Source organism: Lepidochelys kempii, chromosome 1 (genome assembly GCF_965140265.1).
Source record: "Lepidochelys kempii isolate rLepKem1 chromosome 1, rLepKem1.hap2, whole genome shotgun sequence".
Taxonomy (NCBI): Eukaryota; Metazoa; Chordata; order Testudines; family Cheloniidae; genus Lepidochelys; species Lepidochelys kempii.
The window spans coordinates 171,077,210-172,230,642 of NC_133256.1; the positions used below are offsets into that span (position 1 = coordinate 171,077,210).

At 41.0% G+C, this 1,153,433-nt stretch overlaps 3 protein-coding genes and 2 long non-coding RNA genes across 9 annotated transcripts; 2 read left to right on the forward strand and 3 right to left on the reverse strand.

The window, feature by feature from the left end:
* Window positions 1–114,768: 114,768 nt before the first annotated feature.
* On the reverse strand, window positions 114,769–671,995 carry NCAM2 (neural cell adhesion molecule 2). 5 transcript variants are annotated; one of them, XM_073363287.1, is made up of 18 exons: window positions 671,831–671,995; window positions 366,403–366,477; window positions 363,190–363,396; window positions 359,249–359,392; window positions 350,684–350,821; window positions 340,467–340,584; window positions 333,685–333,845; window positions 317,395–317,540; window positions 285,377–285,527; window positions 261,792–261,979; window positions 256,185–256,281; window positions 239,851–240,024; window positions 203,391–203,510; window positions 197,684–197,805; window positions 172,500–172,680; window positions 134,176–134,380; window positions 130,434–130,553; window positions 114,769–119,332 (listed from the first exon to the last, which is right to left on the reverse strand). In XM_073363287.1, exons 1-18 carry the CDS (start codon window positions 671,880–671,882, stop codon window positions 119,221–119,223), a joined length of 2,511 nt encoding a protein of 836 aa, XP_073219388.1. In that variant the 5' UTR covers window positions 671,883–671,995; the 3' UTR covers window positions 114,769–119,220. The 5 variants fall into 5 exon arrangements, 4 of the variants coding, with proteins under 4 accessions (XP_073219388.1, XP_073219399.1, XP_073219407.1 ...); XR_012161242.1 differs by having other exon boundaries at window positions 119,248–119,332; window positions 130,434–130,548; XM_073363298.1 differs by lacking the exons at window positions 114,769–119,332; window positions 130,434–130,553; window positions 134,176–134,380 and adding an exon at window positions 158,636–158,970.
* LOC140894808 (DENN domain-containing protein 11-like) lies at window positions 228,367–229,736 on the reverse strand. The gene is given in 2 exon segments (XM_073303442.1): window positions 228,367–229,292; window positions 229,294–229,736. Coding segments are annotated over 2 exon segments (1,290 nt in total). The 3' UTR covers window positions 228,367–228,445.
* On the reverse strand, window positions 631,087–632,880 carry LOC140907226 (uncharacterized). Its single transcript, XM_073332685.1, has 2 exons — window positions 632,328–632,880; window positions 631,087–631,698 (listed from the first exon to the last, which is right to left on the reverse strand). Exons 1-2 carry the CDS (start codon window positions 632,878–632,880, stop codon window positions 631,178–631,180), a joined length of 1,074 nt encoding a protein of 357 aa, XP_073188786.1. The 3' UTR covers window positions 631,087–631,177.
* Window positions 641,815–650,516, forward strand: LOC140894813 (uncharacterized). Its single transcript, XR_012153952.1, has 4 exons — window positions 641,815–642,057; window positions 642,653–642,731; window positions 646,698–646,774; window positions 650,027–650,516. It is a non-coding gene; the product is annotated as an uncharacterized lncRNA (long non-coding RNA).
* A 317-nt stretch (window positions 671,996–672,312) lies between the features above and the next one.
* On the forward strand, window positions 672,313–745,670 carry LOC140894810 (uncharacterized). The gene is made up of 4 exons (XR_012153948.1): window positions 672,313–672,470; window positions 676,525–676,597; window positions 728,533–728,668; window positions 745,131–745,670. It is a non-coding gene; the product is annotated as an uncharacterized lncRNA (long non-coding RNA).
* Window positions 745,671–1,153,433: the final 407,763 nt, after the last annotated feature.

Sequence of the window (1,153,433 nt, forward strand, 5' to 3'; positions counted from 1 at the left end):
AGGCTTGTGGGGGCCCATCACTATAGTCTCTGTGCAACACACATATTAATTATTGAATTATATAATTATTAATCATTAGAGACAAAGGATTTATGTATGAAGATTTACTCTCCAACAATAGTAGGCACAGCCTAGAGGGGAAAAGCAAGGAAGTTAATGAAGTTCCTGAGGGAGACACAATATAAGGTTACTCATCCACTTGCCCTTTTTGCACTCTCCCTCTCTTTCTCTCTCTCTCTCCTGACTTTAGGAAATCTCAAATGAGAAAAACAATGCATGCTGTGAGATGAGTAATTTAGCCACGTGTCATGTTTTCCACTTTGATTTGATTGACTCTGATCTCTTAAACAAACACCAGAATCACTGAGTAAGTAAAGCATGCTTGACCAATGAACATAAACCATGTAATAACAAGGTCACTTCACCTGCCCTGTGTTGTCCACCAAACCTCATAAGGATGGCCACTAAGTTGCAATACAATCTAGCTCTGCAGCAGCTCACAAGGAACTACCAATGAGGTGGAATATAACTCTCTCTAGGCTTGAGTGATTCTCTGTGAAGAAAGTAATTAATCAGAACAGTGATAGGAGTCAAGGGGGCACTCAATGTCTGACGTGTTCAGATGAGTCTTATGTTTAGAGTGTTTATATCCAGCGACCTTTTGAGGATGTTAACAGAAGTAGCAAGAAGCAATTATGTTAATTTCAGCTGCAGGTGGTTGAGAAGTTTTGCTAGTCAGGTAAAAAGGGAAACATTTATTTATAACTATTTTGTGAAAACTACTTCCCTTGCCCCCTACCACTGGTGATAATACAAAGACTTGCACCAAAGTAGGACAGACGCATAGATATTAAGGTCAGAAGGGACCATTATGATCATCTTATCTGACCTCCTGCACAATGCAGGCCACAGAATCTCTCCCACCCACATCTGCAATAAATCTCCCACCTATGTCTGAGCTATTGAAGTCCTCAAATCATGGTTTAAAGATTTCAAGGTGCAAAGAATCCTCCAGCAAGTGACCCATGCCCCCTGCTACAGAGGAAGGCAAAAAACCCTCAGGGCATCTTCCAATCTGCCCTGGAGGAAAATTCCTTCCCGACCCCAAATATGGTGATCAGCTGAAACCCTGAGCATGTGGGAAAGATTCACAAGCCAGATATCCCAGAAAGAATTCTCTGTAGTAACTCAGATCCCACCCCATCTAACATCCCATCACAGGCCTTTGGGCCTATTTACCATGACTAGTTAAAGATCAATTAATTGCCAAAATCATGTTATCCCATCATACCATATCCTCCATAAACTTATCGAGTTTAATCTTGAAGCCAGATAGGTCTTTTGCCCCCATTGCTTCCCTTGGAAGGCTATTCCACAACTTCACTCCTCTGATGGTTAGAAACCTTCATCTAATTTCAAGTCTAAACTTCCCAATAGCCAGTTTTCTCCATTTGTTCTTGTGTCCACATTGGTACTGAGCTTAAATAATTCCTCTCCCTCTCCGGTATTTATCCCTCTGGTATATTTATAAAGAGCAATCATATCTCCACTCAACCTTCTTTTGGTTAGGCTAAACAAGCCAAGCACCTTGAGTCTCCTTTCATAAGACAAGGTTTTCCATTCCTCAGATCATCCTAGTAGCCCCTCTCTGTACCTGTTCCAGTTTGATTTCATCCTTCTTAAACATGGGACACCAGAACTGCACACAGTATTCCAGGTGAGGACTCACCAGTGCCTTGTATAACGATACTAATACCTCCTTATCTCTACTGGAAATACCTGGCCTGATGCATCCCAAGACCGCATTAGCTTTTTTCACGGCCATATCACATTGGCAGCTCATAGTCATCCTATGATCAACCAATACTCCAAGGTCCTTCTCCTCCTCCATTACTTCTAATTGATGCACCCCAGCTTATAACTAAAATTCTTGTTATTAATCCCTAAATGCATAACCTTACACTTCTCACTATTAAATTTCATCCTATTACTACTACTCCAGTTTACAAGGTCATCCAGATCCTCCTGTACAATATCCCGGTCCTTCTCTAAATTGGCAATACCTCCCAGCTTTGTATCATCTGCAAACTTTATTAGCACACCCCCACTTTTTGTGCTGAGGTCAATAATCAAAAGACTAAATAAGATTCATCTCAAAACCAGTCACTGAGGAACTCCACTGGTAACCTCCCTACAGTCTAATAGTTCACCTTTCAGTATGACTCACTGTAGTTTCCCTTTTAACCAATTCCTTACCAACCTTTCAATTTTCATATTGATCCCCATCTTTTCCAATTTAACTAATAATTCCCCATGTGGCATGGTGTCATAAATATAAAGAGAAGGGTTAACACCTTTAAAATCCCTCCTGGCCAGAGGACAAATCCTTTCACCTGTAAAGGGTTAAGAAGCTAGAATAACCTCGCTGGCACCTGACCAAAATGACCAATGAGGAGACAAGATGCTTTCAAAAGCTGGGAGGAGGGAAAAAACAAAGGGTCTGTGTCTGTCTGTGTGATTCTTTTGCCAGGGACAGAACAGGAATGGAACAGGAATCCTTCTTTTCAGAAACTGAATGCTTTTTCATTGTTCTTAAGATCCAAGGGTTTGGGTCTGTGTTCACCTATGCAAATTGGTGAGGATTTTTATCAAACCTTCCACAGGAAGTGGGGTGCAAGGGTTGGGAGGATTTTTGGGGGAAAGATGTTTCCAAACAACGCTTTCCTAATAAAAAAAAACCCCGGATAAACGTTTGGTGGTGGCAGTGGAAGTCCAAGGGCAAAGGGTAAAATAGTTTGTACCTTGGGGAAGTTTTAACCTAAGCTGGTAAAAGTAAGTTTAGGAGGTTTTCATGCATGGCCCCACATCTGTACCCTAGAGTTCAGAGAGGGGAAGGAATTTTGATACACAGTATCAAACACCTTACTGAAATCTAGGTAAATTAGATCCACTGTGTTTCCTTTGTCTAAAAAAATCTGTTACTTTCAGGTTGGTTTGTCACGATCTACCTTTTGTAAAACCATGTTGAATTTTGGCCCATTTACCATTGACATCAATGTCCTTAACTACTTTCTCCTTCAAATTTTTTTCCAAGACCTTGCATACTACAGATGTCAACTAACAGGCCTATAGCTACCCGGATCAGTTTTTTTTTCCTTTCTTAAAAATAGGAACTATGTTAGCAATTCTCCAGTCATACGGTACAACCCGAGTTTACGGATTCATTAAAAATTCTTGCTAATGGGCTTGCAATTTCATGTACCAATTTCTTTAATATTCTTGGATGAAGATTATCTGGGCCCCCCGATTTAGTTCCATTAAGCTGTTCGAGTTTCACTTCAACCTCAGATATGGTAATATCTACCTCCATATCTTTATTCTCATTTGTCATGCTACCATTATCCCTAAGATCCTCATTAGTCTTATTAAAGACTGAGGCAAAGTATTTGTTTAGATATTGGGCCATGCCTAGATTATCCTTAACCTCCACTCCATCCTCAGTGTTTAGCAGTCCCACTTCTTCTTTCTTTGTTTTCTTCTTATTTATATGGCTATAGAACCTTTTACTATTGGTTTTAATTCCCTTTTCAAGACCCAACTCTACTTGACTTTTAGCCTGTCTCACTTTATCCCTACATGTTCTGGCCTCAATAAGGTAGCTTTCCTTGCTGATCCCTCCCATCTTCCACTCCCTGTATGCTTTCTGCTTTTTCTTAATCACCTCTTTGAGATGCTTGCTCATCTAGCTTGGTCTACAACTCCTGCCTATGAATTTTTTCCCCTTTCTTGGGATGCAGGCTTCCAATAGCTTCTGCAGCTTTGACTTGAGATAATCCCAGGCCTCCTCTGCCTTTAGATCCATAAGTTCTTCAGTCCAATCCACTTCCCTAACTAGTTTCCTTAATTTTTGAAAGTTAGCCCTTTTGAAATCAAAAACCCTAGTCGCAGATTTATTTTTGTTTATCATTCAGTTTGAACTGAATTACCTCGTGATCACTTGAACCAAGGTTGTCCCCTCCAACTATTTCTTCTATGAGGTCCTCACTACTCACCAAAACCAATTTTGCACCAAATGTGACAGGCAATTTACACTGTGATAAGATTGGTCTAGACTTGGGAAAGTGGTTGAGGTTAACTCACAGTTAGTTATCACATTTCGGGTAACCCCAACTTTTATGTTGATAATGCAGTATCTCAATCCCAACAAGGAGTAAGTGCCATGATTTCAAAAATTACTAGTGATTTTGCTGTCTTAGTTTGTGGCTGCCCAAGTTGAGGTGTCTTAAAAGAAGCATCCGCCCGATTTTTGGAAGTAGGGTGCTCAGCCCTTTCTGAAAATCAGATCCTATCAAGGTGTCTCAAATTAGGTACTCCAAAATTGAGGCATCTAAAGTCACTGATTACTTTTGAAAATCTTGGTCAAGTTTTTAACTGTTATAGCAGACAGTTGTGAGCACTTGTTCACTGGCACAACATTAAACAGTTAAGTGTGAGCCAGGGTTTCATGTCAAGTTTTCACTGGTGATTCCCATTGTAACAACCACCATTCAAAATCTTTTTAACCTTTTATTAAAAGACACAAAAAAAGAAGGAAAAAAACAGTTCAAGCATTAGGAGCTTAAAATATTATGTAAGGCTTTTAATTTAATATTATTCCTCATACATTTTAGTTGTATAGAGTCTTTTATAGGGCCTCTCATTTAACTGTTTAATTTCTAGAATTTTTCAGCTCATTTGCCAACCCATGACTTTACCAGGATCCTTGCAGATTACTGTTACTGTTCTTTTAACTTAAATAGTTAAGACATCTGTTTGGTATTTGGCCACTCAACCCTCATTTTGTGTCTAAAACTCAATGCAGCTCTTTGGGTTGCATAAGCAATGAGATGCCTTTGTATAAGTCAATGGCATGCCCTCTTCTGGAACACTGTATTTTGTTATGGTTATCCTATCTTATAAAAGGATACAGCAGAAAAAAGGTGGTTCAGAGACTGACTTAAAATGACTAGAGGCATTCCATAATATCCATATGAAGAGAGATTGGAAAGTTGAGACTTAATTTCGAGCAGATGCATTGGCAAGAATATGATAAAAATATACAAAATAAGGAATGCTACAGTGAAGATAGGATAAATAGAAGTATACTTTCTCATAGTACAATAGTGAAATGGTATGAAAAAAGTATTAGAGGAAAAAATGTTAAAACATACACTCAGGATTGCTTGTATATGCAGTTACTCAGGAAATTGATTGAAACAATAATCATATGATTTTAATCTATCAGAATTGAGAAACCCTAATCATGATCAATCCATATATTAAAATAATATTTAAATAGATTTGAATAACATATAATGCTAAGAAATTCATGATCTGTTTGTTGATATTGGATGAGAAGAAAAAAAGGCTACACTTGTCAAATACTTTTTTTATTATCTATTTGTTCAATTCTACGTTTTTCAACATTAAAGGTGTAAACTGAATTACAGTATTTATTAAAGTGCTGCCTAAAAATGCATTAAACAAAAAATAGCCACTATCTCTGAAATGGAAAAATCAACAGTTTTCCACATATCTTTCCAAGGATGTTGCATATCGTATGACTTTCTACCAATTTTGCCTAAGTCATCTGCTCTAATCCTCAGTTGGCAGATAGGACAGCTACAAAGAACCAAGTCTTAATGGATAAATAAAAGGCTGACACTGAAGTCAGAGGCTTGAAGGGACAGCTTATCAGGGCCCTCAAAACAAAACAGAAGGGCCCACGCTTCCAAGTGTAGTGCTGGACTCCTTATTCCCCCGTGGTTGTTTAAATATACAAAAATAGTTGTGTTGTATTATCTGATGAAAACAAGACATGCCTTACAGTAGCCTAGAACCTTCTCAGAGCTAGTGTGACTGCTCTCAGTGGTTTATGCAATGAGCCTTCTTCTCCATGCTCCAGAGACCCTGGGTTACTTGGAGACCCAAACAAACTCCTCAGTCCTCCAGGCTAGTGTTGGTTGTGAGGGATCTGGAAGACAGATGGGTATGCAGCCTCTACATCTACTGAAGTCTCAAGTCCCTGTGGGACACCACAGAGGCCAGGGACACCATCTGAAACTTTGTTGAGCCTTTTGGGGTTGAGAATAGCTCTGATACCCCGCATTATACTTCTGTACAATGAAGAAGATAAGTTCTCTATGTTCTACAATTTCTACTGAGGAAACACTCTCTATCACATTCATACCCAGAATGAGAGATATTTTCATTTTGGATCAGATTATGTTTTATGCAGTCATTGGAGCTGTATGACTGGATAAAGAATGGATGGGGTGGAGCCCACAACTCTAGGGAGTATCCCTGGCTCACTATTTCCCTGAACTACTTGTCTGTGGTTGATGAAAACCATTTCTCTAGGACATTGGAAATCCTATCCCCTATCTTCAGCTCTGGGCGGAGGTGTCAAGGTTCCTCCCCCACTCTGAACTCTAGGGTACAGATGTGGGACCTGCATGAAAAACCTCCTAAGTTTATCTTTACCAGCTTAGGTCAAAACTTCCCCAAGGTACAAAATATTCCACCCGTCGTCCTTGGATTGGCCGCTACCACCACCAAACAAATACTGGTTACTGGGGAAGAGCTGTTTGGACGCGTCTTTCCCCCCAAAATACTTCCCAAAACCTTGCACCCCACTTCCTGGACAAGGTTGAGTAAAAAGCCTTACCAATTTGCCTAGGTGACTACAGACCCAGACCCTTGGATCTTAAGAACAATGAACAATCCTCCCAACACTTGCACCCCCCCCTTTCCTGGGAAATGTTGGATAAAAAGCCTCACCAATTTGCATAGGTGACTACAGACCCAAACCCTTGGATCTGAGAACAATGAAAAAGCATTCAGTTTTCTTACAAGAAGACTTTTAATAGAAATAGAAGTAAAGAAATCACCTCTGTAAAATCAGGATGGTAGATACCTTACAGGGTAATTAGATTCAAAACATAGAGAACCCCTCTAGGCAAAACCTTAAATTACAAAAAAGATACACAGACAGAAATAGTTATTCTATTCAGCACAATTCTTTTCTCAGCCATTTAAAGAAATCATAATCTAACGCATACCTAGCTAGATTACTTACTAAAAGTTCTAAGACTCCATTCCTGGTCTATCCACGGCAAAGACAGCATAAAGACAGACACACAGACCCTTTGTTTCTCTCCCTCCTCCCAGCTTTTGAAAGTATCTTGTCTCCTCATTGGTCATTTTGGTCAGGTGCCAGCGAGGTTACCTTTAGCTTCTTAACCCTTTACAGGTGAGAGGAGTTTTCCCCTGGCCAGGAGGGATTTCAAAGGGGTTTACCCTTCCCTTTATATTTATGACAGGAGGCCTATCCAATCTTTTGCATAAAGTGGATTCTGGGGGGGAGGAGGACATCGGGATGGGAACTTCATTACATCCATTCAGGCATCAGCTACAAATGCTGTTGGCTATGTAGACCCTCTTCAAAATGGAGCCAAAATCAGGGTTATATCTGTTCCTAAGGACTTGGAGATCCTCCAGCGAGGAAAGAGATGCTCCTGCAAAGCAAGCTGCCAGGACACTCAGAGTGACAGAGGAGGCCTCAAATCCCTCTCTGAGGGAGTCCTCCATCTTTCTATCCATGGGTTCCTCAGGATGGAACTCTCCTTCTGAGGAAATAACTGTATCTCTGGTGAGGGACGCTTTCGTAGCATCAACCTTTGGTATATCAGCAATAGAGCCTTTTGGTTCTTGAATGTTACAGAACCTGAGGTTGCTCTGGTTAATATGCTTAGCTTTATCAGGCTTGTTCCATTCATCCCTAATCACACCCTCAATGGAGGAGTGAAGATGCATTGCAGCCTCAGGGGAGGCTTTTGAAGGAAGAAATTTACTTTGACGTTTACTCACAGGAGCCTGCTCAGGTTACAGAGCTCGACAGCTCATCTTCCTGAGTGGAGGAGGGAAAGTAAGAGTCATATCTCTTGGATTTTTTCTACTTCTTCCTCCCACCCCTCACACCACCTCTTTTTAGCCTTTTTAGATTTCTTAACCTTTTTAATAGAGTTTGCGAGAGTGGAAGCTTTTCTGAAACTTAGGCAAAGCCTTTTGTGGCTTGCCTTCCTTAGGGCCTGTAGCCCTCTCTAGAAGTCTGTCTCAGAATCCTGCCCCACTGGCTCCCATTCCCCGTGTGAGAGGGGCGAGGGGAACTCACCACAGCCCTCTTGGTTGGTTTGGGAGGGAGGGAGGGGCTGCACAGAAGCCCTGCTTCTTTCCCCAGGATGCTCAGGACCCACTTTAAGATGGGGAGGGGAGACTTGTGGCCTCGCAAGCCTTCCCTCTTTGCTCTGTAAGGATCCCCTGGGATTTACCCCCAAATCAAGTGATCAGAGTCCTCCTCACTTTTGGAGCCTTTCCCCGCTTTGGATTGGGGTTTCTGGTCCATGCTCCCCCTGTTGGAGTCACGGCTGCCTTGGTGGGCTGGGGACCCTACACGCCTGTCTGACTCATGGCCCCAGGATCTAATGGAGTTAGGGATGGAAGGCTGGGTGCAGGCTGGGCACAACTTGCTGTCTGCCAAGCTTGGAAAGGCTGCCTCACATCTACAGCACCACTTGGATTTGAGTCTGTGCTTTCTTGGCTCCACTTCTATGCCTTTATGGGACAGAGAAATTGGCAGGGAGACAGTGAAGTGGATGCTCAGGGAGGGTTAAACCCATGAGAGATTGACCCAAGGAGGGGGAAGAACACCAAGGATGGAGAATACCGCTCCCGCTGCCCAAAAAATTAGGCAGAAAAATTAAAATAGGAGTGAAAGAAACCATCATTTTCTGCTGAGGCAGACAATTTGGCACCAGAGGGGTGTGTGGCCAGACCATGTGGAGCCAAACAATGATTTGCCTCCCTAATAGTCAGAGAGAGGAGACCAGCTCAGATGTCCAGAACTGTGGGAGACACTGGGCTGCAGAAAGGACATACAGTACATAAAATATAACACATATAATTTGATAATGCAAAACCAAAGCTACTTGATTGATCTATACTGATGAGTATCAGTGATAATTAGAGCTCTGTGAAGTGACAAGTTACCATTTTTCAGTCCAAGGCTTGGCAAACTGGGTCTAAGGTGAACTTTTTGCTGTTGCTGCCAGCGAACAGAGTTCTGAGCAGAAAAGTAATGCCTTGATGTGCAATGGGCAAATAATTAATTTGCCTTCTTCGTTGCTTTCACAATTTTTTTTGTCCCTTATATTGGTCAACAGAGCATTGTGTGGGGGAAGTGATACTGTATTTTTGGAGGTTGGGGGGGAGTTATTTTTATTTATACCTAAGAGCCCAAGTCATAAAAAGACTCCAGCATGCTAGGTGCTGCACAAACACAGAACAAAAAAGAGGGTCCCCAGCCTAATGAGTTTGCAATCTAAGTATAAGACAAGAGACAACAGGCAGCTACAGACAGACAAATGGGGAGCTCAAGGTTCTTCTGCATTTAGCAAAATGCATATGGAGAGGTAGAAAATATTTCACTGTTTTTATTAATCTCACAAACTTGAAAATTTTCCACAGATTCACCAAAATGCATCTCTAACTATTCTGGTGGAAAGGTGGTCTTATGTTTAAGGCACTGCACTATAACACAGTATATCCAAATCATCTTCATAACTCTGCCACCCACTTCCTGTGTGAACTCATTAATCTGTCTGTGTGAATTGTCACATTGCTGAATTTCACCATGTGTGCCTCATTTCTCCATCTATTAAATTAATATTACTTCTCCCCGTCACAGGAAAGTTTTGAATATACATGTGTATGTTGACTATACATCTGTTTAATTTTAAGCCTGGGGTTTTCAAAAATGCTCAGCATGGGCCTAGCTCAACTTACATTAAAGTCAATGTTGCAGCTCCTAGTGACTTCACTGGGAGCAAAGTTTGACCAATGACAAAATGTTTTTGAAAATTCCATCCCCAATTCATCTTGCATCTTCAGCTGGTTTCATTATGCTTTTGTGAGTTGAAGTGCCTCCTTCATATTAAATTACTAAATTTGAACCTTCAATGTTCCCGTTGTATGAGAAATTCCTGTTTTCTTTCTTGTTGTCATGTATCTAGCACACATTTTCTTTTTTTTTGCAGGAATCTTACTTTTAATTACTGACACTGGTATAGCCCACCCAAAAATATATACACTGTATTTAAAATTAACAAACTGTTACTTTGATAAGAGCAATGCTTTAACACTTGATGATTGCACTGCTGTTTACTTTTTTTCCCTCTCTTCTGAAAGTTACTGTATTGCAACCTCTGCTGAATAAATAAGTGAGAAATTAGTGTTTTGCTAGTGGGGAAGTCTCAGTTCCCAGTTTATCTTAAACAATCATTATAGAAAATAGGAAAGGTTGACAATCATATGCCCCTGGAAGCCAATACTACAGGATCAAGCCCTAGGTCGCTTTGAACTATGTGTTTGCCTGTGCCAGATTGTCCCTTACAATATAATTTCTAGCACTCTTTAAAAGCTTTCTTTAAAAAAAAAAGTGTGTTGAGCACTACAGCTTCCTAATAGTGCCAGTCCCCTGCCCCAACTCTTCCTACCCATTCTTGATGGTTATTAATGGCCTTCAAATATTTATAGACAAATATCAGAGCCTTCCTGAATTATCACTTACAATGAAACTATTTCTTTTAGTCTTTTCATCATAACTCAGTCCTTCCAGTCATCGAAGGACTATTTGATGTTTCTATACTATTTCCTGTACTCCCTCCATTTTCTCTACATCTTTCTGATAATGTGGTACTCATGAAATAAACACAATATTCCAGGAATAGTTTTGCCAGAATCACAAAAGATGAAATTCTCTTCTGTTCAAAGGGCCAGTAAAACACCCGTTTCTCTCTTTAGCACTTAAGTCCTATTGTGAGAACAAAAGAATGTACTTGTGATTAAGCAAATCCAGATAGATTTTGCACCAAGACCGTCATACTCTGTCAGAGTCTGATGACAGGCAAAATCCAGTCTCTAACTATAACAAAAGAAAAAAAAATCCCTTGACAAGGAATTAATAAATTAAGTTGTTCGTTGAGAAACAGAAGCTCCCAATACTTTACTGCTTAGGGAGCAACATCTCTGCTGAATGGATGTGCTTCCATCGAGACAAAAGATACAATACACTCAACCAGTCACTGCACGCAAGTCCATCTTACAAATCATGCTCTCTGTGGTCAAAGATTTGAAAGGTAACTTTAAATAATCACACAGCTCTGAGTCCACATTTTCTTGGCTTTGTGTGCAGTTATTATTTATTGTTTGCTTTAGAAGAGCAGTGGAGAATTTGGCCATCCATGACTTACTTAAGGTCATGCAATAAGGCTACGGCAGAGTCAGAAATTGAGACTCAGCTCTTCTCAGTTCCAGTGTAGCATCTTATTTATTACTCATGCGGCAGTGCTGCCTAACTGCCCCGAGGCTGGGACCCCATTGCGCGAGTTGTTGTACAAACATGGAATGGGAGACAAGCTCTGGCCCATAAAAGCTTACAATACAAACAGATTAAAGACAGACAACACATGAAAGGAAGAAAAGGCACAGAGAGCTGTGGGGCTTTGCCCAATCTCATACAGCAAATCAGTGGCAGAGCTCAGAATAGCACCAGAGGCTCCTGACTCCCTGTCAAATGCCTGTCCATTAAACTCCACTGCCTCCAGGGGACAGAACCCCTGTCTGATATTAGACAGACATACATACAGAATATTTTTTCTTATGGATTTTGCTATGGTGGCCTATGAAAATCTCCAGCAAGGAGAAAGAGATGTCAACCTAGTAAGTTTAACAACAGGGCGGGCGGAGGGAAATCAGTAAAACTGTCTGTGAAACTCGTTCAACATATTTTCAGTTCTTTATTCTTAAATACTCTCCCCATCAATCCGCTCAGGGATAAGGAACAATATTTAATTTGTAGCTTGTGGATGGAGATGGAGCAGGTGTTACTTCATGTGCAAATCTCTGTTGCCTACCAGTATGTGATCAGACGAGCACAGATCAAGTTTAATATCATCTCATACGCCTATATCTGAACTCATTTTTACATATCTTTGAAGTGTTTTTTCTGAGCTTTGATGTCAACATAATAGCTGTGTGTTCTCCCAAATTGCAACATTTAAATCACACAGAGATGTTCCTAATCTGTGTGATATTGGAGAAAATTGCTCTCTAAAGATTTGCCCTTGACGAAGCTAAATACCTATGGAAAAATAAAAAAAAAAAAAGTCAATGGAAAACATTCCATCCAATCATCCTGTTTTAGTTAAAATTCAGTGCAGGAGCAGAACTATCACAGGCAAAAGAGTGGATCTAGTGCTCAGGAGTACGTGATGTGGGGAGCACCAGCCTTACATGACTGGAACCCCTCCATTGCAGCTGCATTTTCCTCCCTTCCCCCACCAGCTTCTGAGGACATTATCTTTAGGAGACTGAAGTAATACTTGGGTGGAGATTTTCAGCTACTCACACTCCCCGCCCCCAGAATACAAAACAGAGCAAATAATCCTGATTACCCAGTATTGGGTAAATAGGTAACTAGGCAAAGATAAGTCCAGGCAGACACTTTGTGTCAGAAATCTCCTAAGACTGCGCTTATACACATTCTCCCCCAAATTAAATTTAAAAACCTATTTTACCTCATTTTATAATACCCAGGAGCAAACCTATATCTATCCTTCTCAGTACTTATATGTATCCTCACGACACCACTCTAAGGCAAGGATCTACTATTATTCCCTTTTTACAAATGGAGAACTGAGGTACAGAGAAAGTAAATGACTAGACCAAAGTCACACATGAAGTCTTTGGCAGAGTAGGGAATTGAGCCAAGATCAGCACCTGAAGGAAAGTTTCCTGAAGCTAAACGTAAGTGAGGACAATAGAAGCAAATAAACATGGGGGAAAAACCCTTTTTATACTTCCGGCCACCTTCCCGAAATTCCTCTGCCCCCAAATTCACTCCCAATGTACTCATTGCCCCTCACAGCATTTTTACTTTCTCTCCCTATCCTCCCCTATATTCACCTGCTCCTCAAAGTGTCACACTGTCTCCGAATAGCACAAGGGAGTTAGTGGACTCATCCCCCCTGATAATAATGGGCTTATGATGGCCATTTTGAAAAAAGAGCATTGCTTCATGACTTCCTCTACAGGGAAAGAGTTTTATGTTTCAACCTGTAGTATACTCCAGGTTGAAGCATCACCATGGGCAGCTATTCATCACTGTATCCTACGCTCCCACTGAGGAAGCTATAGATACTAATACAGATGAATTCTATTAGCAGCTAGCAGCAGCAGTGCAATCTGTTCTGCCACACAATGAATTTATTATACTCAGAAATATGAATACAGCACTAAATTGTCCCAAAACTGGCTTAAAAACTATTCTCAGGCCCCATTTTATTCTGGAACAATAAATGGCAACTCTGAAGATATTTACTCTCCCTTTGTGCTTCTCGCTACATTACCATCACTGGCAGTTGATTCAGGCACGTTAGAATTCTATCGGGAAACCTGGATATCCAAGGATGACCAGATAAGGAAGGAGATGGACTGTATATTGGTCCAGAATCGTAATATAGCAAGGTCATACATGGTCTATAGAGGTGCAAATCCTGGTAAATACTGACCATAGTTTCCTTACTACTAAAATGTCAATTGCTCCAATTTCAACATAAGAATTCACCTATTAATGGTACATAAGGAACAACACATCTGTGAAAATTCAGTACATGGTAACAAGTTCTCTGTCACAGTGAAAAACACATTTGAAGCAATTGGTGCCTTCCTGGATGACCTAGAATTAGCCTGGATAGCAATAAGGAATGAATATTTTGAGTGCACATTTAACGTGTAATGAAAACATTAATGTCCAGACCTGGATGCATTAGCTGAAGATGCAATCCCTAAACCTGAAACTTGTGTAGGTTCATCTACACTGGATAAGGTTCACACTGCAAGACCCAAAGGCACACCACCTTAACTTCTCCATAAAGAGCACCATAAAGCCCATAAGCATAGCATTACACCAACTATTTGTCTGGGCATGGACCATAGGGAAGTTACCAGCAGAGTGGAAGGAAGAGATCATTATACCTCTCTATAAGCGGAAAGGCCCATGCACTGTATGGTAACTACAGGCCAATAACTCTACTTTCTGTCCCTGGAAAAGACTTTAAATGTGTCTACTGGTGCAACTCCAGTATTAGCTTGTGAAATGCCATCACCCAGAGCAATCAGGTCACTGCTATATAGTCTACAATGGACACTATACTTACTCTCCATCTTTTATCTGAGATCCATCATGAATTTATCTTGTCTTTGATATCAGCATTTGTAGACCCAAAGGCAACAGAGCTGTCAACAGAGCTGCCTTGTAGAAAGCCAGATTAATGTAGCCTGATCTATAGATTATGTATTAATTATATTGATTACTTAAGAATTCCAAGTTATCACTTTGAGGATAGTTATCACTTTGGTCCCGAGATCAGGCTCAATATTATTAAAATTACTATATAGTTGGGAACCCCAATGTGCACAGTTGCAACTTTCAAACTATAGGAACTCTTCTATATTTACAAATAGTTTATTAATGTATTTAGCAAAGTCACAAACACTAACTTAGTAAGGTAGATAGGGACTACAGAATGTACATCTGCACATCCTCACACCATCACTTGCAGAAAGACCTGAAATGTAAGCCATCATCTTCCTCACCACCATCACCTCATCACCAGTAGCCATCTTTCTGCCACATCTCTCTCTCCCTCTGCCCATAGGCTAGGATGTAACTTTTATAATATACGCTGATGCCACTATGTCTAATGTATATTCAGTAGAGGCATCTCCCCTCTTCCTTGTTTGTATCTCCTCATCCTACTAATATTGAGGTGTCTTTCTTCTATAATTTAGTATATTAATGAGATCAACTTATTATCATATACATCAATTCGTTGACATGACACTCTTGCAGTTGGATGTTCTTTCCAAAACTTTCCAAAAGCTGGTGTTAACTCATGTTTCTGTGGCTGGCTGATGTCATTATGGACAAAGTTCCCCCTTACACACTCTACTTCCAGTTCCCCAAAGCTTAGGGGTTACTGTTAGGCTGCTTATCTGTGCCTCAAGCCTTATGCTAACTGCTGAAGCCAGTGTCTTACAGGATACAGACCTGTAGGTTCCTTGCATTACTGCTGTATATAATAAAGGCAAAATATAATGAAGGCAAGGCAGTGAATATAATAAAGGTAAGCTAGCCCTATGGGCTACATGAGGCATCAGTGTTTCAGACATCTTCCAGAGGCTAATTCTAGATGTACATAATGACTCAGGGGCATGAAAGCAACGGGGGTCCCAGAGATCCCACAGGTTTTACACTAGCTCCGGGGTGAAGCAGGGATGTGTCCTGGCCCCAGCCCTGTTCTGCTGCACAATGGATTGCCTCCTTGAACATATCTCCACACATACCAGTATAACTGTCAGTTCAAACTCTTTTACCAACCTGGATTATGCAGATGATGTTGTTCTCTTTGGTCAGGAAGCATATGATTGCAAAGATGCACTAGAGAGTTTCCAGCACAGGGCAGCTGTCTTTGGGTTAAGGGTTTCTTGGGCAAAAAATAAAAATCCAGAGTATCAACACAAAGGTTGTGATACAAGACACCTGTACTTCTGGACAAAACATGGAAGTAGCGGATGACTTCATCTACTTAGGCTTTAAAGCATCATCAAATGGGCACAGTCAGACAGACATCCTGAAGAGACCTGGTTTAGTAGCCTCAGCCATGAAGAACCTGCACAGGGTCTGGAGTCAAAAGTTGATGGAACTATATACAAAAGTACAGATTTATCAAACTTGAGTGTTTCCAGTCCTCTTAAATGGATGTGAAATATGGACATAGCTTAAACAAGACATCAGAAGGCTGGAGGCATTTCACATACATAGCCACTGGCAACTACTGGATACAACATGTTTGACTTTATCAGTAATTGGGATGTATACTTGAAAACTGGCTTTGAGAAGATTGAAGTTATCATTGGCCACAGCTGGCTGACCCTTTTTGGTCATGTTGCTTGCCTTGGAAACACAGTCCCCACACATACAGTTTTGAAGATCAGACGTGAGATCAGGAGGAAACACTGCACAATTACTGACTGGCTGTGGTCACATGGTCACCCGTTATTCACATGGCTTCACTAGGTCAGTAACAATCTTGTGGAGCTCCTGGAATAAAGTTGTCCAGTAGGGTCACAGACACTTGGTGCTACAGATCTCTGTTGTCTAAGCATATTATTGCTGTGCTTAAGGGTAATATTTCATTTATGAAGAAAGGAAAATGGTTAAGCCTAAATATTTAATTTAAAAAAATTATCAGAACTACCTGAAATTCACGTCTGCCACTTTCTATGTAAATACACAGTTGTTGTTTTTTTTAAAATATATGGTGACATAGACCTGAAACACTGAAATATTTCCAATTAAAATGCACACAAAATCCAAAACAAACTACAGAGAAAATACAAAGGGAATAAAACCTAACACTGTTTTAAATTTCACACTGAAATGTGTGTGTGTGCACATGTGTGCGTGTGTGTAAATATGTCTGTTGAAGCTAATGAGGGAGACCAGGTAGGTGAGGTAACCTCTTTTATAAGACCAACTTCTGTTGGTGGATAGGACAAGTTTCAGCTACACAGAGCTCTTCATCAGGTAATTTCAGAATAAAACATTAATTCTATAACTCTATAATATTAACTATACAACTTTTTCACCTAAATTATTTTAAACGGCCTGAGCTCAGTCTTACAATTTAGCTTGGGCAATCTCTGACTGGTGCCTTCAGAAACAAAACTGATCTGTGCTCTTGTAGAAGGTAGAGTCAGCAATAGGTACAAGGGCTATGGCAGGAAGCTATGATTCCCCTCTCTAAATCACTCAACAGAAAGGCTAGCTACAGACATTGAAGGCACACAGAGATCACCATAATCTGAAGATACAAAGCTCCATCACATTATTTCGGCTTTCCCCATATTTCCACAGAACTAATTCAAGATTAGTTTCTTACTAGAACTCCAGTGTGTCCTTTATCACAATCCTTCTGTCACAGGGTGGTACTGTCCCTTTTCGAGTGTACCTGTGCCTGGTCACCTGACGCCAAATGGACTATACGAATAGGTACCTGGGCAAATCTGGCTTAAGAGTCATTTAGGAAAGGGGCAGAGAAAGCAGATACAGGGCCCTCACTGCCAGCTCCCTGGCAACAGGGAGACAGGCCAGGAGCAGAATACCCCCTGCAAGTGATTAGGAGGGAAGGAAGTGGGAATGTGCTGGGGAAAGCCCTAGGTGGCGCTGCTCAGGGAACAGAGCATGGAGTATTCCTGCAGGAAGCCCTAAAGCTGGAAAGATTGAAAGGTAAAGGGGAAAGATCCCTGGGAGCTGTAGCCCAGGGAGGGCTGAGGAACTGTTTTTGTTGTATGTGCCTATGTTTGGAGAAATAAAACTACCTGGAAAGAGACTGTGGGCATGGCAATTGTTTCTTTGGGAGCTGTGGAGAAGGACAGCTTGTTACACCTTCCGTATTTTTATTTCTAAGTAGCTCTACATGAAGACACTAAGAAGCAAGCTTGAATTGTGCAGGTGCTAGTTTGTACTGTACTATATAACCAGTGTCAGCACCACGGTAAAACGACTCAACTTCTGGAGCTCAGAGACTAAGGAGCTAAGCAGATCTATTTCAATGCTGCAACTTCTACAGGTCGCTGTCCACAGCTGGATCAAACCTCTGTCAGCACATGATTTAGTAGAATAGAGTGGGATGGAACAGAAGAGTGGAATTTCAAGCAACACAGTATATGCGGACGTAAAATTCCCATCTGATGAAATATATATGGCAAGATGAACATGACCATCTCTATAGTCTTCCTTACTCCCACTGCTTGAACTTGCTGTAAAGCTAAAAGTGTCTCCAAAACAATTCTGTAACGGCTTTGAGCTCTTTCCCATTAATGCAACTTTAATGTGCCAGTGAAATGTGTGCGCCTAACTTTTGCAAAATATATTTATCTTTTTTCCCCTTTTCTTTGTGTGAAGAATGTGCACTGGTTATTTTAAATCACTTCAGAAATATGTAATAGATGTAAAAATAAAAGTATTTGTAAATCATGTGAAAACAATCAGAGTTAAAAAAAAACACAAGGCAAATACACTGTTATCCAGCTTAGGAGCATAAGTACAGAAAATTATCATATGAAAAAATGGCACATTCAAAAAAACAGCTATGCTAAGCTCTTCGATCACCAAAACGTTCCGTTAAGAAATATAAAAAGTATTAGCAAGAAAAAATTACGACAAAAACAGGGGAAAGATGCTTGATTGAAAAAACTAATGTGTTGTATCCAGTAATATACATTGCAAAACAGTCTACATACTGTCAAACGATTTTCCCATGCACAGAGGATTTAGATAGCCCTGGTCTACACTTCGAGGTTAGGTCCATTTTAGCTGCATTAGGTCGATTTTATAAGCAATGCGTCTACGCAACCAACCCCGTTGCTTTGACCTAAAGGGCTTTTAAAATTGACTGCTGTACTACTCCCTGGCGAGGGGAGTAGTGCTGAAATCGACCTTGCTTGGTCAAATTTGGGCTAGTGCAGACACAATTCAATGGTATTGGTCTCCAGGAGCTATTCCTGAGTGCTCCAATGTGACCACACTGGACAGCACTTTCAACTCCAATGCACTAGCCAGGTACACAGGAAAAGCCTTGGGAAATGTTGAATTTCATTTCCTGTTTGGTCAGCATGGTGAGCTCAGCAGCACAGGTGACCATGCAGTCCCAGAATTGCAAAAGAGCTCCAGCATGGACCGAACAGGAGACACTGGATCTGATTGCTGTATGGGGAGAAGAATCCGTGCAGGCAGAACTCGGATCAAAAAGAAGAAATGCTAATATAGATGCCAAATTCGCACAGGGCATGATGGAGAGAGGCTACAACAGGGACACACAGCAGTGCCACATGAAAGTTAAGGAGCTGAGGCAAGCCTACCAAAAGACAAAGGAGGCAAACGGTCACTCCGGGTCAGAGCCCCATACATGCCGCTTCTGTGATCAGCTGCATGGCATTCTAGGGGGGGACCCTACCATTATCCCACCACTGTCCATGGATACCTGCAAAGGGGCAGTCTCACGCAACAGGGAGGAGGATTTTGTGGATGAGGAAGAGGAGGAGGAGGAGAATGTGCAGCAAGCAAGCAGAGAATCTGTTCTCCTCGGCAGCCAGGACCTTTTCATCAGCCTGGAGGCAATACCCTCCCAAGGTGGGTTCCTGGACCCTGAAGCTAGAGAAGGAACCTCTGGTGAGTGCACATTTGTAACTACACTACAAGGTTTAAAAGCAATTGTGTTTAATGCTTGATTTTAGAATCAGGGATGAAGAATTGGGATGCATTCGCGGCCAGTACAGCGACTGGAAAAGTCTGTTAACATGTCTGGGGACAGAGTGGGAATCCTCCATGGATATCTCCATGAAGCTCTTCTGGAGGTACTCTGAAAGCCTTTGCAGAAGGTTTCTGGGGAGGGTTTCTGCCTTATTTCATCGTCCATGGTAGGACACTTTACCACGCCAAGCCAGTAGCAAGTAGTCTGGAACCATTGCAGCACAAAGCTTGGCAGCGAATGGTCCTCGGTTTTGGTTGCATTCAAGCAACATTCAGTCTTTATCTTTCTGTGTTAGCCTCAAAAGAGTGGTATCATTCATGGTCACCTGGTTGAAATAGGGGATTTTTTGTAAGGGAACAGTAAAAGGACCCTGTTTGTGCTGGGCTGTTTGCGTTTGGCTAAAACAGATCATCCCCTGAGAATTGCCATGTGGTGGGAGTAGGGGTGAAGGGATCAACTAAGAGAATAGCAACACAGTGGAGTGGGGGGAGGGGTGTGCCGCACATCCACCCAAAAACTGCAGTCCCTCCTTTTAAATGGCAAACCCAACCAGCATTGCTTGCTATGGGAAAAGAGGGTGCTACAGTTTGAAACCATTCTCACATGTTATGAAGGTGGAAGAAGCCAACCCTAAATACCCTTTGGCTTACCATGGCTGACTGGAAACCAAATTCTGTTGCCCAGCCATGTGTGATGTGTCACCATACCGGCATGCACCCAATACAAAAGGCAAAATGCAACCTTGTACCTAAAGCATATGTGCTGTCTGCTGTGAGTTGCTTGATTCATTGTGAAAGAATCTCCCTTTTGTTCTCAGAAATGTATCTTCTTATATTCTACTCTCCCTTTTTACCCCCCCCCACCCCCGCAGGTGCAAATGTTTTTACACTCCCCTTATCATCTCCATCCCAGAGGTTATCGCAGATTAGAAGATGAAAAAAAACCACACTCACGGTGACATGTTTTCCAAGCTCACGCAGTCCTCCCTCACTGATAAGGCACAGCTGAATGCATGGAGACATACAGTGACAGAGGCCAGGAAAACATTAAGTGAGTGTGATGAGAAGAGGCAGGAGGCGATGCTGAGGCTAATGGGAGAGCAAATGGACACGCTCAGGCATCTGGTGAGGCTGCAGGAAAGGCAATAAGAGCACAGACCACTGCTGCATCCACTGTACAACTGCCTGCCCTCTTTCCCAAGTTCCATAGCCTCCTCACCCAGACACCCAAGAATGCAGTTGGGGCAGGCTCCAGGTACCCAGCCACACCACTCCAGCGGATGCCCCAAGCACCAGAAGACTGTCATTCACACAGTTTTGATTTGTAGTGTGGCTACAAATCAAACATGTGGCCTTATCCCTCCCTCCTCCCCCACCCTACCTGGGCTACCTTGTCAGTTATCTCACTTTTTTTTCAATTAATAAAGAAAGAATGCATGGCTTCAAAACAGTAGTGACTTTATTTCCTTTGGCATCTGTAATTGAAGGGGGAACGGTGGTTGGCTTACAGGGAATTAAAATCAACAAAGGGCGCAGGTTTGCATTAAGGAGAAACACACACAACTGTCACACTGTAGCCTGGCCAGTCATGAAACTGGTTTTCAAAGTCTCTCTGATGCGCAGCACACCTAGCTGTGCTCTTCTAATCGCCCTGGTGTCTGGCTTGTCAAAATCGGCCACCAGGCAATTTACCTCAACCTCTGACCCTGCCACAAACGTCTCCCTCTTACTCTCTCAGATATTATGGAGCACTCAGCAAGCAGCAATAACAATGGGAATATTGGTTGCGCTGAGGTCTAACCTAGTCAGCAAACAGCACCAGCGAGCTTTTAAACATCCAAAGGCACATTCTACCACCATTCTGCACTTGCTCAGCCTATAGCTGAACTGCTCCTACAGTTGAACCGCAGCCTATAGTTGAACTACTGTCCAGACTGTCCAATGTAATTTTCTGGTCTGGAAAGTAAGTCCCTTCTTGCAGCCGCTCAAACAGCCCGGAGTTCTTAAAGATAAGCGCGTCATGCGCCTTTCCAGGCCATCCCACTTTGATGTTGGTGAAACGTCCCTTGTGATCCACCTGTGCTTGCAGCACCATTGAGAAGTAAACCTTGCAGTTTACATACTGGTTGGCAATGCGGTCCAGTGCGAAGATAGGGATATGTGTTCCGTAGGGGATATTGCCCCTCCACAGTTAGGAAACCCCACTGCAACAAAGTCATCCACTGTGACCTGCACATTTCCCAGAGTCACTACCCTTGTTAGCAGAAGGTCAGTGATTGCATTGGCTACTTGGATCACAGCAGCCCCCACAGCAGATCTGCCCACTCCAAATTGATTCCCAACTGACCGGTAGCAGTCAGGCATTGCAAACTTCCACAGGGCTATCACCGCTCGCTTCTCAACTGTCAGGGCAGCTCTAATCTTGGTATTCCTGCGCTTCAGGACAGGGGAAAGCAACTCACAAAGTTCCAAGAAAGTGGCCTTACGTATATGAAAGTTTCACAACCATAGGGAATCATCCCATACCTGCAACACTATGTGATCCCACCAGTCTGTGCTTGTTTTCCGGGCCCAGAATTGGCGTTCCACTGTATCAAACTGCCCCACTGCTGCCATGATGTCCCAATTGCCACATCCTGTGTTTTCAGGAATGTCTGTGTCCATGTCCTCCTCACAATCGTCCTTGACCTGGTGGCACCTAGCCAGGTTCTGCACATACTGCTGGATAATGCATGAGGTGTTTACAATGCTCACAACAGCAGCGGTGAGCTGAGCGGGCTCCATGCTTGCCGTGCTATGGCTTGCCTGGGTAACCCAGGAAAAAAGGCATGAAATGATTGTCTGCAGTTGCTTTCGTGGAGGGAGGGGAGACTGACTACATATACTCAAAAACACCTGTGACAATGTTTTTGCTCCATCAGGCATTTGGAGCTTAACCCAGAATTCCAATTGGCAGCGCAGACTGCGGGGACTGTGGGATAGCTACCCACAGTGCACCACTCCCTAAGTCGATGCTACCCATGGTATTGAGGATACACTCCATTGACTTAATGAACTTAGTGGAGATATACACAATCGCCTATATAAAATCGCTTTCATAGATTCATAGATACTAAGGTCAGAAGGGACCATTATGATCATCTAGTCCGACCTTCTGCACAACGCAGGCCACAGAATCGCACCCACCCACTTCTGCAAAAAACCTCTCACCTATGTCTGAGCTATTGAAGTCCTCAAATCGTGGTTTAAAGACTTCAAGGAGCAGAGAATCCTCCAGCAAGTGACCTGTGCGTCATGCTACAGAGAAAGGCGAAAAACTTCCAGGGCCTCTTCCAATCTGCCCTGGAGGAAAATTCCTTCCTGACCCCAAATATGGTGATCAGCTAAACCCTGAGCATATGGGCAAGATTCACCAGCCAGATACTACAGAAAATTCTTTCCTGGGTAACTCAGATCCCACCCCATCTAACATCCCATCACAGGCCATTAGGCCTATTTACCATGAATATTTAAAGATCAATTAATTACCAAAATCATGTTATCCCACCATACTATCTCCTCCATAAACTTATCAAGTTTAATCTTAAAGCCAGATAGATCTTTTGCCCCCACTGCTTCCCTGGGAAGGCTATACCAAAACTTCACTCCTCTAATGGTTAGAAACCTTCGTCTAATTCCTAAACTTCCCAATGACCAGTTTATATCCATTTGTTCTTGTGTCCACATTTGTACTGAGCTTAAATAATTCCTCTCCCTCTCCGGTATTTATCCCTCTGATATATTTATAGAGAGCAATCATATCTCCCCTCAACCTTCTTTTAGTTAGGCAAAACAAGCCAAAGTACTTGAGTCTCCTTTCATAAGACAAGTTTTCCATTCCTCGGATCATCCTAGTAGCCCTTCTCTGTACCTGTTTCAGTTTGAATTCATCCTTCTTAAACATGGGATACCAGGACTGCACACAGTATTCCAGGTGAGGTCTTACCAGTGCCTTGTATAACGGTACTAAAACCTCCTTATCCCTACTGGAAATACCTCTCCTGATGCATCCCAAGACCGCATAAGCTTTTTCCACAGCCATATCACATTGGCGGCGCATAGTCATCCTGTGGTCAACCAATAATCCAAGGTCCTTCTCCTCCTCCATTATTGCTAATTGATGTGTCCCCAGTTTATAACTAAAATTCTTGTTATTAATCCCTAAATGCATAACCTTACACTTCTCACTATTAAATTTCATCCTATTACTATTACTCCAGTTTACAAGGTCATCCAGATCCTCCTGTATAATATCCCGGTCCTTCTCTAAATTGGCAATACCTCCCAGCTTTGTATCATCTGCAAACTTTATTAGCACACTCCCACTTTTTGTGCTGAGGTCAGTAATAAAAAGATTAAATAAGATTGGTCCCAAAACTGATCCTTGAGGAACTCCACTGGTAACCTCCCTCCAGCCTGACAGTTCACCTTTCAGTAGCACCCATTGTAGTCTCCCCTTTAACCAATTCCTTATCCATCTTGCAATTTTCATATTGATCCCCATCTTTTCCAATTTAACTAATAATTCCCCATGTGGCACGGTATCAAACACCTTACTGAAATCTAGGTAAATTAGATCCACTGCATTTCCTTTGTCTAAAAAATCTGTTACTTTCACAAAGAAGGAGATCAGGTTGGTTTGGCATGATCTACCTTTTGTAAAACCATGTTGTATTTTGGCCCATTTACCATTGACTTCAATGTTCTTAACTACTTTCTCCTTCAAAATTTTTTCCAAGACCTTATATACTACAGATGTCAAACTAACAGGCCTGTAGTTACCTGGATCACTCTTTTTCCCTTTCTTAAAAATAGGAACTATGTTAGCAATTCTCCAGTCATACGGCACAACCCCAGAGTTTACAGATTCATTAAAAATTCTTGCTAATGGGCTTGCAATTTCATGTACCAATTCCTTTAATATTCTTGGATGAAGATTATCTGGGCCCCCCGATTTAGTCCCATTAAAATGTTTGAGTTTTGCTTCTACCTCAAATATGGTAATATCTACCTCCATATCCTCATTCCCATTTGTCATGCTACCATTATCCCTAAGATCCTCTTTAACCTTATTAAAGACTGAGGCAAAGTGTTTGTTTAGATATTGGGCCATGCCTAGATTATCCTTTACCTCCACTCCATCATCAGTGTTTAGCGGTCCCACTTCTTCTTTCTTTGTTTTCTTCTTATTTATATGGCTATAGAACCTTTTACTATTGGTTTTAATTCCCTTTGTAAGGTCCAACTCTACTTGACTTTTAGCCTGTCTCACTTTATCCCTACATTTTCTGACCTCAATAAGGTAGCTTTCCTTACTGATCCCTCCCTTCTTCCACTCCCTGTATGCTTTCTGCTTTTTCTTAATCACCTCTCTGAGATGCTTGCTCATCCAGCTTGGTCTACAACTCCTGCCTATGAATTTTTTCCCCTTTCTTGGGATGCCGGCTTCTGATAGCTTCTGCAGCTTTGATTTAAAGTAATCCCAGGCCTCCTCTGTGTTTAGATCCATAAGTTCTTCAGTCCAATCCACTTCCCTAACCAATTTCCTTAATTTTTGAAAGTCAGCCCTTTTGAAATCAAAAACCTTAGTTGCAGATTTATTTTAATTAATCCTTCCGTTCAGTTTAAACTGAATTAGCTCATGATCATTTGAGCCAAGATTTTCCCCTACAACCATTTCTTCTATGAGGTCCTCACTACTCACCAAAACCAAATCTAAAATGGCATCCCCTCTAGTTGGTTCAGCAACTACTTGCTGAAGGAATCCATCAGCTATCGCATCTAGGAAAATCTGACCCCTATTATTATTACTAGCACTCGTCCTCCAGTCTATATCTGGGAAGTTAAAGTCTCCCATGATCATGCAGTTTCCATTAGTATTTACTTTATTAAATAATATTAAAAAGGGCTCTATCCATATCCAGTTTAGATCCCGGCGGTCTATAGCACACCCCAAGCACTATTCCAGGGGAGACTTTAATAGTTTTCTTCCCCAATGTACTTTTTGCCCAGATGGACTCTGTCTTATCCATTCCATCGCTTTTTATTTTGTTACATTCTACCTCATCATTGATATACAATGCTACTCCACTACCTTTACCTTTATTTCGGTCTTTCCTAAACAGCACATACCCTTCAATACCTGTAGTCCAGTCATGACTACTATTCCACCATGTTTCTGTTATCCCTAGAATATCTGGTTTCACTTCCTGCACCAGAAGCTCTGGTTCCTCCATTTTGTTACCTAGGCTCCTCACATTGGTGTACAAACGTCTTAATTTTTGCTGTTTGGCCTCGCTCACATTCTGTACCCTATTAGGCACGGTCATTCTACAGCCAGTATAACTGTCATTCCTCCTTATATACATTCTCCTACCCACAGCTGTATCCTTTCTTACTTTGTTTTCTCAATGCTAAAATCCGGCGTGGAGATTACCTGGACATCTCCCAACCATCTCCTCCAAATTGCTAGTTTAAAGCTCTTTTAATCAGTTGTGCCAGCCTCCATCCTAGAAATCTATTTCGTTCCCTACTCAGATGAAGTCCATCCAGAGAGAACTGTCCTCTGTCCATGAATGCCTCCCAGTGGCCATACATCCCAAAGCCCTCCTTATAGTAATACCGCCTAAACCATCTGTTGATAGTCATAATCTTGTCACACCTTTGTTGCCCTTCTCTAGGAACAGGCAGAATCCCACTAAAGATTACCTGAGCCTCAATTTCCTTAAGTGTCTTCCCCAGCCTAGCATAGTCTCCTTTAACACTTTCCAGAGAGAATCTATTCGTATCATTTGTTCCCACATGAAAGATAATTAGGGGATTCTTTCCTGCTCCCTTTAGGATCCTGTTCAACCTCAGGTCTACATCCCGTATCTTAGTACCTGGAAGACAGCATACCCTTCTATTCTCTGGATCAGCTCTGGTTACAGGCCTGTCTATTCTTCTCAGTAAAGAGTTCCCGATCACATAGACCTGCCTTTTCCTGGTGATGATGCTATTCTCCAGTCTATCTCCTGTTCCCTCTGGCTTTCTGAAGATTGACTTCTATATAATCGACCTAATTTCATAGTGTAGACATACCCATAGTTATTTGTAATCAGAAGAGTTGGTTGGGATGTTTTCTAGTCAGTTCACCAGTTTGATGAAAGTTTGGTCTGGAATGTTTCTGAGGTCCAGGATGAAATTTCTATTGGAGAAAGAAAAAGAAACAAGCCAGAATAGCCCAGCGGTTAGGGCACTCACTGGGGATGTGGGAGACCCAGGTTCAAGTGTTTACTGTGAATCAGGCAGAGCCCTATCACTGAACTATTGGCTATTTGGAAGGGGGAGGGAATGTCAGATTTTTTTCCCCACAAAAAATTTCAAAATGACTCATTTTCATTACAATGTAGATTGAAAACAAATTTCAAAATCTCAAAGATTGCAGCAAAATTAATTTCTTATTTTCTAGGAAGTCCTAGCAGTTAGTGGTGCACTGTGCTATTTGCTGTAATGTTTAGGTCTGAAGCAAGCAAATTAAAGCCCAACAAGGCCCCACGGAAACACTGTGCCCATAAAGGATTAAATAAAATATTATATATTTGTATTGCTCTAAAAAAATATTGCAATTTAATATTCTTACAACAGTCAGACCACATTCAGAAACTTGAACCTCAATCCTTGTGAAACGTCAAGGTTGGTGTGAGGCATCTGATTTGGATCCTTGAATCCAAGCCCACCCTCTGCTTTGGGTTCTATCTTAAATCCAAAACCAGAAGGGAGTTATTTTATGACCCTCTTTCAGATGCAACTGAAATCCTATGACAACAGCTTACAAGATATTGGTACCACTGATTGCTAACCTGACTGTTATCCTTGATTCAGTCTTGGAACCTGACCCTTAAAGCTAGTACAAATCCAGGTGTGAACATCATCGTTTTAAACTTTTTTTCATAATACTGTAGCAAATATAATATTTTGCATTAGTGTATATAATGCCATGCATCTTAAAGCACTTTAAAATTATGCATATATATGTTTAACACAGTGCATCCAACTCTGAGTTAGTACTTAGCAGCAGTTTAACAGAGTATAGCAATGCAATCAGGTTTAAAGGTATCCTGTAGTTCCTAGAGATTCATATTCAATACTGGTGCTGTATTTCAGAACAGGAAACTGATTATCATCTGGAATATGGAGAGGTGGGTTTTTTTGTTGTTATTTTACTATCGACTAATTGTGAGACAAAGAGATTCTTGTGTATCACATGGTGCACAACCTGATCACTGTAGTTTATTGTAAAAATAAAGTTTAAAATTACATTAGGAGTAATTTGACACTATTAGTAACTTACAGCAAGCAATCTTTGTAATGTAACACCTACTGAAAATAAACTCACTTACTCTTACAGCTGTTATATGCATGGTTGCCACACCTGAAATACTATTCCAGTTAATGCCAGACATCATCTTGCTTCAAAAGAACAATATACTAAGGGTAAAAAGATGTTAATATCCAAATATTAGCGATAATGCCTATGCTAATGTATACAAATCAAAACCTCATTTGAATATTCATTTTGCTACACTGTTGCTATTACCAGTATTCTATTGAACATTTTCTGACTTCTTAAAAAAGAAAATTATTAAAAAGACAAGACACAAACTAAAGTAACAACATGATGCCAGAAAAAGTTTATCTAGAAAATGCTAGAATACCTACTTCATTGCCAGCCAATTTTTTCTCATTGTTCTTTAAAACAAGTGTTGCAATACCGTATGAGCCATCATCATCAAACAAGTCCTTTAGGTAATACTGGAATTTAAAGACATTTTCTCTCTATGAAAATAGTAGAGAGCAATCACATATATTTTTTTTCCCTTTAGAGTGCTGTATATAGTACATAATTGTTGTTCCTCACAATGATTGGCACTAATTATATATCATCACTCCTGGAAGGAGGCATGCCTTTCAACTGTCTCTAATTTGGCTCAAAAATACTCCTTGTTCCTCCTCCATCCGATGTCTGCAATTTATAAAGTAGAAAATAATGTCAAACGTTGAAGTAACAGTTGTGGGGTTTCCTTTTCCAAGTCCCCCCCTACACACACACACAGTCACCTAAATGCACAGTCCTAATTGCTCCTTTTCAGAAACTGTTCCTTCACATTCTATGAATATTATCCCTGATGTCTGCTTGACAGAGACTAGAGAGAAATATGGAATACTGCTAAACCACATATGAGCTGAGTCTTTGTTTGTGCAGGATAAATATCTGGCAAATGGGCTGAATATATATTGGTGGTTTCAGCAATATCTAAACAAGTATATTGACAACAGCACTATGCTGCTGTTAAACTTGTATCAGTCACTTACTCTATAATTTTCTGTGCTGAATGTCTCAATTACTGGAGATTCTGTTTTGCTCCTTAATGATCTGACTTTTGCAAATTCATGGACATGGACTTGCAGCCACAGAATCACTAGTCCTGCTCTCTAATCCACTAATAAAAAAATTAAACCAGGTAGAAAAAACTTAGTTGATATAAAACAGGAAATGTAGTTTACCTCTGGTTACATTAGCATTATTCACAGAAACAAACAAATACAATGAGACCCTGATCTTGAATGGGTCTGTTAAGCACTAGTGCAGTACAAACAATATATAATAAAGAAATAAATAATAATAATGAGCAAATGAGCACTTATAATTAATGTTATGTATTGTTTTATTTTGAAATACAATCAAAAGGAGGATGCATAATATATTACAGCAATTACTTAGTTGAACTGCTGACACCTTAATCAAATTCTGCACGGAGTAATAACTCACAGTAGTTTCTCAGTTTCCTCCCTGATTTGCCTGAATCTCACAATGTCTTATAACATATTACAGTAACAAAGATGGACAAAATGTTGTTTTCTTTGGAACAAAATGGTGAAATTTGAAAGTGACTCCAGAATGACAGACCACATGGATGATGAGTATCTAAAGTACTTACATGGGCTCCATTACCATCATATCTGTGCACCTCATTTTTTTTTTAATTAAGGCAAAGTTACAATGAAATGTTTACAAGTTACATCATGCATTACTTATTATTCAGGATCAAGTTAATACTCAAAGAACCTCACTAAAGATTGTGGCTTGCAGTCTGTGGACCTTCCTCTTCTGAATATGGTCAAATGTGACCACATTTCTAAATACCTATACTCTTTTTGGTGCTTCTCCATTCCATAACAAGGAGAGTCCATGTTTTATTCTAACACAGTTCCATAGGAAGAGAAGTCACATTTTTCCAGTAATGCGCAATACAAAGTGTTGCTGCTAACTTTTAAAAAAAAGAAACCTGAGTCTCTCTGAATTAAGTTAAGAAGTGTGAGCAACAAGGGTGATGTCGTGATGGGACTCTGCTATAGACCACCGGACCAGAGGGATGAGTTGGACGAGGTTTTCTTCTGGCAACTCACCGAAGTTACTAGATCGCAGGCCCTGGTTCTCATGGGAGACTTCAATCACCCTGATATTTGCTGGGAGAGCAAGACAGACAATCCAGGAACTTTGGAAAGTGTACGGGACAATTTCCTCGTGCAAGTGCTGGAGGAACCAACTAGGGGCAGAGCTCTTCTTGACCTGCTGCTCACAAACCGGGAAGAATTAGTAGGGGAAGCAAAAGTGGATGGAAACCTGGGAGGCAGTGACCATGAGATGGTGGAGTTCAGGATCCTGACACAAGGAAGAAAGGAGAGCAGCAGAATACAGACCCATGGATTTCAGAAAAGGAGACTTTGACTCCCTCAGGGAACTGATGGGCAGGATTCCCTGGGAGAATAACATGAGGGGAAAAGGAGTCCAGGAGAGCTGGCTGTATTTTAAAGAATCCTTATTGAGGTTACAGAGACAAACCATCCCGATGTGTAGAAAGAATAGTAAATACGGCAGGCAACCAGCTTGGCTTAACAGTGAAATCCTTGCTGATCTTAAACACACAAAAGAAGCTTACAAGAAGTGGAAGATTGGACAAATGACCAAGGAAGAGTATAAAAATGTTGCTCGGACATGCAGGAGTGAAATCAGGAAGGTCAAATCACACTTGGAGTTGCAGCTAGCAAGAGATGTTAAGAGTAACAAGAAGGGTTTCTTCAGGTATGTTAGCAACAAGAAGAAAGTCAAGGAAAGTGTGGGCCCCTTACTGAAAGAGTGAGGCAACCTAGTGACAGAGGATGTGGAAAAAGCTAATGTACTCAATGCTTTTTTTGCCTCTGTCTTCACGAACAAGGTCAGCTCCCAGACTGCTGCACTGGGCAGCACAGCATGGGGAGGAGGTGACCAGCCCTCTGTGGAGTAAGAAGTGGTTCGAGACTATTTAGAAAAGCAGGACGAGCACAAGTCCATGGGACCAGATGTGTTGTGTCCGAGAGTGCTAAAGGAGTTGGCAGATGTGATTGCAGAGCCATTGGCCATTATCTTTGAAAACTTATGGCGATCGGGGGAAGTCCCGGACGACTGGAGAAAGGCTAATGTAGTGCCCATCTTTAAAAAAGGGAAGAAGGAGGATCCTGGGAACTACAGGCCAGTCAGCCTCACCTCAGTCCCTGGAAAAATCATGGAGCAGGTCCTCAAGGAATCAATTCTGAAGCACTTAGAGGAGAGGAAAGTCATCAGGAACCGTCAGCATGGATTCACCAAGGGCAAGTCATGCCTGACTAATCTAATTGCCTTCTATGATGAGATATCTAGCTCTGTGGATGAGGGGAAAGCAGTGGATGTGTTGTTCCTTGACTTTAGCAAAGCTTTTGACATGGTTTTCCACAGTGTTCTTGCCAGCAAGTTAAAGAAGTAATGGCTGGATGAATGGACTATAAGGTGGATAGAAAGTTGGCTAGATTGTCGGGCTCAATGGGTAGTGATCAATGGCTCCATGTCTAGTTGGCAGCCGGTATCAAGTGGAGTGCCCAAGGGTCAGTCCTCGGGCCGGTTTTGTTCAATATCTTCATAAATGATCTGGAGGATGGTATGGATTGCACCCTCAGCAAGTCTGCAGATGACACTAGACTGGGAGGAGAGTAGATACGCTGGAGGGTAGGATACAGAGGGACCTAGACAAATTAGAGGATTGGGCCAAAAGAAATCTGATGTATTTCAACAAGGACAAGTGCAGAGTCCTGCACTTAGGATGGAAGAATCCCATGCACCGCTACAGACTAGGGACCGAATGGCTTGGCAGCTGTTCGGCAGAAAAGGACCTAGGGATTGCAGTGGACGAGAAGCTGGATATGAGTCAACAGTGTACTGTTGTTGCCAAGGTGGCCAATAGCATTTTGGGCTGTATAAGTAGGAGCATTGCCAGCAGATCGAGGGACGTGATCGTTCCTGTCTATTCAACATTGGTGAGGCCTCATCTGGAGTACTGTGTCCAGTTTTGGGCCCCACACTACAGGAAGGATGTGGAAAAATTGGAAAATGTCCAGCGGAGGGCAACAAAAATAATTAGGGGTCTGGAACACATGACTTATGAGGAGAGGTTGAGGGAACTGGGATTTTTCATCTGCAGAAGAGAAGAATGAGGGGGGATTTGATAGCTGCTTTCAACTACCTGAAAGGGGGTTCCATAGAGGATGGATCTAGACTGTTCTCAGCAGTAGCAGATGACAGAACAAGGAGTAATGGTCTCAAGTTGCAATGCAGGAGGTTTAGATTGGATATTAGGAAAAACTTTTTCACTCGGAGGGTGGTGAAACACTGGAATGTTTTACCTAGGGAGGTGATGGAATCTCCTTCCTTAGAAGTTTTTAAGGTCAGGCTTGACAAAGCCCTGGCTGAGATGATTTAGTTGGGGATTGGTCCTGCTTTGAGCTGGGGGTTGGACTAGATGACCTCCTGAGGTCCCTTCCAACCCTGATATTCTATGATTCTATGATTCAGGCTTTAAAAAAAAAGGAAAGGAAATTTAGCAATGAAGGGTTAGGTTCAAAAGGTAATTTAGATGCGTTCACAAACTGGCGGTGGCACCTGCTACCTCTTTACACCCAATATTCCAGTGGTTAGAGCACTTACCCAGGGTGTGAGAGATGTGTATTCAAGTCCTCACTTTGCTTGATGTGGTGCAGGGACTTGAAGTCAAGTCTCCCATCTCACAGAAGAGTGCCCTAACCACTGGACTATAGACTGTTGTGGGATGTGTCTCAGTCTCTCCTGTTGAAGCTGTTCCACTTTGTATAAATAATTAAACATTAATTGGGGCTGAGAACTACTAACCTCATTTTGTGAATGGCATCTAAGTTCCACTGTGACTTGAGCCTGAAAAATTGAATCATTTCATTTCAGACATGTCAAAATGTCTATTTTTTTCCCCAACCAAAACAATTAGCTGAATTTTACACACATTTGCTAAATGTTTAGGTCTACCCAATTTTCAGTGAAAAAAAGTTTTAGCTGAATAGTTTCTAATGTACTATTCTTCAAAACCAATTTAGAACAGCCATACTGGGTCAGACCAATGGTATCTAGCCCAGTGGCCAGTGCCAGATGCTTCAGAGCAAATGAGCACCAAAAGACAATTATCAAGTGACCCATCCCTTTGACCCAGTCTCAATTTCTGGCAACCAATATCATGGTTTTGGAAAGCCCAGTTCAGGATTTTTGAACACTTAGGACTGGCTACATTGTGTATTTTCTTTCCTTACCCAAACCCTATACACTACCACCTACAGTGATGAGATAGAGTTGGTCACAAAGTGAACATAATTTGAAATTGCATTATAAAAAAACAACCTCTGCCCATATCATCTGCTGCTCCCTTAAGTAACCAAAGTTCTCTTTCTAGCTGTATCCAGTATTCTGACTGGAGGTAGAATATGACTTCTCACTTATTGGAACAAGATTTCCTTACAACTCCCCCACCACAGTTTTGCAAATTAGTTCTGCCTCTAGGTAGGTTCATTTGTTGTCCTCCAACCTGCTTCACTTCTACAGACCAAGACATGTTCTTTCCTTCTCAGTTTTCAGCCAACTTTTCTTTGTTTTTAGTTGATGCCCTCTTCTGTTGTTGGAGGGGTAATCTTCAGGAAGGGGTTTCCCAGGTTTACCAACAGCAGCAGGTTTTGTTTTTTTTTCCCAGTAAAGATGAACTCCAAAAGGGCAGACATTTTGCTGAAGTAAAAGACCAGAGACAGGGTTGCCAACTTTCTAATCACACAAAACCGAACACCTCCCCTTCCACAAAGCTCCTCCCCCACTCACCCCATCCCTCCTCCCTCTGTCACTGGCTCTCCCCCACCCTCACTCACTTTCACTGGGCTGGGGCAGGGGATTGGGGTGCAGGAGGGGGTGAGGGCTCCGGCTGTGGGCTCTGGATTGGGGCCAGAAATGAGGGGTTCAGGGTGCAGGAGTGGGCTCCAGGCTGGGTCAGGGAGTTGGGGTGTGGGAGGGGGTGAGGACTATGGCTGGGGGTGTGGGCTCTAGGGTGGAGCCAGGGATGAGGGGTTTGGGATACAAGGGTGGCTCAGGGTTGGGGCAGGAGGTTAGGGTGTGGGAGGGGGTGCAGGCTCCAGCTAGGGGTGCAGGGTCTGGGGTGAGGCCAGGGATGAGGGGTTTGGGGTGCACAGGGGGCTCCGGGCTGGAGCCAAGGGGTTCAAAGTGCAGGAGGGGGCTTAGAGCTGGGGCAGGTGGTTAGGGTGCAGATTCTGGGAGAAAGTTGGGTTGGGGTGCAACCTGGGGCAGGGGGGTTGGGATGCAGGGTGCAGGCTCCAGCCGAACAGCGCTTACCTCAGGCGGCTCCCAGTCAGCAGCACAGCGGGACTACCTCAGGCTCCCTGCCTACCCCAGCTCCTCTCAGCTTCCGGAAGCAGCTGGCATGTCACATTGGGAGCTGTGGGGGCAGTGCTGGAGGGTGGGTACAGCGTGTGGATCTTCCCTGATTTCCCCTCTGCCTAGGGGATGGACATGCTGGCTACTTCCAGGAGCTGTGCAGAGGCAGGAAGCCTGCCTTAGCCCCACTGCGCCGCCGATCAGACTTTTAACAGCTGAACGGAGCCGCGAGGGTCCCTTTCCGACTGGGCGTTTTGGTCGCAAACTGGATGCCTGGCAACCCTATTGGAGCCCCTTTCTCATAAAGTTTCTGTTCCACTGAGAATCATCTCCTGCTATAGTCCTTTAAACTGAAAGAATGGAATTCACAATCAAACTTATGGATCCAGCGGTGTGGAAGTCAACAGGGTTACATTTGCTTACATCAGGTCTCAGTTTGGAGCAATCTCTAAAAAGGCATTGCTACTATAAGATTAAATTTATGAGAAAATATTTAATGCAAACACATTGAATGACTTTTTTAATTATTAGCTATTAAATATTTAAGCATAATCACGTATCATTTGGATTTTATTATTCTCACTGTGTTCTTACAAAACATACTACAAATTTCCAGGTAAGAGGAGGAGTATGCATAATAACTTGCAACCATTCATAGCATGCTACTACTGATAATTTTACTGTTGCTATATACTTAACATATACAATGACTTTTTCAGAACTAATGTTTTCTTGGGATTCTTACAGAGAATGTAATTTGGTTTTTGCTCTTAATTCTTTCTTTTTTCATAGATCGACACTGTAGCAATAGTCACTGTAAAAAATAACAAAGAGGACTTAATCCAGCTCTCAGATATGCTGCTGCTAATTATTATTTTATAAACAAAGAATTGCCATGCCTTCCTACACATCCCTAGGAACTGATCATTCAAGATATGCATCATGTGCACCTGAGACCTGGCTTGAGCCAAAGGATCCATTTGAAATCAACACAAATCAAGAAATTCAGAATTAAAACTGAAACTTTAGGCCAGATCCAGCCAGTCGTAACTACTAGCAGAGGAGTGCACAGTGCAACTCAAGAAGGGTAGAGCACATGAAAATGAAATATCCTTTTTCTGAGTAAGGACAGTCAACCTGAAAATTTTCAAATGATAAAGGTCTGCCAAGTCTGAGCTATGTGGGATCACGCAAATTTACTTAATATAGCCCACAACTGGGTCTGATTACATCAATAGATTCTAGCAAGAAATAGAGTACTGTATAATTTAGATAATTAAATACAGACCTCTGTATTGGTGAGGATTAAAATGAACTACATTCCATCTACTACCTAAAGGAAAGCATGGGGCATTGAATGATCAACACTATGAAGGTGATAGATAGCAATATAGAATACTCATACTACAATAAAGATGATAGTTGACAGGAAAGCATCATAGAACAAGCACATAATTCATACAGATCTTTGGTGCTTGTTATACATTCATGTTCTTAGATAGGTACTGCACATTTATGGCAAAATTTCCCCTTTTATTATTGTGATTATTAAACTAGTGATAAGTTTTAGTCTGGATTATGCCCAGTTTCTTTTTTAAAAACAATAATGTTTCATTCCACTAGCTGGTTTATGCGAAAGTTGGTTTATCTGCAGTTTATACGTTATATACACTTTTAACAACAGCTACTGAATTACTTTACAGAATGTAATTGCACAGTGCTTCAGGAGAAAATGCATTTAGAACTTGTATAATAAAAATAAATGGCAAGAGTTACTGTGACTATGCTCAGTTAAACATAATTTCCCCCCCTCCCCAAGTTCCACAAGCAATTAGACTAAGCTATTTGTAAACTGATGTTGGATGGGAGTTACTGAGAGACAAAAACAATCTTTACCAGTTTAAGTTCTTTTTTTTTTTTCATAGCTGCATAATTTACTAAATATGTTCCTTAGGCTAAGAGCTTGTATGTTGAGTTTCAGTTTGGAGGGATTTTATAACTATATATATAACCTAGTTGCAAAACCCTTGGGAAACTGATTTTATAAAATCTATTATCAGATGCTTTTGTTACTGATTTATGTATTGTCCCCCCAAAATTATTACAAAAATCCCCAATTAACTTCTTACTATATATATATTATACACAAATGCACATTGAAGCTTGCCTGTGAATAGTAGGATACTGTAGTTGCAAATGTTTTTCTGTAGGTAGATGATCTCAGCTCTTAAACCTGCCTGTTTCCTATTAGAAAAAAAAAAAAAAAAAGCAACCTCATCTGTGATTGCACAGTGATTTTTTAACTGAGTTTCTTTACTGAATACAGAAATGTATGTACATTCTGTACTGTCATGCCCCATATTTAAATGAGGTCATCTCCGAGTCCTTGCTTGTTCCCTGGGACAGGTTTCTCCAGACAAATATATTCGTTTGTGAATAAAAGTAATATTTAGTTCACTACAGAAGCTTAAACACCACAGCCATTTTTACGGTTCATACCTAACAGAAATGTGCTGGCCTTGTACTTCAGTTGAGAAAACAAGGAGCTATGCTTGTTTTCAGAAACTAAGACCTGATCCTTTTCCCATTCAAATCAGCAACCAAACTCCCATAGTCATTAGTAATGCAGGATTCGGCTATAAACGTCTCACAGAAGAGAAGGCAAATAGCTGAAAACATCCTGTTTCATAAATGACTTGATGGCCCTGTTATTTTTCCTGCAGTAATGATCCAGTGATCATTTCAAGGTATTATATCTTGTGAACCAGCACGGATAGAATGTAATGATATCCGCCACTAGAAAGTGCTGAATTCTAGATTTCCAAGGTATGTTGTCAGTGCTTTCCAGCTTTGGTAGTCTGTGATATCAGAATTTAAAAATGCATTATTAGGATCATACTATTGTTTATCCTCTACCTGTAAAGAAGAAGGCTGGCCAGTGACACAGCCAAAGTTCCCTCACAAGGAATGTCCTAAAACAACGTGCACAGTAATACATTTACAGACAGGGAAAGCATGCAAGGACAAAACATGCAACAAACCCAGCAGCATTAAAAACAAGCAGTTCCATATTGCAAACACAGCATATCATGTACCACGTCATGTTTTGCCCAGAGAGAGCATTCTTGTTTGAGGATGTTCTGCCTTCAGCATAAAGGTACTTAAACAGAGTTTCTCCATAAATCTTATTATCAACATTCTTAATTGGAAATTTGTGCAATGCCTAACATAGTTAGGCCTTGATCTGGATGTAGCCTCTAGGAACTGCCACAATATTAAATAATAATATAATAAAATAATGAGCGTTCTTTCATGAGTTGCCTCCAAAACAGAACTTTCCCAGTATAGATCACCTGGTCTGAATCATCTGATTTAATGATAATGTAATTGTATTGAATTTTTTTTAACTATAACCTTTGAATACTCTTTCTGCCTTTCTTCTTTTCAGCACAACGTTTTACATGCAGACAAAGCTGCTTGTTTTCTGGAAATAGTCAAATATCATTGCAAGTTTTTGCTCTGTGATGGGTGCCGGGTAACTTTGTCATAACATTAAATACTTAATTTGTATTGCATGAATTTTAAAAGGTTTAGTTAGACATTAAGCCATTTAATTAAAAATGGAATTAACATCTTATTTTAGAAATCCTCTCTGTCAAGGACATATTTTGTATGGTATGTTAAACCTTTCCTCTCAGGAGTGCCTTTTTTGTGAGTTCCAATGGACTAATACACACCTGCATACAGGAGAAATAAGTGATTTTTTTCCCCCTACTCTTGCATATCTGTAGATCTAAGAGATTTAGTTCTCTTTAACCTCTGTTGTTTAATATAAGCAAAGCTGTGAGTAACATAAACCATAGATCCAAGTTTCAGTTTATGGGAGCTTCTATCTGTGAGTTTTACTTTTGAGTTTCAGATTTGAAAACAAAGGCACAGTTGCTCTCAGAATTCCCAGGCACTGAGAGTGCATAATGCACCATCCCTTTGGTTGGTGCAGTAGGCTTTCCTCACTGTGAACCTGGTCAGCTCAGCTGGGTCTTGAAGTCAGTAGACTCCCATTGACACTAAATGAGCATTTGAACAGGCCTTGGATCATACAAAGGGGGTAAGATTATGACCTAGCCTCTGCCCAGCCCTTCCTTGGTTTTTTTAGGTGATTTCTGTAACCAGAAAACATAAGGACTGTGATTATGGCTTGCTCTTGAACAGCTGGTATGTACAATGAAAGCAAAACATTATTTTCCTCTTATCTCTCTTTGGACTCCCTAACAAAAGCCAGTCAGGATCTAGGCCTTACCTTGGAACTGCCTGAGAAATAAAATATGACATAAGCCTTCCTTTCCTTGTTCCCTTCAAAACCCGTTACATGAAGCATTCTGGCTGTAATGAAAGCTACTCCCTGTTCTGCATAGTTCAGTCTTTAGGAGCTTGTGGTTTTACCTAAGAGCTCTTTGAGGCACAGATTTCTTTCATTTGTCTGACACATTCTAACTATTGTAAAGAGCCACAGCAACTTAGGCCATGTCTACACTAGCTTGTTTACAATGGCACAGCTGTACCGATGTAGCTGTGCTGCTGTATGATTGCTTGTGTAGCCGCTCTATGCCTGCAGGAGGAGAGCTCTCCCGTCAACATAATAAAACCACATCCACGAGCTGCAGTAGCTATGTCAGTGGAAGTAGCTCTCCTGTGCCTTAGCGCCGTCCATACCGGCGCTTCTGTTGGTGTAACTTATGTCACTCAGGGATGTATTTTTTCACACCTCTGAGTGACATACAATATACCGACAAAAATGGTACTGTAGACATGGCCTTGGAGTGCTATGTAAATAACGATGATCGTAAAAGTTCCAGAAAATATATTCTGAGGAAAACCAGAGTGTTTAAAAGCTTTATAGAATGCATCCAGCTACAGAAAGAGTAAGAAGAGAACACAAAAAAGGACATGGATACTTCAGTACCACAGTTCTTCATAATGCAGAAAGGCCAACACTTTCAAATTCTGTTGCCTAACATTGGGCACTTAAATCTATATTTAAGCATCTAAAGAAGTGACCTGGTTTCATGTGGGTTGAGTTCCTGTAAATCCCATTAAATTCATTGGCATTAGTGAATTCCTGAAAATCAAACTACTTTAATTTAAATGCATAAATATGGATTTAGAAGCCTAAATGTAAGCACCCATATTTGAAAATATTGACCCATATCTTTCTGGACTTGTCTGAGGCTATTCAATACTACAGTGTGCTCCGATATGTTCTGGCTGACCATTGATTTCTGAGTAAAAGCTAAATGAACTTGTCTACAGCACAACTGTCTCCCAATATGATTCTGTGGCATTTGTTATCAACCAAGATTCTCAAGTGAGTAGTCCTTTGGATTAAATGAAAGAGGATCGGTAGCAGGTTGTATTATAATTGGGGTCTGACTTTGGAATTCAATCTCCACCTGCCTTGGTCTGCTAGTGCCCAGATTTGATTATCCAAAGGATATACCTAGGCATGTGTAGCGGGGTGCTGGTGCAAAAGCATCTAGTTAGCCCCTGCCCAATCAAGTCCAATCAAGGGAAGCAGATTGGGGCTGAAGGAAAAGGCCTGACGTGAGCCTGAGGATTGGCAACACCTGCTGGCCTGACAAGCCAAGGGCTATAAAGCTGGGATGGAGCCAGAAGGCAGGGGGCAGCCAAGGAGAAGTCAGTCAGGGAGGGAGCTGGAGGCCTCCTAACTGAAGGCTGACTCTGCCTGTACAGTTGTATATAGATGGACACTGATAATGGGACAACCTTAAATAAATAAAGACAACGGTGTTGCACAATGCTGAATCCTCTCTGAGCCTTAATGGGAAGAGCAAGCAGGCCCCAGGGAGAGGGGCATGTTGTGAAGGCATGTTTCCAAGGCTTTTTCTAGATGAAGTAGTGGATGTTGGGTAAAGATGTGGGGTACACAGCTGGGGAAATAATTTAACATCATTGGGCTAAACTGTAAAGCATTTAGTAGTTTTTTGTTCTTCTGCTTTGTTTTACACTCTCCTGCCTTTTACGTTTCCTCATAATTTCAGTTCTAGCATAAACCACTCTAATGAAACTTAGAATTAATATCTCAAGTGCAGTCCTCACTGCCTGCACAGAATATCCTGCTCAAAGGCTTTATTTGCTATTGATTCCAACATGAAATGACTTCACAACTCTTCTCTCCAAAGGTAAACATTTGATACAATTTCAAATCATATGCATAAACTACCCACTAGCAACATTACACTTCTCACAAATATCATTTGCACTAGCATTGATCTTACTGAGTGTGGCAGGTGTAAAGTAAGTGGTCCTAGTGCAGTAAATCAAACGGAGGGAACTGCTTGGTTTGTGTTTGTCTCTGGTTTGGGTGCTTTTTTGCATTCTCCTTATCCACAGCAGTTCCCTAGGTGGTTACTGAGTATTTTCTAACACAGTGAATAAATTAGTTTCATAGGTAACTTATAATATCTTGGGAATACATTTATAGAATGAGTTATATGACTAGTTTAAATAATGTAATTTAAAGGCACTTTAATACATTTGAGTCAGGCCGTGGTAGCAACCACAAACTTACAACGGTTTATAAGGCAAGGATCACCAACCTTTGGCACGCAGCCCACCAGGGTAAGCCCCCTGGCAGGCCGGACCGGTTTCTTTACCTGCTGCATCTGCAGGTTCGGCCAATTGCAGCTGTCACTGGCCACGGTTCGCCATTCCAGGCCAATGGGGGCTGCAGGAAGTGGCACGGGCCGAGGGATGTGCTGGCCGCTGCTTCCCGCAGCCCCCATTGTCATGAAGTGGAGAACCGCAGCCAGTGGGAGCTCTAATCGGCTGAGCCTGCGTACATGGCGAGTAAACAAACTGGCCCGGCCCGCCCGGGGGCTTATCCTGGTAGGCCACTTGCCAAACGTTGTCAAGCCCCGTTGTAAGGATTTTATTATCTCACCCTGATATAATAGAAATCAACCTTTGATAGTAAATGGTAAAGTCCCACATTATTATCACTGTAGAAACTACCAGCTACTTATGGCTAAGAATGGAATTTCTCATTTTCAAGGGAAAAAAAAATCAATATTCTATTGCTTTTTCTTGTGGCTATAATAACACAGGGTTTTTGTTTGTTTGTTTGTTTTTGGAGGGGGGGGGGGTGGCGTTATGACTGATTTGCAGACCGTGTGTGTGCGTGAACACATGTGCACACAAACACATACATAGGTACACATGCATATTAATCCTAATTGTCTCAGGTTAACTTAAATATATAAAATGACTGTTTAAAATGTATTCATCTGTCAATTCACCAGTTTGGCAACAGGAATTATTTCCAAAAGAAGAGGGATTTGCTTTCCAATTTTCAGATGTCTTGTAGTTTCCTTGCCTTGCATATTAAAAAACCTTTATTTTTTTGAGGAAGAAAGAAGTCTTAGGTTTCAGTGGAATGGTTTTAACAACTACATAAACAAGATTCTGTACAAAGCCAGAGTCAGTACCTTAGGCAGAGAACTGCTAAACTCCATCAGTCTCCACTGGTATGTCTACATTGCAAAGAAAAACCTGCAGCACCGAGCCTCACAGCCTTGGTCAACTGATGCAGGCTCATAGAGCGAGGGCAGATGATCTAAAAATAGCAGCATAGATGTTCCTGCTCAGCTGGAACCTGGGCTCCGAGACCTCTTCTGACACTGGGTGTCAGAGCTCAGGCTCCAGCCCAAGCGGGAATGACTATACTGTTGTTTTTGCCACCACAGCATGAGCCTGAGTCAGTTGACCAAGACTCAGTGTTCTGGGTTTTTCTTTGCAGTGTAAACACACCCCGTGACTCTTCCTAGCACCTATTGCTGGTTGCTAAGTGCCTGTAGTATCCACAAGATGGCACTGTACCACACAATCTATGGCCAGTTGCAGGAGATGCCCACTAAACTGCAGTAGTTAGGCTTTAAAAGAGAAAATGATCTTGGTTAAGACTTTCCATGCTTGCACTTCAAAACAATGGGGAAAAGTATAAGTTGAATTATGTAGCAACATTAGCTATCTCATCAGTCAAAACACTCTTGTTTTAGTTGTGTAACATTAACTGGATATGGTTGAGAATATTCATCACATTGACACGGAATATTGTATTCAATACCATTCTTTTAAACATTACTGAATCACAGTATTTTCATTATTATTTTATTATAATAGTTACTCAGTAGACCATACAGCGCATTATGTATTAGTCATTTAGGTGCCAGTAACAAAGGCACTTAGGGGACTACATTTAGGCAGGTGAACAATTCAGTTGACTTTAACAGGATTATTCATGTGCTTAAAGTTAGGCACATACTGAAGTGCCTTGAGGAATCAGGGCCATAATATACAACATTCTCTCATATTCTATTTTATGCTAAAAGCTTGTTGATAATCTCTTCATTGGTTTGAGGGCAACTACAAATCTTGCTCAAACCAAATGCCTGTTCCATGGCTTACCTACAGGCCTCTATCCAAAGCCCATTGAAGTCAGTGGAAAGACCCCCACAGATGTCAACAGTCTTTGGGTCAGGCCTTATGTGGAGTGCCCTCTGCAGTGGAAATGTTCCATGGTTTAGGAGGAAGCTGGCTGTGTATCTTTGGTCACATAGTGGGGCTAAAACTTAAACTTTGTAGGTTGGCTGTTCCACTTCTCTCCCCTTCCTCTTTCCGTAAGGGACTGGCACACTGGAGTGGTTGTAAGGAACTGGATTTTATTTTCAACACCAGTCACGAGTTACCACCACTGCAGTGAGATTAAGGGACAATGGGGGTGGATTCATAGCTCTCAGGTTCACTCTTTCAGGCTGCCTGCAGACTCAGCAAGGCAATTGAATTGGTTATATACTGTTCATATTTGGAAGGCTCCCTGCAACCATAAGTGTTAATAACTTATTTTTTTATTTAAATGAAATCTCAGAATCTGACTATGCCACATATCCACATAAACACATCAGGAAGGTCAGATTCAGTCCACAGGTCACATGATGACTCCCCTGCTTTAAAACATATACCAAGATGGCTCCTTTGGAGATGGGGCTATAAACAACCACACATTTTTATGTGACCTTGGATACCTTACTTGTCCCCACCTCCATACCTCAGTTTACCCATATGTAGAACAGGAATAACAATACTTACCAACATGTTGGAACTGATTTGTGCTGGGCAGTGAAATATTATGAGACAGCCACATCCCTAAGAGGCTTACAATGCAGACATGGTGTCATAATGTATTAAGTGTGAGGATTATGCACTAATAGAAATATCCTTTTCTAGGTCCAACATATTTAAAATTATAAAAAATACAAAGTTCCCAGGAAAAGCTTTCGTAATGTGAATGTGACTAATCTTTATTTATCCTGCAACATTGATTTTATTGAACACAGAAATGCTTCCTTCAGAAACGTCTGGAGACTAACCACTTAGTATAAGGCATTCATTATGGTTTTTTGTTTGTTTATAAGACCATTTGTGTTTCATTATTTCATTCAACAGCTTATTTGTCTTATTTGTTATTATTTGTGTTTCATTATTTCATTCAACAGCTTACATTAAGATGTTCAGCTTTCTTTCCTGACAGAACAAGAACTAGAAGGGAAGTAATACTTACTCACTGTCTATATATGGACACTGAACTTCCCTCAGAGGCAGTTTATTTGGGGGAGGAGGGTTATTAAATCATCTTGCAAGCTAGCATCCCGAGAGCTAAGTAAGCCAATTTTTAATATTGTAACTGGCAGCTTGGAAGCAGTCATTTTAAGAAATAAATACAGATCATGAGACAAGCCTACTTGGTACTCCAACCAGCATTCTCAAATGGCAGAATGACAAACACTTTGTTATTCAAAGAATGCATTTTATATAATGAAGTGAAATTAAAAAAAAACAGAAATCATGCATAATTAATATGTCCGACCAATAACTTTGACCTAGAGGACTTAAGACGACCACAGGACCCCAATAGTGTGCTTTCAGTAGATATCCCTAATGGAGCTACATTAAGAAGATTTTTTAAAAAAACAGTTTATTTGGGAAAAGCCAATGAAAATCATTACTTCTCTGTTACTCAGTTAGGGAGATTTTCGTGAGCAGAAAAGTTGATGCACAGTCAATGCTTCTTTTAGGAAATCCTGTCTCTTGTTACCCCTTGCTCTCACATCACTAAATCAAGGAAGAAAAAAAGAGACCGTGGATTCCAGACAACTGACAAGCTTTCTATTTCACTCAAATCCCCATAAAGTTAAATCCCCTCTGAGTAATACTGTGTTTCCAGTCAAATATCAGTTTTCAAAATGCCCCAACTCAGTTCATGGTGATGCTCACAATTTTTATGTCACGATGCTTTTATTTATGTATTTATTTATTTTTGAAACACAATGTAGGTTTATTGGTATCAGTTGTGTTTGTGTTGAAAATATGTTCTTTCCTATGAAACAATTGTTTCAAATACATGTCTTTTTTTCAAATTATTGGTAGGTAACAATTAAGACTGATATCTGGATCACCTTCATGTCAGACTGAGAGACAGATTGACACAAACACACAGGACATTTTAGTAATCTGCCCATGTAGGGATGCCAGCCTCTGCACCCTGAAATTTAGAGTGAACAACATATACAGAGCCTTGCCTGTCACAGCAGAGTAGTCCAAGGTTCAGGGTAAAATTTTCAAAGATACCTAAGTAATTGAGGAACCAAAGTTGGATTTTCAAGAGCATCTAAGCAGGTTAGGCGCTTAACTCCCATTAAGAACAAATGGAACTGAGAGGCCTGTCTGCATTTTTAGGACCTAAAGACCTTTGAACATCTGTTCCTTAGCAGTCTAAGCCTCAAGTGGGAGTTTTGGAATTTAGGCACTTTTAAAATTTTTACCAGGAGTCACATCTTAACCTGATAAAGCATGATCCAGCACCTTGCATCTGCGTAAAAAAAGCAGTCAAATTCCTAACCTGAAAACATGATAAAGTTTTGGTAATATGTTGAATGTGAGTCATCTAATTCAAGTTCTAAACCAAGAGCACACAAAGATTTTTGATGGAGCTCACAGGGAAAATGAACCACCAATAGAGATGTCGGGGGAATAATATTCTTAATTTTCATAGCAATTATAGGTAAGCATAAGAAAAGTAAAGGACAACTGATTTCATCTCACAAGCTTGTTCAGGTCAGAAATGCCTCCCGCAATCCATACAAATGGACAAGCAAACCAAAATATCATAGGATAAGCAGACGAAGCTCAAACTGAAACAGTAAAACCACAAACTTGTTGGCAAAAATATCTGAAGGGCCCAGTGGGTAATACAGACAGGTAATTGTATGCAACCAGAGTAAAGATTGCAGTGCATGTCTGAGGTGCTCAGTAGTTATGACAGTGGTAAGATGTGTGCCTGTGGGGGGCAGAGTAGAGTACAAACTGCTAGATAGCTTATTATATCATTTCCATGCTTTTGTGATTTTGGTCAGATACATTATATGTGCATCAAAGAATTGTTGCAATGACAAAGACACACAGACAGAGGCAAGGAAAGGAAAGAAGAAAGTAGACCATTTTCCCCCCAGAAATACTGTATTTTATTTATATTTAAACTGTAGCTTAAAAGTGTTTGAATGAATTGATAAGAGCAGAAGTATTTCTAGTGGCACACAGTCTAATATTAATTATAGTTTTTATATATTTTTTTTCAATTCATTTTAGGATTGTAAGAATTTATTTTCAAACTCTGTCATTACCAGAGGTGTAGAATGTTGTTTGAGAACTGGGAAAATTTCACAGGAAGCAAAAAAATTGTTTAATATGCAAAATAGATTAGAAAAGTTTTCCTTCTTCAGATAGTGCTATAGAGCTCACTCACTATTAGTGTATCAATTTTATTTTTCAATCTCTATAAACCTCATCTTGTAAAGTATTTCTTCTTGCAACTTACATCTCTGCCAGCATTTGGAAGAACAGTAAAGCAAGAGAGGTAAGAGATTGAAGTAGCATATGGCAGGACAGACAGTACAATATCAGCTTTATAGAGACTGCTAAAATAAACTAATACCAAACAGTTCTTACAAGAGCGTGTGTTGCTTATTTTATTTTTACAGGTATTTCATCATCCACATGGAACACTTCCTGCTGCCTTTCAAAGATAACTGATGATGATCCACAGTATGCATTCAGTCTTTTGTGACATTCATCATAGAATATGATTCTTAAACCTTTGAACCAGTGAAATAAAAATAATCAATCTGATTTAGATCATTATTCTTGAAAATAACTGATGCAGTCACCCCACTTGCTTGGATGTGTGCAATTCACAAAGCAGCAGTCTCCCCTCCCTTCTCTGAGCCAAGTTAAAGGTTTCCAAAGCTCTGTCCACATTTTATTTGGGTTCCATGGACAATAACCACCTCTTTGCCCATACCTAGGTAGGACTCTACCTCATCTATATAGTGCTGTGGTTCCCACAAGGAAACCTTTTCCAATTGCTCATCAGTTGCTGAAGTCCCACCCATGTTCCACTTGGGTTGCTGAACTGTGATTTACTGAGCCATGGAACCTGGATGAAATGTTGCTTTAAGTATAGTGGGACAGTAATGTACACCTTTCTGTATGTATGTAAAAGTCTTTTTGTCTATTATTCTTAAATGGGAAGCTCTAATACCAGATTTCTGCCAAGCAATCTGGGCATGCCCAACATAAACAAAAAGCCCAGGAAATTTGTATTTTCTAAAGGCTGTGTGTGTGTGTTTGTTTACGGGGTGGGGTGGAGGGCGTTATTATAGGACTGGTCAAAAATTTTTGTTGAAACTATTTTTCAATCATATAAATTTTTCATGACGTGTCTGCTTTTCATGGAAAATTTTGATTTTTCATTAAAAAAAAAAAAGAAAATCAAGACACCTGAAAACAGACATCTTCTGCCTTCTGTCAGTCCCATCAAATGGGGTCTACTGTATGAGTCCTCTCCCTCCAATGTGCTCTATCCAGTGTCATATTCTCTATCACAACACATGCTAACAGGTCTTCTTTTACGACATCCCGCCACTTCTTCTTGGGTGGCCTCCCTGTCTTTTTCCTTCTGTTTTGATCTGTTGGATTCTCTTACATGCATAATAGTCAAGACTGTGCTGTACATGAGCAAACCATATGAGCCCCGCACACCTTTCTTTTCTTATTTATGTTTGTTACTTTAAGCATGTGTCTAACATACACATTCCTCACATGATCTTTCTTGCTTACACTACTCACCCACCTCAACATTTACATTCCTGTGGAATAGGTCATCTGCTCATGTTTCTTCTTTGTTGCCCAACTTCCAGCACCATATATTCTCTCTCTCTCTCCATTTGAGCCAGGCATTTATTATCCTAGCGCCAATTTTATCCTCCATGTCCCTGGATTCTGGAACCCAGTTACTTGAAACTTTCCCTTTTTCGTATTGTCTGCCCACCTGGTTCTGTTCTGAAAACAGAAATATTTCACCCCAAAACTGATTTTTTTGTTTTTGTTTTTAAATTTTTTGCTTGGGATTTTTTAATCCAACTATTAAAATCTCACATTTTCAATAATATCAATGAAATGTTCACACTGGTAAGTAAAAAGCAATCATTCCTCAGCTTATGGTTAGCCATCATTTTACATGTGTTATTAAAATTTGCTTCTTGAAATCTACTGATAAAGAAAGCTTGTTCCATCACTTATAGGGTATCTTAGGTCCTGACTCTGATCATTACTCCTAAAAATAAATTTCTTTAAATATAATTTATATATAAGATTTAAGGGAGTTTTCACTATATGGGAAGATGGAAAAGTCTGAATTATTGCACTACTAAGATCATTTATGACACAACAAAAAACAAAATCCTACAAATGACAGGGTACTAAACTTCTTAAGAGATCAATTTTAATTAATTTTGACTTGTAAACTAATTAACAAATTTTCTTGTGAAATTTTATCTTACTAATTTAAGATAAAAGCTATACATTATATTATGTGTGCATATACATAATATAATGCATATTACACACACACACATATATACACACACACAAACACATATATATACACACACTTCACATATTAAAAGCTTAACTTAAAAAGTTCAGATCTCCTCTCAGTAGATGCCTCTAGGTAGATCATTCATTTCATGTGCAACCTACATAGTACAGACTGATTAAGCAAATCAGATCCAAAGACATTCCATGGAGAAGCCTTTATAAATGTATTCCCTTGCTTCAGCTCTAGAACCTTCCTTTATAAAACATGAAAAATGTGAAAATCATGTGGCTTCAAACTTCATTACAAACACCAACACTCAACCCACTTGTCAAAAATTTCACTGAACCATCCCAAACCTAAGGATATATAAAATATATATTTACACCTCTAGAGGCAAGGTGGGTGAGATAATATCTTTTATTGGACCAGCTTCTATTGGTGAGAGAGACAAGCTTAGACAGAGCTATAACTATACAGCATATTCATAACTTCATATTCATGTATGCACATTGCACACAAAGAGGCACTATGCACTATGGTAACTCCACCTAAACTGAGCCAAAAACAGAACCTCTCATTTAGCTGTAGAGAAATCTAGCAAATCCTATAGTCACCAAGACTCACAGGAGTAAAGACCATATGGATACCATCACCAACCCTAGAAGAACGGGGAAATGCTGTATTGTTCTCACTCCAAAGATACTCCATGAAGATTTGTAATAGGATTGCAAGGCATCAAAAAGAAAATGAAATATTGGATGCATTAAAGTTACTGTTGTCTAGAAAAGTTTGCTCTCTTTTCCAAAGCAGTGTCACGCTCTCATGAGCTATTGATGCCACAGGACACAAGAGTAAAGAACTTAGAAATCTGGCAGGTGTTTTAAATTTTTTCACCAAATAAACACTGAACCATTTGCTCATTTGTCTTGAGGGAATGAGAAGCAATAACAACCTCCACTGAGTGCTAGTATAGAATACGCTCTGGAAATGGTTAGTGAAATAGTTACAACTGTCTATGCTGGCTGGCCATAATGTGTTAAAATGTGTTGGCATGTGCTATATTTAAACTGTGTTTACAAATGAATCAGCTAACAGCGTTTCATTGCCACAGCAGAGTTCTGAGGGGACACATTGGTCCCAGATATCAAACAGCAAAGAAATCAGGATGCCTATGTGGAAAAGATGGCAAAGCTATCAGCAAGAGAGCAGAACAGAAATAATCACCATCTCTTCTGAGACCTAGAGAATCGTCTGTGTTTTATATCCAATTGTTTTCTGTCATCCATATGCTCAGGAGCACTCTTGACAGTGAAACATATGTTTAGTAATATCCTGTGAACAGCAACCCCAGAGTTGTTTTCAGCATAACTGTAGTGTGAACGGTTGAAAGAAGAAAAGTTCAACTGCAGAAAATGGTAAATAGTCTGAAAGAGAGAGTACAACAAATAAAAAGAGCCATGCTATGAGTTATGACAATTTGTCAATCTTGACTTTAAATTTCCTGGGGCAGGTTTATTAATATACATCAAAACTCTACCGTGATTTCAGTTTTGTGTTTTAAATTCCTTGTTTTGGGAGAAAAGGAAGAAATAAAACCAGAATCAGTCAGAAAACATGTACTAATTGCCTAGAAGATTAGGAAGACTTTCTGGGAAATACTCACTTAAACGGGATTTTACAGGTTTACACAATTGTTGAGCAGCTCACCCAACCGGGTTGAAGGAGTCAGATGAAATAACAGGTGCTGGCACAGTCTGATAGAGGACTTCTTTGGTCTAAAAAGCCCACAAAAGACTATGGCCAAATAAATTTGTTAGTCTCTAAGGTGCCACAAGTGCTCCTCATTTTTTTTTTTTTTTTTTGCTGATACAGACTAACACGGCTACCACTCTGAAACATTTCTAGCTCTGGTATCGTTGTCCAACAGCTAATTCTTGGGAAAGCTCAATGCAAATATATCTCTACATAGTTCTTGAAAGTGGAAATTAAGTAAGTAATGATTATGGAAAGGATGAAAGGCCTTTAAGTATCTGAACAAAATATAAACAGGGAACCTAAGTGCAATGAGTCAAATCTACCCCTGGTCTATCTCCTCACTCAAAAGAGTGACACAAGAGATGAACTTGCTCCTACTAGACAAATCCTCTGCTGCTGTAAATCAGCATAGTTCCACTGACCTGCAACACCCGAGGATAGCCTTAAGTCTCTAAAAGCAGCCATTACTCAAACTTTTTGCTAGAGAATTATTATGAAGAATAGAGTTGGCTGGGAATTTGATCAAATTATTTTGGGGGGGGGGTCAGAAAATGACTGTTCATCAGAACCAAGACTCTTCACATGAATGTATAAGTTTCAGTAAAACTTTTTTTGAGAAAGGTTTCTCAAGATCAGAGCAGATTTTCTGATCAAAACCAGAGGGGAAGGGAGGACAGAGAGAGAGAGAGAGACTGAACCACATTCCAGTAGCCCAGGGGCATGTCATTCAACTGGGATGGGCAGACCCAAGATCCATCTCAGCTCCAATTACTATTTAATTATTTATTTGATGTAGAACAGCTTCAACAACAGAGACTGAGAGAAGTCCACCCCAGTAGTCTGGTGATTAGGCCACTCACCTGGGATGTGGGAGAATGGCAGCACAGGAACTTGAACTGGATCTCCCACATGCCCGATGAGCACTCGAACCATCAGGCTACTGGTTTACTGACGGCAGAGCTTTTGTTGTTTACAAAATAAATTCAAAAGATTGTGGTTTCATCCCCATATGGAACAGAAACATTTATGAAATCTCAGAAATGTTTGTGGGATCAGACAACTGTTTCTTGCCCAGCTCTAAAATGTATTTTAAAAAAAACCTGGATACCGTAGGAATGCAGAACCAATAGAAAAGTTATTCCCTATTAATAATCTTAATGTCTAGAGGGTCACAAAAACATAGCAATGCCACAGAAACCAGAAATACAAATCCATAAACTAATTCAGAATAATTGTATTTTTAATGGATCATATTCCTTCCTGGCTTCTTTCGAAAACTTGTCACCGCAGAAAAATATTCAGTTTAGATTTCCTACAGGATTAATAATCTAAGATCCAGTTCTGCATTCTGATTCATGTGGACAAACCCTTATGAATTAATGAAGAACATATAATTCTCTTTAAGGATAGTACACACACACCCCCCCCCCACACACAAAACAAATCTCTTACCTAAAAATTATTATTTTTAAGGATATGGTTTAGTCATGAAGGTCACAGATTCCATGACTTTAATAGACCTCTGACTTCTTCAGCTCAGGCTTCCAGCCCCAGGGGGGCTCGGGCTGTCAGTGCCCGCACCTTGTACCCTGAGTTTGTACCTTTTTACTCCCACCTCCAGCTTGGACTTCGGCTTCAACCTCCTCCACACATCCCCAGGCCTGGATTTTGTACATTTTTACTGTGACTATTCTGTGCATTTTGCTTTATTTTACCATCACAGAATCTTATCCATAATTATTTTTAATGCAAGTCATTGTAATTTGGCAGTCTTGCTATATAAAGCCAAAAAATCTGACTATAGTTTAAGGCCCAAATCCTACATCAAGATCTCCTAGTGAGGACCCCGAGTGATTATCCCATTTCCCGCACTGAAACTAGAACAAACCTAGCTCTTCAACAACTAGAATCGTTATAAAATCTCATTGCAATGGATGTAGATGGGGATACCTTTTTCAGGGTCTTGATTGACCCTTTTTAAAAGTAACTGTATCCAATTTCTATTTGTAGTAACAGATCTAGTGTCCTGTTATGGAAATCTCTCTCATTCCCCTCCCCATTGTTATCTGATGCTTATGGATCTATCAGTGGTAAACATATCTTCAGTGCCAGCTGATGTAATGGGTATGTCTCACCATTGAACTGAGATTTCAATGGATTGCCAGATCATCAGCAGAATATTGCTGCAACACAGATGTAGGAGTGGGGAATAAGCAGCTTGGCAGTTAATGTATTTATTTTTAAAAAGACACTAAACTGAAAGGTCTTATCGCCAATTTCCAAGTCTTTCTGGAAGCAAAGGTAATAAGTAACACAAATTCACACTGGACTTCTTAACCTAAGGACTATGGCACCTATAAGTGAGAGTCATCCATCAGTAGTCAAACCAAAGAGACAACATAAACAGTTATTTTCATTAAATTTTCCCACTGCCATTTCAATTTCATCCAGTCACATATTTCACTGTTCTCTGAACTCCCAAATGCTATATTCCATCCATTCCCACATAGGTTTGAATTTTCAGTGGTTTGCTAAATTTGATCCCAGCAGCCTAGTTAGTTACAGCAACCGAAAAAGAGTCATATCATCTGACATTTACAGAGGTCACCATACAACAGTCAACATCTAGGGTCAAATTGTGCCTTTACAACCATCCCTGTGTACCAGGGCTTTGCAGTCCCAGGATCCTCTCAAGGGCCATGTTCTCTTGGTGAAATCCTGGGAGACTGTAATCTGCTTTTGGCCCATACTAGTCGTAGTTTACTCCTGCATCAGGCTGACTGCCATGGCTCCACCCACTGCCTGCCCCTCTCCACCCTTCTGTTCAGTGAGGAGGAAGGTAACAGCCATGAATCCCATTTAATATTTTTTCTAGGGCCTGGATTGGCTAATTGGGGAAGCCACACAGGGCACATGGGTGAGAGGGGAGGAAACATCTTACTGGGCACTATGCCTTTGTGTGGCTGTGCCATGATCTAGCCCTTTGTAATGTTACTATGCTATCTCACATAAAGCAACCTGGTATTTTCAGAAACAGGACATATCTTAAAAACCATACGGCATGGCAAGATTTGGGTAAAGGTTTAATTTTTAATGACAAACTATATGTAGCATATTTCATTCTGAAGGGTATGAATGTGCTTTAAGGGTGAAATGTCCTAAGGCATCTATGTAATGTAGGAGCATAAGTCCCATTGACTTTGAACAGGACTTGTGCTCCTACATGAATGGTGGGATTTTTCTACACCACATTTGGATGCTTTAGAAAAATCTCACCTGCCCTGTATCAGTATCCATTCACCTCCACAATGATGCAGCCATATTTGTAGTTGGAATGTGGCAGATAATACAGTGCTATCAGCATTACAAAAATGTTTCTAGAACTTGAAGGCTGTCAACAGACTAAGCTAGACTCACTCCAGAACATAGACTGTTATTAACTTAGAGGAGGTCCTCAGGGAGGAAAGTTTGTCAGGAGACTAGACTGTGATGGCTGCAACTGAAGAGATCCTCACCTTTTTTGCCATGCAGCCATAGGAAGCTAATGCAACCCAGAAAGCGAGCAGTGTGATTAAGAAGGGGGCCAAAGATGACCAAAGACTGTGTAGATTCAGTGTTTCCCTTCAGCAGCACATATCAGCATGGCTCTTTGGAGCCACTTGTAAGAGTTAAAACTGCTCCCAACAGGCAGAACTGCTGTCAGAGAATGGAACCTCTGTCTATCTTCTCTTTGGGTGAATCCCCTCTGAAATGCGAGATAGATAATTACTCACTGTGCCAGGGAGCTTAGAATGATCTCTTCAAGGAAGAAAAAAAAATTTGGGAGTGAGGACAAGACCTGCCAGTACTTGAGAATGAACACAACTGAGATGTGCAGAGAGTGTGCCAGAATCAGAGAGAGCTTTATTGTAACCCAGTAAGTCAATGAGATAATACTTTGCTTCACATAAGTAACTCCTTTAGATTTAATAAGGTACTGATTGTCTCTTAATAAAATATCAATTAATTCTATTTTGTTAAATGACAGTTAAAAGTGCACTATAATAAAAGTGCTATAATAAAAGTGCAATTACGGCTCATTTAAGGCCCAGCCCTAAAAATACTTAAAGTATTATTGGGGCACAGTGCATAGAGTCATGAGAAATCCCCCTAGCTGCCCTAGCCTAGTGAGGAAGGGGGACTCTGGAGGAAGCTCGAAATGCTGTGGAGGTGGCAGAATAAGTAGAGTGCTCTCCAGTGGTCTGAGATCTGTACAGGAGGGGAGGATGGCAATGAATGGGCCAAGGGGAGAGACACATATTCACCCACCAGTCGCACAGGGGTTCTTCTGAGATATTATCTTTCTTCTACTTCCCTCCATTTTGGGGAACCCAGAGAGTAATGATAGGACAGGGGAGACACAGACAGCGTGAGACTCTATGTTGAACTCTTACGGAACCTTTGTGCTCTCGTGATTCTGAGCTGCTTTTAAGACTAGAGAGAGAGACATGTGGTACACCGGGGGCCTAAGCTATGGAACCTTTCCTGTGCTGCCCTGTGGGTCACAGTATTGCCTAGAATCTCCACAGTGCTCTACACTGTGGAAATCCTACCCACCATCAGAATCAGTGTTTTTAGAGCCCCCTTATATAATTCTGGTCTTTCTCTGTGGTGCAAAGGGGCCACTGTGGGAGTAAATTTGCAGCCACAGGTTCTCTGTACAAATGTTCCTGGAAAGCCACAGATTCTCGAATAGGTAGGTTTTCAGGGCTGCCCCCAAGCCTAGTTCTTTAGTTTGTAAGAACCCATCCCACCTCAAGGAAACAAGTGGGGATTAAAAATTGTGAGAAGCTTGCAGAGACTTTCCTTCCCTTTAACCCCTCTCAGGGTGTTTCCTTCAGGAGGGAGTGATCAGGCCCTTTGATCCCTATAGAATGAAATTAAGATACCATATTAAAGACTCTTCTGCACAACAAAATGAAACTGCATGATCAAATCACCCTTAATAAATATCCATAACAGATAACACAAACATACACAGAACAGAGACAAGGAACCTAACTGTGAGGCATAGTTATTCAGTGGTTATGGTGGTCACATCTAATGCTAGAAACTTTGGTTCAATTCCCCGTTACCCCTGAGACTTCCTGCATGACCTAGGACAAGATATTTAGCCTCTCTGTGCCTCAATTCCCAATTTGTAAAATGAGAATAATAGCACAGCCCTTCCTCACAAGGATGTTATGAGGATAAATCCATTAAATTGCAAGGCACTCTGATATGACTATAATGGAGACCATATCATTTGTAGATTTAGAACTACCACAATCCAATAATTTTATATAACTTTAGGAACAGTATTTTTTATTATCTGAAATTAGTTCTGTCCTATGCCTCAGCACAACACATACCCTGAAAAAGCCCTGTGCTTCTGTCCTCAAAATGCCATGAAATTGATTTATCCACCTGAAACTGCATGAATCTAATGCCTTTCTTGTGATGATTCGAGAGAAAGCATGTCCAAGACTATTTAAAATGTTGTCCCCAGCAAAGTTTTGTTCAATAGTGAATTTCCAAGGCTTACATTTATTAAAAAATGTCTATGTACTTAAAACAGAATCTAAAGCCCAGAAGGGGCAATTATGATTATGTCATTTGTTCTCCTATATTACATAGGCCAAGCAAGGTTAAGTCATATGATCAGGTAAGAGTCAGTTACCAAGTAAGGCAGCATCCAGCCGCTGAAGTATAACTGTACCTCAAGTAATAAGACAGCTTTATCTAACAGCTTTAAAAAAAATGAATCCTAAACAGAAGAGCTCTTGTGTCTAATTATATGGGGCTACTCACTGTATTTAATTTATGCATAAAGCAGTTAGCTGTATTTTCCATGAGTTCTCTGTGTGGTTAAATTGGTGCACTGTTTGCATTGTGTTCATTAGAGCTGAATGAATAGTTCACCGTTAATAAATTATTTGGCTAATGAAGCCCTCTACTTCTGCTTGGGGAACAGTCAATAGCAGATCACAATTTCCTTGAATTTTTCGTTTGAGGGTTATTTTAATATCATTTTGAATTTTTTACTCTGTGGGTTGAGCATACATGTTCAAAATTCAAACTCTGTTCCTTGGACAGATAAAACAGAAAGACTGTGTTCCCTAATTAGATAACAGTGCAAGCACTTCTGATTTGAATGTATGTGAATTTAAAATTTTGGTTTCCACAAATCCTAGTGCATGTGACTTTGAACTTTGTTTTCCATTAACATTTGTATTATTGAATAGCAATCATTTGAATGCATGATAGAAAAAGAATGTAAAACAGCACAAAATGGCTGACATGAATGCATTTAAAAATCCAGATGAATACTAACAGATAGTATTTTGCATTATTCACTCAGCTTTAATATTCATTTGTAAAAAATCCATAAATGCACAATGATGATTAAAAGCCTCGGCAAGATTTGGCCAACTATACAGCCGAGCATAAATTTAAATTGCAACATAGACAGAGGGAATTCCTTTTTCACTGCTCATGAAATGTTACTAACTGTGCAAGTCACCACAGCCTGTCAACTTCCTTCATCTTCTACAGAGAATTATTTGATAGTGACAGACTGTTTTGTTTGTGGCACACAATAGGGAGACTTTCAGAACACTTGCTGCTCATGGTGATAATTCTGATACTGCCATAGCTGATGTCCTAAAACTGGCTGCCTTTAAGTTTTCTGTCAGTGCTATGACACATATTTTGGCAGTGGGACAAAGGGCACATGGTGAATTTTTATATGAGAAAAACATAAGGTTATGAAACACTGGCAACTGCTCTTTGACAATGCAATACTGATGTGTGGAGTAGTCCAACACAGAGATATGTATTGGGGACAAAATTCTGTGGCTTTTGACAGTACATACAGATACAGGGGAACCCCTAAAACAATTGAAAAGTCTAGTTTTCCACACATACTATAGAAAATATGTCCTAATATAAAAGTAGTAGTGACATAAAAAAGATATGTTTGCATGTTGCTGGAAGAAATATCCAATACTGTACATTAAATAACTTGCTCAAAATATGTTTCTAATGAAAGGCATTGTCATCTTGGTTCTATAATGCAGTTAGTAGATACGAGACCTGCTCGGGAACTAACATAGCCATTAGAAAATCTATTTTAATTCTGCCTATACATCAGCAATTCTTGCTCATTTTAATAGTTCTCGGTTTGTTTATGATTGTATCGTTCATATTATGTGCCAGGTGACAGCCTCAGGAACTTCAGTCCTCTAGTCAGAGATAGAAGCGCATGTGTAGTGACAGTAGAAGCTTTAACATATTATATTCCCAATGTTCTGAACAGGTTGGGATCTCCAGGATTTATTCAGCTCTTCTCCTGCTAGCAAGGCATGAAAATTTGCCAGTTATGGTGATGACTTTTGTAGTATGGACCTATGCCCACAACAAACTGGACTAAATCTACCAATTCATTTCATACAGATCAGCAAGCAGTGAGAACATGGTAATGACTTTTTGTCACTCTGAACCTGGGTAGAGTTCGAACTACTCAACGTTGATAAATGCAAAATAATGCACATTAGAGGGAAACATTTAAACTACACATATACTTCTCAATGGGGTCTAATTTAGCTTTATCAAATAAGTAAAAAGAACTGGGCATCTTTGTGGGTAGCTGACTGAAATTCTCTGCTCAACAAATCAAAACTAATGTTAGGAGGAAAAATGGGCACAGAATAATACAGAAATTATAATGCTATTTGATAAATATAGCAACGGTTCTCCCCCATCTGTGGAATACTGTACTCAGTACCCATTACCCCATCTTAAAAAGGATATTGCAGGATTAGAGAGAGATCACAAATTAGTGACAAGAATTGTTAGAAGCATGAAAATACTCAAATGAGGAGAGATTGTAAAGACAGATTGTTTATTTTAGAGAAGAGACCTTGAGGGGCAGAACAACGAATGCTAATTGGAAGGTTGATCAGGAACTTCTATTCTCCTTGTCTCATAATACAGGAAAAGAAAAAGAACGTTCAACAAAATTAAAAGGTGGAAAACTGAAAACTGATAAAAAGGTAATATGCACTGAATGCGTGGTTATACTGTGGAACTCGTTACCACTGGATGTTCTTCAGGCCAAGGATTCAACAAGAGTCAAAGAGGGATTGGACATTTATACGGATAATGAGCACAGAGTCATAATAGTAAATATTAAACACATAATTTTAGAAGGAATATAACACCTCATGCTTCAGGGCTTAAACTGAACTCTATTAGCGATTAGGAGGAGACTCCTCTAGTAAGCAGATTATACCACATCCATCTAGTTCATCTTACTCTGAAGCATCTGGCATTGGCCTCTAATGGATTTAGGATATTGGGACTACATCAACCATAGGTCTGATCCAGCATGGCAAGCCCTATGTTTTTTATTGAGTTGCAGGGGAAAGACACCACAGAACAGGGATCAGCAACCTTTGGCACGTGGCCCGCCACGGTAAGCCCCCTGGCGGACTAGGCCAGTTTGTTTACCTGCCGCGTCCGCAGGTTTGGCCGATCGCAGCTCCCACTGGCCGTGGTTCGCCGCTCCAGACCAATGGGGGCTGCAGGAAGCGATGTGGGCCAAGGGATATGCTGTCCACCACTTCCTGCAGCCCTCATTGGCCTGGAGCGGCAAACTGCGGCCAGTAGGAGCTGTGATCGGCTGAACCTTCGAACACGTTCCAAAGGTTGCCGATCCCTGCCATAGAACCTATTAAATATTTTTCTGAGTAATCTGGCTTCATGTGCATTTCTTTCATATTTCCCCCGATTATCCATTTCCTTTCATTTGAGGACACATTCCCAAAATAACACACTACATAACTGTCCCATTGTACATTACAGAAGTCAAGTTGGTGAATGCAAATTAGATGGTTTTTGTTTTATTTTTATGCACGACTAACAAACCAAATTTGAACTGAAGCAGGGTTTTTAATTCTGAAACGTGTCATAGTCTGCTCTGTTCTCCAGCACAGCGCCAAAAAACAAAGAATGACAAAAACCTAAAAACTGTCATGCTTGTACCCCCTAAATTTCACAAATTTTGTTTAAAAATTATGTTACTAGTATCTGGTTCTTTCCCTTATTGATGCCATAAATTCTATTAGGAGATAAACCACTCTGTAGAACCTCCACCTCCCCTTTTCCTCTCCCCCAACTACTTTGTTCAGATGCATAAGTCTTGAAAAGCAATGGTTAGGATGTGTAATGGAGGTGGGGGTGAAACAGGTTTCAAAGATGTTTGCATAGGAAACAAGATTTGGCCCTACACTAGTTAAATACACAGATACACTCCACAGACGATGTAAAGACACATAAATCCATTTGAGTCAATACAGCTACACAGACTTAACGCAGCAGAGGATCTGGCCCATAAATTAGTCATAGAGTGTAAGGCAGGAAGGGACCACCAGATCATCTACATTGTCACCACCTTCTCACACTGTAATATACAACTCAGAATAGCACAATTGAATTGTTTTGTGTCTTTTCATAATTAAACATAAAAAATAGTAATTTATATTTAAGATCACAGTCATTTTCAAGTCAGTATTATTTAGTTCAAGAATATGACAAGCCTCAGTCACAATTCTTTTCATTCAGATTAATGAATGAAAATGATTTAAAGCATCATATTTCACAGAAACACACACTGGAATACATTCACCCATTATTTGTCTCCATGTGGAAAGGAAGTAAACTATTTGGACTAACAGAACATGGGAAGAAATTAACAAACTTGTGGGTGGGGAAATGAGAGTGTGTGTAAGGGAAACTGGGACTAAGAGAAGTAAACTTGTAAAGGCAAAAATGTAGAATTCCAACAGAGCCACGGTTCATAATAGAGATCAATACGGATGAGCAGCTTTTCACTGATTATGACAGACAGCAATAGGAGAGCAATAAAGCCACAAAATGTAGGATATTTATGCCCCCTTTGAGAGTCTCAACTATGAAAATAAATGGATTTATTAAGAGGTGCTCTTCCTTTTTCTTTTTTTTGTTCATTCCATGTGGGGCATGGACCCATCTAACTAGACACCTTTCTTGTATTTATTTGGATTTAAAGGTTTCTTATAACTATGGCGTAGTAACTGTCTGGATATGTTGGCATAGATACATGCAACAGGAAGCATGGTCAGAGCATCCGTGGGGCATGCATGTATGTAAATAGATGTGTAGCGTCATTTCCTTCCCCGCCCCCATTTTGTTAACTAATAGGCTTCTCCTTTTGTTTCAGTGTGACCTGCTGTAATCCTTAAACACATAAGTTTTACCCTGAGAAAAGCCCTGATCTACAGGCCATTGAAGTCAGTGGAAAGATCTCATACCACTGAACTATTTCACCATTGATCGTTTTAGGAGAACATCAGCTATTCTGCCTATTCTACAGTCCCAAACAGTCTCCTATTCCTGATCCAATGCCTGAAGCCACAGCTGTCCTCTCCTCCCCTGCCAGGCCCTCCACAGCTTTCACTCAATAACTTCTATAGTGCATTTCTGATTTGCCAGTAGGAAAATATGAGATTCCCACCCCCCAACCCACGCAATCTGAAGCAGCCACACTGCTACTCTAAGTTATGTTCAGCGTGTGTGCGCACACACACACACACAATATAGGCTTACCATTGTTATCAATAATTTTGTATTCTTCCAGTAAATGTAAAGCTTTGACTTTGCATAAACCTGATAGGTTTGAGAAATACTACTTTGAACATTCAGATTTGTCAGTGACTGCACTTTTGCCATTTTAAATCGGTTTCTTTGTTGTTCTAAATCTGGTGACACTTTTCAACCAATACTGGGAATACATACAACTTATTTCATTGCAATTCATGCAACATAATTTGGTTTTAAAATAAATTTGCAAAAGATACAAAGACCATGACAAGTACAGTCATCGATAGCTGATGTGACTTCAAAAGAAACTGTTTAACTGGAGAAAGGGGCCAGGGATTTGTCCCCAGAGACATCTGAAGGACATGAAGACCTCTTACTTTGCCATTGAATGTCACTGTTGTTGCACACTAAATAAAGACAAAAGGGCCAGTATACCTTTAAGAAAAAAGTGGCTCAGCTATGAAAAATTGTGAGTATGTTGGCACCTCTCCAGAGAATGCTTCTGACGGAAGAAAGAGTTAAACAAGCGGAGACTGAAGCAATAGAACAGTCAGACAAATTCCCACAACAAAATGAGAAAAAGGAGACTTGGGAGGAAAGGGGTTAATGGAAGTTTCATAAAGAGGTTATAATGCTCATTAGAACTGACTAATAGCAGTCTCTCCTGTTTCTTTTAAAGGGACTTACCACTTAACATATGCTAGTGTGGGCTGTCACTGTGCATGACAACTGCACCTGTATTTCTCCTTAGTGTCCCAGCCAGGTCAACAACATTCAGGCCACCAGCTCCCCAGCTGTTGCTTCTCTTGGGCAGAGACACACATCCCTTTCCCTCCAGACTGGGGTATTTCCAGGCTACACAGTTCCCTGCCTTCATTGTGCATTTCTCAGCACAGACAGGTTGTTCAAGAACACCTGCTTGCTTTCTTTTCAGAGACAATTAACTGGTATAATTGCTACAGTGATACGTTACCACACAGCTCTTTCTAAGCAAGCCTATTGTATTCATAAGGTAAAAGCACTACAGAGAAAACATTAAAGACAATAAAAGAATCTATACACATACTAATAAGCTTTCCAGAGTTAACCCCAGCTCTAACATGGGCTCTGGCAGCAGCAGTCCTTCAAACATCACACACTCAGGGTTTCCTTTGTGGCCACAAGTTTATCACAGTCTCAGTTCAGAACTAGCACCTAATCCTTCCAACCCTTCCCTAAGAACTGGAGTCCTTTGTGGACCGGGGTCCTGTCCATTTGCCATAAAATAAAAAGGCCCCAGACCAGTTTAAAACCGGGATATTTATCCAAAAATCTTTTTCTCTGTTGATCCCTGAAGAATCCAGTAAAAATGAATATATGTACACCTCTCAGGTGTGGGCAGTCTGGGGAGTTCAAAGGGATGATAACAGGGGAAATAGATTAGCATCCCCCCCTTTACTAGAGAAGGTACATACAATGCCACAACAACACGTACATAATTGCATTTTTTAAATCAATGTACCCCAAAGGTATTAACCCTAAATCAATAGTTTATCTTAATTCCACAAGGTTTGTTCAGGTTATTACAGGATATTGTCAGTCTGTCACTTGGGCATTCAATGCAAAAGCCATTCTTCTGTTAGGTCAGCTGAGGTTTCCTCTAGCTATAGCTCTGCAGTCTGCCTTATCAAATCAGAAGCAAACACTTCTTTTTTTTCTGCCAGCCTTAGAAATGGAAGCCTGTACACTACATCTGACAGGTGAGCAATGTGTTTCCATTGACTATGAACATGGTTTGTATGCTATGTTCTAAAATACTTTTTTTAATATTAATCTCTTGGTTCACATGGTACTTGTGTACACTGGTCTAGGCCCAGACACATTTTACTTTCACTTTTAGAAATATCAAGAACTGCCTAAAAACCTGCCTCTTTGGGGAACAGAAAAGTTGGGTGATTTAACAGAGTCAGTGCAGAGATCATCAGTGCAGTCCCTTCTTCTCTCATGCTTAGTTTATTGGCCCACCTTTCCACTGACATGAAGTGGGGGAGGAGTTTTGGCAGCTGTAATACCATCAGCAAATCACCACTGACATAAACAACCCTCAAGGCCAGGGAATAATTTGGCATGTTCCCAGATTTGAGAGGCCTGTCACTATAGGGAGCCAAACTACCAGCTCAACCCTGCTGTAGGTATGATGGTGAATAACCTGTAATTATTAAGGGGAAAAATTACTAATTTCCACCCTCACAGTTAGTTTACATTTTTAAAATTATAATCAAGGACAAGGGGGGAAAAAAGAGAGATTAAATCTTATATTCATATACTTCTAGAATTCCAAATTGGGAGAGGTCAGGGAGTTGGATTAATCGTAGGATTCTTAAACCCGAATATCCAGCTATGGCACAGTATTCAATATTGTGGTATAACAGGGCACTGGGCCCTCAGGCACTGGCTTTAGTGTGGGTCCATAGGTTCAATTACACCTCCTGAAATCAGGAATGGATTAACCAGTGTGAACTGGGCACATTTGCACAGGGTCTTCATCTCACATTTGGCCCAGTCAACCCTCCATCATGATGGAGTAGTAGCCAGGCCAAATCTGAGTGGCACTGTCACCCAATGCACCAGATCATAATGCCTGGAGTGGGGAGCCATGCCTGGCCCTATAGGAAAGCAGCCACTGCTGCGGTGGCAGTGTGGGGCAGGCCCATGTTCCATCCCTGACCCTCCCTCTCCAGGCATTCCCCCCACATTGGTTTTAGGGTTGTGATGTCATAGCAGAGGATTCTGTTGTGTGTGGTCAGGAGGAAGAAGGAGAAGCAGCAGCAGCAAAAAAAGAATGCAGACCTATGATTTTGGGTCCTGCCCCACATTTACACTAGAATTTAACATAATGCACCCATTGACTCAGGAGGCTACATCTGCTGTCTTCTCTGTCCATTTATGTCTCTCTCTGACACATAAAACTACAATTCAATTAATCTCCTACCGCTCCTCTTTTTTGGGAAACACTTTGCCCCTGCACTGCTCAACATATACTCCAGCCTTGCACATGATATGCTTTTTTGGGTGGTGGCTCCATTTGCTTCAGCTATCTATTCCACAAAGGAACTTTTTACTTTTATCATGAACAAAGGGCAGATGTTACATCCACCAGCTTTAACCAGGTTTTTCCAAATCCCTAGCACAGCAATATATAGCATTAAAGTTAACAAATACATAAATTACTCCTGGGGGAATTCTGTGTCAAAAAATTAAAATTGTGCACACAATATTTTCACATTCTGCAAAATTTTGCATATTTTATTTGTCAAAATAACATAATATAACCACACCGGTTTCAATAACTTTTGGTCATTTATTCCAAAATACCTGTCAGCAAGTATGTCTAACAAACAAAAAAGATTCAGAATTTTTTTTTTTTTGCAAATAGATTCCTTACTAGGCATATTAATATGGAACTCTGATTAATAATTCATTTAAACTACAACACATAACTATTTCCCACACCCTCAAGAAACCGTGCAAAGCTGTGTGTATGGAGGCGGGGGGAGAGTGTGTATGGGGGGTAATGGAGGAGCTGAGGGAGAGGGAAATAATTGCTGGAAAGGAGCCTGGGTGTGAACTGGAGGATTGTTGGGTATGGGTGTGAAAAGTATGGAACAGGTTTTTTGTGGGGGTGGGCAGGGATTGTTAGGGAGCTTCTCCCATGCAGACGCTGGCTGACCCCTAGCCTCTCCCATTCATTCAGGCACATGTCCCTCCACTTACACTCAGACATCCTCTCCCCCCATCCTCATATGGCCCTGCACTCCCTCCCCGTGCTCATGTGTCTCTGTGCCCCAACTTAGACACTCCCCCATCCCTATGTGGCCCTGAACCGCCTCCCCCATCACCATGTGGCCTGGCACCTCCTCTCCCACTCAGCTCCTGCGCAAGTTTGTCCTCCCCCATTAGCCCTTATAAGTCTGTGTGAACCCCCCCCAGCACCTCATGTTGTCTATCTCCCCATAGTCCCTGTCTCTGGACTTGCCCTGACAGTCACTGTGAAGAAGACAGACTCTTTCTCTTCCCTAGTTTGCTGGGAGCTGCTGCTGTGGTCTATGGCCACAGTGCCCTCTGGTGGGAAAAAGGCAGAACTGCAGTAACTTTTCAGGAGAAACCTTTTTCTGCACAACAAATTTAAAAAAAAATGTGTGGCTCATTAATTAGGCACGCACACAGTGGCATAGAATTTCCCCAGGAGTAATAAACCTCTGAATACACAAGAGCAATTTTTTTGCACAAAAGCTACACTAAAATAAGATCAAGTTGAGTTCTTCAGGAAGGTTATACAAGGGAAGCCAAAGAAAAAGGTTCCAGAATATATTGGTTTCAGAGTAGCAGCTGTGTTAGTCTGCATGTTAGTTTGGATGCATCCGATGCAATGAGCTGTAGCTCACAAAAGCTTATGCTCAAATAAATTTGTTAGTCTCTAAGGTGCCACAAGTACTCCTTTTCCTTTCGCAGAATATAATGGTTTCCTTTCTGAGTTGTCATATTATTCCCAGCTTCACAGCAATGTTCCCGGTGACCTATTGTAGAGTGTGTGTGTGTATGCGTATGTGCATCTATTGGGAAATAACACTAAGGTGATGATGCAAACCACTGACCTCTGGCTGGTTAAAGGCTATTGACCTGTTGGTGTACAGAGATCTGCATAATACATAGGTACTGAGAAACAGTTATGTAGTTATTATTTAAATCAGGCATGCAGAACCAGACTTCAGGCAATTGCATATGTGGGGGAAAAAAAACACTGTACAGCTATGCCTCAGTAACTCAAGACCATCCCTACTCTTTGACTGGCTGAGACGCCTTGATTTCAGTATAGCATTTTAATAATCTGAATTAATGCAAGTTTTGAAAGAGAGAATGAGCCTTGCCTGCAATGTTCAGCAAGAAGCATTTGCTTTCCATGAGAATGAGAATTTCTTTGGCTCTGCTGTGTTAGAGATTCTCAAAGACTTCATGTTTACTTCTTTGTGAACATTTGCACTGTACTGTAAAATGCAAATACAAGTGCAATTTTCAAAACATTGAAAATCAGATACATAAGAAACCCAGTTATTTCTGACAAAACTATTTTTTTTTTAAAAAGGGTGCTTATGAAGTTTTTGTTTGTTTTTCTGTCACCCAAAAGATCTCGCTTGCACACAACTGACAGAGTATTCAACAAAAAGAAAAGGAGTACATGTGGCACCTTAGAGGCTAACAAATTTATTTGAGCATAAGCTTTCGTGAGCTACAGTTCACTTCAGTTTATGCTCAAATAAATTGGTTAGTCTCTAAGGTGCCACAAGTACTCCTTTTCTTTTTGCGGATACAGACTAACACGGCTGCTACTCTGAAACCAGAGTATTCAACGTCAGCTAACACCGCCAGCTGCACTGCACAATTAATTACATTGTTACTAGGCAGAACATAGTCTGGCACACACAAATTAATATTATCTCAATCCAGGACATAGCCATTACTTTCCTCGACTGCTGTAGTGGGATAGCTATATTTCACAGCAAAAGAAAGCATTTGAAAAGAACTCAACTACAGTAATGTTGTCATTGTTTTGAGAATGTGAATTTATCTTTAAAGAACACTCATTGTGTAATACTTCCCAAGCATGAAATTCTTGTCACTTTTTTGTTTGTTTTTTGGGTTTGCTTCTCTAATTTTCAGCAGAATAACCACTGCAATAGATGGAAGCTTTGAGGAAAAACTATAAAACAAGACCTGTGTTCATGCTCCATGACCTCAAAGCAATATCCATTCTGGATCCCAAACGGAAATTATCAAGGCACACAATTATAAACACTAATGAATCAGATGACAGAACTGAACTCTTTTTTATAAAAAAGAATGTGATTTTATCGTTTAGAGATTCTCCATCACATGTCCAAGGGAAGCAGATCATTCAGCAACCATCAGTCAAATGAAGCAGTTATTTCAATTATTAATCAGGCCACTTCTCATGTTCAAAAAACATGTTCCCTAACAGTCGGATAGTTTTCCCAACTCTCTTACATAAGGCCTGGATATTTTCATTTTACCAGTGTCTTAAAAACAAATAATGTCAGGAATCTAGGAAACATAATCAGAACATTTTAGTTTTGTTGAGTGCTTAGCAAAGTATAAGGTGATATCCTCTAGTTAATGTCCTGGTCTTCCCTCAGGTTTATTTATTTTTAAACAAAGTTACATGTCATTACTGTAACTAGCAAAATTACGGCAGAGTATATTTTTATTTGTAATTTACTTTCAATTTGTTTTATGTATTGTCTCTAACATATTGCTAGATTTCTTCAAACATTAAGCCCTAATAAATAATTTGGGCCTGTTTGATATTTTAGAATGATAAAACAAAAGTAAAGTCTTCAAGAGAGAGCACTGTGTTTGTCTCCTCTGAAGCCTTGTCTACATTAGGCAAGAGTTTTGCAACACTTCTCAGGGTTACCAATAGTGTTCAGCTCCAGCAACATTAGCAGCATTGCAGTCAAAGTACATATGCTGTGCTGGCTTCAGCGGACATTGTAAGCATAAAATGCTGGCAGGAGCTGATGACCTATCTACACTAAGCCTCAATGTTGCTATCACTAGTGGAGGTGAAACAGCATTAATAATGGGAAATCTAGCAAAAAAAAATCACTTAGTGATAGAAAAGTCTTTAGAGTCTGTGCTTAACACTAAGAAAAATGACTGATGAATGTGATTAAAATTTAAATGTGTTTTATATGAAAAAAATTAAGGCCTCATAGTTTCATAGGTGCACCCATCAAACTTGTTCATGTCATTGATGGCAAGCATGATGCATCAGAATGGGAACTCAAAACAGCATTTTTTGTTTGTTTGTTTGTTTTTAAGTATGGAATGGGACAGACTTGAACATTGTTAATATGCCTACTCTGCAAAGGCAAACATGTTTCCTGGTACTGTGAATGGTGAAAGGTTCAATCAATGGTGTGAAACATTCTCACCTCCCAATCACTCAATGGGATGAGGACAATGCATCTCTCTGGAGGTGTGCAGCACCTTTCCTGCTGCCATTGACTCATGGCTTAACTCTAACAGACAGGAATTAAATTCAAGGTCCAGATTTCTGCTGTTCTTACAAAGGCAGACCAACCAATGATTTCAGTGGCAATGCTGCCTGCATTGAGGCTGCAGGATCAGCCTCTAGATCATCGGTGTATAGCATCTGATACTGTGTGATGAGCAAGAAATGTATTCATTACTTCATCATATTTATTTTCATTTCTTTTGAGGGTTTGTAAGCAGGTAGCTTGAAGCTGGTAATGTGCTCTTCCCCAAATAATTCAGCCTCCTCTTTTTGTAATTACACATGATCCTACATCCTTTATTTTTGCCAGAGGCTTATGGTGTGCCTTAATTCCATACTAAAAATCATTAGTAAAATTAAATACAGAAGCTAAGTAAGATCTTTTTGAATTCCATATAAAAGTTACCCTTCCAGTTTTATAATTTAACAAGTTATGATTAACTGCACATACAGTAGCTGTGGTACTATGCCTAGATTTCCCTACTGGCTGTTGGGACACACTGAGACTAATAGCTATTTTCCTCCTCCCCTCCTCCTCTTGTCACCAAACTCTTAATTAGGAGAAGCAGCAATAATACAAAACCCTTACAAATTACTTAGCAGGGATGGTGTCATTTAGCTGCAGCAATATGAAAGCAAACTACGAAGCAGCCTTCATTACTTTGGGTTTTTTTTTGCTGGACAGGTGTCAGTGGAGGTGAGTCGTATTTTTAATATTGTTCAAGTTGAAGCATTTATATACAGTATAAAACTACTTTTTTCTTCCAGTTCCTTACCTCCAGCAGAATTGTTTTAAGGTGCTCTGACTGCATAGGAACAGATTACATATGTCACTGTGGATTGTGGCATCAGCATGAGGAGCTAAAGGGGAAAGACAATAGACATTAATATTGTTATATAACATGAGGCATTTACAAATGCATGATATCACTGATAACTGATAGTAGTTAAACAATAAGCCAGCATTGTCAAATTTTGTTGCCTAAATTTAGGCACTGTCATAAATATAAAGGGAAGGGTAAATCCCTTTGAAATCCCTCCTGGCCAGGGGAAAGCTCCTCTCACCTGTAAAGGGTTAAGAAGCTAAAGGTAACCTCGCTGGCACCTGACCAAAATGACCAATGAGGAGACAAGATACTTTCAAAAGCTGGGAGGAGGGAGAGAAACAAAGGGTCTGTGTCTGTCTGTAGTCGTCTTGGCCGGGGATAGACCAGGAATGGAGTCTTAAAACTTTTAGTAAGTAATCTAGCTAGGTATGTGTTAGATTATGATTTCTTTAAATGGCTGAGAAAAGAATTGTGCTGAATAGAATAACTATTTCTGTCTGTGTATCTTTTTTGTAACTTAAGGTTTTGCCTAGAGGGGTTCTCTATGTTTTTGAATCTAATTACCCTGTAAGATATCTACCATCCTGATTTTACAGGGGGGATTTCTTTATTTCTATTTACTTCTATTTTTATTAAAAGTCTTCTTGTAAGAAAACTGAATGCTTTTTCATTGTTCTCAGATCCAAGGGTCTGGGTCTGTAGTCACCTAGGCAAATTGGTGAGGCTTTTTACCAAACCTTGTCCAGGAAGTGGGGTGCAAGGTTTTGGGAAGTATTTTGGGGGGAAGGACGCGTCCAAACAGCTCTTCCCCAGTAACCAGTATTCGTTTGGTGGTGGTAGCGGCCAATCCAAGGACAACGGGTGGAATATTTTGTACCTTGGGGAAGTTTTGACCTAAGCTGGTAAAGATAAGCTTAGGAGGTTTTTCATGCAGGTCCCCACATCTGTACCCTAGAGTTCAGAGCGGGGGAGGAACCTTGACAGGCACCAACATGAAAGCGGTCTGATTTTCAGTCCTTCCGACTAGTGCCCACTGATTTCAAGAGCCTTGATGTGCCCAGGACACTGACCCTCTGCATATTGCTGGGAATGCTAGCACCGGGGAGAATTCATGTTACACTTTTTCAAAAGGTGCAGCAGGAGACACTGGGAAATTTGGCTGTCCCACTGACCTTAGGAGCTATTGTCTGCACAGGTGTAATGCTCACAGTCATTGACTCTTGGGTGACAAACTTCTTTCCTAACTCAGCTCAGCATTGGTGCAGTTCTCAGAGTTGTGGGGGAAGATTCTTGTTTGCACAAAGGGTTGGACAGTAGAAACCTCACACAACTTGTGTTACCTCTACAGGGGTAGCCAGGATACTGGATCATCTGCTACCTAAACACAATGTCCCAGGAACATTAGCAGCACAAGAACCACTAGACTCGTCAAAAGGGAGTATGATGTGGCTAGGTATAGCCATAGCTACTCCCTACTCTGCTATATCCAGTAGAGTCTTTAGGGTTGTTTTTGGTGAGGGAAAATATACACAGAACCTTTTTCACTAGCATTAATAGCTGATTTATCTAAGTAGTGCTCCCACACTACTTTCAGAGATATTCTGCCTGCTTCTGTTTTCCGCAGGCATAAAACAGCGGTACCCTGCAGCTCTGCACCCCACTAACGTGTCCGTAAATTTGAACCTTAAAAGTAATGTAAGAAATTCCATTAACGTTTACAGGAGTTACACGTGCATGCTACGGGGAGACTAGACCCCTAACTGCTTATATTATAGGATTAAAAACCTGATTAAACTGAATGCTGTGGTGTTTTAAGGCCCAATTCCGCTTTTCTCACTCAAGCAAGACTCTCATAAGAAGAGAATGTTTGAACTCAGGAAGAGCACTGAAATAAAGCCAATATAAGAAATAAAACACTTACCATCAGTGATTAGAGTCAGAAATGTTTCCAAAGGGAAAATCTGAAGCCTCTTTACAAATATTTAATGCCAGCAGATACTTGGTAAAATTCCCTGTGAAGATACTCTGTTTGCTTGATGTCTTTCTAAAGAACACTATGTGAGGGAACCATAAAACTTACTGGTTTCTTTCCTTTTCATATATACACCAAAATGTCTCCCCGCTTTTTGTTCTCACTCTTTCAAACACACACCTCACACACCTGACTCCGAAACGCACCCACATGCACATGCATGTTTCCCCTTAAAAGTTGGGATTGTGAACCCTCTATCTTTTGTCCAGATTTTTTGTCAGCTTCTCCCCCCTTTTTTCTTTAGGAAATCATTTATCAATCTGTCCTTTCTTCAAACTGTAATTCCATTCTGTGACCAAAGATTTGAGAAATCATGTACTTATATTTGGCTTATTGTATTTTTCAGACGATAGTGTCATATGGTAGTTTAACATGTCATGTTACACTGCACTCTGTCTGCTGAGACATTTGAAAGCATGCAATTTTACTCAAAATCATAAGGAAAAATATCCTGAAACCTCTGAAAACTGGATTAAAAAAAAAAAAAAAGTAAAGTTTCAGGGCAAATGTGCATTTTATTATAAACAGTTACTCTCTCATTCTAGAGAGAAAAAACGTTTTAGTATCATACAAAGGTAATCAGGCATTTTTATATCAGCCATTATTATATTTTATCCTTAGTTCTTATTTTGCCCTTTTCAAACATGCCACAGTTAGATAAGGCCTAATTCATTTTATCTGCCTTTTATAATTGCTATATTTTTATTATCTTCTATCTTTTCCTGGGCTCCATCATTGAGTTCTGAAAATTAGAAATGTCTTCTTCATCCTTTGCATGATATCTTGAATGATTCATTTCCATAGAATTATATTTTCAACATCATCAAATCTTTAGTTACACTTTTTACAACACAGTGTGAGAAGCCTCTTTTGTTATAAACCAGGTACTTCTGAAAAGGATTCATTTTTTAACCAACTCCTTAAATTGTATTAATCTTTCTGAACTAATGAAAGTCACAATGTACTGTTATAATACCAAAGCACTTAAAAGTTTTTTGAGGGGGTCCAACTGAAAAGTCAAAGCCTTTCAGAGAAGACTGCCACATATTTTTCCTCCTGACCAAATATCACAACAAATAGCATATCATACAAGCTGGAGCCCTAAGAAATATTCAAACCACTTCTTGCAAGGAAGAGCCATATCTCTTGTCCGGTGAGAGCCAGTGAAAAACAACCCATTACTTGTGGAAACTATCAGCACCTATTTCACAAGAACAAACCTGCTAACCTCTCTGAACAGTACTACAGTCCTCTCAATCCTCAAAGCCAACCATCCATGCAGAACTATCACTCTGTCTTGAACCTCACATTCCTAAGCCAAAATAATTGAGAAAATAGTAAAAACCAAGCTCCAAAAATGTGTGACATCTGTCAACATCCTGGATGCTTTGCAAGTGGATTTCTGACAGGGGAACAGCACGGCAACAGCTTTGGTAGCACTAAAAGATGATTAATAGATTCACAGATTCCACGGCCAGAAGGGGCCATTGTAATCATCTAGACTGACCTCCTGTAATGTCCCAAAAATAGTTCCTAGAGCAAATATTTTAGAAGAAAAAAAATAATCTTGATTTAAAAATTGTCAGTGGTGAAGAATTGCCCATAACTTAGTAAATTGTTTCAATGGTTAATTACCCTTACTGTTAAAAATCTACACCTTATTTCCAATCTGAATTTGTCTGGCTTCAAATTCCAGCCATTGGCTCCTGTTACACCTTTCTCTGTTAGACTGAGGACCAATTATTAACTATTTGTTCCCCGGCTAAATACTTATCAATTGTAATTGTAATCAATTGTAATCAAGTCACCCTTTAATCTTTTCTTTGTTAAGCTAAATAGATTGAGCTCTTTGAGTCTATACTATACCGCATGTTCTCTGAACCCTCTCCAATTTATCAACATCCTTCTTGAATTGTAGACACAAGAACTGGACACAGTATCCAATCAGTGGTCACACCAGTGCCAAATAGAGTTATAATAACCTCCTACCCTACTTGAGATTCCTCTGTGTTTATGCATCCCAGGATTGCATTAATTCTTTTGGCCACAGAGTTACATACTAGGAACTCATGTTCAGATTATTATCCACCATCACCACCAATCTTTTTCAGAATCACTGCTTCCCAGGACAGAGTCCCCTAACCTGTAAATATGGCCTATGTTCTTTGCTCCCAATGATGTTCTGTCCATTGCCAGGATCTCCTCATTTCAACAGACAGCGATCATGTCTAAGTGGTCACACTACTCAACCCCTCCTCATCTTTTGAGGCAGTTTACCACAGATGCTGCTGTTCCATTTGTATGACCTAGTGAAACAGAAGATCCCCAGTCTATTCCCACCTATCTGACCCAGCAATGGTCATGGATAATTGGTCCTCTCCTCCAACAGCTCTCAATCTATAGGGTTTGCCAGTGATCCATCCTGTGTACCTTATACCTTCAACATCCACATAAGATCACTTAGAAAAGTGATGATAGGACACAAGCTCTATTGTCAATAATCTGCTGACCCCTATCTGTATCTCTCATTTTTTCACAGATGCAACCAACACCTTCATAAGGTTGTCACAATGCCTCAAAGAGATTGGCTTAAACTAGACAAGACCAAAGTGATGCAGGAGAGAAAGGGGAAATGTGTCAAGCAATGAGGCACACACTGTCCTCCCTCTTTGACAAAGTTTTCTACCCCTGCCCCCATTTGGCAAAGTGATGTGAAGCTTCAGGGTTCACTTAGCACTTAAGCTAAATGATCGGTTAACATCATTGGCTAAAATCATTTTTGTCCCTCAGCAGCTTACTTGGAACCAATACTCTTCCCTCCTGAAAGAGGGTCTGGACAGTGATCCATATATTTGTTACCTCCAAAGTGGATTACTGGAACACATTGTCTCTGGGGTGAAAGGTAGCAGCAATGTGGAGGCTAGAGGTCATGCAGAATTCAGCAACTTACCTCCTATAGAAGCCAGGCTTCTGTGATCATATCGCCCCGTCCATCCACCAGCTTCTAATTCAATTTCCTTGTCAATAGAAGGCCACTCGTGGACAGGACCCTGGTTACATCAGTGACCTCATATCAATCCCTCATCTACCATGACAGCACTACACCTCTGGGACTAAATCTTAAAAAGCCCAGGATGAAAGAAGGCAAGAGCCAGAGATAAAGCATTCTTAGGTAAAGAGATTTAGCTGTGAAATCAACACTAGACTGATCCAGAAATGGACTAATTTTAGGGCACATTGCAGGACTCTCACTGTCTTATGAGCATTTGCTTCATAACTGGAATAATGGCTATACATTATACTCCAGGCAGAGCCTAGTAAAGGAGATTCCTCTAAAGAGCTCACAAAGCATATCTGATTTACCTGTGCAGTGTGAATCCTAAAATAGTTACAATAGGTAGGTAGGTAGGAAGAAAAAGTACTATTGTAATGACAAAAATAGGGTATCATTAAAGTGTGTTATATTATATAGATACAACTAACACGGGTATCAATATGAATGTGATAAATTGTGGTATATTATGCAGCATCAGCAGATACCAAGATATTCGAAGCCGGCCCGAAAAACTGTCTCCACCAGCACTGGTTCATTTTCCGCAGTTTTCTTGGTATGGTCATATTATTAAAATAGAAGACCAACGAATTTCAAAGCATGTAAACCAAGGAATGTCGGTATATGGCAGGCAATCACATGGGCATCAGAATCTATGGTGGCATGATAAGATTGTGTGTGAGGGACATAAACTGAATGTACAGATTGACCACCTTAAAGACCTAGCCAGGGATTGATCTGGTTGGTGCTAGATCTGCAACAAGGCCATGTCACTTTGGGATTTGACATGCTACTGCTGATGAATCAATATTCAGTGTTTTAGCATCTAACAACAAAAGGAGTATCCAATAAAGGAACTAGTTGGTTCAAGTTGGCCAGTTCTGTTGGACTTCTCTTAGCATTGTTTCCACTGGGGCTGTAATGCAGAAGACTAAAGATCTGCAACTAGCCACAAGGATGATGAATTAGGTGGGCTGTGGGATCTTTGATTCAGCATATTTTTTTGTTTCTATGGACTTTAGTTAGAACCTTAATGTTGCCTCACATAGAGTTGTTGGTTTCTTCCTTTTAATTCAATGCCACAATGCAATTTCACATTTTAAAAATATTTTTAAAATATGTATCTTTGGGGAATTAATGTGAGCAAAAACACCCGAGCAAAATTTTACATAAGTGATTTCCTCTACTATTTTGGTTTCTCCCTTATTTCCCCAAATTTACTCAAAACCAGGCAGTAGATGCATGTCTGACAAGCTGAGAAAGGAACATAAGAACTGGGAGAGCAGAGGATAAAACAGACCAAGGAATAAGATGTCAAGTTTTCATTACTGCTGAAATTTTTCATTACTGCTGAAATTCACTAAGAATAAAAGGATAATAAAATGATGGTATTGTGACTCAAAGTATACCCCACAACAAGCCCTCAGAGTCTTGATTTCCTCAGAAGTTTACAAACTTAATGAAAAGTATTTTTATTGAAATCCCTCAAGGCAAGTTATAACTATTGATTCCAAAGTCTGATATTTGAAGTTTGAACGTTAGGAAGCAGATGGGCTGGAAAGATTTTTTTTTTTTTTTAGGTTTCAGAGTAGCAGCCGTGTTAGTCTGTATTCGCAAAAAGAAAAGGAGTACTAGGGGCACCTTGGAGACTAACCAATTTATCTGAGCATAAGCTTTCGTGAGCTACAGCTCTCTTCATCGGATGTGAGCCAGACAGTTCCAACTTGGAAGTAATCATCACATGAACACACTCTTAATACTTATAACATAATGTTAACAAAACAATCCACCTTGCATGGCCTTTATGTTACACATTTGAACTCTACCATCTCCCTCTAAATACATCATCTTGTAGAATAGATACTAGGCTCTTGGCTTGTTGAATACCATTCACTAAAGTCAAGAATTTCATATAGTCAAACACTCTGGATAAGCAAGCAGACATCTGGAGCAACATTGGCTATAATAGCAACAAACAATACTTAGCACTTATATAGTGCTTTTCATCCATACATTTCAAAACACCTGTCAAAAAGGTGGATTAACATTATTATTCCCTTTTCACAGTTGTCAAAATGGAGTCACAAGAGATGAAGTGAATTGCCCAGGACTACACAGTGAGTCAGTGGCAGAGCCAAGATTAGAACCCTGCAGTCCACTCCTCTGCTAAGTCCACTATTTGACATAACAAAATTTACCTTGCCAGAACTGAGGATGACTATACGCTATATTTATTTATATATAGTGCAATTAGAGATGTACACTATTCCCTTAGGGCTCTGCTGGGAGGTGACAGCCGTAAAGTGAAGTTGAAGCTTAAATGGAGAGCTGTCACTGAAAGATACCCACGGGATGTGTCAAATCATTGCATCATTCAGGTCACGTCCCCTGAACCGCCACCACTGGACATTTCTGAAGCTGAGCTGGCCAGCTGCAAGTTGCAACACCCTCTGGCTCTACTCTCTATTGCTGTTGTTGTTTCCTTTCTTAATACTGGTGGAAGTCAAGCCCATCCCATAGAGTTATATTATCTTTCATAAAAATTCAGCTTACTTCTCGATATATTTTTCCTGCTTTGAAAGGAAAATTGCAGTTTATGTTTGGTAGCATTTCAACAAAACTAAAATACACTTTCTAGAACCTGAAAGCAAAGCTCTCATTGGCTTCAAAGGGAGCAGGCATAATTATTTACCTTTTCAGACCCGAAAACTGACATTTTAAAAAAATGGTTTACAAGACAAATGTCAATTGAATCATCAAACTACAAGTGCTCTGGTTTTATGCTGCTGGAAGTATGTGCAAGTGAAACATCAATAAAGACAACAGAGATGGATTGGGATTAGATAACCAATTCTTCTTCGTCTAGGCGCCTACAAGGAAGGTTTTTATAATGTTAGGTTTTGTCTCTCTCCCTTAGAATTATTGAACCTCAAGGTGAAAGCTCACATATTTCACCCTGACCATGACACCCTCCCCACCCCCACAGTATCACATCTCTTCAGTGGCTCCTTGAACTTCATCACATTCAAACTCCTCATCCTCACTTTCAAGACTCTGCACAATTCCAGACGGCCTTATTCCTAGACCTTTCCTCCTGTCAACTCACCACCTTCCATCCTGTGCTCTGCCCACTCTTCTTCCTTGGTAGGTCCCTTTTCCCATCCGTACCTTCATGTGCTCTCATTGTTGCAATCATGTTTGCTCTTCATCTAATTTAGGACACAATCCTGTAAAATACTGAGCCCCCCCTTGCAAGGGGCTGAATGCTCCTACTATTGGTGGTAGGTCAGGGAGCTCAGCTTCTTGTTGGATCAGACCCTTATATTGTGACCTCTTTAAGGTAGAGGCTTTGGGTAAAAATTTGGAAGACTTTGGGCCTCAAATCCCATTGATTTTCATTCTAACTCCGGTGCAGATGCACAGCTGGTGTAAATTGTCATAGACAATGGAGCTGTGACAATTTACACCAGCTGAAGATCTGCCCCTTAACCTCCTAAGTGCCAAAGTCATTTTTAAAATGGAACTTAGGTTTCTAAATCATGTGGATTTTTGAAAAAAATTACACTTTTTCCTTTTCAATTATTATAAAACACCAAGCAAATATAAGGCATGTTGTATATATTAAATAAACCATCACCCTCAATAAAACACAGCACTGTTAAACACAGTGTAAATACTAGGCCACCCCCACCATGCCCACCAGCACACACTTTTGCCGATGTTAATGCATCACCCAATTTCTTACTTCTGGAAATGTGATACTGAAGACCATACTGGCTTTTTATACAGAAAGAAGCTGCACATACTGTGGACTTAAAGGAAAGAGGCATCAGAGTCATGGGGGTACTGGCAAGCCTCAACCAACAGATGTGCGTCTGATGTAGAGCTGTCTCGGGGACAATAGGCAACATAAGGATAAACTGAGGGAGATGTGGATTAATATATAAATATATAATGTTCTGAGTGGTGTGGAGTGACCCAGGAGAGAGAATGGCAGAATATTTTATTTAAAAGGAGCATATGATCAGCATGGTTGATCAGAAAATTAAGCTGCTGGGAATAATGGCTGAAATCCTAGTGCTGCTGGCCATGTTAACACATTGTTCCTGGTGTCAATGGGAACATGTCCAGGTCTTGATCCTCCCTCGTATTTGCTCCATGAAAAGAGGTAAAATGGCTCAAATCAAAGACATCTGCTAGAATCACTGAGTACCTTGTTTACTAAATCCAGCAAGAGGAAAAGCCTGCAGTAGCTCAGCTGTTCTCTTGCTGCTGTAATTGGGAAATTATATTGGATTTCATGGGACACAAAGAAAACAAAAACAGCATGAAACATCAAAATGGAAAGCCCCCAATAAGAGCTGAGGTCAGGACATTTGTTTTATTTTTCTACAAAATAGAGCACAAATAGGGGAAGCAAACAGAAAAACTCTAATTTCAATTTTAAAAAAATCTATGGTATATGTATGTTTCAACCTAAAACAAGTATATGTTTTTCATTGTTAGCTCCTAGAAACACTCTTGAGAAAGCATGAAAACAGTGAATATGATTAAATGGTGAGCATTGTCTCTTCGATTAAGAATGAAATATATTGTTTTCTTTGTATTGCTGCTTTAGGATGTATTCTTCCATACCAGAAATGCATGAATAGGGTTCTATGGTTTTACAGGTTACTTCTTTACTTGTCTTTTCACATCATGCGCATAAGATGACCAGAATACAATCAGGCCTGGTCTACGCTAGAAACTTTTGCTGATATAGCTATGCCAGTTAGAGGTATATATATTTGACATTGGTGTAAACATAGGAATACCAGCAGAAAGGAGCTTTTGACTGGATAGCTTATTTCACTCACTAACTAGTATAAGGTACACCACCAAAACAGCTTTTTTCTTTGGTGCTAATATAAGCTGTATCTACACGAGGGGAGTTGCTAGTATAGGACACGTTTCCTTCATTGAGAGCTGGCCTTAGTGACATTTCCTATCATATAGTCCGATGCCGTTACAATCGACAGAGTGTAGGCTCCCTATATATTTTCTCATCTAATTATTCGGCCCAATTAAAAATGTCTCAGCTAACTTGCCAACTGTTATTTTTCTTTTTATCTCACATACAGCACCGTCGCTGCTTTTTCAAGTGTCTCAGAGTTCCCTAATTCCCTTCTTCTGATCTCACTTGTCACCCTTGTGCCAAGAAATAGCAGATGTTGAAACCTCACAGGTCAGCTTTGCATTGGAGGAGAATCAGTATCTAGTTCTACAGTTAGTGCCACTTGTTTATTTTATCCTATATATAGTCCTGGAACTGTGAGGATCACAGAAAACACACAGGCATTCCCATCTTCCAGCATCCGTTCCTAGGAGCACCTCTGATATCACTTAACCAGAGTAAATTCTTGAAAGAGAGAGCTAATGCTCTTACTGATTGTCTGAGCTCCCCACATTGAAACTGTATCAGAAAAAACCCACACCGCATTTCTTCCAAGACTAACAACTTACTTGCACTCTAAGAAAACACCACTATATATAACAATGCCATCTGATAGCTCTTGCTGTAACACAATGTAAAGTTCCCCCATTTGCCACACCATTTTTATTATTTATATAAGCTTTATTTTAATTTCTTAATTTGCTGTCTACTGTTATGACAATAACTTCAAAAAGTGCTGTACAAAAATTATTAAAACCATACACAGCTTAAACCTCAAACAGTCCGGCCCTTCAAAAACTTCCCTGGCAGGCGACATCCAATTAATCAGAAAGAACAAAAAGCAAAACAGTACAGCAAGAAGATAATGATCATCCTAGAGCCTGCCTGAGGGGGCGGGGGGTGGAGGAGGTGGGGAAGAAACCTGAAGTTCACTAATTTTAGGCTCTGATGGAGATCACAGAAGAAGTTCCAACAAGGAGGAAGGTCTTCAACTGAGAACACTCAAATCCAACCTCAGAAAGCAGAGCATCAACCACAGCCCTTCAAGAGACAATCAGACCTCAAGTTTCAGGGCAGCATATAAGGAAGAAGGCAGTCTCTTAAATCTATGGGTCCCAGACCATCCTTTCTTTTCTATTTAAATACATAAGAGAATGCATAGCTAATACTCTATGGACAGTTGCCATCTATTCAAGTCAGAGTAGCGAAAATAATTAAGGCCAAAACAGCAGCACATTCTCCACCCTATCACTATACGTAAATCACCAGAATTGGAAAAGGTGCAGAAAAGGGCAACAACAATTATTAAGGGTATGGAGCAGGTTCCCTATGAGGAGAGATTAATAAGACTGGGACTTTTCAGTTTAGAAAATAGATGACTAAGGGGGGATACGATATAGGTCTATAACATCATGTCTGGTGTGGAGAAAGTATACAAGGAAGTGTTATTTACTCCCTCCCATAACACAGGAACTATGGATCACCAAATGAAATTGATAGTCAGAAGGTTTAAGACGAACAAAAGGAAGTATTTCTTCACACAATGCAGTCAACCTGTGGAACTCTTTGCCAGAGGATGTTGTGAAGGCCAAGACTATAACAGGGTTCAAAAAAGAACTAGTTAAATTCATGGAGGAGAGGTCCATCAATGACTATTAGCCAGGATGGTCAATGATAGTGTCCGTAGCCTCTGTTTGCCAGAAGCTGGGAATGGGTGACCAGGGATGGATCACTTGTTGATTACCTGTTTTGTTCATTCACTCTGGGGCTCCTGGCATTGGCCACTGTTGGAAGACAGGACACTGGCTAGATGGACCTTTGTTTTGACCCAGTATGGACATTCTTATGTCCACACCCCCACTAAACATGAGTGAGTGGTGTTGTGATATGTTGCAATGTCACTCACTCAAATTTGGCTCACCTGCCTCTCCATTGTGACAGAGGGGCAGCTGGACCAAACTTGAATAGCACTGTGACCCTACATGCCAGATCACACCACCACTCACTTACACTGAGGTGGCCAGGCAAAATCAGAGCAACTGGCGGTCAGGCCAAATCTGAGCAGGTGGCATTGCAACAGAGTCGCAGCACCACTCAGGTCTGGCCCAGCCAAAAAGTGGTCAGGTAATGGCCTGGGTGACCCCTGCCAGTTCTGTGCCTTATGCACCCAGTCCTTACTACACTGAACTCTCATGGACTTCAATGAGAATTTGCCTGACTAAAGACAAAGCAAAAACTGGAAAGGATCTCAGGATTTGCACCACTGTGTGTTTCTCATTGAAAAACCTTTCCAGTATTGTTATATTATCAAATGCTGTCTGGTTCTCCTTTATCAGTAATAGAAAAAACAATAACATCTTCCATGAGACTCTCAAAGCATTAATATACTATGGCTCCTCACACTCCTACAAGTGATTTGGGGCAGGGACCCATGTTCTTGTTTGTCCATCACCTAGCACAGTGGGATCTAGGTCCATGACTGGGGCTCCTATGTAGCACCACCATACAAATAAATAATAATGTCTTTAAGTAATATTGTTTCCATATGAGAGATGCAGAACTGAAGCACAGATGGTAACATTTTCAAAAGTGCCTAAGTAAAAAGAAAGCTTCAGTTTCATTGACTTTCAAATGTCTACGGGATTCTGACTCCTAAGTGAGGTAGGTGCTTTTGAAAAATTGCCCAGGAGAAGTTAAATTCTCCCCACTCGCACTCTCCATGGAGAGTCTCATCAGGTCTCATGCAAGTTGGATGTTTCTTGTTTCTTTCAATACCTGTAAACGTCTACACAAGGCCACATATGATTTGGCCTTAAACTGCATTGGCTGCAAGTGAAAGGATTTTGTCCTGCATGGAAAAGGCACATTATACGTTATTATTATTTGTTTGTTTGGGGTTCTGTGGGATGCATTATAGTTCATAAAACACCACCTTTATTTTCCCCCTAGGTATTTATGGAAATAATTGTGTTTAAGTTACATAGAAACTATATGGAATAAACAATGTGATCAATCTTCAGTAGTGTAGGGGAGAAGGCATATGGCAGACATAGTTTTGGGATTAAATTAGGAGAGAGACTTTTTGCTGTTGATTTTATAAATAGCTAGCTGGCTCAGAAGATTTATACAGCCTTTCACTGCTGCAGACATGGTCTGAATCTGACGTGTGTGTGTATGAGAAATAAAAAGATAGGCACCATCTGAAGTCTGCTTGAAAGGCTCAGAGCATGATTAGCTGGGGAAGGAGGAGTTCCAAGTCAGGTTGCATTGGCAGAGTTAGGTTCAGTGTCTGCTTGGACTACATTTGGATGTTGCCTTCAGCCTCTCAGTTTCAACATTAGTGTCCCAATTCCGAAAAGTACTTAAACGAACGTAGTCCCATTGACTTTAATGAGACTAAAGGCTTAAAGTTAGGTATGTGCGTAAGTATTTTGCTGAATTGGGGACTTAAAGATTATGCCGCAGATTCAGGAAGGCACACCCACTCAGAGTGCTGAAGCACATATTTAAGTCCCTAAGCACTTGTTTCAAGTTAAGTATGTGCTTAAAATCAGTCCTAGATAGAGATGGACTTTACCAAGTGCTTAAATGCTCCCTTTAGGGCTCAATTCAGGAGAGCATTTAAGCACATGCTTAAATTTAAGTATGGTCTTATGTGCTTTGCTGAATTGGGCTTAAATTATCTGTAATATTAAATTAACAAGACAGTCCCCAGCCAGTAGAACACACATGGCAAGCCTTTTTTTTTCTTTTTCCTGAGATTTAAGTCACAAAATATACATACTGTAGTCATAATATTAAAAAAAATACTCCCTAAACTTTCTGATTACTAATAGAAGAGGAATTTGATTAGCATATTGGCATAAAAGGAAAGCCCTTTAAATTGCTATGATCATAAAAAAAGGTGAAAATGAAAACATAGAAGGACAATAAAATGTTATTACCAGGATGAACTACATTAATGGAGATGAAAGTCAGATGAAAGTTACTGAAAATATGTACAAGTGGAGCAGTAAGGAAAAGGAAGATCTATTTACAGAGAGTGTTGAAAAAACAAAAGGGTGTTTTCTGTGAAGTGTTCTTGATTTGGGAACCTGCTCCCACCTCAGTCTGCCAGAGATCAGATTTGTGAATGTCCAGGCTTTCCTGAATGTTCAGGCAAAGTCCATCTTTATTCCCTTGTTGTTCCCAGAGTGCTGAGGCCAGAAGTGGCTATATTTTTGGGGGGAAGGAGACTGGGGTATCAGGCTTTTGCTTATGTTATGATTTTTAATTTTGGGGTAGGTGCCCAGAGCACTGGATGGGCCCCTCTTTGTATATTTTTGAAACATGGATAAATAACTATGAAATCACAGTTTGAAATCAGCAGGGACAGGGAATGAAAATATTACTTTGGAGAGAGAGTTACACAATCAAAATGATAAAACATGAATGCTCAAGAGAACAAAAATAAAATATAATCTCTCTCTCTCATGCTGGGTCTCATTCAGCCTTATTTACCGTTGCAGTGACACAAGCTAATTATACAGTTATCAAGAGATAACATGGCACCAATAGCGCTTGTCACCCCACGCTGTGTAATTACAATAGTTTCTAATAAAATTACTGCAAGGGGGCCCCAACCTCTCCAACACTGAAGTCCACATTGCCTACTTGCCAGGAGAGTAAGGGCAGTACCTCATCTTCATATTAATGCACTTACACATTTAAATAAAAAAAACACACACACACACACACAATTTGCTTGTTCTGGTATCTCTCGAATGAATACAGATTGCTTGTTTGAGTTCAACAATAAACATCTGCAATTACACCTTGTCTTATCCTTAGATTGTCAGCACTCTGGGACAGAAACTGTCTCTTTGTTCTGTTTTTTAAGTGCCTAGCACAACGGGACCCTGGTCTGTGACTGGAGCTCTTAGATTCTACTGCAACACAAATAATAAATGATAATATTAATTCGTGTAAGGCTAATACCTAGATATGTCTACCACCAGAATCTTAGTCTAATTAAGAACAAGTGCAAGGAAAACAGTTATTAAAACATGCTTTTGCATAGACCAGATCTTACTTTATGGTTCAACTCATTTTAAGGACAGGGATCATGTGCAAAACTGAAAGATAGTTTTTGACTTGGTGTGGGTCCAACTCTAATTGTACACATTTGGTTTTTAATTTTTTTTAAACCTAGGCAGACACTTAAATTGTACGGTTACATTTTGATTAATCAAAATATTTTTCACCAAAGTAGTAGTTGAGAGAGGCAGCAGAACACGTCTAGAACAAATTCACGTCTGTTTCATCTTGCCAAGACATTGTGCAATCATCTTTAGAAGGGATTTTAGTAGACTAGACTGTTTACACTACATAACTTGTCACCCCTAATCATCCTTCCTCAGTTTGACACTAATGTATCCTACAAGGACAGCCAGAAGTTGTGTAAAAATAAAGATTTTTGGCAAAGGGCTGGGGATGTCAAAAATCTTGTAAGTGATTCAAGGTGACTGTGTCAAATAATGTACTTTAGCCATGGTAGAATCACAAATTGATGTACAAGACAAATATTTTGTCAAATTCTCCCTAACATTCCTAGCTCCTCTTCCTTGTCTGTTTTCAAGAGTGAATTTCAGACAGCTTTAATTCTCTATTGTTTGGAAGCAAAACAAACAAATATTGATTTATCCATTAATTGCATCATTTTCCACTAATGCCCCATAAGCTAGGAGAGAGACAGGATGGGTGAGGTAATATCTTTTATTGGACTAACTTCTGTTGCTGAAGAGACAAGCTTATCTTTTTTTTCATATCTGGGACCAACATGGCTGCAACAATACTGCCAACCATAAGCTAGAACAGGGATCGGCAATGTTTGGCACACTGCCCGCCAGGGAAGCCCCCTAGAGGGATGGGCCGGTTTGTTCACCTGCCGCATCCTCAGGTTCAGCTAGTCGCGGCTCCCACTGGCTATGGTTGGCCACTCCAGCCCAACAGGGGCTGCAGGAAGCAGAGGCCAGCACATCCCCCACCCACGCTGATTCCTGCAGCCCCCATTAGCCTGCAGCGACGAACCACAGCCAGTGGGAGCTGTGATCAGCCGAACCTGCAGATGCAGCAAGTAAACAAACGAGCTTGGCCAGCCAGGGGGCTTACCCTGGCGGGTCGTGTGCCAAAGGTTGCCAATCCCTGAGCTAGAAGTAGGTCAACAAAACAGAGGGGAAGGGATAATGACAAAGAATTCCTAGGGGCAAAAAAATGATCTTCCCACATCTCAGGTTGGGAACACAAGAAAGGAGTTCAGAAATTGTGTGACACATAATATTTATTGTTAACTTATTATAATGCCTATAGTTCCCAATCTGAATTCAGCTCTCATTGTTCTAAGTACAGTGCAAATTTGCTCTGAAAGCTTAAATTTGATTGTAAGATCAAGGCAAAATAAATGGTCTTAAACAATAGGGCAGAGAAGGGTCAGGGAAAGTGAGGGTAATAGCGATAAGAACATATGGTTACAGAGTTACCTAGTGCACAACTTAGTCAGGCAAGCATCGTGGCTCAGTCTGTCAAAACTAAGTATATACTATAGGAAACAAAACATGTTTATTAGGCTACCGATTCAACTGAACAACTCTCTGCAAGAGTCAGTTCTCAATGTTTTTGGATGTTTTTCTAAAATGTATATTCTAGGCATTATTTTGGGGAAGCTTTATAGCTTGTGTTATACAGGAGGTCAGACTAGATGATCACAGTGGTCCCATCTGGCTTTGAAATCTGTGAATCATAGTAAAAATATGGAAGAGATGAGAGCTTGAAGGTCAAAGAGGCCAAATCTACACTACAGACTAGGAGTATGATTTGCTTGCTCACGTACACATACTAGTTCTAGATGTCATTGAAGAACTATTGGCATGTTTCAACCAGCTCTAATGCAATACGGCTCATATGTCCAGTCAGTACTATCAGATCCTGCTAAAACAGTGAGCATCAAGTATCTGTGACTTGTTTGCAAGCATTTTGTTACATACCAAGAATTATTAGCAGAAATCATTAGGTCAATATTCCTGATCAAAACTATTTAAGAAAATGCTTATCACTTTGTAATCAATTCACAGACAGAAATAGGCACAAATAAAGTACTCCATACAAATTAGTCACCAAGCTCTAGTCTAAGAACATATGGTATGATGTTTCTTTTTCATCTTCCTGGTATGTGTGCGCCCTACAATCTGTCTCTGGAGACACTTTCAATTTGATATATTAAAGTAACAAGGCACCTTCATTTACCACATAATTGGAGAATGGACTTTAAGTAGTCATATGGCTGGATGTGCTTATTTTCATGATGATGAGTTTATTGTAAGGTTTTCTTTTTCTAAAGCTTGTTATTTGTTAATCTGAAGCCACCAGAAAAACAAAAGGATAAAGTGTCATTCATAATGTATTCATGTATTCTGGTAATATTTAAAGTTAAATTAAAAAAAAAAACAGAAGAACAAACTCTGATTGACAGTAGAATTCTTCTGTCTGTACTACAGACCTCTGTTGAATATTCTGCATGCAGAACAAGAGCTAACTAAGCTGTAGAGATATTTAATGGGGACTGGAGAGGAGAACTTTCCCATTAGATAGAAAACTGAGCTGCCAGTACAATATGAATGGTCATTTAATTTTTCCTAATATTGCAGCTTAAAAGAGAGTCCCATGTTTCAAAATTATAATGCTTATAATTTAGTGGAAGTGACACTATACTTACCTATTGACTTGGGGCTGTTAATCAGGATTAGATTGTGCCCTGCAAACTGCTAGGTGCCCAAATTTGGAGGTGGGCACAAGAAGCCTTCTTGCTTGAGCCTTGTGCAGCAGCAAGTAACAATTGCATTGTCAGTGTTCCATGGAGCATAGAAGCTGCATCCTCTGGGATGCAAATCCCAAACAAGATGAGGAAGAGGGTGTCTTATGTCACCCACATACACACAGGCCAGAGTTGACTGAGCGTGCAAAGAACAATACACTTTGCTCATTGAAATGGGTGTAGCAGTAGCTGAATTCTACTATACACCATGACCATTCTGCCCAAGCTCCCCCTTGGGTGGTACTGAACTATGCTTTGAGGTTAAACAGGGGGAGGACTAGAATCCAGATCTATTGGGTGCAGGATGGCCAAAGTCTCCAAATCCACTACCCAGCAGCCATGGCAGAGCCACATGGATTATCACATAGACCCTGTGGAGTTAAGCACCATAGGAAGTACTACCTTGTAAGGATGGACTGATGGCTTCTCTCATGGCCCTGACTGGTCCAGGCATCCTATTTAAGAATAGGATCAGTTCCAGGAAGTGTCTGTGCTAGGAGGTGTACTCCCTACTAGCTGTAGCTATGGACCTGCCTATCATCTCACTCTTGGACTCTCAACCCTGGCTTGGAACCTTGAACTCCAATTCTGATCCTGACCCCTGGCTTCAGAACATGGAGTCTGAAACTGGCTTTGATATTGGAACTCCAACTTTGGCTTTTGACACTGGTTTTTACTACTTGGGCTCTGACTTTGACCCTGGGCTTTAGGGTAACTCGGGCTATGGACCCTGGTTTTGCCCCTTGAGCCCTGTCTCTGTTCCTGCCCCCCAGACATCCGTACTAGAATCCTGACCCTGACGTCAAACTCAGGCTGTCTGTCTTGGACTCTGACTCTGTTTCTGACTCCTGACCAAGGCCATTGGCTGTGACCACTAGGCATGACTGCTCGAGCCCCTGTCATGACACACACTGTATCAAATAAGAGGATGTGTCTTAAGAGTACAAATGAACCCTACACTTTATGTAACTGTGTGGAATGACTCAGCACCAAACTAAGTTGACAAGGAGAAGGGGTAAATTGGTTAAATTAAAGAGCAGTCAATTTAGAACAGATACAAGTGAATTCTACAATACCATTCCATGCTGTATAAAACACAAAATGAAGAATTACGTAGGAGTGGGATTAACTCTAAAAAAGAGCCAGCAAGAGAACGCGACAACTGCCTTCTCCAAACGAAACTAGACAGAAAATTTGGGCAAGCCACAGTTGGCCTGATTTGAAAATGTCCTTAGCACTGCTGATGTATCTAACTTAATGTAACTACCCAACAGGAATTCAGTCAGTTACACTATGATCATCCTGTCTTCTATTATCTGCACCAACGCTTAGGTCTGATCTACGCTTAAAACTGAGGTCAACCTAATTACAGCATTCCATCCAGGAGTGTGAAAAATCAACACCCCTGAGTGCTGTAGTTATGCCAGTGTAACCTCCAGTGAGTAGATGCCGCTAGATCAATGGTAGAATGCTTTCACCAATCTAGCTACAGTTGTTTGGGGAGGTGGGGCGCCTACGGTGATGGAGAAAAAAAACCCTTCAATCACTGCAGGCTGTGTCTGGACTTATATTATGGCCTTCTGCCAGCATAGCTACACTCCATAGCTATGGTACTATTGTCCCCATAGTGTAGACACAGCCTTCATTCTTGATCTGTCCTGAACAAAAATCAGGACAGCTGATTATGTTGCCAGTGGCAATTAGTCCAGCAGGGTATGGCCCAGTGGAGAATCTTCTGATCAGTAGATATGTTAGCAACCAATAAAATCTATTCAAAACCAGTAAGAAACTATTAAATGAAATCAGTAACAATAAAAAGGCAAACAAAAGATTATCTGAACAAAACATCAAACAAAAGCCTATTTCAAAATAATTCTAATGAAAAAGCGCACACATCTTCTAAATTAGAAGTGCATAATTTAAATCTGCCTGGAAGCAGCTGTAACTTGCCCTCTGGCTATTTGCTCTAGTATACATTATATGTGACCAATTCCTATTTAATTCCCAAAACAAGTCTGTATTTTGCCTCAACCTGGTATACACTGCATGATATTGCAGCAATGCAGAACTATTTTTAAAAGAATGTGTAATCGAAACACAAGGGTTGGTTATGGCAAAGGATAGGGGGATTTTTATTTCCATCTACAAGGACTGTTCTACTGACACCAATGTAACATCACTGAGTTCATTGGAGTTATTCCTTATTTACAGTGGTGTAACTAAGAATAAATTAGGCAAGATATTTCAGTAATCCAGGATAGCCCACCCATTATACACCATGGACAAGGATTCACTGACCTCTTTGTCCCACAACATTCTTGGAGGCTCACACAAAACCTAGTTATCAGAGTAAACTCTGCCTAATTACCCATCTCCCTCCACATATGGGGCAGAAGAACTGCTGTCTTTCCAGTTATCCATTGGTGAAGAAAACCCAGTTTGGCATTCCTGAATATAAAGCTGATTTTGTTCTGCATTTCTCCCTCTTCACTCTTTCAGTGGAATAAAAGCTTAAAATAAACAGCTCTTTTTTAACCTTACCTGCACATTTCCCCTAGGGTTGCCAACTTTCTAGTCACACAAAACTGAACACCCTTGTCCTGCCCCTGCCCCGTCCCTCCTCTGAGGCCCCTGCCCCACCCCTTATCCAAGGCCCTGCCCTCCTCTCACTCCACACACACCCCGCTCTCCCCACTCTCACTCACTTGCTCATTTTCACCAGGCTGGCTTAGAGGGTGGGTGAGGGCCCCAGCTGGGGGTGTGCACTGTGGGGTGGGGCCAGATTTGGGGTGCACGAGGGGGCTCCAGGCTCGGGGGGGAGCTGAGGGGTTCAGCGTATGGGAGGGGGCTCTGGGCTGAGGCAAGGGGTTGGGTTGTGGGAGCTGGTATGGGCTCTGAGCTGGGGATGTGGGTTCTGGGGTGGGGCCAGAAATGAAGGGTTCAGGATGTGGGAGGGGGCTCTGGGATGGGGTAGGGGTTTGGGGTGCAGGGTAGTGAGGGCTCCGTCTTGCGGTACAGGCTCTGGTGTGGGGCCAGGGTTGAGGGATTTGGGCGCAGGAGGGCTGGGAGGGGGATCAGGGCTGGGGCAGGGGGTTGGGATGTGGTGGGGGGGGGTTAGGACTCTGGCTGTGGGTGCGGGCTCTGGGGTGCAGGAGGGTACTGTGTCTTGGGACTGAGGAACTTGGACAGCAGGAGGGGGATTATGGCTGTGCTGGGGGGTTGGGGTGTGGGTGGGTGAGGGCCCTGGCTGGGGGTGCAGGCTCTGGCGTAAGGCTGGGCATGAGGGGTGCGGGGTGCAGGATGGTGCTCTGGGCTGGGACTGAGGAGTTTGAGGGTGGGAGGGGGATCAGGGCTGGGGCAGGGGGGTTAGGGTATGTGTGGGGGGGTCGGGGTGCAGGCTCCGGATGGTGCTTACCTTAAGCAGCTCCCAGAAACAGTGGCATGTCCCCCCTCTGGCTGCTACCTAGAGGCACGGCCAGAAGGTTCTGCATGCTGCCACATCCTCAGGTGCCGCCCCTGCAGCTCCCATTGGCCACAGTTTCCAGCCAATGGGAGCTGCAGAGTGGTGCTTGGGGCGGAGGCAGCACACTGAGCCCCCTGGCTGAGTCCCAAAGCCTAGGAGCCAGAGGGGGGATATGCTGCTGGTTCTGGGAGCTGCGCAGAGCCACATCAGGCAAGCCACATTGCACTGCCAACCGGACCTTTAACGGCCTGGTCGGTGGTGCTGACCAGAGCCGCCAGGGTCCCTTTTCAACCTGCATTCCAGTCAAAAAAAGGATGCCTGGCAACCCTAATTTCCCCAGAAAATGCCAGGAGCTAAAGTAGGTCAAAGAAAGCAGATGGGTATGGAGTTCTAAGTTTTCTCCCATGTGTTCTATTAAAGGTGTTGGTGTTCTGTTAACATACTACCATACCCAGTGGAACCCACTGAAAACATGAAGGGGATTTTTGTTTCTACTTCCATGTCCCATGTTTAGAAGAAAACTGGAAACCATCTATGGTATAAAGTTGTATTGAATTTGAGAGATATGGATCAAGAGTTTCCAAAACGACTAGTGACAATTATTGAATATCCAGCTTAAGACATCTTAATGGGACCTAATTTTCAGAGAGCTGGCAACTAAACCTATTCAGAAAATGGGATGTTTTTCCATGGAAAATTTTTGCATTTTTTTGACAAAAAAATACAAACACTGATTTAAAAAAATTGCCCTGAATTTTGATTTTTCCAACAAAATATTCATTTTTTAAAAAATGAAAGCAGACACTTTCTGCCAATATTTTTCTTTGGTTAAAAACCCATTTTTATGTTGAAAAAAAAAATTAAGCAAATATGCTATATCAGCCCTAATGAGTACTCTTGCTCTGAAAATTAGGACTCTTCAAAATATCACAAGTTGGACAACCAAACACTACAGCACCCAAAGTTGCTAGTCACTGTTGAAAATCTTGGCCATGGAACTTGAGCTTACTCAGCAGTTTAAGAGTTAATCAGTCAAGAAAAAAGATTTAAACTGTCTCTTCTTCCAGCAATTTGGCTGTGACTTGGAATAAATCAACCTGATTAGTAAACAAAGCCACATAGTGTGTAGTTGATATGAATTGCATAAAATGATGTATTGTTAATCCTCCGATTGCATTAGTTCTGTCATAACAAATGACAATTTTTAATTATTCACCCAGAAAAATATGGAGAAGATTTCAGTTTCATAAGCACTGGAAGTTTTGAAAGTTCTATCACAGATCAAAAAGTTTTAGAACATCAAAAAGTTTTAGAATATTCAAGAAAAATGTTTAAGAAATTAGTAATTTCTCCTCTATCTCACATTTAAATGGATCATAAACCTTAATATTTTCTCAATTATCTTAAATTATAGAATGCATAACCATAGTATTAAAAATAATTTTTGATTCTGCCCTGTTAAGAAAAAAGTTAAGATATTTATGATGCTAAACAGAAATCAGCAGTGTCCAAATAAAAATTGGATTGTTGACTGACTGTTTTAATAGAGGTGAAAGAAAGATGCATTTATCATCTGTCTCATGAATAGCATTTAGCAACATAACTATTAACGCTAACCAGCATAGGACAGGAATTATTCAGTAGTGAATCAGGCCCCATTTTTACAAGCCAAAAAGCTAATGTACATCTTAACCATCTCAACCATCTTGTAATATTGGTTAGCATAATTCCCTTGTATTTGTGGATTTTCTAGGTTTAAGGCTTTTGATTTCAAGAAAGCACTTAACACATGCTTTAATTTAAGAACATGTACTGATGACATAAATGGTATTCAGTTCATTCTTATTTGCTTTGCTGAACAGCAACATGGAGCTATGTGGGTTTTTGGGGAGGAGTTCATCCGTGGACCAGTCCACACAAGAGATCCACTTCCTGGACACTATAGTGCTAATAAGCAGTGGTCACATAAACACCACCCTATACCAGAAACCTACTGATCGCTATACTTACCTACATGCCTCCAGATTTCATCCAGACCACACCACACAATCCATTGTCTACAGCCAAGCTCTAAGATACAACCGCATTTGTTCCAACCCCTCAGACAGAGACAAACACCTACAAGATCTCTATCAAGCATTCTTACAACTACAATAGCCACCTGCTGAAGTGAAGAAATAGACTGACAAAGCCAGAAGAATACCCCGAAGTCACCTACTACAGGATAGGCCCAACAAAGAAAGTTACAGAACACCACTAGCCGTCACCTTCAGCCGCCAACTAAAACCTCTCCAATGCATCATCAAGGATCTCCAACCTATCCTGAAGGATGATCCCTCACTCTCACAGATCTTGGGAGACAGGCCAGTCCTTGCTTACAGACAGCCCCCCAACCTGAAGCAAATACTCACCATCAACCACACAACAGAACCACTAACCCAGGAACCTATCCTTGCAACAAAGCCCGTTGCCAACTGTGCCCACATATCTATTCAGGGGACACCATCACAGGGCCTAATCACATCAGCCACACTATCAGAGGCTCATTCACCTGCACATCTACCAATGTGATATATGCCATCATGTGCCAGCAATGACCCTCTGCCATGTATATTGGCCAAACCGGACAGTCTCTGCGTAAAAGAATAAATGGACACAAATCAGACGTCAAGAATTATAAAATTCAAAAACCAGTCAGAGAACACTTCAATCTCCCTGGTCACTCGATTACAGACCTAAAAGTCGCAATATTACAACATAATAACTTCGAAACCAGACTCCAACGAGAGACTGCTGAATTGGAATTAATTTGCAAACTGGACACCATTAAATTAGGCTTGAATAAAGACTGGGAGAGGATGGGTCATTACACAAAGTAAAACTATTTCCCCATGCTTATTTTTCCCCAACCTACTGTTACTCTCACCTTCTTGTCAACTCTTGGAAATGGGTCATCCTGATTATCACTACAAAAGGTTTTTTTCTCCTACTGATAATAGCTCACCTTACCTGATCACTCTTGTTATAGGGTGTATGATAACACCCATTGTTTCATGTTCTCTCTGTGTGTATATATCTTCTTACTGTATTTTCCACTGCATGCATCCAGTGAAGTGGGTTTTAGCCCACAAAAGCTTATGCTCAAATACATTTGCTAGTCTCCAAAGTGCCACAAGTACTCCTGTTCTTTTTGCTGATACAGACTAGCATGGCTACCACTCTGAAATCTTTAAAGCTTGCTCCCTGTGCCCTGCAACAAGTGGATGAATAAAAACATAATGTCCTGGTCCTCACAGGTTTTCTGTACATATATGCAGATATTAACAAATTAATAGAAACCACTATGTGCTCATGAACAATTTGCAACATAAATGTTCAACAATTCGCAAAAAGATTTGTCAGATAAAGTATTTCTTGCCACTAGTTTTCCCAACTCTAGTAATGAAAAAAGACCATGCCCAATTTTAGAGTGTAAATAAAATATATATGAAAATATGACAACATTTGCAGAATGTTTCTTTGTCTACATATTTAAGAATCAGCAGAGTGCAAAGGAAGACCCAAAATTTCAAGAAAAGCCATCATTCTACACATTCAAATTCCTAGCTATGCAAGGTTTTCCCACACAGCTGTTTTGGCACATGCACACTACTCGAGGATAACAGTTTCATCACAGTGGGCACCTCCACTGAAACCAGTGGAGTTACAGCAGTGATGAATTTGACCCATTAGCCAGAACTATCATATGGTCTACATTCAGATCCTGTCTTTTTTTTTTTAAACTATGACATTTTAAATATACTTTACTGAACTCTTTAGGGACGTGTAGATTCAGTCATCTTTCAAGAACCTTCTACTTTCACATTTATAGTTACAGACATGGAAACTCTACAAGTCAATAGCAGGCTTGTGTGGGGAGATCAGAATATCTAGTACCTGTAGACCTCAAACGAAGTCTGGGCTTCATGGTGCTAGGTGCCATATATACATACATAGTAAATGAAAGTCCCTGGCCCAATCTACATAGACAAGTTGGGAGGAAGGAATTGATCTTTTTCCATTGTACGGATGGGGAACTGAGACACAAAGCAATTAAATGTCTTACCCTACATCACACAAAATGTCTGTGTCAGAGTTGGGAATGGAACCTAGCTATTCTGAGACCCAGTACACTACTTTAATCAAAAGGACATCTTTCCTGTCATCTTACACTGATGATGAATTACAAAATGTGCCATAGGCTGGCTGGGGTAAACATGTGACCTTGAGGGTAAACAGAAACTTCAGGGGAATTTAAATTGTGTATCTATAAAACTGGTTTTATTTTCTATAACTTGAGTCAATCCAGCAAAGCAGTGCAATAGTTCCTCACCTGTAGCATTTAAATTGCATTAGCATAAAGAAGCTCTAGATTTAGGTTTGAAAAGAACTGATGTGAATTAAGAATTATGTACCTCAGGACACATGATTGGTGTATATATATATATAATAGAGCCTTTCAGAACACTGGCTTAGGGCGTGAGAGGTAATAGGATACAAAGCTTCTTGCTTCCAGGTCACTGTTCTTTATACAGTCAACAACAAGTGAATGTTGGTGCCTGGCAGTTGGCCAACCTATGTGAAATGAGTTGGTGGTTAACTAGGAACTGGACTAAGGAAAGTGTCAGCATCAAAAGCCCACCGCAACTGGTTCCATTATTGGCCATCTCAATAGAGAAACAAAGGAGGAAACTAAATGGTGTAATAATTGAGTGACCTACTTCATCCCTAGAGGTGGTTCCTCCAAGTCTGGTTGACATGTTTCTGTGGCAGTGTGGAGAAGCTGCTTCTGCATGAGCTGTATTTGTTTTGTGGACAAATAGAGGGCTTTAGTCTCCAGGCTGTCAGCCTAGCAATTCCCACCCTTAACCATCACCAGGAACTAGTGTGATTAGCTGATTCATTTTTGGCACTGCTCACTTGGCCTGAAGGGTGGTCTGCTGAGTGCCAGTATCCAGGGGCTGAATATCCAGGTGCTGAGGTAAAAAAGGCCAGCACCTTTCATCAATACTAAAGTAAACAAATAACCTTTAAAATCTAGCTGATTTGAAAAACTTAGTTCAATTCACATTTTAAAACTTACACTTTTCAGTGTAAGAAAGTACGTTAACAACAGGAGCCAGGAATTTGGCTAGTTGAAAAAATGTGAGAAAATTTTTCAGGAGTTGGTGCTTTGACAGAGATAGTGATCCTGTGATGTTAGAGGCAGATTGGTAAAAGTACTTAGGTGCCTAAAAGAATGCAGGTAGGTGCTTAGTGAGGTTTTCAAACTTGTTTATGGGAGTTAGGCACAGAGGTGTTTTTTGAAAATCCCACAAGGCATCCATTTGCAACTTTACATGCATAAATACCTTTTAAAAATCTAGCTCTTGGTCCTTAGAGCTAGTATCACAGAATTGTTCTGTACAAGCTTCTTGTCCTTTTCCTTCATAATACTAGTGTACAGCAATGCTACCTTGGTGCTCTCCAGCTAATTTGTATGAGCTTGGCCAGGGATGAGGAGGAGGGTTAGAACAGAGGGAAATCTAGTGGTCCTGTTCCTACTAACTCACATAAGTGTTGCAGGACCGGGTCTTTAAACTGTAAATACTTGTTTGTTTATTTGTGGATCTTTGAAATAACAAAAATCATCAATAGCATTTCTTTTAAGAAGGTATGATGCACTTGTCTAAACAGACAGTATCATTCCATTGTCAAATTAATTTATTTATTATTCTGCACTGATTTGAATAGCTTGTCACTAGTCATTTCTTAATTAAAGTTATTACTCTTCAGGTGATTAGACAGACTTCAATCTGAGTAGCCTTCAGTAGTTTTCTTTCCAATAACAGTCTAAAAATTAACAATCAAGTTTATACTGTGGGTGGGATTCACATCTTTTAGGTGCCCTGCCACCAAATGGAACTCCCAACCCTGAGTTATATGCCAAAGCCCTATGTATATGTATATGCCCTATACAATACACAAGGAGAGTTAGATGCCTACGAATGGGACTCATAAAAGCCAGCACACTGAATGGGTAGCTGTCTAAGCTAGCCAACAGGAAATGCCTAAGTCCCACCCTTCAAAGGGAGTTAGGTGCCTCCCTCCATTTGGGATTCACAGTGTAAACCCTCTCCTGAAGTTAGACGCGTAAAGCCAGGTGAGAGTATTTCATAGAAAACCAAGGAGGGGAGGGGTACTATCCTTTTATCCAAAATTCAAGTGGTTACAGCACTCACCCAGACTGAGGGAGACCTGGCTTCATATCCCCACTCTGTCTGCCTGGAGCAGGGATTCAATCTCCCACCTCCCAGGAGAGTGCCCTAACCACTGGACTATATGTCTCTCAATCTCTCCTGCTGAAGCCGCTCTAAAGTATAATTAAACAGTTAAATTTAAATAGTCTTCGGAACGGGGGATGAGAATCTGGGTCTCCCACCTCCTATATGAATGCCCTAACCACTGGTTATAGAGTCACTGTCTCTGTCCCAAGAAACAGGTCACATATTCTGTCCCCTCATTTTCAGAGGCCCGTCACATTGTCAAACTGGTGGGGTTCCACTGAACAGGGGTAGCAGGATTTGGGTGGAGGTTGTAAGGGATCATCACTGACTGTGCTTTAAGCACAGCTCCACAGAGGTCCAGACACAGGACAGTAGATGAGCAGGGATTAGGATGGTGGATCAGCATGGGGAAGATCTATTGACCATCTTCTTGCCCCTTCAGAGTGAAGGCACAGCAGCAACAGAAGCTGCTAATTCCCCATGATCTTTGGAAAACTAAACCTTGGAATTAAATTTGGCCCTGTAAGAGTATGTCTGCACCTCAGCTGGGAGAGTGCCACCCAGCCGGGGCGCACAGATTAGGGCTAGGTTTGCTGGTCTCAGTCACCATCTTTGCCGCAGTGCTAACACTGTTATTTTTTAGCAATGTTAACTCAAGTGAAGCTAGCTTGACTCTGCATACCCGGGCTGGGAGGCTCACTCCCAGCTGCAGCGCCACCGCACCCTGAGGGGAGTGAAGCTTCTCTAAAAATAGGATGAAGGTTCCTTTGGAATACATTCAAGTCATTCAGAGCTTTCATTCCACCTCACTCTCAATGGGCCCCGCTGTGTCTATTGAATATTTTTGTCACATATTGGTTTTCATCACTAAGATTATAGAGTGTGATGTCTTAATCACGGGTTCACTTTAGTTGTATTAGAGACTGTGGCTCCTTAAGTCACTTTATCATGTGAAATATATTGAAACCCCAGCTGGGACTTCACACATTGCCATTTCCGTTCCTGCACAACACTGGGATACATATCACAGATGGTCCATCCTTACAATGATTTATTTGTGTGTATATCATCTCAACTGTTTTGGCAGCACTGGATGGGATGGGGCGTTTGCCTGGCAAAGACTTTCAAGTGGGTACAATATTCTGATCAAAGGGATCCAACTGTGATGAATACTTCTGGAATATTTTCTAACAATGGCACATCTGTGTTTATTCATATGCAACTGTGTATTTTCTGACCCGAGAAGTGGGGAAAATACAACTAATGCCATATGGTACTGTATGTAACATCAATGGAGTGATGATGTGTTTCTCTATAATACAGTGGTATCTGATCTTTCTGCATTTTAACATGGACCCTACACAAAGTGCAGAGGAAAGACTGTACAAACACTAATCTAACATCTCTAGATGCAGACTATGTAGACATTACCAGTACTTAAATTATACTTTCATTGTCATTTAAACCCAACCAGGATTAACATATAAAATTGAGATATATCGCATATCTTCATTTACAAACTGCAGCTTCTATTAGAGGAAATTACTTTCCCCTGCAGTTTTAAATTTTGGGAGGTTTCAAAATGAGGGCAGCTTCTGTATCAGCACAATAGAACAAAGGTAAGCTCAGGTTCCTTGCTACAACTGCTGCTCATGATATTCTACTGCATTATTGTATATCTCCGACTAGCACACACCAAATCCTCTGACGAGGCAGATAATCACTTGCTAACAGCCTCCTAAAATGATGAGAATAAATGATGGCCAACCTGGCTGCAAAAGAGATGTTATAGAGAAATTAACTTTATTTGGAATGTGTGTAGGGAGTGATTCTTAAAGGGTATTTGTACTTGTCAAATGGATGAAGGGGGGGGTGTTTTATTTTTACCTTTTGTGGCTACCAAATGTGGGTAGCTTCCATTAATAACTGAATGGTTATGGTACGGCTAATAAATGGGGTGTTATTAAGAGAGTGTTTCTTCCCTAATGAGCTGTTTGGGGCCTGAATCTGGACTCATTTACACTTGTGTAAATTAGGAAGTGTAAAACAGGTGTAAAGTCAAAATGAGTACACATGGTATCCAGACAGGAGGCTATGTATGGCCCAGATGAACTCAATATACTTGGAAACAGGATCAACTGTCTTCATTTACTAAATAGATTTTGAAAACAATCACATCAAATGTTCTCTCCTTTAAGGATGTCTGGCAGTAGCTGAATAAAAAAAAGCTTGCTAAATACCATTTATCTGCATGAAAAAGGTTTGTTCCAATAAAATAGCAAATTGAAATAAATCACTTAGAGAGCTTCTCAGACAGCCAGTACATAATAGTTCACTATATTGCAATCTTAATCTGCATCCCTAAAAATTCAAACTGAAGAAAACATTAAGCCCGGCAGTTCACAATCAAACACATTTCAGTCATCATGACAAGGAGTGTACATCTGCCAGAAGCAGGAGCTGCTCAAAAATGCACAAGACAGTCCTAGACAATTCCACCTCATGATGGATGCACTCTATACTGAATGTTGCTAAAATCTGCATGCTATTACAGTCAGATTTTTAAAGGAGGCCCATAAAACACACCTTAAAAGCATCATGCATGTCTGTTTTTCTGCACAAAACCCTACATTTCAGAAGTCTGCTCTGAAAATGTGGTCCTCTACGTTAAGGTATAGTCTATGATGGGTAAATGACAGAAGATAGAGTGCATATAGGGCTCCAGTCAGGAATTTAGGAAACATGGGGTTTAATACTCTGCTACAGACTTCTTGTGCAACCTTGGGCAAGTTACTTAGCCTCCCTGTGCAGCAATTTGCATTTGTAAAATGGGAATAATAGCACTTTCCTACCTCAGAGGGATGTTGTTAGGATAAATACATTAAAGACTGTGAGGTGCTGAGGTACTTCAGTTGATGGGGGCCATAAAAATACCTTAGATACACGGTTAAAGCAGCAATTTTTTAGCCTCTCATTTTAAGTCCAATTTTAGTTGAAGGAAAGCTTGCCTCCTGCAAAAGTTTCCAGATACATAAAAATCTTTTCTCTCCAGTCTACAATAATTCTTTGATCATATACAGAGCTGGGAGGGAGAATTTTTTGGACATTCCCAAGCCAGACACCAGAGCAAGTTTTCACCTGGTTGTTGGAGGAAAGGAAGAAGCCCGAAAGTCGCTTCCCCCTCTCTCTATTGTACTCTCTTACTGGCCTTGTAAGAGCCAATCACAACTGCTGTCCCTGCCTGCATTCAGAGGACAAAAGTGCTGAGAACAATTGTTCCCAAACTTGTTCCGCCGCTTGTGCAGGGAAAGCCCCTGGCAGCCTGGGCCGGTTTGTTTACCTGCCGTGTCTGCAGGTTCGGCCGATCGCAGTTCCCAGTGGCTACAGTTCGCTGCTCCAAGCCATGGGAGCTGCTGGAAGCAGTGCAGGCCAAGAGACGTACTGGCCGCCGCTTCCCACAGCCCCCATTGGCCTGGAGCAGTGAACCGCGGCCACTGGGAGCCGCGATTGGCCTAACTTGCGGATGCAGCAGGTAAACAATCTGGCCCGGCCCACCAGGGGCTTTCCCTGCACAAGCGGCAGAACAAGTTTGGGAACCACTGGCTTAGAAGCATGGAACATGATGAAAAATCGGAAAGATGGACGGTTTAGTTTAGTGAAGGAGACATGCTAGAAGTATACAAAATGATTAATGGTAGGGAGAAGGTAATCCAAGTGTTCCTACTTACTATTTCTCATAAGGGAATAGCCAATGAAAACGAAAGGCAACACATTCAGAAACAATAAAATGATTTGTTTTTAAACACAATGCATCATGTGGAACTCATTGCTCCAGTACAAAAGGGAATCCACAATTTTAACAGGAGAGGTCAAAAATGGATTAGTTATTTACACATAGAATGAGGACATCAACAATCACATTAGATAGTTTGAAAAAAAGAATATAAATCCTCATGCTAAAGGGCATATAAAGCCATCATTTGATAACGGTTAGAAGGAATCTTGCCCTGTCGGCAAGTTAATCCATAATTGTCAGTTGCAGGGATTCTTACCCTTCCTCTGAAACAACTGGCACTGAGCACTATTGGAGACAGGGCACCTGATTAGATACAGTATGGACACTGCTATATTTCTGACTCCCTATGCTGCAAATTACTGAGGATTTTCAGAGGCTAGTGTTAAAATCAAGCCCCCAGTTCTTTAACAACCTCTGCATCAACTTAAAATGCAGCTAACACCAGTTAAAGAGAAACTAAATAAAGAAACCAATGAGAAATTAGTAATATAACCAACAAAAATGCAATATCCCCATTTTTGCACCACAAAGACTTCAGTGTTGTTTCATGCATTTCAGTAATGCATAGAGGCCACAGTCAGAGAGCAGGGCTGTATTGAGCTAGGCACTGTATCAACACTATGAGAGGCAGCTGCTGCCCTAAAGAGCTTACCATCAAAATAGGGGAAACAGATGACTGGTAAGACAAAATACCATCAAAATGGGGGAAACAGAGGCACAAACAGGTGAAGCAGTGTTGCCAACTCCAACAATTTTATCATGAGTCTTCTGATATATGTTGTTTTTCTTAAAGCCACAGGCTCCTGGAGAGAAACTCTCATGAAAAAAAAAGTTTATTTCTAGCCCTCATGGGGGCAGAGAAAGGCTCAAAAGCCAGAGATCAAGAACCCCATGATGATTATTTGTAAAATATCACGATTTTAAAGCTAATCTCTTGTTTGGGAGGGCTGACTCAAGATTTTTGAATGCATGTGGTGGGCTGGCAATACTGTGAAGTGACTTGTCCAAAGTCACCCCACAGGTCAGTGGCAGAGTCAGGAAGAGAAACCAGCTCTCCTGAATCACAGTCAAGTGCACTGACAGCTAGACCATACTACCTCAGTTCTACCAAATTCTAAACAACCTTCTTTGTGTCTGAGAGGGGAAAAAAAAATTATTAACTGTATAAAGGAATACAGACCACATTTCACTCACAGTTTTAATACCAGTAATACTAGGATGAGTCCTGAATATATGAATCAGTGGCTCAGAGATAACGTTAAATAAAAGAGGAGACAAAGGGCAACTTTGCCATTATTAAATGCAATGTTTGAGTAAGTTCACCATTCATCAGGGTTGCAGCATGGAAGAGGTGTGTGTAGAGTAATTCCTCCCTCCCCCAGATGGTTTTTAATAAATCAAACTATAGCTCCCTATATAATCCTGTCAGTGCTCACCAAGGAAACTGGTCTGGGATGGACCAGTACTGAGCTGAAAGTCTGCTAAGGAAAACTTTGGCACACTCTTCTCTTTGAGCAGCCCTGCCTCTAATCAAGCAGGAAACAGGGACAGGATGAGAAATTGCAAACAGGCAGGACAAAAAATCAGTGGAGAGGTCCAGATGAGTTCCCCCAGGAAGGTATGAAGTATCAGGAGCAATTTCCTGCAGTAAAAGTTTGCAATAAAAAGTTTGTACCCAATAAGAATTTATCTTGAATCTGCACACAACTAATTCAGCAGCACGGTAAGCCATGGTTTGTTAAAATACCAGTCCTTCTATTTCACTCAATTCCATAGCCCCTGGTAATCACAGCAGATTGTTTTACATTATTTTCTACCTGCTGTTTGCCTCAGCCTCCTGCCTTCCTCTATTTATTTCCTATTTCAGCCTTCATCCTCAATGCCCCTCTTCCCAACTCCCTTGCCCTTGTATTTGTTCATCCCCTCTTGACAACCTCCACCACCTCTACTCCTCCCCACAATAAATTAATGACCCAAAGGGAAATAAACAGGTTTAGTCCCCAACATAATTATTACCCTGTTTGCTGTGCTTGCATAGTATGTGCTTGCATGTCATTTTCTCCATACCCTTTGTCTGGTGTGGTGTGTTGTGGTTTGGTTTATTTATCTTACAAAATGTAAGGGCCAAGCACCATGTCTTTCTGTGTGGTAGGAAAGCTCCTAACACAATGGAGCCACAACGCTGAACAAACCGTGTGGGTGTTAAAGTGCTACAAAAAATAATAGCTTTGTTTCTCTGTATGTACCACTAATCATGATCCATTCACCTTAGGGACAGGAGAGGAAAACCTAGCAGGGGCCAAGAGTACTTACCAGCTGAAAAGCAGGGAGACACACCAGGCAGTAACTGTTTACAAAATGGCCCCTTTAGGGCTGCCAGTCTTTGGCTCTGCCAAATTTAAAGGGCCAGACCCAGAAACTCTCTGCAGGAAAAGTAGCTCAAAAAGAGTGTAATCCTGCACTAGGGACATGTAGAAGGAATCAGATAGTTGCCAAGAAAGGTGTTTCTGGGAAAGGAGCTGTTGCTTCTCAATTGGTGTTTCACTGGGTATTTGTTGTGACACTTGATAGGTTGCTAGGGCCATTGGTGGGTGGTGTTCTCTGGAGAAAAAAAGATGTATTTCTCTGTACAGCATGTTGGCTGGTTGTTGTCCTTCATACTAGAGGTGGCAGCATTTCAGGGATGTACTATGTATAGAGAGAATAATCTTGCTATTCTTGGAGTTAATGGTAAATCTTCAATTGAGGTTAATAGTTTAAGCACTTTGGGATCCTTTTGGATAAAGGTGTTATATAAAAGTCATTATTATTACTAAAAATAATCTGGTTTGACTTTTCCAGTTTACCAATGGACTCTTATTTATTGTGGCTCCAAAAATCAAGACTGATGGTCAGACCTAGATTCAGGGTATGCTTTTTTTCATCCTCCCAGTTAAGAGTCATCACTTTCAAAGGATGCAGTGAGCTAGTTAACCCTTTTGTGATTCTTTATACTGCAGGAATGTTTAGAGGCTCCAGCAGAGATCACTGCCATATTCAGTTAGGTGCTGTACATACATACATATAGTGAACGACATTCCCTGCCCCAAACAGCTTACATTCTAAGGCCTCAACCCTGCAAACCCTTATACACATGCTTAACTTTAGTACTGTGAGTAGTCCCATTAAAATCAATAGGACCACTCATGGCAGTAAAGTTAAGCATGCACATAAGTGTTTGCAGGATTGCCAGACAAAAGGTGTGAGTAAAGAAACATTACTATCCCCACTTTACAAATGGAGAATTGTGTCACAGAGAGATTAAGTGACTTGCCCAAGCTCACAAAGGCGTTCTGTAACAGCACCAGAACTGGAGCCTGGATCTCCCTAGTCTCAGTCCAGTGTCCTTTTTGTTGATTTGATATCCCTCTATTTGCTAGCAAATTATGAATTAGGACCTGCTTCACCTTTTAAGTGTACATGGTAATACAGCTTTACCGAGAAAACAAACATAAGACAAAGTATTTGAGTGATAAAACTTCACTGAATAAGTTTTCATAGCATTGTGTGGACTTGTATTGGTGAATGCCAGGGACGTAACCTTAAAATGGTGGAGGTGAAAAGATAATCTTCATCTCAGTCACAGACAGCCGGAGTAAAGATATTTTCAAGAAGCAGACCAACTCTTTTACTTGAATTCTAACAATATATACACTTCTCACCTGAAAACAAATCTTCTCCCTGGTTGTCTTTCAATATCACCAAAGCGCTGATGATTATTTTTAACATCCGCTCTCTTCTTTTTAGGCAATATTAACATGAAATTCATAAGTAACCCACCCAGTAGATCCTATTTACTATCATATTTCACCACTTCTAGTACCTCCCTTTCATTTTGATTCTGCAGATTTAGAATGAGATCTTCAAAGGCACCCAAGTGATTTAGGAGTACAACTCTCATTAAAACTCAATCCGGCTTGAAACCCTTAGCTCCAATCCTTCAGTGAAGGTTACTAGCATGGACACTGCCTTTGCACGCCACATGGTGCAAGGGTGTGCACAAGCAGATTGTGTTTCAGGATCAAGGCCTTAAACTGTTTCAGTAAATACAAGTGTGTCTGTTTAACACTGCCAAGTTATCCACTAACTGAAATTAAATTAACTAGTGGGTTTCTCTCTCTCTCAGCCCTGGTCTACACTAGGACTTTAGGTCGAATTTAGCAGCGTTAAATCGATGTAAACCTGCACCCATCCACACAATGAAGCCCTTTATTTCGACTTAAAGGGCTCTTAAAATCGATTTCCTTACTCCACCCCTGACAAGTGGATTAGCGCTTAAATCGACGTTGCCGGCTCGAATTTGGGGTACTGTGGACACAATTCAATGGTATTGGCCTCCGGGAGCAATCCCAGAGTGCTCCATTATGACCGCTCTGGACAGCACTCTCAACTCAGATGCACTGGCCAGGTAGACAGGAAAAGAACCGTGAACTTTTGAATCTCATTTCCTGTTTGGCCAGCGTGGCAAGCTGCAGGTGACCATGCAGAGCTCATCAGCACAGGTGACCATGATGGAGTCCCAGAATCGCAAAAGAGCTCCAGCATGGACCGAACGGGAGGTACGGGATCTGATCACTGTTTGGGGAGAGGAATCCGTGCTATCAGAACTCCGTTCCAGTTTTCGAAATGCCAAAACCTTTGTGAAAATCTCCCAGGGCATGAAGGACAGAGGCCATAACAGGGACCCGAAGCAGTGCCGCGTGAAACTGAAGGAGCTGAGGCAAGCCTACCAGAAAACCAGAGAGGCGAAGAGCCGCTCTGGGTCAGAGCCCCAAACATGCTGCTTCTATGATGAGCTGCATGCCATTTTAGGGGGTTCAGCCACCACTACCCCAGCCGTGTTGTTTGACTCCTTCAATGGAGATGGAGGCAATACGGAAGCAGGTTTTGGGGACGAAGAAGATGATGAGGAGGAGGAGGTTGTAGATAGCTCACAGCAAGCAAGCAGAGAAACCGGTTTTCCCAACAGCCAGGAACTGTTTCTCACCCTAGACCTGGAGCCGGTACCCCCCGAACCCACCCAAGGCTGCCTCCTGGACCCAGCAGGCAGAGAAGGGACCTCCGGTGAGTGTACCTTTTAAAATACTATACATGGTTTACAAGCAAGCATGTGAAAGGATTACTTTGCCCTGGCATTTGCGGTTCTCCTAGATGTAGTCCTAAAGCCTTTGCAAAAGGTTTCTGGGGAGGGCAGCCTTATTGCGTCCTTCATGGTAGGACACTTTACCACTCCAGGCCAGTAACACGTACTCGGGAATCATTGTAGAACAAAGCATTGCAGTGTATGTTTGCTGGCATTCAAACAACATCCGTTCTTTATCTCTCTGTGTTATACTCAGGAGAGTGAGATATAATTCATGGTCACCTGGTTGAAATAGAGTGCTTTTCTTCAGGGGACACTCAGAGGAGCCCATTCCTGCTGGGCTGTTTGCCTGTGGCTAAACAGAAATGTTCCCCGCTGTTAGCCACAGGGAGGGGGGAAGGTTGAGGGGGTAGTCACGCGGTGGGGAGAGGCAAAATGCAAGGTTTACCCTGAAAGAGTGCAAGAGTGCAGCCACTGTTTTATAAAATGTGTCTTTTTAAATACCGCTGTACCTTTTTTTTTCTCCACCAGCTGCATGTGTTTCAATGATCACAGGATCTTCTCCTTCCCAGAGGCTAGTGAAGCTTAGAAAGAAAAAAAACGCACTCGAGATGAAATGTTCTCCGAGCTCATGCTGACCTCCCACACTGACAGAGCACAGACAAATGTGTGGAGGCAGACAATCTCAGAGTGCAGGAAAGCACAAAATGACCGGGAGGAGAGGTGGCGGGATGAAGAGAGTAAGTGGTGGGCTGAAGACAGGGCTGAAGCTCAAATGTGGCGGCAGCGTGATGAGAGGAGGCAGGATTCAATGCTGAGGCTGCTGCTGGACCAAACCAGTATGCTCCAGTGTATGGTTGAGCTGCAGCAAAGGCAGCTGGAGCACAGACTACCACTGCAGCCCCTCTGTAACCAACTGCCCTCTTCCCCAAGTTCCATAGTCTCCACACCCAGACGCCCAAGAACGCGGTGGGGGGGGCCTCCGGCCAACCAGCCACTCCACCACAGAGGATTGCCCAAAAAAAAGAAGGCTGTCATTCAATAAATTTTAAAGTTGTAAACTTTTAAAGTGCTGTGCTTAAAGTGCTGTGTGGCATTTTCCTTCCCTCCTCCACCACCCCTCCTGGGCTACCTTGGTAGTCATCCCCCTATTTGTGTGATGAATGAATGAAGAATGCACGAATGTGAAGCAACAATGACTTTATTGCCTCTGCAAGCGGTGATTGAAGGGAGGAGGGGAGGGTGGTTAGCTTACAGGGAAGTAGAGTGAACCAAGGGGCGGGGGGTTTCATCAAGGAGAAACAAACAGAACTTTCACACTGTAGCCTGGCCAGTCATGAAACTGGTTTTCAAAGCTTCTCTGATGCGTACCGCGCCCTCCTGTGCTCTTCTAACCGCCCTGGTGTCTGGCTGCGCGTAACCAGCAGCCAGGCGATTTGCCTCAACCTCCCACCCCGCCATAAACGTCTCTCCCTTACTCTCACAGATATTGTGGAGCACACAGCAAGCAGTAATAACAGTGGAAATATTGGTTTCGCTGAGGTCTAAGCGAGTCAGTAAACTGCACCAGCGCGCCTTTAAACGTCCAAATGCACATTCTACCACCATTCTGCACTTGCTCAGCCTGTAGTTGAACAGCTCCTGGCTACTGTCCAGGCTGCCTGTGTACGGCTTCATGAGCCATGGCATTAAGGGGTAGGCTGGGTCCCCAAGGATACATATATGCATTTCAACATCCCCAACAGTTATTTTCTGGTCTGGGAATAAAGTCCCTTCCTGCAGCTTTTGAAACAGACCAGAGTTCCTGAAGATGCGAGCATCATGCACCTTTCCCGGCCATCCCACATTGATGTTGGTGAAACGTCCCTTGTGATCCACCAGAGCTTGCAGCACTATTGAAAAGTACCCCTTGCCGTTTATGTACTCGGCGGCTTGGTGCTCCGGTGCCAAGATAGGGATATGGGTTCCGTCTATGGCCCCACCACAGTTAGGGAATCCCATTGCAGCAAAACCATCCACTATGACCTGCACATTTCCCAGGGTCACTACCCTTGATATCAGCAGATCTTTGATTGCGTGGGCTACTTGCATCACAGCATCCCCCACAGTAGATTTGCCCACTCCAAATTGATTCCCAACTGACCGGTAGCTGTCTGGCGTTGCAAGCTTCCACAGGGCTATCGCCACTCGCTTCTCAACTGTGAGGGCTGCTCTCATCTTGGTATTCATGCGACTCAGGGCAGGGGAAAGCAAGTCACAAAGTTCCATGAAAGTGCCCCTACGCATGCGAAAGTTTCGCAGCCACTGGGAATGATCCCAGACCTGCAACACTATGCGGTCCCACCAGTCTGTGCTTGTTTCCCGAGCCCAGAATCGGCGTTCCACAGCATGAACCTGCCCCATTAGCACCATGATGCATGCATTGTCAGGGCCCATGCTTTCAGAGAAATCTGTGTCCATGTCCTGATCACTCACGTGACCGCGCTGACGTTGCCTCCTCGCCCGGTATCGCTTTGCCAGGTTCTGGTGCTGCATATACTGCTGGATAATGCGTGTGGTGTTTAATGTGCTCCTAATTGCCAAAGTGAGCTGAGCGGCATCCATGCTTGCCTTGGTATGGCGTCCGCACAGAAAAAAGGCGCAGAACGATTGTCTGCCATTACTCTGACGGAGGGAGGGGCGACTGACGACACAGCTTACAGGGTTGGCTTCAGGGAGCTAAAATCAACAAAGGGGGTGCCCGTACATCAAGGAGTATTTCAGGCAGGACTTCACGGAGGGTTCCAATAAGAAATGGTGCACCTAAGTTATCGTTCTTATTGGAACAAGGAGGTTAGCCTGGCCTCTGATTGATACATGGCTAGATTTACCTCGCTGCACCTTCTCTGTGAGTGACTGCAGTGTGACCTAGAGGAATGAGTCCCCTAGACAGGGGAGGAGGCAAATGAGTAAAAAACAAATCTGGTGTATTTCTTGTTTTGACCCACTCCATCTATCTTTTACATCTTTGGCTGGCAGCAGACGGTGCAGAAGGACTGCATGCCATCCACATCTCATGGCTGCTCGGCAGAAGATGGTACAGTATGACTGCTAGCCATCCTCATCTCTTGCCTGCCTGGCAGAAGATGGTACAATACGACTACTAGCAATCCTCATCTCTTGCCTGCCTGGCAGAAGATGGTACAGTACGACTGCTAGCAGTCCGTATCGCCTGCCCGCTCACCATAAGACGGTTCAATAGGATTGACTGCAGGACTAAAGAGAATGACCTGGTCAAGTCACTCCAAATTTAGTCCCTGCGCCCATGTCTGCCCAGGCACTCCCAGCCGACGTGGCCAGGAGCACCTCGGACATGACGATGGCGGCTACCAGTCGTACTGTACCGTCTGCTGCCACAAGGCAAGGGGTTGCTGCTACTGTGTAGCAATGCCATACCGCGTCTGCCAGCACCCAGGAGACATAGGGTGACGGTTACCTGAGCGGGCTCCATGCTTGCCGTGGTATGGCGTCTGCACAGGTAACTCAGGAAAAAGGCGCGAAACGATTGTCTGCCCTTGCTTTCACGGAGGGAGGGAGGGAACGGGGGCCTGACGATATGTACCCAGAACCACCCGCAACAATGTTTTAGCCCCATCAGGCATTGGGATCTCAACCCAGAATTCCAATGGGCAGCGGAGACTGCGGGAACTGTGGGATAGCTACCCACAGTGCAACGCTCCGGAAGTCGACTCTAGCCTCGGTACTGTGGAAGCGCTCCACCGAGTTAATGCACTTAATGCACTTAGAACATTTTCTGTGGGGACACACACACTCGAATATATAAAACCGATTTCTAAAAAAAACGACTTCTATAAATTCGACCTTATTCCGTAGTGTAGACATACCCTAAGAGGATGTTTTGATCAACAGCATTAGAAAATATTTCTCACCCTACACTTGGGAGTCAAGATAACTGTCTATACTTTCAGCACATTATAACCTGTCTACTGCATATGCCCTTTTAAAAATATAGGCAGTACAAAATACTGCAGCCAAACATGTCATGCATACCAAGAAATCCAAGCACATTACGCCAGTCTCACAATTAACACAGAGTTCCCATTAGGGAATGAATTGATTACAAAATTTTGCTGAAGACATAAAGAGCTGTGCATAGTAAAGCTCCATCATCTATCACAGGTGTAGTTCTGGCCTACTTATCACAACATATTTTGCAATTTATTGGAAGGTGGCCTTTTAATTAAACTTGCTGTTTGTCACATGCAAGAAGACTTTTCAGACCAGACAAGCTTTTACTTTCTTTTTAAGACGGCTGTATGTCTGAGTCCATTTACAAGAGTTTTTTTCAATAGTTGTAATGTTTATTTCTTTTATTGCATTGGAAAGTGTCCTAGCAGTACATAATATTGTCCTTCTGTAAAGTGCTGTATGATATCTTGGTCTTATACTATGTGAGTGATTGTTTTTCTTCCAGAGGTGAACGAGGATGTTCAAACACAAGACTTGTTTGTTACTGAGCTAGCCCATTAAACACCTCAAAGAAATGCCCTCTTTGGTCTGAGATTATTAAGAAATAGAGTGTCCCTCAACAGAAAAAAATGAACTCTGGTAGATTCATTAAAGGAGCATTGTCAGGTCCAGTCTGGTCCAAATTTTTATCATGTCAAAACAAATTTTACAAAGCTAACTTTCTACTCTGTTCTTGTCGCTGCAGCATCTTTTGCTGCCTTAATCACATAACTAACTTCTGCCACATGTGGTTCATTCTGTCTCTTCAGCAGAATTATTGCTATGATGATTTTTTTTTAAAATTCCAGTAAAAGACTATTTTTTGTTTAACAAAAGATTATTCTCCTACAGTGAATGAAACCCAAAGACTGCAGTACTGTGCTAAAGCACAATTCAGGAAAGCATTTTTAACAAGAAGAGCACTTAAATGTGTGTATAACTCCAAGCATCTGCTTCAATGAGACTCTGGCTATGCCTGCCCTTACAGTGTCATGAAAAGTATACACTATATGTGTAGCTACATGCCTCAGTGAAAGGCTCCCCTTCAATGTGAAAGACGTACCCTTCAATGGGTCTTAAGCACATGCTCACAGTTACACGTGTTTAAGTGCTGTCCTGAACAGGGATGGACTTACACATGTGCATATGTGTTTTCCTTTGCCAGGAGGATCCAATTCCATGCCATCCCAAATGTGAAACTGACCAGTCTCTAAATAGAAAAAAAGAAATTATATTTTATTGTGCTTTCAAGTTTTATTATAGTGTCATTAGTAACACAGTTGAGGAAATTGTTCTTGTCAGAATATCTGACAGTGTTCTCCTAAGTAGCACTCAATCATTCATGAAAGAAGCCATCCATTCTCCCCTACCTGCATCTTTTAACCATGTGTAAAAGGTTTAAGAGCCATGAAAGCATGGAATATAAGAGCAGAACTGAAAAGGACAGAAAAGCTAAGGCTGGCTATACAGCTGCCATACAATAGAAATAGAATATTAATAATAGAAAGTGGTTTGGGGTTTTCTTTTTGGCTACAGATGAAGGGAAGGCTTGTCTTGTGGTTAAGGCACTGCACTGACTTAGATGCAGGATATTTGGGTTCAATTTCTGGCTGGGCTACAAACTTACTCTATTACTTTGTCAAGTCATCTAATTTCTCTGACGCCAGATCAGGGGGTCGATAAGCAGTGTTTTAAACATTTTTCTAAAAAAGTTAGGCACATGCTTATATGTTGCTGAATCTGGGCCTCTGGGCCTCAGTTTCTCATCTGTGCAATGAAGATAATAATACTTTCCCCTTTGTCTGTCTTGTCTATTTGGGCCCTGTTCCTGCAAACACAGAGATGCTTAATTTTGTGTATGTTGATGGTCTCATTGATTTATTAAGTCAGCACATGCTTAAGTGTTTGCAGGATGAGAGCCTGGCTGGGTGGTGGTGGATGCAGCTGTACTGCTGGCTAAGTCTATGGCTGTTCCTAAGTATGAGCTCCAGACATGGTCATCCGTAGGGGGGTAGCAGCAATGCTTAGGATCCAGTGGGGCTTAGGATGCTGACCTTTAGGTGCCAATAGGCCAAAAAGCAGGGATCACAGGCACCAGGGTTAGGCAGCAGCTTAGCGGCAGGTTTGAAAATGCCTGTGATGCCTAATTGGTAGACTTGGACACCTATCTGCCTCTTTAGGTACGTAAGTACTGTACTTTCAAAAATCTGTCCCTATGCTCTTTGGGACAGGGCTATTTCTTATCATGTGCCTAGCACACAAAGGGGTCCCATTCTTGGTGTTACTGTAATAATACTAATCTATGCTACATTTGAGATAAAAGGAGTATCGTACACTGTAAGTTTACTGGGACATTTCTTAAATCATGTATCTTATTTTTTGGCATTACCACACAATTTTGGTTTGTTTCAAAAATACTGTAAGGCTTTAAAATGTTCTGAAAAGGTGAATGTCCTTGAATTAATCCTGCCTACAGAATCAGCCCCTCACTAGCAGATAGACACTTAGCAAAAAAGTAAATGTAAAATGCAACACTTCATGAAAGTAAAAGTATCTTTACTATTAATATACAAATGGTGAAGAGTGACAAATAATTGATATACTTTAAGCCATACTTTCTATGTCTTTCATAAATACAAAACTTCAGCATTTGCAGTATTATTAATTATTATTATTATTATTTTTACAGTTTAGATATATATATATACAGCATTTCATAGGGACATAAGATTTTGAAACAATAAACAAACTAGCCCCAGTAGTAGCTAACTCATCAATATATAATTCAGATGGTATATACCATAAGTGGGCTGTTGACAACGTGTGGAATAACAAAAACAATATATGGCATCCCTTAGCTTATACTGTACACAGCATACAAAATACATACCAAGTGCTCATTGTAGCAGGAAAGCTATTTTTTTTAAAGTCTTGTCTAAATAATTTACATATTTGTAGCGAGAACTCTATACCATGAGCAATAACATTTCCTGAAGGAGTAAACTGTTTTGTTTTATTTTTTGTACTGACTTATATACATTCTGAGGGGTTATTCTCCCCCACTCCCACCCATAATTTTCTTTATTTTTTAAATATAGCCTAATTACATGGCAAAATTATAGGGTCTATCTGGGCTAATGTTCTCCCTTCGGTAGCTTTCAGAATTCAAAAATCCCCTGATTCGGGCTAACCTCTTCAGCGGCCTCTTCTGGTTTAGCAGCTCAGTTTCTCTGCCACCACCCTATCTTGCTGCAACCTCTCATCTTAGCAGCTGCTCCCTCTTCTAGATTGATCAATCCTTTACACCAGCTGCCTCTTTTTCTGGCTTTCCTTATTTTTGTCAGCTTTCTTGCCCAGCATCAGGTCATCCTGCCATGTCTCCAATCCCAACTGTAATTTAAAATCTGTCAATACAAATTTGGCAGACCATATTTATTTCATTATCTTGGGCTAGAAAAGGCAAATCCGAGTTTGAAATTCAAACAACATTGGGTTCACAATATCTTTTAAGAGGAAAGATACATTGGTAAACTACAATCTTTAAAGGGCCTGATCCTAAGCCCATTGTAGTAAGTGGAAAGACTCCAGTTTGTATCAAGCCCAATCCAATCTTCTATCAATTGCTCATTTACATGTATGGTAGAAATTCTGCAAATCCTTTAAAACTTGGTGGTTTTCCAAAAGCAATCAATTTGATTAGGTGCGTCCTTAAAATTATATTAATATCTGAAAAATGTTGCAGTGAAGTGTGAAGGGACTTTTTTTACAGGACTGTTAAAAAAACAAAAACAAAACAGAAATATTGACTTAACCATGGTAGTTTTCCACTTAGCACTGCTGCCGTCTGCAGCAAACCAAATTGAGTTTAAACCTCCCCCCAGAATACGTCTTTTACCTTTCTGACAAAGTCAGGTAATCACCATTTGTTACTTAGAGAGAAACATTTATTCATCTCCTTACGAACTTTGAAAACATGCTAAGGAATGGGATAAAATTGTGATGCAATTTTGAGATCAATATTAAACCCTAATAAGGAAAAAATTCCCTATGAAGAGAGCCAGTATAAGGCTGATATACCACAAGTCCCATGTGTGTCCTAATGGTATGTCTACACTGTAACTAGATACCTGTGGCTGGCCTGTGCCAGCTGACTCCTGCTCACAGGGCTCTGGCTAAGCAGCTTGCAGTGTAGACATTCGAGCTTGAGCTGCAGCCCAAGTTCTGGGACCCTTCCCCTTCCCAGGGTCCTAGAGCCCAGACTCCAGCTCAAGCCCGAACAAGGGAAGACTGGAAGGGGGACATGATAACAGTTTTCAAGAACATAAACGATTGTTACAAGGAGGAGCAAGAAAAATTGTTCTCCTTAACCTCTGACAAGGAAAAGAAGCAATGGGCTTAAATTGTAGCAAGGGCAGTTTAGGTTGGACATTAGGAAAAACTGTCTCTCAGGGAGGTTAAGCACTGGAATAAATTGCCTAGTGAGGATGTGAAATCACCATCATTGGAGATTTTTAAAAGCAGGTTAGACAAACACCTGCCAGGTTGGCCTAGATAATACTCAGTCCTGCCATGAGTGCAGGGAACTGGACTAGATGACCTCTAGAGGTCCCTTCCAGTCCTATGATTCTATGATCTACACTGCCATTAAACAGTCCCTTACCCCAAGTCCTGCAAGCCTGAGTCAGCTGGCATGGGCCAGCCGTGGGAACTTTTAATTGCAGTATAGACATACCCTCACTTCTGATTCTCCAAGGTGATTCAAGTGGGAAGAGCCATGAACACATGTAGAGCCCGTTGAAATCAATAGATAAAATCCTGGCCCCCACTGAAGTCAACTGGATTTTTATCATTAACGTCAATAAAGCCAAGATTTAACTCAATGGGTTTCTACACAGGGATTCCCCTCCACATCCCTGCAGGTCAACTTGCAATATTTGTGTCTGTGGGCTCATACGGTACATACGCCTGGTTGTGGTTTTCTACACAAGAGTGAATTTCACCCAATACCTGTAGAAAATACTCTAAATAAATAAGTTATTTTCAGAGACAGCTATAACAGAGACAGTTAAGCCATGAATATTTCCGCAGGTAACATTCACAATGGTTTTACTCAAAGTAAAATGGTGGGGAAAGATTCCAGGGTTCCTTTCAGATCTGAAAGGGGCTGTTAACATTTTAGAGGGAAAGGGAGGACTAATAACAGTGTGGAGGATCCCTAGATGAATCTCAAAAAAGCTTCAACTTGAGGCATTTGATCCGAGTACCCCCACACAAGGCAATGCCTTCCCCTACCTAAATCCTGAACACACCATTCTCTACCTACCGCAAAAGCATTTAACAATGGCTCCAGCAAATTAGAACAAAAGTGCTACCTCTCCAAATCTTTTACAGGTTTGGGGTTTTAAATATTAAAGTGAATTGAAAAATATGATTGCCAGCTTAACTTAGATACATTTTACATTTCTGAGGAGGAAATTATATCAATGTAAAAATTTCAAATCTTCTAAACAGAATTAGTAGGCAAATTATTGAAGGAGATTTGGTTTTTTTTGTTTTTTTTTAATAAAGCAGAGTGGCATGCTATTCAAAGGCACAAATACATCTTGATTATCTGCTCTGAGAAATGGAAAAAATGACATGATTGTAATATTACCGTTCAATGATTGGCACTTAAATGAATAAGGACTTGATCGATTTCATTACCATCATGAAAAGAAAGCCACTTTTCAGATAAACATCAGTTCAAAGATTGAAGATGTCAAGTGAAATTTACTATGCCATGAACTGTTGTCAAAACAGCCTATCTACATGACTGTCGTATGCTAAAGTTGTACATATCTATGAAGAGGATAAAAACTAGGCCCTGATCCCACAAACTGTTCCAAGCAAGTAGAACCTTCTGCCTATGCACATCCCCACTGAAGTCAATGGAGTGCTGCATGGGTGAAGGGTCTGCCCACCCTGCAAAATAGCTTGAAAGATTAGGGCCTAAATAAATTAAGCTTTATCACATCAGGTATTAGCATCAACAGAATAGTAAATATTTCTGGGGCCCCCACGAAAAACAATAAATCATTGGTGAGGGGGAAGGAACAACAAAAATACTCTCCATAATATATATTTTAGAATAAATTGCAAAAATATAATCGCAAATAATTTTTAAAAAAATATTGTGGTAAATCAAAATGCATCTCCTACTTAAAAAAAATCTAAGCAGTTTTCACTCTTTTTCTCTTTATCTGTTGTTGAATAGAGATTGTCTTTGCCATGTTTCATGTAATCTGCCAAGAACTGTCAAAAATTTAAGAGACTTCTTGGCCTCCTTCCCCAAACTAAAACAGTGTAACAATTCAGGTTACTTTTACCAATAGTTATATTCAGTCAACTCTTCTGACATTTCATACTAACACTTAAAATTACTTTCAGACAGTAAAAGTGACATTTATACAGATATGTTTTCAGTCTATAATAAGAAAGAAAAACAAAGGAAGGCTGTTATTCCAGTTCTACACATATCTTACAATTTAAACTACAAGCTGCCCTCATTCGGAAACATTAGCAAAGAGAGATATTTCAGCACATTCTTTCATAATGTAAAAAAACTGTTATAGGTTTGCCCTTCACCTGCATGGCATCGATGACGAGAGCAAGAGAAAACCTATTAATCTTCAAATCAAAGAGTACACTTGGAATAGTCTATCACTAATTTAGCTCCATCTGATTCTCAGACCATCACACAGCACCCCGGGCAAGAGACATAACTTCAGGAAAAATAAATACTTCTGGGAATACCAGTTGATTTGTAATGTAGTGTACTCAGACATGCTTTAGCTCCTATTAATATACTGAACAAAATATATTTGTAGGGTGGGTTTTTGTTTTTGTTTTAATTTTTAAAGAGTTGTACAATCCTAGTAATAATAAACATGCTGTATAGAACTTTTAGATTTTCAAATCCCTTTGCACTTGTTTTCCCCCCTTACTTCTCTCCCTGCAATTTAGATCCATATCCAAGCAAAAATTGCCTCCACAGATGAAGAACCAAGGAAACATCCTGGGGTTTGCAGCCACAGAAGCCACTAACAAGATTCAGAGGGAAATAATCCCTTGGCAAGCAACTATAGTCTGGCCTGGATTCTGCCACCCTTGCTTACAGTGCAAATTTACCTTATTGTGTGAATCATCCCATTTGTTTCACACTGGATTATTTGTATAGTGAGGTTTTCCTTAGCATAAGTGAGAGTGGGGACGGGATAGCTCAGTGGTTTGAGCATTGGCCTGCTAAACCCAGGGTTGCGAGTTCAATCCCTGAGGGGGCCATTTAGGGATCTGGGGCAAAAATTGGGGACTGGTCCTGCTTTGAGCAGGGGGTTGGACTAGATGACCTCCTGAGGTCCTTTCCAACCCTGATATTCTATGATTCTATGAGAGTGACAGGATCTGGCACTCTAATGGCAGAAGCATGAAGGGAATGGAATTCCCTACTTCCTTGATGAGCCTGGAGAAACTACTGTTGGGGAAGGTGACAGTGTAGAAGGTGGAATACACAAATGACTGTCCCACCAAGAGGATTAACTGACTATTTTCCTCCCTGCTCCATCCCTCGATGCTTGTGCCCCACCAGCCTACTCTTCTACAATTGCTTGAACAGTGCGTTTCCCCTTCCTTTACCTTAAGCTATCTGAATGGTCCAGGATAGTATTTGGTTACACACTCACACAAAAAAGGGCTTCAGTGGAAAGGTCTCTGGCGCTGAGCATTTTTGCCAGTGGGAGAAGCTCCAGCTGCATGTACGTATTCTGTCTGGGGAGTGGTCTGTCAATTACAGATTAGGGACCAGCCCCACTCACTTTACGAAGGATTCTCACTGACTGCTCAGTTCGAGAAAGACACGAAGGAGAAAATTAGCAGGGTAATTGTGCTGCTACCTGCTCAGTGCATGGGAGCAACAAGGCAGGCTTCTGAGGAGCCACCCCTTCAGCTTACCTTGACCCAGAGGCATTGGCTGAGCATTATAAGTAACAGAGTTGCAGCAGAATCATAGATCATCTTTCACAGCCTCTGTATTCCAGTGCTACCTCCACTACCCCATTATTGTCTCATGATTCTGTTTAACCTATTTCCCCAACCATACCAACCGTCTGCCCTGATATCTTGACTCATTGTGCATTCTTCCCTAGGTGATGGCCAAGAAGGATTTAAAAAAAAATCACAAAATTGTTGGGTTCTTCTTGACTAATATGTCAATTTTAGAAGCAACCCAAGGAAACGAAGCCAGGGGCCATGAATTTCAGCACATCTGCAGCAAGAGCTCCATTAAACACATTAGTGTTTAGATGAGTTGGGACACTAAATAATAATTCTCCCACCTTACAGGTAATTTCCCACAATTCTTTTTATCGTAGTTGACTACAAAGTCATCTGCCTGGCCACGATGACCATATCAATTAAAAGTTACATGATCTTCTCCTAGAGAATGGACAACCAAAGTACTAAGACTATGAACCAAATTTAGATGTAGGTTACGTGGGTGTCACTCCACTGAGTAGAGTTAAACCTTCATATAACAGATCTGTATTCAGTTATGGAGCAGTTCTACGATGGGATGATCCACAACTTGCCCCTGAAGAGCAGATATTTTAGTTAGTGGTCATTTGTTGACTATGTCTGCCTCTTCCAAAGTCAAGGCTTGATTAGTATAGAAGATGATGGATGCTGAGGGCTGGACTGGGCACAAAATGTTATTCCTCCAATTGGTAATAATGAAAAATCAATTGTCAGTAGAGGAGGATTAATTTTTCACCAAAGGAAGAAGATCGTCTGATCATAATAGTTCATAGCTATCACAACCAGCATAAGTAAAAGTGATTGTCTTAGAGACTGTGGAGCTTAAAAATATTTAGACTATTGGATACCACAAATTTAATAATTTTATAATGTTCTTAACCATTTAGTCAAAGTTCTTCTCTTCCTCCTTTCTTGATGTGTTTTTTTTATAATACAAAGGATATGCAATTATTATTCCTATGCTACAAAACAAGTGCTGTGTTAAGGACAACTGTTTAACAACATACCTACTGGGTTGGGATGAACAACTCCTTTGTTATACTGAAATGCAATACTTTATTCCTTGACTAGGTGGTTAAAATTAAGAAGGACTGATATATATCTATAAGTACATGGAGGCAACTAAGTTGAGCTCATGTTTATTTTAAGATTTCACTTGAAGCCAAAAACTGTCATAAATCAGTTTTCTTTTCACACAAAAAAACATGTTTCCACATTTTAGTTCACACATGATCTCCCAAACATTAACACAGAATATCTGAAAACGGAGTAGCCTTTCAGAGTCAAACACTCATATAGTTTAGACAAGACCAATTTTTTTTCTGCAAAATATTCAACCAGTTTTGTTTTAAATCTGTACATCATGTTTATTACCCTTGTACTATATTTAAAAAAAACAATGTGCAGGTCTGTCACCATCTAATAGTCAGTCGTTCTATTTTGTGTCAAATGATAAAATACAGCCAAGGTGGCTATTCAACTTTTGCCAGCCCTCTGTCTCAAGTTTCATACTGAGATTGATGTTTCCCCCCTTCTTCTTTTAAAGGCCACCTTAACCTTTTGTTCTATTACCAGTGGAAACAAATACAGGAGTATATGGCACTTTCTTTCATGTGTTTAGCTTGCATTGTAGGATGTGGAGCTATTTGTTGTATTGTCTGTGGCTGGGGGTAGCTTGGTAAAAGTGGTTTTATAAATAGATCACCTTTGTAATGTAATAAATTACAGTACTTTTTCTGCAGATTCAAATTGATACCAAGGGACTGTGGTCAGCAAGGACTACATACTAAAACATTAACAAAACAAAATAGAGAGGTACTGTAGACAGAAGTAGTTTGATCATATGTACACGTGTACTAACGATTCCAAGCTTAAGTTGCCCAAGAAATTAAGGTCAGCTGTAGAGTTTTGGTCAAAGGGTTACTCCAATCCAAATACTTTTTTCAGACAGCTGTAGTCATCTTTTTATGCTTTGCTATCATCTTCTTTTGACTGGATGATGTCATTAGAAACTTTGATTTCTATAGTTTCTGGATTTAAAGCTTCTTTCCCATTTTCTTCTTTTAGTGGCAGTTTCCTGTGAGAAATGAGAAAAAGCCATGATTTACTTAAAATAATGCAACAAACTGTTTTTTTAAAGAACAATTATATCTGTTATCTGTAGAGTTATATACATATAAAGAACTAAATTATAAGCACCAAACTGTTTTTTAAAGAAAATATAAGTGCAGTATCTATTCATATAAAGCCTCTAAGGGCTAAATTGTGGAGGCTGCTCCCAGCAACGCACTGCAATGCAGGTAGCTAGTTCATGTGGACACAGGCACTGACTTTACAATGTGCCGGGGGGTGCTCACCCCTGGGTCTGCTCCAGCCCCTGCCCCCACTCCACCAAGGCCTCACCCCACCCACCTCTTCCCACCCCTGCCCTGCCCCCACCCCACCTCTTCCTTCCCTTCCCGCCCCCTCCCCTGAGCGCGTTGCATCCTTGCACCCGCCCCCTCCCCCCGCAGAGCCTCCTGCGTGCTGCGAAATAGCTGATTGCAGTGGACGGGAGGTTCAGGGAGGGAGTAAGAAGCACTGAGCTGCTTGCTGGTAGGCATGAGACGCAGGGGAGGGAGGTTCTGATGGGGGGGCTGCCGGTGGTTGCTCAGCACCCACCATTTTTTTCCTGTAGGTGTTCCAGCCAGGAGTCAGCACCTATGCAGGTGGATAAAGGAGTGTCATGTGCACTGTTACTTCCCTGTGTGGTAGCCTGAGACAGGTATGAATCTGATCCTGTACAACCAGTGGATTAAGATATTCCTCATTAATCCAAACAAAGATTCAGAAATAAGTTGTGCATTTGTTAAAAAAAACCAATATTCTTAGATGATATAGAAGTCTTTCATCCCCTTACATCCAGAGAGTGAAATCCTGGCCCCATTGAAGTCAATAGCAAAATTTGCATTGACTTCAGTAGGGTCAGGATTTCACCTATCACAAGAAGAGAGCAAGTGTAAAAAGATCTGACAGACAGAGTTTATTTAGGAAGTTTCAGAAAATGGAAGGAAACACCAGAAAGCTGACCAAGGCCCTGATTCAGCAAAGCACTTAAGCAAATGCTCGATGGGACCTAAACACATGCTTAAGTGCTTTTCTGAAAAGGGGCAGACATAGATCAAACATTTTTGCTGAATCAGGGCCTAAATCAAACTTGATTTTATAGAAGAATTAGATTTATCTTGGGGGGGGGTTGATCTTGTGACTGATAATGTATGCTATATTAAAAAGGGAAATGGAAACTTGAGTCATCATTACAAGTCTGTTCATTATATCAAGCTTGTTTTAATTAACAGTATCTCTTCAGGATGACTGACTACTCAAATCTTCAAGCACAAAACACAAACACATTGATCATCTTCACTTCTCCCATTGATGAAAGCTAGGCATGTAGACCTTCAGGATGGGATTTTCCAAAGCATTCACGGCTGACCTAACAATGCATTGGAGTTGCTTCACTAGTGATTCCCATGGAGTAAGAGTTCAGAAAAATGCTAAAGAATTTTTAAATTCATTTCCTTAATCTACAGAAAAGAATTTTTTTTAAACAGAGAACATGAGACATCTGATTTTATTCAAGAAAATTGCTAAACTCTTTAGTCTAGAGTGCATTGTACTAGGGGCATCAAGGTAAAGTTCAAAGCCTGTTTGAAGACCCTCTTTGGAAAACCTTATAATCACAGTATCTAATATTAATAAAGAAAAACTAATCCCCCAATCCCTGGTTTTATGAAATTTAGACTTGCTGAATGAACAACAGTTTATCAAAAGGTTAAACAATGATCACAAACTACCTGAAAGACAATAAAGACAAGACAAGCAGGGGATTTGTGACTTTGAAGATGAAAATCTAAAATAATTTTTGAGAAGCTGAAGGAAAGGAAATGCCTCAAAACACAAGTGATTGGGCAACAGACAGATGGATTAATTGAGATATTAAATAGAAGCTGACTATGCACAAGTAGGAGGCTTGGAGCAGGTCACTAACAATTTCAAACTACTTCAAATAGAAAAGTTCCTGTGACACCATGAATGTAGGGAAATGAACTCCAGATAGCCACGTTTTTAAAGATCGTTATGAGAAGACTGAAGAATGGCTTTAATTACAAAGGAGAAAGAAAGAAACAGAACACTTGACAAATCTAAAGAACCCCTTCTTTGACTTCAAAGTCTTAACAAGCTTTTTTTTTTAGGTTTGATATATACTTTAAAAAAACCACAACTCCAGTTGTAATCAGTTTAATAAAATCTCACAAGATATTGACAACGTTTAATTTTATTTTAAGTGCAGGCAATATTTTTTGTTGGTTTGGAGTTTTCCTGTATGCCTTAAATTACATTCAAATGTTAATTTGTATTTGCCAGAATTCATATTTTTCCCATTTGAATTGGAATGCTTTTACTTGAATTAACATGAGACTGAAAAGTAGAAAGCAATTGTTAACTTGTTTTCTGGGCTTGCAACCTACTGTGATGACAAAAAGCCCATGGCTATCTGTAATAATTTTTCGGTTTCCTTAGATAACTAAATAATGCTACCTGCGTAACAGTCATAAAAAGACTCATTTACTTCACTGGGCTTTGGATCAGGCCTTAACTGTGTAATTCCAAAGGTATTACCAATACTAGGGAGATAGAATTACAGAACAATAGTTTTCAACTATTTCAGGACTGTAACCCATCCATCACAAATGACCCATTGGTATGACAAATTATATTCCAATATTAATATACACACAATGGTCATGTTGCATGTGTTATTGCATTCATATTACAAAAATAAAATGAAGTACACTTCACTTTTCACAAAGTAACTACAATTGTAACATTTAATTAGTTAGTTCTTGAATTAGAGAGAAGTTTGCGCTTGCTTATTTTTGAATATTTCAGAAAGGTTTTAAAAGGTCCCTCGCCAAAGGCTCTTAAGCAAAGTAAGCAGCCATAGGATAAGAGGAAAGGTCCTCTCATGGATAAGTAACTGGTTAAAAGACAGGAAACAGAGGGTAGGAATAAATGGTCCATTTTCACAGTGTAGAGAAGTAAAAAGTGGGTCTCCCAAAGATCTGTACTAGGACCTGTGCTGTTTAACATAATCATAAAAGATCTGGAAAACGGGTTCAACAGTGAGATGGCAAAGTTTGCAGATGATACAAAATTGCTCAAGACAGTTAATTCCAAAGCTAACTATGAAGAGTTATAAAGGGGTTACAAAAAATGGATGACTGGGCAGCAAAATGGCAGAAGAAATTCAGTGTTGATAAATGCAAAGTAATGCACATTGAAAAATATAAATACCAACTATACCTACAGAAAGATGGTGTCTAAATTAGCTGTTACCACTCAAGAAAGATCTTGGAGTCATTGTAGATTGTTCTCTGAAAACATGAGAACAATGTGTATTGGCAATAAAAAATGCCAACAATGTTATGAACCATTAGGAATAGGATAGATAAGAAGACTAAATATCATAATGCTTTATATCCATGATATTGAATATTGCATGCAGTTCTGCATGCAGTTCACCCCATCTCAAAAAAGATATTAGAATTGGAAAAAAAAGTACAGATTGGGGCAACAAGAATTATTAGGGATATTGAACATCTTCCCTGTGAGGAGAGATTTAAAAGAATGGGACTGTTCAGCTTGGAAAAAATACAACAAAGGGGGGATAGGATAGAAGTCTATACAATCATCATGGGTGTGGAGAAAGTGAATAAGAAAGTGTTATTTACCACTTCACATAATTTCATCAGATGACCCCTGGTTCTTGTGTTAATAGGCAGCAGGTTTAAAACAAAGAAAAGGAAGTATTTCTTCACACAACACAGTCAACCTGTGAAACTCATTGCCAGGGAATATTGTGAGAGCAATTTGGTTTAAACAAGAATTAGGTAAATTCATGGAGGCGAGGTTCATCAATGACTATTAGCCAAGCTGCTCAGGGATGCAACCCCATGCTCTGGGTATCCCTAAGCCTCTGACTGCAAGGAGCTGGGATGGGACAACAGGTGATGTGTCACTCAATTGCCCTGTTCTGTTAATTCCCTTTGAAACATCTGGCACTGGTCACTGTCGGAAGACAGGATACTGGGCTAAATGGACCATTGGTTTGACCCAGTATGGCAATTGTTATGTCTTTATCCTGGTGGTGCATAACTGAATTAAGAGTCAGCTGTGACCCATTTTCAATCCCAAACCTATTCAAATATCATGGCTTAATAACTTTTCATGTGACTGATGACAATACTAGCTCACAAAGACATATGATTGTGTGTCGAAGTAAGTAGTTCCTTGCCTTATTAGTGAGAGAGGTCAACCTCGGCACAACTCCAATATCAACCAATGGAAGACAGTGCGATTGGGTTTTTACGGCTGGTATCACATATTAAATTCAATAAATTTGGTCTCAAATCCCATGAGGATATCAGGATCTGCAATATCTCAATGCTAACTGTGCTCAAACCTTTCTTATCCCTCTCACTGTGTACAAAGTATTCTGCAAATTTTAATTTCATCTTGGTTCAATATTCAATTAGGATTTCTTTTGTAGATGACAAATTACATCTTTATAATCTTTGGAAAAAATTATTTCAAGACAGAATGAAACTAGGCTGTGATTCTCGGCCCATTCTCCCCACGAGGTTTTTAAATGTTATTATTTCCCCTCCACCCAGTCAAAAATAGTGAAGCATTTGCCCTACATACTTATATTAAGATCATTCAGGAGAAAACATATCTGCCAAGTACTCTGGCTTTGACAACTAGCTTTTGTCATTCTATAAATTTGATTTTACTAGAACAAGACTTTGATTTCTTTGTGCAGCCCAAACTATTTGCAACACTTTCCTCCTTGAGAACCAGGGTACTTGTGTACAGAGAAGAGTGTAATCTGAGCCTTTTCCATCACCATACACTAGACTTTGAACTGCCTAGCATTAACACTTTTATCCTGGACCCTGCTATGATTGCTTTGTGCTGGTCTGTAGCCACAAAGCGGTTGGAAAGCCTGATTAGCTGACTACCTGAGGATTAGGAAATACCCAGTTAGCATAGGGCGGGTGCATATTTCATGTGCTCTGTGCTGGGTAATAACATGAAAGGACTGCATGTTTTTTAAATTAAACTGACTCTTTACTGAGATAACTATTTGCAGGGATATTGTACCTGCAGCTAGCATTATAACCATGACTGACTAGGTTCTAGGTGATTCCTCAAACTCTTCCTTTCTGTACCCTGGGCTCCTTCCTTCAAGTTCCATGCCTGTTGCTACATCTTTTAAGATTTGTTGTTGTGCTTTTGTGCAAGCATGTGCTGATTTGCTTGGGCCAGAGGTTATTAGTACAGAACGCACCCTAAGGACATGTCCTTTACTGCCAGTCCATTACAGCCTGTTAGGCTTCATAGTCCTTCAAGCTGGCTGGTTTTCAAACCAGTCTCCCACTGGTTTGCGTTACTGCTGTTGGCAGGGAACTTGCTTCCTGATGCTGCTTGCATTCTGTTGGATTGTGTCCTGTTGGTCCTGTTATTCATATACCTCAATTCTTGTGACTCTCCTGTATGAAGTGAGCTTATGGCTGAGGCTCTTCCATATCCTTTTTGTCCTGGCTGTGGCCCAGTCTCTCTCTGGATGTGCTGGCTGTCTGCTGCTACTCTGCAGTTATCATCAGTTTTGGCTCCATCGCTGTCCTGAGTCTGTAGCTACCTCATATGATTGGTGTCCCACTGTAGCCTGGACTGTTGCTTTGTGCTATTACTTTGAGTGGCTATTGGATGGTTGAACCCAGACCTGCTCATCTGTGCATAGTGGCCTCAGGTCCTTGGCTCCTTTGGAGTAGTAGGTTGCCTGATTAGCTTATCATTCTCTTAACTGTTTCCGTGTACTGTGATTGTTCCTCCACGTGGCTGCAGCAGGGCACCCCTCATCGGAAGCAGAGTCTTGATTCTCCAACCCATCAGCCTCTGTGCTTGGCAATTATGTAGTCCCTGGGAGTGTGTATTTCAATGATACAACATTGCCAGGTATGGATCCCTTCCTGCCTCTTTGCCTTTGCTATCGGGGTCCTGGCTGTCTTTCTTGAGGACTCTGCTTTCCTATTGGTTTGTGGGTACTCAGGGGGAAGACCTCTTGTGCTCAGATTCCCATTTGGTGCTGAATCATTTGAATTCTGCTGCATTATAAGGCATGGTGTCTGGGCCAAGTATGCTCTACCTTACAAAATTCACCTTTCAGAGTTCTAGTCCTCCAGATTACTCCAGTTTCTGAGAAATGGACTATGATCTCAAACAATTTCTCTCTACAGTTTCATTCTGTCTGGGATCAGACCTCACCTTTATCAACTGTCCCAGTGTTTCAGGCATTATTCTTTGCAGCAATGGGCTTGTTTAGATCAGTGGCTTTCAACCTTTCCAGACTACTGTATCCCTTTCAAGAGTCTGATTGGTCATGTGTACCTCCAAGTTTCACCTCACTTAAATACTTACAATTCAGACACAAAAATACAAAGGTGCCACAGCACACTATTACTGAAACATTGCTCACTTTCTCATTTTACCATATAATTATAAAATAAATAAATTGGAATATAAATATTGTACTTACATTTCAATGTATAGTATATAGAGAAGTATAAATAAATAACGGTCTATGAAATTTTAGTTTACATTGACTTTGCTAGTGCCTTTTATGTAGCCTGTTGTAAAACTAGGCAAATATCTAGATGAGTTGTGTACCCCCTGGAAGAGCACTGTGTACCCCAGGGTACACATACCCCTGGTTGAGAACCACTAGTCTAGATGGAGAGTTAGTGAACAGGAAGCCAGGGTACAAGTCGACAGTGCATTAGCTGGCTATGCGGACCCTGGTACCACACACTGAATGTTCCCTAGTGTGCTTTGATCTATCCGGTTTGATCTACTCCTGTTTGAGGCAGGTCTAGACCAAAGCACAGTATGGTACTTTAACTTTGCAATAGCAGTATCGACATGGTCAGTTAGTGTGCAGCTTACTATGTACTAACTCTCCATCCTGCCCCTCCCCACCCACTGCAATGAGAAAGTAAAAAAGCTTTACCTTCATTTCTCATCAAGTCCCCCATGGTCAGCTCTGTATAAAGACACAATTTCTGCTTCTACAAGTCTAGACTGAGTCTCTCCAAGCTGCCTGTTAGCTCTGTTTCTAGGTACTGCGTTTTTTACCTGTCAATCACTCTTTCTTGCTGTGGGTCTCATTAGACTGACTGACGCCATGTTTCACACACCATGTGCTGGGTAATATATGAGAGAAATCCATGTTTCTTTCAACTAAAGAGCTTTTTATTAAGGGAACTATGTACAGAGATATTGTACCTGCAGCTAACATCCTAGCCATGGGCACAGACTGACTTCTGGTTCCCCTTCCAAACCATTCCCTCCTGTAATATGTGCTCCTCCCTCCAAGTTCCAGGAAGGTTGGTACGGTGCAGCTGGATCTATGCCACTCTCTTGAACCCCACCCTTTGTGGTGAAGATAATGGTAAGAGGACAGGGCTGTGCCTAGAGTGTCCCTTTGCTACAGCTATTACAGGCTACCAAATGACCCACTGGGGGTCATTGCAGCCAGAGGAGGTTAGAGCACCCTTAAGGGTGCTCTAACTTGGGCTGGAGAGCAAACCAGCTCCCAGGATCGGGGATGGGCAGGAAGTGACCTTTGCCTCTTTCACATCATGTTTTGTGCAGAGTGCAGCTTATCTGGGCTCAAAGATCTAGTCAAACAATTTTTACTGTAGTCTTCAGGATGTTCTGCAATTTGGCTCTTCTGTCATTAATGGCTGGTAGTATGTCCCAGTATACTAAGCCTATATGACTGTTTTTGTGTAACAGTATGTACTCTCCACATTACTTTACACTGCCAGCATATCATTGATGAAGTCCCATCAATTGTGTTCTGTCTTAAGCATTTCTATAATGCTCATCACAGTAATACTGTATAACTACAGTCATATTACATAGTTACACAGTTATGACATAACACAATTCAGGAACATAGAATTATCCAGTGACAAATTCTGCTGCAGTTGTTTTGTGTTGAAAGCTTTTCACTGATGTATTCCCAACAGAAACGGACTATCTAGACAAGTATGAGTTTTCTATAGCACTCCTCACTGTAGTATCTCAGCTCGTCCCCAAAACTCAAATCTGTATTACAGTGGACCAATAAAATAGTATTGCTGGATATATCAGTTAAATTATCCAGCTGAATGTCAAGTACACACTTTTTTATAGTTGGCCTATTAGCTGAAGTTTGAACTCTTCATACACATGTTATTTAAAAAAGAAACATACTAACATGGTTACCACTCTGAGAATTGATGTATGTATCAGCAAAAAGAACGAGGAGTACTTGTGGCACCTTTGAGACTAACAAATTTATTTGAGCATAAGCTTTCGTGGGCTAAAACCCACTTCATCAGATGTATGCAGTGGACAATACACACACAGAACATGAAAAAATGGGGGTTGCCATACCAACTCTAACAAGACTAATCAATTAGGTGGGCTATTATCAGCAGGAGAAAAAAAAACTTGTAGTGATAATCATGATGGCCCATTTCAAACAGTTGACAAGAAAGTGTGAGTAGCAGCTGGGGGAAAATTAGCATGGGGAAATAATTTTTAGTTTATGTAATGACTCATCCACTACCAGTCTTTATTCAAGCCTAATTTAATTGTGCCCAGTTTGTAAATTAATTCCAGTTCTGCAGCTTCTCGGGGTCTTCTTTAATTTTTTTTGTTGTTGAATATATTTTGTTATATATTTATATCTTCCTACTGTATTTTCCACTGCATACATCTGATGAAGTGGGTTTTAGCCCACGAAAGCTTATGCTCAAATAAATTTGTTAGTCTCGAAGGTGCCACAAGTACTCCTCGTTCTTTTTACATCAATTCTTGTTAGAATCCCCTAGCATTTCCCCACCAATGTCAATGGTGGCCAGTAGCACCAGATCTTCCCTGATTGTGTAGGGACTCCTACATTTTGCAGTTGTGTGTGATGGCAAGTAAGATGCCTTTTCTGTATTTTCAGAAACAGACAATGATTAAGAACTTGTTTTCCTTTACAAAAAATATTTTATTTTCTATAGAAATATTCAGTTTGCTGGTTTCTGTCTCCACATCATTTACTATTTAAGGGTCTTTGCACAGCAATGAGAGATTTTTTGCTCTCATTCACCCAAAGATCACAGAAGCTTTAGCTCAGCCTCTTCTTCCATAAATATAAATCCATATTTGAGACTTACTTTCTGGATGAATTTCTTTAGTAATTGATCTGTCTTTCTTAGATTCACATGGTTAGGGCCCCAGTACCAGTAATTATGCTGCCATTATAGCTATTTAAATATCAGTCCATATTCACAAATAAACCCAATTTTCAAGAGAAGAAAAAAAATAAGATATGTACATCACAAATACTCATCACAATGAAAACTCAGTGGCTGACTTTGAATAGTGTCACACTTATTTGTGATCTACCATAAAACCAGTCACACTCTGCACACATCTTGAAGAGATTATTTAAAATGGTAATAGCAACAGTGTTGCTCCACTGAATTTGTTCTATTGGCTATAATACGTAGAACAGAGGCCAGAATCTGGTGCTCATCAGAATTCAGACTTTTGGATTCTATGGATCCAAAAAGCTCTTCCCCCCATAATGGGGCAATTGTCTCCAGAGAACCTCCTGCTGGCAATGCCCTGCCTCCGTTTTCCCTTCCGGGCAGGGCCCCTTAAAGAACTCCACACAATCCAGAAGGTATGAGACAAAAGTCCCCCATTGAAGTCCTACGCTATAGAAGTTCAAATACATTCAAAATAAAGTCTCTTTTGCCCAGACTCCAGCTGGGCCCAGCCCTTCCTCCCTAAGGGACTGTCTTGTCCTGCTCTCTGAGCAACTGGAGAATATGCAAGGCTTGTCTGTACCCTCTCCCTGCTCCAGCCTCTGACTCTCACTAAAACTCCTCAATCTCCTCTCTCTTTGAGTCAGGAGCCCATTAATCTTCGTCCCTGGAGCTGAATCTCATCCCTGGAGCTGGATTCAGTCTCTCTCCTGGAATTATTAGTCCCTAGTCCTCATCCCCAGAGCTAGCATACAATCAAACAGACCATTTTACTTCTTGCAGGAGCCATTCTTACCCCCTGCAGCACTCACTGCTTTTCTCCAGGCAGCTACAACTCCTCAGGCTTTTGTTCTGCCTAACACTTCTAGCTCAAATACTAGGCTCATACTCCAGCTCCCTCCCCTAGGGTCTACCCCATGTGTCTCTCTGTTCCTCCCGTACATCCCCAGACCTGGCCTGATTAATTAACTCATTCATTGCTACCCATCTGGGGAACTGAGAGGATCTTGGCACAGGTGCATTTCCCCTTCAAAGGGCCAGCCACCCTGTGACATCCCCTTGATTCTTGAGCCTCCATAGATTGTGAGGTCCTTGTAGCCATCCTGGAGAGCTCCTTCAGCTGCTCCTCAGCATGCAGCTTCCAGCAATAGAGATGAGGGGTGGGAAGTGAGCAACTCGGAGGTGCCCATACCTGAGCACAGTTCCACCAGCTATACCAAATGGCCTTGCACAGATAGCTGGGCTCTGAGTTACACAACTGTAGAGTGTGTGTGGGGTGGGACAATGGGGAAAACCAGAGAAGACCTATGTTCACAAAGGGCACACAAGCAGCTTTAGGATGCAGCTTGGGGAGGACCGCATTCATTTGGAGTGTATCTCTAGGACCACCGGAGAACAAGAAAGGGAGTGTGTCCTACAATTTTCCTATTTCCTTCCACCCTCAATGCCAGAAGCAATGAAAAGAAAGGCAGGGGTCTAAAAACTACCACTGCCCCCTCCCATCTCACAGCAGCAGGGAAGGGCTGGACAACCCACAGCTTCTGTTGTGCTGTGGGTTAGATAAGTGAGTGGTAAAGGGATGGAGCTGTCCTTCCTGAAGCTGTCGCTGCTAGAACAAAATACACTGATAAACAGAGCGTACCAGCATATCCCACAATTCTATTAGTGCTACTTTTTTTTCCTTGCACATCGCTGAAAATATACTCATTCTAATCAGGCAGTGCATAGTTATTGAAAAGCTGTTAGAAAGACCAGGCTACATACTCAGGTTCTGTGAGTGGTGTTGTTTCATTTGGCTCATTTACTGGACTCCCGTCTTCATGATTGGTAATTCTTTCATCCTCTGTTCTCATTTCCACTATTGGCTCTTTTGATCCATCTTTCCTAAAAAATATTAAGAGTCTTAACCTCCATCATTATGGTCTCAGAATACATTACACTTTATTAATTACCATGATCCCTCCTTTCAAAAAGTCACTGAAGAAAAAGCAAAACCAATTATCAATGATTAACACTGGAATACGTTCAGCAGTTTTGCTCCTGATTTCTTACAACCTTCAAAGCATTCCTTCACTGTGGCTGCTTATCTGGCCTAAAAGCACACATGTGTACCATAAAATCTCAAAAGAGCATTTGTTTATGAGTACATAATAAATGGACAGCTTCTCGCTTGCAAAAGATCTTTACTGACTTCAGCAGAAGCAACAAGTAAAACATAGGGTTTAATTGTTATTTGCACTATGTCCCCTTTACAACACTCTGGCAGGGTACTGAGCCTTAAAGTCGGTATATATATAAAGCTATGGCCATTTTAGGGCTTCTCTCCACTGCTGTAGCAATGTAAAGAAGGCTTAGTGCAAAATGTAAATCTGACCCTTACTCATCAGACTTGAATAGCTCCCACCAAACATTTACATCATCTTGAGAAATATATTTTTTCCTATCTCACACTTCTCTTGTTTACAAACAGATGAAGACCCCCCCACACCCCTATACTACTGTTTCCCCCCCCCCCCATAAAATCAGACGAATTCTAAGCAAATTTTGTGTTGGGGGTGGTTGCTTGCTATGCACTCTAACAGTGTCCAGCACAATATGTCCCCAATCTGGGCTAGAACATCGAATCGCTACAGCAATACAGAAAATGATAATTAATAACTAATACAATTTTTATGTTAGAAATGCAGATCACTGTGTACCCCAAAATGTTGTCATCTTCCAATACAGAAAGAACAAACAAACATCCCTTTCCTCTCCTTGAGATCACATTCTGAATCCAGTTCCTAGGAACTGTAATCATTTGAATGCCGAAAACCCAGGACAACTGACATAAGTGGGCACTCATCTTTAGCAATCTGATTTCTAGACCGGTTGCAGTCCAGAAATCAGCCTGGTTACTAGCTCCTTGAGCTTAGCCTGGGTCCCATGACAAGGGATATGTCTTAGCTTACCTCATGTCTTATATTTCTATATTGTTGCCAGAAAATACAGTATAATTCTTACACAGAGGTAAGAGCATTTGTAAAGTCTATCTGAAATATGGATGGAGAGCTCTAACCCTGAGTGGCTAGATATTCTCAGAAAGAGTCCTTCTTTCCTACCAGCTATGCAGACTGCTAGAGAGACAGGTAATGGGAGTGTAGCAGAAGAAATAGTGTAAACCATATTGACCAGCTAGGGATCTCTGTTACAGTAATACTCAACAGCCCTTTACATTCTGTAAAAAGGATGCTTAACCAGTGTTCATATACTTGTGAAAATGATATTTAATTTGCAATGCATTTAAATTAGTCAAACATTTATTTTTTTTAAGGCATCAACTGGAAGTGATCAATTTAGGAAATATTTGAGTGTTAATTAGGAGCTAGCTAACTGCCAACCTTTTCATAGAGGCACACATTAGAATGAGGCTTACTTCAAGCACGGGCAACAATTATGGATCATAATTAGATTGATGAAGGGTCTTATAATTTCTACTGATTTTATCCTATATATTTAGAATCTTATTCCCAATGAAAAAAAAGTGTATATCCAAATCCTAGAACATATGATTTTATTAGAAAGCAGAATGGATGTAGAATGTGCTTTCATTTATAAAGAAATAATTTATATACACTATGCAGAAAAAACATACTAATTGCAGGAAACATCTTACTTTAGTTCTATCTTAGTTGCCTTGTAAATTCTGCACGGGCTATATTTCTACAATCAGTACATATGGAACATAGTTCTTGGCAATACATTTCTCAGAAATCAAATGTCATTAAAAAAATAAATTGAGAGTGCTACCTGCCCTACTGAAAAATATGCAAACATCCAATGTTTTATGTTAAGATGCCTAGTAGATGTGAAATAAATGGAAATTGAGACTGCTCAAGATTGTCTGGAAATTTTAGATTGTCCTGCATTACACTATATATGATGTGTTGAAACATGCGGAAATAAGGATATAGGACTGGGATCATAAGACAACAAGACAAGATTTGCATCTCACAAGACCATCCCAAGAGAAAAATAAACGTAAATAAATAAGATGTCATGCCTACCAGAAAAGAGTCTTGAAGAAATCCTAGCAGAAATCTCTTTTTTTATATGTGCTTACTGGTCAGCTTCGTATTTTCTTGAAGCTGCATATTGTTGGTAAATCAGATATTGACTGATCAAATGAATCTGGGTTTGCTACTTAGATATAAAATGTTTATCAATGACATTTGAAACTTTAGCACATTAAGGTCCTGATTCTGGAAATTACCTAAGCACATACTTAAATCCCTAAGTACTTATCCCCAAGCCTAAGAGCTTTGTTGAATAGGGGTGAATTGCTAAATCAGAGCCTCAGAGCTCTGTTCTGTCTTTAGATGTTGTATCTATTGAATCTGAAGATATGGTGTTAATAGAAAAGGCGATGCTATTATTTTCTCTTATTGTAAGCCACATAAAGATAGTATACTTGCAGAATTTGTTACGTGCCTACTCAATTATGCTAGATGGACATGTGAGAGAAGGAATGTTTTCAGATCTAAAATTCAAGGGAGGAAAACATTTCAAAAATGGGAGGAAGTTAATTATAGATATTATCTCCTTCAAATGCTTCGGAAACTTTGTAAAAATTGGGAAATAATCTTGACTTATATGACCAGGACATATATGGATGACTTCCATAGCTCTCATTGATCTCTCAGCATTTAAGGTCATTTCCTTCCACATAAATTACCTGTGCCTTCATATACCTCCTATGCATATGGCTCCCCCCGGCCCCCGGTAACTGGCATGCTGTTTTTTCTTAGTCACTTATTTTATTTTTAGCTACTATTTGCAGTAGCATTTCAGCAAAATCCCACTTTCTATTAATTTATAGTTCCACTATGTCCTTCTTCTGACATCTAACCTTTTTCCCTTTTTTTTAAATGCCCCCAAAAAGCATCATGTCAAATGGCAGTGATAGCAGCTGTTCAGCTTTTCTAGTGTTAGTTCTACTTGTTAAGATAAAATGTTCCTTTGCATACTTCACAACAAACCAGTGTGCCCTTGTCTCTTTTCCCAGGGCTATTCAGTGGCACCAGTCTCGGGGGAGGTACAGAAGTCCGAATTTTGGCATCACAGTTCACTGCATTTGGAGCTCCAGGACGAGCCAAGTGTGTGTGGCACTACAATGGCTCTATCGTCTGTTCCCCATGAAAAAGGGTGTTCCTGTGCATATTAATCACTCAGGAAAACTGTCCCTCTTATGGCAGAATAGTTTAAATAGCCAAAACAGGGAATTTTAAAATCTTTTAAAAAAGCAACATTTGCCATCAGTTACCATAAACCTGATATACCACCATTGTTGTCGTACAGTGCAAATATCAGGATAACATGAAGATCCACTGATTGTCCCATGTAGGAGAAATAACTTATGAAGCATGACTTCCGTCATATCGCAAACTTGACACAAAGGTACTATACACGTGTTGAACAGACAAACTTTGTTTTAAGCATTTTCCTGAGATATATTATTGATACTCACAGGTATGCAGCTTTTCCTTCTTCTAGTTCTTTACTCTTTCCACTGGAGCCACTCTTTTTCCCACAAATTCTCCTAGTGATGCACATTAGCAATCCACATTGCCGTACGAAGAAGCAGCTGACATCAGTTACAACAAGGATTAACAAAAGGGCTGCTACTCCTAGGCCAATGACTGCACCGAGCCCAAGGCCATTAAAAAGGGTGTCTTAAAAACAAAGAAAATATTAGAGTTTGTAAATAAAGTCTCTATTGGAATATAACATTTTTGTTCCAACAATTTAAGGAAGGTTTGGACTAAAAAGAAAAAGGAAACCCCAGTCTCACTAAGGAACCAATTTTAAATCAATGTAACTAATCAGGCATAAAAAATTAAGCATGCACATAAATTGCTGCAGGAGCATGGTCCTAAATACATAATCTTTATTTTAGAATGTTTTCCTGTGAACCAAATTCTACACATGTGTAACTCCCCTTGACTTAAAGGGAAGTTGCCTATGTGCAAATGAAAGTAGAGATTAGCAGGTTAGCGGATTAAAAAGTTTATCCCCAAAATATAGATGATTTTGAGATTACATTCAGGTGTTTGAGAACAGGTTTAGCTGAAAAATAAAGAAGCTTTTTAGAACATGTGTTATCTAACTGATAATCCATTATATCATATCATCCCACAACACCAAGGACTCACAATGTTAACATGAAAAGAAAAGGAGTACTTAGAGACTAACCAATTTATTTGAGCATGAGTTTTCATGAGCTACAGCTCACTTAACATGGAAACCCATTTTAAACATTATACAAACCTCAGTTTTTAAACTGAAAATTTAATAAAACACCAATTGCAAAGTTACTTAAATAGGATTATTTTACATTGAGAAGGAGGCTTCAAAACCTGTATTTTCCCCTTAAAAATCCAGGTTTGAATTAAAATTGAAAGAAATGTGTTAAAAGAAGTAAACATGGGCCCTAATCCTGCAAACACTTACACACATGAGTAGTCTAAGAGAAGTCAGTAGGACTACTCGTATGAAGAAAGGTATGTGTGTTCTTAAATATTTTCAGGATCAGGGCTTTGTCTTGCTCTCACCTGCACCTTAAAAAAAAACAACACACTTTAAAAATAATTGTGAAAAAAGCATTTTTCAGTAGATTTGAATACCTATACTCTAGAGTCCGAGGCAAAGCTAATTTCTGGATGTACATATCTCTGGAGACTGGCTTTTTAATGGCAATGCAGGATAAGTTGAATTTTACACTAACACCTACCAGTGAGAGAGAGAGGTTTAGGAAGGTCATAAAGTTTTATCTGCGTACAGAAGAAGAGGAATTGTGTCTGATCTCTGAGGTTGGAAAGCACCTCAACAAGAGCTCATGACATGAGGACTAAGGGATCTAGATAAAAACAATGGGTAGTGGTATCCTAGCCAGTGACAGAATCCATACATAAATTGACTATTGCTATGCTTCTCATGCTAGAATCCATGAGTAAATTACACAAGGAAGTACTAAATAGCCCACAGCAGTGTGTTGTTGCTTGCTCTGTGCTATCTTGCCTAGCAACGATGTTCCAGATATCAAGCCAGCAAAGTACTGATACCCTCCCAGCTGCTCGGGAGGATTTTGTTCGACAGTAGTATAAACAAGCACTGTGATGACACAGAGCAAAATGTATAATCGCAAACTGGCAAAGACTTTGACGGTGTTTTTACCTGTCTCTCTCCACCCCTCTACCCCGACCAGCACTGCCAATATACTTTGGAACAATCTTAGTTAAAGCACATATTTTGTAGATGGATTTCTATTTTTTGCTTAAATTCCTTAACTAAAATACAATGTATTTGGCCATTATAATAAGTTGATGTTGCTTGTATATACTAAATCACTGCATTATTTTAACAGGAATATATGCTTCATTAATGTATGTTATGGAGCTCTAAAAAGGCGGTTTGAAAGGGAGCTGGGTTTTTCTAATTCTGTTGCAGTCAATGTCATGCCATTTTGTATGGGTTATTTTATTATAACACCATTATTTAGAAGTTTATCATGCAATAAAACAGAATTCAGTATTTTTCCCTTTGAACTCTTTTCCCAAAAAGCGTAACATAGAAAGGAAAACACTAGATAACACCTAAACTGCTGGCATAGCCCCAATGAAAATAATGCATTATTTATGCAATGTCCCGGCCAGCAGTCTTGGAATCCTGACATTTGAAATGAATTAGTTTCTTTATTTTTGATGTAAAATTTCCAAGTTAAAGTTGCCAAGTGTGACTTCTAATACTTGAACACATTAGATAAAGACTGACATGCCTTGACTTACAGTACCCCTGTAACTATGAAATGCCTATACAGTCAATGGGTAATTTACATACAAATATATTTTGAATTAATAATTTAATCCAGATTGTCAAAAAGACTGAACTGTGCACACACTCAGACCTTATGGAAAAATGTAGATTTTAATAGTGATTAAACCAGCAGAGTCCTATAAAATGTAATGAGGTTCTAGAGAAATGGCTCTAAATACCTACAGAAAGTAATATTAAATGAGGTCATTTCTACATAGTTTTGAACCATCCTATAGACTTTTGTGGAGTGGAAACTGTGCCCAATAAAATCAAACATCCATCCACCCATCTCTGGAAAGAGTCTTGTTTTATAGGTCTGTTCCATAAGGAGCTAAAACTCCCACAAAAGTTTATTTTTTAAATTTCAACCAAGTATCATTATTATGTCAGAGGATAATGTGTGTCAAACTTTCAGCCAGAAAAGACAAGCAAGCACCTAGTGATTGAGGAGGCTGCATAACTAATTCTTCCTGATCACAAAAACCCAGCCATCTGAGGAAAATGCCTATTACCACAGCATTGGTATCCTCCACAAGGAGATTCTGGCAATTGTTTATGATTCAGGATTGGCTGAGACATCTTCTGAGTCATTAATATTTGATTGATGTATATTTGTCTGCCTCTTTGTGTTAGAGAAGTTTCCCTTTCATTTTCAGCTGCCCCCCCACCCCATCTGAATGTTTGTAAATAAATTATGCAGATACAAAAGATCTGAATAGGTATTTATGCCAGGAAATGAAAGACACTGTATATTAATCAATATATCACTACAGTCTCATCTGGTATCAGAAAAAAAAATTATGCAGAAATCAATGTATTTTTTTTAAATGACATTGTCCTGAATCTCCTGGAAGGAGCTTCTTCCTTCCCGTATACCTACAGAACAGCACAGCAGAATCAGTAACTAATGAGGGTGACCACTGGCAGGGACGGGGAACATGTCACATGCTTGACTGCAGTACATGGTTCCAAGAGCAGTGTTTTGGTGTGAGGTGTTGGTTGGAAGGTATGCTTGTTAGGAAGAGGTACACATAGCTTAGTTTTGGAGGGACAGTAAGATGTACCCACAACAGGGCACCGTCTGCAGCCATCATATGCTCCCATAGCAAGATGGTTCAGGGACAAACCACACCCAGTAGCAGTCTGCTTCCCCACTGCCCTACTCTTACTGTGTGCTGGTACAGCACCCTGCACAACGGGGCTCAGATCTCAGCTGAGGCCTACAGGTGCTACCACAGTATTACTTCGACTACTAACAAGAACATTTCTATAGTGCTCAGTATTTCCTGTTTCAGAACTGAAATGATTCATCCACATAACAGACAATCAATAGGCGCATTAGCGCAAGAGCATTTTATTATACTTGGGTTTTATAGCTTTGACTATAAGCACACATAGAGCTTTCTGAGATCTGAAAGTAATTCGTTCTTTCATCTTGTTACCTGCTGGCTCCTGCACATAAAACATAACTAAATGCTTAAAACCTTTCTGACTTTATCTTAGATAACATGACTCCAGTATTTGCAGAATTCCTTTTACTATCCTATACTACAGAGGCACCACTGCAAATATCGAGGACATGCTATCTAGTCATCAAAAGCAAAAAGCACTGTTTTGGCAAACTAAATTTAAAAAGCAGATATGACAAACTAATGTAATGTTGGATTTAAATCTGAATCTCATAAATTAATCCTTTCTTTCTATTATTTTTGTTCTTTTGCTCTGACACAGATATGGGCTGTTTTTTGTTTGCTTTTCTACTTTATCTCACTAAGAAAATAAACAACCACTTTTTACATTTTAGGTTCTTGAAGCAAAGCCCTATTTCAGTAACTTTTCAAGTTCATTTCAGTTCAGGCTATTCATTCCGAGATTTACATACTGTTTATCAACAAGACCAAAAAACAAGAGTGTTGGTACAACATGTTATCCCAAACATCCTTTACTACATACATGACTGGAAGAAACCATGTACTGAAAATAAGAAAAAACATGGTTTAAAATCTAGGAAAAAATGCTCATTTTTCTCTTCTTCACTCTTTCCTTATACCCATACTTTATTTGGGCTTGATAATCTGTTTTCTACTTAAGAAAAACTCCCAGTAAAGTCAGTGAGCATTTAGGATGTGAAAGGCATTCAGGGTGAAGCTCTTAGAATGCATCAATGGAGGCTCCATGTCTCAGGAGCAAGCACTCATTATGGGTACAATTCATTCAGCATATTATTTATTGTGATGATTATATTTCCTTGTGCAAACATCCTTTGGATAGGCAATATTAACCCTAGCGGGGCTGTGATTCTGGGAAGCCCATCACTGGCCTGTGTAAAGGAAGTGGAGGCTCCTTACCCTCTCCCCCTTTGATTGGGTATAGAGAGGCTAATCACTCCTGCCTTTCTGAAGCTCTGAAAAGTAGGTGCCGAATCGCCTGAAATGAAAATGTGAAAAAATCCATGAAATATTTCATAATTTTTCACTATTTTGTATAGCACTAATGGTATCCCAGCATGCATCACTGCAGTTCTCTGAACATCTGTCCTTTGTGATGCAATAGATCAAAATGTGTAGGTGTTCATCACTTCATCGTGAGCTCAGTCTTCAATAGCAATTCTGGAAATACATCAGCCCTACTAGTTACATAGATTTGGACTGTGCTCCTGAGAGACCCAAGGGAACTTTCCAGACATGGATCTCCCTCAACCCATGCAAATACACGCTGGACTTCACAGCCCCCAACCAATTCTGGAACCCAAGAAGAGTCTGGGGACTGCTCAGGGGCGCGGGTGCTGAAAGACCTGGTCAGTTTAAGGAGAAGTGACAGGCCAAAGCTGGGAGAACCGCTGATGATTTCTGGATTCCAGCAGGATCCACCAAGCTTAAGAGGCAGGCCTTGTAGTCTGGTCTACAGGAACCGAGCAAGCCTACTCCCCTCAATGGAACAATGAGGGGGAATCTGCATGAAACAATCCTCAAAGTAAGTCCATCCTCTCAAGTCTCTGCCAAATGATTTAGTGCAGAAGATGATGATGTGGCCCATAAGATGTGGCATACTGGTTCAGAACTAACTTCCATCTAGCCAAGTATCCTGACTAATAGTTGTCAGCACCAAATGCCCCAGAGAAAGGAAAATTAAACTCTGTAGGCAATAATTATGTTGTAACCCACTTGCAGAATTTTCCTCTTCCGACCTCTTAGTGTTCAGCTTATATCTTGAGGTATAAGGTTTGTTTTTTATAATTTAAAGAGCCTGTGTAGGTTCACTTCCCACATATAAATCTCTAATACTTTTGTGAATCCATTAAGATCTTGGGCCCAATGTTTCAACCGTGGATGCTAGCTGCTCCATATATAAGAACCTAACTTTAGTTTGAAAATTATGGATTCAGCATTATCATGTAGCAATGAGTTCCACAGGTTAATTATGAATTGTATATATAGTATTCCCATTCATTAGTTCAAAATTTTCTCCATACAGTAAATCTTTCTTGTTTTGTTTCCTCATTATCATTCCTTAGTTTCTCTTTGCTTTGACCCTTTCCTTCCCTCACTTCTGACCCCTGTTTTCTGACTGCCTCCCCCTTTCTTTTCCATTCATTCTGTCTCGCCTTTTCTTCTTCTTACTACAGCAACCATGTGATCCCTCTTCGGTCCTTGGTTTCCTGATATCTGTGTCTTTTCTGCCCCCTTTATTCCTTCATGAAGACTTATTTTTAGAATACTTGACCCTAGTTAACAATTTTCCTCATTTTGCTTCTGCACACCTATCTTCCTGGTTTACCAACTCCACCAAAGTCTGAGGCTGGACTTGATGGTTGGGATGCCATAGGTTTGCCATCATTGCTTTTCTAATACTGATGGACCCATTATCCTATCCTGTCATTCCTTACTATGGACATTTAGGAATAAACATTAAATTAGTGCAAAAATGCATCTGTTTTTGCTGCTTTTTTTTCCTTTCTGTTTCTGAATTATTGTTTAAGGATGTGATTTTTCAAAAGTAACCAGCACTGGTTTAACTCTGCTCCCACTGAAGTCAATGGGACTCAGCGTTAGCCTAACTCAGCTTCCAGTGAAGTCAATGGAACACTTTTCAAAATGTTCCATAATGTATCATATTGACTTAAAGTTCTAGTTGCCTTCTGTGAAGAGCTACAATAGTAATATATGTTTAGATTCTTTATGTGCATGGCTTCCCTACTATATTGAACACTTAATATACATCCTATTAATTCTATGTTAATTTGAGTGAATTGAGTCTGAGCATATTCCTTGAAAGGTTTATTATATACCCATCTTTAGTAATCGAACCATAACCATACCTTTTAAAACACTGATCTGAAAAAAAATATATTTGTCATGCATTTTGATTGTCATTTGTCAAATCAATGCTGCTTTTAGTATAATATGCTTTTAATTGCACAGAATGTGGCATTAAGAATATGCTATACATTAACGTCATGATAATGAAAGGAACTGCCAGCTTCAAAAAAGCACCGTGTGCATCCACTTCTTCAAATAAACACTTATCATAGGACAATGATTCATGAAGCTTTAATAATAAACGTGGTACACGTTCTTAAAATAAAAGGTGGAAAGTTTTGGCAAACTCTTCAATACTGAACTGTATTTTCAAGATCTAGTAATACTTTTGTTTAGCATCAGAAAAAAGTTTTAAATAAAGTAGGTGGGACAAAAAACAGAGGAATTCGGCAATTAATTCAGAACTTCCTCCTAAGTGGGGAGAAATGAGTGGAAATACTTAATTTTGTAGACTCCAACTAAGTATTTATTGATTCCAAAACTTGTGCTTTATGTCCACCCCTGTACGTGGTTACTACAGGTATTCCGAAGGCTGCTTTCACTTGAATATGCACACATAGCTGCACAAGGGCAATTCATATACTGTCCTCTACATCCAGAGCACAGAATCTATTGCTTGTCCACAAGGGGATAGCATTCTTACAGGCAAAACTTGTGTATTCAAATAGATTTTGTTTGTGTAAATTCTATTGCTTGCATGTCCATGTATCACCTGTGTATCATGCCTTCTGTGATAGAGCACAAAAAGTTCACATACAGGTACTTATGCACAAAATTGTACGTACACAAATGATACTTGAGACCCCTCCCCCATAGGAAAAGCCACCTTTGCACTTACAAGTGTTTATTATTTTTTCCTCAATTGCAGCTTAAAAATATTGGAGCTGATTCTCCATTGCCCTCAACCTTGCAGTTATTTATACCAGTGCAAAGTAAGTGCAATGGTGTAAAAGCCTGCCATTCCGATGTAGCATTTTACACCCATTTTGAACTGTGTAAATGACTGCACAAATGTAGCGCAGTGGAGAGTCAGGACCATTGTATTATACCTAGAATCCACAATTCCTTCAAAATACTGTGTCCCTCCCCCCACCACCCCAAAAAAAAAAAAAAGGGAAGAGTCAGAAAGCTGAAGGAACTGATAACTATGTGGTAGAGAGATTTTCTGAAACTACTAACAAAGAAGGTGGCAGGTGGAAGGAATTACCTTGTTTGTCCTCTCTTTCACACTGCCCGCTTGTACTCATTGCAATAGAGGTTGTCCATGATACCAAATGGCTGGCATCCTCACATCAAATATCCTTAAAAACAGTATCTAAAGTCTCACTAGATATTGTTATTGCATCTATAAAGGCTGGAACTTAGCTTTGATTTAATGGCTTCTTATTTAGTTCATTAAAAACTCTTGCTTTTGATTTTAAAAAAAGTATCTTTTGACAGGCATTCAAATAGCAAGAATGTAGTATTGCATTATTTCAGACACATAAGGATAATGCTAAATATTATCCTTTTCTAGGCTGTAAAACTGGAAAATAGTATCTGACCTTATAAGATTCATGTGTTAGGATTTAGCGGTATAGGGCTAGACAGTACAACTCTTACTCATATTGGTGAGTAATTAATGAGTAGTACCAACTGAATTCCATTGTACTATCTGTGTGATAAAGTGTTCAGCAGAGTGAGGAAGGCTTATAGAACAATCTTTTACATTAGACTCTTATAAATTATTATTACCTTTATTAGAATTCAGATTACATATTCCATTTATTCCTCCTCACTAGGGGCCTGCTCCTGCCCTCATTACAGTCAATAACAAAACTTCAATTATGTAGGATTGGGGACTAGATTCTTAAATGCCTTATATTGCCATTAAAGAATAAAGCAACTACTGTCTAGCTATCTAGTTTCTGAGCTGCTACACTTCACTATCATTCCTTACCAATGTAAGTTGGCAAAAAGAAAAGGAGTACTTGTGGCACCTTAGAGACTAACCAATTTATTTGAGCATGAGCTTTCGTGAGCTACAGCTCACTTCATCGGATGCATACCGTGGAAACTGCAGCAGACATTATATACACACAGAGATCATGAAACAATACCTCCTCCCACCCCACTGTCCTGCTGGTAATAGCTTATCTAAAGTGATCATCAAGTTGGGCCATTTCCAGCACAAATCCAGGTTCTCTCACCCTCCACACACACAAACTCACTCTCCTGCTGGTAATAGCCCATCCAAAGTGACAAGTCTCTTCACAATGTGCATGATAATCAAGGTGGGCCATTTCCAGCACAAATCCAGGTTTTTGTGTGTGGTTTTTGGAGCGGGGTGAGAGAACCTGGATTTGTGCTGGAAATGGCCCTACTTGATGATCACTTTAAATAAGCTATTACCAGCAGGACAGTGGGGTGGGAGGAGGTATTGTTTCATGATCTCTGTGTGTATATATAATGTCTGCTGCAGTTTCCACGGTATCCATCCGATGAAGTGAGCTGTAGCTCACGAAAGCTCATGCTCAAATAAATTGGTTAGTCTCTAAGGTGCCACAAGTACTCCTTTTCTTTTTGCGAATACAGACTAACATGGCTGTTACTCTGAAACCAATGTAAGTTGGATTTTCCTGTGTCTTTTGTGTCCAATACTTATAGAGACAGAAGTATATAGTGTGTACAGAAGTGCAAAAGTATTCTAATGATGGGCCACGAAGGAAATAACATTTGTCCAGGTCCAGTCAGTCAAATAAGAAAATGGTTTTGAATGTTCAGTTTCTTCTGTTGGACATTAAAGAATCAATACTTTTTTTCTGGTCAATTCTGGTAAAAAATTTTCTGGTAAATTCAGTGTTATTTTTGATGGAAATGTATATATGAGTTTGCCAATGCTGTGACATTTTGACATGCAAATCAAAAGAAATTGATGATGTGCCTGAGTTTAATTTCAAAGGCTCAGATAGTGAGATTATATCTTATTCAATACTTCATGAATATGAATAGTTTGGAGTCTGAAAAGCCAGTAGTTGGACATTTGTCACCATTTACTCTTTCCTTTCACAGACATACAGTTTTTGTATGTCTAACTCACAGGAGCAAATCTAGAGAGAGAAGATAGGTGAGGTAATATCTTTTATTGGATCAGCATCTGTTGGTGGAAGGGACAGTCTTTCTAGCTTACCCAGATGTTGTCTTCAGGTTTGGGGTACATACTCAGTGGCATAGCTAAATAGAAGGTGGAACAGATTGTTTAGGGTAAGTAGTCAAAACATATTTTAAGGGCCCATTAAAGGTGCAGTCGCCTATTAACACTGCTGTAGTCATAGGACAAAGAAGGTTAGTGGGTTACAAATGGTTGTAATAAGCCTTAAAACTAGTGTCTTTATTGAAACGATGATTTTTAGTGTAGAGCAAATTTTTTAATTTAAGCTCCCAGGTTCATCTTTTGAAAGTGTTGTGCAGGTTTCCTTTGAGGGTGAGGACTGATAGGTCAGACATGGAGTGATCAGTTTGTGAAAAGTGTTCATCCACAGGTGATATGGTATTTTTGTCTTTTATCATTTTCCTGAGTTCATGCAAATCTGTCATTTTACAACAGCATAGCTCTTATTTACTAGTGAACTATTATAGGCTAGCACAGGAGGCATTCCTGTCCTAGCTGTCTTTTTTTGTAGCAGTTGTCACCTGAGATGTTGATGATGACTGCAGTTTGACAAAAGTATATTGTGTATTTTATCTTATTTCTTCTTTGCTATATGTTTCTATTTTGTACAATTTATCAATAATTATTGCTGCATTATTTTTGGATATACACATAAAATAAACTATAAAAATTAATATTTGAGCATAGTGCTGAGATTCAAGACCATCTGAGGTCTTGCATAGTTGTAATTGTTTTGTAAATAGAACTAGGGGAAAGAAAATTAAAAAAAAAATAATTACATGAACACCTTATAATGAAAGAGAAAAGCAGTCCTACTTACCCATTCAGCCAGTCAGGAGCACCTTCCTTACTCCCTTGGTCCCTGCCAACAAATTAATCTATTCTGTCCAGAAGCTCCTTTTATGTGAGCCTACTGGGCTCTGATTGGCTGCCCCCTGCTGCCTCTTCTCTGATTAGCTGCTTTCTCAGAGTCTCTCTAGGCAGCCTGGAGGTCCCACCTCTATTGCTCTTACCTGAGTGTGGTAGGAGCATGAGGCCTCCAGCAGGGGGCCTCTGAGCCTAGTACACCCTGTCACAATAAACAGTTATGCCTTGTGTTGCTTGATACGTTCAGCAACATTCTGATTCTGATGGTCTTTGTGAAATAAGATCACCATATAATTCTGCCTGCTGTAGATATACTGTGAATGTTAACCCAAACTCTTTCCTTGTCATTATATGACAGCAAGTCAAATGCCTACCAAATGCCCCAGTAATAAATTAGCTCATTGCTAGTTATGGCCATAAGCCAGCTAACACTGAAGTCAGTTGCATGACTTCAATGACAAAAGGATCAGATATGGAAGTATGTGCTGTAAATAACAGAAAATGTGGGTGGAGGAGGGGTTGATATTTTCAGTTTCATAGTTGAGAGTGTCCATTTTAGAGCTGATACAGTTTCTGAGCTATGAGTATCAGAAATGATGCTTATCAAGAATGTTATGCTTTTCTTGTAAATCCAAGAGAGGCTTTCCTTTGAATTATATATACCGTAATTACCTCTTGTAGAAAAGCAGTCTTTCCAAATGCATTTGTCCTCTACTTTTTAGGCAAGGATTGTCCCTTAATGACCCTTTTAGACAAATGAGTTATTAGGGCTTAATTCTCCTTTACACTAAAGCCCTTTTATACCATTCTGGCAATGTAAAAGGATCTAAAAGTGGATGTAAATGAAATAGCCACAGTGGTGTACAGGGACTTCAGAGTCCAGTACAGGGGTGTCCAACTGATAGCTCTTGAGAATGAAAGTGCTAACAAGAAAATATATATTTTATTGTTAATTGAAATGCCTTCCTGGAGCCATGGTTTTTGATATTTAAAAAGAAGGCTTTGAATTATCCCTGGCACCTCAAATCCCCCCCCCCCCCCCGGTAGTTCCAGGAGCACTTCTGCTCTGACCTGGGAGTACTTCATGCAGCTCTGGGTCTTTCTTTTCTGCAGCTGCTCAGCAGCTCCGCGGTGGATACCTGCTGTGTCATAGGGGAGGAAGAAGTAAGGGTATATCTACACCACAATATAAGCCCAGGGTTCAAACTCAGGCTTAACCCTCTTCTGGCTACACATAAATTGCGCTAAACCAGGGTTCAGTCCCAAAACATCACTGTGTTGGAGGGTCCAAATCTGAGTCAGGTCAAGCCCTATTGCTTTGCAATTTACATTCAGTGCTACTGGATTTGTGCTCTGGGAGTCCACCAAAAGTATCGCACAGACTGAATTTCTTTGTCTTCTGGACAGTCAAAGTTTCCCACACTGCACCACAAACAAAGAGCTACAATGGCCACGTTGGAAGAGCACTAGGCAGTCTGGGATATGGGTGGTTAAATTTTGGCCTGCGTAATGCAGTGTAGATGCCCTTTGTTTGTAGTGCAGTGTGGGAAAACTTGACTGTCCACCAAACTTGACCTTCCAGAGGACTTAGAATTTGGACAACGCAATTGTGGGATACTTTTGACAGACTCCCAGAACACAAGTCCAGTAGGACTGAGGTTACAAGTGAGTGTAGACACTCAAGTTTCAGGTTAACAATCCCAGGATCTGCTACCTTGTGTTCTAACTCTGGGCTTTTGTTGTAGTGTAGACATACCCTTGGTTGCTCAACTACCTGCTTCCCTGCTAGATTGTGAGTGCCCCAGAAACATCCAGATAGACCATTGACTAGTTCTGCCTGGGCCTAGTGCCTAGCAAAGAATGGCTGTCCTTTTGCACAGAGCCATCTGGGGCAGCCCAGGAGAGGTGGAAAGGAGAAGAAACTGAAAACCCAACAGCCAATTATCTGATTATCTGCCCCAGAACAGGTTGCTTCAAATTTATGCCAGCTGACTATGTACTAGCTGGAAAAGCCTGATCACTACATCCTTCAAAGTGCAGATTGTGGCTCCTTGGCCTTCTTGAAATAAAAATTTGGCTATATATAATATGGCTGAAAAGGTCTAGTTGGATACTCAACTCTGTCTCCACTGTCATTACAGTACTTGAAAGATTTATTAGGCTAGGGAGACAGACAAGTATGCACAACATTAATTATGTGAAAGGGAATGCTGTGTGTCTCTCCTTAAAATAAACATACACACAAACACACACCAAAAAAAAAAAAAACACACAGGAGGAATTCATCATTTATATTCTTCCTCAGAACATTCCCTGTTTTAGGGAAAAAAAGCCAAATTAAAAAAAAACTCCTGTATATTGGGTAACATTCACACCTCATTTATCCTGAGAAAACAACATTTTTTTGACAAGTGCATCTATATGAGTGCACATGAATTTACTGAGGAGGAGATAATCTGATGGGCAATATCATGCCATCAGTCTTTAAACAGGCCTCCCCATTGCCTTCAAGCATACATTTGCTTAAGTAGCAATGACACAATAGTGACCCATCTAAAGATAATGCAAAATAAAGGGGTAGAAGTATTCTGAGAGTGTAGCTGAGCTAAGGTATTAACAAGTTTCGTCATAATTTTTACTCTCTTTACCATTAGGAAGTGACACCCATAACCTGGCCAGTTTTTGAAATACAAGGTGGAATTGAAATTGGTCATTAAACATACTTCCAAATTTATGATCTTTGCGGTTTTTATTTCAGGGGTTAATTTCCATATAGGCATGGTACCATAGCAACATTTATTAAGAATAAAGATTTCTGGCTTGTCCCAATTGATTTCAGAACCTGAAAAAACAGGGGAAAAAATGGATGACAGAAAATTGCATTGAAGGAAGGTACTAGGGTCTTAAAGAAATAGGGACAGATCATCAGTGTTAAATGCTAACACAGAAACAGCATCTTGGAGCCCTGTATGTATTCATGTCCCCTTGACTTCAATGGCCATTTCAGTTATGCAGGGCTTGGAGATTTGGCATTTAATAGTGATGTCCCTTCAATGCAAATCCTTACACCAATTCACGCTGGATGAGGATGAACATGAATTCAATCACTAACACAAAGACTTGAGTTTTAGGCCTGGATTTTCAGCTGCACCAGTACTGTACACAGCAAAAGAAGGGGCAAAGCAGGCTCTAAGCCAGCTATATGATCGCATGACCACTGGAGGCTGCCCTTAGTTATATCCAGATGCAACAAGGGTCATTCTTCAGCTGGGGATCTTTAGAACACACCCAGCTCTCGGAATGCCCTCTTCTCCTTCCTACATGCTTCCTCCACTGGGAAGCTAAGAGTGGATAGCGTAGAACTAGCCCAGAATTCCTCCATACTGTATCCAACTAGGGTAGTTTTTGTGTCATGAGTTCTACCACTGACTCATTATATAGCTCTGGGTAAGTGACTTAACTTCTGTGCTTGGTTTCCTAATTTTAAATTGGGAACAATATCATTTACCTACCTATCTCATGGAAGTGTTGTAAGGATCAGTGAATGTGTGTGGAGGGCTTTGAAAAGGTATGGCTTTATATAAGTGTTGCATTACTATGAAGTGAAGAAAAAGGACAATGCCTTTGTCTTGCCACCTGTTGAACCCAAATCATGTTGTGTGCACTCCACGCAGTTTTGATTAGTAACCTTGTGCCAGCTGATAGTATTATTCAGAGAGAATACAGTCAGAAGGCCTGAAAGAGAAATAGGACCTATGTTAATTGGTCACTATATTTGGACGGACAAAGCATTTAAGAGTTCCGTGGGATTTTCTGCCTGTTCACTAAAGTTGGGGCAAATACAAATACAGTAGTTGTGAGCTCATCAGAACAATTTAAATTCTAAATACTATTGCACAATTACAGTAAAACCTAATCTATACAGTTTTTGTACTGTATAACTATTTTGGCTATTTTGGCAGTGTGATTTTCTTTTTACACAAATAACTATGTCGGTAGAAGCCTTAATGCGAATGGAGTTATACCGCAATCAAGGTGCCTTCTATTTATTTAGCTTGTTCCCCTTTTCATATGGCAATAAGCTATACTATATAAAGCATTTTTATACTGTATAGTTAAAGTGGTACGACTTGTGCGTGTGTGTGTGGACAAGCCTTAAGGGCCACTAAAACCATCTTGGAAGAGACCAGATAATTGCTCTTCTAGAAGAGTAGTGTAGCAGCCACCTAACATAAGCCAAAATAAGAATGGGGGAAATGGTATTATGGATTTTAGTGATAAAATATTGGTGTTAACTGTTGAAACAAAAATGTTGTCCATGAAGTTCCGAATTCTAGTCAGCCAAATATGATATAAAGGAAATACAGGACAAGGACAAGAGGTTTCACCAGTAATAAAGAAAATACAGATAAGGATGCTTTCATTCAATTTTCTTTATTACAAAAATGGAGACAGAAAGGGTACATAAAATAAAATGGACATTGAACAACAAATGGAAGACATGCATAAGATGACATACATTTCTGGACATTATGTTTGTAATGATGCTGAGGAACATCACATGTACAATATGCACACATTCTTCAGGGAAGAAGCTGAGGTGGCAGGAAATGCCAATAGAGCAGAATGTCAGTGAAACAAGAAAGGGATGGGGGGGAAATTAAAAGTTAATGTTTCACAAATTAATTATTAAAACCCCAGAAACTGTTTGTATTTAGAGTGTTTTTAGAAAATAGAAATTCACAGAGATTGTAGCAGTTAAAGTATTTTTCACACTAGCAGAGTGAACACATAGTGTATAACATTTTCAATGAAACAGTACTGAAAATACGCAACTGATCAGGTTTGCTAAGCTTGTGTTACATTTCAGTTAACGTGCATCCTGATAAAAATGACATGCTTTATAAAAATAACTATTTTCCCACGGAGAAAATGTGCACATTGGATTTGTAAAATAAATATGCTATACTGTTCATTTTAATAGCATAAAATACAGTGTGCCTCTAATGCCACATAATAATGCCAATTTTAGTTTTTCTCAGGATTATGTACTAAATATACACTGTATAAAATAAGGGTGTATAAAAATGGGTGTAACTAACACCAATTTTCAAACCCAGTGCTGGAAAAACTATTAATTCCGTAGGAAAGTGCCTAAGGCCCCAGTCCTGCAAACATTTATATATGTGCTGAATTTAAACATATGAGTAGTCCCATTGACTTCTATGAGACAACTCAGATGCTTAAAGTTAAGGACATGCATAAGTGTTTGCAGGATTGGGCCTTATACAACTGCTCCTTGCCTACACGCTTTTATTTAATTGTATAAATTGCTTTTAGAAATATATTATATGATAGATACTAGTTTATAATCTGCTGATGTTTACCAAGTAGACTTTAGATAAGCTATTACCAGCAGGAGAGTGGGGTGAGAGGAGGTATTTTTTCATGCTTTGTGTGTATATAAAAAGATCTTCTACACTTTCCACAGTATGCATCCGATGAAGCGAGCTGTAGCTCACGAAAGCTTATGCTCAAATAAATTGGTTAGTCTCTAAGGTGCCACAAGTACTCCTTTTCTTTTTGTGATAAATTATATCATTCATTTGCTAATTTATATAAAATGCATAGGATGATATCACAGGTATATGTACTATTGTCTGTTAAACTTGTATCCTCTCAATTCAGATTCAGTCAGAACAATAATGCCATGCTCATCTCCTACAGATTAACATAATTACACTTAATTTAGTGAAGTAATTTTACTCTTTATTTTATGGGGAAAAAATTCCTCCCCCCGTCTCCCCCCATAGAAATCTATGTAGACACATCTACACCACTGTACACTGCCATATATTGTATTAGTTTTTCTACTAGTTTTCTATGGACTGATATGATTAGAAGTCAAAAATAGTTGGACTACTTCTTAAAAACCAAAAAGAGACTATTTGGAAAATGCATGGGTTAAAGGGATGACTTTGGAGGGATATTTGGCCTTGCACCATTAAAGTGACTCCTGCAAAGGTGAAATACACCCTTGCTCATAGTACCCATGAATGGGGTATATTCTACACAAATGAATTGTGTGTTCCAAAGAAATTTACTTATATAGAACAGGTTTAGGGTGATGAAGAAATATTTACCTTAATGGTCTATTTCTATTACCTAAATACAGCTAACATGTATTATTAGACAATAGTTAGAAAATATACAGGTTTTCTAAGGATAAAATAAATGCTGGTCCCATCAAAGTCAATAGCAAAATTTCCATTGACTCCAGTGGGGCCCGGATTTCACCCAATATGTAATTTAAAATGTACATCTAGGGAATAACTGCACTGGCTACATTATATACTTCCATGGGGAAGGCAAGGCCCAGGCAATAATAGATTACATTATGCTGGCTCTTCTGAGATTTATTAGGAGCTGAAAGGAAGATGAGGTGCAACTATGCAAGAAGGAAGCACAATCCAAACAGCTGACCATGGAGCCTCAGTCGATCTCTGACTGCTGTTAACAGGGTACATGCTGAATATGCCACTGGTGTCATGAAAAGGAAGCATGCAAGTTAGGATGGTAAAATGAGGAAAAACAGCTGATTTAGAATGAAAATGTAGATGTTAAACATCCTGGAGGAGGGAAGCACATTCTGAATGTGATTCTGAGAAGTATTTTCCTTGTGTGAATCATTGCACGATGTATGTTCAGTACAAAAGCAAAGCATGAGAAAACCCAGAGAGCAGTCTCAATATTTTGATCACATTGAACACAGCTTGAGGTCTCCTCATGTTTACCCTTTCATGAAAACCTTTTGTCAAACAGGTAATAAACCATTTAGTGCTCACATTTGTGTAGCTTCTTGATAGAAAGCTGGAGATAATACTGTAGAGTCAGAGGTTAGCATATAAGGCTACATATGCTAAGTGTCCAATTCTGCAGACATTATACGTGCATTTCCTACTGTAGTGAATAGAACTGTTCTATACATAATGACCACAGCATATCAAGGATTGGGAAAACATTCTGGTAGATACAATAATAAACCATGTTTAATTGCAATAAATAATGTCAAGAGAATCCAATCATGTAAGTGCAGGCTTATTAATTGTTTTCCCTCTATTTTGCTTTGTACATTTGAAAAAATGTGGCAAGACTTTAACAAGGAAAACACACAGGCCCAGATTGTTGACCCCTCAGAAACATAAAGCAGGCTTATTTTGCCTTAATGGCAAGCTGGAGATTCCCCCACAGCTTTGGCGAATGGGGTGGGGGTGGGAGTGGTCATGGAGTGAGCACAGTGTACTCAGATGTTCTCCAGAAGCCATAGTGGTCCCTAGGAGGTCATTGTAGATGTCCAAAGACATAGCAGGGGTTTTTAGGCTGTTCTAACTACTTCCAAAGGCCAAACTGTCCCGCAACAACCCAGATGACCGAAGAAATTAAAAAAAAATAGCATATAGTCAGCTCCACCTGTTGTGGTTCCTGTGCAGGAGATTGGAGCCCATATCATGTAAATCATTACAGTATAAGATTCCCTTTTGCCCTCTTATTCTTGTTTATTTAAGAAGATTATCCAGTAGAATCTCAGAGTTAGGAACACCAGAATTATGAACTGACTGGTCAACCACACACCTCATTTGGAACAAGATGTGTGTAGAAGGCAGCAGAGGAGAACAAAAAACAAAACAAAACAAAACAAAAACAAATACCGTACAGTACTGTGTTAAATGTAAACTACTAAAACAAGTTTTTAAAAATGATGTGACATGGTAAGGAAACTGATTCTGTGCTTGTTTAATTTAAATTAAGATGGTTAAAAGCAGCATATTTCTTCTGCATAGTAAAGTTTCAAAGCTCTATTAAGTGGATGTTCAGTTGTAAACTTTTAAAAGAACCATAATGTTTTCTTCAGAGTTACAAACATTTCAGTTATGAAGAAGCTCCATTCCTGAGGTGTTCATAACTCTGAGATTTTATTTTATTAGCCTTCTCATTAGCTGGTTTTACACTTACAGTTGTATTTCAACACATTATGAACAACAACAGGACGACACTGGGTGACAGGATCATGATTCTGAATTTGGCTCAGGAAATTACCATGCAGTTGAATTTGGTTATTTGCATACTATACATCTATTATGTTATTCCATTAATTTAAATGTTGTAAATGTCATTCTCTGTTTTTTAAATATAAAGTTTACATTTCCTGGGTTTTATTTCAGTGTTGTCAGCTCTCTAAATCCATTATAGCTTTGAAATGGGACTTTAGTGTGGTGATTGTTTATATTTAGCTAGAGACAGAATGTGGGTATGTACATCATACATACAAAAATGTAAACACACAAAAATACAGATAAACACATTTTATTTCTAATGTATAAAATATAGGTAGCTTTTAGTGTGTAGTATTATACTGTTTTTATTTCTCTTTTTAGCCAAATGTTTTATATTCCAATATCTCTGTTGTTATAAATAAACCATTGTACTCTGGCTTGTACCCGTATTATGTAAATCATTTGGCTGATAAATTATTTGTACATGTTTGTAACTTGTCAAAATTCAGGAAGCAAAAAAGATACAAAGGAAACCTCTTTGGGGAAGAATACAGTCCTAGACTTAAAAAGTTTTTTTTTTTTTTAAATTGTAGCATATCTAGAATGAATAATACTAAAACTATTGTTGCTTTGAGTTGCATCACAATATTGTGGAGGTTGTTTTTGTTTTTGTTTTTTAAAGTTCTCTGGGTCACTAATTAGGATTTCAGGCTCAAATTCAGTAGCAGTGTAATTTAGGACTTTAAATTATATTAAATGAAACAATGTCTAGGTACATGACAACACTGGGAAAATGTTACATTTTCAATCATAAAAGCTAAAAGCTTTTTTAGAATTACTATATTGTAATAATAAATTTACTTACCTAACATTTAAGTCCTAATGACAGCAATGTATCAAATTAAATCTGTGCAGATCTATATATCACTTAACTTTAGTTTGAGTTATCATCTGAAAGTTGATACGTATATACCTGGCAATTATTATTTCATCTGTAAGCACTTCCATTCTCTCTACTTCCCTGCTCCTTCTTGTGAGAAGGTATGATATTACAATTTACTGTACAATAATCCTATTTTACTAATGTTTTAAGGATAGGCTTCTCAAACTATATTACAGACCAATACATACATCTCTATATTATCTCAGGAAACTACACAGTCTGAGTTATAGACCAAGGGGTTATACTGGGCTTGATTCTCCTCTTACTTGCACTGGCTGAAAGACAATGTAACCTCATTAGGCCAGATCTTTGACCTTACTCTGGTGACACAGAGCAGCTGTAAGAACAGCTATTCATCCCTGCTGTAGAATGTATAACCAGGGGAAAAGGAGTGGGGCCAGGTGTCCTTATACCCCATGAATCTCCAGCTGTACTAGGCAGCTAGCTGTAAGTTACCAATAGCCCTGAGATTTCTCTAATTTAACCTGGTGATTGTTCCAGTACCTAGTTGATCCCAGGGCCCTTTATTTTCCAGGGTGGAAAATATTTTCAGTGGCCACCCACCACCCAAATGGAGTAAGCTAAAAAACAATTCAGTTTTTTTAAAATTTTTAAATAAACTCCATTATCACAAAGAAACAAAAATGGGGATTTGGTAACCGAATGTGATGATCTAGCGTCCAGGAATGTTGGTGCCTGGGACGGTTGCCCTGATTGCAGGCCTCTAAACCCAGCCCTAGTCCCAGGATCAGGAGAAGTACAAGTGATATAAAGGTTTCAGAGTAGCAGCCGTGTTAGTCTGTATTCGCAAAAAGAAAAGGAGGACTAGTGGCACCTCGGTTAGTCTCTAAGGTGCCACTAGTACTCCTTTTCTTTTTAAGTGATATAAAGCTTTCTCATTGTCTCCACTCCCTATGGGAACTATGACATAAATGTGCTCCCTTGGGGATAATGGAATCCAGGTTGCCTTCTAAGACACAGATTTAACTCCCATTAAGGTTTTAGTAAGTTTTCCATAAAGCTTCAGTGGGTCTTTAAATAGCTTCGAGTTCATCAGATTCTGTGTGCCTGCTCATTATTTTTCATTTGTCATCCTAAATGTCTGTCTGCAATATCAGAATTGTTTGTTGTGATAACAGAGGAGTACTTCACATGGGGAACAAGGAGAAGGTAAACTGTTTAGAAACAAACATTTTGCTTTTGCACATATGTCCTTAATAGGTTTTTGTTTTGTTTTTTTAAGAGGGAAGAACAAAGGAAATATATGATATATTACACACATTAAAAAAAATGTTAAGGTTGTAAATCAAGCACTCAAACGTCAGGAACTGCAAAATTAAGGTTGTCTATGCCTGTCCTTGTGTGCATGCACTATGATAGTTTTTAATAATATGATCACATACTATTTTTTGCACAGGACCCTTCCCTCGTTCAGTGCAGAGAATGGCTGGTGCTCACTAAATAAGCAGCTATTCAAAATTTTGTTTTCTCTTCCTAATTCAATATGTGGCCCCAGGACTTATTGACTGCACACTATTTAAATCCTGCTCTGAAGACAGAATTATTAATTTCCTCATGGGCTATTCTTTGGTGCTCATTAATATAATATCAGAGCGCTTCACAAAGATTAGTAATTTATTTTCCTAACATGCCTGTGTATTATTTCCATATTACGTATGGGGAACAGAGGTACAGACAGACTAAGGCAGGTTACTATTGTCTATGTGGACTGTCACAAAGGGGACACTTTTTGCCAGTGTGTTTTACAACTGTTTTGCAGACAGAAGAGGAAAGTTGAAAATCGGGCATCTCGGGATTCATCTGGGATAAGCATGCTCTAGTGGTCACAGATCTCTCTGCCCTTTCTCCCCACCAAACCTGATCCTTTCTGCCTGGTGCCCCCCCCCCCCCCCCCGCCTGTCTCTGTCCTGTCTCTCCCACCCTTAGCTCTTCATCTGAGTCTCCTCCATGCCATTTCCCTTTCCCAGTCCCAATCACCTTCTGTAGGCAATTCCAGGCTCCCCTTCTGAGTCACAGTCTTTCCTCAAATGTGGTTCCCAGGCCCAGTCTCCCTCAATGGGGCTCCTCAGCCAAGAACTCTCTCGGTACCTTGCTCAATAAGTCCTAGTATCCCACTCACCCAGGATCCTTATCAATTTTAGTGTCCACTCACATCCCATTAGGTCTTCCAGCACTCTGGTGCTCCTGTTTTCCTCTGACTCTCAGTTCCATTCTCCATGTCCACCCAGTCCCAGTCCCCCATCCTCTCCTAGTTTTCTGTCCCAGTGCCCTCCTCCCCACCAGCTCACAGCCCCATTCTCCTTGTCCCAGTCTACTTCCTCTGACACTGCTCATGCAGCTTTTGCTCTCTGCCTTCCAGTCAGTTTGCTTCCTCCTACACAGGGGGAGCACTGAGAGCACAACAGAGAAAGTCTTCCTGCTCTTAGGTCCTGTCCCCAGGACCAAAGAGGCCACTGGCAGCAGGAAATAGTATTTGCAAGGAAACTCCAGTTCAGACCCTGTATCCTTGGGCTGAAGTATGATCAGCAGAAACAGATTCTGAGAATCTAGCTGCCAAACTCAACAAATCTCTACCGAAGGTGTGCGGATTGATAGTTTCAGATGTTTATAACTAGGCCACATTTGGGCATTTCTACATGGGGACAGCAAAAGACACATTCCTGATACAAAGGCAATATGTCTACACATTTCCAGTATCTGCCCCAAAGCAAGGAGGCACTAAAATTTCTCAACAAAAAGTTTGTACATTTTTTTTTTAGCATGGGAAAAACAATATATTATCCCCAAATCTTGTTTTCAGAAATGGCTGAAGAAAACCTGAAAAAATCAGCCTGAGCCAGATAATTATTAAAAAATTTAGAACAAACTGTTAGAATTTGGCAGTTATAAGCAACTGAAAACAGGTTCTTAGACTGGAGTGTGTTAAGCAACCTTAACTACAATCGGTGCTTACAACTCCACCTATAATCCAGATAAATATAATAGTTTCTATGAAAAATAAACTGCTTTTTCAGTGCCAGATCAAACAGTCATTTCTGGCTTCAGGCTCCAACATGGCACAACCCTTGAGCACATCTTTCGCTTACGTTAGGGGGACTCTGAAGCCCCTTGCTGAATTGCAGCCAAAATGCTGAATTACCATGAGTAGGTATATTGACGAGAAAGTCTGATTCTCCACTCTTTCACACAAATTTTATGGTGGTGTAACTCTATTCAAATTAATGGAATTGCACTGATATAAAAAGGATGTAATATAGTGGGGTGGGGGGGAGGGGGAGAGAGTCCAGGGATGAAACCTTGGCTCCACCTAAATCAGTAGGATTTTTGCCATTGACTTCAATGGGGCCAGGATTTCAAACAAAGTGGTTTCTGGATCAGATCTTAAGATTCCTAGTTGTACTAGATATTTCAGTTTATAGACAGGGATGTCTTTCTATAAGTGCATGTAAGTCAGTTTTGGGAGTTACACATATGTAATCTGGGAGAAGGATACGCTCTTGGATGAGAGATCAGCCATGCAAGATCATGTTTCTAAAAGACCATATCTGATATGATATACTACAAGTGGATTTATCAATTATCTTCTAAAGTGAAAGCTTTCAGGAATTATTTGAAACCAGTAAAAACTGTCATTTACAAGTTTTTAAATATGTGAAGACATTCCTTTACATTGGTGAAGATGCACAGTTTTTCTTTAGCAGATACACTGATTTGGGCCAATCTTTCTTCAAATATAAGGTATATTTATAACCTTTTTAAAAAAGCACAGAATGAAAAAAAAGGAAAAGTTTTCAAAATATTGTATAATTTTGTTCAATATCTCAATGTTTTGTCCCAAGATCATACCATCCTGAAGAATTGCACAATTTCACAGCAGTAATTTTACTTTTTGAAAAGAGTTCTTAACACAAAGCTCTAGTTTCTGCCTTATTCTGGAACTGCATTGCTTTCTAGTATTATGAAATATGTAATAGGATTATGAGTTCCACCTCTTTAGTCTCTGATACCATGATCAGATCCATATGGGTAAACCTTTACATCCATGTGGATCCTCACCATGAATGAATCTCTATGCACAAAGAAAGGTCTGCCGACGGGAATCTAACTGCATGATCTGGCCTACTTTTTTAAGTATACCAACTGTGCAATAAACAGTTCATATGAGTCATAACTATGTTTACTGTTCTTTGTTAAAGTTCAAGATAAAGAACTCTGAACGTGTCTTTCATGACCAACACATGCTATGGAAATAAGGCTTGGGCATGGCAGCTTTCCTTTTTCGAAAAGCAGGTACAGGGGCCATAAGTGGTCATCACCTTGGGGTATAACTGTGAAGTACCTATTATGTGGATAGAAGCATTTTGGTAGAGAGGAAGAAAGAAAGTAAAATAGATTAACTAGGGAAATTTACAAAGCTTAACTGAGATAGGGATGAATACTTTAAAACAATCCTATATTGTAAAGCATAAAAAAATCTAATATGCATACAGTTTAGTATTAAATACCACAAAAGTAGCTAATGAAGCAGAATATTTGACAGAACAAATATTATATAAATATTTTTTAAAAGGAAATACATGCAGAGGGGCATATATGGGATCAAAATACTCTCATGAAAGACACACATGACAAACATAAGAACCCACTGCACCAGCAATGACATATAAAAGTCTATGGACATGTTTCTTAGGTAAACAAACTATAACTGAGAAAAAATGAATAAAATCATGAACACAGACAAACAGCCAATCATTGTCAGTTTGTGTTTGTTATGAGACATATGGTTTGTGTGTTGAGAAAAAAGCCACTTGTGAGAATTTTTCAGGCATAGATTGATCAGTTACTTCCATTATGATATTAATTGGAAATGTATACTTTACAAGAGCTCCAGAAAGTCTAATTTTTAGCCAGGTCTTTATTTATTTCACCCCTAAAAATAACATTCCTAGGGAAAAGAAGAGAACCTGCTGCTTGTCTTATTAATAATCTCAAAACATGGACAACAGACTTATGGCTACAATGAAAGAAAAACTAGCAGCATTTGGCTGCCATGATTGGCTTCCATTTTCACCGTTAGTGGCTTCGCAGCATCTATCTGCATTGATGAAGATTGTTATAGAAAATGAGGAGTGTAAGAAAAAAGTAAATTAGAGAAAAAAGTGGAAAGGTTGTAAAATATGTGAAATAAAGTACAAATTAAAAGAAAAAAGCAAGAGTGGGAAAGAAAAAGAGAAAAAAATAATTAATGCAATATTTACACAATGTCAAAGACAGTCACTCAAAAACAGTCTCTCTAACAGTAAAAACAAATTATGTTGAAAATATTGACAAAAGTTGTACTTTTTAAAGTGAAAAATGAGTTCCTTTGAAGTTGTAGAAATGACAAAACTGGATACCAAAATGTGTAATCCACAGAAAAGCAGCACCTCTATAGTAGCAACGCATGCTTCCCCACAATAACCCAATAATCTGTGTCAACATTACTTTGTCGGAAACACTTTCATGGGCACGAGGGATATTCGCTCTCCTTGCTTCAGGACCTAATCCAGCACAGTACTTATGGACATTCTTGTGGACAGTACTTATGGACATTTAAGCATAGGAGCAGTCTCATTAAGCAAGCCTAAGTGTTTTGCTGAATTGGGTCCTCAATCTATCGTCTCTATACTGAGCAAGAGTTTAGTGAACATTGGGGGTGGGGGGCACTGAAACCTTTCACTTCAATATATTCATGACCCCTTTTATTCACTTCCACAAAAACTCAAATGAGCTCATCTTTGTTTGGAAAAATGTGGAAAGAGAAAGGGTTATAAATGCTCAACCAAAGATGAATTTACCTGAGTACTTCTTGTGCAGTGTTTGACAAACATCCTAAATCAGGAAACAGTCACCTGATTGAGGAAATCAAACACCCAACATGAATTACAAACAGCGGATACTTGAAGCAATTGTGAAGAGCAACCCATAAGCTGAAATATTTTCACTTACATTAATTGTCGAACAATTGTGAAAAATGAACAAATTCATAAAAATGAAGTGTCTGTTCATGGCTTATTCATGCTCACAAAGAAAAACTATGTTTGCTAAATAAATTGGTTGTGCAAATTCATCCAGCTCTTATGTTCAGCCTGCCACAAGAGTGCCACTTTGTGTGGCTGGTCTTTGTAATATTGTTTACTTAGAATTTGAATGAGACTGTTGAACTCATTTCAAACAGGCCACTGAATTAATATTGGAGGGTGTAGCCTTCCCGACTACTGGGAAAATGTTCCATGTCCAATTTCCCATCTTTTGAGACGTTTAGTCATCACAAATGCCACTTTCGATGACCATTTCAGTGTAATGTGTAAAGCATTATGTGTACAATTCCCATGGGTATTTATGGCTGTGGCAGAGCTAATTTCAGTATATTACGTTGAATATTTACTTTTCTGGCATGTAATCTATACCCCCAATTATGTAACTTTGTCTGGTAATACAAAATGTTTATATATTTGAAACAATCAAGATTTCTGAGAAAACATGATGAAACAGCAATTAATATAGGGTTATATTGACCAAATATTGATATTGACCAAAATAAGAAAGGTAGGTGGATTTATAGAAAACAATTCCAGTGTAGAAAATCTGGTCTAGAGACAATATCATTGGCCACATTAAATTCAACTGACTTAAAAATGTGAATTTCCAAGACTGGCAATTATGAAAGTAGGAGGAAACCACAAGAATCAATTATAGTCTAAACTATACTGTTTACATTCCTTATTATAATTATTGTTGTCATTATTTCAATGACAGTAGCACCTACAGGCCACAACCAAGATGGGGCCTCATTGTGCAAGGTACTGGACAAACGCATAGTAGGAGACAGTCCCTGCTGTTAAGAGCTTGCAGTGTAAACAGACAAAAAAAGACAGAGGGTGGGAGATAGGAAGTATCTCCCCACCCCCCCACCCCCCTTTTGCAGATGTGGAACCGAGGCACAGGAAGTATAAGAACTTGCCCAAATTCACACAAGAAATCTGTGAAAGAGCCAGGGCTTGAAACTGCATCAAGTATTATCAATGCATTTAAACTTTGCTTACAGCATTAATAATCTTGCTCTTGTGTGCATATGATTTTTATAGAAACAACGGACAGTTTTCAAATACTCATACAATCAAAAACCCATTTCCATGAGAATTCTTGTAATAATGAGTTGAAAAGACACAATGTGATCAAACCAACCAGTTACTGGGAATGGGTGCAGATGTTCATGAGACTGGGTCTGCACTATTTCACTTTACACAGCATACTTGTTTTCCCAGTAGTCATGACTATCAGACCTTTTCAAAAGCAACATTTTTCTTTATGAAATATAAAAGAAATCAACCTGGAAAGAAACAAATTTTTTTTTGCCTTGAGACTTGTGGAAGTTATTGTGCTAAACTTTTAATATCTAAGAAAACCTTTGACCAGCTTAATTGATTTCTGACAGCTTTTTCATATAAATCTTTCAGACATACATTTACATCAGAAATATTCTTTAAAATGTCCTCTCTAATTCGTACAATGGTGGACTTTTAAAATTGTAAAGCAATATGCTAGCAATTACATTTAATATGACAGCTAACTTTTGTGAATGAAAGTATTGTATATTTAAATGGTAGTTAAGCATTTCAATATTCTGCTATGCCTAAAAAGCCTATTTTTATTCAAATGATAAGATAACTTTTAAAAATTGCCCCATTTTCAAGGAAAAAAATGTGAAAAGTATTATGCATATTTTTTGTTGAAGTGGAAGTTTTGTGCAATTTGAGTCGGGATGGGCCCTCTATTAGTGATAAGAGTCTGTGCCAGCAGTCATGCCTAGTAGTAGGGGAACATGGGCCCTCCCACTCCACCAGATTCTGACCAAGCGGCCCTCTTGGGCACTGTAAGAAAGGCATCTACTACCTGCAGTCAGCTAACACACTTCTCTGGGTCTCTTCCTACTTCTCTGTCCCTCCTGGCTTCATGCTGCAGTCCTGCTTCTGGGGATACTGTCCTGGTGTAACCCCTCCATAGCAGCAAGCACAGGTCTGTTTCTCTCTGCCTGCCACCTTGCTGTGCTGAACAGACTCCCTTCTGAGCCCCTTCTCCAACTAGAGTATACCCAGCAGGCCTGCCAGGGTGAGTTTGCCTGGATCCACAGTTGTTCCTCTCCCAGTCTCTCTCCACTGTGGGGTCTATCTACCCCAGGGACCTCTCCCCTTAAGTTCAGTGCCAGAGTTTCCAAGTCCAAGGCTTGCATTCCCCCACCCGAAGAAAAGAAATCTGCATTCTGATGTTTATTCCCTGACCTATGGGCTACGTAGAAGGTGTGGGATTGAAAGGCTAAATACCATTTCATAATCCATGGGTTGGTGTCTTTCATGGAATGTAGCTAGTGGTGGGGTGTGTGGTCAGTTATCAAGAGGATTGAGGTTTCCCAGTAGGTAATACCGCAATGCTTCTATGGCCCACTTCACCCTCAAGGCCTCTTTTTGCGTAATGAAATAGGCCTTCTCTCTGAGAAATAGTTTTTAGCTGACATAGAGGATTGGATCCTCTTGCTCACCCAAATGTCAGGACTCCACTGCCACTAACTCCATGTTTGAAGCATCTGTGTGGGGTATGAACTATCATGTGAAGTCAGGGTGGCAGAGGACTGGTTCTTTGCTTAGAACATCTTTCAAGATCCTAAAGGCTTTGGGCCAAGCAACCTTCTTGAGGCTAGAGTTCTTCACTAAGTCACTAAGCCTTGGCCCTTCCCAATCAGAGGTCTAAGCTTGCCCTTTCTAATGGATTTCAGAGTAGCAGCCGTGTTAGTCTGTATCTGCAAAAAGAACAGGAGTACTTGTGGCACCTTAGAGACAAACAAATTTATTTGAGCATAAGCTTTTGTAGGTTAAAACCCACTTCATCAGATGCATGCAGTGGAAAATACAGTAGGAATATATATATATATATATATATATATATATATATATATATATATATATATATATATATATATATATATATATATATATATATACCCACACACACACACAGAACATGAAACAATGGGTGTTATCATATACACTATAATGAGAGTGATCAGTTAAGGTGAACTGTTACCAGCGGGAGAGAAAAAAACTTTTTGTATTGATAATCAAGTTACGCCATTTCCAGCAGTTGACAAGAACATGTGAGGAACAGTAGGGGGGAAAATAAACATGGGGAAATAGTTTTACTTTGTGTAACTATTTCCCCATGTAAATAGTTGTACTTTGTGTAACTATTTCCCCATGTTTATTCCCCCCACACACACTCACTGTTCCTCACACATTCTTGTCAACTGCTGGGAATGGCCCATCTTGATTATCACTACAAAAGGTTTTTTTTCTCTCCTGCTGGTAATAGTTCACCTTAACTGATCACTCTCGTTATAGTGTATATGATAACACCCATTGTTTCATGTTCTCTGTGTATATCTATATCTATATCTATATCTTCCTACTGTATTTTCCATTGCATGCGTCCAATGAAGTGGGTTTTAGCCCACGAAAGCGTATGCCCTTCTAACAGAGTATCCCAGGTACATTACTTCATGAAACCCCAACCGACTCTTGGCTGGATTTGCCATGAGGCCATCTTTCTCAAGGGCTTGTAGGGCCATCCATATTCACTCGAGGTGTTTCTCCTGTTCGTAACTGTAGTGATTATATTATCTATGTCGGCTGCCACGTGCCGGCCATGTGGTCGCAGGACTATGTCCATCAGACATTGGAAAGTGGCCACTGCCTCATGAAGGCCAAAGGAAATGGTCTTAAAATGGTTCAGTCTGGCCAAAAGGACTTGTGAAGGCCATTTTCTCTTGAGATCCCTTTTTTGGGGCGGATCTGCCAGTAGCTCTTGATCAGATCCAACATCAAGATATACATTTTGTCCCCCACTTGCTCCAACAACTTCTCAACTTGATGCATGGGTTATGCATCAAATGTAGACATCATGTTCACTTTTCTGAAGTTGATACAAAACAGAGTTGTCCCATCTGCCTTGAGCACCAACACAATGGGGCTTTGCCACCTGCTGTGAGATTCTTCTATCATCCAGGGGTGCAACATCACTGGCAGCTCCTGACATACAGCATCCCACATCTTCCTGGGCAGGGGGTCAGTGGCTCTGGTGGATCTTCCAGCTGGGCTCCATAGTGATTTGGTGACAAATCAGCCAGGTTTGTCCAGTTTGTGACAAGAACACAGAAAAGAAATATCAGACCACCTATCTGAACCCATTGGGCCAGAGCCCTTCCCCCAAGGCAATTGTGTCTGAGACTTGCAGTAAGATAATATGCAGACCCAGCTCTAGATTGGGAGGAAAGGTGTTATGAATAAGCTCTTGCAGCCTTGCCATGCCTTCAGAAGGCTTATGGGGTAAATCTGGGTCTCTTTCTTTTCACTTCAGACCCATAGACCTTCACTGGGCTACCATCTTGGATGGACCCTTCTTCCAGGCTCTGAGGGGCAGCTGTCCAGGCTTGCCCCTAGCTACAATCCATGAAGGGGTAGCAGAGTTGAAAATGACTATGCTGCTCACACTTGAAACAACTGCCTGTCTGTAGAGCTGCTGTCTTTCCTCACTACATTGGGGATGTCACCTTAGCTTCCACACTCCCTGGCTCACTAGGCCTCTGTGACATCAGTCATTCTTGTTCAGTGTTCAAGTCTCTGTTGCAGAAGGGATTTGGGTCTTGGCCCAGCCAGCAGTCTCCTGCACCCTGTTCCCTCCACTGCATTTGATCTTTCACATTCAGTGATGGTCTATCCTCAGGGCTCCCACCCTTGGGGGTCGGGGTGCCTGTTCAGCTGCCACAACATTTTCAATGAGGCCAGTTACTGCAGGTCTCAGACACTGCCTTTGACAGACCATCTGGCTGGTGTCTCTACACCCACTCTTATCTCCTGACCAGAAAAAAACTGGATAAATTACTTAAGCACTTTATCCTCTGCCACTTGCACCCCAGTGCACCCATCTGGAATTAGACAATGCCAGCAATAATATTTCAGGCACTGGGCCATGACCTGGTGGTGGGCCCCTGGTAGGTACTTTTCTCTCTGGAAGTGTTGGCAGTACATCTCTGGGGAGATATCATAATAGTCTAAAAGAACAGTCACAATCATATGGTAGTCTCAAGCATCCATGGGATCCTTGGGCTGGCCCGGTCAGGTAATAGGACCAGAAGCATAGCCCAGTGATCTGGCGGCCACTTCGCCACAATAAACACATGTTCAAATGTCCCTAAGAAGGTTTTGGGGTTATCTTCTGTGCCTATATCTGTTAGCTTGACCAGGATCTGTGACATCAGGACCCTCCCATAGACTCTGACCTTTGATTAGCAGTGACTCCTGAAGGTTGTAGGAGTGGTGCCATCTGCTGACCCAAGTATTCTTGCTATTCTTGATGTTGTGTGGTCAGGTCTCAAATGAATTGCTGCTACTGCTCCTGTGGCTGTTGAGCTGCTTGCTGCTGGTGTTGTGCAGCCAACTGTTGGAGTAACTGGCTCTTTTGCAGATGTGGCTTGGTTGCCTGTTGATGTTGGCTCTCCACAGTCCATTTCAGCAGCTTCTCCACATCTATGTTGTCTTTTGGTGGGGTTTTTTGTTTGTATTTTTCTCTGCTGGCCTTCTTTTTGTCCTTCATGCACTGGGGTGCATCAGGACTGGACTGTCATGCCCACATTCTCCACCAGCTGTGAGCGGGGATATGCCTCCTCACCTACTGGTAAGAGACTGTAGCAACAGCTCCATCTAGGTAGGGGACCCCAGTCCTTCCACTTCATCAGGTACTGACCCAGGGACCCTCTTGGGTGCCATAAAGAAGGCATCTGCTATCTGATGTCCAGTAACACCATCCCTTGGGTCTCTTCGTACTGCTCTGTCCCTCCTTGGCATGTGTCATGTCACAAACCCTTGCAACACGGCCCATGAGTGGGGGGTCCTGGCTTCATGCATAAATCTCTCCCTTTGGAATTACTTTCCTGGCATAATCCCTCTGTAGCAGTGATTGCAGGTCTGTCTATCTATGCCTGCCACCCTGCCATTCTGAAGAGACTCCCTTTTAAACTCCTCCTCCAATTGAAGCACACCCAGCAGGTAGGGGCTTCCTGGAACCAAAGTTGTTCCTGTTCCCCTGTCTCTCCACTGCAGAGTTGATTCACCCCATCCCAGGCACAGAATGTAATTTTTCAATTGTTGAGAGCTTTTCTTGTCTTTACTGACCTGTAGTTCTTCTGGCTACATAGGTATCTGGATGCCTATATTTCAAAAGTGCCTAGAGATACAGAGTCCTGAATTTTTCAGTGTTCAGTCTGAGACACCAAATAGGGTGGGGGCTTAGCACTTTTTGAAACACAAGCCTCTTTAAAAATTTCTCAAGTGAAGCACCCAAAACGCTGCACCTAAAATCATTAGCAACTTTTGACAACCTAAGGCTGAGTATTCTTTATCTTGTTTAGTTAATGTTCAGATTTAAAGTCCCTCCATTTATGAGTACCAGTGGGGCGTTAGTATGCTATTATGGTTTGTTATCAGACATTTGGTTCACCTCAAAAAGGAGATTAGTAACCTTGAATGCAAAGTTCTTATTAGATAATGCTGTGATTTCATTATTGTGATTAGACATCACTGTGATCACATTACTGCACATTTTTTCCTCTATGGACTTACCTGGAGTTTCATTATGCCATGTTCACTCAAAGTGAGTAATATTTTATCCTGTGAATATCCCCATTGCAATCGATGGAATGATGTAGTAAAATACTACATGGAATATGGCTCACAGAAATCAGTGAGATTACTCACCAAATAAAGTGCGACTCTATGTGAGTAAAGTAGGCAGAATTGTGATCTTGCTGACAGACAAACCACAAGATGCTTAGTGATTTGGTGTGATTAAACAACTAAAAGACTGGCCTATCCAAACCTCTGGGTCATCAAAACTGTGCTGGAAATCTGCTAATATTAGCACTATGTGTGATATTTCAACACTGCTGCTTTCAGACTTGGATGAACAGAAGTGAAGATGCACAGAAATGAAAATAACAAAGATTTTTCACAGAGCAAAAAATTTTAATTTCAGTTATAGATGGCTTTTCACTTTATTGAAACTAGTTGCTCCACTCCTCATCCAACTTTCTCACTGTACAGGGATAGGGAAGATATGGGCGTATTTTCATTATTTCTCTATTGCTTTCCATTACAGTAATCTTCCCATAGTTTAACATTGTCTTGAGCCACCATATGGGAAGAATTTAGTTCTTTTGGGAAGGATGTGCAAGACTTTTTTGACATTTCTCTCAAATGTCCTACTTTCTCTGGCTGTGAGTGTGGCTAATAATAATAGTGTGAGGTTGTTTGTACATTTCTCTCTCCTCTGGAGTCACATCAAGTGCTGTTCTGTCAAAGTCTGTTAATGATTTCTAGCCTCCCCAGCACAAAACCATTAGAGTTTCCTCAGGGAATGGAGTACACAGAGTTATTCCTACACTACACTGAGAGCTTGCCATTTCAGTTAGAACAATACTTAAATCCTGTCTGTAACTAGATAATATTCTTATTCAACATACTTTTAGTATTCTTTTGCAGGATTCCCTTAAGTGCAAAACATGGCATGTTTGCTATGGCTATTACATCACCATTTTGAGGGGACTGTCAACTTAAATATATTTCTTGTTGCCACTTTGGATAAGCATTTCTCTAAGAATACAATATGGATTGGATTCCTAGCCGTGGATTGTATACTCATAGTGTAAAACAAGTATGAATTCACCTAGCTCTTTACGGTCTCACTGTCCTCTAGAATATTCTGCTTCCCTTCAGCTCTCTTCTGATTGTGGTTGACAAAGAAGCTTCTGTTTGGAAATGCATCAGTGTTGCTATTTCTAGCTCTCTACTTCTCCTGTGGACTAGACATTTGTTTAGGATTACGCTTTGCATCCTTTGTATGTGTGTGCCATGTTCTCTGAAAGATTCTTAGGGACATGGTGCAAGTTTTTAGAGGAACTAGTTTTTTCCTAGCCTTCTGACTTTGGGATCACATCATCTATCAAACTACTGATAATTGGTTTCAGATAACTTGGTAAAGCTGTGGGGGTTGTTCTGCCTTGTATTAGATGCACTAATATGGGTGGCTGCTTACAGATTTACTGTTTCAGAGAGCACTGATACCTTCAATGCTTCCTTTAGGATGACTTGTGTTTTGTTCTTCTAGATTTGGCTGAAGACAAATGAGTAAGTGCTGAAAAGGCCTTCATGGGTGCACTGGAGAATCTTTTTATCTTGGAAATATCACCCACGGGTTTTAATTAACACTGGAACACCTTAGTTCAATTGAGGCCTGCATGTTAGACACTAGCTAGTTCAGGGTGCTTTATGGGCCTCTGACCTGAAACAGGTTTCAGAGTAGCAGCCGTGTTAGTCTGTATTCGCAAAAAGAAAAGGAGCACTTGTGGCACCTTAGAGACTAACAAATGTGTAATACATGTGTAATACATTTGTTAGTCTCTAAGGTGCCACAAGTGCTCCTTTTCTTTTTGCGAATACAGACTAACATGGCTGCTACTCTGAAGCCATTTAAAAACTGATTACTTTATTTTTACTGATGATACATACATGTCCCTGGAAACAAGAATAAGAACTGGAAGCCAGCAGCTGACATTGATACAACCTCTTAGCTGAATGTATTGCTTTAAAAGTGGTGTCATTCTGAAAATAGCATAGTTTCATTCAATAGATCTCCTTCCTGAGTGTATCCGGAGTTACACGTGCTCACTAGTGACTAAAGTAAATTTTTACTACTTTTTGGTTGCTGGCAGCACTGAAGACCCAATATAATTCAGAAAGGCTGAACGTGGATTCTGTTCCTTCATGTTCATTATCTACAGAATTGTTTAATAAGATTTAGCTACTTGACCACAGGTGCAAACCCAGTGAGGGCAACGTGTTTGCATGTAGATTACTGAGCACATAACTGAAAGAAAATGCAGTTAAATGCATATAGCTGAAGACCTAACATGGCCTGAAAAATATTTGTTACTGGCAATGATATAAAAGGAGATAGGATTCTGGCATGGCTTTCATGGAGACAGATTAAGGCCTGTAGCTGGGAATGCAGAACAAAGGCCAGGAGGGTAACTAAGTCAGGAAGTCAGCACTGGAGAATGGAAATCCTCCAATGAACACTGTCAACTTCCTTGGCAAAAAAATAGAACAGATGTTTAAAAGAACTGAATAAAACAAAATCCACAACAACCTACCATTTTTTGTATCTTGAACATTTTCTTCCCCCCCAAAATCACTTTCTTGGGCTTTTCTGTAGGTTGAATCCCCGTATGACATTACATTTGTGACTTTTGACATTGTGGTGTTAAATGGAAGGAGTGATTTAAAATCTACTAGAAATCTGCAGAGAAGGCTTTAATGGATATGATAAGTTCCCAGGATTGTCACCATCCACTTGGGGGGAATTATTTCTGTGATTTTTTATGTTTTATTAAGAGTTTTAAACCACACCTGAAGCAGAAAAATCTCAAGACACGCTTATCTGTGGGGCCACGAAAGTGCCTACACAAATGTCTTGGACGCAGATGGAAGAAGGGGCTATTGTATTCATATTGACTTCCTAACTCTCTTAATATAAAAAACCTGTTGCATCAATAGAAAAATATGTTGTAATACATTCCCTTCTAGATGAACCTTTAGATCTCATAAAGCTGTCATATCTAGTCAATACTGATGATATAAAGTATCTGTTTGGCATGATGAACACTGACATCTTTGCTGCTATCGGGCACAGTGTGAAAATCAGAGAAAATATCACCTATTAAATAGATTGTCCATCTTTGCCCATCACTAAATGACTTTGGTCAGGATGAGTGAAGGTGCTTTAGCACAACTGACAGCCATTTGTTCAAAAGGGTAAGCAAGATGCTCAACACTGACAGCAAAGGTCATTCTGTTTGTGGGAACTGCACAGAGATTCTGACTGTTTCAAGGCTGTTAATACAACACATCAACATTGGGGGCAGCAGTTAAAATAAAAATGGCTCCTGAAACCGGTATAGTAAAAAAATTGATACATTGGGGAGGAAAAAAAAAAAAACCTGACAAAGCTGCCAGTCATTTTTCTCCTAGATGTGAGCAGAGTCTTCTGGAAAAATATTCAGATCATTTAAAAATGGTTCCACAGAATTCCTATGGGATGTTAATTTCACACCCACTTTATGCTTTGCAAAAGTAGTTGTCAAGGAAACTAATTAGTTGCATAATCATAATTGCAGTAATTACCTGTATCTAAGGGACTATACGCTACATGTTCAAATAGCTGCAAAAGCATGTGCATAAAATGAAAAATGCTCCATCTCCATTTAGATGTTGGTTACCTGAATTGCCTTTTATACACAAGTATAGAGCTTCGTTACCACATGTGCAGGTATTTTGTGTTTGTGTCAGTTGTTGCAATTATTTATGATTTTAAACAATTATAAACAATTGTAAATGGGTAAACTTGTGTTTCATTTGATATATCTATATCTAAGAAGCATTTTGGTGAAACTTTCATACCGTTAAACAATTCCAAATATATCAAGTGTATAAAGGAAATTGGTTGCCTTTCTTCTGTTTTACACAAGGTTCTATCACATTTTCTACTCGCAAAAGTTTTTTCATTGAGACAAAAGCTTTTTTCATAGAGTCATGTGAGCAAGGCCAAAAGGGACTATTGTGTTCATCTAGTCTGACCTCCTGCATAGAACTTGCCCAAATAATTGCTCAGCAAATCTTTTTTTTTCCTTACAGCCCACAGCTCCTTCTCCATTTTGTCCTGAGGTGAAATCTTAATGCTGAACAGTGACATCATAATGTTTCTGTGGCAAACAGATTGATGTCATGAGGCATCCCCTTTCACTGCAGAATCAAACAGAAGTAGACTGGACTGTGAGGCAACTGAGCCCCTGTCAAAACCCTAACAAATGTCCACTGACTTACACCGACCAAGGGCACACACCAACACCCTGCTTACACCAGGGCTTGATTTGATCCTAAACTATTCTTACTAAGTTATGTGAAATGCTTCTTAACTATATATAAATTCCAGAAATACGACTTTTAATGTCAACAGATCATTTCTGATAATATGAGAAAAGCCATTCACATAGATGCCTAAGACACTCCTCTTGAAAATATGTTTTCTAAAAAAATCCACTAACACTGTGGTGAGTTGATTGTTTTTTAGCAGCCGATAAGATAACAGGAGAAAAAAACAGTGTGTTATTTATCTGAAAGATTTCCGGTCTATAGCTCATTTGGAATCAACACCAGTTAAACCAGTGCTGTTCATACATTCAGACTCCATAAGAAACACAAGTATTGCTATGGTATTACTTTTCTCCTTTGTTCCCATTGGCCTTGATATATATTTGGCAAGTTTTAAATTTTAGTTTAATGCATTATCTGTGTAATTTATAGGATTAGATGCTGCAAAAGGTTAGCACCTGATTTTTAAACTTAAACGTTACTGCCATAATCTGAACTAAAACCTTGAAAACTCATAGCTCTAAAATTAAGATGTGTTTTAGTTATAGCAGATCAGAAAACATCGCAAAATCCTAAAAATCTAAATTATGTCCATTGCATAAATTAAAGGAATCAAATTAGACTGTTGCTGAAAATGATGCATAGGAATTCGTGAGTTGTGCCTCAAATTTCAGTTTGAAATATTTTTTTTATAGATTACATTTAACCTCAAGAATTTAATAACTGAAACACCACTAGCCCTGAACTACTTTGTGTTTTTTGTTTTTAAAAACTGTTAACACCCAATTATGTAAGCACTTATGCACATGAGCAACTTTATTTATAGAAATAGTCACGTTTGAAGAGTTGGAACTTTAGAACTGTATCCTTAAAGAGGAACTAAGGAGATTAAATCAAAACAGCCCTAGTTAAAGGCTTGATCTTGCAAGGTACTGAGTATGCAACCTGCTCAAGCAGAGCCCTTAATACCATGCTTAATTTAAAGCATGAGTAGTCTGATTGACTTGGACTGAACCCCAGGATACCAACACATGAATAGATTTACAACAAACAACATAAACCATTAAAAAAAAAACTTAACAAAGGTACAGCAAGTGCATTTCTGAATAACAACAATCTCTCTTCTTAACTGCCAGCAACTGAGTTTGGGATTCTGTGTTTCTTCTGAAATTATGGATGACTTCACTAATACCAATAGTAGTGAAAGGAAAGGAACCTTGACTGAAAGTCCTTCGGGGCAGGGATCATCTTTCTGTTATGTGTGTACAATGCATAAGAGCACAAGGGGGTCCTGGCCCATTACTAGAGATCCTAGGCCCCATAGTAATATCAATAACAACAACAAACTCCTCCAGTTTAGGGGTTATAAATCCAATTTTTGCTGATAATAAAGAGTACTGGGATCTCAAGTCTAAGCAGTTAAAAAGTTTTCAGTTCTCAATAGGCTTAAATTCAGAGACTGCAGCAAGAACCAAAAAGCACACATGTTAAATACTATCAGCAGAAAACAACCAGCTCAATATTACACTATATTTTAAAATTAACTTACCAGTAATAATATTGGGCTTTGGTGGCATGCTGAACTCATACAATGTTGGTTCGGAATAACCCAGTCTATTGGCAGCAGTAATTTGCACTTCATAACCCATGGTCCATTGCAGATGCTCTAAGATTATGTGGTCTCTACTACCCTGTACTTTTTTCTCTAGCCACTGGTCTTCCTTATCTTTCTGTAAAGATGCAAATATTAGTTTAAATCATCACAAATTCATATACTAAAGCCAAAATTATTAATATTGCATATCCTAAATTAAGCCCCAAATCTTTTTCAAAGGTTATGAGTTCTCACAGTCCATTTTGCCTTCAATATGAGTTGTAGTAATCAGCTCCTCTGAAATTAGGACATTTTTTACTTTGGTCCCTAAATATGGATTTAAGAACATATCATTAGGTGTCTGAGTTTGAACAGTTTGTTATAAATTTGTATTTTGTTCAAGTACTGATGCCCATTTCAAAACAGAAGAATCACAACATATTTGTTCTTGTAAAGGTACGAAACTGCTTCATTTAGAATAAACAAAGTTTCAGTGATTTTTATTATAATCAATGGTTTTTAAAAGAAAATTCCTAATATAAATAAAGTTGGCCAGTTACCAAATGCAGTAAATAAATGCTCATAAAAACATAGTTGTGACTGCATCTGTCCTTCGTCTCAGTGCAGAACTCTGAACAATGATAGAAATTCAGTGGCCCTACATTAACACTGAAGCAAACAGCATATCCCAGTGATGCAGGTTATGAACTCATTTCTAACATCCGGTAGGATATATAATATCATGTATAGTGTATTTTACAGTTTTCTGAATTCAAACCTTTTATGCTTATTAACTTTCATATGGAGCATCTAATTTAATTGCAAAATTAATTAAATAATCAGTGTAAACATGCCTTATTTGTATTGAAGTTAAACATGTATGTAAGGCCCTCATCAGTGAAAGTAGCAAATGTTATTTGATAGAAATTATATTATGTTTAAAAGATGGATATATAAAAATTTTATATTGAGATCTTAAGGTAGACACATAAACAATAAAAAAATAAAAATATAAAGACATTGTATTGGTATATTTGAGGCAGCGCTAGAAGTGCTGCCCATAGTTACAAGGAGCCAAGGGCTGAAGGTTACAAGGGCTGAAGGTAGAAATGAACTGGCTGGGCAGGGAGACTGCGACTGGAAACAAAGAGTTGGGTGGGATAAGTGGGATCAAATGAGGAGCCAAGTATAGTGGCAGGAGAGACTGAGACAAGGATACTTGGATCGTATGCTGGGGGAGGATTCAGATGAAGAGCGTAGGGAGCCAGGAGACTGCGGCTAGCTGAGCAAGAAGACTAGGCCAAGGAGTCTGGGAATGATACAGAAACGATGAGTTTGGGGAGGGAGAGTAGGACTGGGAGCAAGAGTGGAGGAAAGACTGGGACCCAGACAGGGAGCCCTGAGATGGACTGAGATTAGTTACGGAAACTGATTGGGACTCGGACAAGGTGGTGGGGAGAGAGATAAGATTGGGACATGGATGTATTTGGAGGGTAGAGGCAGACTGGGTTAGGCTTGGGAGAAAAGGGACAGAAGGGTCTGAGTCCAATAAAGCACCCTCCAGAACCTGAAATAGAACCCAACCTTCCTGAATCTGAACAACCTGCTGATGTCAGCTAATATCTGTGAAACCCACTGGCAATATTTGTCCTAATCCCCATTTAATGGCTGGCCCACACACAGAGTGACAAACTACATTGCTATTAATTACTCCATTAGTGAAGTGGCAAGGGGACTGTGTGGTGGATCTAAAGGTTCAAACCTGCCGATGAGAGTCAACATGACACTACACGTTAGAATTTTTGTTTTTTAGTGGTTGTTTAAAAAAAAAACCAGGAAATTACACCCAATAAACTATGTTAAAAGAATGTTATGATTGCAAAGTTAAGCCCTGAAAAGTTATGAAAGTAGCATTATATATAGTATGTTATATGTTCAAAGCTCCTAATGACTTGCAGATGTGTGTGTGCTCAGCACTTCTGCAAATCAGACACCAGGGTCTCAAGTTGGGCACTCAGAAAAAAAGGAAAATGCATTTAGTTACCATCTATAAAAAGCTTGGTTTAAGTGAGTTGCCTAGCATCACACAGGAACCCTGAAGCAGAGGCATGGATAGAATCCAATTCCCAGAGCTGCATTCAAATTCCTTAACCAGAACACCATCCTTTCTCTTCTTACAATCCCCTACCTCATTCACTACACACCTTCCAATTTCTGCCACAGATGAGGCAGAAGTTCTACAAGCAACAGCCTCTTTCACTACAGAACCCTCATCCAGACCCAGAACAGGTCCATCATGTGAACTGAATGAGGCTGGGGTCCTGTGGAAAAAAATAGCATGTGATTATATAGTTAAAGACTGTAAAATAATATATACACACAGTGGGGCTGAATTAAGATTCACAGGCAATCTTAATTCTGGCATTTCCTATCTTTTGAGTGTTTGACTTTGTAACCTCAACATTTTTAAAATAGCTTTTTGTGTATAATACATAAATGAAATTTTGGTGATCATAGTGTATAGCTATAGAAATCACAGCACATTATGTTTGTATATGCTTTGTATCTATATCTATCTATCTATCTATATTCAAGTGCATGGGCTATAGGTCTTTTTCCTAAAGTCTATATCTGTGCCCTATGGTAACATGATCTATACTCTGTGGAGCCCATTTCAAAATTGAATAAGTACATGAATAAGCACAAGAGCTAAGGGCCAAATCCTGTCTCTACTCCCTAAAGCCCATGTATCAGCAGAAACCCAAACATAAAAGCATTGCAATGGGATATCCACCCCACACAAGGCAGAGCAGATTAAGTGAGGTTAATTAACTTGAGAGGCTGCAACTGAGGAAGAACGAGGGATTTTTAAGTTCACAAGATAGAACTCAGCTGAGTAGACAGGGCTGATATAAAGCCAGGAAGTTGTCCACACAAAGGGGCTGCAGGGAAAGTAGGCTGCAATCATCCCCTCAGAGTAAAGATGTGTGTTTGAGCTACAGAGTTCAGTAATCTGCAGTTACTTCCTGGGATGAGGGAGTCTGGGTCAGTAAACTCAGATTTGGTCCAGAAGATCAAGAAGGAAGTTGCAAGGAGTCCAGGAAAGTAGCAGCAGGAGCTGGCAGACCACAGTTATCAGATATAAGGTCCCTGGACTGGAACACGGAGTAGTGGGCAGGCCTGGATTCCCCTACCAGCCACTAGAAAAGCAGCAGTGTACCTGGCCTTGGACTGGAAGGCTGACTGGAATGGCAATTGGGCTGCTGACCCAGTGGGACTTTAATACCCTGGAAGGGGAGGAGTATAGTGACCTGGGCAGAGGCCTGAGTCACAAAGAATAAGCACCCTGAGTCTCAGAGGAACAGAGAGAAGACAGGGCGAGGAAAAGGGAATCAGACCTAAGTGCAGCATATTCCCCGATGTGGTCACAAGGAGGCATTCTATTCATGAGTGTACCCAGTGACAGGCATATTCTTTACAAAAGAAGAAATCCAAGAACTGAACTCAAGGACAACATTATGTAAGAAAGATTTAGCAGTATGTTGCTAACACAAATTGGAAACAATTAGAATAAAGGCAAAATTGGGAGAGTGAGCTGCCTGGGATTTCATCAAGCTTTGCTAACTCATCTTTCCCTAAACACAGGTAAAACCTGTGTTCAAAGCCCACCAATGGCATCTTAGGTAAACAGATAAAAAGAAGAGCAGAAGATTCCTTCACTATCACTGATAATCTCATATGAATTTTCAAGAGTCCTTTACTCAGGATAGTACTGAGCAATATGCTTAAGCTAATTTCTTTGCTAGAGTGTAGGTGCATGTATGTGGGAAACCCATTCACTATTTCTATAAATCTCCCTGTTTATGCTAAGCCCCTTTAATTGGTTACTTTAGAAGCAGAAAAACAGAACCATAAAGAAAGATTTCTACCTCATTAGGCTTTTCTTGTGATTATACTACTAATTATTATTTATAGAATGCTGTACACAGTGCTTTACCAACACATAAAAGACAAGAAGCTCCTTTAAAGCAAGGGCTTGCAATCTAAAATCTGTTCCTTTAGGTACAAAGGCCTCCTATTAGTATTACTATTAGCAGTTTCGTCTCTAATATACATAAAGAAATGTAAATCTTCAGATGTTACAGTTAGAACAGCAGTAGCTTCAGAGATTGCACTGTGGGTTTTATTTTATTTTATTTTTTTTGTAACACTGCTTATTAAGTAGATCACAGATGTTGTAAGCCTGGTCAGTGGGCACTATTACGACTGAGATTTTCAAAGCTGTCTAGGAGAACTGAATACCAAGTTCCATTAATTTTAAGGCTTAGGGGACGAGTTTTTTTTTCAAAGTATAATCTCTTTGCTGAAACAAACCTCACACAAAGTCATAGACCAAAGAATATTATTCACTATATGTATAATGCCAACTCCTTGCTAAGTGCTTTACAGACAGGTATGAAGTCAAATGGTAAAATTTTCATAAATCTCTAAGGGTCATATTTTAAAGGTATTTTGGTGCCTACAGACAAGCTCCTAATGAGTTTATGAAAAGCACCTAGGAATCTAATCCTCATTGACTGATTTAGGCCTTGTCTACATTACAGAGGAAATTCGATCTAAGCTATGCAATTTGAGTTACGTGAATAGTGTAACTCAAATCGACTTAGCTTAGATCTACTTACCAGGGGGTCCACACTACGTGATGTCTAGGGGAGATGCTCTCTCATTGACTCCCCCTACTCTTCTGGATCCGGTGGAGTACAGGAGTTGACGGGAGAGCGATCTGCAGTTGGTTTAGCAGGTGTTCACTAGACCCGTTAAATCAACCGCTGATGTATTGATCACCAGTCGTCGATCTTCTTGTAAGTGTAGACTAGCTCTCAGACTCCTAAGTGACTACCAGTCAAGTGAGATGTAGAGATAGATGACACCATACACATTAGTAAAATACAAAGCAAATTCAAGAAACTGGCAGTCAAAGGGGAACTCTGAGAAACCAGATCCAGGTACTCAACTGCCATGTGGTAGGTGTCCCAGAGGAGGAAGAAAGAACAACATGCTGTCTTCTAAAATATCCATATAAGTAAACAAATATTTCCTAGTGCAGTTAAAAAAAAAAGAACCAAATTGAATTGAACCCCACCACAGCCTCCAATCCAAAGTCTTGCCAATGAAAAAGCTCAGAGCCTTAATATCAACATTGTGACAAGTGAAAATAGGGAACAATCCTCAAAAGGAAACAACTTTCTCTTATCCTGAGATAGCTTTATGGATACACTGCACAAAAGAATGTGAGCCTTTGGAGAAAAAAAAGACAAAAGACCTTTATTTTTCATTGTGGTATCCAGCCAAACTGCAAATAATTTACAAAGGAAAGCCAAAAATGTACGGTACTCCAGTGGAACTGATGGATATTTTTGACTTCAAAGAGACCTTAGGTGAGTCTCTAAAATCACCATGGGAACTAAGCAGATAACCAGTGTGAAGTAGAGATGGGAATAGGAAATACAAGAAAACTTCATGAAAGAAGAAAGAAAACTGCATGGTGAATATTAAAATATGTGGACTCCCAAAAAGCGGAGAAAAACAAGTTTGTCAATACTTGGTTAGCAGCATCTTTGAAACTACTATTGGTCGGTGACTCACACTTGTTTCAGGCAGCTGGGGACTGCAGGTAGGCGATAATGCTCTACAAACAGATTTAAACAATTCCTGTTTAATACTGATGTATTAGTTTCTTTTGTCATTTTCTTGCTCTTGTTGGGACCTGGCAAGGAATACAATACGCTGCCAAGGAAGCAGGGTCTGAGAACTCATTAGGAACAAGCCTTGCAGAATAGGGAGGAGAGGCCTATGATTATTGGACCAGCAGCTATATAGGCTGACACTTACTGGAGATGGCTCAAAAATTCAATAGGCCAAATTCCCTGCTGGTGTGAATGGGCAAAGCTCCACTGAAGTCAGAGGAGCAGCACTGTTTGCCAACTCTGACGTTTTTATCACATCTCGCAATATTTGATGCTCTTCATACAGCCACACCTCCGGGTCATTATGTGAAAACCTCAGCTTTCAGTGGACCAAAAAAAAAAAGTTCCTGATCCTCATGGCTGCAGAGAAAAGCTTAGAAATGTGACCTGAATGCAACATAAAATCTCAAAAATCAGGAGGAAAATTCAAAGGACCCCAAAGGAAGTTGGGTATGTCATTACTCAATTCTAATTCTCAACTACAATGGGACCAGGGGTGTCAGGGAAAAGCTTTGTTAGCTGAACAGTGGCCTGGAGGAGTGAAGGAGGATTTCTCCCTTCCAAATCGATATGGAAACCCCCCTTACACTAAGCCTATGTATTTAGGCTTAAAGCAATATGTGAGGATTTGGGCCTAAAACAATAACCCAGAAGTGTTTCAAAAATCTGTATTCAAAATCATATACTCTGCAGTATATAACAGAAAGATCTGTGCTTCAGAATTACTTGGTTAAGTTTATGAAAGTTTATGAAACAGAACAATTATCTGATGCAAAAACTGACAGGAGTAGGACAGACAATTTACATAATACAAACTGAAAAAATGCCCTGGACTAGACGGCTTTGCTATGATCTTCTATGAAAATCTTTTATGAAAACTTTCCTCAGTCTTAGGAAGAGTCTTTGTAGAAATATTAATAATGAAGGAACTGATCCCAAGTATCAAATAAGCAATTGTAAAACACTGCTCCCAAAGAAGGAAAACCTGTTGATTGATGTTCAGCTTATTATCTAATATACTTGTTAAACACACAAGCAAAGATGTTGATCAAGAGGCTGGCAATGAGGCTGGAGGGAGTTATAGGAAAGCTAATTAAATGGGACCAAAACAGATCAGAGAGGGGAAGCAGTCAAGAGATAATTAAGAAATTTAAATAGCATCCATTCATTCTGATGAAAGCATCATGAACTTATGATTGTATTTCTTGTTGCGGAGAGGACTTTAGGCAGCCAACGGGAAAAAGTCATTTAACCGAACTGGAGAAATATGGACTTTGGCCAAAAAAAAGCAATATCTATCTATGATTATAATGCTCCAAGGTACTACTTTAAATAGAGGAGGCGGTTGCAGTGGGGAAAAAGCATTTGCACTACACACTGGTCATGTTCTCAAGGCTCTCCCCCTAGTTGTTCCCCCTCTGTCCTCTTTTATTCTCCCTAGTGGATGTTGCATTTCCCCTTTCTTGGAAGCTTTTCTGTCATTTCTCTCTTCCTCATTTCATCTCCTTCCCGTTTACCAGATTGCTGTTGTCTCTCTTTACCCTTTGCATAGAGGCTGACTTCAAGCAGTAGGAATAATGGAAGAAAATAAGAAAAGAAAAATTTAGATGGTCAAACCCGGGTAAAACGTCCCTGTAATAGCTCTATCGAACTGTTGAATTTTCTCCCAAGGGAAGTGCAGGAAGGCTCTTCATTTAGGAAGTTTAAAACTGGACGAGACAAAGTGGTATGGGGAATAATCCTTCATCAGCAGGGAGATAATGTGGATGACAGCCTTTTATTTCTATCCTCTTCAACAAAACAGAATGAGAAGATTTTCTGGATGTTTCTGCTAAAATATCTAGCAATAAAATAGTTAACAATGACTTTATCTAAACTTTCATCATAGGCTTGATTGTTAATATCTTATGGAGATGATGCGATACTACACTTATTTTGGGCTGCCACGCTGCGGAGACGAATACAATGGCTCACACTGGGGAGACTTTATTGGCAGGCATAAAAGATAAAAAACAATCTTTTAAAATAAAAACTTCTATTCTGCACAAAGTGCCATCAAAAATACTGAAGAGATGCTATGGCTTGCTTCAGACCCTCCTCACAGATGAAATAAGATTGGGTAATGACACATGTCTGGGATACACCTTATCACTCTTGCTGTTTCATCTAGTTATAAATACTTAGCTGAGCAAATAAGAATTAACAGAATGAACCTAGGACTGCAGTTGTGAACAATAGAGCATAAAATTGATCTGTAAGCTGACTCTGTATTACTGTTTCTCACTCAGCCTCTAACATCTGTACCTAAACTAGTGTTAGAATTGGGTAGATTTAGCTTTGCACCTAGATACAAACTAAACCTATAAAAACAGAAATGCTCCCAGGAGGATCAACCCTTTCTAAAAACAGTGAACTAAACCCAAACTCATCTGGTTCTGTTGGCATGGAACAAAACTTAAATACCTATAGAGTCAGATAAAGGACTTAAACGAAGGCAGCTCTTTTGATTTGACTTAAATGTTGTTCACAATAAGAGCTGAGAATTGGTATGGGGTGGAGACATGGAGTGGACTATGCTATATTAGAACTGATTCTCAGTTCCCTAGCTCACTCATCACACCTGCAAGGTCTCCCCTGGAAAATAAAATGAATAAATAGACAAGAAATACAGTTTTATGCAGTTTCTTCTTTTAACATTCATTCATTCTTGCATTACCATGATGAAAAAAAAATGTTTTCTTGACTCACTGATTTTTTTAAAACCTGGTATGTCACAATTTCATGACATTTCATAAAATAAAAATGTAGAAACACATACTCATAACAATATGGACAATATCAAATATTCTCTGTAGATATATATCCCCAGAGAATATTTGATATTGACCATATGTGTATGTTATGTGTATGAGTTTCTACATTTTTATTTTATGAAATGTCATGAAATTGTGACATGAATATATATAGTTCAGTATACAGGAATGATGTAGGAATGATGTTTTGCAGCAGGTTAGAATTGTTATTTAAATCAAATATTTTATCTGGACTCTGTATATAGTACACTTAGTAGTCACAAATTACATAAAACAGATGCTTTAAGTGAATGTATTATATTTTGGCCAAAGGGCAGACCAAAGAGCATACGATACACAAACTTAAAGTTCCAAGCTTATCCAATATAGGCCCAGAATTAAGTAACATAGGAACATTTCAGAACAGATAAGTGAGAAGAATTAAGGTCTTTATAGTGTGTACATACATTAAATCCATATCCTGACCTGACACTTTTAACATGTATTTTATATCTTTCTGTACATAAATATCTAGACATACTATATTTAACTGGGAAACTCAGCTTCACACAACTGTGTTATATCTTAAGAGGAGGTTACTCACCCTGTGCAGTAACTGACTTTATTCAAGATGAGTGTCCCTGTGGGTGCTCCACTCCAGGTGTTGGTGTGTCCCTGCGCCTTCACTCGGAGATTTTTACAGCAGTACTCGTATCGTTTGCGCACGAGCAGAGCCTACCCCCCCGCTCGGAGTGTACCTTAATAGTACACGTGTGAAACAGATCTCCTCAGTTCCTTCTCTACAACGGAGGCTACCCCAACTCCAAAGTAGAGGGGAGGAGGGTGGGTAGTGGAGCACCCACAGGGACACTCATCTCAAAGAATGTCAGTTACTGCACAGGGTGAGTAACCTCCTCTTCGAGAGAAAGATATCCCTGTGGGTGCTCCACTCCAGGTGACTTAAAAGCAGTGTACCTCAAGGAGGTAGGGACTTTGGATTTGGTAAGAATGTGGTAGATAATACAGCTCTGCCTAATCATGCATCAGAGAGAGGGCCCTGAGTAAGGCCCTTACTTAATGCTTAACGAATGTGTGTTCAGAAGACCAAGTGGCCGCTTTGCAGATGTCAGCCAGAGGAACTTTGCGTAGAAAAGCCACGGAGGTAGCCACTGATCTAGTGGAGTGAGTTCTGATGCTGGCAGGAGGCGTAACTTTCTTTATCTGGTAGCACAGTTGGATACACTCAGAAATCCAGTTTGAAAGTCTCTGGGTAGAAATAGGTGTCCCTCTGGAGCGCTCCGCAATGGACAAAAAGCGTCTGGAAGAATTCCTAAAGGGCTTGGTTCTATCCAGATAGAAGGACAAAGCCCTGCATACATCTAATGTATGCATTGTAGATTCAAAAGAGTTTGTATGTGGTTTAGGAAAGAAGGTTGGTAGGTGTATTAGCTCATTGATGTGGAATGACGAATGCACCTTTGGAAGAAACTTGGGATGTAGTCAAAGGGTAACCTTGTCCTTGAAAAATAGCGTATAAGGTGGGTCTGCCATGAAAGCTGCTATTTCTCCTGCCCATCTGGCGGAGGTGATTACCACTAAGAATGCTGTTTTCATAGAGGGGTGTAAGAGGGAGCAAGTGGCTAGGGGCTCGGATGGTTGTTGAGTTAAGCATGACAATACTAAGTGAAGGTTCCATAGAGGGGTAGGAAGTTTTTTCTATGTCCAGGTATAGGGATTGTAGCCCCTTAAGAAAATGCTTGCTGATTGGATGAGCAAAAACAGAGATATTATCCATCTTGTCATGAAAAGCTGTAATAGCAGCTAAGTGGACTTTGATGGAGTTGAAAGCCCGATTGCTTGAGGTCTAATAGGTAGTCAAGTATGAGAGGAAGAGGTGCAGAAGTAGGAGGATGTTGTTTTGTTGAGCATCATTGTGTGAATCACTTCCATTTTCAAAGATAAGTGATTTGAGTAGATTGTGTTCTGCTACGTAAGAGTACTCTTTGAACCTGCTCAGAGCATGCTAGTTAGTCTTGGGAGAACCATGTAGGAACCAAGCTTTGAGATGAAGCATAGACAGGTTGGGATGAAGAAAATGGCCATGTTGCTACAATAGGAGATTCAGAGCCCTTGGAAGAAATGAAGTACTTGTGATCCGCCCACTTACAAGTTGACAGGCTTGCAGCCGGAGTCTACCAGATGGCCTTAGCAGGTTCCAAAAGGGCTGTGTTGATCGGTAATGCAATCCTAGAGGAAGAAGAGAGTTATAGGATATCTGTTAACTCATGCTGCTGTTCAGGAACCTCCTCCAAGCTAATTCGTAACTCACTAGCAACTCTTTTGAAAAGATCTTGAAATTTTGAGAAGTCGTTTGAAGATGACGGGGGAGGAGGCAATAGGGCTTCATCAGGGATAACAAATGGCTCTACTGGGTTGGAGGCAAGTTGGGACTGATCCTGTAGTTGTGATGGTGCTGCCTGGACCCTTACGTTAGTGGCAGGTTCATCAGCTGGCAGTGGCGGGCAGGTTTTGCGCCTGGCTGTGATGGTGTAGCGAGTGTTGTCTCGAGGATAAGATGCCCGTGGAGCCCAATATTGCCACTATGGTGGGAAGGGCATGGGTGGTGCCATCAAGGGGTTCACACACCATGGGGCAGGATCCTGAGAGTATGACCAGGTGATTTTTCTATGACCTCTATTGATTGGGGTCTGAGGATGGCAGATCTGATAGGGTGAAAACTCCCCCTGCAGACCAGCTTCCTCATCACTGGAGGAACACTGTCTGGACCCTGACTGAGCATTTGGAGAGAGGTAGGCATTAAGTAGGGGTGACTGCAGGATAGGTGACACCAGCAGGTCCCTTGACTGTATCAGTTGTGGTGCTGGAGCTTCTCTGTGAGGTGAGGGCTGTGGAAGAGGAATCTGCTGTGAAGAATGGTTCCTCTGCACCGGTGACCTGAGCATTGTTTCATTGCTCAGTGGGAGCTCAGTGGGAGACGGTGCTAGGAGAGCAAGAATAGCCTATGGGGGGGTCAGGCATGTCAACATGCGTCGGCACCGCTTCTGTCACGGTGCCAAACGGTGCCACGAGAGAGGCAGGCAACTGGAAGCCTGAAGCATCAGCACCAGAGCTTCATGCTAGTGCTACTGCTGCAGCCGCAGGTGGCTTTCACGCGGCACAAGAGGAGCCCTGCCCATCATAAGTGCTCAGCTGGGAAAGCACCAGGAGGGAGACTGTACACCTGCCGGAGAAGTCTTGTCCCGTGAAGAACCCTTTGCGGGTGAGAGAGGGTGCCGTTTCTTTGCAGTCTTCTTGTCTTTTTTTGGGGGGGGTGGGGAGCTGCGGCGTGTAGCTATGTCAGCACCCGGGTCTGAAGCTGACCCTAGAGATTTCTGGAGGAGGAGCAGTTTTAATCTCAGCTCCCTGTCCTTACGTGCCCTGGATTTAAGTTTACTGAAGTGGGCACATTTTGGGGGGATGTGGGACTCCCCCAAACATTTTATACATTTTGAATGGCCATGTGAAAAAGGGATGGCATCATTGCAGTTAGAGCAGCGCTTAAAGCCTGGGGAGCCAGGCATGTTGGAAGTGGCTGCCGCTGACAGGAACACATTTTTTTTTTTGTAGTTTTAAAGAAAGACACAGGAAAATTGCTATCTAATTACTACTGGTAACAAACTAACTAACAGGGAAAGTATATGAACGAAGGAAGAGAAAAGTCTCTAATGAGTCTGCTGAGCTCCGTCTCAGGCCGGGGACAGTAGAGAAGGAACTGAGGAGACCGGTCTTGCACGTGTACTATTAAGATACATTCAGAGTGGGAGGGCAGGCTCTGCAGCTGCGCGACCGATATGTGTACTGTTGTAAAAATCTCCGAGCAAAGGCACAGGGATGCACCAACACCTGGAGTGGAGCACCCACAGGGACATCTCTCAAAGAAGAACAGTCCTTTGCTCATTTTACTAACATGTCTCTTCTAGACAATTGCTTTTCCCCCCCTCTCATCTCCACTGAGATATTATATAACCTACTGGACTGCAAGCTGCTTAAATAGGTCAATTAAGATTTAGGGATTTGTTGTTAGTGTCTATAACAGGCTATTACTGCAAGATCTGCCACCTCATTCTCAACTGATTTTGAACTACCAATCTTCTCTGGCTACGGTTAGTCCAGGAAAATCACTTCACATGCCAAGTTTACAATTTGTATAATTCCACGGCTATCATCAAACAAGAAGTTACATAGTAAGAAACATGCATGACAAAAACTATTTTTAAAAGAATATGTTTGCCCATTGACAGAGCTAACAGTAAAGGTAAATAAAAAGTAGCTCTTCTTGCAGCTCGCTAGTTTCTCTATAATGTAAGGTCCTAGCTATCAGCTGTTGAATGCAGCGAAATACAAAATTTCATCCCCCTGGTTTCTTTCACACTGACCATCCATCTGGACTTGTACCTCTCCTTTTATACTCCAGTGCTGGTAAAATGACCTCCTGGTTACACCTAGTGAGGTAATACGGGGCTGATGGTAGATGGTATAGTCATTCATAGCATATGCAGAAGTTAAGACAAGTGCAATGATAAAACTTACACTCATTGAGTCAAATTCTCCACTTTTGCAGGTGGTAAATTTGTCCCCCACCATGTTTAAGTATGCTACAATATGTTGGGATAGGAAATACAGTTTTAAGTATCTTGTTAGCTACTTTTTATCCTGCTATTGTCATAAGTAAATAAACACATTTTCTAGTCCTTTTCCTTTTAAATGAAGGTCTCAGGAAATAAACAACCACTGTAATGTTGCTAACAAAATGAATGACCGCCCTGCACCTTTAAGCAGGGTTTTTTAGGCTGGGCTGGCCCAGTGAAGGGAGCAGTGCTTTATGGCCGGGGGTGGTGGGCTGGGGAGAGGTGAAAATTGCAGCAAAAGAGGCAGAGTGGTGGCTAACTCATCCCTTGGGAATACAGGGTTTCAAAAGGAGCAGCAGAGTGCTGGGAGCCTTCCTTTTTACACAGACCAAAGCCCTTCCCCCCCTTCAGTCCCAGGAGAAAGGCAGGAACTAAGAGGAAGTCTCAGCCCTGGTCTACACTAGGACTTTAGGTCGAATTTAGCAGCATTAAATCGATGTAAACCTGCACCCGTCCACACGATGAAGCCCTTTATTTCGACTTAAAGGGCTCTTAAAATCAATTTCCTTACTCCACCCCTGACAAGTGGATTAGCGCTTAAATCGGCCTTGCTGGCTCGAATTTGGGGTACTGTGGACACAATTCGACGGTATTGGCTTCCGGGAGCTATCCCAGAGTGCTCCATTGTGACCGCTCTGGACAGCACTCTCAACTCAGATGCACTGGCCAGGTAGACAGGAAAAGAACCGCAAACTTTTGAATCTCATTTCCTGTTTGGCCAGCGTGGCAAGCTGCAGGTGACCACGCAGAGCTCATCAGCAGAGGTGACCATGATGGAGTCCCAGAATCGCAAAAGAGCTCCAGCATGGACCGAACGGGAGGTACGGGATCTGATCGCTGTTTGGGGAGAGGAATCGGTGCTATCAGAACTCCGTTCCAGTTTTCGAAATGCCAAAACCTTTGTCAAAATCTCCCAGGACATGAAGGACAGAGGCCATAACAGAGACCCGAAGCAGTGCCGCGTGAAACTGAAGGAGCTGAGGCAAGCCTACCAGAAAACCAGAGAGGCAAACGGCCGCTCCGGGTCAGAGCCCCAAACATGCTGCTTCTATGATGAGCTGCATGCCATTTTAGGGGGTTCAGCCACCACTACCCCAGCCGTGTTGTTTGACTCCTTCAATGGAGATGGAGGCAATACGGAAGCAGGTTTTGGGGACGAAGAAGATGATGAGGAGGAGGAGGTTGTAGATAGCTCACAGCAAGCAAGCGGAGAAACCGGTTTTCCCGACAGCCAGGAACTGTTTCTCACCCTGGACCTGGAGCCAGTACCCCCCGAACCCACCCAAGGCTGCCTCCTGGACCCAGCAGGCAGAGAAGGGACCTCCAGTGAGTGTACCTTTTAAAATACTATACATGGTTTAAAAGCAAGCATGTGAAAGGATTACTTTGCCCTGGCATTTGCGGCTCTCCTGGATGTACTCCCAAAGCCTTTGCGAAAGGTTTCTGGGGAGGGCAGCGTTATTGCGTCCTTCATGGTAGGACACTTTACCACTCCAGGCCAGTAACACATACTCGGGAATCATTGTAGAATAAAGCATTGCAGTGTATGTTTGCTGGCGTTCAAACAACATCTGTTCTTTATCTCTCTGTGTTATCCTCAGGAGAGTGAGATATAATTCATGGTCACCTGGTTGAAATAGAGTGCTTTTCTTCAGGGGACACTCAGAGGAGCCCATTCCTGCTGGGCTGTTTGCCTGTGGCTAAACATAAATGTTCCTCGCTGTTAGCCACAGAGAGGAGTGAGAGTTGAGGGGGTAGCCATGCGGTGGGGGGAGGCAAAATGCGACCTTGTAACGAAAGCACATGTGCTATGTATGTAATGTTAACAGCAAGGTTTACCCTGAAAGAGTGTAGCCACTGTTTTATAAAATGTGTCTTTTTAAATACCACTGTCCCTTTTTTTTTCTCCACCAGCTACATATGTTTCAATGATCACAGGATCTTCTCATTCCCAGAGGCTAGTGAAGATTAGAAAGAAAAAAAAACGCACTCGAGATTAAATGTTCTCCGAGCTCATGCTGTCCTCCCACACTGACAGAGCACAGACAAATGTGTGGAGGCAGACAATCTCAGAGTGCCGGAAAGCACAAAATGACCGGGAGGAGAGGTGGTGGGCTGAAGAGAGTAAGTGGCGGGCTGAAGACAGGGCTGAAGCTCAAATGTGGCGGCAGCGTGATGAGAGGAGGCAGGATTCAATGCTGAGACTGCTGGAGGACCAAACCAGTATGCTCCAGTGTATGGTTGAGCTGCAGCAAAGGCAGCTGGAGCACAGACTGACACTACAGCCCCTGAGTAACCAACCGCCCTCCTCCCCAAGTTCCATAGCCTCCACACCCAGACGCACAAGAACGCGGTGGGGGGGCCACCGGCCAACCAGCCACTCCGCCACAGAGGATTGCCCCAAAAAAAGAAGGCTGGCATTCAATAAATTTTAAAGTTGTAAACTTTTAAAGTGCTGTGTGGCATTTTCCTTCCCTCCTCCACCACCCCTCCTGGGCTACCTTGGTAGTCATCCTCCTATTTGTGTGATGAATGAATAAAGAATGCATGAATATGAAGCAACAATGACTTTATTGCCTCTGCAAGCGGTGATTGAAGGGAGGAGGGGAGGGTGGTTAGCTTACAGGGAAGTAGAGTGAACCAAGGGGCGGGGGGTTTCATCAAGGAGAAACAAACAGAACTTTCACACTGTAGCCTGGCCAGTCATGAAACTGGTTTTCAAAGCTTCTCTGATGCGTACCGTGCCCTCCTGTGCTCTTCTAACCGCCCTGGTGTCTGGCTGCGCGTAACCAGCAGCCAGGAGATTTGCCTCAACCTCCTACCCCGCCATAAACGTCTCTCCCTTACTCTCACAGATATTGTGGAGCACACAGCAAGCAGTAATAACAGTGGGAATATTGGTTTCGCTGAGGTCTAAGCGAGTCAGTAAACTGCACCAGTGCACCTTTAAACGTCCAAATGCACATTCTACCACCATTCTGCACTTGCTCAGCCTGTAGTTGAACAGCTCCTGACTACTGTCCAGGCTGCCTGTGTATGGCTTCATAAGCCATGGCATTAAGGGGTAGGCTGGGTCCCCAAGGATACATATAGGCATTTCAACATCCCCAACAGTTATTTTCTGGTCTGGGAATAAAGTCCCTTCCTGCAGCTTTTGAAACAGACCAGAGTTCCTGAAGATGTGAGCGTCATGTACCTTTCCCGGCCATTCCACGTTGATGTTGGTGAAACGTCCCTTGTGATCCACCAGAGCTTGCAGCACTATTGAAAAGTACCCCTTGCGGTTTATGTACTCGGCGGCTTGGTGCTCCGGTGCCAAGATAGGGATATGGGTTCCGTCTATGGCCCCACCACAGTTAGGGAATCCCATTGCAGCAAAGCCATCCACTATGACCTGCACATTTCCCAGGGTCACTACCCTTAATATCAGCAGATCTTTGATTGCATGGGCTACTTGCATCACAGCAGCCCCAACAGTAGATTTGCCCACTCCAAATTGATTCCCAACTGACCGGTAGCTGTCTGGCATTGCAAGCTTCCACAGGGCTATCGCCACTCGCTTCTCAACTGTGAGGGCTGTTCTCATCTTGGTATTCATGCGCCTCAGGGCAGGGGAAAGCAAGTCACAAAGTTCCATGAAAGTGCCCTTACGCATGCGAAAGTTTCGCAGCCACTGAGAATCGTCCCAGACCTGCAACACTATGCGGTCCCACCAGTCTGTGCTTGTTTCCCAAGCCCAGAATCGGCGTTCCACAGCATGAACCTGCCCCATTAGCACCATGATGCATGCATTGGCAGGGCCCATGCTTTCAGAGAAATCAGTGTCCATGTCCTGATCACTCACGTGACTGTGCTGACGTTGCCTCTTCGCCCAGTATCGCTTTGCCAGGTTCTGGTGCTGCATATACTGCTGGATAATGCGTGCGGTGTTTAATGTGCTCCTAATTGCCGAAGTGAGCTGAGCGGCCTTCATGCTTGCCTTGGTATGGCGTCCGCACAGAAAAAAGGCGCGGAACGATTGTCTGCCGTTGCTCTGACGGAAGGAGGGGCGACTGACGACACGGCTTACAGGGTTGGCTTCAGGGAGCTAAAATCAACAAAGGGGGTGGCTTTACATCAAGGAATATTTCAGGCAGGACTTCACGGAGGGTTCCAATAAGAAATGGTGCACCTAAGTTATTGTTCTTATTGGAATAAGGAGGTTAGTCTGGCCTCTGATTGATACATGGCTAGATTTACCTCGCTGCACCTTCTCTGTGAGTGACTTCTCTGTGAGGTTCAATAAGGATAAGTGCAGAGTCCTGCACTTAGGACGGAAGAACCCAATGCACAGCTACAGACTAGGGACCAAATGGCTAGGCAGCAGTTCTGCGGAAAAGGACCTAGGGGTGACAGTGGATGAGAAGCTGGATATGAGTCAGCAGTGTGCCCTTGTTGCCAAGAAGGCCAATGGCATTTTGGGATGTATAAGTAGGGGCATAGCGAGCAGATTGAGGGATGTGATCGTTCCCCTCTATTCGACATTGGTGAGGCCTCATCTGGAGTACTGTGTCTAGTTTTGGGCCCCACACTTCAAGAAGTATGTGGATAAATTGGAAAGTGTCCAGCGAAGGGCAACAAAAATGATTAGGGGACTGGACCACATGAGTTATGAGGAGAGGCTGAGGGAGCTGGGCTTGTTTAGCCTGCAGAAGAGAAGAATGAGGGGGGATTTGATAGCTGCTTTCAACTACCTGAAAGGGGGTTCCAAAGAGGATGGCCCTGGACTGTTCTCAATGGTAGCAGATGACAGAACGAGGAGTAATGGTCTCAAGTTGCAGTGGGGGAGGTTTAGATTGGATATTAGGAAAAACTTTTTCACTAAGAGGGTGGTGAAACACTGGAATGCGTTACCTAGGGAGGTGGTAGAATCTCCTTCCTTAGAGGTTTTTAAGGTCAGGCTTGACAAAGCCCTGGCTGGGATGATTTAACTGGGAATTGGTCCTGCTTTGAGCAGGGGGTTGGACTAGATGACCTTCTGGGGTCCCTTCCAACCCTGATATTCTATGATTCTATGATTCTATGAGTGCAGTTTGACCTAGAGGAATGAGTCCCCTAGATGGGGGAGGAGGCAAATGAGTACAAAACAAATCTGGTCTATTTCTTGTTTTGATCCACTCCATCTATCTTTTACATCTTTGGCTGGCAGCAGACGGTGCAGAAGGACTGCATGCCATCCACATCTCATGGCTGCTCAGCAGAAGATGGTACAATAGGACTGCTAGCCATCCGTATCGCCTGTCTGCTCACCATAAGACAGTTCAATAGGACTGACTGCAGGACTAAAGAGAATGACCTGGTCAAGTCACTCCAAATTTAGTCCCTGCGCCCATGTCTGCCCAGGCGCTCCCAGCCGACGTGGCCAGGAGCACCTCAGACATGACGAGGACGGCTACCAGTCATACTGTACCATCTGCTGCCACAAGGCAATGGGTTGCTGCTATTGTGTAGCAATGCCGTACCGCGTCTGCCAGCACCCAGGAGACATACGGTGACGGTTACCTGAGCGGGCTCCATGCTTGCCGTGGTATGGTGTCTGCACAGGTAACTCAGGAAAAAGGTGCAAAACGATTGTCTGCCCTTGCTTTCACGGAGGGAGGGAGGGAAGGGGGGCCTGACGATATGTACCCAGAACCACCCGCAACAATGTTTTAGCCCCATCAGGCACTGGGATCTCAACCCAGAATTCCAATGGGCAGCGGAGACTGTGGGAACTGTGGGATAGCTATCCACAGTGCAACGCTCCGGAAGTTGACTCTAGCCTCGGTACTGTGGAAGCACTCCACCGAGTTAATGCACTCAATGTACTTAGAGCATTTTCTGTGGGGACACACACACTCGAATATATAAAACCGATTTCTAAAAAAACGACTTCTATAAATTCGACCTTATTCCGTAGTGTAGACATACCCTCAGTAGGACTCCTCTGGGGTACTACAGCTTAATTGGGCTTCACTCCAGGTGGAAGCAGAGCAGTGAGCAGGGAGAAGGAGGAGGGAGAAAATCCTCCTCCCACTTCAGTCCTGGAATGGAGAAGCAGGGCTTTGTCCCAGCATGGCTCCAGGCAGACACAGAACAATGAGAGCAGGGAGGAACAGGGAGAGGATTAATTCTCCCTTTACCCTGGTTCAGGCTGGGCAAGGCAGGCATAGCAGAGTGAATTCACAAAGGGAGGTGCAGTTGAGTACTGAGGCAGCTCGGAGTCAGATTCTATCCCTAAGTATACAGAGGAGGAGAGGGAAGGGGAGTGAGGCTGTGCGGTGCACAGAGGTTTAGGGAATAGGGTTTCTGCTTTTACCTGCTGTGGGTAGGAGACAGCAGGGGGGTGGAATTTTGCTTCTCCCTCCCAATTAATGTCAGTGGGACAGGGAACTGGGGAGGAATCAACCCCTGCACAGAGTTGACAGAGTATAGTGATTTGGGCCGGGGTGAATCAAGGGCAGGATTCTTGCAATAAGAGTGAGGGGCCCGGGGAGCCTGGGATAGTGCCTTTCATTAGAAAGGGCAGCCTATCAGGCTTGGGCAAGGGGAGCTCAAGGTGAAGCACTCACCCAGACAAGTGAACTGGCTGCGTTCGATGGTGGGACAGTCAGCCGGGATTTGATACAAGCAATCAGGGTTATTGTGTCTGAGGTTGTTTCCACAGCTTTGCAAGCCATACAAGGTGTAATGGCTCGCCCAGATCTAGGACATTCAACTCAGGTGACTGCAGTACATTCCACGCACGTGATTTCAGGAGATGAGGCAGACACAGAGGGCGGGGTGAGTTAAATCAACAACGGATAAACGTTTACAATTGTAGAGGTGTTTGGATCTGCTTTGGGGAGAGGTACATGAGGTGGTTTAGGGTCCCATACCAAAATGATGTGGCAAAGGTGAGGACTGTGGGCACTAGTGGTTCCTCTGAAGCTTACCCCATCATGTGTTGGGTTTTTTTGGGTAATCATATGGGTCAGCAAGAAACTGTCTCAGTTTGTCTGGGGAGGCCCAGCCCGTAAGCAGATGCAGAGTGTAAGCAGATGCAGGGTATTGCACGGCTGATACAGGCTAACTAAATTCCTCCAACATGGGGACAACCTTGGGAGAAGTGTCTTGCTAAGGCTGCATTCTTTAGCTGTGCTTGTGTTACAGCTGAAGCTTACCCAGAGAGAAGCCCGACCTTATCAGATATGTAAATATAATCCGGTGGACATGCAATACATTCAGTGGCATACATCTAATCACAGCAGTTGCTGTTGCAGAATTGGGCGGGCATGCAATACATTCAAGGGCATACATTTCTTTATAACAGTGGCTTTTGCAGCATGTGTACATTCAGGCATGCATGCAAACCATGTTTTGGGTCTCATACAGGACAATCCTGCCATGGTGGTGAGGGGTGGTACAGGACGCAGGGTCGAACAAATGTGACGTGCAGGTAGGCCCTGTTTGAACAGGGCGTGGGTGACAGAAGAAAGGTGGTGCAAAGGTCCAGCTTCAAGCATTGGAATGGGCGAAGGCCTCCTTTGGGACTACCCCAGCAAAGCCAATGGGTCAAATGTATGTGCTGGGTTTCTTTTAATGGGGATTTTTATCCTCTTTATATAAAATAATAATGATTAAAGTCAAGGGTGGGGTTTGGCCATGTTGTTAAGGCAATAATTCCACAAGGAGGAATTCGGGGGTACAGTGGCAGGGCCACCCAACCAATTGCCTCTGCACAATTTCTGTATTTTGCCCTGAGGCTTGGCCCCCGGAAAGGCTCCAGGGAATTACATTGCTTCATAACCTCTCTGGGGTTGACAATGGCCTCGCACACACCTTGTCTCATTTTCAGCTCCACAGTCTTCTGGAGTTGGCACCAGGAGCCAGCCGAGAACCCAGGCAGATGCCCCTGGCACTATGGAACCTTGGCAAAGAATGGTTGTCAGGGTGTTGTGGAGATCAGTTGCTCCGTGCAACGTGGCAGGGCTGTGAGAGAAGTTTTAATGATTCCATGCAATTTCGGGATCAGGAAGGCCGGTCATCAATACGGCCCTTTACAGAGGAACCGGTGCTGCGGTACATGCTGTCATTCGCAACATGCTGTCAACTGGCATCCTCCACAATCTCAAATTGCCTTTCTGCCATTACATTCATCAGTAGGCTAAATGGTTATCCTAATCCTTGCAGTGTTTTTTTGTTTGAAGGTTTTTGGCTGGGTGGTCACGTACTGGTGGCCGCAGGGTGGATTGTTGTTGTTGTCCCCTCATGGTTTACATACTTAGGAATCTTATGCAGATCCTTGGCTATGTATGTCGTAATGGACAGGAGGCAGCCTTGTTCAGGGCTGCATTCTTGACAGCATTTTTTGGTGCTTTCAAGATCAGTGAGCTAGTACCTGGATCCGGTAGGGACTCAACCGGAATGGCTTTGCAACTGCGGGATATACAATGGCATGAGCATTCAAAAATGTAGCACTTGCGACGGTCAAAGACAGCTCAACTCAGCTGGGGTGAATCTGTGATCTTCCAGCAGGGTGGTGAGCCTGGATCTGCCCAGTTCAGGCTTTGAAGGCCGACAGGGTTATAAGGCCAAAGGGGGAAGGTCCCTTTTTATGCATGGTGAGGGGAGTCCCCTCACAGCATATCAATTTGTTACTGTGTTGAGATGGGGGCTAATGAGGATGGGGCTGCCAGCCCATGAATTGGGATCCCCCTCATTCAGAATCAGGGCAGCAATGGCAGCAGCACAGCTAGGTATGGGAGCAGAGGCAACCCAGGCAATTGGGCGTTGGCATTCAGTTGTGTACCGAACGTATGTCAGACCTCAGGCGGCAAGTCAGCATTAATTTCTCGTAATCTCATTACAAATATTGGACGACCAGTCATGAAGATGGATCTGTGGGCATAGTATTGTCTTTTGGACCCATAGGCATGTGTTCAGGTTGCCCAAGGGTTTGCAGCTGGGCTTCAGTGATGAGGCGATACTCAGTTGGCATGCAAGGAAGAGCATGTTTTGGGATCAACTAATACCAATGCTATATGCTGTGCAGGCCGGTCAGTGGCCCTCCAGACATAATTGTGGTGCATCTTGGGGAAAACGATTTGGGAATGCTTAAAGAGGTGGAACTAATGCTCAGAACAAGAAGGGACTTGGGGCTGATCCTTGAACTTTTTCCAGGAGTTAACATGATTTGGTCAGACATCCTTCAGTGCAGGGTCTGGCGGGGGAGCCATGAGCCCCACAGTGTGAACAAGGCAAGGAGATATGTGAACAGAGAGGTGGCCAAACTCCTTGGGACCATAGGAGGGACAGTAATTTCACATCCTGGTATAGTATATGGGGCAGCAGCATTGTTTCGGAAGCATGGGGTTCACCTGTCTGACTTAGGTGCTGTCCTGTTTTTAACAGATATAAAAGATGGCATTAGGAGATGTCTGGGAACCCGACTGGGTATGGGGAGGAGGCAGCCATGCTAAATGCTGGTGCCTCCTTGTGGTAGATGTCCAGTCCTCCATAGGAAAGGTATACAGTGACCGGATAAATGGCTTGGAAAAGGACTTAAAAAGAGGCGTTCATTAAAGGAATGAATGAGGGGGTGTCATAAATATAAAGGGAAGGGTAAACCCCTTTGAAATCCCTCCTGGCCAGGGGAAAGCTCCTCTCACCTGTAAAGGGTTAAGAAGCTAAAAGTAACCTCGCTGGCACCTGACCAAAATGACCAATGAGGAGACAAGATACTTTCAAAAGCTGGGAGGAGGGAGAGAAACAAAGGGTCTGTGTCTGTCTGTATGCTTTTTTCTGCCAGGGATAGACCAGGAATGGAGCCTTAGAACTTTTAGTAAGTAATCTAGCTAGGTATGTGTTAGATTATGATTTCTTTAAATGGCTGAGAAAAGAATTGTGCTGAATAGAATAACTATTTCTGTCTGTGTATCTTTTTTGTAACTTAAGGTTTTGCCTAGAGGGGTTCTCTATGTTTTTGAATCTAATTACCCTGTAAGATATCTACCATCCTGATTTTACAGGGGGGATTTCTTTATTTCTATTTACTTCTATTTTTTTTATTAAAAGTCTTCTTGTAAAACACTGAATGCTTTTTCATTGTTCTCAGATCCAAGGGTTTGGGTCTGTGGTCACCTATGCAAATTGGTGAGGCTTTTTATCCAACATTTCCCAGGAAAGGGGGGGTGCAAGTGTTGGGAGGATTGTTCGTTGTTCTTAAGATCCAAGGGTCTGGGTCTGTAGTCACCTAGGCAAACTGGTGAGGCTTTTTACCAAACCTTGTCCAGGAAGTGGGGTGCAGGGTTTTGGGAAGTATTTTGGGGGGAAAGACGCGTCCAAACAGCTCTTCCCCAATAACCAGTATTAGTTTGGTGGTGGTAGCGGCCAGTCCAAGGATAACGGGTGTAATATTTTGTACCTTGGGGAAGTTTTGACCTAAGCTGGTAAAGATAAGCTTAGGAGGTTTTTCATGCAGGTCCCCACATCTGTACCCTAGAGTTCAGAGTGGGGGAGGAACCTTGACAGGGGGGCAGTTGGGGACTCCTCTGATTGGTACGGCAGCCAATCCCCCCATCCTTATAGCCCACCTTAACCCTTCTATGAGGCAGGGATGGATGGTAAGGTCCTGGCAATGGATTTGCTGGAGGGACAAGGAGAGAAAAAGAAGGGGAGCTGGTAAAAGCCGGGGATTTATGGAATAAACATGGGGTTACCTGCATTGTTACCTGCCAGGTAGTCCCAGACATCTAATAATAAAGTTGTGGCCTGATTTAACCCATGTCAAATGTCTCCTGTCCTTCTTTCGGCATAGCAAGACAATGGTTTCTTGTTTCACTTCAGTGCTTAAAATCAGGAAAAAATAGGATGGAATGGGATGTCGTCACTTCCTGCAAAGAAGCCATGTGTTTTTCTTCTTGTTTCGACCCCTGCACATTCTTATTTGTTTTCAGTAAGAAATGGTGGCATGATCACCTTGTACTTAACTCTAACTGAAGTGTGCTTCAATTTACATACACAGTGTAATATATGGGGTGCCTCCATACCTTTTACATCATGACCTTTTTTAACACTACTCTTTATTTAGCAAAATGTATTAATAAGTGGTAGAACCTACTTAGTTAAAGATATTGGGAAGATCATATATGAAACATCATTGAAAAGGAGTTGATCTGTGTGGCAAAGAGGAGTGAATTGTTTAAACCTGCTAGATTTGAGAAGAAATACTAAAATCAGACATCCACCCAATAGAATCATATAATTACCTGTTAAAGAGCTGATACATTTACTATGATATATGAAAGTCCTTCCTCATTGCAATCTATCTGTGGATCAGAATATCTAAACTAAACTTTAAATGTGTAGAAAAGGTAGAAAATGCACAATGGCAAGACAACTTCCAAATGGTAGTTCTGTTAACCTAGAGAACAATTAAGCTGATTTAAGTTGCATTAGCACATTAGGATGCCCTTACATGTGTATAACACTACAAATAAACACAACCATAAAAGGCTAATTATTTTGTTTCAGAATATTGTTTAATCACATACTCTGGAATCTAACACCAGCTCTCTCTTACGTATTATATTATCTTATTAAACTTTTTAGATTTGAAAACAAGACAAATATTTTACTTACCATATAATAAAACAAAATCTCAGAAAAGTTTCTGACTTTTCAGTCACACATTTAGTATACTAATCTGGCATTAAAAATCACATCAAAAGGAGTGATCCAATCAATCAACAATAACTACTATACATTTCAAATATACAAATGTTTTTCTTCAGCTGTGTAATAAGCAATCTATTTTAAAACAAAATATTGACATTTTCCATTAAACCTCTTCTCAACATTCAAAACACATAATATAGATCAAAATATTCCCCAGTGATTAATGGAATACTTACACTTCTGTATTTCACGATATATTCCAATATGGGGGATCCTCCATCATCCTGTTTAGTTATACTAAGTTTAAAGCTCTTTCCACTGCCTGGCTGTCCATGAATTGATGGAGGGCTTGGCTCACCTGAGTATTGGGGTGGCCGGGGGAGGGGGGGGGGGGGGAGGGAAGAGAAGAAGAGAAATTCAATATTTCTATTTTATATGTATTATTTCTACTGTTTGTTTAATTAATATTATTAATCAAAACCTTCATAATCAAACAGGATGTTTTCAAGATTTCTGTAACATACTTAATGATACTTAATGATCATCCTGGCATCAGTGCTGTCACGTTTGTTACAAAACATATAAAAGACTTGTACACTAAAAATAAAAGGGATTTAGAATAAAAATAGTCTCAGTCTCTGTGATTTGATATTTCTTATCCTTTCAAATTTAACTTGTTTAAGAAATGACTCCTTATGCAGACACTAATTTAGAGAAGCAGCTGGTTAATTTTAAGCACATAAGTAATCCCATGCTATTCAGCAAATCGTTATACGCATCCTTAACTTAAAGCATGTGCTTAAGTCCCATTGGTGGAATCTAAATCATTATTAATGGACAATAAAGTGTCATAAACAGTAGCAATAAACTGTCCCAAAGCAAACCCGAGGCTCTTTTAGATTATAGAATACTATCATTTTATTAAGAATGAATTTGAAGAAAAGCATTTTGTAAGATCTTGAAATGTATGAAATTTTACTTCAAATACACTCTATTTTTATAATAAACCCATCCTTTGATGTTGTCTCTGTTGTTTCTTACAAGTAGGTTCTATTATAATAGGAACATTTGTGCTGAAATTTTGATCAGAGTACGTTTTAAACCAGAGCATAAATACAGGACTCAAGAGTACTGCCACTGCTAAAAGGAGAGAGCTGTGTTATGGTCTGCTGGAGCACAAGTGCATGTTCCATCATATCTTTACTCTAAGTATCTGATCCCTTCCAGGAAAAAACAGGGCACTGCCATAAAAAAGAAACTTACTCCTGGAATGCTTCAGAGGGCAAGATTCTTGTATATTTCACTACTAGACCTGTTTAAAGTTTTGCCTGAAAGCTGTTTTTCAAATTATTTTTGTTTTTTAAGGTAATCATTTTTTTTTTCTTTCTAATTGTTCTTAGATTTTTTCAACTAAGAAAAGGAAAAAAAACCTGTTTTCTAAAATGGAACATTTTTAGTCAAAATATTTTTTAACTTTTGGTTTTTCAGTGAAAATTTGAAAAACAAATCACAGGAAATTTGGGGGAAATATTTTCTTTCAAAATTTTTCCTCAAAAACTATTAGCATTTATTAACTACCTCTATTCAATACCTTTTCTTCACCACAAAATGAAGCAGGTTGGCTGAGCAAAAGGGTGGGATGATAGTGCAATTGTGAATGTAAAAATAAAACACGTGTCTTAGGCCTGTTTTTCTCAGGTCATCAAGAAGAGAGGCTAAATATGTGCAGCTTTCTTGAGAGACCTGCTGTGAAAAAAAGCTGGAGACACTGAATGTAATTTAATTAGGCTGAAACTTTATTCCTAAATGTCTGGGAGTATCCAACTGAAAAAATTGTACAGTGCAGGTAATTCCATAATTATTAACATATACCCAGAGGGCTGCTGGCAGCTCTTCCTCTTACTCATCCTGGTCCCCAGCCAACTTGCTGCTGCAACTCACCACACTTCCTTGGATGAAGAGTAAGGGGTCTAAAATGGGAGGGGGGTTGGCTCCCGATATACCAATCATATGAGCCCAGGACCACCCCCCTGTTTTTGCTCCTTTAAAGAATACCTCCTCTAAATTATTTTCCAATTCATTCTGTCTGAGCACCATATCCATTCCCTATAGAATCTGTGATAAGACATATTCCCCACACTGGCCCTGAGAGGGCTGAATTAGTCCAAGTGGGCCCAATCAATCAATTCGGATGCAAATGGGGGAGACTTAAGCTGGAGGAAGCTAATTAGAAGAACGCTCACCTATGAGGCAACAGGTGGGGCTTCTACAAAGCCTCGAGGTTAGCAACAATGTGGAAGGCATCAAGCAGGAAGCCTGCAGTCCTCCTCCCTGAGATAAGGGAGAAGGAAGGGAAGAAGAGGCCAGAGGTGAGAGCAGTAAGATGGTGGAGCTACACATCTTAACTGTTCACTACAGGGCCCTAGTCTGGAAACCAGAGTAGAGGGTTGGCCTGGGTTCCTTTACCAACCACTGCAGAGTGATACTGGCAGTGATCAGAAAGACTGCCTGAGTCACTGTGGGAATGACAGGGTCAGAACAGCAGGCATGAGGACTGCCTGATGCAAGGTGGACAGAAGAGACTTTTAAAGGGTTCCCAGAAAGGGAACCCAATTAATGACCTGGCCAGAGGGCTGAATCACAAAAGAAGCAGCAGCAGCTCCTGGAGTGAGAGAGGAGCTGCAGACCAAGATAAAGTGACAGAGAGATAGGGTGCAACTACAGGAAGGGGCTTCTACCTCACATTGCTAATCCCCAGAGTGGCCAGGAGGAGGCACCATCCAGCAATGAGTAGAGTGCCCTGTCACAGAATTCCTGCACTGGATATATCCCCAGCTTACACAATGAGTTGTGACTTCATAGCCTAACCCCCTTTTGTTTTTTGCCCCCACTAAGCCTCCAACCTGCTGTGGGGCTTGTGAAAAACCCACTCCATCTTGGTGAGGGCGAAAATTCCTTCCCAGACCTCCAAGAAAGGAGCAACTAGTGTAATGGTCACACAGCAGGTCCTGAAGAAACCTGTATTTTAACTACTGCCACAGGTGGAAGCTGTTCAGCTTGGTCCAGGTAAAAAGGGGACCTTTTGCTGCAGAGACGTGGGCATAAATAGTTCCCCTTTCTTCCAGTCACCTGGAGGGGGGCATGGGTCTGTGTTCCCACATTGACCTGTAACTGAGCTGCCTGACTCCCAAGCAGGTAGCTCTCTAGTCCTTAAAGGGGCAACACACCTTCTCTGACAAACCACACAAAGGGCCCCAATACTTAACATGTGGTAAGGTCGTATCAAGAGGCCAGGTTTTTTTTGTTTTTTTTTTTAAAGTAATTTAAAGGCAGGCTATAGTTCAGGTCACTCAACTTTGACGGTGCCTCTCTTTAAAGATAGTGTTAGAGCAAAGTAATAAAATGGGTAAGTGTATTTGTAAAATAATTATTATTATGAATATGTAGATAACTGATGTAAAAAACTTATTAAACATTAAGCATATGAACCTTCCCTGGGATAGTGATGTAGGTACAGTAGTATTTTTAAGAGAAACAGAAATATGAACATGATGGGACAACAGAAAAAGAGTGAAAAATGGTCATGTTAGATTATTCAGTTCTTGCTCTTTAGCACCACATATTTAAATTTGAATTCAGTTGTTTAATACTCTTTGTTATTCTAACATATTGTACCAAACAAAAACTTCATTTACTTTGATGTAGAAATGAATGCACTGATAATTAGTCATACTTGCTGTGAACTGTTGCACTATATAACTGAACCACACAACCCTGAATTTGAAAAGCTTTCTATGAAACTGCTACCAAAACGAATGCTGACTTCACCAGCAGTGAAAAGACAAATGGGTCCTAACTACATATATCAAAGTACTGACAAATCTATTTAACCTTTCCCCCATAGCCTTCCAAACAAAAGTGCACCCATCACTGTGGCATCAGAGTGCATCTAACGTACCTTAAATTACATGTATTAATATTTCCAAACTAAAGACCTGATCCAAAACCCACTGGAATCAATGAAAATCGTTCCAATTTTATCAATGAGTTTTGGACCAGGCCCCAAGTAATTATAAACAGTTATATAAAAGCTGCTGCTATTCAGAATTACTTTAACTTTACAATTATTTTGAAATGTTTGTGAGTTTGCAAACCATACATGATTTTATGTATCCTAGGCGTTGTAACCCCATGGCAGATTGTGAAAACTTTACTCGATGTGAATGAGCATGGCAAAAATTGGCCTAATGGCAACAGTATATGCCTTTTGCTATAACTATTTGTCAAAGAAACAAACACTATACATGGCCATCTGTCACTGGATAGCTTCTAAAGCCCAGTCTGTCCGTGACTACTTTATGAAGTACCTCCCTGGTGGTAATTGAGAGTTGGCTGATTAGTAAACAAACAATTGGACCTGATAAAGGTTACCCAAGCTCAACCAGAGTGGACTCCAACGGGAGACAGGAGACTCCTGTGGAGGGGAACCCCAAGGGAAGCCTGAGCCAGAGGAGTGAACGGGGAGCTAAGAAGGAGAGCTCTCTGGGGAACCTACCAACACAGGCAGCCGGTAAGAGAAGCTCCTGGAGAGGAGAGCCTCCTAGATGGAGGGCTGCAGCCACAAGGCCTTCAAGAGGACCTGGTCTCAGCCAGCAGTTCCACAGACACAAGCCAGAATACCGGCCCAGCAAGGATCACCTGCTGTCTGTGGAGAAGAGTTGCAGTGGCAGACCTCTCCAGATTCCAGAGGACATATTTCAGTATGGTTAAGAGACCTAACACTAGAGGCAGAGACTGGAATTCAGAGACCCCTGAGGAAAAGCCTGGATGGAGGTGAACACTGAATTCAGCTGTGGGACATGGACTAAGAATGACCTAGCGTGACCAAATTGATCCTGTATTCACACCCTACACACTACTGTAATAATCTTTGCACAAAGTATGCCTTGTAAAGTATCATTTGAAAACTCATAATTCACTGGTCAATAATATTGTGATGAAATGTGTATGGCATCATTTTATGAATTCCCCCTGAATCACATTGGTGGAGCATGTTCAAACTCACGTAGCAGGTCTTAAATAAAGGGATGTGTTTACCTGAAATTTACATATAAACTATAAATAAAGTCCTCAGACAATGAAATGGGGAAGGCAGGGGACAAAGGAGATCTGAATTTCAGTGAACATGGGCAAGGGATAATTTGCTGGGGGAAATTTCTACTGAAATGGCCACATTCTATTCTCATTAAAGTCAGCGGTACAGCATGGGTATAAATGAGAACAGAATTTAGGCTCATATGCTTTAACATTATATTCTCCAGGATAAAACATTTAAGAGACTTTTTTTCTAATATTCTGATAAATATAAATAACTAGAGAAATTTTCCAATATAGGGTCATCAAAATGACCTGAAAATGTGATTTCTGGGATCATCATAATCTGGGGCAGGGATTGGCAATTTTGGCATGCGGCCCGCCAGGCAATCTTTGGCACGCGGTCCTGGTGGGCCGGGCTGGTTTGTTTACCTGCCGCATCCATAGGTTTGGCTAATCACAGTTCCCACTGGCTGCAGTTTGCCACTCCAGGCCAATGGGGGCTGCAGAAAGTGGCTTCCGCCGAGGGATGTGCTGGCTGCCGCTTCCCACTGCCCCCATTGGCCTGGGACAGTGAACCGCAGCCAGTGGGAGCTGCGATCAGCCAAACCTGTGGATGCAGAAGGTAAACAAACTGACCCTACCCACCAGGGGGCTTACCCTGCATTACCCTGGTGGGCTGCATGCCAAAGGTTGCTGATCCCTGATCTAGGGGAATGTGGTATTGTAAACTGTGCATTTTACTCATAGTGAATCATTTTTGAAATTATGAGCTGAACTAGAGGTAAAATAGGCTTACAAGAGTACAAATAAACTAACTTTTCATTTAAAAACAAAGGCATTACTCACGAACAGGTAAAGTCTGAAAGATCTCAATTTTGCTATATTCTCCTTGTCCTTTTCCATTTACAGCTGCAACCTTGATTTCATATGTTGTGTTCGGTTCCAGATTGCTAAGAACAACCATTGCTAAAAGGAAAGGAAAGAAAGCGGTGAAACAAAAATTGACAAAACGATTAAGACAATAACATTTCCAAGGCCATTTTGTAATTAATTGGCTTTGAAATTAGGAGTCTAATTTTACACTGTTTTATTTACAAAAGTGAAAAATAGTCATCTGGTTCAATGCTAATAGTTCCAATTGGTTTTGTTACTACACAAATTTTGCTGCAATTAAATAAGTTATGCCATCTGCGGACGTTAGTGTAGGATTTACAGAAGTCAGGTGCAAATATAAAGAGCTTGGTAGTGCTTCACATTTCTATGAGATGCCGGGCCTGATTCCCCAGTAAGACTGGGACAACTCCATTGACAAACAGTTGCCCAAGACACCATTGGATGATGGCCCCACTGAAGGGACACACAGGCTATGTCTACAATAGAATAAAAGACCCCGGCATGGCCGTGGTTGGCCCACATCAGCTGACTCGGGCTTGTGCTACAGAGCTAAAAATGGCTGTGTAGACACTTGGGCTGGATACTGGGATCTGGGACCCTCCCCCATTGTCGTGTCCCAGAGGTTGGCCTCCATCCTAAATGTCTACACAGCTATTTTACAACCCTGCAACATGAGCCCTGTGAGTCAACTGACCCATGTCAGCCGCAGGTGTTTAATTGCTGTGTAGACATACCGTCAGGTGGCGTGGGGCTGCTTCAGTGGTTATTCTGGCATCCTCCCACTCCTGGCCACCTGTATGGAAGATGCAGATCTGGAAAAGAGGTCATGGGCTCCCTTACTTCCAACTGAAAACTGACTGCTGTAGTGCCTTCCTTGGGACCATTATCAGCTGCTGTAAATTGAGCGGGACAAATAAGCAAGTGAATGACAAACACTTGAAATGGGTTTAAACTGCAGGCTGCAAGTTTATTAATTATACCTTAGGGAGGGGACTACCCTGCTCACCCCTAGCTCCAACATAACAGGGAGTTATTTGAGTAAAGCTAGTTACAGGGCTTCAGCCACAAACCAAACAACGAGTTGGGGTGAAACCTCTCACCACCATCCCACATAATGAGGAGGATGGAGAAACAGAGGCCACAAGGCTGGGAGGGAACTTCATTCTGCAAAGACTTCAGATCTCCTCCCCACATGTGCAAGATCCAGCAATGAAATCCAAGGTCTCATTTACCTCTGAGAGCTATCCCGTTTATCCTGTACCCACACTGCACACCAGCTACAAGTTACAACAAGTCAATAGTCTTAACAACACTGTATGAACTTTGAATCCTTTTGTTCCCAATCTAATTGTGCCTCCAGGAGGCTGCAAGAAGAGCAAAACAACCCACCAAACCACATGGCAATTTGGTCCTAGGAGAAAAATTCCTTCCTGATTCCTAAAAATGAGTGATCAATCGGGCCACAGCATCATATGCGGTATACCCTCTAACCTACAATTGGGAGAGGGGAGGGAGGAGGGCAGGGAATGAACTGGAGAGTAAGAGTCTTTTGAAAAGCCTGAGATAATTTAAAGAGGCAAAGGGGGGAGGCACCTGGCAGCCAGTCACCTGACCCCATTCCTATTGCCCAGCCGATGGCTGGGCAAAGCACCAAAGTTGGGTGGGGAGATAGCACCCCCCATTCCTGTGATGCATGTGTTTTGGGCTTCCCTCATTGCCTCCTGTCCACACCAGGTCCTCCCTGACTCAGGGTATTAGAAAAGTTTTTCAGACATGTCTGTATCCATCACCAGCTCCCTCACAATGTAAGCTGAAGCGTGGTCTCCGAAGACAGAGCACAGTGTCCACCCTTGCCCTTTGAATGTAAATTATCCATTTGCCATGCTGTGGAAATTCCACTTTGTTTTACTAACAAACCTCTAAAGAGAGAAGATTCTTGTCAAGAGCAGAAGAAATTTTCTAAGTCCTAATATCAAGAATTTGAAAGTTAACTGATCCCATCTGTAGATTCTTGAAGAGAGGTCTATGGAATGCGTACAAGCCAAGGCACTCAGGGACATTCTCAACAAATGATTCAGAAAAGAAGGTTGGCACCTTAACCTTAGATACATAAATATGTCACCTAATATCTTCAGCCAGCTGTTGAAGAGCACTTAAAAGAGCAAGAGCTGATTACCCAAGATGTGCATCAGTAAGTGCCATGTATTAGAAGGGAAAATCAAACCCTAGCCTGAGTATTCCATGCAAACCAAGCTTGACTCTAGAACTGTAGCTGTACTTCAGGATGAAATTATAAGCACATGCTTAGAACAGTAAAAAAGTTGCATGAAATGAACTATACTCCTAATAATACAAACATAGAGACAAGGTACAGCAAATCAGCAATATAATCTACAAAAGAGTTGGATTTCAGATTCTCTCTGGAAACACAGTACAGTATATTATGAAAAGACTTGGCATGATCAATGCAAATGTTATTGATGTCACATATGTGCCTTGAGACTTGAACACAACAGGAATCCACAGAACATGATTTCCCTGTGCCTACATAGAAGGGATACTCAGTTGCCCTGACAATAAAGTTCCCTGTTCCCTCCCAGGGTTCAGATCCACATGGGGAAAAAGGATGGAGATTTGATGTGCTGCAAGAGAAGCACATCAACCCTCACCTACCCTGTAGAGCTAGGGCTGTATTCTCTTTATTGTGCAGTCACCTTTGAGGGGCAGCCACAAGTCTTTGGTAGTGCAACTCCATTGGAGTCACTGTGCCAGGGAGCCTTTTTCTTTCTTTCTTTCTTTCTTTCTTTCTTGCAATGGTGAAGTATTTCAATGGTTGATTTAGTATCATTTTTAAAGTTTTATTTATCCTGAACACATATTGTTTCTGTTATTACTTTTGTTATTTTATTGACTCCATATTTATTATCCTGTCTATTTTGGATGCCTCTTGTTTTCTGTAGTAGATAGAAGCCCCATTACAAGTGGATCTAAATGAGTTTAATGAGTTTTGGAAAACAGGAATTTACACATTTCACACTTTATTATGAGCATATTATATGAATTAGTCATTGACACATGGTGATCATTTTCTCACAAACAAAGCTGCAGAGTTACGTCTGACAGCATTCCTTAGTTTTGTCATTCTTTCATATTTTTTTAAGAAATAAACTAAATTATTAGCAATTATCTATTGAAAAAATAAAGACATTGGATGAGAATATTCATATTTTCAGAACAAGTGTAATTTTACAATATATAGCATTCAACCATAGCAAGATGAAATTAAAAGAGTAGAATAAGCAGCAGCACTGTTTGATGTGCCTTTGAGCCATGACTGCTTTCCACATCTGAATAAGGGCATTCAGAATAAACCTTCGGGCACACAAAAAATTAGTGGAACGGCAAATGTTTTTAAAATTTAAACAGCATTAAAATGTGGCTATGAGTCTGCCCTTTATAAAATCCTAGCGTGTTAACAACCCCATAAAATCCAAGCACCCAAGCCTGCAGATACTTACACACATGATTGAGTCTATGGGACTACTGAAATGAGCAAAACTATTCATGTCTTCAATGCTTAAAGGACCACGGCCTACATTTGAATCTCCTACATACCACTGTACATCAGATACCTTGATCTGAAAAACAGCTTTATGAAAACAATATGCTTGAAATCTGACAGCATAATCTGGCCCCAAGCCTTGGCATCGATGGAAAGTTCTGCTTAAAAATCTGAGGGTATGATGTAGCCCTTGACTGTTTTATGATTGTATTCTTAGAAAAAAGGAAGAAATTAGCACAAACTATAATATTTTGTAGAACCCCTTACTTTCGTTAAGCAGAAAACAAGCACTAGAGTAATAGGCAGGTGGTGGTAACTACAGGAACTATCCAACTACTGAAGGGTAGAATGTCCAGGGCTTAATAGGATCTCAAAGAAATGATGGTTCCATTGCCAGATAATGCAGTTTATTACTTTGTAATGAAACAATGGGGATGGGAGAGCATTATTAAATACAGTAATTATCAAAAATGTATAATGTATGCACCCATTGCAGTGGAATCTGAGTAAAATAATGCCCAGTTCCTCTCTCTCCAACTTCAAATTGATCTTGTTCTCTCCTTAAACAGGGTTTATAGTCTCCAACGGCCAGTCCTAGGTGACTGTGAATGACTCAGGATTTTTATCAATGGTCACCTGGGCAAACTTTCACAGGCATCAGTGCTAAGGTTTACATTTGCAAAGCATCTCCACAAACTAAAATAAACCCAGAAGAAGTTTTACTAATGTGTGCACCATTTACTATATACATGCATGATACTGTTGGCAACAGGATCATGTCCCGAAGACCAGCAGTAATTTAGGGCCACCTTCTGCCATCCTTACTTACATTCTATTCTATTCTATTGAAGGTATGTTGCCCACCTCCCTATAGCCGCTGAGCATTATCCACAAGTGCTCTAAGTGATGTGACTAGCGTTTGTCATATATGACTCGCAAATAGTGGGATGCATTAAATAGCATCTTACTCTGCTCCGCTGGCAGACTCATTCACTTTGCTGGGATTACTAACAGAGTAATTGCTCAACAGGGGTAGGCCTTATTCATGTCAAGTCATACATATTGAGCAATTACTCTGCTGGGGGAAGAAGAGCTTCTCAGGTTTTGAAGGCATTATTGGACCTATAAATATGGTACAGACACCCTAAACTGCCCTGGCCTTGTTATTCCCGCTGGTAAGGAGTTAGCTATTGGTGTGCAAGTCATATGGTGCCAGCCAATAGCTCTGAAGGATTAGAAAGGCCTTGTGCAAGAGGAGTGTGACCCAAAATGTTAGGAGAAAAGCTACAAGGGATGTTACACTTAAAATAGAGAAAGCAAGAAAGGAAAAGGAAAAAAAAATCAGTCTCTGCGTGTAAAAGTCAAACAATATTTCAGCTGCAGTCCATAAATGTTTCAGCTTGAGAAGTCTTGTTCATTATCACAGGATTTTAATGGCTATGAAGCAGAATAGTGCATTTATATAAAGTGCAAAGAGTGCTACTGCAAGGTTAGCAGTGAAACAAATGGTGTCATAAATCTAACCACATTTTTTAAAAAGATTTTCTGGTACCAAGATTAGGTTGTTTATATTGCTTGGTTATCATAATAGGATAGGAGAATAGAATTATTTAGGTTTTATAGTCATATTAAATTGACACCCACCCTCCGCCCCCACAAGACTGCATAGCATAAGGACTCCCTTGTGATTGCCACAGATAACATAAATCATCACCCAACAAAGGAAAGCTAGGGTACAAATAATACAGTTATAGTACATTTAATCCCACAGTAGATACTTTTATGAGGACAGTTAATAGAAATATTGTATACATTAATACACTGAGAAGATTGTGGACTTAGCTGTTGCACAGAACAGCTTTCTTCTGGTCTCTGTTTCTAATTCACTGAAGAAGTAAATAGCATAAAAAATCCTAGACAAAAGTTAAGTAACTGCTATGTGAAATTAATCTTCTGTTTTGATAACTTCCAGAATCAAGTGGAACCTACCGCTAGCTACAAAACCAGAGTCAGACCATGCTCTCAGATGCATATCTTAGAAGGTGGGAGCACTGCAGAATTTCCATTAAATGGGAGAAATTTCTGTCACAAAGAGGATGGTTGATCCTAGGATACATCATCTCTCCTATCTCCAGGTATGATTCTCCATTATGTTGCACGTTGTAGTAAGTAAGCATAAAAGAACTACACCAGTGCCAGTATGTGGAAAGTTCTCATTTAGTAGTGTTTTACAGTCTGTTTGCCCTCACCTGGTAAGTGACTACATATGGTGCAAGGCAATAGGGAAACAGGACTACTGACTTCTGACAAAATTGCTTTTCTCAAGCTCCACAGTGTTGGGCAGGAAGAAGGGAAGGCTTCCCTCCACTGCATCATCTCCCTTGAAACCTGTGTGGCCTCTTCTTTGTAAGATTATGCCGACCCACGTAATCGTAAACTGGTTCTATGCTGTGAAGCCCCCTGAGGGTGTGAGATCTAGGGAAGCAACTGGAGAAGAAAAGGGAGCAAACTATGCCAACATTAAGAATGGGTCTGGGAGGACAGTGTTGAAATACTGGCAATCTGTACAAATGTCACTGCCTTCTGTTGATATCAAGAGATTTGAGGAATTTCTCTGCAATCCTTGGAATATTATGCGTTTGGAGAATTATGTCCCCTGTCTGATCTATGTGTTTATATGTGAGGGAAAGTCTTAAACCCCCTCTCTATACCAATGATTCACAGAAGTTCTAACAAATTAGCCCTCAGAAGATTGATCTTCTGATCTAGGCCACAGAAGTTTTGCAAAACAGAGAGAGGGGATGTATTCTGATTGGAAATAAATTAGAAAGAAAATAAATTTAGGGATTTTGCTTCATAGTAGGAATTGTGTTGATTCATATTCAGAAACAGTCTCATTGTCCCAATTCCATCTGTCCGCCTTACCCAAATAACAACTAATTTCACTAATGATGATTCAAGCATCTGGCTGTAAATGTCAGAATTTGACTAAGACTATGTGCTGCACTTTAATAAGGAAAATATTTCAAGCTGCATACTAGATTGGTAGAAAAAACATAACTAAGGGTCCAATCCTTATCCCATTGAAATCAATGGCACAACTCCCATTCACTTTCTTGGAAACAGTTTTGGACCTTATGCTGTCTCTGTTTAATAAAAATTCAAAACTAAATGCAGACCTGATAAAAATCAGTGAGATAATGGCTCTGTCCAAAAGTTGCACCAATCTGTAGACTATAATGTAAAATTATTACAGTGGTGAAATAAAAAAAGTGACAGCTTAATTACCTGTGAATCAAATATACTGTTACATGGATCATTTCATTTTAAAATATAATTTTCTGTAACTGATTAAAAAACTGCACTTGGCAAAAGCATATTAAATGTTTTGTACACAGTCACCAAAACACAATTACCCTTTAAATATTTTCTTCCTTCACATATTTAATTTTCATTATTATTAAGTAATTTGAGGATTCCAGGATGTCAGGTACACAAAATGAATCTAAAGAAACTGCAGGAACCTCATGCCTGAGGATAGCTCAGGGATCATCTTTGATGCATCTTTTCATTGAATTAAATCTAATAAGAAATGCTAATAATACACAAGTGGAACAATTACTGTTATAAAAATTTGAAGAGCCAGAAATTAAAGAAAATGAAGAATAATGTTAGGACCTGATCCAAAAGAAAAAGAAGTCAGGGTAAGTCTTTACATTGATGGGCAGTGGCTCAAACTCAATGTACACAATAGCTAATAATGTTTAATGAATACAACTGGCTGGTTCTATAAATGCTGTACTCTAACTTGGATTTAAACTACAGTAATATGCTTTATTTAGAGAGGGCCCAATCTTTATTTAAAAATCACAACACTGAATTCCTGAGACAGTAGATTTTTACTCAAGTCTAGCATTTATCTGTTTTCTCTATATACCATTCAAGGACACCACCCATATATTGTGAAGCAAACACATGGAATAGCCCAGATATCAATCCAGAATTATCAGGATTTCATAATGGAGTTGAAAACAGGGGTTCATTCCACTACTTTCATGCAGTAAATAAGCATCCTGACTTTCACAATAAGCCAAAAATCAAGCTAATCCCATTTTAAAACAAGTCCAAAACAAGCCAATCACTAAAAACCCCAAGACTCTACGTGACTAGATCCCCCCAGTGTGCAGCCTGGGACTGTGGTGGGCCCGCTGTTCACCCCGACTCTCTCCCCACCCTTGTCCCCACTTGTCCCCACTTGCCAGGAGCCGATCAAAAAGAAGCAGCAACAAGCTGCAACAAGCTACATGCCAAACAAGTACAAGCCAAAAAGCAACTCACAAGCCCATATTCTGTTTTGTTTTTTTTTATGAGTTTGGCATGTCTGGTTCATTCAACACAACTGAGTCAACATTAGTATCAAGAAAGCAATTGTGCTGTCCTTAAAACATTCTTTAGGATATAGTTTCTTATTAGCAAGAATTAGGTTTGCATGAGGAGACTTATTTATATTCATATTTTCATTTTCCATTTCATTTTGTTCAAAGAGCAACTTTCAACTATATTTACTCCAAATCATGGCTCAGCAAACAATTCAGTGAACCTGGAGACATAAACAGAACCATAATCTGAGAACAGAAACAAACCTATTTAGATGGATCTGTGTTATATGTGGTCAGTGAATTGTTCAGCTAGCCTGGATGAAATACAAAAATACGTTCATGAGCTGCATTTCAGATGATGTGTGGAAAAGACAATAAGAAGAAAAATGAGGAAACATACAATTGCTCCAAAGGTTTATAGAATATAGACGAAAAATAAAAAGCTGCTAATGTTCCTTATTAGTGATGTCTCTTATTGTTATCAGGTCTTTTTTTTTTTCAAATTGTTGCATCAAATAATAAAGGACAGTTAAATCAATTAATGGTTTAGAACTTGATTCCGCCACCCTTACATTGAATAGTAGTTTACTTGGTGAACAGTCCTAAGAAGTGGGATTATTTGTGTTGTCAGAGACTAACTCAGAGTAAATTTAGTAGAACCTGACTCTTAAATGGTGATTGTCAAGAATCATGTAACTGGGGCATCTGACTTTAGTTATCCAAGGACATTTAGAAACATATTCCAAATTTAAACATTACACAAACATACTGAAATTTCCTTTTAGGCACTGCCTTTCATGTTGTGCAGTTTCCCGTTGCTTTCATCCTTAGTAAAATCTTTTTGGAGCACTGTTAAAATATTTCTTGCAAATAGGAAACAGTCCCTTCTAGGTGTCCACAGTTCACTGCTTCAGTTGTTTGTTGGTGTAGGTTTTCTTAGCTATTGCTTTCTTCATATCACTGTACTTGATTTAAATCACTTGACTGTGATAACAGTAAGGAAAAACACATGAATAGAACCAGCCAGCTTTCCCTGACCTGACTTGACTCTGTGTCTGAACATAGTACGTAAATCTTGAGAGGGGCTCCCTCTTCTGCAGCTGCCACTCTCTATGCTCTGCTTCTGCCACTGCCCACTCCCTTGCTGCCTCCCTGCACATCTAAGCCGGGGCAGGGGTGGGGGGGGGGTAGGTCAGAATCTCTCATTTTGTTACTTAGCTGAGGGACAGACGAGTGGTCTGAAGAGAGATGGGAACCAGCTGTCAGTTTTGAAGCTGAGCCATCTCTCCCTATGCCAGAGTAATGGGGGAGGGGGGGGCAGAGAAGCACTGCACTCACCCCCCAGTGGAACACGTTCTGGCCCCATTCTCAGTCTTCTCTGTACTCTCACAGAACCTTGGGATTGCAAGAGGACATAGATGGCCGGGGTTACTGCTGCTTCATGGTAACTCAACAAGACTTCCACAGGGAAGAGAGGGACTAAGATATGCAAAAGGGTTGGAGTTTATATGTATGAACTCACTCCCTCCTTCTTCAGCTGCTAGTGACCTGAGTGTTGCAGAGCTCCTGAAGGCCCATTTCTGCACTGTCCTAAAAATTCCAAATATCAATCACACTGGTGCAGAGCTCCAATGTGTAGAAATAAGGGTCTCTCAATTACCCTTAGGATTCTGGTCACAATCTTCTTTACATTGAGAAGGCTTGTAGATATCTGTGTGTTCTTGTCCTGATTGGGGGCAGGAGGAAATCTTATTCCAATGGGACCATTTGTGATGCTCCTATCTTTTAATCTTCCTTTTATTATTATGCCATCGGGAAAACACAGCTTGCCAACGCTTTCAAAAGACATACAGATCTATGTCATAACACTACCTCCACCATGCTTAACAGCATGGACCCAATCACCCTTCTTTTAGGATTTTTCCATCCCTTCTCCATATGGAAACTTTTCCTAGAGTGTAGAAAATTTATATTGATATTTCATAAGACAATAAAACTTTGTTCCATAACTTTCACCGTGTCCCACATCACTTGAGTAAATTTTAATTAAATTGCTTTGTACTTAGTGTTAGTTTCAGCAGGCTAGACTCACATTCAATTCCTTTCTCCTTATCACTTTCCTCACAGTTTTTGAACTGATGTTAGCAGTATTTTACTCCTTAAGCAATTTTGCAACTTCTCAGGCTTTACACCCTTCTGATTTCTTCAACTATTTCTATTCTGTTCTTTCACACAATTCTGTAGCTCGGTAAGTCTCATAATTTGCTGGCTTGACAACACTCTTCCTATTTTATAGCATTTTCTATCGTCCACTTAGGTACTCAGAGATGTTGCCTTATTTTTCACAAGATGTATTTTACTTACAAAATGATACTTTTCTACAACAAGGCCAGAAACTAGACAATTTTTATCATGATTACAAGATACTCCTATTCTTCCCCTCAGTTGAAGCAACAACATGTGTGAAAGCACACCAATCCATCTTTTCGCCTTATTGAATAGCTGAGAGGTACCTGTTTAAAATGATTTACTTTCTTTTCTTCTCCCTCTCTCGCTCTCTCTTTTTTTTTTTTTTAATTTTCAGTATGCCTCTATAAACTTCCTGCTGACTAAAATTTGGTGCTCAGTGACATAAATGTTCGCCAGTACAATTGTTATATTTACTAACTGATACTGGTGCCTTGTAATAGCTGACACATACAATGAAAAAAAAAAAGACAGAACAATACAGAACACATTTATCAAGTACAGCAGCAGCAATCCACTGTCTATAAATTTTAGGGCCAAGTATACACAACTGTTAATTATCATTCCACAGGAACAAGAGTGGTGAGTGAAACTAGGACATACTTGATAAAGCTGCATATGTATAGAAGAGCACATAGTAAAATAGAAATACACGTTCAGCTTTATGCAAACAATTTAGCTGCATTTTAAAGACAACAGATCATTTGCATCATATGATCTCGTGTTCTCTGGTGCAGAAACTCCATGTTCCTTTCCAACAATCATTAGCCTTTTCATTCTCTCCTGGTATTTCTACATATCGTTTTATGTAGTCTTTCCTGAGAAAGTTAGCTGGGTTGAATTTTTCTGTGCATGGGGTTTTCTGTATTCTGAATTTGTTCACATTGAAATGATTTCTTACTTTTAAACTTATCTCCTTTGATTGCTTATCATTTATGGTCCCAAGAATGAAGACCCTGATCCAAAGCCCATTGAAGTCAGAGTCTCAGAAAGACTCTGACTAACATCAGTGGCCTTTGAAGAATTGGGTCCATAGAACCCAGTTCTGTTTTCAGTTATGTGAATGCAAATATTTCTGTACTTCCTTCTCTGGCTGGTGTAAGGTCTGAAGGAAGCTGCATCCAGCCCTCAGTCAGAAGCACAGTTCTCATGCTGCAGAACCTTGCGAGTAAGACAGTGAAGCCAGAAGTGGATGGAGATTCCCACTGTTCGCAGAAATGTCCAAGAAAAAGACTTCCAAGCCACGCTGGGATGGGGAAAGCAGACATTCTTACATATGGTTCCTTCTGGAGATATGACGAGTGTCCACAGTAGATCATTAACAAGTGTTTAACCTTAATACACCTTTGATTGTCATTGCTATACTTTTAATAGAACCAACGTTATGGCAGGATAAAATTATTACTATATATATAATCTGAGAAGATTAAACCCTTTTAGTAAATCAAGTTCAGATCACAGTTTAATTTCTTTTAAAACTTTGATGTAACAAATAATTCTGGGCCAAATCATGCAGGTGTTGTGCTCATGAAAACTCTTACTTTCATTGGAGATATGAGCGCATAAGGGCTGCAGAGCTGGGACCTCTATTTGTAAATCAAAGTTTTACTGAATGAATGTACTATACAACAATAAATGATAAAGAATAGGAACAAACCATATTATCTTACTATAACAAGGCACTGACCCTTTAAGGGACCAGCATTGCCATTACCCCCTGTTATGATGTCTCATCTCCCTTAAGGCAAGGCATTCTATGCCTTGTTGTTTTTATGGAGCATGTGACTGATCATGTGGCAGACAGCAATGCCTGCTGGGAGAAGAGACAGGAAACAGAAGGCAGATCTTCAAGAAGAAAAACAATTCTCTCCACTAGGAGACCTGAAGGGAAACAGTATAGCTGTTTGGCCTGTTGTGGTAAGGGCCTGCCGAAGGAGCTTGAGGATAAGTCTAAGCTGCAATAAACCACCCATGGCTAGCCTGTGTCAGCTGACTTGGGCTCATGGGACTCAGGTTGAGGGGCTACAAAAATGCAGTGCAGACATCCAGACTTGAGCTGGAGCCAGGGGTCTGGGACCCTCCCCCTTCTTGTGAGTGTCTGGAACTTGTATGCTAGAATTTTATAGCCCCACAGTTTGAGCTCTCTGAATCTGAGTCAGTTGACATGGGCCAGCTACAGGTGTTTTATTGCAGTGTAGACATATTCCAAGTGGCCAGAAGCTAGTGAGAAGGCCAAGAAATGTCTGAAACAGGTGTAGACCTCTGCAGCTAAGACTGGTAAAAAGGACTATTCACAGACCTTAGTGGCAGGCAGAACAGGTAAAATAGCCAAGTCGAAGGTCTGTTGTGATCCCTGTTTTTCTCTGTAACATGGGGTAAAACACCTGAGGCCAGACATGGATGGGAGATGGAATCCTATGCAAGTATTGGAATATAACTTGCATATTAGTAAACTGGAAGTGTAAAGGGCAAATTTTATTTTGGGACTCCGGTTGTGTTGTGTGTGATTACTCCAGAGGTGCAGAGTGAGGGGAAACTAGAGCTGGCTGGGCATATGGTGAGGGAGCAGGTAAGATGATCTTTTAACATTTTCGCTTCCAGAATAATATGAAAGTATGCTAGTAATATTTTGTGTATTATTATTGTGTATTTCACCTTAAGAAGTCATCTGAGACAACCCAATGCAAAAACCTTTGATATTTCCTAAACAAAACAGCAACAAAAAGTCATAAGAATAAAATTAAGGTTGTAAATATTTATCTATTAACTTAAAAATATTATTAAAACTATCTATTGTAGAAAAAAAACAAATGCATTTATATAAATGTATATAAAATATACTCATGTCTCTTTATATAGATGTTCTAGAAAAATATAGAATATAAAATTTCTTATTATTAATTATCAAGTTTGTTAGAGCAGTGTGTAATAACCAACCAAGAATGAGGCCTCATTGTACAAACACAGAGTTCTAGATGGTCCCTCCTCTGAAGTGTTTACGAGCTAAATGATAAATTCACAGTATTACAAATTCCACTTGCAAAAATAAAATCAACTGCCCCACACAGCCAGTATTTTACCTTTACCAGCCCTGAGACCCAATCCATGACCACCATCCACACTTCTCCCCAAACTCCTGAAAAAAAAAATTGAGCTTTGCAACATGTCAAAAGTTTAACAGATCAAGGTTTGACTGGAGCCAGTTCCTAAATTGAGGGAACTTAAAGGGGAAGGTCCAGTTTGAGCATAACTGGCAATTTCAGCTGTGACAAAACAGTACAGGGTCAGGAAAGATGGGCTCTTAGGAAGCAAAATCCCCAACTGCTAGGGTGACCAGATGTCCCGATTTTATAGGGACAGTCCCAATATTTGGGGCTTTTTTCTTATAAAGACTTATATTACCCCCCACTCCTTGTCCCGATTTTTCACACTTGCTGTCTGGTCACCCTACCCTACTACAGATGGCCTTATTCAAACCTAATACCTTGAACTGTGAAATAGTCACCACAAGGAAGCCAAGAGGAGCCAGTACAATTCATGGACCACTTGTGTTAGCCCAATTAATGCAGAATTCAATTGCGTTCTTGTTATCTTACACTTCCAGGAGACCTCAAGATGTTGCCTCACATAAGGGCTTGATCGAAAGCCCATTGAAGTCAATGGCTATCTTTCCATTAGCACCACTGGGCTTTGGATCAGGCTCAGAGAGATCATTGCAGTAATGCCTAACCCTGAGGTGACAGAAGCATGAATCACTGTAGCAAATTCGGCATCTGACAAAAATAATTACACTTGCCCCCCTTACCAAATTAATTTGGAATGATGCACTGCTTGTTGTAGGTGCCGTCCAGCTCTCCATTAGTAGATAGGGATCAAGCAAGACTCCTAAACCGAGAATTTATGCCACAGATAAGATTTGCATACCTTCCAGCAAGGCTGTTGAAATTATACTGCCAGTGCTGCGGATGTCCCTTCTTCCCTGCCTCCAGTCTAATAATACCTGTCCCTCATCCGGATTAAGTGTGATCTGTCATGTAGCCCTCATCCAAGCTGTAATTTATTCCAGTATTTTAGTAACTGCACAAAGATACCTGCTGTATTGCTCATACCAGAAAGGAGTGACAGCACTAAAGGAGTTAATGCATGAACTGATAGATGGCCATTGTCATGTCAACAACATCTTGTAATCAATGGTATCAGAGGCTGCTGACAGATCTAATAAAATCAGCCTGGATGCAATCTACTTCAAAGAGATCATGGACCAGTGATAACAACCATTCCTTGTCCCATAGCTGGATCTGAAACCAGAATGACTGGAGTCAAGGAAATCCATAACCCCCAAATACTACAAGATGTGCTATTCACATATTATTACTGTATATGAAGATGTATAATTTAAATGCTATCTTCCACAGTTTTACACGTCATCAGTGTAGCGCAAGTAGAGTAGGGGCATTAGGGGACGAGAGCTGAGGAAGTGTTGTTCTAGGTCAGCCATAAAAATGTTGGCATACTGTGGGGCCATGCGGGTACCCATAGCAGTGCCGCTGATTTAAAGGTAAACATTGTCCCCAGATGTGAAATAGTTATGGGTGAGGAAAAAGTCACAAAATCACAAAGTTCAGCTACCAGGTTTGCCATGACCTTATCTTCATCATCTGGACCCATGGAAAAGAAGCCCTTGAGGAATTCCACCATGATTTCAACAATTTCCATCCCACCATCAACCTCAACCTGGACCAGTCCACACAAGAGATCCACTTCCTGGACACTATGGTGCTAATAAGTGATGGTCACATAAACACCATCCTATACTGGAAACTTACTGACTGCTATTCCTACCTCCATGCCTCCAGCTTTCATCCAGACCACACCACACAATCCATTGTCTATAGCCAAGCTCTACGATACAACCGCATTTGCTCCAACCCCTCAGACAGAGACAAACACCTACAAGATCTCTATCAAGCATTCTTACAACTACAATACTCACCCGCTGACGTGAAGAAACAGATTGACAGAACCAGAAGAGTACCCAGAAGTCACCTACTACAGGACAGGCCCAACAAAGAAAATAACAGAATGCCACTACCCATCACCTTCAGCCCCCAACCTAAACCTCTCCAACGCATCATCAAGGATCTACAACCTATCCTGAAAGATGACCCATCACTCTCACAGATCTCGGGAGACAGGCCAGTCCTTGCTTACAGACAGCCCCCCAACCTGAAGCAAATACTCACCAGCAACCACACACCACACAACAGAACTACTAACCCAGGAACCTATCCTTGCATCAAAGCCCGTTGCCAACTGTGTCCACATATCTATTCAGGGGACACCATCATAGGGCCTAATCACATCAGCCACACTATCAGAGGCTCATTCACCTGCACATCTACCAATGTGATATATGCCATCATGTGCCAGCAATGCCCCTCTGCCATGTACATTGGTCAAACTGGACAGTCTCTACGTAAAAGAATAAATGGACACAAATCAGATGTCAAGAATTATAACATTCATAAACCAGTCGGAGAACACTTCAATCTCTCTGGTCACTCGATTACAGACCTAAAAGTTGCAATTCTTCAACAAAAAAACTTCAGAAACAGACTCCAAGGAGAAACTGCTGAATTGGAATTAATTTGCAAACTGGATACAATTAACTTAGGCTTGAATAGAGACTAGGAATGGATGGGTCATTACACAAAGTAAAAGTATTTCCCCATGTTTATTCCCACCCTCTACTCCCCACTGTTCCTCAGATGTTCTTGTCAACTGCTGGAAATGGCCCACCTTGATTATCATTACAAAAGGTTCCCCTCCCCTCCCCCACTCTCCAGCTGGTAATAGCTCACCTTAAGTGATCACTCTCATTACAGTGTGTATGGTAACACCTGTTGTTTCATGTTCTCTATGTATATAAATCTCCCCGCTGTATTTTCCACTGAATGCATCCGATGAAGTGAGCTGTAGCTCATGAAAGCTTATGCTCAAATAAATTTGTTAGTCTCTAAGGTGCCACAAGTCCTCCTTTTCTTTTTACGGATACAGACTAACACGGCTGCTACTCTGAAACCAGTATTTGAGAAGTGTATTTTATTTGAGAAAGGAAATTATTTTCCCTTCAAGGGGGAAAACAGTCCCAATGATTATCATGAAAATTTACTCGACCTGGCAGATAAAATTATATATATATATAATTTAAGTAGATGTGCAACCAGTATAAAGCTTGTATTACACATCTGTTCTGAGAAATGTAGCCTCTGGGAGTGGAAAATGAGATTATTTATTCATTACAAAAAATCAGTGAATTCTGAAGACAAGAAACTTTAAAACTCATATTATTATTTCTTTTCATTTTATACAGCCCTTTCAGATATGTAAAATCATTGTATTTTCTTTCTCATATTCTAATGCTCAAAACCTAACCAGTCACATGGACTTTGTTTCACTTAATGCTCTTGAATTGTAATGAACAAACACTGTATGACTTACAGCAAATAGTTACATGTAATAACTCTACCCAGATGTACAGACACTCTTTTCTCAACCTGTATATTAAATAATTTTAAAATTAACTTTAATATTTTTTTAAACACAGCATGTAACCCACAGTACCATTCAGTCATGAGGTAATGAAGATGAGTATACCTTTAGAACGCCTTTCCTCTCACCTCAACAACAACACTACAGATCCCTCTCTCATCCTTCCATCGAATGTATCAAGTCTTTACCCATTCTCAGTCCATCTGTTGTGTGGCAGAACACAAAGATTTCTGCCCTATAGCACTACTGCTAACTGTAGAGCCAGGCTGCTGGCTTTTTACCAGTTATTCCTGTGCCCCCAGACTGAGCTCCTGATGTGAACTAGCTCCCTCTATCTAGTCCCAGTACAAGAGTGTGGTTGGGAACAGATAACAAAATGGGTCATATATTTGGAGCTCAAGACAGAAGAATGAGAGAAGGTTATATGCTACGGAAAGGTGACAAGAGAAGAAGGGAGATGTAGTGAGACTCTTAAGAGATGGAAGAGTTTTGCCTGACCTAATCTTCCATCAGACAAAACTGTTATTTCAGGTCTGGATAGGGAGCCTACAATCATTTCTTCCCAACCTCCCACCCCCAGCCCAATCATTAGGAACTAGTCACTTTTGTAAGTGTTACATCAAAAATCTCCCACAGTATCTATCCAAGGCCCCCATGAGGCACCCATTACTACAGCATTTGAACACCTCACAATGTCTCTGTGAGGTAGGGAAGTGCTATTATCACCATTTTACACATGGAGAACTGATGCATGGGGAGACAAAGTTCTGGAACAGCCTTCCAAGGGAAGCAGTGGGGGCAAAAGACCTATCTGGCTTCAAGATTAAACTCGATAAGTTTATGGAGGAGAAGGTATGATGGGATAACAAGATTTTGGCAATTAATTGGTCTTTAACTATTCATGGTAAATAGGCCCAATGGCCTGTGATGGAATGTTAGATGGGGTGGGATTTGAGTTACTACAGAGAATTCTTTCCTGGGTATCTGGCTGGTGAATCTTGCCCACATGCTCAGGGTTCAGCTGATCGCCATGTTTGGGGTCGGGAAGGAATTTTCCTCCAGGGCAGACTGGAAAATTCCCTGGGGGTGTTTCGCCTTCCTCTGCAGCATGGGGCACGTGTCACTTGCTGGAGGATTCTCTGCATCTTCAAGTCTTTAAACCATGATTTGAGGACTTCAATAGCTCAGACATTGGTGAGAGGTTTATTGCAGGAGTAGGTGGGTGAGATTCGGTGGCCTGCATTGTGCAGGAGGTCAGACTAGATTATCATAATGGTCCCTTCTGACCTTAATATCTATGAATCTATAAAAGTGACTTTGGTCACACAAGATACCTATAACAGTGTAGAGAATTGAACCCAGTTCTCCCACGTCCCCGACCTAACACCCTAACCACTGGAACAACTGTCCTTGATGGTTTTCAGACTGGAACATTCCTGCTTGCACCTCAACTAAAAAACCACTTGCAACAATGCACTTTTAGCACACCTATCTTTTCTTTTTTGGAAGTCACAATGTGCTACAAGCTGCAAGATTACAAATTAGGTGACTATTTCACAAGCTCCCAGTGATTTTTTTTTCTTTTGAGACCTTACAATGATTTTTGCTCAACAGTCTATACAATTCTATATTTTTTTATGATGTTGCAGGATTGACACGTTCTTAAAGACACAAAACCCCAAATAGGGGAACCACTTCCTTAATCAGCTAGCCCAGGATTGCCCAAGAAAAAATGTTCTATCATAGCTACTTCACAATTCCATGACAACATGTAAAACTTTTAAATTCACAATTTTAAGCCAAATAAATATCTGCATGGCACAAAGATATACACATTTCCATCACTGTTCAGTGTATTGAAGAATTCAAGACAAATTAATTTATTTTATCAAGTCCCACACCTTCACTGAAACGGCTGCTTAAAATTGTGATACCTTTCAATTTGGCTAAAACTCTGCATATAGTAGCAGGAATAAACAAAACAACATGTATACAATCCCAATGTATTTTCACCTGTTTTTTTTTTAATTTTTGGAGAACTGTGTACTATAATGCACAGCTGTCTCCACTTTTATCCATGATCCATGGTTGATTTATTAAATTTGCCCAATCTCCAAAATAGGCACATATTCTTAAACCATGCAGTTAATTTGAAAGGCAATAAAAGTAATGAATTTCACTTCTCTGGATTTTGCTTTTCCCATCTTGTTATCAGACTCCTAAATGTGCATCTTTAATTAACACTAATAGACTAATGAAATGATGTCCCTTTCATGAGGCATAGTTGTGCTGCTCCAGGAGCAGCCTAAGAAGCAGATTGTGACGTAGAGTGTCTATGTCACAATCTGCTTTCCATTTCCTTCCTTCATCCAGGGGAGTACATACCCTGTGCCCATCCACTGCCTGGTGCAGCATACATATCTCTGCTGAAGGGGGTTGAGATGAGAGTGAGGTGAGACTCCACCCATTCTTGACCCCCACACAGGAGAAGGCAGGGATGTAGCAGTCCCCACATGTGGGAATGATGGAGGATGCAGTAATCCCTTAGAAGTTGCTATCCCCCTTCATCCAGCTATCCACAGCATGGGTACCTAGCAGAAGGGAGTAAGGGGTTGATTTGCGCTCTCTTACTCTCCTGGGCAGGTATACAAAATGTGCCATAATCTAGCCAGTAGGATGACATTCACCTTTGAATTTTATGTTCAGGGACATCAAAGGCAGTAAGAAGAGGTCCTTTAAATACATTAGGAGCAAGAGAAAATTTAAGGAAAAAGTGTAGGTCCTCTACTTAGTGAGGAAGGAGCGCTAAATACTGACATTAAGAAAACTGAGGTGTTTAATGCTGATTTTGCTTCCATCTTTACTAAAAAGACTAATGGTAACCACTGGTCAATACAATTAATATTAATAACAAGAGGGAAGCAACAGAAGTCAAAAATCAGCAAAGAACAGGTTAAACAATATTTTGATAAGTTAGATATATTCAAAGTCAGCAAGGCCTAAAGAAATTCATGCTAGGCAATTTACAGAATTAGCCAAAGCAATCTGGAAACTGTAAGCAATTACCTTTGACAACTCCTGGAGGATGGGTGAGTTCCAGAAGACAGGAAGGGGGCAAAAATAGTACCTATCTCAGGGATCGGCAACCTTTGGCACGTGGCCTGCAAGGGTAAACGCCCTGGCAGGCTGGTTTGTTTACCTGCCACATCCGCAGGTTCAGCTGATCGCAGCTCCCACTGGCCACAATTCACCATCCCAGGCCAATGGGGGCTTTAGGAAGCGGCATGGGCTGAGGAATATGGTGGCTGCTGCTTCCTGCAGCCCTCATTGGCCTGGAGTGGTGAACTGCAGCCAGTGGGAGCTGCGATGGGCCGAACATGCTGATGGGCTGTGTGCCAAAGGTTGCTGATCGCTGACCTATCTTAAAAACATGGGAAGGGAGAGGACCCAGGCAATTATACATCAGTCAGCCTAATTTAGATATGAGGAAAGATACTGGAACCAATTATTGAATGTGTAAGCACCTGGAGGAAAATAGGGTTATAAGGAATAGCCAGCATGGATTTGTCAAGAACAAATCATGCCAAATAAACCTAATTTCCTTCTTTGGCTTCTTATACTGTCCTCGTTGATGTGGAGAAACAGGAGACTTCCCATATCTTGATTTTAGTAAGGCTTTTGATAGTCCCATATGACATTCTCAGAAGCAAAGTATGGAACTGTGGTCTAGATGAAATTATTATAAGGTGGCTACACAACTTTTTGAAAGACTGTATTCAGAAACTAATTATCAACGACTTGTTGTCAAACTGGGAGAACTGGTATAAAGAGAACTGTGATCAATTGTTCTCTATGTCCAGTGAAGGTAGGAGAAGTAGTAACGGGCTCAATCTGCAGCAAGGGAGATTTAGATTAGATATTAGGAAAAACTTTCTAACTATAAGAGTAGTTAAACTCTACAATAGGCTTCCAAAGGAGGTTGTAGAATCCCCATCTTTGGGTATGGTTTAGGGTTATTTGATCCTGCCACAGTGCTCGGGGGCTGGACTTGACTTCTCATCATCCCTTGCAGCCCTACATTTCTATGATTCTATGATTATGGAAATGGCCAGCAGAAAGCCTCTGTGGCACTTAAAACCTCAAAATACAATTTCAATGGCCCTTAAGTGACAGACAGACCTTGCACTAACCCTTTGCACAGGGATGAATTTCATTCTTAACATTTCTTCTACACCCCCACTGCATGGCAATGCTGCTATACAAGGTGGTGGTTTACATAGTTATACTAGGCTCCCATTTCTTACTGCTGCCAGTTGGGAGAAAGAAAGGGGGAGGAGATAAGAACTGAGAAAATGTTGGTTCATATAATTATGTTGGGAATTGTAATGGAGGAAGGGTTAGACTATTCATTCCATTTTCTCCAGTTTTGTCACTACCCCACGCAGCAGTAAGAAAATCTTGGTAATTCCATGTCACTTAATCACTTTGAAAAGTATTTGCTTGCACAATATTACACCTACCAGAAAGTATGTTGTTTTATACTACAAAATGCTGCTGAAGTTTATCTAAGCATAAATATTCGATGTGTACTTTACAGTTTATAAACAAAGTGGAAATGTAAAATAGATGCAATACTGCTGTGGAAGGCAAAATCTGCAGCTGCACCATGCTTTCCATTTATCATTTATTCATATCCAATATTGCATTACATGACCCTCTTTCTTAACAAGGGTAATTCATATGAATCAAATCAGGAAGTCTATCATAAATGATCAGCATGTACATTGTGAATTTCTAAATATCAGGAGCTTGCTTTAGATTATATAGTGAAACAGACTTTAAAACAGGTCTAAATGTACATTAGCAAAAGTGTAGTGGGAAAATATGAGAAACACAAGTGGTAATAGCATACCAGATATAGCGAAATTTGTTTTGAATAGTCATACTTTGCTTAGTCAAACATATTTGCTACACATATATTTCTTATGAAAAAAGAACTCTTTTATTTGTTTCTAGAGGCTTTCAAATATTTGTATCCCTATTCTTAAAGAGCAGCACAATATAAATCAGAAAGAATGGCATACATTTTGCAATGTGCTTTCTCTCCTCTATTGAAGGCAATAAGACACAAAATTACAAGCTACAGAAGAACAAGAACATCAAGAATTGGCAGTGGTTATATCTGCATAACACTGAGTTACTTTTAGGTATGCACTCAGGCTGTGAAATGGATTCTCTGGGTTTTCTTTACTTCCTGAGTCATTTTATTCACCTTTGATAGTCAGAAGTGTACACACGTTCATCCACTTGAGGATTAGATTCTATATAAAAACTTCCTGAAATATTCAGACTTAGCTTTCCCTTTACTTAGATGTCTTCTGTATAAATGTACCAACTGGCCTTAAATGACCCTAATCTACCATGTAGAGATTTGTTTTCATGTGAGACAAGTCTGTCCCTAGGAGTTTGCACTGTAGTTTATTTTAAAATATTTATTTGCAAATCAGAAACAAAATCAACCTTTCTATGCCATATAAGACATCTATGTTATGAAGATGAACATGGATGCAGACAAAGAATAGGTTATAGGCAGAGTTACATGGACTTATTTGCATATGTGCATGCATGCGGACACATACACATAAAAGAACTAATGAATTTGAAGGTTTTGCTTATTTGGAAAGAAGGTTGAAAAAGGAAGTTTCTAACACACACACACACACACACATCCCTCCCTTTTGGTAATTATTTTCAGGTTTTTTGGTGCTTCGTGTATTCTGTACCGTTATGTGGTTGCTTTTATCCATAGAACTTCAATTTATGAGAGTGGAGATTATAGTTGTGATTTCTATTCTTAAAGTTGTACATAAAAGACATAATGGTGACACCACCACTGGCTGCTAATAGTACAAAACTATGTAGGAAACTCAAATGCTCAGACAACGAACTGACAATAATACCGCTAAGCCTAGTATTATGGGTCTACCATTTCAAAACTGATCAGTGATTTGGGGAGACTTGATGCCCAATTTCAGACACTTAAGTGGTCCCAATGTTCAGAAAGGACTATGTACTCACCCTCTGCAAGCCTTTAAAACCTCCTCAAGTTGGACACTCAAATCAGTGGTACTCCAAACTCCTAATCAGTTTTGAAAATGTATAAGATCTGACCAATATGCTTCCCATACCCAAACTCAGTTAAACACTCTGGCACCAGAGTCATACCAGCACATTTTAATTTTAAATGGAATATTTTATGGGTGACTGCCTTCTATTTTCTCAATTTCATTTTTGATTATTACCCTTTACTATACAGTTATAACTGAGTAAAAACATTTAACTACCCATTAAAAAATCCCCCCCCAGATGGATCAAACCCAATCTGACACTAAGCACACCAGTATTTACACCCCACATGCTGTTGCAATAATCTTTGTATAACATATGCATTGTGAGGTATCATCTGAAAACTAATAACACATTGATCATTAATATTCTTGTGTGATGTATGTGTGTGGTGTGAATTGAGAGTTAGGACATATGCTGGAATGATTACTAAAGTGTGTTTAAACCAGGCATTCAGGAAGGTTGGTAAACAGTTCTGCCCCAGACAAAGGAATGTGTTTTCCCCATCTTGGAGTTACTTCCAAAGTACTTTAAAAGACAATGAAAATGTATTTACATGTCATGTAAACACACCCATCAAGTTAACAGGTGGAAGCAAACCTCATACTAACTAGTGTGGGAGAAGACAGCATGGTGTGTGCACCCAGAAGGAGAGAAGAATCTTTTTTCAAGAGTTTACTGGTCTACTGGCTGAACCTCAAGTGATAAGTACCCGAATCATACGATTGTATACAATATTACTGTATTAACAAATGTATAGAGTGAAGTCTTTTAATTACACACTAGTGACTGATATCACTGTGAAATGTATGTATTAGCACTGTATAAGGAATTATTGATACTCACTGATATTAGACTCCACAGCTTGCCCCAGACTTAAGGGAATGTCGCAGCTATCTACCTGTCTCCTATGTAAATTAAGCATGGTGGAATCAGAAACAATGGACACCCCATTTACATAGACATCATACAGGAGGTTGGGAAGCCCACAGGAATGGAAGAACAGCATGGGAGCATCCTTCCTCTTGAAATAAAATCACTGAACTTTGGAAGATATAAGAAAAGACAGAAGGCATCTTTGGTATCCATCAGACAGACGCAAGAGGCTAGAGATCTTGTAAGATGAAAAAGATGGCCCTTAAACTAACGGTGTGTGGGGGGGTGTTCAAGTATCTGGAGATGAATATGAGTAAGAATCCGACTTAGGTAAAGATTTTTCACCAAAGGTTGCAAGGGAAGCCAGCACCCTGAACTTTTGTGGAATGTCCTGACTGATCTAAGCTGGGAAGAAGAATGACTGGTGAGAGAAACTATCTTGAACAAAGCCTGTAGCTTGCTAGATTAAGTTTTAGACATTTAGAAGTGTATTTTGTGTTTTTACTTGCAACTCTTTCTTTCTTCATTCGTTATACTTGAACTTACATAATCCTGTGTATATTTTGTTAATAAATGTATTTCAGTTTTACCATAAACGAACTCAGTGCTGTGTTTAAAGGGAAGGGTGTACTTACCCCCCCAGTTTACAGGAACAACAAACCTTATTATCTCTCTGAGCTGTCCAGGAGAGGGCTGGGCAGTTAAGAGAACACAGTTTGGGGAAAATTTAGGACTGGGAATTTGCTGGGATTATTTATTCATTGTAACCAAGGTGGTGGAAGCCAGAGTGTGACTGGTGTGTTGCTGACAGATTGCTGGGTTCAGTCTAATGGACCAGGGCTGCAGCTATACACAGTCACTTCAGGATGTGACCTGCACGCTGGTATGCTGCTTGTGAGGGAGCCAGGTGAGGAACTACAGCCACAAAGCACGGTGAGGGTTACAAGGCAGGCAGTGACCTAACCCCTCACTGGTCTGAATTGTCCCCCAAAGACCATGGCACCCATGACATCCTTAAATATCATGCCATTAAGGAAACTTCTCTCTTTCCAGCAGACCTACAATGGAGGGGCAGGAAGGTCCCAAAATACTAGTTATAGTGTCATAATTAAAGTGCACATTTAGTAGGAGTTCATCTTGTAACATGCGTAATAAATAAATGAGATCCTTCCAGTGACTGTGTGGTGAGTTCCAGTGATGCTCCTAAGCAATGTTCCATAGTCTTTAAAAAGCCATCACTGCTCCCTGTCTCTCTTGTCCTCAGTTTAAGTGCAGCAGGGGTTATCAATGACTAGCATGACATCAATGCCATACACTTCCAGCAGGTCCATTAGGAAGCTTCGGTCACCTTGTGGGTCCAGGCCCATGCCCCGGGCATGGTCAGCTGTCAAGGTCTTGTCCTGGCTGGCAGACACCTCCATCAGTGTCTGAAATATCCAATTGTTCTGCTCCATGAAAAACAAGATAAAGAGGTCCTCTTCACAGGAGCTGCAGTCCTCCTCCACCTCCTGAGAGTACATCAACATCTGCCTCTGGTCATTGAGCCACCGGTATTTTTCCTTGTCGGCACTGTTAATCTTCAGGAGCGGCTGCAGGTGCTCATTGTGCGTCTTCACATTCTGGTTATCCACATAGACATCGTAGAGATCTCGCTTCTCCTCAAAGATCTTTTCCGTCATGCAGGCCACATAAGACACTTCAGTCTCCAGCATTTCTATGTCTGCCACATTCACATAGAAAAAAGGCTTAGACTCTGGAACGGTGCCCCCAATGCCAGGCAGCGAGACATTGGCTAGGCAGCAACAGCAGTACACTCTATAGCAGACAACTCCTACTGGCAGTGGTGAAAATATCAAAATGCGCTTGCATAGCAGAGAGAACTTCCAGAGGATGAGGATCTGCTCTCCAAAGAACTTAATGAACTGAGACATACAGCCTGCGGGGTGTGTGATCTTCATCTCTGGATACATGTATCTGTGGATGGAGGGCAGCCAGTGAACGGGTGGCTGAGAGCTGGAGGTACCCTTGCCAGCAGGGAGAACCCCCTTCTTGTCATCATAGAACACCTCTAGGTGGGAGCAATGCCCTGGCATCACCAGCTGGTGTCGGACCAAGGTGTACGAGCAGGGTGTACGAAGGGGAGAGAATCCCCAAAGACTTCATGCGGGCGCCAACCTCTAATTTGCTCTCCACGGGCATGTTTTCAAAGCAGGCCAGGCCGAAGCAAAGCCCTTTCCGGAAATAAATGAAATCCAACTGGACTTTGTGCAACCCACTTGCCATGGATTTGAACTCAACACCTTCTAAGTCAATGTCTTGGGGCAAACACCATTCCACCATGTTACCGGAGCAGGGATCGAAGGTGACCACGAACACCGCCACGATCTGGTCCGCCTCCGCCTCCGGCCCCCACGGCAGCTCCCTGGGGCCACCCCACGCCGCGCTGCCCCCTGGGGCCAGACTCCAGCCACCCCACTCTGGCTCGGGCTGCGGCAGGGAGACCGTGGGGCCCTCGGCCCAGAAGAGCAGCGGCGCCTCGTCTGCCGGGTCCACCATGGCCTCGGCCGGCCGACTGCGCCGCGGAGAGCCAAGCGGGTGGGCGGGCGGGCGGGGAGGGGCGGACAGCTGCAGAGCAGGGGGCGGGGCTCAGCCCTCTCGGGCGCGGGGCTTCCGGGCTGTGTTTCTTGACTTTAGCAAAGCTTTTGACACGGTCTCCCACAGTATTCTTGTCAGCAAGTTAAAGAAGTATGGGCTGGATGAATGCACTATAAGGTGGGTAGAAAGTTGGCTAGATTGTCAGGCTCAATGGGTAGTGATTAATGGCTCCATGTCTAGTTGGCAGCCGGTGTCAAGTGGAGTGCCCCAGGGGTCGGTCCTGGGGCCGGTTTTGTTCAATATCTTCATAAATGATCTGGAGGATGGTGTGGATTGCACTCTCAGCAAATTTGTGGATGATACTAAACTGGGAGGAGTGGTAGATACGCTGGAGGGCAGGGATAGGATACAGAGGGACCTAGACAAATTGGAGGATTGGGCCAAAAGAAATCTGATGTGGTTCAATAAGGATAAGTGCAGGGTCCTGCACTTAGGACGGAAGAAACCAATGCACAGCTACAGACTAGGGACCAAATGGCTAGGCAGCAGTTCTGTGGAAAAGGACCTAAGTGTGACAGTGGACGAGAAGCTGGATATGAGTCAGCAGTGTGCCCTTGTTGCCAAGAAGGCCAATGGCATTTTGGGATGTCTAAGTAGGGGCATAGCGAGCAGATCGAGGGACGTGATCGTTCCCCTCTATTCGACATTGGTGAGGCCTCATCTGGAGTACTGCGTCCAGTTTTGGGCCCCACACTACAAGAAGGATGTGGATAAATTGGAGAGAGTCCAGCAAAGGGCAACAAAAATGATTAGGGGTCTGGAACACATGACTTATGAGGAGAGGCTGAGGGAACTGGGATTGTTTAGTCTGCAGAAGAGAAGAATGAGGGGGGATTTGATAGCTGCTTTCAACTACCTGAGAGGTGGTTCCAGAGAGGATGGTTCTAGACTATTCTCAGTGGTAGAAGAGGACAGGACAAGGAGTAATGGTCTCAAGTTGCAGTGGGGGAGGTTTAGATTGGATATTAGGAAAAACTTTTTCACTAGAAGGGTGGTGAAACACTGGAATGTGTTACCTAGGGAGGTGGTAGAATCTCCTTCCTTAGAGGTTTTTAAGGTCAGGCTTGACAAAGCCCTGGCTGGGATGATTTAATTGGGGATTGGTCCTGCTTTGAGCAGGGGGGTTGGACTAGATGACCTCCTGAGGTCCCTTCCAACCCTGATATTCTATGATTCTATGATAATAGTAAGTTAAAATCAAAGTAACCGTTTTAGTATTAGGATAACAAACCAATTCTGCTTCTACTATATATCCTTAATCAAGTATGAACATTTTCCTCCCACAACGCAAGTTTATAGTTATAACTTGTGGAACTTTTTATGGTTTTCACTGAAATAACTCACATATGAGGCAGGTAATTTCACTGTTTAAGCATTCATCGATAGCTGGCAGGTGCTTTGGCAAGTAGACCAGAGTGGCCAAAATGATTAGTGGTAATATCACAGGCTCACTGCCTGTACATGCCATGGCTTTGTGATCCCAGGAATTAGTGCTACCATGAAGACTGATACTTTCTAAAATGCCCATTTAATTAATTTAAAGTAAAATATCTATCTGGGATTTTAAAAATAAAAGGTCTGATTTTCCATTACCATGCATCTTGTGCAGCCATTTACAAAATGCCACCATAGTGATTTGTTAGTATTTGACACACAGTTCTGCCTCATTTTGAATTGGCGTAAATGATGGCCCGTTGGGAGAGTCAAGTCATAAAAGCTAGACTCTAAACCCAGACGTGTATTTTGTGTAGCTTGGAGTATCATTTAAAACGTAAACACAAAAAACACCACCATGATAACTTCTGATCCCTTTAAGTTCCCACAGTGTGTTCATAATATTCTGCAACTGGATACACAGTTCTCACTAAAGGAAAAAAAAAACAAAACTAAACTAATCTAAAACAGGGTTGTCTTGGGACAGACATCTGGCTATATCAGAGTAACCAAGCTTTCATAGATTTTGGATTGTTCTAAGTGGCTTGCACTGTACCAGGCATTTGTTTACAACTTTTGCTCATTGGAATGGGCTCCTGAGTTACACATCTCTTGCCATGAATGTCCTGGCCAGAGATCAGTTGCACAGCCTTTTTTTCAACATGGTTCAGAAATGAAGAAATGGGTAAGACAGAACATATAATCTAAGAAGCAATGGGCAATAACTATCAACAATCAGACATTGGATTACCTCACTATGAAAATGCCATGATAATACAAAGATTAGATTTCAGCACAAGAAAGGACACCTTATTATAATGTGTTTTTCATATAGAGATGTGGATAAGACCTCCATGAAAGATCACATAACATAAATCTATGAAGTCTCTTGAGGGTACATGTGTTTGAATTATGAGGCATCTGTCAAATAAGTCTAAGCATTTGTTTGGAGACAGCAAAGTGAAGCTGAGTAGTTTTATCCTGAATCTTGAACTGCACACAAAAATTACTACAATTTTACCACAGGTACACTTGGAATACCATATATTATGAAAAGTAAAACAGAATAACATCATAATAAATTGATAGACCACCTTTTATCCTGAAGGATCCCAAAGAGATTTACAAATTATATGCATTCTCTCTCTCTGATACAGCCACCTCCAGGGAGGAAAGGCAACACCCACATGTATAACTTCAGGGGTTCAGCCATCTCATCAGTCATACAAACACAACTCCCATTCACTTTAATAGGATTTGCAAGTAAGGGAGGATCACCCCAGGCATGGCACATAGAATAACAGTGGACAAATATTTGGGTAAAGGCAAACCCTTAGTCTATTAAAATGTGTATAGGAAAGTTTAATAAATGTGCCCAGACCAGACATGGCCTTTATTTTTAAAATCTCATGAGAAACTGTTCTCACAATAAAGAGGATGGAATTCAAGGTACCAATTTAGGAAGGATGCAAGAGAAATTGACCCTACTGGCATTTGAACTTGGGAATGTAGATATTTCAAGCCTGAGATGCATGGCCTCAAGAGCCTAAAGAAGGACTGATATTATTTTAAATGCATTCTCGAGATAGATAATAAAGTTAGCTTATACTTATACTTGTACTTATAACTTGAGAACTATTTGGGAGCAATCTGTAAAAAGCTACATATTTATAAGAGCAATATAACTTTTCCCTTACATATTGTTCCTAAAGAAAACATGGTTGAAACCTAATTATTAAGTGTTACATTCCTCTGTGTGTGTCTTTCTGTCTCTGTTTAAAATCACCCTATTGCACCACTTGTAGCCCATATACTGATAAAAAATCCTTTTGTAATAATGAAACATGGAACTAAGCATTTTTATGAAAATAAATGTATTATTCCTCCTTCTATTTTACATTATAATGAAGCACTGGAAGAAAATCATAGAAATTAGGAGAACATACCCTTCTTACAGACAGTGCTGTTCAGTATTGACCCAAAGAATATATTAAAATGAATGAAATTTAGTTATGAATGATAATATGTTAATCTGCATTCCCCTTGGGAAAGTGTATATATAGCAATCTATCCTAGCAGAACATGAATAGTATGGTTTACATTTCATAACTAGGGCAGCACCAAGTTCATTGAGGCTTGATCCTCCTCTGCCTTGTACATTGTGCAGTCATTTATACTTGTGCAAAATGTGTGGGAAGGGATTGTGAAACACTACCTATGAGGGCCTGGTTTACCTTTACTTTGCACCTAATGCTGTCATTTGCATCAGAGGTCAAAAGAGTGTAAACCTCTATCATTCTGCTTTCATAGCATTTAATACCAAGTTTTCACAGATCTAAACGCCTGCAGAATGTGAAAGGCAATAGAAAATCATGCCTTGACTTTTTGACTTTTACCTTCTTATAAATAGTAAGGAAAGTTTGCAGACACGTGATACACATAGACAATGGCATGTAGCCAATCTGCAATTGCTAGCAGCAAATATCTCCAATAGCTGATAATGATACACTAGATGGGAAGGGCTTTGAGTTACTACAGAGAAGTCTTTCCCAGGTGTCTGGCTGGTAGATCTTGCCCACATGCTCAGGGTCCAACTGATTGCCATATTTGAGGTCAGGAAGGAACTTCCCCCAGTTCAGGCTGGCAGAGATCCTGGGTTTTTTTCACCTTCCTCTACAGCATGGAGCATGGGCCACTTGCAGGTTTAAACTAGTATAAAGGTGGATTCGCTAGAACTTGAAGTTTTTAAATCATGATTTATGGACTTCAGTAACTCAGCCAGAGGTTAGGCATCTATTACAAGCATGGGTGGGTCACGATGGTCCATTCTGATTTTATAGTCTATGAGTCTATTCTTCATTGAGGAGTAGGCAAGATAGCAGGGTGAAGGCTTAAAAGAAAACTGGTTATGAATTATCTAAACACACAAAATAAACAGCCTCAAGGTTTATTACAGTTGAAGACTTTTTTCTCATTCAAAAAGACAAAAATGGGGGAAAGCATTTTCATTGGGGTGGGGGGAAGAAGCAGCAGCAGCAGTTGTAGGCTGACAAATGCAAGAGAAACTGCAACCAATCTCAAAGATATTTTTTTGAAAACGTTCTAAACAATTGAAAATAGCAATTTAATATGGAAGTGCTATCTCAGTGTTAACTACAATGACATTGAAAATGGGATAAAAAGTAACAAAGGGGAGTTTAGAAAGACTTTTAGAAAACATGCTGAAGCAGTCTGAAAGTAAGAGAATTGAAGGAATGAGGTGAAGGCCCGTATCTTTATACTGGGTCCTGCAATGTTAGTGATCACCTGTCACAGAAGATCAAAAAGAATATTTTATGGTAGTTTTGGCTTGGTGAACTTCTCTGTCTCTGTAATGAAGAGATAGTCAATAGAGGGATTTTTGTTTTGTGACTACATTACATCATTAAGAACAGCCAAAACAAAACTGAAATGAAATACACTTGCAATATCTGCATTGTTTTACAATTAAAATAAATCAGGCACATTTTATTGCTTTGTCAGACAGTGTAGTGTAGGATTACCAATCTGTGTATGCTGTGGGCTGTTAAAAATGAACATTTTTCTCCAGTGGTATCAGAGATATTGCAGTAGTTTCCTATATTTACAATAGTTTCAAGGAGTGTACTGTAGCAGTAAAATATTTTACAAATCTTTACTAAAGTCCTCAGTGTACTAGCAGAAACAATGATTTACTATATCATCCTCTGTTAACTATGGATACATGATGAATTTTTTACTCTAATCAACTGCACACTCAACTCTCCCTCATATGGTCAGACATTCAATTTTTCATCTATTTACAAAGCACAGAGGCTCTCTGAAGTTCAAAAATTATTCTTCAGGTTTTGGAGAGGGGGGCTCTGAACTGTTACTACTAGCAGAAGTAGTCACAAATATTACCGACTTCTGAGTTATCAGAGGATAATCTGATTTTTTCCCCACCTCTCAGTGTTGCAGTGTGGGGCAGAGTCGCACAGTGGAATGGAGTGTAAAGTAAGAGACTCAAGGGAAGTGGAGCTGGATAGTTGAAAGGAAATAGAGTGTGACACTAAGGGAAAGAGAGGGGAAATTGTGTAGAAAAGGGAATAAAAAAACGAATACAGCGGGGAAAAAGGGGACAGCAAGAAAAAAATGGGGACATTATGAGGTTTAGTGTCCCATATTACCATTCATTCTGAGGGGCTGTGTACCACATTGCACCAGTTGAGTGGTATGGCTATGCAGATCCAAGGAATTTCACAGTCTTGTTCACAGAGGGGCTGATCACAAACAGCAAGTACTTGTGCTCACTCTTAGTTTTCACAATGAATTAATGTACACTTCAAAGAGATATTGTACTAAAGCAATCCCAGCAATCAATAAGCCTTGTTCCCCTAACTCAAAACACATGAATCAACTATAAAGTATAATGCCCCCAAAAAATCTTTCAAAATCAAACAGTGGAAAACATGGCAAATAGACAACTCCAGGAAGTACTGATAACAGGATAGGTCAATGCAATTCCTTTTTTATGTAATCAGTTCATCTCTGTACACTCCCAACATTAAAAACAAAGACTAAAATTCAAAGAAAGTCTTCTGGGGAGATGTCTTAACATACTGCAATACACAGTTAATGCTAAAGCATTCTCTTCTTTAGCCTATCTCTCAGCTTAAATTAAGCATCTTGCTAATGTCACACCCAGATGCTAACTGTATTGTCTTTGGTAACAGGGTCCAGATTACATTTCCCTATATCACAATTTTCCACATAGCAATGCAACTTAATTTTTTTCATCACTGAGTGTTTAGTGTGTTGTAATTATCAGTGGAGGCTCCTAGTCTCAGTTCATTGCACCACCCTTATTTGAAAACAAAAGGAAAAATGGAATGGGGAGAGGAGGAAGACCACCCACACATGCCATCTGGAGGAAATGGATTGTCTTAATACATCTTGTTTTCCCTAGACCTGCAAAACTTCTGAGTTCTGAGGCTAACTACTACTGCTACTGCTATTATGTTGTGGTAAAATGCACTAAAACCAAGACACTATCCAACTTCCACAAAACACTGATGCAATATAGAGTGTTCAAATGAAAACAAATAAATAAATAAAAACAACACTACTACCAAACGCCTAAGGTCGACTCTCCCTCTTATTTTCTCTTCTCTACTAAAACTTAGGAATGAAGAACAGATGGAGAACAGGAAATAAAATAGAAGTATCACACTACATATGCAACAGCAGAAGCAACAGATTTCCCATTGACATTTCAGACTTTGGATTCCAAACTGAACTAATGAAGCTCACAGGTGTGGTTCTGATACAATATGCATCTAATTGTTCAGCTACTTTTTTAAACTTCTTAAGTCAGGAAACCAGGCTGCAAATCTGGCAAGATCACAGTCTCATCATGAAAGTTGCAATCAGGCCAGAAATGTAGTACTTCCAATCTTTTCTCTTGTGGTATTTCCACTGAAAATTATGAACAGCAAAATCTTGCAGAATTGGAAGGATGGGAATAACTAGAGCTCTGGGATATACTTTTTTTCATTTTATTTTTTTTAAATTCATTTTATTTCATTATATCCATTAAAATATTTTATTTTTATTAGATTTACATTAATAAAATACCTGAAATCGCCATATATAAATCCCCACATCCAGCCCTGCTATCCACTTTCTGCCCCACATCCAGCCCTGTTCGCCTTCCCCGCACAGGGTTCCCCGAGAGGGAGCTGCCATGACAGCCTGGACCAGGCAGCAGTGCATGGATCATGCACCCTTGCTCCAGTGGTGGCACCAGCTCCTCCCATCCCCTCACCCTCAGTTCCCTACCGAGCCAGGCTTCTGGAGGGCCATTTTAGCATCACCAGCCCTTGAATACTACTGCCAGCGACAGGGACCAACAACTCCACAGCCAGCTCCATGTGGCTCTGCTCCCCGCCAACAAGGAGAATAGCCTGGCCTGAAATGGTGCCCCCATTGCTATCCTGTGTGCCAGGTCAGAATGTCATTCACTCGTATTTGACATCAAATTGGGGGGAGTGGTGTTGCAGCCTGGCACCCAGTGTTGGAACTCAGGGGTGCCATTCCAAGCCAGGCTCTTCTCTTTGTCAGCGGTGAGGCAGGGAGCAGAAGAGCATGGAGCCACTGCTGAGAGACTGGTTCCTGCTGCTGGCAGCATCATCCAAGGGCAGGTGGTGCTAGAAACTGTGGCAACTACAAAAGGTGAATTTTCACTTTATACACTGGTTTGTTTTATTTCATGCTATTTCATATCTGTGATAAAGACAGAGCTCTAGAATAACCAGTCCTATCTGAATCTTTAAAAATGGTGGAGTTGGTTCAGGTTTTGAGTGAAGGCTTAGGTCAGCTCCTATTTAGAGATCTGTAGTTTAACGCTAGAGCTCACACTGACTTACTGCATCACCTTGTCAGGAATTAAGGTGGGAAAATAATTTTGGGGCAGCAGCGAGACCAACAGCAGCTGGGAGAAAAATAACTATTTTTAAAAGTAATCTTTAAATACCTAGTTAGACTCAATTGACTACACTGAAATACTCAGCAGTTAAAAAAAGTCCAGCACAGGTCTAGGCACCACTTAAGACCCATTCAGGTCTTAGATAGTTGTGAACATTTGCACAATACACCTGGTTTTAAGATCACCATTGAAAAATTCATTACATTTTCTGCAGTAGATGTCTTATTTTTTTCAATACTGCTCATAATTTTTGTAGTTTACAATCAAACTGTTAGAGCTGGATGGGAACTGGATCTTTTTATTTCACAGGGAATTCTGCAATTTACAAAAAAAAGAGGTCTAAATTGACTGTAAAACAAAATTCTAAAAACACATTATATATGTTTATATATTGGGCTGATCAAAACATTTCACTTAGATAAAGTTGAAATGTTTTGTTCCAATTTTCCTTTTATATTTTAGATTATATAACATAAAGCTTTGAAACAAATATAAATTCAAAATGGAAAATTTAAATTTCTGATTCTGAAAAGGTCAAAATGGAACATTTCAATGACATGAGAACACCTTTTTCCAGTTTTTTTTTTAACAAGCATTCATCAATATTGAAATATTTCTGCAAATATGTCTACCACAGACAAATTGGCATGTTCCAACAGAAAAATATGCCATCAGAAAATTTCCAAACCAGGTCTGAAAATTTTAATTTTAAGATATTCCCTTTTGAAAAAGGTGAATATATATATATATATATTTTACAATGGGAATATTGTATACTTTATATATAAAATGTGTGTGTGTGCATGCATGCGTGTGTGATCCTTTCATATCTGGAAAACTGTCAAAAAGATTGTGTTCAAACTTTCAAAAATTCAGGTTCAGGAAAGTAAATCTGGAAAATGTGAGAACCAACAAGTGAAGGTTTTATGAAGTGAAGAGGTGGGAAAACAGGATGTTTGAATATATATCTTGTGCACCCTTAACTGTAACAGTCAAATTGACCAAAATCTTAATAATATATTTCTGGGCAACAAAATAAATGAGCCACATTCTGATTCAATAGCTATAATAATACCATACTAAAGATTAAAAGGAGATGATTTGGGGCTGAACCCCTAATCCTATCCTCTTGATTTGACTGGACTATGCTAAACACAGAACATGTGTGTGAGAGTCAGAGAGATTGGACACATTTGTGTTCCCCTAATCCTGTAGACAATGAAAATTAGTTCAGCCCCTGTGTAAATCAGGAGTCTCGGGGCTACTCTAACCTATACCAGCTGAGAACAACACCCAAGGGCAGGAGAGGGCCTGAGAGGGATTGCTGTACTGCAACACCTTCTGGCCAACACCCTTCTGTCTCCTCTAGGCATGCAACTGACTTGCCGATGCCAGGGGGATCCTCAGGTGACTCTATTTAGATGAGACTTATAGACATTTTGTGTCTTCAGAGTGGTGTCAAGTGGCCACAGGTTGGCCAAGTTCTGGCCCATCTGTCCAGCATCTCAACCATGCAATATCTCAGGACATTTATTTTAGCACTAAAGAGATACGAGTTATTAATAGTTTATAAATATGTTTTAAAACATATGTAACAAAGATTAACTAGTATATAAAAGGTTATAGAGTAGCTAAAATCAATAATTCATCATCAGGATTTAAATAGCACACACTAGCCCTCTTAATATTTCTTAATTAAATGCACAGTGAAGCATATTCAAGACTCTTAATTTAATTCTTCTGTGATTTCCCTTCTTTGTGATTGATCACTTTGCAAACTGTGTTCCTCATATTGCATAACTGGCATAATAAATAAATCAAAATCATTACTCTTTGAATAACTTTAGGTTTGTTTACCAGACTTCTGTAAAACCAAGAAATAATGTCAATGAACATTTAAAAGACTATAAAAGGCCAGATTCTCAGCTTATGTAAATAGGTTTAGTTCCACTGAAGTCAACAGAACTATCTACAAGAACTGAGGATATGACCCAGGAAGTAATATTGATAGGTGAGACAAACTCAGATAACAAGAATTTATATTATTACTCCTTGATAGTATCTTAATAATTTTTTTTAACTTTTTTACAGACTCACTTTGAACTCCATGGGAGCGCACTACTTTCCAAGTTTCTGAAGCAACTTCTTTCACATCCACTTGGTAATGATGAATGGGCACACCTCCATGTGAATCTGGCTTATTGAAAGAGACCTTGGCAATAGTCTGTGACAACTCTATAATTCTTACTCCGTAGGGACTGGATGGCACATCTAGAAAAGAACAAACATCAATTTAATTCAACAGTAGTAATCAGATAATCCACAGAAAGCACTTGATTATCCATCTCAAACAGCCTCCTCAGAAAAAAATAGGTTATAAAATATTTTAATGCATATGACTTCAGGTTCTGTTTTAAATAGTTAAGTTTACATTATAGTCCAGTGATATGAAACCACAAGTAAAAGAAACAAACATTCTTGTATGGACAATTAAACAGTGTTAAAGTGCATATAAACATACTCCATTTCACCAAGGAGATGGTTCTCTTCTGTCTTTCTTTCATAGTACAATCAAGCTAATTTAGAGGAAAACAAGAGTGGATTGACTTTTTTTGTTCACTATTAGGGCTGTTGATTAATCGCAGTTAACTCATCCAATTACTTCAAAAAATTAATCACAGTTAAAAAATTAATCATGATTAATTGCACTGTTAAACAATACAATACCAATTGAACTTTATTAAATATTTTGTATGTTTTTTTACATTTTCAAATATATTGATTTCAATTACAACACAGAATACAAAGTATATAGAGCTCACTTTATATTATTATTACAAATATTTGCAGTTTAAAAATGATAAACAAAAGATATACAGTAACTCCTCACTTAAAGTCGTCCCAGTTAACATTGTTACGTTGCTGATCAACTAGGGAACATGCTCATTTAAAGTTGTGCAATGCTCCCTTATAATGTTGTTTGGCAGCCGCCTGCTTTGTCCACTGCTTGCAGGAAGAGCAGACCATTGCAGCCAGCTGGTGGGGGCTTGGGGCAATGTGCATCTCTCTCTCTGTCACACAGGGTGTGTGTCTCGGTCTCTGTCTGCCATGCTGTTTCCCCTCCCTCCATTCCTGCTGCCTTGCAGAGTGTGAGGCTACATTAACAACAATGGGATAACTCTTGAGGGCTCAGTCAAATGCTAGTTCATCATTTAGCAGTAAGGCATTCCCTGGGAAATATTCCACCCTCTTCCACCCTCTGACTTTACCACCTCAACCAAGCTTCATAATCATCATTGCTGGGTACAGTATTAAATTGTTTATTTAAAACTTATAATGTGCGTATATATATATTTATATAGTATAGGTTTTTGTCTGATGAAGAAAATTTTCCCCCTGTTTACATTAATTCTTATGGGGAAATTGTATTAACTTAACATCGTTTCACTTAAAGTTGCATTTTTCAGGAACATAACTACAATGTTAAGCAACGAGTTAATGTAGTATTTTTCAATTCACCTCATACACATACTGTAGTGCAATCTCTTTATCATGAAAGTGCAAATTACAAATGTAGGGGGGTTTTGTTACATAGCTGCACTCAAAAAACAAAACAATGTAAAACTTTAGAGCCTAAAAGTCCACTCAGTCCTACTTCTTGTTCAGCCAATCACTAAGACAAACAACTTTGTTTACATTTACAGAACATAATGCTGCCCGCTTCTTATTTATAATGCCACCTGAAAGTGAGAACGGACATTTTCATGGCACTTTTGTAGCCAGCCTTGCAAGGTATTTACATGCCAGATATGCTAAACATTCATATGCCCTTTCATGCTTCAGCCATCATTCCAGAGGACATGTGTCCATGCTGATGACACTAAAAAAAAATGTTAATTAAATTTGTGACTGAACTCCTTGGGGAAGAATTGTATGCCTCCTGCTCTATTTTACCTGCATTCTGCCATATATCTCATATTATAGCAATCTTGGATGATGATCCAGCACATGTTGTTCATTTTAAGAACACTTTCACTACAGATTTGCCAAACAGTGTGAGATTTCTAAAGATAGCTACAGAACTTGACCCAAGGTTTAAGAATCTGAAGTGCCTTCCAAAATCTGAGAGAGATGAGGTGTGGTGCATGCTTTCAGAAGTCTTGAAAGAGCAACACTCCAATGTGGAAACTACAGAACTGAACCACCAAAAAAGAAAATCAACCTTCTACTGGTGGCAACTGACTCACACAATGAAAATGAATATGCGTCGGTCCACACTACTTTGGATCATTATCGAGCAAAGCCCGTCATCGGCATGGACACATGTCCTTGGAATGGTGGTTGAAGCACGAAGGAACATATGAATCTTTAGCTCATCTGGAAGGTAAATATCTTGTGACGCCATCTACTACAACAGTGCCATGCAAACACCTGTTCTCACTTTCAGGTGACATTGTAAACAAGGAGCGGGCAGCATTATTTCCTGCAAAAGTAAACAAACTTGTTTGTCTGAGCAATTGGCTGAACAAGAAGTAGTACTGAGTGGACTTGTAGGCTCTAAAGTTTTACATTGTTTTATTTTTTGAGTGTGGTTAGTTTTTGTACATAATTCTATATTTTTAAGTTAAACTTTCATGATAAAGAGATTACAGTACATTATTTGCATTAGGTGAATTGAAAAATACTATTTCTTTTGTTTTCACTATGCAAATATTTGTAATAAAAATAATAATATAAAGTGAGCACTCTACACTTTGTATTCTATGTGGTAATTGAAATCAATATAGATTCATAGATTCATAGATATTTAGGTCAGAAGGGACCATTATGATCATCTAGTCTGACCTCCTGCACAATGCAGGCCACAGAATTTCACCCACCACTCCTAAAAAAGACCTCACACCTATATCTGTGCTATTGAAGTCCTCAAATTGTAGTTTGAAGACCTCAAGGAGCAGAGAATCCTCCAGCAAGTGACCCGTGCCCCATGCTACAGAGGAAGGCGAAAAACCTCCAGGGCCTTCCAATCTGCCCTGGAGGAAAATTCCTTCCCGACCCCAAATATGGCGATCAGCTAAACCCTGAGCATATGGGCAAGATTCATCAGCCAGATACTACAGAAAATTCTTTCCCGGGTAACTTGGATCTTACCCCATCTAAAAACCCATCACAGGCCATTGGGCCTATTTACCATGAATATTTAATTACCAAAACCATGTTATCCCATCATACCATCTCCTCCATAAACTTATCGAGTTTAATCTTAAAGCAAGATAGATCTTTTGCCCCCACTACTTCCCTTGGAAGGCTATTCCAAAACTTCACTCCTCTGATGGTTAGAAACCTCCAATATATTTGAAAATGTAGAAAACATCCAAAAAATTTAAATAAATAGTATTCTATTATTCTTTAGCAATGTGATTAATCATTCAATTAATCAGAATTAATATTTTTAATCGCTTGACTGCCCTATTCACTATATAACTAAGTAAAGGGGAATAGCAGCTTTTAAATCAAACTTAAATCAGCTATGCTTTCTATCTAAATAGAGAATTCAGATTCTGTATTCCTATAAACAGATTAATCTGTCATAAAAATAAAATATTAAAGCAAAATATAAAAATATTCATACAAAACTATTTAGCCATTTTTATAAAATTCTGCGGTGCAGTCAAACATACACATTTCTTTTTCCTGGACTGGATTCCAAAGTATTGTCAAGGATCTTTCTGAAAGGTTTCTGTTCTATTTGCATTTTAAGGATTAATTTGCAGTCTAACTTGGAGATGAAATATGTTCTCTGTAATCAAAAACTAGAGCACAGTTTTCAAAGCAGAAAAGAACAATAAAAATATTAATCATAGGTGTTTGTGTTGAGATTTTAAGATATTAAATAAAAGTGAGAAATCTATTTCAGAGTCTCTACATTTTCAGAAGCAGGAACTCGGCTTTATATAACATGTCCCAACTAACTAAAGAGTCTTTTCTTTTTCTTTTTTTTTTAAACTTGCCTGGTCCTGTAGGTTTTTCATGTGATTCAGCAGATGAGTACTGTACATGGGCATTTTATATACATGGTAGTGCATGACAAGTACTGGCAAGCATTTTTTGTTGTACATGCAGAAGACAAAAAAATCACATGTTATTAGACTCTTTTTATATATTTGAAACTGGCCTCTATGCAATTTGCTTCCTACTTGCATATTTCACATTCTACTATTCATTATCCTACAATATAAGAAGAAATTTATTCCTCTGTTTCAGAGTGGTATGTCAGAGACATGTACAAAGCTGTGCAGATGTCTGAAGATGACTAAAACTTATCCATGTACTAAACTATTCACATAAAATGAAGTCTTCATCTACGAATGATCAAACCATCTGGGATGAAGTAAGAATCAATATGAACTTCTGTCAGTACTTAATATAATTTTCAGTTCATTTAGACACAAGATTCAAAAAGCTATTTAAAGACACATTCATCTTTCTAACTCTCATTGAAAATGGGAGATAGAGGAGACTATAAGTGACTGTTGTACCTCTGTGGAGAAAAAGGGTGTCCGGTGGTGAAGGAACTAGCTTGGGACCTGGGTACAATTCTGTCCTCCACCACAGAATTCCTGTGAGACCTTGGGCCTGTTACCTAGCTTAGAGCGGCACAGCTGTACCGATGCAGCTGCACCACTATAAGATCTCTCGTATAGCTGCTCTATGCCAATAGCATAGAGCTCTCCCGACGACATGCTAAAACCACCTCAATGAACAGTGGTAGCTATGTCAGCAGGAGACACTCTCCCACTGACACAGTGCTGTAAACTACCACTTTATGGTGTGTGTTTTTCACATCCTTGAGCAACATTAGTTTTTCTGGCATAAGTGGTAGTGTAGATATGGCCTTAGTCTCTCTTTGCCTCAGTACCCCATCTGTAAAAGAGTGGGAAAAGCACTTCCCTACCTCACAGAGGGGCTGTGAAATACAATAAAAAGATTGTTAGGTGCTCAGGTTTGATGATGATAGGTGCCTTATACTTTTATACCTTCCCTTACCTTCATCCTAGGAAACACATAATTCCACTCTCCAACAGGCCTTCCTCTCCTCCAACCTCTGTTAGCCACTGCTGGTTACCCTTTTAAAGAGACTCTTATCCAATAGAGCCTGCTGCTAATTCCCAAAACTATCCAGTGGGTTCCTCTGTCCTACTCTTTTAGTTTTGTATATAATTCATTATGATAAACATGGCATATGGGAGGAAACATCATAGGTGCAGAAAGGATTTTTGTTTTCTTTCTTACTGCAGATCTGAGTATAATTTCTGCCAAATGATTAAATGTTCAGTTTCTTTTTGTTACTGCGCATCAAGTAAAGGAGTACTTGTGGCACCTTAGAGACTAACCAATTTATTTGAGCATAAGCTTTCATGAGCTACAGCTCACTTCATCGGATGCATACTGTGGAAAGTGTAGAAGATCTTTTTATATACACAAAAAGCATGAAAAAATACCTTCTCCCACCCCACACTCCTGCTGCTAATAGCTTATCTAAAGTGACCACTCGCCTTACAATGTGTATGATAATCAAGGTGGGCCGTTTCCAGCACAAATCCAGGGTTTAACAAGAACGTCTGGGGGGGGGGGGGGTAGAAAAAAACAAGGGGAAATAAGTTACCTTGCATAATGACTTCACCACTCCAAGTCTCTATTCAAGCCTAAGTTAATTGTATCAAATTTGCAAATGAATTCCAATTCAACAGTTTCTCGCTGGAGTCTGGATTTGAAGTTTTTTTGTTGCAATATCACAACTTTCATGTCTGTAATCGCATGACCAGAGAGATTGAAGTGTTCTCCGACTGGTTTATGAATGTTATAATTCTTGACATCTGATTTGTGTCCATTTATTCTTTTACGTAGAGACTGTCCAGTTTGACCAATGTACATGGCAGAGGGGCATTGCTGGCACATGATGGCATATATCACATTGGTGGATGTGCAGGTGAACGAGCCTCTGATAGTGTGGCTGATGTGATTAGGCCCTATGATGGTGTCCCCTGAATAGATATGTGGGCACAGTTGGCAACGGGCTTTGTTGCAAGGATAGGTTCCTGGGTTAGTGGTTAGTAACCTATTTCCCCTTTTTTCTTCCTACCCCCCCCCCCCCCCGACATTCTTGTTAAACCCTGGATTTGTGCTGGAAATGGCCCACCTTGATTATCATACACATTGTAAGGAGAGTGGTCACTTTAGATAAGCTATTAGCAGCAGGAGAGTAGGTTTGTGAGTGTGTGTGTGTGTGGGGGGGGGGGGGGGGAAACCTGGATTTGTGTTGGAAATGGCCCAACTTGATTATCATACACATTGTAAGGAGAGTGATCACTTTAGATAAGCTATTAGCAGCAGGATAGTGGGGTGGGAGGAGGTATTTTTTCATGCGTTGTGTGTATATAAAAAGATCTTCTACACTTTCCACAGTATGCATCCGATGAAGTGAGCTGTAGCTTACGAAAGCTTATGCTCAAATAAATTGGTTAGTCTCTAAGGTGCCACAAGTACTCCTTTTCTTTGCGAATACAGACTAACACGGCTGTTACTCTGAAACCTGCGCATCAAGTGAAGCTGTTGTGAAGACCTAGCAAAATATTTTTCATGATAGCTAACAACGTGCCAAAATGTTTAAAAGGGAACTACTTCAGAAAATGTGAAACACCCTCAAACACTTTCTCATAATGCACATTGAAGGCACATCCTTTAAAGAATGCCATCCATGCATTTCAAAGAGTAGCCAAGTTCTATTCTGTTACAGAATATGGAAGTATAGAGAAGTGCAATACACTTCAGAAAAAAAAAGTCAGTCATCCAAAGAAAGTAAAACAGGACACTATTACTGGACACAACCAAAAAAACCAGAGCATTATTTTCCTTTAAATAATAGAAATTAAAGTATCTAGTATCTCCTTCAGGATGGGTAATAGCATTTTTTTCCCCAATGGAGAGCAAAAAAAAAGAGCATTAGGAGACTCATGAACTGAGTCCAGTTTTGCAGTTAGTTAACAAATATGAACTCAATCCTGCAAAACAGTGAGCATTCCCCTGATCTACCTACACATTTATACGCATATTAACTTTAAGCATGTAAGTAGTCTTCCAATGGGACTACTCACTTGGGGTCTGATCCTGCAGCACTTAAGTTAATGGGAGTTTTGCCAGGAACTTCAATGAAAGAAGGATCAAGCCATTGTTCAACGTTCAGAATGTGTCTATTAACTGCTTTGTAGGATTGGGGTCACAGTACCCAACACTTTGCAGGATCAATCTTTGGTGAGAGGGTCTCTCGTTCTCGCTCAAAAAATAGTGAGGCTTGTAACTATCAACAGCAATGTTAACCTCCACAATCTATCTCAGGAAAGAGCCTGGCTCAGAAATCTCATTTATTTCAGCAGGATTCTTCAGAGGATAAGGAACAACTCACCATGAATAAATGTGGTCAAATCTGGCTCTATCAGTTTAACTGAAGCTTCGTGTAAAAATAGAATGAGGAGTCAGGTATAGATATTTAGATAGTGACGTTCCATTTTTTTCTTTCTTTTCCTACAGCTTCATTCTCCCCTCCCTAGTAAAACTCCATTTACTTTAATAAATTCACTCTGAATGATCAAAAACATCAAATGGTACAAATTCAAGTTGAATGAAGAGATGTGTTTTCCAACTAAGCAGTCCTGCTCTCTCTCTCAAACTGTTTCCAAACCCTCTCTAAGGTGGGATGGACAACTGCTTCAAATGCCTACCAACTTTCCCTGCAAGAAATATCTTCAACTTTGACCCAGTAAAAGCCGATTTGAAAAGACAACCCTCACCCACCACCCAACTGACAGGGATCTGTAAGCTATGAAATTTGATCACGTGACAGATGTCACTGTTGGATGAACCTTACCCTGCTTTGAGCATAACTTGTCTCTGCAACAGGAGTCTTCCCTTCACCTCAGGCCCTGACACTCAACCCTTTCTTCCCATTCACTTTTCATCTCATGTCTCTTCATCTCACCTTACTGTCGTAATGCTTAAAGGCATTTTTGGTGAAATATGATAGCATGAGAAGTCTCACTAGTCTCCATGCAAGTACAGAGTATATTTTAACCTCAATTTCATGTCAGAATCTCTATTCTTGCATGTTAACAAAGGGATTATATAGCCAATCTCTCATTGTTGAAATTACACACATTACCCCTTCTAAATTACCCCTTCTAAATACTGTTAAATGTTTTGTTGAATATTGAGCATTTTCATGTTCTACACTATGTTGTGTGTGGTTTTGCACAATGACAAGAGTTTGGCAAGTCAAGTCTGAAATTCACCGGCAGAGCTGTATGAGGTAGCCTAGCTTGCAAATTACCTATGTGCACTATTCACTGCTGTAGCTACTGCCATGTTACTCATGTCCGGGCCAGATTAAAGCATAGGCACAATAGGCCTATGTGTGCAACTGCAGCTCCTGGAGTCATGTGATAACATCAGACTCTCAGCTGCCCTTTTTTTTAAAATAAAAGATAGCCCTCATGGATTCAAAAAAAACCCATGAAATTAATGTATCTTGTGCCTGTCTCAATCTGCAAACAGACTGAACCAACAGCTCCAAGAGAGGTGAACTGACCCATTCATCTGAACTGTGAACCCTGCTGCTACACCAAGAGAACTAGGAGGTCTTGTGTAGGAGTGTGGCTGGGGAGCCCCAAGTGAGTTTTTCCTGGATTGCCTTAATTCAGTCCAGCATCATGCTGATAAGCATCAAATTCATACTGATCTTTCTTCCAAAATGCTTGTGTTTGTCTCTTCCTGGCACAAACTTCACATAAACCACTTTTTGTTTTAAAAAAATATTGACTCAAATGATAAATTTCAAGATCACTGTTGGCAATGCAACTTTCTATTCATGGTTCACAACCATTTGAAATAATACTACTAAAATCTCAACCAAAAGGTAGAATGTGTGTTTAATAACCAATGTCTTCTTCCTGCACACTAAGATTTCACGTAATATTATGCTTCAACTGGACCTAGGCAAATCCAGGAATGGATGTTCTCACCTCAGGCTCTGAAAGCCAATGGGACAATCTGCCAAGCTCACCTGGTTTGTCAAGCCTAAGCCTGTCCTAGAAAAAAACCACACAGTTTTAGTAGACTTCTGTATTAAAAGTTGAGGCTATGATGTGAAATAATGTATTCAGAGTGAAAAGAGATGAAAAATAATGGGACTTTTGCATTCTAAAAGTTGTTTGTTCAGCTATTCAAATACTCAGGCAATGAAGAAGGGGAAGATACAAAGGGCCTGGTATTGCCAGGAGTTGAACACCTCCTGGGAGGCACTGGGCAACTCCAAATTAGATTGCTTTAATGGGAAATGAGGATCCTCAGCACCTTGCAGGATCACACCCTAAAAATAAACTAAAATAATCCAGTTGTTTGTATAGCTGTAAATAAAAGTGTCTGGAGTATAGACTGGTTCAACAGCTCTGTATAACTAGGGTTAACCATAAGAAACAGTACAGCTGCAAATTTGTATCATCACTGAGTCTAATATTTAAAGTTTGGCAGCAGAAAAAAGACAATGGCATTGTGCCTTAGGAGCACTTTCCAACTTACAGAAAGTACAACACAAATAAAATAATATTATCTTACTGGCTGGGAAAAAATAATGCCCACACCAAGCAGTGGGTAAAACTGCCCACACCAAGCAGAATAGCACACCAAGGAGCAAGTGAATCCTGTAGTGCTTTAACAGAAAACAATTCAGTAAAACAATAAGTGTTTGGGACTTTTACCATAGAAGCGAATTTGTTTAATGCTGTCTGCTTAATGGAAGTTTATGTATATATATATATATATATATATACACACAGAGTACACCAGGATTAATGCTTCCAATTAAAACCAGAGGGTGAAATCATGGCTATACTGAAGTCAATGTTACAGTACCCATGTAGTTTAAATAGCCAGCATTTCACCTAGAATGAGCATTGTTAAGAGGACTCCCTAATCAACCAAAAGTAAAGCAGTCTGGACAGTAAAACTAGCAACCAATCAGCTGTCAATGATCTGAATCCTCTGATTGCTCTGTTCTTCATTATTCTTGGATTTTCCTCTCCTCCTTCTCACCTACTTCTCATCCATGTGTAAAGTTCAACGTATTTTTTTTTTAAATCAATTAGTTAAACTGGAGCATGTTTTGTGTGTAGACAGGACCTGAGATTGAAACTGTTTGAGGCAGGGACTGACATTTACTATATCTTTGTACAGTACTTAGTACACTGGAGCCCTGACTTGACTAAAGCCTGTAGATACTACTGCAATATAAATACTAAATAAATAATAATTAATTAATAATAGCACTGTAACTAGAGCTACTAGCAGAAAGTGGGTATCTAATACAATGTGAATTTCACATTTTGCCATTTACAAAGGCCAAATACAGTATATGATTAATAATGTAACTGAATACAACATTTTTCAAAACTAATAATAATTCTTTTTTCATATACTGTTCCTCACTAAATGTGGCTTGATTTATCTTGATTTGAACAGAACTTTGCTACATATTTTTCAATAAGTGCTGGTCAACGACTATACAGAAGCGATTGAAATAAATTACTGCCACAGGTGGAAAAGTGCAAATCTGAAAAAGTGACATCAGTCTCATCTGTGGTATAAATGAATAAAAAAGTAGAAATAAATCAGTGGTGGGAGTATAGCATTTGTACAATATTTGTTTTGCAAACATTTTTGCCCTTGACTTGAATAACTTTATTAAACTGAATTTCCTGTCTGTCAAGTAAGAATTCACTGCAGCAAGTACATTCTTATAAATGTCATAATTTTTCTTAACTAATATTTTGAAGCTGATATTAAGGGTCATTCTGCAAAAAATTAATAAAGTTAATGATAAAACAAATGTTAATTGCTTATGACTGTGAAAGAATGACTTGTACCCTATATAGTCACCCTTTAAGAGCTGATGAGCCATTGTAGCAGCAAGTGAAGTTGGAGAGAGAGCGCAATAAAATAATCACTCACCATTCTGGGGTTGTGTTGTGATGTTGTTTTGTGACTTTGGGCCAAAAACCTCAGCTGATCTGAACTGGCGTATCTCCATTGGCTTCCAGTTTACACCAGCTGAAGCTTTGGACCTATGTGTGGTGATAATACAGTGTAGTCACATATTCACAACATTACAAGGAAAACATCACAAAGCAATTCTATGACGTGACATTGATTATGTAGAAACTCTTTCTGATTCTGCTAGCTGGAATTTTTCTCTTTTCCCCTCCTGAATGCTAGGAAGGAGACTGGAGGTACTTTTTTCTGTTCTCTCTTCCTCCTTACCTCCTGGATTCATGGAGTGAAAGAAAGGTTCTAGCAACAAGTTGTTTTTGCATTTCACAGTAATGGGAAAGTGGTTCTGACAGCTTACATACTGTTGTAACAACTGCCCTGCTCTCCCTGAGAAAATACACCTGAGATCAGTGTTCTGCTTAGTCTACCAGAAACACAGGCATAGCCAGTAGGACAGTTGAGTCAAACTCTGTGTATGTGGCCCTGAAGATATACATTCTGAGGAAGAGTCATATGTTGAGTATCACTGACTTAACACCCGACCCTGGTATGTTGCTTAATGCTGTGAAGAGTCTCATGGACTTAAATGAGACTCTTCAATATAGAACAGACTTTGCCTAGTAGTGAACGTTTACAAGACTGGGGTTTAGTGTTGGATGAGTAAAGAATTTGACTCACATATAAATAGGGGCAGAAGAAATACGTGGATGAGTGTACGTAGTTTGCCTATTACAATCTATGGTGTCTTCCTGGAAGACTTGAAGGGCTTGAAAGCTTGTCTCGCTCACCAAGAGAAGTTGATCCAAAAAAATATATTACCTCAAGCACCTTGTCTCTCTAAGGGACTGACATGGCTATAACAAACCTGCATATCTTCCTGCAAGCATAATTCTTAATATTAGTTTTGTTTGTTTGATTGATTTTAAATAGAAACAGGTTAGTCTGCAGAGGAACTAGTTATTAAAATTAAATCACTTAAGGACCAGTGCTGCATAGCAAAGCACACCCAGTCTTTAGATTTTTCAAGATTGGGTCTATATTGTGTATTTTGAAATTAAGTAGACATATGTACTGCAGCAGGATTAACTGCAGCAGGTGATGTAGCATTGGCAAAGGGAACTGCAATATGTTTTTACTATAATCTGAAGTACACATGGGATTATTTTTTTGGGCTGCTATAATTTATGCACCATTGGTTTTCATCACTTTTCCTGACCAATTGTCTGTGTTATATCTAATGCAAGTACACCCTATGCGAGATATTAGCCCCTTCTTTATGCTTTATGCTAGTACAAAACACTACTTTAGGAAACACTATACATGAGAGATGATTGTGTCTGCATAGACTGCAGGGAAATGATAAATTGATTTTTTTTAAATGGTATATATGCCATAATTTAAAAAAATAATTCTGAGAGAATTTGCATGGCAGAGTATCTCTAATTACATAGGTTGGAGAATTAAATTTGGGAAACTTCATGAACTTAAGGGTTGGTTTGAGAATTTATATCTTACACACTTAGCTTTGGAAATGAGAACAGAAGTGCTAAAAAGTCAGTGTTTGTCTGTCAAGCCTATAACACCAACTTTAACTTTGACTTCTCTTTTATGAAAAACCACAGTATTTTAAAGTAAAGCTCTGTCATAAATATAAAGGGAAGGGTAAACCCCTTTGAAATCCCTCCTGGCCAGGGGAAAGCTCCTCTCACCTGTAAAGGGTTAAGAAGCTAAAGGTAACCTCGCTGGCACCTGACCAAAATGACCAATGAGGAGACAAGATACTTTCAAAAGCTGGGAGGAGGGAGAGAAACAAAGGGTCTGTGTCTGTCTGTAGTCGTCTTGGCCGGGGATAGACCAGGAATGGAGTCTTAGAACTTTTAGTAAGTAATCTAGCTAGGTATGTGTTAGATTATGATTTCTTTAAATGGCTGAGAAAAGAATTGTGCTGAATAGAATAACTACTTCTGTCTGTGTATCTTTTTTGTAACTTAAGGTTTTGCCTAGAGGGGTTCTCTATGTTTTTGAATCTAATTACCCTGTAAGATATCTACCATCCTGATTTTACAGGGGGGATTTCTTTATTTCTATTTACTTCTATTTTTTATTAAAAGTCTTCTTGTAAAACACTGAATGCTTTTTCATTGTTCTCAGATCCAAGGGTTTGGGTCTGTGGTCACCTATGCAAATTGGTGAGGCTTTTTATCCAACATTTCCCAGGAAAGGGGGGGTGCAAGTGTTGGGAGGATTGTTCATTATTCTTAAGATCCAAGGGTCTGGGTCTGTAGTCACCTAGGCAAATTGGTGAGGCTTTTTATCCAACATTTCCCAGGAAAGGGGGGGTGCAAGTGTTGGGAGGATTGTTCATTATTCTTAAGATCCAAGGGTCTGGGTCTGTAGTCACCTAGGCAAATTGGTGAGGCTTTTTACCAAACCTTGTCCAGGAAGTGGGGTGCAAGGTTTTGGGAAGTATTTTGGGGGGAAGGACGCGTCCAAACAGCTCTTCCCCAGTAACCAGTATTAGTTTGGTGGTGGTAGCGGCCAGTCCAAGGTGTAATATTTTGTACCTTGGGGAAGTTTTGACCTAAGCTGGTAAAGATAAGCTTAGGAGGTTTTTCATGCAGGTCCCCACATCTGTACCCTAGAGTTCAGAGTGGGGGAGGAACCGTGACAAGCTCAAAAGACTGCATGACATTATTGTAAGCTGTGGGGATATGGACCATTACTGTAGGTACTAATATCATGCTTTGGGGAGGTTGCTGACCTGTAAACGGGGAGAAAGGTTTGAATGGAGGGAATCAATGTCTTGCCATTGGGGAGGAGGAAATAAGAGTTTTTTAACAGCTGGGAGGGTGTAACTGGTTTATTACAATAGAGGAAGTATTAGGAGCCAAGAGGAGAGCTGGACATTTGTGTGTGTGTGTGTGTGTGTGTGTGTGTGTGTGTGTGTGTGTGTGTGTGTGTGTGTGCACGCGTGTGTGTAGCGGGGATAAACGGGGGATAGGAAGAGATATTCATCTTGTCATATTCAAATTTCATTGGTTTCAGAGTAGCAGCCGTGTTAGTCTATATTCGCAAAAAGAAAAGGAATAAGGTACTAATGGCACCTTAGAGACTAACCAATTTATTTGATCATAAGCTTTCGTAAGCTACAGCTCACTTCATCGGATGCATTGGATTTCATTGGAATGCACATGACATAACACTGGACAACAAGCATTTCCTTATGCCCTGTCCTGGAGTCACACCCTCTTCACCTGGGAAGAGTTGTTTTTCTCTATTATTTCAGAGATTTGGTCTTGGAATTGGATTTCTCTCTTTTACTATTTTATATCTCTACAGATGTGAAGATTTTTGGAGAGCTAATCATTGAAAGAGCTTAGGGAAATAGATTTACTGTGCAAGTATTTTCTAATTTTCAGAAGTACAGAACTTTCTTAGTTATGGACTAAACTTTTAACATATCAAATGCACTATTTTAACTGAGGACTAGTCTAAAGTCTTGAACCCAAGTAAGTGGGGACACTAGAAGATAATCAGATAAGTTGCTACATGTGTGTTTTTGGCCTAGTTGTAGAAGCTTACTCACACAAATAGCCCCATTATATGTGACCACTTCAGTAAATACTCACCAACATGAGTAAATGTTCCACAAGCAGATCTTTTCTGTTTTATTTCTACACAACTAAGGTAAAATATTTTCATTTCTGGGAGTGGATTCTAAGTTGTGGGAGGTTCTGAGTTGTGGAGAGGCTGAGTGAGGAGGTAGGGCAAGGAATTCGCTTTATGTGTAATGCTTGGAGCCTGATGGTGTTTCTATGCAAAAGGCAGATTAGGAGGTTCCCGGAATATATATTTTGATTCACTGGCAGGGGGCAAAGGCAAACCAAAGTAGGATCAAAAATGTTTTTCTCGAGTGTTTACCAGGCTCACTTAAAGTTGGATGGAAAGTCTACTTAGTTTCTGATAAATAATACTTTCAGCTACTGTTGGCAGCACAACTGTTTTGATAATTGTTACAAAGGAGAGATGTACCACAACCAGAAAGATCAAAGATGTTTAAAACCGTCTTTTCTTTAGAGGTAATGGGGTAAACTTTCAAAGCTGTGCATGGTTTCTACACAGTAAATCCCCTTAATAAATAACACAATTTGCTTCTGCAACTCTTGAAACACTGAAATAAAAGTGTAGTCTATAGTGCAATGTGTTATAAAAGTTTAAAAGTAAAAGTAAAGGAAACATCAGACAGTCTCCCTTCAGTCTGAAAATGCATAAAGTAGCAATAATACCAAATATATATTCCCATTAGGATTGTAAAGAGTATATCTTATTCTTTAGCCTTACATTTTATTACAGTTGCAACAAAGCAGATTGCAGAAAAATATCGTATAAAATAATTCCTTACACTACTAAAAGACAAAACAAAAACACCAAGACCTCCTTTATGTAACTCTAGTTAGCTAAAGTAGAAAAATGATCTATGACCAGCTCCTCAGTGGTTGTAAATTGGAATGAGTTCAGCAGAACTATGCTGATTTATATCATCTAAAGAATTGGCCCTTACTGTTTTTTGATCCTGTAAACTTGGCGAAGTTTCACTGCTCTATTTTGGCATTTGACATGTGAGAAGTGAAAAAATGCTATGAAACCAAATCTGGTGTATTCTTTTCGTCATTCAACAAGAAAAAAATCCTTCCACATACTCAGTACTCTGCAAAACCGAGCATATTTGTGAGCACTGCCAAAGGGTGAATACACAAATTTATTTTAAAATTAATCTACAATCCTCTAGATGAATTTAAAAACTTCCAAAAGTTCTGTTGCAATTAGCATCCAAAAGTCTGACAGCTTGAATTAATTTAATCCTAAATCCTTGGGCCAAATCCTGCTCTAAATTACACCTGTACAACCCATGGATTTAACTGGACTTCTAAAATGGAGGAAAAATTCTGCACTTTTAGTTGGCAGACCTGGACTATACATCTCTTGAAAATAGGCTTTGCTGCAGTATTTCAGCACTTTTAGTTCTGATCCTGGTCCTCACATGGAAACACTGGATGCAAAAATGAAAGAGATGGACCTGATTCTCCTTTTCTTACACTGGCATAAAACAAGAGTTACCCCATTAAAGTTCAAGTTCAGTGCAAAAATTTTGGGAAGATCTTATTTTGTGAGAACCAGTTTGTTTTACCTACACAATGTCACATTTTATGAGGACTAAAAAGACAGTTCTAAAGGCTCCAGTGGAATTAAGTGAACGGAAAAAGTCCAATTGTACTTCACAGTGGTAAAAATACAAAGGTATGGATATAGTAACTTGGACACAATATACTCACCGGCTTGCCCAAGGGTGTATTCCTGATGTCTCGTTCCTATTCTGTTAGTAGCTGTGCAGTTGTATCGCCCAAAATCATTGTCAGATGTGGGAGCAATCTTTAAAAGAAGCATAAACAAATTTTAAATATTATTTTCTAATGATTAATTACAAAAATGCCATTGACCTTCTCAAAATTTAAATTAATTCTCTTTAAACTGTATTAGGATGTTCCCTTATTTTACCTTATCAAATACATTTCACAAAATGGTGACATAAAAGTGGTAGATCTGTAACAAATTCTCTCTTTTTCAAAGCTTGTATGAAAAAAAATATTCATTAAACAACAGAAGGACAAGGTGAAATATTTCAAATCCACAGTTACACCACTGAATAGAAAACATCCTCTAGGGAAGTTAAAGGCAACATGACCCCTCCTTCTGTCCATAATATGCAAAGGAGGCCACTTTGTCCCAAGAAAGAGGAAGGGACCAGGCTATGAGCCCTCTGGAAACATTTAACCTAACATTAGGGGTAGGCTCAAAGAGGAAGGTGAGCTGTCTTCCAGGATATCTGGTCCCTCACAAATGGACACTGCAAGATTCAGGGTATGCATAGCCTTATCTGTGATCATTGGACAGTAGCATGGCTGTGAAATATTGGTAGGGGAAAGGTATTAAATGTATTTCCTTATTTGAGTAATACTATTTTAATTTAAAACGGCGTTTCTCAGATGTGGTCACCAGGGGCTTTCCTTGTGTCCACAGCCTCTTGGGCTGTGATGGTGGGTGGGGTGGGCAAAGCAGCAGCCCCTCTCCCTCCTCGTTGCTCCTGGGTACACCACCTTGATATTGGTTGCTATGGAGATACCTGGGGCACAATGTGGGTGGACCAGGCAGCCAGTGAGTGTCTCCACCTTCCCCGAAGGGGGTAGGGGGGGGCTCAGGCTTTGGGTTCAGCCCTGGGGTAGTGAGGCAGCAGCCTTTTCACAACAGAATTCTTAGCTAGCATTAAATCAATTACAATGATTTGGACATGTATTTGTGCATATTTCTTTGTTTTTCCTACAGCTAATTAAGTATTTTACGAAAAAGTGTGAGAGCGGCCACCTGGAACAGTTGGTGGCTGCACTATGAGGCCACCAAATAATTTGTCCTGTGAACCCCTGATTTAAAACACTGGATTCTTAGAACTTGTCCATATAGAGAGTTAGTGCATGGCAAGCTGGGGTATAAATCTGCAGCATACTAGTAGTCACATAATAAATTGCAGTGTGAACATAGCGACTGGGCATTAAAAGTTCCACAGAGCACTTTGATCTACTGTTGTTTGAAACATCAATGGGTCAAAAAGCACTATGGAACTTTTAGTGCGTGGTAGCAGTGTCCAAATGGCCAGGAGGAGGAGGAGGAGGGTGCCTCTCTAGCACCCCTAAGAGCCTGGATGGATTAACACCAGCTTCTCAGGGAGCTTCCTGTTTCCTGCTGCTTCCCTGAACCCACTTGAGGAGAACAGGCAGTCAACTGAAGTAGTAGGACCCAGTTGGGCCCTTAAGATGTTGATATCTTCCTCATTCAGGCCCTGCTACCAGCCTGCTTATTTGTCCCCTTCAATTGAGTGTTGAGAGCCACTATAGCTGGCACAGAACAGCAGTCATGAGTGAAAGAAGAAAACACCCCTCTGGGGCAGCATTCAAAAAAACAAAGAAAGCAAAGAAAGCTTTACTATCTAAGCAGGAAGGAGCTCTCCTGAGATACATAGACATAAATGTTCATGGTGAGCCTTCCGGCCCCAGTGAAGATGTGAATGGTGAGGAGATGCCTGATCTTCCAGTTAGTCAGAGTGCAGGTGACCTGGCAGCTACTGCAACATCCATATCTCCATCTCAAATGGATGCAACCATGCACATTCCTGAAGAAAAGTATAGATCAGAGAAGAGTGTGGTAGAGGCACAAGAAACAGCTGCTGCTGAGTTTAGTTCCTTAAGTCTAGACGATGCAGAACTGTGGACCCACTTGTGCAGTAGCCTGAGGGACCTCCTTGTACTGCATGGGCCACTTCATGTTCCCCAAAGACAATTAAAATAGACACATTACTGGCGTGAAATCCCCAATGGTGACAAAGTAGAGAGGTCATGCCTTATGTACTCAAAAACCCAGAATCCTGCATACTGTTTCTGTTGCAAACTCTTCCAGTCTAATGTTCCAGCCAAATTGGGTTCTACAGGAACAAAGGACTGGAAAAATCTGGCTAGAAATCTGGCATGGCATGAGAAGGTAGCAAATCACCAGAGAGCATTCCATAGGTGGAAAGAGCTTGAGATGAGACTAAGGTCAAAGGCCACCATAGATGATCAGCATCAAGAGAAAATTGCATCAGAGTCTCTTTACTGGCAAAATTATCTGAAAAGGCTCATTGCCATTGTGAGAATGCTTGCTACCCAAAACCTAGCATGGTGTGTCACTTCAGATCAGCTGTATGTACCAAACAATGGAAACTTCCTTAAAATTGTGGAGCTGATGGCTGAGTTTAATGCTGTACTCCAGGAGCATCTAAGAAGAGTCACCACCCAAGCAATGTACACACACTACTACCTTGGAAAAACAATTCAAAATGAGATCATACAGTTACTGGCAACAAAAGCCAAGCAGAAGATTGTGGCAGATCTGAAGTCAGCAAGATATTACTCTGTTATTCTGGACTGCACACCTGACATCAGCCGTATAGAACAAATTACTTTAATGGTGCATTTTGTAACAACAACAGAACCTAGTGAAAATGTCCCTGCAATGGTGACTGTCAGAGAGCATTTTCTAGAATTTATTGACATTGATGATACTACAGGAACTGGTATGACAAATGTGCTTCTTAAAAAGCTGGAAGATACGGGAATTGTGATAGCTGACATGAGAGGTCAGGGCTACGATAATGGTGCCAACATGAGAGGAAAGAACAGAGGACTGAAGACACAGATCCAAGAGTTAAACCCTCGAGGTTTTTTGGTCCCATGCAGTTCTCATTCATTGAACTTGGTGGTCAGTGATGCAGCATCAGCTTCTAGTGAGGCTGCTGAATTTTTTGATGTAATTCAAAGCATCTATGTATTTTTCTCTGCATCAACTCATCGATAGCAAATTTTGAAGCAACTTCTGGGAACATCCTCTCTGACACTGAAACCACTGAGTGCCACACGATGGGAAAGTCAAGTGGAGATGATAAAGCCTTTCAAACACCAAATTGGGAAGATAGACGATGCCATAGTTGCTATTATGGAGGGTAATGCTATGACAGAAACTGTTCGTGGGAGAATAGTGGCAGAGGGAAATGGAATCACCAGAAACATATCTAACTTCAAATTTCTGTGTGGCTTAGTGTTGAGGCATGACACACTGTTGGAAATAAATGTTGTAAGCAAGAGACTCCAAGGTGTTGACCTTGATATATCTGGAGCAATGTAACAACTGGGCAAAGCAAAGTCATACCTACAGTCTTACCGGTCAGATGAGGGATTTCAAAACGTTCTGAAGAGTGCACAGAAGTTGGCAGAGGATCTTCACACTGAAGCTATTTTCCCACCCATTCAAGAATACAAGAGTCACCGAAGGAGAAGACATGTTGATTATGAGGCACAGGACAATCCCAGTCCCAAACAACAATTCAAAGTTGAATTATTTAACCAGGTGCTTGAGAGGAGTAGAACAGGAAGAAGGTAGAACTGAGACCTTTCAAAGTTTTGGCCCAAGCGAGGGTGCCTGGGGGCATCATTTGAGCTCCCTGCCTCAGGTGCCAAAATGTTGTGGGCCGGCTGACCCTGGGAGCCTCAAACAAACAGTCAGTGGATTCATGCTTTAAAATCAAACTTCATCTATGAACCTCCTTTTCATGTGACATAACTACAAACTCAATTTAAAAGAAGACAGTCTAAAGATAGTGACATAGAATAGCTAGCTAGCCAGTAGTATTTGTTTGTGTCAAATTCACAGTGACTTTGAACCCATTTTCTCTTACAGTCTCTTAAAATCTTGTTGGCATGATAGTAAGCAGATACTATCCTGCTCCCTATGAAATCAATGACAGGGTTTTCGCTGACCTCAAGGGAAACATGATAAGGCCCACTGACAACTTAGAAGCACATGTGTCAACAGTAAGCACTGCATTGTATTTTATAGACTACACGGATTTGCTGAAATTACACAGGAAACTTTCCCACAATCTATTCAGCACTAAATTATCAAAGAATTAGGAACAAAGCAACTCATTAGGATTAGATTTAATGTAAAAATATATTAGCAATCAGATATAAAATACATTTGTTTTACTCACACAAATGGAAGATCTAAAACATTATGTCTTGTGTAATTTTATATATGTAATACTGAGAAATTATCCCTCCCCAGGAGTGATAATATTCTTTTTCACTTTTAGAGCACTTTTCATTCAAGGACACCAAAGCACTTGATATATATTAATTCATTTACCTTCACAACACTCTTCTGAGGAAGACTCTTTCTGACTCTTCAGGGGCTGCCCTACTGAAACTATGAGCCAAATGTATGTTAAAACTTCATAACTGTTTTCTACTGTCTTTATAACTTTAGTAGAATAACTAGATCAGATACTTATCTGAAATAATGTACATGTTAGCAATGCTACTTCATTCCTTTCATTTTACATATTTTTGATGTATTTTGTTGTAGTGCATCAGGATGCCAGTACATAACCTTTATTTCCATATTTACTAACTTCATTGGGGTCCATTTCCCCGATAAACCAGAACTGGAAATGGACTTAGGGAAAGGCATTCCCTAAAAAAGGCGGGAAACAGGACTGGTGTCTGGTACAGTGAGGAGACAATCTCCTCTTCTCCACCTCCTCAACCCTCACATGAGAAGAGAGTGCTGGAGTCCAAGCAATGGGCTAGGGACCAGCTGTTGAGTGGGGAGGGGCTGACATCAGTCCTGCCCCAGGTGAAAATTATTAAGGAAGGAATCATGACCTGCACTGTATGAGTTATTGCAGGATAGTTCCCAGATGAGTTAAGTTAATAAAATTGTTGGGGCCTAATTAAATCACATCCTTGGCATCTTCTTTTTCCTCATGTGTGGCAGACAACATAGCTTGTTCCTGACTTATTGGGACTGGCTCTAGGAGATAAGAAAGGACTTTAGTCTCTATACAACAGCCTTGTTATGGAGACTTACAACAAGACAATTAGTTTTGTATTGCATATACCTGTCTGCTTTGAGCTGGACTGAAATAGCCAATTTTTTTTAATGCAGGCACTAAATCATTGATAATATCAATCTACTGAATCAGTTTTACTATTTTTTAAATCTTCATGTTTTATTTACTACTCTGCAAAAAACTCAGGTTATATTAATGTTCACTGAGAGTGGTGAACTGAAGGCAAGACAATTGATTAGAACCAAGGACTTCTTTCTAGCTGATCACAAGGAATATGGAGATAAATAGCTCATAAGATTTTTTTCCCCCTGAAACTTCTTCATTACATCACAGATCTGATCTGCAAGTGTTTTATACAACCCCAGTAATAATTCCTGACCGGTGAAGAAATTAAATGACTCCACACTGATAAATGTAACGTGCTAATTTACATTTAAAGCCTTACCTCTAATATCAGCTTTCTTCCTGCACTGTACGTCTTTAAATGGGTAGTGTTTTTTGCTGGTAAAACCAATTTTCCTCTTCTCCAGTGAACTGAAGCTATAGGATTAGATAGTACTTCACAACTTATATTGATAGGATTGCCTTCCCAAGAATAATACAAGGTTTGATTTGACACAAATGTTGGAGCATCTGCAAAAAAAGAGAGTATGAAACAAATATGTAATCTGCCTCTGTTTCCATAAAAAATGCAACACATTTTTATTCAGGTATATACTATTGAGGTTATCATAGAAATCTGAATTTAGAAATGTGTCATTTCATAATGTGGACTGCTCCAATGTCAATTCTCATCTATGAGTTTCTCACGTAGTCATCTTGGATAGTTCTCTCAAACCATCCCATCAATGTGCAGTGGCAGTCAAAAAAGCTAACAGAATTTTAGGAACCAATAGGAAAGAAATAGATAATAAGATAGAAAATATCATAATGCCATTATATAAATCTATTGTATGCCCAGACCTTGAGTACTGTTGAATACTGTGTGCAGTTGTCCAGCTATACCAAAAGAAGGACAGGAGACACTTGATATGGATTTAATCAGGCTGCAACTTTATTATTAGATGTCTGGGACTACCTGAGAGAAAAAAGTGTACAGTGAACGTAAACCCTGTTTGTTTTGTAATTAACTGGGAATGTGGCTTCCACCAGCTCCCCCTCTTTTTCCATCCAGGTCCCACCAGCAAATCCATTGTTGGGACCTTACCATCCACACCCCCTCGTAGGAGGGGTAAGGTGGGCTACAAGAGAGGGGGTTTGGCTCCATGCCGTTCCAACCATAGGAGCCCAACCCCCCCCCCCCACCGTTCTGTTAATTTAACCAACGCCACCTTTTTTAAGTCCTTTACCAGGCCATTCGTCTGGTCACTGGATGCCTTCCCAATGGAGAACCTGCACTGGACATCCGCCGCACACTTACCAAGTAAGTTGTGACATACAGCCTACCACACCTTTTATGCTCAGCATAATAGGTCCTCCCTAACACCCGCTGTGGGGAAGGTGAAAAAAACCTACTCCACCAAAGCCAATATGGTGGTGAGGGAAAAAATTCCTTCCCGACCTCTCAAAAAGGAGTGACTACCACAATGCCCACAACAGGTTCAAACCCACCTGATAATCATGCCTTAAGGGGAGGGAGGGTGGGTGCTGCCTTGCCTGCTGCATGGAGAAAGAGGTTTCCAATGCCAGAGCTTGCACCTTTAAAGCCTTCCACTCTTACATTCCAAGGGGATGAGTCAGTGCTGCAAAGCAGACCAACACCACCTATTTGCAGCAGTTTCTGAACTCTGTTCTCTTCCCCTTTGCCCCATGCTTGCCATAAAGCACTACTGTCTTCCTCCAGCAAGCCTGGACAATGGCCCCCCGCTTTTGGTGCAGGGCAGTCATTCTTGTTGTCCCATCTATATATCTATATCAAATCTATACCTATCTATCTATTGATAGATTAGATTCATATGAACTGGAAAAGTTGAAGAGAACGGCAAAAAAAAAAAAAAGATCAGAGGGATGGAGCAGCTTCCATATGAGGAGAGATTAAAGGACTGGTACTATTCATTTTAGAAAAGAGACAACTAAGAGGGGATGTCATAGATGTCTATAAAATCATGAATGCTGTGGCAAAAGTGAATACGGAAGTCTTATTTACTTATTCCCAGAACGTAAGAATCAGGGATCACCCAATGAAATTAATAGGCAGTGGGGTTAAAACAAACATAAGTAAGCAGTTCTCCACACAATGCACAGTCAACCTGTGGAACTCATTGCTAGGGGATGTTGTGAAGACCAAAATATCAGTGGCTTCAAAAAAGCATTAGGTAAATTCTTGGAGGATAGGTCTAACTGCTATTAGTGAAGATGCATCCCCATGCTCTAGGTGTCCCTAAACCGCTGACTGCCAGAAACTGGGACTGGACAACAGGGCATAGATCACTGGATAAATTGCCTTGTTCTGTTCATTCCCACTGAAGTATCTGGTACTGGCCACTGTTGGAACACAGGACCTTTGGTCTCACCCAGTATGACCATTCTTATGTTCATGATGGATTCTGGATCTCTTATTTTGGAAAAATTCTCTTCTGGTAATACTGTATTAGATGAGGCCCTAGTTAATCTCTTTCAGAGTATTTTATTTGTTACTGCTCTAAATAACTCTATACCATATCATTTGAATCCTTCTGAGCTCTGACTTGACAAAGTGCACATAACTACTTTGCTGCTAGCTTGTTGGAAGGAAGATATCTACATAGTTAACTTAGAGAAAAAAATTAATAAAATTGGTTGCAGCTTTATTATGGCCAAAAAACGATGAACAATTAATGGCCAGTAACAAGAAGCCTATGAAAGCTAAATCTTAGAAATGCAATGGAGGGCCTGTCCTAGTCTCCAGGCATATAATCTGAAAGAAACTAAAGCCACACCTAGTATAATAAAGTGCACCAGGGATCAACTGCCCAAAAGTTTATGTATATTATGAAAGCAACCTAGTTGTTGTACTGAGAGCATAAGCCCTCATCTCACATGGCAAAACTTTCACCAATCTCTTGTGGTCAAATTTTTGGAATCCCTCTCTTACCTGTGGTCTAAAGTGGCTGACAAAGGGTACATTATGACACAAAGAGGAAAATCCAAAGCATCACAAGAAAGCATCTGTAAAACCTGAGGTTAGAGACAGTGACATGTATTACCCACTATCCACTCTATCCTGAATCCTGATGATTAGTATCCTTGTACTTAGTTAGGATGAATTTAATCCTAGTCCTTTAAGAAAACTTTAAGGGAAGGGGCAGGACAAAAGAAGGCTGCACCGCTGTTGCATACATGCCTTTAAAATTGCCAGGCTAAGCAGGTGGCCAGCTGGGGAGTGTGCAAGCCTACCTAGTTGCCATGCTGACCACCAATAGGGAATTGGCAGATTGTGATATGACCACTACAATCCTGTCTTCTCCCAGTTAGGCCATGTCTACACTTGGAGCTGGGGGTGTGATTCCCAGCTCCTGAAGACATACTTGTTCTCGCTCTCAAAGAGCTAATGCCCGAGAAACAGTATTGTAGCTACAGTAGCATGGGTATCGGTGAGTGATGGCATGGACTCGCCACCTCTGATTAAATATGTACAGGGTCCTTGTACGCACTGTGTTTGTTCTTACACTGCTGTTTGCCACCACCTATGCAGTGATCCAATGACTGGAAGTTGAAGTTAGACAAATTCAGACTGGAAATTAGGGGTACAATTTTAAAAGAAAGTAACCATTGTAACAGTTTATCAAGGGTTGTGGTGGCTTCCCCATCACTAACAATTTTTAAATCAAGACTGGATGTTTTTCTGAAAGACATGCTCTAGGAATTATTGTTGGGATGTTCTAGGTTATGGATAAAGACATAGTAAATAAGCACAATGGAGTCTTCTGGACTTGGAATCTATGTTGCTGTGGCTACATTACTATTTGTAGCGTGCTAGTTGATGAGAGATAGAGTGAGTATGTTTACACGAGCTGCTTCAATCACACCTCTTTCTCCAAGTATTGATGTAATCTCAGTGTTCCTCAGAGTAAAACAGGCATCCAATGGCCCCCTAGCTGAATTAAAGGAAGATGATGCATCCCTAGTCCATCTCCTGCTTCTGTAAATAATCCCTATTAATCTGAAGAGGTTGGATGAATTTTAATCTCATTGTTGCTAGTAAATTTTTTAATCACACTCTTGTTATATTTTAGGGGTATTAAAGAAAAATTCAGTGTGTTAATCAAAGTCAAAATTAAAATTTTTTAGTCTTTTTCATTTTGGAAGAAAAAAGAACATATGTCCACTGAGAACATATCCTAGAAGCTGATCACATAGTAGTGCCATCTTTGGAATCTGAATGTCTGAAATTTGGCTTTCTTCATATATGTAAATGGTTGTTAGCCGTCTTATAGCCTAGTGGGCAATCTTACCTCTATTATATTCTGCTTTCCATTATATTCTGTTTTATTATATTCAGCAGTAATACAAGGAACCTACAGGCTTGTATCCTGTAAGACATTGGCTTCAGCAGTTAGCATGAGGCTTGTGGCCTATGAACTTTGGCATAGATTAATTTAGGTAACTCATAAATTTGGGGGAACTGGAACTACAGTGTAGGGGGATTTTCTTCCATAATGACATAACCTGAGAACATTAACTGACACCAGCTTCTAGAGGTTTTGGATGGAACATCTGACTGCAAGAGTGCCATGACAACAAATTGACATATATGATAACGGGGTGAAATCGTAAATACACTAACCTATAGAAGGAGGACACCTTAACATTGATAAGGGGAGAAAATACAAATAAGGAAGGGGGGAAGAAACTCCTATTAAATATGCATTAGACATGGTAAGTCAGCATAACATATTATAAAAGTGGCATGCCAGGGGAGCGGGGAGAGAAATGTAGCCCTTGGGAGGGCCCAGAATGATGGCTACTGGTGAAGATGAGGAAGATGATGGTGATGAGGAAGATAATGGCTAACGTTTCAGGTTGTTCTGCAAGGGATGGTGTGAGTATGGATGTTCAGATGTACTTTCTGTGTTATCTCTATCTCTATCTCTATCTACCTTACTGAGTTAGAGTGTGTGTGACTTTGCTAAATGTATGAATAAATTAATTATTTGTAAATATAAAGGAGTTCCTATAGTGTGAGTGTTGCAGTTGTGCAAATCAGGGTTCCTAACTATACAATAATTTTTAATAATACTGGGCCTGATCTTGGGACAAAAACCTGTCAACCCTCAAAGTGATAACAGGGATTTTTTATTCTTAATCTACAGATCAGGCTACAGCCTCTAAAACTAACTGAATGAAAGAAGATGGTCTTGTGTTTACAACTGAACTGAGATCTATGAGCACTGGGTTCAGTGCCTGTCTCTGTCAAAGACTTCATATGTGACCTTCAGCAAGTTACTCACTTTCTCAGTTCCTGGAGTGTAAAACAGGACAATTAATATTCCTCTCCCCCATCCTTTTTCTGTTTAGATTTAGATTTCTATTTAGATTGTAAGATCTTTGGCGCAGGGATAGCCTTTTCCTATGTATATGTACAGCACCTAGCACAATAGGGCTCTAATCTTGACTGAGGTCTCTAAACACTACAGTAATCCAATAAGTAATATTTGAAGATCCAATAGTACACTGTCCCCCTACTGAAAAAGCAGAGATGGTATATCCACATATCTTCAGCATGTGTACTTGAAGTCTCCTCCACAAGAGGGTAGCTTAGCTAAATGTGGGTAAAATTAAATTGAAATCAACACTAAAATGTATTACACTATTAGAAAATGGTGGATCTGGAGGGAAAACTGTAAGTCCGTGAAAAGACTAAAATAATCAGTTTATATTTAAGGGGAGTGTTAGGAGCTATGAGACCAGAACAAATGCTGACGTCTAGCCTTAGGAATGGTTTAAGTATGTGTTTTTTGAAATGCAAATATACAAATTCCTTCCATATTTGCCTTTGTGAAAGAACATCATCTTCTGGTGTAATTCTGCTACTGTTACAGGTGTATATACTGGCCTTGACTGACATCACTGGGAGTTCTGAACGCAGTAGTCAAGGATGATTTATTACTGAGAGAAAGCAAAGCTTTTCAGAAGTATTCAGCTTTTTCCTTTTCCAAAGGGCAGCAGCTGGATCTAATTTAATAAGGAGTGAAAATATGTGTTCTCATGGCCATACTTGAGTTTTGTGGTAGAAGCAGGAGCTCATCTTACTCTTCCAAAGGTTATAATACTGAGTAATTTAATCACACCTCGGTTCATGCAATACTTAAATACTTAAGTCAGAGCTATGGTACTTATATGTAATATCTAAAGGGCAGATTTTGGCCTGAAAGTACTTTTACATGAAGGATGAAATAGCAGAGGAGTTGCAGAATTTGATATTTCATATTAACAGAGCTTTGTGAATGGGAAAGCTTGCCATAGCATCTGCCTGCATTATGATTAGATGACTTCAGCACTCTTACAGCACTAAACCTAAGTACTATGGCGACTGCTGGTATGATGGGTTGATTAGGGAGAATGGTCAGGAGGGTAACTGAAAAACTGGCACTCCCCCAGCAGGCAATTTTTGCATACCCCGAATTATATGTAAGAGTGACACTGCATACTAGAGCCAAGAAAGTATGTGTGCACCATGTCACACCACAGCAATATGTGCCACAAAATGCAGCAATCCCATCATGCATTTTAGATATGCAATTTCTAATCCATAGCACATAATTTCTCAAAATTACTTGATATTCCTGAACTAGTGGACATTAGGGTGGATGCAGAAGGTGGCAAGTTGTTCTGTCTGGTCAGCAGTAACTTTTCCACCTCAAGGTCCGATTTTTGATAGTGATATAATCCAGGCTGGTTGTGTGCTGTTTCTAACTCACTTTTGATCAAATCACATCCCCTGTATCAAGGGAAGTTTTATAAGGCAAATGAGGAGGTTGTGAATTTCTGTAGGTACACACATCTTGGAGAACAGAAGACTACCAGAGGAGACATCTATCAACCTCTTAAAAACAAAGACAAATCCAAGTTTCTGAGACCTACATTATTTATTCAATTATGTTTTTAAAAATGGACTGAATCTTATGTTCAGGGCACATACACTCATGCTTAGGCTGTTATGGGAATAGGGTGCCATAGAGAATAGTAGAAGGAAATTACAAATAGGACCAAATGTCCCTCAAACAAAGTTGCTTCTGAAATCAACAGTTCAAAAACACTTGGCATTCTAAACTAAAAAAAAAGGTCTCTCAGTTTTCCCAACCTCCCAGAAGCCCTGAAAAAAGGTCAACAGATCTGGGCTTTGGCAAAGCGATGTGGGAATCAAATTCCAAAGTCCATGGCCCTTCATGGTAAATTCCATGCTTTAAGACCCTTCATGAGCTCCTTCATTCTTACCAACCGGGAGGGATTGTTTGCAAATCTGAACTCATTGAAGATGGGTGAGGGTCCAGATGACTGAAGAAGGGCAAACATAGTACCTGTCTTTAAAACTGGGAACAAAGAGGACCTAAGGAATTCTAGACCAATCAGCTTAACTTCACTGGAAAGATTCCTGAACAAATTATTACAATCTATTTGCAAGCACCTAAAGGATAACAGCATTATAAGGAATAACCAGCATTGATTTGTCAAGAACAAACCACACTAATTTCCTTCCTTGACAGGGTTACTGGCCTAGTGGGTAGAGGGGAAGCAATATATGTGATATAACTTGATTATACTAAGGCTTTTGACACAATCCCACATGGCATTCTCCCAAAGAAACTAGGGAAATGTGGTCTAGGAGAAATTACTATAAGGTAAGTGGCACAACCGGTTAAAAGATGATACTCAGAGAGTAATTATTAATGATTTACTGTCAAACTGGGAGGATGTATTTAGTGGTGTCTCACAGGAATCAGTCCTGGGTCCGATACTATTCAACATTTTCATTAATGGATTCGATAATAGAGTGGTGAGTATGCATATTCAATTTACAGATGATACCAAGCTGGGTGGGGTTTCTAGCACTTTGGAGAACAGAATTGGAATTCAAAATGACCATAACAAATTGGAGAACTGGTCTCAGTTCAATAAGATGAAATTCAATAAAGATAACTGCACACTACTGCACCTTGGAAGAAAAAAATCAAATGTACAACTACAAATGGGAATAATTGGCTAAGTGGTATCAGTGAAGAAAAGGATCTGGAAGTTATAATGGATCACAAATTGATGATGAGTCAACAATGGGATGCAGTTGTAAAAAAGGCTAATATCGTTCTGTGATGTATTAACAGGAGTGTCATATGTAAGACATGGGAAGTAACTATCACTCTCTACTCAGTATTGGTAAGTTCTAAACTGGAGTAGTGTGTCCATTTCTGGGGGTCCTACTTTAGGAAAGATATGGACAAACTGGACAGAGTCCAGAGGAGAGCAACAAAAATGATTAAAAGTTTAGAAAATCTGACCTATGAGGAAAAGTTAACAAAACTGGGCATGTTTAGTGTTGAAAAAAGATAACTGAGGGAGGACCTAACAACATATTTGAAGACTGTTAAGGGCTGCTATAATGACGACTGTGATCAGTTGTTCTCTATGGAGCTAGGACAAGAACTAATGGGCTTAAACTGAAGCAAGGGAGATTTAGGTTAGATATTAGGAAAAACTTTCTAGCTATGAGGGTAGTTAAGCTCTGGAACAGGTTTCCAAGGGAGGTTGTGGAATCCCCATTATTGAAAGATTTTAACAATAGGTTAGACAACACATGTCAGGGATGGTCTCAGTTTACTAGGTCCTGCCTTGACACAGGAGATTGAACTTAACTCCTCAAGATCTCTTCTAGCCCTACATTTCTGTGACTCTATGATTTAACTAGGGTATGGAATCATGAGAAAAGAGAAGTGATCTCTGAGATAAGCAGGACCCAACCACTTAAGATCTTAAAAGACTATAACCAATACAATAAATTGCATCAGGAAGTGAATAAAAATCTAGTGCAGATTGTAGAGCAGAAGGTATACTATGCATTTTCTTCAGGAAATGCTCCTCAAATGGGCTCCCATATTCTGCAGAAGCTGAAGTTTCCCAGTGATGTTAAGCAACCCATCCCAAAGGAAAGGGCATTACAGCAGGAGAGGGTGTCAAGGCTGAATCCCCACTCTGTCACTCTGAGTGCAGGAAGTGGGGGCCCGCAAGGATTTTAAAAATTAATACTTGCCACTCCAGGCTTGTATTAAACCCCCAAGGATACAGCTTTTCTCTGACTGTGGCTTGGTAAACGCTGCCACCATCCAAATGCAAAAAAACAAAACCAAAAACCAAAAACCTTGGACTCAGGAAGGAACACTTGGGAATTCCTCCTGTGAGGTACCCTCAAGAGCTTTCACACCCACTCCAGGGAAGAGCTGAGAAAGAAAACAAAGGAAATTAGCTGTTGCCCACAACTAATCAAACAGCATATTCACAAACCAAAAATCCAATCCTGTTCTTAAAAAAGGTAAATCTTATTAAAAAGAAAAAGAAAGAAAATACATCTTAGGCTTTTTGCTAGATCTTAAAAGAAACAATTACAAAAACTAAGCACCCAAAATATCTTTCTTGGGTTTCAGCTTAAAGGTTACAAGCAAACAAAAGCATCTGGGATTAGCACAGAGGAGAACCACAAGCCAAAATAAGAAATAAACCTGATAGTGTCTAACTAAACATTCCCTATCCAAATTATTTCTTCTAGGTATGGAAGATACTTTTCATACCTGGTTCAAACCTTACACAGCTTTTCTGCTTATAGCATTGCTGCTCTGTGTCCCTGCAGCCCAGAGAATAACAGACAAAGGGAAAGTTTTTTTCCCAATTTTAAAAAGTTCTACCTTCCCATTTGCTCTTTTGGTCAGGTGCCCACTCCTTTTCGTTTACCTGTGGGCTTGTTAACCCTTTACAGCAAGAAGAGAACAGACCAAGAGGAATTTTACAGCTAACTGTATCGCTGGGTGTCCATCAAAGGGAGCTACTCCCCTCCCCCTCTTCATGTATCACAGAGGGCATTACAGCAATCCTGTCTCAAGGTGAAATGGCAGTGACCACTGTGGCAAAATCCACATTCAGAACAAAATAATGTTGACACCCGAGTCAAGCACAGATTCATCTAAGTGGGACTAGATGTCACATGGAGAATATAACCCCCATAAGTTGCTTTTTTACAACAAAATTAAGGATCATATTATAATGGAAAAAGTCCTGGTGTATGTATGTGTGCTTTTGTATGGCCTGTATTGCCGTTAATTGCTTATTGTATTGTATTATGTCCTGATGAAGGTTCAGTAGTTAGCATCTGCCTCACAAAAATACACACAGTTTCTTACAGAAACATTGTATGTGTTTCAGAAAAATAGAAATCATTAAAATAGAAGCATATTTTTGAAATTACTGAGGCTGGAGCATATAAACTATAAACTTCTGCAAAATCAAATCTTGTAAAAACAACAGTATTCTAGAAAACTGAGGAATAAGTTAAATGCCCCAAAATTCTGGTGACAAAGAAGAATACAAATCAATTGAATAATAAAGCATATCCAAGTAGAAATGAATGGAAAGGCCTTCTCATAAGTAAATATCTCCTTAAGCAAACACAGAAATGATTAGAAAAGTTCAACTAATTGCTACATTTTCTTTGTTGAATATTTTACCTAAATCCATTATGCAGAATTTACAGAGGATTTGAAATATACTAGTATTTAGAATACCTATTGTCTTGTCATACATAAAGAACAGTTCACATATATTAGACAGTTAAAATCTTTGGAATACAATTATGCACTTCTTATACACGTATAGCATGGATGCATTACAAACCAGAGATTAAGCGGATGTGCAACATAGGTTTCATTTGTGCCTGCCAGAAAATAGATCCAGGACTGACCTTAAATACATCCCACCTTTTTCTGCAAGATATGCTTCCCTAGACAGACAGTGAGCTGCTTGCAAAGCAAAGCAAAGCAAGCACTGTCAGTAGAAAAGTAAAAATTGGACTTCTGTACTTTAAAATACAGATGATCCAGAACCTAAATTCCAGATCTGAATACACTGAACTTTGGTTAAGTTTAGATCAGGGGCCAAGCTTAATGGCTGGTCCATAACACTGTCACAGACTGAACTCCAAAACCTAAATGCAATCCCCAAGGACTCTGGGGAATGTTGGAAACAGATTACCTTTCAACTTTGTGGATCTCTACTGAAAAGAGAGCTGTAGAAAAGCTACTATTGATAGTTACTACAGTTGGACTAAAAAAAAATATAAATCTGAATGGTAAAATGAGGAGGAGTATCTTTGGGAGGCAATTCAACATATAGTGAACAAGAATACACAGCACAACATAATAAAGGCATGTAATTAAGCTAAAGTCACTGATTATACTAGGATCCTTTAATAAGACTATTTCAATTTTACAGTGACATTTAAGAAGTTCAGAATAGGGTGAAAAGTAAATTCATACTGTTCTTGTTCTTTTTAAATAGGAAAAAAAAATAGTCTTAAGTCAGCATTGCAACTAGGAGAAGTTGATCTGCATAAATTATGTAGAGCAGGAAAGCCTTGGCTCAAATCTGTCTCCATACATTTGATTATCCCTATTAGGCTTAATGCCTCAGAAATAGCAAGGGGAGCACAGACTAATACATCACTTGTCACATCCAGAAGGTAATTCAATTAATGATTTCATAGATCCAACCCTAGTGTATGTTCAGAGTCATATGCAGAATTGGATATGACAAATTACCTGATTCAGCATGTGTGCTGAGGGACCTATAACAGCCAAGTGGTACACTGAATCACATTTTTGCTTGTTAATAGAAGACCAGAGGTTTTCAAACTTTTGACTATTTTTTTCCCAAGGAAAAAATATTCAGGACAGCAGGATGACACTACAGATATAGTGGACCAGATTTAGCCTAGGTTGATGCTGGCTTTATGCCCAGGCAGCTATCCTGTGGAGTGGTAGAATTGGATTGCATTAACTATCCTCCTGATGACTGGAGGATAGATAATGTGACACCAACTTTTAAAAGAGGCACCACAAATGATCCTGGTCATTATGGATCAGTGAGCCAAACTTCAGAACCAGGCAAATTGGTTGAAACTACAGTAAAGAACAGAACTATCAGACACAGAGATGAACATGATTTGTTGGGGGAAGAGTCAACACAGTTTTTGTAAAGGCAAACCATGCCTCACCAATCTATCAAAATTCTTTGAGGGGGTCAACAAGTGTTGGGACAAGGGTGATTCAGTGGATATAGTATACCTGGACATTCAGAAAACTTTTAACATGGTAACTCAACAAAGGCTCCTAAGCAAAAAAAAAAAAAGCAGTCATGGGATAAGAGAAAAGATTCCCTCATGGATCAGTAACTGGTTAAAAGACAGGAAAGAAGGATAGGAATAAATGGTCAGTTTTCACAATGGAAAGAGGTAAATAGTGATGTCCCCCCCAGGCATCTCTACTAGGATCCATACTGTTCAGCATATTCATAAGTGATGTGGAAAAAGGGGTAAACAGTGAGGTGGCAAAATTTGCAGATGACACAAAATTACTCAAGAAAGTTAAGTCCACAGCAGACTGCGAAGAGCTACAAAGGAATCTCACAAAACTGGGTAACTGGGCAACAAAATGACAGATGAAATTCAGTGTTGATAAATGCAAAGTAACGCACATTGTGAAATATAATCCCAACCATACATCCCATATGTTGGCACCCAAATTAGCTGCTACCATTAAAGAAAGAGATCTTGGAGTCATTGTGGGTAGTTCTCTGAAATCACCCGCTCAATGTGCAGCTGCAGACAAAAAAGCGAACAGAATGTTAGGAACAATTAGGAAAGGGATAGATAATAAGATAATACATATCATAACGCCCCTACATAAATCCATTGTTACACCCACACCTTTAATACTGTGTACAGTTCTGGTTGCCCCATCTAAAAAGTGTATATTAGATTTGGAAAAGATAGAGAGAAGAGCACCAAAAATGATTAAGTCTATGGAATACCTTCCATATGTGGAGAGATTAAAAAGAGTGGGCCTGTTCAGCTCAGAAAAGAGACAACTAAGGGGGGATATGATAGAGGTTTATAAAATCATGACTGGTGTGGATAAAGTGAATAAGGAAGTCTTATTTACTCCTTCACATCACACAAGAACCAGGGGTCACACAATGAAATTAATAGGCAGTAGGTTTAAAACAAACAAAATCAAGTATTTCTTCACACAACACGCAATCAACCTGTGGAACTCATGGCCAGAAGATGCTGTGAAGGCCAAAATATAACTGGGTTTAAAAAAGAATTAGATAAGTTAATGGAGGACAGGTCCATCAATGGGTATTAATCAAGATGGTCAGGGATGCGACCCCCATTCTCTGGGCGTCCCTAGTTTCTGACTACCAGAAGCTGGGAGTGGACAACACAGGATGTTTCGTTCAATAATTGCCCAGTTCTGTTCATTTCCTTTGAAGCACCTGGCATTGGCCACTGTCGGAAGACAGGACAGTGGGCTAGATGGACCATTGGTCTGACCCAGTAAGGCCACTCTTATGGTTATAGAGCTCCTGGTCCTCCATAGTTACTAGAGAAGACTAGGATGTGTTGCACTGGGGATCACTAGAACTTGGAGAAGCAGAGGGAGTTCACAGACTTTTTCCTACAGACCTTTAAGAGGTCTGCAGCCAGGGAAGGCACCTACCCTGCAGTACTTCTAAACAGTTGCCTCCTATAACAACTCCTTTGCTCCTTCCTAAAAAATGAGAATTGCACAATATGGGAAGGCTACATGCCACATGAAATAACAGCCTCTATGTTCTCTATTTTTGTTCCCCTTCATACCTATTTTGTAAGGTGCAATATTTTGGGATCAACTGCTTTTTCTATAAATGTAAGTGGAAAAGCCACTGGTTGACAAACTGGCCACCATCTTCCCTTCATCGTGAAATAGCATCAGTGATATCTGGATGACAGAGGTAAGACTGTGTAGTCTGAAAGAGTCCTTTCAACCAGAAAGCAATCAGAGCACTCACACAGAAACAGTGTTGCCAGCTCTTGTGGATTTTATCTCCAGTCTAAAGATATTGCTGTGGTTTTGTTTTTGTTTTTTCCTGAAAGCTAAATATAATAAATAAATAAAATAATATAATAAATAAATATAAAACAAAACAAAACAAAAAACAATTTGGCTTGCAACTGTACATTCTGAATAATGTAGTTTGTTTTTTCTTTCAGATCATAGTATAAGGTAGGTGTCCAGTCATTCCAAGGTGTGTCTTTTGAAAAATGAAGGAGGGGTTGGAGAGGAGAGAGAAATTACAAAGAACTCAAACATATTCAAAAGTAACAACTCTAAAGGTTATGTGCTGAATGTTCCACTTAAACATTCTGCATACTGCTATTGCTCAAAGGTTCATTCTCTAGGTCACAAAGTCCTCACAAGCCCTCATCCAGTGAGATGCCACAGCTGGAATCCTGATGGTGATGTCACACATACCATTGAACCATACTAGATTTTCAAGCCTGCCTATAGTATTAAGATACAGAAAATTCTACTTTTTTCTGCATATAATTCTGTAATGTTTCTCTTTGTTTTATTTTCAACAATAATGGGGAGCTGCGTGCCAATCAGTGGGCCATGTGTCATATGTAGATTATTTGGACAGCCACAATTCAGTTGTTATGCTGGGCACAAATATGGTATGCAGAGAATGTAGCTATCATTGAGAACTGGCACATCCTCCAGCCTCCTTTGGCAGGGCGCCTTAGACTGGTGATGAAGCATCAGGAGCTTATGGCCTAGAAAAGTATTTTAGTTTATATGTTTTAGATGGTTGAGGAAGCCTTTAAAGAGTACAGGGAGGAGTCAAAACTGAATGAAGATGAATGATTTCTCTCTTTACATGTTTAGAGAATCTTCTAAGAGGCATGTGAGAGGAACTAGTGTCAAATATCACAATTTTGCCCTCACTTACAAGGAGTCTCACTCCTAGTAATCCAGGGCTTTCTCGTGGTTCTCCAGCAGGCCATGGCCATACTGAGTGAGAGCCGTCCCACAGCAACAGGAGACAATTCTCATTTGGACCACCATGTGCTTCCGTTCAGTGGAATGACCTGATAGTAACTAACTCTCTCTTGCAGTTGACTCAGTGCTCCTGATGATCTGTCTTGATCAGACCATGAGGTAGGGAATCTGACAAAGAAGATCTGATGCAGATACTTGTACTGCTTGTGGTAGTGAAATCAGAGCACAATATGTCCCAGGCTTCTTTTAACCCTGTTTTCCAGGTGTATGATTGTGTATATAATACTATACATTCACGTGTGTCACCATGGTTTGTTTTTTTGTTTTCTTATTTGTCTTCTCTCCATGAATCAAATTGCCCAAGATAGCTGTCTTGATACTTTCGTAAAATATTTGAAATGTGTAAAATTGTGAATATGATGTGAAATAGTGGAAAATGTACAGTGACATCACTGAAAAAAAATTATTATTTTTGCTTAGCTCCAAATACGGTCACACAACCACATGAGGTAGCTAAGTACCATGTTCTGGCAACCCATAATATCATCTTAGAGAAAAATCTAAGAATTATGCATAAAAGAGTCAGATACCATGGTGAAAAGTGTGGTCTTAAAATTTGAACAGAACAAAGTATTTTAAATTGATATTTGTAACCGTGGTATTTTCTGAAATGCAAAGGAAGACATATGTGATGGGGAAATAGCTTTTCCTTTTTTGAAAGATTGTTTTACTGGATATGTTTATTACTTTACTAGCTGTTCTTTTACTACAGGAAATTTAATATTTCCTAGAAGATGATACTTTAAAGTAGGTTAAATGAGTTAACTTCTACCTTCAGCTACACCAAGGCAACCTCAATAAAGGAACTGAGTTTGCACATACATAATAGAAAATAGAATTTGCTCCAATATTATTTAGCATTAGTTTGTCACAGTGAGCATATTTGGGTCTGTGAGGGGAAACCTATCCGAATTAAATGCAATTTATTTTCTGATATTGAGGTTATATCTAATGTTTTAGTTTAGGATTTCTAGCTAGTTTAAACTTAAATGTAAACCTAAACTTAAGCCTTAAATTTAAACCTGACACTTCTCAGTATCTCCAAAATGCTGATTCATCTCAGATGCTAAAATGTGTCAGGCTGAAGTTTAAACTAGCTACTAATATTATATATATGTGCAGTTCCATGTAATCCTGAAATCCACAAACCTCTATTTATTATACAGGATATTTCGGTTATTACTTATAATGACTTTTAGTGTGTACATTAATTTGATATTGACTTTGGGTAATAAGTATAATTTAATAGGACACACTTTCAAATGTCTCAAAGTTTATTCTGGAACATTTTAAAATCTGAATGGTATCTAAAAAGCTGCTAGAATACAAAACTCCTGCTATTTAGTAGAATATAAATCCAAATGAGTTGATCTAAGATTTATTCTTCATAAATTCAAAGAGAACTCAGTCACATGTATTAATTTCTGACTCTTATGAAAAAGATTGTATTGCAATATTTAAAAGTATCACTCTGGTCAGCTGCATTACTTTGAATATCATGAAAGGTAAGCATCACACACACACAGTTATAGTGACAAAGGAAATGAGCTGCAACACTCTTATTACATTTTTGAAAAAAGTATTAGATTATAATTATACCTTTGCACTTCATATTTAAATTTTTCTATTTAAAGAGCAGCATCTCTTTAAATAGCCACCAACCAGCAGTTGGTTTTAGCCAATTAGATGTAACATGAATCCATTTAATAGAACAACTTGCAAACTACTGTAAGGAAACAGGTTTTTTTGCTTAGAGAATACTGAATTTAAAAATAGTCTACTACCAGGCAGCACTGTTGAGGCAAACACACAAACAAGTAAATTTCATCTGGATGGAAACAGAATAGCAAGTGTTCTTCTTGTAAAAAGAAAAAAAAGTCACCATGTTATTAAAAGTACACTTTAAAATTACATTATGCTTGCGAGAAAAAGCGAACAAAATCCATAACTAAAGTTTACATTTTAACCTTGTGCTTATATTTCAAGTATTGGCTTAGAACATTCACATGAGCTAGGACAGTGGTTACCAAACTTTGGGCTGTGGCAGTGGACTGCGACTCAGTCCCGGGTGATCTGCTGGTGCAACTGCATTCTCCAGTCAAGCTCTTAGTAAACCTTTAACTCCATGTGACTCATGTAATCTTGTTCAGTTTTATACAAAACTGTGTTTTTCCTTGTTTGGACACCACATTTTGCTCTCAACATTTTTTTAAAGTGTAGTTTTTCTAAAACTATTTGGTTTCAAAGATCTTGAGGCATTTCTATGAGTGCATATTGCTAGGGATTTCTAACATTAGAATTGTTTCCATTACAAAGAAAAGGAAACACATACATTGTTTATTTACAGTTTATATACAATTTATATGTATGTAAAATTAAAATTAACAATTTCCTTAATAAGTGTTAATAGTGGGCCACAGTGCCTGATGCAGCTGCACAGGTGGGCCTCAAGGAAAAAAAAAGGAATCCCTGAGCTAGGGAAGAGATAGCCCATTTTACAGATGGGGAAATAGAAGAATGGAGAGGTTGAGCCACTTACTTCCCCAAGATCACACAAGGAGTCTGTGGCAGAATCAAGAACACATATCTCGACACTCAGACCCCGCCTTAACCACAAGACCATCCTTCCTCTCTGCTTAGGAGTCTTGGAGTAGTGTTTTTATAGATCCTTTGTAATGTGCCTGATCCTTTCGTCATGCACCTAAAACTTTTAATTCCCTTTAGGTCTTGTTTGCTCCTATAGCTGTGCATAATGTTCACGGTTAAAGTAAAAGTTGCAAGTTTTAATAGATTTCCTGGGTTTTGTTTTCATGTTAAAACCTCAACATTTCTTTAGTGTAGTTTACATTAAACAATTACGACCATAATTTGACAAGGAGCTGTGTAACCAAAGTCAATTTTATTTTAACAGTACCTGGTTTGGTGGGGTGCTTTGAAAATATTTTAAAATGTTTTGATACTTGTGTCCTCTTGGGTGCAGCTGATATCATTTAAATGTCTCCCATGCCATATCTCTGGGTTTAACATCCTATTCTCTAGTCCTGCATGGTTTATACCATTAAGACTAAACTGTGATTAATCCTGACCTTTTCCTTTCTTTTTAATTAAGAAGCTTATTTTATCAACCTCACCCTAAATCCTAACCTAATCAATGTAATCTCTAATCATAGGATACATATTTACCCTTCCTCTTCCCCACAGCCCATCCTAGAATCTTAAATCCCTTGTTCACAAGTGGCTTAGGCTCACAGGGCCAAATTTGTAAAGGCATTTAGGTGCCTAAAGATACAGATAGGAGCCCTATGGGATTTTCAAAACTGCTTAGGTGCTTAATTCCCTTTAATTTCAATCCTACTAGACTCCTATCTGCATATTTCAATTCAATGCCTGAATACCTTTAAAGATCTATCCTAATGGGCCTTTTTCAATAGAAGTTAGGCTCCTTAGTTCCTAAGGCACTTTTGAAAATGGACTTAGACTCCTCTGTCACTTAGGTTCTTTTAAAAATTGTATGGCTTGTCAGCATGGGCATGTTCGCTATTTTGTCTTCGTTCAGGTTGTTAACAGTCCTTCTTCACTTCACTTCATTGCCATGTCAGTGAAGTGACATAGTAGTGTTAAGACTTTGCAAGATTATCATATGACGTATAAGATTAGAATTATTCATGAACGAAAAGAAAGAGGAACACAAGTGAGCCTAGCACATAGTAAATCCTAGAATTCTAGGTAACAGTGTGTCAGTATATAGAAGTTTGGGAGGAATCTGGAATATAATTGATGCGATGCATAACCATCATTAACATATAAGGGGATAGAGCCAGCCTATCATAACTTTGCTTGGAGACTAACTACTAACAAGAAATTCTTGTATCAGCTTCTATGAAAAGAAAGCGAATTGGAACAATACATTTCTACTCTCATTAGTAATATATAACAGTACAAACATAACTTAAATGGAATATCAATTGGAATCAAACATGCTAGGTCATTTGTTCTTATTACATTAAACCCTGAATGTCTGGGTTTATCTGCACTGCTTTTCAATCAGTTCTCTAGGCTGGACCTCATTTGTAGTTCAACTTCCCTTTAAGTAATGCAATACCTTTGAAAAGCTTTAAAGTTAAATGGCATTGAGCCAATTAATTTGCATAAACTGCAACACAGTACAGTTCACTAACATAAAAGAAAGTGAAAAGGTCCAAGACAATAATCTGCTCAGCATCTTAAATTCAGTGCTCTTACATTAATGAAGTTGACTTCAGCTTGCAGACAAAAACAATGACTCTATTGCCAATAAGAAGAAAAGAATATGTTAATGACAGAATCATCATAGGCACTGTATAGGATTCTTTACAGATACATTTTGTAGTGTGTTGTAATACCATTTCTTTGTTTATTCTGTAGCACTGAACGCAATATCAGCAAGATGAGAGACAAACTATGCAATGATGATGTTTAATATAATTTGGAAGAAAAGCAGCAGTAGCATAATGCTTTAATGACTATTTCTTTTTTTTTTCTCTCCACAAAGTAATATTTTGCTATGAAAGCACATATGTCTGGAAATCACTTGTTCAAATCTCATTACTGCATGAAATATGTACCACATTGCATTCAGCACCTTGGTATTAAAGTTTATGGTGCTAGGTAAAACAAAACAAAACAAAGAACAAAAACTTAGAATATCAGGGTTGGAAGAGACCTCAAGATATCATCTAGTCCAACCCACTGCTCAAAGCAGGATCAGTCCTAATTTTTGCCCCAGATCCCTAAATAGCCCCCTCAAGGATTAAACTCATAACCCTGGGTTTAGGAGACCAATGCTCAACCAACTGAGCTATCCCTCCCCCAAAACTTCAGTTGTGCAAAGGAAGTCCTCATTGTTTGGACATGCCAGCACATCATACATCTGTAATCTCCCTTATCCATGCTGTCAGTGCATCATTTTGATTTCAGTGAGGACAGAGGAAGCTTCAGAGGCATGAACAGACTATTAAAAAGGGTCATTTGGGGTTGACCAAATTCTATGCTGGCTTGATCACTATACAAACCACCCCACTGATGACAACCCAGTACAAATGTTAATTATTCTGCTGAACAGTTTGTAACAATCATTTCAAGAAATCAGTGTGAACCATTACTAGAGCGAGGAAGATTTCCATCTTTTGGTCAGGATTCTGTTATTTTTTTAGGATTTCTTTACTTTTCTAGTCTTCATTTTTTCAGAACAAACATGGGTGGCAGGTGAACACCCACCATTGGGAAGGCTAGCCTGCCTCCCACCTTTTCTGCCCTCTTCTCCCACCCGCTGGAGCCTTGAGTGTCTCCCCACGGCTGAAGAAGCCCTGGCCCCCCAAAGCTCCAGACGAAGCTCCACCAACACCCACCCGCTGGCCCCAGCACCACCCTGGGCCACACCTGGCTGCTGGCAGGCCAGAGCTCAGGGCCACTAGCTGGAGCTGAGTCCCTGCTGGCTTCAGGTAGAGGGGGAGGGAGGGCAGGGACTCAGGATGCAACATGGGCAGGGACATGGCCTGGTCAGGGGACGCTTAACCTGCCCTGGCCTCTGATACCTGCCACCCATGAGAACAAACAGATTCTCATAATAAGGAGATTAACAGTATTAATTAGAAACACTAAAGTGTTAGTTGTGTAGTAATCTTGGAATTTTAAAAGGAGCCTAATAGTGTTAGAAGCCCAAATCTCATGGAAATTCAATGGGATTTGCATGCCTAACTCCTTTACGACTCTTTTAAAAACACCAGCCTAAAAAATCTTTTGCTTATGCTTTCTATATATTAGGAACAACACTAGTATTAGTCGTGAATTACAGTGTAATATACATTTATGTCTCTGGATTTAATGAAAAAATGCAAAGGCATATACTATTCTAGTATATAAACCCAGGAATTAAAAACTCTGGGATAATCCCAGTGTGTCATTGGTAGATTAGTACATTGACTCAGGGATTCCTGAGAATCCCTCTGTAGCCTTCAGCAAGTCACTTAACTTCTGTATCTGAGTGTCTTCACCTGTAAAATGGGGAATACTTTGTTTTCAGTAAAGTGTGCAATACAATAATTATAGTACCTATTTCCAAGAACTGTATGGGGATTGGTAAATTTGTTTTTAAAAATACTTAGAAGGTGTAAAGGACATTGTTGTTATTACTATTGAAGTGCTGAAAAAGTCGATAAATTTAAGTAATCTGGAAAATCACAAAGATTCTACAAAGAACCTGTTCAATACAGACTTCACAGATTTTCGTAAAGAATCACTCCTTTTCACCATTTTGCTGTGGGAGTGCAGCATAATTTAATGGTGGAACAGTAGGGTTGTCAGAGGAGATCTCCAGCCCAAATATCATCAAGTGACTGGAAACAAGAGGCAGCTACTGGATGTTACATCAGCTACAGACAAGGAATTTACTTGTGGAGGAGAGAACTACATTTTGTTCCTGATGATTTTGACAAGATTGTGGTATGTAAAAAATAGCAAGAGTGTCCTGTGAAGAGATAATTTTGAAGAGATCATTTTGTTAAAAAAAGTTTTATTATGGGAACTGGATGTCTTGGGAGATTGATATTGGAATAAAGACTCTTCCATCCCTAGGACACTAATTTAAATATGGCTAAGGTCAGTAGAAGTCATTATCATTTGGCAAGATCTCTGTGGTTTGGGCAAATTAAGTTGTGGTCTCAGTTCATTTACTCGCGGACAAGTGTTCCCATGTTAAAAAACTTCACTACGAATGGCGGTCTAATCAGAATAGGCATGAAGACAGAACTATTCTCTCATCACTAGAGGTATATCCTTCATGTCATGAGTAAGTTTCACTGTTTAGGCAATGTGGAGAAATTTGCACTCCTGCTACCAGAGCACACTTGCTCTGGAAATAAATATTGTACTTCAGTTATCAGTCTCACAGAACCATTCTTAAGTATTATGGTCCTTTACAAATATTCAAAAGTTAATATAAAAGCGTAAAGTGTCAATAAAACACTGAAAGTGATAAAGAATTTTCATCAGGTCTAATCATATAATGCTATGTGAGGTCAAAACAACAAGTCATGCATTATACATTTAAAATGTTTTCATCTTAAATCGTGCTAATATATTAACTGTCCAAACAAACAAACAAACAAACCAACCCACCAATTATTCGCTGATGGGTTCAAAGATTTTTCAATTTTCAATGTAGAAAGTTTTCTGGCATTTCAAATTAGTTTGAGCAGTTAACCACATCCAGATTTAACAGTAAATGCCAATAAATGTTCACATTTAATACCTCCTGATTAGTTTAATTTAAGTGTTAAAAGTAAATCTACCATACTACTGCCTCTCACTCAGAAGGAAGACGGTACTACAATTCAATTTAAATTAAAGACATCTGCTATCATACTAAAACTCATACTAAGACAGAGACCTTTGACTACATTATTCCATTGTATTCATCTAGAGATTAGGTTATTGTGCCCTTCAGTATTAACTTTGTGCTTTTAATGTGCTCTTAAATTTTTGTAGCTCATATGTTTCACATAATGTGGCCCATGAACCATTTCTATAATTGGAAAACCCTACACTGGACACAGAATATAAAAGCAGAAGTAAAATTGATTTTTTTAAAAAGAGTAGCCACTTTATAATTTCAGTTGAACAATATATTTCATGTCACCGTAGATTTATATGACAGGAAAACAGATCTTAATGACAGGATTTTAACGGAACACATCAGAGTATTCATTTTTTGTTCCTTACACGAGTGACACAGCAAAAGCATTTTAAATTAAAATGTACAGAAAGGAATACATTTTCTGTGCACTGAGGGGTAACACTGAAATGTGCAAGGAATGCATCTTTTAAGAGAGTACACTCTCAAAAACATAAGAGTATTTCACAAATCTCAGAAGTCTCCAAATGAATATTGTTCATGAATAACTGCATTAAATCTATTTTTATAGTTAAGTTTAACAGCTTCTGCTGTATTTGTTTAGTTCTATTTGTGTTGGCAAATCTCTCCATCTCCTGTATCCAGCATAAATTACTTGCTCCAATTCTTCAGTCTGAATATTGTTCATTGTCTTTTTGGACTCACTTCCTGTCAGAAAGGTGGCACATGCAGCCTACTGTGAGATCTCCGTCAATGCTACTTCAGGATTCACCCAGCTGGGATTCAGCAACAGCAAAACAATCATTACTTATTTTCCCTTCCTCCCCACTATAGACCCAATCCAATGCTACTGAAGTCAATGGAAAGATTCCCATCGACTTCAGTGGATTTTGGATGAGGCCCAATATACCAGTCAGTCTCAGATACTGATGAATGAATATCACTACTGTTGCTTGTGAAGTTTCTACCAAACAAAATTTTGATTGGAAGTGGCAGGATCAGTGGGGGTGGGGGATTTTTCACGTTTGAACTCCAAGAATGGTTATAACAAAAGTAGGAGAATAGTTGAGGGGGAAGAGGAGTGTAATGGGGAGAGAGGTAGAGAATATTCCCAACATTTTTAACTTTAGAAACTTCAATTCAAGACTGAGATGCAGCTCAGATGAGTTATTACTTTATTCCCCAAACCATTTGCATCTACAGCTAGTCTCCACCAGCCTGAAAGTCTTGAAAAAGTTTCTAAGTTCATTTATAAGGTATGGCAGTGAGGGAAGCCACCAAAATATCATTATGGGTGAAACTCTGACCCTCATGAAGTCAATGGCAAAAATCTCACTGGCTTCACTGGGGCCAGGATTTCGTCCTGTGTATTCAGAATTGCTAACTTTGGAAGAACACTTTTTCTTAAATTATTCGAGTTTAAGCATGAATTACCAGTAAATCTTGATCTTCTATTAAGAATGTATCTTTTTTTCTTTTAAAACAAATTTAAAGAGAAAACAAACTGTTAGAACTTACATTCAATATCAAGGTACATGCTCTTTTGATGCCCACCAATTCTACTTGCAGCTTCACAGTCATATCTCCCTGAATCTGACAACTTCACATCTTTAATATGCAGTGACGATTTTCCATGCTGCCCTTTGACTTCTATACGGCCATCTGGGCTCTGTTTACATTGATTCAAGAAAGAGAAAGGGTTTTATATATAGATAGATATGTATATGTGTATTTGTTTTATATATAAAACACCATTAATAATTATGACTGATTGTACAGTATTTGTTGTGAAAACATCTCATAATGTACGGTGAAATAAATATTAATGACTAAGCAATTTCAAAATCTGTCAAACATACATTTTAAAACAAAAATCTAAAGACAAGTCTTATTCTAGACTCCATGGTCAAGGGAATAAATACATTCTTAAGGGAACACTGTCAAGTAGTTAAACCCCCAAATTACCTTTTTAAGATTGATATAATCTGTCTGTTCAATTATAAAGGGCCTGATTCTGATCTCACTCAGACTGTTGTAAATCAGGAGTAACTCCCATCATGTCAATGGAATCATACTGGTTTAAAATCACTATAAATAAGATTACAGTGTCTCTCTCAGTTCTCCTTCCTGTCTGAGAAACTGAAAAATCCAAAAATGAAAAAGCAGCTATTGATTTAGCTTTTCTCCTAAAAGTACAAATTAACTGAGAAATCATGGTCTGGAAACACTCTGTGAACCACTGGATTTCACTGGTGATACCTTTGATGACATAACATAGAAGTAAACTGTGATAAACCATCAAACAAACAAACATATATACGTGTTGGCTTCTGCTTTACCAGGAAAACAAGTTCAATATTTGCCAGCCTGGGGGTGAGGGAGGATATATTGAGGTTGGGCAGAACAGGTAGGAAGAAAAATATAATTTACAAGCCTATAAGGGTATGAAAAATAAAACAGACATTGAAAAACGTTTTTAAGTACTTGAGAGTGGCATTTTAACTTCTGTGAAGTAACATTGTCCAGAGGAATGAGCAAAGGGTTAGGAGTTTTGAACTCCTCAATTCTAATCCTTACTCTGCAGTTTATTTGCTTTATAGCTTTCAACAACTCACTTCACCTCTTTGCCTCAGTTCTTTCATCTATGAGATGGGGACATGATACCTACCTCTCAGGAGTGTTGCCAGGAGTAATTAGTTAATGGTTGTACAATACTTTAAACATCTAAAGCACTCTGAGGTCCTATCCTGTAAACACATGCTGTCGGGCTCTACTGCTTACTACCATAAGTGTTCCTATTGTGGCTGCTAGTGTTTGAAGGATTTTACCTCATGTCTATATGATTATTTTCTGAGTTAATGAAGGAAAATGACATGCAAATCAGTTCACAGAATTGTTCACATCAACACAATATCAGCAATGTATACGCCGGAATCATGAAAGAAAGAAACCTGTGGTCCTGTTCCCACCTCAGAATCCAATAGCACAGACCTCGTTTCTTGTGCACAATCCCATCAAACTCAATAGGATTCTGCATGGGTGCAGGGGTTTGCAATAGTAGCTGCCAGTGCAAGAATATGCCCTAAAATCCCTCAGACTGATAGAAGTAAAACAAGATCACTATCTCCTACTATGTCGATCTTAAATGCTGCAAATTATATTAAACAAATGCATATATTCAAGTCATCAGGAATATTCATACAAATGTCAGAATTTACAGTCACTACTGAACAATTACTAGACTAAAAGATCTTGATACATCATGTTTTGTGTAGATTGTTTTGTTTATTCGTTTGTTGTAATCTTTTTTAAATTTTGTTTTTAAAATATGTTTATTTATTTATTTGCAGATCTGGCATGTTTTCGATTTTTGTTTTAATATTTGTAAAAGTTGATGGTTGTTGTTACTTGTTGGATGCTGCTTAATTGGTTCTACTTTAAAAAGTGAAATAAACAAATGGATAATTCTACATCAAGTTTGTTCCTGTTTAAAAAATAAATTGAAGCTAAAATGTTTTAGCAGTTTACAATACATTCAGTGACTACACTTTCTGATTTTACCTTGAGAATTGCAACTGGATCATATTGGGTAACTTTTAAAATTGCTATCAAGAGACTTCCTATACTGAAACAACCTTATGACTTGTGAATGTAACTTTAAGTTAAAAAAGTCAGAGGTACAATAGGGAGAAGTTAACAGCACTATCCATTCATTAACAACTGTCATCATACAGTTGATATGTATGATGTTGATATGACATACATATTTATGTCATCATAAATCATACATGATTTAACTGGGAATTGGTCCTGCTTTGAGCAGGGGGTTGGACTAGATGACCTTCTGGGGTCCCTTCCAACCCTGATATTCTATGATTCTATGATTCTAGGAGTAAGGTAGTTCAATAGAAAGAAAAAAATGATCTGATTGATGCACAAGATGTAAGAGCTGATGTTAGGGTTAATACCAGGGGGCAACATTCTCGTTCAGGACCAGGAAGCTCTGATTGAAATATAGGTCTCTTCATTAAAATTACACCTACTTAATTCTGATAAACATACAATAATAGATTTGTTCCTTAGAAGAATCTAAATCTGTCCTTTCAGATACATCAATACAGAGTAATGAGAGATGGCATAAGACAAATATTGTCTTTGCACTGTTGGTTTACTAAAGCCCTGCAAAAAGAATGCAATTTTTTTTAAAAAAAGTCCCACTTAAACAATGATGAAGGACCTTTTCATTGCACAGTGCAACAAATTCTCCCTGAGAAATTGTAATGTGTTATATTATCTCTAGACAAATATATCTGCTTAAATTCTTTTACTGTCTGACTTTTACAAACAGATTGGGGCAATGGTCTCCTGTTTCCAACAGTGGCCATTACCACATCTTTTGGGGAAAAGGTGCAAAAAAGCCTAAGTAAACAATTACAGAATTAAAATGGTTAGCACAGAAGTTCCTCCATCAGTTGGTTTATGTCCTGAAGGATGGGGGTTTGTATCCCTTCCAATTCTTGGGGGTTTTATTTTATTTATAATACTATCTAATGGAACTGTGAATATTTCCATTATTCATATAAATCATAGAATCATAGATTAGGGTTGGAAGAGACCTCAGGAGGTCACCTAGTAACCCCCTGCTCAAAGCAGGACCAACTCCAACTAAATCATCCCAGCCAGGGCTTTGTCGAGGCGAGCCTTAAAAACCTCTAAGGATGGAGATTCCACGACCACCCTAGGTAATCCATTCCAGTGCTTCACCATCCTCCTAGTAAAATAGTGTTTCCTAATATCCAACCTACCCTTCCCCCACCGCAACTTGAGACCATTGCTCCTTGTTCAGTCATCTGCACCACTGAGAACAGCCGAGCTCCATCCGCTTTGGAACCTCCCTTCAGGTAGTTGAAGGCTGCTATCAAATTCCCCCTCACTCTTCTCTTCTGCAGACTAAACAAGCCCAGTTCCCTCAGTCTCTCCTCATAAATCATGTGCCCCAGCCAATCCCATTTGTTTGTTTTTGATAATAAAAACATCTTCACTTTTATTTGTTAAGTAGCAGTACAATAGCTTTATTAATTACCAGTGCCACTCCTTTAAACCTGCCGAAGCTGAAATTAGGGACTTGGTGTTTAACGAAGACCCGAAATGAGGGGAAAGAAAAAAATACTCACAGTGGAAACTTAAGATTATGCTTGATTTATTCCTCAAGCATAAATAATTCCTACAATAACCTCAGTTTCCTGATTCTTTATTTTGGAAGTACATAGATTTTAATAATGTTTCACACTAAATATGTCCAATGTAGGTCTCTTTGGGGCTAAAATGAATGATGTTCCTCAAAATGAGAAGTATGACTATCCAATACAGAAAATATTTCTGCATAATGTTAGAATAATCCCAATGAATCCAAAGCATATGTTCTTGAAATCAATTGGAATTTTGCCTAAGGACTTCTGGTTTCTCTGTGTATTTATGGCATCATGGTTTCAGAAAAGGAAAATATACACACACAATGATCAACATTATATACAATGGTGAACATTATAAAGGAAACATTTAATTTAGTGTAAAGTTAGTTTTATTGTAATATTTTTCTGTAATTGGACTGTATGCCATGGCAGGATATTGTGTGTTCACACATTATAGTGATTATCACCACAGAAGTATATAATAAATAAAGCAAATATGTCCTTTTAAATGTTGACCACCATACCTCAGTGTTCTAAGTTTCAGATGAATTTTGTCTATTAACTTTGTTAGAAGAGTAAGAAGTTATGACTATCTCCAAACCACCAGAAATGGTCAGCAAGGCCATATCTCCTTATCAAATTCTAAATAAATTTAATAGGCCAAATTCTTCTCTCTGTTCCACCTGTGCAAACCCTCTATAGTTGATCAGTTAAACAGGTACAACTGAGAGCAGAATTTACACAAATATGGATAACTAATCAAGATGTTACAACGTTTTGCAATGCTAGGGCTAGAAACAGGGCCATCAAAACTACCTACCTATAAAAGTGTATATTCTACTTTGATACTCTACTGCTCTGATATTCAGGCCCTCTACCTCAGTCATAACCCAGTGGGCTTTATCAGGGATTACTCTGTTTACTTTTCCTTTATAAGTCACCAGTATGGCTTTATTAGGTTTAAAAAGGATATAGGTGGAGGAAATAAAAATGCTATGGGAATATACAGTATTTCAAGAATAAACTGACATGTCTATATATAAATATTTCTATTTATTACTCTTCATTGACATAATTTGATAATTAGAAAATATATATTATAGTGTCTTGTTCATTGCTATTTCAATTCCATTGTGTTTCTCAAAAAATTAATTGCCAACTCTTTAGGCCTAGAATAGTGGTTGAAGATGCTTTTATGTCACTGCTACCAACCAAAATTAGTTTACTCATTTACTCTCAGTTTGTTGACTTTTTAATGTACACATAAAATACAGTGTCTCCTATTAAAATAGTCAGTATTTGTCCAGAGATACAACATTCATACCACAGCTACCTCCTATACTTAGAAAAGAGAAAAGCTATGTGGTAGCTGAGATCATTATGCGGTAACTGTTGTCAAATGATGACTTCAGTATGACCACTGTACTTTGTATTTCTTAAACATGTGAGGGTGAAAGTCATCCCCATTTGAAGTTATATTGTGGCCAACAGCAATCAGTTCTACAATTCAATGCTGTAATAGTAAACTCTTATCCAGAGGGTCTTAAAAGCTAAGTTGGAGCACAAATTATCAAAGTCAGCGAGATACTAAACCACAACTTATTAATTAGCCAATAGATGAACATAAACTCAGACTGGCACTTTCCAGGAAGCAAATGCCGGCTGTAAGTTGTTCATAATGATCAACAATAGATTATGGCATAGCAGTAACATTTCCGATTGCTGAAAGTGGTAGGTTCTCTTCTCAGGAGAGCCAATACATAAATAATAATTATAATTGCTTTTTGTATAGCCTCTTTCATAAAAGTAGCATAAAATTTAATTGCTATCCAAAGTTCTTCTGCCATGTAAAACCTAGTAGATGGGGTGAAAAAAACCTAATATATGTATTTTTAAAAAAACTGCATTCATCCCAGTTCTCTGGGATTACCAGAGGAGCATAGACGTCAAACAATCCCAGAAAAAGCAGTTCAGACAATCCCATTATCTATCTAGGTTTTTATACAGATGCCCATCACTGTGTTATCTTTCTGGATGGTTTCCAGGGCTTGAACACTTCAGACCCCCAGGCAATTATGTATAGGCACTATCCTGCTGGGCTTGTCTGACCCCAATACCCATACATAGCCACAGCAACACGGTGGGATTAGTCAATACACATGGTGATGTACAAGTGTGGGTTGCCAACACAAATGTGGGCACTCAGCCTGTGGGAAGATGTTACCAAGAAAACACAGGAGAGGAATGCTGATTCAAGCAGCATTAAGCTTCCTGTATAACCCTTTTTAATGTAGTGTTCTACAGTTCTTGGATGGGAATGTACTGCCTAGTGTAGCTCCTCCCAGTCTCTTCCCCTCTACTCCAGGCCAGAACCCCATTTTCTACCAGGCCCATTTTTTCTGGAAGAGAGTGAGGCTACTATACAGATGGGAGAGTGTTATGCATAGCTGCCTTTTCCCTCCATGTGGCCCTTCTCTGGCTTATTCTGTTTTGGTCATACACACATAAGAGAGCACTGTGCCACAGAAATTTACAAACCAGTATATTTAGACACAATAAAAAATGTCAAAAAAACAAGCTAAATTTGGAACACCATATACTTCAAAAATACACCAGCTTAACGAAAGTAATTTTAAAATTGATGTAGTAAAACCTGGGACAATCCAGACAAGGGAACACATTCTGTGGCATTGGCTACACTGGAGTTTCACCCACTTATGGGAGGTCTCAGTATGGCCCTATGACCTCATACAATAATGCTGACTATATTTCCAAAATCTTGATCTATGACACTTTCAAAATGTAGTCAAGTAGGACTAGAAGCTAATGATCTGATAAATGAGAGTTCAACAAAGCAATCCATCCCAAGAAATCTGACTGAAACACGTACAACCTATTCAGTGAACTGGAAAATTTAACCTCTCACAGCATGACAGCCCTAGCATTTTGAATAGTGATAGCAATCTAATTCCATCAGCCTTATTTACAAAGCTCTAGAGATTAAATATTCAAGGTACAATAAACTGTCAAGAGCAAAATGAGATTGTTCTTTATAGATGCTGAAGTGAGCTCAAAGTTAATAACTGTGTAGAGCCATGATAAAAAATAAAAATCTTTCCAAACAGAAATCAAGTTGAGAGGTTCTCTACATAAATACGATACCCCTGCCCCAAAATTCAGTTCACTCCTAGTGAATTCTATCAAATACCTTAAGATGATGACATCAGTGTGGTTACCTGGTTATCTGTGGGCTTTGCAATTTATTTATTACTTGTATTGCTTTATATATCATCTGTTACCTGAATTTTCCTGCTGTGATCCCTGGAACTTCCTCCTGATAGTTGGTGTCCCATGTATTCAATTATTGGCAGGCTGCTGGGTGGAAAACATCTTCCAAGGCTCCCAAGAGAGGAGTGGGGTTGATGAGAACCTCATATTTAAGGGTTCCAGAGGAGACATGCTGCTTTCAGGAGTCTCGAGGAAATTGCTAAGAGAACAGTATCCAGGGAAAGAAAATAGCAGGTTTTGGTGTAAACCAAATTTTAGGACTAATCATGTGCTCTGATTCAGAGAATGTCTCCAGGGGCATGATTCCAGTGATGTTACAGATTCAAGTATATAATTTCTCAGTTGTTTTGTGTTGGCAGATAGTTCACAATGAAATGATGGTTGGAAACTCTTTTCTTTTCTTCTTGCTTCACAATTGTAGCAGGTTGTTACTGGTATGACTTGGGGGCATATTTGTTGGTTGAGTTTGATTGATCAAACCCTTCTCTAACTCCAACTGTGGGATTACTGGACCAAATGAGATGGCATTGTACATTTGCCAGAATGTGCATTTTGAGTTGGCTGGGAGTAGCGTGGCAGGTGAGAACAGCTGCATGAAATGGTGACTGGATTGTGGCTGGGCTTTGATAGTATTGTTTGTCTGGTGAGAGCAGCTGTGACATTGTGTTGATTATCTTCTCTCCTATAGAGCTCTGTATTCATACGTTAGGCTGTGAAAGGATCTATTTTATATTATCGAAGGACAAGTACAAGATCTCTAATAAAATCTCTAAATTTAACATCTAGACAGGTTGAAATAACTTTATTTGTTCTCATATTAGAGTTTAAAACTTGTTTTTATGACTAAAGGATCATGACTCCCCATATCACTCTATTAGAGTTCAGTGCCTGTCACTGTACAGAGAGATCAGGCATTTCTCACTGACAACTTGCACCTTCCGTGATATGCTTCAGTGTTGTTTTGGATACAAAGAATGCCACGTTTCAGCTACCAAAATGATGAAGGAACAAGGGTCTAGTATTTAAATGTTGTTTTTTTTCTTAAATACATTCCCATAATTGTCCTGGAAACACATAAAAGCCTCTGCAACACTTGCAATATTTCTAGTCTGAAATCTTCCAAAGTAGCAGTCACAGATGTCAACAGTAGCAGAGCCCAAACAAGAAGACACTTTGACTTTATGCTTAGTTCTTCATTCTTCCATTTTCTGCCGTCAGATAGTTCCTAACTATAAAAGCAAGGACCCATTACGATATGTCTAGTGAAATTTTGAACACATGATATTGAATTTTCAAGAAGAGGCACAGTAATTGAAGTTGATGAACAGAATCATCTTTGGAATTTCATGAAACACAACCATTGTCAGGAAACTTGCTGCTTTCAGTTGCTGTTGAATTGTCATCCATGAAAGAGGAAAAAGTTCAAACCAGACACTTGTGAGTCATTCAGTCTGAAGCAACTCAACCAGCAGATATAGAATGGCCCAGTAAGCTGGTCCTTGAAGTAACAAGGTAGAAGAAAAGAATTGCCAACTGAGTTGAATTGGATTAGGATAAAATTCCAGAAGTCCAACAAAAATAGGTGATGAACAATTCCTAGTCTGAGAATCTACCTTTGACGATGAAAAAGGGCTGTCATTCACAACAGCCATCAACGTCCAGAAGCTGATGGAAGCTCCCTTCTGGATGGTATATTCACAACATTCCCCATAGTCTTCAGGTAAATGTATTCTATCCATGCACCTGTTGAAAACAGCAGAAAATTCCAGAGTATTGCTACGTGTTTATGCCTTAATGTCCAGTGAATCAGAATAATGCTACAGCAGAGTCTTGGACTTGAATGATTTTTATGGAAGACCTTGGGAGTCATCTAGAACAGCAGCTGGCTTATTACAGATTTCAAGCAGGTAGCAATCATTGCAGCATGCTACAAATTTTTGAAGGGGTTGAAAGCTGCTTATTCCACATGGGATAACTTATTCAGACTAAGCCAGTAACTGAAGGTCTACAGTGTAATACATAGGAAGTCATGAAAAACTAGTCTTGAAGTAAATGCATTTTGTTGCTTTGACTTTCTTTCCATCTGCAGACATAGTGGCTACTTTCAATGAACTCAAAGCGGAAATGCAAGCAGGTACTATGCAGATTTTTATAATTCAGGAAAATTATATTCTTGAGAGCTCCAGATGGCATTTAAGAAATGACAACATGATATAAACTATATAAACCTTGATTGCTTCGTGCTGGTGCTTACTTGCAACATTTTAGCTGGTGAGTAGTCAGGTGACACAGCACATACCTAAATCAAATACTATGGCATAAAACAGAAGGTCGGGCTGCTGTTCTCGGAAGAGCTCACTTTGGTTTGCTTTTAATCATGAAGGCATGTGAAAGGGAAATGATAAGGAAAGAACATTGTATCTGGTCATTTAAAATCATCTCCTGTAAAGGTGCAAATCACTAAGGAGAAATGGTTGATGACTAATAATGATGAGTATATTAGCAGCATGCGATAGAATCTTACAGAGAAGCTCGGCAACACATGCCTCTGTGGTAATAGAAAAAGGGGAAAAATAAAAATAAAGAATTAAATAAATTGTTTCAATCATCTGCCCTTTGTTATTAGAGGCTCCGTTCCTGCAATAAACAATTTTATTCAAATAGATGTCAGTTCTACAAAGCAGGATGAGCACAATTCACAGGAATAAGATCATAAAACATAAGTCTTATCTAATACAGACCTTCTTTAGTACCGCCATCAAAAATAATAGTTTTACCACAGAATCACATCTAATCTTAAATGCAGTTACTGAGATAAAATAATCTGGCTACAAGAGGATCAGCCACAGGTTGCTATATTACACCTTTGTGCTCCCTTTGGAACTGCTCATCCCCAGTTCAGACTCCAGCAGAAATTGGAGTAGACAGAGAATCCATTATTCTAGTGGGAGACGGCCAGAGCACACACAGTCCCAAAGCATGTGCAGATATGGGGTCTAATCCTGTTTCGATTCTAATACCTTCACTCACCAGAATCTAGCTACTAGTGATCAGTCAAACCCTATGCATGTGAACAAGAATCACCAGTATGAACTATCCATGGCAGCAGTTGTGGTAAGTAGGATCACTCTGCTCAAGAACTTTGACCAGATGCCCTTTTTATTTAAATCAATAGCAAAACTGTCAAGATCAAACCTCCACATGTTTTGTAACTGTTTACAGGAAACTATTCTTTTAAATAAAGCACTTTTAAAAAATCATAATATGGGGGTACAATTCTGTATGTTGACTCACAGAAAGTGGTGATAACATGGCTCTAGATACGTTTTCTGCTTGCTACAATGATATTACAGAAACACTATAAAGCTATTTCGTCACCTTACTTATCTATGGGATCCTTTTTTAAACCATACACTCAGGGCAACATTTAACCGTGGCCATATGTATTCCAGCTCCATGCCCTCCTCTGTTTGATTCAGTGGATTTTTTTTCTTTTTTAACTCATAAAAATATTTTGGAGATGGCACATATGCTAATGATCACCACACAGGATTTCTGAAGGCTGTCATAAGGCACTCAAAACTCAACAGTAAATGTCATCAGTCTTCTACACTGAGTAAGGATATGAATGGGCCAACAGAGTGCGGATCCTGGATCTGTGGTAAGACCCAGCATCAAAAAGGTCAAAATGCTATATGAGCTTATTTATTTGATTTTATTTCTTGGTAATGTGTTACACTTTGGGAAACTGTAAGGTGGACTGAGAAGTGGAGAGCTATGGGAAGAGATCTCCTTCTCCCAGGGAAGATAACTCTGAGTTCACTTAAATTTTAATATCTTGTTCCTCATTCAGAGAGTCACTGTACATTTATAACTGTGTATTTTAAAGGCTCCCACAGCAGCTTCACTCATTCTGGCAACTTTCCTAGGCACAATTCTACAAAGCACTGAGCACTCCCATGAGGTGCTGAGCTCCCTCAATTCCCATTCAAGTCACTAGTAGAGGAGAACACACACACCTCACAGGTGTGCAAAACATCCTGCAGGATTGAGACAATAGAATGCGGCTGGAGATGGGCTAGGCAGGCCATCTTCTGCAAGGCACTTCCCCTCACCCCACAGATAAGCTAATAAAATACTTCGAAATGCTGAGAGCTGTGGAACATTGGTGCAATTATGGGTGAGTGAAGGGGCATATTCCTCTCTGTCTTTCAGCCTGTGGGGACCAACAATGTTTTTCTCCTATGAACTTTCAGCTGGCTGAAAGACACAACAGAAAGCAGGACCTATTGCTGCTGAGTGCTGCAGCCTCAGCAAACTCTTCCTCTACTCCTCTTTCCTCTTGCCACAGAGTTGAAGGGGCACAAACCATGTATGCCGTGGTATCTACAGAGGAGTTTTTATACCAGGTAAACTCATGTTTTTTGCCACCAAGGGAAAAACTAGTTAATTCCAGTGTAAGGCATTTTCTATTTTTAAAACTGCTTTGTTAATGAAAACCACATTACACTTAGTTTTAGTTACATATTCAAATTGTGGTCCTGTATCTCTGTATCTTATCTGACAGTGGCAAGCAGAGAGAGAGAGAGAGAGAGTTAATACAAATTAATTTGCCTTGCTTGCTTGTGTCCTGTGTTGGGGGCTATGTGCTGAACCAAGAGGCTTGCTAGACTTGGCAGAATTTAGAGACTTGCTAGGGTTGGCTGAGTTTACTAACAAGGCTCTAGCCCACTACCCTTTGATCCCTAATCCCTTTAGTAACCCTTGACAAGGAGGCGGGACTAGCTCAGGGAGAACAGGGGTTTAAAAAAACAGGTCCAAAACAACCAGATGAGCTAGTGAACATGGGAGATTTGCAAGGGAGTCTAGAGACGATGTGTTAGAGACAAACTCATCTAGCAAACATACTTTAAGCTTAGGCCAATAACGTTCCCCCCCTTTCCTCCCCCCAACCAAACAGATAAAAACACCTACAAGAATAAAAATAATGCAGGCAGAACTCCATCAGCAAAGTAGGGGCAATCCAGTTTACTGCACTCTTTGAAGTATGTATGATTAACTGCCTTGTGGGCAGGTGGCATATATGTATATTTGGTGCAAGCAACTCATGGCCCTCAGAGACCGAATATGGGTGCTTTAGACCAGAGTGGCTGAACTGGAGGAGCTAAGGGAAACAGAAAGGCACACAGAGGAGACTTTCAGGACATGGCAGAGTGGTCCCACACCCTTTCTGTCAGTCTCTGTGCTGCTGAGGACAACAAAAGTCTTGGGGAATGAGAACATCAAGCTGGAGCACAGGGAAACAATACCATAATTGGGACTCCCCTTCCAGATGATGTCATGGTATCTTCTAGCACTGGGGGACCCAACATTAGGAAGAGACAGGCAATAGTAATGGGGGATTCAATTATCAGAAATAAGGATAGTTTGTTTTGTGATGTCCAGGAGAACTGCATGGTGAATTGCCTGCTGGGTGAGAAGGTTCAGACCTCCTGAGACATCTACACAGACTTACCTAGAGTGTTGAAGAGGAGCCAGTGGTAACAGTACATATAGATACCAATGTCATAAGGAAACATATGAGAAAGTTCCTGAGGTCAAACATAGGCTGCTAGCTAATAAATTAAATTCCAGGACCTCCATGTCAGCATTTTCTGAAATGCTTCCAAATCCATGCACAGGACCAGTTAGGCAGGCAGAAGTGCAGGGTCTCAATGAGTGGATGAGACAATGGTGTTGGGAGGAGGGAGTTAGGCTACTAGGAACCGGGAACCTTTAGGAAAATGTGGAGCCTATAACAGAACCAGATTGCTGGCATGTAAATTGAAAAGGTTATAGATGAGCTTATACACTAAGAGATGGGGGAAAGGTGATGGGTCCGGAGCACACAGTTTGGACAAAGACATATCCCCAATGAGTGTCTGTGTGTGTGTCAATTACCATGTTACCAAATTTTGCAATTTTACTGTGAGCAGTGAGATTTTGCCTCCTGCGATAGGAGGTTTCACTTGAGGGACCAAACAAGATCTTGTCCCTATTGCACTAGGCATTGGACAATTGCATAGTAAGGGACGTCCCAACCCTGAGCAGTTTACAATCTAATGCAAAGAAAAGTGTTAAGTTTGTGATGAGAGAGCTGGAAATGGGCCCACCAAACTCATCCCATATAAAGCCATCAAACATCCATGGATTGGAACAATTTTCAATCTCTGTTGATTCTAACTGCTGGCCTACAGTCAAAGGCTCTGCCATGAACTAGCAGACCTTTTGAAGTTTATGCAGACAAGATCTTCCACTTTCTGGACACACAAGAAAAATCTCTTACACCTGGCACTCAGCCCCAAACATACCTTACATTAAAGCATCCCACCCTCTTCTTGAACAAACATCTCCTGTTAACCAAAATGCATATACTGAAAATAAATTAAGACAAATATTAACAAAATCTCCAAAATCACTTCTGAAAACAGTATTTTGCAATATAAAAGCATCCCAACGTTTCAATTATTCCAGGGTCCTTAGTGTGATTTTTATACATTTATATATAAATTTCAAAGTTATGGGAAACTTATGTATATGTTTGAACCCATAACTTTTCAGATTTACTTCAGCTGTAGTGTGATGGGGTGTCCACCCCATACAAGGCTTGACTTGGTTAAGGTGGCACGGTGGGCCAATTAACTCTCCAGACTGCACCTGAAGGAGGAGCCAAGGAGCAGGAATTGATTAAATGAGTCTCAGCTGGGGAGGAACAGAAGGGGCCTGTATAAAGCCCAAGAGCTGAGAGCAGAAGGGGGCTACTTTGTAGTCACTCCATGTGAGAAGGGAGGTGCATTTGGATCTAGGATAGCTGGCCCGCAGTTACTCCCTGGGAGGAGGAAGTTGGAAGCTGGCAAACCCAGAGGAGGAGAACCAAAAAGGCTCAGGGGAAAGGCAGCAAGGTATAGGACAGGGAAGATCCTTGGTTGCTGAGGAGAGGGACCCTGAGCTGGAACCTGGAGCAGAGGGTAGGCTCTGGTTTCTCTCCCAACCGCTGGGGAAGTGGTGCAGACCAGATAATGGAGAGCAGTCTGCCTACACCAGTTACCCTGAAAGAATCTGATGCCCCAGGCTGGGGAAAACATGCCCTGGCTGGAGGGCCAAGTAACAAAATGGAAACTGCAGCTTCTGGAGCCAGAGGGATAATGGCTCAAGAGGGTCCCAGAGGAGGGCACAGCACCTGGAAAGAGCTAATCCCCAGAGTGACACAGACCCAGGTGCACCTAGTGATGAGTTGACCCCATGACATGTAGGAATAACTTGTGTGGGGGAAAGCATGCTGTTATCTGTTATGTGGATCAGTCCATGTTGGGAGACCCATCAACCTCCTTTGCTTGTGGGTTACACAATTACCTCTAGACAGCAATGAAATGTTGGACATCAGGATTCCTGGTGTTTATTTCCTGACTCTGGGAACAAAGTGTGTTACAGTGATAATAGATAGCAGCCACATACAATCTGACTCCTGTTTGGATCATTTCCAGGGTTTGAACCCATGACCTCTGGATGTAAAAGCTTGAGCGGATACCACTTCAGATAAAGACCTACATGTACTAGTCTGGAGACAGTAATAGTCATACACCTCTAGAACATGACAGAGAGCCAAACTGCGTTAATGCATTTGTCATGATCCTTCTAAAGGGGAATGTGGCAAAGCAGATGAGACTTGGCTCTGTTGTGTTAAAAGCTTGGGTTCTAGTCACAGATCTATCTTTAGCTTCCCAGTGAAAACTCTGCATGATCTTACCTGTAAAATGGGTGAATGAAAATTACTCACTTAAAGGTAGCAGTATGAGGTTTTAGTTAATAGAATTGTTGTGAAGGCATATAAATGTAATAAAATGTCAAAAAAAGTACTGGGACTAGAACTCTGTCTTTCATTTTATAGTTCAGTGCACCATTTCTCCAAGATTCCCCTAAATCATATATATAGAGAGGACCTTAACATATTGTCCTGAAACCGCCTGCAGCAAGGGCCAAACTCACATTACTCATAATACATTTGTGAGAGTTGCAGCACTCCACCTCCTGGCTGACAACAGGAAAGGGCCCACCATGGAAGAGTCATGTAAGAACCCATGTAAGAACACTGAGGGAACTTTCCTGAACATGCTCAATTCAGCATCATTAACATCATTGTAAAGACCCTATGTGCTATATATGATAATCAGATTGGGTCGAGCTGTTGCCCTAGATTTGAGGCGTGTATATACCTGGAATATGAAAAAGCTAATTGCAACCATATTATGTGCACTCAGCCACTATGAATTAATGAAATAGAACACCATATAGTTAAGGGTTAATTTGGAGACAGGTTTTCAGAAGCAAGGTCATAATTACTGGCAGTTTTAATCAGTATGGGAGGAGGAGAGGAAAAAGTAAATAACTGAGAGTGAAAGAAGATATCTGGATGGATGGCCTTTACTATCAGACACATCTAGACTCAACGTTTATTGAAAGTTAGGAAAAGTGATAATTTAGTAGGGTTCATTATGACCTATGTGTTTAGTAGAAGTTAGTTATAAAAAGTTCAGATAACAGAGTGTATTTGGGAGCAGTCCTCTGGAGCTATCCTGGGAGAGACACTTTCCTGTGATCTTTACTCCCCGGCAGGGAGGCGTTTGGTCAGCACTGACCTTTTGTTGATTACTCAATACCATCTCAGAATATATGTAAATATCTGGGATGTTCTAAACCTATTGCTTATGTCTGTGTTTGCTTAAATCTAATAAACTGCAGTGTTAGGCAAGAGCATGCTTACTTGCATTGCTCCTTGATCAGACAGAATTGCTGAGTTCCTGTTGATTTATTCCTTACACCACCTGGAGTGAAATAGTTAAGTTGCCCCTATTGGGGGTGCTGATAATTCCTGGTAACAGAGTCCATGGGCAAGATTCAGCATTGGTATAAGTGGATGCACCTCCCCCTCATTTAAACAGAAGTCAGCTCTGCTTACACCACTATTGAATTGTATCCCATATTGAAAGGGGGAGGTTGCAGCATAGCAGCACAGAAAACTGATGTGGAATTCTGCTGATGTAAATAAACATGACGTCTTTACAATTTTCTCTGACCAACCTGATTAAAGCACCAAAACTCATGAGATTCATGGAGGCTTTCTTATTATTGAATTGAGTTCAAAGAAGCAATCATAATGTATTCAGCCAAAGAACTAGAAAAACAAGTAGTGAACTGAAGAGAGTGTTTGCATGTGTCCTCCTCTATGTGAAACTGCCAAGTTTCACAATTCTCAAATTAATTTCAGTGGCAGATAATGTTGCCATGGTTAAGATTATGTAGCGTTTCCATTATATGTTATTCTTCTTTGTGGTTTGCATCTTAGAATAAAACTTCTTTTGGACTACCACTTCCCAAAGTCCAGAAACAAAGTCACTCAAACAACTCTCAAAAGAATGTGTTTGTTCAAGTGTAAATTACATGAGTGTTTAAAAAAAAAGTTTAAGAAACACTTTTGCCCCTCCACTTTGGTAAATGACTCATCTGTAATATGGTTTGATTGCTTTGGGTATTTTAACAAATATAGTAGCCAAAAACAGTGATAATTAACAAATTATTAATGTTCAGTGTATTTGCAGTAATTAAAAAAAAGTCATAGAAATGTTTACAACATGAGCAGAATACTTTTGTGGAATAAATTGGCCTGTCGGTTCAGTAATTCTTGAACACAGAATTTCCACGAGTCTCAGAGTTACTTCAATTGAGCATATCAAACATCTACAAAAAGATTTAAGGGCCAGATTCTGCCATTACTCACAATATGAATAGTCTCACTGAAATTAGTCTGAGCCTATAAGATACTATTCAAAATAAGTGTTGGAACATCTGGACCTAAGTAACTAGATATATTTTATACTAGAAATATGTTTTCAGAATCAACACACATACTAAACTACTGTTTACTTGCTAAAGTATGAAAGCTCATAAACAGAGTCATTATAGTTTCCACTTATGCATTTTCATGTTTCCAAAATTAACAGACATTAAACATATGTATTTAATCAACAGATCATAACTCCAAATGGGGCCACTGAAATGTATTGGTTAAACAATATTCATTCACATAAAATTAGTCTACACATATTCATAGCAACGTTATAAGGCTGTTATGTTTTTTTAATGTAAATTCCCATACTAAACATTTCCTCTTTTTATTACTATAAAAAGTGAATGTTATGTTTAAAGAAATATTAAGATTATGATAAATATTGGAAAACCAAATACATTATAAATTTAAGTTTCATGAATTATAATACCAGAAGGGATCACTGCAAACATCTAGTCTGACCTGCTGTTATAAGACAGGCCATAAGACATTTCTATAAATTAATTCCTCCTTGAAGTAGAGCTTATTTTTAGGGGAGAAAAATCCAATCTTAATTTAAAATTTTCCGGTGATCGGAATCACAACACTCGGTAAATTGTTAATTACCTTCACTGTTAAAAAAAAAAATCTTATTTCCAGTTTGAATTTGTCTAGGTTCAATTTCCAGCTATTGAATCTTGTAGCTTTGTCTGCCAGATTGAAGAGTCCTCTATTATCAAATTTCTGTTTCCTGTATAGGTACTTATTGACTGTGATCAAGTCACCACTTCTCCTTCTCTTTGTTAAGCTAAATAGATTGAGTTCCTTGAGTCTGTCACTACAAAGCATATTTTCCAGTCCTTTAATCATTCTTGGAGCTCTTCTCTGATTCTTCTCCAGTTTATTAAAATCCTTCTTGAACTGTTAACACCAGAAATGTACCCAGTATTAAGGCTGAATCGCTGTCTGTAGATTCTAATTCCATCCTTAACTCATCCTGTTTTGCCTGAGTATTACAATCCTGTCTGTGTGGTTCTTGACACAATACATTATATCAGATGCCTGTAATGTATAGTGAGGTATATTAAAGGTCTAGCAGCAATAAATTAAAGAGTACTCCATAGGAGTAATTCCCTCACCTTTGACATGTGTGTCACATCCTTGCAAGTACTTGCACTTGGTTTATAGAACCAGAGAATTCTATAAATTGAAGATTCATTTTTTTAAAAGCCTGTTAGGTCACTTGCCCCACCTTCCGGACAACACGAGATAATCCTCACAGTACAAGTTCTAGTTCTTTGCCTAATTTAATTTTAAATGGTTTAAGGAACTAGGCTTCAAATATTTGCCTTTAAATAATGTTCTAGAATATAGCCAGTCTCTGTTTCAGGGAGTTTTTCTTCAAATTTATGTTAATTTACCTATGTATTAAATGCTACTTTATTACTCTTACATCCTCTTGTATCATGATAAGTAACTCCTCACCAGGTGTATATGTACACACCTGTGCTAGGTTTGTGGAACATAGCACTAAGCATATGTACATGGGTAGGGAATTCTATATCCAAAGACCACTGAAATAAAATACTGGTCATAGAATAACCTAAAACACAAAGCTGGAACTGCTGAAACATTGATGGTATTAGAGGGCAGATTCCCCTTATAGGATGAGGTTCAACAAGGAGGTCTCAAACAAAGACAGATTCCTCCCCATTATACTGTTTTGTTTTGTTTTTTAAAAAATAACAGAACCAGCTTTATAAGTAGTCAGTATACTAAGCAAAGATAAAGCTTAATAAGGGACCACTAATCTCTTATCTAGCGCTGTTTTATGTCTACATTTCAAACTGTTTCACAAAGGTTAGGTAACAATTATTGATATATTATTAACAAGGTAACTGATGCACAAAATGTTTAAGTAATTTAATAAGGGCCAGATGGCAAAACAGTGGCAGACTCCGGAATATAACCCAAGTTTCCTCACTCCCAAAGCTGCTCTCAGTCCACTATATCATAGCTCCCATGGTGAAAGAAGATTCTGGAAAAGGGACTCCTACAGTAGATAAAACTCTGAAATGACACATATTTCAGAACTTTCTGGGTGATACCTTACAATACACTACCTCATGTCTCCTATCCTATGTCCATTGCATGACTGTAACAACTGAATGCATTTTCAGAAACAATATCTATCCTTAGTTAAAGAAACAATAGCTATTGAAAAACTATATGAAAATCACTGGAACATAAAATAGCTGCTGCTTACACAGAAGCCCACAAACCGATATGTTGTGCTATTGTGTTTTTTGCTGTAGTAGCAGTTAACTAACATTAATTTCCAAGCTTTACTGATATAATAGGAGATGCTGGTGTATAAAAAAGCTTAAAAATTAAAACCTGTTAATTTCATTCTCTGTTAGTGTAACAGAGGTAATTGCATTCGTGAAGGGTAAACGGGGGAAAAAATGTATTTGCAGTGAAAGTAATTAAAGGTGGGTAAGGTAATGTCTTTTATTGGACCAACTTCTACTGGTGAGAGAGACAAGTTTTCAAGCTTATATAGAGTTCTTCTTCAGGTCTGGAAAATGTACTCAGAGGGTATGTCTGCATTGCAATTAAAAATCCATGGCGGCCCACGCCAGCTGATTGGGCTTGTGGGTCTTGGGTTAAGGGGCTGATTAATTGCAGTTTAGATGTCTGAGTTTGGGCTGTAGCCCAGGCTTTAGGGTCCTGCGAGGTGGGAGGGTCCCAGGGCTTGTGCTGCAGACTAAGCCCAAATGTCTACACCGCAATTAAACAGCCCCTTAGCCTGAGACCAGCAAGTTGGACTCAGCTGGTGCGGGCCAGCTGTAGGAGTCTAATTGAAGTGTAGGCATATGCAGAGTGTCACAGCTAAATACAAGGTGGAACAGATTGTTTAGCATAAGCAGTTAACGCATATTTCATAGAATCATAGAATCATAGAATATCAGGGTTGGAAGGGACCCCAGAGGGGTCATCTAGTCCAACCCCCTGCTCGAAGCAGGACCAATTCCCAATTAAATCATCCCAGCCAGGGCTTTGTCAAGCCTGACCTTAAAAACCTCTAAGGAAGGAGATTCTACCACCTCCCTAGGTAACGCATTCCAGTGTTTCACCACCCTCTTAGTGAAAAAGTTTTTCCTAATATCCAATCTAAACCTCCCCCACTGCAACTTGAGACCATTACTCCTCGTTCTGTCATCTGCTACCATTGAGAACAGTCTAGAGCCATCCTCTTTGGAACCCCCTTTCAGGTAGTTGAAAGCAGCTATCAAATACCCCCTCATTCTTCTCTTCTGCAGGCTAAACAATCCCAGCTCCCTCAGCTTCTCCTCATAACTCATGTGTTCCAGTCCCCTAATCATTTTTGTTGCCCTTCGCTGGACTCTCTCCAATTTATCCACATCCTTCTTGAAGCGTGGGGCCCAAAACTGGACACAGTACTCCAGATGAGGCCTCACCAATGTCGAATAGAGGGGAACGATCACGTCCCTCGATCTGCTCGCTATGCCCCTATTTATACATCCCAAAATGCCATTGGCCTTCTTGGCAACAAGGGCACACTGCTGACTCATATCCAGCTTCTCGTCCACTGTCACCCCTAGGTCCTTTTCCGCAGAACTGCTGCCTAGCCATTCGGTCCCTCGTCTGTAGCTGTGCATTGGGTTCTTCCGTCCTAAGTGCAGGACCCTGCACTTATCCTTATTGAACCTCATCAGATTTCTTTTGGCCCAATCCTCCAATTTGTCTAGGTCTTTCTGTATCCTATCCCTCCCCTCCAGCGTATCTACCACTCCTCCCAGTTTAGTATCATCCGCAAATTTGCTGAGAGTGCAATCCACACCATCCTCCAGATCATTTATGAAGATATTGAACAAAACCGGCCCCAGGACCGACCCTTGGGGTACTCCACTTGATACCGGCTGCCAACTAGATATGGAGCCATTGATCACTACCCGTTGAGCCCGACAATCTAGCCAGCTTTCTACCCACCTTATAGTGCATTCATCCAGTCCATACTTCCTTAACTTGCTGACAAGAATACTGTGGGAGACCGTGTCAAAAGCTTTGCTAAAGTCAAGAAACAATACATCCACTGCTTTCCCTTCATCCACAGAACCAGTAATCTCATCATAAAAGGCGATTAGATTAGTCAGGCATGACCTTCCCTTGGTGAATCCATGCTGGCTGTTCCTGATCACTTTCCTCTCATGCAAGTGCCTCAGGATTGATTCTTTGAGGACCTGCTCCATGATTTAAGGCAAAGTGGCCAGTTAACACCTCTCTAGTCATGGCGGGGGGGGGGGCGGTTATTGTGTAGACTGAATATTCACACTGGATTTATGGTTTATTGCAACAATCTATAAACCACTAGCCCCTACCCACCAACTATGTTCTGTTCTTTTGTCTTCCGTTTCCCCATATATTTAGCTGTTACACCATAAGACAGCTTATGCCAACCTAACTCTGTTAGCATCTACACCGGGATTGGCAACATTTGGCCCGCAGCCTGCCAGGGTAAGCCTCCTGAGAGCCAGGCTGGTTTGTTTACCTGCTGAGTCCACAGGTTCGGCTGACCATGGCTCCCTCTGGCCGCGGTTCACCGCTCCAGGCCAATGGGGGCTGCAGGAAGTGGCGTGGGCCGAGGGATGTGCTGGCCACTGCTTTCCACAGCCCCCATTGGCCTACAGTGGCCAACTGTAGCCAGTGGGAGCCGTGATTGGCCGAACCTGCGGATGTGGCAGGTAAACAAATCAAATGTTTGCCAAATGTTGCCGATCCCTGATCTACACTAAAATGTCACTCCCACTGATGCAACTTGCCTGCTATGCCGACTTAATAATTCCACCTTTTTGAGAAGTATAGTGTTTCAGTCGACGTAGCTTCCATCAACTGTTACTGCCTTTCAGAAGGTGTCCTACAAAGCTGACAGTTAAATCAGTGCAAGTGCTCCTGGTGCTGACACGCACTGTCGACACAGGGAGCATACTGTGGACATGGAAAAAGCAATCTAATTACTCTGGTGGCAGTACGGCAACATAATTTAGGTCTACGTAATTCTGTAGTGCAGACATATCCTAAGGAAGAGTTTTGTGTAAGTTTGAAAGCTTGTTTCTCTCAGCAACAGAAGTTGGTCCAATAAAAGACATTACTTTACTCACCTTGTCTTGCCAATATTCTGGGACCAACATGAACACGGCAATATTGCATATAACACAGAGAAAGAAAAGTCATTTACAAGCTTCTGGAACTTTACTGAAAACATTACATGAACTATTACAACTCAAAGTACTTGACAGCATCCATTTCATGTGTAGTTAGCACATTAGCAGAAAGATTAAATGGCTGACATCTCTAAACTTGAAATTCAACTAGACAGGATATATCCATTCCTTTTCATAATGTATTAACAAAATGTAAACTTTGTATTTAAGTAAGTTTAGAGATCGGGTCAAACAATAAATTAAATAAGACTTGGTCCAAACAAATAACTTTTTATGAAAAGAGAAAGAGAGACCCACAAACCTCAGAAAATAGCCCAGTAGTTAGAGCACTCACTGGAGGTATGGGAGCCTCAGGTTTAAGTCCCTACTCTGCCTGATATAGTCTGTCTCAATGTCTCCTGCTGGAGTATTTCTCTTTGTGTATATATTCATGGGGACACAGAGACACACATTAACTCTACATCTTGGTCGTCAGCACAGTCACCTGGGCTGTGGGAGAACCAGGATCACATCTTTGCTTCAAATCGTGCAGCACAGGCCTTAAACTTGGGTTTCCCAAAGTTCAGGAGAGTGTCCTAACCATAGGGCTGGGTGGCCTTTCTCTCTCTCTCCCTAAATTCCATCCTGGACCTTACAATCCTTTCCTGACAACATTTCTTGTGGAAACTAGTATTTCCAGAAAAAGTTGGTTTAATCAAATCAGTATTTTACAATGAAAAATGTTAAGTCTAAAAATTCTCAACCAGCTCTACTTACTATTTTTTTTAAAAGTGCCTTATTTCGAGTCTGAATCTGTCAAACTTAAACTTCCAGCCACTGGAGCTTATTATACCTTTGTCTGCAAGACTGAAGAGCCCTATATTACCAAATATATCTATTTCCCAAGTTTGCACTTATAAATAGTGACAAAATCAGTCCTTAATTTTCTCTCAATAAGCTAAATAGATTGAGCTCCATGAGTCTTTCACCTCAAGACATGTTTTCCAATCCTTTAATCTTCTCCAAATGCTCTAATTTTTCAACATCCTTCTTGAATGGTGGACACCGGAACTGGACACAGTATTCCATAGCAGTCACACCAATGCCAAATAAATAGGAAATATAACCACTCTTCTCTTGGTTTATTTCTATTTATTCATCCAAGGATCACATTAGCCCTTTTGGCCACAGCATCTCACAGTGAGGTGACATTCAGCTGAATATCTACCATGACCCCCAAGTCTTTTTCAGACCCACTGCTTCCCTGGATAAAGTCCCACATCCTGTAAGTATGGCCTATATTCATTGCTCCTAAATGCATACATTTACATTTGTCTATATTAAAATGCATATTGTTTGCTTGCATCCAGTTTACTAAGCAGTCCATACCAGTAACCTATTATTTAACACTTCCCAAATCTTTGTGTTCTCTGCAAACTTTATCAGTAATGATTTTATTTTCTTCCAAGTCACTGATAAAAAAGTTAAATGGAACATGGTTTACAAACAGTCCTTACATTACACTATTACCTTTCTCTGCCAAACCTGTAATCTGATCAGAAATAAATATCAAGTTAGTTTTCTCAAAGTTCTGGGGTCGCTGCATCTCTGACTCTTTTGTGGCCCTCTTGAGAGCACCCCCATTAACATCTCTGGCCTCCAGTTGTCACCTCTCTTGGGGTCGGAACTCACTTTCCTCTTCCTCTAGAATGGGGGTGTAGGCTGCAATTTCTCCTGCCCTTCACTGTTATCACATTAGCAAGCCTGAGGTTACTTCAGCACTTGTAGTCCTGTTATCATAGAATCATAGAATCATAGAATATCAGGGTTGGAAGGGACCCCAGAAGGTCATCTAGTCCAACCCCCTGCTCAAAGCAGGACCAATTCCCAGTTATCTCCCAAGGTCTATGACAGGTTTTACCAGTGATCAGCCAGACTTCATAAAACAAAGTATTTATTTACAACAAAAGTGTTAAAGATAAAACATAACTTGAAAACAATGAACAGCTTATATGCATGCCTGTCTTACCAGTTGTCACCCATCTTCTATATCAGGGAGCAGCAACCTTTGGACCACGGCCTGCCAGGCTAAGCCCCCTGGCGGGCTGGGCCATTTTTTTTACCTGCCGTGTCCGCAAGTTCGGCCAATCGTGGCTCCCACTGGCCGCGGTTCGCCGCTCCAGGCCAATGTGGGCTTCAGGAAGCAGTGCGGGCCGAGGGATGTGCTGGATTGGAATACCCCTAACATCTGGCTGATCCCACTGGAATAACCCTAACATCTGGCTGAGTTACTGAAGTCCTCAAATCGTGATTTCAAGACTTTACTCCCTCTTGGTGAAAGTCTCATGTCAGTTCTAAGACTGAGTGAATGTTATCCATTCTCTATAGCAATCTTCCCATTTTATGCAATTCTCAATTCTTTGTCCGCAGGGACTCTCGAACCCACTCAAAACCAGTATATGTAACTTTCCACAAGGGGTGGTACTTCCGCAATCTTATTTACACATTTGGGGATTAACAGTAATTTCCCCCTAGTTAGTTAGTTTCTGATAGTTCATTCATACTAGGTGACTTTCTCTCAGTTGCTGCATTGCTTATCATATTTCAAGAAAGATGTTAACTCCTTCAGTGGGCAACAATGCAAGGTGAGAAGGAAAACTGACTCACATTTCTTTCATAAAATTAAATCAGATGACAAGATCTGGTTTTTTTTATAAACCCATGTTGATTGGCATTAATTATATTCCCTTTTAAAATTATTTATTAATCAAGTCCCCAATCATTCATTCCATTATATTTCCCAAGATCAATGTCAGGGTGGCAGGCATATAGTTACCCATTTATCCTTTTGCACATTAGCTTTCTTACAGTCCTCTGGAATTTCTTCAGTATTCCAAGACTTATTTCAAACCAACACTGACAGTCCAGAAAGCATCCCAGCCAGCTCCATTAAAACTCATCTTCAGTTATCCGCCATTTGTTATCTAGCCAGATACACTCAATAACTCAACCTCATAAGATTTCCGGAGGCTGCCAGAGTCTGGAATGACTGAATGGAGGCCTAGAGGCTGGAAAAGGAGCTGTCTGGTTTGCAAAGGTCGGGACAGGTGTCTATAAATCTGACAAAGAGCTGCTGTGCAGCCAAGTGGGTATGGAGTAGACAGGCCCTAGAAGAACCACTAATGCACAAAGATTTTAATCTTCATCTATCATTAGAGGTAGATCACTGATAAGTCATGTTAACATGATTAACTAGGTTCAACGAAGTATGAGGACCACAGAGAGCAGCCAGCTACAATGTTTTCTATGATTTTTTCCCAAAAAAACATTTTGGACATGTCAAAGTTAGCAAGATTGTCAGCACCAAGAGATGATTTTGAGCAGACATCAGACACTAGCTTTCTTAAAAGAAACCAGGACCCTGTGATCCCAGATGAAAATGTTGCTTGTTTCAAACATCAATAAACTCTAATACTGCACTACTACTGTTGGCTATCCAGAAAGGACATGGATGCTATTCACAGGTCATGATGGGGACACTCCTGAAACTTTCAGAAGCTTAGACAGTCAAATTAGCCACTCCTAAAATAAACTCAGCCTTTGCTCCTCAAGATATTGATTTGCCTTTCTAATAGGTGACTACTCAGTCTAGGTCTGAGCAATGTAATGTATACTGTAGCAGGAAAACTCTTTAGAGAGAAAAAATGCAATCCAGTTAACTGAGTGTCAGGAACCCAGATTAACTAAATTATGCACCATCTGAAACTATGCTTCATAGATGCTATGATGGTAAAGGCAACATAACCTATCCTCACCTTCTGCATAGCCATGGCATAAGACTTCAAAACTCTTTACATCACAATTATTTGAACTCAACATTAAACATTTGCATCCGATGCTGTAGCATATTTGCTATCACTTCTTTTGTCAAAGATCTTCTATAAAGTAAGGTGATCTATGAGAACAAATCTTGCAGAAGGCATTCAGGCACCATTATATGTTGACAGTTGGGGATAAAAGATTTGTATCAAGTCCTACCAAAACATAAAATCAGTGGTATTTCAATACTCTTCGTCTCCAGGATGCCTGGAAGTTCAATGATCCATCAAACTCTGAGGGCAAATCATGAAAACAGGTCAGTGTCTTGACCTCAAATAGAGGAGGCAATGACTGGTCCATAACAAAGGTGTAATTTCCACTTTGCCAACATCTCGTCCCAACTCCAATATGAGATCCACAGAATCCCACAGAGTTCCAAAGCTAACCTCAGCCTAAGCCCAAAACAAGTGTATACAATTCTGGCATCTTTCACCTAAATCTCAAGTATAAACGTGGGTTTGGGTTTCTTAGTGTACTGTATGCAGCTTCTGTGGGACTATCTTTATCTTCTTTGACAGTTCCACAGAATGAACACTTTCCATTGTTTTACCATGCAACATAACAGTAATATGAGCAGTAAATATTTTAAATCATATTAAAATGAGATTATTTCTGCCTAACCCTTGTTTTATGTAATCCTTATTGTATGCCTAAAACATGGTTTAATTTCAAATTTACAAAAAACTTAAAAACATTTTTGGAAATAACCCTCCTTTAACTATAAATATAAGTTTTCAAGTACAAATCTCCAGGATATTTAAGCTAGTTAATTTAAGACTGAGGGATATTGTTTGTACGGTCTCCAAGTCTATGACGTCCAGCAGATTCTGTGAGTAAATACAAATAGGATTGTTTTATAATAGGTTGGTGAGTCATCTTTTTTTTTTTTTTTTTTTTTGGTCTAAAGAGATCTAAGCTAAATTTATGAAACCAACTGAACATGAGCTCCCAGAGTGGTGATGTAGCAAAAGGGGCTAATATATTCCTTGAATGCATTAGGAGGAGAGTGTCAAACTGGAATATGGAGACACTGTATTTGTATGTGGCATTGGGGACACCACTACCAGAATAGTGTGTCCAGTTCTGGGTCCACCCTTTAAAAAGGGATGTTGAAACACTGTAGAGTGTTCGGAAAAGAGCTACTGGAATAATTTGTTGTCTGCAAAACATGCCTTACACTAAGCTTCATTTATATACCTATTAAAGGGAAGGTTAAGAGGCAACTTGATCAGTTATTTACAAAGAGAGGAAGCACCTGATTTTAGAGAGCTCTTTATTTTAGCAGATAAAGATATACCTTGATCTAAGGGCTGGAAGCTCAAGTCAGCCAAGTTCAAACTGGAAATAAGATGAACACATTGGGGGACAATTAAACATTGGCAACAGATTACCAAGGGATGTGATACATTTTCCATCAAATGGAGTCTTTATTTGAAAGATGTGATGTTTTTCTTTAAAAAAAAAATGTTCTAATTCAACTGTAGGCTGGTGGGCTAGACACAGCATTCACTGGGTGAAATTCTATGGCTTGTATTATCAGGAGGTTGGATTAAATAACTATAAAGGTTCCCTTTTGTCCTTAAAAAAATCTATGAACAACTGTGAGGGTCAAACAGTGGAAATAACAGAGTCTGTCAAAAAACAAACAAAATCAAAACCAAGGAATATCTACGACTGCCACAAGCACTCTTAAGTAACCCCTGTTGTGCCTACTTACTGCAGCACACGTTTTATCAGAAGATCTTAAAACAACTTAATCATGAACAATAATATTCCTTTATTTATAGCCTAATGATGCATTCTAGTCCACTTATAATGCAGGTACAGTTTTGGTTGGTTGGTTTATATAGGATATACCCATTATATTTCCTTTGTTATGACTAGATTCTGTCCTGGTTACCCTTCTACCATGGCTGTAGTGCACTAAAGGGATAACACGTTAAGAGACTCCTGGGATAGGTGGAAAACCACAAGCCTTGTGGGCATCACAGGCCTCACTACTGCTTCTCCACACATACCTTCAAGGGGCCTCTTGAATGACTAGTCAGTTATACAAGCTGAGGAATTAAAAAGGGACCACTTTTGGTTTCTCAGTATATTTTAATTGTACTGTATAACATACATGTCAATTCTGTTTCATAGGAATTGTAGTGGTCTATTTATATACTTTGAAAAAAGCAATTAAATATTTTAATGTAAAATAAAAATGTTATCACAAGAGTAAGCTACCTACCTGATAAGACTTTTGCGCTGTAATTACAAAACTGAACTGACTAAAAGGGGCAGCAAAAACTTGCAATAAAAGCCAACAAAGTAGATATTACACTCTTAACAGCATTTGCAGCTTAAGAATCTATTTATGAAGACCAAATTCATTGTCAACTCTAATATTTTAAAGAATTACTTTCGATAGTTTGAACACAAACATGTTTAATGACATACATTTGTAATAATATAGTTTTATCTACTTAAATGAGAGCTATATCCAAAACCCATTTAACTCAATATGAGCTCTTTACATTAACTTCCATCAACTTTGGATTAGGGCCTAAGTGTCTGTGTAGTGTGTTAAATAATTGTTTTTTTTTAAAATTTATATCTATATCTATACAACTCTCATGCTATTGGCAATTTTAATATTAATATGTTTCGCAATTTAAAACATTTTTATCCTCTAGCTTCTAAATATCATTGATGGAATCTACAGTTGTAAACATCCCCATGTCCATTCAGAAACTTTTAGGACCTAGATTTGATTTGCAAATGCTGAACAAGAAGTTTGAATATTTATTTTCAAAGAGATGGTTCATTTAAATAAAAAATGCTGAGCAACCTTCAGATTTTTAATTTAGTCTCAGTTATTCATTCTCAATTAGAGATAATTCAATCAGATTGGAAAAAACCACTGTACAGCAGTCAAAACTCTATCCATGGCAGAATAGTGGATCACATTAAAAAAACTCCACTTAGTAACGTTTTTTTAAAGATTACATTCTTCCAAAGATGAGGGTGCCAGACCCAGAAACAACCAAAAATATATGGCATGCACCAGTATTCTTCTTCTTGCTAATATTGAGAAGAAATAGTATAAGAGTCATTACTGAAAACTTTATTTTCTCATTCACTTTTAGCTCATCTAATAGCATGAAGTGGAACAAGCAGAACAAGTTAAGAACTACTTCCCAAGAGTCACATTCGAGCACATATTGGGTTGATTTTGTAGCCCAGAAGCCCGTAATCTCACTCATTATACATGCTTATTGACAAACAAACTTGGTGGAAAAAATGCTAAAAACGGTGGCATCTTCCCATTCTTTTTTAAATGAGAAACAGATGACTTGTCTTACAGATTTTACCAATGGAAAAATGATACTGTCTATTGAAAGACTTTAATCTGTAGCCAAATGTACTTCTTTTCTAGTACAGGCTAAACTGGCTAGTGATATAGTACTATCATTTCCAAAGGAAGGAAACAGCTAACTTTAAATAAATAAAGCTAACAGCCACAATGTCCTACTCGCTAGCAATAGAAGACAATTGATACAATTTTGCTAGAATCTTTCAATAAGAGAGAAATATAATTGGGATACATACTTGTGCCGACCATTTGTGAATGTGGTGCTGATGTGCTTAAAGCTATGGTGGTGATTAACCACAGCAGTCTATGTCAAAAAATGTGTTAAATTTAAAACTAGTGACAATCACATAAGTGTCCTCTATTTATATATATATATATATATATATATATATATATATATATATATATATATATATATATATATTATTTTTTTCAAAGGAATTAGAACTTTAGAAGTAAAGTCATAATATGCATTGGGCCAATGTATTCCAATATTAGCTTTTAGCCTGAAGAGATCAGTGACAGAGTAGGCTCACCTCACTTACAGTGCAGGTAGCTCCCTGAACTGACTAAATAAATACTACCCACAAAGCTGAACAATAAATTATTGGGCTCAATGCAGGAATTACTGGAGACATTTTATAGTCTATGCTATGCAAGTCAGAACTGTGGATCATGATGTTTCATTTTGGTATCTATAAAAGCTCTTTTTTAAAATAAACTCCTTTTTCAGGATACAATCTAAATGTAAATGTAAACAGATTCAGAGATGACACACCCTTGGTTATGAAATTTCCACCATGCCACTGTAATAAGGTTCAGATACAAGTGAGTTGGGGAAGGTATAAGTGAACTCCAAACTGAATAGCCAAGTTTCCAAACTGGTGACTTATTCTCTGCCCCATTAAATATTGTCCGGATGAGCAATGAATGAAGTAAGAGGGACATTCAGGGGTAAAACCAAAAGGCAATTGTATAACTCTCTCTTTGACCTTTTATGTGCAGTATGTCAAGCACACAAAAGGTAGCCGAACTGAGTTTGTTCATCACTACCTTTTTAGATTGATGCACAATCTAAACAGAAAGAGGTGCAACATGTATCAATATTGACACAGAGAGTTTTTAACTTCCACACAATGTAATGAAAGCATAATACTGTATGAAATATAGGGAAATACTTAGGTCCAGATTGCTCAAAAAGTTATCAAGCTATTAATGGAATTTATTTCAGTTCACTGGCTGATATGACAAAGCTATCCCAAGGTATATTCCAACACCAGAAATTTTGCCCTTTGTATGCACAATAGAAGGATACTACCATAGGCAAAATTTAACCAAACATATTTTGGTTGGTCTTTTGCTTCTGTTTTAATGTATACTTCTTGCAAAGATTGTGATATAAAATTATATGTCCGAGTGCAAATATTAATTTATATGGTTTTACTGAAATGAGAATATCTCATCCAACCAGAGTACAGGGAGTAAAGGAAGGGCCTCAAGCAAAGGCCACTTAAAGTCAATGAAGATCTTTCCATTATTTTCTTTTCACTTTAGATCAGACCCTTGAGGAGGCAAAAATGTGCATTTTTCTTCCATTCATTAATTCTCTGTACTCTGTTTGGCTCTGGAAGAATCTGACTGGCAGAATCACTGTACAGTTATTTTTCAGTAATGGTACTATGAATACGGAAATATCTCTAACCTGAGCGGCTACTACAATCCATCTGCTCTGCTTCCTGTACTCAATATTCTCATTTTTGCTACCAATCAAGATGCCATCTCACTCCCTTCAAATGAAGCAGAGAAACTCCAAAATGTACATGAAAAAAGAAAAAAAATACCAGAAAGCAAATAGCATTGTGGAACTACTGAAAGGGAAACTATTAAACATTTGACTCAGTCCCCTCCTGTGGCCCTGCTCCTGTTCCTATTGCAATCAGCTGGAGTCTTGCTTTTGACTTGATTAGGGGTAAAATTATGCCTTTTTTCTAATACCTCTCTGCCCTTCACCGCTCCCCTCCTGTACAGTTCTTGTTCCCACAATAACTGTAATCTATTTATGTTTTTGGTTATATCAGAAGAATCTTATCCTTTCCCACCCCATTCAGTTGTGAAAGAAAACATTGTAGAAACAAATGTATTGCAGTTATGGTGGGGTGAAGAGTCTTTCTGAGCTTTATGAAGGAAAGTTGGGAGCAAAAGAAAAAAAATGAGGATAGAAGAAAAGGAGGAGTAAAGAAAAGATGCAAAGGTTTAGGCCAAAGTCTTCCAAAATGTTCTTCATTTTGGCTGCCTCAGTTTTTGGGTCCCCAACTTTGGACACCTGCAGATTGATTTTCAGAAGTGGTGAGCACCTAAAGCTTAGGCTAAAGTCAATGGGAGCTGTGGAGAAAACCGCACCTATGAAAACTGGGTTCTACATGTCTCAAGATGGGCACCAAGAAATTAAAGAACCCAAAATAATCTCAAAAAGTTTAGTTTTAATTTTTGACAGTTCGACTTTTAGTAATTTGACAACATATTTTGTTTCATATTTTCATTTCTTTCATTTAAAATGTTAGGATTTTTATACCACAGTGCTATGACCTTGTACACATAAAGCATCCTCCAGTTCTAATAGAAGCCTATTAATCATTTTCTGCATTAGTTTTATACTTATAAAAAAAAAGACAATACATATTTAGACTTTTTATCTCTAATCCTGTAGAAACATACATGAAAGGCTGCTTTACCTTGTCACCTTCAGAAAAAGTTATTCCATTGATGGCTCTTTTCCAAGTAATTTCTGGGACAGGTTCTCCTTCTGCCTCACATATCAGTGTTGTTTGACCATTTTCAAATGTGGTTTCATTTTTAAGATGTATTATCTGAGGCTGTACTGTTAAAAGTATAAATTATATTACTCATTGTGCATCAGAAACATTATATAACAGTCTCTTTTAAAATGTCCTTTTTGTTTTAAAATTTCATTCATGTTTAGTCCATTGAGATTATCAGCAGCACTAACACAGCAAAACAAACTGCAAAGTGGGATTTATTTTTCAAAACAATGTAGGTCAAAATTGAATACAGACCTTGCATTAACAAGTTAAATACATCCTATGAAAACAACAAACAAACAAATAGCATTAACGTAATATTAAGGCAGAGAAATCAAGCACTCAGGAGTGCAGACATGAAATGTTCTCGTTGAAATCTCAACTTTATTTCTGCTTCTTTGTACTTATGCCTTAAAACACTGATATTGAAATGATCCCGAGTTTGAGGCCTGCTCTACACTCAAAATTTAAAGGTTTCAGACTAGCAGCCGTGTTAGTCTGTATCCTCAAAAAGAACAGGAGTACTTGTGGCACCTTAGAGACGAATAAATTTATTAGAGCATAAGCTTTCGTGGGCTACAGCCCATCCACTTCATCGGATGCATAGAATGGAACATATAGTAAGAAGATTATATATACATACATACATACATACATACAGATCTGTTGGAAGTTCCCGTACAATCTGTGAGAGGCTAATTAGGTAAGATGAGCTATTATCAGCAGGAGAAAAAAAATTTTGTAGTGATAATCAAGATGGCCCATTTAGACAGTTGACAAGAAGGTGTCTAAATGGGCCATCTTGATTATCACTACAAAAGTTTTTTTCTCCTGCTGATAATAACTCATCTATAGCTGACCTAGTTACTGCAACTTAGGGAGATGAATTACCTTTATTCACAGAAAAAGCCATTCTGTTGCTGTAGGAAGCATCTACCTATGAGACTGTAGCTGTGCCATGGTAGTACCTGTAGTGTAGCCATGCCCTGAGATCACTCTGATATTAAGACAGATCAATGTCCTATACTACATTAACTTTGAATCAGTCTAAACCGTAGGGAGGAAAAAATTTTAGCCTGATGAATTTAACCTTTCATAACTGTAAAACTATTGAAATAATTTTCTCCAAACTGGGGCCCTGATCCTGAAGAGATCCATGCAGGAGGACTCTTGACAACTGGGAATCCACATGGATGCAAGGGTCCACATGCATGGACAACATTACAGGACCAGAGCCTGTACTTCTGCTAAATTGTTATTTGCTAAAGCATCAGTTGGAATACAAGTCCCACCATGCTTGGTGCTGTAAAAGCACAGTTCCTGCCTCAAAGAGCTTATTTAAAAAAGATAAAAAACAAACACAAAAATAGACAAAGGTTGTGGGAAAGGGATATAACATAAACAAAGTGATTAAGATAAAGATGGTCACACATCTTGTTAATTCCATTTTTTCGATGTATTTATTCTATTATTAGGTTTTTGCTGTCTTCTACACACACAAATCATCTTGAAGCAAAGACTAAGCATGAAAAAATTTAGCCTGATAGTTGGACAGTTTACAAAGTAATGTGTGAGAAAACAAGGTTCCAAAATTATTTCCGTGATTTCCCCTAATTATAGTGTTCAGAGTGGAAGCCATGTTAGTCTGTATCAACAGAAAGAATGAGGAGTACTTGTGGCACCTTAGAGACTAACAAATTCATTTGAGCACAAGCTTTTATGAGCTAAAGCCCACTTCATCAGATGCATGCAGTGGAAAATACAGTAGAAAGATATATATATATACACAGAACGAGAACATGAAAAAATGGGGGTTGCCATACCAGCTCTAAGCAGACTAATCAATTAGGTGAGCTACTATCAGCAGGAGAAAAACAAACGTTTGTCGTGACAATCAGGATGGCCCATTTCCAACAGTTGACAAGAAGGTGTGAGTAACAGCAGGCGAAAAATTAGCATGGGGAAATAGTTTTTAGTTTGTGTAATGACCCATCCACTCCCAGTCTTTATTCAAGCCTAATTTAATGGTGTCCCAGTTTGTAAATTAATTCCAGTTCTGCAGTTTCTCATTGGAGTCTGGTTTTGAAGTTTTTTGTTGAATAATTGTGACTTTTAGGTCTGTAACTGAGTGTCCAGGGAGGTTGAGGTGTTCTCTGACTGGTTTATGAATGTTATAATTATTGATGTCTGATTTGTGTCCATTTATTCTTTTGCATAGAGACTGTCCTGTTTGGCCAATGTACATGGCAGAGGGGCATTGCTGGCACATGATGGCATATATCACATTGGTAGATGTGCAGGTGAATGAAACTCTGATAGTGTGGCTGATGTGATTCTGCTTTAGGCAACTTGCCTGTATAGCATCATATAGGATTTCCGCTGCATATCTAGGGACCAAAAGAAGTTCTCTTGGATGGCAATCAACTACCTTAATTACAAGACTATCCTTTCTCTTCTTACAATCCTTTGATGCATTATCTTCCCACTTCCAAACTTCCCACTTCCAAAGTAAACAAGACAGGGGTCCTCTAGCCTCATTCACTACACAATTCTGGTTCATTCTTGGAACACCATTGATCTCGTATATTATAAGGCAGGGGTTCTGTTGGAAAAAATAGTGTGTGATCATATAACTAAAGGTTGTACCTTCATGCATATGCAACAGCAGGCAAATTTATGGTTGTACTAGTCAAATTAATTTTAGCCTCTTTTATGTTTGAGTATTGGACTTTGCAACTTGAACATTCTTTTAAGAGACTGTAGTGTTTTGCACGTAGCATTTTCCTAGTTTTTTTAAAAGAAAACCTCAAATTGCATCCTGTAGAACCATACTGACCCTCCCATTGGTCCCCAGAACAGGCCTCTACCAATTGAGCTAAAGGAATAACCTATAGCTGCAATATGCTGTTATCTTCAGTATAAACCAGTCACAATGTAACACATTTTACTATTGGTTTGCACAAGTATTTGTTAGACAGGAGAAAAATATTAGATTGTATTACTGGCTTAGGAGGGGAATGCTATCCAGTGGTTACAAATAGCTAAACCAAGTACCCAGAACTACTTCAGGAAAGCAGTGTCACAAAGTGGGTGGATAATACATGCCTGCTTCTTAAAAGAAGTACTAGGAGGCCTTGCCCAATAACAAGAACCATGATGTGCACAGAAGTAACACCAGTCAGTGGAAGACCAGAGGCTAGAACTCATAACTTCCTCTTGGCCACCGACACAGCGCATCTTGAGCTAGCCCAATATTGCCAGCCATAAGAGTTCAAAATTTATGAGTCAAAGCCAAAAATGAGAGATTATAAAAATTATAAACTGCAGTGGAGGACTTTTTTCCCACTCTTGTCTCTGGACTTTTTACTTCTTAGAGGAAGTTCTCACTGCCAATATCTGTGTTTCCTTTCTGGTTGAAAATTCAACCTTAAATGTATACACAAATATGCTCTCCTGCCCCACAATACTATGCAGAGGGTCAGGAGTTACTCTCTTCTAACTTCTATGGCAGGAGACATGTCATTCTATTGCTCTCGAAATTCTTGCTCTGTCACCCTCCTGCCTCCTTCTCCACCCACCAACCCCTTCCCTTCACAATCTCTTATTTTCCCACATTTTCCAAGTGTGCTCTCTTGGTCTCTCTATGCCTAAAAGTACCTGTGGCTGATAACGGGTGCACCTGATCAAGTGCTAAACATGGTCTAGCTGCCAGGCATGTCCAATATCAGTTCAGAAAACTGGGTTCAAACAAGGCTTCATTTTCTTGCATCCAACAGACTCTCTACCACCCCACCACATCCCCCTGTCCCTCTTTATTCCCCAGTCTCCATTCCTGATCCCTCCATATTCCCTATCAGTATCTCTACTCACATTCCTTATACCCGCCACATCCTCCCTCCCTGCTGTCCCTCATCTTCCAGATCCTCACATCAGTTTCATATCCTGCATTTGAACATTCCCCTTTTCTCCACCTGGATCACATGTATAGTGACTAAAGGGCCACACTCTTTCTGAATGGCAGGATGGCTTTTGCCTCATTGGAAACAATGGGAGGTGATGGTCACCTTTACTAAGCGAATCCTCAGGTTTATCAGCTAACACTGTAGGGAAATGGTGGCCATCTTGGCTGAGGGCAGCCTGTGGCTTTAGTCCCATTGACAATAATGAGAGATGATGTCCATTTTGACTAAGGTCAAAACTGCATCTTTGAAGATAGAAGAAAATCATGTTAAATCTTAAAATAATCCCCATCTACCACTCTCCTATTCCTTTTCTATAGGAAAGATATAAAGCTTGATGGTCATCAACCACAGAGCTAACCTTACAAATTGTACGAGCCCGCCTTTTGTAGAGGTTATTCGGATTAGCACATGAATATTTTCCTAAATTTATGCATGACAAACAATTCAATTTCCCCAAAGGGATGCATGTTCTAAACCTCACAACTAAAACGCCTTGGTTTTTACAGGTTCCACTATTCTAAATTTCTTGAAGATCTTCTTCCAGTGGGTCACTATAAGAGGAAATAATTCAGCTTGACGTTTTAGACACAAGGAGCTGACATTTAACGGACTAACCACTGATTAATCATAGAATATTCCTAGCTGACAGTTATTACTAAGAAGAAGGAGAAAAGCTTGAAAGGGAGAAAAGGATACTATTTCATTGCCCTGTTTTTATAGGCCATAAGATCATAATTCACTATTGACCAAAAGGTCTTCAATGTATTATGGTAGTTGGTTAACTTTTAGCTATACAGGTAGGATAATAAGATAGCATTTAAAAAAGAAGAGTACTATGTATTTATGCCACAGTGAGGTTCCAGGACTTCTGTGGATAGGAAAACTAGAACAGACATTTTAATATGTAAATGTTCTATTTCTGATTGGACAAGGACATTCTCAAATTAAATTGATACTTTCTTACAATGCTATTAACCAGACAAGCAACCAATGGAATTAAATAATTTTGGTGCCAATCCAGACATGCCACTAATGAAATTATGGAAGTTTGGGATGCTAATCCAGAAAGGTTGAAGGCGTTATGTTTCTTCTGCTACAAATACTAACGCACTTACAATAAAATGTACTAACAAGCTGTGATCTTGCTGAGATATGTGTCTGGAATGAAAGAAGATTCAGGAAAGAAAGGACTTGCACGCAAGCTTAGTTAAAGTGAAATGTTTTATGCAGAAAACAAAATGGATGGTCCCCTGTAAGAAAAAAAAAATATTACACAAATGGGACGCTAACAAAGAGACTAAACATATATCAGAGAAACAGCATTTAAAAGTAAGTAAATACGTCTGTTGTCTGAGCAATCACGGTCAGTAGCATTTTATCAATAAAGGTGACATTATTTCTCCAGAACATAAAGTTTAATGTACAGAACTATAAGTGTCCATCAGAAGTATTCATGGAAGATTATATGGAACCTTTTCTAATCTGTGACACTAGTTTCCATATATACCCACTTAAATAAAACATTGGGTTTGATTTTAGTTTGCTTTGTTTTTTTCAGCTTTTAGAATTCAGGTTTTCAAGCTTTTCTCTGCAAAAGAATGAGGGCTAAAAACTTTATTTATGCTTAAGATGAGATTTTCACGTAATCAAATAACTTTAGGATGTGGCACTTTAAGAAAAATATTGGAAGATTCATAATAGAAATCACTAGACCTGGCAATACTATAATGTTGTTGTTGTCCTTTTCTTTAACATCTTCAAAAGAGCCCACAGTTTTACCTAGGGTCAAAAAGTTCCTGTAGGATCTTCAGACAAGGGGTTAATAAGACTCAGGATTAGGAAAAAGTTTAAGATCAGAGCCATTGCTGCTTCTGGAAAGAACTACCTCAAGCCAGCTAATCATCAAGATATAGCAAAACTGCAACCCCCTCTGCTTCCAGATGGATGGTGAATTTGGTAAATATGCTGCAGGCCAATGAGAAGCCAAAGAAGAGGCAGAACTACCTGAAATGCAGGTTCCTGAGACAGCATAGAATCATAGAATATCAGGGTTGGAAGGGACCCCAGAAGGTCATCTAGTCCAACCCCCTGCTCGAAGCAGGACCAATTCCCAGTTAAATCATCCCAGCCAAGGCTTTGTCAAGCCTGACCTTAAAAACCTCTAAGGAAGGAGATTCTACCACCTCCCTAGGTAACGCATTCCAGTGTTTCACCACCCTCTTAGTGAAAAAGTTTTTCCTAATATCCAATCTAAACCTCCCCCACTGCAACTTGAGACCATTACTCCTCGTTCTGTCATCTGCTACCATTGAGAACAGTCTAGAGCCATCCTCTTTGGAACCCCCTTTCAGGTAGTTGAAAGCAGCTATCAAATCCCCCCTCATTCTTCTCTTCTGCAGGCTAAACAATCCCAGCTCCCTCAGCCTCTCCTCATAACTCATGTGTTCCAGTCCCCTAATCATTTTTGTTGCCCTTCGCTGGACTCTCTCCAATTTATCCACATCCCTCTTGAAGCGTGGGGCCCAAAAACTGGACACAGTACTCCAGATGAGGCCTCACCAATGTCGAATAGAGGGGAACGATCACATCCCTCGATCTGCTCGCTATGCCCCTACTTATACATCCCAAAATGCCATTGGCCTTCTTGGCAACAAGGGCACACTGCTGACTCATATCCAGCTTCTCGTCCACTGTCACCCCTAGGTCCTTTTCCACAGAACTGCTGCCTAGCCATTCGGTCCCTAGTCTGTAGCTGTGCATTGGGTTCTTCCGTCCTAAGTGCAGGACCCTGCACTTATCCTTATTGAACCTCATCAGATTTCTTTTGGCCCAATCCTCCAATTTGTCTAGGTCCTTCTGTATCCTATCCCTCCCCTCCAGCGTATCTACCACTCCTCCCAGTTTAGTATCATCCGCAAATTTGCTGAGAGTGCAATCCACACCATCCTCCAGATCATTTATGAAGATATTGAACAAAACCGGCCCCAGGACCGACCCTTGGGGTACTCCACTTGATACCGGCTGCCAACTAGACATGGAGCCATTGATCACTACCCGTTGAGCCCGACAATCTAGCCAGCTTTCTACCCACCTTATAGTGCATTCATCCAGCCCATACTTCCTTAACTTGCTGACAAGAATACTGTGGGAGACCGTGTCAAAAGCTTTGCTAAAGTCAAGAAACAATACATCCACTGCTTTCCCTTCATCCACAGAACCAGTAATCTCATCATAAAAGGCGATTAGATTAGTCAGGCATGACCTTCCCTTGGTGAATCCATGCTGGCTGTTCCTGATCACTTTCCTCTTTAGGTTCTGAGGTAATCAGGACTTACAGATACACTTGTAAGGAAGGACTGACTTGAACAAGTCTATCTTGAACCCATGGGCCATGAGGGAGCAGTCTTCTTCTGAACAATTCTTCAATATCAAATTAAAACAGTAGGAATCTAAGGCTTCCTCTTTTGAGAGCACTGATATCATTGTCTCTATAGCAAGGCATACTAGACTGTAACATGTTTTATTTCTTCTCTAGGAGGGAGAGAGAGAGAGGCAGAGGAGTAATAAGGAAGGCAAGAGGTAAATTTGAAAAATGTATAAACTAACTATGGATGACAAAAGATCTTAGCCAGCTCATGGAATTAGACAGGTTATATTGCAGGTGGCACTTGATGCTGAGTGGAATGAATTAGGTCACAGGTAGTTAGAAAGACGCCTCCTACATGCACAGCCCTAACCACTGGTCCCCCTGCCTCTGGTACAGAACACTTTTTCTTTCTGGGAATGATAAATACCTGAAATTAGATTTAGGATATTGATAACTCCTGGGTGTGCAGAGTTCACTTTTCTCCTCTGTAGAATGCATGGAATTCCTCCTCTGGGTAGATCTGTAGTGTTTAATCAGGGAACTTCCATTGGGTATTGATAGGCCTCTTTTTCTGAAGTTTATTAACCAATTTAATACATTCAGAGAAAACATTACCCACTTGCACTTTAGCCACTATAAAGTCTTCAATCAACATGGATGATAAGTCTGGAGGTAATGACGGAAGTGGGGGGAAGAATCATGTCCCAAAGCGCACATTCAATTTTAGAGCTACTGCAGCGTATCTATTTAGTCCTGAAAACCATGGGTAGCTGAGACTCCTTCTTGCAATATGTTGGGTTATGTCTAACAAAGGTAGAATAGGAGATGGTAGTTGTATCATCTCACTTGCCTGAAGAAATGGGGAGAAAGAAATAGCAGTAATATATTCTCTCCAACACTGTCATACATCTCTTCTGCTGGAGGGCAATTGCCAGGAACTGTGTAATGGCAATGAAAGCTTTGCTAAATCTCTTGCACATTGAATTGATAAACACTGGCTATTTTATCTTCCTTTCAGGTATAACATTTAAGCAGCACTTTGTTAAAAAAAAAGATAGATTTGGCAAAAAAGTTCTATCTTAGAAAGTTTTGAAATGAACAGAACCAATCATTGAAAACAGAACTCCTTTGGATTCTAGTGTCTGTTTTTATTGGAGAACAGGAATTGAAGTCCATAATCAACTCTCTTTCTTTCCCAAGACTTTGGTGTAAATGGAATTCTGATAAAATCAGTTGACAACAGCAAACATGGAGGGGGTTGCAAACATGCAGAATGGCAGAATCAAACTGCCAAGTGACCTAGTGAGGTAACAGCAGTGATGTCCGTGAGCAACAAAAGAAAAATAATAGAAACAAAATTTAAGTCCTGTACCCAGAGAGGAAATAAGCATCCCTGATACAAAGCATGGGCGCATACGTAATTAGAGTTAGTATTTTTTTATCTGGTCCCATTAGTACACTTACTTTAGGTAAGCAAATATTGCAGTCCCCATCTTTGAGAATTAATGATTCAAAGAAGGGGCTTAGGTCTGTATGAGAGGATGGAGAGATTTGCAGGAGTGCTCTAGGGGTTTGAGCTTTGTTGGCTGAAGCAGGGTTTAGCTGGTAGTTAGTACCTGTTCTCTTGTAATATATGTCAGGGCACCTACAGCTTTTGGGTAGTCACCTCCTTTTTATAAACACACAACACAGAGACAGAGATAATGGCCTAGACAAATAAAAAGTAGAACTATAAGGTAAGATTGAAAAAAATGAGGCCTGGGTTATGACAAAAAAGGAAACAAACAGAAAAATAAAATCTTTTAAATCAGTATGTATTTAGGAAAGTCCAGATAGCAGAAATATTGGAAATGACAACAACAGAAAGAAATAAAAAATCAGTTAACACTCATGTTTTCCAGCAGCTGTGGAAGGATCAAACAGAAATGAATTTATAGCAAAAACCTTGGTGCAAGTCTTAAACATTAATTTGGATGAGACCTCCTAGATGGCATTGGATATCAATACGAGTGCCACTATGCCAGGAAAACAGAATGACAGAGAGAGATTACCAAGACTGGCTCATGATCAGCAAGAGATCCTCTATGAGGGAAATAGCATGCTTCTGATATCTTCCTGATATAACCCTCATCACAGAGAACAGATATAAAATCCTCGCAAAGATAAAAAAAATATTGTGTTCCAGAATGTAAAGGTAGAAGTTCTATAATCTTCCAAGTTTAGGATTTTATATAAGGAGAAAACATATTTTGGGGGAGTGAGAAACAGCAAAATAATTGTTGAATAAAATAAAAACTGTAGCCCATATAACAAATCCAAAGATTGATATTGATAAGCACAGACATAAGCATGTTAACTCAGAAACACAGCATTCAAAAACTTTTACTACCCTCTCCGCTACATCCTCTGGAGTTTAAAAGTGCTGAGTTGTAACTTATTACATTACTACTTAACCTTTATATTGCAGTGATGACAGGCTTCAACCAGATCAGGGCTTCACTGTGTTGCATACCCTACAAACATATAGTAAACATATATAGTCCTTGCCCCAAAGGTCTTGCATTCTAAAGAAAAATAAATAACAGGTGGATGAGACAGACAAGCAGGCAGTAGGGTTTCAAGGACAATAAAAAAAAAAAACTGATAGGATGTTTTAGCATAGATTGGCTGTGTGCACAATTCTGAGCAGTAATCAGAAGCTATCTTCCTAATCATTATCAGACTGCAGTTTTCTGAATGAACTATGTCATTAAAGGAGAGATTTGAAGGAGAATATGTGTTGTCTTTACAGATTATGACTAGGAGTTTTCCCTTTGTGGAGAGACAACACGGAAGAAAGGGCAAAGAGTCTCATGGGAGAAGAGGAATATCAGGCAATTGAAGCTGGTATTGTTAAGAGTGAATGCAAGGCGTTGCGAAAAGGTAGTATGATAGAGATTGTGCAGATACTTGTAGCTTATGACAAAGGATTTGTGTTGGATACAATCGTTTTCTCTTATTTTCCCTCATTTCTTGGAAACAGCAGAAGGATTATTATAATTGAAATACACCCAATAGATCTTATAGCTATTGTGTGAGCCCAGTGTCATACAGGAGCCTCCTACACCTGCCCATTCAATCCCTACATCTGGTGAGGTGCTGCTGCACTCTGGCGGCTTGGCCACTGGGGACCCTAATTCTACTCCTCAACCCTCCCCTTGTCTGTCCCATGCCCCTTTCTTCATCCCTTTCTTGGGGGATGACCCTCAGGAGGTGGTATTTGTATTCCCCTTCCTTGCTCCCCTGCGGGCTGCTGTGTTCCCTCTGCCACTCACTCCCGTGCAGTGATAATGCAGTGTACATGGTGCTGCACCAGCGTCCTGCTACCACTGAGGGAGGAGTGCTCATGCCCCTGCCCAAAGGCTGCAGGGCCACTGATGGTGCCCAGCCGGAGGATGACTGGGAGTCTGTGGGCTCAGTTGAGGCTACAGAGCTCTCAGACTCTACCATGCTCTTGGACAAGCTGCGCCTGTTGTTGGTGCAGCTCACTCTCCAGTGGTGGGGGTATTTTAATCTTTTACTCCAGGCTGTGAGAGCTGTGATGGGGGAAGGCAAAAGCACCAGGAAACAGGATGCCGCAGCCTACCAGTGGGCCTGCAGCTTCTGCAATTCTCTGATTGCATTTAGGGTCAACCCTGGGTGGCTGAATGGCTCCGTGGGGGTGGGCAGTGGCTGTAGTGTGAGTCTCCACAGGTGCCAGGTACTTTCCTTCCTTTGGGCAGAGGGGTTCTCTGTGATGTTTCTGGAGGAGACTCAGTGGTGAGCTGGAGCTGGTTCACACCAGTTCACTGGAACGGGTTGTTAAATTTAGAAGCCCTTTTAAAACCGGTTGTCCTGCAAGGGACTGGTTCTAAAAGGGCTTCTAAATTTAACAACTGGCCAAAAGTGGCACATTAGGCACCGACTCCGTGGGTGCTCCGGGGCTAGTGGAGAAGCAGAGCATGGCCGCACATTCAGGGGAGGAGGCGGAAGCGAGCTAGGGCCAGGCGCGGGGTGGGAAGCTGCCGACCACCCACCAAATTTTCCATGGAGTCAGTGCCTAAGCCGCCACTTTTGATGTGATCAGTGGGGGGAGCGGCCAGTCCCCCCTTAGATATGCTACCCTGCCCCTAGGAGCCAGAGGGACCTGCCAGATGCTTCCTGGGAGCTGCCCCAGGTAAGCACCACTGGGACTCCCCATCTCATCCCCCAGCAGGTCCCTCTGGCTCTTAGGGGTGGGGTTGGCACCCACTACGGTGGCCCACAAGACCCTTCTGCCTCGTTCTGGGGGCAGTCAAGGGACAGGGGAGGGGGGTTTGGATGTGGCAGGAGTCCCGGGGGGGCGAGGGTGGACCACGACCCCCTCGTGGGGTGAGGAGGGAACCAGTTGTTAAGATTTTGGCAGCTCATCACTGAGGAGTCTCACACTGATTCAGCTGCCAAAGGAGATGAGGAGTACTTCAGCCACTTCACCAAGCTCTCAGATGGGGTGGCAACCCTATTTTCCCCACACCTATTGTCCAAGATACTGGGGGTTGCCAAGGTCATGCTGGGACGCCTTCTGCACCTCCAGGTCTGTGTGGAGGAGCTGATTCTCAAGCTGGCTAACATCGATGCCCTGATACTGGGCCCGGCGCTGCACCAGGTGGAGGACACTTGATCATGCCCCTCAGAGTTGGACCTCATTTATATTTCCTGATTTAACATCTTGCAGGAGCGCTCCTCCAGCATTATGCTGGCCCCATTTTCGCACCACCACCTGGGGGCTGTGACAGCCTCAATGATATCTGAGAGGCTGGGGCTGGCCTACTGGCATTTCAATAACAGCCTTTTTGAGGATGTGGGGTTTGAGGCATCCTTCCAGGAGTTTTGGCTGGCCTGGCAGAGGCAGAAGCAGAGGCACACCTTTGCCTTGGCACAGAGGTGGTGGGACCTGTCCTTTTGCAGAGAGTGTCAGGAAAAGTGGGATGAACTTTGGGCCCCCAATGACCATCTGGCCTGGGGTCCCTTCATTTGATCCTGCATCCAGCTTCTTTGGGAGATGAATTGTGGCTCCTGCTTCTTCTACAACTAGAGAAAAAGAGGGCCAAAAGGCACATCACCTGCCTCCTGGCAGAGGACAGTATCCCTCTCATGGACCCAGTGGAGAAATGGGGAAGGGTTAGGGGCTTCTGTGCCAACCTATTCTCCCCAGATCCGACTGATGCCAACACCAGTGGGGTCCTGTGGAACAAACTCCTTATGGTCAGTGTAGGCGACTGGGACCAGCTAGAGCACCCACTCACTCTGGCCAAGTTCTTGGAAGCCCCCCACCTGATATTCACCAACAAATCTCCAGGCATGGATTTCTACCACTAATTCTGGGACATTCACTGTCTGGACCTCTTCACCATCTGGGACAAGTTCTTAGGTTTCACAGAGCTCCCCCTGTAATGTTGGCAGGCTGTGTTGAACTGCCACCTAAGAAGGGTTACCTTCATGACCTAAGGAACTGGCATCTGAGTCTATGTCTCACTCCTCAACACAGATTACAAGGTCATAGCAAAAGCCATCTTGCTGAGGCTGGGGGTCTGTGCTAGTAGACATGACACACCAAAATCAGATCTACATCGTCATGGGCAAGACCATCTTTGATAACCTCTATCTGTTCTGGGACTAACTCCATCTTGTGTGTTGGGATAGTCTGTCACTACCCCCATCCTGTCCCTGGACCAGGAGAAGGTGTTTGACAGGATAGATCACAGTTATCTCATGGGCACTCTGTGGGTATTCGGCTTTGTGTGCATTCTCCAGGCACTGTACACTTCTGTCAAGCTCAGCTGGTTCTCACCCAAACCTGTCACATACGGTTGAGGGGTACATCAGGGCTGCCTGCTGTCCAGCTAGCTCTATACCATTGGCATCGAGCCCTTCCTTTGTCTCCTCCACAAGAGGATGATGGGGTTAGTACTGTGGGAGCCAGATTTATGGGTGGACCTGTCGGCAGACGTCAACAATGTGCTCCTCATAGCCAGGAACCTGGGCCACCTGCTGTGGGTAGAGGCTTGCACCAAGGTCCTCATTTGCCCAGGTAACAGGGTCAAGAGTTCTGGCATGATAGTTGGGGACAGGTGGCAGGCATACTCCCTCCCCCTCGCACTCCATGTCATCTGGTGGGGTGTGGGTCCTCTGCTCTATCTTTCTGTCACTGATCCCTCCCCACTGGAGGCTTGAACTGGAGGCCAGAGTGGCTGACCACTTGCAGAGATGGATGGGGCTGCTCTGGTGCCTTTCCTTTTGAGGTTGGGTACTGGTGCTCAACAAGCTGATACTGTCTATGCTCTGGCACCAGTTCAACACCCTGAACATGCCCTCAGGAATTCTAGCCAGCATCCACAAGAAAATCCCAGGGTTTTTCTGGCTGGGGCTGTAATATGGTCTCTGTGGGGGTCCTAAGCTTCCCCCGGGGGAAGGGTGAACAGGGCCTCATCTTCATCCACAGCCAGGTCCACTCCTTCCACCTTCAGGCTCTGTAAAGATTCCTTTACACTAGAGGTACTCAGGCATGGAGCATACTAGCACATGCCTTCCTCCACCACCTCTGAGAGCTCCAATCGGACTGGCAGCTCTTTTTTCTCCCCCCAGAGGTGTCCCCCGAGACCTCTCTGAGCTGCCAGTCTTCTACCAGGACCTCCTTAGGACCGGGGAAGATAGTCTCTGTGACCAGGTCTGTAGCAGCTGCTGATGGGGAGAACCTCCTTGCAGAAAGCCTGCTGCAAAACCCCCATCTCCATGTACAAGTGGTGGAGCCCCCCCTAGGTGCATTGGAAGTTGGTCCTAGTTGGTACCACCCACCAGAGTCAGAGTCCTCCTGGATTATAATAAGAGGGTTGGGATGGGCCCCATTGTGCATGTCCAGTGCGTGGGGATGCCCACCCTGTGTTCCCTTCCAGACTCTGCAGATGAGTGTGATCGAGTGGACACAGACCCTCTTGCCCATTCTTCCCCAAATTAGCCCCTTCTGTCCTGCTCCTTCCAACCTATTTTACTTCCAGTTCTCTCTCTTCATTACTCCAGGCTCCTCATCCTGATCCCATTCTCCTTGCCTACCCACTCCTAATCACCACTTCTCAGGCTTCTCATCTGAGTCCTAGCTTCCTTCCTTGATCAGTCTCAGTTTCCATATAGGATGGTCTGTGCACGAGTCATGCCAATGATGTATACAGGCTGATGTAGAAAGCCATTAGACAGGCAAGGGAAAGTTTAGGCTGAGGGTTAGCGTTATAGATATGCCATTTACACAGACCAATGTTCCCAACATCCTGCAGAAGTGGTGCAGAGGGGTCATGATTAATGATTGGTTGGGACGTGGATTCCACTTTCCCAAGCCCTCTTCATGCCATTCTCTTAGAGCCAGCTTTATACAGATGGAGTGGATTTAATCCTTAGTATTACTTCTATAAAAAAGTAGAAATTAGCCCTTTTTTAAAATAAACAAACAAACCTGGAGTTAAGGAATAAATTGAACAATACAGTAGTGTATTTGTTTTCAACATTGTTGTCTCAGTCATTTCAATTGTTAATATTTAGTGTTAATGTCAATGAATATTTATGTATACTTTTTGTTTTACTTGTGTATTTTCAGGATTATAATTGTCAAGTTCTTTTATATTTCAGAGACTGCCCCCCCCCACCAATATAAATAGAAGTTTTTTCTACTATACTACATTTTTAATTTAACAATTTAGGTGACATTATTTTATGGTGGCAATGCTATGTGCTGACATAAATGTGAGAATTTTGTGTGTCTTCTCTGGGGTTTATTTTTTCCCCTTCTTTCTTTATCTGACATTGTGAACCTGAGATGTTTCTTTACCTTAGGGCTTTAGTGAACAAATTATAGCCTTGATCCTGCAGTCTGATCCTGCAGTCTTGACCTCTTCACCTGCACAGAGCCTTAGTGTCTGCAATAGAGCTCCATCTACAGGGAACTCCATTTAAGCTAACAGTATTACACCTGTGTAAGCAGAAGAGTCCGCCCACATAGGTCGGTTTGGAGTAACAGAGTTCATAAACAGCAATAAGATTTTTGGCTTTCTCACTTAAAAACAAAAAAGTATCAACCAATACATTTTTTTAAAAAATGAATAAAATACATAACAATAAAACCCCTGCCTTTGTATGGTTTTATCTGGCTTAAAAAATCTGTATTTAGAAGGCTAAATATCCTTTTTTTCACTCCCAATGCTTCCTCTCCTTCTGGCCCTTCATTTTCTCACAGTCCAACAGCCAACTTTTAGAAGGAAACCAGAGAAAATTAACAATTTACCAGTTCAGTGTTCTGTATCTGAATTGTAGAACAGCAGATGCTGAAGATAAAAGAATTTCCAAGTCAAATTCAGGAGTAAAGCTTAAAGTGGCCATCTCAGGGAAAGCTTTCCTTCTAACCCAATGCCAAAAGTTGGCTGCTGCATCAATAGGAACCTCCTGGGGGCACGGTTCCGTATAAACTCGTGAATTATAATTTCAGTTACTACTGTTCCTCAGTAACTGTTGCTTGTATTTAACAAATAAATAAGAAATAAACTTAGCTGGCATTTGGATTAAAAAGTCAATACTTTATAGCTTCACTTGGGCTTCTTGATACTTTATTTTCTTCCATGGATTGATGTCTACAAATAAAATTGTGACCTCAGTATGGGCCTAATATTCAAATGGTATCAAATTGCCAGTGTTCCACTGACTTCATTTTATACCCAGTGAGGCTCTATCCCGATATGTCTTTTTATATCAAATATTACAACCAGATGCAATCAGATAACTGACAAAACAAAAACAAATAAAATATCATGATAGTATATGCCATGAAATACTTACCAAAAACTTGGAGGAATGTCTGTTTTTTATCATTTCCTGCTTTATTTTTTGCTCCACACACATAAGGACCTGCGTCAATATTTTTGATATCTCTGATTGTTAATTCTGTATTGCTTCCTCTCAAAATATATTTTTCATTTTCATCAATAAGTTTGCCATTCCTGAAGAATAAAAGGGATTTATAATCACTCAGTGTATCTCATAGTCTGAAAGACCACGTTCAGTTTTCTGATTGAGAACTGTCAGTCCCTTCAGTGATTTTCACCGGAGGACATGACTATTTTGCTACCATAAAAAGCACAGAAAAATGTGTGGTAGAGACTAGCATTATATTTGGAAAGCTGTTGATTTCACTCTGATGTAAATTATTTGAGTGGGTAATTGGATGTCTTTATAAATGTGTCCAAATTCTGGGCATAAGGGAATCATTCTGGACTGTATCTTGATGCTCAGAACTCCTTGCCATATGATTTTTATTACCATGTTCTAAAATACAAATTAATTAGAAACAGTATAACATTTTCATTCCAATACATTTTAACACTGATTTAATGACACTACTATTCACATTAGTGCAATAATTTATAAAAATGGTTTCATACTACTTACACATATAGTACACTGGCACTTATGTCCGTTTTTTTTCTTCTCAGCTGTTGTTGGCTACTCACAAATCAGTAAACAAACAAACCTCCAGCCACTGGGATATGTGCAGTGCAGATGGTTTAGAAATAATGAAACCTGTGAATACTCTGATGGTTGATCAGTACTTGACCAACTCACTTCTTCACCCTGGCATATACATGATTATATTGTGCATTCTTTCTACTAGAATGTAATCTTAACTTTATTTCTCTTCACTTTGCCATATTTGCTCTAAGCTTCCTTTGACCTATTTTTTCTGTTGCTCAGTTATGCAGCTTCTTCACATAATAAATAAATAAAAAAAGTGCCTGATTGTCACAAGCGCTGAGCTCTCTCTGACTTCCATGGGATTTGGGGGACCAAATCAGGCCGGTTTTTTTAGGTGCCTACATATGATTTAGGAGCTCAACTTTAGTCACCCAAGTTTAAAAATCGGGGCCATGGTGATTTTCAGTTTCTTTCTGATCATTTTATGGTGATAGTCATATTTATTAAAACAAATTCTAAAATAATTCAAATATATATCTTATTTTAAGCAAGAATATAGATCCTTTCTAGGGAAGATTAATTTTATGCCAGCAGCAGTGCATTGATAGGGTATCTTTATGTCTTGTATTTTAAGAACAAAGTTAAAACTCACTCCAATTTTAATCCATTGATGCTTTAATTTTATAAACTTGATGGTGACACTCATTCATCTCCTTTTCAATGTGAGTTACTTTATTTGTTTAGCAGACTTACTTCTGCACTCAGATATTTCCATACAATTTCTAGTGTTTTCAGTAGGAGATGCAAGGGAGTGTCTGCCGTAAAAAAATGGTTCCAAAATGTCTCTTGTCACGAACGTTTCCTACAGCCAGGAAGATTTGAAAATAGAAACTGGGACTTCCAGGGAACGGGACAGACTTAAATTGATACTGATGTTAGAGAACAAGAAGCTATGTTTTACACATTAGAAGATTATTTCCTTTGTGGGTTAATTCTAAGTCTTGTAACTAAAGATAAAGGGATTGATCCTGCAATTAGTTGCATTGATTCCAATGAGATTACTCACATGAGTATGGCTTGCAGGATCAGTCCACACTTATCTTACAAACTTGGGAAATTTAATTCTGTTGGAATTCTTCACTCACTTATTCTGGTTTTCTACTAGTGTAACTCCATCAACTTCAGTGGAGTTACCCTAGATTTACACATGTGTGACAGAGGAATCAGTCCTTCATAGAAATGAAATTTTAACTAGGTATATTCACATATTAAATAAAACAAAAACTAATCTTTGCTTATCTTTCTTCTTATATACATCCCAAGACTAATATGTAAGTGTTCTATTGGACTGGTAGGGAAACACTGACACATTAGCTCAATTCCCTTAATCATGCATAATGCAATCCAGAATGTGACTGGAATTTAAAATAATGTTTACTTATACTCCCATAAGAACATAGCTAAAACAATTGACAGACAGATGATCAATAACTTAAAACTCTATCATATAAATACCATACAAAGGAGGACTTTGGTTCCAATCCTGAAGCTCCTGGTTTGGTCAGCATTTTGCTTACTGAGTCAAACACCACAAAGGGACCTTACAAGAGGGCTAAATGTTATTGGTACAAGGTTAGCCCGGCTGTAGCTCAGCTGACTTCAGTGGTGAAGCACCTGTTTATGCCAGGGCTGAATTTGACCCTTAATTGTAGCAACATGTGGGAAACTGAAAAGAAAAACCCCAGGGGACGAAGTGAAAACTGAATTTTTAACTCAGCTGAAATCTGGCTCTATTCAACTGTAAGGAAGAAAAGATTATGCCATAATAAACCAAAATCTTTCAGTCGTTACCGAAGAAAAAATTCCACTGATGTCAATGAGAGTTTTGGCCGTGTCAGGATTAGGTCATAAAATATATTCCAAAGAATTTTGTGAGATAAGTAATTTAAATAACGAAACAGGACTAACACAATACTTCAATAAATCAAAACTCATTATTTCATTTGAATGGTTGTCATATGAAATTCCTATTGTTTTCAAACTCATATTACTCATTCAACAGCTGTTTTGGCAAAAAAAAATCAACTCCATATAAAATTGATACTAAATTTTACATAAACTGTGAACCCATTACTCACAGAAGTCAGTGGGGATTGAGTAAGGGGTTCCCGGTCTGGCCTGTATGAAGAAATAGTCCTGATGAACCATATTTACTGATAGTAATGCTATGTAGATAGAGTATTATTGGGAAACCCCACTGGAATTTGTGTAATGGAGGATGCCCAGTGCCCAGTCTCCCAGGCCAGCAGGATTTTGCCCAGAAAATGCCTGAAAATCCAGTACACTTCTGCAGGATAGTTAATTGTGCAGGTTATCAGTGAAAAAAATAATATTTATTATTACTTCAGTTTGTGGAATCAGAAGTACCTGTCCAGTACTGTAAAAACCTACTGTATTGTAAAAAAAATATTTCTTCCTTAGTGATTGTTACCAAGCATATAGCATAAGTGTGTAGATATCTTGGCATAAACACAAATCTTCGATTGCTTTTGACATAAATGGTAAATAAATTACAATAATAGTACTATGCATATTTCTAGCACTTTCCATCTTAGGATCTCTATGTGCTTTTTATATAGTACCCATTTTACAGATAAGTAAACTGAGGCACAAAGAGGATAAGAGACTTGCTCAAGGTCACAGAACTCAATTGCATAGTTGGAAACAGACTGCAAAATCATGGATCCCAAACAATAGATCACATTTCTTCTCATAGTCTACTTTAAAATCTAATAAAATCAAACTCTGGTGGGGGAGTGAAGATGAATTTAAATTGCATATTTCTGATAACTCTGGAAAACAAATGCCAAAATAACATTGTTTCACCAAAAACAGAAATAGCACACAGTACTAAACAAGACAAAATAACATTCTAACCCCATATCTGAACAAAAGCTCTGTGTAGCTCTAAGCTTGTCTCTTTCACCAACAGAATTAGGTTTAATAAAATATATTACCTCACCCACCATATCTCTACAACGTCAATGAAGCAGTAATGCTGAGGAAATGGTTTGAATTAAGGTCCAAATATAGACTTATAGATCAGTCTCTTGCAAAAGCCTCCTCATATTGCCTACAAGTGGCAAGATTTTGGTGGAGTAAACTTTAAAATTAACTTCTCAGAAATAATAAGGGAGGTAAATATTTTGATCTGTTTTTTTTTTTTCCTCAATACAGTCAAACCTGATCTATTAATTTCAAAAGAAACTAAATCTGAATGGATTTTTCTTTTTTTGGTTCAGTGGCAATTCCAAAAATAAAATAAAATAGTTTTGAGTCAACCTGAAAACATTTTTTTTTAAAAAATTGACTAATTGAAAAGTGATTAAAAAATCAATGTTTTGTTTAATCCAAAACAAAACGTTTTTCATTTTAAGCATTTTCCCACATTTTTATTTAATAAAAATAAAATTAAATATTTCAAAACAAAAAAGTTGATTTGAATCGAGAAATCAAAATGTTTCATTCTGAAAATGAAGTGTTGATTTTTTTCACAGATTTTTAAAAGATTTTTTTTCACCAAAATAATGTGGGTAAATCAATATGAATTTGTGAACTATTTGAGTCATCAAATCTCGATTTTTTGTTGAAAAAAATTATTCAGCTGAAAATTTTGCCCAGCTCTACTTAAAACTCATCTTGAGATGTCTCTGAGATGAGCATGAGAACAAGGAAAAAAATATCATCAGATAAAGATACTGATTAGTCAACGGAAGTGAAATCAGAAATGAAATTGACTATATGCATAATAACGTGTGGAATTAAGTTTGCTCCATCCACCGAGGAAATAGTTGAATTCCCACCTCCTATTATTATTACTTATTTGTATTTCAGTAGCATCTAGGTGCTGTTACCAAGATCAAAGCCCCATTGTAGCAGGCATTGTAGTAACACATAATCAAAGACAGTCCCGCTCCCCCAGAGAGCTTATATTGTAAACAGACAAAACAAATAACGGGCAGGAGGAGAAACAGAGAAGTGAATGGACTTCCCTAAGGTCTCAGAACACAGGTCAGTGGCAGAACGAGAAATAAAACCCAAGTCCACTGGCTCACTACCACATTCACTGGACCACATAGTCTCTCAGGGCCTGAGTAAGGCTTTATCCACTAGAGGTATTGGAAGGTTAACAACAACCATTTTCCTTAGTGAGGGGTCATTCTTGCTACTGAAGGAAGATCTGGTTCACAGACTATTTGCATAGGGCCTTCTGTAAGGTGTTTCATTTGTTTGTGTATTTTACTGTGATACTTTCAAATTAAAGTACACTAAAGATATGGTACTGAAGACTGACAATTCTAAACATACAGCTCCCCAAGACACAAGATGACTGTGTCCATCCTTCTCATCTTGAAAATGTAAACCACCATGTTGAATTGTCTTCTTGCAGTGAGGCAAATGAGGATATTAGATTTCTAATAAACTTGAGAGAATTCTGCCCAGCTGGGAGCTACATTTTATAACAAAAAGAAAAGGAGTACTTGTGGCACCTTAGAGACTAACCAATTTATTTGAGCATGAGCTTTCGTGAGCTACAGCTCACTTCATCGGTAACTCACGAAAGCTCATGCTCAAATAAATTGGTTAGTCTCTAAGGTGCCACAAGTACTCCTTTTCTTTTTGCGAATACAGACTAACACGGCTGTTACTCTGAAACCTGACATTTTATAACATGACCTCAAAGGGATACCAAGTTCCCAAAATGTGAAACTTTTGTTTGTGAATTCCACATCACCACTTCCAATAATTTGGGTTTGCATGATTTATTTTATTTTTGTTTCATCAGATAGAAACTGAATTCTCAGCTATATTAGTGAGTGGGGCAAAGATGGCACTTATTTACACCTTCTGCAATCCAAAGGAATTCATGTCAGACAAAGTCAGCACACCATTTGACACATACATCAGAAAGCAGGTGTCAGTCAAGGGAAACCAACATCTACCTAAGATGAATCTAACAGAATCTCTTAAGTTTCAAATGCTGAGTAACAATGAGAGAAGATAGCTGAGGAGAATCCCTATGGAGTCCAGTGCACTCTGAAAGATGTTCACAAATCTCTTGATCCTTTTGAAAGAGCACATGGGGGACAATTCATTCAAGCCCCAAACAGAAATACGTGTCCATACAAGGAATCTGAGCTATTTCACACTCAGACACCAGATTCCATCCTTTGTGAATAGATCAGGTGTTGAAACAAAAGGCATGTAAGTCTGTGCCATAAATATGCATGGAAAAGCTGAGAAACCAATGAAAAGCTTTCAGAGAGGTAACCGTGTTAGTCTGTATCAGGAAAAACAACGGGGAGTCTTTGTGGAACCTTAGAGACTAACAAGTGTATTTGGGCATCAGCTAGAACCTACTTCATCAGTTGCATGCAGTGAAAAATATAGTAGACAGGTATAAAAGCTGAGATCCTTAAAGACGTTATGTGGCAAATTTTCAAAATTGCAGTTTTAACCATATAAATCTCACTGACTTCACCTGGAAGATATACTCCATATCCCCCAAACAGTTTTCTATTTTTACAGATTCAGATTTGCAAGAGTATCCACAACTTGTCTGCAAATAATGGAATCAAATATCCAGACAAACTAACACAACACACAGAAGCCATACCTGTTACTGAATATCTGGCTGCACTGGACGATCAGATGATTAAAATCAGCTTAAGATAGATCTTCTTTTACATTGTATTGATGTATAATATAATACTGTTACTTTGTGTGTTGGACATGTATTTATAGCATTACATCTGTATTCAGTGTTATTTTAGGTAGTTGTATATGGGATTGGAGAGTGAAAATTTCATGGAGAAATTCAGAAATATATCTGTTGCCTTTTTTAAAGTCATAGGTTCTTCAGCTTTATTTGTTTCTCCTTTAATGTGAGACACATTAAAATATGTTAGATATTTTCCAATTTTTCTTTCTTGATGATAAACATAGTTTGATCACATGTGTGTTATTTAATTTGCCTAGCAATTCCTGATAAACAGCCATAAACACAATGGAGGTAGTTTATTTCAGTATGATACAAACTCGTAACACATTTCAAATCTTTCTGATATACAGAACTAAACTGAATTTACCTATGCCAGCTGATTTCAGGTTCAGGAGAGCCAGTGGCTCTACAGAATAAAGTAATTGCCTCTCCCCGATCTGCTGTAGCATTAAAGGACTTCTGTAGCAAAATAATTGCTGGAGGAACTGAAAGAAATGTAAAAAAATACATGTGAGGTAAACTAATTGAAAAAATATAAAGGTTCAATTGCTTCTGTGGAAACTTTGAACAGAACAATCCTTATTAAGCATTTAATTTACAAATACAAAATGAAGTCAGCTTACAGTATCAGATAACACTAAGATATTTTCAAAGTTGTATTTCCTTCAGACGACATTAATCATTATTATTTCTTTGTAATGTTATCAAACCACTTGTGTATGGTTTCTTTTGAAGTAAACTAACAACAAAATGAATATAAGCATCTTTTTCTCCTGATCTGTTTTATTAAATAAGATTTAAAAGTAGCTGAAGGACCATACCTACTGTGTGCATGTCAGTGCAGAGAGACTGATTAGTGTTAATTAAACTACTTGAAATGAAAATGTCTCTCTTTTCTCCTCCCTCTGACACAATCGTGCAGCTGAGAGGCAACCATGCACTGATGTGAGACAGCACTTTCAAATTAGGTATCAACCCATAATGTTCTTCTTGATTAAACATATTTAATTCTTCTAAACAAACTATAGTATATTTTCTGGACAGGAATATCATCAGCTTAAAATGATACATTGTGCTAGAGTTCTGCATATACAATCCATATCTAAAATTATATTTCCAAAAATTCTAACTAATTATTGTGTCCTGAGAATTGCATATTTTGCATTTTTGACATAATGCAGTTATTACTAAAACAGTAATTTGCACTGAATACCTCATCAATATTCATAATAAAAAGCTGTTTAAGAAACAATAAAGTAGAAGATGTAATTTAATATCTCCATTCATGATACTAATCCTATTATTCTACTGGAATGGACTAAAGACAGATGGTATGAATCTTAATTTCCACAAAATTCATACTCAAGATGAACTAAAAGCATCTATTATATAATTAGAGAAGTCATAGTTAGACATCTCTGATAGGTAATCAAAAATCCTAGATCCTCTATGGCCAAGCAGATTTGAAATCACATATGTTCTTTGCTTGTACTGTACCGAGAGAAGCTCAAGGACTTTGACCTGAATTTTCTGCCATCAAGTTCACTTTGCTCTGCTGCCTGACATTCACGCTGCCTGTGCTGGAATGCCATCCCACAGAATAAGGAAAGGAAGGGGGGGTGTTGGAAGAGGACAGAACAGGGAAAACAGAAGAGCTATTTTCCACCAAGCCCAATTCTCTGCTGGCAAGGATATCTTGTCAGCAGGATAACTTAGAGTTGCCCCTGTGCAGCTTTAACTTATGTGGTGGCTGCTGGGTGAGGATCAGGGAACCACAAACAGCTCCCTGTTAAAGTCTCCTCCCTCCACTGTATCCAAGCTCTGCTTGGCCAGAGGAGAGAATCACTCCCTTTTGCTTTAAGCCAAAGACTTTATTTTCACAGACAAATCACTGCCTCCCACTTTTAATTTCAAAACATCTCTCTGGCAATTACAGAAATTTCTTATATGGAAAAATATTAGGCATGTGTTTAATGAATTTCTAGCTCTTTTGTGTTATGCTCTAGCTCCTGGACCTGAGCAGGAACCAACTCCAGGTAATCAGACAGCTCTTTGTGGACCAACAGCAAGTTCTCCATTGACCACAAACTCCATGTATGGAGTTTGGGATGTATAAGTAGGGGCATAGCGAGCAGATCGAGGGACGTGATCGTCCCCCTCTATTCAACATTGGTGAGGCCTCATCTGGAGTACTGTGTCCAGTTTTGGGCCCCACACTACAAGAAGGATGTGGATAAATTGGAGAGAGTCCAGCGAAGGGCAACAAAAATGATTAGGGGTCTGGAACAAATGACTTATGAGGAGAGGCTGAGGGAACTGGGATTGTTTAGTCTGCAGAAAAAAAGAATGAGGGGGGATTTGACAGCTGCTTTCAACTACTTGAGAGGTGGTTCCAGAGAGCATGGTTCTAGACTATTCTCAGTGGTAGAAGAGGACAGGACAAGGAGTAATGGTCTCAAGTTGCAGTGGGGGAGGTTTAGATTGGATATTAGGAAAAACTTTTTCACTAGGAGGGTGGTGAAACACTGGAATGCGTTACCTAGGGAGGTGGTAGAATCTCCTTCCTTCGAAGTTTTTAAGGTCAGGCTTGACAAAGCCCTGGCTGGGATGATTTAATTGGGGATTGGTCCTGCTTTGAGCAGGGGGTTGGACTAGATGACCTCCTGAGGTCCCTTCCAACTCTGATATTCTATGATTCTATGATTCCACTGAAGTCAAGAATTTCAAGATTATGGACTCAATTCAGAAACTTGCTTAATCATTTCAAATGATCAAAAAGAGATATAATGAAGTAATTTTATTCTAAGCCTCATTCTTTCTTTGTAGGCCCAAGGCTTGCAAACATTTGAGCTTCCCATCTTTCTTGATTGATCTGTAATTTTATTTTTGGTCCAAGCCTATTAGGTACCATTAAGAGAAGATGGTAATAAAGAAGGAGCCTAAGAGAAAAACAACAAACTCAAAGCTCCAGAAACTAACATTTATATATCAAACACATTTTCTTTTAAAAAAATTGCTTTTTAACTTTTGTTTGTTGACCTGGATTTTGTTAGCATTTCACCTATTGTACAATAAAGTCAAGATAACCAATCCACTGAATAGCCATTCAATGCTAAATCAGTTCTTGGAGGGTTCAGAATACATCTTTTCCTTGTCATCCATGAACATTAATTAGAGAGAATAATTTGTGGAAGAGAGATCATCAGGAAACACATACCTTATAATTAGGCTTGGAAGGATTAGTTTTTAATTGGTTAATGTCAGTATTATATATATATATATATATATATATATATATATATATATATATATATATATATATATATATATATAACCAATTAAAAACTAATATATAGTCTATACAATTTTGACTTTAAAACTAGAAAAATAAATGAACTGAAGGATGGAAAGTGATGTAAGATCAACAGATCCTATGAATTTTCATTAACCAGAAGTTCTAAATTCCAGCCCTGCTTTCAAGGACACCCAGAGAAGTGAGAAATAGCTCAGTAATCAAACTGAAATAAATTACCACTAAAATATTCTAACACTAATGTAAGGTACAGGTTCAGCACAGAATTGTGTTGAGATACTACACTGATGGGAGGCAATATAAAGTCCTAAAATACGTATACTAGTGTTCTACATGTTTCCCACACCCTAGCTCCAATGACAGAGAATAAGTGGCAGCACATTAGGCCTGCTTCTTCTCCCACTGAAGTCAATAAGCCTGTTGTCATTGACTTTAACGAGAATAGTATGAGGCCCTTATTGCCCTTCTGTACTAGTATTCATGTCTTCTGTCAACTGTAATTCAGTTGCCCTGTATCAGCATGTGATGTGAAGATAAATTTACTTCTTGTCCCATCATGTCTGTACAATATACAGTGGGCATAAATGGCAAAAAGTACATAAGCACCATTTCAGGTATTAGAGTAATCCTGAGAAAAAGCAAGCTCCAACCTTATTCTATGACACCAACCAAACTGGGTGCACTATGCTCCGAAGGAACCTCTCTCTTCATAAATCAAAGTGAAATCAGGTGCTAATGTGCAAATGTACATTTCAGATGTTCTATTTTTAATATATTTCAGACAATGCACCTGACTTGCTGTGAAGAAAATTCTGGAGAGAAGATATGCATCCCTAATCAAATACTGGAATGTAATGACTGAAGAAAGGAAGATGATAATGAAGATTTTGTCTTCAGATAGAAAGCTCCAATTATACTGTCTTGGTCATAGATACGAACTACAAGAGCACAATAACATCAGCTCTTTCCATCACAAAGTACTGCATTATTTTTCTGAGCACTGTTTCCTGAAATGAGATATTCAAATGGTGCAATAATAATATGCCAATAAGTTATACTTTTTATTGTATCATGTTTATGATTGGACATAGAAATATTGTATTCCCAAAACAAGGAACCTCCACAGCTGACTGTCAATTATCTAGACAGATATATTACAAAACTTTTTTTCAGGACATTCATTGCATTTTCCTCTCCTCACAAATTCAAAAGGTGGATGTGATAAAGGAAGCGTATAGAGCCTCAAGAGTTACGGTGTTAACAATACATGCAATTTCAAAGAGTTTTGACATGACTGTGGGATTGAGACAGAGCAGTGTGCAGAGTCCACTTCTCTTCATTCTAGTTATGGAGTTAATTAGTAGGAGAATCAAGACTGTGGAGACACAGAGAAAACAAATGTATACTGAAGATCTGGCCCTTTTGATTGACAGAAAAGAGGGACTGGTAAATATGGTATCAGAGCAGGCATCTGTTTTTGAAGACCATGGTTTGAAGGTAAACCCAAAAAACCATGAAGTTATACAAGTACAGACAGGAGAAGAAGAAAGAATGAGAGAAAGAGGACAGCAGGAAAGGATGTAGAAGATCAAGGATACATGAATGACTTTGTCCAGTTAAGTTTGAAGAGAAAAGGACTGGAATCACAAGATTTATGAACCTGCACTATAGACCAGAGTGGCGAAGAACTGCTGGCACTCTTACCCCATGTACATAGGAATTGGAGTCAAGACGTGAAGTGAAAAGACATGCTGTATATTTTTAACTTGACAAATTTTCCTTGATATTTCTTTAATTCTACGAGTCTCAAACATGACAGCAGACTTTTATATGGATAGTTTATGTTTCCAGAACATTTTAAACTAAGATCCCATGATCCATTTTTAAACAAAGAGGGCTAGATCCCTAGCTGGTGTAAATTGTGAAAGCACCATTGATATAATGGGGATTCACTGATTTACACAAGCTGAGAATCTGGTCCAATGTTCCCTACATTTCAGCAAAAGCCCAAATCCTACAGGAGACTGAGCCTTGAGAGATACTTGAGAGCTTTTACTGAAGCCACTGTAAGCTCAGGGTGCTCATTGCCTTGCAGGATTGGACTCACAGTTATTACAGTTATATAAAATACTAAAGGGGGTGAGGGGTTAATCAATATTATTATCTGCGTTTCTAATCTATGTAGTGGGTGGATATTCAATGAGATACAAATCCATATCCCAGGCTACCCTAGTGGTAATGCATAGGACTCACATATTTTTATGGTCTGAAAAATGTACTGGTCTTGAAAGATGCCCAGGTTAAACCTCTTCTGGTCTAAAAGAACTTGTAATTTCCATAAAGAAGTAAAAAAAATAATACAAAAAATAAAATTAAATTTAAAAAATCACAATAGAATATTGCATTTCCAATAACCAGAAGGACTAATCATTCAATAATTAAACCTTAAAGCCCTGAAGGTCTGTTTATCATCTACAGTGCCAAGCTACGGACAAACTTGTTTAAACAAATAGGTATTGTGTTGTATGCAGAGTCCTATCAATGCCACACTTTCAGTTGCCCATCCAACACTTGATCACAAGCCCTTCTGCCAAACCATCCCTTTTACCTCCTTCTCATTCACATGCATCAACTCTCTTACCCCAATTCATCTTCTGAACTTCCCTACCCTGTATGATAAGTGCCTCCTAAAGACTCCTTTCTCCACTATCAAACACTACTGTCTGCTGTACTTCTGTTACCTGTACATAATCTTGTCCTCTCTGCTTCCCATGAGTCAATCTCACAATCCCCAGCGTATCTCTACCTCGATCGAAGTACCCCTATGGACCACATCACCTCTTCCCATTTACCAGACTCTGTTGTCATCCCATTCCCTACAAGTATCCAGTCCTAACCTGCTAGCTGCATGACTCAACTTTTATATCTGTACTCCAGACTAGCACTTAGTCCAGTCCCCTGCATATAAAAGGAAGACTGTTAGACACTCTTCAGAACAAAAACTTTTAAGCTCCACTTTTGATAGAAGACCCCACCTCTGCAACCTCAGTATATTTTTCAATTTATTGTCAACGTCTAAATATTTTACTTACTTGAATGTAACTTTAAAAGGTGAAATTATTTTTTCAGATAACATCAGATTGTTACATTTTAAAAATGTAGGCTTTGACTCTTTATTTAATCTAAATCTGCACGAGTGTTACTGTCTCACAATGAGAATGATCTTCCATTTGTATAGTACTTTTTCATCGCAAAAGGAATCCAAAGCACTTTGCAAACACTCTTTATCCTGTGATCCCTTCAAATAACATACAACTGATATTTATCCACCTCTCTGTTGAAATTCATCAATGATTTAATAGCACTCATCAACACTACACAACATTTTAGACCAGTATGTTAAGAAGAAAATACTTTCCAAGTGAAATTGCAGGGAGAATTTAGGTAGGTGGGATGTAATTGCGTCCTGGGATAATATTTCATTAGGGACACTTGATTTAATAACTTGGCTCTTAAGAAAAGCACTCTGGAATCTTTAAAGGTACCAAGGGACCAGCACCTAAGTTTTGTACCTCCTTTGAAAGACAGTTCTCTTAATACTACAGTAAATTCTAATCCCATGTTGGGACATTGTTCATTATTGACCACATGTTTATTTGTCTGTAATAAGCTATGCGTACCCACAGAGCTGAATAAATGATAACAACACTGACTTAGAGGGACAAGTGTCATCTCCTGAATTACAAATACTTCAAGTAGCTTCCTGGGTTTCCCTCATGGCTAGCCAGTACCAACACAGTCAAATCCTTCTTAGTGTATGTGATTTCTCAAGATAGCGTGCAAAGTGGCATGAAAGCAGCCACCTAAATGAGGGAAATTCTATATTCTGAAGATATATCTATATTTTAAAATAGGCAAATATGACCAAGTGCTATACTTCAGCCTTCCAGTATAAGATTGATACTATAACCACCATTAAAATGATGAACCTAAGTCTGTCCATCTTAGGTATTTATGAGGTGGTATTCAGATTGGTATCGAGTACTTTAGTACAGTGTTTCCCAAACTTGTTCCACCGCTTGTGCAGGGAAAGCCCCTGCCGGGCCGGGCCGGTTTGTTTAACTGCCGCATCCACAGGTTCAGCTGATCGTGGCTTCCACTGGCAGCGGTTCCTTGCTCCAGGCCAATGGGAACTGCTGGAAGTGGTGCGGGCCAAGGGACGTACTGGCCGCCACTTCCAGCAGCTCCCATTGGCCTGGAGCAGCGAACCTATGGACGCGGCAGGTAAACAAATCAGCCTGGCCCGCCAGGGGCTTTCCCTGCACAAGAGGCAGAACAAGTTTGGGAAACACTGCTTAGTATATGTTGTTTATTTTTGTTCCTAATATCTCATACTACAATGAATTAATACTACAGTATTTATATATTTGATAGGTGTTTTAACACCTGAAGAGTTGCTCTAACTCTCCAAAAAATTTTAAAGTACTCTAAGAATTATCACTTACAGAGATCCATATATGTGCAATTTGTTCCCTTTTAAAACTGGCTTCTTTACCTATTTGCTCTCCATTCTGGCACTTCCCTAGTACCAAGAATTCAAATGTCCAAGGAGCCATGAAGGGTAGGGCAAGAGAAGGGTCTAGAAAACAATCAGGGAGCTCCTGCAGCAAAGGATGGGGAAGGACTCTATATAGGTGGAACAGAGAGATGCTGGGGCCCAGGATGATTAAGAAGAAGGGGGAAAAAGGTGAGTTGACCTACAGCATCAGCTTTTTCTGCACCTTCTGCTCCTCAGTTGGCCTTTCCCTGAAGAACTCAATTAAAACTGTATTAAAAATAAAATGGAAGATTTCACAAAGCTCCAAAACTGGACAGTATCCATGCACAAAAAAACCTCTTGCATAGCTCTCCTATGCTTTTTAAAAATTATTTTAACTATCTGACTATCCCATTTTTATTTTATGGAAGAGGAGAAGGTACTGTGGGGCTGCACTTGTAAAGGTTTTACAGGCAGAGAAAATTGATGCATTTTTGCTGAAACAGATTCAGAGACATTTCCCTTTCTTGTTAGGTGTCATTGCAATTTATTTATTTATTTATTTATTTATTTGTAATGTTACTTTACAGACCCAGTTGGAAATAGATTTAGTACACTTAGCTTCATCTTACAGAAGACAGTCATTCTGATAAATCAAGGAGGAGACTCTACAATGTGAAATGATTTTAGTGTTGCTCAGTTGGTAACTCTTTTGCCTCTAGATCATAACACTGAGTTCAAAGCTAGAAGTGTTCACTGATAAAGATGTTGGGCCAGATTCAGACTGAGTATGAAGAGGTACAACTCTACTGACACCATTCACTCACACAAGGTTAGAATTTGGCCCACCATTTTTAATGCAATGCGTTGTGCCAGACACAGCCTTCCTCTCCATCTCTTTTTAAAAGTCCAGTATGAAGTGAAAGATTTCATAGCACTCTTCAAAATGAGAAGGAGATAACTCCAATGTTCAGGTCAACAATTACCTGTCTTGATAAATTATGTTCCAATATCCATGCTGTGAGTGAACTCACTGCATAATGGTTGCTCTTTTTCTGTACCCAGTGATGGAACTAACAGCATTTATTTCATTTACTTTGTGAAACACTCAAGGATACCTAGAGCATTCAATACATTATAGGCTGTAAAGCTTTTTTTCTATTCAAATCCCCTTTATTATATATTATAGTCAAGAATTTTTTTTTCCAAGTAAGAGACACCCAGCCATATAGGGTATGTCTACATTTGAGGTGGGCGTGTGTGCTTCCCAGCTCATATAGACTTACCAATGCTAGCTCTGCTTGAGCTAGTATGCTAAAAAACCCAGCAGTGTAGACAGGTAACATTGGTGGTGGCCAGGCTAGCTCCCTGTATATGTGGTGGGGCCGGATGGATATGTACTCAGACAGCTAGTCCATGCAACCCCAGCCACACTGCAATTTTTAGTGCACTAGTTTGAGCCAAACTAGCACAGATAAGTCTATGTGAGTTGAGAATCACATGTCCCAGCTCAAATGTAGGCTTACATATAGAAATACTGTGATATAGTAAATACTATAGGCTAGACTATGGGAATTGCACATAGCCAGGACTCAGGAGTATTGCACACAGAGGAACCAGAGGGAAACATTTCCCCTTATATACACAGAGCATGCACACTCCTATACCCTTTAATTGGGGCACAGCACAATCTTCTGCCCTCCCTCCCACTCCCTTTCCGTGCACTATTGATAACAATCTAAAGATGTATTGCTTTAAATATCACAGCTATTGTTTATCGCTATGGATTCAAGGAATACCCGTGCAACGAGTAACCTTTACTCACACGAGCAGTCCAGACTTCAATAGTTTCATTGATACTCAAGTGAGTAAGGGTTTGCATGACAGGGTCATTCAGAAACAAGACATTAGATATTAGAAATGGCACTTAGATACTAAGGAGCTAATATAATAGACATACCTATTAGTTAGATAGAACCTTGCTGGCCAACAAGTGAATAGAGACCCATTCACATATGTTTTATTGTGCCGACACTGACTTTAACAGTGAGGTCAACCTACATATTCAATTTTATGCTTGCACTTTCATATTCCTTGTTAAAAGGGTTTCTAATAAATTGTTAAAATTTATTATGACTTAAATAATAGTGGCGTATCCATGGTGTATCCAGTTAATTCAACTGTAGTCCTACAGTTAAAAATTATGTTCATGGTGTTTAAACAGGTTTTAAATACTGACAATTCATAAAATAACTGTGTTACTGTGAAACTGAATAACTGCATAAAATTAAGTGGTTTATAACAACACATGACATGCATTGAAAGATATATACCCAGCTAAATTACGGCATGTTATAATCTGAACTCTGATCTTGGTGTGGTTGGCTATATCCTGCGAAAGATATTTTTTTTAAACCACTACATTTACACATAACATTTACATACATTTATACCATTAAAGGAGATATGATATCTCCTTAACTACATAATTATATTAATTAAATTAAACATAAAAACCCACATAAGGTAAACCTCACAATGTACAAATTGTAAACAGTAAACAACTCAATTTCTATTTAAAGAAAAACAATGTAACAATTATAGTATGTAGCGATCCTGCAATACGTGGCCTAATTAAGATTTCATAGAAGATGATGAACCTTGTTTAAATAATGCTATAATCAATGAAAGCAAGACCTCATTTCAACTTCAGAAAAATCACTGTACACCTTACCATTCACGATAACTGTGATATCCCGAAAGTCGATTTCTCCTCTAGCTTCCACTCTTCCTTCACATCTATATATTCCTTCATCACTTTTATTGATATTAAGAATTTGGAGGTTGTTGTTTGGTAACATCACAAATCGATCTAGAAAGGCATGTAATGAATAAAGTGATATCGGTAAATTAAGACAGTTTTGGGATACTAATTTAAATTACTAAGATAAATGAACTTGTCTAATGAGATCAAATAGTTCATCAACAAAACACTTTCAATTTAAAATTAAAATGTAATATCATAACCTAAGTTATTTCACCCCCAAAAATATTGGTTTATCTTTTGTTTAAATTCAGTTAGGATTTTTTCTATATAAAATGGAAATGTAGTTGTTCCTCTGTACATTTTTATTCCAGACTTGTTACTGCAGTGCCAATGGAAGCACAATATACCTACAGTACATTCAACCAAATATTCAATGATGTGCTATTTTTTTTTAAATAAGATATATTATATGCATCCTCCCTCACACCCTATTCAGTTCTTGTCAAGGACCAACTACCCTGCTTTTCCAAATTAATGTTAATGGGTGAAATCTTGGCTCTATTTAAATCAATGATAAAACTCATACTGGCTTCAATATGGCTAGGATTTCACCCAATATGACATCATTTATTTCCCAATTCTGCAACTCATTATGTGTAGGCAGCCCCCACAGAACCTTGCTGACTTCAATAGGTGTCCATCAGTATGAAACAAGTTGCAGAACTGGGATCTTATTGCAGATGATATGGTGATAAGATTATGAAAAAATGTGCAACTTTTGTTTCTGGCAACAGGAAAAATAGAATATTGTAATAGGTTAGCCCAGAAGTAGAATCCTTAGCTCATTTAATGTCTTTTGTAAAACTAAGAATCTGACTCAAATTATTACAAAGTGAATTAGATGCTTATTTACCCTAGACTGGTAAAAGGATTAGAGAAACATAGAAATGTCACACATCAAACCTTAAAATTGTACAGATGGAACTAGATAATGTTCTTCTAGGTAATAGTTGTCTCTGTTCTTACTAAACAACTGTTTGTACAGGATCTTTCAGTTTCAGCCAAAAAATTTATATTAAAACTATTTTTCTTACATATTATGACCCCGGATCATGTGTCTCACTGTGAGCTTGGCATTTCAAGATGCTGAATACACCAACCCTAATCCAGCAAAGCACTTAAGCACATGTTGAACTTTAAGCAAGTGGTTAAGTCTCATTGACTTCCAAGTTACATAGCTTAAGTGCTTTGCTGAATTGGGCCTAAGCATGCACTTAAGTGTTTTCTTGGATCAGAGTCACCACTCGTAGCACCCTATAAGAGGTGCAGATATAAGAGGCAGATGGATTTAATTTTTCAAGTCCCTCAGTCTAAATCAGCCATTATCAGCTTATACCTTTTGAGAGACATATTCCTCCTTAGGTCACTATATGTGATTCTTGTGGTTACTGTATACATGGGCCTCAACTCAGCAAAACACTTAACCAGGTGTTTAAATTTAAGCATGTGCTTAAGGGATTTGCTGAACTGGGGTCCTGGTGCTCCACTCCCTTTGTCGAGTTCTAAGTATATCATGAAGAAAGACACTGGCCATTAAGATCTAATCACTGATTTTCAAATCAATAAAAGTCACAATCCAATACACCTAGAAGTAAAACCCATTTCCTGGTGTGATCCTCTGACAGTCACCCTTCAAAATGTTCTCTCTTTCAAAAGGTGTGTGTGGGGTGGGGTGGGGAGGGGAAAGGGAGATAATTTCTCTCTTTAAACTTTTGTTAGCTTTTTATTTGTTGAAACACAATTCTTAGATCATAAAAAATGTACATTTTCAAACATTTGGAAAGTGCTGTTCAGAGGATTAATTTAATATAAGAAAAGCTTCATCCCTGCTGGCTGGATGTTCTGTCAACTACCAGGCCTTTTCAGCTAAGGAGGCTATTTCAATTTCATCAAAGAAAATGAAATGAAAATGAACTCTAACATTGGGTGACTCGGAACACCATAAATACCCTAATCTTGTCATGGGATAGACTGGAGAAATGTGTGTATAATAACAGGAGAAATTCTTATGAGTAAATTGGGTTGATCAGATGAACAAAGCTCTTTCTACATCCCATACTACATACTAGCATTTAGGCAGACAGATTAATACACAGCACAAACAATACCTATCGGAAAGTTGAAAAAGAGTGGAAAGTGAATTGAAATGATTTCTCAGAAAAGCCACACACCACTCTGTATGACGTATCCACTGATAGAGGTGGAAGGAATTACTGCCTTTCAAGACATAACACCAAATATTTAAAAGAATTGTTATCTACCTTGCATAGTAATTATGTAAAGTCAGGCTGAACCAGTAAACTCACCTGAAGCTTTGCAGTCATGCATTAGGCCTGGATAATGTGATTCACATAAATAATAGTATGCTCAGAGCAAAGTTCAGAGCATCCAACCGCTCTAGCGGACACCATGTTTATACAAGTACTAATTTATGATACATCCCATAAAGTACTATATATGATATACCCATAGGTTCACAAATATATAAACTGTATGCTTTTGTAAGGGGATCACAGTCAATGGATGTGGGCAGTTAACAGCCACCAGACAATGCCAGCTCATCACACACGACAGTCAACAACATTCACTATAGCCTAGGACAGTGTTTCCCAAACTTGGGACTCCACTTGTTCAGGGAAAACCCCTGGTGGGCTTTCCCTTGGCCCGCGCCACTTCTAGCAGCCCCCATTGGGCACGCACAGCAAACCGCGGCCAATGGGAGCCGCGATCGGCCGAACCTGCGGACGCAGCAGGTAAACAAACCAGCTGGGCCCCAATGGGGCTTTCCCTGAACAAGCGGCGTCCCAAGTTTGGGAAATACTGGCCTAGGACACTAAGAGTATGTCTATACTGCAATTAAAAACTTAAAGCTGCTCCAGGACAGCTGACTTCAGCTCACAGGGCTCGGGCTAATAGGCTATAAAAGTGCAGTATAGATGTTTGGACTCAGGCTGGAGCCTGGGCTTTCAGACTCTCCCCACTCACATGATCCCAGAACCCAAAGTCTGGCCTGATCCCAAATGTCTACATTGTAATTTTATAGCCCCACAGCCTAAGCCCCATGAGCCTGAGTCAACTGACCTGGGCCAGCCACGGGTCCTGTACTGCAGTACAGGCATACCCAAAGCAGGATGTGAATACCCATAGCTAATCAGTAGACAAGTATGAAGCCCACACAAAAACGTGCTGGAGAGCTAGCAAGGCACCTCCATGAAAAACTTGCTGAGGACAAAATGCTGGAAGTACTTGAAACCATTAGGGCTTCCACCAGTTCTGCCACTGATGCAGCTGAAACAATGGTAGTATGAGTGATTTATGGTCCCCCCCTCCCTGCCCCACCCTAAAATTTCCTTTTAGAGGCAGGGCCTGAAAGCAGCTGCCAGCCCACCCTGAGTACAGTAGTTTTTTCAGAGAAAGGGTAAAATTCACTTCTGTGATGGCAGCCAACACAAGCTCAATGCACCATTAAACTCCCCCTTAAAAGGACTTATGCAGGCTCTCTGTATCAGGATTAATTTCACCCAGAGTGCACACAAGAATGCACCATTTTCCTTCCCATAGCTGCACAGTTCTAATTAGAGGTGTGTAAACTCTTGATTTAAATCAGGAAAATACTCAAAACCATCATGGGTCTGTGTTCAGCTTGTTTCCAGGAAACAGTGATGGCTTTCATAAATGTTGTTTCTTCAAGCTATCAGCAGAAGCTTTTTATAACCTCAACCCTCCTCTCTGTTTATTGGTTCACTTTATGGCATTCATAATGTAATTTGAGTCAAGATCACTGAGATAGGTCATCGGGTGCAAATCACATGGCATTTCTTCAGTGGCCCTAAATTGGTTGAGCCTATCCAATATGATCAGTCCAATACGGTCAGCCCAGTTCAGTAGAAGTATTTTTCATTTGTAATCTCAGAATGAGAGAGGCTGTAGTTTGTTTAAGATTTTTGATAAAAAAATAAAGTCATCATAATCTATCTTGAAATGTCAGGGGAAGAACCTTAGAAAGCAGAGTCCTAGTATACTTGTAATTCCACCGTTATTGGAAATTTTTCCTTATATTTTATATACTGGCTCCCATATTAATATCTAGATTTCTGATTGGGAAAATCTCTTGAAATCAAAGTTGTCTTGTTGTATCAGGCCTAGTCCCTTAGATTATGTTCCTGAAGCAGGCCCTTATATTTCTCCCGTAACTAGCCCGTTATTAGGCACTATCTTATTATTTTATATTTTGGCTCATGTACCATGTTTATCATACTTTTAAAAGGAGAAGTTTTCCTCACTGAAATAAGACTTCTGTTGTAACATCAGGACGCACGCCTACTTCCTGTTTCATGTTTTGTGAAGCATTGATCCTGTATGAAGAAGTATGAATGGGTTGAAAAACCATACGAACCAGTTTCCACAAAAAAAGTCTGCAAACTTTTTTTGCACTGAACTTGGAATGGTTTGCACACCTGTAATTCTAACAGTCTGAAGAATCGCTTACAGATGTAAATTGTGATGGTTTTGAAGAGAGTTACACCCCACATTGAAATGATCAGAAAAAAAAAACCCAAAGGAACCTGACAAAAAGGAAAATATATAACATAACAGCACACCACAATACATGACAGGGGTGAAGGATACACCAGTACACCTTCAGTACAATATCTCCGCAATCAGCTATGATGTAGACCAAAACAACGTTTACATACAGTAATCCTGAACCTTACAACAATGTCATATCCAGCAAGTGGTAACTGCATGTATGACAAAACTATGCAATTGAGCACCAGACTGTTGAATAGAAAGATTCGTGCAGGTGATGTTCAGACTAGCCCTTGGTAGTTAGTTCCTCTTGTGGCTGACTCCAATCAGTCCCAGAGACCCGAATGCCTCCATATAGCCTTGCAGTATTTGTGATAGGCACTATGGAGTGGGCAGTGTGCTTAACTACTTATGCAGCAATACTGCTGTGCAAAAATAAAGAGCAAATCACTGTCTTGGTGAACAGAACAAGGTGTGATCTGTAAAAAACAGTTGCAGGCCACCTTCATCTCTAGTACCAGGCCCTTGGCGCCTGCACAATGGAATTGTGATTCATGACAATTAAGCTTTTGAGGCTGACATTACAGGAACTCTACAGAACATGCTCAGAGAGTTCTACATTCCATTGAGCTATTGAGCTCTTACATCCAACTTTAAAGATACAACATCAAGTCAAGAAAGAATCTTTTAACAGAGCGTGGGCTCTTTCCAAGGTCATGGTCTCCTCAGTAATTTTATTTAATTTCCTTGGTCAAAGGATGATGGAAAGCTGACCCCTCTGTCCCTCATTCCCTCCCTTCATAGATAAACAGGAGAAGGACTATCGGTGTCGGGAATGAACAGATGTCTAGGAGTTTGGCTCTGGGGGGAGAATTAAAACTACTTTAGAATTAGGAGTTGCCATTCCCAGTCAGCTCTACACTTCCTTGTGGAACAATTCTTTAAATCAGGGGTCTCAAAGTCCCGGCCCGCGGGCCTTCTGCGGCCTGAGCACCTCCCCACTGTCGCCCGCAGAGGAGAGACGCATGCAGACACATTGCTGGCAATGTCTGCTGCAGGTGCCGGCCCCTGCAGCTCCCATTGGCTGGGGAGAGGGATAGAGATACCATCACTAGTTGCTGGGCAGAGTCAGCCATGGAGGCAGCCTCACTTTTTTCAACTGCCCAATCACTGAAGCCAAATGTCAACAAACTGACAGAACTGAAGCATTGCCAGGTGTCTGGCAAACACTAAAAACTCTCTGGCAGGCGAAGAATTGTATAAAGTTATATGGTAGTTTTATTATTTCTGAGAAATTCAAAATAAAAAATACAATATAAATGTTTTCTTTTCTGAACACTATCTTCAGTGACATTATCAACTACCTGAAAGGGGGTTCCAAAGAGGATGGCTCTAGACTGTTCTCAGTGGTAGCAGATGACAGAACAAGGAGTAATGGTCTCAAGTTTCAGTGGGGGAGATTTAGGTTGGATATTAGGAAAAACTTTTTCACTATGAGGGTGGTGAAACACTGGAATGCATTACCTAGGGAGGTGGTGGAATATCCTTCCCTAGAAGTTTTTAAGGTCAGGCTGGACAAAACCCTGGCTGGCATGATTTAGTCGGGGATCGGTCCTGCTTTGAGGACCCCTCAATCCCCTCAGGAGGTCCCTTCCAACCCTGATATTCTATGATTCTATGACTGGGACTGGCCCTAAGGTAAATTGAATTTGAGACCCCTGCTTTAAATGTTCACTTCTGATTCAGTAAACAACCTTCCTTTCTGGTAAGCAGATCAGTCTCCTGTGTGGATAGCACATTCAAGCATTAGGAACTGCCAAGACTTTGTACAGCCTAAATAATCATAGTTAATTGTGCTAAATCATATCCGAGAGGTTTATTCACTTTGTCACATATAGCAGAAATATTTTCACTTTATAACTAAAAAGCCAATCACAGTGTATCTCTCCACAATGCAGGTGCTAAAAAAGATTTTAAATGGAAGCTGCTTCCCAGTGCACAATAAAAAGCTGCATAATATAACTGGAAATTATCCTTTCAACAGCAGATGTCAAATTATTCTACATTTTAAGCTTTCTATAAACAAAAAAAATGAAAAAGACAATTAAAATAATGAATATTTATCTCTATAATAAACTAATCTTCTTGTACACATAACATTTAATGAATTTAAGTATTATATACTATAGAAATAATGATCAATTGGTTACTAGAGAATAATCTCTTCTCCACCATCCATGGTAGTATGTCCAGGTGATACTGTGAACACTCACACAGCTCAAACTCTTCTAGCTATATACTATTTAAAGCCCCAATTCCTACAGCAGGAGCTGCTATCTTAGGTCCTTGCAGAATCCCTTTGAATTTTAATGGGGATTTGTATGGGCATAGCAGTCTGTGCTAGGAGTTCTCAATGCAAGATCAGGGGATAAAGGAACAACATTTTTTTCTGTTTTTCTTTAATCCGTTTTTCAACCATATACTGTTTAAAATCCTAACATTTTATATCTGTCTGGCTCAAACAGCTAAACAGCTTTATGTCCTGTCACATCTTAAAAGAAAATGAAACAAACTCAAAATTACATTATGAAATGCAGCATGGCACACTGGAAATATTTAAAAAATTCAGATTAATTTAAAATGCATGATCTTAAGAAAAAAAATTTCAAGATTTTCTTTTTATGATTAAATCTTCTAAAACAGGGTTGATTGGTAACCAGAACAAGAACTAGAAGTGCAAAAGCAAATTAAATTAACATACTGTGGAGTATCCCTGATCTTTAGGAGAAAATCTCACATTTGTAGGCTTTAAACTGTAACACTGACAAAAAGACCGCTTGCTTAATTGTTCAGCTACTGTTTGTTTCCAAAATCCCTTAACCCCTACCTTCTTTAACAATTCAATTATATATAAAAAAGTTGCATTGCTCTTCTACAGGTAACTCTTTCACCATGAATTCTGCACATGTGACTATGTGGGTAACGACAGAGATTAAACACAGTATGTAAGTAGCAAATCCAATTAAATCTCTGCCTGGCTTTTGTACCATGAAGGTTCACACATGAATCTGAAAGCACCCAAATAAGTGATTTTTCAGCTTTACAATAAAAAGCCTAATAGGTTTATTAAATCTGCTCTTCTTTGGCTGTAATCGTACCTTAGAGATGCTACAGTTCCATACTTTCATGTCACTAAATAAACTTTAATTTCATTTTGAATTAAAAAGAATATGAAAAAACATATCTTAATGACCAGCATGAGGAATGTACAAACTCAACCTTGCATTTTAGTCCATTTAATGCCAAAGCTGTGAGAGGATAGGCAGGTAGGCAGATAGCTCTCCAAAGATGTTTTCTGTGCATTGTGAGGTACATAATAATTGTGTTGCCCCACAAAGTCATAAGAAGCTGTATTGGGACAGTCAATTGCCTCCTAAAGACATCACTAGTGTGTGTAGTGGATACTGAAGGCCACTAGTATACCACATCCCATGAGAACAACAGGCATGGGGAAGAGAAGATGATCCAGGGTTTATGGTTTGGAATGAAAATCATACACAACTCTATAGACCCAACTGTACAATCCTTAAACATGTTGGTGAGAACTCACTCGCTCAGGTAGCTCTATTGGCTTCAGTGGGACTACTCATATGAAAAATTGCTCACAAATGGGCTGACAGTCCTTGGCTGAATTTTGCTTTAAGCTTATTGGGTTAATATGAAACCAAAGTGAAACTGAAAGCATACTCTTCAGTAAGATATCTATTCTTGATTTAAAGCTTCAAGTGATGGAGAATCTACCACATCCAAAGGTAAAATTAAAGTTTATGCTTAGGAATTCTTCACTGCTATCCCACATTACAGTTTTGATATATCTTCTTTTAAATAATATTTTAATATATAATTAGAACATATAACCTAAAGAGTTACCAAAATACTAACTGTCAGCAATAGTTGTGACTTCCTCATTTCGATACAACCAGCTGACAACAGGTGCAGGTGAACTAGTAACATGACAAATCACTTCAGCATCTTCTCCTTGTCTGAATTCTTGTGGTGTTATTATGTCTCGGAAAGTGAGCTTTTCTAAAAAGAAAGAAAACTGAATTTAACAAGCGTTTCCTGTTTTGTTTAGCAATACAAGTTACATGCACAGTTACTCTGAATACAGCAAGAAATCATAGAAATTAGAGATGTGAAAGCTAGTTCATTTTTTCTCTGAGTGCAGCAGAGGACTGTTCCAGTGTATTATCTATGGCTTTGGCCAGCCTAGGCATAAATGTTCCTGGTAATGAGAATTCCACTATTTCCATTGAGAAATAATTGCATAATATCTTAGAATCATAAAAAATGTAGGGCTGGAAGGGAGCACAAGGGAGCTCAAGAGATTATCTAGTCCATTCCACCACCACTCCCTCTTAGGCAGCACCAAATAAGATCATCCCTTACTGATGTTTGTCCAACCTGTTCTTTAAAACCATCAATGAAAGAGATTACACAACCTCCAATTACGTAACCAATTCCAGTACTGAAGTATCCTTCCAGTTAGAAAAAATTCTCCTGATATCTAACCTAAATCTCCTATGCTGCAAACTAAGACCATTACTTCACCTAGTTTCTGTGGACTTGAAGAACAATTGGTCACCATCCGCCTTACAAGAGCCCTTAACATATTTGAAGACTATGAGGTCCCCCATCAGTGTTCTTTTCCCAGGACTAAACATGCCCAGGTTTGTTAACCCTTCCTGACATGACAGGTTTTCTAAACCCCCTTTAAAATGTTTTTTGTTCTTCTGTAGACTTTCTCCAGTGTGTCCACTTTTTCCTTAAAGCATGGTGTCCAAAACTGGACATAATAGTCCAGCTGAGTCCCCACCAGTGCAGAGTAGAGTGGTATAATTACCTCCCTTGTGTTTAGTAGAACACTCCTATTAATATGTCACAGAATGATATTAGCTTATGGTTTTTTTGCAAATACATTGTATTGTTGGCTCATAGAACTACCGCCTAGCTAGTTATTCCCCAGTTTCTATTTGTGCATTTGATTTCTCCTTCCTAAGTGTAGTGTTTTGCACTTGTCATTATTGACTCTCATCTTGTTGATTTCAGACAGATTCTCCAATTAATCAAGATAATTTTGAATTCTAACCCTGTCCTCCGCAGTGCTTGCAATCCCTCCCATCTTGGTGTCATCCAGAAATGTTATATGCAATATGTCCACTCCATTATCCAAGTCATTAATTAAAAGATTGATTAATGGGACTCCATTAAATATGGCCTCCCATTTTTATAGCAACCCCTTAATACCTAGTCTTTGAGTATGGTATTTCAACATGTTATGCATCCACCTTATAGTAATTTCCTCTAGACCAGATGTCCCTAGTTCGTTTATGAGACTGACATGCGGGATAGTGCCATAAGGATCTTTGAAGTAATCTCTTCCGTTTGAATATACAAAATAATTTCTTACTTACTTCTTGCTTTCAACATTTTTGGGCTCAACTGTGGAACTCTTACTCATATTGTGAGCATTAATTACTCCAGTGAGTAGCCTTGTTGACTCAATTATTTGGTGTTTTTCTTCAAGTCCCGGCTGCTGAAGGCAAGTGATTGTGAGAATTTCAGTTTTCATGGGGGAGGAGTAGTGTGGGGGACGACTTTCTAGCTATCATGTTGTGGAGAAAAGCCTGACATCATCAACTGGCTCAAAACCCAAAAGGCAAATAATAAGAAACCTGATTATTTTTAAATTGTGATTTTTTTTTAGCCAATAAGACCCATTTTTTGGAGATTTGATTTCTGAATATTTGGGGAGGTAATACCATAAGTAAGTATTCAGTTGTGTGAGTAAGGGTTGCATAATTTTAGCTGTTATTGCAGGATAGCTCAACAGCTACACTGTGGCTTTTAATCCACCACCTTCTTTAGGCACTACTGTGGAACTGTACAGACCTAAGACGAGCTCTGGAGGAAACTGCTTCTCAGTGACACATCCTCTGTCGATGCAACTCACTGCATATGTGTAGTGCACAAACATGTGGTTTTATCAATAACATTTATTTTTAAAATTATCTATCATTTGATATCTGCTGCACTGTTAAAGCTGCAGTACTTTAAGATTTTATCTTGCATTTACCTGGCACATTTCAGTTCATAAGTCTTGGCCTGACCATGAACCATATCCTGCCATGAATATTTATGCAAAAGTCACCATTCAAATCAATAAGGAATTCTGCTTAAATACTAATGGCACAGTATGGCCCCTCTTTTTGGTTTTGTGTTAGCCTTAAGCCTCTTCTGTATTATGTATTTTGCATTGAAGTAAAGAATTCTGATTGATCTAATTGATGTAAAGAATTCAGTTCAATATTTCGTACTTTTTAAAGTGATGTCAATTACAACTTGACAAAAGACTAGGGACCGAATGGCTAGGCAGCAGTTCTGCGGAAAAGGACCTAGGGGTGACAGTGGATGAGAAGCTGGATATGAGTCAGCAGTGTGCCCTTGTTGCCAAGAAGGCCAATGGCATTTTGGGATGTCTAAGTAGGGGCATAGCGAGCAGATCGAGGGACGTGATCATTCCCCTCTATTCGACATTGGTGAGGCCTCATCTGGAGTACTGTGTCCAGTTTTGGGCCCCACACTACAAGAAGGATGTGGATAAATTGGAGATAGACCAGTGAAGGGCAACAAAAATGATTAGGGGTCTGGAACACATGAGTTCTGAGGAGATGCTGAGGGAACTGGGATTGTTTAGTCTGCAGAAGAGAAGAATGAGGGGGGATTTGATAGCTGCTTTCAACTACCTGAGAGGTGGTTCTAGAGAGTATGGTTCTAGACTATTCTCAGTGGTAGAAGAGGACAGGACAAGGAGTAATGGTCTCAAGTTGCAGTGGGGGAGGTTTAGGTTGGATATTAGGAAAAACTTTTTCCCTAGGAGGGTGGTGAAACACTGGAATGCGTTACCTAGGGAGGTGGTAGAATCTCCTTCCTTAGAAGTTTTTAAGGTCAGGCTTGATAAAGCCCTGGCTGGGATGATTTAATTGGGGATTGGTCCTGCTTTGAGCAGGGGGTTGGACTAGATGACCTCCTGAGGTCCCTTCCAACTCTGATATTCTATGATTCTATGATTCCACTGAAGTCAAGAATTTCAAGATTATGGACTCAATTCAGAAACTTGCTTAATCATTTCAAATGATCAAAAAGAGATCTGAGGTCCCTTCCAACCCTGATATTCTATGATTCTATGATTCTAAAACTTCTGTAGGATGCTTTTACATATTCATTTTGCATCATGCAGTATATTTACATTTGAAGAAATAATCCTCCATTAATTGTTTAACTCTATTTTAAAAATAATAGTACTTTGGTGGTTTATAAATATTTATACCTCATCACATATAGGATTTTATGTCACATAAGTCCTTATACAACCAAGAACAGGAAAAAAAATAACATAAAAGCCATTGCAAACTCTTTTAAACTGTATATGTTGTGTCTCTTGCACTCCAAATCAATGCACAATTTGACTATTGTAAGAGGATTTATTTTGGTGCAGATCTATCTCCCTCACAAACACATTTTGTCCTTTTCATGATAGAGAGGTATATATGGTGCATCCTCATGATAAGACTTTGTATTTCAAGACATCAGGTAACTGATGCTATACCATACTGGATTAATGTACTCTGGATATCAATTCCATTCAAGTCTTTTTCACAGTATATATGCTTGACTGCAACAGATACAATCTATTGCTCCTAAAATTAGATTTATAGATAAGGGGTATATATTAATTTAGTGTTAATTTTCTGTATAGCAAATGGAATTCAAAATAGATCCTCTCTTTTTATTGTTAGTTTTTTCCTTTATGTTTCACTTACGATAAATTTCCAAAACAACAGTAGCTTCTTGAGTCTGTCCTTTTGCATCAGTTGCTTGACACCGATATATCCCAGCATCTTCTACATTTGCATTGTAAATGGTTAGCCGTGATCTAACACCTTCTTTTTGAATGACCACTCTTTGACTAGACACAATCTTCTCTCCTTGTGGATTGTACCAATCTATATTGTCTGGCTCCCCAATCGCTAAAAAAAGCAATGTAAAAAGTAAAGTTCAGCTATAGACACTAAGTAACATTCAGTTGAGTTCTTTCTTTGCAATATCCAGCTTGCCTTGTCTGTAGGAGAAACACAAGTTATAAGACAGACAAAAGAGAAACCAGCAAGTCTGATGGCCATAATTTAACTATTTTGAGCTATTAATAAGAATTAGGAAAATGTTTATACATCCAGCTGAGCCAGAGAGCAAAAATTACATTATCCAGTAACTATTTGGGCTATCTGTGGGTATTTTAGAAATAAAAGATTTGGATCAAACCTTTGCCCAAAATCCGAACAAACTTTTTACAAGATTCAAAGACCAAAATCAGAGACCTTTCCCTCCTCCATGACATACTCTAATATTCAAGTACTAGCAAATTTGTCCTACTTAGGTCCCAGCCAATGTTCAAATTTTTAAAAAAAAAAAAAGAGGAAAGAAAACAGAACCCCCCCCCCCTTTTTATTTGCTCTACTGATTTTTTTTCCTCAGAGATGTGTTTTCACTATGTTCTATCTGAACCAAAAGCAAGTTTTTGGTTACATGTCAAATTACCATGGTGTACAGCCATGGTAATAATCACATTTGTAGAAAGAAACAGATTTTGAACCAGAATTACAACTTCATTTTGACAGTGTTTTTAGAAAAAAAATTCTTTTTAATAATTGTCTATGGAACAAAAGCATTTTGGCAAACAAAATTTGTAAGAACATTATACAACATTATAGATGCAATCAGATACATGTTTACCTATTTGTATTTAAGAGTAACTATTTACATTTCCATATTTAAAGGTTACATTCTAGTTTTAAGTTGCCATTGGACTAACGTTTTTAAGTGAGCCAGGAATTGGTGAGCAACCACTGGCCTATATTCAAAGAACAGTCCTTAAAACTGTATCACACTTTTCAGAACGATCTGATTTCCAGCTGGTTGAAGCTGTTTTTTCCTCTTTTTCTTTTTTTAACTCACAGTGAATAAACTGTAACCCATCTAACTGCCTGAGTGGTTGGCATAAATCCCCTCAGATATAACTATATGCTAGATATTCAGATAACATTGGGCCAGATTCAGTATCAAATCCTGCTACTACCACATTCTGCATCACAGAATTACATAGACCATCCCCCAACTTGGAATAAAACTAAAATCCCAAGGCGGAGAAGTTTACTTCTCTGCAGAGGTTGTTGTATATCAGCTATGTGACATCAGATCACATCCCTGCTAAGGGAGGAGAGCCTGAAACCCTTTTTGCCCCGATAGATTATGAGAATGACACCGGTGAGTCTCCCAAGTAAGTGAAAAGCCTCCCTGAGCCTGTGGCTGTGGGGATTGGTTTCTACAGGTGACTGACAGTCAGCTGTGAAGAGCTCAAAAAGGGTGCATGCCCCAATGAGCAGTGACAGCTGAGAGTTCCACAAAGGTTCAATGGACTTGTTTGACTGGACAGGAGGATATGCCAGCAAATCTAAGACATCCCCCAGTGAGACAGGAGTGGTAAAGGACACAGGACCAGTCTGGACCAACACAAGATTCCGATCTGGTCCTCTGCTTTTGGCTGTTTGGAGTTCTAGATAGTTGTTGTTAACAAGGCTTATGAGGACATGTATTTTGCACACTATGAGTCATCCAATGATGAGTCATTTGAAAATAATAAAAATGAACTCTTACCTAATAACATTTAAAAGATACGGCAGTTCCACTGTTACTGCAACAAAACTGTAACATTGTTTACAGATTATTGATTAAGCAATTTGACAAAACAGGTATGAATATTCTCATCTTAATGCAGGGATAATTTTGACCACAATGATGGCATAACTCTAAATGCACATTTTATATTATATATAAAATTATTTCTAAGAAAAATTACTGGCCTCATCTTGAGAGAAGCTAAACACATCAGTCACAAATTTGATTTATAAAACGCAACCTCCAGGTTCCCTGACTTTTTTTAAACATGGTCAATTAATAGCAGAACCATGACTCCAGCAGGTAACTCAATCCTATCCATAATAATAAAGCAACTGTCTCACCTATGCAGGTCTCAGCCTGACACTGGTTAAGACCTTGGACCTCACTAATTGAACAAGATACAACAGAGATACAAAGTGAAATCCTGACCCTTTTAAAGTCAGTAATAGTTTTCCACTGACTTAAGTGGGGCCAAAATTTCAGTCTTATAGCTGGATGTCAGTAGCAAACTAAAACTACTTCAATGCCACAGAATGAAGCCTGGCAAAACTCCCATTGACTTAACATGGGTCAGGATTTCATCACCATCTCCACACTAACCGTCTTAACATCTCCACATACACCTTCAATTAGAGATGATAAAACAGACCCACGTCAAAACCCACATGAAAGCATCTTTGATGTATGATTTTTTTTTTTTTTTTTTAGTACTTTTCAGGTTCAGGTCCTATGTTTGAGAAATAAACTATTTGGCAAAGTTTTCTAAAGTACTGCTAAAACTTTCCCTGGGTAAAAAGTTGATTGCACGAGAAAAAGTAATTCTAACTTTTCAGGTTACATATGCTCTGTTGGATACTGAAACAGTCACTCAGGTGTAACTTCAGAGCAGCATGCTATGTCTAATTTATTCATTAGCTATTTACCAAAAATGATTCAATTATGATCTTATATATTCATTCTAATATTAGTGTTTAGACAAGTAAAATTATTTTAATAGAGCAAAAAATTTACATACATAAATAATTTATACTGATGGAAATCAATTTCAAAATAAGAGATTTAGTCTGTTTGAAACGTGAAATCAACAGTCTGTAGACTGAAAGCATACATTATGTGAAGCCAATGTAACAGGACTTGCTATTTATCACAACATGCAAATAGTCAGAATTCAATGCAAATATTGAAACAATATACTTTAAATATAAATATTTCTAAGCCAATTAATAACATTCAAATTATGAAAAAGTTTGATCTGAAAATTTAGCAAAACATACCTGGAGATATAATGAAATACATACCTGTGCATGTGAAGAATTTGGATTCGCCCACGCTAAGCTCTACCTTGCTAAGTGAAATCGTCACTTGAAGGAGAGCTGAAAAATACAATGTAAATACAGCATGAATACATTCTGCATGTATCAGTTAAAAGATGCCTACACACAGTATATGTACTGTACAAGCAGCACAAAAAAGATTGAGTGTCAGCTAAACATAGTATCTCCCAAAATAGAGTATTTATAGCAGTGGTGAAAGAAATCTAAGAGTAAGTTAGAGATCACATTTTAGATGCAAACTATAACATCCCAGTAAAGTTAACTTGATGGGAAATGTCCTGGAGATCCTAAGTATTCAGTTTCTCTCTCTCTCACACACACACACACCCAAGAGATAAAAAACCCTCTCAAATACATAGCCACTCTATATGAAGGACCTAAGCAACACCGATACTTTACACGCTGCTTATTGTAGATGCAGCACTGAAAGCACAAATGAACTAAGAAACCCTTTTTTCCAGAGATGGAATACAATTAACACAGGGCCTTACTGAATCCTAGAGTAAGTAGGTGCATCTGCATAAGTCAATTGGGTGCATAGAATTTGGCTTACATATGCACACACACCAAGATAGAATACTAAAAGAAAAAGTCATACTAATTTCAAGTTCTACTAGAAACAGAAAAAAAGTAAAATATCTGCCAGATGGAAAAGAACCAAAGTTTTAGGGAATGAAATTTTATTTACAAAGTTCTGAGAGTATTATAAACAAAAGAATTATAGGGTGATTGGGACTCTAAAAAATATTAGATAGTGTCTTTTCAACATTTTTTTAGTTTTGAAACACATGATTGATTCATATATCTCAAAGGCGTGAGGAAGTGACTGAACTCCTTTAAAACCATGTTCAGTACAATTGTGTACAGTGAATGCTAAAGATGGCCATTTAGACGGAAGATTTCACCTCACCAGATCCTTGATCCACCGTTATCATGGGAGTCTGAGGATATGTCTACTTTAGAACTAAACACCCATGGCTGGCTCGTGACAGCTGACTTGGGCTTGCAGGCGTGGGGCTCAGGGGCTGTTACACTATGGCATAGACATTTGGGCTTGGGCTGAAGTCTGAGCTCTGGAACCCTCCCCCCTCGCAGGGTCCTTGATCCTAGGCTCCAGACCGAGCCCAAACACCCACTACAATTAAACAGCCCTTCAATCTGAGCCCCGCAAGTCTGAGTCAGCTGGCACAGGCAAGCTCAAGGTTCTTCTTTGCAGTGTAGATGCACCGTAGAGGACAGCTGGGGGTGAGCAGAGTTACTATCAAATTTATTTTATATGACAAAATCTTTTTCTTCCATGAATATGTTACATTTTATAACACTTTGAAAAACTCCTTGTACAGTACTGACTGTACTGCTATTAACTACAGAATAAAAAGTGAAAGCATAAGCCCAAAAACAGATTTGAAAGAGTATTTCATACATAATATAGCGCCATACGGCAATTATTACCATCAATAAAAGACAATCCAAACAATTATGCAATACCTGTTCTAGCTCCACATAAACAGCTTGGATAAGGGAAGACACAGACCATATTTGAATTTATAGACTAATAACCCATTTCATGTAAGAGAAAGTGGTCCTCTCCGTAGAACTTCAATAATGGCCTAAAACATTTACAAATCAAAAGTTCTTCTTAAACCCACCGTAAACTTTTAATGAATAACAAGTGGGCATGATTTAAGTCATTATCTTCTTAACTACTTTTAATTTATTCAGTTGTTCTGAACAAGAATGAAATGTTTGAGTGTGGAATTGGGGGATTGTCTGTGAGGGACCCTCAACTATGTAACACCTTTTCTGAGGGCATCAGAATGAGCTCAAGTCTTCCCATTTTCAGAGACTGATGCCAAACCCATTGTGACAGGATCCCCAGGATGCAACCTGGATTTAGGGTAACGCTGCTCCCCCATAACTCTCTAGCCTGGGCTGTCACTCACAATACTATGTTAGTGACATGCAGAAAACTCCTCTGGGAACTATCATCACTCAGTACAACAGCACGTGCAACCCCAAACCCAGCTATATAGCATGAATGCTCCCTGAGCCATTCACAAAACAGAAAGGCACCAGCAAATCTGTCAACCCCCAGCCTTGCACCCCGAGAATATTCCATTCCTGGTCAGAAGCCAGACCAGTAGATGTTTATTACGCAGGCCATCCCTCCTTCCATGTGGAGAGGACATTCACTATCCTTTGTAAACTGAGTTGAGATTTCCCAAGCACTTCAAGCAAAACAAACTGTTTTAGGTAAAATATAAAACAGATTTATTAAGTACAGAAATATAGATTTTAAGTGATTATAAGTGTTAGGCACAAAAGGTCAAAGATAGTTACCAAAGAAAATATGAGATAAGTGCAAGTCTAAATCTCTAGTCCTTATTTGTCTTGACAGTATTTGAATCAATCAGTTTTCTCACCCCATTAGATGTTGCAGTTCTTAATACACAAGCTTCCCCTTTAAGGCTGGGACCAGTCTCCTCAGTTCAAGTCTTTGTCTTCTCAATTTCTTGTTGCTTCCAACATAGGTGCAGGAGGAGAAAGGCCAAAACATGACGCCACTGTCCCCCATTTTATATCCTCAGTCCATGTGCCTGGAAAACACTAGCCCAAGCATGTCCTGGTGGACTTTGCTGAGTCACAGGGTTGAGCAATCTCCCACTATGTGATGCTTGTGCAGCTCTCTTATAGTATTGTAAATTCCTTGTTTACAACTCCCCTTCTGATTAATGGTTGCTTAACACCTTCCTGGAAGTGGATCCCAATGTAGCAGGAGAGACCCTCAAACTTACAAAATATTTCAGTAACAACCATATAGGAAAAATCTCAACTTTATACATACTAATGATATACATATTTGGACAAAACAATGGGTTCCAGCAGATCATGACCTTTCACATGATACCTCATATGGCATGCTTTGTATGAAATATATCATATTTAGATGACAGGAGTGACTATGGGGGCTCCACACTGCTGCTTTCAGAGTACCTCCCCCATCTTTTCACAACAGCTCTCCCACAACAACAGAAGAAGACTATATTAATAATATTAATAAAATAATAACAACGTGTTCAAAGTATAAGTGGTCAAACCCCAAAATAGCAAGCACACAGCCCATTTCAGGTTAAATTATATGCTAGTCTAAATATTGCATCTGACACTCCATAAATGTTTGGCACTCCATAAAAACAGTCAGACAGTGAGAAAGGTTGTACAAATAGAAGTTTAAGCTCAGTTTGTTGAAAAGTCTGGGAGACTTATTGATCTGACAAAATAATTCAGGACACTATATGTTTATACATCTGACCACAAACAAGACCCAGTAAACAAGAGATGAACTAGTTATCTAAAATGTTAAACCCATTGTTTTAGAGTTCCCTTTTAAGTTTCATTGCATAGAATCATAGAACTGGAAGTGAACTCGAGAGGTCATCTATTTCAGTCCCCTGCACTCAAGGCAGGACTAAGTATTATATGGACCATCCCTGACAGGTGTTTGTCCAACCTGCTCTTAAAAATCCCCAATGGTGGAGATTCCACAACTTCCCTAGGCAATTTATTCTAGCGCTTAACCACTCTGACAGTTAGGAAGTTTTTCCTAATGTTCAACCTAAACCGTCCTTGCTGCAATGTAAGCCTATTGCTTCTTGTCCTATAGTCAAAGGTTAAAAAGAACAATTTTTCTCCCTCCTCCTTGTAACAGTCTTTTATATACTTGAAAACTGTTATCATGTCCTCTCTCAGTCTTCTCTTCTCCAGACTAAACAAACCCATTTTTTTCAATCTTCCCTCATAGGTCATGTTTTCTAGACCTTTAATCATTTTTCAAGTATCAGAGGGGTAGCTGGGTTAGTCTGGATCTGTAAAAGCGACAAAGAGTAGATTATAGTTAGTTCAATCAGGGAGGATGAGGATGAGGGAGGATGAGGCCCTGATTGAACCAATCCTCCCTAACTAACCTCATTATCCCAAGCCTGATTCTTGTTTGCATATTTATACCTGCTTCTGGAAATTTCCATTACATGCATCGGACGAAGTGGGTCTTCACCCACTAAAGCTTATCCTCCAATACGTCTGTTAGTCTATAAGGTGCCACAGAACTCTTTGCCACTTTTAATCATTTTTGTTGATCTTCTCCAATTTGTCCACATCTTTTCTGAAATGTGGCACTCAGAACTGGACACAGTACTCCATCTGAGGCCTAATCAGTGTGGAATAGAGCAGAAGAATTACTTCTTGTGTCTTGCTTACAATACTCCTGCTAATACATCCCAGAATGAGGTTTTCTTTTTTTTTTTTGCAACAGCGTTACACTGTTGACTCTTATTTAGCTTGTGATCCACTATGACCGCCAGATCCCTTTCCGCAGTACTTCCTAGGCAGTCATTTCCCACTTTGTATGCGTGCAGCTGATTTTTCCTTCCTAGAGTGGAGTACTTTGCATTTGTCCTTATTGAATTTCATCCTATTTACTTCAGACCATTTCTCCAGTTTGTCCAGATCATTTTGAACTTTAATCCTATCCTCCAAAGCACTTGCAACCCCTCCCAGCTTGGTATTGTCTGCAGACTTTATAAGTGTACTCTCTTGTGCATTTTCAAAATTAAACTCCATGTGTGCTGCGCCAAAGAAACTAAACACTTACTTTGCTCCATTGCTGGGATGACTATATTGCAATTCAGTGTGGAAAATACCCTGTTGTTGCAGTACATAATTCTTCATTAGATATTCTATTTCCCCTCCTTCTCCAGAATAGAGTAGCTGACCCTTGAGAATAAACTGGGTGGACTCCTTTGAATAGTTTCCAGAAGCAGCCAACACCCTACACAGTTAAAGAAAGTTTCTTACTCAGAAGACCAAACATCAGTCAGAGATCACCAAAGAGGTTGTAGTTCAAAGTTGTCATCCTTTTCTTTGGCTAACAGGTTTTATTGGTTGTTGTTTTATCAGAGCCAAATAAAATTAAACTATCAAGGACAGGTCACACAGAATGACTATCATACCACTTGCTGTCATACAGTAAGCTATCAGCTCTTCATGGCATGGACTGTCTTTTACAGTGCGTTTCCACAGTGCCTAGTACAATGGGATCCAGTTCTTGGTTGGCTCTTATGCACTACCAAAATACATACATTACTCTTGTTTGGAGCTTGCATAACTTCTTTTTAACGTAGGTCAGTGGTAGAGGAGGAGGTTAAAGCAAAGCCAGAATCCAGCATTTTGGTCTGCAGAATGAAGAGAATGTGTTTCCTGACGGTGTGTGCAGCTTCCAGTTGCAAATGGCACTGCATTGTTTTTTTCCTTCCCCTTCCCTTCCCCTGGGCCCTTTGCCTTTTTTTAACAAAAAGATAACCTTTGTAATGAACAGGTGGCCTCCCTTAAGGTCAGGCTCTGTGACTTTCTGTAGACATATAGTCATATATTGTCTACTGGATAAGGTCTTTATATATATGAACTGAGTTCACATGCACTAGTTGGTGATCTATATTTAGGCCATGCTAATAATGTGCACATGGGATGACTACTCCCTTTCAATTTGCATCATTGTGTACACACATCAGGGGCTCGGGGCACACTAAGTGTATGATGTTCTGGGAGAGTATCCCATAGTCCTTTGCTTCACTGCTGAGCAATATGTATTCTGGGATTTTTCTCACTACATATTATGAGATGCACAGGAGAAGCCAGGTGGAAGCCAGTGGAATTCTGGAACTTGGGGTCAAACTAAAAAAAAAATCTCGTGATTCTGCTGTCTCACTCCTGTTTCCTTTTTTTTTTTTCTGGATTGCTGTCAGCCAGCATGGACCCAGCTATAGATCTGCAGCACTATGCCAGTAACTGTTGTGATGGGGCAAGGCCAGATGGCTATAGAAAAGTAGTGGGAGATAGATATATTAGCTCCAGGCTAAACAAATCCCTGGTACCAGGTTAGTGAAATGGAAGCTGCTCTGGGTCAATTAAGACACCTGGGGCCAATTAAGAACTTTCCAGAAGGCAGGGAGAAGGCTAGGTTGATTGGGACACCTGAAGCCAATCAGGGGCTGGCTGAAACTAGTTAAAAGCCTCCCAGTCAGTCAGGTGGGTGTGCATGTCAGGAACTGTGGGAGGAAGTTGTGCTGTTGGAGAGGCTGAGTAGTACACACCATATCAGGCACAAGGAAGGAGTCCCTGAGGTAAGGGTGAAGTGGAGCTTGAGGAAGTGAGGGCTGCTGTGGGGGAAGTAGCCCAGGGAATTGTACATGTCATGTTTCTAAAAGGTCAGCTACCATAGCTGATACTATTAGGGTCCCTGGGCTGGAGCCCGGAGTAGAGGGTGGGCCCAGGTTCCCCCACACACACTTTTGCCTCCTGATTCATCACTGAGACTGGGAGACAACAGAGACTGTGCAAGGAAGGATAACTTCTCCTTACCTCCCTTGCTGGCTTATGAAGATAATGGCTCAGTAGACTGTGACCCTTGTCTCTAGAGAGAGAAGGGTTACATGGAGGGTCACAGTGAGCCTCTGAGGCTAGCAAAATCTACCAGGAAACGTGGAATCCACGGAGGCAAGGACAGAGCTTTGTCACAACTGGTGGCAGAAGTGGGATTTTGTTCACAGTGTGGCGAAAGAAAGAGGTTTAAAAAAAAGTGCACTGGGGTTTTTGGTTTTTGTTTGTTTGCTTTGAACCACAATGGAGGAGGTGGTAAGAGCTCTGGTACAAGCCATGGCAGCCCAGCAGGAGGCCACCCGGGTTCAGGCAATGACACAACAGGAGTCTATGAGGCTACAGCAGGAAACCAATCAATTATTGATGAACCAGCCGACCGAAGATCATGCCCTCTTGAGAGAGGTGGTGGACCAGCTGATGATCCTCAACACCCAGGCCCGGGGGTCCGACGGGATGCGAACCCTGAGGGCCACTGGTTGTCTGCCAAAGATGACGTCAGAAGATGACGTAGAGGCATATCTCCTCTCATTCAAAAGGACTGCTCAGCGTGAGGCGTGGCCCCAGGAGCAGTGGGCCAGCATTCTCGCCCCTTTTTTGTGTGGAGAGGCCCAGAAGGCCTATTTTGGCATGTTATTATACACATATATATAATAAGGCAATATAATTGCCTGCCATGGATGCCACTGACTATACCCATCTGAAGGCAGAGATCCTAGCACGATCGGGGTAACGGCAGCGGTAAGGACCCAGAGGTTCCATGAGTGGAAATACCAGGAGAACAAACCCCCAAGGTCCCAGCTATTCAACCTCATACACCTCGCACGGAAGTGGTTACAGCCCGAGGTGTGCAGGCCGGAGGAGATTTTGGAGACCCTGGTCATCGACCATTACCTGCGGGGACTGCCGCCAGATCTCCGCAAATGGGTAGGCCAGAACGATCCATTCATGTACGATGAGATGATCACACTGGTAGAAAGACGGATGACAGCCAGGGAAGGGTCTCCTGCATGATCATCCAGGGAACTGACCCGACTACCCAAGGAACGCCCCTTTCAAAGCAAGCACCCAACCCCGACCCTGGAAGGTTGGGCAGCCAAACCCCTGGGGAATCCTAGGTGGAAGAAGTGGGGGAGGCAAAAACCAGCAGGGACCCCAGAAGGAAGGGATTGGCCTGAGTGGGGGGAACCCCAGGACTAAACCCCCTAACCTCCAGGATAGGGGAATGATTAAACAGCAATTATAGATGTTATGCATGTGGGGAGTGGGGACACATAGCAGCACAGTGTCCCAGCACCAAGGAGCCTATGCAATGTAACTTGGGGGAGTGGGAGGTCCCGTGCTCCCTTATCCACCTCGCGGGGGTCACACTAGCTCTGCATAATTACACCAGGCCAGTGAGGATAAATGGAGCAGAGACTACAGCGCTTGTGGACTCTGGGAGTGCTATCACGCTCATATTGGGTAAGCTGGTAAAAAAATAGTCAGCTGCTACAAGCCAAATGTGTAGCAGTGACGTGCGTGCATGGGGCCGTGAGCCATTACCCCACCATCCCAGTGGAGATAGAGGTTCAGGGAACCCCACTGAGGTGACAGTGGGCATAGTTCCTAAACTTCCATATCCTGTAGTCATTGGGAGGCACTATCCAGGGTTTGATAATTTACTCCCCCGGAGAGGCTGGAAGGAGGTGGGGACCCTGAGGACAGCAACTCATCACCGGGGGAATGTCAACCCCCAATGTTCGCTAAGGTTTCTCAGGATCTGTTCTCAGCCCCCAAAAGACCTGGAAGACAAAAAAAAAAAAAAAAAAAAAAAAGAGAGGAAGGCTGCAAAGGCCTTGGGAACCCGGATCCTGACCCAAAGCCCTAGTAGGCAGATGGACGCGAGCAGCCAACAGAGAAACTTCCACCCCAGAAGATGAGCCGAAGCTGCCTCCAGCCATGATGGCAGCAAGCCGTTGGAAGAAGCAGAAGCCAGCCCCTGGGAGCTTGGGCAGGTTAGTCCCGGGAGAGAGACTTTTTGGTGGGACCAGGCGGAGGACTCCAGATATGATAATGCCAGGAAAGAGGTGGCCAAGATCGATGGGATACCCGTGGATGGGAAGGTCCAGGGTCCCGGACCTTACTTTATAGTGAACAAAGATCTCCTGTACTGTGTGGTGCAAATGCAGGAGCAAGAGATACAACAACTTCTGGTGCCATGAAAACATCAAAAAGCCATACTGAGTCTCGCCCACAGTCACCTGTTCGGAGGACACCTAGGGGTAGAGAAAACCCAGGCACGGATCCTGCAGAGGTTCTTCTGGCCAGGAGTACATGAAGATGTCCAGCGATACTGCACCTCTTGTCCGGAGTGTCAGTTACATAGCCCTTGCCCGCACTTGCAGGCTCCTTTGATACCTCTTCCAATAATAGAGGTTCCTTTCGAATGTCTAGCCATGGATCTGGTACGGCCCCTAGAGAAGACAGCTCGGGGCCACCAACATGTGCTTGTTGTACTGGACTATGCAACCCGGTACCTGGAAGCTGTTCCCCTGTGCAATACAGCTTCCAAGACAATAGCTAAGGAGCTAGTACAGATCTTTGCCCGGGTTGGGCTACCCAAGGAGATATTGACTGATCAAGGGACACCTTTCATGTCCAAGTTGATGAAAGATCTCTGTTCATTGCTCCATGTACAGCCCTACGGACCTCTGTATACCACCCACGAACAGATGGTCTTGTGGAAAGGTTCAATTGGACCCTCAAGGCCATGATCAGGAAAGTGGTGAGCCAGGATGGGAAAGATTGGGATACACTATTGCCTTACCTCATGTTTGCCATCCAGGAGGTTCCGCAAGTCTCCAGGGGTTTCTCTCCATTCAAATGACTATATGTGCGCCACCCTCTGGGCATATTCGATATAGCCAGAAAAGCCTGGGAAGAAGAGCCAAATCCCAGAAGGAACATAGTTGAGCATGTACTGCAGATGAGAGATCAGATAGCACGAGTTATGCCCATTGTACAGGAGAACTTGGAGAGAGCACAGGAGACCCAACAAACCCATTATAACCACCAAGCGAAGTTTCAATGGTTCCAGCCAGGAGATTGGGTGATGGTACTGGTGCTCACAGCAGAAAGTAAACTGTTGGCCCAGTGGCAGGGACCCTACGAAATAATCGAAGCCGTGGGAGAGGTGAACTATAAGGTGCGGCAGCCAGGCCGCCGGAAATTGAAGCAAATTTGCCACATCAATCTTCTAAAACCTTTGCATGATTGAGAGGCATGCTTAGTCATGCAGGAGAACCTTTCCCAGGAGGATAACTTACATGAACAAGTGAGGATATCTTCTGACTTGACGCCAATTCAAAAGTTCGAGGCAGCCGACATGATTAATCGCAACAGAGATGTGTTCTCTACAAAACCAGGGCGGACAACTGAGACCTATCACCATATCCGCATGATCCCCGGAGCCAAGGTAACATTGAGACCCTACCGAATCCCAGGAGCCAAAAGAGAAGAAATCAAGGCCGAAGTAAAGAAAATGTTAGAATTAGGGGTTATTGAAGAATCTTACAGTCAGTGGTCCAGTCCAATTGTTCTAGTGCCTAAACCTGACGGTACCACGAGATTCTGTAATGACTTTCGCCGACTGAATGAAATATCCTAGTTTGATGCATACCCCATATCACGCATCGACAAACTGGTTGACTGACTGGGTAGTGCCCGATTCTTGACTACACTGGATCTGACAAAAGGATACTGGCAGATTCCTCTGACCAAAGAAGCTAAAGAAAAGACAGCATTCTCCACCCCGGATGGGCTATTCCAGTACACCATCCTCCCTTTTGGACTACATGGGGCCCCAGCCACATTCCAGAGCCTCATGGATAAGCTGATGTGCCCCCATACTAGTTATGCAGCTGCATACCTAGATGATGTCATCGTCTGTACGCCAGACTGGGGAACCCACTTGGAGAAACTTGAGGCAGTACTGCACACCTTAAGGCGGGCTGGCCTCACTGCTCATCCCGCTAAATGCGCCATAGGGCTAGCAGAAGCTAGGTACCTGGGATATATTGTGGGAAGGGGCATAGTGAAGCCCCAAACAAATAAGCTACAGGCAATTCAAAACTGGCCCCAGCCGACCTGAAAGAAGCAAGTCCGTGCGTTCCTAGGCATGGTAGGCTACTACCGACTGTTTATTCCCCACTTCGCCACTAGGGCAAGTCCCCTAACGGACCTGGTGAAGGGCCGAGGTGCAGACATGGTAAAGTGGACCAACACAGCACAGGGGACATTTACAGACCTTCGGATGGCCCTCTGTAATGACCCCGTACTCACAGCCCCGGACTTTAACAGGGAATTTATTTTACAAACAGATGCTTCTGAGGTGGGGTTGGGAGCAGTTCTGTCGCAAATGGTGGGAGAAGAGGAACACCCGATCCCCTACCTAAGCAGAAAGCTTCTCCTGAGAGAACAGAAATACGCAGTAGTCGAGAGAGAATGCCTTGCTGTCAAATGGAATATGGAGATACTGTGTTATTACCTCTTAGGCCGGCGATTTACTCTTGTGACGGACCATGCACCCCTCCAGCAGATGCAGCGGAATAAGGAAAAGAATGCAAGGGTCACCAGGTGGTTCTTATCCCTCCAACCATTCCAGTTCTGCATACGGCACAGGGCTGGATGCCACCATGGCAATGCTGATGGTCTCTCATGAGCATACTGCCTGACGTCCCAAGTTGCCCAACTCTATGGTGTTAAGCAGAGGGGGGGATATGTGATGGGGCAAGGCCAGATGGCTATAGAAAAGTAGTGGGAGATAGATATATTAGCTCCAGGCTAAACAAATCCCTGGTACCAGTTTAAGTGAAATGGAAGCTGCTTCAGGTCAATTAAGACACTTGGGGCCAATTAAGAACTTTCCAGAAGGCAGGGAGAAGGCTAGGTTGATTGGGACACCTGAAGCCAATCAGGGGCTGGCTGAAACTAGTTAAAAGCCTCCCAGTCAGTCAGGTGGGTGTGCATGTCAGGAGCTGTGGGAGGAAGTTGTGCTGTTGGAGAGGCTGAGTAGTACACACCATATCAGGCACAAGGAAGGAGTCCCTGAGGTAAGGGTGAAGTGGAGCTTGAGGAAGTGAGGGCTGCTGTGGGGGAAGTAGCCCAGGGAATTGTACATGTCATATTTCTAAAAGGTCAACTACCATAGCTGATACTATTAGGGTCCCTGGGCTGGAGCCCGGAGTAGAGGGTGGGCCCAGGCTTCCCCCCACCTTTGCCCCCTGATTCATCACTGAGACTGGGAGACAACAGAGACTGTGCAAGAAAGGATAACTTCTCCTTACCTCCCTTGCTGGCTTATGAAGAAAATGGCTCAGTAGACTTTGACCCTTGTCTCTAGAGAGAGAAGGGTTACATGGAGGGTCACAGTGAGCCTCTGAGGCTAGCGAAATCCACCAGGAAACACGGGACCCACGGAAGCAAGGACAGAGCTTTGTCACACTGTGAATACTCAGACACTGTTCGGGCTTTATCTGAGCTCTTGAAGCAACATGGCTTTAGTTTTGGACTTCGCCCATTGCACCAAGCAGATGCTGTGACTGCAGCAGCGGCTTCTCCAACAGCACCAGCAGCAGCAGCAATGGAAAAAGGAGGATGACACTAAGCAATTGCTACTACGGAAGCTGTTCCTGGATCAGCTCCACGCAGTGCAATGCTATTGCTTAGGATTGCCCCAGAGCCACGGTGGCAGTGTACCAACATGCCACACTCTCTACATGTTGAGAAGCAGGTTGTCATTGCCATCTGGAAGCTGGTAACCCTTGAACATTAGCAGCCCATAGGCAACTAAATCAGCCCAGGGAGATTGACTGTTGGCGCCATTACTGTGTGCAATGCTGTTGTACCCAATATCAGTCCCAAGATATTAGAGACCAGGTGGGTGAGGTAACACTTTTATTGAACCAACTTCTGCTGGGGAGAGAGACAAGCTTTCAAGGTAAACAGAGCTCTTCCTCAGCTGTGGTGGGCCTGGTTTCAATACTGGGGTCCTGACACTTAATCCTCAGGTCTGCTGGGGCCATTGTCACACAGATGCATGATACCATGGATAAGGAACTTTCACACTGGGTTATAAAACTTCCTAATGATCAGGAGATTAAGTCTCTGCCTTGTCTTGTTCTTAGGCCTTCTAGCATTGAGTGTCAGGTCTCAAAGTTATCAGGGGAATAAAATGGCTTTAAAAGAGTTGGGATCCCAGTTGCAATTGTTCACACTGCCTGGAGCTGGGGCCAGGGAGGGGAATGGCCTCTGGAAGCACAGCTGTGGAGGTACAGCAGGGAACATATGCTGGTGTTTTCAGTACCTTGTACTGTCCAGGAGCTGAAAAACATGGCTGGGTCCTGGTTGAGGGCATAGGATTGTCTGTGGGTCCACTAGCTGTATGATCTGCAGAAGAATATGCTGCTTCTGTACTGCCTCCGGAGTGGAGTCGCCTCTGCATGTTCCTGTCTTTCTCTACAGTGTCTTTGCCATGGCAACACTGTCTCTGGAGAACTGCCTGTCTTTTTCCCCTCTTCAGCCTCAAATACAACCTCCACCTTTCCCTTGTATTCAATCTGGGGGAGAAGAGATTCTGCACTTAGATCTGTGAACATTGCAATCTGAATTCTCCATTCCTTCCCCCTCAGGTTAGCCAGTCGTTCCAGCCATTGATAAAGGCCCTGGCCTTTTAGGGTCTGCGTGCTGAAGGAACTGTGGCTGGGGAAGTAGGAAAAAAACCACAACAAGCAGCAGTTATTGTTCATATTGCAGGGAGGCTATGATAGCATTTTTAACATGCATTTCTAATTTTCCCTCCCTGAGATTCTTCCCAGTCTTAGAGGAACCTCAGAGCTAGGGTGTGGAGGAGGGGGCTAGAATAGGATTTTGGGGTAGGCAATATATACTGTTTGGGTTTGCAGTTGTGCCTTAGAAGCTGGGTGTGGGGGAGCTGGGAATCATGTTCCCAGTTTGGCTTTGCAGTTTTGCTGTGCCTTGGAAGTGCTTATGTGGGGCCAAAGGGATTAGTGGGGGGCATCTGGGGGCAAGCTGGATAATAATCCCCTCTACATCCCCTTTATGCTGTCCTGACTCTTGATGACATTATATCGAGGCAGGTGACTAGGACTAGGTGACTAGGACGTAAATGATAACTCTTTTCAAAAAGACTAAGGCAGACCAACAAGATATGCTGTGAAGCTATTCACCAGAATGGCCCCCCCACAGCACAGAAGAGCTGTAGGAGAGGAAGAGAATTGCAAGCTATACTGCAGGCAATGACCATTCCATTATCCCACAAAATGTCCATACCAAATGAAAACAACTTATCTGTCTTAAATTCTGCTTACCTCCCCTCCAGACATGCTGAAGGTGCAGAGAAAAATGGACTGGATTCTCCATTAATTGATTGAAGCCAGTTCCCAGTCTCTGTAGGTCTATGAAAACCCATTAAGAGCTATACAGCTATGATACCCCTAAGGTAAACTTATTTTCCCATATGAATGCTTGTTACTGGGTATATATACTTCAGCAGAGCACAGCAGCCTTAGTATCTTTACAGGCATGCAATGCCGCAGTCTGTGTCATGTACGTTGATTATGCTAACCAAACTCCTTTTCCTGGAACCATTAAATCAATAAATGGTGTGAATTTCACACAAGTGAATGTTTTCACTAGTTAAATATGCTGTGGGAGGGGACATGTGGTACAGATTGCAGTTGCACCATGCTGCCATCTGCCATTTTGAGTAAGTGAATGGGTTTGGGGGGAGCATTTGCCAGGCTGGGAAGAGGGATAGATGGGTGTGCGCCCTCCATGGCATTGGCTTGTAAACGGTTGATAGAGCTTTAGCACGAAATAGAAGCAGATTGCCAAGTGGGAGCAGCCACCATTTTGAAAACGTGTATAGGGAGGAGCAAACAGAGTGCGGCTGAGGGAGGGAAAGAGGCAGATGGGGGTGGAGACTTGGAAAGGCTCCTAGCCCACATCTGCCAAAAATAATTGCAGCTGTGCAGCAGCCAGAACGGAAGTTAGCACAGCTGTGTAGTAAAAGAAGAAATTGTGAGGATAGACACTTACACGCTGAGGTATCGTCGATATATATTTATTCCAGTGACTGGCCTCAAGAGCTTGCTGCACGAACACTTCACCCCAGACGGAGAGATCTAGAGTCTCAGCATGACTCCAAGCGGCTGCTTGAGACATGGTGTAAAGGCTTCTGGAGTAATAGTCTTTCAATACTGATACAGTTGAATTGAGGAGCTCCATACCAGTTTTGAAATGGGGGAGGGGACATCCAGTCAACTTGACATGAGAGAAGTGGCGGGCACACAGGTAAACAGACTGAGCATCAGGAAGGGAAACTCATAAAAGCACTGTGGGATAGCAGTTGGAGGGCTGCCAAAGTAGTGCTATGGCAGCTTTGCAGGCACACAAACAACGGACTGAACTAACTCAATTTGCATCAAAATTAGTATACTCTGAAAGGGGACTCCAGAGTTCTTAATACAAATGTGGAGTTGGTGCACTCTAAGGAATTGTGTTGTGTATACACAGGCATTTTCATAGTAGACTAACTAAAGTTACAGCAAACAAATGGCTCCCTCCTCCTGCCCACCCACCACGTACACAAGCCCAATAAATGATATACAGTATAATACATTTTCAATATGATAAAATGAAAATTGGATTGGAAGAAATCTAATTTGCCAAAATGGGAATAAATGTGCTTAATTCCCCAGTTACTGCACAGCTGAAGGTTTGTCCAGAGGAATCACCGACATACAGGTTAATATGCTAGAAGACCCATACATTCCAGCTCATAGTTATTAACAAGGAAAAGAGGTTTGTCTCTTATCTATTGTGCTGAACACAGTACAAATGAAACTAAGTTTGTATGGCATAGCATGACATAAAATGAAGTAAACTGTTAAAAATGCCCATTGAAAGGGTCATAAATAAACCATTTCACTAGAAAACTCTTTTCTGAGACTAAGAAGCAAGTATTATATCTGGAAGAAACTGAAGAAAAAAAAAAACATTTGAATAAATTTATTCCAACAGAGTCACTGTTGTCTGCTTTTGCATATGTCTACACTGCAGCTGGGAACATGCCTCTGAGCCTGGGTAAATAGATATGCTCTAATTCTGCTCAAGCTAGTGCACTAAAAATAGGTATCCAGAGGTTGTAGCTATGAGAGCATCTACACAGAGATTGCCTGATTCCACTCAGCAGAAAATGAGTAATTGCTCAGGCCTTGCACAATTCGCATTTCCTCTGGTTGCACAAGAGAATGGTTAATGGAAGCGCTTGCATCCTGAGAACTTTGGAAAATATAGTCACTTCATTTAGGTGCCTTATTAGGAGCTGAATTCTTTTGCAAGTCTGTCCACAAAGGTATGTCCACACTGCAGCTGTCAGGGTGCCCCCTAGCCCAGGAAGACAAGTATGATCAAGCTAACACTCTCTAGAAATAGCAGCGTAGATATTGTGGCATGAGCAGCGGTATGGTCTAGATACCTGAGTACAAGCCTGTAATACCCTGAGTCTATACTAGGGCAGCTAGCCCATCCAGCTACAACCTCTACATACCTATTTTCAGTGCACTAACTTGAGCAGAATTAGAGCATATCTGTTTACCCAGGCTCAGAGGCAAGTTCCCAGCTGCAGTGTAGACATATGCAAAAGCAGACAACGGTGACTCTTTTGGAATAAATTTATTCAAATGTTTTTTTTCAGTTTCTTCCAGATATAATACTTGCTTCGTAGTCTCAGAAGACAAAGTTTTCTAGTCCTCAGGACCATGAGGCTTACTGGCGGAGCCAGTGACAAAGTCCCATACCACAGCTATTAAGAGAAAGAATAATGTTCTGGCTTGCAGATGGTTCTGATGCTCATGGAGCCAGGAGCAGGACACAAATACAGGCATATCTTCGGCTCCATTACCAATAGCAGATTCTTGCTCTGACACCACTGTCAGTCCTAGAACTGCAATCTAATTTTACCCTTCCTCCCTGCAGTCCATGGAGATAAGGCAGGCCCCCTGAGATGGACAGTTAAGAAGCTGTGTGATCTGACAGACGCACTGTGGAGCAAAGGAAAAGACTTTGAGACCAAGTGTAGAATGTGTATTTTTGTTATACTCTATGGAAGCAATAAATCATCCAGAAGTCCATGATGTACCCAAAGCATTCCTCTTTATATTAACCTGTCCATAATAACTACAAGAGGAGATGGGAAGTAAATCCTAGGTTCAGTTTAGCCAAACTCTGTATAAAAGCAAGTTATCCAGTCTCACTACAAGTTACACTACAAATAAATCTGGTGATTGAGGGACCTCAAAAAGTCAGAGTCTGGATGCATATCCCAATTATGAAGAAACGTATAGAGCTCCTCTACCCCCAACACAAGTCCCATATACATTTAATGGTGTGGTAAAAAAAAATCAGTCTTGCTGACTTTCTTCAGGAATTAAATATCTTAGCATCTCAATAACACTGTTTGCAGAGTTTAGTTACACAGCATACCTTTGCATTTAATAAACTGATGGCACTATGCACATTCTGTATATTAAGTGATATGTTCTAGATAGGTTATGAAAACAACATGTGCTATGAAAGGTCAAAGCAAAAATAGGAATGGAATATACTTTTCCTCCAAGAATGAAATATACTTTTGAAATAGTCCTCTCTCTTCTCTAGCTTAAGAGTTTAGCAAAAATGCTCAACCACATTTAGAATTCTAAGCATAAACGCAATAATAAACTCTATAGAGATATAGTAGCTACATCCCTGAAATCAAAATGAAATCAGATTCTACATATGGCACTTTAATATTTACAAAATAGGAAAATATCAGACCATCTGCCCCATTTTTCCAACCTAGCCAACATTGCCCTTTACTGGCATTGCTTTATGTAAATAGGAATAGAAAAATATCCCTTTATGTAAATTAGAACAGGAAAATATTGTCTAAGTGATTAGTCTAGCAATCTGTGCTTTTGAGGTAGTCAAGCAGAGAGTCCATTACAAGGCTAGCAGAAGCTCGCTCATCACTTATTTGTAGTGTGACATTTAATTAAAACTAAAATATTGTGAAGAGACTACATAGCACAAAAAGTTTTACATCTCATCCACGTTTATTTCAGCGGAAACCACTTAGACATGTAAGGTATTAGGTAACCTGATGATGCCAATATACAGCAGCATGCATATTTTTAAGTTGTTGCTGTACATCAACAACTAATAAATTAAACTACAGGCAACAGTTTGTATCAAGACTGGTTTCAAGGTCTCTGGATGCATGAGTGAATGCTTTGTCCATCTCGTCAATTAAGCTGTTCCATGGACTCACGCCAGCAGAGAGTATGTTTATAACCGTGTTACAGAGAAACCAGAATTCAAACATTTGCTACCTGCTGGTTCTGAGAAAATACTGCTTTTTCCCATGTTTCCAAGGATATTACAGTGCAAGCCAATGAACATTTACAGTGCATTCCTGGGCATACAACTTGCAGGGGAACATGCTGTGAAAAACACTGCTACCATAACATCAACTGTTGTGGGGAAATAATGAAGGGAAGTCAAAATACGCACTCAGCCTTAGGGAGGTGTTATTGTACAGCAGTGAATAAAGTAGAATTGGAGAGGAAGCTGGATGGGATATACAATCTCTCTCCTGTACAATGCTGTCAGTAGTGACAAAGAGTTGTTACCATTTGTAATGGGGTAGCAGGATTCTGATGTCGAGCTACCTGCTTAACTGGTTTGGGAAACATCCAGGGTGACATTGATACAAGAGGAAACTAAGAGAGGGGAAGACCTGAAGGGCATTCCCTAGTCAAACTCCAGGAGAAAGCTTGAGATCAAGTTTACATTAAGTTATCGGAAGATTTTGTTTTGGTTTTAATTATACAGTCACACCCAAGGAAGAGTTTGAAGTCTGACAGAGGGTCTATGTGTTCTGTTAAGTACGAGGAGAGGTTAAGCTCATCTGTGCCCCCCAATAACTATTCAGTAGTCCCTTCCATGACTACAAGATCCAGGCTAGGACTGATGGGAAACCCTAGCTATTTCAATAGGCAGCAAAGGCTGTGTTTTTAATTAGTCTGTTTGCTAAAGAGCAGGTCTCTGAGTTCAGTGGCTTGAACAAAGAATTCCTGTTCTATTCAGTACAACAGAATCCTAACTCTTCTCTTTCTTAAGAGTCATGATATGGTCCAATTGCAAGATCTCAATTAAGAATAGTTCAATATCCCAAACCCACATAAGGAGGTCAGCAGAAGTAGTACTGCTCCACCAGGCAAGAGGGGGACAGGATTTGGGGAGTTTGCCCATCAGAGAGCATATTATCAGGTGGTACTTTCAGAGGGTTTTGTTGGAAATGGTGGGGGTAGATTGATGAAGGGGCAAGGTTGCTGAACCTATAACTACACAGATCCATTGGCCATTCACCCCTAAGGCCACTCCACAACCTGAAAGAAAGTTTCATTCCATCACCACCCCAAATCAACAAGTGACTGCTGAGTGCAGCAAGGACTTGCCTTCAAGTGAGGTTTCAGGAAAGATTCAACATTGGCATGTCCAAATCCTTATATCTGCCTCCATTTTCATGGTTACCTAATGATCATGCAGCATTTGAAAAATAAGAGGGGGGTGGGAAATGTACAGATTTCGACAAAATCTATTTCAGTGAGGTATGAAAAGTTTTAGATCAACTATACTCCAGCTAATAATTTTAATTTTAATTCATTCTGTGTCTTACAATTTACAAAACCTTACCATGTCAGTCCATTTATTTTTTTTTTTTACTTAATTTCTGTTGCATTAAAATAACCATAATTTGGAAAATGTTGATTTTATAGAGACCCTGGATGTAAGAATGTAATTTCTCATGAAGATTCTGTAGCAGAGGTGGGCAAACTCTGGCCCGTGGGCCATATCCGGCCCATGAGACCCTCCTGCCCAGCCCTTGAGTTCCTGGCTGGGGAGGCTAGCCCCTCCCTTACTGTCCCTCCTCCCTCACAGCCATGCTGCCACACGGGCAGCAGGGGACAAGGAGCAGGGGTGTGTGGAATCCCGGGGGGGCAGTTTGGGGTGGGGGGTCTTGGGGGGGGCAGTCAGGGGACAAGGAGCAGGGGGGGTTGGATGGGTCGGGAGTTCTGAGGGGGGCAGTCAGGCGGCAGGATGTGGAAGGGGGAGGGGACGGGGGTCAGGCTGTTTGGGGGGCACAGCCTTCCCTACCCAGCCCTCCACACAGTTTTGCACCCCAATGTGGCCCTTGGGCCAAAGAGTTTGCCCACCTCTGTTCTATAGCATACACTCAAAGAACTAGATATTAAAGAAATTCAAGACCACTTGAGTATAGTTAGCTTGTATATCCAGAATGAGACTCATTTAAGTCTGAGTCTGAACACTGATTGCAGTCATGTTTGTACAGTTTTGTTTTATAATAGATTTGGTCCCTATTACCCAATGAATCTTAGATCTGTTCATTTTATTAAAGAAAATCAAACCATTACAAACATACAAACAAACAACAAACCACAAAACAATGATAAAGTTTGCTCAGCTTCTCAAAATACTGTCACTTATCTCCTGCATACAGTGTTGTATAGGTGTATGACACTATACACAGATAGTAAAGACAGAGGGTCAGATTCTGTTCTAGTTTCACCGGTGTAAATCCAGAGTAACTCAGTCGAGATCAATGGGTTCCATTGGAATTATACAGGAATGCAGCATATGACCCACCATCCCTATTCTGAAGAGTGTACAATCTACTACAAAGATGAGACAGGACGCTGGAGGAGAGGATATCAGCAAGAGGGGTACAGAAGAATAGACAGATTAAGGTTTTACAGTTACTTGGTAAGCATAGTATGCACCATATTAATTAATGTTTTTTGAGGTCATATTTGACTGCTGAGATCACTGCTTGCAACACTGTATTGTGTGTGTCATACACACTTAGAACATTGGTTGCATCTACACTTGAGTGGTGACATGTTGATTGTATACTAATGTGGTTCTGGGTGAATTAATACATTGTTGGGCAGTTAAGAGTAAGCAAGTATCCTAATTGAGAAACACTGTTCAAGTTAAAAGTTGAACTGAAAAGAACCCAGAGTTAAAATTAGGAAGCTGAAGCTCCCTGGACTCAGTACAAAGGGGTAGATTCCAGTCTATATTGGCTACAACACTTATTCAATCAGAAAACCTAGTTTGTTAGATTTTGGCTATAAAATGTAACTGGCACATCAGGGAATTCATAAAAAAAATATTCCCTTTCATGCTTACATCAAGACAACTGGGATGCAGGCAGAGGCAGTGATGTGCAGAGCCTTGAAAGTGAGAATAAGGAGTTTGATATGTAATCAAGGAAAGAAGCCATGGGAGGGGTAACTTAGAGGAGCAGAAAGGAAGATGAACTTGTCAGTGCTTTTTTGTACAAATGAGAGAGAAACAAGGTAGTGTAGTAAGGGGGTGTGGCCTCTTTCAGAGATTCATGGGGAGGAACCTCTGCCCACCCCTCGTGGGTGGAACCAAGACACCCCCACCCACCCTGCTGGAAGCAGAGCGGTATGACCGGAAATATAAAAGGTGGGTCATGCAGCTTAGTTGGGCTGGATCCACTGGAGGAAACAGATGTGTCCCTCCCACTGCTGGGGCTGGAGGCTGAAGAGGACCCCTGCTTTGCTGAGGACCTACCAGAGCTGCCGGCCATCCAGAGCACTGGAGGACGACTCTGAGCCACAGGTACAGTGTGAGGGGAGTGTAAGAAGTAGCTCAGGGATACCTGACAGTAGTTTGGTTGTGTTGTTGCCTGAATCCCGGTCACCATGTTTCAGCTGGACCTGGTGCAGTAGGGTGGGTCTGGGTCCCCCTAGATCCCTGATGCCAACCCCACCCCATGGTGGCGGCCTCCACAACTTAGGCCAACAGGCCTGTGTTTACCTGCTATCTGCCAGAGCTAGGACATCAGACTGCCCTGAGACCCTAGACTGTCTGGTACTCTGCCCTGCCTGAGGGCCTGAGACCACACAGCTGTTGTTGCTCTGCTCTGCCTGAGGGCCTGAGCTGTTTGGTGCTCTGCCTGGCTGGAGGCCAGAGCCCTGGACTACTTGCTGCTTCACCCTGCCTAAAGGGCCAGGGCATTAGACTGCTAATCCCCTACTAAGTCTTGCCTAGAGAGGGTCCTGAGAACAAGTGGGTGTGGCCTCCCTCCGAGATTGATGGGGAGAGACAGCCACACACTCCTACAATGACAATGAGAAATCTGTCAGAAGGAGCAATGTCCCCTTTAAGCAAGCATATAGGTCAAATTCCCTGATGGCATAAGTCCACTGGTCTCAACTTGGTCTTAAATATTAACTAGGCTTATATAAATGATATGTTTTTGCCTTTGGGAAACTATTATATCACAACTTTTCATCCCAGTAGGACTTGTTTCTTTTATGCTGGAGCATGAAGAAGTTAATGATCACATTTTAATAAGTATCGGGCTTCATCCCCTTCATTGTTATTTTAAGTTTCTTTCTTCTTATTGTCCCTGCCTTTTTCAATCCTTTTTCAAGCCTGTGATACTCCATGTAGCAATGGAAGAATCTTTAAAGACTCCAAGTTTAAGTTAAGTAAACAAAATTTAGATGCTTAAACTTTTTTTTTTAAAAGTGATTATTGTAAAAAATCAGGCCCTCCCTGAGATTTCTATTACTTCCTGGTTTTAGTATAGTTACGAACATAAAAAAAACTATGTGGCTGATAGCTGTTGGTTTTTTGGGATATTATGTTTCCATTCTGTATCCTGGCTTAAACTAGGAAGTAGAAAGGAATTGTTAAATGTTAATTCAGCTTTTTGTACATGAGGTGTTTCAAAATAACTTTGAATTTAGGGCAAATCTTCTAGTTCTCATTTTTATCTGAACCATTGACTCATTTCTAGGATTAATTCAGCAGAGACAGAATTACAAAGATGATATACAAATGACCTATCAAGGTTATAGGTTGGAGAAAAAGAGAAGATATGAACAAAGCAGTTTCTGTATCAGATCAAACAGCTAGGAAGCACATATATGTATGCTGAAGAATTCTATTTTAAAAGTTCCAGTCCAAAACAGAGCTGAAATAAAGAAAGGCCTTATGGATGCAAAATGCTAAGTAAGGCTTATTGAAAAACAGGAAGTAATTCATTTAGTTCAAAGATAAGTTAGCCTTGGTTGTAGGCTTCCTATAATGCAATCAGCAAGCCCCCAGCATTTCCCAACTTTGGAGAAGATTACAGTATTGTCAGCTTGTAACAGGGTGCTTAGAGAGCCAGGGGGCCTAGTGGTTGGCATGCCTTACTTCTGCCTCCCTGTTTCTCTGGTCAAAGTGCCTCCGTTTTTCAGGCAGTGGGGGTAGGGGAACTCGGACCCTCCCATTTCACTAGGTCAGCTTACCCAGGGCCCAGTGCAAGCTGATCCCTGAACAGGAGGCACTCAGAGCAGGGAGTCTAAATCCACCGCCCTGGGCTATTTCCTACCAGACTCCCTTCAGTTTGGAGCATAGTCATCATCGTCCCATTTGCTGGGATGCCTTGCTTCCTGTCGTGCCCTTTTGACGATCTTGGGTAGCATGCTGCTGTGGTCCTAGGCTCCTTCAGGTGGGGCAGCCATGAGTTTGGTGAAGTCAAATGGGCCACGTTCTCTGGGATGCAATCACCCAGTTACCAGAGGCTCTGAGGCAGTGGTGGGCAACCTGTGGCCCATGAGCCAAATGTGGCCCATTGGTGTAATCCGCTGGCCGGCCGCCAGACAGTTTGTTTGCATTTGCATGGCTGCCTGCAGCTCCCAGTGGCCGTGGTTTGCCATTCCCGGCCAATGGGAGCTGCAAGTGGCCATGCAAATGTAAACAAACTGTCTGGCAGCCTGCCAGCGGATTACCCTGACGGGCCGCAGGTTGCCTACCACTGCACTCCTCCATAGTCTCCCTTGGCTGAGCAACAGAAAATGCTTCCTGGTTGCTGCCTTAGTCAGCAGACTAGTGATCCTTCCTTTCAGGTAGGGTGGTAGCTAGCTCTTGCCTCTTTACCAGTCAACCCTGAAGTGGGCCCAGCTCTCTCTTTTTCTCCCACCTCCAGGCCTGGCATTGGCTGCAGGGTGAGATGTGCCCAAAGGCTCTCCTTAACCACTGCCATGCTGGTGGGCAATATCTCAGCTTCCTCACACAGCTATTAATATAATAGTCACAAAGGAAGACTAACACCATCATTAATATAGAATAGCAAACAAAAAACAAAACAAACAAATCAGTAAAGTATTTTGCAGCATATCACCACACCTGTTTTTTATCTTCCATAATTACAATCTCTTTGGGGCAGGGATCTGTCTTCCAACATGTTTTTAAAGCACATAACACAATTTTGGCACCATATAAATAAAAAGTTATTAAAGGAATGAATGAACAAAGGCCGAGGAAAAAGGTCAACACTAGAATTTAATCCAAAAGCATGTTATCTGCTTCTAGCTAAAATGTGTATCAATACTTCAAAAAAAGAGGAATCACTAAAATCCTGACTTTGCCTATTTTACCCATCCTAAGTAAATAGACGCCTTGCATAATCATTAGTCAAATTTTTTTTGAGTAAAGGTCTAATCAACATGAGGTAGGGTGGCACGGTTGACCCAAAAAATCTGAGAGTTAAAAACAAGTGATTGGTTCTCTTCCTCTTAGATAAAGGCCCATCTAATTGCTTTTTCTATTGTCCAATTTCACTCCTACTAATTACATATTTTTAGAAATCAGCTGAAAAAACACCCCCATCTTGCCAACACTATGCCATTTCATTCAGTACTTTCAGAGGAGCTTCATTGGAAATAAGTTATTCCACTGGACATCGAAAAGGGGTTTGATAGACTCCATGGGGCCTTCTTCTACTGAGAGCTGGATAGGTTTAGCTTTCTTGCTAAGTAATGCAAGCAGAATTGATGGCATATCCAAGTAAGCTATCCTGTAAGAAATTCAGAGCACATTTCATCTTAAATTGGAGTGTGGCTTTCTCCATTATTTTTTTTTTTACTCAGCATTGTGTTAATTAATGATATTTTCAGAATCTTCTCTTATACTTCTGTCAAATGCATGTAGCATTATATAATAATTATCTGAATTTTTCAAAGTTTAAAAAAAGTTCTTTGATAAGTCTAATGTCCCATGAAGTGAAGTAGCACCATATTCCCCAGTACTGTATCCATGAATGAAGTTTCAATTGGGCTAATGATAATTTATGTTACCCATACAAGTGTGTAAGTGGCTTGATCATCTGCCTGCAATTTGGTTTGTGCAAATATCTACAAATCCCATAAACTGCACCTGCAGTCTCAATGAACAAATTTAAACTCTATGGAGGTTGGTTAGTTTTTAACTGCATGTTGGCAGGACTACCGGCTCATTATGAGTTGCTTCTCTAGAGTGTTAAACTACTGAGAGATGTTTGCTACATTTTTAATTGCTTGACATCAAGTTTCAGGATTAATTAAAGAGTACAGCATAAATTTCCACTTCATCATTTTCTCATGAAGGGCATTTGCTTTGGATTTATCAGCAAGAAATAGAGTCCTGATATAAAGAGAGATTTTCACTTGATCGGTAAAGATTATTAGTTCATTATACCTGGTGCCTTGTGGAAGAGTGCATGATTTGTAGGTAAACATGGGAGTTTGTGTGTCATAGCATCTGCAACTTCTACATCTGTTAAAATAAGCTAGTTTTCCCTGATGAAAGAGCTAGAACTCACACAAAGTTCATTTTGCCTCATGGGACATTACAGATGGCTCATGTTGGTGAAAAGGTTGATGTGAGAGACTCATTCTGATGTAGTCTGTACAATAACAGCTATGAATTCTGAAATGTAGTCTGATCAGTAACCACGGCAATATTGTACTGAATATTGTTACCTACACTCTGGGAGGCATACAGTAAAATCGAAATAGCTTAGCCACTGTTGTGTTGGAGCAGAGACAATATTCAATTTTAATACGTCATATTCCTTGAACAAGGTTTTTTTATTATTATTATGGCTTCTCAATTGTACAAATATATATCAGGCAGGGAAAATGCTATAGTTCAATATAAAGAGTAACTCACTAAAACTATTTTTAGTGGCAAGACCTTTTTTTAAAAAAAGGATGCATAAACCTAGGTTTTATTTAGGCACTTCTCTAGGTCACCTGATTTTCAGAGACACTGAGCATCCAGCAGCAGACATTAACTTTAATGCTCAGTATTTCATAACACCTCTGATAACCTGGCCACTGATTTAAAAGCCTAAGTATGTATTTAGAAGCCTACATTTAGGTACTTGTTAAAAAACACCTTCAACCAATATTTCAGTCTTATCTACTGTAGCATCCTTGAGTCAAAGCAGCTGAAAACAACTTACAAAACAAGAAAAGCCAGGTCAGAGAGGTCTGATATGACCTTTGATTTAACCAGCTTAATTGATTTGGGAAAGCCTGTGTGGGATGACAAAGATTTTCAACAGATGGAGTGTAATAAATTGTAGAGGACTTCATCCATTTCTAGCTACAGAAAGTCCCTTTTAAGGCAGCTATTTAAACTACATGTAGATTATATTGAAGGCATTTTAGTTGGAATTATAAAACACCACAAAATATATAAATAGAAAGCATGTGAGGTTTAAAATAAAATAAACTACTTAGTAAGATCTCATTGAATTTATTAACTGTGGAGAAATATGATGGGGAAATATTAATCTTAGATTTAATGTTAAAAATTGACTTTGCAAACACTGCAGACAATGTGGATTAACCACCAGATAGCACAGGATTATAACACATTTAGGCAGATGAAATAATTGAATAGTCAGGTGAACACTACACTGGAAAAACATACAAGTCTCTCAGCCTATAAATGTTCCTGTGAGCAAGAGCAGGGGAAAGGAATAGAGTCTTAAAATGTTGTGGTATTCAACAGAACCATATTCCAAAAAATTTCACGTGATGGAGGCAATGAATAAAGCCCTGATCCCACAGATTATTCCATGTCCATGCAAAAAGCCTTATTGAAATGAGAGGTCTGCCCATACTGAAAAATGCACAGGATCAGGATCTAATTTACTGTCATCAAAATGTATTTTAAGAAGATGACAGAACAAGCCCAAACTCTGTTTACTCTAAGGATTTAAAATAATTTGCAGAACTTCAGGAAGGGCTATGAGACAAATTGAAAGATTGACTATAACCTGTGGAATATTGAGTATTCATTTATGGATGATATCACCCAAAGAAAAATATTAATGCAAAATAAAACTGGTCCCACTACAGAGCGTTAGGAGACTTCACAGTTTACAATCCCTTGGCATTCAAGGAAAATAGAATAAAAATGTAAACTATGGGCCTGATTCAATGCCAATTACAGTAAATGGAAATAATTCCATTGGACCAAGTTCAATATCAATTTACAATTATATTATTTCCAGCAATCTAAGACACACTGAAAGATGTTCAATCAATTCAACTGTTCAGGCCCTGCACAACCCCACTACATACAATTTTGCTGAAAAAATAATTCAGCCATTTAAAGTGTGGATAAGCAAAAATAAATTAGATTTAAGAGCATAGTAGGCTTCAAAGCTAGATGATTATCTAGAATAAATATCTGAAACAGCTAGGAATCCACTTCAAGGCAAAACAAAACAAAAAAGTTGGAAATGAATTATCTACAGCATACCAAACTACAAGGAGATTTCACACCCTGTAGACATTCTCTGAACTTCCTTAGTTTCCAAATGAGATTTAAAAGTTTTATTTGACAGTAAAACATACAAAGAAGATATCAGGAATATCTTTTGATATAGGCCTAATTTGATGAAAAATGTGTTTTCATTTATTTTTTACAATTAAGTTTAATAGCTGGAGTATATTATATGAACTCTGCTTGGTGTTTTCTCTCCAAAGTTAAATTGAATTAAATTTAAGAGTGACAGATCCCAGTAAATTTGACCCTGGGACAAATTCAACGCTGACTAAAATGAACAAGCAAATCTCCAAAGTCAGTAGAAGTAAGTCCCTTTACTCCAGGGCTGAATCTGGCCCAGTCTCTAGGATGATCAATGTAAATGATGAACAGTGATATTTGTAATTAACTACAAATTGTTTACCACTCATAACATAGTCACATGAATCAAAGTATGACCGAATAAACCAGGAAAGAATGATAAGGGAGACTGAAGAAAAGAGTCAGAACAGCCTCCACCTCCCCATTTTTATGCCTGCCAATACCGACACTGGAGGAAGCACCACTTCCACATCAGCATCGTTCCAGGAACAACTTGTTTCATACATTACCATCAACCATCACCAGTACAGGTTAGATCCTAAAGACAATTGAGATAATTGCGTACTGACAAACACAATAACAGTACTTATAAATGGCGCCAAAACCAAATACTTCGAAGTCTGTCCATTGTTACAGGCACCGAAGGCGAGGGAGATGGAAACGATACCACATGATAGAATGTTGGGTTATATTTTAAAGTATTTTAAGGATTTCTGAGCATGAACAAAACAAAGTATTAAAATGTTAGCATTTGTATGATTTAGGGTTAAATTGGGATTGTCGGCACAAGCATGAGCAAGGGATAATGCATAATCTGCACCACCTGTGAGCTATTGTGACACTTTTATGACACACAATTCCCCCTCTGCTTCCTTTCTCCTGAAGGATAGAAATTAATTGTTGACCACAAAATGGCAGAAAGCGTAGGGGAAGAAAAAGTGAAAACTCCATCCATTCCTGCCCATCCCCACCAATTTCTTCATTATTTTCCAGGAGACCTTGGAAACCCAGAAGGAAAAATACCTGGGGGCCAGAAAAGTGCCTTTTCTTCATCCCATTAAATGTAGTTCGGGTTCAGCTGAAATACAATTTTGAAAAATCACTTTTTCATTTGTCACTTGTGTAATCAGGAAAAGTTTGTGCACATACCAAAATAATTCATCGACTCAAGGGTCCAAAAGGGACCAATGTGATCATCCAGCCTGACCTCCTATGAAGCACAGACCATAGAACTTCTCAAAAATAATTCTTAGAACATATCTTTTTGAAAAGCATCCAATCTTGTTTTAAAAATTCTCTGTATGGAGAGTACACCACAACCCTTGGTAAATTGTTCCAATGGTTATATTGCCCTCACTGCTAAAAATGTATACCTTATTTCCAAAGAATTTGCCTGGTTTAAAACTTCCAGCCATTGGATCATGTTATACCTTTCTCAGCTAGATTGAAGAGCCCACTTTTGAATAGTAGTTCTCCATGTAGGTACTTATACACTGTAATTAAGTCACCCATTTTCTCCTTGTTAAGCTAAATAGACTGAGCTCCTGGAGTTTATCACTATAAGACAGATTTTCTAATGCTTTAATCATTCTTGTGGCTCTTCTCTGAATCCTCTCCAATTTATCAACATTCTTCTTTAAGTGTGGACACAAGTACTGGACACAGTATTTCAGTAGCGATTAAACCAGTGCCAATCAGAAAAATTAAAAAAACCTCTGTGCTCCTACCTGAGATTCCCGTTTATGCATCCCAAGATTGCATTAGTCCTTTTGGCCACAGCATGCACTGGGAGCTTATGATCAGACATCTTTTTTTAGTCAGTGTTTTCTAAAATAAAATCTTTTTTTAGTCAGTGTTTCCCCAACATCTAAGCATGGCCTACAACCTTTGTTCCTAGATGTATACATTTTACACTTAGCCATATTAAAACTCAAATTATTTTCTTGTGCTTAGTTTACCAAGCGATCCAGGTCGCTCTTTGTCAGTGACTTGTCCTCTTCATTATTTATCACCCCCCCCCAAGTTTTATGTAAGCTGAAAACTTTATCAAGATGATTTTATGTTTTTGTCCAGGTCATCATAGAATATCAGGGTTGGAAGGGATCTCAGGAGGTCATTTAGACCAACCCCCTGCTCAAAGCAGGTCCAGTCCCCAATTTTTGCCCCAGATCCCTAAATGGCCCCCTCAAGGATTGACCTCACAACCCTGGGTTTAGCAGGCCAATGCTCAAACCGCCAAGCTATCCCTTCCGCGTCCGTCCCCCCCCACCAATTCCTGCAGCACTGCATTAGAAACACTCCTGCTCAGTGATGATTCCCCATTTACAATTACATTGGAGACTATCAGTTAGCCAGTTTTTAATCAATTTATGGTGTGCTGTGTTAATTTTATATCATTTAGGTTTTTTGGTTTTCATCAAAATTTCATGCACTACCAAGTGAAATGCCTTCCAAAAGTCTAAGTATATTACATCAGTAACTGAACATGAATATTGTAACCCAAGGCTGAACGCATACAGTCTCCAAAGCAGCAGCAGACAACATTACACTGGGAACCCTAGTAGTAGAGAGCTTCTGTGGGAAGTTGGGGAGAGAGAAAGCCAGGTCAAGATCCTGCCCCTTGCCTACAACCTTCTTCCAAACTCAGCATATGGACCAAGTGACCCATCCCCTTGTTTTGGGGGTACATTGGGAAGGAGCTCCTTTCAAGTGCTTGATTTTTAAACCTAGTTGTTTACATAAAATAATTATTGTATAGTACAAAAAAATCTCACATAGCTGATGCAGTTTCACAGATATGGTTGGAGGGAAGGAGAAAGAGAGAATGGAATAGATCCCACTTATGATTAATTTCCTAAACATATATAGGAAATTAGACATTTTATTAGCTTAAAGTGAAGCACATATAACCCATAATTATCATAAATGCAAATAAAAAAATCATGTAGAGGACCAGGTGGTTAAGAGAAGGCAATCTGCACTTCAATAATGTTTTGTGTAATATAATTAGCTTTATTACATATCAAAGAGAAGACACTTCAGCTTTTATACAAAGGATACTGAAGTATGGTTATTAGGGCAACCTGTGGTAGTAGAATAGGTTCTCTTGACATAATTGTGAAGAAAGGACTACCACATATTTATCTTGTAAACAGAGAGAAAAAAGAGACAGAGATTGTCTATTCTTTATAGACTTCGTAACCTGTATTTCTCATCTTTTTCACCAGAGTGGTGCATAGTACTCCTTTCCAACTATCTATTTCCTGGGTTTATATTTTTAAGTAACCTATTTTAAATCCTATTGTAAGTGACATTCGGAAGACAGAATGTGGTTGCATAAAGGAAGTGGCCTTCTAATAAAGAGAGCAGAATTGTAGACAGTGGATCAGATCACATCCTCTGTTGGTGAAAATCACGATAGCTCCATTTACTTCAAAATAAACTGTATCTTCATAACACAAGGTGTTACATTAAGTAATTGCCTACCACTATCACAGCATACAATTACCACAAGCAAGTAGATCTGACCTGGGCAATTTTTCTTAATTAGTTTTTTGCATGTAATAGTTATTGTATAGTACATAACTTCTCACATAGCTGATGCATTTTCACAGATGGGTGGGGGTGGGGCAGCAAGAAAAAAATGCAGTTTCAGTGACATTGACAAGCTTTGTGAATTCATGTTGATTGGGTCGGTGGGGAGGAATCCAAAAAACAGAAATGTTTTGTTTCAAAATAAATTTTGTTATTCTTGGTTCAAACTTTTTTATGACAAAATGTACTTTAATTTCATTTAAAAAAAACAAACATTTTAAAAAGATCAAAATTGAAATGAAATATTTTCATTGAACCAAAGTGATTTTTTTTTCAAATATCACATGTCAAAAATTTCATTTCAGTCTGCCCCAAAACTTTTTTTACTTTTTGAAACTGACAAACAAAAAGGTGTGTTATTTCCTTAACAAGCAAATAAGACCTCAGTATTCATCCCTCTTGAAAATATAGTGATCTCTATAAGATGCACTAGAGCAGGAATCAGCAATGTTTGGCATGCGGCCTGCCAGGGTAAGCTCCCTGGCGGGCTGGGCCAGTTTGTTTATCAGCCACGTCCAAAGGTTCGGCCGATCGCGGCTCCCACTGGCCACGGTTCACCGCTCCAGGCCAATGGGGGCTGCTGGAAGCGGCGGCCAGCACATCCCCTCAGCCTGCGCTGCTTCCCGCAGCCCCCATTTGGCCCAGAGCGGCAAACCGCGGGCAGTGGGAGCCGCGATCTGCCAAACCTTTGGCCGCGGCACGTAAACAAATGTGTGCCAAATGTTGCCGATCCCTGCACTAGATGCATAAACCACCACCATGACCACAATAACCCTAACACATTGCCAGTCTACTGAATTACTTCTTGAACCCATATCTGGTGATTGACCAAGCCTGCACAACTGAATGGGGATTATTTGAACTCAACCTCTGAGTCCCCCTAAAACATCAGTCATAAAGAAGCAGCTTTGCATATGGAGTAATTTATTTTTCTTCCCCAAATATAGCCTATGCCAAACTGACCTGCTTTAAAAGTGTAGAGAAAAGAAGCAAGGGACATGAAAGGTTTCTACCAGCAAAGGAATAGGTCAGCTCTCTATTTGGCTGGCTCCTTTTTAAGCCAGTTTAGTAAAGTTCCTTGAACCAATCCAGAATGCACAGGGTTATATTAAAGCATGGCATTGTAGGTCCAAGCTCCTTGAGTCTCAGCCTGAAATCAGAATCTCAGTTTTCATTGGGAGAGCAAAAAAACTTGCCATCCCTCTCTGACACTTGGAATATTTTGAAAAAGGTGACCCAGGTGTAACTGATGTCTGCATGAGTCTGCAGAGTGATGGAAACCATATTTGCAAGAGATGTGAACTGCCCCATTCATCTTAATTTTGAAGCCTGCCGCTCCCCCTGCCCCTTAAAATGGCATAGTGCCACAGAGCACAGGAATGTACATTAGGGTTGCCAACTTTCTAACTGCACAAAACCGAACACACTTGCCCCGCCCCTTCCCACAGCCCCTGCACCCTGTTTACTCCCTCCCTCTCCCTCCATCGCTCGCTCTCCCCCACCCTCACTTGCTTTCAATGGGCTGGGGCAGCGGGTTGGGGTGGGGGACTGGGGAGGGCTCGGGCTGGAGCCAGAAATGAGGAGTTCAGGATGCGGCAGGGGGCTCAGGGCTGAGACAGGGATTGGGGTGCGGGAGGAGGTGAGGGCTCAGGGCTGGGGTATGGGACACAGGAGGAGGTGTGGGCTCTGGAAGGAAGTTAGGGTGCAGCAGGGGGCTCTGACCTGGGGCACGGGAGGGGACTTGGGGTGCAGACTCTGGCTGAGCGGAGCTTACCTCAGGTGGCTCCTGGAAGTGGCCGGCATATCTGCTCCTAGGCGGCGAGGCCAGGGGGCTCTGTGCGCTGCCCCCTGCCTGAGTGCTGGCTCCGCAGCTCCCATTGGCCGCAGTTCCTGGCATGGACTAGGCGCCAGACATGCCAGGTGCCTCTGGGAACCACGCGCCACTTAGCCCCACTGCACCACTGACTGGACTTTTAACGGCATGGGTCCCTTGTCAACTGGGCTTTGCGGTCGAAAACCGGACACCTGGCAACCCTAATGTACATAGGGAACCCTGGTTTCTATTTTTAGTGCCAGTAGGCCTCTGGATCATCTTCATCTGGTGTTGAAAGCCTCCAGTGGCTTCCTCTATCTTCATCTGTCCAATGTCAGCACTCAGAGGCACAAACCCTATAGGTAACTGATTTGCACAAATGAGTATGGATCTTGGTGCCTACTTTTCTGAGTAGAAATTGTTTTCTGCTCAAGAGGAAAGGACGACCTCCTAATTATCTACATCCTGCCACCTTCCCCCTGGCGCCTCACATAAGGGTGATTACCCAGAGGGAGAGTAGGAAATCTCCTTTTTGTTTCATTACGTGTTTCAGACCACTTTTAGGCAATTTGTTAGATACATTATTAATCACCTAATCACCAGGTACCCTATTATGTGTTTTTTGAAAACATAGTAATTGCTTGGACAAACCATCCTAAATTTAGCTGCAAAAATGTTTTCTGCAGTTACAACTTCACCCATTAACATCTACTTTGCTTTGAGCAGTTTTCTTCCTTCTCCCTCATGTCCAGGTATACACATCTCAAACAATAGTTGTTTCCCCTATACAGTATTTCATGCCTTTCTCAATCCTGGATGTTTGCAAAATGTACACTCAGACATTAAAATCCAACAACAGTCACCAAGTTATTACCATTGTTTTCCCACTTTTGCTAATATATCCATGACTTGATAATATTTTACAACATGCATATGTGGAAATTACCTTGATAACCTAATAAAAAACATCTCTGGAATAAATTAAACTCTAACAGCAATAAAGTGCTGACCCTGAGACAACTGAAGTGGGAGCTTTCCCATTAACTTCAACAGGTGCAGCATCAGACACTAAACAAATGTATTCTGGAGAATTTCTTTTAGAAATAGAGACGTTTGAGGCATATGATGCAACTTCCATAAAGAGATTAATTTTCTCTCTTTAATATAGACGTTGGTAACTATCTGTTTCTCTAAAATAAATTCAAAGTTATAATCCAAACAAAGTGTTAACAAATACAGGAATGTGTTTACTTAATAAGCAATTACCTTGTTATATTTATGTGCATGTAATACTCTTCCATAATATATAAATATGATTCAAATAATTATCATATTATTTCTGAGCTGTACAGTTCTAGAATGACTGCCTTCTATGCTTTCTTTAATGTTTCCATACTTATAATGTGTAAATAATTTAAAATGCAATGAGTCTGGAATTCCTACAGTGAGTCTGGAAATTCTGCGTTAAAAAAAAAAGACTATTTTTTAAAAAGTTAGTTTTAGTGCAACTGAAAGGTGCCAGATTGAGAGCACCTGACTCTTACTACATAGAAGAAAATACAAATTCAAGACCCCTGTCATTCCAAAAAAGTAATATTTTAAAATACTTTTCCATCACAACAACCAGCTCTGTCATAGTCAAAACTGACAACTTTTGTGACAGCCCTAACAGAGAGATCAAGGACTCAGTGAATATGGAAACTGATCTAATGCTAGTTAACTCAAAAGAGGCTTGAGACATGCAGAGGGGGAAGTGTGAGGAACTTGTACTGCTACCTCAAACGCTGCACATGTTTTGTGGATAAGCAGAGAACTTCAGTAACCAGGACTGCCAATCCAACACTTGAAAAGATATGATTCTCTTCAACACTAATCCTGAAAGATGTGGAGTGTTCTCAATGGCTTAGGGAGAATAAAGCAGCCGTAGGACTTTTTTTAAATTTTTTTTTTGGGGGGGAAGGAACATTCATAGGAATCACTATGTTAAAAAAAAAGTTAAGGATACAAGATCAGCTCTCAAACGAAGAGCTGGGAGAACTATTCATAAACTACCAATGTATTATATAGATTTGTTCAGTTTGTTTGTTCTAAATGTATTCTTTATTTTTAATTGTTCCATAAACAATCTGTGAACTTGATCATATGCAAACACTTAGGCAGATGAGTAACTTTATGTGCAAATAATTCTATTTTGCATAATACTAGGCATGTGCATACATAGTTGCAGGACCAGACAGCATGTATGCTAATACAGTCCATCTTTTGCGTTGTTTGTGATCTATGTTCTTTTCTTTACTATTGTTGTGGCATTGGGTCACCTCAGTCACATGGTAATGTTTTTGTTTATTGATTGAATGCATGTAAATGTAGCAAAGAGGGAGAAGAAACTATCAAGTCACTGGACATTTGATTGTCAAAAGGAAAAGGATAGAAATAATGGCATTAGAAGGAGTGACTGGATATGAGAATTTTCAAGATGTTTAAAAGTTTTTCCTCTTCAAGCCACTGGAGTTAGGCCTTGACCAAGAAATTACAGCTAAAAATATTTGGTGATCTTATTGGCTGGAATCAGGTTTAATCATACATTTATGTAACAGAAAACTGACTCTTTAACAAAAATTATAAATAGCATGTTCTGATTTATTTTAAAGTCTCGTTAACAGTATAATAGTTCTTCCTTGATGATGTTTAGAAGGGTGTTTGGGAAAGACTCCAGAGTAGCATCACTTCATCTACAAACTTAATTTAAAAAAATACACAGAAAACTTATGTTTGATGGAGAAAAATATTTTTAATTGCATTGCATTCATAATAAATAAATGCAGATAGTTTATTAGGTAGCTCTGGGAAATACGCTTAAACAAACTCACAGGAAAACCTTACCAAGCCTAGCATTCCAAAGAACCGTATGTATTTCTATCTGTTAAAATCTATCCCTTAAGTCACTTCCTAATACAGATCAAAGACCCACACAATAATTTAAACTGGAAAATAATATTATGAGTAAGATTTCACGAGTCCAGCTACACTCTTTAAAAACAAAAAAGATTTTCACAGTACACTTGACATTCTACATCATCGGGGTCTTTTAAACTAAGTATTAACAGCAATCTTGCCTTTTCTCCCTTTTGCAGCAGATGCTTCTCGCTTCTATCTATAAGACAAACAGATGCATGCAATTTTGGGTACACAGAAGGTCACTAAAAGGAACGAGTAGCTAGAATAACAAGTGTATCTTGTTTCCCAGAACTATTATTGTTTGGAACCTAAACATCAGAATACGTTTTTTTTTTCTTTTGGTAAACTAATAAAGTCAAGGATCTTATTTGTATGTTTGGTTTTTGCCTCCCCCACCTCCCCCACAATATTATCATGCACGAAAACATATGGGACCAGATCCTCTGCTGATGTGAATGGACATAAATAATTTACACTTGGTGAGGATCTAGCTCATGAGGTAAATAGTAATTTTGTAAGCTAACGAAATAAAGATCGGATTTTGTCAACGTAGCATGTTTTACAGCCACAAAATAAGTCATTGCACATTGTTCAGTTGAAAACTTTAACATGATACTTCAGATATTTTGAGAAGTGTAAAATATTTCTATCATACAAAAAGCTCACTTCTTATTTCCTTTGCACGAACCTGTCCTGTGAATTAGCAAACGAGTTCTTCCCAATGCAATATTGCTTCTAAAGAGCTGTAGAATCATCGAGGAAAAAACAGAACTGTCTATATGAATCCCACAAACATTCTGTATTTGTGAGAATGCACCTCTTAATGTTTAGCATCCACTTCAACATGTTTTAAGACAACATACTGCTAGTATATATGAGCTGGTTTATAGCCGTATATGTATGTAGACATTTTATATTTACAGTATTATCTTTTTACAGCTGCTGTCATTCTTGCTTTCCCAGGACCCTTCTGAAAACGAGACACAGGACCGCTAGGAATGTTCTTTTAAAAGCTACTTCATGAAGTGAAATACACATAGTGGGTATGAAACACATAAAAGTCTCTTAATCCTCAAAACCTTCACTTCTAATGATTATTAAATTGTTTTTTTCCATCCTACTGGTAACTGTATTGAAAATTGAATACTTTTTAAGGGCAGTATAGTAGGGAAATGTTGTGCTTACAGGTACATTGGGTTTTTGCTCATTAGATGAATCTGGAAGGTAGGATTCCAATTTGGCTTACTTGGACAGGCAGAAAGACCAGATGCAAGACTTTAATGCTGGGCACCCTTAATCCACTTTCTGAACCATTCAATCTCTCCCAGTATACACTGCCTTCAAAATCAGCAATTAAATATAATAAGCAATTACTGCACTCACATAACAGAGAGCTATCCAGAATAAAGCACAAGGCAGAATTCCAGATACTTTTAGCTCCTATTACTAGAAACTTCACAGAAAAGACACCTTTCAGAAGCAGATTCAGGATAAAACAAGTTTGCCCTGAGCAAACAGAATATCAGCAGAACTCCCATTGGCTTCTACAGGAATTGCACCCACTTATTCCAGGTTCAACTGGTAAAAAATATTTAAGAGACAGTTCCACTATTTCCAAGGACTAACTGAAGCTAAGGGACACTTTCCGTATATTTTCTTACGTCTGCCATGTAAAACAAGGCTTGCACTGATTATGAAATTTGTGTAGTGTCCCTCAGGGAACGTCCACAATAAGAACCTTGTGAGTTAGGACATGGCAGAAAGTGTTAATGTACAGTAGCCTCTACAGGGAAAACTTCTCAGCAGCATGATAGTCTTATAAAATAAAGCAGTCCTTCCGCTGCTTTGGCAATGCTGTCCTGAGTGCAAACTATGATCCTTCTTCAATTGTGAGACTGACCACCAGCACAACAGAAGGGCCAAAAGGGAGTGATTAATCTTATTTAGACAGATCAGTTACCCTGAACTAGCCCCACATCACTTGAATTTGTGACCAGAGTACATCTGACTCCACATCTGAGGAATAGGTCTAGCATAACTGCTTCTCTTTTTTTTTGAATTGTAGAAAAAAAAATTAAAAACAACTTTCAAACCAATATCCAGATATTCTGTAAAAAATAAAGCCTGGCGCTGACGTAGCATGTCGGGTGAAGATGCATTTTGTCGATGGGAGAATGCTCCTCGGTCAAATAATTACTCCATCTCAAGGAGACTCAGAAGCTATGTTGGCAGGAGAGTGTCTCTCGCCGACATAGCGAAATATAGACACCACTTTAAGTCAATGTAACTTACATTGCTCGAGGCGGGGGGCATTTTTTTCACACCACTGAGCGACGTAATTTGCATCAACTTAAGCAGTAGTGTAGACAAGCTGTAAATTGTAAAGTAGATACTGGATAAAAAAAAAGTGTCATCTATGAGGTATCCCAAAGAAAATTGGCCCAAGTGCAGTGAAATGTAAAGATTTCTGCATCTCTCTGGGCAGATTTCCCTTTTCACATAGTTTGCATGTGAGCAGTTTCCTAAACTAGCCTTCTTTGGTTCTCAACTTCCAGGATGAGTGAAAGGAAATGCTAAGCGCCCCAAAGAAAACTCAGGTCAGCATCCATTATTCTTAGGAACTTTACCCTGAAATGGGAGTCTATAACCAGGCCAGCCACCTCCCGTGCACCCCCTTATGGCCTATGGTGATGCTACAGGCATCCTGCCTCAGTTTCCCCCTTGCACTGTTGTAAAAAAAATTACCATCCTTGGGGATTAGTTTTATTAATGTAAAATAAATTCCCCATGCAACTCAAAATTTCCAAAGTCCATTCCTAAGGCCATACAACACAAGATTTCTCTTCCACATATCCCTGCCTGAGGCAAATCCCTTGGTCTCAGGGTCTTCCCTGCAGGAACCTTTTCTCACTCTCTGCAGCCTCTGCCACAGCTCCCTGGGCTTCCCCCTTCACAGCCACCTGCTGCCATGAGGTAATTACTTGATTAAACCCAAGCACTTTTTTTATAAGTGCCATATGGCTTATAATTTCTATAATTACTGAAAGATTTCTTTGACAATTTAAAATGTGTTTCACTTCTGTTTCAAATGTCCTTTTTCCACATGGTTAATCTTCTTTACACTGAAATGTGTTCCTTCTCCTTACTTATTCTCCTTGGCCACAGCCCAGCCTGCAGCACTGTGGACCCCCCCACATCCTGCTTTCATATCTAGGCATCACTTATTTCCTCCTGTCTGCTCCCACCTATCATGTTCATTCTCTCTGTTTTTTTTTTCTTACACCTCAAGAACCTATCTGTATGGATTAATTTTGGCCTATTGCTCTTTTCTCTCTGCCTTCTCACTCTCTGTGACAGAGATGACAATTTCCTGCAATATCCTTGAAAAACTCTATTGAACTACATTTAGGTATCTTTGGAGTACGTTGTAGTAAATCAAAGAATATGTATTAGTGTGGGCCTGGATGATTAAAGGACTATAATGAGTAATGTGGCTGATAAGAATGGAACGTGAAGTAGATTTCCTGAGGAATCTCTAGGAGGAGGTGAATGCAAATTCCCCTCCCCAGTTATGCAAACCCAGACATTTGAAACTATGCACTGAGGAGAAGACCACTGTCTGATTACCTGTTCCTGAAATCTCAAGATCAAAGGCCCAAGCTGCATAAAGGAACAACTGAACTATTAATGGTTGTGCTAGTTCTGAACAAAGGCTGTTATTAATTTGTTACCACAGAAAAACTCCTTTGTCGGGTGTGAAGGACTGACTTCTACCAGAACCGTTGTTGGAGTTGGGGGGTGATCTCTGGTAACTTTATTAGCATACATGTAGGTTCTTTCATTGTTTTAGTATGTTTTTTCTGCAACATTTTCACTTTAACAATAAATTTGCATGCTTATAAAGGGCTGCATGATAACTCATAACTGCTGACAATTTAGTTGTTCATAGCCTTGAAAGAGAAAGCAAAATGCAGATGCTGGCCTCTTTAGACTGGCTGTCTTGCCAGGGATATCACAGAGGCAAGGAACTGCAGTCTGGAGAATCTCTGGTCAGGACGGAGGGAGACCTGGATCTCTACCCAAGAGACGTGGTGATTGAGGAGATGGGAAACTACAGTGGGTTCCCTCAAGGAACCACAGAGGGGGAACACAGTTGCAGTTGCCCTTAAATGGTGGAATGCGTGGGATCTATTGACATAAGTGGGTGAATTGACATAAGTGCCATCAGCAATGAATACAGGCACCACAGAAGGGAAAAGCACAGTGGAAAGTCTCAGTCCTTTCAGGAAAGGAATAGCAAAAAGAAAGAGAGGGGAAATGAGGTTTGAACAGCTGAAGAAAGGTCAGCTGCTTCAGCTATACAAAGAAAGGTAGCGTGACACTGAGGATGGACAAAGACTCAGTTAGTTGACTTGCTTTATTCTGATGACCAGAAGAGGATGGCCCATGTTTGCAGGGAACATCCAGCCAATGGCAGAGGAAATTCTGTAACCAACACCATGGAGAGAAGCAGAGAAGAGGCTTAATTCAACTCAGTGCAGCAAGGTTTTTCAAGGATATTGCAAGAAACTGACTTCCGTCACACTATCTATTTCTATCCACTTTTAAAGTTGCTCTTTGGATCAGGCCCAGAATGAGCAACTAACTCAGTACAGTGAGTGGTGGTAACCAATTCTGAATTCTTGTGACTGGTCTAATTGTCAAAATGAACTGAGTAGCAAACTCAGCTCTCCAGAATGGTTTTCTAATTATCAGGAAGCAGTATATGTCCATGTATACATTTATGAACAAATTATAAAGAAGATCAGCTAATCTCTACCAGCTCAACCCCCCAAAAACCTATTAAAAAGTAAAGTAAATATAGTATATAGTAGTATATATATAATATATATAAAAAGTAATATATTTGACAGAACTATTTGTTTATTAAAATACTATAAAAACCTCAAGTTAATGTAACTCATCCATTAAAAAAAGTCAGTGTTTTAAATTTTAGAGGAACAGCCAAACAGTCCTCATGAATCCGTTTCGGAAATATAAAAAAACAACAACATTGTTTCAGGCACAAATATTCTTTCATTTCTGTTTATGCTTCTAAAAATTAAAGGTTCCAGGAAACACTCATGAGAAATAACCTGCCTGCAATCATAATGAAACAGACTGGCTGTGGAACCCCTTTCATTTAACCCCAAAAGCCCTTTGATCTTCTAGTGCTATTGTATGGGTGCTAACAAGTTTCCATTTCTAATTTTCCATCATGGTTTAGGAAATTAATTTCCTTTCAAAAGATTGTTTTGAAGGTTTTCTTAATTAAGTAGAGAACAGGCATGAAACGGATATGAAATTAGCTAGACACATTCATAAGCAAATAACCTGTGGTTCCAGGCAACCATAGGTGTTAAAAATCAATCTCTTCCTGGAACTGAATATGTATTTATCAGTGCTGCTATAGTTTCTTTACTTAGATCTTAATCTGTTCAAATTATGAGTAGTTTAAAATAAAATACACAGAACCTTAGAAAATGAGGCTTTTCCATGAATAATAACAAATAAGCTCTGGATCTGAGACTGAAAAAGTCTTTTCCTCTGATCACGCAATTGAGATTAAGAATTATAAAGGCTTTATGGAGACCATCCTGTTTCTGTTGCTCAGCAGAATATTAGAAGAATGTTAAAATTTCAATGTCCATTTATGCTTGTCAACTGAACTTTTTAAAGAATGACACTTCTTCACAATTTGAGATATGCAAACTAGTAAGAATCCAGTTCAAATTTCCTTTTCTTATACTATGCAAAATAAATCCAAGTTCAAATCCAAGTAAATAAAAATATTCCACTGATATTATAATTAAAAATAGGGGGACAGTTCTGACCTAGGCAGAGGAGCATTTTCTAGCGGTTGGGTAGTAACAGTCACGTTGGAGTCAGGATTCTTAGGTTTTATTCCAGCCTCTGCTACTAACTCATCATTTGTGCTGTAGTACAGGTCACTGAACTGCTGTATGCCTCAATTTTAACATCTGAATGAAGGGCAATATTTTTGACCTGTATATCACTTTTTGAATCACAATGTTATATATTAAATTATGTAGTCAGGCTTCTAGAATCGTACATTCTGTGACAAGACATCTCCAAAAAATGAGTAGTTCCAAAAATGGAAGAGAAACAAACATTTGATCCTGTCAGAACCCTTTCACACTTTTAGCAGCAATTTGCATTTACTCTTTTTTTCCTAAAACCAGAACCACTCCCCAACACAGAAGTAAATTACATCTGAAAACCCCTTCCATGGATATATAGAAATGGCAACCATCAACTTGCTTTTAAAAGTGAAACACCAACAAACAGGAAATAAGTCAATTGACTAAACATAGGACGGTGACAAGCATGAGGATACAAATGATATTTTCATTCGGTAGGGATGACCTTTCATAATCCACTTTGGGATCTGCTTGGCTGTAATCACTGAATACTGAAATGTCTTCACTTAATTAATCATGAACATATTTCTCAGATGGCACTTCCCAAAACTGAATTCCTTGGGGCAAAATGTGCCTATAGTACATCTTCCCAAACAATCAGGATATACCTCTTTCTGCTGTTACAGGGGCACCGCCCCCCTTCAAGGAGCCAGATGCACAGTCCAGTGAAATCAGCGGGAGTATTTCCCGTTTGATTTCTATGGGCATTTGGATCAGACCCATATGCAGGGGAGTGATGGTGGATGGAAACAATATCAGTAAGCCACGTTTTCCCTCCCAACACTGCCCCTTTGCCTAATTTTTCTGCAGACAATTAGGAACCTTCTGCTACTTTCCATGCCACATAAAAGGAAGGGAGGTTATGGTCCTATAGTTTCTCACAAGTTTAAATAGCGTTTTCAGGGCTCATTTAAAATTGGGGAGGAGTGGGAGAAGACAGTGCAAGCCGATCCCTTAGGACTCTCTACATGATACAAAATTTTAAAGAGTAAGAAGATTGACTAATGAAGAGGATTAAGGAATTAGGTAGTCATGCTTATTACAAATTATATTCTTTAGTTCATTCCCCTACAGAAAAAAACAAAACATGTTCCTGGAGAAAAATGGGAATAAATATCAAGCACTAATAAACCATAAAGGAATATTATTATGGATAGAGACAAGGGGAGTTTAGTAGATTTAGAGGTTTCCTGTGGCCCTTTAAAAATAAATAAATACATAAATAGCTTTATTTAAACTTAATATATTTCATGCTTCAAAGGTATTCCGGTTGCATTATTATATGTAGTTAAATTCCTTTTTTCTATTTTGGCTAGTTGTTTGAAAACCATAAAATTGAGATAAATACTGGGGGAATGAGTAGGGTGAGACAGTTAAATAGGTTAATGCACCAACCATTCACCTACAAATAACTGGCCTTCAATCTGGCTCATTTCACAAGTAAATGTAGATTACTTCAGATGCTGGCATAGTTCCAACATTTATTTTTATTTATATCACATAATTAATTACAAATGACAGTTTCTTTTCAAAGGGGCAATGTTGCTGCAAACAAGGAGCAAACTATTTGCAGAACTTTGTAGAAAAGAAAAACACACACAAACTTTGGCAGATTAAATATCAATTATTTTATAAAATGTAAGGATAGTCCTTTAAATGTGCTACAATTATAGTACAATTCAGTTCAGTGGGACTTTACTGGCAAGTAAACTATAAATATGAGACAGACCCTCTGGGTAAAAGTCAGAGGCAAGTATCATCTCCACAGGATTGGGCTATACATCGTGTTTGGTGTTTTATCCCCTGTGTCTATTACATTTGTTACAGAAGGTTGCTAAAGGCCCTGTGTCTTACTTGCATACGAGCTGATAAAAATCTAAGTAATTTCCACCATTATAAATCCCTAATTGTTAGGTTATATCTTAAAACTCTAGGGCCAAGTATGCTCTGCTCAGAAAGGAGAGGATTAGGAGCTGAATTTGTCCCTCTCTTACTCTACCACCTCCCTACTCTATTTCTGCCTCTGCTCCCATTCTAAGTCCCTTCCATCTTCTCCAGCACTATGGAAAGGACTCCCAACACCCTCCTAGTATTATGCCACAGCCTCCTCATCAGATTCCCTGCTTGCTTCTCACTGAGGAACCATATTAAACTTTGTGTCAGATTCCCTCCTCTTTGGCTTACAATTCTCATCCAAGACTTCTCTACCTTGTTATTTCTTTCCTAGGAGATTAGTTAGGACTCAGCAACGAAAGGGAGGAAGACACAAGTAAAAGAGGGGCTTTGTGACAGGGTAAGTTGTGCAGGATGCAACTATCTAGGAAAGATTCCAAATGCTGCCCAGCATCACTGGGCAAAAATGCCTAAATCCTTCTACCACAGTGCCCTACCTCTAAGGGTTCACATCTCTCAAATTCACAATATAATTTGAAATGGTAATTTTGGCATGAGTTATCAGCCATGCATATATTTATAACTAAGTATATGCAGCCTTCATTGTGCTTGTAGGTCAAGCTCATTGCATATACCAAGGGCTCCTTGCATTCCTGCTTTCCTCCCCACATGCTCCTTGTGTTCCATCCTCCCATCCCCCATGTTACTCAAATAAGAAAAGAAATACAGTATTTGATATGAAGAAACTGTCTGACCAAGAAACAGGAGGGATTTCAAAATCCACCTCTCAAATGGATATCACCAATTATAGGTAAGAATGATGACACAGAGGAACTATGGGCTTTCTTTGAGATATTTGCTGGGAAGCAGTCACAACTTCACTTGGACCAAAAAAGACAAAGAAGAGAAGAGAAAATACAGCCACACACATGGAAATGGACTGAGGAAAGAAAAGCCTTTAAAAAATGAGACAAGCACAAGTGACACAATAAGAAGACCACCGTGTGCTACAATGAGAATATGTAGAAAAAGATAAAGAAAGACGAGAGGATAGCTTCACAAAAGTAGTGAGAGAAGCTGAAGATGAATCACTAAGCGGTGGCTCCAAGACACTATTTCAGGTGGGTAAGCAACTGTCATCACAGTTCCACAGTCACACTGGTATCATAAAATTGAAAGATGGAAGATAGTTAAAGGAAGCAGAACAAAAGGAATGATTATGAGAACAAGTACTCAACCAACCAGAGCTAGCAATTCCAACTGATGGATGTGAAGAAGATGAATTAAATCTCTCACTGCTAGAAATTTCAGAAGCAGAAACTGAGAAAGCAATTAAGCAACTAAAAAAACAGCAAAGTTCTTGGTCAAGATAAGATCACTGCTGAAATGCTGTAGTAGTACATGAAATACATAAACTCTGTAATATATTTAGGAAGAAAGAATTCTGCCCAGAGGAAGAAAGGTGTGATAGTTTGGAAGTAAGATGTTATGTGTAAATTACCAAAAAAAGGTGTATGATAATTGGCGAGGAACAATACTACCTACATACCTGGAAAAGTGTTCTGTAGTATACTATTGAAGAGAATCAGATTGGTCCTTGATGAAAAACTGTGTACTAAGAAAACAGGCTTTAGACTACGACTGTATATATCACATCTTTACCCTGAGATGGTTGATTTAAAAAGAGCTTGCTTACCAGAGATTAATCTTGAACGTCATAGATTTCACCAAAGCTTTCAACTGCATTCAGAGAGATTTCTTATAGAAGTTCTTGCAACTGTTTGGGCTTCCTAGAAAGATAGTGTTACTGGCCAGATTCTGTATGAAGGCTCAAAATGCTGTGTGAGGACAGAAAGTGGAAAGACTGATTGGTTTGAGATCATCACTTTAGTGCAGCAGGATTACATTTTATCACCAATCGTTGCCTGTACTGTGATAGATTTTTTGTGTGCGAAACATCAAAGGAAGATATGAGTATAGGGAAATTTCAGGATCTTCACATTGTTCTGTTGGACACATACAATGATGCCATGAAAAAAACACTGCCAATGTCAAATGTGAGGCTGTCAAATAGGATTAGGAATCAGAAAAAAAAATGCTCATTGTTGAAAGAGAAGTCAGTATGTGACTGATAGTGAAGAATATGGCATGGTTAATGAGTCTGTATATATTGGAAGCACAGTCAGTGCTGATGGACGACTCCATAAAAAGATGGAAGCAAGAACTTGGAAGGCAAGTGGAGGCTTTTAATGACTGACAAATATCTGGAAAAATAAGGAGATTCACAGAAGAACCAAGATCAAGTTATAGAATGTCATTGTGATTCCCACCTTGTTATATGTTTCTGAAACTTGGCAAATGCTAAATGCCCAGAACAGGAAAATTAACACATTCCATTAGAGATGCTTATTAAGAATACTTGGTATCCATTGGTGGTACAAAGTAATCAATGCTAATGTATTACAAAGGGCTGGTGAAGAGACTATAAAAAACAATTATTCAAGAAAAAAAGGTGCAGTGATTTGCACATGTTGTATAATGGTCAAAAAACTGTATTCCTACACAAGCCCTTAAATGGATATCACCTAGTGGAAGACAGAAAAGAGGAGGATAACAGATGACACCTAAGAAAACCATTGAAAAAGATGCTGTCATGAAAACAGACTAATGCAGCAAGAAATTTGGTATTAAACAGACAGTGCTGGAAACACTGGGTTGCCTCATGTTACAAGACATGAGATCATTTAATAAATCTAATAATTCTCCCCCACCTTTTCATGGACTCCCTGCAGCCCCTTCACCACTTCCCTTATGCCAGGGGCTGTGTGTGACCCCATGCCCTTCTCCTCAAATACCATTGCCCCTTATTCTCCCCTATCCCCGTTACAGGGGTTCTGTGTACTCCTGCATTCCCCTCTTCTTCCGTAGCCAGGTCCCTCATTCTCCTCCCCCATACCAGGGACTCTGTGTCCCTCCATTCTCCCCCGCCTCCCCATGCCAAGGGCTCTAGGTGCCCCCCTTCTCCCTTCTCCTCCCACACCAGGGTTCCCATTCTCTCCCCATGCTATGGGCTCTGTGGCCCCCTGATTTTCCACTTCCTTTCCATTCTCCTCTTCCCCCCATTCCAGAGGCTTTGTGTGCCTCCACATTCCCCCTCCATGTGCCAGAGGCTGTGTGCGCCCTCAATTCCCCCTTCCAGTATTCCAATTTCCCACCAAATCAAAAGGATTCTTCCTTTTGATGCCGAGAAAATTCCCTAAAATTTTGATTAATTGTGGTGTTGAAAAGTTATTGTGTTACATCCAGACAGACACCAAAGAGGGAAAGTCCATCAAGTTGAGTGTAGGGCCTTGCTTTGCTTTGCTCAGGCAATTAACCAGAGCTGCTAAGGAAACCTATTTATCTATTGGCAAACTGGCAAAGAATGGGATATAATACTCCCAGAAGCTGAGAGATTTACTGTCTACTGTAGGTCATGTTGGCAACCACAAGACTAAAGTTTCCATGTAAACTTAAAACTCCAGACTGTGCCAGCTTTTCTTATATCCATTAGAAATACCCTTTTTACCTTAATACAATGGCTACCATTAAAAAGACAACATTTAACAATTCACTCATATTACTTTCCTATACTTAGAATAAAATAAAATGAAATGATGCATCTCAGATATTGTGGTGTGGTTACTGCTGATAAAATGTTGAATTTTTTTTTTTAATGCTAGTGGTTGAATACCATTGTTTCTTCCATCACTCTCTGCTGAAGCTTGTCCAATCTGGCATACAGTGGCACACAGAAAAGGCAAGAACTGTTTTGAATCAGCATAATCAAGTTAAAAATCTTCCTTAGTTTTTAATATTTCTCTGCATGAATTTAATTTTTATTCAGAGAATTGTGAGCTGCAGTTCTGGATGTCCTTGATTGTGGTGAAAATGCTGGTGGATTTTAAAACTTACTTTCCTTACATTTTTCTTAACTTTTCTGAAAATACGCATGCCCGGTCATCCTTACAAAAAAGAAATCTATATCCCCAATCACTCTAGAAGGAAGAAAATTAGTTTCAGGAATGAATTGTCAGACACATGGTCAATTAACCTAATGTGTCGCTGTGAAACCTTTTGCCCAAACAGACCTAAAGACACAGGATGTTGTTGTGGTCAGGTTATTCAGCCTCTGAGACTACTGCCTCTTTTCAGAATTCCACCAGCTCATGTAGAGTGACTTAGGTTACACATTACAAGATAGTCATGATCTTGATTCAGAGATGGACCAGGTGGTATCTGATCAATTCTTTATTGGTAACGAGGCTAGCAGTTGGAGTAGGGAACACAAACATGCATTCATACATCTGTATACCCTTGTAACACTAACACATACACCTTTTAAACTAGAGTAAATCTGTTACTTGCTGGAAAAAAAATAAATAAAAAAAAACAAGTAAAATAATGTTAATAAAAATCAATACTTCAAAGTTGTTTTGAGTCCAACATTTTGCTCTGAAAACTCAGACCATATTTAGGAGGAATAAGTGAACACTGACAACAGCCGAATCTAACCTATGTGGCACTTCAGCCTCCGTTGGCCAGTCTTTCAAAAGGGCTCAAAACATTGGGTATTGAGTTCTTTAGATAATCTGTCGTAAGTGTCACAAAAGTAGCTGCTGAGTTCTGAGCACTCTTGAAAATCTGAACCTTATATGACTGCCTCTAAGAAATGAAGCCCCCTGAATATCTGGCAATTGGAGGTGCTATACGCATGAAATCTCATCCTCAACTCTGGTCCTGCAGCAGAGTTCACAGAGCCACAGAACTGATACCAGCAGCTCGTGTGTTTCAGGTTCTGGTGTTGGAGGATTTAGAGCTGTGTGTATACCCATTCGCTAAAAGTAAATTAATTGCTTTGTTATTCTGAAAGAAAAACATGTTAACGCCTTGCACTTTATCTTTGAAAATCAGCTAATGTAAGTATGCACCAGATCAAACTTCTCCTGGTATTTTTAATGCAAATTCTTACTCCTGCTGCTTAATAGGTGGCCAACACATAAAACTCAGTTTCCAGGTGAGAAAGCTCTTTTTATTCCTTTCAAATCAAGTAAGGCTCAAATACAATTAATGCACTGTAGCAAACCCACAAGCAAAAGTTTTGGAAAGCTTTATGTAAATAAGTTAAACAGTTACTAACTCATATGCAAAGTGGCAAAAAAAAAGTCAGTTTTAGATACTTATTTTCTAATCAGGTTCTTTGGCTAAGAGAATGCTTAATCATTTCAACTGGATGTGATCCTTTGTTATCTCAATGTCTAGTGATGCCAAGGCATATTTTGAAAACTTTGTCTTCAATAGGTTAAAAAGTCTGAAAAGCGAAAGTCATTTTCTTCTAGAATTACAAATTGTACAATAAAAAGACTCAATATTGAATTTCTGCAGGCCATAGTAGAAGAAAACAAGGTGTTTCACAAGTAGTGAACTCTGAAGTAAAGTTATTTTAAAAGACAGAAGGCAGCTGGAGACCAGAAAGGAATGGAGCCACTAGCAGGACAGGTATGCAAGTTGTATGGGAATTGTTGATGAATTTGAAATGTGACCTAGTTTCAAAGAAGTTTGTCTCCTTATACTACTGATCTTTTAGCTGCTACAGTAAAATACTCCCAAAAGCAACCAGCTATATAATCCTACACTAATGCCAGTAAATATCAATGCTGGAAGACAGGGATAGGACCTACACCCATTATTTATCTATTTGTTCCCAAAGAAAATAGGCAGCTTTAAAGGACAATGAGACATCCTTTAATGCAACAGACTGTCATAAATTTGTCATCCTCTTCTACAAGTGTTCACCGTTAGGGATTTACAAGGTCTGTAATTGATATTATTAATATATTGATGAATAATATAATTTGGTCCATGCTGTGTACTTCAAACTGACCCCACTCTCAGAGCTCCTGGCATCAACACACTGGAACTATCACAACACTATAAATTGGTTAGTCTCTAAGGTGCCACAAGTTCTCCTGTTCTTTTTGCGGATACAGACTAACACGGCTGCTGCTCTGGAACACTAAATAAGATTACTGTTCTCTACCTCTAATCAAATCAATCCTGCCATAATACAAGGTTAGGGACTAGAAGAGTAGGTGACCCAATGGAGTTTCCAAAAATACACCACAGACAGAATGTAAGATGTGCTTGGAATTTGGATGAAATAAAAGGATGCATTACTAATAACTTTTCTCTTTTGCTTGTTTTAAAATGGTGTCATTATAACAGCTCCTGTGGTCAGACAAATATGCTAATGTTTTGCCTCTTAGTGTGAGCTTTATAGCCCTTTGGATCACTACCAACTTCTGTCACACTACCTATGGGCCAAAAGATCCCCTACATGCAGTATTCCACTGTAGAGGACTAGAAACACCATGAGTTTGAACTCCTGTGCTTACATATTCAAAAGTGATTAGTGATTCTGGTGCCTCACCTTGTGGGTGCCCAACTTGATACACCTTAAAAGGACTTAAATTTCAGAACGTTCTGAGCACCCACCCACTGAAAGCCAGACATCTCTAAAGATGGTCTTATGTTGGCCATCGGAACTTGCTAATCACTTTTGGAAACGTACACCATGGAGTTTCCACATCATTCCTGGGAATCTGAGTATGAGAAAAGGAATGGTTTATCATACACCCACACATAGAACTGCATTCATGTTATTGGTATTAGCTAATAGATTTCTTCCCTATTTTCCATCAATTTCTCAACTGGATGGCTAGATTTCTTATGGTTCCCAGTTCATGTTGTCTTTACTTCACGGTTCTGACCTCACTACAACTTACTCCTAGTCTTAGTTTCTGTCTCTGAGTTGTTTGCATATTACTGCAAAGCAGGGGAGGTTAAAGATCAGTTCATTATTCATTCCATGGGATACAGGTTTCCGCTAGATGCTAAATTATAGCTGTATATGTAACACACTGATGCAGTATGTGTCAATTCTCCACTAGTATCTGGTATACATAAAAGGATAAGAGCCTGGTACTGTTGCCAGACAATGAAATTAAGTGGTAGAGGCCAATGTGTTTAGTACAAAGGCTCCTGGATATAAACCTCACTGAGGATACAAATGGGATTGTTACCTATTCTGTTTTACCTCTCCAGTCTACTCAAGAAAATTCTAAAGCTTATATACTTAAAAGCAAAACAACCTCTCCCCCCACGTCCCCCCCCCAAAAAAAACAAAACACTGTCATAAATATAAAGGGAAGGGTAAACACCTTTAAAATCCCTCCTGGCCAGAGGAAAAACCCTTTCACCTGTAAAGGGTTAAGAAGCTAGGATAACCTCGCTGGCACCTGACCAAAATGACCAATGAGGAGACAAGATACTTTCAAAAGCTGGAGGGAGGGAGAAACAAAGGGTCTGTCTGTGTGATGCTTTTGCCGGGGACAGAACAGGAATGGAGTCTTAGAACTTAGTAAGTAATCTAGCTAGATATGCGTTAGATTATGATTTCTTTAAATGGCTGAGAAAATAAGCTGTGCTGAATAGAATGGATATTTCTGTCCTTGTGGCTTTTTGTAACTTAAGGTTTTGCCTAGAGGGATTCTCTATGTTTTGAATCTAATTACCCTATAAGGTATTTACCATCCTGATTTTACAGAGGTGATTCTTTTTACTGTTTCTTCTATTAAAATTCTTCTTGTAAAAAACTGAATGCTTTTTTCATTGTTCTTAAGATCCAAGGGTTTGGGTCTGTGGTCACCTATGCAAATTAGTAAGGATTTTTATCAAACCTTCCCCAGGGAGGGGGGTTCAATGTTTTGGTGAGGATTTTGGGCGGAAAGACGTTTTCAAACAATGCTTTCTCAAAAATAACCCGGTTAGATGTTTGGTGGTGGCAGTGGACGTCCAAGGGCAAAAGATAAAATAGTTTGTACATTGGAGAAGTTTTAACCTAAGCTGGTAAAAGTAAGCTTAGGAGGTTTTCATGCAGGTCCCCACATCTGTACCCTAGAGTTCAGAGTGGGGAAGGAACCTTGACAAACCTAGATTTATGTTAATTTAATTGATTTTCCAGAAAGTTAAAGTATGGCCAAAAACATGTGTCTTATTTGCAGTGTTGTTCTAGCCCGGTTGGTCTCAGAATATTAGAGACTCAAGGTGGGTGAGGAAATATCTTTTTGGGTGAAAGGCACAGGCTTTCAAGATACAAAGAGCTCTTCTTCAGGTCTGGTTTCTGGTCAGTGACAGAAGTTGGTCAAATAAAAGATATTGCCTCACCCACCTTCTCTCCAGTGAGATCTAAATAGATGCATAGTCTTTCCCCCTCCACTAATCAGAAGAGTCATGTATCAATTACTGAAATGAGTTCCATGCCCAGATTATTCTATACACTACAAATGGTTCAGTTTATGTCAGATGTAAATATTAACGTGATTAATTTGATATTTATTGTGTTTTTAATGGAATAAGCAAGTGACCCTCAGAGGGCATGCAATGCTTGAGTGAAAAAATTAATAGCTGGTGTACAATTTCCTATTCCTAAATGACTGGCATTATCTATATCACTACTTAGGATAACTTTTGGCCTCATTTTAAGCACTGGCAATTCCCACTGACACAACGCATCTCAGGTTCAGCTCCTCTGATGAGAAGGATTGATGCCTATTCAATACTGCTGAAAGCTGTTATAAAATGGACAGTAATCTCTCACTCTCACTGTCTATTTAAAGACTCCCATCTTTCCAATTATTGTCATGAAAAATCCAATTTAATTGTCATTTCATTCCTTGATTATGTAACTGAAAGTACACGTGCATAAGGGTACATAGACAACAACTGTTGTTCACTGTGACAGCAAACTTATACAAGTAAATGCATACAAAATAAAGATGGCCTACAAATATGGTATGATTTAAATTCTAGGAATTGTGTGCTAATTAAATCAGTGGTTTGGCTCCAATGGGTACTACGGTCCAAGATGTCTAAAGTTATCTAAAACGTTATATCAACACGGCACATACATTTAAGCTTATATTTATGTGAAATTGTATTAAAATATGACCATATTGTTTTCTTTCCTAGTGTAATGTACTAAAAAAGTTAATACAATAAAATTGAATCTTTTTAACCATATATCTTCACTAAAATGTTACTACTTGAATAAACAGCAGGTGTTCATCTTCCTGAAATAATTATGCAGTCTCTCCTTAGGCGCATGAGAAACATCAAGTAGTTAAACCTAAATAAAGATTTGAGAGCAATTATATTTTTGCACTCACATAGACCATTGGGTTTTGTAAAAATACAAGCCCTTTGGTAGTGTATCTTTGTTGCTAATGCTTAGTTTGTCAGAAACATTTCTCTTGATGTTTGTAAGTGTGAATCTGCTAAAAGACAGATGTCTGACAAATTTAAGAAAAAATTGTACAAAGGAGGTGATACAGAACTGAAGTATTATTTAGTTTTCCATGCAACATACCATTGACTTCTCTGATAAAAATGTAAAAGCATATTTATTTCCATAAATTACATTCCTGGAGATAAGACAATATGCATATGTTCTTCACTGAGTTGTTTGATTTGACTAAGGGAACGGCCTATTATGAAACTATTACTGCTTGAGAAAACACCACAAGGCAGAGACTTATCACATTAAGCCAATTTATTTTTATAACACAAAATCCATATTTGATCAGTATTTATCTAAATTGAATTTGGTTTGTGTTCTGGAGGTTCAAAAAACTTCGACTGCTGAGACCAGAAGAAGAGCTCTGTGTAAGTTCAAAAGTTTGCCTCTTTTCACCAACAGAATTTGGTCTAATAAAAACATAATACCTCACCCACCTTGGGACCAATTGGGCTACAAGAACACTGAAAACAACAATGGAAGATATTAACTGCTGATGTTGTTTGTATCTGCAAGTTAGTACTAATATTACAGAAGGAAGGAAATTAATTAGATTCTGAAAATTGATTAGCATTTTTGGACCATTGAAACAATTTGTATGGCACAATTTGTACAAAAAACTGATCTATGGTTTGTTTGTTTTGGTTTTTTTTGGGGGGGGGGGGGTTTAAAGTATTAAATTAATTAAGTCATCTGCTTAGTGTTCCAGGGATTGCACTAGTGCAAACACTGTTCAGCAGAGGACTTAAAAATGTGAGAGATCTCCATGCCTACAAATTTAATCTGTGCATATTTGATGCTGAATGTCTTCTTTGTTAAGTACTTTATACCAGTGGTTCTCAAAGCTGGTCCGCTGCTTGTTCAGGGAAAGGCTCTGGCGGGCCAGGCTGGTTTGTTTACCTGCTGTGTCCGCAGGTTCGGCCGATCGCGGATTCCCACTGGCCGCGGTTCACCGCTCCAGGCCAATGGGGGCTGCGGGAAGCAGCGCGTGCTGAGGGATGTACTTGCCGCCCTTTCTGCAGCCCGCATTGGCCTGGAGCAGCGAACCGTGGTCAGTGGAAGCAGCGATCGGCTGAACCTGTGGACGTGGCAGGTAAACAAACTGGCCTGGCCCTCCAGGGGCTTTCCCTGAACAAGTGGCAGACTGGCTTTGAGAACCACTGCTTTAGACTATCCTCAAAAGGAGCCCAAAATACAATAAAACCGTGTTTTAAGTTAAAAAGTGACTCAGCAAAAGTAACATTATGGGGGTTTTTAGCGAGTCAGGGCTCACCAGCATGGCATCTCCTGCTGGTCGTCCAGGGAATTAGCTCTTGCAACCCGGAGCGCCCTCTGCAGGCTGGTGTGCTGCTTGCCTCAGGCCCCCGTGTCCCTCTTGGGCCCTGGTGCCCCTTTATCTTGGGTGCTGCCCCCTAGCAGTACACCCTCTCTCCAGGTCTCCCCACTCAGGGGAACCCCCAGCCCTCTATCCCCACCTCACCTCAGTCTATGGCTACTGCCAGTCACCATCTAGCCCCCGCTCACTGGGGCAGACCGCAGTGTACAAGCCATTCATCATTGGCAAAGGTGGGTTTGGACCTGCTGCCTTTGCCTAACCCCTGGGCTGCAGCCTCTGCAACCCCAGTACCTGGTTTGGCCTTTGTCAAGGCCTGCAGCCTGCGGAGTTGCCAGGCGGGAGCTCTCCTGCTCCTCTCGCCTTTCCCCAGCCCTGCTCGGTTGTCTGTACCCTCAGCTCCCTAGCAGCTAGGTCCTTCTCCCTCTGAAGCTAGACGGAGAGTCCCTGCTTGAACTCCTAGCTAGCAGCCCTTTTATAGGGCCAGCTGCGCGGCCCCAGCTGTGGCTGCCTTCCCCATCAGCCTAGCCTTTGGCTTACTGCTCCAGCCCTCTCCCAGGGCTGGCTGTAACCCTTTCAGGCCCAGAGCGGGTGACCACCCCACTACAGGTTTCCATTTTTTTGTCTCAAAGTCTATGTAAAATGCAAGTCCATTTCCAAGTAAAAAGGTGTTTTCTTTCAAATTGGCAGCCCTTCAAACTCCATGTGGGACCTGGCAGTCAAGCTGGGCTCTTTCTTCTTATCCATCATTTATAATAAAGGAACTCCAGGGCACAGTCAGCTACAAATGTGAAACTCCATTTTCCCTAAATTATGCCTTTGGTGACATTGTGAAATCCCATTTCATTCAATGAGTTTGCACATATGTAAATGATTATTACGTTCAAAGTACAAGACCAAACAAGATGATGGATGTTCAAAAAAGAAGGACCTGGCTTCTATTCTGTCTTAGCTGTATTGGTTCTTCAGTGCTAAGGGAAGTAAAAAGTGAAAATAAAAATATTAAACTTGCTTTACTCTCTAAAAGCAGATAAATCTCTGAGTACACATCAGGAACAGATACATTCACAGTAAGAAGGTGCAATTTTACAGTCACTCTTCAAAGAAGAATAATTTTAAGTACAGCCACGTCCTTGCTTAAAATAAGATTGCTTCATACACAGATGATAGCAAGGAAAAATATCATGTTCCTAGTAGGGTGTGACTATGTTAATGAGATAATGTTATATTACCTTGGGAATAACTTCTAATACCATACATTAACTTTTTGTCCAAGCCTAGATGTTTCCAGAAGCCTGAGCTGAATCAGTGTTGAGCATTTCTGCAGTTAATAAAAGTGCTGTGCTTTCTCTCCTGGCAAACCTGACTTCTTAGTGATTACATAATTTGGAAGTGTAGACACTAAGATCCTTAAAGGCTTCTTCTTGTCTGACATTGATTTAACCTTGGAAGCAGAACTGGAATCTGAGAATGTTTTAAATCTTAAACTATTATCTGCAATATCTGCTTCCTAACATCAACCCAGGCAAGGCACTTGAGAAGATTTAGGAAAAGAAAAGGCAATGGATAAAATAGATTAGCCACACCTGTGCATACAGTAGCTTATCTCCAACAAAATACAGCTTTACATGACATTTACTTTATAGTTTGGAAGTGCAAATAATCAGTTCTGAAACAAAGGACTAAATCTAAACAGTAAAGGTATGCAGGGGGTGTTAAACAATTTAATAATCTTTCCAATTGTACACCATTACTGCCTTGTGCAATATGATTTACATTTAACAGATTCATTTTGTATCATGTTCCAGAATTTTTAACAGAAATCAGAGATTATTTTGCTTGTTAAATATACATTTTTGAGTTTACTCCTTAGAAAGAAAAACACACATTTCTTCTCATTGTACAATAATACAAAAGATGCAAAATATTGAAGATAAAATTAATGTGTTCCTATAAGTTGTCTACAGAAACAAAAAAAAATATAGTGAAGCATCTATATAAGAGGATTATTGATTAAATCCTTCTGGTGTAGCAGACTAGTTATTCTGGCTACTTTGCCAATGTCTAGCCCATGTAAGCAGCGAAATTTACGGCACTTTTAGAAGTGAATCATTTACTGAATCACTGAATCAACTTTACTGAATCAACTCTATCTCCCCATAAAAATGATACAACAAACTATTCGTGATATTTATTTTATTTTAGTGCAGATCAATAAACAGACTTCAAATTATTAGTGATGATTTGTTTACCTAATCATTCAAAAAGACAGGCAGTTAATTTTGCTATTGCTCTTGGTATCTCCCTTGATTTAGTGATGGTATTAAAACATCTGAAACCTGAAGACAAGGAAGGACATTTTCTATAACATGTCAAATTCCACTAATAAATAAGGTCTTTATGGGTTCCCACATGCCGGGTGTTCTTTTGAAATTCTGTCTGTTTGACATTAGCTGAAGACACTTGCACATATAAAGTACTACTCATTACTGCAGAGCCTTCCATCTAATTTAAGAAATGCTTTACAAATGTTAATGATTAAGCCTCAAGACTACTGTGAGATAGGTATTATCTTCATTTTTATAACATTACTTTGCACTTGTATAGCATTTTTCATTTAAGATCTTAAAGTAACATACAGATACGGATGAGCATGATTATCAAAGTTTTACAGATGAGGAAATGGAGGAAGAGAAAAGTGAAGTGACTTTCCCAACAACACTGACTGAGACCAATGATTTCACCACAAGAACATTATGTGGATTTTGTTCAAAGTTTATCTGATCTTGTGGATGTCTCCATTCTCTGCTTTTCATCCTACTCCCTCCCATCTTGCAACCCAACCAGATTCTTTCCTCATCCTTCCATGCCCCTAATGCTCAATTTCTTCCTAATCCCCTAAAGGATGTCTACCCCCTACATCATTCACCCACTGAAATGCCAAACAAGTTGATAGGCCGCCAACTCCTCTACAACCATCTTAATCTCCATAACTCTTCTGTGCAACCAAATGCCCTCTGTCTTTGAGGAGGTCTCAGATCTGGAACTCTGTTTGTTTCTTTTTGTTGTCTCCCCACTCCACTTATTTAAACCTTGCATTCACACGGCCCTCTCCAAAGCAAAAGCAAAGTAACCCAACCAAAAAAACCAAACATTCTCCACACTCTGATCTCCTGTAATTCACAAAGAACATACAGAATCGCTAACATGAAGACTCACTAGAGTCACTAGAAACACATAAATCTCTGCATGTGAACAATATCCCAACCTGCCCAGTGCCCTACCTATTGCTTTAAAGGAAGGCAAATTCCACCTCAGAATGCTTCTTGCCAAAAGTCTGAGTTAGATTACAAGATAAAACATTCTTTCCTGTCCCAGTTGAAAAATTGGCATATGCCCTGAGACATGATGATTCATATCCTTTTCAAGCTAGCCAGTGTTAAAAGAAATGCTATGCCTATTCAGATAAATGATAAACCTTACCAAACTATTTGTTTCAGTAATATCCATGGCAATGAAGTCCACAAGTAGATTATACACTGTGCAAAAGACAATTGTCCATGACAGAGTTTTGCGTCTTCCTTGGAAGCAGCTGGTATGAGCAACTGTTGGAAACAGGATATTGGTCTATTTGGAATATTTACCTAACCCACTATAGCAGTTTCTATGTAATAACATTTAGTTTTTAATCTTTGTAATGCTGGAATTTTTCAGATTACCAGTCATGCCATCTGAATACTTAGAACATGTCCACAGAATACATCCATTCCTATGTCCCTAACAAGGTCCACAGCTATGGAAGGAGGCTTGCTTTGCAGGCAGCTGCCTACTTTGCAATCCTCTCTCTGCTCCAGTGTTGCCTTATGCCCCCATAGCTGGGCAACAAAACATTTTTCAGCCTCTGTAGCACAAAAATGTTTTTGAGAGAGCAACTTTAAAAGGACAATTATGAAGCCATTTGAACAGCCCCATAACTTCACTGTTCTGCAAACCTCTGCCTGGTCCAGGTAAAAGAGGGCTTTTCCTGCATGAGCATGGACCTAAATAGGCTGCCCCTCTCTTCTAGTCACCTGAGGGGCATGAGTCAGCATCCCCCCCGCTTACCTGGTCTGTAGCTGCCGCAGCAAGTCACCTTCAGGTTATCAAGCCCTTTAGGGGGCCACACACCTTTTTCTAGAAGCCAAAAAAATGGCTCCCACCAGTTAATGTGCGGTTAGGTCATTATCGAGAATCAGCATCAAGTTTGAAACATTATTGCATTTCATTCTGCTGCAACCCATATTTTATGTTACTACCATCTCATTTGATGGATATGAATATACTGTGGCAACTCTAAAAATGCACACTGTGTAGGTACCAAGTTTTAAACCAATAGAAACAATTTAGCAAAAAAATGTACGAACCCACTTATAAACAAATCAATTTCAGGAAGAGATTCTGGCAAGTTCTTTTAATACACAAAAATGCATTTGTGATTTGTGTGTTATAAAGGAGTGTTAAGAATGCTAAAACGTCTACCTCACTGTGGAGTTAAATTAAGAACCCAGGCATTGACATTCCTCTTATTTAGTAGTTTTTATCCTCAAGTTTGTAGCGTCCATTGCTTGGTTAATAGGGACTAGGAGCTGGGTAAATAGAGTAGTGCAACTTTCCTGAATATTTACTTGAACACTTAATGGATTGTGTTCTGCATCTGTGTGGCTGCACAGGGTAATAAGGCTCCAAAACTCACCCACCTGCACTGCTGTGTCATATCCACCGATACTGTGGCTCTGGCAAGGAGAAGAGCATGTGGGGGCTGAGTTCTCCAACGGTCTCCCCAAGAAGTAGAAAAGGAGCGGGCTAGAAGTGCTCTATGTATTATTTAGTGCAGCTGGTTCCACTAAGGGTTTTGCCTAGAGGCACAATCTAACTCTACATGAATTAATTTTGGACAAGTTTCCCCTCCTTTTTTAGTTTGCTTTCAATAAACCTTAAGAGGGCTTAGTTTTACTGGAACAAATATTTGCAAACAGAGGAATTCAAAGTTGCATTCCATGAAAAAGAAATGTTAAATGGGTATATATGAGGTGTGTATCCCAGAAGTGACTGTGCACTCGTCAAAAAATTAATCACTACTTATCCACTGTCAAATAATACATTTGAAGAAGTTGCAATCAGCTCATGGATAATTCCAGAAGCAGAAAAATTAGGCTAAAGTGACTAAATAAATTATTCATCATGAATTATTTTCTCAACTCTAGTAGGCATGACATTCACTCATTCATCTCACATTAAGTTCAAATATTTTTTTTCTGAAAGGACCTATACCCACACAGTCTATAGGGCGACAGCCTCTCTCTGACTTTCTTAAGGTAAATTTCATAGTTTAATTTTTAGATGAAAAACTAAATCCTGGTTATGCATCTGGATGTGTGCAAGCACAAGTGCCTTCCCCATGGATGCAGTGGCAGGAACAGGGTCTTAAAAGATAATCAGGATTGCCACAGTACCTAAGTGAAGAAGATTGTCTTTGCTATACCAATGAGTCTATGAGCACCCTCCGAGAAATATACAACTTCCACTGAGTAGTAGTTACTTCTAATTTATATCTGCATTTTTGGCTCTGATTCAGCAAGGTATTTAAACACATGCCTAACTTTAAACACATGAATAGTTCCATTGACTCAAATGGAACAATACAATCTTGGAATCAAGACCTTAGGTGGGATTCTTAAAAGCAACTAAGTGATTTAGGAACACAAGGAACACATACTGAAAGTCTGTAGGATTTGTGCTCTTACTTCAAGTAGACACGTTTGAAAATCCGACCCTTAGTTTATAGTTTGCTCCATGAACTCTAGCCACAACGGGAGTGCTACATTTAAAGCCTGCAGGATCAGGCCCCGCATTAGTGCAAGATAGAAAGACTGGCAGCTTCTCTAGAGCAGTGCATGATTGCTACCATGAGTCATCTTCAAACTTTGTTTCTTTGCAAAAAATAATTTCACATTTTAAAAATTAGGCTCCCCCACCCTGCAATTCAATATACCTACATAGAAATTATATTAAAATGAAATCTCTGACGCAATCCAGCAAAAGCAAGGAAATGTAATGAATGCTAAATTGGACTATATAAAAGGAAGAAAAAAAGTAGTGGTCTAACACAAAGGGCTATGTTTTACTGTCAGATAATTTTTTTTTTATATACTGAAATGCAGTGTGTTCTAATATACAATAGTGCAGGGATTTAGTGGCATATTTTTATTGCTCGGTATATGGCATACCTCAAAGCAGGAGCAAGTATCCAAATATTTTCCCAGGATTTGACTTTATCATAGGGCCAGATTTGGTGAAAACTCTGTCTGGCTTCCATACTTCATCCATATTTTATACTGGGGAAGCCAGACAGAGTTTTTATAGAATCTGGCCTATATTTAGGCAATTTTTTAAGAAGTGTTATCCATCTTGAAAGGTCAGAACAGTTCCAAGGGAGTCCTTTCAGGCTATCAGTTAAATACTCTGTACAACATATGCTTTTTCATACATATTATATAAAACAAGCATTTACCTTCTAGACTAGACCAGGGGTGGGCAAACTATGGCCCAGGGGCCACATCCAGCCTGTTATAAATATAAAGGGAAGGGTAAACACCTTTAAATCCCTCCTGGCCAGAGGAAAAACCCTTTCACCTGTAAAGAGTTAAGAAGCTAAAGATAACCTCGCTGGCACCTGACCAAAATGACCAATGAGGAGACAAGATACTTTCAAAGCTGGAGAGGGGGGGGCAAAGGGTTCTCTCTGTCTGTGTGATGCTTTTGCTGACCAGAGCAGGAATTCAGTCAGAACTCCTGTAAAAAATCAGTAAGCAATCTAGTTAGATATGTGTTAGATTCTGTTTTGTTTAAATGGCTGATAAAATAAGTTGTGCTGAATGGAATCTATATTCCTGGTTTTGTATATTTTTGTAACTTAAGGTTTTGCCTAGAGGGATTCTCTGTTTTGAATCTGATTACCCTGTAAGGTATTTACCATCCTGATTTTACAGAGGTGATTCTTTTACTTTAATTAAAATTCTTCTTTTAAGAACCTGACTGCTTTTCATTGTTCTTAAGATCCAAGGGTTTGGGTCTGTGTTCACCTATGCAAATTGGTGAGGATTTTTATCAAGCCTTCCCCAGGAAAGGGGGTGTAGTGCTTGGGGGGATATTTTGCGGGGGGAGACGTTTCCAAGTGGGCACTTCCCCTGTTCTTTGTGTAACACTTTAGTGGTGGCAGTGTTTAACCTAAGCTGGTAAGAATAAGCTTAGGGGGTCTTTCATGCAGATCCCCACATCTGTACCCTAGAGTTCAGAGTGGGGAAGGAACCTTGACATGGCCCATCAGACCTTTTGATCTAGCCCTCAGCTCCCGCCGGGGAGTGGGGTCAGGGGTTTGCCCCGCTCCAGCTGGGGAGTGGGGTCAGAGGCTAACCCCACTCCACGCGGCTCCCAGGAAACAGGTGGCATGACCCCCCTTCAGCTTCGAAGTAGTATGTGGAGGTTTGGCCAGGCAGCTCCTCTGCTGCCGACTGGCCGGATTCCCAGCCAATGGGAGCTGCAGAGGTGCTGCCTGCGGACGGGGCAACACGCAGAGCCTCCTGGCCGGGCCTCGGAGCTGGAAGCAGGACATGCTTCCGGGAGCTGCTTGCGGTAAGCACCACCCTGAGCCTGCACCCCTGAGCGCCCCCCGCCTCCGTGCCCCAATCCCCTGCCATAGCCCTGATCCCCCTCCCACTGTCTAAACCCCTTGATCCCAGCCCAGAGCCCCCTCCTGCACAGCAAACCCCTCATCCCCAGCCCCACCCCAGAGCCTCACCCCTCCTGCACCCTGAACTCCTCATTTCTGGCCTCACCCTGGAGCCCGCACCCCCAGCTGGAGACCCTCACCCCCCCCCGCACCCCGACCCCCAATTTTGAGAGCATTCATGGCTCGTCATACAATTTCCATACCCCGATGTGGCTCTCAGGCCAAAATGTTTGCCCACCCCTGTTCTAGACCAAGACTCAGCTATTTCATTCTTTTGGATACGTACATAATGAAATGTCTTAACAACCTGACAAAACATTTTTAGCAATGTATTAATCATCCACAGAATGGTCATTCATATTGGTAATGCAAAGATGCAAAATTAAATGTTTTGGGCTGGATGAAAATAGTTTGCAAGTAAAATGTGGGAGTTTAAGATGTTCTTATGCAGGTATTTTATAAAACATTAAAATAACACAAAGCCAAATTCATAATAAAAATATGAGATTATTTTTCTCCATGGGCTATTCCTAGGGGAATTGTGTGCCAAAAATTGTGCACCAAAAAAAATTAAAGAATTGTGCACGTTTTAAAATTCTGCAAATTTTGTCAAAATAACACTACATAATCACACAAGTTTTGATTATTTTGATCATTTATTTCAAAATACTTGTCAGCTAGTATGACTGTAACAATACACACAAACATACACAAAAATTTCTCCAGGAGTAGAGAGATAAAGAAACCCCTATGACAACCCAGTTCCTGTTTCTCTGCCCCTTCCCTACTCCCCAAGCCCAGCCGGGGTTCCAGACACCCACAACCGCTCCCCCACCCCAGAGCTCAGCTGTGGAGTCCCCCCAGACAATACCTCCAACCCCCCCCCAGAGCCCTGCCGTGTCCTCACAGCTCAGATACCCACACCTCCTTGTCAGATACCTCTCCCCCCTCCCCCTAGAGGCTAGCCGCAGGGCCCCCCAGGCCCAGGCACCTGCATCCCCTACCCCCTAGAGCAAAGCCATAAGGTCCTCTAGCCCAGACACCCACCCCCTACCACCCAGAGCCCAGTGGTCCAGAGGGAGAGAAAGCCTGAAGTTTGGTCCCAGGTTTGTGTGGAGTTTCCTGCATGCTGCTGCTGCCACCACCTCCTTCCCTCTGGGTGCGTGGTGAACTGCAACTGCCAGAAACGCTCCAGCTCCTCATCCCCTTCCCCCAACCCCAGCAGTGTCTTCTACGTGCTAGCTGGGCTCTGCCAGATCCAGAGGCCCCTAGTGGTGGCCAGCAGCACTGCAGCCTATTTCTGTGAGGGAAAGGAAATTCTGTGCAAAAACCATTGATTTCTGCAAAATTCTGCATTGTGCAGTGGTGCGGAATTCCCCCAAGAGTAATGGGCTAAATTCTAAATTCCACACCTTATTGTCATGTGTTATTTCCATGGATGTAGTGCTCAGTGACCTCAATCAGGAACCAGGATTTCCTTGAGTTAGGTGCAGTACATACGCATAATAAAAAGATAGTCACTGCCTGAAAGAGCTTATTCTAGTGTATAATGCAGCTGTAACAGATGAAGTTAATGGAGTTATGCCAGACTTGCACCAGATGGATGATTTCACAATTCTGGCCTTTTATTTCTGAGTGACTCCTGTTGCTGTTAATAGAAGTACTGCATGTGGAGGGAGAGAATTACACACTGCTATGTAGGATGCATGTTCAATTAAAGCACTTAATTGAACTGAGAAGTTTATGCATTTCTTTAAATGTCTATTTGCTAGAGCCGTAACACTGTTCCTGAGTTCCTTTACCGTTGCTGCAATGAGCATTTGTCCTCCACAGCAGCTGTCAGCAGAATACCTATTTGTATGGAACACAAGAACATACAAGTACATCACCGATAATAATAATAATACCTGACACTTATATAGACCCATTCCTCTTCTTGTGCTTTACAAACTCTATGTACTGCGATTATTTCACTCACTATTGAAACTCAGGAGCTTTGACAGGGAGTGGAAGGTAAGAAGACTGTTCCATGGCAGCAATCTTTGTTAGGTTGGAGAGGCTATTTTCTCAATTACACTGCCTTAAAGAGGCCAAAAATTGTATAATGTATTGTTTTGAAGCACTGGTAAAACAAAAGTGTGCTCTCAGGCTAGTTCCACTTATGCCACGTTTCAGCCTGAAGCAAATGTGTATGGCTGAGTTTTAAACCATTGAAAATAGGTTCTCAAAATGGAAGTACTTGCATAAAGCATTGCAATTCTAATGTGCGTTTCTGTCTCTCCCCTTGACATGCCACTGTGCTGAAGTGATTGCTTTCCACACTCTGGTTTATTTTCTTGATTATATTGGAATACAATTATTCTGAATGCTAAGTCCTGCTCCTTTTCTCCTTCCAGTTGCTGGAATTGGATCTTTTCAAATGTGCTTCTTTTTCCTGCTCTTTGTTTACCATATTTAGCTTGGGTTTTTTCCCCCTCTGTATGCAATACTACATACTGAAACTCCAGTGCCTCTATTTTCACTCTGCAGTCAGCCTTTTCCTCCCATTTGCATCCCTTAAATACATACAAGTGTAAAAAAAGAATGATCAGAACAAAGGGCCATTCCTACTGTGGTGACTTAGCTGTTGACTGTATTGTACAGACACAGTACTACCTTGGTCATTTTCATTGTCTCCTGTAGGTTTATGGCAGTTATCCCCATGCACCTTGCTGTGATTCAAGCAAACTCAAATGATTAGAAGAGGATTTTCTCTTCAAGATTTAAAATGCATGTGTTCCTTCTCAGAACGTACAGAGTGTAACTTAGTGAACTATATTGCCTTATCCACTACAGTCATTTGGTTCATTCTTGTTCCATGATCTATTAATGAAACACCTTATGCTCCCTCTCCTTTGCAAACATCAGAAAGCAAATCAGCACAAGAATTTCGCACAATTTGAGTCAACACATTCAGTTTTCCATTGCTCCTTTAGATAAGTAGGTGTTCAGAGTGGGCAGGTGGGAGGGCATATGGCTCAACCCCAAATGAATAGACACACTTTCTTTTTTAATCCATCCCCAGCCAGAACCACGAGGCCCTGCCAGTAGGTATGCTCCTAGGGGCTGGCAGTCTATTGCAGTGTGCTGTGACCCTTCTGTGGGTGGAGCAGCTGCTATGGTTATGTAGAGGTATAGGATGTAGCTGGAGAGTGCAAAGGGCTACCATTCACATAGCAGTGAAAGGCTGAGAATGCTAATGTAAGCGGAGGAATAGTCCCACTATTGTGGGGAACTTTCCTGGCTTCTGCACTACCCCGGTGAAGTGGACTAGCGAAAGGATCTGAGTCCTCGCTCCCACTTCCTTTACCCAGTGGCCTCCCTGCCCTTGAGGACTCCCCTTCCACTCTCCTGTCTGGCAGAGTCCTTGTAACCCCATCTAGGCTGGGCCCAGGATTCCTGGGGGGGCTCAACCCCCAACCCTGCTGTGGTCACCTAGGACAGGGGTTAGGATGTCCCCACTCTGGGGTACTTTCTCTGCACTGAGCCCTTCTCTGACCCACTGACCATTACATACAATTTAAAGCAATGTAAGTTATTTAATCAACAAATAATTTTAAAAAGAATGAGGAAAAATGGGAAAGGTTAAAGGAAACACATCTCCCCGCTCTGTGGCAGGGAACATCACAAACAGTGTCTCTGGAATGTCAGGGCAGGTCACAGTCTGTTCCTTGTAAGTCCCAGGCCTTCTTCTCAGGCCCTGGCTGTGCTGTAGGGATGCTGTGGGTTGGACACTTGCTCTGGGGGTGGCCACACGCTCTCAGGCTCTAAGTGGTAGGACCCTTCTTCCCAGCGTCGCCCCCACCCTGTCAGGGTTACAATCCAAGCCTGGGCTGCAGAGCCCCTTGGCTGAGGTGTCTCCCTGTGCTGGGACCACTGTCCAGGGTCCCCCTCACTCTCCCCAGCTGCTCACCGCACCCAGTTCCAGACTGCTCCAGTCCCAGCTCCACCACTCTGTCTCAGCACTGCTGCTGCTGCTCTGTCTCCAGCTCCCTGGGTTGCTTCTCTGGCTCCTCTACCTCTGGTTGCTACAGTTTTGCTCCCAGGACAGGTCTGCTCTGCAGGCTGCTTCTGTGACTCTGCTCCCAGCACTGACCTGCTTCTTGGGCTGCTTTTCTGGCCCCTCTGGCTCTGGTTGCTGCAGCTCTCCTCCCAAGGCAAGTCTGCTCTCTCTGGGCTGTGCCTCTGGCTTTGGGGCTGCAGCTCTGCTCCCAAGACAGGGTCTGCTCTCTCTGGATCTTGCACAGCTCTGCTCCACAGCTCAGCTTGGGCCCCTGCTTTCTCCTTAACTCAGCCCCACTCTGTCTGACCCAGGCAATTCCAGCTCACACGGAGGATGGGAGCTCCCTGGCCTCCTGACTCCCTGATTAGCCGGCCTGCCCTGTCATTCAGGCTGACCTGGAGCATTGGCCTCTCCCCATTGTTCCTGGGGGCTGTCAGTCTCAAGGTCCTGATTTCCCATATGCCCTTCCCCTTTTAGTACTGGGAGGTACCTAATCAAAACATCCGCACTGAATGTTAGTAAGGGGCCAACAGTCCCCTTACACTAATAAGAACATTGAGCTACCTGCTGCAGCTAGGAGGTGGCTCTGGCTTGTCTTCTATTAGGTGGATACACAGTTATAATAGAACCTAATTGTGTAAGACAAGCATTCCTTGAATTAATGCAGAGAAAAGCACCATGTTTGGGGGGGCATGCATAATCAAGCATTGGGTAGATCACCCATCATGCTACACTAAGCCATACTTGCAGCTGAGGTAGCCCTCTACTGGTACTCAGAAACAGTGAGCTGCAAAGACAGCACCAAGACACATTTACTCTGTCCCCTAAAGTCTAGATGGACCTGAAAATTGGGGCCTGTGCACTTTAAAAGAGTAGATTTTATGTCTCAGTATGAAGCGCATAGTAGGAGTCCAAAATTATGAACAGCTAATTAAAGAGATTTCTTGGCAGCAGTATTTGAGAAAGAAGGAAGAAATCCAAGGTTTCAGGAGACTGGGGAACACTCCATAAAGCAATCTCAGTACTTAAGTGACAAAGAAGTGATTAGAAGTTAGAAATTAAGTTCTGGAGTTGTCTAGTCTTCTGTGCACATACTGCAGTATCCTCTTCTGAATTAGCAGTCAGTATGCTCACCTGGGTGGTGACTTCTTTCAGTATCTCAGGAATTATTTCATAATAAAGCTCCCAGTGCTCATTGTCTCCTCTTTCGTTCATTGTCTAATGGTTTGGTCTCATTAAGTTATACATCAGCTTGCCAGGGAAAACCTGCTTGGGACTCCCATTGCTGTGCACTACTCACATTCATCTCTTTTAGAAAATGAATTCAATTTGTTCTGTTAAATTAATCATAAAAATCTGAACTACTGAAAACTCAGAGCTACACACAGAGAAAGAGCCATTAGTATTCATAAGTGAAACTGTGGATGTCCTTATTAGTGAGCATTAGAACCTGTATACTGCGGTCTATAATGCATCTAAGTCTCATCATCTCAGCATGCAGATATATTGGTAAACACCAGATGAGTTCACATGTAGCTGTCAGACAAGTTCAGATAGGGAATGCTCACTATTGTCCAGCTATACCAAAGGAGGACAGGAGACGCTTGATATGGTTTTAATCAGGTTGCAACTTTAGATGCCTGGGACCACCAAGCAGATAAAAGTGTACAAGGCAGGTAACCTCACGTTCATTCAATAACTATATGGAGGCTTCCATCTGCTCCCCCTCTTTTTCTATCCAGCTCCCTAAGCCAACCCATTGCTGTGACCTTACCATCCACCCCCCGCCCGTCATAGGAGAGTTAAGGTGGGCTATAAGAAAGGGGCTTGGCTCCCTACCATACCATTCATAGGATCAAGCAAAAAAGCTGCCTGATAGACATACAAAGAGAACAAGGATTGGACTTCAGAGGATGTTTGGGGAGACAAGACTGAAACAAGGAAACCTGGTGTTGGGGGGAGATTGGGTCTGGAGGAAAAAGGAAAACTAGCATTGGGAGTTGAGAGGAGGCTGGGAGTGGGAGCCGTGGGGAGGAGGATGAGGAGGAAGTTGCAACTGTTTGGGCAAGGAGACCGGGACTAAGAGCCAGGGAGCAAAACATGATTACATATTCAACAGTCACAAATACTGAAAAGCATCCAAGAAAGACAACAGAATTGCTGTACTAAAATAATCACTGAAATTATCTGTTTAAATAATGTCAGATTCTTAGAAAAATCAAGAGAAACCCAGTAGATTGCTCCCTTATTAAAGAATATTTCTCTTGAAAAAGCCAGTCAGTCTCATGTACCATTTTGTGATTCCAAAAGTAGAAGTCACTGGGATGCACTTTTTTCTTCGTGGTCTGTTGTTAAATTTAGCTTTATTTACAATGCTGTGGATCCCCTTTGTGAAGCTAAGTGGCACTCCTATGTAATAAGGGAAGTGGTCCCTTTACGCCCCACAATTTTTTGGCAGGACTAGGGAGTGACAATGAATACTAGGCCATCTCTGGGAGGCAGAGAACAGCAGGGGCAGAAAGCACACCTTCTGTCTTCAGAGCCAGTGATGTCACCAATTGACTGCCATGGACATTTGGTTCTGATCAAGGGAAGGGAGGCTGACTAACTATGAAATGGCTGCATTCAGACCTTGGGATGAACAAAGCACAGGGAGTCAAAATATGGGCTTGGGGTCCTGGGGGATGGCCTGTCAACTGACTGGACCCTGGACCCAACTGCCTCCTGCTATGGGATCTATGCCCCCTCCTGTAATCCTGCTGTCTCGGGGGAGGAAAAGGCTGTCTAAAGGTACATTGCAGATGGCATTACTGCTGCTGTTGGCCACTGAAGTGGCACCTTTGCACTATGGTGTATGCACCCCCAAGGAACCTAGGGCATCCCTAGAATCATTGAAGGAGGGCAGGGGTCTCATCCATCTTGTTCAAAAACAACACCCAACCATTGAAGTGCAAATCTTCTAAGGCCTGTTGCACGTTGAGAGCATTGCCTGAAATCTACAGCCAGGATGTCCTTCTCATGGTCACCAGAGGACATAACTCTGGCCAAAGTGTCTGTGACATCCAGCGCAGACTGCAATGACATCTTGGACACTAAACAGCCTTCATTGACATACACCTGAAATTCCTCTCTGGAGGTTTCAGGCAGCTGGTCCACAAACTTAGACATAGCTGTACAATGTACAAAGTCATTCTTGGACAAAAATGACCTCACCTTAGAACAACTGGAGGAGTGTGACCTCCGTGACCAAGGGGCATCCCATGGATTCCACGGACTGCACTGAAAAGAATAGGGAATTGGTGGGCCAGGGCCCGCATCCCAGCCATGAGATGAGTGGCAATCGTGGTGCACAAAGTGCTCCATAAACAGTTCCCAATGTTGGTAAGGTGATTGTGGGGGGGAGGAGGGGGCGGAGAGAAGATCCCAATATTGACACCAAGGAGCCTTGGGTTTCTGGGGATAAAATTGGAGACCGTCTTGAGGAAGTGAGTAAATGGTCTCACTCATTCTTCAGCCAGAATGAGGGAGGGATCAGCACTGATGAAGGAAGTGGTACCATTGGCACCAAGTATGCCAATGGTGGAAGCAGTGTTGTCCCAGAAGTCAGCAGCAGTACCAAAACAGCTGACTGTGCTGAAGTGGAGGGCAGTGAAAGCTGCCATGGTAACATCCGCAGGGCTGACAGTAATGGTGCGGATGTCCTTTGTACCAAACCTGTTACTGGCCCTTCTTCCACAGACTATGGAAATGGAACATTGGGGTCTGGTGCTGACAGACCCAAAGGTTCAGTGGCCTATCCAGCCAACAGGGCTATATACAATGCAGCCTTTGCCATATCCTGGACCAAAGGAAGTCAGGGCAAAGGTCTGGTATGCTGCCAATGAGGAAAAAGAGTTAGGGTTGGAATCATCCTTGACGGTACTGGACTCAACCAGTATCCTGAGGCCAGATCCAGAGTTGATGTTACAGGGTCTCTAACCCCCACTACTCAGTACCAGGGCGAAGTTAGAGGCAAATGCTCCATCCCGTCAACCAGCATTAACCCTGTGCCAGTCCACAGTCTTCCTAGGGGAGGTGGGAGAGTCCCCACAAAACCTAGAATGGTCTTGATTGGTCTTATGCAACCTTCTCTTTGGTGTACTCGAAGGGAAATGGCTCCTCTGTCTCTTCAAAGAGACACTCCTGGGAGTGAGGAGGCAGCACTCATGAAATCAGAGGGAAACCTCCAATCTGACAACCGCCTTGGTGCCAAAGCAGGCCACCTGGCTTGTTCAAGCAGGTACTGCGTTAGGTGAAAGTCCCTAGCCACTTGAGTCTGTTTTGTGAACAATCTCCAGGTTGAACGCTGCTCCTTGACGTGGGCCTCACCCAAGCACAGAAAGCACAGCATGAGGGGATCATTGTCAGGGATTGCTCTATGACATGACAGACAATGTTTAAACCCTGGTGAGGGCAACACAGGGGACTACGTAACTAAATACAACAAACACAGAGTTTAATTTAGAATCACTTACCAACAAAAAAACCCAAAACAATCCAGGTGAACTACACCCAAAACCAACCCGAAACAAAATAACAAAAAACATTTTGGGTTGAAAGACACATTTCATTTGACATGAAACAATATTTGTTTGTTTTTTTTTGTTTTGGTTAAAAAAATGTTTAGTTTCTAACCAACTATTTTTCATATTTTTCCATTCAGCCCATAAACTGAAAAAAAATCAATCATTTGCCAAGCTCTAGTTCTACCACACAGATTACTTCTCCATCACAGAGTTTCAGTGCTCCAAACAGGCATATTGTTCTGCTCAAGCATTGCAAGTTGCAGAATTAGGCCCTATGTTTGTACGGCCTAGCATAACTGGACTCCAATCCTAACTGGAGCCTGTAGGCACTACTGTAATACAAATAAGATTTAGTTATATCAGAATTTAACTATTTCTTCTAACATTCAACTTTTCCCAACCATTCTCCAGCACTTTCCAGGTTGTAATGAGTCATTTTAACTTTATAATACATCTATCCAAGAAGGATCCTTAAGAACAGTGACAACTGCAATCACTAACTAATATTTCAACTTGAAATATTCAAAACAAACTATAGAAGAATAAACACTAGCTGAAACCTTATCTATTTTATGCATATTAACAGGTATAATTTATAGCACCATTTTTTCTCTCTACAGGCAGTGCAAAAAGCTACTAAATATGCTCCCACAGTTATAATTTGAAGTTCTACTTTTCATCAACAGATGACAGTAGCAATCTATAGATTCACTACAATGTACTAGGTATGTCCAAGATTGCTACAGGACCCTATACAGAGTACCAATATTGTATGGGTGATTGTCCTATTTGAATAGACTTTTAAAAACACAACAGTCTTAAACAAAATTGTTCCAACTATTTTGCTACCTCTTCACATGTGTATTGATTTCAGAATTTGGTTAGCAAGTTGTCACCAGAGTATTGTCCTGACAACAACGGGAGCTGGAAAGGTCCTAGGGCAATCATTTGTGTATTTTCGCATCAGATTTAATAATCTAAGTGTTTAGATGCTCTAGACAGGTGCTACAGAAAACCCTTAGATTTAATAACAAATAGCGTCGTGCATAAACCATGAAGGAATACTGGACACCATATACATTTCCTTTTTCTGAATAACGTATTTATCCTACTCAAACTAAAGGTTTGAGTCTGATTTTATCTCTGCACATACACAGCACTAGAAATGGGAATAATCTATGCATCTGAGAAACAAGTAGCACGCTGTGAAAAATGCTGCTGTGCCAGGATACTGCCCTTTTCCCAAAAGGTGTATTAAATCAGGCAAGCATGTCTGATGTGCTTCTGCATCAAGGTAATAAAAGAATGCATCAGAGTTTGATGGAAAGTGAGAAGTAGAAACCTTATGTGCCAAACACCCCCGTTTGAAACTAGTGCATCATTCAGGAGCAGATTTCATGAGCACAAATATATAATAAACACACAAACCTCATCAGGGGCTAGATTCACAAAAGGACTTAGGTGCTTAACTGCCACTTTAGGCACTTAAATCCCAGAATCAGACCCCATTGGGATTCACACAACCTCCACTCAACTGCTGCCAAAACCTGTAGGTGCCTACATTCATTCAGCAACTAAAGTTTTGCAGTAAAAGTCCCCTAGGTGCCTATGTTTCTGCCTGTTTGTGTGGTCACTACATCCTTATTCTAGACATCTGTATGCTTAAGCCCCAGTGTGATGCATGAACTGAGCGAAGAGGGGTGTTCCTTCACCTAGCTCACCTGCGTGGCCCAATGTGGTAACATATTCAGTGCTCACCTACCAGATTGGGTCTAAATAGACAAGCTTACACAAAACAGAGGTGAGGGGACGAGAAGGAGCTCCCTCATAACTTAACCCAGTGGTTAGGGTACTCACCTTGGAGATCCAAGGTTAAAGGTCCTCATCTTCCCCTCCCCTCCCCCCGAGGTGGGAATGAGGGATCTACCATCTGGCAGGTGAATGCCCTAGCCACTGAGAATCCCAAGCAGAAGGAGGTGGTCCCCTGAGAGAGGCATGGTTTAGGACACATCCCTCATCTTGGCATAGGGAGGCCACTTGTCTGGTATTATACTGGACAGTCCTCTTTTTGAGAGGTTTGCCCCTGTCCAGTACCATCACAAAACCAGATGTGGTTTTGCTCAGTACTGGACAGGGGAAGCCATTTTGAACAGCATGCTGCTCCACCCCCACTGGTGTAATCTTGCAAGCATGCTGCATGCCAGATCAGGCCATCAGGGTGAGACGCTCTTGAAAATGGCATCTCCTATGCGGTGTGGCATTTCTCTATGCAGGGAGCCACCAAATGATATGGGTTTGGTGAATCTCACTCTGAGGTGCCTGTCTCTCCCCATTTGTTATATTGGAAGCCTAGGTACCTAACTCAGGTTTTGTTAATTCTAGAAATTTCCTAGGCACCTAAAAGTTAGGTGTGTGATGCTTTGCATGGCTCTGTCTAAATTCCTTTGTCAATCTAGCACCAGATATTTAGTTATTGAGGAACTGTTTACCTACATTTGATGCTTAAGTCAGGTACATCTGAGCCATTCTTTGCTTCATACTGGTCCATACCAGTACTTTTCCTTGACAAAGGCCGATGGTGGAAAGGAGTAGGGACAAGCAGGTGACACATAAGCACTGTGATGATGTAGCTGCTGTATTGTGGTGGCCTGGTCTCCTTTCTACATATTGTGGCATTATGCTGGTTCTAATACTATTTCAAACTAACATGAGAACTGAAACTCCAGAGATATGCACAGAAGCTGTATAAATTTATTTTCAACTCCAGCATTTAGAAGACCAGAATCTGAATCAATTCTTATGTACAGGAGCTAAAATGGTTTATGGAGCCTTCTCTACATCTTGGGGAAAACAATTATCTGGTTGGTTGGTTGGTTCTTTTTTGTTTTTTCAAACAATTCAAAATAAGGTTGAAGTTATTTGTTTTCCAAACAATTCCTCCCTTCTTTCAACATTTTAAAACCTTTAATTCAATTTCTATAACTTAATTTCCTGATGCAGCAGTGGAAAACTGGTTAGAAAGTCTGGAAGGAAAAAGTGTAAACTAAATCTAAAGGTTGAAGAAAATAAATAAAAAGGGGGAAAAGGCACATTCCAATCCCAATGGCTGGATGTGTTTTGAGCATATTATTATTTTCCCCTCTCCACTATTTAGACCATTGCCAAAATGTGATTTTACCTATGCTTCACCTAACTTAAAGATCTACATTTAAAATTAAGAATTGAGGGACATGGGTGCAAATAGAAGGTAGGTCAAGGGATGCACATCATTCCCTTGCAGACTGTCATACATAGGTGGTAAAAATAATGCATACAAGACCCTGCCCTTCTGTGAATCACTCAGAGGACCTATCAGGTTTGGGGCAGGAAGGAGGACCTTTTCTGAAGGGGATGGGGGAGGCAAGTGTCACCAACATAGAAAACGTCCTACATTTCCTCCCCGCAAAATCACCTCACACAGGTTTTTCCATGGAAGGCGGTGATGTTTTTAGGCCTTCAGGTCTACTGTTTTCAGCCAGGTGTTAAACTCTGTCATGAGTATGTTAAATGTATTTCATCTTTCACAGTAGCAGCCGTGTTAGTCTGTATTTGCAAAAAGAAAAGAAGTACTTGTGGCACTTTATAGACTAACAAATTTATTTGAGCATAAGCTTTCGTGAGCTACAGCTCACTTCATCGGATGTTAGTCTCTAAGGCCACAAGTACTCCTTTTCTTTTTTTGTATTTCATCTGCTTATCTCAGACAAGAGTAGACATGTAACACACAACTGTATCTCTATGCTACAGGACATTTGATGGTTATTTATCCCTTGCTATACAGTACTGTAGTCTCCTATCCAGATCCTATTTGCACAGTTGCATAAAAAGTATTTAAAAGGTTTTTGCTCATTTCAAGGATTCTTTAGATCCTGTATATGACAAAACTCAAATGGATTCTACATACATTGGATCTTTTCAAAGGAGAGACCCTCCCATCTGTTGTCTGAAGAAACATCCCCGTTAGGATATGGTCTATTCATTTTTTAATAGATTCCTCACCCCAGGAATTGACTTTTTCCCTGACTAACTTGTCAGTTTAGTAGATTATTTAATAGACCAGATAATAACCTCATTATATTTTACACACAACAACAACAATTATGCTAGATGGCCAGATTTAGCCTGCCACACTATTGATGAATGATATACATATTTTGTCTTTGTTGGTTAAGCTGGTTGGCGCCTCTTGACTGTGTAGCATACGATCTATCAGAAAATGGACAATACAACCCTATATAAAACTGTGGCCTATACCTTGGCAAGGGTTTGGGCCAGATGCTCTGCTTTGTTCAATGTCTGCTGGAAATAAATGGAGGTTTATCACCAATGAGTCAGTTGTGTCTTCCTGATCTGGGTCTTGATGCAATTTAAAGGAACTTTGACCTGCTATAATCTATATCAGTTAACTATGGCACTCAAGAAGCCACTCACAAACAGAGGATTGAGGCTGCCCCATTACTGTCATGCTCTGACCACATTTCCTTCCTCTGATATGTGGCCCTGCAGCCTTCTATGATGAAGCTTCAGAGCCTTGTGGCATAGATCCAGAACAATGTGATAATAATGAACTACTGTGATATAAACTGCAGTCAAAATATGCAAAAGGCATTTTCATTACCTCATTACAAAGACAGATTAATAACCACTGATGTGTAATCATGGAAAATTATGTTGTATACTGTTTGAATGTATAACGTGAGATTATTACATTAACGTATATAAATAGTAGGAAAGAAATAATGTAATTTTTCATAATTCTCCTAGTAAGAGACAAAATGCAGTAATTTAAATATTATACAGGCACATTATGAAATTGTTACTGAGTCATTCATTTAATTTTCTCTGTATATTAATCTGCTTAATCAAATTTAGATTAAAGCTCAAAAAAAAAATCCAGAATAAAGATCTGATGAAAATATATCAGAAAGGAGTAGATTCCAAAGTGTACAAAATTACCTTTATATTTGCTTGAATGTAATTTCTAACCTTAGTAATATTGTTCCATTGCAAATGGATTTAAGTAGAATATTGGGCAGGGGGAGGTTTGTAATGTACAGCAATTGGTGGCAATGTAAAGCAATTTGGTTAGTGCTTTTTGTTGTGGTGTGTGGTTGCTGGAGAGTATTTGCTTCAGGTCGGGGGGCTGTCTATAAGCGAGGACTGGTCTGTCTCCCAAGATCTGTAAGACTGAGGGATCATTTTTCAGGATAGGTTGTAAATCTTTGATGATGCACTGAAGAGGTTTTAGTAGGGGGCTGAAGGTGACAGCTAGTGGCGTTCTGTTATTTTCTTTGTTGGGCCTGTCCTGTAGTAGGTGACTTCTGGGTAATCTTCTGGCTCTGTCAATCTGTTTTTTCACTTCAGCAGGTGGGTACTGTAGCTTTAAGAATGATTGATAGAGATATAGTAGGTGTTTGTCTCTGTCTGAGGGATTGGAGCAAATGCAGTTGTATCTTAGAGCTTGGCTGTAGACAATGGATCGTGTGGTGTGTCCTGTATGGAAGCTGGAGGCATGTAGGTAAGTACAGCGGGGTCAGTAGGTTTCCGGTATAGGGTGGTGTTTATGTGACCATCGCTTATTAGCACAGTAGTGTCCAGGAAACGGACCGTTTGTGTGGATTGGGCTAGGCTGAGGTTGATGGTGGGATGGCAATTGTTGAAATCATGGTGGAATTGCTCAAGGGGTTCTTTTCCATGGGTCCAGATAATGAAGATGTCATCAATGTAGCGCAAGTAGAGTAGGGGTGTTAGGGGATGAGAGCTAAGGAAGTGTTGTTCTAAGTCAGCCATAAAAATATTAGCATACTGTGAGGCCATGCGGGTACCCATAGCAGTGCCGCTGACTTGACTATATATTGTCCCCAAATGTGAAATAGTTGTGGGTGAGGACAAAGTCACAAAGGTCAGCCACCAGGTTTGCTGTGACATTATCAGGAATACTGTTCCTGATAGCTTGTAGTCCATCTATAAAGAACACAAAGAAGACTCCACACCACAACTTACCCAGGAATGTAAGGATACCATCAAATCCTTCCCCAAACTACTCCAAACTCATCCCCCAAGAACCCAACCTGGAGGCCTTCTACATGCTCCCCAAGATACACAAACAAGGGAACCCAAGCAGATCCGTCATATCTGGCTATGACAGGACACTTCCTGTCTTGTGTGCATTATTCTTCCTGAAGAAATATCAGGACTCATGGAAACCATCCACTCACCACACAAAGGGTCAGTTTCCTCCAGGACACAACCGACTTTGTCCACAAATTCTACAACATTAACAAGCTCCCTCAGTACCCCATCCTTGCCACTATGGACGTCACTTCCCTCTACACCAACATCCCTCACAATGACAGCACTGCTGTCTGCCTCAAATATTTACAAGAAATTGGACAACCCTCAGATATCCATTGTCAAACTCATCCATTTTATCCTTACCCATAACAATTTTACATTCAACAATAAACACTTTGTCCAAATCATGGAACAGTCACGGGCACTAGGATGGCTCCACACTATGCCAACCTATTCATGGACCACCTTGAGGAAGAATTTTGGGGCAAATGCATTACAAAACCAATGCTATACCTGACATTTATTGATGATATTTTCATCCTCTGGACAGATGACTTAAACTCTCTCATAGATTTCCACCACAACTTCATCAACCACCACTTGTCCATTTAACTCTTTCTGGAAAAGTCCCACACTACCATCAACTTCCTGGATAACACAATCAGCTTCAGCAGTAGAACTCTCCAGACAACTATATACAAGAAAGCCATGGAACACCCCACTTACTTTCACAGATTCAGTAGCCACCCCAAACAAACCACAAAATCAGTTATGTACAGGCAGGCACTCACATATCACAGAATATGCTCCAAGGAGAAAGTCCAGGATATATATCGTAACACACCCAAAAGTGCCTTATTCAAACAAGGACACTCCACCAGAGAAGTAGATCGTATCATGGGACAGGCCACCCAAATAACTTGAGAATCTGCTTCAGGAACAAAAATCCCACCCTTTAAACATAATATTTGTGATAATTTTCCCCTGTGATGCAATTTTGCTTTTAGGTATAACTGGAAATAAAGTAAAGTACATTTTCATTTAGCTGATCATATCATTTGAGCTTGTGTACAAACAAATTAATTTGAAGTATGTGAGTAATGGCAATGGTGGCTTATTCAGAATAATAAAGAAAAGTATACTCTTGAAAGCCTATCATATAAAGCTATCATTTTCCATCTTCTTTTTGTTGTAAATCTTGAAAAATGCTATATTTTTCCATCTCAAAACAGTGGGTTTTTTTGTGAGGTAGTAATATGACTTCAGGAGTTTTTGTCTAGACCAAATCATATATGATTAAAGAGAAATATTTTACTTACAAAGACATCTTCACAATGGGTGGTCACAAGTCTATAAGGTTTTTAGTAGCCCTTCTGTCAGTTTTCCCTGGGGCTACACTCTTACTGAAATTTAGCATGCTGCCTTTAAAGGCAAGGAAAGAATCAAAAAATTAATTGAATGGTTTTGCCTGCATAAGCAATCTACAATTGTCAATATAGAAAGAAATCAATGAAAACAAATTCCTCCTTGGTTTTCTTAACTTTTTCCAGTTCTGAAGCCCAGAAGAGAGACTGAAAGAAAACCAAAGTCAAATACCAAGAAATGAAATGCAGACTTAGTTGTGAATGTGACTTTTTTTAATGGGGTGGATAGTTTCTGCAAATACATTAAATTGAGAGGAAGAATCCTAGTCCATTCAGAGTTGGGAGAACTGATAGTTCAAAAATACATGAACTACCTCACTGTAATGCTAAATGGCAGTGTCTATGCTGCAGTGAAATCTTGCATCAGCAATCTTGAAGGGCCAACATTTTATAGAATTGCATTTTGCCCCAGGTACCTAATTATTGGTTATTGATAATGGGAGAATTTATACTAATTCCAAATGACTTTACATCAGACCTTATTATGCAACACTGAAGCAGTTATGGATGAGCTATCACTTGGAATTTATGAGTGAGTACTTCTACTAAATCAAGATGAACAGATTCACTAATTGCAAATTTGTTAACTGTCCCATCCTAGCATTTACACACAATTGTGGTCTCCTTCAACATTTCACCTAATCTTAAACAACGTGCTGCAGCATGGTCTTATATTACTTGCAACTAAAATATCACTTTTTACAAAATAGAATTCAGTATATTTAGTATCACAGAAAATACCATAATTTAAATGACACCACAAGTGTCAAACAAACGAATATAGAACATTTTATGATTCATTACCATTGCAAATTTCAACATTTGGTCTCCTAGTCATTACTGTGAATTAGTGTGGCTCTATGATGAATGTTTCCCAAATTATCCCTTTAATTAGCAAATTGACTACGTGAAGTCAGCATACCAAGAGCTGGAACATGGCTGAGAAATTAGGGCTCTATGCTGTGTCATTAAAGTAAATGGAAAGGGTTTCCCCGCACCACTGAGTTGAATGGGATCAGGATTGAGCCCTTAGAGTTGAGCAAACTTTTGTGAGCATTCCAAATAGCAAATTTTACATGGGTCTTGTTTTGGCTCATTCAGGATGGGCAGGAGATCACCTTGGCTGTGAATAAAGACTCATCAGGTCTCCCTCCCTTTGATTCTCCCTGATCCGCTATAGCCCCAGGCGCTGCATCACCCTTTTAAATGGACAAATGGGAGCACCTGTTCTAACACAGAAGAGCTGGATTTACATCATTTACAGGGGGCTAGCCTCCTTGTGACTACACCTTCCTGGATTTTGAGAACTACCCGGAGTAACATGTACAACTTTACTGATGTGAGTTGTCAGTATTGCAAAATGTCAGAGTGTCTTAGCACTCAGCAAAGAGGCCACATTATTAGATACACCAGGGATTTATTTGTCCTTAAGTCACTATCAAAATATTCAACCTTATACGTAACTGGCTGTCATAGTTTTCAGGCTACACGTAGATGGATAGCACTAGTGATACCACACCATCAGAGGCTCGTTCGCCTGCACATCTACCAATGTGATATATGGCATCATGTGCCAGCAATGCCCCTCTGCCATGTACATTGGCCAAACTGGACAGTGTCTACGTAAAAGAATAAATGGACACAAATCAGACGTCAAGAATTATAACATTCAAAAACCAGTTGGAGAACACTTCAATCTCTCTGGTCACTCGATTACAGACCTAAAAGTTGCAATTCTTCAACAGAAAAACTTCAGAAACAATCTCCAACGAGAGACTGCTGAATTGGAATTAATTTGCAAACTGGATACAATTAATTTAGGCTTGAATAGAGACTGGGAGTGGATGGGTCATTACACAAAGTAAAACTATTTCCCCATGTTTATCCCCACCCCCACCCTCCACTGTTTCTCAGACATTCTTGTCAACTGCTGGAAATGGCCCACCTTGATTATCACTACAAAAGGCTCCCCCTCCCCCGGCTCTCCTGCTGGTAATAGCTCACCTTAAGTGATCACTCTGGTTACAGTGTGTATGGTAACACCCATTGTTTCATATTCTCTATGTATGTAAATCTCTCCACTGTATGTTCCACTGAATGCATCGGATGAAGTGAGCTGTAGCTCACAAAAGCTTATGCTCAAATAAATTTGTTAGTCTCTAAGGTGCCACAAGTACTCCTTTTCTTTTCACCATTGTAAAATGTTTCATTCTTGTTGGCAGAAGATCAGTTATAGCAGAAGTGAGGGTAACATTCTCTTATAACTTTAGCTTGAGCGATGACAGAAAAACCCATAAGAATGAGGTCTGTTAGAGTAGCTGTACTGTGCTCAGCTTTTGTGATTGCAGAGTTCCCCATTTTCATTTGATGATGTTGAGGTCAAGCAATTTTTCAACACAAACTGCTACTGACTTATGGAAGTATATTGTTGAGCTGACTCTTCACCTGATTATAGATCACATAAGCAATATATGCACATTTGAAATCACAAATCTGGACTGAAGCAGCTTGTGATGATGAGAAATGAAACAGATGCATCAATATACCTAGACAATATATAGGATGTTTGATTTTAAAATGTTATTTTGTTGTTCTTTGCTCTTTTAAAGATCAATGACTTTGCTGTCAGTGCAGCCCTATGAAAAAGAAATCCATTGTGCTCAGCAGTTCAACGTGTTCCTAACCGATATACTAAATACTTGTGTTGGGGTGTATGGGGGGATTTCTTCTTATCTGAATTTGCCAATCAATTCTGTTCTCTTCTCTCTATGGTTATATTTAGCTTAAAGGTTCTACAATTCTTTCAGTGTGGACCAGTCTCCCTTCCCCTGTACTGTCATGGGATATCACCTCTAATCCCATTTGTCGTCATGCAACCGTGTGGCAACTAAGCAATAACTTATAATGGAACAGTCATATTAGGAAAGTATTTAATGTATTTTCGTCTGTTTAACAAACTTTCTGTCCTTTTCCCCCCCAAAAAAGTTAACCACACTGCCTGCTTTAACTGTTCCTTTTCAACCCCCTTCCATTTGTTCAGTTCCTCTCTCTTAACCTTTTCCATTTTACATGTCTCTGTCACCTGCATGTTTCTCCTCCTCCCCTTGCACAGCAGTAGTCCCTAGTGGAGGCCACTAGGTGGCTCCTTCTCCTGAATCTGAATGCCTGCAAACACAACCCAAAGAAGGGAGGGTGCTTGTGACCTGTGGGTGTGGACCACTAGCAAAAGCTACATGAACCTCATTTTGAGAATGACTGAGTGGCTGCTTTTGCTCAAGTGCAGATGCAAACCCTACCCCTCACCTCAAATACACAGACAAAAATCAAAAGCACAAAGCTTTAAGCGATCAGGCAAAAAAACCTATTTTTCAGATTTTCATTATTTTTTTCAGCCAGCCCCTAGCAACCTCTTGCCCCTAGGCAGTTACGCTACAACATTATATATCATAGTGAACAACCTGGAATGTCGGCCGAATCCTAAGCTTATCCCCTTCCCCTACAACAGGCACATAATTCAGAACAACAACAAAAAAGTTGTTTAACATAAAAATACCCTTTCTTCTTTTTAATAGATTTGTGCTAAGTCTCACAATCTGACTATGAAAAGAAATATTTCAGCTTTAGCTGGTCTCAAAACCATAACAGAATCATGAGATAAATGTACAGAAGCAGGTCCTTAGCCTGTTAAAAACGTTAGCCCATTAAAAAGGCTTCTTCTGATGCAAGTGCAATTAGAGTTGATATATATACAAAATGTTCTGGATCTGATCACTCAGTGTGTGTGTGTGTGTGTGTGTGTGTGTGTGTGTATCTATATCTATATATATAAATAAACAGAAGGTTGGAGCCCAAATGTTGTAGATTGAGCAGCACTGGTAGTGATATAATATCCTCCTTGCAGTTTGCATAGTTACTTAGGAAAATCCTCTTACTATAATAGTATTGCAGCTTTCAGAGATACTACTTTTTTTAAGTCTAAATATGGAGACATGTCATGGCTATCGAGTCCTGAGGTGTTTACATTGGCTCACAGCAATGGAAGCTCTTTCTGGATAGAAAGGGCCCTGAGCAAAACTTAGTAAATAAATATTCCAGCTGGCAGTGGGAGTGTGTGATGTTTCTTGGGGCACCCAGGACTGAGAGTTGCCATATTATCCCCTGTCTCTAGCAAAAGGGAGGTTTTTTTTGTGGTAGCTGTTTGTCAATGGGAGCTTTATCCTGGACTTCACTGAGCATAAGAATGGCCATATTGGGTCAGACCAATGAACCATCTAGCTCAGGATGCTGTCTTCTAACAGTGGTTCGTGTCATATGCTTCAAAGGGAATGGACAGTAAAGGGCAATTTATAAAGTGATTCAGCCCCTGACATTCACTCCCAGCTTCTGGCAGACAGAGGTTTAGGGAGTCCCAGAACATGGGGTTGCATCTCTGACCATTTTGGCTAAAATAGTCATTTGATTAACCTATCCTTCATAAACTTATCTAATTCTTGTTTGAACCCAGTTATACTTTTGGGCTTCACAACATCCCCTGGCAATGAGTTCCACAGGTGGATTGTGTTAAGTGGTACTTCCTTTGGTTTGGTTTTAAATCTTGCTGTCTATTAATTTCATTGAGTGATCCCCTGGTTCTTGTGTGATGTGAAGGGGTAAATAACACTTCCTCATTCACTTTCTCCACATTATTCATGATTTCATAGGCCTTTATGATACCCCTGCCCCTTATCTGTCTCTTTTCTAAGCTAAACAGTCCTACTAGTTTTAATCTCTGTTCATACAGAAGCAGTTGCATACCTCTTATCATTTTTGTTGCCCTTCTCTGTACTTTTTCCAATTCTAAATGTACCTTTTTTTGAGATGGGATGACCAGAACTGCAGACAGTATTCAAGTTGCAGGCCTACAACAGATGTATACGGTGGCGTTATGACATTTTCTGTCTTACTATCTATCCCTTTCCTCATGGTTACTAACATTCTGTTAGCTTTTTTGACTGCTGCTGCACACTGAAGTAAATGGGACCTTAAGCTTAATTTGCTGAATTGGGGCTATAAATCCCAAAGAAGAACTATCCTTGACATTTCATATTCCTTCCAGTAAATGGGACCTACCATCGAGTTTTATTTTAGTATTGTTCGACCTGGATGAACAATGAGTTTGTTTTGATGAGACAATTAATGTGATCAAATTGATCGATTAATGTGTTATTACCTATTTTTTATAAACATTTTTACATTATGTAAACATCTAGACTGGTTTCCCAACAGGAATTTTCAGAAAAACTGCTGTTCCAGAAATCTATTCCATGCACCATTTTTTACCTTATAACTAAGACTACAGTAGTGACACTGACTCCCTGTGCTGACTAGGACACATTGTGTTTTATTAGTCTGAAGTCAGTGACATTTATTTGAAGCGCTAATTAAAATGTTACTCAATTCCTCCCCCCCCCCATTTTACTCATCATTACACTGATTCAAGGTCATATTATTTGTCCAGTACTACATACTTGCACTTAATTGGTTTGTCTTTTATGTGTTTTCAGTATACCTCAGAAAATGCTACCTAGCAACTAAGTGTAATTAACTTCAAAGGGACTTATGAACTACTGCTGCATTGTCATCAATTTGGCGAAGCAAGCTAATAGTCACGACAGCCTAATACATGGTTTAAGCAGTATTATTTCATAACTCACAGGCACTGGTTCTTGTCAAAGTGTTTCACTTTTGTTTTAAGTGACAGTTAAACATTTTTGAGGAGCAGATTAAATAAAGTTACAAATAAGGTTTATTACAATATTTTAGAGTTCTATGCATAAAAGGTAAAGTAGGAAGAAAGATTTAGCATATCAGAAATTTCTATTTGTGAATTTAAATTACATCTCAGCAAGAGTCTGCATGAAAGAAATTCTGAGTTTAGCATTCATTGTCTCTTTTTTTTTCCATGAGCTTTGGGCCTCTTAAAGCCAGGAGGAGGATCCATGGCACTTAGCCAACAGAAGCACCTCAGCACTCCATAGCCATGAGAAGTCTCCAGAGGTTAGACATCTCTATCATGGTCAGAATACTGCATTTGATATTCCACAGCAGCTCCTCTCCTTGGAGGGGAAGGAGATCAGATCATATAGTTTGATTGCATCCAATGTGATAATCATATAAGACAATAATAAAAGTTGATTGAAATGACATGGAGGATACAATTGCATACATTTTTCTCTTCCTCCTCCTGCCAGATTGCCCCGCAATTCCCTAAAAGGCTAAAGAAAGAAAAAAAATAGCTAGGGAGAATTCAGAAGAAGTCAAGAACCAGAGGTATTTTTGAATATCACGCCAAACTCTCTAAAGCATTCTAAACAACATGCCATGCTGACCAGAAGTATTGAATCCAAGTAGGAATAATGAGGGACAACTTCTGAACCCCATTCCTGCCACCTCACAAACCTGAAGATTATTCATCTATTTATAACTGAGGATCTGAACAGAATTATGATTTTTCAAGTTTCTATACGCCAGGTCCAATTCCACATCCCAATGCTCTAGGTCATCAATTTCATTCATAAACTCAGTAATGTATTAATCCACAAGCATTTGGGCTTCTTCTACAAAACTTTATATGGCAAATTTCCTTACCTCCCCAGAATCACCCTTGCTCCATAATAATTAATATAGATAATTTATATCCATAAACATACAAAAAACGCAGACGTTAAAATATGTTATTAAGGTTGCAAAGTTAGGAAATGCCAGATGGATGCTTAAATGTGTCCCCTTGTGCATCCATCCTGAGTACTAAGTTAGATAGGGATTGGGGGGGCACCGGACATCTGACTCACACTTATGTCATGTATTGACACATCATAAACTAACCTCCTCTTTTTTTTTTTGCTCCCACTAAGACCCCAACTGCTATGTGGGGAAGGGAAAAAAACCCCAAATACCTTGCTTGGGCCAATCAGGTGAGGAGAGAAAATTACTTCCCAATGCCCTGAAAAAGGAGTGACCACAGTATAACATGACAAAATCTAGTATTTTAATTACTTCCACGGGTGGGATGGTGGGTGTGCCTCAGCTTGGTCCAGGTGAAAAGAAGAGAGCTTTTACAGCACAAACGTGGACCTAACTAGTCCCCCTTTCTTCCAGTCACCTGGTGGGGGAGGAATGGGTCAGTGTGATCAGCTATGAACTTTCTCTGGCTCTCTAGCCCTTAAAAGGAACAACACACCTTTTCTGACAAGCTACAGAAAGTGCTCCACCACTTAATGTGTGGTGAGGTCATTTGCAATAACATAACACTTAGTTATGGAATCATTATTTTGCTGTCAGGAATGGCACCATCAGTCTTGTTCTGGTTCTGGCTACTCTGGAGATTTAATGGTTAATAGTGCTCTGAGTAAATCTCTTTGTTCTGAAAGGCTTGGAATCTTCCCTCCCTCCCCGCACACACACACCAAAAAGTTGAGTGGCTGATCTCTAATCCCTCTGTTTCTAGGATTAGTAGGATACCAGAAAGAAGCGGAACATCCAGAAATGTATCATCTACCTTCTTGGGGAAGAGCAGTAAATGTATTTCTCGGAACAGGCATCATGCCAACATATTTCCAAACAGTATTGGTCTTCAATCTGAAATCACACATTCACTCTCAGTATCTGTTATCAATGGAACGTGGTTCACTGGAGCCTGGGCAATCATCTATATTCTGCTTATACCTCCTCCCCACTGACCAGGGCCAGTGATAGTTCCATGAAATCAATGTACAATATCTCATCACTGGATTCAGTTTTACTTTGCTTGCTTTGCCAGTAACATGGTTATATATTAATGGTAAAATCTGTACATTGGCAAAAATGCTGGGCAATCTCTATATGCATGTTCGTGTCCACTCCTCCCACATAGTCAGTTAGCCGGCTGGTGGTTGGGTTTGTCATCCTCTCTTGTACTTCTTGATTTCCTCATGTTTTCCTCTCACATCCATCCTTCATATTCCACTTTGCAGTAAGCCCATATGCACTTTTTTTATTTTTCTCTTTACTTATACTTGCACCTACAATTTTACTTATTCCACCACTTTGCAGATTTGTATAATTTAAGAAGTTCAGTCTCTGAACAAATGCTCATGTACCTTCCCATCTCTGCATCCCACCACCCAGGGCCGGCTCCAGGCACCAGTGTTCCAAGCAGGTGCTTGGGGCGGCAGTTAGAAAGAGGCAGCAGTTCCTCCGGCCGTGGCTGCAATTCGGCAGCAGCTTCTTTGTTTTGCCTGCCACGGTGGCAAACCGGCGGCAGCTTCTTCCTTTTGCCATCCACAGCAGCAGGTTTTTTCACTGCTTGGGATGGCAAAAACTGTAGAGCTGGCCTTGCCATCACCAGTCTGTCTGTAATCTGTGAATCTCTTAAGACTAGCTCACAAGCCTCATATCTAACATTTTTAATATTTCTTTATTATTCCTTCTAGATTTTCATGTAGAAGAAGATTCTTTCATAGAATCATAGAATATCAGGGTTGGAAGGGACCTCAGGAGGTCATCTAGTCCAACCCCCTGCTCAAATCAGGACCAATCTCCAATTTTTGCCCCAGATCCCTAAATGGCCCCCTCAAGGATTGAACGCACAACCCAGGCCAATGCTCAAACCACTGAGCTATCCCTCCGCCCTGGATTTCATTCTTCCTGGATACACAATCAGCTTTAATTTCTGCTAGGACATTATCAAAATGAAAATATATTGAAATCTAGGGCCTCTGAGTCAGCTACAGTTAACAATAAGGACACTTATGTCACCATCCATTTCTGCCAGCATCCTTCATTCATATAAAAGTTGAACCACTACTGGAAATACTGTCAGCATTTCTCCACATTGTCACTGAACCTTAATTATGGAGGTAGTTTGGAACATAATTTGTGTAAATAGATAATTATTTTGCATACCAAAGACACTAAATCTACACTAAGTCACATCAGAAATAAGTCCTAGGACCTTTTGCTCCAAAATTATGGGCCTTTACCACTTGAAATGAAGGACCATCTCTATTACCTGACAGTAGTTGTAGGGTTTTTATCTTCTGTAGGGAGCGAGCAATCACTAGAGAGCTCTCTCTCTCCCCCCCTCTCTCAGGCACTACCGCACAGTCACTTATTTTTCAATAATAATGTTTTAATCATAAATCATTTCTGATTTTGTATGAGTTTTTATTAAAACTTTAAGCCTTTATAAGGAGAAAGAAAAAAATCTAAGAATTAAAAAAAAAAAACAGTAAAATACATTATAAAAAAGTGCAGTAAAATAAGCTTACACTATCCATATATTTTTCATTTATTGGGGTAAAATATTCAAAGGCACCTAAATGACTGAGAAACCTACATAGCCTTGGAAGTAAATGAGACAAGCTCCTAAGTCACATATGCACATCTGTAAATGTTTCCTTCTATCTACTTCTGAACTGCCTGCAACAGCTACACAGCTTGGTGCTGAAATAAGTTCTGATAGTTCAGCTTTGCAGATTCATTCAATTTTTGTATTTTGAGAAAACATTAGAAAGGTACAATATAAAATTAATCACTTGAACAAGTGAAATGATATTCTTATTTGTTTATTTTCCTATTAAAAAAAAAATCAGGACTCTATTCTCCCACTGGTGTAAATACAAGTTCTGAAAGTGACAGATTTAGGTTTTTTAGTGTTATTTGCACCAGTTTTTAGGTTTAATTTCTTCCATTGAACCTATTGGTTAAAAAATAAAGTGAGTGTTGTTCTCACTCAAAAACTATTTACATCAAAAACCTGGGCATTATTATGTTGAATAATATATCCTAGGTAATATTCTAAATTATGTAAAGTTGGTTGTGGAACTCCAATTCAGATTGTCTTTATATAATTTGTCATTCACTTTTTGCTTCTTTTGTAGCCAGTTATACTGTTCAAAGTGGGTGCAAAATGCCATCAAATCAGAACTTTTAATTTATAATGGGAGTAGTATTTTACTCCCACTTTGCACATGAGTAATCGAGTGCATAAGTTGCAAGGCAATTAAGAATCAGGCCCAGTTGTTGTTGTTGGTATTGGGCTTTTTGCTTGTGCAGGGAGTATAGGATCTGGCCTTTTAAAAATGTGTTCATAATAGTATGTAAATCCTATATGCAAATCTCTTTGAAGGTCTTACATTTCCTTCGCTTTTCAGTATAAATCCTATCCGTACATAAATCAATCTTATTCTTGTTCCAAGCTTCTATGTCCTTTGCCGTTTACCTGAAGTCACATTTGTTCTAATATTGATTTTTATCCTACTTCCAGCTTCCATGTCCTTAGATTTAATTTAAATGACAACTAAACTTAAGCTTCCCTATTTTTAGCCATTATTTTATTTTATACCAGCATTCTTTTTAATACCCTCAATTTTTTATTCTGAAATATATCTTATTTCTTCCTGGGGAAGAAAATGTAAGGGAAAAAGGAGTGCAGGAAAGGGCTATTTCTCTAAGAAAAAATATTAAAGGCAGAACAGCAAACTCTCCCACTATCAACACAAAATGAGGAGTAACCGGCAAGGCAGTAGTATTTCTGGGGATCATAGTGTATCACAAATTGAACATGAGCCAACAATGTGATGCAGCTGCAGAAAATGGCTAATATCATTCTGAAGTGTATTACCAGGAGAATCATATATAAGATGTGAGGTCACTGTTCTGCTCTAATCAGCACTGGTGAGGCATCAGCTGGGATATTGTGTCCAGTTCAGGGCACCATACTTGAGGAAAGATGTGGACAAATGGGGCAAAGTCCAGAAGAGAGCAACAAACATAATTAATGGTTTAGAAAATATAATCTATGAAGAAAGGTTGACAAAAATGGGCATGTTTAGTGTAGAGAAAGACTGAAGGGAGACTTGATAACAGTCTTCAAATAGGTTAAGGGTTGTTATGAAGAGGACAGTGATCAGTTGTTCTCCATATCCACTGAAGGTAAGACAAGAAGTAACAGGTTTTATATGTAGCAAGGGGCTGTAGATGCACCACTTCTATGTGGGGGGAAGTTGTGGAATTCTGCCTTTGGAGGCTTTTATGAACACCTGTTGGGAATGGTCTAAATATACTTGGTCCTGCCTCAGAGTCTGTGTGTGGGGGAGGGGGGAGCGAGAGAGAGAGTAGGCTAGATGAGTTATAATTCCTTGATACTGATATTTACACACTGCAATCGACCACAGTGGTCAAACCTATTATAAAAGCTTTCTGAATTGCTTTTACATCCCCAAATCACAGACATAGTTTGACTTCTATATTTTTTTTAGGGGGCAGCTCTAGCCAGGCCAACGGGGTCATAGAATCATAGAATCATAGAATATCAGGGTTGGAAGGGACCCCAGAAGGTCATCTAGTCCAACCCCCTGCTCCAAGCAGGACCAATTCCCAGTTAAATCATCCCAGCCAGGGCTTTGTCAAGCCTGACCTTAAAAACCTTTAAGGAAGGAGATTCTACCACCTCCCTAGGTAACGCATTCCAGTGTTTCACCACCCTCATAGTGAAAAAGTTCCACTTCTTGTAAGCTTCTTTTTTATGTTTAAGATCCGCTAGGATTTCACCATTAAGCCAAGCTGGTCGCCTGCCATATTTACTATTCTTTCGACTCATTGGGATGGTTTGTCCCTGTAACCTCAACAGGGATTCCTTGAAATACAGCCAGCTCTCCTGGACTCCTTTCCCCTTCAAGTTAGTCCCCCAGGGGATCCTGGCCATCCGTTCCCTGAGGGAGTCGAAGTCTGCTTTCCTGAAGTCCAGGGTCCGTATCCTGCTGCTTACCTTTCTTCCCTGCGTCAGGATCCTGAACTCAACCAACTCATGGTCACTGCCTACCAGGTTCCCATCCATGATGGTGACTGGCAGTCAGGGCCGGTTCCAGCTTTTTTGCCTCCTGAAGCGGCGAAGGGGAAAAAAACCAAAAACCCAAGCCTGGTTGAGCAGCCGCCGAAGTGCCGCCGAAGAGGAAGAGAGGGACTGCAGGGCCCACCACCAAATTACCACCGAAGACGCGGACTTGCCGCCCCAATGACAGAAGGAGTGCCTCCCCTTTCTATTGGCCACCCCAGGCACCTGCTTCCTTCACTGGTGGTGTTGTTTTTTTGTCCTCAGCACAACTTAGACTACTGTTGTAGTTAGACACCAGTCTTTCAAATCCCCCATATGTTTTGTGCCAATATAGCATTCTCTCCATAAGCACTAATATTTGGTTATAATATGACAGGCGTTTAGGAAACATGGATAGGTTAAGACAATAGTAGTCAAATATTTTTAACTCTATAAATGCCAAATCATATGCTAGTTACACTGAAATTGTTTTTCTTTCACAACCAACCTATGCAATAGTGTTGCTATGGTGATTACCCTCGCAAAGAACCTTCTGTAGTAAGAGTGGGACTTTAAAAAAACTTTGAAAATCTGCAAGTATGTGCGAAGTCTGTTAAATTCTGTATCTGGACTTTCCGTCAGTGGAAATTCCCTCCTTATTAACTGAGTGTGTGAGGTATGTCTCCATTTATTTGGATCCAGTTTCAAATTTACAAACAAACATACATTGATAAGGCTCCAGGATAAAGACCATGGTCAACACTTCTCAGGCACAACAGAACATTCTACAATAAAGGTAAAGCTCATCAGTGCGAGAGGGAGAGAAAGAGAGAGAGAGAGAAAGCGCTCTCTTGGGGGCTGGCCCAAGACTGTGGTATGAACAGGAGACCATTAAAAACCCCACTGCATTCTGCTCTGTGTAAGATGCATTTTTTTGACCATGTCTTTTCTGACAAACATAGCAATGTGTGTGGATAAAATATCCCAAAACAAACACATCTACATGCACTTCTTCACCTGGGGAGAGGATGAAAGAACAAACGGGATAGATATTAGTCATACTGTCTAAGGCACTACTGGAAGGCATTCTATGGTGATGAGTGTGCAAAAGAATGTGCATATATAATAGAATAAAGTAGCAACTTAAGATGATCAGACCCTCCATGATATTGTTGGAAAATATTAGCATGTTCCAGGAACTCCTCCATGTACACTAGACAGGCTGAGTAGAACATGCCATGCAATACTCTTTCCATAAGTCTCTCAAAGGTGCAGTGACGTTCCACAAGCCTGACTTTTGGATCCACTTCCACTCAACCCACTGCTAAGATCTAGGGTGGAAAGGTCAGACTGAACCGACTACAATACACAGAATATTATCTATTCAAGTCAAAGGGTAAAAATTATCTAAAACAACTGCAGATTTATATAGTCCACACAGAATGTAGTGCTACCATCTTTTTTCTTCACCAGAATTATGGGGGAGGCCCAAGAGCAGGACGAAGGCTCATTTCTGCCTTCTTGAGATGCATTTCACCAATGGCTTTTAAATCTCTTCTTTCTTTGAAATTGATAACTGGTGAGGTCCTTGTATAATAGGTTGGCATTCCACTCTTGTACTGTTCTAGTGTAGTATACCTTTATTGAATTAGGAGAACAACTTTGTACCAGAATCATTTTCAAACATTGCTGCTTATCATTTAAGTGTAAAGAAACTCTGGGAGCTCACCTTCACCCCTTTCTCCTTGTGCCAACATTTACTCAAGTGACTGGTAACTTCTTTACAATTTTTGGCTTTGTTAGAAAGATTCAACAAGGGATCAGGTGCTTGTTTCTGTTCTATTTTTATACACATACATTTTAGCAGCTGTTCAATTCCTCCTTTTCCTTTACTGGAAAGCTACCCCGTAATTTGGTGGTAATTATGGTTTCAGACTCCGGGGCTAGGATAACTTACTCCCCGCAGAACAGTCACCTATAAAGCATTTGTTTCACCTGGCTCACTTCTTTAATGGGAATTTTCACAGACAGAATTTGCAGAACACATTTACTGGCATCTATTATATGGTTATTAGCCATAATGAAATCCAAGCGAACTGTGAACTCATTCACTATCTCAGCTCTCCAGACCTCTTGTTCAAGTTCCAGGCATTTTTATACCCAGTTTTCCCTATTTTTGAACAGTCTCATATTCTCAATTTCCTGCCTCCATTTGAGACCAGACAGGCTCTCCTAGGACTTTCAGCAAGTCCAGGGTAATAATTTCTATACTGAGCCTGTGCTCACAATTCCTGTGCATTTCATGATCGCCATTATATATTCAATAGCTAACCTCCCATTCTTGTTATTTAACTGTCCAGATTTAAACAAAGGACTGTGGGGTTTCACCCTGTGCCTACCAAGTATGTCTTGCTTCAGGCTGGTGTCACAGCATCTTCTGAAATGAAGGAGGGGCTCTCATTAGGTACTTAGTCTTGCCTTAAATATGTAAAAATCCTTTTCACAGCCAATCTTTTCACACTACCTGAATTTAAAGTGAACTGGTTACATTAATGTGGGCATACTTGCTAATTTCACTTGTTTTAATACCATATTTAACATTCAGGCTGTTCCAGTTTACTCTGGGGAGCAGCCTGGTAGTCCCAGGTAGACTGTAAAAGGTGTTTTAATGCCATTTTTACCCAATCTGCTCCTGTCTTAAGCAAAGCACTGCTCAGGCAGATAGAGGAATCTGGCCCCAAATCTCCAGTAATCATTCTGGCATTCCCTACTCCCTTCTTCTGTATGTTACAGATACTCCAGGAAATTGACATGATGAGGTAGAAAATTTCAATTACATACAGTTTGACAGAATGTGAGATCCAGTGACACTGCTGCTTAAACAACTGCAAGTCTGTCTGTACTGCAGCAGTAGGGAGGGCTGATATTATTCCTTTACATTCTTTCTTAACAAAAAAGCAAAACGGTAAAGAAAAGAGTGACACTAAGCTAACACAAAAAAGTTATTAACATGAAAAAGCAGTCAAAATGAAATGTCAGTATGCTTTGTAGCTTTGGAGTTTATAAGAGTCCTGGGAATACAGTATTCCTACAAGTTATTGTTTTAATATCAGATAATCCAGTAGTAAGCAACAAAGACGGAGTTAAAACAAAAAAAAAACATGACATTTTTAACTCTAAGGCTTGTATGGTGCAATGTTCATAAAAGGAGAGCAGCTTGAGTCCTATCACATTTTGTACAGGCACAGAGGAATTAAAATAGCAGAACCAGCCAATGGTTCACGTAAATTCAATCACCTTTCTCTAGTAGTTGCCAATGTTGGATGTTTCCGAGGAAGCTATATATTGTCCAGTGCCAACCTAACCTGGCAATACAACATGGAGAGAAGTTTCTTTTAGACTCTGTCGTGACACAGGGACTCACAGTCCATCCTAAACAGGAGGCATATAAGAAACAACTAAACTGTAGAAACAAAAAGACTTCTACAGCGCGTCAATGCCAGCTTTTGCTCCCTTGTTGTTTGGAACAACCTAGTGAACACTGTTGCAGACACCAGTCTACAGTCAGCTTAAGCCCTCAGAAATAAGGATTTCCAACTCTAGTGATTTTATCTTATCTAGTATGAGTGTAGGTCACTATTTTTTACTTCTCTAAACACTGGGATTTAAAACCAGTTAGGTCATTTGTTTCCGTAATATCATGCAGTATTGAATGTTTTAGTTCCACTGGCTGCTTTTTTTAACCTCTAATTTCAATTTGAGACCAACACCTGTTTTTCATAGTAATCTGTTAGAATTGCTGGATTCAGTTTTTATCACTATACTGAGATTTTAGACAACGAAATCTAGTTTTAACTGAAAGACACTAATTTCTTATAGCCATTTTCTTCAGTGTATACTCATTGCGTAGTCAGGCAAAGCTCCTATTGAAGTTGATGAGTAAGGAGTGTTTAATACAGCTCTTAAATCTTTTCTTCATTAATATGTCTGCAAAAGGGCAGTCTGGTTGCTATCTTTAGATTGTACTGCAATTCCCTTAAGTTAATCAGGTTGCATAGTGAGATGTTACAGGGCCTCAATAAGCATCTTTTTACTAAAATATTTTAATTATTGCACATTCACTGGATAATGTTCCTAGTTTTATATTATCTTAGTGGTCTCATGATTTTCAATTATTGAGTCCCATCTTCTACGATTAGCTCTTACAGTATGCTGCATTAGAGTACCAGTAGAAGCCACAATGGCTTTTTAAACTACATATTAAGCACTGAAGGAGGCGGAGAACTGCTTCTTTAAAGATGTTGTAATCATAATTTGCTCATTAAACATTGAATTTTCTGCTAAAATTCTAACTTTTTCTCTTTATACAATTATCTTAATACTACCTTGTACCTCCATAGTACTTCTCATGAGTAGATCTAAAAATACTTTACAAAAATGGGTGAAATATTATCATCCACCTTTTATAACTGGGAAATGGAGGCACAGATGTTAAATTACACAAGTCAGTTGCAGGCTCAGGAACAGAATCTATGCCACCCAGTCTAGTCCTCTGTTCATTGGTGAGTCCTGCTTCCCTTAAAGAGGTTTGATATATCTTACAACTTTTCTGTAAAGAGTATGTTTAAAAAGAGCCGATTTCACTACAGAAACTTAAAAAAAAAAAGGGGGGGGGGAGTGGTTTGTTCTGAGTTATAACTATTACACAAATCAACTCTAAAATTTAGAGAGTTCAATTCAGATGAAAATCTTTTATGTTAATGACCCTCTGAGCTGCAGGATTCCCAGTTTAACTTATTCTAGAGCAACTGCAACCAAATGATTATAGCACAGTTATACCATTCACTCTAGTATTATTATAATTTAAAAGTATAGGAGTCAATTTAAAAGACAGTTACACTGGAGTAAATCTGAAATTAATCAATTTAAGTAAATTGAGTTACTTTGGATTTACATCAGTATATTGAAGAACAAAATATGCCTCTGGGTGGGTGTGAGAAACTTTTGAAAACATTAACTAAAGCCACCATCTGGTATGCAATATCACAAACACACACACACACACACAAACAATCTTATGGTCACTGTGCTGACATATTAAATATAAGATAAGCTCACTCAGTGCCAAATATTCCACTTCTTGTGAACCCACAAATTCCATTCAAGTCAGTGTGAGTTCTGAGAGCCCAAAATATGCAGGAGTTCATGAATTAAGGTTAAACATCAACACTCCAAAATATGATCAATATTTGTACAAGAAACTCATCTATTTCAAGGTCTTTGATTTATGGCTGACATAAGAAGCTGTTCCTTTTAACTGTGCCTGCACCAGTGTAACAATAAAAAGGTAGGTTTCAGAGTAGCAGCCAGTAGATATTGAAGAAAGACTGTTGCAATATCAAGCTTTAAAAAAAAAAAAAAACCACACACAATACATAAAATTTGGCCATTTTTTTTTCTTTTAGATAAATAGTTAAAACTTTCATTTCTCATGTTAACTGTGGCTCTGTGGAACAAACTTACGTGTTTATCATCTCAAGCTTAGACAGTTGTGGTAGCATTTGTTATTGAAAAATCCAGCCACTTATTTTTGTTGACCATTTTTTTCCAACAGGCTTGAGTCACTATGTCTCTGAATGACATGTTTTCCCAGGTGATGAATTTAGTTCTCATATTTTTAAAAAAGTCATCAGCTTCTGGGTCACATTCTTTCCTATTCCATCTTATATTTTAAACTCTTCAAATATTGTTTTAAAACATATTTCATATATACATCATATAGACTCTTTACAGCTACTAGCACATCTCCATCACCATATTAAGAAACAAAACAAAAAAGCTTCAATGTTTAGGGTAGTTACTGAAGGGGTTTTTTTGGTTTGTTTTTTAAGATCAGAGGAAGACTTAGAGCCTGCCCTAGATGAGAAGTTTGGAAGAGTTGAAGCTTCTTCCAGAAGGGTCAAATCCTAGTCTTCTGCACAAAGCCTTAGTAAGGATCTTCATGAGATTCAGAGGGAATGGAATCCTCCCTCTAAATTTTGACCATGGCCCATCAGTAGAGCCACTCCACACAGGTTTTATAGGCTACTGTGCACATAGGAAGTCTTGACTGTGGTTGTCTGCTTCCCAACATAACCAGCCGCTCTTAGTCACTCAAGAACTCTCCTCTGAACTACACCATCCCTGTCTTTGCCTTGCGGATTGACAGCAAATGCACCCAGACCCCAACTCCCTTCAAAGTGCCCCCTGTGGAATCCAGCTCCTGATCCCCGGATAGCCACAGAAATCCCAGCTGCTCTGTTCCCACAGGAACAGTGTACTACAATTTGCCAGTTTTACCTTAGACCCCTGGTTGTATAGTAAACACAGCACCTGAGTTCAACTGGAAAACAAAAAGAATTTAAGAAATAATAGAGATTCAAATAATAACAGTGTGAAAGGTGGGACCAAATAGTTACACATACATTGTCAGAACACACATTCTAAAGCCTAAACTTAACTAACAAGTTATCTTCCTGTCTAGAGTCTACCCAAAGTTCTCGTTAGCATTTGCTAAAGCCCTCTCTAACGTGGCTGATCAGCACCCAGCCTCCCAGCCAGGGTTGAGATCCCTTTTTCATGTTTGACAAAGAATTCCCCCGGGAGTAAGTAATAGTTGCATCTCTAAATTTCATTTGTTCGTTGTGCAACACAATGCATCTAATTACCATACTATATCAAAATATCTGTCACAGACTGAATGGCTGGGTTAGCTGAAAGGAGATACAGTAAGATGTATTATGGATACAAACAGATGCTGTGTTGAATTCCTTTACTGAATGGGTTATGGCACATTTAGTACTAGTGTGAAGTCACAAAATTTAGTGAACCAGAAATTCACTTCTTAGAAAAAAAATATTTTTCAAAGGTTATTTAAATCTTATTTCTATGCCAAATACCACTTACAGACTAGCTCGCCAGACATTCTTGGTTTAATTAGTTTTCATTATAGATTTGCAGTTTACCTTTCAAGAGTTACTGTGGCAATGGAATACTTAAAATGCATTCCAGCTTCATAACATCTTTGGATGCCAAAACACTGTCCCTTTAAGAAGGTGCTATAATGTTTTTAGAATGAAATGTCAAAAAGGATATCGAGGGTGTGACTTACAAAGAAGGGTGGTTTGAAACTCAGGTACTAAGAAGACAACTAAAAAGGCCCTGAGGACTGAAATTAAAGCTCGTTGCTCCATAATGATTTGGGGGCACACTCAAATCCTGCACCATTCATCTGTTCTGCCCAATGTGCTATATTCTTAGGAGCGGGCACAGCAGTGCATTAGACACCATTAATGAATTCCTAGGACTTCAGGGAGAAGTTTTAGGGTATTTCAGTGGCCAGATTATAACAAGGTAACAGAGTAATGAAACTGTGCAATAGGTCACCAAAGAAAAAAAAAGCCAATGTTTTATTAATGATACAGAACTATTTTGGGTCATGGTGTAAACTAGGGAATAGTTTAATTTTGAACTAATATAAATTTTATACTGAATATATTATACTAGTGCTAATGTTTTCCTTGTAATTATCACCATGTTTCTATTGCATTTAGGTAACAATAGGGGAGCCAACAAGAGGCTAATTCAAGACCAGTGAATTTATGATTATTAATCAAGCACACTAATCTGATGTACAAATTCTCTGCCCTAACTGAAAATGGAGTGACATCAAACACAGTGGAGGTTTATATTTTGCCTAGATATTCTTATCTTTTATTCTCTGTTATCTGAATGCTTCATTTGAAGCATAAACTACTTGCCAACTGCTATGACAAGGATGATATAACAAATTTTACTCACCACTGGGGGAAAAAAAATCCACCGTGATCTGAGGACAAACAATTTTGCAAGGGTCTATTCTTGATGCAACTCTCTCCCATCACAAGGTCCACTCTAACAACCTGCAACCCTCCTTAGCCCCACAATTCACTCCTCCCCACCCCTGAGATGTTCCTATATCTCAAAGCCATGACCATATGCAGTGTTATCCTGGAAAATTTCTCAACGCGGCAATTCATTGACATGTGGAAAGCAGCATTACCAGCACTCGCTAATTAATATGATACTATCTATCCATTATAATCACCAAAATTAATCAAATGTAATACAAAAATTGGGATCAGAAGTTTTTTTTTTCACATCACAATATGAAGAAATTAACCTACAGGCCTTGTCAATATTCGCAATCACATTCTGGTTTCTTTTTATACATTTAGGATATGTTCAGACACACATACAGTCATGTACAAGAACTTTTTCCATTATTAAAAATTAGCTCCTTAACAAACAGGACTTAGTGCCAACAGATATATTCATTTCTCAGTCTAGCAGTGAACATCCAAAGTGGGAAGAGGTGCTGTCTCCCTTTCTGTTCCCTCCATCTTAAGTCATATAAAGGAAAGTTTACATACATATAAAGGAAAGTTCACAGAAAGTAGACATGTAAAATATCTGTAACTTCATCTCCTGTCTTGCTATTGCAGGATTGTTTCTTGCACTATATTTGCTAGTACTCTGTCCAGTCTACTTTCAGATGATCCACACAATGATTTTTCCACAGATTCTATGGGGGAAATTAGTCCTCCTTTTAATAGATCTCATTCTCCTCTGCTTCCCTCTTTCCCACACTCATCTATCAGCCTCCACACTTTCCAGCTCCTGTATTCCCTTATTCTGTTCCATCTACGGAAAACTCTTCCCAATTCAGGACCACTTTATCTGTTCATCACGTCTTTATCTTACACATTGTATCTCCTTGAGCTCACCTAGATCTGTCAGACTCTCAGCAACACAGATCTGCTGATGTCCTTGCGTTCAGTGGTCTCTCCTCTCACTCTCTTCCCCCAGATCCACAGCTGCTTCACTGGAATTGGATTCCTTCTCACTCTCTGTTGATTACAGTCCCTTTCCAGCCCCACATATTTTCCTCCTTTGATGTCCATTGTATTTTATAGCTCATCTCTCTCCGACTTAACTATCATTCACCTTCTCCTCCCCCACATTACAATTTGACTGATTACCCTGCTTTTCTCCTTAATTCCCTATCTGCAGTTTTGGTGCTTCACTTTCTGAAATGAATTCAGTGCAGTTGCCACTGGCAAGTGCTCCTAAGACAGAATTCCAGACAAATTTCTGCCAAACTTACATTTTGGCATACATTTGTTTGTTTTGTAATACATGAAAATCTCACATTCGGGAAGTTACACATGACTTTTCATGCCCCCCCACCCCTCGGGAGGGCACACATTTCATACATTCATTCCCACAGTCTCCTTGATTTTATTTAGCTGGCTACACAGATGATGAATCTTAAATTTGTAGCTGTAGTGCATTTCAATTCTGAATACACTGGAAATATTTACTAAGACAAATTAAAGGGGAATTTCCTTTGGAATTGTCATGTAATTAGAAAGTCAACATCTTCTGCTTACCCACTAATTATAGAAAATTGTATTTGATAGCTGCATAATTATTGAAAGACAATTTCCTATTCCTCTGAGATATTTCCTCGTCTTTAGTGCTGTTTAAAGGATATTTCAAGATGTCTGCTCAATTCTTCTGCATTTAATTTTAACGTATGCATAGTGTAAATAAAGCATACTGTATGCCAATGGATTGCTTCTATGTATCTGCCAACTTAATTTACATTGCATTATTGCTTCTGTTGCATACAAATTCCTAAACTTTAATCTCTTTCAGCAGACAAACATTTATGATCTCTCTTTAGAATGATGTCAAGTGAGGACCAAATAATACCTCATGCCAAATATTTGATCCTCCTATATAACGTGACTTATTTTCAAGTCACATAAATCAGAACTAGACATGAATAGAAAACAAGACTAAGGCATCTCTAAAGGAATACATTTATTATCCACAGCAGGCAAGAAAATTCAGTTAATACTGCGGAGGAAAAAGCATTAGTGAGAGGGTATGTGCGCGTGCCTGTGTGTATTTTGAATAGTAAACATTACCAAGAAATTGACATTTCCCTACCATACACTGACCATATTATCTGAGAATGTAAGGTATCACTAGATATTTTATGCCCAAAATTCAAATACATCCTATGAAGAATCCAATTAGGCATTACTGAAGTAGATCGTACTCTTGTCTTCATTAGGCTTTAGACTCTGGACTTGGGTTATTTGTTATGGTCTTCCTATAAGGGAAGAAAGGATAGGGTGGAAATTTACCTTGACACAAGCAACGTAAGATAAAAATATTTAGTGTATGTGAATGGAAAAGACATACACGACACAGTTAGTCTAGATATAATACGGAGATAGGAGGAAAAATGAAGTGAGTCCCTAAAATTAAACAGAATTAAATGTTCTTAAAAGATACTCTTTTCTAATTCTTCAGGGCATGATTCCACAATATATTCTTACAACTTAGAGGTACTACATTCACAAGACTTGCAGGTGAATGGTGCAGGTGAGATGGTAGGTCTCATCTGAAGGCTTCTAATAATATTTTATAGAAGTCTTGTCGTCAGGCTTCAGGTATACTATAGTCTAAAAAACAAAACAAAAAACTCAACAACACTATTCCTTGTTCTTAGTACTGCAGATGCCCCTCTCATGGGACAGACCCCAACTTGAACACTTTTAAAACAGTGTTTCTCATGCAAAATTTAATCCAGACCTTTAGGGCATTAAAGTTAAGATATACACAGAGAAATTCAGCTGTTACAATGAAAATATACAGATACTTCTCTTCAATCCTCAGAATGTTCAGGACATTTCCTGAACAGTAGGGAAAGGACTCATGAATTTTGCTTATCAATGCTATATGGAGCAGAGTGACAGTACAATCTGAGCTGCAGTTTTTCCTGGGCAGGAGAAATTCAGACCCTTTAAAATCTTCATTTAGCCAGGTTTTATTGGTTTTTAAAAGAACCAGTTTCAACACATCAGGGGTCTAGGCAAAAGAGTTGTAGCACATAAATGCATTTAATACCTCGCTCCCTAATGCTCCAAGAGTTGTCAGCTGAGGTTAAGCGGTTTAGCTAAAGAAACTCATATTTAGGCTTCATTGATTTGGCCAGGAAGCAGCTCTGTCTATCATGCCAAGCTCCTTAGTTCCAGTTACTCTAAGGAAAACACAAGCCAATACAGGAATACACACTTAATCCTTGAAGTAGATTCATCATCTGCTATTTTGCCAAATGATCCAGAATTAAAGGCTTAACTCTGGAAAGAATTATTTCCACACTTAGATTTTGTCCATAAAATAAAGCCCTTATGGATCCACTGCACTGTCCAAACTGAAAACAAGAGCTGACAGTTCGTTCATGAAATCCCACATGAAGGTCCTGTGACAGCATGGTCTTCAGGAGAATCCTTCAATGAGATATTGTCTATATGATCCCCATTAATTTTGATGGCTATGCTCCATTTTCTGAGCTCCAGGGAAGCATATCAGGAATTTAAGAATTGAGTGGCACCGTGGTTTAGATAGTCAATGTGGTAGGGAAATCTACACCATCCTGGCTATTATGTTTGTCAAAACCTCCTGGAGTACCAGGAGGGAAGGGAAGGAAACAAGGCAAAATCTGAGAGCAATTACTAAGGACTAAGTATGCATTCCTTCACTCTGAACTCTTTCATGTGAGCCTTGTGAAGAAAGAAATCTTGACATTCCAAGATTTTTGTCAAAAAGATATAGCACCAGAGTTCTCCCCGGTTTGAGGAATATTTCTGGGGCTAAAGACTTTTTTACGAAACAAGATACCAAAGTTAGAGGTTTGAAGCAGTAACCTCATGTCAAGTGCACATCTGTGTCTTTTGCTTTGTTTTTTTCTCCCTCTCCCAATTTGTAGTAGGCTTCCAAAAAAAAAGACCGCTCTGACCTCTCAGATAATGTCTCTCTCTCTCTCTCTCTCTTTTTCAGATAGGAATTTCAAGTATGGAGAAATTAATCTTACTATTGCTGTGTTTGTCCCTGGTCCATTGTCTCCAACAAATATTCTGTAAGCAGGCCCAAACATGTTATGATGCTGGTAGACAGACTGCATAGACTCATAGAAGGTTACGGTTGGAGGAGACCTCGGGAGGTCATCTAATCCAGCCCCCTGCACAAAGAAAGCCCAGTCCTAACTAATTCATCCAACCAGGGCTTTGTCAAGCTGGGCCTTAAAAACCTGTAACCATGGAGATTCCACCACCTCCCTAGGTAACACATTCCAGTGCTTCACCACCCTCCTAGTGAAATACTTTTTCCTAATATTCAACCTAGACCGCCCCCACTGCAACTTGAGATCATTGCTCCTTGTTCTGTCATCTGCCACCACTGAAAACAGCCTAGATCCATCCTCTTTGGAACTCTCCTTTCAGGTAGTTGAAGGCTGCTATCAAATGCTCCCTCACTTCTCTTCTGCAGACTAAATAAGCCCAGCTCCATCAGCCTCTCCTCATAAGTCATATGCTTCAGCTCCCTAATCATTTTTGTTGTCCTGTGCTGGTCTCTTTACAATTTGTCCACATTTTTCTGTAGTGGCAGGCCCAAAACTGGACACAATACTCCAGATGTGGCCTCACCAGTGCCGAATAGAGGGGAATAATCACTTCCCTCAATCTGCTTGCCATGCTCTTACTAAGGCAGCCAAATATGCTGTTGACTCATATCCAGCTTTTCATCATCTGTAATCCCCAGGTCATTTTCTGCAGAACTTCCACTTAGCAAGTTGGTCCCCACCCTGCAGCATGGGATTCTTCCATCCTAAATGCAGGACTCTGCACTTGTCCTTGATGAACATTATCAGATTTCTTTTGGCCCAATCCTCAAATTTGTCTAGGTCACTCTGGACCCTATCCCTACCCTCCAGTGTATCTACCATTCCCCCCAGCTTTGTGTCATCTGTGAATTTGCTGAGGGTGCAATTCATCCCATCATCCAGATCATTAATAAAGATGTTGAACAAAACTGGCCCCAGGACCGACTCCTAGGGTACTCCGCTTGATACCGGCTGCCAACTAGGCATTGAGCTGTTAATCACATGAGCCCGATGATCTAGCCAGTTTCTATCCACCTTATAGTCCATTCATCCAATCCATACTTCTTTAACTTGCTGGCAAGAATACTGTGGGAGACCGTATCAACAGCTTTGCTAAAGTCAAGGTATATCACGTCCACCGCTTTCCCCGTATCCATAGAGCCAGTTACAGCATCATAGAAGGCAATCAGGTTGATCAGGCATGACTTGCCCTTAGTGAATCCATGTTAACTGTTCCTGATCACGTTCCTCTCCTCCAAGTGCTTTAAAATGGATTCTTTGAGGACCTGCTCTATGATTTTTCTCGGGACTGAAGTGAGGCTGACCCGTCTGTAGTTCCCCAGGTTCTCCTTCTTCCCAACCCCCTCCCTCACCCCCACCCCGGCTTCTTTTTTTTCTTTTTCTTTTTTTTTTTTTTAAAGATGGGCACTATATTTGCCTTTTTCTAATAACCTGGGACCTCCCCCAGTCACCACGAGTTTTCAAAATTTATGGCCAATGGCTCTTCAATCACATCAGCCAACTCCCTCAGCACCCTCGGATGCATTAGATCCATACCCAGTCTGGCAGCTGGCCTTGTCTGTGAAGACCAAGGCAAAAAAAGCATTGAGTACTTCAGCTTTTTCCACATCATCTGTCACTAGGTTGCCTCCCCCATTCAGTAAGGGTCCCACACTTTCCCTGACCACCTTCTTGTTGCTAACATACCTGTAGAAACCCTACTTTTTACCCTTCACATCCCTTGCTAGCTGCAACTCCAATTGTGCTTTGGCCTTCCTGATTACACCCCTGCATGCTCAAGCAATATTTTTTATTCCTCCCTAGTCATCTGTCCAAGTTTCCACTTCTTGTAAGCTTCCTTTCGTATTTAAGCTCACTGAAGATTTCTCTGTTAAGTCAAGCTGGTCACCTGCCATATTTGCTATTCTTTCTGTACATCAGGATGGTTTGTTTCTGCACCCTCAATATGGCTTCTTTAAAATACAGCCACCTTTTCTGGGCTCCTTTCCCCCTCATATTAGCCTCCCAGGGGATCCTAACCATCAGTTCCCTGAGGGAGTCAAAGTCTGCTTTTCTGAATTCCAGGGTCTGTATTCTACTACTACATCTTCCTCCTCCCTAATCCTGAAGTTCAATACCAGGTAATTAGAATAGCTTAATGTTTGGGAAGAAAGGGAGTACAGTTGGAGAGGCAGGATGCTGCCTGAGCTCCTGCTGTGACTGTTTGGTTAGGAGCCCCAGCAGGAGAAGAAATGGCAGGTATAAGATCTCCCATGAGTTGCCTGCTGCTGTATATTTGCAGTGGGAGTTGTGGATCCAGGGCATGTGTCTTTTTCCAGTCCCATTGTTACACTCTGCACCCCTGTCTTGTACTAACCGTGCCCCTATCCAGGAGGGCCCATACTCCAGCTTGAATATTTTTTCTTTTATAAAGTCTCTCACACATTCATATGTGGAGCACACCAACAGGAAAAAAAAAAAAAACAAACACAGAGGCAGGGAAAGTGAAGGCTCCACCAATGGAAAAGGTGAACCTAGTTATTGGCACAATGACAGACAAATGTATTTTTAAATCATAATTCAGCTGGATTTGAAATTGAATTACTGTAAGCAGAAGGCCCCTAGCTTTTCAGTTATATTTGCATTATACATTCCTTGAAATAAGGCGTTTTGTTAAACTAATGGGATTAATAGGCACTAAAAAAAAAATACACCAAAATGGAGCATAATAGCCAGTTTTAATACTGTGCACACACCAAGTCATTTCCTGAAAAAAATGCCATCTAACTCCTCACATAGCTTTTAGACCTGAAATGTGAAACATTTAATTTTCTTTGTTATTATTGAAAATGGCAATGAATGTTTGACCATGGAGAACTCTAATCACCACACCTACAGTACAAACCCTCTCTAGTTTGTGTCATTTACAGATTATGTTTACTTGTTTTGATTTGTAACATACAGTATTTCTCTAATGTAGTTTTTCCCTTCATCAGAATTTTTAAAAAAAGAACTGGTGTTTTTTTCAGTTGTTGAGAGACATGAAGTGCACTGGGTCTGTGGCTCTCAACCTTTCCAGACTACTGTACCCCTTTCAGGAGTCTGATTTATCTTGCGTACCCCCCTGCCTGTTTCACCACCCTTAAAATCTACTTGCTTACAAAAATCAGACATAAAAATACAAAAGTGTCAGAGCACACTATTACTGAAAAATTGCTTACTTTCTCCTTTTTACCATATTATTATAAAATAAATCACTTGGAATACAAATATTGTACTTACATTTCAGTGTCTAGTATATAGAGTACTATAAACAAGTCATTGTCTGTATGAAATTTTAGTTTATACTGATTTGCTAGCACTTTTTATGCAGCCTGTTGCAAAACTAGGCAAATATCTAGACGAGCTGATGTGCCCCCTGGAAGACCTCTGTGTACCCCTGATTGAGAACCACTGCACTGGGTAATTAACCCTGTATCATCTACCATTTCACAAGTCTCAGAGTAACAGCCGTGCTAGTCCGTATTCGCGAAAAGAAAAGGAGTACTTGTGGCACCTTAGAGACTAACCAATTTATTTGAGCATAAGCTTTTGTGAGCTACTAAATTGGTTAGTCTCTAAAGTGCCACAAGTACTCCTTTTCTTTTTACCATTTCACAAGTTACTTCACAGGCAATATCCTGGTCAACATGTTAGGAGGAGCCCTTTACACTTAAAGGCCTGTCCAAAATTTCCAACCTAAGTGCCTGAAGTCTTAATACTCTCCTAAATCCATATTTGGGCACTTTAAAAAAGGCTTAATTTTCAAGAGCACTAAGCACCTGCGGACTTTTTGACAGTCACGGCCTTTACTTGGCTGCATAGTAGAGAAAGACTTGGTCCTGCTTAGTTTACAACCTTGGCCTTGTGGAGTGTGTAAGCAGAGACAACTCATCTGATACTATTCCCTACGGATAAGTGGGAAGAAAGAGGTTAGAGAGGCAGGGAATGGGAGGAGCTCTGGATTTATTCCCCACCTCCTGCACTCAGTGATTAAATATATAGTAGGGAGTATATTGCTCCATGAAAAGGAGTGAAGTAACTTATTCCCTGTTTCAAACAGATGGACAGCAAGGAAGGAACTGGGTCTGAGTCACACTTCATTCTCTCGTCTGGTCCTAGGGCAGTGCAGCTTTATGTTTTACTCTGGAGAGGCTGTAAAGTTACAATTTAGCCCTGCAGGATTTGTGCGTGCTCTGCACTTCTCAACATCGAACTACCATTTTAGGTACTAAAACATGGATTTCGGAAATAAACATCTCTTCAGGGTTACAGACACCCACGAAATGATGCAGCCTTTCTGTCATATGCATGTTCACTGTCCAACTGAGGGAAGAGAGAATGGAAATCCAAAAATTTTAGTTTCTACCATTTCACTGTCCATGGCCTGGCTTCCAAAAGTCTCAAACAGTGTTTTTATGAAGTCAAGTTGCTCACTGTTTTAAATCATCTATAAGAAGAGTATGTGTTTATCGTTTCTTAAAGTCACGAATGGTTATAAAAATACAATCAATTCAACCCAGTCATTGGCGGACAAATGAGAAAATAGGCCATCTTCTCTAAATTATACAGAGTTCAGGTTCAGTATCTATTGGTTACTCTCATTAAATTAATGTATTTATTAGAGATTAAAGTTTTGTGGATAGTCTCATTAGGGCAGAACAGTAAAACAAACCTTTCAGTAACTAACGTTTGGTTTCTCCCATAAACTTCCCCTACCCCAAAAGGAATTCATTTGGCCAAAGCAAGGGAAAACAAACTGGAGGTCAAAACAATTTCTGATAAATGTATCTTGCTCCAGTTTCTCCGTGGGGTAGAAGATGACATTACACATCTTTCATCTACAGAGTCCCATAGGTAAATTCTCTCACCCAGGGATACCACACAGTATTATGGTTCTCTTTGGGGAATTAAAATTCAATATTCCAGTGCACTATACCAGTGGTTCTCAACCAGGTGTCCGGAGGCCCTGCGCGGCAAAGAGCAGGTTTCAGAGGGTCCGCCAAGAATGGTCCGTGTTAGACTTGCTGGGGCCTAGCACAGAAAGCTGAAGCCGAAGCCTCACGGCATGGGACTGAAGCCTGGGGCCCCGAGCCCTGTCACCCAGGGCAGAAGTCGAAGCCTGAGCAATGTAGCTACGCAGGGGCCCCTATGGCATGGGGCCCCAGGCAATTGCCCGGCCTGCTAACCCCTAATGCCGGCCCTGACTTTTATATGTAGAAAACCAGTTGCTGCGGCAGAGGTGAGCATGGAGTTTTTATAGCATGTGAGGGGGAGCCTCAGAAAGAAACATGTTGAGAACCCCTGCACTATATCATTCCATTACAATATGTATACATCTTTCAATACCTTATACAAAAAAGTATTAATAAATAATCCAAGTACAATTTGCATGCATACTTTACTGTTTCAGAGCACAAATGAGTAAGACCTCCTTATTAATTTACAGCAGGATTTTCTGACCCCGGGCATAAGTCTTTTTTGGGGGGTAGGGCCGTGTTTTTGTTTGGTTTGGGTTTTACTCCAGCTTACCTGGCATGTCAGCACCAATAAGCCATTATATAGTAGGTCTTTCACTTCATATTGCATGTGCCACAAAAGGCTGTAACCATCATTTTATTCATTTATATAATGTGTGTCTATGCACGCACACACACACACACAGAACTGATAACTCTGTGTTACTTGTGATGGCGATACTTATGAACACAGAGAGAAAAATGGAAGAAAATATTATAGACGTCTTGTATCTCCAAATAATATATCCTACTAACATGTATATGTTCAGTATATTCTTTAGACTTTGAAGTTTCAGCCCTACACTATTTCCAATACTGGAATTTTAAAAGAGTGCTGTCAAATAAGAAGGCTGTTCAGATATTGCTCTAGTGGTCAACAGTGACAGATTTTAGTCACTGGTTACTTACTGATAGCAAAAACTTATTAGCAGTTTCCACATACAAATGTCTAATATCATAAGATGCTGAGTATATCCTAAGAAAGTTTAATGGAAGATAGACCAGCTCAGAAGCTAGGGATGTGTTAGTGCTTGATCTGCATACCTTAACTCCGGAAAGACCACTATTGAGTTCATTAGCAGTTTTGTCTGAGAAAAAAAAAAATAGCAACGAATCCTCTAAGTAATGCATTTACTTAAATTTGTAACTCTTTTTCATAGGAGGAGAACAGAAGCCACTCGTTATAGAGTAAATTATAACTTTGAGTGATGTTATTTTTTGTTTATCTTTGCCATCAGTTTTTCCAATATCATATTCACTTAACCTTATTCATTATGAGTCAAAATTATTTGAAAACTGTAGTATCATTTTGATACCATACAGTGAAAGAAATAAAGAAATATTAAATATTATAAAGGTTGAACATTTTATCACCTTAGTATTTTATGATACTAGATTTCAAAATTTACAATAAAATTTAAGCTAGAAGCTCTACCTACATAACACAATCCTTGGGTGTCAAAAAGAATTGCTACTGGAAAAATTATACATATTAGAATAACATTTCTACATTCATAAATAAATTACAAAATACATACAGAAGCAAAATAAAAAGTTAATTTTATTCTGGTCAAAAAGCATTATTGTTTGGGTTTTGTTACAGTCAATAATAAAGGAAATGTATTTGATATATATGAAAAATAGGTTTGATTTCACAAAGTGAAATAAAAAGACATATGACAGGAATTATGCAAAATAAGTTAAAATCACAGAAACTCAATAAAAGTATCAGAAACAAACTGTTTTAAATTAAAATCTTTAAGACACCATGAATTATGGAGCCCACCAAGCAAACAAACTGACTTCCACAGTGGCATATAGCAAGAATAAGTTAAAGACATAACAATGCAAGGCCAGATTTTACTTAGAATTATATCAGTGCAACTCTGCAGACTACAGTGAAATTGTACAGGTGTATTTCAGGACAACAACATTTGGCCCACAACATTTACATTACATATAAAGCGCTAATCCAACTAAAATCTGAGCACTAACGTTTAATAGATCTCATTGTGCAACTATCAATCTGGAACTTCAATTTTGTATCTGAACTAATTAAAAATTAAACAGGACATTTTCTTACCTCTAAATTGAATCTCTGGGATTTATATACACCATTCTGCACTGATGGACTTGCCCCTTTCTATTTTATCAACAAACAGATGGACCAGTCACATTAAAGCATTTTCCACTGAGAAGTGAGACATGAAAATGACTGTTCTGGTTCAGTGGATTTCTACAGACTTATTCTCTAATAAAATAAAACATTAGAAAGAGGAAACATACATAGACCTAATTATAGGACAGTCTCCAGATTGGTTTTCAGTGACTCAGATATATCAATTTACTACTAGAGAAATGTCATTTTCTGCTCATCAGATGAGCCAATCAGGAATGATTAGTTCCGATTAGTAGTTAGTGAGGACAGAGAAGAACTGTCAGATTAAAAGACTTGGCATCTAAACATGTATTGTGATATTATAATGAGTTCAATATTCAGCAAACTGAGAGGTCACTAAAAGGCAAATATCCAGAAGACAGAATATCATCTGGATTTTTCATCTCAGGAGGATGGACAGAACACAGAAAGCGTGTGATTTAGTGTAAAGCAGTTTTGCTTTATAGGCTACTTACATATCAGATCTCAAAAAAAAAAAAATCTTGGAACAGGAGATGTTAATGTATGCTTCTACATGAAAAAATCTGTCACCCGCGCTGAGTAATCAAGTTACAGTGGAGTTTCTCCAAGGACACCAGATGCACAGATATAGTTATTTTTTTTTCCAATATATTTAGCTATTCTCAGCTTTTCTTTAGTAGTTCAAAGTTGAATTGGTAGATGTACTGTAAACATATAAAAACTGCACATCTTTGAACATCGGTTTTTAACGTCAATTTGGTGCTTGTAAAGCAGGGATTGGGAACCTTTGGTACGCAGCCCCCACCAGGGTAAGCCCCCTGGGAGGCTGGGCCGGTTTCTTTACCTGCCGCATCTGCAGGTTCGGCTGATCGCAGCTCCCACTGGCCACTCCAGGCCAATGGGGGTTGTGGGAAGCGGCGGCCAGCACATCCCTTGGCCTGTGCTGCTTCCCATAGCCCCCATTGTAAAAAAATAAATACATAAAAAAATTAAAAAGTTATTGGCAAACAGATAACAGCTTATTTCTATTTTATCTGGAAAGGGACCATTTTGGCTAGTCTGAACGATTTGTTTGTTTTGTTTTCATTTCACACAAATGAATTAGATGCTACCATAAAGGCTATATGAGTAATAAGACAGATATAGATAAGTGTGAGTATGAGGCGATAGAGATAGCATTATCCTTAGGGAAGGATAAAAAAAATGATTGCAGGGGAAGACTCACATTGTCCGGCTATACCGAAAGAAGGACAGGAGACATTTGACACGGATTTAATCAGGCTACGACTTTATTATTAGATGTCTGGGACTACCTGGCAGATAAAAATGTACAGTGCAGGTAGCCTATGTTTATTCCATAATTACCTGGGAGGATTCCACCAGCTCCCACTCTTTTTCCATCAAGGGAGGGAGAGTGGATGCTGCCTTGCCTACTGCATGGAGAAACTCCAGGGCTTGCATCTTTAAAGCCTTCTGCCCTTACATTCCCAGGGGTTGAGTCAGCGCTGCAAAGCTGATCACCACCCACCTTTTTACAGCAGTTTCTGACCTTTTGTTCTCTCCCCACCCCCACCTACCCAACCATAAAGCACTACTGCCTTCCTCCAGTAAGCCTGGACAACATCTCCCCCCACTTTAGGTGCAATGCAGTAATTTCAACAATACTCCTAGTAAAAACAATTGCTACTTTTTAAAAAAGTCTTGTGTATAAGAAAATCTTCCATCCACACACAATGCTTTTAAAAAAAGTTCTAGATTCAGTCAACAAATAAAGTATAATTTAAATGAAAATGCTTTCATGAATAGGGAAGTGCAGTTAAATATGAGGATTCTTCCACAATCGCTGTAAAAAGGCCTGTTACGTACCTTGGAAGCTTACCAAGTCAAAGTATTCTGGTTCTATAGAAGCTAATACTGACTTGTTTTCCTTCTGTACAAGTTAGTGCAATCACATGCATTCAAACAGAAACCTACACTCTTAAACTTTCTGGAATACTGAGAATTATATATAACTGCCTCAAAACTGGACTTACAAGAGCCACTGACATAGATCTGGTAAAAAATGTGTTTAAAATAGAACACCTGATGATGTGGAAGTTTTCCACGAAAAAGTCTACAGTTTATTTGAAAATATTTGTGTTTCCTATTTTAAAGTAAAATCCAGACAAATTTGAAAAATAAATTGATTTTCCCCACCATAACAACAGAACAACTTCATTTGCTCCACTGAGTGGTGAAAGGGGATGGGTGTTGTCATATAAAAACATCTTTCCTCCTGAGAAAGGCTGTAGCTTGAATAGCTCTAAACCTTTCAGAGACAGCGCTACCCTGTATTCTCTTCTTGTAGGTGGAGGCTTCACTATACTTACAAGGGTATGGTTCAAAGAAGAGAGGCAGCTCACTCAGAACAGCTACTAATTTTGTTGAAAGGGTGAGTGTGTCTACCACTGTCATCTACAGCAATTATAGCCAAGTGATGGTGCAAGTCAAAGAGCAGAGAGATAGACAGAGATTAACCTAGTTCCTGTCACTCTGTTCATCTTCTTCTAGTTTATGTTGATGAATCCTGCATCTTGCCTGTGCCCTGGAGGCATGAAATCATCTTGCTCAAATTTTTAACAATCAGATGAATGCGCAGTAGGCATAGAATATAAACAGCCACATTCCCACTGAAAAAGGGCCTTTCTGCCAAACAGTGCCCCATTACTTTCACCACTGATGTTTACCTTTCTTTGTTCCAGAGAAATGACATTAACAACATCTCACTGGGTACACACTGTCTCTATTTAGTTGCATTTTAAGTGCACCATTACTCATCAAGACTATCATCCATCTGAATAGGTGGAAGACACCAATTTGATAAGGTACATTATTATTTTCCTATAACACAGTGCACATTTGCGTAGCTTTGCCATGAACAATAATTCAAAGAGATAGTATTTTGAGACCTGAATCTCGGCCTTGGTACTGTCTGAAACACTTAACAAAAAAGGTGTTATAAAACACTAACACTACATAGTTGGAGGAATTCAATCTTCACCCTCTCTCGCATCCGTTCTGCTAAAATGGCATGTACCTCCAGTAAGTGCTGTATCTTCTGGATACTAATTTAAGTTGTGACTCTGATGCAGAGCTAAATCAGCTGAACACAAACCCAGGGAGACAAATCAGCATTGACCATCATCTGCCACAGAGTGGCAGCTAAGATATCAGTTTCCCCATGAAATTAGAACAGGGAATAAACGTGGTCTTCACAGAGAAAAGGATGATGGAAGATGTGTTGTTGATATCATACTTAAGGTATTAGAGATGTATCTTTGTTGTCCATGAAGATGATACATCAAAGAACACCTTTATTTGTCATTATAGCAGAGACCACAATGCTTTGTTCTTCTTAGAAGATGGTAATGAAATGTCAAGATTAGAATAGATGGTTACACTTTTGAAAAATCAAAGGCAAATTATTTTGGATAGAAAATCCTCTAGCCAGGGAAGCAGTGGTGGGAGGATGGATTCTCTTTTAGCAGGTGTTCCTGGGCATCAAGTTTGCAAGGATTCTCAATAGATCTAGATTCTCATTGGATTAAAATCCTACATCCTAAGAAACTGACTGCTTTTGGTTCTCCCACCTGGTGTTTATTAGTACTTCATCCCCATGTGGGGTAGCTGTACTAAAACTGTTCATAGGACATTTTTTCAAGCAGTGTGAAACTTAGATCTTTAATACTTTGTTGAACCACTGATTTGTGTAGCAATGTATCCTTTCTTTCTGTCATCAGAAATCAAAGACGTATAGCCTCCTGAAGTAGAGAAGATAATTTAAGAGAATGGTACTGTTTGATCTATCGCATTAATCTATTTGGCCATGAGGTAAATAATACGTTTTAAAATATAGCAAAGGGAAAATCATGAGGCACGGGCTAACCATGTATCCTACACCATTTTATCTTGCAATTACAGGCCCAAAAAGAAGGAGGGGAATTTGTTCAGGAATTAAATTATTTGAAGTAGATTCAGTATTTAGATGCATAGAAGTTGCATTTGTTTATTGAGATATTTTTGACAGATAACTTCAGGAAATGCGGAAGGAAAATCTTTACTTTCTCTTTCTGAGAAATAGGAATAGGTTTGTTTCAAATTCAAATTCCATATCCAGTTCAGGTTTCCCCAATAGTAATACCAAATTCAAAAGCCGACAAATCTTGAAGCTAATACTATTGTAACAGCAGGGCCTACCTAAAAATACTGCAAGTTTGGGGAGAGCAGATGGAAATGTCCTAGGAGGGCCAGTACTATCTCTATTTTAAAACATCTGCATGTATGTCCAGGATTGAATACAGACCTATTTCCACAAATCAAGATGTGCTTGCCATGATCCCAATGCTTTTTGGCCTTAGAAGAGTTAGCTATGTGAGGATGACCTTGATACATCTGCCCATGTAATTCTATCTATAATAAACATTCTGGCCAGAGTGCACAGATTGCAGCAGTATACAACAGTAGTCAAAAACAGGACATTCAGCCTCTCAGGGTATATGTGGACCATACATTAAAGACAATGGGTGGCTTCTTGAAGGTAGAAAAAAGAAAAAAATCATGTGAATTAGATATAAAAATTAGTAGCAATTAAGCAGCTGCTTTTTGTTGTCACAAAGGTTGGTAAAAGTTCATTCAGGTTCAAAATCAACCCTCACAAGCTATCCTGGTGAGCTTTACACACACATGTACAGAAAGTTCCCAAGTATATGAGGTTTGGATCTTTATTATGGAAGAGTTGGGAGGCCAAAACAACGAGTAAGGTGAGCCCTATACATCTTCATTAGAGAGAAATAAGATTCCTGCTATGGAAAGTGGGAGGGAGAAGTTAGAACCCAAGCATTTTCTGCCACTTCCTACTCTTGCCCCCCAGAGTTTGCCGCATTACAAGGGCCCTACCAAATTCATGGTCCGTTTTGGTCATTTTCATGGTCATAGGCGGTGCTGCTTTCAGAGATGGGCAGCTGGAGAGCAGCAACTCCAGGCCGGGAGCCCAGCTGTGAAGGCAGAGCCACTGCCAGCAGCAGTGCAGATATAAGGATGGCACGGTATGGTATTGCCACCTTTATTTCTGTGCTGCTGGTGGCAGGGCGCTGCCTTCAGAGCTGAGGGGCCAGACAACAGCCACCAATCTTCCGCCGCCCAGCTCTGAAGTGAGCGCAGACCTAAAGGTGGCAATACTGCAACCCCCCTAAAATAACCTTATACCCCCCCTGCTTGCAACTCCCTTTTGGGTCAGGACCCCTAGTTTGAGAAATGCTGGTCTCCCCCATGAAATCTGTATAGTATAGGGTAAAAGCACACAAAAGACCAGATTTCTCAGAAGGAGACCAGACTTCATGGGCCGTGGCGTGTTTTTCATGGACATGAATTTGGTAGGGCCCTACACATTACAAATCGATCATCTGTAAAAATATAGAGAAAATAAACTGCAATCCTACTGAAGTGGACTCGTAGCACTCATCTCCCAACAGAGGAAAAAAACAACTTTAATGTGACTGGTCTTTCTGCATGCCAATACAAATGAAGAAAGGAAAACCTATCAGTCCAGATCAGTGGATCTAAGGAGCAGAAATGAGGTGAGCATGCTGACTGCTGTGCAAGGAAAATATATAAGTATGGATAAATTGCCAATTAGTATAGATAATCTGCACTGATTAATAGACACAAACTTTAAACATTTTTTTAAATATTAGAATGGTTACATTATTTATTCATGCTACATGTCAAATAATACTGCACCTACAATTTCATAGAAAAAAATCACTAACTTACCTATTTGCAGTATTAGTCAAGCCACAAAACAGATCACATTCCAGTTGAAGGAAATACAGTTGGTTAGGTTGACAAAAGCCAGTTCATTTGGTTAAAAATAAAATAAAAAAGGAAATTAATATGTATATTTGCTCTAGAAATTTATAAAGATTCAACATCATTTTCCTTAATGAAGTGTCTCTTATTTTACCTCATCTTAACATTTAGGATTTTTATTTGTTTTAATTTGTGGTGCAGTAAAAACAAACAAAGAAAACAAAATCAGCAGGGACGAAGGCAAACCAGAATGATACATATGTTTATACCCTATACAAGACCAGCTACTTTCCGCACAAAAGTAGTCTAATAAGTTATTATGTTGCAGTTTTAGAAACTGCTATTGATATTTATCCCATGGGTTGTAAGACTGCAACCACATATGGCAACATTAGAATTAATCCAAAAATATATAAACACAAGGCACATATTGTATGCTGGCAAAAACTGATGCCAACAGACAAAAACAGGGGCCCAATCCCATAACCACTAAAGTTTGATGGAAATATTGGTACTGATTTTAGTGGGATTAGGATCAAAGTCCATAACATTTATACTTAGATCAGTGGGATAAAAATAGAGTGGGTAGTGAGGAGCAGGGTGGGGGGGGAAGGAAATGGGGACAGAGGAGCGGCATTTTAAAAAATGATCCTCCTGGGACACAAACAACACGAACGCCCTGGCCAGCAGCCACTGCAGCACAGAACTAAGGGAGACACATCAAATTCCATGAATAGTAAGGAGGGGACACAACAGAAAAAGTCTGCACATCACTGACTTAGAGTATACTTTACATTTAGATTGTAAATTCTTTGGGGTGGGACTGACTTTTTGTTCTGTGTTTGTACAGAGTCCAGCACCATGCAGTCTTGGGCCCATGACTTGGTAGAGCCGGTCAGAAAAATTCCAACAAAATATTTTTCTTTGGAATTTGTCCATTTCATCAAAATTGAAACATTTCAAGGACACGCTTCTGACAGAACACTGCCTGGTGTCCTGCCAGTTTGCCTGCCTGGTGGGCTGATGAGGAGCAGAGACCTTGGACGCCTCAGATCCCAGGCTTGCAGCTCCTTGGCATTTGGAGTTCCCAGGACTCCAGCGTCCATGGCAGTCTCCCAGGCAGTCTCCCAGGCAGACTGCCATAGAACCTGGTCTGTTTCCTTTTTCAGAGAATAGTGAATATTTTGTTCCAAATATATTTTGTTCTATATATCAAAGCCCTCCGCAAAAAAGTATTAATTTTCTTCATCTAACTCTAAGCCTAGGTGTGATGATGTATAAAAAGAAAGATAACTAGTTATGCTATTACAGTTACCACTGTTACAAAATTGCAATAAATCTTGTACAAAGTATGTCATGTAAGGTATCAATGGAAAAATTATAATCTGTTAGGTATGATTATCCTGTTTAAATCCATATATCTGAAGTTATGAATACTGGCTATGTGTTTCCATCTCAAATGTGTTTTGTTCTTGGAGGACACCCACAAGACATATTTAGATCCAAGCAATCCCCGTGTTGATGGCTATTGAACAGACTCGATTCGCCCAGTGAGCCCCTCCTGGAGATGTTTTAGAGAATGTCTGAAGGGTGGTTCCAAAGAGGATGGAGTTAGGCTGTTCTCAGTGGTGGCAGATGGCAGAACAAGAAGCAGTGGTCTCAAGTTGCAGTGGGGGAAGTCTAGGTTGGATATTAGAAAACACTATTTCACTAGGAGGGTGGTGAAACACTGGAAGGCGTTACCTAGGGAGGTGGTGGAATCTCCATCCTTAAAGGTTTTTAAGGCCTGGCTGGACAAAGCCTTGGCTGGGATGGTTTAGCTGGTGTTGGTCCTGCTTTGAGCAGGGGATTGGACTCGATGACCTCCTGAGGTCTCTTCCAACCCTGATATTCTATGCTTCTATGATTCTAAAACAGAGGCAATGGCCATCCCATGACTCAGCAAGGAACGTAAGGGCATATGATTTAAGACTCCCTCTTTTTTGCCACCAACTTTCCAAGCTCATGGGCTGAGGATATAAAAGAGGAGACTGACATCACTGCTTTGCCTTCAATCCTGCTCTACTTTTCTGGACTGTGATTTCTAACAAGGAAGCTTTGAATGAACGACTGATGACACCCAATCTTTTAGGTGATCCAGGGAGACTTATTGAATGCTATTATCCTGATCTACAGACTCTGAAATCAATTGTAATGTATATGTTTCCTTTAATCATTTAATAAGTCTCCTTTTCTTTTTATTAATAAATCTCTAATTTTTAGTTTACTAAAGGAATTGGCTGCAGCATGGCATTTGGTGAAATCCTGAAGGCACATTTTGACCTGGGGAAGTGGCTGGTCCTTTGGGATTGGAAGAACTTGTTATGTGACTTCTGGTTTTAATAATCATTTATCACAGAAGTCCAGTTGCCTTGGTGGTAAGCCAGGGGCTGGGATTCCTAAGGCCTTTTTGTGTGTTGGCTTCTTGTTAACCAGTGTGGTGACACATTAGCTCACTTTTGCAACTGGCTTGGTGAAAGCTAATTACAGGATAAGCCACCGGTTTTGGGGTGTGTGGTCCCTGTTTCTTACAGTCTGTTCTGAATTTGGCAGTGACCCATACTAGGCAGTGTGACACTAAGCACTACCACAGGTATCGGCAATGTTTGGCACATGGCCTGCCAGGGTGAGCCCCCTGGCAGGCCGGGATGGTTTGTTTACCTGCCACGTCTGCAGGTTCGGCCGATTGCAGCTCCCACGGGCCACGGTCCACCACTCCAGGCCAATGGGGGCTGCGGGAAGTGGCGCGGGCCGAGGGATGTGCTGGCCACCAATACAATATAATAAATAATTTATTAGTTTGCCCAATCTAAATACAGATTTCACCCATCTCATAATCAGTAGTATATCGTGCTGCGATAGGGTGACCAGATGTCCCAATTTTATAGGGACAGTCCCGATTTTGGGTCTTTTTCTTATATAGGCTCCTATTACCCACCACCTCCCGTCCCGATTTTTCACATTTGCTGTCTGGTCACCCTATGCTGTGAGTAGTCTGATTGAAAACATGGATATGGCAAGCAGAATGTGGTCCCCAATGAGTCACTTAACAGCCTGGGCCCACAAATCATTGCTCACATTAGCAGCCCCCTTGACTGCAACAGAGTTACTCACAAGAGCAAGTATTTGTAGCATTTGGCTCTACTACTTCTCCATTTTCATCTTTGTCTAGTAAAAATGATATGCAGAAAAATCAAATGCAGGATAAAATACACATTTAAAATATACTGAAACTATCACCAAAGATGTTCATAATAAAATGTTAGGTTTGATTCAAATCTCCATTATGCTGGCATGAACAGCTGAATTTCTCTAAAATGTGCAGTTGCAAATTGTTATTACAGTGATAATCAATTTTTCTGCCTATCTGTAATTGGCTAATATAACAATAATAAATATTAAACAAAGGAAATAAGAAAAAACAAAATCACATATCAGCACCTTTCATCAAAGGTTCTCAAAGTACTTCACAAAGTACATTATTATAGGGGAGGGTTTATAGTAACACCTATTATTAAGGTTGCCTGCCTGCCTGCCACTTCCCATTATAAGACCTTGTTTTCAGTTGGGTTGTAACTTCGTCAAATTTCAACAGTTCAGGCCAAGGTGGGTTTTCCTTTTAGAAAACGTCACCCAAAAGGATTGAGCCATTTCTAAGAACAAGGCTCAGGAAAGCTTGGCTGTTTTGTCCGTATTAAAATATGCTGGCAATTTTTTTAAAAATAGCTTTAGTCCAATTCCTTGGAGCAGAGGGTTGAAATCAAGCCTTTTTGTCTGGGATATACCTTTTGCCATCCCTGTGAAAATCCACCCAAATTTGAACTTTGAAAAACAATCTGAGTTTGTACATCTGTCAAGGTTCCTCCCCCACTCTGAACTCTAGGGTACAGATGTGGGGACCTGCATGAAAAACCTCCTAAGCTTATCTTTACCAGCTTAGGTCAAAACTTCCCCAAGGTACAAACTAATCCACCCGTTGTCCTTGGACTGGCCGCTACCACCACCAAACTAATACTGGTTACTGGGGAAGAGCTGTTTGGACGCGTCCTTCCCCCCAAAATACTTCCCAAAACCTTGCACCCCACTTCCTGGACAAGGTTTGGTAAAAAGCCTCACCAATTTGCCTAGGTGACTACAGACCCAGACCCTTGGATCTTAAGAACAATGAACAATCCTCCCAACACTTGCACCCCCCCTTTCCTGGGAAATGTTGGATAAAAAGCTTCACCAATTTGCATAGGTGACCACAGACCCAAACCCTTGGATCTGAGAACAATGAAAAAGCATTCAGTTTCTTACAAGAAGACTCTTAATAAAAATAGAAGTAAATAGAAATAAAGAAATCCCCCCTGTAAAATCAGGATGGTAGATATCTTACAGGGTAATTAGATTCAAAAACATAGAGAACCCCTCTAGGCAAAACCTTAAGTTACAAAAAAGATACACAGACAGAAATAGTTATTCTATTCAGCACAATCCTTTTCTCAGCCATTTAAAGAAATCATAATCTAACACATACCTAGCTAGATTACTTACTAAAAGTTCTAAGACTCCATTCCTGGTCTATCTCCGACAAAGAAGACTACAGACAGACACACAGACCCTTTGTTTCTCTCCCTCCTCCCAGCTTTTGAAAGTATCTTGTCTCCTCATTGGTCATTTTGGTCAGGTGCCAGCGAGGTTACCTTTAGCTTCTTAACCCTTTACAGGTGAGAGGAGCTTTGCCCTGGCCAGGAGGGGTTTCAAAGGGGTTTACCCTTCCCTTTATATTTATGACAACATCCCTAGTGGAAACTGCTTAGATTTTAACAGCTCAGTAACCCCAAAAGATTCCGCCTAAGCATGCTCCAGCCTGGGGCTGAACGAGACTTGCCTTCTGTTGTAGTGGGACATACTGGATCCAGGTCTGGGCACCTTAACTCAGAGAAGAGGTATTTTATTCTGTGTTCTCAGTGCTCTCACTGGTCCTCCTGCTGGGCCCAGGCAGCATGGAAAGTAACCATTCATTTCAATGCTCAGGGGACCAGAAGCCTTGGTGTTGAGAGAGGACAGGAGCAGAGAATGTGATTAGGAGACATAAGGAAATGGGCCGTACTGGGAGCCACTAGGAGAAGGGTAAATGGGACTGGTGGGCAAGGAGATTGAGGTAGCGGTCTATCCAGCACATGGAAAGGTTCCATCCCTGTTAATGGCCCGTCTGGGTGTCAATATGATGCCACGTGATGACATTTTTTCTCCTTTTAAAATTAGAAGTTACACAGATACACCCTACATTAAAAGAACACTATTAACATTGCCAAGTTAATCACTCTAGAGTCAGGAAATGCCAGTAATAAGGTTGCCTGTGCATTATAATGAAGTCTTTAATTACGTGATTACATACTATATTTTTCCCCACAGGAGATCTCTGCCTCATTCAGTGCACAGGATGGACCTGCTCTGGGGATCTCAGGGTTGTGAAGAGAAGGAGGCTGTTGTCTATAAGAGCCCTGCTTCATTTGTTGCAGAAGTTGGAAGCTTTGTAATGAATGAAGCTGGGAATTGCAGAAGAGAAAGGTCAGTTTCGTGGCTAGGTGGAATATTGTCCTGGAGAACTGAATTCTGTCTTTGCCTCTGCCACACAGGTCCTATGTGATGCAAAGGAAGTTACATAAAGCAGTGTATCCCAAATGTTTCAGTAAGGTGACCCATCAACTGCATTTTTTTTGCGCCCCACCCAGGATCCAAACTTGCAGGTGACAGGGGGAGCAAAATCATAGCTCAGTGTCTTCCTCCACCACTGCTGTGTTGTCCTCCTCACCATGCTGAGGGGGTGTTGACTACCTGCAGCAGCTCCCTCCATCCTGGCATGAAAACCCTACTCCTGGCCTGGTGTGAAGGCCTGTACTCCTCCTGCAGCAATGGTTCCTGTCCTGCAGGGCGAGCCCTGCTCCCCACTCTGGGCATTGCAACCTGGCTCATAGAGTGGCAGTGGCACTCAGGTTTAGCCATTCAAATTTGGCCCAGCCACCCTGGCATCACAATGGAGGGGCAGACAGGTCAAACCCAAGTCACCCTGCAACCCCATGCATGAGGTTGCAACACTCGGACTGAGGAGCCAAGACCAGCTCCATGGGACAGGAGCTGCCACTGCAGGGTGAGTTCAATCTCCAACCCCCCACCCCCACCCCGAGCCTCCACTCATACTGGGCCTGCAACCCATCTGCAAACTTCCCTTGCACAATCCACTTTTGGAGTATACAGACTTAAAATACTCTTTTCATGGTTGGTCACTAATTGTGTGCTCCTCTTCTTCTGTGTGACCCCCTCCCCACAACACACATGCACAGACACCCATCTCTTCACCACAAAACTAAAATGCAGTGGTGGTTAGAACTATCATGACTCTTTTATGGGAAGTCAAGTTTGGTGGCCTGAGCAAATTAACTAGTTTGGATAATTATAATATACTTTATCTACGATACCTACAATTTCAACTGCAATATCAAAGGAAACACATATTTTTACTCCTCTGCTATGCTTTTGTGCAATGTCCCTCTGAGCTTTAAACAGCTTCCAAGTATGATACCCAAAGGTATTTCTCATACAGAAGGAAGAATGCAGCTACTGAGTTTCAAAAACCACTAATCCTGGCACCATTTAATACAAATATCTCCAATCTAATACAGATCAGCCCTTCTTAGGTTGCAAGAACAGACAAGGTCACAACCACAGCTGGAATGTGGTAGGCATTTCTTTTGTTAAATAGCACCCCACCTTCAATAAGTCAAAGATTTAAAAAGAAAGGCATCCACATTAATGGGTACAGTTAATATGCAAGATACAATGGATAGAAAAAACAGATATAATCAAAAGAGGTAATTTACATTAATTACACTGTTTCAAAATCCCCTCCTCTATTACATCTGTGCTTACAAAGCTTTAGCAGGCTGGCAAAATTGAAAAAGGTTATTGCACAGAAACAGAAACCCTAAAGCTATGCATTTGCATTGCTGTTTCAGACATCTAGAGAGCTATTGTGTATTAATTTCCATACTACTGTACTGTGATGATACAGAATTTAATACTTTGAGAAGAATACTCCTTGAAACAATGTCATTTTTAAGTTAAGTTTAAGTTTTACGTAAAAAGCAAAAACTTGTACACTAATTTCTTATGAGACCAGATAGCATGAACATGCTGGTTTACTTGACAGCAAACTCTCTCCATGCCCTTAAACCTAATAGAATGCCTGCAGATAGCTTGGTTTCATGGATTTCAGAGTACATTGCAGCAACTTGTGTGCTCATCCTAGAAGTGTATTAAAAATATGACCTTATATTCCATAAACAATATCCTGTTTCACTTTGTAACAGGGTCAACTAAAAGACTATTGGAAACTAAAAATTCTGAAGATATGTTGCCGTGCACACCACATGCAGCAAGCTGCAGTAAAGGTTGTGTGTTTCCTGAGTAACTGTTTTCACCTTCAGTGGACATAGAAAACAATTAACATTCTCACTCTGTAACTCAAGACACCAATAATCAAAGGATCTTTTCAGGTGGAATTCACTGGTGTGTTTCACCACCTTTGCACTGGAATAGTAGGTGTAAATGGGCCATAAGCCCCTCCCCCCCCGTGAAGTACCCCAGGTACAGGTGTCCCTCTTTGAAAGCTGCAGAGCCAACTCTGTGCTCCGGCTCCACTCCCCCACCCCCAAGCACAAGGTAGAGTCTGGGGCATGTTGATGGGCGGGGAGAACATTTCTCATTGGCAGCATGGGAGTGGTTAGAATGCTGTGTGTGTCACAGGGACTCCTGCAGCCTGCATCCAAGTTAGAACAGCCCTCCAGGCTACTCTCACCTGTACGAGAAGCCATGCTGGCCCCCAGCAATTCTTGAACAGAGGAAAGTGCAAGCTGTCACACCTTGGCCCCTGCACTAGCCCCAGGACCAAATGTTAATCTTAAAGCATACCTCTAAAAAATGCATGTTCAAGGGAAGACTTTGGGATCAAGATATCTAGGACTTTATTTTGTTGTAATTAATTATTTTTACAAGTCACTAAGCCAGTTTAAAAATAGTTGTTTATTTTGGTGCCTACACAATATACAATACTGTAGGTTGGCTCTGTTAAATGCTATTACCAAAGCTGTGCTGTATTCATTGATAATGTTGGCACACCAGCAGAATGTCAGGCAAGATAAAAATGGATGGATTTGAAACAAACATTTAATATGAGGAAAAACTCATTGTTTGCCATGCAGGAATAATACTTTCAAGCTCTTAAGAAACCACACCAACCCATAGAAAACAACCAACATACCAGGTAATAAAACACATTTTAAACTTTCCAGAGGGTCTAGTGTCTGAAATAAAATTTTACAAAATTTTGGATTTTAAAATGCCTCTCAAAATGGATAGTTTTTAAATAGCTTTTCAGTGCTTTCAGGTTGTGATAAGGAGTATATCATCTTCTTATAATAAATACTCACTATCATTGAATTAATTTGGTTAGAAAGAACCCCTAGTGGTCATTTAGTCCTGGTTGATGGCAGGACTGATTTCAAGTTCCTTAGCAACTCTCCCTGATAGGATGATATCAAGTCTAGCCCTGAACATATCCAGTTAAATTGTTTCTGTAATTCCCCTTTTACAGCTCATTCTACCACCAAGTTGTTCCTGTATATTTTTTTAATCCACCATGCTGCCTTTTAATCCTACTACTACTACCATCCCTTCTTTACTAACTAATGCATTATTGTTCCCATCCACTTCAACATGTCCTTTTGTACATGTGGACAATTATCTTCTCTCCCTTCACTCTTCTTTTATGTAAGCTAAATGCGCGCAATTTTCTCTATTCTGTCGTCAGAGGTCTTATTTACCAAACCACATTTATCATTTGAGTTACTCTCCACTGAACTCTAATTTGTCTTTTTAAATTGCTGCCCTAAATAAATACTACACTCCAAATGCCGCCTAGTCAGGGTCAAGAGCAGCAAAATTATTTCCTTGCTTGTTTTACATTGATACTGCCATTAATGGCACCTAATATAACATCTCTTTCTCTCTCTCTCTCTCTCACACACACACACACAGACACACACAGTGTCTTTATAAAATAGTTTAACTCTCATTGTATTTATTGTATACTATAACCTCCCGATTCCTCTCAATACCACTTTACTAATTTCTTTTTCTTAATATTATAATATTAATAACTATAAAATGTTCTAGGCATATGTAGAATTGATAAAACAGTATTCTAAAAATCTAATCTGTCAACTGCAGCAACAACAAAGCTAGTCTACAAAAACTGAAATATATCCCATTTCTCTATTAATCCTTTCTTCCCTTAAGCCATGTGGTTAAATGTGGGTTAAGGGAAGTAAACGTGGACTTTAGACTTGTTCTCCTTCAGCACACTTTGTACATTGTGCCACACCAGATGGAGAAAGATTCCAGACTGAGAACTCTCTTTCCTATCGCTCTGCTGTATGACCTCAGATGCATAAATCTAGACATTTTCACCCCAGGTGGATTGATTTAAATCACCAATTTCATTCATGATTTAAATCAGCAAGCAGGTTATAATCCATTTTAATTGTGTTTTGAATTTATATTTTTAGTTATTTCCCTAAAGAAAGGTTGGTTCTCATTAAACCATTAAAACCGAATGCAGCCTTCACAGTACATTTGATGCTTCTTCTTGTTAACCAGAAGCATATGCTGTAAGCAATTATTTAAGCAATTCTATAGCTTAACTTACCTTTATTCAGATTCTTAATTTTTAATTTTTTATGTTTGAAAATGTTGGAAGATGCATTTCTGATTCACTGGATCATGACAAACTTTTTACTTGTGATGTGTGCCAAGCACTAATTGGATGGAAATCCAAATTAATATAAAATACACAAAAAAACCCAAACATTTTTATTGAATTAAAACTACCTTAAAAGTGCTGGACAGACAAGAAAAAAAGTTTATCAAAATGTATCAGAACACGTTTTGCATTTAAAACTAATGGATTTTTTCAACAAAGTATTATCTGTAGTTACTTACTGAACTAATTGTTTCTAGTTACCATTTTAGAATTTATAGATCTAATCCTCTCATACCTACTTTCTATTCCTGGATTGAAAAAGGAAAACAAGCTTTCTTACCAATTGATTTCTTACCTTTGAATGAACTAATCATTTAATTGAATAAGTTGAATAAACTGAAATGAAAACATCTTCTCTTTGGACCTCATCAAGACAAATCCCTTACTGTTACAAGCAAACCTGTCATATAATCCCATTCATGAACTGAACTGATCACTTTCCATTTTAAAACTAGTTAAGCAGTTTGCCCATGAGCACTACTTCAGAAGCTCTGGCTAAACATTCCTGCTAACTGCATTTTCTAAACACAGTTTGTCCTTGCCCATATTTGTGTCTAAATCATATTCATCAGCAGTTTCGCTGCAACCATTAATCAGCAATGGGTAAATTCAGGTAGGCAAGACTCCAGAAAGCTGTCTTGAGAAACTGTTTATTCTCTTCCCTTTCTTCTCTCAAATTTTACTGAAAGAAATAATGTAATTTGGTAGAGCTGTGAATTATTCCCATTTTCAAATGATATTTCATTTTTACTTGCATTAAGGTAGCACTAGTAACTCCATCTAAGATCAAGGCCTCATTTTACTAGGAGCTGTACCAGGTACATTTTAACACTGTAAGCACTCAGAAGTGGGGACTATACATAACTTGACAAAGACAGACAGGGAGTGGAAGGAAGTATCATCCCCATTCAGAGAGAGATTAGACAATTTTCCCAATGGTACAAAGGAAGTCTTTTGAAGGGCCAGGAATAGAACCCAAATATCCTCAGTCCAAGGCCCTATTACAAAACTATCCTTTTCAGCCAATTTTCTAGCCAACAGAAGTGTTATCCGCATGGCTGCAGATGTATAACTGACAACTCCATTTTCTTGAGAGCCTTGCTGGAGTCAAGGCATTTGCATGAAAAAACTTTAGATATTTCGTGCTACTTTTACCATAACTTAGCTTTTGTGACTTTATTCTGTAAACCTACTAGAGCCAGGCTAGCCAGTTATTCAGAAATACAGTCAAACCTCCTTTTCAAACCATCTATGGAATACCTCAATCTGCAAGTTATTAATTTTAAATTAATTCTCAGCTTCACTCCCTTTGTACTGTATCACTAGTACTTTTACAAACAGCCTCAGCTGAGGAATCGTGTGAAAAAACTTATTACATTTTCTAAGTCTCTGTGACTTATTTGTTGAAATAAATGGCATTATGCCCAGTTATAAACAGTGTTATATATTAAATATGTTCTGTTAGCAATTACTCAAGTCTGTGACATTTAAGAAAAGATACATCTTATTTTATGCTGACTTTGCTACCATTGAACATCCTAACAGAAGAAACTATTCCTATTAACTTTTTATTCATCAAAAAGACCACTACTTTGAAAACTTCTTAGTTGCAAGATGGAACAAATTTAGACAAATTGGCTCTAGACAGCTTTAGCTTTTCCTCATGCCAATGTCCTCAATAAGCTGCTGATTCAGCAAATAGAAAAGCCAAATACTTCCTTTGAAGCCACTGCTTTTCAATGTGTCAGGTGTCAAGGGATGTCACAAAAGCAAAGCAGCCATCACTCTTACATCCAAACTGCAAAACGGGGTATTACTATTATCTTATTGTCTCTTAACAATTTGAAAAGTTAGTGTGCCGTGGTCACTTCCAAAGTGGGGGCTATCAGCTGCCAGTGACATGTGCCCTCCCACATACTAGTGTAATTTAAATTGTCTCACACTTAAACACTCAAAACGAACAATTCCATAGATACACAGAAAAGGCTGGATCTCTTAAAACATTTGTCAAATATAGTGTGATTAAATTACCAATGTACAGAATTTAAAAACAATTCACTTTATCTTACCTGAAAGGAACCATATTTCTCCTGGAAAAGTTAAGGACAGCACACATAACTCACAAACTTTACAGAATACAGCTCCCTATGGTAATGCAGCACTGGGTTTACACTGCCATTACGTTGTCAACAGAATCCTAAATGCAGGTATTGGAAGGATATATATATACACATACACACACTTCCAAATTGGCTAGTACAATAACGGCAATACAGATATATTATACATTTTTTAAAAAAAATCAGAAAGGATAAGTAGAAATACAAAAGGACAGTACATTTCTCCATGTAAAAGAGGACATATCATAACTCTGGGGGAAAACCCCAAGCAACTACATACTAGATAGGTGAAATAAATATGTAGCTTTAAAATATATTTGTGATTTCAAAGTCAACCCAAATATACAGCTATGTAAAAATTCCAGCTCTAATAAATGAAAATGATTCAAGTATGAAAAATAATCACAATTTGAGGATAGAATATCCTTATCAGTTCAGTATATTTTTGAATTCTCTATATATAGTAATGTGGAGCATGTAAGTATAATTCTCTCAGTTTTCTTTGTTGTTTTCTACACAGAGCAAAAAGTACTTACATCCTAGATTACTTTTATTTTGGATTAAGAAAAAGCAGCAAAGAATGAACAAATTTAAAAATATCCAGGATCAGTCATCTTACATTTAGCATTGCAGTGTATAGAAAACAGAATCACAGCTACATACACAATGAGTAGAATTAAATGAATCATTGTGGAGGATAAAATGTACATGTAAATGGCCAATGGAAATAGGAAGAGACTATTTGGTGTACAGAAAGCTTATTCACTTACCAGACACCATACGCTCCTTAAAAAAGAAAAATCAATCTCCCCCGTACCCATCCCCACAAACCTCCCTGCCCCGGACTCTGTGTTAAGCACCAGTACTGCGCTCAACAACATACAGTGAAAGACAAAGGAAGATATGCTCTGCTTAGAAGAGATTAGTTTTAATACACTATTTTCTTTTTCTCCTTCCTGAATACTGCTAGCTCATCCTTCTGACATAATTATTATGCTAAAAGATATTGGGCATATTCCTGTAGTCTTTACTCTTGCAAGAGACCAACTGAAGTGAATGAGAGTTTTGCTGGGGCAAAGTCTCCAGGATATATTTAAAGTATCTTCATCATTCTTTGCATACTCAGAATTACCCATTTTAGAGCACCAGTGAGGAATGTGTCAGCAGTCGTTATCAGGAAATCCAGATAGCTAGCATCAAGAGGTTTGGGTTTTGTGAAAATGCAGAGTATTAGAGTTGGCATCACTTAATAAGGACCCAGAAAATAGGGTTGTCAGCTTAACTGGGATGAGTGGCCATGAGCTGATTACTTGAAAATCATTTAAATTCTGTTTTATTGAGACCTCCAAGACCTTATGTTGGATTATAGGGACAGCTGGATGCTGATTTGGCAGTTTACCACTCAATTAAATCTGAGGATAGAAGTCAAGTTAACATGCAGCAAACCCAAGCTGCTCTAAGCTATATTTGGTGCACACAGTACCTCTTGCCATGTTCTCAACATATACAGAATGAGTCTCTGCAAACTAGGAAAGCAAGGATTGTAGATGCACTTGACTCACCTAAATACTAGCTCACTCAAATTGCCAAAATACCTGAAGTATCTCAAAAGCATCACGGGAGGAAGAATTAATGATGAAAATAGGACAATTTTGTTCTTGTGGTCTTCCAGTAGCAGGGGATCCATCAGGCCAGAGGCAGTCTATTGTGTAGTTTCATCCAAGAACATTCACAGAGAGAGCTCAACAGGGTACCTTTTTGTCCAGAATGTACAGAACTTCAGAAGAACTCCAGAATGATATCTTCTGAAGCAAATATAACCCTATTACATAACATTAATTCCCCTTCTCTAGATGGTTGAATTCCCTGCTACAAGATGAGAAATTTACGATTAAGAGCAAAATTGGCCTGTTCTCATGAGCAGATTCTGTCCATCTGAAGACAGACTACTGTGAATTAACAAGCAATCCACAAATGAGGAAGGGCAGGAGAAGAAGAGACAGGAAAAGAAGACTCAAAAAGGATGATGGTGGATTTCAAGACTTGATGACCAAATGCTTCAGTTAATGAGATGGCCACCTTGTAATGAGTGAAAAGACCCTCAAAGTTTGCAGAACTCCTTATGCAACACACTACTCTATCCCCCTTAAGTGGAAATTGACCTACAAGGTAGTTTCTAACCCAAGGTGTTTTACCCCATTTGCTAAAGACCTCAAAGATGGCTCTTCAGACAAAGCTTGAAGTGATGGACTTTGATATTTTAGTTCCCTTGTTCTTTCCTGCATATGCCACAATTAAAGCATCTGTCTTTCTGAATATGTTTGTTATGACCAAATAGCTTTTGTTTGTCAGCCTTATATCAAAGTGAGGTTATATAATCTCTTTTAGCAGCGATGATTTTAGACATAACAATGGTAAGCAAATGGCTTAGTTAATGTGATATGGAGGAATAATTTTGAAAAGAAAAGGCAAGTACGAGCCAAAGTACAACTTATCAGGGGGAAAAAATGGTACTTTCGTGGGCAGGCATTCAATTTGTCTAGAGCACCAACTTCTGAACTTATGCAAATACAATAGAAGAACAGGTTCAGAGACAGGTTCTTTCCTGGAATATGGAAGCAAGTATGAGAGTTGTTATGTATCTAAACTTCTGAACTGTGGCTCAGTTTTCTCTACTTTATAGGTGGTTCATTCAGCACTAGAAATTACCCAGTTAAGCTACCTCCATTAAAGCTATGGATATGGTTGTCAGACTCCAGAATCATTGATTTCTTGGGCATCAGACAATCCTAGTAGAGTGGATAACTGAATCCAATTTCAAAGTGTGCACATGACACAGCAGTCATCCATTTTTCTTGTTTGGTTTCTGCCGACAATAACAATGTAGGTGGACTATAAGGACCCATGTTGCCTGATCCCTTAAAGTTGAACAAAAATGAGCGGCTGGTTATAGATGAAGAAGTCATGTTGTTACAACAGTGTCTTCAAAGGAAGCATAATGATCTTTCATATCTGGTTATCTGTCAGGTCATCTGACTGTTTGCCTGTGTTTCACTGTCAAGGTTCCTTCCCCACTCTGAACTCTAGGGTACAGATGTGGGGACCTGCATGAAAACCTTCTAAGTTTACTTTTACCAGCTTAGGTTAAAACTTCCCCAAGGTACAAAATTATTTTACCCTTGGATTTCCACTGCCACCACCAAACTTTATCTGGGTTTACTGGGAAATGTAGTTTGGACACGTCTTTCCCCCCAAAATCCTCCCAACCCTTGCACTCCACTTCCTGGGGAAGGTTTGGTAAACATCCTCACCAATTTGCATAGATGACCACAGACCCAAACCCTTGGGTCTTAGAACAATGAAAAAGCATTCAGTTTTCTTACAAGAAGACTTTTAATAGAAGTAAAGGAATCACCTCTGTAAAATCAGGATGGTAGATACCTTACAGGATAATTAGATTCAAAACATAGAGAATCCCTCTAGGCAAACTCTTAAGTTACAAAAAAGACACACAGACAGGAACAGTCATTCTATTCAGCACAGCTATTTTCTCAGCCATTTCAAGAAATCATAATCTAACACATACCTAGCTAGATTACTTACTAAGTTCTAAGACTCCATTCCTGTTCTGTCCCCAGCCAAAGCATCATACATACAGACACAGACACTTTGTTTTTCTCCCTCCTCCCAGCTTTTCAAAGTATCTTGTCTCCTCATTGGTCATTTTGGTCAGGTGCCAGCGTGGTTATCTTTAGCTTCTTAAACCTTTACAGGTGACAGGATTTTTCCTCTGGCCAGGAGGGATTTTAAAGGGGTTTACCTTTCCCTTTATATTTATGACATTCACATATATGCAAACCTACCAGTAAAGGGAAACAAAATGGGTACCTAAGTAAATGTCTAAGTTTTCAGAAAGATCTCAAAACATTTCCTTGGACAAAATAGTTTCACAAATGCCAATATTTGTTTTTTCCCCAAGAATGACTTCAGGTTTTGGAAGAATGAGAGTCAGGGGGAAATAAGAGTCCAGATGATAGGATGTGGTACAACAGTTTTGTCAGTGCACTGATGGTAGGCCTTACTTAAAGGCATATTGGCTGGCTATGGAAAGATCACTCATGTACAGAGCACTAATGTACAGAGTATCCCTTGGTGATGTATAGTTCTTTTAGCAACTCGTATACCAACCAGCACTCTGTGCTGCCATTGTAAGGGGATGCTTTGTGTGCAGCTGATCTGGGTGCATTTTCAGGTTCTCAGGATCAGGGTCATTTAGAGCGACCTGAAGGCAAGAGAATTAATTGTCTCAGACAAGCAGAATGCACTTACTCTCCCATATCTGCAGAGCTATTTCTCAGTTATGCAATTCCTGCACTCCAGTTGGATGAAAGCTAGTCTAAATTATACTAGCAGACCAGGCAGGCACACAGCTGGCCCAAGATCAGTGAAATGCAAAGGCCACTTTTATATACACCTCTCCTTAGCTGTGCTGGGCACTCCTTGACAATACCAGGAAATAGGGAAATACAATCATCAACAAAGAAGCTCCCACCCAACACCTTTAACAAAAGATAGCAAAACAGAAGCGTACTGCTTCCTAAAACACAACCATACCAGCAACATGGTTTTCTCATGTGTTCTCTCTTTACAAAGAGTCCTGTTCCGGCCATACCAAAAGAAGGACAGGAGACCTTTGACTTGGGTTTAAATCAGGCTAACTTTATTACTAGATTTCTGGGACTACCCAGCAGATAACAGTATACAGTGCAGGTAACCCCATGTTTATGCATAATTACCTGGGGAGCTTTTATCAGTTACCCCTCTTTTTCCATCTAGGTCCCTCCAGTAAATCTATTGCTGGTACCATACCATTCAACGCCCCCACCTCCCTCGTAGGAAGGCTGTAACAATGGGGGTTGGCTCCCTGCTGTACCAATCATAGGAGTCCCCAACACCCCCCCCCCGTTTGTTCCTTTAATGAACACCTCTTTTTAAGTCCTTTCCAAGCCATTTATCCGGTCACTATATACCTTTCTTATGGAGTACCTGCACTGGACATCTGCCCTACACTTAAACAATGAGTTGCAACATGTGGCCTACCGCCTGTCATGCCATGCATGAACAGAGCCATTCCTGAACCTGCTGTGGGGAAGGCAAAAAATCCCCACCTGCACCTAAGCCAATATGGTGGTAGGGGAAAAATTCCTTCCCAGACTCCCTAAAAAAGGGGCGGCTAGCATAATGCCCACAGCAGGTGTTGACTAAACCTGGTATTTTACCACTAAAGGGGAGGGAGGGTGGGTGGTGCCTCAGCCTGCTCCATGTAAAAGGGAGGCTTCAGGCACAGAGCTGCCTTTTTTAAACTCTGCATTCACAGGGGATGAGTCAGCAACCATGCTGACCCCTCCTTTTGCAGCAGTTTTCATCTTCCCCCACCCCCAGCCATAAAGCACTGTTCCCTTCATTAGTCCAGGCAGCCAAACACCCCCCACCCCCGGCATAAAGACACATCGTGGTGTGCTCAAACTCAGCTTGCCAACAAGATAAAGCACAGTTGCCTAAATATGAAGACAGATTTTAGAAAACACTTTCAATAATAGAAGCAGTCCCATTTCAATCTATACTAACTTTTATAACACCATTCGTTGATTCAAAATACCGTCCACTTTATGAACTGTTATGACTCAAAAAGAATTAAAATGATTTTTCAACATGAAGTCAAAATACTACAATTGCTCATGTTATGTCTCTCTCAGTACCATTAAGAGAGAGAAAGGACAATTGTTAATTACATGCATTATTTTATGCTCAAGGACACAAGAAATCAAGCCCCAGCTTTTTCTCCTCCCACCTCCAAAATGTTGCTCTTTCTCACTGCGAAACACTACGTTGGCATAAATGTACTGTAAAGCAAAAAGAACAATCAATCCTACGTTTAATAAGGAATAATTAATATCTCAGTTTCTGTATGGGTTAAGTTTTTCACTTTTCTTTCTTCTGACATTAAGCATACTTCCAGAGACCAGGTTTTGTAGCAAAATTCACCCTTCTGCAGAAGGCCAGCACAAGGTCTATCCACGATTTCAGTCTCCAAACTAGCGCTGAAATAATTTAAGTAGAATATAAGCTTCGTGATAGCCTTCTTCCCAAACTTGGCTACTCCCAAGGTTTCTCTCACGCTGTTGAACTGCAGTTGGGAGGTGCAACTGCACCACACGTAGACTTTGAGCTAGGTTTAATTGAGCTAGCTGCCCAAGAACAATCTCAAGCAGAATGCTGGTCTGTACTCAGAGCGGCTACTTATGCTGCTAGCCCATGTCCCCGCAACTACAAGGCTATTTTCAGTGACCTAGCTCAATCAAAGCTTAAACATGCTGCAGTTACACCTCGTCATTGAAAGGTAAATATACCTTCAAAGGACTTGGTGAGAGACTAACAATATCCTGAACAGACCTCATAGAATTAAAATAAATTACTGAAAAAAATTAAATCTTAATAAATTAGGGTTAATACCTTTGGGGTCTGTTGTATTAAAAATGCAAACATGTAAATGTTGTTCTGGCATTGTATGTACATTCTCTAGTAGGAAGTGGAATGCTCATGTAATTCCTCTGTTATCAGCCTTTTGAAGCTGCCCCCAGAGAGGTTTGTATTGTAGTTCTCCAGGGACCAACACACAAAGAGAGGGGATTTGGATAATTAGTCTGATTTTAAACAGTCTCATGACCTTCTTCCTGTTCCAGCAAACAGGCAGGACACCCTGTCCACAGAGGGTAGGGTTGGAAGGACTGGGCCCTACCAAGTCCTCATAGGACTAGGTGTTCATTCTGAGCTGAAACTCTGTTGTACTTAAAAAGGAAAGGAGTACTTGTGGCACCTTAGAGACAAACCAATTTATCTGAGCATAAGTGATCTGTAGCTCATGAAAGCTCATGCTCAAATAAATTGGTTTGTCTCTAAGGTGCCACAAGTACTCCTTTTCTTTTTGCGAATACAGACTAACACGGCTGTCACTCTGAAATCTGTCGTACTTGTAACAACAAGGAATCCCCTAGAGGGGTGAGGGGGTGATTGAAGGACTGTTCCTGCTAGAATCCTTGTTAGAGTGAATTCTGGTAAGCTTATTGGCATATCTGTAGGTTCTTCTTTTTAATGTTTTCTCTGTAATACTTTTTACCTCAAGAATAAAAGAATAAAAGGTTCAATGGCCCTTAGCTGTGACGGACTTCTCAGCCCATATGATAGGTTGGCTCTCTCTAAATTGCCATTCCCATCTCCCTTAAAATGGGAGTAATAAGACACTTGCCACAGTGAGTCAGCAAAGCACACTTAGTATTTCAGCAGGCTCACTACCTGATAGTGGGTGCGGTTTTCAGACCAACATTGCCAACTTGTTATTCTCTCGTTAATTACTTATTTTCTTCAGTAAAGAGACACTTTAGCTAAATAAAACTGGGGGGGGGTATTTGAGGGGGGTAGAGAATCTTTCCTCCATGTTCACATTATTTCTTCCTAAAATATTTTACAGCTTTTTAAAAAAACAAACCCAAAACAAAAACCAAACTCAGTGTCATTCATCTTAAGAGATTAAACTGTGTGTGCACTTTCCAGGTGAAAATCTAATAAAGTTTAGGTTAAAAAGCAGTCTGAAAGAGATTGTTCTCCCTGCAGAGAAAAGGTTCAAAGTTAAAACTAATAGTGCATTTAAGGGATGACTATCCAGACAACCACTGACTAAAATAACCCTACTTCCCCACCTCTACTCCCTTTTCATGTAGAAAACCTACTGAAAGGGTTTAAATGCTGTAGGTACATTTTTATACCAATAATGCCAGTGTAAAGTCTTGTATATCTCAATTTGTAGTTTGTTCCATTTTCTGTCCCAGATAAAGTAAAAATGTATGAATGCCAAATATGAATTGTTAAATTTTGCAAAAAGTCCCTATGGAAGTTTTTAAAGTGTAAATCCTAAAGTTGTGCTGCTTTGTTCCAATATTCCTTGCCACATTCAGTTTAACCCAAGAACTGTATTCTCAATAGTACACAGGCGCTCCAGATTTGCACTTTGCACTCCCCAGCCACTGCTAAAGATCTGGGCCCACAATTTTAATGGACATGTACTACATATACATACTTTAAGTCACCATGAATATGTATTTCCTTTTTCTTTGAATATATGAAGTGTTCCTTTTCATGTAGACATTGTTATATGTATGGTTTGTGTCTAGCAAATAAATATTCAGTTGGAGAAAGAGGAAGTCCTGTTTTAAGAGTGCAGTCCTGATCCAAAGCCCACTGTGGTCAATGGGAGTCTGTTCATTAACTTAAGGAAGTTTTTGATTAGGACCTTAATAAGAAGGACCCCACTTAGCAAAAGTAAGGCAACCCTGATCTTAATCTAACTACCAAAAAGGTTACTACTGTATTACATATAACACCTAAAGGATTAAAAATATTACCTTGATAATTTTGTAATATTTTTTTTATAAAATATCTGATGGCACCCCAGCCAATGGAATAATCCTCCAAAAAAACAATTCCATGCATTCTTCCTTACAACGACACTGTCTAAAAGCGGCAGCAGCAGCATCTTGCTGCTGGTGATTCGTTCTGACAACTTACATGCTGTACATGCTCCTTTATGCAAAAGATATTATTTCAGATTATCATTAATTCCTGTAACTTTTATGAGGTTCTGGTTATTTGCCTGGGTAGGTCTTTAGTTTAATCTATCAGAACATTTTGACTTACAACTTTTTAAAGTTGTATAGGTACACATAAATCATTCAAAAGAAGGAAGTGTTCACTTTGAAGCATTCCAAGTCACAATTCCCTCCCCTCAACAAGTCATATATCCCCTGCTTGTGACGGGAACCAAAAAAGTTGGGAAGGTCACTGATTCCAAACTAGCTATTCCCTATCTTATCAGCCGTGTTTTGTTGCCTAGGAGACAGACTTCCCCAACTATGCTTTGAGAGTTGTGTTAAAAGGGGAAAAAAATACCAACTTGCTAAAATCTTTAGGAGAAACCTATAGTGACCGTTAACACAGTTCCCTGTTGTTTTCCTTAGCCAGCAATGTGTTAATCACAATAAACAGGAATATGTATAAATAATGCATTAACTAACAGATGTCCAGTCAGGTGCTTGAAAATTTATAAAATTACCAGACAAATATGTATTTTTTCCATGATATAGAAAGAGGAACTAATGGGATTATACACAACCTTACTGTAAGTATTAGCAAGCATTAAGCAATTATCAGAACCAAGACAAGGCTGGGATTAGCTTGTCATACTGCAGGATCGGGTTCTCACAGAAATTGTGGAAACTATTTCCTTTTTTGCTGTGTGCTAATTGTATAATTTTCTAATGAAACCAATCATTGACTTATTTGTAGTCTCTATTTAATAAATTCAAACCAGTCATCCATTATAAAATTAGACAAGATATATAACTATAGATACCAATTACTGAATTATTTATCAATTTGTGGATTCTAATTATTATTATTATTATTGGAACCCTGATCTTCAGTTTTCAATACCTATTTCCACCTCAAAAATAATGATAATCTTCTCTTTCACGTCTATTCCCATCTCTGCTTCCATTTTAGATTCATATGGTCTCCCAAGCTTCTTACAGTCAGAACACTGTAGCCCATTTTCCAATCCAATGTGTAACTGTATGAATCTAAAGTCTTGCTGGTCTCGGAGTCTTTATTTATTAAGGAATATAATTCAACATTTTCCTCTTTAAAAACAGGGTTTTTTTAAAATAAATATAATAAAATTTATTTTAAACCTCTAAGAGAAACAGCATAGTATGCTGTATAAAGCAGTATAAAGTAGGTTTAGTAAAACAAGTAGCTATGAGATCCATTGCTGCTCCTTTTATCTTAGAGGTTTAGAAAAATAAATATTATTTTAAGATGAGTATATTCTTTATAAAAAAGAATAAAAATACACACAAAACTTCCCTTCCCCGCCCCCATATGTATGGTTGATTATGAGAATGTCCTTTCCACTGATGATTGAGCCATCGACAAAGAACTACTGATCATTAAAATGTCAAGTGACTCCTCATGCATTGTCCAACACAAAAGTCACCCACCTAGTTTAAAGATGCTTGGAAACATCTTCATCCCTGCATCTGAATTGTATAAAATAATTGGTTCCAAAAATTAAAACATTTGGATTGTTGACCCATTTCTGCACTCGTAACATACCCAAACAGCCACTCGTAACATACCCAAAAATACCCAAACCACAGTCAAGTATTTCCTTCCTAACATCATGTTCATTAAAAAGATAATATCTTTACAATATGCCAACATATCTTCCCTAAAAAGGCATTTGGAAGATAAAGCAAAGTGCCACTGGATTATCCAATATATACAAAATATTAGCATTCTGTATTCTGTTCAGCCACTGAGATATAAGTGTGTGATTTGTGTTTACCACCACAAACAGACCAACACAAGAAGCACAAGATCTATTCTTCAGTTCAGCAGACTATGTAAACAATCTTATGGCATTCTGCATTAATTATTCACCACTGCATAAGTAGAAGAAGTCATTAGGCTAGATTCGCCTTCCCTCTTTTGGCCACTCTGTACAGGTTAAGACAGGTGGCACTAAACTGAAGAGTCAGGTCTTAACTAACCATGTGATTATTATCCCTACAAAGGAGAGCTCTCAACAGCCATATGGGGTTGGACAGAGCTCTTCTGAAATTCTGACCAGACTAAGGCAGTGGTGGGCAACTGTGGCCTGTCAGGGTAATCTGCTGGCAGGCTGCCACAGTTTGTTTACATGTGCATGGCCGCCCACAGCTCCCAGTGGCCGCGGTTTGCCATTCCTGGCCAATGGGAGCTGCAGTAAGTGGTGGCCAGCACATCCCTGTGGCCCGTGATTCTTCCCGCAGCTCCCATTGTCCGGGAATGGCAAACCACGGCCACTGGGAGCTGCGGGCGGCCATGAAAATGTAAACAAACTATCTGGTGGCCTACCAACGGATTACCCTGACAGGCCACAGGTTGCCCACTGCTGCTCTAAGGGTATGTCTACTCGGCAATTAAAAATTCTCATCTGGCCCATGCCAGCTGGCTCGGACTAAGGGGCTTGGTTTAAGGGGCTGTTTAACTGTGGGTTAGGCATTTGGGCTCAGGCTATTGCCTGAGTTCTGAGAACCTCCCCCCACCTCACAGCATCGTACTACCAGACTCCAGCCCAAGCCCCAAAGTCTACACTGCAATTTAACAGGCCCTTAGCCTAAGCCCCACAAGCCAGAGTCAATTGGCATGGGCCAGCCACGGGTGTCTAATTGCAGTCTAGCTATACCGTAAGATTCTCTAAGTTATGCAGATAGACCACGTCCAGACGCACTGTGAAAATTATGGAGATGTCCCATTGCAACATGACAGTTCCACTTCCCATCTCTTGCACCAAGTGAGCCTTGGCACATGAGATAATCTGGGCCATATTTTCTAAGTGACAACGGAAGAGAAGGCATTATTTTCCTAATATCTTCTGTCAGCACTAAATCTTCCAAATTTACAAAAGTTTCTTTAAAGTCTGAGATTTTCAAGAAGTTACAAAAAGTTTTAACTATGCAGCTCTTCTTAAATCTGGTTCCAATAGAGTCAGGCAACTAAAACCTTGTGAAACATTCTGAAAATTCAGGGAGGTTGTATATCAGCGGTTGCACATTTCAGCAATCTTCACACTGAGTTGGTGGCAAAATAAAATATGTTCCCCAATAAATGTACAGTCATCTTAAGATTCAGGCAAAACTGATACAAGGTTTTGCAATCTAGAAATATATCTTGAGTTGTACTGGGATTAGAATTCCTAAATTTAGATAAATTGTTTTTCCAACTGCCACTGCTTAAAATTGTATCTTCATTTTCTCTTAAAGTTCATACATAAGTCAGGAAGCTTGCATTGCAGATTCCGAACATTGTTCTGCCAGTGACCTCCTCTGGTAGCCTCTAGGGAGAGAAGAAAAATTCAGTTTCCACACTAGCTCAGTTCAGGGATTTTTCTCAGCAAATAACTGTCAAGCACACCAAATTATGTATGATTACTTTCTTAGTTTTGTTACACAGACTACTGCCTATTGGGAACTCAGCTTATTTCACCTCCTTCGAAAGGCTGAGTTCTTCAAACCACAATAGCAATTAGGATAAAACTAAGTGATTTATCCATCAAGTCACAATTCCCTTGTGTCCAGTTCTGTTCAGGTCAAGAAGTTCAGCATTAGCTTTGATCTAGTATTGTAAATTTAGTTGTCACTACATCAGACACAAATTAAACTATGCTAGAACTATATCACACCATTATTAATCAATCCTTCATGCAGATAAATTCTCAATTCACAAACAGACTGACAGCAACATTGAACCCTAGTCTACACTACGGGGGGGAGGGGGGAATTGATCTTAGTTACACAACTTCAGCTATGTGAATAACGTAGCTGAAGTTGATGTACTTTGATCGACTTACTGTGATGTCTCCATTAAACATAGGAAATTGAGGCCCCACCTAATGCTTCTCTCTTTGATGTTAGCTGACTCAGGGTATGTCTTCACTACCGGCCAGATCGGCGGGCAGTGATCGATCCCCGGGGATCAATTTATCGCGTCTAGTCTCGACGCGATAAATCGACCCCCGAGCACTCTCCCGTCAACTCCTGTACTCCTTATAGATATGGAGGCAGCTAACACAGAGAAATAGCTCACAATGTTACAACAAACATGTCTTTCATGCATTTCCCTCTGGCTCAAATAGATTCAGGAGACTACACTTCCTTGTGATAATTGCTTCTAGGACTCTTAAAAGGCACAAACCACTATGTTGTTCTAGAGTATAGTTAGAAATTAAATGGTTCTTTTTACTACCTCTGAGCACCACTTGTTCTCAAATACCAAGAGACACCACCATGTACCTCATAAGGATCATCCACTGAGCCCACTTGTACAATCTCATACCCCTATTTTATAGCTTCTCCCTACCAGAGCTCTGATTATTCATAATTTGAGAAATGAGCAATTTATGACTCTCCCACCACAGAAACTTACTTTCCAGGTGATGGAAATATACTCATCTGCTCGGTGTCCATAGCCCTTGCTTATGGACAGTTCTAGGCACTTCAGGTAAATGACCTTGTTCTGTCCTCTTCCAGGTTTACACAGACAGACATGAGCAAACAGAAATCCATTACTTTCTCAGCTGCCTCCCTTCAGTGCAAAAGGCAGTGGATTACATTAGTTTTGTATTGTTGTATGTTCTTCTATTTTTCTTGGGGGTGTGGGTGGGGTGGGGTGGGTTGTAACAAGGGAGAAGAAGCTACATGTACAACCAGAAATGAGCAACACTGGTGTCAAAGCAGGACACTGTGAGGTAAATTGACAACATTCTTCAGAGAGCAGCCTCTAATGTTGATTCCAACACCTGGGAATGGGAGGAAAAACTGCCATGGCTGCAGATCATAAAAATGACCCCATTTGGATTTTTTTTATTCCTGTACCTCTGGGTTAAAAAATAAGGAATATGTGTCAAATATAAACAGTGCAACAAAGATGGAATGCCTGGCTGGTTGTCAGAATGAAACATTATGCAAAATGCTCCTCAGAAGGCAAGGACTTTGAAGATGACAATATGGACATGAATATGTCTGAACAGTCTGCATCAACAGGTTAGTAAATTTATTTTTGCACCATTCTTATGGATTGCCTCCATGCCTCAGCATGCTAGTAAATAATTTAGATTTATATTTGTGTTTTTGTGGATTATTTATGAATTTCAAAATGTTTGCGTTCAAAACAGAATAGGAATATGTAGGTTTGTCACAGACAATGCTCCAAATGTAGTAAAGGTAAAAAGAACTCCAGAAGGAGACAGCGAAGGAAACCTGAGACGTATAACATATGGATGCAGTGATCATTCAATGAATCTTTTAGCCAAAGACTTAAACTCCAGGAATAAAAAACAATTGTTGAAATTGCAAAATACTTACACAACCACCACTTTGCTTAAGTTTCACTGAAAAGAGAAAGCAGATCCAAACAAATTCTCCTCCAAAATGTATGACAAAATTTGGTGGTTGGTTGTTTTGTGCTATTTATTAAGAAGTAACCTATGTTGATTACAACTTGTGAAGAATATTGTGACAGAAAAGACTGAACTATCACAGCCAAATAAGTTAACATTGGACTAAAGTGAAATGCAGAAAATATGCTGAATGTACTGAAACCTAGTTCTGTACACTTGGACAAACTGAAGAAAGATTGATGCTATTGACATTTGTAAAGAACTTCAAGAGACACTGAAGAAAGAAATACCTGACTACAAAGTTGACAGACTGTAAAGCAAATGGATCATAGAATATCAGGGTTGGAAGGGACCTCAGGAGGTCATCTAGTCCAACCCCCTGCTCAAAGCAGGACCAATCCCCAATTTCTACCCCAGATCCCCTAAATGGGCCCCTCAAGGATTGAACTCACAACCCTGGGTTTAGCAGGCCAATGCTCAAACCACTGAGCTATCCCTCCCCCCGTACTTTACCTTATTTTCTTGCCAATATTCCAAACCCAAAGAACCAGGGTAAACATTTAACTGCTGACAGTGCTGCTGCTTTTATGATATGGACAACTAATAATCATCCAGCAAACATGCCAACTTTAATAAATTTGCGGACCAAAGGTAACCCATTCAAAGCAATACCATGTTTGGTGGTGATGTTTTAAAGAAAGTCACATCACTGAACTAGGGGAGGTCACTAGCTAAGCACATGGAACCACAGATTGTTGAAGTGCTAAACCAACTTTTGACAGCAGTAACCTCTTCTATAGTGACACCCATGTCTCCATGAGTTACAACTTGTCAAGGTTCCTTCCTCACTCTGAACTCTAGGGTACAGAGGTGGGGACCTGCATGAAAGACCCCCTGAGCTTATTCTTACCAGCTTAGGTTAAAAACTTCCTCAAGGTATAAACTTTGCCTTGTCCTTGAACCCTATGCTGCCACCACCAAGCGTGTTAAACAAAGAACAGGAAAAGAGCCCACTTGGAGACTCTTCCCCCACAAAATATCCCCCCAAGCCCTACAGCCCCCTTTCCTGGGGAAGGCTTGATAAAAATCCTCACCAATTTGCATAGGTGAATACAGACCCAAACCCTTGGATCTTAAGAACAATGAAAAAGCAATCAGGTTCTTAAAAGAAGAATTTTAGTTAAAGAAAAAGTAAAAGAATCACCTCTTGAAAATCAGGAAGGGAAATACCTTACAGAGTAGTCAGATTCAAAACATAGAGAATCCTTCTAGGCAAAATCATAAGTTACAAAAAGACACAAAAACAGGAATATACATTCCATTCAGCACAGTTATTTTACCAGCCATTAAACAAAAGGAAATCTAACGCATTTCTAACTAGATTACTTACTCTTAAGGAGTTATGAAGAGCATTCCTGATCTGTTCCCGGCAAAAGCATTACACAGACAGACAGAGCCTTTGTCCGTCCCCCCCAGCTTTGAAAGTATCTTGTCTCCTCATTGGTCATTTTGGTCAGGTGCCAGCAAGATTATCTTAACTTCTTAACCCTTTACAGGTGAAAGGGTTTTGCCTCTGGCCAGGAGGGATTTTATAGTTCTGTATACAGAAAGGTGGTTACTCTTCCCTTTATATTTATGACACAACTGAATACCAAATTCAGGACAAACTACTGAGAAATAGGGCAAGCACACTCCAAAATTGGTGTTTATTCTCCCATAAGATATACCAGCCCAGCAACAAAAGTAAACTTCTGTTTCATCACACTGGCTAAGAAGAAGTCAGAAAAAATGGTCTCCTTAAGTATTCCAGTCCTTGTATTACCACCAAAAACGCTAGACTAGTGGTTACTTAAAACCAGTTTCATCAACCAAAGGGTTCTTCTGATCCCAAAGGACTAGCCACATACCCAGGTCAATATGTATCTTAGATCTTACCCAATAATCTTGCTGTTTAGTATCTAATATCTAAAGGTTTATTTATAAAAAAGAAAGAAAGGTGAGAGTTAAAATTTGTTAAAGGAATCGAATACACACAATAATTGCAAAGTTCTTGGATCAGGTTTCTAGCAGTGATGGAATAAACTGCTGGCTTGTTAAGTCTCTGATTGCTTCCAAATCATTGGAAGACCCTCTGTCCTCTGGTTAGAATGCTCCCATTGGTATAAGTCCATAGTCCAGAGGTTTGAGCAGGAAAAAGGCAAACAAGATACTTCCAGGGCCTTTTATAGCTTCTGCCATCTGGCAGGAAACCCATTGTTTCAAACAAAGCCCTTTGCAAAGCTTATGGAAAAATACAGGTAACAAGATGGAGTTTGGAGTCATGTGGGCAAGTCACATGTCTATGCCTGGCTCACTTAGTCATAACAGAGGCCATTACCCATATTCTAGTTAGAACATTCACAGGAAAGTCCGTCAGGTGTGGATGAGGGTCTTCCATGGCCAATTGTGAGTTAAATATTCCTTGATTGGCCATTCAACTTGAATAGTCCCTTCACGATATGCTGGCTAAAGGCATAGGCCTGTAACCAGAGCTGATCCAGAAAATAGGAGGGTGTGCTGTCTTCCAGGTGCTAAGATACGGGATGTAGACCTGAGGTTGAAAAGGATTCTAAAGGGAGCGGGAAAGAATCCCCTAATTATCCTTCATGTGGGAACAAATGATACGGCTAGATTCTCGCTGGAAAGTATTAAGGGAGACTATGCTAGGCTGGGGAGGACGCTTAAGGAAATTGAGGCTCAGGTGATCTTTAGTGGGATTCTGCCTCTTCCTAGAGAAGGGCAACAAAGGTGTGACAAGATTATGACTATCAATAGATGGCTTAGGCAGTGGTGCTATAAGGAGGGCTTTGGGATGTATGGCCATTGGGAGGCATTCATGGATAGAGGACAGTTCTCTCGGGATGGACTTCATCTGAGTAGGGAAGGAAATAGACTTCTAGGATGGAGGCTGGCACAACTGATTAAGAGAGCTTTAAACTAGGAATTTGGGGGAGATGGTTGGGAGATGTCCAGGTAATCTCCACGCCAGAATTTAGCATAGAGTGGAAAGAAAATGAAGTAAGAGTGGATACAGCTGTAGGTAGGAGGAAGGGCAGTGTAGATACAAGTCTAATAGGTTATACTGGTAGTAAAATAACCGTGCCTAATAGGGTACAGAATGTGAGTGAGGCCAAACAGCAAAAATTAAGATGTTTGTACACTAATGCAAGGAGCCTAGGTAATAAAATGGAGGAACTAGAGTTACTGGTGCAGGAAGTGAAACCAGATATTATAGGTATAACAGAGACCTGGTGGAATAGTAGTCATGACTGGGCTACAGGTATTGAAGGGTATGTGCTGTTTAGGAAAGACCGAAATAAAGGTAAAGGTGGTGGAGTAGCACTATATATCAATGATGAGATAGAATGTAAAGAAATAAGAAGCGATGAAATGGATATGACTGAGTCTGTCTGGGCAACAATTAAATTGGGGAAGATAACTATTAGAGCCTCCCCTGGGATAGTGCTTGGGGTGTGCTATAGACCGCCGGGATCTAATTTGGATATGGATAGAGCCCTTTTTAATGTTTTTAATAAAGTAAATACTAATGGAAACTGTGTGATCATGGGAGACTTTAACTTCCCAGATATAGACTGGAGGACGAGTGCTAGTAATAATAATAGGGCTCAGATTTTCCTAGATGCGACAGCTGATGGATTCCTTCAGCAAGTAGTTGCTGAACCGACTAGAGGGGATGCCATTTTAGATTTGGTCTTGGTGAGTAATGAGGACCTCATAGAGGAAATGGTTGTAGGGGATAATCTTGGCTCAAGTGATCATGAGCTAATTCAGTTCAAACTGAATGGAAGGATTAACAAAAATAAATCTGCAACTAGGGTTTTTGATTTCAAAAGGGCTGACTTTCAAAAATTAAGGAAATTAGTTAGGGAAGTGGATTGGACTGAAGAATTTATGGGTTTAAAGGTAGAGGAGGCCTGGGATTATTTTAAATTAAAGCTGCAGAAGCTATCGGAAGCCTGCATCCCAAGAAAGGGGAAAAAATTCATAGGCAGGAGTTGTAGACCAAGCTGGATGAGCAAGCATCTTAGAGAGGTAATTAAGAAAAAGCAGAAAGCATATAGGGAGTGGAAGAAGGGAGGGATCAGTAAGGAAAGCTACCTTATTGAGGTCAGAATATGTAGGGATAAAGTGAGACAGGCTAAAAGTCAAGTAGAGTTGGACCTTGCAAAGGGAATTAAAACCAATAGTAAAAGGTTCTATAGTCATATAAATAGGAAGAAAACAAAGAAAGAAGAAGTGGGACCGCTAAAAACTGAGGATGGAGTGGAGGTCAAGGATAATCTAGGCATGGCCCAATATCTAAACAAATACTTTGCCTCAGTCTTTAATAAGACTAAAGAGGATCTTAGGGATAATGGTAGCATGATAAATGGGAATGAGGATATGGAGGTAGACATCACCATATCTGAGGTAGAAGCGAAACTCAAACAGCTTAATGGGACTAAATCGGGGGGCCCAGATAATCTTCATCCAAGAATATTAAAAGAATTGGCACAAGAAATTGCAAGCCCATTAGCAAGAATTTTTAATGAATCTGTAAACTCAGGGGTTGTACCGTATGATTGGAGAATTGCTAACATAGTTCCTATTTTTAAGAAAGGGAAAAAAAGTGATCCAAGTAATTATAGGCCTGTTAGTTTGACATCTGTAGTATGTAAGGTCTTGGAAAAAATTTTGAAGGAGAAGGAAGTTAAGGACATTGAAGTCAATGGTAAATGGGACAAAATACAACATGGTTTTACAAAAGGTAGATCGTGCCAAACCAACCTGATCTCCTTCTTTGAGAGAGTAACAGATTTTTTAGATAAAGGAAACGCAGTGGATCTAATTTACTTAGATTTTAGTAAGGCGTTTGATACTGTGCCACATGGGGAATTATTAGTTAAATTGGATAAGATGGGCATCAATAGGAAAATTGAAAGGTGGATAGGGAATTGGTTAAAGGGGAGACTACAACGGGTCCTACTGAAAGGTGAACTGTCAAGTTGGAGGGAGGTTACCAGTGGAGTTCCTCAAGGATCAGTTTTGGGACCAATCTTATTTAATCTTTTTATTACTGACCTGGGCACAAAAAGTGGGAGTGTGCTAATAAAGTTTGCAGATGATACAAAGCTGGGAGGTATTGCTAATTTAGAGAAGGACAGGGATACCCTACAGGAGGATCTGGATGACCTTGTAAACTGGAGTAATAGGAATAGGATGAAATTTAATAGTGAGAAGTGTAAGGTCATGCATTTAGGGATTAATAACAAGAATTTTAGTTATAAGCTAGGGACGCATCAACTAGAAGTAACGGAGGAGGAAAAGGACCTTGGAGTATTGGTTGATCATAGGATGACTATGAGCTGCCAATGTGATATGGCTGTGAAAAAAGCTAATGTCGTCTTGGGATGCATCAGGAGAGGTATTTCCAGTAGGGATAAGGAGGTTTTAGTACCGTTATATAAGGCACTGGTGAGACCTCACCTGGAATACTGTGTGCAGTTCTGGTCTCCCATGTTTAAGAAGGATGAATTCAAACTGGAACAGGTACAGAGAAGGGCTACTAGGATGATCCGAGGAATGGAAAACTTGTCTTATGAAAGGAGACTCAGGGAGCTTGGCTTGTTTAGCCTAACTAAAAGAAGGTTGAGGGGAGATATGATTGCTCTCTATAAATATATCAGAGGGATAAATACCAGAGAGGGAGAGGAATTATTTAAACTCAGTACCAATGTGGACACAAGAACAAATGGATATAAACTGGCCACTAGGAAATTTAGATTAGAAATTAGACGAAGGTTTCTAACCATCAGAGGAGTGAAGTTTTGGAATAGCCTTCCGAGGGAAGTAGTGGGGGCAAAAGATCTATCTTGCTTTAAGATTAAACTCGATAAGTTTATGGAGGAGATGGTATGATGGGATAACATGGTTTTGGTAATTAAATATTCATGGTAAATAGGCCTAATGGCCTGTGATGGGTTTTTAGATGGGGTAAGATCCAAGTTACCTGGGAAAGAATTTTCTGTAGTATCTGGCTGATGAATCTTGCCCATATGCTCAGGGTTTAGCTGATCGCCATATTTGGGGTCGGGAAGGAATTTTCCTCCAGGGCAGATTGGAAGGCCCTGGAGGTTTTTCGCCTTCCTCTGTAGCATGGGGCACGGGTCACTTGCTGGAGGATTTTCTGCTCCTTGAGGTCTTCAAACTACAATTTGAGGACTTCAATAGCACAGATATAGGTGTGAGGTCTTTTTTAGGAGTGGTGGGTGAAATTCTGTGGCCTGCATTGTGCAGGAGGTCAGACTAGATGATCATAATGGTCCCTTCTGACCTAAATATCTATGAATCTATGAATCTAAATACCTTGTGGGGGTAACCACAGGAGCAAACACATTTGAAATACAGGTACATAATCAATATCCATAACATCAGCTACAAAAAATGATACATGCATACAAACAGGATAATCATATTCAGCACATCATAACTTTTCCATAGATACCTTACTTAACACACTTTGTACAAGATTTGTTGTGATTAGGTAATAATGGTAGCAACAATGATCTGCATAGTCATCTTCTAATCAGATAATGTCACATACGGCACAGAATTTTTTATTCAATTGGACTCCATTCAAAATTGAGAAATCAACTGCAAGCTGAAAAAGCAGAAATACATGTATTTTTTTCCTCTTCCAGTCAATGAATGAAAATGAGGGATGGAAGGAGAGAGGGAGGAAGGGGATGAGTTCTACTACTTTGAAAATTCTGAAGGACAGTATAAGTAATTTAGCAGATTGTTCTGACATTATCAAGAGATTTAGGCAAGTATGAGCTTGAGCTCCCGTCACTTTCAGATAGGCATATTTGATTTTTTTCCCAGGCCCACCTGAAATAATCAGTTTAATTTCCTGACTACAGTTAATCCTTCTGTTCATTTACGAAATCATTTGTTATAAATGTGAAGCATTTTCATAAAATAAATGTATGCATCCAAAAACATTTAAGATTGTTTTAATAAAAATAAATGTTATATGCTGCTTTGGGTGTTTAATTAAATTCCAGGTACCATCTTAGTGCAGTTTGACACAAATCAGGAGCAAAAAGTTAATTATCTAGTAAATAAGCAATATATCATTAACCATTTTCTAACACTAAAAATGTACAATTAAGAATCTGAAACTATTAAGCTACATAATTCCTTAAATAAAATATATATAGGATACCAGATGCAGTGTAAAGTTTCTATTTAATTGTAAAATGTAAATCAACATGTTTTATCAAGTTATATCTACCAATGAGAATGCACATTTCTTTAGAAAATAACTGAAGTACAAATGGAAAAGTTGATTAAAGTCAATTACTTAAATTGAGGCTTGTGATTTAAAATCACTTTGATTATAATCGATCCACCTGATGCAGCACCTTAGTGCACAACAGGCTAGAGCTGTAGATTTGCACTCCAGCTTGCCATGCACTAACTCTCTGTATAAACAAACACTTAGATTCCTAAGTCTTCATTTAGGTACCTGAGATGGATATTTCAAAGTGTCTACATTATTTAGGAACACGAGTCCTATTGAATATCAAAGGCAAGTTCTAGCAGTGAATACAAGATATTATATTATGACATAGAAACAAAGTATGAAGACACTGAAATCACTAGCCAAAGATTATCCGACAAAAGATCACAGTCCACAGAGTCAGAGTTATCTGTTGCTTTCATTTCAACTTTTCTACAGTGTACAGCATGTGTATGGCATGTGCTTTTAAGTGAACGATTCTAAGAATAGCACTACAGTATATCAGCTTTGATGTGTCCATTTCAAATTGCTTCCCCTCCTACAGAGTTGAAAAATGTGTGCGCTTTACATTTTTCCATTGAGACTCTGGAATAAAATTGCTAGAGACTGGGCTGCATATGGGTAGCTACTGTAGGCAAACCATGCAACTTTTAAAAAATAGGAAAAATACTCTACCAACTGGAACAAAGTTTCATATATTCCTCTCACTGCTAGGTATAACCCAACTAGTACAATGAGCAAACAACTTTTAAAAAGGAATGCGGTCTCAGGTGGATTGTGTTGATTGGTGCAATATCACAGAAGTATTAAATGTGAAAATGAGAGTACTTCCACATTCCTTTATCAAACAAATGAGAAGAGGGAAAAATGAAATGAGTTACAAGGGTTTCACATGCAGACTTGTGATGAGACGCAGCACAGATGGAGCAAGTGCAAGGTTTGAGTTATAAGTATCCCTTGAATGGTATTACCTGCCCAACTCCTAATTCATGTTCAAATATTTATAGCTAGCAGACTTTCCTGTCTCATTAGGGTTGCCAGGCGTCTGGTTTTTGACTGGAACACCTGGTAAAAAAAAGGGACCCTGTTGGCCCTGTTCGGCCCTTTTAAATGTCCGGTCGGCAGCACAGCAGAGGGCTGGGGCTAAGGCAGGCTCCCTGCCTGCCCTAGCTCCACGCAGCTCCCAGAAGTGGCCACCAGGTCCTTGCAACCCCTAAATGCATGGCAGCCAGGCAGGCTCTGTGTTCTGTCCACGCACTGAGGGCCCGCTCCGCAGCTCCCATAGGCTGGGAACCACGACCAATGGAGCTGCGGGGGCAGTGCCAATGGAGCCTCACTGGCCGCCCATGCATGTAAGGGCTGCAGGGACCCTGCACCCCAAACCCTCTCTGGCACCCCAACCCCTCATCCCCCGCCCCACTCCATAGCCCACACCCCCAGCCAGAGCCCTCACCCCCTGACACACACACTCCGAACTCCTCGGCCCCAGTCTGGAGACTCTCTGCACCCCAAACCCCTCATTCCCAGCCCCACCCCAGAGCCCACACTGCCAGCTGGAGTACCCATCCCCCCCTGAACCCCTGCCCCAGCCCGGAGCCCCTTCCTTCACCCCAAAACCCTTATCCCCAGTCCCATCCCAGAGCCTGCACCTCCACCCCAGAGTCCATACCACCTGCACCCCAACCTCCTGCCCCAGCCCAGAGCCCTCCCCCACACCCCAAACCCCTCATCCCCAGCCCCACCCCAGAGCCCGCACCCGTAGCCAGAGCCCTCCCACTCCCACACCCCAGCCCCCTGCCCCAGCCCCAGCCTGGTGAAAGTGAGTGAGGGTGAGGGAGAGCGAGTGACGGAGGGAGGAAGGGGGGATGGAGCTAGCGGGGCGGGGCCTCAGAAAAGGGGCAGGCGTGTTTGGGTTTGTGCAATTAGAAAATTGGCTATCCTAATCCCATTCAACAATAAAACTGTTTCTCTATACTTTTAACTCTTTTGTAAGCTCACCATGAAGAGTTCTTTCATTCATTGGACATATAGTAAAACATCTCAAAGCATCTAGATCATCAATGGCTTATTAATTCTACAGTTTTGAAGAGGGAAGTAGCCTCATTTAAAAGTATTTCAGGGACAAAGTGTTTTTTTTGTTTCTTTGTTTTTTGGAAAGTGTGCATTAGCTGTTATCCTACAGTCCCTCAATATAGAAACGATCATCCATGTTTTTTTTAAAAAATCACCGTAAATGTTACTCTTTCTTCATTGTTGACTTAGTTCTGGATAGTTACTAAAATACTAAACTTATTACTTAAAGAAACAAGGAAAGTTAAGAATGAAATAGAAGCCATGCAGGGAGACATAAAACACACAAAGATGCTGCTAGTAATTTCAAATTTATATACACACTAACTGAACAATATTCAGAGGGGTAGCAGTGTTAGTCTGTATCAGCAAAAACAACGATGAATCCTTCAGGCACCTTAGAGACTAATAAATTTATTTGCGCATAAGCTTTCCTGGGCTATAACCCACTTCATCAGATACATGGAGTGAAAAATACAGTAAGTAGGTATAAATATACAGCAAGTGAAAAGATAGACGTTGCCTTACCAAGTGGGGGACAGTGCTAAAGGACTTCTTTTTGCACAAACTGGACACCATCAAATTAGGCCTGAATAAAGACTGGAAGTGGCTGGGTCACTACAAAAAATATTTTTCCGTCTGTTGATACTCGTACCTGCTTGTCAACTGTTGGGAATGGGCCACATGCACCATGACTGAATTGGTCTTGTTGCACTGACCCCCCCCCCCACTTGGTAAGGCAACTCCCATCTTTTCATGTGCTGTATATTTATACCTGCTTACTGTATTTTTCACTCCATGCATCCGATGAAGTGGGTTCTAGCCCACAAAAGCTTATGCCCAAATACATTTGTTACTCTAAGGTCCCACAAGGACTCCTCATTGTTTTAACTGAACAATGAGTTCCTGCAGCCAGGATAACCATTATCTCCCACCGTACTTTTCCAAAGAATAGCACCTCCAACATGGTGGGGCCAGATAAAGAGGTGTGTTGACAAAAGGCTTGCTTGACAGAGGACCTAAAAGCATACCAGTCATCATAAGAAGCATTGCACTCATGAAATTAAAAAAAACAAACTATATGCCATGGTATATATGGTGTATCCTTGCCTATTCCCATGAGAGCAAATAAAGTACTATATAAACCACTTTAAAAATCAAACACAGAATAAACAAGTAAATCTGATCAAAAAATACAAGGCCAAATTCTGCTACCAGATAATTTTAGTTCATATTGTTTCAGAGCATTGATATATAACAAAAGTGAATAACATTAAATTGATAAATATCAGCTGAGATTCAACCCCAAGATACAGCCCATCACCACCCCCTTCAGTAAAATCCCTGATGAAACTGAAAAGCCTTGTAGTATTCTCTGAAAGGCAACTTATTTTAGATCTTTCAGACTGTAACCGGGATCATCTGCCCCTTTAAGGGCCAAAAGGCCCTGAAGCCAACCAGTCCTGTTCAATCACCAGGGACAGCTGGGAAGGGGTCAGGTGCTTTCTACAAACATCTGAGTTGGAGAGCACCTGCAGCAGGTGGACATGTTCTTTCATCAGGGCTTAAAGCAGGGAGATCAAAGAGAAAAGTGTGCCCTCCTTTCAGCATTCAGAGAGGCATGGGGAAAAGCCTCTGGGAACTGTAGCCCTTGGTGGGCAGAGCACTGTAGCCCTTGGTGGGCAGATAACATTTTCATGTTTTGCTTAAGTTTCATGTTTGAAGAATAAATGGTGTCCTGGAGAAAGGGGCTGAAAGACTCTGGCTGTGGCAGAGAGACCCTTTTGTGCTGGGGAAAACAGACCAGCAGCCCTACACAGACCAATGAGTGTAAGTCAGTGTTTCCCAAATTTGGGACGCCGCTTGTTGAGGGAAAGCCCCTGGCGGACCGGGCTGGTTTGTTTACCTGCCGCATCTGCAGATTCGGCCAATCATGGCTCCCACTGGCCGCGGTTCACCAAACCTGCGGATGCGGCAGGTAAACAAACCGGCCGGGCCCGCCAGGGGCTTTCCCTCAACAAGCGGCGTCCCAAGTTTGGGAAACAGTGGTGTAAGTGAATTCCAGACATATCCAACCTGCAAGCCAAAGAAATTCAAATTTGGTGACCACATCCAAGAACACTTAGGCTGCTTTCATCTAATGGAGAGGTTCAGACTCTGACTTTAAGGCCAGAAGCTCAGTCTTGAAGCCAATTAATTCTTTTGCCCCCACTGATCCCCTTGGAAGGCTGTTCCAGAATTTCACTCCTCTGATGGTTAGAAAGCTACATCTAATCTCACACCTAAGCTTGTTGATGGGCCAGTTGATATCAGACAACTTCCACTGACTTATGAGTTATTCAGACAGATCTGAAGATAGACTTTCACTCCAGAACAACTTAATGGGCACACAGCACTACAGAATGAAAATGACAATGACCCTGAAAATGCACAACAGACTTAAACTACAATAGTCTTTGGAGAGCTAAGAAAGCAGAAAAAAAAGAGGGGTGCACACAGATTCTAGTGGCAAACTGAGAGAAAAGATAAACTAGTTTTCATGATAAAGGAATTTCAGGAGATGTCATTTACACTTCTTAAAATCTCAGCTTTTGAATTGTTGCATCTGAGATCCACACAGGAACCAGTGAACTGAACTAGGCAGATGGATATACAGCTAAAAAAAGCAACAATTGACGAAATGCCATTAACTGCACGTAGGGTTGGGCAGGAAATAATTTTCCTATCCCATGAGAAATTTTGAGATCTAAATTTTTTTCCCTATCCCCAAAAGTGAAATATCTCAATTTTTTGAACCAAAAAAAGGTTGAACCAAAAATGGGGAGGGGGGTTTCAGATGTCTCGAAAAATTAAACTTTTTTTCATTTTGAAAACATCAAAACACAGCATTGACAATTTTGAAATCTTTTAATTCCTCTCCTGCAAAAAATGAGAAATTTGTTGAAACTGACAATTTAAAAAAAATATTTTTATGTTTGACAAATCAGCATTTTCCAAAGTTTCAAAATTAAAAAAAAAAAAAAAATCCCAGCCAGTTCTAACTGCAAGTAAGCATCTATCACCAAATACAGCTTTAGCCATTCTACTATCAAGATTATTCTTCAATATTTATATAGTGATAGGGATGTCTGCCACTGTTATATACAATATTAATGAATTCTTGTGGGAAAAAAAGGGATCATATAATTAGAGTATAATACACATGTGGGTCAAATAAAGCTTGCATGGCAATTTTAATTCTTGCATTTCTTAACTTCTTAGAGCTTGCCTTTTTGACCTGAATGTTCTCTTAACCTATTCTCATGTGAAATAATCATATGTCTGAGTTTAGTCTATATATCATTTATTAAAACTGCCTTTTATATCTGACCTTCATTGAGGTGATCAGGAAACCCAGTCCCTTGGTGGAAGAAGATGGAAAACAACTATATTCCTTTTCCTTATTTCAGGGTTGGTATAATTAGGACTTCTTATTTTAAACAGCTGATGTTTGATAAAAGCCACTAGGCATATTAAGGACCCTCATGAATTTAAAAAGACGTCCTCAGCAGTATACCCTTCTTCAAAGTTAGATATCAAGACCAAAGACAAACAAAACCCCTAGCAACAGTAATGATTCTGGAAAAAAAAAATGAAAGCTATGTGCAGAGCTGTATTTAATCATTTACCAAGATGAGGAAAAAAAGTTTATACAACTCACTTTTGATTACACAAGTCAAGCACAACTGCTTGCAACATCTACTAATCAACTTCAAAACCTTCCATTCTGTTTTACTCTCTATGTTAAACCTTTTATCCTAACAAAAAAAAGATTGAACACCATAAAAAACAAACAAAAAAACCCACCCTACAATTACCTATAAATAAAGGAAGTCAGATATGATAAACATTACTGGAAATCTACAGATTCACACTGGAATATTCATGGGCTTGTCAAGGGCTTTGCATACATGTTGTAATAGGTTTCCTTCACTCTTACATAATGTTCCTGTTTGCCTTTAAAAAAACAAACATTATTTGGTATCAATGTGCAACTATACATAATGTGTTCATACGTGTTGGCTATTATAAATGATAGACCATTGGCCAAAAAACAATGCTGAATCTGAAGACATTGTAAATTTTGGATTTGGTCTATGAAACTGAGGCATCTCTCATACAAGCACATACAGTGATCATAAATTAGCAAGAATTTACCTAAAGATTCCATATGGTGTCTCTTGTGCCAAATGAATCTAATTCCCTTTGACAGGGTTACTTTCTTAATGAATAGGGGAGAAGCAACAAATGTGTTATTTTGACGTTAGTATGAAATTCTCAAACAAACTAGGGAAATGTGGTCTAGCGTACAGCAAGATGAGTGCAAAACTGATTGAAAGACCATACTCAGAGAGTAGTTACCAATGGTTTTCCGTCCAACTGGCAGGATGCACGTAGCGGCATCCTGCAGGGGTCTGTCCTGGGTCCAGTACTAGTCAGTATTTTCCCTAATGACTTGGGCAATGAAGTGGAGAGTAGACTTATGAAGTTTTCAGATAACACCAAGCTGGACTGGGTGACAGGCACTTTGGAAGACAAGATTAGAATTAAAAACGACCTGGGTAAACTTCAGAACTGGTCTGAAATCAACAACATGAAATTCAATAAAGACAAGTGCAAAGTACTGCACTTAGGAAGGGAAACAACAATCCAATACACAACTACCAAATGGAGGATAACTGGCTAGGTAGTAGTACTCCTGAAAAGGATTTAGGGGATATAGTGGATCAAAAACTGAATACAGGTCAACAATGTGATACAGTTGCAAAAAAGACTAGTATTCTGGGGAATGTTAACAGGAATGTCTTATGTAAGACACTGGAGGCAATTGTCTTGCTCTACTGGGCATTGGTGAGGCTTCTACTGGAGTACAGTGTCCAGTTTGGGCATCACACTTTAGGATAAATTTAGGAGAGAGTCCAGATGAGAACAACAAAAATGATAAAAGCTTTAGAAAACGTGACCTATGAGGAAAGGTGAAAAAAGCTGGGCATGTTTAGTCTAGAGAGAAAAGAAGACAGAAGGTGGACCTGATAACAGTTTTCAAATATGTTAGGGGCTGTTACAAAGCGGATGGTGATCAATTCTCCATATCCACTGAAGGCAGCACAAGAATTAATCAGCTTAATCTGTAGCAAGGGAGGTTTAGGTTAAATATTAGGAAAAAATCTGTCTAATTATAAGGATAGTTAAGTATTGGAATAGATTACCAAGGGAGATTTTGAAATCCCTGTAATTGGAGGTTCTTCAGAACAGGTTAGACAAACAACTATCAGGATGGTCTCGTTATACCTGGTCCTGTTTCAGGGCTAGGGAGGATGGACTAGATGACCCTTTCAACCCTTCCTTGCTATGATCCTATAGAAAATATTTCAGTATTTCACTTCACTTACAATTGGGAAATTATGTAATAATTCAGATGCCACTGTGAAGTAACTGGTAGTAAACCTTGACTTTTTAATGGCTACCAATATGTTTGGTTATTCACACACACACACACACACACACACACACACACACACACACAGATAAAAATGAGCTTGGTGGTCTTTTAAATGTGTTTTCTTATCACCGGATATATTGTCACAAGAACTGAAATGCTGATTCATTCTTTTCTCAGAGGCAACCCAGACTATCATGGCTAACTTAATATTTTGATGAGTTTCACTGGCATAACTAGGTGAGTAAGTTTGCACAGTGCTTTTCTATATTGCCTCTTTCTGGATTATACTAGCAGTCATTTTAATGATTTCATTGTGGGTCTCCCCGCCACAAAAATGGTAAAGATAATAAAAGAAAGCTTTTTTTTTTTTAATTTGTATTTACCACTGTACATCTAACAGATTTCTGGCACAATTCAACGATAGTTCCACTTAAATGGTAAAAATGGGAAATGATAGGATACAAAACAGGATACAAATAAATAGGATATTAAAAAAAAAACATTAATGAAAATGTTTATCCAGTGCCAGTAAGTATTTTGGATTTGTTTAACTTGTTCAGTGCTGCTTACATCACTTCTGAACTCATCTGAGTTCTCAGCAACATTTAAGGGACTTCTCATGGAAGTAAGAGACAGATGTCAAGTTTGTTACAATCTATGCAAAACAGCTGTTTTTGAATGTAACCCCAGTTGCTAGTTACAACCACTGGGGGAAACAATGAATAACTACATGCGAAGGGCAAACCTTTGCTGTAGGGCCATCATTCCACTATTATGGCTAAAATTCACCATCTGTTTCAACACCTAACAGATTTTTTGTTTGTTTTTTCCTCAGGTTGATGTTTTCTTGACCTGGGACATCTAAGTATGCCTCCAGCATTACAAGTCTTTACACGAAGTACAACAGGGAACTACATTACCTTATTCCAAGATTTTTACATGCACAAGCTAATGCTAAGTGGGAATACGAATCACTTACCACCAAACACCCACAAAATAACATGTATAATGTGATGTATAGGGATTTTTAGCTGTGAAAATCCCATTAATAGGATTCACATAAATAAATCCCCCAGGTAGTGCCTTAAAAGTAGATGCCAATGAGTTATTTATAACTTTACAAGTCTTTTTGAATGACAAACAATTGTACCACTTTAATGACATCTTCTGAGAGACTGTGTACATATAAAGTGCATAGCCTCAAAATAATTCATATGGCTGGAAGTCTTTTTATGCCAGTTGTCAAGGTTCCTTCCCCACTCTGAACTCTAAGGTACAGATGTGGAGACCTGCATGAAAACCCCCCTAAGCTTATTTTTACCAGCTTAGGTTAAAACTTCCCCAAGGTACAAACTATTTTACCCTTTGTCCCTGGACTTTTTTGCTGCCACCACGAAGCGTCTAACAAATATAACAGGGAAAGAGCCCACTTGGAAATGTCTTTCCCCCCAAAATCCCCCCCAAGCCCTACACCCCCTTTCCTGGGGAAGGCTTGATAAAAATCCTCACCAATTTGCATAGGTGAACACAGACCCAAACCCTTGGATCTTAAGAACAATGGAAAAACAATCAGGTTCTTAAAAGAAGAATTTTAATTAAAGAAAAAGTAAAAGAATCACCTCTGCAAAATCACGATGGTAAATACCTTACAGGGTAATCAGATTCAAAACACAGAGAATCCCTCTAGGCTAAACCTTAAGTTACAAAAAGACACAAAAGCAGGAATATACATTCCATTCAGCACAACTTATTTTATCAGCCATTTAAACAAAACAGAATCTAACGTATATCTAAATAGATTACTTACTGAGTTTTTACGGGAGTTCTGACCTGCATTCCTGCTCTGGTCCTGGCACAAGCATCACACAGACAGATAGAACCCTTTGTTTCCGCCCCACCGCCCCACAGCTTTGAAAGTATCTTGTCTCCTCATTGGTCCTTTTGGTCAGGTGCCAGCAAGGTTATCTTTAACTTTTTAACCCTTTACAGGTGAAAGGGTTTTTCCTCTGGACAGGAGGGATTTAAAGGTAGTTAGCCTTCCCTTTATATTTATGACACCAGTATTCTGTGAGTTAAAATGAATCTTCTAGAGACCGCATATACTTTTTCCATTGTAGAATCCAAGTTCAATATTTTTATTTTGAGGTAACCAGTTTGGAAGCCTATTTTTCAATGATTACTGATTCATGCCAACAGACATCTTATTTAAAATATTGGAAGATAATTACCTTTGTGACAAAAACCAAACAATGAATCTTGATGTAAGAAAAATTCCCATTGAATTCAAATTAATTTTAGATTTCTAAAATGAGACTTTCAGCAAGACTCATGTACACAATTTAGTATCAGCCTGCACAAGTTCCCCTTCACTCCACCTCCAGCACTGAATATTGAGAGGGTGATGGCAGGAAGAGAAGAGAATAAAGAGCTTAGAATGGTGGAAAACTATGAACTTATAAAACTCCTCAGAAGGATACCAAGAGCCTACACATTCAATCAATGAAAAAGATTATAAAATGCTACATCCAAACAAACTTCCATCTACAAAGTCTGATCAGCCAGTCACACAGGGCCAAATGCAGAATTCTTCTCTCTGGCAAAATTCCCATTGGAATAAATGAGGGTTTTGCTTGAGAATGAATTAAAGATTTATTCCACTGTTACCAACAGCCTCTGAAAGCTTCCTCATCAGAATTAACTCTTTCACCATACCAACTATGTAACACTTAAGTCCTTGCCCTATATACAGGGGTAAAATGTCACACTTATTGGATACCCTTTAATTTACTCTTCATTCCCAGGAGAAACAAAAGTTTAGAACTGAGAGAACAGTATACTGACCACATACTAGTACTTTTAAAACTATATGCACAATAAAATGTAATTTCAGAACGATGTGCCTTAAGTGCTTGTGCACTATAAGGTGGGTAGAAAGCTGGCTAGATTGTCGGGCTCAACGGGTAGTGATCAATGGCTCCATGTCTAGTTGGCAGCCGGTATCAAGTGGAGTGCCCCAAGGGTCGGTCCTGGGGCCGGTTTTGTTCAATATCTTCATAAATGATCTGGAGGATGGTGTGGATTGCACTCTCAGAAAATTTGCGGATGATACTAAACTGGGAGGAGTGGTAGATATGCTGGAGGGGAGGGATAGGATACAGAAGGACCTAGACAAATTGGAGGATTGGGCCAAAAGAAATCTGATGAGGTTCAATAAGGATAAGTGCAGGGTCCTGCACTTAGGACGGAAGAACGCAATGCACAGCTACAGACTAGGGACCGAATGGCTAGGCAGCAGTTCTGCGGAAAAGGACCTAGGGGTGACAGTGGACGAGAAGCTGGATATGAGTCAGCAGTGTGCCCTTGTTGCCAAGAAGGCCAATGGCATTTTGGGATGTATAAGTAGGGGCATAGCGAGCAGATCGAGGGACGTGATCGTTCCCCTCTATTCGACATTGGTGAGGCCTCATCTGGAGTACTGTGTCCAGTTTTGGGCCCCACACTACAAGAAGGATGTGGATAAATTGGAGAGAGTCCAGCGAAGGGCAACAAAAATGATTAGGGGTCTGAACACATGAGTTATGAGGAGAGGCTGAGGGAGCTGGGATTGTTTAGCCTGCAGAAGAGAAGAATGAGGGGGGATTTGATAGCTGCTTTCAACTACCTGAAAGGGGGTTCCAAAGAGGATGGCTCTAGACTGTTCTCAATGGTAGCAGATGACAGAACGAGGAGTAATGGTCTCAAGTTGCAGTGGGGGAGGTTTAGATTGGATATTAGGAAAAACTTTTTCACTAAGAGGGTGGTGAAACACTGGAATGCGTTACCTAGGGAGGTGGTAGAATCTCCTTCCTTAGAGGTTTTTAAGGTCAGGCTTGACAAAGTCCTGGCTGGGATGATTTAACTGGGAATTGGTCCTGCTTGGAGCAGGGGGTTGGACTAGATGACCTTCTGGGGTCCCTTCCAACCCTGATATTCTATGATTCTAAGCAGTCGGTACACAAATAGTCCCATTGATTTCAACTAGCCATATGGTTAAATCAAGTCCACACTAAGAACCTTGCTGAATCAAGCCTCAGGAGAGAATGAAGGAAGCTTTGCTTGAGTAATGACCGCCAGATAGGACTACCGAGTCCAATCCAGCTCCCACTGAAGTTAGGGGGGAAACTGCCATTGATTTCAATGGAAGTTGAATTGGAGCCCCAAAAGTACACTGTAAATATAAGAACTAGTCCCCCCACACACTTTTTCCCCATCTTGAGAAAATGTTTAAATATCCTTAATTTACTATCAAAAATGTTGGCAGGTTCCCTTGGCAAATGTTTTGGGGGTTTCAGTGTTAATCATTGAATCATAGATCATCAGGGTTGGAAGGGACCTCAGGAGGTCATCTAGTCCAACCCCCTGCTCAAAGCAGGACCAATTCCCAACTAAATCATCCCAGACAGGGCTTTGTCAAGCCTGACCTTAAAAACCTCAAAGGAAGGAGATTCCACCACCTCCCTAGGTAACCCATTCCAGTGCTTCACCACCCTCCTAGTGAAAAAGTTTTTCCTAATATCCAACCTAAACCTCCCCCACTGCAACTTGAGACCATTACTCCTTCTGTCATCTGCTGCCCCTGAGAACAGCCTAGATCCATCCTCTTTGGAACCCCCATTCAAGTAGTTGAAAGCAGCTATCAAATCCCCCCTCATTCTTCTCTTCTGCAGACTAAATACTCCCAGTTCCCTCAGCCTCTCCTCATAAGTCATGTGCTCCAGCCCCCTAATCATTTTCGTTGCCCTCCGCTGGATTCTTTCCAATTTCCAAAATCATTAATGAAGATATTGAACAAAACCGGCCCCAGGACCAACCTTTGGGGAACTCCGCTTAATACCAGCTGCCAACTAGACATGGAGCCATTGATCACTACCTGTTGAGCCTGATGACCTAGCCAGCTTTCTATCCACCTTATAGTCCATTCATCCAGGCCATACTTCTTTAACTTGCTGGCAAGAATACTGTGGGAGACTGTATCAAAAGCTTTGCTAAAGTCAAGGAATAACACGTCCACTGCTTTCCCCTCATCCACAGAGCCAGCATTTTTTGATGCTTGATTTAACTGACATAAGCAGATTGAAAGAAATTAAAAGAACCCCTGCAAACACAAAGGTTGCAGAGCTTTGTCTGGATTGGTGGGAGGAGGAGGGAGAATAGTCGTTCTTTTAATGACTTCTCAAGGGTTGGGAGGGGGAAGCATCCCCAGAGATAGTGGGAGACTCTGGTGCGGCTTTGGTAAGTCCTTGAGTACCCAGAACAGCCTATAGAATCACTGCCACCTCCCATATGAGCCCCCCTCCCCTGAGATTCTGGGACTAGCTGGTGCCCTTTTTAGGCTGTTTGGTAGCAAGGAAGCAGGCACCTGAAATATTATTTAACACCTGGGTGAAAATAATTTGGGATTTTGTCAGTGGGTTGATTTAATCATCAGGACAGAGGGAGATAAAGGGTACATCCAGGACCTTTTCCTGGGAGAGACTGTAAACTGGTCAAATGCTGCAGCAAAGGGTAGAATGAGGAACCACCAGGCCTCCATGGATTATCAAGGCCAGAAGATGTGAGAATCAGTGGGAATGGCGAGGATCAGTTATTACCCACCAAAACTATATTTGGCACCTGGATTATTCAGGGACAAAGGGGTACACCTCTCTGACTGAGGATCAGATAAGTTTTTGACTGATGTTAGGAAGAGAACATGGGTGGTGGGTGAATGAGCCGTTGGGGGAGGCTAGTCACCGGCCCCTCCCCCTCTTCCCAAGGCTCCACCCCAGCTTCCACCTCCCCTCCCCACGGCCACCGACCCCCGCAGCACACCCCCAGCCACAGCGTGCCAGGCAGACAGATGGCACGGATGGAGCACCCCTAACCGCACCGCTGGCCAGATCAGCAGCATGGTCTCAGCGCCCCCATCTCCATCCCCAGAGCACCAAATGGGTGGCACAACATGGTCCTGCCCCGGTGCCACCAGCCCCGGGCCTGGCAAGCTCCAGCCTCACCCTGCCTGCTCCAGCCTCTCTGCCACAGAAGAGCTCCAGGAAGGGAACTGGAAGCAGGCAGGAGGAGGTATATCAGGTTGTTTGGGGAGGTACAGCCTCACCTGTCCTATGGTAATAGTTCCCTTCCGTGGCCGGTGGGTAACTATCTGGGAACACAGCAGGCAGTGGGGGAGACACCCAAGCTAATTACTGGCACCTCCTTGTGGCTGGTGTCTAATGCAGGTACTCACTACACAGGGGTCTGGTACTCTGAACAAATGGAATTGGAAGTGGTCCTAAGGGAAGGCATCTCCTAGAGAAGCTGGGGAACAGAACTGGGGCTCTTAACATCTCCTACAGTGAGGAGACAACCCTCTTTCCCCAGTTCTTTAACACTTACACAAGAGAAGAGTGGTGGGGTCCCAGCAACAAGCTAGGGACCAACTGTGCCAGGGTGGAGATACTGACAGCAGCCCTCCGTCAGGTGGAAACAATTAAGGAAGGAATCATGACAGAGTTATTTCTGGAAAGTTAATAAAGTTACAGCCTAATTAAACCACATCCCTTGCATCTTATTTTTCTTCACACACGTCCAGGATAATGAAAGAAACTACAAATAATGATGGTGAAGCAGTATAGTTGCTGCCCCACCCAAACTGAGACTATAAATACACTAACAGCCAAGCAAAGAGCCCGTGCTGCACACGTTAAATTACAATGCAGACAGCCAACATTTTCTGTAAAATGTAAACGTTATTTTTATTTTATTGTTTTACATTAAAACCCCACTCTGCTCAGACAGCTTTACAATTTTTTTTTCTGGGCCTATATATATATATATATATATATATATATATATGCCGAGAATCTCCTTATTTACTTTTTACATACAACACCACTAGTACAAACTAGACACTTAAAATGTTAAGATTCACAAGGTGCCACATAATGTTCTTAACATGCTATTAATAATTTTGTTTCAAAGTGATACCTCACATAGAATATTATAGAGCAAGGGTGGCCAAACTGTAGCTTGCAGAGCCACCCACACATCCCCTCATTCTCCACCTACCAGACTGGGTGGAGGAAGGCTCAAGGCTTCTGCCCTGTGGCAGAATGATGGGGCTAAGGGGCTTCTGCCGGAGATGACTGGTGTCCCCCGCAATACCTTGAGTCATGCCCCCCCTCTTACCCTCAGTGGCCCATCCCTGCAGCTCCCAGATGTTAGCGCCTTGTGGAGAGGTAGTAGCAAAGAGCTGGGAGCTGCAAGGAGGGGCCACTGCGTTAGTTCCATGAGGAGAGGCACCAGCAAAAACAGTGGCTCTTCCTGCAGGTCTCAGCTGTCTGCCGCTGCCTCTCCCCATGGCCGCAGCTCCCAGCTTGCCAGCTCCAGCAGCTGCTGTGCAGGGAGGGGGCCTGGCGGCACCATGTGACTGAGTGGGGCCAGCAAACCATGGCAAAAATTGGGAGGGGGGCTCTGGCCTCTGCCCAGCGGGGAAGGTGATCTCAGGGCTTCAGGCCTGTAGGAGGCGCCCCAGCTCTCCAACTTCTGACGACTGTTGTATGCGGTCTGTGCGGTAAGTTTTCCAACCCCTGTTATAGAGTGCCATGATACATCAATCTACACTACTGGTTCAATAGCTACACTTTCAAACAGCTGTTCTTTTTCATACAGTAATTTTTCCAGGTATACAATACCTTCCACATAATATTCTGATAAGCCAGACTGCTTTTAGGTTTCATAAGGAAATAAAATTTGTTGACCACACTGTATTTGTGAAGCACTTTATGTTGGATTTCCATATATTTTGTTCAATAAATGTTAAATAAGAGTGCGTAAATTATTAGCAATATTCTTGGAATGGATTTTGATGGTTTCCTCTCTGATCTACTTTTCTGTTCTACTGTATACATGTTCTTATCCCACCCTCCTTACTGTAGAATCTGTGCACCTTTGAGTAGTGCATTAATCAACATGAATAAAATTTGTCACATGTGGTTTGTTGTTTTCTCTCTCGTTTCCCGAGAGGGAGAATCGTGTGTGTTGTGTATGGTTCCCACTCCCCCACAGCGTTTTCCCGAAATTTACACCCTGCTATGTGTTTCTGGTAGAGAAGGCAGATCCATGCTCCTCAAAAAACCTGAAGGAAATCATGACATATTGCAACCCTAAGATCCATCATCTGTATTTGTTCAACGTGACATTAATAGAGTCTGAACTCATATGTCGAAAGAAGTTCCTGCAAGAAAGTCCAAGCAAAGAAAGTTTGGAATTGTGTAGAGCTTAATTTGCAGCAAAATGAAGATGTCTGCTTAGCTTGCACCAGTAATGAAATAAGCAAATATGATGTTTGGTTACATTAGTTAAGACAGAGGAGAAAGAAAACTACATGTTAACCACAAGACCAAATTTTAAAATATTAAAAAATTATGACACCTGGGACTCAGCCCCCCAGTTTCACAAAATCTCACCTGCTTACTTCAGTGACAGTCCTCTTCCCTCTTCCCATTCCCCTCCACCCCCCGCTATTTTTTACTCACGAGCCCAGCAGACAAAAGACAATTGTGTGTTTGAGCTGGGCACTATTTTAGCTCACACGTTACAGAATTAATATCTGTACTGCAATGGCAGACACAAATTGTGGTGACTTTCTTGCCGCCTCTTGGTAGATTTGCACCTGTTTATACCTAGGTTGAATTTAGCCAAACAGTTAAATTCTACGGCTGGGTTTGAATTAGCATTGCCATTGCCAGCACAGCTACTGTTTTAGTCATGCTGCAGTAGGAAGAGCAATCCGTCCTTCTGCTTTCAGGCATCAGCTGATTCGCAGGTGAGAGAAAGGAATTTCCCTTCCCACCTGTAGCTGGCCAATTGCCTTAAAAGGGGTTGACCTTTTCTGAAGCATCAAAAGTAGGTGATTCCTAGGAGGCAGGACATTTGACTTCACTGACCAGTAGTCTGACCTGGTATGGAACACTATGTGCATGTAGGCTACACCCATAGGCTGCTCAGTCTTGGGTGCTGTTTTTCAGCATTTTATATCCTTTCATGTTTAGTTCCTTAAGACGGAAACTAGGATTAATTCTTTAGATGATTTGTTTGTGCAATAAAAACCATTATACATGCAAGGGTATATTATAATAGTTGACTCTCAATGTTTTTTTCCCCCCCTTAGGAAGAAGAAAAATGGCAGGCTGATCAACAATACTGGCATTTTAGGAAAATAAAACAGTCTTTGGCTAGTGGTACTCCCTTCCTATTGGACAAAGGGACCACATTGGAGGGGGGCATGGATCAGAGTTCACGTTGCACTCCCCATCAGTACTTGGGCCAAGCCAGGGAAGCGAATGATCCAATCAGAAGAACATTGCATTTTTGGATAGAAGACTGCATTGGGAGAACAGATACAGATTGTCATTTTCCTTTACCTTTCTGCATTATGTTCCTATATTAAGTTGTCCATATTTGAATAAGACATCTAAAAATGCATGCAAATGCTCAAATTGGCATCAAGGCACCCAATATTATTTAATCAATTTAAAAGTTGCATATATCAAGGCATTTCTGTGCTGTACAAAAAAATACATTTTTAATATACCTTGTCCAGATCAAATGAAAGCAGTTTACTTTAGTAAGATATATATGGGTTAGTGGTCTCTGTTTCATATAATAGCTATTAAAAAATACCAGTGCAGCCAACTAGCACATAAAAATGCCTATTTGGGGCTACAATATATTTATACAGTTTATGATCTGAAGGAAATAAAAATTTCTAAATATATTTCCTAAGATTCCCTGCAGACATTGTAAAGAAATCCCTACAGCGATCTATCAGTCTTGCTTACTAGCATTATTCGGTTGGTACTTATATATACTTATTTGAACCACTCCTTTAATTAGGAAAGAAACAGAATACAGTATTTTAAAGATTAAACTTTTCCCCCCAGATTAACACATCCCGCCCTCACTAGATGGAAATGCACACTTCCTTAAACAGAGTTGATTCCATTTTTAAAATATGTCCTGTTATAAATAATTAGAACCATCTTATTTCTATATAAACATGGCCTTGAAAAATAAGTAACTATATCTACTATCAATACAATTTCAATATAATTTAAATCAAACCTGAAGCATATCCTTCTAGCTGCTGCCATTTCTATTCTCTCAACTGTGTATTAATAAAGTGCAGTTATGAATAGATGCTGGTGATGAAGAATACTGGTGTTTTGCATTAGCTATAAGGTGTCTTTATCCAAGTGCACACAGTTTAAAGTATTATAGTTAAGCAAGAATAATTGTAATTAAATGAGGGACTTGATTTTAAATAGCAAGAAAGATATTACTTTTGCCTTAAACTGGAATTGGATACTTTTCTATGTTAAAATTTGCAGTTTTATCCTGAGCTGTTGATAGCTGAATTTGCCTAGTCCCTCCTTCAAAGAAATGCATGTTATGAATTTTTCTGCAAACAATATACTCTCAACCGTGGACTAGAAATGTTCACATTGTTCTGTCTGAAGACTAATTAGTCAATATTTGAGAACACAGTAGTGCTTTTAAAGAACAACTGGGATGCAGAAAGAAGAATTAAAGCTTTTTTATACAAGAATATTCATACTGGGTCAGACCAATGGTCCACCTGGACCAGCATCCTGTCTTCCGACAGTGGTCAGAATAGAATGGAGTATGCTTCCTTGAATTCCCTCCCACACTTCCAGTAAATCTTCTATTTGATGCAATCTAAAGTCTTCCAAAAGCAAGGGCATTTATCTACAGATGCATCTTACTTACATCCAAGTTTCTCAGATAGGTACAACCTTTCTAAAAAGAAGCTAGAGAATAGAGTTGGGAGGGTTAAGATAGAGCACCCAGTTAGGGTGAAATCCTAGCCCCACTCAAGTCAATGCCCAAATACCCATTGAGTTAAATGAGATGGACTCCAGTTTCTTACAAAGCCAAGCACTTCAAGACTGCTGCCCTGTAGACTGCAGATATAACAAAAGAACTTAAGCTGTGAGTTTAAATCAACATTTAATTCTTGTCGCAGTCCATAAATTGGGCCAAGTAATGGTCAGAAAAAGTACAACTAGTCTGACACTAGCTCAAGTCTTCCTGAACGTTGTTCTGTTGCAATCAACCAGAACCAGTCTGCCTCTTTTTAATAAAATAACCTCTTGGTTCGGCTGTTGAGGAGTTAAAGAATTCAGTGGAGAGGGAAAGGGGTGAGAGATGGGAAGAGAGAGATAGAAGACAGATGGGAAGGAAATTTAAATTTAAGAGACAGAGGCAACAATGCAGTCATTCCTGAAAACAATGATTTGGCACAATATCCAGAGAGAGGAGCAAATACTCCATTATAGGGAAGAAAATCCCTCCCACATCTCCTCTCCATTTTAAGTACTTAAAAGGAAAGATTCTTGGATTCTAAATGGAATAGTTGAGACACCCTCCACAAATGATTTTATGTATAAGAAAACTGAGCCATAGCTTCAGTTAAGTGAATATAAATACTTCCTTTTTCACCAAAAGGGTTTCTTGGGGCATGTTTGTAAAGCACTCTGGAAGCTCTCCAACAGATGGACACTAAAAGTGTGACTGCTTGTGAGCAGCCAGGAAAGATTTGTACTCTACGAATAGGCTATTATCATACTGGAGGTGAAATGGAAACTGTCTTGATACTGTAATATTAGTCTACTGTATTAATATAGTTGGAAGTAAGTAAACCCTTCAAGAATATTGGAATAAAACAAAATTAATCTTTTAATTCATAGTATTATTACCGTTTGCATTGTAGTTACATTTAGACGTCTCAGCCAAGATCAGGGCCCCATTGTACTATGTATTGTACATACATATTGTAAGAGACAGTCCCTACCTCAAAGAGCTTATTACAAATTAATTAGACAAAGGGTGGCAGAAAGTAAGCATTATAATCCTGCAAGACACTGAAACCAAGAAGTCTGTGGAAGAACTGGAAACTGAAGCCAGCTCTTCTGAATTGTAGGTCTGTGCCTCAGCCACAAGGCCATCCTTCCTCTCAAAGTAATGGTGAGCACATCACATTTAGCATATTTATATCATGGCCAGACTCTCTCTCTCTGCTTCTTTCAAATATTGTTCCAACTACCCACCCTCTATCAAATCAGCTCCTGTGTAACAATAAGCAAAATCCATCTAAATTCAGTGTTCAGTCCTACTTATCTTAGCACATGGACTCAATTTCAAAGGCATGAGCTTGGAGCATTATTTGATTAGTTTCTACAGAATCCAAATTCCTTTGCTCCTTCTCTTCCAGGCCATGCAAGAAGTTTGCAAGGATACTCATTTCACAACAAAACATAAAAGAGCTGTGATACATTTTTATTGCCATTCTTGCACTCTGGACTCCAGAAAAGAAATCAAAGGTGCTGGCCCTAATCCCTTTTAATGTCACTTTATGGTCCAGTTAAACAGCTCCACACTTCTATCAGATTGTAGTGTCCCATTATGGTGCAAGTTTTGTGGATTCCTAGTATTTCACAGATCTGCTGAAACAGTTTGGAATCAAAATTTATCTCCTGACTTTGCATAATTAAATGGGGGTGCTAAATTTTTTCCCCCAAAAAAGGAGGCAGTGTACGTTTTTTTTTGAACACACACAAGCATAGCAATTTCTGCAATGTTTTTCCACATCAGAGCCATTCTGATCTTAGAAGCTATGAAGAAGAAGAAAAATCTGTAAATAAGAACAGAAAAGTCTGTAAATATTTATCTCACCCCTAAATTCCCTTCTTCTCATTGTTCAACTTATTAATTTCTAGAATAGTCAATAAGTTTAACTGACCAAGCCATTTTTAACATTCTTAAATCTTTTCCATTAAACAACTTCCAGTGTAGTCAATTTTGTCTCTTCCATTTTCTGTTAAAAAAAATATGGTCACCATATATATGCAATAAAACAATCTGGATCATTTGTAACTGTGATTCTATATCTTTTCATGGAATCTCAGTGAACTCACACATTGGAATTTTTTTTCCAATTGACTATTTTCTCTATTCCTTGGAAATGAAACTTCCTCGAAACTTCACTTTAGCTGGTGCTCATAGAAGTATAGGACTGGAAGGGATCTCAATAGGTAATCTAGTCCAGTTCCCTGCACTGAACACAGGACAGGTTCCTTTCTACGAAGTTGAAGGAGACTGCTTTTAGACAGCTTTAATTTTTTTCAGCATGCTAGCTACGTTTACAATTTAATTTCAGGCAGGAACCACAGGTCTTCCATAAAAACTAATTTTCTACCTTGGACTGTTACTTCATACTTTTAAAACCGGTTGTCCATGAAAGTAAAAGATTTGAACTCAAGTTCAGCAATAGTTTTTTTTGTTTTTTTTTTAAACTGGGGCAGCAACGTGTCACTAAATATAGTATTACAATATTACAAATATTACAACCCACTCTAGTTTAGTTAGAAAAATGTACAAAGATGGTAGATGGCAAAAAACAAGTTATAACAAAGTACGTCTTATAATTCACAGAAGTGTGGGACTACATCTCTTTCAGGTCATTAACCAACAGTTTTTTTTTTCTTACCACTCCTCTCTTGACAGTTTATCCGCTTCTCTATCAAATTACATTTACTGTTATCTAGTCCTAAAACCACCTAATACTACCCCTATCACATACCATTGGATGCTTTACAGCTTAGGAGAAAGCTCACCTCAAGTCAGGGATTGGCTACTCTCCGTCTAAGTTTTAAGTGTCCAGCATTACTAGTTCATGAAGCTTTGAAAGCACCATTGACCCTGTCATAAATCTAAAGGGAAGGGTAACCACCTTTCTGTATACAGTGCTATAAAATCCCGCCTGGTCAGAGGCAAAATACTTTCACCTGTAAAGGGTTAAGAAGCTAAGGTAACCCCCCTGGCACCTGACCCAAAATGGCCAATGAGGGGACAAGATTCTTTCAAATTTGGAAGTGGGGGGAACGACAAAGGGTTTGGACTGTCTGTGTGATGCTTTTGCTGGGAACAGATCAGGAATGTAAACCTTACAACTCCTGTAAAGTTAGTAAGTAATCTACCTAGAAAGTGTGTTAGATTTTCTTTTCTTTAATGGCTTGTAAAATAAACTGTGCTGGAGCGAATGTATATTCCTGTTTTTGTGTCTTTTTGTAACTTAAGGTTTTGCCTACAAGGATTCTCTATGCTTTGAATCGGATTACCTGTAAGGTATTTACCATCCTGATTTTACAGAGGTGATTTCTTTTACCTTTTCTTTAATTAAAATTCCTCTTTTAAGAGCCTGATTGCTTTTTCTTTGTTCTTAAGATCCAAGGGTTTGGGTCTGTGTTCACCTGTACAAATTGGTGAGGATTATCATCAAGCCTTCTGCAGGAAAGGGGGTGATATTTTGGGGGAAGACGTCTCCAAGTGGTCTCTTTCCCTGTTCGTTGTTTAAAACACTTGGTGGTAGCAGCATACTGATTGAGGACAAGGCAAAGTTTGTACCTTGGGGAAGTTTTTAACCTAAGCTAGTAAGAATAAGCTTAGGGGGTCTTTCATGCAGGTCCCCACATCTGTACCCTAGAGTTCAGAGTGGGGAAGGAACCTTGAGAGACCCTCACTGATTAACTTGTGATTATGATCCCACCCATTTCAATTTATTTTAACATATTTCTGTGGGAAATGGGGACAATTCAAACTTAACATAGTCCATTCTATTTTCAAACTTGTTACCATGGTGAGTAAGAAAGGGTACATTATCGACACCAGACCATAGGTAAACCATACTGAAGACACTTCATGAAGAACTTTCGATAGAAAATTATTAGAATCAATTCTGCTTGTACAGTAGATATTAGATGGATTTTGTCCATTTTTTATTGTTTTTGGGAAAATGCTCATATTTGCTTTTAAGAACACTTTCCCCTGCTGCTTATTCCTTGCTAAAATATGCAGGGCTTGATTCGTCACTGTGTTACTCCAGTTTCACAAGCTTGTAATCTATTCACAACTTGTTTCCATAGGGGAAAAAATTTTGAAATCAAGCAAAACAATATACACATGATTAATCATAATGTATCCATGACTTTCTTGGCAGCAGCTTACATCCTATAAAGTTCAACTTGCTTGACCTAGCAGGCTGACCTAGAAAAACAGTGAGTTTGCCACTTAATCTTCCCACAAACAAATTTATGTCACAGGCGTGAACTGCAATTTCCTACTAGAAAATGCTTATGGGAAATAAGCTTCCTAATTTATCTTTGGGATTATTTATAATTAATGAGCAAAAAAGGGAGATCTCTACTGAGATTTCTGGAGAGTGCTGGAGCACCGTTTGGGGCTTCACATCTATTTCCATTGTGTTTTTGGAAGGTTACCCACCACTTTGGGGACCTTCTTGAATCTTCCTCCTCAACAGGTTTTACTCAGAATGCAGTTTTTAATCTTTATCCTAGAATGGGTCCCTTTTCCTCACACTGCTGATCGTAGAGTAAGGTGTGTCATCCAGTGATATATGGACAATTGAGAAAGTGGCTAAATCCTCTCCTTTATTATCCTAACAATGGTCCTGATCTATCAGAGTACTTAATGCATGTTTAACTTTAATCATATGACAGTACCATTGATTTCAATAAAATCAAATGTGTTCCTGGATTAGGACCAATAAACCTGAATTTTGTTCGGCAGAATTAGGGACTCTATTTTAGCTAGTACAGCGGCAGTGGGCTACCTAGTTAGGCATTCCACTGCTACTAGAGATGAGAGTATTTTGACACCCTCTCAGATGAAGTAGCCTTCACTACTGTAGAAATCACACCCAGATTGCTTGCAGGACCTAAATAGGCTGAACTCTGCAGAAACTCATTTCATATTGATTGGAGCCATTATGTCATTGAGTGATAAAATAAGCAGTAGAAACACAACTCTAAAAAAATTAGGAGATACTGTTTTCATGTAGGTGTCTCATCATTTTTTGTGAAAAATAACTATTATAAAGAAATGTATGATACATAGCAGTATTGTTAAATTATTCAAAGTTTTCCTCAAAGCACGACCAATACTTTAGAGCAGAGGTGGGCAAACTATGGCCCGCAGGTCACATCCGGCCTGTGGGACCTTCCTGTCCGGCCCTTGAAATCCTGGCTGGGGAGGCTAGCCCCCGGCCCCTCCCCTGCTGTTCTCCCTTCCCCGCAGCCATGCTGCCGTGTGGGCAGCACACCTTGCATCCGCCCACCTCCCAGGCTTTCCAATAAGCCTGTCCTGATGCTCTGAGCGGCTTGGTAAGGGGACGGGGGTTGGATAAGGGGCAGGAGGTCCTGGTGGGCAGTCAGAGGACAGGAAGTTGGATACGGCGGTCAGGGGACAGGGAGTAGGGGGGTTGAATAGGTGTGGGAGTCCCGGGGGGCCTGTCAGGGCAGGGCTGTGGATAGGGGTTGGGGCAGTCCAGGGACAGGGAGCAAGGGGGGTTGGATGGGTTGGAGGTTCTGAGGAGCACAGTCAGGGGGCGGGAAGTGGGAAGGGGCAGATAGGAGGCGGGAGCCAGGCTGTATGGGGAGGCACAGCCTTCCCTACCCAGCCCTCCATACAGTTTTGCAACCCCAATGTGACCCTTGGGCCAAAAAAGGTTGCCTACCTCTGCCTGAGAGGGCTAAAATTACAATTTAAATGAATTAAGCTATAACAATGTTCCATTATTATGTTTTATGATATGTAAATTGTTGCAGCCTGAGGGGAGATTATATTGCTTGAATAAGAAAGCAATATGTACTAGATTAAAGATATGTGGTTCTCTGATTTTTTAAGAGTCTCCAGATTTTTGGGTGCACATTTCAATGGATTGCCATTCCTTTACTGTATAGCAATTTTAATACTGTGGACAAAATATCTTAAAAGACTGGTCTTTATTTTATATTCTTACTCTTTTTATCCAAATGGAGCAAAATAAGCCCAATATTTCTTTTTTGTTACTGGCCAATTTATGACAAGAAAGACAGCGTGGGATTAGGTGGGGAAGATTAGATAACAGTAAAACAGAGGTTAGCAGGAAAGCAGACATCATAGGTCACAACAGAAGTAATTTTTAAGGAGGGATTTAAAGAAAATTAAAGGTTGTGGGGCTTTACAAATTTTGATGGGGGGAGCACGGGAGTAAGTGCAAAGGTGCTTGAGGGAGAAGCAGATGGGCAAGCGAGAGACTCCCTTTCTTAGTAGAGTGAAAGTGGTCGGGGTGGGGGTGGGGAGGGGTCACTGATTCAATACCCAAGTAGATCTGTGTGCAGCTAAATGGAAAAGAGCCTTAAAATGAAAGAGAAGACTTTTGTGTTTGATGCAGTGGAGGATGGGGAGCCAGTGGATGAGTGCTAAGACTGGACTACTGCAAGATCTGGCATATCATATACGCTAAATACCATGACTCAGTTAGGAGTAAGATAAGCAGGAGAAGCCAATTTCTATGTTGAGACACATATGTCTCAACTAAACTGGGAGGAGTGGTAGATACGCTGGAGGGGAGGGATAGGATACAGAAGGACCTAGACCAATTGGAAGATTGGGCCAAAAGGAATCTGATGAGGTTCAATAAGGATAAGTGCAGGGTCCTGCACTTAGGACGGAAGAACCCAATGCACAGCTACAGACTAGGGACCGAATGGCTAGGCAGCAGTTCTGCGGAAAAGGACCTAGGGGTGACAGTGGACGAGAAGCTGGATATGAGTCAGCAGTGTGCCCTTGTTGCCAAGAAGGCCAATGGCATTTTGGGATGTATAAGTAGGGGCATAGCGAGCAGATCGAGGGACGTGATCGTTCCCCTCTATTCGACATTGGTGAGGCCTCATCTGGAGTACTGTGTCCAGTTTTGGGCCCCACACTTCAAGAAGGATGTGGATAAATTGGAGAGAGTCCAGCGAAGGGCAACAAAAATGATTAGGGGACTGGAACACATGAGTTATGAGGAGAGGCTGAGGGAGCTGGGATTGTTTAGCCTGCAGAAGAGAAGAATGAGGGGGGATTTGATAGCTGCTTTCAACTACCTGAAAGGGGGTTCCAAAGAGGATGGCTCTAGACTGTTCTCAATGGTAGCAGATGACAGAACGAGGAGTAATGGTCTCAAGTTGCAGTGGGGGAGGTTTAGATTGGATATTAGGAAAAACTTTTTCACTAAGAGGGTGGTGAAACACTGGAATGCGTTACCTAGGGAGGTGGTAGAATCTCCTTCCTTGGAGGTTTTTAAGGTCAGGCTTGACAAAGCCCTGGCTGGGATTATTTAACTGGGAATTAGTCCTGCTTTGAGCAGGGGGTTGGACTAGATGACCTTCTGGGGTCCCTTCCAACCCTGATATTCTATGATTCTATGATTCTATGTGCATTCTGCCTTTAAATACTGCATGCGGAATGTTCAACAACAGTCAATTTTCAATTTTTTATAGCTGATTTCCAATCTTTTATAAAAGCGGTATATATATCATTAAAATGCAAACATAACCACAGAAAAGCACATTATTCATAACACTACTCCCCATTTAAACTGTGGCATTGAGAGGAACTGCTACATCACATACAGTCTCTCCCTTGAATCCAATCTCTATAGCCTACTAATGGAACTTGGGTTAAATTCTATCAAAATCTTCTATATATATTAACCCAGCACTTATACACACATACACACGATGGTTCCACAATTGTGCATAAATATCACTAATTCATTCTCTAGGTGTAACTATAAGATTTTGTCGGCCACAAATCATGGAAATATTTATCAAGTTATTTCATTAGACCTCTAGACAATTTTGATCTCTTACACAATGAAATACATAACTAGAATTGTACAACTTAATTTTGATACAACTTCCAAACATTATCTCAGTCATTAGCAGTCATTAGAAAATTTTAAATCCAACCTTTGAACTATCACTATTGGAAGCCACAAGAATGTAGTTCGACTACTAGTGTACACCAATGACTTCCTAGATACACAACTTGAATGTGAAATCCCTAGGTACGAAGAAAAGATATTCTGTCTCTTGATCCTAATTCCACATATTAATAATTCTGATATATTTAATATTTACATGGCTTTGTAATAACTTGGCAGTTCTTTACAAAATGTTATTCCTTATGTCAAGGGCTTGCACTTACAAACAGTATTGCAATTCTAATAACTCACTTTTGTTCTAAAGGTAAAAATCAATATCTATTTCATGAATATTGTGTAGATCCTTTTTACAGTCAATGAAGACTGGTTTTTGTATTTTACACAGGATGTAGTACTAATGAATATTTTCTTTTACTCATGCCCCAAGGTATTTTCCTTTCGAAGCTTATTTTCATGGGTTAAATTGATTAAATACTATAACCACCATCATTCATATGCATAGCTCACTGATTCATAATCTTACCTTAATCATGTACAAGTATATTTTAGAACACAACAGGATTATGGATAGTGTACGTTTCATAGATATATTCTTTCGGTGTCCTTGTGATAAAGGCAAATGCAAATAACGTAATTTAGATGCAGCCTATAACATGTTCTTTTCACTCCTGAAAGGCCAAAATCCATCTTGCATGTGTAATTTATGATCTTGGATTTAATGAGGACTTTGACAGCTGACAGGAAAAGTATGACAGTTTCCTTTTCAAGTACACCTAAACTCTGATTAAGAAACTGTGATACGGAATGTTAAAGGCCATTTTTGTTGTCCTGTGCTGCTCATTTTGTACAACCATTGTAAATGGGGTTTATTAAGTTTATGTAACCAAACGCGTTATTAAAACTTGACGCATACAGCATGTATTAATTTCATTTATGCTAGAGAGGAAGGTTAACTGCTTCTGTGGTAAAATTTGACCTTTGAATTTCAGTTGAATAGAAGAGCCCATTATTCATGCAGTCTGATTTTCTTCCCTTTTGTAATATAAAAATGAGTTTAATTTGAATTATTTTATTATGCCACAAAATGTAAAACTCAGAGGAATAGATAAGGAAATCCTTATTGCTATTGACGTTATGTCTTGTTTCCGCATAGTGCTCTGTGTACCACAATACTGTTTTTGTATTTGGATTTAAAGGTAAAGTATTCCTTGGATGTGCTAATCAATGGCATCGTGATACACATTTTTATTCTGTGTATTTTTTAAAGGAATACAAAATGTATAACAGAAAAAGTAGAAAACCTATGCAACTTGCAAAACTGTATAGTTTGAGACATTATCCTGTTCCCACAGAGAGAGCATATACATCTGCTCTACTGGCTGGATCTTCAGAACAAGACACATCCAATCATAAACATAAGTCTTTTCACGCGCTATTTTTCATATTTATCTGGCTATTTGCAGTCACAATTACCAGTCTGTGTAAACAATTATAGTATTTGTGGGCTCAAATCATATGTGCAATTGAGCATGCCTAATTTAGAAAATCTGGCTGTAAGTGTCGTAAGGATTTCAGAATGACCATCTTAAAATGAATAAAAATACAAGCTGCTTTTGAGCGTTAAGTCTACTGGACTAACTCTCCACCAATATTTAGGAGGAAAGTTAAATCAAACAGTACATTGTCATTTCTTTGCAGTTTTATTCACCATCTGAAAAAGGAGTAAATATATATATATATAAATCATGTTTATTATATTTGAATGGATTTTTTAAATTTACATAATGCTAGTTCTTTACCTTCTTCCCATCTTACAGTCTTAAATGACTAGAGTGGGTGTTTATTTGATTTCTTTAGTTTCCTAACTAGTAGTAGAATTTCAGATTTTATACAGATTTTTTTCTACTAATATTTCACACAAACTCATTTACGCTTTATTAAAAAGTCTATGCTTACTGTGAGAACAAACCAAGAAAGTGACAAGGAAATAGCTAGTGCTACATCTGCAGACACTACACCACCTTCCGATATGTTGAGCTTCCGCAAGAAAGCTGAACTGCTTTGAATAGGCTATGCTCCTCCATCTGTGTTTGCAATTTGAAGCCAATGCGATTTGTGTCATCTGTGTCACTAAACGGAATCAGTACCTAACTTTAGGCTCCTATTTCTGAAAATGTTGGCCCCCGTGTATAAAAAACTTCACAATAACTTTGTCAGTGTACTGAAAGTCCAAATTACTTCAACCACACTGAAGCAATTTTGTATTGAAGTGACAAAGCTTTTATGCCACTAAGAAAAAATATGTTTGGCCTCTGATACATGCACATACACACATGCGTATGATTACTTTAAACTTGTGACCAGCCAAATAGAAGTCAAAAGGACTGCAATAAGGCAATTGCTGCCTGGGGTGCCTCAGCACAATAGGTGCACTTGCCTTAGAGTCACCTTTATTCATTCATGCAAAGGAATGTTGTTTTGCAGCATCAAGAAATCAAACCCTTTTATTCATATGATGTGCCACAATCCGGAGATCCTTCATAGTAAAAACAGGTCCTCAAGACCCCAAAGTAAATATGCAGCAGCGCTTCAATTCCATTCAAAGGTCAACTATCCACAAAACATTAACCATTCTGTTCCCGTTCCTTTAGGCTCTGTTCCAGGGTCTCACTCTCCAGGCCTTCTTGCCTAGGAGTTCCAAGACCTGCTTTTTCTCCCCAAATCTGGCCTCACACAACATGGCTCTTTTCAGAGTTTCTCTCCTCCAGTTTTCTTCATCTGTGAATCCTAGCGACACTCAGGGGACCCTCCATCTAGAACCAACCCCTTTGTTCCTGGGCTCTTCATGCATACCTCTACAGAACTGGCAAAGAGAGATACTGAAAGCAGGTTAAGTTGAACAAGTGGAACTTTATCAAACACTGTGTACTGCTCTGTCCATGCGTCCAAGTTGCTTCCAGCCTAACTCCCTGCATTCCTTGTTCCTCTGGTGTCCACTCAATAACTATACCTCCAGGGAGCAGGTGTCCTCTGTGTCCAGTTCTATTGATCATGATTCATCTTACCTATTTTACATTAACAATAAATAATTGATGGCCAGAACTGCTACCCTGTGTCCCCTTGGAGACAGGTTGCTAGCACAAAGCCAAATTGGAATCTCATCTTTACCACAGACTCAGCTGGCTCCATAATCTGAGATACTTTGGTCTGCTCAACAGGCAATCACACTGCGAGTGATCAATCTCTGTCTCCCTGTCACCTGTCTCCAAGTCTAGCAAACTTTCTCTCTGTGGAGTCTCCTCCCTCCCTCTGGGGTTGGCCTGCGGATGGTTTTCTGTCTCTCCACTCTGATTAGCTCTCTCTAGGTGCTGTGTCTCCTTACGTGTAAGTAAGGCTATGTCTACACTGGCAATTGAATGACAAAACTCTTGTTTTTCAGAGGTGTTAACTCTCCCTTCCACCCTCAGAAAGACAAAAAGGTTTGCTGACGACAAGCGCTGGTGTGAACAGCGTTTTGTTGGGAGGAGCCCTCTCCTGCCGACAAAGCTAACTCTGCCTTTTGGGGGTGGAAGTTTTTTTGTTGGCCAACAAACAGCGGCTACACTGCGTGACTTTCAGCGGCACGGGTGTAGTGACACAGTCATATCGCTAAAAGCTATGTAGTGTAGACATAGTTTAAGTGTCTCCTGTTCCTTCGTATCACTTTTCCCCCTTGCTTAGTTATCTCATATGGCTTGGGTGTCACTAAGTGCATCATGACTCCCTTAGTCCACTCCTTCTCCAGTCTCTTTATTGGCTGGATCCTCAGAGAAGTGCCTGTCTCTGGGGCAGATAGGTCCTTGGCTGACCTGTCATATTCTAGTGCCTGTTTTCCTGATTGTTGGCCATCTCCTCTCAGCAATGTCCTCATCCTTCTGGCCCCAACAGGTCTTCTCTCATTGGTACTCGGTTTTTGGTCCTTCATCTTAACAGCGACTGAGCTAAAGTGTTTTGGCACTCCTGTGTAATAAAAATGCTAATAAGGAGTCTGAACCAGAAGAAATCGCTTTGCTTAACAGTCTCGGCAATTTTCACAAATGATTCTACTTTAACATTACTCTGTGGGTATGCTGACCAGGTGGTGTGGTGGTCAAAGTCCCATTTGAGTACAAATTCACTGAATTCTTCCCAGGCAAATTGGGTCTGTTGTTGGTGAGAATGCCACCTGGAATGCCATATCTCGCAAATTGGGCCTTCAATTTGCCAATCACAGACTTGTTTGTTGCATCAGACAGGGCATTGACCTCCCAATTACACTGGACTGTTATCAAATACTGCTTTTCCTTGAAGTCCTTTCCCACCTTTTCTTATGGTTGGGCACCTCATATAGTAACTGTCTCTTCTGCTAGCAGTTATCACAGAGCTAGCACATATCAGACCCTTCTATTAGGGAGCAGAGTTGTGTATCCATTCCTAGCCAGTAAACACATACAAGCTCATCTTAGAGAGTTATCAATCAATGCGCAGGTGTGAGGCACGCATTTTTTTTTCCATGGCATTCTTACATAATCAGGCAGTGAAATGGTTCTCGGTCTTCAAAATATGATTCTGTCCTGCATTCTTGAGCTCATCTTTAATCTGAAAAGATGATTCGGCTCCTACTATTACTTAGCTTTTGTCTTCTGGTCACTCTGCTAGTATTGCTGTCTTGACTACTGTTGCTGGATGTTGTTTTCTCTAGCCTCTTTGATTTCCATGAGCTTCATTGCTGTAACTAGGAGATTGAAGCACGTTAATGGATTCACTATGTCCTGATCCCCTTCCTCCAACTTGCTGATGCTGGCTACATATGTCCTGCTCAGAGAGTCAGCTAACAACAGTAAGCATCCTGGACAATATCTGATCTCTATCTGATAGCACTGGAGGCTTATCAACATGTGGTGCAATCTCTTTGGAGCACTAAGAAGGGGCTTTGCCATGATTACCTCGATGGATTTGTGGTCTGATTACACTGTTATTGAGTAGTCATGGGGTAGTGTACTGATGGACTCGCTCCATTCCAATTATCAAACCCAGAAGCTCTTTTACTATGTTCAGTCTCTCACAAGGCCATGCTGGCACAAGTGACCAGTTGTTCCTGCAAAAGAGCTACACCCAATTCTCTCTCTCATGTATCATACTGGAGTCTCAGGGGCTATTGTGGCTCACAGTACTTCAGGACAAGGGCATCAGTCATTTGTTCCATTGTGTCAAATGTTTGCTACTGGAAACCTGCAAAGTCCCACTCAACTTTCTGCCCTATGAGATGACAAATGGGTACAGCCAGGTGTAGACATAAAATTGATCAATCCTACGATGTGCTCTACCTTTTTTACATCAATTGAAGTTGGCACGTCTGACTCCCTTGATCTTGTTGGGATCTGCTTTCAGTACTTCTGCTGTGATTAGCTGTCCAACATATCCCATTTCATGCTGTTTGAGTTGCATTTTTCCTGGGTTGAGTTTTATGTTCTTATTCCTGCATCACTGTAGAAAGAGCTTGTAGTGCTCTGTGATGGTCTCGTTCAGCTTCTGTATCAATGCTTCCTTAACCTACAATGAGGATATAATCTGCAATTATTTTCACACCAGCAAATCCTTCCAGTGCTTGGGAGAGTCTTCTCTGGAAGACCTCTGGTGCTGGGCTTATGCTATTTGGCAGGCATATCTGTAGCAACCAAACGGTATTTCAAAATTTGCCAGAAGGCTGGACCCTTCATCCAGGCTTATGTTGCCTGGTCCATTCCTCACATCACAGACCATAAAGATTCTGGCTTTGGAAAGTTCTGGCAAGAGATCATCAATTGTGGGCAGTTGATAGTGGCATCTTTTCAATGCCCAGTTCAGTGGCTTTGGGTCTATGCAAATGCTTAAATTTGCCTGATGGAATCTTTACCACCACCATGCTACTTTTTCCAGATGGTACTTTCTGATATACTGTCTTCTTTGAAAAGTGAGCAGGCTGCCTTTTACAATTCTGTGTTATCCTACACCTTTCTGGCTTCTGACTGCAATCTGTGCCAGGTCTGAGTTCAGTTTCAAAACAAAGAAGTTCTATTTATGTCTTATTTATGCATGAGGCAGAGCTACACTGGCTGCAGACTGCTCTTGCACACTGAATTACATAGGCCACTGGAATTTTCCTTCATGGGAAGCAGAGTTTCCACTGTAGGGTCTACTTCCAATCACAGCTTTTACTGGAGGCACCCATTGCCTTTGAAAAATCTGCATATGCTTTTAAAATTCTCTCCATTATCCATGGGACTCTCCCTTTTGCTTCTTGCACTGACCCTATATATTCCTAACACTGTGCCCTACCAAATTTATTGTGTGCATGGCTGTATTCCCCCAAGAGGGGTCTGTGGTGCTTGCCATCCACCAACACCACAAGCTTCTGTTGGTACCATCTTTTATTTTTTGGGTTAGTTACTATAAGTTCACACTTTGTTATGGGCTGCATTATGCTCTCACTGTACATTATTAGAATGTGCCTGCTCTTTGTAATGGATGTGCTCAGGCCCAGTTCCCTCTGAGGAATCACGTTACAGGAAGCCTTGCTATCCAGCTGAAAATGCACAGCCTGTTTCCTTAGTAACATCATTGTATGCATGAAAATTGGTATTTTCCCTTGTTGCTTTCCTGTTTCAACAGCCTGAACCGGATATAATCTTAGGCTTAAGGAGAGAGAATCTTGATGTCATCGCCGCTGTTTGATGAGAGTGTGTGTATATATAATTTGCCTAACAGCTTTGTCCAACTCAAATATATCTTACCTATAGTGACATTAACATTAAAAATAACTAAATAAAAATAGCATTTATAATTCAAAGTTGTAAAAACAAAGTATTTTCAATTAAGTTTTACACAGCATCAACCAGATGTACAGTGATTTAAAGAAAAGCAAGTGAAAAATATATAATTTACATTGACTTGATTTAAAAAAAATAATCAATCAACGTTGTGAGAAACTCAAAGAAATTAAAATCCAAAGCAAGACAAAGAAGCAAGACACCTCTTCAAAAAGATTTTCTGTCTCAGTGTGGACATACATGTATACTGTATTTTTCTGTAATCACAGTCCCATAGTTAAAAATGGAGTTGTTCTCTTCACGTAAAAGCAGAGATTCAACAATTTATTACACACAAGGAATACATAACACAGTACTTACTTACAGTACTTACTGTTTGGTCACAGAAATATTTCATTTTATTCATTCAGAGAATTTGCAAATACATGTTATTTGCAGAGTACACATTCATATAGAATGGGTTCTTTTTGAAATTTACCACTTAATGTTAGACCATTTTTTTTTCAAATGATCTCAGGAATAAGATATAGGCTCTTCAAACTTCCTATACAATTAAAACTCACTGATATACTATTTATGAGCAACATATAAAAACTTAGTTTTGGATGAATAGAAAGACTATTTTTTTGCAGATAGTCTTCATAGCTGAAAATTTCTGCTTCAGCTTGGGATGATTAATAAAATAGACTTCCACAAAGAACAGTCCTCTTTCAAAATGGTTATTGACTTATATTGTTCCCAACAGCAGTCAATCCAGACTTCCCTCAACTGAGATGGCCCCTTACAGCATAAGGAGACAGCAGTTTGGTTCAGCTCCTCCCATTAGTGACATCAAGAAGGGGGGAAATGAAAAAAAAATCTCTTTAAAAATCAGACAAATTTAACTTAGAACTATAAACACTGTTATAGACTAATTAAAACTGTATGTTTATTGCATGGTCTGTGTGTTGTCCTACTCTAACATGTCTGGACCTATTAAATTTGGCCCTAACTCTTAATTTACTGGGTTTGTAATGCTCGTTTTGGGGATAATTACAGTGTTTTTACCCTTAGATTACTGATATATACTCTTAACATTAACTCCAGTGTGTATTTGAAATGTGTTTTATGTTACACAAATTTTAATTGTATTACCAGGATTTGCTCACAACTGAACTGTGTGAACTTATTGCTGTCTTTACCTCCCCAATCCTTGTTCTTTCCAATCATTATGTCATGTCAGATAATAATTGTACCGTACTTTGTTTTGGGGAGGGGGATTGGGGGAGATAAGAGGCACTCCTCAGTCTATCCTATAAAGTGCCAAGCACTTCTGTATCTTGTAAAAACAAAAATCTTCTGAACAAGTAGGTTAAGGGGAACTAGGGTTTATGGACCAAGTCATAGGAAACTTCAAAAACAAATGCAAAAGCCAAAGTATACTTGCGATGTCACTTCTATCAAAATAAGATTGTTTGGCCCAGTAAGCTTTATCAAGCGAGAAGAACAAACTTATGAGGGTGAGAACAAAACATCTGATAGTGAGCATCGGCCACAAGAAAAAATATGCTCCACTGGACACAGAGTATATAAAACCATCACCCCAGAAGATGAAAGAGTTGCCGGTTATGAACAACTGAAAACACTGGGTTAGAATGGAAAGCATCACGCAAACTTAAGTGGCCACTGCTATTCCTGTTATAAGTAGAAGGTTTTACAAGTTCAAAAAACAAATTAAGTAATTGAAGGGTTACAGATCTTCAGAACAAAGAGGGGAGGGGGGAGTTAAAAATACTTATAGAAAACAAAATATTTTAAGGGAAAAAATATTGCTGTAAACAAATCCATCTCCTTTTGCAGGATAGATCATTCACATTTAACTCTTCTGACTAAGTCAACAGGCAGCTCTTACATTTCCCCCTTCTAGGTGTAATTTTGCAATTCTTATCTACATCTTCTTACACCTGTTTTGAGTGTTGATAGATTTAACTGGTAGAGTCCTCTTTCTTCCTTCCCCCCAACCCTCCGAATTTTTAAGCACACCAATCCAAGTATGTAAAGCTTTTTTAGTAATTGACTCTGATAAGCTGTTTATTTTTAACATCTAGCCCTCTTCCTCTTTGTGTAGCTAATACATGTCAGTCTGTGAAGTTTTTAATCTTATGTCAGCAGGTTTTTTTTTCTGCAACACTAGCTGTGTTCAAAGTTATCACCTCAGCCATTTGATTGCCCACACTCTTCTGTAGTGATTATAAGTTTCCTTGATGGTCTTTTTAGGGATGATATTCCAATAGCAGACAGCACTTTTTAAAAAGTGTCACACTACCTTATAGAAAAAAGCAATTTCCCTAATTTGTAATATGGCAGTGGCTGCCAAATTATTACATGCACCATTAATGGTCTGCAGGACACTTGGTGGTGATCTGTGGAGAAGTGGCTGGTCACACAGCAATTGGAAACAAGGAAGAGAATCTATATTACATAGTTGGACAAAACACCTGTCAGGGATGGTCTAGGTTTACTAGGTCCTGCTTCAGCACAGGGGGCTGGACTTGATGACCTCCCGAGGTGCCTTCCAGCCCTATTGAATTTTTATGATTCTATTATTTTATATGCCTGGGTTATTCATTACACAGTTTTAGCATAGAATCTGCACTCAGTGAAAGCAGCTGAAAGAGGCAAGCCAGCCTCATTGCTTCCACTAGGGTTCTACTGTGCCATGGTCAACAAATAGGAAAGCTGATGCTCTAGTCTAATCATTATGAGAGAGAGTTCTGAGATGTCCACATACCTGTGGAAGTGACTTAGGCCTGGTCTACAGTACACGGTTATTTCGGAATTAGCAGAGTTACCTTGAAATAAAACTGGTTCCGTCCACATGACCATACCAGTTTTTGTTTTTTATTTAAAGGACTCTTTACTCCCATTTCTGTACTCCACCTCGGCAAGTGGAGTAGCGCTAAAATAGAGATCGCAGTTCCAGGTTACAGGTACTGTGGATGCAATTCGATGATATTGGCCTCCAGGAGCTAGGCCTCCAAAATGCTCCCTTGTGACCGCTCTGGACAACACTCTGAACTCCGATGCACTAACCAGGTAGGCAGTAAAAGCCCTGGGGAACTTTTGAATTTCCTGTTTGGTCACCATCAGCACAGGTGACCATCAGCACAGTCCACCATCACAGGTGATCATGCAGAGTCCACCGTCTCAAGAGACCACACAGTCCTAGATTCTCAGATGAGCTCCAGCATGGTCCGAACGGGAGGTTCTGGATCTCACTGCATGTTGGGGAGATGAATCTGTTATGGCAGAACTACGTTCCAAAAAAAGGAACGCAAATACATATGCTAAAGTCTCCAGGGCCATGATGGAAAGAGGCTACTCCAGGGACACAGAACAGTGTTTTACAAAAATCAAGGAGCTCAGGGAAGCATACCAAAAAGCCAGGGAGCTGATCAGGAACTCTGGGTCACAGCCCCATACATGCCGCTTCTACCGTGAGCTGCATGCAATTATGGGGGGTGACAACACCACTACCCGACCACTGTCCGTGGACACCTGCAAGGGGGAAGTAGCATGGAGCGAGGATGATGAGTTTTTGGAGGACGAAGAGGAGAAGGAGGAGAACGACAGTGCACAGGCGGCAAGTGGGGAATCTGTTTTCCCCCCTGGCCAGGAACTATTCTGAACGCTGAAGCCAATAGTCTCTCCCCACTCCCAAAGCATGCTCCCAGACCATGACCCTGGAGAAGGCACTTCTGGTGAGTGAGAGCTTGATCGGAGCCACATGGTGGTGGGTGGGGGAAACCCAGCCACGCTGGGCTATTCACGTTTAGTTTAAAGGGCTCATCCCTGCTCAGAGTCTCATCGGAGCTCCGCGGTGTGTGTGTGTGTGGGTGGGGGAGAATGTTGTGTGAAGCGATCATCCCAGAGAGCCTTCAGGCTGCCTGCAAGCTGAATTCTGTTGCCTGGCCGTATGTGATGGCTTACTCACACCAAAGTGGCAGGCACTTCAGTATAAGAGGCAAAATGCGACCTTGTACAGAAAGAACATGTGCTGTGTACTATGAATTGCCTGTTTCACTGAGAAACAGTGTCCCCTTTGTTCTCTAAAATGTATCTTTTAAAAAAGTACTCTCCCTTTTCCTCCTCCTGCAGCAGGTGCAAATGTTTCAATGCGGCCCCTGTCTACTCCGTTCCAGAGGCTGATCCACATTAGAAGGCGGAAAAAACAAACTCGGGATGACATGTTTGCCGAGCTCATGCAGTCCTCCCACACTGATAGGGCCTAGTTGAATGCATGCAGGCAAACAACTGTGGAGTCGCGTAAAGCATTACATGAATACGAAGAGAGGAGGGACGTGCGCGATGAAAAAAGGCAGGATGTTATGGTCAAGCTCATGGGGGAGCGAACTGACATGCTCCGCTGTATGGTGGATCTAATGCGGGAAAGGCAGCAAGACCACAGACTACCACTGCAGCCCCTGAATAACCGCCCTCCCTCCTCCCCAAGTTCCACAGCCTCCTCACCCAGATGCCCAAGAACACAGGGGAAGGGGGGGGCTAGAGGGACCCACACAGTCAACCCCAGAGGATTGTATAAGCAGCAGAAAGCTGGCATATCCTAAATTTTGATTTGGTTTCTGGACTTGTCCTTCCCTCCTCCTCCACCCCACTAACCCAATACCCCCCTCCACCATCTAGCTTCTGATTTCTCTCAATGTTTTGTGCAACAAATAATAAATAACGGTTTTTAAACATATATATATATATATATATATATATATATATATATATATATATATATATATATATATATATATATATATGGGGCGGGTAACTTTAAGAGAAACAAACACAACTCTCACACTGTACCCTGGCCAGTCGTGAAACTGGCTTTCAAAGCTTCTCTGATGTGCAGCGTGCCCTGCTGCACTCTTCTAATCGCCCTCTTGTCTGGCTGTGCGAAACTGGCTGCCAGGCGAGTTGCCTCAACCTCCCACCCCGCCAAAAATGTCTCCCCCTTACTCTCTCAGATATTGTGGCACACACAACAAGCAGCAATTACAATTGGAATATTGGTTGTGCTGAGATCTAACCGAGTCAGTAAACTGCGCTAGCGTGCTTTCAAACATCCAAACACACATTCTACCACCATTCTGCACTTGCTCAGCCTACTGTTGAACTGCTCCTTACTGGTGTCCAGGGTGTCTGTGTACGGCTTCATGAGCCATGGCATTAAGGGGTAGGCTGGGTCCCCAAGGATAACTATAGGCATTTCAATGTCCCTAACAGTAATTTTCTGGTCTGGGAAGTAAGTTCCTTCCAGCAGCTGTTCAAACAGACCAGAGTTCCTGAAGATGCGAGCATCATGTACCTTTCCCAGCCATCCCACGTTGATGTCGGTGAAACATCCCTTGTGATCCACCAGTGCTTGCAGCACCCTGTGCAGTTTATGTACTGGCACCCCAGTGTTCTGGGGCCAAGATAGGGATATGCGTTCTGTCTATTGGCCCGCTGCAGTTAGGGAACCCCTGGGCATTAAAGCCATCCACAATGGTCTGCACATTTCCCAAAGTCACTACTCTTGATAGCAGCTGGTCAATGATTGCTTTGGCTACTTGCTGCACAGCAGCCCCCACAGTAGATTTCCCCACTCCAAACTGATTCCCGACTGACCTGTGCGTAGCTGTCAGGTGTTGCAAGCTTCCACAGGGCTATGACCACTCGCTTCTCAACTGTGAGGGCTGCTCTCATTTTGGTGTCTTTGCACTTCAGGGCAGGGGACAGCAAGTCACAAAGTTCCATGAAAGTGGCCCTATGCATACTAAAGTTTCTCAGCCACTGGGAATCATCCCATATCTGCAACACTATGCGGTCCCACCAGTCTGTGCTTGTTTCCCGGGCCCAGAATCGGCATTCCACAACATGAACTTGGCCCAACAGCACCATGATCTCCCAATCGCCACATACCGTGCCGTCTATGTCCATGTCCTTACCACTACAGTTAATCGCACTGTCATCGCTTCCTCGCCTGGTTTTGCGGGTACTGCACATACTGCTGGATAATGCACAAGGTATTTACAATGGTCAAAACTGCAGTGGAGATCTGATTTGGCTCCATGACTATGGCGCCTGCACGGGTAATCCTGGAAAAAGGGCATGAAATGTAGGAGAACAGAGTGGCAGCAGAAGCTGTGCTGTTTGGTTCACGGTAGCTGAACAAAGGCTGAAAATGGTTGTCTTCTGTAGCTTTCACGGAGGTGGGAGCCCAGGACAGACAACATGGAGAAGCTCGGAAGCGTGGCAATAGCAGGAGAGCAGAGTTGGTGGTGGAAGCTGTGCTGCTCGGTTCATGATGGCCAAGCAGAGTTGAGTTGGAGAGGTGGATTCATAGTAGCAGAAGAGCAGCGGTGTACCATCTTCTGAAAGCAGTATGGCATCTGCATACCAAAAAGGCACAAAAAGATTGTATGCCGTAGCTTTGACGACACACACCCAGAAACACCCACGAGAATGTTTTTGCCCCATCATGCACTGGGAGCTTAACCCAGAATTCCAATGGGTGGCGGGACCTGCGGGAACTGTGGGATAGCTACCCACAGTGCACCACTCCGATATTCGATGCTAGCCTTGGTACTGTGGACGCAATCTGCCGAATTCATGTGCTTTAGTGGGGACACAGAAGATCGAATGTATAAAATAGATTCCGAAAATTCGAATAGAATAATTTCAAAATAATTTTGTACTGTAGACGTACCCTTAGTGACATTTTGATTTACGGTCTTCTTCTTTGGAAGGTGAGCAGGCTACATGTAGAGTGCATACGCTCTCCTGAACTTATTCTTTTACTATTCTGTGTTCTCCCACACCTTTCTTGCTTCTGACTGCAATCTATGCCAGGGTTCAGGTCAGTTTCAAAACAAAGAAGTTTTATTTATGTTTTAACTCCCTTGCATGAGGCAGAGCTACAGATATATATTTATATAAAACACACACGGGTTTCAAATATCTAGCTCAGAATATCTCTGCACAGGAACTATTTAGTTTTTAAACATATTCATATAATAGTCTCTGTGTTTCAGTTGTAAGAAGGAAAAAAACAGCATTGTTTTTGATGCAGACATTTAACTTAAAACCATAAGCAAGATGTCACCTGGAGGGAAGGGGAAAAGAATAAAGCCCTCTGAGTCACAAATGTCAAATCACAATCCATGATTTAATCAACATTTGCCATGACAACCAGTATACTCAAAAATCCAAGTGGAGGTTTTGGGTGTACAAGGAATAGAGGGTCAGGCCTTTTAAGTACACCATAAATTAGACACTCTTCCTTATCAATAGCATAAACCTAAATAACCTAACATGATGCATTAAGTTTTCCATTTAACATTTCAAAACACCAAAGTAGGTGCATTACAACACATTTTCCATTCTGAACTGGAGATTGGGTCATTCATAAGTCCAAAGAGGGACTCAACTGATGCAATAGCTGAAGCACCTGCTCAAAAGTGCTAGACAGTCAGAGTGCTCTCTGGCTAGCTGTGGTTTTAAACATCTGCCCACTGATCAGATCGAAATGTAAGACTCAGCTCTCAGAGACCCCACATGGATTTTTGACACACAAGAACTCGGTGGGGTCCGTAAAAACAAATGAATGGATTAAACTCCTACATATATTAGTTTATTCCCCAATCTCTATTACAAAGATGTATAAATACAAGCCGTTGTGACTAGTACAAAATAAAAATAATTGTACGCAAGTTGTTTCTAAAAATGTGACGGCAGCAAAAGTAATGTGACATGTTGTATCCTTTTGAGTGAAGCAAATGGCACAACACACTCTGGGTTGTCTACCGTGCTACAAATGAAGTGGCACATCACAGGTTAAAAGCCAAGTTTTTAAACTGGAAACAGTTTTTAAAAAACAAACAAACTGTGTTTTGTTTTGTTTTTTTTTTAAAACAGATTGAGTTACTGTTTCCAGAACATGCTATATATTTTATTTCATTTCCTGTTTAGCTAAACAGTACTTTAAGCAGCCTAGAGATTTAGACTAAGATTTTTGGCTTCCCTGGAATTTTGGCTGCAGGGGCAAAAGGAAAGGCAATGTTTAGCTATTATTGCTTCTCACTATTGTAGGCAATTATATACTACATGAGAAATTCTCACCCCATTGGAATCAATGAACAAACTCCCATTAACTTCAGTAGGGCCAGAATTTCACCTTATGAAAGGTTAGGAAGCTGGTTTTAGGTTGTATGCACAAAATTGATTTAATTAGCTTCTCTGTATCTCTCATTATCATACTATCAAAGCACCAGACACCTGTTAATGAATAAATATTTCCTAAAAACACCTCAGCATGGTAGGGCAATGTGGTAGGTTACTTTCCTTTTACTAAAAATTAACGTGGACAGAGGTCTTCTCATGTTCACAGAGGAATTCTTCTGACAGAACTGGAAATAGAATCCTGATCTCCCAATCCCAGCGCAGAGCCTTAACAAGAGGCTTTCTTAACAAGGTTCCTTTCTTCCACAAGGAATATGGTAGATACAAAAAACCCACCCATGTACAGAGACATATTTGGGTATGCATCAGGTGGGACAACACAATATAAAAAGGGGCAGCAATGTTAAAGTTTCCATTCCATTTTTTAAGACATTCAGAATTCTCTTATCAGCCGAAAATGTTCATCCTACATATATGCTTGAAGGTGAACTTTTTGGAAGTCTGAGCAACACTGGTTCAGCTATTTGAGCACAAATAGAATAAAAAGAAAAGAAGACGACCACCCTTATCCAACCTCTGCAGCTGAAACTGCCGGGGTTCCATTTTGAAACAGCCAAGTTAGGATTTTGAAAGCTGAAATTTAGCAGGAAAATATCTCTCTATGAAGAGAAGTGTCCTTGGTTGTTCTCATGAAAATTAGTTTTATGAATTATGAGCCTTTCAAAAAATTGCCAACTGAATATGCACACTAAATTTTTTCCCCTCAGCTGAAGAAGTACTCAACTAAGAGAGGATTTCCTGAGCGTGCATGTTTGGCTAAATTAGCTATGTACTGAAAAATGTAATGAAATAGGTTAGTGCAAATTGGTTTGGACAGCTGGGGCTGAGAGAAAAATCCCTGTTGTCCTGCATAGGAAGGGCAAGATTAAGGCATAGGCACTATAGACTTGTGCCTAGAGACTGATCTCCTGGAGTCACGCTTATGCTAAAATAAATTGGTTAGTCTCTAAGGTGCCACAAGTACTCCTTTTCTTCTTGCAGATACAGACTAACACGGCTACTACTCTGAAACCTGTCATGATGAGATCAGAATCTCAGCTTTCCATTCTAAAATATGTTTCTTGCCTTCCTGGATGTTAAGAAAAGCTTGAAAACATGACTCAGGAGTCAATGCCTGTCAGAGTTTGTAGATAGCCTGAGATATCAGCTGTGAGAGGTGCAAACTGCCCCATTCATCTTTCTGAAACTTGCAGCCGCCTAATGAGGACCAGTGCTGGCATTTTGTGGGGCAGCAACGTTGCATGGTCATTTGGTTCAAAAGCTGATGACAGGTCGTTCAAAAATGCAAGGAAATCTTTCCGATTAAACGTAGTCTCAGATCTATACTCAAGACTGAGCCCACACTGGTACAGATTAAAAAAAAACAACAACAGACGATCCAGATGTAGTAGGAACTAGTTCATACCCATGGCCTTTGCTAAAAATGAAAAGTTTGAAATCAGATGGAATTTGGCAAAGTTAATATCGAAAGAAGTTTGACTGAAGGAAAAAAAAACATTTGTGAGTGCTGCTGGTAGTTTGCCCTCCTATAGGAAGGCATTAACAGCTCTCGTAAATAATGGGTCTAATGACTCTCCACTGAACTCTCAAAGGCTATAACATTCTATTTCTGACTACTTTGTCACAAGATGTCATGTAGAAAGCCTAATGCCAATGTGTAAAACAAATCTGTGACTACTTGAGTTATGTTGCAAGACAACCTTTTTTTCAGAATTCAGAAAGCCTTATTTTATGAGGTTGGTATGGAAAAAGTCAAAACAGATCATGCATGTGTAGAAGAGGACTAACAATAAAATTAGAAGCATTAGCAGGATTATGAGCACACTGAGTTAATTAGTTTTTTTTTTTAACGTAAATTCTTCATCTCAAATCTCTGTAAATATTTAGGATTACAGGGGACCCTGATAGCTTTACTTTGTAACTTAAATACTCCCAATGTAAGCTATTTTTAGTAGAATGTGTGTATACACACACACACACACACACACAAATAGTAGGCTGAAATCTCCAAAAGCATACATCAAAGGAAAGCAACATAGATTCCTTTCTATACTCAAAAGCACAGGGGGAAAAAAAAAAACACAAAACCCCCACAAAAAGTCTTGTTGTCTACTGTTTTTTGAACAGAGTATGCAAAACAGATCCCATACCCAGAAGAAATAGCCTCCAAAGTGGAATTTCACTAATGGTATATTTTCCAATGAAGATCTCCACTGCAGAGATTCAACAAAACTAAACATTACTAAATATCAAAAATTCCTAAAAAATATTTGTATAGTGTGCAAACTTGTAGTTGTTTATTACTGCATCATCTTTATATGAAAGTAGTTTATAGTGTGCTCTAAATTCCCAAGTTATGTTATATATTAATCAGTTATGTGAAATGGCTCAATACATTACATAACTGTTTTACAAGTGTGGGGATGCCTTCCTGGGTGCAGAAAGAGAGGAGAGGAGAGTGTGAAGAACTATCTGGGAAGACACAAAGCGGGACAAATGCTTCCCAGAATCTCAGCTTTTTGTTGTGTATTTTAGTTATTAAAAGTAAGTCTCTGGCTATATGGTTGCAAAGAAAACATTGAAAATGTGACTAAATGTAATGGACACACAGTGAGTCTGCAGAGAACCTGAAACAATAGCTCTGAGGTGTACAGCTCTTCTCACCTCAGTTGGTACTAACCCACGTGCCAATTATGATACTTTAACTATCAACATTGTTAGCCATTTCATCACTTATAGAAGCATATGAGAAAGGAAAGATATAGTGGGAAGATCTACAAAATCTATTTTGAGGGACTGCTTATTATGAATAGGTCTTTTGTAAGACAGAGATGCTGAAGGGGGATGTGATTGGTTTCATTTTCCTGAAGTGGTCTCAGCTAAATTTGGAACAGGCTGTTGTATTGTATACTTTATGTCAATCTACTGTTGACAGGATGAATGCAAGAGACAAAATGGGTGAAAGATTAATGAATTAAAATGATTAATTTTGACAGTTGAAGAAATGCATGCCTTCCTGATATTTAAAATAATGATGCTGAGTTTGAGAAGAAAGTTTAAACGCTAAAACCTTACAAAGTAAGATGAAAGCAGAAGAGTGAGACAAGAACGCAAATGCCCTTATATAACATGGTTCCATTGGGCTTCAGTACATATGTATGTTAATCAGAAAGGGAAAATGAGGCTTTCAATCACTCATGAAAAACTGGAAAGAGAGGAGAGGCCTACCCACCCAGGTCAAGAAAGCATCCTTTATTTCAGCAAAGCACTTAAGCACGCAGTTGACTTTTAGCATATGGTTTAAATGATTTGGAAGTGATTGTGCAACTGCAAATCCATTGAGACAGGTTGAAAACCAATAACGAGAGAGAGAGAGAGGGAGAAAGACAGTGCGAACACATGTGCGCAAATGAATGAACTCTCACTTTTGAGATTTTTGGGCTGCTTAAATGTGCAAGTAAGATGGAGTGAAACCATTTGTTCATGAGACTCACTCAAATTAAAGACAGCTTTACTGGCAATTAGTGGGGACAATCAAAGAATCTTCAGGAATATTATGAATATAGATACCTCATTTTTATGCACCTACTAGGATTATTTATGATACTACAAGAAAAGGATCAGTTAAACTTTGAACTTTGAAGAAGTTGAATATGGTGTGTTCACTACAAATATTACACAACATTTCTTGTCTAACCAATTGCCATTAGCAGCGTGATTTGATGACGGCTGTATATGCGTAAATTCTACCTGGCAGAAAACAGCAAAAGAAACCTTCCTCCTTTTCCTGTCTCATCTGCATTGTGAGATAGCCCTTGGTTGAACATGAAGTGAGAGCTCTCAACATTATCCAGGAAAAATGTGAGCACTTCTCTAACAAGAACAATACTGAAGCACAATTTGTAACCATCAACCATCTGTAATTTGTTTACAAAGTAATGCCAAATACAGATTGAGAAATGAAAAAAAAATCTCAAAATAAATGTAAGTTGTTTATTTGATACAAAGCAAAATAGACCTTCAATCTGTTTGTGTCCAGGATATGCTGGTGATATAGATCTAATAATGGCAAAATAAGAGATTTCATTTCTTTCTTAGGACTAACAATAAAGAGCAGAACTGCTGACTTCATATAGCACCTTGTTGAAATATATACATAAAGCAGGAGGATCTGCCGTGTCAGAAAAAACAAAGAAAAAAATTCTGTTTGTCATATGCCAGCCAGATGCTGTTTCATTTTATGAGAAGTAACCCTCCATGATTCTAGACTTGTGTTACTACCCAGACATATTTGAATTGCATCCAGAGTTATAGCTGTTCTTTTGTTGCCATGATGATTTTCCCTATGTAGTTTTACTTGTAATTAACACTTCACACACATTAATTATGCTATACCGTATATAGCACCAAAAATAAAACCCAAAACCTTTATGTGATGATATTCCCTGACAATTAAACTAGTATTTCAGATATTGACATACAAGAGTAAATTTTCCCCCCCTCCAAAACTGGGTATGAGGATTTATCTGTTCATTCCTCATCATAACCTAAGCTGCATAGCTAGAACCTTTTTGCATGTTTACAGTGTAAATAGAGAAGAGATCAATAGTGTCCATAAAAAAAAAAGAGTTATTCAGTAGAATACATGCAGTAGGGCTTTATAAATATCAATATTAACAAAAATTATGAAACTATGAACCATTTTATACTACAGAGTTTAATATGTTGGTAGTTAACTATTACACCCTATGGGGTCAGGTTTCGGGGGGAAACTATTTTAACTTCTTTTTTATGATGCAAGTCAGTTGATAGATTCAGATGTAGCCATACTCAGAGCCCTGCACAGATACAAAATTTGTATCTGCATCCAATCCGCAAAAATGATCCACAGATATCCACATCCATATCCACAGATATAAGCGGATATCCGCAGATTCGCAGGGGTCTACATATTCAAACTTCCAAGCAATGACAATTATTTTACAGATTTGTTTTTATCAGCATGAATATATCAGGTGTGGAAAAGTTATAAACTCCTTCGGAATAAGATTTTTTTTAAGTCATTTTAACAAAAAAACCTATTTTTGTAACTCCCTTTCCTTAGCGTCCTGTCAACATCTTTCAACATGTCTGTATCAACCTATTTTATAAACAGATACTGTCTCAGTTGTGTTTTTTTAAGCACACTTTTTATATTTGTTCAGGTAACACTGTGCTTTTGTTGAAAACTAAAAAAACCCACCAAAAGACCTTTATTTACTACATGACATATTAATATCCTCTTTATTTGTAAGGTCTGAACAAGTTTAGCACAATACAATGACAAAGTTCGATCACGAGCTAACTCTACCCATCTGAGTAACCTGAAGGGTATTTCTTCAGGGAGTTCTTTATGGCTATCAAGTGAATTTGACAACTATGAAGTCATAAATTGATAATAAGCAACATTAATTTGGGCTGTTATCTACATTATTTTGTTAGAGCATTATGCAAATCAAAGCATTTATTTTCAGGTATTATAATTTTTGTTGCTATTCAGTAAAATATAATTTCAATTAAGTATGTGAAACCTTTCTGTATATTGCATTCTCTTAAATTACAATCATTAAGTCATAAGAATTGATGATTGAAGTATATTTTGCCTTGTATATTTAAAATCATAACCAAACTGATAAAAATGCAGGAAAAATGCTTTTTAGAATACAAGAGTAAAATCCATAAAGAGCAGCGACAGAGAGCGAGAGAGAGGGAGAGGGAGAGGGAGGGAGAGAGTTATACAACTACTAACATGACAAAATCATCTTTACTTGTATAATTATGGTAACAATAGCAGCTTAAGTTCAATATGTTCTATTGTTTTTTCAAGTAGACTTAGGTCTTGCATCAGTATCAGCACATCAATTGGTGTTTTGCCACAGACTTCAATAAGTGCAAGATTAAGCCCTAGATGTCAAGATGTAATTCATTACAAAATAATATTTCCACTGAATCACTGTAAACTGTAATTATTTTCAAATATAAGCAGCACTGAAACTAAAGTATTCCAAGGCAAGTTACAACATCTTCCTTAACTGAACAAAATAATAATAATAAAAAAATCAAAGTTACACTACAACTGATTTTGGAGGAAACTACTGTAAGATTTGTTTGTCATATTGTGAATGTACTGTCAGTCAATACTTCTAAAAAATACCCATTCTCAGCTAGGAAGGAGAGTTTGAGTACTCAGGCTGAGAGAAGTGCTACCCAGCACTTTTAGCTTTACTCATAATATCATCAGCATAGTAATTTCCTACTTACTAATTGCCATGCTTGCCCTGTTTCAGAGTAACAGACGTGTTAGTCTGTATTCGCAGAAAGAAAAGGAGTACTTGTGGCACCTTAGAGACTAACCAATTTATTTGAGCATGAGCTTTCGTGAGGAAGTGAGCTGTAGCTCACGAAAGCTTATGCTCAGATAAATTGGTTAGTCTCTAAGGTGCCACAAGTATTCCATGCTTGCTCTGTAAACTTACGGCTCCAGGTATTTTAGTTTTAACAGTCCATTTCCCTTACCATGTTTTCCTTGGATAGTCACTTGAGAGTTGATCTTGTGAGGGGCTCAGCTTCCACTGATTTTGATGGAAGTTGTGTGTTCAGAGACCTTTCTGGGGTCGCGTCTTCTGGCAAGATGAATCCCCCCACCCATGTCTATCAGCATTTTATGGGCCCAGCTCTGCTTCCACTAACAATTTTTAGTGGGATTAGGATCAGGTCTTAAATCACTTCTGGAATTTAATTTGACTTAAACAACTACAGACCACCTCATACACAAAGCACACAAATTGAAAGAAGCTCAGCTGTTCAAAACGCAGGCCATGGTGGGCTGGGAAGGAAATGGAGGAGCTAGAACTGTGCTACTTTCAAGTTTGTGTTTAGAAACACAAATCTGATTGTCAGGGTTCCTTCCCCACTCTGAATTCTAGGGTACAAGTGTGGGGACCCACATGAAAGAACCCCTAAACTTATTTTTAACAGCTTAGGTTAAAAACTTTCCCAAGGCACAAACTTTGCCTTGTCTTTGAACAGTATGCTGCCACCACCAAGTGATTTAGACAAAGAACAGGGAAAGGACCACTTGGAGTTCCTATTTCCCCAAAATATCCCCTCAAGCCCTTACACCGCCTTTCCTGGGGAGGCTTGAGAATAAACAAGATGAGCACAGACCAGCCTTGGCTTTTTAACACCCCCAAAAACCCAATCAGATTCTTAAAAACCAGAACTTCATTAAAAGAACAAAAAAAGATAAGAGAACAACTGTGTAAGATCAGAATGGAAGATAATCTTACAGGCAGTCAGATTCACAACATAGAGAATCACTCTAAGCAAAACCTTAAGTTACAAAAAGACACAAAAAGAGGAATACACATTTCCTCCAGCACAGCGAATTTCACAAGCCAAAACAAAGAAAACCTAACACATTTTCTAGCTAGATTACTTACTAACTTCACCGGAGTTGGAGGGCTTGCATCCTTGATCTGTTCCTGGCAGAGGTATCACACAGACAGACAAAAGCCTCCCCCCCTCCAGATTTTAAAGTATCTTGTCCCCTCATTGGTCATTTTGGGTCAGATGCCAGCCAGGTTACCTGAACTTCTTAACACTTTCCAGGTAAAAGGACTCTGCCACTGTCCAGGAGGAATTTTATAGCACTGTATACTGAAAGGTGATTACCCTTCCCTTTATATTTATGACACTGATTCTGAACAATTCTCCTAATTTAGCTTTTTAAATTAACAGGAACTTTTAGAAAGAAGTCTAATTCTATCTAAAGTGCTCTGGCACACAATGGCCTGAAGAGGGAGAAAATCATTTCCCTTTGAAATTTGGCAGCTTGTGGCCAAAAACAAGTTCGGAACTGGCTGAACTTCACAAGAAAGCTGTGATTCTGTTCTGTACAGATTCTTTTTCCAACAGTTCATGAGACAGCTGGGCTTTCATTTTTGTTGTTTTTGGTTTTTTACCTTCACTCAAGTTAAGGATTTGCTTACCAGCTTGTGAGAGGTATGAAGTTCCACTGCCCCAGGAGGAATTTTGGCTCAAACAGGCAGAATTCCACCTAGTTCCCCAATATTCATGAGGTAGCATGTTTGTTGTTAACCACATTTCAGAGCCTGAAGAATGACTTCTCCCCAGCCCTACCCCCAAGCCACTGTGAACACGGCCATTGCTGCTGACTAGTGGGGAAGAGAGATGAGGTCACATTCCTTACTCCTTTCTGGCCTTCCCAAACCTTTAGTCTGACACTCCGCACCCCACCCCCCAGACTCTAGTCGAGAGAAGCCCCTAATACAGGGACTGCCCCTGCGATCCAGCCTCACTACTGGCAAGCAAGGGTGGGCGAGACTCCTTGCTGATTCCCCCTTGTGCACCCATAGAGCAGCTGGACAAAATCTGGTGTAAAATCTGGAGTATTTGAAAGACTTCAACTGAGTTGGAAGTAGGCAGCAGAGGAGCAGGATGTGCCCACGTCAGCAGTGGGAATTCTTTTTTCTGCTAAAGCATATAGTGGATCATTAACAGAAGTATTAAAAATATTCAACACAGTAGTTTTCCCACTTATATTAATTTCAGTCAAAATAAGTAATGAACTGAAATTCAATACCTTTGCTGAATTATATATACCAGTGGCGCCATTAAAAAGTCAACGTTAACCAACAGGCATATCTCAGTATCAGAGATATCGTTGCTGTTTCTGGACATATTCTATATGGGGTGTGATGCTCTGTACCTCGGGGGAACACCCTACATCCCAATGTCCATCCTTATAATATGATTGTGTGGTATCCAATGCAAAATTTGTCATGTTGGGTTTCTTCAGAAGGCTCATGATGCACTGAGCATTGTTGTTATAGTAATTTTATAGGTTGTAATTCCATGTATATATAATTATAAGGCTGAATATCTGTCCTCATGGCTTAAAACAAGCCCAGGCAAAAATTCTCCAAGAGCAGAGGGGCAATTCACACCTCATCAGGGCATGTATGGGACTAACCCAGCCCAGCTTCACAGGAACAAAGGATACTGGCCTAGGCATCAACAAAGGATCTGTTGGACTCTCGAGTGAGACACCCCCGCTTTCTTTGGTCAGTTTTGCACTATGATGAGGTAATGCTCACCTGACTCTGAAGAGGTGCGGGGGGCAAAGCCAAGAGGGAAGAAACATGATAAAAGGGAGAGACGTTTGCCATGCTCTTCCTCTCTCTTCCACCTCCATCAACAGACATCACCACCAAGTGACTGAAGCGCTGATCAAAGAGGAGAGCCTGGCTGAAGGGCAACCAGCCAGCCTGTGGTGAGAAGCATCTAAGTTTGTAAGGACACTGAAAGTGTTAAGATCAGCTTAGAATGCATTTTGCTTTTATTTCATTTGACCAAATCTGACTTGTGCTTTAACTTATAATTACTCAAAAAATCTATCTTGGTAGTTAATACATTTGTTTGTTTATTCTACCTGAAAGAGTGCATTTGGTCTGAAATGTGTCAGACTCCCCTTGGGATAACAAGCCTGGTACATATCAATTTCTTTGTTAAATTGACAAACTCATATAAGCTTGCAGCATCCAGCGGGCATAACTGGACACTGCAAGACCGAGGTTCTTAAGGTTGTGTCTCAGACTGGAGATATTGGCTAGTGTCATTCGCTTGCACAATCCAAGGAGCAGCTTAAATGCCAGAGGCTGTGCATGAACAGCCCAGGAGTGAGGGTTCTCACAGCAGAGCAGGGTAAGGCTGGCTCCCAGAGTCAAGGATTGGAATGACCTAGCAGATCAGTGGTCCAGATAACACCAGGGGAACATGACAAGGAGAAACACTACATTTCCTTTAATAGACTTTAGAGAGTCATATTATAGTGTCTGCCAGCAGTGAATGCTCTAAGTAAGTTTGCAGAGGCACTTTCATATTATTTTCCTTCATGTTTCAGAAATTACACCGCAGGCATGAGACGATTGCATTTCTATAGCTTCATTCCCCACAGGACTTGGTGGTACATTAGTAGTGCCCAGTCTTCCAGTATTTGAGCAGATCAAAGGAAGCCAGGTGACATTCTTATTGTAATTTGGTATTTTCATAAAGGATTTGTTTGGCTCCTTTTTAAATTGAATTGTATCACTTTACATAAAGGAAATCCAGCAAAAAAAGTTAAAATGTAGCAATACAATCATTATTTCTTACTGTATATTAAAAATGGGGCACATATTGCTTTGGATTTCCTGCTTCTTAAAGCCTGATTATGCATAGTGCTTATTTATTTCTTTGAGTTTAAACAAATCCAGGATTTTCTTTTATTAGATTAAATGTATATCACATCATGAACCTACATGCATTAAGTTTATGCTGTGCAATTTACATAATCTTTGGGAATTAAACAGGTTCCACTCACTTTCCTTTGTGATATTTTAGAGCAGTTAAACATGCTAGTAAGTTATAGTGTAATAATTCACAACCAGGCAAATTTTGGCACACAGATATAGGGTGAGTACAGTTAAACACACAAATGGTATGGTATAACTCTCACTCTTGATTGTCTTGTTATTATTAAATGATCTTGTTCTATAGAGTTAAAGATTAACATTAACCAACAGTTACCATACTGTTGTATCTGAGATATAACAATTTTCCTTAGCATTGTGCTTTTCCACTGCATGATAGCATGAAAAATATGCACAATTTTTAAAACTCCTTTTGTTTCTTTTAATAGCATTAATCACTATGCAAATACTGTACTTATTTACCATGGTAGACATGAAGAAACCGTGCTAAAACTATTCATGAGCATAGAAGCCCTGGAGTGTGAAAAAGACAGATTGCATCCTATTATGCTACAAAAGAATGTCCTCGCACTAATAGATGGTCACATATCATAATGAAAGGGGACATGGGTACCTGAAAGAGAGACCTATCTGGCCTCAAATACCTACATACATATAGGTGACATATTAAGAGATACTAAGTAAGGCAGACATCATCCACTGCACACACACTACCATCAGCAGTAAGTGTTACTGTAGCTAACAGCAGTTTTAACAAAGAGGTCCCTGCTGAGAGGAGCAGTAAAATGTGTCACATCACTCAGCGCGCTTGGCAAATGGCAACCTGCTCTGTGATGGAAGCCTGCATCTTGTGTTGCATATATTTCATAACCTTCCTGACCGACCACCGCTGTACACATTGCAAGTATTTGGCCCACATTTACGTGTCAGTATATTGTTCCACTCAATAATATCTAATCCTATAATCTTCCTCACCTCTAACGACAGCATGCCCACACACAAGAGAACTCTAAGACAAGATAAATAGAAGAAAAGCAGTTTATATTAACTGTATATTTTTATATAAACTCTATATTAATATATTAATATAAACTGATTAGATGAACAATTCCCTATAATTACACTATATGATATTATTTTCTTCTATTTATCTTGTCTATTTATCTTTTATGTACTTGAAAATTGATATCATGTCCCTCCTCAGTCTTTTTTCCAGTTTAAGCAAACCTTTTTTTTTTTTTCAATCTTCCCACATAGGTCATGTTTTCTAGACCTTTAATCATTTTTGTTGCTCTCCTCTGGACTTTCTCCAGTTTGTCCACATCTTTTCCAAAATGTCAAAACTGGATACAAGACTCCAGTTGAAGCCTAATCAGCATGGAGTAGGGTGGAAGAATTACTTCTTGTGTCTTGCTTATAACACTCCTGCTAATATATCCCAGAATGATGTTTGCTTTTTTTTTGCAACAGTTTTACACCTGTTGACTCATATTTAGGTTGTGGTCCACTCTGACCCCCAGATACCTTTCCACAGTACTCCTTCCTAGGCAGTCATTTCCCATTTTGAATGTGTGCAGCTGATTGTTCCTTCCTAGAGTGGAGTACTTAGCATTTGTCCTTATTGAATTTCATCCTATTTACTTCAGACCATTTCTGCAATTTGTCCAGATCATTTTGAATTGTAACCCTATCCTCCAAAGCACTTGTAACCCCTCTCAGTTTGGTATCATCCACAAACGCAGTTTAATTGTGCCGAATCACGTCCTTAAATTTTGTGATGTCAATGGGAGATCTGTATCGGGGTAGCCATGTTAGTCTGCATACACAAAAACAACAAGGAGTCTGGTAGCACCTTAAAGACTAACAGATTTATTTGGGCATAAGATTTCATGGGTAAAAAAAAAAAACACTTCAGGTGATTGATTTTCTCCAGAGTCCTTCTCTGCATCCATCATTCCAGCACAAGCCTTAGGGTAAAGAATCTAACTTGTTATATCTACCCTTATTACACAAAAAGTTTGTTCCAAAATTATAAAAATCTCAATAACCTCTCAAATCAATTAGCCTGATTATCCCACAGCTGTCCCCTTGTATAGTCATTGACATTTGGATAAAGTGAGTGCAAAGGGGGTGTAACCTACCCTGGTAACTTTTTGACAGTCACTTTGCACAGGTGCAGAAAATGACAAGAAGCAAGGCAGAGGAGTACCAGATCCACTCTATTTTTGAAAACGAAAATAAATAACCTCACAGGAAAAGTGACCCTCCATTTTGTATCAGTCACTAGACCCCGTACTTCCCCCAGGATGTGAACATTAGCACTCTACAGACTGCAACTGAGTTAATGAACTGGTTGCCACAGACAACATCTTGTTAAGTTCTCTTTCACAGATAAATTTCCAACTAGATAGGAGGGGGAAAACAAAACAAAACAAAACCCTTTTGCAACAGGATAGAAACAGTTCATTAAAACTTTCTGCATATCTTCACTCAAATTGATATATTTTTATTATTAAATACCATTCATCATTTGAAGAAGCTTTCTAACCACTAGTTTAAAGTACTTAGGCGAGTTCTCCAAACTTTTTTCCATCTTTCTTCCTAATTGGATACTCTTATTATCCCTCATTAATGATTCTCTCAGCTTGTAAAGACCTAATTTTTTGGTGTTTGTCTATCCACTATTTCCTCCCATACAGTAAGCGTTTTGTTCAAGCTCACAATGCGGAATTTCAGTCCCCTTCAACCAAAATATGGATCGTATCCAATTTTTGTTTCATTCTGTTAAAGCCTGAAGAGTCTATTTTCATATCCCTGGACTGTGTTTTAAGTTAAGGTGAAATTATCAAGATTGCTTCCATGGGACCAATGATGTCTGATTCAATATAAAACTTTTGCAGCTATTTACTTCTGTGTTTCCAAGTTATCAGAGAATCCCATTTTCTAGAACAGGTTGTATTCCTTAAAAGCTAGTCTAATTATACTAGCAGTATTTCATAGGCTTGAGGAGACTTTATATGAATCTCTCCTACATGAGTATCTGCTCTAAAATTCGAGGTTAACCTAGAATTCCTTGTTTGTTCCTTTCATCAATTTATACTGAAGAAATCAACCTTATTTCATCCTGTTTAACCTGAATTACAGGTTTCAGACAGGAAAGGAGAAATGGCAGCATATTGCTTGCTTCTTGATTTTCAGCTCTCAGAGTTTCATGCTATGTCAACTTTCTAGTGTTTAATTCTAACCGCAATCACCAACATTTTAAAATGTGACTAATACTTTTTTGGGTGCATCAGTTACCGGTTGCCAAACTTGATGCACCTTAAAGGGACCAGATTTCAAAAACTTCTAAGCACCCAACTTCTGAAAAATCAGAACTCTTTAAGGGGCCGGAAGTTGGGCACTCAGTAATTGATGTACCCAAGATGCACTAATTATTTTTAAAATATTGGTTTACAATTATTAGGTTGTGTCCACTTGTCCTCAGCTGGTGTAAACTGGCATAGCTCTATGCAATTCATTGAAGCTATGCCAAATTACATCAGCTGTGGTTTGTGGCCTTTTGCACTGATCTGTAGTTTCTGTATCTACACATTCATACTAAGAATGAACTGATTTCCTTTGCCATCTTCTATAACCTTTGTGACCTGTGAGTGAATTAATTGATCCTTTATTAAGGAGTAAATATCCTACTGGATCAGTAGCTAGATTTACAATGATTATTTTAAAGGATACTAGGTCTGTTTATTAAATCTTGGTAAATGCAAAGAAACCAGCAGGCATCCGCCCACTCCCACCCCAATATAGTGTAGCATTACAAAAATCTTAAATTGAAAAAGAGGAATGACAGGAAAAGTTGTCTTCTTACTAAGACAAAATTTACTTAATTATTTTAGCACAGGAATAATTTTGTGTTGCACATAAAATGTGTGTACAATGGATCACTATAATCTTCACTAATCTTTGAAGATTTGGAGAAACATATAAATTTGATTGGTAAACAATACCATAAATACAATGGAGAAAACATTAATGTAATGTTCCTCATCCCCAATAAAGTTTGAATTAAATACGGTTATCGCCTGATATTGTGATACACATCACCATTTGGCAGAGGTCATATGCAGAAATTAAAAAAAAATATTTTGTCAAGTGCAGACTTATTAAAATACTCTAGATACAGATTTCCCTTTTTAGCTCATTTTAACAACTTTGAAATAGGAACTGCAAACATCTGACTACAGTAGTTTCTCTGAAGAAAGTACTTCGTAATGTATCATCTGTTGAAATGCTATATTACAACAATACACCCACAGTAAACCACACAAGGTAGTTTTATGCCTGCTAGAATGACAATAGAAATGTGGGGGGCAGGAGGGGAAGGCCAGTTATTCTACCTTCTCCATGGTGGAAGTATACTAGTTTTTCAAAAGTCTGAGCTAAATAACAATTCTAGTTTCCCTGTACACACAGACCAATAGATGCTGCATGTAAAAGTCAAACATAATGGTTATATATGTCCTTCTCCTTTTTATGCCCAATGGGTATGACATGATGAATAATTAATGGCATTATTTGATCCTAAATGGCAATACCAAAACCAGGAAAGGAAAAAATATTAACTTTAAGTATTAGAGGAAGAACTGTTATCATAAAGACAGGAAGCATTTTATCTCTTTGTATAAGAGATGCATTCATTTTTTCACATATTATTTCTGTAATTTCTGTAATTTGTTGTGAAAACAGACATTTAAAGTACATTTTAAGAGTGCTAATGATCACAGTTTAATATAATTTTATTTAATAAAGAAAAAATCATATTTATCTTAAATATAATAGAGATAGAAGCTACTGAGGTAAAAAGATTATTTGCTACTTGCTAAATATTGTCCTATGATTTTACATGCACACACACAGTGTGTGTGTGTGTGTATAGAATAAATAACTAACTCACTCTTAGGGAGTAGCAAGTATCAATGATTTTAAAACACTATAAATTATAGTCATAATCTACAGCAAAAATATTTAGAGTTGAAAACATACTTATGACTTTTATTAATTCTTCTTAGACTACCGTTGTATACTCTAAAACTAGAATCTAAAAATCACCTTGTTTATGTTCATTATTTGTGTCTCAAACTTTCAAAACAAAGTGTTCTAAATTTATAAAATCAAAGTGAGGATGGTTTTATAAACTGCTATTCCTGAAACTCAACCTTAGAGTCAAGCAAGGTTCTTTCTTTTTCTCACATAGACACTATTAATAAAAGCTCTGTTGGTCAACTTGCTTCTAAATGAGATTTGCTGGAGTAACTACTTTAAACTCACCAAGATCTGGATTGTGATACTACAATCTAGCCTAAGGGGACACTATAGTAGGGGCAGGAACCAGATTGTGATGCATTCATTCACAAACTGGTCCCTGCTTCGTCCTTGCTCCAATGGGAAGTCATCTTCAAACACTCACCCCTATGCTTTATTTATTTATTTATTTATTTACTTGAGGGAGGGCATCGATTTCTTCACTGTTCATACCAACTCCAATATGCTCTGCCTACTCCCCTATTGCCACTCCCTCTCACACACCTGCTCCCTGTGTGGAAGAATCACAATCCAAAGACAGCTGCTTCTAACCATGCAGATACTGGTCATGGGATAGCCTGTGCAGAAAAGTAAATGGTCTCCTTGAAACCCCTACACTGCTCTGCAAGGGTGAGCAGCAGGACTCATGATAGAGCCCTAAACAGTCCTGTTGATGATGCACAATATAATCCAGTTATAATCCAGTTTACTAAACAGGAAAATGGAATGGGGAAAGCAGGATGTATTAGTGAAGTGGCACTGGGGAGGAAATGAAAGTCCTGCAGCAGAGTGAGTTGGCAGATTCAGAGAGGCAAGAGCAATTAACAGCAAATTAGCAAAATGTAAAAGCACCAGAAACAACTTTGTTCTGTCAACAATATTCTTTAGTATGTACAAAGCAGTCTTCATTTAAGTTATTTTCTAGCCATTTATAAATGGCTATCTACTACTTCACTAAAAAAAATATAAAAGTTAAAAAACCTAAAACAGATTCTAAGATTTTACAGGCATTTATCATTAATATCAGCATCTTTCCTGTTCTTTGGTGTGAATATCCCTTGTTAAATGTTTACAATTTGAATCTACCCTCTCAAGGTTCCTTCCCCACACTGAACTCTAGGGTACAGATGTGGGGACCTGCATGAAAACCCCCTAAGCTTATTTTTACCAGTTTAGGTTAAAACTTCCCCAAGGTACAAACTATTTTACCTTTTGTCCTTGGACTTTATTGCTGCCACCACCAAGCGTCTAACAAATATATAACAGGGAAAGAGCCCACTTGGAAACGTCTTTCCCGCCAAAATCCTCCCAAATTCCTACACCCCCTTTCCTGGGGAAGGCTTGATAAAAATCCTCAACAATTTGCACAGGTGAACACAGACCCAAACCCTTGGATCTTAAGAACAATGAAAAAAGCATTCATTTCTTGAAAAGAAGAATTTTAATAGCAGTAACAATAAAAAGAATCACCTCTGTAAAATCAGGATGGTAAATACCTTACAGGATAATCAGATTCAAAACACAGAGAATCCCTCAAGGCAAAACCTTAAGTTACAAAAAGACACAAAAGCAGGAATATACATTTCATTCAGCACAGCTTATTTTATCAGCCATTTAAACAAAGCAGAATCTAACGCATATCTAACTAGATTACTTACTAAGTTCTAAGACTCCATTCCTTTTCTGTTCCTGGCAAAAAAACACACAGACCGAGAGAATCTTTGTTTCTCCCCCCCTCCAGCTTTGAAAGTATCTTGTCCCCTCATTGGTCATTTTGGTCAGGTGCCAGCAAGGTTATCCTAGCTTCTTAACCCTTTACAGGTGAAAGGGTTTTTCCTCTGGCCAGGAGGGATTTTAAAGGTGTTTACCCTTCCCTTTATATTTATGACATACCCCTTTTGTGATCATGACCTGATTTTCTATACATCCATCTTACAGACTAAGACCAAACTTTTTAGAAGTGACACGTGATTTTTGGTGCTCTACATGAAACACTTTGTAGGCGACTGGTTTTTCAGAAGGCAAGCGCTCAGCACTGTCTGAAAAATCAGGTTCTTCAAAGTTGGGCACACAAAAATTTGCCTCTTGAATAATTTGGGCACTGATAATACTCTGAAAGTCACTCCTAGTTTATATGAGCCTTGTTTCTTTCCATCTATGTCTCTTGACAGATACTTATATAGAATCCTCCCTAAATGGAGAGAGTACCATATTAGGTTAAAACTGTCTGCAGAAAATCTTATAGTTTAACTATATACGGTCTTATTTCTTCTTTGTCTTCCTTCCTTCCTTGTCTACACAATTCACTGTACATATCATTACTTTATGTGTTAAACCAAAATATCAACAGGGATGTAGAGCTCCACGCATCAGAATAAAATGGTGGAAATGACACACTAGCTTCACTGCACCAACATGATATAAATAGCTTCATGGGACTCATGCAAGTTTCGGTTATGAAAAAAGCATTACTACTCCAAAATATACTAACCAGACACTAATTGTTTAAGCCATCCTTGGAGAATATCGTTCCCCCTTTCTCTCTCCCTCCTCCCTCGAGTTTTCTCCAAGATTTCACTGAAGTGCAGTACACCAAAATACTTTCTCCCTCCGGTACAATATAAAGGTCCTCCTGACTGATTATGTAAGAAAAATCATAGCATATGTTTATACAAGGAGATAGAAACATTATAAGTATATAAATGGTCCATCAAAAACCACAGTAAACATTGTTACACTTTGGCAATTTGCAGTGTGATAAGGTGTCCTTCTTTCTGACTCCCTTGAAACTTCTCGTTCTATAAAAAATCAGAATATACTTCTGTCTTAATTTGATTTTATTACAAATATTTTGATCCAATTTAAATATTGCACCAGGTGGACACTCTAGAATCCTTTTAGTCTGAGAAAGCACATCTCTGGGTGATATGCATAACTGATGGTAAGTGTTGAAGTGAGTCCATCAGGCAGACTCTATTTTCTTTTGGAAGAGAGGTGAGATTATCATTTTTGTCAGAGCGAAAAAGAGAGGGGAAGGGTGGACTCTTCAGATCTCATCAGCACAGATGTTTTAAAAAAAGCCTTAGGTAACGAATGCAAACCAGTAAACTTACCATCCACTGGGGGGATGAATTTGAAAGTTATCTTTAGGGATGAGGTGGAAGAACATGTGGTGAAGCACAGTTTGATTAATGACAGCCAGCATGGATTCAGACAGGAGAGGTCATGCTTAACTAACCTTCTTTATTTCTTTGAAAATTTTACTGCCATAATAAATAAGGGGGAAAAAATTCAGTGGATATACTCTATTTAGGCTTGCAAAGAGCATTTGTCAAGGCTCCTCACCAGAGATTAATGGCCAAGTTCACAGCCATGCATTCAATGGTAAAACTGTGTTCTAAATATGAAGTTGTCTTAAAAATTAAGAGAGAAAGGAAATCCATAGAAGACTTCTAAGATTAAAAAACTATTACAACTAGTTTGTCCCAGAGGTCAATTTTCAGGAAATGAGCAATTTGAAGTCTGAAAACAAGTCAAATTCAGATCTCTAATGAGAAAGTGCAATTCCAGAAGCATCTAACTCTAAATTAGAAAATTAAGAATTTGGATCATTCAAGTAACTGAGCAGGCAGTTGGGAAATACTGTTCAATACAGACACATAGCACTTAGTGTGTAAGCAAAGAACCAATCTCGGAAATTTACTGTTTCAGCTAGCATGTTCTAAATGTTGGACATGCGACACAAATATGCAAAATGATGGATACAAGGAACAAATACAAGGAAGCTGAAGATGGCGTGTGATTGATGAATACATATCACTTTCTGTCAACCTCTTACACCCCTCCCCACCAATAATTTCTCTCTTCCACCACAGAAATTCCTTTTAATGTACAAGTTCCACAAATTCTGTCCTACCAACCCAACACAATGGTTTTGTTTTGTTTTGTTTTATTAAAAGCTAATTGCTGATGATGGCCCAGAGGCACAGAGAAAACTAGAGCAGGAATGGTGGGAGGATTCAAATAGGAAGTACAAGAGTAAAAGCATTTCTCAACTGCCAAAGCTCAATCTGCTGAGATTCCTACATACAAGCTAGTGTGCAGAAAAAATACAACACCATACATGCATAAGGGGAAACAGGAGGTACTTCAATAGCTAAGTCTTGTAGTGTAGCTTTTAAAAGTTAATTTTACTTTAAAACTGTCTAAATCCAGGCAGTAAAAGTTCCAATGATAAAAAAAAATAGGACTTCAGCAGTGTCATGACTTTGTTCCAGACCAACCTAAAGTTAAACTGACTTTTATATTCTACAGGGGTCACCATGAGCCACTGAAAAATATTGCCATGAGAGTAGAAGCACTATCAAAGTTTCAGAGTGGACACATTATCTCCTCACCTTGGGCCATCTCCCACAGTTTTTAACAGAGGCAAAACTCCCACAAACATGAATGGAGATTTTAACAGACTCAAGACTACAGGAAGAGGATTCCTCTGATTTTTTTTAATACAAGGCACTTAGATAATAACCAGTTTGTCTTACACTTGTATCACCCACATTTAGCAGCAGCACTTATGATCTATCTAATGTTGGACTGGGAGGAGGGGGGAGGAGCAGGGAAGTGAGACATACCACTGGATGAATGATGCCATCTTCTTTTTGTCATAGCTACCTCTCTATTCATCCATTTTGACACACGTAATCATGGCGTCTCCAGTTCCCAGTGCAAGGAGATAAATTAGATTTTAAGGTGACATCTCACCTTTGATATGCTACTGGGCATTCCCAGATAGCTTGTAAAATATGCAAATACGCTTATGCATGCATAATAATTGATTTTATATATTGCAGGGTGATGCTTAGGAAACAATTAAGTCCTGTGATTTAAAAATCTTCTCATTGCCTTTTTTACCTAAGAAAAACATGGAAACTATTTTCTTTTCAATCTCTGTAAATTCTTTGACATGTCTTTCCAAAATAAGTTTCTTTGATCCCTCCTTTTGCCAGTGCAAGATTGCTCCCTACAGTAGTAGGGAGCAATCTTGCACTGGCAAGATTAAACCCTTTGTCCAGTCCACTTTTAAATGACTAAACACTTTTCCTCCCATGTGTCTAGTAGATCTCACTGAAACAGGATTTCAACCTTATTACTTTAGAACAAAGCTTATAAGGACACAAGGAAAAATAGGAGTCATAGAAATAGTGGGAGGAGAGGGAAATAATGCATCATGCCATGCAGCTCTGCACAGAGCATTTCTCTGCACTTTGCCTAACATATAAAGAACAAGGACAGTGGCTTTTTTAACCTTGGACTAAAGACAGAAGGATAGCAAAATTCCAAATAGTTCTTAAACTGACACAAGTCCACTTCTTCCCCTCACGGCCCTCCTTCCAGTTTTCCTCTGCTTTCTATTTATATCCCTGCTCTAGTTAATATTTTCCTTGCCTATCTTATTGCAAAATGTATATATACATGCACACATTTTTAAAATAAATTCTCTCTAACCTTTTCTGCTTCCAAATACATTATATCCCTAAGACACTTTTTCTCAAGGCCAATCAAACAAAAATATAAAATGTGTAGGCCAGCTGATTCAGGATAGACAGGATAATTAGGTATAATTAATAATTATAATTATTTCATAATTAGGTATGGAAGAATAATATTTTTAATAGATAAATGTTAGCAAGCATTGATTTCACCATAAGCACACAAAATGACAAAAAAAGTGCTTCCATTGATAATAATCAAAACTTAGAGATAGGCAAAGTACAAAAAATGCTGCTTGAGGACGTTTGATTTAAGGCTGTTTACTCTATATATTTTGCCATGTGATGTTGATAACGTGCGTTTTACTGGTGGTAAAGCTTTAACTTATTGAATATCATCTACTAACATGAAATAATTATTGGCTGATCCCCCTCTCCTATAATTTCCCATAACTGTGAAATTCCAGCATCTGAATTTCCAGAAGGAGTGATTTCTATTTGGGAAGATGGCTCAAGTACGCTTGAAATTAGGGCTTATTCTGGGAAGTTAGATTCAGTTTTAAGTATGAAGTAGCTACAGCCCCTCTGCCTGGATGGTGTCAGAAATTCATGCACATGAAATACATTGTCAGTATCAGATACTATTTTATTATTTTTTTAGTTTGGGAATTATTTTTTGCCTAACCATAAAGATTAATTCTCTCCATTGTGCTTAAGTTTTGCAGGGGTATCGGCTCAGTGCCAAATCCTATATACTTTGAGTGAAAACTGTAATAAATGGTTGTACTGTAACTGATTCATGTATCCTGTTGGACATGCAGTGAAAATACTTCAAATTAAGGCATTTTGAGGTCAAGGTCATTACTGGAATCAAATGGCTCTGAACATTCAGTTGCCAAGGGGTTCACATTTTTTATTCTACTGAATTCTTCCTGGAATCTCCAGGGATTGTGGCAGATGGCTTCTGAAAAGTCTCCTCATGGTAGTGGAAAATGATTATCATAAAATGGAAATTATCGTCTACATTTCACAGTAGTGACTGATATTTGAAGTTCTCTGAGCTACAAAGTGTATCTGAAAATTCTCAGAATATTTTACTCTTTTAGCAGAATATGTTCTAGCATTCAGGAAAAATAAAGGCCTGGTCTACACACAAAAGTTGTAATGCTGTAAACTATACAGTATTGTTCTAGAAGTAGAATCCCAACCCAGCCTCAAATTCAGTGTGGATGCAGATGTGAAACTGCTTATACATGTGAGTGTATATTATACACACCTGACAAAAGCATATATATTTTATTTCATAGGATGTTCACCCCACAACAGCCCTGAAAGGGTGAAGGAAGCTGAGAAAGGGGCCAATTAGTGAGAAAGGCCACACAAGAAGGCTTTAGGCTGGAGAAGCACCCCTGACTGGAAGATGGTGCTCAGATGAGCAGATGGGGGACTAGGCTAGTATAAAGCCAGGAAGCTGGCAACAAAAATGGCTGCAGTGAGGAAATCTGCAGCCACCTTCTGTACATTACAGGGAACCCAGGGAAAGAGCAAAATGCTGGGAACCTGTCCCTGAAGAAAGAAGGATGGAGGAGAAAGACTGTGGTAGGAAAGTAAGAAGCACTCCAGGGAGAGAGCAGCAAGGTGGGGGACTGAGCAGATCTTGGCTGCGCTGTAGGGTCCCTGAGCTGGAATCTGGAGGAGTGAGTGGGCCTGGCTTCCCCTACCACCCACTGACAGTGTGGCAAACCTGGACAGCATGTCCAGAGAAACTCTAAATCCTGGAAGGGGAAACCACAGAGTGACTTGGACAGAGGACTGAGTCCTGAAGAGGAAGCTGCAGCTCCTGTGGCAAGATAAGGGGGTCGCAGAGTGAGAGAACAAAGGAGGGTAAGAGACTGCAAAAGGAGTGGAAGCTAGTCCACAGAATAACCAAGAGGAGGCACCACCTGCAGTGAGTGAGTACGCTATGGCAACTTTCTACACCAAGGGTTCTACAGGTAAACTATTTGGTTTAAAAAAAAAATAAAACAAAAAACACCTCAAACCCACAAATCACATTTATAACCAAAATAGTTATACTGATCCCAGAAGCTATGTAGACCAAGCCTCAGTGAGAAGTGAATCTTGAGGAATGTCAAAAAGGATATATGTAATGAAGTGACAAGAGTAAAGTCAATTGAAATTAACTCAAAAATCTGAAGTATTTAGGCTTTGCCATACGGGTTTGAATGGCTCAATTCATGAAAAATATATATATATATCTTCAGTTGCACACAGATAGCCCAACCAGAGACTGGCTTGACAAAAAGGTTCAAGACCACACCCAGTGCCTGCTCCTTGTTTACACAAAAGCCTTTTGTAGTACCTGGACAAAGCTCTGGCAGCATAAAGGGGCCTTAAATTGTAAGCAACTCACCTCCAAGACCCTTTACACTGCCAGAATGGCGTTAAGGGTCCTTCAAGTAAAGGGGAAAAAAAAATCACACCTGAAGATCTGAGGCCATAACTATTTCCAAGTGAACTGTAGTGAAGCCTCCGAGTAGAATGTTTAATCAAAATGTAATAAAAATAAAGCCACAGTAGTCAGCTGACATATTCCATAGCTACTAACAGTTTAAAAATCTCAGAAGACAGCTCTCCAATGTGAAGTCAACTGACAGAAGCTTCATCTTTTCAAAACAAAACAAAACAAAAATCATGAAGTAGAGAACATCTAAAAATGAAATGTGGTATTCTACAAGGAGAAATAGTTCTGCAAGATATCTAGAAAAAATAGATGTTAAAAGGAAACCACTACGTTTTCCCGGATGCACATTAGCTGTAAGTTACATAATTATGTAATTTACAATATCGCTTGGTAGTACTTGTAATCATGTCCTTTAGCAGTACTATACCTCTCTTCTTCTAATGGAAAGAAAACAACGGAAGCGTATCATGATTTTAGTTATTTCTTTGCAATTACTACTAGGAACAACTGTACCTAATTTGCCTAAATTTTCCACTTATTCAGGCTCATTTTCAAGTGAGACTGTGTACTCAAGCTTTCCTCAGTTTGCATTCCACACCTAGATTTGACAATAGAAGGTCTTCTGCCTCATTAGTAAATTGTGTTTATGTTCTGATCCAAAATCAAGTTCTCTTGATTATAAAAACCCTTAATGAGCTGCAAATGTATATTGTGGGCTCTCACTATTTTTGTCCCAAATAAAATTGAAAGGACTCAAAAACAAAAACAAAACACCCCAAACCCACACAAACAAACAAAAACTAAGAACAAAACTGAAAGGGAGGAACAGAAAATAGAAGGCTTTTGAAAATAGATTCTGTTTGGGGGGGGGGGAGAAAAGAAAGGAGACAATGTTTCTTAGATGCAGAGTTTGTATAAAAGGAACACAGGAGGACAAAAATATTTATTCAAACTAAAAACACAAGGTAGAAGAAACTAAGAAAAAAGTTTCAAAGGGTATGAAACAAATCTAAACTTAAAGTCTACTATATGCACACACACCCCCAAAAAAAGAGTTTCTATACAGAGCTGCCATTTGTTTCACTCTAACTTAATGGCTCAGTTTTCTTTTGGCCTCTCCTCAATTCTGTACTATGAAACAATGAGGCACTTCTGGTGTTATCAGTTACACTGTTACTCTGTTGTTGATAATCTGCTGGGCTGTAGCTGTAAATATTAGTTATATAAGAAGAAGAACATATTCTGATGTTGTATAAGTGTAAATCCAGTGTAACTCCATGGAAAAGTGAAGTTACTCTGGTGTGAGGGAGCTCAAAATATGTTCCAAGGGGTATGCAGTACACCCATGTATAAATTAAAGTCTTTGAAAAGAGTTACAGCTTCAAACTGTGATCATCTATCCACTAGTATTACCACCTATTGCACATTTTCTTCCAGCAGTTGCACCATTATGTTACCTAGATGCTATGTATACATGTGTTCAATTAAGCAGAACCACTGTTGTTTTTTTTATTTTGTGTGGTTGTATTCTTATCTCCCAACCTAAAACAGACATGTCCTGTGCTTCTGGTTTGGAGAGACAGTTTCTGGCTTCAAAAGTTATACACAGTGTTTCTCTTAAATTAGGTGACCTCTATTTGGCCCAAATGATATACCTGCCTATGTTCCCCTATCCCGTAAGACCAGTATTACATGCACTTTTCCACTTATTTTTTATCCTACCATATGTCGCTTATTCTGCACACCATGTCATAATACTCTTTATGACTGCATACACTAGCTGTGATGTCTAGAATACATTTCCAGCAAGTCAATGTTACTCCTGCGTTATAGAGCTACAGATAATTTATAAAAAGTTATGCGATTAATAATGACAATCACTTGGGTCACCACTACTTTTTCAGGGTGGAAGGCTGTGGAAAGGAAAGTGTGGGGCATATCTCATTTGCTATACCTAAGGCTACACAATTGCTGTGCCACCTATTTCATACCGCTATTTACTGCTGTGCTACATTACAAAGCTACTATTAACATTACAGGGCTCCTCAATTCAGAGGTGACCTACTTATGCTATCACTTCCTTTTGAGGGAGTCTTGACTGTTTATGCCTGTCACAGGGCTTTTGAGAGAATCATCCTCCCCAACATAGAATATGCCAGTTTTCCACATCCAAGAAAGTCTACTGCATTATTTGTTGATGAACAAAACCAGAAATGCTATGTGGGCACACACAATTTATTCCATTCAGGTTTTGGACCAAAAAAAAAAAAAGGTTGGCTATTGCTACAGGTATCAGTATTCCAGGTAGGAAGAATTTGATAATGCAGTGCAGTAGGGTGCTATTGTGATTGTTTATACTGAAAAGGAGATAGGAACACTCATATCAAAACAACTTCTAAATCTGAAAGCCAATGATTTGGAAAAAGCCAAACACCAGGAGACTTGCCTTCTGCTGCTCTTGCTACAAGATAAAACTAGAAATACTAAAAATAACAAAACTTTTGCCCCTCACAAGGTATAGTCGTATTACTAGTAATTCATAGAGGAGCACTTTCATATCTGCAAGTAAAGATCAGAAACAACTAACAGTACCCTTCTCTGCAATCTCTATTATGTCAGTTTTAGATGAGTTATGAAGCTGAACAAACTATATCCACACTATCATTCTGCCTGTCATGCCAATTGCATTGTCTCTTCATGATGTGACCTACATAGTTAAGCCTTGTCTATACTAGGAAATTGACCTTTTGCTGACAACTAATGCAGAAGATTGTTTAACTGCAAGTGGAGGCAAGACCAAATGTTTAGCAATATTGCAGAAAGTGTGGTTGAGATTCATTCTGACTGCTTCACTATAGTAGCATATTTCTTCAAAATATACCATCACTTTTCTTCCTCTAGTCCACATCATTCTGTGGTAGCAAGAGTGGAAGCTCCCATTTAGTCAGGCTGCTGGCATCTTAACCATGTGTCAATTAAACCTGTTCAGGATTAAAAGACCAGAGGCCTCTTGTGCTTTGACTACACCAGTGCTTCAATCAACCCTACCACCTATGGAGCTGCACTAATAATGACAATAAGGTGAGAAAGTGTAGGAAAAAAGTAGATACCATTTAGACTAGACCTTGCAGATTCAACCATAGTTACTGAAATAGTATGAACAGTTTGGTCCTGGCTACACTTGCAGTTACACAGTCTTTTCAATCCGTTGAAGCAGAACCCATTCCCTGGAATTGACACATCTTATGGTGAAATTCTGGTTCCACTGAAGTCAGTAGCAAAACTCTCTGACTTCAATGGGACTGGCAATTCACCTTTTGTGCATGGTTTATGGTATTACCAAACCCAAATGATCTAAAATCATGAGTCAGGGCCAAACAATTATGAGATTGGTTTAAAATCGATACTTTACAATGTTGTGCTCTTTACCTACTGTTTGGGTTTTTTTCAGCTTTTATGTTATATTAATGCTTTCAAGCATGTTGTCAAGCTTTCTTCTGGAACCACGAGGGCTAGAATTGTATCTTTGTGTTTTCAAAAGTGAGATTTTCCCACACGCACCTGACTTAAGAAGTCGGGGCTTTAAAAGTAACAAGAGTTGGCAACTCTGCATTCACGTGAACCTACACCAACTACTGCTACGACCACCGCAAAAAAAAGTGGTGTGGGGTAAGTCTTCTTGATTAGCAAAGTTGGTCTTTGCTGTATCATTACAGTTAAAATAACATCAAAATAAAGCAGAGGCAAAGAGTCCTTCATATTCTTGGAGTGTTACTCAAAAACCATTAAGCCACTCACAATAGATTTCTGATGTTAAGTAAACATCACGAAAAGAGATACGTTATGAAAAAAGTAGAGTTATGGTCATCAACCCTTTGTTAGCATCATCAATGCGAAGAGTCACAGTCTAATCAATTCCTTCTCTTCCAATACAATTTCTTATTTTTATATATCCCTCTCACAATCAGCTCACAAGTCTTGTTCATGTAGGCCAGGGATTGGCAACCTTTGGCACACGGCCCGTCAGGGAAATCCGCTGGCAGGCCAGGCTGGTTTGTTTACCTGCAGCGTCCACAGGTTTGGCCGATTGCAGCTCCCACTGGCCACAGTTCACCTTTCCAGGCCAATGGGAGCCAGGGGAAGTGGTGCGGGCCAAGGGATGTGCTGGCCGCCCTTCCCGCAGCCTCCATTGTCCTGGAACGGTGAACCATGGCCAGTGGGAGCTGCAATAGGCTGAACCTACAGACTCTGCAGGTAAACAAACTGGCCCGGCCCGCCAGTGGATTTCCCTGATGGGCCACATGCCAAAGGTTGCTAATCCCTGATGTAGGCACACAAAAGGACTGAGGGAAGAGTTGTACATTTGATTATATGGCACTTGCTTATCTATCATTTCTTGTTGCCCATTTTTGTCTTTATCTAGCATTAACGTTTGACCCACTGAAAATGTGCTCACCGTGACTGTATGTGGTGGGTCCTTTGACCGGCTGGCCAAATGAAAAGGGTTTGCTGCCTAATAATGGCTCCTTTTGGAACTGGTGGCAGAGGGAAAGATTTACCTGGATGACGCAAGGAGAAACAGGAAGTGGCCAGACCAGATGGAGGGGCACTGTCCTTCCAGGTGACCAGAGGTGGGGTGGCATTTCTACAATGGGGGCAGTTCTGGAAGAGCCCACTCACACTGGGATAAGGCTGGCAATACTCACCCTCCCACCTATGTAGTCAGGGTAGAACTAATTTCTTCATGATTTGTGGGGGTATTATGCTGATTGTCCTCTCCTTGTGGTTGTATTAGGAATTTTTCCCTCACAGCTAGGTTGGCCAATGTGTGAGTGTGGGGAAGTTGTCTTCCCCCACACCAGTGCTTAAGGGACGTTAAGTCAAAATGCTGCAACTTAACCAAAAATGTGACAGATGTCCAGTGCAGGATTATGGAAGGGACCCTGATCAGATCAAATGGATTGGAAAGGGATTTAGAGGAAAACAGCCCTTAAGGAAGCTAGAGAAGGAGAGCCCTGGGCTCCTAATAAATGGTACTGCAGGGAGCCACTTCCCTCCTTCCTCTTCCAACCCCTTAACACTTATACAAGGGAAAGGTAGCAGGAGGCCAGAAATGGGCTGGCTGACACCATGTTGGGAAGGGGAAGGACTGACAGCAGACCTCCAAAATAGTTGGAAATGATAAAGTAAATAATGATGACCTGTGCTTTACAGTTAATTGGTACGTATTCCCAAATATTTTAGGTGAATAAAACTATGGCCTATTTAAACCACGTGCATTGCCTCATGTGTCTGTGTCTTCCATGTGGCTGGAAAATGGCATTGCTGCATCTCAAAGCCCCTTTTTTAAAAAGAGGTTTCAACCTTCAAGAGCATCAACCACAAATAAAAGAACGGATTTCTTCTTCATCAAGTATGTCAACAGAGTACATTGTTAGAGGCAATGGTGCAGACATTGCTAAAGTAATTAAGGATGGAGGACTTACAGGTGACAAGTTTCACATCTTGTATTTAGTTTGTGAAAAATGTCTGGCAGTCTCAACTGCTAAGAAAGTCTTCTTCTGGTTGAGTATAGTTTAACTTAGAGGCAAAACAAACTGACGGGACGTGAATACAAGGTGGAATTACATATTTCATTAACAGAAATAAAAATGTATGAATACTGTTTTTTAAAAAGTTTGTATCCCTTCTTCAGTGTAATTTGGTTCAACACATATGTATACTCCTTTGCCTAAATGAGAGAGACCTTCTAAGTCAGCTTCCTTGAGTCATCTAACACAATAAGCTTCTGGAACCTCAAATTAATTTTGATCAATTAATTTACTTGAAGCACAAATATTCATTAGAGATCCCAAGGCTAGCTTTCAGAACGTGACGGAGCAGTTGTAGGGTAATGTCCAGTTTAGCAAGGCGATCAAAACCCTGATTGAATGAGCTTGTCACACTAATGGCTTATGTTTGCACAGCTTGCATTTGAATTGAAAGACATGCATTGCTCTGTGAAAGTTAGGAATCTTCAGATCAAAAAAACAACTAAAGTAAAGAATAATCTTTTGAGGAATTGGGCACAGCATCAGCAGTAACTCCCCAAACAGCTTTCAGTTCCTTTCTCTGCTTAAGATTTCCCAGAAGCACTAGTAGGAGCAATTCCTAATTCAAGAATTCACACGTCAGCCTTTGGAAATGATTTTCACAAACTTCTTCAATGGTATGCCAGCCACAAAATGAGCAATTTGTTCTCCAAGTGTTTTGCTCTCAAAATTCTTTGCTGTTCCTGTCATGAATAACTTCAATATAATGTGAGCTATTCATTATATTCCTGGAAGGAGTCATATTGACCTGATCTTGCCAGTTCACTTTTTGAATTCTTAAATTCTCTACCAACAAGCAAATGTTCTGAATGAGTCTAACATATCAGAAGATGACTCTGCAGTCCTAAAAAAACAGGTTGGTATCCAAAGAAGCAGAGTATATCATTTTTGAAAGTAAACCCCAGTTGATTTACAGACATGAGTGCAGCCCTGATAGAAGCGCTGAGTCAAATGAACTGCATGACAGCTAAAGCAAGTTATATTGTCTGCCAGAATTGACTACTCTTACCCTCTTGGTCCTTGTCCCATGTGACATCTACTGTACCTTTCTCTTCTCCCTCCCCTTCTTGATATTAGTGTTTAATTTAAAAAAATAACACTTGCTGACAGGGCCGTCCCTAGGGGAGTGCAGAGCCTGGGACATCAGAAAGTCGGCACCTATCTGCTGGGGGGGGTGCTCCCCCCCACGCTGCCCAGGGTCCACTCCCACTCCATCCGGTAGGCGCTGGGAGGAAGAGGGAGGCGCTGATTGGCAGGGAGAGAGTCCCCGACCACCACTACCCGCCTCCTTCTCTTTGGAGTGGTGGTCGTGGAACCCCCCATCTCAGGACAGTGCATCTCATGCCTTCCAACCAGCTGAGTCTCCTTCTGCTTTCTCCCCCCAGACATTTCCTGGTGCAAGTGCTAGAGGAGCCAACTAGGGGGGGGGAGCTTTTCTTGACCTGCTGCTCACAAACCGGGAAGAATTAGTAGGGGAAGCAAAAGTGGATGGGAATCTGGGAGGCAGTGACCATGAGTTGGTTGAGTTCAGGATCCTGACACAGGGAAGAAAGGTAAGCAGCAGGATACGGACCCTGGACTTCAGGAAAGCAGACTTCGACTCCCTCAGGGAACAGATGGGTAGGATCCCCTGGGGGACTAACATGAAGGGGAAAGGAGTCCAGGAGAGCTGGCTGTATTTCAAGGAATCCCTGTTGAGGTTACAGGGACAAACCATCCCGATGTGTCGAAAGAATAGTAAATATGGCAGGCGACCAGCTTGGCTTAACGGTGAAATACTAGCGGATCTTAAGCATAAAAAAGAAGCTTACAAGAAGTGGAAGGTTGGACATATGACCAGGGAAGAGTATAAAAATATTGCTCGGGCATGTAGGAATGAAATCAGGAGGGCCAAATCACACCTGGAGCTGCAGCTAGCGAGAGGTGCCTCTCAAAATCGCACCTCAGTCAAGAGTAACAAGAAGGGTTTCTTCAGGTATGTTGGCAACAAGAAGAAAGCCAAGGAAAGTGTGGGCCCCTTAATGAATGAGGGAGGCAACCTAGTGACAGAGGATGTGGAAAAAGCTAATGTACTCAATGCTTTCTTTGCCTCTGTCTTCACGAACAAGGTCAGCTCCCAGACTGCTGCGCTGGGCATCACAACATGGGGAATAGATGGCCAGGCCTCTGTGGAGAAAGAGGTGGTTAGGGACTATTTAGAAAAGCTGGACGTGCACAAGTCCCTGGGGCCGGACGAGTTGCATCTGAGAGTGCTAAAGGAATTGGCAGCTGTGATTGCAGAGCCATTGGCCATTATCTTTGAAAACTCGTGGCGAACGGGGGAAGTCCCGGATGACTGGAAAAAGGCTAATGTAGTGCCAATCTTTAAAAAAGGGAAGAAGGGGGATCCTGGGAACTACAGGCCAGTCAGCCTCACCTCAGTCCCCGGAAAAATCATGGAGCAGGTCCTCAAAGAATCAATCCTGAAGCACTTACATGAGAGGAAAGTGATCAGGAACAGTCAGCATGGATTCACCAAGGGAAGGTCATGTCTGACTAATCTAATCGCCTTCTATGATGAGATTACTGGTTCTGTGGATGAAGGAAAAGCAGTGGATGTATTGTTTCTTGACTTTAGCAAAGCTTTTGACACGGTCTCCCACAGTATTCTTGTCAGCAAGTTAAAGAAGTATGGGCTGGATAAATGCACTATAAGGTGGGTAGAAAGTTGACTAGATTGTCGAGCTCAACGGGTAGTGATCAATGGCTCCATGTCTAGTTGGCAGCCCGTGTCAAGTGGAGTGCCGCAGGGGTTGGTCCTGGGGCCGGTTTTGTTCAATATCTTCATAAATGATCTGGAGGATGGTGTGGATTGCACTCTCAGCAAATTTGCAGATGATACTAAACTGGGAGGAGTGGTAGATACGCTGGAGGGCAGGGATAGGATACAGAGGGACCTAGACAAATTGGAGGATTGGGCCAAAAGAAATCTGATGAGGTTCAATAAGAATAAGTGCGGGGTCCTGCACTTAGGATGGAAGAACCCAATGCACAGCTACAGACTAGGGACCGAATGGCTAGGCAGCAATTCTGTGGAAAAGGACCTAGGGGTGACAGTGGACGAGAAGCTGGATATGAGTCAGCAGTGTGCCCTTGTTGCCAAGAAGGCCAATGGCATTTTGGGATGTATAAGTAGGGGCATAGCGAGCAGATCGAGGGACGTGATCGTCCCCCTCTATTTGGCATTGGTGAGGCCTCATCTGGAGTACTGTGTCCAGTTTTGGGTCCCACACTACAAGAAGGATGTGGATAAATTGGAGAGAGTCCAGCAAAGGGCAACAAAAATGATTAGGGGTCTGGAACACATGACTTATGAGGAGAGGCTGAGGGAACTGGGATTGTTTAGTCTGCAGAAGAGAAGAATGAAGGGGGATTTGATAGCTGCTTTCAACTACCTGAGAGGTGGTTCCAGAGAGGATGGTTCTAGACTAATTCTCAGTGGTAGAAGAGGACAGGACAAGGAGTAATGGTCTCAAGTTGTAGTGAGGGAGGTTTAGGTTGGATATTAGGAAAAACGTTTTCACTAGGAGGGTGGTGAAACACTGGAATGCATTACCTAGGGAGGTGGTAGAATCTCCTTCCTTAGAAGTTTTTAAGGTCAGGCTTGACAAATCCCTGGCTGGGATGATTTAATTGGGGATTGGTCCTGCTTTGAGCAGGGGGTTGGACTAGATGACCTCCTGAAGTCCCTTCCAACCCTGATATTCTATGATTCTAGGGCCTGCCAGTGGGCAGAAGGCACTGGGGTGAGGGGGAGACTCTGCTTGGGGCGGGTCTTCCTTGCCCCCCCCCACCTGCCTCTCACCTCCCTGTTTGCCTCCTGACCTGCCTCGCTCACCCTCCTCCCGCCCACCTCCCTGCCCAAGGGGCCTCCCAAAGCACCGGGCCTGAGGCAGTCACCCCAATTCGCCCTATCCAAGGGATGGCTCTGCCTATTGATATCTTGCTTTGTTCACTGTTGGACAGCTCTGTTTCTCCATGTCTGCAATGCATCAGGGAGAAAGAAAGGGCATTCTCACACTTCTATGCAGGGCATGATTAACTCAAGAATAAGCCTAATATTGTTAGCCCTTGATGGTAAGAAGAGCAGAGTAACAAAGAACATCCTAAATACAGAAGAATATATTTGGATTCTGTTTGACAACTGTAATGGTTTTATCTGGGATCAGCCCATACAGAAATAACTCTGGATAAGAAAAAAATGCATTAATATATGTTCCATGAGGCCCATGACTGGGAACAAGAAATAATAAAACCAATTACGAGACCTTATTGTTTTGCACAGTGCGTGGGTGGGTTCCAGTGGACATATACTCAATTTAGTACATTTTTCATATCACTATGTGTGTGGCAAATTAACTTGTAGTGCCTAAGGCATCTGTTCATTGGTTACAGCTTAATTATTTTCCTACACAGAACAACAACATACAAAGGAAACCTTGCATTTTTTTAAACACTGTTTCCATAAAACAGGTTTCATTTTAGGTACAAATAATATTCTTTGTACAGAAAAACAGAATCTTTGTAGAAAATAAAGAAGGTCTAATCTACGAATAGGTTTCTTGAAATTCATTTGTGAAGTGCCAATTGTCTGAAAAAGCATTTATAAATACAAAATTGAATTCCAATGGGTTCACCCACTCTTAGTAATAATTTTAGAAGTATATAAACAAGCATATTTAATCTTCTCTTGTATTTTTTATAGTTGAAATGATCACTTGCTTGATCCTGATGATTCTGGTATAAGCATAGCAGGCTATCAGCTAAGACCTAACTGCCAGCAGATGCTTCCACTCCAACTTCACTATTCATTACTAAGTGTTTAATTTTGTACATTTTCCTCTTCCATTAAGAGTGGAAATTCAAAACACTTTTTGAAAAGATATTTTATATGATGGAAGGGCACAAACAAAGTTTTAAGGCAGTTGCAGTGAAACGTCAACATTAAGCTCGCATTTTATGTAACATAAGTGTGTAAAAATTCCAAGAGATGCATCTTCTCTTTTAAAAACATACTTCATTTTTCATTAAAACACAACTTTAGTTAAACACTGCTAGAAAGTAATAAAATTTGACGTTATTTGACTAGAAATACGAGTGCAACAGAGCCCCAGTAATTTGGATAAATGATTGGCATTCTGAATAACATCACAATATGGTGGCTAAATAATACATTTTGGTAAAATAAAGATAATTTTACAGTTTTTTTTTCTTTATTTAGTGAGAAGTGGTTGATTCTTGATAATGAGATTTCAACAGCGCACTCTGCTATTAAATCTCTGCTTAGAAGTTGGGGGAAGCAGTCATAATAAGTGTGCAATTTATGGGACATGCCGATTTGCTAGATGCAAACTGGTGAGGCTCTATGGTATAACACTTTCATTAGAAGAGTTGGGTTCTTCTGAAATAAGAGCAAATATACTAAAACATATACATTCAAAGAGGATGGGAAATAAGCAACAAGAAATCCCCTTAAATGATGGAAATTATACTCTAAAACAAAATGAAAACTTGGTGACATAATCAGAAGGTTAAAATGTCCAAGAGGGAGACAAAGTAAATAGGTCGAGGATGGATATATATATATATATAAACTCCACGCCCCCACAATCTGTTCTGTCTTTTCTATTTAGATTTTAAGTTCTTTGGAGAGGGATGGTCTCTTACTACATATTTATACTTGTCATAAATATAAAGGGAAGGGTAAACGCCTTTGAAATCCCTCCTGGCCAGGGGAAAGCTCCTCTCACCTGTAAAGGGTTAAGAAGCTAAAGGTAACCTCGCTGGCACCTGACCAAAATGACCAATGAGGAGACAAGATACTTTCAAAAGCTGGGAGGAGGGAGAGAAACAAAGGGTCTGTGTCTGTCTATATGCTGGTCTTTACCGGGGATAGACCAGGAATGGAGTCTTAGAACTTTTAGTAAGTAATCTAGCTAGGTATGAGTTAGATTATGATTTCTTTAAATGGCTGAGAAAAGAATTGTGCTGAATAGAATAACTATTTCTGTCTGTGTATCTTTTTTGTAACTTAAGGTTTTGCCTAGAGGGGTTCTCTATGTTTTTGAATCTAATTACCCTGTAAGATATCTACCATCCTGATTTTACAGGGGGGATTTCTTTATTTCTATTTACTTCTATTTTTTATTAAAAGTCTTCTTGTAAAAAACTGAATGCTTTTTCATTGTTCTCAGATCCAAGGGTTTGGGTCTGTGGTCACCTATGCAAATTGGTGAGGCTTTTTATCCAACATTTCCCAGGAAAGGGGGGGCGTGCAAGTGTTGGGAAGATTGTTCATTGTTCTTAAGATCCAAGGGTCTGGGTCTGTAGTCACCTAGGCAAATTGGTGAGGCTTTTTACCAAACCTTGTCCAGGAAGTGGGGTGCAAGGTTTTGGGAAGTATTTTGGGGGGAAGGACGCATCCAAACAGCTCTTCCCCAGTAACCAGTATTAGTTTGGTGGTGGTAGCGGCCAGTCCAAGGACAACAGCTGGAATATTTTGTACCTTGGGGAAGTTTTGACCTAAGCTGGTAAAGATAAGCTTAGGAGGTTTTTCATGCAGGTCCCCACATCTGTACCCTAGAGTTCAGAGTGGGGGAGGAACCTTGACAATACTGTTCATAGATCAATGGGGCCCTTGTCATAGTTGAGCCCTCTTCTCACTAAATACAAATAATTAGTAAATGGTTTTATTACCTTGTCAACATTTTTAAAATGGCTTTGTGATTCTTCTGTCATGCTTAAAAGAACTCTAAACAATTTATGTTTCTGCCAAATAATATTTGCTCTCAGCTGTGTTAAATAGAGGTTCAGTTTGATTGAGTTTATTGCCAGTGTGGACCTCCGTAAATAGGTCTCATTGAACGAGTTCAGATACTCATCCCATGATGCATATTTTGCTTTTGCTGTCTCCTGGAATCTACCATATGTGGAAGCTGTGCTGGGAATTCTAGGATAGGTTCCCAGAGAGAGTTCAAACTGTAGTGGTTTAGAGTATTCCAGTGTGGACACAGTGCAAAACTACAATGTTTCAGGGAACAAATCAATATAACTAAAGGTCAGAGTGAACTATTTGTGCTAAAAATCAGTACCATCTCACTGGTTCAATCAGGGATGTTTCATTTCTCTTGTGTAGACAGCCTAAATATATATAAAAAAGGTCTCAGGGAGCTACATTTTGACCACAAAATGGTGGAGAAATACGTTGGAAAATAATGGTGAAAAAAATGAGTTATTATAGACCACCAGGAGAGAGAGAGAAAGAACAATAAAAATCCTGGGACCAACTCTCAAAGTATTCTAAAATTCACAGGTTACTATGTTCATGGGGTATTTTAAGTACCAACAGTTAAACAAGCAGGCAGGAAATATCAAAAGAGTTTCTTAAATTACATAGAAGACACTTATCTCTTAAGTGTCTCATTTCAAGGGGGATCACTCATGTTAATCACAAGGTTACTTATGTTCCATCCATACTATTTGGAATCTCCTCATTTTTATTGTGCATTTGCAATAGAAATACACAATCATGAAACTGCAGTTATAAAAATAATTATTTACACTGACTGAAGTAATCATACTGCATTTCAAGTTTACTGAATGAAAAAACACCTTCATTATGTGTGTTTGTGATCCATTGTGTCTCACATCTGCACCTTGGCAGGGTAAGAGGAATAGTAAACAATGACTTTCTAGATAAACTGAGACACCAACCAGAGTAGACATAATCCAGGATCTACTTCTTACAAGGAACAAATTGCAAATATGGAAAAGATAAGAGAAATTTGGAACTACTAACGAATCTATTTGTTTTCCAGCATCTTAAGGAAATGAATAACAGAATGCAGCAATGGCATCACACATCAGGAATGTCAGACTATCCAACAAGTGACATATGTGAAATTAGTCTGGTATTTTCAGTCCAATTCCCCATGGACAGATGTGATGGTTTTGTGATCTGGACAACTGGCACCATTGACAGTTTCAGCAAAAAGGTCAATAATTGAATGGAAACTTGCAATTATTTTGCCTGTTCTGTGGCTAGAGGACTGCAGGCTCCAGAGTTGTCAATAAGTCACCTTTCTTAAACACTAAATTCAGATGAAAAATCCAGATAAGTTTAAAAAAAGAAAAAGGAGAAAGCCAATAAATGGAGGAGTGAAAAAATGAGTCATCTATTATAAGAGAAAGCAGTCACAGAGTCCTATCTTGCTACAATATCTTACTAACAAAGCATTTATATAAAGTCATAGATCAGCACAGCGACGATGATATTTTGTCCGATTACAACTTTGAAACCTACACCACCACCACTTACGACAAGATGAAATTCTAATAAGATATATTCTCATATCAGCACATTAGGTCATAACTTACAGGCCTCGGCATGCTGTTCAATGCACAGCACAAAGGTGCCATTGGGTCATTGGCTTCCATTTTACACAAACCCTTTTATATCAGAGTGCTTTATCACAACTGGAATGTCATCTCTGACCCTAAAATTGAGAGTATTACTCAAGCAGACAGCCAAGCCCATCTGTCAGTTTTCTCCCACACATCCAGGGGAAAGCACTAAAGGAAAGATATATAGCCTGACTCTGTCACCTCACACTTTTATGTATTCATTTATACCTGTGTATAGCATATCAGAACGATAGCATTTTACTATAATATTATAAAGATGAAAATGACCACGTAAGGAGTAAGACAGAGTATCAACCTTGTTGTTTTAGTTATTACACATAACTACTAGGCATAGTTACACATCTACCCCACTATCCCTTCTTCAGCCAGCCGATCATCCAATCCACACAGACTCCTTCTACCCAATTTCCTTAAACTTTTAAAGATAAACAGTTTTTTAAAAGAAAGTGGAAAGAACACCAACTGTAAGATAGTATTTGCTGTATTTCTTCAAATAGCTTTGTATTGTAATGTTGATATTTTTAAACTGCCTCATTAGTGCAGTAGGAATTCTGTTTCAACTGTAATTTGAACATTCAGAACAGAGGCTTATCATGCCCTTCTAAGAAAAAATGCAACAAGGAAACACTGGTCTCCAGGAATGACCAGTTTCCAATATATACCTCAGGACCTGATCTTCCCAAAAAACAAAAACACCACACAGCACACCAAACAAAAACAAAAAAAAAACACCACACAGCACACACATATCAGCACACACTGTGTCAGTTGATCATGATTAAGCCTTAATCTCATCACATCTATCACCTTCCTTTATACATTCTTTCCAGGGCCAGGTACATTCTGTGAATGAAGTTGGTTTAAAACGTCAGTCTAGGGACTAGTATTTGTTTATATGGTATTTATCTGGTTACACAAGTTAGCCCGATCAGTACAGAACATCTGAATTCCCAGATCACTTTCCTGCTTTCTACTTATCACTATATTACTCATATTAAACTAAGCTAAGGTTGAAACTTTCTCTCTGCATCACATGCAGACTGTATAACAGATTACAATTTGACTGAACAAATTAGTAACTTCCCTTTAAATGACATCCTATTTATAAATATCTACAGTGAGGAGGCCTATGAATGTCATAAGTGAAGGATGGCTTCCCAAAGTAAAATCTTAAATTCATTCCTGACAAACAGTAGCCATATCAATGAGGAGACTAACATCCCAAAGGGACAAAATGGAATGGGGCACATAAGAACAGACAGAATTGGAAGGACTGAAGAGTAGACTGGCAAATGCACAGACGTGTGCCAAGGTAATCCTGAGGCTACAGAACGGACTAATTGTTGATGTCAGCTCAGTCAGAATGGAGGTAATACTGAGTCAAGAAAATGAGGATGGGGTCTTTCAACCAGTACATGGTGCAAGCAGTGCCTTCTCCAACACTATTATTCACACCTAGAAAAGGAAGTGTTGGCTCTGGCCTGGAAGTGCGGATAGGTTTCATACATACCTGTTTGGAAAAAAGTTCAAATTTGTCTCAGAAGACAAGCTATTACAGGTGACTTTTTCACCCATATCTAACTTCTGAAGCGGTATAAAGGTGGGTAATATGCTTTTTCATCCCTTATTGTTTTAATGTACAGATAAGGCTGAAACCAAAAGCATGGACCTGAACAGTCCATAACACTGGTGTGAAGTTTTAGTAGGTTGACCCAGGCATGAGTATTTAGAGGCACAAACAAGAACTCCAGCTTTAAGCCATCGGGATTTCAAAATACGATGCAGACCCAGCAACTCGTGGTCTATTATTTACCACACAGGTTTTGGCAATACAGCAGATGACCTTCCTGAACTATCATGAATGTGATATAAACAACATAACATAGTAGACGAGCACGTTTGTTCAATTCCTTCATTAAGGAATTGAGTTTTGGGTTCTGTGGTGAAGCTTCACCTCTTCATGTGCAGTGGCTCTTGGGACTGCATTTACTGTGATTAAAAACAGAGTGAGAACATATTTGAAACAAGCAAAGAGCAAGTTATAGTGGGGAAGATGGTACTTTAAAGAATTAAGTAATTATGCCTAACACATTTCAGGAAAGAGACTAAAATAGATCTTGGGATTGTAAGAATTATTCTTTTTTTTTGTGGAAAAAAGGGCACAGAGACCAGCAATTGTTAAATATGTGAGGTAGGATGTCCATGCATGCCATGGGAATCGAGTGGTGGATCATTCTGGCTAAAGACTTGTGTGATTTGCCTAGTCACTGCTGACTATTATTAAAAGGCAGGAATCTTAGGTACTTATATGATCACATTACCCTCCAGACACCTTGCCTCTGTGATCTGTTACTCCACAATTACCTTACAGTAGCATTTTCCAGAGCAAAACACCACACACGAGGATTTTGTCCTCAGTCAGTTAACAGAAAAAAAGTGAAATTGATGCACAATTCAAGGGTGAGACAAGAGTTCATTAATTCCCAAAAAGTTCACTATACAAGTGTTTTTAAAAAGATGTATGCAGTGTTGTAGTAGCCATGTTGGTCCCAGGATATTAGAGAGACAAGACCAGCTTCTGTGGGGGAAAGAGACAAGCTTTTGCGCTTACTCAGAACTCTTCTTCACATCTGGGAAACTAACTCTGACTGACACTGATAAATGCAAGGTGGAAGAGATTGCTTAGCATAAGTAGTTAACACATATTTCAAGGGACCATTCAAGGTAAAGTGACCTGTTAACACCCCTCCAGTAATAGGGAGGAAAGGAAGGGGGATGCATCCGATGAAGTGAGCTATAGCTCACGAAAGCTTATGCTCTAATAAATTTGTTAGTCTCTAAGGTGCCACAAGTCCTCCTTTTCTTTTTACGGATACAGACTAACACGGCTGCTACTCTGAAACCTAGTTATAGACTGTTTCTAATAAACCATAAATCTAGCATATCTATTCAGACCAATTTCTGTCGGCCCAATAAAAGATGTTACCTCATGCATCTTGTCTCTCTAATATCCAGGGACCAACACAGCTACAACAATACTGCATACATATATACACTATATACACCTTTATATTTTAAGACACCAGAAAAAGCTCAAGTGTCTAATCTATTTTTTTCCAGCCAGGAGGTGAAGCCAGACAAGTCCAAAAGAAATCTACATGAACCAAATATCTTTAAAAATTCCGTTCAGAGTTACACTTGCAATTTCTGTGGGGTTACAGGAATGAAATTCACAGCTGAATTTTGTCCCCTGAGCATAGAAAGTACTCCCTCACCCCCCGCCCCCAAATGGAAAGCCACTGTCGGTATTAATGGTGACAGTCAATTCTAAAAGAGTCAGGTCGGAACAACACAACTGAATTAAAAGTGTAATCTTTCTAAAAAGCAAACAGATGAAAGATTTCCATAGTCTAGCTCCAATTATGTCAATAACATTACACCTGGGATAAATTTGGCCAAACATCATCTGGATAATAGAAAAGTTGTTTGTCTCTGTCAGCAGTTTATATGAGAAGAAATCAATGCCAAGAGAGAGAATGTATCAAGATTTCCTGAGAGATTAGTTATAATGATTTAAAGCCTTACAGTCTTAAGCTTTTTGTTACCCTCCTACTGCTCTAACAGACTGGAAGCAAGGAAGACTGGTAGAAAAACATTTCCATTCAAGACATCCAACATGTGCATCTTTCAAGCGGATCTTACATGCCATGCTCAAGTATTAGACACTTTAAATGGTTCAAGGTTAGCTCATAAGCTCATTTTAACTATTTCTGTCCTAACAAATACTCACTACTGCCAAAGAAATGTCAATCCAAGGGCTTCAGCTAATAACATGAAAAGTGTTCATTTCTTGTATGGTACTGTTGCTATTAAGACCTTCACAACCCCTATTTGTCAGTAATTAACATTACCACAGTTCACACAATATACTTTTTACAAAAAAAAGGGCACACTATCAGTGTGGTACCATCTGTTAGAGAAAAGGCAAAACTGTAAACATTAGTTGTAGAATGTCATGAGGATTCCATCCCAAACAAGCATTATCTGCCAAGGTCTCTATAATAAGATCTGTTCTTCATATATGGGGAACCCGATCCTGACACTAAATCTCTGTCTGCTGGCACAATAATCTGCCCAAATGTATGTGATTACTGGATCAGCCTCATGGTATGGATAATGCAGACAGTTATGAAAATTATGGAAAACTGCTTCTTTTGAAGACAGTAACCACAGTAATTTTTGCTCAGGGGGCTTCAAAAATAGAAAGGAAGACATAAAAATATATAAATAAATCAAGATTTATTTTGTCACAGTATCTGAGTTGGCACAATTATTTCCTGTTCAGTAAACAAATGAGTAATTCCCCTTTAAATAACATCTGAAGTCTGATCCTGTGAAGATACCAGTTTAACTTTCAACTTGAAAAATTGCCGATACTGTTAAGTACACTCTGATATGGTGACTGTTGGTAAACGTACTCTGCATGACAGTTTTATGGAAACAAAAATTCCCTTGATGCTACGACTCAAGGAATTCAGAGGGGAAGTGGAGAAGGCCGAAATAGGGCCTAATCATGAACTATTTACTCACATTGGTAAGCAGTTATTGACACAAGTGGCTGCACTGAAGCCAAAATTTATAGGAGCACACATGTAAGTATAGGTTACTTGGCTTATCAGTTGGTACAAATGTGGGAGGTACAGAATTGAATAAAGTTTACCTTTCAAATGAAGTACAAGCCATATTTCACAGTTTCCTGTAGTTGTAATATAAAATATTTTTTAGGCACATTAGAAAAAGACTCCAACTATAATATAATACAGGATAAGTAACTTTTGAAATACAACACAAGTGTTCTTTAAAACTAAAAGGAAACAGTGGTTTGAAGGATTTATTATAACTATGAGAAATAAACCAAAATCATAAAACTTCAGACAGGAAGCACTTAGTGAAACCACCTGGAGGAGTCTGCTGCCACTCAAGGCGTCTTCACCTACTTTCCAACATTAGGATTGGCTCTGGTTAAATCACGCTTAAGTAACCAATGCTGGCATGGGAGGGATGCTCAATCACGCAACAAGGGAGTGACCCAAGTTGGTGTATCTTTTAGGAAGCCTCTTCCAGCTAGGCCCTTGTGGCCCCAGATGCAACGTGAAACTGCCCTCCTTTGGTTAAACACCCAGGAGAAAGCACCCATACAAACATCTGTAGGGCCAGAATACCCTATGTTGTCCCTGTCACTCTGCAGGGGACAACAACTTGTGGATTCATACAGAAACAGATCCACCTCTTCCCCACAACTTTCTTCTGCCCCCTGGCCCTTCCCCCGACACAAATACTCTCTCTGCCCAAAAGAGCTGTTGCATGTGACCACCACACAAAGCCCTCACAGAGCTGGGCTTGGCATATGTAAAATTGCTAGCACCCCCTACACGGGGTCCTGAAGTCGCACCCTCAGATAGCCAAGGAGCGTCAGTTCTACGGAATCTGGAAGGATTGATGACGTTAGCCCATAAGGGTCTAATTCTGCTTCCTCTGATTTACTGAGGGCAGGATCAGTCCCTAAGCAATATGACAATGTTATCTTACAGACAGTGATCAACTGGCAGGACACCTTTCTGAAGCTAACAGAACCATAATGTCTGTGTGTCCAGTTTCATGATTGGTTTGTCCCATATCATGGCTATAAAATGAAGAGATAATCTAACATTAACATACTTCTAATTTATGTATAAACAAACAAGAAAATAATCACTGATACCATTGAAAAAATATATATTTAAGAAATGTTAACAATTCAAACAAGCTGCCAAGATGTGGATTAAGAGAGAGGGAAACATATGAAGGTATGTAAAAGACATAGAATGGTGTGAGGCACCACTCTGCATCCCCCGTCTCAGTTTCTCCTTCCCTCAGGGCCCCTTAAGAACTACATAGACTCCAAAAGGTATAACACAATTCCACTGCTGGTGTTCTACTTTAAGTCCAAATAAACTTAAAGTTTTTTTTCCACCCAGACTTAACATAAAGTTTCTTCCAACCAGACTTCAGATGTCCCTGGTCCTCCCGGAGGATCTGTTGTCTGTAGTTTTCCACCATCTCTCCTCACCAAGGAATGTCATCGTCTTTCTTCTTTGGGCTTTGCAGATTCATATAGGTTCCTGGTGCAGAACCTTTTTCACCCTGTTCTCAGGCTACTCCCAGTCCCAGTCCTTCCTACCTGAAGTACTGTCTTTTCCTGCTCTCTGAGCCACTGGAGAAGATGCAAGGACTAACCTGACTTCTTTCACCTTCTCTCTGCTGCAGCTTCTGGTTGCTCCCCCTCAATTAAACCTCTTGCTCGCTTTTATAATCACTTACTTTCTTTTCAGCTGGGTATGACAACTGACAAGGAAGGCCACCCTGTTAAAATATGCTGGACAAGAAAAAAATAGGTTTATCAAAACATTTTGCATTTAAAACAAAGGAAATACTACCTGTGGTTAGTGAACGTAACTGATTGTTTCTAGGCACCATGGCCCAGATCCACAAAGGTAAGCAGGTACCTAAACCCCAAGCTCAGATGCCTACATTTAAAGTTTAGGCACTTAAATCCCAGGTTTGACTCCACTGCAATACACAAAACTCCTGCCAAACCTTGTAAGCACCTAAAAGTATTCAGCAACCAAATTTTCAGGGTAACAATTTCCTAAGTTTCTTCCTCTTAGCATGCACACTGCTGCCTATCTCACACCTAACCCCAGATCAATTAACAAATGGGTGGGGTGGGAAGATAGACATCCAGCCAGCTAAGTCACATGTGGGGCTCAATACAGTAGGTATGCTCAGAGGCCATTCAAAATCCAACCTGAGGAGCAGGTGCTGCTGCCCACCTTATAATTCTTTGACAAGTGGTTAGACCATTCACTTGGGATGTGAGAGACCAAGGTTCAACCCTCCCCTCCCATCTCTGCCAAAGGGGGAGAAAGGATTTGAACAGGGGTCTCTCACCTCAACAGAGAGTGCCTTAACCACTGTGCTATGGGGTATTCAGATGTGGGACTCCCTCAGTCTCTCCTGTTGAAGCTGTTCCAATTTGGATAAATAAAGTGATTGGAGCAGGGGGACTGGACCGGATTCAGAGTCTCCCACAGATGTACAAAGTCATTCTCAATCTCACTGTCAGTCTATGGTTCTGTCAAGGCTGAAACCCCACTCTGTCACTCCGAGTGCAGGAAGTGGGGGCCTGCAAGGATTTCAAAAATTAAAAATACTTGCCACTCCAGCCTTGTATTAAACTCCCAAGATTACAGCTTTTCTCTGACCTTCACTTGGTAAATGCTGCTACCACCCAAATGCAAAAAAAAAAAAAAAAAAACTTTGAACCCAGGAAGGAGCACTTGGGAATTTCTCCCTGTGGGGTACCCTCAAGTCCTTTCACCCCCCGCCTCCAGGGAAGAGCTCAGAGGAAAACAAAGGAAATTAGCTGTTACCACCAGTTAATCAAACAGCATATGCACAAACCTCTTCAGACACCAAAAATCCAATTCTGTTCTTTAAAAAGGTAAAATTTATTAAAAACAAAAAGAAAGAAAATACATCTGGAACTTAGGCTTTTGCTAGATTTTAAAAGAGCAATTCCAAAAATCAAACACCCAAAATAACTTTCTTGGGGGTTCAGCTTAAAGGTTACAAGCAAACAAAAGCATCTGGGGTAGCACAAAGGAGTTCACAAGCCAATAAGAAATAAAAGAAATAATCCTAATTGCGTCTTTTTAGACATTTCCTAATTTTCCTCACATATCTGAGGCTCCAGATAAGTAGGTTTGAAGTATGAATTGATAATCTGTAATCATGCCTGTCTTAAAGCTGGTTACAGCATTACTGCTCTGTGTCCCTGCAACCCAGAGAACAACAGACAAAGAGAAAGTTTCTTTCCCAATTATAAAGTTCTACCTTCCCATTGTCTCTTTTGGTCAGGTGCCCACTTCCTTTTCTTTTACCTGTGGACTTGTTAACGCTTTACAGGTAAAGCAAGCAGAGAACAGACCGAGAGGATTTTACAACTAACTGGCTGGCTGGGTGTCCATCAAAGGGAGCTACTTCCCCCCCCCCCCCCCCCCAGCATCACAGGCGCCATGATTGTTCCTCTGTGAATAAATACATAACTAGTCACTAGGCCAGAGAGAGAGGGCGCACGAGCATGAGAGTGATTCTGTAGTCCAGTGGCACCCACCTGGGAGATGCTAGTCCAGTCTCTCTGCTCCAATCCCTGTTTCATTATTATCTCCAGTGTAGCAACTTACAGCAGAGGTTTAGGGAGACCCACATCAGAATAGCTTTCCTGTTTCTTGCATTTTCAACTCCTAACTGGTGTCTCAACACCGAATCAACTCATCATTGAACTGAACAGCATATGCACAAACCTCTTAGGACACTTCTGCAGACTATGAATCTGACCCTCTGTAACTCAGATTCTGTCACTCAAATGGGGATACTTGTTAGTTAGCTCACAAAAGGATATTTTAGTATTAATCAGAGCTAGTTGAATAATTCACTCAACGTCTTCCTCCTCACAGAATGTCCACAAACAGATGACAATTTCCTTAAATTATTCACTATTCAAATGTACTTGAACTTTTTAGATATTTTCTTTGTTAGTTTAAAATATGTAATACCAGATACTCAAAACTGGTTAGTTATAACAGATCATACAGTATTGTTTCTGTTCCCTAATTAGTTGAGTGACATTCTTTTAATCGGGAGGAGAGTTTGAAGACACAACCATGGCTTAAAATGTCTCAGGGAAACTTAATAATTTAAAAGAACTGCTACATAATCAGGATTGGGATTGAATACAAACTGACTGATTTCTCTCCCGCACAGCCTTCAGCTCATCATTATTCTGTATGCCACAGAACGATTTATTATTTCAGTGCAAAAAGTTTAATATTCTCTTGTCACATTCACCCTAAATAACTGCAGGTGCATGAACAGTCCCAGGCAAAAATGGTGCTGTAAGCTGCTTTTTGTCTTGATTACCTCGTCACTAAGGCTCTGGTGCGATGTATTTTAGGAATCCTGTCCATGTCATAGCATTTACTAGAATGTGATTCTTTCACATCATCAAGGTCACTATGTAATGGCATTTCTGGTCCAAGAAACAAAGAATGGAGGCTAGAGTGTAGGAAAGGGTCTCTAGGAACCCTGTCTGCCTGCTGTCCCAAGCAGCACCCCATTCAGTATCACATGTATTTGTACCAGAGGTTATACAGGTTTAAAACTCACGGTCCTCGACTACTTGATTATGTGACTGTAAAAATGAATGAGTTGCAGCCACGCTTCCATACTCTTGTCTTCACTTTTTGCAAGCTGAGTGATTATTTTGCTCATACGAATACTTGTGGAAAATAAATTTTAAAGTCAAGCTAATACATGAGTAAGTTCCCGCTACCCTAATTTATTAATTAGCTAATATTTTACAGTGCTCTCAAGAACTGTAAAAGAGATTTCTATTCTCCCTCCTATGCAGAGCTTTGGCTACAAGCCAAAAGCACAGAATATAGATTAGGGGGTGCAAATGCAGTGAAAACTCACCTTTGCACTCCCTTGTCCTAGACAGCTCCATATCAGCCTAGAGCACAAGCGTAAGAGCAGCCAGAAGGTTACCACAAGTTACCATGGCTTCCAACAGTGTAAAGGAATAAAGAGGGCAGGAGGGCAGGAGGGGTAGATAAGAGGGGATTTAGGGAAGCTCTGCCTTCGCTTGCCCTCTATGTTGACAGTGGTCTCGTGGATGGGGGAGTAGTATAGACGGTTCTTTTACAGTTCTATGCTATTCGATGTTCCCTCTTGATAAAAAGAGGAGTTCTCTAGTGACCTTTTCTTCTCTTTTCCATCTCTGCTTGCTTCAGGGAAGAGAGCAAGGTCCATGAGTAGAGGTCAAGGTTTTCAAGAGACACTGCTGATTTTGTATGCCCAACTTGACACACCTTAAAGATATCTCATTTTCAGAAAATGCCAAACACCTGCCCTCTTTAAATCAGATCCCATTTAGTGGGCATCTAAAAGTCATTATTTGCTTAGAAAAAGTCTTGGCCATGAGCTCTAAGTCTAAAATAAGTAACATAAGAAGTAGAATCATAGGGTTAGAATGTCATCATTTGAACCTATTGGCTCTTGTCCTGTCCTCTGTGGCAAGAGAGGACAACTTCCCACCCCCCCAAAAAACCTTTTAAATAATTAAATAGTTAAATAGACAACTGTATCGTCTCCTTCCTTAGCTCTAATAGAGACAATTGTAGTAGTCAAAAGAGAGGCAGAGTTGCTGATAGAGTGCTTTCATTTGGTGACTTGTAGACTTGAGAACAAACTCCACTGCAGCCAGTCCCAAACCCAGTTAAAAAAAGAAGGGGGGTTGGCATCAAGTTGGCAGCATGCCATAAAACTTTGCCAAAGAAACACAAGAAATGTGTCCTTTATAGACCCATATGAAACTAGGGTGTTCCATGGAAGAAAGCAAAGTGTGTTGGATCATATTAAAGAACTTCTGTATTAAAATCACAAATCAGTTTGATTCCCCATAGTTTAAATTCCAGGGTATTACTAATTAAGAGGTATCCTGGTTTTTAGTACTGTTTCTCTCCCTCTATGTGTGAAACTTGCAAGCTGCTAACTTTGTTAGTACATTCTAAGACAGAGTCTGTTCTCAGAGCAATTCTTTATAACAACAACTACTCACACAGAGAGAGACTCAAAGCAATACTCTGTAACAACACAAACAGCACCCAGAGACTCTCCGCCCTTTTGTTGTATTCATCTCGCTTTGTTAACAATTATGATTAAAATAGAGATAGAGGATGTATGTGGATGCTTAGTGTGGATAATAACTGAATGATCAGGGAGGTGCCAGCCTAAGAATCCAGTGTCCATCGGCTGAAGAAGGCGTCAAGTGGAAATAACCAGAGGACCCCCGGAGGGCAGACTGAAATCCACCCAACAGCCTCAAAAATGGGAGAACCAAAGAACAAGATAACGTCTGGCAGCACAGAGCCGTCAGGAATGTGCCATCTGCTGATTGATTCAGCAACAGCATGATGAAGCAATTCCCATAGACTGGCATAGGAAGAAATTCTTATAAAAATGGACTCTAGAAAGTGAGTACTTTGGGGTCTGATTCTGCAAACCCACTTCCAGGAGCATCAGATGGATGCTGCTCCCTCCTCATGTCCAGGCCACCTAGCCAGTGGCTTGGCATGAGCAACTCTAAGGCTGGTAACTATGATAACAACCTTGCAGAATCTGTGTGTGTGTGTGTGTGTGTGTGTGTGAATAAATATGAAATTGAATGGAATGTTAAAGCTATAACTAACTGCTTACTATGATTCTTTCTGTATTCACAATAAATGTGGCATTTTGCCTTTTCTCCTTTAATAAGATGCTACTGGTTTTTATTTTATTGGTATAACATTTGCTCTGGTTGTGCATTCTGGACACGTGGTCAAAGAAGAGGGTCCAGAAAATAAGATGTGTAGCTTGGAATATAGGGACATTAACTGGAAAGAGTGCAGAGTTGGCTCAGACATTAAAGAAAAGGAAAGTACAGATTGCCTGTGTTCAAGAAACTAAATGGAAGGCAGCAAAGGCAAGAGATACTGGGGAAGGCTAAAAGTTATTATAGCATGGCATGTTGAATAAGAAAAATGTAGTTGGTATAGTTTTAGACAAAGTGATGCAGGAATGTGTAGTGGTTGTGGATAGGAAAACGGACACAGTAATTTTGGTTAAGTTAGATCTAGAAGGGCCCCCTAAACATTATATGGTCCTATGAGCACAAGAGGGATGTGACAAACAAGGAAAAAGAGGATTTATAAGGGGTGGGAGTGTGTGTGAGAGAAGGGACACTGTTGTTCAGGTGATAAAGAAAGTCATCATAGGAGTTGAACTTAATGACACATGGGGAGAGATGCTAAATGCTTCAAAAGATCTCAGCAGCTGTGGATACGGCCTGTCAATGTACCTTCCCCATTCTGAACTCTAGGGTACAGGTGTGGGGACCTGCATGAAAGACCCCCTAAGCTTATTCTTACCAGCTTAGGTTAACCACTGCCACCACCAAAGTGTTACACAAAAAACAGGGGAAGTGCCTACTTGGAAACGTCTCCCCCAGAAATATCCCCCCAAGCCCTATATCCCCTTTCCCAGGGAAGACTTGATAACAATCCTCACCAATCTGTATAGGTGAACACAGACCCAAACCCTTGGATCTTAAGAACAACGAAAAAGCAATCAGGTTCTTAAAAGAAGAATTTTAATTAAAGAAAAAGTAAAAGAATCACCTCTGTAAAATCAGGATGGTAAATACCTTACAGGATAATCAGATTCAAAACATAGAGAATCCCTCTAGGCAAAACCTTAAGTTACAAAAAGACATAAAAACAGGAATATATGTTCCATTCAGCACAACTTATTTTATCAGCCATTTAAACAAAACAGAATCTAATGCATATCTAACTAACTGTTTACAGGAGTTCCTGCTCTGGTCCCGGCAAAAGCATCACACAGACAGAGAGAACCCTTTGTTCCCCCCCCCACCCCCCCTGACTCCAGATTTGAAAGTATCTTGTCTCCTCATTGGTCATTTTGGTCAGGTGTCAGCGAGGTTATCCTAGCTTCTTAACCCTTTACAGGTGAAAGGGTTTTTTCCTCTGGCCAGGAGGGATTTAAAGGTGTTTACCCTTCCCTTTCTATTTATGACATGGCCATAAGGAGAAGGAAGGGGCAACTATTTTACAGGACACCGAGATAAATGATTTGCTAGTTGTTAGTGGACAAACTGAACAGTTTTAGTAAGAAGCAGAGCACATCAGGGCTTAGCACTAAACCACATTTTGTTTCCTTTGGTACTCAATGCACTCACAGAAAACACCCAGAGAGTGGCACCCTGCTACATGTTTTTTCCGCTGCCGAGAGCAAAGAGGAAGTGGAAGAAGATTTAGAGAGATGGAGGTGTGTACTTGAAAAAAATGGCATGAAAATCAGCAGAAATAAAAACAGAATTGATGATACCTTACAGGAAGACAATGGGACTGTAAATCTGGGAGGCCATCTACAACCAAAGGTACAGAAGTTCAAGTACCTAGGTATGATTGTACAGGATAATGGTGAATTCAACAACCAATTTATAAGCAGAATAGGAAAGGTATGGACTAAATGGTGAGAAGAAGCAAGTGAAGAATACCTATCACATTGAAAAAAAAAAGATCTACAAGATGGTAGTTAGGTCTGCACTTGTGTATGACTCTGAATCCAGGGCCCTGAGGAAGAGACTGGAGCAGATCTTGAATAGTGGAACTGAAAATGTGAAGACAGATGCTTGGAGTTACAAGGATGGACCATAATCAGAATGGATAAATGAGGGGAAATGTGAAGATGGTACAAACCAGAGAAAAGCTCAGGGAATCCAGGCTTAGATGGTTTGGACATGTGAAGAGAAGAGTGGAAGAATATATGGGAAACAGAGTGTTAAACTTAGAATTGGAAGATAAGAGAAAGGTTAGAAGACCCAAAACTAGATATGGGTGGAGTTTCTGAGGAACTGCTTCAAGCCAGACTGGAATGAAGCAGAAAGACTCAAAAGAGCTGACCCCGTATAAATGGGACTAAGGCTAGAATAAGAATCAGAATTTAGAGCTAAAAAGGCGGTACTTTAAAATGCTAACAAAGACAATTTCTGTGTATATGGAGAGAATGTTGGAATTTGATTGTGCCCATTTTATACTGTGTTTAGCAGAGAGTATGATCTAATAGCTAGAAGCTGAAGCTAGACAAATTCAGACTAGAAGTAGAATCACAGAAGATTAGGGTTGGAAAAGACCTCAGGAGGTCATCTAGTCCAACCCCCTGCTGAAAGCAGGACCAACCCCAACTAAATCATTCCAGCCAGGGCTTTGTCAAGACAGGCCTTAAAAACCTCTAAGCATGGAGATTCCACCACCTCCCTAGGTAACCCATTCCAGTGTTTCACCACCCTCCTAGTAAAACAGTTTTTCCTAATATCCAACCTAGACCTCCCCCACTGCAACTTGAGACCATTGCTTCTTGTTCTGTCATCTGCCATCACTGAGAACAGCCTAGCTCCATCCTCTTTGGAACCCCCCTTCAGGTAGTTGAAGTCTGCTATAAAATACCCCCTCACTCTTCTCTTCTGCAGACTAAACAATCTCAGTTCCCTCAGCCTCTCCTCATAACTCATCTGCCCCAGCCTCCTAATCATTTTTGTTGTCTTCTGCTGGACTCTCTCCAATTTGTCCACATCCTTTCTGTAGTGAGGGGCCCAAAACCAGATGCAATACTCCAGATGTGGCCTCACCAGTGCCAAATAGAGGGAAATAAGCACTTCCCTTAATCTGCTGGCAATGCTCCTACTAAAGCAGCCCAATATACCATTAGCCTTCTTAGCAACAAGGGCACACTGTTGACTCACATCCAGCTTCTCGTCAACTGTAATCCTCAGGTTATTTCTCTGCAAAACTTATGCTTAGCAAGTCGGTCCCCACCCTGCAGCAGTGCATAGGATTCTTCCTTCCTAAGTGCAGTACTCTGAACTTGTCCTTGCTGAACCTCAGATTTCTTTTGGCCCAAACTTCCGATGTGCTTAGGTCACTCTGGACCCTATCCCCACCCTCCAGCATATCTACCTCTCCCCTCAGTTTAGTGTCATCTGCAAACTTGCTGAGGGTCCAATCCATCCCATCATCCAGATCATTAATGAAGATGCTGGACCCCTGGGGCACTCCGCGTAATACTGGCTGCCAACTAGATATTGAGCCATTGATCACTACCTGTTGAGCCCAATGATCTAGCCAGCTTTCTATCGACATTGTAGTCCATTCATCCAATCCATACTTTTTTTATTTGCTGGCAAGAATACTGTGGGAGACAGTATCAAAATATTTGCTAAAGTCAAAATATATCACATCCACAGCTTTCCCCATTTCCACAGAGCCAGTTATCTCATCATAGAAGTCAATCAGGTTGGTCAGGCATAACTTGCCATTGGTGAATCCATGTTGACTGTTCCTGATCACCTTCCTCTCCTCCAAGTGTTTCAAAATGGTTTCCTTGAGGACCTGCTCCATGATTTTTCCAGGGACTGAGGTGAGGCTGACTTGTCTGTAGTTCCCTGGATTCTTCTTCTTCCCTTTTTTAAGGATGAACACTATATTTACCTCTTTCCAGTCATCCAGGACCTCCCCTGATCGCCACAGAGTTTTCAAAGATAACGGCCAGTGGCTCTGCAATCACATCAGCCAACTCCCTCAGCACCCTTGGATTCATTAGATCTGGACCCATGGACTTGTGCATGTCCAGCTTTTCTAAACAGTCAACCTATTCTTTCATCAATGATGGCTGCTCACCTCCTCTCCATATGTTGCTTCCCAGTGCAGCAGTCTGGGAGCTGACCTTGTCTGTGAAGACTGAGGCAAAAAAAGCATTGAGTACTTCAGCTTTTTCCACATCATCTGTCACTAGGTTGCTTCCCCCATTGAGTAAGGGTCCCACACTTTCTCTGACCTCCTTCTTGTTGCTAACATACCTGTAGAAAGCCTTTTTGTTACCCTTCACATCCCTTGCTAGCTGCAACTCCAATCATGTTTTGGCCTTTCTGATTACACCCTTGGATGCTCGAGCAATATTTTTATATGCCTTCCCTAGTCATCTGTCCAAGTTTCCACTTAAATAAATTAAGTCTGCATCCTTAATAGTGACAGTAAATTCACATTGCAACAACTTAACTAAGGATGTGGTGGATTCTTTGTCACTTGAAACCTTTAAAATCAAGACTGAATATCTTTATTGTCTAGCTCAACCAAAAGTTATGGTCAGACTAGAGGATCACAGTGGTCCCTTTTGGTCTTAATCTGTGAAATTGACACATAGATTAAGGCATTTTTTTCCTGAATATATTCTCCTTGATTTGAGTGCACAATTTGGGGAATTAATTTTTCTTAATAGTACTTTGGCAACTTTTTTTGAGAATGATGTCTGCATTTATCAATAAGATTGGACTGCAGTTTGTATATTCACTGGATTTTTTGTCCTTTTAATATTATGGTCAACAGATGAATACATAAGGACAATAGCAATTTTTCTTCCAGGACTGATCTTTGCAAACAGACAAATTAGATTTCTACTGAACCTAGCTGAATCCTTTTAGTTATCCAGAGATATATGGCCATTTATTTTGATTTTTTCTTAATATTTATATATCTTGATTCATTTTTGGTTGGCATGTGCAATGTGTGCATTTCAAAAGTTCTTTCCAGTTCCACAGATATTCCCCATCTATAGTATTAGGAATACTACCAGAATGGGTAAGCTTTGAGGTACCCACTATGGATACTATGGGGAGGTATAAATATTTTAAAAACAATTCTAAATGAATGCGTGGATTAATTCTTTTTATGAACTAAATAATTATTTTGCCCCTATTATCAATGTAATAATTAACTTCTAGTGATCCAATTCAGGAAAGCATCCTTATTCAGGAATACACCTCTACCCCGATATAATACTGTCCTCGGGAGCCAAAAAATCTTACCGCATTATAGGTGAAACCATGTTATATCGAACTTGCTTTGATCCACCAGAGCGCGCAGCCCCGCCCCACAGAGCACTGCTTTACCACGTTATATCCGAATTCATGCTATATCAGGGTAGAGGTGTAGTACATATACATGTGCTTAATTTTAAGCACATACGGGAGCACTTTCCTAGATCAGGATACTCAATTAGTATTTTCATGTATTGATGTGTATATATACAGACCAAAAATCACCCTTTTTTGATGGTTCCCGAAAGTTTTTTAGCTATTGCTTAACACAAAGCATATTAATTCTTTCCAGTTACAGATACATCAGTTTGCTATCTAGCTTGCATTCACTTTTAATTTGAATTAAGGTATTCTGAATATTAATTATGCAAAGCTGCCAACCCAGCGTCCCCTGTTTTTTTCCCCTCAGAGTTTTTTGTTTTGGAAGAATAAAAGATCATTATTCCTCTAATGTCTGCCTTCCAGGCATCCCCACCACATAGAATAGCTTGAGGCTCCTTGTTCATTGAATTCTAAAATTGATTCTGTTTCTACTCATAAGAAATCATAAAAAAGATTTCTCTAATGTGAGAACTACATTCAGACTCCATCTAGAATTGCCTTTGGGCATGTCTAGATTGGCAATAGCTTGTATAATTTGAGCATTATCAGATATACAGTACATGTACATATACACACCTATGCATATTTAAAATGTTAACATGTCTATGTATATATTATCAGATATTTTGGGATAAGAAATCTATTCTTAAATCCATTCTAGATGTGTTGTATTAACTAACCTCCTAATATCTACTAACCATAGGTCTTTAAAAAGATTTTAACTCTGTCTTATGCCTGACTTAGCTTCATTGCTCTTTGGCTCTCCAGCAGAAGGTCAAACACTTGATTAAAAGTCACTGTCACCAGCAGATATGACTGAAACAGTATTTAGCTCAGAAATGTATTTGGATACATTATAGATAAGTCTGAGGACTTCAGGCTTGATGAATATACATTATATATATATATATATATATATATATATATATATATATATATATATATATATATATATATATATATATATTATAGTATGATATCATATTGGCAAGGATACTACCATATGCCATGATTGACAAACCACTTAGCAACTAAGTAGCAATATAGTCAGTCAACTATTCTATTATCAGTGTCATTCCTGTCTTCCTGATTCATAATTTCAGTGTTTCATATTACTTTTGACTCTTCTCTTTCCTTCTAACCCCATAACCAGTCTCATGTTAATTCTGTAGCTTTGTATGGATTCAGAGATATTAAGACTATACATGACCACAGTAATCATCTAGTTCTTCCTCTCTTACATGACAAAATCTGCTCTCTTTCTTTCTACAGACCCCATTGTATTAGTCATCGTTCATCATAATTTATATAATCATTGGACCTTCTAGCTAAGGAACAAAAGTATTACTGTTATGAGACCTTAAATAGATGTATTTTTCTTAGTTCCATTAGGCTGAGAAATGGCAAAGGAGTTCTGAACTACACTTATTGGTCCTTATTAGCCAGTGTATGTTGGCCTTTATGGTTTAAGTAGTGCATTTCTGTCTAGGAACATAACATATATCAAAGAAAAGGAGTACTTGTGGCACCTTAGAGACTAACCAATTTATTAGAGCATAAGCTTTCGTGAGCTACAGCTCACTTCATCAGATGCATATCGTGGAAACTGCAGCAGACTTTATATACACACAAGGTGGATGGTGAGAAAACCTGGATTTGTGCTGGAAATGGCCCACCTGATGATCACTTTAGATAAGCTATTACCAGCAGGACAGTGGGGTGGGAGGAGGTATTGGTTCATATTCTCTGTGTATATATAAAGTCTGCTGCAGTTTCCACGATATGCATCTGATGAAGTGAGCTGTAGCTCACGAAAGCTTATGCTCTAATAAATTGGTTAGTCTCTAAGGTGCCACAAGTACTCCTTTTCTTTTTGCGAATACAGACTAACACGGCTGTTACTCTGAATCATATATCAAAGGCTTCAATACTCAAGAACTTATTATCTTGTATGCTAATTTGTGAAACATCTATGTGCAAGAAACCTTAATTGAAAAAAAAACGTTGTGAAGCCAATGAATGATCTCCACAACAGCAGTTCCAATTTAAAATCCCTTACTGATTATGGGCGACACTGGAGCAAAGACACTCACAGTTCAGAAAATCTTGAAGCAGATCAAACATCTTCTCTACATATGACTAGCTAGTAAGGTCATTTGACACAAATACTTAGCTTTTGGGAGGACTTAATTTTTATTAACAAAATTATTCTCAGTAAAATTTAGCAAGACGAAACTCTGATGGAAAATAAATTATTTCCTCATGTCTAAATTGCATATATGGTATTTGTTAGTGTTTATTGGCCTTGTATTTCTAGAAATATCACTTATGTGATACGAAAACATGTTAGCACATGAATCATCAGTTCAGCAATCACGGACCTGCTTAATCTTGGCCAGTAGTTAGATCTCAGCCTTTAGCAATGAATATAAGGTTACTGTTGGTGTTCAAAAATCAATGAATCTTCTAGAGAGAAAGAGCAGTAATCTAGCAGAAGTGTCTTTCATTTTAAATCAAGATTGTGTTAAATATATTACTCCAATCATTGTTTATCAAACTTAACCCAAAAGAGCAATTGTCCTTAAATATTAAATAACAGGAAATATTTTGAAACAATTCTATTCACTTTAGGGGAAGTTAACCACTACCAAAAGCAGATGCCACTCAAATTTATGTCTATGGAGTTGCATCCCATTAGGCATATAGTGAATTTGAGCCTCTACATTGTCTTTTTCCTCTCTCTCTCGCCATTTATTTCGGCTTAATGTCATAGGGCGAGATTCTGTGCTGCATCTCTTAGAGGTCCAATACTGAACTTACATCCCAGGGGAGTCTTTAAGTCACCTTTGCACTCTACTGATCCTGGGCTTCTCTGAGGACTCTGGCTCTGCCCCCTGCTGCCCCTAACATGAGGTCTCCCACTCCTCTGCCATTATTTGCTAGGGAACCCTTGGAATGCACCCTTGCCAGATGCATAGTTCCTGCACCAGGGAATCCTTCCTCCAGCTGGAAATGGGGCTTTTAGAGACCCTTTTTGCCACTCCTGCCATTTTACCAAGCATAAAGGGGCTAGAGTAGGGGTAAGGGTCATAGTCATTATCCTTACATAAAGAAAAGGAGTACTTGTGGCACCTTAGAGACTAACCAATTTATTTGAGCATAAGCTTTCGTGAGCTACAGCTCACTTCACCGGATGCATACTGTGGAGCTGTAGCTCACGAACGCTTATGCTCAAATAAATTGGTTAGTCTCTAAGGTGCCACAAGTACTCCTTTTCTTTTTGTGAATACAGACTAACACGGCTGTTACTCTGAAACCTATCCTTACATATTACACCACCAATGCCACAAAGCTCGAGAGACACTTCCTCATTTTCAGGAGATTTGAATAGACTCCTCTGATTTACTGGTGTAGTCAGCAATGTGATAGAGATACTTATTGTACACACCCCTCAACAATTTACTTTGATCCACCTGTCAGATTGGGGAGCCAAGCAGAAAATCAGTTGCACAATTTAAATAAAGTGCTGCCCCAGTTCCCAATTGGTGCCTCACTCTGCCCTGTGCTTCAGAGAAAGCAGCAGTGCTGTTGACTGGAATTACTTGAGCAGACTTACACTATGAGGCATTCCTGATTTATATGGTCTTTTATCCCTAACTCCTTTCATTTATCTCTTTGTTAAGGCACCTCCTACATTGCTTCTTCCTGCTTATTCTTCATTGCCTTTTTCTGTCTTGCCCTCTATTTTCTATCTAAATATTTGTCTAGGTACTTACATAACCTTCAGCTCCCATCACTGTTTCATCAAGGAGCTAAAGTGTTCTTATACCCATTTTATAGTTGGGGAATTTAGATACAGATTGAGTGACTTGCCTGAAGTCACACAAGAAGTCAGTGTCAGAACCAGGAACTAAACCCAGACCTTCAGAGCCCTGGAATGGTGGTAGTATACAGGACCCTAGTAACACAACAGACTTCAAAGAGAAACATACTGAATTAGTATATTTCATATGAATGGATACATGGCAAACCAAATTATGTGTTGACAAATTATGGCCTGATTTGGAAGAACTCCGCAAGTAGTGAATTTAAAGTGTGAAGTTTATTTTGTTGGACAGCTGTGGATTTCAGCAGTACCTCATGACCAGAACATGTGTACTGAAGCTCTAGTAAGGAAGGACATGGGACTAAACGTCTCAACATGGGTAACTCCTGCATCTGGTGAGAGTCTTGACAGCTGTCCATCACAGTCAGTTGCTTTAGAACAGAGATCCTCAATCTGTGGGGTGCACCTTCCTAGTAATGTTAAGGAGGGAATGGCTGGGGCCTGGACCAGCCCCCACAGGGGGTGGGGAGAAAGCACTGCACAGCCCATTCCCGGGGGCCTCAGCTGCCAATCCAGGTCCCCGGCCTTGGTGCCCCTGGCTGAGGGTCTGTTCCTGCCCCCACCCCCAGCTGTGGCCCCAGCTTTGCTCCCTTTCCCCTGTCCATGTCCCCCCACTCCCAGCTATGTGGAGTGGGGCAGACAGGGATAAAGGGGGGATGTAAGGTAAAAAGTTTGGGGACCACCGCTTTAGAACTTAATTGTGAAAAAGGTGTAAGAGGAAGATGAGCAAGAAGGCAGGGATCAGCAAAAAACAGCAGATGAGCACTTCACAAAACAAAGATCATGCAAATATCCTTAGCGGCAAAAAACAGAAAGAGCAATCAGAAAATATATGGTAGAGAAACAGAGTATTTTATAGATTACTACGTTCAAAAAAATTGAACAAGTAAATAGTAAAATCTATTTAAGTGCAAAGATTACTGAAGTAACTAATTATATACCACTTTGTCTTCACAGCAAAGACTAAAGTTCAAAAATGCTTTATATTTTGGATTCCAAGAACAATATTTTCTAAACTGCTGTAAGCATCTTAAAATGCACCACCGCTTCCCACTAATAAATGCCAGTCAGAGCCAGTTGTGAAGTTATGGAAAAAACAAGTAATGTAGTGCATTCAAGAATGGGAAGTTTATTTTTCCCCAGTAACATTAATCCTGTATTCTGAACTAGAACTACCATAAGAAACAAACTTATTTGCAGGTTTCAGAGTAACAGCCGTGTTAGTCTGTATTCGCAAAAAGAAAAGGAGTACTTGTGGCACCTTAGAGACTAACCAATTTATTAGAGCATAAGCTTTCGTGAGCTACAGCTCACTTCCTCAGATGCATATTGTGGAAACTGCAGCAGGCTTTATATATACACAGAGAATATGAACCAATACCTCCTCCCACCCCACTGTCCTGCTGGTAATAGCTTATCTAAAGTGATTTGTGCTGGAAATGGCCCACCTGATGATCACTTTAGATAAGCTATTACCAGCAGGACAGTGGGGTGGGAGGAGGTATTGGTTCATATTCTCTGTGTATATATAAAGCCTGCTGCAGTTTCCACAATATGCATCTGAGGAAGTGAGCTGTAGCTCACGAAAGCTTATGCTCTAATAAATTGGTTAGTCTCTAAACTTATTTGCGTTCAACAAATGCTCTAAAGCAGTGGTTCTCAAAGCCGGTCTGCCGCTTGTGCAGGGAAAGCCCCTGGCGGGCCGGACCAGTTTGTTTACCTGCCTCGTCCACAGCTTCAGCCAATCGCAGCTCCCACTGGCCGTGGTTCGCTGCTCCATGCCAATGGGGGCTGCAGGAAGTGGCGCGGGCCAAGGGACGTGCTGGCTGTCCTTCCCTGTTAAAAGGGGGTTTTAAAATAAACGTATTTAAAGCTAAATTTGAAATTGACAATCTATGTTAAAATCTAGTAAAATTATTTACATTAAATTCACAAATAAATATTTAGTAGTACATGTCTGCTGCCAAGTTTTAAAGGAATGCGAACAGCTGATAGAAGTCACTGGCTGGGCACCTAGAATCAGGGTTTCTTGAATCACTAAACCAAGTGAGCTGTAGCTCACAAAAGCTTATGCTCAAATAAATGTTCGTCTCTAAGGTGCCACAAGTACTCCTTTTCTTTTTGCGGATACAGACTAACACGGCTGCTACTCGGAAACCAGCTTTTGACAGCAGTAGCCCCTTCTGCAGGTGCAGAGACAATATTTTCTTTCTTTTACTTTACTCAGCTAGTTCAGTTCAGTGACTAGTTGATTCAAAATTAAGAAACCAGTTGGGAGTTGAAAAAGCAGGAAAGCTTGTTTTTCCTCTTTCAATCTATGAATAAAAACTATATATGAGAGGGTAAAATCTACCCATTCTAAAATCTTGAATAGCCTGGCTACCCAATTCAATTCACCAACTATACTACACAAAACTACACAAAACCATTTAGTTTTAAATGCAAAATATATTTTGATCAAACAAGTATATAAGGTTTTATTTAATAAAAGCATTTAAAATGCCATTTGTGTTTTTCACTTTAATTTCCAATGGAATAGAGCTTGACACAAGTCACAAGTGAAAAATAAATCATCATCCAACAAATAAGAAATCCATGATTCACCATTTTTAATATAATAAACATGTAAAAATTAAGCATCTGAATAAATGCTAAGTTAAGCTACGTGATTGCTTAAATAAATATATATAGAGATAGCATGTCCTCCTGGTTAGCAAAAAGAAGCACCAAATTTAGTGTAAAGGCTATATTTAGTTGCAAATAACATGTTTTAATGGCTACCAACTCACGAGAATTAATCTCTCTTAAAGGAAATAACTAAAAAGTACAAATGCAAAATATGGTTAAAATCAATTATTTAAATTAAGGTTTCTTGATGATGATTTAAATCATGATTAAATATCTGCAATTAAAATCAATCCACCCTGCTATCATCTTGGTGGAACACTCCATTCTGGGAGCAGGAGCCACCTCATATAGAAACAATACCGATCAGTTGAGATATCACTCTAGTCCAGGGGTGGACAAACTACAGCCTGTGGGACAGATCCAGCTCACCAGCCATTTTAAGCTGGCCCTTGAGCTCACGCTGAGGAGCAGGGTCTGGGCCTTGCCCCTCTGCAGCACTCCAGACAGGAAGCAGAGTCAGGGGCCGCTCCACGCGGCTCCCGGAAGCCACCGTAACACAAACACACACCTTCGCGGCGTTCCCATGGGAGTTACAGGGGAGGTGCCTGTGGACAGGGCAGCGTGCAGAGCCGCCGAGCCGCACCTCCATGTAGGAGCCGGAAAAGGGACATGCTGCTGCTTCTGGGAGCCGCTTGAGGTAAGTGCCGCCCGAAGCCTTCACCACTGAGCCTCTTCCCATGCCCCAACCCCAGCCCTGATCCCCCTCCCACCCTCTGAACCCCTCATTCCCAGCCCAGAGCACCCTCCTAAACCCCAAACTCCTCATCCCCAGCCCCACCACAGAGCTCGCACCCCCAGCCGGAGACCTCACCCCCCCAGCACCCCACTCTCCCCCAGAGCCCCTTCCTGCACCCTGAACTCCTAATTTCTGGCCTCATCCTGGAGCCCGCAGCCCAAGAAGAGCCCTCACCCCCTCCTCCACCGCAACCCCAATTATCTGAGCATTCATGGCCTGCCATACAATTTCTATTCCCAGATGTGGTCCACGGGCCAAAAAGTTTGCCCACCCCTGTTCTAGTCAATGAACCAGGTCCCACAACATTCAATATGGTACACCTGGTTTTATTTATTTTCAGGAAGAAAACCAGAATAATTTTAGTCTTTGATAATTAATGGCAAAGGTACACAAAAATGTGTTAATCTGTTGACTTCAACAATAGTCAGCAGTATGGTAATGGCTTGCTGTTCAAAGAAGATATATTCTTATCCACTGAACCTTCTGCCCTTGACTATTTTTTCAGAACAATTAAATCATTTGATTTCCTGTAAGGTATTTTTCCATTTCTACTGTTTAGTGTTGATATGTAAAGGTAGCTTTGCTCATTTATTTAGAAGATAGAGGCTTCCAGTCTTGCACTACTCGTGATCTCTGTAAACATCCCTAGAGAGGAAAAGTGCATTTTGATTGCATCACCACAAGTTTATTCTTGTCATTGTAATACTGGTTAGTGGAGCATCAATGTATATTATACAACCTGAGACAAGACATTTCTGGCATAAACAAATGAAAGAGTTCAGGTAAGTATCCACAATTATACTGGAATTCATCAAATAGTTACGCTAGCAATTCTGCCTAATTCATTACAAATGTATTATATTTCCAACCATATGTTTATAAAAACTTAGCACTAATATTTTTCCTTTAACAAACAGTGAAGTGAAACTGGCCAACTGTGAGCATTCAAGATCCCAGGCAAATAAAGCTGCATAAAAGATGATCTTATACTTCAAAATTAACATAATCATACTGGAAACCTTGGGATTACCTAAAGCAAGGTTGCACAGCACACCTATATGTAAGTCATTACAGTGACAAGGTGGTGAAGGACACTCTCTGGAAGGTTATCATTAGGGAGGAGATGGTCATATTTTTAGTGCCTATCTTAAAATATTTCCATTGGCAATAATTCCTTCATAGGATAGCCAAAAAGAATACTCATTGTAACTAGATACTTTATTTTCTTACAGACTAGATTCTACTCTCACCCACACTGATGTAAATCAATGTTGCAGGTATTGTAAATACAAACTGCACTTCAACATACTATCTTCTATCACAGCTTAAACAGTCTCACACTTCACTATGATATTTGTTATGATATGATATGATATGATAATTGTTCAAAGCACTAGCAACAGAGATTTGAGGCTATGTCCAATGTTTCTACAAGGCACAGCAATATAAAATTGCATTAGTCGCCATACTGTCTTTCAGATAGCACCTCAAGAATAATGCTGACTGGCATTCATCATGTATGTGCATCCACTGCATTGTTTTTAAATTTGAGTTTAACAAATTCAGTGCTTGTTAGAGGTGTCCTTGTCCATATCAGCACCTGTGCAGACTGAAGTAATCATCAGTTTAGTCACAATACAGGTACAGGAGGGGCAGCAGTAGTGAAAGCCTCCCCACACTGCCCTGTCAATGTTTCAGTCCTGACCTAGAGGAACAAAAAGCTCATCCATGCCGACTCAGTCTCTACCCTCTGCAATAAATACCCATTCAACAATGAAAATTAGTGCCAAGACTAATAGTACTACTTGGTGATGAAGACTTGTGCCCACCAGAATGTGGACTGTGATGATCAAGTCAATTTACACAGGCCACTGAACTGACACCTTCTCACTGTCAGAGTAAGCCTGGGTCTGATGAATATTAGAGGCCTAGAGTTCTAAGACTCTACATTATATATCAACCTAAAACAAAAGAAGATGGGGAAAAAGGCATTTGCTACTGCTCTCCTGCAGGAAACAGATAGTGAGGGCTATTCCTTTCTAATCCCAATGGAGAACAAACTTCAGTGGAAGGCAATAACTCTATCAGGGCCTCCTGAAATATGTCCTGGGGGAAATATTTTTTTAACCACTTCCTTAATCTCATGCTCCCTGACCAAACAAAAAGTAAGATTTATAAAGGTATATTTGTACACTCTCTTGCCACCACAACAAAATATATTTCAGTTCACATTAACGCACTTCTGTAGATTCAGATTGCAAAACACTGGAAAACAATTTATTCCCATCATCACTTCATTTATGTAGGGAAATACATCTCAGCAAAAAGGAGGATTATGCATTATTTAGAGCCATCATTTCTGAGCTCCTATTAGTTTAATTTGAATTTAATATGGAAGCAGTCCACGTAAAACTACCCTCCTCAGAAAGAGAAAAACAGAATCACATTCTCTAGGAGTAACTGTGTTGTTGTTGTTTCCATTAGCAATGACAAATGGAATGCAACTTTGTTGATTACTTCATCACATCAATATCAAAACAGTTTCCCTATTATCACTCCCTCCCTAATTTCCTCAGTTTAAAATTGAAGAAATCTTACCATTATCAAAATTACTCTATTTTCTGTTTCCTTGTGTACGAGTCCATATGAACATGTTCAACTCAAATTTTGATATGTACGGTTTCTTAAATAGTCCCTATTTTAGGTCAGTTTTTGCATTTTGACAAGAATCTGTGACTTCCAGTGAAGTCAGTGTTCAAATTCAAGAGTAGGACTTGGACCTTTATTTTTTACTCTATTACCTGATCCTCTTTGATGATATGGTTGTTTAGAAGCCTAAACACAGGAACGATAAAGACCCTATTCGTTCTTTCACAGACTCAAATTAAACTGTTCACCTTCTTATTTGTGAGCAAGGCAGACAAGCAGGACAACCTGTATACTCCAAATGAATGGAAGCATACTTGCATTCAACTGTCATTCTCTAAAGTAAATTACCTTACAGCAGAACTAGTTAGCTTGCACCCTGCCTTTCTCAGATTATTAATTGCGAAGATGATCCATACTTGTTTGTCAAGCCTCTGTACAACATTCACAATACTGAGCCTCCACTTTTCATTGCAACATCAGTTTATCAACTTTCATGCCGATATACTTCTGATTGAAAAGGTAGTAAATTCCTAGGAACTGCAGAGATTGATTTAATTTATACCTCTTTGTCTTGTGCTCTCATGGCCTATGTAATTCTATCACATTCAATTAGACTGACATATCATTAACTTTATGGACACAGATTATTTCCCAACTTTCATCATAGATTTCTTCATTGTAAAATTAAGCCCAACTCTCTATTCACTTCCCTTTCACCATGCATCCTGAGAAATAATTTCTTATGCTTATGTAATAATCCACAGGACAACATTCAGGTTGTTATGCTCCAAAAAGTTAAGATGATTACTTCGGAGGACCAAATCTGCATGATTGCCTGAGTGATCATCTGAACGGCAAACCTTGAATTTAATGGTACTGAAAAATGATACCATTTTAAAGCAGAAAGTAAGCCGGAAACAGTTTCCAGTTCATTATCAAGCAATAGCAGCTCTGGTCTATTAACAGAGAGACTATTAATACTGTAGAACACTTGCAATTTTATCTAGTCTTGTTTGGAAAAAATCCTCATCAACGTAACAGATGAATGTTACTGAAGCTGAGTATTAAAGATAGAGTACCAGAAAGTTCAAAATGTGAGAAATAATGAATTAAAGTAGCTAGTAAGAAAGCCCATTTGTTTTTTTAAAACCACTGACAGTGCTGCGTAAGAGAAAGATCAGATGCCACTGCTGGGGAACTGGAATTCCAGAGTGTGAATGCATTAGGCTTGATAAAAATTGAAATTATATCCCCCCTCTGCCAAAAATTCATATTTTTAGGAATAAGTGGTGAATTTATAAACCTGGTGGTAGCTTTTAAAGTAAGTTGAAAGTGGTAATAAAGTTGAGAAGGTTCATATTATCTACTAAAAATGAATATAATCTTACTTTCCTTGTCATATTTACTAGTAATCAAAGCACCTAAAACATGTCCATTAGCTAAATCAAGATGGAGTTAACAGGCACTAGATACTAAAATGACAAAAGAACAAAGTTCTTAGTAACTTGGTAACCACAGGTGATCAAAGCATGTGAAGCCAATCTGATAAAGAGAAATGCATCTGAATTTTATCTAACTTGTTTTGACAAAAGTAAGTAATTTATAAATAATAGTTATTTTAGACATTTGACTGAATGGGAGAAAGAACAACAGTACACTCATTCAGGATTACAATTTTTAACCTGAAAATGTTGCCTGCAGTAGCTGAGGATTTTAGGAGGGAGAACTGGTATAAAAGATGGTCATACAAGTCACAGATATTAATAACTATCTAAAAACATTTCTGCTTTAGCATCTGCTTTATAGAATGCAGTACAGCATACTTTAATTGAGCTGATCTGCTACCTGCTGAGCTTGTTATGCTTACAGATGAGAGTGCTGTCTGATTAGCTATATTTTATTACACCTACAAATTTAAAGGTGACAGCTCACTATGGAAGCGTTATAGGGCACGCAAACCCTTGCAGCAATGTACTGTTTTGCATATTTTAAACAGATACTTTCTACATTCTAAACTACATGGATCTTTAACACAAAATAAGAGGCAAATAATAAATAAATGCATTCAAAAATCATACAATCTCTTTGGCATTATCCAGAGCTATTTTTCATACCAGCTTCAATGTTATCTGTTTAAAAAAATGTATCAAAACTCTTCCCTAAGATTTAGTCTAAAACTACTATCAAACCTCAGTTTATAAATAAAACAGCAGGAATTTCCCATGCTCTGAAATGGTGTCATTTCCATATAACTAAACTGTCAGTGACACCTGTTTAGAGAAAGGTCTCCCCCTGTGTAGAGAACAGCAGTGGAGGAGAAAGAGGTTTTAAAATATTAAATGCTGCTTTCTTTTCATTCCATGTCGCCAAAAAGGAAACAATTAAAACAGGTTACAATAACCTAAGCACTGAGTTCATTTCATCATTATTAATTTTAGTCACTGCCAAATATAAAGGCCTGCAGAATTGGCATGAATACAGACTTCAATACCATGACAAATAGTAGCTAGCTGATCAGATAATGTAAATAACGTAATACAATGTTATGTTTGTTACTTATATGACCTTATGTTAAAAAAAATAAGAAAATAAAGACAATGTTATATAATAACCATTCCCCTTATTACATTTTTACTAGCCTCTAGTTTACAAGTAGCATAGGTCATGAAATGTATAGTAATTTCATCACCCACAGCTAAATGTCAATCTAGCACAACAATGAATAAAGTGTATGTCACATTAACTACAATTAGTTTATTTCATTACACAAAACATCTAATGCTGAATGGTAACACATTTAGTCATCTAAGAGCATCCCCGTACACTCACTGTTCTCAGTTTAACAAATTTATTTGAGCATAAGCTTTCGTGAGCTACAGCTCACTTCATCGGATGCATGCAGTGGAAAATACAGTGGGGAGATTTTATGTACACAGAGAACATGAGACAATTGGTGTTACCATATACACTATAACAAGAGTGATCAGGTAAGGTGAGGTATTACCAGCAGTACAGCAGGGGGGAGGGGGGACCTTTTGTCGTGATAATCAAGGTGGGCCATTTCCAGCAATTGACAAGAACATGTGAGGAACAGTACAAAGGGAAATAAACATGGGGAAATAGTTTTACTTTGTGTAATAACACATCCACTCCCAGTCTTTATTCAAGCCTAAGTTAATTGTATCCAGTTTGCAAATTAATTCCAATTCAGCAGTCTCTCGTTGGCGTCTGTTTTTGAAGTCTTTTTTGTTGAAGAATTTCCACTTTTAGGTCTGTAATTGAGTGACCAAAGTGATTGAAGTGTTCTCCAACTGGTTTTTGAATGTTATAATTCTTGACGTCTGATTTGTGTCCATTTTTTCTTTTACGTAGAGACTGTCCAGTTTGGCCATTAACTTAGGCTTCCCCCCTACCCCCGCTCTCCTGCTCATAATAGCTCACCTTACCTGATCACTCTTGTTACAGTATGTATGATAACACCCATTGTTCCATGTTCTCTGTGTATATAAAATCTCCCCACTGTATTTTCTACTGCATGCATTCGATGAAGTGAGCTGTAGCTCACGAAAGCTTATGCTCAAATAAATCTGTTAATCTCTAAGGTGCCACAAGTACTCCTTTTATAGAATCATAGAATATCAGGGTTGGAAGGGACCTCAGGAGGTCACCTAGTCCAACCCCCTGCTCAAAGCAGGACCAATCCCCAAATAAATCATCCCAGCCAGGGCTTTGTCAAGCCTGACCTTAAAAACTTCTTAGGAAGCAGATTCCACCACCTCCCTTGGTAATGCATTCCAGTGTTTTACCACCCTCCTAGTGAAAAAGTTTTTCCTAATATCCAACCTAAACCTCCCCCACTGCAACTTGAGACCATTACTCCTTGTTCTGTCATCTGCTACCACTGAGAAAAGTCTAGATCCATCCTCTTTGGAACCCCCTTTCAGGTAGTTGAAAGCAGCTATCAAATCCCCCCTCATTCTTCTCTTCTGCAGACTAAACAATCCCAGCTCCCTCAGCCTCGTCATAACTCATGTGTTCCAGTCCCCTAATCATTTTTGTTGCCCTCCACTGGACTCTTTCCAATTTTTCCACATCCTTCTTGTAGCGTGGGGCCCAAAACTGGACACAGTACTCCTTGATGAGGCCTCACCAATGTCGAATAGAGGGGAACAATCACATCCCTCGATCTGCTGGCAATGCCCCTACTTATACATCCCAAAATGCCATTGGCCTTCTTGGCAACAACGGCACACTGTCGACTCATATCCAGCTTCTCGTCCACTGTAACTCCTAGGTCCTTTTCTGCCGAACAGCTGCCGAGCCATTCGGTCCCTAGTCTGTAGCGGTGCATGGGATTCTTCCGTCCTAAGTGCAGGACTCTGCACTTGTCCTTGTTGAACCTCATCAGATTTCTTTTGGGCCAATCCTCTAATTTGTCTAGGGCCCTCTGTATCCTATCCCTACCCTTCAGCGTATCTACCTCTCCTCCCAGTTTAGTGTCATCTACAAACTTGCTGCGGGTGCAATCCACACCATCCTCCAGATCATTTATGAAGATATTGAACAAAACCGGCCCGAGGACTGACACTTGGGGCACTCCGCTTGATACTGGCTGCCAACTAGACATGGAGCCATTGATCACTACCCATTCAGCCCGACAATCTAGCCAACTTTCTATCCACCTTATAGTCCATTTATCCAGCCCATACTTCTTTAACTTGCTGGCAAGAATACTGTGGGAGACCATGTCAAAATCTTTCCTAAAGTCAAGGAACAACACGTCCACTGCTTTCCCCTCATCCACAGAGCCAGTTATCTCATCATAGAAGGCAATTAGATTAGTCAGGCATGACTTGTCCTTGGTGAATCCATGCTGACTGTTCCTGATCACTTTTGTCTCCTCTAAGAGCTTCAGAATGGATTCTTTGAGGACCTGCTCCATTTCTTTTTGCAGATACTGACAAACACGGCTGCTACTCTGAAACCTGTTCTCAGTTTACAATTGCTAAATGACAGAATTGAGAATGTGGTAAAGGCTAAATTCTCTGCCAATTGTTTTGCTTTTTAGAAGGCACTTAGGATCTAATTGCCCATGCTTTTGAGGGAGGGGAAAGGATGTCTCACATTAATGCTAATGTGTGTTATACTCACACTTCAATTTGCACATGGATCTGAAAGCAGATTCTTCGTAACAAGATGGTGACTTTCCATTTTATCAGTAGCTACTTACTGAACATTAGGCATTAAATTAAATGGAGAACTTTTTGTTAAAACTTCACAAATATTTGGAGAATTCGTTAGGGTGATCGAAAGTCAAATTACAGTACTAGTTAAAACTGGAACTACGAAGGATGAATCCAGCTCTTTGTGTTTAAGAACAGCCATACCGGGTTAGACCAATGGTCAGTACCAGCCGCATCAGAGAGAATACACAGAGGGCAACTGTCAACTGATCCACCCTCTCATCCAGTCCCAGCTTCTGCCAGTGAGAGGTTCAGGGATAGCCAGCTGCAGCCCAACCCTCAAGAGCCCAAGCCAGCAGGCCTGGGCCAGCCATAGGTTTCTAATTGTAGTGTAGACTAGTGGTTCTCAACCGTGGTCCAGGGCCCCCTGGGGACAGCAAGCTGGTTTCAGGGGGTCCACCAAGCATGGCTGGTATTTGACTTTCCAGGGCCCAGGGTAGAAAGCTGAAGCCCCACCATGAAGGACTGCAGCCTGGGGCCCTGAGCTCCAGCACCTGGGGCTGAAGCTGAAGCCTGAGAAACTTAGGCTATGTCTACACCAAGCAGCTTTTAGAGATACCAGCAGTGTCACTACAGCCGTGCCGCTAAAAGGCACACCATGTGGCCGCCGTTTGTCGCCTCACCTGCCAACAAAAAACTTCCACCCCCAACAAGCAGCGGAGAGAGCGCTCCTGCTTACACAGGCACTTGTCATCAGCAAAACATTTGTCTTTTGTGGTGTGGGGTGGGAAGGGGGTGGTTTAACATTGCTGAAAGACAAAAGTTGTGTCATTCCGTTGCTAGTGTAGACATAGTCCTGGTTGCGTGGTGCTCCTTGTGGCATGGGCCCCCAGGCAATTGCCCTGCTTCCTACCTCTTAATGTCAGCTGTACTTTCTGTATGGAGAAAAACAATGGTTGTGGTACAGGCGGTCCGTGGCGTTTTTAATAGCATGTTGGGGGGGCCTCGGAAAGAAAAAGTTAGAGAACTCCTGCTGTAGACAGACCGTCAAACTGAGGCTTCCTGAGGTGTCGCTTAACCTGCAAGCTCAGGCCCTTTCAACAAACCCTCTCTAATCCTTATGATTCCACACTCAGGCTGAGCTCTCTCCCTTTTATGAAGCCCAGGTGTCCATTAAGTTATTACCTGACACCTCTTAGTCCCACCTACCTCTGGCTGAGAAGCAATTACAGCACAGGTGTTATAGATGTGACTAACTTTCTTTTAACCCTTCCTAGCTTGTGACCCCATCACAAGTCAAAATCCAGCAAGGTACATAACCCAATTCAGTGGAACTACTCAAATGCTTAACTAAGTGAACTACTCATGTGTCTAGAGTCAGGGCACTTACCTAAACTTGCTGAAAGGAGCTGTATTTTTTTAAATCACTTCAGCCATTCTTCTTGCTCCTTTTTGAGCAAGTCTCACAGAAAGCAACTTTTCAAATTGGATGCACAAGTATTTAAGAAAAATTAATTAAGAACTAACCAATCTAACCAATTAAGCACTAACCATCTAACCAACCACAACACTGTTTGGATTTCAAATATTTGCAATCAATCCAAAAAGTAATTTTATTTATATACAAGTTATTAACTGAATTTAAATAATAAATAAATTCAAATAACTAGTGATCTATTCACATTTATTCTGTGGGGAGGAAAACAGACTAAATTAATCTAATAAATTAATCTCAGATCCAGGTTGTAATCAAATAGTTTAAAATCCAATAAAAATCATTTTAAAAGGCAGCAAGAAATATTAAGGTTTATTATTATTCCCAGATTAAATGATCTGACTGACACAAGTTTTGCTCTTTTTATTATCCATCTTTGGATAAGTTTATTAATACACTTGAAAGTACACAAATATTAATAGCAAACCCCTCCCCCCCAACACTATCAGTTCATCCAACCTATTTTCCGTTCCAGTTATCACTTGCATTGAAGTGTCAGATTATTCAGTGCAATGTACAGAATCAGGTATTCTATGTTTGTTTTTTTTACATTGGGTTTTTACTGGAATATTTGGTGTACAATCTATCCTGGACCACCATAAATTATTCCTGTTCAAAGGTGAGGTAAGGGAAAAATATATTTAATTATGCAGAGAGCATTTCAGGAAGAATTGGAGATAATTGATTTCCCTTTGGCTCTCAGTAGAGCCCAAGACAAAATCAGAACCACCACACTCCCTGGAATTTAATTATACTTACTTTTAAACTTTTGCAAGCTATAAAAATCAAAAATAGAAACTTTAAAGTAATTTCAGTCATTGTGTGGGTTATTTTAACTCTGAAGTACATATTACTCCAGCGGGCTGGATATTTTCCCCGCAATAACAGGAAATGCAATTATAACATGCATCTGAGTAGGATGGGGGAGGGATAGCTCAGTGGTTTGAGCATTGGCCTGCTAAACTCAGAGTTGTGAGCTCAATCCTTGAGGGGGCCATTTAGGAATCCAGGGGAGAGAAAAAAAATGGGGATTGGTCCTGCTTTGAGCAGGGGGTTGAACTAGATGACCTTCTGAGGTCCCTTCCTACCCTGATATTCTATGATTCTATGAATGAGTGTCCAAAAAAGGACTTAATATTGTGGCTATCCTTTGGTCACAATTTAATGCTGTAATCAATCTGCTTTTGTTAGCAGGATGACTTTAATCTCTTTAAAGAAGCTGAGTCTGGAACTGGGAAATAAGGGGTAAAACTGTAAGGGTATGTCTACACTATGGAATAAGGTCAAATTTATACAAGTCGTTTTTTTAGAAATCGGTTTTATATATTCGAGTGTGTGTGTCCCCACAGAAAATGCTCTAAGTGCATTAACTCGGCGGAGCGCTTCCACAGTATCGAGGCTAGAGTTGACTTCTGGAGCGTTGCACTGTGGGTAGCTATCCCACAGTTCCCGCAGTCTCTGCTGCCCATTGGAATTCTGGGTTGAGATCCCAATGCCTGATGGGGCTAAAACATTGTTGCGGGTGGTTCTGGGTACATATCGTTCGGCCCCCGTTCCCTCTCTCCCTCCGTGAAAGCAAGGGCACACAATCATTCCGCGCCTTTTTTCCTGAGTTACCTGTGCAGACGCCATACCACTGCAAGCATGGAGCCCACTCAGGTAACCGTCACCCTATGTCTCCTGGGTGCTGGCAGACGCGGTACGGCATTGCTACACAGTAGCAGCAACCCCTTGCCTTGTGGCAGCAGACGGTACAGTACGACTGGTAGCCGTCATCGTCATGTCCGAGGTGCTCCTGGCCACGTCGGCTGGGAGCGCCTGGGCAGACATGGGCACAGGGACTAAATTTGGAGTGACTTGACCAGGTCATTCTCTTTAGTCCTGCAGTCAGTCCTATTGAACCGTCTTACGGTGAGCGGGCAGGCGATACGGACTGCTAGCAGTCGTATTGTACCATCTTCTGCCGAGCAGCCATGAGATGTGGATGGCATGCAGTCCTTCTGCACCGTCTGCTGCCAGCCAAAGATGTAAAAGATAGATGGAGTGGATCAAAACAAGAAATAGACCAGATTTGTTTTGTACTCATTTGCTTACCCCCCTCCCCTGTCTAGGGGACTCATTCTTCTAGATCACAGTGCAGTCACTCACAGAGAAGGTGCAGCGAGGTAAATCTAGCCATGTATCAATCAGAGGCCAGGCTAACCTTCTTGTTCCAATAAAGACAATAACTTAGGTGCACCATTTCTTATTGGAACCCTCCGTGAAGTCCTGCCTGAAATACTCCTTGATGTACAGGCACCCCCTTTGTTGATTTTAGCTCCCTGAAGCCAACCCTGTAAGCCGTGTCGTCAGTCGCCCCTCCCTCCGTCAGAGCAACGGCAGACAATCGTTCCGCGCCTTTTTTCTGTGCGGACGCCATACCAAGGCAAGCATGGAGGCTGCTCAGCTCACTTTGGCAATTAGGAGCGCATTAAACACCACACGCATTATCCAGCAGTATATGCAGCACCAGAACCTGGCAAAGCGATACCAGGCGAGGAGGCGACGTCAGCGCGGTCACATGAGTGATCAGGACATGGACACAGATTTCTCTGAAAGCATGGGCCCTGCCAATGCATGCATCATGGTGCTAATGGGGCAGGGTCCTGCTGTGGAACGCCGATTCTGGGCTCGGGAAACAAGCAAAGACTGTTGGGACCGCATACTGTTTCAGGTCTGGGACGATTCCCAGTGGGTGCAAAACTTTCGCATGCGTAAGGGCACTTTCATGGAACTTTGTGACTTGCTTTCCCCTGCCCTGAGGCGCATGAATACCAAGATGAGAGCAGCCCTCACAGTTGAGAAGCGAGTGGCAATAGCCCTGTGGAAGCTTGCAATGCCAGACAGCTACCGGTCAGTTGGGAATCAATTTGGAGTGGGCAAATCTACTGTGGGGGCTGCTGTGATGCAAGTAGCCCACGCAATCAAAGATCTGCTGATATCAAGGGTAGTGACCCTGGGAAATGTGCAGGTCATAGTGGATGGCTTTGCTGCAATGGGATTCCCTAACTGTGGTGGGGCTATAGACGGAACCCATATCCCTATCTTGGCACCGGAGCACCAAGCCGCCGAGTACATAAACCGCAAGGGGTACTTTTCGATAGTGCTGCAAGCTCTGGTGGATCACAAGGGACGTTTCACCAACATCAATGTGGGATGGCCGGGAAAGGTGCATGATGCTCGCATCTTCAGGAACTCTGGTCTGTTTCAAAAGCTGCAGGAAGGGACTTTATTCCCAGACCAGAAAATAACTGTTGGGGATGTTGAAATGCCTATATGTATCCTTGGGGACCCAGCCTACCCCTTAATGCCATGGCTCATGAAGCCGTACACAGGCAGCCTGGACAGTAGTCAGGAGCTGTTCAACTACAGGCTGAGCAAGTGCAGAACGGTGGTAGAATGTGCATTTGGACGTTTAAAGGCGCGCTGGCGCAGTTTACTGACTCGCTTAGACCTCAGCGAAACCAATATTCCCACTGTTATTACTGCTTGCTGTGTGCTCCACAATATCTGTGAGAGTAAGGGGGCGACGTTTATGGCGGGGTGGGAGGTTGAGGCAAATCGCCTGGCTGCTGGTTACGCGCAGCCAGACACCAGGGCGGTTAGAAGAGCACAGGAGGGCGCGGTACGCATCAGAGAAGCTTTGAAAACCAGTTTCATGACTGGCCGGGCTATGGTGTGAAAGTTCTGTTTGTTTCTCCTTGATGAAACCCCCCGCCCCTTGGTTCACTCTACTTCCCTGTAAGCTAACCACCCGCCCCTCCTCCCTTCAATCACCGCTTGCAGAGGCAATAAAGTCATTGTTGCTTCACATTCATGCATTCTTTATTAATTCATCACACAAATAGGGGGATGACTACCAAGGTAGCCCAGGAGGGGTGGTGGAGGAGGGAAGGAAAATGCCACACAGCACTTTAAGCACAGCACTTTAAAAGTTTACAACTTTAAAATTTATTGAATGACGGCCTTCTTTTTTTTGGGCAATCCTCTGTGGTGGAGTGGCTGGTTGGCCGGAGGCCCCCCCACCGTGTTCTTGGGCGTCTGGGTGTGGAGGCTATGGAACTTGGGGAGGAGGGTGGTTGGTTACAGAGGGGCTGCAGTGGCAGTCTGTGCTCCAGCTGCCTTTGCTGCAGCTCAACCATACACTGGAGCATACTGGTTTGGTCCTGCAGCAGCCTCAGAATTGAATCCTGCCTCCTCTCATCACGCTGCCGCCACATTTGAGCTTCAGCCCTGTCTTCAGCCCGCCACTTACTCTCTTCAGCCCGCCACCTCTCCTCCCGGTCATTTTGTGCTTTCCGGCACTCTGACATTATTTGCCTCCACGCATTCGTCTGTGCTCTGTCAGTGTGGGAGGACAGCATGAGCTGGGAGAACATTTCATCGCGAGTGCGTTTTCTTTTCTTTCTAAGCTTCACTAGCCTCTGGGAAGGAGAAGATCCTGTGATCATTGAAACACATAAAGCTGGTGGAGAAAAAAAAAGGGACAGCGGTATTTAAAAAGACACATTTTATAAAACAGTGGCTACACTCTTTCAGGGTAAACCTTGCTGTTAACATTACATACATAGCACATGTGCTTTCGTTACAAGGTCGCATTTTGCCTCCTCCCACCGCGTGACTACCCCCTCAACCTTCCCGCCTCCCTGTGGCTAACAGCGGGGAACATTTCTGTTTAGCCACAGGCAAACAGCCCAGCAGGAATGGGCTCCTCTGAGTGTCCCCTGAAGAAAAGCACTCTATTTCAACCAGGTGACCATGAATTATATCTCACTCTCCTGAAGATAACACAGAGAGATAAAGAATGGATGTTGTTTGAATGCCAGCAAACATACACTGCAATGCTTTGTTCTACAATGATTCCCAAGTACGTGTTACTGGCCTGAAGTGGTAAAGAGTCCTACCATGAAGGACGCAATAAGGTGCCCTCCCCAGAAACCTTCTGCAAAGGCTGCAAAAACCTTCTGCCCTCCCCAGAAACCTTTTGCAAAGGCTTTAGGACTACATCTAGGAGAACCGCAAATGTCAGGGCAAAGTAATCCTTTCACATGCTTGCTTTTAAACCATGTATAGTATTTTAAAAGGTACACTCACCAGAGGTCCCTTCTCCGCCTGCTGGGTCCAGGAGGCAGCCTTGGGTGGGTTCGGGGGGTACTGGCTCCAGGTCTAGGGTGAGAAACAGTTCCTGGCTGTCGGGAAAACCAGTTTCTCCGCTTGCTTGCCCTGAGCTATCTAAAACCTCCTCCTCATCATCATCTTCTTCGTCCCCAAAACCTGCTTCTGTATTGCCTCCATCTCCATTGAAGGAGTCAAACAACACGGCTGGGGTAGTGGTGGCTGAACCCCCTAAAATGGCATGCAGCTCATCATAGAAGCGGCATGTTTGGGGCTCTGACCCAGAGCGGCTGTTCGCCTCTCTGGTTTTCTGGTAGGCTTGCCTCAGCTCCTTCAGTTTCACGTGGCACTGCTTCGGGTCCCTGTTATGGCCTCTGTCCTTCATGCCCTGGGAGATTTTGACAAAGGTTTTGGCATTTCGAAAACTGGAACGGAGTTCTGATAGCACCGATTCCTCTCCCCAAACAGTGATCAGATCCCGTACCTCCCGTTCGGTCCATGCTGGAGCTCTTTTGCGATTCTGGGACTCCATCATGGTCACCTGTGCTGATGAGCTCTGCATGGTCACCTGCAGCTTGCCACGCTGGCCAAACAGGAAATGAGATTCAAAAGTTTGCGGTTCTTTTCCTGTCTACCTGGCCAGTGCATCTGAGTTGAGAGTGCTGTCCAGAGCGGTCATAATGGAGCACTCTGGGATAGCTCCCGGAGGCCAATACCATCGAATTGTGTCCACAGTACCCCAAATTCGAGCCGGCAACGTCGATTTAAGCGCTAATCCACTTGTCAGGGGTGGAGTAAGGAAATCGATTTTAAGAGCCCTTTAAGTCGAAATAAAGGGCTTCATTGTGTGGACGGGTGCAGGTTTACATCGATTTAACGCTGCTAAATTCGACCTAAAGTCCTAGTGTAGACCAGGGCTGAGTGTCTCTTTTGTGAGAGACTGATGTGCTGACCTCCATGTTCAGTCATGCCTAGGTAAGAATAGTATCTTTTTAGAATTATTTCTATTTTTAAGCAGCTACTGTAAGCTGTTGGATAGGTAGATTTATACTTCAGCTACAAAGGCTCTCAGTATGCCTGCAACCATGTGGCCCAGAAATCCCAAGGAACATTCCTATTTTCAAGGAACATACCAACATTCCCATCAGTTTTAAAAGAATGCTTGTTTAGTTCCATTTTTGTTCGTTTGTTTGTGGTTTTATTGGTAAATTCCAACAGATTATTTTCAACGGGACTTTGCGGATACAGGCTTCATTGGGGAACCCTTACTTTTTTTCGAACTAGTCAGAAAATATCCAGATACTGCAGTAATGGGTATCAACCAAAGTTTTGAACAGGGATCCTAGAAATCCATTTGCCATGGAAAATCTGGAGTTTGTGTTTTTACAGAGAATCTTTAGGTTTTGCATTTTCTGAAAAAATAAAAAGATACAAAGCAGAACCCCATTTTTCCAAACCTCCATTAACCAGCTCTCCATATTAACCAAATCACCAGCTGCCCAGGACTGACAGCGGCTTAGGCAACCCCAGCCCCAAACAATCAGCCCTTGGCGGCTCGGGCTCAGGTAGTCAGCCCTGGACATCTAGTAGTTTAGTTAATCTGGAGAGCCAGATAATGGAGGCTTGGATAAATGGGGATCTACTGTATATCAATAAAATGTGTTCAACTGATGCTTATATATATTGTAGCTAGTGAAACTAAAGTTCAGTGTTTCATTTTAATCATGGAAAAACACAGATTTTTATTATTTTATTTTATTGGAGAATTTTGGCTTTTTAATATGGAAAACTAGGATCCTGGTTATGAAGTATTTAGATAATGTAGCTTTATTTGTCTCTCTTCCCTTCATTCAGCAGGGACTGAACTTGTAATTATTCATGTGATTATTCACAGTAAACTTCAGCTGAACAATTGCAGTGTAATTTAGTTGGCTGAGTATATAGTGTATATACACAAGAATGGTCCACCACCAGTCATATATTTCCACTCTGACAAGACTTCCCATTGTGCCCTGATGTCCTCTGCTCCCCTAGCACCCCTCTTTCAGATACATTTCTTTGAATCCTACCAGTAACAAAAAAACTGACACTGCCTTTCCCTCTTAAAGTTATCATTAGGGCCCTACCAAATTCATGGTCCATTTTGGTCAATTTCACAGTCATAGCTGAAATAATTAAATTTACTATTTTTAAAAGCCTATCTAAAACTGAAATTTCACAGTGTTGTAATTGTAGAGGTCCTGACCCAAAAAGGAATTGGGGGGGGGGGGTGTAGCAAGGTTATTGTAAGGGGGGTTGCCGTACTGTTATCCTTACTTCTGTCTTCAGAGCAGACTGGTGGCTGCTAGCCAGGAGTCCAGTTCTGAAGGCAGAGCTGCTTGCAGCAGCAGCAGCATAGAAGTAAAGATGTCATGGTATGGTATTGCCATCCTTCCTTCTGTGCTGCTGCCTGCAGAGCTTGGCCCTCAGTCAGTAGCCACCACTCTCCGGCTGCCCAGGTCTGCAGGCAGCAGCGCAGAAGGAAGGGTGACATGCTATGGTATTGTCAACCTTACTTCTGCACTGCTGCTGGCAGGATGCTGACTTCAGAGCTGGGAGTCTGGCCAACAGACACCGCACTCCAGCTGCTGAGCTCTGAAGGCAGCGCAGAAGTAAGGGTAGCAATACTGCAACACCCCTAAAATAACTTTGTGACTCCACCCCTGCAACTCCCTTTTGGGCAGGACCCTCAATTTGAGAAATGCTGGTCTCCCATGTGAAATCTGTATTGTATAGTGTAAAAGCACACAAAAGACCAGATGTCACAGGGGGAGACCAGATTTCACAATATGTGATGCATTTTTCATGGCCATGAATTTGTCAGGGTCCTAGTTATCATGATTGGTCAAAGACTGGTGCTCCCTTAGAGAAAGACTTTGCTGGAAAATGATTAACAAACTAACAATTGCTTTCAGCTCCAAGCTGGAGCTGGGTATCAGGGCATTTTTATCCCAAAAGTAAGCATGCAGATTCCATGTTTAACTCCTGGCCATTTGCAAAGACAAGTTTCTTTCTCTGACTCCCTTTGTATGCAGGAAAAATTCAGAAGCAGCTGGAACTCAGTAATATAGGTTTTCCCACCTGGAACAAAAGAATAAATATCTTACACAATTGCTCCTCTATAAAAGTAGCATATGTTTTAGTTATTGGATGTACATGGGATTTTATGTTGAGCGACTCATATAAAGAACTATAAATGTGGCCCATCTTGAGTATTACAGTACATACATATACATCAGAATTTTCACAAGAGGTCAGTTCCCATTTAGACACTGACATAAGTGGCCAAATTTTCAGAAGAGCTCAACATGCAATATGGTGAACCTTAAAAAAAAAAAAAAAAACAACAACAAGCCCTTATTTACTTTTTCATTTAAAGATTTGTTTTTAGGTAGTTGGCAGCCAACCAAAAAGGTGAACAAATTAAAGATGAGGCTGTAAAGCTATATGTACAAACAAGCTGATCTTCAATGGTGTTGAATACTCAGACAGCTTTTAGGATAAATCTCGGCATTTATACAACAGTCATTGTACTGGGCAATGTGGAGCTATACTTCCCCAATAGGCACACCAGGAACACTGTACCTCAATCTCTGCCAGGGCTGCCCCTTGCACATGCTGCAGTGCATTTGTTCCATTCCTTAGGAGGGAGCATATTGCTCCACCTAGTGTGCCAATCCAGTTCTGCCACGACCTCATCTCCTTTCCAACCCTTCTAGGGGCATATCTACACTGCAATCTCACATAGGTAGGCATACCCAGGCTAGCTATATTTGTGTTAGTATTACTAAAAATAGCAGGTTTCAGTGCAGGCTAGCAACGTGCTTGTACAGCCCATGCTGAAGCCCACGCAACCGTGTCTACACTGCTAATTTTTAGCAATGGTAGAGGAGATAAAGTTAGTGCAGATATGTCTGCCTGAGCTATAATCATCCCTAAAAACTGCACTGTAGATATACCCTAGGAGTCTGGCCCCCCAGGGGAAGAAGAGAACAGGAGCAAGACATCCCAGGACTCGTCAGAACACAGAGACTGCAATTGTGAGAGGCCTTCACAGTCCACGTGCTCTGGGGATTTCTGCAGAGCCACACAAGAGGGGAAAGCACCTTACCCCTCCCTCTTCACCTTCACAGCTGTACACAATCTGGCCATCTGCCTTCACTTTCATTTGTGAACACTCAGCACCTCTGAAAATCAGGCTATTAGTATTGGTCTCTCAGGTGCTAATCAAATCTGGACCAAACCTCAGTTTTTCTATTTAAACCACTGTTAATTATATTAAGCACCCACATATCTGTATAATTGGTATAAAGAGGCAAAAGTGGCAAGGGAAATCTGATCTGTGTCTAATAATGATACAGATATACACTTTTAGCATGCTATGGGACTCAGAGCCCAGACCTATATCTTTATAGCATAAATATCCACCATGGCCTGATTTCCAATGACCACCTCTGCCTCTCACTGACTTTTAACAGGATTTGAAAGTCAGGCCAGAAATTAATTTCTGAAGTTCATTTTAATAATAGTTTACCTGAAATAAAACAAAGTCATTGTTTTCATTTTTTCCCAGTAATGTGTGCCAGCTGAGGTGTTCAAAACTTCTCCCTCTAGATTTTTCCTTTACATTCATTATTTACGGTAGGTAAGCTTAGGTGCATACTTACTGAAACACCTGAGTTCATCTAATTAAAAAGTTGCAGTGTAAATGTTTCAGGCAATTTTCATGCAATTATCCCTAGGGAACTGCTAGTAGCAAGAGTTGTAAATAAACCAACAGTGAAAAAAAAATATCATTTTAAAAGACTGTATGATCTAATTAAACAAAGGAATACTTCCCTTACTTAGGACTGACAAATTCACCTCAATACTTTAGTTACATTCCCTGTTAATTTCACATTTATTTCCTAAAAAGTTTGATATATCTTTTAAAAACTACAGTGCTATAAAAACTCTAAATGACGTTTCATATTATTGCATTTAGTCATGTGAGAGCTCTGAAAGGTTTTCTTTAGCCCAAAATGCTGGGTTTTCTGAAAATCTTTGTTTCAAAGCCAAGTTGGAAAGCCACTTCTCCCATGAGTTTCAATAACCACACACATGCACAACACTGACAGACACACAGAAATACCCTGGGATTATCTCCAGGATCCAAGAATCTAAGAAAATGTGACTGAGTGAATAATGGCTATTTTGTCTGCGTTTCTGACAGTCTGAAGTAAGTCTTCCAAAAAAATAAAATAAAAAAGCAGCCCCCTGGCAACAATAAACTGTCAATCATACTATTTCTTCTTTTAATAAAGAATAATGCAATAATGTCAATTCAAAAGTATGCCTTATCTCTTGCAGGAGAAAGGAAAGGGATGAAATGTATGCATAGATTATTATAATCATTATGTTTCTGGCTAACAATATGATTAAAATAAAGAAAGGATTACATTCATATATAATCTAAGTGGTTTTGTGTTAGAAAATAACACACATTTATATGAAAAGTGGTAGCCAAGAACATGCCTCAACGCTTTCAGTTAGCTAATATTGCTATTGGAAAAATGCTACAACTCCTGATGCTCTCATGTGATTGGAGGAAATAAGAAGGGTCTGCAATGATGCTGAATCCAGGAGAAATGTTCTTTATCTCAATAGAGGTAACTTAAACTATGAACCAACTGGTGTAACTGGGCAAATCACAACTTCATTGATTTCAGTGGAGATGTGCTGCGCACTAGGCCTAAGCACATGGCACTTCAATATCACATATTGGCACAGGATTCAATTGTATAATGCTAAGAAAAGACAATCAAAAGTACATATGTAAAGGAACCATAAATAAATGTGGGCTGTATGTACTATATATACTTTACTCGGATATGCCTGGGATTCCTTGCATCTCCATATTAACTTGGGCAGCTATACTTTAGTTTTTTTCTCTCTCAATGAAGATATAAACTATTAATATCTGCTTCCTCTTCCATAGTTTGACCAGCACATTGGGCAGTAGTGTTTAACCTCTTCAATGGAAGACTGGATCAACTGACTTTTGGAAGTCATACTATTTCCCATATTCTCAATGGAGTCATAAATTCCTTCATGCTGACTTGTAACACCTAAATCTTCAAAAGCTGAACCTTTTTTTAGTCAGTGTAGACATCATATATGTAACAGAAAGGGACAAAAAAAAAAACCCCACTTCAATATTATTCTTAATCTGCTTGGTCTCATTAGATTTACTCTTTAATGCAAGAGAGAAATTATTAAACTATGGCAAAAGAATAATGGGGGGGAAGTGGGTCAAGATTCAAGCAAAAGCACCAGCTCCTTAATTAAGGATGTTTCCACACATCTATCTATAAAGTCCAATTAGATTAATGTCTACTTGCAGAATCAGACTTATTTATTCAGGTTATGTGGGGGGACCTTTAATCCTCCAGACTTCCAAAAGTTTATACAACATTTTCATTTATCTGATGCATGAGTAACAAAATCTTTTTAGTTTTTTTCTTTGGCATGAAATATATCCTCAGTAGTGGACTTAGAGTGTGAGCTCAAGTTCTCTAACAGCTAAGTTATATTTAGTTTGGTTATTTCTCAAAAGTCATTTGCTTTCAAGAGAATAAGGTAGATGGGAGGCACTTGCCATCCTCTGCAAGAAAGAATAAATAAGTCCTTGAAAAATGTAGAACTTTCCTTATACATGGAGGAGAAGGAAGCAGCAACATAGAATTATTAGGGAGGAAACAGACCCGAGAAAGGCATAAAAGTAACCAGACAGTGCCAAACTTACTGAGTTAAAGTTCATATTTCAGTACTATACCTAGATTCCAACATCCAGAATATTAAGCTATGATTCCCATACCAGTTTTCATTTGTTGTTTCTTATGTCAAGAGATCATATAAATTGCCCACTTTTGGAGGGACTACTGTCTCAGGGGAGTTGTCTATATATTGTATAGAAAATTAAAAATAACCATGAATATTACTTTCTTAAACTATTTTCAAGTCATAGATTACTTCCTATAACACTAGGCCAATTTCTCAGAAAATGTTAGCCTATTATGTGTTACTAGAAGAGAGCCTTATTAATCAGTTATCCCATTATCCCTCAGCCTACTGTAATTTAATAAATAATAATAATACTTTGAAAACCTTGGTTCAAGATATAAGTTCTATCTTCTCATCTGGTACACTCAGTGTGACACAATTTTTTTTTTCCATTTTGTTTTAGTATTAGTGATTTAAATCAAATGTGTACCTCCTGGCACCGTCAAATCAAAAGCTCTTCTGTTCACTGCTGCTGCTCAATAAAGATCCACTTTTTAAAGGCCAGAATATGAGCCACTATCGGTATCTGTACAGGTGAGTTAGCAGACATATGGCATACCATTACTTGTGTGTATTGACCATTCATATTACAAGTCATGGGAAAAGGAAGAGAGCAGCTACTATTCTCTCTCCAGGTGGGCAGAGAGTGTGCAGGTGTTGAGAGGAGGTCTTGGCTCCTTTACCCAGCACAGCAGCCAGCTCAGCTGACACAACAATATCCTGCACCAGATAGAAGGGGGGAACCAGGCACCAGATTTGATCTGATCTAGTATTGGAGCAGTGCAACTGTACAGGGCCACTTATTTAGTGTTTCTGACAAAGCCACAGTATACTCTTAATATCTCCTAGGTATCGGAACCTTGCAGAGCGAACAACAGACCTAGCTCTGATTCAGGATGCATGTGTAGTATATTTTCAGTTTCTCATTAGTTACTAGTTTTGAAAAGACAATACAATAGCAAATGCTGAAGATTAAACATATCATAGCGCTTCATAGCAAAACTGTCTGCAGTTCCTTTTTTTGCAACACATTCCTTGCCACTTAAACTGAACTTCCATAAATAAAAATAGCTCTATTTAAGTATGGTATTAGCCATGAAATACCACTTATCTATTGAGTTTTAGCTGTTAACTGATCAAGTTGAGGATGTGATATATTGTTGGATGAAACAGAGCAAGGAAGTGGATCCACGCCATGTAATAATTGCACATAATCTCTACAGCACTCGAAGAAAAGGAAAAACCTTGGTCAGCTACATCAATGCAGAACCTATTTCTTGGATCACCTCACTGAGTCGGATGCCATATTGGCACATGCCTATGTCATAATCAAATGCATTGAGCTGGGAAGCTAATTAGTGAAGTGGTTATATCTATTTCCTTTCTAAGATATAACTTAGAAGGATGGAGGTCTCATTTTTCTTAACGTTAAATTTAAAGGAAAAAAGAGGCCTTACTTTCTGTTAGTTTCACCCTCAGTAATACACAATTTATCCTTTGGGGAAAGTTTATCTTCTGCAAATTATGACAGCAGTACTATATTTCATGCTTTGTAAGGGAGATCCATTGTTTGCTTTAGGTTACTTCTCTTTCCCCCTTCCTTTCAGTATTCATGTTTTGTGTATCTCTCTGAACAGTAATTCAGGGAGAGCATAACAAACAACTTAATGTTTTAACTTTCAGTACATAAGAACAACATTTATTTTAATGCAAGTATTACTAGATTGTGCCCTTTACGTTTTATATTAAAATTCCCAGAGACCTCGGTCAGGTTCTGGGTGCTGTTGTGCTTGGTGGACTGCAAACAGGCAGAATCCTAAAATCAAATCAGCAAATGTGGACTCTTGAGCCCTTGTACAGGACCATTGACTTCAATAGGTCTCCATGCAGGCACAGGAAACAGGTTTGGGCCATAGAAGTAGACATAGTGCCTGCCTTTACAATCCAATACATTAAAACAATAATAATTAGGTTTTGAATGCACTTTCATCATCAACCCTGATTTTGTAACACTGATCAACTTGTAACTTTGCTGTAAAAAAGTCCTCGGCCTGTGAATGATTTTACATCAGTTTTAAACTAAGAACAGAAGAGCTCCTCCCTCTCCACTGTATTGTGAAAACAGCAGTATTAAAATGTATATTAAAAATAAAACCTGCTTTTATTTCAGAAATATATAGCCTCAACCTAAGTGCCACGATTAAAAAGATATCCCTTACTCAGGACAATAGATATGCTACTTTTTTTGGGGGGTAGGGGGGGAGCCAAAATCACCAGGTGTATCAGAAATAATCAAATATGCCACAGGACTGAACAAATTAAATAAAGAATAACAGATTGAACAGATAATAGAAAACATTGTGTATAGCAAACATTTCTCCAGATAATTAGCGCAAATCAGAAAAGCAATTCAGACATACACGTATACAAGGCTTTAAAATAGTTTAAACAGCTCTGCAGGTTTTCCACTCTGTAGAAGAAGAGGTTAAGGAGCACCTCTGGTCCAAGGCAGCCCTACCTGCTGCACCTGCAAAGCCTGCACAAGCTAGAAGGAGGGCTTAAAAGGGGATGCAGAGCAGCTCAGAAGGAGGCAGACAGTGGAAGGCATAGGTGCTGAATGAGGGATGCTGCCAACCATCCCCTGGCTTGAAGTAGTAATAGCAACCCAAGTGCATGGTTTCTGCCTTCAGCACCCCCACTATACAAATTGTTCCTGCACTGCTGGTGGAAGGGAGCAGACCTATGCTCTGAGCTTTTGGGAAGGAGTATCACAGGAGCTCTTACTGCCTGATGCTTGAAGAATCTGAGCAGACAAAACATGCAAAGGAGGGACTGATGACTTTTGAAGGTTAGAAACTTTATTTTTTGTGTGTTCAGATCTTTATTTACCCTGCAGGAAGAGGGGACTGTGTTGCTGACAAACCAGGTCAGTCCAGAGCCACAGGCCAATTCACTTGTGTTAGTGTAGATCTAAGTGATTGTTCATGTATAAGTGGTTTGGGTGTTTAAAATTCATACAACTAATGGGATGTTTCTTGTATTGTTTTCACTTTTCTATTCCTGTCATAGTGTAATAGCAAACATTTACATGATAAATACCCTTGCAACTAAATTACCCATAAAAGAAATCTTGTGAAATGTGCATTCCTCACACACCATCATCAGAGGAAAGGCCCACTTGGGTAAAGAGACTGTCACAGCTTGTCTTCTGTGAGAAGAAGATATAATATGGATTCAACGAAAAAATCCTTTATCACTAGACTGTTTGGATTCTAACAGGGCATAATAACTGAACGAGAAGTCAGAGATTATTCTGGGTAGTCCTGGATAAGACATTTGGGAAACTGGCAATCTATTTCATCACTGCGTTACAAACTGTGATTTATCTGTTTTTATATTGTACCTGCTTTAACCTCTCAATAATTCTCATTCTTTTTTCTTAGCTAATAAACCCAACCTTACCATAGAATTGGCTGCCAGCATTGTCTTTGGTGTAAGATCTGGAGTACCAATTGATCTGGGGTGAGCGATTAGTCTCTTAGGACTGGGAGGAACTTGACGTGTTGTGATTTTTGTTTAAGTAACCTGTTACCACAAAGTTCAGTTTGTCTGAGCGGCAAGATAGGGGCTCTCTGTGACTCTATAGTAAGACTGGGATAATGGCCCAGGAGTTCACATTTGTTACTGACTTGGTGAAATCTAATTATAGAACAGGATTCGGCAACCTTTGGCCCGTGGCCCGCCAGGGTAAGCCCCTCGGCGGGCCGGGCCGGTTTGTTTACCTGCTGTATTCGCACCTTCGGCTGATCGTAGCTCCCACTAGCTGCAGTTTGCTTTCCTAGGCCAATGTGGGCTGCGGGAAGCGGCGCGGGCTGAGGGATGTGTTGCTTTGTGTTTTTTGCTTCTTTTGATGAAAAGTCTAGAGTTTCCATGGAAAAAAGTCAATTTTCCATCCACTTCTCCCCAACATTGCAGTAACATTTGTCTATAATCAGGAAAGCTAGGCAAAGCAAAGCATTCTATGATGTTAATTGACACTGAAGCTTCAGTTTGTCTAAAGGGGTCACACAAACACAGCAGGTAGTCCATCTTTCTTCCTGAAAGATGAGCTCCTGCCTGCCACAGAATTTTAATACATATATCTTTGAAAATTTAGGCATATATATATATATGCCATCCTAATGGCTGCCAGGGTGCTTTTATTTTTAAAACCATAATCAACACTCAAAATAGACATAGAAGGAATTATTCTTTCTTTATAAAGCTTAACCGTCTGTGATACTTTTCTCAAATTATATAATATGTAACTTTATAGTCATACTTTGCACTTCAGACATAACTGATATGGATAGCTTTGTAGTTAGAAGAACACAAATTCATTTGATTCTTGTGCCTTGTGTCTGGAAAGACTTTCTTTCTTTCCTGTGGCAAATTGGCAATTCAGGGAACATTTCTTTGCAATGGGCTACAAAAATATGCTTGAAGAAAGTACATTATGCTAACTTTGAGCTGCCAAATACATATTTTATACCTCAAGCAATATGCAGAATATGAATGTGAAACACTTCAGCGGTATTTTGATGGCTAAAGTCAACACTCATTGTTCTTTATAAACGGAAGTAATGCAGCCATTAATACAGCTATGCTAATGGAGAATTTGGCAATTGCTTCACCCTTTGAAGGTGCTTATGCATTGGATCCTTGTAAATTGCACAGCCATCCTGGTACTTATGCAACATGAGATACAAGATGAGTAAAAGAAACTTAAAATTAAATATATTTCACCTAAATGAGGAGAGGTTTTAAACACTAAACAACTTATCTGACTAACAAACTCTGACATCTTATATGTTTAAAGGAAAAAAGGACTTAATCTGAGCGCACTAGTTCTATCTATTTAGTTGCTGGCTATGACATGCTGCCACTAGGTGGAGATTGCTTAATGAGAAACTACCTATTTATCTACAGATGTATAAGAAAAATAATGTAAAAATATAAAATTGTTAATGGAAATAAAATAGTAAATTATTTAAATCATATTCTACTTTCTTCTGTGTCTGATGTAAACTTAAACTGAGCACAGAAACTTGACAAAAAAAGAATCTGACCATCATAGACCATAAAAGTTCAGATTGTACTGAAATGTATTTAAAATAATCCAGTTTGGTGAGCATTGCTGAAATATGTGCATCCCTTGAAAATCTTCTCTACAGACTGTTAGCACTCCTTTGTTTGAATCATGGAGAAGAAAAGACTTAGTAGAAAAAAAAAAAAAAAGATGTCAAACATTAATACACAGAGACCTACATTAGTACATTACCACCCAAAATCAACAGAATTATTGCTTCTTGCCGATGTAGAAAATAGAAATGATGCAAGTTCTTCTTTTTTAACAAAAAAGAAAAAAAAGAAGAAGCTGCAAGTTAAATAGGATTTGAACAAGTATGCCTAGCTATTTCCTCAGACCACAGGACTGCGGCATAAAATGGAAAGAATATGCCATTCTGCTCAGTCAGCTCTACTACCCGTGTCTTTAATATGTAATGGAAACATTACAGGGACACAGTCAACTTAAAATAAATAAGTCGCACTTTCTGAATGTGATGTACTTATGTTGCGGGATTTTTTTCACCCTCTTCCTCAGATTTACACATGGTGGGGGATCCTCTTTATATGGGTCTCCCTCTCCAGGTGAAGGGGAAGAGGGGTGATCTGGTCAACTCCCCTATAGTTGGGCTAAGCAGATTTCTAAGTACTTAATACTGCTTACAATATTTCTTGTGATGTCATAAGGCCATGTCTAGTGTCACGGGATATCAGCATTTTCTGCTTTTGTTGTTGTTGTCGTCTTTTGAATAATGACAGTATGAATATGGGATTTTTGTGTTTTACTTTTATATGCTCCTCTTCCCTAAAATGAATCCTTCCTTTGTTCCTATCTTGCATCTTTTTTTAAATAAAATGCTCTACTGAAATAAGGATTTGTTATACACTGATCTGTCGCAGCACCCCGTTACATTTCAACATACTACTAAAATAAAACACAGCATTTTGATGATTGTAGCTGGAGAATAAGCAGGACCAAATTAATTTAAATAAATAAGAATCTTCTTTTCACACAAATACAACACTGTACATGTGAGGTAATAAAGAGAGAGAAAAAAATCAGCCAGTGAAGATTATGCTCATAGAAGTGTTTTTAAAAGAACAGCTTATTGACTTAGAAATCAATATATGAATCCAAAGAAATTTTTAGACACATTTGGATAAACAATGTTGAGACTGCTCAAAGAAATCTGGACCTCTATGTTCCATCTAATCTCACAGGTGGCAGGTAACTAGGGCTAGAGGGATTTTAGATTTCCCAAATCTATTATCTGAGCCACGTTGCTGCCCTGGCACCTGTCCAATTTGCTGGGAGATGCCCTGCGACTGGTGAGGTTAGGGCCAGCAGAAGTAGAGCAGGGGAGAAATCCTGGGGCCCTGCATCTGGTGACAACAGTCAGGAAGAAAGTTGGGGGTGGGGACCAGACATCATGAGGAGAGGGTCCTGCCTGCGTGCAGATGTGCTCATCAAATGACGCTGTGGCAAGCTCCTCAAACTCTACAGCCAGTGAGAGCCAATGGGCTGAGCAGGGAGCCAGGCCCAGCCCTGCAGAACAGGAGCCACTGCTGCAGGGGGGTGTGGGGCAGTCTCAGCCCCTACACTCCCCCAGAATATTTTCACCAGTCACCTACATCTAACTCCCCTTTCTTTTCCATTCCCTCCCTAGTGCCCTCCTTCCCATTTATGTATATCTTCTCCTATTTTACAACTGTACCTCCCCACTCCAATGTGTTATGTCTATACAGTAGTACTTGGTTTTGTATTGTCAGGTCTTGCAGCTTTTATGAGTTGTAAAACTGCATAATTCTGTTGTAGATCCTGTGATGCATGCAGTATTCAGAAACAAATGGAAGCTCTAAGTCATTTATCTTTTTTTGTATTTTTTATTGTTTCTATTTTTAAAAAAAATCAATAAAAAAAATCACAAGGCAAGTTACATGGGATTTAAAGCTCCCACCTGTCTAACCTGTGTTTAGGACCATACACATACAGCTTTTTATAGTGCGTGATTTTTAAAAATCCAACACTTACATCTAAATACAGCAAAGGGGCATTCTCTTACTAATATTGGAGTGATTATACTAAGGGATGATAGAATGTTAGTAAGGAATAGATTGTGCTAAGCATATGAACATGCCTAGTGTGAGGTAGATGTTTCCAGAATCCTGAGAGGACTTAGTCGAAGTTAAATGCTCATGGCAGTCATGGTTGTAAAATTTTTGCAATGGGAAAAACAGGAGGGTAGAATCAGTATTCAAATAAGTGTTATGTAAATTAGAATTGCAGTGTATCTAATGCTTTACAAAAGAAACAGCCTTCAAGAACCTAGTTGTCTTACGAAGCAGTCAACTGTATTTTCTGTCAATTTGTCTGTATCTCAGGTCATCTCCAAAATAAACACGGAGGCTAGTCCATTCAAACAGTTATTAGACACTGCAGTGTGTCAAAAGCTTTTCAGGTAAGCAAGATGGAAAAAAAAAATGTTTCCTACATTTGTAATTACAGACAGAGTAATAAATATCTTTAGCAATATGTGGATATTCAAAAAGATTACCAAGTCAAACTTAAATAGAATTTCAATAACCATGTCAAGCAGAAACTCTTTTCTTTGTGAATATTTCCTGCACTGCTGGTAGTCCACAGAAACCAGATATTTCTCATGAGATAAATTTAACAAGTAGTGGCTATCCGATTATCCATGTTCATTATGCTTGTAATTGTTGAAAAATGAGTGGCAAAGCAATGAAAGCTTTTACAAGTTTTACTGTAAGCTCCAAAACTGTCACTGATCTGCATAAGTAAAGCAACCATAAATGAAAGAAATAGTGAACGTTTACACTATTGCAGTGCGGAGTCTGATGATAGATTTTGCTAATGTTGCTGTTGCTTGACAAAACTGCTCAGTGAAAATTCTAGGCCAACATCACTTTTCATATGCCATTCTCTTGAAAAAAGATTGTTGACATAATCTTAATTTTGACACAAAACTTGTGAACTTCATTTTTATATGGTTGTTGACCACAAGTCAGTTTCAGGGCACTATATTTCACTTCTTGTCTCAAGCAAAGCAGCTTCTACAATGTTGAGTAAGATTATAAATGTAAAACACCTAGAAGAATATTTGCATTTTTTGGTGTGTTCCAATCTTTGTGATCTTTTGAGTGTCCACAGTATATGGATTCAAATTTATGGAAAGTATTCACAGTGTCATATAAGTGAACAAATCAACTGTCAGAGCAGTTATGAGCCATTGACTTGGTTTGTCTTTAGAAACTCTCTTGATATGAGGTTCCAAACAGGTCACTCTTTAGGCTGAGGTTAATGATGAAAGGTTTTTTTTTTTTCCTGGCAATTATACCCCAACAATTATGAAGTGCAGTTACAATCTGATTTACTGATCACCAAGATTAGACAGTCACTTGGACAATGGACAGAAAGCACCACTGAGTACTCACTGCAAATGAGTGCCCAAGTTCCAGAAAAGCTTCCTCTCATTTCACAAGCCGCATCAAACCCAAAACCACAAGTCAACTGTGATACATTTCTATGGTTTGTGGCTCAATCAATATCATATCTGCTATGCTTCTTCCAGTCATCTCATTGATTTCTGTAAACTGGAGGACGTTCTCTCTGGTGACATTACTGTGCAAAAACCTTAAGCAAAGGGTCACATTCCTTTTACCCACGTTGTTCATTCTTTCATCTGTAACCATGTTAACTAACCTTGAATGATTGAGCTGTTTCATAAGTGTGACTTATTTCATACCGAACACACTCTTACTGCTTTTAGCAGAGATAAAGGAACTTTGGACAGTAAAGGAATAAGGAAAGTCCAAACACGTGTGTGGCTGGATGGGGGGCTGCTCCCCCACAGCCCATCCCCCTTTGGTTTTCTCCTTAGTCATGGCCTGGGTAAATGGGGATGATGTGAGTTAGCAGGCAAGGGTGTGCATACAATAGCCAAACTGAGTCAAGCCTAGGTTTTGAAAGAGCCTCTTATCTCTGGTTAGCTCTCCTTTCCTTTAGTTTTAGATTGGATCTGTGCTACATATGAGGCTACAGGTCTGATTCATCACCTATTTTTAGAAGTCAGGAAGGATTACTTCCCGTTGGGCCAAACTGTCATGTAGCTCAGTTGGTTTTTTCACCTTCCAGGGAGCCTCTAGGTAGAACAGTTGGGTTAGAAGCAAGAGGATTTGTGGCTTTCAGAATGCTGTTATAATTATTGACTCATCACAACTTGAGGCCAGTGTCCAGTGTGGGGAAATGCTAAAAGGGACAGCTCCTGAAGGTAAATGAGACCTAGGATTGTGCAGTTGAACCTTATGCTCATGGGAGTAGAGGAGCTTGAATGTTTGCAGATTGAGGAGCCTCCAGTCAAGTATCTTCTGAAGTTTTAAGTTACTATTTAGGGACCTAAAGAATGGACTTAGGAGTCTAACTTTAGGCATCCAGTCAATTGTTCTCTGAGCACAGTGAGACAGGTTTTTCCAGTCTGATGAAGTACTCATTTCTTTATACTTGGTTACAAGTCGGGTGTCTAAATATAGGATTTAGGTGCCTAGCTTTAGGGAGACCCAGGTTTGAAAATTTAAGCCAATGTATTTATGCTAATTATGTAAGCAGTGTGTTTCATAATGTCTTTAACTGTTTGTTTCCTTGCTTTAAAGTGATTGGGATTTGTAAATGATAACACAGGTTAGTATGTTACTGTTAGAAACCTGACTGACTATTGAATTTAAGATTTTTGTTCCTGGAATATGAACTAGTATTTCAAAGTTAGAAGGGTTGTTGCAGAAGAATTAAAGTAGATAAAAGCAGCTGAGGGGATGTAAGGATAGGTATCATGCTACCACCATGGGAGTGATCATGATAATGAGATGATTAATATTAGTATGAGAGTAACAATGCTACTATATATTACATTTTGAGCATAGTAACTGAACTAGAAGCTACTAGAAACCTAGAAAGAGTGGACACAGTAAATAAAACGGATGTGCCTTCTCTTTTGAGAAAAATGGCTCCTGCCTGAGCACTTGCTGAATGTTAAACAAAGTGGTATATAAAATACTGAGGTAATTGTACAGGAAAATGCTTTGATACCCCAAATACCATTGTTTGGTAATCTTGGGCAAAGGCTGACTTTAAATTGCTCCAAGGTGTGGAGGGCGAGAAGAGGGGTGAGAGAGATAGGTGGGAAATGGGTGGGACCATGTCCATGTAGATCCATAGTCCAAAGCCCATCTAGATGAGAGGAATGTAATGTGCAAATGCTGTTACAACCAATAGGCTATAGTGGTGGCCAAAATGGAACTGTAATGGTGTTCCACATCTTGCCAACTGAGTGAGAGGATTCTATTCCACCAACTACTGCACAGATTACAGGCACAAAGTTGGTTTCCTCTGGGTTTGTAGAAAAAACAGCATTTTGTCTAAAGTGACAGCCTTAACATTCTTAAAACAGACCTGAGCAAACAGTGGAAATTTCCATCATTTTTCTCCAGAATGAAAAAGCAAAATTTCATTTAGCATTCATAACAGTAAAGAGATGGAGTTCCTACTCTGACCCAAACAGATTTTACATACACAAGCTGTAGTTCAAATTTACCCCTCTCCTGGAGTTTGCTTTTTATTGTTGACTTACACAGTGCAATATAAATATCAGAATTAGCTTCCTCCTCTGAACATTTCCTGCACATTTTCTTTGCAGGGCCTCCGCTGCCTGATGCTCAAAACTTTTATTGCTCCCAGATTGGAATTAATTGGGCTCAGCTAATCTAACATCAGAGTGAGTCAGCACAAATAATTCTGCATCTCCACAAAGACTTCTAGCACCTGACATCAGTGTGACAAAGACAAACTACTCTGCAGTCGTATGTAAGGTCCTAAAAATGACAACATTTTACAACGATCCTTTTGTATCTACTTACTATCATTCCAGTGTTTGAGCTTTACTAGCAAGAATACCTACAAAAGTGCATTTTTAAAATCTCACAGTAGAAAATTCACCTTAAGTGAATTATGACTTGTATATTTCATCCCAAAATTCATAATTTGTAGTATTTCATTGCACGTCATCAAATCTAAAACGCAAAAACATTATTCAACTAATCAACACGCTATAAACTGGAAATACAAATTGTTCACATGCCATCTGCAGACTAAAACTTATTTGCTAAAGAAATAATGAGTTAATTATGACTGACAAATACATTTTTAAATGTTGATTTGTTTGACAATTTGCAAACAGAAAATATACCTATAATTTGAATACATTATTTGTTGTGTATTATTCACTCAGCTCCATCTAATGGGGTCATGTACTTTGTTCTTGATTGACAGCTGCTGCTTGATCAGATTTTTCTGACATTTTAAGTATTTTTTTCTATTTTTACAATACTTTTTCTACCCTGAGTCTCAGATAATGTTATCCTAATGATTACAGCCAGGCATGGGAGAAGGGTGTATTTTTGTTTTCTACCCCTTTTGCAACAACCCAGAAGAATTGGAATAATCATGAAATACACTTTCTGTAAACAGTACTGAAAACTACTACAGTTTTGTGTGTCACTTTTATCAGTCAGCAGTCCCGCATGCTATTATTTGAGAAATTAATCACAGCTGTTTCTTAAAAATCAATCTTAAAAAAATTCTACAAATTGAATATTCTTGCACTCTTGCCCTCTCTCGCCCTCTCTTTCGAGATGTGATACAGCTTGAATATTTCTGTGAATCCAAAATATACCCTAGCACTATTTCATGAAAACAGTTCATTTGTCTTAACTAGTTAACTGGTCAAATTACACTGAAACTGTATTTGTTACAGCTGACATTCAAAAGTTAATTACTGACATAGATTTGGCATCTATCCCAGTACAGAAAAAGGGATGTATGGATTAAAACTACTTTGCATTCTGGTCAGAAATGCACTCTAGCAACACGACAACGAAGAACTTGGACTCAGAAAGGATCTTTTTCACAGGATTGCTTTAAAGGCTGGAGATTAAATAAGAAATCCACCTTGTCAAAGTGACAGATTTGCTCTGGAAAAGTTAACAATTAAGATTAGAAAAAAGAAATATATATTGCATGTTACAAATCATAGTTTGTAATACAAATAGGGCTGTCCTTGTTGAGCAAGTCATGCTAAAGCAGAAGCAACTGTATTTAAATTCAAATAGAACAAAGAAAGATTAATTTTACTCAGATTTCTCTCATCTGCAGGAAATGTTTACTCAATATACAATGCTAACAGGTTATGGAACATATAATTGCAAAGCTTAAAGACTTTCAAATGTAGTGTTAAAAGTTAAAAATCTTTGCAACATTCAAACTTGCATTTTTGGGGATTACCGTACTACCTACAAGGCTGTGCGGTCTAGGGACATAGAGCAGGTGAGTGCTGTTCCTGGCTCTACCCCTGAATCACTTTGTAACCATGGTCAAATCAGATTACCTTTCCATACAATCATATTACTCAGGTGGAAAACAGTGTCAATAGTAACCATTTAACTTAGAGGTGGGGGAGAGATTATGTCTCCCTAACAGTGTAGAGGCAGGGAGTTATTTTGCCCCAATCCACCTTTGTGGTGTGGGGGGGAGCGGAGAAGAGAATGGAGGCATAGTCTCTCTGCTTCCCAGTAGTATTCAGCACATGACAGGAGTGACTGGTATTACTTCCAGACGCTCTAGTGGCCCTGGAATAGGTGTCTCTGTGTGGGACAAAGGCAGGGAAATGCACTGGGGAGGGCACTACCATGGCTGTAGCAAGGGACACTTCCCAACATACTCCCCTCAAAACACAGGAGGCATTAGTGAAATCCCTGCCCCACTGAAGTATCTGGAAGTTTTGCTATTAACATCAGTGGAGCCGAGATGTCACCCCTTGTGTCTCCAGCCACCTCCATTTAGGTGGCACATCATCTTCTGCAGTGCAGCTCATCTAAGCAAGAAGCATAAATCAGCCCTTATTATTTTGAAATCCTCAGTTGAAAGTTCCTAGATAAGTAACATATTTATGATTGTTGTTATATGGCTAATTCCAAATAGCACTTAAATCTAGGTGAAAAACTTAGATGGGACACAAAGCCATGAGTTTGTGAAGCTGGGAATTGGCAGAACATGCTGAAGGAAGGACTGTTATCTCTAAATGTCGCCAGTTATAACCATAAACAACATATGTGCTCCACAAGCAAAGTTGTATCATGGAGCCTCTGCTAGCCATCCCAAACTTACCTAATATGCAATACAGGCTGTTCTGAAAACTACCATGACACTGGGGCCCCAGAATGAACCCTCCTTTGCAATCTACCTCTTGTTCCTGTTCCTCCTAGTAATTCCTCTTCTCCCATCTCCAAGACCTAAGTTGAAATAGGTTATATTGATATTTACAAAGCTTCTCCAGTTTGTTGCAGTGGATGTTCAGTATCATGTGAATATAACTATGGATGGAACACACCCATTTTCTCTCTGATTGCTCCTTCATCTCCTTTGTGTAAGGAGTTGTTTTGGAACTATGTGTCAGAGCTGGTATTCCAGAATGCTCCCTGTATCAAAAAATGTGGGTGAGAGCATCCACCTGGATAATAACTTCCACTTTTGTAGGCAAATATTGGCTATTTGGTTGTATGTACAAGGTTCCTCCCAAAGTGCCTTCTTTTAAATAAAAGTATTCCCTATCAATTACTTTTAGTATTTCCTTGATTTTTTCTAATCAAAATTGTTATGGCTTTATTGTTTGTTTAATTCTTGAACTAACATTACCATTATGATAAAATCTAGCACTTTCATAATGTGTACACTTAAAAAAAAATCCATAGGCCTCAAAGCAAAATACAAAGATGGCCGTGCATGATCATCCCTGTTTTAAATAAAGAGAAACAGTACTCCATAGTGCAAAAGTCACTCTAAAATGACTGATTTGAAAAATCAGTAAAGAGTAGGAAACAGAACTCAAGTATATTGACTCTTGGTCCAGAAACTTTAGTAATAAGTCTTGTTAGAGAGATATACAGCACCCAGGTTGCCGAGGTCACCGGGGTCAAGAGGCTGCAGAAGGGACAAGTCCACCTGGGAGGCAGGAGGAGGAGGTAAATGGGGCTGCGGAGTGGGAGCCAGGGGCTCAGACATGTCCCCTCTCCACCCTCCCAGCAGCATAACTCCTACAGGGCCGCCGCCACTCCACCTGCTGCTGCTCTGCCTGCTGAGCAGCTGCCCTCTGCTCAGGGAGCAGTACTTAAAGGGTGCCAAAGAAAGTTCATCAGGGTGCCATTTTCCCTAAGGCCAGCCCTGGAGAGATACAAAAGTACCGGAAGGCTCAAAGTATGACCTCCCTTTTTCTCATATAACCTATTCCAAAACAATGATACAACGTTAGCAGTCCCACACTCAAGACCAACCTGGAAAAACAAAATGATCGGTTTTCCCACAGAGGGAAAACAATTTGGTAAGGAGAAAGAATTTGTTTTCGTCCTTCAAAGAGATAAACCATGAGCGATTATTTCAAAACTATGAAAAACAATCTTGACTGTATCATATTTTATTGTAATTACTCCTACAGAGCCAGAGTACTGAGCTGAGTGCATAAAACAATGTTTGTATCAAGGTCTTATGAAAACTCTGGCAATTTTTCTTAAATTTCCCAGCAAAGAGAGTGTTTGCTTAGTTGTTTTTTTAAATCAATGACTACTCAGAACAGACTCAAGAGGATATGCTTCAGAATATAACTGATATATACTTTTGTATGTTCTGTGCTTAGTCTTTTCAATAATGTAGGGATGGCATTTAGTCGGACATCAGTACACATATTTTGGGCCAACTACAGTCCTGGGAGAGGAATTGCACTGGAGAGGAATTCATCCCCTGGGGCAGGTCAGATAGTGATAGTGCCAGGGTCCTCCCTTGGGTACTCTGCAATGGGAGCGAAGATTTAGGTTCCAGGTTGGTTTCCACAGAAGCCCTTGGAGGTGTGCTGAATCACCACATTGACCAACCAGTCTGGCCCCAACTCCCTCATGCAAGTTTCAAGGCCCCGGAGATAGAGGCTGAGGGGGTAGAGGATATTCTTTGCTCCGAGAGACTGAAGGAGTGAGATTAGTATACTAATCATCACCTTTGTTGCCAGTTATGCTACTATGTCTTATCACTGTGGTTCTCAACCAGGGGTCCACACCAAGCAGGTGTCGGGGGTGGGTGGGCACCAAGTATGGCCAGCATTAGATTTGGTGGGGCTCAGGGCAGAAAGCTGAAGCCCCACAACATGGGGCTGATGCCCTGTGCCCTGAGCCCCACCAGTGCCCAGGGCTGAAGCTGAAGCCTGACTAACTTAGCTTCATGGGGCCCCATGTGGCATGGGGCCCAGGCAGTGCCCTGCTTGCTACTCTCTAGTGCTGGCCCTGGCTTTTATATGCAAAAAACAAAACAAAACAAAACAAAAAAAAACAGTTGCTGTGGCAGAGATAGTCTGTGGAGTTTTTTTTTTTTCTTTTTACAGTGTATTCGGGGGGAGGGCTCAGAGAGAAAAAGATTGAGAACACCTGTCTTGTCATATAACAGAGGCAGGATGATCTTGTAGTTACGACACTATTGTGCAAATCAGATGCATCTACCATAGATCTGCATCTACCATAGATTTCCTCTGTAACCTTGGGTAAGCAGTTAGTTTCTCTTTGTTTCATTTTGAATTAGTAAAATGGGGAGATTAATGGGGAGCTGAAGCTTCTCGATACCACCATAATATAAATAAATAATAACACAATAAACTCAATAGACTATGAATCCAGAAACAACTAATTTGACTATGCCACAAATGTTGCTGATTTGCTTCTAAGTTGGTAAAATGTTATCACAGTTTATGTGCAGAAAAACAGTTATCCTTCAGGACAACTAAGAAAAAAAAACCTCCAGGCTTGATTTTCTTCATTAATATCACAATACTTCACACTTGTAGTGGCTTTTATGTAAGAATATCAAACCACCTTACAAAAAGTGGCTAAGTACTTGTATTCCCATTTTATAGATTATTAAACCGAGGTACACAGATGAAGTAATTTACCTAGGTCACAGGATATGACAGTGGGAGAACTAAGAACAGAGCTCAGGTTTCCTACTTCCTAGTTCCGCTGCTCCAACCTCTACAAAATGGTGCTTCCTTTACCTCCTTTCCAAAGTATTTCTTCACTATTAATAGGTCCTCTCTTTCCATGTCAACAGCTGGATCAGAGATCACTTTATTCCTCTGTTATTATGAAGAAGATCAATGGTTATCTTGACCAGAGACGATGCAACAAATGTTAATTTAACAAACCTGAGATATCATTTCTTATGAGATGGTACATTTTCTCTGCTGTCTAAAGAACATCACTTCTTAACTGACTCACCACATAACTGGCTAGCCTATATATTTAAAGACAAATAGCATTAAGAAGGAAGGAAAGATTCCACTTTTGCTTAGTCTTGGGCGCCTCTTCTAAGACGAACAACGATGTCAGTTATGAGTGTTGATTTCAATAGCTGAACACCTAGGCATTAAAAATTGGATAGAGATCACCTACATTCAAATAGACTTATATCTTTCCTGTACTGTGCAAAAACGTGTTTTATTTATTTATGTATTGTAATTATTACCAGCAGATCAAGCACTAAATTTCTCAGTATAACCAGCTGTTTTGATGCCACTTGGACCTGTGGATCACTAACGTGCTACTTTAACACTAAACCAGCCCTCCTACATCTAAAAGGTGAGCAGCTTTGAGTGAGACGATTTACCCCCATTAAAAAGAAAATAATACTGCAGAAAAATTGAGCTTGGATAATTCAGTTACATTGTATTTGGTCAGTGAATGGAAGCACAGCTCAAAGGAAAGACTTGTGTCAAATAAGTGTAGGGCAAAGCTCAGAGTCAACTCAGTGAATCTTTGAGAATGACCACACCGCACCCCCCGAAGCAGGGGGAACACTGTCTGGACTTGCTGAAGGAAGACAGCAGTGCTTTATGGAGGTGGAGAGAGGGCAAAAGAAGATCAGAAACTGCTGCAAAAGGTGAGCAGTGATCAGCTTTGTGGGACTGATTCACCCCCGCCCCCGGAATGTGAGGTTGGAAGGCTATAAAGGTGCAAGCCCTGGGTGTTGGAAGCCCCTTTTTCCACACAGCAGGCCTCATGGGCTGACGGATGGAGATGCTCATGGGGAAGCATCCACGCATGCAGGTGGGCAGGCTGTGTTTGCTAGTGGGACCATCAGCAGTGCTGTGCGACAAGTGGTCAGTGAAGTTGTTTCTGAGGTTGTTTCAACAGCATTGCAGAGCTTTCAAATTATATGGGTTCACCCAGAACCAGGATGTTCTTCTCCACTGAACTCAAGAGATGGGGGCCATGCTAATTGCAGTATGATCTGCAAAAGACAGAGGTTGTGGGGGCGGGGCGCGATTGTTGGCATGGGTGATATCCTGGCTTGCAGTGTGGCAAAAAGTAATTGTTGCAAGGGCCTCAGTGAGCTGTGGGGTCTGGGTTCAAACTGTCCCTCTGTGAGTTTACTTGGGGAAGACAGGAGTGGTCCTAACGGGGTAATAGATAGTCTAGCCTGGGAGCAGACAGACAGGGTCTCTCTGTCTTATCAGAGACCCATGACAGACCCGTCTGAGGGGCACACCCTTGAGGGGGACACTAATGGTGTTATACAGCTGCTTCAAGCTAGTTTGCAATTGTTGCAACAACTTCAGGGATCTCTGAGTGAGGGGTCTGGACGGGGTGACAGGGTGGGCCCAGCCTGGGCTCAAGTTTGGGAGGCAGGAGATGGGCAGATGGGGCAGATCCCCCGCACAGATATGGGAGCCCCTGGTGGGGATGAAGCCCCTGGGCACATTTTGACTCAACGGCTGTTAGGAAATACAACTTCATGGGATAGAGTAGAGGTTCCTGTGGGGAGCTAGGGAGGTGCAGGGCACTGAGAATACCCCATAAGTCAGTCTCAAGTACAGTTATGGTGGGGTGGCTGACCCGATGGAGTTCACCTTCTCAGTACAATTAAGGATAAAATCCTGAGAGGGGAATACATGGTCATATTATCCTTGTCGCACAGGGAGGTGTTGACAGAGAGTAAGCATGGGCAGAGCAAGCAGAATAGAGAGCTGCCCAAGCAGCCAAGCGTGCCTAGAACATGGGAAAATTGAGAGGCTCCCTTCCTTATCTACGCAGGTGTGATAGTACAGGCTTACCCGGAGAGAAGCCCTCCCTTGTTTAAGTGTATGGACATAATCAGGCGGACATACAATATGTTTAGGGGCATATCCTGGTTTAATTATAATGAGCAGTTTAGATTGAAGGCAGCAACACAAACTGGGATCCAGTGGGACATACGTCATCACACACTGTGATTGGAGTGGATGACTCCGAGGGGACCAGGAGTTCACACAGACAGTAGCTTGTTCATCCCATAGGAAGCTCAGTAGGGGCCTGAGTCATGTAATGATATTTGCAGGCATTTAATGACCGTGGTTGTTTTTGCAGTACCTGTAAATTTAGGCATGTTTGCGAGACATGTTTTGGGACCCATTCAGCCCATTCTTGCCAGAGCGGTAGGGGACGGTCACAAGGAGGAAACAGGATTGCGGGTGGCTGAGGTGCCAGCCACAGGTTGTTCGGTTGGAACAGATTATGTTCACAGAACAGAAGCAGGGGAAGGGGGCAAGCTGAGGATGGTGCAATGGGCATGGGCACCAACACCAATTAGGTCGGAGCTGTTAAGGGTTCTCCTCTGTGATTACCCTAACAAAACAGATGGAGCATATTTGTGGGAGGGGTTTACTGTGGGATTTCAGATCCCCATTTCAGAGAATAGGACCCATGTGATGTCAAAAAAATTGAAGTCAGTATTTGGGATGGGACATATTGCTCAAGAAAAGATTACACAGGAATTAAATGAGGGCAGGGTGGCAGGGCCATTTGATCAATTATCTATAGAAAACTTAAGGGTTTCTCACCTGGGTTTGATCCCCAAGACTCCAGGGACATACCAATTAATTCATCACCTCTCATACCCACGAGTCGGCTCTATTAATGATGGGATAGACCCGGCGATATGTTCGTGCACTATTCCCCCACTGACGAAGCCATTTGTATGGTTAGGTCTTGTGGCCCGGGGGCACTAATGGCTAACATTAAGTGTGATATCAAGTCTGCTTTTTGACTGCTGCCGGTGCACCCATTGGACTTTGACCTTTTGGGTTTCTCTTTTGAGGGACAATTGTATTGTGACAAGGTTATGCCCATGGGCTGTTTGGTATCTGGTTCAGCATCTGAAAAAATTAGTACAATGTTGCACTGGGCAGTGGTTTCGGGCAGCTGGACTATGCCAAGTAGTGCATTATTTAGACGACTTTTTGTTTGTGGGACAAGGTGGGTCAGATGGGTGTGTTCACCTGTTGGACACATTTCAGGTCCTGGCTAAATGACTGGGGGTACTCCAGTGGAAGAAAATACAGAGGACCCTTCCACTATGTTGACCTACCTGGGGATCGAGCTGGACACCAGGGAGTGCATTCTGCGACTCCCTCAGGATAAGCTTCTGGAGCTATTGAGATTGCTCAGGAAAGCTGTAAGAGCCAAAAAAAAAAAAAAATCCATGCTGCGAGACCTGCAGTCTATTCTGTGGCACTTGAACTTTGCCTGCATGGTTGTTGCCCTGGGGTGAGCATTTTGCGCCTGGATTGTGGTGGCAACAGTGGGCATAGCCAGGCTACACCATTACATACGAGTTAATAGAGAGATGAAGGAAGACTTGAAGGTGTGGGAACGTTTTTTGAGCCAATTTAATGGGGTGTCATTGTGGAGGAAGTAATGGTTATGACGGGGGGTGGGGGGTTAAAAATCCATTCGGATGCTTCAGGGGGTACAGGTTTTGGCCTGTTTTATCAAGGCAGGTGATGTGCCCAGAAATGACCTGCTATCTGGATGCAAATTGGGGCTGTGTGTGATATGACTTTCCTGGAATTCTTCCCCATTTTAGTTGCAACAGTTATTTGGGGACCGGAGCTGACTAAGTAAAGGGCATGTTTCTGGTGCGACAACATGGCAGTGGTACAAATTATTAATTGCCAAACGTGCAGATCACAGAGGATTATGAAGTTAGTGAGTTCTACAATGTTTAAACCTTAACATCTGTTTTTCTTCCAAGCACATGCCAGAGATGAATAATGGCATAGCAGACACCTTGTCTCGTTTTCAGTTTGACAGATTTTCTGAGCTTGCACCAGGAGCTAGCAACGAACCTGAGCAGATGCCACTGGCTCTATGGAGCCTCAGTATATGATGTTATCAGTGGCATGGAAATTCTTGGCTCCAGGCACACAGCTCAGCTATAAAGGAAGTTTAAGGAGTTCTTCCAATTTCAGGATCTGGAATGCTGGTCACAGATATTGCCCACTACAGAGGGGCAGAGGTTGCGATACCTGGTCATTGACAATCCAGCTGCTGACGTCCTTGATAATCCTGGCATAGTGCAAGGCACAATGGGTTATTTCGGGAGAATGGGGCTTCACATATTTGAGCTGCTATAAAAGAGGCTATTGGGCAATGTCTGGAACCCAACTGGGTTCGTGGGGGAGGCAGCCAAGCTAATTGCTGGCACCTCCTGGTGGCGGGTGTCCAGTGCAGGTACTCCATAGGGAAGGTATCCATTGACCAGATAAATAGCCTGCTAAAGCACTTAAAAGGAGGTGCGGGATAAGGGAACAGAACAGGGGAGGGAGGAGCCAACCCCTCCCCATTCTTATAGTCCACCTTAACCCTCCTACGAGGGGGTTGGACGGTAATGTCCAAGCCATGGATTGGCTGGGGAACCTGGATGGAATATGAAGGGGGTGGAAGCCCTAGGTAATGATTTGAATAAACATGGATTTGCCTTCACTGTGCACTTTATCTGCTGGGTAGTCCCAGACATCTAATAATAAAGTGGCAGCCTTATTAAAATCCATATCAAGTGTCTCCTGTCCTTCTCTCAGTATAGCCAAACAAAGTTAACTATTCCCACTCTGTTCATACATTATCTGAGACATTAGTCACCAAATGTAATATATAATATAATGTATATACTATAATACACAATGTAATAAGTTCATGACAAAATGATTTATCATGACAAATATTAAAAATACACAAAAATATTTAATTCACAATATCTTACTCTTTTTAATAAATATGTAAACAATACTCTAGATGATGTATGTAACAAGAAAATGTGTGTGTGTGTTACAAATATGGTAAGAATAAGATTCTGCCTTCCAAGTCTGATGAGTCCCTTCTCTGGCAGACCGCTTCATGTCCTCAGAGATGCTAAGGTCTCACAAGCTGTGCCTTGAGCTCTCCTCACATTTCTTTCATGTGCTGCTGATTTTTAGATTAAATATTGACAGATGAAGTTATAAAATTCATTATACACAGTCAGCTTTTCCAGCATTGTATTTATTAGTAGAAATAGGACACTTCTCCATAAACGTCCACATCTATGGGTTAATACAGCCTTGTGTTAGACCACCAAAACCTGCAGCTAAGTCCTTTGAGTTGCGGAGCAACCCCCAGAGATTTTCAGCACTGTCAACTCCTTTTGAATTTAATGTGAGTGGAGGGTACTCTGCATCCTTCAGGATTGGACCCATTCACATTCAGAATCTTGAAAATAGTCACAAGGACATTCAAGTTGTGATTAAGCAGTATACTGTTTGGTATAAAACAGAAGACATTTTGAATAAGGCTTATATATAAATGTTTCTAAAGTGGTAGCATCATGATGTATTCTCCATTTAAAAACATACACACAGAAAAGAACACTGCTCTCTAGACTGACCTAGACCAGATTGGGTATAAGCAAGGAGATATTTCACTTTCAAAAACAAAAGGCTCAAATGGGTAAAAAATCCGTTCTTACAATTTATGTATAAACTCAAATAACAAACAAACTGAAATCTGAAAGATGACCTGGTGACTTTCCAACTCAGCTGCAGAAGGTGAGATCATGCAAAAAGTCAGGAGCAAATGTACATTTCTTCCTGCCCAAAAAATTAGGATTGACAAAGCTGCACTAAAGCAGGATGAGAGATGACAAACTTGGTGCAGAGATAGTCTTTTTGTTCTGTGTTCGTAAAGTACCTAGTTCAATGGGGTCCTTGTGTATGATTAGGGCCCCTAGACACCACAGAAATACAAATAAATAATAATAAATGTATAAGAACTGCCTGTTTTCTAGTTCTGGTCAAAAATTTTCATCAGAACTGGAAAAAACAAAACAAAAACAAACAAAAAAAAACCAAGAAATGGAAAATAGCTTTTGTTGGGCTATACCAAAAGAAGGGCAGAAGACTCTTGATATGGATTTAATCAGACTGCAACTTTATTATTAGACATCTCAGACTACCTGGCAGATAAAAGTGTACAGTGCAGGTAACTCTATGTTTAGTCAAATGACTCCCTGCCATACCAATCATAGGAGCCCTGAACCCCCATTCAGTGCTTTAACCAGCACCTTCTTTTAAGTCCTTTACTAGGCAATTTATCTGGTCACTGGATGCCTTCCCTCTAGGAATACCTGGCCTGGACACATGCCCCACATTTACAAAATAAGTTGCGACATATTGCCTAACCACCTTTTCTCCTCACCAAAAAAAAGGTCCTCCCTCACACCCACTGTGAAGAAGGCGAAAAAACCCTACTCCACCGAAGCCAATATGCTGTGAGGGAAAATTTCTTCCCAGCCCCCCTATAAAGGAGCAACTAGCACAATGCCCACAGCAGATCCTAACCACACCTGACATTTGAACCTCTAGGGGAGGGAAGGTGGGTGCTGCCTTGCTTGCTGCTTGGAGAAAGGGTTTCCAACACCCAGGGCTTGCACCTTTAAAGCCTTCTGTCCCTTATATTCCTGGAGAAGAATCAGTGCTGCAAAGCTGACTGCCACCCACCTTTTTGCAGTAGTTTCTTACCTCCTTCTCCCACCACCATAAAGTACTGCTACTTTCCTTTGGGAAGCCCGGACAACGTTCCCCCTGCTACAGGTGTGGTGCGATCATTTTAACAACACAGAAAAATGTCTGAAAATGTCTGGGTTGCCATAAAATGTTAAGTTTTCATCAAGAAATCAGTCTCCCCCCACACCCCATTTTTGGCTTTTCAGTTTTGTGATACTTGGAAAAAAAATCAAGGAAATTTTTCTACAAGAACAAAATTGTTTTTCATCAAAAATGGTCACAGGAAAAAATAATTTCTCCAATCAGCTCTACTGTTAACATATAACACAAAGCAGAATGAGAATCCAACCACCGTCCCAGCTAACTGAAGGTATCACAAACTGAGTACTCATAGGGTGAATAGAATAAAGGAAGAAGTTCCTCAGGTGTCAGTCCACAGAGGTCTTTTCTTACACTCAGATGTCTGGAAGTGTGACAGAAAAAGTACACACACAACAAAATATATAAAAAACACATAACAAAGAATAGTTTTAAAAGCATCAACATGCCAGCAAATAGAATTTTCAGCTAATGCTCTTGGCACAGCAATAATACTCAGGAGGGGAATGAACTCCCACCAGAAATAAAGGATACTTATGCAATCTCATTTTGCTATGAATGGTAAAACCAGGCTACTTCAACAATGAAGTTGTTGTAAAAAAAGTCCAACAAGCAAAATAACAATTGTAAAAAGAATCATATAAATCATACAGCATACATGATCAAAAATAGTCACAGAATTCTAATACAAACCCATGGATGGGTGTGGGGAGAGGAAGTGAATTTTACCCAAGTGCTAAGAAGCTGTTGGACTCAATGCCTGGCACATAAATTGGCACAAATCCATTTAACATCCAATCATTCAGCCACAATGCTTCAATGACTTAGCAACATGATCTGAATACTGAACGCTTTAAAAATAATTTTGATGGGTGCCACAAAGCCATAGACCATACCAAAAAAGAAAATAAAAAAGCCTCTGAGACATGCACAAACCACAAACAGTGCATTTGCCTTGAAAGATAAATGCCCCTACAAAAATATTCTTTCAACAAAGCTTTGACCTGGGCAATGCCCCCTGGGCATAAACCTAAAATACAAGAGTCCATACTTTTACTGGTTGGACACTATTCTAACCATACTTCTAGTATCCACTTCATAAACACTATATGAATGTTCAGTGACTCAAAGAAAATGGTAGTACTATTTTATTTCTACCAATCACCCCTCAGCATGTCATAAACAGAAACAAATATTTGATTAGTTTTTGTTTATTTTGCTTTGATTATTTAGTAGAAAAAGTACAGTATCTTTTATTTATAGTTTAAGAGAAATTCTAGAGTTTGCATTATTCATGAGCAAAGAACAGAACCACCCCTCTCTGTGATTTATTAAAGTGGCAATCCTGGAGGTATTTTGGAAATACCTGCATACAATCTGTACCACAAGGGCAGAAGTGCTGTTATTTCTCACTGCTCAATACCTCTCTCTCCAAATACCTCATCTCCATTTGAAATTCCTCATTTGAAACATAGGCCAGGTTTAAAGCCACCCTCACAAAGCTCTAAACAATGTTGGCCAACTTCAGCCCGGCTGCAACTCTCTTGAAATGAATGGATTTGAACCTGTCTACATCACGTAGGGTGACCAGATGTCCCGATTTTATAGGGACAGTCCCGATTTTTGTGTCTTTTTTCTTATATAGCCTCCTATTACCCCCACCCCCATCCCAATTTTTCACATTTGCTGTCTGGTCACCCTACCACCAGGCCTGAACATGGTCCAGTGTGTTTTAATAATGAGAACACTAAGGGAAATTTGTTTCACTCTGGATTCCATGATATGTTCCAAAGAATGCTATTTGAATAAAACACTGAGGACACCATCATTTTGTCTAGTATAGTGCCCATCTGCTTCCATTTAAGAATTTCAGTCTACACAAAAACCCCACAATTCTTCTTTGTATTTAAAATAGGGCTACATTGTAAATATTCAGTGTAAACTTCATTGATTAGAAAAGGAAACTGCAGATGCCAGAAACAGGAGTATATTATTATTCTTAATGTCTTATATCTATGTGTCATTTCTCAACCCAGAAAATTCTAAAGAGCTTTACGAAATGATATATCATTAAAGAACCACTTCACAAACTGCTGAAATGCATCCACCTTTGGTAGTTGTTTATGAGTGCTCAGCAACATTGTACAACTGTTTAGAACAAGAAATAAAAAATAATCTACCCAGATGAAATTACATAGAGAATTTTAGGTAGGCAAAACACAAACAAATTTAGCCAGGATATAAAGGAAAAAGGATAACCTATTTTTCAGAGAAGAGTCATGGTACTATTGATGCCCATGAACCATCAGAACCCTATTTTTATATCTTGTCTCAAAGGTGGTATTTGTCAGTTCTGACTGGGAAGGAATTATGCCCCAACCTACTGAATTATCAAAATCACTTCCTGAAGCATCCAGATTTTCCTTGGATGTTTTCTGTTCAAGTGCTGACCAAATCAGACCTGACCGTGTTTACAGTGTGAGAACGGAGGAGATCACAGCCTGTCTTTAATATGGCTGCAGGCTTACTGAAAGATCTATCAATGCATTATTTTACAGACATATTCAGAACAAAGTTCCTCTCTTAATCCTATTTGCAATGTTCTCAACAGGTCACATTAAATCGTACAGGAAATCAATAAACAATATATTTCTATTCTAAAAAAAATGAAGGATAAGGGAAAACATTACAGAACTATTCTACAGTAGTTTGTTTATGACAGTGTAGCAACTGCAGATAACCCAAAATTCATCATATAGAAACATGGTTCAGTGCATAATCATTCCTTACTGAAATTAATCACATTGGAAACAAGAAGGAAATAATTCCTTTTAGAAGGCCAAGTGTTGTTTGTTATCCTCACACATATAGTCTCATTGAAGTCAGTGGAAATACTCATTTGAGTAAAGTGAACAGAATTTGGCCATGGCGCCAATAGTTTTCTAGAAATTAATAATTACAGTACACATATCTCACTTTGCAGTAGATCTTACTTTAGACTCAGAAGTTCAAGACACTGCTTCGGTGCCAGGTCATTAAAGCTGTAAATTCTGAAGCATAGGTGTATCACGATGTATGTTCTGTTAATTAAGTCCTTAAAGAAAGTGTGTTCCATAAATCACATCAAAAGTTATCCAACTAGATGGTATCTTCCCAATCTATATTTCTTCAAAATCCAAACTGTTTATTGTGTCTCCAAATCAGAAAGCTACTTGTGCAAGTGCTAGGGCCTGATCCAAAGCCCACCGAAATCAGTAGAAAGACTCCAATTAACTACTCTAGGCTGTAGATCAGGCCCATGGTGCTTCAGTGGAACTACTCACAGGCCGAACTACTCACATGCTTAAAGTTCACCATGTGCTTACATGTGCTGAGCAAGGGCTTATAAAAGTATATTTGTCTGTATATATTTGTTATTGTTTCTGTTTTACAAAACAATAGAAACTTTTCCAACAGAAAAGATAAAACACCTGTGATTTTTACTTGGCAATGTTTTTTTTCAGGGGGCAGTGTTAGTTTTGGCAGGGTTTTGGTTTTGGTAGGGGCAAGGATGGTGTCCCTAGCTTCTGTTCGCCAGAAGCTGGGAATGGGAGACGGGGATGGATCACTTGATGATTACCTGTCCTGTTCTGTTCATACCCTCTGGAGCACATGGCATTGGCCACTGTTGGAAGACAGGATACTGGGCTAGATGGACCTTTAGTCTGACCCAGTATGGCCAGTCTTATGTTTTTTTGTTGTCTTGGTTTTGTTTTGCTGAGTGTTAATTATTAAATCTATTTGAATATGTATTTTATTTTCAGTAAAATAAAGGAATTTTGAAATCACGTCTGTCAGCATAAATTGCTATCATCAATCAATGTATAAGCTATCTTATGCTCTTTTGGGTTGTACTGACTAACCTCCTATAGTTACTTTCACTGCACAAGTTAAGAGACAGATTCTGATCTGTTACACTGGTGTAAATCCAGAGAAGCTGGCCTGAGTTAATGAAGTTTTGAAGTCAGTGGAGTTACTTTGGACTCACACCAGCGTAACTGAAGTCAGATTCGAGTTCTAAGGAAGAAAAACAAGCATCTCAATCTCCTGTCTTACTTTTGAAGGTATCTGGTTTAAAAACAATTGTATTAATTAAAGTGACTAGAGAGTATTTAATAAATAATAATAATAATAATTTGTTTAAGACCAGTTCATAGTACTGGACATCTTTAAAAAAATAACATTGGGCTCATTTTGGTTACCAATGTAAGAAAACTATTCAAAATATCAATTTGTTGAAGTGAAGCATTATCTTGAAACTAGCCGTCGTGAGATTACTGAAGTACTACCAAATAGCGTTCTAAATGCTGAACTTGTAATTGGAAATTATTCTGAGTTAAAATTTAGCCACTGAAAATTCAATTATTTATCAACAGGCTAGAGGATAGAGTTGTGGGATTTTTTTTTTTTTTTTTTTTAGATTTAGCTATCATAATTGATCAAATCTAAAATGTTTGATATTAATAAGATACTTTTAAGATGACAGGCATAATTTTAGTCTCTAAGCCTTAAATGTGCCTTCAAAAATCTTGAACTACTGCAATTTAATAGAATATCCACATTTTTCTTGCCAAGCCACTTCACTTTGTGACCTTCAAAATCATTAAATTGACCCAGTCCAATAATTATAATTTGTAATATGGGCAACCCTAGGATATGCTTCATTAACCAATTACCCTAATTTTATAAAATAAATAAATGTTAAAAAATCAAAAATGTCCTTTAAGATGAGATGGGACAGATCCTTATCTGGAATAATTTGGAATAGTTCCATGCCTAATATCTGGATATAAAGGACTATCTGAATTCCATAACTGAGTGAAATATGTGTCCTCATTTCTCATACTGTACCTTACAATGCAGGTACAACAGCATAATTAGCCACAAATTGTAATTTAAACAAAAGTATAAGTCATAATTTTCTAAAATGTCGTCATTTTAATAACTTGACCTTTCTGAATGGGAATCTGTGGCATCAGCTGAATGTAAATATCCTTCAATAATTTAAGAAAACCATGTACAAACATAATACAATCATCAGGGCTGGACAACCTCTGCAGAAAGGTCACAAAAAAGGCAAATAAATATAGTGTTCAAGTTCCAAGGTCTTTTTTAAAAAAGCAGGAAGTGCATTTTCTCCTGCAAAACATTTATAATTTGGTCATTTCTCTATGTTAACACTCATAAAGCATGATAAAAGTATTATTAAATAAACAAACAACTCCCACTAGAAAACAAAACAAAAACATTAATTCAAACTCTTAGGAAGAATCAGTACTTTCTCTCTAGTGCTTTATTCTATAAAAGAGCACCTGGGAGTTCCTCTCCATTTTTTCCACTTCATAGTGCTGTTGCAAACTAACTAAAATTCCTCCACTCTCCAAATGTTTATTTGGATGTTTGTAAGAAACATTCAGTTTCTTCACCATCCATCTTCAGGTGACACTTCAGAAACAACCCTTTCCTTGGTAAAAGATCATTCTGTTGTAGCTTCCAGGTATCCTTGTATCCACCCAAAATACGACTCTTCCATCAGTTGGTGAACAGTAGACCCTCAGACATTCCGGGTTGGCTGCAGTGCACTTCCTTTTGGGGGAGATGAGGGTAGGAGTGTATTTTTATTTTGTTGCTGATGTTTTATAAATGTGTAACTGGGAGAGAAAGGAGATTTTCTAGGTACCAGAAGGTCCCCAAAACCTTGACCCAACCAGACGTTGATATCTGGGGTAAAATCCTGGCCCTACTGAAGTCAATGACACAATTCCCATTGACTTTAGTAGAGCCAGTATTTCATCCCTGCAATCTCACTCAAAAACAGACTGTGTGACACACCTGGCCTCTATTTTGAGAGATGTTCGTGATTGATGAATAAACCCTTATTAGGACTTCCTGGAAGGAAACACTGCATGTGGCTAGCAGGAAGCACAGCAGCAGAACAGATTAACATCTAAGAGGTGAGAACTAAAAACATGCTTCTTTCCCCATATTACATCAGAGAAGGATGAAACTTCAAGCACAGGACATGACAGGGAAAACCATTTGATAAGCATACAAATGCATCTCTTACCACAGCATCATCGTGTGTGTTTAAAATAACTGAAATTCGACTGTAGCAGTTTTTGTATTCCAACTTAATAAAAGGGAAGGATTATAGTGTGGCAACTCAGAGAAAAGTCTCCTACCCATACCAGTAAAATTTTGAACATTGACATCTTGAATGGTAGCTGCTTCATTCACTATCAACCAGTGTCCCTAGTTACTAGTAAAGATTGAGTAAACCTACTCTCTTTTGTTTGAATATTTCCACATCTGTTAAAAGATCAATTTATATATAGCCAAGAATTGTTGGGGGTATTTTTGGTTTTTGGTGGTGTCCCCCCGCCCCGTACTAATTTAATGTGGGCCTTTCCACACTGGAGGATTGTCTAAGCATCTATGAGAGGTTACAAAAAATATATCTTTTTTAGTTGCAGTTTAATGACATTGCCAGTGAAAAAGAACTTGCTTCTCTGTGATGAAAGTTAGGAGTGGGAGTATTTGGCCTCGTTAGCTAATTATGACATTGATAAGCACTTAAGTTAGTCAGTTTTTCACTTCTGTCATTTGCTTACAGTCAGCTGCTTAGTTTCAAAACGTTTTGACTGCTTAAAAGGGAATACATCACCATTTCCTTTCCCCAATCTAACAGCACTTCCCAATGAAATAGTTTCAATCATGCTTCATAAAATCCACTGCAACTATATTGCTGGAAACATAAATCCTCGAGCTAGGTTTTTAGTATTTCCAAAGCAAATGATGCCAGTGATTGTTGACTGGCTTATTTTTGTACCCAGCCTCCTTCTCTATTAAAAAAATATAATGTACATATGATTCAGGTTGGTTTTTTTAAATACTTGTGCTGGTGATGTGAATGTCCTTGCTACTGCATCCCCAAATACTCAGACTCAGTAGAAAAAAATCCCAAGTGTTTACAGAGCAGCCTTTCAGATTGTGAAAGGCATTTCAAAAAATCCTTCAGTTTTTGTCATTTCCTTTGAGTAAACTTTTATCTATACATTCCTTGCCCAGACAATGTTTATTTTTCAGAAATGCTGATTTTTTTCTCCTGTACCAACCTAAATAGAGAGATTTTCATTACACAGATACTCCTCTCACTCCCATTCACCATTTATTGCAGCCGATTGAGGTTGTTTGTTCCTTCCACATCTAGTCAGTCTCATTCTCCCTAATTTTCTAATACAATTCCCTTGCTCTACAAAAATAGTGGTTTTCTGTTGACAATGACACCAGATACTATATTATATATGTACCAAACACACACACACACATACCTCTCTCATTTGTCATTGTTAAAACTCTTGTTCAGTCTCCCTTAATGGTATTTGTAAATTTCACCCCACTGCGTAACTCCTGGCATTTGCAATGCTAGATTTCAAGGCTATGTAATCCTTTCCAAGAGCAGCTAGAGAATAATCACAATTTGCAAACTTGCTTTCTTCCATTCGCCGCCTTCCAGGCACTACAAACACCACCTATATACCCTCTACACCTAGCTGGGTCAATGCAAATTCTGAGGGATGCTTCCCCCACCCCTGTGTATGGCTATGGTGAAAATCCTCCAGACTGTTACTGAATTGTTAATTGCAATAGCTCCAGAGCTCACTCAGAGATAGTGAAAGCACAGAGGCATTTCTGCATAGCTCGAGAGCATCTGATGGCTCTTTGCTACTTACCACTTCTTAAACAAAATGTCTAGTGTGCCAGGAGCTTTAATCGTAACTGCCATTAAGTGGGGATTTGCAGTGCTCTACAGCCCCAATGCCTTTTTTAAAAAAAGGTGCAACAGTTCGCACAGGCACTTTACAAGCTAGTGTATAAAATCTCTCTGCTGTAGATAGTCATTCCTAACGCTTCCTGGTCTGTGTGTGCGTGCTGCTAATCTGCATCTGATTGTGTCACTTCAGCTCCTATGGAGGCGGGGGAGAGGGGAAGAAGAAGAGGGGGAAATGAAAGGCTTCACATCCAAAATGTCAAGCTGTGCTTGAAGAATGATAGAAGACAGACTGGTTTCAGACTCTCACTCTCTTTTCTTAATACAGCCAGATACTAAGAGGTACAATCACCTGAATGGAGCTCTACCACCCCCTGCTGGCAGAAAAAGCAATGGAGGGGAAAACTGTCTGGAGCACCAGCTCCTACACCATCCCTTGACTGATTTTTTTTTAAATCCCCCCCCCCCCCAAAAAAAAAAAGAATTGCATGCGATACACATACACACAATCATTTTTCACCAGGTCCTTGACTTTAGTGTGGTGATTCCAGATATAATTTGTAGATCCTTGTACAAAGGAATAGGGGGGAAGGAAGAGACTGGTGTACCAATCTAGTTCAGTTTTAAATTAACACCAAAAACTTGTCTGAACAGTTTGAAATAGTGTAATTAGTTTACACAAATGGGCACAGTCAATGTGTCACAACCACAAGCACAACCCCTCTTCACCAGTCCCCCTTGACCTTCTCGCTCCCTAAAAGTAGCATAAATCCTGAAATAAATGTATAGGTAACACAGAAAATAACAAATCTATATCTTAGGGACAATTGCTGTAGGATGTGTATACTTGTACTAAGGAAAATTAAAGCAAACAGTACATACAGGTGTAATCTTAGTATATTTCACTTCTCTCCAAACACCTTCGTTTTTAGCATTATTTTATTTTAAATGTTATACACACACCCCTATATCCAGAGATATATTCACATATTCAACTCACTGTCACAGATACCCTGCTTTACTGATCACAACAATTCACCTTCACTTTGCAACAGACTGAAATGAACCATTCTCAGCCACTTTTTATTACAGAAGGAGAAAGAACTTGACAGGGAGGCTTCAAGTATTACTTCTCACGGACAACGGAGTGCAGGGGAGAGCACAAAATCTTTTTTCCTAAAAATAAAGCCCACGTTGGCTGCACACAAAATAGCAGACCTGTATTTCAAAACATGCCTCGGTTTGAGGGGTTTTTTAACTGACACAAACTCTTGCCAAAAAAAAAAAAAAAAAAGCAAACAAACCACACACACACACAAACACACACACACCCCACCAACCCCAAACACATTAATTATTAGAAAAAAAATTAAGAAAAAAAAGACAAGATCCCAAGCAAAGCAGCTAAGTACAGTTAGCATCTTCCAGCTCTTTTTCTTTTCTTTTCCATCTAAATGACTTATTTTTTTCCTTGCAGACATTTTATAAGAAATAACAAAACACAACTTTGGGGGGGTGGAGAGGTTAAACAGGCTTCCTCCCCCCGATGGCCTTTGGAGTGAGACATTTGCTTATTTTTGGTTACTGTAATTAGGGCGCATTCTGGTGTGCAGGGTAGCTAGGAAATGCAAGAAAAGCCCCGCTCCTACCTTGCCCGCAACTGAGGAGCAATCCGAGCAGGTAGAGAGAGAGGCGGCTCATGTTCAGGAGCTCACGCTGGTGGACAGTTCCCAAGTTAGAGGTGCCGAGCACAGGAAAACCCAGCCACCGCTGCCCGCCGCCGCTCCCGGCTCGCGCGCACAGCCCGGGCAGCGCCGCTCGCCAAGTGACTGCCAGCGCCGCTCCGCGCCGCACTATATCAGGGAGGCGGCGGAGGAGGCGGTGGGGAGGCAGCGGGGGAGGGAGGTAAGTATCGTGTATCCCTCCGCGCGTGCTCTCTCTCCCCCTCCCCCCCCACACAGAGGCGCGGGGATTCCTCCGCCGCTCAGCCCGCGGCTGCTGCTGCTGCCGCCGCTGCCGAGCTCCCTTCCCCGCCCGGCCCCGGGGGCTGGTGCATCCCGGCGGGAGGGAGGCGCCCCCCGGCATCCGTCCGGCCTCTCCCATGCACCCCAGGGGAGCAGCTGCGGCTGGGCCGAGGAAGCTACCTGGGGGTTGCACGGGGCGTGGGGGCGGCGAGGTTGCGCCTCGCTCCCGGGGCTGCCAGCGCCGGGGGCGTTGCCGGCAAGGGGCGCAGGGCTGGGCGGCAGCGGGGGCGCTCGGCGGGGAGCCCCCTATTCGCCGGCCGGGCAGGTGAGCAGCGCTGGGGTTGCAGCTCGCTCGTGGCTCGCAGCCGGAGCTCGCCTTTGCAGGAGGGCTTGTGCCTGTCACCTGCCGGATTCGGGCCAACGTGCGTTGGGCAGGGTGCGTGGGGTGGGGGTGGCGGAGGTGGGTGCATTTGGTCTTTCATTCGTGGGACAGGCATAGGTGCTGCTGCCGTGGGTGTGCCGCCCCACCCCTGGCTTGAAGTGGTTCCCATCATATACAGGGTTTGCGGTTTGGGACGATGGCTCTCAGCACCCTTGCTTTACAAATTGTTCTAGCACCCCTGGGGGCAGGTGAGAAGGCCTTTGCATGAGGATTGTCTCCCCCCCCCCCCCCCCACGCGCACACACACCCTGTTGTGAGCATAATGCTGTGGTTTATCTTGCTCTTGTCAGCCTTTCTGTGTGTGTTACAATATTCTAATATCGGGCAATGAGACATATGGGAGCCTCATTTATGTTTTTAAAATGTCACAGATCTTTACACTTATTCATTTATTTGTCTAGGAAATTTCCTGTTTTGACTTTTTATTAACCAAAAAAAAGGGGGGGCGCTCTACGATTTGTAGGAGTTTATTTTGAAACCATTCTGCACTAAAGCATACGGCTTGCACTCTACGTTTCCTGATACTATGGTCAGTACAGTCTTGTTACAGACCTTGCTCTATAAAGAGTCCACTTTTTTTAAAAAAAAAAGGAGAAAAAACAGGAATTTTTAACCAGCATGACTTTGAAAAGGTAAAATCCATCCTGTTCTTTATTGAACTTTGGTCTCAGGAGCCTCATGAATGAACTTATCACCTTACTCCCTCTCTGATACATGCTGGGAGATAGAAGCAGATTTATTTTGACAGAAAGCTGTGATATGTAATTAACAAAAGACTACTCCAGTTTAACACTTCCATAATATTTGAGATCCTTTTCCCTCCAGCCTTTATTTGGGGATGGGGATGGAGATGGGGATGGGGGGGGGGGACTGTTTATAGAAAACTAACCTAAAGTAACATGATAAATATCTTCAGCCTGACACTTGCTGGGAAATATTCATAAAAAATTGGAGCTACAGGAAAGGAAGATTATACCATTAGCTAAACCTTGCTGGACACAACAAGAAATATAATACAGCTGAACGGTTGCCTTTAGTGGATGACATTTAGAATCCTCAGAAATATATTCAGATAATATTAATAGAGAAATAAGTGAGACACTTGTGGTCAGTGGTTAATCTTTACTACATACATCAAATATGTAATTATTCCAAGGATATGCTAGGCCACCCTGTTCTTAAGGGGAAAAGTTTTTGGAGCATACATTTCAAAATGAAAAAGAAGCAGCTTCTTGCACAATGAAAATGAGCTTGGTGACTGCCATTCTGTATGAAGTATTACTGAAACCGATATATGGCAGGTTCAGCAGTCTTTGACTTCAGTAGGCTAAGGGTCTAATCCAAGCCTAAAAGGGAAGACTCCAATTGATTCCAATGGACTTGGGCCCTCATTTAGGAAAGCACTTCAGCATATGCTAAATCCATACTTATGTGCCTTCCTGAATAGGAAGGTTTTTCTGAAACATGGTCTTCATGCCTAGCTAGAAAACTTTGAGAAGAAGGGGGGTGGGGGGAGTTACTGCACAAGACAAGAACCCCTTTGCGTTAAGCAGATTGGATTCGATTGCCAAATTAGTTTACCATTTGTTTTAATTTTATTTTGAAAACACTACCATGCAACAACTTGATATATAACAGAACTTTGGTTATTATTATTAGGGAAAAAAAGCGTTAAAAAAACAAGACCAGAAACTAAAACGCAAAAACAGACAGTATGGTCATCTTCACATTGACACTTTACATAGAGATTGAACTAATATAACAGAGGTTCATGTAACACATAGCCTATGATCTTAACTTACAGTAAATGGCAAGAAATCACACATGAACTTCATATTTGTCATTTAAAAAATTTGCTGATGATTATATTCAAAAGATACTACAGTACAAGAGGAGGCAGAAGGTCAGTGGTCACAAACTCCAATTAGAATGCCCCAGTTGGACAGATAAAATTGTAATCCTTTATAGATTCATATGACCCCAGATTTTTTGTACTTTCAGTTATAAACCTGCTAAGAGTTTCTCCATCAGTGCTGTATCCAAGAGCACAATTGTTATTGCACTGAACTGGGATTAGAAAACCATTTTCTAAGTCTGACTCTTTATTCTGACACTGTTACTAAAATACATTTTCCTGAAGCAACAGACTGCTCAGATATGGGCTGTTCGAGCAAATAGAGCTAAAGGGATGGGCATTTTTTTTAATTGAAGAAAGGTCAACAATGAAGTAAGATGTAACAGAATATCACACTCAGAACTTCAAAATAAAGACTACAAGACAATGTGAGAAATTATCATACCTGCTACAATCCCCACCTAGGTGGTTTTTGGTGATCATGACAGCATATTAAATGAACAGAAGTTTTGAATTTTGAAGCACTGTAAAACTTCAGTCTATATCAATATAAGTAGTGTCTGCCATTCCTTGGATAAAATAGATACTGTTCCTTCAAGAGAATGGACCATACTGGAACAGTCATCTGTGAGTCTTTTACATAACCATTTCTTAAACAGTAAGGACCTATTTTCTGGATAAGATCACATGCATAACAAGTGCACTGATTAAAAAAAAAGTTCAGTTGTTCATGATTACATGCTGCTTACTCAACATGCACATTGTTACATAAGGCCTGTAATGTAACTACCATCAATGTAATGTAATGTAACACCCCCAAAAGGTGATGAGAATATCCAACTCTGTAACGTTCTGAAACAGAGTAATAATCAGTCTCAGAAGTGGCTTTAATGTGAAAGATTGAAAGTCAATGTTGATATGTCACCACAACATTTAAAGAACAAAACAGTAGTCACTGGGAAAAATTAATGAGCAGGAGAAAGGTCATTGTCATAATTTAGGGGTAGCCATTATTGGATCCATACCTTATTATTTGTGTTATCATAGCACCTAGGAGCTCCAATCATGGACCAGGGCCCCATTGTGCTAAACACTGGACAAACACAAAACAAGCCAATACATTCATTTAATTTGCAGTAAAGGTGATAAGTTTCACAAGACAACACAAAACAAATAACGTCTCTGAAACTTGCATATTACTATTTATTACAAAACAGCAAGTGTGTTCAGCAAAGCTCTGGATTTTGAATATTCAAAACTATATTAAGTCATATGCTAGATGCTTCATAGAAGGATGGTTTGGCTATAATATTGTATAGGAAATATAGGGGGAAATATCAAGGGCTACATTTTGCCACTTTTATTCAGGATGAGTACTTAAGTGGTGCCATTAATTTAAATTAATTTCAGTGGGACTACTTGTAAACTACTAGTCAGCATGAGTAAGATGGCAAAATTAGGCCCTGAACATATGGTGGCAAAATCTCAGCTGGTGTAAGTTGTCATAGCTCCATTGATTGGTGTAAATTGTCATAGCTCCTTTTAAGTAACTGGAGCTATGAAAATTTACATCAGCTGAAGATTTTTCCTTCCTTTATAAGCTCTATGAGACATGGACATTATTTGTAAAGGCTTTCACTTGCTATCTGAATAATAAAGTAGCAGTTATTTTAAAAAATATGATTTGATGCATGCACATACTACACAAATATAATTAAATACTAAAACTTAAATTCTGCTGATAATGTTGTTGTATATTGAATTATGGGTTCTTTGTTTACATTCCAACTGGTAAGAAAACCAACTAGCTTTGCCTATCTATCTTGTACAGTTTGAAATTTTCATGAAGTACCTTGAAAATCAGTTAAGTACCCCTGGAGACATATGATCATGGTTGGCAATGATTTCAAAATAGACGATGGCATTTATAGTACTAAAGATTGTTGTATTTAGAAACACTGACGAACAATTGTAAACAAGTCAAAATGTTCTAGAATAATTGCCTAACACTTCAGTAGACGAAAATGAAATAAACTCCTTTTTTTTGTTTGTTTTAAACATATAGTATCTTTGTCTTTGTAGGAAACTGTCTTCTTCAAACATTTTGACTAATTTTCTGAAGTGTATGTGAGCCAAATTGCTGATCTTCACCGAAGTGAGTAATTATCCCAAAAACGCTTATTTCTTATGAATACCGAAAACACAATTAAAGAAGCACTTTAACAGTGAACAATAGCATTGCAATGGTGAGGAAATGATATACAATAAACAAAAGACAGTTTCATAAGTATTTGCACTACTGTTATGTTTCAAGTTCTTAACATCTTACGAAGATTTTCATAAAGATCTAAAATTACCACCATTTAGATTAAAACTTTATGAGTAACAGTCATGTAAAATTATAACATTGTTTTCATTATATTTAAATTCTCCTTAAATAAAGGATTCTCCTTTCAGCTGGAGAAATTTCAATGGTTTAGAAATTATTCTGATGCATGCAGAGACTTACAGGCTGCCATTATGGAGATAATTGCCTGTTTTATTCCTGCGTTGGAACAAAGGAAAGGGGATATATTTAAATAATATATATATATAATTTTGTCCAGTTAAAATGCTGATTAATATTTAGTGACAGTGAGGCTGTTTAAAGTAGATTGTATTAATTCTGATACAATACAAAACACTGTACTCACAGAAGAATCAATAATATGGTGCATTTATATAGCACAGTGGTTCCCAAACTTGTTCCACTGCTTGTGCAGGGAAAGCCCCTGGCAGGCCGGGCTGGTTTGTTTATCTGCTGCGTCCACAGGTTCGGCTGATCGCGGCTCCCAGTGGCCGGGGTTCGCTGCTCCAGGCCAATGGGAGCTGCGGGAAGCGGCGGCCAGTACGTCCCTCGACCCGCGCCGCTTCCAGCAACTCCCATTGGCCTGGAGCTGCGAACCGCAGCCACTGGGAGCCGAGATTGGCTAAACCTGCAGACACAGCAGGTAAACAAACCAGCCCAGCCTACCAGGGGCTTTCCCTGCACAAACGGCAGAACAAGTTTGGGAACCACTGATATAGCACAAGAAACTACTGTTACTCCTTTTGACCTTAGTGACTAGTCAGAGTTCCAAGTCCTTTCAGTTGGAAGTAGATTCTGGTATTTTCTTTCATGCAATCTTATTTATTTAGTTTTTTTTAGCTTACAGCAACACGCGTTTTTAGCCAACATCAGTCCCAAAAGCTCTCTCTCTAGCTCTCACGCTGTGCTTACAGGATGCTGCTTGGCTTTCTTCCCCCTCTGAGTTTCTCTCAGTTTCCAGCTTCTGACTCTCTCTCTCTCTCTCTCTCTCTCACACACACACACATACACACACACACACAAACAAAACCTCAGCAAAAGTCCTTTGTTCACAATCCCCATTGTCTTAGGTGGTGGGCTTGCGATTAACTCATCCTAACAGTTATATTAATTTAAGGTTGTGTTCATACCCAATCTCAAAGAGGTTTGTGATTTATGCAGGCACCAGTACCTCTCAGCATAGGAGTACTTTTAATGGATCAAATGCAGCCCAAGTAGTATCTGAGGCGTGGAACGGAGCCAGACATTTAAGTGGATCGTGACATGAACCTCACATCCCTAAAGTTGACTGCTTTGCACTTATGTGGGCCACCCAGCTTCTTGTCACCCAAATAACCATGGCTGGAGATGGACATTCTTTCCCACATACTGCTGACTAGTAGTCTGCATCTCTTCTTGTCAGAGTCACACCTGGATGTGGTTATCAACTCATTTATGATTTCTAGGCTTAGTTACAGAACTTAGGATGAAAGTGCCAACCTTAAAAGGCACAAACTTGTTCAGATACAGCTGTCTATTCAGCAACTCGCATCACTCCAGTGCTCCACTCTCCATTAGCTTGTCATTGAATACAGAGTGAAGTTCAAACTTTTGGTCATGACATTCAAAGCTCTCCATGAGCTCAGTCCATGTTTTAGATTGTATACTCTTTGAGCCAGAGATTGTGTCTCTTTCTGCACTTGAAAATCAACTAGCAGGTTTTGGGTGTTATCATGGAAATCATAAATTATAACAAGCTATGTTACATCAGGTAACTTGATCATGACCTCCTATGCTGCACTAGCCCAATGGAACTGTCAACCTCAAGAGTGAAACTTTTGTATGCAAGAACTAGGCCAAATGGTCTATAACTGTAGAACTTACTTCCAGATGTGCTCAAAATCACTACAAACTTCAGAAGCTTCAGAAAAAAAAGTCACCCTTCCACGCTTCATTTAATAACCAAAATCCAAATCATGTTATCAAGACACAGACCAAAACAACAGACTTCCTACAGAATATAGAAGAGGGATCAGTAACGTTTGCACGCGGCCTACCAGGGTAAGCCCCCTGGCGGGCCGGGCCAGTTTGTTTACCTGCCGCATCCACAGATTTGGCCAATTGCGGCTCCCACTGGCTGCGGTTCACCACTCCAGGCCAATGGGGGCTGCGGGAAGCCGTGGCCAGCATATCCCTTAGCCCGTGCCGCTTCCCACAGCCCCCACTGGCCTGGAGCGGCGAACCGAGGCCAGTGGGAGCCATGATAGGCTGAACCTGCGGACGCGGCAGGTAAACAAACCGGCCCGGCCTGCCAGGGAGCTTACCCTGGCCGGCTGCATGCCAAATGTTGCCGATCCCTGATATAGAAGATAACCTTCTTGATTTAATATTAGTAAGGAAGTCTGATTTCATGGTGCTAGACATGGTGTAAGAATATAGAGAGATTACATAGGTATTCTTGGATTCTGCTCAATTTAAGTATATCATAGACCTGTGTCTCCGCCTTCCTTTTTCTGGTGGAACCTGTGCAAATATTAACTCCCATAGTCCTACCTGGTCAGAGAGACCAGGTCTTGTCCTACAATTTGTGCAACTTGTACGGAGGCCTTAGATAGACAGCCAGAAATGAATGGGATTGTTTGATTGTTGGGGGAAGATTTTATGGCTGGGGACAGCACAGAAGGAGAGTATTGGCATTTGGAGGAATCAGGAAGAGTCATCTTCCTAGGTTTATCGTTCAAGGTGGAGGTGAGATCATATGTGAATTCTGAGAGAGGGTGCTGAAAAGCAGTAAAGGAAGTTCCAGTGAATGAAGTCTTTGAAACTTCTATGCCCTGTGAAGTGGAAAATTCAGAATGTGCTTAGGGTTGATCCCAGGAGAGAGAGAGAAAGACTGCCCAGAGTGATTGGAGTAGTAAGAGTTCATTTGCATGTCCTCTGGAACATAGAAGTTGCCATACTGTGTGAAAGCTGTGGTCTATCTAGTCCAGTATTCTTTCTCTAAGAGAGGCCAGTACAATATGTTTTAGAGGAAGGTGGGAAAAAAAAACATAGTTGACAATTATGGAATTACCTGACTATTCAGGATGTTTGTTTTTAACCTCCATCAGTTAGTGGGGTCTTGTGGCCTGAAACATGAGTTTATATACCTAATTGTTTTGAATTTTAGCTTTTATCCTATAATTGTGGATATAATTTATCATTATTCATATCAACGTCTAGTCCTTTTCTGAAATCTTCTAAACCAGTGGTCCAGAAACTTTTTTTTTCCCGTAGACCACTTGAAAATTGCTAAGAGTCTCAGCGGACCACTGAATGATCTTTCCAAATGTTGTTTGTGCCTTTAGTTAACTATTGTAAAGTGCTTTGGATAAAAGCGCTATATAAAAACAAACTTAATAATAATTAACTTTTTTTGTTCTACAAATAAAAGCACACAACTCATATTTTAATATCAGTAGTCTTACCTTTCTAATGTGATGGATGTGCCCTCTCTCCCCTGTCATGGCAGCCCCCAAGCTGGGTCTGGGAAGGAGGGCGCTATCTCCCCCTCTCCTGCACCACAGTAGTCCCCTATCTGAGGCTGGGAAGGAGGGAGGTCTCTCCCCGACAGCTGCAGCTCTGGAGCTGGGGAAAGTTGTCTCTTTCTCTGGCCGACGCAGTCCTGCACATCCCAAATTCCCCCCACCCCCGATTCTCACCCCACTGCCCTCTCCCACCTATCCCTTATTTCCCCTAAGGCCACGACCTCACATGTGTGTCTTCTCCAAGGTCCAGGCACCTAATTAGTGCCTGCACGGCTCCACTAATTAGGTGTGTGACCCTTCATTCTCTTGTGTGAGGCCACCCAGGAGCTCACCTTAGAGGGAACTATCCGTGGACCACGTGAATGGAGATTGTGGACCACTGGTGCTCCACGGACCACAGCTTGAGAACCTCTCTTCTAAGCTCTTGGCCTCAATGATACCTTGTGTCAAAGAGATTCATAGGATAATTATGTGTTAGTTGAAAAAATTATTTCCTTTTAGGAGATTTAAATTTGTTGCCTTAACATTTCATCCCTTGCTTTTGTACTGTGTAGAAAGATAAATAAGAGAACCCAATTTGCTTTCTCTAGACACTGCATTACTTGTGTAGACTACCATGCTTGTTTGCCTCCTTTCAAAACTGGACAGTCCTGGTCTTTTCACTGTCTCTGTCTGTCTTTACATGGAAGTCTTTTTGTGCCTCTAATCATTTTTTTTATTATCCATCCATGGCCTATGCAATTAGTTATATCTTTTTGAGATAAAAAGGCCAGAACTGAACACAAAACTCTAGATGAGGGTGTATCACTGATTTAAATAGTGAGATAATAATATTTCCAGTGTCCTTTTGTATATACCCCGTTGTATAGTCTCAATTTTTATATACCCTAAGATTCTGTTTGTTTGTTTTTACCACTGTGCCATTTACCAGGTGATCTGTCCACTCAGTACACAGCCAGTTTACATGGCCATATGGTTCTGCTGCATTGTGTAAAGTTACCTAAACTATGGCAAGTATATCATTATGAAAAAAACATAAAATACACTTTCATTGTCCTTAACTAGAGCCAAGAGATTTATCCAGAATTTTCCAGAATTTATGTCAATAATGTACTTCTTTCATAGTAATGTAAATACCAGTTGAGTGAGCAAATGTCAGGGTATTCTGACTATTATCCTGAATCAGGCTGAAAATATCTTATACTGTAGAAGATTAGTGTATAATCCAAAGTACTTTTCCATGTAAAATTGTTTCTTCCCTTGCAGCTACATATCACATTACTGAGCTCATTTAGACACTCTTAGGAAGAATTTGTTTTCCCTTAAGGCACTTCTGATGTATCAAGAACAGTAACTATTTATCATTAAATGTTTGAGATATCTGGCAAACAAGAACTCACTTAAAATAATTAATTGTAAAAACAGCATACACTAGTTTACAGAACTTGACTACAACCAATGGAGAAATTAAAAGTGGCGTAAATATTAAGGCAGAAGAAAATCTAGAAAGTATTTGAGTCCATTTGCTGTTTTTAGAATGAATCAGCATAAAATGGGAAAGACCTATGTGCTTTGTGTTCAGATATATTTTCTAAATGTAATATTGATAAATGTTGTGATTAAATGACAAAGGATGAAATCCTGACTTCTTTGAAGCCAATAGGAGTTTTGCTATTGACTTCAATGTAGCCAGGATTTTACGCAATACATTTACTAGCTTCTTTGTAACAATTGCATAAATAATTCTTTTTTCCTTTGTGTGCATGTGTGTGTGTTTTGTTTTTCAGTTGTTTGTTTTTAATCGTACAAATAATTGCTTCCCAGCCTGGTCCTAGAGCTTTGAGCCCTTAAGAAAGTTCAGCTAGACAGCCAGTTCTTTAAAACATCATTAAGGCCCCAATCTTGCAAATTTCTCTGTTCAGGTAGACCACTACACCCACTCAGAGCCTGGTTGGCTTCAGTTAGGCTCTGCACAGATGCAGGGCTCTGCCCACATGGAATAAATTGCAGAATGAGGGCATACAAAGAGTCAGTTTTCAGAATGTCCCTGGTCCAATTTATCTGTTTGCATGCCCAATTTATGCCCACAAAAATGTGCAATTTCTGGTTGGCAACAGACCTATAGCAGTGTGGGGTATCCATCTTCCTGCCATATATAACAACCCGCTCCTGGACAGTGAAGGGTGCCCTCATGTATGTGTCTTTACACTGAAGTGTCAGGATGAGGTGCTCACAAAGCTCCAGAAATGTAGGTTTCTTCATAAGAAAGTTCTGGACCAACTGCTGGTCATCACAGGTCAGCTAAATGGCATGATCTCATCACTCTGTGCTTGTGGCACTGCACCAGAAACACCCGTCTACATAGGGAGCACCAGCAGCTATGCTGGTTGTACAGAGCAGCATCTACCAGTGCAAGTCTGCAAGGCCAGGGTGCTTCTCCTTTGCTGCCTCCTCCACCATGAAATCCATCAGGTACCTTTGGTGGGTCAAAAAACACTGCCGAAATGTCCACTGACACCTCGCAGAAGCTCTGTCGGTTTCCTGACACAGCTATGAAAATGCAAGCAAGATAATTTCTTCAATCAGCGCCTCCTTCATGTTGCTGGCTCTGGTATCTAGGAGCACAAAGACCAAAATGACTCCCTGGCAGACTGTTCAAACTTCCTGTAATGTGCAGAGTGGGCAGTAAAGTTTTTCACAGAGCATCATGGTCAGAGAGCTCCAGTGGTTACATTTTGAGAACGCTTCAGGGACTCTGGGATGTGATTGGTTTGACTTGGGTTAGCATGCAGCATAGATGCCAGAGGCCCGGGTTAGAAAAGTTTTAATATAGGGTTAAGAACCATTGCAGAAGCTCAAGCCCAGGGTTCTCTAATGTGTGTCAGTTGACTCAAATCCCACTATCCCTGGGCTTATTTTGCAGTGTACACACACCTTTAGTGTCATGGTTCCCAAAGCTGCAATGGGAGGGGTTCTCCAAGTCCCCCTGAAGGGCTTCCCCTTCCTATAGCAGTGTGTTTGCTTTAGAAGTCATGCTGCCTTTTCCAGACTCCTTCTGTTTCTGTGCTGTAGCAGCAATGGGGAGGGACCAACTTAAGTTAATGCTGTTTCAAGCACATTAACTCCCTATTGACTTTTCAGGTGAAAATCTACAGGCTCAGAAAAAAGATGATGACATGGACAGCATCTGGTCCCCTTCTTCTCTCCTCTTGGCTTTGCCCTTGAAATTCCAACGTCCCAGGAAGAATGATACAATGCCAGAAAACCATGGCAACCCCCTGCATATGCTCCCACAAAGAGAGCACACCAAAGCTGGGGCCCAGTTTGCAAAAGAGGAAAGGACAACCAAGACTCCAAGTCAGCATTATCTTGGGCCGTGTAGGCCACTGCACAGTAAAACCACCCTTTCTTGGAGGGTGATTCTGGGGCAGGGATCAACAAGGGAACTCTCCTAATGGACTCTTTTGACCTTTGGGTCTCATTCTAAGCTCTGTTTCACAATATCCTTCTCTCAGATGCTTTATATATATATATATATATATATTCATTCATTAATTATGCCCATGGCTGCTTCTTTTCACTGTCCCTTTGATACTTTTGTCACTTACCATGCTCAGAAACCCATAAGGATGTAATTTGTTTACTATTATTGTCTTAGTCCATGTTTGTTCCTTGTCTGTATGCTGCTAGATATCAGTTTTTGGTGTGAACATATACACAGTCACACTTGGAACACACAATGGGATTTTTTTTTTATTATCACCTTATAGTGTTAGGAACTCTATCTAACACTGGCACATTGCATTCTGAAACTTTCTGGTGGCCCAGGGATGTAAGAAACTTTTGATTACCTTTTGCAATACACAAAACAGAAAAGCAGTGAGTTACTGGGTATAAATGGGGTCTTGTTGATCCCAGCACAGTTCCCCAGTATACAACTCAATGTAGCTCTAGACTTTGAACAAGTTCAGAAGGAATTCTGTTAACACAATACCTAAGCCAAAGCCAAACACTTCATTTCTCACTCCTCATTTATTCAAAACTCTAAAAAGCCAGAAACCTGCGAGGAAGTAGTATGTTCCAGAGTGGTACTGAACTTTTCATTTCCCTCTTTTACATCAATTCTTTAGGGGAAGCAACTCAATGATATTATTTAGGATTTAGTTTTTCATTGTGATATAAGGTGAGTCTACATCCTGCTCTGCATGCTCAGGTAAACCTCCTATGGTCCTCATTGTGAATCAGGGTTGCAGAACTGAGCCCTATGTGTCTTTGGCGATGGACAGTTTATTACAGTGGTTCTCAACCAGGAGTACAGGTACCCCTGGGGGCATGCAGAGGTCTTCCAGGGGCTACATCAACTCATCTAGATATTTGCCTGCTTTTACAAAAAGCTTGTAAAGGGAATCAACAGAACTTTATAGTGGGGGTCCATATCCAGGTTTATAGTCTCCTTCTTTTGAATATAGTTTCTCTACCTTCTTTCTCCTCATGTGCACCCTTTCTATAAGAGACAGACAAGTGCATGTAAAAACAAATCCATCTTTGTACAAAATGTGATGTATCTACCCTCTTTGCTGTTTTTGATATTAAAAAGATATTTGATGGTTGTACCTATCTGATTTATAAATGTGATTTGTTTATATACATATTTTATAAAAATACAAAATTGTATAATTTCCTAAAAATCTCCAATCCACAAACAATCCAGCTTCCACATGGTATACAAATATATATTCAACTAGAAAGATGAATGCTCTGGCAAAAAAAGAAAGTCAGAGTCCATGAGATCAGCTATGAGAGATGTGTCTGTTACACCCACAGTATTTCATTGTAAGATCCTACAATTACAGCCAAGCATTTCACTTCCCTGAGTGTACAGCTAGTTATATTTTAAGAATGAGGGAAATGACTGTCTACTACACTGAGGTATTTATAAAGTCATCATCCCCATAGTGTCTGAGTGTCCCCAAGCAGGAAAGAAAATCTCTCTCTCCTTTTTCTGCAAGTAGGGATAGCTAAAAGGTAGCTGAAGTGTATGTGTGCATGTGGGAGCAGCTACTGTAGGAAAAAAAAAACTAGGGCAAGGAGCTGAACTTTGTATTTAGTTCTGAATGCATGAGAGGTCTGTGGTTATTTTTATGTCTCCAGGAATTCCAGAGTCTAAGTCCAGTTCCTATAAAGTTCCATCTCCTGCAGTCATGAGCCTTCCCATTTTGATCAACAGCTTCATAGTCCATTGGAACATAGCTATCAGTCAAAGTTGTGGAATGAGGCACATTGATTCAGGTAGCCAGAGCCAGATTCAAGGAGAGATTTTAATATTAAAACAGACCTTTAATTGGATGCTGTAGCTACTGGAGAGAGAAGCACTCTAGGGTGATGTGTTCATGGCAATCTGTGTAACTGGGCACACATTCTGTGCCAGCTGAAAGTTTTTCAGACTACTAGACTTGAATGACACTGAATTTAAAAATAAATGGAAACATGGTGTAGTAGATGCAGCAGACGCCCCTCCCCCTCTGGGTCAGAGGGAGGCCACACTGCCTCACTACACCATCGGAATCACTACCTAGTGTCTGGGGGAATTAGCAAATAGGCCTTAGTGTCCCAGCTGGTCCAGTAGGGCTGAACCCCAGATAATCAATGGACTGTGACCCTTAGGGAGGAACAGGGCCTCCCAGGAGTCTGTATGCTCTGACTCTTAGGCTGAGGGAGAACAGCCAACAGTCCATAATCCCTGGGCCCTTTTATCAAGGGCCAAAGCAGTCACCACAGTCTGTGGGTTCTGGACCCGTTTGGCCGGGTCAATTAACTCTGGGCTGTTGATGCAGGGTAGGAGCAAACCCAGTGATTGGGCGTCCTAGTTCCGGTGGATGGCCAACTAATGCAGGCCTCTTCACGTGCAGACGGGAGGCTGTCTGCCATCCCTGGGGATGTGGCCAGTGGAAGTCCTGGCAGGTCTGTGGCAGACACAGGTTTTCCAGCGACCAGGGTGTCGCTAGGCTTAGCAGCAGAGTCAGCAGCCTGGAGTGAGCAGGATACATCTGTCTCCCTCAGTGTTACAGCCCCAATTAAGCTGGAGGCTCCACCCTTTATACTTCCTGTTCCTGTTACCCACATCTGGTGGGAGTGGTGAGGCATGTCTGGCTCTGCCCACTTGGGTACAGCGGGTGGTTCCTCCCCCTCTGTCTTGGAGGGAGGCCACACTGCCTCACTACACCTGGATATGCACATGAACATAGCAACTGCCATAGTGAATCAGACCCATTGTCCATCGAGTTCTGTACTCTGTTTTAGATAATGGCCAACACCAAATACTCCAGAGGAAGGTGTAAGAAACCTCCTTATCCCTTGTAGTTAGAGAGTGGTTTAAGCCTCATTGTGTGGGGTTTAATATCTCTTCAAAAATCTATGTTAGCATTAACTATGATAAATTGATATTCTTGTTATTCATACAAATGGTTGTTCCTTTTAAATCTTGTTAATTTCTTGGCAATGAGTTCCACAGTTTAAATGTTGTGTGCAAAGGTTTTTCCTTTGATCAGTTTTGAATTTGCCATGGAGCTAATTCCACCAGGTGCAACTGATCCAGCACAGTAGCTTATTCTAATGTCAAACTGAAGTCTATAGCACAATTTAATGAGTGTGTGAGCGAGTATGCCAGTGTGACAGTGTCCCCTCTGGAGTGTTGCAGAGTCCACTAGGTCTGGTGGTACGGTTAGTCAGCTCTTCTTGCCTGCGTCCCTATGATAATCCCATTCTGGGCTATAAAGGTTGTTAGTCACAGTTCAACTGGGATATACACATTTACCCTTATACTTGATGGGGTTAACTGGACCTTGTCCTCAGGGAATGCTACAAAGTCCTTTGATTCTTAAGACTCTGAGGTATTAGTAGAGGAACCCAGGCCCACCCACTCTACTGGGTTCCACCTCAGAGCCCTTAAACAGGCAGGCAGAATCAAGCCTCAGTAACTCCTCCTGCTGTGCCCTGATCTCCTTCCTACTTCCCTTAGTCCTGTGGGTATCTCCAACCTGTCGATCTGATCAGCTCTTATCTGGGGTGTTGTCTCTGGGCAGCTTCTCACCAGGACTTTCTTTCTCCAGCTTGCTTGCTCCTCTGGCAGCCACCCCTCCCCTCTGCTTCTCTAGCTTTTTTATTCTCTCGTTTGCTGTAAGGCTGCCAATCATCACTAGCTGGTGTTTGCTATGTTAACTCCTTGGATGCCAGGCCAGCATGGGATCTATACACCCCATGACAGGGCACAAGCAAACAATCTATGTTTCAATGAATGCAGCCTAATGTAAGGTCTTACATCGAGGAACAAAGAATGCAGTCTATGTTTACGTGATAGAGGACTCTGTCCTGGGAAGCACTGACTCTGAAAAAGACTTGGGGGTCATGATAAGTAATCAGCTGAACATGAGTTCCCAGTGCACTACTGTGTTCAAAAGGGCCAATGCAATCTTTGTATGTATAAATGGGGGAATCATGAGTAAGAGTAGGGAGGTTACAGTTCCTCTATATTTGAGACTGGTGCAACCTCTACTGGAATATTATGTCCAATTCTGGTATTCACAATTCAAGAGGGAGGTTGATAAATTGGAGGGGGTCATAGAAGAGACACAAGAATTAGAGAACTGAAAAACATGTCTTATAGTGAGGCCTGAATTTACAATTCAAATTTAGGTCAACAGAAGCCGCTTTCTGTCAATCTAGTTATGTTTGTGTTTACACTGAAATTTGTCTTCCACCGATGTAAGTGCCCCTGTAACAGAGTTCACTCAACACTGAGGTGCCTCCTGCGGGCTGTCCTGGGGATTAGCTCTGTTCACCAATGCACCCTCCTCTGGTGGTGCCTCACCACTGTCACTTTTGTTCCAGGACCCACGCTTTTCTAAGGCCAGCTGCATCCTCTTCAGCAACACAGCCCTCCACATGTGCCACATACGGTGCTCCCCCACACCCGGGGGACCTGCAGTCTGCTGTTCAGCCACTTCCCTTCGTGGCTACTGCAGCATATTGTCTGGCCACTTCCTTGTGGCTCCAGCATCCTCTTTGACTTTGCCTAAAGGCTTCTGCCTGCAAACCCCAGCTGCCAGCCGGAGCTGTCTCTGGCTGCCCCAGTCCCTGCTTATAGGACTTCTCTGTCCAGGATTCTGGCAGTTCTTTCAGCCCTCTAGAGACTCCGTCCGTCCGTCCGTCCGTCCGTCCGTCCGTCCGTCCGTCCGTCCGTCCGTCCGTCCGTCCGTCCGTCCGTCCTCCCTGGGCCCTCCAGCACAGAACTGCTCTACTCTGCCCTGCAGCTCCCTTCTTATATAGGCCTGCTTGGCCACTCCCTTTAGCCCTTCTCTGATTGGCTGCCTCCTGTGCAGCCTCCTCTAGGGCTCTATTAACCCCTTAGAGCCCAGTGCAGAGCAGGCATCCCATCACAGCCCCTTTATGCGGGCGTAGTGACACCACCTCCCCAACTGGCATAGAACCATGGCCAAAGTATGGAGGTCAATGCAGTGTGAGTGTAGACACTGTATTACTTTTCTCGACCGTAACAGTCTTCCAGCAACTGTCCCACAATGGCTGCCACTAACTGCTCTGGTCACCATTGTGAGCTCCATTCCCCAGGGGTCACATAGACCAGAAGCATCCCCCACCTTTAAAGCATCCCGCCTGCAAATTTTGGAATGAGTTTTCCTGATTGCCCAGCTGAGCAAGTGTACATAGCAGTAATCCATGGCTGGGTGCAACTGCCTAGTTGAAGATGTTGGCTACACACTCCAGATATGTTCTTCCCTGGAGCAGACAGAAGATATTGGATCCCCTGGGCATGTGGGGAGAAGAGGATATGCTGGAGCACCTCCAAACCCCCTGTAGAAATGTTGGCATCTATGAGCCCATTGCCTGGGGGATGTACAACAGGGGCCAGCAGCAGTGCCATGGGAAAGCCAAGGAGCTATGGCAGGCATACCAGAAGACCAGTGAAGCTAACCATTTATTGGGTGCAGAGCCACAGACATGCATCTTTTACAACGAGCTCCATGCAGAGACCCCCACCCCGACCATGAATACCTCAGAGGAGCCTGAGTCACAGCCCCCTGGCCATGAACAGCAAGGAGGAGGAAGTGCATGAGGAAGCAGAGGTGGAATATGGAGGACGGGGGACTGGAGGATCCAGCTGTGCAGCAAGCCAGACTTATTTTTGATGCCATCGCAATCCAGCCACTCCCACAAGTCAAGCACAGGTAAGCCCGATGCTGGGGAAGGAACATCGGGTATGCATGTAAATAAATTTTCCATTACAGGAATGGCACCTCTAAGTTAGCAGGACACAGATTTCTACTTTTCTTTAATTTACTCACACTGGAAGAGGCAGCGGTACAACAAAGAGAAGTAATGCTCTTGTACACTTACTACCCATCAGATCAGTGTGAAACACTGTAGTTGTCAGAACTGTACAGTAACCCCATCCACATTAATAGGTGCATTGTCATTGATACATTCACAGATAAGCAACAAGCACAACACAGTTCCTAGCAGGCTCCCAAACTGCTCCTACAGATTGAGCACAGTACACCACAACACAATACTGTGGCCCACTGTTACAGTGCTCTTTAAAAGCCTCCCTAGGCTTTATCTTGGTTTATTTTGTCTGGTAACCCTGGTGTCTGGCTGTTCTAACTCAGCAGACAGCTGTTCCACCTTCACCTTCTAAACGTGCAGCAAGGTTTCCCCCGTTGCTTCACAAATATTATGCAGGACACAATGGACAGCTATAACCATTGGGCTATTTTTTGCACTGAGATCCAATCTGGTGAGTAAATAATGCCAGCACCCTTTCAATCTACCAAAAGCACATTTGACTGTCATTCTTCATCTGCTGAGCCTGTAGTTGAACTGTTCCTTGGTGTTGTCAAGGCGGCCAGTGTATGGCTTCATGAGCCAGGAGAGTAAGGGATAGGCTGAGTCCCCCAGGATCACTACTGGCATTTCAACATGACTGATAGTAATCCACCAGTCAGGGAAAAATGTCCCTGCCTGTAGCTTTTTGAACATTCCTGTGTTCTTAAAGATGAGAGTATCATGTACCTTCCCTAACCACCCACACTGATGTCAGTGAAGCATCCCTGATGATCCACCGGTGTTTGCATAACCATGGAAAAGTAGCCCTTTCTGTTGATGTACTCTGTGGTAAGGTGCTCTGGAGCCAGAATGGCAATGTGCATGCTGTCTATTGTGCCACTGCAGTTCAGGAATCCCATGGCTGCAAAGCCATCCACTATGTCCTGCACAATGCTGAGAATCCCAGTTCTAAACAGTTGGGGACAATTAATGGCCTTGAATGCTTGCAGGACAATGGCCACCACAGTGCATTTTCCCACTCTGAAATGACTTCCAACTGACCAGTAGCAATCTGGTGTTGCAAGTTTGCACTGTGGGATCAGCACTCGCTTCTCCACTCTCAGTGCTGCTCTCACTTTGATGTCCCTGTGCTGGATGTCTCAGAGCAAGCTCAGCACACAGATCCAGCAATGTGGCCTTGCACATCTGAAAGTTCAGTAGCCACGGCTTGTCATCCCGAGCCTGCATTATGTTGTGATTGCACCAGTCAGTGCTCATTTCTCAGGCCCAGAAACAGTTCTCTTCTGTTTGCAACTGCTCTGTGAATGCCACAAACAATTTTGAATTGATTATCCCTACATCCCTCAGTAAACTGGCCACCTGGAAATCATCATGTTCCCAACAGTTTTTCTTGCAGCTCTTCAGATGTTGGAGGATCATAAATCCTGTGCTTACAACACTCATGGCAATAGTGCAGGGCTGTGCAGCTTCATGCTTCTGTCAGAGATGGCAGACAGCAACAAGTCCCAAGCAGGTTCATGGGAAATTGCAAATAGGCACAAAAATTATGGGATGGAGAACACTAACTTATGAGAAGTTGACCCTTTTTATCCCACTCACCTCTGCACAACTCGTTTCTGCCCCACCATGCATTACGCAAAAGACAGTGCACTGAACCATGGTGGGCCGCACCCTGGGACACTTACCCATGGTGCACCTCACTGTGCATCAATACAAGACTGCTGGTGAGTTTACACTGTGTCAACATAAGAAGCCAACTATGCATGCGCACGAGTGATATACTAACTGTGGTGGCTGTATGCTGATGTAACTTACATCAGTGAAATTGTGTAGTGTATACATGGCCTGAGACTCAAGTAGCTCAATCTTTTTATCTTTGCCAAGAGAAGGTTAAGGGGTGACTTGATCACAGGTTTTAAGTGCCTACTTGGGGAACAAAAAGTTGATAATGGGCTCCTCAATCTAGAAGGTAAAATTTAACAACATCCAGTGACTGGAAGATGATGCTAGACAAATTCAGACTGGAAATAAGCCTTCCTCCAGCCTTCTCAATATTGTAGTGAAAGATAGTGTACATTTCCCAACCCCTTTCCTGCACCCCGCAATTTCCAGTGCCATGATGGGTGGTAAATCAGTCCTCAGGATTATGGGAGGCTTTTATACTAAAAGTACAATTTGGAATTCCACTTGCTGAGCAACAGGCAGCCTCTCTGACATACTGTATGTCACCGACTTTCACAGGGACGACTCTTTGAGCCGTCATGCTGTCATGTTCTATTCGGTCTGTGCTCAATATGTTGATTTCAAGAACAGCTTCAAATAGGGCCCATTACAGTCATCTAGCCTGGTGGGGAGCTGTGGTAATATTTGTAAGATTATGTCCATTCAATAGTTTATTTTACATTCTGAATTTGAATCCTTTTTCTCTTGTACATTGTCAGTTGCAGCTAGTGTTCTTCTCCCCCCGCCTTTCCAAAAAATAAGTGGGTAGCATGTCAAGGGTAGGCTCAGGGCTTGCCTACCCTTGACTTGCTACACCAGCAGAACTGCACTGCTGTGAAGAGCTTCAATGAAGACACTATCAATGCTGATGGGAGGGCTTCTCACACCAGTGTAGGAAATCCACCATCCCAAGAGGTGATAGCTCGGATGACGAAAAAATTCTTCCGTCAACCTAGTGCTGTCTACACTGGGATTTAGGTGAGCTTAATCACACCACTGAGGGGCATGGATTTTTCACACCCCTAGCCAATGTAGTAGAACCAACCTAATTTTCTGCAGTAGTCCAGGCCTTAGTTGAGACATTTCATTTCTGCTCACTTTTCCTGCTACATTTCAAACAAGTCCTCCAGTGGTCACATGGGCTGTCATTAGAGGAAAATTGTTTTCAGCTGTGCAAAATGATTTTTTTTTAAATGCTAACAAACTCTTAACAAAATCTTGAAGTTTGTTAAAAAAGTTAGAAAAGATTTATACAAATGATATGTGTCAGTCATAAGCCAATGTTTTATACAGGGCCAACTTCACAGATCTTTTCCTTTTTTTTAATTTAATCCCTAATACAAATAATAGATTTAAAAAAACTGAATCAAAAATAAAAGTTTATTTCCGTTGACTATAGTGACTAGATGTTTCCCCACTTTTGAAAACCTGTCACTTCAAAAGTCAATTTGCTAAAAACACACTGGCCAAAATCTTGAAATCTCTTTAGTTTAAATTGGGCTCCTGAGTCTTTTTTTAGGCAAAAGGTTGTCATTTTGAAAAAGTATTGAGCACCAGGAACTTCCACTTGGCCATATTGCTCCATAGATTATGAAGCACAGCTACCCAGTATTTGCAAGAATGAATTTGATTCTAAATTGATTTAATGATATTGTCCTTTGACTCCAATCGCATTTGTGGATGCTCAGCACTTCTGAAAAATGAGGACACTTAAGCACCCAAATATGAATTTAGAAGTCTAACTTTAGGTGCCCAAATTTGCAAATTTTGGCCATTTCTTTTAAGTAAATAGACAGTTTGCAATCCAGAATTCCTTAGGCTTCAAAAACACCTTAGTTGGAGTTCAGGTTGCACACTCACTGTGCTTAGGCTTAAACAACACTATTTGCTGATGAACATTATGAAAAAAATGTCTCTCCTACCTTACACATCGCCACCAGCCAAGAGAGGGTGGCTGCATTTGTAGGAACTGTTTTCATTCCTTAGCAATGGCTTCTGAAACAGGAATAAAACAGAAAAGAGAACATTACTATCATTACTAAAGATGAGTTATCCTCTTTGTTTGTTTAGCAGGCAGTAATATGTTGTGCATTTAACAGGAACACTAATGCCTGTCCTATAATTCTAAGAGGCTGAGCTTACAAACACATGTGAGTTTACTAAAGTAGGTATATCATCAAACCCAAAAGTTACTCAGACACATAAGTGTTTTCTGGGTCAGGCCCTAAATTTAAACAAAAAACAAATACCAGCTGTCAGGCTTTTTTTGTTTTGTTTTGTTTTTTAATTTATGGCCAGATCCAGAAAACTCTTATGCACATAAGCAAATTTTGGTACAGCTTGAGCGCCATGATTTTATAGGCATAACTCTGATTGCCAATGACAGGATCTGTGTGCTCTATTCCCTGAGCTCTATGCTGAATGTTTACCCCTTCGAGTTCTCTCAGGCTCTGGCACACAAGTAGAACAGGTAGTTGCCATAGGCAGCAAAATATTAAAAGAAGCAAAATATTTAGAGACTCTTGATTGGGTGAGTAACTGCAGCCTGTGAGAAGAATATATTTTTTTAATTTATTTTAGGCAGCAGAAATCTGAGTCGGAACTGGCTAGAGGCAAGACATCAGCAGCGTATGTGTGCACACTTGGGGACAGAGAAGAGAAAGACAAATGTAAATATCCCTCAGTACATATCAGTTGCACCACTTAGCCAGTTATTTTAAATAGCATATGTCATAAATATAAAGGGAAGGGTAAACCCCTTTGAAATCCCTCCTGGCCAGGGGAAAGCTCCTCTCACCTGTAAAGGGTTAAGAAGCTAAAGGTAACCTCGCTGGCACCTGACCAAAATGACCAATGAGGAGACAAGATACTTTCAAAAGCTGGGAGGAGGGAGAGAAACAAAGGGTCTGTGTCTGTCTGTAGTCGTCTTGGCCAGGGACAGAACAGGAATGGAGTCTTAGAACTTTTAGTAAGTAATCTAGCTAGGTATGTGTTAGATTATGATTTCTTTAAATGGCTGAGAAAAGAATTGTGCTGAATAGAATAACTATTTCTGTCTGTGTATCTTTTTTGTAACTTAAGGTTTTGCCTAGAGGGGTTCTCTATGTTTTTGAATCTAATTACCCTGTAAGATATCTACCATCCTGATTTTACAGGGGGGATTTCTTTATTTCTATTTACTTCTATTTTTTATTAAAAGTCTTCTTGTAAAACACTGAATGCTTTTTCCTTGTTCTCAGATCCAAGGGTTTGGGTCTGTGGTCACCTATGCAAATTGGTGAGGCTTTTTATCCAACATTTCCCAGGAAAGGGGGGTGCAAGTGTTGGGAGGATTGTTCATTGTTCTTAAGATCCAAGGGTCTGGGTCTGTAGTCACCTAGGCAAATTGGTGAGGCTTTTTACCAAACCTTGTCCAGGAAGTGGGGTGCAAGGTTGTGGGAAGTATTTTTTGGGGAAAGACGCGTCCAAACAGCTCTTCCCCAGTAACCAGTATTAGTTTGGTGGTGGTAGCGGCCAGTCCAAGGACAACGGGGGGAATATTTTGTACCTTGGGGAAGTTTTGACCTAAGCTGGTAAAGATAAGCTTAGGAGGTTTTTTCATGCAGGTCCCCACATCTGTACCCTAGAGTTCAGAGTGGGGGAGGAACCTTGACAGCATATCAGCATTACATCAAAGACACAGAATCAGAATAATTAACACTGAGTTAGAAACAAACTGCTTTTTAGCCTATTCTCTTTTATTTCTTATTGAAAAATTGCTTGATTACAAAACATACAATTGAAAGAGGTCAGAAATCCTTAAGTGGATTTCTGTAAATTTGCACCCAATCCTGCTCCCACTGAAGTCAGTGGGAGCTTTGCCACAGACTTCAGTGAAACTGAATTGGCCCCTTTGAAGTTTTATGATAACCTTTAGTTGCATAGGGTTACTTGGGTTTCACAAAACCCTACCAACTATCTTATTTATATGATATTTCTAACATTTTACAACCACAGAGATTGAGAAATTATTATTCATTTAAAAATTGACTGGCCTCTGGAAATCAGGTTATAAGTACACAAGTTTATATTATATTTAAAAAATAAAAGGGGACTCCCTGGTTGGGAAGAGGGGAGAGTGACAAGGTGCTGTCCATCAAAAAGATTGCTGGCAAAGCAATATGATTATTTCCTGAGTGATTCATGAACTGTGAAATACCATTTCTTTTTCTCTGCTCATACACAAATATTGCACAAGCTCCAGACCAGAAAATATTAGGAAAAAATAAGTAAATATGTAAAACAGCCTGTCATATCTCAGAAGAGATGCTTTTAACCCTTAGTTACCTTATCTAAAACACAGCAACTGTCCCGCTTAAGAAAAAGAGAATCCTTTATTTTTCTCTATGAAAAATGTTTACCCTTCCTCTTTTTCTGATACGGATTGCTCTCTCTGTTTGTCTTTTTTTGGTGCATTGGACCAGAATCTCATTCATGTCAGGTCCTTTTTAGTTTGCAGTATAGTTGTAGCTGTGTCGGTTCCAGCATACTAGAGAGACAAGGTGGGTGAGGTAATATCTTTTATTGGACCAACTTCAGTAGGTGACAGAGAGACAAGCCTGAAGAAGAGCTCTGTGTGGCTTGAAAGGTTGTCTCTCTCACCAACAAAAGTTCTCTTACCAGTAAAAGGTATTACCCCACCCACCTTGTCACTGAAATGTTTTTTAGATCATTTTGGAAGCATAGAGGGGCTGTATAACAGGCAGAATTGGCCCCCGAGAGTACCATCTGTGTAGAGGGATTCTTTAGCCAGTGTAGACCTGTCATAAGGTATCTAAACCAGCCCTGCATCCCACTCCCAGCACAGGAGGAAAACGCTGGAGCACCTGCTGGGAAAAAATGGTGGGTGCTGAGTACCCACCAGCAGCCCACTTATCAGCCTTCCCCCTTCTCCCCAGTGTTTTCTGCCTGCCGGCAGGCCCTACAACTCAGCACCTCTCCCTCCCTCCCTGCACCTCCCACCAGCCGTGATCAGCTGTTTCGCTGCATGCAGGCACTGCTGTCAGAGAGGACAGAGGAGTGAGAGCATGGCGCACTCGAGAGAACGGGTGGAACGGGGCATGAAGAAGCGGGGTGGAGCAGTGGTGGGAAGAGGCAGAGTCGGGTGGGGGCGGGAAGAGGCAGGACAGGAGTGGGGCCTTGGGGGAAGGGTTGGAGTGGGGGCAGGACCTGTGGCAGAGCTGGGGATTGAGCATCCCCTGGCACATTGGAAAGTCGGCGCCTGTGCTGGCTGGAATGCATGGCACTACAACTGCTCTGCTTTTCAGGGCCCACAGAGGCACATGGGAAGCAGATAATAAAGGGTAGTCTCGGGGCTGCTGTAACATACACCAGGGTCCAAGCAAGGCCATGCATGACCCCCAAAAGTCAGGAACACAAAGGAGATGAAGTCATTTTTTCTCCCAGCACTTGCAGCTTCCAGGAAAAGAGTAACAGATTCAGCCCCATTGTTTTATATGGTGATGTTTATTATATTGTTTTTACAATGGATTTTCTAAATTTATTAATTATGAAGTTATTGCACAGAGCCTCAGCCATGTTTTTTTCAGAGTAGCAGCCGTGTTAGTCTGTATCCACAAAAAGAATAGAAATACTTGTGGCACCTTAGAGACTAACAAATTTATTAGAGCATACGCTTTCATGGGCTGACAGCCCACTTCATTGGATACATAGAATGGAACATATAGTAAGAAGATTATATATATATATATATATATATATATATACACACACAGAGAGAGAGAGAGAGAGAAGGTGGAAGTTGCCATACAAACTGTAAGAGGCTAATTAATTAAGATGAGCTATTATCAGCAGGAAAAAAACACTTTTGTAGTGATAATCAAGATGGCCCATTTAGACAGTTGACAAGAAGGTGTGAGGATACTTAACATGTGGAAATAGATTCAATATGTGTAATGACCCAGCCACTCCCACTACACCCAGCTGTAGCTCAAGAAAGCTTATGCTCAAATAAATTTGTTAGTCTCTAAGGTGCCACAAGTCCTCCTTTTCGTTTTCCAGTCTCTATTCAAACCCAAGGTAATGGTATCTAGTTTGCATATTAATTCAAGCTCAGCAGTTTCTCCTTGGAGTCTGTTTGTGGTGGTTGGCAGATGCTTACTTGATGGCCAGTGATTACTTCTTTAGATTTTTACAGTGTTCCTCTGCAAAGCTCAAGGCACTTGTACAAACCATTTTGAAAATACAGACACAATTTCCCATTGGCCCATAAAGAGAAAGATCAAGAGCTTGTCAGGAACAATTTTGATCAAGGTGTGTATGAGGATGTGCAATTTCCCTCCAGAAAAAGAAAAGGAAACTAAGAATACTAACCAGCTGAAATGGAAAGAGATGTAACAAGCAGCAGCCAGTTGCAAGTCCAGTTAGTTTGTATTTTTTTTTATGATAACTTTAGAGTTGCAGCTTTTTGTTTCTGCCAAATTGAAACAGCCATGCTGGGGGGAAATGTTTCTAATGAAAGCACCTCTGCAGTTGGGAGACTTAGTAAGGATTACGAATTCACCACAGGAGGTGTTGTTGGGGAAGAGGTTGCCTCTGTGTTTTGAATACTACCAATATGTTACAGTGGCAAATTTAATACATACACTCAAAGTCATTTTTTCACTGTGAAATAAGTTAATGTACAATGACAGAACTTGATCACTCTTTTCTGCATCACTGGTAGTAGCTCTGTAGTCTCCCTGTTGGATAAGTCATTAAGGGAGTGTGATGGAGTATATAAAAACCACACTGGGCAACAAGGGGTTAAGGAGAGGCTCTGGGCTCAGCCAGCTCCACCCCGCCTCACCTGCATTGAATGCACAGACAGGAGGAGGACTTTAAAAACGGTAGCAGACAAGTTTACATTTGGGCAGATCGTTAGCCCTCAGCTCCTGAAGAAGGGGCTGGCTGAAGGCAGGAGCTTCCCAGATGCTTGCTGTCTGACAGCCCCTGAGGGACGGGAAGGCTTGATTTTGATGCACCCTAAGAGGGAATCATTCCCCACCACTTTCATATTCACTCTGTATATTTGTATTAGTTCCCCTTGCTTTTTATTCATGGACTCCCCTGGAAGCGGAGAGACTTTAAAAGTTAGTTGGCCGCAGGAAGAGACAGACCACTGCAGAGGTGGAGTGACCATTGCAGGAGACACCCAAAGAGGAGGGAGGTGTTATGCCATACCTGGCTACAAGGAGGAGCTAGCAATGAGTCAACCCTTTGCCCTACAAGCAGGGATCGGCAACCTTTGGCCTGTGGCCCTCTCGGGTAAGCCCCCTGGCAGGCCTGGCTGATTTGTTTACATGCCACATCTGCAGGTTCAGCCAATTGCGGCTCCCAGTGGCCGCGGTTTGCCGCTCCAGGCCAATGCGGGCTGCGGGAAGTGGTGTGGGCTGAAGGATGTGCTGGCTGCTGCTTCCCGCAGCCCCCATTGGCCTGGAGCGGCAAACCGCGGCCAGTGGGAGCTGCGATCGGCCGAACCTGCAGACGCGGCAGGTAAACAAACCGGCTCAGCCCGCCAGGGGGCTTACCCTGGAGGGCCGCGGGCCAAAGGTTGCCGATCCCTGCTCTACAGGTAGAACATGAGCTATAGCCAGAGGTTGAACTTCTGATACTGCTAAGTTACCTTTATGAAGGCTGCTGGTATACAGAAATACCCAAGTTGGAGAAGGGGGGATGACAGCATCCGGGGCAGCTGCTGTTTCTTTGACAGTGGCAATGATTTTAGATTTATGAACCCCTGTATCTTTATTCCTTTCTCCTACAAAGGAAATCTCAATTTTCAAAAATGGGGCATACTTTCAGTCTTTTTCCACTGGCTGTATGGCAAATGCTGCTTGTTACAAACATTTCTATTAGGCAAAGGAGGAGATTTGGAGTTTTTGCAGGGTTGCAGTGTCGGGGGGGAAGGTTCTGTAACTTCTATTTCTCTCCTTGTTTCTATAGCACCTCCCCTAACCAAGGCCTTCTCATTTAGGCCTTGTCTCCACTGGGATTTCAGCCACTGGTGTAGTTGTACAAAAGCAAACCTCCAGTGCAGTTTACATCAGTACAGCACAATTTGCAGTCATGTCTATTTCAGAAGCCTACACAAGTGTAGCTACAGTGGTGGATGACATTCCTATGTAAACAAGGCCTCAGTCCTTCTACCCAGGCTATATCCTGCTGGTTTTTTAGGAGACCTATAATAAACTTGCCGTTCAGTGGTCTGGCTAGAACCAAGTGTCTCCCCAGCCTCTATGAGGGTGGCTTTCACCTCTTCTGCTTCACCTTTTTTCCATTTCAGAAGGATTTTGCCTAAAAAGGCAAGAGTTATGAGCCAGAGTCTGTCAACCTTTTTTCACCCTGAATAGTACTTTATGCACTGAGTAGTCACATTGGTTTCAATTAGACTATTAATGGAGTAATATACTGTTCACCATGAGTAAGAGTGACAGAATGAGGTCCTGTTAATAGCAAACTTCCCTAACATATGCTGCACTCCTTCCTTTCCTTTCCTTTCCTCTACCCCTCCAACTAGAGCAGGGGTGGGCAAACGTTTTGGCCCGAGGGCCGCACCTTGGTATGGAAATTGTATGGCGGGCCGTGAATGCTCACATTGGGGGTTGGGGTGTGGGAGGGGGTGAGGGCTTGAGCTGGGGGTGCGGGTTCTGGGGTGGGGCTGGAGGTGAGGGGTTGGGGGTGCAGGAGGGTGCTCCGGGCTGGGCCCAAGGGGTTCAGAGGACAGGAGGGGGATTAGGGCTGGGGAACGGGGTTGGGGCACAGGAGGGGGATCAGGGATGCAGGATCCGGGTGGCACTTACCTCAAGCAGCTCCCGGAAGCAGCGGCATGTCCTCCCTCTGGCTCCTATGTGGAGGTGCGGCCAGGCAGCTCTGTGCTCTGCCCTGTCTGCAGGCACTGCCCCTGCAGCTCCCATTGGCCATGATTTCCGGGAGCTGCTTTCCTGCAATGGGAGCTGTGGGGGCAGTGTGCAGAGCCCCCTGGCTGCCCCTACACGTAGGAGGTGGAGGGGGGAACATGCTGCTGCTTCTGGGAGCTGTACGTAGCTCTGGCAGAGCAGGGCAAGTCCCCAACCCTGCTCCCCAGCTGGAGCTTGAGGACCAGATTAAAACATCTGAAGGGCCAGATGCGGTACCCGGGCCGTAGTTTGCCCACCTCTGAACTAGAGAAACATGTTGTAACACATTTTACTAATGCAGTATCCTTTGCCACAAATGAAGGGTCAATTTTTTGTATGACAAATAACAAAATAAACTAAATAATTAAGAAGTCCAGTTTAGGTTTGAACAAAGCAGTGCATCTTGTTTGCTCCCTGTACTACATTTGATGCAGATATAGGCAGCCATACATTACCTACGTTAAGAACAAGGCTCTCCACAGACATTACTGAATTAATAGGAAAAGGGAATGAGATTCTGTAAATTGGAAAAAGCTGGCATCTCAGAGTATAGAGATAAGGGATGTTACGAGAAACTACTCGTGGTATGAAATCTCTGTGGCTCAGTATTTGATAATAAAAGGAGAAGGCTGTTGATGAGAATTTGTTACAGAACAGTCATTCTAAAAAGCACAGCAGATCAAGGTATTGAGAGCAGAAATGTAAAAAAGGAATGGAAAGACGACATATACATATGTATTGCAGTAGTGCCCAAATAACATTCAGGATCAGGTCTCATTGTCCTAGGCACTGTACAAGCACTTTAACAAGACCCAGTTCCTGCTCTGAAGAATTTACATTAGACATAGATATCAATTAATCAGGCATAATTAAGGGAACAGTTGTGCATGTTGTGCACACACAGTAAAACCTCCTATATTTAAATTGCCTGTAGAAAATACAGTATATGATCATGTAATTAAAGGTTGTGTATTAATGCATATGCCCAAGGAGAAAGAATCAAGATTGCAAGTTAAAACACACATTTCCTAACTTTGAGTTCTTGCTTTTGTAAACCAAATAATGTTTTTAAAATTGTATATAACATACCCACAAACACGAATATATAAACTTAGCTGTAGTTCTGTACAAAAACTAGTTGTGCACAACATGTGAAAAGCAATTATCTTCTTCCTCCTAGTGACAGATACTAAATAACTGATGATGTAAATGTGGAATAGCATTTTTAGCAATAGCAATAATCCTTTATGTTAGGTTTCTAATCAAGATTAAGGGGCAAATCATATCCCACATTGGCTATTGCCAGAGAAGGGAAAGAAATTCTATACATTCTGCAGCAAGTCTACACTAGGAATAATTATTAAAAAAAGAGTATTGAGAAAAAAAAACAGAAATGAAAAAATTTTCCAGCCTAAACTGAAATCTGTTCTTTTTAGCTTCTCTTTTGGACTTTATATTTGACCTTTAGTTCTGTGCATCAGTTTCCCCATCAGTAAAATGGAGATAATACACTACTTTTAAGAAGGGCACTCAGAGTCTTAGCTCATTAATTATGGTAAAGCACGTAGGTCCTCAGATGGAATGCACTATTGAAGTGCATATTATTAATTATTATAATATAGGAGGAAAAAATTTGAAACATAAAACTTCAGGCATAGAAAAGGATGGGAGGTTTATGGAATGAGGCTAACAGAATCCAAAAACAAGTTTAAAGAAAGTTGAAGCTGACAGTGAAATGTATATTACAGGAGAAAGTAGGCTTCTGAGGAGTGGGTAAAACCTTAAAGAGATAGCAGGGGTAATGTATTGGTAGAAGAGACAATGCACAGAATTTAAATGAATTTGTTCCATCAGTATTCTCAAAGAAGGAAGAAGGTTGTTGAGAGAATTGATGACAGGGACACATTTTTTACCAGGCCACCAGAAAAAAAAATACTGAAGAAATGCAGTATCATATGAGAAAGATAATTACCCCTGTCAAGGTTCCTCCCCCATTCTGAACTCTAGGGTACAGATGTGGGGACCTGCATGAAAAACCTCCTAAGCTTATCTTTACCAGCTTAGGTCAAAACTTCCCCAAGGTACAAAATATTCCACCCTTTGTCCTTGGATTGGCCGCTACCACCACCAGACTAATACTGGTTGCTGGGGAAGAGCTGTTTGGACGCGTCCTTCCCCCCAAAATACTTCCCAAAACCTTGCACCCCACTTCCTGGACAAGGTTTGGTAAAAAGCCTCACCAATTTGCCTAGGTGACTACAGACCCAGACCCTTGGATCTTAAGAACATTGAACAATCCTCCCAACACTTGCACCCCCTTTCCTGGGAAATGTTGGATAAAAAGCCTCACCAATTTGCATAGGTGACCACAGACCCAAACCCTTGGATCTGAGAACAATGAAAAAGCATTCAGTTTTCTTACAAGAAGACTTTTAATAAAAATAGAAGTAAATAGAAATAAAGAAATCCCCCCTGTAAAATCAGGATGGTAGATACCTTACAGGGTAATTAGATTCAAAACATAGAGAACCCCTCTAGGCAAAACCTTAAGTTACAAAAAAGATACACAGACAGAAACAGTTATTCTATCCAGCACAGTTCTTTTCTCAGCCATTTAAAGAAATCATAATCTAACACATACCTAGCTAGATTACTTATTAAAAGTTCTACGACTCCATTCCTGGTCTATCCCCGGCAAAGACAGAATATAGACAGACACACAAACCCTTTGTTTCTCTCCCTCCTCCCAGCTTTTGAAAGTATCTTGTCTCCTCATTGGTCATTTTGGTCAGGTGCCAGCGAGGTTACCTTTAGCTTCTTAACCCTTTACAGGTGAGAGGAGCTTTCCCCTGGCCAGGAGGGATTTCAAAGGGGTTTACCCTTCCCTTTATTTTTATGACAACCCCCATGAATTTGAAAGTTTTAAAGCATTGTAACCAGACCAGTTCCATCCTAAAGCTGGGAAAGATCTTGCAAATTAGGTGGAGAGAGCTGTCACAGTTTCAGGGTAACAGCACCAGTATTCCCATCCTGTGGTCCTCCCATGGCACCCACTTGGGCTCCCAGCTACTAGCCCTCACCTCTTTTGGGCAGAGACCTACATCTTACTCCCTTCTGACCAGGGTTTTAAGGCTGCACAGCTCCCTGGATTTATGATGTGATATTTTGAAATCCCCCAGCAAGTCAGACTACCTAAACAGGATCCAGCATCTGTGCTTTGTTTTCTCTTCAAAGCATATGACAGGTATATTGCTCTGACGGGTTCAGTCACAGAGACCCCCTTGGGACTGTCACCTGACGTGCTGAGATTACCTCTGATCCCATTTTCCCTGCCAGCTTGGGACTCCAGAACCCTGCCTTATTGAGCCAGACAAACTAGCCTGCTGTAACCCGGACTCAGGGTCTGGTCCACGCCCCCAAAGCTGCAGGCTTTAACCAAAAATTGCTCAACAGGTTACCCATCTCTGGCACCCAGACACCCGTTCCCAATGGGATCCAAACCCCAAATAAATCTGTTTTACTCTGTATAAAGCTTATACAGGGTAAACTCATAAATTGTCCGCCCTCTATAACACTGATAGAGAGATATGCAGAGCTGTTTGCTCCCCCAGGTATTAATCACTTACTCTGGGTTTACTAATAAACAAAAGTGATTTTATTAAATATAACAAGTAGGATTTAAGTGGTTTCAATTAACAACAGAACAAAATAAGTTACTAAGCAAAATAAAGAAAAAAACATGCACATCTAAGCCTAGTACATTAAGAAACTGTTTACAGGTAAAATCTCACCCTCAGAGATGTGCCAATAAGCTTCTTTCACAGACTAGACTCCTTCCTAGTCTGGGCCCAATCCTTTCCCCAGTACAGTTCTTGTTAGTTCCAGCAGACATCTTAGGCGGAAAACAGGGATGTTTTCAAAACTGGCAGCCTCCTTTGTTCTGTTTCATGCCCTTTTATAGCTTTGGCACAAGGCAGGAATCTTTTGTCTCTCTGGGTTCCCACCCCTCCTTCTAAATGTAAAAGCACCAGGTTTAAGATGGATTCCAGTATCAGATGACATGGTCACATGTCCTGTGAGACCCCCAGCCTTCATTCCTCCAGGGCTGGCCTGCAAGCACCCAGGAACGTTTGCAAGTAAACAGACCATTTTTAACCAATTGTCCTAGTCAATGGGAGCCATCAAGATTCTAAACCATCATCAATGGCCCATACTTGCATCTGAAGCTTAGAAATATAAAGTATAACTCTGAGGTCCTACTGTAATTATGCAAGGTATCATACATACATACATACAAATAGGATGAACACACTTAGTAGATTATAAGCTTTGTAATGATACATTACAAGAGACCTATTGCCTAAAGCATATTCCAGTTACATCATATTCACACTCATAAGCATATTTCCATAAAACATTATGGAGTGCAACATCACAATTCCCTTCATTTATAAGTTACCACACAGCCTTTTCTAAGCAAGTAGATTTATTTTTCAGATAGCATTATAGAGAAAACATATTAAAATAAAGGAACCTACACTTATGCTACAGAGCCTACTAGAGGTACCCATCAGTCTCATGGGATCCTAGTAGTTCAAGTCCTTCCAATGCTCCCCTGGACAGAAGGTTAAGAAAATAAGAACATAAGAACGGCCATACTGGGTCAGACCCAAAGGTCTATTTAGCCCAGTATCATTTCTTCTGACAATGGTTAATGCCAGGTGCCCCGGAGGGAATGAACAGAACAGGCAATCATCAAGTGATCCATCCTCTTTCACCCATTCCCAGCTTCTGGCAAACAGAAGCTAGGGACACCATTACTGCCCATCCTGGCTAATAGCCATTGATGGACCTATCCTCCATTAACTTATCCAGTTCTATTTTGAACCCTGTTATAGTCTTGGCCTTCACAGTATCCTCAAGCAAAGAGTTCCACAGATTCACTGTATATTGTGTGAAAAAAATATTTCCTTTTGTTTGTTTTAAACCTGCTGCCTATTAATTTAAAAAAAACCCTAGTTCTTGTGTTATGAGGAGAAAATAACACTTCTTTATTTACTTTCTCCACACCAGTCACGATTGTATAAACCTGTCATATCCCCCCTTAGTCATCTCTTTTCCAAGCTGAAAAGTCCCAGTCTTATTAATCTCTTCTCATATGTCAGCTGTTCCATACCCCTAATTATTTTTGTTGCCCTTTTCTCAACCTTTTCCAATATATCTTTTTTGAGATGGGGCGACAATATCTGCACGTAGTATTCAAGATGTGAGTGTACCATGGATTTATATAGAGGCAATATGATATTTTCTGTCTTATTATCTAGCCTTTTCTTAATGATTTCCAACGCTGTTTGTTTTTTTGACTGCTGCTGCACATTGAGTGGATGTTTTCAGAGAACTATCGACTAAGACTCCAAGATTTCTTTCTTGAGTGGTAACAGCTAATTTAGACCCCATCACTTTATATGTATAGTTCTGTCCCTTTGCTGCATTGGACAAAAGCCCCTGCATCAGTTTAAACTCAGTCTATTTTTCCGAAAGTCCCTTCTTTATCTTTGGATCTCTGGTCTGATTTGAACTAATATATATGTGAGCCTCCCCAGGTGGTGGTACTTCTCTGGAGGTGTCACCTTCTATGTGAACTTTCCTAGTCCTCTCCCACCCAATGTGTTTAGTTTTTGGAGGAGCTGCGATAGCTTTCCCACATGGAGTAGAACATTCATACATAATCTATTCTTTATAATCAATGGACCCCAAAGATACTGTGTGAGGTTGCAATATCTGGCACATCTCTCCCCCAGAGAGGTTATATACAATCCTCACCCACAATAATACATAAACTTAATACAATCAGATCTTTCAAGGACATTGCAGGAAATTGCCATATCTGTCACAGGCACCACTGACAGAAATCCATAAAAAAGTAACAGGAAAGAAAGCTAAGGCCTAGAGAGAAGTAACTATTATACACATTTTAAAGATAGATTTTAGGGGAGTTCAAATAATAATAATAAAACCCCATACAAACCTATATGCTTGACTGCATTTTTGTGGAAAAGTACAGATAATTCTGATCAGAGATAGATTAGGACAGCACAAAGGGAGACATGCATTGTTTAAAGATTATCAGCATGATTTCACAAAAAGAAGACCATACATGACAAACCTGATTGTATTATATGCTCAACCAAAATTCTAAGAATTGACAGGGAGAAGTTGTGGATATAAATTTACCTCTCATAGAAAAACTACAAGAAAACTTTTAATACACAACCATACAAAAGACTACATTCTGCAAGGTCAGCAAGTATTGTGGGAGATGTGAGCTGCTTATAAGGATAAAGAACTGTCTTCAACAATGAAGACAAAGAGTAGCAATGAGAGGATACACTGAAGAATGGATAGATGTGGCAGGTACAATGCTACAAACATCCGAAGTAGGTCCTATTGTGTTCATTTTATATATTTATATATCTGTTGCCAGGAAGAATGGATGCTTAAAAAGATACAAAATATACAGATGGACCAAATCTGGACTAAAGAGAGAAATGTAAAGTCTACACAGAAAAGAACAACCATATTTAGAATAACCTGAAAAAACAAGTGTCTTAGATGCAATTCAAATTGGAAACATTATTATGTATTCCCAAAAATATCCACAATGTGCTAGGAGCTTTTATAGTACAATTGAAATGGAGAAGGTCCACCAAAGAGGAAAACAAAAGTAATTATTACAAATAAATGTAGTTATAGACAAAGAAACTACATCTCATTTCTTGGAAAAGAGGCAGTGACATATTTGAAGTATACATAATTTGGAAATGATCCTTTCTACTACAACAAGGATGAGCTCCTGTCATGTATTTTATATGAACCTAAGAACCAGAAGAGAAGGTTGCAGCCTAAAGAGAAAGGTATATTTATTATATGGGATAGACCACAGAAGTTAGTACTGTCAAATTGGGCATAAATATTTAAATAATGTAAACAATGTTTTGTTAAAAAAATAAACCTTTTAAAATAGGTTATTGCTAATTTAGTATGACAGGTTGAATTTACTATAGGTCAAGGATGTGCTGCAAATATTTGAAATAGGAGTGTCCTCATGTCAAGGGTCCATGTCCTGGCAGGGATGGGGTGAAGGACTGAAGAATCTATTCACTTAAATAACATTTTCACAAGGCCATAGATCTGGGAAACAAGAGTATTGAGTTTCATGTGCTGGGAATGTTATTCCTGAAAAACATATACTGACAGTATATTACACATTCCAAGGAAGGAGGCTGGGGTGATAAAATGCTTTTTTAGGCATAATATTTTTTTCCTCCCCCAAGAACATTTCTTGAATATATGTCACACATTGTCCAATCTGATCTGTTGCAAAAGCAAAACAATGGTTCTTCACACGTATTTTTATTAGCTGGAAAGATCTCTGGCACGCATGTCTTTACACAATCCAGAGGAGTCAAAAATCCATGAGGAGCAGGGAAAATTCACATCCACATTCCCTTCACTTTGCTAAAATAACTTTAATCATAGACCCCTGGAAACTCCTATCACATTCCACTGCCCCATATTAAATGTCTGGTCCTTATCAGTCTCTGTTAGTCTCTTTGTTCCTTTGAAAGGGATTCTCCATCAAGTGTATGAGAAAGTGTGGTGAGAAAAAGAACACAAGAGATACTAACAGTGGTGCATTAAATGGATTAGGATTCTTAGTCCAGGATGCCATAAACTACTTTAAAACAAGATTATATTTTACAGATGCATTTTTCAAGAAAATAGGATTTGAAGGCACACAATATGCTACAAGACCATGAACTGTGGGAACAGTCTTAAAAAGACATTGTATAGAGAGACTGGAATTTGCCAGTCATAAATTTACTTTTTAAAATATTTTGTATGACATTTTCTGAAACTTAAAAACTACCACAAGTTTCCTGCATATTTAATTCTGAAGTTTACAAATCAGCATAGGTTTGCTTAAAGGTTATTTTGTAAAATGAAATTTTCAGATTGGCTGCTTTTGAATATACATGTGCTTCACATCCATTTAAAATAATCTCAGAATATTTCAAAGGACACAATTAAAATTTAGAGAGACTCAGCTTTAAGCATTTATTTATACACACACACACCATCTCCAAGACATTTAGACTACTATACGCCCAATTGTAATCCCACTGAAGTCTATGGGAGCAGGAAACTAAAGCGTGTATGTTAATGTTTTTGCTGTAAACAGGTTTAATCAGCATGAGTTTGGGATAGCTGCTTTACTCCCTTTTGGTTAAATGAGGATTACAGATCTTCCCAAATGAGTACTAAAAAAACCTTTACACCACACCATACTATCGTGGATTTTGTACATGTCACAGGATTGGCAGCTCCAATTTCCAACAAACAACTCCTCAGGTTACATAGCTGGGAAAGGATCCCATGCTTTCTTCATCCTAGAATGATGAAACCCAAATCAAGAACGAAACCAAACCACCATGTTCTGCCAGCTCCAGTTCCTGACAAACAGGATCCTCTGTGATTGCTCGCCCTCTACTTATCAATAAAATCATTAAGGCTAAAGTGATATTGAGATTGGGACAAAATAATATAGAGCCATATGAATAGAGCAGCACAGCAATATCTCCTGCTGGGCTATTGGGGGAACAGTTCTTGAAGGACTCTCCTTTCCACAAACAATCCCATGTCTAAAGCTTAACTTGAGAAGCAAGCTATTTTTTCATGCCTCACCACATCATAACCTAAATCAAAGCCAAAGAAACATACCCTTCCCTTCCCAAAGGGAAGTCCTGCAATCAGGGTGGGGTGTGTGATGGTGGTGGTGGTGGTGGGGGGGGATTTTAACAGGCTGCCTCTCCTTTCCTTGGCTGTTCCTGCTGCGGCTGAGAAAGCAGCCGGCTAGGCTGAAGTGACAAGGACAAGCAGCACTTCCTTATATAAAAGGGTTGTCTGGGGGTTAGAATCCATATGAATCCACCTCAAGCAGAATTCATTTACAGTCTGTTCTACACTGGAGACCTTTATACCTCAGCAATACATAGCTGTAAAGAGGTAATTTCTGAATTACTGCTCTTAATTTCCACTAAGTCATAATTGCTATACTCCACAGTATCTGTATGTCGACACATTCTATTCATGCAACAGGAGTTAAAATGACCCAATTCTGCAGATTACGAGCAATGTGCTGTATCAGTTTTTAGATGCAGTGCCAATATTTATGACATAAAATATCCTTTTCTTCTCCTCAAGGCATGAATACCTCTCCTGTTAGTAGGAGGATTGACCCTTGTTGACCCTGTCACATTTTAGAAGCAGAAGAAAATATCCTGCTGCTGAAAACTTGAAATTAACATATAAAAATTATGCAGTTGTAACTAATTCCAAGAAATGATTTCCCAATGATTAAACAAAAGATATGAGGCTAGATTTTACTTAAGTAATTGATTCTTCTTCTGTTTCTGCTGGTCCATTTAATTTTTCAGGAAAATACAGAAGCACATAAGGTCTGTGATAAAGGAATGTTTACAGGTTGTGATACAGCATGGCCAGAGGGCAGCAGCAGGGTGATCCTATTGGGACCCAGGAAGTGGGTGGGCGAAGCCCGCCCACTGCTAAAGGATCCCCCTGCAGCCTAAGAGGGGGATTCACAGGACCTGGAAGCCAAATGATTATGGGGGACAACTAATGAAATAACAGGGACACGAGTGCGGTGAAAGGGTCAAACGAAGGGAAACAGATGGGGACACCAAGCAGAGAACCCCGGACAGCGCCCACTGCTCCTCGAAGGCATCAAGGGAGTCAGTGGACACCACCTAGAGGAACTCTTCCCAGATACATGAATGGACGGAGGGTCGGACACAGGCCTCACAGTCACAGGAGACTCCATCGGCCAACCTCCTCACCCTGGTTTTATAGATGGCCATTTTAGCCAGGGCCAGGAGGAGGTTGACCAGGAGGTTCCGTGACTTTGTGGGGCCATGGATAGGGAGTGCATAAATAAAAAGGTGAGGGGAAAAGTGCAACCAAAATCTTAACAAAATGTCTAAGAGGAGCCAGAATAGGGGCTGCAGTCTGGCACACTCTAAATAAATGTGCGCCAGCGTCTCTCTCATGCTGCAAAAGGGGCAGGTGTCCAGGATAGGGGTAAACCGTGCCAAGTACATGCCCGTGTTCATGGCCCCTTGAAGGAGCCACCAACTCATAAGTCATGTGTTCCAGACCCCTAATCATTATTGTTGCCCTTCGCTGGACTCTCTCCAATTTATCCACATCCTTCTTGTAGTGTGGGGCACAAAACTGGACACAGTACTCCAGATGAGGCCTCACCAATGTCGAATAGAGGGGGACGATCACGTCCCTCGATCTGCTCGCTATGCCCCTACTTACATATCCCAAAATGCCATTGGCCTTCTTGGCAACAAGGGCACACTGCTGACTCATATCCAGCTTCTCGTCCACTGTCACCCCTAGGTCCTTTTCCGCAGAACTGCTGCCTAGCCATTCGGTCCCTAGTCTGTAGCTGTGCATTGGTTTCTTCTGTCCTAAGTGCAGGACCCTGCACTTATCCTTATTGAACCTCATCAGATTTCTTTTGGCCCAATCCTCCAATTTGTCTAGGTCCCTCTGTATCCTATTTCTGCCCTCCAACGTATCTACCACTCCTCCCAGTTAAGTATCATCCGCAAATTTGCTGAGAGTGCAATCCACACCATCCTCCAGATCATTTATGAAGATATTGAAAAAAACCGGCCCCAGGACCGACCCCTGGGGCACTCCACTTGACACCGGCTGCCAACTAGACATGGAGCCATTGATCACGACCCGTTGAGCACGACAATCTAGCCAACTTTCTACCCACCTTATAGTGCATTCATCCAGCCCATACTTCTTTAATTTGCTGACAAGAATACTGTGGGAGACCATGTCAAAGCTTTGCTAAAGTCAAGAAACAATACATCCACTGCTTTCCCTTCATCCACAGAACCAGTAATCTCATCATAGAAGGCGATTAGATTAGTCAGGCATGACCTTCCCTTGGTGAATCCATGCTGACTGTTCCTGATCACTTTCCTCTCATGTAAGTGCTTCAGGATTGATTCTTTGAGGACCTGCTCCATGATTTTTCCGGGGACTGAGGTGAGGCTGACTGGCCTGTAGTTCCCAGGATCCTCCCTCTTCCCTTTTTTAAAGATTGGCATTACATTAGCCTTTTTCCAGTCATCCGGGACTTCCCCCGTTCTCCACGAGTTTTCAAAGATAATGGCCAATGGCTCTGCAATCACAGCCACCAATTCCTTTAGCACTCTCGGATGCAACTCGTCCGGCCCCATGGACTTGTGCACGTCCAGCTTTTCTAAATAGTCCCTAACCACCTCTTTCTCCACAGAGGGCTGGCCATCTATTCCCCATGTTGTGATGCCCAGTGCAGCAGTCTGGGAGCTGACCTTGTTAGTGAAGACAGAGGCAAAAAAAGCATTGAGTACATTAGATTTTTCCACATCCTCTGTCACTAGGTTGCCTCCCTCATTCATTAAGGGGCCACACTTTCCTTGGCTTTCTTCTTGTTGCCAACATACCTGAAGAAACCCTTCTTGTTACTCTTAATATCTCTCGCTAGCTGCAGCTCCAGGTGCAATTTGGCCCTCCTGATTTCATTCCTACATGCCCGAGCAATATTTTTATACTCTTCCCTCATCATATGTCCAACCTTCCACTTCTTGTAAGCTTCTTTTTTATGTTTAAGATCCGCTAGGATTTTACCGTTAAGCCAAGCTGGTAGCCTGCCATATTTACTATTCTTTCGACACATCGGGATGGTTTGTCCCCATAACCTCAACAGGGATTCCTTGAAATACAGCCAGCTCTCCTGGACTCCTTTCCCCTTCATGTTAGTCCCCCGGGGGATCCTACCCATCCATTCCCTGAGGGAATCGAAGTCTGCTTTCCTGAAGTCCAGGGTCCGTATCCTGCTGCTTACCTTTCTTCCCTGTGTCAGGATCCTGAACTCAACCAACTCATGGTCACTGCCTCCCAGATTCCCATCCACTTTTGCTTCCCCTACTAATTCTTCCCGGTTTGTGAGCAGCAGGTCAAGAAAAGCTCTCCCCCTAGTTGGCTCCTCTTGCACTTGCACCAGGAAATTGTCCCCTACGCTTTCCAAAAACTTCCTGGATTGTCTATGCACCGCTGTATTGCTCTCCCAGCAGATATCAGGAAAATTAAAGTCACCCACGAGAACCAGGGCATGTGATCTTGTAGCTTCTGTGAGCTGCCGGAAGAAAGCCTCATCCACCTCATCCCCCTGGTCTGGTGGTCTATAGCAGACTCCCACCACTACATCACTCTTGTTGCTCACACTTCTAAACTTAATCCAGAGACACTCAGGTTTTTCTGCAGTTTCGTACCGGAGCTCTGAGCAGTCATACTGCTCCCTTACATGCAGTGCTACTCCCCCACCTTTTCTGCCCTGCCTGTCCTTCCTGAACAGTTTATAACCATCCATGACAGTACTCCAGTCATGTGAGTTATCCCACCAAGTCTCTGTTATTCCAATCACGTCATAATTCCTTGACATCCCCAGGACCTCCAGTTCTCCCTGCTTGTTTCCAAGGCTTTGTGCATTCGTATATAAGCACTTGAGATAACCTGCTGATCGCCCCTCATTCTCAGTATGAGGCAGGAGCCCTCCCCTCACAGACTTTCCTGCCTGTGCTTCCTCCTGGTATCCCGCTTTCCCACTTACCTCAGGGCTTTGGTCTCCTTCCCCCGGTGAACCTAGTTTAAAGCCCTCCTCACTAGGTTAGCCAACCTGCTCGCAAAGATGCTCTTCCCTCTCTTCGTAAGGTGGAGCCCATCTCTGCCTAGCACTCCTCCTTCATGGAACACCATCCCATGGTCAAAGAATCCAAAGCCTTCTCTCCGACACCACCTGTGTAGCCATTGTTGACTTCCACGATTCGATGGTCCCTACCCTGGCCTTTTCCTTCCACGGGGAGGATGGATGAGAACACCACTTGCACCTCAAACTCCTTTATCCTTCTTCCCAGAGCCACATAGTCCACAGTGATCCGCTCAAGGTCATTCTTGGCAGTATCATTGGTGCCCACGTGGAGAAGCAGGAAGGGGTAGCGATCCGAGGGCTTGATGAGTCTCGGCAGTCTCTCCGTCACATCGCGAATCTTAGCCCCCGGCAAGCAGCAGACTTCTCGGTTTTCCCGGTCAGGGCGGCAGATAGATGACTCAGTCCCCCGGAGTAGAGAGTCCCCAACCACCACCACCCGCCTCCTTCTCTTGGGAGTGGTGGTTGTGGAACCCCCCCATCTCAGGACAGTGCATCTCATGCCTTCCAACCAGCGGAGTCTCCTTCTGCTTTCTCCCCCCAGACATATCATCTGGTCCACTCTCCTCAATGGTATCTGTGGAGAGAACATGAAAGTGGTTAGTTCCTATATAAATCAGTGTTACGCCCACAACATGAATACCGCATGTAGTTCCACTCACCCCATCTCAAAAAGAATATTAGAATTAGAAAAGGTACAGAGAAGTGCAACAGAAATGACTAGGGGGATGGAACAGCTTCCGTATGAGGAGAGATTAAAAAGACTGGGAAATCCTCAAAGGGACTTTGATAGAGGTCTATAAAAATCATGACTGGAGTGGAGACAGAGAATAAGGAAAAGTTATTTACCCCTTCCCATAATGCAAGAACCAGGGGTCACCCAATGAAATAAATAGGCAGCTGGTTTAAAACAAACAAAAGGAAATACTTCTTCACACAACTCACCATCAACCTGTGGAACTCATTGCCAGGGGATTTTGTGAAGGTGAAAAGTATAACTGGGTTCAAAAAAGAATTAGCTAAGTTCATGGAAGAGGTTCATCAATGGCTATTAGCCAAGATGGGCAGGAATGCAACCCCATGCTCTGGGTATCCCTAAGCCTCTGACTGCCAGAGGCTGGCACTGGATTGTGGAGGATGGATCACTCAATAATTACCATGTTCTGTTCATTTCCTCTGCCCCAACAGTGACTGGTACCAGATGCAAGACAGGATCCTGGGCTAGATGAACCTTTGGTCTGACCCAGTATGGCTGTTCTTATGACTCTGTAAACATTTATGTCAATGGGCAATGCATAGTGCTATGGAGGATCAGAGCCTAAATCCATTAGATTTAGTGTAGTACGTAGTGCTTAAGAAATACTATGTGTTTTTCAGTTGCAGAAACCACTCACAATGGGCTTTATAGAAGTTCTCTAGTCATGTGCTAATGTGCTTCTCTAGTCACAATATGAAAACTTGATAGGAGTCTATGCAAATGGAGACTTTCTTTCCCTCCCCCCCCCAGACATTCTGTGAACATTTTGACGACATTTTGTTTGGTCACAACAAACATTTGGGTGGGCCTGCACAACCATTGTGCATGTGTGTAATGATACCATCTTTAATTACACCATCATTTTATATGTTTATAGGACTCTTGCTACACTCAGTGCCCAGGTTGGGACAGTACTGTTAATATGTCCTTTATTTGTGGCCAAATTCTATATGAAGTCAAAATAGTATAAATCTGGATTGAACTGAAATTTGGGTCATTGTAGCCAAAAAAACACATTCACATTTAGGCCCTGAGTGGAAATGTCAAATAGCATATAGCAAATAAGATGTGGCACTATATACTGTGGTAATGAAAACAAGATAGGCTAAAAAGAAAAATGAGAGAGGGATTTGATAGATGGATAATACCCTTAGTTCATTCATTCAGTACACAGTATTGAAGCTGTGCACCAAATGAGGCAAGGACCACTTTTTGAACAGGGATGATAAAATACTAAACAGTTGCCTCAGTCACTGTGCACCGTCCAGCATGTGCACTAAGGTCCAATCCAGCTTCCATTGAGCTTTGTGGGAGTTAGTTTAGGTATGGAGTGAGACAGGAGTTCTACAGAAAAATATACATCATACAGTACGTCATACAGTACATGATCATATAGTTAAAGTCAGTATTGCAAGCCATGCTCATAAGGAGACAAACAAGTTTGCCTAGCAGTCTTAACTTCAGCGTTTCCTCACTTTTGAGTACTTCACTTTGCAGCCTTCAGATTCTTTCTGCAGAATGTGTATTCAAGTTAAGTTATATATGCAGTAGAAAATAATGAATAAAGTATGGTATACCACATACTAAGAAGGAAAATTTAATATTTTCCTGTTCATCTTTATCTCACATTATTTCCCTTGCACATAAAATTTCTGAACAAAATACAGTCCAGTTTGAAGGCAATATGCAAGACAAATGTGTAACAAAGCTTATACAGTCCATGCTGCAATATAATCTGTGCAGTTGCTGACACAATATCACCACTCCAGGTTTCATTTATCCCTTGTCAGGAACTATTGATTTGGGATAGGGTAGAAAGTTCTTCTGTATTCAGTGCTAAGCAGCAGTATATCTGAACCATGTTACACAGTAGAGAAGCAACTCCCTGTCTTAGGAAGTCAGTAACATTTACACTTCAGTGGTAGAGGCTGGTACAGTGTCAGGTTCAGTTTCTTAAAACTGCAGTTAAGTAACAACTGAATTTCCAAGGCTTTATGGAAACATAAGGGCAGGCCTAAAGGTCTTCTTATAAGAAGATAATTTCAACTTTTTGTTGCTAAAATTCATGTAGTTTTCACTGCTTCATTTTCTACTCTTTCTTCTGGTTCACAGAACATATAATCTTCCTCAACAGCTGTCTCTGGCAACAAGAGAAAAGCCTGTGCCATGAATGCCTACGGGATATAAAATGGACTAAACTTCCATCTCTTCTGTGGGCTACAAGAGGAAAGAACTGCACTAAGTGGTGTCAGTACTGAGCAGGAAGCAAAAATAAACTAACTCACTTTTTCCCCTGGACCACTGCATCATATCACATGAGGAAAAGGTGAACTGTGCCCTTCCCATTAGATGTACCAGAACAGAAGGTCTTACAGACCCAATTATGTTCAAAGATTTTTGTAGTTCTGAATAGAGAGATCAAGCACAGCACTTGGCAATACACTTGCCATTGTGTATCTAAGTTTTAATCTTATGAAAAAAGCAAAAAAAATCCTTACATTAGTTCTGTTTTCAAAGCAATGGAGTAGGCAAAACTGTATCACTCTGAGTCCTGGATGGCCTTATGCTGTATGGAATGCATATTTTGAAATGTTGTGCTTAAATACATATCATCGTCCATATATTGCATGTCTAAGGTCTCTATTAATCAAGAATGTGCTATGCAACACTGACATTTCTTTGTTATGCTAATTCTTTCTTCCCGGCTATTTCTGGAACATCTGTTATGTGTTGCAAGTACAACATCGACAGACCCCGATGGGCAGAATCGAACCTGGGTTCTCTGGAGCTTACTGCATGAGCCTCTACTGCATGAGCTAAAAGCCAAGTGCCTCTTAGCTAAGGCTTTAGAGCAGCCTCATTTAACTCTCTCTAAGTGGTCTCAGTGCAACTAGATGGGACCCAGGAAGTGTGTGGGTTACACAATGATAGAGCCAAGTACCCCATCATACATAGTCACACGAGAGGGCAACCCTCGATTTTACTATCTGTTAAAACATTTTGCTGCATCCATGCATGATATCAACAGAGGCCTCTTTGCTAATGCAAGCAAAGAGCCCATAAGTTAATTCGTTCGCAGTGCCCATAAAACATTCTGGGCCTAAGCATTGTGTGAGAGTACTATATACTGCATGGTGTTCCCTAAGATTTTTACATGGAATATAGGAAAGAAGAAATTAGTATAACTTGGTTAGCTCTGGGTAACAGAAGCCTAACAAGAACATTCTACAGCAGGGATCGGCAACCTTTGGCGCTGGGCTGGTTTGTTTACCTGCCACATCTGCAGGTTCAGCTGATCACAGCTCCCACTGGCCACGGTTCGCTGCTCCAGGCCAATGGGGGCTGTGGAAAGTGGCTGCGGGAAGTGGCTGTTCAGCCTGTGCCACTTCCCACAGCCCCCATTGGCCTGGAGCGACGAACCGTGGCCAGCGGTAGTCACGATCGGCCGAAACTGCGGACTCGGCAACAAACTGGCCTGCCCAGCTAGGGAGCTTACCCTGGCGGGCTGTGTGCCAAAGGTTGCTGATCCTTGTTCTATAGTAAGGAATACTACAAGCAGTAAATGACAGAGTATTAACACTCAGGATACTTCTAGACAACGGTGCACACTTCTCCTCCACTTCATAGAATCATAGAATATCAGGGTTGGAAGGGACCCCAGAAGGTCATCTAGTCCAACCCCCTGCTTGAAGCAGGACCAATTCCCAGTTAAATCATCCCAGCCAGGGCTTTGTCAAGCCTGACCTTAAAAACCTCTAAGGAAGGAGATTCTACCACCTCCCTAGGTAACGCATTCCAGTGTTTCACCACCCTCTTAGTGAAAAAGTTTTTCCTAATATCCAATCTAAACCTCTCCCACTGCAACTTGAGACCATTACTCCTCGTTCTGTCATCTGCTACCATTGAGAACAGTCTAGAGCCATCCTCTTTGGAACCCCCTTTCAGGTAGTTGAAAGCAGCTATCAAATCCCCCCTCATTCTTCTCTTCTGCAGGCTAAACAATCCCAGCTCCCTCAGCCTCTCCTCATAAGTCATGTGTTCCAGACCCCTAATCATTTTTGTTGCCCTTCGCTGGACTCACTCCAATCTATCCACATCCTTCCTGTAGTGTGTGGCCCAAAACTGGACACAGTACTCCAGATGAGGCCTCACCAATGTCGAATAGAGGGGAACGATCACGTCCCTCGATCTGCTCGCTATGCCCCTACTTATACATCCCAAAATGCCATTGGCCTTCTTGGCAACAATGGCACACTGCTGACTCATATCCAGCTTCTCGTCCACTGTCACCCCTAGGTCCTTTTCCGCAGAACTGCTGCCTAGCCATTCGGTCCCTAGTCTGTAGCTGTGCACTTGAAGAACACAAACCCAAAGCAGGAGTGTAAAGGAGAAAGGAATGGAGGGGCAACAGTCAGCCAGCATACAGCAAAGAAGAGATGCATTATAGAAGTTTGTGTTTCATTCACATGAAAGTCAAACCAAACCAGAGACAGGAAGATAATTTTAAGCTCACTCAAGGGGTTGAAGAAAATATATTTTTTATTACAGGAGTGCCTCGGGGCCCCATGGTACTAGGCATTGTACTGAGATATAGTACACAAACTGGAAATCTTAATTCAAAACAAAACCAGCAGGTGGACAATACTGTTAAGAGGGGGCTGGGGATGGAAGGGAGGATAGGATAAGATAACAGTAATGAGTGTTTATTTTCAACCAGTAGAGGACTGGGATAGCTTTGTGATCAAATGAGACTCTGCCAGCCTGTGAACGATCACAAAAGAACTATTACTTGTCTAACATGAAGATTCTGACACAGAAGGCAACCACAGCAAGGAAATGCAATGTTAACACATGGATACTACCCTTTACTTATGTAAATACATATTTATGGATTTTATTTCCCTTCAGTCACTGTCTCCAGTTTACATTTACACAAGGAGTCCTTAGGACAACTGAAAGGCATTGAACAAAATCAATATAAAAAGAAATAGGCTTAAATATTTAAAATTACACCTTTAGCTGCACATGCTCTCAGATCAGCTTGAAAAACAGGTATGAATTCTGGGGGCTTACTCCAATCACATTCAAGAATTCATAGGATAGGCACCATAGTGAAGGGCCTGCTAGAAATCCATTAGATTAGATATAAAGCTGTATTAATGGCCAAATCCTCTGTCCAGTGCCTAGGTCAAGTAGTCAGGCTGCATGATGTGCAGATGAGCAGTGGATTAAATGGAAGAATTCCTTCCTCCCAGGCTGCAAACATGCTTCCTGGGAGACACTGCAGCCTAATGAAGTCCATTATGCAGCCTTCATCACCAGCTCATTTCCGGAGAGTGGTAAGGAACAAGGATCTGCAAATGGTCTCTCTACTGTTGTGGAAGGCTTGCTCTGAGGTCCCAGGCTACAGAAGAGGACACAGTCCTACACTGCATCTGGAAGTGTACCTCAGTGGAAACATTTTAATTCCACTGGCAAGGGGCCCTTTCTGGGTCTAAAGGAAGGGCCTTCATTTGGCCCAGAAAATGCACAGTGAGGTTGTTAATTAAACAAATCACAGAATGACACAAATTTGTAAAGCTCTTTCTCTCTCTGTACAAGAAAAAAAATGCCATTTTCAGTTTTTAATTACAAGGCTCATCACTGACAAATGAATAATAGACGAAGTCAATGACAGCATCTCTCATTCTGGATGATTTGGCCTGCTATCTAAGGTTAATCCCTGATAAACTGGCCAATATATGGCTGAAGGTTATCCACTATCTGGCGATTTTGCGTGATTTAAACAAAATGTGTGTTAGAATCCTCAGGTAGTTGTTTTACAACAAACTGTAGAACTTTTCCAAAAATACTCAGTGAAGTGTTTCCAGAAATCAATACAATATTAAAAATTGATTTTTTTATATACACACATACACACACAAGCACACCCTGCACACCAGTGCCAATCATCATAATAATTATTTTAAATGATTTTGTTAATGTCTTTTGTCTGTGAGTGAACATCAGCTACAAGTATAGGATATTTAGGGCTTCTTGGGAGATTCTGAGACACACCATGCAAGCTACAGCTCAGTAGGATCACAGCATCACAATTATGAACCTGTGTTTGAAGTGGAGATGACACTTCCATTCTAAACTATTTTTCAGTGCAACTTTCTAAAACAACTTTTTTTGTGCTTTAAACTTCTTCTGATTCTTCTCATTCCCTAAAAGCAAAGAATTTTGGAAAACTTCCTCAAATTCCATTCAGCAGCTTTGGAGTTATTCATATGTGAAAACATCTTTTGTCAGTAAAGAAATTTTCTAAGTCACTTTCTGGGAGCAGATAATTCAGAAATGCATTTCCTTTAAAACTTCTATCTTGGTATGTATAGAATCTGGAGTGAGCATTTTGCTTTGTTTAAAAGAACAGTTTGCTTTTGAAATAAAAGTTATGAAATACTTTAAAATAGCAGAGTTAGCATGTCCTACTGTATTGCACAATCATAGAAACCCAATTTTGAATTGGCTTGCTTTTGTTCAATTAAAATCTCAGTAAGTACTGCATATAGTTTTTTTTCCCCTTCAAAATTATGTAAATTCACTTGATTGGAAACATTCTTCCAAGCATTTCCCCCCTTAATTTTAATCAGTACCATATTTACTGATAAATGCATGAAGTCTCGGGTGAAGCAATGCTTAGGGCACCATCTTGGAGTGTAAGTTCAGAAGGAGGGAAAGCAGCACCAGTAAAGGAAAATGGGAAAAAAAGAGGACTTGGAGTTGTGACTTGCTGGCATTTAGTTGCAGCAGCCATGCCAGACAACCTAGAGGAAGGGATGTAACTCTGCAGACTTGTTGTGCATTTCTGAACTGTTAAATGAGACTCTTAGTAAAATCTTCATCAAGAGGCATGAGAAAACCACAAAGGCTACTCCCCACCCCCCTTAATTCCAAAGAGAAAACCAATAGGTGGTCTGATTTTTATAATTATTTTTTTAAATAAATAAATCCAGTCTAGAGACCCTTTTACATAATTTAAGCCTGAAGGGTTTTTTTGTTTTAATTTTAAAAACTTGTTTAGAATGGAAATACTGACAAAACCTTAACTCTGGCATGGGAAGTAAAACGCTGCAATAAAACAGATATCCATAACCACTGATCTACTGTGATCTCTTTTGTAAATATGTATTCGGGACTTTTTAAAATGAATTGAATACTATTATTTAGTTTTATTGTGATTCATATTTCTATTAACATACATTTTGAAGCAAAAAACATCAGGTACAATATCAGATTTGGTGTGTTAATGCAATTTCTTTTTGTGAAAAAAGCAAAAAGCGTATGCTTTATTTGGAAAGACAATGTAAAAGAAGAGAATGTTTGCTGAAGTTTTCATTTTTTCAGCTCATGAGTTTCATTGCTTGAGCTCAATGGAAACAAAACTCGGAACGTAAAAAGAGGAAGCAAAAAGCTGTCTGAGTGAGTGTCATAGAATCATAGACTTTAAGGTCAGAAGGGACCATTATGATCATCTAGTCTGACCTCCTGCACAATGCAGGCCACGGAATCTCACCCACCAACTCCTGTAACAAACCCCTAACTTATGTCTGAGCTACTGAAGTCCTCAAATCATGGTTTAAAGACTTCAAGGTGCAGAGACTCCTACAGTAAGTGACCTGTGGCCCATGCTGCAGAGGAAGGCGAAAAACTGCCAGGGCCTCTGCCAATCTTCCCTGGGGGAAAAATGTCTAATCCTTTTTTGAATCATCCTAAACTCTTGGCCTCAGTGATACCTTGTGGCAGTGAGTTCCACGGAAAACTAGGTTTGGTGTAAAAATATGTTTATTTTTATCAGTTGCACATTGGTTGGCTATCAGCCTTATGTGACATCCCCTTGTTCTTGTGCTATGACACAAGGTGAACAGGAACATCCAACATACCTTCCCTATCCCTGTAATTATTTTGTATACCTCCTGTGTGCCCTCTTCTTTCTAACCTAAACAGTCCTCATCCTTCTCAATCTCTCCTCTCCTCAGTCTCTCACTGAATGGGGCAGGGTCCTATGGAAAAAACAGCATGTGATCATGTAATTACAGACACTATTATAATACATATGCACAAGAGGGACGAATTAATGGAAGGGTAAACACCTTTAAAATCCGTCCTGGCCAGAGGAAAAACCCTTTCATCTATAAAGGGTTAAGAAGCTAGGATAACCTCACTGGCACCTGACAAAAATGACCAATGAGGAGACAAGATACTTTCAAAGCTGGAGGGGGGGGGGGAACAAAGGGTTCTCTCTGTCTGTGTGTTGCTTTTGCTGGGACCAGAGCAGGAATGCAGGTCAGAACTCCTGTAAAGATTTAATAAGCAATCTAGTTAGATGTGTTAGATTCTGTTTTGGTTTAAATAGCTGATAAAATAAGTTGTGCTGAATGGAATGTATATTCATGTTTGTGTCTTTTTGTAACTTAAGGTTTAGCCTAGAGGGATTCTCTATGTTTTGAATCTGATTACTCTGTAAGGTATTTACTATCCTGATTTTACAGAGGTGATTCTTTTACTTTTTCTTTAGTTAAAATTCTTCTTTTAAGAACCCGATTGCTTTTTCATTTTTCTTAAGATCCAAGGGTTTGGGTCTGTGTTCACCTATGCAAATTGGTGAGGATTTTTATCAAGCCTTCCCCAGGAAAGGGAGTGTAGGGCTTGGGGGGATTTTGGAGGGAAAGACATTTCCAAGTGGGCTCTTTCCCTGTTATATTTGTTAGACTCTTGGTGGTGGCAGCAACAAGGTCCAGGGACAAAAGGTAAAATAGTTTGTACCTTGGGGAAGTTTTAACCTAAGCTGGTAAAAATAAGCTTAGGGGGTTTTCAAGCAGGTCCCCACATCTGTACCCTAGAGTTCAGAGTGGGGAAGGAACCTTGACAGTGAGCATATTCTGTTTATAAATGGAACCTGTGTTAAAATAGTTGAAGATTATATAAGTGGAAAAGCTAATAGACCAATCCTGGCTGCCATTTATATCTACCTGGATCAACAACAACAAAAAAGAATCACTGTCCAATGCAGGATGTGTGCCACCTCAATTGTGGCTCCTGGAAAGCTTCTACAGTGAAGGGCTTCTATCAATTCTTAGTGTATAACTACCCTGCAAGAAAAAACCAGCAGCACTGATTCTCAGAACCTGTGTCAGTTGACTTGGGCTTGGGGGGTTTGGGCTTCAGGGCTACAAATTTCAGCGTAGACATTTGGGCTGGAGCCTGGGATCCATTGCGGTGTTTCAGATGCTGGGCTCTAGCCCATGCCTGAACATCTAGAGTGCAATTTTGAGCCCCACAGTTTGAGACCCACGAGCCTGATTCAGGTAAGTTGGTCTAGCTGTGATGCTGCAAGTCTTAGTGTAGCCATACCCTTTGTGAGTGGAGGTGAAATGGGACATTCTGGGCAGAACATAGGTCAGGAGATACATATATTAGAACATTCACATACTGGCCTATTCCTGGTGGCATTAATTTGAAGAAGGGGTTGTGTGTTGGGCTATGGTCAGTCAAAATTCAGATTCACAACAAGCTGCTCCTGTAGTGTTAATGTGCAATTTTTTTCAGACCACAAACAAAGATTAACAGAAATTGGATGAATCTATTTCCATTTGTGTCATTCAATCTATGGCATCAGTTCCAATGTGCTTTCCATAACATCCTGATTTTACTTGCCTTTTAATGGCTAGGCATAGTGAATTTGGCTTCGGTCAGCAGGTCCTTTTAAGAACATTAGGGCAATAACCTATATCCACAGACAAATCACAAAGGGAGGATATGGACATGAAGTCCAGAGTGGTAAGTATAGGGGAGGTAAATTGCGTATGAACAAGAGGCTTCGCCAATCTTTTCCAAAAACAGGCCATATAAGCTTTAGCTGGTCAAAACTTACCTTCTTCTTCGGGTTTGGTTTTATTTCCAAGGTAACTCAAAATTAAGCATACAAATCCAAGCCTTCTCCCCAAGTTTGGTTGTTCTATGGTCCTTCTGCAATGATTGTCTGGCCTACCGTCAACCCACTCCTTTCTCTTTAGGGAACGACTCTCACCTCCCTAATATCAAGGTACGATAATGAGCCACCTGCCTCAGTGAGTCCACAGAATGAACATAGACTCATAGATATTAAGGTCAGAAGGGACCATTATGATCATCTAGTCTGACCTCCTGCACAATGCAGGCCACAGAATCTCACCCACCCACTCCTGCAATAAAACTCTCACCTATGTCTGAGCTACTGAAGTCCTAAAATTATGGCTTAAAGACTTCAACATCAACATTTTCCAGCAGAATCAACACCTCCCAGCAGGGTGAGGTGTTTCAGGCAAATGCTGCCATCCTATTCTACCAAGTCATGGAAATATTCATTCTTTATTATGTCAATTAAGGAGTACTTATAAAAACACATGTAACTAGAATACTACATACAGTGCAAAATTGGTTAACAAAATGAGTTGCAAAGTCGATTTTATGTAGGGGAATTCATGTTCTTTAAGGACCCTGGGACAATGTGGTGGCTAAAAGAGAACATCAGACAGGTGTTCTGAACTTTCTCACTTTAAGAAGCTGCTATCAAGCCAAAGGAACATCATGAAAAGGATAGGATACAGTAAACAGGGAGGCTTTGTTGCACGAAGAACCACTAATGCAACTGACTACAGATTGCAACTGACTTTTTCAGTGTAAACGACTATATACATAAAGGATTTCCGTTCATTTATACAAACATATAAATAATTTAATATGCAATAATTAAACACAGGAAAATTGAAGTAAAATAAAAAGAGAATTGTGCTCTGTATAGAGAAGACTGGAATTGTAAATACCTTCCCTGACCTGCTATTAGTTAATGGCAATAAATGAGCATGTGTTTGAAGGAAACAAATGAGTCACTTCTACTGACCAAACTTTGAATTTTAGAAGAGTGTTTACAAATTAAAAAAAAAACAAAAAAACTTTTCTTTATTGTACAGTGGAAAAATATTGATGGGATTTGGATTTTCATTATAAATACTTTGGTAAGGCAGTCAGGAGGGTTTTGTGCCTCTGGGCACAATCAGCTCGAACCCAGAACACCTAGGAGGTTTGTAATGCCTGGAGATGGGCAGGTCCTTAAAAGGGCACATCTCTGCTCAGTGTAGGGTGGCACTTTGAAGGAGCAGAGCTGCAAATTAGAGCTCTCAGGAAGCAGGGACTGCTGACTAGGGAAACAGCTTGAGAGCCTGGGGTGCCAGTTCTTTGCTCTTCCCCACCCCCAGCTTCCCAAAGGCAAAGGACTCTGCCTTTTGTGAACTGCAGAAGTATACTGACCCTTTTTTTGGTTTACTTTATTGCCCCCACAGCTTTTAAGAGTGCAGATGCCCTGGACAGCACAGCCCCAGATTGTGAAAAAAGGGCATTTCCCACCTCTCCTCAAGGTAGTGCTAGGGAGGTATATCCTTCTAGAAAACCATATGGATAACCACCATATACTTCCAGCAAAGTGTACTAGCTGTTTGATGTGGAAATTCCGTAAGAACCACTTTTTGAAGAAAATTATTTCAACATGAATTTCATTGTGGTGTGCTGGGCATTGTTTATTTTATTTAGATTAAAATACCCAGCATGATGCCTATCCACTCCTCTAGGTGTCTTGAGATTTGTTTAAACTTATGGCCAAAATAACCTCCCAAAACCGTAACAGTGTTTGCACACAACATTGAATAAAATTTCTGAGACAGTAATCTGAAGCTGCAAAAATATACCCCACCCAAAATGCCATTCCCTTAGCCTTCCCCCAAAGCTCTAGCATAGAGGTGCTTTTTTTGCAGCATACCTTGAAGGTCAACTAATTCTAGCTATTTTTGACCAGTAGTCTAATCTGGATCTGATAAAGGTATTGCAAGATCTGTGTTCAAAATAAAAGGTCTGCAATCTCCTAGCCAGGCACAGTTGATCCAAGTTCTCATGGGTCTCTGCTGTAATATGATCATATAAAACCACCCATGGATCTAAAGCCACCCATAAATTGCAAACTCAGGGGACCCAGGATGGATGAACCCCCTTAATCAAAGGGACTCATGCCATTTTCTTTGACTAAGGGACTAATGCCATCTTCAAACCAACGTATTGAGATTAAGATTATTTTGTTTTCACCGATTCGTGCCCTAATCCCAACCAGACATTGGAAAAGGTGTCTCAAATAGAGACAAAGCTGGGTATCTACCCATAATGAAAATGCAACACTTTATGCATAATTAACAACCCCTCAATGATCCCATAATTCACTTGGAGTGTGAGGGATGACAGAATGTTACTCTGGCACACCTCATACTCTAGAGCCATTGGGGAAATGAAGCAATGTCCCACAGTTACCTCTTGTGATCTCTGAACAAAAAGAAGAAAGCCACTGAAGGGCAGTCCTATCTACTTTGAATAAGGTCCTCAGACATGTCCAGATTATCTGATTATCAATCACATTGAACAAAGCGAATAGATCCAATGATTAATACTGCTTTAAAATTTCCTGTTGAAACTGTTGAAGAGAAAATGGGGGGTTAATGCTTTTTTCTTTTTTTGCAAAAAGTACCCTGCTTTTCAGGGAAAACTTTGATTTTCCATTGAAAACAATGAAACCTCTGAAAGCCAAAAAGTTTTTCATTTTTTGCCCAAAGATGGAAGAATTTTGGGCAAAACACACAATATTTTGACTCAGATATGCTGCAGGAGTGCCTCATGGGAGTTGCACAATGATTGCATCATATTCTTAGTCTCCTCCATGGGTTGACCTCCTCAACTGGATTTTTCCCCCTTGTAGCACCACAGCCATGGGACTGCCCTAAAGCACTTCCTTCCCTCCCCAAGGACGATGTACATGGTGTATCATGGGAGATGTAGAGTAACCATGGAACCTGGCCTGTAGAGGAGAATGAGAGTATGAGGCAGCTGAGGCAATGAGGTAGAATTTCAGATGAAAAATATTTTGGTTTTCAAATGAGATTTTGTTTTTTTCAATTTTTCATTAAAAAGTGAAGATTCACCAAGGGGTGGAGGGGAGAGGAGAGGAACTATATTTTCTGTTCTAACAATATTGACGAACATTTGATCTTCATCAAACAATGCTGTTTCTACATCAAAACTAGGTCTGTAATTCAGACTGACCATAGTCAAGATGTGCAGAGGCACCTAGATACTGTGAGGTTAGTCTTGTCACAGCCTTCTCAATAATCTTAATAATATAGGGAGGTACGGCTAGGAGATAAAAATTAGCCAGATAATCAATGTCAAGCAATGTTTTCTTCAGTAAAGGCCACAAAAATTATTCCTGCAAAGCAAATGGCAGTCTGTCCTTCCTAAGAAAGGTGCTAACAATCTCTATTGACACTGGACCTGGTACTTCCACACTAGCCTTCAACAGGCAGGAAGTGCATAACTCCAAAGCTGAGGTTCTGGCAAAAAGCTCTAACACCACCATTACATGAGCAAAACACAGGCTAAATTACTAGCAGGGAATGTTTACCATATGTTCCCCCCCCCCCAAATCTTGCTCTGCACCTTGACCTGAGACTGACTGATTTGATCCACACAGCAAGAAGTTTCTATTGCACTTCAGTTTGGTTTCTGCACTAGAAACTTAGACAATCTGGAAGTTTTCCCCATTGGCACTTGAAGGATAAAAGTCATGGCCAAAAAGCATCATTATAGTTCAATTTAATACCCTTTGGACATTCTGATAAAAATCCAGGTTGAGTCTGGATGAACAGCGCATTTGTCATACCAACAAAAGGGAGTTAGATATTGATTTAAAGGATTTGGAGTGGGTAAGGTGACTTATTCTTCATCCAACTAACTGATTGATATTGTTAAGACATGCTGTATGTTTCTGTAATGGCAAAAGGATTTATAAAATATGCATTTTTAGTTGTTAACGTGGACCTGGATAACTTTAAGTTTAAGGGTCTGATCCAGTTCCCACTGAAATGAATGAAAGACTTAATTGATTCGGTGGGAATTGGATTGGGTCTTAAAGATCCCATCTTAAAGCCATGTAAAGTCAACAGGTGATTTGCATGTATAAGATTGAAGAATTTGACCTCATATTCTTAAATATTATCCTTAAGGCTACTTTAAGGTCTAAAAAGAAAATCTTTCCCTCATCCTGCACTCTGTCTGCCACAGAGAGAAACAGCATCAGTGGCCCCAGTGTTAAGAGCAGCATAGAGGAAACCAATTGCAGAGCAGAAGAAGAACTTTATTGAATCTACAAATTAATTAACGATGCTGTATATTTTATATGCCAGTAGATGGCACTCTTTATATTAACAGTTCACATACAGTATATACATATCTTCTGTATACCCATTAGTAACACTAAGGAGAAATTTTTATTCCCCCCATCCCAAAATCACTTTTCCCTAGATTACTTTCCCACTCTCTTTCTTCTCCTTCACAGAGGTTATTAGCTGGTGTACCTGTAGCCCCTCAAATAGCAGCACTATGTGTGGGGGTCAGTAATCCCCATAATTACTGACATTTGTCAGATTTTTATTTTAGTTACTTGAAATTGTTGTTTTGGAAGGTCAAGTGAATCCTACTTCTTTAAAACACAGAGCTAACCAACTAAAATCACCACATTGAACAAGATCAACTGGAGATGCCAAAGCCTCAAAATGGAGCAAGAAATGATGACCAGACCTTCTGCCATATCAGACTCCATACCTGAGAAATGGATGCACAACATTACAGGTAGGGAATTATCAGCTCTATACTGCCAAATTGAACTTATTTCCATAGCGGTCACATGTCATCAAGAATCTAAACCCAAATCTATCAAAGTGGTTTTGATTGGCACCTGGATCAGATCACATCACATCAGACCCAGATGTCACAAAAAACGGAATGGGTTGGAGGCGTTAAACACAGCAGGCCTGATTCTCCATTCCAACTGAGATACACTCAGTGCAGGAGTGGAGGAAGGGGCATTAAAGATGGTTTTAAAACCACCTTTGTGCCTTCTGTACTCTGAAATAACATACAGCAACTTTAAGGCTGCTCTGGTGTACACTTGGGCTTCTCATTACTTTGTAGTGGCTGCTGACAGTAAACAACAGCCAGAATGCAGTTGTGCTCTGTTCCTTGCTTCTTCCCTCCCCTTAGAATGCTCCTTTTTGCTTGGTTCTAGGGTTCCCACTCTCCCTCACAGTTATGTTAAAAGAATTATTAGTATATTAGCCGGAGTTCCCATAGAACTTTGTGAAGTAAAGATGAGAGAAACAATGAAAATTAGTAGTAGATAAATTTATACCTTGTTTATACAGCAAAAATATGATTTTTATAAGCCTATTGTTGTGACTGCAAGCAGAAAGCCAGTGCAGAGACTTGAGTACAGGTGCAATATATTTACTTATATACTTATTTATATATATTTATTTACTGCCTTTACTACCAAGAGCCACATATCTTCCCTCTGAACCTACTGGAGCTTAATTTCTTAAGATAAAGATAGTTGACTGATTTATAGATGAAAATATAAGAGTTATGGCCACAGTAGCCTGTCCATTTACAAATGATCAAAGTGACCACTACAGGTCTCCTACTTAAATCTTTTTATTTACTTATCATTATTGTTATTATATTTTCTCTGGAGTCTGGACCTTGATTATACCTTGATCAAGACATTTGGACTTGAACAAATAATTGGCTATCCCTACTTTAGGTTATCCGTATGCCATGGTGACCTGCAGTGATGATGCACTAGGGGCAGGTGATCAGGTGCAGTAAGTGTGACATTGTATTCCATGAGTATTACAGATATTTATAATATCTAGTTGGGAGGTGGTAAGAACAGGACAATGGCTGAGCGGTGCATTTTCACAGAATACTCTAGAACCCTTGCAAGCTATAGCAGTGCCCAAGGACAGATCTTGGAAATAGAGCCATATAAAGGGGCAAAGGCCATGACCTTAGTACAGAGGAGATCGGACCATAGGGTCCAAACAGGAAGGTATGTTTAACGTTATTTCTTTCTCATCCCAACCCAACTGTCAGTTCCAGGATGGGCTGAGTCAGAAGCCAGCTGACAGTCTCCTATGGGTACCAAGAAACCATGGACTCTTGAGCAAACACACAAGTGGGGTTGATTTGAAAATGTTTGTGGAAAAAAGTTTAAATAACATTTTTCATTTAAAAAAAAGGAATCTTTCAACCAGCTCTATTTACAAGACACAGTGTAGATACTGAATTCACCAGTGTAGCCAAACTCAAATGTTGAAAAAAGTCACGAATCAGAGACAGAGATTCATGGAGTTGGCTTAAAAATAATGAGATTTAGGGGAACTGAGGGGGGAAAAGAAGTGCTGCTCACCCCCACTTTAGGTATAATTGTTTCAAGCTAGAAGTGCAACCTTAAAGTGCACACCAAAATATGGGCCCCCCCATGTTGGTTGTCAGAAAGGAGAAAGTAAATGGAGGCCCTAACTCCTGGGTGTCATTCTTTCCCATTTCTCCTAACTACATTACTCTCCTACATTCCTCCCAGTTCTCCTATAGATTTTTCTCAGCACCCCAGTCCAATATCCTGCCACAATTCCGTTTTCCCTCCATGCCTCTTCGGAGTCCCCTGTGCTACACCTAACCCACTTACATTCATTTGCCATCAATATATGTTGTCCTTTTCCCACTGTCTCCGAAACTTCAGATTATCCCTTTCTGTCCCCCACATTCACCAGCACACCTTAAGTGTCCCTCTTTGCTCAGTTTTCCATCTAGTTTCAAAACAGAACAGAGGAAGTTATTATCTCCATTAATTACATCCCAGTTTCTAACCCAAAGAAAGTAGTGGGAGATTGGTAGCAGTTTGTTCTAATACTTCTGGATACCAGAAGACCATGAAAAGCTGTAAACTGATGCAGGTCCCACTCAACAGCAAATAAAAACTGCATACTCATTGTAGAGTCAAAAATGTAAAATCAGACCCTCCTGGAGCCTGATTTACTAATACAATGATAATTCTAAAAGTAACACTACCTGAACCCCAGCCTAAGCCTCCTCCTCAGGCTTGGATGTTTCTAGAATTTCCTTTCCCAGAGGCTACTCCCATCTCCCTTATATTCTGGTTGGAGTCCTACTTTACACTCCTAACTCAGTACATCAACAACACTTAGCTTGTAGCTCCTTGAAGGGCTCCATCACCACCAGCTAACATAGTATGTAACAGGAAAATTCCTGACATTCTGTTACTGACTCATGATAATGTCACAAATGTTTGACAATTCTGAGCCAACCTGAACAAGAAGTCTTGATGGCTCCAAAACCAGACACAAGAGCTCAATACACACGGATATTGATCTACTCATATGGCCTCCATCACTGTAGTATGTGAATACTACACAAACATTGAATTTATTCCCTCCCCCCACACACCCAAATCCTCCTGTATTATATTTTACAGATGGGGAACCAAGAAATTAAATTACTTGCCCAAGATCATAAAGGATGTCTGTGGAAGTTATTGAAATTTAACTCACAGCTTTTGAGTCCTACTGTAGCCCATACTCTGAGGAAGAATAGGCTTCTGGTTAAGTTGGGTGATCTGTAAATAGCTAAAATTCTCAAGTTGAAATTATCCTAGCTCTCATATAATAACAACTCAATAGGACTATTTATTTGAGCAAATTCCATTCAACAACCAATTGCAATATATACATATCACATTTAGTCTCTATGCAAACATTCAAATGAAAGCATCCTCCACAGTGCATCTTATCTTGGTACAAGATATAGATGCTCAAACAGAACAGCTTCATGCCATCTCTTGTTCTTTCTTGTCCATGTTTTGACAAATACTTCATTTGAGGAAGCTGAGCCAACACAGGGCAAGTTAAGAATTCCACGAAGTTCTACTGCGTGTTTCAATGTAGGTGTTTCATCCATGTTATTAAATCATTACTGTCTTCTTCACTAGACCTTGGTGAATGGGGTTAGCTGCAGACAGGTTCTAGTCATGTTGTGTGCCCAGTGCTTGGAATCAATATTCATGATAAATTTAGCAAACAAACTACATTTCACATATGCTTGAGAATGCACTGGATACTGTGATCAGAGGACTATTCACCAGATCATAACAACACACACAACCAAGTTAAATTTGAACAATGGAAACAGTTTATGAAAATTCAGCAGTGTATTCATTTTCTCTTCTGCATGCTGGAAGATTTCCCTGATTTACTGTTGCCTCAAGCAATAGCTCTTCTGAGCCTTAGGTAAATACAGCATAGCAGTAAAGTCACAGACATTAACGGTGTCCTGAATAGGCAATGAGAAATTATTCTTGTTTAGAAGTTTTAGGCAGGCATATTTGTCCCAGCCACAGCACATTATCCACTCAGAGTATAATCTTTAATTGCTTTTTATTCTTTTGAGTGTTGGGTGCTATTGGGTGTTAACATTGCTGTTTGGGGACACTTCCAGTATATCAAAAGCAAACCTATTAGTCTTCTCTGGCTCACTTTCTCTGTGATTCCCAGCATCATATGACTTGTACTGATAAAGGACATTAATTGGCTAGATATTTCATTCTCTTCTTACAATACTACTTAGCGCTTATATAGCCTTTTATGCTTTCAGATCTGGACAAATATTAACAATGTAATCCTCACAACAGTCTGTGAGGTAGTTAAGTATTATAATGATTTTACAAATAGGGTAACCAAGATATTGAGACATTAGTGGCTTGATTTTTCGGAGATGCTGAACCCTCATTTGACTTCCATGGGACTCCACGGGAGCTGGAAGTTGCTCTGCACCCCATCTCTGAGAATCCAGCCATAAGTGATTTATCCACAAATAGAGAACAAATCAAAGTCAGAGCTGGGATTAGAGCACAGTACTTCCTAACTCCCAGCTAGAGCTGTTTGAATACTACAGACGTAACTCTGATATACAGTAGTTTGATATGTCAATGTTCATGACTGTTGTTACTTGCTATTTGTGAACATTCAAGTGTCTGAGAAACAGTTTTTCTTTGTACAAATACCCATGTGGGAATAAAAGTATTATTTATTCAGATCCAAAATACAACATATTCAATATTCTCTGTTTCCAAAGCTTGTCTCCAATCAGTAAAGAGAAACAATACCATGTGATTTAGGTGACTGATCATACAGAATGAATATCAAATAGTGAATCAAATAGTGAATAGCCAAAATGACAGCTTGAAAACAACTCATAGGTTGACATTTATTGAAATCAGACTGCTCAGAAGTGATGTATAAACACAAAATGTCTAAATTCACAATGAATGAACATAGTGACTAAGTCACCCAACTCTGCTCCCAAGCTAGTGTTCAGACAAGTACACTCTGTCCTCCAATGGCAATTAAAACCAAACAAATTAATCCTTTAACTCATAGTAAAGATGGATATCATGTCATATCATATTTATCTCTATATATCATAGAAATATAGGTCTAGAACAGAGCTCAAGGAGTCAAAGTCTAGCACACTACACCGAGGCAAGACCATGTAAACCTAACAGGTTTTTTCCAACCAATTTTTTTAAAGCCTTTAATGATGGGGATTTCACAGTTCCAGAGTTTAACTCCCTATATAGTTGAAAAGTTTCTCCTAATATTGAACATAAATCTCCCATGCTGAAGCCCATTACTTCTTGTCCTGCCTTCAGTGGACATGAGAAACAAGTGATCACAGACAGTCCTCTTTATAACAGCCTTTAACATATTTGAAGACTTATCAGGTCCCCCTTCAATCTTTTCTCAAAACTAAATATGCTCAGGTGTTTTTTTTTTTAAACCTTTCCTCATAGGTCAGGGTTTTCTTTTCCTAAACCTTTAATCATTTCTGTTGCTCTTCTCTGGATTCTCTCCATTTATCCACATCTTTCCTAAAATGAGGTGCCTAGAATTGGACACAGTACTCCAGCTGAGGCCTCATCAGTGCTGGGTGGAGTGAGACAACTACCTCCCACGTTTTACGTACAATACTCCAATTATTACACTCCAGAATATTAGCCTTTTCACAACTGCAGCACATTGTTGACTCATATTCAATTTGTGATCCACTCTAACCCCCACGTATTTTCAGCAGTACTATCACCTCACCAATTATTTCCCATTTTGTAGTTGTACATTTTATTTTTCTTTCCTAAGCACTTATCTTTATTGAATTTAATCTTGTTGAATTTAAACCAATTTTCCAAGGTTGTTTTGAATTCTAATCCTGTCCTGCATGGTGCTTGCAATGTCTCCCAGTTTGGTGTCATCTGCAGATTTTGTAAGCATATCCTCAACTCCATTATCAAACTAATTAATGGAAATATTGAAAGCAACTGTATCCACCACTGACCCCTGTGGGACACCACTGGATACACCCTCCCAGTTTCACAGTAAATACTTGATAACTACTCTTTAATGTATGCACACAACTGGTTGAAAGACCAGACTCAGTCATTTCCCCTAGACTGCATTTCCTTACTTTGCTTATGAGAATGTCATGTGGGATTATGTCAAAAGTTTTGCAAAAACCAAGATCTATCACATCTACTACTTCCCGGCATCCATGAGGCCAGTAACCACGTCAAATAAGGAAATTAGATTGGTTTGGCATGATTTGTTCTTGACAAATCCATGATGATTATTCTTTATAACCCTATGATCCTTTATGTACTTACAAACTGATTGTTTAATTATTTGTTTCAGTATCTTTCCAGGTATCAAAGTTAGGCTGACTGTCTTATCATTCCCAGGGTCCTCTTTGTTCCCCTTCTTAAAGAGAGGTACTATGTTTGCCCTTCTCCAGTCCTCTGGGACCTCACCTGCGCTCCTAGAGTTTTCAAACATAATTACTACTGGTTCGGAGATTGCTTTAGCTAACTCCTTAAGTATCCTAGGATGAAATTCATCAGGGTCTGCTGACATCAGGCGTCTACCTCATCTAAATATAGGTCTGTGTGTGGGGAACACACATGCATGAGTGACTCATGTGCGTATTCACAATGGCTGACTTGCTAGTGAGCTAAATGTACTTGCAAAACTTTTTAACCCTTTCTGCAAACTTATGAACAACAAAATTGCTAGTTCATCTTTGCCACTTACTACAATATTTTATGTAAGTTTGTTTAGCTGTTTAAAGTGCTCTCTTGTCACATCAGTCCATGATCTCATTATCACATATCAAGTTGTACTGAGAGAACAAGTCTATTTTTAAACACAACGTAAAGTAAAATAATACATTATTTTCTTTTAAGTTTCTGTCCTTGCACACTGTGCATATTTCCTTTGTTGACTGGATTGTTACAACTGCATCAATATCCTCAACACAAACCTGTCATTTCAATGCTTTACATTTCATTTCAAAGGGTGTATTCTGTATTCCTTGTGAAATCTCACCTCCCACTCTGATGCCAAAGGATATCTCTGTATGAAATTTAGTTTTTACAATGTCAAATTTTGCAAGAAGAAGCTGCATTGCATTGCAAAAGACATTAACTTTTTTCCACTTTCAATCTGAAAAGCTCTGCGGGTTGGTTTGATTCACCAATTAAATCTCAATGAGGAGATAAGATTTTTCTGGTTTACAGTGATACTGGCTCTAATACAAATGGTAAAAGTATGCTTCTTACGGAAGACAGTAATGATATTGCTAGCATGTTGGTAACCTGGAAGTCCAGTCATGCGGCTGAAAAACTCCTGTTGCCCTTTCTTCCTCTGAAAGAGCAATGAAAAGACCAGTGGCAGATTTTAGCTGACTAATGCAAAATACAACAAATATTTATGAAGTATGAGCACTATTGTCAGTGTATTCATGAGATTAAATTAGATCATCACAGGATCATGGAAGTTGTACTTTCTAGCTGCCAAGGTTTTTGGGAGGAAACATTTTATCACAGGGTTCATTTACATCATGTACAAAGTTATGCACCATAAGATATCACAAATGTGAATTATCAGCACTTAGACCAACAGAAGTGTAGTCTGGAAAAAATGTAGTCTGGAAAAAAAAGTGCAAAGCTGATTAGAAAGTGGTTGGAACATTTCAACTTTTCACTGAAAAGTTGAAAACTAAAGTATTTCATCCAAACACTGAAAAAGTTCAATTTAGAAATTCTTCCATGGTGCCTCTTGGTCATTTTAATTCACATGCCTGAGGCTTCCATTCTCCTTTAGAGGACAGACTCCCTGGTTGAGCTACATCTCCCATGGTGCCACACATTGGTGAAAGGAGATGGGCATCATGGAAGTCGATGTCTGGCTGGTGATCCCAGTTTATAGAAAATGAGGATACAAGGCAACTGAACTGTAATTACCATGAGGCACTGTGGCAATATAACTGAAGAGAAATATTTTGTTTTGGGGCCAAAATATTTCCGTTTTTGATGAAAAAAATCTAATTTTTCCTTAGCAAATGGACACTTCTGGTGAAACAATATTTAATCAAAACCCCAATTTTCTATTGAAAAACTATCTTGATAGATGCTATTTTTTTACTATTCCTAGGAAATACCAATCCCACCACCTAATGCACAAACAATAAAAGACCATATGAAGCAGGTAACAACATGTTGATCATTCAGATAACTTTTACTTGGCAAACTATGTGATCTATATTGTTTTTACCTGGCAAAAATAGTATATGATCTATGAAATATACAAAATAAAACACACAGATATGTTACTATGAAGTAATTTAAACCCCTTGTAAAGACATGTTCTCACGTGCATGACCTTGTGAAATGCATTGGACTGTATTGCAAAATATTTGTTTGTTTCCTAGGTCTTCCACAATTATTCTGTGTGACCTTGAGTAAGACCCATAATCTCTCTGTGTCCCAAGCCTCCATCTGTTAATGGAAGATAAGATTTCATTTCTCTCACACTTTGCCCATCTTTAGGACAGGATTGTCTCTTAATATGCAAAAATATGGCTCTTAGCACAATGGAGCCCCAAACACACTGCTAATGCAATACAGCTAATAAATAATTCTAATAACTTGTAACATGTCCTGTTATACATATTTATTTTTACATTGATCGTTATTGAAAACAAAAGGGGGGGGGGGATAATTGCAAGTCTTCACATGCTATACAAATGTAATCAATGTATCAAATAATAAGGGTTGTCAAAACACCACTTTTTGTTCCTGAGTAACAGAAACCAAGTGTTTATGCATAAAGGACAGTTTAATTGTTTAGCAAAGTTCATATGTTCCTAAATTTATTCATGACAAAACAAAAGAGCAGTAAAGTTGAGATTTTGAAATCAGAATTGGTTAGATTAGGGGCTTCCCTGCCAAATTAAGGTTTCCTATTTGTTGAAATAAGTGAATAGACCAAGAACATATTGGTGACACATTCACTGACAAATATACTGACCATTTCACTCTTGAAGCAATGTATAGGTGTCTTTATTATGTAATATACATTTGAACTTTTTTTACACAGATCATAAATAGACAACTAAGTTGTTCGCAGTCACACCTTTGTTAACATTAAACATCCAATTCCTACTTACTGTATATCTTCTTAGGAGAGAGCTACATAGCATCTTATCAAAGGTACACCTTCTTCGAGAACATTCAAGCCAAAAGTGCCTTCTTTCACCCATAGTTAGAGGCTCCTCACTCCCTCTAATTGGGTTATATGGTCTATTTGTCAATTTCACAAATCAGGAGCCAGGAATGACTGAGCATCCTCCTGTCTCTGGAACTATAAAGCCAATCTCCAGAATTTACTAATTTTCTGAATGATGCTAAGAAACCAGTCTTTCCCCCACTCAGAAAAGTAAAATAGAAACATATATAATGTTCTATGTATCAAACAAATACAGTGTGGATAGTAATATCAAACCATGTATAATGGTAGTTTTAATCCTGTTTTAATATAGTCAATTTAAACCCAGTCCTGCTGCCTAAAATTACTAGCAACATTGCCTTCAGCTGCACATTACCCACAGAATAATTGAATTAGACCCAATGCTAGGTTAGAAATAGCTATTTGTAAGAACTTCTCTAAGTTACAGCTTGCAGCTCAGAATGGTAATCATCACTGAAAAGAAAAAAGAGAACGAGAAAATGCTTCACAGCAATAGACTGAAAAAAGTTGTAGAAAACTGTTCACATCAAGAAGCAATGAAACCCTTACTTACAAAGCTTTTAGACAGTCATAAACAAACCCACAAAACTGTGTGAAGGATCTTCCCAGTTATCAGTGTGAGAAGGTTAAATTATGCTGCGAATCAGAAGCTGCCACAGCAATTCACTTCTATAGTGGGTAGAAGGGAACTCAAAGATGAAGCAGTGATGATGTAATCACAATATTTTATTTAGCAGATCAGTCCTTTTATTTAGTAGAAGAATTTATAGAGCAGTGATATGTCAGTAGCTTGGCATTTTGACTGGTGGGGTGTTTCCATTTTAATGTAATCCCAGTTAAAGTTCATGCACTAATAGGTCTCTAAAAACAGGTCAGTACTGTTTCATTGTATTTAATATTTAGCAATATTGTTTTATCACTTAAGCAGCAGTTTACGATAATTACATTCACCATGTGACTGGAAGGGCAGTCAACCTAAAGCAGTAGCTCTCAACCTTTCCAGACTACTGTACCCCTTTCAGGCGGCTGATTTGTCTTGTGAACCCCAAGTTTTCTCACTTAAAAACTACTTGCTTACAAAATCAGACATAAAAATAGAAAAAAGTGTCACAGCAAACTATTACTGAAACATTGCTTACTTTCTCATTTTTACCATGTAATTATAAAATAAATCAATGGGAATATAAATATTGTACTTCTATTTCAGTATGATACTCGAGGCAGTTTTTCACTTGTGAGCCTTGTCTGAAGCCCAAGCCCTGCCACCTGGGGCTGAAGCATGTAATTTAGCTTTGCATGACTCCCTGTGGCATGGGGCTCCAGGCAACTGCCCTGCTTGCAACCCCCTAATGCCAACCTCTGCACTTGCAACCCCCCTAAACCCATCACATGACCCCCCCAAGTTGAGAAACAATGACCTAGATGAATTAAGTACCCCCTGGAAGAGGTCTGAGTTCCTAAGGGGTACACTTACCCCTGGTTGAGAACCACTTCCCTAAAGAGTGTAGTGATTGCCTTCCTGCTCCTTAACTTAAAGGCATAGGTTAAGTGTCCAGTCTCTGAATATTGCTCCCAATTTCCACAATCTGAGAGTTTGTTGCCCCAGTTTAACTAAGGAGTAAGGTCCTCAAGTCAAATTTGAATCAAGGTCTCCCATCTTTTCACCATTAATAGCACCCATAAGTGTGGGTTTCTTTACTGTATGTAAGCTAGATCCTATGTACAAAAATGTGACCCACATCCATTCTGCTCCAAAAGGCTCAAACCCTCTGTTCAGTTTAGCCACTTTTCCAAGTAGGCTAAATAGTTGAGGCTTTCTGCTCTCATTCAAGTTGATGGAAAAGCTCTCATTGACTTCATTGTGAAAGGATCAGTGTTGGTCTTGGAGGTTGTCACCCAGGAAGTCACTAGCAATCATTGTGCAGCTTTTTATTGGCAATAGGCTAACTCAGAATGATAGGTCTTAAATAATTTTTAAAAATAGCAGAACTAAGGCTCAAGATGAGTAGATTTCAACCATGTAGTGCAGAGGTGGGCAAACTACGGCCTGCGGGCCACATTCGGCCCGCAGGACCGTCCTGCCCGGGCCCTGAGCTCCTGGCCTGGAAGGATAGCTCCCGGCCCCTCCCCCACTGTATTCCTTCCCCCGCAGCCACGCCACTGCTGCTCTGGGCAGTGGGGCTGCGCACTCCAGCAGGGCAGCGCAACAGCTAGTCTGGCTCCGGCTGGGTGGTGCGGTGGCTAGACATGATGCTCTGAGTGGCATAGTTAGGGGGCTGGGGCCAGCCGGGGCCGGGGGATTGTGTAAGGGGCAAGGGGTTCTGGGGGCCAGTCAGGGGACAGGGGGCATTTGGATGGGGGGGCAGTCAGAGGATGGGGAACAGGGGGGTTTGGATTGGGGGTGGGTGCTGGGGGCGGGGGTCCCAGGAGGGGGCGGTCAGAGGTCAAGGAGCAGCGGGGGGTTGGATGGGTCGGAGGTTTTGAGGGGGGGAGACAGGGGGTGGAAAGTGGGAGGGGGTGGATGGGGGTAGAGGCCAGGCTGTTTGGGGAGGCACAGCCTTCCCTACCCAGTCCTCCGTACAGTTTCACACCCCGATGTGGCCCTTGGGCCAAAAAGTTTGCCCACCCCTGGTGTAGGGGCTACCACTGAGTGTATCTGGTAACAGCCCTTTAACAGCCCTACTGGAAGCAGAACTTTTTTATACTCCCACAAAGAAGAAAAGGCAGAGACTCCATATAGTCTACCAACTTAACCATTGGTATCAATTTTATGTGGAAGGAGCTCAGATACTATGATGATGAACATAAGAAAATAGGAACAGCCATGCTGGGTTCCTGCCTTCCAACAGTAGCTAATGCCAGATGCCCCAGAGGGAATGAACAAAACAGGCAATCATCAAGTGATCCATCCCCTGTCGCCCACTCCCAGCTTCTGGCAAACAGAGGCTAGGGACACCATCCCTGCCCATCCTGGCTAATAGCCATTGATGGACCTATCCTCCATGAATTTCTCTAGTTCTGTTTTGAACCATGTTATGGTCTTGGCCTTCACAACATCCTCTGGCAAAGAGTTCTAAAGGTTGACTGTGCATTGTGTATTTCCTTTTGTTTGTTTTAAACCTGCTGCCTATTAATTTCATTGTGTGGCCCCTAATTCTTTTGTTATGAAAGGAATAAATAACACTTCCCTATTTACTTTCTCCACACCAGTCATGATTTTATAGACCTCTATCATATCCCTCTTTAGTTGTCTTTTTTCCCCCAAAATGAAAAATTCTAATCTTATTAATCTCTTCTCATATGGAAGCTGTTCCATACCCCTAATTATTTTTGTTGCGCTTTTCTGAACCTTTTCCAATATATCTTTTCTGAGATGGGGGACCATATCTGCATGCAGTATTCAAGATGTGGTCATTTCATGGATTTGTATAGAGGCAATATGATATTTTCTGTTTTATTATCTATCCCTTTCTTAATGATTCCTAACATTCTGTTAGCTTTTTTGACTGCCGCTGCACATTGAGTGGATGTTTTCAGAGAACTATCCACAATGACTCCAAGATCTCTTTCTTGAGTGGTAACAGCTAATTTAGACCCCCATCATTTTATATGTATAGTTGGGATTATGTTTTCCAATGTGCATTATTTTCCATTTATCAACATTGAATTTCATCTGCTAGTTAGATCAGTTTCCTCCCAAATAGAAAACTGTGGGAGGGAGCCAAAGGACAGAAACATCTTGGAGGGATCATCTTGCAGAGTTGCCTTCAGTCATTGAAGAGGGAGAAATTTGTGCCCCCAGTCTCCATAAAGTTCCACACCCAAAACACACAAATCCCAAGGAATCTACATGAATCAAAGACTATTTGCTGGACCCCCTGGCAACCTTCCTTACTCTCTGGAAGCAAAATTTCAGTGAATCTGTGTAACTGGGACTTCTCCCTGCTGCAGGTCTCCTTAAAGGGATTTTACCCAGTGTGGAGAGGGACTACAGAAAAGACAATATAACTTTGGGAAGTTTTGTCTTTTTTGAGTAATCTCTATGGGGATAATAGGTGCTGAAGCCCTGTCTGAATGCGATGAATGCATCATTCAGGATGACCATACATGCATCAGAGAAGTAGGGGCACATTGTTTTGGTCAACTGAAGACAGAAAAAGAGTATTTCTAGCCACTGCAATTGCCTTGGTTCGAAGTGTTGCAATGAATGCCCGAGGCTATTCCCTTGATTATCAGAAAGTGGATGTCTTCAATAGAAGATGAAACCATAATTCCCACCACTTCCTCAAAATATTTTCCCCTTCATTTAACCATCAACATTCATCTTCAGATACAGCTTGATCTAACTGGTTTTCATCAAGACTCCAGTTTCTCTCAAACCCTAGGATAACTGTGAGGCAGCAGGGAAGAAGAACTATAGAGCTGAATATGCTACCACTTCAGTTCTGTTCTTGCTGTCGGTATTGTATTGGATCACTTGTAAATCTTGGGCATGTTACAACTTTTCTGTGCCTCATTCCATCCATTTTTTCAAATGTGTGTAATGCAAATTTTACAGGGGTTGTGTGTGGCTGGATTGTTTGTGAAACTTCACCACCACCAAGTGTAAAGCACTGTGTTGCACAAACAGGAAATTCAAGCACTAATACCTGCAAAAGACTTGTGAACCCAAACTTCCTCCTTTGTGTTTATATTTCTGAAGAGTTCTAGTCAAAAAGAAAAGTATCATTTACTTCTAAATCTCTCTGCAGGGGTAATGACTTATTTACCTTTTGTTGACTATAGTGTGTCAGTGTGAGATTATCCTAGCCAGTATAATTAGTGTCTAAAATGGTGCTGTGCATATGCACATTGCACATGAATATATAAAGCAATTATAGGTTTCAGGAAAAACAAAAGCCCTCATACAATGAGATATTTCTAATGAAAATATTAGATAAGATGCATCTCCTCAGGTACAGTCTCAAGATGGCACTTAGGGAATTAAGCACGGAAGTCCTGTTATTTTCAATAAGCTGCAAGCACAAATCATTTCATGGCATATTGAACTTGTTTTGTACCTCCCTGATCTGTGTAGAAATGATGGATAAGCTTGGCTATGTACCTCAGTTTGTTTAGACAGCTAAGGGAATTCAAGAAGAGTGGCTAGTGATTCTATGGAGTCCCTATTTGGAAGCTACGTTTCTTATTGGGCGTTGAGGGGAGAACACAAGCAGCACCCAGAGAAGACAGTTAAAATAAAGCTCAATGAGTCTTTGCTTGACTTGGATTCCAGAACCTCATTACTGGTGTATATTGTCACCACCAGCCAACATTGTGCATGTTCTTGTCCTGAAAGGTGTGGAACAACCGATCCTCTTTCAGAATCACTTACCAAAAGCCAATGGCTGAGTGACTGGTACTCAGAACAACTCATTTCTCCAGCCTTTTTCTTTAATCACTAAATCCCCAAATTGAAAAGTCTTCTCCAAAGGGTAGAAACTGTGAATAGCACGCGAAAGAAGATACAGGAAATTGAGAGGGAAATGAGGTGTAGGGAGAGATAAAAGAAGTTGGTGTCAGTGAATAAGATTTAGAGAGAAGGGAGCTGGTTGATAGCCTGATCTCTCATGTAAAGGAGTAATAAGAAGAGACAGAAGAAAAGTTAAGCAGGGAGACTGCAAGAGGAGGAAAAAAAGTGAAGAACATTCATTGGTGCTTATGAGAGGGCTGCCAAAAATTTAGGGCTAGATTGTGCCCTGTCCTGCCATGGCCACACAAAGGCATAAGAGGGAGTAAGGAATATTCTTCCATGTAATTCACTTAAGGGATGGTCACAACTGCAACCCTTGACAACTTAGATTGCCAATTCTTTGAGGCATGGACCTTCTCTTCCTATGTGATTATACAGGGTGCAGCACAGTAAGGGAACCTGACTGAGGCCTCTGAATACCACTGTAGCATAAATAATATATAAATCAATAGTAATAACAGTGCATGCTCACACACACACACACCTTCTGATCTGACATAATCTCGAGGGCCTCGGCGAGACAGTTCATCTTAAAAAAAATTAACTACCACAAATACCAAAGAATAAATAAAAATTTAGCTAATTTATCATTTTTTTAAAAAAAGGTATGGGAATCTGATGCAGAAGCTGTCAGTGACTAAGGATCAACCACATCTCAAAACAAGGCTTTTCAAAATGGGGAGTGTTAAAATGTGGCAGGTATGGGGGAGTGTGTGAGGGTAATTAGAATAAGCTCCATACCTTAGGTGCCACTTCCACTAAAGCTCAATCATCTTTCAAGCTGAACCACAATAGTGGAACTCCTTGGGACAGGTGGTGTCATTTTTCATAATACAGCAAATGCATTTATGTATTTGGACTGACTAGTTAAATTGTGAGTACATTCATGATGTTTTAGTGTAAGTATTGAAGCTAAGGATTTTGTTTTATTTATTTTTGGTGTCTGAGAAGTGTTTCTTGCTCAAACGAATGCAGATGATATAAAATACTATAATGTTATTGGGCATTGAAATATGTGCTTGAAATTGGTGTAATCCTGCATTCAATACTATTTCATAGCTCAGATGCTCTAACTTTAATTTTCTTGTCTGTTATTGTTAAACCATGCTGGCAAGGCTAATTCCCTGCTCTGGCACTTCGAGTACAGCAGTTGGGGGCCTGCAAGGATTCTAAAAATTAATACTGGCCACTCCAGGCTTGTATTAAATTCCCAAGGTTACAGCTTTTCTCTGACCTTGGATTGGTAGATGCTGCCACCACCCAAGTGCAGAACCCTTTTGAGAGGCTAGGAAGGCGCACTTGGGAATTCCTTCCTGTGTGGTACCCTCAAGCCCTTTCATCCCCCCTCCAGGGAAGAGCTGAGAAAGGAAAAAAAAAATAAATCAGTTATTGACACCAGCTAATTAAACAACATGCACAAACCTCTTAAGACACAAAAATCCAATTCTGTTCTTTAAAAAGATACATTTTATTTTTAAAAAAGGAAGAAAATGCATCTGGGAACTCAGGCTATTGCTAGATTTTAAAGAGAGCAACTACAAGGATTAAGCACCAAGAATAGCTTTCTTGAGGTCCAACTTAAGGTTACAAGCAAAACAAAAGCACCTGGGGTTAGCACAAAGGAATCCACAAACCATAACGAAATAAAAGGGATAAACCTAATCACGTCTTCCTAGACATTTCCTGATCTACTTACATATCTGGGTTTTTCAAATGAGTAGTTTCTATGATACTGTTGATTTTCATACCTGGCCCAAGCTTTTACAGCAAAGCTGCTGCCATGTCTGCCTCTCCCCCAGAGAGGGACAGACAGACAGACAAAAAGCGAGACACTTCAATTTTAAAAATTTCTAGCCTTCCCACTGGCTCTTTTGGCCAGGTGCCCACTCACTTCCTTTTACCTATGCATAGCACTGAGACTTTTGAATCCTTTACAGGTAGAGCAATTAGATAACAGCTACTAAGAGGGATTTTATAGATACTGGCTGGCTGGGTGTCCATAAAAGGGAGCTAACCCCACCGCTTCTTTATCACACATGCTGTTTCTCTCTTCTATATTTGAGTATAAAAAGTTCATTCCTTACGACAGGTCTACTGATGAAAACCTGCATAGAAAATGAGAGAAGGGCAAGAATGGAAATGCTCGATCATGAGGTTATTGAGAAGAGAATAAATTGGAATTAACCAGATAACAGAATTCACCTAGCATCCCAAAATGAGTATATTATGAGGGTACCAGTACTGTTATTGCCCCACAGGAAAGACTGCTTGGAGAACCACCAGCTTCTTTGTTACCTTTATTTGGTTACCACTGTACAAATATGATATGGTGTAGGCAATCATTAGAAAGCTTGTTCTGATCAAGACAGCCCAAATGACAAGCACTGCAGGTTTTTGGATTTTATTTTGTTTTTAAATGGGCTGATGTGCGTTTATAGATACCTGATCATGCTAATAAATTTTGTAATAGATTTTCTAGTTATGGGGAAATTGCATTGCTAACAGGAGGGGAAAACTCTTTTTATAACTGATAGTGAAATACAGTAAACTTTGTGATGTGTGCATGCATGCACACTCTTTGTACTAATGAAGGAACAAGCTTTGTTTGTATCCCTTAGATCTTATTTGCTTTCTATTAAATTACTACCTTTGAAGCTGCTTCTGTTTTATTGAGTCGAAACCTTGTAATTGAATACCCAATAAGAACCATGTTTTTTACTCAAGTTAAATAGCTGTAGTTACACAGTGCCTACTTTAGATTGCCAAAACGGGTTTAAAAATATAGGGGTAAATCCTGGGGTGGGGTTATATTTTTATTACACTGTGTCAAAGATCACTTCATATTCAACACTTTGGGATCAAACTTGCAAACACTCACTTTGCATCATGCTCATTATCATGAAGAACCCCACAAAAATATATCTGGTAAACATGGACAGTTTTGTACCCATAACATTACTCAAGAATGGGAATTATGTGTCTTCTCACTATCTATCTTTTTATTATTTTATTATTATTATTATTAATTATTATTATTATTGCAGAAGCACCTAGGAGCCCTTGGAATAAACAGGAATCCCATTATACTAGGTGCTGTATAAACCCATGTGTTTATACAGCATCACTATCACAGAATGGAAGCACCTCAATCATTAATAGATTTTATTCTCAACATGCCTGTAAGGCAGGAAAATATTATCCCCATTTAACTGATGGGCAGCTGAGGCACACTGTAAAAAAGGTCACACTGGAAAGTGTGTGTGTGCACCAGAAAATGAACCCCAGTTTTCTAGTGCCCCATTCAATCCTACCCTCTACTCTTCTAGCTATTGTCTGAATAATACCTTCCTCATCAAAGCTGGTTATATATATATATATATATATATATATATATATATATGACCAGCTTTTATATATATATAAATTAGTACAGGTAGAATTATTTTTCTACCTTGGACTGAGTTACTTATGCTGTGACTCTGAATGGGGGAGAAAAAAACCCAGTGTGATGCTTTTTCTCCATCTTTACAAGGAATTATTTTGCTTGTATTCCTTTTTTGTGATGAGGGATAGAAACAAAGCAAGAGAAAGCGTAGAAAAGCAAACCTGAGTGATTTGAGGCATCAAGGCATTATTCTTAAAGCCCTGTTGTTCACCAAATGCAAACCAATAACTGTTATAAATACAAGTGACAAAATATGAACCAGCCTGCAGAAGTGGCAATATAGGTTTACCTATGCTAAAACTGATTTTAAACATGGTTAATATATTGTTTACATAAATCAAAACCTATCACATTTAAAGTGGACAAAAATCAAAGATCTCACTTACAAAGTTTTAGAAACACTTTTACAATGCTATTTATACAATAAATTTGTTTTATACTTTTTGTAACTTCTCTTTGCCATTTTTGCTAATTATCGAAGATATTTAGGGTAACATTTTCAGAACTGCATAAATTCCATTTTCAGAATTAACTGAGGTACTTGGGAGCCTAAATCCTACTGGACTTAGAGTTCTAAGTGCTCAAAGGTACATCTAAACTGCAACTGGAGGTGTTATTTGCATCACGTGTAGACATACCTGTGCTATCTGTACTCTGGCTAGCTTGCTAAAAATAGCAGTGAGGATGTGGCAGCGTGGGCTAGCAGCATTTGTACGTACCAGGTGGAGGCTTTGCTCTCCTGTAGAAAAAGCAAGAGGTTCAGACCCCACATCAGACCAGTTGATAATCCTATACCATCTCACCGTGTAACCACTAGCCAGACCAACCCTGAACTGGGGTACCAAAAAATCTAAAAAAAAGTGCAAGAAATTTACATTTGTGGGGTTAAAATGCTGAACTGCAACCTCCAATATGTCAATTATCAGTGCACAAATATGTATCTCTCTTCCTAACAGTTTATTAGCAATATCCCTCTCCACAGTCTATTATTCCCCTCTCCGACATATCCATCCATTCCTCTTCCCTCCCAAACCATTGGTCACTCTCCCCTTCCAGTATCACCCTCCTTCAACTTCCCCTAAGTAAGCTTGGGCAGAGCATTAGTTCAACATGATTTGTCTATGTTGGAGATATTCCAGATCACTTTTCTTCCATGTTTTATCCCTTCCCTACCTCTTGGGTATGTTTTAGATTATACACTCTTGAGGGCAAGGACAATGCCTTTGTCTAGGTTTGGAAATAGCTTAGGATAATGTGGGTACTACTATAATGCATCAATGATAATAGAGAAACTGGTGCAAGCTGCTACATTATGTTCATGGCTATTTTATCTTTTAAGACTATGTCTGTGACAAAAGAATCCACTTGTTCATGTTTGGAGCAACTTGCCGCTGAAATCAGCAACACAAGGACCTGCAGTTCTTTGATTCTGCTTTCATTAATAGGAGTTATTCAATGAAAATTATAAAGTGTTTCCCAGGACACTATTATAGTGTATTAATCCCTCAACAGGATAAAATATTTAAAATGCTAGGAAAACAAGTACAGATGTTTTTAAGCTTCAAGAAATTTATGAAAAAGAAATGGAAATATAGATTCTAGGCAAAGGTAAATCATAATTTTTGGCCACTAGATCATCATTAAAGAAAGTAATGTGTTCCTTCAGAATTCTAATACAAGTTGCTATCTTATGTATATCTAATCATATTAACATATTATACAACATGATTTAATATTTTAAACAGCATTCAAGGTATGGTAGGTTCCTCCCAAAAATAGACAACAAATATGATCCCCACACCAAGGAGCTTAGAAACTGAGGGCCAATCCTGCAGACACATTGGGTGAACTCTCGGACCCTTTGAAAGTTTTGACATCAACTCAGCGGAGCCAAGATTTCACTCGAAAATTCCATTGGAGTTAATGGAATTGTTTCTGTCAGCAAAGTTACTCTTACAAACATTTAAAGGGTTGTACCCAAATATTAGGTCTCATCTACAGGGACAACAAGACAGTAAGGAAAGAAGGAATAGGCAGAGGTAATATCAAGATAACAGAGTTGAGAGCTAGTGTATTGCATGTTGAGGTTATTTTTAATCAATTATTTTATACATGAATCAGATTTATTTATGCTATTCAAGAGGAAGTCCATATGGGACAGTGTCTTTAATTTCTGGTAATTAGGTTGTCGGAGGGCAGAGCTGCCTGAAGTGCCCTCCTGCAGTAGACATCATCATGACAGACTTGCTTCCTCCATTTCCCTTCTTTAGAATCCTCAGGAATACTCCAAGCTATTTTCCTGAATATAAATATAGCCCTTGTGGGGTTCATTTATAGTAATGTCCTATGCACATAAACCATAACTAAACAAGTCCTAGAAGTCCATCAACAACCAGCCCCAGTGTCACTCATCACATACCAGCTCCAGAGTCTCATCAGACCTCTTCCCAGCCTTTAGCCCTCTCCATCCCTCCAATTTCAGCTTTCCAGCTTTGACAACCAGCAGCTATTTCTTTCAGCCTTCAGCTACCTCTTGCCTTCTCTGGCCTGGCCAGGACTGTCTAGCTCAGAAATATGAGCATACTAGCCCCCAACTGGCTTCCTGATAAGTCCTTCCTCTTTCCATGGAGGGCAGGCAGAGACCCTTCTGTTCTCTACAGCTTTCCCCAGAGATTTCCTCTAATCTCCTACTTCCCAGGTAGCTCTCAACTACATTTTCTCCTCACTAAACCAGCCAGCTCTAACTCATGAAGTATTTCTCTTTCCTGTGGGCCCAGGTGTCTTCTTTTAAGTCCAAATGAAATGAGCTGATGAGTCACAGTTGTACTTGCATTGCTCTCTCTTAAAAGGCCAGTCTAAAACAGTGACGCAGAAAGCTAGTAACAGATTATAGTGACAGAAATCTAACATATTGGTCCAGCCAAAATAGAAAGAAGTCAGTGGACACACATACAGTGCACACAGAATCTTTTGCAAATAACAAAAAATTGTAAAAAATCAAGCATTAGTTGTATTATAAAATTTAAAAGCACAATTTTCTTACTACTTACTTTTTCTTAGGCCCTTTCATTCTCGCAACTCCCATCAGTAAAGTTGCACACATTAAGTGCTTAAGTATTTTCAGAATCAGACCTTCTTTAGACAAACAAAAAAATATGGTGTCTGCAAACCCTCTTGACATATAGCTCATACAATCAGTGAACCAGAACAACTGCCATGTGATCAACCATGACCAATGAACCCCGCTTGCAAATCCAAACTAAGTACTAATATTTTCTTAAACAGTGAACAAAATCAGCACACAACTTCAATGGTATTTTTCAAATCTAAACTCTTCTCTAAATGTGACATTTTGTTTGCAGTGTTGTTGTAACTGTGTTGGTATCAGGATATTAGAGACAGGATAAGGAAATATCTTTTATTAGACCAACTTCTGTTGGTGAAAGGTACAAGCTTTCAAATTAAAGATACGGGAAAAGTATTCAGAGTGTCATAACTAAATACAGAGGAATCCTACAGACAACTATATATAAGAAACCCATGGGTCACCACATATACCTTTACAGATTCAGTAATCACCCCATACACATCAGGAAATCTTTTGTCTACAACTAGGCACTCAGATACTACAGAACAGGATACACACCTTAACACACTTAAAATCTCCTTCGTCAATCAAGGACACTCACCAGAGTACATCATGGAGTGAGCCACTCATATATCCTGAGAGAACTTGCTTCAGTACAGAAAAAACAACAACAACCCTGTGACCACACACCCCTAGTTGTCACTTATCATGCACACTGGAATCCATATTGGGTATCATTAAACAATTAAAACCCATACTTGATATGAACCATATCCTGAAAAAAGTGTTTCCTGAATCCCCTCTTCTGGCCTTCAGACAAACAACCTTGAAAAGCTCATCATTAGACACAAGCTCCATAGACTAATTAAAAGCAGCACCAGATCATACCAGAACATGCAAAACCTGCAGACATATCTCCACTGCTACAATGATCAATACTCTACACAAGATTCTTTCAAGATCCATGGCTCCTACACATGCCTATCACAACATGTGGTGTACCTCATCCAGTGCATTGAATGTCCCAATAATAACTACGAAGGTGAAACCAAACAATCACTATGTTCTTGAATAAACTCATACAGAAAAATGATAAAAGAACAAGAACACCTTATCTCTAAGGCTGCGTAAAAGTCATGGGTATTTTTAGTAAAAGTCATGGACAAGTCATGGGCAGTAAACAAAAATTCACGGCCTGTGACCTGTCCATGGCTTGTACTATATACCCCTGACTAAATTTTGGTGGTGGTGGGGGCGGCCTGGGGGTGCCGCGGGTGCTTGGACGGGGGCAGCCCAGGAACCCCGCTGGTGCTGGGGGGGAGGGTTAGCAGGGTTGGCAGGCTCCTTGCGGCTCCTCAGGAGCAGCGACATATCCCTCCCTCAGCTCCTAGCTCCGTGCGCTGCCACAGCTCCAGGTGGTTAGGAACCACAGCAAACGGAAGCTGCGGAGTTAGTGCCTGCAGACAGAGGCAGCATGCAGAGCTAGGAGGGACATGTTGCCACTTCCAGGGAGCCCCCAAAGGTAAGTACCACCCAGAGCCCTTACCCCCTCCTGCGACCCAACGCCCAGCCTTGAGCTCCCTCCCACATGCACCCAAACTCCTGCTGCTGCTGGTCATTGGGGATTGGCCTGAGACTTCCCCAGCAGCGGCTGGTGTGGCTGGCCTAGGGGCTGCCTGAGCTGCTTAGGTGTCCCCTGGGCCAGCTGCACCAGCCTCTGCAGAAGTCACAGATGTCCCGTAAAGTCACAGAATCCGTGATTTCCATGACCTCCATGACAAACTCACAGCCTTACTTATCACCCATTTCACAAAATGAACACTCCATATCTGACCTCTCAGTCCTTGTCCTCCAGGGAAATCTGCACAATACCATCAAAAGATGAGCCTGGGAGCTTAAATTCATTTAGTTTTTTTAGAAATTAAAATTCATGGTCTTACTAAAGTCACTGACTGGTTCTATGGCTTACTGCCCCCACCCCCTCCAGGTTTTTGAAGCGATGCCTGAGGAGTGGGTCATTGTCTGCTGATCACCTATTACATGAGGCCAAGATCAAAGGCCCAACCTGTAAAAAGGAAAGACTGACCTATTTATAGGATTTCTGGTTTTGAATCTGAGACATGAACTTGTAACCATAGGAAAAAAACAGTTGTGGGATTTGAAGGACTGACACGTAACAGAACCTGAGATTGGAGCTGGGGTGATCTCTGCTAAGTTTTTGTAGGCATGCATGTAGGTTCTTCTATTGTTTTTAATATGTTTTCTCTGTACTTCACCTTAAGAATAAATGTACTTGTTTATAAAGATCTGTGTGGTAACTTGTAACTGTACGTCATTACACTGTTCATTGTCTCTGAAGGGAAAGTAAAATGTAGATGCTGGCCTTTCTGGGCAGTCTGGGTTGCTGGGAATATCACAAGGAATCGCACAGCATGGAAAAATCCCAGTCGGGAGGTAGATGGATGCAGGTCTCTATTCAAGAGGGATGAAGGCTGAAGAGCTCAGAGCCTAGAGTGGGTGACCTCGGTGGATCTCGAGGGGAAAATACAGGTGCAATTGCCTTGAACTGTGACAGATAGCTTTCTGGGAAATTGTATTCTTTAGTTACAGAAGGAATTGAGAGACAATGGTGATGGGCATGTTATAAATACCGAAACAAACAGACCATTAGCATCACCTCAAAAGTATCTTCTTCCCGGAAGAGCTGAACTGAACTCCCTTAAAACTGTTTTTGAGGAATCAGAAGGTGCTACTGTTGAGCTGCAAGAGATTTACTGTCCTTCTGGGAGCTAAAAGCAATACCTCGCTGCAGTCCCAGCCCCTACTAGCTAAAGTGAGACACTGGGAGCTGGTCTACACTAAGGCTGTAAGTCGACTTAGGTTACCCTACTTCAGTTACGTGAGGTACGTAACTGAAGTCAGTGCAACTTAGGTCGACCTTCAGTGGTGTCTACACTCTCCCAACTACTTATCTTCTGCCTCTCAGGGAGGTGGAGTACCAGATGTAGATTGGAGAACACTTTGCCATCTACTTACCTTGTCTTAACGAGACCCACTAAATTGACACTGCTGCATTGATCGCACAGTGCTTATTTAGCCAGAAGTATAGAAAAGCCCTGGGTCAGATTTATTCCTAGAGTCAACAGTTAATTTGGCTCACTATGCCTGTGCCTTTTACTTAATGGTGCACAATGTCACCAATACATGGACAAAGCAGCCCTTCTATCATTTAGCATTTTTTATTTAAGTAAAGATGGTATCAAGTGGTGGATGACAATTCAGTGATTATACATGGTTTGAGGTTAGAAGAATAATGTTTTCAGTCTCTGCATTATCATTGTGATTCTTCCCTTACATTATGTTTGTAGATCGGTGCCTGTTTGTGCATCTCAACAGGCGAATACTATATTTAGCTAATTTGACATCACTTGTTTTGGCAGCACTCTCACTTAATTTAAGTGAAAAGCTCCCTTGCATATTATGCAAATACACAATACAGCCTTGTGATGAGAAAAGAATATCACATTTTTTTCTATTCTAATTTGTCCCACTGGGACAAATTGAGAAGTCTAATGAAATTTGCTTCCTTCCCCTTTTATTTTTAAAATAACATAGTTGTCAACACACAGAAAGTGAAATAATTTTCTGTGTCATACACATTAGCAGGAAATCTAAACAAGCTATATTTGATGTTATCTGACCATTACTACCTTCCTAGAAAGATTCAATGGGTACAATATTACGTTATTTATACTATGAATTTTGTTAAGGCACTGTTGCAATTACTGTGTTATTGCATATCTTATTGCTCAGAATCAGCATTAATGTTATTACATTTCTTCTAAAATCACCTTATAAGAGCATTCAAGCAAATGTGTCTGGCTCAGGTAGCTTTCTCCCATTTCCTCTCAGAATGCAGCTCATGTGTAGAGAACAGGGATGGCCTGAACACAAGAGATCCTGGCTTTGTTCCCAGTCCTGACAAGTAAGTGTACTTCCTCTGTGCCAGTTAATCTAGCTGACCAAATCTTCCACAGAAGGTGGTGGAATAACACTTTCCTACTACACAGGCAAACTGGGAGGGTTAACGTTTAAGGTTCCAAAGATAAAAGTGCTAATTATTATCCTTATTATCTGAATCGTTGGCTGCTAGCCTTAGTAAGTTAGGACTGGACAAGGCAAATACCAGGCCTTCATTCCCAGCAAAAATATCAAATGGTTGAAAATAATGGACCCAGTCCTACTCAGCATGAAATTCCCATGGACATCATTGCAAGTCCAATTGCACAGAACAGTTGCAGGAGTAGGCCCAACATGAAGGAGCTTGAGGGTCACATTTCAGTGTGGTATAGTTCTGTTGCACCACTGACAAATAAATAAAATAAATAGACAAGCTTCCAGTTCTACTGCGTTGTTTGATGGGGCGGCGTAACATGCAAGCTGAATGGCTGCTGGAAGCTAGTTTTCTCCCTTTAACAAGTAAAATGGGAAAGAAGCCAAATATAATAATTGAAAGACTGACCTATAGCCACAACAAGCATGCATAACTGATCTTTACTGATCACAAAAACATGCTCAGTGGTTGGAAGCACTGTATTATTTAGTAGTACTATTGTGTTATTAACTGGGGACACAATCTTGTTCTTCCAGTTTTAGTCACAGTTTATTGATAACTGGATTGATGTGGCTGGCTTCATCCCTTCATTTTCAACAAATCACTTCCTTATATTCTGACCTGGTTGAGAAATTCAGCTTGATGCTTATGTTGACAGGTGGTATTAATTTGCAGTGAAATCATGCTGTATAATTACTAGTAATTCACACTGGTCAGGGGGCATTTAGTTAACAAAATGAAGCTATATTAATTGTGCCGTAGAGACCCAGTTTATGATAGTTGACTTAAATCTCAGTAAAATATTTTCAGTTATAATTGTGGTTAATAGCCCACTCAATGGTCAAGTTATTGTGTTTTACTGCTATAATGGTAAGAAAGAGCAAAACTTTTCACACTAATTTTTGATTTCTTCTACAATGAGACCAATCTATTGTGACTTAGTGACCTGAAGCAATGAATATATATATACATAATGGATTAAATTTATAAGTCAATGACAAATCTCCCATTGTCTTCAGTGAGGCCAGGATTTCATCTCACTTATATGCACATAGTACACATGGAGTTGCAAAGTCATAACAGTACTATTTGGATCTTGGTATGGCTGACCCTCTAGATAATGTCCTCCCCTTGACTTTTAATATTAACATTGTGAACAGGAGCACGTTCACTTCTGTTCTTGGAATAAACCAGATGGACTGAAAAAAAAGAAAAAGTGTTGGGCATTGTTAGAAATACTTCTTTAATTCTGCAGCCTTAAACACTGTCATGTGGAACTATATATGTCTAGTGAAAACTCTATTGACAGTGGACTATATGGCATTAAATTATAGTTGTATAGGGATTTCTCCTTGCATCTTCTTGAACATTGTTTACCAGATAACATGGGATTTTTTTTTCCTTTTATGGTTTTTAAAAGACAAAACAAACAAACAACAGTTCCTAACTGTAACAGAAAGTAAGGTACCCAACACCTAGTGAATTGAATGGAGAGATTCCCATTGATGTCAGTGGCATCTATTTACACTCCTGATCTATGTTCACTTATTGTCAGTTTGACAATATTTCTACCCCAATCAATTATATATTTACAATGTAGTATGATTTGTGTATGAATTGGAAAGGCCTGACCTAAACCTTGACTGAATTATCCTGATTGAGAAAGGTCTCAACCCTGAATAACATTCTATTCAGGGCTTAAATTCAGCTGGAGCCCACTGGAGCAGAGCTCCAGTAAAATATTTCCAATCCACGGGAGCCCCGGTGCACACCACCGGGCTAAAGTCATGAAGCCCAGTGCCTACCGTAGGGCTGAAGCCCCAAGCCATGGTGCCTGTTGCACGGCAGAAGCCCCAAACTCTGGCATGCCCTGCGAGGTTGAAGCCCCAAGTCCTGGCGTCCTCTGCCCCCTACCCCACAGGGTTGTAGCCCCAAACTCTGGTGCCTACTGTGGGACTAAAGCCCTCCCCACCCTACAGGGCTAAAGCCCTGAGATTCCCAGTCCCACAGCTGAACCTGAAACTCCAAATGGGGAGGGGGGGCGTTCTGGGAAATAATCTCTGAGAATGTAAACCCTGATTCTATTATTATTTTTGCAAAATGTCAAATCCCAAGGTTCTCACTCAGTCAGACCAAATTTCTCTAGGTTCTTATACAATACTCATCAACATGGCATCACCTCTGTATATGCCATCCTCTTCACTACACACACACTTACACAATGCTGTTTTGTTATACACTTTAGTATTTTGTGTTTTCTTTTTAATGTGGGTTGTTTTTATATCGTATCAATTTAACTCACACCCAAAGAAAGGATTCTGCAGGTTTTTTTTTTATACAATTATAATTCTAGCTATTAATATTAGACCATCACAGAAGTGCATTTTTAAAAGCTGCTTAGGCTACTTCTATACTGGCATGCATACTCAGTTACTTGACTGTGTACATGTTCACACATGGTCCCCATACCTGCACTGAGCATCCACATATGGCATGCTGGATACAGGCATAACACTGTGTACACACATCAACCCCCATCCACACTGCTGCTTTTGTTACATGATGTTAGTGCTACCATTTTGGGGGTGGTATCCCAGGTTTCTGTGCATCACAAGGAGACACTGTAGGAACCATTTTGCTGTGTGTTGTAGATACTGTCCCCTGCCTTTGTACATTTGCCGATAGCAGTTCCTGCTCACCTCTCCCTCTGGCCAAATTGGTGGAAGACATGAAGAAAATGGATGATGATCTAGTTCTGCTCCTGTTCCTTGTTGTGGACAAATGTTTGTGCACTGGGGTAGGTGATCAGGAAGATGCAGGATGGAATCTGGGCCGTTTTCTAATATGCTGAAGAAAGCTGACTGGGAGGGTGAATAACAATCCATTCTGGTCCCCTGGGACAGATATGATGAATGCTGGAATTGACATAGTACGCCCAAAGGTGGACCATCGCTTCTGGTGCAGGACAACCAGCACAGTGTGGTGGGATCACATCATTTTGGAAACCTGGGATGGCCAGCAGTGGCTTCAGAACTTCTAAATGAGGAAACACACTTCCATGGAGCTGCACGAAAAGCTTGCACCACATCTCCAGCACCAGAACACGCAATTCAGACCAGCTATATCAGTGCAGAAAGGGGTGGCTATTGACCCATGAAAGATGTCAACCCCAGACAGCTATCAGTTAGTTGCAAACCACTTTGGGGTTGGAAAGTCCATTGTCGGGGTCATGGTCATGCGGGTGTGCAAGGCAAACAACACTAAATCTACCCATGGTGGATACCATAAGCAAAATTCCAGAAATAATAGCTGGATTACAGAGGATGGGACTTCCAAACAGTGCAGGAGTCATCTATGGCATGCACATGCCACTACTTTGCTAACCAAAAGGGTGAGTGAGTGTGTGAACTGGAAAAGTTATATTCACCACAGAGGCAGATTGATGAACATGGGGAAACACTGGAAAGGTTCATGATGTCAGGCTGCTGAGGAGAACAGGATTGTCCATAGGTAGGGGGATAATGCACTTTCCCCCCCCAGAAACTACATTGTTCTCTTCTGTGTGTCTGTGGCAACAGTTATGTTGGGGCACCCCTCATATCCACTCCTAACTTCACTCATGAAACTATACCCTGACATAAATGAGCATGGAAAAAAGGGAATTCATCTACAGACTCAGCAGGTGTAGAATGGTTATGGAGTGTATTTGGTAGCCTGAACTCTCATTGGTACTGCTTACACACCCGTCTGGATGTCAATGTACCCAGTGCCATTCACATAATCATCACCTGTGGGAAAACGGGAGTGCTTCTATCTGGATTGGGCACAGGACAAGTCTGGTTTAAAAACTTTGCACAGCCAGTCATATCCCACCCACCTGCACAGTGGTTTTCATGCCCAGCACACAAAGGACATCAGAGATACAATATGTTCACACTTATTGGAACAAGAGGAAGGCAGAGAGAGACCTTTGCCTTTGCCAAAGGACATCTTCACACCCTGTGCAGCTGCTGGAACAGTGCACATTAAAGAACATTGGCAGACAGTTTTGGAGCTGCATAGCTTTTGGAGGGTTTTATTCTTCTGTAGCCAGTGGTCATTAGCCATTTGTTCCTGTAACTATTCACCCATTATAGAAAACTACAGGACACTATAAGTATAGAAGCACTGGGTTAGCACTTTAGGGTTTGGGTTTGTGCTGTGGATGATGGCAGGCGAGTTGCAATGCAATCATTATGCAATGCTTTTGTCTTAATTGCCTTCACTTGTTTACCAACCTCTGTTATCAGAACCATTTAATCTCTCTTAACAACCTTATGAACATTTTGGGGAGATGGTCAGTTAATTCCAGGGGCTATGTTGCCAGTTTGTAATTTTGTCTGTAGAAGATGGCGATTTTCAAGATACCAGAATGGAAAAGAGAGGTGGCTTTTCAGTCCTGTGGAGGAGATCCAACAATTTATGTCAGAGAGATATTTTGGCTAATGTTCACCTGTCAGCATATTGATGAATGGAGGAGTTTGGTCAGTTATGAAGGTGGACCAAGAAGATTTGCACTGCTGTGGAACCTCGAGATCTAGGTGGAGTTTCTACCACATCAGAAATTTGCTGAAACATTCTTACAGGACTGGAAAGAAATTTGAATGAAAACTGACTATATTCTCAGCTAGCAGATGGAGTTTCCATGGAAAGGGAGAAGTGAACCATGAGCACCATGCACTCCTCCACTGAGCATCACCAGAAAATCTGGCCCTTCTGCTTGCCTAACAACCATAGAATCATAGAATTGTAGGAGTGGAAGGGACCTCGAGAAGACTAAGTATTATCTATTCTAGCCATCCCTGGCAGGTGTTTGTCTAACCTGCTCTTAAAAATCTTCAGTGATGGAGATTCCACAATTTACCTAGACAATTTATTCCAGTGCTTAACTACCCTGACAATTAGGAAGTTTTTCCTAATGTCCAGATTAAACTGCCCCTGCTGCAATTTAAGCCCATTGCTTCTTGTCCTATCCTCAGAGATTAAAGAGAACATTTTTTCTCCATCCTCCTTGTAACAACCTTTTATGTATTTGTAAACTGTTATCAGTGGTGGAATGGACAGGGAAAAAAAGAGACACTCCACAACTGTATTTCATTCCCTCAAGTTTCAGATCAGCACCACAAGCCACTTGCTATCCACAACAAATCAACACTTCACTGCATTTGTCCAACTACCAGACTGGATCATTTTCCCATCCTCACCCTCCATTTTCACTTGCTTGCACAGAAGGCTTGGTGCAGGGAGAGGCCAGACAGCAGGCAAAGGGACAGGAACAATTTTTGAAATCTTCCTGTGGAGAAAACTGCTGTAATATTCTTTGGACTATCAAAACATTCTCTTGCTGGATCTTATTCTCCTCCATCACATTCCACATGGTTCCAATTTGTAAAGGGACAGTACGATTGGGGGTTGGGGTGGGGAAGCACTGAAACTGTGTAATGTTCCCAGGAAGAAAAGCCGGCTGTTACTAACCTTAGACAACCAACCATCCTCATTCAAGACATTTCTAAATCAGCCTTCTTCCTTCTCCTGGTCTGCCTGGACCCCAAGACCATTGCTGCCTGTGTGCTGGCTGAGAAATGCATTGACCCAGGGGCACAATGATTGTTCCTTAATAATCTGTTTTATAGCTTCTGTCAAATGTGTAATAGGAATTCATGGGAAATCAATAAACTCATTGATTTATAGTTGTGTCTTGCTCAGGGACCATTTCAGGGTGGACCAGAGCTCGGATTGCACTTAAAATCAGGGATGTAGCAAGAGGGAATATTGGTGGGGAGGGGGAGGGTCCATTGTAACATACCAGCCTCAGGTTCTGGTTCCAGCTGTGGCTTGGGGTTCTCCTCAGGCTTGTCAGGGGGTTAGCGGCAGGGCTTCCTCAACTGGCTCCTCCAGTAGAGGTTCAAAATGACATCTCCTCAACCTCTGGATCTTCCAGGGCATCCTCCATGGTCCCTGCTGTTTCCAAGCCCTGGCCCTCATTGGCATCCCATCAGATGATGAGGCTGGCAGGGTTGAGGAGAGGGTCATGAGGCTCTTTAGCGTCTGTACTGGGACCCCTAGACAGTACCCAGTCCAGCTCAGTTTGGAAGGGGCATGTACAATAAAGCTTCCCAGAGCCACTGTTAAGAGCATCTTTTTTTCCTCCAGTACAGGAGCCTCAGGTGCTTGATATGTTCCTGGCTCTGGGCTGATGTCCACTTAATGCTGCCTGCTCCAGCCTCTGTTAAGTTTCCCAGAACTGGTGAATGTTCCTGCTGTACCAGGTGAAGTCTTGGAGTTCGGAGTACTCCGACCACACATTGATCAGCACTTGGATATAGTTGATGGGTCAGGGGGCTGATCTCAGAATCCATATTCACCTGTACTGAATAAAAGAGCACAGAGGAAAGCTGTTCTGATGTGGTTAGCGCAGCTTGCTACTACCAGTGAAAATGAGTGGACAGGGACCTTTATAGATTGGTTAAGGGTCAGGCAGAAAAGGGTTTAGTGCATAATGGGAATGGAGGTGGAGGAGTATTGAAATATGTCACCTGGTGCATGCCCCTTACCCCCTCCACACTGGTATGGTTATGGGGCCATGCCGCAATCCTCAGGCATGCTAGCTTACTTGCCCTGTCCTCTCTTTCAGACACAGGCTTCTGGGGTTTAAATGTGGACAGTAGGGGGATTATGGCAGAACCGCCACATGAACATGTGTACTGTCACTAGTGTGGATGTGTATGCAATAACTGATTTGAAAGATTGAGTTTTTTATGAAAATGTTTGCAAAAAAATGGCCATATTTTGTCAAAAAGTTGGAATTTGAATTTTTTTGATCAGCTCCAGTAGAGAATTATGTCTGAACAAAAGCAATTTCTCTCTCTCTCTTCCCACCTCTTTTTTTATAATGTAAGAGAGAGCACAAAACTCCTGAGAAGAAACACTGAGATAGGAAAAGTATCTGTTTCCACCACTCCAAGTCTATATCTCAGAAGAAATAAAAGAGATTGTTATTCATTGCTGAAATATCTTTCTTAATGCTCCTAGCATTTCTTATTGGCATCGCAATCAGCAGACTTAGCAGCAATAATGAAAAGTAGAAAGGTGAGAATGAAAAGTGATATGAAAAGAGAAATGATTGAGCAATAAAGGAACATATGTAAGGCAGACAGGTGGGATTGCGGTAGTTAAAGGTCTGTCAAGCTTTCCATTACCACAGCAGTACAGCCCTAACTGAATGTTAATATAAGTGAACCACTTGGAAGACACCCTTGAAAGTCTTCAGAAACTGTTGAGAAAATAAGAGAAGCTAAAAATACATGAGAAATAGACAAGGTGTAAGGAAGGAACAGAGATAATCAATGCCTGAATGGTAGGAGTAAGAAATACACCCATATATGAGTGAGAAACATGAGAAGAAAGAGAGAAAATTAATGCACTTATCTCATCTATTTCTCTTTTAGAAGCTCAGCAATAAAACAGAAATAAGTGAGCCAATTTGAGAGCTCCTATTGTAAGGGGAGACTTTGGCAAACCAGTAAAGTACCTGAAACCACTATGGCTTACTGCTAAAAGCAGCCAAGTCAGCAGGCTGTAAATTGGCCATTTAGCAGTCTCAGTTTAACCAAGGCAGGACGGGAAGGGGTTTTTGGGTGCCACAGAGAGGGCAGCTTGACCCCGTGTCCTTCCTGATAAGAATTGTGCTGAAGTTGCTGATACATGCTGTCATAAATATAAAGGGAAGGGTAAACCCCTTTGAAATCCCTCCTGGCCAGAGGAAAACTCCTTTCACCTGTAAAGGGTTAAGAAGCTAAAGGTAACCTCGCTGGCACCTGACCAAAATGACCAATGAGGAGACAAGATACTTTCAAAAGCTGGGAGGAGGGAGAGAAACAAAGGGTCTCTGTCTGTCTGTCTGCTGTTTCTGTTGGGGATAGACCAGGAATGGAGTCTTAGAATGTCTAGTAAGTAATCTAGCTAGGTATGTGTTAGATTATGATTTCTTTAAATGGCTGAGAAAAGAATTGTGCTGAATAGAATAACTATTTCTGTCTGTGTATCTTTTTTGTAACTTAAGGTTTTGCCTAGAGGGGTTCTCTATGTTTTGAATCTAATTACCCTGTAAGGTATCTACCATCCTGATTTTACAGAAGTGATTTCTTTACTTCTATTTCTATTAAAAGTCTTCTTGTAAGAAAACTGAATGCTTTTTCATTGTTCTCAGATCCAAAGGTCTGGGTCTGTAGTCACCTAGGCAAATTGGTGAGGCTTTTTACCAAACCTTGTCCAGGAAGTGGGGTGCAAGGTTTTGGGAAGTATTTTGGGGGGAAGGATGTTTCCAAACAGCTCTTCCCCAGTAACCAGTATTTGTTTGGTGGTGGTAGCGGCCAATCCAAGGACAAAGGGTGGAATATTTTGTATCTTGGGGAAGTTTTGACCTAAGCTGGTAAAGATAAGCTTAGGAGGTTTTTCATGCAGGTCCCCACATCTGTACCCTAGAGTTCAGAGTGGGGGAGGTACCTTGAAATGGTGGCAGAGTGGTGGGATTAACCTGAAATCATTTTGAGAACCAGTTAAGATTTTTTGAACTAGAAATACAGATTTTAAAAAAAAGAATTTTTTTTTCCTTTGGAAAGGAAGTCCAGAAAGCAGCTGAAACTGAAAGCAGCTTGTTTTTTCTCTGCTTTGTGGCCAAGCAGAGAAAAGAGGAGATTATCTTTGTGAATTGCAGGTTTTCTTTGCCTGGAGGCAGGGTACTTAACTCCTGGAGGGAAATTCACAGTCTTCCAACCCAGAGGTTTTTTTTTTTTCCCTACAAGTAAATGGGGGGGGTGTTCTACCCATTTGCCTGGAGACAAAAGTGGCAGGGTTTTTTTTTTGGGGGGGGGGGGGATTTTGATTTTTTACAAGGAGCATAAGTTTGAAAAGGAATTTTTTTTTCCTTTGGGCTGCTGGTAAGCAGGTTTCCAAGTAGTTGGAGGTTTTTTGCTTTGATTTGGGCCCAGAGCAGAGACAAGGGAATTGTCTTTTTCTGTAGGCTGACAATCACTATCAGAGAACAGGTATTCTATTCCAGCACAGCAAAATTTTACAGCCAAGTTTTGTTTGTTTATTTCTAAACCTCGGGTGTAAAGTTAGTTAAAAACAGAGAGGTAAAGATGTCAGGCACCAAGGCACTACAAAAATTGGAGTTAGCCAAACTGGAGACAATGAAAGAAACCGAAAAAGCTCTAGAAGCTGCTCACAGGAGAGCAATGGAGGCAAAGGAGAAAGAAAGGGAGGCAGCGAAAGAGGCAGAACAACACCAAACGGCTGCTCACAGGACAGCTATGGAAGCAAGGGACAAAGAAATGGAGGAGAAGGAAAAAGAGAGGAAACATGTGGAGGAGATGGAGAAGATAAAGGCTCAGCAGAATATCCCAACAAACCCTAGCAATCCTTCTCCAGGTACCACTTCCCATCCCAGAAAGTTCCCCACCTACAAGGCAGGTGATGATACTGAGGCCTTCTTAGAAAACTTCGAAAGGGCCTGCCTTGGGTACAACATCTCTACTGACCAATACATAGTAGAGCTGAGGCCGCAGCTCAGTGGACCCTTAGCTGAGGTGGCAGTTGAAATGCTTAAAGAACACATGAACAAGTATGAACTGTTTAAATCCAAGGCGAGAGTCAGAATGGGGATAAAACCCGAGCAGTCTCGCTGGAGGTTCAGAGTCCTAAGGTGGAAACCAGATGTGTCATTTACCCAACATGCCTACCACATTGTGAAACATTGGGATGCCTGGATATCCGGAGCAAGTGTTGAATCTCCAGTAGATGTGCCCTTCCTAATGCAAATGGAACAATTCTTAGAGGGGGTTCCTGAGGAAATAGAAAGATACATCCTAGATGGGAAGCCCAAAACTGTAATCGAGGCAGGAGAGATTGGAGCCAGATGGGTGGAGGTGGCAGAGAAGAAGAAAACTGGTCACAGTTGGAGCAGAGATCAGAAGGGACAACCCCAGACCACACCCTATTACCGGGGGCCGCCCAAGGCCCCACCTACCTCCCAAAGAACCCTCCAGACCCCTTATCGTCCCACCACTCCGTTCTCCAGCAACCCACCTCGCCCCAGTGACCCGTCAGCTGGACGATGTTTTAAATGTAATGAGCTGGGGCATGTAAAGGCCAACTGCCCTAAGAACCCCAACAGATTACATTTCATTGCACCGGAATCACACCAGAGGTCCGCAGGCCCAGATACCTCCCAGGTACCCTTGGAGCAGAGGGAAACTGTGAGTGTGGGCAGGAAGAAGGTCACCGTGTGGAGGGACACCGGAGCACAAGTGTCAGCTATCCATGCTTACTTAGTGGACCCCAATTTAATCAACCCAGAAATCCAAGTGACGATTCAACCCTTCAAGTCCAACTCTTTCAATTTGCCTACATCCAAGTTGCCTGTCCAGTACAAGGGCTGGTCAGGAACATGGACTTTTGCAGTCTATGATGATTATCCCATCCCCATGCTGTTGGGGGAAGACTTGGCCAATCATGTGAAGCAGGCCAAGAGGGTGGGAACGGTCACCCGCAGCCAGGCTAAACAAGCCGTGAGGCCTAGCTCTGTTCCGGAAACTTCTATCAGGACCTGGTCAGAGGTGATGGACCCGGACTTCAGGCCAATGTCTGAAGTGGATCCAGTCCCAGAGACTCAGATGGAACCAATCCCAGAACCGGAACCAGCCGAACAACCAACACCAGACCCATTGCCAGCACTGAATCCAGTACTTGCAACCTCAGCACCAGAGGGCCCCACTGAACCTGAACTGGCAGCAGCCCATAACCATACACAAGAGGCTCAGCCGGAGCCTGAATCCCAACACAGTGCACCAGCGGAGAGCGGTTCACAGTCAATGGAAACAGCCCCATCCCCCACATCGCTTCCAGAGGGACCAAGCATAGGTCCACAATCCAATGAGGAACTGATGTCTCCAGCATCAAGGGAACAGTTCCAGACCGAACAGGAAGCAGATGAAAGCCTCCAGAGAGCTTGGATGGTGGCACAGAGCAACCCACCGCCTCTCAGCTCTTCTAATCGATCCAGGTTTGTTGTAGAAAGAGGACTTTTATACAAGGAAACTCTTCCTGGTGGACACCAGGAAGATTGGCATCCTCAGAGACAGTTGGTAGTTCCAACTAAATACCGGGCCAAACTTTTGAGTTTAGCCCACGATCACCCTGGTGGCCACGCTGGGATGAACAGGACCAAAGACGGTTTGGGGGGGTCATTCCACTGGGAGGGAATGGGCAAGGATGTTTCTACCTATGTCCGGTCTTGTGAGGTGTGCCAAAGAGTGGGAAAACCCCAAGACCAGGTCAAAGCCCCTCTCCAGCCACTCCCCATCATTGAAGTTCCATTTCAGCGAGTAGCTGTGGATATTCTGGGTCCTTTTCCGACAAAGACACCCAGAGGAAAGCAGTACATACTGACTTTCATGGATTTTGCCACCCGATGGCCGGAAGCAGTAGCTCTAAGCAACACCAGGGCTAAAAGTGTGTGCCAGGCACTAGCAGACATTTTTGCCAGGGTAGGTTGCCCCTCCGACATCCTCACAGATGCAGGGACTAATTTCCTGGCAGGAACTATGGAAAACCTTTGGGAAGCTCATGGGGTAAATCACTTGGTTGCCACTCCTTACCACCATCAAACAAATGGAGAAGTTTAATGGAACTTTGGGGGGCATGATACGTAAATTCGTAAATGAGCACTCCAATGATTGGGACCTAGTGTTGCAGCAGTTGCTCTTTGTCTACAGAGCTGTACCACACCCCAGTTTAGGGTTTTCCCTATTTGATCTTGTATATGGCCGTGAGGTTAAGGGGCCATTGCAGTTGGTGAAGCAGCAATGGGAGGGATTTACACCGTCTCCAGGAACTAACATTCTGGACTTTGTAACCAACCTACAAAACACCCTCCGGACCTCTTTAGCCCTTGCTAGAGAAAGCTTACAGGATGCTCAAAAAGAGCAAAATGCCTGGTATGATAAACATGCCAGAGAGCGTTCCTTCAAAGTAGGAGACCTGGTCTTAAAGGCGCTCCAGGCCCATAAAATGGAAGCATCGTGGGAAGGGTCATTCACGGTCCAGGAGCGCCTGGGAGCTGTTAATTATCTCATAGCATTCCCCACCTCCAACCGCAAGCCTAAGGTGTACCATATGAATTCTCTAACGCCCTTTTATTCCAGAGAATTAAAGGTTTGTCAGTTTATAGCCCAGGGAGGAGACGACGCTGAGTGGCCTGAAGGTGTCTACTGTGAAGGGAAATGTGCTGGTGGTGTGGAAGAGGTGAATGTCTCCATGACCTTGGGCGTATGCAGCAACAGCAGATCAAGGAGCTGTGCACTAGGTACTCGCCAACATTCTCAGCCACCCCAGGACTGACTGAACAGGCATACCACTCCATTGACACAGGTAATGCTCACCCAATTAGGGTCCAAACTTACCGGGTGTCTCCTCAAGCTAAAACTGCTATAGAACGGGAGATCCAGGATATGTTACAGATGGGTGTAATCCGCCCCTCTGAAAGTGCGTGGGCATCTCCAGTGGTTCTAGTTCCCAAACCAGATCGGGAAATACGTTTTTGCGTGGACTACCGTAAGCTAAATGCTGTAACTCGCCCAGACAACTATCTAATGCCACACACAGATGAACTATTAGAAAAACTGGGATGGGCCCAGTTCATCTCTACCTTGGACTTAACCAAGGGTTAAGGTACCGCTAGATGACTCTATCAAGGAAAGGTCAGCCTTCACCACACATCTCGGGCTGTATGTATTTAATGTACTCCCTTTCGGGCTGTGAAATACACCCGCCACCTTCCAAAGACTTGTAGATGGTCTCCTAGCGAGATTAGGAGAATATGCAGTCGCCTACCTTGATGATGTGGCCATATTTTCGGATTCCTGGGCAGACCACCTGGAACATCTACAAAAAGTCCTTGAGCGCATAAGGGAGGCAGGACTAACTGTTAAGGCTAAGAAGTGTCAAATAGGCCTAAACAGAGTGACTTACTTTGGACACCAGGTGGGTCAAGGAACTATCAGCCCCCTACAGGCCAAAGTGGATGCTATCCAAAAGTGGCCTGTCCCAAAGTCAAAGAAACAGGTTCAATCCTTCTTAGACTTGGCCGGTTATTACAGACTATTTGTACCGCAATACAGCCAAATCGCTGCCCCACTGACAGACCTAACCAAAAAGAAACAGCCAAATGCTGTTCAGTGGACTGAAAAGTGTCAGAAGGCCTTTAACAAGCTTAAAGCGACACTCATGTCTGACCCTGTACTAAGGGCCCCAGACTTTGACAAACTGTTCCTAGTAACCACAGATGCGTCCGAGCGTGGTGTGGGAGCAGTTTTAATGCAGAAAGGACCTGATCAAGAATTCCACCCTGTAGTGTTTCTCAGCAAAAAAAACTGTCTGAGAGGGAAAGCAACTGCTCAGTCACTGAAAAAGAATGTTACGCCATTGTCTACGCTCTGGAAAAGCTACGCCCATATGTTTGGGGACGGCGTTTCCACCTGCAAACCGACCATGCTGCACCGAAGTGGCTTCACACCGTCAAAGAAAATAGCAAAAAACTTCTTCGGTGGAGTTTAGCTCTCCAAGATTTTGATTTCGACATCCAACACATCTCAGGAGCTTCTAACAAAGTGGCTGATGCACTCTCCTGTGAAAGTTTCCCAGAATCAACTGGTTAAAATCGTCCTTGAGATGTAGAAAATATTGTTAGTCTTTATGTACTTGGTAGTATATTTAGAGATGCATGTGTCTTATTAACTCTGTTTTTCCTAGAGCTCCAGGAAGAAATCCCAGCCAGAGTTTCACCCTAGCTGAGATTTGGGGGGCATGTCATAAATATAAAGGGAAGGGTAAATCCCTTTAAAATCCCTCCTGGCCAGAGGAAAACTCCTTTCACCTGTAAAGGGTTAAGAAGCTAAAGGTAACCTCGCTGGCACCTGACCAAAATGACCAATGAGGAGACAAGATACTTTCAAAAGCTGGGAGGAGGGAGAGAAACAAAGGGTCTCTGTCTATATGCTGTTTCTGTCGGGGATAGACCAGGAATGGAGTCTTAGAACTTTTAGTAAGTAATCTAGCTAGGTATGTGTTAGATTATTTCTTTAAATGGCTGAGAAGAATTGTGCTGAATAGAATAAATATTTCTGTCTGTGTATCTTTTTTGTAACTTAAGGTTTTGCCTAGAGGGGTTCTCTGTTTTGAATTTAATTACCCTGTAAGGTATCTACCATCCTGATTTTACAGAGGTGATTTCTTTACTTCTATTTACTGCTATTTCTATTAAAAGTCTTCTTGTAAGAAAACTGAATGTTTTTTCATTGTTCTCAGATCCAAGGGTTTGGGTCTGTAGTCACCTATGCAAATTGGTGAGGCTTTTTACCAAACCTTGTCCAGAAGTGGGGTGCAAGGTTTTGGGAAGTATTTTGGGGGGAAAGACGTTTCCCAACAGCTCTTCCCCAGTAACCAGTATTAGTTTGGTGGTGGTAGCGGCCAATCCAAGGACAACGGGTGGAATATTTTGTACCTTGGGGAAGTTTTGACCTAAGCTGGTAAAGATAAGCTTAGGAGGTTTTTCATGCAGGTCCCCACATCTGTACCCTAGAGTTCAGAGTGGGGAAGGAACCTTGACACATGCATTTTAGAAGAACAGGATGTGCCCCAGGGAATGTCTATCAGGGCCTCAAGGCTGCAAACTCTGGAAAAACCCACACCTGGTTAATTGATAATCAGAAGGAACCTCTTGCTTGACCATTGAAACTGCTTACTTAAGAAGTTTGCTTTAAGGGACATGTCATTCTATTACTAATGTATAAATAAGGGGAAAAAGTTTGAGGTGGTGGTACTCTTCAGGACTGGACTCTCTCTCTGGATGCAGCTTGTGTTCCCCACCGGCAGACGGGCTGCCGCTGTGCCACTCGAGAGCCACACTCAGCTTTGGTAATTATCAACGGTTGGGGGTGTTTTACTAACCTGTTGCGGACGTGTGCATAAGTGCTCGAGACTAAGTAAAGTTTAGCTTTAAGTGAAAGCACTCTTGTGTTCTCCTGTTTGTTCCAGCCATCTATTGGTCGGATGGCCGTCTCTCCCTTGATTTATTTTCTGACACCACCTCGCACAGAGTAAAAGTTACCAAGAGCTTTGGGTTGAAAGAACCCCGGGTAACACTATTTTAAAAGTATAGTTTTATTTTGTCATGTAATGATAAATGGCCAAACTGGTTAATTTAAAATATGTATGAATGAATGGGGGCGGGGAAATCACTTTTAGGCTAAAAATGTACATACCGAGTTTCAGCCTGCAGCACATTCTTATGGCTGATTTCCAAATAGCTGAAGAATGGGATTTACAATGGGAAAGTTGACAGGAACTTAATTATAATGGCATTAGATGGGTGCTACTATAATTAATTTGTTCAGATAAGGATAGCAACTGAAACAATGAGTTTTAGGCTACAATTAAGACTGTTTCAGTGCCACCCATCACACTTTTGATATTGTAATGGAAAGGTCACAAAACTAGGGATGCTAAATTTTCTTCCTGGCTTATATCAGCCTTAAATACAATTGAAAAATCCAACAAAATAGAAAGCATTTGCTCTTCTCTGACAGATAATAATTTCTTTAACATTAAATAAGACACTAAGTGCTGTAAAGTAGACTAGTGGGCTTTTATTCAGCACATTACTTTTCTCCAGATCCTGGTTCCAAATCACCTTCCATTCACTCTCAGTGGGCCCCCTTAAAAAATTACATTTTGAAAGATCAGCCCAGGAAGTTCTCACATGCAAACACTCATTTTAAACTGTAGCCAAAGCAGAAATATAGCAGTCTTAATTTCTGCTGTAAAATGGGAAAAGGAAGGGTTAGGCTCACAGAAACTTTTGAGGAGTCATTCATTGGTCATAGTAATGGGGTAACCATCCCACACAAAGCAGAGCAGGTTAAATTAGGCTAATTAGCTTGATAAACAGCAGCTGGGGGAGAGCCAGGGCTTGAAAGGCTAATTGATGATGAAGACCAGTTGGGCAGGGGCAGCCTGAGCCAGCAAACTGGGAACAGAGTAAGGTTACAGGGGAAGTAGTCTGTAGTCACTCACTGGGAGGAGAGAGTTTGAGCTGGAAAACCTAGAGGACAGAAGAAAAAGCAGAGTGGTAGGAAGGAGTACAGGGTAATAGCCATAAGGTCTGGAAGGAAGCAGACCATAGTTGCTAGACATAGGGTCCCTGGATTGAAGCCTGGAGTAGTGGTGAGGCCCGGTTTCCTCTCACAGCCCCTTAAAAAGTGGCATAGGATCTTGCCTTAGATTGTAAGGGTACCTGGAGTGGCATGAGGACAGCTGGTCCACTGTGACTTTGATACCCCCAGAAAAGGAAATGTGGACAGTGACCTGGCTGGAGCCCCAAGTCACTAAGGGGGAGCATGCTGAATCCTGGGAAGTAAAAGGGGATGCAGCAAGAAGAAATGATGTAGGGGGGTGTCAAATGTGCCTGGAGCGAATCCCTGAGCAGCTAGGTGCCCTAGCAGTGAGTGAACCCTATTACAGTTATATTCTAGAACTTGCCAACCTTATTGCTTGTTTTCACTTGGGGGGTACCATTTTCAAATGGCTGACATACTATGCATGCTTATTCAGATTCTTTAGTTCCTTCCCATCAGTTAACATAGTGGGAATTCAATAATACACTATGTAGGTTGAGAAAACATTAGCTGGATATTGTGAGTAGATAGAATAATTCTATTTCCTTTTTCTGACAATGAATCATCATTTCTTTTGCATTACATCTTGTTCGATGCATATTTAAATGATTGGAGTCTGAATCTAGAGAGATACTTCAGGCAATTTTCATGTAAAGCTTACTGGACAAAAAACTTGGTCTTCTGTAAATTTCCAATTACATTTTTGTTTGGTATGAAGCACTGAGTCAATGTGAATATTGTCTTGAGGATTTTTCAGCTCATTCTCAAGGGAAACTATTCCAGGTTTTTCAACTTTCTTTTTTAGGCCAAATGCTGAATTTTCAATAATTACACTGAGTTCCTAGTATACAATATGCATCCTCCTCCATAGAGGAGTCATGTAAATGGAACTCATTACCACAAGAGCACAGAATAACCAGGGCCATCTTAAGGATACAATGTAAGATACTTCTTTGACTTAGCTTCACATCAACAAGAGAGTTAAATCCTATCTATCCAGGGGCAGGAATTATGCTCTTGCTGGAGTTTCACAGTTCTGTAGGGCTCTCAGACATCCCAGCAATCAGCATGATACAAGTGACTGGTTGGAAGATGGTAGGCAGAATGTTAAAACCAGAATTTGCAGGTTCCCCTTCATGTTGGTCTGAAGGCTTAGGTTGGTTTTACATTGGAGAAGAGCCAATAGCATTTAGCAACAGATATTATTATTGATATTTAAGATTTACACAACAGTACACCAAGTTTGGCCCAATTATACTAGGCACTGTACAGGCTTAAAAAATTGGCCTGGTCTGAAAGAAAAAAAATATATAAACACACTTGGATAGAAAATATCATTAAAACATTAAATAAGAACATTTAGGTTGCAAATTCAAGCATGTGATAAAAAATGCCAGATTTATAATTGATAGTATAACTCTAATTCTGCCCCATGGGCATCCAAACAGCAACTTCACTTGCAGTAGAAGTGAGAAAAAGAAAATGGAACTTCTCAACAATTTATATCTCAGGAAAAACCTTAACAAAATGTGGAGGGAAAAAGAAAAGGAACTTCTAGTCTTGAGGTCCTGTTACATTTCAAAGGCCTATTGCAGACAATAGAAGTGTTGGAACTTCCCCAAAAGAGTTGCAAGAATCTCTTCTAATGGGAAGCATTGGGCAATGTAAATACAGAGATTGCTACCACTTCCAAATATAATGCAATTTTTTTTATTGAAAGATATCAAACCAGGAAAAAGGAAACTTAAGGAGAAATGATGAAGACATGTTAAAACTTCATTAGCATGAAATTATGCTGTTGTTCTTATTGAAAACAAAACAGACATTCACAAAATACAGAACAGAAACAGGATTTTATAGGTATCTTTTAAAATTTCAGCTTGATTTTAAAACTGTTCTAAAACCGTTTGTTCCTCTGCTGCAAGAATATGACCTCAGAGGCAAACAGGAGATAGGAAAAGAGAATCAGAGAGGTTAGCTACCAAATTCAATGGGGTTACATAGGATGTATGTCAGGGAAGAATTTGACTGTAAGCAACTGCACAGCCAGAGAGAGCATGAGTATTGGAGCTTTGATAAGAACTGAAGTCTGAATCAGGTGGTCTTGCCTCCTAGTCGTGTGTGCCAACCACTGGATTTTGCCTTTCTTGCTTTCTGAGAAGTCAAGTTCTCTGCCTTCTTTTCAGAACTACTCAGTTAAACAGTCTAGGTCAGTGGTTCCCAAACTTGTTCCACCGCTTGTGCAGGGAAAGCCCCTGTCGGGCCGGGCCAGTTTGTTTACCTGTCGCGTCCATGGGTTTGGCCAGTCATGGCTCCCAGTGGCCTCAGTTCGCTGTTCCAGGAAATGGGAGCTGCTGGAAGCGGTGTGGGCCAAGGGATGTACTGGCCGCTGCTCCCTGCAGCCCCATTGGCCTGGAACAGTGAACTGCGGCCACTTGGAGCTGCGATTGGGCGAACGTATGGATGCGGCAGGTAAACAAAACGGCCCAGCCCGACAGGGGCTTTCCCTGCACAAGCGGTGGAACAAGTTTGGGAACCATTGGTCTAGGTTAAATGCACAGCACACAGGCATGTAAACACAGGCAGGCTTTTAGGTTGGAAAAGAGGTGATTTAAAATAAATGAGAATAGGGTGACCTTCTCATTATAAATACTCTTGTATTGGCTGAAAGAGATGCCTGGAGGAAAGCTGCACACCCTGGCAGAAACCATTGACCATAATATGCAGGTTATATTTCAATCCAAAGAGAGGTTCTGACAATATAAAAAGGCTATATAGGAGATAAATCAATTTAACTTGTATTTTCTTTGTACTGCTAAATATAAATCTTTTACAGACCAGTGCCTACATTGTATTACTTTACTACAATATTTGGAATAGCTTACATTCTTAATTCTTCCTGTATTGTAGTGTCATTTTTATGATGTTGATGGAATGAAACTTCTCATCCTGCATAGGATAAGTGAATGGCAGGACTGTATTGTTAAGTCAATCATACATATTTGTACATTTTATATGCCTTTTAGTTCAACTCACATGTAGCATATTGCCTTCTGATTATCCTCTTCACCAACAGATAACAAGGACTAATAGTTTATGTCTTTGGTATCCTCTTACCTATAATGGCTTGAAGCTCTTGACTAAATTTAGAGTGGGTGAGGTACTGAAGCTACTTTATTTGTCTTCCACCTGGAAAAGGGTGAGAACTATAAATAACGTTTTTGAAGCTTCCTGTTTTTGCAAAAAGTCAATTGGGCGAAGTGTTCCAGAGCACTTAAGTGAATGAGACTGAAGTCACTTGGATACTCTCAAAAACTTTGCCCAATATGCCTAATAATCATGATAACTAGTTGAATGATGGAGGTCGGAAGCAGGGAAGGCACTGCTGGGTTTTCTTGATGTAAATGCTACTTGCAGTTCAGTAAAGGCAGGTCCTGAGAGTTGCTGAGTCACCCCAAATGCCTATTGTTTTCAGCAGGAATTGGAGGTGCTCAGCAGCTGTCAGAAACAGACCCTTAGTATATCTACGCTGCAGCTGGGACCATTCTTCACAAAAGGAAGGAAGGAAAGTAGCAAAATATGGACCCTGGTCTTCAGAAAAGCAACCTTAGACTCCCGTAGGGAACTGAAGGGCGGGATCCTCTGGGAGGCTAATATGAAGGGGAAAGGAGTCCAGGAAAGCTGGCTGTATTTTAAAGAAGCCTTATTGAGGGCGTAGGAACAAACCATCCCAATGTGCAGAAAGAATAGCAAATATGGCAGGCGACCAGCTTGGCTTAACAGTGAAATCTTCGGTGATCTTAAACACAAAAAGGAAGCTTACAAGAAATGGAAACTTGGTCAAATGACTAGGGAGGAGTATAAAGATGTTGCTCGAGCATACAGAGGTGTAATCAGGAAGGCCAAAACACAACTGGAGTTGCAGTTAGCAAGGGATGTGAAGGGTAACAAGAAGGGTTTCTACAGGTGTGTTAGCAACAAGAAAAAGGTCAAGGAAAGTGTGGGACCCTCACTGAATGGGGGAGGTAACCTAGTGATGGATAATGTGGAAAAATCAGAAGTACTCAATGCTTTTTTTGCCTCGGTCTTCACAGACAAGGTCAACTCCTACACTGCTGTCCTGGGCAACACAGTATGGGAAGGAGGTAAGCATCCCTCAGTGGTGAAAGAACAGGTTAAGGACTATTTAGAAAAGCTGGACATGCACAAATCCATGGGTCCAGATCTAATGCATCCGAGGGTGCTGAGGGAGTTGGCTGATGTGATTGCAGAGCCATTGGCCATTATCTTTGAAAACTCGTGGTGATTGGGGGAGGTCCTGGATGTTTGGAAAAAGGCAAATATAGTATCTACCTTTAAAAAAGGGAAGAAGGAGAATACGGGGAACTATGGACTGGTCAGCCTCACCTCAGTCCCTGGAAAAATCATGGAGCATGTCCTCAAGGAAACCATTTTGAAACACTTGGAGGAGAGGAAGGTGATCAGGAACAGTCAACATGGATTTACTAAGGGCAAGTCATGCCTGACCAACCTGATTGCCTTCTATGATGAGATAACTGGCTCTGTGGATATGGGGAAAGCAGTGGATGTGGTATATCTTGACTTTAGCAAAGCTTTTGATATGGTCTCCTACAGTATGCTTGCCAGCAAGTTAAAGAAGTATGGGTTGGATAAATGGACTATAAGGTAGATAGAAAGCTGGCTAGATTGTCGGGCTCAACAGGTAGTGATCAATGGCTCGATGTCTAGTTGGCAGTCGGTAGCAAGCAGGGGTCAGTCCTGGGGTCAGTTTTGTTCAACATCTTTATTAATGATCTGGATAATGGGATAGATTACACCCTCAGCAAATTCGTGGATGGCACTAAGCTGGGGGGAGAGATAGATAGGCTGGAGGGTAGGGATAGATCCCAGAGTGATTTAGACAAATTGGAGGATTGGGCCAAAAGAAATCTGATGAGGTTCAACAAGGAAAAGTGCAAAGTCCTGCACTTAGGATGGAAGAATCACATGCACTGCTACAGGCTGGTGACCAACTGGCTAAGCAGCAGATCTGCAGAAAATGACCTGGGGATTACAGTGAATGAGAAGCTGGATATAAGTCAGCAGTGTGCCTTTGTTGCCAAGAAGGCTAACAACATTGTCATAAATATAAAGGGAAGGGTAAACACTTTTAAAATCCCTCCTGGCCAGAGGAAAAACCCTTTCACCTGTAAAGGGTTAAGAAGCTAGGATAACCTCGCTGGCACCTGACCAAAATGACCAATGAGGAGACAAGATACTTTCAAAGCTGGAGGGGAGGAGAAACAAAGGTTCGCTCTGTCTTTGTGTTGTTTTTGCCAGGAACAGAAAAGGAATGGAGTCTTAGAACTTAGCAAGTAATCTAGCTAGGTATGCATTAGATTCTGTTTTGTTTAAATGGCTGATAAAATAAGCTGTGCTGAATGGAATATATATTCCTGTTTTTGTGTCTTTTTGTAACTTAAGGTTTTGCCTAGAGGGATTCTCTATGTTTTGAATGTGATTACCCTGAAAGGTATTTACCATCCTGATTTTACAGAGGAGATTCTTTTACTTTTTCTTCAATTAAAATTCTTCTTTTAAGAACCCGATTGCTTTTTCATTGTTCTAAGATCCAAGGGTTTGGGTCTGTGTTCACCTATGCACATTGGTGAGGATTTTTAATTAAGCCTTCCCCAGGAAAGGGGGTGTAGTGTTTGGGAGGATTTAGGGGGGAAAGACGTTTCCAAGCAGGCTCTTTCCCTGTTATATATTTGTTAGATGCTTGGTGGTGGTAGCAATAAAGTCCAAGGGCAAAAGGTAAAATAGTTTGTACCTTGGGGAAGTTTTAACCTAAGCTGGTAAAAATAAGCTTAGGAGGTTTTCATGCAGGCCCCCACATCTGTACCCTAGAGTTCAGAGTGGGGAAGGAACCTTGACAGACATATTGGGCTGCATTAGTAGGAGCGTTGCCAGCAGATTGAGGGAAGTGATTATTCCTCTTTTTTCGGCACTGGTGAGGCCAGTTTTGGGCCCCCCACTACAGAAAGGATGTGGACAAATTGTAGAGAGTCCAGCGGACGGCAACGAAAATGGTCAGGGGGTTGGGGCATATGACTTATGAGGAGAGGCTGTGGGAACTAGGCTTGTTTAGTCTAAAGAAGAGAAGTGAGGGGGGATTTGATAGCAGCCTTCAACTACCTAAAGGGGGGTTCCAAAGAGGATGGAGCTAGGCTGTTCTCAGTGGTGGCAGATGACAGAACAAGGAGCATTTGCAGTGGGGGAGGTGTAGGTTGGATATTAGGGAACACTATTTCACTAGGAGGGTGATGAAGTACTGGAATGCATTACTAGACAGGTGGTGGAATCTCCATCCTTAGATGTTTTTAAGACCTGGCTTGACAAAGCCCTGGCTGGGATGATATAGTTGGTGTTGGTCCTCCTTTGAGCAGGGGGTTGGACTAGATGACCACCTGAGGTCTCTTCCAACCCTAATGTTCTATGATTATGCTCCCAGCATGGATGGACAGACACATGCTAGCTCTCCTTTAGTTTGCATGCTAAAAACAGCAGTGAGCCTGTGCAGTAGCTCATTTGCCCAAGTACCCCAGGGTCTCTGCATGAGTAACTTTAATTCAGGCATTGCCTAACTTTCAGACTGCAAAGTGAAGCACTCCATTCTTTTAAGGGAATTATTTGGCTGTAGTAATGTAAAGAGCTGGCTACAATATTTTTAAGTCATTGACATTTTGAATCTTTAAACTTTAAAAAATGCAGCATTATGATTGTTTTGACCAGTTCTAATAATGTTTGATCCAATAATTTTAGAGGTTTTATAACTCCCCTCTTTTACACACACAATGTGATTTTGGGGCCATATATTCCAACAGCACATAGATTCATAGATATTTAGGTCAGAAGGGACCATTATGATCATCTAGTCTGACCTCCTGCACAATGCAGGCCACAGAACTTCACCCACCACTCCTAAAAAAGACCTCACACCTATATCTGTGCTATTGAAGTCCTCAAATTGTAGTTTGAAGACCTCAAGGAGCAGAGAATCCTCCAGCAAGTGACCCATGCCCCATGCTACAGAGGAAGGCGAAAAACCTCCAGGGCCTTCCAATCTGCCCTGGAGGAAAATTCCTTCCCGACCCCAAATATGGCGATCAGCTAAACCCTGAGCATATGGGCAAGATTCATCAGCCAGATACTACAGAAAATTCTTTCCCGGGTAACTTGGATCTTACCCCATCTAAAAACCCATCACAGGCCATTGGGCCTATTTACCATGAATATTTAATTACCAAAACCATGTTATCCCATCATACCATCTCCTCCATAAACTTATCGAGTTTAATCTTAAAGCAAGATAGATCTTTTGCCCCCACTACTTCCCTCGGAAGGCTATTCCAAAACTTCACTCCTCTGATGGTTAGAAACCTTCGTCTAATTTCTAATCTAAATTTCCTAGTGGCCAGTTTATATCCATTTGTTCTTGTGTCCACATTGGTACTGAGTTTAAATAATTCCTCTCCCTCTCTGGTATTTATCCCTCTGATATATTTATAGAGAGCAATCATATCTCCCCTCAACCTTCTTTTAGTTAGGCTAAACAAGCCAAGCTCCCTGAGTCTCCTTTCATAAGACAAGTTTTCCATTCCTCGGATCATCCTAGTAGCCCTTCTCTGTACCTGTTCCAGTTTGAATTCATCCTTCTTAAACATGGGAGACCAGAACTGCACACAGTATTCCAGGTGAGGTCTCACCTGTGCCTTATATAACGGTACTAAAACCTCCTTATCCCTACTGGAAATACCTCTCCCGATGCATCCCAAGACGACATTAGCTTTTTTCACAGCCATATCACATTGGCAGCTCATAGTCAACCTATGATCAACCAATACTCCAAGGTCCTTTTCCTCCTCCGTTACTTCTAGTTGATGTGTCCCTAGCTTATAACTAAAATTCTTGTTATTAATCCCTAAATGCATGACCTTACACTTCTCACTATTAAATTTCATCCTATTCCTATTACTCCAGTTTACAAGGTCATCCAGATCCTCCTGTAGGGTATCCCTGTCCTTCTCTAAATTAGCAATACCTCCCAGCTTTGTATCATCTGCAAACTTTATTAGCACACTCCCACTTTTTGTGCCCAGGTCAGTAATAAAAAGATTAAATAAGATTGGTCCCAAAACTGATCCTTGAGGAACTCCACTGGTAACCTCCCTCCAACTTGACAGTTCACCTTTCAGTAGGACCCGTTGTAGTCTCCCCTTTAACCAATTCCCTATCCACCTTTCAATTTTCCTATTGATGCCCATCTTATCCAATTTAACTAATAATTCCCCATGTGGCACAGTATCAAACACCTTACTAAAATCTAAATAAATTAGATCCACTGCGTTTCCTTTATCTAAAAAATCTGTTACTCTCTCAAAGAAGGAAATCAGTTTGGTTTGGCACGATCTACCTTTTGTAAAACCATGTTGTATTTTGTCCCATTTACCATTGACTTCAATGTCCTTAACTACCTTCTCCTTCAAAATTTTTTCCAAGACCTTGCATACTACAGATGTCAAACTAACAGGCCTATAATTACTTGGATCACTTTTTTTCCCTTTCTTAAAAATAGGAACTATGTTAGCAATTCTCCAATCATATGGTACAACCCCTGAATTTACAGATTCATTAAAAATTCTTGCTAATGGGCTTGCAATTTCTTGTGCCAATTCTTTTAATATTCTTGGATGAAGATTATCTGGGCCCCCCGATTTAGCCCCATTAAGCTGTTTGAGTTTCGCTTCTACCTCAGATATGGTGATGTCTACCTCCATATCCTCATTCCCATTTATCATGCTACCATTATCCCTAAGATCCTCTTTAGTCTTATTAAAGACTGAGGCAAAGTATTTGTTTAGATATTGGGCCATGCCTAGATTATCCTTGACCTCCACTCCATCCTCAGTTTTTAGCGGTCCCACTTCTTCTTTCTTTGTTTTCTTCCTATTTATATGACTATAGAACCTTTTACTATTGGTTTTAATTCCCTTTGCAAGGTCCAACTCTACTTGACTTTTAGCCTGTCTCACTTTATCCCTACATATTCTGACCTCAATAAGGTAGCTTTCCTTACTGATCCCTCCCTTCTTCCACTCCCTATATGCTTTCTGCTTTTTCTTAATTACCTCTCTAAGATGCTTGCTCATCCAGCTTGGTCTACAACTCCTGCCTATGAATTTTTTCCCCTTTCTTGGGATGCAGGCTTCCGATAGCTTCTGCAGCTTTAATTTAAAATAATCCCAGGCCTCCTCTACCTTTAAACCCATAAATTCTTCAGTCCAATCCACTTCCCTAACTAATTTCCTTAATTTTTGAAAGTCAGCCCTTTTGAAATCAAAAACCCTAGTTGCAGATTTATTTTTGTTAATCCTTCCATTCAGTTTGAACTGAATTAGCTCATGATCACTTGAGCCAAGATTATCCCCTACAACCATTTCCTCTATGAGATCCTCATTACTCGCCAAGACCAAATCTAAAATGGCATCCCCTCTAGTCGGTTCAGCAACTACTTGTTGAAGGAATCCATCAGCTATCGCATCTAGGAAAATCTGAGCCCTATTATTATTACTAGCACTCATCCTCCAGTCTATATCTGGGAAGTTAAAGTCTCCCATGATCACACAGTTTCCATTAGTATTTACTTTATTAAAAACATTAAAAAGGGCTCTATCCATATCCAAATTAGATCCCGGCGGTCTATAGCACACCCCAAGCACTATCCCAGGGGAGGCTCTAATAGCTTTCTTCCCCAATTTAATTATTGCCCAGACAGACTCAGTCATATCCATTTCATCGCTTCTTATTTCTTTACATTCTATCTCATCATTGATATACAGTGCTACTCCACCACCTTTACCTTTATTTCGGTCTTTCCTAAACAGCACATACCCTTCAATACCTGTAGCCCAGTCATGACTACTATTCCACCAGGTCTCTGTTATACCTATAATATCTGGTTTCACTTCCTGCACCAGTAACTCTAGTTCCTCCATTTTGTTACCTAGGCTCCTTGCATTAGTGTACAAACATCTTAATTTTTGCTGTTTGGCCTCACTCACATTCTGTACCCTATTAGGCACGGTTATTTTACTACCAGTATAACCTATTAGACTTGTATCTACACTGCCCTTCCTCCTACCTACAGCTGTATCCACTCTTACTTCATTTTCTTTCCACTCTATGCTAAATTCTGGCGTGGAGATTACCGGGACATCTCCCAACCATCTCCCCCAAATTCCTAGTTTAAAGCTCTCTTAATCAGTTGTGCCAGCCTCCATCCTAGAAGTCTATTTCCTTCCCTACTCAGATGAAGTCCATCCCGAGAGAACTGTCCTCTATCCATGAATGCCTCCCAATGGCCATACATCCCAAAGCCCTCCTTATAGCACCACTGCCTAAGCCATCTATTGATAGTCATAATCTTGTCACACCTTTGTTGCCCTTCTCTAGGAACAGGCAGAATCCCACTAAAGATCACCTGAGCCTCAATTTCCTTAAGCGTCCTCCCCAGCCTAACATAGTCTCCCTTAATACTTTCCAGTGAGAATCTAGCCGTATCATTTGTTCCCACATGAAGGATAATTAGGGGATTCTTTCCCGCTCCCTTTAGAATCCTTTTTAACCTCAGGTCTACATCCCGTATCTTAGCACCTGGAAGACAGCACACCCTCCTATTTTCTGGATCAGCTCTGGTTACAGGCCTATCTATTCTTCTCAATAAAGAGTCCCCAATCACATAGACCTGCCTTTTCCTAGTGACGGTGCTATTCTCCAGTCTATCCCCTGTTCCCTCTGGCTGCAAGTTTTTTCCATTCCCATTCTCCCTTGTAATCCTTTTTAACCCATCCTGTATCCTCCTGGGGCTCATATTTGGTGTAATCTCCATTAACTCTTCCCCTTTTCCTATAGGACTAACCGCATGTCTATCCTTAAGGCCTTTCTTTCATAAATAAAGGCCACTGGGGTGCAAAATTTTTCCTTGTGAGTCAGGAATAGAGTCTACAGACTCTCTGCTGTGCAAACAATTTCTCATTTACACTGCACTGCTACATAAGGTGTTTCTTTACAAATAAGGTCTCAGCATAAACCCTGTGCCACTGGTGCATGGAACTTCAAACATATTCCAAATATAAATGCTGCTATAAATCAAATACTGCCACAAGCTGCTTATTTTCCATGTCAAACATTACACACGAGTATCTCTGAGTGCTTAACACCTGGTATTAGGTGGTCTCTTCCAGTAAACTTATCTTTAAAATGCACACAGGCATCAGAGTTTATTTCCTGGAGCATCTGGGCTGGGGCCCAGCATTCACCCAGGCCACTGCTCTGCAACATTTGGTGACTTTCCCTCACCAGTGTTGGTCCTAAGATAAAAAGAAAAGGAGGACTTGTGGCACCTTAGAGACTAACCAATTTATTTGAGCATAAGCTCAAGTGAGCTTGAACACAGCGCTTTGCATTTTCATTCCTCTAATTTCTCTTTTTGAGAGCCTATTGTTTCATGTTTAGTGAAGGTTCCAAAATCAAAGTCTGGAATCATGAAATTCTTCGTTTATGTACAGAACAGAAATAGCATAAGCATTGGTGATGCAGATTGCCTCACAATCTTGATGAGGAGGTAGTAGCCCTAGAAAGAGGGGAGAGAGTTCAAGATGGTAAATCAATTTCCATGATCGTTTGTTCCTCTCCTCAATCCGGTGAGACTGCTGATAGGGTTGCCACTTAGTGCTAATGTGGACATCTTTTCATAAGGAACTGGATTGAGACCATCAAATCATTTCACAAATGCTACAAAACAGCTATGGTAGACTTGGTTACTGCTGGACTAGATTTTTGAATTTTCACTCTGAGTGAAACTCTGTCTGATCTGTGCAGCATATAATTTCTCTGTAGTGAATCTGTGATATTTTGCGCTAGTTCTGTATGCACACCAGTAAGAGCTCTGACAAAATGAGGGCAAGATTTGCAACGGAATTACAAGCTGTAAAAGAAAGATCTACAGCGTGTGAACTTCAGAGGACCGTTTGGTTTCAATAGGCTCCGTATGCTATTACCCCTGAGCAATCTACTCTCCTCCTTATCTGTTTCCTTCAGAAATATGGTAGTTTTAAAAGCTAGAAACATTGGAGACAACTTTGTACTCCTCCAAAAGTTGTAGTAGAGTCATTTATATCAGATAAGCCCTTGTGTCATAAGTACTAAAGGAAAAAATGAACCTTGGGCTACTTGTTCCATCAGCAGACTCAGCATGCAGTGCCACATGTAGGCTTAGTAATTTATAACAGTATGTAACTGAAGTTATAAAAATAATTTTACAACTGTGTGTTTACCAAGATTATCTAGGTAGGTCTGGATGGCCTGGGGGGCTTTTCTCCCGTTCACTTTTCTTTCCCTTTTTGTAGGAACAGGGCACATAGGACACACATAGCTTCTAAGCATTCTATTTAGTTTTATTATTTAATAGACTGCACTGATAAACTCTAACTGTACATTTTACTGTGCAGACCAGTGGACAATAATTATGGATGTTTCATTTCAAGAGGCTCTTATGATCCAGATTTTTGTTGCAACCTAGGAGTACAAAAAACAACAGTAAATGGAAAAAGGAACGGTTTCTCAGTGCAAGTTACCTAATGGTTTTGGGAATATTCTTCACTGGATCGATTTTATCCAAGACAAACAGCTATTTACATAAAAGTTAATAAGATATAATAACTCAGTGTCCTATTATTCTGCTTCAACTTGATGACAAACTAAATACTTCAAAGAGGAGCTGTTCAGAAGCTTTACAGACATTCCCAAACTTTTGTAGCTGGTGCTTCCTTTCTTCTACAGTGTTGTTGAAAGTAGTAGTGACTGGGGAAGGGAGGAAAGGTGAAATAAAAATTAAAGTTACACTAATTAGCTTTGATGTTTGATAAACTGCTCCAATATTTCAGTTTGTTGTCACTGTATTTATTTATAATGAAGCTTTTTATTGGTTATTGCCATAAATCCTATACAAATCAGATAATTCATATTTTCATGACACAGTAAAAGGAAAATTACAAAATATGTGAGCACATGTGTGTGTGCGCAGACACACGCAGACATATTTATTTAAAACAAATACAATATTAAATGTGTGCAAATGTCCTCTATTGTGGCCAGTAAACGCCATCTGATAGCAGTGATGTCTAATGTGTACACAGACTTGCAGAGGCTGAATAACACTTGTTGAAATCCTGCCCAAGCTTAGAAATAGTTTTCAGCTGTGCATATTGTTTAAAGCTTTCAGCTTCAGGCAATACACCACCATCGCATGATCTATCTTGGGCAATATTTTACTGCTGTCACCCTTCAAGGCAGTACAAATATGTACAGCAGGTAGGTGCGTGTGTGTATTACAGACAGTCATGTTCTAGCAGTATTAATAGACTGAACCCAGCTACCAGATAAAAACTGTGTTACTGCATCCAACTTCAAATATTTTCCTCCTATCTTTTGACCAAAGATTATGGCAAGATTTCCTTTTCTGATTTCCCAGTTCATCAGACTATGTTTTTTTTGTTGAACAATCTCTGCCTCTTTTAGATAACCAGAAATCTTCTGAAACCATGCTTTCTTCAAATTCAGCTGTTGCTCATGGAGAGAGACTGCTGAGTTTTTTGGTTTTAATACAAATTCTAAACAATCTGCTCATCTTCTATAAGATATGTGCAAGTTCTTATGAGAGGAAACCTGTTTCTGCAGGTAATTAAGCTTTGAAAAGGAATCTATCCAGAAAGTATAGATAGCTGAATTACATGCAGAAACAGATTTATTTAACTAAATTATGTGTGTGAAGATATATATTAACATACATAATGAATTAGAAAAAAATGGTAAGTTTTCTAGAATTAAAGTTGGCTTCCTATCTCTTGCAAGAAAAGGATTCTTCTTCCAATATAATGGAGTGTTCTAGTATAATTAAGTGGTTTTAAAAAATACTCAAGTAAGAGTTCTGTGAGGACCTCTCTTTCAGATTTCCTGACCAGCACACTAGAACAATTAAAGAAAAGTCTGGCCAATGCTCCCATATAATCCATCTCTAGTTCTGTCCTGAGTTTCATATATGCTGAGACAAGACACTGAGACATTATACACACAGTACTTTTTACTCCTACAGCGTAATTGTGTTTTGTGTCTTTGTGACGCAGGGCTGTTTGTTGAGCTGGCCTGCCCCCATTGGCCCACTGTGGGCTGGGTACCCTCCAGCACCAGTCATTGTGATTCCCCGTTAGAGCAGGTAAATTGCAGTATGGTGGGCTCCGGACCCCTGACGGTGCCTAGCAAACAAACAGTCCTTAGCCTGTGAGCCTCCGGGCTGGGGTTGATAACAGCAATTGGAGTTCCAGCCCTCTGAGCAGGGCAGAACACTGATCAGCCTGTAGCACCAGGGTGGGGCTGAGGCTGGGCAAAGAAATAGGCTATGACCCTTAAGCCACCCAGGTGGGTCTGAGCCTCTGGGCTGGGACCAAGAGGAAACAGCAAGCACACCTTGTGGCACATGGGGTGTGGTAAAGGAACCCAGCCCCGCCCAGTGCTTCGAATTCTGACCCAGGGCCCTATGAAGCTGGGGTCTTTCCCACTAAGGGTTTAGGCATCAGCTTCTACTACATCCCCTGGGTCACTTCCTACCACAAATTGTGTCCCAAAGGCATCTCCTTGGCTGATGGTGTCCTGCCATCCCCATCAGTCTCCACAGTCGGCAAGTCATCTGCAGTGTAGTCCAGGTTTTCAGACTCTGCCGCTTGGAGCATCACCGGCACTTCTGGAGGAACCTGTAGTACACATCCTTCCTCCTCCTCAGTCAGCCCCAACTGAGCTGGGCTGCCTCCTTTTATCTGGCTCTTCCACGTGGAGCATGTGCAGGAAGGAAAGGGGTGTGGCCGCCTGGGCTCACAGTGATTGGTCTGGTCCTGTTGGCCCAGTGCGGGGTTGGTACACCCTGTCACAGTCTTGTTTTAACCAGCTCTCTATTATTGTAGGACAACCACCACGATATTGCAAATACAACTTCTCCTAACACTATTCTATCTTATTAGGTAAAATTGTTAAGATGTCAGGTCTTGAGGCCAGATTATTGCTGGCTTTGCATTGTTGCATAAGGGGAAAAATATGCAAGAAGACATTTGTCTGGAAGTCTCCTGTTCAAGGTCCAGATAGCGCATGGCTTATGAGTGAAACCCCAGCTCCATTCTAGTACCATCAATGTTTGACTTTACAGGCTGGGTGAGGTGAGGATCATGGCCACATACACAGACTCCAGCAATGACTAGTGATGGCTGGGCCCAGGCGGAAGATCAAACTGTATCCCTAAAGGGTATTAAAAGCTGCTGTTGCAACATGTGCTGCCTGGTGTATTCTATGGAGATGAAGCTTGCTTATGATTATACAGAAAAGTTGAACTGTAAATATGCCCAAAACTATTGCCTAAAAATAGGCTTGACAATAGTCAAGAAAGGCCTACCAAAATATAAGTAAAGAGAAGTGAGACAACTCAGAGGCAAGCTGAAGATAAGTTTGGACTTCACCCCAGGTCACGTTGCAACCATATTTTGGTTCTAACTGGTTTTGACATGTGTTTTGGGAAATGCTATTTAAAACACTAACACTTTATCTCTATTTGATAGTTATTGGTATGGCATTTACACAGATGTTAATTAAGATGACACTTAATGTTAACAAGCCAATAGCAAGGGAGACAATATTTAACTATGGTAAAAAGGTGGATTTAATGTTAATTAAGGCACATTATTATAATTGATTATAAAAAGGATTGATAGGTACCCCTAGAGTACCATTAGAGAGGATAATACCTATTTTTGTCATTTCAGGAATGACCATCCATAAATGCACCATTTCATCTTAGAATGTGAGTATCCATGCAGGGTAGTCCTATTTTAATGCCTGTTGCTTAATTATTTTATACTAAATAAAGTATTTAAATTTTATCACTCTGTTATTCACAGTCCTCCACTACATTAAATGATCTGTAACAGTCCTGGAGGCTCAAAACTTATGATTTGTTTGGTTTTATTCTTTGTTTTAACCACTTACCTGGAAACACACACATCAAAGGTTGCATTGGGAGCTCCAAGAGGAATTCTAGATGAATCAACCCAACTGCAGTGGGACTTCTGTGTCAGGGCAGTCCCACTATACCTCTTATTTCCTCTCCCCTACCTCACTGTGCCTTTAAAGCACAACACAGCCCTGAATGTGTCTCTCTCAAACCAAAATCCTTATTCCTAGTTATAACCACCCTGCTTGGTTTACCCTATACAATTCTTGTCTCTCATGAGTTTAAATCCTTTGGGAATATTTGCCAAAAATTATTTTAGCCCTCCTTAGCCATTGATTATCCAAACTATGCATCCTTCATCTTTAAATCTTCTCTCATGATAGATAATCCCAGATGACTCAGCGCAAAGAGGAAACAAACATTTATGTAACTTTATTGAGTCATAAATAACTAACATTGTCACCAGAAGTATTCAATATTTACCCTAAAATAAATCACTTTGTATACGAATTCTTAAGTATTGGGACATGGGAAGTGGTTCCCTGTAACCAGTGCAGCATTAGTATAGGCAAAAGTGGTTTGAATATTCAAACTTCTGTTTTTGTCTCCTGAGCCACCTAAAAGATATTTATCCCTAAAACAGCTTATAATTCACAAGTGGATGGGCAATACTGGGGGATGGGTGAAGCAGAAAGTTAGACAGAAGGGTATTGGGGAATAAAAGCCTCAGAGGTGCAGAGAGAAATCTCTCTCATTTTCAGATGTGGGTTTTGGTTTGGGGATAGTCAGGGATTGGCAACCTTTGGCACGCAGCCCACCAGGGTAAGCCCCCTGGCAGGCCGGGCTGGTTTGTTTACCTGCCATGTCCGCAGGTTCAGCTGATCGCAGCTCCCACTGGCCGCAGTTCGCTGCTCCAGGCCAATGGGGGCTGCGGGAAGTGGCTGCGGGAAAAGGAATGTGCTGGCCACCACTTCACGCTAAGTGATGCACCTGACATGCTGAAGGAACCCAGGATCTCTTCCATTTAGCCATGCTTCAGCACTGAATGTAGCTGCATATTTTGACTTCCACTGGATTGAGTGTGCTGGGACTTCTAAAATTCCAAATCTCACATCTGTATGATTATATAATGTTTGCTGGTTAGGGATTTTGTCACAATTTGCATTGGATTTTGTAATGTGTACATTCTTGGAAACTTGAAAAAAAAAATAAAGGCCTTTATCAACCAATGTTGTACATTTGATTTGATATACAGTAAGGACATCAGGACAAGGCCTGTGTTTTCTAAGGTATCATCAAGGCTGATTCCCCACTCTAGCACTTCGAATGCAGAAGGTGGGGGCCCGCAAAGATTCTAATAAATAATACTGGCCACTCCAGGCTTGTATTAAACTCCCAAGGTTACAGCTTCTCTCTGACCTTGGATGTTAGATGCTGCCACCACACAAATGCAAAAAAAACCCTTTTTGGAACCCAGGAAAGTGTACTTGGGAATTCCTTCCTGTGGGGGACCCTCAAGCCCTTTCACTCCCCCTGCAGGAAAGAGCTGAGAAATAAAACAAAGGAAATTAGCTGTTGCCCCCAGCTAATCAAACAACATACTTATAAACCTCTTAGGACATCAAAAATCCAATCCTGTTCTTAAAAAGGTAAATTTTATTAAAAACAAAAGAAAGAAAATACATGTGAAAACTCAGGCTATTGCTATATTTAAAAAAAAAAAAACACTTACACAAATTAAACATCAAGAAGAACCTTCTTGAGGTCCATCTTAAAGGTTACAAGCAAAAAAAAGCATTTGGGGTTAGCACAGAGGAGACCACAAGCCAATAAGAAATGAACAGAAAGAAACCTAATAGTGTCTTTTTAGACATTTTTGATCTACTAACATATCTGGGTTTCTAAATAAGCAATTTCTAGGTAGGATTCAGATGATTTTCATACCTGGTCTTCAGCTTCTTACAGCATAACTGCTGCCCTGTTCCCCTCTTCCCCGGAGAACAGCAACAGACACAAAGGCAAAGGGTTTTTTTTTTTCCAATTTTTAAAAAGTTCTAGCCCTCCCATTGTCTCTTTTGGCCAGGTGCCCACTCACTTCGCTTTACCTATGCATGCAGTCAGACTTTTTGACCCTTTACAGGTAAAACAAGTAGAGAACAGCTACCAAGAGTGATTCTATAGGTAACTCAGTGGTTCCCAAACTTCTTCCGCCACTTGTGCAGGGAAAGCCCCTGGCGGGCCAGGCCGGTTTGTTTACCTGCCACATCCGCAGGTTCGGCCGAATGTGGCTCCCAGTGGCTGCGGTTCACTGCTCCAGGACAATGGGAGCTGCAGGAAGCGGTGGCCAGTACGTCCCTCGGCCCGCACCACTTCCAGCAACTCCCATTGGCCTGGAGCAGCGAACCGCGGCCACTGGGAGCCACAATTGGCCGAACCTGTGGAAGCTGCAGGTAAACAAATCGGCCCGGCCCGGCAGGGGCTTTCCCTGCACAAGCGTCAGAACAAGTCTGGGAACCACTGAGCGAACTGACTGACTGGGTGTTCACAAAGGGGAGCTACCCTCCCCCGCCTCATTTATCACAAGTATATAGATTGCACGGGTACGAAAGAAAAATCAATGTTCACTAAATACAGAATGACAAAGCTGGTTGGTTTTTTAAAAAAACCCTGTTTGTTTTACCATTTTCTGAGAAGAGTTTAAGTGTGATCTTCAGGTTTAATTTCATAATAACTACAATTGATATTGCCAAATTAAAGATTAATTATCAACTGACTTTATGGCTTTTTTAAATTAAGATCTAAAAAGTCAGTGGCAGAGCCAGGGTTAAAAATTCCTAAGTCCCAACACTCTGCGATGGGAGACAACTTCTAGGTCATTTAATCAGTGCCTACTCTGCATAATATACCCAGACTCAGGTTTAAGCCCAAACCCCCTATCACCCACAAACAAAACCTTCTGATTTATGCTAGAAACCTATTGGTATTTAGGCCCACAGACTTGACAACAGGTGTGGGTCCAACCCTGAGTCCTGCTGTAGTATGGGTCTAAGTTCACTCATTTTGTAGTGTGGATGTAGCTGAAACCCAAATCACTTGATTTGTGGCCAGAGACTCTGCCAAAATTATCCCACAATCCCCTAGGCCTGTGTCCTGCCTTTCTATTCCTAAACTTCCCACTCAATTCCCAGAAACTGGTAACAACATTCTGGTTAAAATAAAGCTGCTCAGTGTTTAACCCTTCCTTTACATGCGGGCTGCTCAGCTGTGAACACAGTTAACCCAATCATGTTTCAGCTATGGCCAACACTATGAATAGGGCCCTACCAAATTCCTGGCCATGAAAAATGTGTCACGGGCCATGAAATCTGGTCCTTTGTGTACTTCTACCCTATTCTATAATCATATATACTTTTACCCTATAGTATAAAAAACTACACAGCATTTTTCAAACGTGGGGTCCTGACCCAAAAGAGGACCTCAAGCCTATTGTAGCGGGGTCACAGTTGCCACCCTTCCTTCTGTGCTGCCTTCAGATGTGGGTGGCCGGAGAGCGGGCAGCTGCTGGCCAGGCACCCAGGTCTGAATGCAGTGCCACCGCCAGCAGCAGCAGCAGAGAAGTAAGGGTGACATAGTATGGTCTCGCCACCCTTACTTCTGCGCTGCTCCTGGTAGCGCTGCCCTCAGAGCTCGGCACCCATCCAGCAGTCGTCGCTCGCCAGCCACACAGTGCTGAAGGCAGCGCAGAAGTAAGAGTGGCACTACTGCGACTCCCCCTACAATAGCCTTGCCATCCCCTTTTGGTTTGGGATCCCCGGTATGAGAAACGTCGACTGAAGGGTGTCACATATTTATATTGTGCTGTTTTAAAGTACATATTCATGCTTTGTTACAACTCTGTGAAATTGACGATTTAAACATCAAACTGTGAAATTAAAGATTTTTAAAATGTTACAAGCCCTGAAAATTATGAAAAGGGACTGAATTTGGTAGGGCCCTAAATATGAAGCATGCTTCAAGGTGGCCAAAAGAACATAGCTGGATTCTGGTAAATCGGCTGTGAGATAAGCAAGACATTTGACTTCAGCAAGAATGCAAGAAATTAGCATGTGTATGTAGAAGTCTCAAAGTGGCTGGTGGCTTTGGGGATCCAGCTTGCCGACCAATGCAGAGAGTGAGTCAAGTGCCTCAAGACTGACTACTGCAAAACCAGGGACAACTGCACCTGAGGCAATTTCCTGTTTACCTGCTTCTTGTGCAAGGAATTTGATCGGGTGCTGGGAACTGCACCAAGCAGAGAGCCCACAGTGGTGCATGACCGTCTGCTGAGCAGGGATGGCATGCTTATAATCCTGCAAAGAGGGGCTCTGCTGGAGAAGAGCCTGCAGTCACTGGATCAAGCACCTGAAGTAACCCTGATGCTGACACTGGTCCCAGATCAGGCTAGGCCACTGGAGAAGTCACAGCATATCCTGGGTCCATATTCAGAGGCCCTGTTTCAGAAGCAACCCACAGCTGAAGCAGCATCAGTAGAAGTAGTGCTGGAGCTGGAGCCTCATATGCTTCAATATATAATTTAATATTAATATATTATATTTCCGGATATTGTAAGACTGGAAGGGGGTTGTAGTGAGTTTCCACTGGGGGCGGAAGCCATGCTACTTCCCTACCTCCATTTCTTCTCCCTCCAATATCATGTGCGGATTCAAAAAGAGTCCCTGGAAGTTGGTGGGAGGGGAAAGAAATTAAACAAGCAGTTAGCGTGATTTCTTTACAACACAGATGCTTATTGTTAGAAAGATGGGTTGAGGTATTAAACTTAAGAACCTTCCCTTCCCTTTCATGGAAGTACAGTGCATTTTATAATTGGCCATGCTGGAGTGTCCCACTGGTGATGTGATCCCACCAGTCTGTACTTGTGGCCCTGCTCCAGAAGCACTAGTCTACATATGTGGAATGTGCTGCAGCCATCATGAGCAGCATCAGCTGGATCACAGCTTCCATGTCTCTATCCCACTCCCCTCCAACTAGTGTCTTTGATAGGGCAAATACCATTGATGAAATGTCTGAGTGTCTCACATATGTTGTCCCTGATCCCTGAAATAGGAGTGACAGCATGAGCAGCAAGAATTTGTCCATCCCTGCTGAATCAGTGTTGCTGACTCTGTTTACAGGAAGCATGCAGACCCCAAAATGGCTAAAATTGATGTGTTGAAGGGCTAAGAGAACTTCTGGTCAAGTGCTGTAGGACAGACAAGTACTCTCACAACACACAATTAACCAAGTAACAGCATGGCTACAGTTAGGAAGGGTGCTAAGAACCCTACGATATGACTCTCAGAAACAACCATGTCTTAATAATGTCTATGTAGTAAAGTGCGGACATGTCGGCACAGATGTCTCAGTTAAGAGCAATTTCACATGTATTTCCCCCCCAGTAGTTGAGCAAGGGCACCTCTTCTCAGCCTTCAGCTGCCCAGCCCCTGCCTTTCTTCGGTGGACACCAGCATCTCGTTCCCTTCCGACTGGCTGCACAGTTCTCTGCCCTTCATTGCGTTATTCCCAGCAGAGACAGGCTGCCCAAGCACTGCTGCTTGCTTTCTCTTCAGAGATTGATAAGAGTCATTGTCAACAGTTATAAGTTACCCCCCCCCCGAGCACTTATGCAAGCATATTTTATTCTTGAGGTAAAAGCGCTTCAGAGAACATATTAAAACAAACAGGTATGTCTACATTATGAAATTAGGTTGATATTGTAGAAGTCGATTTTTAGAAATCGATTTTATACAGTCAATTGTGTATGTCCACACTAAGTGCATTAAGTCGGTGGAATGCGTCCTCGCTAGCATCGACTTACGGAGCGGTGCACTGCGGGTAGCTATCCCACGGTTCCCGCAGTCTCCACCAACCATTGGAATTCTGAGTTAAGCTCCCAGTGCCTGATGGAGCAAAAACATTGTAGTGGGTGATTTTGGCTACATGTTGTCAGTCGCCCCCTCCCTCCGTGAAAGCAACAGCAGACAATCATTTCACACATTTTTTTCTGTGCAGACGCCATAACACGGCAAGTGTGCAGCCTGCTCAGTTCAGCTCACCGACACTGCCGCTGTTGTGTCCTGGGTGCTGCTGGCAGCAGATGGTGCAGTAGTTCTTCTAACCTTCGCCATCCACCGCTTCCGCTGCAACTCTGCTCTGCTGCTATTGTCTCAATAGTGAATTTCTCCATGTTATCTGTCATGGGTGCCCGGGTACGTGTGTTCTTCCTCAGGAAATGTGCACGGTGCTAACCATCGTCCTCCACCTCTTCCACTGCAACTCTGCTCTCCTGAACACGCCATACCACGTTAAGCATGGAGCCTGCTCAGATCACTGTGGCAGTTATAAGCATTGTAAACACTTTGCACATTATTCTGCACTATGTGCAGAACCAGAACCTGCAAAACCAGGCGAGCAGGTGATGGCAGTGCAGTGATGAGAGGGTTGAGAACATAGACACAGACTTCTCTCAAAGCACAGGCCCCGGAAATTTGGACATCTTGGTGGCAATGGGGCGGGCTCATGCTGTGGAATGCCGATTCTGGGCCCGGGAAACAAGCACAGATTGGTGGGACCGCATAGTGTTGCAGGTCTGGGATGATTCCTGGTGGCTGCGAAACGTTCGCATGTGTAAGGGCACTTTCATGGAACTTTGTGACTTACTTTCCCCTGCCCTGAAGCGCAAGAATACCAAGATGAGAGCAGCCCTCACAGTTCACAAGCAAGTGGCGATAGCCCTCTGGAAGCTTGCAATGCCAGAGAACTACCAGTCAGTCACGAATCAATTTGGAGTGGGCAAATCTACTGTGGGGGCTTCTGTGATCCAAGTAGCCAACACAATCACTGAGCTGCTCTTATCAAGGGTAGTGACTCTGGGAAATGTGCAGGTCACAGTGGATGGCTTTGCTGCAATGTGATTCCCTATCTGTGGTGGGGTGATCGACGGAATGCATATCCCTATCTTGGGACCGGAGTACCAAGGCAGCCAGTACATAAACCGCAAGGGGTACTTTTCGATCGTGCTGCAAGCTCTGGTGGATCACAAGGGACATTTCACTGATATCAACATGGGATGGCCGGGAAAGGTACATGACGCTTACATCTTCAGGAACTCTGGTCTGTTTGAACAGCTGCAGGAAGGGACTTACTTCCCAGACCAGAAAATAACTGTTGGGGATGTTGAAATGCCTATAGGTATCCTTGGGGACCCAGCCTGCTCCTTAATGCCATGGCTCATGAAGCCGTACACAGGCAGCCTGGACAGTAGTCAGGAGCTGTTCAACTACAGGCTGAGCAAGTGCAGAATGGTGGTAGAATGTGCATTTGGACATTTAAAAGCACATTGGCACAGTTTACTGACTCGGTTAGACCTCAGTGCAACCAATATTCCCATTGTTATTGCTGCTTGCTGTGTGCTCCACAATATCTATGAGAGTAAGGGGGAGACGTTTATGGCGGGGTGAGAGGTTGAGGCAAATCGCCTGGCCACTGATTATGCACAGCCAGACACCAGGGTGGTTAGAAGAGCACAGCAGGGCATGCACGCATCAGAGAAACTTTGAAAACCAGTTTCATGATTGGCCAGGCTACAGTTTGACAGTTCTGTATGTTTCTCCTTGATGAAAACCTGCCCCCTTGGTTCACTCTACTTCCCTGTAAGCCAGCCTTCCCACCTTTGATCACTGCTTGCAGAGGCAATAAAGTCATTGTTGTTTCAAATTCATGCATTCTTTATTAATTCATCACACAAATAGGGCGATAACTGCCAAGGTAGTCCCGGAGGGGTCGGGGAGGAGGGAAGCACTGGGTGGGGTGGTGGATGAGGGGAGGAGGGAAGGACAAGGCCAGACTGCACTTCAAAACTTATTGATGCCAGCCTTCTGTTGCTTGGGCAGTCCTCTGGGGTGGAGTGGTTGGGTGCCTGGAGCCCCCCACCCTCACATTCTTGGGCATCTGGGTGAGGAGGCTATGGAACTTGGGGAGGAGGGTGGATGGTTACACAGGAGCTGCAGTGGCGGTCTGTGTTCCTTCTACCTTTCCTGCAGCTCCACCAGATGCCGGAGCATATCAGTTTGATCCCCCAGTAGCCTCAGCATTGCATCCTGCTTCCTCTCATCACGCTGCCGCCACCTCTCATCTTGCTCCCGCAATCTCTCATCTTGTTCATCCCTCGTGTCCTCACGTTCATTTTCTGCTTTCCTGGACTCTGATATTGTTTGCCTCCATGCATTCTGCTGAGCTCTTTCAGTGCAGGAGGACTGCATGAGCTCAGAGAACATTTCATCGTGAGTGCATTTTTTCGCCTTCTTATATGCGCTAGCCTCTGGGATGGAGATAATAGGGGGAGCATTGAAACATTTGCAGCTGCGGGAGGGAAAAAAGGAAGACTAGTATTTAAAAAGACACATTTTAGAGAACACTGGGAGACTCTTTCACGATGAACCAAGCTTTTAACATAACATAGCACATGTGCTTTCGGTACAACGTCACATTTTACCTCTTATATTGAGGGCCTGCTGGTTTGGTGTGAGAGATCATACACGCAGAGCTGGGCAACAGAATTCGGCCTGCAGGAAGCCATGGTAAGCCAGAGTCTTTTGGCTTCTTCAACCTTCATAATATGTGGGAATGTTTTCAAACAGCAGCGCCCTCCTTTCCCATACCAAGCACCCGTTGGGTTGGCCATTTAAAAGGAGGGGCTGTACTGACCGTGAATGCATCCCAAGTCTTCATTACAAATTAATCATTAAACATGCTTGCTTTTAAACCATGTATTATATTTACAAAGGTACACTTCCCAGAGGTGCCTTCTCCGGCATCATGGTCCGGGAGCCCACCTTGGGAGGTTTGGGAACGTATTGCCTTCAGGGTGAGAAACAGTTCCTGGCTGTCGGGGAGAATGGTTTCTCCGCTTGCCTGCTGTGCGCTATCCTCCTCCTGCTCCTTGTCGCACAAAACCTCATGCCTGTTGCATGAGACTCCCCCCTTGTAGGTGTCCACGGACAGAGGTGGCGTAGTAGTAGGGGCGCTCCCTAGAATTGCATGCAGCTCATCATAGAAGTGGCATGTCTGGGGCTCTGACCTGGAGCGGCCATTTGCCTCTTTGGTTTTTTGGTAGACTTGCCTGAGCTCCTTAATTTTTACGCGGCACTGCTGCGGGTCCTTGTTGTAGCCTCTGTCCATCATGCCCTTGGAGATTTTGGCAGATATTTTGGCATTTCGTCTTTTGGAACGGAGTTCTGATAGAATGGATTCGTCTCCCCATACAGCGATCAGATCCAGTACCTCCTGTTCGGTCCATGCCGGAGCTCTTTTGCAATTCTGGGACTCCAAGGTCACCTGTGCTGATGAGCTCACCATGCTGGTCAAACTGGAAATGAAATTCAAAAGTTCCTATGTATCTGGCTAGCGCATCTGAATTGAAAGTGCTGTCCAGAGCGGTCACAATGGAGCAGTCTAGGATAGCTTCCAGAGGTCAATACTATTGAATTGAGTCCACACTACCCCAAATTCGACCCGGTAATGTTGATTTCAGCGCTAATCCCCTCATCGGGGAGGAGTACAGAAATCAATTTTAAGAGCCCTTTAAGTCGACAAAAATGGCTTCGTCGTGTGGACGGGTTCAGGGTTAAATCGATCTAACACTGCTAAATTCGACCTAGACTTGTAGTGTAGACCAGGGCAAAAGAAACTATATGTATACTGGTAAGCTTACCAGAGGACCCCCTCCCCAATCCTAACATGGACTTTGGCAGGAGCAGTCCTTCAATAGCCCATCAATGCTGTTTCCTTTTTGGTCACAAGTTCATCACAGATTCAGCTCAGAAGAAGCACTATCGTATGTGGCCTCAGCAGGCCCAGTGCCTCCAACCCTCCTCTAAGGAGTGGGGCTCTCCATGGATCAGAGTTCCTGTGTATTTGCAGGATCAGGAAGAAGGCCCTGAGCTGATTTAAAACCAGGGTATTTATTCAAAAATACTTTCTTTGTCTGTTGGTCCCTGGAGAATCCAGTTTGAGGTACTATATGCAAACCTCGCCAAGGAGTGGCTTCAAAAGTCAGATACGAGGAAATTATTACATCCCCTTCCTACTAGAGAAGGTATTCCACAATAACACATACACAATCACATTTTTATACAATGGATCCCAGAGGTATTAACCCTAATTCAGTAAGGTTCAACTTAATTCAGTAATTATCTTAATTCATAAGGTTTGTCCAGGATATTGTCAGTCTGTCACAAGAGGTATGAGGCGCCTGTGTATGCTGGAGCATGAATTTGGAGAGAATAGGTCTGCAGGTGCCAGACCCTCAGACCACGTTTACTATGCAATGTAGACAGACTCTTGTTAAAATCCCAACCTAGCTCTGATGCCACATTTAACAGCAAGACTTCAAGGTAAATAAACTAGCTATGATATTACGGATAAAGTCTCCCTTTTGATAAAAGGAACCAGCTTCAGCTAACACTAATGGAATATTGAGACACAGAAAATGCTTCTGTATTTTCTCCAGGCACTTGTACAGGATATATAGCTTTGTATTTACTGACCACTTTTATACTTTGAAATAGAGGAATAACTGCTGATATCGAATTGGGATACAGTTCCTCTAAATTTCTTATTTCTTCTTTTGGTATAGATGAAAGCCATAGGACATCAGAAAGATTTCAATATCATACATTTCACAGTACCTATAGAACATTTGACTAATCACCTCCTACAGGGCTCTTTTACAGGAATAGCATGCTTTTTTTTCTTACAGATATACCTTGGAATTGGCCTTTACCAGATTAATAACTCAGAGTTGTAGGTCTTTGCTTTCCATTCATAGGATTTAATGTCCCATCTGAAATGATTATTAGTACCATCATGACATTATCTCATTCATTGAAACAAAAAATGTTTTTTGGTTTATGTATTAGCTGGAGGAGAAAAACAAATCCATTTCTTGTGACTCATTTAATTTTCCTTCCCTGTTTTCCACAGGTAGTTGGTGGATGAGAAACATTTAACTTCAAAAGCACAAGCCTCTACCACTTGAGCTCAAATAGGAACTTGATTATGTAGTAGCAGCTGTAGGTCCTTATCACCTTATCAGGAGTTCCCGACCTGTTTTTGACTGATGCACTACCCATTTGTCACAGACCAGTTTACCACCACCCACATATATCATGCTTTGGCACAAATGTAACTTCTCATATACTGTTTGTCCACTCTTTCCTTTCTTGTCCTTTTCTATGCACATTTCTAATTTTGCCTTCCATGCCTCCATATTTTCTCTCCTGAGTATCTTTCTCCTAGCAAAAAGAAAAGGAGTACTTGTGGCACCTTAGAGACTAACCAATTTATTTGAGCATGAGCTTTCGTGAGCTACAGCTCACTTCATTGGATGGATACCGTGGAAACTACAGCAGACTTTATACACACACAGAGAATATGAAACAATACCTCCTCCCACCCCACTGTCCTGCTGGTAATAGCTTATCTAAAGTGATCATCAAGTTGGGCCATTTCCAGCACAAATCCAGGTTTTCTCGCCCTCCACCCCCCCACACAAATTCACTCTCCTGCTGGTGATAGCCCATCCAAAGTGACAACTCTCCACATGTGGGGGATAAAATGGGGGAGGGTCGTTGAGGTCGTTTCATCACGAAAGCTCATGCTCAAATAAATTGGTTAGTCTCTAAGGTGCCACAAGTACTCCTTTTCTTTTTGAGAATACAGACTAACACGGCTGTTACTCTGAAACCTTTCTCCTAGCACTTTCCTTCCCTTCTGCCTTTGCGTGCTCTCTCCCTACCACAGTTCTCTTTTCCTTCTCTATATCCCTCCTTCTGCATCACCCATCTCCAGTGCTCATCTCACTGTTTTATCCTCCATTTTATCCCCATATTCCATTTCTCTCCCAATCCTTATTCTGTTCCTAATATCTCCCTCCACATCTCAAGTGTTGTCTCATCTGTGCCTCCTACCTTCTTTCCTTCACTTCATTTTGGGACTTCTGCCTCATTGTAGAAGATTGCCGCCTCCTTCACAGACAGTCACTGCTGCTTCCACATCTGCTCTCTCACTCTCACAATTTCTATGTCCCCAGAGTTACACAGTGCTGCTCAATTCCTCTTGTCTTGAGACTACAGGGACTAGCTTTTTGCAGTATCACCACTGAGGTCTCACCCCACCCAAGGGAGGGGAGAGACCTCAGTGGAACAGCAGCAGCTCCTGAGGAGGGAACAGAATCATGTCTCATTAAGGGGATGTTCCAGAGGCTGGGAGTCCTTGCTTTTCTTTCCTCACTAGACTGGATAAGTGAGAACCCACGCGCACACACACACACACACACACACACACGCTTAGCCGCTGTGTTACACAAATGCAAACCTACATTAAAAAAAAACAAACATTAACATTGCAATTTCAGGTCTAATTCTGTCCTTTGTTACACCCAGTTCAATCCATTAGTTCAAGTGATGTGTGACAAGGGCAGAACTGGACCTTTAAGAACTCAGTTTTTGCACACACTGGGTAATAGTTCCATGTAAATTTATGTAAGCAGTGTTCTATTCTGAAAGTCAGTGTCGGATATGATGGACAGCCATAGTGAGTAACAGCAAATTATGTGAACATCTCTGTAATGAGTGGGGGGGGTGTGTGTGAAAAAGTAGTTTAGTATTTTTGGAAGGTGTACACTGAGGTTAAAAACAACTTGTTATGTTTTCAGTTAAAATATTATCAATACTTTATTCAAGTCAAAGTTTATCAACTATTTACTACACTGAATTTATCTCAGCTGTAGATGAAGACCACAGCTATTTTACCATTAGCAAAGTGAGAAGGAAAAAATAGTGAATGCTAGAACTGTAGATAATTGGTATAATGAGATATCAGTAAACATTCTAGAACATGTATTTGATTTTGTGACTGTAAAAAAAAAGAAAAAGAGAAGAAGAACTTTGTAAAGAAAGACAAGTCAGTATATATCAATGCACATTAACATTTTTGTGTACATAGAGGATTCTGTTTGTTATAAACTCATGACTGCTGGATATGTTACATTAACACATTCAGTGCTGTGATGTATTGAATCAATGCTGCATAATTCACGCTAAAATACCGAGCAAATTAAGAGGCTGAATTAATCTTTTTCATGTTCACCTCTTTAACATAGGTATTTACATTTCTAATATGAATTGTTAGCTGTGCTTTGCTGCTTGTCTTCATCAGTCTCTAATTTCCATATACCAAGACCTGACAGTCTCAGAAATATTGCAAGAAGCGAATATTATTTGTAAACTTAATCTTAGTTACTATAACCTAAAAAGTTATTCATAGGTTTCAAGGCAAAGAAGAGAAGTTTGAGAGTATTTTGAAGTTACATTCTCAAGAGTGTTCCTTCCCAATATGTGACATTAGTCACTCTTTTTCCATTTCTAGTGTCTCAGAATTATTAATTTGGGAACCAGTAAACTTATATTAATCCAGATGATATTTTCCCTTGAAACTATTTTTATCTCAGAAATATCATGTAGTGGGAAAATGTATGTGACAGCATAAGCACAATCTCATAATGAATTAAATTTCCACTGTCACATGGACAACTCCTGTACAGTTTAAAAGGACTTGGCCCTAAGCCCTATGTATTGGGCCTTACAACTCACTCCTGGGCCATTTGGAATCCAGAAATTGGCAACCAATATTGTGAATGGAAGCTCTACTACAATTTTCCATACTGACATCCTAACTTAGGCCCTGCTCTGCCAGATGGCCAGAGCACTGCATGTGTGTGGATGAACTTGCAGGACTGGGATCCTAGTTCACCTAGTAGTTCTTTTTTATCTATATATGTCTAGATATGTATAGTTCCATGTCTTCATTCATTTAAAATATTTATTTCTACTTCTAAATCCAAAATGCCTCTTTCTGCTCAAGTCATTCCTCCCATCCCCCAAACACGTACACACGATTACCGTCACTCTCTGCTTTTGATACAGGATCTATCACTTGGAATCACAATGCTTCAGACTGTTAAAATGACATGCTACTACTGATTTTCATGTCATTATTACTTGTAGCACTTTTATGCCCTGGTACTCATATTTTTAGAATACTGACGATCTCTCCAGTATAATTTAAATCAGATGGGTATTTTAGAAAATAGTCACCATGATAATCCAAAAGAAACATAATGTTATTCTTTCTGCATCTGAGGATGATAAAACATATCCCCTGAAATTTAATTATTCTTCTTTGCGTATGGATAAAGTCTTCATTATATAGCTGACAAAAAATGACTTTCATGCAATGTGTGCATGTCAATATATTCTGAGTAACTCTTTCTTATAAAAGAAAAAAGAATGACATTTCTTTTAACTGCATTAATTTAACCAGCCTTTCAATGCAATATTTTAATCTTATCAGAATTATGACTAAACCTTGAAACAAATATTATCTTATGAGCATCATCTTTCCTACTTTGAGTTTTAAATCATTCTATCAAGAAATGTAGCCCTACATCTCGCCTGAAAAATTATAAGTCCTTTTCACTTGTAAACTCTATCTAAAAATTGTTTTTGCAAACCTAAATATCTCTTATCACATAATGGGATTCTGGGCCTACACCTGGTCTCTTCTTGGGGCAAATTCTGCAAATACATTCTTGAGCCTACATGTTGCATGTGCAAATAATCAAGTTTCTGATCACTTGAGCACACTGTTTAAATAGCTCTACACTTGCATGCCCAGCCCTATATTTGCATGAATAAACTTTAAATAGTTCAAAAGTATTAGGTCCGATTCAGGAAAACACTAAAGCAGGGATCGGCAACCTTTGGCACGTAGCCAGCCAGGGTAAGCCCCCGGTGGGCCGGGCTGGTTTGTTTACCTGACGCATCCATTGGTTTGGTCGATCGCAGCTTGCACTGGCCATGGTTTGCTGCTCTAGGCCAATGGGGGCTGTGGGAAGCAGTGCAGGCCGAGGGATGTTCTGGCTGCCGCTTCCCGCAGCCCCCATTGGCCTGGAATGGCCAACTGTGGCCAGTGGGAGCTGCAATCGGCCAAACCTGCAGATGCGCAGATAAAACAAACTGGCCCAGCCCGCCAGAGGGCTTCCTCTGGTGGGCTGCAGGCAAAGGTTGCCGATCCCCTGCCCTATTAAGGAAATCACATAAATACATGCTTAAAGATTAACATGTGCTTAAGTGCTATTCTGAATAGGGATGCTTTCTTGACTCAAGACCGTTGTTTACACAAAGGCAATGCAGGCAAAAGCATTTGTAAGTGACTTTGCAAGTGCACATTGGAAAGTCAAGGTGTGGGGGTGGGGAGGGTGGATATATGCCAATGTGCTTCTCTCAGTTACTCAGAGAAGGAAGGTACGCTTTTTTTTTTAGTAATTTAGGTTGATCACTATTTGCTAAGAGCCATATATATTTTTATTTTTTGAAAGATCTCTAATTAAACCACTGCCCTTTTTTCAATACTATGAAATCTAAATAACTGCTTCCTCACTGTATGCAATCAGGCATTTAATTTTTTGATAGTTGACATTCTAAAACCTTGAAATATTTTTAGTTTTTCATTAGTACTACCCCAGATTACAAAGTTATTTGCTTTGTCTCTGTGGCAATTGAATATATTTTAGCTAATTGTTCATGATGTAAAACCCTTTTTTTTTGCTTTAGTTAGATTAGCATTAAAGATCTTTGACCCCATAATATTATTGTGCCTTGTTTCTAAAGATAAACATTTTGAACCTAAAGTATTCTTACATCACATAATCACTGACAAGCAAATACAAATATTTTTAATTAATTAATAAATTTCCATCATTCAGTCTCAGTAAACCTGCCCCACCAATTTAATCCCCTCATGTAGAATATTCATATAAAAACTAAAAACATGGAGTAAATCTGTGCATTCAAGTGATTTCTGGGTAAATTCCCCAAGGTGATAAGAGGGTACCACAGAGTGTGTATACGTTCAAGAATCACTTCATCAACCCCTGAAATGTGGAATCTGTTTCTCAGTACACCATAACTTAGGACCGAGAAGGTGGAATACCATATCTAACAGGAACTATAGGCACAATTTAAGAAGGCAACGGCATATTGCAATTACTGAAGCTGGAATCTGGCTGGGACAGCAGAACTAACAACACTACTCTTGCAAAAAGTGTCATAAGATATCTAATGAGCACAACTGACCAGTACCTCAGCTTTAAATTATTCAAAAGACAAGATAAGCACATGCTATTGTATAATAGAAAAGAGAGTTTGTTTCCTAATATTTCTCTTATTCAGATGGGGTGGGGACCTCCACAGTTTAACAACGTGAGAGTTGTCCACCTCAATGGATGAATGACATTTTTAAAGAAAACTCCACCATGAGAGCTGTGCAATGTATTGGGGAAATAAAGTTTAATTTCTGTTGTCATTTCTGTGCCTGCTACTAATGACCACCATTAGGCATAAAGGGTAACAAATCTCATTTGTGATAATAGCAGCAAAGGAACTCTTTGAGACTACAGCTGAAAGCGATGATTCTAAATGCAGTCAGAGATTGTAAACCATTTTCCATCTTGTTTTAATATTGAGTAATCAATCACACTAAATTTTTAATATATTAATAAAGTTCAATATATTTACAGTGCTTGTATGACTCCCATTACTATAGTATCTGAGCATCTCATGAACTTCAATGTATTTCTCCTTGTAATACTCCTGCATAGTAGGGAAGTGCTTTTATTCCCATTTTAATGGTGGGGAACTGAGGCACAGAGAGACTAAGTGATTTGTCCAAAGTCACACAGGAAGACTGATGCTCAGCAGGGAACTGAACCCACATCTCAAATTCCAGGCTAGTATCTTAAGCACTGGTCCATCCTTTGTCCCTAATCAGACAACATGTTTTAGTTTTAAAACCCTGAAGTGGTTTATGATTGTTAAAGCAGGATGGAAAATTTTCTATAAACTCTCACACACTGACAATGACAAATGATTTATATTTATTGGAGATACTAAATCAAGCTGTTAAGATCTAATTTAAATTAAATCAACTAAGAGCTAATTTAAATTAAATCAGCTAATTGTTCAAATATTTTTCTAGACATTTGCAATAGGTATCAATCCTTCTAACTTCAGCCTCATTTGGAAAATGTATACATCCCTTTAATGTCAGTCAGTTTAGATTAGAATAAATAGAAGTATCAAAAGCAGAGACAGAGAAGGAAAAAAGAAATGAACAGAGAAACTGTGAAAATGTTCTTTGCTGTTAAATATTCAAAGCAATTTGAATTGGAGATGAATGTTAAAGTTAATAAAAAGTCTATGTCCTACTCTATATTTAATTTATCAGTATTTTCTCTTACAAAGTCAAAAGGAACATTTGGAAGGTCATTAATTTCTAAGATTTTAAGCAAACTGTCTTTTGATGGTTGGGTTTAGTGCGTGGATGATGGGTGGTGTTTGTGGCTTGATTAGATGATCCCTTCTGCCCTTAAACTCTATGACCTAACACACTTTTAGGTATTATAAAATATTACAACAACAGGGAGATCAACATACCACCAGGATATGGATGATGTTACAGGAAGTCAGGAGCATCTAAGACTACATTGTCTCCTTCACTGAGAGATTAGTAGAAGTGCCTTAAAGGCAACATCTTTCAAATGCTTATGATAAGTAACTGTAGTTACTCTAAAGCAGAAGTAACTCCTTTTGATATTCTAATGGCTTTAGAAATAACACTGTTGAGATGTCAGAAAAATTAAGTGTAGCTTTCCCTTCAGGTACCAGATTTTTAGTAAGTAAGGGCCTTATCCAAAGTCCACTGACATCAATGGAAAAATACATTGGGATTTGGATTATGCCCAAAGGAAATTTCTGGGAATTTTGAGAAATTTCCAAAATCAATACTAGGCTGTGGGAAGTTAATGCCACACGCTTGATCTCGTATAGCTTTGTGTCTGGCTTTTTGAATTTTGGGCAGGAGTTGTGTGCCTCTTACTACCAATTCTCCAATTTAATGACAGTAGCTTCTGGAACATTGTTTTATTGTAAACACAGTTTATGGCTCCCAGAAATCAATAAATTATTATTAATTTATAAAAACACAAAAGTAATCTTTTATAATTAATGAAAAATTAAGTCAGTTGCAATCCAAAATACACAAACTTGTAATTTTTGAACCTACTCTTTTTTGGAGAGATAATGACTTTTGCTGTTCTCTAGCTGATACCCCTTCTTCGAAATAAGCAAATACATATAAATGTTTCTGTTTGACTTTAACAAAACTACTGGGTATATAACAAATTACACCAAAACCTTGAAAAGTATTTTTACAATAATATGTCAAAGTATTGGAAAAGTAATGACATTACTTCTAAAGAATTATTAACATTTATGGATGAAAAAACAGAAAACTTTATATACAATCAGTATAAAGGCTTCTGAGTTCTTTTGCTGACAATCAGATTTAAGAAGTACAAAAGCCTACAAAACAGGCAAGGTTACCACCCCCCCCCAAATAATCTAAAGAGTAGCTAGATTAAGTGCATTTAATCCCATACCTTGCTGTGCTGAATCCTATTCCTTGCAGCAAATCTCTCCAATTTTCTCTCATTTCTCCTAGTAACTGTTTCCTTAAAGCAGTGGTTTTCAACCAGGGATACTTGTACCCAGTGATGATCTGGAGCCAGTTCGCACCAGTTCGTGCGAACCAGTTGTTAAATTTTGAAGCTGGTTTAGAACCGGTTGTTAAAGGGGTGAGCAAACTATGACCCGTGGGCCACATGCAGCTCACAGGCCCGTCCTTTCCATCCCGCCTGAGCTCTCGGCCGGGGGAGCTCCCCTGAGAATTTTTACTCACCTGGCCTTCGGCGGCACTTCGGCGGCAGGTCCTTCAGTGCCGCTGAAGACCCGGAGTGACTGAAGGAACCGGTTCTTCAGCTTCTGGCAGCTAATCACTGCTCGTACCCCTAGAGGTACACAGACGTCTTCCAGGGACAACATCAGTTCATCTAGATATTTGCTTAGTTTTACAACAGACTACCTAGAAAGCACTAGCAAAGTCAGTACAAACTACAATTTCATTCAGACAGTGACTTGTTTGTACTGCTCTATACACTATACACTGAAATGTAAGTACATTATTTATATTCCAATTGATTTATTTCATAATTATATGGTAAAAATGAGAGTCAGCAATTTTTCAGTAATGTGCTGTGGCATTTTTGTATTTTTATGTCTGATTTTGTAAGCAAGTAGTTTTAGGTGACGCTTGGGGGCACGCAAGACAAATCAGACTCCTAAAAAGGGTATATTAGTCTGGAAAGGTTTATAGAGCCACTGCCTTAAAGGATAAGCAAAGTGTTAAATCCTGACCCCATTGTACTTTATGGTGAAATTCTCACTGATTTCAGTGTGGCCAGGATTTCACCCAAAACAATTACAAGGGGGGGAAAGTCTTCTTAAAATATATTTAAAAAGGAATATATTAGTAGCCCTAGTTTAACTTTTAAACACAAGTGTGAATCTATGAATTGTATGCCACTTTTACATGGCCAAGTTCAGAGCACAACTTCGTGTAATGCTGTTTGCTTTTAACACCAGCTTTGATTAAAACAATTTGTTCCTCATCAGCAGGGTCATCATCATTTTCCATAGTGATTTACAACTTCTGTATGTCAAGCAACTCTCTCTTGAATTATTCTAACATCTAATCAAAAGACAAGAAAACCTGAAATGAGTCCAAAAATGTTGGATATACTCACCTTGGCCCTTGGCACTATAATATTCAGGAGGTTCCAAATCCTGGTATACATTCACACACCTAGCCAAATCCCCTGAAAGAAAACCACGTGTACAATTTAAACCACTTTGCAGCCTTTTACAACTCCCTTACACATACCCACAGGATACCTGCACTTTCATTAAAGTATTCAAATCCTCTCATATTCCACCTCACTGCTAACTATACCTTTTATCATGAAAGCCCTATGCCCTGACAAAATTCTGCATAGAAATTACATGAGAGGGTGCAAAACAGATCTAGCATAATCACAGCTGTCATGCACCTCAAAGTAATGCACACAGGTTCTCCTCACAACCATACCTTTATGAAGCAGACCCAACTACTGTCTCCACCATTTAGTGCAGATATATCTAACACATTGACTGCACCTGAATTTAATTCAAATAATTCCCACTGTCTACTGCCAACTCCAGAGGAACAGAAGCAAAGTGGTGTGGGCTACTTTTTTTTGGTCTTTAATAGTGTTAAATAGAATCTTGTGGCTGAGAGTGAATGGGTTGTAAAAGGAGATAAAAAGCTTGTACATTTCAGGATCTGTGAGGTTGGCAGAGCAAAGTTATGAGTCTTAACATGGCGTACCGGGGTACAGCTGAAAGAAGACAGAGTTAAGGTCGCAGGGCAACTTTAATTGTGCACTTGCTGTTTTGCAAAAGTTTGAGTTTTGAGTTCCACAGTGGGATGATATTCCACCAAGCAACTTCAGTCCAAGAGGTGTGCCCCTCTTCAAGAAACAGAGAGGTGTCAGAGCTTGTAATGTTTTCTATGCCATACACAATACATTTTCTAGCCAGCCACAAACCTTCCGATTTCCCCATTAATGTTCTTCCAATACTTATTAATAGCTTTCATATTGATACTGTAGCAATTATTCAGATACTCAGCCAAGTCACAGAAAACTACCACAGGACCTGGACCTAAATCTCTGAATACACCCAAATCTGCTCTCATAGACTGTATGAGCAGTACACCAGGCTAAGACCCATGTCATTTCCTCCTGAATGAATCACCACCTCTTAAATCATCACAGCCTCTTAAATCATTAGTCAGATGCTACAGACTGGGCAATACATGATGCCAATGCAGGCCACTTCTGTCCTTCCAAATCAGCCTGTAATTAGTGATCCCCACATCACAGTGTACTCCTTGATTTCCCATAAACTTCTGAGACTTGTGGTCCCAGGTGTGATGTTTTGGGGTTTAACCCAGACCACTTAGGGGCTGTGTCATGGCCTCCTCTGCAATTCTGGGTGCCTTAAATGCTATGCTACTGTATCTTGCAGCCCTGAGAGCAGCAGCCAGCATTCAAACATGCAGGTCACAGTCCAGCTTCTACTGCCCATTTACTCTTTACAGCTGAACCCCCAACATCCTCCCAGTCCTGAACATCCCCCAGATCATCTACCTATGTGCCAATCTGCTGAGGTTCCCAGAACTGTGAGCTACTGCGTTACCTCTCTCAGCCTCAGCAATTGAGAATTTAGCTACTGCTAAGCTGTGAGACATCTCCCTGACTCCAGCTTGTCTGTCTTGCCAGACAACTTTTCAGGACTCTGCCAGGCCCAATTTTGTCTTGCAGGTAACAAATAGTGAACCACTATTCCCAAACTCCCCAGAGACATCTCTCTGCAGTGTCTAGCCCTCTCCTAAAACACACACAGGAATAATTACGTTTGTTGCTCCTTTAGAGAGACAATACTCTGCAGCTCATTAATTTAACTGGGTTTGACAAACACTCTTATTTCAATCACAGTGCTGAATTGGTTTATAAGTAAAAGTAAAACAAGTTTATTAAACAAAAAGTTACATGTTTAAGTGATAACAAGTATAAGGAGTAAAGGTAGAAAAAAAGGGTTACAAACAAACAAAAGTAAAAACATGCTTCTGAAACTAAAATTTAACATAATCAAGTTACAATCTTTGCCTAAGCAAGTTTCTCACAAAATTAGGTTCCCAGAGACTTCAACCTCCTGGGCTGAGGGACCCAATATTCTGTGATTTCAAGAGCTGAGGCCCCTTGGAGCCTTCAAGTGATGGACAATGGTGGTGTTCTCTCTCCTTTCTGTTTATAGACCAGTAAACATTTGAAATGTTTTCTTTGAAAAGTAAGCCCGGAGCGTCTTTCTCCTGCTGGGGTATAGATGCCATGCTGTCTTCCCAAAGTTCATTAATCCTGTTTCAAGAGGCAGGAAGTCTTCCCGGGGTGCAGTCTCAATCCCTCTTGTGATTCGTATGTAAGTAGGGCTTCCATTGTTTTGATTCCACACTGCTTAATTTACAGTGGAGATTGGTAGATAGTTGCCTTCCCTCCTGTCTGGGAGAAGCACTTTCTCCTTGTTATTGGTTACAGACTTTAAAAGCATATCACTGAGTATCCATAATTTGTCATGTACTGTTATTGCAGACATTTCACAATGATATTAGTCACCAGGGTGTCACAGGCTTTCATAAAGACCTTTCTCAATACACTTTTATAATGCAGCAATATTGTATTCAAGGAGCTGATTCAATTCCTTATCATTTGGGGTTCAAACCCCCTGTCTCTATAGTGAAGAGAGTATCTCCCTCACTTGCTAGGTTGATGACTTTGGATACCTTTTATGTAAATGTCTCTGCCTGATGACCAGGCTGGTCAGAGAAGAAAATATATATTCCTTTGTCTAAGGCAGACTGTACTTATGCATTATTTGCCAAACACATACATAATTCTAGCGCATACTTATAACTCTTTTTACACATCCTATGCATACATCACAAAAGAAAATGATCAATGAGTTATTAGTTTTCCAATGATATACTGCATGCCAATTTTTTAGTCTGTAGCATGATGATAGTGTGTTAGGTGTGCTGAGTATGTCAGGCCTGACAAGAGATGCTGACACAAAGTAGTGAACCACCACTGAGCCTCTGTGTCACATTAAGAATCACCCAGAATCCACCTTGGCAGTTCACATTTTTTTTTCCTGAGCTGTCAAGGTACCTATCAGTGTGAAACCTCCATGCAATCAATGGTGTGCAATAACAGTAGTGTTGTATGTAAGACATGGGAGGTAACTGTTGCACTCTACTTAGCACTGGTGAGGGCCTCAGCTGTACTGTGTCCAATTCTGGGTGCCACACTTCAGGAAAGATGTGGATAAATTGGAGAAAATCTAAAGGAGAGCAACAAAAATGATAAAAGGTTTACATAGCCTTCCCTATGAGGAAAGGTTTTTAAAAAAACACATATTTTAGTCTTGAGAAAAGAAGAGTAAGAGGAAACCTGATAACCGTCTTCAAATATATTCAGGGCTGTTATAAAGAGGACTGTGATCGATTGTTCTCCATGTCTACCCAAGGGTAGCAGAAGAAGTAATGGGCTTAATCTGCAGCAAGGGAGATTTAGGTCAGATATTAGGAAAAACTTTCTAACTATAAGGATAGTTAAACTCTGGAACAGTTCTTTTTTTTTTTTTTTTCATCTAGTAATGGCCATAGATGTAATCCAGTCTTGTAATTTTTCTTAGTTTATTTTATTACTTAATAGTTTGAGCATTGTTTCCATGTTTTATGGTGCTACATAAAAAAGCTTAGTCCATCAGGCTTTGACCAGATAGGAAAATGCATAATACAGAGAAAACAAAGGAACGTTTGGGAACCAATAACAACTCATGGATAGAACATAGTGATTTGTTGATTATCCATTGGGGCCAAATTTTCTCCTAGCATAAGTCCATTCACTTTAATTGTCCTTCTGTATCCAATATTGTCACTAACCTGGTATAGAGGTAAGAAGACTGTAGACAACAGAAACATTTCACTTTGATATCTAAATGCATTGGCAGAGAATGAAGGTGAAAACAGAGGAGTATTATGTGGCAATAAGAAAGACAATGAAAGATTAGTCCACTATCTAATTATGAATTGACTGAAGTCCATTTCTGGAGGAAGCAAGTAGTACATTTTGAAGATTATTACAATAAGTTCCAAGACAAAAGTTACAATAAAGAGTCTCTAACTTCATGAATGGTGAAAAGTAAATTAGATACTTAAAGTTACTTCAATTTTAATAAACAAATATATTTATTTTTTTAAATAGCAGGTCAGAAAATTTATTTTTAGTAAGGATGTGTGACTCAAGAGAATTCAAGTAAGACAGGTTTTCTTTTTTTAAAAAAATGGACCAGATACTCTTCTCATTTATTCCAGTTTTATGTGGATGTAACTCTATTGTCTTGGAATTATTCTAGATTTACTCCAGTTTACATAAGAGCAGCAGAACCCATGACAATGTTCTTTCAGAGAAAATATGTCTGTCAGTGATTATTTACATATGGAAATATATTATTTCATCCTGCAAAAGCACTCAGGATACATTTCTGGCCCTACCAAAATCAATGACAAAACTGCCCGTGATGTCAGTGGCACCAGAATTTTACACATACTCAGTCTGGACTTTGGTCAGTGTTGCTTCAGTAGCTGTGGCTGCTTGAGTGTCACTTTTCCATTTCAGTATCTCTTACATACTTGTAGTTTAATCCTATATACTCCATGGGTCAGACTGTGGACATTCCTTAGTCAAATGCATAGGGTGGGTGACTCAGGTCCCAGCACATGGGCTAGCAACAGTTGGGATCTCACCACTCTGCTGTGCACAGGGACTCTTCCTTCCTGTCATGCATTAGTCTGTAAGCCACCCCAGAAAGGACAGGGAGGAGGCAGGGCTGTGGCGCAGCTCCCCTCTGCAATGTCCAGTAGAACTGGGGGAGCATGATTTACCCTGCTGACAGGTGGTGCATTCCTCATATATGCTTGTGAGCTCCAGGAAAAATCATGCCTCAGAGAGTGTGGTTCTGCATTGCCCTCCCTGTGGGCCAATACCAGTCAAGCCCAATGTGGCCTCTGTGCCTTTTATTCAAACCGATAGCAACATATTTCTGTTATTTCCTTAATGTTCTTAATTTAGACATGGGGCCCTCATGCTGGACTGCAAGGGATGAAACAATTAACACACTAAACCTGCAATATTAAATCATTAGCATATTGTCTCACATAAACGTGAGCAGGTGGCCAGGAACAATTGTTAGCCTATGCTCCACATATGATGATATGTGCACTGGTAGTACTTTATCAATATTTTTATACTTGTTATTTAAATACCTCATTTAACTCAAAATACTTATTAAAATGATTATGTTCTAGGTTTTATGAATGAGAAGATTTAGGATCAAATACATCACCTTAGGGTTAGCTGTCAGTATAGACAATGAGAACTGCCTTCCTGTTCATGTATATAACTTCTGACTGCCAATGTAGGTTGTTTACCTGTGTAGAAAATAAGGCATGCTTGCACAGAAAGCAACTTGAGAACACTTTTTGTATGAAAACTCAGAAGTAACTAATATAGAAAAATTAAAAATGTATGATACTTTTAAAACAAGTTCACTATTTTTCAACAGCTGGTGAGCAAGCATGTGTTAATTTGTGTGACCTATTATCTTCAATATCTATTTGTTTGTGGTCTCTGCTTTTAGAAGAATTGGCATTAATTATAAGTGTGGAAGTAATTTAAAATGTCAGTTCAGACTTTTACAGCTTGAAACAGTTCATCCTTCAATAATTAAGTCAATAAAATTAACTTAATTTAATTTAAACAGTGATGCTTCTTTTTTAGGCCTTGTGGAGTGATTACAATTAGTAATTCATAATTAGTATTTCATTGATGTCCATACACCGGATTGCCAGTCATCATCAAGATACAGTGATGATTGGAGGTAATTTGATAAACATTCAGAACTGTTGCATTAATGGCTTGCTTCCCAGTTATGTCTGGAATTAATGAATGCATTTAAATGTTATGGAAATGAATTTAAAGGACAGTTCAACCTTAATTATTATACAATTTCCCCCCAACATTCTAATTATAACTTCACTAATTATCAGATTTTAGTATAAAAATAAGATTTATCTATAAATGTAAAACTGGAATGTTGATAAACAAGTGTGTTTCCTAAAAATGTACTGACCATGTTAAAATAACAAGAGGTGCAGTTTTGAAGTGATTTAGAAAATAATTAATGTCCTTTTCACCCATTCACATTTAATTTTCTAGAAGAGTAATAGGAGAGAGTGAGTGAACAATGAAGGCCCTCTTCGCTAGTTTTAAATTTCTTACCTTAGCCCTTTCTAGATACTATTCAGGGACTGAGGGGCTAATCCTGCATTGACTTGGTGTTTAAAGGTGTGTACAGTGGAAGACAATGGGGCCAGTTCTGCTTCCATTTAAATCAATGACAAAGCTACCATTGATTACAATAAAAGTAGGAGGGGGTTCAAAGTGACATTTGTTCTTGAGAATCCTGGGTGCATAAAACTGCTTCCTTCACACATGGAAGACACTCATCCCTATATACCCCACTGCTGCTACGAGAAACACGTTTAGAAAAGTGGGAGTATTTTGGGGTAGATTGTGATACTGACCTGGGGAAGAACAGTTGTACTATGATGCCTCTTGTGAGAATGTGCAAAACTTCAGTTATAAGAAAAGGGGGAAACAAATTGCCAGCTTTAAGAAAGGGAAGGCAGATGCAGCAGTCAGCTGCCAAATAACTAATTTAGGGCTGCTCCTTTTTGTCTGACAAATTTAAACTGTCCAGCTGTTAGAAATGCACACTAGGAAAGGTTCCTATAAAAGATGGCCTGACACTGAGGAAATTTAACAGCAACTAGGTGGTTATAAAGGAGAAAAAAAGGCTTGAATTACTACTTTTAAAAGAGGACAACTGAGCTTTTTGATAGATACTCCTTAGGTCTTTAAGTTTGGTGCTTGGTATTTGGGGGTGGGGGAGAACCACAACTCTTGTTTTGCTGATAGTTTGTTCACTAAAACGAGGATACAAGCTTGACTTCATTTCTCTCTTGCATTTAAGTGTGGTGATACATTCACTCAAGGTACAAGAAGTGGGATTGGAATAATAGAATATCATAGAATATCAGGGTTGGAAGGGACCTCAGGAGGTCATCTAGTCCAACCCCCTGCTCAAAGCAGGACCAATCCCCAATTAAATCATCCCAGCCAGGGCTTTGTCAAGCCTAACCTTTAAAACCTCTAAGGAAGCAGATTCCACCACCTCCCTAGGAAACCCATTCCAGTGCTTTACCACCCTCCTAGTGAAAAAGTTTTTCCTAATATCCAACCTAAACTGCAACTTGAGACCATTACTCCTTGTTCTGTCACCTGCTACCACTGAGAACAGCCTAGATCCATCCTCTTTGGACCCCCCCTCCCTTTCAGGTAATTGAAAGCAGCTATCAAATCCCCCCTCATTCTTCTCTTCTGCAGACTAAATAATTCCAGTTTCCTCAGCCTCTCCTCATAAATCATGTGCTCCAGCCCCCTAATCATTTTTGTTGCCCTCTGCTGGACTCTTTCCAATTTTTCCACATCCTTCTTGTAGTATGGGGCCCAAAACTGGACACAGTACTCCAGATGAGGCCTCACCAATGCCAAATAGAGGGGAATGATCACGTCCCTCGATCTGCTGGCAATGCTCCTACTTATATGGCCCAATATGCTGTTAGCCTTCTAGGCAACAAGGGCACACTGTTGACTTGTATCCAGCTTCTTGTCCACTGTCACCCCTAGGTCCTTTTCTGCAGAATTGCTGCCTAGCCACTCAGTCCCTAGTCTGTAGCAGTGCATGGGATTCTTCCATCCTAAGTGCAGGACTCTGCACTTGTTCCTGTTGAACCTCATCAGATTTCTTTTGGCCCAATCCTCTAATTTGTCTAGGTCTCTCTGTATCCTATCCCTACCCTCCAGCGTGTCTACCACTCCTCCCAGTTTAGTGTCATCTGCAAACTTGCTGAGGGTGCAATCTACGCCATCCTCCAGACCATTAATGAAATATTGAACAAAACCGGCCCCAGGACCGACCCTTGGGGCACTCCACTTGATACCAGCTGCCAACTCGATATGGAACCCATTGATCACTACCTGTTGAGCCTGATGATCTAGCCAGCTTTCTATCCACCTTATAGTCCATTCATCCACCCATACTCCTTTAACTTGCTGGCATGTATGCATATATATGGCTATTTGGCAGCTGTTTGCTGCATCACCCTACTTTGCAGCTATTAAGTATTCCTGTTTATTTTTCCTCACTCTTATAGCTTACACGTTGGAACATCCTCATCCATCCACAGGCAAACATACACCAGAAAGCAGGCTTAAAAATCAATATGTCCATGAATGAGATCTCTGCAGCATAAAGAATAGCACAAAGAGGCCAGTCCATCATTGATATCTGAAGGGAGCAGGGCTATGCAACATCTTAGGGATCTGATGACATTACAACATGCTCATAATATTCTGTTATGGTTACCAATACCCTTTAAAATGTGAATAGCTTGATGATATACAGTAGTCTTTACCTGTGTGGCATTATGAAGAACACAACACAGAATCACTAAACTTGCTTATAAGCCCATGTTTTTATGTTTTCTGAATCATTGTAGGGGTTCAACTGCTCAAATACAATTCCTCTCTATCCTAGGCATTTAATTTGTTTTTAGCTATTTAAGAGAGCTTTTCACAATGCCCTCAGATGCAATTTCAGCAGGATTTCTTCAACAAATTACTAGATGTAAATTACTGACAGTGGGAACTGAGAAGAGACAGGTACATTGCTATAACTCAGCATGGTGCCAGAGGCAGTTGGGTGGCTTCAGACTGAAGCTGCTAAATGACCTAGATGCTGCCCCTAGAAAGAGATCTTTAAAGACTCAGTATTTCAGTGCTAGAGCTGCCAGAGTCAAGCGGTCAGTGCTGTGAGCTGATAACTCTACGGCTGGCGAGACAGCAAGTGGCAGACAGACAGCTATGTGAGGGACACCAGTAACAGCAGGAGCCCGTACCACCTCAGCACTCTGTTTGACATGCCCATTTAGTTTGTGATTGGGTTGTCTCACACTGAAAAAGCAGAACATGTGCCGAGAACTGAGAGGCCTTGTATGAGTGGATATATATTGGGACACATTAGCCTTTTATTGGACCTGCGCAACTCCATTGATTTCAGTAGGGTTGAGGAGGGTGGGAGGGAGCACAGAAATTGGCTATTCTAGTTTATTGAGCTTGTGACAAACGTGTTGGGCATTTGTTCCTATTTAAGCATTTTACATTGTAAACGCAGTGGCAGTTTTATTTCCTTTGAAAGTAAAATATTACAGTGGTTCCAAAACTCGGCATGCTCTCTTCAGCTTTTTGCAAAGAGGTACAAGGAAGAAGAAAACGGATATAAAAGTGAAGGACAGCAACAACAACGTAAGTTAGATGTATGCTTTTAGCTCCATTACAAGCCTTTTAAAGGCATGGCAGGCCAGACTTTCACAGCTATTTAGGCATCTAACTCCCATGGAAATCAATGGGAGTTTGGCACCTAAATGCCTTTGAAAATCTGGCCTTCCCTGGTTCAAAATGTAAATTAACAGATTTGTGTACTAGCACTGCCCTCTACTGAATGCACTCAGAACAGTTCAAATCTGTATCCATCTATGGCCCTTTTTACCATACTGGAGTAGCTGATACAGGTTTCAATTAATAAAGAATTAAAATATAATTAATGCCAATCGACATGGGTTTATGGAAAATAGATTCTGTCAGACTAACCTGATATCTTGGTTGATAATGGTAATAGTGTCAGTGTAATAGACATCTGTCAGGCATTTGACTTGGTACTGTGTGACATTTTGATTAAAAACCTAGGAAGATATAAAGTTAACACAGCACACATTAAGCTGACTAACTGATAGGTCTAAGACTGTAACTACATTCAGAATCATCATTGATTGGAGGGGTGTTTTTTTCTAGTGGAGTCTCACAGGGATTGTTTCTATGCCCTGTGCTATTTAACTTTTTTATTCGGGGCTGGAAGAAAGCATACAATTATCACTGATGAAATTTGCAGATGACACAAAATTGGGAGCTTGGTAAATAATGAAGAGGACAGGATTCTAATACAGCGAGATCTGGATCACTTGGTGAACTGGGTGCAAGCAAAGTATACATTTTAATACAACTAAATGTAAATATATACAGGTAGGAACAAATAATGTAGACCATACATATAAGATGGGGGACCCTATCCTGGGAAGCAGTGACTTTGAAAAAGATTTTGGGGTCATGCTGGATAATCAACTGAAGATGAGCTCCCTGTGCAATGCTTTGGCCAAAAGAGCTGAGATGATCCTGGAAACATGGAAATATCAGGTAAGAGTACAGAGGTTATTTTATTTCTGTATTTGACACTGGTGCAACCACTGCTGGAATACTGTGTCCAGTTCGGGTGTGCATGATTCAGGAAGGATGTTGATAAATTGGATAGGGTTCAGAAAAGAGCCAAGAACATGATTAAAATATTAGAAAACCTGCCTTATAGCAAGAAACTCAAAGAACTCAATCTATGTTACTTAACAAATAGAAAGGTAAGGGGTGACTTGATTACAATCTATCAATACTTGTATGGGAAATAAATATTTAATTATGGGTTCTTCAGTCTCACAGGGACAGGTATTACACTATCCAATGACTGGAAGTTGAAGCTAAACAAATTCAGCCTGGAATTAAGGCTTAATGTTCTTTTTTAATAGTGAGAGTAATTAACCATTGGAACAATTTACCAAAGGTCATGGTAGATTCTCCATCACTGACAATTTTTAAATGAAGATTGAATATTTTTCTAAAAGCTATGCTCTAGGAATTATCTGAGGGAAATTCTGTGGTGTGTGTTATACAGGAGGTCACACTATAGCCTCATAATAGTCCCTTCTGGCCTTGGAATGTATAAAAAACATAGTATCTGAATACCTCACAATCTTTTAATGTATTTATGTTTGCAATAGCCCCCTGAGATAGGGAAGTGCTATTATGTGGAAGAAGAGAGAGACTATGGTCCAGATCATTAAAGGAGCAAAAAATATTTGATGTTTTCTTTAAAGCCCCATCTCATTGAGGCATGTGATTAGCTGAGAATCCCAGCTTTCATTTAAAAAAATAAAAAATAAAAATATCTATTTCTCTAGCCCTCATGCTTGTGGGACAAATATCTTGAAAATGTGACCCCAGTGTACCCTAAGAGCTCAAGAAACCAGAAGGCAAACAAAAAGAGCCCCAAATTTATTATTAAGGGAAAAGAAAAATTGTAATTGCTTCATGATTTTTGACAGTTTAAGGTTGGCACTACTGCTATCCAAACTACTGTGGTGAAGTTTGGAATGGCCATAGTCAGTTTTCTAGATGCCCACTCTTGTAAAGAAAAAAAGGGGGGAAATATTTCTTTTGGGGGCACAAACTAAATTAAGTAATGTATTAAAATTTTCCATTACATTATTTTCTGACGAAGAAACACAGTTCATATCCCTAACGGTCACTATCAATATACTTGAATATATATTTTTATTCAATTTATCATTTTTTCAATTAGGTGGTAGCTTTAAACATTTATTTTACAGTGAGATGATGTGTAATATCTTTGGAGTTCCCTTGAGTAGATATTCCTTCTGGTTCATTGTCTTAAACAGCGCATTGATTGATAAGAGGCAGTGAATGTTATTCTTCCGCCTTACTCATAGGTATAAAAAGGTTAAAGAATCAGTATGTTCCTTCTAAAAAGAGACCATCGGTCTTGATTTTACAGGAGAGACTTGTTTTTCAAAACATTGCTCTGTTATCCTGAACATTTCTTCTGGGACAGGTGAAATATCATAGCTTTTCATTTCAGTTTTTTAAAAAGTTATAGCTAATGAATGTAGTTCTATGTTTACCAGGAACGTACAGTCGTATGGAGCAAGTGTTCAATGTGATAAACAGGGTCTAGAGTGATTTAAAAAAAAATCAAATAAGTGAAGAAACTATTACTGCTGCTCTTTTTCTCAAAGTGAATGCAGTTACTGGAAAGAATCCTCCACTTTGCTGTTTATGTAATCTAGTGTAATCCTTCTGCCAGTTGGAGTAGGCAGCAACAAGGTCTGAGTTCAGGGGTTCCTCTTAACAGCACAAAACACAAGTGGCTTGAGCCCCCGACCTAATAATCTGGGAAAACACAATCCCACTTTGGGCACCTGTAAGAGGCAATATTTAGCCACTCACAAGCACTGAATCTCTGTATGACAAAAAAGGAATTTTAATAAAAGGGAAAAGGAACAAAGCATTAGTTTGTGAAAACACCACAACCACGTCAAAAGCAAGCAACTGTACGCAAACCTGACCCACAGTGCCTTGGGCAGCGCCCCTTGCCTCTGTTTTCCACCGTGTGGTGGGAAAGTCCCTTTAACACATTACTCCTCTCCTCTCACAGTTGGCTGTCACTGGTTCGTGAAAACCCAGAGTTCAGAGATATGTTCACAGGGGTTCACCACCTACCCCAGAAAGGAGCGAGGGTGTCAAGCAATGTCTCTGTGGTTGTTGTGCACTTCTGCAACGGGCTGTTCGCTATTGCTCCCACTGGTTTTCTCTGCCACTGGTTGTCATGTGCTGCTGCTTCTGCTGGACATTCGCTGCCACTTCTGCAGTGCAATGTCGTGATGCTCCACAGGTCTTCAGTGATTTCACTGTGTAGCAATGAATCTCACTGATGATAGTGCCTCTGCATTGTCTTTTCTTTCACCACTGTCCTGACGCCAGGTTTAACGCATAGCACCTAGTGGGACTGCAGGAAGTGACGCAGGCTGAGGGTTGTGCTGGCCGCCGCTTCCCACAGTACCCATTGGCCTGCAGTGGTGAACTGCGGCCAGTGAGAGCTGTGATTGGCCGAACCTGCGGACACTGAAGGTAAACAAACCATCCCAGCCCATCGGCAGATTTCCCTGATGGGCCACATGCCAAAAGTTGCCAATCCCTGATTTAGAAAATCTTGCTCTTTCTGGAACATTGGATCATCGGATTCATCTTCTGAATTCAAACTAAAGGATATAATATTGTTCTGATGATCATGAACATTCATTCTAGAATGATCTTGATTTAAGCCAACAACCCATTGAAATTCAAATTCATGAATAGTGGAATGCTATATGTGGTAACAATCTGTTAAAGACCAATAAGGAATTATAGTTTCCCGACTGTTACAGGGTTTAAATAAGTTGTGAATTCTGTGAGATATCATGCAACCAGCTGGCCTCTGAAGTTTTAGAAAACCAGTTTTGTAAGGGGAGATTTTAACAGCCCAGTAAAGTGCCTAGGCCTCTGCCATTAACTAGAATATCAATTGCCACAAGCAGCTAAGCTAAAAGGCCTTTGTACCAACCTTAGCATAGCTAGGCAGGCCAGAAGGGGAGCGGGAATGACCATGAAAATTGAGGATTATCCTGCGCCATCCTGTTGGGCTTTCTTTTAAACTGCTGAAGTTTGTGGTTCTGAAGGAAGTCTAGCTATATTTAACTTGTGGTGTGTGTTTGTCGGGACCCATGAGACTGCAGATCCTGCAAAACACATCTGTATAATGACTTGAAACTTCTTGCTTAACAAACTGCTTGCTCTGTGGTTATCCTTGATTGACAAGCTATGTGGCACTTACAAGAATAAAAAGGGGAAAAGGTTTGAGTTGGGTGGACTCTTCATGGACACATCTCAAGATCCCCAGCAGCAGATGGAAGGCCAGTCACTGGAAATCTGTTGACGACTCACTCGAAGACCTCTCCAGACTTTTGGGGTAACTATTGGTTGGGGGGGGGGTTAGACCTCTAATCTGTTGCTTATTGCTTGAGACTAAATAAAGTGGATGTTGTAAGTAAAAGCACCCTTGTGTTGTGCTGCTTGTGCCACCAATCTATCAGACAGACATACTGTAGCCCCATTGATTTATTTCCTGACACCACCTCTCAAAGATTAAAGTTACCAAGAGCTTTGGGGTCAGAAATACCCCAGGTAACAGTATGTGCCTTAGTTTTAGTCCAGTCCATAAAAATCTGAATGCAATAAAATCTCCATGGGGAAAATGTCAGCCTGTCTAGCTACTCTAGTTACTGTACTTCACTGTGTTAACCATACTGCCCGCAGTTCAACACTGTCCATAAATGACAACAATGGCATGAGTAATATGTAGTTATGGCTCCATCTAATGAGAAAAAATGTTCTTTGATTGTCAGAAAAAGTATCATTTCAAAATCTTAGTAGTAGGGGCCTCTGTGTTAACTCAGCAGGCTAAGAGAATAGCAAGCTAGATAAAGACCAGTATAATGAGGGGTGTTGTTACTGTATATTTCTGGAACATCACAACACAGAATGAAACCCTATTCGGTAAGGTCTGAAAATGAACTTTAAGAGAAGCAGCTGCAAGTCTCCTTGCAGTGTACGTAGCAGCAAAGTGAGGTCAGACACATGCATGGAATTAAATGGCAGATTGCAACTTTTATTAAACTTTAACATGCTTCCAGCTTTCATCCAGATCACATCACACGATCCATTGTCTACAGCCAAGCTCTACAATACAACCACATTTGCTCCAACCCCTCAGACAGAGACAAACACCTACAAGATCTCTATCAAGCGTTCTTACAACTACAATACCCACCTGCTGAAGTAAAGAAACAGATTGACAGAGACAGAAGAGTACCCAGAAGTTACCTACTACAGGACAGGCCCAACAAAGAAAATAACAGAACGCCACTAGCCAGCACCTTCAGCCCCCAACTAAAACCTCTCCAACGCATCATCTAGGATCTACAACCTATCCTGAAGGATGACCCATCACTCTCACAGATCTTGGGAGACAGGCCAGTCCTTGCTTACAGACAGCCCCCCAACCTGAAGCAAATACTCACCAGCAACCACACACCACACAACAGAACCACTAACCCAGGAACCTATCCTTGCAACAAAGCCCGTTGCCAACTGTGTCCACATTTCTATTCAGGGGACACCATCATAGGGCCTAATCACATCAGCCACACTATCAGAAGCTCATTCACCTGCACATATACCAATGTGATATATGCCATCATGTGCCAGCAATGCCCCTCTGCCATGTACATTGGTCAAACTGGACAGTCTCTATGTAAAAGAATAAATGGATACAAATCAGATGTCAAGAATTATAACATTCAAAAACCAGTGAGAACACTTCAATCTCTTTGGTCACTCGATTACAGACCTAAAAGTGGCAATTCTTCAAAAAAAAAAAAACTTCAAAAACAGATTCCAATGAGAGACTGCTGAATTGGAATTAATTTGCAAACTGGACATCATTAAATTAGGCTTGAATAAAGACTGGGAGTGGATGGGTCATTACACAAAGTAAAACTATTTCCCCATGTTTATTCCCCCCCGCTGTTCCTCAGACGTTCTTGTCAACTGCTGATAATGGCCTACCTTGATTATCACTACAAATGGTCCCCCCCCCCGCTCTCCTGCTGGTAATAGCTCACCTTACCTGATCACTCTCGTTAGAGTGGGTATGGTAACACCCATTGTTTCATGTTCTCTGTGTATATAAATCTCCCCACTGTATTTTCCACTGAATGCATCCGATGAAGTGAGCTGTAACTCACGAAAGCTTATGCTCAAATAAATCCATTAGTCTCTAAGGTGCCACAAGTCCTCCTCCCATTACCCATACTCTCCTCAACCAGGCATTTAATTGGTTCTGGGGGAGAGGAGAGGTTACAGAGCTCTTAACCATATAACCCATCACTAGTACAAGGGTTACAGGGCTCCTTACCAGATAACCCATAACATGGGGTAGGCTCTCCTCAGCTTACCCACCCAGGACTCAACTCTCTCTGAGTCCTAGCTCCCTCCCACCCCATCCCGTGAGGGGGACAGCGGGCCCAGCAGGGTGGGGACCTTGGCCCATGAGAGCCACTAAGTCTCACCCTGTCACATGAGCCCAGGTCTCAACACCAAAATCTAAGGTGTTTGACCTCTGGTAATTTCACTTTATTCTCTTAAGCAGACTGGAAACTGGTACAAGTTGTGATGATTAAACAATTCCACCCCAGTACCTCAGTTAGGCGCTAAGCACCTTCCTACTCAACCCACTGTGGCTTGAAGGTGCTGTGAGGAAGGCAAAAAGACTCTCTGGTCCTCTGCCAGCTGGCCCATCAGACAAAAAAATCCCTGCTGACACTTTAAACAGGCAATAGGCTAGACCTGCAGCATTTGTCAGGATAGGTTCCCTTTCTGGGTTTGGGGCGGGGGCACTGGTCTGGGCTGAATGAAGGGAGCTGAAAGAGGCTCCACGTGGCTCTTGCACTGTGCTAAATCCTGGGAATGGGGGATCAGTGGCCAATCAGCATCCCTCTCCCACAGCTGACCAATGGGTGCTACAGTTTCCCAGGGGGCGGAGCTGTCTCTTGTTCATTGGTGAGCATCTCCCTCCCTTGCTACTGAGACTGTCCCCCTTTCAGCGCTGGTCCCATCAGTTTCCCCCACCATTTGATGCAGGTGGATGGAATTTTATCCTTGTAGGTGCACTGGAGAGTTTCATTCTGAGAAATGTTAGTAATGGTCTGCCCAGACTGACAGGTATGTCAATGTAACTGCTAACACATATGCAGTTGATGAAAAAGTGTAATGAAAAAAATAAACAAGATTATCTTGAGTATAGTTGAATCATTTTTTTCATTCCCTCCAGTTTAAGGGTAAGCCTGAGAAGTCACTTTCCGTCCTTAATTTTAATACAAAATACTTTCCTTATATAACCTGCCAATTTTTTTTCCAAATCAGATCTCCTAAAGTTGGTGTCAGGAGAATTTACATTTCCAACAGGAGATTTTTCCTGAACTCCCCTTGGGGAATTTCTCCTCACACAGAGAATATAATGGTACTGTCAGCACATTTCCTCAGAGTTTCATCTATGGGGGATATACATTGAAGTTCAAGCCAGACTTCACAGGAACACAGCCAGTGAACACTACTGAAGGAAGTGCTAAAATCAACACATCACCTAGCTGCCCTGCCTACATCCCTTTCCTGGCCAGTGATGTGCAGGGTGGCTTTTCTGGGTGGCTTTTGCTTCTCTGTGATGTCTCTGACAGAAGGGTGGTTATGATAGTTTTTTTGATACCACAAACTCCCCCAGCAGATATTTCCACTACCACAGACCTCTGTCAGAGCCTATGCCAACTTTTATCAGACTAGATCTTAGGATGAGTCTAGCATCATATCATAATCTACACAGCGGGCCATATTTTGCCCTTAGGTAAGTCTGTGCATCCCTACTGAAATTCATGGGGTGCCTGTATGTAACTGATGGAAGAATATGGCTTTTTCCCCACAGAGATTTACAGAGTTAAAAATTCCTTTGCTGTTCATGGAAGAAATTTTGAGTTTTTAGCTGTCTGTTTCATGCAAAACAAATTCTTTCTTAGTGAGTTATGCATGAACACACACATCCCTCCTCCCCTGGAGGAAGTGCACTCTAGTAATCTCAAAGGATAGCTGATATGGGTTGTTATTTTTTTAAGTGAGCTCTGAGAGTCACTTTCCATGAAAATTTAAGCTGAGAACCTTAATGTGGCAGCACTAATATCACACTGAAAGCAAATTAAAATACAAACTAAACAGCGTTAAGCATAACATAGATCAACCTGTAGAAACTTCCAAAATTTGGAGTTCTAAAGTACTGCACTTCCCCCACAAGAAGTTGGTTCTGTCTCTGTAGAGATCCCTCAACCTCATGTCCCTAGAAATCCTTTTTCTATATTTTAGCAACATCATCTGTTCCTTAATCTGGAAGCCATCTTTCCACAGAGTGTGTTACCATTATTGTCCCTCAGGTGAAGGAGCACTTAACTGGGCTCCCCTCAATGATGTATCTGGACAAGACTGGTGTTGAGCAAAGCAAAGTGTTTTTCAGGTGTTGTGCACTTTATCTCTGCAAGTGTCCTAACCACTGTTAGCTGGGGACAGATGGATCAGGAAATGAAGTGAACCTATCTAGCAAAGTATATGGTATGTCTGTGTGTGCACATGTGTGTGTGTGTGTGGGGGGTACTTCCTCTGTAATTATAAAAAACAATAAAACCATGCCTTCCTATCTCCTCCTATATAATTTTTTTCTGGAATCATCTAAATTAATTAATTTAATCATCTAATTTAATTAATTAATTAATTAAAATTAATTCTGTATTGTTTGCAGATTAACATCCTTATACTCTTTAAATTTTAGAGAATTAAAACATTTCACAACTTTCAAATATCCCAATAAACCATTATTAATTTAAAATTCTATGTAATGCTCTGATTTGTATACAGTATTAAATATACCAGAGACATAAATTGTTCTTCATGTCACAATGATTCAACCGGTAGCAAAGTGCGACTAAGACAGGGTGTTAATAATTATTGCCAAAGTAAGTCATGTCAGAGACTGAAAAAAGATTAGAGGCAGCAATGCCATTCCAGTATGAGACTTGATGGTAACATTTATTTGTGGGTTCAATTCATCTGACCTCATATGGATCCTGAGTGTGGATGGGTTGAGGAAGGTCAAAATCCAGCCCCACAATCCACAGTGAGAGGCTGCCACCCAACGTATAGTCCAACATAGTAGTCATGCCTGTTCATGCCATTTCCATGATCATAGATTCATAGGACTAGAAGGGACATAAAGAGGTCTTCTAGTCCAATGCCCTGCCCTTAAGGTGGGTCCAAGTATTATCTAGACCATCTCTGACAGGTGTTTGTCTAACCTGCTCTTAAAAATCTCCAATGATGGAGATTCCACTGCCTCCCTAGGCAAATTTATTCCTGTGCTTAACTAACCTGACAGGTAGGAGGTTTTTTTCTAATGTCCAATCTAAACTGCCCTTGCTACAATTTAAGCCCATTGCTGCTTCTCCTATCCTCAGAGGTTAAAGAGAACAATTTTTCTCTCTCCTCCTTGTAACAACTTTTTATGTACTTGAAAACTGTTATTATGTCCCCCCTCAGTCTTCTCTTCTCCAGACTAAACAAACCCATTTTCTTCAATCTTCCCTCATAGGTCATGTTTTCTAGACCTTTAATCATTTCTGTTGCTCTTTTCTGGATTTTCTCCAACTTGTAGACATCTTTCCAGAAATGTGGCACACAGAACTGGACACAATACCACTTTTGAGGTCTAATCAGCATGGAATAGAGCAGAAGAATTACTTCTTGTGTCTTGTTTACAACCCTCCCACTAATACATCCAGGAATGATGTTTGCTTTTTTTGCAACAGTGTTACACTGTTGACTCATATTTAGATTGTGACCCATTATGACCCCCTGATTCCTTTCCCCAGTACTCCTTTCTAGGCAGTTATTTCCAATTTTGTATGTGTTGTGACAAAGTTCCTCCTCTGCCTTGGTGGGTCCTGCCCTTATTGGCGGATTTTCTCGCCTCAGAGGTTCACGACAGCCCTCAGTTTGGTCACTTTCGTGGCTCAAATCTGCCGTTCACTCAGTTAGCCTCATCACTGGCCAGCATGGGGAAAGAAAGAAGAACAATCCCCGCAGTCTCTGCTGATCCACCTAGTGGATCAGGGAACAGGCCAGAGACCTTCTCCTCTGGTGGAATCCACAGTCCAGTTCAACTCCTCCGCAGTGGCTCCTGTAACAGCTGCATGAAAGCTACAATTCCCTGGGCTACTTCCCCATGGCCTCCTCCCAACACCTTCTTTATTCTCACCACAGGACCTCCCTTCTGATGTCTGATAATGCTTGTACTTCTCAGTCTTCCAGTAGTATGCCTTCTCACTCTCAGCTTCTTGCACCTCTTGCTCCCAGCTCCTAGCACGCATGCCACAAACTAAAGTGAGCTCCTTTTTAAACCCAGGTGCCCTGATTAGCCTGCCTTGATTGATTCTAGCAGCTTCTTGATTGGCTGCAGGTGTTCTAATCATCCTGCATGCCTTAATTGTTTCCAGAAAGTTCCTGATTGTTCTGGAACCTTCCCTGTTACCTTACACAGGGAAAAGGGACCTACTTAACCTGGGGCTAATATATCTGCCTTCTATCACTCTCCTGTAGCCATCCAGCCCGACCCTGTCATATAGTGTAACTGATTGTTTCTTCCTAAGTGGAGTACTTTGCATTTGTCCTTATTGAATTTCATCCTATGTACTTCAGACCATTTCTCCACTTTGTCTGGATCTTTTTGAATTTTGATCCTATCCTCGAAAGCACTTGTAGCCCCTCCCAGCTTGGTATTGTCTGCAAAATTTATAAGTGTATTCTCTATGCCATTATCTAAATCATTGATGGAAAATATTGAACAGAACTAGACCATAACTGATACTTGCGGGACCCCACTGGATATGTCCTTCTAGAATCACTGATAACTGCTCTCTGGGAATGGTTTTGAGATTGATATGTTGATCTAGGTTGATATGTTGGGATTACTCAATCAACATAAATTTAGCATTTATGGCACCATCCCTGGCCCATCCTCACTTACATGCCACAACATGCAGGGATGTACAAGAACCTTGCTTGGCTGTGCCATTTGTGATGCCTGATTAGCCCCAACACATACACAATAGTCTCCAACAGAATCCTGCTGGGAAGTTAGTGAAAATACTTAAAGAATTTAAATAGAAAACAATGCAAAGCTTTGTCTGATTTTCCAGTAATATTTGTACCTTTAGCTAAGCACAGACATAAAGAACACACTTTTGTACTCTATTCCTTTGTAGCCAATTTGTGGTGATTATTTTCATCGTAACACTCAACATGGGACAGATCCTACCAACCCTGTCTGACACAAGTAATCTCATTGTGCTCTTTTTTTCATTTGTAGAAGACAAAGAATTCCTTTAATGGATAAAATAACCTTTCTAGAGTCCCAACGCCATATGGTAAAAGTCACTGGCCCATGTGTGACTCTCCTTTTATATATACTGAAAGCCTGTCCAGAGGACAAAGCAAAATGACTAGTTACTCCCCTCTCCTCTCAGGGGGTCCTACACAGGACCCCTGAGTGTCAATGGTTGGGCGTCTGGGGACAAGATGGGGGAACGTTGTCTTTTTGATGATACATTTTCCTCTCAAAGAGTGATGGCCAACTTAATCACGGGACAAAGTTTAATCTTACATTTTCCTTCATATGCCAGGGGTGTGACAACAATCTTAAAGTAAGTCACCATGAACGCCAATGATAGCACCTGACCAAGTAGTTTAGTTGCAGTTCCCAATTTTGTGTAAGACTCCCACTGAATGAATGAGATTATCTGGAAAAAATAAGGTACTACTGAGTGGGAGTAAAAGGTGGCAAAATTGAGCCCTACACTTGCAAGAAACCTGATCTACTCACAAAATAGGCATAGTAATATATAATGAATTAGTTAAGTGGTGCATAAATTATGCAGCCCCTATGCCACAGCAAACACATATACAACAACTTTCCCCACTTATTAGCATCCTTTGAAACAAGAAAGAATGATAAATATTAAAAGCCTATTTTTTTAAAAGAAAATCTTCAAAATAGCATGTGCATGTTGTTGCTGATTTAAGCTTGAAGCCTTTAAAATATTCTTCCAGGACAAACAGCTATTTTGCATATGTTATATGATTATCCTGATATAATCCTGGGGGACCACAAATAATATGAATTAGAAAAGTAAAGTATAAACATGAGCTACTTTTATACCAACACTCCAACATTGTTTACATTTTCAAGTAAACTGTCAATCAGCAAAGGAGGAACAAATATACCATTTAGGAAGATACTGAAACAATTATGAATTTCTGAGAACTATTTAGAATCATATAACATTCTAGAAGCTTCCCTTAATTACTGCACACCTCTAAAGAGGTCCAAGCCATTAATGGACATCAAGTTAGAAGAGTGTATCAAAGCTGTCTCAATTACTTTTTGCAAAATATGACTCAGCACACTTGAAAAAAATCCCTATGCAAGTGTTATTTTAAGAAAATGTGTAAAAACATTTAATACTACCACCTCAGATGTCTCTTGAACAGATTCAGTGAACTTTAAAGACTGATAAGAAGCTTGTTTCTGGAGAGCAGGTGTAGGCAGGTGGAATCTACACCTATTTCCAAATCTACACACCTATAATAGGTTTCAGAGTGGTAACTGTGTTAGTCTGTATCAGCAAAAAGAATGAGTACTTGTGACACCTTATAGACTAACAAATTTATTTGGGCATAAGCTTTCCTGGGCTAAAACCCACTTCATCAGATGCACGCAGTGGAAAATACAGTAGGAAGATTATATATATACAGAGAACATGAAAAAAATGGGTGTATCTATCTAATCTAAACTAATCTATCTACTGCATTTTCCACTGCATGCATCTGATGAAATGGGTTTTAGCCCAGGAAAGCTTATGCCCAAATAAATTTGTTAGTCTATAAGGTGCCACAAGTACTTTTATTAACAGAAAGGGCGTTTAAAAATTATCTTATGGAAAACCCAATCTCAGCATTCTTCCCAGTGTTGGCTGCTCTCAGGGTCTTTCCTGTGGCAAGAAATTTTGCCTCAGTTGCCTGAAATGCCTTATAACACACTAAACACTGCAGAAAAACCTTGGGAAGGGGTTTAAATTTGTGAAATTCATAACTTGCTTAATTGGACATAAAAAGAGTGGTGATGGTGTCAGGACACTTTGGGATGCTTAGAGCAGTGATTAGTTTTAAGAATAAAGCCTTAACTAAAAACAAATTAGTAATAGTTTAAATTAGAAAAATCAGTAATGGCAGCCATAGTGTAAGGTAATTCCACTTCCTGTGGAGAATGACTAAGAAAAACTCCATAGAAATACATTGGAGCCCATAGAGATACATAGGGACTTCCAGGCAGGAAGTAGCGAGGGGTCATTCACAGGTCAGTTAAGAGAAACCCCAGAGGCATACATGGGAGCTCATAGGAATGTATGGGGATGATGCAATCGGGAGGTAGGATTGCACCACTTCTGGGTATGATTCAGCAAAGTCCCATAGAGATTCATTGTAGTCCCATAGAAGTCTATGGAGTGCCTGTCAGGGGTGGAGCCAGCTGAAAATTGGAAGCTGATTATTTTTTTCAAAGATTTACTGCTTACTTGTCTATTCTTGGTTGGAGGGCTGTATGTGTGTCCTTTCAAGGGAAAGCTAGCTAGCTGCATCTTTTCCTGTCAACTCCTTTAGGGCGAACCACAATCTTGGTTACCAGCTTAGATAGTTACAAAGGAAAGATTTTAAATTAAAAGTAGTAATTTTAGGCAACATCATTGGTGTAGGATTATAAAACCAAATCTTCTGGTAACATTCCCATAGGACCTCTATGCCCACTTACACTGCTGTCACCTCCCTTGTAGTTAAGGGTGTTGCCATACCTACTTCAGGTCCTCAGCAGTAATTAACCTGCAGCTCGCTACAGGATTCCAGATTCTGTTAACAGGCTGGAACAATAGGAAAACTCTTCCACTCTGTAACTATGGTGTTTGATTGTGAGACTTTAGCAAAAAGGAACACATAGCTTGATTCTGCTCTTTATTTTAACATAGATAACTTGAGAGTAGATCTAGGTGAACTTTTGTTGGTGAATAGTACATTTGCAGAAAAGTGCATATTTCAGGGTACAAACCTTTACAGATTCAGGTCAGATTTCACAAGTAATTTCAGTGCTCTGAAAAAAACCCTAAAAACCCCAAACATTTCAGAAATGTCAGTGATTGGTTTTGAAAACATCAAATTGAATTGACATTTTCATTTTTAAATGTTACTTTAAAATTGACATTCTAAACTCTTTTGTTGGTTAGAAAAACTCCCCAAAGTAATTCAGTTTAATTTTGAAATAGATTTTTGGACCAGCCACTGAACCAAAAAAATTAATTATTTACTCAGCTCTAAGTGTGTCTGTATAATAGTCCTGACAGGTTCCAAACACTCTCTCAATCAGATTTCTCTTGTATAGCTCACAAATTGGTAGCAAAGTCCAGGCTGTGTTTTGTGCATCTCCAAGTTTTCAACTTCAGGGGGAACATTTATTTAAGCGCCTGATCTTGCAAAGAATTGAGCAACTTCTGTGATGTGCCAAGGGCCTTCAACTCCTAATGAACTCAAATGTAAGGTGTTCAGTTTTGGCCTCAATGGGTTTAAGCTGACACCAGGAGGAATGTCAGAAAGACAGGCAGAGAGATGGAATCAAGTAGGGGTAGACTGGTTAGAAATGGAAAAAGGTAGATCCTTGAGTTATCAGCAAAAGACATGGGACCATATGAGATCTTCCAGAGAGGATATAAAGGGAGAAGAACGGGGGCCTGAAGATAGAACCCTGCAGGACTTTCGTGGACAGTGCAGAGGGAAGAAAGAGGAGCACCCACTGAAAGAATGATCAGAGAAGCTGGAGGAAAACCAAGTGAGAATTACAGAGTCAAGGGAGTACAAGATTTCAAGAGGGCATTTGATCAACAATGTCAAAAGCAGAGAGATTAAGGAGGACTGAAGTGGAATACAGACCTTCAGAAAAGATTATTAGAAACTATTGGGGGATCTCTTTCATTGTAGTGAAGAAGCTAGAAGGAAAGGGATCCAGAATGGAGACGGAGGAGAGGAACTTGAGGCAAAAATTGTTAATAGTGTGTTCTGTGAGTTTAGAGGTGGAGGGAAAAGGCAGAAGAGGCAGTAGCTGGAGAGGTTGGACCAAGGGTGATTTTTGAGGATGGGAGTTATCAGGGCTTGATTACCATTTGAAGGGACAAGGGTAGAAACATTGAAGGGAAAAAGGGACGGAATCTGAAGATTTTCATCACTTTTTCAATTAGATTTTATCTCTTTTGAGTATACAGTGTGCAAGGAACATTGTGCATTGAGATTTGCCTCCATTGTTCTGCAGCAGTAGGTTCTTTTGCCCCATACATGTTGGTGTCTAATTCCTGATGACATTAATGGATGTTACAAGAGAAAATGCAAGAGTATTTACAACATAAATCTCAGGTGAAATAGCAAGGGAGTTATCTTTTAGATAGGTCCACTTTCAGAGGAAAGTTTTAGTTCTGGTATGTGTTTGCACAGTGACATTTGTATGCACACCTTTGATAACAAAGTGGCAAATCAGCTACATTACACATTCTTCAGAATATTAAAAAACAGGAACTAAACCGTTGAGAAAAAAAATCAAACAATTAGCTGTTAAGAAAGACACTTTTCATGTTGTCATTGTCAAATAAGCAGAACTTTTCTGTACATTGAATCACAATCCCTAAAAGCTTGTGACTTTTCTAAAAGTAAAATAATCTAGCCTGACATACATGAGTGGTAGCTTTTATGCTCTATGAATGTACGTGATGAAGTCAAACAGTATTTTACCTTGACCCAATCTAGACAAAATCCTACATTTCAATAGCATTAAAACTTTGTTGAAATCCGACAAAATCCAGCAAATTCAAAATTAATAGGATCTCAAGCTTCACATTTAAGTCTAACGACCTTACACTTATTGTTTTGTTTTGTTTGAGTGTTTTGCATGGTATTTCTCTCTTTTGCTTGACACTAATATACATTAGCTTACACACACACGGTTATACAACAAACATTCAATAACTATTCTAGTCTTACTGTCTGAAAAATAAATACATGATTCAGAATGGGTAAATATATGTGAAGGCATTTATAAAAGTCTGTTTAACTGCTTAAATATGAATTTTGTTAGATGTATTATTTAAAGGGGCTATTGAGTACACAGATTTTGGTAAACACACTAATTACAAAACTACATTTACCAAGATGGACAATAACAGCTTCCATATCTTGTCTAATTTTTTTTCGTTTTGTGGATTGTAAATCCCAGAAAGTAACTAGTGTAAAGGCAATCTTAAGGTGATTCAGTTACTAAAATGATGTGCTAAATATCTTTATGAAATTTTAATTGCACAGAAAAGGGCATTTCTAAATGAAACCTGTTTTTCATTTCCAACATATCCAATGGCAATAATCCACATATATACTAATGGTGTGTAGAATTAATCTTGTTGACTGCAAAATTCAGGCAATGGATTAGAACATGAAAAGCTTCCAAGTACTTTATCTGGTACTTTATTTTATCAGCTGCGGACCCTCAGAATTTCCTTAAACTTCCCAGGCTTACTTCTAGGGTCTGCTTTTGATTCTAAATGGGAATAGCCTCCACGTAGGGGTTGCTGATTGAGGTACCTCACAGCAGCCTATGGCTATTGCTTTTCTTGAGACAGGATTTGTAGCTCTACCTGCCATAACTGATTGGTGTACATACCAGTTAAACACTTGGGGATGATGCTGACAAGTTAAACACTTGGGGATGATGCTTAGGGATTCAGTATACATCTTCATATCAGCTAGTGTAGGATGAATTTAAAAGTCCATGTGCGAAAAGCAATGGGATATTTCTTGCTAACAGCGCTGCTAAACATGCTGTACCTAGTACATCTTGAAGGGTTAAAGATAGTTGTTACAGTGAGGCAGGGTATTGTATTAGAGATTCTGTGACAACCAAGGGGGAATGTTTTCTCACTGGTTCTTGCCTATGAATGTTTTGTATAATGTTTATGACTTTTGTGGGGGAGAAGTTACTGTAAACCAAGGACTCTTTTCTTTGCTCCTCCCCTGACATATTCAATATTTTTCTAATATAAAGAATACTTCCATCTCCATGAGATCAAGGCCAATTGGGGGCGGGGGGGTTGGCCTGGGCCTCAAGCTCAAAGGGGGCCTCAAATTTAGACACTTGTTAATTTTTTGGCATTTAATAAGTTTTGCAACTAGTTCTTATGTGCATCCCTATCGGACCAAAATATGATATACACTCTCAGCTTAGAGCTGCACATTTAAGCAAATAAGAGATGTGATTTGGTAAAATACATACTTTTTTTGTTAACCGATATATATTTTGTCATATTAAGGAGTTAAAAATGTTCATAAATATTAATAAAATATATCTGTTCTGATGGCACAAGAGCATTTGAATGGGCTGGCCATGCTTAATATCAACTGTGACATTGCACAAAAGCTAGATTTTTCCTCAATAATTAGTGCATTTGCACAGAAAAAGGCTAGAAAAGCATTTGTTAAATGAAAACAAAAATTAAAATTATGTCTTACCCTTTTTTTGGTGCCTTATTTTGTTTTCATGTATTGTCATTTGTTATTTTTATTATAGCGAGGGGCCTCAAAAGCTGGAAGTGGCCCAGGCCTCTCTGGACCTCTGAGATGGCCTGCATGTGACTCACTTTAGACATTCATATACATTACTTTCCAACAAATATTCCCCACATTAATACAATAGCAACATATGTTTTTTACAGAATCTTTTTCTTATTAATTTGCCATTTGTCCATAGCACATTTGTTCAACATATGACGATATATCACACAAGACAATCATTAATACTACATGACTGTTGATATTTAAAATAAAATTCCATAGGCACGTTTTTATACCATGTTTTAGTCCTGGGCAGTTTAATTCAGTTAATCACATTCAAGTATCAGTCATGCAGAGCTGTGCTTGAGAAGAGAATGTCATTGTAAAAGAAGCAAATGTCGGTTACTCCAAGTTTCACTACAGATGTGTAAAAAAGGGGCAGATTTACAATCACAGAAAGCAAAGAAATTGAGTTCTCTCTTATTCTGTTCTGCCTAATTATTGTGCTTGTCTGTGTTCAGTGTGTGACATGATGTTATGTGCTGTCTGAAATGTTCTAAAATGAATAGACAGAATAGGGCAGGTTATAGATGAATGGGAAGTTTTAACTCCTTGTTTTTGCCCTTCTGGGTTGTCATCAACAAATCAAGTGGGAGTTTGATCATTCTGCATTTAAAAATATTTTGCTTCTTTTTTGCAGTTATTTCTTTATACATCTCTCTCTCTCTCTCTCTCTCTCTCTCTCACACACACACACACAGATAGATAGACTTTCTAGTGTCATCAATGGACACTGGATCAGGCCCTTAGCTCTAATTTAATCTCATAAATTAATTTTGCCACCGCTCCTCCCTTCCCCCCTCCCCCCGCATCTATGATAACATTCTTCTCTGAACTTTTACATGCCCAGAAAGTAATGCAGTATTTCCAGGTGTAGTCAAACCACAGCTCTACAGAGAGACTCTGCTCTGTGATATATGGGATATGTATGCAACCTTGTTGATCATTGTTGTTGCTATAACAAATTCACATGAAAACTGCTCTTCACTAGAGCTGGTTGAATAATTAATTTAGAACAAAAATAGATGCAAATGTTGACATTTTCTTATGCAATGATTGATCATTAGTATTTTGATTATGCAGCCAGCTGTATTGTCCACTATCAGTCTGGATCTGGGTTAAGCTACTCCTTCCTGTTCTCTACTTCCCATTGAATGCGTGTCTTCGTTAATTTTTTCCTCAGGAGTATTAGCTTATATTTGTTATTTGCTGCTTACTTTCTGTTCTTTCAGGCTGATCTTTTTTGTTGTAATTAGTATGTGCAACTCTTCTCAGTCAATACCCGTGAATTTCATTAGTATTATGTTTATTCTCTCTTACATAGCACCTTCATTAATAGATTTGGAAGTGCCGAGTCCTCCACGACTGAAGGCTTTAGCATTCACTTCAGTGGATGCAGAATCAGTCCCTAAAACCAGACACCTCACTCCATTTTGATATTGAAATAGTCACTCATTGTTTATGCTTTTACCCAGTTCTCCTAAACAATACTGCTCTTACCTAAGTCATTTTGTAAATGTTTTTCAAGTGAGCTTTTCTGAAGATCTAGTATCAAGTGCTTTATAAAAATCCAATTATGTTGGGCTAGACTTTCAAAGAAAGGTGCTTGTATTTGTACTTGTAGTTTTGTTTGGGCCTAATTTATGTATACAAGTATCTACTTATACATGTGAAAATCTTCTATTTTGCACACCTATGGTTGCTTAGCCTTCAAATTTGTATTCACGTAGTTGCATCTGTCTAGCTTAGAAAATCTGGTCTATATCTACTTCATTCCTTCAACATACACATTTTGTAATTCTGTCAGGAAGAACAATCAAGTTTGTTTATGTGGTGTTTAGTTGCTGCTTGTAATTATTAGAACTGGAAGCACCTGCTGTTGGGAGTCTGAAAGGACAGGAAACAGGAAGGGTGGGGGAGTTGAGGAGGTGGAGTGAGAGCTACTGAAGGTGCAACGGCAGCATGGTAAAGAGGTTTCCACTTTAAAAATAAAGTCCTGCTGAAGTTTTGTCAAGGTTCCTCCCCCACTCTGAACTCTAGGGTACAGATGTGGGGACCTGCATGAAAAACCTCCTAAGCTTATCTTTACCAGCTTAGGTCAAAACTTCCCCAAGGTACAAAATATTACCCCCGTTATCCTTGGACTGGCCGCTACCACCACCAAACTAATACTGGTTACTGGGGAAGAGCTGTTTGGACACGTCCTTCCCCCCAAAATACTTCCCAAAACCTTGCACCCCACTTCCTGGACAAGGTTTGGTAAAAAGCCTCACCAATTTGCCTAGGTGACTACAGACCCAGACCCTTGGATCTTAAGAACAATGAACAATCCTCCCAACACTTGCACCCCCCCTTTCCTGGGAAATGTTGGATAAAAAGCCTCACCAATTTGCATAGGTGACCACAGACCCAAACCCTTGGATCTGAGAACAATGAAAAAGCATTCAGTGTTTTACAAGAAGACTTTTAATAAAAAATAGAAGTAAATAGAAATAAAGAAATCCCCCCTGTAAAATCAGGATGGTAGATATCTTACAGGGTAATTAGATTCAAAAACATAGAGAACCCCTCTAGGCAAAACCTTAAGTTACAAAAAAGATACACAGACAGAAATAGTTATTCTATTCAGCACAATTCTTTTCTCAGCCATTTAAAGAAATCATAATCTAACACATACCTAGCTAGATTACTTACTAAAAGTTCTAAGACTCCATTCCTGGTCTATCCCCGGTAAAGACCAGCATATAGACAGACACACAGACCCTTTGTTTCTCTCCCTCCTCCCAGCTTTTGAAAGTATCTTGTCTCCTCATTGGTCATTTTGGTCAGGTGCCAGTGAGGTTACCTTTAGCTTCTTAACCCTTTACAGGTGAGAGGAGCTTTCCCCTGGCCAGGAGGGATTTCAAAGGGGTTTACCCTTCCCTTTATATTTATGACAAGTTTGTTAGTACCTTGCCTGGTTGCTACAACATTTTGGTGACAAGGATGGATCTTCTGCCTCTGAACCCACCAGCAACCTTTCTGCAAAGCCCAGGTGAGCCTCGAATTGCTTTTACTGTCTGGATCCATATGTTTGAGACTTATCTGCTTGCAATGAGTGCTACAGAGATTTCTGAATTAAGAAAGCATGCTCTGCTAATCCACTACCTTGGAGCAGAAGGGCAGCATATATTTTACACTTTTCCCCTTGCAGATGATAAATATGAGACTGCACTCACTGCATTAAAGAACTCTTTTGCGCCAAAAGTGAATGTAGTAGTTAATCGCTACAGATTTCGCCAGCGTGAGCAGAAAACAGGGTAGACTATGATGCAGCATATTGCTTCCCTGAGGAGTCTGATTGTAACTTGTGACTTTGGGAATATGGCAGATGAGATGATTAGAGACCAGCTCATTGAGAAAACAACCATGCTTCGTGTAAGAGAACGCTTACTTCTAGAACCACAACTTACACTAGAAAAAGCAATAACCATTGCTACTCAGTTTGAGTCAGCTACAGCTGAAGCCAAAATAATGAGCATGGATACAGGAGGCACAGTCCAGGCTGTGACTCCTTTGCAGAAAAGTTCACTCTCACTGCAGACAAACAATTACAAGAGGAAAACTAATGAAAAACCACTGAATCAGCAAATTCAAAATACAGTAAAAGCATGCTTTCACTGTGGATCCCCACAACACCTTGCAAGCTACACAGGATGTCCGGCAAAAGTAGCTCAGTGCAATCATTGCAAAAAGATTGGCCATTTTGCTAAAGTATGTTGCAGCAGCCAGTTCAATCAATAGGTGCATGCAGTTACAATAAAAGATGTTACTGTGCCGAGCGTGAACAAAATCACTACTGCACATATTCAAGAACAAATAAAGTGCACTGTAAACATTTCCGCCATACCCTCAGGCAAATCACACTCTATTCAGCTGATGTTGGACACTGGCTTAGCAGTATCTTTACTACCTGATTCCATCTATTTGCATTACTTTAAAGATGTGCCTTTTAGTGAACCCAAACTTCACTTGGTGTGCTATTTGAAAAAACATATTCCAGTACGTGGCTGCCTGCCAACAATAGTTACTTTTGGTGATTGCTGTGTAACTGCAGAGTTCTACATTGTCCACAAAGGTACTCCTATCCTTGGCAGAGATTTATTGGCTGCTTTAAATCTCAGGGTAGTTAATGGATGAATTGATCTTCCTCAGCAAAGCACTCTTGCGGTACACACACCAGTTTCAGCTGGGATCCAACACCAGGTTGAAGAGAAACTCAGCTGTGCTTATGGGTTTCTGAATAAAGTTAAAATGTGGAATAATGTGATGTCTGTAAGACAGAAGTTACGGTGCTTACCATTTTCAGTCAAGGAAGCTGTTTCAGAGGAACTGAGAAAACTTGTTCAAAAGGACATTATTGAAGAGATTGACTCCTCGGAATAGGTTTCACCTAGGGTAGTGATGCAGAAGAAAGGTGGAGGCATTCGCCTTTGTGTGGACTTAAGGGAGCCAAATAAAGCTATTGTGATTGACAGCCATCCTCTTCCTCACATAGAAGAAGTATTTGCAGAACTCTGTGGAGCAAAGATGTTTTCTACTCTTGATTTGCAGAGCGCATACTACCAGGTTATGTTGCATGAAGATAGCAGAGACCTCACAGCATTTATTACACATGAGGGACTATTTCATTTTAAATGTGTTCCATACCATCTCGCATCTGCCCCAAGTGCCTTCCAAAAAATGATGTCATTGATCTTGAAGAATCAACATGGAGTTCAGTATTATCTGGATAATATTCTCGTGTTTGGAAATACATCTGAGGAGCATGACAATAACCTACAGTCTGTACTAAACTGCAGCAGCAAAGCAGGCCTCAAGCTCAATAGGTCCAAATGCAATTTTAGACAAACTGAACTCTCCTTTCTGGGGCATAAAATTTCACAGGCTGGACTAAAATCCTGTGTCACTTGCCACATGCATGATAACACAGCAGTGGCATGTACTTCTCCATTACAGCCTGTTCCTCTTCCTGAATCTGCTTGGGAAAAAGTGGCGATTGACATTGTAGGACCTTTTGATAGTGCTCCAAGTCACTGCCATTATGCCATCACTTTAATAGACTATTTCAGTAAATGGCATGAAGTAGTGTTTACATCACAAATCTCTTCTGCTACAGTAATTAAGTTCCTCTCTTCAATTTTTAGCAGGGAAGGTAACCCCAAAGAACTGGTTTCAGATAATGGTAGTCAATTTACTTCCCTGAAGTTTGAAACTTTTCTAGCAGAGAGGAACATTTTACACAGAAGGTTATCCCTGTATTACCTTCAAGCAAATGGGGAAATGGAATGGTTTAACAGAAGTTTGAAAGAGAGTTTGCAAACAGCTAATCTGAAAAGGCGTTTGTGGATAACCTTCACTACTGATTTCTTGCAAGCATACAGGGCTACACAACATGCCACAATGCAAAGATAGCCCTCAGAGTTACTGCATGGGAAACAGATGAATACAAAACTGAACATTGCTGGATTGTTAAATGCATGACCTGATGCCCCAACTGAGGATGATGTGAGAAAAACAGTTGAACAGAACCAAGCAAAGTATAAGGCTTTCACAGACAAGCGGTGGGGTGCTAAGGAGCCAAAGTTTGAGTGTGGTTCCTTCATTAGAATATGAAAACCTGGCATTTTATGCAAAGGGGACCATAAATTCACAGGTCCTCTTAAAATCATAGAGAAGAAGGGATCTTACACCTATCAACTTTCTGATGGGTGGGTATGGAATGCTTCTTATCTTGCACCTGCCTATGCACCAAGAGGAGATTGTGCCAACACCCGTTCTGCATTCATTGACTTCACTGTAGTATCAACACAACAAGACATTGCACTGGAACAGGGGCTTGAGAGATGGCCTGTCAAACCCAGACGACCACCTGTCTGGACTAGCGACTATGTTATGTAGTATCTACAGTGTTTCCAGTGTAACATTTCTGCCAAAAGTATAGTGTCTTGTTTCATATTTGTTCCTGTGGTTAGAACAACGTTTATTTTAATTGGGAGAGTTTCTGAAGAGAGGAGGGAATGTGGTGTTTAGATGCTGCTTGTACTTATTAGAACTGGGAACACAGGCTGTTGGGAGTCTGAAAGCACAGGAAACAGGAAGTGGGGGGGAAGTTGAGGAGGCGGAGTGAGAGCTACTGAGGGTGCAGCAGCAGCTTGGTAAAGAGGTTTCCACTTTAAAAATAAAGTCCTGTTGAAGTTTGTTAGTACCTTGCCTGGTTGCTACAACAGTTTAGCAAATATTATTCTTTATGAACTCACACTCATAGTTCTCTTATATAAAGGATATAGATGTATACAATCTAAAGGATATTATTTATATCACAGAAGCACCAAGAGGCCACCACCAAGATCGGGGCCCCATTGTGCTAGGCACTGTTCCAATACATAAGAGACAGTCCCTGCCCTGACAAACTTACATTCTATATAGCCAAGATAGAAACCAAGACAAAATGACTTGCCCAAAATCACACAATCAATCAATAGTGAAGCTGGGAATAGATCAAGAGTGTCCTGAGGCCCAGTCCAGTTCCTGGTCCTCTAGACCAGTGGTTCTCAAAGCCGGTCTGCCCCTTGTTCAGGGAAAGCCCCTGTCACGCCAGACCGGTTTGTTTACCTGCCGCATCCACAGGTTCGGCTGATTGCGGCTCCCACTGGCCACGGTTCGCTGCTCCAGCCCAATGGGGGCTGCGGGAAGCAGCGCGTCGCAGCCCCCATCAGCCTGGAGCAGCGAACTGCAGCCAGTGGGAGCCGCAATCGGCCGAACCTCCGGACGTGGCAGGTAAACAAACCTGTCTGGGGCTCCAGGGGTTTTCCCTGAACAAGCGGCTGACCGGCTTTGAGAACCACTTCTCTAGACCATGGATTAATATCTTTTGACTGGAAATTTTCTTTCAACCAGTATTCCTGGTACTGAAATAAGGTCTATTGGTACGTAATTCCTTGGATTATTCTAGCATCTCTTTTGAAGATAGATACAACATTTGCTATGCTTCAGTCTGCCAGTATTAGAGTTGATTTTAATGAGAAATTGAATAGTTGTTAACAGCTCAACCACCTCATTGTGAAGCTCTTTCAGAACCGTGGGCAGTATACCAGCTGATACTGGTGACTTTTTACACTTTAGTTTACCAGTTTGTTCCAGCATCTCTGACCATTCTGCATCATCTTTGCTTGAAATGATTAGGTCTAAGGTATTATCTCTGCCATCATCCTCTTTATTAAAAGATTGATGTGAAGCAGTTATCTGGCTTCTCTGCAACATCCTTTTCTTCTTTATCTGCACTCTTTTCTCCCTGATGGTTCATCAGACCACTAGTGTAGCTAGGAGTGGAAATTTGGTTGGATCCCAACTTTTGGGTAGACTGGCAATGACAGATTGTGCTAACTCAGCTTCTCTCCTGACACCACTCCCACTTCCTGTCCCTGGTGCCCCCAGAGACAGGGCTTCACCTGCCGAGCTGGACACACACATGGGGTGGCTCAGAAAATGGCCAGGCAGGCTGGTGGAGAGTAGCTTTCTGAAGGGTGCGCACATAGCTATGTCCTGGATTTCAGATGCTTGAGTAATGCTCCGGCCACTGTGGCAGCTTGTAGCGAAGCGAAGACTCACTCCTGCTGGTCATCCAGGGAATTAACTCTCCAGTGTATGGAGCGCCCTCTGCGGGCCGGTGTCTCACCTACCACTGGCCCCTGTGTCCCTCCCAGACCCTGGTGCCCCTTACAATGGGGATCTGCGCTCTGCAGTACCCCCACTATGGGTCTCCCCTCCCAGAGGAACCCCCAACCCTCTAAACCCACCTTCCCTCAGTGGCTACTGCCAGTCATCATCTAGCTCCCCCTGACTGGGGCAGACTGCAGTCTGTAATGGCCACTCATCATTGGCAAGGTTGGACCAGCTGCCTCTGCCTATCCTCAGGCTACCCCTCTGTAGCCCCAGTATCTTTCCTGGCCTTTAACAAAGCCTGCAGCCTGGGGGTTTACCAGGCTGGAGCTCCCCAGCTCCCTTTGCCCTTCCCCAGCACTGCTCTGCTCTAGGTACCTTGCTCCTAGGCAGCTAGCCCTTCCCACTCCAGGGCTAGAGTGAGACTCCTCCAGCTTCTGGCCCCCAGCCAGATTGTGGCCTGATTGGGGCGTGGCCCCAGCTGTGGCTGCTTCTCCAATCAGCCTAGTCTTTCTCAGCCGCAGCCCTCTCCAGGGCTGCTTTTAACCCCTTCAGGGCCGGAGCGGGGTAACCACCCTGCTACACAGCACTACACTGCTGCTCAGATTTGGGTGGGCCTGGATGCTAAGTGGGGTGGTCCACGGCCCACCCGTGGCTACACCACTGCATCAGACCCAGCATTTATCTCATGCTTTCTGCCTTGGTATTGTTAAATAATTTCTTGTTTTTGTATCCTTGGCTATTTGCATTTCAAAATTCTTCTTAGTCATTGTGATGTCTATCTTACATAATACCTGCCATAGTTTGATATTTTCCAATGGCTTCATGAAGACCAGATTTCTGTTCATAAGCATAGTTACTTGACTCAAAAAAATCAAACCAAATTCTAATCAGTTTACAGTTCATGACTAAAGTTTGAGTCAATTTGGAGCTAATCATGTGTTTCACAATCTCTAATTTTGATTAGTTTTTAGAAAAATAAAAACCTTTGAAAATATTGCAATCACATTTTCACTGTTCCTGCTAACTAAAATCATGGCTGTGGAAGGAAGGAATAGGTGCATTGACTCAGGCAGGTAGTTTATTACACCTGAAAGAAAAAGCAAGCTACTCCTTCCATTAGAAAGCAATTTTGTTAAGAAAGAGTATAATATTTCTTTGCATAAATGTATTATGCTTACATCTGAGAAAGGGAATAAACTACACGAGAGATAATATTCTGTGTATCCTACCCACTTATGTACTCTATCTTCCTATCTTTACAGATTCCATGTTACTAATGTATACATTTTTCTAACCTTCATTGTCTTTTGGCTCCTGGAAAAAACAAAAAACCCGAAAACAAAACACAGGCCAAGTTTACTACTGCTGTGAATTTGTCATCAGATCTGCTGACTTCAGTTAGGTTGTAACTGCTTATGCCAGCAGTGAATATGACCCCCCAAGTCACTTCTACGTCACAGGAACATAAGTGTGCTGGATACAGTACATGCAGTGTACTTCTATTACTGTAGTGTCTTCAGCATAAACTACATGTAGTATGTGAAATGTATCAAAGTTGTCATTCTTTCACAATACACTTCTTCTAACTACTTCTTCAGAGTACTATAGTTCTTATGTCTTTGTGAGAACAGGAAAGGCTCCAGGCCTGGATTATATCCATATCAAGTGCTGTTTCACCCAGGCCCAAAAAGTGGCCATTTCACTTCCTCAGCCAATGTTTCCAGGTCAACTGCACCCCAAAAATCTGATGCAGGGCTAAGGTAATAGCCATTTCTAAACGAGGAAAACCATTACAAGTTCCCAAGAGCTATCAACCCATCTCTCTCCAGTATGTCACATCCAGTATGTCACTGATTCTAATATGCATTAATGAGGTTATCAAACCACAACTGCCTTTTGTTCAGGCTGGTTTTAGACAAGGATGGGTGTACCTAAGATCAACTCATTTACATTGATTTAGAAAGTAAATACAAACAATTTGGTGCTCTCACACAGGGAGAAGACAGCTGCATTTTTTCTATTAATTAAAGACGGTTACTAACTTAGATGTGCACTGTAGCTGCTTAATATTGATATGTTCATAATAAAGAAACCAAAGATTGACAAGTTTTTGTATTTCTCCAGCCATCTTACAACCTGCCCTGCAAATGAACTCCCTAGATTTGCAGTGCCTCTTGTTTTAAAGAAGTTGGAGACAAGTAACAGACCTTGAAAGGCCAAGCAGAACAGTACATGTACCATAATAGAACAAAAGGCTGACCTGTTTTCTTTGCTCATTGCACCACCTAACACAATACTATCCAAGGCCAAGCAGCTCAAATATGATAAAAAAAATGTTATTTGTACTGCTGTAAAACTCTCAGTAATTCTTTGTATGCTTCAAAACATGTGCCATTGTATCAGTTCCCTTCAAAAGCCTGTCGCAAACCAGTTATTTTAATAGTGAGCTGTTCAGATTTTAAATTCATTAAATATCTACCAGTACACCAAAGTAGTTATTAGACCCTTATTGCCTTACTGTCTCAGCAAACTCACAAGTATTTCTTGATTTATTCAAATCATTAATGAATGAGGCAGATCATTATGTATATAATATAGTAAACATTTGGTTGTCTCTATTACCATTCGTAATAGGGAAGCTAAATAGAAAACTCTTTCATCGTTCTGTTCCAAAGTCTTCTCTAAAGCAGCATACCTACCAGACTTAACTACACTAGTTATAGCTTCAAACAAATATATCATGGTAAGAGGCTGCTGGCAGCACCTGTCACTTGTACAAGGAACTAGTGGCAGGCAAAATGGAGACAGCAATGGTAATGTTTAGAATGATAAGAATGTAATTGATGCTGTTACCGTAAGGATTACTAGGCATTAAGACATGTAGTTCAAAGAGGGTCTTCATGTTCAGTGAGCAGTGTGGCACACACTGGTTGTTATTTTGTTACAGGGTGCTACTGTTCAAGATTGTTCTGATTAGTCTTGTTAGTTTTCTCTACTTTGGAACCTTCAAACAATCCATTATATAGATAAACAAACATAAGAACTCATTCAGACAACATTTAAGGGAATCCAGAAGGGTACGATAGTGTCTCTCTTTTAAAGCTGGGCTCAATTTTTCAAATTAAAGCATGGATTCATCCTCTTTGTTTTGTATGAAGAATACAGTATGTTTTCTGCACTGTTACCAACTTTCATGGTTTTATCATGAGCATGAGTCCTGAGATAGTGAGATTTTTTTTTAAAGCCATAGAGACTGTCATCATGTGAACCACCAGAATCTCAGATCTCATTGAAAAATAAAGTAAATCACTCCTGGTTGCAGAACAGAGCTTGAAAACATGAACCCTAAAGGTTCAAAAACCAGAAAGCAAATAAAGAGAACCCCGAGAGTACTATTTTTTAGTTTTCATTATTTAAGGCAATCACATGATCTTGGGGGCCTGACTCATGACACAGGAATTCCTAGTGTTTGCAATACATCTAGGTGGGAAACTTTTCTCATCTGGTGACTACTTTTCTCATCCGGTGAGTTCAAAATCACCCACCCACCCTGAAATTTTGAATCAGAATGAAAAGTCCAATTTCAAAAATATTTGCACATCAAAACCAGATATATTTTTCCATTTTGGAGCAAAATATTTTATTTTGGTTTTGACCTTTTTCAATCTAATTAGCTTAAATTTCTAAATGAAAAGTTGTTTCAAACTGGAAAGCCAGAATATTTAATTTTGAAAATGTCAACTTTTTCCGGAACTTTGTTCCAACTGGGAAATTAGAAAAGCCAGACCTTATTTCACAAACAGTTTTGATTTCAAGAAATCAGCATTTTTTGACAAAAAACAATTCACCAAGAAGTCGCAATAAGCTCTAGTTGGCAATACCTCTTCCATGAATTCACAGTACATAATCTGTGGGGAAAGATAGAATTTTCTGTAATTTGCAACTTCATCTGTTCATGAGTTTATGAACAGATTTATCAGTTCATGAGTTTAAACTGTTAAAAAAATTGTGATGTCCACAGCGTGGTCAACTCATGATTTTGTCAAGAGTCTTGTGATATTTGAGCTTTTATTTAAAGACCCAGCTCTCAAAGAGACAAATTTCAGCTTTTCGTAAAAAAAAAAAAATCCGAGCCCTCATGGTTGCAGAGAAATAGTGGAAAATGTGAGCCACGTGTATCTGAAAGGCTCAGATACCAGGCAAGTAAAAGAAAAGAGGCAAATACGAATGCCCAAATCATTATTTTTTAAAATCTCATGAATTTTAAGTTAGACTTGTGATTTTTAACATTAGAGCTTGGCATTACTACTTTTAATATTTTTTCTCTAGAATTTCACCTTTTTCAGCCTCCTTTTGCTAACAAATAGCTAGTTCATTAGCCCGCACACTTTCCATATGGTTAAAACTCATTGTAAGCCAGTGATGAATGTGTTTTTGAATAAGTTAGGTTATAATTAAGCAAAGTAATTACTGATTCATCTTTCTGCCCCCATCTTTTACATTATGTTCACGAGTTTCTTTTGCTCAAAATAGCTACCATTTCCCATAATTTACAGTAGGACTGATGCTACCCAGTAGGATGGAAGATGCAGACACCCTCGGTAAAGCTGGCCTCACATGTTGCCAACTCACAATTGTTCCTGTATTTCTTAAAGCCCCAGCTTCTGAATGAAGAGACTGCATGAAAATCTCAACTTTTATTTTTTTTAAAGAGCTTCTAGCCCTCATGATTGCAGACAAAAGCTTGAAAGCCCATGCAGCAAATGCAATCTAAAAGCTAAGTAACCAGAAGGTAAATGAAAAGAACTCTTTAAAAGATTGATTGACCTGAGATGTGTGTGGTGGGGAGTGGGGGGGGGGGTTGGGGAGTACTTATGACTTCTGTATGCTTATGTAAGAGTTGGGAGAAGAGAAGAAGGAGCAGATCCTTCCCTAAACCTCTTGGGCTCTTTCTGCTTTTCCTCCTGTGGAAAAATGGCATTGGTTCCTCCCACCTCGCTCTGTTCCTGCAACTCCAGACTTGTGAATAACACTGAGAGGTCCCTGCTGGAGGTTCAGCTCCACATCTGGAAGGGATTGGGAGAGAAGAGGCACCACTGGAGCTAAGTTAGTCACCTCTTGTTAGCAGAAAGTGATGCAGCAGGCAGGCAGGGTATTAGGAAAGACCTTTCCTGGGCACGCAGGGAGGCCCCTGAGCACGCTGAGTACTATATGCTGAAGCTCTAGAGTTTGAGTGAAAACAGGTTGACGCCAAAGTGCACTCGGGGCCCTTGCTGTCTCCCAAATTACATCCTGTGACCTGCTGTGCCTAGGGCAACCCTCACTGGAAATGCCAAGGTCAGAGCAGACTGCAAAAGGGAGAGCTGACACTCCCCAAACTGATGGGTAATATTCAAGTTACACTCTTCAGCTAGTCACAAACTGTGCTCCTGATCCCCCACAGTGGTTATCAAGAAGCAAAACAACAACAAAATAAATAAAAATCACACAACCCCCTTTATTGCATTCCAGTTCTCTGGCTCCCAACCAGCACCTAGCTGCAGTAAGATGAGCTATTTAAAAACTCTTCTCACTATACAAAATGTTCTTCTGAACCCCAGAAAACCAGCCACATTGCCAGGTCAATATTAGGTTGGATCTTACTCAAAATACCATGCTGTCAGCCAATCCTTTAGTGTCTAAAACTAAAGGTTTATCATAAAGAAACAAGAAAGAACAAGAAGAGAGTTGTTAAATGGCAAAGCAGTCACATACATACAAAGATTTCAAAGTCCATAAATGAGGTTCTTAGCAATATTGGTGAATGTGCTGGCTTGAAAGTCCTGCTGGAACATATCCACAGCTTGGATGGGTCATTCAGTCCTTTTTTTCCGAGCTTCAGTTTGTAGAAAAGTTACTCTGGAGGTAAGAAGCAGGATTGAAGACAAAATGGAGATGATGCAGCTGCCCTTTATATTCCTTTTGCCATGTGACTTGTGCTACTTCCTGCGTCCCAGACACAAGCTTGAGCATGGAAAAACCTTAGAGTTCTGTCCATAAGCATGCCACATGCCTTTCTGGCTCATAAGTTGTATCCCACTAGTTCCTTTCAATGGGTTCATTGTACAGTTAATGTCCCTTGATGGGCCATCAAGCAGGCTAGCCAGTGCTGATGCCAATCTGTCTGGGGGTGTCACCCAGATACACAGCACAAGTTTGAAATACAGATATACCCTGCATATCTATAACTCATAATACAAAGGTGATACAAATATAGACAAGATGATCATATTTGGCAAATTACAACATTTTTGCAGATACCTTACATGACATATCTGGCACCACTCATAAAGTGTCTCCCATATTCCATACAGCATCACACATCCCTCCTGAGACCCAACTCTCTCCCATTCCACTCATCATATTAACCTCCAACCCCAACCTGGCTTGGAAGGGCATGAAGAACTAGGCACTTCAGTGAAGTTGAGAGACAAGGAGTGAAATGCTGTAAGGAAGTTCAAGAGAGATGCTGGGGTAGGCGTGGGAGGGAGAAACGCAGAAAGGGGTAATGCCTCTTCTCTATCCCGACCATGAGTGTAGCATGAAACTATGAGGGAGGCTGCAGGAGGGAATTGTTGGGAGGCGGCACCAGGAAATCAGTCTATGACCACATGGCAAGAATGCTCTCTGCAGTTGCAACATCTCTGTGAATAGATCTCTTAATAAAGAACCTGTTTAGTTTTAGAGGCATGGAGTCATTTCATGTTATTACCCAGCATGCAGGGACATGAAACAAGGAGAAGCAGTAACTTCTGGCAGTCAGAGGGTTACCCCAAGCATGGGATAGAATCTCTGACCATCTTGGCTAATAGCCATGAAGGACTTATCTTCCATGAAGTTATCTAGTTCTTTACTGAACCCATTTATACTTTTGGCCATCACAACATCCCCTGGCAACAAGTTCTCCAAGTGAATTGTGTGTTGCGTGAAAAAGTACTTCCTCTAGTTTGAATTAAACCTGCTGCCTATTAAATTAATTGGGTGACCCCTGTTTTTTGTATTGTGGGAAAGGGTAAATAACACTTCTCTATTCACTTTCTTCACACGAGTCATGATTTTATAGACCTCTATCATAGTCCCTTTTACTGATCTCTTTTCTAAACTGAACAGCCCTAATCTTTTTAATCTTTCCTTTTATGGAAGCCATCCCATACCCTTGATCGTTTTTGTTGACCTTCTCTGAACCTTTTCCATTTCCACGATATCCTGTTTGAGATGGGACAACCAGAACTTGACACAGTATTCAAGGTATGGAAACACCTTTATATAGTCAGGTTTCAGAGTAACAGCCGTGTTAGTCTGTATTCGCAAAAAGAAAAGGAGTACTTGTGGCACCTTAGAGACTAACCAATTTATTTGAGCATGAGCTTTCGTGAGCTACAGCTCACTTCGATGAAGTGCTCAAATAAATGCTCAAATAAATTGGTTAGTCTCTAAGGTGCCACAAGTACTCCTTACCTTTATATAGTGGCATTTGATATTTTCTGTCTTATTTTCTATCCCTTTCCTAATAGTTGCTAACATTGTTAGCTTTTTGACTGTTTATGTGCATTGAGCTAAAGTTTTCGAGAACTATTGTGCACAGTGATTCCAATATCTCTTTCTTAAATGGTAACAGCTAATTTAGAACCCAACATTATACATATATAGTCGGGATTATTTTCTTCAATGTGCGCTACTTTGCACTTATCGGCAATGAAATTCAACTGCCAATTTGTTGCTCAGTCACCCAGTTTTGTGAAATTCCATTACTCTTCACAGTCAGCTTTGGATGTAAGCTAGCTTGAATAATATTGTATCATTTGCCAATTTTGCCACTTCACTGTTCACTCCTTTTCCAGATCACTAATGATTTTGTTGAACAGTACAGATACCCTTTTTAGGATCCCACTGTTTACCTCTCTCTATTGTGAAAACTGACAATTTATTCCTATCCTTTATTTTCTAACTTCTGACCAATTACTGATCCATGAGAGGACCGTCCCTGTTATCCCACATCTACTAAGTTTTTTTTAAGTGCCTTTGGTGAGGGACCTTGTCAAAAGCCTTCCTAAAATCCAAGTACATAATATTGGTTGAATCTCCCTTATCCACATGCTTGTTGACACACACAAAGAAATCTAATAGTTTGGTGAAGCATGATTTTCCATTACAAAAGCTGTGTTGACTCTTCCCCAACAAATAGTGTTCATCAATGTGTCTGATCATTTTGTTCTTTACTATAGTTTGTACCAAGTTGCCTGGTATTGAAGTTTGGATCACTGGCCAGTAATTCACAGAATCACCTCTGAAGCCCTTTTTAAAAATTGGTGTTAGATTTGCTACTTTTCAGTCATCCGGTACAGAGGCAATAGATTACATACTGCAGTTAGTAGTTCTGCAATTTCATATATGAGTACTTTCAGAACTCTTGGGTGAATATTATCTGGTCCTGGTGACTTTTTACTGTTTATTTTACCAATTTGTTCCCATACCTCTTCTACTGATACCTCAATGTGGAACAGTACTTCAGGTTTTTCACCCACAAGGATAGCTCTGATGTCAGTACCTCCCCACATCCTCTGCAGTGAAGACTGATGCAAAGTATTCATTTGGCTTTTCTGCATAGTTCTTGTCTTCCTTGAATGCTTTTTGGTCATTTAACAGCCAATAGCCCCAGTGTCTGTTTGGCAGCCTTCCTGCTTCTGATGTACTTAAAAAAAAATTCTTACCATTGGGGTTTTTGTTTGTTTTGCTTCTCACATTCTTTCTTGGCCTGCCTTCTTATACTTCTACACCTAACCTGCTGGATTTTGTGCATCCTCCTATTTTCCTCTGTAGGATTTAACTTCCAAATGTTAAAGGATGCCTCTTTTGTCTTTTATGGCCTGTATTACTCTGCTGTTTAGCCATAGTGGCATTCTTCTGGACCTCATAGTGTTTTTTCTGTCTTGGGCTATACATTTAGTCTGACTCTTTATTTGGTATTTTTAAGTAATCCTCATGCTATTTGCAGACATTTAACCCTTTTGACAGCTCCTTTTAATGTCTGTTTAATGGATGTCCTAATTTTTGTGTAGTTCCCCTTTTTAGAGGGTTTTTTATTATCCTCCCCCTACAATTATTGTAATTTACATGATTGTAATGATTTAATTACATTAGAGTCATTATCACCAAGTGCTTCAGCTATGGTTACTTCTTGGACCAGATCCTATGGTCCACATAGGAGTAAAATCAAGAATTGACCCTCCCCTTGTGGATTCCAAGACTAGCTGCTCCAAGAAGTAGTCATTAATGGTGTCAAGACATTTTATCCCTGCATCATGTCCTGAGGTGACATTTACCCGGTCAACATGAGGATAGTTGAAATCACGTATCACTATTGGGCTTTCTGCTTTAGTAGCCTCTCTAACCTCCCTTTGCATTTCACAATCATTGTCACTATCCTGGTTAGGTGTCAGTAGTATACTCCAATTGCTAAACTTCTTTTAGTCAAGCATGGAATTTCTATCCATCAAGATTCTATGGTAAAGTGTGTTTCGTATGTAAGATTTTTACCTTATTTGACTCTATTGCTTTCTTTCACATATAATGCCACTCCCCAACCAATGCAATCTACTCTGTCATTCCGATATACTTTATGCCCTGGCATTACTAGATCCAATCAATTATCCTCATTCCACTGAGTTTCTGCAATGCCTGTTATATCAATGTCTTCATTTAATGACAGAAACTCTAGTTTAGTGTTTCTCAACCAGGGGTACATGTACATCCAGATATTTGCCTAGTTTTACAACAGGCTACAGACGATCCCCGGGTTACACAAGACCCGACTTATGCAAATCCGCACTTATGGAAAAAGTTGTGTAAGCTAGAAATAGGAGAGGTTTTTTTGGTTTTGTTTTGGTTTTTTTGCGTAATGGTCAGGTATACGTTTCCATATAAATTTGATTTACGTGAGGCGTTCTGGAACGGAACAATCGTGTAAGTCGGGGAGCGTCTGTACATAAAAAGCACTAGCGAAGTCAGTAGAAACTAAAATTTCATACAGGCAATACTTGTTTTATACTGCTATTTACACTATACACTGAAATGTAAGTACAATATTTATATTCCAATTGATTTATTTTATAATGTTATTGTAAAATGAGAAAGTAAGCAATTTTCCAGTAATAGTGTGCTGTGACACTTTTGTGTCTGATTTTGTAAGCCAGAAGTTTTTAAGTGAGGTGAAACTTGGGGTACGCAAGAAAAATCAGACTCCTTAAAAGGGAGAGATACTGCTCTAGTTCATCCATCTTGGTATTTAGACTTTTAGCATTTGTATATAAGCACATGTACATTTTGTCACTATTCAGTTGCTTGCTTTCTGACTTATTTTTAAATAAGACTGTTTCATTTGAATGTTCATCACTAGCTCCTACCTATGCTTACCAACTTCTTTCCTATAATTTTTACTAGCATATAGCATTCCCCCTTTAATAAATTCACCCCAAAGGGACATCTCTACCTAAATAAACTGGGTACCCCTGCCTATCTACTGCTTTTTTTTTTTTTTGCTTTGCTGTTGACATTTCTGTGGGCCCTGTTTGAGAAGACAGCAGTAATGAGAGTGAGTAACAAGGGAAGAAATTGATGAGGGGTGGGTGTATGAGGTGCAGAGAAGATTGAGAGTAAGAATTGGTGGAAATCATTTCAGAACTGATTTCTTCATAAGGTTTCTGCCATTTTGAGTAGGATGCTGGGTTTGAATTTGGATCCATGGTGCTCTCAGGTTTTGATAACAAAGCTGAACCTGCATACTAATTTTGCTAGCATGAGGATCCTATTTCGGACACTGATGCATCAGCCCATCTTTAAATTCAGTAATGGGCCTTCTTAGTTTGCTATGGTACCAGAAAATAGAAGTGCGAATATACTAAGCAACCATTGCCTGCTGTGTAAAACTTTTACTATTTTGAAAGATAGAACTTGCAGGTCAACTTTGTCTGGGAGGTGATTCATTAATTACAAAGTGGATGGAGTAAAGTTATGATAAGGAAGCTAGGTTAGAAAAGGTGATGAGAAATTAAGTGATTAAGTATAATATTTCTGCATGCTATCATTTAGTTGGTAGAAACCTCTATTTGTATTTTTTAAAATGTACATTCCAACCGTAAAGGAAAATGTATCTAATCCTGAATAATCCCAGTCCCATTCAAGTCAATTACATTTATGTTAGTGCAACAATATTCGATTTGAAAAACCACCTTATCTGCAAGGGCAAAAAAAAAAAAAGGCTTAAAATGTCTAACGTCAGAGATATGGCTTAAGATAATAGCAACTTCTTCCAGCAAATGCAGTCATTTTCTCATTCTATTGTGGAGGCTGGATATGAGGCTGTGCAATACCAGGTGCGGCAATATTTAACCTTATGAACTAAAGCTCTTCGCATTAGCAAGCTTGATTGGGACTGTTCCTCAGCAGATAGACTTATGCAGTAACACAGAAATTTTCAAAGTAGTTGAAAGCTCTGTTTTCAGTTTATTTTTTAAAGGATCAATTTAACAGCCAACTAAAATAGAGTGAAATGTGTACAGTCTGATTTTCCATTTTTTCCTCTGCTGAGATACTTTCTGCATCAGCAGGTTAAAATGGCAGCTCGCTGTACGTTCATTCTTCGTTATTATAGTAAAGAAAAAGTTCAACACTTATTTTAACTGATTTACTGTTCTTTGTAATTTAGATTTAGTGATCAGAATGTCCAGTTACATATGCAGGACTCACTGAAGGTCTCCTATAAACTGTGTCTAAACTTTCATTTTTCTCTGCTCTATGCCAAGACTAGTGAATGTTACTACTGTGAGAAGGCCATAGAAGTAAGCTTGCTTCTCTGATCTGTTCTCCACTGTTGATCATCTGTATTTCTTGGCTGACCAAAACAGGGGGCAGGACTGAAGTACAGGGGATGGGAATTGCAGAAGTGAGATACTGTAGGGAGATGTGAAGTAATATGAACACAGCTGACCTTAGGGAAAATGGCACCCTGGACTAACTTGTATTTTGGTGTTCCTTCCCCTGCTGCCTTTTCATCCCTCCTCCCTTTGCCCCAGTTGCCTCCCCATCCACCACCTGCATCTCCCCCAGGCCCTGCTGTCTCCCTACCAACACCCCCTGGCCCCCGCTGCCTCCCTGGACACCCCACCCATTGCCCTGACACCCCAGTCTCCCTGGACTCCCACCTCCCTATTGCCCAAAGTTCCCTTTTGTGGCACCGCACCCCAGGCCCACCCTGCTCCTTTCCCCTTGAGCACATTGCTCCTGGACCATGGCACCCGCATCCCCCACCTGTAAGGCCCAACCTGAATACAAAGGAAGGAAAGGACTAACGGACCAAGCCAGGGGATCTGAGGGAGTAATGGAGGAGGAAGGGACTAAAAGTACTGATCGGAGAAGTAGCAAACAGACGAGGATAAGAAATTGATACAACCAGAGGGGAGAGGGGCAATTAATGGAATATGAAGTGTAAGGGAATTGTGTACTGAGGTTCCCACTTTGGGGCTTTAACACTCGAAGACGTGTTATGCAAATTTCTTAAGCTTTTTAGGCAGGTCTTGCAGAAGGCTTCCTTCCTTCTAGGGCTTTCTTCTCTTCAGACACTAAGGTTTTAAATTGTCCAAAACCAACAGTTTATTGTAGCAAAGCAAAATAAATGAATTAATCTCTGGATTAACTGAGTCTTCACTTTTCACTACAAAGATTTCTTTTTTGGCCATTTTCCAGATCTTCCTAGCCCAGTGGACTTTACACTTTATGGGTTACCTCAAGTACACCTTTCTACAAGTCTTTCAATTCAATGGAAGCATTCTGAAAGACCCTGTTGTTACCGTTAGGCTTTTTATTTGTTTTTTTTATCTTGCATGTATATTCGTAGCAAGTGCTTTCAAGGGAACTGCTCTGCAACAAATTCTGGAGAAAACTAAGCACTAAACTGCTTTTGGATCTTAAACAGCACTGGATCATGGAGTCAGAGAACTTTGTAATAAAGTAGGAACAAAAGCATCCCAATGTGAAGAGGAAAAATGTTATAACTAATTTTTTTAAAATCTGGCAGGGTTCCTGTAGGTCAATGTTTGGATGTGTTTGTTTCTAAATAAAGGCACCCTATGCTAAGTTTCCTCTTGCTGACACATTCTAATCCATAAGGCTTTATTAGCACACCTACACATTCTAAAAAATTAGCTTACTATGGCAGCACAGCAGGAGCAACAAAGCAAAGAGACAGGGGTTGCAATATGGAACTATGGCACTTCACCCAGCTTTGTTCAGAACTAGCATTTTTCCTTCCCCAAAACTAGGATATATTTACATTTGAAGGAATACTTTAGGGTAGAATGTTATTGTTAAGAGAAACTGCTACAGAAAAACATGTGTCATCTGGCGTGGTCATGGGTGTGATGCTGTAAGATTGAATTAAAACTATTTATATAATTAATATTGCCATTTTAGATAACTGAACAAATCTTGTACAAAGTATATCATGCAAGGTGTCAATGGAAAAGTTATTATTTGCTGAGTATGATTATCCTGTTTATATGCATGTGTCATATTTGTATCTGAAGTTATAGATATTGACTATATACTGGCAGCCTACATATGTGCTATATTACTGAGCAAAACCCACCAGATAAAATCTACATTGAAGCCAGACAGCACATTGTGAATGAACTTTTCAAGTTGGTGGCCTATCAAAATGTAACCCTTCTGCCCATCAGAGTTGGCAGCAACAAGGGCCGGGTTCAGTATCTAAGGGTTTCATTCCAATAACACAATGCAAAACCGGCTCGAGCCCCCACCCGGTGACCTGGGACAAATATATACCACCCCCACTGGGGGCCTCCAAGAGACAATACTTCCCCTCTCGCAAGCACAGAGTCTGAGTGTAGCAAAAGCCTTTTAATAACAGAGAGAAACAATGTGGCATTATGTTGGGGAAACACCACCAACAGGATTCATAACACAACCCATGAGCAAAAAAAATCCACCCCAAGCAAATTGGGGTGTGATCTTTCCCTTGGTTCTTGAGTCCAGCAACCCAAAGACACCCAAAGTCCCAAAAGTCCCACAGCCCAAAAGTCTCTGTTCCTGGTCAGTGCAGCACCAGAGTTCGAAAGTTTATCTGCAGAGTTTTACCTCCCAACCTGGGTGGAGATGTTGGGGGGGTTTAAGGGGCACCTTACGTGGTCCAAAGCGGATTGCCCCAACCTCTCCATGAGGCTCCGCTCAGCTCTACCAGCTACCCCCATGAACTGCTTCAGCCATCCCACGAACCGCTCTGCTCCAAGAGCCGCTCCAGCCGTCCCAAAAACCACTCTGCTCTGCCAGCTGTCCCACAAACTGCTCTGCAATATATCTTCAGGCTCCCCTGCTACTTAACACAACTGTCAGTGATTTCAGCTTGTAGTAGGGGAGCCTCAGTGCTGGTTCTCTATTGGCCCAAAGTGAATTCAGCTCAGCAATCTGTAACTAGACTCCTAATGGAATCAAAATTAGCTCTCATATTCTACAGTAGCAAAAGAAAGAAGTGCAATTAGCATGTAAGGCCCTCACCATAGGGGCCTATTCCACCAGATATTAATACCTGTCCTCAGTCTTTCTCAATTCACTGCATTTTGGAACCCATGTCCCTTGCTTAGTGAGTGCTACTTAGTTGATGGCGAGTCCCTCCATCATAACAAAAGGCCAAGTACAGTTCCACTGTCCTTGATTCACATAATCAGGATAATAACAATTTATTCTTCCTGCCCCAATAACAGAGAAACTGGGGATCCCACAGCAACCAAAGTGACCATTTGGGCAGCTACGGGCTCATTCTAGGTGGGTGTGCCTATGCAAATGAGATCAGCCCCTGAAGTTCTTTTCCACAACTTGCCACAACTCACCACCAGATGTCAGGGTGGAGCTCATCCTGACTCTGCTTACAAAAGAATACTTTTAGCTCTCACAGTGGGTCATAGCAGAAGTTTGTCACCATCCAGTGAGCCTTCCTGTGGACGTTTTAGCCAAAATATTGGTAATGGCTTGGGATAAATGAAGGGAAGGGGGTAGCTCCCTTCTATGGACACCCACGCAGCCAGTAGCTATAAAATCCTTCTTAGTAGCTGTAATTACTCTACCTGTAAAGGGTTAAAAAGTTTTACTGCTATGCATAGGTAAAAAGAAGTGAGTGGGCACGTGGTCAAAAGAGCCAATGGGAAGGCTAGAACTTTTTATATTTGAAAAAAAGACTCCCATTTTGTCTGTCTCTTGTTGTTCTGTCAGGGAGAGGCGGACAGGGCAGCAGCTATGCTGTAAGAAGCTTGGGCCAGGTATGAAAAAATCATCAGTATCATACCTAGAAACTACTAATTTAAAACCCCAGATATGTAAGTAGATCAGGAAATTTCTAGGAAGACACAGTTAGGTTTATCCCTTTTATTTTGTTATGGCTTATGGATTCCTCTGTGCTGACCCCAAGTGCTTTTGTTTGCTTGTAACCTTTAAGCTGGATCTCAAGAAAGCTATTTTTGGTGCTTAATCCATGTAGTTGCTCTTTTAAAATCTAGCAATAGCCTGAGTTCCCAGATGCATTTTCTTTATTTATTTTATTAATAAAATTTACCTTTTTTAAGAACAGAATTGGATTTTTGTGTCTTAAGAGGTTTGTGCACATATTGTTTAATTAGCCGGTGGCAACAGCTGATTTCCCTTTTTCCCCTCTTTCTCAGCTCTTCCCTGGGGGTGTGTGTGTGTGTGTGAAAGGGCTTGAGGGTACCCCACAGGAAGGAATTCCCAAATGAGCCTTCCTGAGTTCTCAAAGGGGTTCTGCATTTGGGTGGTGGCAGCATCTACCAATCCAAGGTCAGAGAGAAGCTATAACCTTGGGAGTTTAATATAAACCTGGAGTGGCCAGTATTAATTTTTAGAACCCTTGCGGGCCCCCACCTTCTGCACTCGAAGCGCCAGTGTGGGGAACTAGCCTTGACATGGCTGATCCTATGAATCATTAAAACATGTCAGGGTATGTGACAATGGGCTCCATCTTGTGCCTGTAATTTTCCACAAACTAATATTGTAAATTTATTGTAATTTCGCCTCTTTCCTGCTCTGATCTCTGGAATATGGACTTACACTAAAAAGAGCATTCCAATCAGTGGAGCAAGGACCTTCCAATCTTTTGGAAGTTACCAGCGACTTTACAAGCCAGCAAACTGTAACATCACTGCTCCAAACCTGATACAAGATCTTTGGAATGATGGTAGGTGTATGATTTCCTTAACCCTATAAATAGATCTTTAAATATTAGATACTGGAAGAGTGGCAACACTGTCATTATTGGGTAAGATCTGAGTTATATATTTACCAGCCTATGTGGCTGATCTCTTGAGATCAGAAAAGCCCTTTGTTTAATTAAATTGATTTTAAATAACCACTCAAATTCCAGTGTCTGGGTGGTGAAATGAGTACTGGAATGCCTGAGGAGACTTTATTTTTGACTTCTTGTTAACCAGTGTGGTTAGACAGAGAAAAACCACCAGTATTGGGGTGTGTCTGCCCTATTTCTCAGCAGTTTGTCCCGAATCTTGTATTCTCAGCTGTAACCCACTGGGGCATGGTGACAGTGGGGGAGTGGAATCTTTTCTTTTCCAAGCCTCAAAGTACTGGTAGACCCCGATAACCAGTTCAATTGTCTGCAATTGTGATAGCATCTTGTTGATGATAAATGGTCCTATCCTCTGCAACCAGAGCCTATACCTGGACTTTGAACATCTTAGTTTGCCGCTAGAGGGGAGTGGATATATACTCTAAGTAATCCCCTCCATTTCTCAATACCCACTACCTTCTCTTTTGTTTTGTATTAAAGGATTTATTTTTCTCAGATATGCCCTGCTGTGGAGACTGCTTTGGCTATGCAAACAAGGTTTATTTCCACCAGGAGTTCTTTTTGGCTCCATGATGGTTCTGACACGCCAATTCGGACAGCCCTCCTCAGTTCCTTCTTTGCTATTTTTTTTCCTGAATCTGTGGTCTCTCTTCTACTTTGTCACTTAATCCTTAATCTGTCTTCCTGATGCCATTCTATTTCACTTCTGCCTATAAACCTTTAACTGCCTTCTTCTTTCAAGATCAATTCTCTCTGCCTGCAAAACACCTTCCCCTAATTCTAGTTGCTTCTCTACCAAGCAGTCCCTTTGTTTACTTTGTCCAAGACAAGAGACCTTATGGGCAGTGCAGCACATTAAAAGGAAATATTAAACACCTACCCATTAAATGAGCACCAAACATCCCAAGCACTCAATGAGACGGGTCCTGTAGGAAAAGATACTATGATCATGTAATTAAAGACTATCATAATTAGAGCTGAGTGAAATTTGTGATAGCTTTTGGGGCCCAAAAATGCAGGTTGGATTGACCAAAACAATTCATGAATAGAGATCGATTTCAGCAAATTGTTTTGGTACAAAAAACAAAATTAGAAATGCTGAAACAAGCCACTTTGACCTTTGATTGTGGAGTATCCCTTAATTTTATTTAAGATACCATCTATATATTTTTTTAAAATCGTGACATCAAAACAAAAATGTGACATTTCTGTTTTCCGAAACATTTTTGTTTCAGGTAGACTGCAAATTAAAAAAAAATGTTTTGGGGCATGAGTCCAAACAAACTATTCATTTATTCACATATCCTAGTTACAGTGAATATGCACAAGGGATCCAAATTAAGGCTGTACAGGAAACTTTAGTTCTGGCATTTCCTAACTTTGTGTGCTTGACTTTTGTAGCCTTAATGTTCTCTTGATGTAGTGATAGATAGATAGATATAATAAGTAGAAATAACGTGTGCTAGATGCTTTCTAAGCACTCAGGAAGATACAGACCATGGTCTAATAAGTTTATGATCTAAATGTACATGTAGAGGAAAGGTATATCGCCCATACAAGATGATTATCAGGGTGATGTATGGCAAACATCTTTTTAGTTACATGTTTAGTTATTGATTTTTTTTCACAACCCTTCCTAGCTCTCACTGGGCACATTGTAAGCTTTATTGTTTCTTTATGTGACAAACAGCAAATCATCCTTAAACATAACTCTATACCAATTCTCTGTGGGTTGAATGATACAGTCAACTTTGCTGATTAATTCTTGCCCAGAAAAAACAAATTCCTCTTCCTAAACTCAAAAACTCTCAAAGGTACAGGGCTGTTTAGATATGTGAATAAGTGACTATGAACTGACAGATATAACCACCCTCACACACACATTAGAATGCATGATCTACTATATGCATGACTAACCTCTTCTGGTAATAATCTTGGGAGGCACTCAGGGATAGATTCACAAAGGATATAAAGACATTGCAATGCAGAACTAACACCACAAAATACTAGCTGTTTCAAAACCTAACTTCTAGTGACTCCACTGCCCAGTGGAATTCACAGCCCCAGGTTAAATGTCCAGGGACCCTGTGCATTGTATGGTGGAGAGTTAGATGGGGATTTTCAGAAGCCAGTATGCTGAGCAGGGAGCCATCTAAGCTAACCAAGAGTGAAAAGCAGAAGAAAGGAGTGGGTCTCAGGGACCAGATCCACAAAGATACTTCTATGAGCACCTAGCTCTCATTGATCTGGGCCTCTAGGCACTTGACTGAGACTGGAATGAGGCACTTCTCTTCACTCAGGATTCATTCATGAATCCTCTCCTGGAGTTAGGAAACTAAACCCTTTCTCATGGGGTGAAGGTGGTTTGGAAGCCAGAAAAATAAATGACACCTCCCCACACACATCTCATTATGGTCATTAGCCCAATGGGAGATCTGTTTTCAGGATCAGCCATTTACAGACTGATCACAGCACATTAAAAATGAATTGAAACCTGAAGTGTGGGAGATCTGTTTTCAAGTCCCCGCTATGTCTGATTTGAAGCAGAGACTTTAACCCAGGTCTTCAACATTGCAGGTAAGTGCCCTTAAGCACCTGGATATTGGGTATTCTTGGGTGGGTGCTCCTGTTGAAACTGAAACTGTTCCAGTTTGTATAAGTAACTAAATATTCACTGGGAGAGAGAGAGAAAAAATGTTAGGGCTTGACTCAGTAGCCTGGTGATCAGGGCACTCAACTAGGATGTGGGAGAGTCAGGTTCAAGACACTTCTCCAAATCAGGCAGAGTGAGAATTCAAACCTGGGTCTTTCACACCCCAACTGAGTGCACTAACCACTGGCCTACGAGGGGCTGAAAAAACATCCAAACTCTGCCATTTGAGAGTTCTATCATGAATGAGGCTTAATTTTACTTAGAAATTGCTATCAGCCTCCTCTGTCTCCTCCTTACAGAGCTGACAGTGCAAGCCTGGCTGCCTGGGGCTGACAGCAGAAGCCTCTCTTTTGGACTGTGGCTGTCAGCCTCAGTCATGTTGGGGCTCTGGCTTACAACCCTGGATGGCTGTTCCCCTGCCAGCCTGGGAAGTGCGAGAGGGGACCCCACTGCTTCTCCCCCAGGCCTGGGGAGGGTAATGAACCCTAAGACGAGTAGAGGTGAGGCTGAGAGGGCTGAACTATGGCCTGGGAGCTGCAGGGGTGCTGAAGTGAGGAGCGTGGGGGCTAATGGGGTGGCAGGGTGTATTGATGGTTCGTGTTGAGGAGATGGGGTGAGTGCTGGGAGGGTGAACTGAGGGCAGTGGGGGTTGATGGGACAGGGGGCCTGAACTGATGGGGCTGTGGGACTGAATTGACAGGGGCATGAATTGAGGACTGGAGGACAAGATTAATTGCTGGGCAAGAGGTGGGCAGAGGTGGGGCTGAGAGCTTCTGCAGCAGGGGCCAAAATAACCTTTTCCAGAACATGAGAGAGTGGACAACACATGCACACATGCACATTGTCACATGCACACACCCTGGGGACGTGCAGTGGGAGTTCAAAAATCAAGAAACAAACTTAATATAAAAAAATCTCATGATTTTTTATCTCTTCAAGTTGGCAATACTGTAATAAATTCCCACAAAACAGTTCAATGACCTTACACCAGGTCTTCAGCCAACCCTGCACTCATTATCAGGAGGTTTTGGTGCCATCTTCCTCAGTAAGCCAGTAGAGAAACCCATTTCTTCCTTTTACTCTAGGTTCCAACCCAACAATCTACTCCCTCAGATTCCTTAGGCCACAGCCTACATCAGCCTACCTCTAGGCCCTTTTCCCAAGGTCCTCTTTCCACCACAGACTCTTCACCCCTTCCCAGGTTGTGCAGAGTTCTTTCTTGCTAGAGACCCCATTCCTGTCTACTTCACCCTAAGTTCTCTCTGCGTGTATCTCTCTCTTCCAGAAACCCAATCCCCAGGCTGCCTCCCTAGGAACTTACCCTTTTACCAAGGCTAACCAAAGGGGCTGCCTGCCTGATCTCCCTATGTCTCTTCTAACCCTATAGCAGGGCTTTCTGCTCAGAAAAGGATACTACGGCCTACTTTCTTCCCTTCACTCCCCTGTCTTCTTTCTATAGCCCTACATTCCTTCCCTTATTAGTCAGCCTACTCCTTTCAAATGAGACTCATCCTTAATTCAGCCACCCAGCCCCTCTTCAGATAATCCTAATCCTTAATTGAGCCAAGACCACCCTCCGGGTACAACTGGGCACACAAATTGTTCTTTGGCTCCAGTTAACTCTTTCACTGCCAGTGGGGATTACACACCACCACACAGACTGTCTTTGTTTTATTTGTTTGTACGGCTGGCAAAATGGAGATCTGATTGGGTTCCTTAGGCACCTGAAATAATAATGAGGGGGCAAAATAACTGCATACAGAAACTCAAAGTTATAAAATACTGATGAATACAATCTTAGAACAAATCTAGGCCTATGACTAACTTGGGGAAGAATCCAAGATTTTACTATTTGTCTCACAGTATGACAAAAAGTTTGGGAGGAATTATTTATAACTTCCCACTTTGTTATTCAGTTTATTGTTGAGTGTTGTACAAACCCTATTCCTGCTTGATACTCCTTGTTTATTTTATTCCCATTCACACTGGTCCTAGTGTAATTATCCTGGTACTGTATGCCCACCCAAATTATTACCTTTCCTCCTATATGCACTCTCTTAAGCAAATATCCAAAATATTAATGATATTGATAATCTAAATATGTCACCATTCTTACTTTGAATGTCTCAGACATTCTTTAGTCCAGGGCCAGAATGCTAGTAAGTAACATTTTGGTTTGTATTTAATCTGTTGGAGGTTATTCTAACTCTTCAATCATTTGGTGGTCAAATGGCATCTTTTCGGGCCACACTGTCAGCTGGACTCAGTTTTATGTGTGTGCAAACCCATCTGTCCATGTAAACGCTGCAATTGCACATACAAGTAAGCGGCAGCCTCTGGGGCCTATAAAAATATGTCCATGGAACCTCCAATTTCAGGAGGTCATAAAATATTATGTTTAATCTCAGTTTCTATTTTTAAAGTATGTTTCTAGACCTTTTGTATTGCAAAGAGAGCCTTGATGCTTAATGTCAACCAGTCACTTGAAAATATAAACCAGTTTCTAGGTCTGAAACTTGTCAGTGATATTTTCCACCCCTTTCCTAAAAATCATAGGTTATTTTTGCCCTGCTCGTCTCCGCCCTCCTTTTCCACACATACAGCTGTTCAAGGCTGGCCTTTAGGGCTCATGGTGGAACTCATGTCTGTGGGTCCCCTGATTAATTTGTAGAATCCTAGACCAGTTCCCTACTGTATGCTGAATATAAAACTAGAGCCACCACATACTTGCTCCCTTCTGGCTGCAAGGCAATTTTCTACAGCTGAGCTAGATCCTCTGCTGAGCAGTTAATATAACCTCTAGCCACAAAGAAGAGAAATCTAATACTAAAGAGCAGTATAGGGCTAAACAGGGAGTGAAAGCTAGTAATTCGTACATTCTAATCTTGGCACTGACACTGATTGCAGATGTGGTCTTGGTAAATCAGTTAACTTTTTTTCACAGTTCTTCCCATCTGTAAAGCGAATCTAATAACAGTTACTTGCTGCTTAGATAATGTTTGTTGGGTGCTGCATAAGTGCTAAATATCAGAGTTTGAGCAAAATAAACAAAAGAAATGGGGAGACTATGTAAAGAAACCTGGAATACAGGAAGGAGGAAAAAGACAAATATTGCAAGCTCTCATGGTCTTATCTCAAGTCTTATTGTGTTTGATATCTTCTTAGAGCCACAGCTCCATGATTTAAGTGATTAAGTAAGATTCTTACCTCCTGTTCTTTTGTCAAGTAATTTTCTAGTTCTCACAGTTGTGGAAAAAAACTTGAAATTGTCCCCAGAATATGACCTTCATACTCAAAAACATCAAGGCAAATAAATAGAGAAACCAAAGCTTTTTGAACAAGTCATGATTTTTAGGTCAATCTCATGAATTTTTGATGGCTGATTTGTGATTCTAGATCCCTTGCAGTGGACAATATAGGGAGAGATAGCTGAGACTTCAGAGAGCAAAGGAGATGGAGAACAGCAGGAAAGGAAGTGATAGAGATAGCAAAGGATGGAGTGAATGTTGTAAAGAACCTGCTGGCTCATTGCTGGACATTATTAACTCTCAGTGCATGCAGCCGTCAGGGAGGTCCTTAATTCCTTCAGTACAGGAAAGGAAAGTACTGCTAGGGGTGATAGGTGACTTGATGCACAAGGGAGGCAGGGGCTGTGTGGGAGCAGGAGTTGTAAACCAGTAGCAGCAGAGTAGGGGTTGGCTGCAGAAAGATGGCCAGCGATTTTGGAAACTGATGCTGAAGGCCTGGCAACCAGGCTGGGAAGGGGACCAGCGATGTCCATAGCTTGTGTGTAGCTAAGAGTGGCCTGCAAACAAAGGTGTTGTGTGGATGGGTCTAAACAAGACTACATGTGCTGGAGCAAAGGACAGGACTCCAGCCAAGGGCTGTTCGGCTCAGAATGACTGCCTCTGGTAGGAAGGTAGCGTGCAGTGAGTATCTCTGGAACTAGGCTGAAGGAGCCCTTAGGGGATGGATAGGGACCATGTTTCACTTAAAGCAACTGAGTGGAGGGTAAATGCAGTATTTTTCTGGTAGCCCCAGTAAAGCATCCTCTGTTGTGATAAAGTGTTTATGGGAACCCACTGAGGGCTAGAGCCTGAAAGGCCTTGTTCTTGGAGCATCAAAAGCACTTCCCTCTAAGCATGTGTTCCACCCAGCCTGTTACCAAACGGGTGACCAGATAGCAAGTGTGAAAAATCAGGATGGAGATGGGGGGTAATAGGTGCCTATATATGAAAAAGCCCCAGATGTTGGAACTGTCCCTAAAAAATCTGGTCACCCTACCAAACACCCAGAGGACCGGTATACCACACTGCAATGGGGCTGGTTAGTGTGAAAGAGAATGAGGTAAGGTGATGCTGCTTTTCTAAGGAGAGGGAGTGACCACAAACAGACAGAAATGAGAAGAAATACAAGAGAAATATCAAGATGGATACACTGGGCTGGACACTGAAGGAGAAGAAGAGCTAGAGAAATGAGAGAAGAAAATGAAGGTGGAAAAAACTTAAGTTACTGAATTCATTTCATCATACTGCTCCAAATAAAACATATTATACACAAAATTATGTAAAAGTATATTAATGTTGCAAAGTCAAGCACTCAGAAAGTTAAATGCCTGAATTAAGTTTGTCAATGCAAACTTAATTATCCCCCTTTGTGTGTATGCATTATGATACAGTCTATAATTACATGATCACAAACAATTTTTTTTCCACAGGACCCCAACATCATTCATTTAGTGAACAGGATGGATGGTGCTCACTAAATGAGCAGCTGTTCAATACTTTGTTTTCTCTTAGCTCAATGTCTGGCCTTAGGCCTTATGTACAGCTCACTATCCAAACCCTGCTCTGAAGACAGAATTATTAGTATCCTCATTGGCTTTTCAATGGTGCTCATCACTATAGTGTTTGTGTGCTCCACAAATATTAATATTTTATTTTGATGACACCCTTATGAGATGGATGGGTATTATCCCCATTTTTGCAGATGCAGAACAAAGCACAGATAAATTAAGGTAAAAAGTATCTAGAAATGTTGAGTGCCCAATTTGATGCCTAGACCTATTTTTTCAGAGTAAATAACCTTATAAAGTTATTTATTGTTCAAAGCACAGCTCCCATTGATTTCAGTTGCAGTTGTGAGTGTTCAACATTTCTGCAAAGTCTCAAGTCAGGCACCTAGAAAATGAGGAACACACAGTTACTGACTACCCGTGACAAGTTTTATTTAAATGACTTGCCCAGCACCACAAAGGAACTCTGTGGCAGAAGCTGGGATAGAATCCATTTATCCAGGCCAACATTCAGTTCCCTTAAGCATAGGAGCCGACTCCATGGGTGCTCCAGTGCCCACCGAGAAAAATTAGTGGGTGATCTACACCCACAGGAAGCCAAGCTCCCCACATCCTTCCTGAGCGCGCCGCATCCCCTCTCCTCCCCCTATCTCCCAGAGCTTACCGTCCTTCTGCCACCTAACAGCTGTTTGGCAGTGATTAGGACTTTTGGGGTGGGAGGAGGAGGAGTGGGGACGCAGAGTGCTCAGGGGAGGAGGTGGAGAAGAGGCACAGCAGGGGCGGGGACTTGGGTGAAGGGGGTGAAATGGGGGCGGGAAGGGGGCGGGGCTGGGTGAGAAAAGACGGGGTGAGGAAGGGTCTTTGGCAAAGGGGTGGAATGGGGGTGGGGCTACAGTGGTGCAGGGGCGGGAAGAGGTGGGGCCAGGGGCAGCGGTTGGCGGGCGAGCACCCACCAGGCAGAGAGGAGGTTGGCACCTATGGCCTTAAGCATGAGACCATCCTTTTTCTACCTGCAATCTCCTGTCTAGAACTACAAAATCAATGTGTTTTCTTTTTTCAACTGAATAGGTTTTTGTTGGAAAATGCTGTTTCACTGAAATCCAAATGTTTTGTGGGATCGTGTCTATTCTGAAAATATTTTTGATGGGAAAGTTTCTTAACAATTTAAAACTGTAATGGAGTATCATTTCATTTAGACTTTTATAATGGAATAACCAATTTATAATTGGAATCATACGGTTAAAATGGCCACTCTTTGTCAGGAAAGAAGATGTGGGTGAAAAGCTACATCTTGACAAAGAAGCAGCTGGGCAGTACAAGGTGTATATTTCTGGACGAAAGTCTGGGATTGGTAACTTACTGGTGTTGCTCTTCAATATAATACACGAGTGGCTGGTTATAGTACTCATATACTATAATTGGGAGTAAATTGCATGCTGGAGGCTGTGTGTAAGTAGACTAGGATTGGTAGTTACAGCAAAGCTGTGTAAAAGGCACCCCAGGTTGGAGAACTGAGGGGACACAGCCGTTCAACAGTCCTGATTGTACCTTGGGAAATGTGACACTATCATTTTCTTCTTTTAACCTTTTTCAGGATTTGTGACCCTGGGTAATGTTTTGGTAGCAAGTGATGTTTTAATTGATGTCTTTTGGTCTGACCTGTCTGCAGCAGGTGCAAATGTTTGGTCACAGAGAAATTTAGATATAACAAACTATTGGTGACATATTCAGTAGCTGAAAAGAAGTTAATCACATGAGCATTTCATCGAGAAATAACTGTATATATAAAGATAAATAGAACTTTTAAGACCTTATATAATGCCATCTGGTGATGCCCAATAATATATGATGTAATATGTACTGCAGTAATGTCACATCTATAACAATTATTCTTTAAATGTAGTCAAGCAGTAATAAGAAACTTTGGAAATGAGTTAGACTGAAACAATCTGTTGTAAGTGTAAGTGGCTGACAAGAATTGAGGCATCTAATCATGAGACCATATGGGTCAAAACTATTTAGCTACAAGCTAATTGAATGTCTTTTTTAAGTACAGATACAAGCATTTTATAAGTACAGAAATGACACATATTACTAATTACACAATTACTTTATTATGGAGCTGTAGAAGAAAAAATCACTCAAGTCTAAAAATGTCTAGTAAAGAATTACTTACTGGTAGTGTTGTTAAAGTCACAATATGACTTACATAGATTGTTTTAAGTGTTTATAAATTCTATGTAATTCCTCTTCAGCATGGAAATTTTAAGTTAAGTATTGGGAAAAAAATTGACTAAGTATGGTTTGGCTATTGAACAGGCTGCGATGGAAGGTTATGGAATTGTCGACAATAAAATTGTTCAAGGCTAGACTAAATACCCACTTATTAGGGTTGTGTGGAAACAATAAAATCAATCATACCACTGTGCTGGGGCTGGACTAAATGACTCACTAGACTTGCAACAGAAATTATTCTTAATTAACAACAGTAAAATGCATCAAGTATTTCAGCTCTTTGAAAGACCCCCTGAAAACCCTCTTCCATAGGAGCAATCTCACATTCATCAGCAATCCTTCAGTAGCAAAGCAGATGTATGCATACAATGATGAGTGGGCAAACAAAGGACTATATAAAGAAATATATTTTAGATTCAATTTTCTAAGGAATTAGTTTAAGCAATGAGAATTTTTAAAAAATAGTGTAGATATTTTCCCACTGTTCTTTTCATCTATTTATTCAGGCAAGTAATTAGGTGAAGTTTTCCCCCAAACAAAAGTGTGCTATTAAAAAGTAGTGCGGGTGGTTATGTGTAAATGTTGTCAGTCAACCCTCTCTACCTCCATGAAAGCAACAGCAGACAATCATTTTGCGTCCTTTTCCCTGGATTGCCCGAGCAGACACCATAGCATGGCAAGCATGGAGACCGTTCAGCTCACTGCAGCAGTTATGACCATCGTAAACACCTCACACATTATCGTGCAGTTTATGCAGAATCAGCACCTGAAAAACCAGGCGAGGAGGCGACGGCAGCACAGTGATGAGGACATGAACACAGATTTCTCTAAAACTGCGATCCCCAGCAATTTGGAGATCATGGTGTTACTGGGGCAGGCTCATGCCATGGAATGCCGATTCTGGGCCCAGGAAACAAGCACAGAGTGGTGGGACCGCATGGTGTTGCAGCTCTCGGATGATTCCCAGTTTCTTTGAAACTTTCACATGCGTAAGGGCACTTTCATGGAACTTTGTGACTTGCTTCCCCCTGCCCTGAAGCACAAGAATACCAAGATGAGAGCAGCACTCTCAGTTCACAAGCGAGTGGCAATAGCCCTGTGGAAGCTTGCAACACCAGACAGCTACCGGTCAGACAGTAATCAATTTGGAGTGGGCAAATCTACTGTGGGGGTTGCAGTGATGCAAGTAGCCAACACAATCACAGTGTAAGTAGGTTGCAATTCCTCATGCCCTATCTGGTCTGGAGGGAGAGGAACACAGGTTCCCACCCTCAGAGAGGAGAGGCTGGAGGCGTTAGCCCTGAGTGGGGGGTACTCTCAAGGAAGCCTTGAAGGAGTCAGACGGGCAGTGACCCCAAAACTATGACAGCCCGCTGTGTGTATTTGATAGGTATGGACCACAACAGAGTAAAACAGAGATGAGATAAATAATGTTCTATTTCTTATAGAACCACAAACCGTTCACATTTTACTCACTGTGTTGTTCTCATGTTTCATAAGGACACATGGTTACATGGTGTGACAACATGCTAAGGTTGTTTCAATGGTGAGCAATAACGTTATTTGGCTGATGAAGCTAACTTTTTTCCTCCTGGGCTGGTGGATTTCAAATGTAACGTAGGCTTGGTCATCGCCATCAAATCCAGCTATGTTGAGAGTGAGACTTATTAGGTATTTTATGTAATATATACTGGCTTAGGTCAGATATGTCATTTATCTTCACTTGTGAAGAGACCTTAGAATTCACTTTTTGCAACGTCACTGGTGACTTATTAGTCTCATCACTTGTGAAGACAAATACCATATCAAACCTAAGTCATTATGTGTTCCCTATACATATGAATCCAGAGAGCGAGAGAGAGAATAAGAGGATATTCCCAGGTGGCGTATGGTAAAGGGATATTAAACTTTCTGTTGTAGAAATTGGACAGTTATTTTAATGAACATTGTTGGTACATTTCTTCTTTGACACATTGCTTCTGGTAAAAGCTACTAAAACACTCAGGTACTTCCTTCATACCTGCTGTGTTCTAATGATACCAACAGTGAATGGTAGAAACCCTCTACCAAGACGTCAAGCCTTCTTAGCAGAAATGGAACTGGGTGGGACGGGGTGTGTGTGTGTGTGAGAGAGACTGACTGATTGACTCTCATTTGTCAGATTCACAGAAGAGCACAGTCCCCATTAAGAAATGCAATTTGAACAGCACTTAAGCCTGTCTTTTGTCCAATTTCATGGACCTTTTTATGTCACTCAATTTATAGGAAAAACCTCAAGAACCAAGTAGAATAAAACAAGATTAGAGGTTGAACATCCTCCTGGTACCTCTCTGGGGGAGGCTCTGTGTAGATTTGGTTATGAAATACCAGAAACCAGGTGAATGTTGTTTTCTGTTTTGATTCCTGGTTGCTGAGAGCATTCGTGTACTGTGTAGTGTCCAGTGTCTGGAATTAACTTAAGCAGTGGTGTGACAGCTTGAATTAGAATCAGTTCAGCTATGGCGTTTGACATGATGCAGATTCACAGGAAAGTCAAAAGGGGTATCAATGGTGGTGTCATAACTCAAATCCCCATGAAATGCTCTAACAGCTGGAGATGTGTAGGTTGTCAAGATACCTGCTTTTGTTGGACTATTTTCTGGTAAACAGAATGCCCTCTTCTTAAACACTGAACACTTTCTCTGTGCTCATGAAGGCAGACGGAGTTAGCAGACTTTCTTTGGATTGATGGACTACAGCAGGAAATCAGTGCCTGCAAAGCAGGTTTGATCTTGAGCATGATTTCAATAGAGAGAAAATCTAATTGCGCCCCTGGCACGTTTATTACATTGAAACCCATCGTGTCCTAGTGTGACAGTTGAGGTCAGTTTAAGGGGCTCAAGCTGGCAACTTAGATTGGATTGTCTGAGCTGGAAGCTGGATGATCTTAAGGCTCTAGTTTTCTGAAATCACGCCTCTTACAGGTTGAAAGAGCTTGTTTTCTCTTCAGGGCATAGCTCTGCATCCATATCATTCCTCAGTCATTTCTCTGAGGGAAGGATGACAGGAGGGGAACCCTTTATTCTAGTGTATGTCCTTCCCTCCCCACCCCCTACCCCCCGCCCTTGTTTTTGCTTATGAAACAGGAAAGGAGCAGGGACCATGTATGTGCACACTGACGCATGCTGTGTTAATTTAGATGAAATGAAGGGACCAAAGGTGTTAACACATCCCAGACGCTGTCAAATATTAAACAAGTTCTCTATACAGAGACCTCAGCCTGATTAGTGCCATGGCACAAACATCATTTACAAATCTTGTTAACCTTTTATTAAAGATACAGAAAAGAAGGGAAAACAGTTAAAGTATTAAATAAAGCCTTTGTTTTAACAACATTTCTTTTCCCCTTTCCCTTTAGCTGGAGAGAGTTTTAGAAGGAGATCCCCCACCCCGGCCCCTTGTTTGACAGTCTCTTAGATGGTAACAAGCATGGTAATAACTGCCTTTTTGGATAAAAGAGAAGCTATTAGTTGAGATGGGCTGGAGCTTTTACTGCTGATGCTGTTAAAGTCCAATACCATTTCATGCCAGGTGGTATTTATAATTCAGCTGGGGCTGGTACAGGTGGCATTGGTATCAGAGTCCCTCTCTCTGGCCTGGTCTGTTATCCCTCAGGAGCAGAATGACAAAGGCTCTTGATCCCAGGAAACGGTGAGAATGGTAGCCATGATAAGCAAGCTTGCTCCCATAGCCTTCACCCATTCTTTTGTATAAGACCCGCAAAGGGAGTGATGGATGAAATAGCTCATGCCCTCATTATTTTGTCCACCAATTAGGCCTGTCATCTGACACCAGTTTTGGTTTATCAGTGTCCAGTTCCACATCTTTTGTTTATACCAAGCATGATTTCAATATTGTCCTTGAATTATATCAACATGGCCTTTTTTATTTGGACTAATTTGGTCTCTGTCTGGTTCTCTTGTACCTGTTTATAACATTATTATGGAAAGCAAGTTGACCTGCTTTCCATGAATACTTGTTATAGGTTATTGCAATACCTTTTGAACATTCACATACTTCTTAAAATTGTGTTCACAGTTTAGAGTATGTGTGGCCCATTTATCACTAGAAGTCTCAATATCTGATTGGAGCCTTTGTGTATTACAACAATATAAATAATTTGTGTGTGCCTGAGACATAGTCAGAGGGTAGAAGTTAGAGACCTAAAAATAGGTTAATATAATCACAAACCCCAGAGCCTATTTGTCTACTCAAGTAGGCATGATTAACTTAAATCAAATCTCCAGTTTATTTGGAGATCTGCTTTAAAAAAAAGTAGATGTTTTACTATCCTTTATTTACAGCATGTCTACCTTGACTTCCAGGTTTTAGGACTCTTCAGATTTTACAAGAACAGCCACACTGGCACACTGTTTATGTAGGGTTCAGCGAAACAGTGTGAGTGATCTGAATAGAACATAGACATGGATTCAGATTGACAAGCTTCTTTCTTTTCTCCTTGGTCTGGTAGGCCTCACTGGCAGCAACCAGAAGGAATTCAACCCTCAAATCAAATATTTTCCCATAATACTGCCAATGAACTAAATCACTATCTGATAAAATATCCTTGCAGCCTTGCACCCCTTCTATTATGATTAAAAGTCAGTTCTCATTATGGCATGGAGTGAGTCAGATCACAATACTGTAAGTGCATTAACTGATTTTTTTTTTTTTTGGTAAGCTACAAGAAGATTCAGGCAATGTCAGGTCATAAAATGTCTTTTACTTAATATGATACTGTCTCTCTTTAAAAATTACTTTAATGTGACATTGTCCAAAGTGTAATTTGTTCCAGGTCAGAATGAGAATTTACCCATCCCTTAGTCCTTATAAAAGGGGTGGAGGGTTGTGCTGCTCTGATATGATGTGATTCATATTAGCTACAGAACCTAATATGCTGCAGTGTGCAAGAGACCTTAGTATTAAAAAGTATCAGAGGGGTAGCCAGGTTAGTCTGTATCCACAAAAACAAGGAGGACTCCGGTGGCACCTTAAATCTGTTAGTCTTTAAGGTGCCACCAGACTCCACGTTGTTTTTGTATTAAAAAGTAGCTTGCATCCAAATGAGTACTATATTTACTAATAGTTACAGGACAGGCTGTCAAACACTTCTGGTTAGTTCAACACATTTGAATTACAGCAGCAAGGAAAAAGGCAACTAATTCAAAAAATATTTTTGACATACTGAGCTTGTCTAAAGAATAACGAAGCAAGAAATGTCAGAAAATTGACAAGCAGTCAACAGCATTAAATCAGCTGAGAAACAGGACCTTGTTCATACTTTGTTAAAGCAGAATTCTATGGGCCAAAACTTCCCAACCCCACACTTGATGAAGCCTGAGTAGCCAAGTTCAGTTAAGATGTATTATGTGAGAGTTGGGGGAATTCTCCTCCCCCTCTTCCTTTTCGGGTTGCAGAACTATTTCGTAAGTGTTACTGAATCCCTGAAGCTGCGGTAGCTCCTACTGTAACCTCCTATCAGTAGGGATCATTGGCTATATAGTAGGTGATAAGTTTCTAGTGTCCCCTTGGGGAGATGGTGGACAGTACTTCTGTCTTGTAGTCAGAGGCACAGCCTGACGTGTGCTATTCAGGGCATCTGCCCCTTTGCAGGGGGAAGAGGGTGGGAGTCAGAGCAGTCCAAACCAAAAATGAAATTGTGAAGCCCATAAAAACTGATTCCTAGGCCTTCAGGAAGTGAAGGTGGGAGGGGGAAGTACCAGACCTCCTTATTTCTGAGGGGGCCTGTGCAGCCAAGGCCATTTTCAGGATTGGCAGGCGTCACAGGTGCACCAGGTTGTGGCAGATTTTGCTCAGAGGAGCTCTTTAAGCCCTCACTGACAGGGGTGGGGATCTGCTCCACCACATACCCTGCCTCTCAAGATGGAGCTTGGATCTCACCACCCTATCCCAACTCCTCTACTTTTGCACTGTCCCTGTATTGTACCATAAAATTATAGGGCTGGAGAGCTAAGTACCACAGCATAAAGCACAAGAGTCTCTGTCATTGTGTTTAGACATTCAGGAGAACATGGTCTGTAGTGAGGGAAATGGCATTACCTACCAAATATTATATTAATGATTCTATGATCCATTTGACTGCTATTGGTTCCTTTTCAATCACATAATGGGCTTTCTTCCAGGAGAATAGCTCCCACCAAGGTACATATCTGGGTGCTCCTCACCATTCACCTCTTCTGGCAGTATAACACTCAGGACTACATCTCAGATGTTTATAATGTAAACTACTTTGAAAAATCGGAACTGAAGAGGACTGGTTCCTGGAACAATCTTTTATTAAGATGTTAAAGGCTTTCTTGTCATTCCAGTGCACCTTCTTTGGACTTCCACTGTTTCTCAGGTCCATCAGAGTGTTGCCTGATTTAGGGTGTTAATAATATTAATGACAGGTTTCAGAGTAGCAGCCGTGTTAGTCTGTATTTGCAAAAAGAAAAGGAGTACTTGTGGCACCTTAGAGACTAACCAATTTATTTGAGCATAAGCTTTCGTGAGCTACAGCTCACTTCATTGGATGCATTCAGGGGAAAATGCATTTTCCACTGAATGCATCCGATGAAGTGAGCTGTAGCTCACGAAAGCTTATGCTCAAATAAATTGGTTAATAATATTAATGTGGATAATATGGGTTTTAGGCTCGCCAATCTGTCTGATCAGAAGATGAAAGTTCTTGTCCCAAATCAGGCTCCACGGAATTTACCAAGGACCTCGGGAGTATGACAGGAAGCTCACACTGAGACAAATAAAGACTTTTTATTAAATTAAATGAAGTAGTAATTAAATGGTGAAATAATCAGAGTTACAAAGTTACAATAATATTACTGCTATTCAAAAGATACATATGGTATTATATGCTACAAAGCTTTTGTTATATACTCACACCCTGCCTTGATAACCTGGTGGTAAGAGACACAGGACCAGCCTCGCCTCTGGTGGTTCAGGTTTCTCAATTTTTGAGTGAGATGTGCAGCGCTTAGAATGATAAGAGCTATCAAAGCTAACTTAGAGTTTACTTAACTAACTGAAACTTAAAATCAAAACCTAATAAACAAAACTAAGAACAAAAACTTAGGGAAACCAAGCTTAGCCTAGTCCCCTTGGGACTTAGAAAGTTAAGAAAAACAAGTATAGCCTACTAATAGTAGTCGTCGTCATAGATGGAACTCCCTAGCAAGGTGGGTTACCTCTTTTATAGGGCACCTGTGCCTGAAAACCTTCCTTCTATGCCCAAATTTCATTCCTCACCCACAAAAATGTTTGGGTACACTTACACTGTAGGCTAGTGTGTTTGTATGTATTGATGACATGTATATACGCACCTATGTTATTTTTGTTCTCCAGTTATTTCAGTTCTTTCCTTGTGGTGTACCTGCTAAGTCTGTGGCTACAGACTTGGAAACTTTTTATGCCATTTTTCCATTATCTATCTATCTAGGTGAAAGGTCTCAGACATATGTAAGCCAACTTTGCTATCTGGGTGAAAGGTCTGAGACATAGATATACTAACTTTGCCTTATCTCAACATACAGGATATGGCCTGTAGGTCCCTTGCATTACAGCCAAACTTACTTTAAAATAAACCTATAAAAGTCAGGTAGTCCAAGAAAGCATCTTACCTGATTCTTCATTTGAGAGAATGGACATGTCTCTAATGCCTGCACTTCACTAATTAATGGCCTAAGTTGGTCTCCTTCTGTGTAAGTAACTTCTTAATTGGTTAACTTGCATCTGGCTGGATTGGCCATGAGGCCCAACTCACCCAGGGACTGAAGGATGGCACATGTTTGTTGCAATATAACACTACATTGGCAGTATGCCACTGTATATGTGGCTTGAGCACCTTGGCCACTGAACATTGCAGCAGTTCCTGTAAACCAAAAGGCATTGTCCAGAACTGGAAGAGCCCTAAGGGTGGCAAGAAGGTTGTCTTTTCTTGTGATTCAGGAGACAAGGGGTTAGCACTCTTCTTTCTCTTTGGGGAGTTTAGATGTTGGCTAGAATAGAATATAAAAAAAAAATAACTCTTCACTGCTGGTGAATGTGGAAGTTGGTGTTAGAAAAAAATGAATGTATGAGGTTTTGGTTTTTTTTTTTTTTCAAATTGACTTAACTGTAGTGTGGGTAGGATGTAAACAGAGGCATTAAAGAAGTTAATTTGAAAAGTGCAGTTATAGTATGTACGTTCATCCTGTCAGTTCCCTCAAGCTAAGCAGGGTCAGAGTGGGACACTTCTTAGATTGGAAACTAGTCTAGTAATACTTAGGAGCTGTAGGGAGTTATACTGGTGATTCAATAGGTATCACTCTTCTTTAAGTTGCTATGGAACTGATATCACAGCATGGTGAGAAAAGGTCCTAACCAGGTGGCACTCCTTGTAAGAGTAAGGGTCTTAGCCCTGGTATCCTAGTCAATTTCCAACAGGGGTAACTATGTTCTGTGCATCTAAACGCTCTGCACTTTCAGGCGCATAAGGCATTTTTCACTTCCTGCTGTAAACTACTGTTTGGTATAGCTGTGCCATGTTAGTTGCTGTATTTCACACAATAGATTTTCCTCTTTAACAGTGGATGAAGTGATTCTCATGTATATTTAAGTTTTTTGAATGACTCAGAGATCCTTGGAGATGAAAAAATGATAAGTACAGTAAATGTAAGATAATAGCCATTAACTACCACACTTGTAAACTGCTCTATTTTTGCTGGAGAATATGCCTTTTTTCTGAATCAGTCTCTTAGTAAACATAGTCTAACGTTCTCTAAAAATCTTCCATTGCAGTTTTTGCTCTACAAATAGAGAAATCAGACTTTATTTTAAAAAAAAATCAAGGAAACTATATTTTTATATAGTAGGAGTTTTATTTCTTATTTATAAATAGAGGAAAATAACTAATAGCAGAAGCCTGATAGTCTAAAAAAACAGCATGTTACAGATGCACTGAGACTCTGCATAAGAGATTACTGAGTTGATACATTCCCCTAGAGGGACACGATGAATATTTTATTTGTACTTCATCTCTGAGTAGGATTTATTTTTCTAATAGGCTACTTGTACTCCATGGTCTGGTGGCCCTATTGAATGGAGGAAGCACACCTTGGTCTCCCAGTTCAGGCTGCTTTCACAAGGTAATTCCTGGGAGCTCCACAGACCAGTGTTCCATGTGAGACGCTGCAAAGAACATATATACAGATTATCAGTGCAGGCTGTTTTGGGAGAATATGCACACACTATTTTTTTTACATGGCAATTTGCCTGTGACAGACTACAAGTAGCAATGTTTGTGTTGTCACAAATTGAATGTGTAACCGAATACTGAAATGATTTTCCTTGCGTCTTCTGTAGTAATTGTGCAAAATAATGGTTGTTTGGATTTTGCAATGACTTCAAATTAATAGCAAATATTCACAATCAATTTGCATTGAAACCGTTGTTAATAAATAATAATTACTTGGCCAAGTATTTGTTGAAAATGCAAAGTCAATTAACTTTTGCATCGTTTTACATTCAGTTGTAATTTTGAAATGATCAATCAGTGTTTTTCATGGTATTTATCCATTTTTAAGCAACCATAATACACAGCTGACATTTAATGCTTAAGGAATACCTTTAAAATTGTGGTAAAGCTCAGGACTTTCAAATGGTAAATGTCAACAGTTTAATGACAACCACTGTATACTACTGCACTGCTGTTTGCTTATAAATGTAGATGAGCATTTACTCAGAGAAATGGGGTATAATAAATGAACATATTAAAATAGCACATTTTCCTATTTCAATGACATTGGGCCAGATCCTGTAATCCCGGTCAGGCAAATCTCCCAGTTATTCAAAGGTAGGCAGTATTAGTCACCGCCCAGATTGACGGGCACTGCAGAGTCACAAGAGGGACCATCTGGAGGCATTCTGTCTCAGAGGCAGTATGTCTCCCTGACTTGTTCAGCACCTAAGGGGAATGTGACAGCTGCTTCACCTTCCATCCTGCAAGTGCAGATGGCTCCTTTCTGTTCACTGGTCTCACTCCATGGGACAGTGGTGGCCATGGCTTTACCTTGTACTCACTCTCCTCTCTTCTGTGGGGTGCTGTGTGCCCCTGGTGTGTAGGGAAGGGTAGGGACAAAATCCATCCTCTTCCACACTAGTCCATGGATAGAACTGGTGTATGGAAGGACTCATACAATCCCTTTGGCCCTTAGGCAGGCTATGCAGAGTATGGGGGCAGAAGGTTCCTTGTACACTACTCCCAACTCCGTGTCCGCAGAATCTAATCCACAAGGGCTACAGAATCAAACTCATTACTGATTTATCTTTTTAATACATAACCAATATTTGCATAGCCAAAGCTATCACCTCATCAGAAGCATTGTTTTTGATGCATAGGAAGCATTGTTTGTGATAGATGGTCACACACTTCATTACTTATGTAGGCCAAGCTTAACACTCAGCAGCCTCATCACCACTCTAATCTGAACTTTGGCTGTACTAAAAACCTGGAAAAGCTTGACATGCACTAAAATCAGACTTTTCTGATATCGTTCACAAAAATCAGTAAGGTTATGACCAAAGAGTGGCGAGAGGAGGAGGGAGCCCAGATAAGGGGAGAGGCTAGCTGGTGTGTAATGAGGGTCCCACTAACCCTCACCCTAATTGTAACATCTCACTTTAATGCTGAAGTAACTACTTCACACCTGCCTCTTGAATGACTTTAGTGGAAATCAGTGTTTTCCCATTTTCAGTTTTTCACAAAAATCAACAGGGTTTTGCCCATTAACACTTAGAGTTTTTCCTGGACTTTTGGAAGTTCTCGGATGCAGTTTTCAACAGTTATTGCTTTACATACAGACAAACAGAATTGACACAGAGTTGAGTGTAGGACTTCATTTCACTCAGCCAAGAATCAGTAATTTATATAGCCAAATCTAACGTCTCATCAAATGTTTATTTTGTCAGCTGCTATTAACCTATTTAAATGATGAATTTTTGTCTACCCTTCTAATTTTATACATTTAAAAGAATTATTTATATGTATAACTGTTGTAGTCCCTATTAAAAGTCAACTACTGCCAACAGTTACCACACTGTAGTATCTGGTATACTCAACAGGATATGGTGCAAAGTCTGTTGCTCTGGTTTATGGTAACTATTTGGTAAGTGTTTTGATATTTCACTGGCAACCATTGTTTGCAATAATTACTATGGATTTACAATTTTCTATGATTCTGACTTAAATACAATTCTAAAATGAAAATTATTCTGCATTATCTTCTCTTTCCTTGTTAATTAGTGAATGTGAATATTGTAAAAATAGCCAGTTAGCACAGTGATGGATGCAGTAGAAGAACCTAGATTACCAGCTAGTGGCTATCTGATATAATATAAATAATCCTGTTTGTCTCATCTCTACTATCTGTTCAGATGTGTGTCTGAGATATGAGATTTCAAAGCTGTTATAGGAGATTTAGTAGCTGCTACTAGTTCCAATAGAGATCATATATCTAAATGTCCTAGACAGTTTTGAAAATATCACATGTGATTACTGGATTGTATTTAATGAAGGTTAAGTGCCTTCCTCCTAGGAGCCAATCTACAATAATTCCACTGTACTGAAGAGAAGCCCAATATTCTGTTGTATGCATCCTTATAATGGCCAGCACTAGACATTGACTTCTTCAGAGGCAGAATGAACTCTCCATTTATAACTGATGAGGCTTTAGATGAGGTTGAGGCCAATATTTTTAAAAACTCTATGCCTAAAACTATGCTTTTAAATCCATTTTAGGCATAATAATTGTCCCAATGTACTGAGCATCCACAATTTCACATTCACATTAATTTAGTGCCAAGTATCAGGGGGTAGCTGTGTTAGTCTGTATCCACAAAAACAACGAGGAGTCTGGTGGCACCTTAAAGACTAACAGATTTATTTGGGCATAAGCTTTCGTGGGTAAAAAATGCACTTCTTCAGATCCTGTATCTATAATTTTCTCTCCATGCATCTGATGAAGTTGGTTTTTTACCCATGAAAGTTTATGCCCAAATAAATCTGTTAGTCTTTAAGGTGCCACCAGACTCTTCATTAATTTGGTGGGTGCTAAGCACCTGTGAAAATCAGTGGAATTTTACTAGGTACCTAAATATGGGCTTGGGAGCCTACCACTAGACACCCAATTTCTTAAAATCTTCACCTAATAGTTAAAACAAACATGTCCAATGAGCTTGGGGAAAAGAGTGACATTCAGACAGAAAGAGTTTAAAATTAAATTGAGAGAGTGGAGTTGCCTACTTGCTCTGCTCTTTTTCTGTGAAATGTTTTTGTTCAAGTTCTAAATAGTGCACCTAAAGCCCAAAAGGCCACTGAAATGGAAATAGAAAATGTCTGTTATCCAAGCCAGCATATCTTATTTATTAACAGTGAATCTGCAAACAATTGCTGTACTTAGGCAAACTTTACAAAATGTACGATTTAGCCAAGCATAATGTCTGGCAACTCATGTTCTTTTCTAGGGCTAGACTGTGAAATGTGAAGGTGGCATGGAGCAGTACTGACCCAGCGGGAATGTAGGGAGACATCTGCTTCTCTAAACTCCCCAGGGTGCAAGGGGAGTGTGCTTGCTACTTCATCCTTGCCATGCTGTCTTGAGTGGCTCACAGCTGAGTGCCAACCTTAGGGCAGATTGTCAAGAAGTAGGGCACAACCCCCAAACTGATTGTATGTTCTATAATTAGATTTCACCAACCTAAAAACAAGTCTGAACTCCTAAAGCACTAGGACAATCTTACCATGGAGTCACAACAGTCTTGTCCACCCAGTGAAGCTTAACTTTCATAGATGGTCACTTTACACCAAAAATCATAACAATATTCGGATTACTCCCAGTCCCAAAGGACCAGTCATTTATCCCAGGTCAAATGCAGATCCGAAACCAATGTTTGTAACCAATCCTATAGTAAATTTAGGATTTATGAACTGGGAAAAATAAATGAGTTATTTACAAGGTTAAGGTAAGCATACACATACAGGTTTCAGAGTAGCAGCCATGTTAGTCTGTATCCGCAAAAAGAAAAGGAGTACTTGTGGCACCTTAGAGACTAACAAATTTAGCTGAGCATAAGCTTTTGTGAACTACAGCTCACTTCATCGGATGCATGCAGTGGAAAATACAGTGGGGAGATTTATATACACAGAGAACACGAAACAATGGGTGTTACCATACACACTGTAACAAGAGTGATCAGGTAAGGTGAACTATTACCAGCAGGAGAGCGGGGAGAGGGGGACCTTTTGTAGTGATAATCAAGGTGGGCCATTTCCAGCAGTTGACAAGAACGTGTGAAGAACAGTGGTGGGGGGTGGGTGGGAAGTAAACATGGGGAAATAATTTTACTTTGTGTAATGACACATACACATACAGTCAGGTTTCCAAAAGTAATAACTTCTGTAGCAAGGAGACTGTATAGATCCTTTAGGGCTAACCTGGCAAAACAGTTTGGAAGTCCTTGCATATGCTTACAAATTCTCACCCCTCAGAGTTCAACCACAAAAGGAACAACTTCTCCTTAACAGGTATTTTTATTCCCTTCCCCCAGCATTGAAGCTGTAATGAGACAAGGTCTTGGGCACATACCCTCTTCAGGGCTGTGGGGGAAACAATCAACAAAAGCTTTGTTCCACAATGACCCATTTGGATTCAATAGCCCTTCCTCATGGGCTGGAGAACACCATCTGTAGGAACCCAGCACTTTGCATTAGGTTGCTCCCACCCCCATCCCCAGTTGGTGAGTTACATAGTTTCAGAACAAACATTATAGTGTGTGATAGGGTCAGGTCAGATGGCTACAGGAGAGTGTTCCTATTGGGATCCAGGAAGTCTGCCCACTGCTAAAGGATCCCCCACTCAGCCTGAGAGGGGGATCCACAGGACCTGGAGACCAAGTAATTCCAGGGGACAACTAATGAAATAACAGGAGTGTGGTCAAAGGGTCAAACGAAGGGAACTGGATGGGGACACCGAGCAGAGAACCCCGGATAGTGCCCACTGCTCCTCGAAGGCATCAAGCGAGTCAGTGGACGCCGCCCAGAGGAACTCTGCCCGGATACATGAACAGACGGAGGATCAGACATAGGCCCCACAGTCACAGGAGACTCCATCGGCCAACCTCCTCACCCTAGTTCTATAGATGGCCATTTCAGCCAGGGACAGGAGGAGGTTGACCAGGAGGTCCCGTGACTTTGTGGGGCCATGGATAGGGAGTGCATAAATAAAAAGGTGAGGGGAAAAGTGCAACCAAAATCTTAACAAGATGTCTAAGAGGAGCCAGAATAGGGGCTGAAGCCTGGCACACTCCAAGTAAATGTGCACCAGGGTTTCCCTCATGCTGCAAAATGGGCAGGAGTCCGGAATGGGGTGAACTGCGCCAAGTACATGCCCGTGCTCACTGTCCTGTGAAGGAGCAGCCAACTGATATCCTTGGTGGGCCTCGGGACCAAGGTGGAGTACAGGCTGGCCCACCGGAGCTCCTCACCCTCTAGAGGTGGCAGGAGGTCCCGCCATTTTGTGTTGGGGAGGGACGTGAGGGTGAGGAGATGAAGGGTATGGAGCACAAGCATGTATAGATGTTTCCTTGGTGCGGTCTGGAAGTGGACTGGCTGCAGATTATGGAGCCAGCTAACGGTGAATGGGCGGGAGGGGGAGGAGGGGCTGATTGGGTCCACGGGGCAGGGGCCCGATGAAAAGGTCCAGAGGGTCTGGGGTGGAGGGTGGGAGGGGCGTGCCCTCTCTCAGGACCTGGTCGAGGTAAACCTGAGCAGCAGGTGGCAAAGTGGCCCTCATCTCCTGAAGTACTCACCGGGGAGTATGAGGCAGGGAGAGCCCCATGCGCTGAGTGAGCATCAGGAGATCGAGCCAGTCTCCCTGGTCATAGTCCAGGAGGTCTCTGACTCTGGTGACTTCTGCCAGGACCAACCTTTGGCACACCAAGGGGGACTCTGCCACCTGCACACGGAGCTGGGGGTTGTGTAGCAGAGGCTCTGGGAGGAGATCTTCCCCCACGGAGGCCGCCGCGGACCTGGTCACTGAGAACAGTTTCCAGGTCCAGAGGAGGTCCTGACAGAAGACCGGCAGACTGGAGAGGTCTTGCGGAAGACCTCTCAGATGGAGATAAAGGAGCTGCTGGTCATATTGGAGCTCTCAGAAGCGGTGCAGGAAGGCATGTGCCTGTATGCTCCATGCCAGACTACCTGCACCATAAAGGAGCCTCTGCAGGGCCTGGAGGCGGAAGACATGGACCTGAGTGTGCAGACACTTCAGGCCCTGCCCTCCCTCCTCCAGGGGTAGATGGAGAGTCCCCACAGAGACCCAGTGCAGTACTGACAAGAACTCCAGAATCAATGTCCGGACGTTGGCCAGGAAACCTGGGGCCGGGACCAGGGTGTTGAGCCAGTACCAGAGCATGGACAGGACTAGTTGATTAAACACCAGTGCTCACCCTTGAAGGAAGAGGAACTGGAGTAATCCTATCCATTTCCGGAGCTGCTCTGTCACCCTGCCCTCTAAACCGTGCCAGTTCTCTAGCGGAGATGGATGCATGGCAGAAAGGTAAACGACAAGATAGAGCAGCAGACCCCCGCTCCACCGGGTGGCCTGAAGGTAGGAGGGAGCTCGCCTGCCAGCCGTCCTCTACCACCAGGCCAGAGCTCTTGACCCAGTTGACCCGGGCAGAGGAGGCTGCCAAATAGATGGCCTGGCAAGCCTCCATCCGTGCCAAGTCGCCCAGGTCCTGGACATGAGGAGCACATTGTCGGCATATGCCGACAGGACCAGCCGCAGCTCCGGCTCTCAAAACACCAACCCCATCAACCTCCTACGGAGGAGACAGAGGAAGGGCTAGATCACCAGAGCGTACAGCTGGCACGAGAGGGGGCGCTCCTGCCTTACTCCTTGCCCGAAATTGAACAGTTTGGTCAGGATCCAGTTGAGCCTGACCAGACAACCTGCGGAGGTGTACAGCACCTGGAGAAAACCCACAAACTGGGGTCCGAAGACAAATGCTTGCAGAGCGCTCAAGAGATATCTGTGGTCCACCCTATTGAACGCCTTTTCTCCTGATCCAAGGACAGGAGGGCAAACAACAGACCATCCATACACCTGAGTTCCAAGAGGTCGCGGGTCAGATACAGGTTGCAAAGATGGTGTGGCCCTGGATGGTGTAGGTCTGGTCTGGGTGGACCATGTCTGCCAGCACGGACCCTAACCACAGCAAGATGGCTTTTGCTATGACTTTGTAGTTCATGCTGAGGAGTGAGATGGGACTTCAGTTCTGTAAATCATGGAGGTCCCCCTTCTTCAGCAATAAGGCGAGCACGGCTCACCTGCACGAAAGAGGGAGGACCCCACTCTGCAAGGACTCAGCCCAGATGGTGACTAGGTCTGGGCCGAGGATGTCCCAGAACACAGGGTAGAACTCCACGGTCAGCCCATCCATGCCTGGAGATTTATTGGTGGGCATGCGGTGTAGGGTTTCCGAGAACTCGGCCAGCGTGAGAGGCAGTTCTAGCCGATCTCGGTCACCCACACTGACCGTAGGGAGTTCGTCCCAGAGTACTCTGCAAGCATAGAGGAAGTGGGAGCTGCGATCCATCTCCTGAAGAAGATGGATGCAGGATTGAACAAAGGTGCCTCGGTCCGATGGTCTTCCAGGGCCCGGAGCTCCTCCTGCTTCTCCCAGCACGCTCCGCAGAGGGTTGGATCTGTGGGGCTGGCGGCCAGATGCCTCTCTAGCTCTAAGACCTCCCGTTCCAACTGCTCTGTCACTGCATCCCTCCGTCAGCTGGTGCGCCGGGTGTAGTCACAGCAGAAGAGCCAGGCGCACACTTTCACCACGTCCCACCACCGCCGTGCCAAGGGAAAGGCATGCCGCTGCCCTCGCCAGGCCAGCCAGACCTCCTGGAAGGACACCACAAAGCCCACATCCTCCAACAAACTGTCTTTGAAATGCCAATAGGCCGGCCCCAGCCTCTCCGCACAAAGAGAGGCCGTCACGGTGGCTAAATGATGATCAGAGAACGGGGCCGGCCAGATGCTGGAGGAGTGGGCCCATGAAAGGTGGAAACGTGATAAATTTGATGTGGCCCAACCAGGAGTGGTGCAACCGATGGGCCTTGTCATAAATATAAAGGGAAGGGTATACAGTGCTATAAAAATCCCTCCTGGCCAAAGGCAAAATCCTTTCACCTGTAAAGGGTTAAGAAGCTAAGGTAACCTCGCTGGCACCTGACCCAAAATGACCAATGAGGGGACAAGATACTTTCAAATCTGAACGAGGGGACAAAGGGTTTTGTCTGTCTGTGTGATACCTTTGCTGGGAACAGATCAAGGATGCAAGCCTTCCAACTCCTGTAAAGTTAGTAAGTAATCTAGCTAGAAAATGCATTAGATTTTATTTTGTTTTTTGGCTTGTGAAATTCGCTGTGCTGGAGGGAATGTGTATTCCTGGTTTTGTGTCTTTTTGTAACAACATTTTGACTAGAGGGATTCTCTGTGTTTTGAATCTGATTACCCTGTAAATTGACCATCCTGATTTACAGAGGTGATGCTTTTACCTTTTCTTTAAATAAAATTCTTCTTTTAAGAACCTGATTGATTTTTCATTGTTCTTAAGTTCCAAGGGTTTGGGTCTGTATTCACTTGTATCAATTGGTGAGGATTATTATCAAACCTTCCCCAGGAAAGGGGGTGTAGGGCTTGGGGGGATATTTTGGGGGAAGACATCTCCAATTGGTCTCTTTCCCTGTTCTTTGTTTAAATCGTTTGGTGGTGGCAGCGTATCAGGTTTTTAATCTAAGCTGGTTCCCAAAGCAAGAAATAAATCTGTACCTTGGGGAAGTTTTAACCTAAGCTGGTAAGAATAAGCTTAGGGGGTCTTTCATGCAGGTCCCCACATCTGTACCGTAGAGTTCAGAGTGGGGAAGGAACCTTGACAGGCCTCCACCTGGACCAAGGTGAACGTCGAGATGTCGTCTGGGTGGTGGTTGCGCCAGATGACCACCAGGGAGTGATGGTCGACTATCTCCTGGAGGATGTCCGTGGCGGCCAGGCACTGCTCAGTCCCCAGGTGGTCCTGCTCCTCAAGGGTGGTGTTAAAGTCCCCACCCAGGACTAGGCACTCGCGAGGATCCAAGATGCTGAGGACGGTGGACGCCTGCTGATAGAAATGCTGCCGCTCTGGGCCTGATGTTGGAGAATAGACGTTAACAAGGTTGACCACGAGCCCCTCCATACAGCCCCAGAGGTGCAGCAGGCAGCCCAGCACAGCCTCGGTGAACCCCAGCACCTCGGAAGAGTGTTAGAAGGCATATATATTAGTCCCAGATTAAGCAGGTCCATTTTCCCTGGGTAAGGTAACGGGCAGTTCCAGAGCAAGAAGGAACTTGCTGGAACAAATTCAGGCAGGCAGGCTAATTAGGACACCTGGAGCCAGTTAAGAAGCTGCTAGAATCAATTAAGGCAGGCTGGCTAATCAAAGCACCTGAGTTTAAAAAGGACCTCACTTCAGTTTGTGGCATGCATGCAAGGAGTGAAGGACACACCTGCTGAACTGAAGAAACAGATTGACAGAGACAGAAGAGTACCCAGAAGTTACCTACTACAGGACAGGCCCAACAAAGAAAATAACAGAACGCCACTAGCCATCACCTTCAGCCCCCAACTAAAACCTCTCCAACGCATCATCAAGGATCTACAACCTATTCTGAAGGACAACCCATCACTCTCACAGATCTGGGGAGACAGGCCAGTTCTTGCTTACAGACAGCCCCCCAACCTGAAGCAAATACTCACCCGCAACCACACACCACACAACAAAAACATTAACCCAGGAACTTATCCTTGCAACAAAGCCTGTTGCCAACTGTGTCCACATATCTATTCAGGGGACACCATCATAGGGCCTAATCGCATCAGCCACACTATAAGAGGTTCGTTCACCTGCACATCTACCAATGTGATATATGCTATCATGTGCCAGCAATGCCCCTCTGCCATGTACATTGGTCAAACTGGACAGTCTCTACATAAAAGAATAAATGGACACAAATCAGACATCAAGAATTATAATATTCAAAAACCAGTCGGAAAACACTTCAATCTCTTTGGTCACTCGATTACAGACCTAAAAGTGGCAATTCTTCAACAAAAAATCTTCAAAAACAGACTCCAACGAGAGACTGCTGAATTGGAATTAACTTGCAAACTGGACACAATTAATTTAGGCTTGAATAAAGACTGGGAGTGGATGTGTCATTACAAAAGTAAAACTATTTCCCCGTGTTTATTCCCCCGCTCCTCCCCACCGTTCCTCACATGTTCTTGTCAACTGCTGGAAATGGCCCACCTTGATTATCAATACAAAAGATTCCCCCCCACCCCGCTCTCCTGCTAGTAATAGCTCACCTTACCTGATAACTCTTGTTACAGTGTGTATGATAACACCCATTGTTTCGTGTTCTCTGTGTATATAAATCTCCCCACTGTATTTTCCACTGCATGCATCCAATGAAATGAGCTGTAGCTCACGAAAGCTTATGCTCAAATAAATTTGTTAGTCTCTAAGATGCCACAAGTACTCCTTTTCTTTTTGCAGATACAGATTAACACGGCTGCTACTCTGAAATATTTCAAGTGAAAAATCTCACTGAAGGACATGGAAAAACACCCAATGATTTTTGCCTTTTTAGTAACATTAGCTCATTAAGATACTAAACAATTATGGATATCAGAGAGTGCAACTGGAAACATTTATCCTCCACTTGATGCATATGCAGTACTGTATAAAACCCTTTAAATCTGATGAGATTTATAGGTATTCATTAAGCGGAATAATAGACCCCTGTGGATGGTAAAGAGGGAGCAGAAGTCTGAGCATCAGGTGGTGGACCACCTTCTGCAGGGTGCTCGCCTGGGAAGGCAATTAGGGGGAGGGAGCATGGGGAAAGGGGGGCAGGGGTGAGGTTGCCCAGATCAAGGCCAGCTGGCAGTAAATCATCCTCTCCCTGGGTGACCGGGGTCAAATCTAGGGCCTCAATCTCCGCATAGACGGAGGAGAGGCCAACTCCTGTTACCCCGAGGGCCTCTCCTCTAGGGCCCGCCTCAACGGTTGCTTCGGGGTTTGCGGGGGGTTCGGGTAGTGGCAGGAAGGAGCTTCCTCAGGGGTCTTGGAGGGGAGGGTCTCCCGTGGAGCGGGGATTCTGCCCTCCAATGCCAGTCTGTCTTCCCCTCCCGACATCAGCGGATGGATCTCACTCGTGGCCGTAGCAGAAGGCTCAATATCAGTGCCTCCCTTCCTGGTCTTATGGGGGGCTTCCGCATCGGATGGGTGCAGCGGAGCTCGAGCCTTCCGCTTGCCTCGCTTCCCCTGGAGTGGGGTCGAGCCCTCCATAGCGTTGTCTGGGGGTTGGTTAGCAGGGGTCGTGTCGGGGGGCGGAGGCGATGGTTCAAGGGTTCGGGGGGTAACGGTGAGGCAGCATGAGGGGCGGGGGGTTCTCCTTGGGGCAGGCCCTCTCCTATACCCGGTAATATCTTTGCTATACCCTCCTCCATAGGCTCTGCCGGATTAGTAATAGCAAGGGTGGGACTCCCTTGCTCGCCTGGGCGTTGTAGGGAAGGTGTTTCTTGGGCCCAGATGGGAGCAGCGGCGGGTCAAGTAGGAGGAGGGTTGGTTTCAGGTGCTGGGCGGCCAGGGGCATCGGCAACAATGGGGCTGATGTCCTGCCGGGTCTCGGGGGTCTCGGGTGCCCCTCCCCCCTGGGCCAAAGGGCAGTCTCTGCGGACATGCCCCACTGATAGCAGGCTCCTTGGTAAGGGACTAGGAAGGACCCCTCGAGCACCTCTCCGTCACACGCCGCCGCTGGTGGTAGAAGCTGCACTTACCGGCGGAACAAAAGGACGTGACGGAGGGTGGGGTCCTTGCAGCCCAACGGGAGAGGGCTGATGACAGAGATAAGTTTCCCCAGGGTGGAGAGAGCGGGTAACAGGGCAGCATTGGGTAAAAAGGGAGGAACGGAGGTGAGGACGAGGCGAATGCCCAGGTCTTCTAGCGGCTCTAGGGGGACAAACACCCCCCACACCGCCAGGCCCTTCTCCACTGCCTCCTGGGCGGCAGCCTCTGAAGCTAATAAATTGAAACTATTAGAAGCAGCACTGAAACTATTAGAAGACAGCACCCCCCCTCACGGATCCAGAGGAGATGTGTGGGAGGGCCCGTGACTTCTACACAAGCCTTTTCTCCCCAGATCCGACCGATCCTGGCACTTGCGGGGTGCTCTGGGAGGAACTCCCCACAGTCAGTATGGGCGACCGAGACCGGCTAGAGCTGCCTCTCACCCTGGCCGAGCTCTCGGAAGCCCTCCGTCACATGCCCACCAGTAAATCTCCGGGCATGGATGGGCTGACCATGGAGTTTTACCGTGCATTCTGGGACATCCTCGGCCCTGACCTAGTCACTGTCTGGGCTGAGTCCTTGCAGAGCGGGGTCCTCTCTCTGTCTTGCAGGCGAGCAGTGCTCGCCTTGTTGCCGAAGAAGGGGGACCTCCGTGATTTATGAAACTGGCGTCCCGTTTCACTCCTTAGCACGGATTGCAAAACCGTAGCAAAAGCAATCTCGCTGCGGCTAGGGTCCGTGATGGCGGACGTGATCCACCCAGACCAGACCTATACTGTCCTGGGTCACAGCATTTTTGACAACCTATTTCTAGTCCGAGACCTTTTGGAACTCGGGCGGAGAGATGGTCTGTCGTTCGCCCTCCTGTCTCTTGATCAGGAGAAGGCGTTTGATAGAGTAGACCATGGGTACCTCCTGAGCACTCTGCCGGCGTTTGGATTTGGACCTCAGCTTGTGAGTTTTCTCCAGGTGCTGTACGCCTCTGCGGAGTGTTTGGTTTGGCTCAACTGGACCCTGACCGAACCGGTCAGCTTCGGGCAAGGAGTGCGGCACAGGTGCCCCCTCTCGGGCCAGCTGTACGCTCTGGTGATCGAGCCTTTCCTCTGTCTCCTCTGCAGGAGGTTGACAGGGTTGGTGCTGCAGGAGCCGGAGCTGCGGCTGGTCCTGTCGGCGTACGTTGATGACATACTCCTTGTGGTCCAGGACCCGGGCGACTTGGTGCGAGTGGAGGCATGCCAGGCCATCTATTCGGCAGCCTCCTCCACCCGAGTCAACTGGGCCAAGAGCTCTGGCTTGGCGGTGGGGGACTGGCGGCAGGTAAGCTCCCTCCCACCCGTGCTTCAGACCATCCAGTGGAGTGCGGGTCCACTGCTCTGTCTCGGCGTTTACCTTTCCACCACGAACCCTTCCCCGCCAGAGAACTGGCAAAATTTAGAGGGCGGGGTGATAGAGCGGATCTGGAAATGGACGAGGCTACTCCGATGTCTCTCCCTCCGAGGGAGAGCACTGGTGCTTAACCAACTAGTCCTGTCCACGCTCTGGTAGCGGCTCAACACCCTGGTCCCGACCCCGGGTTTCCTGACCCACCTCTGGAATGGACTGGGCCCTTCTTGGAGTTCTTCATTTACCCCTGAAGGAAGGAGGGCAGGGCCTGAAGTGTCTGTACACTCAGGTCCGTGTTTTCCGCCTCCAGGCCCTGCAGAGGCTCCTTTATAGTGCAGGTAGTTCGACGTGGAGCATATTGGCGCACGCCTTCCTGCACCGCTTCCAAGGGCTCAGATACGACCGGCAGCTCTTTTATCTTTGTCCAAGAGGTTTTCCGCGAGACCTCTCCGGGCTGCTGGTCTTCTACCAGGACCTCCTCCGGACCTGGAAACTGTTTCTAACAACCAGGTCCGTGGCGACCACCGTGGGAGCAGATCTCCTCACGGAGCCCCTGCTACACAATCCCCAACTCCGTGTGCAGGTGGCGGAGTCCCACTCGGTGCACCAGAGGTTGGTCCTGGCGGAAGTCACAGGGGTCGGAGACCTCCTGTACTACGACCGGAGAGACTGGCTGGATCCCCTGATGCTCGCTCGGCGCATGGGGCTCTCCAGCCCTCGTACCCCCTGGCGCGTACTTCAGGAGGTGAAGGGCGCCTTGACCCCCGCTGCTCAGCCGTATGTCAACCGAGCCTTGCGCGAGGGCGTATCCCGCCCATCCTCTACCCCAGGCCCGCCAGACCTTTCCATTGGGCCCCTACCCTGCTGATCCCAACAAACCCCTCACCCTTTCACTGCAAGCCGGCTGCATGAACTGCAACCGGTCAGTTTTCAAATCGCACCACGGAAATATTTATACACACTCACGCTTCACACCCTTCACACCCACACCCTGGTGTCCCGCACCAATACAAGGTGGCGGGACCTCCTGCCACCTTTGGAGGGTGAGCAACCTCGGTGGGCCAGCCTGTATTCCACCTTGGTCCTGAGGCCCGTCGGGGACATCAGTTGGCAGCTTCTTCATGGAGCTGTGAGCACGGGCTTGTTTCTGACACGGTTTACCCCCATCCCAGATACTTGCCCTTTTTGTAATGTGAGGGAAACCCTGGCACATGTATATCTAGAGTGTGCCAGCTTGCAGCCCCTTTTCCGGCTCCTCACAAATATTCTATTACGCTTTTGGCTTCATTTCTTCCCCCGCCCTTTTTGTCTATACACTCCCCATCCGTGGCCCCACAAAATCGCGAGATCTCCTGGTTAACCTCCTCCTAGCCTTGACTAAAACAGCCATTTATAAAACCAGAGAGGGGATGTTGGCCCATGAAGCATTCTGCGATTGTAGGGCCTTTTTCCGATCCTCAGTACATTCATGTATCTGGGTGGAGTTCCTCTGGGCGGTGTCCACCGACTCCCTTGATGCCTTCGAGGAGTGGTGGGCGCTGTCCGGGGTTCTCTGCTCAGTGACCCTGTCCGGTTCCCTCCGTCTGACCCTTTGATTGAGGGGAAGAGCGAGAGATGCCAGCCCCAGCTGTTGCTGCTGTGGATACCATCATTACTGTCATCTAGGAGGGGTCCTATAATGCATGGGTGTCTACCCCCTCCACCCCGAAACCGCCCACCCCGCAGCCATGCCCATGTTGCCGTGCACTCTCAGGAGAGGGATGATCGGTGACACTGGGCGCAGCACTACGTAACTCAAGGGGGTGGAAGACCACGAGTGTCGAGGAAGCCCCCCCGCTCTAGGCCACCAGGTAACTCAGGAGGGTGGAAGACCACGAGTGTCGAGGAAGCCCCCCCGCTCTGGGCCCAGGCTAGCCTGAACACTTCTCCTTCCTAAAAGCTGCTGTGTTATACCTTCTGTTTGCGTTGTTTTGTTGCATTGTTTGTTTTGTTTTCTTTGGTAACTCTTTGCAAGTGTTACACAATAAAATTCTTTTCTGTTTCAAAAAAAAAAAAAAAAAACCTCCCCTGTTACCTTACCCAGGGAAAAGGGACCTACTTAGCCTGCTCTCCTGCTGCTGCCCTCTGGCCTGGGATTTCCTTGTTTTTTGCCCCTGCTTTCGGCTTCCCCCCAGACCAGGCCAAATGCTCTCTCCACTTCCTGTCTTTTTGTTGTTATTTTTTTTCTTTCTCTGCTGTTGCAAGAGTGCTGGCCGGCTGCCAGCCATCTGTTAGCCCCCACTTGCATGCTACTGCCCCCCAGCTGAAACCCCTGCCCCTGAGAGAGGGGGAGCCTGCCGGCCTGCTCCCTGGAGACGGGGGAGTGGAGGGACCCCGCCCCCAGACCCAGCTGCTTGCTGTTTGTCTGCGGACCCGTCTCTGTCTGAGAGAATTTCTTATCATCTGCTCTGGCATCTCTGGAATGTTGCAGTTGCGAGCCGGAACAGACAGAGAAAAAGCCGTCTACTGGAGGAACAACACCCGGGGAATCTACAAATCACCATGGAGGGGGCCCAAGACTGAGTAACTTTTGAACTGTGCTCTCGTGTTGGGGGAGGCCTTGACTGTGTCGTGACTGTGTTTGTAGGGACACAAGGGGTGTGGCATGGAGCTGCCCCCTGATCCATCTGTGTCCTCCCAACCCCCACACCACTATCCTCATCACTGCCCCCTCCATCGTCATTGCTGGCTGTTTAACATATGCCTCTGGACTTAGCTGCTCGCCCTTATTCCACGGGGTGGGCCAGAAGCACCAGCCAACCAAACAGGACTCTCTGGACAAGCGTACGGTGGTTCATGTGTCCCCTTCCCCCAAACTGCCCATCCCACAGCCTGTCCTTTTTTACCTGACCCCATCTCCTGTTAACCATCTGCCACCGTCCCCGCTGGGGCATCGGCAATGGTGGGCACCGGGGTGACCTCCACCGCTGCCATGCCCACTGCCTCACCAGACTCTAGGGGAGCCCTCCTCCCCGAGCCGGCGGGAAAGGCCAGGGCAAGAAGAAGGGGAAGGGCCCTGCTAAAACCACCAGGCCCTCCATGGCAGGGGCCATCCCCACTGCTGCAGCCCCGCCACCAACCACGACATCCCTCCCCGCTGCCCCCTCCACCAGCTCTGCGGGTGTCCCTCCCTCAGCCCCCAGGATGTATGCCCGGGCGGCGGCAGCCCCCCCGCCTGCCGCCTCATCATCTCTCCCAACCACTGCCTCCGCCACCATCAACAGCGGCTGGGGCCCCTTCCCCACCATGACAAGGAAGCACGGTGTCCGATGCCTCCTGGTACCCACCTCGCCCCACATGGAGAGCCACGTGCGGGCACTGGTGAGGGTGGTGGGGCCCTCAGCGATTGTGGCGGCCTCCAAAATGTATGGGAAAGTCGTCTTCTTCTTAGCAGCAGAGGCTGCCACCCAGGACGTGGTGGAGAGGGGCCTGGCGGTGGGGGGGGGTGTTTGTCCCCCTAGAGCCGCTAGAGGACCTGGGCATCTGCCTGGTCCTGACCTCTGTCCCTCCTTTCCTCCCCAGTGTTGCCCTGTTACCTGCCCTTTCCACCCTGGGGAAACCTGTTTCTGTCATCAGCCCTCTCCCGTTGGGCTGCAAGGACCCCACCCTCTGTCACATCTTTTCCTTCCGCTGGCAAGTGCAGCTTCTACTGCCGTCGGCGGCGCGTGACAGAGAGGCGCTCGAGGGGTCCTTCCTAGTCCCCCACTGGGGGCCCGTTACCGGGTGTATTTCTCCATGGGGGAAGCCCGGTGCTACCTCTGCCGGGCGTCAGGGCATGTCCGGAGGGACTGCCCCTTAGCCCCGCAAGGAGGGGCACCTGGGATCCCCGAGACCCAGCAGGACATCGGCCCCGTCATTGCCGATGCCCCTGGCTGCCCGATGCCCGATATCTGAACCTGCCCCCCCTCCTTTTCGGACCACCACTTCTCCCACTCAGGCCCAAGGGGCACCTCCCCTACAACGCCCAGACGAGCGGGAGAGCCCCGCCCTCGCTGCTGACAATCTGGCGGGGCCTATGGAGGAGGGTGTGGCAGAGATACCACCAGGCATGGGAGAGAGCCTTCCCCAGGGAGAATCTTCCTTCCCTTATGCCGCCCCACCGTGCCCCCACCAAGTCCCTGAGCCATTGCCTTTACCCCCTGACATGACCCCTGCTAACCAGCCCCCAGATGATGCCATGGAGGGCTGGGCCCTAGTCCAGGGGAAGCGAGGCATGCGGAAGGCTTGAGCTCCGCCTCATCTACCTGAGGCGGAGGTACCCCGGAAGACCAGGAAGGGGGGCACCAATGCCGAACCTTCCGATTTGCCCACGAGTGCGTCCCATCCATTGGTGTTAGCCGGGAAAGACGTGGTAGCACCGGAAAGTAGTGTCTCCCCTCCACAGGAGACCCTCTGAGACCCTCGAGGAAGCCCCTTCTGTCCTGACACTACCCGAAGCCCCCGTGAACCCTGAGGCAACCGTTGTGGCGGATGCCAGCGGGGAGAACCCCGGGGTGATGGAAAGTGTCTTCTCCTCCATGTTCGAGGAGATCGAGGCCCTAGATCTGACCCCGGTTGCCCAGGGGGAGGACGACCTTTTGCCAGCAAAGCTCGATTTGGGCGACCTCACTCCACCCCTCTTTTCCCCATGCTCCCTCCCCCTAACTGCTGCTTCTGCTCCCACCTCTGAGGAGCCCTTGGACTCCTCCATCGACCCGGCCGCTGATGACACCCCGCTGACGACCACCGAGTCTGCTCAGGTGACAGCCGGCGCCACACGGCCGGGACATGAGTCGCCAGGGGCACCCCCCATTGTTGCGGAGCAATCGATTTCCTTCCCGGGTGGGGGCCTAACAGAAGATAATTCATCTCCTGATGCTGTGGCTGCTAAATCCACCATAGAGCCCACACCCGGTATCACTAAGAGCTCTCTCCCCACCCCCTTAACCTTCAAATCTGATCGGGAGGCGCCACCATCCAGCTGCTTGCCTCCCGAAACCCAGAACCTCGCCTCTGCCCCTGCCCCTGCCCCTACCCCTATCCAGTCTACCTCCTGCGATGTTATCGTCAACCCCAGGGCTGTCTCCTTTCTTTTTCCAACTGATGATCCCCAGGGAGTGGCCTTTGCGTTCTCCTGCCCCGACCCCTTAGGGGCTGCTATTTTCCCTCCACCACCCCCTATCGCCCCAGGGCTTGAGGCAGACCTAGAAGCTCTGACCCTTCAGGCACCCCATTGGGGGTCCACACCCTGTGTGTCCGTTTTAGTGGGCCACGGGACTGCACCACGGGCCCCACCGGGGAACAACCAGGAAACTGTAACCCCATGCCCCCATGAGCTGCGAGGAGAGCTGCGGAAGTTTTTAGAGGATGTCCGTGGCTCCCACAACAAGGTACTGCTTGCTCTCCAGTGATGGGGGGATTTTTTTTCAAATCCTCTGGGCCACAAGGGCCCTCATGGGGAAAGGTAAAGGGACGGGGAAGCAGGATGCTGCGGCCTACTGGTGGGTCCGCTTCTTCTGTGACCAGTTATTCATGGGATGGGTCAAGGACTGTTGCATGGCCCGCTGGGGGATGCGAGCATCCCTGCCAGTGAGGATCCCCCCTGCCCCCCCAAGACACCTCTCACCATCGCAACGTTGAACACCCGGGGTTGTAGGATGGCTCTCCGCAGGTCCCAGGTGCTCTCCTTCCTTCGGGAGGGAGGGTACTCTGTGATGTTCCTGCAGGAGACCCATACGGATCTGACCGCCGAAGACAGTTTGTGGCTGGAGTGGTGGGACAGGGTCTACTTTAGCCATTCCACGATTCGGCAGGTTGGAGTGGCGACCCTGTTCTCCCACGACCTACGGCCCAAGGTGCTAGGGGTCGCTGAGGCCATGCCGGGTCTCCTGCTGCATCTCCGGATCCATATAGAGGGGCTCGTGTTTAACCTCGTTAACGTCTATGCCCCGATATCGGGCCCGGAGTGGCAGCAATTCTATCAGCAGGCGTCCGCCTTCCTCAGCACCTTAGATTCTCACAAGTGCCTGGTCCTGGGAGGGGATTTTAATACCACCCTCGAGGAGGGAGACCGCTCGGGGACCGAGCAGAGCCTGGCTGCCGTGGACACCCTCCGGGAGATAGCTGAACATCACTCCCTAGTGGACATCTGGCATGACCACCACCCGGATGACACTTCCATGTTCACCTTTATCCGGGTGGCAGCCCATCGGTCGAGCCACTCCTGATTGGACCACATTTATTTATCATGCTTCCATCTCTCACGAGTCCACTTCTCCAGCATTAGGCTGGCCCCATTTTCTGACCATCACCTAGCCACCGTGATAGCCTCCCTCTGTGTGGAGAGGCCGGGGCCGGCCAATTGGCATTTTAACAACAACCTGTTGGAGGATGAGGGCTTCATGACGTCCTTATGGGCATTCTGGCTGGCCTGGCGAGGGCAGTGGCGTGCCTTTCCCTCGGTGCGGTGATGGTGGGACCTGGGGAAGGTGCGCGCCCGGCTTTTCTGCTGCGACTACTCCCGGGGCACCAGCCGACGGAGAAATGCGGCGATAGAGCAGTTGGAACGGGAGGTCTTAGAGCTGGAGAGGCGTTTGGCCACCAGCCCCGAAGACCCACTCCTCTGTGGAGTGTGCCGGGAGAAGCGGGAGGAGCTCCAGGCCCTCGAGGACCATCGGGCCCGGGGCGCCTTTGTTCAATCCAGCATCTGCCTCCTTCGGGAGATGGATCGCGGCTCCTGCTTCTTCTATGCCCTGGAGAAAATGAAGGGTGCCAAGAAACATGTCACCTGCCTCTTGGCAGAAGATGGCACCCCCCTCACGGAACTGGCAGAGATGCGTGGGAGGGCCCGAGCCTTCTACGCAAGTCTTTTCTCCCCGGATCCGACTGACCCTAGCACTTGCAGAGTGCTTTGGGAGGAGCTCCCTACGGTCAGCGCAAGCGACCGAGACCGGCTAGAGTTGCCTCTCACTCTGGCCGAGTTCTCAGAAGCCCTCCATCATATGCCCACTAATAAGTCTCCAGGCATGGATGAGCTGACCGTGGAGTTCTACCGCGTATTTTGGGATGTCCTCGGCCCAGACCTAGTCACCATCTGGGCCGAGTCTCTGCAGAGTGGGGTCCTCCCTCTTTTGTGCAGGTGAGCTGTGCTCACCTTATTGCCGAAGGGGGACCTCCACGATTTATGAAATTGGTGTCCCGTCTCACTCCTCAGCACAGACTACAAAATCGTAATGAAAGCAATCTCGCTGCAGCTAGGGTCTGTGCTGGCGGACGTGATCCACCCAGACCAGACCTACGCCATCCCGGAACGCAGCATCTTTGATAACCTATTTCTGGTTTGGGACCTTTTGGAACTCGGGCGTAGAGACGGTCTGTCATTCACCCTCCTGTCCCTAGATCAGGAGAAGGTGTTCGATAGGGTGGACCACGGGTACCTCCTGAGCACTCTGCAGGCGTTTGGCTTCAGACCCCAGTTTGTGGGTTTTCTCCCGGTGCTGTACGCTTCTGCAGAATCTCTGGTTAAGCTCAACTGGACCCTGAGCGAACCAGTCAGCTTCGGGTGAGGACTATGGCAGGGGTGCCCCCTTTCAGGCCAGCTGTACACTCTGGCGATCAAGCCCTTCTTCTGTCTCCTCCGCAGGAGGTTGACAGGGTTGGTGCTGCAGGAGCTGGAGCTGTGGCTGGTCCTGTTGGCATACGCTGATGACGTGCTCCTCGTGATCCAGGACCCTGGCGACTTGGCCCGGGTGGAGGCTTGCCAGGCCATCTATTCGGCAGCCTCCTCCGCCCGGGTCAACTGGGTCAAGAGCTCTGGCTTGGCGGTAGGAGACTGGCGGCGGGCAAGCTCACTCCCACCCGCGCTTCAGACCATTCGGTGGAGCACGGGTCCGCTGCTCTATCTCGGTGTTTACCTTTCTGCCATGCATCCCTCTCCGCCAGAGAACTGGGAAAATGTAGAGGGCAGAGTGATAGAGTGGCTCCGGAAATGGATGGGACTACTCCGATGTCTCTCCCTCCGAGGGAGAGCGCTGGTGCTTAATCAACTAGTCCTGTCCATGCTCTGGTACCGGCTCAACACCCTGGTCCCGGCCCCAGGTTTCCTGACCAACCTCCGGACATCGATTCTGGGGTTCTTTTGATCAGGAACACACAGGGCCCCTGTTGGGGTTCTTCATCTACCCCTGAAAGAAGGAGGACAGGGCCTGAAGTGTCTGCACACTCAGGTCCGTGTCTTCCGCCTCCAGGCCCCACAGAGGCTCCTCTATGGTGCAGGCAGTTCAGCGTGGAGCACACTGGCATGTGCCATCCTGCGCCGCATCCGAGGGCTCCGATATGACCGGCAGCTCTTTTATCTCCATCCGGGAGGTCTTCCGCGAGACCTCTCAGGGCTGCCGGTCTTCTACCAGGACCTCTTCCGGACCTGGAAACTGTTTTTAATGACCAGGTCCATTGCGGACACCGAGGGGGTAGATCTCCTCGCAGAGCCCCTGCTACACAACCCCCAGCTCCGTGTGCAGGTGCACTGAGCTTGATCCTGGCAGAAGTCACGAGAGTCGGAGGCCTCCTGGACTACGACCGGGGAGACTGGCTGGATCCCCTGACGCTTGCTCGGCGCATGGGTCGATCCAGACCTCGTACCCCCCGGCGCATACTTCAGGAGGTGAAAAGCGCTTTGCTGCCCGCTGCTTGAGCTTACCTCGATGGGGTCCTGCTTGAGGGCACTCCCCACCCATCCTCTACCCCAGGCCTGCCAGACCTTTTAATTGGACCCCTGCCCCGCAGACCCAATCAACCCCCTCACTCCTTCACTGCGAGCCGGCTGCATGAACTGCAGCCGGTACTCTTCCAAACCATGCCAAGGAAAGATCTATACACGCTCGTGCTCCACACTCTTCAATGCCCTCACCCTAGTGTCCTGCCCCGACACAAAGTGGCGAGACCTTCTGCCACCTTTGGAGGGTGAGCAGCCCCGGTGGACCAGCCTGTATTCCACCTTCGTTCCGAGGCCCGTCGGGGACATCAGTTGGAGGCTCTTTCATGGAGCTGTGAGCACGGGCACATACTTGGTGCGGTTCACCCCCATCCCAGATACTTGTCCATTTGTGGTGTGAGGGAAACCCTGGTGCAAGTATATTTGGAGTGCACCAGGCTGCAGCCCCTGTTCCAGCTCCTCACAAATCTCCTATTATGTTTTTGGTTGCATTTTTCCCCTCACCTTTTTATGTATGCACTCCCCATCTGTAGCCTCACAAAGTCGCGGGATCTCCTAGTTAACCTCTTCCTGGCCCTGGCTAAAACGGCCATCTATAAAACCAGAGAGAGGAGGTTGGTCAATGGAGTCTCCTGTGACTGTGGGGCTGTTTTCCAATCCTCGGTCCGTTCACATATCCGGGCGGAGTTCCTCTGGGTCGCGTCCACCAACTCCCTTTTTGCTTTTGAGGAGTGGTGGGCGCTGCCCGAGGTTCTCTGCTCGGTGTCCCCATCCAGGTCCCTTTGTCTGACCCTATTACAATCTATTAATTTACATCTCTAGCCTGAGTAAAAACACATTCCATACTCTCTCACAGTCAAATATACACCTATTATATGCATCCATCATTCTGCATATATCTACCCAAAGAAATTCCAGCACAATTGCACCCAAAGACACTTCAGGATGCCTACATTAACTTAATACTTAGAGAATGTGAACAGTGTTTGATTTCACATATGTCACACATTCTTTGGAGTTGGTTTCCTTGAATAATTGTTAGCTCTTTGCTTAGATGTTGTTTATCTACGTGCTACTAGACCTTGTACTGTATATTCAAAAATGCTGAAAAAATATTTGTTAAATATCTGTTGATACTAACCCACCCATATGACTGTAATACAAATGCTCAGTAAAGAAAACTGAACGTAGAAGTATTTAGTCTTTCTATACTCTGACATGCACAGATTTTTGCATACATTGCATAGTAAGCTTTGACTTTGTTTCTTAACTTCTGCTACTGGGACTTCAAAATCCTCCTAAAACAGACTGAGTAGGCAATGCAGTGAGTATGGGGGGACTTTCAGCACCGCAGATAATCAAAATCACTTTCACTTGTGCACTCTCTCTCTCTCTGCTTTATTTCTTTATGTCACAAAATCCCCAAACTTTTGGTACTATTTAGCTGGTAATTAATCTCTGTTCAGGGGACACCTGGAGCTCGAACACGAGAATTATTAATGGTCCAGACAGAGGTACATTGTAAAATGTGCCTAGCACTTCTATACGCTTGAGCCAGCTCAGTGCTAATAGTCCCTTATCAAGAGTAGGTTCCTTATGAAAATCATAAAAGGCCAAGATCAATCTCTGAACATAGCTAGCTATCTCAGGTTACCCCCCTACTGTTGTATTGACCTGCCTTACAATCTTATTTCTCAGAATACGCCCTCTGTGGTAGGGAAGTGCTATTATCCCTATTTTACAGATGGGGAACTGAGGCACAGAGAGCCCCAGGTCACCCAGGAAGTCTGTGTGGATATGTATAAACAGTTGCTGGGAGTGAGTGTTGCCGCCTGGCTTGACGGGTTTGTGCTACTGGTGCTCAGGCTAGCACACTAAAAATAGCGGCATGCATGTGCTGGCTTGGGCTGGAGCTCAGGCTCTGAAACTAGAACCTCCAAATTGCTATGTTTAGCACTCTGGCCTGAGCCCTGTTATCCCAGGGAAAGAATTTCCCCCCAGGTCAGATGGGCAGAAACCCTGGGGCTTTTTTTGCCTTCCTCTGCAGTGTGGGGTCTAAGTCACTTTCTGGTTTGAGCCAGAGTATATAGTAAATTCTCTGAAACTTGAAGTCTTTTAAATCAAGATTTGAGGACATCCGTAACTTGCCCAGAGATCGTGGGCCTACTGCAGGAGTGAGCAGGTGAGCAGCTGTGTAAGCATAGCCAGGTGGAGCATGGAATTGTACCTGTGTCTCCTGAGTCTGAGTGGCACCCTAGCCACTGGGCCATCCTTATTCTTTCCTTGAGCATACAGCCAACTAAGTTTGTTGGGGATAGTAATATGCTTCTTATGCTGCATGTAAGGTTGATATAGTTTTAGAAGTTTCACACTGTAAGCACTGTACAAGTAAAACTGTTTTTAAAGACACGTTTACTCAGGTTATGGTTTTGCTTTTAACATGTAAAACATCAACCTCTTTAGTTTTTGAAATTTGGATTAATATTACAGCAGGGACAACTATATGTGAAATTTACAGTTGCAATTACTTTTCTTTTTAGAGGTATATCCAGCTGAAATATTTTGTGACCATCTGTTCCATGGATGATAGCAATTAGGGCTGTCAAGCGATTAAAAAAATTACTAACGATTAATCACACTGTTAAACAATAATACAATACCATTTATTTAAATGTTTTGCATGTTTTCTACATTTTCAAATATATTGATTTCAATTACAACACAGAATACAAAGTGTACAGTACTCATTTTATATTTATTTTTGATTACAAGTATTTGCACTGTAAAAAACCCAAAAGAAATAGGTTTCAGAGTAGCAGCTGTGTTAGTCTGTATCCGCAAAAAGAAAAGGAGTACTTGGGGCACCTTAGAGACTAGCAAATTTATTGGCTCACAAAAGCTTACGCTCAAATAAATTTGTTAGTCTCTATAGTGCCACAAGTACTCCTTTTCTTTTTCCAAAAGAAATAGTATTTTTCAATTCACCTAACATACGTACTGTACTGCAATCTCTTTATCATTAAACTTGAACTTACAAATGTAGAATTGTGTACAGAAAATAACTGTAGATGCCAGATTAGATTCATATGCCCCTTCATGCTTTGGCCACCATTCCAGAGGACATGTTTCCATGCTGATGACACTTGTTAAAAGAATAATGTGTTAAATAAATTTGTGACTGAACTCCTTGGGGGAGAATTTTATCTTCCCTTCTCTGTTTTACCATCATTCTGCCATATATTTCATGTTATAGCAGTCTCAGATGATGACCCAGCACATGTTGTTCATTTCAAGACACTTTCTCTGCAGATTTGACAAAACACAAAGAAGGTACCTGTCAAGGTTCCTTCCCCACTCTGAACTCTAGAGTACAGATGTGGGGACCTGCATGAAAACCTCCTAAGCTTACTTTTACCAGCTTAGGTTAAAACTTCCCCAAGGTACAAATTAATTTTATCCTTTGCCCTTGGAATTTCCACTGTCACCACCAAACTTTAACTGGGTTTACTGGGAAACATAGTTTGGACACGTCCTTCCACCCAAAATCCTCCCAACCCTTGCACCCCACTTCCTGGGGAAGGTTTGGTAAAAATCCTCACCAATTTGCATAGGTGACCACAGACCCAAACCGTTGGATCTTAGAACAGTGAAAAAGCTTTCAGTTTTCTTACAAGAAGACTTTTAATAGAAGTAAAGGAATCACCTCTGTAAAATCAGGATGGTAGATACCTTACAGGGTAATTAGATTCAAAACATAGAGAATCCCTCTAGGCAAAACCTTAAGTTACAAAAAAAGACACACAGACAGAAATAGACATTCTATTCAGCACAGTTCTTTTCTCAGCCATTTAAAGAAATCATAATCTAACACATACCTAGCTAGATTACTTACTAAAAATTCTAAGACTCCATTCCTGTTCTGTCCCCGGCAAAAGCAGCATACAGACAGACACAGACCCTTTGTTTTTCTCCCTCCTCCCAGCTTTTGAAAGTATCTTGTCTCCTCATTGGTCATTTTGGTCAGGTGCCAGTGAGGTTACCTTTAGCTTGTTAACCCTTTACAGGTGAGAGGATTTTTCCTCTGGCCAGGAGGGATTTTAAAGGGGTTTACCCTTCCCTTTATATTTATGACAATACCAATGTGAGATTTCAAAAGATAGCTTCAGCACTCGACCCAAGGTTTAAGAATCTGAAGTGCCTTCCAAAATGTGAGAGGGATAGTGTGACCAGACAGCAAATGTTAAAAATCAGGACAGGGAGTGGGGGGTAATAGGAGCCTAAGAAAAAGATCCAAAAATTGAGACTGTCCCTATAAAATTGGGACATCTGGTCACCCTAGAGAGGGATGAAGTGTGGAGTATGCTTTCAGAAGTCTTAAAACAGCAACACTCCGATGAGGAAACTATAGAACCTGAACCACCAAAAAAGAAAATCAACCTTCTGCTGGTGGCATCTGACTCAGATAATGAAAATGAACATGCGTTGGTCCACACTGCTTTGGATTGTTATTGATCAGAAACTGTCATGATCATGGGCATGTGTCCCTGGAATGGTGATTGAAGCATGAATGGACATATGAATCTTTAGCCCATCTGGCATGTAAATATCTTGCATTGCCAGATAGAGCAGTGCCATGAGAATGCCTGTTCTCACTTTCAGGTGACATTGTAAATAAGAAGCAGTCAGCATTATCTCCTGCAAATGTAAACAAACTTGGTTGTCTGAACGATTGGTTGAACAAGAAGTAGGACTGAGTGGACTTGCAGGTTCTGAAGTTTTACATTATTTTGGCTTTGAGTGCAGTTATGTACCAAAAAAAGTCTACATTTGTAAGTTTTACTTTCATGACACAGAGATTGCACTACAGTATTGTATGAGGTGAATTGAAAAATACTATATCTTTTGTTTAACTTTCACTGTGCAAATATTTGTAATCAAGAATAATATACACTTTGATTTCAATGACAACACATAATACAATATATATAAAAATGTAGAAAAACATCCAAAATATTTAATAAATTTCAATCGGTGTTCTATTTAATGCTGCCATTAATCATGATTAATTATTTAAATTGTGATTAATTTTTTGAGTTAATCGTGTGAGTTAACTGCGATTAATCGACAGCACTACTAGCAATTCAACTAGTTAATCGGTCCCTGATAAAATAACTGCCCATTGTGAAAATCCAAAACACACAATCTCTACACGTAGCATGGAGTTGCTGAATTATCCAACCACAACAGATTTGGACACATCTGTCTTTCCCTGTTGAATGTTAGGGAAACTGCAGTAATTAGTTATGTTTTAAGAATGGAGACAACTGTTCATTTATTACCCCTTCTCCTTAGTTTTAAAAGTATTCCCAGTTCCAGTTACTCGTGGCTTTTTCAGAAACCCTCAACATTGGCCTTAATCTCTCCTCTTAGAAGATAACTCTAAAACTCCCATTGGCTTCAGTGGGGGCAGAGTTAGATCAGCGCTGAGTGCTTCAGGAAATCCCATCCTAGACATCTGTGTGTGTGTCTGGTTGAGACTCCATAGTTGAGGTTAGGTTGCATTTTCATTTCATACGAAATAGAAGCTGAATCCTTGTTTTAAGTATGTATATAAATACCTTAAGAATTATTAGAAACTTTCAAAAGAAGAAATATTTTAACTGTGCAGTTCCAATAAGAGCATCGGCTCTTCTTTTTTCATTTTATACTTACGCTAAAATAATCTGATATATTTTCTTTGTTACTCTAGCTTTGCTCTTATTGATGGTTCCAGTGACCTTGCTTCTAAATCACCAGTATTTTCCTCTGAGTATCATGGATTTGGAATGAACACAAACAATACTAGAGAAAATAAATGTCTAAGGTCACAAACATATTTCCAAATTCCCTTCATTTTATTTTAATCACCTTTTTCTACATCTTAATCAATGCTAAAGAATCATGCTATAGTTAAAGCTAACACTGAAAGTTGATACTTGCAAAACAACGTCTTGGAGCTAGGAGAGATAAGGTAATAGATAAACTAACTAATTAATGCAAATGATTTTTACCAAACTTTAAATCTTCTCCAGGAGAAAAGGCATAAAAAGGGAAAGCCTGCAGGGAAAAATAAGAATTATTCATCATGTTAAAGAAACCATTAAAAACTGTTAGACCTTAGGAAAGATAGCAGGCATGATTAAGCAAACATTTGTCTCTGAGAGTACTGCTAAGGATCCAGTAGGATGGGTTTGGAATGAATCATTAAGTACAGTACAGAGAAGTTGATTCACATCATGTGGCAAAACCTTGCAGTAACCAATGACTGCCCCCACATATGAAATCAAATCATTATACAGTTCATTTTTTTATACTTGCCTTCAATATACAGATACAGCAGGAGAAATTACTTTGGCCTTAATGTGCCGCACATACGTTACTTTTTGTAAGGCATAAATTTGCTTAATGTAGCGGTGACCAACCAGGTTTCCGGTGCACGTAGAGTAGGAAGACATGAACACAAATCAGGACAGGCAAATGAATGCAAATAAGATAGAATGCAAAGGAAAGGAAGATAGGAAGGGATATGATGGCAGTGCTTTGGCCAGAGGCTTGTAAGCATCATTGTGTTTCAATTTTGAAATTCTTATGCAACTGCAGAACTTTTTTAACGATTCACTTAAAAACCTCAGTGAACCAGTTATCGTAATAACATGCCCTCCAAAGATAGTGATGCATGCACAGGCTACTGAAATGGAAGCATTTTAGAAGTACGAATTGAGAGAACTATAAGAGAACCAGCCACGTTAACATCTGTATATGCAAATTATCAGAGTGTTTTCTGTGATCAAACCCATTGCCTGTCTCCTTGCCAATCTCTGTCAGCATTTAAAAGTAACAAGACTTGCATCCTCCATGGTAAATAGCTGAACTGTTGGAGAACACACTGAGCAAGTGGAATGAATTGATTTAAAAACAAATCATTGATATAACTTTTGTAAGAATAGTAGGTGAAATCTTGGTTGCATTGAAATCAGTGGGAAAACTCCCATTGACCTAAGTAATGTCAGGATTTCACCCTATGTGCGTGTTTATTGTCTCCTGTATCCCGAAGTATGTTGACTCTGTTGTATTTTCTTATCTTGCATTTCTGACACTCTTATTGTTTATGGAAGGAAATGAATGTATGATGTGAACAATTCTGTTTAATAAAACTTAGCTCTTAAAGTGTCCTAGTCATCATCTGGAATGCAGGCACCAGGTGTTAAATCAGCAATTGCATTTATTCAACATTCCAAGATTTGCCATTTAAATATATTCATATTACTCACTACAGTATTTGAATTTCAACAGAATCTGTAGGATACTGCTAAGAGGCAGAGTGGAGCAAGTTATGCCCAGAACAGAGTTGTGCAACCAAAAGTAAGCATCATACTGCAGAAGAATTAATGGCTTATTTGGATATTATCCCTACTTTTGTTCTGGTAGATTATTTTGATGTTTTGAGGGTCTATTGAAATCCTAATGGTGGTATACATAAGGTGAAGGTGATTACCCACAGTAGTACTGGATGAAAAATACAAAACTATTACATTAAATTGCTTCACCTATGTTAATATCCTTCTTAAGCTTGCTTTCCATGAACATTTGTGTGATCAAATTATTTTAAAATGTCTGTGAAAACCTAATATGAAAGTTGTGAGTATACTGCAAATTTTAAATTTGTGTACAAGTATTTGCACAGCACATTTCTCAGTTGGAAATATAAATACTATGTGACTATCTGACTAGTCACAATTAAGCAACACAACCTACATTTTGAATATTTTGATCAATCCCAAGAGTAAAACAATCAAACATATTCCTTGAATAATTATACCTATTAAGAAATGTAAAGATATTGTGATCTTTTTTCTCAGATGTCCTGTGAGCAGAAGAGACTGATGTTGAATACTTTATTTGTTGCAGATTATTTGTGCAGCTCTAGGACAAAGCCACATTCTGATTGTCCACTCAGAAATTTTCTATGCCACTAATCATACATCCATTCCTAACAATGCAGTTCATGAATCCCATCCACAAAAGAGAAAATGTCTATGCCCCTTAGGCAAATTGGTTGGGAAACAGTTAAAATGTTGCATTTTTTTTTTCACTGTCTCCTACCTGATATGTTACCATTTTTAACTGATATTTAAAACACCCAAACTTTAGGTGGAAAGTTCAATGTACTGCATAAACTTTTCTGTTTTCCCATTCACACTCAGCCGCCTTTAAAGAACACCACCATACTGGGAAGATGTGTTGAATAAACCCATGAAAATCTATTGTAAAAATATTTTTGGAAAACTATATATAAATTTTGATATCCTCTAGTAATAGGTCACCTGGAGATGTGCAAAACACTATTGGAACTTTTCTTGTGTTGGAGTAGTTACTATGTCTTGATCTATACATAAAATTTAGGTAGACATAGGTCAGATGTCTGAAACAAACACACCCTGACCAACATAGCTGTGCAGAGCAAACCCTCAGTATAGACACAACTGTGTCTATGGAACAGTTCTCCTGACACTATAGCTAACTTTGTTTGGGGAGGTGTTGTTCCCACACCAGTAGAAAAAACACTTCCTTCAGTGTGGACTATAGTTACACGATGTAGTTATAACTCTTCATAGTCTGCTTTGGACTTAACTATCTTGAGTAATTTTGCATTGTCTTCAAATAATGCCACCTCACTGTTTACCCATTTTTCCAGATCATTCATTAACATGTTGAACAGCATTAGTCCCAGTACATATCCCTGGGGGACACCACTATTTACCTCTCTATACTGAAAACTGATAATTTATTCTTATCCTTTGTTTCCTGCCTATTAACCTGTTACTGGTCCATGAGAGGACCAGGGCCGGCTCTAGGCACCAGCAAAACAAGCAGATGCTTGGGGCGGCACATTTCTAGGGGCAGCATTCTGGCGCTGGCCTTGCCTCCCCAGCTCGCCTCCTCTCTGCCTCTGCCTCCTCCCCTGAGCACGCTGCCACCACTCCGCTTCTCCCCTGTCCCTCCCAGGCTTGCTGCGTGCAAAACAATTGTTTTGCACGCGGCAAGCCTGGGAGGGAGGGAGCAGAAGCCAAGCGGCGGCATCCTTGGGGGAGGCGGCAGCGGTGGTGGAGTGGAGGCGAGCTGGGGCGGGGAGTGGTTCCTCTACCCCCCCATTACTTCCTGCACTCCCCTGCACCCTCGCTCACCTCCGTTCTGCCTGCTCCCCTGAACGTGGTGCCTCTCCCTCACCTAAGAGGGAGGGGGGAGAAGTGGAGCGGCGGCGTGCTCAGGGGAGCAGGAGGAGCGGAGGTGAGCTAGGGCGAGGAGTTGCGAGGGGGGGGAGCCGCAGGATGCAATGGGAGGGGGAAATGCAGCATGCCCGGGGGAGGAGGAGGGGTTGGGGATTTGGGGAACGGGTTGGGAAGGGGCAGAGTTGGGATGGAGCCGGGAGAGCACGAAAAAAAAGTGGGGGCAGCCAAAATTTTTTTTGCTTGGAGTGACAAAAGTCCTAGAGCTGGCCCTGGAGAGGACCTTCCCTCTTATTCCATGACTGCTTAAGAGCCGTAGGTGAGGGAACTTGCCAAAGCCTTTCTGAAAGTCCACATATACTACATCCACTGGCTTACACTTGTCCACATGTTTGTTGACACCCTCAAAGATTGGTGAGGCATGATTTCCCTTTACAAAAGCTGTGTTGACTCTTCCCCAATGAATCGTGTTCATCTATGTGTCTGATAATTATGTTCTTTACTACAGTTTCAACCAAATTAGCTGGTACTGAAGTTAGGCTTATTGGCCTGTAATTGCCAGGATCACTTCTGGAACCTTTTAAAAAAAATGGTATCACATTAGCTATCCTCCAGTCATCTGGTACCAAGGCTGATTTAAGTGATAGGTTATATACCAAAGTTAGTAGTTCTGCAATTGCATATTTGAGTTTCATATTTCAGAACTCTTGAGTGAAGATCATCTGGTCCTGTGACTTATTTCTGTTTAATGTATCAATTTTTTCCAAAACCTCCTATACGGACACTTCAATCTGGCACAGTTCCTCAGATATGTCACCCAAAAAGAATGGCTCACGTGTGGGAATCTCCCTCACATCCTTTGCAGCTAACACCAATGCAGAGAGTTCACTTGGCGTCTCTGCATGGCCTTGTCTTCCTTGAGTACTCCTTTAGCATCTTGATTGTTCAGTGGCCCTGCTGATTGTTTGCAGGCTTCCTGCTTCTGATGTACTTAAAAAAGGTTTTGTTAGTTGTTTTTTTTGAGTATTTTTGCTAATTGCTCTTTAAATTGTTTTCTGACCTGTCTAATTATACTTTTACACATGACTAGCCAAAATTATGCTCCTTTCTATTTTCCTCAGTAGGATTTGATTTCCACTTTTTAAAGGATGTCTTTTGGCCTCTAACCACTTTTACTTTTGTTGTTTAGCCATGGTGGCACTTTTTGCCTCTTACTACATTTTTTAATTTGGGGTAACCATTTAATCTGAGCCTCTATTATGATGTTTTTAAAAACAGGCTTCCATACAGCATGCAGGCATTTCACTTGTGTGACTACAATTTAACTGCCATGTACCTAGATTCCTCATTTTTGTGTAGTTCCCTTTTTGGAAGTTAAATGCTACTCTGGTGGGCTTTTTTGGTGTTTCTCTCCTCCCTCTCCTCCCAGGATGTCAAATTTAATTATATTATAGTTACTCTTACTGAGTGGTTCAGCTATATTAATCTCTTGGACCAAATCCTGTGTTCCACTTAGGACTAAATCAAGAATCGCCTCTCCCCTTGTGGGTTCCAGGACTTGCTGCTCAAAGAAGCAGTCATCTATGGTATCTAGAAATTTTATCTCTGCATCCTGTCCTGAGGTGATATGTACCTAGTCAATATGGGGATAGTTGAATTTCTCTGTTATTGAATTTTCTATTTTTATAGCCTCTCTAATCTTCTTGGGCATTTCACAATCACCACCACCATAGGTGCCAACTCCATTTGTGCTCTGGGACTGGAGCACCAATGGAAAAAAAATAGTGGGAGCTCAGCACCCACCAGCAGCCGCATGGATCAGCTCCTCCCCCCTGCCCCACCCTCCCTGTCAGCTGCCACACCGACCAGCTCCTCCTCCTCCCTCCCAGTGCCTCCTGCCCACTGTGATCAGCTGTTCAGCAGCATTTAGGAGGCACGGGCGGGGGGGGCGAAGAGGGGGATGAGCAGGGGCGGGAGGGAGGATGCGGGGCAAGGGTTAGGGCTTGGGGAAAGGGTGGAGGGGGGCAGCGCCTGGGGCAGGTGGTCTGTAATAATTTTGCTACTATATTCTTCTTATTCATACTTGGGATTTCTAACCATAGAAATTATATGGTACAATTTCATTCATTTAAGATTGTTACTATATTTGACTCTATGCTTCATTGCTATGCTTGTGTAGTATCCATAATGTAGACACATCATTCGGCATTGTTGAATGTATCAACTTAATTGATTTATAAACCAATATAGTTAAATTGGTGCAACCCCCAGGTGTGTATACTATTGAGTGCCTTGCATCAATTTAGCTTACATTAAGCTAAATTGATATTAAAGATGGGTTTAAGCCAAATTGATATAAAGCTGGGTTTAAGTAGATTTAATAGCCCCTACACTGGGGTTTGCATAGATTTAACTATGTGTATAGACTAGGCCTAAATGACTTGCCCAAGGTCCCATAGATTTTTGAATAAATGTTGGTTATCTACATAAAACTATTAACTGTGTGTATAGTTCAATATAGCTTTTATCTAATAGAGAGTGCCTCTAACTCATTCCCTTAGCTAACATAATGGCATCTAAGAATTGTTTGTGAAGGCAACTGATACAGTATTCTAAATGGAGTCAGAGTATGGCCCAATAGCTCCTCACTTACAAACCAGTTGAATCACTGAAAGAGTATTAGTCTTTTTTTTCCTCTCTCTAAATGAGGTATACTTAGTTGCCATTACATGGTCAAAGAATGAGAGTTACAGTCGCTATTGAGTGAAAAGCCATCTTGTCCTATAAACCAAGATCATAGCTCTGTGGTTAAAACCAGAATTTATTCCAAAGACTAAATTAAGATTCACGGGAAACATGGTAAAAACACTCTCCACTTTTTGTCCCAATCTTTCCCTCTCAAAAGAGATTTAATAGCATACTCTAAATAGCAGGAAGGTGGTGAGGGTTTATATAATCTGAACCTGATTAGTAAGTGAATGTCTTTCTTTTTAACATAATATCCATTATGCAGAAAAGAGGATGTGTGGCGGGAGGGTAGAATTAAAATATATAGTTGCTTTGACCCAGTTTCCTATTGAAGTATAAGCCTACAAAGCTAAAGATTAGTCCATCCAGAACATAACATTATTCTCTACTAGTTTGGCTGGACTTCCTTGGGCCTAGAGAGAGAGGGCTTCTACAGAGGAATGGAAAAAAAATGCCATGCTAGACCACATCACTGTCCATTTAGTCACATATCCTAACTACAATAGTGGCCAATACCAGATGCCTGAGAGAAAGATGTAGGAACCTTGTTCAAAAAGGACAGGTGGGAGGAAAAAGGGAGAAGGTGTTGCATTATAACATCAAGAATAAATCCACTTATTGTGAGATCCAGAAGGAGGTGAGAGGCAGATAGTTGAAAGATATATGGGGAAAAGAACAGGGGTGATGTAATGGTAGCAGTCGCCTATAGACCACCTAATCAGGAAGATGAGGCATTTCTGGAACAAAGAACATAAATTTCTAAAACACAAGAGGTAGTAATGGGGGACTTCAACTACCCAGGCATTTATTCAGAAAGTAATGCAGCACAATGCAAAATGTCCAATATGTTTCTGGAATGTATTGGAGACAATTTCTTGTTTCAGAAGGTGAAGGATATAATCAGGTGACAACAATTTTAGATCTGAATTTGACTAAAGGAGGAATTGGTTGTGAATCTGAAGGTGGAAGCAGTTTGGGTAAAAGTGACAATGAAATGATAGATTACATGGCTGTAAGGAGTAGAAGGCATGAGAGCAGCAGAATAAGGACAAAGAACTTCAAAAAAGCAGACTTTTAACAAAGTCAGCAAAAATTGATAGGTAAGATCCTGTGGGAAGAAAATGAAAAGGATAAGGATTTCAGAAGAGCTGGCAGTTTGTCAAAGAGATAATATTAAAGTTGCAACAGCAAACTATACTGATGTGAAGGAAAGATAGGAAGAAAACTAAGAGTCTAAGATGGCTCCATCAGTAGCTCTTTAATGACCGGAAGATCCAAAAAGGATTCTATAAATGTGGAAACATTGAGAAATTGCTAAGGATGAGTACAAAAGATTAGCAAAAGTATGTAGGGACAAAATCAGAAAGGCTAAGTCACAAAATAAGTTACACCTAGCAAGGGAAATAAAAGGCAATAAGAAGACATTCTATCAATACTTTAAGAACAAAAATAGACTAAGGAAAGTATAGATCCTCTGTGTAGTAGGGAAAGAGAGCTAATAATCAACAACACTAAGAAAGCAGAAGAGTTTAATACCTATTTTGTTTCTGTCTTCACTGAAAAGTGTAATGCTGACCAGGTACTCAACACAATAGTAATGATGAGGCATGTCATAAATATAAAGGGAAGGGTAACCACCTTTCTGTATCCAGAACTATAAAATCCCTCCTGGCCAGAGGCAAAACCCTTTCACCTGTAATGGGTTAAGAAGCTAAGATAACCTCGCTGACCAAAATGACCAATTAGGAGATAAGAGACTTTCAAAGCTGGGGGGCGCACGGAACAAAGGATCTGTCTATCTAATGCTTTTGCTGGGACCAGGTCAGGAATGCTCTTCAGAACTTCTGTTAAGTTAGTAAGCAATCTAGCTAGAAATGTGTTAGATTTCCTTTTGTTTAAATGACTGGTAAATAAGCTGTGCTGAATGGAATGTATATTTCTGTTTTTGTGTTTTTTTGTAACTTAAGGTTTTGCCTAGAGGGATTCTCTATGTTTTGAATCTGATTACCCTGTAAGGTATTTACCATCCTGATTTTACAGAGGTGTTTCTTTTACTTTTTCTTTAATTAAAATTCTTCTTTTAAGATCCTGATTGCTTTTTCATTGTTCTTAAGATCCGAGGGTTTGGGACTGTGTTCACCTATGCAAATTGGTGAGGATTTTAATCAAGCCTTTGCCAGGGAAGGAGGTGTAGGGCTTGGGGGGATATTTTGGGGGAAGATGTCTCCAAGTGGGCTCTTTCCCTGTTCTTTGTTTAACACGCTTGGTGGTGGCAGCATAGGGTTCAAGGACAAGGCAAAGTTTGTACCTTGAGGAAGTTTTTAACCTAAACTGGTAAGAATAACCTTAGGGGGTCTTTCATGCAGGTCCCCACCTCTGTACTCTAGAGTTCAGAGTGGGGAAAGAACCTTGACAAGGCATAAGTAATAAAAAATCAAAATGGGGGGGAAACAGGTTAAAGAATACTTAGATAAGTTAGAAGTTGATGTGGCCTGATGAAATTCACCCTAGGTATTTAAGGAACTAGCTGAAACAGTCTTAGAACCCTTAGTGATTTATCTTTGAACTCATGGAGGATGGATAAGTTCCGAAGAACTGGGGAAGGGCAAACATTGAGAAATTGCTAAGGATGATTACAAAAGATTAGCAAAAGTATTTAGGGACAAAATCAGAAAATCTAAGGCACATAGTACCCATCTTTAAAACTGAGAACAAAGAGGACCCTGGGAATTATAGACCAGTCATACTAACTTTGATATGGGGAAAGATACTGGAACAAATTATTAAACAATCAATTTGTAAGTACTTGTAATAGTGTTATAAGGACTAGCCAGCATGGATTTGTCTAAAACCTAATTTCCTTCTTTGGCAGGATTACTGGCCTAGTGGATCAGAGGAAGCTGTAGACATAATATCTTTAATAAAGCTTTTGACCTAGTCTCACATGACCTTCTAATAAGCAAACTAGAGAAATGTGGTCTAGATGAAATTATTACAAGTTGAGTGCCAAAACTGGTCGAAAGATCATACTTGGAGTAATATCAATGGTTCACTGTGAAACAGGGAGGACATATATAGTGGATTCTGCAGGGATCTTTCATGGTTCTGGTACTATTCAATATTTTCATTAATGACATGAAAGTGGAGTAGAGAGTATGCTTAGTGGATGACACCAAGTGGTTGTGGTTGCTAGCATTTTGGAGGACAGGATAAGGATTCAAAGTGACCTTAACTAATTGGAGAATTGGTCTGAAATCCACAAGATGGAATTCAGTGAAGACAAGTGCAAAGTACTACACTTACAAAGGAAAAAACAAATGCACAGCTACAAAATGGGAAATGACTGTCTAGGCAGTAGTGTTGAATAGGATCTGGGGTTATAATGCTATATGTAAGATATGGCAGGTAATTGTTCCACTCTACTCAGCACTGGTGAGGCCTCATCTGGAGTACTGGGTCCAGTTATGGGCTCCATGCTTCAAAAAATATGTGGACAAATTGAAGAGGGATTAGAGGAGGTCTACAAAACTGAGAAAAAAAATTAGAAAATCTGACACATGACAAAAGGTTAAAAAAACTGGTCATGCTTAATCTTGAGAAAAGAAGACTGAGGGAGGACCTTGTAACAGCTCTTGACAGATTTGAAGACTGTTAGCAGGAGGACAATAATCTATTGTTCTCCAAGTCCATTGAGGGTAGAGAAGTAATAATGGGCTTAATCTGCAGCAAGGGGGATTTAGATTAAATACTAGGAACAACATTCTAACTATAAGCATAGTCAAGCACTGGAATAGCTTCAAGGGGAGGTTGTGGAATCCCTGTCTGTGGAAGTTTTTAAGAATAAGGATGGTCTAGGTATCTTGGCCATACCCTAATACGAGGGTCTGACTAGATGTGCCCTTGAGTTCCCTTTCAGTCCTACATTTCTATTATTCTAATAACTGTGGACAATCTAATTATCCAATTTTAAAAATATTCTAATAAACTCTTGTCCTCAATGATGTCTTGTGGCAATGAATTCCACAGGCTAATTGTGGGTTGTTGTTGTTTTTTAAAGCCTTTTCTTCATACCAGTTTTAAATGTGCTGTCTGGGCAAACCTGTACTCCATTTTTAAACAGTATAAGCTTGATATTCTGTTTTACTCAGATGCTTATTTGGGAAGAAAGTCCACCACAAGGTGGCAGACAAATAAAATTAATTCAAGAAAATTTGCAGCAATATTCCTTTTCATCCCAGTATTCATTCTGCACTAGTTGTCACTTCCTATTAGTATTGCTGTCAGAGTGTGCATCAGAGAGAGAAAAATGCTTGTACACAATTATTTTACACCTCTAACAATAGCTGGACCATCAGTCTGACTTGCTTTCGTTTATGGCAAGTATCTTATTATTCTATTGATGACACTTTCACAGTTGGCTTATCCTGTCACTAGTGTCCTGGGGGAGGGGTGGGAGGGATACTTATTCAATTTGATTTCTCCTCTTCTTGAGCATGCTGAGCAGTGGATAGAGGCTGAGTATTCAAACTTTTGCAGCTTCACATGGACTGATGATAGAGTGAATTAATAAGGTTCTTCCAGCAGCAGCTTCTGTTATTGCCCCTACCTGGAGCAGAAAGATTAACTTTCTGCTGCACAGTGCTCTCCTTCCTGTAATTCCCTTAAGGCCATCCCTGAGATTTGCTTTCGGTTTGTGTTAGCGTTAAAACAGGAACAGTCCCACATGTATTAAAGCAAGGTACATGGTGCCAGTATTGACTGCTTTGTTATACTGTCCAAAACAGTTGTTACAGCATGAACATTGATGCAAGCGCTGTTTGAGCGCTGGGGCAATCCATGCAAAACATGTAGCAGATTCCCTGCTCTTGAGAGTTCATAGTTCAAAGGCTGAGGTTCTAGCATTGAAAGCAATTCAATAAACTACCATACAACACAAAGATGGAGAGGCAGGTGGAAATTAGAACTGGGAAATGCCATAGGACTGGTATGTGGTGGATTGGTGCATATAGGGGACATAACATGAGTTGATTCTCAGAATTAAATATGAGCTAAATTTACTGGAAGATTTTTGTCTTAGTCATAACCTGAAAGTCATTGTATTAGGCTGAAATCAGAATGAGCTTCTGCTGATAGTGCTGGCACTGACTGAAAGAAGAGGATTTTGTTAATAGGGCTCAATACTTTTGTAAAAGAGCCACATTCCAAACCTCATTAGAATTACAACGGGGTGTATTTGGGAATCCAGCTTCAGTAAATGGCAAGACAAGTAACCCATTAGTAGTGAGTAGGTTGAGAGAAAAGCTGAAATATCAGTTTTAATGTGCTTTTCAAAGACAGACATCTTGGTTGTAACCAGGGATTGAACTGTGAACCTCCAAAGCTGAAAACACTAGCATCTACTGCTTGAACTAACTAACAAGATCTTGTAGTTGGGAGCTATAATACTCTTACTTTCAATGGATGTGTAACACACACTGAACAATGAATTCACTGAACAGTCATGCCCAAGTGAAGCTGAAAAAGAGAGAGGGGGTTGTGATGGCTGTTTGTTTACCCCTCCTTGCTGTTGTGCTGAACTGCACTGGGACTTGGTAGTACTGATTAATTTACTTGGCCTCACTAAGCACTGAGCTCTATTCTGCAGAATTTTAGACGCTTCACTGGGTGGAGCTCTTCTTTATTAAAACATTTTGGATGTTTTCTTAGACCTTGTGTCAACAGGGATTTGTGTGTGTGCATATATACCTATGTCTGTTATGTATATCAATTATAAAAAGGTGTGTTATTTGTCATAAGAAGCCACTTCCCTATATAGAAATAGGAATAACCAGTTCCTGGAATCTTTTCTTGATTTAAGGAAAAATGGGCTATCCTCATCAAAATACTATAAAGTATTAGTAAGAACTTCTTTGGAATAGAAGTCTCAAGGTAATGTAATGACCTGTCTTCCAGAGAAAAGACTCTTGATTCCCAGAAGTCTGCCTCTTTGCAGAGTGGGTAGCCAATTGATTTGGTGTTAAGGAGTGTTTAAAAGACTGTCTTAACCTTCAATTTGGGGAGAAAATGGATACTCCCAGAACAGAAAGAATCAGAACTAGAAAAATAGGTTAGAAATTCAAGCTAGGGGTTGGTGGGGGAAGGATAGGAGGATGAAGCTCTTTCAGCACTGTGTGAGTCAGATAAAATGAGTATCTATTTAATAAGATGTGTTCTAATATTTCTTGTAACAACTCATTCTTATAAGATGTTAGTCTAAGTCACAAGGACATGCTGAATTCCTTTTAGTATGTCTTATACGCCTTTCAGGACCCAACATCTTTCAGCAGAATATTTTGTACAGCATAGGAAGAATGTACAGGGTTCTCTGGCATCAGCTATTCCTGTTATACTCACTGTGATGGATCTACAGTGTGGTTTGGGTTAAAGGTACAGAGCTGAGAGCACATTCCCTGGTTTAGACTTGTAATAAGAAACTAATTGCACAATGACAATCTAGAACATTGCATGAACTGAATGGCCTTATCTGCTTATAACTTGCCTTATGTCATTGCTGAGGAAAATTGCAGATATCAGTGCTGAAGAACTACCTTGGCTGTCCCCAATCTTCTGAACACCTGGAACAGATACCTTTTTGGCTATTCCACAACCCAGGGCAGGGGGAAGGGAGATGGGAAAAGGGTCAGAAGAGAACCAGATAAGATTTATTTTACTTTGTATTTTGCTTCCTGACCCGTTTCTCCTGCCAGTTCTTTTTCTCTTGTCTCCTTTCTTTTGTTTGTCTCCAGAGTTAGTTATTGCAGTTGTAGTAAATTGTTTGAATTAAGGAGAACTTTAATTAAATTGTGAAAAAAACTACATACATGTGTCCTCAGTCTCCCTTTCTCTAGCAGAAGACTGGAACATCTAATTAACTTCCCAAAGAGGTTGTATTCACAGTTTACAAAACTCCAGTCCAGAAGCCAAACTTTCTGTTTAGTAAGAATACAGCCTATTATCTTGACAGGACACCTGGCAGAAACCCAAATTAGTTGATTAAAAAGGAACAGAAAATTGGGCAAGATCTAATTCTGTGTGTCTGCTCTACTTCTGCTGCCACTACATCAGCTGACTCACTTCTACTGCTGCCACTGCAATTTGCTCCTACCTCGCCAACATAAAACCTCATGGGACTTGTAAAATGCTGTTAGAAGTACTTGTGATCCCTCCCATCCTTTGTTGGACTACTGCTCTGCTTTTTGTCCATTTGCATGGTATTGCTGTCTCAGTTTCCTAGTCACAACTTTCTCATTTGACTCTCCTAACAGGAAAGATCTAGTGTAAGAGAATCTCATTTCACTTCTAATTTCAAAATGGAGGGAAAAAAACCCCCACCTCTGGAGGAAAACAGCTTCTCCACAGAAAGCAATATCTTTTCCCAGAGATGGTATCTTTATACCCTGATTTAATTTGCTAGATCTGTCTACAAAGGCCCTCCTCCCTCATATCGTCTGTTTGAGAATCAGAGTGGAGCTGATTGCAGAGATGGTGGTTCAAATTGCCAAAACAGCAAGTGAAATTTATACTCTGCCCTTTTAGCTCCCCCTCTGCCATGACACACAGTCATTTTTTTTCTAAGCAAAGGTCAATTGTACACAGATAAAAGATGGCTTTTCACTATAAGCAAAACTCCAGAGACTTTTTGTAACATTTCTCCAAACTGATAAACCAATTGACCTACCATTTTTCATTATGATTATTTCATTACGAAACTTTTCAGATAATAGCAGACAAATAACATACAGTAATGCTCTATGGAAAATTGCTATATCTTGTATTGTCCTGTTTGTTTTTTCTCATTCAAATTACTCAACGGTCTTTGCTCATATTTTTTTTAAATTGTTTTATTTTCAACTTTTTAAGTGCACTTATCCTTAAGCAATATAAATTATACCAGCAATTAGCCAAATTCAGATGTAATGGAAGTGGGGACTGTTCTGTTTGTAGTGAATGGAGCTGTACTTACAGGAGATCAGAATTTGCCTGAAAGTGTAAATGAGGATAAATGGACACCAAGGATGCCTTTCTCGCTAACAGCAATTTAAGGCTATATTTGCAATTACTCAGCACTAACAACCGAAACAGATTTTCAAAAGAGCTCAGCTCCCATGTTGCATTTATGGTCAGATAAACTCCTTTGAAAATCTGGCCAGAGTTGGTACTGATAATGTATTAATATTTGCAATATACTAATGTCCCAAAAAAGTGCAGACCACTGGCAGAGTGCAACTTTTGGCTTTTAATTTCTCCAACCTCTTAGTGGTCTTCAGTCTTTCCTTTTGTACTGATCTTAGCCACCAATTTGCAGCACTTTCTGGGGACAGGAAGTATTGGCCTACATCTCAGATGGAGTGCTCCAGGACAAGCATTTATTATTCCCTTGTCTGTCTTGACATGCACCCAGGAGCTGTTGTGTGCAAATGGAGGGATCTCTAAGAAAACCGTGGATCAGATCCTAGAGTCTGGCCTTTGTGTGGCTGGCACAGCTCTGGCAGAGTTTGGTGCAAATTTAGCTTTAATCAACCTTCGGTCTCCTAGTTCTGGGACCACTCAATACTGGGTCTGAAGGCTGTTTTGCCTTTCACCATATTTTTGGGGTACCCAAGTTGGGGATGATGGGGTGTAGGGACACTCCAGCCACACCCTGGGAAATGCCCCTAGCATAAAGGCCTGGGGGAGAGTGTGGAACATAACTACTGTAACAGTTCTATACCACAAGAGTGGCACAAAGCTACCAGTACACAGAGGAAGATTTAACTCTGTCTGTCCTATCTGTGAGTTGTAGTATGTGCGACCCCCCACCCCCTTCTTTTAGTTTAGATAGAGAGATTTAAGTAAGAACCACAATTATTTGGAGCGTGTTCAGTCCTAAAGGACTGAGTGTCTTATATCTGCATTATTGGTATTCACTTTTTCTTTTGCAGTTTGTTGCCATGGAGAAGGGAGAGTCTGGTAGTCTTATGATTTGTCATCTCAATTTACTATATTCTATGATTTCAAGACATCTTCTGGGGTTCTCATTTTTTTCATGTTGCAACTTTATTGTATTGTCTCCTGACATACATTTTGTGTCTTATAGCAGTGTTCTAGAAATCCTCTTGTTCAATTTGAACATCTTAGCATTTTTGTCATCTTTATTTCTCTTACATTTGTTCCAAAAAGAAATGATAAATGTTTGTCCCATTCTGTTCTGATTGGATGGCTCACTATACTATATTATTAATAATAAAATCACTTTGCACTTCTGTAGGAATGATGGCCCCAGCTGATGATCTCAAATCATTTTACATATATCTGTCTTTTATATCTTGCAGTTCCCTGAGATGCAGGTATTATTTCTTATCCTCATGTTACAGATGGGAAACTGAGGCCCAGAGAAATTAAGTGACTTGCCCAAGTCCACTCAAAAATGTTAGTGGTAGACCCAGGATTTAAAGCTAAATCTTCTGTTTCCTTGGCCTGTTCATCAACAAGATCATTCTTCTTCCATAGCTAGTTGTTTAATAATGTATTTGGTATTTTCTGTGTGTTCATCAGAATCATTCTTCCCCTCTTTTAATTCCTTTTGACTAGCTTTAACTGTTTCTCTGGTTAGATTGAAAGCATTCCTTGCTGAAGAGATTGAGGTTATGTCTTTAAATTTAAAGTATTTTTTAATCTGATTGGCGCGTCAGAGGCTTACATGCTTTTTTTTTTCTAATTATAAAGAAATGAGATAGCTATATGCTTATGCTATATGCTAGTTCTGTTGAAGGGGGTATTTTCTATATTTATTTTTCTTTAAATTTGTTGTAAGGTACTCGGAGAAACATCTGATCCCACTTAATGGTTTTCTGTTTTGTATTAGCTTTTTCATTTTTTTCTCAGGAAGACATCAATTCCTTTTTCTGACTAAAATGTATATTTCAGTGAAGTTTCTGTCATGTTGATGATCATTTTTGTTAGCTTGTGTGTCTGAAAATATTTTCTTCCCCCCATCCTGAATAAAGATTTCTATAGAGGATGGTATGTCAATATTATCCATATTCTTCATCTCCTATTTTTAATCTATATTAAAGCTGACTTCTTTTTAAATTGTTTGTCTAGTTTTCTGGTCAGTGCATCTTTGGGTGCAGTATCCAAATATTGAAACTGGTGTCAAAATTGGCATATTGGATTGTTTAATAATCTGCCTCTTCCCCACCTTAGTGGGACTACTAAACCATGAATTTTTGTTTGACGCAATCTCTTCTGATCACCCTCTTCCCTTTGTTCTTCCCTTCTCAACACCTTTCAGTGCTTTTTTCTCTCTCCTCCCCCACCTTTCTATTGCTGAATTGAGGCGAGGAAGAACACCTCCTTGACTTGCACCTTGTTGATGGTGACTAGAGTCAGGCAGGGCACTGAGGAATCGCTACACATGGAGCTGAAAGAAGCCAAGGAGTTGCTCAGCTTTCTGGAGTAGGGGACAGATGCTGGTGAGTGGGCTGAGCTTTGTTGTCCAGCTGGCCAATGTGAAAGGAGCTGGGCAGCACCTTCAGCTGACTGGGGAAAGTGATGTCCAAGTTGCTTCTTACACTCTCAGCTAGTTACAACGTGAACTGGGAAGCAGAGTCCAAGCTGCTCTTTCGTTTTAGCTCCCTCCTTGAATGATATGAGGAGTGGAATTCCAACTTGTTCTAGACTCTGCTTCCTCTCCCTTTCTGTCTCTTCGGAGCTGAACCCAAAACGTTACTCAACTGCCTTCTGTTCCACCAGTTGATATTCACGCTGGGAAAGGGGAGACGCAGCTGTGGAGAAACTTGGGCTCTCTTCCTTGGCTCATTTGAAAGGAACAAGTTGGAAAAGGAGGAGCTGTGAAGCAGGTTGAGCTCTGCTATGCTGGTGCACGTAAAAGAAGCTGTGCTCTGCTCGCTGTCTCCCATCCAGTCAACCGGAGCAGTGCAGTTAGTGCTGAGCAACTCTGAAAATCAGGCTATTTAAGTGAGGTGTCTAAATATAGATTTAATGTTTAATTTTAGGTAACCAACTCTGAAAAAAATATACAGGAATACAATATGAATGTATAGTGACTTCACTTACTCCATCCCATGAGCCTTCAGTCACACAAACAATAGTCTGCATGTTCTACCTCTGTCCTGGGTAAGGTGTCTCAGAAAGTTACCAGTGTGAAAAAAAATACAGCAGCTGCATCCTATAAAAAGCTGTGGATGACAGTCTTCAGAACCACAGAGAGAATCCTCTGCTGAATATTTGGAATCCTCCGCTGACCTTAACAAAAGTTATAAAATATCCCAGTTACGTCAATATCCAGTGTTCAGAAAACAAACAAACAAGAAACAACACATCCCAAAGGGAAGGAGAGCCAAATGTACACCTGGTAGAAAGGCTGTGAATTTTCCAGGAGCAGAAGGAATTACAACAACAGTTTAGCCATTGACTGCTATTACAGCCTTGTAAAAGCCGTTGCTACTTCTGAACCCCAGCTCTTTGGTAGGGCAATGGTCAGAGGAACACGTTTCATTGGATCTATTAGCTATGTCCCAACTCTTCTGTCTAAGTGCTTATATGACCCTCATCGCCATGGTATGTTAATGCCTCACAATTGGGTATGTCTACACTATGAAATTAGGTCGATATTATAGAAGTCAATTTTTAGAAATCAATTTTATACAGTCGATTGCATATGTCCACACTAAGTGCATTACTTCGGCTGAGTGCGTCCTCACTACCGTGGCTAACATCGACTTACGGAGCGGTACACTGTGGGTAGCTATCCCACAGTTCCCACAGTCTCTGCCACCCATTGGAATTCTGGGTAAAGCTCCCAATGCCTGGTGGGGCAAAAACATTGTCGCGGGTGGTTCTGGGTACATCGTCAGTCACTCCTCCCTCTGTGAAAGCAATGGCAGACAATCGTTTCACACCTTTTTTCCACGCAGATGTCCTACCATGACAAGTGTGCAGCCCGATCAGCTCAGCTCACCCACACCGTCGCTGTTGTTTCCTGGGTGCTGCTGGCAGCAAACGGTGCAGTAGGACTGCTAACCATCATCGTACACCGCTTCCGTTGCAACTCTGCTGGGCTGCTATTGTCTCAATAGCGAATTTCTCCATGTTGTCTGTCATGGGCTCCTGGGTACGTGTGTTCTTCCTTGGGAAATGTGGGCAGTTCTAAACATCATCCTCCACCACTTCCACTGCAGCTCTGCTATCCTGCTCTCATGAATGCACCTCGCATGTCCTCTTGTCGTTCTCTATAAATATCTATTCTTGTGGCATCCGTCATCAGCCACCGCTTCTGCTGTAACTCTGCTCTTCTGCAGAATCCATACCACGACAAGCATGGAGCTGCTCAGATCACTGTGGCAGTTATAAGCATTGCAAAGACCCTGTGCATTATCCTGCACTATGTGCAGAACCAGAATCTGCAAAAGCAGGCGAGGAGGCGACGGCAGCACAGTGATGAGAGTGATGAGGACATGGACACAAACTTCTCTCAAAGCACGGGCCCCGGCACTTGGACATCCTCATGGCAATGGGGCAGGCTCATGCTGTGGAACGCCAATTCTCGGCCAGGGAAACAAGCACAGTCTGGTGGGACCACATAATTTTGCAGCCCTGGGATGATTCCCAGGGGCTGCGAAACTTTTGCATGTGTAAGGGCACTTCTATGGAACTTTCACTTGCTTTCCCCTTCCCTGAAGCGCAAGAATACCAAGATGGGAGCAACCCTCGCAGTTCACAAGTGAGTGGCAATCACCCTCTGGAATCTTGCAACGCCAGACAGCTGCCGGTCAGTTGGGAATCAATTTGGAGTGGGCAAATCTACTGTGATCCAAGGGCTGCTGTGATCCAAGTAGCCAACGCAATCACTGAGCTGCTGCTATCAAGGGTAGCGATTCTGGGGAATGTGCAGTTCACAGTGGATGGCTTTGCTGCAATGGGATTCCCTAACTGTGGAGGGGTGATAGACGGAACCCATATCTCTATCTTGGGACTGGACCACCTTGGCAACCAGTACGTAAACCGCACGGGGTACTTTTCAATGGTGCTGCAAGCACTGGTGGATCACAAGGGATGTTTCACTGATATCAATGTGCAATGGCCGGGAAGGGTACATGGAACATCTTCAGGAACTCTGATCTGTTTAAACAGCTGCAGGAAGGGACTTACTACTCAGACCAGAAAATAACTGTTGGGGATGTTGAAATGCTTATAGTTATCCTTGGGGACCCAGCCTACTCCTTAATGCCATGGCTCATGAAGCCATACACAGGCACCCTGTACAGTAGTAAGGAGCTGTTCAACTATAGGCTGAGCAAGTGCAGAATGGTGGTAGAATGTGCATTTGGATGTTTAAAAGCACATTGGTGCAGTTTACTGACTCGGTTAGACCTCAGCAAAACCAATATTCCCACTGTTGTTGCTGCTTGCTGTGTGCTCCACAATATCTGTGAGAGTAAGGGGGAGATGTTTATGGCAGGGTGGGAGGTTGAGGCAAATTGCCTGGCCACTGATTACATGCAGCCAGACATCAGGGCAATTAGAAGAGCACAGCAGGGCGTGTTGCACATCAGAGAAGCTTTGAAAGCCAGTTTCATGACTGGCCAGGCTACGGTGTGACAGTTCTATTTGTTTCTCCTTGATGAAAACCTGCCCCCTTGGTTCACTCTACTTTCTGTAAGCCAACCGCCCTCCCCCCTTTGATCACCGCTTGCAGAGGCAATAAATTAATTGTTGTTTCAAAATCATGAATTCTTTATTAATTCATCACACAAACAGCGGGATAACTGCCAAGGTAGCCCAGGAGGGGTGGGGGAGGAGGGAAGCACTGGCTGGGGTGGAGTATGAGGGGAGGAGGATGTTGCTTGAATGCGAGCAAACACCGGGACCATATGCTGCCATGCTTTGTTATGCAATGATTCCAGACTACGTGCTACTGGCCTGGTGTGGAGGACGGAATAAGGCTGCCTTCCCCAGAAACCTTTTGCAAAGGCTTTGGGAATACGTCCAGGAGAGCTTCATGGAGATGTCCCTGGAGGATTTCTGCTCGGTCCCCAAACACGTTAACAGACTTTTCCAGTAGCTGTACTGGACGCAAATTCATCCCAAGTCTTCAGGGCAAATTAATAATTAAAAACCCTTTTTTTAAAAAACATGTATTATATTTACAAAGGTACACTCCCCAGAGGTGCCTTCTCCAGCTTCATAGTCCAGGAGCCCGCCTTGAGAGGGTTGGAAGGGTATTGGCTGCAGGGTAATAAACAGTTCCTGGCTGTCAGGGAGAATGGTTTCTCTGCTTGCCTGCTGTGCGCTATCCTCCTCCTCCTCCTCCTCCTCATACTCATCTTCCTCATCCCCAATATCCTCATCCCTGTTGCATGAGACTCCCCCCTTGCAGGTGTCCACGAACAGGGATGGGGTAGTGGTAGGGCCCCCCCCAGAATTGCATGCAGCTTAACATAGAAGCGGCTTGTCTGGGGCTCTGACCCGGAGCAGCCGTTTGCCTCTTTGGTTTTTTGGTAGGCTTGCCTGAGCTCCTTAATTTTCACATGACGCTGCTGCGGGTCCCTGTTGTAGCCTCTGTCCATCATGCCCTTGGAGATTTTGGCAAATATTTTGGCATTTCGTCTTTTGGAATGGAGTTCTGATAGCATGTATTCATCTCCCCATACAGCGATCAGATTCAGTACCTCCCGTTCGGTCCATGCGGGATATCTTTTGCGATTCTGGGACTGCATGGTCACCTGTGCTGATAAGCTCACCATGCTGGCCAAACAGGAAATGAAATTCAAAAGTTCCCGGGGCTTTCCCTGTGTACCTGGCTAGTGCATCTGAGTTGAAAGTGCTGTCCAGAGTGGTCCTAATGGAGCGCTCCTGGATAGCTCCCTGAGGCCAATACCATCAAATTGCATCTACACTACTTCAAATTCAACCCAGTGATGTCAATTTCAGCTCTAATCCCCTCATCGGGGAGGAGTACAGAAATCGATTTTAAGAGCCCTTTAAGTCGACAAAAATGGCTTCATCATGTGGACAAGGTGCAGGGTTAAATCGATCTAACGCTGCTAAATTTGACCTAAACTCATAGTGTAGACCAGGGCTAATAGATTTAATCCTCACAACATCCCTCTGAGGTAGAGAAATCTCATTCGTACTTTGCAGGGAGGGAACTGAGGAACAGGGCCAATTTACTTGCCCAAGGTCATAGAGGAAATCTGTAGCTGAGATAGGAATTGAGCTCTGGTGTCCTGCATGCAAATCCAGTACCCAAACCACTAGACAAGTTTTATTTTTTTAACCCTACCCCCTGGCTTGCCCTGCATCTCCAAACTCTGGTATCCAGCTCCATGGCACTCAAAGTATGTAGATCTAGAGTGTGAGGTCTCTCTCATATCCTGCCTCTCTCAAGCACATTGGAAACATAATGGTTCTTCTGTTTCTACACCAGACACAAAGGCATGGGCAGGACTGGTCCTTAAAACACAATTAAGTTCCCAGATCATTATGCTGAATCTTGGATTTGAAACTCTGCTTAACCTATGGGTATGTTTGATGCTGAGTGTTGAAGCTGAGATTTCACTGTGAAGCTTTTATAATATGTTACGCTGATACCACTACAGCTAATGCATATTCAGTAGGGATTTTCCCCTTTTTCCTTATTTGTATTTCCTCATCCTATAATGTTGAGGTGTACTTTTATAGGTTAGTATATTGATATGTGTAACTACCATTTCAGCTCATGATCATATACATCACTCCTTGCTTAAGTGGATTTGCAGTTATTACTTCCATGTTCCTTGTGGTAGCACTTACTGGAATGTTCTACCTCCTACCATTGAGCAAGCTCTCTTTAGTTCCTAAAATCTAAAGGTAACCATTGATCTATGCCAGGGGTTCCTAAACTTGATTCATGGCTTGTTCAGGGCAAGCCCCTGGAGGGCCACGAGATGCTTTATTTACCCGCAGCTCCCATTGGCTTAGAATGGTGAACCGCAGCCACTGGTAGCTGCAAGCAGCCATTCAAGTAAACAAAGAGTCTCGTGGTCTGCCAGGGGCTTACCCTGACCAAGCCATGAACCAAGTTGGGAACCCCTGATCTATGCCAAGGGTTACAGCCTACTTAACCACACTTATGCTACCTTACTCTTCATCTACTGTATTGCAGGATGTAGGATACTGTTGGTTTCTTGACTTACATCTGAATATAATGAAAGCAGCTTAATATTATGAAGGCAAGGCAGTGAATATAGTAAAGGCCAGCTAGCCCTATGGACTACATAACTTTTAAAACACATTTTTTTAAAATGACTAGGGTCAAACTATCAAAATAATTAAATGAAGATACATCATTATTTCTCATTTGCTTCTCTTTAAATTTTAGACTCAGTTGAAACAATTCTTTTATCTTTTGTGGAGTAGAACTATTTCTCCAACTAATTAGTTCTCCTGCCAGAGAGTGTTTAAACTCTTTACTAAATTATTGACTGTCTTTGCCTTTGCCACCGTTTTCTCATGCAGCTTTGTAGCCTTTCATTGAAACTTTGAGTCTGAAATTTAATCTTTGTACAGTGCTTTGAAGCTTAAAAGTGCTGTTTTATGTGGGAGGTATTTATAATAATTAATTTTTTTAATGTTTTAATTTCTGACTTCGAGGACAGAATCTGAGACTTACAGTTTGTAGGAATAAGACCTCACTTTTCTCTTTCAGTTGGGTCAAAACAGGATGTATTTTTGGTCAGTTTTCAGAGTGAATAGATCGTGTTTATTTTGCTGACTTTTCACAGTGTAGCCAGTGATGAATCACCACTATTAGGAAGTGAATGTATGGATTAAGATGGAAGGATTATCCAGGGTTATGCCAACTATGGAGAAACTAGATAAAGCTGAATTTAGACTTCCATTATAAGCCTTGTTTTCAATGCTGTCTAACTGTTGCTTGGAGCTAGTGATTTCTTTCCAAATTTGTGTGTTTAAAATAGATTAGGTTATAATTTTACATCAGATTTTCTAAAATTTCCAATTAAACACTTTCAGATGGTGAATAATCAGAAATTACCTTGTTTGAAAATTATATGTTGTGTCTCATGAGCTATAGGTCCATATGTTCTCAGAATATCAAACACTCCAAATTTCACAAACATTTGCACTCAAGTATACACATACACTTAAGTATGAACTAATTTCTTAGTTTCTTAGAAATTGTAATTGACAAATATATATAATCTGTCTCGTTATGGACTAGATCTCCAGCAGCCATTTAGCAATTAAAGTTCTAATCATCCAGCAACTAACATTTTAATGACTAAACAATTAGCATTTGCAGTCTAAAATTCTAAAGCCCTGATTTCTGCAAACACATGGAAGTGAGGGAAGATTTCCACAGGAACAAATGGGAGTTAGATGCACAATTGCCACTAACTTTCAGTGGGAAATAGGTCCTTGATTGCCTTTTGTACTTTTGAAAAACTCTACGCTTGGTGTGTACCTGTATTTCAGAACTACCAAGAGTTAGAGCAATGGTTCCCAAACTTGTTCTGCCGCTTGTGCAGGGAAAGCCCCTGGTGGGTCGGCCCAGTTTGTTTACGTGCTGCATCCGCAGGTTCAGCTGATCACGGCTCCCAGTGACCACGGTTTGCTGCTCCAGGCCAATGGGAGCAGCTGGAAGAGGCGTGGGCCGAGGGAAGTACTGGCCGCCGCTTCTAGCCGCTCCCATTGGCCTGGAGCAGCAAACCGCGGCCACTGGGAGCCGTGATTGGCCAAATCTGCGGACGCGGCAGGTAAACAAACCGGCCTGACCCGCCAGGGGCTTTCCCCGCACAAGTGGCAGAACAAGTTTGGGAACCACTGAGTTAGAGACATCAGAATTCACTAGGCAAGCTTTGTGATTGGTCACCTAAGTCACATGCTGTTGTCTTTGTTCCCTGATTGGCTCGTGTAACCTTTTATAAACTTAATCTTCTTCCTTCCAAAACCAATTTAATTTCATCATGAAATGAATTGTGTTGTAAGAAATCACAGCTGTGGGTTGGAAGTTTCCTTACTGCAAATATTTTATGAACAAAATAGCATCTATATAAATGTTTATAAAAAGTGAACAAGAAAGGACACAAACCTGGCTGAGTCAAACTGTGAATCAGAATTGGCAAAAGTGTTCATGGATATTTCCCCAGTTAATCACTCTGTCGTATAGAAAACATACTTTACAGAGGATGGTTTGTTTTAGCTACCCAAATTATGAAATTCATCAGTACAGGGGCTTAAGTAACTTCAGCATTTAGCTGATGTTCCAAAGGAATACCAAAATATATTTTACTGACCACTTATTTTGTTCAGTTTGTGAAATTAGCTGTTTTTTTGTTGTTGTAGGTTTTGGGTTTTTTTTCTATTGCTGTTTGAAATAATTTGATACTAATCCTTCTTCTCTTCCCCTCTTCCATTTTCTGTCACTGATAGTGCCTATATCAGTCCCGGTCTGATTCTCTTATGTTTCTCAAACTTCTTTATGGTTTATCATCCAGAAATGGAAAACAACAGAAAACAAGTTGAAGGCCTTTCTTCAGTTTACATCTGGCACAGACCTCCTGTAATTTTACCTGTGCTTATCAGCCCAAAATATTGCTGGGAGTGAAATCACTTCATTTAGTGAATATGAATGGAGTAAGTGAAATGCTAGTATCAAGTTGGCACACAGTTGGAGACGGCTTCTCTAGATGGTACAATATAGCTATATCTGACCACTTTTTATTCATGATTGTCCAAGGCAGTGGCTCCCATTGTGCAAACATAAGTCTAGGGTTTGGAACAGCCTGAGCATTATTAAGTGTTAAATCCTATCCACTTTGATTCAAAGAAAGTTGCAGCAGGTATAGCTGAGGAGTAGTAAGATCACTGTGCTTATTAAAATGGAGGATTAGTTTCACTTGTCTACCTGGAAATACTGATAGATCCAAAGAGAGTTTCAATGATAGCACTGTACTACTAGTACACTGCACCAAAGGGACCATTATGATTTTTTTACTGTCTGAGCATCATTACAATCCCAAATGTTCTCTCATATAACCTTCTCTCAGGTCATCTTTGGATACAGATCTTATATTTCTTGCTGAGGGCATCTTTTGGTCAGATTTAATGTATAAGGTGATTCTGATTCAAAACTGATTGGCTGTTTCTCGAGGGGCAGATCTGTATCTGGAGGGAAGAAAACTTTACTGTGACTGGGTGAGTGTTTGCCAGTTTCACTTACTGAAGTGCTAGAGTGACTGAGAGAGCTTTGAGCTCACAGCTGCAAGACAGGTCCATGTTCTTAATGAATCCATTGTTGGTGGAGGTAATTAATGATTCCCTATGGAAAAGAAACAAGATGTTCGCTTCACTCAGAGTAACTGCTTTTAAGCTCCTGCTCAAGAAATAATCTCTCTACTTTGATTTTGCTAACTATAACTCTGTCATTATCCTGCCAATTTGAAAAAAGAAACGGCCAGGTAACTGAGTCTTTATCAAAAATCCTTGGATTCCTTTATATCTTTCAATTAGGCTTCAAACCTGGATAGCGTACAGAGAATGTGCTTGTCTCTGTGGTGGTGATCTATCTCTAAGTGCCTAGCAGAGAGAGGAACTTTTATAAGCAAGCTAGTTGAGGGTCAATCCATGAAAGACAATAATGGTGTCAGTTGTTCAGGGAAGCAGACAGAGAATGTGATGGGGTTGATGTCTGTCCATGTCATTAATGGGATTTGCCTATCCCTTGTTTTCTGACATTTTCTATAGAGTCCTCTATTCTGGAATTAATTTCACCAATTGGTCCAACAAAATCCAAATCTATTGACATTCAGAGCACTAAGTAAAATGATCTGTTTATCAAGCTTTTATCTGAAGGGATGGTGGTAGGGTAGAGAAAAATTCTGTGGAGCTGAGCTGCATTATGGATAACCAGTTGGGACTGGTATGAAATTTGGACACTTCTTTTGGGTATGCATTTGCCAATTTGAAACAAACAACAAATTCTCTTGTGTGCCTCTATCTTTTAAAACCATATCTATATTTTCATTAAATATATGCAGTTTTGATATATTCAAAATTTAGACATCCCTGAAAGTCAGGCAGGTGAAATCAGATAAAACGGTGGGGCTGAGGGAAGTGTCTTAAATTCTGTGAAACTATGTGAAATGAATTTCTGGGCTCATGCTCACTCCCTTTATATTTAAATCTCTGGGGTGGAGTCTATTATTTTTAGTTTACAATGGTTCACTATTATGTAATTTTTTTAAAATTACATTATCTCAGAGATAGTTGTTATGATCATTTATATAACTCAGAAAAATAAAACTAGCGTAGTTGTTCAAACCCATTCTGTGGCACCTGGGGGGGGGGAGAGGTAATTAAGACTTTGTTTCAGCTGGGGAGATCAAGAAAGGACTGCAGGGCAACAGTGGGAAGAGATACAGGAAAAGTCAGCTGAGAGTTTTCACACCGTAGGAAAGGAACCACAGAGGAGAGAAGCCTGTAGGAAGGAGCTTGTACCCTGGAACTGCCCCTGGAGGGGGAGGGCAGTGCTGGGAAGGATACTCTTTAGAGCAGACTTGGAAGAAGACAGATTCCTGAGAACAAGCTCTGAGGGTTAGCAACTTGGGTGGAGCTGGGCCTCTAGGGAGAAAGCAAAGAAAGTGCTGAGAGGCAGCACTCTGTAACAGAATGAGGAGGAACTCTGAAGAGCTGAGGAAAGAGGCAAATAATCAGTGGAGGATTAAACCTGGGAAAATATTAAAGTTTTTGTTCCTTTGAGTTTGGACATTGTTACCCAGAAATCTGGAGGAGGAGGGTGAAGCACAGGGGTTGTAACACTGTCTTTTTTTTCAAGGAAGTGCTCCAGGATGGTGAGTCTGACAATGGAAAATGTTCAATCAGCTGTAATCAGAGCATTGTATTGTGACTTGATCTTTCATAGTAATGAAGTCATTATTTATTTATTTGTTTTATCATGCACCTAGGAGCCCCAGGTATGGACCAGCACCCCCGCTGTGCTAGGTGCTATACAAACACCTGGGCAAGACATACCCTGGGCCAAGGAGTTTACAATCTAAGTATAAGGCAACAGAGGAGTACAGACACAGAAAGAGTACAAGGAAACAATGAAACGATACTGGTCAGCATGATAGGCAGTAGTCTCAGCACACTAATAGCCTATCCACTGTCATTTTTTTTTATAGGCTTCCTGGCAAAGGAAAGTTTTAAGGAGGGTTTTGAGGGAGGATAATGAGTTAGGTTTGCAGATGTTTACTAGAAGTTTCTCCCAAACATCACATTGCTGCTGGCTTAAAAGAGCTCTGGATGCTAAAATCCCAATCCTACATTTTAAGGAGATGTTTGATTTTTTTGAACTGAGCTTCATGTTGGCCCAAAAGTTTGGAAACATTAACATTTCCTAGCTTGTTCATCTCTAGTGAGTATTCATTTGGAGACACTTCAGTCCCAACTACCTTTTAAAAAGATATTTCTTGTGATATGCTATGCCCATTGTCGTACTTTGCCTTTTGTTTTAATATGGGGAATATTTTAATGTTAATTAGGATGAGAGTTTTGCAGCACTAGGTTGGAGCACTGCAGTTAAACTAAGTGGAAATACTCTTGGTAACAAAATTAAATGGCCAAATTTCCTGATCTCTGAAATGCTTCTCACTGGCACCTCAGAGATAGGGGACCTGAAAGTTTCGCTTCACTAATAAGTACATAAAGATGCAACAAAGTGGGGAGATGGACGTGGGCTGGAATGGAAGAAACAGAATGGAAGAAGTAGAGGGAGATAAATAGCAAGGAATGGGAGCTACGTTTGCCGTAGGCAGCAAATAGAATTGGCGGGTGTGAGGAGTATGAAGAGAGATATTTAATCGAAAATGGAGGGTACCAACTTTTCACACACCCCCCCCCACTCTTATGAAATGGGAAAATGTCTCGTATGGAAACAGACTGGAATTGAGTCCACATGATTTATTCAATTTGTAAACTGAGTGAAACTTGATTCAGGCCTTCAGAGGTGAATGGGTAGTAAGCTGAATCACTGCAGAGCCCTAATTTATCTTTATCTATCTATCTTGCCATCGTTGTGTGGTATTGAAGGTCATGATTTCCAGCTTGTATTTATTCATATCGATATTGTAGCTCAGCTCAATGGCCAGACAATGCATGAATCTAGTCTATTATTTTTACAGTAGGTGGATGTCTCCACTCATTATTCTTTATTCATTTTTTTCAAAGCTATTTTACGACTATATACTCTGAAGCCTAGAATCTTACTTTACTGCTGTAACACACAATCAGTAGGACAAGACACCCCCTGAGGCTTAAAATCTTCACATCAACTTAATCTTTTTTCCCTCCATCCATTTGTCTAGCCAAGTGAAACTGTTTTGCTTGAATATACCAGGAACAGTATCTAATAAGGTAGACCATATGATAGCTTTTCCTTTTTTCTTTGTTTTAAAGAAAACAAAGTAGTGATTGAGTATGTAAATAAATACAAATGTGGCTTATGGGAATTCAGTAAAGAAGCTAGATGCCACTCTGTCCCTACACCCTGCTTGCTCAGAAACTTGCATTCACATCTGCCCATGTGAGTGAGTTTGGTAATTTCATCAGATCTGTTTTAGGCATTAGTGCACATCTCCTAACAAACAAGTCATTTGATAGTCTGCTTAGGGGAAGCCTGTACTGAAACAGCAGAGTACTCATGGAAGAAAATTGGCACATTCTCAAAGCTAAGTTTATAAATATTTGCATATTCTGAATTTTTTTGGTCACCATTTCCAATTTCTGGATCTCACAATTTTTTCGCATTATTCCCCGTTCAAACTTAAATAAAAAGAGGGAATCTTCTTGCCATTGAAATACATTCAACTGAAAAGTGTTGAAATATATTCACATATTACAGAATAATTTATAGTATTAAATGGTTGATTTTTGTTTCCCATCGGTCTGTGGTAATTAAAAAACAAACAAAAAAAGCACATTATATACCAGGTCAACAAGCTATTGAAGAAAGATCAGAGCAGAGGATGTGACTCTGTCAGAACTTAGACCTGTGGGGTTTATCCATGCCATTACTGCTAATGATATGGGACAAAAGTCTTTTTTGTTCATTGTGGAAAAAGAGAATGCAGATAAAAAGTAGAGCTCTAAATAGAAAACTAAATACAAGCGCAGAATGACTGTGGGGAAAATATGTTTGAAGGAGATCTGAGTTCAGCGAACAAAAAGATGCTACATTTGCACACAGTCCTGAAGCCTTAAAATACAGGTAGGGGGTCAACAAAAAACTCACCATCAATGGAGAGGTGGAATTTTTAAGGTCTAGAGCTATATGCTTTTATACGTTTTGATTCTACATGCACTTTCTGCAGATGCCCATATAAATGGTATTTAGAAATCTAATTTTGTGCATGTAACTGTGACAACGCAAAGGCAGGTGTAAAATGCATGTGAAAATACAGGCCTCGATCCACTGTAAATTTGAACCCCTAGCACAGGGACTGGCAACCTTTGGCCCGCAGCTCACCGGGGAAAGCTCCCTGGCAGGCCAGGCTTGTTTGTTTACCTGCCACGTATGCAGGTTCGGCCGATCGCAGCTCCCACTGGCCACAGTTCGCCGCTCCATGCCAATGAGGGCTGCGTGAAGCGGTACGGGCTGAGGGATTAATGCCACCATATCTACATGAATGGCCACCATATCTTTCCAAATGAAGGGGGGCTACAGGGAGCCAATTTCATAGGAGCATCCCTAATTTATGTGAGTTTAGGTTCAAGTATAGTTGTGCCCTGTCACATTCCTTCTTTTCTCTGTTCCACACACGGTTGCCCCCAGTACTCCCCTTGTGGCAGGGTAGGCAGCGGACATCTGGCACAGGAGGTGGCAAAGCCAGTGATCAGTTGCTCTGCACAAGGATAAATCTCCAAATGGCTATCTCTGGCCAGTTTAAGACCACTTTGTGCTGCTTACTTTGAGCAAAATGGCATTAGTGGACCAGAAAACCTGGTCCCCCATTGCTCATGATCATCCAAGTGACCTCTAGTAATAGCAAAACTAAAATGTAGGACCAGAGCTTCAGCTGGAGTAAATTGATGTAACTCTGTTTACTCCAATGCAGTTACACTGAGAATCTAGTCCTGAACATTTTTGAGCGTTTGCAAAAATTAGCTGTGTGAAAAACTGCCTCATTTACTACAAATCCCATTCACCAGTATCTGAAACTGGGTACATTCATTGCATTTCTGTGATTTGTGTTTAATCCTTCTCTTTTGCCTGTTTTTCTTATGTTTTCTTGTTGTTTCACACTCCAAGCCCAAAATCCCAATCCACCCTGCACTTTATTATTTTTTTTCTCCCAAAAGGGTAACAGAACACTGTCTTTCATTTTACTTTCAAAGTCCAAAAACAAAAAGGGGGGAGGGAGAGATGGAACTAGATAAGTGATTTATAAGCCTCAACATCCATCCTCTTTCCTATGGTAGATATTCTCATTTGGAGAGTACGATTGGACTCATTCATAACAGTGATTTTCTTCACAGAAAATTTTTTTTATAAGCAGACGTTCACAGTAACTGTGTGACTGCATGTTGCAATATTGGAGGACTTCCTTTACACTTCAGCAGAAAATGTATTTCAGTAGTGTAAGTCTGAGTTCACTGTAAGTGGCTATTATTTTTACTATTATTAATGTTACAAGGCACAATCTTTTGCATTTACGAAGCACCCCTAACTTGGCTGGTCTAGTTTCCCCCATGCATTGTGCATTTACCTGGAGGTCAGCTGTTCCATCTTTTTCTCCCTCAGAGAATTAGTCCATAATATATTTTTAGGTTGCACCACATGAGGGTAAGTTCTGTTCAGCTCTGCCTTCGAGTATGTACTTTTAACAGACACAGATATGGGTTAGTCTCTTGCCTATCTTATATGGGGAAGTAACTTAACTTGTCCTTTAGTCTAGATCCATAAATCAAGATGTCAAACAAATGGAATAACAGCATACAGGAGCAAGTGATTTGTCATCAGCAGGATATGTTGGCCCATGGACTTTCCATTTAAAATGCTAGAACGACTGAGTCAATCTCAAGATGATTAACTGTCACTGGACAGTTACTTAGGTTCTATACCTAATTTTCTGAAACCATGAATGTCCATCATCAGCTTAATCAAGGCATTTATGAGCCAGGAAATGTGCAAAGTGGCCCCTTCTGCAGGAACACAATCCAGAATAGCCCTTGAAACATATTCAATGTATATGGGGGAAAAAGGTTCAGTGATAATGTGGCTACTGGTGTTTCCCAAATGGATAGTACCGTGCAATAACCCTGTGATTTCTAACGCGTACTGACCATCCAAATGTGCCCACATTACATCCTAGGCTAACCGTAACCAAAGGAGAGTGAAATATGTGCTTCAACCATTCTTATTAGTGCATGGCAATGAGTGCTGCCCCCTAGTGCTCATGTGAGTGATTTCTGAATTATATCCAGGTTGCATATACTCTGCATAAATGTACACAAACACATATATAAGTATCATTACATAGCTAGACAGATTTACATTACGGAAATGTTTAAGATGAGAAACAAAATTAAAAACACTTCAGAATCACAAAAATGTAGGGCTGAAAGGGACCCTGAGAGGTAACTCACTCCATCCCCCTGTGTTGAGGCACAACCCTAGTGTAATTCTAAATCAAAAAGTACAGTAAACAGTATTGTGTGAAATACAGTCTATGGAAAATAAATACAGGGGGTGTCAAGTTTCCTTCCCCACTTTGAACTCTAGGGTACAGAGGTGGGGACCTGCATGAAAACCTCCTAAGCTTACTTTTACCAGTTTAGGTTAAAATTTCCCCAAGGTACAAGTTATTTTACCCTTTGCCCTTGGATTTCTACTGCCACCACCAAACTTTATCTGGGTTTACTGGGAAAAAGTAATTTGGACACATCTTTCCCCCCAAAATCCTCTTAACCCTTGCAGCCCACTTCCTGGGGAAGATTTGGTAAAAATCCTCACTAATTTGCATAGGTGACCACAGACCCAAACTCTTGGATCTTAGAACAATGAAAAAGCATTCAGTTTTCTTACAAGAAGACTTTTAATAGAAGTAAAGGAATCACTTCTGTAAAATCAGGATGGTAGATACCTTACAGGGTAATTAGATTCAAAACATAGAGAATCCCTCTAGGCAAAACCTTAAGTTACAAAAAAGACACACAGACAGGAATAATCATTCTATTCAGCACAGTTCTTTTCTCAGCCATTTAAAGAAATCATAATTTAACACATACCTAGCTAGATTACTTACTAAAAGTTCTAAGACTCCATTCCTGTTCTGTCCCCGGCAAAAGCAGCATACAGACAGACACAGATCCTTTGTTTTTCTCCCTCCTCCCAGCTTTTGAAAGTATCTTGTCTCCTCATTGGTCATTTTGGTCAAGTGCCAGCGAGGTTACCTTTAGCTTCTTAACCCTTTACAGGTAAGAGGATTTTTCCTCTGGCCAGGAGGGATTTTAAAGGGGTTTACCCTTCCCTTTATATTTATGACAGGGGGCATATGTTATTTTGTGATGCTTTTATACATATGATAGTATACCCACTAATTATACTCCTAAATTAAAGAAAGTGCTGTTTGCTGTACAATAAGCAAATCCTTTTAATGTTGCTTTTCTAAAAGCTAAAGAGGTGTTGAATCTGTTCTCTCCTCCATCCCCACCAGCGAACAAAAAGCAGGGAAGAGTGTAGGGTTTGAATGGTTCAGCTTTTTTTTTTTTTGAAAGATGGAAAAAGTCCTTAACCACTGTATTACTGTGAAGATTAAGTCTTTTGAAAATAATGTAACCTAGTAAAATTGACACACATATACTATTAACAAAGAATTTATTGATCCACTTACCAGAATGTACATTAATAAAAATAAGTCCTCACACAGCCTCAAAAGGGGTGGGGGGGCATGGTTGGGAGGACTTCCCAACTAATTGATATGATTTCTAAAGGCTGGTTCACAAAATCATTAGTGCTAGAAATTAATCTTTGAGCTATATTAGCTCAGAGACTCACACTTTCTTCACACTTTCCAAGCACAACCAAACTGCCATTAAGTTCAAGGTGCCCTCCATGATGCTTCTTCAGAGAAGCAAACTCATTTAAAAGAATGGAGTTTTGTATCGGCACCACAAAGCTATAGATGGAATAGTATTCTGCCATGCCTCGCATGGCAAATGGCTTTATGCTCATAGAATGAGCCAAATTCAGCTCTTTTACACTGATGCAGCTCCACTGAGATCAACGGATTCGTATCCATGTCAGTCACAGCTGGATTTGGACTATTTTAGGTCAGTCAACTTCTGTTATGACATACCGTATAAAAGATAGGGTTTTAGTCCTTTATCAAACTGTAACAGGAACAAACTTTGCCCTTCAGGTTTGGTTTTGCTCCGAGAAGTACCAGAATGTTGTTTTAGTGCCCCTGCCCCTACTTTTTCCCTCTCTACCACTGTTTTTTACTTCAAGGTGCAAGGTGTTGTGCAAGGTGTTTGTCCTCAACTGGACTCAAGGAAGTCTTAAGTTCTTCTTGGTACTTGACCTTTAGGGGAGTCACCACAGTCCTTCACTTTCCTTATCAGTTCTATTCTGTGTGGAGGTTCCATAATTCTTGTCCAGAGGACTCATTTAGTGCTTGAGGTGAAAGTTTTGCACCATCCTATCTGCCCTCAATAGACACAGATGTAACGCAGTTCAGTAGCAGGCTCTACTACCCTAATTTCCCCACACTGCTTTTATCAGCAACTAGTACTAAACTGAGTTATTACTAGTTTGCTGCCCCATTTGAATTCTGCATATCTAGTTTCTTCATAGAAATGTCCAGGCCTAGGAAACCACAGATAATACGTTATTAGGAGTGTATCAGAAGGGCCATGGCACCCCAGGCATTCTTAGAAGGTAAGCTACAGCTGGCAGTGGCAGCAGGTTGAGTTGCTGCCACCAAAAGATGAGGTGAAAGTTGGCATAGGACTTACGGTTTAGATAAAACAGTTTACCCATTCCTAACAGGCACTTACCTTACTGTTGTCCCCGTACTAAAACTCAGTAGGGGTGTTTGGCTGGCTACCAAAAGCCAAAAGTAAGGGGAAGGGTAGATTGGAAATCAGGATCCTGAGACTGACAATCCACAGGAACAATGGGGAGAGGCTAATGCTCCAGGTCAGCCTGTCTGACCAGGCAACCAGGCTAATCAGGGAGTTAGGAGAACAGGGCGGGTCCTGTCCTCTAGGTGAGTTGGAATTGCCTGGGTCAGACAGAGTGGGGCTGAGCTAAGGAGAAAGCAGGGGCTCAAGTTGAGCTGGAGAGCAGAGCTGTGCCAGAAAAGCAGCCCAGGAAGCAGTTCAGTGCTGGGAGCAGAGTCACAGAAGCAGTCCACAGACCAGACCTGTGCTGGGAGGAGAGCTGCAGCAATTAGAGCCAGAGAGGGCAGAGAAGCAGCCCATGGAGCGTAGGCAGAGTGGAGCTGGAGCAGTCTGAAGCCCGGTGCGGTGAGCAGCTGGGGAAGCGAGGGGAACCCTGGGCAGTGGGCCTGGCACAGGGAGCTGCCCCCAACCAAGAGGTCTTGCAGGCCAGATTTGGAAGGGGATCGTAACCCCGACAGGGCGGGGCAGATGCTGGGAAGACAGATCCTGCCATCTGAAGCCTGAGGGTGTGTGGCCACTGCCAGAGCAAGTGTCCGACCCGCAGCATCCCTGCAGCTCTGTCAGGGCCTGAGAAGGAGGCCTGGGACGTGTGAGGAACAGACTGAACTTCCCTTACATTTCAGAGACCCTGGTTGTGATGTCCCTGTGCAACAGAGCAGGGTTATGTGTTTTCCTTTAACCATTCCCATTTTTTTCCTTTTTTAAAAAATTGATTGCTGTTTAATAAATTGTATTTGCTTTGAACTGTACGTAATGATCATTGGGTCAGGGAAGCATCCAGTGCAGAGAGAAAACCCCACAGTGGGGACACCCTAGCCCGTGCCCTAAGTGACCATGACAAGGTTGGGAGTCGAGCCCCACCAGGAATTGTGGGCCCAGCCTTGTTGGGATTATAGGACTCTGCCACACAAGAGAGTGGAAGGGGAGCCCTTGAGATCAGGCAGTCCTCTGGGTAAAGGAAGGGGAAGCAAGGGTTTAGATCCTTTCACTAGCCTACTTCACCGGGGTAGTGTATAAGTCAGGAAAGTTCCTCACAATAGCAGGACCATTCCCCTGCTTATATATGTAACTTGACAGCTAAAGGAAATGGCGGGGGGAGGGGGGGAGAGACGTTCACAGTGTAGAAAACGGGTAGGGATCCATCCCAAATTAGCTGAATTGAACAACATAAGCAACTAACTATATGCCGTTAAAAGAAGCTGTCAAAAAAAAAAAGCAGGTGTACTGCATGAGTGATGTAAGGCCCTGGGCAACTCTAACCTACTGTATTTTCTGAGCTCAAACTATTGTCAAAACATAACATAAACATCACCTGTAACAGTTATGCCTTTACATTTTTTGTAAAGCATTGGTAATATTTTCTTTTAAATATTTCTCACAGTGCACTAAGACTGTACTTGTTCAATGCATGAAATTATGTATTGATGTTTGGTTTACAAAGTTATAGAATATTGTAATTACAAGACTGGATCAGATATGTTGCCTATCTAATGTCTGACAGTGATGAGTTCTTCAGAGGTGGATAATTATGTAGTAATCTGCCCATACGGGAAGTGTTGGGGGTAGCTGGCCCACTGAAGGAAGGGGGCCAAGATAGCCTACCTCTGACAGGCACCACAAAGGGGAAAAGGCAACTCAAGTTCAGCTGGAGTAGTTAGCCCATTGAGTAACAGGGAGACAGTTAATTAGGCAAAGAAGACCTGGGCATGATAAAAGTCTGAGGACCTCAGTTAGAGAAGGACTCCTGAAGAGAAAGGGAACTTTTGGGGAATCTGAGCTAGTCAAAAGATTGGGAGGCAGGCCAGTTGGCTTGGGAGAGACCCTGAACGTGCAGGGAAAGGACTAGAGCTGCCCAGGCAGTGAAGAAGCCTGAGACTTTACAATAGAAGGAGTGACTGCTGAAACCTGAGACTTTTGTTTTGTGACTTAAGTTTTATATGGGCTGTAAGGTAAGGGTCTTTAAACCATTGTACGCATGATCATTTCAGAAGGCTTTATTAAGTGGAGATACTTTACTGCAAAGTACAGTGTTTTGACTTCTCCTTGGATGTACGTTTAAGAGCCCTCATTGTTACCTCATTGAGGGGGAAATTGAGGCAGGCCATAGCAGAGCCACACTGAGCTTCAAGGGGGTACTCAGGAAGTGATGGTGTTCCTTCTTCTTACAGGGGGCTTCTTCATAACATAGTCAGTTAGTGGTTAAAGCAAGAGAGCTATGTTACAGTCAGTATATTATAGCTGGGAACCCTTATATTGTCCTATAGAAGTCAAAGGAGTTCCATGTGATCTGTTGTAGGATTGAGACCAGGATCACAAAGAGAAGAGGACTCCTTGAAACCAATCATATCTATATTCTACTCCTTCAACCAAAAGCAGAGCTAAGTGAATAACTGACTTCCCAGTTTGGTAGAGATAAGATGGGTGAGGTAATATTTTTTTTATTGGAACAACTTCTGTTGGTTAGAGAGACAAGCTTTCAAGCCATATAGAACTTGTCTGTCTCACCAACAGAAGTTGGTCCAATAAAAAATATTACCTCACCAACCTTGTGTCTCTAATATCCTGGGACTGAGATGGTCTATGCTGCATTCTCAGTTAGGTGGCAGTTCCAAAAATATCAAAACAAAAAGTTCAGCTTGACTCTAATCAAATCTGAAATTTTTCAGAAAGTCCATTTTGGGTCAATTAAAATGTTTTTCTTAAACTAAAACTGCTTGGAAACCAAACATTTTAAAGGACTAGAATTGTAAAATGAAGGAGGGAGGTGTGGTTGTAGTGGCTCCTTATAACATTTAGCCCAGTGATTAGGGCACTCATCTGGGAGGGTGAGAAGCTAAATTCAAATCCCTGTTCCAGAATGTGGATCTGAATGAAGGTCTTCTACATCCCAGATGAGTGCCCTGAGATTATAAGGGTTGTGCGTGGGTCGGTGCGTGTGTGTGTGTGGGGGGGGGGCAGCACTACCAGTAGCTGCTGCTTTTTGCTATTGTGTGAAATATGTAATCCCTTTGTGAACCTAAGGGTGTTTTGTGGGCATATGTAACGCCGACAGACCCCGGTCGTCAACGGGCAGGATTGAACCGGGGACCTCTGGAGCTTAGTGCATGAGCTAAAAGCCAACTGGCTCATAGCTAAGGCTGTAGAGCAGACTCATTTCATCTCTCTCTAAGTGGTCTCGGTGCCACTAGATGGGATGGAACACCACACCCAGGAGGTGTGTAGGTTACACTTGCGCATGTGGTGAATTCATAAATAATTCTGGGTTGATTGAAACTGCATTTTTATTGAGTGAATAAGCTATTTGTACAAAATAACTTTGCCCAGCTGTAGCAGGAGTCTTACCTTATTGAGTTTACTTCTCACTTATTTTTTTGGAACTCAGAGGTAGACTTCCGAGAGAGATCACATGCTTGTTCTTTTATTCAGTTCCTGGTATAGGTCTCTGAAGTCATTCTTGATCGCTTTAGTCTCACTGTGCCTGCTGGCTATGTTTGGCTCTAACATGAGTGACAATAAGCTTCTTTTCTCCAATTGATTTTAAGATATCAGCCAATCACTGTGAAACATTATAGACTCCAGCTCTCATGATGAGATAAAAACAAAATATAGGACAGGCATGCAAACATAATAAACTAATGAATTCTCAAAATCATCAAACTCATGCAGGTGCACAAACCATAACACTCACTGAAAATACTTGTGTTGAATGTACTAACCTAAATATCTACACATTCTATCTGGCATGCATTCTCTAAAGAAAATACTTTTCAGTACCAGTTCACTCTGCTTCCTGATGAGGCTAACTTTTTTTTTTTTAATCTGACATGAGATTTGACACATCCCAATAGTTTTCCTTTGGTTAATACTTTTGTTACCATATAACTGCAACACTGGCTATTAGATTAAAGGAAAAAAAATATAGAATTAATATTTAGTTGTCTGTTTCTAGTTAATGCACTAAGTGTTGTGGAGAGGAAGAAGACAAAAGAAGAGATGATCTCTGCCCTGAAAAGCATTAATCTGACTTCTGTATGTAATCTTATCTTTGGAACTGCATTAAACAGTTGTAACCTGATCTATAGATTATGAATAAGAATTCCCACTTATCACTTTAGGGGTAGACAAGTTTTTAACACTACATCCCATATTCTTCCCAGTGATATGATCTGATTATGACATAATTACAATGTATTTTATGCAAGATAAATCATGTGAAGTATCACTGGAAAAGTTATGATTTGCTGAATATGATTATCCTATTTGTATGCATGTATCATTTTTGTATCTGAAGTTATGAATATTGACTATGTAACTGTATTTAAAATGTAGTTATACCTGGGTAGACCCCACTAGACAAGATGCTTTCAGTAAGGATTGTGGGGAAGCGCCTATTCAGGGCAATGGGCCATTAGGAGAAAAAAAAAAAAACAATAGGCATTAGGAGAAGCTTATTTCCCACCTGGGGAGCCTTCCTGAAAATCCTACAGACAGCCTCTGAGTAATGGCTGCTCTGATTCTACAAGGACATGTGATGAGACCACACATCTCTGGTCTCCATCTTGGGATGGCTGTATTTTTCCACAAACTGGTTTGGGGCCCAAGCTTTGGGAACAAAGGATTCCTGCCATATGCAAAAGCTATATAAAGTAGGGAGTGACATCTGATGTTCTTCACTCCCCACCCAAGAAGACCCCTGGAAACATCTGAGGAACAAAGACTGAACTGTGGAAAGTGCTGGACCCAGGGTTTCTAGCCTGTGAATGAAACACCTGGGGATACCAAGTCTAAAGCAAGTGCAGCTTGCCCCTTAAGAAACTGCAGCCTGGTTGTATCATCTCTTAGGGTGAGAATCTGCTATTCATATCCAACCTTTTAGTATATTAGCTTACTTTGTGTTTATTTTCTAGGTAATCTGCTTTGATCTGTTTCTATCACTTATCACTTAAAATCTTTTGTAGTTAATAAACTTGGTTTTTGCTTTATCTAAACCAGTGAGCTGGAGTGAAGTGTGTGGGAATCACAACTCCAGGGCAAAGACTGTTGCATATTCCTCTCCATGTTGAGGGAGGGGGTGAATTGTATGAGCTTACACTGTGAAGCACAAGACAGCATAATTTTGGGTTTATACTCCAGAGGGGATGTGTGCCTGAGGAGCTGGGAGTTGCCTTAGCTGTAGCCTTCCTATGCAGGGGCTGGTCAGAGAGCCTGCATATAACTGCAGCTCGGTGTGTTCCTAACTGTGTGCAGGCTGGAGGGCTTTGCAGCTTGTCACATGAGTAATGTGAGAGGGAGCCCAGAATGGTGGGTCAGGGGGTTCAGTGATACCCCAGTTCGAGGTGGCACCCTGGGGGGGAACCCATCACAAGGTACTTGTCCCAAGATGGGGCCCAGTATTAAAATTATTATATAATTTTGGAACCCCGATGTGCACAGGTGCAACGCTCACACTATAGGAATGCTTTTATTTACAAATAAATAATTTACTAATATATTTAGCAAAGTCTCACACACTATATAACTCACTAAGGTAGATAGTGATAATACAGAAAGTACATCTGAACATCCATACTCACACCCGCATCCCTTGCAGAACAACTTGAAATGTTAGCCATTATCTTCCTCATCACCATCACTTTCCTCATCCTCACCAGTGGCCATCATTCTGTCCCCTCACAAGGGCTGCATCTCTTTCTCTCTCTCTCTCCTTGGCCTACTGCTCTGGGATGCCGCTTTAATAATATATTATGCTGACATTATCACGTCTAATGCATATTCAGTAGGGATTTCTCCCTTCTTCCTTATTTGTATTTCTTCCCCTTACCAATGTTCAGGTGTCCTTTTTCTATAGGTTAGTATATTTATGATTTCACCCCATTATCATATGTCAGTTCATTGCCATAGCTCTCTTGAGGTCATTTGTTCTGTCCAAAACCTTCGAGAATCTGGTGTGTGTTTGTGTTTCTATGTTTGGCTTATCACTTCATGGACAAAATCCCCACTTCCGTTCGATTTCCAGTGCCCCAAAACTTATGGGTTACCTAAAATTATCTATGACACAGTTCATAGGCCTCAAGCTTCATGCTAACTGCTGAAGCCAGTGTCTTACAGGACACAGGCCTGTAAGTTCCTTGCATTACTGCAGAATATAATACAAAACAGTGAATATAATAGAGGTAAGTCCACTGGGCTAACAGAGTGTCTCCTAAAACTGATGTAGTTGCCGTTAATACCAGTTTGCAAGCTGCACTGCATTTTAGAGGGACAAAGATTCTTTTGTGAGGTTATGCAATGAACCTTTAAGTTTAATATGTTTTATTATCTCTAAGTGTATAAATATCAGTTTCTGCAGGAAAAATACATTCTTTCATTTGACTTTTTGACTTCTATAGGTCAAGTAATCTTGTAAATTCAGTCTGGGAATTACATTATTCCTATCCAGGGTACGAATATAATTCTCTCCTTTGCTTTATGTATTTAATAGCTAGCTATTAAATGTCAATTAGTTCTCTGAACCTATATATGCTTTATACACTCTACAATCAATATAAGCACTGACTCTGAAGATAAAGTAACCCATACAAGCAATGGCACATACTGTCAAAAGAAATGTCAGGTGTCCATATTAGCTGTCCATCAAATCTGATTCTGCTGATCTTTTAAAACTCACATGAACTTCATGTGGACTTACATATGTGTGAAGACTGTAGGAACAGGTTCAGTATATAATTCTATTCACAGTATTAGTATTATTGGTATTAGTCATGAGTTCATGTTTTACCAGCTGAAATTCTAGTCAGTTGAATACTGCAGTGACACATTCATACTGATATAGATCCAGTGTGATTTAGCCAACATATTGAAAAGTGTGCCTTGATTTTGGGTGCCTCTATCTTTGGATGACCAGTTTGACTTGGTTTAAAGTAGTATGATGTTCAGAAAGTGTTGAGCACCCAGCCTGGTAATTGGGCCCCTTGTGCTTGTGTATTGTGATACTGTCTTTAATTACAGGACCACATGCTTTTGTGCCACAGGACCCCTGCCTCATTCATGTTCTGATCCCAAGCCCTTTGAAATCAACAGGAAAGACTTCCCTCAGTGCACAGGATAGGATATACAGGGCCTCTTAATTCTGGCATTTCCTAACTTTTTAGTGATTGACTTTGCAATCTTAATATAACTTTATTGTATTTTCTTGTACATCATGTATTAAGGCCCAATTATACATTCCCCAATATTGCACATATATCCCTGAAGTGGGGCTTTGATATAAAATTAGTAACACAACCTAATAATTTTATAACTTAGTCATTTTAATCTCCAGATGTACGCTTCAGTTTGGAAAGGTAAAGCTTACCTGGTATTGACTACTGTTGGAATTATTAATATTTCAAATTATTAATATGGGAAACCACCAGACACTCATTTAATCATAATTTTTTATTAAATCCAAAGGCAAAATAGTATTTAAACAATTGCTCTAAACATGCCTAAAAAGCCAAAATAATAATCAATTTACTATATTCAAACTGTAATAAAACATTTATAGGTATTTGGTGATGATACTTTCAAACCGGGTAAACCCGGGGGGTGCTTAGACACATACTGGTCGTCTTGAGCGAATCAGGCAGGTATTAGCAAGGAATCTTTAAGAGTTTGCTTTTTACACACTTTATCAATCAAGTTATGTCTTTGACAATCACTGTCTTCAGCTAAAAAGACAATTTGAGACAATTCACTCTTGTTTCTAGTCTTAGTCCAGGTGAGATTCACAACCTCCTTTCTTCCCAAAAGCCTTTCCTCCCTATCTTCTCCCCCAGAAGAAAAGTGGGAAGGTTTTGTGCTTCATTTCTTTTAAGACAGTTTTTTTCTTTGTCTTGTTACTGCAGCTCTTTATTTTATTACTTTTTGAACCATATGTCCTTCCCACATTATAGGTAATAAGTAATCCTACCTATTCTCATGGCCTTTTTTTACTTGCTGATTGGGACCTTTTATTATGTATAAACAGTTGGTGGAAGATCCACCATCAACTTCTAATTGGTGTCAATTCTAATGACATTAAATTCTAGGTAGAGCTGGTCAGAAACTTTCTGACTGAACGTTTGTCAGAAAATACCAATTAATTGAAATTAAAACATTTTGCAGGAGCATGCTGATTTTGATTAATAGTCCAACAGAAGATACGTTTCAAAACTTACCTGTCACACAGGTCTTCATCAGAAACCTGCTTGGTTTCTTGTCAGCTTACCCACCCAGCTCCTCAGCAGCCTGACCCAAATTGGGAACCCAGTGATTCCAGGGTCCTTGGCTCCAGGGCAGCCTGTCAAAAGACTTTTCCTCAGGGTTGGGGACCCAGGGTTTCAGGAGCCTGAAATCCCCCAGGGTCTAGGTTTCCAGGTCTGCCACAGGGAACCTGGAAATCCTAAGAGACTTCTAGGATTTCTGCCATGGAGTTGGGAGCCGGGCCTGGGGGCTGCAGCCGAGCAGGGAGCCTTGGAGTCTCCAGGGGAAATTTCACTTTGCATTTTTTTAAATAAAATATTTTTGGAATTTCCCTTCCATGAGCAACTTCAGAATTTTTTTGTTGTTGTTCCAAAATGGAATCCTCCCACACCCCCAATTTTAGAACTTGGAGCAGAAGGGAAATTGTGACTTTCAATTAGCTGTAATTCTGGGTTCTGTCAAATCCCTGATGAAGTGAACTCAAACTTTCCTACTGGTCTACTTCAGACACAAACCTTTGTCAATACCATGAAGGTCAGCAGATTCAAACCAGTGAGGAGAGAATTCCAGAATCAAGAACTCAATTAACGAAAATTCTCAGTTAGCTCCTTCCCTGTTAAGACCTGGTTGCTATTACTATGAATGCTGCAGCCTATTTCACATTCCACAGCATCACAGAAAGAGAGAATCTGTCTCTATGGTAACCAGAATCCAAACCATAGGGTGCATTATAGGCTGAGGTCAATGCCCTGAACTGCATTCGGAAATGAATTGGAAGCCATCGTAGACTATTGCGAACAGATGTCATAATCTCCTTTTATTTAATTTTCCCGGCTATCCCCATGTAGACAAAGCCTTAAATAACTGGGCAGCTACGACTTTTGCTAGCTGAACCTTTCTAGTGTTTTTTTTCCAAAGGAATACCCCTGTTTACTCTGGAAGTGATGACAAAGGTATCATTCACTGTGATGTGATCTACACTGGAAAGGAAAGGGTCATCACAATATTCTACTCTGGCATAATGTAAATGAGGGGTGGGAATCTTGCTGATATTAGCCATGAATACAGTACAACCTTTGTGAAGCTTAATGACAAAAGGCAGGTAATACCCTCTCCCCATCTCCATCTCTACATTACAGAATTACCTGTGTCTCACTTAGATTGAACCTCAGATAGACACAACAGAAACTGAGAGATTACTCAGGCAGGTATGATGAAAGAGAACTAAACCATATCCTCTACAGAGTGAAGGCTACACAAGCTACCTCAAAGCACTATATGGAAAATTAGCAACACTAGGAGAGGACTTCCTGAGTAAGTTCCTACCACAACTTGCGTAAGATCTGCTGACATCCTATTCTCCTTCAGTGAAGCATGATCTGTTTCCACCAAAACTGGGTGGGTCTCCCCAAACGTGAAATATTTTGGTCTACATTGTGAATACTAGTCTAACGTTTTCCAATTTTCTCCTGCACCTGAGGGAGTGGAATTGGCCATGATAAAGAGATGATGACGATGTATTTGGCCCAAATCAATTCAGTTTTGTCTGAGAGGTTTACGTCAATCTCATTGGAAAACACTCAACTTCGCATCTTAGCAGAGCTAGCCCAGACTCGCTAAGCTGTCAAATATGAAGATCGGTTTAGTTCTTTGTTGTTCCCACCATATGAGAACTCTCACGGCCATGTGGAGAGTGATCACTGGGTGTTTAAGGTTCTTGCAGCAGATTTGCTTTATTCTGTTTACACACACACTGCCTCTGAAAAGCTCAGCCCTTAAAGGCACAGTCCCCAATACTGCACATAACACATGATTTCAGAAAACTTTATGCTATATTTTCAGAATTAGCTGGGTCATAACTTCTGCCACCAGAACTCTAGCTTCCTCCCTTCTTGCTTCACCTATCAGAGGTCATCTGAACATAAAGGTTTACTGTCAGATTAACACAGAAAGAAAAGATATTTAGGGACTGCTATATTTAGAGACGAGGGCAAAAGATAATCCTAGTGCAATGCAAGAGAAGATATATTACTTATTAGGCCAACAGAGTGGTCCCTGGTTTGTATGCATTATGATACAATCATTAATTACATGATCACATACTATTTCTTCCACAAGACTTTTGCCTCATTTAATGGTGTGCATAGAGTGGGTGTTTGTAACAATGTGATCAATGCACCTCAGAATCTGCACCTTTCAGTTAACTGCAACTTAAAGTTTTTTTGTTTTGTTTTCAAAATGTATGTATACTATGTATATGTATGTACAGCATCAGCGCCCTTAAACAGTTTACTCCAGTTCTAGAGATTATTCGGTCTAGTGGTATTCCTCATTAAGTATAGAGAATATTGTTGAAACCAGTAACATATAAAAATTGACTGAACTTTTTCAGTTACCCACTGTATGTATGTATGTATGTATGTATATGTATTAAATACACTTCAGCCTTTTCCAGTTTCAAATTTAAAAAGTAATAGGCAAATTAACATATTCAAAGAATGAATTTAAAAAGTTGTTGAAAAATAACAAAAATTAAAATTACTCTCTTTTCATTTTAAAACGGTAATCATATCCTTGGCCATGCAGTGGCCCATTTGCACCACTCAGTTGGTGCGAAGGAGCTATAAAGCCAATTTAACTGGTTACCTAAGGATTAGATGTATCCTTAGATAGAATATAACTAGCTATCACAACTCTCTGCCACCTCTTTACATTGCAATCCCAAATTCAGCGGACAAATAAGGGTATTCCTTAGAAAAATGCTCAACTGCACACAATTTAGAGAAACACATAGGATCAGAGGAATGCATAGATGGTGTAAAGCCACCTTTGACCCCTACCACTTAGGTCCTGTCTCAAGTGCAACTCAGTCAGACCCAAAAATAGAGGCCTTCATATGTAGTGAATTTTGTGTTTGTCGATAACATAGATATAATATAACTAAATTCCACACACTGTGTATCTGTTCCTATATTCTTCCTGAACATCAGAAGCTTACAGTTTAAAGTAGAGAACTTTTTCCCCAAACTTTCTACTATGAATGTCCTTGTAGCTATTCAGCTGGAGCCAGCTTTTTTGAAGGAAATAGTCATTGTTTATTCCTTGGCATTATATAGATGGTTAGTTGTCTGACTGGCTGTTCAAAGCACAGGGATGAGCTACTCATCTGTGGTATATAACAAGCTGACGATATGGATGTCACACTTCCTACGGATTGCAAACAGACCATGAATTCAATGCTGTGTGCAACTTTGGTTGATCTTAGCTGTGCCTATTGATAAATGGAATATCCTCCAGTAGGCAAGGTAACAGATAGGAGATTGCTTCCTGAGCAGGCGGGTCTCTCAAACAAGCTCTCCCTGGGGAAAATAATTCAATTCATAAAACATTCTCTGCTCGTGAGAGGCCTAGGAAGGGAATAGAGGTGATACAGGTCAGAATTTAGGGGAAATGACAGAATGAGGGATTTGGATAACACTTGTGGAACCTGACTACAACCAATCTCTCTTCAATCAAATTGACATTAATTTTTAAAGTAGGGAAATTATTAAAATATTTCCTGTTCAGCAGAGAATTTGAAATCAAGACATACTTGAAATATATATATTTTTGGTTGCTTAATTTAATCTTGATCTGAGTGGTAACCAGATGATACCTATTGCCCTGCTGTAAAGGCATACAGTAGTTTCAGTAAATTAATTTTTGCTTAAATTAGGTGAAAATTAGCTAACAGTTCTTGAGTGGTTTTTATTTATAGACAAATGACACTTTTCCCCCCCCTCTTAGAAGAAAAGACGATGTAGGAATTTGGAAAGAGAGGAATAAGAGAAAAGAAATCATAATAAGGAGCAAAAAGGTAAAGGATGACACCACTCCAGGGAGTGACAGAAAATTAAATGTACCAAAACCTCCAGTGTTCCATACAATCACTTCAGAGTCTGAGAATGTTATTCAGGTCTTTTGAATGTTCTCTTTCCATCCCTTCAGAACTGTGACTTCTTTGTCAAATATTTCACACTGACTATTTGTGCTGAAGATAAACCCACATTTTGAAATCCATGAGTCATGTTTAGGGCCCTACCAAATTCACTTATCATTTTGGTCAATTTCATGGTCATAAGATTTTTTTTTAAATAGTCAACTTCACTGTTTTAGATGTTTACATCTGAAATTCCATGCTGTTGTAACCCATGGGATCCTGACCCCAAAGGGGATGATGTGGATCTGACCTGGCTCTTGGAGCGGCCCTTGCAGCGGAAGAGGAAGTTCCATCCTTCTCCAGCCTGGGCTGGGACTAGCAGCTGGAGACCAGGACAAGGAAGGAACCTCAGCCTTGGTCTACACTAGGACTTTAGGTCAAATTTAGCAGCGTTAAATCAATGTAAACCTGCACCCGTCCACACAATGAAGCCCTTTATTTTGACTTAAAGGGCTCTTAAAATTGATTTCCTTACTCCACCCCTGACAAGTGGATTAGCGCTTAAATCGACCTTGCTGGCTCGAATTTGGGGTACTGTGGACACAATTTGATGGTATTGGCCTCCGGGAGCTATCCCAGAGTGCTCCATTGTGACTGCTCTGGACAGCACTCTCAACTCAGATGCACTGGCCAGGTAGACAGGAAAAGAACCGCAAACTTTTGAATCTCATTTCCTGTTTGGCCAGCGTGGCAAGCTGCAGGTGACCATGCAGAGCTCATCAGCACAGGTGACCATGATGGAGTCCCAGAATCGCAAAAGAGCTCCAGCATGGACCGAACGGGAGGTACGGGATCTGATCGCTGTTTGGGGAGAGGAATCTGTGCTATCAGAACTCCGTTCCAGTTTTCGAAATGTCAAAACCTTTGTCAAAATCTCCCAGGGCATGAAGGACAGAGGCCATAACAGGGACCCGAAGCAGTGCCGCGTGAAACTGAAGGAGCTGAGGCAAGCCTACCAGAAAACCAGAGAGGCGAACAGCCGCTCCGGGTCAGAGCCCCAAACATGCCGCTTCTATGATGAGCTGCATGCCATTTTAGGGGGTTCAGCCACCACTACCCCAGCCGTGTTGTTTGACTCCTTCAATGGAGATGGAGGCAATACAGAAGCATGTTTTGGGGACGAAGAAGATGATGATGATGATGAGGAGGAGGTTGTAGATAGCTCACAGCAAGCAAGCGGAGAAACCGGTTTTCCCGACAGCCAGGAACTGTTTCTCACCCTGGACCTGGAGCCAGTACCCCCCGAACCCACCCAAGGCTGCCTCCTGGACCCAGCAGGCGGAGAAGGGACCTCTGGTGAGTGTACCTTTTAAAATACTATACATGGTTTAAAAGCAAGCATGTGAAAGGATTACTTTGCCCTGGCATTCACGGTTCTCCTAGATGTAGTCCTAAAGCCTTTGCAAAAGGTTTCTGGGGAGGGCAGCCTTATTGCGTCCTCCATGGTAGGACACTTTACCACTCCAGGCCAGTAACACGTACTCGGGAATCATTGTAGAACAAAGCATTGCAGTGTATGTTTGCTGGCATTCAAACAACATCCATTCTTTATCTCTCTGTGTTATCCTCAGGAGAGTGAGATATAATTCATGGTCACCTGGTTGAAATAGAGTGCTTTTCTTCAAGGGACACTCAGAGGAGCCCATTCCTGCTGGGCTGTTTGCCTGTGGCTAAACAGAAATGTTCCCCACTGTTAGCCACAGGGAGGGGGGAAGGTTGAGGGGGTAGTCACGCGGTGCGGGGAGGCAAAATGCGACCTTGTAACGAAAGCACATGTGCTATGTATGTAATGTTAACAGCAAGGTTTACCCTGAAAGTGTGTAGCCACTGTTTTATAAAATGTGTCTTTTTAAATACCGCTGTCCCTTTTTTTTTCTCCACCAGCTGCATGTGTTTAAATGATCACAGGATCTTCTCCTTCCCAGAGGCTAGTGAAGCTTAGAAAGAAAAAAAAACACACTCGCGATTAAATGTTCTCCCAGCTCATGCTGTCCTCCCACACTGACAGAGCACAGATGAATGTGTGGAGGCAAATAATGTCAGAGTGCAGGAAAGCACAAAATGACCGGAGGAGAGGTGGCGGGCTGAAGAGAGTAAGTGGTGGGCTGAAGACAGGGCTGAAGCTCAAATGTGGCGGCAGCGTGATGAGAGGAGGCAGGATTCAATTCTGAGGCTGCTGCAGGACCAAACCAGTATGCTCCAGTGTATGGTTGAGCTGCAGCAAAGGCAGCTGGAGCACAGACTGCCACTGCAGCCCCTCTGTAACCAACCGCCCTCCTCCCCGAATTCCATAGCCTCCACACCCAGACGCCCAAGAACGCGGTGGGGGGGCCTCCGGCCAACCAGCCACTCCACCACAGAGGATTGCCCATAAAAAAGAAGGCTGTCATTCAATAAATTTTAAAGTTGTAAACTTTTAAAGTGCTGTGCTTAAAGTGCTGTGTGGCATTTTCCTTCCCTCCTCCACCACCCCTCCTGGGCTACCTTGGTAGTCATCCCCCTATTTGTGTGATGAATGAATAAAGAATGCATGAATGTGAAGCAACAATGACTTTATTGCCTCTGCAAGCAGTGATCAAAGGGAGGGGGGTGGGTGGTTAGCTTACAGAGAAGTAGAGTGAACCAAGGGGCGGGGGGTTTCATCAAGGAGAAACAAACAGAACTTTCACACCGTAGCCTGGCCAGTCATGAAACTGGTTTTCAAAGCTTCTCTGATGCGTGCCGCGCCCTCCTGTGCTCTTCTAACCGCCCTGGTGTCTAGCTGCACGTAACCAGCAGCCAGGTGATTTGCCTCAACCTCCCACCCCGCCATAAACATCTCTCCCTTACTCTCACAGATATTGTGGAGCACACAGCAAGCAGTAATAACAGTGGGAATATTGGTTTCGCTGAGGTCTAAGCGAGTCAGTAAACTGCACCAGCGTGCCTTTAAACGTCCAAATGCACATTCTACCACCATTCTGCACTTGCTCAGCCTGTAGTTGAACAGCTCCTGACTACTGTCCAGGCTGCCTGTGTACGGCTTCATGAGCCATGGCATTAAGGGGTAGGCTGGGTCCCCAAGGATACATATAGGCATTTCAACATCTCCAACAGTTATTTTCTGGTCTGGGAATAAAGTCCCTTCCTGCAGCTTTTGAAACAGACCAGAGTTCCTGAAGATGCGAGCGTCATGCACCTTTCCCGGCCATCCCACGTTGATGTTGGTGAAACGTCCCTTGTGATCCACCAGAGCTTGCAGCACTATCGAAAAGTACCCCTTGTGGTTTATGTACTCAGCGGCTTGGTGCTCCGGTGCCAAGATAGGGATATGGGTTCCGTCTATGGCCCCACCACAGTTAGGGAATCCCATTGCAGCAAAGCCATCCACTATGACCTGCACATTTCCCAGGGTCACTACCCTTGATATCAGCAGATCTTTGATTGCGTGGGCTACTTGCATCACAGCAGCCCCCACAGTAGATTTGCCCACTCCAAATTGATTCCCAACTGACTGGTAGCTGTCTGGCGTTGCAAGCTTCCACAGGGCTATCGCCACTCGCTTCTCAACTGTGAGGGCTGCTCTCATCTTGGTATTCATGCACCTCAGGGCAGGGGAAAGCAAGTCACAAAGTTCCATGAAAGTGCCCTTACGCATGCGAAAGTTTCGCAGCCCCTGGGAATCGTCCCAGACCTGCAACACTATGCGGTCCCACCAGTCTGTGCTTGTTTCCTGAGCCCAGAATCGGTGTTCCACAGCATGACCCTGCCCCATTAGCACCATGATGCATGCATTGGCAGGGCCCATGCTTTCAGAGAAATCTGTGTCCATGTCCTGATCACTCACGTGACCACGCTGACGTCGCCTCCTCGCCCGGTATCGCTTTGCCAGGTTCCGGTGCTGCATATACTGCTGAATAATGCGTGTGGTGTTTAATGTGCTCCTAATTGCCAAAGTGAGCTGAGCGCCCTCTATGCTTGCCTTGGTATGGCGTCCGCACAGAAAAAAGGCGCGGAACAATTGTCTGCCGTTGCTCTGACGGAGGGAGGGGCGACTGAGGACACGGCTTACAGGGTTGGCTTCAGGGAGCTAATATCAACAAAGGGGGTGTCTTTACATCAAGGAGTATTTCAGGCAGGACTTCACGGAGGGTTCCAATAAGAAATGGTGCACCTAAGTTATCGTTCTTATTGGAACAAGGAGGTTAGCCTGGCCTCTGATTGATACATGGCTAGATTTACCTCGCTGCACCTTCTCTGTGAGTGACTGCAGTGTGACCTAGAGGAATGAGTCCCCTAGACAGGGGAGGAGGCAAATGAGTACAAAACAAATCTGGTGTATTTCTTGTTTTGATCCACTCCATCTATCTTTTACATCTTTGGCTGGCAGCAGACGGTGCAGAAGGACTGCATGCCATCCACATCTCATGGCTGCTCGGCAGAAGATGATACCATACGACTGCTAGCAATCCTCATCTCTTGCCTGCCTGGCAGAAGATCGTACAGTATGACTGCTAGCAATCTGTATCGCCTGCCTGCTCACCATAAGACGGTTCAATAGGACTGACTGCAGGACTAAAGAGAATGACCTGGTCAAGTCACTCCAAATTTAGTCCCTGTGCCCATGTCTGTCCAGGCGCTCCCAGCCGACGTGGCCAGGAGCACCTCGGACATGACAATGACGGCTACCAGTCGTACTGTACCGTCTGCTGCCACAAGGCAAGGGGTTGCTGCTACTGTGTAGCAATGCCGTACCGCGTCTGCCAGCACCCAGGAGTCATAGGGTGACGGTTACCTGAGCCGGCTCCATGCTTGCCATGGTATGGCGTCTGCACAGGTAACTCAGGAAAAAAGGCGCAAAACGATTGTCTGCCCTTGCTTTCACGGAGGGAGGGAGGGAATGGGGGCCTGACAATATGTACCCAGAACCACCCGCTACAATGTTTTAGCTCCATCAGGCATTGGGATCTCAACCCAGAATGCCAATGGGCAGCGGAGACTGCGGGAACTGTGGGATAGCTACCCACAGTGCAACGCTCTGGAAGTCGACTCTAGCCTCGGTACTGTGGAAGCGCTCTGCCGAGTTAATGCACTTAATGCACTTAGAGCATTTTCTGTGGGGACACACACACTCGAATATATAAAACCGATTTCTAAAAAAACGACTTCTATAAATTTGACCTTATTCCGTAGTGTAGACATACCCTCAGGCTGGGGAGCCCCCAACTCTGCCCCCTGTCTGCAATAACCAGATTTCACAATCCATTAGACATTTTTTCACGACCGTGAATTTGGTAGGGCCCTACTCATGTTACTATAATGGAGCCATGTTGAGTTCATGACGTGCTCAGCAGGGCTATTTGTTTAATGAACCTGCTGATTTGTGTGTACTCATGTCCCCTTTAGAGGCTGTCTTCCATGAGGATAAGGGACTTACTAGTACTAATTCCAAGGAACATCTGAGTACTGTAGAAAGTGGTGGTGGTGATTCAGTAAGTGGCACTCTTCTCTGAATCATTGCTGAACCATTGCCCCAGAATTGTGCTAAGGAGACTGTGGACTTGGTGATGCCACCAGTTGAATGACACACAAAATGGAAAATATGCTGCACATAGTCATCTAAGATCTCATGGCTCTCTCCTAGGAGTCTAGATGTTAGTTAACCTTTGGTAGCTTGGCCATATTCAGTTAGGGGTAATTGGTTACTGAATTTTGTCTCTCTAAATGCCGTGTGCAAGTTCAGCTGGATAAAGTGTTTTTTTTTCACTTCCTCTAAATTGCTACCTTCTGTTTCTGTGAACCGCTGCTGAGTTACAGCTCATCCTAGTGGAGTCTGCATTTCAATGGTGACTGAAGTGATCCTTTTACATAGTTATTTGTCTCTGAACCCTCCATGTTGGGATCTTTTACAGCCTCCATAGAAGGGGTGTTGCCACCACTGTAGTACTGTCCACTCTTCTCCCCATCACCCAATAGAGCTCAGGACACATTCATGAGGAGGAGACAGGTTGAGGTGATTTAGGTCAATAAGCACCATCACCCTAACCCCTGGGAAATCTGCTCAGGAGTTGATACATTCTGAGGCTCTACTGAATTTTGATTAGCATTTGTCCATGTTGTCTTACCTACTTTGGGGAAGGGGCTACTTTAAGTTGTGTGTTTGTATCTAGTATAATGGCTTCTTGGTCTATAAGTGGGCCTCCCGGGCACTGTGGTCAAACAAATAATGAATAGTATCCCTTACTCTCCAGCCCTCTTTTGGAGGATTTCAGGACCTTGAGAGAGGTCTTAGCAGTAGAGCTGGCTGAAATTTTTGAACACTTTTTTCAGTGTGAAAAAAAAAAGAAGGGGGAGGGAGCTTCCCCCCAAAAAACTTAGGATTTTTCACAAAAGTCGTCTTTCTTTCCAAATGTTTGTGTTTTTTCTCTCTTTCTCTCTTCCCCTTTCCATGTTAAGGAGAAACAAAAGATTTAGCCTTTTTTCAGTAGCAAAAGAAGGATGTGTGGAATGTAGGGGAAAGTGTGTGGATGGTGTGGGGGGAGAACTGGATAAGCAAAAATGTTCAAAATCTAAAATGTTTGATTTTTTTTTACAAGTTTTTGAATGAATAAAAAAAATTCCTTTTTGACACACATAGAATGAGAAGAACTTCAAAATATCTTGAGGTGTTGTCTTTTCACCTTCCATTCTTCCCTCTCCCATCCATTTGTCAGCCCAGCTCTACTTAGCAGTATAGCTCCAGAGCCATACTAATAGGGAGCTGCGGACAAGGATGGGAGAAAACATAGCTCCCCCTCCTCTGCTAAAAGTGGAGCAAGAGCTCCCTGTATCTCTCTGGGCTAAGCAGCGCTCCCCCAGAGATCCCCCTTCTGCTTGGCCTGTGCAGTGAGTGCTACCCCTCCTGTTTGTCTCCATTAGCTAGTTATTCAGGGAGCACCAAGTGGGAGTCAAGTAGCAGCATGGAGGGGCATGGCCACCACACAGATGGCATAGTCCTGTCTCTGGAGGATTCCCTCAGATCATTGGGTTCCGGAGTCTTATTATCTGGGAGACATCCTACCATGAATGGAAGAGTGTGTAGCAAATCCGTATGTAGATGGAACCCCAGAGGCTCCCCTCCTGCTCTGACTTTTTCTTGCAGGAGTGGGCAATATTATGTGGTAAAGCACTTTGAGATCCTTGGCAAAAGGCACTTTAGAAGTGTAAAGTATTTTCATTGTTGTTTGTTGCCTCCTGATTTTGAGTGATCCAGGACCCTGTGTTGCCGTTCATGTTGGATACCTGCCATTTGTCAATCCTCCCTTTCCCCACAAAAAGATATTGAGGAATGGACCAAGGCCACAAATACAGTTGAAAATACCCCTGTGCCTGATGTACAGCTGCAGCCTGTTTGTAGGCCCCAGACTTACATAACACAGCCATACTGGTCAGACCAATGGTTTGTCTAGCCCAGTATCTTGTCCTCTGACAGTGGCCAGTGCCAGATGCTTCAGGGGGAATTAACAGAATAGGGCAGGGATTGGCAACCTTTGGCACATGGCCCACCAGGGTAAGCGCCCTGGCGGGCCAGGCAGGTTTGTTTACCTGCCGCATCCACAAGTTTAGCTGATTGCGGCTCCCACTAGCTGCGGTTCGCCGCTCCCGGCCAATGGGGGCTGTGGGAAGTGGCGTGGGCCGAGGAATGTGCTGGCCACTGCTTCCCACAGCTCCCATTGGCCTGGAGCCGTGATCAGCCGAATCTGCAGACGCAGCAGGTAAACAAACCAGCCTCGCCCACCAGGGGGCTTATCCTGGCGGTCCACAGGTCAAAGTTTGCTGATTCCTGGAATAGGGCAATTATCAAGTGATCCTTCCCCTGTCATCTATTCCTGGCATCTGGCAAGTCAGAGGCTTAGGGGGACCGAGAACATGGGGTTGCATCCCTGAGCATCCTGCCTAATAGCCACTGATGGACCTATCCTCCAAGTACTTATCTAATACTTTTTTTTAAACCTAGTTATAGTTTTTGCCTTTACTGCATCCCTTGGAAATGAGTCCCACAGGTTGACTATGTGTTGTGTAAAGATTTGCTTCCTTTTTGTTTGTTTGTTAAACCTGCTGCCTATTATTTTCCACTCTAGGAGTAGTCAAGTAAAGGTTTTCTGTTTGCAATTTTGTTAAAACTATTTTGCTGGATGCTTACCCCCCTGGGATTCTAATTAAAATGAGGTTTTGGTATTCGAGATTTTAGTAATGGGGCACCAGATCCTCAGAGTAACTACCTTGATTTCAGCTGTTTCATTAACAAGAGTAGAGATCAAAATTAAAAATGTAGCTTCCCCGTCCTGCTTTCCTCTCTTAGTACTATCTTCAGAAAGGTCCAGAACTAAGAGTATAGGTCAGCATTAAGACAGCAGTTTTCCCTTCCCCTGCCTCAGTCCTGTTAAGTTCCAATCACAAAAAATTTCTGTCACATCCTCTTCTGGTGTAAATTAGTGTAGCTCTGCCAGATGCAGATGTGGCAGAAGATTTTGTAATTGCACCACTGGATTGGAACTTAACAGTACTAAGGTGAGGGAGGGGAAATTTGTTGCTTTTAATTCTGACCTCTATTCTCTGTTTTGAGCCTAATGACTTTTCTAATGGAAAAGAATCACATACTGTGATGAGGCAAGGCCAGATGGCTATAGAAAAGTAGTGGGAGATAGATATATTAGCTCCAGGCTAAACGAATCTCTGGTACCAGGTTAAGTGAAATGAAGCTGCTCCAGGTCAATTAAGACACCTGGGGCCAATTAAGAACTTTCCAGAAGGCAGGGAGAAGGCTAGGTTGATTGGGACACCTGAAGCCAATCAGGGGCTGGCTGACGCTAGTTAAAAGCCTCCCAGTCAGTCAGGTGGGGGTGGATGCCAGGAGCTGTGGAAGGAAGTTGTGCTGTTGGAGAGGCTGAGTAGTACACACCATATCAGGCACAAGGAAGGAGGCCCTGAGGTAAGGGTGAAGTGGAGCTTGAGGAAGTGAGGGCTGCTGTGGGTGAAGTAGCTTAGGGAATTGTACATGTCATGTTTCTAAAAGGTCAGCTACCATTTTGCTGATATTATTAGGGTCCCTGGGCTGGAGCCCAGAGTAGAGGGTGGGCCTGGGCTCCCCCCCCACCTTTGCCCCCTGATTCATCACTGAGAGTGGGAGACAACAGAGACTGTGCAAGGAAGGATAACTTCTCCTCACCTCCCTTGCTGGCATATGATGAAAATGGCTCAGTAGACTGTGACCCTTGTCTCTAGGGAGAGAAGGGTTACATGGAGGGTCACAGTGAGCCTCTGAGGCTAGTGAAATCTGCCAGGAAACGCAGGACCTATGGAGGCAAGGACAGAGCTTTGTCACAATACTTTACCAGCTGGTTATCTGCATTCATCTGCTAGTTGGAGGCTGGCATGGCAGGGAATCCAGGCTATCTCTGCCTTGTGAATTAGGTGGAGATATGACTGACATGGATAGACTCATTTACTCAAAATCTTTGCCTACATTCAGCTTTCTGTGTTTGAACTTCACATCTAAGAGTTTACATACTGCTTTTTTTGGGATAAATAGGTTATGTAGGTTTGTAGCCAAGATCTGTGCCCTTCTGCAGTACAGATAACCATAATCATTCTGATGAAATCTAAGTGTTTTATAAAACACTGACATATTTTATTGGTGATTGAGTGATTCTTCATAAGTTTGAAACTGCTGTCTGGCTCCCAGGGGGATTTGTGCCCTAATTGGTAATGATTTCAGGTTTAGTTTTATTAACATAACTACATTTAGAAACCTAAATCCATATTTAATCACTAAATAGGTGGCTTAATTTCCAGAAGCGCATAGTACACACAGCTCAGCTCCTCTGGAATTAAGGTCACCTGTTTTATGCCTAATGATGGGTTTAGATGCCTAACTTTAGGCACTCCCCTCTGAAAATGTTGGCCTTGGTCTTTCAAATGGCTGTTTAATATAAATAGCAATGCCCTAAAACAAACAATCAAACAATATGTGTGTGGATGTGGGAGAGGGGATCTAAAATCGCTGATAAGATTAGATATTAACAGTTTCATCCTGCATTTATAACGCTATGAGAGAGTCATGTATGTAGTTGTGAACCTGGATTCCTTTTGTGTTTTGCTGTGCTGCAAATCTAGATTTCTTGCACTCTTTCTGTAAGTAGAATTCAGCAGCCATTTTGTTAGTTGAACTCCAATACAGACTGCCAGAAAACAGATATGTTTTCTCTCTCTCTCTCTCTCTCTCTCATGGAGACTTTTATTCATTCTTTTTGTTCTTTAATCTAAAACAAATTATTCAGACCGAAAGTACAGAGAAATGTATCCCTTCAAATATAGTTTTAAAACTAATCTGAGGAAATTTGATTTGGACCATGCTCTTGAAGTAAGAAATCTTTTTCACTTTGAATACTAGTTGGTAATACACTTTCTTATGTGATAGCCACAACCTTGACTGATACTGAACTGGGGACCTTCAGAATTAAGAGCAGAAGTTAGTACAGCTTGAGTTAGGATTGAGTTTACAAGGTGAGAGCTGTAACAGACTGTCATCCTCTTTGGATCTATCTCAGTGCCAGACAATTACTACACACCGACAAGTGGGTTACATCGTAATAGTTTATTCATGTTTGTTGAAAAACTAAAAATCATCAAATCAGTGCACTAAAACAGAGTATTTTAAATACAATATGGATGTCAGCCAAAACAAGCAATATCTGCAAAAGGCAAATTATCTCATTGTGATGATTCTTAATCAGATACTTGACCTGAGTAAATGCTAATGGAGTTATACATACAGTGGACATCTAGAGGAAAGCAGACTGTATTTCATTGTTTACAGTAATCTGTGCAAGCCTCACTTTGCTTTCAGACTCACTGATTACCCTGTAACTCAGCTAATCTGCAAAAACCTAGCCACAAGGGTGCAGTTATGTAGCACGAGCAACCACATGGAATTTATATAAATAAGTCTTGCTGTCTCAAGAGGCTTTTCATTTTTTTAATGCCACTAACATTTTGACAGTGCTTCAACCTTCTTAATAGTTATGTAGAAGTGCAGTGGGAAGCAAGGAATTCTGATTTTGTAAATAGAATAACTTGACATCCTTTCTTCAGAGAGGCTTATAGAACCTGTTATAATCATTTATTATTTCTATAGCACTTGCAAAAGGGATGAGTGTCACATTAACAGAGCTCTGTAGTTCCAAAGTAGGCTTTGGTTTAATAAAGTTAGTGTGCTGCTTTTTTTTTTTTTTTAATCTAGGTACAGAATTTAAGGAATAAAGATCAAGAGTAGTAGCTGGTGTAAACAGGTGTAGTAGTATTGGATAATACTATGCTGAGGACCTGCGCTGAAGTATGTGCTCAGAAGCATGAATCCAGCTTCCATTACAGCTTCCCCAACACACCATGATAGAATTTGGTTCAAAATAGAATTGTTTCACGTTTAAAAGTTGTTTTTTGCCCATCCACACTGAAACGTATTCATTATAACACTTACTTTATTGTATTACTATTAGGGCAGGGACTTTTTTGTTTGTCAGTAAAGAGCCATCATTGATGCTTTGTAAATAATAATTAGAAATCTGTGTGCTTATACAAACTTCTAAACAGTGAACAAATACATTTTTTGTTACTGCATTTTTATTGCAGGTAGTAAACACCCCGAGTTTCGTACCTGTGGTCTGCTCACAAGGGCATGCCCTAGCCCCAGAAAGAGCTTGAGTGTGCTAAGTTCTGTGCTGCTAACAGCGACTGCCTTTGGGGCAGGGAGTTTGTTTATAAACAGAGGCAGGGTGATGAAGATAATAGAAGTCTTGTCATTACATTTAAATTAAGGATTAAATTAAGGATCCTGAAAGCATTGCCAGGTGAAAGATAGGAAACAAAGTGTAGGAATAATTGGTCCTTTTTCAAAATGGAGAGAAGTAAATAGTACTGTCCCTCAGGGGCCTATATGGGGACCAGTGCTGTTCAACATTCATAAATGTTTTGGAAAAAGGGGTAAAGAGTGAGGTGGCAAAATTTACAGATACAAAATTGTTTAAGATAGTTAAGTCCAAAGCTGACTGCAAAATGTGACAAAGGGATCTCATAAGACTGGTGACTTGGCAACAAAATGTCAGATGAAATTCAATGTGAAATGCAAAGTAATGCACATAGGAAAATATAATCCCAACTATACATACAAAATGATGGGGTCTAAATTAGCTGTTACCCATCAAGAAAGAGATCTTGGAGTCATTTGCAATACTGGCTGCTTCTGGGGCAGTTTTGGTACCCCCTCCCCCAGCGGCAGGAGTTTTTTTTTTTTTTTGGGGGGGGGTCAGGGCTGGGGATTGGGGTGCAGGGCGGTGCTTACCTGGGGGGGGGCTTCCCAGAAGGGCAACAGAGGCTCCCCTCCCTCAGCTCCTAGGTCCATGTGCCTCCTCTGCCTGCAAGTACCGCCCCTGCAGCTCCCATTGGCCATGATTCCCAGCCAATGTGAGCTGCAGAACCGGGGTTTGGAGCAGAGTGGAGGCAGCAGGTGGAGCTAGGAGCTGGACGTCGCCACTTCCCAGAAGCCAGTAGGGAACCTGCCCCACCCCCACAGCACCCATGAACTCCCCTGGGCCGCCCCACCCACCGAGTACCCATGGCACACACCCACCCCCAGGCCGCCCCACCCCCCAAAATTTTAATCATGGGTATATTGTAAAAGTCATGGACCGGTCACAGGCCATGAATTTTTGTTTACTGTCCGTGTCCTGTCCGTGACGTTTACTAAAAATACCCATGACTAAAATGTAGCCTTACTCCTGGGGGAATTCTCTGCCACGGCACATGCACAGAGTTTATGTCCCCCGGTACAGTTCTTTGCTTCCCTGAAGAAAAAAATACTTTCTGATGGGGAAGCAAAGGGAAGCCACAAAAGTGGTCATGTGATCCTCCCCAGCAGTAGGTTTCAGGTGCCCAGGGCAGCCAACAGAGAGGTAAAACACTGTGGGGCAGGGGCAGGACTGGGGAAGATCCAGCTGGTGGCTCCTACTCTGCGCCATTGCACCCAGAAAACCCAAACAAGCCCCTGTGCATCCAGATTTCCCCGCAGCCAGATCCCCCCACTGAGCCACCTGCACCCAGATTGCTCCCAACAGAACCCTCTCAACCCACAATTGGTCCCCGCACACTAAGCCCCTCCACACTTGGATCCTGCATGGCTCAGACTGCCTGCCCACACCTGGTGCACCTGGCACAGAGGGGCAGGGCCCTGGGGTATTTCTGGGGCAGGCCCAGCCCTTGCGCTGTGTCAGGGTTGGGTGCAGCCTCTGCACTGAGTCCATGTCCCGGGAAGGGTGGGGTGGGGAGCTGGACAGTGATCTCACCCCTCTGTGCCCCCAGTGGCCTATGACCCTCAATGCCATACTAGAGCCTCCACATTTATTTGTGAAATATTTGCAGATTTTTTTTAATTTTTGGTGCATAATGCCCTCAGGAGTAACTTGTTCTCAATTTTTAAGTCTTCTAAAACTGATCTCCAGTTATCGGTGGGACAGATGCAACTGAATAATGTAGCTGTCCTTAATATACATCAAGACCATACCAGGGAACTAGATGTAAATAGGATTGCTGACAGTTATCCAGACAGCTACAGTGCGATGTAATGTCTTTAAACTGGACCGTTAGTGTAGACATCTTGTAGGTGATTGCAATGATTTTAATAGTCTGCAACTCATGATAATGTATTTATGTAGTACATAACAATTTAATCATTATTAAAATAGTAAAGATACCAATGATAGAAACACATTCAATAACTAGAATATGAAAGTGTATAAATATGCTGAAACTAGCATTACCCCCAAAAATTGGCAGAGTTCCCTTGCCCCCAAACAAACACACACACACACACACACCTTCAAAAGCACCCACTGGCAAAAACAAAAGTCAGCACCTATGCTCTGCTCTCTCCCTTCCTTCTCTACCAGGGTCCCCATTCTCTACCCCATACCTGGGGCTTTGTGTGCACACATTCCATCCTCCCCTCTTCCTTCTGTCTGGAAGACAAGCCATTCAGGGTGTTAACATTTTTAACTGTTTTGGGAGAATGGGCAGAGCTAAGATGAGGGGTATTATGTTGGAAGATGTTAATGGCTGCCATCAGCTGCTCTTTGATCTATAGATGTAGAAGCTGCAGCAGGTACATGATCCTAGAGGGGGTACCTGAAAAGAATTTCATCTGCATGAAGTGCCGCCTGATAGCGCTGATGGAAGAAAAGATCTGAGGATTGGAGATGCAGGTGGAAACTCTGGTTGAGTTTAGAAGGGGGTTCGAGGAGATGATGGATCAAAGACATGAGGAGGCTGAAGGGAAAAGCTCAGACTTGCAGATGGAATCAGAACCAAAGAACTCTGAGGGGATACTGCTGGGTGGGGAAAGTAGACAGTAGAAGCGTGTGACTAAGAGAACCAGCCAGAGGAAATGATGGGCTAGTGAAGGAGAAATAGAGCTCAGGAACAGGTTTGTGGAATTGGAAAATGAAGAAGGGGCACAGCAGGTGGTCACTGAAGGTGAGAGGGCAAGGAAGAAGAGAAGAGCAGCTAGTCCCATAGGAAGAGGGGAAGAGTCAATGGAGATAACACCACCAAATATGAGCCCCAGGAGGATACAGGATGGGTTGCAGAGGATTGCAAGGGACAATAGGAATCGAGAGGACTTGCAGCCAGAGGAAACAGGGGATAGACCGAAGAATCGCACTATCACCAGGAAAAGGCAGGTCTTACTGAGAAGAATAGACAGGCCTGTAACTAGAGCTGATCCAGAGAACAGAAGGGTGTGCTGTCTGCCGGGTGCTAAGATACGGGATGTGGACTTGAGGCTGAAGAGGACCCTAACAGGAGCAGGAAAGAATCCACTGATTGTCTTTCATGTGGGAAGAAATGATACGGCTAAATTCTCACTGGAACATATCAAGGGAGACTATGCCAGGTTGGGGAAGATGCTTAAGGAAATCGAGGCTCAGATCTTCAGTGGGATTCTGCCTGTTCCTAGAGAAGGGCAACAAAAGTGTGACAAGATTATGATGATCAACAGATGGCTCAGGCAGTGGTGCTATAAGGAGGGCTTTGGGATGTATGACCACTGGGAGGCATTCATGGACAGAGGGCTGTTCTCTCGGGATGGACTTCACCTGAGTAGGGAGGGAAATAGAATTCTAGGATGGAGGCTGGCACAACTGATTAAGAGTGCTTTAATCTAGGAATTTGTGGGAGATGGTTGGGAGATAGGTAATCTCCAGGTAATCTCCACGTCGTATTTTAACATTGAGAGGGAAGAAAATGAGTAAGAAAGGACACTGCCATGGGTAGGAGGAAGGGTAGTGTAGATACCAGTCTAATAGGTGATACTTGTGGTAAAATGTCTGTGCCTAAATGGGTAAAGAATGTGAGCAAAGGCAAATGGCAAAAATTAAGATGTTTGTACACCAATGTGAGGAGCCTGGGTAACAAAATGGAGGAAGTAGAGCTACTGGTGCAGGAAGTGAAACCAGCTATTCTAGGGATAACAGAAACATGGTGGAATAGTCGTCATGACTGGCCTACAGGTATTGAAGGGAATGTGCTGTTTAGGAAAGACAGAAATAAAGGCAAAGGTGGTGGAGTAGCATTGTATATGAATGATGAGGTAGACTGTAAAGAAATAAGAAGTGATGGAATGGATAAGACAGTCTGTCTGGGCAAAAATCACATTGGGGAAGAAAGCTACTGGAGCCTCCCCTGGGATAGTGCTTCAGGTGTGCTATAAACAACCGGGATCTGATTTGGATATGGATAGTGACCTTGTCATAAACATACAATTAAGGGTAGCATAAAATCCCTCCTTTACCTGTAAGGGGTTAAAAAGCTCAAGTAACCTGGTTGGCACCAGACCAAAAGGACCAATAAGGGAAGAAGATCCTTTCAAATCTGTGGGGGAAGGGTTTTTTTTTTTTGTTCTCTTTTTGTTGTGCTCTCTCAGAACAGAGAGAGGGACCAGGAAGGGGAAAAAAACCTCTCCTAAAACCCTATCTGAAATAAACATCTAAGATTACAAAAATTGTAAGAAAAGGAAGGAAATGTGTTAGATTATCTTTTTGTTTTAGTTTGTGAATTTTCCCTATGATAAAAGGGAGCTTTTATTCCTGAGTTTTGTAACTTTAAGTTTTGCCTAGAGGGGAATCCTCTGTGTTTTAAATCTTATTACCCTCTAAAATTACCTTCCATCCTGATTTTACAGAGGTGCTTCTTTTACTTTTTTCTTTATAATAAGTTTCTGCTTTAAAAAACCTGAATGTTTTTTAGTGTCCTAAAAACCCAAGAGTCTGGTCTGTGCTTACCTTGTTTACCTGTTTGGTTGGTATATTATTCTCAAGCCTCCATAGGAAAGGGGGTGAAGAGGCTTGGGGGCATATTTTGGGGAAAAAGGAACTCCAAGTGGTCCTTTTCCTGAATCTTTGTCTAACTCACTTGGTGGTTGCATCCAAGGACCAGGAAGAATTTGAGCCTTGGAGAAGTTTTTAACCTAAACTGGTAGAAATAAGCTTAGGTGGCCTTTCATGTAGATCCCCACATCTGTACCCAGAGTTCAATGTGGGGAGGGAACCTTGACAGACCTCCTAATGTTTTTAATGAAGTAAATACTAATGGGAATTGTGTGATCATGGGAGACTAACTTTCCAGATATAGACTGGAGGACAAGTGCTAGTAATAATAATAGGGCTCAGATTTTCCTGGATGTGATAGATGATGGATTCCTTCACCAAGTAGTTGCTGAACCAGCAAGAGGGGATGTCTTTTTTTATTTGATTTTGGTGAGTAATGAAGACCTCATAGAATAAACGGTTATAGGGGACTACTTTGGTTCTAGCCATCATGAACTAATTCAGTTCAAACTAAATGGAAGGATAAACAAAAATAGGTCTAGGGTTTTTGGTTTCAAAAGTGCTAACTTTAAAAAATTAAGGAAATTAGTTAGGAAAGTCGACTGGACTGAAGAACTTGTGGATCTAAAGATGGAGGAAGCTTGGTATTACTTCAGGTCAAAGTTGCAGAAACTATCAGAAGCCTGCATCCCAAGAAAGGGGAAAAAAATCATAGGCAGGAGTTATAGACTAAGCTGGATGAACAAGCATCTCAGAGAGGTGATTAAGACAAAGCAGAAAGCCTACAAGGAGTGGAAGATGGGAGGGATCAGCAAGGAAAACTACCTTATTGAGGTCAAAATATGTAGGGATAAAGTGAGAAAGGCCAAAAGCCATGAAGAGTTGGACCTTGCAAAGGGAATTAAAACCAATAGTAAGAGGTTCTATAGCCATATAAATAAGAAGAAAACAAAGAAAGAAGAAGTGGGACCGCTGAACACTGAGGATGGAGTGGAGGTTAAGGATAATCTAGGCATGGCCCAATATCTAAACAAATACTTTACCTCAGTCTTTAATTAGGTTAATGAGGAGCTTGGGGATAATGGCAGAATGACAAATGGGCATGAGGTAGAAGCCAAACTGGAACAGCTTAATGGGACTAAATCGGGGAGCCCAGATAATCTTCATACAAGAATATTAAAGGAAGTGGCACATAAAATTGCAAGCCCATTAGCAAGAATTTTTAACGAATCTGTAAACTCAGGGGTTGTACCATATGAGTGGAGAATTGTTAACATAGTTCCTACTTTTAAGAAAGGAGAAAAAAAAGTGATCTGGGTAACTAAAGGCCTGTTTGACATCTGTAGTATGCAAGGTCTTGGGGAAATTAAAGGAGAAAGTAGTTAAGGACATTGAGGTCAATGGTAATTGGAACAAAATACAATACAGTTTTACAAAAGGTAGATCATGCCAAACCAACCTGATCTCCTTCTTTGAGAAGGTAACAGATTTTTTAGACAAAGGAAGCGCAGTGGATCTAATTTACCTCGATTTCAGTAAGGCATTTGATACAGTTCCACATGGGGAATTATTAGCTAAATTGGAAAAGATGGGGATCAATATGAAAATTGAAAAGTGGATAAGGAACTGGTTAAGAGGAGACTACAACGGGTCATACTGAAAGATGAACTGTCAGACTGGAGGGAGGCTACTAGTGGAGTTCCTCAGGGATTGGTTTTGGGATCAATCTTATTTAATCTTTTTATTACTGACCTTGGCACAAAAGGTGGGAATGTGCTAATAAAGTTTGTGAATGACACAAAGCTGGGAGGTATTGCCAATACAGAGAAGGACCGGTATATCATACAGAAAGATCTGGATGACATTGTAAACTGGAGTAATAGTAATAGGATGAAAATGAATTGTGAAAAGTGCAAGGTCACGCATTTAGGGATTAATAATAATTTTTGTTATAAGCTGGGGCCGCATCAGTTGGAAGTAACAGAGGAAGAAAAGGGCCTCGGAGTATTAGTTGATCACAGGATGACTATGCGCCGCCAATGTGATATGGCAGTGAAAAAAGCTAATGCGGTCTTAGGATACATCAGGCATGGTATTTCCAGTAGAGATAAGGAGGTGTTCATACTGTTATACAAGGTACTGGCTTGTTTAGCCTAACCAAAAGAAGTCTGAGGGGAGATATGATTGCTCTCTATAAATATATCAGGGAGGGAGAGGAATTATTTAAGCTCAGTACCATTGTGGACAAAAGAACAAATGGATATAAACTGACCATCAGGAAGTTTAGACTTGAAATTAAACGAAGGTTTCTAACCATCAGAGGAATGAAGTTCTGGAACAGCCTTCCAAGAGGAGCAGTGGGGGCAAAAGACATATCTGGCTTCAACACTAAGCTTGATAAATTTATGGAGGGGATGGTATGATGGGATAGCCTAATTTTGGCAATTAATTGATCTTTGACTATTAGCGGTAAATATGCCCAATGGCCTGTGATGGGATGTTAAATGGGGATCTGAGTTACTACAGAGAATTCTTTCCTGGGTGTCTGGCTGGTGAGTCCTACTCACATGCTCAAGGTTCAGCTGATTGCCATATTTGCGGTCGGGAAGGAATTTTTCTCCAGGGCAGATTGGCAGAGGCCCTGGGTTGTTTTTTTTTTTTTGCCTTCCTCTGCAGCGTGGGGCACGGGCCACTTGCTGGAGGATTCTCTGCACCTTGAAGTCTTTAAACCACTATTTGAGGACTTCAGTAGCTCAGACATAGGTTCGGGGTTTGTTACAGGAGTGGGTGGGTGAGATTTTGTGGCCTGCGTTGTGTAGGAGGTCAGACTAGATGATTGTAATGGTCCCTTCTGACCTTAACGTCTATGATTCTATGAATATTTTTAAAGCAAATTTTAAACTAAGGTCCTGTATACTAACATGTTCTGAGTAAATACTACAGTAATGCACAACTGTTTTTGTTGGTAAATTCAGAAACTGACAGTATATAACTGGGGGTTGTAAAATGCCTGTTAAATGGCTTCATTACCACTTGAATGGCTCTTTAACAGTTTCAGTGTTGTGCTAATAGGTCTGGAGGCTGGAAGGCTTTTTCACTTTTAAGTACTAGTTCCCTCCCCCCCCCCCACCCCCCCAGGAAGACTCACCAGGCACCAGCAGCCAGCTGTGGCGGGAGCCTGCAGGAAGGGTCAGAACAGGGATAGGAAGATTTAGTAGGGTGGACACTAAGACCTAGGGGTGCTCCAAATTGTTGGGTGCCCAACACAGCCGCATATGCTGTGTACGACTAAAGACAGCCTTGCCACCCCTGATTTTCTCCTCTCAGCTTGACTAACAGAGAAACAGAATATCATTTAATTACAGAAGGCCTCACTTCACTTGGCTAGTAAATGGGGCTATCACATGAGCCTAGTATGAGTTAATGATTGTAGGACTGGGCACAAAATTTCCAAACACAAAAAAACACAGCAGACTTGTTTGTGGCAGCTGTCATTATTTAGACATTTCTGTTTCCTTCAGTCTGTCAAGATACTTTTCTGCATTCAGTCCACATGACAGTAGGAGGGTGTAACTGATTCAAGTGACAATGACTGAAATGTATGTCCATCCAGAAATTCTATCCAGCTGAAACTATGACAGCGCTAGAATATGAAAATAATTTCCTACTTGGTGGCATGTCCAACATCACTGTGCAGAAATCACTCTTCACATTTTCCACTGATATTTTCTCTGTGATTGGGTGAGGAGTATGCAGCATGTAGATTATTATTATTTGATGGCCACATAAATGTTTACATTCGTCTATCACTTACTGCCTGTCATCTTGCAGGTGCTTATCTTTTTCTTATTTCCTGTGTGCGTTCTATGTTCTCTGTACACAGTGTAGTTGAATTTGTTTCAGTCCCCGGATATTAGAAAAGGTGGGTGAGGTAATATCTTGTATTGGACCAACTTCTGTTTGAGAGAAACCAGCATTGGAGCCACAGCAAGCTCTTTGTCAGGTATGTGGAGCATCACAGATAAAGGTAAGGTGGAACAGATTGTTTAGCATTCACACACATTCTAAGCGACCATTCAAGGTAGAGTGGCCCATTAATACCTCTGCAGACGTAAGACAAGAAGCAGGGGTTAGTGGGTTACAGATTGTTGTAATAAGCCATGAATCCAATGTCTCTGTTCAGTCCATGATTTTTAGTGTCTAGCGGAGTTGTGAATTTAAGTTCCTGGACTCTGCTAGACATTGAACGTTTTAGAAGAAATATAAAACCTCTTCCATCAAGGCTTACGCTGGCCTCTAATTATTACGGGGTAAGAGAAGATTGCCATTTGAGAGAGGTTCCTGGACTGATTAGACTACAGTTCTTAACCAATATGGTAATACTTACATTCCTAATGTGTATGTGTGATCTTCACAAAATACTTACCCTTCTGTTTTACCTGCTTTGAACAGTGAAATGGTTAACAATGTTGACTTTTAATATATCATAATTGGCAACTGATTCACCACCCATTGAATTAAATGAGGCAGTTCACATATCTCATAGTTTAGGCTCTCTGAAAACTCAGGCAAAAATAACTTCATCAGTTACACTCTAGGGTCATATTTCCAAGATTTTTTTTTTAACAACCATAACAACTAGAAAATTTCTTTTTTGTATCAAGGGCACACACCCCACTTTAGAAAACCTCGAGTTCCCTCTGAGTGATCTCTTTGAACTAAATAGGACTATTGAAAATAAAATCATACCCAGCAAAACTGGCTGGCATACACAAGTTTTAGATAAAACACACACAACAAAAGTGGTACATTTTTATTAAAAATGTAAAGAGATATCAAACATTTGAAAATATTTGGAGTTTTTTAATATGTTGGCTTTTTATTCAGGTCTTTAGATATTTAATATGCTGTTTCAACTAGGAACATCTCATTTCATTATTTTTTAAAAAAAATAAAATTGGCATCTGTGATGGAATGCCAAATGGAAGAATTGTTTTTTTCCCCTTCACCCCCAACTTTCTTTAAGTTGTACAAGTTTTCAGATTCTCTGCAATGTATGGCAATTTTCTTTTTTCTTCAAGGTTTGGTTGCTTGCTTCTAATATATATTTCTTTTGATCTCAATCTCTCTCTCTTTGTGTGTGCAGTTTTCTCTCTGTTTATAGTTGTAATGAAATGAACTGAGCTAGAATAGTGACATCTCTAGCAGGAGATTTGATTTTGTTTGGATGGTTTATTTAGATTTCATACTGTTTCTTGATCCTGAGTTTGATTTTTATTCCTTACTCTGTGGTGATTATTTTCATTTCTAATGATGTCTTTCCCCTTCCTCCCCTGAGCACCTGGGTGGAGGGGAGAGTGTGAGTGACAGAGATATTTTCAGAACTCAGCCTTTGTTGCCTTGCAGTAGTTGTACATAGTTACACCTTGAGGGTGTTATTTCAAACCACACATTTATATGATCACTGGATCAACATATGCAAATGTTGCTTTCTAAGTACATATGGTGCTGGTCTGTGATGACCAACCCCATGGGTTAGGGGTTCTTTTTTTAAAAAAATTGATTTAGGGAACAGATAAATTGCAGTAAAGTCCATACTCGGGAGTCAGGATTGTCAGGAGAGATGTTTGGGTCAGGCTTCTGGAATTATGTGATTCACACTGGGTATACTCGGATGCTTACCTAAGATATAGTCACTGCCATATTAATTATATCCTATTTCCATAGCCACTCTCCTACTAGTACCTATCTCGGCAGCTGTGAAGCAGGTCAGAGAGGACCTGTTACACTCACTTATCAGCTTCCAGATTCCTGGCACCTCCTATGTGCCCTAATATTCCTACTAACTGTGTGTCATTCCAGTGCTAATGGATTTTTGTTTTCATGAAGGGAGGGTGTGACATCAACAATATGTGGGAATGGAGGATGAGAGGGATAATTTTCACACAAACAGAGGAAAAACACTTGAAAATTATGTGGAAATAATTCCATGCTCCCATTTGTATGTTAGCAGGGTACTGATTGCACGTGCTATTTTGTGAGGGAATTTGCTGTAATGTAATCAAGGAGCCAACACAATGAAGAACATACTGCATTCAGTGATTAAGAAGATACTCATTTCAGTCAGTCTAATGGTCTGCCATAGTGAACTTACTCTGCAAACACTGGGGGGCCTGATTATCCACTGTCTTGCACCTTGCAAATATGTCTGTGCAAAGGGAGGGGAAAATGTCAAAGTATAAATGTCTGTGTTTTGTACTACTTTGTCGGGGGTATAAATGAGGTGTTTATACCCCTGCAAGGGTATAACAGGATTTCTCACATGTTGGCAGATTTTCTGTTTGTCATATCACCAGATTTACTCAGGTGACCTACATTAGAATATAGCTGAAAAAGTACTAAAACTTCCTCTCTATCTGCAGAGCCATTTCCTGCAGATGATGGTTTAGTTTCCCTAGGGCTTGTACAGGTTGGTGAAAGCTATACATCCCTACATCACGGAGGCTCCCTGTGCCCCATAGGGGATTTTCTGCAAGAAAAGTGTTTCTATTACCACCCTCTATAGAATTTTGTTTTGGGGGGCAGGTGGGGTAGAAGATTTCACTTACAATGGGGGCCAATGGAAATGCCACAGTAAAAGCTACAGAGGGAATGCACTTGACTAATATATCCCCCACTGGTTCTTCCTCTGCCCTCTGTGTGTCCTGCATTACCTACTTTTGGACATGTACCTGTCTCCTACAGCATGTTCCTCACATCCAAGTGCAACTGAAGCTGCAAGGGCTTTGCCATGCCTCAAGCTTTCCCAGCTGGACTTTCTACCCCCGGGAGTCTGTGCATTGGCATATAAACAGTGAATCTGCCCATATCTCTAAAAGGGATGATTTTAATTTTCAGAGAACCACCCAATTAACATATCAATTACAAAACCAAATGGTTAATATTTGTAAACAGTCTGAGTCCTGATGCCAGTCCCATGAGAACTTTCAGACATCAAGTTAGTTGCAGAATCACCCCCTTCCTGGGTTGTGGCTTTATTGGTAACTCAAAAACTTCAAACTAAATACCTGCTCTGAGTTTACCTCCAGGGTCTCCTCTGAACTCCTTAATTTCCTCTGGGCCTAAGAGAGTCCCACTTCACTATGTCCTTATTGGAGCCATGTACAGGCAGTCATTAGAGTGTGTGTGTGTCTGTGTTAGGGGGCAAGGGGCTTGCATCCAAACCTGGAGTGGCTCTTATATTCCTCTCCATATACTTTGCTGCTGCCACCCCGTTAGTCTTGCTATAAAATCTTTTTATATGGTCAACTGCCTATATGCTCCCAAGATGCATGTTGTGAGAGCAGATACACAAAACTGGTTAGAGTTGCAGCCTGTAGCCCTTATATGCGTGGCCTCTCCTATGGTCAGATGTACTAATGACCACAAGAGAGGCTGCTGGATTTCTACAAGCTGCTCACAGAAGCATGAGTGTTGGGGGTGCTGCTGCACCATGTGGCTTAAAGTGGTTTCCATTATATGTAGGGTTTACACAACATTGGTTCAATGGCTCTCAGCACCCTACTATACAAATTTGTTCCAGCGACCAGCAACCCTGCACAGGAGCACATTTGCAGTAGGGAATAGTAGCATGCTGCTCACCCCATTCTCATTGTTTTTCTTCTCCCCAGACTAGCCTGGCACTGTCAGATTTAGAAACACTGATCTAAGGAGTTGAGTCATATAAGGAGGCAGGGTGTGTGTGTTTGTGTGTGAGGCATTTTCAAAGGCACAAATGGAATTTGGATACCTTATTCCCTTTGAAAGTCAAGGTGTAGTGTTGGGGGCTGTGCCTTTAATAACAGAGCTTTCCAGCAAGAAAATATAAGTGGGAAGGTGAAGCTCTTGTTGTTAGGCGCAGCTAGTTGGAACCAGATACTAATTAAAGTGGATCTCTTGCAAGCACCTTAATCACTGAGTGGTCACAGAACACTGCATGGTACCAGGAGCAAGAAGAAATGGAAAAAAAATAACTTCTCTATTCTTCTGCTCGGGGTAAGAGCTCCAAGAGCCGCAACTCTCTGGAAATGTGGAAGATAACTGGAGGAAGTTCAAACAGTGCTTTATTCTGAAACTTCATGCAATGTGTGCCAGTAAAAAAGGAAGACTTTCAGAAGGTGGCCTTTTTTGGATAGTGGTTGGTTTTGAAGCGCTTGATCTGTTTAATAGTTTTTAGTTAATTCATGCAGAGGAGACTAATATGAAATTATTACAGAAATTTTGAGTACAGCGCTCCTGAAAGATGTGTGTTTAATTGCAGGGTACAAAATGAATGTGAAATGGTAAAAGAGATTGTAACAGAGGTGAGGCTAAACAGCCAGTCTTGCAATTTTGGGAGCCAAGTTCCTAATGATAACCCAGATCACTATGGGAATCGAGAACAAAAAGTTTAGACTAATTGGGCGAGGGGGGCAGGGATAGCTCAGGGGTTTGAGCATTGGCCTGCTAAACCAGGGTTGTGAGTTCAATCCTTGAGGGGGCCATTTAGGGATCTGGGGCAAAAATTGGGGATTGATCCTGCTTTGAGCAGGGGGTTGGACTAGCTGACCTCCTGAAGTCCCTTCCAACCCTGATATTCTATGATTCTATCCCTTGAAATAACAATTAGAATTTGACAAGCAATTGAAGTCACCCAGTCCAGAATGAAGCTTATGGAGGGTTAGGGTTGCCAGTCCCCCGAGGTTGTCCTGGAGTCTCCAAGAATTAAAAGATTAATCTTTAATTAAAGATTGTCATGTGATGAAACCTCCAGGAATACGCCCACCTAAAATTGGTAACTCTAAGAAGGGTAGACAGTGCTTTTACACTGGAGACATAAGAGAAAACAAAATAGTACAAGAAAAGAGACCCGAGGCAGAAAGGCCTGTGCAGGTCAAAGTCAGAGTCCAGCAAAAACAGCACCTGGAGCTGCACTTGCTGTGGCAGCCAACACAAGTTAAGACAATGCCCAGCATGTGAGAAAAGATATAAGAACTGCCCTTTGCAAGAGGATGCAACCACTAGCAGAGTGTGGACAAAGAGGAAGACGACAGCACCACAGCACCACTACTTTTTCATTGGCGCAATGGACAATATTTCAGCACAAGGTGAATGGAGTATCAATCTGAAAGCCAATGGAACATCTCTTCCTTTAAATGGGACACTGGTGCACAAGTGCACATGTTGCCAGAAACACTGTTAGTAACACTAAAAGAAAAGCCACAGGTAGAAAGTAAATGGGTAAAACTCAGGGTTTACAGTGGTGAGTTAATCCCTACTAAGGAAGCATGTGAACTAAATGTAGGGGGTAAAATATTAGAAAAAATAATTTTGTAAAAGGAAAAGAGTGCCCATTATTGCGTTTAAAAATTGTGTCAAGTCCCTCATCCCATCAGGAAGATGCACTCATTGGAGGGGCAGGGAACCAAAACAACTGTGAGAGTTTGAGGATGACTTTCAGGAGAAAGGGAAACTCTCAGTGCAGAATAGAGCTGAGATAGCCCAATTGTCCCACAATTCACACCTCAAGAAAAACTCCCCTTGCCCTGAGGCAGAGATTAAAAGAAGAGCTAGATAGACCCCTTGCTCTGAGAATCAAAGTGAGTAGAAAAACTGACAAAGTGGATACACTTGGACAGTGTAGGAAAAAACGATGGAAACCTTTGCTTATGCAGAGACTCATAAAATTAAATATATTAAAAGGGAACACTTTCTACTACCTATAAGGGGAGACATTTTTTGGGAGATGGCTGGTGGCAAATATTTTTCTATTTTTGAAGCATCGGTAGAGTTCTGCCAGGCACCCTTACAAAAACAGAGCACACTGCTGTCCACATTCAACAACCTCTTTTTGGGAGACCCTTGATCTGCAGACTGCCATTTGGGTTGTGTTCAGATCCTGAAATGTTTCACTGGAAAATGCAACAAATGTTTGATGGTCTAGAAGGTACTAAGGTATATATTTGACTTCTTGCGCTGAGGAAACAAAGTAGAAGAGCATGACCAGGGGCTCCAAGGAGTTTTGGAAAGAAGCAAAGCTGCTGGGTTAAAGCTGAATGAAAATTATGTGCAGTTGAAATAAAATATCTGAAAGTTAAGTTAACACATAAAGGTATATAGATAGATCACAGAAAGGGTGAAACCATCACCAGTGTATCTGCCTCAACAGATAAGGAAGAGAGAAAAAAATCCCTTGGAATGGTGAATTATGTAGAGAAATTTGTGCCTAATCTAGCTGTCTGAACCAGCACCCAGAGAACATTACAGTTAAAAGATGTCCAAGGGACATATTGTAAATCTTAGTGAAGAATTTGGGAAACTGAAATGGTTGATTAAGAGCAGGGGTGGTAGAAGCATCCTGACAGTAGGGGAGACACCAGTGCCCAAAACATAGCCCTGTCCGTGTACCCTCCCTTCCCCAAAGGCCCCACTTCCACACTGACTCTTCCGTCCCAAGACCCTCTCCCTGTCACTCACCTTATGGCCGGTAAAAAATGGCCTTCCCTGTTCCAGCACCCCTGATTAAGAGACCATTGTCCTGAGGTACTATGACAGTAAGCACAAAACTAAGTTGTCCACAGATGCCACCAAGGGTATTGATGAAGTCCTCTTACAGAAACATGGTCAAATTGGAGACCTGTGGCTAGTGTGTCACAGGAACTAACAAAAACTGAATGTAAATAGTTTCAAAAAAGGAGGCTTTGATCTTAGGTCAAGGATGTAAAAGCCTCTCATATCTTTATACATGTGAGACTGGTGTTAGCTGAAACTGACCATAAATTATTTATTGCCGTTGCCAAAAGATGCATGGCAAACACTGCCCCAGAGACTACAGAGAACTTTTTCAGATTCAAAATGTCTGATTTCAAATTGAATACAAACCTGTTAGAGATTTGGTGGTTGCGGACACAAACTCTAGAGCATTTGATAAAAGTGAAGCAAGATCTAGAGCTAGTTTTTAGACATGTCAGTCTGATTTTTTTAAAAAATCAATTTGCTTTCAGACAAAATGTGGATTGTGATTGCCAAAATTACTGCTCGTGGTGAGACTCTGATCTGTATTTAGCACTGTTAAATTACAGAATGGCAACAGTGAAGCATGGGTTGTCAGCTGCTTCTGCTGTGTTCCACCAAATACAAGAATGCCAGCACTGCTAGAAACTCATGTCAGTCATTTGGGGGGATTTTCAGATATATCAAATTGGAACAAGATTCAAAATAAACCACATCTCTGGCAAGAATCTTAATTACTGAGTGATTGCTGAACACTACAAATGGGAATTGGGTTCTTAACTACCCTTTGTGCTTTGACAATCTCCCACCTTAAAATCTTAACTCTGAATTATAACATTGGGGTTAAATGGCTATAATTTTCCAATAATTCTTATTTGGAAAGTAGCAACTTAGATTTCTCATCCTATGTTTGATGTCTGACATACTGGTAAAGAGTTCAGATATCAGCACTGAAATCTGAACTGCTGTTTGACTTCCCAGTGACTGTTTCAACATAATTTTCTTTGCTAGTTACAGAACCATGTAGATGCACATTTGGTGCTGGAAAATGCAAGAAAAGTGATTTAGGGGCTAATTATATAGACAGTTGTTTAGCAATAGTGGCTGCTGATGCACAGATGCTGGTCAGTGTCAGAATACCTCCATTTAGCTTTTGCTGCACTCTATGGAGTATGTCTAAATCTACATTCTGTGCAAGCATGCAGAGAACCACTTGCACAATTCCCAAAGTTTATCCATGCTCAGGAAACAAAGCGATGTTCTGAGGTATAAAGTGCATGCCCTTGCTCTGCGACTGCTGTTCCTTATTCTGTAGAAGCTCCATTGTCTCTGTAGCAGGTCAGAGGGTGCGGAAAAAATGCTTTAGACTCTGAGATGGAGTAATGTACACTGGAAACCAAGATGCCTGCAAGGGAAAAGAAACAAACAAACCACATGCATTACAATAAGACCCATCATACATTCTCTTCACCACGTCCTTTAGATCTAGTGGTCATTGTCAGATGTGTGCATGGTAAAGTGCATTGTGCACGCAGGTCTACATTGTTTAAAAACCCTAGTGTATGTGTACTTCCATGCGGATCTGGAAAATAAACTAAATATCTTTCACAATCCATTGACAGATAAGTCATTGTCAGGAAGAGGGTGAGAATGCATGAGAAATTACCCAGTTCTAGTTTTGGCTGCTGTCAAGGTTCCTCCCCCACTCTGAACTCTAGGGTACAGATGTGGGGACCTGCATGAAAAACCTCCTAAGCTTATCTTTACCAGCTTAGGTCAAAACTTCCCCAAGGTACAAAATATTACCCCCGTTATCCTTGGAATGGCCGCTACCACCACCAAACTAATACTGGTTACTGGGGAAGAGCTGTTTGGACGCGTCCTTCCCCCCAAAATACTTCCCAAAACCTTGCACCCCACTTCCTGGACAAGGTTTGGTAAAAAGCCTCACCAATTTGCCTAGGTGACTACAGACCCAGACCCTTGGATCTTAAGAACAATGAACAATCCTCCCAACACTTGCACCCCCCCCTTTCCTGGGAAATGTTGGATAAAAAGCCTCACCAATTTGCATAGGTGACCACAAATCCAAACCCTTGGATCTGAGAACAATGAAAAAGCATTCAGTGTTTTACAAGAAGACTTTTAATAAAAAATAGAAGTAAATAGAAATAAAGAAATCCCCCCTGTAAAATCAGGATGGTATATATCTTACAGGGTAATTAGATTCAAAAACATAGAGAACCCCTCTAGGCAAAACCTTAAGTTACAAAAAAGACACACAGACAGAAATAGTTATTCTATTCAGCACAATTCTTTTCTCAGCCATTTAAAGAAATCATAATCTAACACATACCTAGCTAGATTACTTACTAAAAGTTCTAAGACTCCATTCCTGTTCTGTCCCCGGCCAAGACTACAGACAGACACACAAACCCTTTGTTTCTCTCCCTCCTCCCAGCTTTTGAAAGTATCTTGTCTCCTCATTGGTCATTTTGGTCAGGTGCCAGCGAGGTTACCTTTAGCTTCTTAACCCTTTACAGGTGAGAGGAGCTTTCCCCTGGCCAGGAGGGATTTCAAAGGGGTTTACCCTTCCCTTTATATTTATGACAGCTGCCTTTGTAATAACATGATAAAAACAGAAGACCGTATTAAAAGAGGCCCACCTCGTTGGTATCCTGACTGATAGTCCAATATGGATTGTTCAGAAAAGGGCCCATAGTTTCTCTTTCCCCAAGCTAATGTGCTCATTTACTCTACATTAAGGACTGAGGGGGAGCAGGAAAGCTTGTGTTGACTGAGAGTCAATTTTCTTAAAAGGATAACATAGGGAGGGAGGGAGAGAGATACGATATAACATAAAACACTGACCATGATTATACCTGCTCTTAAGAGTGCACGTGCGCATGCTCTCTCGCTCGCTCTCTCTCTCTCTCTCCAGACTGTCCTAACAATTGATGTACCTGACTCAGATAATCACCAATAAGAAGATTATCATTTTTACTAATGATACTCCATAGTTTTTCATAAATCAGGTAATTCACCCAGTAAAGAGATAAAATTTAAGGCGGTTAGCTATATCCATAATGGATTATTTCTTCCACACATTGTTAGAACCACTTAAGCTCCGCCTTCAAGCATAGGATGTTTAATATTTATATTTTTAAAGTACTGTTAGAAGGTAAAGTTTGAAGAAATGTAAGACTTTTCGATCACTATTTAGAACACAAAACTACTTGTTTAATACCCAAGTTTCATTCTTCAAATAAGTGTTTAACTCCTTTTTTATTTTACCTTTAAATTACATTATTTTCTCTGTGCACTTTGGCATTAAGATCTTGCTAGGCAAAAAGTAGGCATACATAGTTATGTGTTGCGTTGAACCTTTTTATGGATTGAGTTAAAACTCCATTGAAATTGGTGGGTGTATGAATGTGCCTTTCACTTAAGATAGTTGTGAGACCATTAAGTGGCCATATCTAAAGTAAGGCCTAATAGAGCCTGCCCAGGAGTTGTGCATTGTGTGGGTGACAGGTCTTTTTTCTGAGTAATGTTTTAGGTAAAGTGTGTGAGGGAAGAAAGAACAGAAGAAGATGAAGACAGACAAGAAGAGAGAGAAGCAGAGGCAAAAAACCCAAGAAAGCCAGTGTGTCCTTGGAAAAAGTTTGAGAGTATGCTTCTGGATTTGCTGGCTAAGGAGGCTTCTGGCTGTGACCCAAGAAACTGCTTCCTTTTGTTCCTGGTTCTTGCTACATTCAGAGAAGCAGGAATTGGCTATTCCTTGTAAATAAGCAAGACTGCATCAAAGAAAATACCGACTGGAATATTCCTGGAGTCCCACACATTCACTAGCTGCTCAGTTTACAAAAGGGCAACAGTACAATAAGTACCCATAGCTCTATCAACTTAGAGGAAAACAAACTGTCCAACTTTTTTGTGTGCTATTTTTTTCCCCCAAGGATAAACTCAACTTTCAGCCAACATTTTCAAAAGTGGCTACTGATTTTGGGTGCCCAACTCAAGACTCCTTAAAATGGGCCCAAGCTGTAGAGAGAGAACACTCCACTCTTTTAGAAAATCAAGTCCCTTTAAGATATCTCAAGTTCGGTACTCAAAAAAGGAGGCATGCTATTGTATTTAGAACTTGGGAAACATGTAATATTTTCATGAATGTAGCTACAGTGAATCCCATATTGAGGACTTTGAGTATCGGAGTAGAGACTCTGAGCTAAAAATCTATATTCAGTGCACAGTTGGAGTAGGGTCACCAGAGTGATAGGTCCATTCTGATCTGTGTTGCTAAGCACACAGTTGGCTGAGTTTTGGTCCAATGTGAGTTTGTCAGTGGGCAGGGGGAGGTTGTCTACCAAAATAACAAGTGCTGTCTTGGTACCATGCCTCGGCCTGAAGCCCGAGTGAGCAGTATCCATGATGTGGCAGCTGACCAGTAGTGACACACTTTTTTTGTGGTTAACTTCATGATTAGCTTGCTTAGAAAAAAGGTTAAACACTGGCTGGTAGTTTATGCCATTTGTAGCATTAAGTGGTGCATTTTTTAGTGTTGCTCAGATTGAGTTCTTTCAGATGGGTGTAAAGTGTCCCTCAAGAAAGTAGGTCTGACAGTCTGTGTTAATTGGGGTCCTAGACATCCTCTGCTCTTTTATAACCAAGAAATGGCAGGAGGAAATATCATAGACAATGGACATGATCGCTGTCAATACTTCCATGAATTCTTGTGGGATTGAACCTTGTGCTGCTGGGTTAAAACCCATCTCTAACTATTAGAGATCAGAGGGTAAGATTATCCCACATCTGCCTACTGTAAAGTTTTTACACCTTCCTCTGAAGCATCTTGTTCTGGCTACTGTTAGAGATGGGATACTGGAATAAATGTACCTTGGGTTTGATCCAGTATGGCAATTCCTATGTTCCTATGATTGGATTGAATTCATGAAAGTAGGTCATTGTATTTCTGGGCCTGCTCTTGGCTCCTTTCGGTGGTTTATAGGGCCATCTGAGATGTAGGTGATCATCTTGATGAATTATGATGATTTCTCACAGTGAAAATTAAATGTCTGAAGGATATTAAAATCAGATGAAATCCAGGTGTGATGATGTAACAAATTTCCTATCTCACTCTGTATTCAGGAATGACTGTCTTTCATTGGCATGACTATTTTGAGTGTTCATGTGTGCTATTGCGAGGTGCTTTTGTGTGTGTGTGTGTAGCAGAATTTCCTGATAAGTTTCTGATATTACTGTTTTATCATGTGATTGCAATTGATGAGATCTGGTATGATGTACTAAAAAAAAATATGTAGGTTTCTGAGAAGCGCCACTCTAGCTGAGTGCAATTCACAGAAAGGTATACTCATATAGCAGGGCAGTTTTGTGCTGAAGAAATGACTCTCCTTCCATGTGTGTGTGTGTGTGTGTGTGTGTGTGTGTGTGTGTGTATATATATACACACACACACGCATGCATTTTGGCACATATAATAAAGCCTTGGAAAATCTCTTGGTGACACATTTCTGTATATTTTCTCCTATAGCTGAATACTGTAAATCAAAGATGCAATGTACTTTAACTGAGTCATTTAAAAAGCCCTTAGAATTTCAATCTAATTTTATTTTTCACCAGTTTTACTCTAGTGTAATGCGTTGATTTCAGTGGAGTGACTCCTCATTTACACACTTGTCAGAAAGCAGAATCAGGCCCACAAAGATTTGCAGCCTTTCCCTGCTCTTTTTAATACAGACCTTGCATTCACAAAGAAAAGATAAATTTAGGAGAGACATTAAACAGATGTCATTATCAAGGCTTGGAAAAAGCTAAGCTACTGCTTATAATCATTCGTATTAAAAGCTGTTCTTCAGAAACCCAAGCATTTGATGATTTGATTGTTATGATGATTGTCTTAGAATACTCATTTCCTAGCTCTTAATATGTGGTGATCTGAAAAATTAAAAAGGCAAAAACATTTTAAAAATTGATATTTAGAGTTGAAGTTCAGGGAAATAAGTGTGGGATTAATGATGAGTCTGGTCTCTCTTCCTGAACAAACTTTTTTTTCCATTTAGATCTTAAGTTTAACAGTTCCTACCAACTGCTCATAGCTCTTTTTTTCATATTGATATTCACAATATTTTGAAAACCATATTATATATATTCAAAAAGTAGAGCTTCCAGATTAATAATTAGAAATCTGACAGAACATGCCCTACCTAAACAAAATTATTTAAAAGAAACAAAGACCAAAGTGCACTTGCTAAAACTGGGAGCACTCCAGAATTGGATGTGAAGCACTATAGTAAAATTCATGCTGGAAATGGAAACTGCATTAATAAATGTAATCTAAATAATCATTTTATGCAATTCCAAATTATTATTCAACATTGGTGCTAAAATACCATCTGCACCTGATAACTCCAGTAACAAATCAGAATTATAGGCAGTGTGTGTTTGTAGTTAAGTTTGCCCACCACTTTCTGTTATCAGACCCTACTTTTGCTTGTCTAGAACATTGTCAAACTAACAGTTTGGGCTGAAATTTTCCACAATGGGTATGTTTGCTAACTTTTTTCTTTTTAAAATTTCAGCAAAAATGGTTCTGCCAGTTCTCAGCATGAGATTAGGGAAAAAATACATTGTGTTGTTTGTTTAAAAAATATGTACAGCCATCTTATTGAGAAGCTCTGGCTTTGGACCAGGAACTTGAAATTTGTCAGAGAAGTGGTCCTGTCCGGTTTCAGAGTAGCAGCCGTGTTAGTCTGTATCCGCAAAAAGAAAAGGTGTAGCTCACGAAAGGTTATGCTCAAATAAATTTGTTAGTCTCAGGTGCCACAAGTCCTCCTTTTCTTTTTGAAAAAATCTCAATTCACATATGCTCAGTAAACACTTGCCAGATTGTTTCATCTGCATTGAGGATACTCCATCTCCTCACAGCACCTGTGCGCAAGTCAGACTGCATATGTACCATCCCCACAGAGCAACTGTGCACACTCCATCCTTCCCCTGCAATTGCTGCTTCTGGCTGCCAAGGGCTGCTGTGGAACAAGATCTGAGAATACAAAGGCTCTCTTCAATGTCCTCAGTACCCCCCTCTTGGAGCCCAGGTAGCACAGAGTGGGGAAAAGCCTGACTGGGATGCAGAGGAGCGAGAAGCCAGGACTGGGATGAGGAGCCAAAGATTGTGAGGGGATGAGGAGATAGGGCAGGGAGGACTGAGATTAGGATGCAAGTGTGGGCAAAGCAGGGACATTGAGACTGGAAAGTGCAGGTGAGGGGGTAAAGTGGTGCTGGGGACAAGGAAGGGAGACTGGGGCTAAGACCCAAGACGATGCATCAGGAGAAACTGGGACTGTGTCAAGTCCTCTCTCACAACCTGAAATAGAATCTACCATTCTGGAGCTCCAACATTCGAGGTTGCCTAGGCTCATCCTTCCCTCTGACGACTTCCCCATGGTGCTCTCCCAGGTGGCCACTAATGAAACTGCCTGGTGTGACCCTGAGAAGAGCAGCTGTGAATACAGGGTTCTGGGAGTGCAGGAGTCAAGGGCAGAGTAGTGTTCTCATCTATCCTTCTGATTGCGGGTAAGGCCCCAGGCAAAGGGACACATGCATCCTGGAGATGAATGCACGGCTGCACACATGGTGTCAACAGGCAGGCTTTGGCTTCCTTAACTATGGGGTGCTGTTCTGGGAAGGAGGATTGCTGACAAAGAGATGGAGTCCACCTGACCAAGAAGAGGAACAGCACCATTGGACATTGACCAACCTAGTGAGGAGGGCTTCAAACTAAGAAAAAAGGAGGGCATTTGACAAAACCCCAGGTTTTTTAAAAAGTAACCTTAACACAAAACAAGATTTGTGTTTTTTGGGGGGAGGCGGAAGGTCCACAGAAATAGAAAATTACAATAAGGTCTTAGGAGGAACAAGAGAAAAATAGGTATGTGTGAGAATCTGCTCACCATCTTAGATGCCAGGAGTATGGGGAATAAATAGGAAGTGTTCAATTAGTACATAAGGTAAATTATGATTTAATTGGCATAATTAAAGTGTGGTGTGATAAATCTCATGACTGGTATACAGGGTATTTCCTAACTTTGGAGTGCCTGACTTTGGAACCTTAACATTTTTAATTTTATTTTTTTGCATGAAAAGCCCATCCTAATTTTTATAAGATTATATTGGCATTTAACCCATATGTGTCTGTTTCCACATATTAAAAAAAAGTATTTATATCTACCTATTTCCATCCCTTTTAAGGGTGTTGGCAAGATTAAATAGACTTTAAAGTTGAGCTATCTGAAAAATTTCAGATCTTTGGACTATTTAACAATTGTGATTTTTTTTTTTTTTTGCTTTGACTGGTCTGTATACTGTAATATTTTTTTCAAAAATGTGAAATATTGATGAGAAATAGTTTTGAAACAAATTGAATATTTTAGCAAACATGTTTCTGCATTTTGCATTCAGTTGTGTTTTAAAGCTTTAAATTGCTATATAATTGCTTATTTTGTTGTAATAATTCATTTTTAAAAGTCTCATCAGAAATAACTCTCTCCTAGTAAAATGGATGGAACACTATCTTTACATTTCTCTCTCTCTCTGAAAAGAGAATATAACCATTGTGACACTGTACCCCATATTCTTCACAGTGATGAGATATGATTATGGCATAATAATGATGCATTTTGTACAAGACACGTCATGTAAAGTGTCATTAGAAAAGTTATGATTTGCTGAATACGATTATCTTATTTGTATGCATATATCATTTTTGTATTTGAAGTTCTAAATATTGACTAATCTATTTCACATATAGTCACACCTGGGTGACACCCACTAGGCAAAATGCTTCTAGTCTAAAATGCCAGCTGTGTCAGGCCCATTCAAGGTAATGGGCCATTAGGAAAAACAATAGGCTTTAGCAAAAGCGTATCCCCCAACTGGTAAGCATTCCTGAGAACCTTCCCGACAGCCTGTAAGTAATGGCTGCTATGACTCGGCAAGATATGCAAGACATGAGACCAGACCACATGACTCTGAACTTCATTTTGTGATGTCTGCATTTTTCCACAACTGGTCTGGGAACCAAGTTTGAAACACAAGGTTCCCACCATATGCTAAAGCTATACAAGACAGGGAGTGAGATCTATTGTTCTTCACTCCCCACACAGGAGGACTCCTGGTAACACTGGAGGAACAAAGACTGAACTGGGGGGAAAGCTGGACCCAGGCTAAAGGGAATTCTAGCCTATGTATGAAAACCTGGGGATGCCAAGCTGCAAAGCAAGTGCAGCTTCTGCCTTGAGAATCTGCAAGCCTGCTTGTATCATCAGTCAGGGTGAGAGACTGCGAATTCAGATCCTATCCTTCTAGTATGTTAATTGTAGTTTGCATGTTTATTTGCTAAGTGATCTGCTTTGATCTGTTTGCTATCACTTAGAATCATAGAATATCAGGGTTGGAAGGGACCTCAGGAGGTCATCTAGTCCAACCCCCTGCTCAAAAGCAGGACCCATATCCAATTAAATCATCCCAGCCAGGGCTCTGTCAAGCCTGACCTTAAAAACTTCTAAGGAAGGAGATTCCACCACCTCCATAGGCAACGCATTCCAGTGTTTCACCACCCTCCTAGTGAAAAAGTTTTTCCTAATATCCAACCTGAACCTCCCCCACTGCAACTTGAGACCATTACTCCTTCTCCTGTCCTCTTCCACCACTGAGAATAGTCTAGAACCATCCTCTCTGGACCTACCTCTCAGGTAGTTGAAAGCAGCTATCAAATCCCCCCTCATTCTTCTCTTCTGCAGACTAAACAATCCCAGTTCCCTCAGCCTCTCCTCATAACTCATGTGTTCCAGACCCCTAATCATTTTTGTTGCCCTTCGCTGGACTCTCCAATTTATCCACATCCTTCTTGTAGTGTGGGGCCCAAAACTGGACACAGTACTCCAGATGAGGCCTCACCAATGTCGAATAGAGGGGAACGATCACGTCCCTTGATCTGCTCGCTATGCCCCTACTTATACATCCCAAAAGGCCAATAAACTTAATAGTTTATTTTATATTTTAATCTAAACCAGTAAGTTTGGAGTGAAGTGCTTGGGAATCTTAGCTTAAGGAGCAGGAGCTGCTGCATTTCCTCTCCACATTGAGGGAGAGGCTAACTGGATAATAAATTCATACTGGTTGGGGTTTTGACCAGGGGAGGATGGTACAGCTCTGGAGTCTGTGCCTGTTGAGCTGGGGTTTATCTTGGCTGTAGCCTCTCTATTGTTGGTTCATGCAGTGGCTGGTCAGAGCGCCTGCATGTAACTGCTGCTGAACGTGTTCCTACTTGTGTGAATGCTGGTGGAAGTGTAGGACTGGGAGTGGGTCTGTAGCTTGTCACACCAGTGCAGCGTGAGAGGGAGCCCAGGCTGGTGAGTCAGCGGGCTCAGTAGTACCCTAGTTCCTGGTGGCATCCTGGCGGGAAACCATCACAACCGTGTCATCCAGATTGAGACACAGTGACTCCCAGAGCTGCTCCTGAGGTAGTAAAGTTATGCACAATCCCTTACTCGGGGATGCACAAAAAAAGCATAATCTAATCATTAATTAATTAAATGTATTTAGTGATTTTTTCCATCCTCTTTCTAGCGTAGAGAGAGGCAAGCAGAGCACTAGTGTCCCACTCTCTGCACTGGCTCACCAAAATCTCTAGCATGGTATTCAAAGTCTTCCATGGAACTTTCTGTAGCTACCTGAGGATCATCTTTTCCTGTTCTACAAGGACTTCCCATGATAACTATATTTCATTGAAGAAATGAATCAAATCACTCAAGCAATCAGAGAAACTGTCACAGGAAATATCTGAGCTATGGATATCAATCCTGCAAGATATAATGACCATGGAACTAACTAGTTTCTGAATTAACTTTCTCTCAATAAGTTCTCTGTGCCCGCACACAAAAGAACCATACAAAAAGTATAAACCAATCCAAGTTATTCTTTCTACAAACTGGGAAGAAAGTACAAGAGACATTGTTGTTTTGTGTTTTTCAGTATTTGATAGGTACTTACAGGCTGTGATGATGTCGATGGGCCAAATATGTGTGTTGATAGATTTTGTGTAAGACCCTAACCAGTCTCTATTAAGAGCTGGCACTAAAGTCCTTGGAAAATTTTCTGACAGAACATTTTTTTGTTGGAAAATCGTGATTTGTCAAAATTGAAAATTTGTCGGAATATTTGCATTATGACAAAATTTAATTTAGAACAAAACAAAGTGAAACTGTCAGAATTAAACCTCAAAAGTCAAAATTGATTTTTTTTTAAATTCAAATATTTTCAAAATTAAATACTTTTTAATTAAATGATATTTTAAAAATAATTGTTTTGATTGACCCCAAATTAAATTTTTGAAAAGTTCGGTTCATGAACAATTTCAAAATTATTTTCATTCTGATTTTGAATGAAAACAAGTTTCAAATCTGCAAAATTTATTTGTGCGCCAGCTAGACAGGATGTGCCAAAAGGCATATTGGCACAACCATATAGACAGCTATAGTCTTAATATTAGTTTGTGAGGGGGGAAAGGAGAATGTGCGTGCGCACATGTGGGCATGAAGTAGTAAAATAAATAATGCCCTAATGTTTTAGGATAAACTTTCAGGTCAGAAAGAACTGTAGTAAGCAGAATAGATTATTCCCAAAGTCAATGTACCATATTGTTCATGTCTAATAAAAATGCAGTGCATAGAAAATCTGTGCCTTCAGATATGAAAATTAATGTTCCCATATTGTGCACTGTACTTTGGAGATTTGTTCAGGTTTATGTATTTTGAATAAAGGCTCTCAAACAACTAATGTAGAGATTGTACTATTTTTACTAATCAATTGGGAATATTCTCCCAACTGAATGGATTTATTTTCTCTATATAATTTGTGGACTTTCTTGATAAATTCTGATAACTGTTGTCATGGTCCCACTGTAGGCTACCCCTTCTGACACCCTTTTCCTGTCCTTCAAGTGCACCTCTTAAAAATGACAGGCCCATACCTCCACTTCTCTGTGGGATGGAATTAATTTGGAACATATGACTTAGCCTTGGTGCCTTCCATTTTCTTGGGGGGAAAGTTGTAGCCTGCTTTCTGCAGACCATGCCTCTCTGTTAACCTGCAGCTGCTGACAACTTTCCCCTTCTCTTTCTACAGGGAGGATATTTTAACTGATCAGTTTCTTTTGATCTCACATTCTCAGCCTTGACAAAACAGCTATGTAACCAGGGTTCCAACAGAGAAGTTCCCTCATCACAGCTATTAATATGGCTATTAACTGGTGATGATTTTTTTTGGAATTCTCCTTATCTAGTCCATTGTGTTGCTTCTCCTATTTTGTTCCATTGGTTCCTCCTACTTGGTTCCCCTTTTGAGCTAATAACACCTTAGCAAACAGATGATCATAAACACAGAGACATGCACAATATTCATAACCAATAATAAAGATATTTCCTGGTTCACTATCACTTTTTTTCTTCATTTTAACTGCTAAAACTTTTCTAGACATCATGCTAGTGACTATCCATTGGCATGTTATTTGTTAAGGTAACAGAAGAAACCGAGCAAAGTGATAAGTACACTGTTCAATCAAGGCAAACCTCTTATTAAAACTTGTTTAGCTTCTTACTTCACAAAAATCCCAAGGTAAAAACATACTACTTTGAGATGGTAATGGGTTTCTTTCCATTGATTTCAGAAGGATTTTGAGTTGGACTCTTAATGAAGTTAAGAGTGTAAGAATTTGGTGCTTGGTGTTTAAAGGAAGTTTGGATTTAGGGAGATTTCTTTATGCAGGAGATACAGAGAAAATGGCTTCCCTCATACTTCCTGTGGGTCTGTATCCACTGCAAAGCCAGGCTATTATCACAATGAACTCAGGCATCTGCTAGAATAGCTAGCATTCTAAAATGTGGAAATTATATATATATATATATATATAAAAAGATTTGGCATAAGCCTTTTCCGAAAATGATCTCAAATGCCATTTTTCTGAATTTTTAAGAAAAAAGTGCCCATGGTTTTGGATCTGTTGCTGTTCTGACAGTGTTCTTGTTGTCAGTTACCTAAGGTAAACCAGTACTAATTTCAGTACAAAAGTACTAGATGTTATTTTCTTCAGTATAACAACTTGATTTATCTGGACATTATAAGTGACATCAGACGCTTGTGACTCTGACTCTGCTTCAAGTCCAGCTATTGTAGTTTCCAGCAGCAAATAAACTATTTGTGGACAACTGATGAGCACAAAATCATGTATCTATCTCACTTCCAATTTATTTCCTGTTAAAATTCTGCAAGACTTCAATTGAAGCCAATCAGATTCCATATAGACTGACTATTCTGGTGGTAGTGGTGGGGAGAAGAAAGTTTTATGTCCAAATTTATATTACAATGAATTTAAAAGCAATTCAGAAGATTGACTTTTGGCAGGATTTTACTTATGGTAACAGGAGAATGGGACCTGTCTATTAAATGATGAAATTGAGAAAGCTTTTGCCAAGTACAGGATGTACATCACTGAAATGTGAGTATTATGAACCTTGCATAGAATAGGTTTTTCTCAAATAAAAAAACCCTATCAGAACTGCCAATTTTAATATAAAATACATTATTTGTTTAAAAATCAATGAGTTTTAGTATAATTCATGAAAATGGATAGCACATTTTGTTCTAGTCCAGCCCTTCATTTCTCTTTGGTGAATTGGGATCTGATCATTATGTGTTCCCAGATATCTGCAAAGAATATATTCTTCTGATACCATAAGTTCCGGTGCCACAACAACAATTCACAGTGATCTACCATTAGTTAGCTGTGAACAGCAAAAGGCATTTTTAGAGGGTATCATAAAACATCTGAACAGCAAAAGCAGCTAAATGAAAAACAGAATCATCTCAATAAAGGTTTGATCCTTCTGTCTTTACTGAGATAAAATTATGGAAAATAGAATGTGTAAAAATGCCAGTCAAATCCTCTTGCCTTGCTCATGAAAGTAATTTCTTTGACTACAAAGAGCTCACTTCTGTGAGTAAGGAGAGCAGGACTTGATCCTGTATTTATAATTTCTGTGGCAAAATGTTTGGCTTTCCACCTATGGTGCCATTAAGTTACATATCAAAAATGAACCTACAGCAACTGGACAAACTCAGAACACATCATCACTAACTGGGGATATGTGAACAATGAATGAATTAGATTCCACAAGGAGGAAACATTGGGCCAAATTTACCTAGTTGTAACAACACTGAAATTAGGCCAGATCTAAATTTGGTATGTTTTCTTTCAAAGAATATTCAATGGGTTCAACATAACAAGCCTTCAATGTAGTTATAGCTTGTAACATTCCTTAATAAATCCCAGCTTCCCTTCCCCACCCCCTCATTCTTATATCAGACACTGTACACAGACTTTCTGCTAAAATGAAAACAAAAAGTTAGAGAATTTGTGTAGTGGAAGTAGTGTTGAATTGTTCTTTGTAATTAATCTGTTCTTCGTACCTAGTGAGTCAATGGCACTGATGCCTAAATTGACAAGTTTTTTTTTTCTTTGCTTTTTCTTCCCGTTTAGGGAGAGGGCCTTTATCTTCTTTGGGACCATGGCAATGTCTTTTGATATGTGTTGTCCTGTACCAAGTGCTCTCTTGGCACCTGATAAATAATTATGAATTGTGACAGTTTTGTCTTACTGAATAAGTTTCATTTTCAATCCTATTTAGTAATGACCAGAATTGGCATCTTTTGAACACAGGACTTTCATTATACACTCTGAGCATGTAGAGTGTGTGTAAATATAAATAATGTTTTCAGCAATGCACCTCCTACTATTCTTCCTTAAATTTGATAAATAACTGGGACAGGTAGAAGTACTACTCTGTAGTGTAACAGCAACTTCTAATTGAAAAATCTACAGCACAACAGCCCCTGGCCTTAGCTCATCTCTCTGCCATCTGCATACTACCAGTACAAGTTTCCCATTTCTCAAAAGCTGGCGGCTACGATAAAGTGCATACCCCAGGCCCACAGAATAATGGGGTACTCTGTTAATTGCCTGAATCTGCTTGGAGCTGCTGAGCAGAGCTTGTCCAACAGCTCCTTAGCTTCTTCCTTGTGATGGGGTTGTTTTATTGGAAAAAAAATCTTGAAGAAAAATGCACAGAACAGTTGGAAAATTAATTTGAGAAATATTTTCCAGTAATGGAGATTTTATATGTAAGAAGCATTGCAGGATGTCCAGGACTTGATAAACAGTAACCTACTCATGCTACAATGGAATTGGAAAGCATGTACGTAAGGGCAGAATTTGACTCTGATTATACTGAGGGTTTTACTGATGGTGAATAAATACAAATTGAAACAACACTCTTATATGGTCCTATGAGGATCACAAATAATGAAAAGTTAAAGTTCTCAGCCTAGATTCTCAGGTCCACTAAGGCCATTTTACTCTGTTCATACACAGAACAAAGTGGCTTTAGAGAGGGTGGAGATGCCAGTGGATAACTCCCCCTGCAGAGGGGAACTCTTCACTGGTAGAAAGCTGGCAGAGGATGCACTATTACCTCCTGGGCCAGCTGCCCTCACATCCCTACTGTAAGGAGAAAGAGGGAGTTTGGTAAAGAGACCACTCAGTGCACAAGAAACACACTTTAAAGTACTGCAGGCTGTGACTGTGGTGCTTTATTCAGTTTTATCCAAATGAATGTGTGTGGGGTGGACACATGGTAACTAAAACAGAAAGTAAGGGAGGGGTGGAGCATGGCTCTAAACCAGAATACCCCGAGTAACTCAGACAACCCCTTGGTGACCACTTTACTATGGGGAGTTGTGGCAGAAAGCATACCTATATTCGCACCCTACACATTTTAATAATCATTGTACAAAATGTGCCTTGTGAGGTATCATTTGAAAACCAATAGTTTGCTGAACAACTATATCATGAAGAAATTATGTAGCAACATTATATGTAAAGTTAGGAATTCATCCTTCAATACGTTAGCACATGTTCAAACCCACACACAGCCTTTACTAGGCAAAAGTTGTTAGAGATCTGTCGTAAACAAAGGAATGTATGTTTACATATACGTAGTAAACAGGGCACTTGGGACAGCAAGAGGGGGAAGTGGCAGGAGATAAGGCAAACCTGCTTTTCAGCATACAAATGGAAGAAGAAAGTGTGTAGTGTCACCTTCACCACCAGACTCCATGTTGCCTTCTTTACTGCTTGAATAAACTTTGCTTTTGAGGTAAGCCTCAGAATAATCCACTTCAAAGGGTGATTGGACTATACAAGTGAGGATGAAAACACTCCAAGGTATCTCTCTTTCACCTGGAGAAGAAAAAGGATCAAGCCTTTTGACTTTTGGAGGGATCCTGCAATACAAATTTGGTTAGCCATGTTGCTGGGAACATGTGGTAAGGATTTTACCTTGAACCAAGTTGTCATAAATATAAAGGGAAGGGTAAACGCCTTAAAAATCCCTCCTGGCCAGAGGAAAAACCCTTTCACCTGTAAAGAGTTAAGAAGCTAGAATAACCTCGCTGGCACCTGACCAAAATGACCAGTGAGGAGACAAGACACTTTCAAAGCTGGAGGGGGGGAGAAACAAAGGTTTGCTCTGTTTGTGTGATGCTTTTCCAGGGAACAGAAGAGGAATGGAGTCTTAGAATTTATTAAGTAATCTAGCTAGATATGTGTTAGATTCTGTTTGGTTTAAATGGCTGATAAAATAAGTTGTGCTGAATGGAATGTATATTCCTGTTTTTGTGTCTTTTTGTAACTTAAGGTTTTGCCTAGAGAGATTCTCTCTGTTTTGAATCTGATTACCCTGTAAGGTATTTACCATCCTGATTTCAGAGGTGATTCTTTTACTTTTTCTTCAATTAAAATTCTTATTTTAAGAACCCGATTGCTTTTTCATTGTTCTTAAGATCCAAGGGTTTGGGTCTGTGTTCACCTATGCAAATTGGTGAGGATTTTTATCAAGCCTTCCCCAGGAAAGGGGGTATAGGGTTTGGGCAGGATTTTGGGGGGAAAGATGTTTCCAAGTGGGCTCTTTCCCTGTTATGTATTTGTTAGACACTTGGTGGTAGCAGCGAAAATCCAAGGGCAAAAGTTAAAATAGTTTGTACCTTGGGGAAGTTTTAACCTAAGCTGGTAAAAATAAGCTTAGTGGGTTTTCATGCAGGTCCCCACATCTGTACCCTAGAGTTCAGAGTGGGGAAGGAACCTTGACACAAGTCTACTTTAAGTTTTAGCTACTAGAAAATTTTATTTGTATTCACTTAATTTTTTTTTTATCTGAAGTTAAACGTTTTATTTTTTAATCAAAACTAATCCAGTGTGATGTTTTAAACTGAGCTGTTTGGTAACTCCAGTTAAAGTAGCATGCTGTTGGATATTGAGCCCTCAAAGGGGCATCAGTCGTATAATATCTGAACTATCCAGGGGAGGACTGGGCAGTGCAGGACACACTTTTGGGGGGAAATTTGGGACTGAGTGCACTGGGGTCACCCTGCAAGTAGGGCGTGTGTTGCTGACAGGCTGCTGAGGTCAGAGTTGCTGGACCAGGACTACAGATATACACAGACACTGAAGGTGCAAACTGCTTGTTGTTTATGAATGGTCCAGGTTGGGAGCTACAACAGCAAAGAATTGTGAAGGCACCCCAGGTTGCAGGACAGGTGGTGCCACCATAATCCCTCTCTGATTTGGATTACACTCTTGGCACATTCTAGAGTACATCATGATATCCTGGAGCAGTGGTTCCCAAACTTGTTCCGCCACTTGTGCAGGGAAAGCAGCTCCCATTGGCCTGGAGCAGTGAACCGCGGCCACTGGGAGCCGCAATCGGCCAAACCTGCAGATGTGGCAGGTAAACAAACTAGTCCAGCCCGCCAGGAGCTTTCCCTGCACAAGCAGCGGAACAAGTTTGGGAACCACTGTCCTGGAGGAATGTGGTGATGTAAGTTGGAGCTGTTGTATTTCCCTGCAGCTTTAACTGATGACACGATGGGGTATGTGACACCTTACAGCCCTCAGTTCTCTGCTGCACATGAGCAGATTTTAAGCAGGATGGAGAATCTGCCTCATTTTACCTGGAGCTTAGTTAGAGATGCAGATGCACCAGGTCCTTGTAAGAATTTGCAAATATAATTTGTTTCCTTTTAAAAGCATTTAAAAAGGCCTTCCCCTCTGAAAAAAAACACTTGACAATAACCTTTTCAGGCTAAATTAGCATGAGTTCATTGTGGTAATTTTTTATATCACTGGTAATGTACTGTGTAGTCACCAGATAATGGAGCTTTTCATAGATGAGAACTCATTATCCCAGTCTTGTAAGAGGAATGCATCTTATCACAGGTGCATGACTGCTATTCTTAATTTCATCTGAGATCATGTCTGACTAAAGATAGAACATAGGATGCCTTGGTTGTCTGTGGGGTAGCTTGCTAATAGGTAACTGTCCAAATCACTCACTGTGAAGTCTAGCTGTGTTCTGTTTGCCCTTTGCAAAGAACATAACTGTTAATAGTCCTAGTGTAAGTTCAGAAATTGAAAACAAGAGGCCAGATCTGTCTTATCATTTCTATCCCTCCCTCGGTCTTATTGTTTCTATCCCTCATCTACTATGGTATCATAGAACCTTACAAAAACCCCAAACAGGTAATTTGTTGATCGTCACTCCTTTCTACCCTGTGGCAGGTAAGGTGCTGTGTTTATCTGAAGGTTTTCATGTGTGTTTACCTACTGTGCTGGGAAAGCTAAGATGAAGAGATGGGTCTTGCACTTTGATCTGCAGGTGGCAAGATTTGAGGCTATGCTGATCTCTTGAAGAGAGTTACATAGCCTTGTGACTATTTTTGAAAGAGCACTGTTGCCAGTTTCCATGAGTCTGAGTTTTTAGATTTGGTTAGCTCCATTGCTCCTGAGGATGGCAGTTGTCATGGGCATGAAAAGGCAAGTCCCTAAAGTAGCTCATGTTTTGATTGGTGAAGGCTTTGAAGATTGGCACCATGCTCTTGTACAGGACTTGATGTTCAATGAAGAGCCAGTGTAAATATGAAGATACATTTTTCTGCCTGAGTGTTGTTTAACATACTGGTGGTTGCATTCTGGACTAGCTGGAGCAATGTGAGACCATGACAGCATGGATCACAGCAGCCAGGTCTATAATGGTCAGCACTGGTTGCAGCATCCTAGCCAGCAAAATTTTTCTACTGGCTGCCACTATCTACTTGTGCTTCTAGTAGCTGCAAGAACTTAATAGAACTAGTTTTTGAAAACAACTTCGTCACTTGGTACTTTCCCAGACTGAGTTTCAGCTAGCTCTCCTTCCTTGATGACGAGTGACGACACTGCGTTGAAGCCTCACTAATTTCAATGGGGCACCCTTTATTTGATGCAGTCTGCCTGTATGCCATCAGTTGCAGGATTGGAGCCTTACATATTTTGTCACAACTCTTTGGATAATTTTGCTCTAGCTCTTTTTCCAAGATCAAATAGCTTTTACCAATTACAAGAAGTCTAACATTAAAAGTGGTCACGTGTAACAAGGTCACAAAGGGGAAAAATATTTTTGATTATCCACTTAATTATATATTTAAGTTTCAACTACTAATTGTTTCACTCAGAAAATTACTTTGTCTGGTTCACTTACAGTACATTATACAGCCAGCAATACTTTTTACTTTCCTTTTGTCTTTGCCACTCAGCATAGTATTTCTACCTTAATTTTTTTTTAGGTCAATTATAAAAAGTCACCTTTACTTTATCTTCAGTGAAACTGGATAATGTATATAGCTGTCAATCCCTAGCTAAGCTCCCTGTCACAATAAAAGATAGGTGATGGACTGTTCATAGTAGTTTTCAGATATCCCTCTTGATTTCATTATCAGTATAGTACCTGATGCCTTTTTAATCCTACGCAAGACTGATGTAGTAACAAAAAGGAAGGTCAAGCCACACTCCAAACCAAATATCTCTAGAGAGCAATGCAGACTGTTGCAGTATAAAAATATGTTTAATCTTTTTTGGCAGTATTGTGCATGCAGAATTAGTGCAAGTCTCTAATGAGACTGCTATATCATGACCTGTTGCCAAAAGTCAGTGTACAGTTGAGGTAATAGTATAGAGTGATTGATATTTGGAGCAGGAGACATTTATTTGTAGTGTGTTACTGGAGAGGAATCCCCATCAGGGATCATGGCCCCACACTGCAAGGAACTATACACCCTAATAACAAAAAGATGATCCCTGTCCCAAGGAGCTTATAGGATCAGTGTAGCTTTTGCTGCCATAAAAAGCAGAAGCTGCACACAGGATTTTGGGTCAGCCATTTCTCTCTTTCCAAAGAGCCATACACTCATTTGCTATGTCTTAGAATGGCATAGCTTGCCTGGGCAGTTCTTGCACCAAAGCAGGAGGCCATTTGATCACTCACATCTGTCTCAATACTGCTTCTAAACCAATATACAGCTTTTCCCTACATGGGCAAATCCACCTACTGGATTTAGCTAATAACATGTGCTGGCGGCTCTAAACATCACTTGTGTTTTATGAGCAGGAATTTCCTCAGGCAAGAACCTCTCTACATTTAACTCCCCACAGATTTACGTTGCTTCATGTTTCTATAATCCTTGCAAGTTTCTTATAATTTTTCTTCAGAAACAAATCTAACGGTTGATTTGGTGACGAGTGACTTAGTTTGTTTTCTGTGTAGTAGGGTTTAATTGTTACAGAATCTAAAGCATTTTTGATAAGTTGGATCAGATGGGAAGATTTCAGTAGCCTCTCACTGAAACTGCAGTATTTTTTTTAATGACACCCTGTGACAGTGAGTAGGACCCACAGTAGAATTCCTGAATTTACTGCAGAATGATGAAACCACATTAAAAGGAGTTTATTTTACCAAGTTAAACTAAATTAATTCCCAGGGAGTTTTAAGAACTATTTTTCATTGCACTATAATATCAATGATGCTTCACTAGCATAGTCATCTCAGTATGCAGAGTGGCATATGTAATCCTGGCCTATGTTTAATTGAAAGAACATCCGAAATAGATGAGGATTTGTATAACACGGATATTTAAGTTGTGTTCTGCCAGTGACATGACTCAGCATGTTAGAGGAATTCTCAGCTTCTGCTTTAAGGTAATGTCATGGGGTGTAAATACCCCATATTGGCCCAGTGACCAAAGAGCTAATACAGGCATTGCCAGCCACTGCTAATTGGAAGCCTAACAGCATCTGGGAAGATAGAAGAGTTGAGAGGCAGAGGATGGGGTGGCTACCAGAGGAATGAGCAGGCTGGAGAAAGGGGCTCCTGCCAGCAAGCTACGAAAGAGATGCCCAAAGACAACAGCCCAGGTTTTAGAGCCTGGAGCAGTCCAGGGGAATCTCAGGGCATTGTCAGAGTTGCAGAATTCTGATGCGGCTTATCGAACTGGAGGTCACTGAGCTGGAATCTATGGAGAGGGACGGACATGGGAATGAAGAAAGGGTTTTCAGAATCCTAGGCACCACGAAGAGACTGACAATCCCACTAGGCTCAGTGAACCCTAGGGGTTGTGCCATGCTTGGCCAGAGGGGGTGCCATTGCACTGATGCACCACCTCCCAGACAACGTTAAATATGATTTGTGCCTGTGAAGCAGCACAAGGGGGACTTGAGATGGGTCAAGCATCTAGTTAAATATATTTTGCACTGGATTATTGCTATAAAATTAGTACTATGACACTATATACATTTAATTTCTTTCTAATTATAATCTTTCAATCTAGCAGGTGACAAAGTTTTTACATAAAAAAATTCAGAAAATCTCCCTTTGATTAAGTCTTAATTCTATCTCATCTATTTGATCTAAAAATATTAGCTCTCCATCAGTGGAGTTTCTTTTTTAATAAACTCTATAAAACGCCTCACAACTGGTGATTTTATACATGCTTCTAATCACAGTTCAGTAATTACTAGAGTCAAAGGCTGGTGGACTCTTCCACATACAGGAAAGGGTGTGGACATTTCAACAGGTGAATTACATAATCCTTCTCACATGATACCTCGCTACTATTATAGAGGTAATACTAGTCAGTGCAGCTACAAAATGCACAAAATCAAATTCTGATTTCCATATTTTAAAAAATCTGTATAATAGAACTATTTAAACACAAGTTTTAAAAATTATATAGGATAAACAATACTATTATAAATAATCCCTAAATATATTAGGGCATGAAAGTGCCATGTTGGAGCTCATAGTGGTACCTCTTTCTGAAGATAAAATCTAGAAATCATTACATTCAATATCATTTTGATGAATTAAGTTAGGTACTCAAAAGAGGGAGTATCACAGTGCTTATTATTTCAAAAAATTATTAATCACATTAATGCAATCAGCATGAAGTAGTTAGCCATAAAGACTCCTTACACCCAAAGTAGCCAAATCACATTTATAACAGTAATACTACTGATTTTTCAAAATAAAGTATCACATCACTGAGAAGCTATGGTAAATGATACCCAAGTGGTTTTAAAAAACCAGATTATTGGTTATTTTCTAAAACTGTACATGAAAGAATGAGTGTCTACTACAGGGATCCCTGGTTTTGATTGATTTTGTGTATTTTAGGTAATATACATAATGGATTCTCTGAAAAAAAAATTCTCATTGACCCCCCAACCACTTAAAAATATCCTGAGTATGTTAAAAGTGGAATCCATATTTAATTTTTACTAATAATTCTGATTATTCTTTGAGGAATCTTACCTCTGTATTTATCATAGTCCATACATTAGTGAAACCCCTTTATGTGCAGCTTGAATGATAATTTTCAGAGTAACAGCCGTGTTAGTCTGTATTTGCAAAAAGAAAAGGAGTACTTGTGGCACCTTAGAGACTAACCAATTTATTTGAAGTGAGCTGTAGCTCACGAAAGCTTATGCTCAAATAAATTGGTTAGTCTCTAAGGTGTCACAAGTACTCCTTTTCTTTTTTTGAATGATAATCAAATAATTTTTTTGAATGAGAGTTTTCACAGACTCTCACAAGTATGAATATTAGAATCCAACCCATTATCATGTCATACATCTACATGCAAATTTGTCATTAAGAAAGAGTCTTAATAGAAATTCCTCTGTCCTTGTATTAATTATTATATTGGACCTTCCTTCCAGCAGTGGAGGGTTCACTAGACCTGTTAGTTGTCTGCTACTTAGGCCTTCTAGGCCAGTTGTAAAGTTTACCAAAGTATATAGATGTCATTTTCAATTGATTTTAATGTTGCTTGTTCATTTAATAAACAACATTTAAAAAGCAGTGTTTGAATAGGAGTTATGCTGGATCTATGATTCTATGTTAGGTACTTAGGTTCAGAGCGGTGGTGCATCTAATTCAGTATTTAGTCTCCGATAGAGGCCAGAATCAGATATTTCAGAGTAAAGTGAAAGACCCCCACCAACAGCCAGATGTGAAACAATCCCCCCGGGAAGTTTCCTCATAATCTCAAATAGTCAGAGATTGGCTTAAACTCTGAAGCGTCAGACAAGGTCAAGGCATCACAACCCAGCAATTTGTTACTACATCTTTTTTTGCTTAGTGTTGATAGGACCTAGATTTTTTAAAGTGGAAATACTTTACTTATTCTTTTATCTTGAGGATTATAGATGTGTAAAATTTGGCAAAACATCAACAAACATGAAAGCATAGTAAGCCCTGGAAGTGTCATAACTTTTAATTAAATGGTTGCATTATTTTTTGTTCCCAGTCACTTCATTATTGATTGTAAAATGTTGTTTTATATTCAATGAAGTCTTGAAGTTTTTGAAAGTTATATTACTGGATCCAGCCATGTTTCAATGGTGAAACTAAAGCTAAAAATAAAATTTTGAAATAAAGGATTGTACCAGGGAAATTAATACTTTAGCTATAATCAGAGAGAATCCTTAACTAAGTTGCAAAGAATTGCTGACCTGTCCTATCTCGAGAAAGATGTCAAATGTAGGGGGGTTGTATCACCTGACCCAAAATTATGGATCTTTGACTGGTCCCCAGCATTTCAAATCCCTAGAGATATTACTAGGCTCAGTGTAACCATAAAATACAGTATAAGAAAATTTATCAACTTCAGTGAGCTGCTTACCTTGAACTGCTGCTCCCAACCAACTCTGCTCCTCAGGAACAAGGAAATTGACTATTGCAAGGATAAAATCATGGGAAGGATATCACGCACATGCTCCAGTCCCTATACCCCCCACACTGATGTCAGGGAGGCTATACACTCCCCACAAAGGCTTGGGAAGAATATCCCCAGACCAGGTACTGTCTTGACCAGCTGTAAGTGACCCTACTGCTGGCTGCTCCACAAACTCTGCCATGGGAAACATGCAGGGGATGGAGGGATCAGGATCATTACCTGCTGCTGTGGCCATCCTGATGTGTGCTGCAAGCCACAGGTGACAACTAGGAGGCTGCCATATCATAGAGTAGCATTTTAGTTTGTTTAATTTTTACACTGGAGTCCTTCTCAGTCCCTGCAACTGCCTGGAATCAAGATGGTGAGAAGATGGCCTAAAGCCATCTCTGCTTCCCATCCAGTGCACACCATAAAATGGGTTATGTCTCCAGAATGCAAAGCACTGATTCTGATGCCATAAATGCAGAAGACAGTATTTTCTTTGGGGCTGGGACAAAAGTATGGAATCGGTTCCTTCCCACAAGGGCTATGAAAGACCAATAACATCACTATCTTCCAATCCAAAGGCAAAAAGCACTTCAAACTTGCTTCCTCCTAATACTTTGGAGTTACTCATTTTAAAAACAAAATGAAGAAGTATCACTGTCTCCTTTTGGAGTGAAGAAGGGAGAGGAAACCCTACTAATTGTCTGATATTAGACTCTGTTTAAATTTAACTTTGGGAGGTGCTCAGGTACTGCTTTCCAGAGAAAGTATTTTAGATCTGTGGCCCCCACTATAGGGGAGATTGCAAACAAGGTTGCTTAAGAACATAAGAGAGGCCATACTGGATCAGACCAACAGTCCATCTAGCCCAGTAACCTGTCTTCCGACAGTGGCCAATGCCAGGTGCCCCAGAGGGAATGAACAGGTAATCATCATCATCAAGTGATCCACTCACTGTCTCCCATTCCCAGCTTCTGGCAAAAAGTTACACAGAAAAGTTGTTCCTTTGTATTGTGGCAGAGCTCCAACCTTGTCCCCGTGGGTCCCATGCTTCCAGGCAGTTTATGCTAGCTTCAGAGGCTCACTGCAATCCTCCACATAGACCTTCTCTCTCTAGGGCCAGGGATACAGTCTACTCAGCCCTTTTCCATCATAAGCCAGCAATGGAGGTCAGTGAGAGAATTTCCACAGTCTCTGCTGCTTCTATAGCCTCATCCAAAACAGTTTAGCCTCCTGTCCTGACAGGAGCCTGTTTTCCCTCCCAGGAGGTGTTTCTGCAGTGGTGGGTTGGGGGGAACCCAGGCCCACCCTCTACTCCAGCTTCCGGTCCAGAGACCCTAATGGTAGCAGCTGTTGGCAGCCAACCTTTTACTGCCAGAGTTGCTACATTTCCCTGGGCCACTTCCCCATAACTCTCCTGCTTCACCCTTAACTTAGGGCTCCCTTACCAATGAGTTGAGGATGTCTCCATTAATCAACCCTTCAGCCACACTTCCTCTCCTCTGACTCCTCTCTGCCTGACTGGAGTGAGCCCTTTTATATTATCAGAGGGGCCTTAATTAGAATCAGGTGGTCACATTAGCTTAATGGCCTCACCTGACTCTTTGCAGGTTAATTGGAGTCAGGTGTTCTCATTAGCCTGGAGCAGCCCCTGCTCTGGTCAGTCAGGGAACAGAAATCTGCTCATCCAGTAGCCCTACCTTCGGCTCCTCTGCTGAACCTGACTGGCCTGGAGGAAGAAGGGAGACTGCTGCTGCTGGGCCGTGGGCCCTTGCTACTCCCACCCCTGCTCTAGCTGCTCCCCTGGCTGGGCCGGATGCCATCTATCCACCCCCCTTCTCCGCTACCTGGTTGCTGGCTAGCTGCTGGACTCCCCCACCCACCCACCCTTGGGTGCTGCTGTTACTGCTCCAACTACAGCCCCTTTGGGGGGGCTGCTGGCCCGCTCCCCAGATGGGGGGAGTGAGGGACCCCTACCCCAGCGGTTGCTGCTACCGCCGCTGTGGACACCACCGCCACCATCAACACCACCTGTGAGGGGTCCTCTCTGCCTGCCTGGCCACCGGGCTGCTGCCTGGAGCTGCTGCTGCCGCCTGAGAGCTGCCGGACCCTGAAGGAGGAGGGGACGAGGCCATCTGCTGCTGGGGGAGCGCACAAGGACTCTGTAGACCACTGTGGAGGGGGCTTGAAGGCTGAGTAACTTTTGGACTGTGCGTTTGTGGTGGGGGTTTTGACTGTGTTTGTGGGGACACAGGGGGTGTGGCCTGGAGCCTGCCCCCTAGTCCATCAGTGTGTCCCCCCCACCCACCACCACTGTCGGCGCTGCCCCCTCCACCACCCCCAGTGGACACTTACCATCTGCCTCAAGCTCCTGCTTCTGGGACTCTGCTGCTCGCTTGGCCTACTGCCCCCTTTTACCACCTTTTGGGCCTGAAGCAGCAGCCAGGCCGCACTGACTTTTTTGCAAGCTCCCGTGGGTGCACGTGCCCCCCCTCGCCCCATCCTGGACTGACCCCCTTCAGCAACCCCCAGCTTTGTCCCTGGCTCCTTGCCCCATTTTTCCCCTTGCAGCCTTTTTGCCCTCCCCTTTACCCCAGCACCTCGCTGGCTTCAGTTTGTTTGCCTGCCCCACCCTTCTTCCTCTGCAGCCCTTGCTTGTTTGCCCTGCCCTTGCCTCTGAAGTCAGCCCCTAGGTTCCCTGTCCTGCCTCCAGCCTGGTTCTCCCCCCTCCCTATGTGATAGCCCTGCCCTGCTTGGCCCCTTATTCAGTGCACCCATGCCCCCTCCCATGCACTTGTGTCCTTCCCCTGTTTGAGTTTGCCCCGATCTCACTGCACTCCCCGAATGTTATGACTCCCCTCCCCTAGTGCAGCTAGAGGAGCCGGCTTTCTACTCTGAGTCGGTGACTGTCCCCCCACAAGCACTCGAAAGCCCCCCTGTCCAGCCCATCCCCTTTGGTGCCCTCCTCCCCCGCCTGCAGCCTAGCGGGGAGGAGTGGTTGACCTGCCTCCCCTTTCCTCTCCTCTTTTCGGTGTCCTTCCCTCCCTCCCTGGTCATTATGGCGAGGGATACGACGGGTGGGGCCCCTCCAGCAGCCCTAGATACCCCTCCCCTGCCTGCCCCTCCGTCATCCCCCCAAGCCTCTACCTCAGCCACCGCTGCCAAACCGCCTGTCACCGCCCCTGCCGGGGCGCCGGCAGCGGCGGGCACCAGGGTGACCTCCATTGATGCCACGTCCCTCCCCCCCTTAGATTCTGGGGGAGCCCCCCCAGCTGGCGGGAAGGGCCAGGGTAGGAAGAAGGGGAAGGGCCCTGCCAAGAAGTCCAGATCCTCCATGACAGGGACTGCCCTCACTGCCGCAGCCCCGCCACTGGCCGCAGCCTCCCACCCCGCTGCCCCTTCCACCAGCTCTGCAGGTGTCCCTCCCCCGGCCCCCAGGGCGTACGCCCAGGTGGCGGCAGCCCCCCGCCTACCATTACGTCATCTCTCCCGCCCGCCGCCTCCGCTACCAGCTATAGCGGCCGGGGCTCCTTTCCCACCATGACCAGGAAGCACGGCGTCCGTTGCCTCCTGGTGCCCGCCTCGCCCCACGTGGAGACGTATGTGTGGGCGTTGGCGAGGGCAGTGGGGCCCATGGCCATTGTGGCGGCCTCCAAAATGTACGGGAAGGTGGTCTTCTTCCTGGCATTGGAGGCCGCCGCCCAGGATGTGGTGGAGAAGGGCCTGGCGGTGGGGGGCGTGATCGTCCCCCTCGAGCCGCTGGACGACCTGGGCGTCCGCCTGGTCCTGACTTCCGTCCCTCCCTTCTTTCCCAATGCCGCCCTGTTACCTGCCCTCTCTACCCTGGGGAAGCCCATCTCTGTTTTGAGCCCTCTCTCCTTGAGCTGCAAGGACCCCGCCCTCCGTCACGTCCTCTCATTCCACCAGCAAGTGCAGCTGCAACTGCCATCCGGAGGGACTACCCCTTGGCCCGGCAAGGAGAGGCATCCGGGACCCCCGAGCCCCGGCAGGGCGCTGGCCCCATCACCGCCGGCGCCCCTGGCTGCCCGGCGCCCGAAGTCGACCCTCCTCCCACTCAGTCAATCACTTCTCCCGCTTGGGCCCAAAGGGCACCCACCCCAGCACGCCCAGATGAGTGGGAGAGCCCCGCCTCCGCTGCCTACAATTTGGCGGGACCCCTAGAGGAGGGTGTGGCAGGGATATCGCCAAGCGTGGGAGAGGGCCTGTCTCAGGGGGACTCTTCCCTTCCTTATTCCGCCCCACCGCTGCCTCCCACGGTCCCTGAGCCATTGGTCTTGCCCCCTGACCCGACCCCTATTAGCCAGCCCCCCGATGATGGCATGGAGGGCTGGGCCCTAGTCCAGGGGAAGTGGGGCAAACGGAAGGCTTGAGCTCCGCTACTTTCTACTGATGCGGAAGCCCCCCGGAAGACCAGAAGGGGGGGTGACGATGCCGAGCCCTCTGCCTTGCCCGCGGGCACATACCATCCCCTGGTGCCGGTTGGGGAAAATGTGGCAGCACGGGAGGGCAGTACTGTCCCTCCCTTGGAGTCCCTTCTGTCCAAGGACCCCATCCGGAGCCCCCGTGAGCCTCGGGGCGAGTGTCGCTTCGGGTACTAGCGGGGAGACCTCCGGGGTGGCGGAAGGAGAGCTCCCCTCCATTTATGAGGAGATCGAGGCCCTGGGTCTGACCCCAGTTACCCAGGGGGAGGACGACCCTCTGCTAGTGGGCCTCAATCTGAGCGACCTCACCCCGGCCCCGCCTGTCCCATGTCCTCTTCCTCTAACCGCTACCTTTGCTCCCGCCTTCGAGGGTTCCCAGGGCTCCTCCATCTGCCCGGCCATGGATGGCACCCCGCTGTTAGCCACCAAGTCCACCGAGGCAACCGCTGGTGCGCTGCGACTGGGACCCAAGCCCCACGGGTTGCCCCTCGAGGGCGTGGGGCGACTGACCTCCTCCCCGGGCGGGGACCCCACTGACGGTGCTCTGACTACTATGCCAGCCGTGGTGCCAGAGACCAGCATCATAGAGGGCCCCCTGCCCCACCCCCACCTCCCAGAGCCTGATCGAGAGGGGCCATTTTCCAACGGCTTGGCTCCCAGGGCCCAGGATCCCACCTTTGCCCCTCTCCCTGGCTCTGCACCCAACCCCTGCCTTGCCCTTACTCTGGATCCCTGCCCTGCCCCTGATGTCAACCCCGCCCCTGTCCCCCCCACCTCCCGTGCTATCATTGCCGCCCCTGGGGCTGTCATCTCCTCGCTCCTAGAGGATAGCCCCCAGGGAGTGGCTTCTGTATTCCCCAGTCCCGACTCACTAGGGGCTGCTACCTTCCCTCCACCGCCCCCACTCGAGCCAGGGTTTGAGGGGGGCTGCGTGATGCCAGTCCATCGGGCGCCACGTCGGGGGTCTGCCCCTTGTCTGCCTGTTCCGGTGGGCCACGGGGCTGTGTCAGTAGTCCCTCCGGAGGACAGCCGGGGGCTAGTGGCCCCGGCCCCCCATACACTGTGGGAGGAGCTGCGGGAGTTCTTTGAGGACTTCGGGGTTCCTGTAATAAGGTGCAGCTCGCCCTGCAGCGATGGGGGGATTTCCATCTCATCCTCCGGGCCGCGAGGGCCCTTATGGGGGAAGGTAAAAGGACCGGGAAGCAGGCTGCCACAACTTACCAGCGGGTCTGCCTCTTCCGTGACTCCCTAATTACCTACGGGGTAGGCCACGGATTGTTGTGCGGCCCGTTGGGAACCGCGAGCGTCCCTGCCGGCGAGGATCCCCCCCAGCCCTCCTCATGGCACCTCTTACTATCATCACGTTAAACACCTGGGGCTCTAGGATGGGTCCCCGCAGGTGCCAGGTGCTCTCCTTCCTTTGGGAGGGGGGATACTCTATGATTTTCCTGCAGGAGACCCATACGGATCTGGCTGCCGAAGCTAGCTGGCGGCTGGAATGGGGGGACAGGGTCTACTTTAGCTATCTCACAGTTCGTACGGCTGGAGTGGCGACCCTGTTCTCCCCCGTCCTATGGCCCGAGTTGCTGGGGGTTGCCGAGGCTGTGCCGGGCCGCCTGCTGCACTCCGGGTCTGTTTGGAGGGGCTCGTGGTCAATCTTGTCAATGTCTATGCCCCGACATCGGACCTGGAGCAGCTATGTTTCTTTCAGCAGGCATCTGCCTTCCTCGGCACTCTGGATCCTCATGAGTGCCTGGTCCTGGGCGGGGTCTTTAATACGACCCTCGAGGAGCGGGACCGCTCGGGGACCAAGCAGTGCCCAGCCGCCGCGGACGTCCTCCGGGAGATAGTCGACCATCACTCCCTGGTGGACGTCTGGCGCGACCACCACCCAGATGACGTCTCGACGTTCACCTTTGTCCGGGTGGAGGCCTGTCGGTCGCGCTACTCCCGGTTGGACCGCATCTATTTATCACGTTTCCATCTTTCACAGGGCCAGTCCTCCAGCATCCAGCCGGCCCCATTCTCCGATCATCACCTGGCCACCATGACAGTCTCTCTCTGTGCAGAGAGGCCGGGGCTGGCCTATTGGCATTTTAATAACAGCTTGTTGGAAGACGTGGGCTTCATGGCGTCCTTCCGGGAGTTCTGGTTGGTCTGGCGAGGGCAGCGGCGTGCCTTTCTCTCGGTGCGGCGATGGTGGGATCTAGGGAAGGTGTGCGCCAAGCTCTTCTGCCGTGACTACACTCGGGGCACCAGCCGATGGAGAAATGCGTCGATAGAGCAGTTGGAACGGGAGGTCTTAGAGATGGAGAGGCACCTGGCTGCCAACCCCGAGGACCCGTCCCTCCGCGGGGCGTGCCGGGAGAAGTGGGAGGAGCTCCGGGCCCTCGAGGACCATCGGGCCCGGGGTGCTTTTGTTTGATCCCGCATCCGCCTCCTTCGGGAGATGGATCGCGGCTCCCGCTTCTTCTACGCCTGGGAGAAAAAGAGGGGGGCCAAGAAGCACGTCACCTGCCTCCTCGCAGAGGACGACACCCCCCTCACGGATCTGGCGGAGATGTGCGGGAGGGCCAGGGCCTTCTACACAGGCCTTTTCTCCCCGGATCTGACCGATCCTAACGCTTGCAGAGTGCTCTGGAAAAACTCCCGACAGTCAGCGCGGGCGACCGAGACCGGCTAGAGCTTCCTCTCACTCAGGCCGAGTTCTCGGAAGCCCTCCGCCGCATGCCCACCAATAAATCTCTGGGCATGGATGGGCTGACTGTGGAGTTCTACCGTGCGTTCTGGGACGTCCTCGGCCCAGACTTAGTTACTGTCTGAGCCGAGTCTTTGCAGAGCGGTGTCCTCCCTCTTTCGTGCAGGCGAGCCGTGCTCGCCTTATTGCCAAAGAAGGGGGACCTCCGCGATTTACGAAATTGGTGTCCCGTCTCGCTCCTCAGCACGGACTACAAGGTTGTAGCGAAAGCCATCTCGCTGCGGCTAAGGTCCGTGCTGGCGGACATGCTCCACCCAGACCTACACCGTCCCAGGCCTCACCATCTTCGGCAACCTATCTCTGGTCCAGGACCTTTTGGAACTCAGGTGTAGGGACGGTCTGTCATTCGCCCTCCTGTCCCTGGATCAGGAGAAGGCATTCGACAGGGTGGATCATGGGTATCTCCTGGGCACTCTGCGAGCGTTTGGCTTGGGTCCCCAGTTTGTGGGTTTTCTCCAGGTGCTGTACGCCTCCGCAGAGTGTCTGGTCAGGCTCAAGTGGACCCTGACCGAACCGGTCAGCTTCAGGCGAGGAGCACGGCAGGGGTGCCCCCTCTCGGGCCAGCTGTACGCTCTGGCGATCAAGCCCTTCCTCTGTCTCCTCCGCAGGAGGTTGATGGGGTTGGCACTGCAGGAGCCGGAGCTGCGGCTGGTCCTGTTGTCATACGCTGATGATGTACTCCTCGTGGTCCAGGACCCGGGCGACTTGGCGGCAGCCTCCTCCGCCCGGGTCAACTGGGTCAAGAGCTCTGGCTTGGTGGTAGGTGACTGGCGGCAGGCGAGCTCCCTCCCACCCGCACTTCAAGCCATCCGGTGGAGCGCGAGTCCGCTGCTCTATCTCGGCATTTACCTTTCTGCCACGCATCCATCTCCGCCGGAGAACTGGCACGGTTTAGAGGGCAGGGTGGTAGAGTGGCTCCAGAGATGGACAGGACTGCTCCGGTGTCTGTCCTTTCGAGGGCGGGCACTGGTGCTCAATCAGCTAGTCCTGTCCATGCTCTGGTACCGGCTCAACACCCTGGTTCCGGCCCCGGATTTCCTGGCTAACCTCCGGAAATTGATTCTGGAGTTCTTCTGGTCAGGACTGCACTGGGTCTCTGCAGGGGTTCTCCATCTGCCCTTGGAGAAGGGAGGGCAGGGCCTGAAGTGTCTCTGCACTCGGGTCCCTGTCTTCCGCCTCCAGGCCCTGCAGAGGCTCCTTTATGGTGCAGGTAGTCCGGCGTGGAGCATATGGCACACGCCTTCCTGCGCCACCTCCGAGGGCTCCGATATGACCGGCAGCTCCTTTATCTCCATCCAAGGGGTCTTCCGTGAGACCTCTCTGGGCTGCCGGTCTTCTACCAGGACCTCGTCCGGACCTGGAAACTGTTCGCAGCGACCAGGTCCGTGGCGGCCTCCGTGGGGTAAGATCTCCTCGCGGAGCCCCTGCTACACAACCCCCAGCTCCGTGTGCAGGCGGCGGAGTCCCACTCGGTGCGCCAGAGGTTGGTCCTGGCAGAAGTCACCAAAGTCGGAGACCTCTTGGACTACGACCGGGTAGACTGGGTGGATCCCCTGACGCTCGCTCAGCGCATGGGGCTCTCCAAACCTCGTACTGCCCTGTGCGTACTTCAGGAGGTGAGGGCCGCTTTGCCGCCCGCTGCTCGGGTTAACCTCGACCAGGTCCTGCAAGAGGGCGCGCCCCGCCCACCCTCCACCCCAGGTCCTCCGGACCTTTTCATCAGGCCCCTGCTCCGTGGAACCGACCGACCCTCCCGCCACTTCACTGTGAGCTGGCTGCGCAAGCTGCAGCCGGTCCGGTTCCAGACCGCGCCAAAACAACATCTCTACACACTCGTGCTCCACACCCTTCATGTCCTCACCCTCACGTCCCGTCCAGACACAAAGTGGAGGACCTCCTGCCACCTCTAGAGGGTGAGGAGCCCCGGTGGGCCAGCCTCTATTCCACCTTAGTCCCGAGGCCCACTGGGGATATCAGTTGGCGGCTCCTTCATGGGGCCGTGAGCACGGGCGTGTACTTGGCACGGTTCACCCCAATCCTGGACACCTGCCCCTTTTGCGGCGTGAGGGAAACCCTGGCACACGTCTATCTGGAGTGCACCAGGTTGCAGCCCCTATTCCGGCTCCTCACGAATATTTTGTTAAGGTTTTGGTTGCACTTTTCTCCTCACCTCCTTATCTATGCACTCCCTGTCCATAGCCCCACTAAGTGGCGGGACCTCCTGGTCAACCTCCTCCTGGCCCTGGCTAAAGTGGCCATCTATAAAACCAGGGTGAGGAGGTTGGCCGATGGAGGGCCTATTTCCGATCTGATCTCCTGCGTCTGCGGGGCCTATTTCAGATCCTCTGTCTGTTCATGCCTCCGGGCAGAGTTCCTCTGGGCAGCGTCCACCGACTCCCATGATGCCTTTGAGGAGCAGTGGGCACTGTCCGGGGTTCTCTGCTCGGTGTCCCCATCCGGTTCCCTTCGTTTGACCCTTTGACCGCACTCCCGTCCCTGTTGTTCATTAGTTGTCCCCTGTAATTATTTGGTTTCCCAGGTCCTGTGGATCTCCCCCTTAGGCTGAGGGGGGATCCTTTAGCAGTGGGCAAGCTTCATCCGCCCACTTCCTGGATCCCAATAAGGCTACTGCTGTACCCAGCTGGCCTGGGTCTATCACAGTATATATTTACACATTATATTGCATCACACATTTTTGGAATGGCTTGGTTACTTTGCAGGAACCAATCCCTAGGCATCGTGCTCTGTCCATGCATTGTGCATGCTGGACCTATTCTTTACTTCATTTCTACATTCCCAACTTATCTTGGGTATTGTTAGTAAGTGCTTCCCAGAGTGCTCTCCCTCTTATTTTAGCTGGCTCAGACATTGTCTTTTTAGCCTACTGACCTATTTACTTTTCTTATTTAGCACACATATAATATTTTCAGCCTAATGACCTGTTTACCTCCATAATTCTATCCTCCAAGAAATGAAGTCTCCCTGTTAATTACGCATGTCAGGCTGGGTCCCAGCTACATGATTTTGAAAGGACTGTACAGTGAGTTATCAGAACAAAAAATCATGGTAAAGTGGGCTTTTCCAACCCCTATGCTCTTGCAAGAAAACCTGCTTGTGTCCTTAAATTTTAGAGGAGAAGATGTAGTTGAAAGTGTGTTGAACTTTGTCTTAAATTTTAAAAGGACAAAACCTTTTGAAATGCATACTTGCAAATGTTATCTAAATGCAAGACTCCTAATATCATTGCTAGGTAAATGGTAAAATGTTTTAAGTACCAATGAGAATTCTAATAATCTTTTTAAACTAGTGTAAGAATCCATTTAAAAATAGAATTTTATATTAATGGAGGGTATATTACTGGCAGTACACAAGCAATCTGTCACCCAACTCAGGAAGAAAACAAAAATCAACTTTCCAAAGATTTTTATGTAGAATCAACAATTTAAAATTAAATAACTTTTAAATAACTTTTAGAAAGTGTAGATTGATCTATGAATGGTGTATTAATTATACTGATTACTTAAGAATTCCCAATTATTACTCTGAGGTTTGACAGGTTCTCATGCCAAGATCAGACCCAGTATTATTAAAATTACTGCTTAATAGGGAACTCCGATGTGCACAGTTGCATCACTCACACTTTACGAATCCTCCTGTATTTGTAATAATTTATTACTACATTTAGCAAAGTCAAACACTCTAACTCAGAAAGGTAGATAAAGATACTACAGAATGTACATTTGAACATCATATATTTACAGCATTCCTTGCAGAACAACCTGAAATGTTAGACATTTTTTTTCTCCTCATCATCAACTTCCTCATTGTGACAGGTCACCGCCGGGACACAACCTGGAACAGGGGTACCACTGAGCTTTCTGACTTACCAGCCTGGCTTCCCTTTTACACTGTGCTGCTCTGACAAGCTGCATACCACTCCTGGTTCTACAATCCCACCGGCATTCACAGGCAGCCAGTCACTGCATGAACCAACAATAGAGAGTCTAGAGCCAAAATATCCCCAGTTTAGGACCCCACAGCTGTACCATCCTGCCCTGGTCAAAAATCTGACCAGAATGTATTTATTACCCAGTTCTCCCCTCCCTTGGTGTGGAGAGGACAATGTACACCAGCCCTTGTTAACTGAGCTGAGATTTTCCCAGACACTCCATTAAAAAACCCACTGATTAAGATAAAACAAGTGTATTAACTACAGAAAGATAGATTTTAAATAAGTGATAACAAACAGATCACCTAAGAAATTAAACAAAAATGCAAACTAAGCCTAATATACTAAATAGGATTCGAATCAGCAATATCTCACCCTGACTGATGATACAAGCAGTCCACCAAGTTTCCATACACAGATTAGAAATCCCTTTAGCCTGGGACCAGTACTTCCCCCAGTTCAGTCTTTGTTCCCCAGGTGTTTCCTGGTGTTCTTTTGTGTGGGGAGTGAGGCTAAGAGATGATGTCACTCCCCATCTTTTATAGTCTCTCCAGCTGGTGAGAACCCTTTTGTTTCAAGCCAGGTTTCCAACCCAGTTTGTGAAAAAATACAGGTGACGAGTCATAGTAGCCATTACCCATAAGCTGTCTGAAGCATTCCCAGCTGGGGGATAAGCTTCTCCTAAGGCCGATTGTTTTCGTTAATGGCCTATTACCTTGAATAGGACCTTCACAGTCAGCTATCTAGACTGGAAGCATCTTTCCTAGCGGGTGCCACCACATTTGAAATACAGATACATAGTCAATATTCATAACTACAGATACAAAAATGATATGTACATACAAAGTGGATAATTGTATTCAGCAAATCATAACTTTTCCAATGACACCTCACATGAGACATTCTGTACAAGGTGCATCATGATTATCTCATAATTACATTATAATCATACCATTATTATGAATATGCAGAGCGTCACATTCATCATCCTGGCAACTACAAAGGGTTACATCTCTCTCTCTCCTCCCTCATAGCCCAGCCTGGGATACAATTTTTATAATATGTTATGCTGATGTCACTATATTTAATGCATATTCATTAGGGGTTTCTCCCCTCTTCCTTATTTGTATTTCCCCATCATACTAATGTTCAGGTGTCTTTCTTCTATAGGTTGATATAGTAATGATCTCAATTTATTATCATATATGTCAATTCGTTGCTATGACACTCTTGTGGTCAGACATGATGTTCCCATCATAAAATATCAAAAAGCTGGTGTTAGCTCATGTTCCTGTGGTTGGCTGGTATCACTATGGACAAACTTCCCCCTTAAACACTCTATTACCAGTTCCCTAAAACTTAGGTGTGACTCTTTAGGCCATTTATCGGTGCCAAAGACCTCAAGCCTTATACTGACTGCTGAAGCCAGTGTATTACAGGATACAGGCCTGTAGGTTCTTTGAATTACTGCAGAATAAAATAAATGCTAAAGCTAGCTCTCTATGGGCTAGAAAAATCTTTAGCTTAAAAAGCTTTTGAGAACTAACAAATTTTATAAGAACATTAGTTTTTGGACTTCTTGAGAACAGAATTTCATTTTCTGTCATGCTATCAAAATTGAAAGAATATCTCAGAGAATAGGCTGAATAAAAAGAAAGTTAAAACTAGTTTTGAAAGTTCTGATCCTTTCCTGTTAGAAGAACAAAAACAATTCCATATTCATTAATGAACTACATATTCATAAGTTAAAGATGCTGCTACAGATGACCACCAAGGCACAGAACCACTGAAAGAATGACAGCAACCAACTTGAATATAAACAAGCCTAAAGGAGGCGTATTTTCCTATAATTTCATGAAAATAGGAAGAATGGTATAAAAGACTCTTAAGTTAGCACATCCACCCCCAACCACACACTCTGCTAAGTCAGCAAGCATTCCACAACTCACCCTGTCCATCTCTACATGTAAACAGCCACAGATACAGAGAAGACCCAAGAAACCGCCAACCTTCTCAAAACTTCAACATGGATTGGTGAGAGAAAGTTAACTAAGATGGTGCCAAAGGATTAGATTTAAACTCTTGCAATGATTTTATTGAGATACGAAAATGCTGTTGTAACTTAAATGATTAACTGTTCTCCTGTTAATCACCAGACAGTTAGACTATGTATTCCTCGAGAGGAGACAGGGACTAACCACTGGTAAACAGAGAAATCATGGATTTAATTGGATTTAAGATTTTTAATATTTGTAATTGATCTGCATTAAGACAGCTCTTTAAATGGCTTCTTCTAAGTAACTAATTTAAATGTTTTCAGTTTCATAGGATTTAATGAAGGTTGCTTATTTTAACCAATTATAAACTATTTATTAATTAGGTAGGCTTCACTTAACCTAAACAAATGTATTTTCCCATGCATAAACAGTTTTAAATATCCATGTGATACTAAAACTGAATTCTCCATTTTGGGAAATAAATTTTGGTTTTAATTTGCAAAGAGGAAAGAGTCCCCGGGGTTATTCCCTCTTAGGGGTATAGTCTCTGTTAGAAGCTCTCCACAGAGAAACATGCAGAAGAGAGAGTAACAGAAATAATAGTTTATCATTTGTGTTCAGTCATTTCTGTTGGTTTGTTTAAATGTTTTATTTTTCTTCAATAATAAAATAGTCATGGCTAATATTTGGGATTATTTTGCTTGTTCTTGACTTTGCTGTCCCCAAATGTATGTAAAAGAACCGCTGTGACTAAACAGTGGGGAGCCATGTCTGAGTTAGCAGTAAGAGAAACAATTAGAAAGAGCTGGCTTATCATTTCTTGTTTCTCATGCCAGTAAAGGCAATCGGGGTCCTAATTGTTACAAGTTTACATTTTAAGGCCTCCCGTGCTTTTGATTAAAGTGCTTGTATTATTTGGGGAACCAATGCCTCAAAAGTAACAAGGAATAAAAGGAAAAAAGTTAAAGATTATGGGATGGATTTACAAATGTGTAAGAGAAACAAACAATGAAAATTGATTAGTACATTGTTCAAATCCTGCTGTTTCCTTCTATCTCTTAGTAGTTACATTCAAGGGTATTTCCATGGAGCATGAAAATCAAATGCCTATTACATGAATGGAAATTTGTGGGGGAGTTATTCTAAGTCAAGTCTGGATTTTGCATTGCCAAGATTTTGTTGGAATAGTTTAAAGAAATTCAGACATCTTGTTGTCCTAGCTATATCTTTCCCATATCTCTAATGCCCCACATTGGCTTTTATATACTATAACTAATTTAGCTGAGATTAAGAAAGTAGAGGTCAATACAAAAGTTAATTAGTGGTAAGTAATTGACTGTAAAAATTGAAAAGGAGTACTTGTGGTACCTTAAAGACTAACCAATTTATTTGAGCATAAGCTTTCGTGAGCTACAGCTCACTTCATTGGATGAAGCTGTAGCTCACAAAAGCTTATGCTCAGATAAATTGGTTAGTCTCTAAGGTGCCCCAAGTACTCCTTTTCTTTTTGAGAATACAGACTAACACGGCTGTTACTCTGAAACCTGTAAAAATTGAATTACCATCCAGATCTTTTACATGCGATAGTGGGTATTATTGCAAAAATTGCCCAGTGAACATACAAAGTTTTCTAAAAAGTCTGATGTTTAAGTGGTCACTAGCAAACATGAATTTCTAAATTAACTTGGCCTCCAGAGGCCATTAAAATTAGTATTAGGTTTTCACTAGTACTGGGAGAATCCTAATAGATTAAAAGGGCAATTGACTGGGACAGTCCTTTTGGGAGAGAACCCTTTAGTGCTAGAGCCAATTAATCCTATGATGGCAATAAACTGAGTCTCTTGCATCACAGTTTAGCTGAGAGTAGGCATCACATAAGTAACATATTCATCTTTGGAGTGAGGGTGGGAACTCTGGATGCTGTCTTGGTACAAGAGCATTTCATGCAAGAACTGTGAGGTTACATCAGTCTAATGTTCAGCTGCCACTCTACCTAGAAGAGGATAATATTAAACATAGCCTTCAGAGGAGCAGAACCTCAAGAAGCATGAAAAGATAGTGTAGCCCATACTAAATGTGTAGATGCATAGGATCCTTTTGGTCTCATTTGGACTAAAGAGGTATAGAGAGAACCTCTATCAGAATTGTGTGTGTAAAGTAATGTGTGTCACTGTAGCTATACAACTACAATGAATCTTTCATGCTTTCCTCTGTTTAATAACAATATTTTAGAATTCAATCAGCAATTGGTTTATAATATGCCTTTATCCATTGTGCATATGTCCACCTATATTAATATTAGTTATTTGCATTGCAGTAGTGTCTACAGGCTCTAACCAAGACCAGGACCCCATTGTGCTAGGTGCTGTACACATGTAGAGTATGTATCCCAGAGAGCTTACAATGTAAGCAGACAAAGGAAGTATCTCTAAAATGAGGAACTGAAGTATTGAGAGACTGTGACTTCTCTAAGGTAACTGTCACAGGGTGTATCTGCGCTATAGCACCCATATGCTCAGGGTTCAGCTGATTGCCGCCAGTGCACCTGTGCCTGATCAGCTGACACTAAATATGCTATACAGAGAAGTTATTTGGGCCCTTTTGGGGAAGGCCGGGTGAAGCAATCTGGAAGTCGGTCATGAAAGGGGCAGAAAGTATACATGGGGCAGTGTATCTCACCAATGTGGTATACAGAGGTAAAAATCCCCTCCCTACTCCTACTCACTAGTCCCCTGTTTATACATTCAAGGATCACATTAGCTATGTTGGCTACCGCATCACACTGAGAGCTCATGGTGATTTGTTTGTCCATTATAACCCAAAAATCCTTTGCAGTGTCACTGCTTTTCAGGATACAATTCCTCATTCTGTAGGTATGGCCTGCATTCCTTATTCTTAAATGTATTACTTTGCACTTGTCAGTATAAAAACACATTTTTTTAATGGACCCATCTTAGCAAGTGATTCAGATCACTCTATATGATTGTTCTGTCCTCATCATTATTTACCACCCCACTTATCTGTGTCATCTGCAAATTTTATCAGTAACGATTTTATATTTTCTTCAGATATTTAAGAAAATGTTGAATAGCATTCCCAATGGAATCCCAGTAGAAACATGCCTATTCAATGAAGATTATCCATTGACAACTACTTTTTGAGATCTCTCACTTAGTTCTTTATCCATTTAACATATGTTTTATTGATATTGTACACTGCTATTTTTTAATCAAAATGGTGCGTGGTACTAAGCCAAATGCCTTATAAAAAAGTATATTACATTTATGCAGTTACCTTTATCAAGCAAATTTGTAATTTCATTAAAGAATGAAGCCATATTTGTCTGACAGTACCTATTTTCAATAATACTGTGTTGACTGGCATTAACAATATTCCTATCCTTTCTTCTTTTCTATTATTTTCCCTAGGTTTGATGCTTGGCTAACCAGACTTGTGGTATTCAAGTCATTCCGCATGCCCTTTTTAAAATATTGGCACAACACAAATGCTCTTCCATTTCCCTGATTTTCCAAGATGTATTAAAAATAAAACAACAATAGTGGGCCAGAGATGATCTCAGCCAACTCTTTTAGGACTCTTAGACTGGAAAATACATAATCATCCTCATGTGATATGAATACATCATCTGGCGTCTTTCCACATACAGGTTTCTTTGGATCCAAGCAAGTTCATATTTTCAAGGATTTGTTTGTCATTTTGTTTTTTCCTCTAGGCCGACCCCCTGTCACAAAGCAGGAGGCTCAAAACTGGTTATAATATCACAATTCTAGATGAATTGTTCTCAGAACTTCTGCAAGACAGCACTTGCAAAAACTGAAGAATAAAGCTATTTTTGCCCCCCTCTGTGTTCTCATATGACACAAAGACACTAATGAACTGAGTGTGTCCACTAGTTTGCAGGCCCATAATAAGTACAAGGACCCCACAGGACTTGTCAGAGAAAATATTATGCAGTTTTGGATTAGGGGATGCTTAACTATATATGAATTGGCATTTTCTCCCATTCATTATATTTTATTTGTATACCAGCTTTCCAAAAACTTAAGTGAGGGCTTGAAACTTCAAAAGTCTCAACTGCTCATTCATCTGTTTCCAGGGGTTTATAGATTGTTTTTCCCTCCAACCTCTATAGTAATGAGATTGTCAGCCTGACTAAAAGGTATTTTGAGGGTTGGCAGCATTGCTTAAAATGACCATTTATTGTAAAATGTAAGGGGACATACATTTACTCTGCATCTATTAATTAAGCCTATTTCGCTCAATAATAGATGTGGAATCTTTGATTCACTCATTCCATCTTCTCACATGAAAGAGTCTTATGCTCAACTGTACACCGTGGTATTCATATATCTTTCCGTACTCAAATAATTCTGTGTGGTATCTGTTGAGAAAAAGGTTTGACATGAAATCGCTTTAAAGGAAGGCAACAGCTAAAAATATCTAACACATAAAACTTTCTTTAGCCATTCAGGAAAATGTCTGTCTATCCATTAGCAGAAACAGGTACAACTGAACTGTACTAATTCATATTCATGGGGAAAACCCACTGTGAATTCTCTCAAATTACTGCTTAAGCAAGAACAATGAAAAAGACCTAGTGTTTGATCTACTCTGTGTGCGTGTCTGTGTGTGTGGGGGTGTTAAAAAACAATGTTGGTTATCAGTTAAATATTATTTTTTTGTTTTGTTTTCATTACAGGTAAACAGAATTATTGTCCATAATAGTTAATTCCTTAAATAAACTGAGCACCTCGAGCTTCATTGAAATCAGTGGGAGTTGATGATACTTTGCCTCTTGTAGCGTTGAGCCCTAAAGGTTAGGACATCTGATATATAAAGAAAAAGCATGCTTCAGAGATGAAGTAATGTGTATAATGGGTTAATGTATACATATAGTCATTCTACAAGGTAGATCAATGATTCCTTTAATCAGTTCATTGCACTTGCTCCCTATTTCAGCTGTCAAACTAGTAGAGGCAGTAAAGGGGAAGATCTTAAGCTGGTGTAAATTGTCATAGCTCCAGTGAAATCAAACTGTAGTTTTTACATTTATTTTAATTCCTTTATTCTTGTTATCATGGCTGTAGGGCTATATGCATCTCTGCCACCTTTCAGGTCCAACTGAGTGCACACATAGATTCCCTTATGTGTTCGATCTCTTGCCCTTTCCTGTCTTGGGGTGAAGTTTGCAATTTTTCCACTCTTAGACTGGAACCCACACTCATTGCCCTATGTGTACTAACTGCTGATCACCCTGTATGTCTGGCTTTTTTGGGCACCTCAGTCTCCTCCCTTCAGGAACCAGAGACCAGTGATAGAATGACCAGCAGCCTACTCAAAACAAAGTATTTTATTTAGCAGTTAGAATAAAAAGTTACAGAGAAAAGGATTTTGGATTTTAAACACCAGCCTGCATGGTGTTACCATCCTACAATGGCAAGCCAGGAAGACTTATCTTCTTCAGGCAATCTCATGGGTTCCTGTATCTGAGTGTGTATCTCATTCTTTCTCTGATAGTCTGTGTCCTTACGTCAAACAAACACCCCTTCCATTGTCCTCCAGTCCCCACTACTATCCTACAGTTCAGACTGGTTTGGGAACTGCCCAGGAGAGTGGGCTAGAGCTTTGACATTGTCTCCTAATGACCGTTTAAGTGTAAGTAGTTAGGTGACTATTAGAAAGGGTCTCTTCCATCTTGCTTTTGTTGGGTAGGCTCTGCTACCCAGAAAGACCCAATGCTAATGACAGATCCAGATACACAACTAATAATTATAAAAGGGCACCACCATATTTGTTACTTGTGTGAATGTTTGTATACTGAGTATCTGGATTTGCAGCTAGAGTAATGGAAAAAAATATACTGGCAGCAGTCAAAAGAATCTGAATAGGTTACCAGAATGGACAATTATGATAAGAGATTTCTACATACCAGTCTTATAAACCAAAAGACAAACAGAAATCACAATAGCATGCAAGAGAGAGTGCCATGGTAGAGCGAAACCTCTTCTGATCTTTAGGAATGTTTCCAATTTAAAGACCTGTTGCCTCAGAATAGTTATTTCAGGAATTTCTGACCCCCAATCCCAAATACTATACCGTTAGGGAAATGTCCTGGTTTTTGTATAGTCAGTGCCTTTAAAAAGAGTCCTTTGACCATTAGGTAAAGTATGACATATTAATTTCAAGGATCTAAAGAGTTAAAGGTGTTCATAAACTTTCACTGTCCAACATTAAACAGTGATAAATAGGTTTGGGGTTAGTTTTAAACAGAGGCCTTGGTTTTACTAGGTTATTTGGCAAACATCCAAAAGCATTCATTCAAGTTGAAAGTTTATTGATTAAACACAAAAAAAGAACAAGATATTAAAACAAGCATTTATATTGAAACTGTGGTTGAGTGATTATGCAAAGCAAATTGCAGATCTTATCAAAGTCTCTCTCCTTTTGTAGTCAAAGTATCAGAGTCTCTTTTTTCAGAACACCTTTATTTTGATGGAAAGGGAAAAGGTTAATTTTACTCTCAGTCCTGATGCGAAGAACATTCACTTATCCTGTTCTTAAAAGACAGGTGTAAGGTGGAGGAGAGACAGGATAGAAAAGATGGGTGAAATACGGCTTTTGTTGATGCCTTTGGAATACTGTAATGCTGGTTAGTTATAAGTGGATGTTCTGGTTTGCAAATTGACCACAACTCCTGCTGCTTGGAACATGGTTAGTTACTACCTGATCAGGGCCATCATCTGGTTGGATTCTTTCTCCTTAGACAAAGCATATTTGAATGAATGCAGTATTATTGACTTCAGGATTTGATGGAAAACAAAGAGAGTGAGATAAGATAGGAGGACAGAAAGAGTGGAGCAGAAAATAACACAGCAAGGGAAGGGAATACAAAACAGGATCATACATGCTTTTGCAGTGCTGGTAATTAGACATCCCCAACTAGTGATCTTGAGGACTGGATGCCATGATAACGTGATGACTTTCAGCACTCACAGGTGAAAACAAAGTTCTTTAATTAAGAGTAAGGCCAACTGGCCTTCATCTTATGAAGAAAGTAGTTTAGATGAGTTGAGAGGAGTTGCAGTGCTGGCAGATTGGGGGATAAGCTGGTGGAGGGAAATGATTCTTTTTATTGTTTTAAACATCTTTTTTAAGAATCCCAAAGGAGTAAAAGTGGGTGGCATATCTTACCATCATTATTTTTTCCACCAATTAAATTCCTTTCTGTAAGGCCAAACTTGGCATAGATAACCTTGTTCTCACATTTTCTTGTTTACAAAATATGATTTCTCCACAGTCCTTGACTTATATGAGTAGCTTGTTTTGTTTGGACTAATACAGTTTCTCTGTATGTTTTTCCTGCACCTGTCCAAAACGTTCATCATTGTAAACAACTTGACCTATTTTTCATAGTTATTGTAACAACTTATGAACTTTCCCATACATTTCACAACTGAGCTTAGGATAATATTTTAGGTTCAGTAATCACAACAGATATTACCAGTATGAGCAAGCATTCCCTATAGTTAGAAAGTGAAACACCGTTATTATTAACTTTACTTAACAGTAAAAGATTAAAAGGAAACCTAGGGAATCCATATTTAATGTATGGCCGTGCATTTTTCATATATATTTTAATACATTAGCTACTCTAAAACATGATACGATGATTAATGTAATATAGTTTGATTAATGTTTTCTTATTATATCAAAATTAGTTTCTATATAGCATGAGCCACATCCTAAGCTATGGCTTAGCTCCATTTAAGTCAATGGAGATTGCCAGTTTATGAGAGCTGAAGATCTGGTCCTATGTCTTCAAAATAAGACAAGTGGTACCCATCCATAATTAAGGTTACAATAGACTTTCCATTATACAAAGAAATGATAATGTCCCTCTGCTATTCTTTAGGAAAAACAAACCAGTTTGCAGGTGATGTCAGAGTTGATATTTGGCTGAATCAAGTTGAAATAACCAGCCATGTTTACAGATGACAGGATTAAAAAATCATCTTTTTCTTCTTTATGAAATATGGGATAAAATGCATCCAGAGAGAGAACACCATTGCCAGATGTGGCTGGTGCCCCAAATAATTGGTTAGGATTCAAATAGCAAACTCCTCCCCACCCACACATCACCTTTCTTCCCCTACATGTTGTTTATATTGTAGAACTGAAAAACTGCATCGTCATCAATGTGAGGGGAAGTGTCACAGATTAGTGGGGAGGGGGGTTGGAGGAGGGAGGTTTTTTGGGGGAGAAATAAGGAATTTTATTGTGGAAAAGTGGAATACAAAAAAGAGTATTCTCCTCTCTCACATGCACTGTTCGCCTTTCAGAATGTAAACTGAAACATATTATAGGTCAGGGCATGATAAAATACTATTTATCCCTCTTTCATCTCTTCTCTGTTTTCTCCTAGTCCTGACATCTTCCCCTCCAATAGAGCCCTTAGCCTATAATCCCCATACTGTTTCAATGGTCTTCCCTCATTCTCCACAAACACCAATTATTCATCCACACACTCATTCCCAACTAGCTCCATTCCCTGCTTCACTTCAACTGTCGCACACGTGTACACACACACACACACACACACACACACAATGCCTTTAGTCTGAAAAACCCCTCCTCTCTTTACTTAACCCCTTCATAGCTCAGAACAACCACTCTACTCAGCTCTCAAACGTCTTCCTCCGAATACCTGGAGGCTCAACTTCCCTCCCACTTCAAATTCAGAAATCCCTTCATTCCGCAACTGTCATCATCTTCCCCAACTCACAAATACCCATACTCATTGACAGATATGGAACAGAGGAAGCAAGGAAGGAGTGTGGCTGCAGCTAGCATGTGCAGAAAGCTCTATAAGCTGCCTCTGTGGGACTAATGGAAAATAGCCAACAGGAGTGATTATTCCCTACTCTATGCCTTTTCCCTAAACTGCTTGGAAGCCATGTGCTGCCATGTCCCAAAGGGCTGGAAGCTGGACAAAATAAGTGCAAAGAACCCTAGACTTTACTTCTGTAAGGCTACTAAGAATGAGAAGTAGCATTCCTGCTGCATGCCTCCTCCCTCCGCTGGCTTCAATCTGTGTTGGAAGGCCAGGAGACCCTGTGCCATCTGGGTGTAGCCTCCAGGAGGTTCAGCAACTTCAGCTCTACCAGAAGCCCTGATGGCAGCAGTTGGTACTGCACCCCCAGCCACTACCAGAGCCACATTTCACAGAATCTACAGTGTACATATATGTACAGTGTGTTATACCTCTGGAATGATTGATGGGGCTTATCTCCATCAGCCCCAAATGACTGACTGTTCCTGGTCAGCCCACAGTCCTTCCATTGCCCACAGTCGTTCCATCACCCACAGTAAGTACCACTTAAATCTTCAGCATAAAAGTCTAAATGGAACTTAAGCGGTGCTTATACTTTGTACTGGCCCTTCGCATGCTGATGAGTGGTACAGTTGTGCTATTAATTCTAGCATAGTGTGTGAGGTCAATAAAAGGTGTGTCAGATTTGGCAGCTTTATAAAGCCACTGTTCGGTTTCAGAACTCTGCCAAAACTTAGTTAAGGGAGCCAAGCAGACTTCAAAAACCAAGTAGTTTGCAGCTACATTTTCATTATAGGTCTAGTTGAATCATATACAACAGGAATGAAGACTCGACACAATAAATTTGGTTCAAGTGGAGACCGCAACCTCATGAATTGAAACCTGAAAGGATTTAATCCCCCGATTTCGACAACTAACCAGCAGCAAAAATAATCCAAGGCCAGGGTTCCAGTCTAACCACAACAGGAGACACCCATCTGTTGGATCATATTAAAGAAGTTCTGTATTAAAATCACAAATGAGTTTGATTCTCCATAGTTTAAATTCCAGGGTATTACTAATTAAGAGGTCTCTTGGTTTTTGGTACTGTTTCTCTCCCTCTATGAGTTAAACTTTCAAGCTGCTAATTGCATTAGTATATTCTAAGACAAAGTCTGTTCTCAAAGCAATTCACACAGAGAGAGACTCAAAGCAATACTCTGTAACAACAGAAACAGTACCCAGAGACTCCCCGCCCTTTTGTTGTATTAACAATTGTGATTAAAATAGAGATAGAGGATGTATGTGGAGGGATGCTTGGTGTGGATAATAACTGAATGATCAGGGAGGTGCCAGCCTAAGAATCCAGTGTCCATCGGCTGAAGAAGGCATCAAGTGGAAATAACCAGAGGACCCCGGAGGGCAGACTGGAATCCACCCAATAGCCTCAAGAATGGGAGAACCAAAGAACAAGATAACATCTAGCAGCACGGAGCCGTCAGGAATGTGCTATCTGCTGATTGATTCAGCAACAGCATGATGAAGCAATTCCCATAGACTGGCCTAGGAATGAATTCCTATAAAAATAGACTCTAGAAATTGAGAACTTTGGGGGGAGGTCTGATTCTGCAAACCAACTTCCAGGAGCATCAGATGAGCATCTGACAAGGCCCTGCTTCCTCCTCATGTCCAGGCCACCTGGCCAGTGGCTTGGCATGAGCAACTCTAAGGCTGGTAACTATGATAACAACCTTGCAGAACCTGTGTGTGTGTTTGTATGAATGAATGTGTGAATAAATATGAGATTGAATGGAATGTTATAGCTATAACGAACTGCTTACTATGATTCCTTCTGTATTCACAATAAATGTGGTATTTTGCCTTTTCCTCTTTAATAAGATCCTGCTGGTTTTTATTTTATTGGTATAACACATCCACATAGGAAGACTACTGTTAGCTTATCACCTCTCTGCCTATTACAAACAAACATTGTCATTCAGCACCCTTGTTGAAACTACAGCCACTTTTACCTCAGGTGTGGGTTCAGAGTCAAAGGGGTGCCACTAAAGGCTTGTCTACAGTGGCAATTTACTGCTCTGCAACTTTCTCGCTCAAACACCCCCTGAGCACAGCAAGTTTCAGCGCTGTAAAACGCCAGTGTAGACAGTATACCAGCACTGGGAGCCCCGCTCCAGCCACTGGGAGCTACGCCCCTCATGGAGGTGGGTATTTTAGAGCGCTGGGAGAGCTGTCTCCCAGTGCTCTGCCGCGACCACACAAGCCACGTTAAAGCGCTGCTGCAGAAGCACTTTAGCATTGCCAGTGTAGACTAGCCCTTACTAGCACTTCATATTAGAGCCCAGCCCATATTCAGTTCGTAAGTTCTTTATTCAAAAATAAACTTTTAAGGGTTTTAAGTCTACAGCCATAGAAATTTTAAATTTGGAGAAGACTAGATAATTTTACTGAATGTTAACTTTATATCTAATTTCATAATATAGTATTCTGATAATAAGTGCACTACTAAGAGCTGGTCAGTTATTTGTTGCAAATAAATTAATTTTGCTTGGGTATTTTGTTGTTCATGAACTATCTATGTAATTTTTATTATATGAGATGGCTCTCCAGAACGTTTCTCCAAATAACTTTTCCTTCATTGAAATGTATTGATATGTGCCAGAGAAAAAAATACTATGTGCTAAAAAACAGATCATAAAGGACAAAATAATGATATACCATATGCTGTAAACTCAATCCGGCAAATAAGATCAATGGGACTACTCACACAGTAAGGATTACTTATCTGAGTAATGACAGGTTTCAGAGGAACAGCCGTGTTAGTCTGTATTCGCAAAAAGAAAAGGAGTACTTGTGGCACCTTAGAGACTAACCAATTTATTTGAGCATGAGCTTTCTTATCTGAGTTTTTACTTATCTGAGTAAGTGTTTGCAGAACTGTGTAGTTAGAACAGGAAAAATGATGCAGTAATATCTTTAAAAAAGCACACCTCACATAATTTAAAAAGAAATTAGGTGTTTTTTTAAAAACTAAATATGATAAGAATGGATATTCCAGCCCAAATACTCATAGTTTACATCAAACAGACCTGACCTTTGTGGCTAAGCCAAAGCAAAGCATTTTTAAATAGTGTAATCTTTTATGACTTTCAGAGGATTTTGTTTTTCTAAAATCATCATTTCTGAGAGTTCTACCTATTATGAAAACTTTATCTAAAGACCAACATTACCTTGCTTACTGTACCCTTCACCGGTTTGGGCAAGGACAAGCAAATATCTCTTTTTACTTTGCAGTGGCAAAGGATGTGGCATGTACATGTCTGTATATTTTTACTGACAGATAATATGTATAGTACCTAGATGATGGTGATATCATGTAATAAACTGCAGAGTCATGTGATAAATAAGCTCTCATATGGTTCCACAATTTCTCATGTAACTTTGACCACCTCAGCTACCTTCTCTCTCTTCTTGTGTATCATCCACACCAACAGATAATTAGTAGTACAGTGTTTGCCCTGCTGTAATGACTCCCAGCTTTGTGTTTTAAGTACTACTATACTTCTTTTTCTTTGTATTACAGAAGCACTTAGCAGTCTCAGCTGAGATTGGGGTAGAAAGGAAAACAGAGTGGAAGTGACTTGCCTAAGGTCACCCCGTCACAGCTGTGATTAGAACCTTCAGAAGTCCCTGTCCACTCGACCACAGTGTCTCACTGCTATACCACCAAGGCCAGCCTTAGGGAAAATGGCACCCTGGCTGATATTTCTTTGGTGCCCTTTAATTACTGATCCCCAAGGAGTGGGGAGCTGCTCAGCAGGCAGAGCAGCAGCAGGTGGAGTGGCAGTGGCACTACATGTGTCATGCTGCTGGGAAGGTAGAGAGGAGAAACATGGGAGCGCCTGGCTCCTGCTCTGCAGCCCCCTTTATCTCCTCTCCCTGCCGCCCATCTCAGCAAGGCCCTTCTGCAGTCTCTTGGCCTTGGCGCTCCCCCTCCTCCCACAACCACAGCACCTGAGGTGGTTGCCCATATCGCCCATCCCTAAGATGAGCTCTGTATACCACTACCCCTCTTTTAAAGAGAGAAATTATTCAGGATTTTTTCCAGGGTAATATTCTAGCAGAATTGTGTTTGCAAATAAAATGTACATAGTCTCATATTTCTTGAGCTTATATGTAGTATACTGAAGCAGCCTGGTATTCTTCCTTTGTTGCTGGTTCATTTATTTCCAATAAAAGTAGAACTATCAGTTGAGTATCCAACGAAAGGTATCTCTGTGTCTGTTTAATCCTAAATGAAAAATATCCATCAATTAAAAAAAAAATGAATAATCTCTGTTTTGTTTTCAGTTGAGTTGTTTGATTCTTCCCTAGGAGAGTCTTTCCCAGGGAATCCAGCTTTACATTTTGAGAGATGCTGCTTTGGACCACCCACTCAAATTAAAAGAAAGGAGTAGAGCCATTTTCTGACAAGATCTTGGAATCATGGAAACGTCTAAAGACTATTATGTTGAGAAGTGCCAGGCACTGTGAGTCCAGGGATTAGTCATAAATGTTTGTATTTTTAAATGTTATCTCTATCTTTGTGACCTGATAATGTATTCTAGCCCCATGGGAGAGGGTTATTGAACTTCCCCCAACAACTAAAATCAGTGGAGGATAATTATTGAAAATTCTGGATCAGTTAAACAACTTCAGAGAAGTACCAGGCCCTGGGGGGAACTGCATAGACTGGCTGAGATCTGTGAGACAAAGTAAGAGGTCAGTCTGAATTGGCTGAATGCCCCTCATTTGGATCCAAGAACTAACATGAGGTTGTAACCGAGAGGGTAAACCCTTCCTGGAAGGGTTGGAAAGTCTGGAACCTGCTAGGGTGTCCATATGGAAGATGGGTGGCACCTAGTAAGCTTAGCATGTGGATAGACTGCTTGTTGGTTTATTGTACATTTTCTCTGTAATAAAAAAAGTTGTGGCAACTTGTTGTAGTGGATGAGAAGGTATAATGACTGTGTCTCACTTTCTGGTGAGGAAATGTAACCCAGTGGCTCCATGCTATGTACAGACTCACTGGCTATGTCCCAGCAGGTCTTCTAGAACAAGTTCCATGGCAAAAGTTGTCCAAAATCTCAGCTCTGTAGTGAGCAGTGTCTCAGCTCAGAAACAGCCAGTACTTGCCCATATGCTGTATCCATACTTCTGAGTCTTCTGCCATCTTACTCCACTCCCTTCTCATCATTATCACCAGCCCTGGCCAACCAGAGCCAGGAGTGTGAAACTTCAAAGGTACAGCTGCCTTAGCCCAGACATAAAAGCCCCAGGCAGTGGTTCCATGCGCTCCTGCCAGCAGAGGGATCATTGCTTGACTGGACACATCATGGCGGTGGTGATGAGAAAGTAACATAAAGAGTTCCTGCCAGAGTTCTTCCCATCAGAGTGGGGAGTAGGGAGATGGGGTGGGGGAGCAACAAGAGGAGGAGGAAGAAAAGAGAGAGGAGAGGGAGAATCTCCCAAGAGAAAGGGTAGGACGAAAAGAGATCTCTTCAAATGCAACATTTAACTTAGCTAGCCAAAGAGACACAGTATGCAGTTAAGCAAGACTTCAAAATTTGCCTCTTATCAGTGAACCTTTTACTCTTGGCCCATGACATTTAGCTGCTACTGTGCATGGAGCTTCAAAGAGTACCATCAGCTATTTTTTCCAGCCTGAACCCTGAGCAATATAGCATAGAATTACTTTGTATGGACTTTCTGATGCCTTGCCCCTCATACAGTGGTAACCTTGTGCTTCCACTGCACTTTGAGGTCTGACACAGCCAGGTATGGGATCACAGGGTTTGTTACATGCTTAATATAGAGGGTGTTGCAAATTTTAAAGCAGGTTTTGATCTTAATGACTCAAATAGTGGCAGACTATACCCAACACTTACTATTGATAACTTTTCTGTGGTATTACAGTTCTAATTTCTCATTGTCTTAAACGTGATCTGAAAGGCTTTCCCCTTGCCTAGATCAGATTTGCAAGTTCTGTGTTCCTCCTGAAATGTTTAGACTTTTTCAAGGACAAGAATATTCAAAAGTGATGAGTGACATTGTGTGCTTCAATGTTTGGTTGCTCATCTTAAGATATTTTGAATGGACCTGATTTTCAGAAAGTGTGGAGCTCTCTGCCTCTGCAATTCATAAAAGATGGACATTCAAAATAACTAGTCACTTTTGAAAATCTTGTCCTCAGAGCAAACCAAGGATCTACATTACCGCTTTACAAGAGGAAAATGATATCACCAACTACTTAACTGTTTCAAAATGCAACTCATAACTCAGGTTTTGACACATACTTGATGGAGAAACAAATGTAGTGAAAGGGCGAAATAGGAAGCAATGAGTTTATAGCTGTTACAGTATGATGATGTTATTCAGGGCTTTGAAAGTGAGGGAGAGAAACTTGTATATGCTACAGAGATACTGGAAACCAAGTGAAGAGATTTGGAGTGGTATGGCTGGACAGCAGGAGAGAAATTACTTCTGTTAGGGGCATTGTCAGCAGGGAGAGGAGAAAAGAGCTAAAATGTGGGGAGACCAATAAAGAAGGAACATTGAGAACAAGTTTATACTTTTACCTAAATAAAAAGGAGTGCAACTTGCTTTTTTTTTTTTTTTTTTCTTTTCAGGCTCTGCAATTGTGTGGAAAATATCTGGAGTTTATCTTGTTTGGTTTTGTTAATTTCACAATAAGCAAGAAGTGAGTTTTGCTAACAAAAACTGCCTTGTCACTAAACAAAACTAACACAGCTCACAAAAACACACACACAGGAGACTAGCAGATATAGTGCTGAGAAAAGGAATTTTATAATTGTATTACTAATGGATTTTGTTAGCATTTAGAATTTACTCAGGAATTCTCTGTCATGTGATTAGTTACAAACAATAGATGTTGCCCTGGGTATACTTTTAATATTTTTTCATTTTTTCCTTTAGTGCAGTGCAGTTTAGCTCAGGGAACTGACTCACTTCTGATAATTCAGCTACAGAGGTGATAGGAGTTATTCACCTTGTTAGTTTATTTAGACTATAACATGCCTGGAAAATCTCAATACTATTTCCATTACCATCCTGGTGTTTAACTATATTATCCAATTAATATGATAATCTGGGAGTTGAGAGAATATTAGAAATAGTATTTTACATATATTGACATACATATTAAACTTCAACAAAATTGTGAAACACAAGCAAGTATATCATATATTAATAAATATTAACAGTTAAAAGGAGGCTATATAGTCTCAAAGTTTATATATGTATACATATGCATAGTCTGGGCCTAATAAATTTAATACTGGATATGAAATATAATTTGTTTAACTAATGAAAAAGTAACTACTCTGCTTAATTTAGTTGGGGAACAGGTACTATCTGAGGTTTTCTAAGAGGACATACTGTGTTTTTGAGGAAAGCCTGTCTGTATGACAGCATTACCACCAGTCATGGACAAGGAGCAAGAATCCTGGTCTCTGCTCTCAAAGGGAGAAATTTACACCTGTGCAGAGAACTAGCATAAAGTCTATGCCTCACTTAATCTCACCTAGACTCTGTTTTCTGGATTTAAGTGGTGCATAGGTCTTATGCTCTTTGCACAGGAGTGAATTTCATTCAAAGTTGCCATTAGGAAAAGACTATCAGAAAATGTGAGTGTGAGTGTGTGTGAGTGTGTGGCGGGGGAGTATCATGGAAAATGTTGACATTGGGGGAAAAAATCATGAACCAAGATATTCCGAAAAACAAAATATTTTGATTCAGAAATGTTGATGTGAAACCTCGTGGGAGCTATAGTTCAGGTTCCTCATTCTCCCTTTTTCCTCTGTAGGCCAGGCTCTTTGGTCAGACCACATCTTCCATGGTACACCACTGTGTCTCTTGGTGAGATGATGCAGTGCATCATGGAGACCTATAGTCACGGTGCATTATGGGACATGAAGTCTGGCTCGATAGCCTGGCACATTGAGGACAATTGCAAAATAAGTCAACCAAACTACAATTCTCATGAGTAGAGAGGTGTGTGGAACCAACTGACCTCTTTGGTTTCTTCATTAAGTTTATAAGCGTGCACTATTCAGAAAAGGTCCACTAAATCAAGTTGGGCCTGAAGGTGACTGAAAGCAACCCAAATTGATTAGGTGCTCAGAATCCATGCATAGCTATGGTGAAGGAGAAGGAAGATAGTGGGTCTCTCTCCAACAGCTGCAGCATAGGCTCATGCATGTTCCTTGTATCAGAATTGTTTTTCTGACCAGAATTTCTATTCTGACATTCATAAATCTCCTCAGTAAACATCTTTCAGTTAGAACACTGTGGCCATTTTCCACTTATTGTGCAGTTTGTATAAATTGCTCTCAAATAATAAAGCATGTGCTGGTGTTGGAAGTTTGCGGGGTGTTTAAGTACAAGTATTGCAAAAAACTGCACCATAAGTATTTTATAACTGCAAGCTGTAAAGGTTCCACCAAAAGGTTTCCATTTATTTTTATCAAGATAAGTAGAGTCTGGGCTATATTTTCCTAACCAACAGGTTTGATATTGTTATGCACATAAAACAATGATTGTATGTAGTACTGCACATAATGTTTTCAGTGGCTTTCCTGGACAAATGTATTTGGCCAACATGTTTAAGTGAAAAATGCAGATTTGGTGACATAAAAATGTGTTGCAAATTCATGTCAGTTTTACTGAATTGTTCATGTCAAGTGCGGGAGGCGGATCCAAAAAGTCAAAACATTTATTTTCAGAATTATTTTCCAAAAATTCTGAAATATATTTTCAGTTTGACCCAAAATGAATGATTTTTTTTTCTAGCTAAATCACCTGCCTCACTTTAAAAGGAATTAAGCAACCCAGGGGGCATTCTCTGTGGGTGCCCTCAGCTTTGGAATTCTCCTCCTTTGCTCTGAGACAGCCCAAATGTATTGATCTTCAGGATACACTAATTTAGTTTGTTGCAAGTGGGTAGAGGTGGGTGAGATAAGAGCTGGTACTTGTGTATGATGGGGTTTGGTTTGATATCATTGGTTGGTTATTTTTCTTGCGGGTAAATAGCTGGTTTTGTGTCATGGTATTTTTTCGTAGGACTTCCTACATCCCTGGATATGTGTCTGTTCAAAATTTAACTAAAAATGAACTTGTATCATTATAGGTATTTTGTCACTTGTATATAGATTACATACAAGTACACAGTATATAGATTAATAGGCATTGGCCATAATATTTAAGAAAGATACATTTTATTTTACTTATATTGGATATTAGTAAATGTATTCATTTGAAATAAATGTCAATTAAAGCATAATGTAACCATCCTTTTAGTACTTAAATAATATTGCTTAATTAGTGTGATTATGCATTTACTGTTTTATTGATAAATTATATTTTTAAATGGAAATTGATCTTTGAATAAACTTATGTGAACCTGAACTCTTAAGCTAATTTTGTACCTAGTCTAAGAAAGAAAAATATTAAATGTTACTAATGTCAGTTTATATTTTTGAATTCTCTTGTATTTTAAAAATGAAGAAAAGGGTAATTGAATGCTAGAAAAACTGATCTAATCATATGTTCCACATCTCTGATTTATCAAAGAAAATTTCCTAATTAGCATTTTGACCTTTAAGGAGATAACTTCATTAATAGTAGATCAGACAGGAACTGTAGATTAAAATACTATTTTTTTCTGAATTTTAACAAAGCCTCCTTTAAAAAGTTTTTAGTTCTCTCCTTATCTAATTATGCTTTTGGTTCTCACCAATCTATATTTAAATCAGTTCTAATATTGTTGACAGAAGTCTTAATTCTAAGCAAATGTGGGTAGATGCAACCCCAGTGAATGCAGGAGATGGATCCTCTTACACCATATCTAAAGCTGTCCTTGTATTCAATAGTGTAGCAGGGAAGGGAGAACAAAGCAGTAATAGAGCACTTCTTCATAAGCTAAAACAAATACAGTAACCAATATAAACATGACGGGTTGGGTTCAGTTATGTTTACTTCAAGAGATAGTTTCAGATCCACTTTTATTCTTTTGCAAAACAGTTTATCTACCCCTGTTAAATATAATTACACTGTCACTGATGCTATTCTTCCAAAAATAAAAAAACAAACACTTTAATTTCTGATTTTAGTTTAAAATTTGTGTAGCTTAGAAAACATCAATAGTTTGTGCTCATGTGCTGGGGCCTAGCATGCGAACCTCTTCCTCATGCTGGTAAGCAACTACTTATATGAGTAGTCCCACTGAAGACAATAGGATTACTCAAGAGAGTAACTGTTCACCAGTGTGAGTAAGGGGTTCAGTATGGCAATATTCATTCATTCACTCATTCATTATTTGTATTTTCAAAGTGCCAGAGTCTTGGGCCAGGACCCCATTGTGTTAATCTTTATATATATGTTTATCAGGTAAGGAGTGGGCAAAAAATATGTACAGTGGCTTCTTATCTGTTCTAATAATCTAGATATGTATCAGTACATGCTTGACTTTTTCAGTTAACTGAGTAATTCATTACTATATAAACTAATATTGGCAATGTCAGATTTCCAGAGCTTTCATTCTCACCACCATACCTTTCCACTGCGGTAATCTTGCTTCTATTCTATTCTGTAGGTGTTTGCTCTGATGACTCATTCTGTGACAAGTTGGAGGAGCAGTGAATAACTAGACTTGTTGGAGCACAAAATGTCTTCTCTGGTGGCAACGGCGGGCACGTCTCTTGTTATAGTTGCTTCTACAGCTTCTTCTGCTGCACGTTAATCACAATAGGCAATTACTGCCAGCTCTGATGAGGCTATTATGTCTGTAATTCTGGTTTTGGCGTTGATTCAGCAAAAACCTTAAGCATTCGCTTACCTTCATCCTTATTCAGCAAAGCACTTGAAAGCACATGCTTAAAGTCCTGTTGAAGTCACTGGGATTCAAATAAGTGATTAAACTGCTGTGTTGAATTGGGGCCTTCTCTGGTTAGTACTGTATTGTATAGTACAGTGGTCCCCAATCTTTCTGTGGGAATAGCACATTCCTATCCCCACAGACTGTGGTGGGTGCCAAACACCCCGCTGCCAAGAAGCAACAGCGGAAAGAAGCCTTGCCGCCGAAATGGGCGGTGGGTGGTTCTCAGGTGGGCAGTGGCGGCATTTTGCGTTGGGGACCCCTGGTATAGTAAGTCCTCCAGGAGCTGTAGAGATGCCACACTTCCTATACACTCGTTATGGAGTCTGTTTTTATTTTTTTCCTTGTGAAGCACTGCATGCTGGAATGGAGAAATAAACTTGCTTAGGACAGGGAACAGTCACAGGCTACAGCTAGAAAAGAATAGGAAGGTTTGTTTCCTATTCATGTACATAGTTTCCATTCTTAAGAAAAGGTATATCTTGAAACTGGTCTTGCCTGTCAGCAAGATGCCACAATTACTGGAAGAATGCAATCTTACTCCAATGTTAGGAGGTTCTGTATGTGCTGCTACTGCACCTGTTCTTTTGTAGGTACTGCATCTCTGTGCCATCTTCCATTGTGTTTTCAGGTTGTGGGAATATACGCTTACATTGGATGTTAGAGAACAGGCCCAGACGGTATGACCAAAAAAAAGACTGAGATCATGACAAAGAAGGGTTGTTTGTGTTAAATCTGAAGTGACCTCTGAAATACCTGCATTATTTCACGTAAGGTTAAGGTTGAAGTAATAAAGAAAATGAAAATGGTTAATTGATATCAGGTGCAGTAAATAATTGTTTATACAGGTTTGTTTAATTTATTATAAAGAAATCCTTAGTTTAGTAGCTAGGATAAAATAAGAAGGAACCCTTGAAGAGAGGGAACCAGCTGTTAATATTGTCTTAGCCACGCTAGAGGACAGCTGTAAACTGCCTCATCTGGTGTCAGTTAAGGTCTGATAATGAGCAATGACATCACTTGTTTATTTTAGGTTTTTAGGAGTTTCTTTGTCAGAGCTGTTCCTTCCTCCTCTGTAGTCACACCATGATGGCAACATATCTCTCAAACCCAATACTCTTGTGACTATTTGGCCAATGCTTATAACTGTATTGTTGCTAGGATATAGCGAATAAATGTATATACACTTGTATTCATATTTTGAATGTAATCAACACCACATGGCCTTTGACTAATAAAGGAATGCTTGTGTAGAAGCTGAGTCATGGTAAACATTATTAAATTTATTGGAAAAAATATTTCCAGCACAGGTGCAATTCAAGGTGTTTTGAGTTTGTTCGATAATGCCCTAAATAATTCTACCTTGCTTAGGGCTGCATTTTGCCTGCTATACTCATACTGAGTAATACCTTGCTCTGAGGAACCTCAGGGCATGTCTACACTTACTGGGGATTGACACTGTGACAATCGATGCACCAGGAGTAAATTTAGCAGTTTGAGGGAAGACCCGCTGAATCGACCACAGATCGCTCCCCCATTGACTCTGGTAATTCACTGGAATGAGAAGAGTAAGGGAAGTCGATGGAAGAACATCTTCTGTCAGTGCAGTGCAGTGTAGACACCATAGTAAGTTGACCTAAGCTACATCGACTCCAGCTACGTTATTCATGTAGCTGGAGTTGCGTGACTTAAGTTCACTTACCCTTGTAGTGTAGACAAGGCCTTACTGATTTCAGTAGGCCTACTTGGCAGAGCAAGATGCTACTTCAGTATAGCACAGGGGTTCCCAAACTTGGTTCATGGTTTGTTTGGGGTAAGCCCCTGGCGGTCTGAGAGATGCTTTGTTTACCTGAGCATCCGCAGGTATGGCTGCTTGCAGGTTCCAGTGGCTGCAGTTCGCCGTTTCTGGCCAATGGGAGCTCTGGGAAGCCATGGGAGCTGCGAGTGGCCATACCTGCGGATGCTCAGGTAAACAAAGCATCTCGCAGACCACCAGAGGCTTACCCTGAACAAGCCGCAAACCAAGTTTGGGAACCCTTGGTATAGCAGAATCAGGCACCACTGAGTCCTTGGAATATAATTTTCAGTTCCCTGGTTAAAATACAAAGTGATTGATGTTAGCATGTTTTCAATTGATGTCAGCGTGTTTTGTATCCGCAAAAAGAAAAGGAGTACTTGTGGCACCTTAGAGACTAACAAATTTATTTGCGCTTAAGCTTTCGTGAGCTTTCATAAGCATCCGATGAAGTGAGCTGTAGCTCACGAAGGCTCATGCTCAAATAAATTTGTTAGTCTCTAAGGTGCCACAAGTCCTCCTTTTCTTTTTACGGATACAGACTAACACGGCTGCTACTCTGAAACTTGACTCTAATACTCTGTTCATGCGATTCTTACTCAGACAAAATTCATTTACTTCAACAGAAGATTTGCCTGAGTAAACACAGCAGGGTTAGGCCCTATGAACATAGAAATCCTTCACCCACCAATAAGACATTCATCTCTGGGTTGGGATGGGGTAGCCATTTAACCATGAAATGCCATCATTTACAACAGTTCAGAAGAAAGAGTGAAAAACGGCTTAACTGGCTGAAACTGGGCTAGGAAAGGGAATATAAGGGAATGTAATTACCCAATTGGAATTTGGTTGTTGTACTACCATTGTGAAAAGTGCCAGGGGATTTTTAATGACCACAATGGTTGTAAAATACTAGTGAGTGTGTGTTACAAGTCCCTTTCTGTGTTGATCTGCAAAGTTTGCCACCTCTCACATTTTGCAAGTGATGGGATGTCAGCTGGGACTGGAGCCAGTCTGGTGATGGTGGGTGAAGCCCTTTAGCAAATTTTACCCCTGCCTGAGGGGAAACTCCTTTTGAATGGCTACCTTTCCTACTTGCCTGCCTTCTTGGGATGGATGACTAATCAGGACTGATAAAAGGAAAAATTCTTTCCTCCTCCTTTCAGCAGTCGGAAGCCATTCTCAGAGAAGGGGAAGTGAAAAGAGAGAATACCAAATAGCTCGGGTCAGATCTGCTCCTTCCTCCCCTCCTAGAAACAATGGAGATGGAACCTCTGCTCCTTCTACTTGCAGCACCCAGCCTGGGAAAGAGCAGAGGGCAGTGAAAAGTCCCAGAAAAAGAAGAGGTGAGGCTAGGTGGGCTGAACTGAAGGTAGGCTGGGGGACAGGAATGATTTGGAGTTTGGGAGGGGGGCAGGATTAATTGCTGGGCCAGGAACAGACAGATATGGGGGTGAGAGCTTCTGCAGTGGGGGCCAAAATCATTTTATTCCATAAATTTTGAAGAGTGGCTAACACTAATTGTGTGTGTGTCCCTGTCCCTGTCCCTCTCTCTCATACACACACACACACACACCAGGGGATGGGCCACGAGGAGTTCAGGGCAAGGACAGCTCAAAAATGAAGAAAGGCTAAAAAAAAACATGTAAAGGTTTTTTGTTTTTTTTAAACCTCATGATTTTGGGGGGGTCTGACTCATGATTTTTGATCTTTTGAAGATGGCACCATCGGAGATGTCTCATGCAAGTAACCACAAGGCCAACCCTTGTTTAGCTTGTGAAGTTTTACAAGGTGAAAACCCAAAAACAATGGCTGCAGGAACTGAAATAAATGTTAGAAGATAAGGCATCATATATAACCTTATTTCTGACAGCTGCTTGCAACTCATCGTGGACGATCAGGTGGTAAAATATCAGCCCAATATCATATTTGCATATAGTGTCAATTTGAGTTGCAGCTGTAATCTGGGATGTTTACCATTTTATAATAATTCTTTACTGATGTTGTAATAAAGTAGTATTAAAAAGGGCCTACAATAGTCCACAAATGGCAGATATTGATCTGTATGATAGAATAATATGTCACTAAGGACAGACTATAATTAAATTTGGTCTTTTTTGCCCTACAACATTTTCCTGTACCAATGAAAAATGCTTGTTCATGGAATTATTTGAGTTCAGATGGTGATTGTAATGAATGATGGAAAAAATCTGATGTACAATGCATCTGCCTTTCAATTTCTCTTCCCATCTTCTTGCCCAGCCCATCGGGGTCCTATTAGAGATAAGATTGTTCAAATTTATATATATCACCAAATATATATATGTACAGTGTGTATGCGTCTACTCAAATAGTCACCATCTGAACTCAAATAGATAAAAAATAAAAGAAAAAAGAAATAGGCTGTATTACAGATACAGTTAGGGTCACTGGACATTGGAATGCTATTGTTTAGAGTCCTAGAACAATTGAACATGTGTTATTGGTAGATTCCACAGTCAGAGACAACCATGTAAACTTCACTACAACATGATGAATCTGTAAGATAAAACGAACTAGCAAACCTAGACAGAGGATCAGATAGAGGACCTATTAGTTTTTGCCACAGCCTGAATTAGTTCAGATTGTGCTATGAAACTCCTTTGTGTTCTCCCAAAAAGTGGAGAGGGATGATTGTGAGTCTTACGTGCTGATCTGTAGGGTTATGAGAAGGTAATGTGTTCTTACGTAAAAAAACAAAACACTTTGTAATGTAGATATTTTTATATACCCGAAGCATTGCTGCATTGCAAGATTATGTAGTAGATAATCTGCTAACCATTATAAAACATGATCTACTTTGGTGTATGTTTGTACTGATAAGAGTTTTTTGAAACCTTGTTATGGATTCAGTTAAAAACCAGTTGAGATTGACAGGTATGAACGCACCCTTCAACTAACATAACTGTAAGTATAAGCCCCCACCTCAGATAAAAGGAGTGTAGGTACCTCTCCAGGAGCTTTTGGCTGAGTATTGTTTTGAGGACATAGCATGGGAAGAGACATCCCACAGAAACTGAGAACAGATAAGAACAGAGAGAGATGGAAAGGCAAGAAAGCCAAGCAGAAGCCTGTAAACAGTGTGACCCTGTAAAAAGCTGGAGAGAGTACTTCTGAGTCTGGTGATGGCTAAAGAGGCTTCGGGGCTGTAAGATAAGAAGCTGCTTTTTTGTTCTTGTCTCTTCTTGCATTCAGAGACACAGGACCTTGTACATTCCTTGTAAATAAGCAAGATTACATGAAGAAAACAACAGATTCCATCAATTTCTACTTCCATCTCGATTGTCCCCAGAGCCCCAAACTTTGACTAGCCGCTTGGGTCAAAAAGGGGTATGAGTACTTTAGATAGGTCAATAAAGAGGTGGGGGTGTTTTTGTTTGTTTTTTAAGTAAAGAAGAGGCAGGCTAAGGAGAATGGGTTTTAGTTTTGCAAAATCTGCTCAGCCATTTTTTTGAATGACTTAAGCCAAGGGGTGATTTGTATCAGATCATTAGATCTGAAAAAAAAATCACACTTTAGGTGATTCAGGAAAAAGGTTCTAATTTTGTTTTCTCCCTAGTATTCATGGAAAAGTACACAATAACAAATGTCAAGTTGTGATTTAGTGAATTGAAGTAATTCCCAAAATGGGAATCTCAGCCCATATAGAAGTGGGGCAGGTTATGGAAGGGGAATTAGAAATGTGGCTAGCAGAGGGCAGTAAGGGGAGGAGGAGGAGGACAGAGCAGATACCAGCAATACAAAACTGGAGGGATGGGAAAGAGATGGAAAAAGTGGATGAGATGATAGTTTTAAAATTATTATATTAACACCTTTTAAAAACATTTTCTGTTATTTACCTTTGTCAAAACCAAATTAAACTGCTGGTTTTTAGCTCTGCCATTTAGACTCAGACAGCTTCTCTTCACATAAATGTCAATCTTATTTTAGAACAGCATTGAGACATCCTGTACAGTACAATTCTGTTCCATCTTGATTATGTAATGCTAATTAGTGTATAAAAGTGTGATACTGTGATACTTGAGAATTAGATTCCAAATTGCAACACTGTGCACCCATTCAATAACTTCAAGTTGAGTTAAGGTGAGGATACTTAGAGTGAGATCTGATCATTATTGGCCAGATTTGTGACCATTCATAATACAGCTACTCAGGAGGAGATAAATTCCCTCCACCCCTACCCCCTGCTTTTTCTCTCTCTCTCCTCTGCAGACACAGTAGCACTCTCCGTATGAAGGCTTAGGTGCAGGGGAAGAGCAAGGGTTGCTTGCCCAATATATAGGACCAAATTAAAGAATCTTTCATTCTTGCTTACCCACTTCCAAACAGGCTCAAAAGAACTACTGTTTCACATCAATATTCTGACTGGCCCAGGAGCTTTATCCCACAGCCCCTATTATTCAACCATCTGCACAGATTACATGGGAGTATGTATAACCCAGGCAAAAGCAGGTATGCAAGTGGTCAGGTGGTATGAGTATATCCTGCTTCTCCAAGACACCCTATCAATACATCCAAATAAGATGGAAATACTGTGTGAACGTTGCTGTTTTTGGGAAAGAGCTGGAGACAAAAATTGTGCCCTCCAATTTCCTCCTTATTGTGGCTCTTTATAATCAATTGAAGACATGGCCTCTTATATAGGCATTGTGGCAAATTGCTGGCACTACTATGATGGGTCTCACGCTTTCTCTTCTTGGGTGGGGGTTCAGGGCACTGTTTCTTACCCCTGAACTGGGGTATTAACTGCCCCACTAGTGTACTAGAGGAGGGGAGTAGAGAGGGAGGGACCCAGGCCAGCCCTCTACTCCTGGTCCCAGCCCAGGGGCCCTAGGGATAGTGGTAAACCATGAGAACTAGCAGTTCCTTTCCCTGGGCTACTTCCCTCTCCTGCCCTTCAGCTTGTGGGGCTTCCTGCCCTTCCTCTGCACAAACCAGGTGTCTCTTTACCTAGGGTCTTGGTCTTCTTAGCCCACCGCAGCACTTCTCCAAACTCTCCTCTGCTTCCCTCCAAACTGCTCTCTGCTCCAACACCAATCCACTCTGTTTCAACTCCTCCAAATTGTTCTCTGCTCCAACACCAATCCACTCTGCTTCAACTCCTCCTCTTGTCTGATTGAAGCAGGGTTTTTTTATCATGTGACTGGCTTCACATGATAATTTACAGCAAACTTTCTTCCCTCTACAGGGAATAAGGCTCCCTTCTAACATTCTCCTGCTTCTGCTCGGTGACCCCGTCGGGTTCCCTCCACCTGACCCTTTGATTGAGGGGAAGAGCGAGAGACCCCAGCCCCAGCCGTTGCCGCTGTGGATACCATCATCACTGTCACCTAGGAGGGGTCCTATAACATGTGGGTGTACAGCCCTCCCACCCCCAAACCGCCCACCCCGCAGCCGTGCCCATCTTGTCGGGCACTCTCAGGAGCGGAATAATCGGTGACACTGGGTGTGGCACTAGGTAACTTGAGGGGGTGGAAGACCACGAGTGTCGAGGAAGCCCCCCCACTCTAGACCACCAGGTAACTCAGGGGGGTGGAAGACCACGAGTGTCGAGGAAGCCCCCCCGCTCTGGGCCCAGGCTAGCCTGAACACTTCTCCCTCCTGAAGGCTGCTGTGTCATACCTTCTGTTTGCTTTTGTTTTGTTGCATAGTTTTGCTTTATCCTCTTTGGTGATTCTTTTTAAGTGTTACACAAATAAAATTCTTTTTTGCTTCAAAAAAAAAAAACAACACACTCTCCTGCTGCCCTCTGGCCATGCTGTATCACAGCATCCAAAGAGTTTTTTTTTCCAAAGAACAACTGACTGTGCTGTAACTGCTCAGCAAATGTTGAATGAGGGGTAAAAACTGCAATCTAGTAGAGTTCTTTGCTCATCAACTGCACTTGAGTAGAATATGTTGTCCTGAAAAAAAACCCTTTTTTTTTCCTGCCACAACACTATTTTATTTTAATTTTTAAAAATGTTTAAGTGACTGTAGGACTAGAGAAAAGTTTCAGGAATCCAAATCTCTATTCCTAAAATGTAGACCCTAGCACTCTCTTAATCCTTAACCCACATGTAGGCACCATTTACTAGAAGGGCCTCTGACCGTAATTAAAAGTGTTCCAGTTGGGAAGATCTGAGGGCTGCTGTTAGCCTTGGAGACCACACCTCCCATGATGTCTGATGTCTTACAGAAGAGAGAGAGACTTGCTCTTCCAGGGAATGCAGGGCAAGCATGTGGTGGGCTCCATTTTGGAGAGGAGCTGAGATTGCTTTATGGAACTCTGTCCAAACCAGGAGCCACTGCTAAACTGCTGCTAGAAAGCCAGAAACTGCTGTTGAGAATCTCCTGGGGCTTTGGTCAAGCAGGGAGCCTCAGAGGCTATTGATGTGCCCAGAGCTGACTGAGTGACCATTCATGGAAGTTAGCAAAAGTTGTAGCTTGTAAGAGGTGATCTCTCTTCAAAGGTTTGCTGTAAAATGGGCACCTTTATGATGTACAGAAAGGTTACTGTTGTTATCGATGTTTCATGTTTAATTTTAATTGCTTTTTAAATTAACATTATTGTGACACATAGCCATAAAGGGTTAAGCATCTCACAGGCTAAATGGCGCAGATTCAACCTTTAAAAACATGTTAGAAAAGTATGTAAATAGTAATTAGTGCCATTCTATGTTAGATAGGCCAGAACTTTGAAATGCAAACTTGTATTTTTAGAGAATTATAGGTAGTACTAATTGTATATGTTTACTCATATCTTGTTAGATGTTGACCATATATACAGACAGCTCCTGTCTATTACTATAGCTATTGATTCAGAGCTCAAAAGGGAAAATTAACATTTAGATGAAATGTGGGTAAAAAGATGTCATGTCTATATGTCTCTTTAAATTATCTTATGTTAATCCATGTACTTAATTACTGGTGATGTTTAGGAAATAGAAGGATATTTCAAAAGCCTATTGTTCATCCAGGACTGTATGGTCAAGAGGCTGCCAGAAAACTGTATAAAAATTCTTGGGACCTGATGCTTTCATCTCAAATCTGCTTGATGCTTTATGCAGTGGAAGCTTGAGTCATAAGACTGACATTTCCAGTCCCACCTGGATCACCCTGGATCTGAACATTGGACTATAACCTATGGACTAATTCTGAAGAACTCTTTGTAACTACAAAGCTCACCATCTCTACCATGAAACTGACCTCAGAATTATATTCAAGTTGGTAGGTATAATGATCTTGTAACCAGTACTCTCTCTTTCTTTTTTGATAAATCATAGTTTAGTTAAGAATTGGCTGTGAGCATGTATTTGGGTAAGATCTGAAATATTCATTAACTGCTCCTACGCTCCAGCTAGGGAGTGGGGTTGGGGGATGCTCCGTGTGCATGTGCACTGCTCCTTGCAGCTCCCGGAAGTAGCAGCATGTCCCCCATATGGCTCCTAAGCATACGGGCAGCCAGGGGGCTCTGCACACTAGTCCCGCCCCAAGCACCACCCTCGCAACTCGCATTGGCCGGAAACCACAACCAATGGGAGATGCAGGGGTGGTGCCTGTGGATGGGGCAGTGCACCAAGCTGCCTGGCCGCGGCTCCGCAAACAAGCTGGAGGGGAGATGTGCCTCTGCTTCCGCCAGCTGCTTGAGGTAAGCACTCCCCTGAGCCCCTCCTGTGTCCCAACCACCTGCCCCAGCCCTGATCCCCCTCTCACCCTCTGAGCCTCTTGGTCCCAGCCTGGAGCACCTTCCTGCACCCCAAACCTCTCTTCCCTATCCCCACCCCAAAGCCTGCACCCATCAAGTGATTTTAAATACTGTACACTATTGTATCAAAATATTAACTATATTTAGTATAATAGGATTTTCTTGATTTTTTTTTAGCAGGGAACCTGTCATAAATATAAAGGGAAGGGTAAACCCCTTTAAAATCCCTCTTGGCCAGAAGAAAAATCCTCTCACCTGTAAAGGGTTAAGAAGCTAAAGGTAACCTCGCTGGCACCTGACCAAAATGACCAATGAGGAGACAACATACTTTCAAAATCTGGGAGGAGGGAGAAAAACAAAGGGTCTGTGTCTGTCTGTATGCTTTTTTTGCTGGGGACAGAACAGGAATGGAGTCTTAGAACTTTTAGTAAGTAATCTAGCTAGGTATGTGTTAGATTATGATTTCTTTAAATGGCTGAGAAAAGAACTGTGCTGAATAGAATGACTATACCTGTCTGTGTGTCTTTTCTGTAACTTAAGGTTTTGCCTACAGGGATTCTCTATGTTTTGAATCTAATTCCCCTGTAAGGTATCTACCATCCTGATTTTACAGAGGTGATTCCTTTACTTCTATTAAAAGTCTTCTTGTCAGAAAACTGAATGCTTTTTCATTGTTCTAAGATCCAAGGGTTTGGGTCTGTGGTCACCTATGCAAATTGGTGAGGATTTTTACCAAACCTTCCCCAGGAAGTGGGGTGCAAGGTTTGGGAGGATTTGGTAGGGGGGAAAAGACGTGTCCAAACTACATTTCCCAGTAAACCCAGATAAAGTTTGGTGGTGGCACTGGAAATCCAAGGGCAAAGGGTAAAATTAATTTGTACCTTGGGGAAGTTTTAATCTAAGCTGGTAAAAGTAAGCTTAGAAGGTTTTCATGCAGGTCCCCACGTCTGTACCCTAGCGTTCAGAGTGGGGAAGGAACCTTGACAGAACCCCATTCCATTTTTTAAAAACTCCTCTCTCTTTTTTTGCCTTGTTTTCATTTTGCCACTGGAAAAAGAAAACAGATTGTAAATAATAATAATAATAATTAATAATTAATAATATTGATTGTTTCATTATTATTCATTTTAAAACCTGAAAAAAAACACAAGATTGTTGGGGGTAGGGGGTGGGCATGACTAGGAGAGGAACATTTCAAAAATACATTTTAATTTTCAATTAAGATATTTTTTCATTAAAAAAAATCCAACTAGCTCCAAAAATAAGGTGATGGATAGAATGGGTAGGAGATGGAAGGAGAGAAAAATAAAGAGATAGAATAATGGACGTTAGGAAGAGATTGTGCCACCAGCTGGAGTTCTGCACTCTGTCAGGAACTTCTCTGTGGGAGATAAGTTTAGGGGACCTAACTGCCTTCAAAGTTCATTTCTTACTTCTTGAGATGGGCTCAAGCCACATTTGGAATGGGATCAATAATCTGAATGTTCCCCAAACTTCAGTACTCTTTGGATCTAGCAAACAGATATGTCCCCATCTCTGTTGCCTGTTTTACTACCTGGGTCCTTATAAGGCAAAACAATCCAACACCAAAAGTTTCTGTGTTGTATGTTTGCTAGGAAAAGTGGGCCCTAAACCTTGTAAGGTGAACCCTAAAATAAAACATTCCTAATTCAATAAATCTTGTCATTCCTACTAAAAATGTATAGACCCCCCAAAGAGAATTAAACCCAGTGCTTCCCAGTCCTGCTTTTCTTCAAATTTCTGATAATCCTGGGACTTCCAGACTCCTGTTGAAGTACGGAAGGTGATGGTTTTGTTGACTTTTTTGATGGAATAACAGGAGCAACAACAAAAGCCTCACTTTATCTGGACTGGATATTTAACAAAATCCACACATACATGTGGACAACCAGTAAATTAGGAACAACATTTTAACCTTCCTCTCATTGCTTCACCTCTCAGGCATCTTTGAACTGAATAGTCTTTTCTCCCATGGTAGTTTTCTAGTGGGTAAAGATTTTCTGTGGTCTGAGGTCTCCTGGTTGAATAAATTGAAAATCAACATTCTTCTGGATTTAAAGGATTATTTATATGAACTTAATAGGATTATTATAAAATTAAATAAATAAATATAAAAGCAGAATGTAATGAGATCAATATATCATGAATCATTAGATAGCAAAGAGTATTTGATCGCAATAATTACATTGGGATAATAGATACTTGTTCTGAAATTATACATTTTGAAAACCTGGTTAATATATTGTATTAGCTACTTGCTCTACAGCTGTTATGAGCAATTTGCCAAATTCATATGAGAAATGCATTTGAGCAAACAATTTTAAAAAGTCTCAAGTAATAAAATATGCACTTTTTAAAGAGCAAGTGCTTAACTAATAGGGTTCATGGTCTTTTGAAGCCAGGCTTTATGATGTTCCTGCTCTTAAGAACAAATTAATTAGATATCAAAATGTCACCTGCAGTGAATAAAATCTCTAAATACTTAAGTGGGAGCAGTGTATTACCAGCAGAACTGGAAGGATGTGCTTCTTTTGTTACACCTTATTGATTTAATGATGACTGAAAAGGGGACTTCCAAAATGGTGTAAATAGAAAATTTAAGTTTATCAGTAGACAAACCCCATTTCCATGGGTGGCAGGTGAAGCTTCCCCTTGAGGAGGTTAGCCCCGTGCCCCACCTCTTCCAGCCAAGGTCATGCCCTACTCGCTGCTCTCACCCCCCATCCCCACCCCGTGGTCCCAGTTGGGGAAGGGAGGGAGACGGTGTGAGCTCAGTTGGGGCTACAGAGGAGCCTGAGAGTTCAGCAGTGGCTGGGACCCAGCTCTCACCTCGGCTGGGACTGAAGCACCACCCCATGGCCACTACCCTGCCCATGGTCCCACCCCATTCTGTCCCTTCCCCTGTGGTCTGCCCCCATTCCACCCATGGCCCCACCCCCATTCTGCTGCGTCCCCCCTGGCCCCACCTCCATTCTGTCCACACTCTACCTCTTACTTCTGAGGCTGTGCCCCCGATTACTCCTTCAGAGCTCCCCCCACCTGTGTGGCCCTGAGACCAGAAAAGTTCTCAGCTCTCGCTGTGGTGCTGGCAGAGGAGGAGAGCTCCTGCAACCATGTGGCTATGGCAGGGGAAGATTTTTCTGGGGGAACCAAATTGGCCAGGGCCTTTCGGCATGGGCCTTGTGGATCCATGCTGTAATCCACCATTGCCTCCCCACCCTCCGTAGCAGCATGAGGTTTTGGGGAGGCTTAGCCTTCCTCAGCCACATTATGTACTGCCTATGACCATTGCATATTTAGAAACCGGATCCACCTCCCCATTAAAGTCAGTGGGAGTCTTTCCATTGACTTCACAGGGTTTTGGAGTACAGCCATTATGAAAAATCATTTGATTTCAGGATTTATGTTACAAACCAAAAGCTTAATGGTTAATGCCATTAATAAAATTGTATCACACTGTTTGTTTAAAATGCTTTTGAATGTACTTAAACATTAACAAAGCACAGTAATAGCTCAGGCAAGAGAGGGAAGAGATTATTTCCTGCTAATCCTGTAGAGTTAAACTTGAGAGTTTTGTCCTCTGTCTGATCGTCACTTCAGTCATCTTGCAGAATTTATCTTCTCTTTGGAATACAGCACTTTTAAAAATCAAACTTTCCCTCTGTAGTCTTAGAGGGAAGTATAAACTCTTAAAGCCTACAGTACAGCTTTTTGAAGAATGGTTCACAATGTTAGAATGAAAGATGGGACCAAACTTAGATCCTTTTGTTGAACCCCTCAATTTTGGCACTTTGAATGAAATGTAAATTAGTTCTGAACCTACACCCTTGTTATAATTTTGTAAAGCCAAACTGTGAATAATCATAAATCCCATTGATTTTGGCCCTTGTATGGTCATATCTAATCATTGCAACTATCGAATTGAAAGTCATAGCATGCACTTATGTGCACACTATAAGGTCTATAGGACATACTGCATTCTGCAACCCTTACCTAATATCCCTTGTGTTGTGACATATATAGAAGAGTTGAACAGCTTAGAATGGGGTAGCAGGGAATCTGAAACTTCAGGAAGGGAAGCAAAGCAAATGAAGTATGTTCCCCATTTCTCCTGAGACTGCAGAAACACCTTCTGACTGGCTGAGTGTGGCTGGAGCTTGGCAGATATTTATAGGAGGTTATGTTGGGATCAAGGATAGAAGATTCATCCTTTCATGGATCTCCCGCCTCTCATTCAGAAGGCTGGGGCAGACACTTTTATATCATTGTTCTACCAAGGGAACTGTGTCAGTTTGCGGCATGCACTCAGGCAGGGGGCAGAGGCTGGGAAGAATGAGAACAGGAGTGGGTGAGCAGGCTGGGTAGAGAGGGGAACATGCACTATCCCCATTCAAGGCCTATGGTGGTTCCCTGGGCAGCCATGTCATGATAAGTCCCTGCTATTATATGCCCATTAGAGCTGCCTTTGCAGGGTGCTGAGGGTTGATAGGGCTTCTATGTAGGTGGTTTTGTGTTCCCACAAATTCTGGTATTTTTGCCACATTTGGAGATGGGCCAAGTTTCCCCATGAGAGGTGATGAATTCAGACCTAGGACTCAACATGAAGTAAGATACAATAGTGGCAAGTTGGGTTTATATAGGTGTGAAGTATTTTGTGCTTAGCACAGTATTTCACATTTGTACTCTTATATAATGTTGAGTGGTAATGAATTGGTGCATTGTTCAGCAAAGATCCAGTGCAATTCTGAAAACTCAATTTAAAAACCACACATCTGTCTGAAAATAAAATCACCTACTATTGCCACTAGTACACTGACTGCTATGATGGAAATATAGAAGTAAATCATTTGCATCTTATTTTTAAGTTTGTTTATTTTGGACCAGATTGTAATATGCTTACTCACACTGAAATCGTTCCTTACTCAACACAGATTACTTGAATGAAGTAAATGGGACTACATCTCTAGTAAGATACTACCGAACCTGATAGAGATTATCATCATCTGGCTCTTTGTGAGATGGGAATATTGCTATATATCATTTTGTGACATTCCTTTTCTAGGACTGTCTAGTACATAATATAATAAATAATTTAGGATGTTAGTGGTGATCAAAGTAAGTAAATCGGGTAGAAAAAAATAACCAAACTGGGGAATTGGAAGAAGCAGTGGATTAGTGCGCTCTCACTCAAACCTCTGAAAACCTGGCTTCAAAGCCTATTTATAGCCAGGGCTGGATTTAGAGGCAGGCAACCTAGGTGACCGCTGGGGGCACTGGGCTCAAGGGTGTCGTTTAGCAACAAAAGGGAAATAGAATGTTTGAAGTAAAATTTTTCAGGTATTCTGTATGTGGATTCATTTTGCACCAACCTCCTAGAATGTTCTGAACTTTTGTACAATTTCTTGGAACCTTACAGACTTTCTGAGAACTACATTTTCCTTGAAACTCCTAGAATGTTGTCAGTCATGCCCTCATGTGTATATAAGGGATGAGGCATCACCAGTTTGTCAGTGAGATATAAGAACACAGTCAAGTGAAGTGAGAGCCCAGCTGCGATATTGTGAACCTTGTTTTATTGTGTAATTCTAAAAGCATACTTGTGTTTTAAGACTTGAAGAGTCTAAAGAGCAACTAATAAAAGACATAATTAATGAGATGCCAGAGATATGTATCGAACTCTACGCAACAATAAAAGAAATACTGTTACTTCTTTCTCCATGCTTAACACATAATGTTTGATGACTTTCTAGGACAATGGAACATAGACTTTTGCTCTCCCTAATACTGTCTGTTTTTCCCCATAGAAAATAAGATGTCCCAAGGAAGCCTTCACGAACTCAGTATAGGAAGCAAAAAATTCAATTGCAATCTAGTTTGCAGGAAGGGGCAAATGTGATGGGAAAATATCTGAAGCAGAACAACATAGACTGGACTTTAGGTAGCGATTATCCCAGTGAAGAAGAAATTGAGGCACAGAGCATAAATGATGGAAGTCTTATTACTAAGGGATTAGTAATACTAATCCTATTACTAATTCCTATTACTAAGGAATTAGTCCTATTATGAAGGAATTAGCAGACCTGAAGATAAGGAATGGAAATTTGAGGAAAGTGATGAAGAATTGTCCAGGTTTCCTGGTGGCATAAAGGAGAGTGATGATAAAGAAGAATGTGGCTCACGTGAAAAGGAGAGTAATGACAAAGAAAAGTCTGATTTACATGGAAAGGAGAGAAACAACAAAGAAGAATCAGCCTCTCATGATGACAGAAACAGCAGGGAGAAAAATTGCACACTACAAATTGATACATCAGATCCTGTTTTATGGCCAGCGATCCTAAACTCTGCCAGTATTGGTTGTACAATTTTGAATGGGCCAGACATTTCTAGTAAATAAGCAGAAGCGACACTTCTCAAAGTCACACTGTGAAAGAGTGTATGAGAATGGTGAGAAACTGAATCAGCGTTGGCTACAACTGACAAAGTGTGCTGGTTTTGTTGCAAAATATTTGACAAGAACGCCTAATGATTGTTTGCACTTTCCAGGTACACTTACTGGCATAACTTGGCTGATGCTCTGAAGCAACATGAAAAGTCATTCAGCCATTTTATGGCCTCTTCCAAATGGATGGATGTCGAGTCCAGGCTCAAGCTGAATAAATGCATAGACGCAGAAAGCCAGCACATTATAAATGTAGAAACCCAGCACTGGAGGAATGTGCTCGAGTACCTGATTGCAATTACACTCTTTGTTGGGTAAGCTGTTTACCGAACATAACAGTAATTTCCTTGGTTTGGTAGAGCTCCTTGGGAAATCTGGAGATATAATGCATGAGCATCTATGTCGAATAGTCTGTAAAGAAGCAATGGACCATTACTGCAGCAAAACAATTCAAACTGAATTGATTGATCTTATGGCAAGGAAGGTGCATGATAACATATTGATGTGACTCGACAAAGCGAAGTACTACACCGTAATAATGGACTGCACTCCTGACATTAGTCACAGTGAAAAGATGTCATTTCCAGTAAGGTTTGTTGATCATGAGGATGGCTGTGTCCAAATAAAGAATGGTCTATCTGTTTCCATTCTGTGGACAACTCTATTGGAAAAGTCCTAACAGAACTGTTTATGAATGTTTTGAATAAGAATAAAATAAAGCATCAGGACTGCCGCAGCCAAGGCTACGACAATGGCACAAACATGAAGGGAAGAAACAGGGGCATCCAGGCAAGGATTCATGTGCTGAATCCAAGAGATTTCTTCATGCCTTGTTGCTGCCATTCCCGCAACCTGGTTATGTCAGATGCAGTGTCATCTTCTTCAGATTCAGTATCTCTCTTTGGAGTACTGTAAAGGATACATGTCCTGTTTTCAGCATCAATTATCAGGTGTAAATTCTTCACAGACAACATTACAAATCTGACTGAAGCCGCTGACATTAGCTGAGAGAGCCACACTAACAGCATAAGGCCAGTGAGGTACCAAATGACTGAGGTTTATGACACCCTGATGGAACTGGCGCATTGGAGTAAAGTCAAGGCCAGAATCTGACATGAGGTGCAAAACCTGGTAAACCAGATCACTGACTTGAAATTTCTGGTCTCAATTGTAGTTTGGCATGATATCCTACTCCAAGTAAATGCTGTAGCAAAACATTACAAACTCAGATGACGGACGTCGTGACCACTACTACATTGATGAGAATAGATTTGAGTATGCCATCACGGCTGCCAAAGAAATGGTGGAAAACTTAGGAGGTGAGCCTGTCTTCAAGGAAACTCGTATTCATCAGAAGAAGGGACAGTTTGGTTACCAGGGCAGAGATGAAGTGATGGGAAGCTTGGAAGAAAAATTCAAGAGGAGGTTTTTTGCTTGCTTGTTAACACTTCTTGAGGGTCCATTGAAGTAAGATTCTGACAAATGAAGCACTATGAAAAGACCTGACGGGTTTTGTATGACCTTAGTAAACTGCCGGCAGACAGGAAAACACTCTTGAACAATTGTACAGACCTTCACTGGACGCTGACACTTAGAGAATGTTCATATGTCAATGATAAAGACCTCTGTGTCAAATTGGACAACATCCATCACATTTTGCCATATGGAAAGCACTCTCTACTCCAAGTCCTCCAAATCATTCATGATGCAGAGCTGAAGGACACTTTTCCTAATGTGTGGATAGCTTTGAGGATTCTGCTTACATTGCTGTCATAGTCGCGAGTGGTGAGAGCAGAATTTCAAAGCTCAGGCTTATTAAAACATATCTTTGAGTGACGATGGATGATGAGAGACTAACATCACTTGCTATTTCATCATTTGAAAATACCATTGGCCAGTCTTTGGATCTCTCTGAAACTGTGCTTCAGTTCATGAGAGCAAAGACGAGAAAAGCAACCTTTTCAACTAAAGAACTAGGGTTAACATTCTAAGGAATGCATCCGATGAAGTGAGCTGTAGCTCACGAAAGCTTGTGCTCAAATAAATTTGTTAGTCACTAAGATGCCACAAGTACTCTCTTTCTTTTTGCGAATGCAGACTAACACGGCTACTACTCTGAAAAAAAAATTCTAGAGCTGTCACCTACTGTAACACTAATACTAGTGTCATAAATATAAAGGGAAGGGTAACCACCTTTCTGTATACAGTGCTATAAAATCCCTCCTGGCCAGAGGCAACATCCTGTTACCTGTAAAGGGTAAGAAGCTCAGCTAACCTGGCTGGCACCTGACCCAAAGGACCAATAAGGGAACAAGATACTTTCAAATCTTGGAGGGGGAAAGGCTTTTGTCTGTGCTCTTTGTTTACGTGTTTGTTCTCTCTTGGGACTGAGAGAGGCCAGACAGAATCTTCTCCAATCCATCCTAATCCAAGTCTCCAATATGGCAACCAGTATAGGTAAGCCAGGCAAGGCAGATTAGTTATCTTTTGTTTTATGTGAATTTTCCCTGTGTTAAGAGGGAGGTTTATTCCTGTTTTCTGTAACTTTAAGGTTTTGCCCAGAGGGGGATCCTCTGTGTTTTGAATCTGAATTCCCTGTAAAGTATTTTCCATTCTGATTTTACAGAGGTGATTCTTTTACCTTTTCTTTAATTAAAGTTCTTCTTTTAAAAACCTGATTGATTTTTCTTTGTTCTTAAGATCCAAGGGTTTGGGACTGTGTTCACCTGTACAAATTGGTGAGGATTATTGTCAAGCCTTCCTCAGGAAAGGGAGTGTAGGGCTTGGGGGGGATATTTTGGGGAAAGACATCTCCAAGTGGTCTCTTTCCCTGTTCTTTGTTTAAAACGCTTGGTGGTGGCAACATACTGTTCAAGAACAAGGCAAAGTTTGTACCTTGGGGAAGTTTTTAACCTAAGCTGGTAAGAATAAGCTTTGGGGGTCTTTCGTGTGGGTCCCCACATCTGTACCCTAGAGTTCAGACTAGGGAAGGAACCCTGACAGCTGGTCTATCCAATGTTGGTGCCCAGATCAATTTCTTGATATTAGTACATTTCAGTTATTCTTAAAATTAAAAAAAAATTCTATAAGCTTAGAGGAAACAGGTTTTTTATTTGTTTATATATGGCATGAATAATTACTGATCTACGGATCCTAGTATGCAAATGCATTGTCTTATATCATAGGGATAAATCATGCATGCAAACCATGCATCAAAGTCATGAAATGGGCTACAAATGCAATAAAAATAAGATATTCAGTTACAAATGGAGGGGGGAGTGACAAAGATGCTCCTTGCCTGGGGTGTCATTTGGTCTAGGGCCAGCCCTGATATAGCACATGAGAAAATGAATTTATGCTCCTCATTCCTGTCAATAGTGAGTGATATTCTCTTTAAGTATGGTCAATAAAGTAGGCTATATGGTCCACCTTACTTGTATAAATTGGCAATGAGGGGCTGGCTCTGTGGGTTGTTGCAAAATCTAAGTTCTTTTGGAGCAATGCTGGGAGAAAAAAGTTTGCTCTTGAATCTGACTTGGGTTTGTGGCTGTCAAGCTATACAAACTCTAAAACAAAAAACTGGAAAAATTGGATTTGCCTAAATAGAGTCTCAAGATATATTGTATTAAAACAAACAATTTTATAATAAAACAGAATAAATATGTAATTTTAAATGTATGTTAAAATTAGCTACTTCAAACCAAAACTGACAGTAAAAACTGACTCATAATTTCTATGTATATTAATTATAGATGTAATTTCACATCTTCTAAATATAGAGCCCAATAGCATTTTGCCTGAGTTATAAGTGCAGAATAGGGCCCATTGTCAATTAGAGAACTTAAACGAATATATTACCATTTTTAAAGATAGTCATTTTTCCTTCCCTGAAAAGTTCTAGACTCTTTAATTGAAATTCCTTTTAAATCCCTTTTCAAATTTCCTGGGAAGGTACTTCATTTCATGTCAGATCATGGTCCAGTTTAAGACAGCTACATAGGAGAACCAGGAGGAGTAAAATCTACATACACTCCTGAGCAGTTGTGTCGATGTTCCATGCATCATGGCTGGAGTGCAGGATGAAGAGCAGTAGGTGCATCTTCCTCCTCCCCCAAAAAGGGGCCAGATAAAGATGCCTCCACTGCACTACCCATTACAGATGATCTGGTGCAAAAAGGGAAAATAACTTGCATCCATTTAAAAGCTGCAGTAAGATATTTCTTCCCAGGAACAAGGTGGGGAGCAAGGAAGGAACTGTACACAGATGGATGAGTATGGGGAACTTTTAAGAGCTTGTCTTCACAGTGAGTTAGTGCATGGCAAGCCGGGTTGAAAATCCACAGTACATTACCTAATTGCACACTATGGAAATGAACCTAAAACACAATTCCTCCCTCAAACTCCTCCTAGTGCAGCATAACTATACCCCACCTCACCCCATTTAGCAAAGGCATAATTTAGCCATTCATATCTTGCCATGTCAGTGGCATTGTTCATAGGGAGGGAGCAATCCTGTAGCTGTTACACAAGTGGACCTCCCACTGGGTTTCTGTTGAATGGCTGTAGGACTGAGCCCTTTGTTAGGTTAAATAAAAAATGTTTTTACAGTTTGTTTCTTTCTTGTTTTCTTTCAATCTGAAAACCTTTTTATTCAGGTTTCAGAGTAACAGCCGTGTTAGTCTGTATTCGCAAAAAGAAAAGGAGGACTTGTGGCACCTTAGAGACTAACCAATTTATTAGAGCATAAGCTTTCGTGAGCTACAGCTCACTTCCTCAGATGCATATCGTGGAAACTGCAGCAGGCTTTATATATACACAGAGAATATGAAACAATACCTATTCCCACCCCACTGTCCTGCTGGTAATAGCTTATCTAAAGTGATTTCCAGCACAAATCCAGGTTCACGGATTTGTGCTGGAAATCACTTTAGATAAGCTATTACCAGCAGGACAGTGGGGTGGGAATAGGTATTGTTTCATATTCTCTGTGTATATATAAAGCCTGCTGCAGTTTCCACGATATGCATCTGAGGAAGTGAGCTGTAGCTCACGAAAGCTTATGCTCTAATAAATTGGTTAGTCTCTAGGGTGCCACAAGTCCTCCTTTTCTTTTTATTCAGGGACAGACTTAAGTAATGACCCAAAATCTGCCCTGAGTTGTACTGAGGCATTGATGAAAATGCATAGGCAGAAATGAGGGCAGAAAGAGTCCCAGCTTGTTTGTGATCCTCTTTGAATTGAAATGAACCAGATTATGGTAACCAAAACCTTCCAGGCAGAGGACGGCTCTTGCTCCAATTGCTGTCAATGGCAAAAGTCCCATTGATTTCACTGGCCTGAAATGTTAGAATGTGGGTGGAATACAGGATGAAATTACATGCCAAAGTTTGTTCGTAAATAATCATTCATTTTGTACCGTGGAAAGGATTTTGCATCTTGAAATCATGATTAAATAGGCTATGCTTTGGAAGTTTTTCAGTGACAGCTTGTTTTTTAGAGCTATAGTTCTGTACTAGGTATCCTTTTAGTCTGTGTTCAAAATAATTTAATACAAACATATCCTAAACAATTAAATAAACTGATTTTCACATTTTAGATGGTTGACTTTTCACAGTGAATTACAAAAGAAGACAGGAGCATCACAACAAATACACAGTTCCACACCATATCTATTAAGTTGGTTTTCTTTCCTCTCAATCATTTTTCGAATCCTTTAACTGTCAGTATTTTAATGAGGCTGTTTATAGCTAAAGTGCAGATTGGATCAGGTACTGCAGGGAATTTGTAAGATCAAAGCCTAGCATTTCAGTAATCTAATAGTGCTAGATTATGCTGAGAACTAAAGAGTTTTAGTTAAATAAAAACTATTGACTTATCTTTAGGGTGCACCTTTGCATATCTGCTTTGCATAAAAATGTGAAGCATTTTCTGTAAAGAATGTTATACTGATACTAACAGAATATGAAGGGCTTTTTTTTTAATGAGAAAGCTTTGTCCTGCTTTTATTTACTCCTGACAGAACTGACAACAGTCCACTTGTTAAGAGTACTTTATGTTAACATATAATGATTTAATGAAATGACATGTTTGCAGTAGACTTGCAGTAAACAGTACTTCTTGATAGCATGAGGAGGGAATCGGTGAATCAATTGTTTCATACATATATTGTTAATGTCAAAATATTTGTAGAAAAGTGTAAGATTATGGAATGAGAATTTTTATAACACAAGGGAAAACTAGAATGATCTAAATCATTTTAAAAAAAGTCTGACACAGCTCTGAACTCTTGTATCTTAGGCTTACTTTGAATTTTGTACTGACAACATAAGAAGTCCTCTTGTATTTTGCTGACTGAAAGAGGCTTTTTTTTATGGGTTTGGCAACCACAGACTTTCAAAATAGTTTTATGAAAATCTGGATTATTCCTCTAGGAGCATGAAGAAATATTTTGATAAAGTGCAGCAAATTCACAGAGACATTTAAATGGGTAAAATGAAATGTTCCATTATGGGAAAGAGCTACTGTAATTCTAGCAGAAGCTGCTGCAAGTAAATATATGAAAGAAATAATTACTAGTTTTATGTAGTTGGCATTCTGAAATGCTAGAACTGAAATCTGATCGAAAAGCAATTATAAAAAATCACCCACTTGTATTTTTAAAAAAGTAAATAAAGATAATTTCAGGGTGTAAACATTTATTCGCAAAATATTATAGCAGGAGAAATATATGATTTTTCTGCTTTTTGATACTTATCTAAACATTTCCAGCTTTTTAACATGTTTTATTCCTTGCTATCTTTTATCTGAAACAAATGAGATGCCTATATATATGAACTTAGATTTAGAAGGTGAAAATAAGCTGTCTGCTCTCAATAAAATTGATCAAACACAGCAAATTAATTAAATAAATGTTTTTATCAAGGGAAGCGCTTGTTGAAATGTTTCCATCATATAACTTTACAAATTTGAAATAGATCTGCAAAACAAATTGTAAGTGATGCATTTTCAGTTACTTTTCAGATTTTTAAGGAGTGCAAGATTTGTACAAAGATACCCTTCTAATTGTTTTCCTTTTAATAACTTCAGTGATGGCAACATGTGTAAGTTGCCAGTCATTTTTTGTGTAATCTATTCAGTGCATTGTCAGTATAAGTATACTATGGGGGGGTTCTTTTATTTTAAATTGGCTTACTTTTATCAAGCCCTTTATTAGGGCTTGATCATTATTACAGAGTGTGTACAGTGGTCTGCACACAAGATGTACACCTGGTAACTCTAAACTGCATCTATTAAAGAGGAAATAATAAATTAAGACCCCTTTTTTGTAGGTTTGCAATTTATTTATTTATTAATTAGTGCTTAGGGACAGTTGCCAGATTGCATCTTTGGAAACTGAAGGCCTCAGTTCACCTTTAGTAGAAATACAGCAGGGTCAGTGCTGCCACCATGTGCCCCACTACAATGTGCTACAGTTGTGTTCTGGAAGGACTACTTCTGGAGCTCAGACTGCACTGATATCAATCTACATGTCCATTCTATTCATGGATCTTCTGCTGAGATTGCCCATGACTTTGATTGACGATTGTGTTGGTGTTGGTTAATGGTGTGATGGACACTTGACCACTTAAGATATTTCACATAAACAATAAGCAAGTATCTGTTGGTAATTAAATTAGACAGCTAGAGATTAAAGAGCATGTAATTTGACACGTTACTATTTTCTAGCCTACTAAAAGTGTTTATCTACTATTTCTGTGACCTTGCTTTCTACAAGCACCTACTATTGTATCTCATATCTGACCAGGGTATGAGAAAGTGAATGCTGCATGTATAAACATAGATCTTGGCATTCACATTAGGAAAACCCATCATGCCTGTCCTATCAGAAATTTTATGGTATTGATTTCTGTACACTGTCCTTGCATCATTTTTCTACTTGGTGAGTTCAGATGACATCAGATGCTCACATGTGTGCAACTCTGTGTATATTGGATAGTTAGTATACATTGCTAGGGTAGAAGCATTAAAGTATGTTAGATAGTTTTACACAATTTTTGGACACTTAATCTCCTTACAGAATTCCACCGATAATAAAAAAGCTTTTACGGATTTGTATTGGTTTTGTTTGTGACCAACAAATATTTCACCAGTAAAAAAGGACCATTATCATTTTGATTATCTATTCCTGTGTCAGTCTGTTTCACAATTTACTATATGGACAATCCTGTTATTCACCTGCTGGTTTCACTTTTGTAAGGCCATTGTCTACATTAAATTACTGAAGTCACTCAACCAGATTAAATGTAGCTATATTAGCCTACATGGTGGATTAACGTAGTAATGCAACCAGCTTGACAACATTAATCCTCAGCATTTTGGTATCAGGAGTTTGATTTCCCACTGAGAATTCAAACTCTCAGAAGATGACAGTAAGTTCGGGTAATGTAAGTCAGTCATGCTGCATTTGGGAACTTCTTTCTTAACATAGGGGACGGAGGAATTAAGTGCTTTGGAGCTGTACTGCTTCAGCTAATTACAGGCAAACAGTTTGGGAATACAGCTATGCCAATATCCTACTGAGTTGTAAGAGAAAAAAAACAATTGATTTGTGGCAGTTGCAGATACTTTGTGAGTATACTTTGTGAGTATAGCTTGGCTAAGTGATAACTAAAGGGCAAAGAGTGCATGAAGACCAGGCTGGGAAAATCCTACAAAAATACAGTTAGTGAACATTTGTTTCAGTTCCGAACAGCTGTTTATTTAAAGCATGTTTGTGTTCCTTAATATTCACTGATAATGAATGTTCATGCAAAGAGGTATTTTTTTCAAACAAATATTTAGGAAATGACTGTTCTCTATACAAACACTCAGTTTTGCATGCAAAAAAGCCTGTTCACATGCAATATTCAATATTCACCGGTTATTGTTCTCCTGTTTCAAAAGTTTCAGCCCCCCAATCAAGAAATAGGAACAATACCATTGTAACTTTGCCAACAAATTACACTCCACAAATAGTAAATTTGTCAAAGTGAACAGTTCACAAAAGAAGCAACAGGCTGATCATTGTTTGCCAAAGTTTCTGGCATATATTTATTTATAACAAATACATTCACAGAAATTAGAATCAATTTGCAGAAAATTGGTGAATTTAAAAAAAGTCTAAATTAATCAGTTAATTTATTCCTAGTGAATAATTGCATTATCTCTAACTACCACCATATATAAGAGCTGGAAGGATATAAACAAGGAAGGAAAGGGATTATATAGAGGGTGCATGAAATCATAGCTAGGAGTAACATGATAGACTTAAGTAACAGAAAATTTAGATTCAATATCCATAAATACTTTGACAATCAAATATTTGCTTGTAAAATCTGTTAAAAGTGTCTCACAAGGAAAGGTTTGAAGTTTCATGATAAAGCATTAGAAAACATTATACAGAACAATCTGTCATATCATATAGAGTCTAGTAACTGCATGGGCTAGATAATCTCTCTCTCTCTCTGTAAAAAGTACATTCTCTATACAAAATATGGAGCCTGACGATAATATTAGAATTGTATTAAGAGCAGGTTAATACAATAAGGTTAATATTATTGCGCAAATCAAAATTGCAATAATGTAGTACTATTATGGCATTTTCTGTTCTCATAACAAATTTTGTCATCACAATTATTTGTAAGATCTGGGGTAGGCAAACCAGTTTGGAAAATGCAAGAACTGTCTGGAAGTTTTACCCGTTCTGCAAACTGTACCTAAACCCTGTCCTAGTTCAGATCAGTTTGGATAAATATCCCTAATCTGACTCCCAACATAACCACCTCTGCTTTCCCTCCCATTATAACTGAATTACACTCATGTTTTCCTCCCTCCCTGGCCTCCTCTCTCCTTCTCATGAAACTCCTCTCTTTCCCAACCTGTAACCCAGGGAAGGGGGCCTCAAAAAGTCTAGAAATCTTTGAATTGACTCTGGGTTTTGAAGATATCCCATCACTATTAAGAATTGAATGACTCCTATACTCCATAGTCTCTATGTAAAATAATAAATGGACACAAATCAGACGACAAGAATTATATCATTCAAAAACCAGTTGGAGAACACTTGAATCTCTCAGGTCACTCAATTACAGACCTAAAAGTCGCAATATTACAACAAAAAAACTTCAAAAATAGACTCCAATGAGAGACTGCTGAATTGGAATTTATTTGCAAACTGGACACCATTAAATTAGGCTTGAATAAAGACTGGGAGTGGACGTGTCATTACACAAAGTAAAACTATTTCCCCATGTTTATTTCCCCCACACACAGACTGTTCCTCACATTGTTGCGGTTCAGTGATGAGACAGAACACAGCTTTATGCAAGCAAACAGGCTGGTCAGCGGAGATGGGCTGTTCTGCCCCCCCTGCCTTCCACCTTCTCCTTTTATTATATTTCTCCCCCTAAGCATTACACACTGCTACACAAAGGAATGTATGACGTTGATTCATATGCTTAGTTACCATCCTCTATCTACTACAATCCTGGTTCTCAGGCCTTGAGCCCAGGCTAAAGAAACCTCCCACAGTTGCTGTCCAAACAATCAAGTTCTCAGGGTTCATATCTAGCCCTTGTCCTTGGATAGAGCAATGTGTGCATTGCTCCTAGGAAACAGTCAGGGTGTGCCCCGCCTGCTTCCAGGTGGAATAGCTAGACATTAACCCTTCATCTCCCCTTTTTTTGTTTATTAAAGTTGGCCATCTCATAGTAGCCGCCAATTTGTTTTATCATGCTATTTAACTCCCAGACAGACAAGGACATAACCTGGGGAGCTTTCCAGGGCAAAAATTTTACAAAGTCTTAACAAGGAAGGAATACATTGTACACAGCAACAACAAAAAATAAGCCCAATGATTACAAACACAAAATAACCAAAAGCTTAACATCTGCAATATAATCATCTAAAAGGGGTACACTTCTTTTACTACAATTGTGACCAGCAAAAGGCAATATAAGTATCATTCTACTAAGACAGCAAAGGGTGCCATCACTTAAATTTGCAGGAATATTATTAAAGGTGCATGAACCACAAGTAAAAACCCATCCTGATGGTAGGATGATATGGCCATAATTATATGAAACATTAACAGCATGGGAACAATTTAAAAGGGATTGAGAAATTTTTTGACAGCCCAATGGCATCTTTGTACTAGTGCAGTTAACTACACGCGCACAGGTGACATTGTGAGCCCCGGCCGGGTACGGTGTGTGAAGGGATATAGCCGTGCGAGGCAGAATATAGTTGGCCGGGCCCCAATTAGCCATGCTAGAGTACTGGGAGAAAAGATTAGCATAAGCAAAGAGCAGTATCTTATTCTCCTTCGGACTTGTAACAGGGGAGGCGCTTCCGAGCCAACCCCTACAGGAAATAGCAGGCACAAAAGGCACACAATCATCACAGAATTAGCAGTGATTTGGGCGAGAATCGCCACAAACAAAGTCTTAGGAGTTTCTGGCTGCTGATCTGCTGCCAGTTTTCGTTGAGCCGTGGCGACCAATGCTTTTACTGCTCCCCAAGTCACGGGCTGGCTTGGGACGCTACGCGTCCTCCGTTTCCGTCCCGCCGTTGTCGACTCGGGGGGCAACGCGGTCTCCTCCAAGGTCAGCGGAAACTCTGGTATGGGATTCGACAGCCCCTGGTGCCATGCCATGTTGTTTAAGTGCTGGTCGCACGCACCGGGCTGGAACCCACAACGGTCCTGCAGGGAGAGACACAGCAGCATATCCCCGACCCCAAGTGATTAGAGGTGCTGGGCCCAGCCACTGTGGATCGGGCAGCTGACGGTAAAAGACACGCGGTCTTTCCAGTACCTCAGATTTGTGAAAATGCCGATCCGCAGGGGTCTGCTGATCTGCATTCAGTGTTAAATTATTTAAAGTAAACAAGAGGATATACATTTGTTGTTGAATGTCTCCTAAGGTTCGGAGACGCAGCTCCCCTTGTTTTAATTGTTTATCTAGCAAGGTTTTGAGTGTGCGATTGGCACGTTCAACAATGGCTTGGCCCGTGGAATTATAAGGGATTCCGTGTTTAAGACGGACGTCCCAGCGGGCACAAAAGGTGGAGAGGGCTGCAGAGCAGTAGGCTGGGGCATTATCTATTTTAATTTGGCAAGGGCGACCCATAACAGAAAAGCAGGCCAGCAAATGGTGAATAACTTTGTTAGTGGCTTCCCCACGTTGTGGGGTTGCCCAAAGGAAGCCTGAATAAGTATCAATGGAAACATGTAAAAATGAATAGGGGCGGAATTGTGGTACATGAGTAACATCCATTTGCCACAGCTGATTTGCTGCGGTACCTCAGGGGTTAACGGCATAAGAAAAAGTAGGAGCAGCAGCAGCACAGTGGGGGCAGGAACGAACAATGGAACGTGCATGATCAGCAGGAATGTGAAACTGCCGGGCCATCAGATGTTAATATCGAGGGTGGTGTCTAACTTTGTAAGTAAATCACGGCCCCAAATATTGAGGTGGACAGGGAGCACAAAAGGGCGGATTGTAGCAAGGGCACGGCCTCCTGGTTTAGAGACCGTGACCCAAGACAAACTTTGGCGCCCGGGTTTGCTACCCCCAATCCCCCACAACTCTTTAGAAGGAACCGTAGGCCAACTAACCGGCCACTCCAGATCACGAATCACTGTAACATCAGCTCCAGTGTCCACTAGCCCTGTAAAAGGAACATCATTTAAGAGAAGTGTTAACTGAGGTTTCGAGGGGCGGACTGACATTGTCAGAGCAAGAAGTGGAGAAGACGCGCTGTGAGACGGCGAGTGAGACAACGTCGATCCAAAGCCTCCTCCACCCCGAGTTCGATCCTCGGCAGCTGGCACCTGATAGGGGACTAAAATCAATTGTGCAATTGACCGTCCACGCGGGAGCGACTGTGGAAGATGAGTCCACACCTGAACCTTAATAATGCCAGTGTAATCAGCATCAATGACCCCTGGAATGACAAAAAAGCCCTGTTTCCCAGCATGTGAGCGAGGGAGAACAAGACCTACAAAGCCGGCAGGGAGAGGTCCCATCACCTGTGTAGGTATGGCACAGACCTCCCCTGGCAGCCGAAAGTCAGTGTCCTCCTGCAATCTGTTGGTAAAATCCAAAAAGGACTCTAAGGCACCCTGACGGATACTGACAAAGCTTTTGGTAGGCTTGCCTGAATCCGGGACCTTCTTGAAAGCATGCTGGGCACAGGTGGAAATAATGGGGAAGACGGCCTGAGGGAGTTGAGACTGCATCTCAATAGTAGCAAACTGGCCCTCCCCTGCCAAATGCTCATAAATGATACCTTGCTCTCTATATACCTGGGCTTGGCGTTCTGCCATCTGCCGATACTCACTAAGCCAAATAACATACTGACTGGGTGACAACATCATGCGCAGCAGCGTTTTCCAATCCTCAGGGATTAGGGAGTACCCAGCACCCATCCCTTCAATGAGACCACGCACAAAGGTGCTAGTCAGGCCAAATTCACGAATTGCTTTCTTTACCTCTCTAACCACCGAGTATGGCAGAGTGGTCCAGGTGCCCACGGGGTTGCCCTGGTCATCATTCTGCCAGGTCACCGGGCAAACGGAGACCAGATCAGCCAGCTCCTCTGCTGTAAGATCTGATCGAGCTTTCGCTGCGTGAACCATTTGTTGCACCAGCGAAAGCTTCTGAGCAGATGCAGATGACTCTCCAGGGGGCCCCATGGGGGGAGGGTGATCACACACCGGCTCCGGTGGGGAAGGCCAGGGAGGCGGTGGTAATAGAGGCACTGGGGGCGAAGCAGGGGGAGGGATGGCTGCAGGAGCGGACGGGGGTGGCAGGATCGGCAGCTCCTCTGTTGGGGCTGGAGAGGGCCTTTCCGAGGCGACACGCTGTGTCGCATCGCCAGGAGGGGGGATGGCTGCAGGGGCGGACGGGGGTGGCGAGAGCACCAGCCTCGCGAGGGAGGGTCTGTCCGAGGCGACACGCTGTACCACGTCGCGGCAGAGGTGCCAGGCATGTAAAGCCTGCACGGGTGCCCGAGGCTCTTTGTGCAATGTCTGGCCCAATCGCTCCCAGTCCGCTAGCTTAAGGCTTCCAGCTTCAGGATACCACGGGCACTTGGCACGCACCTCCTGTAGCAGGAGAGTGAGTTCTCGAGCCGGGCAGTCATGCTGAGCCTTACGCAGCAAATACTGCAGCTCATTACGGTGTTGCACTTGCAAAGCAGAGAGGGAGCTTCCCATACTTACCACAATGAAAAATACTCACCGGGATCCACAAAGTGGATGAGTGACGCGTCTGAAACCCTTGCCGGGCGAGGTGAGTGCTGAGGGCCCCACGTTGGGCGCCAGTTGTTGCGGTTCAGTGATGAGACAGAACACAGCTTTATGCAAGCAAACAGGCTGGTCAGCGGAGATGGGCTGTTCTGCCCCCCCTGCCTTCCACCTTCTCCTTTTATTATATTTCTCCCCCTAAGCATTACACACTGCTACACAAAGGAATGTATGACGTTGATTCATATGCTTAGTTACCATCCTCTATCTACTACAATCCTGGTTCTCAGGCCTTGAGCCCAGGCTAAAGAAACCTCCCACAGTTGCTGTCCAAACAATCAAGTTCTCAGGGTTCATATCTAGCCCTTGTCCTTGGATAGAGCAATGTGTGCATTGCTCCTAGGAAACAGTCAGGGTGTGCCCCGCCTGCTTCCAGGTGGAATAGCTAGACATTAACCCTTCATCACATGTTCTTGTCAACTGCTTGAAATGGCCCATCTTGATTATCACTACAAAAGGTTTTTTTTTCCTCTCCTGCTGGTAGGAGCTCACCTTACCTGATCACTCTCCTTGTGTATGTATGGGTAACACCCATTGTTTCATGTTCTCTGTCTATATAAAATTGTCCTCCTGTATTTTCCACTGCATGCATCCAGTGAAGTGGGCTGTAGCCCACAAAAGCTTATGCTCAGATAAATTTGTTAGTCTCTAAGGTGCCACAAGTACTCCTGTTCTTTATACTCAGATATGTCAGTCGAGGAACTTCTGTATTAATTTAAAATGTTGTTCGACTTGGATCTTCTGAGAGTATTACGCATTACAAAGGTTTGTCTCAGTGCCTTTTTAAAACCATTTTTAAAAGCAAATCTGAAATTCCCCCTGAATTCTAGGTACATAAGCAGTTCAAACTAATGGCACAATTTGAATCCAATTGTAATTAAAGGCTTTTCAGGTATCAGATGAAAGGCATGGTATAAGAATCCATAGAGAGAGATTAAATTTTAACAAAATGTCCAGTTCTATTTGGGGTTCTTTGGCACTAGAAGCCATATAAATTTTGCCATAAATATTGTTGATGAAACACCATAGATAAGTAATCATATAACAATCACTGTGTTATCCCTAACATTTCCAGCATTCTATTGCTGGCTGGTCATTCTACTCCTTTTGCTTAGGATCATGGTAGGATTAGCCATGATAGGCTGACTGATATATTACAGCATATTGAAAATAAGTAGTGCAGGCTCTCTTATCTCTTATAGAACTCACTAGCTTGACAGTCCCATTTTGATCCATCACATTCTACTGAAAATGATGAAACAAGAAAAGAAAATGGAATGACATGAATAGATCCTTCAGCCAAAAACAGAAGTGGGAGACAGAAATGAAACATAAGCAGTCCAATTTTGTTACAGTTTATAACTTTGAGAATATACGTGATCTGATTTTTTTCTGACTGACCACATATATGTTGTTCCACATGAAAGACAGACCACTTAGGCTATAATGTGTTGCCTTCTGATTCGCATTTATAAATAATGAAAAATAACATGACAAGAATTGTTAAGCAACATAAAGCAAATAAAACAAAGGAGGCAGAAATAAGGTTTCTACATTTTGCTCCCGAATGGTTATATCTAAATATATGCATCATTATGGTATAATTCAGTACACCTCAACTCAGTAACAAGCAAAAACTAATGTAGTTGTTCCAGCTCCTATTTTTGCTAAATAAGAAACTCATGAGTAAAACAAAACAAATGAAACCTTATTTCTACTTCGGCTGCTGTGTGATTTATTTAATGCAGATTGAGCTGATTAGATGATTTATGCCATTGCACATCTGGACTGCAAATATTTTTTTCACAGTGCTGCTGCTAAGACATTTTATGTATGTGTACCCGTATCCCCCAAAGCTGTGATGGATGCAGAGTGCCAATGAAAGATGTTAATCAATAGAAGAGTGATATCCGGGTGGAGGAAGCTCTAGTGCTGAGTGGTGAAAAGTCACAGGAAGACCAGTCTTTTGTCATGCCAACACCAAAAACGCATGAGAAACTTGTAATCTGATGACCTGCAAACCAGTTTGGGTTTTATGAGTTCTTGCAGCAATGTAAAGGGAAATGTCTCAGTTTCCATCAAATTTAGTTCAGTTATATTGGTATAAATTTAAAGTAACTCTAGTGAAATCGACGTAGTTACTCCAGATTTATACCAACCAAGGGACCCTCATTCAAGGTGGCCACTATTTTCCTGCAGGCTTCTGCTCCTAGTTAAGATGTATTATGTCCCTTTTTTTGTTCAAAGGGACTGAAACCAAGCTGCCCTTTGAATTATGGCTATCTTCAGAGATGCTACATTAAAGCAAGCAGACAGGACTCTTAATAAGGACAGGTCAAATGAGTTCAGGAGGCGGTGATGCCTAGTACAGCCTGTGATATTGTATATCCTCTCTCACTGTGCTCACTACTATTTTTATTAGCTGCTGCTATTATTTTATTACTGTTATGGTCTTTTGGGGGAGTAAGTTTTTAGATGTTCAAGTGGAAACTTTGTGTGGTATGATTATCTAGAGTGGACTTATGTTCTCATATCCAGGAAGAGGAAGCGCTCTGATGCTCTAACTTTTCTCAGTGTATCTCTGCAGTTTCAAAACATATGATCATAAGCCATGAAATGAAACATTATTAAAATCTGTTTTACTGACCTTTTACCTCCTTAGCCTATTACGGAAGGCTGCTATTTTCAAGGGGTATTCTCAAGCATAACAGAATAGGTAATATAAAAAAAGATATATAAGATGTTCAGAATCCTGGTCTATTTCCCTAAGTACTGAAGGTCTAGATTCTATGGGCCACAGGCTTGGCAGTTGCTAGTTAATTGACTTTAGTCATTTACACCGGATGGAGCTTTCATCTTGTATGTCTATTTTCCAATGATGCGCATATATATCTTGTTAATAGTCATCATTATGCTTTTATAACAAGAAAATAATATACTACTCTAGGCTCAGTACTCACCTCCTTATTGGACAAAATTCATCTATGCAATAACCTCATGGAATTTGGCCTATGCATTTAAGGATCAGTCCCTTTGAAGTTAACAGCAATTGAGGCAGACAGGCATAGTCAGATGCCTACTATTTAAGTGTGTTTTTTTTTCTTTTTTTTTCTTGTTCAGGAACTATTAGTAATAATTTTCTGAGCTGTGAGAGTAAGAAGTTCAAGCTCAACCCAGAGTTCATGAAAACCTATATTTTCACAAATTATTCATAAAAATTAAGGATGACAACGAACATCTTTTCGCTCCTTTTTCTCATTTAATGATGGGTTTGGGTACAGTTACTATTGTTATCCTTTGTTAAAATAGCAAGGATCATCAGAATCATAATAAGGACTGAGGACAATAACACTGATTATCTTTTCAGCTGTCAGAAAATTCAGACTCTTGAACTCATCTTGCTACTTCAAAAATTTATGGACAATAACTCTGGGGCCAGAAGGGAAGAACCCCCCAAAACTATTGCAGTTGATTATTTACGGTATTTCTACTTCATTTCCATAAAAAAAATCAAGCTGGATACAATGCATTTAGGGGAAAAAGGTCTAGAAGATATGAAGTAATGAGAATATAAAAAGTAGAATTCTTTTCTGCGAAGGAATATCACTTGCTGATTATCATTATGGAAAATGTGATTTTTACGGAGTGGATGGAAAATTCATATGCTCCTATTTAATAAAAACATTAATATAATTTACATCCTAATTCTGCAAGCACTTATGGAGGTGCACAACTTCTGAAATTTAAATATTCTCATTTGAAGTTAAGGGGAGTATTTGTGTGCTTCAATTTAAGCACGTGCCCATCTTTGGGGTCATCGTGTCAAGCTAAAGATAGCATTAGTAAACTACACTGACCAGATCCTGAGCTGGTATTAATGGGTATAGCTGCATAGACATCAGTATGTCATGTGAAAAGGAATTCAAATAATGCCCATGATGTTGAGGGTGTCACTCAATTCAATAAATAGCCAGAATTTATCCAGTTCATTTATTGCAAAACCTTAACCCCACAGTATCAGTAGAGCCTTGCTCCAATTAGTCATTGCTTTCAGCAAAGATTTTGACTTGTCCACACTGCTTCCCAAGCACGAAATATTGTACAGTAAATGTTCTGTTGGCAATGTAAATAAAGAAATTATGAACCTGAAAACAATGACCTAACAGGTTTATAAGATCAAGAAGGCCAAAAGGGCTATAATTTCAAAAGATTTTTGCTTTTGTTGTCAAGGTTCCATATCTATACAAATTTGTTTTTCTGTTTGTTGTTTTTTCTTTGAATAGTAAATAAAAAGAGGCAGTATTTCTTTGAAACTAAATCTAGAGTACAGGTAGCTCATTATATATATGAATGGATTGTATGAATAAGCAGCTGCAGTCTGGCAATTACACCCAACTCTAACTGTGCCCCTGTGTGAATTACATGCTTTAGTACAATTACTAATTACATGCTTGCATACTTTTGTACAGATAACACAATATGGTCTTGTCTACAGGCAAAAGTTGTTCCTCTTTAGTTATACGGACATAGTTAAAGTTGTATAACCACTTAGTGTGATACAACTGTACTGGTATAATTATGCTTACACTAATGTAGCTTATTGCTATATGGGAAGAGCAATAAGCTATCTTGGTACATGGCACTTTTATAGTGGTATAAGTGCATTAGCAGTAGGGGTTATATAACTATTTCATTTTTAAAAATCATGCTCCTGATCAATATCGGTATACTATTACAACAACTGTGTACACCAGACTTATAACATCATACAATTTGATTATAACCTTAGGCCTAGTCTACACTAACGAGGTAAGTCGATCTAAGTTACACTTGTTAAGTTATGTAGCTTAGATTGATTTACAGTGGTGTCTACACCGTACTACATCATACTGTGCTCTCCCATCGACATAGCTTCCACCTCTTGGGGAAATTGACTGAAGTCAACAGGAGAGCACCCTCCCATTGACTTTTTGCATCTTCACTAGACCCACTAAATTGATGCACACTGCATCGGTCATAGCAGCACCAATTTAGTCAGTAGTGAAAACAAGCCCTTAGATACACATGTAGTATCTTCTAATATATTTTACTTAATTTGTATTTACCAACAACCACCCTGGACACTAATCTCAGTTTCTGATTCTTTTATTGTCCAGTCATTTAATTTGTGTTTCAAAGGAATTTGTGGCCCTGTAATGTACATAAAGTAGTTTATAGTTTGGAGCTCATAACATACCTGAGGTTATACAAATAAATGATGTAAACAGCAATTTACAGAAAGAAAAATAACAGTCCATTGTTAATAGGAAGTCAACCTGGTATTTTAGCCAATAAATCATTTTGTAACTATCTAAGAATCAGACAAGCAGGTGAACAAGTCTATATGAATAGCTTGGAATGGCATTGTTCTACACAAGTGAGCACTTCAGATTTTCAATGTGGCTATGTCCTACTTCCCTAAAAGGCTAGCATCATTGTATGTTTCTGTCGGGGTTAAGGATCTGTATGTGTGTCTGTCTGAATAGGTTATCTAAGTACCACCTTTCTTTGAACTGGCCCTGGGATTCCAATTATTAATTCTACATATTCAAAGGGGGGAAATACATTTTAAGGATAAAGGAGAATGTTTAAATTGTCTTAATACCGAAGATTTTGGAAGATTTTGGTTGGACTGAACCTTTTATAAATTAATATCTTATACTTTTTCCCATTTTTGTGTTGTGGAGTAGCACATCTTTATCGAGGTCAGTGACCCTTCTCCAGAACAGCATTTGTGGGAACCTCGTCCTGCATAGACAAAACCAGATGGATAAGGGTGAGTCATATGCTACAATGACTGAAGACCATTTGAACGGACTAGCTTTGATGTTTTGGTTTTTTTATGCAGGATTGACCCAAGACACTAGAAAACTTCATGACAATACAACTGATTGCTTTGCAAGACAGCCAGAATCTTGAATCTGTTTTTCATATAATTGTATAATGCTTGTTTCCATAAATTTATCATTTGAATTCTGGTCCCACCCACCTGTCCCAGTTATAAAATCCTAGATCTGTTACTACTTCCTATCTGTCCAAAAAAGCGCTTTGGGGTGTGGTTTTAAAACAACAGAAGTCTAAGGCAAAAATCAACAAACAACCCTTTATATATTTTAATGTTTATCTTTTATAAAAATAGCTCTGGCAATTTAGATAACTAAACCTCTGTTGCAATTTCTGACACATTTTTGGTAACTCGAGACACACTGTTTGGCTATGCATATGAAATCAACATTTTCCTCCTTTGTTTTGAAAAAAACAACAGTGACTTTAAATGAAAGTTTAAAATTTGAGGCTTCTTTGTTTTCTGGAATAGGATGTATGAGACTTTTGTAATCAATATAGAACACTACTGGTACACCACAAGAAAACAGCAGCCTGGTAATAATTAACATGTTGCAGTTGTATGGTTTTATGATGCAAAACAGAGAGATTCTACACCTCACCAAAAAGAAATCCATAAGCTCTTTATCTAATCAATGCTTCATTTGAAATATTAATTTATGTAATTTATCATTTGCGAAGTGCAGAGCAATATTACAGGGGAATTATTGAATTAATCTCTTGAGAATACTGTTTGTTGTCTTGATCTGATTTATTATAATTAAACCACCTATTTGACTTAAACCCACAAAATCAGAGGAACTTAGAAGATGGAAACTCAGTCCTTTCCCTGTACAGTTTGCTGAGGCAGAGAATTGCAACAGCTATGGGTTTGGTTACAGCTGAGTAGTAAACAGCTTTCCTGTCCCACAATTTTTTCGGAGATATCTAAAAATGTGCTTGTCCCAAATTTTGATGGAAAATAAAAGTCTTTTTGATTTCCATAAATCATCATCTCCTTATGTGCACTTTGATAAAGAAAAAAAATGTAAAGGCAAGGTCCTGTGTTAGACCTAGTTTTTCCTCAGAATTCACCCTTGATCTTATGTATAAGTTTATCATTATTCTACTTCCATTTAATGATTTTGGTTTCCTCATCATCACTCTTTGCCAGTCCAGGTAATGGGTAATGTATCTTTCCTACCAGTCTTGAATACTGAACATTTTCATGAACCAAAAAACTTGGGGAAAAAATCCAGTTCAGGTCAACTGGAACATTTCATTTTAATAATTTTGAAATGTTTCATTTCAAATTCAACCATTTTTATTTTTTTTATTTTTTTACTATCATTATCTTTAATTTTAAAATGAAAAGTCATTTCAAATTGGAAAACTGGAATGTTTCATTCTGAAGATATCAAAGTGAAAAAAATTCAAAAATTTCAAAACTTTTTTCAAAATGTGTCTAGTAAAAAAAATGGAAATTGGCCATTTCATGTGAAAGGTTAGGTTTTGATGAATTGATATTTTCCAATGAAAACATGTTTAAAAAATTCACTACTAACTCTAACTTCAATCCTTTGTGGTACTGAACAGCTGGGTGATTCTAAATACCTTCAACTCCTGTTGAATTCACTGGGAGTTAAGAGTATGAAGCTTCACCCAGGTGCTCAGAAAATTTAAGGCAATTCAGTAGCATATCCTGGCAGTTTAATAGCACAGTGTTTGGAGAGCCAATACATAGGCACAACAGGACAGCTTTTTAAAAACTCACTGCATGTAACTCTCTATACCAGGGATCGGCAACCTTTGGCACGTGGCTCGCCAGGGTAAGCTCCCTGACGGGATGGGACGGTTTGTTTACCTGCCGCATCTGCAGGTTCGGCCGATGGCAGCTCCCACTGGCCGTGGTTCACCTCCCCACGCCAATAGGGGCTGTGGGAAGTGGCGGCCAGCACATTCCTCGGCCCGTGCCGCTTCCCGCAGGCCCCATTGACCTGGAGTGGCGAACCACGGCCAGTCAGAGCTGCGATCGGCCAAACCTGAGGATATGGCAGGTAAGCCTGGCCCGCCAGGGGGCTTACCCTGGTGGGCCACATGCCAAAGTTTGCAGATAAGGGCAGATAAGAGGTTGAAATATATAGATAAGCCTCTTCCCCTTCTGGTACCATCATTTCTGATTACATTGATAACCCTCCTAATCTCCAGTCCCTTGCAGTCCATATCACTGTCATGCAAGGACATGCCAGACTCTGGCCCCTGCCATCTTGCTTCCATGCCCTGACTTCATCTCTGTCTGTTCTGATGGTGCCCCTGGCCACACCTTTCAGGCCCTTGCCTTCACTCATTGCAATGGACCACCGGGCTCTCCCTGCCTGTGAGGAAAGCTAATAGGATTGGATGTATGGACACTGGCTGATACATAGAAATGTATGTGGAAACAATAAAGAAACACTGGTAAGAATCACAAGAAAAATGAAAAAAATATTAATTACCAAAGGGACTGTTAAATAAAAATGAGTGTTTGCAAGAAAAATAAATAAATACATTAAACAAATTTCTAGAATCCATCCAAACTTCAATTAAACCCCAAAAAGATTTTTTCCTCATGAATAACTGTACATTTTACAAGGAAGTATTTTCTGTTAGACCCTTATGTGTGTTAAAATGTGATCGAAATTTGTCCAGAAAGCAAATGTAATTTAAAATTATGATATTTAATAATACCTTCAGAAAGGGCCAAAGATTAGTGGGACCAAGTGGTGGGGGAATCATGCATTTAAAGTATCTGTGCTATACCTGATTTTATAGCAACAAGTGAACCAAAAAATGCATGTAATGTTACAAATTTATATGCTTATCTGTTAATTATTTTTAACATCCCTTACAGTAATGAGTGGTCAGGCCTCTTGTATTGAATATATATAAACACATATCTATATCACTATTACGTACATGTTTGCTAGAAAGCAAACATAATTCATAATCATTTTATTCTGTCCCTCCAGAAGGTGGCAAAGATTAAAGATTGTAGGCCAGGGAAGCACATGGTTATGCTGCTCATGCTGTATCCGATTTTTAAAATGACAAAATAAAAGATGTCTAATGTCACAAATTTAGGAACTGATCAAAACCCTATTAAAGCAATTGGAGTCTTTCCATTAACTTAATAGGATTTGGGTCAGGGTCTTTCAGCACATCTGGCTTGACAAAGAAAAATGACCATCAGTAAAAATAATTACAAGAAACGCAAGCAGAAAATTTTACAATAAAAAATATTTCCTCTTATAAAAGTTTAGTGAATCATTAAAATTCCTTAAAAGCCAAGATCTGACTAACTGCAAGAAGTATGAATTGCATACAAACTCACAACCAGAATGGGAGGGAGTTTTTGATACCTTGTGAAAAGTCATCCTATTTATTTATAAACCCCTAGGCATAGGGAAACTGCAGAACAAATATGCACACATACCTGCTCTTTTAAAATTATTTTATAGGAAATAACTTGTACACACATGTGCACATATACACAATTCATGAAACCTTCTTGTATCCAAGCTAACAACTTAAAACCAGGAGACATGCAGGTCCCAGTCATTCATGCAGATCCCAGTGGTACTGGTCAAAAACCTGAAGCTCTCCTTTGTAAAACCGCCACTGGTACATGAGCAACATTTATATTAGAGTATTGAATTATTTCTGGTCAAAATATTGGTTTGTTTTCCTAAGCAAAGCTACATGCCATCTTTTATTTAATCCATATGAATTGATCTGGGTCCTGATTCCTGAAAGCAAATCTATTCAGGAGATTACTTTAATACATGCTTAAAGCACGTGCTTAAGTGCTGTCCTGAATCGGCATCTTTACTGAGCGCTTTCGCAATGGAATAATAACGATGACTAAGAGATTGCCAATGAGATTTAATAGTGTTTAAAGCTATATATTTACGGGACTCTATACAATTCCAAGGGTATGTCTACACCATGAAATTAGGTCGAATTTATAGAAGTCGATTTTTAGGAAGCGATTTTATATAGTCAATTGTGTATGTCCCCACTAAGCGCATTAAGTTGGTGGAGTATGTCCACAGTACCATGGCTAGCGTAGACTTTCAGAGCGTTGCACTGTGGGTAGCTATCCCACAGGTCCCACAGTCTCCACTGCCTATTGGAATTCTGGGTTGAGCTCCCAATGCCTGATGGGGCAAAAACATTGTCGGGGGTGGTTCTGGGTACATGCTCTCAGTCGCCCCTCCCTCTGAGAAAGCAACGGCAGACAATCGTTTCATGCCTTTTTTCTCTGCAGACGTCATACTGATGTCACCAGACGGTGCAGTAGGACTGCTAACCATCATCGTCATCCACCGCTTCCACTGCAACTCTGCTCTCCTGCTCTCCTGGTGCCATAAATCCACCTCGCAGGTCCTCTCATCATTCTGTGTAAATATCTATTCTCGTGGCATCCATCATCATCCACCGCTTCCGCTGCAACTCTGCGCTCCTGCTCTGCTGTAGACAACATACCATGGCAAGCATGGAACCCGCTCAGCTCACTGCTGCTGTTGTGAGCATTGTAAATACCTCGCACATTATCCTGCAGTATGTGTAGAACCTGGAAAAGCAGGCAAGGGGCGATGACAGCGCAATCACAATAGTGATGAGGACATGGACACAGACTTCTCTCAAAGCATGGGCCCTGGCAATTTGGACATCATGGTGGTAATAGGGCAGGTTCCTGTTGTGGAACACCAATTTTGGGCCCGGGAAACAAGCACAGACTGGTGGGACCTCATAGTCTTGCAGGTCTGGGATGATTCCCAGTAGCTGCAAAACTTTTGCATGCGTAAGGGCACTTTCATGGAACTTTATGACTTGCTTTCCCCTTTCCTGAAGCACAGGAATACCAAGATGAGAGCTGCCCTGACAGTTGAGAAGCGAGTGGCGATAGCCCTCTGGAAGCTTGCAACACCTGACTGCTACCAGTCAGTTGGGAATCAATTTGGAGTGGACAAATCTACTGTGGGGGCTGCTGTGATCCAAGTAGCCAATGCAATCGCTGACCTTCTGCTAACAAGGGTAGTGACTCTGGGAAATGTGCAAGTCACAGTGGGTGGCTTTGCTGCAATAGGGTTCCCTAACTGTGGTGGGGCGATAGACGGAACACATTTTCCTATCTTGGCACTGGACCACCTTGCCAACCAGTACGTAAACAGCAAGGGGTACTTCTCAATGGAGATGCAAGTACTGGTGGATCACAAGGGATGTTTCAACGACATCAGAGTGGGATGGTTGTGAAAGGTGCATGACAGTCTCATCTTTAGGAACTCCAGGCTGTTCGAGCAGCAGAAGGGACTTACGTTCCAGACCAGAAAATTACCGCTAGGGAAGTTGAAATGCCAATAGTTATCCTTGGGGACCCAGCCTACCCCTTGCTCCCATGGCTCATGAAGCCGTACACAGGCAGCCTGGACAGTAGTAAGGAGCAGTTCAACTATAGGCTGAGCAAGTGCAGAATGGTGGTAGAATGTGCATTTAAAAGCTCACTCGTGCAGTTTACTGGGTATGTTAGACTTCAGCGAAACCAATATTCCCATTGTTATTGCTGCTCACTGTGTGCTCCACAATATCTGTGAGAGTAAGGGGGGACGTCTGTGGTGGGGTCGGCTGTTGAGGCACATAGACTGGTGGCTAATTATGCGCAGCCAGACACCAAGGCGATTAGAAGAGCACAGCTGGGCACCCTGCGCATCAGAGAAGCTTTGAAAACTTTCATGACTGTCCAGGCTAGGGTGTGACAGTTCTGTCTGTTTCTCCTTGATGAAAACCCGCCCCCTTGGTTGACTCTACTTCCCTGTAAGCCAACCAACCTCCTGCCTTCGATCACTGCTTTCAGAGGCAAAAAAAATCATGCATTCTTCATTAATTCATCACACAAATAAGGGGGAAACTTGCAAGGTAGCCCAGGAGGGGTGGGTGAGGATGAAAGCACTGGGTGTGGTGGTGGATGAGGGGAGGAGGGAAAGATAAGGCCACACTACAGTTCAAAATGTATTGAATGCCAGCCTTCTGTTGCTTGGGCAATCCTCTGGGGTGGAGTGGCTGGGTGCCCATAGCCTCCCACACCCTTGCGCTCTCGGGTGTCTGGGTGAGGAGGCTATGTAACTTGGGGAGGAGGGCGGGAGGTTATACAGGGGCTGCAGTGGTGGTCTGTGCTCCTGCTGCCTTTCCTGTGGCTCCACCAGACACCTGAGCATGTCAATTTGCTCCCCCATTAGGCTCAGCATTGCATCCTGCCTCCTCTCAGCATGCTCCTCCCTCCTCTCATCACGTTCATTTAATGCTTTCCTGGACTCTGCCATTGTTGGGCTCCATGCATTCTGCTGAGCTCTTTCAGTGCGGGAGAACTGCATGAGCTCTGAGAACATGTCATCGCAAATGCATTTTTTTTTTGGCCATCTAATCTGTGCTAGATTCTGGGACAGAGATGATTGGGGGAGTGTGGAAACATTTGCAGCTGCGGGAGGAAAAACGGGAAAGTAGTATTTAAAGGATACATTTTAGAGAACAAAGGGAAGATTATTTCACAGTAAATCAAGTGATTCACATTATATAGCACATGTGCTTCACCCCTCCTCACCCCCCCACCGTGTGGCTAGTATCAGGGAAGATCCCTCTCAGCCAAATTTGAACAGCTCAGCATGAACGGGCATCCCCCAACCGCATGGCAAAGGCTTTGGGAGTACCTCCAGGAGAGCTTCATGGAAATGTCCCTGGAGGATTCCTGCTTCATCCCCAGACACGTTAACTGACTTTTCCAGTAGCTATACTGGCTGCAAATGCAACCCAAGTTTTCAGGGCAAATTAATCATTAAACACGCTTGCTTTTAAACCCTGTATTATATTTACAAAGGTACACTCACCAGAGGTGCCTTCTCCGGCTTCATGGTCCAGGAGCCCGCCTTGGGAGGGTTGGGAGGGTATCGGCTCCAGGGTGATGAACAGTTCCTGGTTGCTGGGGAGAAGGGATTCTCCGCTTGCATGCTGTGTGCTATCCTCAGCCTTCTCCTCATCACCATCTTCCTGATCCACAAAATCCTCATCCCTGTTGCGTGAGACTCCCCCTTTGCAGGTGTCCACAGACAGTGGTGGGGTAGTGGTAGGGCCCCCCACAGATTTGCTTGCAGCTCATCATAGAAGTGGCATGTATAGGGCTCTGACCTGGAGTGACCATTTGCATCCTTTGCTTTTTGATAGGCTTGCCTCAGCTCCTTAACTTTCATGTGGCACTGCTGTGTGTCCCTGTTGTAGCCTCTGTCCATCATGCCCTTGGAGATTTTGGCAAATATATTGGCATTTCATCATTTGGAACGGAGTTTTGCCTGCACAGATTCTTCTCCCCATACTGTGATCAGATCCAGTACCTCCCGTTTGGTCCATGCTGGAGCTCTTTTATGATTCTGGGACTCCATGGTCACCTGTGCTGATAGGCTCGCCACACTGGCCAAACAGGAAATGAAATTCAAAATTTCCCTGGGATTTTCCTGTCTACCTGGACAGTGCATCTGAGTTTAGAATGCTGTCCAGAGCGGTCACAACGGAGCACTCTGGGATAGCTCCCGGAGGCCATTACTGTCAAATTGAGTCCACACGACCCCAAATTCAATCCAGCAAGGTCGATTTTAGCGCTAAACCCCTCACCGGGGAGGAATACGGAAATCGATTTTAAGAGCCCTTTAAGTCAACAAAACAGGCTTGGTCATGTGGACAGGTGCAGGGTTAAATCAACCTAACACTGCTAAATTCGACCTAAACTTATAGTGTAGACCAGTGCTAAGTAAACTCTAGAGGTTCAGACGTATGTGCTCAGTGTATAGTTAGCTCCTGTTGAAGTGAATGAGAGTTTAATGACTTCATCTGAGAGAATGATTAAGTACTGAGTGTATAATGGAAGCCTAGTAGCAACAATATCCTGCAAATGATGATCAGGCCCTGATCCTCCACATGCTTTCTCAATGGTAGGAAAGATGGTCCAGTATTTAGGTCACTAGTCTGGGATTCAGGAGACGTTGGATTTAATTTCCTGCTCCATCATAGACTCCCTGTGTGACTTCCGTCAAGTCGTTTAGTCTCTGTGAATCTGTTCTTCCTCTCTGATGAAGATAATAGCGCTTCCCTCACAAGAGAGATAAATACATTTAAAAGATTATAAGGTGCTCACCTACTATGGTAGTAATGAGAATAGAAGTACTTTTAGATTCAATGGGACTGCACATGTGGTTAGAGTAAAGCATGTGGTTCAGTCTTTTCCAGATGGGGGCCTTAAATATGAGCGATAAATGGCCACACTGGGAGTTGATGGTACCATAGTGAAAATAAGGGTGTATATGAAATACAATACTATGAGGGTATGATATTGACAAAATAACTTTAAAAGATCATTTCTAGATACAGGAGTGAAAACATGGAAGCGAATGGTTTTGGCGAGAATCTCCTGTATGCTCATTTAACTAAAAATCACTTTTTAATAAACAGACATTTTTCATGTTAATAATATGGAGTAGACTAGAACATTTTTTCAACAAGACTTCATAAGGATTAATTCATGTGAATAGTCCCCACAATCTCCCACACAATCTATCATGTTAACAATCTGCTGAATTTGATGGATTTACAGGGTTGATTGTAATGCCTATAAAGGACGCATTATTGTCTATAGGGTCAATGATACATGTTTTAAAAACTCTTTATGTAGGTACAGTGCTTACTAGATAAATCATAATAGCTTTAATAATCTGCATTTTAAAAAGTCTCTATGTCCTATTTATACAAACTGCAATTCAAAAATGTCTATACAAATGTACAGTATTTACCAGTACGTGACAGACTGTAATAGCTCCTTTGAAAGCATTTCAGTCTGTCATGTCAGTTTTCACATACTTGTATGAAGGACAGTTTTCCTTAAAATAAAACTATTTTAACCCCTTAATTGGCCTCTGGGTATTCATCTATTCTACATCTTTAACAGATGCGCCCATAATATACAATAGCACCAGGAATTGGTTTGCTATTCTAGCTGTTAAGAAAATTGCTATCAAGATAGTATGAAAACAGTCATACTTTGCTTGTCAGGATTTACTGTTAAATGACAATTGTGGACATTTTACTGTAAAAACCTGTTTCTCAGGCATTGTCAAGAATTACAAATAGGTAAAACGCTAATGTTGACAATGAAGCTGGTATTTGCATTTAGATATTCTTTGGATAAGTTGCGTACAACATGAAAAGATAGAGAAGAATAAGTACGAATGTATTAAGAGAAACAAAATGCAAATACATATATCAAATTGCAGGCCTTTACTAAAGAATGTGTGTCAGTAATTCAGTAGTCATAATGTAATCACTCTTTATTTACTGTCACAATTACTCTGCTTGCAATTGGAATCTCTTACAAATATGTTTAATCATATGTGTGAGTTTGCTTCTTCTGAAAGGTGCTGGAGTCATAGCCCTGAAGACTGAAATCTCATCAGAAGGCAGGTATCAGTAATGCGTGACATTGTCTGTCTTTGGCCACGGCTGCACATGGGAACCTCTCATTGGCCCAAAGAGGGTAGCCTGGTTGTACATTGACCCTAGCCCATTTGAAATCAGTTCAGAAGAGCCCATGAACAGCATAACACATCAAAGTAAGGTATGCACATTGTCAGGTCAGTTATAGGAGACTGGTTTCCGGCATCAGCTGCAGACCATTCTTCATGCCACATTGACGTTTCAGAGAAATCTGGGCAGGGCAAGTGGGCCCACCACAGGTACCTCAATGACAAGCATGCTCTGGGTTAGTCGAAGAGGTCTGTGAATAGTGGTAGGCTCTGATTTGCCCTGATCTTCACAACTATTGTGGCTGTAGCATCCTCACAACGGATGTGTGGAGGAGTGACGCTGCTTAACACAGGGAGCCATGGTACTGGTGTGGGTCTAATTGTCCCAATTACAATGCACATAGTTGACTGTAGTTTTGTGTCAACTAACGGATGTGAGATAAATGGAGCCATACTGGAGCACAGTATTCTGTTGCGGTGGGCGAAACCAGACGATGGGAGAGTTGTGTGTTAGCGCCCCACGCAATGCTGGCCAATTTTCTTGGAAGGTTAGTATGCTTCCTCATCCTAGCCACAGTTTTCCTCCAGTGGTTAAAATATGTGAGAGATCTATCTAGGGATACTCTGAAGTAAACTGGATGGGGTTCATGTTTCAGGTGATGTCCATTGAGAAAGATACTCAGTTTTGGGTCTGCTCTGGCATTGTCAATGTGGAACACACTTGAAAAGATGGAATGCAGCATGTCTACACTCATATTCCTTATGGTGTCATATAAAGCACATATAATACACATCCTCTTAGCATGGATATAAATAGTGTAGATGGTGAGGCACTGCTTAGGTGAGTAGAGTAAAGACATAACATGCCTCTCTTCATACTCAAGCAATGTGCCCCCATCTAAAAATAGCAGTGTAGTGTCCTGCTGCTTCCCCACTGTCAAAGCCTTTCACTGACATGTGTAGCTGCACACCACAGTGTGGACACAGCCTACTTTTCACTGTGGCATCTAGCTACACATATCCTACATGCTGTTGCCAGTGGTATGCACTATAGACATAGCCTAAGTCCCATCTAAGCAGTCTGGCCTTTCTTTTCTGTACTTTTAAGCCACTTCCTCTTACTCAAGTAACCTCTAACAAGGCACATTTTCAACCAAAGACTGTGTCCCTGTAGTCTGAAAAAATATGTTGAAAAACTGTTCTCTGCAGACAATTTTGCAAAATAATATTGACCATAAAATGAGAGTTTGTTAATCAGAAGGGCTTTAAAGCTAAGTGATAACAAAAGACTAATAAATAATATAAGTACAACCATATATGCATATCTTGTGTAATCCTTGCCCTAGTTTGTAATTCTCCCTTTGGGGGAGGGGGTCCATAAATTCAGTAAAGAGGGATTCTTCAGTCTCCAAACGGTAGGCAGAACTTTTGACTGGCTGAGATGAGTCTCCAGATCATTCCTTCCACTCAAGTGCCCCTCCAAAATTGTCCCTGCCTCCAAAGGTGCTGTAGGTTGAGAGTCAGGTCCGCTGCAGACTGTCCATAGCCTGATTATTTTTTTCTACTTTCCCCTTTTCTGGGTCCTTTTTCCCTCAGATCTCTACTGTTTTAGGGCTCGGTGTTACTGGTTTATTGTGGGGACTTTTACCAAGCTCTCCCCTCAGACTAGCCCTGACAATGGCTGAAAAAAGTATAAAAAAGGGTAAGAGAAGGGTCTGTCTCATGTGCTCAGCACACTTGTTTGAGTGTATCAAAAGACAATAGTGTTCCTTTTGGTCCTCCAGCCTTGATGATGCAGTGGTTAGATAGCAGGCTGCTGCCTGCCCCTAACACAGTACGGCAGCAGTCACAGGCAAACAAGGGGCGTGGTAAGACAAGGCACTGAGTAAAGGGCCTAGGACACGGGCCTCAATCTGCAGCCACTGACACAGACCAGGCCCCATGGCTGGGTGAACCACAAAGGTCCTAGGAGCACCAGTCAGTGGAACCAGCACAGGGTAAAACCCCAGGGCCTAGTCAACTTCCTTCTTCCCCTTTATCAGCTTAGGCATCAAAATCGGGGGTTGTGCATATATGCAAGACACCCCTCTCCTAGCCAGTGGACATGTTGCAGTCAGGACACCCCCTCTGCTCTTCAGGGGTCTAGAGAACTGCCTGTGGCACAGATTAATCAGTTTCCTGATGTTACAGTTCAGGGAAACTGCACCTGTATTCCCCTTCTCTGGTCCCTGAAGGGCACAAACTAGGGTTGTCAGACATCTGGTTTTGTTGACTGGAACACTGGTCGAAAAGGAGCCCTGGTGACTCTGGTCAGCACTGCTGACCAGGCTGCTAAAAGTCCAGTAGGCGGCGCAGGAAGGCTAAGGCAGGCTTTCAGCCTGCCCTGGCTCTGTGCAGCTCCTGGAAGTGGCAGCTGTCCCCCCTCTGGCTCGTAGGCTCAGGGGCAGCCCGATTGCCAGCTGCCCAGCCTCCATTGGCCAGGAACCTCAGTGCCTGTGGACAGGGCAGCATGTGGAGCCGCCTGGCCATGCCTCCACCTAGGAGCCAGAGGTGGGACATGCTGCTGCTTCCGGGAGCCACCTGAGGTAAGTGCTGCCCAGAGCCCACACCCCTCACCCCTCCCACATCCCAATCCCCTGCTCCAGTCTTGAGCTCCCTCCCACACCCAAACTCCCTCCCAGAGTCCACACCCTGCACCCCAAGCCCCTGCCCCAGCTCTAAGCCCCTTCCTGCACCCAAACTCCCTCTCAAAAACTTCACCCCTGGCTGAATTCCAACCCCCTTCCCCAGCCCTGAGCCCCCTCATTCACCCCAAATCCCTCATCCCCAGCCCTATCCCAGAGACTGCAGCCCCAGCTGGAGCCTCATCCCCTCCCACACCCCGACCCTCACCCCAGCCTGGAGCCCCATCCCACATTCCAAACCCCTTGGCCCCAGCCCATAGCCCCCTTCTGCACCCCAAACCCCAGAACCTGTATCCTCAGCTGGACCCCTCTCTCTCTCCTGCACCCCAACCCACTGCTCCAGACCAGTGAAAATGAGCAAGTGAGCAAGGGTGGGGGAGACTGAGTGATGGAGGGAGGGAGGGTGGAGTGAGGAGGGTCAGGGCCTCAGAAAAAGGGTTGGCAGGGATGGGGCTGACAGGAAGGGACAGGACAGGGAGCAGGCCCAGGATGTTCGGTTTTCTGCAATCAGAGAGTTGGCACCTGCTACCGATTCTAGGATCCCAGCTCTGAGCTGTCATCTCTTTTGAGTGGAGACCCATCACTCTTTCCCTCCTGGCCAGGTTTTTTCCAGGCTTCACATTTCCCTACCTACACTGTGATATTCACAGCAAGTCAGACTGCCAAAACAGGTTAGTAACTGTAGCTTTACTTTCTTTCCAGAGGCTATGAGCTATATAATGGCCTGCAGTTATAAAACACCACAAAATTCTTTCTAAGCAAGCACATTTATTCTTAAGGTACAAACATTATAGAGAAAACATATTAAAACAGGAACCTACAGGCATGTTTAAAAGCTTACCAGAAGTCTCCCCAACTCAAATCTCAAGCTCTGATAGGTGTTAGTCCTTCAAAACACAGAACTGGGTTTTCCTCATGTTTGCAAGTTCCTAACTGTCTTAAATGCGGAATAAGAACAACTATGAATGTCAGTCTTTCCTTTATACAGCTTGAGCCTTTGACCTTGGCCTTATGTAACAGGTTATCAGAAGACACTGGCTCACTCCTCAGGGAGTAGCTTCTAAAGGCTGGGTTTTTTCATTCACCTCCCCTTAGATATTTCCCAGGAAAAACACTTAACACCTTTTGTTCTAAAAGTCCATTCTTGTTCAGCACATTCTTCAACACAGTTCTTTGACGTTCATAACAGTTCCCAGAGATCACCTCACATTTTCCCCCTACAGAGGTTACATACAATTCTGGCCCACAATAATACATAAACCAATTGTTTGATATGTAGGACCACAAATATACTTAAACTTAATTCAGTATGGTCTCCCAAGGATACTGCAGGAAATTGCATATGTATTAGACCTGCCTCTTGCCCTGTCTTCCTATCATAATGGGGTTGTGGCAGCCATTTTGGAGTAAAAAGATCACTTGCCACAGGCGGACATTTTAGAACAGGCTCTGGGTCTGCCTTCTCGGCAGCTCTTTTAGCATCCCCTCAGTTAAAAGCATAGGCTCTCATGACTCTGAGTACTCAGCTCTCTCCTGCTTGTCTTCCCTCTAAACAAAGTAAGAGTCACAAACACAGACATAAAACAAAGAACTCCTGGATAATCCCCAGGAACTCTTGCTCTATGCACAGTTTATTGAGTCTATTTTCAGTAAAACTTTTGCCATTCTTGGGTATGTCCCATGAGCATTCGGGAAATAATTATTAAAAAGGGGATGAGGAGGAGGTCAAAGAGACAGAAAACACCTGAAAATATTTTTGAAGGGGCTCTAAAATTGACCCTTACATTCTCAACTTCGTCACCCTGCTTAAGGCTGAAAAGGTGAATGGTAAACCCAGTGAAGATAAAGTGTTTGACTAAAAAAAAATGTTTAAAAAGTCATAGCCAAAGTGTTCACTGACAGAAGGGTGGAATCAGTTCTCTGTAGACACTATGAAGTGGTCTCAGCAGCTCTTAAGGCCTCAGCTGAGGCTACTTTTTTCATCAGAGCAGTGCTTGCTTGTACTCAGTCCCTGTTTGCTGACATTCCCCACAAGATGAATAATTCCAAGGGGCTGGGATCCTTGTTAAAGGGAATGTCCCTAACATCTGCTCTAGTTTCAGACACCTCACTTGATGTGTTCAGGTCCTCCGCTAGATTGATGGCATCCAACAAGGTGGTAAGTCAGCACGTATGGCTCTGGGCATGTAAGGTAGATATTTCAGCAAGACAGGTTTTTTGTAACAAACCAGTACTTGGAGAGAATTATTTGAGGGGAACCAAAAGAAAAAGCTGCATCCAAAGCGCAGGACAAAAACAAAAAATCTCTTTCCACTGTTAACGATCTTTTTTTTTTCCCCAATGAGCTTTATTAAGATGTTTTTCCTCTTTAGTCCCCCCTTTTGTATCTACAGACTTTCATATAGATATGGTAGGAGAGACAGCAGATACTCTAAGAATAGGTGGGAGAAAATCCATTAAGGCCAGCTGTGACTCATTCTCCAGGAATGCCTCTAAGTGTAAGCAGGTTTCAGAGTAGCAGCCGTGTTAGTCTGTATTCGCAAAAAGAAAAGGAGTACTTGTGGCACCTTAGAGACTAACCAGTTTATTTGAACATAAGCTTTTGTGAGCTACAGCTCACTTCATCGGATGCATCTCACAAAAGCTTATGCTCAAATAAATTGGTTAGTTTGTAAGGTACCACAAGTACTGCTTTTCTTCTTTCTAAGTGTAAGTAGTCTACCTCCAACATTCCCCTGGGGGATGGGGCTGGGACGGTTTATACACAACAAATCTTGCATGTTGGCAGGGGGTTAGATTAGCCAGCCCTTGCGTTCCCTTCTAGCCCTGTGGTTCTATGATATGGAGATGACAACCTGCAGTGATTCTGATTACACTATTTTTGCTCAGACATCCCTGAATTTCAGACCTCATGGGAAGGACTGTGACATTATGACCCACTCTGGATCTTCTATCATAAGCCCATCTGGTCCATCACAACTCTGCAGCTATGAACCTGACTGCCTTGCTCCTGAGAGGTCACATTTAATACATAATAATAATAATAATAATAATTAATTAATAATAATAAAAACACTAGGATATACCACTGACATTCTCAATCCTACTGTAATCTGAAAAGCTTTCCACCAATTCTCTCTATACAATAATATGGAGAAGATTTGATTTCTGATGCACACCAAGAGGATATACAGCAGGATCAGCACTGGTTAAATTGTTCCTAAAATTCTCACAAGTAGGCCTGTCTCTGAGGCTACAGAGCAACTAATTCAGATCTCAGGCATTGGTTATATTCTCAGTTCTGGCACCCAACGGTCAACCCACATGACCCCATCACCCACATGTCCTCGACCCCCAAAAAGCCTCAAAACTACTGCCCTAATTAGACTACCTCTAATTCATGACATAATTCCATGGGGCCTTTCCTAATATTAAATGCACTCCTGTCCCACTTGTGAACCCAACTCTGAAGTGCGACTATATTTCGTAGAATCATAGAACTATAGGGTTAGAAGGGACAGCAAGGGTCATCTAGTCTAGCCCACTGTCAAGATGCAGGAATTGTTGTATCTAAACCATCCAAAACATATGGCTATTCAGACTCCTTTTGAAAACTTCCAGTGAAGAAACTTGCACAACCTCCTTAGGCAGTCTGTTCCATTGTCCTACTGTACTTACAGTTAGTTTTCCCCTTCAATTAAGGTCACTTTTCAAGTGGCCATAACATCAGCATGCAGGTATCAGACCTGGGAGTCCTCTCTGTCCTCCCTCAAACTTGTGTCAGTTCTCCCCTCCCTCTTCCCCCCGCCCACCCCCAATGAAAGGATGATACTCTGGACAGACAATTCACTCCCTAAACTAATTTCCTTCTTCCACCAATCCCAGGACATTTTGCTCCCCTCTTTTTGCCTATATATAGCCCATCCAAAAGATAGTGTTTGGCACACCTTAGATGTTCAGAAGACAATTAAGATTTATATTTAGAGGACAAAATCCTTTAGTAAAACCTCCACTTTGGTCTAATACACCACAGGATTAGGGGACAAAAACAGTCCAGGTCCTTCCTAGCTAGATATATTAGGGGGGATTTTCTAAAGCATGTAAAGCTAAAGGGTAATCTCGTCATTCAAGATTAAAGCACATTCCATGAAGGCAATGGCAGCTTAATGGGCCGATGAATCCAGTGCACTATATGAACAGTTTTGCAGGGCACCAATCTTGGGCATCCCTGCATACATTCACTAAATTCTATCAGCTTGATAGTCTTCAGTCAGATGAAGCTGACTTTGGCACGAGGGTTCTTGCAAGCTGTAGCTTAACTTTAGCCTACCAACAATTGATAGTGATGGTGGGTGGGGTACTACTACTATTACAAAAAAATCCCATCACTACTGAATTTATGGACCCAACCCCTAATGAGAAAATTTGTCTTCCTTACGTGGAAATTTTCATTCTGGGTAAGTGGATTGGTCCATAAATTTATCCCACCCGGTACTTTTCATCTGCTTTCTTCCAGGATGTGATTGTTCAAGGCTGTTGTATTGTTTTCCTCCTTTTTAGGTAGATCTGATGGATAGCTATGTCCTTACATTTAATCTGTGACCCTCAAGATTATCACAGTTCGTATTTTTTTGTGAAGCTGGACAGTTCTATTTCTTAGTTGTTGGTGGATTTTCTGCTATTGCTAATATGTGAAAGAGTGTTTTATTCAGCTACGACAGTTATCAGCTTTGGAAGTAACTCTCTGGAGGGGCTCTTCTGTGGGAGGAGTTATCTGGAGAGTCAGCCCAGCCAATGAAAACATCTGGCTTTTCTTACTATAACATGGCGACCAAAGAACCCATCACTACAAGCATATAGACCCATCCTCCTACCCAGAATAAAAGAATTCTGGCTAACTGAGACAAATTTTCTCATTTAATACTGTAGATACAAGGTGGGTGAGGTAATGTCCTTTATCTCTTATGCAAAAAGATATCAGAATTGTTATGTCTATAATAATGATGTTGAATTAAGCAAGCATGTAGATTCCATCAGTTCCTGTGGGCATGAGAATGTATGGAATCCCTGTTCAGCTGAAACATGTTTTGTATAGTGAATGACCTAAATCTCTAGCAGTTGCTGAGATATGCTTGGCTCAACAGATTCTCTATCCCTAAGAGGGTTTTCAGGTAGTCAAGAATCTCCAGGGTGCATCTGTTTGCAGGTTGGTGATGCTGCTATGGTGGCTGTACCCCACCTAGGCATTGCCTCACACTGAGGAATCCTTAGCTGGCCAAGTCCACTGGATTAACAACCAATTTTTTGGGCTGTAGCACCAGGGGGAATCTGACCCAATATAGCTGAACAATTAGCATTTGATGTAGCCAAAGACAGCTGTTACATGGCCTGATCCTGAGAGGTGCTGAGCATGTACAACTCCCCTTAGCTTCAGTGGGAGATGCTCAGAACCCCGTTAGGATCAATCTCATATAATGCATTGATCATGCCATGATTCCTACGTAAATGTTGCTTTAAACTAGTTAATATGTTTTCAAAAATGAAATCATCATTTACATTTCCTTTTACTATTGTGTGTGGATTTTGTCAAGAGATTAAAATAATCATACACCAAATGGCATAGTAATGGCTTTTAACCAACTTTAACAAACCAAAAAATGTTTTCCTCTGAGCCTTGTAAATGGTCTTGGTCCTCCTGAAGAAGTTCTGTGATTGATGTAACAATGCCACCATCATTCATGCTGTAATGCCATTCAGAGCAGGAGGCGGTTATCCACATCTTTGGTGGGAGAAGGAAGGGCTATGTAAAGGAAACAAGAACAACAACAAAGTAAGGATACATTTTTAGACTAAACTTCTTTGAACAGCAGATGTTTTCTCACTTGCACATAGAGAGGGGTGGCTGGCCATACAGGCAACGCAAGACAATCTTCACTCGTAAGACAAGGTAACCCTTTGCATACTGCCATTGCACTCTGTACATTTGCTCTTACTTGGGGGAATAATAATAATAATAAATATGCTGATCTCTGGGATCAGTGCTTGCTCGTATGTGTGCTTGGCAGCTTGTACCAAGTTATATCTCTTTTACCACAAACTACACCCCACAGGAAAAGGTGTGTGTCCTAAAGAATTACATAGGCATAGCAGACAGTCCACTCTTATGCACAATAACAGGATACTCCCTTAAGTACAGGTTGCAGGGAAACTCTCCTACACCATTCTTTTCTCCTTGTGTGCCTTGTCAATGATAATAATGAACTCTTAGCCCCCAGTTCTGCCAGCACTTCTGCACATGCACAATTTTAAGCATATAAGTAATTTCATTGTAGTCAATGGGACTATTCAGGGGCTTTAAATTAAGCATGTGCAGATGTGTCTGCAAGATCAGGGTCCGAATGTGCTGAATGTGTCTTTTCCCTTGGTTTGTTTTGGGCATTCAGCACCTTAAGCTAAAACTGCTTGAATTTTATATATTATTGATGCAAGTGGCCTCTAACCAAATGCTGTTGAACCTTGAAAACAAGTTTAGGTTGGCCTGTGTTTTAGCTAGAAGTAAGTTTGAGACAGTTCTTAATTTATCTGAAAAGAATTGTCACACTCTAATGAGGGAATTATAATAGCATGCCGTACTGCACAATTTGCAATATTGTATTTGAAAATCTCTGCATGATCATCCAACCTGCAGAGCATAATTTCAGAATCCAGTGATATTATTAAAAATAAATGGTCTTTCAATCATTGCAAAAAATTGCCATTAAAAATATGGGGATCATCCCCTGAGCAACCCTAAAATGTCTGATCTTTGCCCTTCCTGTAAATGTATTCCATGCTAAGCTGTCTGATGTGTGAAATATATAAAAGAACATAAAAACAAAACTCCGGAGTTTAAGCTACTGAAACTCATCCCTATGTAGTGTGATGAAAGTATACCCTAGTGCTTTGCTTTATCTAGACATATTACTTCTCCCTTTAATAACACTAATAAAACAACACAACCATGATAACCTAGAGAGAGTGCTTGTGTTCAGTGTATGTGTGAATCTTTTTCTCACTGTGTGATTTCTTGCCCTTATTCCAGGTCTTTCTGTCTTTCATGGTGTGTCACTTATTATTTGTTTCTTTTTCAAAGCTTCCATATACTATCAAGGAAATGAGGTGTGTTGTTTATTTCTGACACCCTGGGTAAATGGTATTGGTACTGGTAGACTCTGAGGAGCACCAGAGTTTGATGCCATCCTTGTATTTGACCTTTGTAATGTGAACAAGTTTCATACCATTAAGGCTGATGAACTATATTGAATGAAATATATTTAGACAAGAAACTAGACTTGGGGAACGCTTCATTTTACTTGGATTTTTATGACTATAGTTCTGTGCTCTTTATACATATAAAGTAATTCTCAATGGTTTCAAGAATCCAGTGTGTACTTCTATATTTTTGAATTATACAGATCATCTAGCTGAGGACAGAAGTGCATGAAGATCCAAGAGACAGCGGAGAGTTTCCAGGGGCACTGGAGTTTTCCCCATCTCAGCTGCAGCCGAAAAAGCTCTTATTTCCCCTCCCCAACCTACCCATTTCTTTGTCTTCCTGCCACCGTTTATTCAGATAATAGAAAGAGACAAAACTTCAGGATCCCAACAGTGGTGGGGCCAAAGATCCATTTCCGACATCTAATATACATTTGCTTATGCTGACCAGCATCCTGCTGAGGTTGTGGAGAGTGATTATACTCTCACTTATAGTGGGAGGGCATTGTAAGTAGACAGCACAAAGCCAGTAGTGGGAGATATTGGCTGAAAATCGGGAATAGTCATGACAGATGGATAATGTGCTATTTCAGCAGGCTCCCTAGAAAGGCTCCCATCAGTAACGCTCTTTTCTCTCACCATGGATCCTTGATGGAGGCAACAGTAGAAACACCATCTACCCTGCAGAATACTGAACCTCTTCTGAGACAAAGAGAGATTAGTTGGGGAAAGGAAATACGCTTTATCTCTTTCTGCACCAGCTCTGACGTTTGCCTCTGTTCCTTAAAAGGATAATATCAGGTTCAATTTAGCCCAAAATTAGACTCAGGCATATAACACAAACTAACAAACAAACAATCTGCAATTAAAAACAAAATCCAATAAAAGCAAAAAGTTAAATAAACATTCCCTTACAGTGTTTGCAGCCCATTTTGTAACCCTGTGTTTGCAACACAGCAGCACCGTGCCACTGTATCAGGGCTCAGAACTGGGTGGGAATTTTCATGGTCCAAATTAAGTGAATTTCCAAAAAATGAACAGTATAAATAGTGAAGAATAAAGACACAGGTTGTGTTAGTAAGAAAGTTAAGAAAATATGTGTTTGCAAACATGTATGTGGCCTGATTCTCCACTGCTTACCAGTCTGATTTGGTGGTTCTTGCATTTACTTTGCATTCCCTTTACACAAGTGTCAATGACTATACCACGTGCAAGGCAGTTGAGAATTAGGTCCATAATTTTAACCTGGTAATGTCCCTTTAAGAAACGAAAGAGATCACAAGTTGTGATGCACACCCATGTCCACACAGGCTGAGTATGTTGCCTGCTGACTTGAGGAATAAAAGAACATGACTAAGATCAAATATAAATTTCAGACTTTGGCGTCCATATCCATGCTTAGGCATCTAAATAAACAATTGTTTGATTTCTAGAAAGGCTGAGCGCTCTCAACTCTCACTGACATCAACAGGAGCTGTTGTTGCTAAGTACTTCTTAAAACCAAAGATCATTTAATAGATGATTAAATATAATTTTAGCTGTTTAAATTTAAGATTCAGATTTGACTATTTTGGCTATGGCTGTCATAATTATGGGATTAGCTGTGCCTCTGCACAATTTCTGGTCAGTACACCGACCTAAGGACTGAGCCTCATTCCTTTAATTGTCTAAGGGTGGAATCTAGCAATTTGCCCACTCTTAGACAGATGTCCAGATACCTTCATATGTAACAATTGCTTATCACCCTGCAGGTCTGACTGGATTTGGGGCGTGTGCATTTTTTTCCCTTTGGGAACGTGTGACCATTGATAGTAGTGACCAATAGACTTCTTGAAACAAAGTATTAGAGAAAAGGGATTTTAAAAAGCAAAATAAAATGTAGACATGTCTGTCTTAGCAAAGGTTTTATCATCCTGTACCGTTAACCCAGACAGGCTTAGCTTCTTCAAACACCCCCAGGTCTTCTTGTGTCTGAGTGTGGCTCATTTTGGATCCTTGCTGCACTCCAAGTAGTATCCCATGAAACTCTGCCAATGTTCTTTGTTTTGCAGGTGTCTTCTCTAAGTGTTGACTGGCTTTGGCCCCTCCTGGTCAAACGAGTTCTGTAGGCTGCTTAGTGGGGACCGAGCCAGAATCTATCTACCTGAAATATTCATATTGCTCCCATCAGCATAGTATATGAACACCTCACATTCTTTAATGTATTTATCCACAGAACATCCTTGTGAGGTACAGAGTTTATATTATCTCAATTTTATGGATGAGAAATGGAGGCAAAGAGAGGTTAACCGATTTACCCAAAGTCACACAAGAAGTCTGTGGCAGAGCATAAAATTGAACCCAGGTTTCTTACATCCCAGGAAAGTATCCTACCTACTGCACCTTCCTTCCTTTCCTCTCTGAGTTGTCAGAACTAATAGCCCTGGCATTAACCCTTAAGTGGAAGCTGTTAGGTGCCATCTTGAGCCATCTCTTCCTTGCCTTCCTGCCTGACCCATTCCATGTGTTTCCCATTGGGAAGCTCTTAATCAAAGATATTCATGCAGAAACCACCTTGCCAGAACAAGGACAACATTAAGTATTAGCAAATTGTTAAAGAAATGCCTGTTGTTGTCGCAAAAAGAAAAGGAGTACTTGTGGCACCTTAGAGACTAACCGATTTATTTGAGCATGAGCTTTCGTGAGCTACAGCTCGCTGTAGCTCACGAAAGCTCATGCTCAAATAAATCGGTTAGTCTCTAAGGTGCCACAAGTACTCCTTTTCTTTTTGCGAATACAGACTAACACGGCTGTTACTCTGAAACCGGTTGTTGTCACAGTTTTGAGGTTTCAGTATTCAGCAAATCACATAATGAAGAGACAAAAGTACATCTTTCTGTCATAACTTGTCAGAGACAACATAACAGAACCATGTAGAAATGAATGTGTATCAGCTTTAACTATAAAACTCCAGCACATAGTACTACTCTCTTAAGTTCTCAACATTTTTTTAGGTTAAGTGAAGCTCTTTTGTACCTCATTTTGCCTTTTTCCTAGTTAATTACTTAAGGCAGAAACCACTTTTCATTTTGGTTTATGTTAGATTCTTAGGGCCAATGTAAAATGCTAAGGTTTCAATGCCAACAATATGTTGACCACTGCCCCCAATACACTCAGATGTCCAGCTGATCTGAGCTCAGTCCAGATGTTGATGAGAAGAAGAAAGTATTCAGAGAACCTAACTGGAGCTTTGTCTTCACCTTCCATTGAAGGCATTTATCCTTCCATTGTTAAAGCAGTGTAAATTCTAACAGGTCTTTCTGGACTCGTTGGTGCTCCTGGACACTCAAATAACAGCAGTGACCAGAACTCACATTTTCCTATCTTTAGATATCTGAGAAACAACATCCTTTTCTATCAGAGGTGGACCTAATAAAACCTAATGAATAGAACTGAATGACCTTTGTTTCTCTACATTGCGGGCCACCTTATGGAGGAAATTAATATTTTTGTCAACTGTTGCTATTTTTTTTAACCAAGAAGAACTAATGACCTTTTTGGTGACCTCTGATAGAGTCTAGTCAAATAGGCACACAGAAATTAGTTTTGTTCAATCAGTGAATGATGTGGTGCTAACATGTACAGATTTGTGTACAGTATGTTTCTGTATGCATATGGGAGAGTGATATAATGATGGGGTGATTCCCAGCATTCCACAGGGAAACCTGTTTCTAGCCCTGGAAAATCTCAAGTTATTAGATTTTAAAATAGTGACAATTTAATGCATACAATACATATTTTAGGTAATTTTATTAGAATTTAACAAAATTATTGACTATTTTTCTCTGCAACTGAATTATATACAGTTTGAATCATCTTACTAACGGGGCATAGCTTTGCAGATGGAGGATTAAAAAAAAATAATACCAGGCAAATTTATAGAAATTGTAAAACACTTCTAAAAGAGTTTTCCTTTTAAATATGCCAAGTACATAATGGTGTGGTATAAATGTTTTAACAACACTCATTTTGGATTAACAATACAATCCACTCATGGTGTGCCACTCATGAGTAATGCAGATGTTCCAAACTCATTCTTTGGATAAAATCTTCATACCTTACTACATCACCACACGGTGCATTACTATCACAGCTCTTCCTGTTTATTTCTTCATCTCTTAATGGGCAACCCTCTGCTCCACCAACAGTTGCAACCCTGACCCCATGTTTAATCCACCAACCATGACAACCTTGACCCACATTTCTCCATTTCTCCCATGACTATCTTCACACTTTTTTCCATACTGGATTTTGTGCATAGAACATCCTTCTGAACTAGTCCACAAGGTCACTACTCTCTCCTGAAAAATCACTTCTCTACTCCCATCTTCAACATATTTTTCCAACTAATAGTGGCTCAGTGGAAGGGCAATTTAGGACTAGTTTATGCTAATTTTTAAAAAAATCTAAAAACATCAGTTTGCCTCACTGATTCTTCTCCTCCACCCTTCGTGTATTGCTTGATTCCTTATGCCATAATGTATGACATTCCCCCACTCCCTTACACTAATAAGCAGTTACTGCTAGTGGGACAGCTCATATGAGTAGCTACTCATCAACATGAGCAAAGATACCATTAGAGTGGCTTTTAGTCAGCAAGATCTTTGAGGCAGGGACTATGTCTTGATACATGTGTGTACAGTGCTTAGTACATTGCAGGTGCTGCTGTAGTGCCATCATATATATGTGTAGACACACAGATGAAAGGCATGTACATAGATTTTTTTATACTTGAGTCTTCTAACATAAAAGCAATGTAAATGCCATTGCCACTGTTAGTCATAGCAGCACCTTTAGTGGTTGTATTTCTTGAGTCCTTTTTGCTACTATATTATAATACTATTTTATACTACTATATATTTGCTACTATATTAATTCGTTATCATATTTTTCATCTTGAAATGGCTTTCTGATGGAGAAGTAGTGAATGATTGTTTTGCAAAAATCAAGAGTCAGTTGTGATTTCAGAACTCCAGATTGGTTGCCTTCTTGGTAGACTCCTTTTTTGCTTATTTGCAGTTGTATTAATCTTTTTATCCCTGTATGAGATAAATAAATGCATTTTTAATCTCCATATATAACTAATCTGCTCTTCTGAAATGTGCCAGTATGTGATAAAGAGAAGGGCCATTTTCAGGTTCTTCTTTAGATTTTCCTGTGATGCAAGGAGACAGAAGGAGGATTGAGTCTCAGTCCCCTGGGATGTGTTGCTGTTGTAATGAAATTAATAGACCTGGTAAAATGAATGATTCATGAATGCAGTCCCAAGTGACAAAGCTTCCCAGTAGAGTCCAGCACAGACCAGCTATCTGCTTGCAATTAGAAGGATTAAACACTAGCCTCTTCTTTGTAGTAAAATATAATAATAATTAATAATTAATAAATATCACTTTCTTAACCCCCAAAAACAAACTAGGAATAAGAAAATAGGAAGAGTTTTAAATTAAAAAATGATTCTAGATATGTAAGGGAAATGGATTGAAATGCAATGACACTTCTTTTTTAATTAAACAGAGGATTTTACTTTCTGTGACAAGCTGAAATATAAACACTTACATTTCATGCACTCAACACTTGCGTTTAGCTGTATCTTTCAGATTTTGACAACATGGGGATGTTCTGGGTCTGAAATGTTCTTTATTAAACGACCATTATCTTTCAGCACCTAGATTCTCATGACTTGTTCTACCTATATCTTGCTCTAGGGTTCTCTAGATATTTTCAATATATGTGTCAAACCCATTACAGCATGATTGTCATCTCACCCATGGGGTTGAGTGCTCCTTTCACCTCTGCGCTTGAGACCTCTGAGATTGTGGCTTCTGAGGGATTTCACCTGCTATATAGATGACAAATCCGGTTTGTTTCTCAGAGAAGTTATGGCTAACAGAGCATCCATTACTTTGTCAAATTAATTATGGTGAGTACACAAAAGGCAAGCTATTGCTTCTGTTAAGGTTACCATAAAACTCAGTCTCAATTTCTTCATTATTTAATACTCCATAATACTGCTGCACTGCACTTCAGCATACAAGCTGAATTAGCCCTGGTCTACTCTAGGAGTTGAGGTTGAATTTAGCAGCGTTAAACTGATTTAACCCTGCACCAGTCCACAAGACAAAGCCCTTTTTTTCGACTTAAAGGGCTCTTAAAATCAATTTCCTTACTCCACCCCCGACAAGGGGATGAGCGCTGAAATCGGCCTTGCTGGGTCGAATTTGGGGTACTGTGGACACAATTAGACAGTATTGGCCTCTGGGAGCTATCCCAGAGGGCTCCATTGTGACTGCTCTGGACAGAACTCTCAACTCACATGCACTGGCCAGGTAGACAGGAAAAGGCCCGCAAACTTTTGAATTTCAATTTCCTGTTTGGCCAGCGTGGCAAGCTTCAGGTGACCATGCAGAGCTCATCAGCAGAGGTGACCATGATGGAGTCCCAGAATTGCAAAAGAGCTCCAGCATGGACCGAACGGGAGGTATGGGATCTGATTGCTGTATGGGGAGAGGAATCCATGCTCTCAGAACTCCGTTCCAGTTTTCAAAATGCCAAAGCATTTTTCAAAATCTCCCAGGGCATGAAGAACAGATGCCATAACAGGGATCTGAAGCAGTGTGGTGTGAAACTTAAGGAGCTGAGGCAAGCCTACCAGAAAATCAGAGAGGCGAACAGCCGCTCTGGGTCAGAGTCCAAAACATGCCGCTTCTATGATGAGCTGCATACCATTTTAGGGGGTTCAGCTACCACTGCCCCAGCCGTGTTGTTTGACTCCTTCAATGGAGTTGGAGGCAACACGGAAGCAGGTTTTGGGGACGAGGAAGATGATGATGATGAGGTTGTAGATAGCTCACAGCAAGCAAGCGGAGAAACCAGTTTTCCTGACAGCCAGGAACTGTTTCTCACCCTGGACCTGGAGCCAGAACCCCCCAGACCCACCCAAGGCTGCCTCCCGGACTCGCCAGGTGGAGAAAGGACCTCTGGTGAGTGTACCTTTTAAAATAGTATACATGGTTTAAAAGCAGGCATGTTGAATGATTAATTTGCCCTAGCATTCGTGGCTCTCCTGGATGTACTCCCAAAGCCTTTGCAAAAGGTTTCTGGGGAGGACAGCCTTATTCCATCTGCCATGGTAGGACTCTTTACCACTCCAGGTCAGTAGCACATACTTGGGAATCATTGCAGAACAAAGCATTGCAGTGTATGTTTGCTGGCGTTCAAACAACATCTGTTCTTTATCTCTCTGTGTTATCCTCAGGAGAGTGGTATCATTCATGGTCACCTGGTTGAAATAGGGTGCTTTTTTAAGGGACATTCCGAGGTGCCCGTTCCTGCTGGGCTGTTTGGCTGTGGCTGAACAGAAATGTTCCCCGCTGTTAGCCACGGGGAAGAGGGAGGGTGGAGGGGCTAGCCACGTGCTGGGGGGAGGCAAAATGCAACCTTGTAATGAAAGCACATGTGCTATGTATGTAATGTTAACAGCAAGGTTTACCGTGAAAGAGTGTACCCATTGTTCTATAAAATGTGTTATTTTAAATACCACTGTCCACCAGCTGCATGTGGTTCAAGGATCACAGGATCTTCTCCGTCCCAGAGGCTAGAGAAGATTAGAAGGCCAAAAAAACGCACTCATGATGAAATGTTCTCTGAGCTCATGTTGTCCTCCCACACTGACAGAGCACAGACGAATGCGTGGAGGCAGACAATGTCAGAGTGCAGGAAAGCACAAAATGACTGGGAGGAGAGGTGGCGGACTGAAGAGAGGGCTGAAGCTGAAAGGTGGTGGCAGTATGATGAGAGGAGGCAGGATTCAGTGCTGAGGCTGCTGGAGGATCAAACTAATATGCTCCAGTGTATGGCTGATCTGCAGGAAAGGCAGAAGGAGCACAGACCGCCGCTACAGCCGTGTGTAACCAACCGCCCTCCTCCCCAAGTTCCATAGCTTCCTCGCCCAGATGCCCAAGAACATGGTAGGGAGGTCTCCGGCCACCTAGCTACTCCACCCCAGAGGATTGCCTAAGCAACAGAAGGCTGGCATTCAATAAGTTTTAAAGTTTTAAACTTTTAAAGTGCTGTGTGGCCTTGTCCTTCCCTCCTCCACCACCCCTCCTGGTGCTTCTCTCCTCCACCACCCCTTCTGAGCTACCTTGGCAGTTATCCCCCTATTTGTGTGATGAATTAATAAAGAATGCATGAATGTGAAGCAACAATGACTTTATTGCCTCTGAAAGCAGTGACCGAAGGGAGGAGGGGAGGGTGGTTAGCTTACAGGGAAGTAGAGTGAACTAAGGGGCGCGGGGTTTCATCAAGGAGAAACAACCAGAACTTTCACACCGTAGCCTGGCCAGTCACAAAACTGGTTTTCAAAGCTTCTCTGATGTGCACCGCACCCTGCTGTGCTCTTCTAACCGCCCTGGTGTCTGGCTGAGCATAACCAGCAGCCAGGCAATTTGCCTCAACCTCCCACCCTGCCATAAACATCTCTCTGTGTTATCTTACTCTCTTACACTTACTCTCACAGATATTGTGGAGCACACAGCAAGCAGTAATAACAGTGGGAATATTGGTTTCGCTGAGGTCTAACCAAGTCAGTAAACTGCGCCAGTGTGCTTTTAAACATCCAAATGCACATTCTACCACCATTCTGCACTTGCTCAGCCTGTAGTTGAACAGCTCCTGACTACTGTCCAGGCTACCTGTGTATGGCTTCATGAGCCATGGCATTAAGGGGTAGGCTGGGTCCCCAAGGATAACTATAGGCATTTCAACATCCCCAACAGTTATTTTCTGGTCTGGGAATAAAGTCCCTTCCTGCAGCTTTTGAAACAGACCAGAATTCCTGAAGATGTGAGCGTCATGTACCTTTCCTGGCCATCCCACGTTGATGTTGGTGAAACGTCCCTTGTGATCCACCAGAGCTTGCAGCACTATTGAAAAGTACCCCTTGCGGTTTATGTACTCGCCGGCTTGGTGCTCCGGTGCCAAGATAGGGATATGGGTTCCGTTTATGGCCCCACCACAGTTATGGAACCTCATTGCAGCAAAGCCATCCACTATGACCTGCACATTTCCCAGGGTCACTACCCTTGATATCAGCAGATCTTTGATTGCGTTGGCTACTTGCATCACAGCATCCCCCACAGTAGATTTGCCCACTCCAAATTGATTCCCGACTGACCGGTAGCTGTCTGGCGTTGCAAGCTTCCACAGGGCTATGGCCACTCACTTCTCAGCTGTGAGGGCTGCTCTCATCTTGGTATTATTGCACCTCAGGGCAGGGGAAAGCAAGTCAGAAAGTTTAATGAAAGTGCCCTTACACATGCGAAAGTTTCGTTTGTGCTTGTTTCTAGGGCCCAGAATTGGCATTCCACCGCATGAACCTGCCCCATTAGCACCATGATGCCCAGATTGCCAGGGACTGTGCTTTGAGAGAAGTTTGTGTTCATGTCCTCATCACTCTCATCTCTGCGCTGACGTCGCCTACTCGCCTGGTTTCGTTTTGCCGGTTCTGGTGCTGCATATACTGCTGGATAATGTGTGTGGTGTTTAATGTGCTCCTAATTGCCAAAGTGATCTGAGTGGGCTCCGTGCTTGCCGTGGTATGGTGTCTGCACAGAAAAAAAGGCACGGAACGATTGTCTGCCGTTGCCCTAACGAAGGTGGCGCGACTGATGACATGGCTTACAGGGTTGGCTTACAGGGAATTAAAATCAACAAAGGGGGTGGCTTTGCGAGAAACAGAATGGCCCCCTCAAGGATAGAACTCAAAACCTCAAGGGTAGAACTCAGAACTGGGTTTAGCAGGCCATTGATTTCACAGAGCGAGGGAGGGAGGAGAAAATGAATACAAAACAAATCTTGTCTATTTCTTGTTTTGAGCCACTTCATCTATCTTTATACATCTTGCTGGCAGCAGACTGTGCAGTACGACAGCTAACCGTCATCATCTGCTGGATGCTCGGCAGAAGGTGGTGCAGTATGACTGCTGGCCATCATCTTCTGCTGGCTGCAAATTAAAAGACAGTGCACTGCCGTTAGGACTCAATTGCCATGAGACAAAACTTAAAAGGGAAATGATATGGCTGAGTCACTCCCATGTTTGCCCAGGTGCCCCTGACCTCATCGAAGTCGGTTAAAAGAGCACCCAGGACTACGTCGATGACGGCTACCAGTCATACTGCACTGTCTGCTGCCAAAAGGCAATAAACTGCTGCTGTGTAACAATGCAGTACCGCATCTGCCAGCACCCAGGGGACGTATGGTGACGATTAGCTGAGCGGGCTCCATGCTTGCCGTGGTATGGCCTCTGCACAGGTAACTCAAGCAAAAAGGCGTAAAACGATTGTCTGCCCTTGCTTTCACGGAAGGAGGGAAGGAAGGGGGGCCTGACAATACGTACCCAGAACCACCTGTGACAATGTTGTAGCTCCATCAGGCACTGGGATTTCTACCCAGAATTCAAATGGTCGGCGGAGACTGTGGGAACTGTGGGATAGCTACCCACAGTGCAATGCTCCGGCAGTTGACGGTTCCCTCGGTACTGTGGACACACTCCGCCAACTACATGCACTTAGAGCATTTGTGTGGGGACACACACAATCGACTATATAAAAACGTTTTCTACAAAACCGACTTCTATCAATTCGACCTAATTTCATAGTGTAGACATACCCTTACACTCACAGGAAACACAAAACAAGACAAGACTGTCCTCTAAGAGACTGTCACAAAGCAAGAGGATCAATACCATCAGAACAAGATAGGGCACACCTAAGAATTACAATCTACAGTTCAGACAATACAAAGATTTTATACAAATCACTTCATAGATGATTTGGTGTTGTATTGCTTTGAATTTGGGAAGCTTTAGGATTATGCTAGTGCTGTGGTCAGATCATCACAGGTGCATTTAGTGATCAGGTGAGATCTCAGTTTGAAGTTGGTTTGACTTCAAAAGGCTCTTGCAGGTAAACTCCAGGAAATACTGTTATTGAATGAACTATCTATTTTTGTAAAATAATTTCTGATTTTCAGATGGAATGCACTATATACAACAAATACAATGCATTTTCAATATTTATTATTTTATAAACTAAAGAAGTTCAGTCATTTTCTTTATCCAAAGGAAGGTTCAGAGGTGACATGTTTATGGTTGGTAAGTAGATGGAGAGATAAATTCTGATAGTGGAGAGAACTTTAATCTAACTTGCAAAGCCATAACAAGGTCCAGTGGCTGGGAGCTGAGCCTAGACAAATTCACACTAGAAATAAAGCACTAATTTTTAATAGTGAGAGTAATTAAACTTTGGACTAATTTATGTACGGGTTATGTCATCCGAAGTCCTCAGATCAGGATTACATGTGTTTCTCAAATACATACTCTAGCTCATCCAGAAGTCATGCGTTTCATGCAGGAATTATGGGGTGAAATTCTGTGGCCTGTGTATGAAGGAGGTCAGCTAGATGATGATAATGGTCCCTTCTAGCCTTAAAATCTATTAATTATATGGAAATATAGGGAGGTGGATGGTCAGGACGAAAGCTATAGTAGATGGTCTTCTCAGCACAAACACTCTCTAAGCATAAGTCAAATATTTTTTCAAAGTGACTAATGATTTCAGGTATCTATTTGTGGGTCTCCAAACTTGAGACATCTTAACACAACCTGATCTTTTTACAGAGGATGGCTACTCAGCACTTTCAGACAAGAAGTCCCTTTTAAGATGTCTCAATTTAGGCACCCAAAACCACTAGTCACTTTAGAAAATCTTGACCTTTTACTATCTTCATCATTATAGTTTCTGAATGTATACTTCATCCCTAAAAGAACTTGTCCATGCTAGATGTTCTCAGAGTTCACCAATATTTATGCATTAACTCAGAGAAGCCAAGCAGCAAGAAAGGAGACTGGATCACAGGTGCAGAAGGACCTGGTTTTAAAGACAACTGTTTTCTAAACACAGCATTCTCTCCTTTTGTGCAAATTTCAGGTGCTGAGCATATCTTGCAGAGACAAGGAAGAAACATTTGCTTCTACTATAGGAATGGCAAAGAACTTCCCAATGGACCTATTCAGTGTAATGAACTGTCAGTTTATCATCTCTCTCTATATCCCAAATTCGGCTCAAATGTTTTTTTTAATTCCTTTTTGTTGAAAAATTAATTGTATTAAAACCAGTCTCTCATCTTTACAGTCAGTGTTAGAGGGCCCAAACATCCTCTGGTATGACCTTGCAGAATTTGACTGTATAAACAAAAAGGGTAGAGAGGGAAAGTTAAGTCTTCAGCCCATGTATAAGACCTATAGGTTCTTGAGAAAGCTCTCCATGAGGCATATTCCCATTGGAGCGAAATTATTATTGAAGTCTCACAGGGGAAGGAGACTATCAACTCAATTGAGATATGCCTCAGCTTGACAAACTGAGCTTAAGAACATTTTCATATCCAAATATCAAAGCATTGTTTTTTGGACAATGTGATCAAGAAATTAATTTCTGAGCAACCTTAGGAGCACAGAAAGGTGCAAAGAATTTTACCTCTTGGTTGGGGTTCATGTTCTGTGACTATGGATGCTATGGTATCTCTCAAATCTCTGATATAGATGAAAACACACCATACCAAAACACTGTACTTGGTGTCAGATTTATATCCAATGCTGAATTCATTCTAATGTCCTGGTTCTAATATCAGAAGTCTTCAATGGGTAGGATTTACTCATCTCAGAAGCCACCAGTCTATTTCTTACTGTATTTCAACTGGTACAATCAACAAAAAGCATTGTGGCTCTCAGATGAAACTATTGGAGACTGGTGTTGGGGGCCAGCAGGAAACCTGTCTGCTGTGGGTGGCATTCCCTACCACCTGGGATAAGGGGAGTTTTGTCTTTCACATTCTGGATTCAGTGCAAGGAAATACAAAACTTCCCTCTGTCCAAGATTTTCCTTTTTAATGGATATGTACAGAAGTCTAAATAAATAAGTAAGAGCGACTGCAGAATAGTCTGTCAACATTGGATTTGGGACACAATCACCAAAAATAATCCCACTAAAGAAATCCACCTAAAGTGCAAGATGGGTGGAAGCTTGTTTTCTTTTGGGACAGGAAGGATGCTATTATTGATTGTGTATTGGTACAGTAGAAATGCACAGATAGATTGGAAAATATGTATCTTTGTGATGGATCATCTTCAATAAATGAATTCTTTCAGTCTTATATTAATCTTATCATTTTGCTGAACAGACTGCATGGACTAGTTGTTGTGGAAGAGTATGTGCTGGAATGGTTCCATTTACTCCTTTCAGACAAGTTCAAAGCACTAGTGATGGTTATTCATCAGCTATAAGGGAATTGCTATCTGAAATCCTATCAGGCCAGTTTTATTCACCAGTTTTTTTCATTGCCATTTGATACAATCATCAGTGGCCACTATGCTGCTGATTCTCATAATTTAACTAATGTTAACCAGCGATCAGTGGTCTGTTTCATTGTTATGTTATTTTACTGTCTGGATTTAGATTGTGGACTGGATACAAATTGTTTGAGGTTCAATCTCTATAAGATGGAGGTTGGACAGGGAAAAGAGCTTAGCATATCATGGTTTCTCCTTGGTTACTCTCTCTGTTGATGGAGTTTTCCCACAGCTGCATTGATTAGATACATAGTCAAGAAGACATTTACTTAACCTTTAATTTGTTTGGTGCTCCTTATATTATGAGCTCCTCAAGGCAAGGAGCAGTCCTTCTCAAATGTCTGGAAATCATCTATCACATGTTGGGTGTTACTATAGTCCAGTAATAAACATAATAATGGGAGCTGAAGCTGGAGGCAAATGTTTATGGGGCAGTCAGATGATGTTCTTGAAAATGATTGGATGTGCTGCTTTTTCTTTCAGATGCAGACTCCATAGCAGTCCTCCAGGACCTTATGACCTTGAGATTACTCTATAAACTAACCTTGAGAAGCACTCACATTCCACAATGCATTAAAATGGCTTCTCTAGGGTCTGTGTCCAGGAGGGTAACACCTGCCCTCTATGCTCAGCACTGGCTGCTTATTATTTAAAAACTGTAGGATACATTTTCTGTTATACTGTGTTATGTTTTTTTTAAAGTTGCTTCTGCATTTGGTCCTTTGCTTTATTTGGGGGCTGCATGTGAGAGGGTCCCATGGCAGTGGAGGGGGCCACCCAGCAAATAAGTCATATGAAATGCACTTTGCTCAAAAAAATAAAATAAAAGCTTTTCTTTGAGGTTCACGGTGCACAGGATGGAACAAAACACGGGAAAAACAAAGGTTTTCCTGAAAACAGAAAGACTATTTCAAAGTAGTCCTCCAGCAGCTGGTTGGCTACTTAAATCTGACTACAAGGTATTTGTTCCTACAGAAGTTTATAGATTGTAAATTCTTCAGGGTAGGATCAGTTATTTATTGTATGTTTGTACAGCATTTAGCACAATGGGCCCAATCTGGTTGTGGTTGTTAGGCCTATCATGATATCAATGTTTGTTGTTGTTATTTTTATTTATCTATTTATTTATTTATTTGTTTTGTTTATTATTACCAACCTTTTTGCCAGATGGTGAGTAGCAGCCAAAAATGCTGTGTTCAAAGTATTTATGGTCTTTTTTGACAAATCACTAAACTGCCTCAATCTCCCACCCAGACACCTCAGAAAAACTGAACACACTTGGGTACCCTTACCAGGCAGAATTTCCCCACTTACAAGCATTCCAAGACTGTGTACAAACAGATAAATTTTTATTAGGGAAAAGGGAACAGAGTCATAAACTTGAGGAAACACAGCAACAGACTGCATACGCAAAGTGTGGAATACAATCCTCGACCACCTTTCAGTATCCTGTCGGTAGCGTGTGTAACTCCCTTCCCATCCACCACTGAGAAAATCCCACAGGTAACAGTCCTGTAACTGCACCACCTCACCTATCCACCAAACTCCACTCACAATTTAGATCAGGAAGTAGCAGTGGTCCAAATGTCTCTTTATAGGTTTGTCTCCAGTCCCCAGGGAGTTACTTGCCTGGTTTCCTGGAGGTTCCACCACCTAACCAACTTTAGTGACTCAGTTTTATTAATGGGCTTAGTAGGTGGGACCTCACCAGAGCCCACTCAACAGTTCTGCTTCTGTCCTCTGCAGTGTCTCTTGCAACAAAGTCTTCAGTCTGTGCAAAGTCTTACAACAAAGTCCCCATGGGAGGAGAGCCTTGAGCAGAGTACCAGGTGCTTGGAAATAAGTTCTTTGTCACAAGGTAAGAGCTCTCCCCCACCTTTGAGCATCCCTGAGAGCCCATTATTCCCCAAAATCCAATTTCATGTGTAGATATGGAGACCCCAAAAGTGTCCCTAGTGGGACTGTATGTAGGTGGGCTATGAAAAGGAAGATCTCAATGCCAACATTTTTCCCTTTTCACCAGTAAAGGGAGTAGAGAGCTTTGACACTTCTGGAGTTTTTGGTCATAGCACTTATGTAATTTATTAATTGTTATTGTTTATTGTTAATTAATAAATAATCCTTATGTGTTATAGTAATGTATATCTTTTAATATTCCACTTTAATGTAGGATTTACTCTGAGTTTAGGAAAAATTAATGTATAAATTACAATATAAACTAATTAGTTGGTGTAAAAACTTTAAGATAAATTGATATTACATGTTACATGTGTGAGTGTATATGAGAGAGAGAGAGAGAGAGAGAGAGAGAGACTAGTAATATACTCTGTCAATATCCATCAAAGAACATCTATTACAGAGACTTTTCTCTCTTTGCATGAATGAGCCATCAGTTCCCAGGCCTGCTTCATACCTCTGCCCTGTACCCAGGTGGGTAATCACAGCCAGGAGTGCACTACCTGCCTATTCATATTCAGGTTCAATCTCTGTACCATATCATAGGTCTGTTTGTTTTAGGTTAGTTATTTTTCTGTTAAAGCACCTAAAAGACATTGGGCATTGAGGAGTCGGGGAACTCTTTCTCTTTTTCTGATCCCCACCTAGTTTTATCTGTTTGACTGTCCCTTCCTTTGCTTGGTGCTCTCAGCTACTTGACTCTTTCCCCTTATCTAAGCAGTATGAAACTCCTTGGAAAAACAAATCAGCTGCTGTATCACACCCACAAACATTTTCTATTCAAAATGTATTCCAAAATGTTCTCTATGCACATGAGGAGGTATTAAAGAAGCACTCAGAAAACTGAGTCATTTACCACAGACATTATTCTTTAAAAGCGTTTTAATGATGCTGTAAAAACTCCTACAACAGCATTCGGGCAATACAGATGCACTCCTGGCAGTCAGCATATTTTAAAAAGACTTACAGTGTAAGGAAAGGAGTGAAGGAAACAGTCTTTGAATCCAAAATATACATTTTGTCAAGTTAAGATTTGGACATGACAATTTATCTTTCTTTCTTTGGCTGTTGAATTTGGTAACCTCAGAGTTTGTTGTTGTTATTGCTGTTATGTTCAGGCTGTGTTTGACTTTATGTTCAACAGCTCTCGAGTCTCCTTGCATGCGTAAAGTTAAGCACAATAATAACTTGTGAATAAGTGTTTGAATGATCAGGGCTTTAATCAATATAGGACTGAAAAGTTTTGGCAAGAATGTTGTTCTCAAGTCAGATCAACACTGATGCAAAATAATTATAGTTTAATGAAAGAGCCATGATGATTCAGTGCTTTCAGTTTTTAATTAGAAAATTATTTGAATGTTTCTTTAGCTGGTAAGCTGTTTGGGACAGAGACTTTGATGTATGTGTGCACAGCACTTAGCACAGTGAGACCAGTCTGGTGATGGAGTACTAAGGCAATATACATGTAATAGCATTGTTATTGGTTGAGATATGTTTTAAATATTTTGCTTTTATGTAGAATTGATACTGTAAGTAAGAAAACTAAATTTACAGATTACAATATAACTAGTCTGTTACTACACAAAATTAAGGTGTATTCTTGTTCAACTAAAACAATATAGTAAATGGTAATATATTCGAGCAATATGCAGAAAAGAGCAAAAATACATTACCTAAATCAGTTCACACTGTGCTAGATTCACAAAAGGGCTTGGGCACCTAACTGCCACTTGAAGTGCCTAAATCCTGGAATCAGACTCAGCTAGGGATTCACAAAACTCCAGCTCAGCTGACACTAAACACGCTAGGTGCCTGTATTCACTCTGCATCTATTTTTTTGCAATAGAAGTTCCCGAAGTGCCTATGTTTCCATCTCTGCACTGCAATCCCACATCAGGTATCCAGATTCCTAAGCCCCAAAGTGATAAATGAACTGGTGAAAGAAATGTATTCCTCTGTCTAACTCACCTCTGAGGTCCAATCTGGTAAGTGTTCTTAGAGCTCATCTACCAGGTCAGGTCCCTATAGGAGAGGAGCAGGACATCCCTCATAACTTTTAGTCCAGTGTTAGGGTACTCACCTGGAATGTGGGAGACTCCAGCTCAAGTCCCCTCTCTGCCTGAGGGGGAGAAAGAATTTGAACAGGACTCAGCCATTTCTCAGTCACTTGCCCTAGTCACTGATCTACAGGATAGTCTGATTTGGGGCTCCCTCAGTCTCTCCTGTTGAAGCTGTTCCACTGTGATTAAATAATGAAAAAGTCATTGGGCACGTACAAGCAGGAGAGAGAGAGAGAGAGTGAGCATGGGAATGACTTTGTAGTCTGGTGGTTAGAGGACTCACCTGTGAGGTGGAAGACCCAGGACTTGGTCCCCCTGCTCCAAAGACTTTTTAAAATTATTTAGCCACAGCTTCAACAGGAGAGACTGAGGGAACCCATCACACTATCCCATTGCCCAGTAGCTTGATCACTCACCTGAGAGGTGGCAGATCTCTCTTCAAATACGTATTCTCCCTCAAGTGGAGGGATACTTGAACCAGGTGTCCCCCAGGTGAGAACCTTAACCACTGGGCTAAAAATTATGAGGGAGGTCCTGCTCCTCCCCACTCCCCTCTGGCGTCTTGCAAAAACAGTGCAGGTGCCTAACCCCAAAAGATAATTTGCAGTTGGAATCCCAAGGAGAGGGAGGCACCTTCCTGCAGTCTGGCCTTGGGTGCCTATTTTATGAGAGGGAATGGGTCTTAGGATACACCCATACTTGGCTAACTTAGGTGGGGAGCTGCCTAGTGTGCTGGCTTGCATGAATCCCATTCTGAGGCACCTATCTCTCCCCTCCATTGTATAGAGAGCCTGGACACTGAAACTCATGCTTTGTGAATCCCAGTGATTTTCTGATCTCCCAAAGGGGTTATCACCTCTCCTAATTTCTTTGTGAATCTAGTCCACCATGGATAAACCACAGATTCAAATTAAAAAATCACATACATCAAGCGAGAACAAAGACTATGCAGTACAATAAAGGACTGTTAATTGATCATTAAGGGTTTGATTCAAAGGACACTGAAGCAATTAGAAGTCTTTCTATTGACTTCAATGGGGTTTTGATCAGCACCTCAGGCCCCTGTCCTACAAACACTTATCCATATGAGTTCAATGGGGGTTACAGACAGTCTTCAAGTTACGAACCCTCATAATATCATCACAGGATATAACATCCATACTTTTTTCAAGAAATCAACATAATTTAAATGTTTGTAGCCTCAGGATCCCTGATTTGTAAAATACTATTAGTAAATCTCCATACGCTCAGTGAAATGTTCCTAATAACCCCATACACAAAATAACATGAAGTGAACATGAAGCTTTCATAGTTAGCACTCAGATTCCAGGAAATACTGCAGCTAAGGTTACAGCATGAGATGGCCACTGGGATGTGGGTGTACACGGCAGCAGTACCAATTATATGATTGTAATAAAACATTCCTGGAAACAGTGGCCATTGGGAGAAGTGGAACTTCAGTATGAAATCGTTGCCACAATGAAGACAATTTTGCCTTTGAATTCATTGGAGCTGATTCACCTGTTCTCCCTTGCCTAGTTGCAGATGCTCTGCAGTTTCCCAGCTGGTGCCTGTCACTTTTACGTCTGCTCAGAAGGACATTTCTCCTGCTTCCCAGCTGCTCACCCAGCACAGGAGCCCTCAGGGAATGCAACAACTATATTGGATCCCTCCTTTCTTCAAACAGCCCTAAGGAATCCCCCAGCAGGGGGACAGGAGGAAGGAGAGAGCAAGAGGGCACTGCCACCCCAAAGGGCACAGACAGAGAAGATACTGCAGGACAGACTAATGGAGATGCTATGGGGTGGAGACCATTGTTTAGATGGGCAAGACACAAAATGCTGTGAGTGCAACAAAGCACCTGCAACTCTAACTTTCCTATGCAGACTCTGGCTGGCCACAACAGCCCTAAAAGAGGGCAATGCTTGTTGGGGAGGGTGTATATTCAAGATACCTAGGACTACATATCCTGTGGAGCCCCAACCACCATTTAAAGCTATCTTTTAACAGCAGAGCCTCTGGGGGAAGGTGGCAGCTCAAACACTGCCCAGAAGCAGACTGCACTGTATCATTTGTGGGATGCAGCAGTCCCCACTGGCACTAGGAAGTACAGCTTGCACCGCCTATGCCTGCTAGTGTGAATCAAGGCCTGTAGGTTTAATTTTAAGTTTTTTATTTGTGTGGTGTTATTGTTATTATTATTTTAGTTATTATTATCTGCAGTACCCAGAGGCCTCAGCCAGGATTTGGGGCCTTATAAGGTTAGGTGAGACACAAGCACATGTGCCTGAAGATAAGACCTGACTTCTCTTGTTGGTATCTGAAACCAAAATATTTTTTAAAAGCTCAATATATGCAGTAGCTGGTGGAAATGATAGAGATGCAAAATACCTCCCCTGAAGAATTACTTTGAAATGTTTGAAATATCTTCCCCCCCTCCCTCCCTGAGAAGCCAATGAAACTTCAAGCCTCTTTCCCATTATACTGTTACCTCAGGTCGCTTAAAAAAAATTTCCCAAGCCAAACTCCACTTAGAAAACCTACTATCTGTTACATATCTTCTGTTTCTGGACTCTGTAGGTTAAACCCAAACTAAAACTCTTTATTTATTTGCTTTTCTTAAAGTGCTATGCACAAGGAAAACATTATACAAATAATAAATGGGTTCCATATTTTTTTATTCAGACCTTGCATTTTCTATATGGTCTCAGGCACTGAAATATTTGGTTGTAGAACATGCCATTTGTTTGGCGATGCTTAGAGACAGATCAACCTGCAGAAAAAAAGGTCTGTACTGTACTGGGTCCACTCAACTGAATTATAAGACTAGGATGTGTTTTAGAAAGATATTTCTGGGCTACAAGATTAATGGTTGTACTGTTTTACTTGTATAAGCTTCTAATGGGGTATACACTGGTGAGGTAAGGGTTAACAAGCAGCTTTGGACTCAAACGCCACTCCCAGCCATCCCCCCTGTTGGGCATGCTCACAGTGGAGGTTGACCTCAAAATGGAGCAGCTCAGTCTGGTCTCGGTGGACAGAACAGGAGAGCAGTTATGTACTGCAAGCTCCTACCGATAAGTTGCCGAGGCCCCAGGCTGCTGGGACAAGGCCCCATTACTGGGCTGCTGCAGGCCTTCCAATCTCAGAGGTCAACAACAGTGGGCTGTGATGGAGACACAGCTTGACTAGAAAGGACTCCAAATACAGAGGAGGGCAAATTCCAATAGTCGGAACAGTAGCTCACTTGAAGCTCCAGAATGAGTGGCTCTAATGGGTGACAAGAGACCTCCAAATCGGAGAGGTCTGGCAACTGCTACTGGTGCCAAGAAAATTCCACTGGAGGCTTCTCAACCTCACCCAGTCAGTGCATGGCACTTGGGGAGGGAAAAGATGTTGGAGAGAGGGACCCTCAAGGTTTTCGGGCCGGGGATACACAAAGAGGTCCACAACTTCTGTGCCTCATTCCCTGAATGCCAGCTAGCAGGGCTCACAAAGATGCCAGAAGGCCCCCTGATTCTGTTCCCACAGGTGGGACAAATGGACATTCCCACAGGTGGCTCTAGTGGGTCCCCTTGAGAAGAGTGTGCTGGGGTACTGTCACATATTAGTACCGCTACACACCTATCATAGTGAATGAACTCATGATGGTCTTTGTGAGGGTTGGAATACCAAAAGAAATATTGGTGGAGTTGGGGGTCCAACCTCTCATCTAAACTGATGCAGGAGCTGTGGAAATTGCTAAGGATTAAGAACATCAAGACCTCTGTCTACCATCCGCAGACAAATGGGCTGGTGGAGAGATTCAGTGGGAAGGCCATGTTGATGAAGTTTGTTGACTCCCCAACACGGGACCATCTACTACCATTGTTACTGTTGGCAGTACAGGAGGTTCCTTAAGCCTGCACTGGATTCTTGCCCTTTGAGCTTCAATATTGGATATAGTCTAGCGGGGATTTTGGGTCTCCTTCAGGAAGCCTGGGAAGAACAGGAGTCCCAGGTTGTGGACTCAATGCCATATGTACTCCAATTATGCGAGAGACTGAAAATACTAGAGGGCTTCACCCAGGAAAACCCATTGAAAGCCTAGAAAACACAGGAATGTGCCTACAACCAGGGGGCCTGGTTGTGAACTTTTGAGGCAGGAGGCAGGGAGTTGTTGGTACTTCCAAGCTCCAAGTCTAAACTATTGGCTTCGTGGCAGGGCCCATTCAAAATGGTGAGGAAGATAGGATTCATCAACTTTGAGATCTGGCAACCCATGAGATTGAAGGAAATATAGATTTACCATGTCAACCTCCTGATGGCCTTTAAGACTCAGGAAGGCCTCCTGATAGACTTATACCCTCCAGAACCCATGCTGGGGCCTCAAGCTGTGCCATCTCTGGAATGAACACCCGTGCCAATGGGGTCAGAGCTGAGTCCTGCACAGCAACCCCACTGCTGCAACTGACGCAGGCCTTCCCTGTGGTATTCTCAGCACTCCTGGGGAGGATGCACCTAACCCAGCACCACATCACGACAACTCTTGGACAGAAGGTATGCGAGAAGTATTGACCTCAGCCAAAGACGATGTGGGCAATGGTCTGTGAGGAACTCCAAGCTATGTTGACCCAAAGTGAGTCCCAAAGTTAGTGGAGGAGTCCTATTGTACTAGTTCCAAAAGCTGACATCTTGAACTGTTCTGTATAGACTTCAGTACGGTCAGTGATATGTTTTGATGCCTACCCAATGCCCCTGGTGGATGAACTATAAGAGATACTGGTGAGTGCTGAGTATATCTCCATGCTGGACTTAACAAAAAGTTATTCACAAATCCCCCTGATGAGGTGTTCCGGGAGAAGAGGGCCTTCCCAATGCCCTTGGCCTCTATCAACTTGTGACAATTGTCTTTGGCCTACAAGGAGAGGCTGTAGCCTTTCAGCAACTAATGGACAAGGTGCTGCCACCCCACGGTCAGTACACGGCCACCTAAACTGATGACATATTTATCTATAGTAGCAGCTGGGAGGCCCACCTACATCACATCACCACAGTTGTTCAAGCCCCCAAGAAGGTAAGGCTTTCCGCCAACCTGGACAAGTGCCTCCTGGGTAACAGAGAAGTGACAAACCTTGGGTACACTGTTGGGTGGGGCCGACTGCACCCCCAGTGAATAAAGTCCAGATGATGAGTGATTGCCCAGCCCCTGTAACCAAGATACATGTGTGGCATTTCTTCAGTCTGGCTAGCTATTATAGGCATTTTGTGCCTGGCTTCACTGCAATAGCACCCCCGCCCTTATGGACCTTGTAAAAAGCACCCAACTCAGGAAGGTGCAATGGATGGAGGCACGTCACAGAGCCTTCTTGACTTTGAAGGACCAGCTAACTCAGGGGCCTGTTCTCTTTCAACCCACTTTTTCAAGATCATTTATCCTGCAGATTTATCCTCAGAAGTATGTCTCAGGGCAGTGTTATGTCAAAAGGTAGAAGGCAAGGAACACCCAATACTTTATTTGAGCTTGAAGCTATTCCTCTGAGAGACAAACTACTTAACGATTGAGAAGGAGGCACAGGCTGTGAAATGGGCCTGTGATGGGGTGTCCAACCCACATAGGATTTTAAGGGGTTAAAATGGCCAGGGGGGCCAATTAACTCCACACATTGCACCTGGAGGATGAACCAGGGACCAGGAACTAACTGAGAGCAGGCTTAGCTGTGCAGGAAAAGGCGGGGCCTGGTATAAAGCCAGGTAGCTGGCAACAGACAGGGGCTGCTAGGAAAGGCTGCAGGAAAGCAGGTAGCTGTCATTCCCTGGGAAGAGGGAGGAGGGCTTTGGAGCTGCTACTCCCAGAGGGAGAAGGGGAACCAGATGTAGCATGTGTACCAGGTGTATCAGATATATCAGTAAGGGCCAAGGGAGAAACACCCAGAATGGCTGAGCTGAGGGTACCTGGACTGGAACCTGGAGTAGAGTGGGCGGGCCTGGGTTCCCCTACCAGCCACTGAGGGAGTGGCACCATGAGGCAGTTAGAGGGAAGACTGCCTAGGACTGCTAGGGAGAAGGGACTTTGCTACCCTGGAAGTGGGGGAGAGGGACACTGAGTGACCTAGCCAGAGGGCTGAGTCAGAAAGAGTATGCTGCAGTTACTGAGCTGAGAGAGGGACTTCAGGCCAGAGGCAGAGAGGTCAACAGTTTGCAAAGTGTGGATGGGGACTCTGACCTTGAGCTAATCCCCACAGTGATCAGGAGGAGGCGACAGACCAGTGGTCAGTGGTGTGACCTGTGACAGGGCCGTAGAGGCCCTACATTATTACCTATTAGGATACTCCTTCCAGCTCATTATGGACCACGGTCCTCTCTGCTGGCTAAACTCTGTAAAAGACACTAATGCCTGAATTGTGAGGTGATACCTCTCCCTGAAACACTGTGACTTCTAGGTGCTCCACGGCTGAGGAATGGTGTACAAACTGTTAACTTTTTCCTTGAGATGGGTGAGGACAGCAGGAAGAAGACCTACTGCTTGATTCTAGTCTGACGGGAAAGTTGTATGATGGGGCGTACAAGCCTGTGACGGAGTGTATTCCTCATACTGGCCCTGCAAGGGTTGAATTAGGACAGGCAGGTCTTTTAATTTCTCTGTTTCTCTACTGGGTTTAGATAAAATTATGAAAAGAAATAAAAGTGTGATGGCTCTCTATGCCACTGATCCTATTCATTTCACTTTTAAAGATATATATATAAAACCCACTCTACAATCAAGTTTTGGTCTGGTGAGGGGATATCTATTCCAGGATTATCGTTTCTAGCCATGATTCATCAATCATCATTACAATTTTAAATAGATTATTTTTCTTCTTGTCCTTTTAAGTTAAGAATCTTCATTATTCTTTTTTCAAGGACATTTAGAGACTTCCTCCTGGAGGGCAGAGAAGGGCTGTTTATAAAGAACACTCTCCATATAGAGGAGTATTGAATTTCAAACTAAGGACCACAATCTGTTTGGATTTGCACTTGAATCCAGCATTAATGGGAGCCTATAAATAAATGAGGAATGAATACTTAAGATGGTTGCTGCCACACGATGGCAACTACAGGTTGAACCTCTCTAGTCTGGCACCCTCAGGACCTGACCAGGGCTGAACCAGAGAATTTGCCGAGCCTCTGGAGGTCAATATTGTAGTGAGCAGGTTTCATTTTTATCTTGCAGAGGCGAATAAATGGAACAACGCCTGCAATGCCGCCTAACCAATGCTTACTGGCTCTCTTCATAACAAAGTGTTAGAGTTGCTATACAATTTTACTGTATTGGCATAAGGAAATAAGTAGATAAAGCATAAAAACATAAAATAATATGAAAAAGAAGTAGATAATAATACAGGTAAAATCTATAATTTACTCACCTAAAATGATGCCTGAATTCCACTTCCAAGGTGATGTGATGAGGACTGCTAACACAAATTACATTCCAGTTACATTTGGGGTCTCTGCTGTAGGTATATCTGGGGTAGATGAAGTGGAGGCAACAGGATTTTTGACTGTAGAGTGCTGCTCACCGCTCCTCTTTGCTACCTTTAACCAATCTTCCAGCTTGTCTTGTCTCGTGTATTTTGGTTTTTCTTTAATGAGTTTTTCTCGTATCATGTAGAGAGATATGGCATGTCTTTGCTACAGTCCTTCTATTAAATTTGTTGCCAACTGAATGCATTTATCAATAGAAATTTTCTCTGTGACATCCTCAGCATCATCTTCATCTTCATCACCATCACTGGCTTCTTCATTATCTTCATTTTTTCCCCTGCTCTACCATTTGCACAATTTCTTCATCCGTCATTTGACTAGCAATTGGTGCATCTTTGTCGACTTTCATCCAGTCTAGTAAATTTTCCTCTCCCAAATCCTTGGCCAGCTCAAGCACTACAGGGTGGGACATACTGCTAGCATACTCCATTAACTCACTAACAATTTTTTGGTTTTCAGAACTTGGACTCATCATTGACGTTCGGACTGTCCTCAAACATTAGGGCTGGCCACAGTTTTTGCCATCCATTCTTCAGAGTTAGATGGAGTTACTCTTTCCCAGGCTCTAGTTGGTGTCCAAATCATATACTTGAGGTTAAATTCTTTCCTAAATGTTGTCAAACTCTTTCCATCATTAAGCGATAGTAGCAATTGATGCATAAACTCAGACCTGTATATACACTTCAGGGATTGTAAGATACCCAGATCATGAAGTTGAATCAGTAAGGTACAGTTTGGGGGTAAATACAGTCCCACAACATTATATTTGACAAGCAGCTCTGCTTTAGGGTGGGCAAAGAAATTGTCGAGAATCAGCACAATTTGGTACTTCGGATCCAGACCTACTAAGGTGCAATGGGCTCTTGCCTCCGGTACAAAATATTTCTCAAACCACTCGAGACATAGATTGGTCATTATCCATCCCTTTTTGTTGCCACTGTATATCATTGGGAATATTTTCACCCCTTTGAATGCCCTTGGGTTCACACTTTTCCCAATAACCATGAGCTTTCATTTGTGCGTGCCTGATGCGTTGCTACAACCAAGGGCCCTGTCCTTCATCTCCTTCGTACCAGATGGTGGATCCTCTGCATCAGTAGACAACTTTTTTAGCAACGCCAATCGAATTTGCACAGTTTGTTGCAAATGAGAAGTTATCCCCAGAGTAGTACACAATAGAGAGCAGTTTCATAGGCATTGTGTACTATTCTGGGGATAACTTCTCATTTGCAACTAACTGTGCAAATTCGTCAATGTACTTAGTGGCAGCTTCTGTATCTGCACTTCTTTTTTCAGTGCACACACAATGTAGACTAATGTTTTTACATTTCTGAAGCCATCTTTGCAAATACTCACACTCATGCTACAGGTTAAGTTCTTTGTGGAATACTTTTGCTTGTGCCATCATCATCTCACCTGAAATGCTAACAGCATTCATTCCTATGAAGCTTGAACCGGTGTATAAGGGCACTATCTAAACCGCTGCTTTTCCCCTCCTTCAATGTCTTACAAACACTCATGTTTTTTTTACGGTCACTTTCAGCAAAAAACTTAAGGATTTGATTCTTTGCTTCGTCAAATCATACACTGTAGATGACCCTACATTGTAAAACTCACACAAGGCACGTACCCATGTGCCCTTTTCCAATTTCTGCAGCAATTCCACCTTTTGCTGTGTGGATATTGACACGTGCTTACGCTTAGCAGCATTACCAACACTTCCACTGCTTGCTGGTCACTTAGAAGACATATTTAGGGGTAAATTAGAGCTAAATAACAGCACAAAACACTGAGAGCCAGGACTGGTGGGACTTTGCCGGACCTCAGGAAACTTGGTCCCACCCACGATAAGCAGACATCCAGCTTACTAAAATCATGCCAGACCACAGATGTTGCCAGACCACACAGTGCTGGACTAGAGAGGTTCAACTTGTATTAAAGTGTTGTTATGAAAGTGGCGTGTAATGGCTTACTTATTAAGCATCACCAAGATAGTTATCCAGGGACAAACTCTATAGAAAGAATGGATGCAGTTGCCAACCAGGCATTTGATAGAGGGTATTGTGAGGCAAATGCCCATTCTCATTTCTGGAAACCTTGTGGTCCCCGTGGTTGAGTATGGAGTTAGTGTGGTTTTGCAGTTTCCACATGCAGGGACGAGGGGCTGGCACCAGGCTGTGTGGTTAGCAGGTGGAGTGAGCAAGGAGACGGAGTCTCTATGAGTCCTGGGTCAAAAGCAGAATCAAAATGATAGCTGTTTTTTTCGACAGGGGCTGGAGTTCTTTATCTGGGATTTCTTCAAGAAAGAGTTGATTGTGCATAGTTTTTTTCATGCTGCTGTTCAGGCAAACAGGACAACTGTACAATTTGTTAAATAAACAAATTTAATTAAGACAATGCCCCCATTCCACGTCACTGATTTCTCATCCAAATGAAAACCACACCGCAAAGCCCTGAATTTGGCTATGACTTGGTCAAAGGAGCATCACTATTCTGAAGCTCTCTCCCACCTTCCCAATTCAAGGAGTCTCCCACGCTTTCCCTCCTGTTGGGATTGGCTTCCTATCACTACAATCCAATTTCAGGGAAACCCCTCACTTTCTCTAGCCTGCTATGGAAAAGGTGCTTGTCCAGGACGAAAAGCATAAGAATGTATCTGACATGAGTACAAGAAGAGACAGTTTTCTTTAAATAAAGCTGCAAAGAACTCAAGTAGCTGGGACAGTATTTCAAGGCTGGGTGGAATATGAATGTCTTATTAGACCAACATGCCAAATTAATATCATAAACTCAGAGACTTTATAGTCAGAAGGGACCCTCATGATCATCTAGACTGACCTTCTGCACGTAACAGGCCACAGCATCTCACCACTCCTGTTATAGATCCAATAACCTCAGGATGAGTTACTGAAGTCCTTACATCATGATTTAAATACTTCAAGTTATAGATAATTCACTATTTACTCTAGTTCAAACTATCAAGAGATCCATGCTCCATGCTGCAGAGGAAAGCAAAAATCCCCAGGGTATTTGTTAATCCGACCTGACCCCAGATTCCTTCCTGACCCCAAATATGGCAATCAGTTAGATCCTGAGCATGTCAGCAAGACTTACCAGCCAGACTCCAGGGAAAGAATTTGCAGTAGTAACTCAGAGTCCTCCCCCTCTAGTTCCCATCTCTAGCCAATGAGATATTTGCTACTAACACTTGCAGATAGGTCACATGCCCTTGTAGGCAAACTCCTACCGGAATTTGCTTTTTATATGTTTTACAGAAGGTGACTTTAAGGTGAGTAGAGCCAGGGGTGCTGGGACAATTTTTACAGGGAGGGTGCTTGTGATAAATGAAGAAATGAAGTGTGTGTGTGTGGGGGGGGAGCTCCCTTTTATGGACACCCAGCCAGCCAGTTGCTATAAAATCCATCTTAGTAGCTGTTCTCTAATAGCTCTACCTGTACAGCGTTAAAAAGTCTCACTGCTATGTATAGGTAAAAGGAAGTGAGTGGGCATCTGGCCAAAAGAGCCAATGGGAAGGCTAGAACTTCTTAAAATTGAAACAAGACTCCCCTTTTTGTCTGTCTGTTGTTGTTTTCCGGGGGAGAGGCAGACAGGGCAGCAACTATGCTATAAGAAGCTTGGGCCAGGTATGAAAATCCTCAACATCATACCTAGAAACTATTCATCTGAAACCCGAGATATGTAAGTAGATCAGGAAATGTCTAGGAAGATGCAATTAAGTTTATCTCCTTTTATTTCTTTATGGCTTGTGGACTCCTCTGTGCTAACCCCAGGTGTTTTTGTTTTGATTGTAACCTTTAATCAGGACCTCAAGAAAGCTATACTTGGGTGTAATCCTTGTAGTTACTCTTTAAAAATCTAGCAAATGCCTGAGTTTCCAAATGTATTTTCTTTCTTTTTCTTTTTTTTTTAAATACCTTTTGTAAGAACAGGACTGGATTTCTGTGTCTTAAGAGGTTGTGCACATGTTTTTTAGTTAGCTGGTGAAAACAGCTGATTTCCTTTCCCCTCCCCCTTTCTCAGCTCTTTCCTGGAATGGGGGTGAAAGGGCTTGAGGGTACTCTACAGGAAGGAATTCCCAAGTGTGTCTTCCTGGGCTCTCAAAGGGGTTATGCACTTGGGTGGTGGCAGCATTTACCAAGCCAAGGTCAAAGAAAAGCTGTAACCTTTTGGAGTTTACTACAAGTCTGGAGTGTCCAGTATTAATTTTTAAAATCCTTGCAGGCCCCAACCTTCTGCACTCGAAGTGCCAGAGTGGGGAATTAGTCTTGACATGATGGAAATGAGCTATTTTATATTTGTTATTACTACTCCAAGCTAGGGGGTGCAACAGCACTCCCAGCAACCTTACTTCCAACACCACCAAGTACAGATGGCTGATCATTTCCATCTAAATAATTTTTTTAAAGGAAAGTGCAGTTTTAACAAAATCAACATTTTCTGAAAACCTTGATTTTTGCCTAATTTTCTATATTTTACATTAGAAAAACAAAAATAAAAGTTTGTTTGGAGTTGGTTTGACTTGAATCTTCCCCGTCCCCCATCACCACTAAATTAAAGAAATAAGAATTATTTCTAATTTATTATAGCAAATTGATTTATTAGATGCTAAATTTCATATAATGACAAAACATTAAATGGTGAGAAACCTGTATAGTTTTCCAGCTGCTCTTCATCCAGTAAAATTAATTGACCATGAATTTGTTAGTAGTTGGGCTTTGAAGTGGGACAAAAATGCAGCACAGATACATATTATTTTAATGAACAATGATGTGTGAAATGACTCATAGTTTGTCAACAAGATAATAGTGAATTATATACTATTCATCGTTGAGAAAGATTTGACAAGCGTACTGGGTGTAGTTTGTAAGAGGTGCCAAATGACATTCTCTATCTGAAAAGTACAAAATAAAGGAAGACTGGAAGTGTTCATTAAGCAATAAAGTATAAAGGAGAGTGCAGTTTCAATGCAATGCTAATGCACTCTGAGTTCTTTGTAAGCACAGAGTAAGCTTGAGTGCCATCAGCTTCAGCTTAGGTGTGCAGTAATTATAACAGTCAATTCTCTCTCTGATATATGTACATTTACACTAATGGGATTTCCCTGCATTTATTATGGGGACAAGATGCTGCTATCTGAATGCACAGAGTGGTATACTGCAGTGATATTTGGGGATTAATTTAAAAAATGCTTAGCATTTTGGTAATTTTTCACTTTAGCAATTTTAAAGGAATGCTCTTGGGTTAAATAATATTAAAAACAAATGTGCCCATCCCTCCCTCACCCCCCCATATGCTAATACTACCTGAAATTACTTACAGAAGAAGAATTCAAACAAACCCTAACTGATTCTTCCTGTTATGATTCAGAGTAGCACCCGTGTTAGTCTGTAGCCGCAAAAAGAAAAGGAGGACTTGTGGCACCTTAGAGACGAACAAATTTATTTGAGCATAAGCTTTCGTGAGCTACAGCTCACTTCATCGCATGCATTCAGTGGAATGCATCCGATGAAGTGAGCTGTAGCCCACGAAAGCTTATGTTCAAATAAATTTGTTAGTCTCTAAGGTGCCACAAGTCCTCCTTTTCTTTTTCCTGTTATGAGGTTTGTTTATATTCTGCATTTAACCATGAACAATGAAATACTGAATACATGAACAATGAAATATTGCTGGTGTGTTCCTTTTTAACTAACCAGTTGCTCATCTTTCTTTTTTCTCATGAACTATCACACTTTTGCAATGTTGGGTTGCAAATAGTGAAGGGGGAATGCTGAAATCTAAACAAACTTTGTTGATTGACATTTTAAAAATAGTTTTGTAAAAGCTTTCAAAAACAAACACAATCCTGAAATTACCCCAGAGAGTTTCCCTTTAACATTGTTATAGCCAAGGCCTTGAGACTAAAGAAAAATGTCCTTTGACATTTATCAATCTGAGATTCAGGAAAATGCTAATCACTCTATCCTATCTGAATACTATTAGGTTTTTGTTTTAGAATTAGAAAATGGAATTAACATAGATGTAGTGAATGCTAACCTGTAACTAAAATATTAGGATACAAGAAGTATATTGAAATTAATTAGTTACATTTGAGTTTTGGATTGTTTCAGAATGGTTACTTTTTAATTCCTTAGGCTTCCTGACTTTCACATCTGGGATTACATTTTAAGCATTCATTGCTATTTTAGCCACCATTTTATTATTCCCATTTCTGCCTTTTATTAAGATGAATATTTGGGGTCCATGTCTGCCACCCTTATTCATGTTGAGACCAAAGTCACGCAGAATCCTGAAGCTTCCAGTGAAGGTTTGCCCCCACCCTATGTAATTAAAAGATAGGTGTCACAGAACACACACACACACAGAGGCTGTGCTTTTAGGATTAGTTGCAGTTTGTCTTGCATGCATCACTGAATAATAATATCTGCAGTGCTGCAATGGAAGGAAATAGCAACACAGTTACAGAATAAGCAGAGGACTGCACATTGTATGCAAAAGGAATAAGTAATGAAGCCTTCCCCACTGCTACCATCTGGATAGGAAAGACATCAAGAGCTCTGAATCACCATTGTTAGCAGGGGAGAGCAAAAGTCTTGACATTTAGAACTGTGTGTATGTCATGTCCAGATATATATTGAGATAGAGAGATGTGTGGTGGGAGGCTAGAGAAGGTGGAAGGGGCCAGTTAATGTAAATATTCAGAATATAGACATTCATCTTCTTTCTGCTGTGCTTTCGGCTAAGGTGGAGTGCGTGTGCCCAAAGGCCAAATTTTGTTAGATGCTGAAGAAATATACACATAGCATGTTATTTGTCACGTACAGGCTGCAGTCTAATTCACTTTTTGCAGGCAGTGACACCAGCTGCTTGTCCTCCACTTGGAAGCCATGCTCTGATGTGCTGCTCACTTTTCAGTGCAGATTCAGCCAAAAAGGTAAATTATTTCCCTTTGCAGATACTACATCTATAACAGGTTCCAGATTTTAACTGCTGTTGTCTCAATGGCCAGGGTGGAGAGAGCTTGGAGGGAGCCTCCATCTGCACCCAAACAGGGGGCAGCTAGAATCCTTATGGTTTTTCTATCTGACCATATAGCCTACCAGGGAGCCCTGGGATGTGTGATTGAGGAAGCAGCTATTATAGCCCCTCCGACCCATTGAAAACAATTATTCAGGGCAGCAATTTTTAAAGTGACTATCTGAGATGTCCAAATCCCACTGAATTTTAATGAAACTCAGTGAGCGGTGGGTGAGGACCTTGGTGGAAAGTTTGCAGAGGGGGTTGGAAGAGGTGGAGTGAGGGCGGGGCCTCAGGGGAAGGGGCAGAGTGGGGGCAGGGCCTCAGGGCAGAGCGGGAGTGGAGCACCCCTGGAAAAAAATTAAAACTCAGCCCCTATGGACTCAGTAATCATGGAAAGGGCTGGCTATGGGCTTACATAGGCAGGGATCACTGAAAGGCTTCATGGCAGGGTGGCAAAAGTCGACAAGCCTGGTTTGAGTGTACACCCTGAAGCTTAAGGAGCCTTTGATCAATTTCAGCAGGTCAGCTGGCTCAAGGCTTCTGCTGGTTGCCATAGTCTGCTGGGTGGTGGAGGGGAGGTGAAGCAGAGGGGAAGGAATGTGTGGAAAAATTGTACCAAAATACCAGGTTTTGTAAAATCAACCTCAATGGCAGGACAGTCCCTCAAAACTGGAGCATTCCTGGTTTTCAGGGACAGAGGGGGTCACCTTATGTTAGTGCTTATGTTTATTTCTATAGTGTAGAAAAGGATGATAAGTGGAAACAGAATTACTTTCAGTTGTGTCATTGGTTATGGTTACATTATTCATTTAAAGTAGTTTCAATCACAGTATGGTTTTCTGTAGTAGATAGCACAGTTGGTCAACATCTACTATTATCATGAAAATTAGAGTGGTAATGCTTCTTACTATACTATTTGGTAAAACAGTTGGTAGATTATTAGCAAATGGATTTGAGTCTATATATTTGTCCCATGTTTCTTCTAGTATGAAATCTGGAGAGTGAAAAGGAAACAAACAACCCTACCAAGGTCCTGTTTTATTGGTAGCTGGAGTCAAGAAAATACTACAGAAAGATGTCTGCAAATATTTTTTATTCATATTTCTCAATGACTTTCCTTCATCTGGGCTCACCTTCATTTGTGTTCACTTTCCACAACTATTCTTGAGAGTAAGCTTATTGGCAGGAATGTTTGTGAAAGCAGCAAATTATATATATCTTATATTTATTTGTGGTCTATTACATGCTATGATACATAGCTCTCCAAGTCCTATCAAGATAAAAAGTGAAGTATTGCCTCCAGAAATTCTGCTCCTAAGCATAATTTTAAAGATGATTGACAGCGGGACACATAATACCTCAATGAGAAGAATATATATGAATTTAAAAGAAACAGAAATATCTGTTCTTGAACAGATAACATTACGCTCCTCTAGTTCATTCATTAATTACAATATCTGAAACTTATATGTTGCCCTATATCTTAACTTAAGCAAGCACAGAAATGGATTTTGCAAGTTACTGTAAGAAAGTGATGTGTGTCCACAAGCTTTAGATTAGAATTGATTGTACATTTTGTTGGTCTCGGGAGATTGAAAAAAATAAAGATAATTTACTGCAAAACCATTCATTCTTTTGGATCATATCAAAACTATGAAAATATATCTGAAGCCTATTAAGAGGCATGATTTAAGTAAGATATTGTGGAACTGATTCCCCACTGTCTTGCACCACATATTGATGATCGTACCTGTGCAAAGTGAGTGTAAAACCCCTAACTGATCAAACCGGTAGTGTTTTAATTAATCTTGCATAGGTGTAAGTGACAATACAAGATGTAAGGCTGTGGAGTATTGGGATGCATGTATTTGCTCATAAGAAAAAAAAAAGAATATCAAAAGGGAGGTAGAGCCTGTGTTTCTAAAAAGAAAGCTAATTACGGGATGCCCAGGAACAATAGTAGTGAAACAATGACTATAACAGGGTTTAAAAGAGAACTGGATAAATTCATGGAGGTTAAGTCCATTAATGACTATTAGCTAGGATGGGTAAGGAATGGTGTCCCTAGCCTCTGTTCGTCAGAGGGTGGAGATGGATAGCAGGAGAGAGATCACTAGATCATTACCTGTTAGGTTCACTCCCTCTGGGGCACCTGGCATTGGCCACTGTTGGTACCTTTGGTCTGACCCAGTATGGCCATTCTTATGTTCTTATGTTCTGTAGTCCATGATTTTGTCATCAGTAAAATTTTCTTAACCATTATCATCTAGAAAAAAAGTTAAGATCAGCAGGACTAACTTCTAGGCTAGTGACTTTTCACCTCCTTCTTGGGATTGTCTATTAAACTGCATGATCATGTTATAAGAATGTATAAAAGCTATTTCATGGTCTTTTTAGGACATCATATATCTATAGTATGCAATTTGTTTTCTATGCCAGCGGTAGATTTTACTCCTTAATGTCCTAGCTTTTCTCCAGTGCCATTAATCCTTTCAGGGAGCTGTTGCCATCACTGGGCACAGGATCTTGGCTCAGATCTTAGTTGGTCATAGAAGTTAAATTGCCCTTTGTTTCATGCATGATATTAACAAGATATTTATATTATTCAAATGTTGTGCCTTCTCTTCAGCCACTTGACTGCACTTCTGCATGTAGAAAATAGAGTATGTCCACCTATGTGCCGGTACTTCATAGTTGCAAATAGCTGCATGTCTACTTGAACAATTCTAACACTTGCATAGGTTCAGGTGTTAGATTTTGCTCCCATAGAACCAGTTTATCCCAGGAGAATTTGTGGGTGTAAACTATATGCACACTAGAAATGTTTCTGGGCACCCAAATGCTTTTGCACCTATAACATTCAGACACAGACATGGTACTTTTATATACACATGCAATTTTGAATGCACACAAGTTGAGGCCAACTAGAATTTGAAATTTTGTCTAAAATGTGAGACATTCTGCCCATCTGATAGTTGTGTAGGTCATTTATTTTTTCTCTTAAATCTCTAATCATATAATTTTCACAGTAGAGCATTTTTAACAGTGTTATGATCAGATCAAGTGTTCTACATAGATGGCATGTTAAATTGATCCTGCATGACAAAGATGAATGCTGTGTCAAGTAAGAAAATAATTATTTGTGAATGCATTTTAAAGTAAATAAGCGGACCTCTACAATGGAACAATTACCAATGCCTTTAAACAGTTTTAAAAGTAACTTAAATAGGAACTTGACAACATTAAGGTTTAGAGAAAAGATTCACCCCTGCTTCACACTAATAGCCATCAGGGGCAAAAAAGACAGTAGAGGATGCTTGGCAGCAGAAATTCTGCCAGAGCAAAGACTGCTATACTGCAAAGTGGTATCAACCTGCCCTCTACTGGGGGGTTCTAATGCCATCCATAAAGTGGGCAGCACTGGCAGAGAGGAGGTATGGCTAGTTTAACCATGTCACATACTAATTCCATTCATCCTTCAGTGTCCAGGATTCTATGAAGATCCAATTAAAAACTAAAACTGTTCTTCCCTCGTTAATCCTGAAGGGAAGTAACTTTCTTCTGGAGCCCAGCAGAAATGTGAGTACTCCATACTGACCTCCCTCCAGCAGTCTGGTTGACTCTAGATCCAAAAGAAGCCCATGTTCGTTATCGCCTGTTATTATAAAAGTAGGAAATACCAGTGACCTTATAGTTATATATGACTGACTTATGTTTTATATCCCTTCTGAACTGAACTTTTTGCTGCTGCTGCTGCAGATTTTATCAGTATATATTAGTATATTTTATTTGCATAAGGAAATTCAGTTTGAACTGCTACTCAGCTATTCCCTTCCTCAACTTCCATCTAGTATTGTGTTATTTTTTGAATTAGTTGCTATCTCTGACTACTTGTGATACTACTCTGTTCCTTTCTTGAAGGATCTTATGTTATTTCATGTGATTCCATGTTAGGCTTTTTTTAATTGTATAAGCCTCATTTGTGAAGTCAGGCTAACTTTTCTGCTTACTTCTTCCTTGCTTCTGCTCCTGCCTTTGCCAAACCACATGATAGCATTTAAACATTTAAACACTGAAATTTTAAAAAGGAGACTAAAGGAGGTAGGTGCCCAAATCCCACTGAATTTTAATGAAACTCTGTAGAACCCTAGATCCAAACATCCCCAAACTTAGGGAAAGCTTAGGTTTGCATCTCAACATCATGGCAAATTACCACATTTAATTAAGCTGGGGTTTAGAACAGGAACAATAGGTACTTTTCTTATCTTGGTTGGCTTCAGAAATCATTGAAAAGAAAAAAAAAACATATCTAGTTTACACCCAGATTATTTGAAAAATGACTATCATGTATGGTAGGTCACAATTGTTTGTCCACATCTAATTTCTGATTGGCTGGAATGTTCTTGTGATATTTGAAAATCTTCATCTAAACCTGTTCTGGTATATAAATATTCAAATATTCCATAGCTAGATGATTTTGAGATTTTATCATAAAGATATAACTAACATATTAATAAAAACTCTATTAGTAAATAATTAAAGGATAGTAATCTAACCAAAGCCAGTCAACACAAGTGTATGGAAATATATCTTGTCAAACTAACTTTTATATACATTTTTATGAGATTACAAGTTTGATAAAGATAATGGAGTTGATACTTACACTTCTGTAAAATATTTCACTTGGTACTGCAACATTTTAATTGAGAAACCAGAAGGATACAGAGCAAAAATTAAATGGATTACAAACTGACTAATTTATAGGTCTCAAAGTAGTTGTAAATGAGGAATAAACATTGACTGGTTGACTTTCTAGTCAGAGACCATAAACAATCTTTGTCCTTTACCAGTGATTCTCAAATTTATTTGATCGGGTCCCTTTCTTTGTGCCTGCAGTCATTTATGCCCTCCTCCCCCGACACAAGTACACCCAGCTCTGAAGGGATCAATGAAGGTGAATGAGATAATTTCATCTAAAAATAGAAAGTTATATTAGAAGAGTGCCACAGTGCAGCATAAAAGACCAGCTGCCAGTGGGCAGTTTCAGAGTCTGAGTTAGAGAGAGAGAGTCGATTGGGAGAAGACGGAGGAATGGAAAGCCAGCAAGAAGAACTGCTGAAACAATTGCCAGAGGGAGAGAATGGAGGGGTTGACCAGAGGAAAAAAGACAGTTTAGAACTCTGAAGAAAATACCATAAACATTAGCAGTGGTCACAGCATTAAAGAAGAATACCAAAGGATTTATAAAGCAGCAGCAGTGAATTAAAGGGATACCAATGGATTTATAAAGTAAACATGTCCAGTTTTAAATATACAATTTTAGCTTAGTATAGTCTAGCATAGTATTTAATATGTTTAAACTTGAAGTGTGTGTGTGTTTTCACTGTATTTTACTTATGTAAAACTTAAAGTATAATGTAAGAACTGCTGTCAGCAATTTTGAATCAGGTTTGGATTATGTGATCTAGTTTAATCACAGCTATTGGACTGAAAGAAGTGATTAATTCAGGGTAGTTCTGTGACCTATGTTAAGCAGGAAGCCAGACTAGACAATTCAATAGTTCCTTATGGCCTTAAAAATCTATGAATCTATTAAATAAATGAGATAAATATTGGAATTTCCTGTCAGTTTTCCAGCGCCATGAACTGTCAAGTGCAATGTATACCAAACTGTTGCTTTATCATTTCTAATGCAAGCAGAGATGAACCTCCCAAGGGCAGCTTCAGCTTCCATATTAACATATCAACTGTATTTGTCTGCCTTCTCCACCATTCATTCATAACTCCTGTCATAAATATAAAGGGAAGGGTAAACCCCTTTGAAATCCCTCCTGGCCAGGGGAAAGCTCCTCTCACCTGTAAAGGGTTAAGAAGCTAAAGGTAACCTCGCTGGCACCTGACCAAAATGACCAATGAGGAGACAAGTTACTTTCAAAAGCTGGGAGGAGGGAGAGAAACAAAGGGTCTGTGTCTGTCTGTAGTCGTCTTGGCCGGGGATAGACCAGGAATGGAGTCTTAAAATTTTTAGTAAGTAATCTAGACCGCTGCCACCATGTCACGGTTCCTCCCCCACTCTGAACTCTAGGGTACAGATGTGGGGACCTGCATGAAAAACCTCCTAAGCTTATCTTTACCAGCTTAGGTCAAAACTTCCCCAAGGTACAAAATATTACACCTTGGACTGGCCGCTACCACCACCAAACTAATACTGGTTACTGGGGAAGAGCTGTTTGGACGCGTCCTTCCCCCCAAAATACTTCCCAAAACCTTGCACCCCACTTCCTGGACAAGGTTTGGTAAAAAGCCTCACCAATTTGCCTAGGTGACTACAGACCCAGACCCTTGGATCTTAAGAATAATGAACAATCCTCCCAACACTTGCACCCCCCCTTTCCTGGGAAATGTTGGATAAAAAGCCTCACCAATTTGCATAGGTGACCACAGACCCAAACCCTTGGATCTGAGAACAATGAAAAAGCATTCAGTGTTTTACAAGAAGACTTTTAATAAAAAATAGAAGTAAATAGAAATAAAGAAATCCCCCCTGTAAAATCAGGATGGTAGATATCTTACAGGGTAATTAGATTCAAAAACATAGAGAACCCCTCTAGGCAAAACCTTAAGTTACAAAAAAGATACACAGACAGAAGTAGTTATTCTATTCAGCACAATTCTTTTCTCAGCCATTTAAAGAAATCATAATCTAACACATACCTAGCTAGATTACTTACTAAAAGTTTTAAGACTCCATTCCTGGTCTATCCCCGGCCAAGACGACTACAGACAGACACAGACCCTTTGTTTCTCTCCCTCCTCCCAGCTTTTGAAAGTATCTTGTCTCCTCATTGGTCATTTTGGTCAGGTGCCAGCGAGGTTACCTTTAGCTTCTTAACCCTTTACAGGTGAGAGGAGCTTTCCCCTGGCCAGGAGGGATTTCAAAGGGGTTTACCCTTCCCTTTATATTTATGACAACTCCTATGTCCCATACATACAGTACTCTGAAAATAAATAAAATCTCCTAAATTGAATTAATTACAGTTGAGCTTTAAAATGCAAAACCAAAACTTGTCACTTGAAACCATATTATAATTACAGGTTTCAGAGTAACAGCTGTGTTAGTCTGTATTTGCAAAAAGAAAAGGAGTACTTGTGGCACCTTAGAGACTAACCAATTTATTTGAGCATAAGCTTTCGTGAGCTACAGCTCACTTCATCGGATGCATACTGTGGAAAGTGTAGAAGATCTTTTTATATACACACAAAGCATGAAAAAATACCTCCTCCCACCCCTCTCTCCTGCTGGTAATAGCTTATCTAAAGTGATCACTCTCCTTACAATGTGTATGATAATCAAGTTGGGCCATTTCCAGCACAAATCCAGGTTTTCTCACCCCCCCCCCACACACACAAACTCACTCTCCTGCTGGTAATAGCTTATCTAAAGTGATCACTCTCCTTACAATGTGTATGATAATCAAGGTGGGCCATTTCCAGCACAAATCCAGGGTTTAACAAGTACGTCTGGGGGTGGGGGGTAGGAAAAAACAAGGGGAAATAGGCTACCTTTCATAATGACTAAGCCACTCCCAGTCTCTATTCAAGCCTAAGTTAATTGTATCCAATTTGCAAATGAATTCCAATTCAGCAGTTTCTCGATGGAGTCTGGATTTGAAGTTTTTCTGTTGTAAAATAGCGACTTTCATGTCTGTAATCGCGTGACCAGAGAGATTGAAGTGTTCTCCAACTGGTTTATGAATGTTATAATTCTTGACATCTGATTTGTGTCCATTTACTCTTTTACGTACAGACTGTCCAGTTTGACCAATGTACATGGCAGAGCTCTGGGCAATGCTGGCACATGATGGCATATATCACATTGGTCGATGTGCACGTGAACGAGCCTCTGATAGTGTGGCTGATGTTATTAGGCCCTGTGATGGTGTCCCTTGAATAGATATGTGGGCACAGTTGGCAACGGGCTTTGTTGCAAGGATAGGTTCCTGGGTTAGTGGTTCTGTTGTGTGGTATGTGGTTGCTGGTGAGTATTTGCTTCAGGTTGGGGGGCTGTCTGTAGGCAAGGACTGGCCTGTCTCCCAAGATTTGTGAGAGTGTTGGGTCATCCTTCAGGATAGGTTGTAGATCCTTAATAATGCATTGAGGGGTTTTAGTTGGGGGCTGAAGGTGACGGCTAGTGGCGTTCTGTTATTTTCTTTGTTAGGCCTGTCCTGTAGTAGGTGACTTCTGGGAACTCTTCTGGCTCTATCAATCTGTTTCTTCACTTCCGCAGGTGGGTATTGTAGTTGTAAGAATGCTTGATAGAGATCTTGTAGGTGTCTGTCTCTGATTGAGGGGTTGGAGCAAATGCGGTTATATCGCAGAGCTTGGCTGTAGACGATGGATCATGTGGTGTGGTCAGGGTGAAAGCTGGAGGCATGTAGGTAGGAATAGCGGTCAGTAGGTTTCCGGTATAGGGTGGTGTTTATGTGACCATCGTTTATTAGCACTGTAGTGTCCAGGAAGTGGATCTCTTGTGTGGACTGGACCAGCTTGAGGTTGATGGTGGGATGGAAATTGTTGAAATCATGGTGGAATTCCTCAAGGGCTTCTTTTCCTTGGGTCCAGATGATGAAGATGTCATCAATATAGCGCAAGTAGAGTAGGGGCCTTAGGGGACGAGAGCTGAGGAAGCGTTGTTCTAAGTCAGCCATAAAAATGTTGGCATACTGTGGGGCCATGCGGGTACCCATAGCAGTGCCGCTGATTTGAAGGTATACATTGTCCCCAAATGTAAAATAGTTATGGGTAAGGACAAAGTCACAAAGTTCAGCCACCAGGTTAGCCGTGACATTATCGGGGATAGTGTTCTTGACGGCTTGTAGTCCATCTTTGTGTGGAATGTTGGTGTAGAGGGCTTCTACATCCATAGTGGCCAGGATGGTGTTATCAGGAAGATCACCGATGGATTGTAGTTTCCTCAGGAAGTCAGTAGTGTCTCGAAGGTAGCTGGGAGTGCTGGTAGCATAGGGCCTGAGGAGGGAGTCTACATAGCCAGACAATCCTGCTGTCAGGGTGCCAATGCCTGAGATGATGGGGCGCCCAGGATTTCCAGGTTTATGGATCTTGGGTAGTAGATAGAATATCCCAGGTCGGTGTTCCAGGGGTGTGTCTGTGCGGATTTGATCTTGTGCTTTTTCAGGGAGTTTCTTGAGCAAATGCTGTAGTTGCTTTTGGTAACTCTCAGTGGGATCAGAGGGTAATGGCTTGTAGAAAGTGGTGTTGGAGACCTGCCGAGCAGCCTCTTGTTCATATTCCAACCTATTCATGATGACAACAGCACCTCCTTTGTCAGCCTTTTTGATTATGATGTCCTAGTTGTTTCTGAGGATGTGGATGGCATTGTGTTCTACATGGCTGAGGTTATGGGGCAAGTGATGCTGCTTTTGATGAAAGCCTGGATTTGTGCTGTAAATGGCCCAACTTGATTATCATACACATTGTAAGGAGAGTGATCACTTTAGATAAGTTATTACCAGCAGGAGAGTGGAGTGGGAGGAGGTATTTTTTCATGCTTTGTGTGTATATAATATCTTCTACACTTTCCACAGTATGCATCCGATGAAGTGAGCTGTAGCTCACGAAAGCTTATGCTCAAATAAATTGGTTAGTCTCTAAGGTGCCACAAGTACTCCTTTTCTTATTATAATTACAGGCTTCAGAGTAACAGCCGTGTTTGTCTGTATTTGCAAAAAGAAAAGGAGTACTTGTGGCACCTTAGAGACTAACCAATTTATTTGAGCATAAGCTTTCGTGAGCTGCAGCTCACTTCAACGGATGCATACTGTGGAAAATACAGAAGATGTTTTTATACACACAAACCATGAAAAAATGGGTGATTATCACTACAAAAGGTTTTCTCTCCCCCCGCCCCACTCTCCTGCTGGTAATAGCTTATGTAAAGTGATCACTCTCCTTACAATGTGTATGATAATCAAGGTAGGCCATTTCCAGCACAAATCCAGGTTTTCTCCCCTCCCCCCCCACACAAACCCACTCTTCTGTTGGTAATAGCATAATCACTTGAACTAGTTTTCAGTGTAGTTTTCCACTTCTGGTATGTTATGAATGTGCTCTTTCCTTATCGGAGGATGCTCATAGTTAAAATGAAAAGGCATGAACCACACTAACTGAAATCAATAGGAGTTTTATCAGTGGTTTCAACATGAGCAGGATTGAGCTCCAATTTTTTATCCACTAATAGATCCTTTTGTAATATTGGCCACAAAGAGTGCTATCCTACAGTCTTAGCTCATGCAAAATTTCCATAGCCATACTCACACTATTCCTTTAGTGGGAATAGTGTGAGTAAGGACTGCAGGATCAGCCCTTTAACGTACTGTAGTAAACTACTGGTAATTTAAAGTTTCCCCGTTCAGACCTTTTTAGTTGTTGTTCTTTGGTCAGTCATTTCATGGGAATTTTTAGTATTTGGTTTTTGGATCTGGTGACATTTTCTCAAGTGTTTAAAGTCTCTAGTAACTCCAACACATTTACTGAGTCAACATTTTTTCAGTTTCCATTCCAAACCCTAATAAAGTTAATGGAAGTCTTTTCATTTACTTGAATAGATATTGGATAGTGGCCTCAAAAACTAACTACTACTTTGTGAATGAAGCTACTGTTCATTCTTCACACATTGGATGAAATCCTCACCCCATTTTGCCTCTGACAACAATGTTTCTAGACAGGCTATTGTCTCTCATGATATTCCAGTGAAATAGTTCCAATATATTTTGCAATTTTATTGCGCTTTTCATAGAAGTCTTAAAATGTTATTTAAGTTAATGAATTAAATATTGTAAGTGTACAATCTTAATTTCTTCAGTTTAAATTAAAGTAGGGAGATGATTTTGAATGATGAAGTATCCATGAGTGAAATCTTTTCCCCACTCAAGTCAATGGCAAAACTCTCATTGATGTCAGTGGGTCCAGTATTTCACCCCATGTGTATAAAAATATTTTGTAAATATAATCCAGGAAACCTCTTTTAAAAGATGGAAGAGAAATTTGTATTAACTTCAGTGAAAGTTTCTTCCTAGTTAACCGAGTCTTTTAGATAGTTCCAATTCACTTGTGGGACACACACTGATTTAGGTCTATTTTCTTTTAGTCAGTTGCTAAGAAATGATTAAATCATAGAATGCTAGCATACTGAACCCCATTAAATTAGAAAGAAGATCAAAGCTGTGGTTGTTAGATAACCTGAGTGCTGTGTGGTATTCTTTTACTTATGGACTTTGTTGCTCACAGTGTGAGGGTGTACAATACAGGGTTCTCTCTAGAGATTGAATTTCAAAGAGTTATGTATCTGTGATTGAAGAAAAAAAATCTTCTCTCCAGGTAGATGTTCCTAAGAAAGATTAATAAAACCAACGAAAGGATCCTCTTCAGAAGAAATCACATCTCTAGCCATCCTGTGTATGTGTCACAAAGTTGTACGTCAGAATAATATTGAGGAAATATAATCATGTCTCTTGAAATCAGCGTATGAACAATAGGGAGACAGATCTTCAGGAGGTTTAAATAAATGAGGTTTGTTTGACTGGTGTCAATTAAGCTTCACTGAAGTAAGCTGTAGATCTTGTCCTGGAATAATACACCTATACAGCACCATGATTCCCTGAGATGAAACAAGGCCATATAGAGTAAATACTGCCTTTGATCTCTGTATGCAACTCTCATTAAGATCATTTGGAGTTCTGCTATGAGGTAAAGGTAGTTTATGCTCTTTGAATAAATTAATATATGAAAATATATATGTGGTATTATATTTTAAATATGTTGGAGCTACCTGTATGAAAAGTTCTGCAGCAATGGCAGGGGAAAGAAACCCTGAAAACTCAACTAGAGAAGATTAAAAATCCATATTCCAGACTTGTGGCTATATATGTCTGAATATATATATATATATATATATATATATACATTACCCTATACCTTTCATGCTACTGTTAAAGCAGTACAATTTTTGTGTCCACACAAAAAATAATGTAGAGAGTTAAAATACAACCTACCAATCTGGTAGCTTTGTATCCTCTACCCTATGGTGGACATTTTACTATTATGGCCCAGCCAGGAGAAGTGGGAAAAGTGATAAACTGTAAACCAATCCTCACTCACCCCCCTCTCTACATACACATGACCCCAACATTTTTCCTAGCTACATCCACAGTTGCAGACTTTTCCCCTTGCCACTCTGTTCTTACCAGTTCCTCACATATTGCTTAGATATGTGACGCTACAAAATTTACACTGCAAGTTTTGCACTGAACAAATATTAATTGCTTTATAATTTCATATTGAATATTTCTGTAATATTTTGGCATTTGTTTCATAGATATTAAAATTGCCACTGAACTTATAACTTCTTCCTGATATTGGACTTGTAACTATAAAATTAAATTTAAAAAAATCTACTTGTACAGTTATCGTTTCCAAGCTGATTATTCGATTGGTCTCCTTAGGACAGGGTATGACAACTGGACACTTGTGATAGCCACATGTAAAGCACAATCCCTCAAGAAAATAGTTTCCCCTTGGACTAAAATCAGTTCTCAACAACCAGTAGGTCCTGGCTGGTAGACAAAACAGAAGTTATTTTCACAGAATTCTTTCACTCTTTTGTCCCCATACAGAAAGCCATTGCATTCCATGGGTCTCCAATGAGCTTTATGAAGGAAGGGAGAGCTCTGTTTTAAGACCCCAAACTGTCAAAGCACTTAAATGTCTACTGACATAACTTTAATCATGTGCTTAAAGTTAAGCAGGTACGTACGTGCTTTGCTAAATAGAGATGGTTGTGAACACATGCTTAAAGATATGAAGCTGTATGAGAGGTCTCCATTTCTTACCCAGACTCTGCCATCTTGAGAAGCTGGGCTTTGGTTGCCTGATCAGTTCAAAGAGGTGTAACTAACTCCCCTTGTGCAGAGGCCAGCATAAGTTGTACACCACTTAAATCCCACTGATGCCCATAGTCCCCGAGTACAGGGGTAAATTTCAGACACATTCAGGGAAGCTCCTAAGAGTCTGTTTAAATGCAAGCACTTGATTGCACAGACACTGTCAGTCTGCCATTGAAGCTTCAGAAGAACAACCTTCTCTCTCTGTGTGTGACAGGAATAGAAAAGGGAGATCACAGTATAAATACCAAACAATTATCTCACTCTATTACCCCCAAACTCTTCTGTCCTGTGGTGCAAGTCGCTGGGTGTAAGGTCAGCACACATGTTCTGAATGTGTTTATCGCTTTAAAAATGTTATGCATCAGTCGTTAGAATCCTCTTTAGAATTGTACTCATGCATCAGAACATAAAAGTGCACTCCAAAAGTTCATGAAGTGTTCGTAAGCACTTCAGTTCATAAAAAGGAATGAACATTTTTGAGAAATGATTCTTGATTGCTTCTTAGTGTTTATGAAGCAAAACAACACGTAAAACGGAATACATTTAGTCCCTTAATCCAGCTGATGAAATGTAGCTAAAAACTATTTTATGCGGTTTTATGGTTATTCCTCAAAGATCTTTGCACTAAGAATTATGGGTATAACAATTTAGCCACTAAAAAGCTCTAACATGAATTTACAAAAGGTCAACTAAGGACACAGTTTTGGGGTTTTACCAAGACCTCTTTCACTTGGTTCCTCAAGAACTTAGTTTGATTCCAGTCTCGTCCTTTAACATTTTCTTTAACATTTTTACTTTTTACGAATCTCAAAACCCCAAGCTGTTTAATTCCCTCTGAATTCTGCAGTGTTAATTTGTGCAAAAACTCTTCACTCTTTCTTTAAATTACATACTTAATTTTTAAAGTGACACATTCTTAGCTGATTTTTTTTTTGGCATCTCTATGCTTATTTGTTATGGTTTATGTGCTTATTTTTTAACTTATACACTTTGCCTGCAAATTTGTAGTCACTAAATACCGTCCTTGCAGAATGGCTCCTTTTAACTTTGGATTTATGGAAATAAACATCAGACACTGTTTTCTCCCTGAACTTTCAGGATTTTTTTTTCCAATTTAATTTGTTTCCTTCTTTAAAACCTTCCTTTGCTCTTTATGCTTTTCACATCCATTCCTTGGGGTGGAACATTTTGTTTGTAAGATTTTAGCCACCAGAAATAATCCTTCTGAAACTGTTGCTTTGATTTGGGCTTTCTTTTCCTGGGGAGGCGGAGACTACATATTTTCTGAAAATTTCAGATGCATTTAACAAACCTCTGCTAAGCATTGTCCCTCCTGTCCCTGTACCGCTTTCTGAAGTTCCTTTTTCATATGGTCGTAGTTTCCCCTTAATACTTCTCTGGGGAATCCGTAGGGTTTGCCATTAGATTTAATCTACTTCTCCATCATGATACTAACTTCATCATATTTAAACCCTTTAACCCTTTCAATACCATTTTTCTTAATGCCAGGTTGTGACCCTCACACCATAGGTGCCAACTATGAAAAAAATATATCGGGTGATTAAGACTCACTGGCAGCCAGCTCTCCTTCCCCACCACAGTGCCTCCTGCCCACCAGTGGCCTTGCCGATCAACTCCTCCCCGTCCCTTCCAGCACCACCCACCCGCTGTTCTGCAGTGTGGAGGAGGCACTAGGAGGGAGGCGAAGGAGTGGAGATGGGGTGCCCTTGGAGGAAGGGATATAATGGTGTGGGAAAAGGTAGGAGCTTTGGAGAAGGGGGTGGGGGCAGGGTCTGAGTCAGAGCGGGGGTGGGGCAGGAGTGGGGGCTTTGAGGAAGGGGTCGCATGGGGGTGTGGCCTGGGGCAGAGCCGGGGGGTTGAGTACCCCCAGGGCCCATAGGAAGCTGGTGCCTGTGCCTCACACTATGGCGTATATACATTCCTGCTCCAGCCCCACTATATTGGAGTTTCCCTGACACCTCTTCCATTTGGCTCCACAAGAACTCAGTTAATCTTCAGTCTCATCACTCAGGTTCCTTTATTTGGCATACAGCAAAGCTAAACTGAGTTGATTAGGCTATATCTACACTTACGGCGATGCGAAAAGTATAGGCACTGCATGCCCAGCTAGCACAAGTATAAACAGCAGTGTAGACAGCGAGATACAAGCTCAGGAGAGTAGAGTGCCAGACATTCCTGAATCAAAGGTATATATACTATAAAGCTCTTTACCTGTCCAGTCAGTGCATCCCACATCCACACTGATATTTTTACCATTGTAGTGTCCTGCTGTCTTCCTTCTGCCATAACGTTTCATCTCAGCAGTAAAAAGCCCTGCCAGCAGGTAAAGGCTCCAGAAGCTCCCTGCTGCTGGAGCCTTTCACGGAGGCTTGTAGTTACACACCCCAGTGATAAATGTGGACACAGCCACAGCTTTCACTGTGACATGTATCTACATGTGTAGTGCCTGTAGTCTACACACCACCGTAAGTGTAGACATAGCCCTAGAGCAACCTGAGGACTGCCTTAAATTATGCAAAATGAGGAGGTCCTCTAAAAGCTGTTACACCATCAAAGGATCAGCTATAGCACCATGGGATTCTCCTTCTCCTGGCCAGGGCCCTGAAACACCCTATTCGTACAAACAAAACCACAGTCTAAAACCTATTGTAGTCTATGGTCTTGAGGAGGGGAATACAAGTGGAGAGAAGGCACAAGAAGTCTTTAACCCTACATAAGGGCTGGGAATAATGTCAGTCCTGGCAGTCCTCTGAATGTGACTTCTCTAGGTCAGTGCTGCAGCTGGGATTAGCTTTCCCATATCAGACAGGGTGAGGAATAGCAGTTAGTGTCAGAGGGATTGGAATGATGCTTTTACCCCCTTCCCTGTCACACTGGCCATACGTGGAGGGAGTTCAGGCTGTACCCTGTAAAAGGGCGAAACAGCAGCTGCCCTCAAGCATAACACCTCTATAGCTCCTGCTAGGCTGATGAGCCTCTGCATCTATCCTAACAAAGGCTGTGGCTTTAAGGCATGACTGAGCCTGCAATATTTTATTTATCTAATACATTCAGGAGTGTTGACATTCCTAGTGGCTAAGTACTCACATGTACTGGGGACAAAGGATGGCTAAGGACGCTGGATACCTACATGTAGCCAGGGCAAAGCCATCCCATATCAATAGTGACTGAAAGCTATAGAAATTTGTTGGGTTATTGCATCCATTATAGTCTTCGTGCCAATCAAATGCCAAGTGGACAAGAGGGCTCTCACAATTGGTTTTTTTTTTTCTTATTTGTATTCTCAGCAAAGAGGGTAAAGACTGAATGGACATCTAGACTGAATTAATCTCTTTTTCTCTACAGGTCTTTGTTACATTCTGGATTGATGCAGTTTGGAAACACAGCGTGGGGAATCTTGCACTACTGCCGACTGAGTTCTATCTATTTAAACACAGAGGACTTCAGTTTTCAGAGATGTCATACTGGCATCTTCTATAAGCACTAAAATATAATTTATTTTTTTAAGTTCCAGAGCACATTACAGAACCACAATTTTAAAATGTCAGTAATGACAGTCCCATGTATTAGATTCTTGAGCACTCACATGCAAAATTAGTACATTCAGAGATGATGTACAAATTCCTATGAGCATATTGTGATATTCAAAATGTATGTCAAGTCATGCAGGGCACACAAAGGACAATGTGGCCATCTGGTTAATGTGTCAACACAATACATGCTATTTACCAAAGCAAAAAATAACATACAAGAAAAAAGACATTGTCAGCATAGTGGTGGCAAGCCAGATTCTTCCCTATGATGGCTGTGAATAGTCCAGTGCTGAATTGCACCGAGCATTGCAAATACATCATAGCTTGTATCAAAAGCACTTCTTAATGTTAAACTGTGTGTAGCCTGAGATTTTTGCAACTGGACAGAGAAGGCATGGGAGATGCTTTGTGGTTTTTTGGCACCCAGAGGGAAACAGAGAGTTTTAATAATGGGGACAAGATGCATCTCTTCCCTCTCTTCCTCTTCCCCTTCCCCTAGTGGATAGAGTTAAAAGTTACTCGAAATTTTGAGGTGTGGCTTGAAATCCTGCTTCTACGCTTGATCAACCCTTGTCAGCAACCAGCTGCCCCTCTGTTCTCACCCCAATATCCACCACTTCAATAACTCCAGATACAATAGCTGAACATTTCTGCTAAAATAGTGTCTGCTAAACAGCAATGTTAACATTTAATCTAGTACTGGAATTATGATTCTCTTTACTACTTTAATGCCATTTCAAATTATTTTATGGATTTGGGGGGGGTTACTTATTTATTTTTCCCCTCCTTTCATTAGGTGTCATTAGTGGTATGAGTGTTAACTAGTCTAATCAATTATAAATAGAGGCATGACCTGCTAAAGAGTGAGATCAGTCTGACACATTTCTCACCACCCGTGTTTTTTCCTTGTTCATAGTTTTGTGTTCTAGAGCATTTATTAAATTATTTTAAAACACTGAATCTCCTAAATAAACAGTATTTCAGAGTCCTGTAGCATATTTGTCCTAGATTCTGATTCACTTCTCTTATCAACTCACGGTTAGAAAAATGGCTAGCAAAGCAGATCATCAATGGATATATTATATTATCACATATTTTGCACCTTTAATCAGTCAGCCACTTAAAATAGCTAGTCAAATACTTTTAATTAGTTAAATTAAATTAGTTAATGTTGGAGCACTTTGAACATGGAGCATGAATTCTGATTGCTAAATCTTATTTTCAGAGAAACGTGATCTGAACAAAACCAAAGCATCTACTTATAACTTAATTAGATAAATGTAATCAGGGTAAGGGGATTATTTTTGTTTTCCATTTACTTTCCTTGTTCAACTCCTTGTCTTTATTTAGTCTTTCATTCTTTCTCAATTTTCCATGTTCTTAGAAATAAGAGATGGAAGAGATTAATGAGCCAATTTTGTCCAATTGCTCGTTAATGCAGTGTTGTTCCTTAAGATACATTTTCTAGTGCTTTGTCTAGTCCCACCTTAAATCAGTCAACCAATGGTGCAGTATAGTAGTCCCGTTCTTTGCTCAGTTTCACCCTGTTATTATTCAGTACAGGCTAGTGACCCACCCAAAACTAAAAAAGCTCTTTCCTCAAGAGGAAGGAAAGGTAACAGCAAAAGAGCTATTAACCACAGCAACTTGCAGAAGCTTGCCTGTGTATTGTCAAAGGCATAGACAGAAATTATTTCTGATGCAGCTGTCAGTAGGGCAATGAAGGACACTCTCAATAACTTCCTGCAAATGTCTGGAAACAAGCTTTCACGCTTTCTGATAAATGCCAGGCAAAACAGTTAACTGTAAATTAGTTTGCATAGCACTTGGAAGACATGCAATGATGAATAAAAGCCACATGAAGGGGGGTTCATTTAAAAAATGGACTCTTAAAACCCCCAGTTGTCAACCTGATTGTGTTATTTGAAATATTGATAGTTCTAAGTATAGGAGATACCACAAATAATATTAAACATCCATTTTTGGTGGCACCCATCATATTGCAGTGTAATGAAAATTGTTTTAAAATTACAAGCTACTACTGGTTTCCTGGTCCTGCATTCCAGTGTAGGGAGCTCTGTGTGAACTGGGTCTTTAAGAGTCAGTCTTAAAGAGCCATCCTCGAGTAAATTGGGATGAGTTTTGGCTCTCTGTGTTAGGGAGCAGCCTGCTTTATCTCTCTGTATTTTTTCTTTGTGTGTGTCAGGATTCTGGATTGTCAGAAACAAAGTATGTTACTTTTCAGCCTTCCAGAAAGAGTATTTATGTTTTTTATCTAATATCTCTTTGTGTATACCATGAACATAGCATATTTTACTTATTTTTATTACAAAAGGTGGATCTTGAGTAGCTCTTTCAGCTAAGGTGTGGAAAAAAAAATCTGAGTCACTTAAAGACAGTGACCTCCACGGAAGGTTGGTTCTAGGTTTTGTGGGGTGCATGCGAATACAGATGGTTCCTTCACCACTAATAACAAGATCTGTGCATCAGGTTTGAATGTGAATGGACCCCTGCTATGTAATGTGTAGCTTAAGCCTAAATCTGACATTGCCTCCACTATTCAATGCAGCGACTGATTCAGTGACATAATTTCCCCCAATAGCCATACGATGTGCTGTGTAGTGAGATGTGAGAGGAACTGTGCTTTGTCTGGAACGAAGTGATTCTGTATTAGTACTGCTTCTACTCCTGGCTTGGGCTGGATTTTTCTCTGCCACTGGCCACGTAAGAGATGAGACAATTTGGGTGATGAACATCAGTGTTGATATAAGGGCAAAATTTCTGCTGTTGATAATGCATATAAGCATACCATTAGGATTAAGGAGTAAGATGACACAGAAGTAGAGAAAGGAGACTCATTTCAAGGCATGCTACCAGCCCATCTCTCTCACACAGGAACAGTGACTCCAAATTATTGGCACTGAACATAGTGAGTGATATCCTGTTTTGTTTGCTGTACTTTGGGACATGTTTGTTGCACACTAAGTTGCTGTGCTTGATAATGGGAACTCATTACACCAAAGAGGATTATAAGGTTTTATGAATTTCTATCACAACATACAATAGATGTTGATGACTTAAGTGAAATTTCGCACTCTGGCTCCCCACTCTCTTTATTGCAATTTCTCAGCAAACTAGCTATTTTGCATTGAAACATTGGGAAAATGTTAATTTCTGTTCACATGTTAATGAGAGAGCCATATTCACTTAAAATGAACTCATTCTGGGGTCTTTGAGTTCTGTGAATGAAAAGGGCTGTGTAACTGCTAAGTGTTATGGTTGTCAGCACTCAAACAGTTGTGAAAAGTCTATAAAAAAGACAAAGTTTAATATCACGCGCTGACTAGCTGGAATTCTTTCCTGAGACTTGGAAACCTCCCAACAATTTCCTCGTGTACCCATGCATTAGACCAAGCAGCAATCAGTGGAGAAACTGAATACAAGCCCATTGATGTTACAGGACTGCATTTGTCAATAGTCATGCTAGTCAGCATACTTATTGTTGAAATCACCTACCTTTCATTTGTACAATATTCATATTTTTTAAATAAATGCATTCAAACATATCCCTTTATATGCAGAATATTTGCACTGTCCTTGCAGCCCTACCCATATGCACAAGGTACCAATTTCTTTTTAGAGACCTCTTGACTCTGGTCCTTCTAAAGTGCAGTTCGCCTAGATGCAATTGTCACAGACACATTAGAGCTGCTTAGATAGATTTGTTTAGGAAGATTCTTAGACAATACATTAAAAGCTCTCCTTACTGCTCTCTTTCACCTCTCAGTCATTCCTTACTTAAAAAGGGAATATTCTTGGAATCTGTTTTAGCTGATAGCCATTCCCCTCCATTCTAGGTTTCATTGCTAAAATGAGGTAAAGTTAACAATCTTTTTCTGCATGAGCTGAAATGGCTCATCCTTTGATGCCCATTTACAATGAAATAATGTGAAAAACACAAGCTTGATTCTTGGGGAATTTAATGCTTTTACAGTTTTGTCCCTTCATTGGTTAATTTTAAGAGGGTTATGGTGCATTATTTTACAGTGTACAGTTTAATGTGAAGAAACTGTATTCTTTTAACATTTCATTCTTTCTAACATTTCAATTTTTAGCCTGTGATGCATGGCACACTCATTCAGCTAGCAGTTATGGTCTTCTAAGAGCTCATTTAAAAAAATTCTGAGATTCTATGATAAATACAAAAAGACAGAAGATATGAATTGCAATAATAGCAGTTGATATTTTAAAGAACCCCAGGTCCTTTCTGGCAGTCCATGGACCTATATAGCAATATGGCCTACCACGACCTGGCCCAATGGATTATCCCATAAACCAGACAACACTCAACCTTCATAAACAGGACAGGGCTATCTCAGGCCAATCCTCACCCAAGTCTTTATTGGAAGATTTCACTTTCATGAATCAACATAATCCACAGTTGCATTAAACTCTGCAAACTTTGATAAATAATATAGCTTACCTGACCATCATATTAGTCCTGATACATAAGGTGAAAAATGTGATATGTTAGAAATCACACTACACACCACATGAGCTTAAGTAACGAACAACTGACGAAAATAACTGATTCCTCTACTCCAGGGATGGGTAGGTGGGAACTTTGCTGAAATTAACAACATAGTTCTTGCAGATGAAGGATCCACACTGGGACGGCTGCACCAATATCCCAGGTTGTAAAGTGCACATGCAAATAAGGCACTCTCCAAAAGTGGCAGCTCTTCAGAGAGTACCCTTCAATGAGCAGCCGAGCAGCCACAGAAGCAGAGGAACAAGAGGCACTGTAAATAAAAATATTATTTCTATTTTATAATCTTTAAAGGAAAATAGATAATGTGGACCAAATCCTAGCCCCATATTTTGAAGCAGTAAGGGGTGAACTGATCCCTTTTTTCATACAGTACATTGCTGTAACCTTAGTGCAAAATCGTGAGGGTGGCTGCTTCTGGCTTTCAAAGGAAGGTAGAGAGTCCTCAGTCATTCAATGGGTGGGCGATGTGGTGTTCTTAAGAAAAATAGTACAAGCCATATTTGTTCACAGTTACATTGGTGCCAATTCATCAGGATAGTGTAACAGAGCAGAATCGACCATATATAATGAATACACAAGTCTGAGTTATGGTTTCTGTGGGAACCATGGGTAAGATCCTCATCCCCACTCTGGCTCCTTTACACTGGGTAACAGGGCTGGAATGCCATAAAATGCACCAAAACCCCAGTTCTGGTTGTGGGAGAGTCCCATCCCCCTCATGGGGCAGTCTCATGAGCATCCTTACAGAGTAAGTCCTTCAGGAAGTGTTGAGATGCCACACTTCCTGTACACTCTTCATGCAGTCTTTGGTTTTCCTGTGACAACCTTCCTGATGGGAGCAGAAACAAAGGAACCCAGTGTTAGGGAAAAAGGGTTTCCCTCCCGTCTAGGGTTGGGAGGGTAGCCTTCCCTGGACTTCTGTATTAGACAAACAAACACAGAGTAGAGCAGTTTTGGCTGCAGCCAGAAAGTAGAAGTGAGTTTTGTTACCTCATTTCTGTACATACTTTATGTTCCTAATAAATGACTTATCTTGAAACCAGTCTCTGCTCATCAGTAAGATACTACAGTGAGAACCCCCTTGCAAGCTCTGACATAGGAGTGCATTGTGCATGGGGCCACAACCCAAACAGCACAGGTGCTCTACCGAGCTACAGCTGATGAGGCTGCTGTAATTTAGACAAGCCCCCAGTGTTGTTACTCTAGTTGACTGCTTTAGCCCTTGGAAACGACCCAATACTGGGAGGGTGCAAAGGTGGCTTACAGCCATTTTACTGCACCCTTTCTCTGGAACAGTCTGTTCTGTGCTAGTGTAGCAGCACAGACTCTCACCCCAGAAGTGAAAGTCTGGCATTTGCATATTTACATTCCCAGCCTCAGTGCTGCATTGCTATGCTTTTATTTGAACAGTAATTTGTCCTCTCTGTTCCTAAGGCCTGGTCTACAATACGAGGTTATGTCAGATTTAGCAGCATTAAATCGAATTAACCCTGCACCCGTCCACACAATGAAGCCATTTTTTTCGACATAAAGGGCTCTTAAAACCGATTTCTGTACTCCTCCCCAACGAGGAGATTAGCGCTGAAATCGACATCGCCGTTTCAAATTAGGGTTAGTGTGGATGCAATCTGAAGGTATTAGCCTCCGGGAGCTATCCCACAGTGCACCATTGTGACCTCTCTGAACAGCACTCTGAACTTGGATGCACTGGCCAGGTGTACAGGAAAAGCCCCGGGAACTTTTGAATCTCATTTCCTGTTTGGCCAGGTGAGCTCATCAGCACAGATGCAGTCCCAGAATCGAAAAAGAGCTCCAGCATGGACCCAACAGGAGGTACTGGATCTGATCGCTGTATGGGGAGAGGAATCCGTGCTATCAGAACTACGTTCCAAAAGATGAAATGTCAAAACATTTCAAAAAATCTCCAAGGCCATGAGAGACAAAGGCTATAGCAGGGATGCAACACAGTGCCGCGTGAAACTTAAGAAGCTCAGAGAAGTGTACTAGAAAACCAAAGAATCAGACGGATGCTCCAGGACAGAGCCCCAGACATGCGGCTTCTACGCTGAGCTGCATGCAATTCTAGGGGGGGCTACCGCCACTATCCCACCCCTGTCCGTGGTCTCTGATGATGGGGTACTCTCCGCCATGCCTGAGGATTTTGCGGACAGGGAACATGAGGAGGAGGAGGACGAGCTTGAGGAGAGCACACAGCACCCCGTTCTCCCCGACAGCCAGGATCTTTTTATCACCCTGACTGAAATACCTTCCCAACCCAACAAAGCCAGAGAAGGGACCTCTGGTGAGTGTATCTTTTAAAATATAATACATGTTATAAAAGCAAGTGTTCTTTTAACGATTAAGTAGCCCTGAGGACTTGGGATTCATTCGTGGCCAGTACAGCTACTGGAAAAGTCTGTTAACATGTCTGGGGATGGAGCGGAAATCCTCCAGGGACATCTCCATGAAGCTCTCCTGGAGGTACTCTAAAAGCCTTTGCAGAAGGTTTCTGGGGAGAGCAGCCTTATTCTGTCCTCCATGGTAGGACACTGTACCACGCCATGCTAGTAGCAAGTAGTCTGGTACCATTGCACGACAAAGCCTGGCAGCGTATGGTCCCGGTGTTTGGTGGCATTCAAGCAACATCCATTCTTTATCTCTCTGTGTTATCCTCAGGAGAGTGATATCGTTCATGGTAACCTGGTTGAAATAGGGGGATTTAATTAAGGGGACATTCAGACGTATCCATTCCTACTGGGCTGTTTGCCTGTGGCTGAAAAGAAATCCTCCCCGCAGTTATCCACGTGGTGAGGGGGAGGGAGCATTGGTGCTGAGCTGTTCGCGTTTGGCTAGCAGGGATCTTTCCTGATACCAGCCACGCAGTGGGGTGAGGGGTAAAGTAATCATCCCAGAGAATTGAATGGGGTCAGGGGTTAGTTTGGTTTCTGCTGCTGCACATTAGCAGGAAAATTGCAGCACTAAATGGCCAACTCAACATGCTTTGCTTGATATGGGAAAGGAGGTTGCTGCTGTTATGAAGGTTGCAGAAGCCGAAAGACTATAGCTTACCATGGCCGCCAGCAAGTTGAATTCTGTTGCCCAGCACGGCATGTGGGATCTCTAACACCAAAGCCTCAGGCACTCAATATAAGATGAAAAATGTGACCTCGTACCAAAATCACATGTGCTATGTAATGTGAATAGTGTTGTACTCCATGAAAGAGTATAGCTATTGTTCTGTAAAATGTATCTTTTTAAATACTTAACTCCTGTTTTTTCCTCCAGCAGCTGCAAATGTTTCAAGCCACCCCCCTCCATCCCAAAGGCTATCTCAGATAAGGCAGTGAAAAAAAGCAAGCGCGATGAAATGTTCTCTGAGCTCATGCAGTCGTCTGGCACTGACAGAGCTCAGCAGAATGTGTGAAGGGACACAACAGCAGAGTACAGGAAAGTGGCAGATGAACACGAGGAGAAATAGTGGCAGGAAGATCAGAGGAGGCATGACACAACAGTGGGGCTACCGTGTGATCAAACGGATATGCTCCAGGGTCTGGTGGAGGTTCATGAACGGTAGCAGTATCACAGACTGCCAATGCAGCCCATGTTTAACCGCCCTCTCCCGAGGTTAACCGCCCTCTCCCCAAGTTCCCTAGCCTCCTAACCCAGATGCCCAAGAATGGGGGGGGGAGCGGAGGGAGGCTCCGGGCACCCAACCACTCCACCCAAGTGGACAGCCCAAGCAACAGAAGGCTGTCATTCAACAAGTTTGAAAGTGGCCTTTTTCTTCTCTCCTACCCTCCTCCCACACCACACCTGGGCTACCTTGTGAGTTATCTCCCTATTTTTATAATCAATTAATAAAGAATACATGTTTTTTTAAACAATAGTGACTGTATTTCCTTTGCAAGCAAGCTGTGATCGAAGTGGGAAGGGCGAGTGGATCACAGAGAATTTAGAGTCAACCAAGGGGGCAGGTTTTCATCAAGGAGAAACAAACAGAAGTGTCACACAGTACCCTGGCCAGTCATGAAACTGGTTTTCAAAGCTTCTCTGATGTGCAGCGCTTCCTGCTGTGCTCTTCTTCTAACCACCCTGGTATCTGGCTGTGCATATTCAGCAGCCAGGCAATTTGCCTCAACCTCCCAGCCCACCATAAACGTCTCCCACTTACTCTCACAGAGATTGTGAAGCACACAGCAAGCAGCAATAACAATGGGAATATTGGTTTAGCTGAAGTCTGAGTGAGTCAGTAAACTGTGCCAGCGACCCTTTAAACGTCCAAATACACAATCTACCACCATTTTGCACTTGCTCAGCCTACAGTTGAACAGCTCCTTACTACCATACAGGGTGCCTGTGTACGGCTTCATGAGCCAGGGCATTAAGGTGTAGGCTGAGTTCCCAAGGATAACTATAGGTATTTCAACATCCCCAGCAGTTATTTTCTGGTCTGGGAAGTAAATCCCTTCCTGCAGCCATTTAAACAGACCAAAGTTCCTGAAGATGTGTGCATCATGAACCTTTCGCAGCCATTCCACGTTGATGTCGGTGAAACGTCCCTCGCAGCACCACTGAAAAGTACCCTGTTAGGATATAGATATTCAGGCCTGTCTGCAAAGGCCTGTACTTTAAGAATTTAGGTGTATTCTTATCACTTGGATAATTATAGAGGTATAAAAGAAAGAATCAAAATCACTATCTGCTGGTGTAAGGGCCTTCTCTTACTGTGACAGTCTGAGGCCCTGTTCTTAGGCTAAGGCCTTTGGCTAAGCAGCAGAGGCAGCCATAAGCTGGAATCATGTTTGGCTAAGGGTAGGAATGGGAACAGGGACACAGGTCTAAGGCTCTGTGGTGTCAGAGCTGGGAAGGAGGATACTAAGGAAGGAAACTGGAATCATGTTTGCTGGAAGTTCACCCCAATAAACATCGAATTGTTTGCACCTTTGGACTTCGGGTATTGTTGCTCTCTGTTCATGCGAGAAGGACCAGGGAAGTAAGTGGGTGAAGGAATAAGCCCCCTAACATACCCCTTGCAGTTTATGTATGGGCTGCCCTGGTGGTCCAGTCTCTAGATAGGCACATGCATTCAGTCTATAGCCCCACCACAATTAGGGAATCCCATTTCAGCAAAGCCATCTAGTATGACCTGCACTTTTCTCAGGGTCACTTCCTTTGATAGCAGTGGCTCAAATCTACCCCCACAGTAGATTTGCCCACTCCAAATTGATTACCAACTTACCGGTAGCTGTCTGGCATTGCAAGCTACCACAGGGTTATTGCCACTCACTTGTGAACTGTGAGGGCTGCTCTCATCTTGGTATTCTTGCGCTTCAGGGAAGGGGAAAGCAAGTCACAAAGTTTCATGAAAGTGCCCTTACGCATGTGAAAGTTTCAGAGCCACTGGGAATCATCTGAGAGCTGCAACACTATGTGGTCCCACCACTCTGTGTTTGTTTCCTGGGCTCAGAATCTGCATGCCACGGCATGAGCCTGCCCCAGTAACACCATGATTTCCACATTGCTGGGGACCCCAGTTTTAGAGAAATCTGTGTTCCTGCCTCATCACCGCGCTGCCGTTACCTCTTCGCCTGGTTTTTCAGGTGCTGGTTCTGCATAAACTGCACGATAATGTGCAAGGTGTTTACAATGATCATAACTGCTGTGGTGAGCTGAACAGGCTCCATGCTTGCCATGCTATGGCATCTGCTCGGACAATCCAGGGAAAAGGGCGCAAAATGATTGTCTGCTGTTGCTTTCATGGAGGGAGGGAGGGTTGCTTGATGACATTTACCCATAACCACCCACCATAAATTTTTGGCCCCTCAGGCATTGGGAGCTCAGCCCAGAATTCCAATGGGCAGCGGGGACTGCGGGAACTGTGGGATAGCTACCCACAGTGCACCACTTGGAATATTGATGCTTGCCACGGTACTGTGGACGCACACCGCCAAATTAATGTGCTTAGTGTGGATGCATGCATTCAACTTTATACAATCTGTTCCCAAAAATTGACTCCTCTAAAATTGGAGTACTTTCGTAGTGTAGACATGGCCTTAAACTGTTAAAATGTGACTTGAGGTACAAGGCTGGGAGCTGGGGAGATTTGGATTGGCACCTTTCTCTGTGTGATTCATGAGTGGCTCTGGGAGCATTCATGCAATCTAGCTATATGGGGGCTCCACATGCTATTGTGCTGAATGATCACAGCACCAGGAGCGGTTTGCTGCTTGTCACTAGCAAAGTATTGTGAGAGACACCCTAAGCTGGAGAGTTAAGGGGGCACAGAGGTCCCACAATCCCAGGCTGCACCCCAGGGATCCTGTCACAGAGAGAACACTAGGAAATCAAGCTGTGAAATATAATAGATGAAGAAGAATTATAATGAAAAAGAGAACACTGAAGGGAATAAATTAGTGAAAGGGAAATAATTTTCGGGAGGTTTGATGGTTTTTTTTTAACTCTACTGCCAGGTCCATGTATGTTTCTCTTCCAAATTCCAGGCTATGCCTTTATCCCTCTTGTAGGCTCTTTTCTCTGGTTTATGTTCCCCCACCTCTTCTGCAGCACTGTGCAATAGGCCGAAGCAAATCTGCTCCCAACCTGCCATTCTGCTTCCACCTGGCACCCTGAACTCTCCATTCCTCTTCAGCGGGAGCCCATGCTACTTTCCTGCATCCATAGCATATTTGATAGCTCACCTTTATTTAGTAACTGTCTTCCAGTTCTCCAAAGTTCCATTACTCCAGTCATCCACATCCAGGAACATAGTAAGTGACATAGCAAATCAGAGCAATGGCCTATCTGTGATACTCAGAAGTCTGTATCTTTGTGACATTTCAGGGTGCATCCCAGACCAGTAAGGGGTGTGTCAACTTCTGCCCCATACATCTGTGCATCTGTTGTAACAACCAGACAAGGTACTAACAAACTTACAACAGGACTTTATTTTTAAAGTGGAAACCTCTTTACCAAGCTGCTGCTGCACCCTCAGTAGCTCTCACTCCACCTCCTCAACTCCCCCACTCCTTCCTGTTTCATGTCCTTTCAGACTCCCAACAGCCAGTGCTTCCAGTTCTAATATTCACACAAGTTATTAAGTTTGCTGCTCCTGTCAGGAAACAGCAACTAATTAGTTTAACTGGGTTTTGACAAACACTCTTATTTCAATCAGAGCACTGTTTGTTTAATAAACTTTTAAATATTAGCTAGCAGAATCATAGGTTTATATGATACCAAGCATAAGAATCATAGAATATCAGGGTTGGAAGGGACCCCAGAAGGTCATCTAGTCCAACCCCCTGCTCGAAGCAGGACCAATTCCCAGTTAAATCATCCCAGCCAGGGCTTTGTCAAGCCTGACCTTAAAAATCTCTAAGGAAGGAGATTCTACCACCTCCCTAGGTAACGCATTCCAGTGTTTCACCACCCTCTTAATGAAAAAAGTTTTTCCTAATATCCAATCTAAACCTCCCCCACTGCAACTTGAGACCGTTACTCCTTGTTCTGTCATCTGCTACCATTGAGAACAGTCTAGAGCCATCCTCTTTGGAACCCCCTTTCAGGTAGTTGAAAGCAGCTATCAAATCCCCCCTCATTCTTCTCTTCTGCAGGCTAAACAATCCCAGCTCCCTCAATCTCTCCTCATAACTCATGTGTTCCAGACCCCTAATCATTTTTGTTGCCCTTCGCTGGACTCTCTCCAATTTATCCACATCCTTCTTGAAGTGTGGGGCCCAAAACAGGACACAGTACTCCAGATGAGGCCTCACCAATGTCGAATAGAGGGGAACGATCACGTCCCTCGATCTGCTCGCTATGCCCCTACTTATACATCCCAAAATGCCATTGGCCTTCTTGGCAACAAGGGCACACTGCTGACTCATATCCAGCTTCTCGTCCACTGTCACCCCTAGGTCCTTTTCTGCAGAACTGCTGCCTAGCCATTCGGTCCCTAGTCTGTAGCTGTGCATTGGGTTCTTCCGTCCTAAGTGCAGGACCCTGCACTTATCCTTATTGAACCTCATCAGATTTCTTTTGGCCCAATCCTCCAATTTGTCTAGGTCCTTCTGTATCCTATCCCTCCCCTCCAGCATATCTACCACTCCTCCCAGTTTAGTATCATCCGCAAATTTGCTGAGAGTGCAATCCACACCATCCTCCAGATCATTTATGAAGATATTGAACAAAACCGGCCCCAGGACCGACCTTTGGGGCACTCCACTTGATACCGGCTGCCAACTAGACATGGAGCCATTGATCACTACCCGTTGAGCCCGACAATCTAGCCAGCTTTCTACCCACCTTATAGTGCATTCATCCAGCCCATACTTCCTTAACTTGCTGACAAGAATACTGTGGGAGACCGTGTCAAAAGCTTTGCTAAAGTCAAGAAACAATACATCCACTGCTTTCCCTTCATCCACAGAACCAGTAATCTCATCATAAAAGGCGATTAGATTAGTCAGGCATGACCTTCCCTTGGCGAATCCATGCTGGCTGTTCCTGATCACTTTCCTCTCATGCAAGTGCTTCAGGATTGATTCTTTGAGGACCTGCTCCATGATTTTTCCAGGGACTGAGGTGAGGCTGACTGGCCTGTAGTTCCCAGGATCCTCCTTCTTCCCTTTTTTAAAGATTGGCACTACATTAGCCTTTTTCCAGTCATCCGGGACTTCCCCGGTTCGCCACGAGTTTTCAAAGATAATGGCCAATGGCTCTGCAATCACAGCTGCCAATTCCTTCAGCACTCTCGGATGCAACTCGTCCGGCCCCATGGACTTGTGCACGTCCAGCTTTTCTAAATAGTCCCTAACCACCTCTATCTCCACAGAGGACTGGCCATCTCTTCCCCATTTTGTGATGCCCAGCGCAGCAGTCTGGGAGCTGACCTTGTTAGTGAAAACAGAGGCAAAAAAAGCATTGAGTACATTAGCTTTTTCCACATCCTCTGTCACTAGGTTGCCTCCCTCATTCAGTAAGGGGTCCACACTTTCCTTGGCTTTCTTCTTGTTGCCAACATACCTGAAGAAACCCTTCTTGTTACTCTTGACATCTCTCGCTAGCTGCAGCTCCAGGTGCGATTTGGCCCTCCTGATATCATTCCTACATGCCCGAGCAATATTTTTATACTCTTCCCTGGTCATATGTCCAACCTTCCACTTCTTGTAAGCTTCTTTTTTATGTTTAAGATCTGCTAGGATTTCACCATTAACCATTAATGGTCACCATTAAGAAGTAAAGATAGAAAGGGTTACAAGCAAACAGAAGTAAAAAATATGCTTCTAAGATTAAAACCTGATTTAACATACTAGACTCTATTGTTCAAAGAAGTGTTTCTCACCATGTCTCTTTTCCAGCATGGCTGACCAGACTCTCTGGCTAGGACCCTTTACATGTCTCAAAGTGCTCAGTTCCGTTGTGTCTTCAGGTGAAGGATGCCAAAATGGCTTTCTGTCCTTGCTTCTATTTTCCAAAGATCAATGACCTTGCTTCAGGGGGCAGAAAGCCCTCATGGGCGCTTAGGTTGCTATATCTTTCAAGGAAGCTGATACCATATACATTTTTGCAATCTCCTTCCCCCATTGTGATAGTGAAGAGGGTATACCCCCCCACCCGAGGTTGATAGCTTTGGTTACTTTTTATGTTTGTGTACCTTCATTGTTTCTTCCTGATGACCAGGCTGGTCAGACAAGCAAATACATATTCGTTGGTTAGGTCAGACTGGGCTTATGCATTGCTTGCCATAAAATTATTAAAAACATAATTCTAGCACAGAGTTATAACTCTTTCTACCATGTAATTATTTTTGGGAGCAGTGTGTTACGAGTTTGTATATGATACCTTTCATGATGCTTTTAGATACAGATTATGACAACACTATGTTAGGTGTTGTGAGCATGTCAGGCCTGACAAGAGTTGCTGGCTTAGAGCAGTGAATAAGCAATGGGTCTCTGTGTCACAATCTGGCAATAAGCACAGTCAATGCTTTAGAGGAAGGTGGAAGAATCCCCAAACTGGACAAAATTGGAATAAACAGCTCAAAAGAAAAAGTTTCTGAAAAAAACTTTAGGCAGTTAGTGAAGGGCTTATGAGACATGAGGGATTTCTATCCTAATTTTAATTTTATTTTATTTTGCATCATTCGTTTTTTCTGTTTCTTAAACTTTGAATGCCTCATCTTATTATAACTGCATT

Excerpts from the sequence above, each read along its gene's own strand:
- LOC140907226 (XM_073332685.1), bottom strand. The coding sequence starts at position 632,880 with ATGGAGTCCCAGAATCGCAAAAGAGCTCCAGCATGGACCGAACGGGAG. Across the intron at positions 631,699-632,327 it reads AGGCGGAGAAGGGACCTCTG|CTTTATGTGTTTCAATGATC; the intron begins GTGAGTGTACCT and ends TTTCTCCACCAG.
- NCAM2 (XM_073363287.1), bottom strand. The coding sequence starts at position 671,882 with ATGAGCCGCCTCTCTCTCTACCTGCTCGGATTGCTCCTCAGTTGCGGG. Across the intron at positions 285,528-317,394 it reads CTTTTTCTGAAGGTGACAAG|AGCCCAGATGGCCGTATAGA; the intron begins GTAAAGCAGCCT and ends CAATGTAAACAG. Across the intron at positions 240,025-256,184 it reads ATACACCCTTGGGCAAGCCG|ATGTGCCATCCAGTCCCTAC; the intron begins GTGAGTATATTG and ends GTTCTTTTCTAG.